We start from the raw sequence: 822,525 nt of genomic DNA on the forward strand, positions 1-822,525 counted from the left end.
CTTATTTAGTTCTAAATTACTAGTAAACTATAAAGTGATCTGTTTTTGTTCAGTGTTTTTAATATACAGTAGCTGCCATGCAACAGCAAGCTCGGATGATCAGCCCACACGTCACTGCTAACTATTGTTCCCTGAAATATTGGCACACTATGACTTAGTAATCTCTTAGTAGCACAAACAAAATATAACTTATGTTGGGTAGTAATCGTAGCTTCTCCACTTTACTTGGCAGCGACTTTAAGTAGTGATATTTTATAGAAAATGTTTGTTATTGTTTGGTTATTATTTTCCTGTGGTGGCTGAAGCTACAACAATTTGTTTCTAAGTGAAGTAAAAGATCAGTGCAGATATATTTCTAATATTTTTAAATAAGAATTTTTAATTTAACATTGTTATAATCTATAAGAGCAAGTTTATAGATTTTTTAAAAATGATTATTAACAGAATGAAAAGAATAGATGGCTACTCCTAAGTAAATCGATCAGCTATTACACTATAATCACCTCATACCCCTTGTATTACTGGAAAGTAATTTATTATAATGGCTAGGCAAATAACAGTCATTTTTTTTTTGTTTGGGGCGAAAAATGCCTGAGCATTATCATCACCCGGAATTTTTATTAATAAAAGGGTAAAAAACTCCAAAATAATAAAACTTATAAGGTGTAAAATTAATATTAATCAGATAATAAAAATCTATTAAAACAAAAGTAAAAAATGTGAAATTAATAGAATAATAAAAATAATAAGTTAAAAATAATAGAATCCAATAGGTTGTGCAAAAGGCTCCCTCTCGGATAATAAAATTAAAGAACCAAAAAAATCAAAATTGAAAGTAAAAAGGTTAAAAATTATCAAAAACTCTTCTAGCATAAAAATATATATGATAATATTAAATTCTTTACAGTAACCTGGTACTATGCAAAAACAGAAACATCTGATCTAAAATTTCGCTATTATTGTACAAGATCACGGATGTTTCTAGGTAGATAACATACGTCGCATAACATCCGCAGTCCACGAGAATGTGGTGCACAGTCATGCGGCAGTTGCATCGATAGGGGTGCAATTCCTCCGACATTAGGTACTCGTGTGTGATCCTCGTATGTCCTATCCGAAACCGGCAGAGGACCACTTCCTCACAACGAGTTTTTCTGCAAGAGGAGCCCCATGGCAACACTGATTCTTTAATCCGTCTGAGTTTATTATCGACGGTAGTCGCCCAGTCACTTTGCCACTTTGCTCTCAGTGATTGTTTTACACGATTAATAAAATCAAAGTTAGTAACTCGGGTAGTGAAAGAAGGTTGAATACACGCTTCTTTGGCAGCATAATCTGCTTGTTCATTAGGGACCCAGCAAAAATTTACTTCTGTGTTGTGATTACCTAACTCAGCGATTGTAAATTTCAATGATGACAGGATGTTTGGAATAAAAGTTTTCTAACGCCTGGAGAGTACTACTCGAGTCACAGCAAATAAGAATGTTTCTATATTTAGGGTTGAACGATATTTTGAGGTACTCCATTTTCCGAGACGACACTGTCTGAAAGTAAATCGTCTACACGAACACGAAACGTTCGATGATTTAAGAATCCCTGGATATAAGCAAGCATATTGCCCTAGATTCCGCATCTTTTGAGGGTGTTAAGAATACCGCGTCACCAGCCTGTGTTGTACGCCTTTTTTATATTGAAGAAGATAGCAATGAGGTGTTGGCGGTACAGGATGGCGTTTTGTATGGCTGTTTCCAATGACACTAAATGGTCAATGGAAGATCATCCTTGTCGGAAACCACACTGTTCCGAAGAAAGAAAGCCATGTTCCTCCAAGTACCACGTAAGCCTGCGGTTTACTATTCTCTCCATTATTTTACACAACACGCTTGTTAAAGAAATAGGACGGTAACTTGAGGGATCGGTTTTGTCTTTACCAGGCTTTAGTACTGGTATAATAAATGCTTCTGACCAGCCGGGCGGAAAGACTTGTTAAGAGAATAAACCATTGTAAATATTCAAAAGATGTTGTAGTGCTGAGTTAGGAAGGTGTGAAAGCATACAAAGGCGAACATTGTCTGGTCCAGGGGAATTGTCACGTGAGTTCTTAAGTGTGTGCAACAATTCTTTAAATACGAATGGAGGTTCAATTCACCAACCGAATCACCAATGTTTAACGCCAATATTTTTATCTGTACTTTGTACCTCTGAAAGTAGTTATTATATGATGAAGTGAGAGGAAAGATTTTGCTAAAGTATTTGCTACAGCCGAAGATGATGAAAGGAGTTCTCCTTCATCAATGAGACCGAGAATAAATTGCCTTGGTGATCTGAAAATTGGATGGATTTTTTTTCCACACAGTAGACGGAGTAGTACATGAGATGGTGTTCACATATTTCATCCATGAATTCCTCTTAGCGTTAGAGAAGACCCGACGGCATACCGCTCTAGCCCTGCGGTACAAATTTAGATGTTCAGTTGTAGGTCTATTTTTAAATTTGCGTAGTGCTCGTCGTTGATTCTTAATAGCACATTTGCAATCATCATTCCACCATGGAACGGAAGGACGTTTAGGATTACCCGATGTTTGTGGGATATATCTGCTGGCAGTTTCAAGTATCATGGACGTAAAAGAGGAACATTGCTAAAGGATGTTCGCACCATCGTCATACTGTGATTGGAAGACTTTATGATATCCATCCCTATCTGCCCTTTCAACAATCTACCTCCGTGGCCTTCTCTTAATCTCGTGGTCCACACCGAAACCAATAATAATTGTTTTGTGGTCACTGCCGTGAAAGTCATCACAAACAGACCAATCAAGATGAGGGAGTAAATTCGGTGAGCATATGGAGAGATCGATGTTAGACATAGTACCAGATGCTAAAGACATGAATGTGTGAGATCCATTATTCAGCAAACAAAGGTCTATGTCTTGTCTCACACTGTGTACTATATTTCCTCGAGTGGAGCAGAAGGTCGAGCCCCAAGAAACATGGTGGGTAAGTCTCCTACTATTAACGATGGAGATAGTATTTGTGTGAGGAGATTTGAGATATCTAGAGCACTGAACTCAGTGTTTGGTGAGAGATACAGATTGCAGATATGTAACCTGAAGGGGATAGAGATCTTTACTGCAACAGGAGTGGTCAGTTGAATCCTTGTAGCCGATACCTCATCTTTCATGAAAATAGCCACTCCACCACTCTCTCTACAGTCTATTATACAGTCATATCTCTCACAGAAGTATCCTGAGTGCTATTGGGTCACGTTGTAGAAGATGAGTTTCCTGGAAACACATGATTATCGGATCATGTACGTGTGCCAGTACTCCAATACCTTCAATGCGGGACTGAAGACCTCTAACATTCCACTGAATAATGTTAATAAGAAAAAAATAAATATAAAAAAAATAAATATACTTAGGAAACCATATACAATTTAGTTGTATGTGATTAGGTTTTTCTTTTTCGTGTTCTTTAATTTAGATAACTCCAACGCCTTTGGGTCGGGAGGTTCTTCAACCATATCCTCCAGTATATGGGGTGATGGTGGAGGAGACTTATTAGAATGGGATGTCGCTATTAACATCCCAGAGGGGGTGGTTATGTGGGTTCCCTTTGTGGGGAGCTTGTTAGTTGGCTTACTGCTAGCTGTGGTAGTCTGCCCATACCAGTAATACTTTGGGAGCAGGAACTTTCATATGGACCACACTGTTGGATTCACTTACTACGACATAGGACTTTTTATTCATCTTTGTCAGCTCTGAAATAGTGGCTGTAAGCGAAGTAACTTGATCAGAAAGCATCTGAACGAGTTTCTTAAGTTCATTGCAGGATCCGCACTGCGGATTATGAACATTTGAAGGAGTTTGCTTTGACGTAGCGGTGGCGAAAGACGCATCTGGTTTTTATGAGGTTCCATGAGTTAACTATCTTTCTATATTCCCTGCGTGCAGCCGGGAAAGATAGTTTCTGCTCAGTACAGATCTTGAGAATTGCCTTTTCTTCCTTAAAGATTGGGCATTCTCGAGAGCTGGCTGTATGTGAGCCACTGCAGTTAGCACACTTTTCACTTTCCTCGCAGTTAGTGTCATTGTGACCTTCATTAGCACATCGAGCACAGATCTCCGTTCTCGAGCATGATGCTGCAGTGTGACCGTACCTTTGACATCTGAAACATCGCCGTGGGTTGGGTATGAATGGGCGTACCTGATCGGAGAGGTAACCCACTTTAATCTTCTCTTGTGGAACAGGAAGACCGAACATCAGTATAAGAGACGGTGTCTGTTCTGTTCCGTTCTGCCGTTTCATTATACGTTTCACTTCTACAACACCTTGAGTACGAAGTTCATCAGCAATTTCATTTAAATTCATTTCCATAAGGTCACAACAAAAAATTACTCCTCGGCTGGTATTTAGGGTCTTGTAGCACGTCGTACTTATGTTTTGTGCCGCCCATATTGGTCAGACATAATAGGGAACGACTCTGCTCATCGTTAAATGTTTCCACCAGAATTTTTCCATCACATAATTTCTTAATGATCCTCAGAGAACCAATACATCCTGTAACGCATTTGTTAATCAGGAAAGGTGAGACCTTTTGAAGGGAGCCACCTTCCTGATTATTTCGAATAACAACAAAGCGAACATTTTTGCACCTGACACCATCCGTCTAAGAGCTAAATACAACTGGGTTTGCTCTGGTGCCCAGAGGACATCGTTCGAGACTCACTACGTAGAGCCATTCACCCATCGTCACCGTAGTTCCCACCTTAGGTTACGGTTGCGTTTCGTAAGACCACCGAGTGCAAATGAAAGAGAAAATTGTGTTGGATGTTGTTGTGTAGTTGAGTAAATGTATATGTTGTAATTCGTGTAGTGTTCTTGATGCATTATATGTGTATAGTGTAAAGTATTCTGCAGCTAAGTGTGTAGTGGGAAGAAAAGCCGCAGAGGCTAGACCCGTGGGGACGCCAGCCCCCAAAGTCTTAAGGAATAAGACTCCCCGTAGGGGAGTCAATGTTTAAGTCATGTTAGATACATGGGGAATGTATAGTGTGCACAAAAAAGTAATAATAATATTTTTGGCTAGATAAATTAATCCAATCCTATTGGCAAACACTTGCAACAAAACATTCTAGTGAGGGAAGAAATCTGTATTATTCTCTTACTCACCCCAAATCCAAAAGAATATTTTGCGGAACGTTTCTGGCCATAATAAAAAAATATTGAATTATCAAACAGGACAGTAGTAGTATTTGATATAATTATCTCACTCATGACTTGGATCAAATTTTTTTATTTATTTATTAATGAGTCAAATTCTAAATTATTCAAATGTATTTCTTTTATTTCATTAGTCTTATAATAAAATAAAAGATTTTACAATCTTTTGTTTAATTTATAGTGTTTTCTATCTGATAGCCATTAAATACATATTTTTTAAATAGAAAAACACTATATGAGGAGAAGTAGGTGAAATACAAGGTCTGTAAATCAAGTAATGAGATTAGTTTTTTTTTGGCAGCCAAAGTGGCAACAATGTAAATTTACTAGTAAACATATGGTTATATGAACAACTGATTTATATTAGGTATTAATATTTTTAATCTATTGTTGCCACATGAAATGTAAACAAACTTTTTGTAAAACACGTTTTTGTGGTTGCATTACAAAAATAACTGATACAAATTATGAGCAACTTTGTGCAATCAAGTTTAGTGTTAAACTGTGAGAATCTACTGCAACTTTTTCAAAATTGAAAAGGAGGTATGGAGATGATGCTCTGTCATGAGCCCAAGTTTTTATGTGGTTTAAAGCATTTTCAGAATGCCAGGAATCAGTTGCGGATGATCTGCGCTCTGGAAGACCATCAACGTCAAAAAGTGACAACAATTTGTGCGAATCAGAGATTCGATACGGTACAACTGGCAATTAACTGTCACAATGATTGCAGATCAGTTGAATTTGAATTATACCACAGCACATCAAATTTTGACAAACGAATGGGACATGAAAAAAGTTTGTGCAAAATTAATCCCAAAAAACCTCACTTCTAAGGTGAATTGAAACTGATACTGATTTTCTAAAAAACTGTTAATGAATATTGAATATTTTAGTACAACCGAGAAACAAAACGCCGAGCAAGGAGTGGCACACTTCAAACTCACCTTGTCCCGAAATAACAAAAATGAGAAATCAAAAATCCAATCATGCTAATTTGTAATTTGTTAATGTCAATGACAATAAGTAATGACATTATCCATAAGGAGTTTTTGCCTACAGGATAAAGCGTAAATCAATATGTTTACAAAGAAATTTTTGAAAGACTGCAGAAAAGTTTTTTTTTTTTTTTTTTTTAGGGCGAAAAACGAATGGTCGTTATCATTGCCCGGAAAATCGATAAATAAATAAAAGTAATTAAAACTTAAAACTACTATCACAGGAAATCAAATCCGGAATGGGTGTAAAAGGCCCATTCTCGGATAACAAAAATACTAACATGTAACTTAAAACTATGTTAAAAACTATCATATTAAAACTAAATAAAACTTAAAACTAAAAAAGGAGATAAAACTTACAACTAATATCACAAAAATCTTACAACTAATATCACAGTCAGTCTTTAAAATATAAAAAAAAATAACTTATAAAATTTAACAAATTCCGATAAGGAGTGTAAAAGGCTCCTAATCGGATAAAAAAAATTAAACATTCAGAGAAAAAAATAAAAATAAAAAATTAACTTATTTAAAAACTAAAAGTATTAAAAAATATAAGCAACAATATTAAATTTTTTGTATTAACCCTATACTACGCAAAAACAGAAACATCCGTTTTAAAACCTCTTTATCATTACCCAAGATACCACGGATGTTTCTGGGTAGTTTAAATTTACGACGCAATGGCAATGCCGCATAACATATGCAGTCCACGAGTATGTGGCGCACAGTCACGCGGCAGTTGCATCGTGCGCATAGAGGTGGTTGTCCTCTTGTAAACAGGTACTCGTGTGTCCAATCCGCAGTCGACAGAGAACTACTTCCTCACGCCGGGGTTTTCTGTATGAGGAGTCCCATGGTAACAGAATCTTTAATCTGACGGAGTTTATTATCAATGGTAGCCGTCTAATCACCTTGCCACCTTGCTCTTAATAATTGTTTTACATAATTAATGAAATCAGAAGTAGCAACTCGGGTGGTGAAAGGAGGCTGGTTACATGCTTCTTTGGCAGCGGAATCTGCATGTACATTACCTGGAATCCCTACGTGGCTAAGAACCCAGCAAAAACTTAATTCTGTGTTGCGATTATTCAACTCAGCGATTGCGTTGTAAATTTCAATGACGATAGGATGTTTAGAATAAACGTTTTTTAAGGCTTGGAGAGCACTACACGAGTCACTGCAAATAAGAATTTTTCTATATTTAGGGTTAATGATGTTTAGAGCCTTATTTATAGCGTATAGTTCAGCGGTAAACACACTCGTAATACCGGGTAGACCAAACATATAAGTTCTCTCATTGACAACAAATGCACACCCAACTGTATCGTTTTGTTTCGATCCATCAGTGTATACAACCGCGTCTGGTTTCATCTTGGAGAGAACACACTGAAACATTTGCTGAAAGACAGTAGATGGTGTTGATTGTTTATTGTATGTAGTCAGGTCAAAATTAAAATTTATGAGGTTATTCTCCATGGAGGATATGAGCAAGGATACATAGGAAAGAATGACGGTGTGTCAACATTTATATGCTGCAGCAGACGCCAGGTACGGACACCTACAGGTGCAGTACGACGTGGATGGTCCTCATACTTTCCTAGATTAGGATTTCTAAAGACAGAGTCAAGAACCGGGTGATTTGGCTGTCCTCTGAGACGAGCAAAATAAGATAATAAGAGCTGGTCTCGTCTATCCCAAAGTGATGGTTCACCACAGTCTACAAGTAAGCTTGCGACAGGACTTGATCTAAACGCGCCTGTGGCAAGCCGAAGGAAAGCATGATGTACACTATCCAGCATTTTAAGCTCGGTTTGACGAGCTGAAGAGTAGGCGACACAACCATAATCTAAACGGGAGCGAACTAAGGAATAGTAAAAACGTATCATACATGATCTATCGGCTCCCCAGTTGGTGTTAGTAAGGACTCGCATCATATCTAGAAGTTTGGAACATTTTGTTTTCAATTCTTTTAAATGTTTGACCCAAACCTAAAAACTTGACGTAAGTAGAGATAGTAAGTCTCTCCGTTCAGAAATATTTGCGGAATAGAAGGGTTTCGTAGCCGAGAAAAAACTACACATTTTGTTTTTTCAGATGAAAATGTGAAACCAGTAATCCTGGACCAAGCTTCAAGGTGAAATATAGTGTTCTGCAGTAGTCTCTCTGCTGTAGGTGCTGAACGGCTTGCAATGTAGATAGCAAAGTCGTCAGCAAATAGAGAGCATGAGACAGGAGCCTGCACACATTTGGTAATATCGTTTATGGCTACAGAAAATAAGGTGGCACTTAATACACTACCTTGGGGCACTCCATTCTCCAAGATGACACTATCTGAGAGCGAATCATCCACACGAACACGAGCCGTTCGGTGATTTAAGAATCCCCGGATAAAAGCAAGCATATTGCCCTTGATTCCCCATTCTTTGAGAGTGTTAAGAATACCACGTCGCCAGGCTGTGTCATACGCCTTTTTTATATCGAAGAAGATAGCGACGAGGTGCTGCCGATTTATGAAAGCGTTTTGTATGGTTGTTTCTAGTGACACTAAATGGTCAATGGAAGATCGTCCTTGTCGAAAACCACACTGTTCTGGAGATAGAAAGCCATGTTTCTCCAAGTACCATGTAAGTCTGCGGTTTACCATTCTCTCCATTATTTTACACAAAACGCTTGTTAATGAAATAGGGCGGTAGCTTGAGGGGTTCGTTTGGTCTTTACCAGGTTTTAGTACTGTTATAATAAATGCTTCTGACCAGCCGGGTGGGAAGACATGTTCGGAGAATAAACCGTTGAAAATATTCAAAAGTTGTCGTAGTGCCGAATTAGGAAGATGTGAAAGCATGGAAAGGCGAATGTTGTCCGGTCCAGGGGAAGTGTCCCGTGAATTTTTAAGTGCATGTAACAATTCTTTAAATACGAATGGAGTGTTTAATTCACCAACCGAATCACCAATGTTTAACGATAATACTTCTATTTGTATCTTGTACAGTTAAAAATCGTTATTATATGATGAGGTGAGAGACACCGAGCGGAAAGATTTTGCTAGACTATTTGCCACTCGCGATGACGATGAAAGGAGTTCTCCTTCATCAATAAGACCGAGAATAGATTGTTTCGGTGATCCGAAAATTGCACGAATTTTCTTCCATACAGTAGACGTGGGAGTAGTGCCTGAGATAGTGCTCACGTATTTCGTCCATGAATTCCTCTTAGCGTCCAAGAATACTCGACGGCACACCGCTCTAGCCCTGCGGTATAAATTTAGATGTTCTGTTGTAGGCCTACGATTAAATTTACGTAGTGCTTGTCGTAGATTCCTAATAGCATTTTTGCAATCATCGTTCCACCATGGAACGAAAGGACGTCTTGGATTACCCGATGTTTGTGGGATATATCTGTTGGCATTCTCAAGTATCATGGACGTAAAAGAAGAATATTGGTAGAGGATGTTCGCTCCATCGTCATACTGAGATTGGAATGCTTTATGGTATCCGTTCCAATCTGCCTTTTCAACAATCCATCTCCGTGGCCTTCTTTTAATCTCGCAGTCTACACCGAAACCAATAATAATTGGTCTATGATCACTGCCGTGAAAGTCATCACAAACAGACCAATTAAAATGAGGGAGCACATTCGGTGAGCATATGGAAAGATCAAGGTTAGATACAGTACCAGTTGATAAGGACATGAATGTGTGTGATCCATTATTCAGTAGGCAAAGGTCAGAATCTTGTCTCAATCTGTTTATCATATTTCCTCGAGTGGAGCAGAAGCTTGAGCCCCAGGAAATATGATGGGCATTGAAGTCTCCTACTATTAACGATGGAGATGTTATTTGCGTGAGGAGACATCTAAAGCACTGAACTCAGTGTTCGGTGAGAGATACAGATTGCAGATATGCAATTTGAAGGGAATAGAGACCTTTACTGCAATAGCAGGAATGACAGTGGTTAGTTGAATTCTTGTAGCTGGCACCCCATTCTTCATGAAAATCGCTACTCCGCCACTCTCCCTACTGTCTACTAGGCAGTCGTATCTCTCACAGAAGTATCCTCTGAGTGTAATTCGATCATGTTGTAGAAGGTGAGTTTCTTGGAAACACATGATTAGTGGATCATGTGTGCGCGCTAGTACTCTAATATCTTCAATGCGGGACCGAATACCTCTAACATTCCACTGAATAATGTTCATAAGTGTAAAAAATAAATAAATTTCGGAAATTATATAAAAATTAGTTGTACGTGATTCGGTTTTTCTTTTTTGTATTTTTTATTTTAAAGAACTCCGATGCCCTAGGGTCTGGTGGTTCTTCAACCATATCCTCCAGTATATGAGGTGATGGTGGAGGAGATTTATTTGAATGGGATGCTGTAGTTGACATCCCAGAGGAGATAGTTATGTGGGTTCCCTTTATGGGGAGCTTATTAGGTGGCTTACTGCCAGCTGTGATAGTCGCTATTCGTGCCGGTACGACTTTGGGAATAGGAACTTTCGTATGTATCATACTGTTTGATTCACTAACTGCGACGGAGGACTTTTTATTCATTTTTGTCAGCTCTGAGATAGTGGCTGTAAGTGAAGCTACTTGATCAGATAGCATCTGAACAAGTTTTTTAAGCTCATTGCAGGATCCGCACTGCTGATTATTAACATTTGTAGGAATTTGTTTAGATGTAGCGGTGGCAAAAGATACGTCTGGTTTAACCAGGTTCCGTGAATTGTTTATCTTTTTATATTCTCTAGGTACAGCCGGAAAAGATAGTTTTTGCTCCGTACAGATTTTGAGAATTGCCTTTTCTTCTTTAAAAGTTGGGCAATCTCGGGAGCGGGCTGTATGTGGACCACTGCAGTTTGCACATTTTTCACTTTCTTCGCAGTTAGTGTCGTTGTGACCTTCTTTACCACATCGAGCACAGATCTCAGTTTTCGTGCAAGATGTTGTAGTGTGACCAAAACCTTGGCATCTGAAACATCACCGTGGGTTGGGTATGAATGATCGTACCCGAACCGAGAGGTAACCCACTTTAATCTTTTCTGGTGGCACAGGGAGATTGAATGTTAATATAAGAGACGGTGTCGGTTCTTCTGTTCCGTTCTGCCGTTTCATTATACGTTTCACTTCAACAACGTCTTGGTGGCAAAGCTCATCAACTATTTCCGAGATATCTATATCTAGAAGGTCTCTACAAAAAATTACACCTCGGCTCGTATTTAACGTTTTGTGGCATTCTGCACTTATATTTATACCACCCATATTACGGAGACGTAAGATAGATCGACTCTGTTCATCGTAGAATGTTTCAACCAGAATCGATCCGTCGCGTAATTTCCTGATATTCTTCGGGGAGCCACTTGCACCTGTTATCGTTTTGTTAATTAAGAAAGGTGAAACCTTTTGAAGGGAGCCACCTTCCTGACCATTTCTGAGAACAACGAATCTAATATTTTTATATTTCGATTCTAACAAGTTGTGGTTCTCTTCAGTAGGACTTTTATCCTCGTCAGACAAAGCTGACCAAGGTCTCTTCACAAGACTGTATTTAGTGGTTTTTTCAGATGGACCACCAACCATCATTGTGTTTATTGTTGGAACTGAAATTTTGGTCCCACGAGTACCGGCGAAAAATGGACCACTCCAGCAGAGCGCACGCGTACTGGAGCTAGAGCTAAATACAACTGGGTTCGCCCTGGTGCCCAGAGGACATCGTTGGAGACTCACTACGTAGAGCCATTCACCCATCGGCACGATTTGTTCCCACCTTGGGTTACGGTTGCGTTTCGTAAGATGTCGCAACACCACCGAGTGTAAATGTAAGAAATATCAGTGTAGGTTGTTGTTGTGTAATTGTGTATGTTGTAATTTATGTAGTGTTCTTGGTGTAGTATATGTGTATAATGTAAAGTGTTCCGCAGCTCATTGTATAGTGGGAAGGAAAGCTGCGGAGGCTAGGCCTGTGGGGACGCCAACCCCCTAAGTCTTAAAGAATAAGACTCCCCGTCGGGGAGCAGAAAAGAGTTGCTCGCATGAGACCAGTCATCAAAGACAACTGGATACTGCATCATGACAATGCACCTTGTCACATTCCACTCTGAGTTAATGAGATTTTGGTAAACAAAAACATTCCTGTAGTTCCTCAACCACCTTATTCACCTGACCTGAGTGACTTTTTCCTGTTCCCAACTTTAAAAAACACCTCAAAGGACACCATGTTGGAACACTAGAAAACATTAAAAAAATGTAACCAGCCATCTGAAGGATATTCCGACACTGCTATGAAGAGTGGGAAAACCGTTTGAAGCATTGCATGGCTTCCCAAAAAAAGCTATTTTGAAGTCCATGAATAATTGGATTGTAAATAAAAAGTCTTTCTAAACCAGTCTCATTACTTTATTTACAGACCTTGTGTATATAAGTTCTTTAAAGATAGGGAGAAAAAAAAAAAAAAAAAAAAAAGGATTGAATAGAATAAGAAATGGCAAGGATGATTTGTATTCATACTGTGGCGTCTTGATAATGTCGAGCATGTGATTTTGTGTATGTGATAGATGGACAGATTTAAGGATGCAGTGTGTGGCGGTGATGGGACCTCTAGACACGAATAACACTATTAGTGTCATATATGACTGTTGAAAAGTGAAACGCTGTTTCTGTTTCTTTCAGGGGCATTATCATGGGTAGGTGGCTGAAGGGTAGAATAGGAGGTGATCCTACAGGAGTATGGGATGCCCATCTGCATATCAACATGGATGTGCATTTGCTGTTGATACCTGTAGGATCCACGAGTTCCTGCCATCCCTTTCTGACGGATGATCATGCTACTCACATCAACTTCTGGCAGTCAATCCTGCAAATTCCACCAGAGACTGTTATGCTTCTGAGCGGGTCTGGTACTTGTGTGTTGCCAAGGGGGAGGGGTTTTCATCAGGGAGAACCCAATACTATAAACTGTACAGGCGAATGGTGACTGAAAAAAAAAAAAAAAAAAAAGAAATGACCTGAAATAAAGAAATCTAATTTCATCCACAATATTAATTTTTTTGGTGGACAATGTATTAATGAACACAATATGGTTTTTACTAGAGAGAAAACAACAATGGCAATGGTGTTTGCCGTTGCCATTTAAATAGTAGTGGGAAGCATCAAATAAGTTCAGAAGTTGTTATAGCTGAATGTACCGCTGAACATTTAACAACAAAATACACCTGAACTTCTTTCTTGCAGCGTCCTCTCTAGAATGCAGCTCAATGAATGCAAGTCATTCTGTACTAACTTTTAGCAAGTGCAATGGTGTTTAAAAGTGTAACTTTTAGTAATAAATGAATAAATGACCAGAAAGAAAAATATCTGAAGTAAAGGTTAACTAAGGGAGTGGACATTTCTACATATCTTCTTTTTTTTTTTTTTGTCTTCAGTCATTTGAGTGGTTTGATGCAGCTCTCCAAGATTCCCTATCTAATAATGCCAGTCGTTCCATTTCAGTATATTCCCTTATCACTTACAGGGTTTAATTATTGTTAATTGTTGTAATTAAAATCTTTTACATGTGGACTTTTTATAAAAATCATTTTAAACAATTTAATTTAATTAATTATGTATGAGTAGTATTAATTGTAAACGTATTTTCACAAATTTTTCCCATCTACCTGACCCTCCAATATCAATGTCCTCTAAATATCATGTCATACAATATAGAAGATGACGTAGGAAAATGAAATGGGAAGGTCACCCACCCTTGAGCAATCATAACTTGAAAAGTGTGGCAAATTTGATCTTCAGCAGTGACAGACTGCAGACAGGTTAAAGAGTGATATGTCAGATATGCAATTAAGTACTTACATTTGTTACTTAAAAAAGACTACTAAAAAGAAGAGTACAGGGTGAACTAACTAAATAAACCTAACCACCAGCAACCTTTTCTCTGGATATGATTGAGATGGGCTTGTCAGGAGTAATTTCCAACAAAAATTAAAATATTTTACAAGTGGACTTTTTATAAAAATCATTTTAAACAATTAAAATGTATTTCTCTTGGTATCGTAAAATTTAATGTATTTAAATTTTTTTTGTGTTTTCTTTAATGTATTAACAATTTTATTATAAATAATCATGTGTGTGAAGTATTTTATAAATAATTAAAAACAATAAACCAATCATTGTATTAATATCACTAATTTTAACATGCATGTCATGCTGCATTTACACTAAATTTAAAAAGCAGACCTTAGTTTTTAGATGCTTTGTATATTTATTTGTTTATTGACTCATTTATTTATTTGTAAATATAAATAGAACATTATTTACAACATCCACACTAATACATCACGTTTACTGGTAGCGAAAACAATGTTAGAATTAGTGGAGTTTCTCATTGCTCATAGTTGATTATTTTCATTAGTATAGATACTTAGCAAACTCAATAAATTTTCAATTAATTATAATTAGAAAATAATTTTTTAAGGTACATTAACGCATTCTTCAATACATGGGTCATTAGGTGTAATAACTACAATGAGCTAGGGATCATTAATCCTGATTATATATTTATACACATGGTCATAATGACTTCCGGTCCTATTATCTCGGTAATTGTTATCTCAGTATTAAAAAAAATAATATGACATTAGTAAAAAATTAAGGTGCCAGTATTATCAGGGTTAATGATCTCAAGCTTATTGTAGTTATTATGCCTAATTTATTACATATTAAAAAAGATTATGTTCCAAACACAACTAATGGAAAATTTGAGTTCACTAAGTATCTACACTTACGGAAATAATCGACCATGAGCAACAAGAAACTACTATTACTAACATTGCTTTTTCCACCGATAAAACATGATGTACTAGTGTGCATGTTGTAAATGTTTTATTTATATTTACAAATAAATAAATGAGTCAATAAACAAATAAATATACAAAGCCCATAAAACCTAAAGTCTGCTATTTTTTAAGCTTAGTATGAATACAACATATCTTTGAATGTAACAATTAGTGTGATATTAATAAATTAATTAGTTTACTGATTTTATTTATTTATAAAATAATTCACACACATCATTACTTATAATAAAATTGTTTATACATTAAACAAAAACCAAACACAATATTGAGAGAGTACATTAAATTTTATAACGCCAAGAGAAATAAAAAAAAAATTAATTGTTTAATACAATTTTTATAAAAAGTCACATATAAAAGAATTTAATTTTTGTTGGAAATTCCTTCTGACAAGCCCCTAATCATATCCAGAAAAACAAATAGGTGGTGGTTGTTAAGATTTATTTTTATTTATTTAATAACTGGTGGTGGTTATGTAATGAAAGGAAATATTTTATTTCAGGCCACTCACAGAGCAGTGAAATGAAATTTCTGGAGTAGAATGGATAGAACAAAAAATAAAAAGGACAGGGAAAAGGAGAAGGAATCCTTAAAGGATAAAATAAGAATGGGATGGGAAATGAGGAAATAAATTTGAAATAAAATCAAAAATCAGATGAATGATAGGTGATGATGGGAGGATGTTTTGGGAGATTTAAATTTCAGACTTAGCCAGAAGATGAAAATTATGCTCACAGTACTATTTATTATTACATAGTTTGTCTTAACAAAAGGACAGAATCCTAAATCAAATTTTCACAAAATATTTTAAATATTAATGTCACAGATTCTGTTAATTTTAATTTCTGCTGTCATAAGACATAGATGTTGTAAAAAGTGATCCAGCAATTAGAGCAGAACAATTATATTGTGCTAATGGAAAATGGTTCACCTGAGTTTGAGTTGTTACAATAGAAACAATATCTTTAAAATTAATAGTTAGAAAAAACATAATAAAGATCAAATTAAAACCTGTTTTGTTATACACAGAAAAATATAGCTTTTTCAACCCTTTTTGTATACTTAATTTCTAATATCTATAACAGAATAAAACAATTCTATAAAATATTAGTTAACATATATAATATAGATATATACTTTATGTTTTTTTTTTCTGTTAGTTGAAAGTTGCAACAATTTTAATTCAGGTACCTTTTATCATTAACCAAACTCTCAATCTACAAAGAAATAAATACTTATGTAAAATAATAGTAATTTAAAAATTTATTTTAAAAAAACTGTAATTTTTAAAAAATATAAATATATTACCTCAAATTTCATATTAAATAATATTTTTAAAATTCAAATAAACTCAGCCAGAGGCTGGAAATTAGACTTATGTTATGTTTACTGTTACATAATTTTTCTTAACAAAAGGCAGTCTTAAATCAAATATTATTTCCAGCAATAATGCAATGGGATATGAAAATGGAAATGGTAGTGAGAGGCTAAAAGATAAATTGTATAAATAAAAACACAATTTTATGTTATTTACAATGTCACTGTTTACAAATAAAAATAATTACATTTACATTTTACATTTAACAATATTTAGACGTAGTTTCGATTCTTTTCTACAAAAGGCTGTAATTTATCTAGTATGTAAAGTTTCCAAAAACAAAATAATGAATAAAATACGCATTAATAAAACAGCACAATAATGGACATTAAACAACAAACCTAAAAAAGAAAATAATAAAATAAATTAATAATGAGAGCTTTAGTCCTTAAATTATCATTAATAATTATGTATTTAGTTTACATAAATTAATTTCTTAAATAAAAAATGATATACACATTATTATTCAATTAGTTTTTTGAGATAAGTCATGAATCAAAAGCTCACACAAGGTACCACCTGTGTGGTTGGTCATCTTCCTTTAACTTTCCTAAGCACTCTCATTTTTATCATATGTTTAACTGTATTTACATACAAACAGCGATGTTACTGGACGAAAAATTCTGGGGACGGTGCGTAGTCAAAGCGAGTGTGCGATACAGTCTAATTCACTTTCAACTAATTATTATTATTAATATTTTTAATTATTATACTACACATTGACAAAATTATTAAATGACTTATTGTTTATAAATTAATTTCTGATAATGTTTTCACTAGGTAATTTTAGTAGATTGTCATGTTAAGAAAAAAGAGCAAGTAATTTATAAGTTAATGACAATTAACTTATCACAATTCACACAGCAGACAAGTGTATTTATGATTAAAAAAAACTTCTGTGTAATAAATACATTATTTAAATTTAATTTTTATTTATTTAAATATGTCAGTCTAAGACATAACAGGAAGTACAAGATTAGTCTTTACTTAAATAAAAATGTCATCCTTATTATTATATAAATAGTTTAAAAGAGAAAAAATGTAATAATAAATAAGTTCCATTAGCTGTACAGCTAAAAGTAAGACAGATTTTATAACTAATTTCTACTTTCTTAGAGAAAGATATTAGTTCGTTTTTAATATAACTATACTTCTTAACTGTAGTAAGTGACAATATTATAACGTGGCAGCTACAGAAGCTAAAGAAAGCTTACTGCTGTATATTTCTGCCAAAACATTCATTGGTTTTGTTTATTCAGCAACTTTCAGTAATTTATTCATTACCTCTAATACTGTAGGTAATTGGGCAATCAAATAATGAAATTCACTCGTGAATTATTGCATATAAAGATATCTCTGATATCTATCAATCAATTACTGATTGAAGTGAAAGACTAGGTAATACCACTTTACCAGTGAGAGGCACAGACCATATGAGAAAGTAGATGTTTACAAAGAGGTAGACAGAATTTACACATATGGTACAGTTGGGTTTCATTTGTTCAACGTACTAATAGACGATTCAAGATTTTATTATTATTACTGATCTGTTGCTTGTCATAGATGAAAAAAAAAAAAATCAATAGATTTTTTTAGTTTAAGTTTTAATAAATATTTTAAATAGGTTTTATACAAGTGAACTAAATTATTTTCATTTCTGTATCAAAACAAACAAAACGCTTTTATAAAAATTGAAGATATCATGACCGTTCTTAAGTTTACCAAATAAAAACTATGAGTTAATCAGCAAAACCTACTTCTTTTTTTCAATAAATGTACAATAGCCATCAGCAAAGTGACATAACCTGGCCTACACTAAGGTTTGATCCCAGCAGCATATTATTAGCAATATTTCCACTTACAACATATACAGACAACTTCACACAACTTGAATCAATGCTCGCATTAAAAATAACATCAGAACACTTTATTTACAATAATGTTTTAGTAATTATCGCCAGAACTACAGATCTTTTGTTAGTTATTGTATATATATATAATAATATTACACTAAAAATATTTTTAAATTGCTAAATTATACATTATAATATATGTACTTTATTATTTTTATATGAATAATTGAAATAACCCTTAAATAATTATTTTTACAGAAAAGATTAATTATTTTCAGGGAAATAATTTTATTGGTACCAAACTCAAACAGTACAAATTAAACAATACAAATAATATCTAGCCAAATCCTAAAATAAGCATATAAAACAAGAAAAATATCCAAAAGAAACACATCCAATATCATCCACTACAATCACTGTTGTCGGTTATAACTATTAGACCTGTGTTCTATTTAATATTCAATACCCTTGGCTTAATAATGATAGTTAATAACAGTAAAGGTTTATCTATTTTGTTCCATATATTATTGTGTGAATAATGCATCAATTGTGTATTCATCTGGAGGAAGGAAAGTGTCATCAGTCACTTACCAGTGTATATATCATACAGGTTATTTTTAGGCAAACACATTATAGTTTTCATCTAATAGATATTAACAGCACAAGAGTAATTTTATGAATTCCAAGAAAACAGATTAACAGTATTTGTATATGTTCACATTTAATTAGATATATTACTCACAATGTTGTTAACAAGATGTGTACTGAATAAAAATTAAAAAAAACACTTTGCATAAATGTAACTTTGCAGTAATCCTATTTCATCATAAAAATATATGATATTTACATGATAGATGTTTTCTCTTCATGCAAAACCAATTTGGATTACTGTATATTTTGAATTAATAGAATTCAGATTGCAAGGATTATATATATGCACCCATATATATATATATATATATATATATATATATATATATATATATTTTTTTTTATATATATTTTTATATATATATATATATATATATATGGGTGTGTACAAATATATGTTTTTTGTTGTTTTTATAATCAAAAACCAACTTGAACAACCCAAATTCATAATTACAAAGTAAATCAAATGACACTTACCTTATTCTTTTTTATTTCTTCTTTATTCCAATATCACTTTCGGAGGATCCCGTATCATCAGTTGTATATAAATTATATAAAATTACATATCAAACAACAGCCTTTTTTAAAAATTAAAATTAAATTTGTATATTTTATATACAAAATATGAAGTCAATTAAATAAAATAAGCAAATATGTATAAATATGACTTCAATTAAGAATTAAAAATTGAATTTAAAAATAAAATAATTAGAAAATGTATAACATGTAACCTCAAAATTATATAAATAATTTCAAATCCACTCAGTAATGTAACATTGGCTGGCCAGGTTACATGGTATAAATTTTCTTATTATTTTATTTTTAATTCTTAACTGACGTATTATTTATACATATGTACTTATTTTATTTAATTAACTTTCTCATATTTTGTATGTATGATAGTAATTTTAATCTTTTAATTTTTAGTCTAAAAAAATTTGTTATGTTAGATGTGTATTTTTATATAATTTATATACAACTGATGATGCGGGATCCTGCGAAAATGCTATTGGAATAAAGAAAAGAAAAAAAAAGGTAAGTGTCTGTCATTTCATTTACTTTGTAATTCTGTACTTTGGTTGTTCAGTTGGCTTTTGATTATAAAAATATATATATATATATATATATATATATATATACGCATAAAATGTTCAATGGAATGCAAAAAATACAGCAGGATGATGACAAATGCACATTTATATAGAAAATAAATAAGATTAAGTCATAGTAACAAAAAACTATGTTTTTAATTAAAAATTAAAATAGGATAAAAAATGTTATTTTGAATGATTAAATATGAATCACATTATTATAATAACTATTATTTACAAAACTAAAAACATGCAAAATAAAAGTTACATAACTGTAGTTTATAAAATTGTTTATCGACATATATTTTCCTGATTAGTTTTTACTTCATATTGATATCCTCTGGCAAATCCATTGTATCTAATGCAAATGCATCTTGGCCCTTTATCCGGAGGTCCCAAGTTTGAATCCTGGTCAGCAATGCATTTTTCATACCCTACAAAATTCCATCTCCATATCCTACATGCAAGCTTAAAAAAGCTAATGCCATCCAAAAATCTGATCTTCACAACTAAATTTCCTTGAATGAATGTGAATTTTCTTAGTGTAAGATCATTAACATCATAGCCACAGATTTACTAAAACCATAATCTCTAGGTACATTAATTTCTATTTGTCATCAATAAATTATAAACACAATGCTGAAATAGATTTTTTTTTATTTTTGGATAAAAATGTCTTGCCACAATTCTAAATTTATTTTAGTCTAAATTAATTCTGCATCACAATCATTAGATATTTCTAAGACAGCCATATTAACTCCAAAAACAACATAAACCAGTTCAATAACAATCAGACACAGTTAAAAGTAACTATACCTTTAGTTAGATCCAATAGCAAGGTAGAACAGTTATTACAATTGTTAGACTGCTAATTTTTTACTAATGATCATTTCTTAGTGACAGTTTCACATTTCACAAGGGATAAAATGTTAAATAACTTCAGATGACAAAAATTGATAATTCTCAAAAAGATAATTCTTTTTTATTCTGCACATATTTTCATTTAGTATTAAGGATAAATAGTGCTGGTAGAAAGGCCCAATTTAGTGTCCAATCCATGGATACTACCAACAGTCAACAGTCAAAAACTTTGATGTTACTGGTCATCACAGGTATAAAAGGTTCTTATAATTAAACTTCATTTTAAAAGCTCACTTTCAAATGTAACATATAAGGGATAATGTTATTCTATTTTTACAAGTGAAAATTGCTTCACATTTACATAGATTTTGATTCAAAATTCACAAAGTAGTTTAAATGTTACATTTGACAAAAATAACGTGCAATACATATTTTTAATTACATACTTCAAACACTATTTTCAAAACTGTACTAAACAAAAGTTTGTTTAATTTTCATTTTTAAACTTGTTTAATTCTTACACAAACTATAAAAAAAATTATCAGTTCAAGTATAATGACAGTTCTTGTAGTAGATATATTACCAAAATAAACACTGCACAGTAATACAAATAAATTTCTTCTGAGGATTAAAAATCACACTCATAATTTAAATAGGCAAGTAGCTAGCCAAGGGTTATTATAAAAAACTAAAAAAAAGTTTTAACAAGCTCTATTCACCAGCTAAGTTTCCCTCCAACTCAAAATTGTACCAAATATTCTCTCACATTTAAAATGAACTACAGAAACCTCTTTTGTGTCTCCTGCTGTTTTATTTTTTTGCAAGATTTTGTCATCAATTGTTTCAAATCATTGTTCATTCAAATTCAATTTTTTCTTCAAAAATAGAAAAATGTAATTGGAATCAAAACCAGCAACATCATGTTTGTGCCCAAAAAAAATTCTTCATTAGAATATAATTGATATAAAATGTAATGACATATAAATTCAAATTCTGTCATTTCTTCTTACAACCTTGACATTGTTTGTATTTAATATCTAGGATCCTGTGGTTCTAAAAAATTACACCGTTCTACAGAGTAACAATTTTTTAAAAACTTTTCAAGCATTCATTAGGTTGAAGGATGATTCATATTTTCATACTTTCAATTAATGTACTAACATTGCTTTTTTCTCAATTAAATTCATGTTTCCTGTTCTTTCACATTTACAATTTTCTATGACAAATTTTCAATTTTCAAAAATAGTGAAAAGGTATGAACATGACATAATAACCACATGCATATCACAAACCCACTCATTTGAGTATTATTAATTAGAACAATGACTTATGCAAGCTGCTAACAGAGTACCAATGATTTTAGTGCTGCAATTCAATGGAAACTTTCAGGAACATCTCATACATGTAAATTACCAAACAATATACTTTTAGTAATTAAATTTACAACATAATTTCTGGAACAGATGTGTAGGTAAGAAGTGTTCAAATTATAAAACACATTTATACAATATACATCAGATATATCACACACATTATTTTTAGACATTCACTTCATTATAGTAACTATAAAAAAGAAAAAACTGCTACAACTGAAATGTTGTGGTTTTTGTTTTAAATACTTTACCCCAGCAACTCCTATAATAATCTTGTAGTATTCTATATAATAAAAAAATGTTATGAGTGAACAACTGTATTAGCTTAATGAATTAAAAAATTTATTTGCTGAAACATAAGCAAACAAGCACTACCCCAAATATAAGTTTACAGAGCATATATTTTATTCTCTACTGGAACTAGATTGTTCTTGTGTATTGTAAAATAAATTATTAGTAGTCAGTAAAATTTACCTTAATAGAATTTAGTAGTGTGCCAATTTAACATTAAGCAAGTTATTAATTAAGTGGATTATATTAATGTGAAATAATAGCCAAATTAATTTGTTATTTATTACTTTTTGGAATGTTAAGCTTGTTCAATAGCCAAGACAATGGTTATTAAGATTTTAAGTACACTGAATTGTATCTAAATTACAGATAATAATTTGTATCTCTTTTTTCAGCATTAGAAATATAAATATATATATATATATATATATATATTTATAATTTAAACTAAATTTATAATGGTCAAATATATATATGTGTATGCATGTGTTATAAATTTATTTTAATAATTTCCTATGCAGAAGAAAAAATGAACAGTTACTATATATGAGTAAAAAACTTAATGTTTTAACCAAATAATCATTTTAAATTAATTTAATTTTGTTTAGAAATCAGTAAGGAAATAAGTTACAATTTAGGTATCACACTAACAGGTAACAAGACTGTAAACAACCTTGTACATTATGAAAAGCTTGCTTCGATTACTATTTTCAAGTGAGTTATACAAATGTCATAATTTATAAAAATATGTGAATCATTTTATCAATTATAAGTTACTTATCATTGGACACATAAGCACACAATCATTAGCACACACTCAAAGAGCTATTCACTGAACGTTTTTTTTTTGCTGCCTCAACCTGTAAGTTTTTTGAATCAGAAAATTTCTTATTAATGATTTTACATTGTCTGATGTCATTATTTTTTACTTTAATCTCTTTGAAATTATGAGCATAGTATGTCATGTGCGGCATTCTCCTTGGATTGTATCAAGAGGCTGTTTGTTGAAATTTAGTCTCATTGGATTTAAGAGACCTATTTTGAATATCTTCCTACTTAATTAGTATTAATTTGAAAATTGTAAGTTACAACAATCAATTGATGTTTCTTAGCCTTTAATTTTTATTAAAGTTGAAAATGATTATCTTAATTTGAAACTGCATTAAGTTTAATGCAATTAAAAATCAAGCTCTAGTTAACCAACAGAAGATTTTCTCATCAGTATATATCTCATTCTGTTGGTTAAATGGTGTAAATTTAATTACATAATTATATCAGTTAAGATTTTTTTATTTATTAAATAATCAAAGTCGAAGGATATCTTTATCAAAAACCATAAACCAAGAGATGAAAATAAACATTACACTTAATTATTTTAAATTTTTATTTAAAAAAAGTTAAATTGTAATAATATTGTGGCATATAAAAGCCATTCATATTTAAAAGTTATTTTATCAGAATGGTACTTAACACTCCATTCCAATACTATCAGCAAACTTGAGTTTATTTTTTTCATCAATGTGTGTTTGAATTCATTCATTAGTTTCATGCATCTAAGGTAAAGTACTGTGTAATATATTTTGCATAGGTATTATATTACCAATAAAACTATGAAGATTATTATCATGTAGAAAATTGTAACTAAGCATATACTGAACACCCATAGCCTATGGTCTTTATTTTAAGTTGACTGAAAAGACAAAAATCTTTGTACACAAGCTTCCTGTGATCAAACAAATATCTCAGACTGAGATACTTAATTAATGGAATGTTTACAAAGCTACCAATGATATTTTTGAAATCAATTACATTATTCCATTAAAAGGATTTTTCAATGTGGCTTCATTATATAAAAATCATTTTGATAACTAGCCAACTTTAATGGTAGAAAAGACTGAGGAAATCCAGATCACAACAATGATGCATCACTCTTAAAATAGTATAAGAAATTTCTACTGTAGTAGTATTTTTATTACAGCTACATAAACATATATCAATAATTGTTTAATAAATGGAAAAGCAGTTTAAATTATTTAAATAATTTAACAGTTAAATATATTAAAAATATTATAAATGGTGAGGAAATGCACAAACAGAATTTTAAATTAATTGTAATGCCATTGTTTCTCCTCCCTTTGTGAAGAAGGTAAAGAAATCTTTTTTTAATAATAAGTTCGGTCTGTCTATATTTAAAAAAAGAAAATTCTGGTTCCTTCATAATTTACTTATTAAAAATAAGCATAATAGCTATATACCAAAAAGTAAATTTTATGATTTTTTTTTTTGACAAATTCCTTGCACAGATCTGCTATTAATCAAGAAAAAGATTAAAAGTTAAAAAATTTGCTATAACAGAATATTTAACACTATTATTTATTTTTTTAATTATTTTACAAAATTACAAAAATCACAGAGCTAATTTTTTCTATACTCTCAAATCCATAAAATAATTAATCAGATATATCTATTATATTAATAAATAAATTAAATAGGAATAAATAGCATATAAACAGTAATTAAAAAAAGATTAAATAAATATTTGGCACATGAAGAATGGAAAGACAAAAGCTTATACACAAAGATCAATCTGCAATCAGTACATAAATTGATCAATCAGTTTTTTACTTATTATCAAAAGAAGAAAATGTATTAAACAAACAACAAGCTAATAAAAAACTTACAAAATTTATAAATAACCAAATAATTACAAAACTAAAATAATTCATTTTTCTAAAAAAAAAAGAAATGTACAGTATGCAATAATACAACCAAAATGATAAGAAAAAAATAACAGTATAGTTTAACTCTAGTATTCAAATAAATGTATAAGATATTTATTAGTGTATAGAAAAATTCCACAGTTAATTTGAAAAATAATTTACAGTCTTCCACAACAATATTATAATAAGCCCTCTTAAAGATACCTACCATTTCTACAAAAAAAAAAAAAAAAAAAAAAAAATTTAGTAAAATGAATTTTACTTGATTACAATAACACCAAACATTAACTTTTTTATACAATTATTGAGCACCATGGAAGGAATGATACTGTTTAAATGTGGTAAGATAAAAACCATTCATAATCAGTGTTTTTTTCTGATATATAAAATTATAAATAATGTTTACTCCTGGAATATAACATTCACAGAAAAACTATCTAGCTATTTTTTCCATGTTTATAAAAGTAGAAACATTGATATATATTAAATGTTAAAGATTATAATGCATTCTAACTTAAAAACATCAATAAACATTCTAGCTTAATGCATTTCATCATTAAAAATAAATAACATATACCAACTCACCACAAGCTTATCCAAACTGAATTTAGAACAATCTCATATGAAACCAAAGTAATGATCCCTAACCTTTTACTGAGTAAACTTATTCTTGTTCTACATACTCTTAAATATTTATATTTTGTTGCTACGTATAAGTACTAATAATATTACTTAACCAATAGTCTATATGACAGCTGTTAGTTAATAATTCTTAAACACAATGAATTTTTCTAATAATGGACACAGAGATGGTGATTAATTAAATTTGTCTGCTGAAAGATATTTCTGAATTTGATATAATAGCTTGGTATATATTTTAATCAACCAAACATATTGTTCAAATGACCGTAATTGAAAAATATGTATTTTCATAGTATATTACCTGCAGATGAACCATTTCTTTTCATAAAAATTGAACACGAAGCATTGAAATTTCTTTCTACTAAAAAGTAGTAATTCACCACAGAAAAGTTTAATAACAATATGAAACCGTTATATTACAAACAAAAAACTTACAAAAATATATCTGTAGATCAGAAACTCATAAAATCAAAAATTGAGTGTGCACAAAAAAAATTCCAATCTTCCACAAATATAGACGTTCAGAAAACATTCCAGTTTCAAGAGCCAGAGCTAGAACTTCAAATAAGTAGATGGTTCTTGGACATTTTAATTAATGAGCAAGTATTACAAGATTACGTGATACAACTAACAAATTATTAGAAGCAACTAGCCCTGTGTCTAAAATAAAAAAAAAATTACACATACATACATGTAAAAAGGAGCTCTTTTTTGCTCTTTTATAAATTAAAAACTTCTACGATCAATCCCATAGCCATTAACAAGTGACATGACAAGCTCTCTGAACCATAAAAAAAAATGTTAGGTACACAAAGTAATATCCCCTCTCCCATTCCAGTCACAAATAGTGGAAACATTAGGCTTCTTTTAGAAAACTTAGCCAAACTCAGGAAACCAGGAATAATTGCCTGCTAGTGGCATAATCATTAGTTTCATAGCTTTACTGCAAATGAAGTGGAAATTTAACGAAATATTAACATGTTCCGTGGAAACGGAATGTTTAAACCACAAATTATAGTTTTATAGATTATACTGCAACATAATATACAATTTTATCTCATAATGGAATAAACCTTTTTATAACTTAAAGCTATTTTGTTAAACATATATAACATTTATTGCAATCAATCAGATTTATCTTTATATTCTGCAGTCAAAACTTGTACTGACAGAAAACATCATAATAAATATTCAAAATTTTTAATTGATTTTATGTTACAAATAACACAATTCTTAAATTTTTTTCCGAATAACTTTTAATAATGATTTTTAAATTGGAAAATTGAAAAATAATGGCAAGGATATGAAAGCAAAAACAATCATTCTTCTTAAAATAACAATAACAAAATGTAGACCTGTCAATACATATATATATAAAGGAGAAATTAGTGAAGTTCCATTAGTTCATCCAGAGGATTTCAACTACAGATAGAAGGTTGGAAGTGACAGTTGTCATATACTTAATGTAGCTGCTCACTAAATTGTAAACAATTAAATAGTTAAAACATCTGTTTTAACAATTTTTGTTTTACCTCTTTTATTCTAATCTAAATGTTTTTTATATCAATTTTTATTCTAAATAAAAATAAAATAAGTTTGATTAATATTTTTTTATAGATGAAGCCACTTAAAATTACACTAAATCTGTGATATGCATGCTTTTTTCCTAATATAATTAAGTTACATTAATACCAGTTACTTCTATAACACTATAATGTAAGGTCAAAGACATAGCAAAAAAAAACGTAATTGTGGTGAGTTAGAAAGAATTCTCAGATTATACAAAATCACCTTTTCAAAAAAATTATATATGATAAAATTATTTTATTTTAAACTTTGTTTAATATCAATGGAAAACACTTTTAGTTTAACTGTGAACTCTCTTACAACTGGAAGTTAATAATGAAATATAAATACAATGGAAATTGACCAACTGATACTTCAGGAGCCCATTATCGGAAATATGAAGATAGTTCCGATTCATATGATGATTAGCTTCATATAATATGTGGAATTAAAACCACTGATCATGTATACATTTTTGTATTAGAATGAAGGCCAGTGTAATATTAAACAAGTTTACTTATTTTTAATACCATAAATAAATGGAATTTTATTTTATAATTCCACGTAAAAACAATATTTTAGACACTATTTAAACAACATCTTTAAATTATATTATGACTATATTCAAAATTTGAGCATTTTACAAAAAACTTTCCATAAATAAAAGATAAATTTTCCAAATTACATAGGGCAGATTAAAATAATTTGTCTGCTGTAAATAAAACATTCACGCCTAACATCGATCTAATTAATTTATACACATTATTATTTTTTTGTACTTAGATGATAACAAAATGTCATGCTTTGCCATACCAATATCATCATTACAATTATCATTAATAATAACTGATCCTTCTTAAGCTATAATGAACTAGTTAAATCAATAGTAATAATAGTAACAAAAAATAATAAACAAGAAGAACTCAACAATATAATTATATAATTGTGGTCCGAGCCGTTTGAGCCATTTGCCATTTGATTAGCAATCAAAGAACCTTTGGTAATGACAGCATTTGCTGACGTTCATCTGATCTCAGGTTTTCAGACCTGGAGCTCGACCTTCTGGTAACAAGTATACACCTTCTACACTGAAGATAGACATTTCTGCACAAAGAAACATAAATATAATATCAACATTTTTACTAAAAAGAATCTTTAAAGTTATCATTCATGATATAAAATTTGTTAGGCAAAACTACAGCAACAAAATAACCCAAATTTTAACCCAAAACACCTCTGATGTTCTACAGGTCATGTTGAGTAAGAACCTGCTTCCAGTTTCCATAGACCATTCATTACTATAGACGAAAATAATGAACAAAAACAAAAAAAAAACCAAATAATGAACAAAAGTCATTCTAATAAACAGGTTTGTGTCTGCCATTGTTCTATTAAAATATAGAATTTATTTTTTATAAATTGATAGAAATACCAAATCATATAATGACCATATCATATTACATAAATAATACTGTCATTCTGAATAAATTCTGTGTATATAATTAAACTTTGTCTGTAATTGCTAAGGAATGTTTGATGTTATTTTTGTGTTTCATAAAAAATGAAGCAAAAGGACATTTGCTTTAATGATTTTATTTTAATTTGTGTCCATTACCTCCATTTGTGTCTGTTTTTTTTTTTTTTAACATACAGGAATGTGCATCAATAGCACCTACTTTAATGAAACATGCATAATGAATTATTTTGAGGTAATAACAAATATTTTATTTAAAAAAAGTAAAGAGCATGAGTAATATATAGAAATAATTTTTCTTAATATCAATATTAGTAATACCATTTAAAACTAATAAATGATCTGCCAGTGGTTCTCTAATTCTAGCCATCATAGTTTAACAGAATGTACAGCTTATTTTGAATATCATTTTTCTGTCAATACAAATTAAATTTTTCACCTGCACTATTCTTAAATATTTATTACAGAATTGTTTTGTTTGTTTGCTGCTAACTAAGTAAAGAATTAATTATAGGTATTGAACTATAGTGATTAATTTTGCAAAACTTGATAAAACGAACAGACACAAAACAACAAAAGCAAAATATGTTATCAAACAAATAATTACAATTAAATAAATGAACAAACATGAACAAGAAAGCAATCTTGTAAAAATCCTTATTTGGAACATCTACCAATATGAATACCTGGTTTATTTAAACTCATTAATACTTGTTCATTTAATGCTGACAATCCTTAACAATTATATTCACAGGTACTTTTATAATGTGTTAGTAGTAGTGATCAAGTTCACTGCTTCTTTTATAGTCCTGAAGTTAAGAAAATATTTTATAAATAAAACTAATCACTGAGTAAAAATTTTAATTCAGCTGAATGGTAGCGCTTCAATCCATTAAAACATCTTTTAAAATTAGTTATAAAAATAAAAATCAACCTTCCCAACTTATATTATACCCCTAGTGTTGTTTTCAAACATTCTACCATCCTCAGGAAAAAAACTTTTTTCGGAATTTAAAACATAAATTAAAGATATTATAAAATATTAAAAGCATAACAACTGGTGGTCATTGTACAAAAATAATTACGTCGGTTCAGTAAGAGTGTCTCAGTTGTTATGAAAAATAATAGTGGAAGAGAGATAAACAAGTTAGGCAACTTGTTAAATATTAATTATTTGTTTAAATAGAATATCATCTTCAAATTTCATTTGTTTGTTGATTAATTTATTATTATTATAAATATATTATATATATAAAATTTTCTGAGAATGCTGGTTTTATAGAAATCATTGGAGAAATTTAATATTTTAACAAAGTTATCAGGGTTGTAACTATGTTTATTTTGTAAAATGTGTTAGCATAATTGTATTTACCTAAATTGCCTTTCATTATGCTATTGATATATTCTTTAGTTCTAATAGAAAAAGAGCAGTTGGTTATACCTGTATATTTTAGATGGCAGTCTTTACATTTTACACTACATACTCTTTGTCTATCTATAGTTAGACAAGTTAGGCAATATAAGATATATATTTACAGTTTTATTTTAGTAGGATCGTTATTCTTTATAAAGATTATTTTATTGTTAGTAGAGTATGTCTTTAGGTTATAAAATTTATATATTTTATCAAAGTACTTATAAAATGAATTGAATTCTGTATATTTTATTTTTGATTTTAAAGTATAGTTTATTAATCAGTTTTTCATTATAACCATTTAATATTGCTATGTTCTTTATAATATTTAATTCAAAGTTTAGTTTTCAATTGTTGTTTAAGATATTTAATAGCTGTATAAGTTAAAGAATTAAAAGCTGCAAATTTTTTTATTCCAAGGATGAGGCCGATTAGCATGTATTTAGTGGTATGCTAAGTTGATTTTCTATATATGTTGATTTTTATAGTATTATCATTAAAATTTGTTTTAATGAATTTTTTTAAACGTGATTTTGATTAAAAAAATGATAAACTGCACAGACTGAGTCAAGCGGAATTGAGTGATCTCATTCAAGAGCTTGTCGAAGGAGAAGGCAGAACTTCTAGGGGGTCAAGACTACAGCAATGGAATCTTCTCCATGTCATATCAGGGTCTTACAATACAATTCTCTCAGGAATCTGCTTTTTTTTAGAAGAAAAGCAATCTTGTTGTTTGTTGCGACGTTAATGGCTTTATGAAATGTTTGAATTTGAATCATGATTCAACTGAATGGAGGCTATTCATAGACTCCTCCAAGTTTAGTTTGAAACCTCTATTACTTAAAAACAGCAACAGTCTGTCTTCCTTCTATTCCCGTTGGTCATACACTTCACATGAAGGAGACTTATGCAAACATAGCAACCCTCCTAGACTGACATCAAATATTCTGAACACAAGTGGAAAATCTGTGGCGATCTAAGTCATTGCTGTACTCTTAGGAATGCAACTGGGGTACACTAAAAATACTGCTGCTTTTTATGTATGTGGGACAGTAGGGATAGGAAACCACATTATATTCAAGCAGACTGGCCTGCAGACATCTTAACTGTAGCGAGAAAACTGTTGTTACCAACCCTCTTGTGTACCCAAAAGATGTTCTTCCACCTCTTCATATAGAGCTGGGTTTGATGAAAAATTTTGTCAAAAAGTATTAACTGAAGACAGGCACTGACTTTAAGCACTTAAGGGACAAATTTCCCACATTAAGTGATGCAAAAATTAAGGAAGATATTTTTGTTGGCCACAAATTCAATCACTTGTAAAGGATCCTGCATTTGACTGAATTCTGGACAACAGAGATGAAAACTACAGTCAGTTGGTGACAGAACTTCTGCAAAAATACCATCAATTCAGATGCAGCATGTCCCTTAAAATCCATTTTCTCCACTCACACCTGGACTTTTTCCCTCTTAGTTGTGGAGTTGTTAGTGATGAATACGGAGAAACATTCAGGATATTTCTGTAATGTAATAAAAATATCAGGGCCATTGCAATAAAGCAATGCTTGCGTAGTACTGATGGTCTGTGTGTAAGGCTGCTCCGAAACTCACTTACAAGAGGAAAGCCAAAAGACCACGATCTCAAGAAGCCACCACATGATTCTCTTCAGACCCAACCAACTGCTAGGTATTCTTCCATCAATTAAGAACTCTTAGAATGTAACTGACATTAAAAAAATGTCAAATAGACTTTCTATGTAGTTGGTATATGTAATTCTCTTAATCATTCATATGCATTCTTTTAATCCATTAAAATAAAATACTTCCATCTATTGTATATCACAGAAACTAGAGCTAATAAAAATTTTTCTTTGTCATATTTGTTTTTCTCAACCCAAAATTAATAAGATTTGACTCATGAAGTAAAGGAAACATTAAAAAAAAATTCTTTGTGGGGCAGTGTTATTTTTGACAATCATGAGTTTGACAGAAAGAATGATAAATGGATGACTGATAGTATTTCACATTTGGATATGTAGATTTGTGGTAAAGAAATTAAAACTTACCGTCAGGAAGTTCATAAAGTTTTTTTGGTAAAGAAGCAAAATATGAATGCCTCAGTGCTTCTTCTGCTCCAATCCTCTTACATGGATCCAGCTGAACAAGTAAAAAATTACAATTACAATCATTCACATGGTTCTTAATCATATCACAATATTTATTTGTTTATCTAATACTGATAAGCACAACTGATTTAAAACCATCACAATCATTGGCACAATTAGGCAAAAGATTCTTTTTTTACCTAGGTGCAAAACAAACTGTCGTTATTAGCGCCCGAACTTGATATAAAAAATTAAATGTAAAATTATTAACCTAAAAATTATAAAAAACAGAAACGCAGAATAGATGGAAAATTCCAATGTCATATGCTAAAAGCAAATTAAAATCACAGTGAATAAAACATTAATAAAGTAACTTAAAGGAACTAAATTAACATCTGGCATACACCAAATGGTATAGACTGTCTGAATAATCAAATTTTTGAATCAAGTAAACGGACTTTACAAATCACAAGATCTTCAATAACATCACTGCATTGTTCCTCAACATACTTCACATGTCACTAGTTTAAACTTTAGGCACAAACTTGTGACACAATGCTGCATAACAGATGTAATCCACAAGGATGTGGTGCACAGTTAGTTAGCAGTTGCAGTGAGCACAAATGAGTGCATTTTTGTGTCATCAGACATCTATGAGTGAGTCTAGTGTACCCTATTCACAAACGGCAAATAATAACTTCCTCTCAATGGTTATTCCTGCATGAGGAGCTCCATGGTGACACAGTGTTCTTAATTGGATGAAGTTTATTGTTGATGGCAGCATTCCACTCACTTTGCCACTCATCATGAACCAACCTCTTCAGAAAACAGACAAAATTGTTTGAAACAATGCAATTTGTGAAAGAAGGCTGGAGACTAACCTCTTTTGCTGCATTATCAGCACATTCATTGCCTTAAATTCCAATATGGCTGGGATTCAGCAGAAGTTCACACTTTTATTATGTTAAGCCATTTGAGAAATATCACACTGAATCTCACAGACAATAGGGTGTCTGGAGAACATATCACCACTCGCCTGTAAGGCACTCATGGAATCTGAGCAGAATCATAGGAAAAGTATGTGTCAGAATGCTGGGCTAAGTATATTCAAGGCTTGTTAATTGCATACAGCTCCACAATGAAAACACTGGGAATGTTGGGAAGGCCAAACATGTATGTTCTATTGGCAACCACAAAAGCACAACCATCAGAATTATTGTGTCTACAGCTGTCATATAAACTATAGCATCTGGATTCACATTACTTACAATATTAAAAAACTTTTTTCATAAGGTAACTGGATTTGTGTCCTTTTTTGATATTGACCAAGAATAAGACAATAATTCACATGGGAAGGCCGCCAAGGGGGTAATAACGTTGAGTAACAGAAATTAACTGTATATTTGGAGATAAGAAAAGCTGACGAGCACCAATGGCTAGAGGAGCAGTAGATCTTGGCTGTTCCTAAAATCAATTACATGCTGGTTAGAGAATACCACATCAAAGGGAGGATGATTATGTTGCACTTTAATGTGATTAAAATTGGACCATATCATTTGGTTTCATCTACTCCAAAGAGATGGCTCAACACTGTCTAGTAATAGACTTACCACAGGGCTTGAGTAAAACACACCTATAGCAAAACAGATAGTGAATGATAGACTGCATAGAGCATTTTTAGAGTGATAGCTGATGGGATGAATAAGTCACGCATCCATAGTCTAAGCAGAAACAGATCAGAGCGCGACAGAAGTGCAACATGCATACTCGATCAGCAGCCCAACTAGTATTGGACAGAACTCTCAGCATGTCTAGCATTTAAACATTTTACATTCAGCTCCTTTAAATGTGTTGTTATCCATGTTAGTCATTGGTCAAACCATATTCCTTAAACTAACCCGCATACAAGCTTTAACTGGTTCACCATGAAGAAATAGTTCAGGGTCAACATGTTCCCTAAAACTTGAAAAGCAAATGCATTTTGTTTTCTCTGGAAAAAACTTGAATCTAGTCATTTTACGCCAGGATTCTAAATGTGTTATTGCATTTTGGAGCAATCTTTCACCAGTAGCTAAATTTCTACATGCTATGTAGATTGATAAATCATCAACAAATAAAAAACAAATAATGGGTTTTCGCAAGTAGTTTGTTACTGTATTTAGGTATTTAGTGCTATGGCAAACAAGGTAATGCTCAGGACACTTCCCTGTGGTATGCAGTTTTCTAGTGTAAAATTTTCAGATAACATAGTTCCAACTCGAAAGGACCAACTACTGAGGAAACCTCTGATAAATGCAAAGAGATTTCCTTGTTTATCACCATTCATGCAGTTTATTTAGGATTCCTCTTCTCCAAGTTGTATCATATCCCTTTTGCAGATCAAAAAATACTGCAATGAGGCGTTGTGTGAACTAGGAAGGTGTTTTGGATGACAGACTTCAAAGCAATTACATTATCGATAGATGATCTACTTGACAAAAACCACATTGTTCAGGGGCAATTTGGGAATTTTTCTCAATGAACCACACTAGACAATGGTTTACTATTCGTTCCAACAATTTATACAAAGTACTGGTCAAAGAGATAGGACATAACTTAAGAGGCATGACTTATCTTTATCTGGTTTCAGCACTGGAATTACCAATGCTTCTGACGAAGAATTAGAAAAAACCTGGTCAGAGAATATTCTAATATACATACACAAAAGAAGTCATAATGCAATATCCAGGAGGTGTAATAAAATACTGAACCTGATATCATTTCTGAGGGTAGTGTTATAGGAAATTATTCAAGGCATACCATAGATCAGGGCTTCTTAAACTTTTTTATATAGCGACCCCCTTCAAGCTTACGAAATTTTAAACGACCCCCTCCTCCATATAATGAAATATATATTAACCGTAGATGTAGATGTAATATCGCACTATTTTACAATGTAAATAAAATAAGGATTAAAGAATACGTACCCATTCATTTCACATATATATAATTGGAAACGTTGACGGGATATCGGTCGTAATAAAACACAATAAATAGAATGACATAAAACTATATATATATTTATTCAATAGAAAAAATAAACTTTTGTAACAATTTTTTTATAAGAAAACATAAAACTATATCTATATATTCAATAGAAAAAATAAACTTTTGTAACAATTTTTTTAATAAAAACATATTATTAACATCAAACAATATTAATGTGACGGATGTGATTGTTTATTTTTACACAAATAATTAAATCTAGGCTCAATTTGAGTTAGTGCAGATCGTAATAAATTTTCAACGTTTATTAAAGTTGAACGGTATTTTGATTTTATGTAAGTTAATGTGGAAAAGGCTGATTCACATAAATATGTTGTACAAAATGGCAGTAATTTGTTCATTGCCATTTCCGATAGTAGGGGATATTCTGATTTGATTTCTATCCAAAATTCATGCACAGGCACTTGAGAAAATCTAAGTCGCAAGGTAGTATCACTTGTTAATTCGGCAAATTCTTCTTGTGCTTTTAAGTTTAAAAAATTAATTTCTTCCATTTCAATTGAAAATGGATTGCAAATCCATTGTTGTGTATCGATATCATTGGGAAAATACCTATGCATGTAAACTTCCATATCCTTCAAATGATTAACTATAATTTTTGTTATAGGAGTATCTTTTTTTGAAATATTGTTACTAATTATATACTCGTCAGTAAATGGAAACATTTCGAGCGATCCACTTTCCACTCTGTTCTTCCATATAAGAATTTTTTTAACAAAGGCCTCAAGTTTATTTTTTAACATAAACATATTAACGCAGACTCCCTGCATTGATAAATTCATATCATTGATTTTATCAAAAATATCTGCCAAATAGCATAGCTTGAGAAGCCATAAATTATCTTGAAAATAATCGGCCAAATTCGAATTTTGCTCTGTTAGAAATATAAGAACTTCATCTTTTAAAGTTAATAATCGTTTCAAACTTCGACCTTTTGATAGCCACCTAACTTCAGCATGTAACAATAAACTTGTATAATCCGAATCCATATCAATGCACAAATTTTTAAACAATCGACTATTAAGTGCTCGACTTTTAATAAAGTTAATGATTTTGACTGCATCAAAAAACACAGTGTTTAATTCTGGTGCAATTTTTTTAACAACAAGTGCCTCTCGGTGAATCATACAATGTGTAAATGTAATATGATCATTTCCAGCTTTAACAAATGCTGTAAAACCAAGATCTTGTCCGGTCATTGCTGCAGCACCGTCCGTGCACACACCAACACAATTTTTCCAATTTAATCCTTCTTTTTCAAAAAACTCATTTACTTTTTTATATATATCTTTTCCACGAGTATGACCTTCCAGAGGACGACAAAACAGTATATCTTCATGAATGCTTCCCTCATAAATATATCTTACAAAAAGTAACAACTGTGCCATTTTTGAAATGTCTGTCGACTCGTCCAGTTGTATTGCAAACTTTGAGCTGTCTTTAAGCCTCATAAGAAGCTGTTGAAATTGATCATTGCTAATGTCTGAAATTCTTTTGGACACAGTGTCATTTGATAATGGAATTTTACTAATTTCAGCAGCATACTGTTTTCCATGAACAATTTCAGACATTCTTATAGCTGCAGGTAGTAAAAGTTGCTCTCCAATAGTAAAAGGCTTTTTCGTTTTTGCTATCAAATACGAAACTTCATACGATGCCAATAGATATTTATCATTCAAAGTAACATACTTCTCCAAAGTGTTCTTTTCTTTATTTGATGTTTGCAAAAGACGCTCAAAATATTCTACTGGCTTTTTTGATAACGTTGCATGTTTAGTATTCAAATGTCGTTGCAGTTTTGACGGTTTCATGCTTTCTGCAGCCAAAACTTCTTTGCAAATTAAGCACACTGGTTGTTCTTCATTGTTGTGAGAAGAGCATGTGAAGCCATACTGCAAATATGATTCGTCATATTTTCTTTTTTTTGTTTTGCTAGAAGTCGGATTTGAAGCACTGCAACTTGGTTGTGACGGCGTGGCAGACTTATTAGTTGGAATTTTAATTAGCCATTTATCCATGATGGTTAAATAATAATAAATAATTAAACAAAATGTAGTTGAACTTTAACTAAATAATTAAAAACACCAACTGAAAATTACACAGTAAATACACACATGTCACTACGAAGACAAAGCTGAGTCCAAACTGAAGTACAAACAGAAAAATAACTACACTCGAATCTTTACCAGTGCAATGACAACAAATTACGATCAGATCAACCCCGACGCATGGCGTGTTCAAAGTGTGCAGCGCACAAAGGCACCGTATCACAAAGACGCCGAAAAAGAAGCTTTCATTTAATTTTTTTTATTATTCTTTTATAAAAATAATATGCCGATTCGCCTAGCCTAGCTTGATTATGCTTCCGTATTGTATGTGTAAGCTGTAAGGCGACACGGCGTCTGGGTACTTATAATCACCAAGTTATCTTGCAAACACTGACGCCGGCGGCCAGACATCAATGTCGAACGTTCAGTTGAAAATCGAGGAGCGCGTTGTATTTATTATTTTAAATGCTACTTCCATATTTTCATTTATAGGCCCTACATAACAGTTTTGCATTGCCACTTTTTTCAAAAAATAGTTATAATAAAACTACAATAGTATTTTGTATGATTTTTATTTGTATTTATATTTGTACGTAGTGTGTATACTAATTTTAAAATTTTATTTATAATGATTGAAAAGTATCAGATCTTTGCGACCCCCCTTTCAGTAGTCTCGCGACCCCCCTGGGGGTCGCGACCCACAGTTTAAGAAGCCCTGCCATAGATCATCAAATGTAAATGGAATGTTTAATCCATTTCACAAGCCTCCAATAAGAAATGAGACACTTTCTACCTCAACTACAACCAACTTATACCTCATAAACTCAGGACAGTAGGATAATGTAAGGGAGACTGACCTAAAAGACTTTCCATCACATCAATTGGCACAGTGACAAGGATGCAGTTGCTTTCAAGTCCAATCGACAGTGGTGATTGCCCTTATCTACACAAGGCCCGTACTTTTCTCCAAACAACTAATGATGGAGTTATACGAGAAATGGTATCGACATAATTCAGCAATGATTTCCGCTTAGTACACTGAAACACTCGATGGCATACAGCCCTCACATCGCTGAAGAGTTGAGCATTTCTGTCACAGGCCTATGATTGAAATTACGGTAAGCCCTGCCTGCAACAATCCTGTAATGCACTACTGCATTCTTCGTTCCACCAAGCAACAGCAGGCCACCTTGGTTTTCCAGATGTTAGAGGGATGTATTTACTTGCGCTATCGAGTATCAGGTGTGTAAAGTTGGAAAGTTAGTGGATCTTCCTACCACTCTCATCATATTGGCTAAATGAATCTTTGTACCCAATCCAGTCTGCTTCCCCAATCGCCCATCTGTGTAGCTGACTCTGAGGCAGATCACTATTACTGACCAAGATAACCAGTCTGTAATCGCTTCCAAAAAAGGTTTTGGAAACATGCTAGGGAAGACATGGAATTTAGGGATGGTGAACAAAACAAGAGATTGATGCAGAAAAATGTACTTGAAGAAAATTACATAAAAAAAAAAAATATGAACCATCTCAATAAGCAAGATCTAAGGTCTACCTCAGTCGATCCACTACAGTTCCTCAAAAAGAACATGATGATGAGCACCATGAATAGTGATAGGTGTTGAAATCACTGACTTTTAAGCAGAGCAAAGGAATCTGTGAAAACAGATTTGTCAGATCATCTTCACTGGCATCGGAATTTGAGGACCACTGAAAAATTATTTGGAACTGCCATATGGTTCCTACGAGTACCAGCAATTTAACAAACCACTCAGCAGAGTGTGTACATAATGGAACTAGGGTTGTGTGCAACTGGATTCACCCTGGTGCTCAGAGGACATTGTTTAAGATTCACTAAATAGTGCCATCCATCCACTTGCACAATAGTATCTACCTTGGGTTATGATTGCATTTCATAAGGTGTCACAACACCAATGAATATAAATGTAAGAAGAAATAGTTTTCTTCTTTTGTGAAAGTTTATTTCATTATTGTAGAATCATATTTTCATACCTTCTGTTCTGTCTTGAATATATAAAAATGGACATAACTCCAAGAAAGGGTTAGAAAATTTTTTTTTTCTTTCTGTACATAACAGTTTGACACAATGATTAATAGCTTCTGAGTGCTGTATTTTGGACTAGTTACAGAAAATGCTATTTTAAAATAATTTAAAAAACTGGTTCTTTTTCACCTCAAACAAAAGGCAAATTTGGTCGTAAAAGAAACACTACTCCAACACAGGATCAGATATTAGTGAGAAAAGGAAACTTGAACCTAAATTATCTGCTGTGGACTTAAATTGAGAATTAGAAACCAGTGGAACAGATTTACAAGTGACAACTGTTAGACATCAACTTCTCGCAGCTGTATGGAAGCTTATTAGCCAACTAAAAGGCAGCTTTTAACACAGCAAATGCAAAAAAGGGCTTTTTGGGCCAAAGCTAACTGGGCCATAGAAGACTGGAAAAATGTTATATTTTGGACAAGTCACATTTTCAAATTCAGGTGCAAAGGGTTCTATAAGTTAGAAAGCATCAAGTGAAAATACATTACCGGCTCATGTCCAAGAATCAGTTAAATTCTCCAGTAAAAATGTTTTGGGGTTGTTTCACATTTGAAGGCCTTTATTCATTACTTTCAGTAGACGGTGGGTTGAAAAGTGATGGATATATCAAGATTCTGAAGGAAAGGGTTGTGACAACTTCAAAACAAATTTCTACAAGGCAACAGCTTTCCAACAAGATTTTGATATCATGCCATACTGCCAAAAAAGTATTTGGAAAATATTTCAAAGAACAAAACATTAAGTGCTCCCATGTCCAGAAAATCCCCAGACTTAGCCCAATTGAAAACCTTTGGGTAATAGTTAAAAAACAACTTAAGAATGAAATGTACCACAAAAATTTACCTCATTAAAGCAATTATATAAATATAATAAGCAGTAATATAATTATAATGATAAAAGTATTATCGGTGTGGTTTTATGATAAGAAATTTAAAAAAAATGTATAGTACACTTGTTGAATCTATGCCAAAATATGAACGCAAAGTGAATAAGATTAAAAGACATATTAATTACTAGACATTCATAAATTACACACGTATGTTTTCCCTATATAAAGCTACTTTTTATTAAATAAAATCTATGCTCAGATTAATTTGTATGTTACTCTAAGTACCACCTATTTTTTGAAACAGACCAAGAGTGTTAATTGATAAATTTATATATAACTGATAGAAATGTACAGTTCAAACTGTTGCACTTTATGTCTCTACTGATATAATGCATTAACCTTGTTCTTTGTTTCTAACTTTTAAATTTTAGTATTCTGTACTTAACATCTGAAAAAAGATCTGTTTGATGTGCATTGAACAGTTGTCATATTTAAATAAAACTTGTGAAAATAAAAAACATATATTTATAATTTCCAATTTTTTTTTAAATTTCTTTTTCTTTAAAATTCAATAAGGCTTATCTTGAACTCTATTTATATCAACAAATATTGACCAGACATAAGAAATACTAGCTTACCTGTAACAATGCAGTAGCCATGCTCTCGCCCTCTGCAATGTCATAAAGACGAGGAAATGAAAGACCCAATTTCTGTCCTCGATAGAAACCTAACTTATGAGGTTTATAACCAGGTAAATGTGTTACACCTTCCCAGTCTTCTTCTAATGGTGTTCCCAGAATCTGGTGATAAAAATTAATTAATAACAACTGAAAAAGACAGTTTTAAAAAGTTTTTAAAATAGATTTTACAGTTTACAATTGTTTATTACTTTACATCAAATTTTATGTACAACTTATTATTGAAGTTATGCAGTTAAATAAAGGTAGTAATAAATATAGTAGAAATAAATATATTTTATAGTAATAAATCTATCAGTAGTTTTATGTAAATATTAATGAAAAAATAATTTTTAACTGATTAAAAGCATTTCTCTACTCATTGTAATCACACAATGTCATGTCAGTAGAGTATAAAGTTTTCAGTTTACAATTTCAAACAAAATAAGGTATGGTACTTTTTTTTTACTTGATAATTTAATTTACCACAGAAGCTTTGAAGCTTGTAAGTGGGAATATGGAAATGGAATATTTTTGCATATGAAAATGATGCCAATCACGATTTGAACCTAGGATTCCCGGATGAAAGTCTGAGATGCTACCATTCCATCACTGAGATCACCGAATTAATTGGAAAAATGGAAATACACATGTGAAAGTAACTTAACTGTTACACCTATTACATTCTTTCACATTTAAGTATATAGGTGCTACATTTTGTACATAGCATTTATTACACTTACTAGCTTCAAATTTACTTTAATTAATTAAAATGTTCATCATTAATAGTTATATACTTCTTTTTTGTTTGTTTTTGGCTTGCTTAACACACTATACCATAAAATCCTCTACTTTATTCATTCAATACTATAATAATTCTTATCTGATGCAAGTCAAATTTTTATCAGTTATTTTAAATGTCTAAATGTATGGTTGAATTAATCTGGGAACACCTACATAAAATTTAGAAATCAAGAAAAAATGGGAAATTTTTTATTAAAAGTAATTATATGAAATTTACAACATATGTATGCTGTCATACTAGACAACAGGGAGACCTGGACTACTTTTTAGATCTCTTTTAATACATCTGTTACTCTATGACTATGGTTATAAGTTTAAACAATTTTCAATTTTTGTACTTTGAAAATTCACATAGATAGGCAAGAGATGATTCATCTAATCCCCTCAATTTCTCAATCAATCACCAAAAGGGATAAATTCACAGTCATACTTGACATATTTTAGTCTGGCTTGGAAATAATTTTAGATAAATAATCATTTTAATAAATGCAATTATCTTTCATTTCAACAGATATTCTCGTTTAGGAATGAGTGAAAGATGTCTGTATACATAATAATACTGGTTAACCATAAACAGAAACAAATATTTATTGTCAACTGATTTAATCTGGCAACATCTGATTTTCTAACAGTGAAAAATTTTCAGATGGAATATAGGTAATGTAATAGAAAATCTGTAGATAAAAGATCCTCTCTGCTTTTATTTTCTACTGTTTTTTAACAGATATTTGGTTTTGTAAATGCCACATTTAATAGTTTTCATATGCACTAGTCCCAACTTCGCCAACAGAACTCCAATACACCAAATGTTCATCAATCTCATTTTCAAATTTATATATAGCTGGATTGTGAAATTTGGTGCAAAAGAAAACAATTCTCACTATGCCCTGGCACTCATATTATCCACAGTGGCACTGAAATTTAAGAAAAGGCAATAGTGAAAGGCCTTAACTACAATGTGCCCAATGGAACTCAGAGACTGTTAAATTTCATCAAAAAGAAAATTGATAGTGAACAAAACATTTGAAAAATACATATTATTCAATACTGTTCATAATTGAAGTTTTCCAAAATATGAAAGTAAAATTCATTTTGCTACTCCTCTGAAAATTCAAAAACCCAGAAAACAAACAATAAAAAACAAAACCATAAAAAATATAAAATTTAAAAAACCTAAGATTACGAACAGTTTAGGTACACCAAAGCCTTCAATGAGGTCAGAATTGTTTTATTTTAAATGAACATTTTTCCAAACCTTTTCTTCATAAAAAAAATTACCAACTTTCCTTTTGTTTATACAACATAGGTGTGGTATCTGGTAACTACTTTAAACATAATGTTATAGAAATATATAACTCATAAATTCTAATACTTTTGAAGTACTTTAATTTCATGAGTGGTCTTTGATGAGTTTTAAAATAAATAATAGAAATAACTTCATTTAGTCTCAGTTACTGAAAAGAATCATTTTACAAGTATTCCATTAAAATCAAACCAGTCATTTTGGAATTATGTACCATCCACACCTATTAGCTTCTGCACAGTCAGATAAAAAATACATTAACAATTACTTAATTAAATAGCAATCACTTAATCTGTGTAAAGTAAAAAAGCTACACATAATATTATATTGCTGTAAATTACATTATAAGAGGATTTATAGTTTCAATCTGATAAATTATAAGCTAATGGCCAACATTAGTCATTGCTCAACTATTTGAGGGGACTTTTAAAAAATAACTTCTTTTAAAAGTAAATTTCCCCTACTAAATGATTAATCCTGATTCAATTAGCAGCCAGTTCCCTTATTTTAATGGCTATCTTTCACATGCGTAGTAATTTAAAAGTATTAGAATCAGCATTTAAAAGTTTCTATTTATTCTTCTTCTTTATTCTCAATTTAATTTTCAGTTCATGAAAATTAAATTTAACATTACACCATACTACTAGATAAGTTTATTAATTTCTACTAACTTTTCTGTAGTTTTCAAGAAATGACTCAAGAGATGATCACTCAGTTCAAAATAAATGATTTGGTCATTGCAAGTTTCAAAACCATCAGTAATTGAAAGTTAAAAATAAAAAGAATGATGATTAAAAAATACCACCAGCACCAAATAAAAAATTACTGAAAAATTGCTTCTGAACAATAATATTACAATAATGGTATTGTAATATTATTGTTCAGAAGCAATTAAGAAGATTTAAAACTGCAGTATATGAATTTAATATTATGATAAATATACTGTAAATTTTTCTTTTAACTCATTTGATCAACTTTTAATTATTGCAAAACTGCAGAATTATAATCTTCTGTAGACCATAAAGAATTATTTTTTAAAAGAAACTATTACAATTTATTCAAAGAATATGATAAAATAAGAACTTTTTTCATTTAAAGATTGTCCCATTGTAACTTGCCATGTGGCAAATGTAAACATATACATAAAAACAAAAGTCATTTACTACTTTAAAATGAAGTAAATATTTTTATTTTCTGAAATTAATAACACTCTTACTTATCTTTACAAAATTATTAAAATATTATATACATTATTCAAAGAGAAAGAAAGAGTGAGAGTACCTACCTTAAATATCTTATCCAATTGATCGTATGTTTCTCGAACACCGGGAAAGGTGGGTACACCAGTAATCATTTCAACAAATATACATCCAACACCCCACATGTCGAGTGAGGTTGAATAATCAGTTGAACCTAAAAGGACATCAGGTGGCCGATACCATAGTGTGACCACCTCATGACTATATGTATGGGAAGGAACTGATTTTGCACGTGCTAATCCTAAAAGGGCAAAAGAAAATAAAATAATACATAACTGAAGTTTTTAAAGTTCTAAATATTCAGTTTTCTGAACATATACATCCAAAACTGAAAATTAACTTTTATTAAATAATCTATATATATAAAATACAATTTTCGTTTTGTATGTGCCCTAATAACTCAAAAACTACTGAATTGTTTTCACTGAAAATTTCACAATTCATTATTATTTGTCCTGGGAATGTTTACATGTAATAGTTTCATAATATTTAATAATATAATAATTTAATATTTAAATTAACCCTTTTAGTGCCAACCTTTTTTGTGATTACCTTGTGAAAATTGTCAGGGGTGTTTTTATATGAAATACATGTTTACACAAAAACAATCATATCTTGAGTTAATTTTAAGATATAGCTTTAACTTTATAATAATTTATTCAGAACAGACCAAACAATGTACATATTTTGTTGGACATGCAACTATTTTCAAATAAAAAATAAAAAATGAAAAATATACTTATGGAAAAATTTGTTTTTTTTTATAATTTTCAACCATTTCAGAGTGGTAGAAAAAATATTTACATATTATCAACTAGTCCACCAGATAGAAAAACATGTTTTTACTTATACTACTTCAGTTTTATATGTATTATAAGAAATTTTTTTTTGAAATCCTAAATGAAACACTCAAATAAACAGTCTGAAGTGTAGAGATTTCAGAAACGTTCTAAAATTCATATGAATCTAATTGAATTCTAAAATATTAAAATTAAAAGCACTAATAGTTGTTTATGGTAATAAAAAAAAACAAATAAACTGCACAATTAAAATAAACAGAACATAAATGACAGCGTGACTGTAAACAAACAAGCAAGGCCAAGACAACTTACAGTGCTGCCAATACAACACGACTTTTTTTTTTTTAACCTCTGGGACCGTTAAATATTACTTAAGAGGATGAGATGAATGACAATTTTTGTAGTTTGTGAAAATGCCATGCCTGACCGGGATTCGAACCCGGGACCTCCGGATGAAAGGCCGAGATGCTACCATTCGCGCCACAGAGGCCGGCAATACAACAGGACTATCTATGAGAATATTCACTTACACTAACCCTATTTCTACACTGCAATTTTTTTTTTTTACAATATGTTCTAACTTAAACTAGTAGATATTTGATACTTGATACTACTTGTACATATAAGGTCTATCCAAAAAGTGTCTAACCACAGGCTGAGCAGGAAAAATTGCTTACCTGTTAACATTCCAATTCTGTTCTCCTTCAAAGTACTTCCTATGTCACTCCACATCAAATCCAGGAATTCTTCCATCTTTGAAAATATTTCTGGAAGTCCCTCTTTCATCTCTTCTGTTACATTCTTATTGGCTCTTGCATCGAGATCCTTTCATCTTCAGCTTGGAGAAAAACCAGAAATTATAGAAGCCATATCTGGACTATAAATAGTTTGTAATCCTGGAGAATACTATGAGTAACAGAGATATCCTGGATCAGATACGAAGAAAGGGTAAGAATACTTTTATGATGTTCCTATTATATTAGTTGTGTTATTTCCATTTGTCTGGTTTCTCACTCTGAACTACTTAATGAAGAAAATACAGAAACTCTTGATAATACTTTCTGATAAAAGTATAAGTGGTCTTCCATGATTCCATACTTTGTTAATACCTAGAAGTTCAGCATGTTGAAAACCCACCAGTGAGTGGGCTGCTCACTATCTACTGAAGTTTAACCAATTTTAAACAATTATACCATTTATGTATACTCCATAACAACATTAATAAAATTCTGTTGAATTTCATACCGTGTTTAGCCACTTTAATCCAGACACTTAACCAGAATCCGGAATTTTTACCAGAATCCAAATACTTTACCACATAAAAAATAAGGTTAAACCAGATCTCTAATGCTGTTCCTTATTTCAGTCACATATTTTTTAGATATCATTTTGCTATCCTTTAAATTAACAAATTCATATGCATTTTACATATGTTAGCAACATTCTTTATTTTTTATTACAGTTTAAAATCATGATTTGCATGTTTTTGTGTTGTACCACTTTATAATCATATTAAACTATTTTATATTTCCTCCAAGATGCCTGACTGCCCAATCAGGTGTAATCCATTATAAATGACCATTCAATACTATAAATATTACAAGATGATAATTATAGCTATTGATAACATAAACAATAAAATAAAGAATTCGTTTTCATGAAAAAATTTTACTTGGAAAATAGGTAATCAATACAAAAAAATAGTATCCAGCAAAGAGGGGATTACAGATCATATAAATATAGCAGTTAAAAAATTTAGAAGAATGCAGGTGAAATCCTACAAAGTATCCTTGAATTATTAATGTTACCTAATTTTGAAATAACTTGCAGTTATCATATTCATTAGGCTCTTGATTATTAATTTAAAAATTTTCAAATACATTGAAAATTGAATGATAAATATTTTTAAAAATCAATATATCTTTGTCAGAAATGTTGTAGCATCAATGTTACGCGACATGAGATATCTTCCTTATAAATGTCCAGAATTTATTTATGAAACTATCTACTACAGTCAACTGAAATTAACTGTGTGAAGGAACAAAAAACCCAATGTAGAGAATATGTAACATCAGATGTTACACAGCAATTAGAAAAAAAAGCAACTAAGCACAGTACTAAATGAGTTTGATTAAAACAAGCATGCAGGTATAGTAAAAATATAATGATAAGTAGTTCTAAGTTGTTAAAACAATCCACAAAAAAAAAAAAAAAAATAACAAATTCAAACTAACTAAAACCTTAATACATGATATTGTTTCATAAAGTAACTCCTAGCTCAGGAAGATATCTAGCAAGTTCAATTATACGATAACTTATACACTCTTACAAAATTTTTGTTAATAATTGAATAAAATGATGAAAAATTAGAACACTAAAAGTAAAATCAAATGAAAAAAAAAAACAACAAAAAATCTTTAACCCTAGCTTATATGTTGCAACAGTTATTTCATTAATCACTATATACTCAAACTTGCACAGATATGCATAAAATTAATAATTATATGAATACATTAATTAAAAATTAAAAAGTAATGCAAGTACTATAAACAAGAATCATACCAAAATCGGCAAGTTTGAGCTCTCCAATCTCACTAATCAAAAGATTCTGTGGTTTGACATCACGATGCAGAACTCTGCGTTTATGGCAGTAAGCTAGACCACGAAGTAACTGGAAGAGGAATAACCGAACATTTGCGTAATTTAATCCCCCACCATGCCTTTCCATATACTGTGATAGATCTGTGTGCTGTAAAAAAAAATTAGATACAAAATCAAAGCACTGGTGCTTTATGCTTGTATTTTAGATATTAAATACAAAATGCAATTTCTTATTATATATAATTTTGCTCATCTAAAGAGTAACACCAATTAGGTTTTATGAAATAGCCACTTTATGAAGTCATTGTCGAGATCTCTTAAACAACCTCCTGCTTAATACTTTACAACACTAATACTTAATTATATTTTACATTGTTCTGTAAGACTACATAAATTATCGAACAAGTTCATCAAAAGTAAGCATGTGCTCACATAATGCATGCATATGTGATCTAACCCAACCATCTTCTGAATAGCATTGTTCCAGACAGAAGAACCTTATTGTAAAATTTTATAAAAATCAGAAAACACTTAGCTAAAACTGCATAATAAACACATGGTTATAATGAAAAAATGTGGCTTATAACAGGATCTCACTTGGCTTTGATAGTGTAAAAGCATTTTTAGAATAAAATAGTTTTAAACTTATTGTAAATTAAATCATCACAGTTACCAATAGGTACTTGAAGCCCTACCAAAGGCAGCGGATTCAAATAATGTTGTTTTACAGACCTTCAAAAATTTAATTGTTCCATTTCTTATTTTAAATTGTGAGTAAATAATTCTGTTCAAACTACAAGCAAATATTGTTTCACGTAAAGGAATTGAAATAATTTTACATTTAAAAGGTTCCCAAAAGTCTCGTATTTCCTTCTTCTTACAATAAATCTAGATATAGATTTATTTAAATAAATAAAAAAAAATAATATTCAATACATAACTCAGAATAATCTTATTATTATAATAAGAAAACTGGAGAACTCTTGGATGTATCCTAAAATTTAAAAATAGAAACCAGAAATTCAAAAAGTAAAACAAATTAAAAAAGAATTAAAAAGCACTTTTATTTAAATGATATAAAAAATAAAATTTGTTCATCTCTTCAAAGAATATTGATTTCATGTGATTAAAATAAAAGCAATGAGTACTCATCATTACAAATAGTAAAGTATTTTTTTGTAATGTTAAAATCTCATTGAAACATTAAATACTTTTGACTTTTAAATTATACAACTTGTAAAAATCTAACTAATATGGCATGTATAATCAAGCAAAGTTTCTTAGTAATTATGTGACTTCTATATGCTTGAAAAGTGACTAAAAAATACAACCAAACTCATCTCATCACACAGTATTACTAAACAAGTTATAATTTTATTATATCTTATTACAGATTGTCTTCAGTAATCAATGTTGTACATTTTGTGTTATTATGTAAGGAGCTAATACTCCTTTAACACGTTCGCTGCTGTTCCGGTCCCTGATGCTAGGAAAGGTTATTCAATCAAGTGCAATGTTAAAATTGCTTGCCTTGATGGTAACGTGTTTCCCATCTCCAGGGTGCAGAACATATCTTAGTAATAGTGGGGCTCTGTCGTAGGGTACAGGAACACAGCTGATACTTATAACACTATCTAGTGAATCAAGTTATACTTTTCTGCTATGTTTAGTTTACAAATTTGTTTTTTAGGTTATTTTTGGCTTATTTTAATATAGTTTGTGTCACCAGCGTCTGGAGTAGCAATGGCAATGAATTTAGTTTTCCTAACACTAGAGTCCAGAACCACACTAATAATTATGGGAATAACCAGAATCAATTTGTAAATAAATTCACTTTTTACCTTTTAAGAAATAAAATTAAAATAGTTTAAATGCAAAATAATACACAACAGTACAAAATAAGTAAATAAGATAAAAGTAGAAATATTTCTAGTATATTTAGTTTATAATACTTAATTCTATCGTTTGTTGTTAATTTTTTTTTTCTTTTCGAATAGCCGATTTAGAGGGCACACTTAATCAACTTTTTAGCCCATGCTTCTTTCATTTTTCTAGAGTGGTGTTCTTTGCCTTCTTGAGTCCATTTTCTCCCTCTTCTACAAGTGAGTTTTTTCCTCTCCTGAAACTCTAATTCCTGTATTGTTTTTCTGAATGTTGCTCTGTCCTTTAAAATGTCTGAGTCTATTGAATTGTTTACTAGGTCATTGTCTATTTCATTAAGCCAGGTTATCTTGTTCTTGTGAGTGTTTAGTAGGGTGAAGATCTGTTTTGTTAGTCTGGTGTTCTCCATTCTGTATATGTGTCCATAGATTTGCAGTCTAAATTGTTGTTAATTTAATTTTATTCTATTATTCTTACAATAATTTATTAATTACATTCTAAAAAATACTGTATAAATAATTCAAGAAGGGTGAAGATCTGTTTTGTTAGTCTGGTGTTCTCCATTCTGTACATGTGTCCATAGAATTGCAGTCTAAAGTGTTGTTAATTTAATTTGATTCTATTATTCTTTCAATAATTTATTAATTACATTCTAAAAAATACTGTATAAATAATTCAAGAAGGGTGAAGATCTGTTTTGTTAGTCTGGTGTTCTCCATTCTGTACATGTGTCCATAGAATTGCAGTCTAAAGTGTTGTTAATTTAATTTGATTCTATTATTCTTTCAATAATTTATTAATTACATTCTAAAAAATACTGAATAAATAATTCAAGAATTAAAAAACAAAAAATCAAGTAATATAAAAATTAATGCTAGACTGTAAAATTCATTCAACAGGAAGATAAATATTCACAAAAAAACCCTTAAAATCGCTTATCTGTTGCTATAAAATTTTATAGAATGATTGAAAGAATTACGTTAAAGAAAAAAACAGCTGCACTAAAGTGAATTTTCAGTTAACACTAAATGCAAGGTACGTTCCAGTCTTCCAGAGACCAGGACAGCACTCTGTAAAATGTGATTAAATAATTCCGCAGCAAACATGTTAATAGAAAGTGTCTAGTCATTATTTTTTTTATTTTTATTATTCAACTTGTTCATCTAACATTTGCTGAACTGTTAAAACCATTTGTAATAATGAGCACATCATACCTTTATTTTCAGTCATAAAGAATGAACAATATGTTGACAGCTAAAAAAAAAATTAATTTTTGTACATTAAATAAATGTTCTTAAAGACATTTTTAATGTATACATTTATTTTCTACGAGCAGATACAAATGCTGAATAAAATCTTTCGTATTCTAATCATAAAAGCCATAATGAATTTAAATTCAAAAATTTAAGTCAAACATTTAATGTAAGGGGATAAAAAATCGTCTAGAGAATTTAATTTAAGACAATGAGCTGGAGTTGTAACTATTCTCTACGCAGATTAAGGCCAATCTTTTTTTTATGTACAAGAAATTATCATGTGAAAAATGGATCTGGTTGGGATTTGAACCCAGAATCCACTAGATGATAAGTATAAATTTTAACACTCCACCAAGGTAGCAGCAGGGTTAAATAAAAGCATTTTAACAATAACAATGAATCTAGCGCTTGATTACTGTTACAGCATGCTATTTTCTTGGTCCCCATGTATTACACTTTGAAACTAGGAGAAAATATTTCTGAAATGACTGATCACTATAATTATTTCTTAGCTAATAAGACTGAGATTTCAATTCCAGTTATATTTTTATCGATGATTACAAAAACAATAATATATATATATATCTAACTACCTAAAAAGCAGTGGAATATTTGATTACATTAATAAAAGTAAACAAATCATCATTACTTACAACATATTCAAACACAAATGTAAGTGTCTCTCTAGTATGAACAATATCATGTAGAGTGACTATGTTGCAATGCTTCAATTCTTTTAACAATGATGCTTCTCTAATTGCAGTAAACGGCGCACCCTCTTCTTCTTGCAGTCTGATCTCCTTTAAGGCCACCACTTGGTTTGTCAAGCTACATAAAAAAAAAAGTCTTAATAAAACCAAACTTAGTTGTTTAATAAAATCCACATGTACTATTAGAAATAACAGCAAGCCTATACTGAATGCAAAGTCGTTCAAAGATGATAAACTTGACAAATAATCTATAACTACTAATACTTGTTACTACTAATTTATCAAAAACAGCCTTACAATTCTGATAAAAATCGTTTTGCTATTCTGTATGAAATATAAGAAAATATTTTTGCAACTTGCATTTAGAAGCCGAAACCAATTTTCCATTAAATTTTCCTAATTTTGAAAACCCATGATTTTCAAGAAAATTCTATGATCCTAAGATTACAGTATAGTTCTTGAACTTATACCTAAAAATTAAGCAGTCTTGAGTTTATTTATTTGAATATTCTGAGCTCATAAATATAAAGAAAATTACTTCATAAAAAAATAATTTTTTACCAAAAAATAAATTAACTCACTTGCTATAGCCCTTGAAGACGGTTGCATAAGACCCTTCTCCAAGCTGCTCCAGTTTTATGTAGGCTTCCGATTTCCCAAACGGAGAATCCCCCTAAAAAAAAAAGAATGTTAACAGTGTTCAAAAGAATATGAAATTTATCATTTGAAATAAAAAATTAACAGTATCTACAGAAGTTGGTACAAACCATTATAAGCTTTCAACTTTTGGACTTCCTACACTACCTTTGGCTATTAATTCTTTCTAATTATTTGTTGTTAGATGGAATACATGTAATAGTTGTAGGTGATCTAAGTTGAGTTAACAATTACTTATAAAAAAATAGCATAGTCATTCTTAACAATAATAAGCATTCCATGACAAGATTACTCGAAAAGTGAGAAGGGAAGTATTTCTTTTTTGTTTTCTTCAGCTAGTTGAATATTATATTACTACACAACACTCTACTCTGGTAGGCATTTTGTGAATTTTAGGTGATAATCATCCTCATTTTGTTCACCGCAGAACCAGTGGACATCATTACTATAACAGAAAGCAACTCAAACTGATGCTTCCTATATCTGTAGCTCTTGGAAAGAGTGGGACAGTAAAAATAAAATAAAAATATTAATACATTTCTTTCCATTGTGAAACAGTACTTTATGTGATTGCTTAAACATGTTAAGAGATTTGAAAGCCAGCACATTTTAAAAATCTTGCAGAAGTGAAAAATATAAGGTCTGAACAGGATTTAAATCTGGAACCTTCCTAGTGAAGGAGGATAGGCTACCATTCATATCAGAAGTCATGAAATGTGTAATTTTAGTCATAAAACTAATTTCAATTGTAGTAAAATTGTTTAAAAAATGTATGAAGAGCAATTAAAAAAAATTCCTGAATGGAAATGGTTTAAAATACCAGAAAGTTTTTTTTTAAATATTAAGAAACTAACCAGTTACCCCAAAATATTAGTTTTATAAGAAAAGATCTAAATTTTTCAACTGGTTCAGTCACTTCTCTAATAAATTATACAATAAAATCCTTCTCAAACAACACTTTTGATCTGATGTATGGAGAAAACTGTAATTAATACAATATTGATTTGACTAATCAATTTCAGTTTGTTTTTAAATCCTATGTAAGATTGTAAAACATATTACTTTGATAATCTGATGATTCTGCACTTCAGAAATGTCTGACGGTGATATAGCATTCTTGGAAATTAAAAGACAAGAAGTAAAAATAAAATACCAACTGAAGCTACATTTAATAACTTATTTCTAAAACCTTCAAGTTAAATAAAGCTGAGAACGGTTTCCCTGCAAACTGTTCATATTTTTAGTGGCTAATGATTATACCACACAATGGTAATTAAATAAATAAATATAACCTTAACAGGTGTACTAACCTTTAATAAGCAAAAGATGATATCTTACGATAAATTTAAGAAAAGTAAATACTGAAATTTGAACATAAGAAGAACACTATGTTAACAGATTACATATATTTATTTTATTTCATCACATAAATAAAAATATAAGTTTAAAAAATTAATAATAACCTAACACACCAAGAAGAAAAATAAAGTTTAATATGCACCATTAATATATTATATTTTCCTTACATGTAATTAATTACTTCTGAAAACCTAGTGATACTGGACAGCATGATCTACAATAATTGTGCTGGTCTATATGCAGTTATTGTCCCAGGTTTTAAATATAGCTGAATAAATTGAGATTAAATTATTATAAAAAAAATACATATATACCTTTCCTGCAGTTCATCAAACAAATTTAAAGGCCATTTATAAAGGTTGGATAATAATTTGTAAAAAAAATATCACAGTGAATGGTTGATTTTTTGCACCTGACACATTTTAAAATAAATATTTTATTAAACGTCACATTCTTCCTACACATCTTATAATTTTACCTTGCATTATTTAAATTCATCTACAAAGGAAACATTTCAGTGAATATTTCAATACTGATCAAAATAACAGCAGATTGTAAATTTTTACAGATTTTTAAAAACTGTTAATTTGGATTTAAATTCCCATATAGCCGTTTTGCAAGTTTTTATAACCACACCCTTAATTTTCACCCTTGATTTACTCCGCATATGGAAAGGATGTTTGCAAAAGTAATGGTTGAATATTGTATTGTCACCCGACCTTAGTAACTGTGCAAAATTTCATCAATAGGCAATGTCAGGAAGTTTGTTAAATTAAGATGCAATATTTGAGGACAAACATGAAAAAAATTGAAAAAACACTGTGAGTTAAAATAAAGCAAGTAATAACATCACAATGGATATTAGCTAAGTTAACAGAATCTGAAATTATATCAAATTTCTGCTTAGATAGCATTATAGCAAATGAAATATTTGGCCCGAAGTGGACTCTCAGGGCTCAGGTCAGCCCAGCCAAATCCCGGAGCCAGCTCAGGAGCTCCTCAGGGCTTTCCAGGGCCAAATACATCAAAATATTGTCACATAGTGAAAAATTAAAATGGAGAAATCTGTTGATTACAAAAGTTAATTTTTGAAAATATATATTTTATAATTTCATTTATTTATCAATTTCATTAATTAATGGTTAAAAAGCAGGAGATAAATTTAAAGTACCGATTTAAGTTATTGTTCTTTAAAAATGGAGAAAAATAGAATTTTTGTTATTTTTCGCTTAGAAAGTTCACTAAGAATTTTTAGCGATTCTAAGAATTCTTCAAGCTCTTTCTAACCTCTTTTTGGTTCTAATATAGTAAATGTGTTTTGATAAAATTATTTTGATGAAAATTAAAGTTTTGGTTGTTGTTTCTGAAAGCTATTTTATAACGGTTTTTTATTTTGCAATGGTAGCAGCTCAGATGTCAACAGGAGTACAGTTCATGTACGCACTTGCACAACAGTCACCCCCCCTGCCACACAGTTTTCCCACCATAGCAACACTGTGGCTCCAATAAAACAGCGTGCACAAGAATGAAATTTTAATTCATTGTCGACCACCTCCTGGAGAAGACCAACAAGAAGAAGAAGTAGAAGTAGAAGATGATAATGGAAGAAGTTCCCTGGCTGCCTCAACACACAGGACCTCCCAGCAGATGCCAACATCCCCGCCGGAGCAGCAAGCCTGGCCGGCCTGTCGAGGGAGCCACTGGAGCGGGTGCTACCTTCCCACTCCAGCTCCCTGAGCTTCAATCGCCCTGGCCGGCAAACTCAGCAGCAGGAGTGAGGGATCACTTGGGGAGAACTGCCTTGGCTGCACCGGCAAAAGATAACCGACACTGACCCAACACTGCAGGGCTCTGGGGGCCACCACTGCCACGCTGTAGTAGGAACCCAACTGTCGCTGAGAGGAAGCCCGGTCTGATTTCAATGGTCAAGCCGCAACTCCCCGACTACAGCCGAGTTGACTTCACTGGAGACCAGCTTCCAAACCCAACAACTTTCTAGGAACTAATGACAAAAACAGCCCTTTTCAAGGCTACCACAAGGTTATAAATTACAAGCTGTTGAAGCCAATCGACGACAACAACAGCTCTTTTCAGGGCTACTACAAGGTTGTAAAGTGCCACTTGCTGTTGAAGCCATTTGGCTACAATACATAATACTTCATCTTATGACGAACCAAAGACCTGATAGGCACACAAAGTGGCTGTAGAACTGACCCATAATAAAGAAGCAGCTACCCAATCAGCAATTATAATGTGCTGCAAGATATGTATAATTGTAATTAAGATGTCACAGATGAAACTAGGACTTATTACAGTTACTAGGACTAGTACTTATTACTAGGACTAGTAATGTTGTTACAGCCACTTACAGGGCAGTATTTTTTTATATTTATATAAAATTTGTAATTTAAGTGTGAGTTGTTTTTTAAAAATTCAAATCATGAAATAAAAAGTTTATTTACATGTACAGAGCTATAATGATAATAGTTATTTATTTATAATTTAACAGTAATCAATAAGTATTAGTTATCAGTATTTATTAGTTATCAGTATTTATTAGTTACCAATAATTTAATAAATAATCAACACATAGACATAGTAACTCAAAATAAATATATTTTAAAAGAGCATTCTATTGCTTATAAGTAAAACATACATTTAATAATGCAAACCTTAACTGTCAAATTAGACAATACATTTCAAACAATGATAACAATGCAACATATGAACAGAACAGCTTATAATAGTGTAAGCAAATTACTGACCAGTATGTCAGTCTTTTGTAAAGGGTTAATAAAGAAAGAAACCATACAAAAATTGTTTGTGTATTAATTTATGAAGTAAGGAATACTTCATATGCATGCAGTAGTAACAAGTTTTTCTTTCTTTTTTTTTTAGCAACTCTTGTATACATCAATCATTAATGTTAGCAATAAAAATAATGTTAATAACTAGTAAAAAAGTAATAATAATTAGTAATAAAGCAAAATGACAAATTTAACAACAGATTTTACTCCAAAATTAATCTTGGACCACTCTTCAATTAAGATGATGAATGAGAAAATAAAAACAAGAACATCCCATATGCTGCTTTATAATTAAATGTTGATGTATGACTTGTTAGTATTAAATGAATTAAAATTAAGTTCTTAAAAAACTTAGAGCCAAAGTTCCATTTACTTCAAGACCAGTAATTAAATTATTTGAACAGAAATAAAACCTTTCAAAATGTGTGCTTATTTATTAAAAATATCTTTAAAAAATGATAAGATAAAAACTTGATATATTACCTTAAGCAACCACACTGCTTCAATCTTAATAGACAGATCCTGTATCACATCCCTACTGCAAAGGATTAAGAAACATACTGACTCATGTTGAGTTTTTCAGACCAAAATTATAATTTAATGAGTAAAACGAATCAATCTTTAGGATTTATACTGAGAATGTGCTAATAGGTACTTGATCATAGTCTATTGAAAAATTCAGCTCCAAGTTGGAACCCACACTTTAAAAATTACATTAAGTTGGAGCAAATGCAGAATATATTTTTTCATTATGTATACTATAAAGGATTGTTCTGTTTTGTTCCGAGGACTTTTATTCTAAAGAATTGATAACCTTATCTGACATTTCAACCTTAAAAGCTAAAAATGAATTGACACCTCAACATACACATTATTTAATAATAAAACTGATTTCTCATGTCTCTCAAGTATATTTAACATCACAATTCTGATACTAACTAGAAGGAAGACTTATTTTTTTACTTCTAGATAAGTTACTCTCAATCAGTACTATACTTTATTCAGTTGGATACCACAAATTTATATTACTGTATTTATTGAAATTAGCTGGATCTATTTAATGATAATTGTTCTTATTTTAAATAAAATTGTTATCTTTAAATTAAACTCATTTCAGTGAATAAACCCAAAAGAACATTATTCATTAAAGTTATCCAATAGTTTGATTATCTTTTGAAGAGATTTTAAATACATTTTACTCTTTTTTCTCTATAATTTCTATTGTAAATTTATTTTTTTCTTTAAATTTGTGGTTTTAACTTCCATTTTTAATTTCAAGCTATTATCTTGTATAGTATTTAAATATTAGAATTACATTTGAATGATATTCTTGTATTAATGTTAACAAAAAAGAAAAATTACAGTTACTAATGAAATTAAGCATTCAGGACTATCTGTAGCTTTGCTTTCTAAGTTAGCTATGAAAAGTTCTTTATGCTTTCAAACTAATGTATAACAAATAACCTGATTAGTAAACTACAGAAAATAATTCACACTGTTATATAACGTAATGACTGGTAAACTGCCAATGATAAATCTCCATAATAATGTGATATTAATTTATGATTATTATGATTCTGGAAAGTAGAAAAATACATATATTACAGTAATTATTATTTAACACAAACATTAAAAATGCCTATAAACAATTCATCACAAAATGATAAAAACCTTACAAGCAGAAAAATTTAATTTGTCAATTTGGAAAGGTTTTACAATCATTAGGAGCATGTTGAATGCATGACAAGGAAACCATAATTTAATAAAAATTTTATTTACAAAGAAACTTATTGGTTACAAAACCTATTGCTGCTGAGAAATATTGTGACTGAAGGGTGATTCAATAAAATTATTTTTTTAAAGTTAATCATAAATATTAGTAAAAGGTTAGGTTACACTGTCAGTCAAGAAGTCAGTAAGAAGTAAGCAGGATGTTGACATACACACTTTTTTAAACACAATCATTAAATCTCACAAACACTTTTCATAGTTTTATTGTAGTAATGCACTGATAACCAATTACCAACAATTACTTTCTATAAATGTTAGTTATTAGACAAAAATGAACTAAGATCATTTCTCTTAAATGACGGAAAAGATAGATGACTTAAATATCTTCTTAAACACAATTGTCTCCCTCCTACTAATTTTCATTTTCATAATTAATTACAAGTTCATTATACACAATGTTAAAAACTATGTTTGTGTTTATACATATTTTCTACATATAACTTACTCATGAAATCAATATAATAAAATGCAATCACAAAGAAAGGATGAAAGTTTTGCATGTAAAACTTGCACCATGTACTAATACTATTATTACAACACAAAATGAAAACAACACATAAATAATTAATAACTAAGATCAGAAGTGGAATACTGCTTTGTACAACAAAATACAGTCAAAGAATTTTTAAAGTTATTTATTATGAAGACGTCATTTTACAAAATAAATTACTATTATAACAATCTAATAAGAAAGTGGGAGAGGATTTATTATGGTAAAACTTAAAAGGTTTAATTTTCCTTTAACATTAAAGCAATTTACTTAGAACAAAATCTTGGTTTCTGATTAAGAAAATAAATAAATTACAACTTATCATTTTTATAACAGATGGAACACCAAATTAGGACTCTCAAAAGAAGAATGCAAAATAAGGATGCAAATGGCTAAAACCTTGTTTGATTGTTCGTTCCCTAAATTACCATCATTTAACAGTTTGCTCCAGCTTCCCTTGAAAACGCAACTGCAAGTACTGAAATTAATTTACTGAGTAGTATATCAGGAATGAATAAAAGATATTACAATTACAATGTCTTATTATGCCAATCCAATCCCCATGACACAGTGACAGCGAATCAGCCTTTCATCCAGAAAGTTCAGGTTCGAATCCTGGTCAGGCATGACATCTTTTGGATGTTACAAACTTTCCACTCTATATTCTCACACAAAAGCTTCAAACTTATACAGTAAATTAATCATGAACTGGGAAAAAAAAAAAAATAAGAGGGAGAGGTGATTATTTTTAAGTATATAAAAACAAAAGTAACAAATAACACAATACAGATGATAAAAATAAAATAAATTGAATAATTTTTATTAGAAAATATGAAAACAATATAGCTATAAAAGTTCACAAAGTTTTGCAGAGGGCAACAAGAAGACAAATTACAAGAGGTCATATACAGGAACCCCACAAAGGAAGAAATTATAAATTTCACATGCAGTTCAAAAAATGAAATTTTATACAAGGCTTAATTTCTTGGATACTTGGCAATTTTATTTAATGAATAATAAATAAAGTAATGCTGCTGAAGATGAAATGATATTATAAAAGTGGTTCAATAATTAAATGTTACGTCTTGTTTATCTGTATCTGGTGGAAAATAATTAAAATTGATAATACAACTCTGATATAGTGGTTTAAAAATATAATTAAGGAAGAAGTCCAAATGTCTAAATAAATTAAATCAAATATAAATAAATTAAAAAAATTAAATTAATATAAATAAATTAAATCAAATATTATTAAATGAAATAATAAATCATACTCATACACTCTCGTCTAAGGAGATTAAAACTTGGGTTATTTAACTTAGTTGTTGCATATGTACATTTATTAAACTCAGTAAAATGAAGTAAAAACAGATATTATTCCTCAGAAAGAAAAAAAAAAGTGTGTGTGTATATATGTATGTATGTATGTATGTATGTATGTATGTATATGTGTGTGTGTGTGTGTGTGTGTGTGTGTGCGTGCGCTCGTGAATGCATACATTTAATTATTTTTAATGCATCGTCTAGTTTTATTTTATTACATAAATAATCTCTCTTTTTCTGTTCAGCCTCTGGAACCACTGTAAGGTATTACTTCAGAGGATGAATGAGGATAATATGTATAAATGTAAATCAAGCGTAGTCTTGTTCAGTCTCAGGTCGACCATTCCTGAGATATGTGGTTAATTGAAACCAAACCACCAAAGAACAACGGTATCCATCATCTACATCTAGTATTCAAATCCGTAAAAATGTAACTGCCTTTACTAGGATTAGGAAACCTTAACTCTCAACTTTGAAATCAGATGATTTGCGATGTCGAGTTCACCACTAGACCAACCCGGTGAGTCATTACATAAATAATAATTACAGCAAAAGTAATAATTCATTTATATCTATGTGAAATGGTTAATTAGAAGATGTTACTTTTTTAATTCTTTCTATCATTTTAATTATTTACATTTTAGCTCCCCCTCTATGAATCAAGAGACCTTGATGAAGGTACGATGGTGAGGAAGCTTGAGTGCTCAGTGATACAGAGTAGCTGGATCAAAGGCGCAACCATATCAAAGAGGTATATGTTGAGAGCCAGACTAAGAATGATTCTTGAAAGACCAGCGGCTCTTTCAGTAGTTAAGGACATAAGTCAGGAGGACGACTTAAATGGTCATATCAACATCACTCAATCTTCTGAGTAATACGCAGCTGAAAGCAATGGAAAACTACAGCTGTTTTTTTTCCAAGAAAATGTATACTCTTAAAAGAGTCAAGTATAAGGTTAAGTATAGAGATAGAAGAACAACTGCTAACATTCATAGAAACCAAACTGCAACAGTAATAATCGAAGAACATAAGAACATAAGAAAGAAGCTGTAATAAAAAAGGGAGTCTGACAAAAGGTTGTTTCCTATCCCCATTGCTTTTTAATCTTTACATAGAATTAGTAGTTAATAATGTTAAAGGATAGCTTAGATCTGGAGTAACAGTACAAGATGAAAAGATAAAGATGCTATGATTTGCTGATATAGTAATACTTGCTGAGAGTAAAAAGAGATTTAGAAGAAACAATAAATGGCATGGATGAAGTCCTACGCAAAAACTACTGCATGAAAATAACAAAGAACAAAACGAAAGTAATGAATGCAGTAGTAATAATGTAGATGGACCACTGAATATAAAAATAGAAAGAGAAAAGATTACGAAGGTAGAAGAATTTTGTTATTTGAGAAGTAGAATTACTAAAGTTGGATGAAGCTTCTGAAATGTAATGATATAGAAGAATGTTAAAAATCAGATGGGTGGATAGTGACAAATAAAGAGAAAAATTGTCAAAAATGTTATGTCTTGTTTAACTGTATATGGTGGAAAATAATGAAGAAAGAAAGTGGCAAACTGATGAAGAAAGAAGCATTTGGAAAAATGTAGTTAAAAGGAGAGACAGACTTATTTATAGGCCACATATTAAGGCATCCTGAAATAGTCGCTTTAATACTGGAGGGATATGTAGATGGAAAAAATTGTGCAGGCAGGTAACGTTTGGAATAGTAAAACAAATTTTTAGGGATGTAGATGTAGGGGGGGATCATTTTTTATGAATACTTCTTTTTACCAGATAATTTTTCTGTCTTAATTTTCTTAAATTTTTTTTTTAATCCAATTATTAAAAAGAATTACCATTATATCTAAATAAATATTATCATTATATATATTTCACCATTTAAAGTTAACCTATATTTTTGGTAACAGTGTAATGATAAATCTAGAACAGTTATGATCTACTACATAATTAAAAAAAAATGAATATTATTTTATGGGAAAAAAATTGAAAGGCATTCTATCAATTAAACATACCAAAATTATATAAAGACGAGATCAAATACCCATCTCCCTGGAGTCATTATCAATCAATCAGTCTGTACATCAAACATGTTTTTTTGAGTATGTGTATATATTCAGAGACAAACAGACAGAGACAGAGGAGAGAACATGTGAGACTCCTGCCTCCCTCTGCAGTTTGCTAATGGAATACGGATCTCTTGGGAAGAGAGGAGGATAACAGAGAGGAGCGGGAGGATTAAAGGCTGAAGTGTAAGTGATGGGAGAGAGAAAGAGAGAAGACAGAAAGAGAAGTAGGAACTGAGGCACAGCTCGGTAATTACACTGTCCCACAGGGTATTGGTGAGTTCTGACCTGCGAGCCTCTGGGATACATTCAATTGCCTATTCAAATTCACAACCAAAAGCCTAACTTATAACTATGTCTATTACAGTCTAGCAATAATTCCATTCATAAATGTTAAAAATACAGTACCAAATTAATTTTTTTTTTTAAACTATAAATATAGTTTAACCAAATTTACATTATTACAATTTGTACTCTATGTTACACTATAAAATTAATTCAGATAAAAGAAAATTGCTAAAGAAAATATATATAATTTTTCCAAGACATCTTAAGTACTATTTGAATTATTTTTTTAACTATTTGCATTTACGACCTTCAAATATTACAAAAACAGGACTAAAAATAAAGTCACTGGAAATGTAAAAAAGATAAAAACAAAAATTAAAGTAATTATACAAATAATAAGTTAGAAATTTAATAAAATTATTTTTTCATTCAAACAGCAACAGTCATAATTAATTAATTACTTCTGTTAATTAATAAACTTAGATTTTTTACTGCTGCCAAATGATGAAAATAAATGATAATCAGAAAAAAATATATATCCATATAATTTACCCCAAATGCTGAAAACCTTTTGGTCCGTCTCCGATGCTGTTGTTGATCTTTATTAAGAAAAACTTCAGATTTTGGTCTAGGTGGTTTCTTCGGTCTCAAAATAACTCTTGTCTCTTCACAGATATCCTCATCTAGTAATTTTGAATCGCTGGAGACAGATAACTGACGTTTAACACGATCATGACCATCCCATTCTGTAATCAAAAGTTATAAATAATATAATAACAGACGGTATCATAAATTATCACATATATTTAGTTATAAGTTTAAAATCCTTCACATTGTACTGTTCACTGCTAATCAAAATATTAATTTTGTTGCTTATATTTTTGTCCAGTAATGCTATAAACTGTTTAAATCTGGCTAGATATAATTCTGAAGAAGTAAAGAGCTAGCACCACTACTCTATCACTATTATCTTAGTATGATGCCATCATCAATGCTCCTAAAGCTTTAAACATTGATATCACTAACAATACTGAGGATGAAAGCAACCTATATATATAAATAAAAGTCAAAGTAATTTTCATTTAAATTTATATCAATAAATAATGGATTTATTTTATTATAATTATTCAACAACAGATTACCTTAAATGCAACAATAAATTTATATAAACACAGCAAAATTGTTTAACTGATCAATATTTCAATCTAATTCCAGCATATAAAGTTGTAATGAATGGTTTTAACTGAAAAAACCAATCATTCATTAAAACTATTTAGGGGTTGCCTTAAATCATATTACACATCTAGGTTCTAAACTTTATGACAATTGAGAAGTTTGGAGAATGCACTATGATGAATGAATAGTATTAATAAAGATAAATAAGTAGCTTTCAATGGCCAGGCTTTTGTATACTTAATATAACTAACTTGTACAACAGTAGCATATTCTATATATTTTTGTACAGCTTCATTAGTTCATAATAAATTTAAATTACAAACAGAAAACAAAAATAATAGCAGAAGAGATGGTATGGTTTCTTTCCTTCTTGTTTGCTCTTTTCCTAGCTACAAAATGATCAAACTCTCAGAAATATTCAACTATTGAGTGTAATTAAAAAAAATTAAACCTAATAATTGTAGGCTCTTGCTTCCTTACTGTAAGGAACTCTGATGTGTTATGGATTCTGTTGTTTCCAATGTGGGGTTTGCAAATAATAGCAAACAAGTGGCTAACATATCAATTAAATAAAGAAGGCCTAACGGCCTCACTTAAAAATTTAGAAGAATGCATGAGCATGTGTAAAATAAAATCTTTAAATCAATCATATACTAAATAGCAAAGCAGTAAGAGAATACCTACATTAAAAAATAAGGAGGTAGAAAGAATACGATGTAAAGAAAATTATCTGGAATACCTACATTAAAAAATAAGGAGGTAGAAAGAATAAGATGTAAGGAAAATTATCTGAAATTTAAATTCAATTATAAGAAAAAACTATAAGTAAATAATGTTTTTAAGATATAAGAACTTTCATTAACATAAAAATTATTTTAAAAACAAAAATTTTCGTAATGTATCAACACCTTTTTTATTGGTTGTTTCATTGTTTTCTAAATAATGTACAGCAGATCTAAACACACTCAGGGATCTGTTGTACTTTTAAATTGTTAACTTGATAAAGTAAATTATTATATTAAGAAAAAAATTAATAGCAAAGAATTTATTTTTAAACAAAAATAAAACTACCCATTATTACAAAATAAGTATTATATATTTATAAATTAAACAATCAAAGTTGAATACACGAAAGAACATCATAACATAATATTTGAATTTCAAATAGCACTATCTAAACACAACCAGCAATGTTACTGCTCTACTACCATGTAGTGCCTACTAAATCTTTCAGCTCTTCCAAGGAGGCTATAACACCTCTTTTGGTAATCACTGGTATAAATTAAAATTAAAAAGTAATAACAAATAACATAGAAATTTCTTAATAACCATATCTACCTCAAGCCCTACTGTAAACTTTAAAAACTTGCATATTACAAAGACATGTAGCAAACATAAACCTCAAAAAGGACATTAACTTCTAAATGGGTAATAATCTCTAAATTTTGGAGGCATATATCTCTAAAAAGGAAATATTACCTTTTGGAGATAAATAAATAATATTTATTAATAAATAATTCATTTTTAACGAAACATTAGATAACTTTTCACCTTTTATTTTTCACAGTTCAGACAAGCCAATTTACACATTAACTTAGACTCTATTTTTTTTTTTTGTTTTTTTCACAACATATGGAAACTTCTGAGTAGTAATATATTAGAGAATAATACAATGTAAAGTAAGATAATTATGAATCATAGAACCTGTATACTATAAGATCCTGAACAAGAAAATAAAATACTAAAATCTACCTGTATGGGAAGACCATCCTTTTATACAATTATTGTTTCTGTGGGTGTAGTACATTTGTCTCTATTAGGTTCACCAAGCTGAGGATGCTAGCACCTGAAGAGGTGTGCATCCTTGGTATCTAGAGGGGTGCTACCTCTGGATTGTTTCTTATTCAGTGGCTGCACAACAAGCCTAATGGTTCAAGTGTCTAACAGATAAAGCTTGTCTTCATAATCTTCCTTCCCAATGAACAATAATAAAATGATTTCCATAGCTCAGTGAAATTGATAATGAAGGTATTCAATATCATGAATATAAAAGTAATTTTTTTTTTTTTAAATTTATAATAATAAAACATTAACAGATGATAAAGTTTAATTAAAATAAATATTTTATAATTTAGTTTTAACATAGAAGTGTCATTAGAGGTTGATAGGAAGTTAAGGTAAACTAAATTGATTCATTTATAAATGAATGTAATGAACAGAATTCTACATCTTAGTAAAACAGATTTAATGTTAATGTGTGTTAACAGAAGGCAAGGTTGGTTAACAAATAAAGGTTCCGTAGTAGTAAACATAATATGCTGGAAAGAGGTTAAAGCATGCTTATAGTGAATGAACTCTGTGAGTGAAACAAGTGTGATGGCTTTATTTTCTACACCAGTAGTCTTTTCATGTAACCTATAATACACGTAGATAGAAAGACACGCTATTGAAACTTATACTTCATTCACTGCACTTCAATCCAGTAAATTAATATAAGATGAAAGTCTTTTTTTACAAACATTCAATATTTTTAATTTGTATACATTATTTTAAATATTAATTAAATATACTAACATTTAATGAAAAAGAAATAAGTAACTATTCTTCAATCTACATTTTTAGCACAATTAATATAATGTTGTAAAATTGTTTATAATAAAAATAAAATTGTTACTTTAACTGATTCTAATTAATTTAGCAATAATTAGATTCAGTACAACTGGTAAATAATAATTATTAAAATACTTGAAGTATTACATGGTGTAACAGATATTTTAAGTTACTAATAACAAAAAAACTATTTTCCTATTAAAGAATAAATATATTATAAGAATCAAACTAATCGTACATAGTTTCTAAAAAATATATTTTATATATAATCACACATTTAATATTAAAAAAGCACAGTATGCAAATAATTACTCGCTGTGGGAGAGGCAGAAGATCCAAATTATTTTAATAAATATGCTTTAAACAAACACCATTGCAAATTTCATGAGCTTTAATTTCTTTAAGTACTGGCAGATCCAGCAATGCTTCACTATTGCTAGATTTGAGCAATATATTATTTATATATATATATATATATATAGATTAAATGAACACAATTGAAAGTTTGATAAAACGTTAAGAAAATGAACATTAATGGAACTTCACAAAATTTAACCTTTTTTTTTCCCTTCCCCCCTTTCCTTTGGTTTTTACCATTTTCATTTTACCATATTCTCTTTCCCTGTTCCCACTTTCTCTTTTCCCCATTTCCTCTTCCTCTCCCTTTCTTTCCTGTATTTCTCACATTTCCTCCCCATCCTCTACCCCTTTCCCTTTCCTTTTCCCCTTTTCCATTTTTCCATTCGCCCCTTCTACCTTTTTCGATTTTTCCCTTTCTCCCTTTTCCCCATGTGTAAATCGTCCAGTAGTTTTTTAGTCTACAGCGAACAACAAACATATTGGAAACACTGAAATAGAATTGTAAAATATTTAGTATAGCATGTGTTGCTTTTACATCCAACAGATAGTGCTGTTTAAAAAAAACATGTTTTTACCTGTCACAGGTGTGACATCTTAGGTATATAAAAACATACGCATATTCGAATGCAACGTTATGTCAAAATTTCAAAGCAATTGGTGAAGTACTTTCAGAGATTTAAGATTTTGAACAAATGAACATTTACATTTTTATTTATATAGATTATTATATTATGAATACAAAAAAAAAATATATATATATATATATATATATATATATATGTGTAAAACATAACCCAAGAAGAAGGTGGGAGAAGTTCTACTCAAAATTTCACAAAAGATTTTTGAGAAGAATGACAAATAATCTTATTTGTAAATAAGAAATACAAATAAAATATGAAATACAAATTTCCTTATTCTGGGTGAACAACATTAACCTTGAGAGAGAAAGAGAGAACTGAAGAGAAAATATTAATAAAGGGTTATAATTTCCAATCATATAATGGTTGAGACATATGTGGTAAATTATACAAGTTAATTAGAACGGTTGAGCACACAATAAGGCATTGTTTCAAAAACTAATTCTTAAAATTATTTCCATTATTATAACCTTGGATATGTTTCTGTGTATGTAATCATAGTAAAATTACATGGATGAAATGGTAGGGAAATGAACCTAAAACCAGCCGATCCAAAAGCTAGCATTCTAATCATCAATATTAACTTGTAACAGTAAGCTAGTTATTTATTTATTAAGGCTTTCAAGAGCACAAATCATTTTTTATCAGAATTTATTTTGTCTTTTATTTCTTTTTTTATCATTTATTACAAGCTACTATTTATACAGTCAAGAAAAAATAACGATCTGGGATTTAATGGTGTTCATTTTAGGCATTTAATGATTTTTACTTTGTAACTTTTTAAATGCTTTACATTGCATAATTCGATGCTGGTTATAAATAAAGATGTGTAGGCACAATTACATTAATATACTTTCAAACTGGATGCCACATGAGATTTGTTACCTTTAATTGCTAGCGCAAGCAAGGCAATTTGAATAATTTTCTTAAAATTAAACAAAACAGCTTACCCAAAATTCTGTGTATAACAAAATCACGCGCGCGCACACACTTTTATAGTTATTTCACTAAATGATATATAAAATTCTGTATTATATTATTATAAGCAAAAGAGAGGTTTTTTTTTAATCACCAAATGAAACAAAGTGCAGCCACAATGGATGCAACTAGCTTTGCAAATTACAACTACTGTGTACTTGTGTATGCAATTTGATCAGGTAATATCTCTAATACCCAATTTCAATTTAAAGTTCTATATCAAAATTAAATAAATATACATACAGTAAATTTATCCATAAAAAAACAATAAAAGTTAATCAAATTATTTCCAAAAAGGGAAATAAACATAATTTCAACTGAATTAACAAAAAAATAATTGAAACATCTTATACTGCTTCCTATACAATTTATGACACTTTAACACTTGTTTATCAAATTTTTGTATCAGTTATGAGTTAAATATGTAAAACAGCAATTAGCTTAATGTTTGTGCATGGGAATCTGGAATGGAAGTTTTGTAGTAAATTAAAGATGTCATCCCTGATCAGGATACAAACCTGGGACCTTCCAGATGAAAGGCTGAGACACACTACCATTCGTCATGGAAGTTACTGGAGTTAAAGTAACAGTAACATAACAAATAAAATATTAACAAATAAAGTAACATAATAAATAATAAATAAAGTAACATATAACATATAAAGTAACATATAAGTAACATAATATATAATAAATAAAGTAACATAACAAATAAATATTATGTTTATAATTAATATTATAAACATATGCTAAAGCCTTTTTGGAAATGAATTTATGATCAAATTCACCTTGAAAATTTCAGCATTTATAAATCATTTCTGCAAGATTTTAATAAATATAATTACTTAATAAAATTCAGCAGTAGTAATATATCAAGTTAATTAATATAAAACTACTAACCTCCGTGAAAGAGTGACCTTTCCTTGGAAGGCTTTGTGTCCAAATCCCAATCGGGTTTGGTATTTTTACAAAAATTCTATTTTACATTCCACACACAAGTTGTAAGCTTAAAAAGTGAACCAATCAGCTCAAAGAAAAAAAATGTTATCACTCTTAATTATACATTAATCACAAACATACATAAAGGGGTAAAAGAAAACCAATTTGATAGATGTAACCTGAGTAAAACAGGCTGCGCCTTTGATTAATACAATTTTAATTACTTCATTATATTTAATGAAGTAAATAGGCAAAAAAGAATATATTCAATGATTTTTTTTCTTATTTTTTGCTTTATTTTGCAATTTGTTTATTGCAATAAATGCAACAGATTTTTTTTTAATGTATAAATTACTATGGTAAATAATAATGGAGGAAATCAAAATGTATTACATGTGTTTAGTAGATATAGTTAACTGAAAGATAGCAAAACCATTATTTTACCAGACACTGAACAAATTTGGAGTATAATAATAAATAATTTAACAATATCAGCACTCTGGTTCAGCGATTGAGATGTACAGTAAATACAGATATAACTAATTTAATTTAAAATGTTATAAATTGATTTAACTAATTTATTAATTAAATAAAAGCAAGATAGAGTACACTGTTTTAAATAAATAAAATGAGGCGTACCTTTTTTTTAATCTCATCAGAATTCTGTACGCAAACAAGGGACACTCAAAAAACATTACTAAATCGTCTTTAGTAGGAGGTAGTACAGCAATTTAAAAAGTGCATTACTGTACATGTACTGTAGCATCAATACATTCCCTTTTTTCTAGAAACTGATTGCAGAGTACCTTAATTGCAATCTATGATAAGAATTACAATCATTGTAATGTTCCTGTCTTCTTTACTCCATTTTACTTTTCCTTTAACTTTCCTTTATGTTTTACCCTTCTCTTTTTATTTTTGTTGAAACAGTTTTTTTTCTTCTTTAGAATGATTTACTGACTTTTTAAATGGATAATGCAGACTTTAAAAATACTACGTTGTATGTTAAAAAGAACAGCATTGTAAAAAGAAGGGTGTATAATAAATTATTTTTCTTAAAAATGAATTAAAAAATTACAATAAGGCAACATTGCTTACTTCACTACCATTCTTTTCTTTATCATTTTCATATTTTATTCTCTCCGAGTTGGAGACTCATAAACTGTCACAGCAATCTACATAAAAATATCTTTCAATGTTTTTTTACACATTATTTCACTTAAAACAATTGTTTTTAAAGATCAAAACATAGGAAAAAATAAAATATATTTTGTAAAAAAAAAAAACATACTTTACATGCTATTATAATATTTTATTTACACAATACATAAAAATTCTTAAGTAAAATACAAAACAGTCATCATATCTTTACCAATAAGACTGAAGTTTTTACCATTGTGCTCATTCAATTTGGCATTTTTTATGTCCAGTACTATTTCAGTTATTGACCAATTTTCAAGCAACATCTATTTCAGTCAGGAATGATTATTTTTAATAATTTAAAAAACTTCTATAATTTTACTTATATGTTGAATAAAAAAATAAGTACAACAGTGAAAAATTACCATTATTTTACTGATGAATTGATGTTTTGCATTCAATAACAATTATCTCTCATAAAAAAATAATTACCTCACCCTATTACCCCAAGAGCAATAGTCCAAAACACAAGCACTGGCTCTTATGATTGTTACAGAATTTTTTCCTGTCCACAAAACTAATATAGTAGCTACTTTAAAAAAAAAAAATTATTTAAATACCATGCCACTGATATCAAAATAAAGGTTACTAATCTTAAACATTACTAGTTAAAATTAAGGTTACTAAAAGGTTTAATCGCATTACATATTTTTCAGATTTTAAAATGAAAATAACTACTTTTTTTATTTATAAAAATACTCATTTTAACTAAAAGAGCTAATTTTAACTAAAAGAAAATTTTTAGATAAAAGAGCTATTGGTAATCCTATTTATTTTTTACTTGATCTACAACTGTAATATTATTAATCAAAAAATTCTGAAATTTGGGATTAAACAAATTCTATAAGGCATGATATAAAATAAATTTGAGATATTTGAGGGTTTTATACATGCACATCGACTTATAAGTTAAAACTTATAATTAAATTATAAAATGGTGAAACGAAGCGAGTAATTATGCTTCACATAAACCAATAAAAACATAATAACATGTTTACAGTTATTATACTTAAGCACAATAAAATAATAGATAAATGGGTTTCATATGAATGTTTAAATTTCATATGTTTGTAAAATTTATTTCAAATTTTTCTAACAAAAGTTACTAAAAAAAATTATTATTTTTTCAATTAATATAAATCACTAAATGCTAAGAATTACTTATTTTTATAAAAATAAGTTCTTATAGGAATTTTAATAAAATTATTTCAGTCATTCTTGCATGACGTATGAAACTGAAACCAACTGAGAAAATTGACTGTAGAGAGAATAGTGGAAAACAAAAACAAGCATAGGTAGATTAATCATTGTACAAAGCTATGGAAGCAGACTATGCTTTAATAACACAACTGATTATTCAATGGGTTGCGCAATTTTTCACCCACAAGTACTGTTCATTTATCCCCTAATGACTCTAATTTTATCAAATCCATATAAATTCCCAAATGATACGATTCTACTCTAATTACGTTACATGTTATTTCCATAAAACTACACTGCACACCACACTATGAAGATTGCGCATCACTTAATTGTGGTTAGGGGGTATATTGATGCAAATTATCAACCCTTTTAAACAAAATATTCCAAAACTTCATGAATTATACATTGATAAATGTCTGAATTTAATTTTTATTTTGTTGTACTTACTATTGTGAAACCACTCTGTGGACCTCCATAGCAGAGTGGGTAGTACGCACATTTCTGCTTTTCATCCAGAAGGATCTACATTTAAATCTCAATCAGGCCTGCCATTTTTCACATGTAATAAAATTCATTTCATTTATCATAATAAAAGCCAGTGTATATGACTGCCATTGGGTGTAATCTTGCTTTCTATCTGAAGAAGAGTAGACAGAATTTTCCTCTAACATTTTTCATATAAGCAATAAGTTAAAGAAAAGAAAACAAATAAAAGATTCTATATAATTTTAAGAAAAGATAAACTGCTGTACAAAAATGCAACAGTACATACAACTTCATACTTTTTTCTTTTTTAAAAGAAAAGAAAAATTTTTTACTTTTAAATTATTCTAGGAAAATGAGGAAATTATTCTAATTAAAATGAGTAATTAGCATTAGATAAACTGAAACAAAAAAATTGTGCAATATAAACCATTAGAATGAGATTAGAGGAGGACCAGTACACTCTGAATTAATTGAGACACCAAACATGTTTCTACCGCACTATAATTATTTCTATGCAGAACTTGTAATCTCACACATTAAATCTCTTAAACACAAGAATCATAAAATAAAATAACAACATGAATAAGGTATAAATTTTCAAAAATTAAAGAAAAATATACATCAACATGAATTAATAATATACCAAATAATGATAATGATATTGCAATGGCTATTTATAACAAAGTAATATATCAGAGAGATGTTAAGAAATGTACAATGCCTTTAGACAACAAAACTATGAGTTTCAAGCTATCATGCAAAGAGATGTTGGTCCTCGCCACTAAAATCTTTCATATTTTTCATGGAAAAAAGCTCCAAAACTGGCTGCTCAAGACAGGTATGCAATCATAATATAGTTACTAGTTGATTTTCTTTCAATTCATAACACAGAAACAAATTCAACTCTTAATATCAGCTAGTCAAGAAACTATAAAAAAATTAACAGGATTTTTTTTTGTTATGGACCAAATTTGTTAGTGTTACAGCGTTAAAATCACAGATGAGAGACTACACGCATTTGCTCTCTTATAATTTAAACATTTAAATTAACTTGAAAATGGAGGAAGAATATGGTACATTCAAAAAATGCGGTATCAGTTTGACTGAAATGTAAAGCAATTTTCAAATTACATCAACTTGGCTGGTAACATTTCACACGATACAACATCTAATGCAGCATATAGGTAAAAAAATTAATAGCAACCTGAGTATTAGAACAGAAAGTAAACAATATTAAAATTAACATTTTAAATTGAGAAGAAAATATTAGAAAGTATAAATTACAATACTATGTTTGAAACAATGTCATGAATATGAAACACCTCTAACAGATAAAAGATTATTTAAAATTTGAAGGGTTTAGACATAATAACAACAGGATTGAAGAAGAAGAAGTAAATATTAATTTTATAAAGATAAACAAAAAGAAGGCCTAGATTGAAGCAAAGGGAACATTTACTGAAAGTAGTACAATGAAAAAAGTGATCCTGGCGCAAACAAAAAACAATGATGACCGTTAAAAAAACTGTTTTCTCGCGGTCGCGGGTATGTGACTGATGCGAAAAATAGATAAAAACAATCTTTGATGTGGGTTATATATCGTGCTAAAATTTGAGCTCAATCAGTGCAGAATATTTTGAAATTTTGAAGCGTACACAAACGAACTTAACATTTTTATATATAAAGAAGTTTTGCAAATTTGCATAGGATATCAAAAACAGTTATCAGGTAATAAAATAAGATCACTAAATTTTTAAGTCTATTATGAAGCTAATTAGTATGCTTCAAATACACCAGAGGATATAACACAACTAATTGTTAATAATAAAACATAAGATACAATTTGTAAAATATGAATAAACATGTGTAATAATTAAGTGTAATAATACTCAAGTAACGAAATACAATACATCGGAACACAATCAAGAGATAATGTAAAACAAAGCACTACCACTAAAGGGAGAGAAAGAGAGAGAGAGAGAAAGAGAGAGAGAGAGAAGGAAGATAAAGACTTACTTGCCAATACGTAGTAAGTTACAATAGTAAAGGTATTGTTAAACTACAAACAATGGCAACGCAACTTAGTACGTATATAGACAAGACATGAGACAGTAACAGAATACTGGGGAACAATTACCTAACTTGTCACAAGAGGAGTGCAGTGCTTTGCACTGTGGATAGAATGGATAAATTTACACGTTAATTATTAAAGTTTCATGATGACGATAAAGTTACCACGATAACTTTTTAAACTTTTTTTTTTAATCAGAATTATACAACTTCTATCGTTTACATCAGTAAAGAATTACTCGATTAGATTAAAAATCTCAATTAAATGGTTTAATAATAAATTATACTCTTAAAAAAGTTTTAAGAGTTCAATTAAAAAAAAAACCTTTATATATTTAAATTGGTAAACGTGAAACAAAAAAAAAAAAATAATTTAATGAGTGGAAATCATTAATTTTACTTTCAATAAATAAAACAACTGGATAGTAAAAAAAGGGAATTTTACCTAAACTCTTGTCTGCTTAATGAATGAATGGGTGGAAAGAATCAGATACAAGTCTACTAATTAGAAGAAAAACTCATTAAGATTACGTTCAGGTTTGATTTCTTTTTTAATTGGAAGGCTTGCAGCAAGATAAACGCGCATGCACACATAACCCCACATACTTTCAATTACAACATCGTAATGCAATCAGGTATTAATTCCACTAATACTCCACTATAAATCGATCGATGGACCACCTTACTATTTTTTACAATATCAATGAGATTAATCTATAAGAAAAAAAACAGTAATCCTTGAAACACCAATTTATAGACTAATGATAAAAATACTGATTAAGGTTGAAACTCGCATGTTTTAAATTTACAATATTAATGAATTTGTCAAATTGAGCTGATAGTAACATTTTCTTAAATATGTAAACATTTTTGATATATAGTTTTAACATTTTTATCAAAAATAGTCAACTGAAGTGCTACATTCTTCTGGTTTACAGTTAATAATAATAGCTTGCATGGAAGATTGTTAACACATCTGTTTAATTTACTTTTTATTGAAGACTTCTTATTTTCACAAAAATCTATAAACATTGCAGAAATTCAACAAACAATTTCTCTTTAACAGTCTATAAACAGAAAATTATTTCTATCAACTTCTATAAATTACAGTTTTATAATTCCCTCATTTTAAATAAATTTTAAATACATCAAGTTTTATAACACAGATAATAAAATTTAACCTACAACTAAATTCTTCCGTAAACTTAGCAAATTACAGAGATTTGTGAACTTTTTCAAAATTCAAAATTATTTAACAAAAAGTTTTTCTGGCCAATAAAATATATTTCTTTACTAAATGAAATTAATTACACGAGTATAAACAATTATTTTTTTGTAAGGAACGTTAAAACTGTTATTTAAAAAAATGTTTATGTAAATATATATCTTGCATGTAAATAAAATAATATGATTTTACATAAATTTCAATTAGGCCTTCCAAAAATGTCATTCATTATATTTTTTAATATTGTAAATTTAATTTCTAGAAAAATTTGCAAAAAACTAAAGCTAAATCATGTACTATTTGTGCATCAACAAACTCATTTTTAAGGCATTCTTGAACATATATAAAATTAGTTTGTAACATCATCCTCATGTCATTCATATTGGCTATGTCAGTAGCAACAATTAATTGTAACTTCCTACAAATCGATATTGCTCTCTTTTCACATCCTGCCTGTAAATTAGCACTTTTTAAAATTCCTCCCCCTAAGTTTAAATACTCCTCTTAAACAATTATACGAATATTTAATTACATTGCAAGTAGCAAGCACTGTATTTTTTCTTAATGGTACAAAAAATAAAAAAAGCAAAAAATATTTGTTCACAGGTAACAAACACGAACAGGTCAAAATAGAAGTTCTGGACGACAGCAGACACCCATTATGAACTGACTTAATAAAACAATGACAATGACCATAAAAAGTAGTTTCTATGATCTGTAAAATAAGATGAAGCACAAAACTGTAGTATACATGTTGATGGCTGAACTAATAGCTATGTATGTATCTGAACATTGACAGTTATGTAATCGAAGAACATGCTAGAAGCCCAAAAAATACACTATTTGTGAAATTTAGCTGGTATATGAAAGCTACAAATTGTTAACAATGAGATGGTCCAGGACTTTATTACCAATGAATTAAGAGACATCAGCTGATACGTTGGTCAAGTGTTGAAATACTTTTCTGGAAGGAACCCAAAAAAAAAAAAAGATTGTTCAAGGAAAACATGGGGTGAAGGATGTTTTAGAGGCTGTGAGAAAGAAACAAATTTAGAATGATGACTTGATGAGGTAGACAACTTTGATGATGGAGTTGTAAGATGCAGAGAAAAAATTCAAAAGTAAAATAAGTAGTAATGCTACCACTAAATTGGCATAATAAAAATTAAAAAGCACAACTTCCATACTAACTGAATATGGAAAACAATAAAAAAACAATGGCTGTTGGTTTAACCAATATCAAATCAATGTTTCTGTATTAGTGACGTTCTAAGCACTGTTTACAGGGACAACAGACATCAATGATTGACAATTATTAAGATGGAAGTCTCCACTCTTCTTTATATTTAAAAAAAATTTCTTATAAGTTACCAAAGGGAGAGCCAAAAGGTTTTTCAAAAATCAACAAAAGATTAGCCTAAGTATAAACTATTAAATAATAGTGTACTGAAAAAAAAGTGTGCTGTACAGTAGTACATGAACATTATCAGACCATTTTAGATGAACTAAAACATCAGGAATGAACTACATAATGCACAGCTGACATTATGTATTACCCTACCTAGCACTCTCATTGAGTGTTTACGTAAGTTTTTTTCCAATAACAGGATTTTTTCTTTGTTATTTTCATTAAATTTATCTGCTTCATATTTAAAAATAATATTCAACTTGTAATTAAACTTATAAGGTATTTTAATGAAACAGCAAAGTTAAAACTTACTATTATTATTCATGTCCAAACCAGATATTGACAGGCAGAAAAGTCAGTGAATGCAAACGTCACGTAACTGGCTTAACAATGGAAACTTCCCCTACATCATCATATTTATTACACCATATTTAAGAAAAATAACAGTCACCATCTTAAAATGCAAAATTGTTACATTTATATCATTCCACCTAATACCAAAAAACCCAAATTAAAATGTTCATAAAAATCGAAAAACATATTAGACTAAATGAAAACGAGCACAAAAATAAAATGATGGTATGGCAAAATATCGAATTTGACCTCTCTTTGTTTGGTCAGTCAATAATTTATTTATTCAATTTTTCGGGTAGCAATAAACTGCAGATTGTGTTATACCTAGATTATATATATTATGTAATACTAAGTTTAGCACTCACAGCCTCACAAATTTACACTAAGATTTCTCAAAATGAAAATTCATTTTGACTACTGTAGACTTTTTTGTCATAATTAAAAACATTAAGGAAATAAAAGTCAAGCGTTTCTGTAATATCGGATAAAACTATTAATCTAACAGATATCTGCTTCCATTCATGTTTACTGAAAGGGAAAGTTTAGGCTCTCAGGCGAGCCGAGACCTACACTACCACCCTTTTGTACAGTTCATGAAACTATCTTACCGCGTTTAATTGGTAAAATTATCTCATTCATGTTTAACAAACCTCATTTCTGTAAACCGAATGAAACAAACAATTAGTAGAATATAAACCTAGAAAACTTTTATCAATTATTACCAAACAAAAACAATTATTTCCTCTCGGTATCATTAAGTGTAAAATAAAAATCTTATATGGACAGCACATGATTTTCTCGTACACCTATTAATTAACAATACACTTTTTTTTTTTAAATGAAAAGAACAAAATTTTATTTCATTAATAAATTCTGATATTTTTTTTATTGTTATTGTAGAATTATTTATTGTAATTATTTTTTACAATCAGAGGTTAATAATTATTAATAAATCAACAATTTTTAAATTAAAAAAAGGACCGATGATTCGAACTGATGTGGCTTCCCCTTTTAACATCAAAATATTTCATTAATTAAAATTTCATTTGGCTATAACTCTGGAACCAATGAAAATAAGTACCGCTTATCATATACCGTTGAAAATCTCTCAACGAGGACTTATTACTGCACTTAAGAAAAAGTCCAAAATCCAATTTTTTTTTTTGATTTTGGGCTGTTTTAGACACTTTTGGTTCGTCCAGTCGATAACAATCAAAAAGGACGGTGCACAACTAGATGTTACAACAGTCCTTGATGCAAAATCTCAACATCCTACGGCTAATCGTTTGTGAGTTATGCGAGATTCATACGTACGTAACAGACGTAACACCGAAACTAGTCAGAATGAAATCTGAAAACCGAAATTTTTCGCGATTACAATACTTCCTTGTACGACAAGGAAGTAAAAATGAAGGTAAATAGTTTACAATACAAAAAAATTCCATAAAAGGCTACTAATTTTAAATAAAAGCACAACCTACTTAAAAAGGGGTTAAAAAATTAATATACAGGAAAAACACCATGCTAATTTTAAAGGTTAACTGTAATACTCTTTCCCTAATTCCTAAATTCTATACGATTAAATAGTCGGATACTCTTCGAATACAAACAGCAATGCATGCGCGTATTGAGCGTATACGCCAGTAATTTACATTAATTACGTTTCCACTAACGCAACTGCAAGTGAATTAATTGACTAAATTAACAGAGGTGTTAAAACAAAGTTGTACCACTTTCACCGTAGGTAATGTAATTTAGAATAATTCAGAAGGCACAGCTGAAAACAGATAAACGTAAGCTCGCTGTTATCAAGAATGTCTAGAATAAGAACGATGACGCCATTCAACGAACCATTATACAAAATACAATGCAACACATAGGCCTAAAATAATAACGGTAGTGATGCAGAAGAAAGACTGCTGAGTGGGGATAATTATTAATAATCCCTCCTCATTGATATTAATAACAAAGGCATAATAGGTAGAGCGAAATCGTATCTATTAATCCAGTACATAATAAAGGTAGATGAAATTATAATAAATTTATACTGCCTAGAATAAAATTACCAAACAGTTTATTATAATATTAGGAAGATACTATCAATTAATAGCTTCCCGTAATGTAACTAGTAAATTTGTAATACCGAAACATTCATACGTTATGCAGCTTTATAACACACCTCGCGAATTAAGGACTAATAACAGTCAGCAAACTAAAATATTAGAAATTATGTTAATTATATTGACTGCATTATATTGTTGAATAACTGAAAAATAAACCAATCACTTTGTCTTAAAAAAAAAAATCTGCCAACAAAGTTATTATACTTTCCTGACTGGTAATTTTATGCAAAAAAAAAATAATGATAAATGAAAAAAGTTTTAAAAAATCCCCAAAAATCGAAATTTGTCTGCTCCCCACCCCCTAAATTACCCCAAATAAAAAAAAAGATTTTTTTTTGTTTGTGATGTATACTGTGTTAAATGAAGTAAACAAAAAAAATAAAAAAAAGTACAACCAATAAAAATTTTCTAAGATTTCTTTTTCGGGAAGGGGATGACTTATGATGAAATTTTAATTCAAACAATAAAAAAACTAAAAAAAGTTTTAAAAAATTCCAAAAATCGACATTTTTAAACTTTTATCGGTTCCCTTACGCCCCAATAATGCCTCGAAAAGTATTTTTTTGGAGACGCACTATTGCAATGCCTAGGAAGATATAACAAAAATTCGGTTAAAAAGGTAATAATAAAAAGATAGTTTTTTGATTTTTGGAAAGGAGAGAAGTTGGGGACAAAAGTTTTTTTTTAAATGGTAAGATAAGCGTGTAGAAATGGGGTTATGTTTGCAAGATTTTGAGAAAATTGCTCCAAAGAAACACTTTGCCCCACCCCCTGGAAACATTGTCCTCAAATTTTTACTAAGAGATTATCCTACATACGTGAATCTGTGCCAAATTTCATCAAAATCGGTTCATACAATCAAAAGTTATTGAGCTTCAAACAACCCAACTGACGAACATAAGTACGTGTGTTGTAGAACATTACTCCCCACTTTTTTTGCGTTTAAGGATCCCTTAAGTCATAAAATGTAGAAAAATGTAAAAAAAAAAATGCAATATTTTATTGAATTAATGATATAAATTTAAAAAAAAACTGGCTTAAAAAAATCTAAATAATAATTACTATAAAATACTATAAAAAATAATTATTATAAAATAACTAAATAATAATTTTTCTTTAAATTTTGACTTGCAAAGTCCGGGTCAAATTAAAAACAAATATCAATATCTTATTAAACTTTACTTTGGTGTAGTCTTTAAAAAATTAAATTATTTTTTTTTATTCCACATTTTTTTTTGGTTGTATTCTTATACGAAACAAAAAGTCTGCATATTGATAACAAACGGAGTAAAAAATAAAAAATTGCAGAAAAATGACACAGAGATTACTACAAAGCATGAGAAATTCTTTGAAATGAGGAAATACATAAAAGTTATTGAATTTTATAAATACGCTCTACAAACCTAAGATAAAAGAATGAAAAATATCTTCAATTATTTCTGCAGGCAATGTATCTTTTAATTTACAAAATCGTTCACTTGTATGAAACCTGAAACGGGACCAGCATTACCTCTACAAGATGAAAAAGAATCATAGAAATCGGGCCGGCAATAAAATAACACTTTTTTTTAAATGTATAAATCGAATTGATAATCTGTTTTTGAAATTAAAAAAAAAAAGTAAAAGTATAACGGTCAGGTTTATTTGCCTGTTCATTATTAAATCACTCCATTAACAGCAGAAAATAAGATAGAAGCAAAAGCTAAGCAATCAATATCATGTTCCCTATGAGCTAACTGCTCATTTGAGTATGAAAAGCTATGTAATATACAAAACTCGGTGAATGACCCGAGTATGATAGAATGTTTCTTATTAGGTAAGGTTACTTTTTTTTTGGGGTAGATGAACACAGCAATGTTATTTAGATAAATCAGAAAATATATCTTTGTGTAACTTATACATAATTGACTCAGGTTAGGAGGTTACAATGAGTTCTTAAAAAAAACAAACACATATTTCAACTTTATTTGAAGTGTTGGATTTGAGATAAAATAAAAAAGAAATCAATATTAATCAATTAAAAATTTGTATATAAAATACTATTTTTATTTTATTACGTCTTCTTGAGAGTGAACTTCTAACGAAAATGAATTAATAAATCGAATCGAATGCCACTGTTAATGCTTACGACATTCACAAAAACTGATCAATATCTTTTTTGAAGTATATTTTTTACGATATAAGAAAAAAATTCTCTACCTAATTATAACATATATAAAATAAAAATAAAATAGATAACGCCTGGTGATATTTTTAACTTTTATAATCTATTATTTTACTTCTTTTTTTTTTTTTTTAGTTAATCTTTGGCATTCTACTTCATTACCTTTATTTTGTAAAATGCGATGTACTTTTTAAATTAAAGTAGCATTGTAAAAAAAAAAAAACGTAAAAAAACGTTTTATGTTTGTTTCTAGACAATTATTTTCTTTTCATTTCGTTTTAAATGGGGAAAAAAATCATTCTGTCCCAGATTTAACTATGATTAAACATATTCTATGACTACAGAAATAACGTACGTACAATCAGGTAAATCACTAATATAGAGTTAATCTGACATTTTCCCTCTACATAACATTAGTGCAAAGGGTTACGTCAGTTCGAATAAATTTTTTCACATCAATTTGAAACTATAAAAAAATTATACATGTAATTGTGTGTGTTATAAATTATACATATAAAAATGTGTGTGTGTATGTGATGACGTTGATTGATTACAAAATAATTTTATACAAAATTAACTTGTAAACTTTCCTGGCTTTAAATAATTTTACAACAATAAATTTATCATACAGAATGTATCTACCTAGTTTTGATGAATGCTTAAAAGTTTTGAAAGCCTGAACTGATGGACACAATACATCATAAATGTACATTTAAAAAATTATGAATAAAATAAAATACATATTCAGGAATTTCATTTACGAAACAAATCACTTAAAAAAAAAGTATGCAGGTTTGAGGTACGGTCAACAGTACACTATTTCAAACAAATAGCTGAAAAATATAACCACTATTTTTCTTTTTTAAAAATCCGTAAAAAAAGCTTAAGAGGTTAAGCTTAAGAGCTTAAGAGAGAGATTCTCATTTCGTTTGCACTACATGCAAACGAAATGAGAATCTGAATGGGTAAAAAGACACAAAAAGCTCGGTAAAAGTAAGAATAACTCACAAATTTTACTTTCTTAGTATTATTTTCAAACTAATACACTAAATGAAAAAAATTCTTTAGTATAGCCAAATTCACGCGAAATTATCCACAGAAATTCTCGAAATAAATACCGATGAATTAACCAGAAGCCATCTCGAAAGAAAAAACCGGTGAGGCTCAATCGAAAAACTACAATCAGATTGCAGTTAACGGCTGATGATAGAACTACATGTGTCATACGATAAAACGAGGAGCAGACAAATGAAATGAGCACTGACGAAGAATAAAGAACCAGAGAAAGGCGATAAGGCCGTTTAAAATAAATTTAAAACATATCTACGACCTTCCATCGATGTAAAATTAATTACGTTTTTAACGTAAATATTTACAGAGAAACGTTTATAAAATGACAATAAAAAAATAGTTCACAATTTTTTAAAAATATTTTACCTTCAGAATAACTGAAACAAGTCGATCAATTAAATCTTTATGTTCAAAGATAAACTATGAATACATTTAAGGGAAATAAATATTTTTTTTTATTTTAAGGACTTAATCAAACTCTATTACATATTTTTCAAACGTAAATGACAGAAAACATTTTTGGCAAATGATTAGAAAGAAATTTTTTGAAATATTCTAATCAAATGCTAAAAATATATATGTAAAAATAATAAAATAAAATAAAAAATACACAAAACAGTTTAAAAAATGTATTATTTTATTTTTTAATTAAAAGTAATAATGTAACTGAAAAACATGCAGCTCATGTGATGAATCCATTCAAAAATTTCAACATGACTCAAAAGATATATAACATTTTTGATCCTTTGATATAAATGAGATGCGGGTTGAATTGTAAGCGGGTGATCTTGTTTGTATTTTGTTGTTGTAGTATGGGTACGTTGTTCGTTTGAAGGCATTAACCAAGGCTTTTAGGTATACGAAGGCTAATTACTGTATGTAACTTAACAACATGTAGATAGATATACACGTTAATTGATAGGAATATGTATTGAATGCACGGTCGCGCGCGCGCACACACATAATACACTTAAAATTACTTTACCTATTTCTATATACGCATAAGTAATTTTTTATATAAACTCTGCTTGACGTACCGATTATTTTCCTACGTGTAACAATACAACTAACAAAAGAAAGTTTGTAACTTACTAACGTAAGTTACAAGATTGATTATCCATTCTAGATCTTTGAATTATTGACGATTTGTAGTCCACAGAACAAAAATACAAAAACTACGATAAAAAAGTTCTGAAAGCGGAAAATAAGTTTATGTACTCATATTTTTGTGTGCGTATGTTGGTATGAATGCATTATATTATACGTATTAGTTTTATTACTTCACGATTTTTTATGCGCGAGAAATGAAAATACAGTACATAATCGATCTTAAAATATTAATATGTGAATACATTTACAAAGGAAAACAATGTATCATTTAAAACCACATTTTTATAGCATGTTCAGGTATATGGAAATAAAAATCAGAGATCATCTACAGCAGTAGCTAACCAACTTACAGAAACATCATAAATAATGTAAAGAACCTTTTTAAAATTAAATAATAATTAGTGAAAAATACAGATTAGAAAGATATTAAAATAAAAATTTAATAAGCACAAGAGAGAATTTACAGGTAGACTATGAAACGGATACTTATATAAATCAACAGAGAAGGTTTATCAGGCTGTCTATATTTATAACGAATATTGATAAATAATTCAGTTATATGGAATAATTATAAATTATGCCTTTTTTTTACTGATGAAGTAGTTCACCACAGAAGCTTATTAAAAAGGTTACACGTGGGAATATGGAAAAACAAATTTGTAGAATACGAAAAATGTCATGACTTACCGGGATTTGAATCCAGGATCTCTGAATTTTCATGAGATCATATAACTTTAAAAAAAATAATTTTGTTAATATCATGGAGGTGCCTTGCCTTTCTTTTTCTGTTTAAGACTCCGGAACCACCGTAAGGTATTACTTCAGAGGATGAAGTGTCTTGTACAACATCAGATATTAATATCACTCTAGTTATTTGTGGTTAATAGAAACCGAACCACCAAAGAACACGGATATCCACGATCTAGTATCATGGAGGTACCTCCGAAAACCAGTTCCTTTCTTCACAAGCCGAAGAACCCGAAGAGAGGTAATTACTACCAGAAACACGAGTAATGTAATAGCAAACAATACAGGCAACGAAAAACTTGAAAAATGTAGTACAAACAGAGTATTTTAAATTTAAAATAAAAAAAAGCAAACTCAATAGGGTTTTTTAGTGTAATGAACGAAATGGGCTCCAGATTAATAACGTAGGAGTTGTAAACGGACTCCCCCATTAACAAAAAAACTTTTGAAAGCAAAAGTAAGAAAATGCATCTCATAAAATCGCTCAGTTCATAATTTAAAAAATAAATGATTTATCACTATTGTATAAATCGCGAATATAATAACGATAGAATGTGTAGGGCACTTCGCAAAAATAAAAACGAATAAGAGAAGTTTTTAATTTCGTGTACATCGTTACACAAATCTAAATTAATTCATCTGAAAATACAGAAGTCAGTAAGTCGAGCATTCCTTGTGTTTAACTAATTACATAAATTTGAATAATTCTATTTATTATTTATGTATAATGAATATTTGCGTATTTTTTTAAGATATGACAAACCAATCTGATCGAAATTACAACGTTTAAAAATTTTAACGGCCTTCATGATCAATAAAAATGCAATAACCTGGAATTAAATTAAAATGTATGTACACAAAAATATATAAACAAAATTCTGGTTGGTACAACCAATAAGGATAAGAATTTTTTTTGTAGTAAACCACGAACGCAGTAATACAATCATTTTTCGATAAATTTAAGAACAATATTTTATAAGAATTACTTGAAATTTCCTCATAAGAATTAGAGGGTTAACAAAATCAATGAGGAGTTTTAATTAAGTATCGATCCCTAAGACAAAAATTACCGCATTCATAAAACGTTATTTTATTGCCTCCAAAATAAGAGTAAAGCGTCACGCCATTGAAATTTATGAATTTAATTTTATCAATTTAATATTAAAAAGGATAAAATAATGATAACATTTTAATTCTACTTGAGTAAACAGTAATAACTTTGAGTCATAACGAATATATGATATCAATAAATTGTTACCAGCAGGCTGGCTACATGGATATTTAATGGAAACCCGTTACCAAAACGTTCACAGCCACCTAGAGTCTTGTTTGTCTATTACTAAGTTTGCTTAGAATAACGATAATGGACAAACAATGTGGCAGTGGCTTTCCTTGCGTTATATTTATTGCAAACATATTCTTCCTACAAGTCTTCTATGGCCCAATATTTCAGAAACTGAAATAGAAATAAACTGCTTATAAATTTTACGTACTAGAGATGCGGATGAAGATCTCTTTATTTGTGTGTGCGTGTATTTTTATATTATATATATATATGTGTGTGTGTGTGTGTACACGCGCGCGTACATACACATCCACTTAATTCTCCTTACACACACAAACACATACACACGTGAACACACATGCGCGTGCGCCAAAATGTAACTGTAAACGAAAAAGAAAGATAATGAGACAGAGATACGAGTACCAGTCGTAAATCCTGTGCAAAAGAGGATTTTGTACCTTTAGTAGTAGAAGGAGATGGTCGTAAACTTCTATTTTAGAGTGGAATAATTTTTTCCTTTTCTTGATAATTTCCCAAGGCGCGGACCCGCAAAACTGTGCGTGATCCCGTCCCTAAACATTATATATAACCTTTTTCTGTTATGGTGTAACTAAAAACGAATCCTGAAAGGACTTAACGCATACTATGCAACAACAGTTCAAAATTTAATTATAATATACTGTAACTTTCACAAAGTCAGATTTTATTAGTCCACTCACTACAATGTACAATTCGAGTTGAAGATCTATAATCAATATAAAGTATATTAAGATAAAATAAAAAAAATAGCATGACACCTATACCTTTAGAATGAACTAAGTGACAATTCTGATTCAGGGTTTTTAGATTAAAATGAAAATTAATCGGTTTTCTTATGGTATCAGATCTTATATCTATTGCCCACATGGGAGCCCTAATTCTAAAAATGAAAAAAAATAATTTCATATTAAGATCGTTTAAATTTTATTTTAATTCCTGCCCACTCGGAAATCTTTCATCAAAATACGTAAATTGCAAGTAAATCACAAAAATTAAAGTTTCTACGGTTAAAATTCTATTTATTTTAATTTTAGATTTTGCGAAAATTTGTGAAAATTTAAAAATTTTAATTTAAGTTTTCAGTAAAATTGAATCTAATTTTGGTCCAATAACTTTTGTATAGAGCATCTGAGTAAATAAATAGCAAAAATGTATTTTCCTTCAACAGGAAATGCTCCACTGATAAATATTTCAAGTTGAGATGTCAAATACGTAAGTTTTGGTAGATTCATTCTGCAAGATTTGCTGAGCTAGATTTTGCAGTTCACGCACAACTCCGTAAAAACAGATATTAAACAAATCGAGAAAATGGAAAAATATTGATAAAACTGGCTTTTAGTTACAATTTTTGAACGAAACGGAATGATAAGCATGAAAATAAAACACATATAAAAAACAATTTGAAAACAGAACTTATAATTATGTATACAGTCGCTGTCAGGGATCGCTATAAAAATTACGTGACCCATCAACTAGAAAATCGTGATACATTTTCTATTAAATCAATGGTTAGTGGAGATATCAGTTCACCAAATTTTTTATTATTTTATTAAGTAAATACTAGAAATTAAATTTATTTCTTACATTTTATTATATTTTATATACAAATGCGAAAGTTTGTTTACATCACGCGAGAACCAACCGGCCGATTGTTTTCAAATTTTTAGGATACATTCGTGTTATCTAAGGAAAGGTTTCAAGCCAAGATCGAGGCCCTAAAAAGTTGTGAATTAAAGATATTCATTAAAGAAACAAAATTAATAGTTTTATTCCATTATATTTCGTCACATTGACACCAGAAATATGAGGTAAAATGACTTATTCATTTTTCTTTAATAAACATCTGTAAAATATTTAATATTTATGTCTTAGGTAATTTTTTCCAAGTATTTATGAAGTCTGTATACTTCCTTGTTCGTAGATTCCTTACCTCTTCTCTTTTTTTGGATATGATGTCCCCTTTCATTATTCATTTTTCTCCTTCTTCCTTTCTAGTAATTTTTTCAATCTCTTTCATTATGTCCTCTAAGAAGAGATCGAATTCAGGACGATCATCAAGTGCTACAAAGCTAGCCGGGTTTCACAAAACAAGAAGCCAAAGAGATCAGCGGCTGGAGACTGAACGAGCATAAAAATGCGAAAGTTTCTCACAAAAATAACGACCGCATCGCGGTTCCAGACGGTCGGACGAGCGAAGCAAGCCCTGACCGGCTAGTAAACCATAAATATTTTTTTACGCGAGTGATTTCGACAGCAATTAAAGGTATTACTACACGAAGAATAACTCTAAAATACAACACGCTCTCTGTTTAAGCCTAACTACTCATTCAATAAAAGAGTTATCTGTATAAAATTACCGATTAACTCCCATTCAAAAATTATTAAATACAATGGTAAACTTTAATTTAAATTTTCGGTCCAGGAATTTTTGAGTTTCAAGCAAATATCTATACAAACACACACACACACACACACACACACACACACACACACGGAATTCTAATTTTATATATATATATATATATATATATATATATATATATTATTAGAAACGAAGACCTTTGGTTATGTACTGAAAAATCCATATAATTCATTAAAATGATATTAAAATATTCAAACATCTAATCTACATACGTACATTTTTTTTTTTAATTTATGCTTTTTGATCTTTTTTTTTATAATTCATATTTCTTATAAAATTGATATATATATATTTTTTCATTTAAAACTTATTAAATTTTTATGTAATAAAGACTGTAAATATTTAAAGTTTGTTTCACAAGGGGAAAAACATTTTCCAATCTTAAGTGTAATAAACGCACATGTTAGATAACAAGGACCACCGCAGATCCGTGGCATGATGTGGGTTTCTCAGCCGATTAAACCCCGTTTTTCCCTCCCTGTCAAGTCCTTCTACTACCTCGCTCTCTATTCCTCCCTCGCTCACTCACTCTCATCTTTTAACACACACACAAATACGTGACTTTGTTACGCTATTCTGTACAATTTGCCCCTGGAGGTATGGAATAAGGGAACTTGCCCTTCTTCAACCTTGTATAAACGCTAAATAGGTCTACTTTCAATTTCAATCTCCGGCGTGTTCCGACCTCCTACCGTTTCGTTGCTTTATTTCTTGCCTATACGATTTCACCTTCCAGCAGATCGAACAGTAGGTATCTGAAAAGGTAGGAAGGTGGAATATTATTGCTTCGCCACATGTGAAGCATTCGGCGAATAAATATAAAATTCTACGAGTTTGCTCCTTTCGTGAGGTCAATTTAAGGCTTATATTATCTGATATTGAAAATAAAAGATATCTATCTATTAATTATGTAGAAGAACATATTTTTCAAACTTGAAAAACTATAGCCATCTGAAATCAGTTTTATTAAAAACTATCTACCCCCTAAATATCTCCTAAATAGGGTTTGTTTAAAACAAACCCTATTAACCTTGTGTGTCAAAATAGCTTAGAGGTTAAACGCTTCAGTTTCCATGTGGTGGATTAACAGATCGAATTCTAGCTGTAATAGTTAAATTTTAACATAACTGATTGGTTCCACGGTTCTATGAACCTAACACAATTTTGGTTGGTTATCATATTTCTCGGTGAACCGATATGTCACCAAATAATTTTTCTTTATGAGAAACGCACTAACCTATCGATCTCAATCAACTAAAGCTGCATCCCGCTGTATCTTAGATATCTCCGGATTACATAGACTCCCTGACTACTCTGATATATTATACAGCTAATTCGTCACACGTAATTTTTTTTTAAATCGTTAACAAAATATGAAATAATTATTTGGCTAGCACATAAAATTTTCCGCTTATATTTAAAGTGAAACATGAATTACAAAACATAAAATTTACTATAGCCTTCAAATAAAACTTTTTCAAATTTTGAAAAGAAGCTCTCCGTTCCCCTATCCATTCCTGGCAGGAGTGGACATTTTTTTATGATTTACTTTTAGAAAAAAACTGGAAAACATTTTAAAAGGGAAAAAAGTGAAAAAATTTGTAAAAAGAATGGTGAAATATATATATATATATATATATAGACCGGGTGAACATTTGAAAAGTTTCCACATTTATTATTCAACAACTATTAGTACCATTGTGTTTTTGTTTGCAGGCATGCATACCATTCTTGGGGGGAAAATTTTTTTAATTATTTTCAAAAGAGCGGAACCCACGCTCTCCGCTACACCTACCCCAACTCAAAAATCTTAAATGGCAACGGTAATTTACACGTCCGTGATGAATTTGAAAAAATTTCCTTTCGGTGGAAAACTTTTCAAAATCTTTAACCACCTATGGAATGTTTTAAAAATTTATTCGTTGAGGATACACTTTAATAAAACATATCAAGCCATGATAAATATGAGACAATTTTCATGGCCAATGTTTTTTTTTTAAATTTCTAAGTGGACTATACTCCTCCCTCTTGTAGAACGTATGAAAAATTTTAATTAAAAAAAAAATGTGTTTCATTTCATCGAAATTTTATCTTGTTTCAACCGACTGACCCAACATTTTGATTTTTTTTTAATAGGTAAAAAAAGGAAGTTCATTATCAAATATATTTAACAGAATCTTTACGGTTCCGTTTTAAGAATAATTTTTAATCATATCAGTGACTATTAAATTTTTAATCATAAAAATCATCTTAAAAATGAATAATAACTACAAGAATAACAATAATTCATAAAATATATAAAGTTAAATTATAAAAATAGAATTACGTTAATAATTAAAAAAAAGACTAATATCCCGGCCACCCAACTACAATCGTTCAGAATTGTTTTTATTAAAAACATCTTTCGGTCAATGTGTTTTTCCTCGAAAATCAATAATCTCTCTGACCGTTTGGTAGACACGTTCTCACGAACAGTTTAAGTATTTGAATCATTAAAAGTAAAAATACTGATACGATAACCCTCTTCGATAAACAATGTTTTCTGAAAAATATATTTTCTAGTAAATAAACAGCAATATCTAAAAGCAATAGCCAAACAAATCAAATAAACACATAAAACAAAACGCGTTTTCGTTTGTATAACATACCGTGAAAAAATAAATAACACAAAACAATAACTTCGATACAGAAAGCAAACAAACAAGCAGACTTGATTGAGCGTGATTCATCGGAATTCCAGGTTGATTCCATCTCGTATAACAGTTAGAAGTAAAATCGTATTAGAAGTTACAGGTTTTATTTTTTACTCACAACTACGGTAGATTTATTTCAAAATAATAATAACAATAACGGATTTGAATTAACTAACGTACATAATTAAAAATGGTACATTTTTCAATTTAAGTCTGCTTATCATTCACATAATTTTTGAAATATTACAAACTGAAACGTTTTCGAATAATATTTAAAAGATTCCTTATTGACAAGAATTTTCAATTGTCTGCGACGGTTTCAAAGATCACAATATTAGTCAGTTACAGGACATATAAAAAAATGGAACAGCAAAATTAGCAAAATTTTACAGTAATAAATGAATGTAAATATGCATTAACCCTCATAAAATTTCAGATAAAATCATTTTATTGTTCTATTTAGAATTCTGATCATTTAGCAACAGGGATTCAACCCCCGAAAAAAATAACAAGATGTCTTTTAAAATTTCTTCATTTAAAGTATTAATGTTATGCAAAAAGGAGTTAACAAATTATAAACCATCGTGTTTTTAAAAACCTTTTTCTTAGATCTTGTTTTGCAAAATGATTCATATGTTTAATGCATTCAACAGCAGAATATCAGCGTAGTTAGAAATTCATAAAGAAGTCACGCAACAAATCTGGTGAAAATATATTCACATTAATAAAATTCTAAAAAAAATAAAAATAAAAACTATTTCACCGTCAACTATTAGCAAAATCGATGTGATTCAGCGGTTTCAGGGTAAGGTACTACGGACAGCAGAGCAGTCGCCTTGGTTTGTAAAGAATAGTGAAATTTCCGTCTGTCCATCAGAAGATTGGGCGTCTGGGTTTTAAATCCATATACCGACTGAATTCGAATACTAATTACCTTGCATGTAATTTACTGGACGATGGAGGGGAATATCAGACGGCTGAAATTAAGTTCCACGTACTGGACCTAGGCGACAGTTATCGATGACTATAATGATTTTTGGGTAATTTTGACTTTTGTTGATAGTGCTGATTTTCTTCGACAGTTTTGGGTAACTGGCGAGTTTGGTTTGAGTACTGGCTTATTTTATCCCATCCTACTTATATTATTTTTTTTTTTTTTATCTGGAATTTTACGGGCATCGACTGCTAAGGTCATTAGCCCTCGTCACAATCTTTAAAAGAAATTACTATCACCATCTGGATCGTCATATGTAAGGGTGTAAAGGGCCCTTACATTTTATTTAAAAGCACAAACTACACAAAACATTTAAGACATAAAAGACAAGGAACATCACAAACACTTACGGGGTGTAAAGGGCCCCGATATTAAAATTTGAGATAAGGTTCTCAAAAGACCATGAAATTAAAATTAAACTTATCAATACCATTTCTTTCTTTCTTTATATATATATTTCTTTCTTTATATTTCTTTCTTTATATTTTATATATATATATATATATATATATATATATATATATATATCTATATATATATATATATATATAAACTACCGCTTAGAGTATCTTTTCCCACAGCTTTAAACTTTCATTTTATAGACTTTTAAAAAGTCCACTGGCGTGTAGAAATGCAACTATATTTTCTTCATTTCCATTATCCAGATCAGCACTAATATTATTTGTAAGACGGAACCGCTTTCTGAGGTCCTCATATATAGTACACTCTTCTATTAGATGCTTGATTACAAACACCGCACATTGGTCTCACTTCGCCGGTTAACAAATATAAATTTGTTAATCGCGTGTGACCGATTCTAAGTCTGGTCACCGCTACTTGTTCACGGCGAGTCAACTTAAAGTCGCTTTTCCATTTATAAGGAAAAGTTTTTACTGAGTTCAATTTTGTATTTAAACTCCTCCATTCAGCGTTCCACTTGTTTCTTACTATGTTTGCTAGACGGTTTTTAACATCTGCCACTCTTACAGGAAATGCATCCAAATCATCGCAGACTGTTGCCTTTCTGGCAGCTTCGTCTGCGATTTCATTACCTGTAATACCAGCATGCCCCGGAGTCCATACAAATACGCATCGCTGTCCTCGTTGTTTTAGAACGTATAAAATGGACAGGATGTTTGCAATTAGGACATCCTTAATGTTTTTGTTCCGAATTGCGACAAGTGCACTTAATGAATCGGAACATATTAGCACTCCCTCTTCGCAATAGTGTTCAGTGTAGCGGAGAGGTTGCTGAATTGCAGTGAGTTCTGCCGTGTAGACACTGGCCACATCTGGCAGTTTCCAAAAGTGGGCTTCTTCATTTACATATATTGAGCATCCAACACCATGTTCGGTTTTAGAACCGTCAGTATAAATTCTAATATGTTTTTCGTAGCTACTGACGGTTGCCAAAAATTCCTGCTGGATGATCACTGCTGTTTTCTTTTTTATTTCTCCTTGAAAGAGATCCAAACTTGTATTTACCGCTGGCAAGAGCCATGGCGGTATTTCTCTAGTAGAAATTGCCAATGTATCTGGAATGGCAATTTCATATTTATTTCTTAATTCGTGGTACCTAATTCCGGCTGGTCTGGAATAGGTAGCACGACGTTCGTATAATGCAGTCATGGGATGATTCGTAAACAATTTATTATTTATATGAGCAGGATATATTTGCTGCGCATTTGTCCCATATATTTGCTGCGTATCTTAACAAGAGGATCTCCCTTCTATAATGTAGTGGCATTATTCCGGCTTCAGACATCAGACTAGCCCCCGGACTTGTGCGGAAAGCGCCTGTTGCATATCTTATTCCGCTATTATGAACTACGTCTAACTTTTTTAAATGCGACTTTCTAGCGGATGAATATACGATACATCCGTAGTCTAGTTTAGATTGAACCAATGCTTTATACAATCTCATTAATGTCTCTTTGTCTGAGCCCCAATTTAAGTTCGATAAACATTTTATAATGTTTAGGGCTCTTTTGCATCTATCACTCAAGTCCTGTATATGTAATCCCCATGTAAGGGATTTATCCAATACTAGTCCTAAATATCTTACGCTGTCTTTATATTGTATTGGATTATCGTCAATTGTCAACGCAGGACTTTGATGAGGAATTCTCTTCCTACAAAAGTGTACACAGCACGTTTTTTCTGGTAAGAACTGGAATCCGTTACTCTTTGCAACTTCATTTAGAGCATTGATCGCTCGTTGCAATTTGTACCTCACCATAGCAGTCTTGTTGCTGGCATACACAATTGCCAGATCATCAACATAGACGCTTTTGCTGATTTCTGTTGGAATGGCTAATATCAATTTATTGATGGCAATGGTAAACAAGGTACCGCTCAACGGCGAACCTTGTGGTATGCCATTTTCCAAATTTCTTACAGATGAATATTCGCTACTGACTCGTACTTGGAAAGTACGGTCATTCATATAGTTGCTGAACAGTATAGGCAGATTGCCATGAATGCCCCATTCATGTATCTGGAGCATTATACCATGACGCCAGGTCATATCGAAAGCCTTCTGAAGATCAAAGAAGACTCCGACACAATGTTTCCTTTTAATGAAGCTGTTATATATAACGTCCTCTAAGCTGATCATTTGATCAATGGTAGAATGGTATTGCCGAAAACCTGCTTGATACGGTGATATCAGGTTTTCTTTTTCCAAAACCCAGACGAGTCGATTATTAATAATTTTTTCCAGTATTTTTCCCATATCACACGTCAAAGAAATAGGACGATAGCTATTGGGGTCTGTTAAATTTTTATTTTTCTTAGGTACTGGAACAACATGAGCTTTTTTCCACTGCTGCGGGTACGTTCCATCCCGCCATATTCTATTATAAAGTTCTAATAATCTACGCTTTGCAGTGGTATTCAGCTGCCTGATCATATTATAGTGGATTTCATCCGGACCAGCAGCTGTGTTACCTGATTTTTCTAACGCTTTCGCGAATTCTTCCATTTTAAAAGGTACATTATATGAGTAATTATACTCAGTTCTGAAGTTTAGTAGACCTTCAAGTTGTTCTTTTTTAGTACGAAAATCTTCTTCGTAGTTGACCGTTCTGCTGGCCTTTTCGAAGTGATTGGATAACAGCTCTGCAATTTCATATGGAGTGTCTTTTATTTCATCTTCATCTTGAAGGCTAGCTATGGGAGCAAAATCATTACGCCCACAAATCGCCTTCACTTTCCTCCAAACATCTGATGCAGTAGTAGTTTTGTCAATGGATGACACGTATTGCTGCCAGGATCGTTTTTTCGAGTCTATCATAAGACGTTTTGCATACGCCCTGTATTTCTTAAAGGCAACAAGATTTTCTATACTAGGACGCTTCTTAAAGGCGTTATACGCCCTTTTCTTTCTTTTTATAGGTTCACTTATTTCATCGTTCCACCATGGAACGGGTTTCTTCGTAAGTTTCCCAGATGTTTTGGGAATATATCTCGATGCAGACTCAATTATTGCATTTGTTATGGCGTCGACATCGTCTCCGATAACTCCAGTTGTTTCTGGAAGTATCGTTCTAGCTGTGAAGCTCGTCCAGTCTGCCTTTTCAAATAACCATCTTTTAGGGATGGGATATATTGTTCTTGTAACATCAGTTACAATTTGCACCGGAAAATGATCACTTCCATGCAGATCGTCTATGACATGGAAGCTGTACCTCGGTGCTATCGATCCGCTTATAAGTGCAAGATCTATACAGGACGTCGATCCATCTCTGGCATTGAAAAAGGTTCCTGATCCGTCGTTTAAAATAATAAGTTCTGAATTCATCAGGAACCCTTTCAGTTCTCTTCCACGGGGATCTACTCGATCCGATCCCCAAAGAGAATTATGAGCGTTAAAGTCACCCACCAGTAAAACAGGTGGGGGAAGCTCGGAAACTAGTCTTGCTATGTCATCCTTATTCCAATCAAAATACGGCAAGTATATGCTGCAGACAGTGACCTGGAGCGGACGCTTCATTCTAACGGCGACCGCTTGTAGGTTTGTGTTTAGAACAGCCGCTTCGGTGGTAGCTCTAGTCGATGTTAATATAGCCACTCCACCTCTAACTCTTACATTTGGCGGTTGATCTCGCCGAAATATATCGAATCCTTTTAATTAAAAATTTTCATTTCGGCGGAAATGCGTTTCTTGCAGACATATACAAATCGGGTCTACATCATGTACCAAGCGTTGGAGCTCATGGATGTTTGAAAAACATCCATTGATGTTCCATTGTACAATCGACTCGCTAATTTTTAATTAAATTATTGTCTGGGTTTGCCTTTCGGCCATCCTTTTTTTCTCTTCTTCTCCATTATGCGAACGGCATCAAGTTCGCGGAGAACGTCGTCGCCGGCGTAGCTTCCGGCCTCCGAATCGGAGACCACCGAAGCCGCTGACGACGACGGGCATTATTATTATTATTATTATTGTTATTTTTCTAACTTATGGTCTTCTGTTTATCAATGGTTCGTTTAATTTTATTTGACTGTTGTTTATTATTGGTCCTCACCGAATATGACCGATCGGCCATATCAATGTTTAAATTCTTTGATGAATGAGCAAAAGATGTTGCCTATAAGGCAACTGATTGTGGTGAGTTGTGGATGAGTTATGGGTGATTGTGGATGGATTGTGGTGAGTTGTGAGAAGTGAGAAACACTCCTAAGGTCCACGTTTATCTCGGATTGAGTTATCTAAATGTGTTTTGCAGTTTATCATTCTTCAGTATTTGTTACTTACTTCTTGTACTAATTGTGTTATTCACTGATTGGAATCTTAACAAAAGTATTTCAAACTTAATTTGTTATCAGTTAATTATGCATTATATATTTTCAATTTTACTTATTTAATCTTGAAGAATTATTTGGACGATCTTTCTTACCGTAGTACAGACATACTACTTTACTTAACGTTCCAATTGGAGAAACCGATTGTAAAAAAAAAAAAAAATATTAGCAAAATAATATTATAAATTAAAAGATCTTTTATAAAATAATTTGAATTTTTATAAGTATTGTGTTTTTCTATTTCATCATTTTAGAATAAAAATATGCCATTTTTTAATATCATTTTATTCAAACTAAAATAATTATTTTGCTAACTATTTATAATTACTTTAATTTTAATACTGTTTAATTTCAATTTCATTGGTTTAGCTACAAACATTTTATTTTTCTGCAAATTATCTGTACGTCTGAATTTTTAAACAATTATATCTTTACGTTTTTTAACATATTAAATTTTTAAGATTATTATTTCTCAAACGTAATAAAAAAAAATGAGGGTGTTTAGTTTGAAAATTTTATCTAGGCATTTAATATTAGCAAACAATAAACTATTTTAATAAAATTTCTTTATAAATAATTTTATTATTAGCTTTTTTTTTACTTATTTGTTTTAACAGATATTTGTATTAATTTTTATGAAAGAAATTTTGTAGAAATAAAATGTCATATAATAATTTGTTTTCACGAGGGTCATTTAATATGAACCGGAATTTTGCAGCGGGTACTGAGGAAGAATGGTCAGGGCTGCAAGTAGTTACTCGGATGTGTGTGGATGGGAGCAACCAGCCAGCCGTTCCCGTAAGTCACGTTCCTACGTTAATAGCAGAACGTCTGAACAGGAGGTGCCAACGTCCGTTGAGCAACGAATTATAGTCCGATTTCTCACCAACAAAGGTGTCAAATTCTCCGAATTTTGACTCGACTCCCGGCACAGTTCGGAGTTGCTGTCTGTTAAAAACTCGTGTTTGATCGGGCCAAAAACTTTTTTTGTGGCCGTGATGCAGTGCAGAATGAAAAGTCACGAACGTCGCCCGCGACCGCGTCACTGATAAAAACATTCAGGCGTTCATGACCTTGTGCAAAGTGACCGCCGCATAACCATCACCGAAACCGCATCAGAGTCCGGCATAAGCGATGCGAGTGCAGAAAGACATCTGTCAGCAACTTCTGAATCGCTCTGAGGTAGAAAGAGAGGAATTTTTGGACCGTATTGTGACCTGCGATGAAACGTGGGTGCACCACTAAACATCGGAAAGCAAGAGAACAAGTACGGTATGGAGAAAAAGTAAGGACGGGGTACCGATCAAGGCTAAGAAACACTTGTCAGCTGGAAAAGGTCTGACAACTGTGTTTTGGGACTCAAAAGGCATGCTGCTGATCGATTTCCTACACGAACGAAGTGCGGTAAATGCAGTATACTACTGCCAGATGTTGGATGACGTTAGGGCTGCTTATCGCAACAATCGACGCCGGCAACCGATTCGCAAGTCCTCCACGACAGTCTCTATGATAACGCACGGCCGCATACTCGCTAAAATTCATCAGACACCTCCTGAAGACCCACCGTACAGTTCAGACTTGTCATCCTGTGATTTCCATACGTGTGGTTTGCGCTGAAAGAAGGTTTAGGAGGGGAAAGATTCGAAGACGATACCCCAGTCGAGTACTATGTGCGCAATTGGTTGTTGGGGCAACCATCTTGTATTTTTGATGAAGGGGAACAAGAAGCTACCTATCCGATGGATAAAACTTATTTCTGTTGAAGGGAACTATGTAGAAAAATAAGGTAATTTATTTGTGATTCTATCTAATATCAATAAATATTATGTAAACAAATCCCGATTTATATTGGAACGATTCTCGTATCAAGTAAATTGTGGTTTGACTCATTTTACGCATATTAAACTGTACCTCCGTATCACGTTTCTACTCTTGTAGTGTGTTTTTAAAAACAGTTAAACAATATTTTTTTTTAAATAAATTTCAATGTTTTAAATTTTTTATGATAATACTGATACAAAACAAACTATTAAAATTTTTAATTTTTGAATTATTGTATATTTCCACTAATATAAGAGTACGAAAAGTACTCACCATTAAAGGCTACTTTCTCGAAAATTATAAAATGATGGCGACCTTACTCCATATCTAGGTTCAAATAAGAAATGAGTAAACAAAAAATTTTTAATCTTAAGTAACGGAAGAGAAACACATGACTCCGCCTTTTAACAAAATGTAAGAAAAATAAATAACAAAAACGGAACGAAATATCGTTAAATAAATGTATTGATTATTATATATATATATATACACACACACACACACACACACACACAAACAAACATGACGTAATTTCGTCGCCCACTCAACTTTTTTGTAACACCATTCCTTTGTAACTAACAACTCAGAAAGCGCAGAGGCAATTGAAATAATTAAAATGTGCCGACTATTATTAACAATCACCGACCAACACACCTACCCAAAATTAATTGATAAGTCCTTCCACCCAGTAAAAAGGTTTTCACTTCCACTCGCAAGCCCATACACAGTTCCTCCAATTCAGTTGAACTCTTTTTCTCTCCCCCAATTCATCTACTGTAATAATTATTCAAAACGACATAAGAGGAAAAGGGAACTAACGAATAAAAGAGAAAACTGAATTTGCTACATTATTTATTGTACAATGCGTTCGCTATATATCTGTTTGTATTCTATCCTCTTTGAACAATAACTCTGCCGGCACCGGAGACAATACAATACGTACGATTTTAACACCGTTTTCATCACCTCAATGTTTCGTACCTTTTGTATACAGGATTCAAATATTAAGTGTCAAAATTCTCGTTTCGTTTATAATTACATTCAACAAAATTAAACACCTCTTCCCTTCATTCAATATATATAGATTCAACAATAATAACAAGGTTTAATTATTTCACACAAATTGTAACAATCAATTTTCCAGAATAGGATAAAGCCTAGCGGGATACATTCTAAATTTTAGATTAGCATTTCAGGATATGAGTACTGTCAACAACAAAACTGAATATATTTGTCAATATACATACTAGTACTTTTGGGCTTGTTTTCATACACATAACATAAATTGCATAATAAATATCTCACAGAAAAAATTTCTTTATTAATCAATTCCAAGCTCATCAAAGAAATAAATTCGCTTTTATCGTCTTCTATCAAAGGATTAATTTGATAGAAAGTCCCCCCCCCCCCACTCTTAAAGTCCAGTATTTATTTAAAAAATAAATTGAACTATTTACAGATAAATAAAAAAAATCAAGCCTATAAAAAAAACCATGAAAACGAAATTCAAGCCAAATGAAAATTTGTGCTCGTTTTACATAATTCTTAGATCTCCAACTTTTTTGATCTTGAATCAAAAAAATATATATATAAAAAGAAAAAAAATCCTTTCGGCAGGTCGAAAGGCGAAAGTAGATTTCACCGGTGCTAAGGAGGGAATAAAAAAGATTTTCACAAGAAGCCCACATCTTCTTACAATTCCAGCAACATTTTGGTCATCCCTTGCTGTAAGGATTGGCCATATCAAAAATTATTTCACAATAAAGTTTTAGGTAATATTTAGAGGACTAACGACCACTTTAAACCGATTAGATACTGTGCCTATTAAGGGAGGTATGATTTTTTTTTTGTCTTCAAAACTCCATTTTTACCACCCCCTGGGGCAATGGTTGGTGATATAAAAAAAATTTATAGTGTCTACAAAAACGTGAAATTATATATATATAATTATATAAATATATATAATTATATATAATTATATATATTATATATAATTATATAATAATATAATTATCATTATATTATATTAACATTATTAGTTAATATAATTATTAACATTATAATATATAATTATATATAATTATAGTTTTATATAAGTTTATATAGTTTTATATAGTTTTATAGTTTTATATAAGTTTTTATATATATATATATAAATGTATATATAAAAACTTTTGAACTGACGATGGTTTTGGTTTCTGAGGAATGTGAAACGCGAAGATATGTCGAAATTTTCCGGAAGTCGAATCATGGTACCCATTACAATAGGTAACTTTTTTATGAAATCTACCTAAAAAAACTGATTACTGATTAAAAGGATGATTTGAAATTTTCGAAACTGTCAACTTAATAAATAGTGTGCCGTAAATGCCGAAATTAAAGATTAAAATAATCATACACTAATCAAGTTTTTGCCGATAATTTTAAAGCTTTAATAATTCGTTTCTTATCAATGACAGACACTAAGAGTAATCATAATTTAGAACCAATCACTTGTTTGTTACCTCACTACTGGACTTTTCACCAAAAAACAACTTGAAGAAAAATTAAAGGAAGCATCATTTTTTGAAGAATTTTTACTTACTCAAATTTTTATCTATGTGAGGAATCATCAAAAAAATTAAAACCCTTATAAGTAATCTTATTCATTGGTCCTCGCCCCTCCAAAACAACGACTTGGGTAATTTCTGGCCAATCTTTTCTAATTATTGGGCATTTTTTCAAACACCTATTACAGGAAAGAATGGCAATTTTTACAAAATTAATAGAGCCCGTATATTAATTCTGATAAGCCGAGGAAGAAAATTTATGAAGTAACAAACATAAAAGAATCTTTTCTCCAATAAACCTTCTTAACCAGTGTAACGCTGGAGAACTTATTTTTTCAAAAACCAACCGTTACTTTTGTTTAAGCTTTTTGCGGACAAATTTAAGTAAAGAAATTAAAATTGCACAGTTTAAGAGCAGAATATATGTGGAATCATGTAGACGAGCTCACAATTTTCCGTTAGTATAACGTAGCAAATTACTAAACTTAAAATTCATCAGAAAAGATATAGTACAAATAATACTTTAGTATAATATTAATTCATAATTAGTTCAGATATTTTAATGAAAAATCGTTAATACATAGAATTTAAAATCGTAAAATATTAATAAAAAAATATTTTTTTTAATGACGAGTTATGTAAAACACATTTATTTCTATTATTTTTAGGAAAATATTAAAAAAAAATAATAATAGAAAACCTATTTTCATATTTTTACTCATAATCTAAACAATTTTTCACCAAAGTAGGTTTTAAAATACTAAACGTTCAATTTAAAAAATCTCAGAAACCGATTCTAGCATACAGTCACAAAAGTATTAAGCAAAAGCCAAATAATTACATTAAAATTTTAAGGAATATTAATTATAAATATGACTTAAAGTAGTGTCTTTTTAATTTAATTTTTTTTAAAGAAAACAATTTTATTTCCTTTAGAAAATCGAATAAAGGGAGATTAGGACCAAAATTACAAAGATCTTACATCATTATAAAGACAGATCTTTAATAATAATTATTTTATGTCTAGCAGTTTAATTACTTTAAAACTGACTAAAAAAAAAATCCAATTAAAACGAAAAAGTAGCAGACAACGTATTTTCTAAGTGAAGCAAAGTAAAGAAAGTACAAAGCGGTAACATGAATTTTCCCCCAGTTATAACAATGTTAATGTTATGTTATTATGTCAGCAGTAGGTATACCAAATCTAAGCTTTTTGTAAAATCCACCACAATTCTCTCTAAACTACTCTATTTCTCTTTAACATTACATCAAAGTTCACCTTTGTTAAGGCTAAAGTACATCTTTGTTAAGGATTAACGTAAAGAAACACAGTGACCGCTGATCTGACCGAAGTAAGATCATTAAATATACAGTTAAAAAGTGAAATACTTAGAAGTTGAATATTCGTATACGAGTTCATATAATAAGCTGAAGTACGTAATCTCTTTGAAATAAATATGTTTTTACTTTTACAAAAAACAAAATGTACCTTGGTAGCGTAATTCTCTAGAAACATTTCTCAAATACTCGTAATCTTTAGAAATAAAATAACTTTAAGAAAGATTTACCTCAAAAAAGGGCAGATTTTAACTTTAAAAAAAATTCTTTGAAACTTTTTTTATAATCTAATATTACAACAAAAGAAGGAAAAAAGAATTACCATTAAAACTTCTGAAAATTTCGGCTTTCTATTAAACAAATCTTCATAGAGTTCCGAAGTGGTCTGTAGACTTTTTTTAATACCGGCGAAAGATTTCGTCCTGATTTTTATGCCTTTCATATAACAACTGCTGACCTAACAATACCTCTTAATTTGGATCCAAAGAATTACATTTCGCTTTTACAGCACAGAGAAAAGAGGGCGAAAGTTTTCGCCAGTCGACTCTCGCTAAAGAAACGTTTTCGAATCTATGTTTATATGAACTTTCTTATTTATTTTCACCAGTAGAAGAACATGTCCTGAATTTTGTAACATTTTTCTTGAATCAGCTTGTATAAGCAATATCTGCACTACATTTCATGTTTAAGTGACGCGTCTGTACTCTTTCCTAACTGCGGAAGTTTTTACATATAATACAAAATATTCTTCCTACATACAATGAGTCAAAATAACAATTTTTTTAAAATGGCCACTATTTTAAAACAGACTTTTGGAAAAAAATGAAACTCCATTTATTATTTAATAAAAAATGCGTGACTATCATAAACAGCAGTCAAAAATCTGTATTTAAATATACTTAAATACTAATTTTTGTATAATTTATCAGCAAAATTAAGGAACAATGAAATCACACAAAAGCAGACGAAAAAGGAATAGTTTAGAATGCAATTTGCCCTAATTATGACATATACATATTTTACTTTAATAAACTAATTAATTCTCTCCAGAATAACGCAGAAAATCACAAGTTTTAATATGACAAAAAACTTAATAATCTTACATAAAGTGATTCGTTAGATATAATTCTTCAAGCTAGCCTATGTTTTTCTTCCGTGAAGAAAAAAAAATATATATATGTTTTATTTAATAATTGTAATATTTAAAATTTTAATAATGGTTGGTTTACCTGAAAATTTATGAAAATACGTAGAATATTTTTGATCTAAGTATTTGTATTTATTTTTACCATGTACGTAGTGATTTGAGTATTTTGTGCTTCTGTTTTTATTACAATATCCAACCGAGAAATATTTATTCATGATTATATATATATATATAAACATTCATACACACACGCAAAAATCGTAACTGTAATAATTTCAAATATAAGATAAATGACAGGTTTAAATTTTCAAATCCAACAGAGAATGTATAATTTATCAATCAAATAAATGTTTTATTTTAAATATGGTTAAAAACTGAATAAAAAATGCTACTTATTAAATATAAACTGATAAATTTCCCGTAATTGTATAATTCAAAAACAAGATTAAATATAAAGAAATTCAGCATAAGAAAACTCTTAAAACTATGGATTGTAAAGGAAAATAGGGAATAATAATCAGAAAAAAAAGGTAGGATTATACGAAATGAAACAACGAGCTTAATGAGAGCTACAACAGAGGGACTGAAAGACGCGCAGAAAATGCTAAGATAAAATGAAAAATGATCATATTATATTCTAACAAGAAAGAAAACAGCGGCTGTTATTATTCATATCAAAAATATTCGTACGTACATAAGATAAATCTAATCGGCATAATTCCACGTACGGAATAATACAATTCAGTGTTTCCATTTATTAAAAGATTACGAATAGCATAATCAATGTATTACACTATTTTAAAATGCACTTCCATCAAAAAAATTGTTTTATTCATAATAACTAATTATTTGTTATTTTTAATTTATTATAGCTTTAAAAAAATATTTATCAGAAAGCAGAAACAAATCGTGTTCACTGTTTCGGGTTACGAAATAAACTCTTCCGAAATTCCTGTAACAAAACAGTGAGAAAATTTGGTTGAAGTAATTCCGTATCAATTAATAAAATAAGGGGGTTTTTTATTTCTTTCCTTTCATAGAACGGAGGGAAATATTGTAATAATGAAACACTACATTAAAATACGTGTAAAATTTGTCTCAAACATATCCGAAAAGCAAAAGCGTACAACAATAACAATTAACAAATTCAAAACGGGAAGAATCGTTAAGGTAAACAAATAAAAGAGCTGATAACATCACTGCTATTTAAGGGTCGAATGCGGCCAAGAAATTAAAGGAAGATGGAGTACGAATCCAGAAGCGGCACTAGTAAGGCAAGGGACAGTTCCCTAAAAACAGTAAAGGGGAAGGAGAAAAGAACGACATTCATTTTCACTCCAAGACCCAATCGAGAAAGAAGGACCCACTGAGTCCAACGCAATTTTCAATATTGAACGGAACGAAGAGATCCTTCCCAAGTAAAAGAAAGAGAATAAAAAAAAAGTTGGCTCCACAACTTCTTTTCCGTTTTCTTCTTTCCAATCTTACCCCTGCGTCACCCGACCGTTCTTACCAACAGACTTGACGGCTTCTACATTCGTTACAACTGACATGTCTTTCCTAGCACAGCTAAACCCTAATGTGATTGTCTAACCCCACTGTATATTTCCTATTTCTACCGACTTTATCCGCTCAACCTCCGTTAATGATAGCGAACTTCTTCCTATTTTCAAAACGCACGTAACATCACGTGCATAAACTGCACGTATATAACAACATCTAACATATAACTTAATTTTTTTCCAGAAGGAATTAGTTCGATCATTCACTTCACTAAACTACTACAAACTGTACGCTAAACCAAAAAAAAAGCAATGAATTTACTTTTTATCCAAAATTTCTGTTCTACAAACGGTAATAAAAATTACCGCTAGAACCATCTCGTTCAAAAATTATTGGAAAATTTTATAAAGAGGTAATAAAACACAGCGTAATAGGTTACTTTTCTAGCACTGGAGAAATTAAAGATATAAAAAAGGAATAACAAAAAAAGATATAAGTATATGGTATGAATGGCAATAAACGGGAAAATTAAACTCTACAAAATATTTTAATTTTACACAACCGTGAAAATTTACACTTAACGAATAATACAAAAATATTATTGACTAAAGGAATAAGTGAGGAATTACATTATATCATTTCACTCTATTTGATGTTTTACTGTTTGATAATTTTGCTTTACGTTTTATGAGTTATGGCCGTAGTTTTTTGAAAAAAATGAGAAAGGATTGTAGTTTGTCCCCAGTTTCATTTCAACTTGAACACAGGAGAGTCAATAAGTAAATTAAAATCAAACATTTTACAAAAAGGAGTAACTATTCAAGAAAAAAAAATTATTCGGTATTGACAGTTTTTGTTTAACAGAAACCAAATATGAGATAGAAGAAACGCTTGATAAAAATTATGAATTAATGTGCTAGCAGTGAAATTACTTTAAAAATAAGGTTAAAACAACAGATAATGAAACCTAGCAGAAAGGAGAATAATGAAAAATTAAATATAGGTAAGAGAACATAATTAAAAAAAATCTGATGTGAACACCACATTACTTCCTTGTACGCCAATTAAATTGCATAAACACACTTTTCCTGCACTTCATTTAAATTTATTTCATTTGAAAGTGAGATACGATCCTCCAATTCTTTAATAAAGTGGACACAATTGCTGAAATATTAGTTTTTATTAACATCAAATATTTATACAATTTATTAAATAAATATTTATACCAATCTTACATGAAGTATTAGTATGCACTAAAAGTCCCTTTATTTCTCGTATTATTAGATCAGAATTATTAATAACTTCGTGAGTTGCTGATTAACAAAAGTTTGAGATTTCTGATGTGTCGTATAAATAAAAGTTAATAATAATTAAACTATTCCGTTTAGTGAACTCCTGTATGCTAGTTACAAATGTTAATTTCTACCTCCGATGTAAAATATTCACTTTTTATTATTGGATGATTTGGTGAATAATCAAAAATGAAACAGAAAGAATAACACAGGAAAAAGAAAGATACATGAAGAAATATATTTAAAAAAAAGAAGATGAATATGAAGAGGAAGAAAATATTAAAAACCAGGGAAGAATAACAAAAAATAAGATAAATATAAAGCGGAAAAAATGCTAAAACCAAAGAAAGAATAAAAAAAATTAAGAGAAGATAAATATAAAGAGGAAGAAGAAGACGTTAAGACCAGGGAAAGAATAAAAAGATTAAGACGGGATGATAAATATAACGAGAGAAAATTTGAAAACTAGAGAACATGTATACAAATTAAGATCAGATGAATTGTATCAAATCAAAGAGCGATTAAATGATTGGCAACAAAAAACAAATGAACGAAACGGTGATCAACTCCGACTTAGGGAGAATATTGTCCGACAATATTAGAGGAGTAATGAACTAAAAGATAATGTTTTTCGCAATTTATTAAAAAAGATCGGGCATGTATGCCTCAGTGTATTTTTTTTTTCTTGTGAGGGTCGATTTTTCATTCACTCTGTAGTTAACTTTAATGTAGACAAAATTAAACAGAAATTCCAGAATAATTAAATAAAATTGAACAGAAATTAAACTAGAAAATCCAAAAATAATACGATTCTAAATTATAATTTTCAATTAACATTAAGTAATCAGATGTTTCAGCAAATCTATTACATATACATACATGTAATAATAATACTTATTAAATTATATATAAACATTTTTAAAAGTACATACAATTTTATTTCACTAACTTTTGGTTTTTTCAAATATTTTTTTTAATTGATACTATTGAATAATTACTTATTGTAAAACTTAAATTTAGATTACTTATTGTAATCTAAATTTAAAAAAAATTAAAAAAATAAATTTAAAAAAAGTTAAGAAAAAAGAGATGTCTGATTTGTACAGATGTGCCTTGTAAGAAACAAATATTTCATTAATTAAAATTTTATATGGTTATAAGTCTGGAACCAATGAAAATAAGCACCACTTATGATACATCGTTAAAAAACTCACAATGAGAGCTTATTACTACAGTTAAGAAAAAGTAAAAAATCCATTTTTTTTGGATTTTAGGCTTTTGTGGACACTTTTGGTTTATTCGATTGCAATCAATCAACTTTTTGATCAAAATCAAAAAGTTGTGCAATCAAAATTGCACAACTTTTGGATTTAGGACTGTTATAACAGTTCTAAATCCAAAATTTCAACATCCTACGGCTAATCGTTTTTGAGTTATGCGAGATACGTACAATACGTACGTAGAGACGTCACGGCGAAACTAGTCAAAATGGATTCAGGGATGGTAAAAATGGATATTTCCGTCGAAATCTGTTACCGAAATTTTTTACGATCACAATCAATTCTTCCTTTACTTCGTACAAGGAAGTAAAAATAGAAAGTGGGAATATATTGTTGTAAGGATAAATGCTGTAATGCAGACATAAAAAATATATTAGCACAAAGAAGAGCTTCGTTGCAAGAAAAAAGAAGTCGGTTTGCATCGAATATAATTCTAAGAATTCTTTAAAATATTAGTGTTAAGTATCAGACCTTCTGGTAGTGAAACATGGACAGTAGAAAAAAATCGGGTGGGGCTGTGTCAGGGCGCACGGCCGTTGGTTAACGTGAAACATTACAGATCTTGGATGAAATTCCTTCGAGCTACAGACCGGCAACTTATCTGCAAAGTTAAATGGGAGAGCCACCATCGTATTTGTTTTGAACAAAACTGAAAATTTCCGATGGAAAATTTTAATTCCTTCATTTGGCCAACTACAAATAAATTGGTCGGTCTGTATGTCAGCGAGTCACTTTTAGTGTATTGGATCGAAATAAAAACGAGACATTGATTGCGTACTAAATTTAATTTTAACATAACAGACACTAAATGGTACATGATATTTATTTCGACTAACATTCGACGACAATTTTGTTCAACATTGGTATGAGAGTAAGCGACATAAAGCGTCGTTCACTGAACGTGCCTTGCAAGCTTTGCGAGGCTCCCGAAACAGTCTCGCTCGCTCAGCACCGTACATTCGGATACCTGTGCGTGACCCACAACCTCCCCTTTCCAACGATATGCGTAATTTATATTTCCGGCTGGCTTTTGCGCGGGCTGAGGCTGCCATATTGAATTTTTATACTTTTTTTACACGTTTACTTCAATTTTTTACACACAAATATTGTCCAAAATACACTTACTATTATTTAAATCGATCTATCTCGACAAACTCTAAACAGAAACACACGAAGCCCCGCGCTATCTCGTATAAATCGTGAGCTACACTGAATGGAAATGAGCGAGAGCACCAGTTTTGTCCGATCTGCGCTGTGCCTGCTCCCCGCCAATCCGCTCGCCAGTGATGCAAACTAAAAGTCGTATCGGCGAGCTGACCATGTAAGTTATAAAACTGCCTCCGCATTTACGTATCTGAGACTAATAATTACGGAGTTATTAAGGTAAAACGATATAGATCTTTTCGTTACGCTACAAATTTCTGTTCTGGTACCCGTATGTTTTGGTGTGATTTTAAAGAAATTTCACGACAAAAAAAAAAATAATTGTGGCCTTTGAAATCTGGTGTTAAAAGAAGATGCTGAAAATTAGATGGACCGTTAAAATTCGAAATTATGTTTAGTGTATAATACGAGAGAGGAAGAAATTTATGGGAGAATCTAAATAATCTCTTCTAGAATTACGAATTAAAAAAACAATCTTTTTTTCTTGTATATCGCTATAACAGACGCTTGTATTGTATAAGAGACGAACAAGCCTAATGGAGTATATATTAAGACAAACAGGTTTAAATGATTTGTTAATAGGGGGACATACATAAAGTAAAACTACAAAGAAAGATTAGAAACGAATAGAGAACAGATTTAAAACAAAAACCGAGTAATAAGTCCAAAAAAGTAAATAGTTGTTATACTTGTATATTTAAACGAAAAAATGAAAAGCAAGACTGAATAACAGAAATTAATCTTTTTCGTTAAGGTTCAAATAAAATCTTAATAACATAATATTCAAGTTAACGTTACAACTAGCCAGTAAAACATAAATATAAAATAAAAACTAAGAGATATATTTAAAGTCTTCTTCTAAAGTAAAAAGTATTTCGTTCGACAAACAGTAAAGTATTATTAGATTAAAACTAAAAACATAATTTATTTTTGTACACAATGATTAATGATTATGGGCTACGATATTCCACAGGATGTCTGTCCTGTTCCTAAAACAGAATGCAACGATATTATTGAGAACCAGCAAAGCATAACCAGACGATAGGTAGTGATGTTAACGTCGGTGACACTGGCGATACATTTCAAAACATTCTACTTCCGTACGTACAATAATTTGACAAGTCTAAAGTGTAAGGGATTGAATGAAAACCGATAAAGCTCATTGTAATAGTACGTTTATTATCTACCAAATTAATTGTCGTCGACTAAATCTGATGAAAGCCGAAACTGATTAAAATTACTTCACGTTAAACTCGCGCTTGCGCAGAATTTAATTAACCGGTGTAAATCAACACTATTTCATATCTACAAATCGTACCATGTGTCATTAGTACCACAGTCAACTAATGAATTAGTTACTATGACTGGAATTAATGAATTGGTAATCTGGAAAGAAGCGCAGGAATGCTTAATAACAATAACCCGTACAATTAAGGTTCAAATAAAACGTTAATGATAACATAATATTCAAGTTAACGTTATAACTAGTAAAACATAAATGTAAAATAAAAACTAAGAGATATTATATTGTTCGTACAATTAAAAACATAAAAAATGGATAAAAATCAAATTTATAGCAAAAATGTCACCCGATTATTAATTAATATTTAAGTTAAATCTTAAACAATAAACTTAATTAAGTACCTCATAAACGTATAAATAAATATAATCAACAGAATAACAAACGAATTTTTTGGCAACCTGAAAAGAAAAAAAACAATAAAAATAGGGAATGGTTTTTGTAAATTGAAATGCTATAGAAGGACAGTCGATCCTCAAACTACATTCTACAACAAATTCAAATGAAAATAAACCCGTCGGCAGGCACTGGTATGTATTGTGTACGACCGGACGAACCAAAAACCTTAAGAAGTTTAACGGGCCATTCTTGAAAATGAGAACGCGTACAATCTGTAATTGAAAGATTAATCCGATCTTCTTTCTATTCAACGGCTTTTGAATTTCTATAAAAAATATATATCTCTGATGTTTGTATAATCCTATTAGACTAGAATCAAATTAATAAAACCCAAATATATTAAAAAGAAAGCGACCATTAAAATAAATTTTATATTAAATAAAATTTTACTGATATCTCCTCCTAAACTACAAAATTATTTAACAACTGAATTATTAAACAACCGAATAAGTGGGATTTTTTAATTTTACCAGTTTACAATTTAATGAAGTTATAAGCTCAAAAAAACGACTATTATAAAAGTTTTTAAAGAGTTCATGTAAAATATAACAAAAAACAAGCAATTTTATCTCATAAAAACCTAATCAAAATAAATTTTCCAGATAGTAAAATAAAATTAAACAACTTAAACAAACTAACCATTCTTTAAAAAAAAAAAAGTTGACAACAAACTTGTAACACTTTCCTGGCACTGGTTTTTCTGAAATAGCGAAAAAATAATGACACAAGAAAAAAGTTACCTAAGATTGTTTTTTGGGGGTGGAGAAAGTTATGACGAAATTTTATTCTGATATTATTATTATTAAAAGTTTAAATAAACCAAAGTTATAAAAATTTAAAAGATGAAATTTTAATTTTTAAACTTGATCGGCTTTCCCACCCCCATTATTGTCCCGAAAGTATTTTTTTTTTTTGGGTCACCTGCATTATTACTATGCCTAGGAAGACGTAAAAAAAAAATGATTAAAAAATATGCAATAAAAAGATAGCTTTTTTCGATTTTTGGGAAAGGGGCAATTTTTTTTACATGGTAAGATACGCATGCACGCATGTACTGGTACTGAGCTTAATATAAAATGGAATTTTGTTGGTAAAATTTTGAGAAAATTGACCCAAAAATTTTACCAATAAATTTCCCTATATATACGTGACTAAAAATTTCATCAAAATCGGTTCATCCAGTCAAAGGTTATTAAGCTTCAAACACACCAAAATATGTGCATACGTATGTACGAACGTAACCCCTACCACTATTATTTGTTTTTTAGAATGTCTAGGTCACGAAAAATAAACATTGTAAATGTAGAAAAATGCAACAAAAAAAATCATACTCCATTATTTGACTGACTGAATATCATTTTTTCCATCTTACAGCATAGTTCTAGAGCTATGATACCGGAAAAGTAAAATACAGTGTAAACATCTAGGAGACCTAAATGCTGGGGGGTTCCTCCTGACCCCCACCTAAAAGTGGGGGTCAGGAGGAAAGTTGAGTCAAGTTTTGGTCTTGGAGAGAGGAATGAATGATAAGATTTTACGTTTGATTTGCAAAAAAAAGAAATCTGTTATTATCAATGCAGTTTTTCATGTTGCCAAAGAAAAAGCAATATACTAAATCATCTCGAAAAATATGATTTCGGCTACTGAGCATTTATTAAAATAACAGAAACGCATTGTGCATGTTTTTCATTGTCACATGCTGATAAAAATACTCAAATCTGGTTTACGATATATATATATAAATCATACTCACAAGATACTATTATTAAAAAAGATTCGGGAAAAAAACAAAGTTCCTTTGTGAACTGCACATCTGTATGCGCGCTCTCTCTCTCTCTCTCTCTCTGTGTCTATGTATCTCTGTACACACACAAATACATACATACATATATACACACACACACACACACACACACACACACACACACACAGAGAGAGAGAGAGAGAGAGAGAGAAAAAACTTCGAGACGAGCAACGAGATAAGGATATTTTTTATTAGAATATTGAAACAAACCTAACTTCTACGAAATTGGAAAGGTTATTATTAAAAACAGACTAAAGTACCCTTCTTTTTTTGACAAATAGATTACCTCTCTGTTAAAGCACGAGATTACGACATATGTATAAGTAGCAAAGGGAAAAGGAACATCAAGGGTATGTATTCACTCTCTCCTCTCAAGAGAGCACATTCAATCCAGATGTGGGGGAAAATAGCGGGAAGGATATAATACGAAATGATAAAAGAAGATTGGAGGGGTTAGGACTGAAGAATCTTCGTCATTACTGACCATTATGCGGAAAACAGCTATAACAGAATATATAGAGAGGGAGTAGAAAGCCATTTCCATCCTTTGATTGCCTAAAGGCAACACTTTTCTCCACGGAACTTCTCGAGTTATCATTTAAAACAGCTTGGTCGCATTCACAGAAGGAAGAAGGCAAAGCGTGCATCCCTTACTCACGCACTACTTTTTACATCCCTAGGCGTACTCTACACACACCCTTTGAAATCTCCACACCCGTACCCGACATGAGTTATAGCAACTGACCCCCGCGACATTTGTTATTCTGAGTACTCCATCTTAACGCTTCAAGGAACCCTGCAACCGCCTGCCACAACACGACTCCCCCCTAGTCTCGACAACAATACCGTTCTACTTGTTTTACAACAAAAATAAACTAATACAACACAAAAAGAACAAGTACTGCTAACACTACATCACAACTGTTTTAAAAAAAGCTGTTCTAACCGTACTAATGGGAAAAAATGAAATATTACAAAAAACGAATAAAACAATAAAATAGAATTTAAGTCAGAAAAAGATATATACTTAGAAACTTCAATATGCAAATGCAAAAATAGTCTGTTAGTTTGTAACATATCACGCAAGAACCAACTGGCCGATCGTTTTCAAATTTTCAGGATGTATTCGTCTTATCCCAGGGAAGATTTTAAGCCATAGATCGAGGCCCTAGCCCAGTTGGGATGAAAATTTTTGAATTAAAGAAACAAAAATTAATCCTTTTGCTTAATTATATTTCTGACACCATGGCAACAGAAATATAATGAAGTAAGATGACTAACTCATTTTTCTTTAACGAATATTTGTAGAATATTCAATATTCAATCAACCATTAGTAAAACGAACGCGTCGGAGATCAAAAGGGCGGAACCCCCTGGCTAGACGGTCGAGAGAGCGAAATCAGTCTTGACCGGCTGGCTAGAATAAAATAGAATAAAATTTTTATTTCACTATAAAAAGAAAAAACATATTATTCATACGTGTATGTATTTGTATAAAATGGCAAAAGTACCAAATTACAAAATTTTCAAATTCATGCATATCTAATTGAAAATAAGTTAAGTTGTTCGTTCATAACAGTGAATAACTGTGTATAAACAGAATGAAATGAAATATGGCCCAATCAAGACAAATGATCTTAATTCTCACAAAACGACCCGATAAACATTAGCCAATGACAACAAAAATTCATCCCAGAGCATTATAGATCCCACTTAAGTTTCACAGCCTCCAGTATGAAACAAATCCGAATAATCCAGTACCGATTCATTCAGGAAAATCAGATTATACTTATTTCCAACAGACCTGGACACTGTTAACACCAAATACCAACCGGTTGCTAACCTTTTTATGATATTAGTCATACGGACTTATACGCGAAACACTCTCGGAAATGAAAGTTTTGACCAATCACAAGACCGAATTTTTCTGACTGTTACCGCATTAAAGTTTCCGATAAGTAAATAAAACTTTTGTATGCACTTAATTCACCAATTCAAAAGTCATTGTAACATTTTTATTTACTATGGCTTCAATTGAATACATGAAAGTACATAACTCTATCAATTTAGTATTTTTTAAAAGGTACAAGCAAGAAGTTAGTTCAATCAATGAAGTAACTTGGTGATAAGTTAACGTATTAGCAGTTTGATATTATATATATAGTTTTTTAGCTGTAAAAGTAAAAGCAATTTAGTTAACCTAAGTCGACGTGTTGTTTGGCATTTCTACTTTTTCTATTTAGACTCGAGAGTATCTGTAAATCAGTTTTTAGAAAATGCGGATTACATTGTACAAGTTTATCGCTTAGGAAATGAAATTTTGCAGTTTATTCGTTTCATGAATCTTAAAAATCTATCGGCATTTAGACTTAGGTGAAACTCTGTAGTTTACCCGTGTCGGGATGTTAAGGCATCAAAATTTCAAGGTTATAGAAAAATTTGAAATTTACAGATTTTACTCTCTTAATATCTGCGGATTTATGACAACTGGAGCCCATAAATTGACAGAAATCTGCGTGAAAGTTGCTGAACCATGAAATTTATATTAAATTTTGTAGAAAAAAAAAATCGTACTGTAATTTTCTTTTTCTGCTATAATTGAAAAACTACGAGTTTATTTTAACGTTAATGGTTGAACATGTGAAAAGTATCTAGTCACCAAAAATTAGACAATAAAAAAATTATCTTCTTCGCCAACGCGTTCCTGCATGCACACACATAAATGTTTACTAAGACTTTATCGCTGTCACTTAAAACTTCCATTAACTGTAATTTTTAACTCGTCTCTTTCAACAGTTTCCGTAAAATTTTCCATACGTTATTGCGGAATTTGTAATTATAAATTTGTTTGCCTAGTTTGATTTACCAGGACTACGTTGGTACATTGGGACTTCTTCTGATACGGGAGGTCTTCCAGAACTTTTCTTTTTACACAGACACCCTATTTTTTCTAATCGCTTTAAAAAAAAACGATTTGTTGTGACAGTTTATTGTACTTTTTTATGAATCGTTGCTGCACTATAGTAACGTAGTTTAGTTTGCTGATTCGAACACAAAAGAGTTTTCTCCACAGGAATAGCAGCCATCTTACTAAATTGGTTATACGAAACAATAATCAAATATTGATGTGAACAACAACGGCAAGTTTTCACATTTTCAGCAGCAAGGTTTCAAATTTCCTGACAAACGATATTTATTTGCTGTATTTACGTAAGAAATGTTAAATTTTTCATAAACCATAATCGTTTCTATTTCATTTATAATCAATAAACTGCAACTGCAATTTTATTGTAACTGAATTTCAGCAAGAAACGTATACATTAATAATATATGATAATAACATATGCACACACACACACACACACACACACACCTTATCAAAGAAATACACATACAGAATTATTAAGAATACGCAAAAAAAGCATTCCAATCGTCAATTCAGATGTGATAATTTTTTTATTTGTAAAAAAATGACAAGTTTAAAAATGTATGGAAGTTTCATTTAGAATATATATTTGGAGCTATTATTGACAGCTCTTTTGTGTACAAAATGATGATGTATTAATGACACAAGATTTATAGTAAGGCGTTATCATTTTATACATTTTTTGAATCATGTTTTGCATTTCTGATCTGTTTGTTTAAATTTTAACGTATTTATAAATGTAATGCTATTCATGCGTGCAGTTCGTGTCGTGTGCATGTTAATCGTAAAAAATAAAAATCGCCATGTAACATGTAAATATATGTTTTTATTCTGTTAGTATGAGGTAATTTACAATGGAGGAATTCTGTCGTATAGTGCTTGAATACTGTTTACATTCTGCACCTGTGGCTGAATATACATCCGAGTTTACAAATGGTAATACTCACTGCAGCGAGTGCAGTTTAATATTTGTCTACCGTAGGGTTTCAGCGAGAGAGTTTTGTTTTAACAAAACCAAAGTTTCATACGAACCTTTACATCTTGTTTGCAGTCTTAAAAAACAAAATTATACCTTCTTTCCTGGAAATGCTTGTTATAATTTCGACGAATTAGTTATAAATTACCTTGTAAGAAGTATTCTTGATCAACAATTTCACGTTTAAAATTTTTTTTTTTTTTTATTACTTAGTATATTTCGATTGCATGATAACTGTTATTCTCTATTAGAATCGAATGAAATTCTTTTCTAATAATGACATTATATGTATTTTAAAATAAAACATTCTTAGAAACTTCAAAATACTACCCAATAGGAATACATAGCACACATTACAGACTGGTAAATTAGGAAAAAGAGAACTCTGTTAGAACAATTATTATATTGGGCGTTAATGTAAGGATGCAAATTTGTTTGGGATGTGCTTATGAGTCCAACGTATTCCACCTAACTTAGCAGTTAATTCTATAATTTTTAAATGAAAAAGTAGTCTCCTAAAGGATAAAACTGGCTATGGTATTGGACTACTATAAAGGAAAATGACTCATGGAACACCTTTTAATTTTTTTCAATGTCTTCTTTCTAGTTTATAAAATTGGATAATACAATTGAACATCATTATGTTTAATATAATTAAAGCTTATATTAAATCAACTTCTTTAAAATAAAATAATTAAAAAAAAAAGATGAAATTTATTACGAAATACATATGATTAAGTCTACGGAACAATAAAAAGCAATAACTCCAATTTCAATAAATATTTATACCGTGAGTCAAATGTTAAATTTACTGTTTTACACACACACACACACACACACACACACACACAACGAATGCAAAAAATAATTTTAGAAAATTTATTTGACTAAGGGATCTTCATTATACATATATATCACCAAGTTTAAAGTATACATCTCTTAGAACGGTTTTTCAGAACTATAATAGAATTACATACATTATTAAAAAAAAATGTTAAAATGAAACAATTATAATACTAATTTATTTAACTTTAATTACAGGTAAATCCTGTCCTACATCCAGCAAAACTCAAGAGATATTCAGTTTACAATGGTTTTCGTATTTGTTTTTTATTGAGTTATTTTTAGATCAATTTTTTCAGAATTAAATTCTCTACAAGTTTTGATAATAAATTTTCCGCATTTATTGGTCATTTAAACAAAAATTGTATACAAACGTGAAAAAAAGTGTTTTTAGAGAATAAATCTTTCTGTTTTACTTCGATTATTACGAGACTATGAGTTATTGTTCTGGAATCTTGTTTTATTTAAATCGTCAGGTCAAAAACCATAAGAAACCATTAAGTTTACTTCTAAATTTGGGTATCTAGAATTTCAGTATAGTTTCATTTCAATCTTTGCCCAGGAAACAGGTCGAAATATTTTGCTAGCCGTAACTCGACAACGGGACGATTCCAGACTCATGTTTATACTAACTACGTTTTTCATTATTTTCGCTAGTAGAATGAGCTCAGAAAACCCGGTAACACTACGTGAATCATCCTGTATATTAAATCTTAACAGAGAATCTAAACACATTTTTATAATAAGAATCTTAACACAAAACACATTTTTATAATAATAAAAAAAAAAAAGATAAAACTGTACTAAAAAATAAAACAAAAAACATACCATATCTTAGATCCTTGTCAGGCGGTATATTTCCGTTAGGCTCTAGACGGTCCAAAAATTCATCGGAATAACCGTTAAAGGGAAGTTTCGTTGTAACTCTAGATCTATCTTCTCCTTCATCTTTCGAGATCGCTGTAATTAAGAAAAAATATTTATTATAATAATTTTAATTATTGAAAGAAAAGAGAAACAAGTAATAAATATAAAATTTACAAACATCAATTTGGTTAAAAGTAAAACATCCTAAATAAACAAAAGAATGCCGAAAATACAAGGAGTAAATATATCTAGCAGAATTTTTATACGATATATTTTGTAAATAAAAATATCACAATTAAAATTTTAAATTAAATAAATATTTTATTAACATAACATCTTTATAAATCAAAACTGTGCGACGTAAAATAAACCAAACATTCTGATATATATATTTATGCAAACAATACGACCAGTACACAAATTATTGGGAAAACACTTACATAGGAACAAATATAGGTCAGAAATAAATGCAGCTATAAAATTAAAAACCTATAATAAAAAAAAAACCAGCAGTATTAATATTCCTCTTTAAATATTTTCCCAATCAATATATTACAAAAATTATTCCACATGATATTATTTAAGAGAAAACAATCGACTCTCCTGTTCAATAATTCTAAGCCTAGTACATAATTCCTAACGAGTTTCTAGGCAGAGAGTAACAGCAACAATATTATTCATAAGGGTAAAATCAATTTTCAGGTAGTACGAGTATCAACAAAACATCACTGTATAAAGAATTTCATCACTATCGTTAAAAAAAAAAATATATATATATATGTAAAATATATACATATATACATAAAAGGAGGTAAATCCCTACAAGACGGTGGGCGATATTAACGGATTAGGGTTATTAAATGAAAAAACCACCGAATGAATTGATTAATAGTTTGAAAACACCATAAAAATTGATTTACTCGTAAAAATATTAAAAAAGAACCCCTTACGTAAAATTCCTCTTCCTGTTTTTAAAATAAATACTAATATATCAAAAATACATAATTCATTTTAGCTTACTCTGAAAATACTTTGTTCCATAATATAAACACATTAAAAAGGATCTTCCCTTATTAATTAACACTACTGCTAGTATTATATCTTTGCCGATAAGTTGGAACTTTAATATTTCTCATCATAGAAACAGTAAAACATAAAGGTCGATATTATTTTATTTTCCATTTACTTTTCCGTTTATTTCTTTCATGAATGGAATTTATCATCAAACACTGAATATTACCAAGAGTTTACGTCCGTATGAAACACGTAAAAAATCCTAAAAATATTTCCTATTAACTAAATTTTTATTAATTAAATTGTACGTACGTATCTCGCATAACTCAAAGAGATTAGCCGTAGGATGTTGACATTTTGGATTTAGGTCTGTTGTAACATCTAGTTGTGCATTTTCCCTAAAAATGTGTATATATAATTTAATAGGCATTATTATATGTGTGGATATGTAATACATTTGTTGAAACATCTGATTATTTAATATTAATTGAAAATTATAATTTAAAATCGTATTATTTTTGGATTTTCTAGTTTAATTTTATTTAATTATTCTGGAATTTCTGTTTAATTTTATCTACATAAAAATTAATTACAGAGTGACTGAAAAATAGATCCTCACAAGAACAACATATACATGTCCGATCTTTAATAAATTGCAAAAAAAATTCTTATTTTTTAGTCATTATTCCTCTGATATTGTCGGATAAGATTCTCCCTAAGTCGGAGTTGATCAACATTTTATTTGTTTTTGTTGCCAACCATTTAATTTCTCTTTAGTTTGATATAATTCTTCTTATATTAATTTGTGTACACGATCTCTAGTTTTCAAATTTTCTCTCTTTATATTCACCATGATCTCTTAATCGTTTTATTTTTCCTTGGTTTTAACGTTTTCTTCGTCTTTATATTTATTACCTTCTCTTATTTTTTTTATTCTTCCCTTGTTCTTAACATTCATCTTCTTGTCGTTTTTTTGATATATATTTCTTCATGTTATCTTTCTTTTTTCTTGTATGAATGTTTCCTTTTCATTTTTGATTATTCGCCAAATAATCCAATAATAAAAACTAAACACTTTACACCGTCGAAATTGACATTTATTTATACGACGCACGAGAAATCTCAAACTTTTGTTAATCAGCAACTCACGAAGAAACGAATAATACTGATCTACTAATACGAGTAATAAAGGGACTTTATGTTAATATTACACGTAATTGGTGGATTAATAATTGTATAAATATTTGATGTTAATAAAAACTAATATTTCAGCAATTTTGAAACCGTCTCACTTTCAAATGAAATAATTTTAAATGAAGTGTAGGAAAAACGTGTATATGGTAATAGGTGTACAAGAAAGTCATGTGGTGTCCAGATCAGATTTTTTCCATTTTAATGAAATTGAATCGCGTAGGTTAATTAGAGAAAAAAGCATTTGAACTTCTTAAAAACAAGCTTTTCTTAAAAAAAAAAACATGTTTAAAAAGAAAAGCGTAGGGCATGCTCTATTTACTAAATGAATGTATATGAGTTTTTTTTTAATCACGCATCAACATTTTTTTAAAGTAACTTTCTTGAAAATAAAATTATTTTTTACTTTTTACTATGAGTATTTTTTAAAATTAATTAATGTTTTTTTTTTTTTTTTGTAAGAAACGCATGTTTTTAATATTTTTTTTAATTTTATACTTTTTTAAATTAATTAAATTGTTTAGAATTTTGCGGTTTTCTTTGCTACATGTTTGCCGTGATTCGGTGTCTTACGAAATTTCATTTAAAGTGATTTTGAGAAATTATATTATTCCATATTTTATTTCCTCCATAAAACTAAGTTGTTTGAATTCATATTTGAACAAATTAAATTCTTTTTAGTTATAAAATTTCTTTGTAAAGTGTTAATTTTACCATTTTTTTTTTTTTTTGAAGCATTTAAACCGACAAGTAAGTTTTTTTTACTTTTACTTGTTTAAATTCTTCAGCAAATAAAATATATTTATATGCAATTTTATTCTATATTATAACCTGGAGAATTAGTTTCCATTATAATAAATTACAACAGTTATTTATAACTAAATCAGATCTTAGCGTACATAAAAATTTAGAATGTAAATTTACAATAATTAGAATGAAATCCGCTTCAACAGCCACCTAATCTATTCATTGAATAGATTCTTGATTCATATTGAATCAAGAGTAAAAATCAACAGGATCGATAGTTACATCTTATAGATTCAGCTCCTTTCCTCAAGATATTCCCCTTTATCTCCGACTATATGAATATATGAATTTAATAACTACTGTATTGTCACCCAACACGTCGTTGTGTAAAAGTTTACTATTATATGACGTCAGGAAATGAGTTAAGTTAAGGTTGCAAGATTTGGGGACAAGGTTGAACCATTGATAAGTAAAGAAAACCATGTAAAAAATACAATATTTTTAGTCACTTTTTTAAAATAGGTCGTTTTTGAAAAATAATACGAATAATTTCCAACTCAAAAAAAAATTGTTTTGAGATGAAATATTCTCGCAAATGTTCTGACCCACAGCACAATTTCATCCTTTTACAGAAAGCTTCAGGAAAGGCAGTTTAAAAAAAAAAAAAATTATTTTTGTTCACAATAATTTATCTCTAACGGCGACTATATTATTTTAAATGGCGGTTAAATATTTTCGAAGTCTAAATAGCGAAAAAGATATTAGATTATACAAAAATAAAGTTGCGCAGTAAAAAATAGATTTTTTTTCAACAAAATATTTCTCAATGGTTCTGGTTTATAACCAACGACAGACATATATTTACGATACCCCAAAAATAGAACGAGCAAGATCCTTTGTCATCTTATATTAATATCCTATATAAGAAAAACGAATATCGCCCACCTCTAAGCCATCTCCTCCAAAACTCCATCGCAGAGCACAAAAGTTCCCTACATTTATCACGCTGTTCTGCTAGTGGCTTTCTTTTCTACCCACACTCTCGCACACTTCTTCCACTACTTTTCTCATCTACCTATCATTTTTATTATCTTCCATTTGTTTTACTTCCACCTATTCTTTTTAACTTTTCGGTAACCCGACCACCACTATTATTCTTCTGTTCTATTTAGGTACCCGACCAAAATTATTATTATCATATACTGTATAATTTAGGCTATAACTCACGACTATTTATTTTATAATAAATTAAACCGATATATCATAACGGCACCTTATCTGACAACAGTAAACGTTTATCCTAGATATTTATATTGCTTTTAAATACTTATATACGTAACGAAATAATAAATTCAAAATAACAGAAGTTTATTTCAAATACAATTAATTCTACACCTGCATTAAAATTTCATTCGTTGAATAAATAATAACATTTTCATAGTTAGAACAGAAACGTAACAAAAGGTATACGTAACAAAAATAAATTAAACATTTAACAAAGAGCTTAATAAATCGATCCGTTCATGTAATGGAAATATATACAGACAAAAGAAATGGCTTTATCAGGACTAGTTTAAAAGAATTAACTACCATCACCAAAAGATTCATATATAAAATATTTCACTAAAAAAAATACATCTTTCTATTAAAAACGATCAATTATTATATTTCATTTCAATAATATTTACGTCATTATATCTTTACGTATAAATGTGCAACTTAATAAATCGCTTTATAAGAACGATAAAAATATTCGAGAGCAGCAATCATTTTTTTCCCTGTTAACCAGAGTAATTTCATTTCATTATCAAATTTACATTCAAAAATCTGAAGAAAGGTTTAGAAAAATAATCTTTAATGATTAGTTTTAGATGGATTATTAATTTGGATGGATGCCCGTAAAATACCCTCAAAAAATTCTAAAATTACATTGTATTAAACGTTTAATATCTATTCTTATTTTCCTTCATATTATTATTTTTATTCATCCAATTTGAGCAAATTTAAACTAATGATTGTTTCCAGAATCGGCTATTTTCCAAGAAACGACTTCACTAAGGAATGAAAAAAAAATTATAACTTAGCCTTTTTAACTGCTGCTCATAAGAAATGGCGCCGATTAATAAATTTTCTTACCGAGGTATTGTACATCCCAGTTGAAAACTGATTAACCGATTATAAACGAATTTTCTCAGCGAATAATTTGTTTTTTATTTTTTCGCCCGATCATGTTTATATATACATATGTATGTAAGCATGAGATTTTTTTGTCCGCTTTACCATACGAAAATCTTTACCGATTTTGACGAAACTTGGTGAAGTGAGTAACCTATCAGGTATAAAGCCCTTTTGATTTTCAAGCGAATAGGTTCATAGGAGCCGGAGTTAGAAGCAAAAAGCGGGAATTTTGAATACATTTTCAGCTTTTTTCGTTCTACTATTACGCACTATTAAATCTTGTTGTTAAAATAATGTCTTCATGAAAAATACAGTTCCATTTAAGTACAAATCAAACATTAAGCTAATTATTTTAAAATAATTTACAACAAACATTATTTTTAAAATTATAACAATAATTCACACAAAAAACAAAGTAATCAGCTTAAAATTTAAAATAAAAAAATCTGATGTGGACATCACATGAATTCCTTGTACGCCTATTAAATTTATATACACATTTTTAAAAGTAAACAAAATGTTGTTTCACTAATAACTTCCGATGTTTTTACATATATATTTTTTTATTGTTATTATTGAATTACTAGAGAACCTGTACATAAATTAAGATCAGAAGAATTACATCAAACCAATGAGTGATTAAATGATTGGCAACAAATAAACGAAATGATGATCAACTCAGATTTGGGGAGAATATTGACCGACAATATCAGAGAGGTAATGAACTAAAAGATAAGAATTTTTTGAAATTTATTAAACATAGGGCATGTATGTCTCAGTATATATGTTGTTCTTGTGAGGGGCTACTTTTCAGTCACGCTGTACTTTTTAATGTAGATAAACAGAAATCCCAGAGTAATTAAATAAAATTAAACAGAAATTAAACTAGAAAATCCAAAAATAATTCGATTCTAAATTATAATTTTCAATTAATATTAAATAATCTGATGTTTCACAAAATCTACGTAATACATATACAAATAGGTAATAATGCCTATTAAATTACATGCACACATTTTTAAAATTACATAAAATTTTATTTCACTAATAACGTATGAATTTTTTGCATATTTTTTTTTACTGTTATTATTGAATAATTATTTATTGGATAATTTATTGTTACAATTACCGGTTAATCATTATTAATAAATCAATATATTTAAAATTAACAAAAAAATTTAATTAAAAAATTATAAAACAAAAAGGAGATGACGTATGATTCGAACCGATGTGTCTTCCCTTGTAAGATCCAAATATTTCATTAATTAAAATTTTATTTGGTTATAACTCTGGAAACAATGAAAATAAGCACCACTTATATCGTTGAATAGCTCACAATGAGAGCTTATTGCTACAGTTAAGAAAAAGTCCAAAATCCAAATATTTTGGATTTTGGACTTTTTTGGACACTTTTAGTTCAGTCGATTGCAATCAAAAAGTGATGTTCAAAACTACATGTTACAACAGTCCTAAATGCAAAATTTCAACATCCTACGGATAACCGATTTTGAGTTACGCGAGATATGTACGTACATACGTATGTATAGACGTCATACTGAAATTAGTCAAAATGAATTCAGTGTTGGTCAAAATTGATATTTCCGTTGAAATCTGAAAGCCGAAATTTTCCGCGATCACAATACTTCCTTTACACCAAACAAGGAAGTAAAAAGGTAGTAAAAAATATTTTAGAAAAAGCTTTGATACTTTAATAAAACTGTATTTTCTGCAACCTACCGTATTTGATTTATACGTTTTATAATTCGATTCGTAAATTTAAGTGGATGATTTAATACAGTGGTGACAGTTAACGAAGAAGATTCGACGTTAAATTGAGCGTAACTGAAGAACGACTCTATCTTCATCAAATTGTCACATTCACAACTTCAGATGTGTATCTGAAGTTATACTACATATACTACAGTATATCTAAATTTCAGCGAAATTGATTAAGTAGTTTTGGAGATTTTCCAGCCAGAAAATGCTGTACGAAAGCCCCCCCCCTCACTCTCATTTTAATATATATATATATATATATATATATATATATATATATAAAAGGAAACCCCAGTCTGAGTGTATTTTTAGGTACGTCATATTTCAAAAGGTAAAGAAAATTAATTTTCACCTCCACTTTCACCAAGCAACCAAAGTAATTCCGTATTTTCTTCGAAGTCGGTAAAAAAAATGCATTTCATCGAAAAAAAAATTAAAATTTGGCTAGTTTCGCTGTAGTATTTTAGTTTCGCAATAATCTAAAATGTGATCTAGTGAAGGATTGGTGTCCAGTAAATCAATTTTCAAATTTTAATCGTTTTAAATGAATAATACTAACATAACATGAAATACAAAAAAAAATCGAAAACAACATTATTTTCAAAAATCATTAAAGCAGTGCAACATTCTTTCTTTTCAACCCTAATAGCTCTTCTTTTCCGTGACCTCGCCGACTTATACGTTATGAAAATATTATTACCAAATTGAAACTCGAATCTATACCAGTTATGTGTATGGCTTATTCTGACGGAACTTAGTTCAGGATATCAAAAATTCTTTGTTCACGTGAGGATGAGTTCTCTCGGGTCGCCGCCAAATTAGACAATTTTTCCTCCTTTCAAATTTTTGTTTACAATCGGTAACAATTTTGTAGAAACCTTAAGTAAACTATTTCATACATATTCATATTAAAAAAGAATCGCCATTGAAAGTCCTCAAAAATTACGTACTAGCAATATATAGAACTTCTGAGGGTAGAAAGTACACAAGGTAGTAGTGAAAAAGTAGTACAGTAGAAAACAACAAGAATCATAAAAATTGATTATGAAACGTCAACAGTTGGACGCCACATGTCATGGACGCCACCTGTGGGTAGGTTGTCATGAACAGCCAGAATAGTCGTGTCATCGACAAAAGAAGCGACAGTGACTCCATTCTCAACCGGAAGATCGGCAGTGAAAAGGCACAGTACAAGATAGGACCCAAAATTCTGCGGAACCCCCTACTTAAGTTTCGAAAAACGCAGATAATTCTTGATCACATTTTACCCGGGAGACACGCCCATCCGTGTAGCTACGAAGAACAAGGTAATAAAGTTCGAGGAAGGTTCATTTTCAACTTGTATACAAGAGCAGGCAGCTAGACCTTGTCAAATCCTTGCTGGAGAACAGTACCTCTTCTTCTCTAAGCTCCTGCTGATGACGTTAACAAGTCTGTGCGTTTGCTCAATCAAGTGTCCACTACGGAAACCGAACTGGTGATCTGAAATAACGTGACACTGCTCCAGAATAAGCCACATCCTCCGGAGAAATAACCTCTCAAATACCTTCGATAAAATAGGCGACAGGCTTACTGGCCTGTACGAGGATACATTATGAATAGGTTTACCCGGTTTCGAGACCATAACCATTTGCGAAACTTTCCTCTCGATAGGAAAGTAAAGAGGTGTGTCATATATTGGATGGCTTTGGTAGGAAGCATAAATAGCATCTTATTAGTGATAAAGTCGAAGCCCAACTGTGAAATGAATCCCAGTCAATTTTACTGTTATGGAGAACAGCCGATGTCTTTCTTCTTACCACCATCGTGCTGACTGTCAGCAGAAAATCTGATTGATCAGACATCGAGTCGTAGCTATTTTCAACCCTGGTATACAACGACGAAACACCAAAAGTGATGTTAAAATCCAATAAATCAGGCATCATAGTTGGATCCGACGGCCAGTAGGTCGGTTGCAGTCCAGAGATTACTTCAGATGCACGTTAACAATACATACCTTTAAAGCTCTAGTTGTTACAATGCTTAGCGTTCCAGTCGCCGCCTACCACAAATCGTGAACCTAGTGTAGCGAAAACTCAAGAGAAAGAATCAATCGAAATCGGTTGACGAAGAGGACAGCAGTAGACTGACTGCAGATGGCCTAAACGATCCAAGCCAATTTTGAATTTCAATCATTGTGGTTTGAATGTGATCTGTTTTGTACTCCAGTGGTTCATGATGCTTACCTCTCTGATGAGCACTGCAGTACTTCCACGCGTTCTGCCATCAGATGACTGGTACTGCAGACTGAATACTCTCGAAAATTAGATTAGAATGTCATTAAATTTAGAAAAAACACAATGGCTTTCTGTAGAAATCGATATCAAAATTAAATATTTCTCAAATCAATAAAACTTTGTTAAATATGTAAATAATTGTCAATCCCTTTAGTTCTATTATCAAACTAATTTATTTTAGTGTATTAGATTAATAATACAAATCGATCTTTATAGACAATGACATTAAATTTAGTGAATCCTATCTGAAGAAATCGATTTTGATATAAACAACGATCGATATACACAATGACAATCAATATAGACAACTACAATAAATTTAGTAAAGTTTAGCGCCAGGTTATTTATTATACTTTTTTTAATTATGATTTATACAATAGTGAGATTGGTGAAGATTGAATTGTGGTAAACAATCTGGAGGTCAAAGGAAGCTACAGTTAAAATTTTGTAGTTGTTAATGTAATAAACAGTTCAGTAGTTTTTGCGGTTATAGGGAACAAACGTAAAAGATATTCTCTCTTGATATATTAGTGAGATTAAACAGTTAATAAACATATAGTACTGTCTTATCTAAATTACTTATTTCTCAGATTTAGCCAAAAATATTAATATTTTAATTACACTATAATATTTAGATGATAAAGATAAAGATTGTTCTGTTAATCCGTAAAACAATCCTTGAATTTTACATCCCAACTAAAATACTCTTTTACCCAAGTACTAAATGGTTTTCGAACGAAATAAATACGAAACGAAAAAAGCTTTGTCAAACTATGTAACGGAAACTTTCGTTTGTTCCTGAAATAAAAACGTTTTGACGGATAGTTTTAACACAAAAACAATAATTTCTTTCTGATCGTTGTTTACAAACATACGAGTATACAACTCCTGTCTCAAGGGGATAAAAGTGGAACGTATTCGAGTGTTTATAAATAGTATTCATAAATGGAGATTCCATAACAATTCCAATCTTTTAGCGGGTTTTTTTAAACATAGTATTGTGCTACCCTAATATTTTTAGCAATAAATGATTTATCGTACGTTTAATACAAAAATAAGCATATAAACTTATTAAATTTAACAATGCAGTGTTTAACGAATTTTCCTCATCTTTTAGATATGTTTTAAAACATCTAAATATTTTTGAAATATTCTTTTTAAAATAATATTAAAATAAATACATCTATCTTTTTTTCAATAATACTATAAGGATTCCTCTACTCATGTTTAACAAACAATAAGAAAACAGCAGCAGGCAGTAATTTAGAAACGTTACAATCACGATGATTTAATATTAAGATAAAAAGTAGATTTAACAAAAGCCCGTATTATGAAAGACATTTAAAAAAATACATTTTCGTTAAATTGGGGTAAAAAGGTTTCCATTTTATTCATAAAATTGGTTGTTATTTTAGTCGTTTTTTTTATTTTTACAAAACAGCCTGAAACAGGTTTAATGTGATTATATTATGCAACTCGCTCTTCATCGAGTTCAGATTGATTGTTAGAAAAACATGGATTTACCACTAAACGGATTTACTTTGTTAGAAAAACGTGGTAAATGTTCACTAATTTGTATCTCAAAAACTGTTATTTATATAATGTTGAGTAATAATAAAACAAAGGTAGCAGATTTTGGTTTTAATTACTCTGGCGCCAATTGCAGGTTAAAAACACTGTTGATCACGTAGACCTTTAATTCAATATTGCTTACTTTTAATATAGATTTAACTGAATATGAAAGTTTCTTCTCGCATTTTATTTTAATAAATAAACTAAGATCAGGAAAATTTCATATCGAGACTGAAAACTTTCAAAAATTGGGAAATTTTTAAAGAGGAAATATATATATTTCCCTGGTGAGTGAGTGATGAGTGTGTGTAGTGAAGAATATTTCACTAAAGCAGGCTACTAATGTTGCTATACACTAATTATCCAATTTCCATTCTTTATTATAACTGTGATGCATACCTGAGGTACATACAAGAGGTATCAATGAGAAAACCCTACTTTGAATAAAATGATCCTATAATATTGATGTAATAATATTCTGTATTTTTGTATCTTGAAGAAAGAAATGAGAACCACTTTTCTTCTCATTTTTCCTAGTAAATCTGGTATGGGAACTTGTCATTCTTATAAAAGCTGTTATTTTTGAGCATGACTAATATAATTCGTATGAGGCACAACCGTTACGGTCATGGCAATTAATGTACATTAACAATACATTTATATAATGTTCCAAATGTGTGTTGGTTAAATTAATAATATCTGTGGCTGAAATTTTACCAGGAATATTATTACTTTTACATATGAATTTAGAATGACGCATGATTTATAGAAACAATAATGAAATATACCTAAAGAAAACGATGAAGACAAACATTAAATTTTCACTTTAAGATCGATGTTAAGCAAAGATATGTGTGATAATATTTAACAAGATTTCTTTTAGTATGAAAAAAAGTAGACCTAACTTGTTATGAAACAAAGAATATAGGCTAATCGAAATTATTAGCATAATATTAGAACAAAAAATCTAGTAATTAAAAAAAAAAAATATGCGAAATGTAAATTTTAATAAATAAAATTCAATAAAAGATTTCATGAATCGATTAAGAAAAACGGATTTTATTTTGTTTATAATTATAATATTCTCAGTCATAAAAAAATCTAATTAACGTAACAGGACAACAGACTTAAGTAATCATATTATCTACTTTTTTCATTATTCGTCACCATATTGGTTTAACAAATGGTAAACAAATAAGCGAGTTCTGAAGCTTTCTTTAAAAAACTCAACACAATCGACTTACCGGTCAAAAATAATAAATAACTACCAGGATGTAAAATACATTTATTAGCCGACTGAAATATTGGTCAAGTTGGTGAAACTAACAATAAAATGCAACAAAATATTTTATATCTCCAAATTAAAAATCCTTTTCGTTTGAATATAATATAACCGGTCTTCTAATGTACTGAAAATTCTACACTTGTAATTAATATAACAGTAAATTAAATAAAGACAGGTGGTATGTGGACCCTTGCTACGACGTTACAACAGAAGAGCTCTAGAGAAAACAGAATTTAGAAAGAGCCATCATTTAAAATAAGTATTAAAGGTAAAAAAAAGAAAAGTGCCACCATCAGTGTTTGAAGGGTTGTCGGTTGATGGAAAGAGAGAGAGGGAAAAACCGATAAGATAGCTGTCGATTAAAACCGCACATAATGTTGGCTCGGCTCCAAATCTCCCCTATTTTTGCCGAAACTTCATCTATCCTTTCCACTCCTACCCTCTAGAGAATATATAAAATATATACATTCTACAACTAAAATAAACCGGAACATTTTGTCGGATGTCATAAACATCAGTAAAGTTTTTTCAGAGTGCAAAAAAAAATATACGACACAGTTTTTCTTTGAAAATTATTTTCAAATATATTTTTAAACGCATATTTAAGCAACAATATTATACATAAGTATCTTTGTATGGATGCATGTAATAAAAGATACTACATCTCCCCCTTCAAAAGAAAAAAAAGTTTCCGCACGACTGATCGCGCCAGCTTCCCTTCAAGTTTAACATACTTCACTAAGTATAGTGCCACCAGCAGCACTTCTTTCGCATTAATCTTGCAACGTCAACCTTTAAACAACGCCGTTATTCCTTTAAAAATACTAAACTCTGCTTGACGTATTCAACAGTAATAAATAATATTAAAGAACCGTATTACTCCAGTAATCAAATTATTTATACCTAAACGTCAAACATACAGTACACAAGTTACAGAGAAAACTAAAGGGGGCTTTCAAAACTAGAGGGTACATCAAACTATATATATATATATATATATATATATTATTAAAGAAAAAAATTCCTTTGTTTTTAATATACAAACCAATAATATATTGTTGATACATTATTTGTATTTTAAACATTTCAGACGCAAAATAAATAATTTATTTTGAAAATAAATTAAAATCATTAAGAAATTTAATAAGCAATACCCAATAAGCAGAAACAAAAAACAATGAGATGAACGAATCAGTTTAGCCATTAATGAGATTATAAATATAGATATGTATTAAATTAATTAAATAGTAACAGTAATTGATTTTACCCGCAATGTTGTCATACGTCACCGAATGCCTTCAGGATATAAAATAATGGATTTACATGTCAATGTAGTTTTCAAAGCTCTTTCTACGTTAGCATTAAATGTACGTTATTCATGCGTAAAAAATAAATAACAGTTTCTCTTAATTAAATTTTACTAAAATTTTATTTTAGTAATTTGTATGTTTCAGCTCTCTTTGACAATATAATTACCGAAAAATTGTTACAAAGATTATTAAAATTGCCCACAATCGAAAATGAAAGATTTTCTATATTGTAGATTAAACATAAAATGTTTCCTATTTAAAAAAATAAATAAATAAATAAAAAATGGTTATTTCAACTATGCTGCTCAGCTATCTGATCAACGCGTAATGATTTCAGAGATAACAAATCGGACTAGTCACCTGATGGTTTACTTTTCTTGCATTATACACATTGTTTCCACTCAATAGAAGAAAATCGGAGTCAATCTCTGAAAAATTGAATACTTATCTAATTTCTAAAAAAAAAACTTTTTTCACAAATTCAGATGAAATTTTTAATTAATATAAAGTTAAATACAACAGTTTTTCCGTCTACTTAACTTAACTAACTTAACTTTACTTTTCTAAAGAAATTACTGGATGATAATATATTTTCTTCTTCGGAGTTAAAGCGAAGCAAACTATTGGTTATTATTTTTAAACATACTATAGTAGAGACTGCGTAAAATTTCATACAATTAATTACAACAAACAATTTTATAAAAGTTCAAAAACCTGGTGGAGAGTACTGTATTAAACCTAAATATTCACCAATTCTTAAAAAAATTATCATTCTTGAAGTAAATTTACCTTTTCTTTTATATTTGTATAAATGTATATAAACTTACAAAATTAAAAGGAAATATGTATATTTCAAATCATTTTTTATCCCGCATCCGTTGAAGTACCGATCGCCAGGTAGCTAAACATCTGTAAAGAAATTATTTTATCTAAAAAAATCCAAAAGATAACGTGAACAAAAAATTAATGATAATACGAAAAAAATCAAATCTAGAAAAAAAAACACATTGGAAATCGATAATCCTAACTTTTTTTTTGTAGGCCAACAAAAAAACACAATACTAAAAGTGGATTAATAGCATTGATATGCACACTTGGACAACTAACCGATTTCATAAAACATTTTATCGGATCACAAATAACACGTTTTAATATGATAGAATCGTTCAAAAATGGGAAACTACGTAACCACACAAAGCTTTGTAATTATGCATTCCTCATTTTTATTATTACTACTACCACTACCACTATTATTGGCTATATGAACAAACGAATGAAAAATCAATGGAAAAAATAAGTTGTATAAAATAGCGGTTATTACTTTTTTTAATAATATTTAAAAAAACACGCTATGGAATAGTCGCTTTGATATTGGAGGGGCAGGTAGATAGGAAAAATTGTAGGCAGGCAACGTTTGGAATATATAAAACAAATTTTTCGGGATGTAGGATGTAGGGGGTATTCCGAAATGAAACGACTGGCACTAGATAGGAGTCTTGGAGAGCTACATTAAACCAGTCAAATGACTGAAGACAAAATAAAACTCGAACCCATTAATACAGAAAATAAAGACGTAAAACTGTTTGCTTTACTCTAAAAAAAAAAGAAAAAAAAACTTAAAATATTAATTACTTATAAAATTTAAGTACCAATTTAGAAAATGTGTTTTGGTGAATTTTTTATATTCCATTTTCATAAAAAAATATCATAAAAAATAAAATTAACTATATTCAATAGGTCTTAGGTTTTTACAACCTGGAATTGTATTATCTACCAAATCTAATTTAAACATCATTAGGTTTAAGTTACATCAAAAGTTTTTCAGAACTCTGAATGTTTCCTTCTCCTAAAACAGCATGATAAATTAGTGAATAGAACAGATATTAATTAAACACCACCACAGCCGATCCCAAAATTCAAATTGAATAAGGAGAGTATAATTAACCTACTAAGTCCTGACGGGGAAGTACTGACCACAAATATCATACAATACGCCGAATGACAAATCACCTGTCACTACCATCAGCAACCTCTATCAAATATACAGTCTATGACTTACCAGCTTAAAACCACAATCTCTCAGATGTTACTGTACGCAACTCTACAATAGCAGCCAGATATTTCACGAATAATAGAGTATTCCTCAGAACAACCAGAATATTGCATCTCTGAATATCCAAAGACTTAGTTGGAAAAAGATCCTTTTTTACACACCTAAGAATCGGAGTTGATTAACGGACTTCGGTATCGTAGTAAAGAAAAAAGCAATTCTTAAATAAGGCTTCTAAGAAGGTATATTAGATATATTAATAAAGAATTGTTCGCAAAATAAAAAACAGAGTATGAAAAACGAAATACATAAATCAATTACTCTTATATTATGAATAGTAAACAAAAATCTTTTTCACGAAAGAATGAAAAATTGAAGTTTAATAGGTAAAAGAAACTCTTTTATTACTTACAAAATAGATTGGAGATATATTTTGAAAACAGAGTTCAATTAGAAACAACATATTGAAACCATCCTTAAAAGAAAGATACAAAAAATTATTGATATGCAATCCCCTAAAATAAGTTAAACAGAATTGCAACTCAATAAAAAAAGTTACTATCTAAAAAAAGTAGTTTAAAGGGCGGCAACGGACAAGATCACAGATTTCAACAATTTGAACGTTAAAAAAAAAATATGTCGCTAGAAAAAATTAAAGATGAGCAAAACATCCAAAAAAATATTATTACAGTTTGTTTTCTCAGAAGAAATAATTTTCACAAAATAAAAATCCGTAGAAAATAGGGCAAAAAGTGTTCTGTAGAAACTAATAGAGACTGTCAATACTGTATCGTGATATAAAAATGTATGTTATATAAAAATATAAAGAAATAACAATTTTGATAATTAAAATATTTTTTTTTTACGCAGATAATTTTACCAAATATTCGCAGTCCATACTTCTATCAAATGATACTTTTACCCGTCGAATCGCTGATTAGCTGAAGATGTACAGCATCAGCTTTACGGAAGTTGCATGACAAATTATTTTCAATTCAAATTCAAATGATTTTATAAACGATACAAAGAGGAACAAAATTTCGTAGGAATATGCACCGATGGTGATTGTTCAATATCTGAAAGATTCCCAATTATATAAGCAATTGTAAAACAAAAATCTCCACAATGTGTCTGGACACATTGTATGATCCACAGAGAAGATCTGGATTCCAAAGAAATGAGTCCTAGTCTGAATATTGCCCTAACGACGGTTGTAACCGTAGTAAATTATTTAAAAATGAAACCCCCTAAACTCAAGAATCTTTTCTGCACTTTGTAAAGACATGAGTACAGTATATTCAGCGTTACTATTTTACTGCGAGGCAAGATGGCCTCACGTGGGAAATTTTTGTAACGTGTTTATGAATTGAGATGAAATGGCCATTTTTCTGTAAGAGGAAATCCGATCGGAAGACGAGAAGTTTCGAGATGGTTTATTTGTGATGGAATTGAGCTACTTGGTCGACATATTCGAGAAATTAAATATCTTGAATCTTCAACTCCGAGGAGGAAATGCACGTATGTTGGATACGAGTGATAAAGTTAATGCTTTTTATAGAAAACTATAATAATTTATGGTTGTTTTAGGATTGTGGAGCAGAAATTTAAAGCAAAATAACCTGAAAATGTTTACAGATGTAGATGAATATATTAAAACTTACAAGACTGAAGAACATGTGAAAGTAGTTTTTGCAACCGTTGAAAATCATTCAGTCATGCTGGCAAAGAATTTTAAAAAGTATTTTCTTGTTGAGAACTTGATAGCAAGTTACGAGTGGATTAATGTCCATTTCAAAATATTCCCAAAGGGCACTCAACTACCGAGAGAAGAAATCTTCATAGACTTCACGGCAAGTGGCGAAATCAAAAGACAATTTAGTAATAAATCACTCTTTGAATTTTGGGCATGGAAGGATGATGAGTTTTCTGCACTGAAAATAAGAGAATTTTGTATGCTATAACAATTTTCAACATCCTACCTTTTGCGAAACCGGAATTTATGCGGTGCTTGCTTTGAAGATAAAATATATCTCTCAGATAAATATAGGAAAAGAACTCAAGTTTCTATTTCTATTATTAAGCCTTCTTTCGAAAACCTCAGCTCTGCAAGACAGACCCAAGGGAGTCACTAATAATTACTAAACTTGTTTATAATTTAGTACTGATAAATTAATTATTACTAAATATATTGTGATACAATCCTATTTATAAGTGTATTATAACAGTGTAAATATTTTATTATTTATTATGTCAGAATGTATGTTGTCTCGCAATCCTTTCAGTAAATTAATAAATTTTTTAAATAAAATTTTCTTTTCGATATGCTCGCGCCCCCTATTTAGTGTTATCACGCCCTCCTAAGGAGACACGCCCCACAAGTTGAGAAACAGTTAACTAGCGAATAAACCACTGATCCAGTGATGTAAACAACCCCCAGAAGGTTTTTTTTTTAATAAATCTAGAAAGAAATAATAAGTGGAAATGATTAATATACTGAAAATGGAAAGTTTCACTGACTGAATTGAGAAGATGTTAACGTCATGGCTGATGGAATATCCATTAGTCGAAAGACCTAATTTCTTTTCTTTTAATACCAAATGTAACTTAATACAGATTAAGTTACAATTACGGAAATAAATATTCAATTAACGAAAATTTATCACAAATTGATCCGCGTGAGATTCATAAGACAACTGTCGAACTGTAATGATTGGGATAAAATTAAATCGAGTATTTTCGCTAACGCAACGTTGAAATTCCTACGAGTAAAAATATGGAAGGCAGAAATGTTCACCAACAAAAAACTGGGAGCTATTAATAAAAAAGGTAAACATTCAATTATTATTGTTATTATTATTATTAATTGTAACAGTTTACAAGAAAATTTAAAACAACTGATATCATTTATTGAGGATTTAAATAAAGGAATTATGTTATTAGGAAGAGAAGCTGGACCGTTGAATGTGTGTAACAAATAATAAGAGTTTTCTCCTCGACGAGTGACAATATTAATATCGTCATTTCCGGTTGCTGTCTACTATTTCAAGGGAAAAGAGGGGATAAATGAACAGTGAAGGAACAGTGCGGAAGGGAAAGAATGTAATGGTCAACTTATTTTATAGCTGTTTACCACGCCAGGGTGTCTCCACACCAAACAATAAGCGTAATATGCCCGTAATATAAAACAATATCAAATAATCCTGGAGCACTTCCTGTAAGTATGTTTCACGTACGACGAAAGTAATATAAAATGAACAACTTGCTTTACAATAATTATTTTAATAGATTGCTTTTACTACTTGTTCCACATTTTTTAGAAAAAAAAAATTATTTACTTCGTTACTATACCAAATTAAAACAGAAAAAAATGGAACAAATAAATATCAAGTCATGAAATATGTACAGTATGTCTTAACATAATAAAGGAAACATGGATATACACGTAAAGTAATTTGTTTTCATGTTAACTTCAATTTACTATGGTAATTTCATATAATGTATTAAAACGCTATCGTATCACTTTAATTCATTCAACAATTCCAAAATCGAAAAAGTAGGTATTAATTCGACGACTAATACTCACAATCCATCTAAACGAATATTTTCAATGTGAAAAAATTCAAATATTTCTCATAGTTAAGATGATTCAAAAATTAAAAAAAATCATAAGCAATACAAGTACTCCGAAACTTTTTCGTTAAAAAAACTCCCCAACGTTAATAAAACAGAAATTATCCATTGTACAACGGCAATGATATCACTTCCAAAATTTGTGTATCACTTAAAATTTAGTCGATTATTTCACCACTATATCAAACACTATTAAAGATATTCCTTTTTTCTTGTTTAAAGAATTTTTTTTTTAAATTGTTAACATTAATATTTGTTAAGATAGTAAGCATTTGCCTAAATTCAATCCAGAATGAAGGGAATCAAATCTCTTAATATACTCTCCAAAGGTAAATGTTGCGTAACATGTTTTTAAAATATCTGTTTTAGAAATTCAAAAAATAGATATTTAACCATTTTCCCTGTAATTTTTCCCACCTACTGTACGTAAAGACCAAAGGAATAAATGATTTTAAAACACATTTAATCTTACAGAACAGTTCATGGTATATAACATGATTAATTGGAGATGTGTATAGATAATTTTTTGACTTGGAATGTTGTTCTTCCTGTTCCTTAACTTGAATCTATCAAGTGAAATATACCTATATTAGTATTATAAAAATAACAGCACTATACGTTTGTCTCGCGTTCAGAGACGATCAAACCAAATAAACACTTCCTTATTTTAACTGCAAGACCCCTTCAATAACCATAATACTGACTGAAAAGGAGCTACGGAAATGGAATTTTTTAAAACTTAACACTAATTTTTCGAGTTTTTAAAAATATTTTTGTTTAATCAAACAGATCTTTTTTGTTTTAATATAAATGTCCCTTTACTCTTGCATAAATGTTACTATTTCCACTCTTAAAAAAATTTAAATAATCACAATATATCCATTTTTTTAAAAATAAAAACATTTTTAACTCAATAGGCTTATATAAATTACCCCTTAGGATTCAAAACTGTTAACATCCTGATAACTCTTTATTTAAGAAAAAATTATTAATACAAATGGAAAACTTCTCTTTATGGACTTTTTCCATATACATACAACTTCTTTATTCGGACAGTTTTTTTATAAAAACTAAACAGTTTTATTTATTTACGATTTATGTTGACCTCCTATACAATTTTATTTCTTTTCATCAAAAGAGAATACTAAAATTCGAGCAATTTTATAAAAACAATCTCCCCTGGTTCCACTTCTGGACGGGGGAAATTATATCACATCGAAAAATGCTATCACAATAACCTTTTTTCTAGTAAATTATTTAAAATATAATCAAAAGCAAATAAAGATAGGTTTATTTCACTTTTAATAATTCGAGAGAAGTAATCGTATATTTTTTTACTACCTAAAGAAAAATATTAAATTTAAAAAAAAAAATAATAAAATTTAGGTAATATCGAAATGCATCGACAATAACAGAAAGTGTGTTATGATAGGGAGGTGATTTTGTAGAATTGTTCTTTCTAGAAGCAGTGTCTATCATCAGAGTTTTCTGTAATCGAAGCCTTAACACTCTCACTCTCTCACTCTCTCTCTCTCTCTCTCTCTCTCTCTCTCTCTCTCTGTGTGTGTGTGTGTTTGAGGCACACACACACACACACACACACACACACACCTAGAGAACATATACCACAAAATGGTATTTTAATAATATATATCCCCATTAACCGTATATAATAATAATACTCGTAATAAGATTAACCCGATCACAGCATTACTGCACTTATAGTGGACATTCAATATGAGATGCATATGGGAATTCCACGAAAGTTATTTCTGTAACGAAATAATATACTTTTAATCCTTTTTTCATTTTTTCCTTGAAATAAATTACTGTACAATTTAATTCTATTTGAACTGTTTTTTATATAAAATATAAGTTGATTTTCAACAATAATCACCTACAGAGTAATTCCAACTGAAATACTAAATAAATATCAACATCCAGCCGAGCGCTCCTCTATTATAGTACATACTCCTTGTATAACATTTTTCTCAGCAAGCTAAGAGAGGTTTCATAATACTCCAATTTCAATGTAATATTTTATTAAAACGTTTTCATGAAATTATTTTTTTTATAAACTAAAAAATATTTCCACAAAATAATCTATCCTCTCATCTATTAAAAAAATCGAATCTAATCAATCCCGTTAATAAACAAATTATAACAATCAAATTTATGGTTTTAGATTAATTATTCCTAAACATCCGAAATTAAAGAATTTTGTAATTTAATATTTTTCTAGTTAAAATGTCTCAATTCGTCGAGAAATGTAAAACGTTCGGTGGAGCACTTTATTTTCTGCCGATGTCAATTTATATACGACCATAAGAGACGGAGAAGAAACAATATTAAGTGTAAATTATTTTTCAATAATCGTAAAATAAAATATTACTTCTATTATTTGAAGGATTTCATTAAGTTTTCTATCTTTTTTTGTTCGTTTTACAGATATAATTAATTTAAACGTGCTTTTAAAACAATAAAAATAAACATTATAGTAGTAAAATACGAAATGAATCACGTAAACCTACGTAAATGCATAAATAAGCCTTTACACAATAGGTAACCACGGATTCGGAAGCAGCTACACGTGTAAGTTGGCCAATTGCTAAACACGTGCAGATTGTAGCAATTTGTATCTGCCTGCGTTCAGAGTGGTTGCAATTTTCATGCGTTGGCAACCACCACCATGCCTCCGCTACTAGACAGGTAAGCCGAGGAAATTGCCTCCACTTTTCACCAGGCTTCAACCTAACCCTTTCTACAGCGAACTCCAATCACAATCTTTTCACGCTATCTTACTACTGCCAAAGAAAATATATAACAACGCAATAAGAACTGTTTTCATATAGCTGGTATACAAAAGCAATGATTCTAATATCTTGAAATGTATAATGAATTCCATATACGCGTAATACCTGCACAAATTCAAATATCTATTGCAAAAATACAAAATAAATTTCAGAAGAAATAACGGCTATCGGAAATATAAATTAAATTTTATAATAATACTATAGAGTATTATATATAACAACAACAACCTATACCATGAAATACCGATCTCTGAGACGGAATGGTAGGATCTCAGCCTTTCATTTGGAGGTCCCGGGTTCGAAACCCGGTCAGGCATGGCATTTTTCATACGCTACAAAACTCCATCTCCATATCCCACGCAAGAGCTTTAAGCTTATGTGGCGGTATCATCAAGAAAAAAAATCAATTCAAATATTTATAAAACAAAAAATGTATGTTGAATTTTATTAAAATAAAATAATAAGTAGGAAAACTTTTTACATAAATTTCCCGTTAATCCACAGAGTTAAATGTACTGGATAAAATTTAAAATTTACTGTAATGCAAAATTTTAACGTGAAATAGACTGATTAATCGTTTGAAGTAATTTTAACGACTTCTATTTTTGAATAGTACTATTTTTGAATAGTAGTATTAAGCTCGTGTTAATAATTTGACTAATTTACGTTCACAAATTATCAAAAATAATTATATCTAAATAAAACTAAAATAAGCAAAAATTGTGAAATTTACAATTAAAAAAAAATTATAAAATAATTTATTTTATATTAAAATAGAACTCATTCTTGATCACAAATTTAAACAAAAGTAATTTTAATTAAGATTAAAGCTGGATTCTCAAGAAAATTCTCAAGAATTCTCAAGAAGATTTAAGATTAAAGCTGGATTCACATTTCTTGAGAATCAGTAAATATTACAAATAAATTGCACGTAGTACTTATATGACATTTCTATACATCTCATCTAAATTGAGTCGGTATATCCAATGTTCCGCAATAGAAAGGATACATTGATTCGCTGTTTTCAATTTTTTTTTTTTTAATAATTGTGTTATAAATCTGATGTATAAATCTTTTTCTAAGAGTAATGATGTCTGCTATATAATCAATTCTTAAAATGAAATAAGGGCAGAAGTGTCATTTGTAGAAATGAATAAATAATACTACTTGCATTTTTGTCGGTCTGACATATGAATTGTAACAGTATACTCAGCTCGGTGAAGAGGCAAAAGAAAACAGCTCCACTTCTCACTTTCCCTACAAATCCTTGCATAGGATACTTGTTATTCTTGAGTACGATTAAATCGTTAACGAGTGTGATTTGTGGTCATATTACGCTACCTACAAATATTTTGTTTGACATTTAAACAAACAAAAACATATAATTAAATCAAAATTTTATAACGGTCATAATAAAGAAAGACAACACAGGAATGTTCTCTCAGATCATGCGTATAAATTCAATTACTTCATGCGGATGTGGCTCATATCCATCCGACAAATATGTACTTATAATTTCTAAAAACAACTTTTTCGGGATATCCAGGTAATCGAACGTGTACTGAAATGTAAAAATTAAATTGTTTCTCGATCGCGTGACTTTCTGAACAATAAATAGGCTATTAGTTTGAATATGAACAGTAAAAAATAAAGCATCGAATATAAATTATATATTGTTTTGGATTCACGACTAAAGTAAACATGCATATAAATTATACTATTAACTTGATACAATGTGAGGAAGAATAACTTCAGAACATTTCCGTTTCCTTCACACGTGTGTTTTGGACATAGAAAAGGAAATGAACTACAATAAAAGGTGACTGACGTGTTCTTTAAATAAGAAATAGAAATCTGGGGGTAATTTTAAAATAATTTTTATTAACGAAATCTTAATAAATCAAAAGGAATATTAAACATTTCTTTTTTTTATGTTAAATTAAAAAGTTATTATACCAATGAATTTCCTATCAAGCATTAAATTAACGGAAAATTACCAAAGAATAATATATAATGAACTTTTACCCGCTGAAAAATGACAACACTTGAACCCCTTTTAAATGATCATAAATCATTTAAAAGAATCCAAATGCCTAATAAAAATTATATTTTAATCTATTCCTTTGAAACAATAACATGAAATTATAATCATTTATATACCAGAAGTAAGGGGTTTTTAAATAGTATCGGATGTTTAAGTAGAATCAAATAAAACTAACTTTCTTAGATATGAATTTTTTATAGTGACTGTAGACCTTAGAAAAAACCAAAGATGTTTCCAGATGTTTTTTATCTTGATCTACCAATGCGTGATGATAGCGGTGAAGAGGGGGATTATTTTTGTGTGTTTTATGCTGATCGTTCTTCCCACAAGTACACATCCTGACCCTAGGAGAAAAGATACCCGCTTTATGATGATCCCGGTCGCCACACCACTTCCTCCGTTCCTAGTCATCTGATTGACTTTGGCTTTGCGCATTGGCTTTTCCGGCGATTGTCTTTTAGACCCATTAAACTTGACAACACAAAAATCATCGGTTTGGCCTCTATCAGGATGCTAATTCCTCGGCAGACAGTTCCATCAGTGTATTTACACAACCTACTATCGCATTCGTATGGCCTCTTCGAACCACGAACATCTATCATAACTTATAACCCTTAATTATCAAATTAACAGATTCACACAAGTACACAAGCACGCACACATTATTAGACCGTATATTTCGTAAATACACCAGAGCCAACAAGGTAATTGGAAGTAAAATGGATATTGTGATAGTGTAAGAGAGTAACTTAATTTCGGTAACAGCGCCTACAATATAGTATTAGCGTGTAACGTAATGCTTTTTATTTACTTTTGCATATACTATAGAACCTGAAATTTCAGATTAATTTTAAAATCGATTTAAACTAATTTTTGAAAAAGTTGATACGAAAACGAATCTGTGAGTAAGACAATCAGACCATTAGTTGTAAATCACTTATCGACAAACTTTATTCAACAGGCATCTGATGATCGTGATGCAATATGTTTTAAGGGAAATAGTAAAACGCATGATATTGTTATAATCGAAAAACATTTTCTTAAAAAAAAAAATAAATAGATAAATAAAGTGAAGTTATTTCATATAGATATTCGTTGTATCATTAGTTACCAAAGAAAAAAAATAATACTTGAAGAGTAATATCACTGGAACCATTTGAGTGAAAAGTTTTACATCCTATTAAACCCTGTTCGTTTTTTTTTTGCGTTACACTTTTAAGATTTAATTTAGATAAAATATGAAAGAATTAAAGTAAATTATGAGTATCTCCGCACCTGCTAGAAAATACAGTCGTTTTACAATGCAACACAAGCAAACAGCTGTATAAAGAAATAATGCAATGACTACATTGTATTGAACGCTTACGTGAACGGAAACTTACTTTTTCCAAATAAGTAGTCGAGATTCCTTCCCGCTTCAATTCGTCTATCCTTCGTAACTATATTTTCCATAAATCCAGTTATTCATCGAAATTGTGAACAATATATATATATATATATATATATATATATATATATCCCATTACTCTCTATAAATCTTAAGAGAGAGATAGAGATAGAGATAGAGAGAGAGAGAGAGAGAGAGAGATAGAGAGAGAGAGAGAGAGATAGAGTTAGAGAGATAGAGTTAGAGATAGAGTTAGAGAGATAGAGTTAGAGATAGAGATAGAGATAGAGATAGAGATAGAGAGAGAGAGAGAGAGGGAGAGAGAGAGAGAGAGAGAGAGAGAGAGAGAGAGAGAGAGAGAGAGAGAGAGAGAGAGAGAGAGAGAGAGAGGGGTAGCATTGTTCATAGAAAATATAAAAAAAATATAAAGAAATGTAAAAAAAAATTCACTATCTTGACAGGACATCGGATCATTTAAAAAAAATACTAGACCGATCATCGGAAAAATGAAAATCATAATTTTAAACAAAAATAAAATTGTTCATAAATGAAAGTAATTTTTTAATCTTTTTATATAGTTAAGTAATAAACATATTAAACTTTATACACAATTTATGTATAATTATGTAGGGCTTGTCCCGGATGATTTTAAAATGTCACCACTATTCAGCTTTAAATCCGTTTGTTAGAAGGAGGGAACTCTCGAGTTTCACCGCGATTGCCGCTACGTAGCACCAAGCCTTCGTTCACTTCAGTTAGATAAAATGGCAAGTCCACAACAGAAATCATTCTGTATTCTACGCTTCGCGCAGTGCGAGTCCGTAATTACTGTTCACGTGATTCCCGTAGTGAATACGGTGCTGAAACTCCTACAGCTCAGAGCATTGGGCGAAGGTATATACAATTTAAAGACACGAGTTGTCTCTGTAAGGGGAAATCAAGTGGTCGAACCCACGTGTCAGATGGAGATGTAGAGCGCAATCGTGAGTTTCTCACGTGGCCCCCGCAAATCAACTCGCCGTGCCGGTAGAGAACTAAACATCCCCAGAATGTGTATCTGGCGTGTTTTGCATCGACGTTTGCTTATGAAACAGTACAGGATTCAGTTACTGAAACTCTTTTATGAAGTTCATAAACAACGACCTGTAGAGTTTTGTGAATTCGTCCTTAACAAGGTGGCAGAAAATGACAATTTTGTAACAAGCTTAGTGTTTAGTGAGGAGGCTACTTTTCATTTAAGTGAGAAGGTAAACCGCCACAATGTTAAAATATGGGGTTCAGAGAAGCCACATTAATATGTACAGGATGAAAGAGACTCTCCAAAAATTAATGGTTTTTGTGCAATTTCTAGGGAAAAGGTTACGGTCCCTTTTTTTCTTTAGAGAACACTATTACGGAAATAAATTATTTCGATACGATTGAAAACTGGCTTTTCCCTCAGTTAGAGGCCGATTCGGATAATTTCATTCTCCAGCAGAACGGAGAACCACCTCACTGGTACGTTCGAGAATTTTTAAACGACAGCATTCCTCAACTATGAATCGGCCGTATGGGATCTAACCATTCAGCTTTACATCACTGACCTCTCTGTGTACGATTTTTACTTGTGGGAGTTTGTATTCCGTCTATGCACCTACCTTTCCAGTTAGTGGTCGAACTGCGGAAACGCGTAACAGCAGCAATGAATTAAGGAACGCTTGCTAAGGTGTGGGACGAATTCGACTACCATATATGGACGTATGCCGTGCATCCCAAGGGGGCATGACATATTGAGCACCTATGACTTGATATATATAAAAAAACTTCACGAATAAACCTTTAATACAAAATTAATCTTAAGTTTTTATAATCAATATTTAAAAGAAATATAAACAATTCAAATCCGATGATTCTTTTTGGGACAAGCTTTTAAGTTTTGAGAACTAAAAATTGCACTACTGGGAATACAAGGCACGTTTTATCGTGATTTGCCGTAACTTCTACAGGTTTTCTTGAAATAAACTGTAACTCAACAATAACGTATAAAAAGACTGTGTTACTTAATATGATATAAAACCGGACAAAGGTCCGGTTTTCTTGAAAGGTGTTCATTTTTACCAATAATTCCTTTGATGCCATATACATCAAAATACGTTTTGGTTTGGTGAATTATCGGACGTTCTTCCTAACACCGGCAAGGGTATTTTCTAATTTTAGAATAATAAAAATTTCTTTCGATAGTCGCTTCAATTTCTATTTGTTTCATTTAGTCATCTAAAATATTAATTTCATCTGAAGCAAATAAATTTCACTTTTACTATTACAACGGGCGTTGGTTTTACTATTATTTAATAAAATCTTTTCGTAGTGGTTATTTAATTTTTGTTAATTCTTACCTTTTTGGTTAACATGCAACCTCAATAAGAAGATAACAACAATAATATTTTTCGTTAATTTTTTACTTTACTGTTCTCAAAAAGTAAAGAAAAAGTCCCATAGATGGTGGGCTTTAAAAAAGAATTCAACGACTTAATTTTCATTATAACGATTTTTTTTAAATGCAACGACTATGAATGACAAAAAATAATTTTTTTCTCAAGAGGTAGGAAGACTCCTCACTTAGAATACTTTAATTTTTAAGATAACGCTATAATTTTAAGGTTATGATTATGATAAGTTCCTCTTACAAGTTTCTGTAAAAACGATTTATCCGTTCTTAGGCGTGACACCCGTAAAACAGACAGAAAATCGAGACAAAGAATAACCTTACACGTACTTTCTTTAATTTTTATGTCAAGTAAAATATGAAAAATGGTTATTTTAGGTTGTTTTCAATTTACAAAATTTCAGTTTTAAACAAATATATTACCGTTTAATTTCCCCGACTTCTATGTAACTTTATTATATAGTAATTTACAATTACCTATCTGTCATTCAACAATTCGTGAGATATAACGGCAACTTACATTCATTTATAACAATTGAATGTAATTGTGAAATATAATACTTTTATAAAATTTAACGGTAAAATTATCGTGAGAAATTATCGTATAGTAATTTATGACAAATCGTGCAAAAAGAGTTACAAAATACATTAATACAAATTATTTTATCACAGTCATATTTATAATCATAGCAACGGATCACGACAACTATTATTTACAGCACCAAATAATACATTTTAAATTATTTAAATTTCCATATTTAATGTACAGTCTTTCTTCTTCTTTTTTTTAATACCTCTAAGTAAAATGATCTGAAATAAAAAATATTTGAATTGTAAAATACGTAGCCTATAAGAATACTCACGAAAAAAATAAACATATATAATAAAACCAATTTCAAAGTATATTAAAAAAAGTAATATTTCCAATAATTTTAAAATGTTTCCTTAAATCTTATTGAAAATAAAACACAATAGGTTTCAAACATTAATTCTTAATTTGATGCAGAGTACAAAAAATTGAAATGTAAAGAACTGAAGATAAATTGGTTATTTCTTTTGAGTGTGTTTATTGAAATCGAATCTATTTATATTTTAAGATTTCATTTTTATTCAAAATAGAGGCAAGGGTTCACAAAACGGCAGTGTAGAAATATCTTGATTAAAGTTCAAAAAAGATGCAGAGAATCGACGTTGAGACTATTACCGAATAACTCGCGTCCTGTACGGCACACAGAACTACGGTACAGTATAATAATAATTTGTTATCTTTATTTCTCTCTTTTTTTTTTAATTCGGGTTATTTATTTTAGTTTTGTTTAAAATTTGGATGCGTCTATAAAAGACATGCTGCTCAAGTAAAAGACGCTGCTGTCACAAGAGACCCAAAGGTAAGTACTCAGAGTCATAATTAAGATAAAAAAGAAATGTGGAAAAAACACATTCCACAAACGAGCGTGAGTTAATGATTTCCAGAATAAGGGAATATACAAACATATTACTTCCAAGTTTATAAACCAATTTTGGTAAACTTTCGCCATAAATTACTTAAGATTTAGCAGTAAAACATCAGATTATTACAAAATCTTTACAACAATCCAATCTTATGTAGTGCTAACGGAAACAAAACTAAAAATATACGTTTAAATCTTTTATAATGTTAAATTTAAAATTTAAGTAAATTTTATATAGGAAAAACTTAAAAAGAGGAAATTTCCCATTAAAAATAAAAATGGAGTCATCAAAATCGGTTTATATTTAATAAAAAGGAAGACTTAAACAAACAGATAGAAAGACAAACGTGCCGAATTGAGAATTATCAAATTGTTTTTTGTCTATTTTTTTCTTAAACCACAATGAAATTTAAAATAAAAGTCCATTTCATATACAAAAAATTTGCAATTGTCCAAAAAAGTCAGATCCTTACCAGGAATCAAATCTGAGAACAGCTGTTATCAAAATCAATATGCAATATGATCTTGAATATTATATTTTATTTCCAATTCTTGTTTAATTTAAATATCTGATTTGGACACCACATAACCTCCTTGTACGCCTATTAAATTACACATGTTGTATTGTATTCTTTTGCTGCACTTCATTTAAACTTATTTCATCTGAAGGGTGATACGATCGGTATCTTCTTCTTCTTAATTTCTTCTACTTCTTTAATAAAGAACTTTTATTTTTTTTTGTTAATTGTATTTTTTTTTTTTTTTTTACAATCTCAAGTTAATAATTATTAATAGATCAATACATTAAAGTTAAAGAAAAAAAGGAAATGAAGTCGGATTTGAACCTACGAGCCCTTTCCCTTGCAAGATCCAAATATTTCATTAATTAAACATTTATTCGGCTACAACTCTGGAACCAATGTGAACAAGTACCACTTAAGATATATCGTTGAAAAGCTCTCAATGAGGGCTTATTAAAACAGTTAAGAAAAAGTCCAAAATCCATTTTTTTTTTGATTTTGGGTTTTTTGGACGCTTTTGGTCCAGTCGATTGCAATAAAAAGGGAAGGTGCACAACTAGATGTTACAACAGTCTTAAATCAAAAATTTCAACATTCTACGAGCTAATCGTTTTTGAGTTTTGCAAGATACATAAGTACGTACGCACAGACCGTCATGCCGAAAGTAGTAAAAAAATGGATTCCGGTATGATTAATATGGATATTTCCGTTGAAATCTGAAAACCTAAATTTTTCGCGATCACAATACTTTCTTTACTTCGTACAAGGAAGCAAAAAAAGGCTTAACAAATTAAATAAAAACTTATATGTGTAAAGCAAGAATACTTAATTTTCAATTTTTGAAGTTTAAGCAGGTGCAGAATATCTTTTATATAATTTAATATTTTCAGCCAACTTCAAAAGTACAAACCCCATACGAATTACTGCTTAGATTTATATTTATTTTCAAAGCGGATTGCTAATGGTTATTAAATCTGATCCTATTTTGTAGAACAAGTAATATTTTCAGCTTTATATAAAAAAAATATTGAATGCGAGTGAAAAAATAGTTTTTACATTATTATTAATTTGCTACAGCAATTTTTACATGTAAAATTTCTTTATATTTCTATATTTTTAAATATAGAAATGCATAAAAGCTTTTTTTTTTATTCTTTTTATACTGTAGGTACAAATAAAACCTTTTTTTTATATTTATAGACTTTACATTTGATAGAGATCTATGTAATAAAATTACTAAAAATCGCGGAAATGTTAGTGTGTACGATTGCATATTACTTATATATGTGAAAATATGTAAGGAGACCGAGATGAACAATCTCGTTTCTCAGATGTCATTCAAAAAAGTTCGTACATATAAATAAATAAGCATGAAAAATACATCTGATCATTATCAACAGTGTGACAAATCTTACAGGAAGAACAAATAGACGTCAAAAATATTATTATTTGAAACAACATTTAGTTGACAAGGAAGTGACTATGGTATGTCAATTTATTTATAGATCACTAATCACGTAACATCTATTAAAATTAACTGTTAACAAACTGGTTTTTATACATTTAAATGATGATTATATAACTTTTTAAGAGTATAAATATTTTTTTACATCAAATTTGTAAGAAACGAAATAAAAATTATTTTAAACAATTGAGCTTTTATAAAAAAATGGAACCAGCAAAAATTCTAAACTTCATTGAAAAAATAATTTCCGCTTGTATACACCGTGATAAACGTACGCAATAAGCGATTTTTTTTATATTCATTTTGAAAACATTATAATTAAAAAATAATTTATAAAAATTTATAATTTATACAGGTGAAAGATTGACATCAAAGTAAATCTTAAAATAAATACTTCTTTCATTATGTTACTTCACAAAAGATGATTAAAACCAAAGAGAAAAATGAAAAGAATAAATTATTTATTATAGACAAATGAAGAAGCAAACTGTTTAATCATTTTTAATAATAAATCAGAACAGTAATTTTTAAGATTGTACCTATAATGAAAAAAAAAAAAATTTCTTTTTTTTTAATGAATTAATTAAAATGTAATTAGACATCGTCATCGCTTTATATAAAATTTAGTAAGAAACTGAGATAATTAGAGCGTAAAATTTAACTATCGATTATAGAATAATTATTATTAACGTTTTTACTACGTTATCAAACGTCGAGTAATAATAAAAACCTATATACCGTGTAAATTCATTCGCTTAAACACAGAATCGGTTCAAAATTAATGTCTATAATTGCAGAGTGGTTTCACGCTTGAAAAGCGGTTGAAACTTTTCACAGGTGATAGCACACGGGTGATTCCTCGACTCGAATCTAGAGTAAAAAAACTCTTTTACAGGAGCAATTCAACTTCCTGAAGTGTGCGTGTGTATACAGTATCGTTCTGTAAACACCAACACACAAACGATGGAATAATTGCCTTTTATATCAGATAGTGGGCGATTTTGTCTCCCAGTTAATACAATAGCCCAATTAACGCTAATGGAATTTAAAGAAAGTTTTTTCTTTAACTAAATAAAACATTTGAACTTTTCAAAGACAAAGAAACACAAATAAAAACCAACGAACATACAAAGAAAAAACTTAAATAACAATCAATTTATATATATATATATATATATATAATATATATATTTTTTTTTACAAAATAAAGAGTACAATAACCACACTCGATCACGTTCTGTTAAGCTGCGTTAGGGATATAACGATGCTTACCGAATAGTTAGAAATAACGCAAAAAATAATTTCAGTACAATACATTGTTATAATGAATGTTTTATAATGAATTATGTTCGTATTTAATCACAATCAACAGAGCTAAGAGAAACATTAAAAATGTAAAAAGTGCATTTTAAAAATAATTAAACACCGCTTAATACATCGATTAGTTTAAGAGTTATGTAACTCCTGATGTTACCAATAATTTTATGGGTTGATTGAAATCAAAGTACTTATAAGTTTCGTTAAAAATAATGAATCTACTTATCAAAAAATAGAAAATACGCTTTGTTGTGCGATAGATGGAAGCAGATAATCGTATATAAAGTAGCGTAATACTGTCAGTTTGTTACCGAATAAAATAAAAAAACAAATCATTCCATATTGTGTTAGCTTGAGCTTTTGCAGGTTACCTAAATAACTACAGTCGCGTTGCGGTAAATATTCCTCAGCTGGTTACATTACTCTAGTACTGCTTTAAAAAAAAAAAAATATATATATATATTTACAAAAAAAGCCAAAGCACAAATGGTGGAACAATAAGTGCGACGAAGAGCTAAATAAAAGGACGGAAGCGTGGGAAAGATGGAACTTCCATAAAACGGAAGAAAATTGGAAGTATTTTAAGACACTAAGAACGGAGACGGCGAGAACCATCGAATTACGAGGCAGCATGACATCGCTAAATTGGAAAATATGGAAAAATACTTCATCCGGTACAACACTAGAGACTTTTAGAAGACCTTCAAAGAAGAACTCCAAGGATACCAACCAGCGGGACTATGTATTAAAAAGGATAACGGTGTGATACTTTCAAAATCTATTTCAGTGCGAAACCCCTAAAGAATTATTTCGGAACTAATAATAACCCGAACCCAGAACAGGATAGAACAGATACTGAAAAATAATAAAGCACCCGGAGAAGATGGAATAATGGCGGAAATGTTAAAATGGAGAGAAAGGAAAATAGTAACGGCGATGCAAAAATCTGTGAAGAAATTTCGAAAACTGAAAAGATCCCGGAAGAATGGAAAAGCGCCCTCATACACCATTTGAGACAAAAGAAACAGCAATAATTATTGGCGAAACTCCCTCCGACTGGTAAGCATAAAAAATTTTATCTAAGGCTCTCCAATATAGAATCAACGAACAAACGGATCAACTAATCGATGAATATCAGGGAGGATTTAGGAAGGGCAAATCGTGGGCTGAACAAATGTTTAACCTTGACAGCATTATAAGGCTTAAAGTGACAATCGGTAAAAATACAGCAGTAACATTCGTAGACTTTAAAAAAGGGTATGACTGCATACACAGACCAACATTATTTAAAATTTTAGAAGAACTTGGCATACACAGAAAGACTTGTAAAATTACGAAACAAACTTTAACGTGTACAACCTCCAAAGTTAAATTATTGTGCGAAATTTTGGAAGCCTTCAACAACAAGACAGGAGTTAGGCAAGTGGATAGACTATCACCAACGCTTTTTAACACTGGAAAAAAATCATCAGGGAATGGTGGAAACAACTAGGAAAAGAGAATATCGAAGAAATACGACTGGTACCGAAAGTAAACAACCTAGCAGTAGACTGCCTGACATTTGCGGATAACATAGCACTTCTAACATCATACATAGAAGAGGCACGGATAATGATTGAAAAACTAAAGAAAACACGAAAACTGGATTACAAATCTCATTAGAAAAAACGGAATAAATGAAATGGAAACACAAGAATGAATGATATTTAGAAATAAGATACGGCAAGATCAATAGGGTCAACAGCTTCACATACCTTGAAGAATGGTTTCAACCGAACGGACTGGATAAAACGGCAACACAAACACAGATTAAAAAAATGGAAAACTCCAACGGAACAACGAAGAACCGGTACAACAAAAAAAGTACATCCATACAAGGGAAGTTAAGACACTGTCATAAAGTCAGAAGGATAATACGCCGTAGAATGTTTATCGATTAACAGAAAAGGGGATATCAAGGAGCTCGAAAAGCGGGAACGAAGAATACTACGGAAAATCTTAGGACCACGGAAAAACAAAGGAGAGTGGCACTATGGAGCATTGAGGAACTTTACAAGAAAACGGAAACTTTCACAACGACGGCAAGAAAACGAAGAGCTAAATTTTATGGATACCTAAAGAGGATGGACAAAAACAGGCTAACGACATTGATTTTTGATCTAGCGATACTCGGAAACACAACAAATTGGGTTAAGGAAATCAGAAGTGATCTGGTGGACATGAGCATCCTGGAAGAAGAGATAGCTGACAGGGATGATTTCAGGAAAAAGACAATTAAAAGTAATTTAAAGAACAAAAACAGGAAGTACGCGGGGCGGGTTTAAAGTGGACTGACGAACAGAAGGCTAGTAGTGAGAGAATGAATAAAATCTTGGAAGCAAGAATTAAAATCATCAAGTCAATGTTTATCGCTCTCCAAAAAAGACCTTAACGCTTCAAAAAAAAAAGAAAAGAAAAATATATATACACCTAACAACAACACAACCCCTCATGTAGTTGGATAAAATTATCGTAAGCCTTCCTTCCTTTCTTGAATTCGGAAGTAATGAAGAGTTAGCAGTCAATCACCGGCAAGAAAAAAAACAAAGAAACCTCTCCACTGTGACGCTATTTTCGGATGTTAAGGAACTTAAAAAGTCAATGCGCAAAAAAGAGTCATGTTTTAAAAAAAAAAGTCAACTTGTACTTAAGAATAAAAGAAAACACGAAAGAAAGCACTAAAAAGACAAAGAAACTTCATCCATGGTTCTCCTCTTCTTTGTTAATACAACCAATTAATTCCAACAGATATCACCTGTGAACCTATCGGCAATCGCTTCCTAAGCAGATTAGATGCGCTCCTTGAATGCACTGGTTATTTCACCAACAGAGCCTAGAAGCCCATACTCGACGCAGAAGTTAAGTCAAGGCACAAAAATGGCTATTAAGAGAAAGTAATCTAATCACGAGCAGCTACGAATGCGATTTAAAAAACACACTAACGCAATAAAAAATAAAATAAATCTATAATGTTCTAGGATCAGAACACGCTTTCTTTTTTCCATTTATTAAATCGGTATTTGATTATCTGTGATTTAAATATATTAACTATTCATTAGAATAATCTAGAAACGAAACACAAACTTCTAACATCTGCGAAAAATCAAGAGAGTGTGTAAGTAATGTAACGCCATAAAAAAAACCCTCGAGTCCTTACTGAAAATGAAAAGAAATTATAAATAAATACAGGACAAAAATTAACTACATAATGACCTAACATTCACTATTAGGAGCTTATTTGTGAATAACAACTTCCTTACACACAGAAATAAATTAAGATTAAAAACACGTTTTAAACATACAGCTTAGACCAGTGATTCCCAAACTGTGCGCCGCGGCCTCTTCACAGGGGCGCCGCGAAATATTGTAAAAGCTTCATAATTAATTGGACCAAGACATTTATAATTATTAGATTAATGTTAATAAAGTAAAACGTAATGAAGATACACGAGTTTTATTTGTTTTTATATCTTACTTACGAGCAGCCATACTTAGGGTAGGGTTAGGGCTCCATGAAAAAATGTTAATTGAAAAAGGGCGCCGCGACTTGGAATATAATTTATGGAATATAATCACGACCGATAAATATAATTTAATCGGCGATTAGATACACTTCTTACCCTCTCCTATTTATCTATCACGAATGAGATGGCACCTTTCTGTCAAGCAGTCAATAATTGGTACATAACTGATAAAATAGAAAATCGATTTCCATCAATCATAAAGTAGCATCTGATTTGTATAATCGTGCAGAATATATGAAGTTATCCCAATTGATTTAAATAAGTCAATCACAGTTTTTAATTTTGGAATAATTAAAGACCTTTTACTAAATTAAACTTAAAAAATAAAATGACATTCAGCAGAAAAAAGAAAATAAATTTTAGTAAAAAAAATACATTACAGTAAAATTTCAGTATAAAAAATGTAAATAAATTTTAAAAACTAATTCTATGGAACAATAATTCACCTAATTTTAAAAATTTGTAATTGTATTATATTCATCCGTATATTCACGTCAACCAGTTTTTTAGTTACGCTTAATCTCGTTAAAAAAAAGAAGTGAATAAGTCAAGATTCCTTTCGATAAACATTGGTAAACTAGCAAAAATGAAATTTATTTGGCAACATCCTTCTGATTTTCAATGCTTTGAAACTCCCAGATATCCGTAAAAATAACCATTAAGTTTAGAAATATTCAAATCTTCACTAAATTTAATTTAATAAAAAATATTTTCACAAAATTTAAAAAAAATTAATTTACATTATTTTCTGGTAGACTAAATTGATCTCCAGATTCAAATTTATCTTAAAAACCTTGCGAAAAATTAATTTTAACAATAATCAATGAAATCTCATTCAATATAAAAATAATAATAATAATAAAAGACGATATGAAATATAATTTGGATATAGATTAAAGAAAAACGAAAATATTGTAATGTTTGCGTTTGAGGTAATTGGGTGAACTACCCAATTATAATTACTGTTATAATTTTTACAAATAATGTTTTATGTTCACTGATTTAGATAATCCGTTTAAAAAAAAAATGTTACGGAGGGGGTATCGTTTTGGCGATTACTGAGTTTTATTTTGAGAAAACAAATTTCAGTTTTATCTTCGTTTATAATGAAGATACAGTCTAACCTTTATCTTCAATATAGAAAAAAAACCACGAGTATAAATATTATATATATTACAAATTAAATGAAAAAGAAACTTTTTCCCAAACCGTAACGAGAATGGATAAACAGAACTTCTCTGAACCATTAATATATTTCCTCAAACGGTAGATCGACGAGTTAACAAATTATAGCCCAGACTAGTGCATGAAGTAATACTTTATTCTTATATTAAAAAAAAACTAATTTTAACAGTATTATTTCCATTCGATTCAAACAAGTATAAAAGAAATGAAATTGCTTAAATCTATTTTCTGATATGAAACACGGATCGCGAAAGCCTGACTTTTAAAGTAACTTTATACATGCAGTACTACACTTAGGTCTACTTTTATTAAGTGTTTATAGGATTTAACATATAAATCATTAACTTTAATGGTAGTAAATATGCTGTTTTATTTGTTCTGCAATCCATAAGATGGTAAATGAATTCAAAATTATAAACGTTAAAATTTTATTAACTCTAATTGCATTTCAACTAACTGATAATATATTTTGAAAATACTTTCATATTTTTATCAGTTTTCGCTTGATTATTTTTTTGTACTTTAACTTACCCTCTTCGATTCACTACCAGATCATGAAAGATGTTAGTCGAGTTTATTTTTTTAATTTTGTTTCTTTATGGTGAGCCCACTCAGCGGGTATAATCCGTATACTAAAACTTCTTTAAGTAGATAAGAAATATTTTTGAAAATTTTATAATTTACATATTAGTCCGTAACTAAATATAAAAATATTTATTTAATAAAACTGTATGCAGACGATTATTTTTCTTTTATAATATCAGACAATAGAACAAAAACGATACGTTTATGTCAGCATAAAAAACTAAGTGAAATGAAATAAAGAAATAGTCCAAATAATGTAAATTTTGTTTAAATGAATAATTTTACGATACTTTCATTTAACAGAAACCGCAATGGAACAAATATAAATAAGACAAATATTTAAAAACAATATGAGCAAAAGGTTTTATTAATTAGCAGACCCCGAAGGAACAGAATGAAAACACTAACACTCTCTCACATGGTAAAAACTCATTAGCAAGTACGTAACTCCAAAATAACAAAAGCTAAATTTAAAAATTATGAAAAATATTAAATGAAAAGTGCGCCGGTCAAATATTTTTATCAGAATATTATTTCGTAAAAATACATACTGAAAATATAGGAAAGCAACGGAAAAAAGATGTAAAAAACTGTTAAAAGTTATTTATTCTGAAAAACGAAATGCAAAAGTTTTGGTGCAGTACTACTTAGAATTATTAGTTCTCATAAATTTATATACAAGTTATATCGGGCTTAAAGTTACTGCTTAAAGAAGTAAAACTATTACTAAATAAAGTACAATACCAATTTAGTTAATGCAGTCTTCGTTTACGTATTAATATTTATACGAGATAAATATTTATGCATTAAATAAACTAAAATTAAGCAAAAATTCAAAAGAATACCACTATAAATTCTAATGAAGAATACACAAAGAAAATTTATAATACAAGCAACAGAAATTCGTTGATCCATAGGGGAAACTGACAAGAGTAATGAGAAATGAACCCCCACCCTATTTTTATGTCATTTTACGTTGTCTTTGTCTACCTACCGTAATCGGTTGCATAATCATCTAAATGTGTGTTATTTTAAAGTAAGGAAATGTGAAAGATATGCATTTAAATCTATGCGGGCTAAGAAAAGAAAAAAAAAGAAGTCTGAAAAGGCTGATCACGAAAAATACAGGAGAAACCCCTGTGCACTTTTATTATATCTCTGGATTAGTCCTATCGAACCACTACCATAAGTACTCTCTCTTTGCTCTCCACCTCCGTGTGAGCTAAGCTTCTACCATACTTTAGAGCCAAATTTATCATTACGTGAAGTTTTAAGATGAGCTCATCAAGAATTTATAAAATAGCAAATTCCTTCTTTAAATCGAAAATACTCCGTCCCATACTACACTCCTTTATCAATATGATCGTTCCACGTAAAGATAGTGAATTCAATAAACCATACAACCCAGGAAAATATAACAGGACGTAATTTTTTTTAAATACAACTTTAAAATAATATTTAATAAAAGATCTTAGCAGTTATACAGACATATTTCAAAAAATTCCCGAAGACAACAGCCAAACAAAAAAAACTTAGTATTATTGCAGGGGTTTACAAAAAATAAGTCCCCGAAAGATGTAACATTTTTTTCTAAAAAAAATAATCTACCAATAACAACATCGACAAAGAAGACAGTAACAATGTTTCGGCTGCAATTACTGTCAGTCCTAAGCAAATCTTTCGAGTGTTGCCACGTCTCTCCCAAAAATATAATACATCTTTGGGTTCTGCTAACATATCAGTCAGCAAAGAATTGCTTTTATAATCCTAACGGTATCATATTATACAACCGTTGTAGCTAAATGACAAGTCGCGTTATATACAGAATTTTTAACGGTTTACGAAGGACGTGACTCAACTGGAAAAAGTTTGACGATTTGTAATTAGCGTACGAAGTGGATTTTCATTTAAATGATTATATCAGTACTAAAAGTACGCGCATATAGTCAGCCGAAAACTTTTAATATTAAAACTTTTAATATGTGGATTACATCCCTAAAGAACGTTACACAAAAACCAGTTGATGTTAAAGGCAAAGAAAAAAAGGTTGACGAGAAGTTACTTTCATTTAAATGAAAAATGAAAACATCGAAGACATTAAAAATCTTAATAAATATTTTATTGAATCCATTCAATGTTTATAAAAATGTTGATGCTTTACTAATGAAAATAAAGCAAAAAAAAAAAAAAAAAATCCCTTTCGGCGCGCCGGAGGCGGAGGTAGATTTCACCGGTGCTAAGTAGAGTAGAAAATAAAAAAGATTTCCACCTTAAAGTTAAGAAAAACTTCAACTTTACTCAATACGACAAGGGTTACAGGTGAAAATTTTCCTATGTTTAGCATACAAGCCCCATCTTCTTACAATTCCAGCAACATTTTGGTCATCCCTTGTCGGAAGAGTTGGTCACATCAAAAATTGTTTCAAACAAAAGTTTTAGGTACTGTTTAGAGGACTAACGACCTCTTTAAACCGATTCGATTCTGTGCCTATTAAGTGACGTATGATTCTTTTTTGTCTTCCAACCCCCATTTTTTCAACCCCCTGGACCAATGGTTGGTGATATAAAAAAAATTTACTTAAATAAGTTTTAGGCCCTTATCCAAAGAATAGTAGGGACTTTAAACGAATTCAATATTTTATTTAATAAGAAAATTATAGCGATAATTTTTTTTTGTTTTAGTCATCCGTTGCCGGAAAGGTTGATCATATCAAAAATTGTTTCAGACAAAAGTTTTAGGTTATGTTTAGAGAACTAACGAACACTTTAAACAGATTCGATACTGAGCTTATTAAGGGAGATATGACTATTTTTGTCTACTAAATCCATTTTTTCTACCCCCTGGGCCAATGGTTGGCGATATCAAAAACCTTTACTTAGATTTTTAGGCCGTTATGCAAAGAATAGTAGAACGAATTCAATGTTTTACTTAATAAGAAAGCTTGTTTTGTTTCGAAAAAGCCCCCCATTTCCACCCCCATGTCCGATTTTGGTTGTTAACAAACTGCACCGAGATTTTGGTACGAGTTATTTTTAAGGAACAATTTGAAAGTGATTGGCGCAAAATTACGGCAGTTATCGTGTCCACAAGAAAGTGGAAAAAAAATATGTATACATAAACTTTTGAGATGACTGTGGTTTTGGGGTCTGGGGGATGTGAAACTCGAAGATATGTCGAAATTTTCCGGAAGTCGAATCATGGCACTCAGTACAATCGGAAGCTTTCTTATTAAATCTGCCAAAAACACTGCTTTTTATTTCTTTTTCCTGTTTAGCCTCCGGTTATTACCTTTCAGATAGTACTTTAGAGGGTGAATGAAGATGATATGTATGAGTGTAAATGTAGTGTAGTTTTGTACAGTCTCAGTTCGACCATTCCTGAGATGTGTGGTTAATTGAAATCCAACCACCAAACACAGGTATCTACGATCTAGTATTCAAATCCGTGGAAAAATAACCGACTTTACTTGAACGCTGGAACTGTCGACGTCCAAATCAGCTGAATTGGGAAGACGTGTTCACCACTAGACCAAGCCGGTGGGTTACCTAAAAGACTGCTAGTTTTTTCCAACATTACTTAATTATGATGATTAAAAAAAAATAAATTACATTTTTTCTTTACTTATTTTAATGGAACTTACAGCAATCGTAGGTAAATAATTCTTAATAAAAACGAAACAAAATCAAATCTACTTTTAATTGTTCTTATTAATTCTTTTTTTAATTTGTCTTATTACTAAGTACAAGTATTACTATTATTAAATTAATTACTTGAATTACGTCTTTATTTATTTTAATGTGTAGAATAGGCTATTCAAATACAGTATTATATATTTTAATCTGATATAAGCGTTGGGTACAGAGAAAAAGTGGTAAAAAGATAAGATAAAATACGTATAAACAACCACCAGCTACCTAGGGATTAAGATAAAGGTATATCTACGAGTACATTCATATTAAATGAAAATGTCTTCTCTCTTTAATCCGCCGACAAAGTAATGAGATAACATTATCCTGGTAATTAACTTGAAAGAAAAACCTGGAATGAAAAAATCTCTCTAGTGAATATTATATTTAACTACTACTAATAAATTATTATTTGCTACTCTATTGAGGTTCACTAATTACGAAGAGTGGATGGTTTTAACTATCTTACGAAAGAACATTGGTACATACTTGTAAATTGAAAAAAAAAGGTTAAAAATCCTATTTACATAAAAGTAACGGCTTTTAAACAATTTCACAGCACATTTCTTATTTTAAAATAAAAAAAAAAATTTGGTATATACAGCTAAAACGTAAAATTAGCCACGTCTGAACGTCACAGCAGAGTGGTAGCTTGCCATGAAATAGAATCAAGTTTTGGGATAAGTTTATCATAAAAAAGCAACATATTCCTTTAAAAATACTGTTTTGATTCGATATGTATGTGCAAAAAAAATCTAACAACCAAGTTGTTATACTTTCTTGAGGGCATAGGTAAGAAATGTTTTTTCAGCGTTAACGCAAAGCAAGACCAAAAAAGTTTTAAAAAATTCAAAAACTCGATATTTTTAAACTATGATCGACTCCCGTACCCCCAATATTAAAGTATTATTTTGGGGCCACTTGCACTACTATTATGTTTAGGAAGATTAAAAAAAATCTTTCTACAAAATATGCAATAAATTTAAAAAAATTATTTTCCGATTTTGCCAAGTTGGGGAAGATTTGGGGGCAATTTTTTTTTAAATTGAAAGATAAGGATGTACGCATATAAACTTAATATAAAGTGGGGTTATGTTTAGAAAACGTTGAGAAAATTGACGACAAACTTTTACGAAAAAATTTCCCCATACACACGAGTCTATATGCCAAATTTAATCAAAATCAGTTAATCCAGTCAATGGAGCGTGTTTGTTGGCGTGTTTGAAGTTGTTAAACTTCAAACACGCCAACACACGTACATATGTACGTACGTACGGACATTAAACCCCAGTTTTTTTTTGTTTTTTGCGATCCCTAGGTCATGAAACCTCGAGAAATGAAGAAAAAAATGGCTAACGTGTTACAGATATATTTATACCTTGTGTGTAAAGCAAAGAACACAAACAAATTATTTATATTTAAATTTGTATATTAATAGAAATGAATATAAGCGAGATTAAAGAACACGGTTAACGAGTGTGAAGGAGCACATTTATTAAACCTACCTTTGATATTTAATGATTCTTCATTATCGTAGTTTGAAAATAAGCAATAGACTTGCAGTTCAAAGGTAATTACTTGTTTAAAAAAAAAAAACTATTTTTATATTGAAAAAACCGCAACTAATTATATTATAGAGGAATAACATTCATTCTTTACTACTCGAATTTTATTAAACAGGAAAAATATAAAAAGAAAACAAATTTTTTATTGTAATATTTATTTCCACAAATTGAAAAAGAAATTAATTGAAAAAAAATTCTTGAAGATGTACCTAATTAAAAATGAATATATCTAGGAATAGTTACGATAACCAATAATAAATCTTAATACAACAATAAAAATTGTTATTGGTATAAGAAAGAAATCTTTTTTCTTACTTGCATCTTAATTTTATTCTTCTAATTAAAAATCTGGCAAAGATGTTTAATCTATTCCCCAGAAAATCTTTCTGAGTTCGTGCTAAAAGATTTTAAATACGACGGTGAGGACATAGGGAAAGATGAACTGAGAATATAGGAAAGGCGAAAAATCTGATCCAATTTAACAAAGAAAAATAATTCTCCTCTTTGAATTGTCTTCAACAGAAATTTATAACTACTGTTTGTGTAATATTTGTAAAACATTTTAAACACGTTTGTGTGATCACAAACGTAACTTGTTAAGTTTGTGATCATACAATAGATAGTAAGAAAGTTGATTCGTGTTATTTAACTCGAAATCAGGGCCGTCGTCAGTAATGGATAGACTTCTTCAATTGTTTTAATTATGAATTTAAATACCATACGAGAAGTTTTTAAAATTCCATTTGCCAAAGCGATGATCTTTTCCAAAATAACAGTACAATGTAATTTGTATAATCGCTAGATACATATCGGATGAAACTTTAATAATTTATTAAAAATGATTTAGACGTCCATGACAATTCTAAATTAATCTGTATAAATATTTCAACAGATAACAAACAAGGTAGTTGTTTACCTTGCCAATACATACACTTTGGCAGCAAAAATAATTAAGTAAATTTAATCGAAGATGAATTTATTTATTCTTTTTCTTCAGATAAAATTCGTTATTAAAAGAACGACTGAATCTAAATAAGACAGCATTTAGCTGAATGACGCCATTATTAACGAAAGGAAAATCAAACCATTTTGAGAAGAGACAACAAGAATGAATACTACATCAGTCGAGAACTTTCCGATCAGGCTGTCCGATCATTTACCAGAGAAGACCTAATGAGATCAATTTACCACTGTTTTTTTAATGGAAATTCCAAGGAACTACCTAACGAGGAAACACTGATATAAATATTTTGTTTAAACATACCTATACACAAAACTAACGATAATACATTTCTAAATCTTTCGGTTCGGAAGTTAACAAAAAAATAAGAAATTAAAATAAATCATTTTTTTTTAAATAAAAATTTAGGAACAGTAAAAAGTTGTTGAATCCTCACAGCTGAACAAAATCTATGATTGTCAATTCGTAAACTAACCAGTTATTCATAACTCTGTTATCCATACAATGAGAAACTTTTCATTACACAATGTATTTTAATGATGAAGGGGGGGGGGGGGTGATACTGCATAAAACGTTATATAAATCTATTATACATTCACTTCCTAATGAGTTTAAGGACCCAGTTTAATTAACACACAGGTTGGTTCATCAGAAATTACAGTTAATAAAAAATTTAAAAAAACACGCTATACTCCACTCAGGGAACTCTAAGCTGCCTATTCGAATGAGGCAGTAATAGAGCAGTGAAATGATCTGTAAACAGTACAAAGATAAGAAAGGGAAAAAATAATAGGCGCTTTCAATCCTTTAAATTTCTAATTCTAATTTAAATTCCGATGCTTAAAACAAGCCGGTAACACGAAGTTTGTTCTCGGAGGCGAACTAACAAGGAGAAAAATGATTAATAAGCCTTATTTTTAATAGCTTCGCGGATTTGCTACGGCATACTTTCGATTAATTTTACTACCTTTTTCTTGCAATTTTGATTGCAATCTGATTTTCTCACAAAGAACATTAACTGATGTTGATGGCTCCACTTAAGCGATAGATTTTTTTTAATGGGACATTTTTCATTGTGATTTAGATTTCTGGTTTTCAATCTAAAATAATACATTTCTGATCAGACTCACAGCTATTTCACCGTTATGCTTTGGGTTTCGGCCAAGTTATAAAATGATATCAGTTTCCTTTAACGGCATATTATTAACCGTGTATAATAATTATGATTTTAAAACATGTAAATACAGATCTTGATGCGCAATCCCATCGATGAAGTGTTTTGGTTTATTCTTACAGTACAATTCTAATTCATGCCGTACTGCATAATAATTGACTGACTGACTGCTCCTTTTTTCCAACAAAAATTCTACCCTTTTCCATAGCTGATGACGCTTCATATGTTGAAATTAGGCGAGAAAGTGCATATTTAGCTTAAGTTTGTAATTAATTCTTTCGTATAGATCAATTTGAATGTTTTTATAATTTTTTTTCGGTTGCTTAAGATACATTATTATTCTTTTGACTAACGTCTTAATCGACATATCATTTTCTTATTAAATGGATTTTTGCCTTTCTTTTTTCCACTTCAAATGTAAATTTAAGACTAATAACTTTCAGTTGATACGCGAGGTTCTGTACATAGAATATTTATTCTATTGAAATTTCATGCTTTTATGAAAAAGGGTGAGTAAGAGTTTATTTATTGATGATATTGATTTTTAAAAATACCAAGCAAGTTAACAAAAATTAGACCTTTTATTTTAATGACTAACTTTCAACAATTTGAAATGAAAAACCACACACAACAAATGATAGATAAAAAGGCGAACGAAAAAGGTAGAAAAAATTAATTTCAAATAAAAATATAAGTTTTTCTTTAATAATACAAAATTCTTTAATAATTAACAAAATAATACATAGCAACGGTCATAGTATTTTAAAATTACTTCTATTACAATTTTCGGTAGAAGTTCATCTAAAAAAGCAAACTTACAGACTTTTCATCTAAACAATAAGCATTTTTACGAGATAAAGTAAAAAAAAAAGACTTTCAAGACATCGAAGAAGAAACAATAAAAGGATTTAGGTGAAAAAAAAGAAAAACCCTAAAATATCAGGTAATTGGTTTTTGAATAAAATCAAAAAAAAACTAAAAGAAAGTGAAGAACTAAAAATTGCAGAACACAGAAAACAGCTGGCAGAAATATAACAAAAAGAGGTAACTGTAATTAAACAGTTTAGCTCAAGTAAAACAATATAAAAACAGAAATGGTAGAACCATAACATGATGGCGGGGTGGGATTAAGCGAGGTGGGGTGGAGGGCCCCCATCTCAAAAATCATGTTTTCACTTTTGAATACTCATTATTTAAAAATGTGAAAATTGATATTAAAATATAACGAGATTAAGTATTATTTTTAATTGTTATGAAAATCTCCTAAATGATAGAATTGTTAGGCAAAACGAATTGTACAAAAATTTTCAATTTTTTAATAAAATTATCAGTTAAAAAAATTGTCTTTTTTAATTATTTATAAATAATAAAACTGTTTACATCATAATAATTTATACCATAATTCACTGAACAAACAAAATTATAAATACGTAAGTGAAAAGCGCCAATTTAAGTACATAAATTTATTGCTTACGTTATGTAATATTATTCTCTATGAATATGACAAATGTAAAGCAAATAAGGTAGAAGCAGAACTAGTCAGGAGTTGTTTTCTCTTGAGAAAACAATGGTGTTTCTTATATTGCCACTGTGGTGAATAGAGTGTATGGCGTCAGTTAGCAGGACTGAGCATCATCTGTGTTTCAGTGAGTTTGAGGTGGCAACCCGTTTTGCTGAAACCATAAGTTTAACAATTGTTCAGTAGTGTTGCAAATTATTAGTTACTGTGTATTATGATGATGTGTTAATTTATTATTGTAAAGGCTGTTATTATTAGTGAATGGGCCATTAATTCCAACATCAACTGGTTAAAGTTTGTAATTACATGTACTTCTAAAGGTAATACGAAATAAAAAAGTTAGTTCGGGACGTTTTATCTCGGTTTTATCACTACCGTGATTTTTCCGTTTTAGTAAATTTGATTGCTTATAACTCGAAAACAAAGTTATTTGCCGAGAAACGGTTTATGTCGTAGTTTTTCTAAACGTTTATACATGTTTAATTTTATTTAATATGGCTGACAAAAGTTTGTAACCTACCATAGAATAGTAATTAGTATACTAATTGATAAATTAAGCTCATAAACAGGAGTTTAATTGAACGATAACAATTTTAATTTTGAATGGGAAATATTTATTGAAACATTTTATAAAAAATAGAGTAAGTCTTACGAGAATAAAGTAAAAATAACTAACTGAAAACTTACGATACAACAGTACTAGGACGTAAGAGTCTCATCCAAAACTTACCTGTAAAAAAAAAGAAATTAAATTTAAAAAAAAATAATATAAATGTAACAAAAATATATCAAAACAAAATAAAATTCTGGTTAGAAAAATGTAAAAAATACTTTAAAAAAAAATCGAAACTAAAATATTAATTGAATCCTTTGTAGTTTCGTCAAAACCTTTCTAATGACAAATACATACATCGTCTTTCATCAGTAATTAGCGAGCGCTATTTTTATATACTTCATTCCACTTATGTTTGGAACTGGCGTAAAGAAATGCTTCTCTAGTTACTGGAGGACGACCCACCAGGTTGATCTAGTGGTGAAGGCGTCTTTGCAAATCAGCTGATTTTCAAGTCGAGAGTTCCAACGTTCAAATCCTTGTAAACGCAGTTACTTTTATACGAATTTGAATAGTAGATCGTGGATACCGGTGTTCATTTAGTGGTTGGATTTCAATAATTCACACATCTCACGAATGGTCGACCTGAGACTGTACAAGACTACACTTCACTCACACTGATACATATCATCCTCATTCATCCTCTGAAGTAATACCTGACAGTGATTACCGGAGGCTAACAGGAAAAAAGTTATTGGAGGACATCCTTAAGTTATGCCAATATTGTGTAATAAAATAAACAATGTGAACCTTTTTGTATAATAAATTTCAAAAGTATTACACTGATAGGTGTCATTGCTGAGGTACTGAAGATGACCTCCGGTAAAGCCCATAAGGGCTAGGTACGGAGGGGGTGGCGAACCGACCGCAACCGTCATATGGAGGGTGTCTTCCCCTATGGGGTCAGGATGTGCTCCAATTCATGAAAAATTCTAATGCAGTTCGTCAGGCTCAGGCCAAACAATGGATTTTTTTTAAGTTGAGATAAAGATTAAAAATGTCCACAACTGAACGAATATAGAAATATTTTCTTAAATTGAATTATTTTACAAAACGAATATAATGAACCGTCTTTTCTTCCTCCTTCCTTAAAACATGTTTTTATAAAAATTATTATATTTAAAATGCGTTAATATAATTAGTTAAACATTGTCGACGTTTACATGACGTCACTTTCCTTCCTTAACAACAAAGAAAGATTACAACATTAAAATAATGAAATAATAAAACAGAATGAGGAAAATTATAAAAATAATGGAAAAAATATTTTAGAATTATAACAATAAGTTTTCAGACGAGAAATTTCAAAATTATCCAGATATATGAACAGTTAAGTAACGCTGGGCGAATAATAGAGAACAGAGAAAAGCAATTCTGCGTTTCCCGCAAAACGATTAAATGAAACAAATCCCAATTGTAAGTACTTTTATTTTAAACTCAGACAACTGTAGTACAACGTGAATACATTACTGAAAAAGGCATGAATACCCGCTCTCAAACTCCCAACCCGTTCCGTTTCGGCCTATATTACAAATCCTATACAGTATTCTATTGCTGTACGGTCTATTACAAAAGTTACTAGCAGTAGGATACAACGACCAACTTCAGCAGTTTTAAGTCTAATTCACGCTCTCTGCACACTATATAATATATCATCCTATCACTAATACAAATAGTCTTAAAAGGAATAAATAAATTACATTTGATAAAAAAAGAGAACAAAACTAAATACTGTCAAAAATGTTCAAAACGGGAAGAATTTGTTATAAATAAAAAGTAACATTTCAAATTCCCTTAACGATTTAATGAAATGAACAGCAAACTACTAAGCGGAGGAATGTCACGTAACTACGATTGTAAGGAACTCAAATAACTAATAAAAAAATGAATATCATTACCAGTTATATAAAATAAAATGCATTGAATCAAATACTATGCATGTTTACAACAGAAAGAATGTAGAAATTTTTTTTTTTTAAATTGAATTATTTTACAAACCAATTGTAAAGAACCGTGTTGTTTTCTCCCCATAAAACATGCTTTTATACTGCTTATTAAATTATTCCATTTAGAATACATTCTTATTGATTTTAGTTTTTGTTTTTACAAATTCAGTTAAGAAATAAACAGGAATATGTAACCTTGAGAATTCTCCAAACAATGACAATACAGCAAACAAAAGACTAATAGTCCGCGTGCTCTGATACGTGGCGTCAGATTCCTCGACTGAAATATAACAATTAAAAACCAACCTTCAAGTGTTACCACTAGCGCTCTCCGGCAATACAAAATCTGCTTATTAAGCCAGTTGCCACCTTCGTAGGACAAGAAGAAGAATACTACCCAAATGAGCCAACGGGTAATGGAATAAGATTTAATCATGTGCTGACCCAGCAACATTTCTATTAATTCATCAAAATCCAGCATGGCCGTCCAAGGGAAGCGTGAAAGAAAGAGTCCGCCATAAGTATCTCTTCGCTCGAGTATAAGACGAGCTCGACGCAGAAGCGAACTTCGGGGCTCACCAAATGACTAGACATAGCCAAACCCTACCCAGATGCGATCACCCGAGACCGGTATATTCACTACACAGCGGTTCCGCTCTGTCGAAGAAACGGCCACAGGGCCAGACCCGTCCCTGACATAGCGTGACTAATTCAGCAGTGTGATCGATAAGTAATCTGGATGTAACTTTAAGAATACTATTAGTTTCATTTTTTATTTTAAATACTGTTCCTTACTCATTATAGATAACTTAACTTTTCCTTACTTTGCACTCGCTTAGTTATACAATTCAGTCAACTCCCGATTATCAGCGATAATAACTGGAAGAGGACCGCGAATATCGCATAATCATAGCATAATCGCCGTCGATCCAAAAATAATTGAATAATATGTATTAAAATGACCAATACTGAACTTCAGTACAGTATTTACATGCATTATTATATTAAGATACAACGGTAAATAACAAAATAAGATACAGTACGTTACACTACACTATTATGTACATGGTAAAAGTAATATCCAGAAGTTTATTACGTATTAATACATTTACTGTACGTAAATAAATTGTACATGCAGTAATGTATGTACCTCGTAAAACATTAACACTTATTGAAACTGCATTAGTTATATAGACATTAAAAAAATAAACAAATTGCGCACTTTACTTTTTCACATTTTTTTTTTTAAATAAGACGACTGATTGTTGTTTTAGTATCTGAAAATACAATCTTTTAATTGAACTTAGTCGCGTAGCGTAATATCGTACAATGAATTATCGTCCTATCATATCCACAATGAACTGTAAAACAATATCATAATCAAAACAAATATACATTCAAGTATCAAATGAATGAAGAAGGAAAACGTATCACAGAACGGGAAAAAACTTTAAATTTTTAACTTTTGTTTAAATTTATTTTTTCCGAGAGATATCGCGGTTAAACCGCTCGCAGATAATCGGGAGCTGAATATAATAAAAAAGACGTAAACAAGCATACAAAAATTCTTTAAAAAAAAATAATTGTGTAATTTTATTTTCTTTATGCCTAACCTCCTTTTAAAATAAATATTTCATTAACAGCTCCTTCCTTCCATAAATAGGTTGATAGAGAAACAATCTTTAATCAGGCATTTCCTTTAAACAAAGATTTAATCGTTCTGATACATCAACATGAACGAAATCATTAATTATGGAGTGGAGAAATTCTCTAAACACGAAAGTAAACTTTAATATTTTTTTTATATTCATTTTTTTTTTTTAAACAAACGTTGAATTGATTTAAAAATACTAAGTTTAGTTTTTACTAAAATTACGGCTATAAACTCTCAGTCACCAAGTATTTTTTTTTATCTTCAAGAGCGACAGCATTTATTTATCAATAAGCGACAGCACTCAGTAAAACCTAAGTACAATTAGACAAAAATTCAGCAACAGATACATTTTAGGAGGGAAAAGTAGACAAACTCTCAATAAACCCAAAACTTTGATCAGCGTAGCCCACCTTATCTGAGTGCTGCCTTCTCTGAACGTATGTGAAGTAATTCCTTAAAAGATCTTTCATGGATGACTTGTCAGGGGGTGGGAATAGGCCCCGTATTATGATTACAACTCTACATGTGATTTGGTGATGTGTGATTCGATGATAAATGAAGCTGAGAAGTTTGATTAGATACAGTTCTTCGGACAAATTTGTCTTATTTGTTCGCATATTTCCAGGTGCCTCGAAATATCGAGGCACGTGGAACGAGCCTCGTGGAGGCTCGATCTAACTTTATTAAAGTTATTATTTTAGAGAACAGTTAAAAAAACAGATCCTAAACATTTCGTCCATTGATTTATTTTATTAAATACTGTTATATTTCTGCTAATTTTAAGATTTTTATACGTAGTAATACTATTCAAGTGGAAAATATTGCCTCATATTTTAGGTCTAGTCAATTCAATAAATATGATTAGTGTCGTGTCTTTTCTGTATATACAAAATCAAATTAATTAATTCTGTAGAAGAAAAGTTGATAGTAACGTTGTGTGTGCCGAGTGAATGGGTGTTGGCTGTATGTTAGATTGGCTTTATTGGGCGGAGTGTTGCGGCTAGTGTATGTGCTAATCGTGTAATGGGCTCACCTGGATGGACGTTTCTATTACATTGTTGCGAGAAGTTTTATGTACAATTCGTGTTCTAAAAGAGGAAATATTCCGTAGCTATGTGGAAAATAAACCGACTCTTTGTTCATTTAACCTTACAAAAGTAAACATAATGTATATAAATTCCTTGACAGTAAATAACTTTCTCCATTTTTCAAATTAATTGACGTTATTATTTTGCCGTATTTTGTATTTAATAATTTTTTTTTGTATTTATTAGTAAGTGTCTGCTATTCCCGGTCTGATGATTAAATTGTAGAGTACATGTGTATGCATTATAAATGATTAGAAGGAAAGTCTTACATGACAAGTACATCAGTCTTTGGTTGGGCGTTTTATTCCACAACTTTATGAAAAAAGAGTGTCCCTGAATAAGTGCACAGGCGGAACCGCTCCCATCAAAATTAACAAACAACAAGGAAGTAATACTCCTGAAGGTCCCAGCAGTTTATTCGGAACCGTAACCAACAGAATACAATTGGTGAAGAAGGGACCAAAGGTATAGAAAAGGGTGATAATTAAGAAGAAACTGTGTATATAGAAGTGGCTACGAAACGTGATCCAGGCGATATTATGTTACTTGTACAGGATCAAAGTTTTGGGTTTAGTGAGAGTTTGTTTACTTTTCCCTCCTAAAATGTATCTGTTGCTGAATTTTTTTCTAATTGTACTTAGGTTTTGAGTGCTGTCGCTTGTGGAAGCTCTTGAAGATAAAAAAAAATACTTTGTGACTGAGAGTTTATAGCCGTAATTTTAGTAAAACCTAAACTTAATATTTTTAAATCAATTCAACGTTTGTTAAAAAAAAAAAAAAAATATTTTGAATATAAAAAAAAATTATTAAAGTTTACTTTGGTGTTTAGAGAGTTTCTCCACTACATAATTAATGATTTCGTTCATGTTGATATATCAGAACGATTAAATCTTTGTTTAAAGGAAATGCCTGATTAAAAATTGTTTCTCTGTCAGCCTATTTATAGAAGGAAGGAGCTGTTTATGAAATATTTATTTTAAAAGGGGGTTAGGAATAAAGAAAATAAAATTACACAATTATTTTTTTTAAAGAATATTTGTATGCTTTTTTTATTATATTCAGCTCCCGATTATCCGTGAACAGTTTAATCGCGATACCTCTCGGAAAAAATAAATAGAAATATATAAATAATAGAAATTGAACAATAGTTTGTTGAAAGACGATCTTATAATTCTGATCCATTACTTTTTTAGGAAAGTCTCTACCACAATTTAATTATGATGATGCAGGCTGCTATCTCAAAACTGGAAAGGTAATAAGATATGAAGATATTCTTATGTTATGAATGGCGTCGGCATTCCAAATTTCGTCGTTTGACGGCCCTAACATTAGAACCGAATTTTACGATTAAATTGACGTGAGGGTGAAAGACGCAGATTTGTATACGGCCTGGCAGACCGTATCGACTTTCTAATCTAAACTTAAAGATACTACACGTTTTAAACGTAGTTTTCATAATAAAAAATTGGTAACTAATAATAGATTAGTTTCCCGCGAACTGACTTCGGATTGATGCCATTTTGTGAATCAAAAGGGGAAGTGGCAAAATAAATTTTCAGAAAACCAATAACCAATGGCTTGGATGCATAAAGAGTATTTGAGGTATAGAAGACATTAGTGACAGTTGTCTTCATAGATAGTAATGATGTTTGATTTACTATACAGTCAGACCCTGTGATAAACTGAATCCGCAACCGCATATTCAGCGTAATTGGAAGACCGATACCAATTTCACTACTTTTTCCTTAGTAAGCATGGCAATGGATGCTTATTATTAACTTCAGAATAATAGTATTAAGTGTCTTGTTTTCGAGAGTAACTTGAAATCATAACAAATATGCTACAACCGTAACGGTTACGTCAGTTAACATACATTCATATATTGTCGCCGAATGGCTTCGACAGCTCGTTGTAATTGCTAACCTTATGGTAGCCCTGAGAAAGGCTGTTGTCGTAGAATGGCTTCGACGGTTTGTATTTCACAACCTTGTGGTGGCTCTGCAAAGGGCCGTTTTTTGCTTTAGATCTGAGAAGAGCTGTTGCGTTCGGTAGTGGTCTCCGGCGAAGTCGGGGAGTTGCGGCTCGTCCATTGAAGTCTGAGCGGGCTTTCCCTCCGTGGCAGTTGGGTCCCCACTACAGCATGGCAGCAGTGGTGGTCCCCAGAGCCCCGCAGTGTCGGGTCGGCGTCGGTCATTCTCCCCGAGCGAGATCCCACGCAGGGCCGGCTCCTGCTGCTGAGTCCGCCGGCCAGGGCGATTGAAGCTGGAGCGGGACAGTAGCGTCCGCGTCTAGCGACTCCCTCGGCGGGGTGGCCAGGTCTGCTGCTCCGGCGGGGATGTTGGTATCCGCCGGTAGGTCCCACGTTGAACCGGCCAGGGAAATTCTGTCTTCTTCCATCTTCTTCTTCTTGGTCTTTTCCAGGTGGTGGTTGACGATGAATTGCCAATTCACTCTCGTGCACGCTCTTTTATTGGATCCTGAGAGTGGTGGGGCCGCGGGGCCCTATGGTGGGAGAACTGCGCGGTGGGAATGATGCAGTATCTGCGCTTCAGTATATTGTGCGCCAGCTCACATCATTGCTACAGTGTTCGCCCGCCGATATTAAATTAGGAATATATGTGGTAACTATATATATATATATATATATATATATATATATATATATATATATATATATATATATATATATATATATGCAAGTTAAATAAATGATGTTTTCATTTGGCGTCGGCTAAATCGAGTTATTTACGAATTAATTACATGGCAACTAACATCAAGTGTAGTATATACAATACTATATATAGTATTGACAAAAACACGGTAGATAATAAAATATAATATAAATACTTATACATACATATATAAAAAAATGACAGGTTTAATTATATTCTGACTTACATCAGAGATATCACTGTAGATATCAATTTTACGGCTGTTGTTCGCTAGCTGTTAATGAATTTTTATTTGCAAGTACTATTAAATTACAATTCAAATGATTCAGAGTTAACAGGCTGTGTGATAAGCAATATAAAACGTAATATTGAATTGAACACCAGATGAATAAATAATTAACTTTATTTGCCAAAACGAGCAGAACTGTGATCAAAGGAAAATATTATAAAGACCTATTTTTTCAAATTTCAGGAAACTTACTTAAAAATACTTAAGTAAACAGAACACCAAAAATAATTACACGTGCATAACAATTATAACATTATAAATTCTATAAAAAATGTTTTGATTTACTGGTGAACACTAAGAAGGGATAATGCTTATTAAACTGAGATGTTTTTAATCTTGTAATTCCAGAACAGCTTCATCAATTTTCATTAAAATTAAACAAATTACAATCACACGAACGTCATCGGGTATATAATGATAACAAGAGATAAAATGTTGAGCTGTATATATAATTTTCTCCAGACTTTAACAACACAATTGTAATAATAATAGTAATAGTTTTATTCTCATTTTTCACAAGTATATATTTCTTACAAAATTACGTTGGTAAAACATAAAACGTTGGCAAAATTAAGTTATTAACGATGTTTGTAATTTTTAATAAAAAGTGATATCAAATAAAACTTTAACACGGTTTCCAGCTATATAGAGTGTCTCGGAAAATGTTGACCAAATCTAGGGGACTGATACAGAATAATAAAATAAACAAAATTAAAAGATTTATGTGAATAAGTTCCCTATACTGTGTTTGAAGTAGAGCTATCCCAGCTGTTGTTTGTAGTAGTAAGATTTTTCAGCAGCGTATGCGATTGTTAGTGCAGTAATGTACCGGGTATCCACCGGGTTGGTCTAGTGGTGAACGCATCTTCGCAAATCAGCTGATATCGAAGTCGAAAGTTCCAACGTTCAAATCCTAGTAAAGGCATTAATTTGTATACGGATGTGAATACTACATCGTGGATATCGGTGTTCTTTGGTAGTTGGGTTTCAATTAACCCCACATTTCAGGAACGGTCGACCTCAGACTGTACAAGACTACATTGTGTTACATTCATACATATCATCCTCATTCATCCTCTGAGATATACCAGACGGGGATTACCGGAGTCTAAACAGGAAAAAAGTAATATTTATATAATACTTTATCATCTATCTTTTTTTGTGTTATGTATAACTGTCCTTTAATTAATTCCGTAAATAACGCTTTCAGTTGACACCAAATGAAAACACCAAGCATAAATCAGATCATAAATCAAACATAAAACACATAAAATTTGTACGTGTAACGTTCGAGACGGTCGATTATAATGTTATCCGGTTTGTTTTCATACGGATAGCTCTAAAAATGAATCAGCATACCTCGGATCGTTTTCCCTCTCTTCGCCATACTGTGCTGTTTTTTTTTTTCAATATAAAATTATATCTTATGTACGGATATTTTATTTAAATTTCGTGAACTCGTGAAATCAACAATGTTCCACAAAATAAAAATAAATTTGAAAACTTTACGTTTGAAAATTCCAAAGTGGAAAATTCCGTTTCATTTTTTCAAATGAAGTTTTTCATAAAGTTCCGTAAATATAAAAATTTAATAGAGTTTTATTAGGGAAAACGATAATCTTTTTATTATGAACAAAATGACACGTCATAAGTTTAAGGTGATGGATAGACAACTGAGATATAGCTGAAATTGTTAGTGGATCACAAAAGTTATACAGTCTGACAATTTCGTATCTGTTTTCACTTCCCAATATTTGTATTACTAATAATTTATAAATTATTATGAGTTATTAATAACTCATCGGGTTGGGCTACTGGTAAACTCGTCGTCGCAAAATCACTTGCGTTTAACAGCTGATTTTCGAAATCGAAGATTCTGAAATTCAAATCCTAGTAAAAGTTAGCAGGTTTTATACAGAATTGAATATTAGACAGTGGATACTGATGTACGTTGGTGGTTGAGTTTAATTAACCACACATCTCAGGAATACTGGACCCGAGTCTATATAAGACTATAGCTCAATAAAAGTCATAAATATCATCCCCATCTCATCGAGCCACGGGGTTGCTTATTATTCACAAGTTGAACTGACTGCAACATACGCATTAGGAATCGAAAGTAAAAAATTAGTAATACTAAACAGCACTCTTTATATAGGTATGGAAAAAATATATGCAAATTATTGGATAAAAATCACGAAAGTAATTAAATATAAATACAAACTAATAAATGAATAGTTATAAATTCTTTAAAAAAGTAAATTAGTAATAAGAAAAAAGGAAAAGAAAAACCTAACGTTAAATTCAGCATTAAACAATTTTGTATTTATTATAAATAAATTATCATTCTGTTTGTTTATTTCTTACTCTAGATAAATATTAAAAAAATTCTACAAAAAAAATTTAGAAATTTTGAAGCTCCTAAGATGTGATTCACCCAGGAAATCCCGTATCAGAACCGGGAGATTTTCTTTTTTCATTCTTTTTATAATGAAAATTATTTACTAACTTTTAATGGAAATTTTATATAATAAATGATAAAAAAAGAATAAAATGTACGGTTTCAGCATTTTTTAAAAAAAAAAGATGGTACAAATTAATCAGATAACGCAGAAGTACCTAAGAAGTTTTAAGACGAAAACTAAACTACAGTCAAGTATGCGTTGAGTAGTGTAAAAAAAAAAAACATCCTATTTAACATTAGAAACTTCGAACCGTTCGCGCTTAATTGGTCCAAATCTGATTACAAACTTTTCTATTTTTATATAATATATATTATTTTATCATCATAATTGTTATCCACTACTGTATTCCATTTTTTAAACCTTTTTCTTATTTTCAACGTATTGGTTTCATTTAACATCTTGAATTGTTTGCTTTGTTTCCATTTCCAAATTTTTTCCTCCTATACATTTTACCAGGTATTCTTCCTTCTACTGCTTTTCTTTATTAGACTTCACTAAGGTTTCCTGCTTTATCAATATTCCACTCTATATCATCGATTAATTATAATTATTACTAAATTTCAACACTTTCTTATAATAAATAGCTAAATGCGTAATGTGAAAAAAGCCAACTTTGACTGGTATTCAAACCCAGAACCTACCGCATAAGAGACCGAAGGAACCGCTTGGATAATTTTATAAAGACTTTCACAAATAGAACAACTGAGGAAAAGTTTATGAGATTTTCCTTCAACCGGATTAAGTTTTGAGATACAGAAGAGAACGTATAATATATAGGAAGAAAAGGCGCCTATTGCTCTCAGTCAACTTTGATATTTCACATTATTATTTTATGAAGACACACAAATTAGAATTACATTATTAAGATCTAAAAAAAAAAGGAGAAACAGTTTTCCCGTGAGAAATGTACCATTAATATATACATATATATATATATATATATATATATATATATATATATATTCATTATAATTAATATAAAATTATAGCTAAGAATGAATAAAAAAAAAAAAAGAAATAATGGAGAAAACATTAATCACTATATTAAAGATGGGTTCAAAGACGTAACCCAAAATTGAATCTCATGCAGTTCGTACGTTAAGAATTCCATCCACTCAAGCTAAGTTAAAATCAATAAAGAAAGATTTTGTTTTTGTATACACTATTAAAGGTTTAAATATATCAGTTTTATTTTTGATAAACCGACAAAGAAAATTAAAAAGTTTTTTTAAATCAATGAAACCAGTTGTGATATACCGTTGAAAAGCTCTCAATTAGGGCTTATTACTGCAGTTAAGAAAAAGTCCATAATCCATTTTTTTGGATTTTGGACTCTTCTAGTTCAATCGGCTGCAATCAAAAGGGAAGGTGTACAACTACATATTACAACAGTCCTAAATCGAAATTTCAACATCTTACAACTAATCGTTTTTGGGTTATGCGAGATACATCCATACGTACAGATGTTATGCCGAAACTAGTCAAAATGGATTCAGGGATAGTCAAAATGGATATTTCCGTTAAAATCTGAAAACCGAAATATTTCGCTATCACATTACTTCCTTTACTTCAAACAAGTAAGTTAAATGAAAGACTGACAGTTAAAAAGACTGACTGAATAATACAAATAAGACTTATATAAAATTATAAAAACTCTTTTATAAAAAAGTGATATAAAAATTCTCTTTGGTTGTCTGAAGGTACAAGAATTAGATCACTTACTGTCAATATAGAAAAGAAAGAGCATCAGTATGATAATACCATCAAATACATCTTATCTTTGATAATCAAATAGTACAAATGTTTTTCCATTTTTCTGCGGAACTTTGAGTATTTATTTAGAGTTCCCCTTAATTTTTGTAGATTTGACAGTCGACTGAAAATCTTTAAGAATCAAGGCTGAGAACTGTAACTACAATAAAGCGATAGGTGCTCCCTATGTAAGGAATGTTTTTAACAACGTCTTTAGAAAGTATGGGTGCTTAGTTTTAACTCTTAAGATGTAATACTGTAAATTTATCTTGCAATTTATTTATTGATCTATCTTTTTTGCAAAGATGTTATTGTAAAAGTAACCGATAGATCAACAAAAATAAAAAATTCTCTTATTCTTGCACGTTTTACTTTTTTTAAAGTTTTTGATGTTAGCTATCGGTTGATTTCGGTTATGAGAGTGAGTTTTCATATTGCTTGTATCGGCTGATTGCCTGAACATCCTTAATAACGCCTGTAACCTCAGGTAGTTTGCCAATGACTTAGTATAGTTTTCTTTTTTACTTAAAAAAAAAACTACAGTAAACATTTAAATCTGCTCAGCCCCCTTTGCCTGCAGCCACCTAAGAACCAGGAAAATTGAATATTGGGTAAAATGAATCTCCGGAACCACTGTTGGGTATTGCTTCAGAGGATGAGATGAATGACAATATTTTGAAAATGCCATGCCTGATCGGGATTCGAACCCGGGACCTCCGGATGAAAGGCTGAGACGGTACCACTTGCGCCACGGAGGCCGGAAAAATGATTATTATGGCTATTATGGCTTAGCAAGTACTACAAAAATTTTCTTAATTCAATCATTGAAACCTTAAGGAACGATGATAAAAGAACTTTTTTGATAAAAAAGAATTTACATATACTATACATGAAGAAAAATAATTTTTTACATTAATTTTCGCAATATAAAAACAGTTATATACAAATTAAATACAAATTATATACATATTAACATAACATAAAAGATGAATGAAAAATCAACGTATAAAAAGATAATTTTATCGAGTAAAAATATAAAATACAAAAGGCAGATATACGCGTATATATACACTTAAAATATAGTGAAACTTTTTATTGTTAGTACTTTTTTCATCCAAAATGATGAAAATAAAAATCTACAGTAATCGGGTCCGCTTTGAATTTCTACAATGAAGTTTACAACCAAAAAGTAACAGTGCAACATATGGTTCAGAAGCGAGGGTAATATAAAAGAGAAAAGCAACATAATAACATACAGTAAAGGTCATCATGTAACGTATCATGTCACGAACAAGTTTTAATAACAACGATAATAAAAAGAAATTATACTTTCATTATACTAGCTTTAATACAGTTATAATGCAATGATATACGAATACCATAAAATGAATTGAAAAGACCGTTGCAACGTTAATTGCATTATTTCAATTATTATTTGTTACACTTTGAATGATATGACTGTAAGAATACAAGAGTGAGCCAGTCACAACAAAAAAAAATTCATACAGTTTATTAAATTAGAGCTTTAAAAATTCTACAGAAAGCTATTTTAATTACTAATGATTCACGAGATATAGAAAGTATACTTACTTCCTACACCACAGCGTTTTTTAAGTATCAAAATATGCAACTAATCTGACCATACTTAACAGATAATCAAAACTTTAAGAACTAATAAATTACTAGTAGTTATGATAACAGTATTAATTTTGTACTGAAATTAAGAAATTGAGCTCAACTACTATTTGAGTAAATTAATAAGGTGAGATTTAAATAAGGTATAACACGCAATTATCGAAAAAAGTAATTTTACTTTATCGGCAATATCCTAAACACTAGTATCCAATGAACCGACGACTATATGCTTGTGTTACCAAGAAATAACGCTATCTAAAAAAACGCTGTGCGAGCAATATGCAGTGTCCAGACTGCCCAAGCACGGTAAGGCTGGTCTATCAAAAACGTAATATTTCTGAGTAAAAATTCTCCATCATTAGAGATGTTAGAGGATAGATGGGCGATCATTGCGTAAATGGGCTTAGAAATTAAATTCTGATTGGGAGATTACAGTCTCGTGTAGTGATCAGATCTTTATTTTGATCCCCTTTTTCTAAACTGTAAGTAGTGTGGTTGTAGTAAGCTTCGCTACGTCTACGATCGGTAGCACTGGTATAAACAGTTGGGGTAGGCTGTGGACTTATCCCGAGATTCCGTTTCCAGAACAATTGAAATATATATATTTCAAACATTACATTAACCACTGTATCAAATAAAATAAGATTCATTATCTTACCGTGGAATATATAAGAGTTTTTAAACAGGCAGATGTTTTAAAGAGGTTTATTGATACAAATATACACATTCCGATGAAATTATTTAAAATTTTTAGTTATTGTTCCGTTCCCCGTCGAGCCGTCCGGTGCTGCGATCTAGTGGGTGCTAGCGTTCACCGGAGAGTTCCGCTCGTACTAGCATTCGGCGCTCGAATCTGATCCAAGACGGTCACGTCATACTCTTAGTCCGGATGGACTCCATTTTTTGTTCGGATGAAAGTTAGCTTTAATGTCGTATTTAATTTTATATTTTTTATTTGTCAAGTTATACGTTATGTTACAATTCACTTCATTAACTGTCAAAATGACAATTCATTAAATCATTATTCAACAACCAAAAAGGTGTTGTCTTCATTCATCACCTATGAACATACAGTCCATACTCGCTCTAAAATCTACCAGTTATATTTTTATTCTAATTAATGTTTAATTTATGTATTTGACTGCTGAAGATGGAGTGATACTTCGAAAGCGCTTTTTATTCTTTTTATTCTGACTATACCTGGTAGTTATAATAACTGTGTAAATATATATATATAAAACAGAAGTTTGTCAGCCACATAGTTTTTACTAATCTAACTAATGCAGAAACGGTTTGTTTACAATGGTTCCAACATGGAACGAATTACATAAATTACCATAGCCATCATTTGGAAACTGAAAACATAAAATCATTATCTTTATTAATTTACTAGCTGTGTACTCGGCTTCCTTCATCTCTCTCTAACATTGCAATAAATACGTAAACGTTCTCTCATGAGATTGGATTAAAGTCGATGCGTATCATAATAATCTAACATAGGACTATACATTTAATAAGATTTTATTTGAATATGCGCGTGATGCTGAAACAACTGGTTCAATAGTTTTTGGTATTGAATTTTGAAACAAACGTTTCTAATTTTGTGGCTAACAATGTTTGACAAGTTTGAAATATAGAATCAACAATTTAGATCGTACCTTTACTTATATAAAAAATAAAATCAATCTGTCCAGTAGTTTTTACATTTTGAATTTCCCTGGAATCGCTGGACACATTTTTCAAATTTTGAATAACATAAAACTCAACTTGAGTGAGGGTATAATATTATGAGTTTCATCAAATTCGACTGAGCTGAGTATGATTCTCTAAGAGACAGACAGGTAGGCAAAGTTGTATCTCTCTACTTCCATTCTCATTAATATAGATTTGATAATGGTGGGGTAAAAGTATACATCAAATATTATCAAAATATCTCAAATTTTTTTCCACGTATAAATTTCTATTTAAAAAAACCACAATAAAATGAAAAGGGTAAATGAAACTAATTCGCAGTGTTTTTTCATACGATCTTTTTCAATTTGTCGCTAATGAGTAAAATCAGATTGTGTACAAACAAGGGTTTAACTTTCAATATATTCAAATTTATTTTCAATAATGTAAAAGTTTACTTTTATTAAAATAGTTAGGGGATAATTAGATAAATGCATTTTATTCGTATACTTCATTATTTATAAAATTACTGAACTATTTACATTATTTCATACAAACCAATTATTTGGATTGCAGACTACGAGAACTAATTCTATTTAATCCGAATAATTGGTGTCCTAGTTTCCATTAACTAGGAACAATACATTACAACATTTTTAACCTTTGCGAACAGAAATGATTTATGATGATTTTCAATTAGAAGTATAAAAATAAAAGGGTGTATAACGAGAAGATAATTTAAAACACTCTTGATAAATCAACAATTTTTTCCCCATTTAAATTAATCATCAATAAACGTTAAAAGAGAAAATTTATCAAAGTTTATTTTGTAAGACAAATAAATGCGGTAAAGTAAATGCATTACAAGTAGAAGGCAGTAGCTTAAAAGATTTAAAAATTCATAAATGTTTAGGTCTACAAGCAGCACTTCAATAGCGGTAACGAAGGGCGCTGGAAGTTCGCCAAAAGGGTTACATTTTACTGCTACTTTACAGAGCCTTTAGAGGGCTGTAACCTCGTCTCCCCGAGCCCTACTGCCCTACGAGCCCGGTTCTTGCCCTGCGAATAATACATGGCCACAAAGTTGTCAATGTAAACAAGCTTACCGTCATTCGTTCGTTCCCCACCTATTTCTATTTCGTATTCCGTAACTCCTCTATCTATATACTTCCATCTAAATGCTCACTGCGTACCTGCTCATGAAGGATCTGCAGTAAAACCGTAATATACCTACTGAAACAAATGTCTTCGTCTGTAATCGTATAAAGAATTATTAATAATAAAACGGGGAGTTAACGCATAAAAAAACTCATTTTAAATTTAAAAAAAAAGTAATAATAAATAAATTATATAAAAAAAACGTCGTACGGTGACGAACAAAATAAAAGTATTATCTTTAGATCAAACTATTAACTTCTAGGATAATTTTGGTAAAAACAATTTTTTTCAACATATATATTCAGAAATCACTAAGGTGTCATGTTACTAAGAAATCACAGCTTAAATTTGTTTACAGTATTATTACAATGCTAGTCTACAATAGCTGTATAACATGATGAATTGTTGTGGAAAATATTTTATTCACGTATGATTTCATGGAGTTTTACAGGATATACACTTAATATTAAATAAAGAAAATATTCGTGTAGAAACAATTAAATATTTGCTTATTACATGCTTTAGTTAAAAATTCATTAAAACTATGTAACTTATCAATTTTAATTTAGTTCGCAGTTTTATATAACTTACTTCAGGTAGCTTGAATAATTAAAGAAATATGTTTGCAAAAATTCTTCGAATATTTCTTCTTTTAGTTTCTAGAGAATTCACCAGGAAAAATTAATATTGGCCGTTAACAAAAGAGATTATCGCTGGGCTTTATTTTGGTTCTCTCACGAGATAAAAATCTCATAAAAAAGATAAAAGCTGACAAATAAACATGAATTACGTGTTAGGTTAAAGGTTAGAACCGGCCCGAGAGAGAAGAAATAAACAAGGGCTTGTCATTTGCAGTACCAATGATTTATAAAATGAGAGCTAATAAACCAAAATAATGACTGCGACTAAATTGAGGGTTGAGAGTTATTTAAGAGTTCTAAGTAATGGCAGGTGGTCGTGGTTGGAAGAAGCCGTACGAAGGCGATAGTAGGTTGCGTAAAAACACCGATGGAAATGTCTTCCGAGTTATTGGCATGGGTGGCATCCTGACAGAGGCCTATCCGATGACTATTATTTTTTGTATAATTCATATTAAAAATTTTTAAATCTACCAATTCAATCATTATTAAAAATAAAATAATCAAAATAAAATCCAATAAAAAAATAAATAAATAAAAAAATCTTTAACCTGTTCTATTATCAAAATTAGAGGATCTAAAAATTGGCCCTCCGATAAAGTACATTAGGGCTAGGAACGGAAGAGGGGATGTGGAGACTGTATCGTCACAAGGCGGGTGGTCTTCCCCTATGGTGGTCAGGGTGCCAATAACTTTTAACAAAAGTATCTGATTTTTTTTTATATCCAAAAAGTAAAAGTGACAATGTTCATACAAAAAATCCCATAAGCTACCAAACTGAAGAAGACTTCGCCGCGAGGTAACTTGTCTATTTTTCTAATTTCTTGATAAGAAATTTGTCACTGATAAAGAATCTTCTGAGAATATGGCAGAGAAAAAGATGTATACCAAACCACTCAAATAGTTAACAGTATCCTATAATACAAATATAAATAAAACTGCCTATTTAGTTTGTGAATTGTCTATTTATAGAAACAGTTTAAAGAATATTAGATTCAAGTATGAAATTTATACACTGAAATTTGAAAGTACTTTTCAAAACATGATAGCTTTTAAAAAAATACCAAATACCATAAAAATGTATGGTACACCTGTAGTGATAAAAAGTTATGGCTAGGAATACATACACAAACTGATCGTATAGATATTGATAGTGAAACAACACACTAGAATATTAACTCTTGGTAGACGAGTACGACGCAGGGCAAATATAATATTTAATTCTATTTACTAAAAATATTTTAAATTTCCCGCAGTAACTTAAGTAAAGAGTAAATCTTTTTTACTGAAACAAAATATATGTGTTGTTTTTCATCTTTTATGCTGTAATTTTACAACAATTTAATGACTATAAACTATTTAACTAATGTTTTGTTGTATTAATCGTTTTTCTTTCTTTTTAATATCAACAGAGGCAAACATAGCTAAATTTTTTTTCGGAAAACCACAAGTGACGTAAATGTTTGCATAAATCTGTGAAATATTCCGATAAATATAACAATTTAATCGTGTCAGAAAATGTCAGAAATGTCCGTGTACTTACTGTTAAAGGTTATGGATGCGGACAAATGAAAACTCGCCATAAAAATATCCGCGGGAAAAGTATAACGATATTTGACGGGAAAATCTTTGTGTACGTAATTTATGGTCTATTTCTTCAAAATGACTAAAAAAAAAATCATTAAATCTTGTATCAATCGAATCACATAAGCGAAAAAACAATATTACCGAGTATAAGATGTGAAAAAAAGATAATTTCATTGCACAATAGCGTAATTATAAGAACACTCATCTAGATCCAACGAGGAGAGTATTCCATCTATCATAAATATGTTTTTTTTGAGAACCATCTCAACATAATTTATCATCATTAAATATAAAATTGGAACTAGTTGATAAAGTTTTATATCTTCTTCTTAGTTAAATATCCTAAATATATTTTTTTTTTTATTATATAAAAAATCAATTTATTATAATTTTTTTTTTACCATATAAGTTCACGGAATTAAAGTAGACGTTAAAAAACGTCAAGTAAAATATAACATCATTAAATGATCATAAAATAACACGCTAACTAATTTAGGTATTAATAATATTCATGTTCAACACAGTACTGATGACCTGAAAATTACTCGATGCAGTTAGATAATAGAGCAACCACAACCGCAAAACTATTAAATGAAAATTATTGTAATAAATTTTCCAAGAATCTAATCACACATCGATTAGTAAAGGTTAAAGTACACTTAACCGACTCATCTCGGTTTACGAGAAACATTTCATTACCATAATGTTCAATACTGATAAAAAACACCGCGATCATAAAACATCAATAAATATATGTTCTACCAAATCGTTTCTTGGAAATAAATTTGCTACAGTAGCTCTTCACCGTGTTGAGTGTTATTTGAATGGGCTTATGTTATTTGAATGGGCTGTTATGTAATCTGACAACTTTGGTCAAAATCGGTCCAGCAGTTCTGGATATATAAGGTATGAGACACCGAATCCGGTTTTTTGGGCTCTTTAGATGTCAAAATCCGGTGAAAACCCCATATACCCAAATTGGACCGCTAGACGGGAAAGTAAAATAATTTGTAGTTAAAAACTTTGGTTAGTAAAAATGTTAAACCACGCGCGATATTAGTTAGGTGTTTGGAGGATTAGAGTCAAGTGGGATTATTTATAATATGAATAGTAGAAGATTACCAATAATGAGACTGAAGTACACGAAAAGGGTGGGAGGAACCAATAGTATTTATTTAAAATGAGTTTGTTTTAGTGGTAGGTGGTAATTATCTATTACATTTTCCCAAGTACTGGTTGTGAGTAAACCAATCATCAACTTTAGGTGCCAATATATTTACAGATGAACAAAACGTTTTAGCATTCATGAACATGTACAAAAATAACTGAAAAATAGCAAGATAAATCTTAATGTTTGATATATTTTTTCTATGAACTCGTTTTTATTATGCAAAGCGCATTTCTCCCATCAACAAAACTACAGACGTCATCGATCGTGCTGCGGACTCGGTGATTCCAGAAAGAGTAATAATGAACATCTGTGTTCATGCTCTGTCCCTACATTTTTTCCTATTGTTTCTGGGCTGTGTTATTTTCAGGACAAAACTTTGCTAAGCAGTTTAAACTAAACATTAAGATCAACTTAATAAAAGCGAATTACACTACCGGATAATTACTTCGTTTTACTTAGATCTATGATGGTTTTATTTTGATAAATTAAACGTACTTTGAATTATTGTTTTGATTTCTAGCAATTTAATGGTAATTATGATGACTTTTTTGGATTTTAAATAAATCTAATTCCATTTAAGAGTATAGCTTTTTACTCAATAGTAACATAATACATGCACAAAAACTAAACATTCACAAAGACAGCAAATCGAACGATTGAATCAATCACCTATAAGAAAGCGGGCTTTCGCAACAGAAACGCCAGCCTAAAAACATTATATTACTGTCCACATAAAAGTTAACATATTTGTTTATTGTCATATTCTAATATAATTACGTTTAAATAATTGTATAATTAAAGTTCATCACATAAATAAACGATGCGTGAACGGATATTTAATTTTTGGGTGCTTTTGAGAATGCAGTTAAATGCAGCCTCGCAAACCACAATTCAATTCGGAAGGTCAGTGGATAAAATTGATTAATATTAAAATTATAAAAGATAACGCAATGGATCGAATAAAGTTAATAAATTAAAACAAAAGAAATTATATAGGCTACATGAAAAATTGGTCCACTTTGCCTTCGGTATTAAGAATAAATTTTGCATAATTAAAACGAAAACATACCAAATGTAGGAATGCTTTATATATATCGACAGTGAAGATCACCCTTATATATTTCTACAAGCTACCGCACAACAAAATCAATAATTTATTACTTTTTTTAAAATGTTAAACAATAAAAAAAATTAACAATTAACTTTCTTAATACAAAAAAATGACATTGTATATTTTCAAATTAAAACATAAATAAATCTACTAAACGTGAGTATCAGTAATAAATAATAATTTGTTTTATATTTTAACACAACAAAGAAATGTTAAATATAATAAACTTGATTACAATTTCAAAATTAAATTTTATTTGAAAGGCATCGGAATAGCAACGTTCATTAAAACTGAATAACAAAATAATTAAAATAAAAAGAACGTTGAAAAATTACAATAGCGCGCGATAAACATAATAAAATAAATTATTAAAACGGACAAATACAATAAGAAAGACTGAATTCCCGTCTATGAAAAAAAAAACAAAAAACAAGAAATACGAGTAAAGAAAACCTTCAGGAGAGAATAATTAATGAAAGGAATAGAAGGTAATTAAAAAAAATAAAACAAACGGAATAAACAAATAAATGAGGACATCTCATTCTCACTAACCTCCCTGTCACCAACGCGACCGAGAACAAACGAACTCGCGTAAAAAGTTTTAAGACCGAAAGAGGGTGGGATTGTAGAGACGGAAAAAAAAGAATACCAGAGGAAACAAACAGCCTTTAATAATTTCAAACTTTACCTCATGCGTTTTTTTCGACTTCACTTAACGTAATGAAATAATTCAACTATAATAAATAATAATCAGAAAATAATTCAAACGTGTAATAATTTAGAAGTTGATGAAATGTTTCGAAACAAAAAAGTATTAATTAAATTTTACGATAAAATTTGTTTACTTTCAGGAAATATTGAGTATTAATATAGTAAACGTCTTTCTTATATGACAGATAACTAAGTATAAATAAATAGACAGCCTACAAAAAGGTTGGTATGAAAAAAGAATGTGATTTATAAAACTTTGTAATAAATTAACACCTGAACCTAAATACAAAGACGACCTGTAAGCAATGGATGGGTGGTGATGTGGCAACGACAAGGAAAAAAGGTTTAGACGAAAATGTTCGGGAAGAGAGAGAAAAATACCATAGATATGAGAAATACCATGACTAAGCTACAAACAACTAAAAACAAAAAAAAAATATATTTTGCAATGGTAGCGGACAAGTACAAACACGTAGAAATGCAGAATCTTTAATTTACCCGAAGTTTTTCTACATTAATCATGTTCATCACCATCAATCAAAATTCGAATAACCCATATTTTATGTAAAAGCTAATTCTTACTTTGTAAAATAACCCCAAAATATAATATTATATCTTAGATGGAAGTACATATACGCATAATGATAATGACAAGCTTAGCGACTGATTAACACGCTTTGGTCTTGTTACAGACGAAATCAATTCGATCATTCCACGAAAATTTATTACCAAAGAACGTAAAATTTTATATTACGGGTAAATATATAAAAAGACTTTCTACGGATAAACAACAGAAATATATTCGCCAATAATGCTTCCATAAGCGCAATAACTGTTTCTAATGACTTTCTATGGTCAAAATACTATCTAAATTAAATCTGTTAAAAAACTTTATGGTGATAAACTAAGTAAGTATTTTTAGGTTTCAAGAAAACTTGTTAGAAAATCAGGTCTATTACGAGCATTTCTCTATTTAAGAGTTTTCTCGTGAACGAAAAAACTTAGAATATTTTCCAAAAATCTGGGTCTTAACAGTATATAGATAACTGATTTCAAAAAAAAAAAAAAACAAAATAAGTTCAATACTGCCGAACTTCAAAATTTATCATTTAATTGAATAAAAAAGAAGAAAAATATATATAATAAAATTTTGGCTAATCAGAGTAGTGGTCAGCATGAAAGATTGTAAAATAATAGAATATTGTGATTAGCTGACTCCTGTGTATTTCTCCAAACAATATTTCATCTAATAGTGCAAATATACCAATAAGCAGTTTTTTTTTATTCGTATTATATTCTGAAAGGCATCAGGTAATGTACTTTTCTTGAACCCTTAGGCAGCTCCGTCCTTAGGTTGTGTAGAGAGTATACCTACAGTCTGATACATCCTGAAATGCTAAGCCAGAGTAGTATTTTGTTAATCAAAAACCTAAAAACAAAACTTTTTGCCAGAAAAACACCGAAAAAACCGTTGAAATATATTGATTCGGCCAAACCTCGAACTGTGTACTTTCCAACCGGAAAGGACGCTAAACCCTCTGCACCACTAAGATATGTCATCAACATTATGGTCGTATGTACTAAAGTAGATATCAAATAAAAAGCGAAATAAAGTACAAATTAACCAATAAAAAAAGATTAATTAATTTTTTTTAACTATCTTAGATGAATATTTTATTTATTTTGGAGTGATTCCCTGTACGGTAATAACACACAATCCCCCATCATTCATAAAATACTTCTGATTCTATTAATCCAATATTAGGATATTCCCAAGAATGAAAGCTATCCTGATGAAAAATGACTACAGATAATCGTTACTAATTAAGTTCATTTTGGTTAACTACTTTACGAGTAGTTAGAAGTTTCAAATTATTCACATTTGTAATATCAAAAAAAGTCATAAACTATCTCACGAATGCGCGCCAGTGTTTTCATTCGAATTATGTAAGAAATATTGATTTTCTTTTTTTTAGGGTCAAATATGATATAAAGCATATTCCCTTGAGGTGAGAAAAAAGGAAATCCTCAACCGTTATATATGTAAACGAAGAAGCAGATGGATTTCATCTGTGGCGGTGGGATTTTCTGCTTCCTTTCTTGATTTATAATTGAAAAAAAAGTACAGCCGGCGTCTTTTGAGTCTGGATATTAAAACACAACATATTCTTTTATGCATGGATTTGAGGTGTAATCTTAATATTTCATTTGTTTAAAATATTTATATTCTTAACACGAATTTTAAAGACTGTTTATTTATCAATCATTTTTTTCAAATAAAAATTCTAATTGAAAAATTATAACCAATGTTCATAGCTGTATTACTCGTGTGTGTGTGTGTGTGTGTGTGTGTGTGTGTGTGTGTGTGTGTGTGTGTGTGTGTGTATATATATATTTCTTTTTATTGACAAAAAAAACATAAAACCTTTGTAGTATTACGAACAAGTAGCCGCTTGAATTCAATGATTATTTCTACCAATTAACTAATTTAAATAAGGAGAACCTTATTAAATTAGTTTATATACTTCAAAGGTAAAGTATAAAGACGTATTCAATGTAATTAAGCATAAATAGGTAAGCTTCTACCAGCCTTCTAGGATAATAAAGGTTATTTAAGGATAGATCTAAATAAGTTTTACAATATTATTTAATCTGAGAAAAAAAGAAAACCTTCAGCATATAATAACACACATTTCTCAATTATATTCAATAAATTACTTTCAAAAATAATTGTAGAACTAAACAAAAAATATATATATATAATTTAGAAAAATAACTTCTAGAAAAGGTAATGCAATTAATTAAATAAATAAGCAAAGCTTTCGTTAAATCATGTACCTTCGAAACAAACATTGTCAAATCTGCTGTGTTCACAAATGTAGATCTCACTGAAATTCACTAATTAATGGGAAAATATGTTTTACACTACTGTTTCTACGCATTTTCAAAAAGAAAGTATCAAGAAAGTAACGAGTATTCATAAAAATAGTAACAGAAAATAAAAATTACTAAGATCCAGCAAATATTTTTAAATACTATGATGAAAATGCTTCAAAATTTTTAAAGTGCTCTACGGTTATGAATTACAAAAGTTATAATTAGTTAAAGTAAGATCTTCATAATCAGGCTCGTTTTTGGGACTTTTACCTCCTAAAGTTTAAGTATCTCTTAAAAAAAGTTTCTGAGAAAATTTTTTAAGCGAAATAAAAACAAATTAACTTAAATTGACTTTTTTTATACATATTTTTTATTGAAAATATGACCGTAGCAGAGACATATTATACCTTCCTTTTGATTTCCGGATCCGAGAAGAACGATTCTGGGTTCGAATCTCTAACAGGGTTATTTCTGTCATAAATAATGTATTATATATCTCATTCATTATCATAAGAAATAAGTTATGGACGTTAACTTTTTTATCACAAAAAGGACTAATAAATAGATAAAACACCAACTGTATCTTTATGGTTAATTATAAAATAGTATTTAAAATACGTTCCGAGAAAAAACAAAATACGTAATTCACTGTTTCCAAAAATAAAAGTGGATCTCCTCCAAAAAAAGCCTCTATAATGCACACTTTTTAATAGAAGAAGCCCGCTCGCTGCATTTAAAGAACATAGACAAATGACAAACATTAAAAGAAAGGATAAATCTAATAAAAAAATATATTTGTGTACAGGCAAGTTATTTTATTACATTTACTTTCTACTTAGAGATTATTTAACGAATGTTCGTATTATAAACAATGACTATAGAAGTACAAGAGTGAATGTTGAGCGACTGTTGAAATTATCAATCTACACTGAAAAATTACATAACAGTTTACAGCAGTGATTCCCAAACTGTGCGTCGAGGCCTCTTCACAGCGGCGCCGCGAAATATTGTAAAAGCTTCATAATTAATTGAACCAAGACATTTCTAATTATTAATTTAATGCTAACAAAGTACAAAAAAATAATGAAAATATACGAGTTTTATTTACTTTTATCTCTTACTTACGAGTAGTCATACTTTTATCTAGGGTAGGGCGCCATGGAAAAATTTTAATTCAAACCCGGCGCCGGACTCGGAAAAGTTTGGAAACCAATGGCCTACAGTATAGCATTACTATAAATTTAAACATTAAATTATTCATAATAATTTAAATAAATTCTCGTAAAAGTACTGGTCTTGCTACCATTAACTTTGTAAAAAAAAAAAATCAGAATACGAACAATCGCTTGGACGAGAGGTTAGTATAACCAGCTTTTCTGCGATTCTACAAGTTCCTGCTTTAAATCCAATTAAAAAAGTAGTTGCTTTTAACCGGTTCCTAATTTCCATGTTACATCGTTAAGAACTCAATTAAAGACCTTAACAGTCAACCTGAGATTAGACAAGGTTGGTTTCTGAACTGTGATGGCATTTAGTGTAAAACAGTTTTAACTGCGTAACTGTCCCATACATGAAGTTATTAACGTCATCTTTACACTCCACCAGAAAATAAAATAAATAACCTCCGATTTCCTCGGCGTGATAACTTCTCTGTATTTCATGGAAAGTTTCTGGAGTTTGAATCCAGAGGGGATGCCATTTTTCGTTCGCTTCATTATTTATCAAGCTTTAAGGAACTGTATAAGGTATCAGCCAATTGTTTTTTTTTAAATTAACGCGCGCGCGCGCACACACAGAGATTTCTATTGAATGTTTGATGTAAACGAATGTCAAATAAGCAAGTCGCATATGTTTTATATACAAATATTAATAAAGTTTCTTCCCAAGTAAAATTTTTAACTACTGTAATTTAAAATATACTGTAAAAAAATTGATAAAAACCTTTTATCAATTACTTCAAACTAAATAACATTTAGATCTATACTTAACTTTTTACGTGTATGAGTTGACTGTTATGCACTCTACCAGTGAAAAAAATAAGTTTTTCGTTAATAAGTATCCTTTTTCTTAAAGCTGTCTCAAAAGCAGATTATAACAATAAAATAATAATCATTAATGTAGATTAAAAAATATTGAGAAACCCGGTTTAAATTGAAATTGTTTCTTTTCAGTAACATTAACATGAAACTTAACATAACTAAGAACCTGCTTTATATCATATTTAACCGTTTAAAGAAAAATTTGTTTTCCAATTATAGAGTTACAGATATTCAAAAAAAGAACCGGCTAAACCTAAAAACACGATTTTAACAGAGTTCAAAAACGAGGGGAGAAGTAGATATTTTCTAAAACATGCAAGATCAAAATTTAATTAATTTTAGAACTATCGTTTAATAAATTATTTTACTATATAGCAATTCATATCGCATTTGTTCTAATCGATTTCACACAATAACTTTAGATTTAATTGTACTTTAATACCAAGTTAACATTAAAGCGTTATACGGTAGACGAGAATTTCACCGAATAGAATAATCAACTGATACCAACATTTCTACCATTAACAAAAGAAGAGAGATAGAGATAATATTTCGTGCACGAGAGGAGAAAGCATAATAGAGGAGAAACAGAATCGATCGAAGAATGGAACAACACACAGACTGAAACTTTGGTACTTATGGAATGCCATTACTTATGACGGTGACGAAACATTAGACGATAGAATGTCGAGTGAAAGTGGAATTCAATAGAATAGAGGCATTCATTCAAATACTGCTTAAAGCAAGTATTACGATCGAATCTATTCTACAAGCACATAACGGAGTGACTAAAACATGAATTATATACGGAGCTCTTAAGTAGACAGGCGCACAAAAAAAACGCGAGAATGAATTGAAAACAGGTCTCACAATTATTTTTAAAACCATTAATCAAGTAAAACTTCCATAACAAATCTCACTAAAAAAAAAAAAAAAATCTTAAACTTCTCTAATTTAAAAGTATTCAAACGGAAAATGATGAGCAAAGAATCGACAGATTAAAGATAAAAACGATGTGGTAACGATGAAATAATCAAAGGTCTCATTAGTGTCTCCTGTCAAAACCCCTTCAATCGATACCAGTTTCGAATACATATAATAATAATAACACCATAACTGAAGTACAAAGTTAATGGCAAAAGGGATTCAAACTCAACAACTGTAGGATGTACAGTATTAGTTCAATGGAATCAACATCTCATCTCGTCATGAACTTTCCCCCAATCCTTCCAGTCCTGTCACTCCCTTTAACAAAATAATCCAATTAACACATTCCTGTTATTCCACTAATGGAAATATAATTACACTACCAACATAGTCCCTCTCCTTCACTACCCGTCCGTAACACCATAACTCGAGCGTCTCCTGCGTAGAATTTTTTTTATAGTAATCTATAACTCAACTACCCCCGTTTAAAATCACTCAAAAAATCTTAAAATTTATAACCGGGTTAATTATAAATAAATAAAATTAACAACCCGACTCCTCTACTTCAAACAAGTCGTACGTTTATTTTATATATATCTGGTAAACTGAAGGTCAGTTTCCCAATTTACAAATAGCAAAATGGATATTAAAAAATCCGATGTGGACACGACATGACTTCCTTGTACGCCTATTAAATTACATGTGATTATTATAACATTTTTTATTATTGAATTATTATTTATTGTATTTTTTTTTACAATCACAAGTTAATAAATAAACAATATATTAATATATTCTTAATTATATATATTTTTAATATATTGTTATTATATATCACAGGTTAATTAATAAATCAATATATTTCAATTAAAAAGACGTTGAAAAGAAAAAGAAAATTAAATCGGATTCGAATCGATGTGCCTTCCCCTTGTATGATCCAAATATTTCATTAATTAAAATTTTATTGGGCTATAACTCTGAAACTAATGAAAATAAATACCACTTATGATATATCGTTGAAAAGCTTTTGATGAGGGCTTATTACTGCAGTTAAGAAAACGTAAAAAATCCAACTTGTTTGGATTTTGGACTTTCAGTCCAGTTGATTACAATCAAAAGGGGAGGTTCACAACATGTTGCAACAATCCTAAATCAAAAATTTCAACATCCTACGGCTAATCGTTTTTTAGCTATGCGAGATACAGGCGTCACGCCGAAACTAATCAAAATGGAATTTCCGTTGGAATCTGAAAAGCGAAATTTTTCGCTATCACAACACTTCCCTTACTTCGTACAAGGAAGAAAAATGATTAAAATAGTAGACAACTAACTATATTCCGGGATACAAATAGAGATAACGTAAACAGAGATAAATACCATCCATAAATATAAATGTATACCGCTATGAGCGCACACAAACGGCAGATATAAATAAATATGAAAATGCTCTAGTAAAACACATATGTCGTCGCCACAAGTCAAAAATAAAATAAAAAGTAAGTTATCGTTAGAATCCAGTTACTTTTATTTGTTATAAACTTTATAACCGTCACTAGTAACTTCTAAAGTATACTGCTAAAGTATAAATTAACAAACCGTCTATCATAAAACGATTAATTTTCAAATCTACATTTTCAGCTTTGTCTTTCAAAAATTTAAATTTCGAAGTTGTAAAAACGCTTAGATTTTGAAAGCTAATTTTCTTAGTACTTTATGTAGCTTATGGAGGTAAAAATCACCGTTTTTGTGTAACCTTATCGCTCCTAACGTAATAAAGAAAACGTTCTCTCAAGCAGAAAATGGGAATGTGTAGTTAAAACATATACTAAATAGCTGAAAAGGATAGTTTTGAATTTCAAAATAAAAGGTCATAGAGTTTGAATCCCGGTTGTACAACTTAATCTGCAAACAGAAGAGTAAATTCCAGACCCAACCGGCTGTAATGAATTACGACAATGATTAAATTGTTAACTTAATCGCTTCTTTGTGTTATCATTGTACTTTAATATGAAGTAGGTTTAATTACGTCACGACATGTTCACTGCATTACAGATATTGTTTCAAGCGGTAAATTTGCTTTCAAAAAACTACAATTGTTAATTATAAAGTGAGCTTTAAAATACTCTGTTCCAATTAATTTCTATCCACGCGTTTGACACAAACGGATAATAAGGCTACGCAAGATTAAATTAAACACACACTCTTACTGTTACAATGTATAATAATTACTAATTCTGTTAAACGTTAATATAACAACGACGGTTAAGCGACTGGAATGTAAACGATCAGATAAGAAATTACCGAGTGTACTAAAGAGGGTAGTAATATAAGAGAAAAGAGAAAGAGAGGGATGAGAAAGACGGAGGTGATTCTCCTACCCAGGGGACAGGTTGTACCGGTCATTACAGCCTCCCCTTTAATTAGCAGTTCTGGATCGATATCTCCCATATATTGTTTCCAAGAGGAAACAGCAAGGCTAGCCGCAGCTATTAGGACACTAAGCTTGACCGCATACTGTTTCGGTCACCGTTCTCTCTGATCAAATCTCTCTCACTCTTTCTCACTCCGTTCTCCGACTACATCTCTCAGAACGCGTAACAGGAAAAAATAAATATTTCATAAACCTCATACATCGTAGTAGTTGAATTTTTCTTTGTTGTATTATTTTTTAAGGAGAATTAGATAATAGGGTAAACAAAAATAAAATTAGATATTAACCAATAAATAAAATTATTTAACATTGTGAACTAAAATTAAGTTTTAAAAATTATCATACCAACCAAAAGATGCACATTATTAATCATACTGGTTCAAATTTCATAATCATCCGCTTGAAAATACGATTTAAAAAAAATAATAATCCGTTTCATAATATTTTGAATATAAATAACAAATGCTGACGAAAAACCGCTATTATAACGTTTTTATTTAAGCCAACAATTAGTCAACCTCAGGGGAAATGAAATAGAGTATCATATTGATTAAATGAGATTAATTACGTTTAATCTTAATGATTATGAAGTTAATGGGATTAAATGATCATACTGATGATATTAATGGATCATTATGAGACGGTAGGATTAAATGGGAATTCATAACTCTCCTTAGAGTAAATTAAAAATAATATTTTTATTTCTAAGATCTAAAGAGGCGAAAAAATAAATTTTCGTACAACGACTAACGTAATTGTATAAATAAACTACTGTCAATTGAAAAGAAATTACCACGCAGCCTAACTGATTGAATATATATATTTATTTGAAATTTCCATAATCCGTAATGCAGAACAAAAGTTCGAGTGAAACCAGTTCTCTGAAAAGTATTGCACTATTGTTCTTTGTAAATTTTACAGCATTATAATTAATTGTCTTTATCTTTTTCTGTGTATTACTTACTAAAACAGCATATTACTTCATTCTCTGTAAGTTCAAATTAATAAACGCTGTAGAATAAAAGTAGAGAGTATAATTTAAGGTTCTATTAATTCAGGATGTACGATTGAATAAGTATGCGAAAATAGAAAGATTAACAAACTTAGAGAATTGTAATTAAAACAGAGCTAGAAGGAACAAAAAATATAAACGATCTAAACAGAAGTTGGAGCTATCAAGATACTAAAAGTTCAGCTGGGAATTAAGGAGAACGAAAACAAACACTGCACAAAGGACTTTTCTTTCTTTTACAATTTAGCCTTCAGAACCACCGTTAAGGTATTACTTCAAAGGATGAGTGAGGATGATATGTGTGAATGTAATAGAAGTGTAGTCTTGTACAGTCTCAGGACGACCATTCCTGAGATGTGTGGTTAACTGAATTGAAACTCAACTATAAAATAACACCGGTATCCACGATTTCAAATCCGTATAAAAATAACTGCCTTTACTAGGATTTGAACCTTAGAACTCTGGACTTCGACGAAATCAGCTGATTTTCGATGACGAGTTAATAACTAGACCAGCCCGGTAGGCTGTGTCAAGGGACCTTGACACAGCCTATTATCTTAACTACCGTTCAGATAATACTTCAGAGAATGAATGAGGATGATATGTATGAGTGTAAATGAAGTGTAGTCTTGTACATTCTCAGTTCGACCATTTCTGAGATGTGTGGTTAATTGAAACCCAACCACCAAAGAACACCGGCATCCACGATCTAGTATTCAAATCCGTGTAAAAATAGCTGGCTTTACTAGGACTTGAACGCTGGAACTCTCGACTTCCAAATCAGCTGATTTGGGAAGACGCGTTCACCACTAGACCAACCCGGTGGGTTAATGTGTCAAGGGACCTGCCTACGGGTTGGTAAACGTAAGATTATATGACTAATGGAAGGAAAATAGATCAAAACCTGGCAAAATAATTTATGAAAAAGAAATAAATTTTTATGTGTTATACACCGGTACAGGTTTATTCCCTTTTTAATTTTAAAATAACTCATCGTTAGTTCATCGTCAATCAACTCCCAAAAATTTAAACTATTCTTTGTTACTTTGTAGGAACCAAGATCGAATCCAGTTTACAGATATCTTAAATGAGATTTAATTCTAATTATTACGGGTGTACCTAAGTCTGCCACTAATTTAAGGACACAATTTTAGAAGTAGTTTGCCTTAAAGATCAGATAAGATAATTGTTGAATATATACGTTTTAATATTTATGGGTAAACAATAAGAATCAATATTATTGCACGAAAAACATGAACAGAAATTCAAATCGACATATTATCAAATGAAATATTCCAAGTAGGGTAAAAGAAAAAAAAATAATATGGGGATTGTACACGGAGCCCCTTACAAGTATGATACCACTATACTGAAAAGGACATAAGAATCCGTCACTCAAGAAAATAACACATGTATTTAAAAGTAAAGTAAAATATGTATCCAAAAAGAGTACCAAAAACAGACGGAAAACAGGTTAATTAAACCAGTCTATAAAACGTAATCTATAACACCATCTGTGATGAAGATATGTTTAAACGATCGTCATAATATGTCATCAAAAATAAAAAATGCCATGAAATATTAAGCACTATTTATATTTTCATTAAACTAAAGTGGCACCATTTACACATAAATATAATGCTACACGTATCACACAAATGTTACCTTAAAATACGCTTATGTATAAAGCAGGTCAATAATTAACGTACATAGTACAAAGCTGAAAACTGTTGAATATTCAGCAAGGCCGGTTAAGGCAGTTGAGCCTTTCGCAAAGTAAAGTACAAGCTTTCAGCAGTAAGAGTAAAGCAGTCGAATCAGGGAAATACTAACTCGTACAGCTGAACTACTAATACTACGGAACAAACACTCGACTTCGCGTACTATAACTGTAGTTGTCGCAACTTAAGAAAGAACGATTTATAACTTGTTCGTGCAACGCATTAGCCTTTAAACAGCTATTAAATTAGATTAAAATAACCGTGAGCAACATTTTATAACCGACAATAACTTCTAGCTAGGATTTCTTTAACATAAAAAAACACAAAATAAAATAAACAGCCAACTACATGTTTTAAATGTCGTGCAAGGAGCACGAGGAATCTGCGTATTAAGGTAATGAAATTCTTAAACCTTCTTCGTAATAAAATTAAATGTAATTCCATTATTCAGTAGCCTTTATAATAAAATTGTTTAACTTTCAGTACTCGAATATTTAAAACAAGGATTAAATTTTTTAATCAATTATTTTAGAAAAAATAATAATTTACGGTTTAATGATACTAACAATATTTAAGAATTGTAAATTAAGTTTTAGTTTTAAGGAAGTAAAAATTCAAAAGACGAAAGCGTGTACAAAAAAAAACTCGTTTTCTTATTAGAAATATTTGTACAACAGAGCCAAAACATCAAGTTAGTAGAACAGAAAAAAGTACATGCTTATTTATTTTTCTTACATCCCCCCAATACTTCACCCCAATGGTTCATCAGTAAGAGAATAAGACCATATGTCTGATAATTTATTGCAGATATCCTCGAGCGGGACATGCATAAACAAGGAGCCAAGAAAATCTGGCTTAATTACTATAATTTGAGGAAAGAGCTAAAATAAATAAATATATTATTTAATTTCGGTGGATAAATAATGATAACACACGATTATATGATGGTATATTAATTTTTGAAAAATTCGATTATATTAATATAAATTAAGTTTGTTTATTTCAATAACCGTTAAACTTTAAGAGCATTTTCACGTACACTTTTAAATAATATGGTCAATAATTTTAAGATTATTTACAGAAAAGAAAAGACATATTAAACGGGTATAAAATTACGTTAACAAAATTAATAAATTTAATTCAATCTTACTTCTTCACAAAGCAATTAATAAAAATCTTAGAATAACAAAGTTGATAAATGTTTTTAAAAAGTGAAATTTATTTTGAATTAAATCTCCTACTATAAAATTATTTTCCTAAAATAAATCGCTTTTAATAATAAATAATTTACAATTCACTAAATTATCTCACTGAATTCTAGTACATTTCTAATGTTTGATTAGTATAATCCATTAAATGATATACTATTTCTATAATTGAATCAATGAAAATGATTGATTCATTAATAACCGCTCAAAATACGATAGGCTAATACGAACAAGTTATGAGCTGATTCTGCTAATACTGCTACGTTATGAAGGAAAAAAACATTGTATAGTAATATTTAACAAGAATTTTGTTAAATCTTATATACAATATAAATTTCTTATCTTTTCTTTATATTTCATTTTATGCAGATCTAACATTTTTTGATTGTGATTAAATTTCTATATTAAATCCCTTCCAAAAAAAAATGATTTTGTACCATAATCTAAAAATAGTAAGACGTTATTCTTTATTTATAGTTTTTTTTGGGTAAATATGAAAAATATTTTCTTTTTTAAATATTCAATTTTAAAAATGACGACTTTGCTTCGCTTCAGGATAATTTTTTTTTGAAAAGGTGTAATTAATCCCAACAACAGTGATAACATAAGGAAAAATCCGGAAAAACAAAAACCACATATAATCAATAAATTGTTTAAATAAAAAAAATGTCATACGTAAATAAAGATAATAAACGGTAATAAAAGACCACTATAAACAAGCCCAAAACCAACTAAATTAAATTTAATGAAAAGCTTTATTAAATTCAGTAATACCGACCCACAGAATATCATACAAACTTATAATAATAAATAAGACGTGGATCTTTTATATCATCCGTACGGCCGTTTCAACAAACAACGTGAGCTCAAGACCCTATTTAGGAAGATCACTAGCCTACGCTTTTCGCGCTGAACCCAGTTAATCCGGGCCGAAATTCACCCTCGTAAAATAACAACACCCCCCCCCCCCCTCTTTCCTTAAAATACGACTACCCGACCGTCCTCTTAACTTCAGGCAATCTTCACTGAAGAAGCATAAATAATATTTTCACTTAAGGACTAACTCCAGCCTTCCGCTAAAACCACGCTAATAAATTTAGCGTCCATAAACATACTTTATTTTATTGACCAACTTTATATACATAATAAAAAAATAAATAGTAATCGGTTGGTTGTGCTTGTGTGGCATAAACAATTTATAAAAAAAGAAATCCCTACTATTAAAAATACACTACACCCTATCTATTTTTGGATAAATAAAAAGTATATTAACTTTAGAAAGGTAGTCGCTAAACAGATAATATAGAACGAAATTAGATGCAGATTACTTCATTTTATCTTCAACTATTAATTTATTGTTATAGTTCATACTTCAAATTGCGCTTAATAAATATAATCGATATTAAAAATATTACGCAAACGAAACGTTTAATCGGCTAATAAAAATTAGAATTTACTTCTTTTTTTTGGCTACGAAAAAAACGTTTAAGCAAATGGTTGTCATGTTATATTACACTGATGATCACATTAAAAAGTTCTATAATAATATTAACTATAGCCAATCTTATATAATTATAAATTTATCCTGCATTAATATTTCAAAAGAACATTTATATCAACAGAAAACCAGTTATCAACAAAACGTTTAGTTAAACTTTACCGAACGAACATTCTTATCATTATTATTATTATTATTATTATAATTACTGTTCTCTCAATTATTATTATTTATTATATTGGAGTATTATTGTATGATTTCAAATATTTTAATCATAATTTAGAGTCTTATATGATGCTGATTTCTTTTCAATATCTGTTGCAATAAAATAGTTACACATATACCGGCGAAGGTCCGAGTAAGTAAATATTTTGGTTTTTCACCGACGACATTCAGTGTCGACATTCACTTGAGAATATCAACATTTGCCAGATATCGGTCTTTCACGGTAACAAATATATTGATATATTGTATTTTAATAAATTATAAATGGCAAATTGATAATATCAAGATTTATGTTTGTTTACTAAAATGGATTATTTATTTTAAAAAAAGAAGAAAAAAATATATATATACATTTTAGCCAGTTTTCGAAGAAAAGTATTAAATTGGATTTATTTATGGTTTATTTTATTTGTTCTGGATTTGGAGTTTATCGGTATTAATTTCGGTCGCATGGTGGAATTGAAGATGAAAATAATTTTTTATACACGTTTTGAGGTGTGATGAGTACAAGAATGCTATTGACTTATAATGTAGTTTTCGTATGTATATATATATATATATATATATACACACACTACGTAATAAAATTATGTGGCTCGAAAATCTCCAAATCAATTACATTGAAATTTAGATATGCTGTAGTAGTGTATATGAAGTTATGCATGTGAAGATTTTATGAAGATTGGTTGAGTCGTTCCTGAGTTACGATCAATTTAAGGTCAACCACAGAAAACATAACCTTAATTTATGGTAACCTTTATTTTCGATCGCATAGTAGGATTGGGAGTGAAAATGAATTTTCTATACATCTTGAGATATTACGAGTACGAATATACCATTGATTAATAAAATTTTGTGGCTCTAAATCTCCAAAACATCATTCAAATATAAAATTTTGTGGTCCGAAAATGTCCAAAACTATTACATCAATTTCACTGAAATTTATATATATAACAGTGTATCTCTGTAGTTGTGCACTTGAAAATTTGATGAAGATTGGTTGAGTTGTTCTTGAGTTACGCTCAAATTAAGGTAAACAACAAACAACACCTTAATTTAAAATTAAGTTGACTGTGGATTGGTTTTTTTTTTATATGCACTTATGCAGTAAGTCACAGTAGTGCGATGAAACTTGAACGATATAAGAGTATGTAAGGTCTACTTGTTAATCGAACGTATGTTGTGCGTTTTACTCTAAAAATCAATGCGTTTATGATTACGAAATAGTGAGGGCGTCGGAAACGAAAGGTCGGTCTTCTTGTGTAGAACTGCGCAAGTTTTTTAATTTTTTTTAAGAGTAAGATATTGCGTTTATTAAAAATAAACAAAATAGATTAATCTCACACATTATGAACAAATATTAATTGAACATCTTCATTGTTACCGAGAAGAAAATATTAATGAAGATACGCAAAAAATTAAAAGAAAACAAATTACTTTGTTTAACTAAGTAAATATTTTTGCTTACTTACATATGAAAGAATCCAATAGAGTTCTGAATTTTACTTACCTAAATCAAAAGAAAAATAAAACCTAAAATATAAATTGACGAACGAGGAGAATAATATATTTAGAAAAATATGTAATTATAATACCACAAATTGAGGAAAAAAATTATTAAACAATAAAATTAGCTTAACCGTTGTTATTTTTAATTATTAAGTAGATGTAACAGTATGAAATAAAGTATAAATCCGTCGTAGTAAAATAAATTAACAGGAAGCCGGAAAAGGTTTTATAACCTGCTTGCAGTAAAGGGCTCACGCTTGTTATCTAGAATGAAAGAACAGCATTCGTGGTTTGTCCGCAAAAGGAAGAAACAACCAACCTAAACCTTGTTAAACATCGTAAAACCGAATTTACCACCGACTAACGTACAAACATGTGAACAAAGAGGATGAATTTATTATAATAATAAACGGGACACTGGTTCTCTGTTTTGAAGGAGTGATATATCGCTACCACATTAAAGGAGCCGGTACCGATTCCTATTGTTTTAAATTACGCTAAAAACGACAACAAGCATTAAATTTTATTTATAATTAAAACAAACGTACGACTCAATAAATCAGAATTATAATTCAAAAGAATGAATGCGTCCTTAACAAAATCTTCAAATAAAACGACGCTCAACTAATTCCCCTAACGGAAATTCGTAAATTTATTACATAGAAAAAGATGATATTTCAAAATAACAATATCGTAAAAAAATTATGAATGTAACAACAGTAACTAGACACCCGAAAACATAATTAAAAAAAAGTCTTCACAATTGCTCGACATCACATCATTAAAAAAAAAAACAGACAACTTTTAAACGCGAATAGTGTTTATAAAAATACTTCAGAGTTTATTTAGGAGAGTAAATTTTTTTAACAGGAAAAAGTAATTTGGATGAAAATTGTACTGCTAAAAGATTTTTCTCGATTCTAATAACAAAAACTCATTTTTCTCTTCTATACGGTATAAATTGCTTGTTAGAACTATGAAAATTGGAAATTTAACAAGGAAATACAACGTAAAAGAGAAATATTAAAAAATAATAAATGAAATAACTTTAAGTAAATGAGAAATATGAGAGCTTAAAGAAATTTTGATAGTAACTAAATTGTTATAAACATTATTAAAAGGTAATTAGTGAGTAATTAAGAAGTCTCACCCTCTTTTGTGGTATTCTGTGAGGTAGTTTTAAGGGAGAAACTTGCCTCTCTCTACATCAGCAACCGTAAGACTATAATGCGCAGAGCATTCAACAACATCCCCACCAGCAAAAGCAGTAAACATGCTTCATAAGACGGAACAAATTAACACAATTACAATATGAGATGAACGTTTTAGCTATGTTAATCATACACTGTATATTTTTTTACGTAATGGCTAGTAGCTTATAACGTTTTTCATGCATTATATATTTAACAATCTAAACGCTAAAATCATTCCGTGAACAACGAATTACATCAGCAAAATAATTTAATTCTTTCATTACTTTAGAATACACATACTAACTGGATGGTTTTTTTTTCTTTTTTATAGTATATACAAGGGGAAATATATGGAAATCGAGCCTAAAATCACCCTTTTGAAATCAGGAAACGTCGAGAAATGAAAAATGGAGAAACTCTGTTCGTTTGTATGTGTTAGCATCTGTTTGAGTTAATAACTCGGGTTTACTAGGATCAAAAATTTTCAGATTTGACACGAGAATTCTATCCTTTTTATAAATTTTTAGTCTGGGATCTTGAAGGGATGGAAAACTAGGAGTTCTGAAATCATATCTTGGCTCATTTTCCGGGAAAGTTTAGCGATGCAGATTTACTTTGTTTATTTTTTCCTTTGATTAATGTATATATTTATTTAAAATAAATTTAAAACACAATATACCCACGAAATAAACCTGTATCCTGAATTACAAAGAACAATTAACATTACAACTAAGTGTTAAGTTTAATATTACAAAATGTTTTTATAAACTCAAGTTTTACTCTTATTGTTTACATAAGAGTGGACCAATGGAAACACAAAAATATAAACGTGTAAAAGGAAATACGATTTACTTTTACCTATTGGCAACGTAATTTTCCTGACGTATTTCCTGGAAATCGTATTTCTATCCCAACCAATTAGAATTCCTCTCATCACTATTGATATCCTTTGAAAAAAATTAATAAAACTGAATTTTACTAGAAAAGGTAAACAGATTTAGCCAATCCAAGTTTAAAATTTGGCTAATTCACCTTCTGGTAATTAAATTATTATAAATTCATCGATAAACAACAATGAAAATAATTTCCGGAAAAAGGAAGGCTTACTTCATGTTCAAAAAGTGGTATCGCCACACACACACACACACACACACACACACACACACACACACACCCTTGAATAAATGTGTATGATTTTGCTTCAGAACAGAAAAGGATACATAATTTTTTTGCTTTTTACTACTTGTTCCGATCTTTATTTTGCTATAACGCAAGTATAGTACCCGAGAATCAAGTGGAAACAGCCAAATGTTTCTTTTACTAAAAGTATAATGAAATGACACCTTATGCAGATAATTTTAGTATGAATTAAATATAAATAACACAGAATTAACCGAAAAAAAGATAGAATAAAATAAAATAATATAAACATCCTGATTAGTTAAAAGTTAGAAAAAGAAAGGTTTATCCACTAAAAGAGGAAAATTAATCTTTAACGTTAAATTTAATAATTAAGTATCAATGAAAAGTCAATAAATAAAACTTCGGAGTGTTAGAACCCGCAAATAAACAAGTCGATACAAACTAGACGTACAAAGTTACACAAACAACTCTTAATTAGAATCCTTTTAAAGCCTAATATTGCTAATCAAAAGCTAAATGAACACGTTGAATATAAACTTAATGCTTATCAAAGAGCAACCGTCTTATAAAACGTTATTCAATCTGCAGCGTTCATCAATTCACCCAACGCACCATAAGGTACAAAATACGACGACCAGGTTTACTTTAGAAAGAGTAATAGAACAATAGTTTGAAACGGACAGTAAAGCGAAAGGCTGTCCAGTACCGTGCAGTTAAGGTGAATTACCATCTCATTTGTGACGCTACGAGATGAAATTATGACGGAGTTAGAAAGTCGCTTCGGATCTGGGACGCTGAGGGTGTGTGTATGTGTACGACTGCGAGAGGGACAGAGATGAGATATCAGGACAAAGGTAAGTGCACCCTTTGTTCGCCTTTACTATACAATTCAGTATCGATTGAGAGATGAAGGGGTGGTAAACCTTAGGAACTAGGTAATACAAGGAGCAGGCGGTGGCGGGGATGGAAAAGAGAAATACGAAGTTAGACCTAACTCTCTCAGAACGAACGAAACCTCAATCGAGGGGTTAAACTTAAAGGGTAGTGGCCCCTGGGCTAAAAGCATTAAACATTAACTGCCTTTTACACGACGAAAATTCATTCGCATATATTTCTATCAGAAATAAATCTAAAAAAGAGGTTATATACACAAAATATTTATACTTTCAGTGAATTTTCTGTGCTTATTAAATCAGCAAATGGAAACGCTAACTCGAAAAAATTTATTTTATTGTAATAATGACTTCTTTCTATCCGGTTAAATAATCACGACACAAAAAATACATATTTAGTTACTGTTGAAATTCACAGTTTTCAACTGTTCAGACGGTTAAACCTAGTTTATCATTGAAGATTAATCAAGTATAATCCGTATATAAGGAAATTTTATAATTCTAATTGATCTATCAGAACACTAATCGAAAACTATATATATTATATCTACCCTATTTCCGTTTTCAACCGCCGATACCGTGTTAAATCAAAAACTTTTTCATTATTCCGAAATCAAAAGCTGTAGAAATATCTAAAGTATTAAATATATATTCACTTATATGCGTCACTTTAAAAACAAAAGAATATTGATGAATATCGTAAAATAGTTTTTACGGTGTAACATACAGTTAGTTAAAAATTCACTTCAAGATAAACAAGCTAATTGAAAATAAAAATATTTATTATGAATTAGATTTTAATCCGAGTAAAATATTACCTCAGTCTTACTTAAATAGAAAATTAAACCCCGGAATAAAGAATGAACAAATAATAAACATCACCAATTCTATAAGCAAAGATACTAATCGGGGATGCGAATTCTTCGCTGAACAAGTCGTGAAAATAAATAGGAGTCCGTATTTCACCCTTATTTCGGACTGCGCAGTGAATAATAGTGCACGTAATAAAATCTTCGTTTGTCCATCCCCTACTTCTACACCCTTTCTATCTTAAACGAAAGCTTTCTCGTTCTTTGAGGCTATCGAGTACCGGATATTTCAGTAATATTGATCCTCACTGAAATATCCGGAACTCGTAACCAAGAGACATTTACCTTGTCTATTTTAATCAACTTAAAAAATATAATATATAATAATAAAAATATATAATCAAAATGCAGCTGTATAATGAATATAATCGAAACCTATTAGAAAAAAAACTACCCGATCTTTGCCAGAAATGTAATCGATAAAACAATAAAAACGTTCATGAAATATATAAGTACGATAAAAAATTATAAATCAGTTATAAAATTTATAATTAACAAAGAAAAATAAACCCGTAAATACAATAATAATAATAAATTATAATTATGCGGAGTCTATTCATTCAGTAAACGCAAGCTAGTGCTACTTAAACAAAACCAATGCGGGCTTTTTTTTCAGGTTTTAAATGCAAAGGAACAGAATGGCAAAATGCAGATTGAGGATACAAAGGGAAAATAAAAGTGAATAAAGTGGAGACGCAACTCGGGTGATTTAACTTTTTAATCGGATTACTCATCTTTCTTCCTTCTCTACGCTATTATTGTTATAACTTTTAACTAAGTTCTTTATTCTCTTTAAAATTCCTTCCAAAAAAAAAAACAAAAAAAAAGATTGCAGATTTATTTAATTCTTCCATTAATAATTTTATACTAAGGTTGTTTACGTAAATATATTGTTAATAGTATATAATGTTTTGTTAACATTTGTAGTTGTGCCAAATATGATATCGAAAAGTAGGGGTATAACACGTAAATATATACAAAATTCTAAAAAAAAATTATATTTCCAAATAAAATTTTATTTTAAAGGTAAATATCGTTTAATAAAGTACAGGAATTACTACACATTTAATTCAAAGAAGTAAACCACAATATATAAAATACTAATAAAAATAAACATTCTTATTTATATTAAATCTATAATAATTACCTGTAAACATAAAATCATTTTTTTTTCCTGTTTTGCAGTTTCTACCTTCCTCTTTTATTTGTCTTAGACTTTTTTGAAGGAAAGAAAGTAGAATTTTACTCTCTATTAAAGTAAAAAAAAAAAGAAGCTATATAGAATTGCAATAATTCGTGTGTTATTATGTTATATTCAATAAATATTTTATATAGGGATCCGTTTATCCCTTGTATGTGCAGCACAAAATTCTACAATTAACAAAAAACATACAACAGGAAAATTTTGATAAAACTGAATTCAATCAAATAAAAACCATTTCAAAATAAACGACAAATTTTTGAAACATAAATCGGTTTTAGATGAATAAAATAATAGAAAAGAAAGAAAGCACTATTTCGTGAAAAAAACCTAAACTATTTCGTGAAAAGTACAAATGAAAACTTAAGTACATTAGCATTATCATTACTGGCACAATTTTGATGATTTAATTTTAAAAAAATTATTTTGATTTTATTGATTAAAACTAATTATTGTGAACTAAAATTTGAACTAAAACACAATATATTAACATATTTTTAGCAATTCACAAAATTATTACAAAAAGAAATATTATTAATTAGAAGTAAACAATACATTAATTTATTTCACAAATTGATTCTCAAACAAAAAAAAAAATGGTTATACTATTTTGAGTAAAATTTTATGTTTATTATGTAATATTAAAATTCCGTATAAATTTTTATTATGGGATGAAAATAATTATAGTAAAATGTTTCTACGTTTTTGAGTTTAAACCGTTTGACATGATCGATCAAATTTTTGAAAAATCGGTTGAGAGAAAATTCATACTGAACCAACATTGTCACAACAAAAATAATTTAAAGTTGAATACAATGAATCAATCTAAAGTATTCCAATAATATGAGATAATACACTTGTTCATTCATATATACGCGCACGCGCGTGCAATAAAGAACGAGAAAATATGAAGCGCCCACCAAAAATTGTACTGAATCACCAGAAACTACTTTTCCATTTTTTTAACGGATCATTTTTAAAAAATTCTATTTTATTGATCCTAAGGTACTCTAAAATAAATGCATTAATACGAATAACTACAATTAACGAATGATATCAGCACTTTTAAAAGTTCCCATTTCCAATCTGTTCGCATGATTGGAAAACTAATCTAATAAATACCAAATTTTGTAATAAGTATTTAGAAGTATGTTTCTTCTTCAAATTTTGTGACAGAAAGGAAACCTAAGAAAACATTTTATGAAATAAAATTAAAATAACTGTTTACAGCAACATGCATACTAAATATATATATATATATATATAGTTCGTTGATTAATTTACTATATAAGAATGAAGGTGGTGCGAGAAAATATGTTAAGAGAAACTTTTTTACCAAATGAAAAATGTATCAATGCTACCAGGATTCGAATCTGGATTTTTACGAATAAAAGGTGGTAATAATCGCCAATTAGGTGGGCAAGAAAATGCTTGGAAATGACCAGATGGAAAAATCATACATAGTACAGTAGTTATCTCTTAAAACATTCAGTTTAAAAAGGTAATCAGGAAAAGAAAAAATTTAGTATAAGACTCAAAAACCTCGGAAAGGGTTCGATAGATCCAACAAGCCTTAACTAGCAAAAAATGTAATAAATGAGAAAAAATTAAACCATTTTATCTACAATTAGACTACTTCGTCAGATTCTACGATACACTATCAACTAGATTACCTAGTCTCATCTAATGAATTCAATTTAACACACACACACACACACACACACACACACACACACACACACACACACACACACAGAGAGAGAGAGAGAGAGAGAGAGAGAGAGAGAGAGAGAGAGAGAGAGAGAGAGAGAGAGAGAGAGAGAGAGAGAGAGAGAGAGAGAGAGAGAGAGAGAGAGAGAGAGAGAGAGAGAGAGAGAGAGAGAGAGAGTGAGGATGACAGGGGGAAGTTTTCGGACTAAAAAAGTTTTAAAATCTTCCACGCAATTCCAGAAATTATTAGTATAACAGGTCGCAATTACAGTAGCTTAATTCATTAGTCATATAATTTCAAAAATAATTACAATAAAACGCAAAATTAAATAAAGAAAGGGTAGAAAATACGAGTGTAATAACTACTATAATTACTGAGAATGTTAAGCTATTGATATGGTAAGTTTAGTATATGATATATATCTAGTAAGCTATAAATATTTATTCAGCTTTAATATGATTTAATTAGTTTTTAAATAAAACAACACATCTAAAAAAAAAATGTAATCCTAAACTATGTTAACCAGTAAATTAGAAAAGCAAATTCAACGGATGTTGGTTTTGCAACGAAGCAGCCCATCTTTATTAAGACAACAATTTATAATAAGAACGAATACTTATAGTTTTACGACGAGGATTGACTCTTTTCTTATAATACCAAACAAAATTCTAATATAAAATGTGTTTATTATTACCAAAAAAGAAGGCTCCACATTATAAACCCATAATTCTATTGGACGTAGCGTATTCACATTTTACCTAATTCTAATACATTCAATCGACATTAAAAAACGCATTTTCTAATTAAAACGCTATATCTTAAAATCGAAAAGACAATATTTATTTATATAATCTGCACACACATAGCACTAAACCTTTAAAATAAATAGGAAGTAATAAAAACGATAATGACAAAGTAAATGAGGGGAAATCATCATCTAAATAGAAGAAATAGGGTGTTTTCAAATGAACAGTTGAAAACTGATAAACTATGGGGGGTGAGAGTTAACTCGACCCATAATCCTACTATGTTCAATTCCCAACTTCTAACTCGCCAAATTCTGAGGGGAAGAGCGCAGTGGATCCGATGCAGAAGCGGCAATACTACTCGAAATCCTACACTGACATGTACAGCGAAAGGGATATAAACGAGAGAGAGAGAAACTTACAGAAAAGATGGAAGAGGCATGTCTTAGATAAGTCAGTAATAAATCAATCGCTCCCCTTTCAAAAGTGGGAGACAACGTTTCAAAGAACCTCAAGGCATCCAATATTATAGCCTACAGTGAGCTCCCATAAAATGTTATGAGGGCCCAACAAATAGAGCTTAAGTCGACAACTTAACTTCTTATATAAGAAGGACCCAACACTCTTCACTCAGTTATATATCATTTTAGATAAGAATTCTATATTACGTACCCGCTTATGTTCAACTATTTTTGTAGCTTTGCTGTAACGATAATATAATATAGCAAAAAACTACAAGACAATGATGTTGAATAAAAGATATTGTTTAATTATAAAAAAACCACCCCATTAATGTGGTACAGGAAAAACAAAATCAACAGATGAAAAAACATATCATTAAATATTTATGAATTGTCCCTTCAAAAAAAGTAACAATAAGGGATTACATACTTAAGTGTATTACACAAACTATATTTAAATATGAATTAATGTGCGAAGAGAAATACGCGACAAAGCAAACGAAGGGTACTTTGAACAATACACAAAACAGATGTAGCATTGTTAATGATCCATATAGTAATTGATGTCATTCTGAATTATAATAAGAACAGTGTTAATAATTGTTTTAGAATACCATGAGAAACGTTTTGTAAATTATTAAAAAAAGTTATTATATTAATAGTAATAATTATAATAACGAAAAACGTTTTAACTCATCCTCTCCAGAAGACAAACAACAATTTCGCTGTTGTCAGTCCCATACAAAATTTGTATGGGACATATATAAATAAATATATCATCTAATATATTTAATAATTGTTAAACAAAATACAGCCAACAGCAATTAAGTGTAACCATTAACAACAAATAAACAAAAAGGCCAGATAAGGCATGACGTCAAGTCAAATATACGGACGGGCGTTGACTAAACACTATATAAAGATTAACAGAAATATAAAGTATCAGCACGATAAGTCTTGACAAGGGAGTGGTTCTAGAACGCGTCAACATGAGATAAAAGAATGAACCTGAGAAAGGTAAGCAGTACTAAACGTAGAAAATAATATTATTTTAGGGGGAAAAAGGCTGTCAAATGCTAGTCTACATCTCATTTACATGTCATTCTTATCTCATTGGGCCTGGGTGGATTGCTTATTGTTTACTACTTGGAGATTGCAACGTACACATTAGGGAAAAAAAGGCCGGCTTACAAACGTGATCTGCAGATTCTATTCAAGCACAATTTTCAGTTCTGATCGGCTACCGAAGTAAAAAGTAGAAAACCGATGAAAAAGAGAATAAAATTCATATCATTAAAATTACCGAAAACAAAGAAATAAATAAGAGTCAAAAAAATGTTAATATCTGGAAAAAATCATTCCATCGAATGTAAATGAAAAAGTTGGAAACTAGAACACAAAAAATGGAAATCACCTATCATCTCACAAAGAACAAAAAAAAAATCGTAATTAAGTCAAAATTAAGACATTATGAAACTGTGGTTTAACCAGATATATATGGTGCAGAATTTTTGCAATGCATTTCAGAACAAGAAATAACATAAGTAGAAAAAAATTGCGGACAAAAATACTAAGATGAAATTTACAAGTTAAAAAGAAATTTAGAAAATACAGAAAAAATTGGGGATTCAATCCAAAAAAGAAGATTAAAATCTTATGGATTTACATACGAGTAGAATGAATAACAGACTGCTAAAACAAATATTTGATTTTTACGAAAACAGAACTACAAAGAGCATGTGGTTTAAAGAAAGAGAAAAATTTTTTAAATCCTAGAATAACTCTAAAGACTTGACCGAAGACAAAGATGAATTTAAAAAATACAAAAGTAGACAAAATGAAGACGTTTTGGAGGGTGAGAGGGAGGGGAAACTGGTAAAAAAAAGAGTCTAATAAGAGATTAAATAATTATTATTAATCAAAATTGATTACCTTGTAAGAAAAAAATTAAATAATTACTATTTTAGCAAGAAAAAAATTATCATATGCTGCCCTTCAACCGTGATCGTTTTATTACAACATGCATATTACTGATGCTAAAATAGAAAATAAAAATGTTCTACATTAACAGAAAAAAACAAATATTTTATACTTAGTTTAAGTTAAAGCGGTAAATTTTGACGTTTTCAGCTCATATGACGTTGAAAAAAAAACTAAGAAATTGCCACGAAAAAATTTTCATGTCCAACGAATAAACCATTCATGAATTGCCCTTACTCTATATGCTATTTTTATGTTTGTTTTTAATCTTCCCGAACTATTGATATACATACCTTATACATTTGTTACTGAAAGCCGATAGTAAATGTAAAGTACACCTTTGATTGTTCAGCCAAGCGTCGCAAACGCATATCAATCACTCGCTCATCTCTTGCCCCCTTCTGCATCTCGTTTTTACCAGTAATAATTTTGTTATAAGTGAATCGCTATTAAGCATTTTCTCAAGAGATTTTTTTTTCTCAATGAGCATAACAGAGGATCTTTTGTTTTAAGGAGAGATTTGGATAGGGGAGTGTGTTTAATCTGTCGAGTGAATGTGTGATGCACAGAAATAGAAAAGTAATTAACTACTAATGCATGTATAAAAGCTTAATATGAAAACTTAGGAAGATTGCATCACGATAAAGGAATTGACAATGCATGCTTCAATAATCCTAATACTGTTAACAACAGACTAACTACAACTATTAACCATCAAGAAAATGCATTATCGTACATTAATATGCTACAGAAAGGATTTTTTTTTTGTGGGAGGGAATTGGTTTTACTTCAACATTTTTCATGGTTCTTTACCGTGTTGTTATGTTTTTACAAAAAAACTAATATTACAAAGAGAATAAAGTGTAGAGGTCGTTGAAATGTTTTTTTTTTTTTTAAATACAATATATTAAAATGAATTATATAAAATACGTTATAAATATTGTGGCCAGAATAACTGAAACTGTTGAGCTAAGAAAAAAAAACATTTACCGATGAAAATAATTTCATAAATTCTAACTAAATTATTGAAAGATAAGCGCTATCAAGTGAAGTTATTAAAACTTAATAACAATTGAGCGAAGAAATAGTATTATAATCTCATTCCATAATTGTTCAAACACAGTAGTAAGTCGGACTAACTTTCATAACATTATTTTACAAACGGGTGAGTTTGTATATATATTTATCATTTATGATGATATACACCCATTCAATTTAATAAGATTATTTAAATAATATATTTTATTTCATATTGTTTGCAAAAATTCTTGATTTAAATGCAATTTAAGTGGATTAATTTAACAAAACTAAGATTTTTTCTTCCTTGAAAAAAAAATGTATTGATAGATTCACTAGAGTTTACTTTAGCTTAAATATTTAGCTCATTTAAATATATATATATATATGTTTACAAATATATAAAATAATTTTCATTCAGGTAATACCTTCAAAATATATTTATAGCTAAAATCATGGTAATTTACTAACACTTTCTATTTAACCATTTTTACTTCCTTGTACGAAGTAAAGGAAGTATTGTAATCGCGAAAAATATCGGTTTTCAAATTTCAACGGAAATATCCATTTTGACCATCCCTGAATCCATTGCGACTAGTTTCGGCGTGACGTCTGTACGCACGTACGTGTATCTCGCGTAACTCAAAAACGATTAGCCGTAGGATGTTAAAATTTTGGATTTAGGACTGTCGTAACATCTAGCTGCACACCTCTGCTTTTGTTTGCAATCGACTGGACCAAAAGTGTCCAAAAAAGCCCAAAATCCAACAAATTTGGATTTTGGACTTTTTCTTAACTGCATTAATAAGCCCTCATCGAGAGCTTTTCAACGATATATAAGTGGTACTTATTTTCATTGGTCCCAGAATTATAGCCAAGTAAAATTTTAATTAATGAAATATTTTAATGTTACAAGGGGAAGGCACATCGGTTCGAATTAGACTTTATTTCCTTTTTTTATAATTTAAATATATTGATTTATCAATAATTATTAACCTGATTGTAAAAAAAAATTACAATAAATAATAGTTCAATAATAACAGAAAAAATATATGAAAAAAAATACGATGTTATTAGTGAAATAAAATTGTATGTACTTTTAAAAATGTAATTTAATAGGCGAACAAGGAAGTCATGTGGTGTCAACATCACATTTTTTACTTTTGAGTTTGTCAGTAAATAAATAATCCGGGAAAGAACAAACATTAAATGTAAGAAACTTCTTTGCCCAATTCACGTTCTGTTTCTTTATGAGATAATTCCTAAAGGAAACGCGGAAAATCACTCAAGTTTAAATTGTTGTTTTTCCTTCCTGCATCATTGAATTATGATTTATAGCAATTTTATAGTTATTCAAAAAATAAAAAATAAAACCATATGGAAAAAAACAATTTATTATATGCAAATATAAAACTGTAACACTTTAAAACATAAAATGTTAAAATTAATTTAACGGAAACATGATTTAACAGAACAGACGCGCAACTTCACAATTTCTTTGTGGATATCTTGAATAAAGCAAAACATTAATTAAGAAAATGCTTTATTTAAATTCAGAGTTAAAATTGAGTAACAATGAAATTTACAATTTTTCTAAATTTCTCGACAACAAATGTAGGTATCAGCTTTATTTTTGGTGTATGCAATCTTCATGTGAGTAACTAAAAACTAATCTTTAGATTTTTTTAAATTCAAGTTTAAACGGTTGAAATGTATTTTTGATTTTTTTTGAAACCCGGCTATTTTTTTAATCTCTCAATAATAAATGAAGGTATCAAATTGATTTTTTATGTGTGTAATACTCACGTGAATATTAATTTTGTTTTTTTAATTTTCTGAAACTCGACCTTGAAAGGTAATAAAGAAAGTTAAAAAAAATAAAACAATGATTGCAAATTTTCCCCATTTCCGACTACACCAAACGATAATCAGTAGAATTGGCCGAGATAATCAGTAGCGGTGCGATGGGTGTAAAGCGCGGCGGCTCAACCAACAGAGCTAATGCCACTGTTGGTGCACGTGCTTCGCTACTGGCTCACCTGCCTCAGGTTACTAGAGTAAAAAAAATAGACCGCGACGGGAAACGCAAGTATATACCGCATATATAGCGGACGAAGCCGCTACGGGGATGCTAGTATAATTATAAATTCGGATTAAGAGAGGACATTGAAGTTAATAACATTAATATAGTAGGGTTATACTCAGTAGTCTGTAATTACCAGTGAAATGCCCTTTTAAAAAAGGGGAAAAGTGTTTTGAACAATTAAATACGATTTCTTTAAAGGATACTTCCACATTACCGAAAAAAGAAGATTTGAAAGAACTATAATATAATTTGTAAGACTAAACGATAAATGAATTAATTTAATATTTGCATCACTATATAAATGAAATCTTTCTTTATAATCATATTAACATTTTTAAGATTTGAAATAAATTATAAATGATTTCTCTGCAAATCATGAAAGTAGACGTAAAAAATTTATCAAAAGTCAACGATTGATTTAATAAAATAAATTAAATTATACAGAAATACGATTCAACAAAAAAAGAAGTAACGTTTCGAAGATTAACGCAATCTGATGCAGACGTCAAACTAGACATTTCATTACATTTCAAGTTGTTCTGATATAAACTACGTTTCAGCCATTTGACACAAATATAATACCTCAATTTTATTTTAAAAAAATCCTAATAACAAATTAACACCTTATAAAGATTTAATCAATTTTTCCAGTAGAAATTAGTTCGAGATAAGTAAAAATAATTAAATAAATCATTTAAATCCCTACCAGTGTAGATATAAACAAAAGAAATTAATTAAATGCAATCTAAAGAGTAATTATTCATACAGATGAAAAAATAATCAATTAATATATTTAGGTAAATTCATAAAAAAAAAATACTATACATAATAACTGAAAATGTTAAGGGGGTAGAAAAGGAAAGCGGTAACGGGATGACGTCATTCCAACGAGATCGATACAAGGTAATATAAGAGAGACTAACAGTTATATGCATTGCAACATACGGACGTAATTATACGTACATTTCATTAACAATGAGTAATTAGTGAAAACATAATTAATCACAACTGTCAACTTAATTATATTAATTTAATAGATATAATTCATTTTTTTTTTTAACGATAAACAACTCAATCGCAGAAGTAAAACCTTTAAATCGGATTTTTACATTGTTTTGCACATATTAAAAAAAAAAGGTTTAATTTTGTTCTTACCTCTCTTGAAATTCATAAGATGAAAATATTTATAGGGTCTTTTTATATTTTGACTTTATAAAAATAAAATGGTCTTGTACACTTGAAAAAAAAAACTATTCATAAAAAAAAAATAAACAACAAATAATCAAAATTAAATATCTAAGTTACTAATTAATCCTTATTAACGTTTTGCTACCGAATTTGCAGTTTGGTAAATAAATTGAAATGTTGAAAATCAGGAGTGAATTAAGCAAATTATTATGATGTAACATTATAGAACAACTGAAGTTAGCGAAGCGCAAGTATTATTAGATCACTACATCGTTTTTATATATAAATAATTACGTTGAAATTGCCAATTTCCGTAGTGAAGCGGTAACGTTTCCACATTAATCCGGAAGATCCCGGGTTCGTAATCCGATCGGCTTGACGTTTTTCACAAACTATAAAATTTCCAAATTATATTTTCACGCACGAGGGTCAACCTTAAGCGGTAATAATATTTATTATAATAAAAAAATTGTATTGCAATAATAATGCGCTTAGCAAACTTAAGTAATCAAGCTGTGAAAACAAAAGATCAGGAAAATCAAAGAAACGCCTCAGGTAATACAAAGTATATCTAGGTTACCGAACAGAATCGTTGTTCTCTTATCTAGACTGTATCTCTTTAGTCTTGCAGCGACGGGATTGGAGCATCACTTTTAAATAGAAACTACATGGTTTTTCCTATTTCATCAAAGGTTTTGTACCGATAAGGTTTTTGTAATGACAACCGAATTTAATCAAGGATCTAATGAATAAAAACAGAGATTAAATTACCTTAGATTTACTACGTTCATTTAAAAAATCTCTTGTTAATAAATTTTAGAGTTACGTTATTTCAAATACATGAATTAAACATATGACTCGTGTAATTTTAAAAGTTAAATTATTTAAAACATATACGAATATTATAATTAATTAATAATTTTCACTGCTTTATCATTAAAATGTAAATGAACCACGTATAATAATAAAACCCGCTGTTACAAGTATTAAATAAACTAGATTAACAAATAAAGAAGTAATTACAAATAAAAAAGCCGATTATTAAAGCTGTTTATTATTAAACAGCTGTATTATTATTAAAAAAGCTGTTATTTAAAGCCGAATCATTGAATTGAATGCTATTTGGCAATAGTGAATACATAACATGTAATACACAATAAATTTTTTAAAATATATTTTTTATTATAAAGGTCATTAAAAAAAATTATTGTTATCATAAGGGATAGAAACGTGTGATGCATAAATGCAGTGGTGACCTTTTGCGTTTACAGACTATTTTTTCATTTTTAATTGTGCACGGATTTTACAGAAATTTATGGGTAGAGAAGGATATGCGGGCGTCTATTAATAAGGATCCTTGCTCACGCCAGTGCTCTTAGCAATTCAACCGTTAAAATTATATTTAGGAATGGGTTAACACTAATTTGAACGCTAGACACACGTGATTATACAAGTGCTCCCTATTTTAAAAAATAAAGATATGTTTAATACAATTAAAAACATAGCTTACGGCTGAGCTGAAGTTCGGTAACCATATAATAGCAGCATATACAGCAGCTATAATGAATCACAGTATTTAGAAATAAAATACGTGCATTTTAAATATTTTAATCTTTACTCCGTAATCAAAACAAGTTTATCGTTTTATATTATATCGTAAACACTTCTGTGCAAGCCTGAGTCTGTTTATTAGGATACAAACCTTAGCTTCTGTACGATGTACGAATTTGAAATCAGATTCAGAGTTTTAACAAAATTGTTTCGTTTAATTTCACACAACTGTCAAAACCGTTATAAAATAATAATAATTATTGCAGTAACCTATGATAATAAACCGTAATAAAACAACAAAAATCCCACGAGGAAATGATTTATATAAAAAAATCGGGTGGGGACGCACTGCCGATGGTTTAACGTGAAACGTTACAGACCTTGGATGAAGTACCAACGAGCTACAGAATTAAATGGGAGGCCACCATTGTATTTTTTTTAACAAAACTGAAATGGAAAATTTTAGTTCCTTCATTTAAACAAATCTACAAATAAATTGGTCGGTCTGTATGTCAGCGAGTCTCTTTTAGCGTACTGGATTGAAATAAAAACGAGATATTGACTACGTACTAAATTTAATTTTAACATGAAACAGACATTAAATGGTACATGGTAAAGTCTTCAACTAATATTCGATAATTTTGTTCAACATTGGTCTGTGATATGAGGAGACACAATAAGCAGCGGTAGAGGTGCTCGCGCCGCCGGCTTCGTTCACTGAACGCGCCGTGCCAGCTTTGCGACGTTCCCTGAACAGTCTCGCTCGGTCGTTACCGAACATCGGGGTACGTGTGCGTGGCCCATAACCTCCCCTTTTCAACCATATGTGTAGTTTATATTTCCGGCTGGCTTCTGGCGGGGTGAGGATGACATATTGAATTTTTATATTTTTTTACACGGTTACTTTAATTTTTTATACGTAAATATTGTCTAAAATACACTTATTATTACTTAAATCGATCTATCTCGACAAACTCTAAACACAAAGACACGAATCACCATCCTATCACGTCTACATTGTGAGCTACACTGAATGAAAATGAGCGAGAGCGCCAACTTTGGCCGATATGCGCTGTGCGTCCTCCCTGACAACCCGTTCGCCAGTGACGCAAGCTTGAAGTCGTATCAGCAAACTGACCGTAAGTTATAAAATGACACCGCATTTTCGTCTCTGAGATAGTTAGGGGAGTTATTAAGGCAGGACGATATAGACAATTTTGTTCCGTTACAAATTTCTGTTCTGGTACCCGTATGTTTCGGTGTGATTTTAAAGGCGTTTCACGTCAAGAGTGTTTTATTGCGCTCGCATCGTCACCTTAGAAATAAATGCAAAATTAACAATGGAAACGATTAGAATTACAAAATCAAATCTGGTCAATTAATTTTAAAAATTGTCAAATTAATAATAGATCAGTTTAGCTAAAAATAAGTCAATATTGATCCTAATAAACTACCTTTTTTTAAGAAAATGTTGAATTCTCTAGTTTAATATATTTTACCCGTAAAAAAATTAAAATTTCACTAGAATTTTACTGCAAACTACTGGATTAATAATAATGCAAGAAATAAATAGATAAAAACGGCGCCATATAAGCGAATAAAAAACAATCCAACGTAGGTGCGTATAAAGTTAAGATACACACAAATAGTTCAGTAACGTTTGTAACGAAGTAACACTTCTCTTTGCCTTTTCTCTGATGTACTATACATTAGATTTTTCAGTATTTATTCAATAAATGCTACGTTTCAGTTAGTGAAAAAAAAACGAATCTACGGAAAATTTATTTGCAAAGGGTAATCTATCTATCACTACTGTAAAGGAAATAGAACAAGATAAATTACACTTTTTCATGGAAAATTTAATTTAGTTTTTCTAGAAATCAGTATTTGATTGACTAAAATAAAAATCTGACTGTTATTTTTATCTTGGTTATAAATTATTAAATCCAAATTTAATCGTTATTAATTACGAGTATATTTAATAAATTAATTTTTAAGAACACAAACACACATTTTTAACATAATTTGTTAAATAAGAGATTAAATAATAAAAACTCGCATAAACAACTAAACAAGAATATAAAAATAAACATTATAGTTATATTTAAAATTTTTACAATATGATAATTTAGTCATTAACCGAAGGAAAAAGGATAATGCAGTACGATCTCGCAAGATTAACAGCAAAGAAAATATGTAATTAATTTTCTTTTACTAATGCCTTACTTTCGATTTTCTACAGGCTCATTATAATAACCACAATTAACAATTGTAGATCCATTAACTCATTCCAGTAATTATCTTTATCAAAAAAGAAAATTTAATGAAAATCGGTTAAAGAACAGCGAAATAAATAAGAGAGGGTATAATAAAAAAAGGCGATTAAAGACACAATAGAGTAAATAAAAGAAATGAAGTAACAATAAATCAACGATAAAAAAGTCATTTATCCTTTAAAGTCATTTAAAGTTAAACATCAAAACAAATAGAAATTAAGAAATAAATATCAAGTTCCAGCTAATTCATACAAAACAAAATGAGGATCGATACTTGTTAAATGTACTATTGTAGCCAATCGACAAACTATGAAATTGTAAAAGGTAAAACGTATTAATTAACAAATACGGCGATTATTGTATTATAGTATGGTCTGCACCTTAGTTACACAAAGTACTGTTGATTTTTGTGTAAATGTGATGGATCGGAAAAACCATTTCATAAGAAAAGAATGGCCTAAACGCGAATCACTTCTGTTTTACAGAAAAAATGTGAAACAGAAGGATCACCCACTGTGTAATCCTAAAAATGTGTATCTACCTCCGTTACATATCAAACTAGGATTAATGAAGAATTTCGTCAAGGCGGTGGATAATACTTCTGGTTTCATGTATTTAAAAAAGAAGATTCCTAAAATTCACGATGCAAAAATTAAGAAAGGAATATTTGTGGGTCCACAAATACGATCACTAAAGCACGATGAAAAGTTTGAGGAAATATTGAATTCACTGGAGAAAGTAACTTAGCAAGCATTCAAAAATGTTACTCTTTGAGTTCTTTGGGAAATCGAAAGGCGGAAAATTAAAGTGATATTGTCAACGATCTTATAACATCTCATAAAAATTTAGGTTGTAATATGTCCTTAAAAGTACAGTTCCTGCAATCGCACCTAGATTTCTTCCCGGAAAATCTTGGCGCAGTGGGCGATAAGCACGAGGGACACTTTCATCAGGAGATTTCAGCTGTGGGAAAGAGGTATCAAGGCAAATGGAATATTAAAATGCTTAACGATTATTGTCGAACCATAAAAAGGAATGCTCCAGAGCTGAAATATAGCAAAAAATCGCCATTTCTTCCTTTCTAGGACAGTCAAATGTTTGGAATTATAAATGCTTGTCTCTCGTAAACCTTGCGAAATAGGGAAAAAGCGATATCATATTTGAATTCAGGAGAAAAAATTCTATTAAAATCACATATATTTCTTCCCGGAACAAAAACAAAATTCTTTTTTGTTCCCCCGTGTTATCAGCCGTAATATGGATTATTAATATTAAACAAAATACGAACTACGGAAGTAAGCTGGAAAATTCTTAATTATCGTTATCACTAAAGCGTATTCATCTTGCAAAGTGATCAATACAAGAAACAAACACTGGGAAAACATTAATAATAACGATGATAATAATTTATGACACCAAATTAGCAAAAGAGAAAACATAACACGGAATTTTTTTCCCAAAATAAAATTATAGCCAATCTGGGCTTGTTAATATGAAATGAGTTTAACAAAAAACTTCAAACTTATCAGTAAAGATACAAAGCGATTATACTTGGTACACAGTTTCATAAATAAACAATAATTTAAAATCTTAATAACAATTGCAATAAATTCAAGTATGGCCCATTTGACATCTCATTCGGTTATCTGTTAACCTGAGAAACATTATTTTACTACTGAAATTTATAATCTAGAAGAAATGTAGAAGAGTAGAAAACTTTTATACTTATTTTTTTAACCTAACACGATTATACCGCCCCGTCAATTAACCCCCCCTCAATTTAAACATAAAAAAATTAGAATAATATGTACTATTACCTGCGTAATTACTAATCTTCTCTCACTGTCCTAGCCTAATTCATTTTTGTCTTTTTATATAATTTTTAATCTTTAAATTTTTTTATTAAAAGCAATTTCAGATGGAAATTATTTTTGATTTGACTGGATTTATAAAAAAAATGTATAGAGAAATTAAAGGTATTTATTTCATTTAATTTTTCCAAATGAAAACATACCTTTAAAAATTTAATTTAAAATTTTTGCACTACTGTTAAAAAACAAAAAGGCACCGGAGGCGGCTAATAATTTTTTGCAAGAATATTTTCATCGACCACCATTGAAGCAAATAATTAATTATTTAAATTTGTATTTACTAATACTATTTCACGCAAAACAAAATTTTTTAAATATGAAATCATAAAACTAAAAATTTAATTTACAATTACTACTGTTAAAAAACAAAAAGGCACCGGAGGCGGCTAATAATATTTTGCAAGAATATTTTCATCGACCACCATTGAAGCAAATAATTATTTAAATCTGCATTTACTAATATTATTTCACGCAAAACAAAATTTTTTAAATATGAAATCATAAAACTAAAAATTTAATTTACAATTACTACTGTTAAAAAACAAAAAGGCACCGGAGGCGGCTAATCATTTTTTGCAAGAATATTTTCATCGACCACCATTGAAGCAAATAATTATTTAAATCTGCATTTACTAATATTATTTCACGCAAAACAAAATTGTTTAAATTTGAAATCACAAAACGCCTTCGAAAACAGTTCATAAAAAATTACTTGAAATGTATAACTACGTGGCCTTCTTACTAACCAATCAAAATGAGAGAAAATTGTATTAAAAAAAAAAAAAGATTTCGAAAAAGTTTTTCACTTACGTAAAAACAATTAAAATAATCATTTACCAAAAACACGTATAATTTTAAACAATCCAGTCAAGAGCTGAAAGATAGTTTAAAAATAGTACAACCCAAGAAAACGTCCTACTATTTATTATTTATTTTTATTTAATAAACACAACCACCAGAAATACTTTGTAGTTTTTTCACAAGTATTACTTAATAATTATTGCTATTCTTTTAATCATAATTTTAACAAAATGTTTAACAACTTTTGAGTGTAATTTTCTCAGACTGTACTGATGTTAATTAATAATTAAATGTGCACCTAATTTTAGATTTCAATTTTTAAAAATAGTTTTTGAGTGTTTTCTAATTTCTCATTTATTTCAATAAGCTTCAGTTTAGCTTTCTTTGTATTTAACAATAGTTGTTTTATCTTATCATATATTTTTTTTTTTTTGCTACGATCGAGACAGGTATTACTTTAAAAAATGTAAAATAACTGAAAAACTGTCGATTTAAAATCGCTTTAACTCCGCAAGAATAATGAGAGAGATTAGTTATACATACAGTTAAATACGACCGTGAAACAAGACCGGTATAACGGACCTGAGTAACGGATTCCTACCAATGACTAAAAGGAACCCTTTTAGAAAATTAACAAGTCCGTCTAACAATTGTCTTTTGTAATGCTGCCCACTGACACACCTAAACACACGTTTGTTCCGTGAGAAGACTTACCGGATCAAGGTTTTGAATCTCATGGGAAAATGTGAGGGCGGACTATCATTCTCACGTTTCGAGTCGGGTGCGGTCCGGCACATTAAGAGGGTAGGAGTATAAATACTCCCGGGAAGACCAGTTAAAAATCAGTTGAACGAATCAGTCTAAGCGAGACGTTACGTCATTCTGCGAGGAGGTCAGTGAACGAATTTCTAGTGAATTAAATTCGACGCAATTAAGGTGACTTCACAAGTAATTCCAGTACACGAAAACAAGGAATGATTCGGTGAGTTACTGTAAAACTGTGAGTAAAAGGGTAGTTTTATTTGTGAACAGCAAAGGTATTTTCAATGAAAGAACTTTATACTTGTCTATCTATTTTACTATTGCTAATACAAGACTAGTGGTTAATAGTGTTAAGACTAGCGGTCATGCTAACGCCTTTTGGCAATGGGACGGAATTCTGGTTTTCATTCCTGAGAATAAATCCTGACGATTACTTTAAATTCTGTTTTGAATGTAATCTCCGTTTATTATTATTATATTACTACTATTGTTATTGTGATTACTACGATTATTATTTATTTATTTATTATTGTTATTATTCTAATTATTATTAATATGAGTCGTTTATTATTGTCGCTTATTACTATTTTAGTATTATTACTATTGTCATTGTTATTGATTTGTCTTGTTTTACTTTCGTTCTTTAACTAATAAATTGTAATAAGATAAACATTTTCAACTGACAATCTCTCAATATCCTGATCGAGCCGGGAACACGCGACAGTATATTTTAAGAATTTTTATGTGCGTTTTACTTGTCCGTAAAATCGAATTAAGTTAAAACGCAATTTAAAAACGGTATACCTAAAAAGCAAGGTAGTCTTTATAAGAACACAATAATTTATCCTAATATCCCTAGACAATTTTAAGAGAAATAAATATATACATATTAAGAAGAAAAAAGTAATAACGTTCTACTAGGAACTAGGAGACCGTGAAATTCAGACAGATGTACAAGTAGTGTGCCATCAGATGGCCAGCTCTCACGCAACCCCCTTTTTCTTATCTTAATCACTGTTCCATCCAACTACACATTAGAGAATCCATTACATAACGTTTACGAAAAGCATTTCATACATCTACGGTTTTTTATAAAATAAAATCAATTTCAAAAAAAATTGTATCCTTTTAAATACATTATTCAATTCGAATAAATATTTGTACTCGATATAAAAGTACTTGATTGTAATCGTATATAAAATAAATTTATCCGCATTACATCGATTTACAATAAAAAAACTCCGTTTACAATAAAAAAAACCTCTACCGATTTTAATTTTATAGCTTTAAAAATTCAAATATAAATTGCCTACAATAAAATGTCGCAACTTCTGAATATAGAAATAAATTATAAGTTTTATAAAACTTTTTAACTCGATGAAAGTTTTACACAAAACGTTTAAATTCAAACAGAAAATTAGGTTTAAGGGTAAATAACTTGTAATAGTTATAAATTTAACATAAATCAGATTTTATCAAGATCTAGTATGCCACAAAAAAAGTTTAATTTATATAAATTTTAAGATTAATGTAAATTTTAATGAAAAGCAGTAAAAAGTTTGTTCCGCATCAATTCACACAGCACTTTTTTTCCTTCATCAATCATTACTTTCAACAAATTTTTATTGAACACAATATTACAGGAATTTAAACGTACATTTTCAAATTGTAAAGAATCAAAAAAAAAAGTTTAAATAAATAATAAATGCATACTTCACTGTATAAAAAAAAATAATCATATAAAATATATTTAGGAAATATAATTGTATATCTTTTTATTTTAATTAAATTAAATGTATATTTTAAGAAATTGCATTTAATAAATATCTTAATTAAAAGTAGTACTTAATTAAATACTAAAGAAACTTGAAATTTTATTAAATTCGTCTAATAATATAAAGAAATATTATTGCACAAAAAAACGATTTTCCAACTGTCAGTATGAACAAAATAACTTCAAAATAATGGAAACTCATTAAAAATCTGTAAAAATTACTCGTTTCCAAAAAAAAAATTAAGCAAAATCATAAAATTGTAATTGAAAAAAAAATATATTTGTACAATATATATTAAAAAATAATTTGTACAATTATAAAATACATCAATTTTGGAATTTGTTTTCATTCATTAACTAGTTTGATGCACTTCTCCATATATAGTACGCAATATACTGGTCGAAACGGACAAGTAAAATGATCACTTCGATCTTCCAATCTCACGCCAGTGGACGTTTTTCTTTGGGCTTGGATAAATTGGTTAGTCTACTCCGCTTGCGTTAGCACACAAGAAGAAGAAGTGAGTCATCGTATAATAGAAGATGGAGCTACTATTAAGAATAAAAATGATGCTGTTCCGGTGATGGATTCGCCGAGATTAACTATGCGTTCAACAAAAAGGCGAAAAATTGAGCAAATGCTTTGAAGATATACTTGCAGCTTCATCAAGTAACCATTTTGATATTTAATAACTTTTAGAAAAACACAAAAAGAAAAGTGATTTCTATTCTTTTAAATCTAACGTTTATTCATTTTTTCTGTTATTGATAAGTATTTTATTAGCTTTCATTTACATTATGTTGTTTAAACATTGTTGAAAATTGTTCTGTTTAAAATCGTATCACTTTTCGAATCTAGTTTGCGTTTCTAATGGAAAGTTGAACTTTTCAAATTTGTGTTTAATTTTAATAGACGTTATTTACTACATCAACTTTCTCAGAATTTAGTTCTCAACAAAGTTAATTAGACATTTTTATTTATTCATTGGTAAATTAACAAAGTTTATTTTATTCCAAAACTAAAAAAAGGGTATTTTTACGACAAAACCTTTTCTTGTTTTTATCCCGTTTTTCTTAAAACCTAAGTGAGATACAGGCCTAGGACTTTTTTATTCAATTTCTTAGATCAAAAAACAGACGGAAACAACAAATTTATTTACCCCTCGATCTGAAACCCACGAATTTTAGAACGATTTAATTTCACACATGGAGAAGAATGCAAGGCTGCTAATTTGTTAACGATCGGTTTTCTGACCTATGTTTATATGAACTTTTTTCTTATTTTTTGTTACACAATCATCTCCCGAGAGATTTCCGTGCAATTTGGAATCATTCTGCACATATGATCCACTAGCCTTCTTATTCCCTTAATATAAAATTCTCTCTTCGCAAATTTATCTCAAAATAACTTAGTTACTAACTTTTATTAATTCACTTAATTTTCAACCAACTCATAGTAAATGTATTCTCTGCTTTACTAGCTTCCGATTTGTCCACCTTCCTGCCATAAAGCGTAACTATCTAATCCAAATATTTTTTTAATAATTTCTAAATTTATTTTTTCATACCACCGAATTTCTAAACCATATAAAAGCTGGCTTTCTCATGTCAATTTCTACTTCGACCATCCGTAATTTTAATACCGATAAATTTCACTTCTTCTGATATTAATTTTCATCCAATTTTCTATAAGTTGACAAAATCACTTTGTTTTAGTTTCAAATTGAAAATTTCCTCATCAATGAATACGTAAATAACTGATGAACTTATTTGGATATTATTATTATTTTCATGCAATAATACACTAGCGAAAAAAATACACTAACACTTTTACAATTAAATTTAAATGAATGGTAATATGAGGCACATGCCTCATATTACCATTACATTATTAGTATTACAAAAATACTAATTAACATTAATTAGTATTTTTTTACCTAAAAAACATAAAAATTAATTTTAGAGCGACTTAGTAAAGATAATTTTTGATGTTTGATTGTAAAGATCACAAAAAAATTCTAAAGTATATGAAACAATCAATAAAAAATAATTAGTCTATTAAAGGTCCTCAGATTAAGTGGGAAAAGACAAAAAGGGAAGTAAGAAGACACACAGATCGAATGATCTAACGTTAAAGATTCCTCACCCAAGTTACTGCATTTGATACACACAACTATAAGCTACATTCATGGACGTGCTACACTCGAATATAAAAAAATACTCAATTTTTATTACTTTTTATCTTAAAACGAAAATCACCCAAAATTATGATAATCAAACACGAAAATGATTACATTTTTAGTTTTTTCTTATATTTATATTTACATATAAATTTCATAGTAAAAGTTATAAAATATGTCTTGTTTACTTTTAGAAAGTGTAAAATAAATATGAAAAAGACGATTCGTAAATGAAAACAGGAAGTCAATAGCGAGTCTCTAATAAAGCGTCTACTCTTGGTCCCTTTGTTTGATTTTACAAACCCTCTACTTGCTTGTATTGAACCTTCAAAGTCTACAACCAAGCGTGTATATATATATATATATATATATATATATATATATATATATACACACACACACACACACACACACGCACGCGCGCAAAGAAAGAGAGAGTACTGGCTTATCATTAGCGGGCTTGGCTGCTTCTCAAATTTGATCTAAAGAGCAGTATAGGCGATGAAGGTCCTTTTTTAAGTAATTGAAGGAACTGGCATACCTCCTTCCTTTTTTCTTGATTCTTTAGAGGGTTTTTTCTATTGATTGGGGGAACGGTGGTAACTGAAATCACCCTATACACTCTCTCTCTATATATATACTAACACAACGGCGTAGGGGTGGAAATGACAAGGGTGCATAAAAATCCTTTTTTCCTCGTTTTCTTACGAAAGCAAAATTGTTATTATGAAAAGTTGATTAAAGGAAATGGTCTGGAAAAGACATACGGCGTTATCCCCTTTCACCTACAAAATTCTCCCCGATATAATTAATAAACGTTTTCGATTACCGTAGATATAATTTAGAAATTACCTCGTATAAAATATAAATTTCCACTACCGAATAAACGAGAATTCCTTTGAAGCAGGATATTATTAAAATGTAAACAATTATTTTTAGTAATTTTTTAACAAATTTCATTACATCAAATATACTTAAAAACAGAAGAAAAAGTATTTAAATAACGTTCTTTTCTATTGTAAAGGAATGCTTATCATTCAATTTTACAAATTAATATAACAATTTAACTCTTCTGTAAAAATGGCATTACAGGCCCTTCTATAAGTGTTATCTAAAATATAAAAAAGACAACCCCCGTTTAATTACTTAATAACACTAATTTTAAAAACTGCTGAAAAAACCTAGCAATACGACCGAGCATAGGAAACGAATGACCAAAAATAAAGTCTAAATGTGCATTTAAAAAAAACATGTACGTTATGTTAATATTTGTACCACTCTACAAAATCAAAGGAAATTACATAATATGTTCAACTCTTTCTCTATGTTAGAAATTAAACATTTTAATAATTCATAAAGAAAAACATTTAAAAATTAAAACAAACAAAACTGTAAAAAGCGAATATAACTGCATTATATCGTAGCTTGGAATAAAATTATAATGCGTGATATTTAATAACACAGCATTATGAGATTGACTTAACAGAAAATAATAAACTAATAGGCAACTACATGAGGAAATTTTCAACAGATACAATGAACTAAGCAAAAATTGAGCTATTCTACGAAATAACATTATTAGTACATCGCTGAACCCTTTTTAATTCAATCAGTAAAACTTAATATTTACCAGAAACGGAGAAAGTAGGTTCGTTGTTATATAACAACAAATAACTTTACGTTTTTCACGATAAAATAATTCAGTTTTTATTTATTTCAATAGTCATAAATTTTACGTACTTCAATACTTAAGTTTTTATCGGGAGAAATATACCTTGTTTATTTTCTTGTACATTTATCTTGTCTGCTTATCTAGTTACTCGTACGAATGCCAAATGCCAAGACCTTAATAATTATAGACGATCTGACACATACGTTAAAAACAATTATTTAATATAATCATCACATGTTATTCTCAAGAATAATAAAAATTTCATATCAAGACTACTAAGGCGAGTGAGGAGTAAAGTAGTTTCCCTTCTTCATTGAACTGAACACACTATTGCATATTAGTATGATAATCTCAACGAAGTTCAAGTAATATTCGGCAGTATAAGTGACAACTTTACGCTTGTTCACCACAGTGATAGCTGTATAAACACAGTCTCCGAGAAAGTAACGTAGATTAGTGCCTCTTGGACCTAAGGTACATTAAATGTTACCAACCACAAGGAAAACTAGGACAAGTTGTGTGAAACAACAAAGTAAATCTTCATTATTTCTGTCATAAAACAATGCCTAATGTAAAATACTTCATAATTAAGATTATTAATGTATTAGATACAAATTATATATAACTCTCTAATATCATTTTACTTTCTGATTATTAAACAAGATAATATTTAAAAGCATTTTCTAGTAGAGAAACGTTTTTTTTTTAATTTTTTCGCCAGTAAGAATAACACCGTAATTTCCGTAAAAAAAGTATTCTTAACCTACAAAAAAAATATGCTATTAACTTCATATTAAAATAAAAATAAAGATTTATTTTCAAGCTTCACCAAATAAAAAATGATACAAAAAATAACAACCAAAAATACACAAACAGAAATGTAACATACCACAATCCAATATAATCTGTGAGAAGAAAAGCTAAGGAAAGGAGAACGTATAAATACTTTCTTCTGGGTGAAAGTGAAAATGAACTTAAGAAAATAATTAATATATGAGATTAAAGGACTGTCACGTTAGGTATGAAAGTAATTTAAGCAAGAAAAAGAAACTGATAATAATTAAAAAAAGATAACAAATATGAAAGCTAAAACTGTAAGTTTAAGTTGTTAAAACTATTAATATTTGATGAAAATAATTGGGTAGAAAGCTGGCAGAAATCATGAAGAACAGTGAAAAGTAAAGAGTATACGGAACAAGAAGTTTTCTCTTAGTATAATAAGGACATATGAAAAAAGAAGTGACAAATAAATGTAAGAAATCATACTAAACACAACAGAAATGTGATTTCTTAAAAACAAGATAGAGAAGACGAGGACGAGCATGTGAGGACTGTTTTAAAAGAGAAGAAGAAATGAATAGAAGAAAGAAATACATTAAAAGTATTACGTCGGGTGGTTAAGTGGAAAGCAACAAATCGATAAACCAAGGAAAATATGGTTGAGTAAATTTAAGGATAAAGTAAGGGTGTAGAAGTAGAAAAGGTAACAGAGGAGCGACGATTCGTTTCCACGCGAAGCACTCCCCCACCTGATTTCCTTAACTTTAAAAACCATGAAATAAAAAAATATAATAATTTAGGAACTAGAGTTAAAATTATTCCACTTTTAGTAAATTAATATATTTCAGGTAATAGGAAAAATTTGTTGTAGCTAATAATATTACAACGGCAGCTAAATCTAACAGAAATTAATAATAATAAAATTTTGTGAAACCTTTTTATATATTACAAAATCTTAATTGCCCTGTACCAATACTGTAACATAGGTTTAAAATATACATATACTAATTACTTAAACTAAACCTGCTGTACCTTGTCAAAAACAGAAGTGAAACAACGGATAGATATTGTACTCGTACAACAAAGGTTCAAATCAGTTTTAGCTCAATTATCATAATAAAATCGACGTATTTTTATAAGCTTTCATTTAACTTGCTTTAGTTATATTCAAATCATGCAACTGCTATATCTTTTGATCTATCGTCTGAAAATCAATGAAATTTGGTACACGTATGTAACTTTGATGACAATACAATACTACGGTGTTAGAATCTGGATATGACCTCCCGACCTAAATACCCCTACGCTAAATTCATGCATTTAGTTGAAAATTTTCATTTCTCATGAACTATCGTATGAAAATGATTGAAATTTGGTACATGTATGTAGTAACTTCGAAAACTCCGCCACGCTTTTATTTAACTAAATATTTTCATTACTTTTAATTTTAAAATTTAATAATTATTACATTTATTAGATAGATATTATTGGTTATTTATTAGATATTTATATAATTTATTTTTTACTTTTCAGTGCAGTTTTATATTTGTTAATATATTATATTTTTTTGTTTAAAATTCTCAATTTGATTTAATTCTTCCTTTTTACTTTTTAGAGGGGTTTTCTAATTTGTTTCCTTTTTTGTATTAATGTTAATATTGATATTAATTAAATAAAAGCTTTTTTTAAACAATATTTTTTATATGTAATCAGATATATTTTTGTAATGTTTTTTTTGTTTTTGTATTTTTTTTTTTAATAGATTTTCCTAACTATCTACAACAACTGAAATGAAACGACTAGCACTAGATAGGGAATCTTAGAGAGCTGCATCAAACCAGTCAAATGACTGAAGACAAAAAAAAATCTACAACAAAATTAAATAATATGTTAAAAATACAAATTAAATTTTGAAGATAGTTTCATAAGAACTTAATAAATAAATATTCCATTAAAAAATAAATAAATGGGCGTTCATGACTAATAAAAGGATTTAGAATTGGTAATGAGAAATAGATTTTTAGAGTAATAACCATTCTTTACGAATGTGTGCTGTTGGCATCGCCTTTGAAAAGATCTTTTATATACTATACAACTTACAAACGCGCAAGAACATGAACGAACATTCATCGAGATGTATTCATGTACAAGACTCCTAAAGCTTATACTGTGATTTGCACAGAACTTTTGTTGAAAATAAAAAATTTCTACTTTTTTCTTTCTTTTTTTGTAGCACCCACATGCTATACTTATAAGTATAAACCCAAACCTCTCCAATAAAAAATCGATATACTTTAAGAGCACTAAATTATGAAACTTAGTGAAAAAATATAAAATAGCCATTTTCTTTTATTATTATTAAACGAATCTCCTTACTAAGCTTATTAAAACGAAAATAAATAAGCTCATTAACCTTTAAAAATACTCACTTCTGATGAAATAGCAATTATTTGCAAAATAGTTGACTGAAAAAATCATTTGTCCTAAGACATCCAAAATGAGGATGACAAACCTCAATTTGAGGTTAGTTGTCGACCTTAAATAGAGCGTAACTCAAGAAAGACTCGATCAATCTTCATCAAATTTTCACATGCACAAGAACAGATAGTCTACTGCAGCATATTAACATTTTCAGTGAAATTGATATAATTTTTTAGATTTTCGGGCTAAAAAATTTCATAAGTGAATGGTATTTTCGTACTTCTCATACCTCAAAACGAATAAAAAATTTATTTTCAGTCCCAAACCTATATGCAATCGAAAGTAATACCTTAAATTAAGTTTATGTTGTCTATTGTCGCTAACTCATATCGTGCATAACTCAGGAACGACTCAACCAATCTTCATCAAATTTTCACATAGACAACTTCAGATACACAGTATAATATACCCAAATTTCAATGAAATTGATCGATTTGTTCTGGAGATTTTCTAGCCACAAATTTTATAAACATACCGGAAATAATCAAATAATCAAAAAAAAACCGGGAACTGTTAAATAAAACGCACATTTTTTATTTATTCATCAATATTTATTTTGTCGCCTTCAAAGTAGGCCCCACCCACTTATCCCACAAACATATGCCAGCGTTATTTCTAGTCTTCGAAACACTTTCTATAGGTGCTTACCGATGTGGCCTTCAGATTCTTCCACAAATGTTGCTTTATGGCTTTAATCGAGCGGCAATTTTAGCTTCGGCAACAAACAGAAGTCACACGGGGAAAAATCTGGTGAATACGGTAATCGATCGATGGTATTTATTGCGTTTTGGCCTTAAATTCGGTCACAAATGTCGATCTATGCGATGGCGCATAAATGTCGTGTAAAAGTCACGAATTTTTCTTCCACAAATCTGGCCGATTCTGACGGATTTTCTCACGCAAACGCTTCAATACTGTCAATTAGTATTCTTTATTGACCGTCTGTTCCTCTGGAATGAATTCGTGATGTACCAAATCACGAATATCGAAGAAAACAATGAGCATCACATTGACTTTTAAGCGACTTTGACCTGGTTTTTTCGGTTCGGCTAACTTTGTCCTCCGTTCTGATGACTGCTGACTTGCTCGCACGTCAAACTCGTAGCCCCATGTCTCGTCACCAGTTATGATGAGTTTCATGAATGTGGGATCAGAGTTGGCGCGATCTAGCATGCCTAGAAGCCTGCTCACGTACTGTTTTTGAAAAAAATGAGCTCTTTTCAAACAAGCCGTGCGGCGATGCGTCTCATGCCCAAAACAGCCACCAAAATCGAACAAACAGACTCGTGAGAGATGTTAAAGTCACGAGCTATCTCTCTTAAGCTGGAATGGCAATTATCGAGCACAATTTCCTTCACTTTTATGATGTTTTCATCGGTTGAGAAGTCTAGAAAGAGGCATGTCTTCGACGATCTCTCGGCCCTTCTTGAACGCTTTGTAACACTCATAAGCACGTGTTTTTGATATAACTAATTCACCATAAGCCTTTTCTAACACTTTTAGCAAGTCGGCACACGCAATTCGGTTCACAACACAGAATTTAAGGCAAACTCTTTGTTCAATAATTTTGTTCACTGTAAAAATCGTGATTCACTACTGAAGTCGACTGACTAAACCAACTGCTGTAAACAAAATGGTAGACAGATAGTTATTTTGTTTTGGGCATAGTTATTAAGTACAGCGCTACATCTTACAGACAAAATGAATTTTAAATAATCATTAGCACGAGTCTTTTTTAAAATACAGATTCCCGGTACTTTTTTGACAGAATGTCAAAAAAGTCAAATGTCAAATATATTAATAGGGAAATTACATTTTAAATGAATGGTATTTTCGTAATACTCATCTCAAAACGTAAAGAAAATTCACTTCAATCCCTAATCCCACCGTGCGACCAAACGTAATACCGTACTTTTCTTGGTAAAGTCTATAAGTAAAAAGTCAACTGGCAGTTAATAAAACTTTTAGAGGGTTTTCGTTCATTTGAAACAGTTGTTAATTTAATACGTAGTTAAAAGAATATTCTTTTTTAGTTTTCCTTCAATCTATTAAAATAAATTTCTAGAATGAAATCGTAAAAACTAATTTAGTTACAAAATAAAACCGTCCTTGACTTGTGCTAATATTATGGAAAAAACTTCAAACTTATTATCAAAGATTTATTACGACAACGATAATATTACAAGCACAATTAACAAGAATTAAATATATGACATAATTTCAACAGGTTTACGTTACATTACTGAAGTGTTATAACAATTTATAATAAGATATTGCACAATTTAAAACCCAATAAATCTTGCTTGTTCCCCATCATCTTGATAGATGTAACGATTGTATACAAGAGGGTGTGGTGTGTATATATATATATGGTGCGAATGTGGAGAACTGCAGACAGTTACAATTGATTTCAACCACTGTGAAAATCCATGTAACATCTTGCAACTTGGGGAGGATAAGAAAGAGGAAAGGGGATGGATAACAAGGGGAAACATTAGATTTATATATCCAACGGTAACACCGATGAAATATATTCTATGACAAAGTTAAAGTAAAAGCATTAACACCTTTTCTTAAATCAATTTAATTTTAGTACAATCGGTCTAAAGCTTTAGGTACTTGTGCTTCTGTAACTTTAACAATATTTCATTGTAAATGCAAATTAAACTGCATATATAAATGTGTGTATACATATATATATAAAACAACCGTTCGTTAAGAAACACAGCTTTCGTTTTGTATAATACGCTATCTATGTAATTTTTAGTCTGCGGTAATACCGGAACTAAAACTACTTTGAAAAATGAATAAAAACATTTTGTCCTTTTAAAACATTATAGTTAAAACGTAAGACATCTTGCATACATAAAGAAATAGTTTAATGTGAATTTGCCAAAAACCTATAAATTATTTTTAAAGGATACACTTTTAGCAAGCAATAATTTCTATCATCATTTTTCCGACTTCTTAGGTGTGGAACATAGAAACGACATCGGTAAAAATATCACATACCTCCCTCGGTGCAATTCCGAATTTCTGTACCAAAGACGTATGTGTGTGTTAGACACACGTACGTATAGTTTTTATAATTATAATTTTAGAAACAGCGATCTTGTTAAAAAAAAGCAGCCCTCCTACAAATTTGAATTTAACAAATATCTTTAAAGTTTTACTGCATCAATCTACGGAGTAGAACCTTGTTAAGGGGATCTGACTGAATCATTTATACAATTTCATTGGATATTTCCACAAGCCACATAATTCTGAGATGGACAAGGGTTTCTATAGGAAAGCCTGTAACAAGTTTTTAATAAATAAAGACTAAGTAATTAGTTGCATCACATAATTATGCAGGTATTTCCGATGTCATTGATCAATATGCGTTGCTCAGGTTCTGGATTTCCCGAAGATTGCGACTATGATGGCCTCCATATAGAGGTGGTACAGATATTTCTTTAACTGAAATTTTTATCTAGTTCATGAATAGTTATCTCTTACACTCTGAAGACTGTGCTACCATATTCCTTTATCCTAGAGCCGCAACTCTCCGCTATTTTTCTGTCATTTTTTCACTAGAAATCCAGTGGATCTTGTTAAGGACTTAAATACCTCTTTCGGTTGCATAAACTTAAAATCTGTGTGGTCTAATGAATATGACTTCGCTTATAAACCTATCTAGGAACTCTCATTCCCTACCCGGTAACAATACAAAAAAAGCCCAACCTCTGAAATGTTTAAAACTGGACCTCTTTAATACAACACAACGTAACGCAAAGTCGACTTATTTTTTTAATATCGTTCTCTTTGAGGCTTCAAGGTAGTAACAATTTTCAAACCTTTTCACGGAGATAATCAACAGTATCTAATACGTAAGAAATGTAAATTTAAAACACTTTATCGTTTTTAATTATCATCTGGTACTTTATTGTTTGTTCTATTTTAAAACGAAATATCAACTGTTAAAATAAAGCTTTAGGTTTCGAAGTAGGATTAAAAGGTTAAAAATAAATTCTCAGTTTAAAGTTTTCGCGATTAAGGAAGAGATTAAATTTTAATCTCTATGCAAATACCAGTTCAGTAATACCGTTGACAGAATTTTCAATGATACTAGAAAATAAACGAACTGTATTTATTATCTATATAAATGAATACAAATGAATGTTATTAAAAACATATCTTTAAATTAAAAGGAAAAGTACAATTAGATGTCCCAATGCTACCATTAAATTACTAATAACTTATTTAATAAGTTAATTAAGTTGTTCAATAGTTTAATTATGTAAAGGGTCTTTCATTTTCAGAGCAATAAGAAAACTGCAATAAAACAAAAAGCATATGTAAAAATCAACCAATTTATTTATTTTTATTATTTTGAAGCTTACGGGCATTACACGTTATGTTTCAGAATATCATTCATTTGGACTCCACGGCTTTGCTTGACACAGCCAAATCTATCAACAAAATTTTGCGTGACTTTCATACAAATTAGCTTGGATTCCAACCCACCGGGTTGGTCTAGTGGTGAACACGTCTTAGCAAATCAGCTGATTTCGAAATCGAGAATTCTAAGATTCAAATCCTAGTAAAAGCAGTTACTTTTATATGGATTTGAATACTAGATCGTGGATACGGGTATTCTTTGGTGGTTGGGTTTCAATTAATCACACATTTTGAAAGGGTTAATCCTGAAGTTGGTTCCGGAGGCTAAACAGAAAAAAAAATGCTTAGATTCCACTAATAATGCAACGAATATTTGCTTTCAAGTCATCATCAATCGTTAGTTGTTTATTGCTATAGACTTGTGACTTAACATAAACCCGAAAGAAAAAAATCACATCACACGATCTTGGTGGTGAAGTGAAATTATCGAATCGCCAACCTTTTAACGCAATAGCTGAATTGTTTCAGCAACTGTGACAACTGGCACCATCCTGTTGAAACCACATCTCATTTACATCAAAAGTTTAAAAAAAAAACACGAATAGTGATTTTAGGTCTGTTCAGCTCTGTAACATTTACTGTAACAGCAGCATCTTCTTGCTAATTTTCGAAAAAAATGAGCCTAATAATGCCACCAGCCCAGAACCCAAACCAAACACCCCAACCCCATAGGGGAAGACACCCACCTTGTGACGCTTCCGATCGCCATACCCCCCCACCCCCATTCATAGCCTTAACGGGCTTTAACGGGAGTCGTCTTTAGCCCTCTAACTTTTTACATCTCATAGTAATAAGCCACGTTGGGATGCCACCGATGTAAATGCCTCGGTAAACATTTATATCGGTGATTTTTAAACTCAGCTTTTGCTTCACTGTACTGTCTCGTCCGGACATTCTGAATGTCCTACATCGTTGCTCTCTGAACTAGCTAACCAAGTTCGCGGAAGCACGAACCCCGCGCCTAGTTCTACTTTTAGTGATCCAATTCTATTAAATGTCTTGTAAAGACGAGGCAAATTATTTTCGATTTTTTTAAACAAACGATAGATTGTGGTTTTTTGGCCGATTATGCACACCATAAATATCGCAGGTGCACGATACTCCTACCTAGATGTAACAGATTTTATATTTCAATAGTAAACTTTTATATTTTGTAAACCTTGTTGACGCGTGCACCGTTCAATGATGATGACATATAAACTACTGAAAACAAATGATGCTTGAAAAATTTAAAAACAAATCAATGTCGCTTCCACAATATGTCAATTTTTTGCGCTCAATTTAAAAGACTTCCTTATAATTACCATGATTTTTTAAATTATATTTATTTATGTTATTTTGATCCTTTTTCTGATTATACAATTAAGATACCTTAGGGATAACAGCGTTATAAATCTGTAGAGTTCTTATTATGTAATTCTCAATTTAACGACCTCCGCGGCGCCAGTGGTAGCGTCTCGGCCTTTCACCTGGAGGTCCCGGATTTGAATCCCGGTCAGGCATGGCATTTTTCAACCACGCTACAAATCATTCATCTCATCCTCTACAGTAATACTGTGGACCCGGAGGTTAAAAAAAATTTTTTTTCAGAAAGGGTAAACATTATAAATTTGAATAAGTGTTAAGTATCTTTCTATCAACATAAATAAATCTATGTCCCATAAATAATACAATGGCACGTTTAAAAACAACAACATTAAATAAAAACCTATCTAACATTTTTAGTAAGAAAATTAATCGGAACTGAATTAGACGTGTAACACTACTTTTTTAGATAATGCAATGAAAATCGCTAAATTTATACGATGGAAGATTGAAAACATATCTTTTAATTTATTTTGACAAATTAATAATTCTACTCATAATTCTTATCATTATCAGGCACAAAATTTCATCCAATCGTATTCTTTGTTTTTTAACCAATCATAAGGTGAGCGTAATTCTTATCATTATCAGGCCCGAAATTCTGACCAATAGTATTCTTTGTTTTTTAACCAATCATAAGGGTGAGAGTACGAGGGCTATTTTTTTCAAGTTCCGATCGGTCACGAAATTACAACTACAGTGAAAATAAAAAAAAAATTATTTTTAACAAGTACTTACATAGTTACGCTTGTTCTCTACATAGTCGCCACTCCAATGTAATATTTGTCGTAGCGTGGTACCAACTTTCCAATACCCTCGTCATAGAACGGAGCCGCCTGTGTTTTCAGCAATGTTTCTACGCTGGTCTGCAACTCGAAGTCTGTGCAAAAATGTTGTCCTCCTAGCGTTTCATGTGATCAAAGAGGTGAAAATCGGATGGAGCCAAGTCCGGGCTGTATAATGGGTGAATAAGAATAAGCGTAGATGAATGTTGCCATCAGGCATCGTCTTTCTCCATGACAATCGCCGGCCGCATACTGCAGCTGTAACAAAGAAGCTCCTGCACAGCCTTTTCGTTGGGAAGTATTCAACACGCTTTGGTTTATCACCTCCGCGAAGAGCCTATAAAAGTTGTAGGCGGTATGGCTTGAAAAGTAAACGACACCTCAAAACACGCCAGACAGTTGGTTGAGGTATTCAAGATCTCGGCTCGCTCTACGAGTTGACTTTCTTGAGCTTTGTACATAACTTTCATTCAATTCGTCTCACGCTCTTATCTCACACACGCGGTCGGCCCGTGGTATTGTCTTTACAGAGACACCCTGTTGGTTCAAACTGGTGAAAACAACGACGTATGCTATTTCTCGTTGGAGGGTCAATGTTAAATCGGAGAGGCTTCACTTCAGTTGTCGACTGAGATTCGCGGTATTCAAGAACACAGAAAACCTTGTGATGCACGTAGCCATCTTCGTCACAATTGACAAGTAATGGCGGTGCAAGTACTCTAGCGGTCGTTAACGCAACTACATGCGCTCTAGCAATGTTATCCGAATCTTTAGGACCTACTCTCTCAACTAATACGTAGATCATTCAGACACAACGTGTAGTTCAAGAAATACAGAGTTACTAAGTTGAGAGTCCATCATTTAGAATTTCTCTTAATTTCAGCTGCACGTTACAAGTACTGGAAAAAATTCAAGAAAATTCTGGAATGGAATATTTCTTCTAACTTCTCAACGTATAAATAATAAACTAATAAAATTACCAAAATCTTGAGACTGGCATGTCGACAATATTATTAAAAATTATAATATTATGAAATGAAAAAAATAACTTAGATTACTTCATTGATGTAAGTGATATTTTCAGGTTAGTAATATAACTCAATAATAAGCTTTCATATTCATAATCTTGTTGTGTGTGTGTATTCGCGCGCGCGCGGCATATATGCAAAATTATTATTTTGTTTAATTACAAACGAGAAATAGAAGGGTGTTATTACAAACAAAAAAAAAAATTAAAAACTTTTTAAAAAATGACATATTGTAGTACATCTTAATGTAAAAAAAAATGGGAGAAATTCAACCGAGTTATAATTTTAAAAGACTTTTTATTAAATTTCTTTAAATTCACAGCGATAAAAAACCACATTAAAACACTACAACGTAAAAAGCCAAGTAAATGACAACCGCGCGCACACAAACATACAAAAGAGGGGAATGAGTACAACGAGCACAATTTTAGTTATTTTTTCTAATCAACGAGAACAACGTAACGTAAAATTGCATTTAATAACTTTCACAAAATATAATCTTCACAATAATTTTCGTCGCAGTGGTATTTTTTATTTTATATATTTATATATACATTTTAGAATAATTCACACGACTTACAAAGGGAATTTTTTACGTATACTAAAAGTAACAACAAAAACGGTTAACCTCATTTTTAATTTTACTGCACCCGTAAAAAAATTCAGAGTTATTCATTTGTTACAGGAGAGAAAAGGATATAAAAACAGAAGGTAAAACAGCAACAAAAATTAAGTCAACATGGTCGAATGTATGAAAGTTTAACTGAACGCCACCAAATACATGTACATAAAGTCTGAGCGCATCACACACACAAACTGAAATCAGCCTAATTCACACACACACACACACACACACACACACACACACACACACACACACACACACACACACACACACACACACACACACACACACACACACACACACACACACACACACACACACACACACAAGATTAAAAAGAATACAGAAAAACTGATTAAATAACAACTAACTGCAAGAAGCATTCCGTCAGATGTACGAAGCGTATGCTTTTATTTTTTAACGAGTCTTTGTTATTCACTTTTTATATTAGTTATTTTCTCTTATTCATCTTCCTTACATTACTAATATACTTACACAAGTAGGCCAACACGCAGGAATACGTGAGAACGAACAGAATTTGACGAGCAAAAAATTGCGTTCATTTCAGCCTGTAGGTGGGCGGGAGGCTGGCCTATGAGATCCTTCACAAACATTCCTTCCCCATATATCCTCTTTGCGGACCAGATGAGATCTCACAAAGACCGGAAGTGCAAACATTCTCTTCGTCCCATGAGAACTAATCTTAATTCCTACCCCGACTATGTTTACACAAAAGCTATCCTCTATTCGGAGTCGCACAGATAACAGCGTGCATCTAACTACTACAAATACACAACCGATACTACGAGGCTGTAAGCCTGAACAAATTTACTTTAAAGATAAAATACCTAAATAGAGTGAAAAATATAAATTCTGATAAATATAAAAATTTATCGATAAGAATAGCATTACTATAATTATTATTACTACTGATTTTGGGTATTGCTGAATAACAATGATACTTGTGTTGGAAGTAGCACAGTGAAGGTTTGATAAAGACAGAAGTAGTATTCAATCTTATTTCCTTTACTGAAGAGATAGTGTTTTCCGTTGGACAGAGATAGTGGATACGTTGATTTCTTAAATTATACTGACTACCCCGATTGTTCGGATATAAATTATTCAAGATGTAAACCATATTAATCAGAGCTGATTTCTATGAGATTAAGGATGTTCCATACAAAGAGACAATTTGGTGAACAGAATTAAAGTGTAATTTTTAGAGCTTAACACATATTATACACGTTTCAGTTAGTTTGGGATGCTATTACAGTATATCGGCTCAGGGTAAAAAATAAACGGAAAACCAGTCGAATCTGAAATTGATATCTTATGCACGACTATCCACTTCTTTGGGACGATTTATCTCGTATACGGGTGTAACCTTTAGGTTTTAACTACAATAGCACATACAATATTTTTATCAAAAATTTGATATTTTATTTACATAATTTGATTATTAAAAGTAAGGCAATCTCGACAACCATTCTTACTATTTATTAGAGAACAATACTTAAGTAAATTCATATTTTGTGGCGCGAGTGGTGGGTATCAGCCATTTTTCTTACCCTCTCCCTCTTTTCCTGTTTAGCCTCCGGTAACTACCGTTTAGATAATTCTTCAGAGGATGAATGAGGATGATATGTATGAGTGTAAATGAAGTGTAGTCTTGTACATTCTCAGTTCGACCATTCCTGAGATGTGTGGTTAATTGAAACCCAACCACCAAAGAACACGCTTATGTGGCGATATCATCAAGGGGAAAAACAAAAAACCCTGATTTGAATTACGGTACTAGAATTTGGAAAAATTTTCTGTGTACCGAAAAAGATCTGTAAAATGGAGAACAAAATCATCAAAGGATCATTGGGAAAGTAAAATATTGAAAAAAAGCAAATGTCTAAGTTTTGATTTTTCTTCCCTCTTTAAACAGAAAAATGTTACTGAAGTAGGTCTCAATAAAGCGAGAAACTATGGAAATGCTATAAATTACAACATATACTTTAACTTCTCTTTAATAAAGCGGAGACCATTAAAATGTGAAAACTGAAGTGGATTTTTTATCTTTTCTAAGAGAAAACGAAAGAAAATAACAATAGAAGTTTATTTATTTGAATGAACAAATTCTATGTTACGTCGAAAGTAGATATTTTTTCCAGTCTTGCTGAATAAAATTTTATAAAAATGCGTAAAGTTTTCTTGTAAAAAAGTGAGTTCTACGTATTTCAATACAAAATTCCTTTAATCCTATCTTGAAAGAAAATATTGTGGTGGAATTCCTTCATTGTCGTCTAATGTTTTGTTGCTAGTGAACTTCGTAGCTGTTCTAAGTTATTTTGATGTAATTATAATGATTAATGTAACAGTATCATAATGTACTTTACCTGCACTATTTATTTATATACTTTATTTCACGCGATTTGTGTGAGAAAACTTTAGCGATTCATCAAACGCAAAGTTAAAAGTACTATTTAATTTTTTTTTTTAAGTCCTTTTGTTTGAATATTGTTAAATTTTGTTAGTAACACGTTTTCACTTATTTCCATAAGTTCCAGAAAAAAATATTAAACTTTATAAGTAAACACATAGCACTAGATTACAGTAAATACAATTTCCTAAACAGTACATTTTAAGATATAACTACAATTAAACGCAAACAAACGACGTAATTGAAAAGACAGATGCAATCGTGCAAATGTTCGAGTACATAATGGAAGACTAAATAAACAAACAACTACCGTTATGTTCCTGAATATGTTAACCATTTCGTTTGGAAGTCTTTTGTACGTCCACAAGCGAAAAAGATGCCTACTTCAGAACCACACTCAAGCTTAAAGCGTTTCCAGTGATGTGATTGTTGAGAAAAAATTAATTCAATAGAATCAAATGATCGGGTTAATATTTTGGAAACAAATTTGCGATCGGTCCTCTCTTTTTCCATTTAAAAAATAATAAGCATCGCAAGCATCAAAACCTATTTAGTAATAACTTCATCGCTAGTTTTAATATTCCTAACTTTACTCTTTTCATACCCATTTTTTATAGTAATATACACAGCAAATAATGAAAAAACTCTTTATGACACAAGTATCAAACTTTGTAGTCTGATTTATCGGATAAAGAATATTCTTTTCCCAGAGAATAGCCACGTTTAACAAGATAATTTTCAAATATTTGAATCGTTCTTTCTCAAAATGCATTCTACATTCAAAAAAATAAATAAATAAACTTAATGATCTCCAAAAGGCTGCACCAAAGCCTTCCAAGCCGATTTATCTCCCACAATTTATAAAAAAAATTTTAATATAGTTCTGCTCGTCTGGAAAAACTGTACCATGTCATACAGATCGATCGGTACTTCTCCTGTTACTTTAATACATTAGATCACCGATCCTTTAAATCAATAAAAAATATTTATGTTCGAACCATTCACTTTCAAAACGGATCTAGTTTTAGGGACAAACAAGAAGAACTTAATGGTATTCTTCATGTTGAATATTCATTTAGTGCCAGCTTCTCTAGTTATTTTCTTATCAAAACGTGAGAAAAAATGTAAAAATAAAAAAATTTGGAAAAATAATATAAAAAGGAATAATAGAACCAAAATTAATGGAAAAAATGAGCATACTCTATTAATTTAACCAATTATAAAAACATATTACAATATCTACTACGATAGACTGTGTATTTTTAACGGGAAAAAATCAAAAGTAAAAAACATAAAACAAATTGAAATAAATTACTTTACCGAGAGGGAAAAATACAATCAAGCTGAAAAAAATGTAAGACATGAAATACTGTAATAGCCGTATAAAGTTATTTACGTCTGGAAAAAACACAATTCTTTCATACGCAGTACTTTATACACAAAAAGATATGTTCAACCCATGAAGGATTAAATTTTAAACGCTTCATCTTACTATTTTATTTGAAATCCTGGTAGAAGAAAAAAATTGTTTTTTTAAAAACTATATCGCGAGTACTTAAAAGAAAAAATATACATTGTACTATAAAAAATTATCCCCATTATACGTTACAAGATTATTTATTCACGATAAAGCTATGTAACGCTGTAATAAAACCCATTAAATTTTATTTTAAAAGAGCAGAATAATATGATGTGCGAAAATGAAACACTGATAATCAGTAAAAAATAGAGATTTAAAAAAAAACGACGCCTTTAAGAACAGAACGATTATGAATTTACCTAAATGGATCAGTGAGATGAGATTTAATTTATAAGAAAAAAAGACGTAATGTAATATCTACTCCGCTAGAAACATTAATATTTTATCAATTATTACCGTATGAATTACTTTTTCTACAACTTGTTACACTCGTAACTCTGTACTCTCATACATATTTCGGCTTTGGAGCTTAATTTAGATAATATTTTACCTTGAAAATAATTAATTTGATTTTGATAAATCATTAATTAGTTCAGATGTTCTCTTATCTGCTAAGAGAAAAAAAATCATTTTAAAGTAAATAATACTAAATTTAAATGTAAATTCAGTCTTGCACATCTAAATGTACAAGACTGAAGGCACACACGTACATACGAACATTGGGAAAATTTCCATCCCGTTTTTTGGGTTTCTTAAGTGTCAAAACATCAAGATCCAGTGAAAACCGCATATGCCCAAATTGTACCGATTACAATACTTTCCCTTCTAAATCTATAGCTCTGCTGTAGCGCTAGACGGGAAAGTAAAATACAAAAGAAACGTATTGTCGATTATAAATTTTGAAATACATTCTTTACATATATTTGCATACACGGTATGGTTTTATGGCAGTAAAATGAGAAAATTTATTCAACTGATAACATTTAAATAAAAAGCTTAAAGGCAAAATTAAGATGAGAGACTTTGATTGCAGAATGTTACAAAAAGAAAATTTACTTACAGTAGTATTCAAGTTACAGTAATCTGTTCAATGATAAGTAGTTAAATTATAATGGTAAATTTTGTACGTTACCAAATTTAACTTGCATTTGTAATCTTATACAAAGTGATCGTAAAGTCACATAACCCAAATTTTTCTGCTTTGTAGGAATGACAGTTAAATGTGTAAAAGATATTTTAATTACGGTAATTTTTTGCGTGACAGAATAGTGTACGGTATCACTGCTAGATCACACCTTCGGGCAACAGTGGACTTGACACCAACCGGTTTGTTTAATCCGAACGGCAATGTCTTTTACGCAAGAACAATGCGTCTTTATTGTTGTGAGTTACTGCGAATCGAAATCGTACGCCAAGTGTCAAGAAGTTTTTTAAATGCTTTTCCAGATGCTAATGTGCCAAACAAATCCACTATATGTCGTTAATTTAATCGTTTTCGGGATACAGAAAGTTCGTAAGCGTATCGGCCGTCAAAGTAGTTTAACTAACGACAATCTGCAGACAATAAATGAAACAATTCTTCGTTCTCCAAAAATGTCCCTTAGAAAACTTTTTAACCAGATTGGGCTATGTTACATAAGTGTTCAAAAGGCTATTAAACTTCTAAAATTACATCCGTACCGGATTAACGGAAGTCATCAGCTCCAAGAACCAGACAAGGAGAAACGAATGCAGTATTGTCGGTGTTTTAGAAGTTTCATTCGAAATGACAAATATGTTCTAGACAAGGTTTTTTCAGCGATGAAGCTTTTCATCTTAGCGGATATACTAACGGACAAAATTAAAGAATATGGTCTTTAGGGAACCCACATGTGTTCCATGAACAGCCATTACATTCGCAAAAAATTGGGGTGTGGTGTGGCGTATATCGTGGGAGAATTGTCAAGCCTATTTTTTTCGGAGACCATCACAGCTGAACGGTATCACAAAATAATAATGCAGTTTATAGCTTTGCTACATGCTGATGAACGTGATTGCTGGTTACAATTAAGACGGAGCAACTGCAAACACGGCGAACAGTAGTATGCAATATCTTCGATGACCGGATAATTTCTCGCGGGCTATGATCTCCTCGTTCATCGGACCTGAGTCCTCCCGATTTTTATTTGTGGAGCTTTTTGAAAAATAACGTGTACTCAAACAATCGCATATATTTGATGAACTTAAAACAAAATATTGAGGACTGTACATCAAATATCACTACTGCTACACTGCAAAAAGTCGCAAACAATGTAAGAAAACGCGGTGATGCATGCATTGAAAATCACGGTGGACATTTCCAGTACTTATTATAAACTTGTAATACTTTGTAAATGCTAATATTATTTTGTGAATTAATAAAGGCTTTGTAAAAAAAATTTGTTGTCATTTGGGTTGCGCGACTTTACGGTCACCAGTTAGAACTGTTATTGTTAAATTTTATAAAACATTTTCATACATCTAGTCAAAAAAATATATTTATTTAAAATATACAATAATTATTACCATTATCTGTTAAATTTGAATTTGTAATCATAATGGTAGGAAATGAAATATCAATATTTGTATTGGATTTAATGATTTTTTTTTTAAATAGCAAAGTTCATTAATGTAACTGGATTTAAAACCATGATTGCTTAATATAATTTTTTTTTACTCATTTTCTCTTGGTTTATGCTTAAACTATACACAAAAAGGCTGTATTAATTTGATAATTTTGTTTAAATTTGATAATTTTTTTAAATTTGATAATTAAAAATAAATTATCAAATTTTACAGTAAATTTTAAATTAAACATTACTTGTAAAGAAACCTTATCAAAATATTTATCCATGGTACTTAACTCTACGATGCTAGGTAACATCGATCTTTTTTTTTTTTTGTTTAGACTAAGAACTGATCTTAATATGTGCATATTTTGTTATTTTTATAAAACCGTTCACAAAAGAATTTACGAAGATTTTTGGCGGAATATCGGATCGGTATAAGTGTAGTAACAATACCAGTGCGGATAGCATCCACCGTATCAAAATAAATACATTTTTATTCTGATTGGCTTTTGATATATTACTTACATCACAATTTTATAAGGCGAAATATGAATATAAAAACAGTAATATTCAATTTTCATTGCAATAATTCGTTGAATAATCATTCGCTAAAAATCTGAAAATTCTCATTGAACTTGGAATTTGTAATCTTATATATTTAAATGTTTCTTATATCTTAATATAATCTTATATTAATTATTATATTTTTCACATATTTTTCAATTTTTATACGTAATTAAAACAAAATTCAATAGAAAATATTTATAGTTTTAATATTAAGAGTTTATATTAGTTTTAGAGTTATATATTAGTTTTATATATTAATTATTATATAATATTTAATTTTTAAGTACTGTACATAATAATTTTACATCGTTTCTGTAAAATAAAATCAAATAAAATGGTGGGAAAAGTTTTCAAATAATACAGTAATTTATTTTTTAAAAAAAGAAGAAAAAACGGCAACAGAAGTATAAAAAGGCCTTTTGTCGTAAGTTGAAATATTGCTTTGATTTATGCTAAAGTAGCTCCGTTGAGCGATTGGTAGTGATGTAGTTATTTTTTAAGAATAATGTTTTTTTTAGAAAAGATTCTACATTTATTAATATAAACACAAGGATTAGTAAGACATACTTAATTTTCTACTAAATAAGGGATCTACACGATTCATACTTATGGGGGGGCCAGAAATGATAGGACACCCCATTTTTGTATTCGTCCTAACGTTTTGAAGTAGCCCGTAAAAGAAGACATTATATTTCAGATGGAAATATACTTAGGCAAAATAATATTTAAAAAATAATAATGATGTTAAGAACGGCATTAAATTTATGAGATTTGCCAAGTATGGTAACTATTTCCCGTTGAAGTTTGGTAAACAGTTGAAATTTTTTCCCGACATTATTGTAAATGTTATTATGATTTTGTATAAATTACTGGTATATTAAATCGAATAATTTTACGTTAATTTCTACTTTATTATTATTGTAATTAACATATACTGTGTTATTTATAATCAATGAAAAAATAATTATTTAATAAACGTTCTAAAATCACATGTATATTAATAGATAACATAATTAAATTTAGCTCCTTTTAATTTGATATTTACAGCATTATGTTTTTTATTTATACAATGAACAAAAAATATTCCCGGAATTCTTGTAATAACAGAAATATAGACAATAGATGGACTCTTGTAAGTTACTCAAATGAAGTGTTATTTGGAAAAGTAAATAATCTTAGTTGCAGTAGTTATTTACTGGTATTATAACTGTTTATATTGTTTTATTTATATTATGTATATATCCATTTCTTCAAAATAAAAATAAAAATTTATTTTTATTCCATAATTATTAATTACCGTACAGGATCGCCTAATTCTTAACACTCGAATTCAACAACACTCTTTATCATTATTCGATTCATAACCCGGCTTCAAATCACGATTCAACGAAAGCGGAATTACTTTCGTTGAAAAAAAAAACAATTATAATTTACTACATCCGCGCTGATAACGGAAGAAGTATACAATTTTAAAAATCAAACAATTGCATATCATAAAATATTTTAGCTTAAATATTCACGAAATTTTAAGATTTTAAGAGACCTACCGTTTTAAATTAAATTCACCTGAAGATATCTGGCCACTAGTGAAACGTAATATTGTTAAGCAGATTATAGAAAATACCTTAAAATATCGTAGAAAGAATCCTAGACGCCATCATTTTTTTCTAAACTGGAAATAATACCTGAATACGTAGACATTTTTGTAACAAGAATATGTAGTGGATAATATTTTTATAATGTTGATGACAATGAATCAAATTCCACGGATGATGTACCAATTGATGATAAATATGCAAATTATTCTTTTTTTTTATGTCTAGAATGGCTAACAATTAAACCAATAAGTAGAATAAGGTACTAACAACTGTGACGGCATCGAATCTATTCCCCGCACTGACACAGTCAATCATTTCTCTCAGCTGTTAATGAACAACACGATAAGTTAATACACAGTGTCACACAAAGATAAGTAATCCAAGCACATAAATTCAACCCTGTTTCAACCTGCAACTAGAAATTCGCTAAATCTTTAACAGAATTGGAATATAGTCCTATCCCATTCATACCCGATGAATATCCCCGTCATTCCTTATGCAAAACCAATCAGATCACTAGAATCACTCAGCATAAAGTGGATTGCAGATCATAGAGATGCATTTCATCCTCCGCTCCGCCCCGTGCCATATTGTATACAAGCAGGTGATTAGGTATGTTAAGAAACCGAGACATATCAATTCTGAAATGAAAGAAGGCACACAAGAAGATAGAGAAAGGAAAACTAAGGATTGGAATTATAAAGCAAAAAATTTAAGAGGTACAGGTTAGTTTTAAATATTCTGAAATTAAAACATTAGCGTAGAGTAGAAAATAATTAAAAAATCTAATTATAACATACTACTTCAAACAACACAAAGACTATTTATATAAAAATATTATCAACGGAGTGAGTTTAAAAAAACAAATGATGTTGGAAACGATTATATAAGTATAGCATAATAAAACAGTAATTAATCCGGTGATTACGCATAATTACCGATGAATTTGACTAATCGCCTCTAACGTTGGAGAATTTAATAAATATATAGCAATTTATTAAATATACCGATCATTTTACATATTCTCCGTATTAACTTATTTTACATATTGAAATAACAACACGCCTATACGCAGTAATTACTGAATTTATTATTTAACTTAAATAATTAAAACATTATTATAAATTAAGTCGACCGAAGCGGTTAGCGAGCGTAGGTTATGTCTGGTTAGATTATAAGTCCGTATACTGACGAATCTTACGTATATCAACATAACCACCTTCTTTCTTTCTTTTTCCTGTTTAGCCTCCGGTAATTACCTTTCAGATAATACTTCAGAGGATGATATGTATGAGTGTAAATGAAGTGTACAGACTCAGTTCGACCATTCCTGAGATGTGTGGTTAATTGAAACCCAACCACCAAAGAACACCAGTATCCACGATCTAGTATCAATTCCGTGTAAAAATAACCGACTTTACTAGGACTTGAGAGCTGGAACTTTAGACTTACAAATCAGCTGATTTAGGAAGACGCATTCAATACTAGACCAACCCAGTGGGTTATATTATTTTATTTTTTGCCCTACACCCCCGAGCCGGACATCCAATTAAGTATACTCGACTCGGGGACGTGTCCTTTCCGGATATTTTAATTGCCTGCCTCTAATCTCCAACGTAACAACCAGGCCCGGCTATGCCGATCCCAGCTCCCCCGCCGGAGACCGGGTCTCGGTCTTTCCTTTTGCCAGCCTCAAACCGACGGCGCAGGAGCCGAAGCCGCCAAAGCGTTCCGGAAACCCACATCGCCGGCCGGGTATCGGTCTTTTCATTCATTCACACCTAACGGACCCCAGGACTCCCAGCTCCATCACGGGAACCCACACACCAGGGCATGTGAGCCCTCAGGAACGGGGCTGTCCGCCCAGCCCTACTATAAACTACACCCCTCAGTATCCCACTCGTCTTGCCTCATCTTCTTTTATTCTGATAACTGTTCTTGCAAATATTGCAAAATTATTCCAGTTTCCGGACATAGCCAACAGCCACTCCGAGAGCTGCTCCGGTCGGGTATGCATCTGTCCTGCATTTGTACGTTGTTCCTCCCATCGTCTGCACTCAAAAATAGTGTGTTCGGCATCGTCAACCGCATCGCAGTAACAACAGATTGGTGACTCTCTCCTGCCAAACCTATGCAGGTATTGTTCAAACGCACCATGTCCCGACATGAGTTGCGTTGTGTGGTAATCTAATTCATCGTGAGAGGGATCTAGCCAAGCACCCAGGTCCGGGATAATTCTTCTTGTCCATGCGGCCACTGCTGAACGTGCCCATGCCACCTTCCATTGTTCTCGTATAATAGAACTGGCCTCATCTTTGGCTACACCGGACGCCCTTAGTTTTCGTCCTTTAATCTGCAATTCTATCAGGGGCACCGAAGAAAGCACGCACAGTGCATCATACGATAACGTTCGGTACCCCAAAACTACCCCCATAAGCGACTTACCATGACTGCTAGTTAGTTTTCTTCTGTCGCGCTGGACATTAACCGCATCGGCCCATACCGGGGCGGCGTACAACAGAAACGACGTTATCACCGAGGTGATAAGTCGCCTCTTCGACGCACGTGGAATTCCTAATCGCGCAAAGAAACCTCGCATGACACGGATTGTTCTTTCCACTCTGTCGCAGATCATGGCCACATGACTGAAGTATTTGAGGTGTTTATCCAGTAACACCCCTAGATATTTAGCCCTTTCCACCTCGACAACTGCCTCTCCTCTCAGGCGCAGATTTAATTTTCTGAGTATCCTCCTACCATTTATATTATCTTATAATGTTAATTAACATAAACTTTTTATAAACCCAAGATGTTATGTTTGGTCATAAACTAACCAAACATAACCTACGCTCGTTAACTCATCTAATTAACGTTAAATATACAAATTACATAATTATTCTCCAAAATTGGAAGCGATTAATTAAATTCGCCGGTTATTATGCATAATCACCGGATTAATAAAATTTACCGTAACATACAGATGAAAACAAAAATTAGACAACTGAACTAGAAATTACAAAACGTAGGCGGACAAATGCCGGTTCGATGTAGGATTATACTTGTACAATTCTTTATGTCAATATCATAATTATACGACAATATCAAATCATACATCAATTTATTTTAATATTCATTAAAAAAAGGAATAAACCTAACTGATTCGAGTCAGTCTCTTAATTTTTATTTTTAATCTTCCCTAACAAGCAAATGCTCTTAATCCAGGGAAAATCACTACACAGTACGTTAACTTTATAGCCCTTTAAAAAAAAAAGAGAAGAGAAATAGCCAAAAAGATTTCATTTTATTTCCAATATAACAATATAAAACTTATTTTTTGAATATTAAATCTAACCGTAATTAAAACATGAACCCAAGCAAAATTGAGAGGCCGATTATTTTTTTCGTTTATCTTTCTTTATAATAATTATAATTTTTTTCATTATAAAGAATCTATTTAAAATAAGCTATTTGCTATATAAATTAATTCAAGCAGTTTACGAATAGGAAGGTAATAAAGACATCATTATACAAATAAAACAATAATTATCAAAACCGTAATACAGAATTTACGTAAGATAACGAATGTTTAACAGAATAACAACCCGACAGTTTTAATTAGCAACTAAAATAACATTTTGAAATTAATTTTCAGCTCGCTTACACAAAATTCAACGATCAACCCCCTTTACGAATACTCCTTAATATTAGCTTTCTTTTAAATAACATTTCCTGAGAAAGTAAACGACTAACTTGATCACAGCGTGTAGAAAATTTTACATTTTAATAACCATCAACGCCCACTTCTCTCTTTATTTATCACCCTCATCTGTTACTCTCAACATTTTTCTACAAAATAAACATTCCTTTTCACTGAATTATTAACTCGCTCAATATTGGATAATTCCAACAAAAAAAAAAACGAGAAAAACTTTGTACAAAGAGAATATTTTAAAGCTTAATTTTTATTCCGAACAAAATAAAACCTTATGAAAAAGTTTTTCCGTGAAATTAAATATCTTTATAACAGATACATGGAAAAATAACAAAATACTATTCATAATATTTATGTCATGCGTGTGTAGGATGTTTTAAAACTTCATAAAATGATAAATGATGAAAGTATTTTTAACTGTTCACAGATGATTCTTTAAAAACTTTTTTTATGCTACCATCAAACCCCCACGTAACTTCATTTGATAATCTTTTGACATTTCTGTTAGCAAAATATTACGAGTAAAATTCCTCATTTCAGAAAAATAACATTTTACAAACAAAAATAACGAATTTACAAACAGTTGTTTCAGTATTACAACGAACGGTGTAATTTTTTTTAAATATCTCATAAGCAAAAGCATTTTTTTACGTTACATCGATGATCAGGAATTGATCCTATTTTTTAAGTTCAATGTATTAAAAGTATGGCGGAGTAACACCGATAGTTAGTGCTAGTTTTCTCGAGCGAAAGACTATAATTCTGTAGTTCGAAGCTCAGCTGAATTGATAATATCGGATTTAAAGCTGATGCGGCTCCTTGAAATTTTCACCGGCCATCATCTTGCAGATGTTAATAACACATCTTGATCTTGTGACCGTTGATGTAACAAACTACAGGTACGCCCACTATATAAAAAAAGAACGCTATTACCTATGGCCCCACCGAATCAAGAAAGCGCCCTAGACATCCAGAATATTAAACCAATCAAATCAATCCGAATTGGTTCAAGTTCTTTTTGGGTTTCAGTACCTACCAGATAATATAGAAAATAACAAAAAATGAAAATTTATTCCAGACTGAAGAACAACTTCCATCCATCCGATATCAAGAGATACAACTATTTTCTTTCATTCTTAGGATCTAATATGGATGGTATGAATTGGTTTTACTTGAGATATATATTTATTTAAATATGAATGAGATATTTTTACAAATGGCCTACTCAACATTCTTTTATATATTAAAAAATATAAATATATATTATCTATATATATATATATTATCGGATCATATATATCTCCTCAAAAAAGCACATCTTACTCGAGAGAACACATTCTAACTTCAGTTGCTTGTACCATCAGAAAGTTTTTTTTTTTTTTTTGTTGTTTGTGGGCGAAAAACGCTTGGGCGTTATCATCGCCCGGTAGTTATTATTAAAAGGGTAATATAACTCCAAAATAATAAGCTATACAAGTTGTAAACGTAATATTAATCATATAATAAAAATTTACTAAAACAAGCGAAGAAGACAAAATAAAACCTAAAACTAATATCACAGACTAAGTTGATAAAGTATTAAAGATAAAATAATAGAATAAAGAAAGTATAAAACTTACCTAACTCTGGTGGGTTGTGCAAAAATCCCTACCCCGGATAGTAAAATTAAACACATAGAACTAAAAAATCAAATCGAAAATAAAGGTTAAAATTATTAAAAAACTCTCCTTACAGAAAAACATATATAAGTATATTAAATCCTTTGCAGTAACCCAGTACTATGCAAAAAGAGAAACATTCGCTCCAAAACCCTGCCATCATTGCCCAAGACATCACGAATGCTGCTGAGTATATTTAACTGACGACGCAACGCCGCATAACATACGCAGTCCACGAGAATATGGTGCACAGTCATGCGGCAGTTGCATCAGAAAGTTTTGCCTATTACCTACCACAATAATAAAAAAAATAACTTTTTGGAATTCAATTTAGATTTATGACCTAGACGTAACAAATTAAAATTAACATGAAATTAGATATTTAATATTACAATCACAAACCGATTAACAAAGATAAGAATTGAGATTTATACTGAAGAAAGATAAAAGCTGTGATCTTAGTCTATCAAAATACAACCTTACTTCCCCATTATTACTGGATATAGAATATTTCGGAAACATCGTTAATATGTGGGTTAACACAGCGGTGACGTATTCTTTCCTGTAGAATTTATTACCCGCCTTCAAATACTGCAAAACAGATTTTCCATTCGTGCAAGAAATGTTCAAATACAAAGTTCTTTAAGGAGATATGAGTGTTTCCGACTAGTTCCGAAACGTTCTGGTTTTAATTTATATATAAATTAAAACCAGATTTTATATATAGATTTAAATTAAAATTTTATACATAGATTTCAATTTTATATATATACAGAGCTCGATAGGCTATGTTAGTTTTCTACTAGTGCATACCAAGCTTTCTGAAGTGCTTTGGAAGAACTCCCCCAAAAAAAATTTCCTTAAAATAAATAATACCGTAATGTAGATTAACGAATTTAAATAATTAATTTCAATACAATTTATTACGAATAGTTATACGAGTTGATTAAAATGGACAGGAAACAATAAAAGAAGACAAGAAAGAAAGGACAAATGCATGACGGGTGTAATTAATAATAATAAAAAAAGAATAACACAGAAGATTTTTTTTATATTAAACTACTGAAGAGGATAAAAAAATTTGTAGTTCGTACGGGAATAACGGAGAAAGCGGAAGAAGTAAAAGTTTTACATTTTTATAAATATATACATAAAATAACAGAGGAAAGAAAGCAAATTACAAAATGTTAATAAAACGAAGAACCGAAAAGAGAAAGGGGTACGAAAATAAAGAAATAATAAACGAGGAATAATTGCCGGTAGGACCGAAAGGGAAAATCGTTTAGCGAATCATACAAAACTGAGGGAAAAATAGGAAGGGAAGTTAAAAACGTGGAACGAGAATAAATAATTTTGAAAAAAAAACCGCTGAAGCGACCACAGTTGTAATCGGATCTGGAGGCAATTAACAAGTTTTTTTTTTTTTTGCTTTAGTGAACGAATAGGTTTTTAAAGTGCACGAACGAACACATATTTACATGTGAAATCCAGAGATTCGCCACCAAAAGGTAGTTCAAATAATCAAAACCGATTTAACTTGTTTATAGAAAATAAATCTCCCAACACATAAATAAGTGATACGACGATGAGAATAATGTCAACAGCCTGTCTGAACTGTCGCAAAATCAAACCGTTACGTTATATAAATAAAAACTCTTCAGTGCAATAAATTTTTTTTTTTTAATTTCTTAAACAAAATAATCATAAATAGTTTGTTTGATAAACACAGTTTAAATCGAACAATATACGTAATTTTTTTTTTTAAATGTTCAAATCTTTTTTTTCATTAAGTTGTCAGTAAACAAATCGCATAGAAAGAAGCAACTTTTTTTTAAAATTAAATTGAAATTTGTAATTTAAAATTTAAACAAGTTGTAAACAAATTAGATTGACAAAAAAAAGGAAATAAAATAATAAAAATTAAGTATTACAAAAAAAAATCATGATAAAAAATAATGTGTTACAATTTTACAAAAAAAAAAAGAATTATGGAATATTATTAGTCGATTTAATAATTCAGTAAGTACGGTAGAACAACCAATATATTTGCTGAAGGTACCAGAGATTTGATTCCTAGCTTGGAATCAATAAAAACCACAATATCCATCCAGTATACACGCTAATTATAAACCGCAAGGAACGAATTGAAATTTTAAAACTTTTCACCAACTGATACAAACTTAGAAAATATACAATAATACAATTCTGATACCAACGGCAGGACTAAACAATTAGACAATATTAAATGAACTGAAAATAACAATCGAAAAACCCAAAATCGAATTACATATTAAAAAAAAAGGTTACATGACGAAACAGCAATACCTTCTATGAGTTACAGGTACCATACTATTTGCCGGCCTCCGTGGCGCAAGGCCGTCTCGGCCTTTCACTCGGAAGTCCCGGGTTTCAATCCCGGTCAGGCATGGCATTTTCACACACGCTACAAATCATTCATATCGTCCTGTAAAGCAATATTTAACTGTAGACCCAGAGGTTTAAAAAAAAAGGTACCTTAGTATTTATAGTCTGACGAGGAGCTGTTTTGCCTATGAACCTGTCCGGGATCTTTCGTTTTTTATCTGATGACTGTATAAAACGTTCAACTTGGAGCTGAGATGGTTATCAGATAAAGCCAGCTCTTCTAATTGTATGTAAAAATACAAAATAGCCATAACCCATATGTCAGGAAAAAACAGCGATGAAAAATCAATCAAAAAACGAACTTACATACATCGATAGTATACATTCTTAATGCATCAAAATGAGAAATAGCCTAAAAAAATATTAACAAAGTAATGAAACTTAACGAAATTAACTTACAACAATAACAATTTTGACATACGTGCTGGAAAAAAACAACAGCCACAAGCCACAGCATACTTACCTATAAAAAAATAAAAAATAAATTAGCGATTATGAAATATTTATTAAAAAAAAAAAGGTTTAAAGAGAAAATTAAAAAATTCACTAATTACAAAAAATAGTTTTAGGCTCCATAAATGTAAAAGCAAGTAATAATAAGAAAAAAGGATTACAAAACTACCTGTTATATTCACAAACATGCCCGATTGCTTTTTAGTTTTCAACGAAAATAAGGTAACCATTACAAGCTTCAATAAACACCCTAACGGCACCGGACGATTACTCTCTTATAATATAAAATACAAAAGATATTAAGCTATGAAAATTTTCATTCAATACAGTAGATTTTCCGCAGTTTAACTTAATAATTCTTGCGGAAAAAAGACAAAAAAAAATTATCCACTAAACATTCTCTATTTAGCAGTTATAAATATTTATAACTGTTAAGCAAATTGCACAGGAAATCTGAAGGAAGACTAACACTAATGAACTGAATATATGTTTATTAATTTAAGCAAATTAATGCAGAACATATTTGAAACGATGCTGTCCGAATTGTAGTAACAGGAAGAATTCTGAAATAAAAAATTTTATTCATCAAAACAGACTTGTAAAATATTATCTATATACTAATCATTAGAGTAACTCAAATTAAATAAAAAGGGAATTAATATAATAAGATTATAATTGCCGGCTGTAAATCACATTAATAATAAACTTAAGTGATTTGGAAAAAAACTTTTTCAAGTAATTTTCATACTTGAAAATTACGGTGGAAAATTAAGTGGAAAAATTAAATTAAATTAAATTACGGTGGAAAATTACTTGAAAATTAAGTGGAAAATACGGTGATTATGTCAAAAATCGGAATTTTTTCAAAGTTTTACCTTTTAGGGTCCAATTAGTTTATTTAAACCAATAAAACATGCCGGCCTCCGTGTGGTAGTATCTCGGCCTTTCACCCGGAGGTCTGGGGTTCAAATCCCTGTCAGGCATGGCATTTTTCATACACGCTACAAAACATTCATCTCATCCGCTGCGGAATGAATTGTTTGACTGCGGACCCGGAGGTAAAACAAAAAAAGTACACGTACGAATGTGTCGCACTACTGTTAGCCTTTTATCTCAAATTTGACAAAACTGATTTTCTTCAAATTTGGCTTAAATATTTCTATATATGGGGGCACTGATCTTATTAAATGTTAAAAATCGTTACGGAAGTGAGCGGGATATCGCGAAAAAGTCAACTTCGACTTTCTTCACCGGCACTTTAGAGAAAACTTTATTAAAGCAAATTTATTATAAAAACAGCAGCAATGCATATATAAAAAAATCCAAACAAAAGATTTTAAAAAATCAACCCCCATCTGATAAAAATGAAATTTTTTTTCGTTCTTTTGCTCTATCTTCCTTTGGTTTAAATATTTTATATTTTTTTTTAACATTTAACATTGTCTTAAGAAAAAAAAAAATTGGTTATCAAGAAAGTTTTTTAATCGTGTTACTACATTTTTGTTATTGTTTTATAAAAAACTGAATTTTTTTAATATAATAATAAAAATCAGAAATTTAATGTTTGAATTGCAAATTTGAATTTTCGGCTTCGCCGGAAAGATTTTGCGATGAAAAAGTTGTGTAAGGTATTGTATGTTGTGACCGGTGTATCCCCAAGTTTTTTTTTTAAACTACATAATTCGGAAGGATTTTAAATACCTAGAGCCTAAAATGTTTTCCTACAATGACAATAACTTTGGATAAAATGTGAAAAACTAATCGCATTAAAGATAAATATTTTTAAAAAATGAACATATTTTTTTATCAGAGTAGCATTAAAACTAGATCCATATTGACTAGTCCTACAACATAAATATCTAGAAATATCAAAACATAGTATTAATTTAAAAAGAAAGAAAAAAGAGCAGAAAATTAAAAAGATATTTGATGATATTTTTTAAATCTAGATGAGAAACCAAAGACATTTTTTCAAAAAAGAAACCCACATGCTTGACGTTCCAAATGCATTAATTATTATACTGTAGTTTTATTTATGCTGTAAAGACTTCCGCGTTATGGAATACATTATTGATGTACAAAGAATCTGTATAAATATCTGAATTTATATATTTAAAAATGAAATACAATATTTATCAAATTTAAACACAATTTATTTTTTATAATTATGCAAAATAAGTGTATTAATTCAAATATCAAGTCGTAAAATTTTAAAATGACCTTTCTAAAAATTACAAATTAAAAAAATACAGGAAAGTATTGCGGTTATGCCGATCAAGTCATACAAAATATATGCATAGCTTTTTCATTTTCAATTCAAACATTTAGTGTTTGATTTTTATCTTTATAAGAAAATAATTTCATCTTTTTTGTAAAACAATAACGAAAAAAACACTGAAAGGAATTTTATTATTATTTATTTTTCTTAAATTTCGGAGCCCAAGTATAACGGTCTTTTTTGATTGATTTTGATGATAAACAAATAAGATTTAAACATTAAAATTCCAAAATCTTAAATAAATCTTTTTTTTTTATTTTTGGAAGCTTCTTTATTATATAGAGAAAATTTAGTAAAAATCTGTTTATAAAGAAGTGATCTTTACAAAAAAAATTAAAGATAAATTTAAAAAAAAAATAGAAAAAATAAGATACAACTTTTATGAAAGTAATAAAAAAACTGCTTCTCATTTTGAGTCTACAATATAATATAGGTAGCAAAGCTACTTTGATTTTAATAGGCTCTTAAAGTCATGAAAAAAAATACAAAAAAAATTGATGTGGGCGCACATGACTTCCTTGTACGCCTATTAAATTACATATACACATTTTTAAAAAAAATGAAATGTACGTAAAATTATCTTTCATTAATAACTTATGATATTTTTTTATTTGATTTTATTCATTTATTATTATTATTATTATTATTATTATTATTATTGGATTATAATTTAACGTAAAACTGTTACAATTAGAGAAGTTAATAATTATTAATATATTTAAATTAAAAAAAGGGGCATGAAGTCTGATTCGAACCGATGTGCCTTCCACTTCTAAGATCCAAATATTTCATTAATAAAAATTTTATTTGGCTTAACTCGGAACCAATGAAAATAAGAACCACTTACGATATATCGTTGAAAAGCTCTCAATGAGGACTTATTACTGCACTTAAGAAAAAATCCAAAATAAATTTTTTTTTAATTTTTGTGTTTTGCGAGACGTTTTTGAGTTATGCGAGGTACGTCACGCCGAAACTTGTGAAAATGGATATTTCCATTGAAATCTGAAAACCGAAATTTTTGGCGATCACAATACTTCCTTTACTTCGTACCAGGAAGTAAAAATATTTATAAAAACCAAAATCAAAATATACATTTTTTTTAGAGAAGAATAAATTTAAAAAAAGTTTGTCTAAAAATATTAATTTATAAATTAAGTTGAACAAATTTGCTTCAGTAAAGTTTTCTCTAAATCGAATAACCCCTTCAATGAAGAAAAATAAGAAAATTTTCATACATAGACTAAAAGGTCTATATAGACATTTCTTGATATCTCTATATATAAAGTATAAATTTTCAACAAATTTTTGAAAAAATCTTTAAACCGAAGAGAAATAGATCAAAAAACATATTTCAAATTTAACAGATGCGGGTTGATATTAATTTTTTATTTGGATTACTTATAATGCATTGATTATTTATATTACTTGAAATTTTCTCTAAAATGCCACTGAAGAAAATCGAAATTGACTTTTTCGCGATATCCCTCCACTCTGTAAACGAATTTTTAAAAAAATAAATAAATATAATCAGTGACCTACATATAGAAATTTGAGCCAAATTTGAAGAAAATCGGTTAAATCAATCCTGAGTTATAATATGTCCTGTATACCTTGAGATATAGTGTCGCACTCCAAAAACAGTACAATACACATACGTACACACATCCATACACCACAAACATATTTTTGGTTAGATGAACTAGTGCATAAAACGTGAAAATTAGCAAAAAACAAAACGGGAAAGAAAAAAATTACGGCTGGAAAGCGAAAAAAAATTAAAACTATCTACGAACATGATTCACACGTCATAAATAATCATTTTTATACAATCAAAACATTTTTAGTTTCGTGCTATGAGACAGTTTTGAAAATCAGTTAGGATCATAAGAATAGAAATAAAGAGATATTAAGGTGAAATGAGATGAGTATCGTAAAACAAGCTTGTTATAAAATTTAGTTAGGGCAGAGTTTACAGCATTTAAAAGTAGTTAATTTCGAAAACAAGAAGGAGGTAAAAACTGTCAATTTTTAAAATGAAAGGAAAAAATAGAATATTTAAAAATGTTAACAGAAGGAAAAAATGTTTTAAATAAAAAATAAAAATACAGAATGTAAAAGAAAATAGAATAGAAGTAATTTTTTATTTTTTATTTTTAAAACGATAAAATGTTTTAACTTTTCAATGAAATTAATAATACGTTAAAATGTTTTTTTCCAAGTAATCCAATTATAAAGACGAATTGCACTTTCATTATCAATGGAAAAGTAAATATCATTAAAAAAAACCAACTGTACATTTTTTGATTTTTAAAGGTGACAGATTTCAATTTATTTTTAGTAATGCATAAAAAATATATGGTTTACACTCAATCAAAAACTTCTCTTTGATAATATAATTATGCTAGAGGATAATAATCACGACAAAAAAAGACGCAGGGTTTACAGTGATTTATTAACACCACCAAAAAGCCTATAATAAGGTTTTACATCATGCAAAAATAAATGTTTTTTGTGCTGTGATATGTTTCAGAAAATAATTAATTATGATATTTACAATTAATATAGAAAAATAATGAAAGTTATATAATTTTTTCGAATACTCTAAAAAAAATCTGATGTGGACACCACATGAATACCTTTTCGTCTATTAAATTGCATATACACATTTTTTTTTAAATGAACAGTACATAAAATTTTATTTCATTAATAACTTCTGATATTTTTTCATATTTATTGTTATTATTGAATCATTATTTATCGTAAAAATTTCTTTACAATCAGAGGTTAATAATTATTAATAAATCAATATATTTAAATTAAAAGAAAAATTAAAAAAAAAGGAAATGAGGTCTGATTCGAACCGATGGGCTTTCCCTTTAACATCCAAATATTTCAATAATTAAACTTTCATTTGGCTATAACTCTGGAAGTAATAAAAATAAGTACCACTTATATCGTTGAAAAGCTCTCAATGAGGGCTGATTACTGCAGTTAAGAAAAAGTACAAAGCCCAAATTTTTGGGAATTTTTGGCTTTTTTGACACTTTTGGTTATTTGATTGCAATCAAAAGGGGAGGTGTACAACTAGATGTTACAACAGTCCTAAATCCAAAATTTCAACATCCTACGGCTAATCGTTTTAAGTTATGCGAGATACATACGTATGTACAGACACGCCGACACTAGTCAAAATGGATTCAGGGATGGTCAAAACAGATATTTCTGTTGAAATTTGATAACTGAAATTCTTCGCGATCACAATACTTCCTTTACCTCGTACAAGGAAGTAAAAAAAGAACTGTAATTCATAACTCAGAAAAAGAACCACTAATCTATTCGGTAAAACTGATATAAAAATGATAATTCATTAAATTGTTGGAGGAAAAAAAGTACCTTATTGGATTTATATTTTAAACTGAAATATATCAGATCTAAATAATTAAAAAAAAAACTAAAGACAAAAATAGATCTACTTCAAAATGTAATCAAAAAATAAATAAAGGAATATATACAAAAGAAAAAGATGAAGAAAACGATATGAATTAAATTAACTGTATAAAAGAAATAAAGACTGCAAAATGGATGAATAAGAACGAAAAAATTAAACGCAGAAAGAAAATTCAAGAAGATAAAAAGGTGACAAAGAAGGAAGAGGGTCGGGACCGGCTGTTATGATACCATCTTAATAGTATACAATTCTCAAAGCAACTGCAGGTATTAATATTCCAAAGCAATGCATTCAACACAGCGTTTATAATTACGAGTATATTAAATCTCTGTAATTACTAGTACCTAAAATATACATACATATAAAAATAAATAAAAATTCTATTAATTTAGAATTAGAACTTAGTTTTTCATATAAAAATTGTTTTATAATATTCTTATAAAAACTTAAGTATTTCTTGCAGTATCAGTGAATCATATTAAAACTAATAAATCAAGTACATAGATAACTAATAAAGGAGTTAAACGCACGAATGTTACAGAAGTTATAATAACATTATTTTTATTTTTATTAAGATTCATTAATGTAAAGTTAAAAAAAAAATACTTTCCTGACATTAGACTGGTTTCATACATTTCAGAAGCATTTAATATGTCAATGTACTCGTTACATCCTACATCACTAATTTTTTTTATGAATTTTGTTTTTTCTTCCTTACTGGGAGATGGGAATAGTTATGGACCTTCTACTCTATCATTCTATAAAAAAAAATTCAACGTTATCTACGAAAACAACATCTTTACTATTTATACACTATTTATACTATTTGTACAAAAAAAATATCTTTATTTATAAATCTTATTTTATAGTGATAACAAAAAAAACTTAATTTTCCTCATTGCTATATGTATCATAAGAAAGAAATGATTTCTTAAGAAATGTTGAAATTAAAATTTCGATTACGGTTCTATTTACTCAAAATATTGGCCCATTAATGTTTTTAAAGAGAATAATTTCCACAAATAAACTTCCGAAGATGTTTAGAAGAAAAGTAGAGTAGAAGACTTTCAGTAGAGGTATTGACATTACCAGGTGTCAAAAAAATTACTTTGTTAAAATAAATAAAAGCTCATATTTAATAGTGAAATTATTTAATACTAAACAAACATTTCCAAATCAATATTTTTTAAACTAAATATGAGTTTTTATTACTGTTAGATAAATAATAAAATCAAAACTAATTTATCTAAATGAGTAAAGCAGTTTACATTGATATGTCGTACGTAAATAATTTTTTTATACATATTTTAATAAAATGAATGTTCATACCATAAGTAACAAGTTTAATTTAAATATAAGTTTTAATATAAAATGGCTAAGTTTTAAATTCAGAAATAAGAAACTGAAAAACTATATTAAAATATACACCTAACTGACTGCTGGCGAGAGGAGAATACTGCAACGATTACCTGATTTAAATAGATGAAAAAACTGGTATAGTGCATTGCTTCTCCAGAGGTTCCCCCAATGTGTGGTCAGCGGAGCCTACAAGGCCCCGTGTACAACACCAAAGAACTCCCCCAGTCGCTCCATGGAAATAAGGTAAATAAAAATTGAATGAAATTCAAGAATTACAAACAAAAAGTAGAATCGAAATGCGGAAACTAAAAATTAAATTCTTAACCTACTGTCAAAAACTTTGTCAATATCATGTAGATTGGAAAATAAATTGAGGTAGGTAAATTTCAAAGTTTTTAAATTGACAATGCACAGTTGTTTAGATATCTCTATACATTCCTTTACTATCTTTATTTTTCTGTTTTAGCCTCCGAAACCACCACAAGGTGGTTTCGGAGGCTAAAAGGAGGTTAAAAGGAGGTTTCGTTCGGAGGCTCTTCAGAGGATGATATGGATGAATGTAAATGAAGTGTATTCTTGTACAATCTCAGGTCGACCGTTCCTGAGATGTGTGGTTTATTGAAATCCAACCACCAAAGAACACCGGTATCCACGATATAATATTCAAATCGGTATAAAATTAACTGTTTTTACTAGGATTTGAACCTTAGAACTCTCGTTTTCAAAATCAGCTCATTTGCGATAACGAGTTCACTAGACCAACTGGTGGATTGGTCCTTTACTTTATACCCCCCTCTTCTTCTTCCCGAACGAACTACTATTTCTAAACATGTTTATAATAATTTTTTTATGAAAATTATAATCTCTTTACGACTACGATTTTTTTTTTTTTTTTTTACATTATCAACTATTCCGTTCCGTAATAATATACTATTTTCACTTATATACATTTTCTTACTCAATGAATCAACCATTTCTTTAAAAATGATTTTTCCCTGACTGAAATAACAACTATTTGAATAAATTATCTATAAACTGAAAAACAGCCTAAAAATAAATCTATAACCTGAATGAATGTTGTCAAAACTGGTCACATACGGTATGTAAAAGATTGGTTCTTCATTGATGCTTACTCTGTAGATTAGTTTGATAGATGTCTAAAGGATCGCTTTTTAAACCTTCAGTTTTCACTTCTTAAGAAGGATTAAAATTTACAGTCTCCATTAAGGTGAAAGAAATCCTGGTATTAGTTTCTATTTTTGCTTCTACCCAAATGTAATCTTAAATTAAATTATTGTTTTAACAATTCCCATATGCTTTTCGTAATTAATACGTTCACCTCCAAGGTTTACAGTATTCGTTAACATTCTTCCTTCTTCTTCTACTCCATCAAAAATCAGTAAATAAGAAATATTTTATAAGATTTTTTGTTTCACACACAAAAAAAAGACGTACAGTCGCATTTTAATAAAAAAAAAAGTTTAGTTTTGTTTAATTTTTAGGTTTTTACCGTAATTATAAAGCAAGTTATTCAGCTTCAAACTCGTCGGTAAAGATATAAAGCAGCAGCAAAGCCTTTAAAATTGTTTTACTACACATATTTACAATTTTCATCCTTTCCGTTGAATGTATTGTTGTAATGCTCAATGAAACAAGCGTGCTTGAATAGACTTAAGACAAAAACAAGAAAATATATTTCGTGGTAGGATTCATATATTCCTAGTTCTTCTGACTTCCTTATTTGTACAATTTCATTGCCATAAAACACTACAAGGCAGTGTGTGGGTGTGTGTTTTTTTCTATTCCTAAATCTATGTTTAATACTGTCAGATTTCTTTTCTGCAAACACAATGTTTACGCTTTTTTCATGTTTTTCTCTCATTTAAACAGAATTTACGCATAAATGAATTTTCAATTAAATAAATCTTAGTTTGTATCAATAATATTTGTTAACACCTATTCAAGATCCGAAGTTAAAATATTCAAACGTAAACGTAAAAAATAATAATGAAAACGGGTACGACAAGTAAAGACAGTTTGTGTAATAAGTGTACACTACGGAAGAGGTTAAAATGAAAGATGTGAATAAGGTGCTGGAAGAGAAAAATAAAGAAAGAAAAGTACTGTTAGGAAGGATATAATAAAAAGCAAAAAAATAAGACAGGAGAAAGAGCGAGAAAAGAAGACAAGAAGGTGTAGAGGATGCCACCATACATATCGAGCATCGATCACTGTCGGCTACGGATTACAACACTGATTGATAAGCCGCATCTCTCATTGCTCCAAAACCTTCCTTCTCCACCAAACACAACACCGTACCATTCTCCTTCCACTTCTAACAAGAGACCCAATCATTCACCCTTTCAGTCCTACCGCACCATCTTTCATCTGTTAGTCCACACAATACTCGTTCTGAATTTAATCATTATACAGATTTTATATATTTTCCCGTTTTAGCTATCGCTCATTTATCATAAACCCACACAAAAAAACCTACAATAAATTGTAGATTAAAGAAGAAAATATAATAAAATACAAAATTAATGAATACGTTAGGAAAATACAACAGGGAGATGAACTAATTAATTTCAATATCTTTCAATATTTTGTAATGAACAAAATTACACCCGAAGAGTTTTAAAGAAAAAATAAATAAGTAAATAAATACACGGAATTTATACTTTCATTTTCTTTACTTAAAACTAAAGTAAAATGTTAAAAATTCGCTTTACATATTGCTGACGTTCCTTTCAACCATGTCGTACAAATTAATGTGATCTTTTATGTGTATGGTTTTACCACCTAACAGTAATCTATTAATTTGATTACACTTAAAATAACTACCGAAATGTACAATTCAAAAAATAGTTAGTGGTGAAACAAAACAATATAAGAAAAACTGTGTAGACGTTTCAACACGTCCATAGTTCAATGAGTTAAACATCATTTTAATTTATCGCCTTTAAAATCTTTAGATAAAAAAAAAAGAGAAGAAAAGGACTTCCTCTTAGTTTCAAATTTACTTCATGCTACTCTTTATATATATATATATTTATACATTTTTAATTTGAAAGCTGAGATGTTCTGAACAAAGAAAACTACGCTGGAAGAGCGAAATTCTGATAATCCATCTTGCTTCGATTATTAATATTCATTGCGTCCTTTCACTTAACAACAGAACCATAATGTTATTTATAACGGTTTTAAAGTAAAACAGGTAAATCCTATCGCTTAAAAAACAATTTGACCTAAGCACTTCATTCATTCAAATCTCCTCCACAAAAAAACCGCAACATTAAAAGATCTAATTATATTTTTAATCGGGAAAAAGAAAGTAATAAAGAAAATATTTTAGACGAGAAGATAAAATACTCAAGTTTAATATAGTAATTAAAGGGGAAGAAAGTAACAGAGATAAAGTGATGTAAAGTTTTTTTTTAGTAACAAATGGGATGTACGACTATCCCCTTTCGCCTTACGGGCCCTTCCGCTAGCATCTACAAGTGTATATTAATTAATAATGCTGCAGTGCGTAAAACTTGTTATGTTCGGCATTGTAAAACAAAATTACAAAGCTGTGTTATAGAATAAAATATTTTTTCATTTGAAAATAAAATAGAATAAATAATATACATTATTATACAATTAATTTTAAACGAAAATTATTGAATTTAATGAAGTTGCCGTTTCTATCGTTAAAGGTGGTTTTATAGGGTTTTTTGAAAAATAAAAGCATTTAATTGTCGTTGAAAGAAGACACTTCAAAACAGAATAATTAAAATAGAATGAAACAGCACGAAACCGATTTAACTACCAAACAAATAAAGACACACCCATCAACAAAAAATAATATATATATATACACACACACACACATATCCTTTTTTATACGGATCCATCCAAATTGGGAGATATACTATAATGTGATGACTAAACTGACAAGTTTAGAACCCCAAAATGAAGGACGTTAGAAACCCAGTATTATATATATATATCATTTATTCAAAATATGTGAAAGTAAATTCTGTGTATATAATTAAAAATTAATTTTTTTAAAATAATTCAATAAGTAAATAAATTCAGACATGTTATTAATTAACATTTTATATTAATTGAATCAATCAATTCTTTAAAAATAAAAATTTGAAATGCTGCTGCTGAGAAAACAGTAAAAAAAAATCGACACCTAACAAAATAATAAATAAAATCAATATATATAATTTTACTGAATTTAAAAATACATGTCGAATTTTAATTAATAACGAAGATCTTTATTCAATTCTTTAGTGTTAATCAGGATAAGAATCCTTGAAAAATTTTCTAAATAATATTAACAATTTGTAAATCCTTAACGAGTTAGTTCAGCATTTACTGAACTACACGATCCTTATCACAAATGTTTTCCCTAAAATCTATTATTATTATTATTTAAATAAATACTTTATTCTCCCTTTCGATAATTTTTTTTTTATATAATTATTTTATCTTGGGAATGCCAAACAGCAAACGGCTGTTTGGTAGACTTTACCTGAGAAAATTGCAATAGCTTCTCATGATAAATATACCTAGAAATATTTTATAAGTCTTCTCTCTCAATACCATTCCCGTCATTTGTAATCTAAAAAAGTATCGTAATTTTCATCAGATATAACTTGTTCATTGCTTTAATTATTTAAAATCATTCGAATATACAAAATGTGTTGTGTAATTATTATTACTATTATTATGAAAAAACAAGGAATTCGTTTTATTAATGGTAAAAAGAATTGTCAGTATAGCAAATAAATCAGACAAATTAAGATTTTTGTAACCTGCAATAACGGTATTCTTGATGAATGCATCATGTAATCGGATAAATGCAGTGAATAAAACCAAAAAAATAGAAAAACCGACTATAGCCCTTGTATCACCTTCTTTTATCATGCAGTATACAGATCGACAGCATTACCCTCTAAGATAAACAATACGGTTTACAACTTATGCGATGACAGTCAGTGGGTATATGCAACATCCTCTCCACAAAAATAATACTTATCACCGTAAAATGTCAAATATATCAAGAATTTTTAGATATATTAAATTTTTAATAAAAACGTTACAATTGTTTACTGAAATTACATCCAAGGAGAAAATGAAAAAAAAACTCCATTACAGACAAGAATGTCGTTTCCCGGCATAATTTTGAAAAATATAAAGCCTATCAATCTGAATTACGGCCATAAACAAATCAACTAACGAGTTTTAATGGATTTTATGAGTGGTGCCCAACTTCCTGAAGACATAGATTAAGTTTACTTACCATACTTGAAGGAATATCACTGCAAAGGAGGATAAATGGTAAAATTATATCAGTTAATATTACATTAACTGACCAGTAAGTATTTTTAACAAAATCAGACTAACAATAAAGTGTAATCGAGACATCTCTATCCATAAAATTCCAAATCTAAGATCAGCAATATCTAGGTTCTTTAGATCGGATACAGCTTTGTACACTGTGATTCACAAAGAATGTAACAAACTTTTACGACTTATTCTACCAGTGAAAACAAAAAGAAAATTTATATAAACGTAGGTTCAGAAAACCTCGCTAGCTAGTGTTGGCTAGCTTAAGACTTCGCCATGATTTTGATTTCTGCGCCTTCCGGAAAATAAGCGGTACATTTTGATTAATTTTTAAAAATATTTAATTCTTTTGTTTTTTATATTGTAAATTTTGTATCGTTTAATACCTAGTTATACGTTTTGTTTTTAATTAAATTCGAAATTCTTACGTTTGTATTTAGTTTCTGTGGACCATATTCATACCCAATTCACACAGCATTAAATTATTTACGAGGTTTTTGAAACTTTTATTTCTTTATTACCCATTTAACAAAATTATTTTACGTCATACATAAAATAATATTTTTCGACCTAATCTTTTGTCTTTTACTCCAGATATCTAAAAAACTATATAAAAAAATACAGTTCTGGGATCTATTTATTTTTTTTCAATTTTTCAGGAGAGATTTCATATAAAATAGCTTAATTTACCCCTAAATTTGAGTTTCAAGAATTACAAACTGACTTAATTTTACTAAAGACGCAGAAATCAGCGCAAAATCTTTCCCCAGCCGAAATTCTTAACGAAGCATTTCGGAACCTATGTTTACACGAAATTTCTTAGTTATTTTCACCAGTAGAACATATCCTAAAAGTTTCTTACACTGGAGCACAAAAAAAATGTCATTAATAAAATGAATATATGCTAAAACTAACCATAATTACAGAAAATATTTACACATTTGATACGTTACTTAATAAACAATATGCAATTTAATAATAAGCATTATATACAGAATAAAAATTAGCGTACTTCACTTCTGTCAGATTATTTTAATTTATAACAACAATGAATCTATTTTAATTTTTAAAAAAAATTCATTTATTATTTTACAAAAAAGTGAATAATTAATACAACATTCTCAGAGTTTTTTTTTAAAGGGATGTAATATTATACTTTCATATATATTACAATTGCATATAATTAATTACATAAGTATAATTACAACTACGTTATAATTAAATTTATGAAATTATTTATTAATTAGTAATAAATCTATTATATTAAGACACAATAGGACAAAAAAAAAAATCACGTTACTGATTTTAAAAAAGAGCCAATAATTTATAAAATATTACAATTTAAAAAAATTAAAAATACAGTGCGTATTTAGTATCGGATTCGACCCACAACATTCGTTCCAATTTTTATTGATTTGAAAGAAATTGAGTGAAAGGTCTTCGACTTTACCACTTACCTCTCTCACTCTCTCTGTGTTTTAGCTAACCTTCTTCAAAATAATGCTGATCTCGGGAATCAGAAAGAGACAGAAGCTGAAAAAACCACTGACGCAGGCGGTAAGCATTTAACGACGTAGAATGAAGTTATTTCATTTTACAAAAATAAAAGTTAAATAAAACTTTAGTCATTAAAACTACATCTTAGAAAAGGAAACTGATAAATTCCACCGATCTATTCGTACTAGTATTCAACACAAAAATGAACAGAGTAATGCAGTTTTTATTTTTTTACATAAAATCGTCTATCATGTGAGTTTAAGCGTGAAAAATGGATAGATTATATAATGAATTCATTCATTGTATAACGGATGAATTATTTATTTCCAATTTAACACAAATATTACACATAGACCTATATGAAACATAATAACTGCAAAGAAGTATTCTGTGCGTAAGTATGAGTTACAGTACATTTAATTAAATTAACGTCAAGAATATAATATATATATATATATATATATATATATATATATATATATATATATATATATAAGAATAAATCTATTGCAGTGTATGCAACGAAATAAAAATTAATCACAACGAAATTCTAATGACTAATTGACCTTGTCCTAAAGATCATAAACGCAATGCGCACTCTCACTGGCTGGAAATTACTTATCTTAATGTTTTTAATACCATCCAACCAACCAGAATAAACAATATTAAGGTTTCTTTAAAAGGCGGCTACCCGCATATTGTAAGCCACTATTGGACATTATTTAACACAGATTCTAAATTATTCTTTACGATGAGGAGTAGCGCTTAAAACCAACACGTTTCAGAGAGGAATGGGCCAAAATCTCTGCACAACAGAATTGAATAAGGGGATAAACAAAAAAACCGAATTGAATGGCGTTCAATTTCAAAATATCAGTAAACAGTCTATATACACACACAAACACACATTACATACTTTCTCGCTTTAAATAGAGACCTTTTCAAATAAAATTTGTTTAAAATATGACAAAATAAATGGAATTATTTTTTTAAAATTGTTAATTTTTAGAACACCAGCAGAAGATATTGAGGGAAATTTCATAGCACTTACACGAATAATTATACAAAACATAATACCTATTCGTGCTCAAATTGTTTCAAAATAAGTCATTAGAGTACTGAACGTTAACTAAATATCAGGTGTATCAGGGAAAATAAAATGTAGTTTATTTTATTAATATTTTACAGTATATTTAAAAGTTAGCGCAACGGAATTTTATTTTAAACTAGCATCTCCTTCCCGACTTCGACCGCGCTATATGGATGCTTGCGTTTCCCGTCGCAGTCAATTTTTTATTTTTTTATTTTATTTTTTAGTCAAAAAACGGAAGCAGAAGGGGCCAGTCACTTCACACATACAGTAACAGTGGCAGTGGTTGTACCGGTTGAGCCACCCCACCGAACACCGCCGTCGCATCCCTTAAAAAAATTCGAAATTCAAAAAACCCGAGAAGGAATTTTAAAGAGTCTCTGAAGAGTACTTGCAAGTTCAAATTTAGTGAATATCTCTGTTTAGTAAATTTAGTATAGTCGGAAATGTGGAAAATTTGCAATACATTTTTTTTTTACCTTTCTTCACCTCTTTCACGGTCGAATTTCGAAAAATTTGGAAATTAGTTTTTTAGATATTCACATGAAAATTACACACACCAAAAATCAAGTTGATATTTTAATCAGTTCAAAGAAATTAAAAAAAAAATTTGTCAGTTTATTGATATTCCATTTTGATCATTTAAACTCTGGATTACAAAAACTCCTTTTTAATGTGCCGTTACACCATTAGAAAAACGAGTATATATGTTCATTAATTTATCTTTAATTGTTTTCACTGGGTATCGATTGTGAATCAGTCACATGTTATTTTAGTATAAACAATTTAAATTATTATACGATTTACTTTTCCCTTTACTGAATCAATCGGCATGTGTTATTAGAGTTTACAATATTTAAATAAACTAACTAGGTATCAATACAATAATGGAAAAAGTTAATAACTAAAACAAAAAATTTAGTATTGTTTCTTGTTTTTTTCTAAATAAAAAAATGCAATGCCAATTTTACAGTACAAGAGTTATTATGCATATTAGAATACCTTTCGAATGTATTTTTTAATAAAAACTAGGTACATAGGCCTACGCATATATAATACAACTTCGATTTTTACATTCATTCTTTTTTTTCTTCATATGTATAACGTGAATTTATGTCAATATGGTGTTACAATTCAGTAGTACTATTATTACGAGTTATTTTACATATTTATAGAAGTTTCTTCTAATACATTACAATGCGTTTTAATGTTTTCTGAATAATTCAACGTTATGAAGTCACATATTTATGCCTGTTTTGCATATTTCGCTAGTAAAACACAACACAAAAAAAAATATATGTATGCGTATATATATTTTCATAAAAATAAAAACAGACCGCTTTTTATATTACACTTATTTCCGTTGAAAATGGTAATAAATGAAACAACAAGCGTTTTTTTTTTTTAATTGAAAGTACAATACTTATTAAATTTAGATTCCTTAACACTGTCTTTCAAACTGTTTTTTTTTTTTTTTACTCTAAAATCCATAAATAACTTTTCAAACAAATAAAAAAAATGACTCCCGGGTAATCCCACACTGGTTTCATAGTCAAGAATTTACTTCTAACCACCTATTTCGAATGTGTCAAAAAGAAAACTTCAGTATAATTACCAAAAAGTTCTTTCAGTACACCATCTCCAGCAACCCTTTATTAGAATAAATTTCCTCTTAGCGTTAAAGAGTACAACACAATTTTCTCACTCGTATGGGACCTGTTTCTGTCACAAACTATGCGGTTACCACTGACAGTATACTAAGTGTATTTACATGCGAGTGTGCGCTCGAGTCAGCGGCGAGGAGGAGGAGTTTGTCCAAAACGTACTATCTCATGATTTTACATTATTCTTCACAAATAGACAGATCAGGTAACACCAAAATAAACAAAAACAGAAAATTTTGGGTTTATCTAAAACTATAAAACCTACATGAACAAAAACAAAGCAGACTATAATAATTTATAAATATAGATACGTGGACATACCTACATCAGAGTATGGATTTCAAAAATAAAAAAATGATATATTTTAATGAACAATAAATGAATTCCCAATTAAAAACTTTTTAATAATTGGAAATATTCTGGTCTGAAAAAGCTATATCGTAACAAAATTAATGAAATTGAAGTAGGGTGGACTCGAATCGCTCACTATGGCAACATTTTAGCACACTATTACTCGGCCAATTAGAGAGAAAGAGGAGTTATAACTGCGAAGAAAGATATATATATATATGTATATATTTATTTTAAATGCATATATTTCGAACAAAAATATAAAAAAAAATCAGACGAATTTAGCTTCTCATAATGCGACTGAAATACTGATGAGATATCGATAGTTCACTACCACCGATCAATCAAAAACTTATACCAAATCTATCGTGTACTCGCCGATTTAGTAAAAAGAATGAAAAGTAACTTAACCGATAAAACTCCAACTTTTTCTATAAAACAAAACATTTCAAAAGTGAATTCACTAAAGCACCAATCTAATGAAATATAATTTGAAAGATAAAAAGGAAACTACATTTTATTAATTAAATTTTCAATTACGAAAAGGATAAACAAAATACAAGCTGCTTTCCATTGAAAAATACCTCCTTTAGTTTAAATCCAACAGAACAGATAGGTAAACCAGACTAAAAAGCGACAGCTAGGAGCCAAAGTAAAACCAAATCAATTAATTAAAACCATTAGCAAGCTTTTCATTCTTTTTAAGAAACAATTTTGAGTGAATAGTAATGATATTCTTAAAAGAAAGATAAAACCAAATTATTTTCTTTAGAAATAGTTAACGAATCTTTTTTTTTATTTTTATAAATCTCCCATTAACACGTGAAATATTAATTCATTTCAAAATAATTTGATTAACAAAATCCTTTTAATTCTTAAAGAGAGATTTAACTAAATATTTCAGAAAAATAAAATAAATAATAACACAGCATCGTAAGTTTGAAATTCGTATAACATAAAATAATTTTTAAAAGAAAACTCGGAATGATTCTGAAATAAATACGGACGGACATCTCCAGAAAACTTTATACAAACACAATTTAGCTTTTTTTTTCTTTTTTTTTACAAAATTTCATTTCCTTGAAACTTAATCAACAAATACTCCACTAATTGTTATGAGCAGTTAAACTAAACTAGAAAAAGGAAGGCGATATAAATTATCTCTCAACAACAAAAAAACTTCAAAATTAAATATGAAACTTTTTTACTCCTTAATAACTTAAGTTGATTTTCACCAAACTTAAGCTGAACACACAATGTAGAAGAAGTTAATCTAATCAAGTAAACTTTGGTGGATGTTGAACTTTAAGTAAAGTTCTTCCGGTGAACAATCTACGGTAAGTCATCTACCGGTTTAACATCATCAGATAGTTGCCGTTGGTGAAATAAATAAGAGAATGACATTGCTGATAGTATAGCCGACTGAAAATTAAAGTAATAAATAAAACGCTAGAAGAAAAACAACCGTAAAAGTTAAATATTAATGTTCAAAAAACTAATACTAAGTTTATGTTGATTAAAAGACTTGTACTGCACATTTCATTTCAACGTAAACTTTCCGACGTTTTCAAATATTAATAATGAAACTTAGTGGATATTAAAAACTAATTATATACTAACAAAAACAGAACTACGTTAAACACTGATGTTTAATACTTCAAAATAATGACTGTACTTTATAGCTGTAACTAAATTTGTCTTTATTTTTATCCCCTCCTAAGATAACTGAGCTGAATAAGATTTAATACCTAAACTTGCAAAAACCGAAAAATAATTCAGAACAACGACGAACCAAACTTATTTTGAATCTATATTTAAAACAAAATATATGATCACAATTCCAACAACCAAATAATAACAAATATTATTAAAGAGAACAAATCAACGGATTGTTTATTCGGGGAAAATATTACATATTATATTCTAAAACATTGATGAATATCACAAAATGCGAAATTTGATTCTGCAACGAACTAAACAAATTTTAATATATGAACACTTACTCATAACAATTACCAAACTGAGTTTTATTATGTATATGCACTTTTTTTTATACTACTATAGTCTGTTTCTGTTAAAATTCGATTTTGTAATTAATAAATGAAGTTAATCCGAATTATTATTTCAATGAACGTATATTAAAGGAATTATATATGAATAAATCTGGCCATAATCAAAAAGTTAATTTAAATTTTAAAAAAAAACCAATTTAAACAGTTATGAATATAATATTCTGTAAGTTGTACACGAAAACTTTTCAATTTATAGGCACTTAAAAAATGATAAGGGTTATCTTCGTGGACGACTTACAAGGCCAAATTTATATTGAAAAATGCGTAATAATACACATTTGCTAGATTAAAACATCTGGTTCATTGGAATAATCTTTTTTGAATTTAGAACCAACAGATTTAGAATCAATAAAATTATAAAGTAGATGAAAAAAAAGTACATGATTACATCGTTGTAAATGAACGAATAAAAAGTAAAATAATAATTAGCTTACGCCAACCACAGTAATTAAAGGATAAACATATATTACAACTTATTAATAATAATTTATCGAAATCGAAATATTGTAATACATAAAAGAAAAGTATATTTCGATTAAAGGTATTTTTCGAAAAATTCTAATAAAACACAAGTATGCATTGCAAATTCAATTTTTATGGTACGAAAAAACCATCAATAAAATGAGCAATAATTAAACCGCATTCTTAATGTCTATATTGTAAATTAAATTCGGTTACACTTAGATATCGATATAACCAATCTAAAACATCAACTATTGTTTCTCTTTCAATCGTTGTTACTTGTTTTGGACGGATCCGATCGGATTTAAAGTACTCCCTTAACTTTTCCATGAGACTGTAAAAACTTTTCTTTTAAGAAAGAAGAGTAGTGTAGGTTGAACAGTTTTTTCCAATTCAAACAAACCCCATATAACATTCGTACCGATTTAACACAATACTGAAAAGCTTCCAAAGAAAGAAGGAAGAGTTTTCCAATTTGAATGCCTATCGGGATTTAGCGTCCTTTAAAAAGAAATCTGCGAAATGTAACGGGTTCAATCATGGTTTTTTCGCTATGTTAACTCAGCAAAATATACATTTCCTATTCCAAAAAAAGAAAAAAAAAATTATATAACAAGGATAAAGGAAGGCTTCAATAAAACACTCGTATATCTATATACGTTTTTCTTTTTATCAGAACAACTCTTAAAACAGCAGTATTTCTAGTCAACTTTACAACCAACGAGAAAATTGCCAAATCCTCATACCGCGGTTTCCTTTTACTTTTATAAATCAAATTTACTTTTTGTAGTAGTATTTAATAAAAGCGCACGCGTTTTCACACTAATCCGTTTATGAAAAGGGATCCGTTTGTGTAGAGTTGGGTAGGACGAATTATTTATTTTATTTACTACCTATTGCTTAGTTGCTAATCTTTGAATGATTAAAAACAAAAAATTATAATTGTAAAATTACTTACGCGGATCGGGCCTAATGCAAATTTACAAATACTCGCACGAAACATATTATAATGGATTATATACATTATAATGATAAAATGTCAACTTTACAAAAAAAAAAAAATTCAGCTGAAACTAAATATAAATTAAGATAGCTTCGCGTAGGCTATTTTTAAAAAATTTTACGGATATCTAAATAAATAACTGAAAGAACATTTATTCGACTTATTTTTGGCTCTGACAGGCAACAAAATGCAAATAACCGCTTATTATTAGATATAATCCAAATACGTAAAATATAATAATTCATTTAATGAAACACTTATTTTCAAAATTTTCTAAAAAAATTTTCAAAGATTAACGTTAATATATTTTTTTTAAATAAGATAAATTTTGCAGATGCGTATCTTCGTTTTTTTTTTTTAAATAGATATTATGTTGGGATGAACCTTTTCAACAAAAAATATCAATGATAGACTGAACAGTTTGAGTATAATATCTTAGTAGATTAAAGACTTTAAATTTTGCCGTAAATTTTTTTAACAAAATCCTCATTATATGAGCCAACAAAAAAATTAGCCCAAAGGGATTTTTTTTGTTATTACTGAATAATTATTTATTGTAAAACTTTTTTTTTACAAACACGGGTTAATAATTGAAAAAGAAAAACTGAAAAACGGTAAGTCTGATTCGAACCGATTTCTCGTTATAAGATCCAAATATTTCATTAATTAAAATTTCATTTGGCTATAACTCTGGAACCAATGAAAATAAGTTACCACTTATCGTTGAAAAGTTCTCAATGACGGCTTATTACCGCAGTTAAGAAAAAGGCCAAAATCCAATTTTTTTGGATCTTGGCTTTTTTTGGACATTTTTGGTTCAATCGATTGTAATCAAACAGGAAGATTTTAGTAATTTTAGTTATTTAGTTATTCAAGATATATACGTATGTATATAGAGACGTCACGCTGAAGCTAGTCAAAATGGATTCAGGGATGATCAAAATGGATATTTCCGTTGTAATCTGATAACCGAAATTTTTCGCGATCACCATGCTTTTATTTTACTTCGTACAAGGAGATAAAAATGATCTTACAATTAAGTTTTTTTATAATTAGTCAAAATAATATAAAACTATACCTACTATTTTGCGATATTTTTTATAATTTATTTTTCAACACGAAAAGACCTTATAAGGTACTTATAAGACACGATATTTAATTTTCAGCCTGAATATTTTCATAATTTCTACTTAAAAATATAAAAGATAGGAAAAAATATATGCACGTAAATAAAAGCGTACGAGTGAGAATGAGTTAAATTAATATCACTGAAGAATAAAATTGCCGATAATACAAGTCATTAAATTCACATGAATCAAACCATGTTCGTACCAACGTTAGACTCTAGTTCATAAACCGCTTATTTTACGCTTACAAACCGTTTTGTAATTTCCTAACCTCTCATTTTTACCACCTAATGTATTACCAATTAGTAGATATTTAAAACCGTTAAATAATAATCTCTGAATATTATCTAAAAAACGGTGTAATATTTTTAAACGAATATGAATAAGTTTTATTGCCGATCACAACTAACGACACAAAATAATTATGAATTTTTAACAATTTTCGCTGTTTAATGGAAGGTATGGAAGGAATTTCGGATTTTCTGTAGCTTAATATAACGTTCAAACATTGACTATCAAAATAATAATGTACAATCAGGAGGTGGTTGTTACATTCTCTTGTAACAAGAATGGAAGCATATACATAAAACATTTCTATTTTCTGAAGAATCCTACGGTAAAATGTTCATCGTCATAATTTGTGAAATCTGTAACGAAATGTGAAATATAATATCGGTTTTACGAAGGGAGATATGAACAAGCGCATAATAAGAGTTAGCAGGGAAAGACAAGCTTAATCAATGAGTCGATTATAATTATCAAAGACGATCTATCTATAGTAACTTTTGTGTATTTTACGCTAAAAACGGTTGTGTTGTGTAAAAGAGTTATTTAATAATAAATACTTGTATTTTTAATAAAACCTTTACGTTTTATTTTATTATAATGTCGATTTAATTTGTACAAGGAGATGACAGGATTTGGAAATGTGCAAACAACAATCTGAACATATCAATAAATTAAAAAGCTGAATGTAAAAATAAAATATTAATGAGGACAAAATTTCTATTGCAATGTTTAATTAATTTTTATTACGCCTGTATGTTAGGTGTCAAGTAAAGTTTGTAAGTGACCGAACAAGATATAACTTAGACCCGAAGTTGACAGTCATTCTCATAACAAGTATCCCATGCCAGGTTTACTAAAGAAAATGAGTGATATAATTTACCGTTGTCTTCCTCACAGAGTTGAATCCACCGAAATTCTGGAGACATTCTGCCCATGTAACACCTGCATTCTGATCTGCAAAGGAACTGACTGTACAGTTAACACTATTACTCACAGAGAAATGAACTCTCCAACGTTGTTTCATTCAATACAGTTACTTCATATGTCAAGATATGACTAGCACGAGTAGTAAGAAATAAATTAATGTACTTTTTCATACATTTTTTTTATTTATTTTTAACCCTTAATACTCATTAAAACGAATAATAAATATTTTGAAGACTAGTTTTTTTTATTATTACATAAAACAATATATGGAAATCTTAAGGAAAAATTTTGACAATCTTTTTCTCAATTTTTGTTAAAACCTGTATACCAAATTGAATTATTTTTTTTATTTTACAATTCTAATTTAATATTTATTTTTATATAAATGACTGTGTCGTAAAAATGTAATGAAATTTGTCTTATATCTAATCCTCTTCTCTTGAGAAAAGTCCACCTTCGTGTTTTAACAACAACCAACATGCGTATTTTCTGTAGTTCTTAAATAATAAAAATCTAATATTTGTAAGCTACTAAGGTCGATTTTCCGTATAGTTAGTACACGTGAAAAAAATATGAAATTAGGGAAAAAATATCAATCATTCGACAAAAGCAAGAGGATAATTATAAAATATACAAAAAATGACGTATCTTTGCAAATAAATAGTAGTTGGAAAGTGAGTGAGTGAGTGTGTGTGTGTGTGTGTGTGAGAGAGAGAGAGGGAGAGAAAGAATAAATGAAATGAGGAATCAAATTTACATATTACTGGTAATTTACTTATTTTAATTAGATATCAAATAATGTAGTTAAAGGCAAAACATTCAATACGCGATTTAATGGATCATTGACGTACTGGGAGGATAATGTACCCACAAAGGTATTATTAAATCCTTTGTGAATAAACAGGGCACAATTGCAGGCGAACATCTGTTAACAATAATACGCTAACATATATATGCCGAAATCAAGCTAATGAGTCATTATCTTAATTCCATTAACTCATAATACATAATGGAAAATGCCTGGTATATTCCAGTAATAACGGATTTAGAGTACACAGCGGAGGTGGAGGAGATGAAAAAAGAGATGGGAACAAACTGATACAGGATCGATACAATCCGCATGAGCACGCACACGCACACACAAAATGAAAGAAGTAAATATGTATTAACTATAGAACATATTTATTTATACGTAACAAGAGATAAATATTGATAATTAAACACGACTGCTAGAAAAAAAAAACCATTACTGACAAATATTGCTGTTTAATATAGGATAATTGAGAGCGTGTAGGTGACAATTTTGTATGCATATATTTTATTCAAATTTTTTTAATCTATATATATACACACACACATACACTTCTTTATATAGCCTATGACACTCCTGGTAACGTAAGGATTCCAACGCGTGGTCATTCATCTAAATCGGTTCAGCCGTTGAGCTGTTACGGTGGAACAAATATGCATACACCCTAAATACTTACACTCCTTTCTGAGCAATCGTGTAAAAAATAACGAGATTCTGTTTTGTATTAGAATTTTTATATTCCCAATGCAATTTTTGCGGCCTAGGTGGGGACGTATAAATTTTTTTGTTGCCTTTCTGAGTTTCTGGTGGTTTAAATCAAAACCAAACACTTATTTCATTGCAGGGCCATTTATTACTAGTACAATAATTACAAGTAGTATAGATGTGATCCCAAATATGTATTATTTATATAGCAGCGCCACCAATCTTAGGTATAATTTAACCTCTAGGTTTCTTAATAAGCCAAAGAAATTCTTGGTGAAGCTTTGCTGTGGTGTGTTGCCAGATTTTTATCTATAAACTGAAGACAAGTTCGACAAAACGGGATTACATCCTTCCCACTAAAAACTTAATAAAAAGTACAAAGTGTACTTTTCCTTCTGAAACACATTCAAAAGGAATGTATTTCAGGAGTTCGTACCAAGAACTTGTGAATTTTCCGGTTGGGTTTCAGTGCTGAGGAATGATAAAGTTCCTTCACTACTTCAAACTGCCAGATTCTTATTGGCTCTAATTGCTTAATATAAAAAAAGATAAAAAAAAAAAAAAAAACATTAATTTAATGCGTTCTAAAATTTTGTATTACAAGGTCTAAATCTGAGTAAAATTGGAGAGACTATTCAGCTAGAATAACCAGGTTTAACATCATTGATTCGACTGTGACTTTTTTTGCGAAATTTTCAAAATAACTCCGAAAACGTTCCTATTACTTTCTCGCCAGTGAACCTCAATTAACTTACTCATAAAATTAAGGGATCGCTGCGCCTACTAAAGAGGGTCGTGTCTCAAATTAGTACACGTTCGTGAGAGTTTTACAATACTTTTAAAAAAAAACCTGTTTATAGCTTCTCAGATCACAAGTTTTATTTTTATTTAAGTATTGTGTTTATCAAGTTCACTTTCATTTAAAAAAATATTTTGACCTCGCTACGTGAACTGGATTGGATATTGATTCAAATTTTTACTTTTATTTCGATCCAAGTTATGCCCGAAAAATAGTTTATAATTTTTTTGATCAAAAAAGTAAAACCTTATGGAACGTTAAGTTCCAAATGGTCTGGCTTAGAGTGTATTATTTTACATTTACTTTTCACCTGCCGGTGTAAACGATGGTCTATTATAATTGTTTTTTCTTAGCCGATACAGTTTTGGTAGATAAACAGCTTAGCTAAGGGTACCTTCTCCCAATTTTAGTTGCAGGTTACTAGAATTTCTACAGTTAAACAAAAAAAACTGTCTTAATATTTTTTGGTTTTTTAACATTATTTTTCGTTAAGAGGAATTTCTTAAGTGTAAAAAGAGTTTTTTTTGAGGAAGAAGACTAAACCTAACGGGACGTTACACGATTAGGCAAATGGTAATGAAAATCTCGCCGACGTTTCTATAACTTTTGAACAGTTTTTGACAAAGTTTTTTCAGTTGTTGGCCATACATCAAATAGTAAAATTTCGATCAGGACGGATCATATGGATGGATAAATATGAATTTATTAATAAATAAAAAAATATAGTAAATAAAATTTTTCGTAAGCTACTTTTTTTCTGGAAGGAGATTACTAAACGTAGAAGGTAGTAGTACAAGAATGATTTTTGAATCGTACCAGACAGAATATGAATAAAAATGCTCATAAATGGAAGTAATATTAGAATATTATAGAGTACTCTAGTCTAAGAAAGCGATATTGGTTTTAAAAAAATAATTTTAAAATCATTCTGGTCAACTTTTCTTAAAAAACTTAAAGCAAAATTTTACAACTGATTTCACTATGAATAAACTATAGAATTCTGCAAAGCAATAAAAATAAACGAGTAGTCATTAGATATCAGAACTAAGCGTAAAAAGATACCTGAAATCTCCTGTTAATTCTATTATGAAATTCTTATTTTTATTAAGATCTCGGACAAGCTACATGCCTCTTAACGATGAAGATGAAATGGATGGAATATTGGTGAAAAAATCCAAAAACCTGCCAGGGATCAAATTCGAGACGCTGATCTAGAAGCCTAAAATGCTAACCACCATACCAATTGGGATAAAAAATCATTCAATTCACGATAAAATAACATAAAACCGATGTACCATGAAAATCCATCGTAAAAAAAAAAAAATAAAAGAATGAAATCAAGTTGCAATAATCTCACTACTGTAATATAATACTACTGCTATAACAATCACTAGATACTTCCTTCAGTCCAATTCTCTCTCTCTCTGTCTCTCTCTCTCTGTACTCTCTCATTCTTGCTGTTACAAACCGTCCCTCCGTAATAACAGAACTACAAATCCCCAATCGACAGTAAAATCAATTGAAGAAACACTTCTTTCATATCATACAGTTAACTAGAAACTGTAATACGAGTATCTAATCTAAAATACAGAACTTTGTTTCAGAAGATATATATATATATATATATATGTGTGTGTGTAGCAAACTATAACAAACAACAAAGTTGTTACAACATGGCATTGCGTCATTGTAGTAATGAATTAACGTAGTCTAGTACTTCTGCTGCTGCTACAACTCATAAATTTTTACAATAAACGACTAGTACAATTTCATCCAACTTCACAAACATTCCCACAAAAATATTAACGGAAACGTTATCAAAAATGCATGAAAAAATAATAATTTCCTTACAAGAATTGAAATTCAAAAAAATTTGATGTGAACAACACATGACTTCCTTGTACTCCTATTAAATTACATATACACATTTTTTTTAAATGAAAAGTACATAAAATGTTTTTCATTAGCAACTTCAAATATTGTTGTTTCTTTTTGTTTTTAGTAGTTATTATTGAAATAATATTTATCGTAAACATATTTTACAATCAGAGGTTAATAAATCAAAATATTTAAATTAAAAAAAAAAGTTAAAAAAGAGGAGATGAAGTCGGATATGAACAGATGTTAATTAATTAAACTTTTATTCGGCTATAGCTCTGGAACCAATGAAAATAAGTAACACTTATGATATATCGTAAAAAATCTCTCAATGAGAGCTTATTACTGCAGTGAACAAAAAGTTCAAAATACAAATGTCTTGGATTTTGGGCTTTTTTGGACACTTCTAGTCCAGTCAATTCCAACGAAAAGGAGTGAGAGTGAAGCACTAGGTGTTACAACAGTCCTAAATCAAAAATTTCAACATCCTACGGCTAATCGTTTTTTAATTATGCACGATACATACGTACGTATGTTCAGACGTCACGCTGAAACTAGTCAAAATGGATTCGGGAATGATAAAAAAAAATGGATATTTCCGTTAAAGTATGAAAATCGAAATTTTTCGCGATCACAATACTTCCTTTACTTCGTATAAGGAAGTAAAAATAATAATGTGATAATTAAAAAGAAAAAATTCATGAAATTATTAACAGGGGCGTAATTTATAACACAAAATAAAAATTTAACAATATATAATGAAGTGAAGCAAACATATTGACTTGACAAACTATGACAGAAATTGCGTGCGGTTTGATTCCAGTTTTCATAAATTTCATTGATTTCCAGCTTTATTTCATAAAACTAATATTAGCTATGAATTATATATGGTGTCAGGAGTTAATCAAACCGTTAAAAGGAGGTGACAAGCAAAAAAAAAACCTTTTTCCTTTTTTGACTTTCTAGACTCTTTTACTAATTAAATTAGTACAATCCCATTACATTAGAATGCTAAAATAGTGTTAAGTTTTTGGGCAATTTCATTCAGGGATGCGGGAGACGCCTAAATTTTCTTGATTTTTAGCGGTTTTTTCAATTAATGTCATCATACTGGATTAACCGATCTATATGAGATTTTGTACGATGGTTTCTGAATATGGGTTATTAACGCTATTAATTTTGGGTACAATCAATTAGGAGGATAGGAGATATCGTCACCACAGATCCAGTATATCGAAATTTTAACAAAGAATAGAATCATTTTTTTCACAATAATTTAGCAGCATACTTAAAGTAATTATAATTTTCCTGCTAAGTAATAGTCTGTCAAGGGCAAAGCCCTAGGGAGCCAGAGCTGCATAAACTTCCGAAACTTAGACCGTTTAACTTTCGGGGAAGAAAGTCTTCGCCGGCATTTTTTTCTGTAATGACTGAATTGTGTAGGCTTTCATAAAACACTATCAAAAGATATAGAAGGCCGAGAAGCTTAAAATTTAAGTCCCCATAGGCGAATTTAAGCATATTTATTACGTTTTGATTTATTTCATATATATAATAAATACATTTTTCCTTTATGAATAATTAAATCACCGCAGAAGTTTACAGGACCCCCTGATGAAAAGCCGAAAAGCTACCACAACGCCACAGAGATCAGAAAATTTAATTTATTTTTCATAAATAAATATTATTTTACGGAGAAATATTATTTCCATTGGGACCATACATTGGAAAAAATAGTAGTTTCATGTTTTTTTCAATTCTATTTCCGTTAATTTCTGAATCCTCAAATTACTGTACTGTTGGTTTCGTTTTTTAGTGTAGAAAAATTTAATAATAAACGTTTATATCAGAACTCTCATTATTTAGTAGGCTTATTTTCTTTCTTATATTCCTTAACTTTGTATTAGTTGAGCAGATGGACTGTAATTCTTCGACTATTTGACTAATCTAAACCTATTTTCATTGTTTTCTTTTATCTGTGTAATCTATTAACAAAATGATATTCACTAAATCGCCAAGAATTTGTTTTATAATACTCTAATATTTGCTTCATCTAAAATTTTTACTTTCTTCGCAACCATTTAATAACTTACGTCCACTAATAGATTAAGTAAAACCTGGTTGCGTTACAATATACAGTCCACTGACCTAGTTCCTTTAGAAATATTCTACTATCCCACCTATCAAACAAAACCTCATCAATTCGAAGTCAATCAAATTTTAATTTTCCTGTAACATTACATTTCAGTATTCTCTATTCCTTTACTTTTCTATTATTCACACGTTTCTACGCTCCACATATTTGAAAATCTCTTTGTAATTTCTAGATATACATATGGTATATATTTTAAATAAAAGCCCTACCCATTTTTTTTTAACATAACTGATTTGAATCTTTCTTCAAACAATCCTATATAACTTAGGACGTGTTTTTACTGCTCCAGACATACTAGTTTTTAGTTTGAAATTATTTAATTTCATCAATTAGATTTGTTTTATAAGGTTAGCTTTGTTTCCAGTTAGCAAAGGTTTGTAGGTTATTTTGTTAATAACTAAGGATTTATCTTGATTTAATTAATTATTTTTATTTATTTTAGCTTGGGTACCCCAAGCTTTTTCGGACGTAAATTAGGTGGTTATTCTTGATTGAATTCCACCTCTTTTGGTGGGTTTTTATCAATGTTGTGTTTTTTTAAGTATTTGGTGTTTAATTGTGTTGTTTATTGAAAATTATTGTAATTTCTAATAGTTATGTTAATTCAGAGCATAGTTTTTTTACCATAGTAACGGTCGCATCTTGTTGCAATGTGATCGGTCGCTATGTTTTTGCGCCGGCCTATTGCCTTGTCCTGATTGGCTCATTTTATTGTTTACGTTTGCTCGGATTGGGCGTTTGTTTATTCGCTATAAACAACTATTACGTTATTTTGCTGGTTATTTATCGTTTATAATTTCTTTTTAATGTAATTAGTGAGTGTTATATCAGGAAAAGAGAAGGGAGGTAGGCGGCCCAAGCGGAACAAACAGCTCATTCTTGTCGGTGACATATTAACTGAGAGGTACGAACGGATGATTCGTCTTCAGCAGAGGAGGAACCGAGGGCTGAAGTGTCCGGTATTTCGACTCGAGAGGTTGAACTTATTGGTGAATTTCGTAAGGTTTTTGGGTGTCAAAGGAGTTCTCTACTATTGTGTGAATTTAACGGACGGTATAATACACTCATGCAATTTTTGAACAGTTCTAAAACAAGGAACCGGGCTCACGAAAACTGGTTTCCTTTGAGTTGAATGATTTTAAATACTTTTTCGTGGCTCTAATTGAGAAGTATGAATGAGGCCTTAGCGCAAGGCCTGCTGAAATGAGAGTCAAAGTAAAGGAAAAAGTTTCAGTTTCCGTTGTTGTGCCTCAGCGAAAGCCATATGCTGAGGTATTGCGAGAAAACGGGAAGCCAGTTTGAACCGAAACCAACTTGAGGTAGTTTTCGTAAATTTAAAAAAGGGGGAATCAACATCTCTTAAGTCACGTTACATTATTTCTATTTTATTGTTTTTATTTCTAACCTGAAAATAAATCCACGCAATTAAATAAATAGTTTTCTCTAAGTTTTATTTAGTTTCCTCCAACTGAACAAAATATTATACTTGAATATAAAAAATAAAAATATTACTTTATTGAAATATTATCACCGAATTCTAAAACACAAAATTACATACAGATTTATGAATTATGCAGTATGAATACTGAGAAAATAGTTAATTAAAACTACTAAAATTACCCTTAAATCTTATAAATGTTTGGTTTAAAGGAGAAAACAGTAAGATATACATTATTATTTGAAAAGAACCTATTTTTAGAATAAGATTACAAAATACGTTGTTTTTTTTTTCATTTTACGAATGTTTAACATTTACATTTTTTACACGTAAATCACGCTGATCCTTATCTTCTACATAGTTTTACAAACTATTACCAGGTTAATAAATAATATGTAAAGGTTAAATTAAAACTTAGATTAATTTACTAAAGTAATTTGAGAATTTTTCAGTATTTATTCGTTAAAAGTGTACCTAACCTACTTAAACCTGTCATCCAACGGCAAAAATACCTTTAGTAATTAATTACTTATCCAGTAAAAAATAATGAATTCCCGCACAATTATTACTATTACCAAATTACATTAACTGTTTCAAATAACTCAGTAAAGAGCACGTTATACGTGTACCATACATATATTTACAACAATTTATGAGAACACGAATAGCTAATACATAAATAATATGTTACACTTTAATGCATAATGTACATACAATACACACAGAGTAATGTATACTACGACCAACGTACGTAACAATAAAAAACGCTTATAACAATTTTTTAGTAATCTCTGTAATGGATAGTATAACATAACTTGGGTACGTAGTAATAAATTGATTTTTGATCAGAAGAATAATTGATCAAACACATGCAATAAAATGTAAGATTTATCTCTTCGTAATTTGATAAACTTATATATTAACATCAAATTGTCTTCCAACATGCAAGAATAAGTGGATTAGATTTTAAAAATTGTTAAAATATTAGACAAAACTCGTGGTTTTGAAAAAGAAGAAAACGTAAAAAGTTTATAATTTTGCCATCATTTATTGAACAATATAATGAAACATTAAACGAATAAAACAAATGCGCAAACACCCAAATTCTTCTTTGTTTTGTGGTCGTCTATCTTTCTTTTCGTCTTTCAAATAAATAAATTTTGCTTTCACGGAAAATATAATTAGAATAGGAAATATTAAAGGGGAAAGAGTATGTGACCATGTAAAAAATGGGGTATCGGAAAAGTTTTCAAACTTTTACGTTTTAACGTCTAACTAGTTCATTTTACAAAAAAAAAAAACTTACGTTTGTATATATGTACGTGTGTCGTATTGGTTTTGGCCGTATATCTCAGGATTGACGAAAACTGATTTTCTTCAAATCTTCCTGAAATATTTCTGTGCACGGGGCAGTAATCATATTATTTTTTTCAAAATTGTAAGGAGGGTGGAGAGATATCGTGAAAACCCCAATATCGATTTTGTTTAGAGGCATTTTAGAGAAAACTTTATTAAAGTAAATTTGTTACCTATAATTCATATATAAATAAACCAAACATTTTTTTTTTTTTTAAATCAACCCCACATGTATATATTTTTTTGGTTTTTGCTCTACCTTCCTTGGATTTAAATATTTTTCAAAAATATTTTGAAAGTTTATAATTCAAAACCCTTCAAGAAATATCTAAAAATTTTTTTTAAACTACAGACCACGATCCTAAAATGCGGAAAAAGATTTTGCAATGAAAAAGGTATGCAAGATATTGTACGACCTCACCGGCGTAACCGGGAGTTATGCAACTTCTATCTCAACGTGTTCACTATAAACTTTATTCATTTATTTTATAAAAGTCATAAATGCCTACACTATATTCATGTCCCTATAGGAATATGATGTTTGAATAATCCGCGAAAATATGCTGATGGCCGTGAAATTATTTACCCTGAAATAGCATTATTTCACATTAAACATATCCTTGATTCTCTCAACCTACCCAGACCATTTTGGGAGAACTGCCAGATTCGAACGGTCTAATGAATATAAAATTTTACAAAAATTTCTAAATCCACCACAATGCAATAGTTGATTGGAAAACTTACATTCGTAAAACCTGTAATACAATATTTTGAAAATAACACATCGATTCGGAGAGGTAAGTTTTAACCGACGAAATCAATATTCCACGACATTCTCGTACATAATACTAATCTGATTTCTGCCCTAACGCAGTACGGATTATCCAATAAGAGTATTTTATCGGCTACTAAAAACAGGAGTACCGAAACACTGCAAACAATCAAGCAAAGAATTAATCCGCTCCCCCACAAATCCTAAAGGATTGCGGAAATACAAGGAATAAAAATTTCCAAGATTACATACAGTAGGTTCATTAAGCAGTGAAACGAACTGAAAATTCAGTAAAAATACAAATCTACCCGCACGCAGTCAATGAAAAGTAAGAATCCTGTAGTCAACCAAGACAATAAAGTGATATCTGTCACCAACAAAGCATTACCTGATTCGTATTTAAGTTCATAGGGCACATGATTTGTCCCAAAAATAATTCACGATGTTTATATTAAAAATTCATTTTTTAATATAAACAAATTTATACATAATTTTATAAATAAATGAATTTATACATCAATTTTACGTAATGATTGACTGAAACAGTTAAGAGAAAAATTATATCCTGACACTAATCGGATTAAATCGTTTCATACATTTATTTAATTTCTATAACTCCATAAAAAAATATTTAATTCCTTCAAAATCTCAGCATTTCCTTTTTTTATAAGTTATTTTAAGCCTGAAATATAAATCGAGAATTGAATTTAACAGATACATAGTTTTTATTTTATCTGGTGAGACACAAAATCTTAACCGTACAAAAATAATTGGATGATGAAATCTACAAATACTTTTGACAACGTCTCACTTCTTACCTTGTCAAATTTTTTTCAATTTTACTCTTAATATTTGTTTTCCCTACAACAGAATTATAACATCTTATACCGTATATCTCAGACCGTATACGACGGTCTGAAGAGATATTAATTAATTTATCATTGAATAAAGATACTGTTAATTTTATGCATAAATTTTCCTAACGTAATATAACAGGAGTATTTAATATTATACCCATCTGTAACCACGTAAACATCAAAGTGATATTTTGCTTCCCATCGACTGGGTTAAATTATTTTTAGCGTGACATTGCCGCTGCTTTAGAAATCCTTCGCTTAGGTGGTTACAATTTTTTTTTTTTTTTAAGAAAAAATAAGTTTGTTCACCAGATTAAAATAAAAATAAGATTGGTGTGAGGTCCGTAGTTCCTGGAAATTAAGTTGTACGCCATTACACTATTGGTCTTTAATTAATCGAGTAACTTGAAACGTTCGTATGCAAAACAGCGGCTTTTGTTTTGCACATAACACAATTACATGACCACCTACTTATTATCAAAAAATCAAAATTTAAAAACTGAACTAAAAATAAAAAAGACATTTAAAATATTTTAAAATTAACAAAAACAATTCGTAACATGTACAATTAACTCGGGTATTTTCAAATTACACGGACAAGGATTTCTCTAAATCAGAAAATTTCCTGTCACTCGCAGGATTGAAAAATGATAATACAAATCGGTATAGCAAATTCTGAGTTACAATTTGTGTGTGTCTGTGTATGTATGTGAATGGGCGCGCGCCTGCGTGTGTGTAAAACATAAGACACTCACAAGCGTATATAATAGTGAAATTAATATTAGATTCCACAACCAAAACTTCTGGAGGGGGCCTGACGTAAAATATAACTCAGTAAATCAGCCCTGAAAGTGGCATAACTATTCTCTGAATCATTCAATGAGCACCAAGATTATTAAGGAAATGAGAAGGGAAAGTAGATTCTCGCTGCCTTCTACATTCAAATAAATAAACTGTTGCCCTCTGCAATGCAGATGATATTCAGCATTACAACTGAATCCAACTCTGAACTTCACTTAGACTGGTTGTAGTAGTATGACAATAATTACTATTAGAAAAAGCAGCCCGTAGCTAAGGTGGTTTACCAGCATCAGAACCATAGAAAAGTGTAAAACAACAAATTACTGTTATCCTTTTTATCGAGAAAGGATAATTAAACACCCAGAGGCTCTACTTAGTAAGAAGGACCAACATGTTATCATTTTTTGAAGAATACATATATAATTTTTAAACTATTTTTTTGATAAAAGAAAAAAAATAATTTTTTTCTAACCATTGTGCAACCCCCTTATTTTATCAACACTACCACTAACGAAGGAGCTACATAGCAGCTCATAAAAGATCATTTGGAAGCAAATTCCTACATAAACACAGAATTAATGATAAAATAACTACATACGATGATATTTAGCCATTTAATTATACATGATTGTTTGTGAATCTGGTATCTTTTAGTAAAAGCAATACAATTTTGTTGTCATACGTACTGATATTACGTATAAACAAAATACAAAAATCTCGCTTCAGAAAATATAAATAATTAGATGTTTGTCTTTTTTTAATAATTTTCAAGGAACATTACTTATTCTTTAAAATCAGATAAAAACTCAATTCCGATTTCCCAAATAAATGAATCATTTTGAAACATTGTTTAACATATTAATTGTTTACGCAATAAACAACAGACCTTCAATAAAATACTATTACCTTAATAGTATTTTATAAATACTATAATTTTATTATCGAAATTAAATTAAAAAAAAAAAAAAAAACAAAACGATATAATCCAATTACTATCACGTAAAGTTGAGGAGTTAAAAGATAAAGTAATCTACTTTCGATAAACTAATGAAGCTGTAAAAACTTGAACGAAGATCATGATATAAAACGCTGGAAAAGAGTAAGTCAATCTTAATTTACGTTATCAGAATAAACAGTAAGTTAGGTAATAAAACTTTATCACAATATCGACCCTATACAGAAAAAAAAACGAACACGCTCTTCAACTAAAACAATCAATAATACGCTTAGTACGATTAAATTATTACAGCAATCTCTATAATCCAGCGGTTCATTGGTCCGCCACATCCAATAGTCCGGCCTTCCACTACAATACTGTCAAATCAGTTCGGCCTTATCGGAAAACGCGTTATTGATTTTTATTTTAGTTATCACATGGAGAATAGCAGTTTCAAGTACCATTATTAATAATACCGTGAAATTATTATAACAATGACAACCCTATTTTCCAAAAAAACAAAATGAAGGTTTTATTATTCTATTACGAAATGAAGAACCTTGACGTTAGTAACAATCGAGCTTCAACAAGCAACTAATATATGCCTTAATTGTAGAAGAAATCTGATCTGACTCACACAAGACGAAACAGATTTTTCATGTTGAGATTCTGGAACCTACACAACTAGTAACTGATTACTAAAAGCTATCTGATAGGAGAAAATCTAGATAATCTCAGTTTTTAATATTTATTTTATTAGATATCTGTGAAAAACCAAAAAAATCATTTAAAAAAAAATTTTTTTAAACCTGTTTTTTTTAATAATCTACACAAAAAATGACTTGTAAGCAAAAAATTGAAACCGCTTTGTATTTTTTATGATTTTAAAACCTTCCGATAATAAATAATGTTTCACTGCTATAATATATAATTATAAGAAATACTAATTCTCAAACTTAGTTATATTTAAGTTTGTAAACATGGTACAGTTGGTATATAGTATTATGTACACATAAATAGAGAAATTCAACCTTACCAACAATTCGTCTTTAATTACTTTGACGACCAGTTGTTGTGATTTTAACATTTTATAAATTTACAATCTACATAATTTAATTTTAATGATCTGAAATTGAAGAATAACTTTTCCTGAGGATGGTCGAATGACCGAAAGTGCTAGAAAAGTGAACGCGGACGAATTGTTGGTAAGGTTGAGTTTCATTTATATATAAATTAGTTATATTTATAAAACCACAGATTTATTCTTCCAGTACATCAATCAATCGATCCTTTATTTGACGAGTTAAAAAAATATATACCTTTATTTTTCCGGTTAAAGAAAAACTGTGTCTACCGTAAGTAGTTTATTTCTTTCAAACCTTAAAATACCCGGCAACGCTTTCTTGACTGACAAAAATCACTGACCTATTTAGTGAAAATATACCTGTTCAGAAGTTACAGGGAGATAAACAAATCAAACCTTCTCCTGGCATAATACAAAAACTAAACATCAATTTAATTAACTGAAAGGAGAATGTTCAAACAAAACTTTTTTTTAGCCTCCGATACGTATTGCTTCAGAGGATGAGATAAAATGATAATTTTGTAGCGTGAGAAAATGACATGCCTAAACGGGCTTCGAATTCAAATGAAATCTTAACATAATTTATTGTTCGTAGAAACCGATATATTACATTAGAGTTTTAATTATATACTGACAAATTAACATAGTTTTTTTATTCCAAACCTAAAAAAGCGCATTTTCCGACAGAACTTCTTTGTGTTGTACTCCTCCTTTTTCCTTTTTTTCCTGTTTAGCCTCCGTAAATTACCATCAGGTATTACTTCAGAGGATGAATGAGGATGATATGTATGAGTGTTAGTGTAATCTTGTACAGTCTCAATTCGACCATTTCTGAGATGTGTGGTTAATTGAAACCCAACCATCAAAGAACACCGGTATCCACGATCTAATATTCAAATCCGTAAAAAATAATTGCCTTTACAAAGACTTGAACGCTGGAACTCTTGACTTCCAGATCAGCTGATCTGGGAAGACGCATTCACTACTAGACCAACCCGGTGGGTTCGTGTTTTACTCCATTTTTCTTAAAACCTAAGATAGAAGTCTCACTTGAATAACCACTTTTATTCAATTTCTTGATCAAAAACCATAAGCACCAAATTTACCCCTCGATTTGTCCCCAACAATTTTAGTATGGTTTAATTTCTCAGAGGGAGCAGAAGACAGGGCTGAATGTTTCGCGAGCCGAAACTCGCTAACGAACCGTTTTCTGAGTTATATGAACTTTTGTTTTCTGTTTATATGATTTTTTTCTTATTGGCTATAGATCATCTCCCGAGAGAATGCCGTGCAATTTGGATCATCTTTACACACACAATAGTAAGATTTCACTCGAAAAAAATTTCCCTGACTCGTAATCTTATATAAAAATATTTTAATCCAATAGAAAGAAACTGATTGTTGAAGAAAAATCCCATTAAAGCCTTCGTGAATTCGGCAAATCTAACTCGTTCAAGGTAATGATATAATAATACAGCGTAGAAAAAACATGATGATCAAATACGATTGTGGAATAACTAGTAAACTGCCAGACAAAAAAAATAGTAAAGAATAATGCTTCAATGTCACTCTTTGTCAATATACAATGAAATTTTTGACGATGCCGTAACGGGATAAGAAATTTAAAAAAAGATTTTTACAAAACATCAAAGGAATAAATCATTAATTAAATTAATACGATTAAATATGTCAGTTCATCTAATTTTGAAGAGTTTACTAAGAATATCTTAGTATAATAAACAAGTATATCAGAAACAGAGTACACACTAATTATTATTAACAAAATATTTTTAATATTTTTATAAATTATTTATTATATATATAAAATGTATTTATATAAAAAGTATTTTTAAAAAATCAGTACAGATTTTCTTTCATGACCAACTTTTTTGTTGTACGAATATTTTAAAGTAAATAACAGACTAGAAACTAGCAGAAATAATAATTACAGTCAGACTTCTTCCTTGCCCTCCCACAATACTTTTATGAACACTCTACAACCAAATGCAAACACTGTATAGACAACTCCCACATTCAATCACGGAATACAAACTTTAATTAAAAAATAAAATAAATCATTTAAATGTCGAAATTATTGTACGACAAAATTTCATAAAAGAAAAAAAAAATTTAAATACAAAAATGTCGTCAAAGCAGTTTTTTTATTTTACATGTCAGAAAACATCAAAAAGCAATATGCAGCTTTATCTATGCTTTAATATAGGATTTTTTAAGTTTCAACTTTTCCTTAAAGTTAATAAAAACTGTCATAACTAAAAACACATCATAAAATAAAATAAAGTTTTAAATTAAATACTGCAACGGTTATTTGCCTCAAGCTTTCATCAAATAATATTAGACTCCCACTTTGTTCTACGAAGCAAAAAACAAATTTCTCCTAATCGATATGAAATATAATTTTTACAGGGGGCATATTAATTACACAAATCAAAAATCTAAAATATTACATTACACATTTCTTTTTTGTCTTCAGTCATTTGACTGGTTTGATGCAACTCTCCAAGATTCCCTATCTAGTAGTGCTAGTTGTTTCAGTTCGGTACACCCCCTACATCCCACATCTCTTGTAAAACAATTTGTTTTACATATTCCAAACGTTGCCTGCCTACACAATTTTTTCCTTCTACCTGACGCTCTAATATAAAAGCGACTATTCCAGGATGCCTTAATATGTGGACTATAAGTCTGTCTCTTCTTCTAACTATATTTTTCCAAATGCTTCTTTCTTCATCGATTTGCCGCAACACCTCTTCATTTGTCACTTTATCCACCCACCTGATATTTAACATTCTCCTATAGCAGCGCATTTCAAAAGCTTCTAATCTTTTCTTCTCAGGTACTCCGATCGTCCAAGTTTCACTTCCATATAAAGCGACGCTCCAAACATATACTTTCAAAAATCTTTTCCTGACAGTTAAATTAATTTTTATGTAAACAAATGATATTTCTGACTGATAGCTAGTTTCGCCTGTGGTATTCGGCGTTTTATATCTCTCCTGCTTTGTCCATCTTTAGTAATTCTACTTCCCAAATAACAAAATTCTTCTACCTCCACAATCTTTTCTCTTCCTATTTACACATTCGGTGGTCCGTCTTCATTATTTCTACATTTCATTACTTTCGTTTTGTTCTTGTTTATTTTCATGTGGTATTTCTTGCGTAGGCCTTCATCCATGCCTTCATTGTTTCTTCTAAATCCTTTTTACTCTCAGCTAGAATTATTATATCATCAGCAAATCGTAGCATCTTTATCTTTTCAACTTGTACTGTTATTCCGGATCTAAATTGTTCTTTAACATCATTAACTGCTAGTTCTATGTAAAGATTAAAAACTAATGGGGATAGGGAACATCTTTGTCGGACTCTCTTTCTTATTACGGCTTCTTTCTTATGTTCTTCAATTATTACTGTTGCTGTTTGGTTCCTGTAAATCTAAACAATTGTTCTTCTATCTCTGTATTTGAAACCAATTTTTTTTTAAATGCTGAACATTTTATTCTAGTCTACGTTATCGAATGCCTTTTCTAGGTCTATAAATGCCAAGTATGTTTGTTTGTTTTTCTTTAATCTTCCTTCTAATATTAATCTGAGGCCTAAAATTGCTTCCCTTGTCCCTATACTTTTTCTGAAACCAAATTGGTCTTCTCCTAACACTTCTTCCACTCTCCTCTCAATTCTTCTGTACAGAATTCTAGTTAAGATTTTTGATGCGTGTCTAGTTAAGCTAATTGTTCTGTATTATTCACATTTATCTGTTTCTGCTTTCTATTGTATCAATATTACACACATACTACGAATATTTCCGATGAATTTTTTTCTGCTTATTTTTTAATAAGTAACAGCGTACTCACTGAAAATAGGCAGTAAGAAAATGTTCAGACAACCCTGAATTTCATATTTTAAACGTAGATATTTCAAGATTTTACCACACAAGTACCGACATAAGGGTAATTAGATTATTAAAGAACTTGGCAAACAAGGAAAATCCGTCGTTTTTTTATGTAAAAGAGATTAAAAAAGTAATAAATTAATAAAAATTATTTTGAGCGTTGTGTTTCTATTTAATAAAGTCCAGCTACGTTTAAGTCAAACAAGTAACATGGCTTACACGGACGAGGGGACGCAATGGGTTTTTAAGACATAAGCCGGGGTTGACGAATGAAACGAGAAAAGGCACGGGTCTATACTTGTAATATTATATCTTCTTAGAACTTGTATTTTTCTACAAAATTATTATCCTATTAAAAGGGTACCAGAGGAGAAACGAAAGTACTTAATCATAAATAGAAATAAACATATGAAAATACAACGCTCCTGGAAACATAATATAAGAAAAAGAAGCAATTCAGAATAAGCCTTCTGCACAGTTATTAATAGTCATATACGTACAGTACAACCATGCAATATGCGTGTAATCATACAAGAGTCAGGGAGGACTTCTTTACGTACAAAAGGGACTGTCTCCTTCATTAACGTTTAAACTGAGCGGATGTAACGTAAAAAACACGAGACAGGCGTCGTAAGAGCACAAGGAAATAAGGAAATAAAACATGACGAATGAGTACTCCATCCCGCATACACCCACCATTTTGAGTACCAGCCAACCTGAGAATGAAACAATGCACTCTACAACGGTTGGAGTATATATATAAAAGTGACGGATAAACATAGAAATGAAAAATCACGTAGGTTCAAACAAAAAATATCACCTTCGACAAATGACTTTCAAATTGAGTTTGATCAATATTTACTCAAAATTTTTTTCTGAAGTTTATTATTGTAAAAATATCCTTCAGTTTTTTTTTATCAACACAAAAGTTAACGTGTATAAAGATTCGACTGAAATTTCTTATAACGACCGATTATTATTTTTAAGGAAAATACAATAAAATTTAAAAAATGAAAATCTGTACCGTTAATAAAGCCATCCTGATTCATTTACTAATGAATAATCATATAATGTTTCATCAAGTATCTTTAAACACAAATAAAAAAAATTATTAATGCATTATTTTCCTCGTTTAATATTAAGAATTACTAGTTTAATATTAAGCCTATGAAGATTTTTTATAAAGATATATACGTTAACAGTCAAGAACCATTTACAAATATTTCTGTCACACGAGACGCAATTAATTCATTAGCAAACAAGTCTTTCGGTAACTGAATAAATAGTTTTATGCAGCAGTGGTTGGCAGGAATTACTACGTTTATTCTCTTCTTATTAACACACTTTTAAATAATTCAACTATGATGGATGTATTACATGTATTTTCTGGATATTTCAAAATATTTTCTGTTTAAAAATTACAATATTTAAAGAAATTCTCATCCGTTCCTAATAATTTCTCAAAAATATCAACTTACAAAAAAAATGAGTTAAAAGCAAATATCGCGAAACTAACCTTACATATTTTCTATGTAATTTTTTCAATCTAAAAATTAATGCAATATAATGTGCACAATAGTTCAAACGTAAGAAACTTACGTTTCTATATATATATATATATATATATATATATATATATATATATATAAATGTTAAGTTAGTTTGTGTACGGCTTCAAAAACACAAAATGTTATGCACCGATTGAGCTCAAATTTTAGCACGATATATAACCCGCATCAAAGTTGTTTTCATCTATTTTTAATAAATCTATCTATCTACTTTTAATTTGTACATTTTTAATTTGGAAATGTAAACAAAGGAAAACCAATCAGATCAATGCAAGATAGCCGTTGTCAAACACGACGACCAAATTTCTTTGAATTATATTTAACAGCTAAAACATCTGTATTTTTTTTTTTTTAAACACGATAAAAAAAATTTTTAGCGCGATATATAACCCGCATCAAAGATTGTTTTCATCTATTTTTAATAAATCGATCTATCTATTTTTAATTTGTACAGTTTTTTAATAAATAAGAGGCTAATAAATCAGATGGAAATGTAAACAAAGGAAAACCAATCAGATCAAAGCAAGATGGCCGCTGTCAAACACAACGACCAATCACAAAGAGCCCGTATGGCCGCTGCCAATGTAAACAAAATCAAAACTGATTAAGTAATTTCTATGAATAATATTTAACAGCTAAAACATCTGTATTTTATTAAAAAAAAAAAAAACACCAAAACGAAAAGAAAAGCCACCAAGAAGGATGACTTACAGTAAATAAATTAAAACACCCAACATTCTTATATTCTTATAGCCCAGATAGACTTAGGGCTATGCAAACAAAGAAAGCCGAAATAACCAAATACACAGAAAATAATACCCCTACATAATGACCAAAAAATCCTTTGTTAGGTTATTTTTTTACATATATATGACCAAACAATCGTTTTTTGGTCATTTAGCAAAGAACAAAATTCACAAATAGTAACACTGAAACCACACAACTAGTATTCGTTTTTTTTGTTTAATACTTTTAATACGCGAAACCCTTTGCAATGATTGAACATTAACTTAAACCTCTTCAAAAATTATTTATTTTGAACTAAGCCACATTTTGATATCATTGTTTTTCTATAACAGGGCTGGAATTCTTTTCGTTTAATGATAAGAAGCGTTGTCGAAGACTATAACCGAATTCTCTTCCAAAGGACATAATACACCGCTAAACTATTTCTAAATAATTCAAATTCGGGTAATTTTTTTACGAATCGCGTTTTTATCAAAATCTCACCTTTTCCTCAATTGACCTGCGGGGTTTTGTTTTCTTTGGAGACCGTAATTCATTAGTAGATTCATACTCAAGAATCACTTTGTACACTGAAGCAGCACAACTTCTACTTACGTTAGCAGTTTATTAACATCTTAAATCAACGCCGTTTGATTATTCTGTAATTTTTAAGCATTATTCTGCTTTTGTAAGCATTTAAAATGATGTGTTTTTCCCACGACTTAAGGGCTTTTTTCGCAGCCCACAAATCTTCTTCTTTATATATAAAAATGTTAAGTTCGTTTGTGTACGCTTCAAAAACTCAAAATGTTCTGCACCGATTGAGCTCAAATTTTAGCACGATATATAACCCGCATCAAAGATTGTTTTTATCTATTTTTCGCATCAGTCACATACCCGCGACCGCGAGAAAACAGTTTTTTTAACGATCAGCTATGTACCAGTGATCGCGCCATCTGCCGGAAACGAGGGAAACACTCGCCATACCAGCTAACGACAACCGCAGTCACATGTGAAACAATACCTGTTCCCAATTACATTGTTTATTAACAAAAAAAAAAAACCGTATCCACTTGCATCTGATTCAGATTATTATACAATCTGAATTAAATATTCACTTTAATCGAGGTACTTTTGTGTGATCGTGTCGTGATTGAGCTGCGCCTTTCATCAAGCTCTGAATTTATTAGAAAACGACCAACAGTGGGATATATGTATTAATGATACATTAATACATAACCGTGCAACACTGCACATCCAAACCAAATTCGCGCATTATTCGCAATTATATTGACCGCTTGCTTCCCGTCATCTCCCACAGAGTTATGGGAAAGATATCGATCGCATATGGCTCGAGGATATTTTTCATAGAGTACGCCTAGAAAATACCAATATGACCACCATGGAATTTACAGAAGGCATTTACAACGAAGCATTGATAAATATTGAAGACAAGTGCTTAGCTATTGCAAATAAAGTTCTTAGTCAATTGGGAATGCCAGCACCCACCCGAGCTACGATTGCTTCATGTGATGTGGATTTACGCCGTGAACAGAGTTACAACATTGGTGATCTTCAGTCATATGTTCAATAAAACATTCCCAAATTAACGCGTGAACAGAAAGGCATTTATGATCGCATAATGCAAATGATAAATGTCGGAGTTGGGGGGACCTTCTTCTTGGATGCGCCAGGAGGAACTGGGAAAACATTCCTCATTAGATTGATTCTAGCAACGGTTCGATCAAAAAATGACAATTATCCTGTTGCGGAATATTAATCAGCCAAAACTCTGCAACGGCAAGCGACTTGCAGTTAAGAAATTGATGAATAATGTAGTGGAAGCAACGATTTAAACGAGGCCTTTCAAAGGTGAAGATGTCCTCATTCTTCGAATACCCATGATCCCGACCGATACACCATTTCAATTTACAAGATTGCAATTCCCAATTTGATTGGAATTTGCAATCACAATCAATAAAGTTCAAGGTCAATCTTTAGAATTGTGTGGTTTAGATTTAGATGCGAATTGCTTTTCACATGGGCAACTGTATGTTGCGTGTTCCCGAGTCGGCAAACCAGATAGCCTTTATATCTACGCAGACAGTGGAAAAACAAAAAATATTGTATATCCACAATTCTCATTTCTCATCCATGCAACCACAATGTGCCACAGCGAAGCGTGGCGGGTAGAGCTAGTATATATATATATATATATATATAGAAGTTAAAGAAGTGAACATATAAATATATATATGGTACACGAACACAGTGTCTGAAAAGTTCCCGAACTAAATTAAATAAAAATACAGATTTAAAGATAAATGAATTTATTCACATCAGCCCTTTTCATAGAACCCTTCTCTAGTTATACACTAGTGGCAGCGTCGGTAGAGCCCGACAAACGCTCTGGAGAATTCACTTTGTGGGTTCGCCTTCAACTGCTCGGTGCAAATCCTTTGGATGGCCGGAATGTCGTCGATAAAGCGGCCTTTCATCTTCAACTTCAGTTTCGGAAACAAAAATGTAGTCTGCTGGAGCAAAGTCAGGTGGGATAAGACTGTGATTTGATTTGCGGCGTAGTAACGTGTTAAAACTGTTGACATGTGTGCCGAGGCATAGTCGTGTACGAGAGTCCAACTGCCCGGATCCCTGTACTCGGGCCGAATGCGGCGTATCAGGCGTTTCATTACTTCCAAATAGAATTTAAAATTCAAGGTTTGACCAGTTTCGCAACATTTTCGTCGTGAAGAGCTGTTTACGACCTCCCGCTTTGATCGTCGTCATCCAACAATTCTCTGCCGAGTTCACGGCTTGCTGTATTATAGAATAAGTTTCAACGAAAACTTTTAGAAGTCGAACACAAAATTTTATCGCGCTTCTCTGTTCCATGTCGCGAGCTCAACGTCACATGAACACTACGTGCACAGCCGAATATAACTCGAGACTGGAGTGACGAAACGTGATAAAATTTTGTATACTCTCGTCAGACATCGTACTACATATTTCCTTGATTGTCCGAGAGATGGCGCTGTTTGAACCGACTACAAAATTTAGTTCGGAAACTTTTCAGACATCTGTGTGTATATGCGCGTACACACACAATCCTATATCTACCAAAGTCCACCAAAAATGGGAAGCATTTCGATAAATTTTTTATGAATCATACATCGGAAGTTTTAAGCAAAAATCATGAGCAAGTTTCGTATCAACATTATCAAACGTTACCACTCGTATAAGCAGTTCATTTGACAAATTTCATATTACTATCTACCAGAGACAGCCAAAATTAACGATAAATACAAACAACACGGCAGACTACACTTCAAACTCGTGACGTGGTTCAAAAAATAACAAAAATGTTATTTAATTGAAAAAATGGGAAAAACTATTTTTTCACAAAAGGTGATCCTTCATGTGATTTATTTTTAATTCTAAATTGTTCATGTTTCATTCAAAGGCTAAAACCAAGTAAATTTGCTGTTTTCATTAAAAGCGATTGAGTTACTCAAGAAAATTCTAAATCATTATTTTTTAACATTTACTATTACAATCGAAAATTTTCAGAATCAAAAATATAACTATTTAAGGAGCTGTACTGATTATTAGGCAGGAAATCACAACTATTACTATCTAACAAGCTATCTCTGGACAAAGTGATTCTAAAACCGATTTGGACATACAGAATTCAACTCTGAGAGACGGCAAGCACCACCAACATAGAAATTATTCAACGTTTAATATTCAGAATAAATGTGCAAAGTGAATTATACAGGCGCCATGGTTCGTACCCAAGAAACAACGAAATTCACGAGTACTTAGGGGTTACCGTGTTTGAGGTTACAATCTTTGGATTCAAGAGAAAGTCGATCGATTTGCAATTAAGTACAAAATAAGAGTTAACGACCAAGTAAAACTACAAAGCTGTTGACCTCTTAGACATGGGAAAGATGTAAGGCGATTGAAGCAAGTATATGTATTGGACCTAGGAACCTAATACTGCTACTCAGGATGAGAACTCTCTTCTTAAGTTGTGCGTCACCAGTGTTTACGTTTATGATCATTTGTGTTTCTAATGTTATCTGTTTATTATGTTAGATTCCTTTTATTTTGTGGTTTTATTTATAATACTGGACGCTATTATGACTTCTAGTTCATTACTGGCTGGACATTATCGATGCTTATGTTACCTTTGATTTACTATTGATGTCTAGAATGTATTTAATTAAGGTATTTCAAGGGAAATTACTTTATTACTTAATTATTGTCATGAAATTTACTATCTACCATACGGATAGTAAATATAATATGACAAAAAAATTTTTTAATTTGAAAAAAAAACTTACAGAGAAATCTTTTAATTTATGGTTTAAGTAGGAGGTAAAGATAATAATAATAATTGGCAAAATATTTTTAGATAGTTTTCCAGATATATTGTTTTACATTTAATAAAATTTAAATTTTCATCTCCTTTCACTAACGTTCTATTTTTTAATTTGTAATGCTTTCAGATAGTGTCGTATAATTTTCATGTACTGCTTGTTCATCTAACATTACACAAAGAACGGGATTTTGACTTGCGCCAATATGATTTAATAATCAGCTAATTAATTTTAGAACTACATGTTTATTAATTTCACAAACTATGTATTAATATCAATAGTGTGCTACTAAAAATACCACTTCATATTTTTCAAAACGTTTTCATAAATATGGAAGAATTTGTTATAAAGAAATTTTAATATACAGAGTAATATATACTCCTTTATAACGGAAAAGAGGTAGGTACCCAAGAATCAGTCCCTAATGAATATTTTGATAGAGATATAATTTGATTTATACTTGGAACCCTCAAAATTCGTCAAGCGAAAATTAATTTACATATGTCAAATAATTTCTCAAAGATACCTGGGGGCTAAAAGAAATTTCATATACAATATTTTATTGCTTTCCCTCATATTTCATATATGTACAAACATGAATACTTCCACAAGTGCATATAAAAATCGTACTTACAAGTTATTAAGACGTAAAAACTTTAATTGTGGCAGCAGAGAACAAGAATTTTCAGATCACATATTTAAAATAAAGTTACATCTTGACACGATTGTAATACTGAAACCGAGTTAACGTATGTTATGCTAGTATATCTGGAAACGAAAAGCAAAATCACACCTGACTTGTAAAATTTACCTCGCCTGTAGAACAAACGAGTATGTTTTATATATAAATAAATAAAACAAGTGCAGTGTTGCTTGTCTACTTACTCGTGTTTGTAAAACGATAAGGTACATTACAAGCAACTTAAAAAAAATGGGTTATGAAATTCGAAATGAGTAGGCGAAATTCAAATAAGGTTTAACGTCAAATAATAATAAAATATAAGTAGAAATATTTTATAGTAAATAAAAACGTTCTGAATGTCATACAGGTATTTACAAGAAATATATCAACAGAAGTAAACAAAAAGGTACCTCGTAACAGATATGATTCTCCAACATGGATCGAAAAAACAGTACCAATTATTTCAATTATCTTACATATATATATATGAATGTTTGTTTGTTTGTCCCGTACGCGTTCCTATACAATTCATCCGATTGAGATGAAGCTTTGGGAGTTGAGCGCGCACGCCCGTGAAGGCTTTTGAATTAGTTTTGAACCGATAGGTAGCGCTGAGGTTGAGATATGCCGAAACATTGTATTTATGTTCCGATTTGGCTCATATTCAGAATATGTGTTATACGGAAAGAAATACCTCTGCAAAAAATGGACCCGCTAGATGGCTCTCGGGTTGAGATGTTTGAAAAAAATTGCATTTACGGTCTGTGTTCTTAACTATTTTTTTATGTAAAATGATGTTAATAAGCGACTATTTGATTACACTATTTTAGTTATTGTCATGAAATAATTAAATCATCGGTCTTTTATTAGATAATTTTACCAATAACTCTAAAATCGGTATAAACTTTTGAAAGAAAATTAAAATAAAACTAGTGTTAGAAATATGCAAATATAACATAATTCTACATAACATTAAAAACTAATCTCTTTATACATGAAGAATAAATTATTTTTTTAATAGATTAAAAGAATTCATTTTTGTTATTACTTGGGTAACATCACTTAGCGGAATTTTTTTTTATAATCATTCTGTTGACTGATTTGATAAGAGTACTCTACGCCTTTCTATTCTGTGTCAATCTATTAACGTCAACGTATTTAAGAATCATATATACTCAATTATTATTAATCGTTTCAAATTTCAATCTCTGTCTCCTCTAAACATTTTACATTCTATCACCAAACTAACTAAATCTGGTTTACATGAGTATGTTTATACAGTATAGTGCTATTGTATTACGGATTTGAATTACAATTCTCGATCCCCCGGGAGCACCTTTCCAAGGAATAGCTTGAATATATTTATACAGATGTTCGCTTAAAACTAAGCTACCGCTGGACCGATCTGAATAATTCTTTTACCAATTTTGTTTTTTACTGAAATTTGAGGATAATTGTAGAAATAAATTATTCAGATAAATAAAGAGGGTTTCCTATTTGAAAGCGTCGAATTTCATCAAATAATATTTTAAATCCCCGATTAAATCACCTTCATTAATCATCTTCTTTATGTACTTTTTTTTAAATATTGTATTATGTTTTTCAGGACGATAATAACAAAAAAGCGTTTTTCGCCCTTCCAAAAAAAATCTTCTCTAACAAATACTTAAAGATTAATCCAAGTGAAATTTAGAAAATTTCAATTTTTTAATCGATACATTGTGCTCGAAATATCCACTATTAAATAGAACTTAGAAATTCGTTTTATTTTCACATTATGCTTTTATTTCATAAAAAAAGTGTGTGTTCCATTAAACTGCTCACATTAGTAGTTTTTATTTTAAACTAAGCTATCATCTAGTTTGTGTTTCTTCTTTTTTTTATGCGAGTACACTTGAACGAAATACTTACTCTAGTTGGGGCTCCTTCCTCTTTAGGAAAAAAAACCATCACCATCAAACCCGCATCGAACACTGGATAGCACGTGCAATGGCTCTGGCCGGTAACGTGATTTTGCGAGATGCTAGGGACTGCGCTGTAACTCGCGCATGGAATCTTGCCATAACTTGAGTGCCATAACTTCCTTGGCATGAACATACTCATTACGGGCGCGCCGGTAGATCCACAGACGCTCAGCGCGCACGTCATCAACCACAACCCTCGTTAGGGGGCGACGCTGGTATCTTCTCCTATCGAACCTAACTCTTGCGCACAGCACGCTAAGGTCGGAGGACCACGACTTTTTCCCGGGTTTCCACCTGCGTTTAACAGACGGCTCCGCGGAAGCAGCGGTCATGACGGCTCCAGGCACTCCCCGATCAACGGACTGGCCACTATCTAAGGGTCCGTCGATTGGCCGTGGCCGCCGTAGGTCGCTATCGCAGCCGGTCTTGATGGCCCGACTGAATTGTTCAACCAAATAACAAAATAAGTAAAATTTACAATTTTCGAAATAAATACTTTTTTTGAAATTTTGATTGCGGGTTTCCCTTCCGGTATTAACTAACATTTAGCATTCAGAGGAACACCTCTGAAGGTTCAGCTTGTATGAATACAAGATAATTTTTATTTATTTACCAACAGTTTCTTAAACTATTTGTTTCTTAATTATTAAAACTTAAATAGTAAATTTGTAATTATTTTTTAATATCTGCAATCGTAATTTTACACAGTACCTCGGATTTAAAAGTCACAATACCATGTAATCGTAATAGCCGTAATAATACTATTTATTAATTTAAAGTAATTATTTTAAGATTATGAAAGGCTTTGTGTATATCAAGCAGGATACGACTGTTTTAACAAAAGAAAGTCTGACTGTCCTAAACAAGACACACTCAACTAAAAACGAGATTTCTGGCAGCAGATAAGTCACGTTATAGAACGTGCATTCAAGCCTGTATTGTAATTAGTCTGCCGACCCTTTGACTAGAACGACTGTCGTACAGTGCACGATTGTTTGAGAATATAAAGTTACCAAGGCTCAAAAAAGTATGTAAAATCTTTACCCAATTTTTTTTCGTGACGATCGATTTGTGCACGTTCAATTACTTTTACGAAGGACAAGAATACAGTATTTAAGAGTAGTAACCAACGTGTTCCAAAACCGTACCGTCAATTACATGAAATACAACGTTACAACTCTGTATTCCGATGATTTTCTCTTTTCTTCCGGAATTTTTGAAAACCAGATTTAACTTGAAAAAAAATTAAATATAGTAGAATGAAGTTGCGAGTTAGCAAAATTTCAACCAATTTTGTTAGGTAATTCCTCATGAAATAGTTCAACTTAATGAAAATATAACAACAAAATTGTAAATCATCATCTGATAATTATAATTTTATTTCCGCAATGAAATTAACTACCCAATATAATTAGCTATCATAACAATTAAAATTCCAACTAACACTTAAAAAGTAACACGTATTTTAACACCTTCATTTTATACTGAATTAAAAAATATCTTTGCTTTTGTTTACTCAAATAAGGCATTAAAAAATGCAATAAATTTTATGCTGAAATTATGAATTTGTGTCAAGATTAGATCCGTAGAAAATATTCTAATAAATAAAACCTAATTTTTATCAACGAATAATTACAACTTCAAAATTCGTATTGTATTCAACAAGACAAAAACAAAAAGTTTCTACTAGTGTTTAATGTTAAAGAGTTTTTTGATTAATTTTTCTAAAATAACATATAGGTATTGTTAATATCTTTAATTTATTATAACAACAATTGGCCTGTAACTACCATGACCCAATAAAAAAGTATTGTAATCTGCTAAACAAGTGGGTTCAAAAAATAAGACCCCTTTCAAATCTGTAATACATCCGCTCTATTCTAAAACCATAATAATTAATACCTTACAAAAGCGAAAAATAATTTTATTGCTAAAAAGAAATTACGATACCTCTCTTTTGAAATCAGTTAAAAAATGTTGTGCGGGACCAAATTTAATAAGGGTTATGTTTGGTAGAAATTGAGTTTTAAACGAATCAGGAAAATTATCTAATCTAAATTGGACAAAATTTATTATTAAAAAAAAAAAATAAATAAAAAGTTATAAAAAAATAAAAAGTTATACAAAAATAATGAATAGCAATCAAATTTATCTCCATCAAGAAAAAATTTAACGATTATTCATAAAATCACGATTTATTTTTTTGTTTTTTTATTTTAAATTTAACATTCAAATAATTTATCGGCTATATAATTTTAGGCTGGAATTGTAAAATCAATACAATAAACAAAGATAATACGAGGGATTACGCTTACAAAATTTTAATGAATTCAATTTTAACTCCCAGAGGCGGTCCATCCAATCCCTGACAAAAACATATACACATGGAGTATTATTTACCCAACAAAAAAAAACCTTTTTATTGCAAATTTAAAATATACACAGCCGTATAAATTTGGAAATGTTAATGTTATTACGAATCACGAAAGTGAAGTGTTATACGATCATTATACTTTTCCATTATTTATAAGTAATTGCATATGATAAAGCAAAAACAAATTTGAATATAAAATTATTTAAATTATGTTTATTAAAAATTTACAATACATAAATGTATATAAAAAAAGATGTATTTACAGGGCTGAGCATAAATCAATAACAGAGAGCAAAATGCACCCGGACGAGCCAAAGCTGCAGCATTATATGAGGAGGCGTTCGTACGGTCGATGGTAGGGGGACCAGCACACGATAATAGGCATGACGCGAAGGAAAGAAAAGAGGTGGAATTCTGAGTAGACCGCTGTTTCAGAAGTAATTGATATAAACAATCTTTTCAATAAAATATGTACTTTTATTCCTTAATATTAAAAATTTTAAAAGAAGGTAAATTAATAGAAAAATAATTAAATTTATAACAAAAATAAATATAAAAGAAAAAAAGCTGTTTAATTTAGATTTGAAAAGAAAATCAGCAAGTAGAACAATATGCGTAGAATATCTTAAATGAAAAAGAAAAATAATAAGCAAAACCAAACCTATAATTAAAAATATATGTTCAAAGCGTAAAAAGCTCAAAAATATAAGCAGGGTAACTGAAAAAAAGAATGAAAACAGCGTGACAGAGAAAAAATTATTATAGTCCAGGCGGTAAGGGTTTAAAGTTGGACGTTTTCTTTATGATCGCTAATTTTTGCTTTAACGCCACCGGAATATTATCAGAAACGATTATTATATTATGCGCCAGTTGAAAACAATGTGCTTAAAATTTTATTTAAAAAAAAATATATAATTAAAAATATCCATTTTTTCTCCACTTATTTACCTAGACAACTCGATAACCGTTCATTTTAGAGAAAAGATCGAGAGAGAAAAATGTTTTGTTATTAAATTTTACACACATGTCATCGGTTGCAAATCGAAAAATAGGTTATTATTGATGCAAAAATAGTAATAACTCCAAAAAATGAAAAAACCAAGATTTTTTGGGAATTTTTTTCGAGTACTAGAACCATCAGATATGACTCAAATAACTTTTTGATATGATAAAGCAACACCAAAAATTTCAAAAAAATCGGTCTGACAGTTTTTGCACAATAATTTTGCAATTCAGATTTTTTAAAAAAATGCGATTTTTCCAAATTGTGTAGAGCCTGAAATAAAGTTTTTAGATACTTGAAAATTTAATCAGATATAAAAAAGAGCACTCAAACTTTCAAATTAATTTTGAAAAATTTAAATCTGTTAATTATTGCTGAATATCGAACTATTAATTTATCGATAATTATTAGCAAATCCAATTTTTTTTTATAAAAGCGTCTTTTCGAGTACTTTTAAGGTGTGCTTTATAAAATTAATTTATATAAAAATTCAAGAAAATTTTGAAGATTCCCTAGGCTCTTCTAAATTAACGATTTACGTTTTTCAAAATGCATTTGAAAGATTGAATGCGCTTTGTTATGTAATTAAATTTTTATCCAGAGACTTGATTTCAGGCTCTATACAATTTGGAAAAATATGATGTGTACAAAAATAACTTCCTTTCACGCCTATTAAATAACATATACACATTATTTGCTGCACTTCATTTAAACTTATTTATATTTATACAATTATTAACTTAATAATCTCATTTGAAATATTACGATAGAGTATCAGTACCTTCATTGCTCGTATTACTAAATCAATATTATTCGTATCATCGTGAGTTGCTGATTAACAGAAGTTTTAGATTTCTGGTGTGTCGTATAAATAAAAGTCAATAATTAAACTATTCCGTTCAGTGAACTCCTATATACCGGTTACAAATGTTAACTTTGACCTTACGGTGTAAAATATTCACTTTCTATTATTGGATTATTTGGTAAATAATCAAAAATGAAAAAGAAACAATCATACAGGAAAAAGAAAGATACCGTGAAGAAATATATCTCAAAAAAACGAGGAGATGAATATGAAGGGGAAGAAAATGTTAAGAACAAAGGAACAAGAAAAAATTAAGATGATAAATATAAAGAGGAAGAAAATGGTTAAAACCAAAGAAAGAAAAAAGATGGTAAATATAAATAGGAAGAAAACGTTAAAGAAAAGAATAAAAAGATTAAGAGAGGATGATGAATATAAAAAGAGAGAATTTTAAAATAGAGAACGTGTACACAAATTAAGATCAGAATTACATCAAACCAAAGAGCGATTAAATTATTGACAACAAAAAACAAATAAATGAAATGATGATCAACTCCGACTTAGAAGAATATAACTCCAACTTATGGAGAATATTGTCCAACAATATAAGACTAGCAATGAACTAAAAGATAAGAATTTTTTTCAATTTATTAAAGATTCGGCATGTATGCCTCAGTGAATATGTTCATGTAAGGGTCTATTTTTCAGTCACTCTGTAGTTAACTCTAATGTACATAAAATTAAACAAAAATTCCAGAATAATTAAATAAAATTAAACAGAAATTGAACTAGAAAATCCAAAAATAATACGATTCTAAATAATAATTTTCAATTAATATTAAATAATCAGATGTTTCAACAAATCTATTACATATACAAATATGTATGTAATAATGCCCATTAAATTACATGCACACATTTTTAAAAGTACATTAAATTTTATTTCACTAATAAATTCTGATTTTTTATTATTATAATTGTATTATTAAATTAAAGTCTGATTCGAACCAACGTGCCTCCCTTGTAAAATCCAAATATTTCATTAATTATAATTTTATTTGGATATAACTCTGGAACCAATGAAAATATCACTTATGATATATCACTTATGTGATACATCGTTGAAAAGCTCTCAATGAGGACTTATTACTGCAGTTAAGAAAAAGTCCAAAATCCAATTTTTTTGGAATTTTGGGCTTTTTTTGGTTCAGTCAATTGGAATCAAAAGGGGAGATGCACAACTAGATGTTACAACAGTCCTAAATCCAAAATTTCAACATCTTACGGCTAATTGATTTTGAATTATGCGATATACGTACGTGCGTGCAGACGTCACGCCGAAACTGGTCATAATGGATATTACCGTTGAAATTTGAACATCGAAATTTTTCGCGATCACAATTCTTCCTTTACTTCGTACAAGGAAGTAAAAATCGCATATTTTTTTTTTTTAATCTGGAGTGCAAAAACTGTCATACTGATTTTGTTGAAATTTTGCATGTTACTTTGTCATATTAAAAAGTTCTTTGAGGCAAAATAGGAAGGTCGAAAATATAAAAACTTGAAAAAAATTCCAAAAAAATCTTTCTTTTTTTTATTTAGACAGTTATTGCTATTTTTGCACCGATAGTAATACATTTTTGTTTTTGCAACCGATGATGATATTGTGTGTAAAATTTAATAACAAACAAAATCTTTTTCTACATCGATCTTGTCTAAAATGAACAGCTATCGAGTTATCTTGGGAAATAGGAAAAAAAAGAATACTTTTGTGATTTTTTTACATTTCTAAGTATACCTTTTTCAACTGGCGATTAACGAAATTATCATTTCTGATGATATTCTGGAGGTATTAAAGCAAAAATTAGCGATAATATAGGAAAAAGCCCAAATGTGCATATTTTAAAACAGATACCGCTATGAATATTACTCGTAGCCGACAATATTACAGTCGATCTTTCAGTATCCATGGAAAAAAATTTTTCATGGTTACATGGTTAACTAAGTTTATCCAGAAATTGCATCATATAAATTCTTTAACACAACAAAATTAAAATTGCATTAAATATGGTAAGTAAATACTAACCAAAAAATAATTATTGTTTACTCCTACTGCATACAGACTAGCCAGTAATCTTGTAGCGGGTTCAGTACGACAGTAAAAATTATCTAAACCGTATATCAATAGAAAATTCAAGTAATAAATCGAATTATAACTTGCAAACTAAACTTCTAAATACATGGAACACCAACTAGAACGTATATGGCCATCAGCCATAAACCAAGAAAGTTTCGATAAATGCCAACGCCACTTTCAGTTGCTTAGAGACAAAGCACTACAAAGATGTTTTGGTTAAGAGTTATGGAATATTAAGGTTACTTCAAAACGTCTATATTTAACCGTTTAAATAATATATCGTCAATTCAAAACAAAAAACTTCTCAATAATAGATACTTAAGAAAAAAAAAGGCCTAATAATCTTACAACGATTAAACAAATGTAAGCAAGAAAGACGACATCAAAGTTAAAAAAATGTGAATTTTCACAATACCGTACATACAACGTTTAAAAAAAAAACCTGATTATTACATAAATTCTGTAAAAAAACTTACTGATCAGGTGATTATTGATAAAATTTGAAGAAATTTCTCAGGAAAACTTACCTGTAACAGAAAAGAAAGTATTTTTTACAACATAATCAACAACAGGCTCTTACAAGTAAAAAAAAAAAAAAAAACAAAATTTCATTGTATTATAATTGTTTCGCTTAATACATAATCAATAATTTGAATTTTTCGGTATCATCTTTTTTTATCAGTCTCAGTATTTCAAGAGTTCTCGTAATGAGTTTAAACTGAAAGCATGTGAAGTAGTTAATAAGGCGGTTACAAAGAAAACGTTTATTTTCAGACTGAATCAGCCAGAACAATGAATAAATTTAAAAAAAAAGTGACAAGATGTTTCTCTCATTTGAACAGAGCTTAAAATGTAAATCCTCGCCCTTTCTTAGCTGAAATTTGTTAATCGTTACGACTATTTACTTTCTTATTTAATAAAAACAATAATACAAATTATTTGTTTGATTTATTTAATATGAAAAAAGAATAGTACAAATTTTGCCAGTGAAATGAGTTTCACATAGGAGAACAACATCTAAAGATTCTGTGAAAATAACCGTCCCTAATTCCTGTCTGCTGACATCTCGATGTGATATCCGGATTAGAGCCGACATACTCGCCGTCGTATCTCACTAAAGTTCCGGACCTAACGGATTTTTATGTAGCAATCGGTATATCGCATACGATCACTTCTATAAGGATTTAGAAGGACTGCGACTCAACGTCTGATCATTCGGCTGTCAACTATTCTTTGTGGAAGGCCAAGAGGAAATTTCAGCGGCCATCGCCTCAGTTGCTTCCTCTAAAGAAATCAGATGGGTCTTCAGCTAGAAGTGACAATGAGAGGCCGACCTTTTTCCTAGTTACATGCGATCAGTCTTCCAACCACTTAACATTTATAGTGCTGGTGAAGAGGAAATTCTGGACTTCTTCTTTTGCCCGATTCCAATGAGTCTTCCGATTAAGCCTTTCTCAAAAGCTGAAAGGGGTCGAAAAAAAGCGGAAGTAAAGAATCCCCCTGACTTTGACTTGGTTACCAACAAAATGCTCCCATAGAAGGTCATAATTTATATGACTAAACTGTTTAATGGTATCCTTTGAACGACGTCGGAGTGAAATGTTATCCGTCGGAGTGGAAATTGTCTCAAGTGGGGATGGTATCTGAGCCGGGCAAGTCAGTACATGACATGTCCTCTCCTCTAACAAGCCAAGTCTACTATCTATTACATCTAAAGTATTTAAAAAGCTATTCCTTTAGAAATTGTGGCCTGTATTTGAGGAGGGACAAGGCACAAAGATCATTCGTGTTGTCACCAACTACTTGGAGGAGAAACGTTCGACAACCTTTTTAGATATCCAACAAGCATACGATAAGGTCTGCTTGGTCTGCTATACAAACTAAACAGAAATCTACCTCAACCCTTTTACTAAATTTACTTTCACTAATAGTTACTTTTTTTTTTTTTTAACTCCGTAACTACCGTTAGGTATTGCTTCAGAGGATGAGGGGTTAGAGTGATTTGGACACGCTCTTCTTCCGACTAAATACAAGGAGTTATTTGAACTCTTTGATACATTCTCATGTTCCTCAGTGTTGGGGCCTATAATCTACTCCAATCTTTACTGTGGTCTTTCCAGTCATTACTTATCGTTGGCTGTCGAAAATAATCCAACCGAAGCCTTGACTAAGTTGCAATATGGCAGAGACCTTCTAGCCGAGCGGATGAAGAAACGGGAAATAAAGGTCAATGAAGCGAAATCGACTCCGGTACATTCGAAATGAGAATAGGTGACTGCCCAGGAATCCATTTAGATAGAGGTTACACGATATTTTGGTATTCACCTAGTTCGTTGTTTAAGACGGAAGGTTCACGTTGAAGGGGGTTGAATAAAAAGTTATTTACAAGAAAAATTAACTAATTTTAAGAATACAGTTATATTTAGAAAAATAATAAACGAAGCCAAACGAGGTTTACGATTTAGTTGCGTTACGATGAATGCAAATCCACAAATGCTACCGTTAAGTTGTAGTAGTTTTTAAAGAGCTAAGGACATCGACCATAATTTTGTAATGAGAAATGAAAATTAAAACGAACTGAAAGAAACGAAAAGGAACTATCCACCTACAGAAAAATCGCTCAACTATAATTTTGTACGACTTCGTTAGTAATAATAAAAAAAAAGGTTTAGACGTAAATAGTAATAACTGTTTGTGTCCGTAAACAACAGTTATTACCAGTTATTAATTATTAAAAAAAACACACACACATACAAGAAAAATAGTTCCGCTATTGCTTTAACAAAGCAACAGACGATTGATTGATACGTAAGTAAAAGAATGTCACAAACGTGAAATAAATATATTTACCTAACAAAATATAAGGAACAAACGGAAAGGAAAAAAATAAAAAAGATACAAGGAAATATGAAATAAACAAGGACGTTTGAGCAACAAACAGTATCACTGTAAACAAGAAAAAAATTGGAAGAGAAACGGTTTCAAAGTCCACTGCCTTCTAGCAATGATATAAATGATAAAAGTTACTATTACATATAGGTTATTTACAAAAAATAAAAAAATAATCCAAAATTCAGATATCTGTGTGCAAACGTAACGAACATATGAGCTATTCCTGTTTCCTTCCGCGTCCACAGCTACTGATATTGAAGGGTCGATGGAAAGCAGAAAGACAGTCGCCCTTTGGGAATGCGATGCCCCAAGGCAGTAGCACGGCTTCTTATGGAAACCAAATATCTACCCCCTCCTTTCTATTTCCGACCGACACCCCTCTCTTTATCATTCCGATTCCCTCTTTTCAAGGGGTGTTCGGGAGGGAAGTGCCCGACGACCCTTTCATTACAACACCCTTCAATGATACTTTGCAAATCTCCTATTCCGCCTCTCTTTTCCACAATTTTTCTTTCTCCACTCGGTTTCGACAAATGCAATAACTTGATAACGCACTTCTAAGATAATTCCTTTTCAAAAGGTATAAATAAAATGATCCTCTTGACAGAATCAAATTATAAGGATTGAATAGCGTAATGAAAAACATTTTAAGTAATTATTAAAGAGACATATAAAAAGGCAAAGTGAAAAAGTTCATCTCAATATTAAAACAATCAATATTTGACAATATCGAAATGAACACTAAAAGTAAAAAGGAATGAAAGAAATTTTACGATTTCTGAGAGAGGGTAATATACAAGAGTAAAATCACAGCAACCGGAAAACAGGCTAATAACAGGAAACGTTTTAAGCGTAATTTTCCGTAGCTCAAACAGGTTTCATTCAAATAAATTTCACTCACAAGAATAATCTGAATTTTTTTTTTATGAAGTATACCACTCAATTTGTTTTAATAAGTTGTTCATCAGAAATAATTTTTCAAAATATGCATTTTTCAAGGCGCAAACTAAAATACATTGTACCAACAGCTACCCGCGGCTTCGCACTCGTACTTGATCTTCAATTTCGCCAGCGCTGCTTGAAGTTCAGCTTGCGAACTTTTTATGCAGTCTTTCTTTCTTTTTCCTGTTTAGCCTCCGGTAATTACCTTTCACATAATACTTCAGAGGATGAATGAGGATGATATGTATGAGTATGAGGATGATATGTATGTAAATGAAGTGTAGTCTTGTACAGTCTCAGTTCGACCATTCCTGAGATGTGTGGTTAATTGATATCCAACCAACATAGAACACCGGTATCCACGATCTCGTATTCAAATCCGTATAAAGATACTTTACTAGGACTTGAAAGCTGGAACTCTCGACTGTAAAATCAGCTGATTTGGGAAGACGCGGGGTCACCACCAGATCAACTTTCAATTTTTTTTGCAGCCTAATACTGAGCGAGTGAGATCGACAGTGAGGTAGAAAACCATCTGGGGGCGAGGAAATGGATGAAATGGTGACTCTCACTCACAAGGGGGTAAAGAATAAAACAGTTGTGCCCAAATTTTCAACATCGATTGTTAATAACCTCGGAACTAAGAGCCGGGGAATTGCATTTTATAGAAAATCTTATTGGCTTTCAGCAAGTCAGCTTCCACTTTGGTAGATTTCCTCATCATTTTCGAGATATTCACAAAAAACAGCAATGCTACGCGCCAAAACTTTGCTAAAATGGTGAAAAAGGGGTGGTGGGTGGTGGTAGGATTTCCAAAATGAAATGTAGATAACAATTTTCCTCTTATTTGGAACGATCGGAATAAAACTGTAATCTGTAATTAATAAATTAAATTAGCAAATCCACGCTGAATAATTCAATAAGAAAAGATATATCTTTAAATAATACATACGTTTTTATATTTCCAGAAATATTTCATCAAGACAATACATTTTCATTCTCATTTTAATAACCATTTCCAGTGAATGTTGTTAACAGAACCCTATATACTTGGAAATACCTTTTAGGGTTTTTATTTAAATTTATACTTGCGAAGTTTTAAACAATTTTGATTTTCACTTAGGAGAAAAGGCATATATCGTATACTATTATTTTTGTTTCAAATCCCATACTGAATGATATTCGTGTAACTGAAACCTATTGTTAGATATCAACAATTTCGTAAATAAAATAATTATTAAAAAACTAAAACCCCGAACAAATTGTACACATTTAACTAGAATAATTATGATAAACGAACAAAAGATAGTTAAATAAGGTTTTTTCTTTTCTTACAGGAATTTTTTCGTAAGTTCAGTCAGCGATGATGAATTTAATATTACTTAATATTTTATGTTGTATTCAGGTGTCTGCTAGTCTTAGTAAAGTGAAGGCATTAAATTTAGTATAGTGCAATATACTAATCATCTAGAAATAATACTGGTATAAGATTTCTGCGTTTTTAGAAAAGTTGTGCTACTTACATAAAAATTTGAATGTAAATGAACGTAGATTTCGTGTAACACGTGCGAGTATGTGCTAGCCGCAATACATTTATTCCTACTTCCTTTTGTTAAGCACATTTTTCGCTTATATCTAGAGAACGATGAAAATTTCGAAAAAAATAACGAGGCAAAAATTGTTTCTTTGTTATCGTTTTATGGAATACCATCATATTTCATATGCTGTATGAAAAGCACAATCCATTATTTAAAAATAGTAATTGGTTGGATCTGTAAAGCTACAGAGCGGAACAAACATTTGTTTATTATGAAATACATAATAAAAAATTTACCACTCCTGTGCAAGTAGTCGGGTACAAAAAAATCAGTGCGGCTGTGTTGGAATTATTCACGAACATACATAAATAAACAAAAAAAAACATACACACACATACATATATACAAAACTGTAAATATTCACGATTATTAAAATAGATACGAAAATATTTTGTTGGAATCAAATGCAAAGCAGTATATAATGCTTCGAATAAATATTAGTACAGACAATGTCTACATCTAGAAATGTACAAACAACTGAGATTAAAATGGAATCATGACCTTACACATACACACACGCGCGAACACGAGCGCACGCGTAGATCTGAGCAAGAGGAGTAGGGTCTAGTTGGCGGGGAAGGAAGAAAGCGTAAGGGAGTTGGTTCAGCACATGAATTCCCTTTTCAGCACAACCCTACCGTATCGGTACGCGCGCACGTCTGTGTAAGCTATACGTGTAAATGCGTGCGTATGTGTACGACTGTATATATGGGAACAGAAGTACAATAGGGGCTAAAGGACAGTAATAGGGAGAGCACGGAAATCATGAGAGAATGTGCAGATGACTGAAATTAGAGAATACAAATCACAGTTATGCAGGACGCGTATAACTACTGAGACCTACTGAACACAGAACACACAGATCAGTATATTTTGCAGGGTTTGCTGCTCATAATTATTAAAAGGGACGAAAAATTAAATTACATACAGGATAATATGGATTTATATTTTATACACAGGAATACGTGTAGTACTTACAGGAAATAACAGAAATAAAAACAAAACATTAACGCGAAAAACAATTTATAAAATAAGCGCAAAATTTGCTCGTAAAAGTAAAGCAGTAATTTACTACTTTAAAAATACATTAGGTACACGAATAAACGACAAAAATATTACTAGCTCATGTTAAAATGAGAATTATAATCCTTTAATTTTATCCATTTTCAAACTACCCTTCCAGGATCACGTTTACTACTCTTCCCTAACTTTTTTCCCAAATACAACACATTACTTAAATATAAATAAAAAACGTAAAAGTACTCCCTTCAAAAAATTATTAATATATATATTTTACCGATGGTAAAACCAATTTTACAAACTTGCTAAATATTTTTCTCAATTGCGACTTGATTTGTTTACACCGACATCTATTTGGCAGGTCATGCCTTCATCAACTACAACCAAGTCACAATTTTCATTTTCCATTTTCAACTTGATATTGTCAGATAAATGACTAGTAAAAAGCATCAGTGCTGTTTTACCCAGAACTTCGCTACAACAAACATCGCAACCAATCTTGTATTAATTCTCTTGTCAACCGTGAACTTTTTAGGATGACAATAATACCACAACAGAGATTTCATTTTGGAAAAATAACATCAAAAATGTAATTATCATCAGTAAACAAATTTCTATTAAAATTTCTGATTTTCCGAATGTTTTAACTGTAATTTGTTTTGGATTCTTCTTTTTTTCCTTTACTTGGTAAAATAATTTGTTACGTTACAATAACAGCAACTTCATTAGCATGACCGATTTGGCTGAAGCGGAATCTTTCTGTCTGCAAAGTTAATTATGTAACGTTAATACTGAACTATCTATCTATCTATTTTTTTTAACGAAAGATTATTTTTGGTATATCATTATTCTTCGCCGTAACGGCAAGCAATTACGTTATTTTACATAAATTTATAAACATCCATCAACAAACTTGATCTTGAATAAAATACCACTTTTCTTGCTAAATCCCTTGCCTTCAACATTAATTATTACCGTGTCATTGGTAGTCGTCGTTTTTGTTATACTTTAAAGAAAGTTAAAACGACAGCATACATTTCTGGATGTATTCATTTTATTTTGGTGCAGAGAAAGTGCTTTTTTTATTTTTTTACTTTCAAGTAAACAGTTAATTTTGAATTCAGTACTACCATTTGCAAAATTTACTAAAAAATGCTGAAAAATATTTGTAAATGTTCCTAACTATCTATCTGCAAATATTAGATGTAATTAACGAGGCTGTTTGAGAATTCTCATCGAATTTAAAAAGCACCCACTTATTTTTAAGCAAGAAATCGTTAATGAAAACGTTTACCTTTCTTCTTTCTTTTTCCTGTTTAGCCTCCGGTAACTACCGTTTAGATAATTATTCAGAGGATGAATAAGGGTGATATGTATGAGTGTAAATGAAGTGTAGTCTTGTACATTCTCAGTTCGACCATTCCTGAGATGTGTGGTTAATTGAAACCCAACCACCAAAGATCACCGGTATCTACAAATCCGTGTAAAAATAACTGGCTTTACTAGGACTTGAACGCTGGAACTCTTGACTTCCAATCAGCTGATTTGGGAAGACGCGTTAACCACTAGACCAACCCGGTGGGTTAATACGGTATACTTTCTATACAGAAACATCACAAAAAAGAATATATATTCAGTATACAGCAACCTTGATTAATCTTACACTAGTACAGTAAAAAACAAATATCATTTATATGAAAACGGTCATTTTTTGAACGGTCATCAGAACACATGTCCAGTATAAAACATTCACAGATCTGACGTATTTGAAGACTAAGAATTCAAGAGTATACAATTTCTCTTGAAATAGTGTAAAACAATTCTAATTTTCCGTGTATTCGTTTTTGTCTGTATGTTTGCAGGTATGAACGTGAGTTTTGTTTCAGAAGTGATTTAACCGTAAAATCATAAAAATGTACAGTAGTGTACATGTTCCAATGTTTAGTAAGGAAAATTAACTCTATTTTATTGTTTTAAAAAATCAAACGAAACAGTGAAAACCTAAAAGATAGAAGAATATTAAAGAATTACAGCTGAAACAAAAAACGACTATAAAAATAAAAGATTGCTCAACCGAGTGGTTTGATCGTCAAAGCGGAGCAAGGAGAGGATCTTGCATATCCCCAACCTTGTTTGATATCTTTGTTGAAGATATGACCAGAAATGCTCTAGATGAAAAAAGGACATAACCGGATTAAGCTTCTACCGGGCCCTAGAAAGTTTTAATTTGGGGGCGATTACATTTATATAAGTTTCCGACAACTTCAAACAAAACGGCGGCAGCCTACACATATTTTTATTTTGTTTTTAAAAAGAAAAAGTTCTTTTTTGCATTTTACAATTTTAAAACTATTACTTATTTTTTAACTTTATAGAAAATGCACCATGTGATCCCCAGTGACACTAATCCAATTTTATTACTTTTTTAGTTATGATGACATTTATTTGTATTATTTAAAAATAGTACCATAATATTTTATATTATTAAAGATTAAATAAAAAAAAATTTTTTTATTTAAAAAAAAAAAATATCTACTAGTTAATCAATGACTAATAAAGAATTTAATAAATATAAACAGGTATTGTATAATTAAAAAGGGAATTAGAATTGAAGAAACATCTTGTGAAGTGTAATGTGTAGTTAAACATGTACATTAAGAAAACCGTTACAGTGCTAAAAGAATCGGTGAAAGTGTTAAAAGAGGCCGGTGAGTAAAAAAGATAAACAATCTAAAAGGAAATGGCAGCTATCAGGAAGTCAAACTTTTAACTGAGAACAGAGAAAAATAGAGACGGAAATGGTGCAAGAGACCTGTCTGAAAAATAATCATATGATGATGGGTGAGAAACTGTTGCGAGGGGGCTATATATTGAAAGCTTTTAACTGCATACAAATTTTATCCGTACGCGTTTTTCTTACATAACAATAAAACAAATAGAAAAAAGAAAACTCATGTCAAAAAATTACACTGTTAAAAAAAAATTTTTACAACATCCCACAACGAAATTTTGTTACTTTATCTAGATGAAGGACAAGTATACTTTTCAATCGTTTTCACGGATTCTATTTTTAAAAAAGGAATGATAGGGACGAATTTTTTTAAATATTGTTTTCTGAATAGCCTATTTTTAATAAACTTTTACTGATGTAACAAATTAAATGAAAGCTAAAAAGTCTTTCTTTACATATATGTATATTATATATATACAGTATGCCAAATAAGTAATGAGACAACTAGCACTACATCGAAACATATTTTAATTTTGCAATTATACGGATTCAAAATAATTTCCCTGCATCTCTACACAACGTTTACATCGATCATAAAGTTTGTTGAAAAAACGCTGGATATCCTGATAATGTGCCTCCTTCAGTCTGTCGGTCACAGCACGTTGGATGTCATTAATGTCACTGAAACATTCTAATTTTAAAGCACATTAATTTTCTGAAACAGAAAAAGGTCTGCAGGTGCCAAATCAAGCGTATAGTGTGAGTGTTCGAGCACACAGATCTGTTTTGATGCTAAATACTGTTTCACGGGTAGTGCGCAGTAAACTGATTCATTGTCATGCAGAAGAACCCAACTTCTGCTTTGAAACAGATGCGTCCAGACACGATGCATGCGAGCAGAAAGACGTTGCATAACTCCTAAGTAGTACTATCAGGTTGTGCCCTCAGGAAAAAATTCACAATGGATCACTCCAGAAGCATCGAAAAAAACAATTGCCATCGTTCTGACTCGGTGACGATGTTCCATGCCATTCCAGACTTCGACATTTTGTCTCAGAGTCGAACTTAAAACACCTTTGTAAACTTCTGATGCCGTTTTTCCTAATTTACAGTAAAATTTAATCACAGCTCTTTGATCCATGATGCTACATCTGACCGCCGCTACTTGCACAATGTTACGTTCACGGTTGTTGTACATGCACTGGCTGAGTCATCGACCCGATCGAAGCGTCTGCGTGTTCAGCACAATCTAGCGGGTAAAATGGTTACCACATTTGGCGCGTTTCTTTAAAGTGTTCCTGGAAAAAAAATCAGTCTCATTATTTGGCACATTGTGTACGGTAATACCTCAAGGAAGTAACTAACTTTCAATTACGCAACAACATTTTTTTGTTATCAATACCTTATCGTTCATAGGCGATAATTAAAATATAATTCCCCTTTATCCTTTTCTATAATGTTTTGTGAAATTAGTATATACTTTTTTAATACGTTACTTTTACAAGCTGAATTGTACAAATTACTAACATTTCATGCAAGAATAGAAAAAAGCCTAACAAAAAACCATTCAGTTATATTAAAATAAACAGTTCAAAGTCCATACTCGAGGGCAGACCTACGAGTACAATATACGCACCATATAGTTTAATGTTTATCCCTTGGGATATATCCATCTTCATTTGACACCCCTTTTCATTAACGTGACATAACGGATGGTTTGGACAAATTGAGCCACCGACATCGTTTATAGCTACTGTATAGACACGTCACGCTGACCGACCAACATTATACCGTCTACTGAAGCATCATATAACTCCTATGTATCAAACCACTTCTATCAAAGTATTATTAATTTAAGACAAAGATCGTCAAATAACCTTGTGGTCTTACCTACACGTCTACACAATAATTAGTAGCTTTAATATTACAATAATTAAATTATAATTGTACCTGCATACACCGTACACAAAATACGCTAGATAATTATAAAGATTGTATACATTTTTTTTATATACAATGAACCATTAATTACGGAAAATCGACGGACGAAAATAGTTCTTTAAATATACGTTCTGAATATTCATTAACACCTAATGTCTTGGAAAGTAATTTTAAATGTAATTACGAGTTAATTGTAGCATAAATAAATAAGCTACCGTGAATAAAAATAAAAGATATTTAAGTTAAGTTGGAACATAATTATAAAAAATTATTTTCGAATACACAGATTTGTAATCAAATATAGTTTGATATTTGTTCGTCTACTTACTAACAACTGATATGATAATATCGAATTTTTCCAAAATATTGTTTCAGTGTGAATAAAAAAAATAACAATTTCAATCAACAAATATTTATTTTAATGCAATTTACAAAAATAACGAATTGAGTAAAGATTTTCATCGTCTCAAGTATGGAAATATTATACTCGGTTAACAGAATAATCGATACACATTACTTTAATATTTTAGCATAACAATTAATTAAATACAAATATTCTATTTTCCCCGCTATTATAAAAAATAAGGGAAAATGTTGCTAAAATGTCAAAAATTACCCTCTAGATATATATATATTCTGGCTCGAAATACCATATATCAAACTCTGGCAGCAGTATTTTGGAGCTAAGTTTATAATAAGGAATAAAATAAACTAACCAAAGAAATTTTTGACAAAAAACAACAGAAAGACAACTTCTAAGTAGTTCAAACAGGTCAAAGAAGATCTAAAAGAAGCAAAGATAGAAACAAATGAAAACAGAGAAGAGATAAGCTCAGATAAAAACTCAAAACATGTAAAGGATTCCAGAAGAAAAGAACAAAAACTGAAAGGAACCAGCAAAAGCGATAACGTTCAAAGAAAATGAAAAAATAGTGGGAATAAAATAAAGAGATACAATAAGTGAAACTATTATCTGGATCCTACGAGATACTGGTGTCGAGTCAAAAGAAACCCTGTTTTTTCTGTGAAGTGGTTCATATAAAAGATAACTTCAAAAGATATTTTTTATGTAGCATAGATTGTCTTGAATCTTGAAAAACTGCAAAATATAAATCATAAAAATATAATATGAAATTTTGATATAATTCTTCAAGATAATGTAGTAAAATTTTAATTACCTACATTCACAAATAAATTTTTAAAATAAAGTTGAAATAATCAAACGTAACTGAGCGAGTGAACGGAATAAGGTTTGAATAAAAAAAAACGTTAAAGGTAGAGAGTGTAGTAATAGTTAAGATTTTATAAAACCTTTCGTCGACATCAGATAAAGGCGTTTATGTTAGATGGTTTTAACTAAGAAATATGACTTCGGGCTCCAAATCAATAAAGCTGAATAAGATAACTGGAGAATTCAGGAATATACCCGAATAATTCCACCATTGAATACTCTAAAAGGTGTACAAAAAATCTCCCCGTACACTTAGATATTTTTCTTAGATAGTAAATCGTGCGGAAGGGATAGTCTTTATTTACGGTAAACAAGCACATTTAGTCTTTTCCGATATTTTAAAAACTTTTTGTAACATGATTTCTTACACACAAGATCATTCTCCATTTATGATACAATAAACCAAAAGACCTCTAGTCTTTTTTCTACCTAATCTGCCAAAATGAAAACAATAAAAATTGCTAACGAATCAAAAAAGTGTATAATATTAGAAGGAGGTGCTTTTTAAACAAGAATAGGCGGCACTAACATATGTAAGCAGGAATTAAATACACTTAACGTAATAATTTTAACTATTAGAAGGTTAAGTACATTCAATACTATATTGCGATGAATGTACGAAACACATGTCGTATTTAATTGACGTAGGTAACAGATCCATGCAAAAACGATATAAATCATTTAATAATCAGTTACGTCAATGTAACCATAACCGGTCATCCGATATTTCACGTTGTAAAACAAATACAGTACATACACATATATGTATTAATTATAAAATTTTGCTTCTGCACAAATAGACATCACATAAAAACCCGTGCTCACATAATTATTAGATACGTAACATTTCAACCTGACTAGAAATACCGAAATAATAAATTTTACATTGAAATAAGCTTGTCAATAAAATATACTCATATAATTATAATACTGATCGGTTACATCCAGCTAGTAGCCCGTGAAATTTACTGAATAAATGAACAGAGAAAATTTTACCAATATAATGTATCAAAATGTACTCGTGTAATTGATATCCACACAATTGTTAAGTAAGACTGAGCTCAATTACTTCATAACGTCTACTCCCTGTCCAAATATAATTTAGTTTGCTAAAGTACGAGTTCATAATAGGCCAACTATATAATCCCTCCATTTCAGCATTTCGTGGTTTTTTTTTTAGTATGATAATAAGTCACGATTGCCTACAACAGATTCTAGAATCTGTTGATGAGGAAAGGAGCAAGTTGAACCGCAGTTTCACAACAAATATATATATATACAGTGTCCCATATAAAACGCAACCCAATCTTATATTGGTAGGTACTGAAATAATAAAAAGGCATATGTAAAAACAAATGTATTTTTTATTATTACCATCCATTACCTTACATTTAGAGTAAATGTTGGAAGTGGCCGCCATCTTCTTGAATACAAGCTTCAATTCTTTTTACAGCGTTTCTTACAACTTTTTGTGGCTGGATATTTAATACAGCTTGTTCAATATTGACTTTCAATCGTTCACATGAACGATTGAAAGTCAATGGAACAAGCAAATGTTTTAAACCACGAACACTTGTTCGTGGTTTGTTGCTGTAGGCTTTTTCTTTGAGGTAACCCCATAGAATAAAATCCGCCGCAGTCAAATCTGGAGATCTTGGTGGCCACAAGCCTCGACCGATAACACGATTACCAAAGAATTCCTCAACGAAATCAGAAGTTGAACCTGCGTAGTCGATGTCGCACCGTCATGTTGTAGGCAGCAATGTCTTCGTCTTCCAAGAGTACAATGAACTGAAATAAAATAGCCTGATATCGTTCTGCATTAATGGTGTACTCGAAAAAAATAGGACCGATTATTTTCTTTCTCAATATCGCGCACCACACAAAATTGTTTTTCGTAATAAACGTGGGGATTTTCAGCACTCCAAATTCTATTGTTTTGGCTGTTTACGTAGGCGTCCAAATGAAACCGTGCTTCATCTGTGAAAAATAACGAATCCATAACATTAATTCCCTCACGCAGAAATCGACGGAACCATTGACAATATTGTAGCGTTTTTCTTTGTCGGGCTCAAGAAGCTGATGAACCGTTTGAATGCGATAAGGTCGTAATTGTAATTGTTCGGTCGCCCGATGAACAGTTGATTTAGACAAATTAATTTCAGCAGACAAACATCTGATCGATTTATTTAGCGAGGCCAGTAATCGGTCTTTGATTTCAGTGACTGTATCTGTATTCAACACCGACGCAGATCTTTTGTGTTCCTTGTTATTAACAGAACCGGTCTCTCTAAATTTTGCAACTACACTTAATACTGATGTTTTGTTAGGAGCTGGTTTATCTGGGTACTTATGGCGAAACAAATCTTGCACTGCAACCACTGATTTCGTACTGAAGTACGACTCAACAATGAAAACACGTTCATCTAGCGAAAACACCATATTGTCTCTAGCAATACACTGATCGTTATGATTGCATTGTTTTTACTATCGGTAGTGTTCTACTGCGTCGCCGCGATGTTCAGGTGTTGGACGAGTCCATTTCAGTAACGAGTAGGGGAGTAAGCTTGATTTTTGAAATTTCATGGATGAGTGATTGATGGGTTGCGTTTTATATGGGACACCCTGTGTGTGTATATATATCGGTTAACGGCACCCCCACCCAATCGATTAAGATTAGAGAAAATCCGAAACTTATTCCGTATTCCTGATAATCCATTTTTTCAACACTTAACTTTCCGATGAAATATATAAAAATTATAAAAAGAAGAAACGAAAACTCTTTCTTCATAATTTGCAATGCATCAGAATCTATGATTTAGTATTAAATATACAGAATCAGAAACTAGGATTCAGCTCAAATGAGAACAAGGAAAACGTATTACTCTACAGTGCAATGATTAAATACGAAACGGGAACGTTTTTACTTCATCCATTAAAACACATTTTAAAAAAATACAAAAATAATAGTAATAAACACAAGCATCAACATAAATAAAAATTAATTCTAATAATAAAATTCTAATAATAAACTACATAAATTTAACAACAACAAAAAAACACATTGAGGGTCTAAAATAATAATTTGCAATTTTTACTTCCTTGCAACAAGGAAGTATTCTAATTGCGAAAAATTTCGGTTTTCAAATTTCAACGGAAGTAACCATTTTGATCATCCCTGAAACATTTTGAATAGTTTCGGCGTGACGTCTGTACGTAGGTACGTATCTCGCATAACTCAAAAATGATTAGCCGTAGAATGTTGAAATTTTGGGTTTAGGATTGTTGTAACATCTACTTGTGCACCTCCGCTTTTGATTGCAATCGACTAGACTAAAAGTTTTCAAAAAAGCCCAAAATCCAAAAAAATTGGATTTTGGACTTTTTCTTAACAGCAGTAATAAGCGCTCATTGAGAGCTTTTCAACGACATAGTGGTACTTATTTTCATTGGTTCCAGCGTTATAGCCACATGAAATGAAATATTTGGATCTTAGAATGGGAAGGTACATCGGTTCGAATTAGACTAAATTTCCTGTTTTTTAACATTTTTTTTTTTAAATTAAATATTTGATTTTTTAATAATAATTATTAACCTCAGATTGTAAAAAAATTACAATAAATAATTCAACAATAACAAAAAAAAAAATATGAAAAAATCAGACATTATTAGTGAAATCAAATTTTACGTACTTTTAAAAATGTGTATATGTAATTTAACAGGCGTACAAGGAAGTCATGTGGTTTCCACATCACATTTTTATTATAAATTATATTAATAAAAAGTAAGACATTTGAAAAATTACAAATTTAAAAACGTTTAATTCTAATAACTTCTTTTTAACATACTCAAGAAAAAAGTTATATGTGTGTGTTTACTTACACACACGCGAACACACACACCACACACATCCTGCAAATAAATTTTTGACAGTAAATTTACAGTAGACACAATGATTTTTTTTTTTTTTTTTTTTTTTTTTGAAAATGAAATCTTCGGTTTCATTATGGAATATAAATAAATGTATATAGAATTAATTTATACACCACTTCCCGAAATATGTTTTAATTAGAAAACATTTTCTATTTTAAATGGACTATTTATATTACTGAACTACAAAAGTATACCATATATTCGAGATTCACAATTATTATAAAAACACACACACACACACGAAACGCATAAAATAATAAACATAAAACTTTGAACTACAACTTTAACTAATAGAATACACAATGAAAACACCAAACCAAACATAATCACAGGAGCGGAAACGTGTTTACTCTCTAACACCTAACTCAGTAACAACACCACATACAAATTTACACACCGGTGATAACTTACAAACCCTTCATAAACAAAGTTCAAATACGAAACTCTATGAAATAATTTGATTATGTTTATGTTCTACGAGACAGACATAAAGAGAAAAAGGAAATATACAGCAAGACACATAAAATACCATATAACAAAACAAAACATTTATCTTCTCGACGCAGCCTTCTACCCTCTTTTGCCATACATTATTCGTAAAATCATACATGAAGAAGTAGTTTTACAATAAATATTCCATTAATTATGTAACAAATAACTTTTTTAAATATATTTAGCGTTTTTATATTTAATGTTTTTTAAAAGCATTATATGTAAATAATTTTTCACAACATTATACGAAGACATATATAAAATGCGATAAAAATAAAATTTCACAAAAGTCTATAAATGACAATGGTTAAGTGAGATATACAAAATAATATCGAGGAAAAATTTACTTCGTACAAGGAAATAAAAAAAGTTAAAAAAAAAAGAAAAGGAGATGAAGTATGATTCGAACCGATATGCGAATGAAGATCCAAATATTTCATTAATTAAAATTTTATTTGGCTATAACTCTGGAACCAATGAACATAAGTACCACTTATGTGATACATTGTTGAAAAGCTCTCAATAAGTGTTTAATACTGCAGTTACGAAAAAGTCCAAGATCCAATATATTTTTTTGGATTTTGGGCTTTTTGGAACACTTTTGGCTCAGTCGATTGCAATCGAAAGGGGAGGTGACCAACCATATGTTACAACATGCAAAATATAAACATCGTACGGGTAATCGTTTTTGAGTTATGCGTGATACATACGTACGTACAGACGTCATGCCGAAACTATCAACGGAAATGGATATTTCCGTTAAAATCTGAAAACCGAAAATTTTTGTGATCACAATACTTCCTTGTACGAAGAAAAAAAACTAAAATGAAAAGAGGCGTTATAGCTGATCAAAAAAATATGTTTTTTCAGACAGGAAGTAAGTAAGACCTAACCGTATCTGGAAACTAAAATACTAACTGCTTCATTCAAACTTTCGTATTCATTCCGCATACACGATATGCATTTGAAATCAAATAGGATTAGAGAAATGAAAATATCATTCTAATTTTACATTACAGATTCAATTAAGGTGGCTTTATTTAAAAACCGATGGACCTATTGTGGATTAATTGGAATCCCGAGGGTAAATGAAATTTAGCATACTACTCGAATAAAACTAAGTATATAATCTTACACACAAATCACACTATAAAATATATCATTATTTAAAAATTATTATATCTCCAGTTCAGAAAACTTAACATTTTTATCAACGGTTTTCTTTAATGAGTTTAAGGTCATTACTTTCGGTGGTATGTTGTGAGTGGGGCGTGAAAATATATTTTCTTTACATTTTAAGTTATGAGGAGTACGAAAATACTATTCGCTTAAATTGTGGTTCCTTATATACTCCTATTTATATATGTAAAGTAATAGGCGTATGTATAAAATTTTGTGGCTCGAAAATCTATTAGATCAATTTCATTAAAATTAAGACATGTTATCTGAAGTTGTGCGTGTGAAAATTTAAGCATGTTAGAAACGTGGTTTCGTTATGTTGTTGCAAGTTGGAATGTTGACGTTTCTTTATATGCCGTAATCTACTGTTAGCAATATTTTTCGGCGTATTCAGGTACCGTTTAGCAACTTTGAGGGTCATGATGAATGGGTATGTATTTTTTATTTAAGGGTTATGTTAACTGGGCAGTGGAGATTTTTCGTACGCGCTTATGCAGCAAGTCGCGGTAGTGAGCGAATTGAAACTTGATGCTTTTGTGTAGGGTTGGTTCAAAGTTTTTTTTTTTTAATCTTTAATTAGAATAAGTTAATACTTTTTCAAAGGGAAACAAAATAAACCAACGAAAAGTCAGTCTTCTTCCGCAGAACTGCGCAAGAATGTTTTTACGTTTAAATAGCAAATAACGTTATTTGCTTTCCTATAACACTTGTGGCTTCTCTTACTACTACACATAAACACATACTTATGTTATAAATATACTTTTGGATGTCCAGATTATAATTTTTAAAATCTATGCTAATAACACATGTTCAATAGTTCTCTACTTTTATTACTGTCAACTGGATGAATGTGGGATTTTATAAACAATTCCCGAATGTCCTGGAAAATTTGAAACGTAGATTGTTTTAGAAGAATCAAGCCGTACGCTGAATGGTTACGCAACATATGAGCGGGTACTGTTGTCTAATAATTATTAAGCGCGCGAGACACATGGTACAAGTGCAACCATACCACAGACCGTACAGCGTTCAACTTCCAATTAACCATAACACATTAAACAATGATACAAAACGTAATAAAAATTTGTTTAATATATATATATTAAATAAATTTACCATACCACAGACCATAGGAGCGTCCAAATTCCAATTAATTGTTTAATACCATTAAACAATGATGCAAAACGTAATAAAAATTTGTTTAATATATATATATATAAATCTAAGGACAAAAGTAGTCTACAAGGTGCAAAAAAAAATCACCAACTCTAAAACAATTGTAACTGCGCACACAGTTAGGAAATCAAAGAATAACAAAACTGAACTTAAAAATCACCTCAGCAAATTGTTTAATTTAATTAAGTGGATACAATTCATAAACATTTTCAACTAATATTTACATGATGTAATGGGAATAGCAGAATAGGGTATTATCTGCAACATACTGAAATTATTTTACAAAAGTAAAAGGAAATTAATTTTTAAGTGATTTTCCAGCTGAATCCTAATTCCAAAGTATAAAAAATTCAAGATGCCCAATTTTCTCTCTTTCCATAAAATACTATAAAAGATTGAAACGTAAGATAAACAATAAAGTATTTAAAAATATATATAAATTTATATAGGAAAATGGTAGACTCGAAAATTAGACGAGATTTATGGCGAAATCGAATTTCAAAGGAAACAAGGATATAAACCATTTTCAGAGAATTTTGTAAAATTATCACAGAGTTCTGACCTCCACAATAAAGAAATAATTTCTGAGTAAATAAGAAAACGATAGAATACTTTTAAGACAATGACCACACTTTTGATAAAAAATAAAAAAAAAAACGCTAAACAAGAATTTGTTTCAGTTACTAATTATTATTTAGTTAAGATAAATTCACAACTTATATAGTTCAGTAACTATTACTTTTTATATATTATAATCAAATCAAGTAAACTGTTTTTTAATTGGAGGGTAAATTAACATCAACATCAAAAAAAAAGAACAGACCAGAAATCAGAGAGAATATTAAAAAAAAAGAGTAAGATACAATGCAAATGAAATTTGATATCCAACAATTGCGAGGCAAGAAATCATGAACAGACGAATCAAGCACTTTCGATCTCAAGAGGTTTACGGCGTGCCAAGTAGCATGTTACTTTTCATCGTGGCAACTCGAGCAGTGAAAAGATTTTGGTATTCTCCTAGGACGAACAGCAAAATTCCCGTTGTGTTGAAAACGTGCTTTTAGCAGAAGTAAATAAGACGAGGAAGTAAGGAGGTAACCAGTCAAGAGTAAGGTGAAGGATAGAGAGCGGTAGCACGACGAGGGAGTTAGCCACAAACAGAACTCCTGCGGGATGAACTAGGGACAACAACCACCGCAGTACACATACACATATTAACTGTTCACTATATTCGTGCGACACACCGTTACAATATGTACTTTAGTGGTGAAAATGGAAACAATATTTTAAAGCATTTCACCTAATTCACTCGAAACTATTTACAATGTTAATATACATCTTAATAGACTACATCTTAATGGTTATTAAGTTCACGCTTACTACAGTATATATTTAAATGAATTACGCACCAGAGAATAACAAACAAGAAATTCAAGTACGAAACGTTTTCCTAGTACGCGTGTAGGTGAATGCGTGCCCGATTCTGCTAAAACATCAATACAATAAAATTGTATACGAGTATTCAAATAAAACTATTTGAATAATACAAGAGTATTTACTTACTTTTTTCTTTACTCAAAATAAAATTCCGTTACTATATTACCTCTCAAGAGACTAAACAGCGGGTGAAAACAGGGAAGATACAAGCCCGAATGAATATTTTATAACGACACGTGCAACTTGTCGCATGTTGTAGACGCCTGATTAGACAGAATTCGACTAAAAATTCATTGTTTTCTGAATACAAAAATTAAGGTATATAAAACTGTTTCAGCCAATTAAGTTCTTTTTTTTGGCGAAAAATACTATAATCGCCCGGACACCATACATTTGGCGTAAATAAATAAATTTTAAAAATTAATTAAAAAATAAAACCCAGTAAAAAACGTAAAAATATATCTTAAAAAGAAAATGCCTGCAACATAAGCTAAAAGAGAAATAAAAACAAAAGATATATAGCATTAATAATCTTAACTACGATAATAAAATTGACTCTTGCCATAGATGGAAAGATTCTATGACGTATTAAAAAAGGAACCTTCAAAGAACAAAATTAACATCCGGCATACGCCTAATGGTATACACAGGCGATAAGGACCGTATAAATAATTAAATTTTTGAATCAAGATGCACGGCCTTTATAAATCGCAAGACATTCGATAACATCATTTTAAACTAGCGACGCAATGCCGCGTTAACAGATACAATTCAAAAGGATGTCAGCACTGTTATTTGGCAGTCGCAGCGAGCACAAAGAGAGTGGGTCATTAGATACCCATGAGTGAGCCTAGTGTGCCCTATTCGCAAACGACAAATAATTATTGTTTCTGCATGAGGAGTTCCACAGTGATACAGTTTTCTTAATTCGATAAAGTTAATAGTTAATAGTAGCATCCCATTCACTTTGTTACTCATCATGAACCACCCACCCTCTTTATAAAACAGACAAGATCGTTCGAAGCGACGCGATTGGTCAAAGGAGGCTGAAAACAAGCCTCTTTTGCCGCACTATCTGCGCGCTCATTGCCTGAAATTCCAGTATGGCTCGGGATACAACAGCAGCTCACAGTTGTATTACGTCTAATCATTTGCGAAATAACATGAATTTCACAGACAACAGGGTATCTGGAGTACACATCACTAATCGCCGGTATTAACATGCTGGTTGGAGAATACCGAATCAAAAGAAGATAATTGGTTGCGCTGTAATAAGAGTACACAGGTACACGAATATTATTGCTTTCTTCTATTTCAAAGAGATTGCACACCACTGTCCATTAGTTGACTTACCACGGGGCTTATCGCTTCTCGGCCTCTGGCCCCGTACTGCAAAGCTTGTGTTTTATGCAACCGGTGCAATTCGATTTTGCAAGCGGCAGTGTCCTACGTTCACGTCGTCGGGGTTGACAACGAACAGCGGCGGTTAGCCAACCTGCGTTGCTGTAAAGTTACGACCGAGCGGCAGCGTAGTGTGTTGCAGTAGTGCTGCTGTCGGCTAAATAAGGACGTTTCCCTTGAAACAACGTGTCCCCGTTTTCGTAGTTGGTGAGGCCAGAAACTTTTCAGATCCTCTGGCAGGTTCGAGAAGCGGTTTTTTCCGCTCCGACCTAGCCGGTGGTAGGAGTGTTTTATTCTTCGACTCCTCGATTGGGCTGCCGAACAGACGGTCCGTCGGGGTACAAGTGGTTTAGACACTCACCTAGTTTTGTGGTAGGTGATAGTTTTGAACAAGCTGTGGTTTGTAGTGCCTAGCAACTCAGCTGGTGTAGTGTCAGGTAATCAAGCGATGGAGCAATCCGGAGGAGGTTGTCTGGAGGACTTGGTCGGTTTGGCCAAGGTCCTGGTAGCCGGTGACCCCTTCATGCCGAGGAAGTCAATCAGTAGGTCACCGCCGCGGCCCCGGTCTTCCGATAAGGAGATCTCGGAAGCCCCTCGGGTAGTGGAGCGCCCGAGCGTAGCGGTTTGCACAAAAACCCTACGGGATACCTCTGCTTCAAGCTGTGCGGAGAAAGCTACGGCTGGAACCGTACAGTGAGAGCACGGCGTAGAGGGGGGCACCAAATCTGAAGGACGCCGACTTGCGAAGCAAGGAAAGGCAGAAGGCATCAGGGCGGATTCTGTCCCTGAGCGGGAAGTCACTGCGGGAAAGCCTGTGTCAAAGCAGGTGACCTCCGGGGCGGAAGGCTTAGGGAGGATTGAGGAAATGAGGGCCGAATGGGCCAAGATTTCCTCCAAGAAGGAGTCAAGCGTTGCTCTCGAATTGAGGCAGCTCGTCGATTCGTTTTTAGGTGAATGTGGATTGTTGGTCTCGGGACTGGCGATTAAATGTGAAGGCCTCCAGGGTGCTAACCTTACCCTAGATTCAGTCGTTACTCGACTATCGGGCAAGGTAGATCAGGTTGTGGAGGGAGTCCGGAGCTTTAAACCGGTTAACGGTCAAGCTCTGGGTGAACTCCAGAAATCGATTAATAAGGTGGAGGAGAAGGTTAAGAAACCTATCTCCTTCGCCGCAGTGACGGCCGCGCCTGCGCCTAGGCGAGTAGGTCCGCCGCCGCCAGCCCACGCGCCGGCAAACAAAATTAAGCGGGCCACTATTAAGGTAGTCCCAATTAAACCTGATCAGGGGGCTTCGTCAGCAATGACGGAGCTAACCCTCAAGAAGATCCTGGACCCGAGGAAGGAAAGGTTCCAAATTTCCCGGGTCACCAAAACAAGGGATCACGGAGTTCTCCTGGAGGTGGTAAATGGGCAGCAGGCTAAACAACTGCTGGAGGCCACGGTTCTTGCCAAGAACGGGCTGAAGGCTCAGCTGCTGGCCGAGCGTAGACCGCAGATATTGGTCTATGATATGCCGAGGGCAACAAGGGTAGAGGAGCCCGAAATCCTTAAGGCAATTCACAGCCAAAATCCTGTTTTGGATATGGCTGTCGAGGACTTCCTTCGGGAAGCCAAGGTTGTCCGGCAGTTGGGGAGAAAGGCCTCCCAGAGAAGTCACTGGGTACTCGAGACCTCACCTAAGATCCGGCAGGTCTTAGTGGCCGGTGGAAGGCTGTTTTTTGGGTGGACTGCCTGTAGGGTGGTCGACCATATTGAGGTAGCCCGTTGCTTTAAGTGTCAGGGCTATGGACACACCGCTCTCCGTTGCAGAGCGCAAAAGGAGATGTGTGGCCACTGTGCCGCTTCGGGGCACAGGGCAGCCAGCTGCCCTCACAAATCGTCGCCGGCTAAGTGTGCCACCTGTGCCCAGGTGAAAGGCAGTGATGCTGGACACCGGGTCGGGAATAGGCAATGTAGGGCGTACGAGATGGGACGGGCTAAAGCTGTACAGAACACAGCCTATGGCGACGCCTGAACGGCAAGAGTCCCTTGGGGACGGCCTCCACCCACTCGAATGCCTGCGCCTGGGGCAGATTAATCTGCACCATTCCCGGGCGGCCACGAGCGAGGCCATGAGGCTCCTTGGAGTACGACCTCGAGGTCCTTTTGGTCCAGGAGCCATACACGGTCGCGGATAGGGTGGTCGGCTTCCACGGGGTGAAAGTTAGACGCTCTGGGTGTGTTCTGGATGCCCCAGTAGTCTGATGAGCGATTCACCGTGGTGCGAATCACGAGGGGTATGCTCGATGTCGTACTCGTGTCGGGATACTTCCAGCTTAGATGGAGTATCGATGACTTGGTGGCGAAGTTGGGCGGGATTCTGGACAGTCTCACGGGCACCAGAGTGTTGGTTGCCCTGGATGCTAACGCCAAGTCTACCGCCTGGGGTTCTCCACTCACAGACCCCAGAGGCGCTGGTCTCGAACAGTTCGCAGAAGCCAGGAACCTCTACCTCATTAACGATGCGGAGCAGCCACTAACTTTCTCCAGCGAACTGGGAGAAAGTTACATCGACGTCACTTTGGTGAGGGGTGACTTGCTTCAGAGGACAAGTAGTTGGACTGTCTGGCCCGAGGCTAGTGTAAGCGATCATAGGCTTATAACCTATGATATTGCTTACGGAGGCGGTCTAAGGGCAGGTCGCTACAACCTAAGGGGCCTGGATCAGCGCAGGCTGAGGCGGGTATGCGATGCTGCATTGCAGGGATTGCAGTGGAGCATGGAGTCTAGGGAGGAGGTGGAATTGATGGCGGAGCTAATCGGCCGGGCCATCAAGACTGGCTGCGACGAGGTCCTACGGCGGCCTAGGCCAATGGACGGACCCGTCACAAGCAGCCAGTCCGCTGATCTGAGCGTGCCTGGAGCCGTCATGACCCCATTTTCCGGGGGGTCGTCTGTGGAAGGCAGACGGAGGCCCGGCAAGAAATGGTGGTCCTCTGACCTTAGCGTGCTGCGCGCAAGAGTGAGGTCCGCGCGGATAAGGTACCAGCGTTGCCCCCCAACGGGGATTATCGTTAACCACGTGCACGCTGAGCGTATTCGGATCTACCGGCGTGCCCGTAACACCTATGTTCACGCCATCAAGGAAGCCAAACTCAAGTTTTGGAAAGACTCCATGCGCGAATTGCAGCGCGATCCCTGGCAGCTCGCAAAGACTTGTTACAAGCCAAATCCATTGCACGTGTTGTCCAGTGTTCGATGCGGGTTAGGTGGTCGTGACCACACAATAACATCTGTGGCGACTTACCGGGCGTTCCTGGATACTCTGTTTCCAGATGCTCCGGAGGGTGAAGCGGAAATAGGCGTTAGGGCGGGTGAAACACCATTCCCTGGCGTTCGGACCGTGGAACCCGAAGATATAGACCGAGTGGTTTCTCGAATGGCATTAAAGAAGGCACCGGGGATTGACCAACTTGACCCCGATATTTTCCATCATTTATTGCTTGTCATAAGGGAGCCTCTCGGCAGGCTGTTCACGGGATGCCTAAGCTGGGGCTGCTTTCCGGGTTGCTGGAAGGTGGCTTTGGTAAGGGTACTCCTGAAACCTGGAAAGGATCCTGGTGAGGTCGGCAGTTATCGACCTATCAGCCTCTTGCCGGTCCTCGGCAGGTTGCTTGAAAGGCTGGTTGTGGAACGGCTCGAAGAAAGCATCGATATGAGCCGTATTCTAAATCGAGGCCAGTATGGCTTCATGAAAGGGGTTGGCACCGAAGATTGCATCTTAAATGCTCTTACCGAGGTGGAAAGCGCCGACTGCAAATACGTTTTGGCTATTTTTATTGATATAGAGGCAGCATTTCCTTCCTTGTGTTGGAGTTCTATCCTCTATGCTTTGGAACGCCGCAACGCAATGTTCCCGAAGCCACACAGGCCGTGGTAAGAGACTATTTGTCTAACCGAACGGCTCTGTTTAAAGATGCACACCTAGTTGTGGAAAAGTCCGTCACCAGGGGAAGCCCGCAGGGTTCCGTTCTCGGTCCCCTGCTGTGGAACCTGGTGTTTGACGGATTTCTGGGATTGACTTTCCCAAAAGGAGTCACGGCCCAGGCTTTCGCCGATGACTGTCTCCTTTTAGTTCGTGGAGATTCACGACCACAGCTAGAAAGCAGAGCGCAGGCGGCCTTGTCAACCGCCGAAGGCTGGATGGACATGCAAAATTTAAAGATTTCTGTGCCCAAAACGAAGTTTATGCTTCTAAAGGGCGCAGACAAATTATCATGCAGTCGAAACCCCCACATTAAATATAAAGGCTGTGTAATCAGCCGAGTAAGGGTTCATAAGTACCTAGGTGTTTTGTTTGACGATAAGTTGCTTTTTAGTAACCATATTAAACAAGTTGCCGTGGACGCTGTCTCTGTGATGCACAAACTTAGAAGGATTGCTCGGAAAGACTACGGGCTGTCGGGCCGCCAAACGTACTTGGTGTACCGAGGCATCTTCGAAAGTATGATCGCATACGCGGCGCCAGTTTGGGCGCATAGGTTGGAAAGGAATAGAGCACTACTTCAAAATTTAAGGAGTGCCCAGCGCAGAGCCATGATAGTATGCACTGGTGTATTTAAAACAACCTCCTACGAGGCTACTACTGTATTGGGAAAGGCTCTCCCAATCGATTTAGTGGTGAAAATTCGGGCAGTCATGTGGAAGTTGCGAAGAGGTCGGGAGGCCGAGGCATTTGGGATGCGGTTTCGAGCCGGGCCAGAACCGGAGCGGAACGGTGATCACAATGCACCGGAACAAAATTTCGTCCAGTTGCCCATCTCCCGTCTGCTGAAAAGGCTACAAAGCCTCGCGATGGAGGCATGGCAGCTTGAATTGGCAAACCACGACTAAGGGAAGATCCTTGTATAGTTTTATACGGGATCTGGGGGGATGGTATGCCTCGAGTTCTTTTCTAAGGGCGTCGGGTGCCCAGGTGCTCACCAACCATGTTAACCTGAACCAATATCTGTTTCGGTTTCGCCTGGTGGCTGATGAGTTGTGTGTCTGCGGGGAGGTCCAGTCGAATGTACATATGATGTACGACTGCCCTGCTCTTGGGGGGGCCAGAGACCGAGCCACCCTGGAACTTAGTGGTCAGGGGGAAACCTGGCCGCTCACAAGCGGCGAGGCAGTGTGGCGCGAGCCGCACTGTCGGACCGTGTGGGAGTTCCTCGATGAGGTTGCTATGTTCAACCGTCATCGTTAATTTTAAGGGATTATTAAATGTAATGTAATTGGACTCCTACAGCTCTGCTGCTGGAAACCAACCTTGGTAATAGGGCTGGCCATCAGCCAAATCAGCTCCAAGCGCTGTTAAATGGTGGACAGGTATTAGCTGGCATACAGCGACCGAGGCGTGGCAGCCAAAATTGCTGTCTTTTTATTTTATAGAAGTATAGTTTAAGTTGTTACAAGGGGTGCGCCTCCCCGATCTAGTTTTATGTTTGACAAGTGAGCGATTGGGACACTTAAGCGGGTGCTGTATGGCACCTTGCTTGATTCGCTCACGCACGTTAGGTAGCTCACTAGGAGCTTTTACGATTTGGGTCGCTAAACCGTTCTGAGGCACAGTAGCCGTTCTTGGCACGGAACATTTGGTCTATGCTCTAGGGCGACCGAATGGGGTGGTGGTGGGAGAAATGCCAGTTAACCAAATTACCACGGGGCTTGAGCGAAACACCGCTGCGGCAAGACGGATGAATGAATGATGGACTGCATCGAGCATCTTTAGAGCGGTGGCCTGCGCTGAAGAATAAGCTACACAGCCGTAGTCCAATCGACGAGAGCTTGGTAGAAGCGATACATGCATACACGATCGGCATCCCAACGGGTATTAGAACTCTCAGCATCTCTAACATTTTTAGAAATTTTACCTTCAGCTCCTTCAAATGTGTTACCCACTTTAGTCGGTCTAACCACATTCCTAGAAATCTAATCCGGGTGCATGCCTCAACCACCATGCAAATAAAGTTGAGGGTCAACATGTTTCCTCAACCGGGAAATGCTCTTCTTTTTTTCCGCGGAAAACGGGACTCCAACAGATTTACACCACTAATCTAAGCGGGTTAAGCAGAATCTCTCACTTGTGTGTAATCCATCGGTTTCATCTAGTAGTGAACTCCTCATCGCAAATCATCTGATTTTGAAGTCGAGATTTCTACGATTAAAATCCTAGTAAAGGCAGTGACTTTTATACGGATTTCAATAATAGAACGTGGTACCGATGTTCTTTGGTGGTTCGGTTTCAATTAACCACATAATTCAGGAATGGTCAACCTGAGACTGTACAAGATTACACTTCATTTACATATCATCCTCTAAGTAGTACCTTACGGTGGTTGCGGAGGCTGTTTAGCTTCCGGAACTACCTACATCTCTGTTTCTTTATTCTGTTTAGAAAAAAGAAACAGAATGAGTTATGCCTCTAAGTGCACCGTTATTATTAACAAATAAAAGTTTATAAATCGTTTAAGTTGTCTTAATTAATGTATTATTCTTAATTTTCAGAAATAAACAACAAGAGGAAAAAATCAGGAAGATGAGATGGGTTTACAAAATACTTTCCAGGTAAATTACATCATCAGTCAAGGATCGCATTTGGATTATGCCAATCTTGTTAAGGCATTTATTCGTAACAAGAAAAACCTATACCACTATTTATAAATGGTGGTATTTTAAGAATATTACATCACTATTATTAAAATTAAATGATTATAAATTATATTATTTGATAAAAAAAAACCAATGTAAGGAAAAACCTTCATAATTCAACTTAGGCTTACAGAATTATAGGTAGAATAATTTTTATAGATTTTAATATCAGATACATTACTTTTTTTAAATATAATTTATAATTAATTCTTTATCGATTTTAATATCAGATGTATCGATTTTTTCTATATAATTCACAAATAATTCTTTACTGAGTATTAGCGATTCAAAAGTTTAACTTAAATATAATACTACACTTACCTTACTTTTAATAGGAGTGAGAAAGGAAAAAAAAATCATCAAATTATTCCTTTCTTAAAAAAAGGAAACCCGCCATTTTACCGAGAATAGAAGCTTTTATAAAGGCATCATAAACTACTACAGGATTAACATTTAGTTTTTAATGCCATTTTTATTAAGAATACAAATAGAAATTAACAATCAAAACTATATTTTAACTGTTTTTATATATATATATTTATAAAATAGCTTAAAGCCATAATTTAACATAACACAATAATACAACTTTGTTAATTAAAATACAGAATTCAAACGATAAATATTAGCAAAACAAATAATTAATCTAGTTGTTCGTATAAACTCTAGTAGTTTTAAATTAATTTAAGGTCAACTAAATAATTTGCATATTATATATTAACGGGAACAAAAGAAACTTAGAATTTAAGTGCTTTAAGGGATAAGATAGTAAAGGTTAAGAAGAAGAGATGTTCATTCAAGTGAAGGAAAGAGAAGAGTACGTTCTCTAATGCAAAACATAAGTCCGCCACCCGCAGTTTGTAATACTATGCAAATAAGCAAGAGGGAACTAAACAATAATAATTCTAATCATTGTACTACGAGGCTATACCTCCTGCTTAACTTAATATATATGTAAGTTCATAAGATCCTGAGATCATGCACTTTCACATTTATGTTTGGACGCAGTGGTAGTTTTAACCCCTTTCCACTATAGTTATTTTTATTTACCAACAACCCTATTAAAAAAGTAACTCTATTTTACAGAAGATAATAAATTACTATATAATAATAACGTAAAAAAGAAAAGTAGGAAGAAGACCTGAAATGGTTTACTATTAATGATAGAAACAATACGCACAGAAAGTTATTCTTTTTTTTTTTTTTAGTAACAAACCATCACTATCTACAACATAACAATGATAATTAATTTTTATATTTTGCAATAAATGAAGGGCAGAATAATGAAGAGGTAACCCTCCTTACAATTATTTATTTCATATAACAGTAATAAAAGTTTTCCATAAAACCAAAATCTATTAAGATGTACAACCAACTGTAACATAATGCGTAAACGTTATAAAATTTCATTAGGTTAGGAAATTTAAAAAAATTAATCAATTCGAATTTAAATATCACTTAACACTTAAGTTAAGCAAAAGCTAACCTGATAAGTACGTCCACAAATTACAGAATAAGTTGTAACTACTTTTAAGTCCGAATGTAAAGTTCTGAAAACTGCTGAGGTACAAAGAGGATGAAGAGGTAAACAAGTGTGACGTAATAACAGCACAAACACTACTAACATTATAAAAAACAATCAACCTTTGATTAATAGTATATCTGTATATTTCAGTCAGTTAATCAGTTAATAGAAGTTACCGTGAAGGAGACAGCTATAGGAAAAAAATTATTAATACGGACGTTCTGGAGTACTACTCTAATGGACTTCCTTAAAACTTCTCAGCGTTTAAAATAATAATAATAATAATAATTTATAGATCATTTAATGTAGAATGAATGAGTAATAATGTAATTACTCAATAATGATTATAGAAAAAAAACCAATATTAACAAAGAATTCATCAAAATGAAATTCATCAAGCCAAAAAGTTTCTACAGAAAAGAAATCTGCTGATGTAAAACAAATACTTAGTAATTCTTAAGAAAACCTTAAAAAAATTCAATATGTGGGAATGTCTCGCTATTCAGCGAGACATGATTAGACATATAAGGAAAAAAATTGGCAAAGTATTGCATAACTTTAGTGGTTATCTTATAAACAAAAATTTGTATATCTGTGGATTTGTTTGTAACAGCATCAAGCGAGAACCAATCTAACGATTGCTTTCAAATTTTCAGATTATATTCGTGTTATCCCGGGGAAGATTATAAGCCATAGACTGAGACTCTAGCCCCGTTGGAGTGCAGTTATAAATAAAAGATATTCATTAAAGAAAAAAAATTAATCCTTTTCCTTCATCATTATATTTCTTGTCACCATAGCAACAGGAATAAGTTATAAATCTTTCGTCGGCAAAGGTGTGTGTACTTTAGTTACGATAAATATTACTATCTTTTGTAAGATGGTTCCTTCTTCAGGTTTCTTTGAAGAAACCTGAAGTTGTTATTTATCAGTATTATTCTCACAGCCATCAGGGTAACGAACACTGCAGGGGTTCAGGGGGTTCTGCCTCTTGGCCAGACGGAAACGGCAAGCAAAGCGAGCTCTGCGGCCCAGCCCCACCTAGGTCGGCTCCAAGGTTCGCTTGGGACGACCTGAGCCTCGGGGATCCAGACTAGACCGGCTAGTTAATAAAAACTAAAAGGGCGAGAGCCATTCGTACATACGTACGCATATATATATAGATAGATAGATAGACTAGATAAACCTAGTTGAATGGTAAAATTTTCAAAAAGCCCGCTACTCCATTTTTGACATTATCACCGTTCTTTCCCCTTTAATATAGCTATTCTGGGTACATTATCCAAGAAAGTAAAATCCATCAAGAAGAAATGCTATAATAGTACTACAATATACTACCGCAGGAGAATTTGTAAATTAAATAGGTCGATTTAATCAAGATATAACAATTTTAAAATCAAATGAAAAAGACAGAAGTTTGCGGGCAAAATCTTGTGAAAAGGAAAGAAACGGCGAGCCGTATTAAGACATTCAAGGCTAATGAATATGGTTCTAGGCAAGTAAAGAGAAAAAACAATTAAAATAAAAAAGGATTGTAATCGGTTTTAGGGTTTCGGTGAAGAAGGTGGGTGATATTTTGAGGTTGAGAGACTGGTACAAAATAGAATGAAATGGAAAAACCGTTGACCAATCAAATCCTAGATGAAAAAAGAGAATATTAAGAAAATATCAATATTAAAATTATATAATTTTTTTTTCCAGTCCAGAGTAGGCATTTCTGCAATTTTATTCCTCACAGCCCAATAAACATGGCTCTTGTCAGTTACCACAGGTAAAGTTCCCTGCCGGACATACAAATATATGATCGGCTGTTACCTCTTCAACGTTGCACAGGACGCACTCTGAAGTCTCAGCTACGCCTGTTTAGATGGTGCCGCAAATAATCTTGTCCAGTGGCTAGCCTAAAACACGCCACTGCTACCGCTCTAGGTAAAGTGAGTGGAGGTCGTTTTTATAGGGTCGAGCATTGACGCCCAGCGTTTGTCACCACAATCTCTAAAATTTTCTGCTCTTGCTCTCTCCATGTTAGCACTGCAGACCATTCGTTTCGCACTACGCAATGAAACAGGTAGGATGGGCTGTGGTTGGCATGCACCCACCCGCAAAGGCGATCCGCTTGTTCATTTCCATAGATACTGCAATGGGCCGGAATCCACTGCATCACAAGCCCGTTTACGGTTTTACTAAGGGTGATCTTTTTTTTTCGGCAAGCAAGGATTCCATGAGTAAACGGGAGTTGATTAAAGACAATCGTAAGCAGTACTGCCTTCCAAACCGACAGCAGCACGATTTTTTTTCGACAGCATCCGTCATTTTTTCCACGGCCAGTGTAACAGCAGCAACCTCTCCGTCAAAATTTTTGGCATTTTTCTCAACAGTTGCTGAAAGTTGAAACAGGTATACACACGTACACGTGCATCTGTAGTTCCTCTAGTAACTGATCCATCTTTATTATAATATATTTAATTATAAATTAATATATTTTAATATATTAATAATATTAAAATAACTCAATAAAAAAATTAACGGTAAATCAAGCAAAACAAAATGAAATTACATACTGTAAAGAAAAACACAGGAAATATTCATTTTTAAAAGAAATTATTTTTAACGGATCCATGACATTTACCGGCAAGAAAGCTATGCGATAAGAAAACATTAACAATCAAAATAAAAATTCTAGTAAAAATGGTACTAAGCAATCATGGTGGCAATATAAAAATGTTCAATAGATCTATTTTTACGTATTCTATTTAATACTGAAAGCACGAACAATAGTAAAAGTATAAACTCCGATAGCTGGTTTCCATAGCAACTACGCAGAAGATGGAGCACATCCGATTCATATGCACTTAATACTGAACGTATTGTAAACAAAGTACTTATCCACTCAAACTGAGACTTAATACAATCTTTAAATATGCGCCCCGTTTTCTAAAATATAATACAAGGCTAATATTTACAGAAATATACTGTAAATTTAATGACTTCTTTTATAAATAAAAAAAAAAAAATCACTTTAGCTTTTTAATATTCTTTTCCTGAATATTTTACGAGTCAAATTTGAATACAGTATAAGTTGAATAACTCTGATAAACAGAATTAAAAATTTACCGTTTCTTTAGATTTTCAACCGACTTCAAGGAGAAGGACGGCTTTCTAAATCTGACAATATGTTTTTTAACCGCTTATACAAAACTTAGAAAGCGCTCAAATATTTATGATAATACTTTTACAAAGCTGAAGTGTTCTTCAAAAATGTTTGTTTTTTTTTAGCTACACTATATCATTATCATACATGTAAATAATATTACCAAAAAATAAAAAGCAATAATAATCAGTAATTTTTCAGTTGTATGATCAGAATAATAAATAAAATTATTGATTCCAAATTTTAAATACATGTTTTTCAGATACATTTAGAAAATACGTAGTTCGTTTAATTTATTTATTTGGCTATAAAGGCTGGTACTACAATTACTCAAACCAAAATGAAGCATTTTATGAAACAATTTCTATTAAAAAAAATCGCACAAATTATTAATAAATAAATTCAATACAGTTGTATTAATCGCACCTCTATAAACCAAGGAATAACCTATAAACCGAACTAAATCCGAAGTCACGTAGTAACCGAATAGAAACGAAATCCAGTAAGCATGCATACATGATTGTAATTTATTTAATAAAAATAATCATCAAGCAGCTCTTGGAATATCTGAAGCAACGTAGCCAAATTTCTTCTGACGATTTATTAATACTAAAAAGCTGGCGTGATCGTGTAGCAACGGACTGAACTGTTGAAGTACGCTTTCGCAGAAGGTGATAAAAGTTGTTTTAGATCCGATGAACGTTATTATAAATTTAATAACAAAAAAATGTATACACTGTATTGCTTTAAGCTTTTTAACAATACTACAGTAACGATATCGAGTTAAAAATATCTTTTCTATCCAAAAACATATATTTCAGACTTATACTTTATATTTTTAAAAGGTTGCTTTGATATTTTCCTCAATCATTCTTACGGCTATAACGTATGTATATCATCTGAGATATAAAAGACAATCGAGTTGTCTTCTTTGAGAGTACTGCTGTACATCGTATCTCTGTGGCGAGGAGAGTAAACGTGTCTCATATAGGCCTGACATTAATTACATTTCGGTAGCCTTGTCATTCTGTTATGCAATAAACTGATCAGATAATTGAAGAAAACTTTACATCTCATTTTCAATAGAAAACCTGAGAAACTTGATTTTTAAGAATAAACTGGAATTAGGGTTCACTATTTTTAAACCTCTGTTTTCGTTAGGCAATCTGACTGACAATACACGTTTATAGACATAAGCAAGATTAGCATTTTGATACTCTATTTATATACCGTTATTTTACATGTATACAAAGGAAATTTAACATTCATTTAAGCTAAAAAAAATAGTAAATATTACGGGAAAACAAACAATGAAAAATCGTTTTCTTTGATAATTACCCCCAAAAAGCAAATCCTATTTCTATAAGAAGTGATTATATCTTATTTCAATATTGGATTTAGAGGCAGAGAGTTCTTTCTTACAAAATCAACAACCAAAACAAAAATTCAGTCAATGTTTGGATTAAACACCTGCAGGAGTACGACAGATACTGTTCCAGGCTTAATTTGCGACTGAATGTTTCATGTTTTTACATCAATAATTTCAGATACATTTCATTAGCTTTGTAATTTAATTAAAAGTGATATTGACAAAAGAGGAATATGGCAGACGACTTTCTTAAAACAACCATGATTCCAACCCCAAAAAAATATGATAATGTAAATGTGAAGATTATAAGACAGTTAAGTTTAATTTCGCATTCACTAAGATATTTAAATAAAAATAGTTCGCAAATTCTAAACAAAACAGTCGGAAAAAAACAGTAAGGAAATGTATCCCTTACTGTATTGAGCTATTTGTAAGAAGTTTGTAGAAAGTAAATGAATCACTGGTGTTGTACAAATATATATATATATATATATATATATATAGAAAAACCATTTAATCTCTTCAAATGAGATAATTAATGGTATTATAAAATCAAAAGAATAGACTGGAAAGATAGAAATTAATTAAAAAAACTGTTTTTAAAACAGAAAATAGCTATAGGGTGGAAAATATAGGGTGCTCAACCAACTAATTTGATCAAGGAAGTGAAAGGTGCAGCCTATCTCCAATTTTGACGATACAATCAAAAAAAAAAGATTAATAATCCATTGAATGTTTTACAAATCAAAGAAGACTTGGACAAAAAAAAAATAGTACAGATATTTCGACTCGATATTAACAGAAGCCTGCAAATAGGAAGATGAAATAAAAACAACAATAACAATGGCCAGAAAACATTTAACAAACAATTATTTTGTTGTTATACGTAAAAGAACGATCTTGTAAAGTGTTACGTTTGAAGTGTACTACTGAATGGATATAAAACATAGAAACTGCGAGATATGAAGAAAGAAGAACCGATAGGAATGTTGGATATTGAAGATTAGACGGATAAAATGAAAAAACATGAAGTAACACGGAGAGTGAACAAGAATAGAATGAAATCATATTTACTTACGAAGTTTTTAATTATATGAAATTATAAAAAGAATGAGACATTTAAATCAATAACGTAAATTAATAAATTAATAACAGATGCCAAAAAAAAGCGATAACCGCATTAATACGTATTACTACATTTATTTTTAGTAGACCTACATGGCACGATACCAATAATCAAACAATTTATCTTTTTAAACTTAAGAAAATAAATTTTTCCTTTCTAATTCTTAAGTTGCGTTCATTTTTACTTTAAAAAGTTCCAACTGCTACCCGAATAAAAAAAACTTTTCTTATATAGCAAAAGTTAAATTTTAACCCGTGAGAAAAATGTTTTTTTTGGTAAAATAAAAGTTAGGCAAGGAAAGGATTCTCAGATATCATAATATTTATTAGAAAGTTATTGTTTTCAACAAATACAATTATTATTACTTTTGTTTAAGTTTGAAATAAGATATCTTTAATTTTATAAAAGCGATGACAGAATAAAAAATAATTTCGCCGTATTTAATAACTGAAATTTCTTTTAAATTTTTCTTTATTATAGAAAGAATTACGGGAGTTTTTATATTTAAAAAAAAAAAAAATCAAAAAATTATCTTTCATAGAAATCGAGTTTAGACGCTACTAGTGCTAATCTGTTAACATTATGTAAAATGCTTATCTCATTGCATAGAGGGTCAAAGCTCTGAGGAGGCTTCTCTGACCCGTGGCAGGACTGACATGGGTCACTAACTAATTATTAAATATCAACGTTCAAAATATAAAATTTTATTAATAGAAACTTTTTGTATGTTTGACTTTCACTCTACTCGTTAATTATTATTTTATTTAATCGTTATTGCAATCATACACGCTAGCTCCGATTTACATAATCTATTTTTTTTTTATTTTGTTAATAATAGCGTGTTAAAAATACCAAGCATAATTGGGATATGAAACTACAACTACCAGATTGAAAGACAGAAAGCTACATTATTCAATTTTTTTTTTGTTGTCTAATTACTAATTTTAAAACTAAACTCACTTATTTCATCAGTTTACTCAGTTATTTACATAAGTTTATTTACAAAATAATAAGTAAATATAAGTGGAATGAAATTAATATGAATATGTGAAGTAGCCAGCAATAATGCTCCCGACAAACAAAATTACGTATTTCAGATATTTAAGGAAACGAAAAATTAACAGTAATTGTAGGAAGTAAATACTTTAACAAAAATAATGTTAATTATCAACACACAAATTAATTAGGAAATATAATTACGTAAGATAAAATTATATGTAAAACAATGAAGTGTGAAGAATAAGTGAAACACTGAACAGAAAGAAATGAAACAAATGAGTTGAGTTTTTCATCGAATTTTAATGGAAGTTCAAATAAACAAATTCTCTTTAACTTGAATTACTATCAGAAAAGAGAGCGCTAAGCAAATGGATAACTTTCCAGTTTGTTTTGATATTTAATGCTGGAGAATTTAATGTTTTTCTTTTACCGATTTTACATTTGACTCTATGGAGAACCATCGTGTTGTAAAACACAAGGGATTTGTAATCAAGGTTTTTGACTGGAAACGCTAAATAATTTCATTATTGAGCAACTCACAGATTCCCAAAATTGTATTCCATTACCCCATACAGATGTTTTAGTACATTGTGGTACGTACAAGCCGTACAAAAGAACCGGTAGCTTATTTTATAATGACATATGATCATTTGTACACCTAACACACAGTTTTAATCTTATTAGTTTTCGAAGATTCCCCTAGTCAGACGGTAGTAAATGGTTTTCTAAGCTCTTCACTTCATCATAAAATTTAGAGAAAAAAAATCGTTTAGTATTTAATAATCCAAATTAGGACAGATAGGTGTGTCAAGAAGTTCTCCGGGGACTTTCATAACCTATTTTACTCGTGAAAATAATGGGAAAAGTTCATATAAACATTCATACGAAAATGCTTCGTTTGCGATTTACGGTTAGTGAAAGATTTCGCTCGGATTTCAGCTACCCCGATAAAATGAGGTCGTACTGAAATTTTTAGAACGTTAATTATGGGGATAAATTGGCGATTTCTTATGGTTTTTAACTTGAAAAATCGAATAAAATAGATCCCAAAACGTTATTGCAATAATTTTTGAAAAATCTGAGATGAAAACCTTAGGGTGTTTTTTATGTTTAACTTACAATTAATTTTGTTACATGATTAATAAACAAATAAAAATTTCAAACAGAACTCATAGCGAATTTAATTCTGAACAAAATAAGGCAAGATAAGTTGAATAAAACAAAGAAAAGTTAGAAAAATTAGAATTTTATTTAGAAATAGCACACTAGACCAAAGTGCTTTATACGTATCAGTTTATAATAAGTGTTCAAAAATGAGCCCGCCATTTTCAATACATTTTTTAACACGCTTCTGAACAGCTTTTGTTGCTCTTTTTAGTTCTTTAGGACTGACCTAAGTTGCTCAGCTGCATCCGTAATACGGTCAATTAATCCCTATTTTATTCAATTTTTGGGGCCAAAAACGATAATAAATCACTCACTAATTCTGCCCCTTAATTAACGTACTAAAAATTTCGGTACTTCATTTCACCGGAACAATGGAAATCCAAGCGAAATGTTTCAATAGCCGTAACTCGCAAACGAAGCATTTTAGGAAATTTTTTATATTAATTTTTCTATTATTTTCACTAGAAACATGGCTGAAAACTGAGGCGGCTCCGTTCCTTGACGAGGGTATTGGAAAGTTGGTACCACGCTACGACAAATGTCTAAATTGGAGTGGCGACTATGTAAATAAATACCGTAAATATGTTAAGTACTTGTTACAAATAAAAAAATTTTTATTTTCACTGTGGTTTCAATTTCGTAACCGAGCGGACCTTGAAAAAAAATAACCCTCGTACAAATAACAGCGGAAATATAATAGTATAGAAAAAAGAAGACTATTTTATACAATAAAAACCGTAATCGTACTGTGTAGGGATAAATGACGAAAATGGAATCCCACAAACTAACTAAACAGGATAAAATATATGACGTTTTCATACATAACAAAACTTATTAGTTAGAATTAGAAAAACAATATACTGTTTATACTTTAACCTAAAATGTTCTTCAGAAGACAGGAACAAAATAATATTAAAGATTTCGACGTTTATACTCGTAACTGGTGCTATAGTTTTCCGAAGCCGAGTTTTGCTTAGTGGGGGGGTCAAGCGCTCATCGTGGTAAAACTCATGAACCATGGCAATCTATGCAACCAAGTAGCCTACTTTGTTCTTTTCTTTTTTCTCTTTAGCCTCCGGGAATTACCGTTCAGGTATTACTTCAGACGAAGAATGAGGATGATATGTATAAGTGTAAATGAAGTGTAGTGTTGTCGTCTCAGTTCGACCATTCCTGAGATGTGTGGTTAATTGAAACCCAACCACCAAAGAACACCGGTATCCACGATCTAGTATTACAAATCCGTGTAAAAACAACTGACTTTACTAGGACTTGAACGCTGGAACTCTCGACTTCCAAATCAGCTTATTTGGGAAGGAAGATGCGTTCGCCAATAAAATTTAGGCAGTAACAACTCAACGGTTTCGCGCACCGCCTGACACATGGCCCGATCCTGCTGAAAGAATATCTTATTAATACCAAAGCCAAAGCCCATAGCTTCCAACTGAGGCCGCAAAATTGCTGTTATCAATTCTCAATAACGTACAAAATTGACAGTCTCAGCACAGTATTATAAGTAATATGTTTTTATTATAGTTACATCGTGAAATCCTTCATAAAAAAAAAAAAAAATCAAGATTGAGGTATTAAATCCTCCTAATCTCGCTTAGACTAGTATCTGTTTGGTACACTCAAGAACTAAAACTTATCAAGAACTAAAGGAAGTGGTGTATACTGACTTCTTTGTTACTCAACCAATCAATTATATCTGAAGAAATCAATTATATGGTGGAAGAAATGGAAAAGCAAATGTTGAAAGATATTATAAGTTTTTCTTTTATTGAAATAAATTTTATAGCTGCGTTGCGGATAATTATTGACTCTTGTGTACAGTATATATATATGTATATGCACCCAGCTAGAAAAAAATTTCGTTTAGCTGTAAAATGCAATAAAATGCACTCAATTAAGTACATTATTAGGCGTAGGATGTAGATAAGCAATTTCTAAAATTAGAAACAATGATGAATAAAACATATTATACAGAAATTAAATGCAAATTAACAATATTAAAATACAATTGAATATACAACATTTACATTTTTAGTAAATATATTAATATTTCTAAACAAAAAATAATAACAAAAATTGTTTATTACAACGTAAATATTAATATATAATGAAAAAAGGAAGTAAATATGATAAAAGATGAGAATAAGACGACACAAGATGAAAAGAAAGCGAGCACTTAAAAAGTGAAAATGACTTTTTTATTAGAGAAAAGATGCCAGAAAAATTTTGGCGTTCTCTCCTGACAACTTCGCATTGTCATGTCAAGAAAATGATCGTTTCATATTTTGCTAAAGGAATAAAAAGCATTATTAATATGCGCGCCGACATTCCTTTTAAACTTTCTCATCATACATAGGGTAAATATTCAGTTTCATTATCTACTAGCAATTTAATATTTGTTAAATCAAGAAGCAGTAAAACGTATTTTAATCCATTTTCTGAAATTATTTTCTGTTCTTAATAAAAAATTTATTAAACGACTAACACATTTTATTAAAAATCTTCTGTTTTCCATAATACTCACTTTTATTGCTTCGTTTAAAAAATTACGATAAGTTACCCCTTCAAAATCTTGAAAATGTCAAGTATTATTACATACAAAAATATCTTGCAAAAGATATTGTTTAAATTATAATTAAAAAACAATATGGATTATTTCTAACTATACTTTAGACGCATTTTATTGATTGATGAGTTTGAAGTGAAATAAATGTTAACTAAATTATCAATGTTTTTATAAATTATTAATTTTTTAATAATTTTAGGTTATTGCGCATTTCCACATATAAATTTTCTAATTTTTCTTTAGTAAAATTAGAATGAAAATTTGCCTACTAGTTATTTCCTATTTTTTTTTAATCGTGTGTTTGTATATATACACGAATCAATTTGTTTTTCATGCAGTTATTGAATAATACCTCATTAAAAAACCGATTTTAACGAAATGATTAATTTTTGTTTACTTTTGCAAGTCAACTGCATTGTTACTTGAAAAACTAAAATAAAATAAAATATAATTATTAACTAATAATTATGTAATTACGAACTAAGTTAACAGAATTTTTATATCAACATAAATATTTAAAAACATATTTTAACTATAAAAATATTACATATTAATAAATATTTTAAAATATAAAATAATATTAAATATTAAAATTTGGCTGTACAGCATACTCGCGGCTATCCGGCCGACGTAATTACATACATGTAAAAAAAACCCTTTTTTTTTGAAAGAAAACAACTTGTTGAAATGATCGTAAATGAATGAACGTAATATAAAAAAGAAAAAGAAATGTGGCTTCTCTTATTATGAAAGACAAGGAAATAACTTATTTTTCCAGTACACTTCCTATGCGAGCGTACATTTATGGGTGATAAGAATTCTAATGAATTAATTACAGTATAGTATACACTTACGTATAGTCATAATTTCCCGGAAATTATGACTCATTCCTTATCAAGCAGTCTCGCTCAATAATCTATGTTCATTGACTTATTATTTTGCTATGACGACAAATACTGTACTAACACAGTCAAAACACATGACATCATCCACTCATTAAAAATAGAATAATTTATCTAACCCACCGGGTTGGTCTAGTGGTTAACGCGTCTTCCCAAATCAGCTGATTTGGAAGTCGAGAGTTCCAGCGTTCAAGTCCTAGTAAAGCAGTTATTTTTACATGGATTTGAATACTAGATTGTGGATACCGGTGTTCTTTGGTGGTGGTTGGGTTTCAATTAACCACATATCTCAGGAATGGTCGAACTGAGAATGTACAAGACTACACTTCATTTACACTCATACATATGATCCTCATTCATCCTCTGAAGAATTATCTAAACGGGTAGTTACCGGAGGCCAAACAGGAAAAAGAAAAAAGAATAATTTATCTGCATTATTAGTAATCTTTTTTTTCTTTTTGCCTCCGGGAATCACCGTTAGGAATTATTTCAGAGGATAAATGAGGATGATATGTAAGAGTGTAAATGAAGCGCAGTCTTGTACAGTCTCAATTCGACCATTCCTGAGATGTGTGGTTAATTGAAAACCAACCACCAAACAACACCGGTATCCACGATCTAGTATTCAAATCCGTATAAAATTTACTAGGATTTGAACTTGGAACTCTCCACTTCGAAAACAGCTGATTTGCGAAAACGCATTCACCACTAAACCAACCCGGCGCAGTATTAGTAACCTTTTTCTTTCTTTTTCCTGTTTAGCCTCCATAATTACCTTCCAGATAATACTTCAGAGGAAGAATAAGGATGATATGTAAGAGTGGAAATGAAGTGCAGTCATGTACAGTCTCAATTCGACCATTCCTGTGATGTGTGGTTAATTGAAACCCAAGTACCAAAGAACACCGGTATCCACGATCTAGTATTCAAATCCGTGTAAAATTAACTGACTTTATAAGTACTTGAACACTGGAACACTCGACTTCCAAATCAGATGATTTGGGAAGACGGGTTTCACCACTAGATCAACCCGGTGGGTTAGTATTAGTAACCTAGCCATACCAAAAGTACAGTACATTACGTATCTCATTTTTCCTGTCCTGATAAATTCGAAAACGGATATACTCGAATTAAGTTTGTGCTCCGTTTAAACTATAAAAAGGTTTATTAGTCTGTGTGGACATGTGAGTTTGTGTGCGTGTTTAAAATGGGATATAAACGAAAGAAAGTTGTAATGACCTTAGAAAAAAACTTCAGCGCCCAGCCTAAAAAGAATCGGCAAAAAGATTGCTTCCAAGTACGGCGTAGGAAAATGCACTTCTGGCGACTGCAGAAAAACCCGTAAGTTAACCCGTAATAGAGCAATGGTGCGCTAACTAAGCAAGCAGAAATAGCATCAAAGTTAGAAAAACCATGCAAAAGGGCAAGCATTCTCAGGTTGGGGAGGCTTTGTATTTGTGGCATGAGTTTTTGAGAGGAAAAGGTTTGCCTATTTCTGGTCATTTACTTCAAGAAAAGGCAATTCAGTTTAAAAATAAATCGAAGGAGATGAAGGGGAATTTACAGTCAGTGACGGTCGGTTGGATAACTGGAAGAAACGTTTTGGTATAAGACAGATGACGATAAGTGGAGAAGCGTTGTCTGGAGATAAGAATGCTATTCCCGAATTCAAAGCTGGTTTTTTTAACCTGCTAGATAAGTCAGCAACTTCTGGAGAACAAATATACAACTGCGAAGAAACAGGACTTAATTACAAGATGTTACCGTAAAGACCCTAGCGTACAGACGGGAAAATGTTACACCCGGATACAAAAAAGCGAACAACGCGTAACAATTTTAACGTGCAGAAACGCAACTGGAAATCACACTTTGAGACTAACTGTAACTGGAAAATCTAAAAACCCGAGAGCGTTCAATATAGAATCATTGCTGTATAGTGTACTCATCAGAAAAATGTGTGGATGAATGGAGAAATTTTTACAAATTGGTTTCACCATAAATTTGTACCTGCCGTTGAATAATATTTGGCTGATAATTTTCCGAGGAAATCAGTCCTTATCTTAGATATGCACCATCCCATCCGGCCACTGATGGATTAATAAGTGCAGGTGAATTAAGTTTTTTTCTGTCTGCAAATATTACGTCAGTCTATCAGCCAACGGACCAAGGGGTCCTACAAATTTTAAAGAAAAGGTTTCGACGCCGGCTAATCACAAGACTCATAACGACAATTTAAGATAACCAAGATATTCAAACTGCGTTGAAGGCAATTGATATGTTAGACGTTATACGACGAGTGTCTTGAGAGATGGGAAGAGATACCGGCCATATAGTTTGTGAGGTTTTGGAAAATATTACTAGATCATAAGGCCAGTAAAAAGTGGGAAGATGTAGATAACCAGTGCGACAAAAAAGGACAAAAGAAAAAATGAACTTGTTTCACTTCTGGAAAAAATCCCTGGCTGTCAGGCGGCTGGTTTGAAGGACGTCACGGAATGGATGAAGCAGCATGAAATTGAAGAAATAACTGGTGATGATATAGTACCAATGGTATTAAATAATTAGCCAAGGGAAGAAGATACTGTTGAAGCTCTTAAGGCGATCGAGACCACGCTCGAATACATTAATCAATAGAAAGGAGCAACACTACCGGATACCATGACCTTAAGTAAATGGCAGGACTTATCAGCGAGGAAGAGAATGCAGCGAAAAACGAAAAAATCAAAGACTTTTTTAAGAGTTAAATCAAGTAAGTCAATATGCAGTGTACATTTTTATTAACATTAATGCAGTACATTAAACATTCAGATTGTAAATGTACATTGTTCATTAACATAAATTAAATTTAGAAAACGTGTCCGTTTTTGTCTTTGCTTCACGACAGTAAAATTTTAAAAATGCAGTGTAACACAGTAATTAGTTTTTTAAAAATACTGTATGTGAAACAAGGCTATATTTTTCAGTACAGTATGTATAAAGGTCGTCAAACTCACAGTAAATGATTAAACTTTGAACTCCGCCGTATCCGGGTCTCTTCCTATCCGGCCCGGCCGACCGCTCTATTAGGCCGGATAGTCAGGGATCCAGTATATATATTGTAACAAGACCGGTATAACGAACATGAGTAACATATGTTCCAGTACTCGCATCCATGCTGTATTCAATATGCACAAAACTAAAATCAAACTAATTCACCTTAAAATATTAATGACACATATATCCAACAATACTTACAACTTCAAACTTGGTAAAGCACAAAAGAATACGGATAACAAAGGAGTAACTTACCTGCAACAAGAAATGCAATGCTAAAATTAATATATGAAAAAATAATTATTATAAATAAATTCTTACAAAAATTATGCGTAATAATAATCAATTAATTCAATTACAAAAAAAAATTCAAATACACCTACAAAAGAAACAGTTACTCATTTAAAAAAAAATATGATAAAATAATTTAAAAAATTAAGAGAAGCAGCATGTGAAGACCTGCATAGTATACAGCTACTTCTTTATTCAACGTCAACTTTCTAGTCTTCAACAGGTAGTTTTGAAGTAGCACGTCTGCAACCGTTGAACGTTACACGGATTTGTATCACAAAAAAAACTAAATGATAATAAAACCTTTTAAATAATACAAAAAATGAACAGAACATAAGTCTAAATTTTAACTTTTTAATCAATACGGAAGTAAACGCACTTCACAACCTCGACATTGAAAATCATTAAGAAAAAATTTTGAGAAAATGAAGGTTGTAAAACAATTTATTTATTAACTCCACCATAAAAAAAAACAACGTTGAACCTAAATTACAGCTAAATCCTTACTTTCTTTTTGTACGATGAAAAATGAACTAGCGCTCATAACAAAACATTGACATTTTCACAATAGGAAGTTAAAATGTTAAGATTGACCAGGGTTCGTAAAAAAGTAAATTACAACACTAAAGTAAAAAAGTATAACTGCAAACCGATAGTATGATGCTGAAAATGTATGATTTATTAAGGAATGAATAATATGTGGGAAGGAGTTTAATTGGAAGACAGTTTTTACTAACAATACAACATATAAAGAACAAAGATTACATTTTGTCCTTCGTTGTTTAACAGAAAAAAAAAAGATTATTTCATTAAAAAACATAAGAACAAAGTAAAAAAAGACACAAAGGTAAACAGGAAGCATTAAAACTAAATCCATCCAAAACATAATACTAATAAAAAAATAAAAATAAAAAAACGACTAAAAGAAGGGATTACATTAAAAATATTTGATGACAGGTAGTATGTACAAAAAGTAAACGAATGTAAAAAATAAGAGTAAAATCACCCTCAATACTAAAGGGAGTTATAAAAGCTTATAAAAGACAAAAAAGATATTATGTAGCGTGATGCTTTTACAAAGAGGGTACAAACAGGGTTGCACGAGGACTAAAGTTTCGAGTTGATCACTTTAGTAACAGAATGATTAAGCATACATCAATATTTTTTTTTTTTAGGCGAAGCCATTTTTTTTGTCATTATTATTAGCTCAATTGATATTGATGACGGAAGTCATTTCTTTCATTAAACGAAAGGGTAATTTTGAACATTCCCCTCGATGAAATAACTGTCCTTTCAATAACGATATTAATTAAATCGAGCATATTTAAATTAAAATGTAAAAAAACTCGCTCGCGTAATGGTTCATACAGTGTGTTATTTTTGAAAACAAAATTAATGTAAACCCTTCCATCTCTGTATATACTCTTATTTCTAAAACGTAAATATAACTTACCAATTAGTAATGAATATTTTTCAATTATTTAATAAAAAAACATTGTAGTAAAATAAATACATCATATTCTTTTTATTTACAAATTTTTTCATTTTTTACTAGTCTTAAAAATAATGCTGCTTAGTGTAATATTTATTTTATATATTCTAAAAAATTTTCTTGTTGATTTTTCTTCAGTTAATTCGGTTATTATTTCCTTTGTTAACTTTCACAGACCGACTACCAACAATTAATAGATGATAATTTAATAAGAACTATGGGTGTTACTCTCCAAAGAAATGAAATGTTTTGACCAATCTTATATAGAGAAGTTAGGTTAATTTATACAAAATATAATGGATTTTTTTTTTAGACAGAAAAACGCTTTCGCGTTATCATCGCCCGGCACAAACAAATAACAAAAGAAAAAACTACAACTAAAATATTAAAAGTAAAGAGAATTGAAATTACTACACACATATATATATATATATATAAATGCACACGCACACACACACACATAGAGAGAGAGAGAGAGAGAGAGAGAGAGAGAGAGAGAGAGAGAGAAAGAGAGAGAGAGTGAGAGAAAGTAACATGAGGAAAAGCTTTTTTTGTTAACCTATTTGTTTGGTAATGACAAAAAATACTCTGAATACTTTATTAATTTCTCTTAGCGCTTCATTGGGTATATCAAAATAAATATAGTAGTATTTAAATACCAAGTATTAAGAAGTAAGTAAATACTTTATAAAGTGTTAAATTGAAAATGAATAACATTTATGAAGCTAATAAAATAGAATTTTATTATATTTTATTTAATTACTTTTTATTAAAAAAAAAAATACAAACCACTCCGGAGAACATCGAACGAGTAAGGGAAGCCATTGTCAGAAGCCCACGCCGCTCTATTCATAGGCATTCAGCAGCGCTTCAAATGAGCACAAGTACGGTAAGACGAATTCTGCATACATACCTGCATTTCCATCCTTACAAGATAGCCGTCGTGCTGCAGTTAAACGAGCAAGATTTCATCCAGCGATTACAATTTTGTCGACAAATGCTTACCATTTTTGAAGAAAATGAAAATTTGTTATTGTTAATGAGTGACGAAGCCCATTTTCATCTGAACAGCTCGGCTTCGTCAACAAACAGAATGCCGGTATTGGGCAGAAAGAAACCCACATCAGCTTCACGAGATACCACTTCATAGCCCAAAGGTGACTGTCTGGTGTGCAATAGGAAAGGTCGGTGTTATTGGACAGTATTTTTTCGAAGAAAATGACGCTGCCGTAACTGTAACAGCTGATCGTTACATTGCGATGTTGAATACGTTTTTCATCCCTGAGTTACGAAACCGGGGAATCGATTTTCAAAATGTGTTATTCCAGCAGGATGGAGCTACAGCGCACACAGCGAGGGCAACGATGGCTGTTCTCCGTAACTTGTTTCTGGGACGGATCGTTTCCAGATTCGGCGACATTCCTTGGCCCCCTCGGTCCCCCGACTTGAGTAGTTGAAATTTTTTTTCTGTGGGGGTTTCTGAAATCGCGTGTGTACGGTAATAAACCGCGTACATTGGAGGACCTAAAGATTGCAATTCGTCCTCACGTCACCCAGATTGATGTAGACATGCTGCAAAGAATTGAGGCCAGTTACCGTGAAAGGCTACAACAATGTATTGCCCAAAATGGACATCACTTGCCGGACATAATCTTTCGTTCATGAGTAAGTAACAAATGCTTTGATTTAACAAGTGTTTCAGTACCAATAAAACTTTTTTAAGTAAATATTTAATTTTTTATGATTATTTTAAAAACATCGGTTCCCGTGAATGACCCTGTATATGTTCTTTCCTCTTCAATTCATCTTTAAACGGATCTTTAAACGTATTAAAACCACTAAATTGAATCTTATGAACGTAAACAATTAATTCCGTAAAATAAAATTAACAACAATGTACCCAAAAAGAACAGACGCACAAAAAAATGAAATGTTGTATTCAAGAAATTTTAAAAGAACAATAAAATATAATTTTAAAATCTTGATTATTTTTATAAATGGTTTGCAGGCTGAGTCGGAAAATTATCTCCGCCAACGAATATCCATGAACCAATCAAATCAGCCAACTCATAGCGTTCGGAATCATCTAAACAGACGGAACCAGTAAATTTCTTTAAAATGCCTGTTTAATATCATAATTCCTGTTCAGAAGAGGATTGTTTCTAAATAAATAATTGTACTATTTTTATTTTAACTATTTTAAATTATTGTAACTTTTTTCATTCTATATTATAATATTTAACAATTTCAGTCTCCACACAGGTCGCGCTTGCTCATACTCATTACGAGAAGAAATCTGTCGTGTTCATAAGCATTGGAGAAAAATTAAAAATCTATTTTATATATATATATATATATATATATATATACGTGCGTGCATGCGGTGCGTGCGTGTCATGAGCTTGCGCTTTCGTTTCAGATACTGAAGTTAAGTGATGATAGCTATTACATAACAATATTTCATGTACGTACATTACGAAAAATGTCCATTACACACAGATTTACAACAAAACATAAAGAAAAATTCATATTTTTTAAATTGAGATATTAAGCATTTAATAAAGATTATATTTCATGAACTCTACGTGCAAACTCTACTAATAATAAAAGACGTAATAAATAAGTAAAAGTTAAGATGAAGCTAAGAAAATAATTAACTAAGTTGAATTGAAAACTTAATGCCGCCTACTTAAGTCTTTTCCTACATCAAAAAGCTGACAAAAACCTTAGAACCGCTAATGGATTGCATTGACTGCCTGACACCGATATAAGTAAGAGCGAATAAAATGTCAACCTAAAAGGAAAATGTTCTTTATTTTTCAGATAAGAAATTGATTAATGAATTAAAAGTTTATTTCGTGTCATTGTGTAATTTAATGTCATTGTGTATAAAACATCAATTATTCGTGTTATTATCGTAATATACTTAAAAACAAATTAATCTGATAATAAAATTAAAGGGATTCACGACGGACGATTTACAGATGCGATTTTATAGTCGCATCACAATTATAGTATTAGCGACCACAGTAACACTATCGTTTAATATTATATAAAACAACAAAAATCATTAAAACGAAAATAAACAATAAAGAAATAGGAACAATAAATAACAAACATAGACAAGTGACAACAATAAAATACATAAATCAGACAAAAATCACTAAATCGTATTCTTCATTCCACTGCAGGAGAGGAACCGAAACAGATGTTTTATACCTTCGTTCTGGTTTATTGAATTTTTATATCAATATCGACTTTCAGAAAATTATTGTTACTAGATTTAATGTTATTGTCTAATCTGGCAGCGAACCGCCAGAACTCATCCTCAAGCGAACAAAGTAGCTTTCTATAGATTATGTATTAAACTAAGAGGTACTTTGGGGTACGCCATACATATAATCGGAAAAGATTCGACTTTTAATTCGATATTAATATTTTCATAATGCATAGATCAGCAATGGCACAGATAGGAAAAACTTCTTGGGCTACTAGAATTTATGAATATAGACAACGTGAATCTAAGTCAAAGCGTTCTCGAAGAATTGAAAAGCTACGTATAGGTTCGGCTATAAATTGATTTCTACTGCGGGAAATATTTTATTTTCTTTATATATGTAATCAGCTTTTGATTATCACCTAAATTCAATCATTTATCATTTTGAATTTGATAGCTATTCAAATAGGTAATACGATTAAAATATCTAACCACTGTAACGCCAAAAAATGGGATGATTATACTCCTGGACTTTCCTGAGCTGGGAGCAAAGTAGTTCTTGAACGACTTCAATATCTTCCTGTGATTTCATTGAAAGTTTGAGTTTGGAACACATCTTTTATTTATAAATTTTATCCGGTAAGTTGTGAATAGCGATAATTTTGAGAACTTGCCTAGATATAATTACTAAAATACTATTTTCAATTTTTGAAGTACAATACATATGTAGTGCGTTCAAAGCCGCAACGGGGGATACTAGTACTTCCATAAGGTCGGTGTTCTCTCCGCGATAACAATAAATACGTTCCGTAGAGAGGGACAGCATCTTGCATTACCTCCTTACATTAATATTTCGAAATGTTTTACCGTCAAAAATTTACGTCAACTGCTAAATATGAGTCTATGACCACACATACGATTGGAAGTAAACTCATGTATAAGTAATATGATTAAAATTACAATATTAATGACAGTCCTAATGAAATAGGAACAGCATTGCAATACGATCTGCAGTATGAGATATCAAAAACAAATCACTTTAATTGCAAAACATGATAGGCGACCTATTAGTAAAATATAATTAACTTACTACAACAATTTCCGAAATATTTACAAGGAAAAACAGGTACGCATTTTTTACTACTCCACAATTTTTTTTAGATTAGTAATTACAACGTTCTTAAAAAATGATTTAAAGAATTTCAAGGAAAATTACAAGACGTATTCGAAAAGATAGCAATATTGATTAATAAAAATTATGTGATATTGTAAACCCGATTTTTTTTTAATTTTATGGTTCATGTACCATACATTTTTTTTTGTAATAGGATAATCAACTTAACAATATCGTGATTTACTATGGACATATAATAGATTTAAAAGTAATTGGTTTCTATTAAGACTGGCGATTACATTGTCCTCCTCTCAATAACATTTCAATTTTAATACATGCCCTTATTCGAGCTTGTAAATTTAAACCAATCGAAGAAAAATTATAAAGGGTTGATTCCAAAAATGAACCTTCCAATATACTCTTATACTGCCTCCGATGAATTCAAACTAAACTTCATTCGGTAAAAAAAGGCGTTACCAATAAATAAACCTTCGTTAGTTATCAAGATCTTTAATAACAGTTCAAAAGTACTGCACAACATAAACAATAACAGTTACTAACTAGAAAAACTGGAAAAACGGCCTTGCAAAATAACTACATTACGCCGGTAAGGACTGGAACTAGCCGCTTTTTTATTACTAAGAAAGATATAAAGATATTTACTTATTAAATAACATAACCTAAGAGGTACATATTAATATAACGTATATTTGTTTAATAAACAGGACGTTTATTAGAGTTCGTGACTTCAAAAAGGATAGAACTTACCTTTAGTGTACATGCAATATATGTGTACGTATACAAACTGTAAAAATAAATTCAACCGGCAAAAACTGGACATACCGCTCAATAATACAAGGTCATTGTAATATATTTACCACTACAACAAAAACAAAACGGTATGTTCACACATAAACAGAATAGAATATTTTACAAATTTATCGGAGCACACACACACACACACAGATCACGCCTGCACGAATCTATTCAACAGCATGAAAACAAGAGTCTTTCAAGAACGCAAAATTAATATTCAAACACGCGAGATAAAATGTGGAAGAAAAAATATATGTATATAGACAGTTAATCCTATTAACATAGTAAAATAAATACTTAACTGTGATAATAAATGTATTATCAAAATTTAGGAATGTATAATTCAAAATGGTGTAAGTGTTATATTATAGAAAAATATTATTCCGAAAAGAAAAAGTATTATTCAAAAATAATGTTAAATTTGTGCATATAGAGGGGGTAATTTTAATAGCTCAATGTCTTAAAACTTTTCCGTAACAATGTGAAAAAAAAGTAAGTTCTCACCTTGAAACACCTAAAAAAATACCTATATATGTCAATTAGGCTCTTCGGGCGGTTGCCCTGGCGGGCGGCAATAGGATTATTAAGTGTACAAAATTGATTAAATCTTGTGTAAAAATAATTTTTTTTCAATGATGAAAATTGATATAACGAAGGTTAAATTAAAAATTTAACTCTAGAAATTGATACTAACGAATCGTGATTTTCCGCTAGTGATCGGTACAGACCGGTGCCTACTTTTTCATTATAGATCATTATTTTATGAAGAAAAACGATCACATAAATAAATAAAAAAGAAGTAAAAAAAAATTTAACCTTTGTTGTGGAACAACAAAAGAGATTTCCACCGATTCTTAACACAGCCGGGTTTCAACAAGACGGAGCAACGTAACATACTGCACGAATATCGATGGCAGCTGTACGCCGATTGTTTGGACAACGTGTCATTTCACGAAACGGTGACATTAGATGGCCTCCCAGATCGCCTGATCTCTCAGCTTGCGATTACTTTTTGTGGGGTCACCTTAAAAGCAAAGTGTTCCACAGTAGACCTGCTACAACGGAAGAACTGAAGGCAAAGATCCGAGAAGCAATTGCAGAAATTCCAGTCGAGATTTTACGTCAAACCATGAACAATTTAACGAAGAGAATTCGTGAGTGTTTACGTAGAAGAGGAGGTCACCTGCAAGATGTCATCTTTATTTTTAAACATGACATCTTGCAGGTGTAAACTAAAATGTATGTATCCTAAACTGGCAACATTTGTACAATTACATGAAATGAAATTAATTTTCTAAAAAAAATTTTTCATTAACGTTATTTAATTTTTTTAATTTCCCGTTTCTTTGAATCACCTGTATATGTATATATATATTCCATTATTATATATATATATTCCATTTCTGTGTACTTTAAAATAGGTAAGAAAAGAAGCATTCTTTTTAGTGTAAAAAAAAATTAACGTTAAAAATGTGCAGTATTAGTAAAAATATAATAATATTAAAACCACCTAACCTCTTATATTAAAGGATTACGCTTTAACAATAAATAAAGATTAAAATATAATAATGTTGTAATATTAATTTGATGGAAAGGATATAAATTTAAAAGGAAAAAGTAGTCGTTCTATCATGGCCTTTTAAATTTTCATCAATGTTAATGTGAAATAAGTTTAAAAAGAGGGGATTCGAATAAGAAAGACGATGGCGATGGTCTGACGTTAGATGAATACAATTACTGCTTAAAGAGTCTCTTTAATAAGTTATCGTTGTAATAGTAAATTAAAAAGTTCTGCTTCTTTGTGGTATTAAAACCAACTTAAGTGCTATAATTTTTTTTTTCTTTAATGTAAGGGAGATAAAAAATAAAAAGCTTTAGCGTACCGGTTCCTTTATATTTAATTTTTTTTAAAATAGAAAATACACGGCAAGGAAGAATAACGCTAACAATAACCTTTATTTTTAAAATAAATTCTTTTTAGTGTAATAAATATCCATTAATCAAATTCCAAATTTTAAAAAAAATGTAAGAAAATACAGCGACCATTCATAAACTTTCATGAAATACTAAGAAATTTAATCTCAATTTTAAAAAATTATATGTAATACAAGTATTTACAGAAAACGATACAGTACTAAAGAACAGTTCAAACTAATAATTTTTCTTTCTTTTTCCTATTTAGCCTCCAATAATTACTTTTCAGATAATACTTCAGAGGATAAATGAGGATGACACGTATGAATGTATGAATGAAGTGGAGTCTCACAGTTCGACCAATGCTGAGATGTGTGGTTAATTGAAACCCAACCCACCAAAAGAACACCGGTATCCACGATTTATTATTGAAATCCGTGTAAAAATAACTGACTTTACTAGGACTTGAACATTGGAACTATCGATTTCCAAATCAGCTGATTTGGGAAGACGCGTTCACCACTAGACCAACCCTGTGGGTTTCAAACTAATAATCTAACATCAAATATATTTCCCTAATTAGTAATATCTAAATAAAGCCCATTAAAAAACAAATAACTACATTCCTATGAATATGTGTGTGCCTATATTTAAATAATTAGTAAAATAGTTTACAAACTACTTTTCAGAATAGTTATTAATAATTTATTAACTATTCTGAAAAGTAGTTTTTTTACTGTGAGTTAACCCTCGAGTTCACGTAATCTACACGTGAATTCGATAAATGAACAAAATTGGAAAATGAGTTTTTGATATGAATAATTATTTAAATCCCAAAAATTACATTTTAATACATATACAGAGTGATTCAAAGAAACGGGAAATTTAAAAAAATTAATAACATTAATGAAACTTTTTTTTTAGAAAATAAAATTTATTTCATGTAATTGTAATAATGTTGCCATTTTAAGATACATACATTTTAGTTTATTTTTTAAAGATGACATCTTCCAGGTGACCTCCTCTTCAACGTAAACACTCACGAAGTCTCCTCGTTAAATTGTTCTTGGTTTGACGTAAAATCTCAACTGGAATTTCCGCAATTGCTTCTCGGGTCTTTGCCGTCAGTTCTTCCGTTGTAGCAGGTCTACTGTGGAATACTATGCTTTTAAGGTGAACCCACAAAATGTGATCACAAGCTGAGAGATCTGGCGATCTGGGAGGCCATCTAATGTCACCGTTTCGTGAAATGACACGTTGTTCAAACAATCGACGTACAGCTGCCATCGATATTCGTGCAGTATGTGACGTTGCTCCGTCTTGTTGAAACTAGGCTGTGTAAAGAATCGGTGGAAATCTCTTTTGTTGTTCCACAACAAAGGTTAAATTTTTTTTTACTTATTTTTTATTTATTTATGTGATCGTTTTTCTTCATAAAATAATGATCTATAATGAAAAAGTAGGCACCGGTCTGTACCGATCACTAGCGGAAAATCACGATTCGTTAGTATCAGTTTCTAGAGTTAAATTTTTAATTTAACCTTCGTTATATCAATTTTCATCATTGAAAAAAAATTATTTTTACACAAGATTTAATCAATTTTGTACACTTAATAATCCTATTGCGGCCCGCCAGGGCAACCGCCCGAAGAGCCTAATTGATATATATAGGTATTTTTTTTAGGTGTTTATTAGGTGTATTTAGACGACGGATTGACCGATGTGGACAGCATCTTGTAAAGCTTGAACATTCGGTGGTGTACGGACGGTTCGCTCACGGCCTGGAGGTTTCTTTTTCATTGCCGAACCAGCTTCCTCAAAATTAGATATCCATGTTTTAATTGCATGTGCTGATGGAACACGGTCGTGCCGTCCCAGATTAAAATGACGGCGAAATTCTCTACGTGCTCCATCCACACTGTCATTGTTTTTGTAAAACGCTTTGATAGCAAATGCATGTTGCGCACCACTCCAAGGATCCATGACAACTAAATGGCAGGTTAGGTTAGAGAGGATGGCGCCACTTATCAAGTGGTACCAATCGCCCACGGCTACCAACACAACTTTCAAAATTTCCCGTTTCTTTGAAACACCTGTATATATATATATATATATATATATATGTGTGTGGTGTGTGTGTGTGTGTGTGTGTGTGTAAAGCACATCTTCTTACCACTAGTAACCTACATAATAAACACATTATTCACATTGAGAATTCCATTTTAAAAAAATTTTTATTAATTAACTAAGATTTTATTGAAGAATAGATGAAAACCTTTCTTTTTTTTTGAATATCAGAAAAATTAACTTAACTTACGTTATTGTGTTAGTCAAAAGATGCGAGACTGTTAAAAAATTGGTTCACACTTGCATATTTAATTTAACTATTGTAAAGAAGAGTATTAAGTTTTCTCTACAAAGACTAAATGGATTTGACCTCCTCCTTGATGAACTGAACAATATAATAATGTTTGTATGAAAAGAGAACTCCGCAAGAATAATACATCAAGAAAGTGCCTACAGCTTATTTCACAACTTGTTTAAACGAAATCACAAAAGAAAAATTTTTTAATTTTATTCTTTAAAAATCTAGACCAAGTGGATATTCCAGCTTATTTCCCAGCTTCGTTTTCATCGTTATACAAAGCCTCGGTTGAGTGATTTTATTTTATTAACTTTTTATATTATTTTCTTTTTTTATTGCCGATGTAAATCAATAAATTATAAATTATTAATTATTTGAAATATTAAAATGTAAATGTTTATTTAAAACAAAATAATCGGACTTTATTAGAATAAATCAATTTGAACCAGACCGAAGTCAAGATTCATCTACAAGTAAATTTCTAAATTACAATTTGAAAACCTGTTTTAAAAAGGGAATGTGATTTTTGGGTTAAATTAACACCAAAAATTGTTAAAATACGGTTTGCTTAAGCGTTAACAAAATCAACTCCTAATAAATAATGGGGGGTTAACACTACCACCTACGACAGCATTATGTCAATAAGCTCGTAATCCATTGTGTTATATAAGATTTAATCAATCTGTATGAAGTGATCCAATAAGGACTTAACCATTTTTAACTTTTGTTATTTTTTTATACGTTATTTTCATGTACACTGAGCGATTATACGTTATTTTCATGTCCAAAACAGGTCATTTTTTTTATTTTTACCCCAGCCCACTTGTGAGTGACGGCCATTTCTATTTAGCATCGCTTGCTAATTTTTTGACTTTACACACATTAGCATAAAATTTAATATCATCGCAACATACACACACCTTTTATTTCAACAAATTGTTCTCTTTAATTTGGGTCCTTTACATTAAAAGGTTTAGTTAGCCTAATAAATTAAAACGATCTCCAAAGTTTTAGAGCATAAATTTGCAATGAAGAGGTAAATATTAAAGTTGGTATTTTGATTATTAGATATGTTACCGTACTATCACAGATAGAATAATAACATCGATAAGCGTTTCCTTCCTTTTTTTATAAATTTTTGAAAATTAAAAAATTTTAATTTTTTCATATAATGCACATAAGATGTGCATATAAGAGCAAAAATTTCCAATTTTGATATTTGACTGAACCAAGTTATGAATTTGCAAAATATGAACAAAAAATGTTTTAATGTTAAGGATTTAAAAGGAAAATATGATGAAAAAAAATCTTATAAGTTACAATGTTTTAGCGTAATCCATTCCAAATGTATTAAACATCAAGCTAATGTCTACAAAGTCAAAGTCTAATGTGTGCTCGCGCTGCAAAACAAAAACGGGAGCCATTCACAAACGGTCTCTGATAAAAAATAAAAATCACGTTATGGACTGCCTTGAATATGGGAATAACAGAAAAAAAATAACAAAAATTAAAAACAGTGAAGCACCAAAAATATTTTGGGTGGATCACTTCATAAGGGTTGACTTTTTAGATAATGTAGTGGCGTAATAGCTACAGCAAAATAGTGATCACCTATAACAAGTGAAATTTTTATGATTATGCATTACAGTTATCGATAGCTATAACTGAAATAAAAAGAAATACCTGAAATTTCGATTTTTTTTGATTTTTTTTTTAATATAAGTGAATATGTACAATCGTGTTATATTTATTTAATTTTTAAAACAATATATTTAAAAATTATAACAAAACTACAGAGGTGTTTAATTGAGGAAAAAAACACAAAATCTGCATTTTTCCAATTTAGTAACAACAGATATATGTATAAGATACATACAAATTTTTATAACGACACTTCCGGTAACGTACGGATTCCAACGCGGGGTCATAACATCTAAATCGGTTCAGCCGTTGAGTTGTGAAAAAAATAAAAACATAAAATACAAATACTAATGTTTGAAATAACTTTTATATCAAAATACAAAATATACAATAACGAAATTAAAATTTAATTGAATAAAAACTAACGTAAAGGAGTTATTTCAGAGAATATATCTAAAATTTTAATCAATGATTTCACAACAATTACAGTTTAACTAGGTATTCAGTTGCACTGAATTTAAGTAGTTCAACCTAGATTTTGTTTGACAAGTATAATGCCCAATCCGTTCATCAAACCTACAACAGCACATTGTACCCGTTGTAACGACAATATAGCTGGGAAAACCCAGGAAAACTATAAAATTATCATTGCAAGACGGCGTGAATAAATGACATTATAGTCTGATTGGTAGGGAAATTCAAGATGTCAATGATCAGAGGTATCTTGTTAAGTAAACACTAGGTCAGTCTCATCCTACGACCTAGAGTAGAATTATAATTATTATGTTAATATTGGTGATTTGTAGCGTTAATAAAGCATTTTAAATAAGAAATCAAGAAAAAATTACAAATAACAAAAAAAAAACATTTTCCTTTAATAATGTGAATTATCGTTTTTAATACATTGTCCATCAGTTAAGCTCCACAGTAGACAATTTAAACATATTCATTCACAGGCAGCATTATATAAAGAATTTGATTTCTACAACAAATAATGATTTATCAGAATATGCTAAGATATTTCTTAAGTTGTCCACTTCAAACTGACAAGATGTTCAGAAGCATTTAGAATAATATAATTAATAGAATTGACTAACGTACAGGCCGCATATTAAGGCTTCCTGGATTAGTCGCTTAGGTATTGGAAGGACAGGTAGATTGGAAAAATTGTGCAGACAGACAACGTTTGCAATATGTAAAACAAATTGTTCGGGATGTAGGATTTAAAGAGTATACCGAAATGAAACGACTGGCACTAGACAGGGAATCTTGGAGAGCTGCATCAAACCAGTCAAATGACTGAAGACAAAAAAAAAAAACACTTCAAAAAGCGAGAAAATGCAGTATCATATCGAACGTCGAATTTTTGGTATATCTGATCACAGGACCATGAAACACAATAAAAAGAAATATACAATAGAAATATAGAAAATAAAACATAAATTTACTAAATAGAAATACAACAAAAAGAGAACTTTTTCTTTGGTAGACATGCATGTTTATGGATTAATAATTCGAAATTGGCGAGTTATAAATTTTTATATTTCAAAATGTTCAAATTCGATATGGAGGTTTTTCTAAATACGTAACATTGATTCTATTAAAATTTGGAATCGAAATTTCAAAAGCAAAGAGGTCATGACATGGTAAGTGACACCCGTCATTTACTAGGGAAGTTTCAAAACTTTCCTAATAAAGGTTTTTTACTATTCTGTTTTTTTTTACTACATTTTTTTTAAATCTACTAAAAACGTGAATCAAATAACACAGATAAATATGGGTACTCTTAATCAATAATGTACACATGTTTTGTTTATATATTCTTCCTAAGAACAGGATATATATATAGGATATATAGAAATAAGTTTAACCTAATCATAGGTTATCACCAGTCTAGTAATTATATCTAACATAATTCCGTAATGAAAAGGAAACCACAAAACCATAATATAGATAACGTGGTGTGTGTATGTGTATAGTGTAACATATATATATATATATAAAATGTTATAATACACATACATATGAAGTGTAATACAAATTACTTATCAGAAGTAAATTTGTACATTGCGCGATGAGATAAGAGACGTAATATGGTGAAGAGATTGCATTATTGCATGTAATGACACATTTGTATTAATTAATGATTAAAACCAATGACAACGTTTAGAAACCAAAATTAACGAATTACACGAATGATATGAATGTAGAAATAAACTCACCCCGATAATATTCACTATACAAACTACAAGAACAAATTGTTTTTTAGAAAATATGTCAAGTGATAAATCTGCAGATTAGTTACATTTCCATTAATCCAACTCTCAAATGGCAAAATAAACATTTATTGAGAGATAACGAACATAAAATAAACAAATCACACTAAAAAATAAGCCTAACAATTATTAATTCTTTAAATTTTGACTTATAAACATAGAAATTTAAAGAACTGGAAAAAAGTTATAATTTTGTCTTTTAATGCAGTTTTTAAAAATCTGCTTTATTATTTTGTTTCATTAAAATAAATAATACGCTCACAAAAAAATAACGACGTGAAACAAAAAGCTATTTCAAGAAATACAGCAACCAAGAAACTTTCATATTAATAGAATTTTTTAATTTGTACGTTGCAATCTGTTCAACTAATGAACAATAAGCAACACTCCCACGGCCCAATGGGATCACGATGATATGCAGCATGACATGTAAATGAGGTGTAGTTTTGTACAGACTCAACATTCCGGATATGTGTAGTTAATTGAAACCCAACCATCGATGAACTGTGAAGTTAAATTCACAGTTGTATCTGTATCATATTTGCATCTTTACGCTCATTGATCTGTATCGTAAATGTTTTTTTAGGTGTACACGATACATAGGTAGTATCATTAAATCGAATTACTGCTTGCTACAGGAAAATTATAAGTATTGTGAGACGGTTATGTTCCAGACACAAGTTTTGATGCACCATAGGTTAAAATGATTCTATTAACGCGTATTTACTAAACCATGTTATCTTACTTTTCTGAGGAAATTTGATTTAAAAGATTGCTATAACTTGAATCGCAAATAAAATGAAAGAGTAACTCTTAACAGTTTTTCTACGAAGCATTCAATGTCAGTATCTTTCACCTAGCAATATACATCCAACCGATAGACGTCTTACAATTTAAATGAAAGCCGTAACAGCTTCAACCCTGGTTTCAAATCGGGTACATCAGTAGATAGCAGAGGCACCTGCACTAGATCCTTTACAACCCAAAAGGTTACATCACATGGGGCGAGATCGGCTGACCTTGGAGGCCACCGTAAACAAGTTCTGTCATCGGATACATGTCGATTAACCAAGCAAGGGGAAAACATTATTCATCCCGTGTAGAGTAAGGCACAGTGAGGAGGGGCAAAATCATGTTGCCAAATAAAATTCTCTGGTCTAGGGAAAGAGCATATCCAAATGGCGTCGGGATATTACATGGAAAAATTTAATTTTGGGAGTCCCTTTCGGATTTTTTGCCCCCCAGATATGGACATGGACATCATGCGGATGAAGTTTTCCACTAAAAAAAAAAAAAAAAAAACTACTGACTGTTGAATTAAAGAATTCAACAAAAAAATTCATAGCAAATCTTCGGTAAATAAAATTAACAAAAACGAGAAAAATCAAATATTTTACGCAATACAGAAAAAAAATACAAATCAATTCTGTATTAAAAAGCGCCCCCAACAATCAAAATGAATTAAACTATGAAATCGCCGAAAAAATATATATTGACGGGAAAAAAAAGAACTGATAATAAAGCACGTGAATATACTCGTATATACTATTAAACATTCATACACAAATATACACCAACATAAGTATATTTATGAGGTAGTTTCCAAATTACAATCGATCATTGACAGGTATAACATTAAATTTCAGCCAAGTCTGTAGATTTCAGGAATTCTGTATACTTGTTAATTTCCAATTCTGTGCGCAAGTTTAAATCTGTAGCGTAAAGCCGCATAATGCGTACAATCAACGAGAACGTGATGAATCGTTATACGACAGTTATCCAAGGGTATATCGGAGAATTACCGGATAATATTACCGATTTGGAGCCTACATACTCCACGGTCTAAATCAACTCATCTTAAATTATACAGTTCACAAATTATTCATAACATAATAACTGTCAAATAATGATACTACTTGTAAAGTTTAGTTTGATAAACTAACAACCAGTGCTTTACAAGCAATTTACAAGAATTACAAGAAATTTTTTTTTTAACAAGCACTTTTTCCAATATATCCCTCATTGATTTTAGTTATTAATTTCTTGACTATTATATTTAGATATAATAAAACCACATAATAACAGCAAAAAGTTATATTTAGTTATTTCAAGTAAATAAGGAAGTACAGCACAGGAAGCTAAAATAAATTTACTTTTACCTCTGAAGGAAAGAACAGCCTATTTGAGAAACGAAATTTAATTTAATTTGGTACGTACGCAAGATAACTTGATATCGTGTTACTTTATAATTTATCTTACTGAGTCAGCTAAAAGTGTGACTCAGACAAAGTTAAGGAAATTAAAGGAATTGACGCGGCACGCAATGCGGCAACCTTCATTTTCTTACACATACATTTAACTGCACGCCTAAGTGATAATATAACTTGAACGAAAGAGAGAAAAAATATTAGGAAAAATAAGCAATTAATAAAATATATCTTTTGAAGATAACACCGATACGTAAGTAAACAGAATTTTTAAAGTTAGGGAGAAATTAATTTATGTAATGCCATACGCAAAGCGTTAAAAAAGGGTTGAGAGAGCAGGCGTACAATCATTTTCATAAATATTATTTTATCTGAAGTTGAAATATTATGCTGAAATATTAATTGATTTTTAGTGTTTTACAAGTGATTATTAAATCCGTGCGGAACAATGGAATAAAAGGATCAGAGTTCGTAGTGCCGTAGGTGAAGCTGCTTGAACTGAGCCAAGTGGTTGAGAGGAAGCAGGAGATGTGCATCGGATCGGAAGAGGAAATTAGCATACTATATATTTCTTATACTAGAGCAGGCACGCTCTGAGGTTAATCCAACAAAACTTAAAATAATAGTTGTTACGTAACTCCTTTTTACGAACTCTTTAGGTCGTGGACATAATTTTTTTTTTCTGGCTATTAATGCTATTCTATTATTATAATATTTAGAGGTTTACCGAACATGTTTTAAATTTTAGTTTTAAATATGTTTTCTAAAATACGGAATTATAGAGTATATAATATTGGTATCTACCTCGATTTTTTCGTATTTTCAACATATGTTACTTCCATCCTGAACAATACATTTTAGCCAGTTTTACGCATATCTTACTTTTTTTTACAAAAATACTCGCAACTACAACTAAAATTCACATCGCTCTATCCAGTGAAATACAAATTCATATATATATATATATATATATATATATTTTACTACCATATTTACTGAGAATTACTTTAATAACCGAAAAACAAGTCCCACAACGATTTACAAGCCCTAAAAACGAATAAACTATAAAAAGTAGGCAGAATGATTACCAACAAACCGTTAATGATCTTACTAAATCACCTTTTGGTTAATGAATACGCTTCTTTGTCGATTATCAGGGTGAAAATTATTCTGGATTTTATGTAAGAGAATGAAAAGCTGTAATTGCAGTAGTCGGCAGAAGTGTAATGAAAGCCGAGATCTATGATAAATTATTTAAAACCGAATGGAAAAGACTCAACAAAATCAACATTTTTTCAATTCTAATTGAAGAAATTTGTGTGTGTACTACAGACTTGAAAAATTAAATATATAAGAATTAAACAAAGAAAACATAATTACTGAATAAGTAAAATTCTAAAACTATAATAGACTTAGAGAAATATATTTATTTAAAATCATTTCAAAATGTTTAATTTATAATTTCTAAATATAACATTTTCATCTAGAAATGGAAGATAATATAGACGAAATTGTGCAAAGGACCTGATTAATGACAGAAACCGTAATAATAATGAATTCGTATTTTAAAATCCACTCAAATATGATATTAAAACATTACTTACATTACCTATCAATAGATTTGATGGTATCGGCGTAGTTTATTATACTTTAATGTCTGGAATAATAAAAATAAATCACTAGTGTTTTCAAATTATTTTTACATAAAAATATCCGTTCTAATACAAAAATAAATATTTTCTGTACAAAAATATCAAGTAGCAGAGATCTCTGCGAAAGCGCTAACGAAAATACCGGGAAAATAACAAGTTAATAACTAACTTCAATAGAAGTTAATTACAAATTAAGAATCGCTCTTGTGGTATACAAAATGAAATTTTAAAGGTAAATTTTGCAAACTGCCACCCTGTTTATGTTATGTACACTCTTTCTGTTTATAATCACGTAAGATTAATTATACATTAATTGTATGTAACCTACTCAAACCAAACGTACAAATTAAATCTCCAGTTAGTTACATGAAAACGTGATACAGTAATGTTTTTCATTAAATTACAAATTTAATAATCTTTTACTACGCTGAACAATATAAAGTAATAATTTTCGATTGTCTAAGTAAATTAGAAACTTAATAAACACAACCTCAAAATATTGGACGATCCCACCTTAAAAACTAAAAAATCATAAGTATTTTAAATAAAATAATGGATTTTTTTCTAGTTAATAACCTTCCTACGATTTTGAAAATAGTAAAAACTTCTGTAAATAATAATATACAGTAGTGGAGAATTAATTAATAGCGGAAAACACACGTGTAATAGAGAGAATAAACTGAATAACAGCTTAATTAATCAAAATTTTCCAAGTGTTTTAATTGAAATATTTTGTAAATCAAATCCGGCGCTCAAATCTGGTTGAAATGTGTGTTATTCAGGATGGAGATAACGTACAGAATGTAACTAGCTCAAAGAGAATGCAAAAGCTATTTCTCTTGCAAAAAAAAAACGACTCTTTCAGAGTAGGGCTTCAAATTATTAGTTCCAACATTTTAAATATTCAGGAAAAAAAATACGATATTTTCAAGTTTTTTCCTTCAAAAATTATTTTTAATTTTTCTTTTATTCATACAGAACCGTTTTGAAAATGGATTGATTGATTCATATTTACGGACTACACAAAAAAATAAACTTTCTTTAAAATTTTGTAAACTGTTAAAAACATTTAATTTTATACGAATCCAATATTGTAAGGAATAATTTTACACTACATATACTGATGATTTTACTAAGGTATAATTTCAAATTATTAAAATTCACGACAGGTGTTACGTAAATAAAAAAAAAACTGTCGCTTATAAATAAATATCGAACAAAATAACAGATAATATACTTTTTTTCAATAACTAACGCTACAAATACAAATCAAATCTGTTTGATGAAGAGTTAAATATATTATTATAGAAAAAAAAAATTAAATATCATAAAATAATATCCAAGATACACAGCGTCTGCATACTCAATCACACAGTAGTGTGCAGCAGCAAACTAGATAAAAAACCTATTCATACGATGACGAAACAAATTAAATTTTTATCTGCTTATCTAAATGTTTACCTCAACCAGTACAATTAATAAAACGGAAATGGTATTTGGTAAAACTGAAACCATTCATTTTATTTTAATTAAGAAACAACAAATAAATATACACACGTTTATTTACATAATAAACTAAAAAATCCAAGAGTTTCATTAAATACAATTCGAACATTACATTTAGAAGCCTCCATAAAAAAACAAACATATTATATTCTCTTTTAAAAGAATTTTGAAAATTACTAAAAATGTATCGATTCCACCGCTTCCTCAAACCGCCGGTTAAGTATCTACTATCAGACGAAGTACAGAGCAACCTCGTTTCAGACGGTAACTAAGTGAATAAATTTAATTTGTCTGATCCAGTGCGTAAATTGCAATTAATTGCTGTTAACCGCGAGGAAAAGGATTACACCATAATATTGTAACCAGCAATCTAGTGTTTCCTTCTCTATCATTTCATCCCACTCGTTCTGCTCGTTAAAATAAGTATGAAGCATGTTCGACATTATACATGGAAACATAAAAATATTGCCGATTACAGTTCCATATTTTTCCTTCTTTTAACTTTAGACAATGATTTAAAACTTCAGCGCAAAGGTGTAACAATAATAAAATAGAAAAGAAATATTGAAATCTATAGTTACGTAACAAGAAACAAAAATAAAGTAAGAATGAAAAAACTTTAAGATAAGAAATGTAAAGAAACAGCTATGCTGAACGGTTTGATATTAATTCGTATTTGGAAAAGCTCAAAAACCGTTTACAAAAAAGAAACCCAAACCAGATGCGCATTTCAATTGTCAATCGTTATCAATATATATAAGTGATTAACAAAAGGAATATATATAAAAGAAAACCTGACACCAATAAAATAAAATTATAATAATAAATTAATTAAGAATAAATATAAAACTCTACAAAAGTGTTTATTGTATTTAAAGAATAAAAGTGAAAGCCGCAGTTGAAAACAACTATACACCAGTTTTAGTTCGTTCACGTCAAAAGTGGTGTGTTGTTAGCTTTTGACATCACTCAAAATTCCCAACTCGGACTGGTCTGACGCCCGTACTGACACGTCCAATATGGTTCATGCTATCTCTATCATTATTGAGATATAACTCTTGAAGGCGTGTATCAGAATTCGACGGCCAATCAAGAGTGGGAAATCAGTTATTTAAAATGTGTTTAAAGTTAACCTTCCGCCTCGATTCAGATGGCTTAAACTATTTTTATTTTTTTTTGCAATGGAAAGATCCGTTTTTTGTAGTGTTTTCTAAATTATTAACTATTATTTATTTATTTATTATCGTAAATGTTTTTACTGATGAATTTTTGTTTAATATCTCTTCACTAAGTTTCTTTTTATGTATTTACTGTAACTAATTCTCCTGAAATCTAGTGATGTTTTTCAACAGTCTAATCAACGTCTAATTTTAGATTTTTATTTCTCTTTTTATACTGTTGATCTCCGATTAAGAAAAATCATAAAAAATTTCAGAATAAAAAAAAAAATTCAAAGAGAAAACAATTTTCCTATTCCAATAATTAAATTTTTTTACATCCTATTTAGGAAGTGAATTTACAAAAGATAGACAAAACCAAATGTAAGCAATTACAAATAGAATTTTTTATTTTATTTTTTCTTCACTAAAGAGAATTTTGCTGTCAAATATAAAATTTAAGGAATAGATCAATTTTCCTGAAACCATACGGTGATTAGCGATGTATGGAAACGAAATAAAAGACAAAATAAATACTGGAATACAAAATATAAAACATTTACTGTGAAAATAAATGTTTAAAAATCAGATGGAACGACGAAGTTCCAAACAAAAGAAATTTCGAAAAGGATGATAGAGGGCGAGGCGAATTAATTAAAAGATGTAAATAAAAATAAAAAATAGGAAGACAAATATATAATAAATAGAAACAGTGATATAAAATGGTTAGCGCACAATAAAAACATTGAAGAAAATCAAACCACTGAATATTATTATTCGCAAAATCGTGCACTACAGATGGAGCTTGCAACAGTCAGTATATAATTGCATTAAAATATACTATAAATTATTATATACGTATGATTATACAAATAATTCAAAAAATATATCATAAATTAATTACACAATTACAGTTAAAATGAATTAAATACAATTGCGCATCGATGAAACTGAGAAATCAAATGCTGTAACACTGCGGAAAAGAATGGAAAGAACTACTGATTAACTGCTTCCGTTCCTTATTTTTTTATTATTTTATTTCCTTTCCGTTTTATTTATTAAAAGTCAAATTCATCAACTATTTCGCGCCTCATTTTAAAGATTACTTCACTTTCCAACTATTTAATTAATCTACGAAAGGCTGCAAACGTTTTCAGCATTCTATTGTTAAGGTGAATTGTTGTCCCTCAAAAATATATTAATGAAGGATAACAGACTGTAAAAATTACCTTAGTAAAAGCTTCTAGGAAAAGGTTATCAAGCTAAGAGATAATTTTTTCATTTAATTTATATAAAAAATTAATAAAAAAACAGAGGACCTATTATTTTTCTTGTGGTACGTTTGACTATACCAGAAGTAGAACGAAAAGATATATAAAATGGTTTATTATAAGACAGCTTTTATAAACTTTTTTTAAGATTCCAAAAAGCAGTAACATACACATTTCTTGTTTATATCTATTATTAATATATACATATATACATTATTATTACACATTTGGAAACATCACCAAGCATGGAGCGGAACGTAAGAATGTTGCAGGATACCTTATTCCCCTATTTATTACAGAGCCTAGACATCAGTCCCTTGCTGCTGGGTCTTTCTATTTATCTGGCTTGTATTTAATTTTTTAATGAAGGTATAAATTTATTTTTAAGGTGGACGGAAGTTAGTATTAGTCCCAATCCTCTGTAGATCGTGTTTCTGAAAAATGTTTTTTCTCGGGTTATTCCTTGGGAGATTAGATAATTGTCTGGGATTCCCCTGAAGTCCTTTCGGTCTAGTAGAAATGCACCTGATTTTTGTGCCTGATTTTTCATTCACGGACGGAGTTGCATATGGCTGTAGGCGTTTACCCAGCACTTCAAACGTTACTGTTGATCAGCTTTGAGCAATTCCAACGATTGAGTAGAGCAGCCACTGATAAGCAGCATTAGGAAGTCACATACGCTGGTAGTAAATCATTTTCTCCAAATTATCTCCTATTTGAAATCACCGTATGTAACTGCCTACCACGAACTGTAGGCAGTTGTAACGCAAAACAGTACCATTACGTACCTAATACAGGATCTTGCTAAAATCCTTAAAGGACAAGTTTAAATAATTTGTATAAAACACACGTAGCTGTTTAAACCTTTAATAAAAATATTAAAAAAATTAATGCTGTTGAGTGGCATCTCGGCCTTTCATACAGAAGAATCTTAGTTCGAATCTAAATTAAGCTTAAACATTTTTACGTTAAACTTTTTACGCTTCGTATATATTATTCTCACACATAAGCCTTCAAAAGCTTTCTGTTGATCAGTGTTTCGCAAACTGTGGGGCGTGCCCCACAGGAGGGGGGCCGTGATAACACTAATGGGGAGGCACGAGCATATCCAATAGGAAATATTATCAAAAAAAAAGTTTATTAATTTACAGAGAAGAAAGCAAAACAAAATACATTCTGACATAAATAAATAATAAAATACACATTTCACTGATATAAAACACTTATAAATAAGATTGTATCAATACTGTACACAATGTATTTAATAATTAACTTATCAATCCTAAATTAAAAAAAAGTTTAATAATTATTAGCGACTCTCTTGGGCCTGTCTTGCAGAGAAAAGTTTTACGATCGAAGATTTAATATTAGAAATAGACACTCTCAGTTCATTTTCTATAATTAGCCGATACATTTTGTCTTCAAAGCAGCCACCGCAGAAAATTCGGTTTCGCAAAGGTAGGATGTTGAAAATAGCAATAGTAAACAAAATGCTCTTGCGTTCAGTGCAGAAAACTCATCACCCACCCCTATCCAAAATTCAACAATGTATAACTAAATTATCCTTTGATTTCGCCACTTTTCGAGAAGTCTATGAAGATTTCTTCATGGACAGCTGAGAGCCTTTCGGGAGTATTTTGAAATGGATCCCTAGCCCACTCCTAACTTGTTGCCGAGTTGTCAGCAAGAAAATACTTTTTTAAATTCTTTGCCTGCATTGCTGAATGATTTTCAAGTGGTTACACACATGTTGTTCTTCAGCCTTGCAATTTTAAACAAATTTATCCACATTTGCAAACATTTCTAGATTTTTTTCTTTAAATTTCTGCTGTACAATTTCAATTTTCTACAAAAAGCATTAACTTTATCATTCTAATCCAACATATGTCTATTTTCTCCTTGGGGTTGAAGATTCAAGGTATTTAATTTTTCGAATATGTCGACAAAGAGGTTCAATTTCATTACAAATATACCATCTCGAAACTTCTCGGTTTCCGGTCGGTTTTCTTCTAAAAAAGTAGATTTCAAGTCTTAATTCATAAACACGTTGCAAAAATTTCCCAAGTAATAGCCATCTTGCCTCGCAATACAATAACACTGAATACTGCCGAAGGGATTTAGGGGTCCGCCAGAGCTTTTCCTGTTTAGTTTTTTTTTTGTCTTTTTTATGGTTTGTAGGTTTTGTTATGGTCTTTGTTTTGTTTGTTGTTAGTTATTATTATTTTTGTGTTATTATCTTACTGTTATGATTTATTTTATTGGTATTTATTTATTTATGCTCTTGTTCCATAAGTGTTATGTTATTTATTGTTGTCTTTTATCTGTTGTGTGTCGAACTCAATTAAACCGTTCCGGGTGTGGTAGTTTCAATTCCGTCACTTATTAGTTTTCCAGTCTTGCTTAAGACTTGAGATGTTTAATAAGTACACCAATGTGAATGTTGCTTGTGGCATTTACATCGGTGGCATCCTAGCTGAGGTTAAGACTGGAAGATTTCATAATCAACGTATTGAAGATGACCTCCGATAAAGTCCATAAGGGCTAAGTATGGAAGGGGTGGGGGATGAAGACTGTAACTGTAACATGGAGGGTGTTTTTTCTTACGGAGTCAGGATGTACTGCACCCACGCCGTTACAAAGTGCAAAAAGATTTTTGATTTTAGGGAGTCTCATTTTTATATAATTTACAACGGTTACAACCGTTGTTAGCACAATATTCAGACCAGGACTCATTTATTTGGAAGCTAGAGCTTCTCTGTGGATTATACAATGTGTCCGTGCAGACACACCGTGTTTCACAACTGCTTGTATACTTACGAATCTTCCAGACATTAAACGAAAAATATCGGTCCATATTCCGACGCAATTTTCCACTCTATGTTTCCCTGGTTTATAAAATCATTTACAAAAAAGGAAATAATAGAAAACAAATACAGCGAGTACTGTTGCTTTGAGTTCTACTGGTTTGCAGAAAAGTAGCTCTTCTATTGCTGACATACCATCACAAAATCGAACATAGCCAATGAAATCAGCATCTTTATTGCTATCTGCTGCCTCATCAAGCTGAAAATAATTTGTCACGCAACTTCCCGAAAAGTTGATGCTGTATATCTTCAGCTATATCACCAATTCGACGGGCAGTAATATCATGTGCTACAGATATAGACTGCAATTGTTTGGCAAAATTATATACAAACATAGTTTCTACAATCTCATTTGCAGATGGCATAATATGCTCATCACCAATGGTGTGAAGCTTTTTACATCTGGGTATTTTATATGTAACTTTGTAAGAGGCAATAAAGCATTTAAATTTTTTTTTTTTTTAAATGATGTTTGCTTTTCATATGATTTTAATTTTAATTCGAAGAATTCTAAGGATTTGTTAACATACTCATTATGAAGCGTTTCCAAATACCGTTTAATTTTATTAAGTTTCATGATGTCTGCTGCCAAAACTTATTTAAGTATTCTTGTGAATATATTATATTTTCGGAACCACGCCCGTCATACCACGCAAATTACGACATACACATTCAGCGATCCTTCTATCACTAGCGATAGAAGGATCGTCTCGACTGAGACTGGCTGGAATTGAAGGAGGTGCAGCATTTATACACGTTTGCATAGACGTTCCAGAATGTTCGAGACAAATGGGAATATCTCGCGAAGCCGCGAGAATCTCCAATATAGTGGATGTAAGACAAATAGACAGACAGAGAGAAAGAGAAAGTTTTAAAGGAAGAGGGAGAGAGAGAGAGAGAGAGAGAGAGAGAGCAATAGAGAGGCATCGATTCAGATTTAATCAATACAGCGGATCGGTATGCCCAACATCAATAAATTTACTTATTCTTGGTAATTTGTTAGGTGTGTAATTAAGGTGGTAGTGTAGTTTTAGCGTCGAAATAAATTATTATTGTATACACTGTTATTGTATGAGAAGGGACGCGATGAAAATTATGATTGAAAATTGGGTCGCAAATACTGGAAGGTTGAGAAATGCTGCTGTAGGAAATTAATGCGTGAAAAAAATTAATTTAAATAACATTTAAAGATATAACAAGTAAATTTAATAAATGGAAATGACGGCAATAAATAACAAATAATTTATGACATTAAAAACAGACATTATTTTAATAAAGAACATTTATCACGGCACAAACCAGAAACAAAATAATATGTATGGCAGAATACGAGTTAGACAATCGGAAATTTAGTACTGTTTTAATATGACTATACTCATAAATACCCTAAAACGCGCGCACATCGCTTATGTCTACACACGCGCGCGCGCGCGCATTTGTATGTAATAACGGATACATAATCCACGTATGTGTGTATCTGTATAAACGTTATGTTAGAGACTGCATTTATGTATACGAACTCATGACGTGTTAGCATTGCTTTACACATCCAGCTGATAATGAAACAAGCAATAAATCGTGTTCAGTATTCAACACTCACCGACCGCTACAGAACATTACCGACAACGGGTGCGTCCATGATCATACTCACCCTACACCAGTAAACCCAACAAACAACCCTACCGTTTCCCTCTTTGCAATCATTGTTGTTGTTGTTATTATTACTATTCCACCCCACACCAAAAACTTTAAACCGCTGCTACCATTAAAATCCATAACTCGGACTTCACCGATAGAAATTATCAATTTTAACAAACGAACAAGTTATATCCAATGAATAGACTACAATTGATAAAGTTACCGTTATTGTAAACCATAACAATAAGTTATCAAGTTACGTATATAAACTTAGTCGTTAAATTGGTTTCAAAATCAATAAAGGTAAACAAACTTAGGTGTAAGCGACATTAATGAAAACACTTTACTTAAAATTATATTTTTAGTGACAGAAATGTCGAAATTAGACTGGTTTCGATGAAATAAGAAACACTAAAAAATTTATCCCCTACAGAACCACAGTTCTAAACAGTTAAGTCGGTAAGAATTAAAAATAAATTAATATTAACGTTTTAAAACTGTACAACACTGCAAAGGGAAAAACAGTAAAAAGGATTGTGATTTTTAAAAGTTGTAAAGAATTAAGCTGCAGTAGTTTAAATATTTTTCACTAATGAGAATTTTATTACTATTATTATTATCATCTTCGTTTATTCATTTGGTTTCATCATATAATAATACATCCTTTAAGTGAAACCGAAAGATGATGATGTTGATGACGTACGGGTATTGTGACAGATTAAAGTTTTATTTAATCATAGATTTCAAAATGAGAAAACCCATAAGTAAATCAACTGAGATCAAGACAGAACAGCGATTTGAAGAAACTTTGTACTGTAAGAAATCCGTTTTTCGCGATCTACAAAACTAAAAACAGTAAAAAAAAAATTGTATTAAAAAGTATTAATAATAGGTAAAACGACCAATAGTAAACAATGACGATATGAAAAGGGATATAATTGACAAATCTGTGCGTACACGACGAAACATGATATAAGTTATAAACGGATATTGTTTAAGTATAACGCATAGCCAAGCAAGGAAGGGGAAGCCTTTTGAATATACGGTATGTTATCAAGATTTATTACTGTATTAAGTGGTTTAGGACCGAAAACAAACTAAATTTTTAAATTAAATATTGCGGTAATTAAAGTAAATAATATGAGTTGACCTAGACATTTAATTTGTAGCAAATTATTAGTTATTGTGTATTATTTGTATCATTATTATTGTGAAGGCTGTTAATTAATTATTGTTTGGGCCATTAATTCCAAAATTAACTGTTAATTCTGAATACGAAAAAAATATTACGGGGCGTTTTACGTTCATTTTATTACAACAGAATTTTTTTTCTGTTTTGTAAATTTGATTGTGTATAACTCGAAAACGAAGACATTTATCGAGAAACTGTGTTCACCAACGGTTTTTTCGTAAAATCATACATTAGAATCATGGTAACGCACGTTCCACCTTCTTATTTAAAAATATTTTGATCCAAGATGGCGAACAAAAATAATAAACAAACCATAAAGTAACAACTTTTTAACTACGTAGATCAACGCTGGTTTCTACCTCCTAGCAACTCACAATTTTGAAATATGAAGCAGATTTCATAGTTTAATTTTCTCCCTGTACATATAATAAAAATAATTATACGATTATAGGTAATAAGAAAGAATGTTGTTCACAGTTTTTTAGTTATTTGTTTACAGCTTAACAGCAGTTCTTTTTAATTCCCGTGTACGCCTTCAAATTAAAATACTATACCGCAACGTTTACTTGAGGTATTGTACGTGAATGCAACACGCATAACGAACAAGTATCATAATCGTACTGCTTTTAGTTCATAACTACTATACAACATTACATTACACTGCAATACATAAGCTGCTGTGTTCACTTAAAATTTAAAAACATTAAATACTTATCAATACATTAAATTTTGTTTGTTTTAAACTTTTCTCAAGATATAATTACCTTTTTTTCTTTATATAAATTTTATTTTTTATCTGTTAATATTAGCGGTTCTTGCACACCTGATCTGATTTTAAAGAAACTTGTATTATAACTTACAGTCTTAAATCTTAAATTTCAAATGAAAATATATCGAACGGTAGGAAGAGAAACATTATAAGCAAAAGTATTTGTAATGTAACAACTTCCAAGAAAAAAAGAAAATATTCTAATCTAAACCTTCTCAGAAAACTTTACTTAATAGAAGGCTCCAAACTTTAATTGGAAATTAATTCTAACAGATACAACTAGCTGCTATCCTTATATTACAATGAAAAAATGATGTTTTTCTCATATATGAACGTTGTCCGATCAAAATTGTTTGATTTTAATTAACAAATAAAAATTCTAAAAATATAAACATTAATATTTTTATTTTAATACAATACTTTTTTTAATAAATTCTACTAGAATCGTAAAAAAATCAAAAAGTATGTAATAAAATAAAACATCTTAGACGATAACATATTATATTTATTCCAAACAGGCCAACAACTAAAAATTTCAACTAATATTATCTTATGCCATAAATTGAAGGCAAAAAGAACACAATATTTTCTCATAAAATACAAAATAGGATATATAACAGTACAATAGTTGTTTCTAGAGTTTAAGCCATTTCTCAATTAGTTTTCTATTATATGAAAGAAAAGAGATGTATTAAGTCTCAGAGTAATGCTTCGCTACTGATGGGGGAAACAGAGACCAACGAGAAGTGAGGTGTGCTCAACAAATTGGAATTTGTTGGGCTATTCCTTTTACCAATGCTTTGGGGAAAAGCAAATTGGAAACTAGGCAAAGAGAGACACTGTGTTCTCATCACTCAGTCTCACACACACGCACGTACGCGGACACGAAAACAAAAACCGCACTTTTCATTTTTAACTTTTTTTTATTCGTCTGGCTTTTGTCCTTTTCAAAGTATTACTTAGCAAACGGCCGTAAAACTTACCATTTATAACTAAAACGGCCGAAAACTTACCACGTATTCGTTTTATACATTTACATATGATCCTATTAATTAATTACGTGCGTATAAAATATAAGCAACTTTTCGTGGGAGAACGTTCATTGGCGTATACGTTAACTATAAAGTTTGAATATTTACTTGTAAAAATTCAAAATTAAAAAGCTAATAATTCAAATTTATTTTATAAAAAGCTTTCTAATATCATATTTTTGCCAGTTAATAAAAAAGAAACTGTTAAATAGGACTTATTGTTGCAACTAATCTCTCAATTTTAATAACCATATTTCACAACGATTAAACAAATATGTTACCAAGCGTTTTCAGCGTTGTAAAAGAGATATAAATTACGAATAAATAACAAAAACTTCAATAAAAATTCTAGAAAACCATTATCAAAACAAATACAACTAAAATTCATAAGAGATCACTGTGATAAATTTCTAAAATTAAGTTCTGATAAAAAATAAACGTTTTACAAAAGAAGGAGAGAAAGTAGTTTTTAAAACAAATTCTTCAAATAAGCAAAATTCCGAACCAGTAAATTAAAACCATCTGTTTTCTGGAGACTTTAAACTGGACAAAAAGGACGTATAAATGAGACCATTTAATAATGAAAAACATTCAGCCAATCACTTCATAGGAATGGATAACAAATACAATAAGATAAAATTTCTGTTGATCCAAAAATAAGAATATCTAAATAAATTTTTAACCGTATGAAATACAAAATACATTAAAATGTTAAACACAGTTTAAAGTCAATTTACTTTAGTTGATACTCCAAATATACGTTTGGTACATATAAATTCGTATAAAATCTCTTCACGAAATCGGACAATCGACCAATCTCTTACAAAAAATAAGAAAAGGCGCAAATAATACAAAAATAAAAGGCACAAACAAAGAAAATATTTAAAACTAGAAATATCTAGTTATGGACATAGAAGCAATCATTATTTAAATGACCTTTCTATTTTTCTATAAAAATACTCAAAGCATCAACATAAACCGCGAAACTTAAACACCATTTCCGTAAATTCAAACACTAAAAACACATGATATTTCCTATACATTCTGCTATATTCCAATATGGATATTCTAAATACCAACCAAAACAATGAAAATACCAAATAGATTAAAAACCACTCAATATAATGAAATTTTCAAACAAAATTTGCTGCCGATAATAAAATATTATTTTCGTATTACTTTACTCAATATAACAATATATGGTGCTACAACAATAACCGGAAACTATAGTACAGTCCAAACAAAATCTATAAAAATGGGTCTTTATTTTAGTTTATGCTTTAAGGAAACATTCTTTTTTTAAATTTTAACAACAGAAAAATAGATTTAAATAAACAGTGAATCATTTTCAAAAAAAAATCATTAACTACAATACTCCCAAGTCTAAAAAATCTATTTTTGTCAGACGGACGTTAAGGCGTATTTACGAACGTATTTGGACTTATAACTCTGAACTCGGTCAGCCGATTTTTTTCAAAGTTAATAGGCAGATACTACTTTCGGAAAGGAAAGAATGTATTACATTTTTTGCAACAATTGGAAAAGGAATGGGAATGTTTTGGCGGATATAAAATTTCAAATCTTTCTTGGAGCATTTTAGCAAAACATTTTTCTTGCAGAAGTTTTTTTTATCAAGATCACAAATTAATTTTATCAAGGTTTTATTTAATATTCACCCCTTCCCCAAAAATGACATAATACTTCTTTTTTTAACTATATCTTCCTTCAGAAAACGAAATAATGAAACTTTTCTGAATTTATATTTTCTACAACAAAAGCCATCAAAAATCAGTATGAAATCTTTTTGCCCATTCCACTTGGGGGGATGTGGGGGTCCCAAATGCTGCGGGGTTAATTTTAAAAAATTTTTTATAAATACTTTTTTAATTTGAATCCATCTAGCAAGTTAACCATTGAACTTAAAATGTAAAAATTTAATTCTTTGATAGCCCATACTCGTATTACTTGAGGGGAAAAAAAATTAGCCAAAAATTTTAATTTCCTTCCAACTTTAACGGCGAAGCCGGAGTTAAAAAAAAAGAGCGAAATATTTTTTTATTACGTAACATTTTAATGAAGATAAAACTGAAAGAAATACATGTTTTGAATAAACCACAGACAAAAAGCGAAGCCAAAATAAAAAAAAAACTCATGTATTTTTATCTTATTTTTCTTTTAATTTTATTTATAAAAAAAGAGAAAAAGAAAAGAGGAATAAAATTACACCAATAACAGTAACTTTATTAATATAGTAGCAGTAAAATTATTAACAACTAAAAAGATTCATTAAAATATTAGAGATGAGAATGATGGAAAATAAAGAAGAATCCCTATAGAGATGAGATTTCGTCAGCTACAACATAAATAAAGAAGAAAAAAAAAGAGATGGATGTAAGATGAATAGAGCAGCCGGAGAAAAGATATGCCACTGAAAGGCGATATGACGGTAATGCCTAAGAAATGATCTCCACTCCCGTCCTAACTGCATTGTCCCGTTTTACCCAGCTCAGTTTCTTTCACCTCTCCCTTCCACAATAGTAAACGAACGTCAAAGCAATACGATCTTTAAATAAAAGGGAATCAAAAGATGGGGATTGTAGGGAAACGGGGATGAGTATTTTTGGTTACACAATGGTCTTCTAATAGAAGAAGGCTAAAGGAAGACCAGATAACTTCGTCCGGTTCAGTTAAGGGTATATATGCCACTATAAAATCCCAACCTTTTATACCAAGTGTTTCTCCCTTTTGTGATTCTATCCATTCGCAAATTGCATTTAGGTAAAAAAAAACCTAAGATTTTTTTTCATTTTACCGTAAAAATATTAAACTAAAATACTATCTGATATAAAAATGTTCAATACTTTACTACAGATAACGCATTACAGTATAGTATCCTTCTAAAATAGAAACAAAATTATACATAGAACTAATACAAAGGGAGGAATGTCACATGTTTGAATGCCAAAAAAAATTTCCCTAGAGTTAAAAAAAAGGTCATCCCAAATTAAAATTTTAACTTATTTAGAAAAAAATAGATTTGTAGACATTATCTCACACCCAACGTTTAAGAAAAAAATACGTTATTTTTGTGCCATTTAAGTAAAAAAAATTATATATACTCAGGTATAAACAAATATGTATATATATATATATATATATATATATATACGTAAATTTGTAAAAAAAATTTTACTAAACGATCTCTTCTGTGGAAATACCATGAAAATGATCTACAAACTTTGCGCCCTTATATCATTTGTGGAAGTTTTAGAAGTAATAAATTGGAATTTGGAATAGCTGATAACTGGTACCATCGATAATTTAATTGGTATTTAGAATGAATGTGAACTGTGAATCTTGGTATTTGAAACACGATTCCAACGGAAAAAGTGGCACTTAGAACAGTTAACACATTTAAACTGTTCACACATCAGAATTATAAAATTATATACCTTTTTAACCTGCAGTTTTATCGACGTAATCTACATAAGGCAATTTCTACTTATTCTTATTTTAATTCATTTAATTCTCTCACGCGTAAAGGATAAACGTCTTTTTTTTTCTTTTCTGTAATTGCAAGGGTGATCCTTTAATCGCAAATTTTATAATTTTTTTACACTGATTACACGTAATAATGAATATTTCACGAAAAACGTGTCGTTTGAATTCTTAGTATAATATAACTGGGTTATAGTAGTTAAAAAATAAATTAAACTTCGGTAAACCGGTAATGGAGATAGGAAGGGAGAAAAATTACGTTTATAAAAGCGAACAATTCTCTCCTATACAGAGTTTACTGTAAAGCTAAATCCTGAAGTAAACAAACTTCTGATGCGTTAGTACCCTTTAAATATACATACCATAATATTATAGCAGCCGCATCAAACTAAACAGCTACTCTTTTAGTCTTATTCTACAATGCTGATTTCAGTTTTTCGTTGCCGCCATTAAAATTTCGTGGCCCTGACTCAAGAGTGAAGTGTTTTGGATGTTAACTAAGGGGCAGAATTAAAGATTTCTTATGGTTTTTTTAGAAAATTTAATTTTGAACAAAATGGTGCAAAAATTAAGTTGAATAAAACAAAGAGAAGTTAGAAAAATTCGAATTTTATTTAGAAACAGTACTACACCGAAGTACATTATATGTACCAGCTTATAATAAATGTTAAAAAATTTCAACATATTTCTTGGAACGCTTCTGTACTGCTTTTGATGGATGCTCTTTTTAGTTCTTCAGGGCTGCCCTTAAGTTGCTCAGCCGAAAATTTTTAACGGAGAATTAATTCCTCACGAGAATGTATTTTTGTTTTGTAATCAATATTTTTTATCCACCCCAGACGTAAAAATCTAAATGTGTTAGATCAGGCGATGTTGGTGGCGAAATCTTTCACTCGCCGTAACTCGCAAACGAAGCATTTTAGGAAATATGTTTATAAGAATTTTTTCAGTTATTTTCACGAGTGTAGTAGAAAACAAAAGGTTCATACTAAAAATGTTGGATTTTAGCGCAGTAATTAAGATTGTTGAGAAAAAAGCTGGAGTACGTTTTGCAAATGGTGCGAGACTGCCAGATAAATATCGAGTATGTCTTCAAAGGAAATATTTCAAGGTAGTACAGAAATTCAAGGGAAAGTTATGAGAAACAATAGTCCAAGTCGAAGGAGAATTTCACGGTTGAAGAATTTAAGCAGCAGTTTTCCGGATCAACCAGCTCCTTATTCTGTTCAGTTATACACGAAGTTGTAATTGTAAAAATGACTACTAATTGTATAACAGATAGTATATGCAAAGTAAGAGAGAGATAAGTAAGGTAAATGATGTTATTAACAACAGTTTTCATACCGCTTTTTTGATACTTATTCTGTTCACAAGCAATTATAAACAGTTTACATAATTTCTGTCTCTGACTCAACCGAATGCATTTCACACATAAATTACAGAATTCTTAAAAAAAATTCCTATGTCGCTTGTACACCAAAATGATATCATAATTTGCAGTTCCGGTAAATATTCACAGATCCTAAATATTCATCTCCTTTTGATCGATCAACAGATACAATCTTTATTCTATAGCGATTGCCTAATTCCCAAGAATAATACTACATATATAAAAAAGCAGGTTTATTGTTGAATAATAATTTATACGAGATATCAACAGCCAATAAGATATTATGGAGGAATGAATTCTATTCGAAGTTAACACAAATAAACGTTAACCTCATGAAGTTTAGTGTACAACAAGGTATCAAATTTTTTTCATAGCAAACTCAGTTTTTTATATAACTTGCAGCCCCATACAAATAATAAATTAAATAAAAAATTGGATAACGAATTCATTATATATATATATATATATATATACACGCGCGCGCGCGAAAAAAGACGACTAAACCCGACTACTTATTAAAAACTAACAGAATTTTGTTTCATATAAAAGTTCATGTTAATATAAAAAATAAATAGATAGAATGAGCAAAAAAAAAGGATAGAAAACAATCCAAAAGTAACACAATTACAACAAAGGAATGAGTCAGCGTGGAAACCGGTCTTTTCTAGCGACGGCTGGCATTAGAGGACCGGTTATTATATTTAGTGCTTAGTTATTTATTCATCTTATATTTAGTGCATTAAAGTCACTAACCAGTGAAAGTTTAAAAATCTTGTTGCATATCTACTGTAATGATTGCAGACACACAGAACACCTGTATTTGGAACAACGTCCAAACGTATTCAGTTTTAAATGTATGTAATCTGTAATATATAAACGTAGTGTTACTTCATCAGCCTGCCTTAAAATCTAAGAGATAGAAGTTAAATACAATATACATAGTAATAAGCGCTTTGGACTAAACAACATCTGTTTTAATAAAAGGATATCGATGCAATTGTTAAATTAATTAAAGAATGTACGACAAAAAGTAAATAATAATTAATTTTAATAAACCTGCAGATATAAATTGATGTAACATACAACTTCACAGGAGGTTTTACAAAATGGACTACTTGAAATAAAGTTTCACTGTTTTGCCTGACGACGGTAGATTTCTATTACAAAAGCGTAAACCTAATTAGAAAATAAAATTTATCTTATTTTTATATCTTAGTTCAATTACTGTTAACGGTAAAGCTGTAACTCATACGATTTCCAATGATATTTTAAATAATTTGATAAAAAATAATCATAATCAACATGGGACGTGAAAGCCATCTTCTAATTGCTCCGAATGGAACTGTAAAAATTCGTTAAAAAAAGAATCTCATAGAATGCAAGATTTTAAAAATAAAAAGCCTTTTAACTTTGAAATAAATTGGATTTTTACCGAAAGTTCAATTACTGCTCCAATTACTTCAAAACAGGAAATTAATTTCATCAATGCATCAACTGAAATACACTAAAGAATTAAAAATAAAATGGAGAGTAAGCTTTACGACAAAGTTTACAGTAAAATTAACGATCCTTTTTCAGAATCTGCCGACATTACTGAATTGCAGTAATTTTAATACGTCTTATGTTTTTACACACGTTTTGAAGAAAAGTAAGTACGACTTTCTGTCGTTTGATGAAAATTAAAGTTTCATTTAATAGACATTTTCAAGGCATGAGAAGTACGAAATTAACCATTAACATAAATTGGCGTTTCCTTATATATTTATAAGCCCAAGTATAAAGTTGTGAGTTGTGCTCAATTTACAGCTCAAATTTTGAGGCTGGAAAATTTCCAAAACTCTACATCGATTTGATTGAAATTTAGATATATCTGAAACTAGATATACTAATTATATCTAGTAGTATATTTGATTTTGTGCATGTGAAAATTCGATGAAGATTGGTTCAGTGGTTTTTTTTTTTTGAGTTACACTCAATTTAACGTCGAAGATTTGAGTGGAGCAAGTTATAAACATGGTTCGTTATGATGCTGCAAATTGGATCGTTAAGGTTTCTTTATCTGCGGTATTTATTATTAGCAATATTAAAACAAAATTAAGAAATATTAATATATTATTAAGTTTTTTTAAATTTTTTATTAATATAATTATATCACTGGTCTTCCTTCCGGCGTGCCCGTAACAAATATGTTCACGCCATCAAGGAAGCCAAACTCAAGTTTTGGAAGGTCTCCATGCGGGAATTGCAACGCAATCCCTGGCAGCTCGCAAAGTCTTGTTACAAGCCAAAGCCATTGCACGTGTTGTCCAGTGTTCGATGCGGGTTAGGTGGTCGTGACCACACTTTAACATCCGTGGCGACCTACCGGGCGTTCCTGGATACTCTGTTTCCAGATGCTCCGGAGGGTGAAGCGGAAATCGGCGTTAGGGCGGGTGAAACACCATTCCCTGGCGTTCGGACCGTGGAACCCGATGATATAGACCGAGTGGTTTCTCGAATGGCATTAAAGAAGACACCGGGGATTGACCAACTTGACCCGGATATTTTCCATCACTTATTGCCTCTCATAAGGGAGCCTCTCGGCAGGCTGTTCACGGGATGCCTAAGCTGGGGCTGCTTTCCGGGTTGCTGGAAGGTGGCTTTGGTGAGGGTGATCCTGAAACCTGGAAAGGATCCTGGTGAGGTCGGCAGTTATCGACCCATCAGCCTCTTGCCGGTTTTCGGCAAGTTGCTGGAAAGGCTGGTTGTGGAACGGCTAGAGGAAAGCATCGATATGAGCCGTATTCTAAATCGAGGCCCATACGGCTTCATGAAAGGGGTTGGCACCGAGGATTGCATTTTAAATGCTCTTGCCGAGGTGGAAAGCGCCGACTGCAAATATGTTTTGGCTATTTTTATTGATATAGAGGCAGCATTTCCTTCCTTGTGTTGGAGTTCTGTCCTCTATGCTTTGGAACGCCGCAATGTTCCCGAAGCCACACAGGCCGTGGTAAGATATTATTTGTCTAACCGAACGGCTCTGTTTAAAGATGCGCACCTAGTTGTGGAAAAATCCGTCACCAGGGGAAGCCCGCAGGGTTCCGTGCTCGGTCCCCTGCTGTGGAACCTGGTGTTTGACGGATTTCTGGGATTGACTTTCCCAGAAGGAGTCACGGCCCAGGCTTTCGCCGATGACTGTCTCCTTTTAGTTCGTGGAGATTCACGACCACAGCTAGAAAGCAGAGCGCAGGCGGCCTTGTCAACCGCCGAAGGCTGGATGGACATTCAAAATTTAAAAATTTCTGTGCCCAAAACGAAGTTTATGCTTCTAAAGGGCGCAGACAAATTATCATGCAGTCAAAACCCCCACATTAAATATAAAGGCTGTGTAATCAGCCGAGTAAGGGTTCATAAGTACCTAGGTGTTTTGTTTGATGATAAGTTGCTGTTTAGTAACCATATTAAGCAAGTTGCGGCGGACGCTGTCTCTGTGATGCACAAGCTTAGAAGGATTGCTCGGAAAGACTACGGGCTGTCGGGCCGCCAAATGTACTTGGTGTACCGAGGCGTCTTTGAGAGTATGATCGCATACACGGCGCCGGTTTGGGCGCATAGGTTGGAAAGGAATAGAGCACTACTTCAAAATTTAAGGAGTGCCCAGCGCAGAGCCATGATTGTATGCACTGGTGTATTTAAAACAACCTCCTACGAGGCTACTACTGTATTGGGAAAGGCTCTCCCAATCGATTTAGTGGTGAAAATTCGGGCAGTCATGTGGAAGTTGCGTAGAGGTCGGGAGGCCGAGGCATTTGGGATGCGGTTTCGAGCCGGGCCAGAACCGGATCGGAACGGTGATCACAATGCACCGGAGCTAAATTTCGTCCAGTTGCCCATCTCCCGTCTGCGGAAAAGGCTACAAAGCCTCGCGATGGAGGCATGGCAGCTTGAATGGCACACCACGACTAAGGGTAGATCCTTGTATAATTTTATACAGGATTTGGGGGGATGGTATGCCTCGAGTTCTTTATTAAGGGCGTCGGGTGCCCAGGTGCTCACCAACCATGTGAATCTAAACCAATATCTGTTTCGGTTTCGCCTGGTGGCTGATGAGTTGTGTGTCTGCGGGGAGGTCCAGTCTAATGTACACATGATGTACGACTGCCCGGCCCTTGGGGGGGGGGGGCAGAGACCGTGCCACCCTGGAACTTAGAGGTCAGGGGGAAACCTGGCCGCTCACAAGCGGCGAGGCAGTGTGGCGAGAGCCGCACTGTCGGACCGTGTGGGAGTTCCTCGATGAGGTTGCTATGTTCAACCGTCATCGGTAAATTTAAGGGATTCTTAATGTAATTGCATTTGGACTCCTAATAGCTTTGTTGCTTGAAACCAACCTTGACAATAGGGCTGGCCATCAGCCAAATCAGCTCCAAGCGCTGTTAAATGGTGGACAGGTACTAGCTGGCATACAGCGACCGAGGCGTGGCAGCCAAAATTGCTGTATTTAAATTAATGACGATATAGTTTTAATTTGTACAAGGGGTGCGCCTCCCCGATTTAGTTTTATGTTTGACAAGTGAGCGATTGGGACACTTCAGCGGGTGCTGTATGGCGCCCTGCTTGATTCGCTCACGCACGTTAGGTAGCTCACTAGGAGCTTTTAGGATTTGGGTCGCTAAACCGTTCTGAGGCTCAGTAGCCGTTCTTGGCACGGAACATTTGGTCTATGCTCTAGGGCGACCGAATGAGGTGGTGGTGGGAGAAATGCCAGTTAACCAAATATCACTGGTCTTGCATACTAATCTTTAATTTCCTTTTTTTTTCATTTCACTTTTCACTTACGTTACATTTTTATTTTTAATTTAATTCTGAATGTGTTTTTTATTTTTAAATAACAGTTTGTTACGGTTACTGGATTAGTCTCCGATTTTATTATATTTTATCTAACCATTACAAATTATTTATATATGAAATGAAAACTAAACGCTACGTTAGCGCGACATTGTTTTTCAGTAGTTTTGAATTATCTTTACCGAAACCGGTTTTAATGAACTAACAATTATTGTGGTTTTTTACTTTTCCGTTGAACGTTGATTTCTCTTGTTATAATTTATATCAATTACAAATACCGTTTCGCGTCCTTAATACACATGTCATTGTAATTTCAAACAAATTTTTAATAAAATAAATGAATGATATTTATATGTGTGTGCATATATATATATATATATATATATATATATATATATATATATATATATATATATATACAAAAAAAGGACTCAACATTTACATATATATTCTAATCGAAAGGAATCAAATACTAAAGTATCAATTGTTTTTTTTATGTATTACGTTTATCATTATCTAATTTAAAATGCATGTGAAAAAATATAGTAATAATAATACTATATTGTAACCTGTTTGGATACAAAACTGAATAAGATGATTTATTTATTTTTACCTCCCATACTGAATTAAACTAAACTGATATTTAAATTTCTACATCCATTTCATTGTGTAATCTTCCAATTAATTACTGTTAAATATATATATATATATATATATATATATATATATATAAATAAATTTATAATTTTTCCTATGTAATACGGTTTACAAGGTGAATTTACAAACTTATAAAAAAACCTTTAATAACCTACAAAATGATTGGAGAGAACAAAGAAACATCTAAACGTATTAAAGCCTTACACGAAACGTGAATGTACAACACGCAAAAATGAACCTCCATTTTTAAAGGCAGCAGTATTTCTTTATATACATAAGGCCTGTCATTAAAACAATTAAAAATTGTCATTAAAAACACACAACCAGAATAACACCCGAATCAACAAAAATCATAATGGTATTCACAATCAAGACCAAAAAATGTTAGATAGGGTAAAACAAAGGTTTATTATTATTAAATCTTTGTTGTACATGCATATTCTTACCACTACCACCTGACTTGAATTTCATTTTCACAATTTTTTTTTTTTAAACCTTCTCTATAAGAAGAATAACTAATCTTATAAATCAGACAAATTTACATTCAAAGCATATTCGGAACGTGGAAAATCTTGTTCTTAATAACCAAAAAATAATTTTACATAGATCTTATCGTGCATTATTAGAATTATTTCAGGAAATGTTATAAACATGCGAAAATACATAAAATTGAGAACCACAAAAATGTCGTACTTTAACCATATTCTGAAAGTTTAAAGCAACTTTTTTCAAATCAAAGTTTAATTATTGGGTTTAAAATATCGCTATGAAACTTTTATTGCAAAACCGATGATTCTGCAAGCAACGTTACTAAGTAAATATTAGATTGTGTCGTTCAAAATTAATGTTTTAATGGAAGAACTAAAAACTTTCATTTTCATTATTTATATATATATATATATATATATATATATATATATATATATAATTTTTACGACTTTGTATTCTTTTAAGATATAAATTTGTTTGGCCCGGGCGAAATAGTTACAAGCGTTCCGCTTCTTAATACTGTTTTTGATCACCATTCTATTGTTCAGTTCTAATTAACAACCTGTCCTGACCTAATGGTCCATGGACCAAGTTATAGACTAATTATTGTAAGTATAGTCTAATTAGATGAATAAAGGTCACACATTTGGAGAGTTCCAAATATCTACCAATCTTATTCAAATAGAAATTTAGTGTAGTATTCTTGATTAGGGACAGTAAGTAGCTGTGACCCTTATATTTGTAAATGAGTGTTCCTGTACTTTATTACTGCTACGGATCGCCAGGTCAGGATGTGTGGTTTTGTATCAAACTTTTATACATAAATTTTATACAAAATCACACATACTAACTTGGCGATCCATGGCTGTACTATATATATATATATATATATATATATATATAGTACGATTAAGATAGTGCACACTATCTGTGCACTATATATATATATATATAGTGTGTGTGTGTGGCACAAAGAAAGGAAAATGATTTAGTATATGTTCGTTCTACTATTATAAAAAGGGGGGAAAGTTGATAATATAACATTGTTTTCAAATTATACTTAAAAAGAAATTTCTGATTGTCGGCCTTGATTTTTGGTCCAGCGGTAAGATTAAGTAATACGGAAATTCTTGGGAAAAAATTGGTGGTTTTATGTCTTTTATGACATGAAAAATTAAAAAGCAAACTTAGATCCCAATATTGCAACTTCAGTATTTTAGCAAAGCCGAAAAAAAGCAGTCGTAAAACCCTTTTTTATATCCTCTGGAGTAAATTTACTTTGTTAATTAGCAAATAAATAGATAAAATTTGGAAAAAAATTGTAGACAATTTTTTAAATTGATATAAAAAAACTGAAAACTAATAAAATTTACGAAAGCCGGTTTTTTTTTAAGGTGATTAGGATAAATGCTATATACTAAAACCAAATTCAAATTTTCTTTTGGTATTGCAAAAACTGCAGTAACTGAAAAAAAAACTGATTACGCAAAAAAAAAATCTTAAAAGATTAACATATTCAAAACTGAATTTAAAAATTAAAACTATTTGGAAAACACTCTTGTCATAAATTGACATATTAATAAATGGTTAACCAAAGTTTTGAGAAGATATTTAAAAATTTCTTTCGTATTTTCTAACGAAGAATACGAGCACGCAATTTTTTTACAGGAATTTTGTAATGAAAGTGCACTTACTATCCGTACATCGTGATTAGCAAGGAATATTTCCTACAGACAGCATTTTAAACCTCAACATTTGAATTCGGTACAACAGTGTCTACTTACCAGCGATTGATTTCTATGATCGTTCATTTTGTTGAACGCCAAGAACAACGCACTGGCGGTGAAGAAAAAAAAATTTTAATTTACTACCTGGAGACCTTTCGTTAGGAGCTAAATAAGTTCAATTTTACTTATTAAAGTGGCAATTCTCTCAAGAAATGCAGCTGATAATTCACGAAATAATCATCAATGGCGAGTTGAAAATCCGCATTTTGTTAACAGAATTAATCCGGAAATTATTTCCGTTCCTTCGTGAAAGACCATACAAAATACAGAGTCGAATTGAGAACCACCTCTTTCAATGAAGTTAAAACTAAATTATATCATTAATAAGCGACAAGGAAATTTCTAAGTATTTATAATTAACGTTAAGATTTTTTTTAAAAGCTTTTTTTTCGAAATAATTCAAATATAATTAAAACTAAGTTGTAGCGTCATAATAAGCTGGGAACTTAAAACATCCCCTTCTCCAAAATAAACCTTTAATCTGTAAGCATTTCTAATTAATATTTGAATTAAGAATCTATAGAATGAGTACATTTTTTTACGCGATCCCTTTGCTTTGTACATCTGCATACAGTAGTGTACTAAGAATAACGCACATTCCCCTAACACTTTATTTCTACTTTCATGCGTAACTTTCCAAAAAATGGTAAAGAAAAAAAAGAAAAAGAAAGAGAGAAAGGAAAAAAGGGCGCAAAAAAACTTGAATAGTTTAAAAAGCAGAATGGTATGAATGCTTATAAGTTACGGTGAAAGACAGACTCTATGCATTCACTTCAAAGAAAAACAAGCATCATAATCGAGTAAGTCATTTCCACAGTGAATACCTCCCTTCGACTGTAACACCCCAAAAACTCATTCTTTAAACTTTTTTTATTTGTATCTTTAGACTTCATTTCTTTACCCCGCTAAATGAAAAAGAACTTAAAAAAGACAAACAACGAAAAAAGATTTCCGGCTTGAAATTTTTAATGAAAAGCGTTCCTTATTTCTTATTCATTTCATATTATAATAATCGTAACAAAAATATTTCACTGAAGGCAGAAGTTTTAAATAAAATATTTTCAATGAATAAAAAAAAAAATATATATATATAATTAAAATATCCAGTTATTCTTCAAAACGCGGAGACTGCCAAATTAAGTGTGAATTTTTTTTTAAAGGAATCAACAAACTTAACCAGCAATATTTTTATTCACGTACTTAAGGAAAATCTAATTTATATATAATGGATTAAAATCGATCACGGTTACCATTTAATTCTGATAGTAGTGGTACGTAATCATACTAAGCGATGTAAATTTCCGTTTATTCATACATTTTAAAGTAAAGCTCCTACACACCACCCATTTCCGTGGCGCAAAGGTACGTATCATCCGGAAGGTTCTCGGATCGAATTTCGGACAAGTTTCGCGTTTTTTCAGACGCTACAAAATTTATTATCACCGAAAATAAAAAAAGGAGTAAGAGTAGTAGCTACTGAAAGAAGAATAAACAAGCAATTGATAGAAGTTTAAATAAAGTTTTTAGTAAAATGAAATATATTACTTTAAATTTGTCATATTAAATAAAGTTCTTGGAAAGGATAGCAAAAAAAAATTTCGTTATATAATTGGATGACTAAACAAAACTATCTACAAAAAAAAAATATTCATTTTTCATAATTATTATTATCATCTACTTAAAATAATCAGGAAAAAATAGAAATTTAATGATCAATTTAATTAATTCCAAGGAATAACTGAAATTCTTTAAAATATTTCGAATATTTGTAAAAAAACGTTTCTTAACACAAAATAATAAAATAAAAATAGTGATAATACTATTGTTTTTTTTTTTTTTTAAGTATAAATTCCCTATTTATACTAATCCAATATGAAGCTCAGGTTCTAAAACCTTTCACATTATTTAGTGTTTAAAAAGGCCGAGATCCTATATAGCTGTTAACCGATGATCCTGCTGCCGTAAGAAAACACATTGTTTCCTATAGACTTATTTTATAATAAACATATTATTTACACTTTCCTTAGATGATCACATAATAATGATAGCAGCCAATGCGTAAGCTGCTTGTGTTGAAAACTACTTAAAGAAAATTATTCCTTTTTCAACTTTAACACAGCTGGGATTTTATTTTATATTTTGTTCTTCGTTTTGGCTGTTTAATACTTTGTTTTTCTTCATTAAAAAAATAACAAAGTATACAAAAAAATCAAGAAATTCGACAAAAAAATTAATTATATCCTCTGTGCTGTAAACAGAACACTAACGAGTATAAAAATCAAATTTATCGAAACGATTAAAAATAAATTATTTTAAAATTTTATGAAGATCAGTTTAAATACATTTTAATCTGTTTATTAAAATAACATTCAAGCATGAAAACGACAAAAAACAGTTTCCGATCAAAAGTTTTTGGTAAGAGGCATCACCGGCCTGTATTTTTTAAATCAGATGGCAAGATGAATCAAAAATAATGTAAACGTGCGTGAGCGCGTGTGTTTCAGACGGCTGTGACAAGTAGATGAAATACTAATTTTAAAAAAAAGTAAGGGATAATGACGTATAATTAATATTTCCCACAACAACATAATGGTAATTGATTAAAAGATGAATTACAGATAATCCTAACAAAAGGTGAGGGGAGGGAAGAGAGAGAGAGTGAGAGAGAGAAACAGATAGTACTGTTTTATTTTACAAAGTTGTTCATTAACTATACCTAATGACAAGGTAGAACGCAAAGACAATCAAGTTATACGACACCAGGCCTAACTGTCAGGTTAACAAAAGACCTTGTTTTCAACGAGGTACGTTGTAAACAGTAGTAAACTTGATCGTACCTCTTCATTCATACAAGACCGTAGTCGTTGTCCTGAGTCGACAAATTGCTCGATTAATTTTGAGTCCCGAAGTTGCCTAACGAAGCAAATCCTAATTGACACCACTGAACAATACCCTAACGCCGTATCTACCACCCGACACACACAACCCTACTCAAATAATCTTACCACGTCCCCCAGGACGGATACTATACCTTATTGTGCTTCTACTACAGCTTTTTATATATATATATATATATATATATATATATATATATATATATATATATCCTTAACAAAAACAGTAGTTAATAATTAACTTCAACATCAAGGGAAAACGATATATCATATAATCAAATTAACGGATGAAATTTAGGGAACATAACACAAAACTGTAGTGTACCATATTCTACAAAACCTTTCCTTACTAATATTTCCAAATCCTCCTCCTAACTTTAACATTTATAAATAAATATCATTACATGGAAATATAAAATAGTTAGCATTCAAAAGGATATCAGCAGGTACATCATTTTCAATTTTAAAAGTAATTCTTTCTACTTTTCATAATTTATACTTTGAAAATAATAATTTCACCGCATTGATAACATTACTATCATTCTTAAAATATTTAATTACTTAATTAAATTTAATATTTAATGTAATCGGTAAGGGATTTACGTAAAAGAATGTTGGTAATGTAAACAAAAAATTTTAAAACTGAAATTTCGAAATTAACTTTTTAATCTAATTTTATTTAGCAAGAATAAGATAGCATGCAATTAGGTTCTTTTTCTTTGAGATGAAGAAGTAACTTTATTAAAATACAAAAAAAAGTACCAAGCATAAACGAGATTTGAACCCAGGATGTTTTATATCTATTCTTCTCGTACCATGTTTCCACCGGCCATATTTCGTATCGACCCATACCATTAGCAATTCGACGGTAAAAGCAAAGGTCAATCGATTTTTTCTACTGTAACATATTAGTATTCGTTTAGTTGTGAAGGGTTAATAGATTTTATAAGAAAACAATATAAAAAACTCAATATTGTTATATTTTACCTACTGTTTTCATTATTTTATTTATTAATGACAAAAAAATTGCTATTTATACGAAAATATTTGAAGTATAATATTCAAGTAAAAAAAAAAAATCGGCTAACAAGGTTGCTGAACTTTATCCGTAAACACCGGATATATGACCCGATTCTTACCTTTAATAACATCAATACTCCATCATATATACAATTCACAATGAAAAATTTTACGGTTTCTGAACAACCCTATATCGAGTTAGGTAGACCAAACAGATGCGAACGCACCCTTACGGACATATTAACTCCGCTTTTCAAACTCTTGGAATGTCATAACTCCCTGAATCAAGAAAAAAAATGATTTTTGACTTGACTACCCTATATCCCTATCCTATATATTATCTAATATAACCAACTACAATTCCAGAGTAGTAAAATAATTTCTGTAAAATTTTCCCAAGAACAGTTGACACGCATACGTGTTACGATAAACATAAAACTAAAAATACCTTCGGCAGTAAAACTATACGATAAAAAATTAATATTTGAAAAAATAAAAAGCTATTCCGCAATATTTTATGTTTTCTACAAAATACAATAATTAAATTTATTAAATACATTTATTAAAACTGTTGTAACACGTTAAATAAAACAAATCTATAATAAACAACCGAATTAAACATCTAAGTAAAGTTACGGAAATTTATGCTTAATACTGCAGTTCTAAACTCTACAGTTTATTGTTAATTGCCCCGACTAATTAAGAACGGTAAGCTTAACAAAGTTAATTTATAAGAAAGAAGCTCCAAGCAACGTAAGAAACATCACAGCTGCTCAAGAATGATATAACGTAACTCGAAAAAATTGAAGAAAATATATTTTTGGCAATTGCTATTTTAAAATACGCAAGATTATTGCTTACAAAGATACAAATAATTACCATGTAATTATTCTTTTATTTTCAACCAAGTTATGTTATTGTTCATACCATGCAGTCTACTTATTTCAAACCAAGATTTTAGATATAAAACTAAAGAAATCCACTAATCAATGTATTAATAACAAATATAAAGATTAAAGTAAATTATTTCGTGTATATATATATATATATATACACATACACATTTTTTTTTATATATATTTTAGGAAGAATTTTACCGCCACCTAGATTTTAAAATAAATTTAAAACATGCAAGTAGTAAGGAGGATTTCGATCGTTACATTTTTATTTTTATTATTTTTACAATCTAAACTGAAACAACACCTGCATGAATTAAAAATTCAGCGGTGGGTACTCTTCGTAAAATATTTAAACAATTAACATTTAAATCCTATTTTCATAAAAATAAACAATTTATAAATTTATGAACAAACCGAAAATCATAATTATGGGTGCAGTGACCACAAACACGTCAATCATCTGTAAAACAAAACGAGGTCAAAATGGAATCCTGGTTAAAAAGAAAAGGTGATTTTTACGTAAAGAAAACAGTATTTTTGAACTTCTAAATAACCTAGAAAAGAAACTTGACCCCGAGGGGATGACACCTACCAAGAGACGGGTCCGACCGCGCCCCACCAACCCTTCCGTACCTAGCCATTAAGGGCTATACCGGAGGTCATCTTCATAGGCCTTAAGACATATCTCATCTGGCCGCTGTCAAGATGCCATCGATGCAAAGGTCACAAGCGACATTCATATCGGTGTACCGCGCCTAGCTCCGAACCTACAATCGTAAATAATTTTATCAGGCCCTAAACAAGACCACCCGTTGATGCAACCGTTATCCTACCCGGTGTTAGGGATGAGTTCGCACACAACTCAGGCATCCAACTTACCCGTAAAATAATAAACAAAAGACAACAACAATATGAATAAAGACTAAACTATTCATAATACAAAACACTAACTGAATAAACAACAATAGATTCTAATAAATCGCAAACGAGAAACAAGAAGTGTGGACAGTCATAAACATAAACTTTTTTACCGGTTTTTAAACTTTCTTTCCAGGAATCACCGTCAGGTATTACCTTCTCAGGAAAATATGTATGAATGTAAGTGAAGTGTATGTAGTCTTGTTCAGTCTCAGGTCGACCATTTCTGAGTTGTGTGGTTAATTGAAACCCAACCACATCCACGATCCAGTATTCAAATTCGTATAAAAGTAACTGCCTTTACTAGGATTTGAACGTTGGGATTCTCGACTTCGAAGTCAGCTGATTTGCGAAGACGCGTTCACCACTAGACCAACCCGGTGGGTTCATAAACATAAACTAAAATACACTTTTTTTTGTTAACTGCTATAATACCAAACACTAAACATCAAAGCATGAATTATGACAAAGAAAAACAAAAACACAACCATCAATAACTTTAGTTATTAAAAACGATATAACGTAATAAATCAAAAGAAAAGTCAATATTAAAAACACTTAACGTAATCCCTACTTTATTTCCCAAACTTTAACAAAAGTCTCATGAGCAGACGATTTAACAATTAGTACCAATCACGTAAATCTTTCTCCCAACATCCCTGATCACAACTATCTGCTCGTACAAGAAAAACAACAAAAAAACATCTAAAATCTTAAATAAATAAAAAAATCGTTATAAAATCTTTCCCGCTAAAACTTTTAATATAATATTCAAAATTTACTTAGTATTTTTTTATAAAAAGTTTTGTTATCTGAATTTTAAATCCGTCATGCTTATGTCTGACATGTTCTCATAAGGTATAAAATAAATCTAAAAACATATCCCGCTTTCATTGCTATTAAAGAGAAAAAAAAATGTTTAAATCGTACTCATCCTATGTAAAATAAAAAGTATTTATGTCTGCTAGTAACAAAATTTCAAGTGTCAACAATAATATTACTATAAATATACCCTTAAAGGTGTCCCTGAACTGATGAATTACAAGTAGTAACTATTTAATAAAGATTTTTAAATTTATACTTACCTAATGAACTGTAATAATTACAAAAATATTAAGATAGAGTACTTAAAACTAAAAAGAGAAAACTGTGGAAAAAATTGCAAAAGTTATTTTCGCGAAGTTCAGTTTCGAAATACAGCTTTCTTAAAAAAAAGGAAAACTACGGTATCCATTTTGCAAAAAAAAATTGTAAAAATTGATCATATTCTAAAAAGATAACCAAAAATATAGTATTTTAAATTTTAATAAAAATATTTAATCTTATCAAAAATAATATGAATCCCTTTTGAGAGATTCATATATGAAATTTTGTAAAAAAGAAGATAAACAAGTAAACGTGACTGACAAACAGTGGTTTATAAATACGGCTTGGACTGGATTTATAAACGGCAACGATTTTGACATAAATAAATAATGTTAATTAATTATACAACAAACACTGTTTATAGCTACTCAATGGAAAGGCTTCACAATTTTTATTCACCAAATTAAATAATAATTCGAAATGGAAGAAAAAACTTTAAATGATAACGGCTAACTCATTTCATAGCCAACAACAGAAAGAAATCTACCAGCACTACAACATAGCATTTTCAACTCTACCGCCTTGATAACTGTCGCTAAACTATTGATTTCAATCGAGTAGGCTGGGGAGACTCATTATTTTTTATCAAAATTTAAATGAACTAAATCGAATTAAACCAGGGTCTGTAAATTAAATATCAAGTATTCTATCAATCAGCGATCCCCCGACTTCCATTTAATAAAAATCGCCAAAAAATAAAGAAAATCGACAACAGAACTGAAATCAAGCCTGTTTCCACAGGAATCTTATCTAGCTGACACTGAATTAAATTTACCTTAAAAAACCTACTTCTAGCTATAATTATAAATTAATATCGACAAAATAAAAGTAAAAACCACAATAATAATAATAAACAATTTAAAAAACGTAAATATAATATAACTTACAGTTTTCCACTCAGAATTAAAAGGTAGTATTTGTAGAGAATAATGAAAATATTAAAAGCTACCTTGCTTGTTAACTTACCTGCAACAAAAAATAAACAATATTAACTAGAATTCTACTGGGATAGTAAAAACAAAACATTAGTATTAATGAAAAAACAAAGATTATAGTAAATAAAAAAGGCTCCCGATTATGAATCACTGCTTGAAAATGTTACGCCCTTGAAAGAAGTATTAACTACTGCATTTTATTATATTTCGATACTGCATACGTTTCTTGAATTTGAGCGATTTAAAATCGCCCACAATCAAGATAGAGTTCATAAATAATAGAATATTCTACTTGGTTGATTGAAGCCAATAAAAAAAAACGATAAAAATAAAACTTTTGGATTTAATAAAATAAAAAAAAACCTGAAGAACATTTGTTTTTAAATAAATAACCGATTTTTGTTTAGTCTTTAGTTCTAATCGACGATTGATGCGTTATCAGATTCTTTATCATATGGAAGGTTTAATTCTGTTAATTAGAGTATGTTTATAATTTTGATAATCAATTTTTACTTCTTAAGGATTGTTTGCTTTATAGAAACTCGCTTCGGCGAATTTTCCATCACCTAGAAATTTTATACATATATTTTTATAAATATATATTTTATTCATTTATTTACGGATGGTAAAAAGTGGACCGATCTCATTCGACCAACGACACTTCATCGAGGCGTCACTTGACCGAATGGGGACACTTTATCGACGATTTAGTAAAACCGACAAGTAATAAGGTTAGGTAGTTTAAGTTAGTTTAATTCAGTTAACTAGTTGGCGTTAAGTTTAATGAGTAAAAAAGGACAATTTTTTTTTTTAAATCAGCTAGTTATAAATATTAAAAAAGTGTTATAAATTTTAGTTTAGTCTAAATTATAAGGTTACTCAATTATTGGATTATTTAGGTAAAAATAACCTAAAAAATTATTTTTTTTCTTTCGTCGGTCAAATTTTTTATGGTCAATGTCCCATAAACGACTAAAGAAGTTATTTTGACTAAGTATGTTATTTTGTTGCATAGCATTTTAAGAAAAAAATCGTAATTTTTTTTACCAAGAGGAGTCTCAGTTACGAGGTTAAGATGAATAATGAATGAGCATTCACAGTTTTTGTTTTACAAAATAAATGATTCACTGTAGCTATTTAAAATAATTTAAACATTATTTCTTAAGTTGTGCACGGGAATTTCTGTAAATTTCATTTATGTTATCTCAGAATACACAAATCAACAAACAAAATAGCATTAGTTCACGCCAAATTCCAAAATGAAACCAGATAAATTGGTGAAACGTATAAATTGCACATTCATAAATCTAGTTGTCTATGTAATTCTATGAAATAACAATTTCACAATTTAAACTATGTACGAATAAAAACGACAAATAAATCAAACGCATAAGCTAATTTACATCGAACTGTCTATCTTTTAAGAAAAACGATCGTATGATAATTGAAAATCATGAACAAATTTTATTTTTGTAATAAAATATTAGCGAGTTATAAAAGTGAAATAAATTGGCAACCTAACTGGTAAAAACTTAGAATCATGTTACGTAAAATCCAATATATCATTACTTTTAAGTGACCAATCAATAATTAAACTAATATACTACGAAAAACAAGTTTTCTTGTAACTGAAAGAATAATAATACTAAAAAGATTTTACTTCTAAGCGAGTACTTAAACAAATTAATTTGATAATTTTAAAACAGAGAGAGTTAATTCGTCAAACAATTGTATTGAGGCAATAAGAATCGTAAAATTGTATAAAAAAATTCGTCAAAAAAATTTAATTATAATAGCTGAATAAATGTTATCATAAAATAATCCATGAATAAAGCAGAAAAGAAAACAAATAATAAAATAAAATATCAAGTAATTGCAAATAGAGATAACTGCTAAACTAACAAAATATAAATAAACTTTCTTAAGTAAATTATCTACTTAATTAAACAATAAAACACTATCTTCTCATAACAGCAGAGTATAAACTGGAATAAATTAAAAGAAATAATAAAAAAAAAAAAAAAAAAAAAAAAAACAGATTTAAGTCATTAGCAAGGGCATTATCAGACGGTTACACGTCTGAGACTTTTGAAATTTTACCAAGAACTATAAGCAAAAATACTACACACTGAACAAAAATTGAACGCCCGCATTCCTTAAGATTCTATATTAAGAACCATTTCTTAGCTTTTTATAACATCTAAAAATAATAAAAACACTAGCATATAATATACTATAAAAATATTATGACATTAATTGTAAAATTAAAACCGAAGAAAAATATGTTTTTTTTTTCAGATATGCAACAAAAATTACGATTACAAGCGACCTGATATGAGTCACAAGTTACACCAGAAAACAAAAATAATCAAAAATAATAAGCATTCCACGCTAAGCTTACGAAGCAAAGTAAGAAATTAAATGGTTACAGTTTTATCAGTAAAGCAAGGTCCACTGAAATTCAATTAATATTCAGCTCGACAAATGATGATTTCACACTGTTCACCCCAAATAACATGCTTTATTTTATGAACATAATTATAATTAGAAAAGGACAAACATATTTTTTTTCCATCTCCCCCTGGCCGGATCAACGTGAAGCATAAACACAGCCAGAGGGAGTGTCCATTACTCTAACGAGCCCACCGGCTGTAAATCCGGCATGACAACAGGCAGGCCCGCCGGTAGGATCTTAATTTCTTTGTCCTGCCTCTAACCCCCAGTGCAAAGCCACCAGATCCGACAAATTCGTGCCCAGCGACCCCACGCTAGGAACTGGTACTCGGTCTTGCATTGTCTGCCTCAAACGGAGACAACCTGAAGGTCACCTCCGCTGGGATTCGGTCTTTCAAGCGACTGCTTCTAAAAAGCGCGATTCACGGGACGCACCTACCGTTTATCTTGTCCGGGGCACCAGAGTCTCCGTGTTTCATCATTGACGGCCTCCCACCCAAGCGAGGACAGACGCCGACTCCACAAGGGGCTGTCCACCACCCCATTGCTAACCCATTTACTGTACTAAAATAAACCGGAACCCCCGCATAGGAAAAACTGAAGAACCAGACACTGGGCAGCAGTCACCTTTCACAAAGCCTGTAAACACCAGGATAGCAATTCACTCGCGAGCAACACACTCATCTGTCTGGTGATCAGTCTTCCCAAGAATAACGCATACCCGCGCGTTCCCACAAGTGGCCCGCTGATGACCCGGTTGCCCGATAATATAACACAACGCCGAGCGATCAGTTCCGTGACAGGTCGAGGATATGTGGCCCCGGCCCCAACAGTGATAACATTTGTCTTCAGCATCTGTTATGAAACCTCGACAATTCACTCAGCTGACCCTAATCCGGTGATCACTAAGTTTCCTCCCAACACCGTACGTAGTCACAACGGTGGCGTTCTGCGTTGCCCCAAAAGCTGGACTAACAGAAGACACTCGAAACTCAGTCGACTCGCCCAACCACTCGGCTTATGGCCTCAGTGTTCTCCACGTCAGCAGTTGTACATTCTATACCCCGTAGGAGAAACCACCGACCGACCTGCGACCGCCCCTCGTCGTCATGTCGACATGCAGGTCCTTAGCTTTATCCTTAAGAACTGCTTTCAGCGCAACCGCCGTATCAGCGCCTTCAACCGGCAAACGCAAATCTCCTGCAGGCCCCTGTTTCACAGACAGCACATTACCCACTTCCTCCGTCGCAACTGTCTTTTTGACTGTCTCTTTCAGTAACACAGCGTAAGAGCGCCCAGTCGCCTTAACCACAACAGTACCGCTGTCAACAACCTACGGGGTGGAATGCCGTGAATGAAACACTTTCCCATGCTTATCAGCAAAGACCTGGGGCAAAACCACCCGAACCGTGGATTCCATTCGTCCAAAAACAAACACCATTCGTTCCAGACATAAGCCAATACGGCCTCCTGACAGAAAAAACAGCGGATGTGGGTTTCGTCTTATATCCGTCGCAGACGCTAGAAACACTCCCAACGTGGCATGGGCATCCGAGGAATTATAAAAACAAACAAAACCGTTCATCATCAGAGGGACAGACAACCCTCCCTAGAATGCGGGAGGTATCGTCCAACACATCCCCCGGCTGGAGCTCAGATCGTCACAACACGTAATCCTGAGGATTAGGCTCCGGTAGGTCTATAAAACGGCAAGTAGAAAGGGCCTCCACGCTCGAAGGATCGCCATACCAAGTTTTTTCATGACCACTCCAGAACATGACGCAGGTCACCTTTTCCCACCGGCGTCTGCACAGACATCGCCCGAGTTATCACCACTTAATACGTGGCTACATCATCCGTATCAGGCGCAGCATCATCCCAAACATCCTTAAATTTCTCGACATAATCAAATCACACAATTCGGCTGAACACCACTTAATCCGTATCCTACTACTGTAGGACAGAGATTAAGTACTGTATCCAGGATACGGACAGTAATCCTAATAACCCACCGGGTTGGTCTAGTGGTGAACGCGTCTTCCCAAACCAACTGATTTGGAAGTCGAGAGTTCCAGCGTTCAAGTCCTGGTAAAGCCAGTTATTTTTACACGGATTTGAATACTAGATCGTGGATACCGGTGTTCTTTGGTGGTTGGGTTTCAATTAACCACACATCTCAGTAATGGTCGAACTGAGAATGTACAAGACTACACTTCAATTACACTCATACATTTCATCCTCTGAAGTATTATCTGAACGGTAGTTACCGGAGGCTAAACAGGAAAAGAAAAAAAGGACAGTAATTCTACTGCATTAGGATTAAAAAAATTAGGACACAAACATTGTATTAGAATACAAATATAATTAGTTTCATAGAAACTTACTCTGCGTGGTATCACAATAACTCAGATGCTTTACATACGTCACTGTCAAGATTGGTACGTATAGTGTAAAACAGCAAATTAGAAAATCCTTTTAAGACGGTACATTACAATATACACTACCACGTCTCAAGGGAAAATATATATAAATGAGATTAATAAAACTACACAAAAAAATACCCTTTTCATTAATCAAAATCTAATAAAACTTATAAACGAAAGTAAATTAATACTTTATATCTAAAGTACAATTTTAAAAATTAAAGTACAAACGAAAAACATATATACCCCACCACCCGATAAAAAAGAACAAATTAGGAACACAATGAAATTTTTACTTGTAAACTTTATTTTTTATTTTTATTTTAACTTTTAACAGAACAAGTTTAACTTAACAAATAATTGCATATGCGTGCCAGATATACTTCGAAAATTCCCAAATTATAAATACAGTATTACCGTATTATGTAGTGCAAATACTAGATAATTAGAAAATGTCACCCATAGATCATTGTATGAATAATGAAAAAGTATTCAAATGCTCAAAGCGTAACTCATGAAAAAGGTAAAATTCATAGAAGTCTACATATGCAACTCCAATATCTCCAATAAATCCAGGGGGGGGGGGAAGTAGCCGAAAACCTGGTTGAGGACTAAGAAATTATAATCTGATAATTTTTTTCGAACGTCAAGGAAAAAAAAGCATTAAAAACTCTCAACAAACTGACCCAAAATGTAAACATTAATGAATATTTTTAAAATCAGGTTAGCATGCCAACAAATGTAGCTTTTGGAACGAGTTACTTTGTTCTAATAAAATGCTATATACAACACATTAACCCGTAACACATTTTACGCTATTCAAACAAGCACAAACGCGGGCGCGGGCGCATTTTGTCACACTCTCTCTTTCTCTTGCTTTCCCTCTCTATTTAACGTAAGTAATAATAAAGATAAAACAAAACCTAACATCACTTCCAGTTCTCATAGCTGTACGGCTTTAATGTGTAGAAATGTAAATATTCCGTTTGAAAATGCAGATGATGTCTTTAGCCTCAATAACACTAAAAAAGTTTTTTATTTATTCCCTTACTTCATCCTTCTCGCTACTCAATACTGTTAAAGTTTAAAGTTCACGAGCGCGCACAAATACACACTTTCTTTTTCCCCCCGTTTTTTTTCTCTATCTCCTACAAGAGAGAGAGAGAGAGAGAGAGAGAATTTACGGTATAAACTCTCAAGTAAACAGTGTTACTTGACATGTACAACTCAAAAAAAAAGTTAAAATATAATAGTAAGTATATTTTGTATAGTACATAGCACGCTGCTTATATTCATTCGTGAAAATATTTAATAGCAAGAACTAAGAGTAAAAGAGACAACATTTTGAAAGAAATACCGTGTCGCTTTCAAATTTAATAACCATAAATAATTTATAAACCCGTCAGGATTGGTATTTTCATGCGCTACAAAATTCATCTAAAATCAAGAAACTGTAACTGGACTACAGCCTGTTGTTTACTGAAGTAAATACATAAAATATAAGATTAATAAATAAAAAATTAGATTTAAAATTATTTTTATTAAGCCTTAACAAAAATACAAACTACACTTATCAATAGTTCCAAAATAAATCTAATTAAAAATTTCATTTTTTTAATATTGTACTCCATTGAATCATCGCCATAAACAATTAGCAGGAATTATTTTTAGAAGTGCTTTTAAAAATCAACTTGATACAAGGAAAAACAAAAGCAACAAGGAACTTTCTCTACTTATAAGAACCATTTTTTTAGATCTAAAGTATATAAATCATCAGTTTTCAGATTAATCGAATTTCGGCTTTCGTATATCAATAAAATCAATAAGAGCATCGTGTGTGTGTGTGTGCGCGCGTGTGTATAATATCAAGACATATTTTACTTAAAAATAATATCTTCATTAATCTTTTGGGCTAACCAATCAACAATACAAACGTATAAATTAAATTCACTACGTTTCACTTATTCTCTAAGCTTCCTCAGGTGACAATACAAATTCAAACACACATACAGAATTCTCTTCCATACAAAGAAATTAACTGATCTACCCATCCTAGATAACAATATTTTGCCCCCATCCTTATTGTAATAGATCCCCTACTCACACATGACTCATCTCATTTTTAGATAATTATGTATCTCTTTACATAACCTAATGGCTACTTCACCGTCAGGTAATATTTCAGAAGAGGATATGTACGAGTGTAAGTGAAGTTATAGTATAAGTGTAATGGTCGATCATTTCTGAGATGTGTGGTTAATTGAAACCCAACCACCTAACACCGGAATCCGCGATCTAGTATTCAAATCCGTATAAAAGTAATTGCCTTTACTAGAATTTGAACGTTGTAACTCTCGAAATCAGCTGATTTGCGAAGACGCATTCACCTCTAGACCACCCCGGTGGGTGATAGCTGCTTCCTGAGTTTTGAAATCTTTAAAATGCATCTATTTTTCTCAAAAATTAGAAACATTAAACATTATTTTCCTTAAAACGAAATTTACAATAAAACGATTTAAAAAAAAAATTAAATTAACGTATATGTTGCTTATTCCGCTATGTCCGTTCTATTGTTGACAGCGTTTGTATTTTTCTTGATGTATATCATTTCTAGAGTAGTCCTTTTATGTGTATTTTGTTCTTTGTCTAATATTTTGGTGCTGTTGAAATCAAACGAGTGTTTATGTTCTATTGTTGGTTTTGTGAGCGCTGTCACTTCCTTTTTCTATATTTTTAGGCTTCTATTCATTTTTTAAGGTATTGAGATGTTTGTCCACTATACACAGCGTTACAATTTTTACACGGAATGCTGTATACTACGTTGGCTTGTTGATTTTTTCTATCCGCGATTTTAATTTAGAAAACATACTATTCAGATAGTTGTAATTTTGCTGGGCTATTGAGAAATCTTTTTTTTAGAAATTTTTTAATTAATTCACACAGATCTGCAACATATGGTGATGCAACATAATACTCACTCTTATTATTTTTATGTTTATAAAGTGTATTTTTAAATATTTTATTTATGATATTTTCTAGATAATTATTATTTATCAATAGATCTTTTCCTTTCTTTTATATATATATTCTGGTCTATCTTCGAAGTTTTGTAAATTTTATTACTCTGTTTGCAAGATTCTTCATTACTGATTTTTTATGTGATATGGTTGTGTTGTAAGGAAATTTAGGTATCAGCATTTAGATGTTGGTTTTATATACCATTTTGTTGATGTTTTCTTTTCGAAATGAATTACTGTTAAATTTAAAAGGTTTTTATACTATTATTAATCTCAACTTCCTTTGTAAATTGTATATGTTCATTAAATAAATTAAATTCTTCTAATATTAAATCAATATCCTGTTCATGTGCACATACTAGAAAATCATCTACGTATCTTTCATAGAATGAGACCTTAGTATTTAATTTTTTTTCTAATACTTTATTTTCTAAATATTCCACAGTTAGGTTTGCTAAGCAGACTGAAATTGGTGACCGCATCACTAAACCATGAGCATTGTTAATAAAATTTATTTTTAAATCTAAAATACATATTATCTATGCAAATTTTTATTTATACATTCTAAAAATAAATATTTATTTATATACTATCTTACCTTAGTCTATCCTCAGTAATTTTACTACTAAAAAAAAAAAGATCTCTAACTATTGATACAATGTAACTGGCTCTTATTCAGTATTTTTTTCTTATTTATTTTTAAAATTTCTTTTAGTTCAGAGTTCTTCCAAAAGAACACTGTTACCTTCCCGAATCCTGTTTGGATAGTTACTTAAATCAGTTTTTCAGTGCTCCAGAAGTGGAGCACTTCTGGATTATATAAATAAAGGAATATTTAAAAAAAACTGTAAAAGAGAAAATAAAAAAAAACATTACCAAAACAAATATTTTGAATTTTTCGTCTAAATCGCTTCCATGTTTAATAAATTTACATCGTATTTAGAGTGGTCTGAAAGCAACGCTTAATATACTATATTTACACATAAGAATCCCTCCCTAACTGTGTTCACCGTTCGTGTGCTGATACACTTCAAAGAGAACACAGCTTTTACCTTATGAAATTAAAAATCAACAATCTTCAACCAAACCAAAACCGCATGAGTCTTTTTCCTTTCAGAATTCCGATTCCATAAGCTACTACACACATCATAGTACGTGTAACCTCAAATTTATTTATGTAAATTATAATACAACCTATACAATGTTACCATAACCAAGTAAAAAATGTAAATATTTTCCAAAGAGCTATTTATAATATGTTTACACACAAAAAAATATAAATATGGTAAACCTCTTTTTTCCTTTTGGAAATAGGCAAGAATCTCTTTTTAAGGAAATTTATGATGTAATAATTTATTTACAAAAATAAAATGACGCATACCTTTCATACTAAGCGTAAGCACTTTTGAAAAATCTATGTAACAAAATAATCATTTAATATCAATTAAACAATTTATTTGTGTTAATACTAAAATTATTCTGGTACTGCCAGTTGGATGGCGATTGATCGCACAAATCCCGAACCATGTTGAAAACCCATAAGTTTTTTTGTGAACAATGCCTATAAAAATATTAGTTGCCAAGTTGATTAAGCTGTTACGAGTAATTGTGGGAAGTGTACTTTAAACGTTATTTACCGTATGCAACACCAATTATTTTTACAATTTCATTCAATTATATTTTTCAAGTATTCTTAATACTTTTTATTTTTTTTTTGTGATTGTTCATTTAGTTCAAATGTAGTTATTTATTTATTTTAACCATCTAAGTCTTTAAAAAGCATTGTTGGAGCTAGAAAAATACTTAATAGCTGGTTTTTTTAATTCTTCAGAAAAATTTAATTTAATTTCTTTTAAGAATTTCATAATCCAGAAAAGCTAAGATAATACAAACCAAAAAATATGTGATGAATTGTCTTTAATCATAAAAAAGTATGGTCAATTGGTTTCCTGAAATACAATAGGACTACGTACTATAAACGAATTGAGACCCGCTTTTTTTACAATTGGGTTAAAAATCAATAAAAAAGAAATAATTTATCTTGTGACAGACACTCTCCAGCGACACCATACCGCGTTGACGGCTACAAACCGAGCGATTCGTGTCAATAATACAGCTCAATTTCATCTATTTAATTGCTTCTTAGGGTTTTAATCATTAATTGTACTTATCCACCATATTGAAACGTTTTTGTTTTTTTAATTATTATGCCCAATTTTAATTACAAATTTATATAAGTATTGAGTTCACATCTTACGAATGTGACCACTGTACAGATTAGTCTGAAAAATATTTTCGTAAATTAAAATTAAATTGTAATTAAAAAATATAAATTATAAAAAACAGAAGAAAAAAGAATACAGAATTATATATTATTTTTTTACTCATAATCTACTTCTCTTATGTGATTTTTGTTTTACAATAATTTCATGTTAATTTTAAAGCATAAAGATATTTTTTTAAATAAATTATAAAAAAAGAATGTTACACTCAAATCATTTTTAATTAACAACCTATAATTATTTATATCGGTTGTATTTTACCATTTTAACAGTATGTATCACATGAAAGACAAAACGCAGAAAAAATTTAAATCGTAAATAAAAAAAAATCTGATGCGGACACCACATGACTTCCTTGTGCGCCTACTAAATTATATAATTACATTTAAAAAATACATAAAATTTAATTTTACTAATAACTTGAGATTTTTTGCATATTTTTTTTATTGTTAATATTGAATTATTATTAACATTTTTTTTTACAAGAGGCTAATAATTATTAAAAAAATAAATATTTAAATTAAGAAAAAAGGAAATGAAGTCGGATTTGAACCGATATGCCTTCTTGTAAGATCCAAATATTTTATTAATTAAAATTTTATTTGGCTATAACTCTGGAACCAATGAAAATAAGTACCACTTTTATCGTCGAAAAGCTCTCAGTGAGAGCTTATTACCGCAGTCAAGAAAAAGTCCTAAATCATTTTTTTTTTTATTTTGGACGATTTTGGAAACCTTTAGTCCAGTCGATTACAATCAAAAGGAGAGGTGCACAAATAGATGTTACAAAAGTCCAAAATCCAAAATTTTAACATTGTACGGCTTTTTTTACTTCCTTGTACTTCGTACAAGGAAACAAAAATTATATTTGAGAGGTTTTTTTTAATGATGAATAAAGGTACACAATTCTGAGAGAGATTTTTACAATATTAAGAGAAAGAAATTTACTATTCCATAATTTTTTTATTACTTTTATTAATTAAAAGTGCTATGTATATTATAAATACATGAAATAAAAAGAGACAGCAGTGTAATCTACAAATAATCATATTTACACTCCTACCGTATGCTGAATCAGTGCTAAACGTAATTAAACTATTATTAATTTGTAGAAAACTAAATTCCAATACCGAGATAAAATCGAAACGAAATGTGTTGAAAGGTATTTTTTTAGAATTTTATAAACAACCAAAAATTCAGACAAAAATATTTTTAAAAATATAATTTTAAACGCTATGTCTAGGAAAATATTTAAAAAAAAACTCTGACTATAGCCTAAGGGTAATTAATACAAACACAACTTTAAAAAACACAAAAACCTGTATAAGCCGACTGTAATTTTAATTAGTACATAGCTTACTTTTTCATAGATGTATATGTTCAAGTAATTAAAACAAAAACATTGTGTTCACTAAAAACACGGTATTTTTTTATTAATAATACAGAGGAATGAACAAAACATCGCATTTGAATAAAAATAGTGAATACGTTTATATATGCGCATCAGCTATTTATTTAGTAAAATCAAATTTAAGATTAGAAAAAAAACATAAAACTTTATACATACAGCACACATTTCAAAACAAAAAATAACAATACTAATTACTTATAAAATAATTTGTTTTTGTTTGAAAAATGGAATATTATTAATTTAATTAATTATTAATTAAAAGCATCGTATAGATATAAAATATTTTTACAGTAAAAAAATCTGCTGTGGACACCACACGACTTCCTTAGAGAAGAATATTTTACAATTTATTAAAGATAGTAGGGTCCATATGCCTCGTGTACATATTTTCTTGTGAGGGTCTATTTTCCAGTCACTTCCAGAGATGAAACTTTGGGGAATGGTTGGACGCATGCCAGGGAAGGTTTCTCAATTAGTTTGGACCAGCTAGGTGGCGCTGGCGTCGAGATATTTCGAAAATTTGTATTTATGGTTCGATTTGCCTCATATTCAGAATACATGTTACTTACAAGGAAAGAATTATCTCTGCAAAAAATGAACCCGCTAGATGGCGCTGGGGTTGAGATATTTAGAAAAATTATATTTATGGACCGATTTGGTTCATATTCAAAATATGAATATTAATTACGTGAAAAGAAATACTTTTGCAAAAACTATACCCGCTAGGTGGGGCCTGTGTCGAGATATTTACGAAACAAACAAACAAACAGACTTTTTTATTCTATATATATATATATATATATATATATAAATGGCATGTTCGTATGTGTGTCCGCTAAAAATCAAAAACTAATGGACCGATTTATGCGCGGGTAAAAGGGAAAAAGGGGGAAAGGTGGAAAGATAAAAGGGGAAAACGGGAAAGGCTAAAGAGAAAACAGGGAGAGAGATTGAGGGAGAAGGATGAAAGGGAGAAGTTGGAAAGGGAAAAGGGGAAGGAGAATAAGTGAAAGGTAAAATTTGTGAAGTTCATTTTTTAATTTTTTTTATCAAATTTTCAATTGTGTTCATTTAAAACTCTCTCACTCTCTCTCTCTCTCTCTATATATATTATATATATTATTATATATTATATATATATATATATATATATAGCAATAGCGAAGCATTGTAGGGTCTGCTAGTATAAAATAATATCCAGATTATGAATTATTATTATGCAGAACAATTTTTTTTAAATATTAGACACAGACCCATACCTTTTAAAAACCGAATTTATTTATGTATAATAGATAATTCTAATATGATTACATTATTGCATTTGTAAAATAAACACTTTCCCAAACATAAAGATGTGAAATAATAAAAAATAACTATTGAAATTGTCAAGAATTAATCTGTATAAAAATTTGTTTAAATTTCAAAACTGCAAAAACATAAACTTACAAAGAGCTGTAACTTAAATAAAATTATAATAATATATTTAGATGGGCAAACATTACTTGAAATTAAAACGACATTGAAGTTAATTTTTTTAATTAACGAAAAATAAACGAGCAAAAATCTTTAATTTTTTATTAATTTCCTTTATAAAATATTACTTCCATGATACAGCTACGATGATGAAGGTTAGCCAAAGAAAGCGCTAACTCTTTAGAAAACCTAGCTATACAGTAATATTTAATAATTTCATATTATATATATATATATATATATACATATATATATATATATATACATACATATGTAGATAAACAGTAATATTTAATAATTTCATATTAAATACATATATAAATACAGTGTAGAAAGAGATAATTATGTAGTAACATGGAGTTAGAAACAAAGAATCTCCTTGTGAATTGCTATGTTTAGTGTTACTTCTGTATGGATGTGAAACACAAGCCACTATGAAAAAGGGAGAAAGAAATACTTCAGGCATATGAAATGTAAGCAAGAAGATTTCAAAAGGTTAAACGGGTAGACAATGCGAAAAATGAAAACAGACACCTAATCAGAAAAATTCAAAGTAGTAATCCTAACTGGCTGAGACAAGGCATGAAAGAAGGAATGATTAAAACGTGCTAGAAGAATCAGTAAAAGGCGCATAAAGAGAACATGGAAGTAAAAATTATAGAAACTCTATGTACAGATAATATATAACAAATAAGTATCTCATAGTACACAACATTTTGTGTCAGCAAGCAATGATTAGTAGAGCAAAAATCACATGTATTGAGGAAGTGTAAAAAACTGCTAGTTTTGAGTGGACTTTAGTAAAACGCAAAATTTATCCAGAAGATATATTTTACATAGTCCGTGCGAGAACAGAAGTTATCAAATTTCTACATAAACGATTAATACAAGTAAATTTAAAATGTTTTCGTTTTTATTTTTATTAACCAATTAATTCTCTACGAAGAAAAAAATCTTTTTTTAATAAAGAAATTTTAAATAGAATTATCAACAAGAATTTATATCGCACCCGTACTCTCTTACTTGTCCATAAAAAAATATTACATATTAATATCCATAAAAACATCAAACAAAAAAATTACAATCACAAAACGCTAACCTATTATTTCATTCGAAACATCTTTTTGATTTTTTAAAATTTAAATAGAAGATATTAATTGCGTTATAATTAAATGAAAAACATTCATATTTAAATTTTAAAAAAGAAAGACGTTTTTAGAGTAGAAAACCTCTCTGCAATCCCATTTCGATCGATTTCCAAACAGCTACTTAAAAAAAATCGCTTTCGGCACGCCGGAAGACGGAGGTAAATTTCACCAGTGCTAAGTACTGGATAAAAAAGATTTTCACTTTAAAGTTAAGATAAACTTCAAATTTACTCAATACGACAATGGTTGCATGTGAAAACTGTTTCACATGTTTAGCATACGATAAGCCCCATCTTCTTATAATTCCACCAACATTTTGGTCATCCCTTGCCGTAAGGGTTGGTCATATCAAAAATTGTTACAGACAAAAGTTTTAGGTAATGTTTAGAAGACTAACGACCACTTTAAATTGATTCGATACGGTGCTTATTAAGGGAGGTATAATTTTTTGTCTTCAAAACTAATTTTTTCCACCCCCTGGGCCAATGGTTGGTGACATCGAAAACCTTTACTTAAATAAGTTTAAGGCCCTTATCCAAAGAATAGTAGGAACTTATCTATGTACAACAGGGCTAAATCCAAAATTTCAACATCCTACGGGTAATAGTTTTTTAGTTATGCTACATACGTACGAACGTTCAGGCGTCACGCCGAAACTACTCAAAATGGATTCAGGGATGGTCAAATGGATATTTCCGTTGAAATATGAAAACCGAAATGTTTCGCGATCACAATATACCTTAAAGAAAAAAACAAAACTTAATATTACTTAATATTTAAAACTACATGGCCATTCGGACTGTTTAACAACCACCATCAGGAAATTCTGAAAAAAAAATAGTATAAATAAGAAATATGTAGATGAAAAAAAAAACCAAAACAAATATTAATGAAAAAACAAACGCCATAAAACGAGTATTTCTGAGTAAAATATATAAACAACTATAGTTTATGGAATCCCAATTAAATTCGACATTTTACTTATTAAGAATTTTAAAGCGATATTTTGTTTTTTTTCGAAGAAGCCACCCCCCATTTCCACCCCCATGGTCCGATTTTGGCCGTTAACGAACTTGACCGAGATTTTGGGACGAGTTATTTTTAAGGAACAATTTGAAAGTGATGGCGCAAAATTACGGTAGTTATTGTGGCCACAAGTGAAATAAATAAATATATAAACTTTTGAGCTGACGGTGGTTTTGTGGTCTGGGGGATGTAAAACGCGAAGATATGTCGATATTTTCCGGAAGTCGAATCATGGTATTACCTTTCACAACAGGTAGCTTTCTTATGAAATCGACCTAAAAGTCATCCTGTAAATGTTCAAGCTTACAATAAACGTGACAGTCGGTGGTAGATATCGATGTTACTTACTAAGGTGTAATTCGGATTCACTAGCGTCTAACTCAACGGTAGAGTCTGCGTCGTCTGATGAATCGCGTAAAAATACAATACATAAAAAATAGTTTAATTACGGATAGATTTAATATATTTGTCTGTACAGAAATCATGCGAAGGTCACGGAAAATTCAAGCAAAATTTTAACCACTACCACTACAAAAGTTTAATTTTATCCGACGTAGGTCTTTGTTACATTGATTACTACAGCCTACAGTACGTGGTACAAGGGTAATTCGGTTACAATTTTATAAACTTATAATAAATAAAGATAGATTTTCTTTAACGGTGAAACATTTTTTGAAATTTTAACTAGAATCATCATCTCATAATAAAATATGATATTTGTTATATAATATCAAAATTAACATACTATAAATATTTAAATAATAATTAAGTAAGTATACTTTAATAAAGGTATTATCCTTCAAGAACGAAAACACAATTAATGAATTAAAAGTGTATATATATATATATATATATATATACATATACATATACATACACGCAAAGTGTGTGGGAAGAACATTAGATGTGTGGGAAGACAGGATGAACGGACGGCTAAAACTGAGAGAGGACTTTTATAATTGAGAATTGAATGAAAATAATAAATCCCCTTCTATTATAGGAACTTTCAATACTGTACTGAAAGAAGAGAAAATCCGATTTCCAATGTTAAAGTTCGTTAAAGGACTTAATTGTATTTTGATGTCGATGATTTTTTATATTAAAACGTATTATAATCAAATGGTATTATCAATCTTCTCAAAACAATTGCCTATCTATTTTAAATAAAACTGTAATTTCAAATTAATAGCTCATAAATCTAATTTATAAGATTTAATTTGCTAAAACGCAGCATATTTTATATATATTTATGTTTTCAAATACATATAATATATATATATACACACACACACACACACACACACCAATTTCTATAGAAATTGATTTCAATTTTTACTTAAATGAAATGTGTTTTAAAGAATAGGCTAAATATTATTCAAAAAGCTATAGAATTACATTTTCATTTTTACCACTTATCAAAGAAGTTAATCTGATAAAGAACAATCAAAATTAGTTTTAAATAGCTTTGAGAAGACCACTGCTCAGCGAAAGTTATGCGACAGAGATTAATAGTAAATCATTAGTAAACGAATGGATATTTTAACTACATAAGCCTTGTGATATTTTTACTCTTAGTTTTTTCTTCAGCATTATATAAGTCGTCGATATTAATGCTGAAGAATTAGCATTAATACTTCAGCATCACAATGAATCACAATTAATCGATTAATTGTGATTCAATTTATCCTTAATACGAAAATAAGATGTTAATAAGATATAAACATATATATAATTGGGTATTTTTTATATTAGTAAGCTGATACTCTGGTCAATTCAGTACCGTATCAATTAATTTACAAACTAAAGTAAAAAAAATCGAAAGATAAAACATACTGTTGTCGATGGGAAAAACAAATTAAAATATTTCCAATTAGAAAACGTATGTTGTAGTGTAGTGATATCATTATATATGTAATTTTCAATTCTTTATATTAAAAGGTAGATTATTTATTTTCCGTAATCGCCTACATTAAGAAGCATAACTGTCATGAAACAAGGAGTATTTATGTTTACTAAGTACATAATGGAAACGAGAATTAGGTTTTTGGCTTAGAAAAAATAAACCAAGCCATCCTTAATGTTTTAAAAACGTAGTCTCTTAGAAAACGTAAAAAAAAATTGTACAAAAAATGTTAATTAATATTTAAAACTACATGGCCATTCTGATTGTTTGACAAACATCATCAGGAAATTCTTGAAAAAAAATAGTATAAATAAGAAATATGTTGGTGAAAAAAAAAAACGCCATAAAACGCGTATTTCTGAGAAAAATATATAAACAACTGTCGTTTATGGAATCCCAATCGAAAGCGTAAACTGAGCTTAAAAATCATTGAATCACAGAAACCTCCAATTCAGATAGCCGATTCTGATTTAAAGCACGCACGTGGAACCTACCTCTTTTGTAGGAATCTAAATTGAAAGTTTCAATAGTCAGATGTTTTTTAAGCTTAATTACGCTTTTGACTGGGACTGCCTAAACGAGAACAGTTATTCCCTTTTTTTAAGACTTATTACAAACTGTGTTAAAAATATTCTTTTTTTTAATTAGTTTTTATTAGTTTTATTTCTTTTTTAATTTTTAAAAACTATTAACAATGAATGGTTGTTTGGCTATCAAAATAGCCAAACAACATAGTTATAAATTTTAAGTAAAAATCTTGTAAAGGGTTTTTAAACGTTTTCTTGTTAATTTATAAAAAAAAAAAAAAATACTCGGAACTTCCGACTAACCGACTCCACGCGAAGTGGAGTAACCTTAAACTAGCAATGCTGGTTTAAGGTTACGATTAATCCAGCATGAGTACATATACAAATTCTTTATATTTTTAATACGATGGAGAACAGTGATAATTACTTGCGTGAATAAATTACTTTAAAACTGAAGAGAAATTTTAGTTTCGTTATACTAAACCATTTTTAGATGCAGATTCAGATTTATTACTGATCTAATCAAATAATTTTCAATTGATTTTGATCAATTTTTTCAACAAATTTTTAATAATAAAAAGCACAAAGTACTGAAAATGCTGGTCATATCTGTTTTGCAAAATTAAACATGAAAAATTATAAATGTAAATTGTAACGAACAAGAGCTATTAATGTAAAACTCGTTCTTGCTATAAATATATCTAATATATGTATATATATATATATATGAAATTAGCATATTAGTGTGCACATTGTCCAAATCCTAGTGCATAAAGCAGCTACATAAGGCCGTTTCTAACACCGTATAAAGATTAATCATTATGCAAAATAAACTAGTTAAGAAATATATATTTATAAAAAAAATTCGATTTTCAATATAGGAAGGCTAATGACTCGAATAAATTGGAACGAAGCCAAACAATTCTACCTGTCTATAGGTTCACCCTAATACGACAGATAGCGCAGTCATCTATCTTCACAATTTGAGCAAACAGTTCGATACAAATACAAAACAATAGAAATACGAATTACTTAATGAACGTAACACGTTCTTGTAAATAATTCTTTTGACAAGACATTGTTTATTGTCTTTACCATTCCTTTCATTGAGTTCAAATCACGTTAAATTCCATTAAAGTTAAAACAATTTCGGAATTTAAAAATGTATCAAATAGATTTTTACTATTTTATTCTACACTGACATTATCATTAATAAAAAACGAACTTATAAAGAAAAATATTATATAATAATGGCTCCTGAACGATTCGTTTTCAAGTAATAACATGCGAAAAATTTCGCCCCGATTTCTACTCAAAGGATTAAATGAAATCTACTGAAATAATTGAACTTAAAAATTAAGCGGGTATATTTGACGGTTTTATATGATTTTTTTTTATGTGAAAAACTGACCCAAACTTGTGAAATAAGTCCCATTTCATGAAATAAGTCACTTTTTATGTGAAGTAAGTCCCATAACCTGGTAAAATCTGTAGTAATTGTTGAGAAAATTATTTTTCCTGCAAAATTTTATTTTTTTACTGGTAATTAATTAATTGTACATCTATGAAAACTACGTTGGTTAACTAACCGGCATTTACTAAGAACAATTTTTGCTTTCCTGGATCATAGCTCTAGAGCTATGCTGTAAGAAGGAAGTATGGTAATCAAAAATGGGGTATAGTTTTTATGCAATTCTAAAAATTTCATTATCCCCGAATCCAAAAAAATAAAAAATAAAAAAAGGAGGGGTAATGTTCGTACGTACGTGTGTTTGAAGATTTACAACTTTTGACTGGATAAACCGATTTTTATGAAATTTATCACAAACTCAGATATGTAGGGAAATGTGTTAATTATAATTAACTTTTTGGATCTATATCTCCAGATGGTGGGGTTGTTAGTTTTTTGGGATCAATTTTCTCAACATTTTTCGAACATAACCTCACTTTATATTAAGCTCAGTACATGCTTGCGTGCATGCTTATCTTACCATTTTTAAAAAAGATTTTCTCCAAAATCCCCCACCCCAAAAAAAATCAAAAACGCTAATTTTTATTTATTGTATATTTTTTAACAAATATTTTTGTCTTCCTTAATGTAGTGTAAGTGGCCCAAAAAACCATAAATATTTAGAAGGCAATATTGGTGGTGGGGGAAACGTTAAAAGTTTAAAAAATAGAGATTTTTTATAATATTTTTAAAACTTTCTTGGTTTAATTAAACATTTAATATCATAACAAAATATCGTTATAATTCACCCCCATCCACCAAAAAGAAATCTTATAACTTTCTATTAAATTGTAAATTTTTCAGTGGAATTTTTTTTTTAGTTTCTTCCATTTTACGTAGTAAACGTAGAAAAATCAAAAACGTTTTTAAGAAGGAGATTCTGGAGGTGGGGTGAGCATAAAAAAATACTGATTTCTTAATTATTTAAACTTTTTTTGGTTTATTTAAATACTACGGTAATGCCTCGCTATTGCTAGATTTGACTATATATATATATTAAATGAAGACAATTGAAAGAATGATGAAACATTAAAAAATGAACATTACGAAACTTCACAAAATTTAACCTTTCACTTATCCCTTTTTTTCCCTTTCCATTTTCCCATTTTTCATTTTTTCCCTTTATCCCGCGCGTAAATCGATCCAGTAGTTACTTTTTTAGTCTATGGCGGACACACAAACGACCACTGCCTTTTGTATATATATATAAAGAAGAAGAAAGTTCGTTTATATATTTCTTTGTTTTGTAAATCCTGACACCAGCACCACCTATCAAGTATAGATTTTCTTTTATATTCCGAATATGAGCCAAATCGATCCATAGAAACAATTTTCTAAATATCTCAACCTCAGCGCCACCTAGCGGTTCAATTTTTCGCAGAAATGTTTCTTTTCACGTAACTAATATATATTCTGAATATGAACCAAATCGGATCATAAGTTCAATTTTTCGAAATATCTTGACCCCAGCGCCAACGAGCGCATCCAAAGTAATTCAGAAACCTTCGAGGGAGTGCGCACAACTCACCAGTTTCACCGCAATCGTATGAATGGTATAGGAACGCATAGGGCACAAACATTCATTTTCATTTTATAAAGATAATTCTACAATAAAACTTCTTCATAAATTATCCCCTACAAAAAAATAAAAATAAATATTAGTCAATTTTTTCACTATAATTATTTTTCCATTGTACAAGATTAAATTACCAGGAAAGTATTACAACTTAGTCAACCTCTTTTTTTAATTTATAATTTAGTTTAATTTTTTTAAAGAATATAATTTTTAAAAGAATATATAAAAAATTATTTTCTATTTATCATAAAAGAATAAAATGGTTTACAATGCTCTCCATTAAATTTTATGAACTCCTGCTATGTTATAGATGTTACTTCAATTACAATTTATTTTATTAGTGATTTTATTTATTTTTTTATTATCACGTTTATAGGAATTTTATGATTTCTTTTTTTTTATGAGTTTTTATTGCAAATTTATTAGTACGTAATTATCATTATTTTTTTTCTTTTAATATTGTAAACTTTGTTATTCTATTTTAATTTTATGTTGCATGTCTCTACGTATATCTAGGCAATTATGTGTGTAGGTAATTATAATAACTGAACAAAACTGAAGGAAATATTAATATAATCAATGTGAGTTTTATGTAAAATCATCTTGCAGCAAAGGAAATGATGAGCTAGTATTCCTTAATTTAAACAGAAATTTTCTAAGTGAATTTTACGCAATGTAAGAGGTAAAACAAAATTAGTGATATTATAGTGGTATTTAGCACACCAAAATTGTTGGATAGTTAGAAAACGAAACCGAGGAATGGGAAATGGAAAAGCAGGATGAAATAGATTACAGGTTTGTTAGTTTTCAATTTCACTTACGCTTAAAATGTAAAAATTTCATTAAGCCTAACTAGGTTTATGACGACATATAGTGTGGTAAAACAAACATCAGATAAAATTTTAATTAAAAATTCGTTCACTGTAATTTACAAATAAGGCAACATTTAAGTATGTTCAAAATATATAGGATATTTGTCAGTGATGGACGAAACTGCACTAATTAAAAGAGATATAATAAAATAATTTTATTCTAATATAAAAAAGTATTCTGTATACGTAGGAGTACGATTTTAAATTTAAATATACCTGCATGCATAATTACATTTTTATAATTAAGCAAAACCATGTTTCTGTTCCCATGACTGTTAGAAGTGAATCAACTTGGTGGCAAAGTTTAATTAAAATTTCAAATAAAACATAAATAAACACTATTAACACACATCATACAAATTAAACGTGCATAAAATACGAGATGAAATTTAAAAAATGCAAAGTATATTCATAATAAAAACATTTTTAATATTAATGTCTGAAAATGAGATTAATTTTGTTCAAACAAACAAAAGATAAAAAACAAATCTCAAACAAAAGATAATAATTATCTCTTTAAACATTGATTAATTGGGAATGGGAAGAAAATTCCTAATATTACACCTAATTTGACACAGATTTCTTAAAAGTTGGAATTTAAAAAATAGAAAAGTGTAATGTTTAGTATGTTTTTTATGAAACTGGTTTTGTTTTCAACTTTATTACACAACTTATTAATTTGATTTATATTTAAGATATAACCAGACGCAGGTGTAAGATAAATAAATAGAACAAACAGCAAGGAAACTACAACCATACCATCAAGCCTCAATAAGGAGGAGAATAAGTTTTTCATAACAAACTTTCTTTACTTTTTAAGTTTCTGTTAATTTTTTATTAATTTTCTCTGAAAAAAAAAATGTAATAAGGGACAATCATAAAGTCCATAAAATAAAAAGGTATTATTGAAACATGCGCATCTGGCAAAAAGTAAGACTTAAAAAAAATACATAAAGGAAATTAATAAATCATTTTTGAGGTAGATTAAAACCTCTTCAATTACACGTTAATAGTTTCATTTTCAAACAAACTAATATTATATATTCCAATTAACTAAATCGGTCCCGAAAACGACAGTGTTGATGTTTTAAACAAAATTAATCATGTCACACCAGACTTGCAAATGAAAATGAGGAGTTACATAGTTTCCGTTGATTTCTTCACCGAGCATAATACGCTATTGTACGAGGGATATCTCTAAAGTAAAGACCGCTGGGAAATTTCTCTCCTTAAGGTTGGCGAACCTGTGTCGTTCATGGCCACGCTAGTAATGTACATACTGCATTGTTGTCTGTAAGATGTCGCGTTGTAGTATCTCTGATTGTGAAGGAAAGTCAACGTTGTCGCCGACTGTGAAATACATGGAGTCATACGTTTTTTAAAGCGTCAAAACGTTGAAATTCATAGGCAGTTGGTTGCTGTGTACAGTAATAACGTAATAAATGAAAGAAACGTCCGAAAATGGAGTGAAAGGTTTAGAAATAGCAGATATAATGTGCAAGATGAACGTTCTGGGAGGCACTCGATAATCACCAATGTTGAAACGCGTCGATGATGAAATCAGAAAAGATCGACGCTTAACGATTTCCGACCTGGTCCTTCTTTTTCCTGATGTTTCAACAGCTGTTATCGGTCGCATTGTCAAGACCATTTAGGCTTCAGAAAAGTTTTTTCACGTCGGGAACGTCACAAAAAAATCCGAATGGGATCTTCTTTAGAATTTTTGATACGTTAGACAAAAAAAGGCGATGAGTTCCTTAATTCAATCGTTACCGGCGATGAAACATGGATTTCGTATTATACACCACAGAGAAAACTGTAGTCAAGCGAATGACGTATCCTCAATCACCAACCAGATCGACTAAAGGTCAAGCCATAGCCATTTGGACGCAAACTGATGGTCACAGTCTTTTGGGATCGGTTTGGCATACTGATGATTGATTTCACGTCACGTGGAACGATTATAAATGCAGAAACCTACTGCGAAACTCTACGTAAGTTACGACGCGCCATTCAAATTCGGCGATGTAGGCGGCTGACCGACGGCGTCGTCCTGCTGCACGATAATGCACGCACGTCCACATGTTGCGGATCCGACACGTGATTTACTGAGAACATTTGGATGGGAAATTTACGATCACTCACCATATAGTCCGAACTTAGGTCCTTCTAATTACCATTTGTTTGGGAAATTGAAAGAATTTTTGAGCGGTAAGCGATTCGCGAGTGACCATGAACTTAAAAATGCTGTTGATCAGTGGCTAAATGTACTGGCAGCAGAAGTATACGACGAGGATATATTAAAGATGTATCGCTACGATAAATGTCTTAATTCATGTGGCGATTACATAGAGAAGGAGTCTAAGGTATGTAGTTAAAGAGAAATAAAAAATATATATAGTTTTCAGAATAAATTTTTTACAATAAAACGGTCTTTACTTAGAGATAACCTCTCGTATATAGACATGCCAAACAAACAAAAATGTACGTGACGTTAACTAGTCGTGTAACGTTAACTCTGTATTTTATAAATACTGAGTGAACAGTAAACATTATTAATCTCAGATGAAGCATACCTAACACTCTTTCACCTCAGTTGATTTAATACATCATACCCGTAAGAAAAATTTGAAAACAAAGAGTAGAGTGGAATAACAAATCAAAGCACTGTATTTCTATCAATGCATTCAACGCATTATTTGTATAGTATTTATCTACTAGAGAATAATTCCTCTTTTACCATAATACATAATGTTTTAACAAAGATTTGTGTATCGTAATGGGTAATATATATTTTACAAGTTCTCGTGAAAACATCGATCTCTAACATCTTTATTGTTACTGCAGCACTCCCTGATGACATAGAATAGTAATGCGCAAGTGCGTGTGTTTTTCAAAAGGTTTGCTTTACATATTTAAAAATAAATTACCAAACAAAAGAGATGTAACCTTTGTTTTATAATGAAATGTATATTAAATAGTACATTATAATGTATATTGTATATACTCTATATGTTATACTGTAACCAAGATTGAGACATAATTTTTTTACTAGTAATTTTCAAGTAAAATATTTAAATTCTTTTTAGTCTCCTTAAGTGATTTAAGCGGGACTAATTAGACAAAAGAAAGGTCTGCTGTAAAGATCGTTTAAATCACATTAATGAAACTTTCATTGTAATCGTGAACCACATATTACAAAAAACGCATAGATTTTAACCCGTATTTTAGAAAAACCGATCGAATTGTACGGTTTTGTACAATTCGATCGGTTTTTTTTTTGTGGAAAAACAATAAAGCAGTAAATCAAATAGATTTAGAGCTTCAAAATCCCGTATTGTATTAAAGTAAGGAAAAAATCACAAAATTTAAAAAGAAATATATCATAAACGTTTATCTTAAATAACAATCAGAAACAACAGCACGGATTTAAAATAAAACCCCCTCTTACCCACAAACACCACATAAAACTTACATTGACCAAAATAAAAATCAAAACATTGAAAAAATAAATATTATATTAAGTTGTGGAAAATTTTAAATATCTAGGCGAAGTAATCCAGTAAAATGGGCTGCACAAGATGGATTTAGAAAATCGGGCAAATAAAATGGAAATGGCTTTCCGACTAATCAAAAATCAAAATCAATTTCTTAACACTGCGAAATTTAGATATTTCAGAATGTTATAAAACCTGAAAGTCTTTACGAGGCAAAAATTTTAATATTAATCACTGAAGACTGGAGAACGAAAAATTCCAGGAAGAATATTATGTCCAAAGACTGAAAATAATAAAAATATTTTTAGCATCAAACGAGGAAACTCTACAAATTTTTAAAACAATAGATACAACGAAAAAATGGAAAATAATGTTTTACAGTCATTAAAAGAGAAAGAATAAAAATATATTTATAAGAAAGATTTTTAACTTCTTTGCTAATGTCAAAAGTAAAAATAACTGGTTTCTAGAGACAGGAAAAGATAGGGAAATTTTCAAGAAAAAATTATTAAAATATTTAAAGCGGTTCAAGACGAAAAAGGAAACAATAACAGGGAGAATTACAGACAAACGCAGAGAACGATTGAGAAAAATTATGACCAAAAGATGGCAGAAGATTAACCTTCAATGGAAACATAAAGTCTGTTCACGCGATCCAGAGACGACCATTCGAAAACAAATAAAGATAAATAAGAAGCTTCTATATATACAGAGTGATTCAGGCGGAAAGGGAAATGATTTGGGGACTGATTCTAGACCTTGAACTAAAGAAAAAAGTCCATGCAAACATATAAACATATGTGCGAAAACGCTTTGTTTTCGAGTTACGGCCGGCGAAAAGATTCGCCCGGATTTGAGTTCCCCAAATGAAATGAGGTCATACTGAAATTTTTAAGGCGTTACAAAAGGGGTAAAACTTGATGGTTTATGTTTTTAGATCTTAAATAAAATAGGTCCCAGAACTGTATCTCCTGTAGTTTTTATGATATACAAATGTTCGGTGATAAAATACACTTTTTTTTTAGGCTTGGAGTACAATAACTTTGTTAAATAACTAATAAATGCGTCAAGTTTACTATCAAAACTGGTAGAAAATTTAATTCTGAGAAAATTGTAATAAAGTCCATAAAATTTTTTTTTTTAAATCACTTTTACTACAGGGTGTCCCATATAAAACGCAACCCATCAATCACTCATCCATGTAATTTAAAAAGTCAAGCTTACTCCTCTATTCGTTACTGAAATGGATTCGTCCAACATCTGAACATTGCGGCGACGCAGTAGAACACTACCGATAGTAACAACAATGCAATCATAACGTTCAGCGTACTGCTAGAGACAAGATGGTGTTTTCGCTAGATGAACGTGTTTTCATTGTTGAGTCGTACTTCAGTAGGAAATCAGTGGTTGCAGTGCAAGATTTGTTTCGCCATAAGTGCCCAGATAAACCAGCTCCTAACAAAACATCAGTGTTAAGGATAGTTGCAAAATTTAGAGAGACCGGTTCTATTAATAACAAGGAACACAAAAGATGTGCGTCAGTGTTGAATACAGATACAGTCACTGAAATCAAAGACCGTTTACTCGCCTCGCCAAATAAATCGATCAGACGTTTGTCTGCTGAAATTAATTTGTCTAAATCAACTGTTCATCGGGCGACCGAACAATTACAATTACGACCTTATCGCATTCGATAAGGTCATCAGCTTCTTGAGCCCGACAAAGAAAAACGGCTACAATATTGTCAATGGTTCCGTCGATTTCTGCGTGAGGGAATTAATGTTATGGATTCGTTATTTTTCACAGATGAAGCACGGTTTCATTTGGACGCCTACGTAAACAGCCAAAACAATAGAATTTGGAGTGTTGAAAATCCCCACGTTTATTACGAAAAACAATTACACCCGCAGAAGTTGGGCGTGTGGTGCGCGATATTGCGAAAGAAAATAATCGGTCCTATATTTTTCGAGTACACCATTAATGCAGAACGATATCAGGATATTTTATTACAGTTCATTGTACTCTTGGAAGAGGAAGACATTGCTGGCTACAACATGACGGTGTGACATCGACTACGCAGGTTCAACTTCTGATTTCGTTGAGGAATTCTTTGGTAATCGTGTTATCGGTCGAGACTTGTGGCCACCAAGATCTCCAGATTTGACTGCGGCGGATTTTATTCTATGGGGTTACCTCAAAGAAAAAGCCTACAACAACAAACCACGAAAACTTGAACAATTGAAAACTCAATATTGAACAAGCTGTATTAAATATCCAGCCACAAACATTGAAAAAAGTTGCAAGAAACGCTGTAAAAAGAATTGAAGAGCTTGTATTCAAGAAGATGGCGGCCACTATCAACATTTACTCTAAATGTAAGGTAATGGATGGTAATAATAAAAATTACATTTATATTTACACATGCCTTTTTATTTCAATACCTAACAATATAAGGTTGGGTTGCGTTTTATATGGGACACTCTGTATTATTAATAACTAAAATTTAACAGAAAATGTTATGAATTTAAGTTTTGTTTTTAGTAATAAAAATTGTTTTGTTTTTTTTTGTTTTTCAACGCTGTTTGTTGAATACAATCAAGAGTGTAGCGAAGGGTTGTGCGAAAATTATCTGAGACGCAAATTGGAATACCATCTAACGATTAAGGAATCAGTATGTCAACTTAAAATAAATGTAGGCAACACAGGACGACCTTTTTATGACAGCCATTTCACAAAATAACTGATAAAAACAAAAAATAAAAAATAAACGACTCACAATAACCTTTACAAACTAGAAAGCAAAGATAATACTGTAATAAAAAATTACAATAACTCTACAGTACAGTAATTAATAGTATGAATTTAGTAATCTAAATATAAAAAAATATCTATATCAATTATTAATAAAAGCTCGTATAACCTACAATTACAAAATATTTTAACCCTACATGGTGATATGGGTTATAAGTATCGACCTAATATAAGCGAATCAACGTACAGTCGACTATACGACCTTCAAATGGTATTGGCCACTTCCGTCTCCCATAACTTATGACGTCATACCGAGTCGGTGGTATAGCGAGGTCATCGTTTCATAAAGATGTAAGATGTTACAAGAGGGGCTAAAATTATAGTAATCTATCTCCAGACCAATTTTTCTTTATCCTACGGCTTATCATCAACTACCACCAAGGGCAAAAATATATACCATACAACCAATTGACGACGGCATTCTTAGATCAATCGTTTATAAACTAACAATTTGACACTCAATTAGGTTTTTATTACATGGTTGCTTCGCTATTACTGTATTTATTTAATATTTCCCTATCCTTGAATTGATGATATTAAAAGTAAGTATACACCTCAATTCATGAATCTAATATTGTACTTCCTAATTCAAAAAAATAAAAAAAATCTGATGAGGACACCACGTGACTTCCTTGTACGCCTATTAAATTACAAATAAACATTTTTTTACAATCAGAGGTTAATGATTATTAATAAATCAATATATTTAAATTTAAAAAAAAGGAAATGATGTCGTATTCGAACCGATGTGCCTTCCCTTGTACGATCCAAATATTTCATTAATTAAAATTTTGTTTGACTATAACACTGGAACCAATGTAAATAAGTACCATTTACGATATATCGTTGAAAAGCTCTCAATTAAGGCTGATAGATTACTACAGTTAAGAAAAAGTAAAAAATCCAAGTGTTTTTGGATTTTGAGCTTTTTTTAGATTAGCTTTTTTTAGCTTTTAGTCCAGTTGATTGTAATAAAGAGGGGAGGTGCACAACTAGATGTTACAACAGTCCTAAATCCAAAATTTCAACATTCTACTGCTAATCGTTTTCGAGTTATTCAGGCAAGATACTGTACGTACGTACAGACGTACCGCTGAAACTAGTCAAAATGGATTCAGGGATAGTCAAAATGGATATTTCCGTTGAAATCTGAAAACTGAAATTTTTCTCATACAATACTTCCTTTAATTCATACAAGGAAGTAAAAAGACTATATAAAGAAAACTTTGCGATCAATATACTCATCATTATAGATATATATATAATCATTATAGAGAAGAAATATAATTGGTACTGAAAAATAATTTGGATTAACATAAATTCAATTTGATCGATCACCATTACACTTCACCCACTCAAAAGGGTCATAATTAAAAAAAAAAAGATAATACAGAGTGACACAGGGGAGTGTACGCATTTTTGAATGAACATTACACAGTTAATTTAACACCAAACTTCATTATTTTTGTTGTAAAATGAGTAATGCCATTTATTTTACGTTTATTTCAGTCCATTCATTCACCCCATGTGACAGTGTGGTGGTGTTATACAAGCGTAACGTTAACGGTCCATATTTTTTTGAAGATGAGGGTGTAACGATAACATTGATTTCCAATCGTTACACGCACATAATAAACACCTTTCTTTTGCAAGGACTACAGATATTGAATTTGGAACAAAATGGAACTACAGCCCACACCTCACCGCCAGACATTCCATAAACAACCTAAGGGAACTATTTCCTGGTCATCTGATTTCCAGGTTCGAAGATGTGCCTTGGTCTCCTCGATCTCCCGATTTCAAAATGTGCGATTTTTTCTGTGGGATATTTAAAAGAAGAGTTTACGTCGACAAACCTGTTTGTTGGGACAAACTGAAGATAAACAATTCGTAGAGAGGTGCAGCAGATCACTCGGGATACACTGGAACCCGTGGGAGAGCTTAACCTATCAACTTAACTGCATTATTGAAAATGGGCATCACCTTCCGGATGCGATTTTTTTCAGACGTAACACAAATGGCATTCCTTCCCGCGCATCTCCAAACCAAAGTAATAAGGTTTGGTGTATAATGTGAAATGTTCATGTTTACACTCCTATGCATCAGTATAATAATCACTGACAACGAAAAACAAAAGTGCTTATTTTGTTTAATGGAATTCTTATTTTCTCCCTTCCTCGATAAGATATCGATTGTAGTCTCTGCAAAACAATCGTATTTAGCCGATTAAGATATTTCCGAGTGTGGATTTAATTTTAAACAAATGCACTTTCTCACGTGATTTTTATTTATTTCAGTAGATGAAAAGCAGATAAACTGACGAAATAAATTAATAAAAAAAATTAATGGATAATATAAATCGATCTCCTCATATATTTTCATTGCCAATTTAAATTTGAATATATAACAACAATAGATACTGTAATACATGTACTATCATGCGACATTTTGTAATAATGTAAAACTACATTGAAATAACTATTCCCAGAAAGCATATACGGACGATTCTCTTATTTAAATGCTATTTGCTGTTCAAATGCAATACAAAATATAAAATCGTTGCTATCAGTTGATAGCATTGCATACTTATGAAATAAATTATTTCAAACAAATTTACCATAAAATTATTTTTTAAATAGCTTTAAAGATGTCAAATAAATTAATATAATCCACCTTACCAGCACGTTATGATAATGTGGATTATATTAATTTATTAAGTGATAGCGGTACCGTGTGTAAGAAATTAAGTCTAATAAATTGTTTTATTTTATTTTCTTTAATTTTGATACTTCATTTTTCTAAAATGTTTAATTCTTTTGTTTTCTAACATTGAAAATATTGTATCGTTTAATAACTGTAGTGTATGTAAAATCTAAAGGCGGGTCCTCCCTCCAAGCTGCTTCTGTCCCGCTCCTATAACCCGGCATGCGTAACATGTGGTACTGGTTGCAACAAAAGCAATGCGTACGTGCTATTAAAAAACAATTCGTAAATCGTAAATAACTATGCCGCGTCAAATAAAATCATAACATTATACCATAAAATAAACAAACAATAAATTCCGTATACTTTCCCATATTTTCTGTTTATTTTTAGCAAAACCTTAGTTTGACATACTTGAAAAACGTATACTTTCAATAAATAAATGAATAAATTGTTTCGTATACATCTTCAACAAAATATTAGGCATAAATAATTTTATTTGTAATAACAAATTATGTCATGATTGCGGGGATCAGGAAACCGCGGAACATGTGGTATTCTCCTGCCCAAGACAGCGAGATTTGAGAGTCGGACTGGTGGAGCAAGGAACAGTGGACGCGAGCAATTTAAAAAGTAATGCTTAGCACCGAGTACAAGTGAGATAAAGTAATGACGGTGGTCTCCACCATGATACGTGGAAAGGCGCACGAGGAGAGAATTCTACAGAATATTAATCAACGGATGAACTGAGCACAGAGTCCGAAGACGAATGATCGTGGGGCCAGCCTCTGAAGGTTGCTCCCGCCCAACCTTCAGATTGCCTCCTCCCAATTGACGGGGGCGGAGTTGCCGTTTGTCAATCGTCCCCAGGAGCACCACAGGGTCATTTTGAATTGGATAGAACAGAGCCCGGGTGATCAAACGGGGGCTGGGTACATGCCATATGGATTAGTCCGGCCCCTGCGTGACTAGAGGGGGAGGTTTTGTTAGCGGGTGAGAGCCCCGCACTGCCATCAGAGCGGCCCTGGGGGCGGCTGACAGAGTTTTCTCTTCCCTCTACGGAAAAGAAAAATCAAATTGTCATAAGATATTTCGTTCCACAATAGTACTGACATCATAATTAGGTACGGTGCATCTCACTGCAAATTAATTGATGTGACTTTTCGGATACACTACTGTATGCTGTTGGTTTGAGGAGAAGTCGCCGAGTGATGTAAAGAGGGATGCCATAGCTCAGTATGGACCAGTTTTCATATATTACATATAACTATAATCTACAAATCTACATTTTGTTATTTTCTGTTTGCATGCAGATCGCAATGTTCGCGACAATCGTTTCTCCGCCAGTTGTGAAGTGCGCGCTGTGATTCCATTTTTGTGTCTAAAAGGATCTTCAGCTACTGAAATTCATCGAGAGTTTTGCCTAGTGTAAGAACTACAGTAACGAGTGAAGGAAAGATTAGACAATGGTTTCGAAACTTTAAAAATGGCCGCACAAATGTACGTGACGAAAAGCGGAGTGGGAGGCCCAGTATTCAGACCGACGAAATCGTAGAACACGTGAACCGAAAACTCCGAAGTGTGATCGGAGATTGACGATTAGCTGTGATCGGAGATTGATCAGCTGTGGCTGATGAATTTCCGCATATTGGAAGCACCTCTATCTACACGATTGTCACAGAAAAGCTCGGATATCACAAAGTGTGTGCATTGAACGAGCAGTTTTTGACCGCTATCGACAAGATGGAGATGATTTGTTTTCCCACATTGTTACGAGCGACGAGACGTGGATATCCTACACCAACGCGCAGCATCGAAACAACAGTCAATTCAGTGGCGCCATTCAAGCGAAAAAGTTTAAGCAATCACCGTACTAGAGACGAAAAATGTTGGCAGCCGTTTTTTGGGACGAAGAGTGCGTCATTTTCGTTGATTTCATGGACAGTTGACGTGTACTGCGTAACGCTCACCAAACTGAGACGTGCGATCTAAAATCGACGATGCGGGAATCTGTTGTCCGACGTAATCCTCCTTCACAACAACGCGCGTCCTCACCCTGCTGCCTTAACCAAGAAGAACATTCAAGATTTTCGTTGGGAACTTTTTGACCACTCTCCGTAGAGCCCCGAACTTGCACCTAATGACTACTTCCTCTTCTTGAATTTGAAAAAGTGGCCTGGTGGATAACGGTTTGAAAACGACGAGGAACTCAAGACTGCCGTTGTTTTATCCGGTTCAATTCCCAGGCGGCGAACTTCTATGCAGAGGGGTTAAAGAAACTGGTGCAGCGTTACAAAAATGCTTATAACTGAATGGCGATTATGTGGAAAAGTAAAGTAGATATGTAGTAAACTAAAACTGTAGGTAAAAACCTTTTCTCGCCAGTTAATTTTTTTTAATGACCAAACGGCTCTTACTTTATGAATATGCCTCGTAAAAAGATAGCTTTTTATGAATTTTTTGGAGAAGAGGGGAATTTGGGAGAAAATTTGTTTAAAAATGTTAAGATAAGCATGTAACGTTCTGATCTTAAAGAGGGGTTATGTTCGAAAGATTTTGAAATTTTGAGAAAAGTACTCCAAAAACTATCTACGCCACCCCTGGAGATATTAACCCCCTAAAACGTTACAACAAATTGCCCCACATGCACTAGTCCGATAACAAAATTTCATCAAAATTGGTTCATCCAGTCAAGAGTTATTAAGCTTCAAACACACCAACCTTTTTTTTTTTGTTTTTTTTCGGGTCCCTGGGTCATGAAACGTTGATAAATGAAAAAACAATCCGTACCTCCATTTTTTAAGCGATTATCATACTTCTTGCAGCATAACTCTACAGTTATGTTACCAGGAAAGTAAATTATTGATAAATTAACCTCACATATGATCGATGTAAATATAATAATAATAAAAATTTTAACTAAATATTACGGGCATAACTAAATTATATTTAGTACTAGTTGTACTCTCTTAAGTGTAAGTAACGTCATACGTATGGAATGTTCTATTGTACGGATGCGGATGTTAAGGAAAAGGGTAAAAGGCGAGATATTTGAAATATGTGCATGGGAAAAAATTAAATGAACATACTAAAAAATGAAGATGTGATTAAGAGAACGAGCGAGAATAGAAGCTTAATTAGTAGAATAATTCATAACAGGAAACCTAGTAACTGGAATATACACGAAAAATGAATGTATTTATTAAAAGTACACGTAGAAAACGCAAAAAGTGATCGGAAAGAATAAAAATTATAAACGCTCTAAAAGGAAATAACCATAAGATAATTTGATTGAGCCGAATGACATTTCAGAAGTCTACAGATACGTAGGGAAATTTTGTACATATACAACAACCCATAAGGTTAATAGATAACTACATTTGTTATTCGTGCAGCGAGTATATCTTTCGGATTGCTACATCTATGGAACGCAACGAGTTATTAATTAAAACCCAACAACATAATAGTAGCCGACCACAATATTTAAGAGCAATAAACATTAAATATATAACCGGTTTGGTCGGGTCTCGAACTACCAACCTTTAGCACGGAAGGATGGTCTGACCACTTCCATCACGGCGGTACAGTATGATCAAAGTTCAAACAATATTTTTAATGTTATCACAAACCCAGTAATTTTATTAGGAAAAAAGTTGAATAATTCTAATTTTAAATTGTAATAGTATCTCTGGACAAACTCTTGACCGCATTATCGTGCTGTATATCTTTTAATAATAATAATGTTTACTACCACACTGATGGTACGTAGTTGGTTTGGGCGTTGAATTTAATTGTATGGTAATTTAAAGATACCAACCCAATAAATTACTATCATTCGTTTCAATATTAATTTTTAATAGTGTTATACGATTTTTTTATTATTTATCGTTAAGAATAAAACTATTGTTAAATAAAAATCATGAATATTAGTTAAAATTCTGAAAAAAGTTCTTTTTTTTTTACATGTGCACATAATATTGGTTTAATTACGTTTTACGACGTACAACTGTAATTGTCGAATAAAAATCAGTTTTTATTATATACGTAATTTTATTTTTTCTGCATGTAACGCAATAAAGCTGAAAAATAAAAGTTTAATTACACAGGAAAGATAGAAACAAAATCATATGACTATTTTTACGTTTACTTTTAAAAATCTTTTAGCTTTTACCGAAAAAAGTAACGTTAAACAAAACGGCCAATTTTTTATAGGTATAAAATAAAATATTAAAAACTTACAGATTAAATCGATACAATAATTATTCAAACCGGTCGATAGATTAAAATAATAAACAAATCATAATAATAATCGGTTTGCTTCACTCGTTTAAAAAAGAACTCGGCATATTTAACGTAGTTAAAAATAATAGAATTCGTTTTGTCTGAGTAACACATACCAGGACTTCCTTTCACGGTAGTCAACGACCAGACGTGAACTGAATAATATTATTATCCGCGCTGAGGAATCTCACAGTAGCAATAGTAGCTGGTAGTCGCCAGTAATACCTGACATCAAAGAAAGACTGACAGACAGAGACAGGAAGTACTGTAATAAATAGATAGTAAAAGGTATACACGTGCTTGAATTCGTTTGGTTTAATAACTCTTGAACATTCACACCTCATACATACCTAACCGTTGAATATTACGTTAACACATGAAGAAAATACATACGCAATTATGAAATAATTAATTAATTAATTGAATATGTCTTTATCGGAAAATGTATTTACCAGTGTCATCTTAATATTTCCTCACCATTATCTATGTTACTGTCTTCTAGTATGTTATTTACAATACAAAATAAAAATATGTACACACTGTAACAATGAGGTAAATAGAAAAAAACTGATAGCGAGTGTAAGAATGAAATACAATAACATACTTTCCTTACCAAACAAATCATGAATTTCAATACAAATATAAAAGACCATAATACTTTTTTCCGATGAGTCTGAGGAACCCCATATAAGGGCGAAGTATCGGGCTCGCTAACAGGTTCTGCTAGGTGTTATTAAGAGAGCGAGGGTATGTGTGTCTGCGTCCTACCGACTAAACCTCATATCTCACCTCCTGCGTAATTAAGCATTACGCATCTCCGTGACGTGCCTTCGAGCTAGGGAGGACAGGAGTCCCCGTGCTTCATCACTTACGCCCATCTTCTCAAGCGGCTGTTCGTCATCCCTTCACTTTCCATCTATTGAAGTCTTCTTAGCAGTACATCTCTCACATAATCTAGTCCTCGCATAGTTCAGGCTCCTTGGTTCTTAAAATTTTCACGATGAGTTGTTCCATTGCTTCCCATGTCTTGCATCCGGAAAGCATGTAACTTACCATGTTGGTAGCGATAAGGCAGCGGAGTCCAGAGCTCTCCCTGATTTGAGTCATCTAGGGCATGCAAGGAATGTATGCGCCGTGGTAACATCCCCTCCACAGTATACGCAAGATGCAGAGTCCCTTCTACCAAACTGATGAAGGTAGGAACAGAACGCCCCCATGTCCGAACAGGAACTGGGCGAGATGGAACTACACCTCCCCATGCTTCCGATTAGACCCATGGCTCTATCCTAGGTATCAGTTTACTTGTCCATCTTCTTCGGCTCGAGTATTCCAATTTAGTTTGTCATTTTTCAATTAGCAAAGCTTTAAGAGTCCCTTGGTGGCATACCGTCATAAACTCTCTACGAATGGGCAACACGCGACTGGACCGGTGGGATTCCAGCGATCATCTGTACTACATCCATCTTTACGGCTGAAATAGTTCTATACGCCGCTCTGATTATAACTGCCATTTTTTGAAATAGCGCGGGGATCTTCCTGACGTGTATTTTTACTCTGAACGGATCTGCCCAAGCCGGAGTAGCGTACAGCAGGACAGATACGGCTGGCGATAATATCACCTTCCGTTTACTGGCACGGTGACCTGATTTGGTCCCCATGATTCTACTTAAGCTCTATAACTTTCTCAGTTTTTTCAGTAACCTCTCTTATGTGGGAGTTAAAGAGACGTGATTTACTCAGTGTTACATCTAGGAATTTAAAATACTACCGCAAGTATTGATCCTATGACCCTCTATGGTGATGCTTATTTGCCGCAGTTGTCTGCGTCCAACCACGGGAGTCATAGTAGTGTTTTGCCGGGGGAGATTCATCTTTCTTTCTTGTACCCGTTTGATAATCTTATGTACGGCGTGCGCTGCCGTGACTTCCAGGTCATACCTGTTTTCTCCGCGACACAGGCTACGGAACTCTGTTGAACGCGTTTTAACAACTAATAAAATAATCAGCGAAATTTTCCATAGTCCGCCGAGTTCCTTCCGCTTTGCCCTTGGCCCAAGTAATGACACGAGTGATCGCGTCCACAGTAGATCTATGGCGGGTGAAGCCATACTGTCTGTACAGAAAAGCCACCGTGTGACTCCACCTCATCCCGAATTCTGTTAGCTAGTATTGTCTCGTACAGTTTCCCAATAGTACTGATCGACTATAATACTTTACTTAGGCATTCCTTTACTTAAGTATTAGGATTAATACTTTAATCCTCAAAAAGGACAATGTACCCTAAAAAAGATATAATCAAATCCCTTTTGTTTAATAGTATACTTCGAAGAATTTCGAAGAAAAGCACCATAGTCATATCGCAGCCATATCTAATTAATAGTTGTGTCAAGAAAGCGGAAGCCCTGTTTAAAGAATAAAAACAAAAGTTGCTCGAAATTTCATTTTTATTACAAGAGAGATACCAAAAAATGATATGATTTTTTTAATATTTATGTAACTTGCAGTCAGCACAAGTTGGAAATTTCAAAGACATTTTCCCAAGCAACACTGAAAAATGTTGCATGGTTACATTTTTGTGATTATAACTGTTTTTCTTCGAGAAAGAGGAATCTCCAATCAACAGTACAACATACATTAACTAAAATATTAATGTAAATTAAAAAAAAATAGTTCATTTTCAAATTTTACTGTAATCGGTAATGTATACACGTAAACAACAATAAAAAATAGTTCTAATTTTCTTCCAAGGAAATAGTAATTAAAATGTTAAAAAACATAGTAAATCAAAAATCAAAATATTCTGACAAAGTCGTAACACTTTCCTGGCATTGGTTATTTTATACTTATAGAGTAGAAAAATAATGATACGTGGAAAAAAGTTTAAAAAATTCAAAAGACTGATATTTTTTTTACTTTTTTCTGCCCCGCTAACCCCAAAATCACTTCCTAAGAAAATTTCTTGATCTGAATACATTTACTATGTTTGTTTGTCTACCGAATCACCGTTAGGTATTACTTCAGAGGATGAAATTAAACGAAAATTTTGTAGCTTGTGAAAATGCCATGCCCAACCCGGGACCTCTGGATGAAAGGCTGAGACGCTACCATTCGCGCCACGGAGCCCGGCATATTTACTATGTTAAATGGAAGAAACTAAAAAAATTCCAAGAAAAATGTGCACCCAATAAAAAATTACCTAGGATCTCTCTTTTTGGGAGAGGCGATGAAGTATGATGTAATTTTAATATAATATTATTATTATTAAAAGCTTAAAAAACCAAAAAATATTTTAAAGATAACAAAAATCGACAATTTTAAACTTTGATCGGCTACCCTATCACCCCCCAATACTGCCCCCAAAGTATTTATTTTTTTTTATCGTTTGCACTACTACTATGTCAAGGAAGACAAAAAAATTCGGTTGAAAAATATGCAATACATAAAAATACAGCTTTTTTCGATTTTGTGAAAAAGAGGAGAATTTGGGTGGCAAATTTTTTCTAAATGTAAGCATGTGCCGAACTTAATATAAAGTGTGATTACGTCTGCAAAGTTTAAAAAAATATTGATCCCAAAGAAACTATCTATCTATCCCACTCCTTAGAGGAATCGACCCCCAAACTGCCCCATACACACGATTCTATACAAAATTTCACCAAATCAATTTATCCAGTCCAAAGTTATTAAGCTTCAAACACGTAAATATATGTACTTACGTACATAGGGTACGTACATTACTCCATACTTTTTTTTTGTTTTTGTGATCCCTGGGTCATCAAACATCGAGAGTGAAAAAAAGCCATAACCCAAATTTTGATTGATTACCATACTATCCTTCTTGCAGCATAACTCTAGAGTCTAGAGATATAATGTACTGTACGAACAGATGAGTGCTAAACGGATACTGGAGGATAAAAAGCTCCCCAGTGGTTTCTCAGACAACCAGTATGGCTTCATCCAGGGACGCTCTACTGTTGATGCTAATAACTACGTGATGCGATTGGCCGCTGAAACAAGGAAGAAGAGACAGATTCCCCTGTTAATTTTACTGGACATACGGAACGCATATAATAGCGTTCCGTAATGTGTGGTGTTGGATGCGCTGCGAGTAAAAGGGGTGAGCAGATGTTGGCGAACTCTACTAGCGGATACAGAGTATGGCCGGGAAGAGTTTAATATGTTCGGTGGCGTCCCACAGGGATTGGTCCTCGAGCCAATACTTTGAAACGAGGCGTACGACGGCCTTCTACGCATGGAGTTACCAGAGGACTCCGAGATGGTCGCGTACGCCGACAATTTAACCCTGTTGGTGGTTGAAAATACAGAGGACCGTGTTGAAGAGTTGGCCAACCAAGCTATAAGGAGAGTCAGAGGCTGGCTCAGAGAATGGGGGATGGAGCTGGCTCCCATTAAGACGGTGGTGTTGCCGATGGTTGGCCGACTGAAATTGAGGAATGGCTGTTGTAGTAGACGGACAAATAATAAAGGAGGATAGGGTAGTTAAGTACATAGGGGTATACGCGGAGATATCCAGGAAATTTACTACCTATGGCAGGGAGGCTGTTTCAAACGCTGAGAGGAGCATGACAGCTCTTAGGAAACTAATACCGACAATCTGGACCCAGAGCTGGTGTAAGGAAGCTTATTTTATTAGTAGCAACATCTTTACTGTTATACGCGGCCCCGGCCTGGAGGTCAGTTCGAGAAATAAAAAAGGAGCTGTGGACTTTTACAGTCATTCTAGCGTAGACTGGCGATCGCGTCTGCTATGGGATACCGAACAGTATCCGGGGAAGGGGTCGGATTAATAGCCGATATGCCACCGATCAGCCTCAAAATTAATTTGATTTCCAGAATTCACGATGAGGTTCCCAAGAAACAGGCAAACCAAATATTGCTGGAAGAATGGCAGGCGTCCTGGGGAGCCTCAACTAAAGGAACGTGGACCAGGTGTCCGATTCCCAAACTTGAACCCTGGGTCCGGAGGATGTGTGGAGGATGTCATACTTCCTTATACAGTTCCTATCGGTCCACGAGGGATTTGGGGCATACCTAAACAGGTTCAAAAAAAGATCCTCACCTGACTCTATATACTGTGGAGCGGAAGATATTCCAGAACATATGTTCTTTGTTTGTGACAGATTGAATGCTTTTAGGGTCTCGCCTAACTAGCCAGCTTGACACCGGAAAATGCGATAGAATTTATGTTGAAAGAAACTACACAATGGGAACTGGTATCAAGTACGGAAGTAAATATTCTCAGTACGAAAGAAATAGAAGAGAGAATTAGAATGCTAACTGACTGAGCTGGGTACTCGGTAGGACTTCCAAAGTGCCGCCAGCGGAATGATAGTTTCTAAGAAAAGTCCTCTGAAAGAGACAGAAGAGCCCGACCGAATGACGAAGGGGTGAAGGACAGCTCCCTGCTGAGCTGTTGCTGGTCCGCGCTTGCGTGGATCAGCGACGGTGATGACGCACGAGACTCTGAATCCGAAGGTATCCGCCGGGGCTGTGGTAATGCTTCAGTGCCGGTCTAGTCCCGGACGAAGGAATTGGTAAGAGGGTTTAGGTTTAGATTTAGTCAATAGGGCGCAGGAACACAAACGCACTTCAATTAAACCTTGCGGAGCCTGTGGCTCATAAAAAAATCAAGAAAAAGTTGAACATACTGCAACGTACACATTAGGAAAATAAATATATAAATATTTAGCATACGAAGTTCGTAAGGTAAATCATAATTTTTACATAATATAAATAAAACTTTTGTAAATAAATTTTTAAGTATACAAAACAAAAATACTTACAAACTCGTATATTAAAAACAAACGAATTTGTTCGAAATATTACTTACATGAAATGCCAAGTTTACCTACTCCCACATATGTTTCTTAAAATCTGTCATGAAATATTTCATTCATCTAATGGCGTTAAAGGGAGTGGAATTTCAGCTCACATCAGCATTATATTAAATTCAGATTATATAATTTATTATTTTTTACTTCTATATTAATCACAATATATATATATATATATATATATATATATATATATATAGAGAGAGAGAGAGAGAGACAGTTCAAGAAAATATGAAAATACAAATTTAAAACATCTATAAAAAAAAGTTATTTTAAAAAAAGTTAAATTCTTCATTTTTAAAAGTCAATTCTCCAAATATGATATTCGAAATTTACAAAGAAATAATTCCGTAAATTTTTTTTTTTTTTTAATCGGGAAGGTCTGCCTAACGATTTTTCATTGAAAATAATTAAGAAATAAACAACAACAATAATGATATAACAACAATGCAACATAACACTAATGAAAAAAAATCATAAATAATTTTTTTTAAATATGCACGGAATCGAACAGAAGGACGTCACCATACCTCGGTAATTACATTCAACTCTAATATCCAGTCCAATCCAAGCCAAAAAAACAAACTAACTCGGAGTTGATCGAAATTCTATGTCGCTAACTGTGAATTTTCTCTAGATATGCTTTATTGTATGTTAACTAATAGTTAAATTTTACCTTGTAATAAGATAAAATTGAAAAACAATTTACGAATGTAGAGAAGGAGAACAGAACTATGCAGAAAGAAAACTCCCACTGTAAATACAAAACATGTAATAAACACAATAATAATTATCAAATTCATTAATTAGTAGACTAACCACCATATACCAAACTATTTCGAAATTAATTCGAAAAAAGATATTATTCACATATGTGGATTGAAAACAAAACATTTTAAAAATATCAACCGTATTATAAAAGCAATCTGTTAACAGAAACATTGTTAAAATTGTAAATACAAAACTATTACACCATTATATTCATTAAAATTTTTATATTTTTTTTCTTTTATATACTGTTAATAGCCATACGAGTATATGCAGACACGTATAAAGATACACAAGTCTCCCAAAAATTGTTTCAAAAATATTAAACGAAATAATAAAATCGTATTAAATAAATACGACGAATTCTAACAATTTCTTTTAAGTAGAAAACAATGAACTTTGTTGTTGTTAGATCTAGTGAACAAAGATTTAATGTACACACAATATAATCTTAACACGTTCCACAGTCACGAAGTATAGGGAAAAAATCCGGTTTATTTTTCCAGAAGCAAAAGCTTCTAGAATAGAAAAAACAAAACCATGTTTACAAATAAAGGCATAAGCAATTTTATAGAAAAATATTTGAGAATTTAAAAACATTACCATTTTTCTAGCATTAAATATACGCATATATACGTAGATATTTAGAAATGTATATCAACTACACAAATTTTGTTTTCACCTAATGGTGTTAAATTTTCATAAAAGTACTTTATTCTTTACCTTTGCGAACTTCTATTTAAAATAAATCAAAAAATAAAGATAAATTAATAAATAATCAAGACGTAAGCAAACATAATACACAGAATTCCGTATAAAACCTGGAAACAACCTGGTTCAGTATTTTTGGGGGTTAATCAGATAGAATAGAATAAACCAGAAAAAATTTATTCCTTATACATATTTGGATCTCCCCAAGGCTCTAAGCATTATCGGCAAGTGCCCATTCAATACAGTACAAATACATTAAAAATGAAACAAAAAATACAAATACAAAAGAACATTAATAATTACATCAAAAAAAAAGTTAAAAATGTTTAAAAAACAAAATAAAACTGATCATTACTACAAAAAAAAAGAAAAAGATAATCAAAAACATTTACTGGCGTCGTAAAGTGGTTGCGATAAACATATATATTTCAATCGTGACAAAATATAAAAGGATTTACCTGTTTGTTGCTTCAATATTAACAGATATTATAGAAATTTAGTTTCAGAGGCTAGCCATCGACATACTTGTTAAACAGATTATCATTTCTCTATCTTTTATTTCTTTTGGTAACGTTGGTCAAATTTTATCTGGATATACAAAAAGCTTTTGATTCTATTGATCACTCATTTCGCTTAAATAAATAATTGATTGGTGTTAAAGGGAAATTTTGAATTAAGTCATATTTAAATAACAGAACACAATGTGTAAAACTGAACGGTTTATTTAGAGATGTCCTTCCTTTGATTTCTGAGCTTCCACAGGGATATTGTTTTGGAGCTGATTTTATTCCTGGTATATATATATATATATGAATGATATTTTCAATTTTAATATTCATTCAAGGTAAATCTGTTCGTATTGTTGACGACACGGCCATTGACTTGGTGATGGTTCTTTTGATAATGTTTTAATGAAGGCTAATCCGACTGAATGTGAAATTGATTAATAATTGGATGTATAAAAACTTTTTGTGCATTAATGGAATTCAAACTAAAATAATTTATTTTACTAACACAAGAAAAATTATTAAGAATAAAATAATTTTACGTAAATTTGATTGCTGTCACCTTAATATGAATACTTGTACTGTGCTAATTTGCTAATTCTGTTAAGAATCTTGGGATAGATTTTGATTGTAATCTAAAGTTTAATATTCATAAAAATAAATTTGTTAAGATTGGCAGGCTCTTTTACAAGTTTAGGATTCTTAGACATATTCTACTCAGCTTGGAATGGTTTAATGTGCCTTTGTTCAGACATTACTCTCATATGGCATTTTGGTTTGGGAAAATACGTTTGACTCCAACCACTATTATTTACTAAGTCATTATAAATTTGTCTGGTTAAACTGTATATTTTTCCAATGAATTTGCTTTATTCTTTATTCAAAGTAAATTATCTTAATAATTTATGTGTTAAAAATATATTATTACTTCTTTATAAAAATTCAACATTTATTTGGATTCTATTATAACAATTCCTATAAAACTATAACTAGATATTTTTTGACGAGTAATATTTGTATACTTCTTGCTAACAGAGTTCTTTTTAGGAGAGGTTTTGTGTATAATGCAGCTAGTCTATTATTGTTAATGTTTGATATTCAATAAAGTAATTTTGTTTCTATTCACTTCTTAAAAAGATATTTGAAGGATTTTTTCTGTAAGTGATAACTATGATTTTAACAGCGTATATTAATTATTTCAATTTGGTTATTTTTGTTTGTATTCCTCTAAATGATGTTTTTATAAAAGATATTTTATTGCATTGTTTATTTATGCGATATATGCGTAGGGTATGATAATTATATTGTGTTTGATTTACAGCAAATTTTGGTTTCCTACAAATTATTTTCTTTCTACTTAGAGTAGCATTTAATTAAATATTGTTTTACATGTAAATTATGATACTGATATTTTGTATCTATTTTTGTATATTTTCTATCTTTAACATTAATCTTGCTCTTGGCTCAAGTATTTACTTTTAGGAGCAGTCTTGATGTGTATTATTAGAAATGATTTATTGTATCTATGTTTTTAGCTTTTTATTATATATCTATTATCATATTGTATAATACTGTATCTATTCAAGTGTATTTAAATAAATAAACTCATAGTCGGCGACCATTTGCAGTATTTAAGATTAAATTTTCTACAAAAAAGGTATTTTCGTTTTATTCGGTATCACTTTCTGTTATCAAGAAAAGTAGTTTAAACCTGCGACGGTATACAGCGCGGTGGCTCAACCGACACAGCCATTGCCACTGTTACTAAGTGCGACCCGACTGCATTTTCCTCCGGTTATTTGATTACAATCGTTAAAAAAAAATATATAAATAAGTAAATGATAAAAAATGCAAAAGAAATACAATCAACTCCTTGTGGTGTCTGTCAGTAACGCTAAGAACCGTGGAAAATAAATTTTTACCCGTAAGAAAGACGGGTAACCAGGTACTACTATTTTTAAGATGGGAATCGACTATTCAGAAACCTGCATACAATAAATCACTGTGCTGATCAAACTGTTGCTCTGAAGGAAATACAATACACTGTAGTTTTTATAAACTGAACAGTTTTTGACTGTTATTTATCGATAATATTCTCACAAGCATGAGGGTAATTAACATAGTGGGGGTTGTAGTCAGATAATTAATACATTAGATTGTCCAAAACGTATTAAGCCTTTGGAGGCCAAAACTGAGAATACATTTATTGTTATTGGAAAATAATAATATTATGAGGCCATAAAATACACTATTTTTTTTATTTTTTTTTTATGAACTTCAGCCATTTTTCCAGCAACGCCATAATCCCGTCGCTATAAAACCTCTTGTTTCTGGTCAAAAAAAATTGCGGCACGTGAATTTCAGAGGCTTCTATTGTAACTAGCATAACACCATTCAGGGAGTTCTACAGAGACCGCAACAAATGATAGTCTGACCGGTGTCACGTCTGGGCTATACGGTGGATGCATTAAAACCTCCCAATCAAACTCTTTCATCAATTCCTGTCGGTTCGTCGTTAAAGATATAAGCGATCTGGCGTTGTCAGCGTGGTATATGAGACTCTTTCTATTGACCAGTTCGGGCAATTTCTTTGAATTGCTAGATGCAATCGCGCTAATTATCGACAGTACAGGTCTGAGCACAGCATAACATTCTGGACGTCAGTGTGAGCTTTGCCACAGACTATGAAGCTTCTTCTCGCTTCAACCACGATCTTTTCGCACATTGTTGTCGTAGGTTACCCACTTTTCATCACTCGTAATCAATCGCTTCAGAAATGGCTCGATTTCGTTATGTTTCAGTAGAGATTCGCAGATAGAAATTTGATCGACTAAATTTTTCCGAGTCAGATTATGTTGTACCCGAACTCGAGGTTCTTTTCATAGCCAGCTTTTTCCAAATAGTTTAACACTATATGGATGTTTAGATCATTGGCGATTTCATTAACCGCAAACGTGTCGGTTTTCCTCTATTTTAATCAGAATATAATTCACTTTTTTGTGATCGGTCGCTCACTGCGAGGAGCATCTTGGACATCGAAATTTTCAGAACAAAGGCGACTGAACCACCTTTTGGCTGTTGCTTTTGGTAACATATCTTGCCCGTCGACACACAAATTTCTTCACGGGCCTGAACAGCATTTTTGCCTCTATCGAATTATAATTTTAAAAGTAACGCAGTTTTGAGAAACGTTTACTCAGCTTCACGACGCAATACCATATCATACGTCTGAGTATAAGAATTCCAATACTTTTTTGCACATCTACTACCTTCAATTGCCAACTGTCAAATGACATTCGGCTTGACACAAGCGATTCATATACCCAGAGATTTGGGATGCTAACGGTATCTCGTGCCTGAAAGGCTCACTACTTTTAGACTACCTCTTATTATTATCTAAAAGGTACAAAAATGATTTTTTTTTAAATCCACTAAAAAAATCTTAATTATATAATTTTTTTATATCCACTGCGATAATACAAATTTATAATTTTTATTCATATTTTAATAAAAATATTTAAATAAAGTTTAACAATTATGTTATAAAAAAAAAATAATAATAAAAATACAACCAACGAATATAAACTAATTTATTTAACAGGTGTGTAACGAGAAGTTATCCATTTTAAATATTTTCCTTTTTTGTAATAAATTAATTTAACCTGGCCATGAGTCGAAACACGAATATATATATTTATATATCTCATAAAAATTATTAAAATTAGAGAGCGCGGGCTCGCACACACAAACGTACTGTATTTCAAATGTTTATTTAAAAATAATACAGTTACAGTCTACTTAACATTCTTAATGGCATTAAAATTTTTAAAAATAATACAATAACTGAGATTCTTCGGCAGTAATAGTACATTAAATAGTACTATTTAACATATTGAACGTATGTACTACCAGAAAAAAGAAAGCTGTTAAAGCAAAAGTTCTAGCCTAACTGAAAAAAGACAAAAAAAAAAGGGTATAAAATAAAAGCTAAACCATGTAACAGTGAGCTATATTGTAGTTGTACGAAGCAAGAACTACTTTTACAAGGCAAGGGTGAGTATATACAAAGAAGGGGCTGTTTCATATGAAGATGAGGATGAAGCAGAGGACAGGGTTAGAGTTGAGGAAGTATTAAACAAGAAGAAGGAGAGTCAGAGTGGAATAGAAGGGTGTACTGCTTGTGGCGGGGAAAGTGGCGGAGGACGGTACAGGATTACTGGCCGATACTGTCATCAAAGAAAGCTCCCGAGTCCTATTAGCATAATGATTTGCAAGCCCAAACCCAAGCCCACAACACTGAGATAGTGCGACCAAGACGACGATGTAGAAATATACGAAGTACTAGTCACTACCACATGAAAGGAAGGCGACAAAGAGTAAGCGTGGGGAGAGGAGTAGTTTCCAGTGTTAGTTGTTGATACTAGGGAAGAGTTCACTGGTGGAAGGATGGAAAAGGACGCTTGAAACTTCTAACTTGCTTAAAATACACAACAGTATACAAGGCACGAGTAATCAGAACAACTTGTCTAACCCTTATTTATACAAATACATACACTTTTACGGTAATTTACTTTTTCCCCCTTTCATTTCATAAAATTAGTTGTATATTAAAAATAAATTTTTCCATTGAAAGATACAAACATATTCAATCATTAATAATAAATTAATTCCATAAATAACAATTTATATTATTATTCTTATAAAGGAAGTCCGTTTGTCTTAACAACTTCAATAGGCAATTAAATTAGTACAAGCCTTAGAAAATTTACTATTTCAAATTTTATAAAAGTATCGTTAAATTTTTATTTTATTTTAAATATTTAGTCATATGATGTAAATATAAAATTAAATTGACAAGACCTTGTTTTTCGTACCGTTAAATGACAGGTAAAATAATTAAATATGTAGTGACGCTCGTTGAAATAAAACAACAAAAATGAAGTCCTTGAGACACACCCTTCCATTACGTAAAAAGTGATTTTTTTTTTAATCATCAACCACCCAACAACAACAAAATTCACTACAAGAGTGTGCGTGTATATATATATATATATATAAATATGTTTGTTTGTTTGTGTGTGCATAAAATTTATTGTATTAAAAAAATACTCCTCACAAAGTCAAGCTAATTTTTTTTTTTATTAAATAAAATTAAAAGTGATGCATACTAAAAAAAACCTAAGTAAAAAAAAGAAATTCTTTTTCCCGTTTTATAAATGAAAAGAAGACTTTCTTATCCATCTAAAAGCATCCACTAGTGTATAAAAAAGAAACAAAGAAATATGCAATATATATTTAAAATCAAATAATAAATAACAAAAACGTCGATAAGAAATGTCGCTATAAAAACAGAAAATAGACGAACACACGGAAAATTCACATGACTCTTAATACCGAATCAAAAGTAATAGGGCTAATTGAATATCAAATGACAACGTAAATAAGTTTCAATCCTTAAATGGATTATTTTACTTATTTTATCTAAATGTTATTTTCCATAAAATATAACAGATGTCGTAAACGTAAATAGTACTATCTCTTACAAACTACTGCTGTTATTTGAACAAGAAAAACCAATTTCCATTACAAAACGTTAAGCCACTTAACACTTTTGGTTAATGTAAATAAATTTAATTCAGTAAAACCAATTTTTAAATTTAAAAAAAAAAATGTATAGTTCTAAAGAGAAAGTTTCTTGTTGGATGGTCCTTGAACAAAGGAAGTAGATTAATTTATTTAAATACAAATCGACAATTACAAGATTTGTATTTTATTTTAAAAATAAAATAACAATTTGTATATTTATATTTATAGTTATATTTAGTATCAATAAAAATGTTTAAGTCAATTACAGTTTGGTAGTTGCCCAGCCGAATTCCAGCCGGACCAAATCGAAATTATATTGCTTAATGAACTCAAACGACCGAAGTAATCCGCAACAAATCCGTACAAATTCAATTAAAAGTATGTTAACATTAATGTAACTGAACCCGAAACCTTCAGCGTCACGAAGCAATTATTATAGAAGTTGATAGACAAGGGCGGTAAATTAATCATACTAATTACCGTCCTACGTATACATAACTATGTACACGTAATTGTTTTTTACGTAAAACAGGAAAAATGAGTAATCTAAAACCGTTTATATGACGTAAAATTTGTGCATATCGATTAACGTTCACATAAATCGTTACTGCGAAATTAATTTTAGAAAGTGATAAATAATATGCTAAAAAAATTTCTTACGACGTTTATGAGTAATTTTGTTAAACCATCATAAAAAAGTAATAAAAAATTTAGCAATAATAGCACAACAGATTTATTAAAATGATGAAAATGATTGAACGCTTTAAAAGAATATGATTCATTTATCCTTCTCAACCCAAATTAATTATTAATATAATAAAAAATTAATGCAATTTATACAAAAGTGTATCACGTGAAAGGTGTCAAACTTTCAGAACATGTTCTACTGGTGAAAATAAAGTAAAAAATCATATAAACATAGGTTAGGAAACGCTTCGTTAGTGAGTGTAGGCTGGCGAAAAATTACGCCCTGATTTTTCGTGTCTTCGGTAAAATTAAACCAAACTGTAATTTTCAGGACTACAGTTTTATATGAAATCTAACCTGAAAAATCGAAAAATGTAAGGTAAAATTGTGTTTTTAGTAATTTTAGAGAAATATAGGGTAAAAAACAAAAAAACTGGGGTCGAAAAACACATTCTTTTATGTCTTGCGTAAATAACTTCGTATAATGGGTAATAAAAGTGTTTAACAAACTAATAGATAATTTAATTATGATAAAACTAGTATGATAAAGGCTAGACAAACTAAGTACAAACGTAAGAATTCGAAGTTTATCAGAAACAAACTAAATGAAAATTTTGTTTCGCATTCAATATTTTGACGCTCACTAACGAAGCGTCTCCGAACCTATGTTTATGTGAACTTTCCTCTCTATTTTCACCACTAGAACATGTCCTGAAGATTTGTTACATTCTTCGTAAATCATTCTGTGTAATGTTTTAAATATGTATTATTATGATGTGTACATCTAACCACTGCATTGATAAAAAAGTTGACATCACAGTTGTACGTTTTTAGGACATTTTCCCGCTACGCAGCTTTTTTTCTGATGAACAGCTTACACGTACAACCTTTCTTCTATTCTTTCCTTCACCTGTTTAGCTTCCGGGAATTACCGTTCAGGTAATGAACTCAGAGGATGAACGAGGATGATATGTATAAGTGTAAATTAAGTGTAGTCTTATACAGTTTCAGTTCGACCATTCCTGAGATGTGTGGTTAATTGAAACCCAACCACCAAAGAACACCGGTATCCACGATCTAGAATTCAAATCCTTATAAAAGTAACTACCTTTACTAGGACTTGAATGCTGGAACTCTCGACTTCCAAATCAGCTAATTTGGGAAGACGTGTTCACCACTAGACAAACCCGGTGGGTTTACACACACAACCTAATTTAAAATATTTATCATTATATTTAAATATAATATTTTTTTGTTTATTTAATTAAATTGAGTCTAACAAAAGCGCGCATGCATACCGTACTTCATTCGCGCGGATGTGGCGGTACTAGTGGCCACTTTAAATACTATTTTACGATTAAAATATTTTTATTTATTTAATCAACCGCTCACCTCTGACGTCACAACATAGAAGAGACTGCAGCAGCTATTATGTAGGTGCTACACAAGCGCTCCTTGTGGTGAGAGGGGAATATTGACGCAGTATGGGTATACTGCGTGGGTACTTAACCACTAATTTACTTAGAGCCTTCTGGGGTGGTGCGATTGTGCAAAACATTTTTTCGCAAATATTATTTTTTAACAAGTGTGTATTATTTTAACAATGTGCCTAAGAAAAATAAGACCTTAATTAGACGACAACTCGAGATTCTGCGGGTGACCTTGCTCTACAGGCTTATTTTTAAGTTGAAAATTTAATGGCATCAATGTCCCTTATGTAGAAGTAATCTGACCAAAATCGGTAGAATAGTTCTGGAAATATAAGGTGATTTAGAGGGCAACACCGAACATACACAAGTAAATACGAACATCCGGAAAAGTTTCATCCGGTTTTTGCGTTTTTTGGGTTCCTCAGGTGTCAAAACGTCAAAACGTCAAAATCAGGTGAAAACTGCTTATGCCCAAATTGGACCAATTATAATACTTTCCCTTCTAAAGCTATAACTCTGCTATAGTGCAATATAGTGCAATTACGGAAAAATACTAGCTGGACATTTATTCAACTAGACAGGAAATTGGGCACCATATTAATAACCATTTTTCGATTCAATTTCAAGAAATGGTCAAGAATTTATGCATCAATCATGTAATTGTTCCTTATAGTTGACATAATGTCAATGACATTTTGGCGATAGCGAAAGGGTAGAAACAAGAAAATTATTTTTTTTTAACTTGAAGAACGAAATCAACGATGAATGTGTGTAACGAATCAATGATCTATGTTAGAATAAATCATTATTAATTCACTTCAGATAATTAAAATATTAGAAATTTACAAAGAATAATGGAGAGATTTCACCCACTAAATAAAAACACATAATTATTATCCCATATATTTAAATATGCAAATTTAAAAAAAATTGTAATAGACGTATATTCTAAACATTTTCTCTTATTTGCATAATTCATTCACTTCAACCTTTCATTAAACAAATAGGAAAACAATAAAATAAATCTTCCTCAAATTTGTATGTAACTACAAACTATTTAAATCTTATTCGATAGATGATTTCAAGTTTATGATTTTCGATTTACACTGATATTGAGGTATTTAAATTTTATGTATCCAGAAAGCGTAGAGTACCTTAAAAAAAAGTCCTACGTGTTGAGATTTATAATTTTTCTTTTGTCTTTACTCTTTATATAAAAATAAAATTAAAAAAATATATTAATGTAATTTCTCTAGGAAACTGAGGATACTTCTTCTCAATTTAGAAAGGTGAAGGCAAAAACTTGTCATTTTGATATTTTCCTTATCTGAAGATAACTATATGTACGCGATTTTGAAAATTTCAACTCTCCACTTAGTCATTTCAATAAGTGTGTATATAAATGCCGGACTCCGTGGCGCGAGTGGTAGCGTCTAGGCCTTTCATGCGGAAGTCCTGTATTGGAATCCGGATGAGGCACTGCATTTTTTATACGCTACATTTCCATATTCCACGCACAAGCTTCAAGCTTATGTGGCGTTCATCAAGAAAAAAAAATTAAGATTACAAAACTGAATTCCGATTAGTTGTTGAAAACAAATCGGTTACAGCAAAATGATGTACTCACAATAGCCGCCAGTTATGTGTACCAGCTGCCGTTAATTTTGTTCAAAAACTGGTAAACTGATCATTGTTAGTCCTAACTATAAGGTGCATCATTCGGTTTTAAATGGAAAAATACTGGTTTTTTACTAGCAGAAAGTCATCGTATTGTCAGCATTCACTGACGAATGAATCGTGTTAATACAGAATATTACGGCTGCAAAGGTTGTGAAAGATTGATGCCAGAAATTAACAGATGTAGAAATGGAGATGCTTCCGACTTTAATTACCTGAAAAATTTATTTTGAATTTTTATAAAGATCGATTCAAGGTTTGTAAACTTTTCACAAATTTCAAGAACTACTCTTATAAGGGATATAAAATTGTACCAAGAGAAGAGAAGAGAAGAGACCTTTGTGCAAGGTAACTACCAAAATAGACTAGCGTGAATAAAACTCACAAGTATGGCCACGGCCATGACAAACTGGAAAGCTTGAAAGATTATTATTAAAAAGAATATTAATATCTCGTAAAAATTCTAACCAGAGGAGAAGCATGGGTTAAGTTTATGGAACTATCCAAACTGTACATTCACTCAATTCAGTATCTACTCACCTAAAAAAAAAATCATAACATCGGCTTCATGGAACCTGGGATCAGAATAACTCGAAGCTAGATTTTCAAGGTTAATTCAAAACAACTAGCATGAGATATTTCTTCTTTGATCCCTGGAGAGAACGGCTGGCCGCGCAACCAATACGCTGCTGTGGGTGCCGTAGGATTCCGAACTTTGGTCACAACGCTTTTCCATGCTTTACCGATCCTATAGCGATGATCCTGACCGGGTCGAGGTCAATTAGCTAATTCCTCAGGTCATCTGCAACTTGTTTTAACCAGGTTATCTTTGGCGCCGATCTTTGAATCTTTCACTGAGTAGGGTGTTGCCTACAGAAGCGTCTATGCGACAAGCGATCTGGGTCCATCCGGCACACATGACCAAGCCATCTAAGCCATACTTATGAGTTTGAAACTTATAGGTCTTATGCTACATATAGACCTTATCCCTAGGAAGGACATGCACTCGATCAAGCAGTACTATTTTTTCGCCAACATTAAGACTGGTTTACCCAGCGCTTTGATGCCAATGAGAAGTTAATGTGTTTTAATATGTTAATAAGTGACTGCTAATAATTCTTCGACTTGGATATGAAAAAAAAAATGGTATCGTATAACGACATGTGCCTGAAAATGTGAAAATCGAACACACCGAGGATTCAGACATTTGAATTATTTGCAAGCATATACATAATAAGGGCTTTTAAATAACCGGCCGATTGAGATTTAATTTTGAATTAGTCCTTGCATTTGTCATCCGTTTTAAATAAATTAAGAATTTGGCAGAAAATGAGGGAGCTGGTAGAAATAAATGGCGGTTATTGTTCACCATCATGTTGCTATAACAGTTTTGTTTTCAACAGTCGGACCTCTATTTTTGAATGACTCTTAATTTATAATTCCATATATAACAAGTAATAATAATTACATACGATTGAAGTTTTTTTTTTTTAATTACGTGAATGTTTGGATAATTCTAAGAGCTTTGCTTTCGAATAATAAAGTCCTTCGAAAATTTAATTAGGTACTGAAGTAATCTAATTAGAGAAATTGATTAAAGTTGAAAAGAAAAAAAATGAAAAATTTGAAAAGAAATATTCACTATCGTACATTTATTTATCTTTATAAATTCTTATTCACAGAATTTCTTTCGGATCACAAAATAATACTAATTAAAATTAAATACTGTAGACGTAAAATACGGCCATTCTCCATACGACCTACTTGAAATACAAAATGAAATTATGTAAAAAAAATTCAATTACAAATAGTACTTAATGCAGTAATGATACGTAAAATACAATAAATTCCAATACTATATAAATACATGCATAAAGATACGATAATAATTTAAACCTACTTCAATTTTTTAGAAGTCCAAAAAGAGAATGAAAATTTATTATTATTTATAAAGAAAAAAATTGAATTAATACAATCATTTTTTACCATTTAATCTGGTAGAAAAAGCTGGTACCTTAAGGGCTAAAATTTCATAATCTAAGACCTCTTATTTCATAGAAGGCAGAAAGAAATATCCAGACTCCTTCCACTGCTAGATCGAGAATTGCTCTCCTGAGGTTTATTCCTTCATTCATTCGCTCATTTGTACATTAATTTATCATTTCATTCATTATTCATTGTTCTTGTAAAGCAAAATGAAAAATTTTAAATGAACCTTCCCTTTGACTGAATTGATTGAATTAGTACTGCGGGCAGAAGGGATGGAGAACGACAATAAGGAGATCCGTTCGTTGTACCACTCTTTCCCCCAACAGACGAATCAAGAGTATGAAGGTTCTGCCGATGAGGAATTTACCGTAGATTAACATCCTCTCCCATTCTAATACCCCTTTACATTTTTCACCCTAATTCCTCTCCCTAATATTTACATATCATATTTGCATTTTCAATTGTTGGTTATTATTACGTAACATACTTTTTGCGTTATTTACGTACGCTTAAGGTAATAAATAATATCAGATGTTTCATGTTTGAAAATAAAAGAAAAAATCAAAACAAAGTAAAATAGTTTATCATGTACATAATTTTTTGATTCGTAAAAAAGAAGATTCGCTTTTTTAAAAACTAGACATACAGTAACCGGATTTGCAGATGTTTTGAGGACGTACCAATTCAAATTATATGTTTCGCTATTCTAAATAAAGCTGAAAATTCGGCGAATTTAATTTCCATACATTAATAAAATAAAAATTAATAAATCAGATTTTTTGGTTTCAACAATTTTACATAAAACCATAAGCTTTATGGATATATATTTTTTAATTAGAAATATTAAGAGGCTCGGGTTTACGTTACTGATGCCTCAGTCCGAAAATAGGCTTTTAATACAATCAACAGCAGGTAGAAAAACTAAAGCTGCATAACTAAAGGTTCATAAGCAAAACTGCAGTACAAGAAACCACATATTCTTCTTAAAGATCAAACGGGCGTCTAACTAAAATACATAAAACAGCTAGGAAGGGGAGAGACAAAAAAATTCCTTTGGGTAGGTATTACCTATCCAAAACGTAATAGCGGAACGGGAAAGAAATAAAATGGAGAATTAAAAGGCTTCTTCAAGCACTAAATTCTACATTTTTGTCTGTTACTTTTCAGATCAGATACCTTTATACAGGAGATCATTAAATTACTAACAAAAAAATCTATGTTGGCCAGCTCTAATAACTACTACCATAAACTGCTTTTCTTCCAACTACTAGAAATAACAACTTTAGACCTTTTTTTAAGAAAACCCTCAATCATCATTAGAATAATGTGCCAAAAATAGGAATATCCAACTGAGCTAAAATTGTTTATCCAGATAACCATTAAAGGTTTATTATTTTTTTTTTTTAATATACATTACCTACACGTCAGTAGATGCATTTAAGCGGTTTAATATTTACAAATTTGCTACCCATATTTCTCGAAGGGAAAACATCAAAAACTTTGAAAAGGTCATTCTTTCAATTCTAGACAACACTGCGGGCTTTATTATTCTCCATAGAAGCAAGAACTTTTGAGATACTGTTCACACGATATGAAACAAAATAAATTTTGTTAGCGACTACACCAAATCGCAAAAACTCTATGATATTTACTATAAACTGTTGTAAATGTTTATGCCTCTATTTGTCCCTTGAAATGTTTTACTATAAAAAGAGTAAACAAACATAAAAACAAGTATCATTAAAAAGTACAGACCCGTACTTAAATCTATTGAGGTATTCCATAGCCTAAAAATCAATTTGGATAAATATTTCGTTCAAATTTAATCAAAATCGTTAAGTCATTCTAGAATTATACAGTTTGCAAAACTACGAACAAAAATTCGGATGTTAATCCGTAACGTCAAAACAAAAATGTACAAAACCTTGAAAGTATATTTGTATGAGAAATAACCTCAGGTTTTCTAATAGCATTGTGCCATATTCAATTTTACACATTTACTACATGCTTTCAATTTGCTATTTACTGCATGCTTTTGAAATTTTTTGAAATTTTAGTACTGTTATAAATTAATATTTTATTTTAAGGAATGTAGTCTTTTAAACAAGATTCTTATTGTGAAATTAATTATAATTTCTGGATATAAGTGATCTCCAAGTTATCTCTTAATACATTAAAGGATCAAGAAACTAGAATTCCAGGTAGAACTAATTCCTTAGAACCGTTACAAACGAAGAACTGAATTTATGTAGAAAACTAAAGATTCATAAATTTTCATTAAAACACACAATAAAATAAAATACCAAAATTTATGAATGGTAAATATACAATTAAAACCATTAGATGAAAATCAATAAATTAGTATATATATATATATATATATATATATACATACAGATGATTTCTCCAATTTTTTTTTTTTTTTAATTTTATAGTAAATTTCAAAAGTTAATAACTTATTGAATAAATTTAAATTCGACTTTTGAAAACATATTTCAATAGCCTAAACATTTTTCCGTTGTAAAATTTGAATAAAAAAAAAAATGAACAAATTCTCTTACTCTCAGAACTCTACATATATATACTTTTATACAATCACTACGTTTTATATAAATTTTCATCTTAGTTTTGAAATGTCCAAAGAAATATTGTATCCACTTTACGTCAAAAGCTGTTTTCGTGATTATTTAATAGATACACAGGTAGAAATCTTGTAAACAACGATTATTAAAGATTATTTTTTACTTATCTATATATTAAAATTATTTCTATTAAGTGTTAATTTTTCTTTAAAATTCGTTTGTTAATTTAAAGGGTGTTTTTGAATGTATATTTAATTTTAGCCACCTAATATTTCTTTATAGGCCTATAGATTAATGATAAATTAAATTCAAATTAAATAAATAATTAATATATAAAACCCACTTACCAACAAATCTTTTTATGCGATAAGATTTTTATGCGATATGCGTACAGTGTATAAAATATACAACAGTGGTCGTCAATATTTTATACACTTTACATAACGATTTCACTTATGACGACAATGAAATTTTAGTTAAATGTTTAAGTTCCTGAAGATGGAATTCGTTTCCGAAAGCGCTTAAATGCATAAAAACATTTATTGATAAGTGGGTTTTATATTTTAATTATTTATTGTATAATCATACTAACGGGCCAGGTTTGATAAAATTATTATAAATTCAAATTAACAAAGTTTATCGAAGTGTCTGTATTAAAAAAAGTTAAAACTTGCTTCGATTTCTGGGGCTACACGTTAAGACAGAAAGAGAATTGAATAACCTTCCTTATAAAAAAATAAACCTTCAAACTAAATTGCTATTTATACAACCTATATGTATTAATTTTTCAATATTGTGAGCCGTATAAGGTGGAGCATATTCATAATAAGAAGAAACAAGTAAAGAGAAACTACAGTTGATCACAATTTAATTTTTTTTTTAAAAAGTGATTTTGTTTAATATTCCTAACCAATTCGTAGATTAAATTCTACTTTATTTTAAAAATTATTCATATTTTGATTACTGCGTGTGAACATTCTAAAAAGAGACTTGTATATATATATATATATATATATATATATATATATATATATATATATTTCAGTGTAAGGATACGAAAATTACATCAGTAGCATTGTTTTACAGGCGCTAATGCTCACAAAGTATTTAAATTACGCATGCTTTCACTCCTCGTATTGAAAATATTAATTTATTTCATGATTATGTTAAGAGAAATGTAAGGAACTACGAGAAAATAATTTTCTAAAATATTTTACAATTATTATTAAAAATAAATAAATTTCTTCAATTTATTACTATTATACTTTCAAATAAATAAATACAGTAATCTATAAACAAAAATAGAATTATAAAAAAATAGTTTATAAGATAGGCTAATTTAAAAGAAAGTAAAAAAAAATCAAATAACTGTATGCATTATAAAATAAATTTAACTCGAAAATACATCTTATCAACTCTATACAGTTAAAAAATAAACTACGATTGAAAAATGATTTAATAAAAAAAAGTCTTTCGATGAAAAGGAAATTCAATTTTAGCAAGTAATTTATTATATTCTTGATTTCAGATTTATATGTAAATGAATGAAAATAGTACAAAACGTAGACTTTTAACAAAAACATTTTCTTTAAAACACAAAATTATAAAATAAAAATAAGCAGTACAAAAAAGAATAAAATTCTAGAAAAATTCTATAACGAACTGAAATTGCAAAGGTTTCTTGCTTATTAGACCGATATTCAACAGCTCTAGAGCTTTTTTTTTTTAAATAAAGACTTTTTTTGTACTATTTCGTAAGCAATGATTTTCTTGTTTTATTTGTTTTCAAGTTTACTCGTTTCTCTATACATCAACCTATGACAATCATTCTAAAAATCGAAACGTCCTTTATAACAACAAAACATTTTTGAACGTTTTCTCTTTCTCATTTTAACTTCAACTTAATAATTATTATCTTTTACTCCTCAACTGTATTTTTACTATAACTGTTGAACAGTAAAAAAAAAAGATATAATTATTTTTTCTACAGATGAAATGGTGTTAACAAAAAATCAATAGAGTTCTTGTTCCGTATGAATTTAGTTGCAACATATTCAAAGTATTACTTTTAATATTTTTCACAATGGATATTATAAATTAAGAAAAAAAATCTAATACACAGGACCTAAATCAAGTTAAAACAAAACTTATTTTTACGTCGGATCATAACGTAATCTCACGATTTTACGAGGTACATAAAAATATATCATTCACAACATAAGGTACGCAATAAAATAGATAAATAAAAATTAAAAATTACTATAAAGATAATACATTAGTTTTTAAACCTGGCATAAATTTAAAAAAATAATTTCAATTATTTGCAATAAGTAACGTAAATACAGGTAGATATACAAGAAAGATGAGAGTGAAACCCAAACATCAATAACAATATTAGTTAAATTAATTAACGTCAGTCGGTAGCACAAGTTTCATTTCACTTAACATTAACGTTACCGGCAGCCACCTCTACCTCTACGTTTTAGACAAACTTATTGGCAAAACAGCGAGAGAGGTTAACGGTTGAATTGTTTATTTTACTCTACTGGAGTTGCCGCTACCGAAATCGTCGGATGAAGAGGGCTGCTCTGCACATTTAGCAGACTAATGAGAAATTGGAATGAGGATTACATACACACCTCCCTCACAAACAACCGCTCGTGCGGAAGGGAAATTTTTGCCTGAAATTATGTATCCATCGGAAATGGGGCAATTACAAACAGGGTTCAAATATTGGATAAGTATAGTATGAAGTACATCTGCTTTCGGATTGCTCTGCAGCAGAATAAATTGCCGTAACCCCTTCATACATAACCTCTCTCGCTCGCCCTAACGCGCTCTTTTACTAACTCCCCCTATTAAATTATTTCACTCTCTCACTCTTTACTACCTTATGTACTATCTATTTTCCGATCTCGATCTTATACAACGCTCACTCTTTACTTCCGACCCTATAAACATCATCAGGAACGACACGAACCCTACATTACTCTTCGTAAAACGGATTCCATCTCTCTCCTTAAGCTTCCTAATACCATAAACTACCCTCTCTAAGAACACCATTTTCCATAATTTAATCAATTACTGAACAGCCTGATGATTCGAACGATTAATGGGATATCTTGACTTAAAACTTTCTTGCCAATTAATTACACCATCCTGAAATATACGTACGCAAAATGGAACGGTAAGAAAGATTTTAAAATCTTACTAATAATTACACCCAAGTGCGTCCTTCCGATAAAAAATCTGATTCGTTAAATTAAAATTATGATAAAATAAATCTTAAAAATAATATTCAACAAATATTTATTTATTGCAGGTTTTCAGTGTAAAAAATAGGTGTAGTATAGGTAAAGAAAAAACGAACAAAAAGGTTCATCATGAAAGCCCATAAACAGCTGAAAAATATTAAGCTTTTCAAAAAAAGATTTAAAATAGGCCACCGTGGTTCAATCAACAACTTTTTTCGTAATCTCCATGTACTTTATAACTGATCATCCTGTTTAGGTCATTACATTTGTGATTGCAGATAATGAAATTATGAATTATATCTGAAATTTCTTTATAAAGACGGAAAGGTAGAGAAATCGGAAAGTATCTCCAACCTATCCCGTTTATTCAGTAAGTTTCTTCGTCTGATTCATTGAGGTGCAAAAATACTACTTGTAATCTTAATAGAGACAAAAAAAAGCCAAAATCATTCCCTAAAATCAGTCGTAACCAAAAATTACAATTAATTGTGTCTACGAGAGAAAGCTTAATTATTTAAAAATAAATAGGGATGGCCGGGAAGTCCCTTTGCAATCTATTATATTCAGCTTAATCGGGTTCTACTGCTGCCAATTCTCACCGCTGATATCGCTCACTGGTGCTGCAAAAGGGTGGGAAAGGATATGTTGTAGTGGGATATCCTTGTACTAGAGTGTGGAACGATGGTGGATACGAAAGCGTTCACTATCGAAAAGCGTTTGTTACCTTGAATGTGGGTACACAAACGTCCACACACTGGTAAAACATTGGAGAACATTATGAATGACTTCTTTGTGCATTTTCGGAAATCGTCAGTATCACGGCAAACGTTACTGACATGGGAGAAAAAAACTTTTGCAACGGGAAGTGTTCTTGATGCGTCACTCAGCGGGAGGCTGAGCACTCGAGCTGAGGAGGTGCTGCTGTGGAGTCATCGATTCAACAATCACCGATGAAATCAACGCAAAAACGTTCTGCACAGTTACGCATTCCAAGATCAACAATGCGGAAGGACATGAAAGTTAAATGTTTTCGTCCAGCCCCAGTTAACGAGTTGAGTGACAATTATCTTGATCGACGTGTTTATGCATGTCAGTTATTGCTTGAACGATTTCCGAGAGCAAACGGTAAAAAAGTCATGTTTCCTGACGTGTGTGCGATTTATCGAAGCTCTCGTAATCGAAATGTTTTTTCTGGGGAAAGACAATCCTCTTTTTTTTAAGAAATCGAACACCATCCGCCTCATGTTATGATTCGGGCTGGGACAGCTGAACATCTCCTTGGTCGTTATTTTTTCGAAGACACAGTTAACTGAGAATGATCTATTTCCAAAATAAACGGTAAAACTGACATCATTATGTTTCAGCAACTCGGTGCTTCAGCGCACTTTGAATGCCTGCATACGCCTCCACGAAAGCTTTAAGAAACCTCATATGTCTACACGATTTTTTCAGAAACCGTAACTCTTCCGGCTCCATTATCATGGCCAGCAAGAAGCCATGACCTCACCATACCTGGTCCATTATGTGGTTTTGTAAAAGAAGATCCGAAAACACAAATACGTCATCAAAGAGCAGCTCCAAGACGCTGTTCGGTCAGAATTTAAAATGATCACCCCTCATGCATGTCAGGGGTGAACATCCGCAACAGCTGTGGTTTCAATATGGTGGAACCCACACAGACGGTTTATATCTATAGAAGCTAAACTGGACCTATCCTAATAATTTCATAACAAGTATAAAGGGACTTCCTGCCCATCCCCTAGTTAAAGTTTATCAAAAAATATAGGTTTATAAAATTATTTATACCAACTAGGTAGTACAATTAAAAAGATTAATAAGGTAGAATAAAATGTAAAAAAAAGTATTAAGCGATATAAAAAGAAACTTCATACAGTAAGTTAAGGTACCCTAAAATATTAATTTACATTCATCACTTCAGGATAACTACAGTACAATAATCTAAGAATAAACTTTTCCTTTAAAAAAGTACAGTAAGTAGTAATCAATCCAGGGGTAACATAATGATTATAAATTATTTTAAATTAAAAGTAACGATACATAAAAATTAGTTGTATAATTTTTTTTATGTTATTTCAAAATTTTTCGTAGTCTTAGAGATTATCCTCAGTAAGTGGTACTGTTTATTTTACACAGGTAATAATGTTACAGCTGACAGTTTTTATAAATTAACCTCATACGTTTTTAAGAATTTGGTCGAAAAATGTGTGCGATTTGAATTGTCTTCTTGATTTATTATATCGCTGTATATTTACACGTTTCGTTATGTTCATGTCAGTTAACAGATGGTCCTTTTTTGTATATGTAGAATGAAAAGGTGTCAATTTTCGGGGTATTTGTGTCAATTACATATAACAACGATACACTAAATGAACTGATACAATTTAAATAGTACGCACGTTTCGATTATATTCTACTACATAAGTATCTGTTAAGAATAATTGACATTTTTTAATATGCGTCATAGTCTCAACCGAATTAATTAAAAATAATTAATAAAAACAACCTAGCAGTACAACAAACAACTCGCATAAATTGATGAATTGATGCGAGTGTGTAAACAGTAGACACCACTCGCTAATGATAGTCGAAAAACCGACAGCAATACTTCGAAGTAAGTTTTTTAAAACCGTTTTGCAATTTTGTTTCGATGTGACGTTATGAAGATTAAAATTTTAAATTAATATAATCGCCTGCCGTCATTGACAAGATTATAAATAAGAATAGCAATCAGTAACACTTTCAACTAATTTAAATTAAAACAATATCGTAATCAGATACGTAGAGAATGTAAACACATGTTCTGTGGTGCGGTAATTTAACTCTTTTAACATTCCCTTATATTTACATTATTTTAGTTTTACATTAATATTTATGCTGCTAACAGAGTGGAATAATATGGATATATATTTAAAGATAAAAATATAAACTAAAAGGATAAAAATGAAATACTTACAAAATAAAGCTAAACTCTAATAATAATTGGGAATGGATACATACCTGCAAAAAAAAAAATTAATTAATAAATAAATTATACAAAATAAATTACGTACAAACATAATAAAATTCTGGAACAACTGTAACGTAAACCCAAATATCAGTATTTATTATTAATTCTACGTAATAATTTTTTTTTTTAAATTAAAAATATACCATGACTAACAAATTTTAAATGTAAGGACACTACCCTTTTTCTAAAGATAAATATTATATACAGACACAATTTACAAAGGAATTTTATTTACATCTGATCTTAATAAGAATATAATTCGTAATTTTTAAATACACTGCCAATTACGATTTTAACTTTTCTTATACTAATCCTTCACTATTACTGGTAAATTTAAGACATCTAAACTTAATAAAAAAAATCAAAATATAAGAAACTCGTGTTTAATCTCTCGATATTTTAATTTAGCAATCCATTTACGACCTCTACACCCAGAGAAAATTGATGTGTGATGTGCAATTTCCAGGTGAAGAATAATTAGCCCCGTGTTCTTTCAAAACTCTTAATACAGACCCACTACCACGAAATTGTAACTCAATTTATTGCAAATCTAGAATGAGAGAAATTCGTAGTTTCAACAAGATGGGGGGGCCAGGCCACATGTCACACGGTAAGAGCAACAATGGGCCTTTTGAGAAATTTATTTGGTGAAAGAGTAATATCGACTGGCTTATGACCAGCTAGGTCATCTGCAGATGTTTTTCTTAGGGGATACCTAAAAGGATGTATGTTCAAAAATAATCTACACACCACTGAAGAACTGAAAGTCAACATGACTCGAGAATGACGAGAAACTGGAAGAGGTACTCTTCGAAAGGTTGTGCGGAATATGAAAAAGAAGGTAATGAATTGCATTGGTGACACTTTCAACATTTGTTATAAAATAATTTGATCTCAGTATTGTTTTTCACAAATAATTGTAATATAACGAATCGCAATAAATACATCACATTATTTTTTTTTTTTGGTTGCGTTTTAAAACAGACACTAGGTATGTATATTTACATACATTATTGCTTTACATTTCACAAACAAGCAATTTATTTATTATATAGTCTCCCTCTAAGTAAATAAGTATAATTTAACTTACGATTAACATATTCACTTAATTACAGACAATTGTGTGATATTTATAACAAACACTATAAGGAAATCCCAAGTGAAATTAATGAATATTTTTAATCGCACTGTACAAATCCGGAATTAACTCTAAGATGCAGTAATATGCTATGAGTAATTATAAACAGAGTTATTATTCAATAATATATAGTAAAACTACACAGAACTCTAATACTCACCAAGCATACAGCAATAGGTAAACGAAACAAGAAACAAACTGTGGGCAATCTCAATTATTTAATATTTCATTACTTCCAAACTAGAAATTTGAATAAAACTGTATTATTATCTCACACACTTCTCTTTCCAATGATCGTACTTTAATAATCGTTAAAAGATACTAAAAGAAAATAACTGGTAAAAATTATTGAAAAAGTCCTATCACTTAACATTTCTAAATTAGAATCAGACAATAAAATTTACTCATTAATTTTAAAAGCAATAGTTATAAAATTGCGAACAAAGAAATAATACTACGTTTTAATTCATTTCCAAAATAGTTTCAGAAAATTAAATTTTACAAGTATTGAATATCATCAATTAACCGAAAAAAATTAATTACAATTGTTTTTATTACACGTCTGTTCAAAAAGGAGTGTACTGTATTTATGGTGTACGTTTGAACCACCGTAGGAGCTCAATCGGCTGAACCGATTTAGATGTATGACCCGCGTTGAAATCCTTACGGTATCAGGAGTGTCATAGGCTATATAAATATCTATACGTATATATAGTAGTGGAGAGTGGCCGGTTGAAGCACAAACTTTAATGAATTGATGAATTAATGAACCTCTATCACTGTGTAAACGGAGTGTAAACTGAATGATTTGAGTCAACCCCAATGAATAATATTAAATAAATTTTAAAAAAATTCTGTTTAATAATAATGAGATTCCCGTGGGGACGCCTGTGAGGCTAGAATGGTGAGGTGAGCTAGCACCTCTTGCGAGGGTAGACAATCATCATCATCAACTGGTAACAAACGGGGCACTGTTTTGGGAGGTGCATTCGGGTGTTCTTATATCTCTGCAAACAATCGTCCGATGTTCAAAATTCAAACGGAGTATTTGTTAGTAGGTTGAAGGCTAACTTTAGTATGCGTCAGGTACGCTCTCCATCTAACAGATCACGGTTATTCGGAAATGTTATATCTTTGCAACCAACATCCTCTGAAGAAATAACTGACGGTCCCGGAGGCTAAACAGGAAAAAATCTTTCTTACGACTGTGAAACTAGATACAAACTACACTAATTAGAGTAGTTTTCTTTAAGAGTAATGATGTCCACTTTGTAGTGTAAGCGTGTGATAAGTAAAGGAGTACTGATTTTTATTTAATCACTTCCGTTTGTACGGTTTGGCATGTTTAATTTTTTTCAGAATCGCTTCAATGACAGTAATCTCTATCAATTGTCAGTTCGGTTACATCCTGACCTCCGTAGAGGAAGACAACCGCCATGAGACGATCCCGGTCAACACACCACTCCCTCTGTAAAACCCTGAGGTCGTCTTTTAGACCCTCTAAACTTGATAACACAACACACTCAGGCCTCTGTCAGTATGCCACCGATACAAATCCTAGGCAGACATTCCATCACTGTATTTACACAACCTATCGTCTTCGTACGGCCTCTTCCAACCACGACCACCTACCAATAACTTACAACTCTCAACGATCAAAAATTAACCGATTCGCGGAAGCACGATCCCTGCGCCTTCTTCTAACACCAAAGGTTTCACACGAGAACTCTTCGTATATCTAACTTCAGTTAGATTATACACACATATCATTACTTTATTGAGTCTTTTAAACACCAAAACACCTCCTCATACAAAAAAAAAAAAACACGTGTTGATTGCAACAACGACAATTTTGTCTACAATTCAATTTACTCAAAGTCCTCTTGATTTACTAAAAATCGAGAAAAAAATTCACAAATTTAATAAACCTCTAATGAAAATATACCCTACCTCTCTCTGCTCTGATCCGTTTTCGGGAGCGACGTCAATGCCTACACCGCAGCTTCATACTTAATTAACAATTGGGATATAAATGACAGAATTATTAACAGAATAAAAAAGAGCACGCACTCAATTTAACCAGATGTTTTTTCCAAATCCTAATTTTTTTCACCAAACACAACGATTTTATTTTTTTTTAGCTTCTTAAATTTATTTTAAATTTAAAAGTGGCAGATTTAGAAAATCATACATCTACGTACATGAATAGAAGAAGCATTGCTTAGTAATAGGTTGTTAGAGCCTCTTTATAAATGAAGTGTATTATCATTATAGAAACCTCCTACTGAGTGGAAACAATGTAAATAAAATATTGTTTTTTCATTGAAAGGGGCACGTTAATTTATTGCTTTATACATCTGTTCTAGTCTTTATAAAGGCTGTAACGCAAATAAACCATCTGATGAGCAAGTGGCAACAGTCATTACACAGCCAGTCCCTGTGGGGTAAAGATAAGTGTTACTTGCAGTTCAGTAATATGAACTGCATTTCTGTGAACCCATGATATGCTGAGATAAAAACAACACTTCGGCTCACCGCAGAACGCAACGTAGAAAAACCGCTTCACTCACTAGTATTCCTGGCATGAAGACTATTATTATTCGGAAAAATAAGTATGGTATCGTACAGCAAAATTTCTGTCTTAAGTTAGGTTGTCATATTCATTTGTATAACATGAAATAAATGTCAATTTTTAAAATCTTTCAGAATAAATAACTCTACAGTTAGCCAGTTAATAATTTATTTTCCACAAATTTAATTATAATTTTTTTTTTTTCAATTTCGACTGATTCATAAATATTTTTTTTACCAGGACCTACTGGGGATGTTTGTTTTCGCCCATCAGTTTTCCAGCTACTGCCGGGCCTGAGAATGTATGTATTAACAACTGTTAACATCGCTACCGGCTTGCCAGGCCTGACGTAGCTGCCTATATAGTGCAACTTGAAATGTAAATCTAAAGATAAACATGTAGTTTCAGGTCGACACTCCTGAGACGTGTAATTCATTGAAATCCAATCACAAAATAACACCAGTATCCACAGTCTAGCACTCAAAGCCTTATAAAAGCAACTGCATTTACAAGGACTCGAACCTTAAACTCTAACTTCAAAAATCAGCTGATTATATGATGACGATTTTAACCATTAGACAAACTCGGCGAGTTAAGGACCTACTGGAGATGAAACCTACATATTTAAATATTAAGTGTTTTCCAGACATCGAACAGAAATTTGTTTTAATATATTTTTAATATCTAGTCTTTCTTTATAAATGTTCTGAACCCTTACATTCCCCTAATTTTTATTTCAGTTTATTTATTTTCCCTTATTTATTTGGGTGAGATGTCAATTTCTATAAAACACATTTGTTTTGGATCAATGTTATCCTTTATAGATAAATAACTGCATTTTTCAATACTTTTAAAGTACTATGTTTGGCAGTTGGTACGACTGTTATGACTGTGATCAGTTATAAAATAGGATACAGTTGTCTGGGACTGATTGCGTGTTGGATTGCCGTTACTAAAGTGCTTGTCCTGTAATGAATGAATCATTGCAGGGTTCGGTTGTTATGTAAAACGTGGTTCATCGCTGACACAATAGTATTGTTTAATGTCACTTGCTGCATGCCTTTCATTGTACTCGTACATACTGATATTTGTACTGCACTCAATTTCTGAGAACAGTTCGTTGTATATCCGCTTTTATAGGTGGCGTTACATTTTTTATAAACTTCAAAATTTAAATTAGTCGTTCAATACTTGAGATTTTTTGACGCATATTTATTTTGTTAGGTTGATTTATTTCCTCTCAAAATTTCACGATGATCGAAGTATTCATTTACAGTTGATCGGATTACGATATCTGAGTTACGATTTAGTTTCTTGTTTTCATTTTGGTTTAACCACCAGATTATTTTTTTTATTTACGATAAGATTTGATATATATTTTCTATTTTAATAACATACAGATAAAGCAGAATCAATACACCATGGATTATGGGTAATATACCGAAAAATTATACCTTTTTTATGTGTGGATGGTCGACAAAATGAAGGCAAAGTTATATCTTCTGACCACCAGTTAAGTTCTGATTAACGACGAATAGTTAAATACACATACACTTTACATAAAGGGAAAACAGATACTGTTTTGACTACAACAACCAGAGATCCCAAGTAATAGAGCTCAACCAGATATCCCACAGACTTCCGGATTAAAGTGTGGCTAGCTCACAATGAAATGCTATTCGTTACAATTAATTCATTATTACCATTCTATATATCTATAATGGCAAGCTGCCGTAAAAATTACAAGCAATTCAACCAAATTTATTGAAATTCAACCTGGGAAATGGAATAAAATAACCTCCCCACCAAAAAAAAATCCGTGTTATTGTTTCATTTTATATCTTAAATATTATTTAATTTTTTAAAATAAATTATTTAGAAAATTTGCTTCTTTTTTTCATTTTTATAGTAATTTAAAGGGTTATGTGCTAAGAAAAAAAAAATTCATAAAACATTCATGAAAAATTGTATTATTCTATATTTGAATGTTTCTATTTATCAGATGAAACAAGGCGGTGAAAAATTATTAACAGATTAGTTAAAAACGATTAGTTTTAAAAAATAGTCATGCAATGAATAAATTTTACTCCCTTAAACAAGTCAATTTACTTTGTTTTATGCTTTATATAAATTAATTTTTTTTCTATCCGTTACGCGTACTTCATGAATTGTTCAATGAAAAAAGTAAAGACAGCCTAAATAAAATATAATCTTAACAAATCTTCCGGTTCTTGAAAAATGAACCTATCAGATGACTGGGATGCGTATCTACAATTTTCGTACGCTACAAAATTCATCTATCATTACGGAATTATAATTGGGTATCATCCTGCGATTATTAGAGGAAACAAATAATTTATTATAAGCGACTATCGATCATCGGTAATCTCTATGAAGGTTACAATCCATCAGTGAATGTAAATCTTTTGTGATGAGAGGAAACAATTTCCTTCACTCAACATATAAATATTAGAATCTGATATAAACCCACGCTCTTCTCGGTCGGTGAGCTGTCCTTGACGTCACTGAAAACTGCTTATCGCGACACATTCCAATATTATTAAACAATTCACATGTTACCAGAATTTATTCTCTTACACTATTTATTTGTAAGTTAAATCCGTTTATCTTATCGCTTCTGACACCTGGTTGAAACAATTTACATAAGTCTGTCGGACAAGGTAAAAATTATTTTACTCATAACCTTACTATTAAATAGTTTGTTTAGAATATCGATTCGAAACATAAGTGAAACGGATTATAGCACGAAATCGTACTATACGATTGTTAAACAATTAATGTACCGCTTTCTAATATAAAACAGTTCATTATTTAATCTAAACTATCTCTACTCATTAGATGAAATTACCAATACTTCAATTCATTACCAATACTTGAGCAAAGAAAAATCCTCCAATGGAGGAAAAAATCATCCTCCACTATATCATGTTTAATTACTATCTAAATAAGATAACGTATTTTTCACTTACTACTAAGCAGGGACGTACTTTCGTTTATTTTTACATCACTATTCTTACTGCCTCATGAAATTATTATTTAAATAATGAATATAAATCATAAATTATTTTTTTAATTGACTATAAAGTAAACAATAACCTCGCACATAATCAAACAATAAACATTTTGTTAAAAAAATCTAAATTTGTAAAAGTAAAACAAGTTACTTAGATCTTCTCTATCCAAAAATACTGTTAAATAATTGGTAAACTTTAACGCACGATTTTAAAGAAAAGCAATACACACATACATACACTTAACCCAAATAACTCTCCTTTCTTTAGCCGAGAATATATTTCACAACAGAACCGTTGAAAGTTGCGGGAAGGGAATAAAAGATGTTACAGAATCCATTTAATAGTATTGATTTGTTTACATAAAGAATAAGGAAGTTTACTAATGGATAACAGAACAGTAGTTTCTATCTAATGGACCCAAAATATTATAACAAAAGGAAATACTACAACAATGAATATAAATAAAATGAATGGTATAGTTCTGATTTTTCAAATTGGAAAATTATAGTATAAAGTTGCAAACAAATGTAATAACTACAATAGATAAATTGTTAAAAAATATGTAATTAAAAGTATGATTTATAAAAATCGAAATATTATATTACAATATACACCACCACTTATTCAATGACACATATTTAAAATAAAAGATTTGCATGTTAATTAAATTTCCAGGTTAAGAAATGTTGATGGGCATATATATATACGTTTTCGAATAGTTTTAATATTACATAACCTTTCCGGATAAACTTAATAAGAAATCCAAGGATAATAGACTTTTAAAACCAAATAGAAAGAGATGAAATGATTAATGTAAAAAGAATAAAAACAACTGAATAACTACTTCAAACAATTCAAAGAAGTGATAACAAAGAAAAACTTAACTAATCTTTCTTCCTATCACTTTTACTCGGTCTCTTGATATAAATGTTGGATATTCGGTCTTAAATATTATATTTGTATTATTTTAGAAAACAAAGATGCCTAGTAACATATAAACCTAAACATTTAAAAAATCATAAATTAGTTGTATATCCCACAATTTTTGCGTGGTGTAAAAATGACAGCCGAGAACAACGCAGTTGAACTTTTCCAGCATTTTTATACAGCTTAAAATGCAACCTCCTTACTCATTTTTTTAAAACAAAAATTTAAAAACTTTTTAATGCAAAATAAAAGTTAAAATTTATAGCAAAAAAATATTATAGTAACACTTTAAGAAAGCGAAATAAGAACGGTAAGAAAAGCAGAAAAGAAATGAACAGAGCCCTTTAAAAATGCTATTACAGAAGGATGTTAAAGTTATATCTGATAAAATGCAAAATGAATATATCTATAGACGAATAGCAAGGACAGAAGTTTGGGAAAGAATGATTTGACGAGACGAACTGAGTTTGAGTTATTAAGCCATCATGTATTAAAACAACTAAGTTTAGTTAAGTTGATAATAGAAGCTTGTGTACGAAGACAAAGATTTGAATTACTAACATTTAAGTGAGAATGTAGGATGTAGTAATTATGTAGTTGAGGTTGAAAGGTTGCACAAAACAGAAAAGAACTAGAGAACAGCATCAAACCAGTCAAATGATTGACGAATTAAAAAAAAGAAGAATGTTACTGTGTTTCTAAACTTTTCTACAAAATATTATTTTTTATTTTGTCAGAAGATATTTTAATTTCTAATCCAAACATTTTGATTATCCGTTTAAATCAAGATTTTAAGTTCAAGAATTGCTTAATTAATAATCTTAACTCAAAACCTGTATGTTATCCGCTATTTTTATTAAATGAGTGATTTTTAAACACTTTGCGAAAAATTTTTCAGTAAAACCGAGTACCGATTTTTAAGGGTAATAATAAACCTGTTTTTAAGATTTTTAAACCAGTGTTTTTTTAAATAAATTTCTGGAGATGTTTTGAAAAAACGACCAGCGGATTGATCGGTTTATATTTTTCAAGTTTACAAGGATTCCTTAATTTAAATACTGATTTTGTGTTATAACTCCGTCCAAGCCAAGATTTTTTTTTTTTTTGGTGGGGGGATCGAAAAACGCCTAAGCTTTATCATCGCCCGTAATTTTTTTTTAATAAAAAGGTAAACAGCACTAAAATAATAAAACTAAATAAGGCTTAAAACTAATATAAATTATATAATAAAAATTTAAAACGAAGTTAAAACAAAAGTTAAAGAAGTGAAATAAAACTCAAAACTAATATCACAGATAAAGTCTTTAAAATATAAAAGCTAAAATAATAGAAAAGGAAACTATAAAATTTAACTATTCCAATAGGGAGTGCAAATGTTCGCTACACGGATAATAAAATTAAAGACATAGATCCAAAAAAATCAAAATTGAAAGTAAGGGAAAAAATTATCAAAAACTCTTCTAGCATAAAAAAGATATATGACAAAATTACATTTTTTTGCAGTAACCTGGTACTACGCAAAAACAGAAACATCCGGTTCAAAATTTCATTATCATTGTACAAGATACCACGATACGATACCAAGATACGATTCCTGGCTTGCTCGTCTTCCTACCCCGTTGTAAAACCCTAACTTCATCCCAACCCCGTAGGGGACGACACCCGCATAGTGCCGTTCCGCGGTCGCCCCCCCCCCCCCCGTTACTTGTCCTGTTGGACTTTAACGGGAGTCTATCGCCCTCTGACTTTTTACATCTCATAGTAACAAGCCTGGCCTCGTTGGGATGCCACCGATGTAAATACCTCGGTAGACGTTTGCATCGGTGATTTAATGACTCGGCTTACTGCCTTCGCTGTAGGCCTCGTCCGGACATCTTGAATGTCCTACATTGTATCTCTCTGAACTACCTAACCGAGCACGCGGATGCGCGAACCCCGCGCCTAGTTCTACGTATTATGAGCCAGTTACGTGAATGTCTCGTAATTCGAGGTAAAATAAACACAACACACCACCAAACACGTTGATCGCAACAGCGAAGGCGGATAGAACTCCATCGTAGAGTCCCGCGTGACATTCACCACAATAAACCATCGTCGAGATTTCGCTACACCTCACGGCTGCATGGTGTTCCATGCCCTTCGGCAGTGCAGCCGCATCCCGCCGACAGTGTCGTTTGCTCATTCAAATCTGCCCTCGTCAGACCCAACTCCAGCATAAATGCTCCATTCATAGAAGAAGCACCATGCCAAATTTGAAGAATTTGGTCCGGCCAATCCCGAGTTAATACAAATATAAGCCAACAACGGATAAGGAATTAACTTTTTTTTCATTTCTCGACGTTAAAAGAGCGGGAAGGGAATTTTTTGCACGATTGCCACACTTTCACGTTGTTATTATATGTACTACACTGTAACTGAGGAAAAAACGAAAATTAACTAAATTCAATTATTATCCTATATTTTTCGTTATTTAAAGAAAAAATAAATAAATTACCTTTATGATAACGATCAAAAACGATTTTCAACCCTGAAACCTCTTCTTTAATTTAAAAAATAACAGTAGTAATGGCTTCAAGTCAATTTAATTTGAAACAGTAAAAAATCAATAGAACTACAATTTTCCCCTCACCCGATGAAAGGTGTTGAAAAATGTTCCCATTTTTCCTGATAAGGTCTCAGTCAGAAGTAAATAATAAAATTACATTTTAACAGACTGAAACAAGAACGTTAGAGAAATATAAAAATCAAGTCGTACGAGTGAGAATAATTTTGTAAATAAAAAATATAACGGTAAAAAAAAGATTCAAACAAAATAAATTAAATACATTACGAAATATTTGGTTTTGGTCTATTTTTTTTAAACGATAATTGATGTTATTTTTCTTCTTACAGCATAAACTGATAAAACAAGTAATTTTTCGTAAGTCCCCTTTTAAAAATAACAGGCTTTAAATATTACTCTTAACTTAATCACCTACTTTCACAGAAAATGAATACAATCAATCAACCTATACATACATCAAATTACTTGATGGTAAACAATCCGAAATAAAAAAAAACAATACACACACATTTACGTGTCACACAAATAATATATTCTACATACACAATTTTGTAACTAAGTTTACATTATTTATACCTGGGGGAGCTCATTTTTTCTATTACGAAATATAGTAGTTTTTTGATCGAACGTATTACATTTTCACTACTATACATTATAAAAACAAGAAAAAGAAAAAAATAATCATCAAACTACTTCACAATCTGTTTAAAATAGATATTATCTAAAACCCCTTAGCAATGTTGTAAATTATATTAATAATAAAAATTATTAAAATATTTTTTTTTAATAAAAATATTAAATCATTTTTTTTCTTTTTTTCCCTCACGAATACTTCATATTTTTATATTATAGTAAAGTTAAATTTCATCATACTTATTATCGACTTAGACTAATGAAACTTTTCCTTTTAGCAGTTAAAAGGCTGAGAGAACTCATTACTTTATATTCTGATACAAAATTATGTAAAATATTCACATTACAAAGGAATATTAATTGAAGTAACATCATTTTCTCATTATATCATTGTTGTTTCTAATAGAACAGATATGCTTGTCTTTTTAGTACTACCACAAAAAGAGAATAATATTACAATTATATTACGGATAAATAATTTTTAATCAAAGGAATTAAGGTTCACTTATTTTAATTTATATCATTAAAATCCTAAGGACGTGCAATAAGGATCAATAACGATGTACAATGAGCTTATCAATAAAGTTTAAAGGGAAAATGAAGAATAGTAAAAAAAAAAAATATGGGAGAACTAGATTAAAAAAACGTTTAACATTAGAACTTTTTCTCAAATACTCTTGAAGGCACTCTTATATTGCTAGTGAATGAATAATATATCGTACATGAAAAAAAAAAAAAAAAAACTAACGCGGAACCTTTTAAAAGAAAAGACAGTTGTAGATGTAGCTAAAAGGAAAACGTTAAAACAGATCTTACAGCTTTTGTGGGAAAAGGTTAAGATCAAAAGGCATCTCCATTTGAAAAGGATTTTTGTTCGAATGGAAAATAGAACAGTTTTCAAATAAGTCTGGAGTATTACGACACAACTATTTACATTAAAAATACAGCAACTAAAAATATTAAGTCTTTTTAAGAAGATATATGAAAAAAAAGAACAAAAATGTCGACATCTCTAACCTATTTAAAAGTTGTTTTATAACCACCTTAGAACCATTTCGCAATTCACAAACACTATTCACAGTAGTGGATCGAAAAAAGCATTTTTAAAAAGCAACAAACCATATTATTAAAGCAATCTGTATATTAAAATATCTTTAAAAATTGCAAATACAAATACATACATATATATTATATATATAATAGATGACCACTATATTTATAATTAGATCCTTTATTTATTATAGGTTTTCACAACAGTTGACTTTCCATATAATGACTAACAGTAATAATATTAGTTATTAATAAATTAATTGAAGTAACATTCAATCAAACAATAAACAAGCCCACTAAGAAATAAAATAAAATATCAAAATAAAAAATAAATAAAATATAATAATTTTAATTAATTTAAAAAAAAATTAATTAATTTTAAATTTTATTATATTTTTTTATAATAAAATAAATTTTATTTCATATAATTAAAATAAAATATCAATATAAGAATCGAGATACTTAAGTTCAAGTTGGTTATCCCGACATTGTAAAATAGCTGACAGACAATTTATTTTATTATAACAAAACTAAAATTAATCATTATAATAAAATACTCTTGGAAAATGAACTTTTATTTTCAGTAATAAGATTTCTTACGTCAGAAGGTAAAAACTACCTGAAATTTACTTATTTACTAACGTATAGTTAAGCAATACTATATCATTAATACGGATCGTTAAAGTAATCGAATAAAATCCTACTAACACAGTTTGTGAATCACCAACTAAAATTTGAACTCAAACGTTAGAATCTCGCATTGATAAAATTCAAGCATACAGAAAATAGAAGTTTATGCATCGATATAGTTTATCTTTAATATTCGTAACAAACTGAATTACTTTAAAACTGTAATGTTAGTATGTAGGCAACTCAAAAAGGTGGTGGGTTTTTTGTAAACAAGTAACTTTTGAATACAACTGAATATTTAATTATGAGCGGGAATTCAAACATGTCGAATAGAAACAATCGACTTTCTACCAACAAAAACGCCATGTACCATTAAAACGAAACTAATCATCTTTTGATCACTAAAGATCTTTCATTTTTGTTGAAAAAACAATGTACTACCAATAAACAATATTATAGAGATATGCATCCCAACATTGAAGCAAAACAAAAAAAAACAAAATTATAGAGAAAAAGAGTGCGTCTAGTCATCCAAATAATTAACACTTGAAATCATTAAAAAATATTATGGGATATACACATATCCAAACCTCAGCCTAACTGCTTCTTTACATTTGAAAAGCTGGAGTTATTACATAAAGTGAAATTTCACAGCTATGCATAAGTAAAAACATTAAAAAAAATATCGGCTCAGTTTTTTATTGCTTTAAAAAATAGATGAAAGATGTATATTTTAGTTGGAAAGTGTGTTGAAAAATATTTACATTGTTAAATGTATTGAATAAATCGAGACAAAACTAAGATGTGTCTCTATATATCACCCAAATAGTATTATTAGATGAATATTTTATAAAAATAATAATAATAAATAAACAAAATGCGTTTCATTTTTCACACAAACGTTAGAGAAAAAATGTAATATGGACACCAGATGACTTCCTTCTACGCCTATTAAATTACATATATTTTTTATTAATTTTTTTTTTTCATATTTTTTTATTGAATTATTATTTATTGTAATTTTTTTTACAATCAGAGATTTTAATAGTTATTAATAAATCAATATATTTAAATTTAAAAAAAAAGTTAAAAGAAAAAGGAAATGAAGTCGGATTCGAACCGATGTGCCTTCCCCTTGTAAGATCAAAATATTTTATTAATTAAAATTTTATTGGGCTATAACTCTGGAAAGAATGAAAATAAGTACCACTTACGATACATCGTTGAAAAGCTCTCAACGAGGACTTATTACTGCAGTTTAAAAAAAAACAAATTCCATTTTTTTGGATTTTGGGATTTTTTGGAGACTTTTAGTCCAGTCGATTGCAATTAAAAGAAAAGGTGCACAACTAGATGTTACAACAGCCCTAAATCCAAAATTTCAACATTCTACAGCTAATCGTTTTTGAGTTATGTGAGATACATGTGCACATGTTACAAGCAAGTAAAAAAATATTGTGCTGATGTATTTTAACATTCTTATCTTATTTTTTTAAGATTTCACAAATAAATACATAAAAAAAGGCCAAAATCCAACATTTTACGACTTAGTATCTATCATACCCCTTTAATCAACCTAAAATAAAAATTATTGAGATCACGATATCGTAAATAATTAATTAATTTAGTGAACAAATTAATTCTTTTTATCAAAATAACAAAGAAAAATAATGGAACATTAATTTTAAGTGTAATAGATAACAACTTCGATAAACTGCATATAAAAATATCAAGTGTTACAACAGTTATTGACCTACATAACATGTATTGATTGATCCGCAATACGTAAGACCAGAGACCGACAGTTATAAGAGATGCAGTTATATATAATAATGCAAATCATTATAGACTGTCACACGGATATCAAATAAACCGAGTAGTTAAATGGGCTAAAGGGGATCTAAAGCGATATAAGGAAACTGGACGTAGAATAGAGAGCGAAAATACATTAAGATGATGTCGATGCGAATAAAGTAAACCGTTAAAGACAGATACGCACATACCTGAATGTGTTGAGTTCAAAGCCCGCTAGTTCGTTTTTTATTATAAGCTAAAACATTTTCTACACATAGAATGCAAATGTATACATATTGTTTTCTATAACAATACCCGGAATAACTTACAAACAAGAGAATATATTAGGACAATTCGAAAATTCACATAACTAAACCGACTAGGTTTTTAAACGGATAAAAGAATGTTCACTTCTCTTTGAACTGTATTTTCATACTTTTTTTTTCCCTAATATACAAACTAAAATCCGGAAATAAAGCTAGCAACTGATACACTAATGAAGACACTGTGCGTATTATTTTTGCCGATCTCTGTGACGGGCTGACAACGTCTTATCTATCTAATCTTTCATCCAAAGATCATTAGTTCGAATCCCAGTCAGGCATACAATTTTTCCTAATTACAAAACAAAAAAAAAGTATTAAGCTACCAATACAACCATGACCGGGAAACTAATAACGCTAAGCTGCTCAAAGCTCTGTGTCAATAAATAATATGGTTTGGAACTGAATACGAAATATTTATTAGCGGCTTATTTGCCGAAGCGAAGGACGGCCTGCCCGAAGTCGCAGTCAATTGTAAATTCATAATTTTTTTATAAATTAAATACAGAAACCTTTTTTGTAAGTAGCAAAAAGTAATTTTTTTTTGTTAATAGTAAATAATTCAAATTTAAATCGTAAAACAGAAAACACAAAAAAGAAATATATCTCTATATGCAATTAAACTAAAATTTGATTAACATTCTAAAACGTAATTATACAACTTTCTTTTACCGTAAAATAACTAATAAAAGTTATTTTATAACTAGTATAATATTTAATAGATAATACTATACAAGTATATTACACAAATATAATATTTGATAGATAAGTAAAAGAACATCAAAGAATATGAATTTCAGGAAGGAAAATGACAAACAATTATGCAATAATAATTCAATTCAAATAAATTAATTCGTTCTTTGATCATGATTCATTAAAATAAGTACGAATTCAACTTCAACAAAAAAAAAATCAATTTTCAAAATTCACTTTTGATGATTTGTTTTAAAGAACAAGATATTAAAGTATATTATAAATAATTTAAAACTAGTTTTACATCGCTAACTTTTTACAACCCGTTAAAAAAGTCTACTTTCGTAAATGAGAGTTGCTAATCTTAACTTTAAAATGAATGTATAATCAAACTTTCTGAAATGTTAAAAGGGAATTGACGTAAAGCGTATAATTACTTCTATATGAACCGCCGTAACATCACACAAGCATATATTAGCCGAGTTATAAAAGATAAGATTACGTAATAACTCGCTTCATAACAACAAGAAAAAAATTAACTAACTTGACTTTATGCCCGCATTAAAAATCCCCAATTTGGAAAATTTGTCCTGTGTTATTTAATTGCTAACCTTTTTTTTACACAGCCCTTGGCCTATTATACGGCCTTCAGACTAACGAATTCCCAGGTATAAGAATGTTTTACAATTGATAACTATTTCAGTCAGGCTTCGCTTGATACGATAAACAAAAGAAAAAATGTGAGTAATATGTAAGTCATTACAATTAATGAAAGAACAACACAATAATTCAAGGAAAATTATGGTTAATAATACCTATTGTTGATTTACATAGTTATTACTTTTAAAAACAATTCCGATAACTTAAGAACCAAAAAAAAAAAAAATGCGTAACAGGACTGGATTAATGAGTAATTATTAGGCGGATGATATATATACATTTTATTTTTTATTAGAACCCGCGTTCCACAAGGTGCTCAGCAGAAAAAAGTTTAAAATTAATTAAAAAAATATATTTTTGTGTTTTACTTCATTTTTTTAAATCAAGATAAATTTAATAAAAAAATTATATGGAATTAAATAAAACAAAAACGATTTGGAAATTACATTAAGGCCACCCCCGATAATTTACCTTCATTATGAAGCGAGTTATTAAAAGTTTCACCAATTATCAGAAACTGTAGAAAATGACTAGCATAAAAATAACAATGAACGAAGCTGACGTAATTTTTAATAGTAAGAATCAAATAAAAGCGCGTGCTGTTAAGTAAAGATTAACTGATTAGAGATTGATCATTAATGTTATTATAGTGCGATAATCGGTTTATTTATTTTATTTTACAATCACATAATTATATATCAAATCTTTTTATATTTTTAATGTTTTTTTCTTTTTTAATACATCAAAATGGTTTCGTTTAGTTGTTGAAAAACTGTGATGATCAATTATAGAACAGGCACAATATGTTTCTTGAACATATTTTTGCTTGTTAATAGATTATGTAATAATAGAATTTAAGTAATGATTTGAATATAATTTAATATAACCCCAATAAATATGACCTAGTTAATGGCGCGGGTGGTATGGTAGCCAATTTGGGTATTTTAAAATAATAAATTTCATTAATGTATAACTATGACGCGATAAAGCTTGCTATTTATTTAGAAGGCAGCAAACACTGGTACTGTTTGCATTGTACTATGGAGTGATAACAGTCTTTTTACTATATTTTACAAAGCCTTAACGTTATTGCACACTACAAACTACAAAAATTATTACAATAAATCGAATTTTTATTTGTCATCTAACATTACTTTATATGCTATACTGACTATTTTTGCTGAATCTGTAATTAAAAGATTTGAATTTGCTACTATTTCATCATAACAAAATTACAACTATATGTATTAGAAAAAATTAAAACAATACAGTAACAAAGTATCTTCAATCAAAAATACAATAAATCAAATTACATGTACTGTATGTATGTATGTATTAATATGTAATGTTTCAGAAAATAACAACAAATATTTCTTAATAAATAAATTTACTACAAGTGACCGAAAACATTGAAAGAAATAACATATATAAATTTCTATTCTATTCGTATGTATCACAAGAATGAAACATTACTATAGAGTATGCATCAAGAAGAAAAACGTTTGTCTTTGAAGTTATATCTTTAATAGATAAAATAGATAAACCCCGTTATTTTTTTACTGAATTAAAACTTGTTCTGCGTTATTTTTATAAATTTCAATTTATATGAAAAAGCTACAATACTTAAGGAAAATTACTTACAAAAAGTATCCCGTTTTCAGAACGTTAAGTCCGTAATGGAACGTTAAGTCCCGTTAAGAAAGTTGAAAACTTTGACGTTCCGTAACTTCTTAAATAAATTATAGGAAAATAATTACAGTTAAGTATATATGTACAATTTTTTCTCTCCTAAAAGAATTTTTGAATATTTTTCGATAATCTGTTTCAATATTGAACCGTTAAAAGAGAAATTTATATTTCGGCTCTCGGTAAGAAAGGATATTTTAAAATAAATAATGATTTTTATCGACATTATATCGGTAGTCATAAAATACAATAAATTCAATTAAAGGGTTAAAAAAAATGGACAAGTACAATGTCCGCTCTGTATATCACGGTTACGTAAAGCAATACTATTTTTTTCCTAAAAGGCTATCAACTAAAATTATGTAAGTGGCCTAAATGTTTATAAAATATTGAGTTCAACCCAAAAACAATTCTTATATACATCGGCAGCCCGAAATAGCGATACTTGTCCTAAATAGCTACACCATATGAAATCTTCAATCCGAAAATTTTCAAAAAAGATCCGCAAATGTGAAATATATCTCAGAGAAAAATATATAAATACAAATCATTTTACATGAACCATTATTGAAGTATTGGAACGCCTAAACTGTACTATCATAGCCAACGGGAAACTGTTTTTGCGTAATTATTTTTACAGGTGTAATTCTTTTGTGTTAGAGGAAGGTATCGGCGCATCCACAGGTTTGTTAATTTGAAAGTTTTAAGTCGATAGTAGATTGTGTAAATACACTAATCGAAATGTCTGCCGATGCATTTGCATCTGTGGTATCCTGAAAGAGGCTAAACTGATGACCGTGTTGGGTTATCAAGTTAAGGGTTTAAAAGACGACCTCCGGTAAAACCCATAAGGGCTTTGATCGGAGGGGGGAGGTATGGAAACCGGGATGGTCACAAGGCGGCTCTTCCCCTACGGGAGTCAGGATGTCCAATCATTGGTACAGCAATTGCTGGGAAACTAAAATCGAATAAATTTTTATTCTGAATTAATCCTTTTAAATTGATTTTAGGTTTCATGTAACTTTTCGCGATTAACGATTTACTTAAGGATCTAAGAAAAAATAATTTAAACAAAAATTTTGTAAGTATTATTTTCCTATAATTTGTGTTTTCATTTTATTCCCTTGTACGAAGTAAAGGAAGTATTGTGATAACGAAAATCTCCGGTTTCCAGATTTCAACGGAAATATCCACTTTGACCATCTTTGAATCCATTTTGACTAGATTAGGCGTGACGTCTGTACGTACTTATGTATCTCACATAAATCAAAAACGATTAGCCGTAGGATGTTGAAGTTTTGGAATTCGGACTGTTATAACATCTAGTTGTGCACCTCCCCTCCTTTTGATTGCAATCGACTAAACCAAAAGTGTCCAAAAAAGCCCAAAATCTCAAAACATTGGTTTTTGGACTTTTTCTTAACCGCAGTAATAAGCCCTCATTGAGAGCTTTTCAACGATAGGCCATAACCAGTGGTATAATGTCTCCACATACGACATCAATTCGACCTTTGACCCCATCATCAGAAAACTGAAACATTCAAGAGAAACCACCCCTCCACAATTACTTCCTATTTTTAGTTAAATTTTCACACTGAAGGATTCACTGCAAAATATATAGTAAAACACGGGTTTGAGATGATCCTAAAAAATTACACAAAGAACCATTAAATATCGTCAAGGGGTCAAAGGGCAAAGTGATTCAGTATGTGAACGTATTTTTTCACGGGTTTATTCGAATACATTAAAAAACTGCTACTTTTAATGATGAATGTGTGTTCACGTTAAATTTACATGTTGAAACAGTTGATTTACTGAAAAATTCATAGTAAAACATGTTTTAACTGCAAACACCACGATTAATTTTAAATTTATTATGATGATGTAGGTTATCATTACTTTCAACGATATGGGTGTTATATCTTTGATCATTATTTACGGTTCAAACTTAAAATCATTGTTGGTTTTTATAATCTAACAGCTACTCAGTTAACGCTGTAAATTTATAACAAACAATGTTCTGCATCAATCGGTCATCATCACTTTCAGAGAAAGCGGAGTGTTGTGGATTTATTTTTTATAGTTGATAGGTAATTATTGGCAGCTGATGTTATTTTATTTACATTTTACATAAGAAACGGGATTTCTCAGACACATCTTTCGTTAAATAAAAAAAAGGGCGTATTCCCGGAACGATATGTCCTACTCCAATGCATTTAGGTCCAACCGTTCTCGAGATACTAGCGCGAGCGAAATTCGCATATGTCAATTCACCTCAAACCCACTTTTCACTACGAATTTTTCAATAAATCTACTCCATCTTGTAAATTTAAGAAAAACTACGATGAGGTTCTGCATCAATCGGTCATCATTACTTTCAGCGAAAACGGGTGCAAACATCTGATTCTTTATTGTATATGTTCCTTCAGATTTGAGAGACTAAAATAATTTCATATAATGCCGCAAAATACAGTAATTTTGTCGATCAAACAACTTCTTCATCACAATTCATAGTTTGTTATAAATGTATTTTATAGTATTAACATACTATAGATTGTCTATGACGTCAGGGGATTCCCTGTAGCAACAGTCAATCATTCACAATTAGTTGTTTTTTTTGTTTTTTTTTTACATATATTGGTTTAGATACATATTACAATAGCACGCATTGATCTTTAATCTCTGCTTAATGTAAATTAGTTTTTCTACGCATGCGCAGTAGCATATTAATCTATGTATATTTCGAACAAATAAAATATAACTATTCATATGATATTTTCACCGATTTTAAAGTAATTTCAATGCAAATATGGGTTTTTAACACTAAAAAACTATGTTAAAATAGTGGGAAACAATTTAAAGCACGGTATCATAATAAAGAAAAGAATCAAAAGAATTAATTGAATTTTACAATAATAAAGCTGACCCTCAGATTCGAGGATTGACGTTTTATGAGGTTAAAGACGAAAAAACTAAAATTATTACCGGCATGTATGTTTGCAAGAAACTATTACTTACCTGAATTTCGCATACATTAAAGAATGAGAAAAAAAGACAACTGGCTGGAACCAGTTGAATATGGGATGCGGCTGTTTGTCGCTTTATCCCTTCGGCTACACCAGCAATACGATATGTACAGTGAAAATTGTATTACATAAGTTGCATGTTATCTTTCACGTGTAATGAATGTTAAAAATATGATCATTACAATCGTTCACCTTATTTATATTAGATGTGTTTTCATGTCGGTTCTAAGTACTCGGATCAAGTAAGCGAAAAAAGTGCATGTTTAAACTTTGTAAAAAAGTCATTTGGGAAAAAATAAAACTTTTTCTTATTTCATTTCAACTAGATATTTTTTTTCAATCATTTATTTATTATCTAAATATGAAACATCAATAACCTTATATACGAATATAAAGATCTTTAGATCGATTAATTTCATTCAAATCTGTGTAAAGATCATTAAATATATAAATAAAATTTAGATTTATTCAAATACATTATTGGTTACAGTGGATCGACTTTTCAATGTTAATGATTCTTTAATGTATCATTCATTTCATCAGTTGTAATTCCAAATTAAATGTAATGCTTATATTAAACGCACTAAAAAGTAAAAAATAATTTTAGGACGGTATCTTAAAATGGATTTGACAAGCTTTGATGGTGTTAGTAAGAGATTATGTGAAAATCATAACTTCAAATTAAAAATTTGATGTTTTTGTCAATTTTTTCATATGCGTGAAGAATGGCTTACATTATAAAGTAAAAATCACTGCATCCCACTCTTTAGGCCAATCATGACGCATATGAAAAAACTGGCAAAAACATCAAATTTTTAATTTGAAGTTATGACTTTCACATAATCTTACATATCACCGTCAAACTTTGTTGTCAAATCCATTCTGAGATACCGTCCTTTTAGTACGTTTAATTTAAAAATGGTATTTTAAATATTTTTTTTTACATATTGTTTTTATCACTTGACACGTTTCGGAATCACTCCATTGTCAAAATTTATTGTACCGTACTTTTAAAATTCTGTTAATTTTTATGCAGCGTTTATCCCTCCCTATATTTGACGGCATGCCTAATCTGGTCTACTTGTTTATTCATTATTTAATACTTATCTATAAATTTTATTTATCTATTTCCTGTTTTCAATAAATCGAGATTCTTGAAAAGGTTTCGATAGGAACTGGTTACACAATAAATATTAATAGCTCTAAGATATAACAGATCACATTTTTGCCTCTTTTACCTAATACGCCACTTTATTTGCTTTACATTTACAAGAACGAATCTGACAAGTAATTTAAAGTAGTGCGCTCTTTTTGTCAAGAAACGATGGAATATAATAAAAATATTTCTATTCGGTAAAGGATTTAAAATTATTTAAAGAATGGTTTAAAAATTTAAAAAAACCGGTGATAGACCGGTTATAGATGTCATTTAAAATTTAAAAGGACGGTTCTTAATATATTCTACGGCTTAAAAATTAAAAGGGGAAATAGATTTTCCTCGTTCTTTATATTATCTGTGATTTATTACGATTAGAATAAACCATAAAATTTTTAATGGCCTAAAAAAATGAAAATGAACTTTAAATTTTTTTCACTTATGTATTTAATTCAATTACAATTTTTTTTCACGATAATTTATTTACAGAATGATTCCAAAATTGCACGGCAATCTCTCGGAAGATGATTCTATATCCAAAAATAAGAAAGTTCATATGAACATAAGTCAGAAAACTGTTCGTTAAAGAGTTTCGTTCGGCTCGCTTAAAACTTGGTCCTGATTTCTATTCCCTTGTTTTTGCGTAATTTTTTTTACAGGTGTAATTCAAAAAAATTTATGTTCTCTAAAATAAGGTAAAAAACCAACAAGTAAAAAACGTAACATGTGAAAAAATTTTTAATCCCTCATATATAAATTTTTCCTTTCGTGACGTCAGATTCATATAAACAAATTTTATTACCAAATATCCGGTTTGTTAATTGGCTTTTTACAACCTGGTAAATAGGGGGCACAATAAATTTTGTCAAGACTAATAATTACAATTGTGTATAACCATTGTTAATATACCAAAAGTAAAAGAATTTAAATTCCTTTTAAGTTACAGCAAAAATAAGTAAGCTTTACTATCATAATTCTACATAGGGTACTGAAAGGTAATTAGAAGAGTAGTGGGTATGTATGTGTGGTGTGCGTGCACGCGTGAAAAGAGAGGAAAGCCTTTAAGTGGCATTATTACAAAAGAGACAATCATTTAAAAAGTACATAACATGAACAAATCACTAAAAAGGCTGCTCAGAACAAAAACACGAATTTTGCGACACAAGGACGGAGAATGATACCTTAAATCGATTAAAAAATAACATAATCTATAAACAGAACTCCGAATAAATTTAGAACAACGATTTAAAACATAACTCACCAGTTTGATTATAGAAAATAGCTTTATACAAAATCGTTCTCTTGAGTATAAAAATAAAGAGATACAACTTGTGGTAGTTTTATTCAGCAATTAAAAACTTTTTTAATATACTTTTAACGGATGACTAACTTCATTCCCTTAATAAAAAAACAATTAACTTCTACGTTTTTGTTGTAATATTTGAGATTAAAATAACAACAGAAGATGATTCTTCCCAAAGAAAGTTAAATAATACATATTTAGCATAAATTCTCAACAGCCAACTGAAAATTAATTAAATTTAGAAATCCTACTGTTTTCTCGAGAAAAGAAATATTAATAATAATTAAAACTTAATTCATTTCGTTTATAAAGATATGTCTGACATTCAGTATTTAAAGAGAATACCCTTTCTTCCTTTAAGTAACGTTTAGGTTTCAGGAAATTTATTAGATTCCATCTTGTACAGACCATCTAAGTGTGGAAATCTTGCAACAGTCGGAAACTTTCCATCATGTGTCTTCTTCAATCGTTATGAATGTGGCACACGTACAACACCTGAAATTCAGGAGGTCGTAGTCAGTGTTGCTTTCACTGAAAGTAATACAATTCGTTTCACCGTCAGTAATTACGATTAACCGAGTTAAGGTAACTTATAGGAGTGAAATCATGCATTTCAGTAGGCTCGGGATTTAGTTAACGGCTGTATATTCCGCTCAGTGAAGACAAAGGGAAATCAATTCGTTCCTATTTCTTCCATTTATAAGTCTGTCATAAACTTATTAATCTTGGGTATGGAAAGGCCATTATTTGAAGTGATTTTATTCTCGTGTCAAGTCGCCAGCAATGATTACAATACATAAAATTCCCTAAAAAGAAAATTAGCAATTTGAACTATCATAAAAATGAATGCGCAAATCATGTATATTAAAATACTATAGAAATAATAAAAGTCATTCTACGAGAACAAAACAGAGCAGAGAGATAATTTCCCTAATATTAGGTGTCCTAATACGACAGCTGATTTACAACTTAATTACACGGTAATCCTTCGATTTTTTCTTTTTTTTTATTTATTATGAAAGACCAAACATTAGCCATAATTCAGAATAAAATTTCCTATAAAACGTCGTTTCATATGTTACTCTTATCTTCTATTCTTGATTTATTTTTGTTAAATCGTAGCGTGAGGGGAAAAACCTAGTTTCTACTACCCTTCACCGAAATGCAGAGAAATTACGAAGTTTTTTAAGAGTCTCATACGACGGTTTAAAAAATTTTTATTTACTATTTCTCTAACAAGAATTATACTTAAAGTAGATAATGAGCTAGGAAATCGCAAAGAATAACGTTTCGTCACGATGGATCTTTAAAAAACGTTTCCAAAAAATTATTTTTAAATTTTATTGAACTTAATTTTTTCCACTATTAAATCTTTTTCCGGTATGCATCTACAACCAGTAAATAACAATTGCGTGGGTGTGTATGTGTATATATATATATATTAGGGCGTTTCATTTTAATCGCCCCAGGCGATTTTTCGTAAGCAACGCACAAAAAAAAAATGACCAATACAAAGTTACTCAGATTGGAGGGGATATCTATTGGAGGGGTGACCTTTAATTTGACCTTAACCTTATTTAAAGGTTAATACGATTTTTTCAAATGGAATACCTATTTTTGACCCCACAAATAAAATAGAAAATTTTAAATTGGAATATGTAGTCACACATGACTTTGGAACATTTTTGAAGGTCATATGGCTAACCATAGGAGATAGTGTTACACGAGTTTCACGTTTTTGAAGGTCATACAATATTCCTGTAATATTTATGTATATTCCAGGCCATTTATCTCGCAAACTATGGGAAAGAGTATAAAATGATTACAATATCGCATAACACTATCTCTGATGGTTAGCCTTATGACCTTCAAAAAAGTTGCAAAATCATATGTGTGACCACATACCTAAAATAAAATGTTTTGTTCTTCTCATTGGTGGGGTCAAAAATAGGTCATTCCATTTCGAAAATATAGTGATAACCTTGAAATAATGTCATGGCCAAGTTCAAATTAGAGATCACCATGAGGTGTCCCCCTCCAATCTGAGTAACTTTGTTTGGGTATCTTTTTTTATTGTGCGTATTTTACGAGAAAATTGGGACGATTCAAATGAAACATCTTGTGTATAGAACACTTCTATACAGATGATTCACGAAGAATATAACTAACTTTCAGGACATGTTCTACAGATGAAATAAAAACATAGGTTCGGAAACGCTTCGTTAGCGTGTGACAGCTGAGGAAAGATTTCGTTCAGCTTTCTGGGCCTTCAGTAAGGTTCTTACTGTAGGTTCAGTAAGGTTCAAACTGTAGTTCTTGGGACAAAAATTACGGAATAAATTTAGTAGTTTTATATGAAATGACTTGAAAAATGAGTCCTAAAATTGTATTTATAGTAGTTTTTGAGAAATCTGGGGTAAAAGAAAAACTTGTACAGAATTTAAATCTGAGCAAAGTTAAATAAAGTCCACACAAAAAATAAATAAATACGTAAGAATTTCAAAGTTTATTAAAAACAAAACATATCAAAATGTGACAGATTTTAATTAGGTATTAAAATAAACAAAAGTTCAATTACAAAAGAAAAGTTAACTACTTAAAAAAAAAAAATGAAAATTAAAAAAAAAAATCAAAACATTTTATTTCATAAGCTGGAAATACTAACAGCTGATTCCAACAAAGTTTTTTCTAATGCATTTGAAGAGCAATAAACGAATATGTGAATAAATTAAATGTAAATCATAACAAAAACATTACTGAAGTATATTACAATCAAACCCTATTTCGAAGAGGAAGCGTCAAGATCATTCATACGAATAATTCTGTGCTCAAAAATACCGAACAAGCTGAAATTTTTCACAGTATATATTTTTTACCATCCGTAAAGTGTGATTGAATCTAGTACATGTGTAGTCGGTTGATGAATGTGACAATGAAAAACCTTATCATTTATCTTCATAAGTAATCCCTTATAACTATTTACATTTTTAAGCAAAACTCAACTAAGTGTGTCGTTTCATACCTGAAATAGATTCAATGTCAATCATGCAAGTAATATAACGACTGGAAAAACAATGTCCATTTAACTGATGGCATTTTAGGCTAGCAGGAAATACAAAATATTATTAACAAGCGTAGACTGACATTCAGACGAACAAGTGGAGACTACAATCGCAGTCATCAGACAATATAACGACGCACATAATCTTGGCATCGGTGTGGAGAAAAAAATAAACTTTGTTTTGACGAGAAAATGAGGGGCCTAATATTACATTCAACTAAATTCTAAAATGTTAGAAGCCTAACAGTTTGAAAAGTATAAAAGTTGGCCATCTCACCAATATATATTTTTTTTTTTTTTTTGTAATTAGTAATACATATTATACATTTTAAAAAATACAAGAAAATCAAGATGAGAATTTCAACATTTGTCGAACAATACCATTCCAATTCTTACGATATGAAATGTCCCGAATTTAACAGTATGAATTTTCCTGAATCTTATCAGATTATGAACATTAAAGGGTATACAAAAACAAGTGCATCCTAGTTTGTTTTTATACGTCGGTGAAATAAATTATAATGATGACCTATATCCATTTCCTTTTAAAATCAGTTTCTGGAATCTTTCTTTCTTTTTCCTGTTTAGCCTCCGGTAACTACCGTTTAGATAATACTTCAGAGGATGAATGAGGATGATATGTATGAGTGTAAATGAAGTGTAGTCAGCTGGTTTTACTAGGACTTGAACGCTGAAACTCTCGACTTCCAAATCACCTGATTTGGGAAGACGCGTTTACCACTAGACCAACCCGGTGGGTTAAGTTTCTGGAATCTAAGCACATTAAAAATAAACATCAGGATATCAAAGATCAATGTGTTGAATTAGCATTACATTTCTTCCTCTTCATTTTTTAATATATTACCTTGTCGGGTTATCCAACCAATTTCTAAAACCACTCCGTACTTTTTTCAGAATCCTAATTCCTATTCTCATTTTTATCACTTCCTCGCTATTTTTCCGAAATCCACATTTAGTCGTCTTTCTCTTGCCTTCGATTCTGGTTTTTTTCCTGATATCTACCGTGGCTATTTCGCAGACAATCATTCTTATTAAAAAACCATACCACTTAAGTTTTCTTTCTGACTGTTCAACGAAAAGGATGTATTCCAACTCATTTCAAAACAATTGCCTTTGGAATTCAGTTGCGTCTCGTTTTCCTCACAACTCTTCTTCAATACTTTATGTCTGAAGCTTGCACCCTATTCAAGTACTTCTGCACGAACCAGATCTCTGAACCGTAACCCAGTATCGGAAGATATTCTTAATTTAGCCTACTTTTTAACTTCTCTTTTCCCAATAATAATGTCGTACAACACTAAGAGATTTAAATAGCAGGATATATGGAACAAACACAAACAAATATAAAAATTACAAGAACAGAATTGCATGAATTAACTTTTTACAAGTTGTATAATAAAAAATACATATTAATAAATAAACTACCATGGAAGAATACAATAAATTATAATTATTTCTATTTTTTTTAAATTATTCATAATCATGTATTCTGAGTGGAATGAAAACAGAAAAGAAAGCATTCCATAGAAATCAGTTAAATGAATATTCATGTCGCTTTAAATGAGCATTCAGAATTATGAATAAATAATTTGAAAATGCAATTCAGATCTTTTGTACTGTAAAATATTGTACAGGGTAAAGTAAGTAAACAAATCAAATATTTATGTAGTTTAGGATTACGTAGTATTTTTGTCATAAGAAAAAATACACACTGTTTATTTACATTTTTAACTAATAAATTACCTTAGAATAGAAAAAATTATTTACGAGTAAGAAAAAGATTTACTTAATTTATATAAAATAAAAATCTGTCAACAAAGTTTTAATACTTTCCTGGAATTGGTTGTTTATTTTTATATAATTGAATAATAATTATACATGAAAAAGTTACCTAAGATTTTTTTTTTTAAATTATTAATAATTAATTATTAAGTTTTATGGTAAAACTATCATTATATAAACGAAATAAACGAAAAAAAATGTTTAATTGAAAATTCAGTACTTTTTATTTTTCGTGCTCCCCCACCACCAAAATACCTTCCAAGAATTTTTTGTTGATTTTTCTACGTTTACTGTGTTATAGTTGGAAGATACTAAAAAAAATTCCACTAAAAAATGTAAACCCGATAATACGTTACCTAAAATATTTCTTCGTAGGTGGGGTTAACTTATGATGAATTTTTATTATAATACTATTACTAAAAGTTTATTATTTAAACTATTAAACTTTAAATATAAAGTTATAAATTTTTTTTAAAAAAATCGATATTTTTAAACTTTGATAAACTCCCTCACCCTCGCCCCAAAGTATTATTTTTTACTTTTTGGTCGCTTGCAAGAGTACTATGCCTAGGAAGACATTAAAAAAATCGCTTAAAAATATATATAATAAATAAAAAGACACTTCTTTTGAATTTTTTGAGAAGGAGGATTTATTTTAACACTATTTTTTTTTTTTTAAATGGCGAGGTAAGTATGTACGAATTATATCAATGTACGAATGTACATGCTTAATAATAAGTGGGGTTATGTTTGCAACATTTTTAGAAAATTGACCGCGCCTGGAAATCTTGACCCCAAATTTTACCTACAAACTAGCTCATAACACAAGTCTGAACAAAATGTCATCAAAATCCGTAAGCTTCAAATACGCCAACGCATGTACGTACGAACATTACCCCTCTTTACTTTAATCATAAACGTCGAGAAATGCAAAAAAAACCTACACCCAGATTTTAGATTGATTATCATCCTTTCGTTCTTGCAGAAGGAACTTACCTTCTTCTAGAGCTAAGTTGACAGGAAAGTAATAACAGAAACATATGAATTCAGAAATATTAAAAAATAAATAAAAAAAATACGGGAATATTATATAAATGTCGTTAAAAATCGAAGCATGGATATTCAGAAAAAACTATCGATTTTGGGAACATTTCTAAGAGAAAGGCTATGAGAGTATAAAACAGCTATTCTATTAATCATATGCTAAATATTCATGAATCTCAAAGATCCAAGTATCATCAAATCTTTTGAAGTTTTATGTGTATCACTTCTAAAAACTTTTAAAACCAGGAAGAGTAACATAACTGCCGCACGTATACGCAAAACAGAAGAGCAGTTTATAGATTACAAATTATAATTGCTTGATTTATCAGTACATAATATATTTAACAAAAGAATGAAATATGTGATCTTCCTACAAAAATTCCAGGACCGAGTTTATGAATTATGTTAAGTGGAAAATTTGATATTTTTAAATTTATCCCCTTCAGCAAGATCTTTTATGATGTTGAACGAGATAACATCGTTACAGACACCATTCTTTATTTTTCTTAACGGAAAATTTTTTTTGGATAAAATATTTTTGAAGAATCGTTATTTTCTTCTTTTACGTCTTCCTCGGATCAAAGATTGGTTCTGTTCATAACATTTTTAATTTCTGGAAATGTGAATTCGTTTGAAGATGTTCATCTCCAAACGAATGGATATTCCAAAATTGTGATTAGCCTTCTTACCAAAAATTGTTAGCCAGATAATGCAAAGCATACAGGTACGATGTTTTAATCAAAAAGAAAATCAAGTTCACATTTTTTAAAGAAATTTCGTCTTTCCGGCTAAGCCATTTGCAAAGCTTTGCTAGGAAATCAAATTCTGCCATTTTTAATGTTCAAGCGACGGTCACTTAGAACGATTTAATCGATTTTATAAATATTTTCACACGGCGATGAGATCGAACATTCAACGCGCGTTAAGTCGTTTTCGACCTTAAGTCCTTACAAAATATTTTTTACCTTTCAAAAAACTGATCGCGGTGCACAATCATCCTCATAAAGTAATCTTAACAAATGTAAACATTCCATTTGAGATTTCGTAAGTTTATCGAGAAACTTAGAGTTCGATTTTTATATTAAATATGATTTGGATCGTAGTGTTAGAAATAAACTGATCGAAAATCATTGCTGCGAGTAAACTATTTAAAGTGTAGTTACAGGCGAATCTACTGAGATATACAGAGAATATCCCACCATCTTTTGATAACTACCACTTTCCGTAAATTAATAACCAGGATGCGCTGGGCAACACTCACATATTTATAATCATCAACGCGGAATATTTTTTAAAAAAAACAAAAATGAAATTAATATAAAATCACAGCAAATCATTTTCTGAAATAATAAGAAATTGAAAAAGTAAAAAGGTTCCGGATAAAATATTAAAACAAACAAAAAAATTCATTAATCTGATTATTAGCAAATTCTAACAGTTGCATCATATGATTTAGTACAACGTCTATTTTATTTTAAATTATTTTGTTTAATCTCTTCAAACACGACAGTTTCAATTTGGAAATGTAATTTACAATAACCGATGAAATCAATACCACACCACTTGTAAAGGATTAGCTTAGAGAGATAACAACAACAAAGGAGCGTTCCAATAAACGGTACAGATTAATACAAAATTTTATTTATTTAAGACCAAAATAAATATTTTATATTAAAGCTGTTTTTAATTTCAATTTTTCAATTTAATTTTTCATTTAACGTAATTTAATTAATTTTTAATTATTTTTAACTTCCAAGGATTTTTATGTTTTGAAGTCACCGATACAAAGTTTTATACAGTTTTAGTCAGTGTAGTAATATTTACTTAAGCTGAATTTATTTTCATTATAAATTCGAACAGATCTAACAATCAATATTTCTATATATAAACATTACCTAATTATTAATGAAATATTGATTATTCTGTTAAATTTAGAAAAACAATAAAATGAAGACATTAATATTTATCGTAATGTATAACAATAAAATAATTTTTATTTGGATATTTAATTAAATCGTAAATTTCAAATAATCTTAGTCCACAAATGGAACGTGAACGTACGTTACAGGTTACATCGTAGAGTACACATCTCTGTGTATGTAAGTATATATATTATATATATATATATATATATATATATATATATATATATATCAATTGACGAGTATACTGTCAAGATAATGTAATCAATAATGTTGTAACTGGTAGATTAACAACAAATGAATAAATGCTGACAGAAGCGAACTTCAGTACTATTCATTAAATTCATTCAAATAATTATATAACTGCATATCCGGTCTCAACTGAATGAACTGACGCCCTTCCTTCTATTTCTGAAGTATTCAGCTCCGAATTGGGCTTTGCAAAATCATTTAACTTTTCTATATCGTTCTATACAACTTTTACCAGTAACCACTTTAAACTGGTCAGTATCTTTATTCATAAATGCCTACGCATTGTATCCCGTTTATCAGAATGTTTTTAAATTATTTTAATAATATTTTATTGAAGTAGAATTTTATACTCTCATATACGTGCATATATATCAAATACTCAAGTTATAATAACAGAAAAATATCATCAAAAAATCCATAAATTATTAAATCAACTAATAATTAATAATACATACAATTAAAACCGTTTGGGAAACTTTATTTCGCTTTAGACAAAATAAATTTGATAAGTTGAACAACTAAATGCTGGTAGGCATAATACGACATACAAATCACAGTGCCGAAAACTGGTATGTCAAGTCTACTGAAATTCATTTTTAACCATTTTAAGTTTAAAATGGTTAAAAATACCTATATTTTAATTAATAAATGTCCCCATTGTATCCCCTTTAGTCTACTGAAATGCCGATACACACGCCTATTATTGATCCCTCTTGTGCTCACAAAAGAGGGATTGTTTACGTAGTTAGCATCATTAATTTCAGAAAGAAAAATTTCTTCAAAATGTGATCTCTTTTATCTCCAGATTTTACATGTATTGTAGGCAAAAAAAAGTAATATAAAAATGGTACATTACTGTACTTTTTCCGTCATAAACAAGCCGTACTCATACACAAAACAACTCAGAAATAAAAACTATAAATACAACACTAAAAGTTAAGCCAAAAAAAATCATTTCTAACAAAAACGTCAATGATATAAAAAATAATCAACATTAGATTACTTATTTATTACAATTCCAAAAATGCAAAGTTTCATGATGTTAGATATCCATACAAAAAATACGAAGATATTCAATGGGTATTTTTTTCAGTGTAAGGTATAAAGTAATCAAATTCTAATAAATGAAATAATATTAAAAAGTATTTATTCTCGTTCAATTGCATCGCATTTAATCTACTTATTATCAACTTAATGAAAAAAATAAATATAAATAAATAAAAATTTGCTTATAACAAGTTCGCAACATTGTGAAATAATTCATAATGATTCTTGATATACTCGTATATTTTATTGAATAACATGATACTTTTGATACATTAAATTGTTATTAATATATTAAATGTTAATTGGATTAATTAGTTGTGCAGGTTTTCTGAAATAAAAATTTTAACACCCAACAACCTAATAACTATCTACTTAATGAACGTTATAGTGAAGAATTTTTTTTTTAATTTACGTAGTAAATAATGGATGAAATTACCCATAACTAGCTACCCAAAATTAATCTCTATTGTTTCTGTTCATCATAAATTAAATAAGTATACGACACAATAGATCTAACATAAAAGTTAACTGCATAGTTTCTAAAATTTAAAGAAACAGGTAAATCTTCGGGAAAGCCAAGAACTATCGATGATATCGGAAAAGAAGAAGAAATCATTCGACAATCTTACATAAAAAATCCTACGACACCAATTAACCGCCGTAGTTTAAATGCAGTTTACTTTCTTTCTTTTTCCTGTTTAGCCTCTGGAAATTACCGTTAGGTATTGCTTCAGAGGACAATATTTTTTAGTGTAAATGAAGTGTAGTCTTGTGTAGTTTCAGTTCGACTATTCCTGGTGGTTAATTGAAACCCAACCACCAATGAACACCGGTATCTAGTATTCAAATCCGTATAAAAGTAATTGTCTTTACTAGGACTTGAACGCTGGAACTCTCGACTTCCAAATCAGCTGATTTGGGAAGAAAATGCAGTTTACTGGAACCTATTTAATACGACGTTTACGGGAATATTACGATTACACTCCCACAAACTTCAACTGAAATGCAAAATCAAACCGGATGAATCCCAAACATGTCGAGTCGTCAAATTTTACATTAGGCAAGACAAGAAGTTAATGAAAATTCTTAAACGTATTTTTATAAAGATGAGGTAACCATTCCGATGGTTTCGGGTGAATCGTTATTAATGCGAATTTGGGGATCAAAATAACAAATGTAAATTCATCCAAATTCACTGATATCGCAAGAACGTAGGGATGAAACTTAATTTTCAGAAATTTAGTAGTTGCTTCCACCGTTTGCTTCCTGCAAATTTATGAAAAACAGTTAAGTTAAACAGGATATAGGACAAACACATGTTAGCTAAAAAAAAATGTGTTCAAGGAAAGGATAATAGGAAGCCTACTAAAATTGTTGTTATTTAGATGATAATTATAATTATATTATCTGATCATTATGATTTCTATGTTGAGTAATGTTTATCTTTCTTACCTTCATTCTTTTATTATATGTTGACGCGTTTCGTTTATTATGAAAAAATAAATTTCTGTTTATTTTTTATTTGATGTCATGCCTTATCTGGCCTTCTTGTTAATTTGTTATTGACGGTTACTGTTATCTTTTAATTTTGTTTATCTATTTCCTGTTTTCACTAAATTGAGGATCTTGAAAAGGACATCCGCTTGATTGTTGATCTGTTCATTTATAATTGTTTTATTGTTACTTTTTAATTTTCTTTTTAACTGAATTACTTACAAAGTCATTGACGTACCTAATATATTCTAAGCAACTGTACATTTTCACGATATCTGGTTCTTCCATATTCTGTAGGAATATTAATAGTATTCCTGATAGAGTATTTAGAGTATTAAGAGTAAGCTGACAGTGGACAACTCACTATCAGTGATACTATGCGAATTATTTCTACAGAATATGAAAGAAGAAACATAAAAGATATCATGAAAAAATACAGTTGCTTAGAATATATTAGGTACGTGGATGACAGTCCGTTAGTAATTAAAAAATAAATAAATAATAATGAGGAACAGATTCTGGAAGAAATGAACAATTTCACCCTAACATTAAATATACGATGAAAAAAGAGAGACCAAACTATTAATTTTTTAGACCAACCAATAAAAAGAAATAATAATAATTTAGATTTTGAAATATACGTAAAAGAAACTTACACAAATAACATCACAGCTTACGATTCGAATCACCCAATGAGGGTGAAAAATTATCGGTTTTTAGTTACATGATAGATAAACTACATATATTACCATTAAAGAAACCAGCATACAAAAAAGAATTACACATTATTGTTCACACAGCAGAAAATAAAGAGTATAAAAAAGAAAACATCAGAAAAATTAATAAAAATAGAAATAAAAGAAATGCAATTAAAACAACAAACTATAAAGAAACCTTTAAATGGAGTAAAATAACATTTACGGGAAAACAAACTTACCCAATTAAACAATTAATTAGTAAATATAATATAAAATTGACTATAAATACAAATAATACACTAAAAATAAGTTTTAATAACAATATAGAAGAAAAAGATATTTACAACAGTAATGGTATATACAAAATAAAATGTAACTACAATGCAGCATACCTTGGACAAACGGGTAGAAAATTAAAATTAATATATAAGGAACACACGAGATCTTTTAAAAATCAAAAACATAATTCTAATTATGCTACGCATTTTACTCCAATGAAAATGGAAGAATCAATAAAATTAATTCACAATTGTATTAAAGGAAGATTTTAGAAATCTTCAAATTAAAAAGTAACCATAAAACAATCATAAATGAACACATTAATAATCAAGCGGATGTCCTTTTCAAGAACCTAAACTTTAGGAAATACATAAACAATATAAGAATAAACGTTAGTAACAAATAAACAAGAACTACGCATAACTTCAAATAAAGGGAGGAGCGTTTAATAAACATTATAGAAAGGTTAACAGAAATTTAAAAGTACCATTATAATAACATTTAACAATGGAGTTATGCCGAAACGCGTCAACATGTAATAAACGAATGAAGCTAAGAAAAATAAACAGTACTCAACATAGAAAGCCTAATATCTAGACATCCGGAAGTTCAATCTTATTATACATATGCATGCTATTAAATATTTTTCCACGGACCAGAGAAATCATGTAATTTTTTATATTCCATGAGCGAGGAGTTCATGATTTAGATCACTTGCATGAATGAATAATCTTGCCAGGATCCCGGAGGAAATGTTCAACAAATTTGGATACAAATCGAATATCGTTTTGATGACGGGTAATACAAATAATTTCTATATAAAAAATTATAACCATGAGTAACAAAACTAATACATTTTCTGAATATTCTATAATAAAAAATAATAATTACTTTTTGGTTTCCATGAAAAAAGTTATCTTAATAACAAAAAACTGTGAACTTCAGTAAAAGGAAAATAATTTATCATCTGCTTCGATTAACCCGAGTTAAAATCAAGACTTCTGGTAAATTATTAATATTACATAGAATGAATACACACGCTTGGCTGAAAATATTTAATTGAAGAAATTCCGTCTAAAATACTTCTTAGAATTTTATTTTAATATCTCTATTGTGATCCCTCGTTTACCAAAGTTCTAGAAATACCAAAATGAAATATGAATCTGATTGAACTTTAACTACTCTAAATAAAATGAAGAAACAGGTTATTTAGTTCGGTACTATTGAACAACAGAATCCAACAGTACAAGATACGATATACTAATTAGTCTCTCAACACCGGATAGCTTACATCAACAGGATTTTCAACTTTTAGTCTTTTGTCCTTTATCGTTGTTTCTAGAGTTACATATAATTCGGTTTGCTCTCGCTCTCTTATAATGAATGCATACGGAGAATACGTCATACATGATCGTTAAAATCATATTTTACATCATGAAAGGCGACTTTAAATTATAAACACCATGGTGACATTCCAATTAAATTAAAATAATTTTCATTACTCTAATATCGTTAATAAATAAGTCACTATCAAAATAGTAAAGAGATAATTAAATTTAAAATATACAACTTAGCGCTTGCAACATAAAAAAAAATTATCAGATAAACGAGAAAAAGCATTATGATTTAATGAAAAAGGATTAATAGTAATGGATTAGTTCTAACTGGAGCGAAAAACGCACATAATAATAATATAAACAACGATAACAATACATTAAGCAATGAAATACGTATTGTTACAAACGAACGGACAAAAAGTCTTCGTAATTCAAATCCCATTTGTAAATTAATTTCTACAATTTCCTAAAATAAATATGTGAATGTTTGTATAAAGTCTCACAAACACGACTAATTCAAAATCGTTAAGTTCAATCAATTATAATATTAACCAATATTATGCACAAAAAAAATATATGTATAAATAGACAGAGATAGATATAGAGATAGAGAGAGATATGTAAACATGGATTTTTTCCTTGCAGCTATTTAAAATTCAGTATCAAATACAGATTCATGCAATATCCGGATGTGAAAAAAAAATCGTAGTAATCTGTTATATTATCTCTTGGATTAGTATACAGCGTTTAATTACTAAGAGCAAAAAGGGTAGTTTTAATTGCGCGCATGACCGTAGATTGATTCCCTATCTTTCCGCTTGACAGCGCCACAAGCAAAGATGGCGACTCTCAAATCTTCCGTGTTTTCAAGTTTGCTAAATGCATACGTATCTACAGTTCAACGTGCATTCCGTATGTAGAAAGTTCAATTCCAATCTTCTGAGTGACAATAATATTCGGTTTGGAACAACGTCTGTATAAAGAGAAGACTAAGGAGACGACTGAAGAATGTCACAAAGTCCTCCTGCATAGTCCTAAAAATTCTGTTATGAAAGCCGGTCGCGAACTAGCAATACCGGTAATGACAAGGTAACATGTTTTAAGAAAACATACACCGTCCACAGTTGATACTGACTTTGAAGTCCTGTCGACTTTTTAAACATTGACGACTTTCTAAATTCTTAATTTATTGTATTTCGTGATAAACCAATATTTCATTTTAGTGGAAATGTTTTATACACATAATGTCCGTATCTGGGAATCAGAAAATTCACATAAACTCTTACGGTGCGAAAGAGACTCCCAGTATTAAATATTTTCTGTGCAATATCCAGCAGCAGAGGAGTTGCTGATTTTGATAAGCTGCGTTCATGGCTCTTTCCTCTACTGGAACCAGAAAATTTTGTTTGGCAACAAGATGGTGCTCTTTGCTGGCATAATTCTGTGCGGGATCGGTCGAATGACGTTTTTCCCCGACCGTTGGATCGATCGGCATGGATCCGATGAGAGAGCTTGTTTGCGGTAGCCTCCAGGATCATCCTATTTGATTTTTTTCTTTGGGGTTTATAAAGGATCTTGTGTATTTGCCTCCGCTAACAACTGATCTACCACAACTAACTGATCTAGGAACAGGATTGAAACGGGTATCGCTTCCATTACTCCAGACATGTTGGTTAAGATATGGGACGAACTCTCCTCTCAGTTGGATGTGTGTCGCGAGACGAAAGGTCACAAAGAACACTTGCAGGGCAAAGCTTTAAGATTTACTTTCATTTTATCTTTGATTCATTACCGTAAGTCAAAGTTAGGATATATTAAATAGCTTTAAAACCCCGTTATTTTTTTTTTTTTTATACCTTCTGTATATACTTCTGTTACTCTTTGTATATAGAGCAATCAATTTTTTAAATAAAAAAAGATAAAATTGTCTAATAAAAAAAGTCAACGGATCCATTTTTAACTTCTTAAGGTGCGTCTACACTTATGTCTGTAACATAACTGTCACACAATAATTTATAATTTTCCTGTAGCAAAGCCGTAGTTCGACTTAATGATACCGCGCACAAATATTATTTACACCAAAACCAACATTAGTGATACAGGTTGATGAGCATAGTATAAGTTTGCAATAGGATAATCATAAACAAGAAGTTGCGATACGGAACAGATAGAATTGTGAACGTACCTTCATATCTTTAATGAAGAGCAAAAGTGATGAAACTCCTTCGTACGTAGATTAACATAACAGCAGAAATTGTATATCTTCAGATTCACAAATTGTAATCAGAACATTACAAATTCAAATGATCCAAAAAGTATGTGTATATGATCAGCGTTTATGGAATCCCAATATTTCAAACTTGGCATATAACATTAATTCTTTGGCTCCAAAAAGGTAAAAATTAAAAAAGACACATCTTCATCATCAATGTTTTCCAGGAATACACTTTTTAAATTTCGATCCCACCTCTTGGTGTCCTAATTTACCTTCAAGTAACCACACATATTCATCGTTCATCATAATCCTCTGCAAAAATCCTGCACAAAGGCAATTTTTAATCTTGTAGGTCGATGGACGTGAAGAATAGAATATCTACCTCATATCACTATTCATCACAGTATCACCGATTACACGACTATGATAGTCACTAATTAAATTTTAACAGCAGCTTTTAGCATATGTATCTCATTGAGTTACAGGAGAAGAGATATCTTCAAAGAGACGATATGTAGCTTTCATCTTTCTGAAATATTCTCTTCACGATTATTCTTTGCTTTATAATATGATCTCATGATACAACAAAAGCTAAATTTTATATAGTTTTCCGTAGGAAATTGATAACAAAATTATAATCAATGGTATGTACGTAAGGAGAAAAATAGAAATAAACTACAGAGATGACAGAACATGAGTGTAATAATATTACTGCAGTATAATAATAGAAAAGTATATATATGTGAAAAAGGAAGAAAAAAAACAATAGAGAAGGAAGCAATAAAAAGTTGTCAGCAGCGATCCTGGGGACATAAAATAGTACTATAGTTGTATAGCATCAGCATGTGGCATAGCAATTCCTTTAACACAAACACACACGTGTGTGTGTTTTTACAATACAATTTCAGTAGTATAAAACCGGCATGTGGCATTCAGTATTCTCCGGCTCTCACGACCCACAGAGAGCGGCGATGGCAGTGGTAATATGTATAGTAGTAAGCAGTGACGCGACATAATAATTAACTCTTTCACATATGCAGCTCACAGGGAGCATAAAACATTATATAACTTACATGTTTGGTGTACTAATGTAAGTGTACTTTGTAACGCTGAAAAGTAGCAATGGATGACGTACAATAAACTCGTAATTCATATCATTCATTAAATTCCCATTGAGCGCAGCTGTTCCCAGTAGGGAGTAAACTAAACCTCGGGTATACTTAATAACATCTGTTGTAGAATCATTGTTTACAACCAAAGTTATTAAAAAAAAAAAATAGACAACCCACACAAAATAAAAATTAATACTCGTTGATAATATTTTACTGTAATAAATTCCATTTAAAACCTAATGTATTTTTATTGTACCTCAAATAATCTTCTTTTTTTTTGGTAAAAAAAAAGTAACCTTAAAATCGACCAACGCAATAACATTACTCAAATATCAGCAACGATGGGAACAATACAACTTTTTCCAAACCAAAGGAATTAATATTGAAAAATACAACTAACGTGATTTTTTTTGTAAACACTATAACGAAAAGTAAAATTTAGTTCAGGATCAAGTCTCTTCCGTTTTAGCGTTAAAAGTAGGCGTAAAATAATAATGATGTAAATATACTTCGTTAGACGCAATTTTTGTTGTTGTTTTAAAATGTTGATCGTTATTTCATTGGTAATTTTTTTCGGGGGCGAAGGACGTTTTCACGTTATCATTGCCCGAAAAACAAAAATTTTAAATATAAAAAAAACAAAGTAAAAACTTAAACTAAAATACTGAAAACAAAAAACATACAATTACTATCACAGCTAACTAAAAAATTACTTGCAACTACTATAACAGACAAAATTTTTCAGATAACTAATATTACAAAGAAATAAAAAATAAATTTAATGAAGTACGAGAGCAGTGTAAATGTCTCCTTCTCGGATTATAGAAAAAATAAAGATTTAATGTGAAATTCATAACAATTATAAGAAAAATACATTAAGTGCAATCAGCAAATCAATCGCTAATATAAAATTTAATAAAAAGTGTTATTATAAAATAATGCCTAAATACATCAAAATTAAAAATAAAACTAAATCCGCTATTATTACTAAAAGAAATGTGAAATGGAATGGTTAAAAATGAAAATTAAAAGATTATATAACAAAAAAGAAAACTTAAATACACAACTATCCATTGTTAACGCGGATTTGATCTTTGAGTTGGGTTATGTGATTTTTTTTGTGAATTAAATATCATATTCTACTGTAATATTAATAAATTAATGAATACTAAATATTCTATTATAAGAAATTTAATAGATTGATTTGCGGAAATATAAAATAATCAATGCAATTCACGATAATGCAGTTAATCAGTAACAAAATTTTGAATCAGACGTAATCACACCACTAATATTGAATATAATTTTAAGGAAACCAACATTGTTAAACATGCATATAAGTATAATCTACCAATTTTAAATAAAAATAAAATTATTAAAAACAACATCGTAGACATAGAAAAAATATACTGTATTCAAAATTGATAATCAAAATAAATTAATAAACCAGTTCATTAATGTCAATGACAATACTAAATATAACTATAATTTTAATCACTAATATATAGTTTTTATTTGTATGTATCATAGTATCATATATATATATATGAATAATATAATTTTTGTAATATAATAATTAATAAAATAACTATATATAACATATATATATATATATATATATATATGAATATAAAAAAAATTAAAGAAAATAATTCGTTTATTGTCAAGTCCTATAAAACTAATACCACTGTAATAGTAATAATTAACAAAACTAATACATTTATACAAGACAATAAATTCAAGGAAATTAAGGATCCTACTAAAAAAATTAAAAAAGATATCACTACCAACATTAAAAAATGTAAACATATTTTCAGGGATGAATACGTTAAATGAGAATTTAAATTAACTTATACAAAAAGCTCCTATATTAAAAGCAATACCTAAAATATATAAACCTGCTATGCCTATGAGACCTTTAATTGTATTAATTCACCTACATACACATTAAGCAAATTTATATCTAATACTTTAAAGACATACATAAACACTGACAATAAATATAATCTAAAAAAACTGATACGAATTGTTAGACATAATTAATAATATAAGTATAAATAACACAACCAAACAAGACATGTATACTAATATTAACGCTAACGAAACAATTAATATAAATTATAATACTTTCATTAAATTAATTACATTATACACGAATTAATAAATCTATTAAAATTATTAATTCTCATTTAACGTATTCATCCCTGAAAATATGTTTACATTTTTTAATGTTGGTAGTGATATCTTTTTTTAATTTTTTTAGTAGGATCCTTAATTTCCTTGAATTTATTGTCTTGTATAAATGTATTAGTTTTGTTAATTATTACTATTACAGTGGTATTAGTTTTATAGGACTTGACAATAAACGAATTATTTTCTTTAATTTGTTTTTTATATTGTTATATATAGATATATTTATTAACAAAACTAATACATTTATACAAGACAATAAATTCAAGGAAATTAATTACATTATACACGAATTAATAAATCTATTAAAATTATGTATTACGTACAATTATTTAGAATTTAATAACAAGTATTACCAGCAAAAGAAAGGTCTAATATGGAATCACACTTTCAGGTATTTTAATTAACATTTTCATGAATGAATTAGAGAACAATAATTTACATCATATATTTCATTAATATAAAATTTTAATATATAAAAGATATGTGGATGACATATTGATCATACATGATCAACAATTTATAATGATGAAGATAAAATAATCGAAGAAATTAACTCCTTAAATAATGACATTAAATTCACTTTAGGTCGACAAAATAATAAAGGTATAAATTTTTTAGATATACAAATTAATAAAAATTATAATAATAAACTTGATATCTATATATATAGGAAACCCACTAAACAGGACACCATAATCCATTATAATTCGTTTCATCCTTGGATCAAAAAATGTCGATTACAAAATATTTAAAACTTAACAACATAAAATTAAACATAGAGTTAAATAATACCAAATATACAACTGTAACTAATGGATGCAATGAAAACCTAACAAATAAATTATATACTAAAATAAAAAAATAAAATTTACATAAAAGATAAATATAAAACTAACAAATAATAATAACAGATACAAATATGCTAAAACTGAATACAATATAAATTACAAAAAATTCAATAAAATATTTAAATTTGCTGAACTAAAAACCGCATACGCAACGAATAACAAAATAATTGACTATTTAAATAAGAGAAAACTAGAATAATAAAACATAACAATAAATTTAATTTAGATAAACAGGGAGGAGTATATAGTTTAAAATGCGCAAATTATATGAACACAAATTGTATAAATAAGGAAAATAAAGAAAGATCCAATTTTGCTAGACATATAGTACAAAATAATAATACTTATAACTCAGATAATTTTATTAATATTCCAATAATTTTCATAAAACAAACATTATAGAAAAATATTATATATAATACTTAAATAATAAAAGTTTGATAAATGAACAAACGAAATTTGAAAAAAATTTGTATTATTCAAACAAATAAAAAACAATAACTTTGATTCGTAGATTGGTAATACTGCTTCATGCTAATAAAAATAACAATTGGACCTACATACTGACATGTCGGATAGCGTTAACTTTATTTTACCTTTTGACGATCAATTGTTATATTTATATTTTTTATAAAATTGAATTTAATATAATTAATGACATGTGAAGTAAATAATGTATAATACATCATTGTTCCTGAGGATGGATTAATAATCTGAAAGCGCTCGAACATTACTATTAAAAATTGTTCGTAAGTGGAAACTATTATATAAATAATATAATACAATGAATGCTATGTATACGAATACGTGGAACAAATAAAAATACCCGTCTAAAACTTCTTTCTCATCGTCCAGGATTTGACTAATACTCCTCGGCAATTTAAATTTACGACGTAAAACCGTATAACATACGCAATCCACTAGGATATGGCGCGCAATCAAGCGGCAGTTGCATTGTACGCATATTGGTGAGTTTACTGCTGACATCAGATACCCGTGAGTAGCTCTCGTATGTCCTACCCGCAATCGGCAGAGGACCACTTCATCTCAGCGAATTTACCTGTGGAAGGTGTGTTAGATATATTGAAGTTTGTTATCTACTGTAACAATCCGGTCATCTTGCCGCTTTGCACGAACAGTGAGTTTTACACAGTTAATAAAGTCGGATGTAGTAACACGAGTAGTGAAAAATGGTTGACTACATGCGTTTTTAGAAGCTGAATCTGCACGTTTATGATCCGTAATTCCCACGTGGCTCGGGATCCACCAGACACTCACTTGTGTGTTGCGATGGTTCAACTGAGCGATTGCGTGTAGATTTCGAAGACGACTGGATGTCTGGAACAAAAGTTTTCTAAGGCTTGGAGAGTACTACAAGAGTCGCTACAAATAAGGATATGACGGTACTTAAGATTAATGATAATCAGAGCCTTATTTATTGTGTATAGTTCAGCAGTAAAGATACTTGTTATAACAGGTAGACAAAACAAATAGGTTACGTTATTAACAACAAATACACATCCAACGGTATCATTCTGTTTCGATACAATTGTGTATACTACTGTACCAGGGTGGAGAGGATATGGTGAAACATCTGCTGAAAAGACAGAATTTGTTTAATTAATTCAGGTTTGTGTCCGGAGTGTAAGTCCAAACATTATTTGCGCCATGTCTTAAATTTCTGCTTCAGGTACGAAGCAGCTAGACAGTTTGGAGATCAATTGCCGTTTTGATCTGCAAGTTAACTGGAAAATCGAAAGGGAATGGAACATAATTCCTGGCTTTTTTTTAGATTTTTAGCCCTGCAGAGGATGGCTGAGAGGATCAGATGCTGTTATAGATGTGTAGATAGAATAGCAATCCGGGTGGCTAGGAGCCCGACTGGATGCTTATTTCACCAAGATACGCATTTTGGCATAGAGCCCCGGTTAGCTTAGATATTCGCTGTTAGGATGAGATGGATGATGGATGGAGAATTCTGTGATGGGGCTGCGGTGTGGCTGGGTGTAGGCACTGACCTCGCACCCGAAACCGGACCACAGCAGAGAGAAATAGAAACAGGATATGTTTTCAAATTTTAAGAATCTTTTTCTTGATTTTAAGTGAATCAAAAACACTTGAGTAAATTGAATTGTAGGATCGCGTTGCAGCGATCAACACTTGTTTTGCTCGTATAAGAAGAGTATTTTTAAAGTTTACAGTCTCAATCAAGTAACGATCTGAGTGCTTAGTCTAATTATGTTAGTTATAGGAAGAGTTTTCATGTGAAACCTTCGGTGTTAGAGAAAGAAGCGGAGATAGCGCTTCCGAGAATCGGTTAATTTGATAGTTGAAGATGGTGTAAATACACTGATGAAAATGTCTGCCGAGGTATTTCAACCAGTGGCATCCTGAAAGAGGTCAACTAATGACTGTGTTATGTTATAAAATTTAGAGGGTCTAAAAGACAACCTCCGGTAATGCACATCAGGGCTAAGAACGAAGAAGGTGGTGTGGCGACCGGGATCGTCACAAGGCGGGTATCTTTCTCTACGGGGATCAGGATGTAATCGAACTGACAATTGCTTGAAGCGATTGCAATTGCACGCATTGAAGCGATTGTTATTAATTTGTCATAAAAAAGGTTAAAATATTGAAAAATCTATACAAAAACTGATCTTACGTTATATTACACCAAGCCGGAAATATTACAGCGAGTAATTTGTAAAATAATCTTTACTTTTGGTAACCCCAAAGGGTTAAAAAAATCCTGTTAATAAAGTAGAAATTTGACGTAGTTTGAAAAAAATATATACATATAAAAATAAACGAAAAATATTTTAATAATTAATAAATTTACACATATTTCATTATATGTTTATAAAGTAGAAAACTTAATAAGAAATTTAATTAATTTTGCATTAAAGACTTTATACACATAAATATAAAATAATCTGTAAAACTTTCATCGACCAAATCCACCGATTCAAAAACGCACACGGAGTGGTTAGCACGTTCTGCTAACCTTTAGAAGGGTTCATGAGATTTAGTTTCCGAAACCTAATCTCTCAAGGGATTAAAAAAAAAACTTGAAACTCCACAAAATAGAGAAGAATGAGATTCTTCCCGTGATTTCCTCTTTCCATTCAACACCGATACCTAATTCCCGAAGGATTACAGTCCGCTTGATCAACTAATACAAAGTTATAAAGTGTAAGAAACAATATAACCCCGCTAAATAATGAGAAGTATAATTCTGATGTAATCTTCCGTTATTAAATATTTCTAAACCAAATAACAAAACTAAACAGCACAGTGATTGTCGGATTCAGAAATCAACAGAATTAAAATTTAAAAATTACGCACAACCTCAACTACTATCTTTCCTAATGTACGACGATCCAATGGAAATAATAGTCATCCATAAAATAGTATTAATAAAAAATATATATACAATAACCAAAGCACATAAAATACGTTTCAATTCGACTAATTACCATTTTAAAGTTCTCGCCCTCATAATATCTCTGTATAGTTTTGTGTGGTTTTGTATGACAAATCAGTGAAACGTATACGAGTTCATAGCGGCTTAAAAATGCTGATAAACGAATATACGAAAGCCCACAGATTTCAGAAAAAAAATCCGGTAAACAGCTGCATAATTTTCCGAAAGTTACAGAATCTATGGTGTCCGTATGTGTTCCCCTGACAGTTTGCAACCAAAATTAAAAAACATTCATGACCCATATTTAGAAGTCATCGTAAAAAACTTCATAAAAATCGGTTAATATATTCCGAAGACAAAAAGCAACAAAACGATAACCAACAAGAAAAACCGCTTGTTATCTCCCATCTCTGAATGAAATCGTCCAAATACGTAACCAAAGTGAAATACTAATGTAATAATTTAATTAGTTCAATATTGTGGCTTTGTATCCATAAATAAGAAAAAAGAAAAAAGGATATTTTATGAGGGTCCACCTTTTATGAGGGTTTGAATAAAACTAAACAATATCTAAAAGTATCTTAACTACATAAGGGCGATTAAATTATGAAAAAAATTTACCAGTCTCAGATACTTTTATCAAAAGTATCTCCCCCTGCCGCCTTGACTGATAGTGACCAAAATAAATGACATCAAAGTCACATGTACAGAAGACACCGTTCTAAAATTTATCCAAACCGGTCCATTCAACCTGGAGATATCAAGCAACAAACTGGACAATATACAAACATTCTCCCGGGATTTTTTTCAATGATAAAATTACAATTTTTGGCTGGAAGAGGTCACAAAAGTGCAAGATCTACAAAAACTCTCGCGTGTAACATTTAACCCAAATAATATACTTTCCATATTATATAGTATACTGTATATTTTTACAAAATAAAATATATAATCGGGAAGGTAAAATTCAAAATAATTAGAAAATACGTCAAATCTCAAGAAATACATGGGGTTAGAATTTTATGATTTCTAACGTATTAAAATGTTGACTACGGAAATGTTAGAGATCCATAATTTTGGTTTAGATCGCTATTTTAATCTCATTAATTATTCAATAATTGTGAGTAAATCAAATAAATAAGCACACGATATAATAATTAAAAAGCTTATTTGTTGGTTACCGTTGCCGATTTCTATTGAATCACTGTTAAATATCGATAATTTTGCTAAAGCCAAGTCAAAATAATTGCTCTGTATTATTATTATTACTATTACTGTCTCCCCTTGCAATGTTTATCCTGTACTCTAAACTTCCTTCCAGTACCAAAATAGTTTAGCCTAGATGCCTTAAGGTTCAGAACATCAACGAATATACCACAAATTGCTATCTACTTCAATGCGTTTTCAAACTTTATCATCATTTTGAACGTCATCAAACCGCGTAATATTCAAAATCTCCAATAATATAATATACATACCACAAAATGTTACACTATATAAAAGTAGAAACTTTAAAAAGTTTCAATTCGGTACTTTTATAGTCATGGAAGAATTTTGCTGTGTTATTTGCTACTGATAACATACTTTCTTTACTACATACATCCTTTATAATTTTATGTTTTAACAAATTCTCTATAAATATTATTAAATTTACAATGCAATAGTATAAAATAAATGCTTAGCACCAACTGAAACATCATCATAAATACGATTAAACTTATATAATTTCTTTTTAAATAAATAAAATACTAAATTAAGTACATATTACGTTAAATAATGAAGTAATGTTTCCTAACAGATGACTTAAGTTGTTACGAATAAGAAAATTAATTACTTGTTACAAGAGAACAATTTACTAACGTTGGCACTCGTATGAATGTTTTTATAATTACGAAAATCATACAGCAAGCTGTCGAATTTAATCGAAAATATTTCACGCAAAAAAGAAAAGAGATACGTTCAACAAAAAAAATGGCTCGATTAGTAATTCGATAAAGTATTAATGATAGAAAATTATTAATAGTAAAAATTACGAAAGATAAGTTTACGCACAAACTGGGGATCGATTGCTGGACCGGCGACTGGCTTCTTGCTACTAACGATATCCTGTCGCGGTACACTATCTGTGTCCTCTCTACTGTACTATTAGTAGTGCCAGCACTACTCCATATACCCCAAGGAAAACTACTGCGCATCTTTATGTTCTCATCTTCTAAACTTTGACAGTAATATAAATTTAATTTTATTCATTAATTGATTTCTACCACAAAACTGTTCTTACTTTCATTCCGGCAGGAATTTACTTTTAATATTATAATCAAATTATAAATCAAAAGTTTTAAACAAATCCTTTTTAAATTTCTTAAACTATAATGGATATTGACAAACTTCTTTTAGTACGGAATATTAATTATGTATAACGATATATACGTATTCGAGTGTGCGAAAAGGAACCGATCCAAATAGAATCATTCATTTATTTATATAAAACAATGTCGGACTGTTTCAAGATAAAAAGGTTAAATTGTTTTTTTATATCTAAAATGAAATTATAAGAAGACGCTACAATAAAAAAATAAAATATTCTTTAGGAAAAACCTACCGCCAAGTAAAATTACGTAACCAGTTACGTAATTTACAGACCAGTTACGTTTTTTTAAAGACAGAATAATAGAATATAACTATTCGGTTACTATAAGTTTTATATGTCGACAAATGAAAACCAACCAGAAAAGTGGTGAGAATAAAATACTATACCAGATCTACGTCAGAAAGGTGATAATTATTCCACGTCAGCGACAGAATGAGAATAAATCTTCTACAGTATCGTTCGTTGCAGGTATGTAATTCGGACTAATCCAATGTATAATTTTCTTAAATAATTCATGGAACAGATTAGTAGATATTAACGGTTACATAACCTATCAATTGATTCACCGGCACTATTCATTATTGCCGTTCAAGTAAACGTATTCAATATCACTACAAAGATCCGATTTGAAAGGATAAATAATTTTTTTAAAACTATTTTAAAAAAATTACTAAAAAAGTAACATATAGTTTTTTTAACCAATACGGGTTATAGCATTTTGGAAAGTGTTGATTATAGGAGTTAATTATATTAATTTAGTATTAAACTTTTGTTATATTTTGTTTTGCGTTAATCAAGACAAAAATACTATTTGTGAAAACAATATTGGAAAAAACGTTTTACTAACCCAAAAAATAACATTTTTGGAAAAATTAATTTTTTCATCACACAATACTAAAAAAAAGAACTTTCTGATATTATTCTAGTCTGAGAGAGGATTTACCGCATCTGTTGAAAAAACATTAGTAGTCCCTTTGGAGGTGAATTATATCTCAAAGTTTGGTGTATCCAGACAACCATTGTTACGTAAACAGTGCCTCATAACAATGGAACCAACAGATAAATATATTTACTTACAGTAAAATAGTATAAAAAAACATAATCCTGATAATTCGTTCTTTTATAACATTATACTATGCAACCACTGAACCGATATTTATTATTTAAACCTGAAATAATCCTTAAAAAATATAGGTTAGCATCGGATTAATTTTTTTTAATTTAATTAAATTTTTTATTTAAACAAATTCTAAAAAATAAATTATAAACCAAAAACGATACGCCCACCTTACTACAACACGTTAGTTATTGAGAAGGTCAGATCAGCTTTCTTCCGACTTAAGAACTTTCTCGTGTCACCAGACCTTTCACCGGGCCTAGCATACAATAATGCTCAGATGCTACGTGACCTCGGTCCTGGTTTACGGGGTGGAATCTGGACACTCACTGAAGCATCTTTTAAAAAGCTTTAAGTCTTCAAGATGTGATCTTATAAGCGTCTTCCACACGTGCGTTGGACGGATAGAGTAACAAATGAAACGATTCTAAGCCGGATGAAAAAGTAAACAGAGATAGTGCGAACAGTCAAAATCCGGATATTAATCCTGTTTTTGCCGTATTACGAGATATCCAGATAAATACTCCACGTTACATCTAGTTATCAAGGAATAGATGATGCCAAGACATCGTGGTCCAGACAGGCAGAGGACATCACGGTTAAAAAGTTTGAGACAATGTTTTGGAAAATCGAGTACATGTCTTTTCAGGACAGCGGTGAATAAAATTACGATCGCCAACGTTCGCAAGTGGATAAAACACTAAAAGAAGAAGAAGCTATAATAGTTAATACAATATAATTTAAATATGTCCAGAATTTACGAGTAAAATCCCAAAATCATTGAAAAATTCATCTTTTCTATCGATGAATTTCTATGAAATAAATAATAGTAATGTATTATGTTTTACAGCTGGATGACTGTGCTTTATCCATACATAAATGCATTTTTTTTCTCCTCAATTACGACGATAAAACAACAAAGTTGATTCCAAAATAAGGAGATCAGAAATACGTCTATCTAGACAAATGGGATTAATAGTACATATATAAAAAAAAAACAATTTGGTTCAATCACAGAACTAAACGTGCATCAGATTTTATTTATTTCTATACCAACTAAATGTTTTCTTAAATATATAATTTCTGTCAAATTGTAACATAATTACATACTACTCATTTGGATGAGATAACAATAAACTACACGGAACCCTTAGATAGAAGAAACTAGATGAAAAAAACCTATTCATGCATAATCTATTTGAGCACGTGACATCATATCTTTACTGATAGACGGTTTGTATGAAGTTCATTCAATAATACGGAATAAAATGAAATATTTTATATAGTCTTTCTTATTCACCGTGTAAGAAGAAACGACGACGTTTGATTGCTCCTAAGAATACTTTCATAACAAATTTTCGCTCTGCCTTTTCACGTGTTGTTTCATTATGTTCAGGAAAGAATAAATAACTATTATTTAACTGATATGTTATTAGCGATGAGAATATATAGCTGTTGATGTAAAATTAGATCTATCTGTTACGAAATAGAAAGTTGCGTAATGCTGAAATTAGTACATAATTTTCGAATAATAACTGTGATGATTAAATGTACAACTAAATCGACCTACGTGTTTCAAATGAATGCTATTCAATAGAACACGTTTGACTGACTCACTTGTGCTACCCGTAGAGGTATACAATAACAGTAGTTTTATAAGAAACTACATATTTCATCAGGCATTTGGGTATAACAGACGTTAGTCTTCAAGTTTTAAACTCCATGTACTCGTCAATAAAAAAAATATATATATATATAAATGTAATTTCCGGGATGTAAGTATTGAATAAAAAAGAAAATAAAACACGATACGATAAAAATTAAAAAGTTACATAATGTCAATAGACTTTGTTCATACAACGTAATGAAACAAAAAGGATGACTAATTAAATTATACGTACAAGACAAAAGCATGCTAATACGAATCCACCTTCCGCTAAACACCAATCGTTATCCCCTACAATATTATACAGACGTACATACATAAATGTCATACCGAGAAAAAGTTATAGGAAGGAATGAGTCACCAATAAAAAGCCGCACCTCTCGTGTTGACGCCTTCACGTTTCAAGCAAGGTCACGAACGGCTAGCTGTTAACTGCCTAAGTTAAAATACATATAAACATACACACGCATCACAAACAAGACCAGTCATCAGACGGCCAGATTATTTATCTCCTAAAAGGTTATATACAAGATACGAGTTCTCCTACGTAAAACTTTACTTGTAATCCACGGAGCGAAATCATTATATTTATATATCAATACTGTTGTCAAAAATATATCTTAATACGTCTCAAATAAATGACTATGACAGGAGAAAGGTGCATAAAATAGTTTAATGAAAATAAATAATATGATTAGATACAAATCCTGTGCTCAATAATAAATGTAATATAACAAAAACGAGCTCTGCTAACGTTATTGAAAAAAAATTTTTAAATGGCTTTTTATAGTTCACTTAAGTTCCGTCGCGAACAAAAATGTTATGTGCGCATGCACCGGCTGGGAAAAAAATATATTCTTCCTCAAGGTTACTAAAGAAACCTTCAGCGCAATTGGGCAGAGATATACAGGCAGAATATATTTTTTTTTTAAATGTTACGTAAAAGCTAGAGAGTCATTTCGATTATTTAACAAACCTCAATAAATAACAGAGGTAAAAAAAAAATAATAAATATATTTTTTTAAAAGTTTAACTAAGTAAATAAATGAAAAAGTAATGAAGGAATAATAATATTAACTGATAAATAAACATAGGCTACAAAAAGAGTATTTTTAATAATGACTTTAGAGAACATTAAAAAATACGTTTATCATTTTGGACAATAGCAATAATACCTGAACGGTAATTCCCGGAGGCTAAACAGGAAGAAGAACGGCAATAACAGTCGAAAGGGTAAATTTAGCTCATAAACATCTGTATAAAATAAAAACATATTTAAGCTAAAAAATCTGAGTTACGGGGTTTAAGAAACTTCGAAACTCAGACTGTCTTTGCTCCAAGTTTTGAGGCCTTGAATTCTTTTTGGGCTTCTTATTCTATAAGCACTTGATAGAAATATCGCTTTAATAGGATTTTGTAAGTAGCGCTTATCTGTCAATTAATATTTATTATATTTTTCTCTATTTATATATATATATTTCGTTATATACTGATTGTTTAACAATGGAATATGACATCTAATTATAGAATAAAACCAATTTTTTTTAACCGTTTTCAGAGCATTTTCTTAATTTCGTTTTTAACCTGAGATATACAGTGCCATAAATAAACAGACTTTCTAATAATCTATCTACTTAAAATTTAAAAGAGTCGAACCAATACTTTAAAATGAAAATATCTCTCTAATTATTTCGTCGCCTAACGTTTTTCTAAGGATAAAGAAAACCTAAAACTTTATTTTCCAAAAAAATTAACTGGTCAGATTAGCAGAATTCTTTACTTCACATCAGTAAACCTTAGTTCGACCAGATGTTTTGATTAATTAAAGAAAAGATGGACGACTAAATTTGTTGAACTGATAAAAATAACAGGGGTAAGATTGATAGGCGTAACTATCTACCACGCCAACGTATAATTGCGACTTGTAGGAGAGAGATGACGGACGGAGAGAGATCGATTAAAAAATTTCAATCGCAGAAAACTAGGGGTTTATACGTTTGTACATTAAATAAACGTTACATCGTAAAAATTAAATAGGCCATAAAAAGATGCAATTAATGAAATTGACTAATCTCTCCGCATAATAAATTAAAATTTAATTTCAGCAATAATATGATTACTTTTTAACGATTAATACATTAGGACAATAAATTCATCTTAAATGGTCATTTTTATTACCGTTTACCATTATTACCAAAGTAATAAAGTTATATTTTATATGATCAATCATTAATATTTATCAGTGAGGAAAGCTCCTTATATATATACATATTAATATTAAAAATATATAAAATCACATTTAACAGGGTTAACAGAATGACATGTTGTCAATCACATTTAACAAGGTTAACAGAATGACATGTTGTCAATACATTACTGGAATAGTACTTGTTTCGCTTAAATTGCGTGACAGATTTACACTACTGTTATCGGGAAAACAGGTAACCCTTATAATGAAAATCTGAAATTAGACTACTGTGTCTACACTAGTAAAATAATCATGAACATGATTAGAAATAAATTTGTATGAACCTCACTCAGATCTATATTCTGACATCCACCATTAAAAAAATAGAAGTACTGTCACGCTAATCGGATAACTAGATACCTGAGGTTAATAGCCAACTAAAGTTCTACCGCGGACAAAAAAGTTATGTACGCATACCCGGTTGGAAAAGAAAATGCTTACTTCCTCAGGGTTACTAAAGAAACCTTCAGAGCAACTGGGCAAAGGCAATTTATGACAAGAATTACGAACTGGTGTTCATAAAAAAAAATTACTTGTGAAATTATTTTTTAATTACTTTCTTAAATAAAATATTCAATATTAATTCCCCTTATTTCAAAATGACTAGTCGAAATCTGATATTTTTAAATCGCACAGTTCTAGAGTAGTAAACATATGGGAAAAACATATCGCTTTTACTATTTTTATAAAATATTAAACTTTTAAAAAAATCTGAGTAAGGAAAAATATATTTTTTTAAATTTATTTTACCAGTATTTTTTATTTAATTATATTTATTAATCTTCTATTTGTTGCACGTATGTTTTGTATAACTATAGAAAGTTTTATTTACAAAATAAATCTTATTATTCCTTATAATGATAGAAATAATACTTCAATGTTATATTGTTACAAACGACTACGGTAGTAGATAACACTTAAGTAGTAGATAAAGTAAGAGGGCTATAACAATAACCTTACGTGTAAGTGTTAAGTCATAAACCCAATTTCGTCAATTATAAAATAAAATGAATATACTCGTAAAAGTCCTTCCGTATTGCCAAATAATAATGATAATAAGCAATGTTCTCAATATCATTACTATATTCAACAGATAAGACATAAATAAGTAATCTTATCGATTTTCATGACATTTAATAAAATAAATTAAATTCTGTAACATATATGATACATAATTATTGATAAAAACGAATTATTAAAGTATGATTAATATATATATATATATATATATATATATATATATACACTTTTTTTTTTGGCAGCTAAATATTAAATCTTATGACGCTAAAAACAGTATAATATAGAGTGAATATTCAAATATGACAAATTTATCGAAAAATGTGTACGTATTAAAAATGATCCCACAATGCAATACGTGTTAAAAATGTACTCCATGTAAATTGTTTTAACAGAATTCGTCATAAGAGGGATTTTTCTTCTTTAATTTAGTTTTTTATAATCGATTATTTCTTTATAAATATTATTTGTTGGTGCTTTATGTATTTGATATGAGTTACTGTTCAAATTTATAAATATTGTAGAAACGGACACTGTACAGAGTGTGCATAAAGTCTTTCCATGATACAAAAATGTATTACAAAAAACTATAACAGATACAGCTGTGAGGTTTGTGGCAAAAGAAAGAAAAAAAACTTTTTTTGTTTTTTTTTGTATTGGTTTGTTGCACACAGATGCCGAGTAGAAGGCACTGTGATCGTTTTTTGTTTATAATATGGCGTCAATCCAGGAGAAAGCGCAATGTGTATTGTGGAATTACGAATCGAAATCACAGATTGCTGTGCAGCAAAATTTTAGAAGGGAATACGGACGACCAGCACCTGATAGCAAGAGTACCGATGCGTGGAATGTAGTCTACCTTTCGTGAACAGGGCGGCCATTCGTTAGTGAAGAGAAGGTTGAGGTTGTGCAGCAAGCATTTCTACATAGCCCTTCCAAATCTACCCGTCGTGAATCTCATCAACTAGGGATTCACCGGTCAGCAGTACATAAAATTTTACACAAGAAACTAAAGCTGCACGCGTATATCGTTCAGATATTGCAACATCTACACCGAGTTGACGGCCTTCATCGCGATGCCTTTGCGACCGAGATTATGCAACGGATTGATAACGATTATGGGTACCTGCAGCGTGTGTGTTTTCAAACGAGGCTGCTTTCCACATCTCACGGAAAGTAAACAGCATAATGTGAAAATATGAGGCTCAGAAAATCCGAACTTTACCAGGAAAAAAATGAGAGATTCCCCTGAAGTGAATGTGTGGTGCGGTTTGATGCACGACAAAATCATCGGTCCCTTCTTTTTCATTGAGCAATCAATAACAGCTAACATTTCGCTGGATAAGCTGCAACACTTCACTATACTAAATGACTAAATGACTTCCAACCTAGGGTGATATTCCAGCAGGATGGCGCACCACCACATTGGGGATTACTATTTCGAGATTTTCTGAATGAAACAATTAAAGACAGATGAATTGGGCGCGACGGTCCAACTCCCTGGCCACCATGATCACCGGACATAACTCCCTTAGACTACTATTTCCTATGGGGTTATGTGAAGATTAACTGAAGCTGTTGCTAGTGTTACGGAAGAAATGTTGACCAACATGTCGTGAAAGTAATTTATCGGTTGTGCATTCTACGAACGACAAAAGGCGCACATGTTGAAGTTTATTGACATGATAAAATAACTTTATAATTTTTTATTTCTTTTGTCACAAACCGCACAGTTGTAAGAGTTTTTTTGTAATCATGGAAAGACTTTATGGACAATCTGTACTATGTATGACTACTGCGAAACATTTCGAAACAAATTCTAAAGATACCGCGCAGACTATAAGCAGTGGCATCTAAAATGCAGTGGCATTTTGGATTCTAAAATCTAAAATCCACACACTGATTCTATTCACCGCACGGTTTGGTTCTGCGATTAACATAATTATTCCTAGGAAAAGCAAATTTGATTGACCCTTCCTTACCTAAGGTGCAAGGTAGAGCTAATTAAGACTGTGTAAAAGAATAAATTATTGTAGCCCTTTTCCACAGCGAAAAGATGCATTATATACAATGCTTCATATCGAGAGGGGATATAAAAATTTTATTGCTCAACAGGAAGAAAGAAATAGTGAAACCGGTTATACAAACGCGCATATGAACGATAACTTTGAAAGGATTGATAGAAGAAAAAAAAATCAAATTAATGATAATTAAAGTTTGCTTTCAACCTGGATTAAGTGCAAGAAATTACTAAATATTTTTTGGTCACTAAAAATAGTTAGGAAAGTTAATTTATTAGATTTCCAAGAACAGTATCGTCTATATCTTTACGAATATTTTTCGAAGGTAAATCACAAACGTGACGTCTTGCTTCAAGGGTCTGCATACGAAATAAATTTGCCAACAAATAAGCGATCTTGTATAAATTTTTTTTTTTAAGTGTAAATACTTGAAGACTTTCTTTCTATTCGATCTATCACCTGAGTACATTTTTCATTATCACGATTCAATATGACTCATCCTGGATTTCATCGGTGAGAAATAAATTACTTTAAAAGACTTTTTTTTACTTTCAACGATTACATTCGTACAAATTACGCAATGTTTCAACAATTTAAATATTCTGATTAAATACGTAAGGAAAATGTAATAATAAATGTTATTTTTAGTGAACTAAAACAATTTATTATTGCATGATGTGAAAATATTTTTTATGTAAAATGAAGTGAACTGTGTTATTTAACATTATAAATATTGGGTTTAATTCCCTTACTACCCTGATTGATTAAACGTTATCCTTTATTGATTTTATACCGTTCATTTAACACCAAATCAAATACACAACACAGAGATACAAAACTGAAATGATTTCAGATTCGTTACAAAACAAAAGATGAAACTAATTTTATGAAATCGAAACATAAAATTTTTCAAGTTAAAAAGAAAGCGATGAAGGAAAGTATAACAAGGGTGTGGTGTTTGTCAGATAGTTGTTTTGTATCGGGTGTTAAAGAAAAGTCTTCAGGTGATATGTAGGAGACTTGAATCCCTATTATGGAAAGTTCTTTCGTTTCCTAACGAAGTCCATTGTAATGTGAACCGACCGAGCTGTTCATCCTACATCATTATGAGAACACGTGCACCTTTGACTCATTGTAATACTGATCAACTGTTTCCTTTTATTTCATGGATTTTTTTTATTTTTATTTTACACAATATACTGTAATTTAATGCCACAGAATACAAAGAATTTAACAAATAAAATAAAACTGTTCCTTCATGAATTTAAATGGGCATATTAAATAAATTATCCTAAGTTTTCCAAAACGACAAATAGATTTATTTTTCTTAATATAGTTAATTTATTTTTAAATTATCATTAAAATTAATGTAAACAAAATAATGTATTAAATTTGTTTAATTAACAGATTTGCAATTTTCAATAAGGAAACCGACATTGATCGTATTTTCGGAGGTGTTATACATCATCGTGTGCACCATTTCATATTGTGTTTATAATTTTCATCTCTTCTAGTTAAATATTGTAACCTTCAAAAAGATCAGTAGGTTATCAAATAGATCAGTAGATCAGTAGTCCTTTGACCAAATACAAATTTAACAATAAGAAAATATTACACACCGATTTTAAAATTACAAAATAATCCTTTAAAATATGTCGAATCAGCGAGAACATTTTTTTTGTCATATTATTTTACTTTGTTTTTATTTATATATTCTGTTTGCGAGGTTAAAATTATATAGACTTTCTTAAGAAAAACTACTCTGTAAATTAAAAACTTAATATTCTTTCAAGACAACAGATTGGCTGGAACTCAGTACTTTTTTATTGTTTGGCATCACGGACCTCCTACTGCCCATAATAATTTTATGGAATTACTTGAAATAATCTAATCAGAGGTAATATGTATTTATTAAAAATAGGCCAAGTAAAATTGAAATTGCTTTGCATCACTAATTTTATCGTTTAAAAAACAATCAATGAAACTATGATTTATTTAATACAGAGACGCATAAAAGAAATAAAAAATCATCAGCATCATACAAAAATTCCTCTAAAATCAAAAAAATTATTTTAAAGAACAAAATACAAACTTATCCCCCGAATTCAAAAACGAAAAGAAATAGATTTAAGCCTAATAAAATTAAGTTACACTACTAACATAATTTTAAATATGAATTTAAAAAAAAGTACAGCGTGAATTCCAGAAGTTTGTGAAAAGAAAAAGCCGAAATTTATTATTTTCTTTGAGAACATGAAAGTAATGGTCGACCAAATTAATATCATAATTTGGGTAAATTGATCGACGTTGTAATCGTTACCAATTTACCCAACAATTAGTATACAGAATGATTAAAAAAGAACTTCACAACTCTAAAAGCATATAAATATTTATTTAGATAACACACAGATTCGGTTGAGATCATTTTATAGTAAAACACATCAAGTTTTGACTGGCGTAGTGCATCAATGCCGAATTCGGCCACCAGCGCTGTTACCAGTGTTGTTAAAAATGGATACATTTATTGGTGCGGAACGTGCTCTCTCTCTGTGTTTTGAATTCACGATTTGCAGTCAGCAACTGCAGTTCAATGTAATTTTCGTAGGGAGTACAGTAGGGAGCCTCCAAGTAGGCCTACAATTTACTCTTGGCACAAAACCTTCACGGAGACAGGTAGTTCAGTGAAACACACAAAATCACCAGAACGTCCAGGCTGCTGTGCAACAACTCAGAGAAAGCTTTGGACGTAGTCCCAAGAAATCAACTCGACGTGCGTTATGTGAGACTGGCATTCCAAGAAATGGTTGCTCTTGAAGCCGTACAAATTAACCGTGGTTCAAGACATTACAGATGACGAAAAAGTTGCTTGGCTGTAGTATTGTGGTAATGGTGGATAGAATAGCAGACAACGATACAGACAATGTAATTTTTAGTGATTAGTCAACGATTCACATCAGTGGCAAGGTGAACACCCATAACCTCCGAATATTGAGATAGCGAAAACCTTCATGAGACTTTGCAGCACTTTTATGATAGCCCAAATGTTAATGTTTTTTGTGCCCTAAGCAAACAAAGTTCTTCTTCCAGAAGGAAACCGTAAAAGGTATCGTTTATCGCGACTTTCAAAATTTTGTAATTTCGCAGTTAGACGATGGTGACCAAGATTGACGTCATTATTATCAGCAAGACGGGGGCTTCTAGGCATTAGTGAGGTGATGACCTCGCTACTCATTTTCTTGATACTCGATTCCTAGGTCGATGGATCTGTCTAATTCTACGGCCACCTCGCTCTCCAGATTTGACCCCACTAGATTTTTTTCTCGCGGGGTTTCATTAAAGATCGAGTTTATGTACCGCCTTTGCCTGCTGATCTTGTTAAGACTTCGAATTAACGGCGCAGCTGCAAGGTCGATTTCTGGAATGAAATCGACCTCAAGTGGAATGTATGTCGCATTACAAATGGGAGCCATATCGAAACAAAGAGAATGTAAGGTGACAAACTTGATATGTTCTTCTATGAAATGAGGTCTCAACCGAACTGTTAAGTTATTTAATAGATTTTTATAAAGTCCTTTCTGAAACACCAGAGTATTAACAGTACAGTACGGTAACTGCAGCAAGTTTCCTTTCAACCATGTCGAAATAACCACGTTTATCTTTACCACTTACACATTTTCTTAATCGGATCCTTCAAATTGGGTTAAGATAATGGAAAAATGGATAGCTAGCGTGAGACATACCGTTAATCTGATTGTTATTAAGCAGTAAGTTCTTTGTTAATGAGTTATTAAGTACTAAAAAAAAATTCTTTAGTTTATCTTCAGTTCATATGATTTTTATGAAATTGTAAAAAAAAAAATCAAATTATACTTTATAACAGACAGTAATCGCGATTTTTTTTTCAATATTATAAAGCAATTTATTTGTATTATTGCGGGTCGGGTATAAGTGCAGTTGATCTTTACGAATATTCATGTAAAACAATAGAAATGAAAATAATTTATATTTTTTGTCATAAACAAAGTACTAACCTTTTATTTATACCATTTTTCTTGTCTTAAATAGACCTTTAACATGATTTATCACACAAAAGGTGTTACCATTTAGAATATTTAAGTTGCAACTCCTGGGCCACCTCCAAAGAAGGGGTTGTTGAAATTCTATTCCTCGTCGAAAGGTAAAGTGGTTGACCCATACCTTATCTTGAAATTTACATTGTTCTACCTGGATTTTAAAGTTGTTGAGGTGTTTCCATACTTTTAATTCGCTGTGTAAATACATTATTTACTTTATATATTACTGTTTTATTTTTTATCAATAATAAATAAATAGTATTACAACATCAAATCCAAGGAACAATACGATTTTCTAAGCTTATAATATTAAGATTATAACGATTGTAGTAGAATGTAATGTATGGTAGTAGATGGTAGTAAAATAAAGCGTAATTTTACGGATCATTTAACAAATCATACAAAATCAAAAAACGAAAGAATCACGGTAAAAAAGAAAAAAATTAGATTAATTTTAAAAGAAGAAAAATATAAGGAAATAAATAACTCTATATGAAATATATATTAAAAAAAAAAAAAAAAAAAAAACAAGAATCGAGTTTGTTATCATCGAACAGAAATTAATTTTTGAAATATAAAAAAATATAAAGCAATATATTTAACTTTGACATTAAATTAAGAGGAAATAGAACATTAAATCTTTTTTGAAAGATTTATTTTACTTCAGTTTACTTAAAAGAGAGTTTTATTTTGACAAAGGAAACAAGATTTCTAATAAACGAGAAATTGTTTCTTTAGTTCTTTAGAAAGAAAAGAAACACAAGCAACGTAAAAATACTGTCTTCTTAAGTATATAAAAAATAAAAATAAAACAATTAAACCATTATCAGCCACAAAAATTGCACACATACTCGTATACTGTGCATAAAAAAATATAGAATCGTAACTATAAAAAAAAATTGGAAATATGAGTCCAAAAAGTAAAAGCAACAATTTCGCAATCTTTATCCGACTTGTAAAGTCCATGCCAAAATGAAAACTAACTATCAACACGTTATTGATATTTTTGAGCTAATTTCAAAGTCGAATTCTAAAATTGAAGAAAAATATTTTACTTCGTAGTTTTGGCTCTTTATTTCTTTAATTTTTTTTTTATGTTACAACTTTTAATCTTATTTACTTACTTACTTACTTAAATAAATTTAATTTAAAATAAATAATATACTAAATTCAATTTTTTTTTAATTTAAATTTATTTAAATAAATTATTTATTTTCAACAAAGATCCGTAATTATATAATTATAATATTAAAAGAAAGAGAGATGATATAAACGGGCAATACTGTTCATAAAGTAAGAAATATGAAAAAACTTATTTCAGTATTTACATTACACGCCAATAACTCAAGAGCTTATATGAATTTTAATAAAACATAAAAATCCTTGAGCGCAGTTATGTTATCAAGCATTTCCGCGCTTCTCCCTTCAACTTCCAATATCTTCATTGACTTCCTTTAGGAACAGAAGTGCTGCTGCTGCATACAACGCGTACATTCAGAAAATTCATTGCAGAATTCTATAAATATTTCGCCGTTAAAGCTAGCATATTATCACTATCACATCCCGCTTCTGAAATCAACGTTCTATTTATTCAGTTAACAAAATATAAATATATATATATTATAATCCCATCCTATCAAGTACGCCAACACAGTTTATATCAACAAAACTTCACAATTGCTATTTCATCTATTTTTGTTATAATTATCACTATTCATAGCAATATTTAAGCAATTTTTAGTAACAAAAAAAGGAGCGCCTTTAAAAAATCGTTAAGTGTGTATGCCACCTCGTTCTTCTTCGCCTAGTCACACAAGAAGAGCATGCTATCAAGAGAAAAAATAATAAACATTATTTAAAAAACAAAGGTTTTTGAGTTTTATTTTTACTGAAAAAAATAAATAATCAGCAAATGAAATTTTTTTTTCGTTAAACAATCATCGATTGCTTTATGCCAAATAAACATCACATTATGTAACCAATTGTTGGGCGGTGTTGCAGCTTATAATTCCACAAATAACTTACATTTTGGAACATTTTAAAAAAATATGCAGGTAGGGCCTTTTTATGGTCTCTATTAAAAAAAAAATACATAAATCGTCTAAATGGAACTACGTAAAACGACCAATCGCAGCGTTACTAGTCAACGATAGGTTAAAATTTATAAATATTACGCAGTCTAATCTGACCACGCCTTCATATCTCAACGTATGGGATACAAATGAAGATAGTTAACTATCCGGTAATATTCTCAAATATACACCTGCTTACGTTTGAACATTGCCTTTAATAAAATTCACCAACAAGAATTAAAATTAATTAATTTTTTAACTTACATAATCGTCCAAAACTGTGACTCAGTCTCTTCTTTATTTTCTGAACTCTGGTTAAAGCTCCACTTTTCTTTTCTCTCATCGTAACTCCTGAAAATGAGATAATACAAATAATAAGCATATATTATTATTTTTTACAGAAATATTAAATTATAAAATATCCCTCAAAAATTATACTAATCGGTCATCAACTTTTTATACCCAGCAACAAAACAAAAAACTTTTTGTGTAGATCTGCGCAAGAGGATCGACTTTTCATTATTTTATTTTGTTTCCTTTTTTCCCGCTGAAATAACACATACCCAGTCGTAGATACCGCAAATAATTAAACGTAAACATTCTAACTTTCAGCATAACGAACAACGCTTTTAATTTGTCCAGTTCAACTTTTTCGACCTTAAATTGGGCGTAACTAAAGAACTACTCAACTAATCTCCAAAATATTTTCACTTCCACAACTTCAGATATACTAATACAGGTGAGATTTTGGGGCCATACAGATGTTATACATGCTTTTATATGTATACACAACATTTTATACGTACTTTTCTTCGAAAAGTAGATAAAAAAAACTTTTTGCAAGGATTAATTTTCGTATTACTTAACTGCCAAGTGAGCGATTACTTTTAATTAATAATTTATGATTTCATTTTAGTCTAGATAGCGCTATAGCAAACTATAGCTGTAGAAAGGAAAAATATTGTAATCGGTCAAATTTGGGCATATGCGGTTTTCACCGGATATTGACATTCTGACACCTAAGGAACTTCAAAAAAAAAACGGATGAAATTTTCCTGATGTTAATGTTTGTAAGTACGGGAGTTCGGTATTGACCTCTAAATCACATTATATATCCGAAACTACTGAACCGATTTTGATCAAACTTGGCCAGATTATTTTTATATACGGGGCATTGATGCCATTAAATTTTCAACTTAAAAGGTCAACGTGCTGAGGCTGTACAGCAAGATCACCTTCATTATCACGAGATTTCGCCTAATTAAGGTCATATTTTTCTGAGGTACATTTGTTTACAATTGAAAAAATATTTCAATATATGCAAAAAAAACTTTTTTCAAAATCGCACCCCAACCCCACAAAATTCTGTTGTGGTCGTCTGCTACGATGACTGTCGAATGCTGTTGTGTGAAGTCACAGGTGAGTAGTAGAATTAAGTAAATGAATAACATTTCAATTGTAAAAAAGTAACCCCGTCTGGCTAGATCTCGAACTAGATCGCTCGGGTAACTCGGTACCTGATGCGTTAAGTCTCACGGCTACACCAGTCTCCCGACTGTACAAGCGAAATCTGTCCTATGTGAGTTGTGAAATTACATTAGTTAGTGCCGCTCGTCGCCGCTAGTACCGCTTCCCCCCCCCCCAGCGCGAATTATATACGGTATGCGCGCGCACTTTAGTTAGAATCATGAATTAAATAAACGAAAAAAATATATTTAAATAAAATGAAAAATACTTTAAATTAAATTGTGTGTGTAAGCACAGAAACAACCCAAAGTTAGTTTTTTTATTAAGAATAATATCTTATCTGAATTTTTGTTCGTTTTTTTTAAGCTTTTTTGGAGCAATGCCTCTAAATTTATTGATCAATCAAAACATATTATCAATCACAATTCGCACCAATATTTGGATATTTATATTTTTTTATGCTATTTATTTAATTTAAGATATATTTATTATAACCGTTTACCGTACTTTGAATTTTCCTTTTACGATTTTCTTACAGTTAGACAATAAATTTAAATAATCCATACACAACATGACAATACGTAGAATTAAAAAAAAATCCTTTTAAGGTGTCACAAAGATTTTAAAAAATGTATCGATAAAAAAAACTTGACACATCACCTAAATCATGATTTACTTCAACGATAAAAAACAATTTTATGATCTAAGTATATTTCAATAAAGAACGCAAGAAAATATAACTTTTTAGTCAACCAATTTCGAAATTGATTCAGGAGTGACTGTGATCAAAGGTAGTTTTAACTTTACAGGAGTTGAAGAACTTGTAGAAAGGTGGTGTGGAAGTGATGTGATGGCGGTGGTGGAACGAATGGAAAACTCAAGACTATAAAGGCATTTTAGGTAAAATATTTCGGATACACCTTTCACAGTCAAGAAACTGAGTGATAAGTTGTGACACTTACTTCGATATACTTATCTGGAAAAAAAGACTTTAACAGTATTTTACTAGGGGGTAACAAACTACAAAGCTGACAAAGTTCATTAATGTGAAAACGGTGTATTGAAATTGAAATAGACGTTAACCCCAATATATCACATGCCAGATAGAAAAACATTAAGGCAAACACAGATTGGCATTATTAATAATTGATTTTGTGTTTCTTCTTTTTTTTTAATTCAAATCTTCTAATAAACAAAAAAAAATCAGATAAAAAATGTAAAATTTAATAACATTTTTTCCAATAACGTATAAATTTTCTTTAGTAATAAAAAAAACTTGTGAAACATATGAGATAAATTCTACTATTTTTTTTTTATGCATTGTTGACATCACTACTTCGATTTACCGACATTCTACACATACCAATAAATTTGTAATAAATACTTACAACACCGTTAAAAATGGCATTTCCTATAGACGAAAATTTAATTCGATATTATGCACAACTAATCTAATAATACTGGCAGAACAATAAACGACTTAATATACAACGAATAGAATAAAAACTACTGTGTTAAATACCATAACCGTAATTGTGATCTGGTATGAGTCATGGCTGTCAAAAATGACAGCCATTTTTCTTGATATATCGTTACACATCAGCATGACATGCCCACCGAAATTCAAGGAATATGTCATCCTACAGGTGACAACATTAATTACTGTGTTGAACAGAAGAAACAATTATTAAATTTCAATTTAAGTCACAATGTTTTAAGTACTGAAATACTTGAATATATAAACCGCATTAAAAGTAATAATTATTACAACGGAAGAAAAATAAACTGTATTAGTCGATAAGGAGAAGTGCATATTCGCAAAATATGAACCTGAATATATTTTACGTACTGCTGTGTACAGTCACGTTTCAGTGATACTAGTAAAGTAAGTTTTGCTACTTCTGCCGTGAGTTACGATTGCTTTTTTAAACATTATTGTCCGAGTGTATGGACAGAGGAGGCATCATATCATGATAGTATTACGTAACATTATATTATTTATTAACCATTAACGTCATATTAATGGATTAATTGATGTCATTTTAATTTCAATGTTTAATAATAAAACATCAGATTTCTCCTACTTTGCTTACTTACGGCTTTTTTTATATAAATAATGAATTTTATCGTTTTCCCTGTTATTTTGTAATTAGAGCAACTGTTTTTCTTAGTCAAGGTAGTTTAAAACACAAGCATGATGAAAATATATCGTACTAAAAAACGTGTATGTGATTTACATGTGTTCCGACACGTATATAAAACAAGCATTGATGGTTAACCGCTCGTCAAATGGTGCGAAGAGGAAGACAGTTCGATGTTTGGCCTGGAACAGTTATATTTTAACGGTAACGGTTCCTCGATTCGTTCCCGACCACCATTCTGTTACTGGGTTATAATTAATAACACATGCTGGCCTGGCAATCCCTGGATATAACAAATTCAAGATACACTCCCTACATGAACAAGGAACGCAGCTGCTTATAAGCCCCGAAACAAAAATGTTGCACTGAATATCTGAGAATCCAAAAAATATTATTCGAACGAATCAATCAATAATCCGTAATAAAGCAACGGTTGTCTGTCTCTTTATATATTGAACGACCTCTCCTGATATTGGGGTAATGTTTTATCCAAAACCGACTATAGACAAAAAATATTAAGGAGCGGTAACTCAAAAAGTTACGACACATACAGGTATGAAATAAGATTAAACATAAATTTTATGAATGGACTATTACTATAAAAATTGCAAAACTAATTAAAAACAAAAATATTACCTCTTGAAGAAAATTAATAGATAAATTAACAAGTTATTTAATTTCACAACCTCGAGAGTATTACAACATATACGCTATATGAAACCTTTACATAACATTTTGTAATAGACTATAAAACAGAGCACGTTAACACAGAACAACAAATAATTATGCAAATCCGTAGCAACAGCAATCAGTAAAAATAAATAAATATAACTGTTAATAATAACCGGCAAATAAATGAAATAAACAGTACAAATAAAAATGAGTAGAAAATATAACAGATTATTAAGTTAAGTAATTCTATATTTGAAAATTATATAGAAAAAAAAAGTATATATATATATATATATATATAGACTACAGGTAAGAGGGAATAAGAAAGGTTAAGAGATTAGAAAAAGACAGACTAATTCGAACTCGCTGTCAGTAATGAAATAAGCGGAAAGACAACCGAGGAATGTGGCTTTTAGTATGACTCATGCATTAAGACGGAATGAGAATGAAAGAAATAAGGAGAGATATATACTGCATAATACACAAAGAGTAAGAAACATAATAGAAGAGACCTTGGATGAAGGTTGCTTCGTATAAACACAGATTAAATGATTATATTACTGGTGCCGATGTTATGCACTCAGCAATAAGTTGTATTATTTATTACCATATGCACGTTTCATGAACTGGAAAAAAACGCTACGTGAATGTTAGAGCAGTCACGCAATTTTCGTTTCCAATATTTGGACGAAGAGATTACATTACATACACAACAGATGGGCTCTAAACGTGGCATTTTAAGGTAATATGATTTGAAACACGTACATCAACAAACCTACAGGAGAAAACTGGAAGCTAACATGAACGTGGAGGTTAAACGATATTTCTGTTGCGTTGATACTTGTGGCAACTCCCCTACATTTGGTGTAAGACCCACAGATATGATAAAACTAAAATCTACAAACCTTGTAAATAATATAAAATTTAAAAAAATATACGAGTATAAAATACTCGATAAACCTTAATTAACGCTAGTTGGGCTACTAACCTATTAAACTGTACGGAATTGTCAAAATCCCGATCGCTGATGAATGTTCTGTCCTTTCTCACCACAAATCCCTTTTCCTTATAATTTATCCTTCTTACCGATTATCGGTTCAACAGTTACATTTGTGTGAACCCGCTGAGTTTTCCGTGTGATACTAACGGGATCTGAAAAGCCCGGTAATAGGACGGTATAGAAGCATCCACATATATTTAAGTAGGTATACCCATTTTGTGTCAAGTGGTTGTACAATAAATCTAATGGGTGAAATATCAAGGGTAGTTTAAATTCAGGTCCCTTAAACAACCACAAGTTTTGTTATTTTGTAATATAGCTTCGTAACAATTCAAGAATCGTCAGCTATGTAATGGGACCAAAATACCGATACAGAGAACTTTTATGAAGAGCGACAGGATTATTAAAGGTAAAAAAAAAAGTTACAAGTGAAGATTGATTGCGCTGGGATTTCTCAATAAAATAATTTGGTAAACACAAAAGTAAACACTAAAAGTTCCATATACATGTATGGCACTATGTACGTGCGCGCTCTCTCGCCCGCACGCACACGCACACACATTATATTATTAATAATTTACGAGACTCCCTGCGTTATTAACACATATGTGGTTTTTCCCTTCCAGTGTACTTAGAATACAACCATAAATAAATTTTTACAGATTACTCCATTTATACTTCAGCATATCCCTACAATGAGGGGCTGGCTAAACGATTTATTGTTCAATCGCAATTTCCACACACGATACGTTCCAGAGATGGGTGACGGTGTTCCTTTGAGAACCCTTAGCCTATTTTCAAGTGGATTTTAATTTTTTTTTTAAATAAAACTACAGTTTTCATACAATGATTAGGTTAACAATGAATACTAGTTAAAGATCCAAACTAAGAAAATTAAAATCTATGCATTCGGTTCCTCGTTGATGTGATCTTATGGGAGACAGCTTTACACAGAACTGTCCCGTCCAAAAACTAATCTATAGCCCTGGCGCCGATTGGTCGAAGACGTTAGACTTTCTAACCTCTTAAAAAATATTAATCCGTCCCGTTTTATACAAAAAAAAAAGACTTTTATCACTCATTACCAAAAAATGGCCGAATTCATTTTTAACCTAATCCTGATTAAAATTTTTTGATTAAGATTTTTTTAATATTATTTATTTCTAACAAGCTAAATTAACGCAAAGAAATTAAAGCTCATAATATCAGTGAAATTTATCAAATTTCGAATGCCTCAAGCATGGATTTTAGCGGTAATTTTTTTAGGGAAAAATCAATAACTAGTTAAATTAGAAAAATCTTATTAAATTTCGAACGAAGACTATTCCTTCCTTTTGGAAATTGATATTTAACGATTTACTCGCTTGATCTAGAAACAATTCTCCTTTGTAGAGGATTTTTTAATAGGTTAAATTCTTAGGCATATTTTTGATTCCAGAACGTTGAAAAAGGTAATAAACTTTATAAAAATTTTGAAAAAATATAGAATAATTATTTTCCTTATTTGATATAATAAAAGCCTAAGTGCGATTAGATAATTCATCAACTCGGCTGATCCAAAAAGGAGTTCACACCTTTAAAGGCATTTAAAAATTTATTGACACAACTTACAAATTCAGTTGAGATCTTATTCCTTAGCAAAACACATTAAGTTTTGACTCAGGTAGATACTACCAGAGTCAAAATTTGATGCGACCGAATTCGGTCACCTGTGTTGTTAAAAAAGGATACATTTAGTGGTGCGGAACTTGCTTGCTGCAATTCAATATAATTTTCGCAGAAAGTACGGTAGGCAGCCTCCTAGTAGCCATACAATTTGCTCTTGGAACCAAACCTTCGTTGATATAGATTTTTCTTTTTCTAGACATAACGGTACGTTCTTCTTTCAGAGAAAACCCGTAAATGGTATCGTTTATCTGGACATACTTCAAAATTTTCTAATTCTAGAAGAAAATCTTTTCTAAGATGGACACCATAGTATCAACAAGACGGGACGACACCACCTCACTATCGCCTAGAACGATATTTTCTTACACTCGATTCCCAGGTCAGTTGGATAAGTCGTAAAGCCCAATTGCATGGCCACCTCGCTCCGCAGATTTGACCCCTCTAGATTTTTTTCTTGTGAGGTTTCATTAAAGATCGGATTTAAGTACGGCTTTGCCTGCTGATCTCGTCGAGCTATGACTTCGAATTAACGCCGCAGCTGCAAAGGTAACCCCCGACTTGCTGGCTAGTCTGTAATAAAATCGATTTCAGATGGGATGTATTTCGCAATACAAATAGAAGCCATATCGAACCAAAGTGAATGTTGGGTAACAAACTTGATGTGTTTTTCTATGAAATGGGACCTGAACTGAATCTGTAAGTTATCTCAATAAATATTTATATGCTTTTTAAGTTATGAAGTCCTTTTTGAATCATCTGTTATTTTAGTCTGATACACTGTCATTCTAGTCCATTTCATATAATTTCTATATCAAGCAGTCTATCTCTACTTTGACTAACTGTATCTAGCAGCAAAACTCATAGATCCAGACCCTTTTTTCTCCATCTAAATAATTTATAAATCAATATATTAGCCTTAATATATGATCGATTCAATTTTTTCTACAGCATACAGACTTTTTATTTCATTATAAGTGTGCGACAATAATTATTAAATAAATGGAATACAACGAATCTTCAATACAGAATTATTGCAATCATAATATAAAAATAACGTCATCACTTTAATAGAGGTAACTGAAAGTAATGACACAGCTAAATATAGTATTACGAATAATAATTTTTCTTCTCATAATGACTTCAGAGAATTATGAAAGATCAATCATTCATGCCGACGTAATTTCTCTTTTTTGAAAAGAATATAACAATCGTTACAAAACGAGATTCGAAGTTTAAATCTATGTTAAACCACTGGAACCCATTCACTAAATAACCGAAAGGCCATCACTTTACGGAACTACTAAACTCTAAGTTTCAATTCATTAATGCATTCCGCCACAGAGAGACCGCAACTCCTTTAAAAGACCAAAGGTCACTTTATAACTTTTGTGATGATGCATAGACTATCAAACTACTAAGTTCAATTGATTCTGACGTTAGTAAGTATAGTTATTTAAGCTTACAATAAAATAAACCTACTCAATTTTGAATTACCGGTAGTTAATAAAGATATCATAAATATATTCTTTAAATAATGGTACATTAGTGAACAGCATTTGTTACTGATTAAGGATTACACGACTGAAAATTCAAAACCAAAGATTTAAATAACCTTAAATTAAATTTCGTCATTTTTAGTAAAATAATTAATAAAATATAATATAAAACTAAGAGTATTTTCCAAAAAAAATGGCTCATCAAAAAAATTCCTAAAAGAAATCACAAAAATAAAAATTATTTTTAATATTTAAAACTAATTAAAACAATTAGGGACTAATAAAAATGTTAAATACATAAATTTATTTCATTTACATCGATAAAAAATAATGAACAATACGTAAATCATACCAGGAACTGATAGATGTGCTAATAGTCGGATTAAAAAAAAAAATCATGATCGAATCAAGGGAAAAAGAGGTAAAGTCTTGATCAGTGCATCACAAAAATAAAAAGTAATAAAAATAAATTGAAAAGAATGAAATCCATATTAATATGTATAATAAATACACGAAAAAATATGTGATTAAAATAAATTTAAAAAAAACGTTTAAGTGCAGGATTTTTTTAAATATTTTATACTCTTTATGGTTCTTTTCCCTTTTTATTTAGAATTTTTTATTTAAATAGTTTTTATGGTTATTTTAATTATTTATTTTTTGATTTTTTATTAAACAATTATTTGATGTTTATTATTTTATTTTATTTTTTGATCAGGTTTCCTTTATTAAGTAATTGTGACTCAATTTTCTTAAACATGGTTTCCGTTGATATATTTTAATAATAAAATATTTTTTTAATTTTTTTTTTTAACTACCTTACCAGCAATAAATATATATTTTCTCAAGATCTTACTACGGTTTTTTCAAAACATCAGGAGATTAAAAAAATTACAATAAATCAAAAAATTGGAAAAGTCAAAATCTATAACTTTTAATAAAAATCAAAACATACATCTGTAAACGTAATAGAAAGATGCATAAAATTCAGGTTTTTTTTTATCAATGCACTATTTAAGAAATTTCGAAAAAAACATGAACTAAGAAATTAATATCAGAAAAAACTTTATACTTAATGGAAAGAAAATTGAGAATGAAAAATAATAATTTAAACAACTTACTCCTAGTATTTCTCACCTAAACTGTTTGACCCTTGTACCGTTTAATGAATAAAAATAAATTTTTAACTGGGTAAGTATACTAGTCGCACTGCATCTTCCCAATGAGTTAACAATATACAGATAAAATCTGTTTTTTCTGACAAGGCCAAATTCTCTTTTTACCCAAGGAAAAAAAAATATTATATATATATATACATTCTAAATTATTTGTAAAACAAATAAAAAATTATAAATTCGTACTAATTCAATCCTGTGTTTCAGTACGCTTAAGCACGGCGTATTACACAGACCTCAAATGATAATTCAATCGATCGTTAAAAAATAAAATTACACTCTCTTCTACACTTCGAAGTAGGTTTAAAATATTTTCATTCTGATACGGCTCAATTTATAGATTTACGGATCAAGTTTATAGATTAAAAACAGAAGAAAAAAACGATTTGATGAATAAACAGAAATTATATATTTTGAGGCTTAATAATATCCCTAATTTGCTGAGAAAAGGGTTGAAAACATTTAAAATTTTCAAATCCATTATAATCAAAAGTTCGATTTGTATAAAAAAAGTAAATTTTCAGAAAGGAATTAACAAATTTAAAAAAAAATATTTTTCGAACTACCTTTCACAGTGGTGAATTTCTTTATTAGAAACTATAAATCACTAACGAGTTGAATTTTTTATTAAGTCTAACACTTGTTGAGATATATAGAATCCCACCTCTCATTATATTCCCAGTCAACTAAACGACCCTAAAAATATAAAGGAAAAGAGACGGTAATAAAAACACCCAAACATATAGAGAAACTTTTGTAAACATAATTTACCGCATAATTTTTCATTTTTATCTATCTATATATATATATATATATATATATATATATATATATAAAACAAAAATTGATTTTTAAATATATTATTGGCTAGAGGATTTCAGAATGGTGATACCAATATCTTTCTTTAAATAAAAATATTTATTTAACAAGAATTATGGTTACTGTATACTGTATTATTTTTAATTAATAATTTTTATGATCTAAAGAATTCAAGTATCTACTGCATTCTTTCATTTTTACGACTCATTAAGCAATTCAATTGAAGAACTAAATGAGCGGACTTCACAGTTTTAAATTATCCGTTCCGACCAAATAACAAAAGTCACTTTATTGCACATTACGGAAGTGAATTTATCGTAAATTGATTAGCGATTGTTCCGTCACACCACGTACTGTGATAAAGCTATCGAAACAACAGACAACCGTTCGTTAAAATAAACCACTCTTCAGCCTAAGCATAGATGGATTTAGGAAACTGAGGTGAAAAGTAAACCCACAGGAAATAGAAGAACAGATAAAAATAACTAAATTTAGTAAAATAAATCGTTTGACCACTTGAATTTATATCTCTAGTAGGGGGAGGGGGGGTCTGGTTGAAAGGTTTATAGTTTATTTGGATGCTCCGGCATTCCACAAAAAATTAGGAATGAGCAAGGTTGTTCCTTTAGAAATCCTGTTAACAGTTCTCATATGGCTGTTATATTTCTACAGAAATGGAGGAAAAAAATTAATTTGTATTGAAGCATTTTATTTCATAAAAGGCTAACATTTTTATTAAAAGACGTTTTTTAGAATTCTACCGAGACGATCTTTGTCTTTCGAAACTTATACTCAACTATATTTTTCAGAAATTAACTTCAGTTTTTCTTGGAAAACTTAATTGAGAACGGTAAAAATTAGCTAATTCCTTAACCGTTGAAGATACCGAATTGAGTAATAAATTTCCCGACCTAAAAACTAGCGACTCTGAATCAAAACGTCAAATCCGTAAATTTTGAAGTAGAATTTCTTAACAAATGTGTAGTTCCTATTTATAAAACTAAATGTCTTTCGCAAATCACTTACTTGTATTACTTCAACCGATCAGGATAGCCAATGCTAGCTTAGGTTAAATTGTTCAGGTAAAAAAGTAATATTTTTTCGTGTTGAACAACTTTTTAATTTTAATACGTTTTTTATTCATTGGTGTCCTATAAATAATTAATACATTCCAATTTGTATTTATAGACAAGCGTTATTGAGTTATAGACAAGCGTTATTGAGTTATAGACAAGCGTTCTACAACACGCGTTATCGTCTCCCTGAAATTAGACATTTTTGCTACTGATGCTTCTATAGCATTCAAAATGGTGTTAAACTTCTGGCTGCATCCGATAATAATCAAAGAACTTCTCACGGTCTTTCTCCAACTCGTTGTGCAGATGACGGAATTCGTCCGATGAGTTCCTTTTAGCTAGGAATGGGTTAACCAACAATGATGTCTCCTTTTATAAGATTGCCTTTGACGCCTTCTCAAGTAGGGAATTTCTAAAAAGTAAAAATCAGCAGCAAAACATTCCATAGAGTCTTTTAAGTACGCCTTAAAAAATACCAGCAATCCAAAAAAAAACAACTACAGAACAGATACTATAAATACTGAATAAGCATTGTACAAACCCCGACGCACAACTGTACAATCTATAAAGGACGATCGCAGTTTTCCATAGACGAATCAAAGTCGGCTATAGCCCGTGATCTTGTTATCGCTCTTAGTCTCTTCCAGCAGATGAGCAGCCTTAGATCCCTTCTTTTACGTTTTCAATTGTATGAGAATTAAGTCTGACTACGGTACTTATAAACTGAGGAAGCCGAGACCAGAAGAACTCGTGCTCTTTTAGTGTAATCTGGATTGTTTCCAATATCTAACGGGTGAAGAAAGATTTTCTAAATCCTCTTAAAATATAAAATATTTGACAACTACTTAAACATTATTTAATCCTAATACGTCCGGTAAGACCAATTCTATTTGAAATAAAATTGATCAGCTGAAAGAGGTATACGCTGCATTTAAATTGGAATGAGAAACAAAGTTTCTCATTATCATAATACCACGGAGTACAAAAAAACTAAGGAAAATAAAAATATTAACTAAAACACGTTGTAATGTTCAGGAATAAACATCAACGAAGTTATATAAAATTAAAATATAATTTTTTTTAAATTTTATATAAAATACAAGTAGTATTTATTCATTCATAAAAGTATTACGATCAAGTTAGCTTATGTTAGATTATATCAAATTGCCGGCCTCCGTAGCGCGAGTGGTAGCGTCTCGGCCTTTCATCGGGAGGTCTCGGGTTCGAATCCCAGTCAAGTATGGCATTTTACACGCTACAAAGATTGTCATTCATCTCATCCTCTGAAGTAATACCTAATGGTGGTCCCGGAGGTTAAAAAAATAATAAAAAGGTAACATTTTAATTTATCAAATAATTATTAAAATAAAAACAAGACAAAATAACATTTTTAATTAATGTTTCTAAAAATATCATGATTATTTTAACACCCATTGTAAAAATAAATAATACGACTGTCACATATTAGAAACAAAAAAGTTACTTGAATATATAAATATATACGATTACACATACATATTTCATGATTTAAATTAAATGTAAATTGTATTACGGTATAACATCCTGTTTTAAAAAATATATATATAAATAAATAAAAAATTATGAATGATAGTGACAGTAATAGATTGATAAAAATAAATAACTGCATACATGTTAAAAATACAAATATATGATATAATTAAAATAGAAAGTAGGAAGTATAAAATGTTACACAGCAGTAACAACAAACAGTAACTACAAATTATTTTTTCTCCATTTGTCGATATAACAAGATATTTTATTTTTTTTAAATAAACACAAAAATTGTACGAAATTAATGATCGTATTTCAGGGAGCGGTATAATATTTATGTTAATTGTACAAACTTAAAGAACTAAACAAGGGAACAAGCTGCTTGTTCAGAACACAAGGTGGGATGTTTATAAAGTACACTAGGCGACTTTAAACAGTGATGATGGATGTAAAGAGGTACGTACATACATAAATATATTATAACCAATGAAAGGCCAGCCACCGTTAAAATATCTATCACAAAAAAATTATAATTTTTTAATTATCCCACGTAAAATATTCCAGATCGAACATAGGTGATTTAAAATAAAATAAAAAACCAATCTATATATGGTTACGAAAAAGATTACTTTGTAGAGAATCTTTATTACAATGTCATAAATTGAGAAATCCGGTTTTACTTAAAACTTAAAACTACCAGACCACATGTGACGTCACGTGTCCCTCATAAACCTGCACGGCCGGTTGTTGTGACTTGCAAGATGCACTCGAGTCTTGTTTGACCGATACTCCATTAAACATTTACACACATATACGCTAACTAACACAACCAAACAAACAATGCACATCTAAACGGTTCAACGACATTCTATTCCATCGTAATAAAAACTATATATATATAAATTATATATATTTATATATATTATTGTAAAGTGATTTTGTAAATTATTGTAAAGTGTTGTGATATACTTAAAAATGTTGAAAATTATCGGAAAGCTCAGACACATTTTACTTCAATTTTTTTATCAGTAAAGATTGTTTAATAAATTAGGTACGTTTAACTTCCTAGTACACTATTCTACTCCCTACATATTTACAGAAAAATGGAGCTCTCAAATGTGGAGCCGAGCATTGCAAACGACTACTTTAAAAAAACTACGTTGTGCATTTCAGCAATTAATTTTAATTTAAGTTTCACGAAATTTTGAAACTAAATGGAATATAATTTAATTCCATTTAAAAATAAATAACGATAAAATGGATTAGGATATCAAAGGGATTAAAATATTAGGATATTCTGTTTTTTCGGCATTAGGTTGGTTGCCCTGTGGGTTCGTTGGGCGTTGTTCAGTAACAAACCAAGCCTAGAGTTATTCGAGTTGTGATTGAACGTGCTTCGTCTTTGTGTGTTGTTTTGTTTATCGGAATCAATAATGGCGAAAAACGTAATGGTTCATTCGGTAAAGGAACGCATTTTTCTCGTTGAATAGGTCTTTCGTTAAGACGATAAGTATTCTGATTCAGATTTAGTGAAACACTAGTTTTTTGAAAAGTTTCCAAACACTCCTATTCCTGAACGTAATGCAGTTCGAATTCTTATCGAAAAATTTCGGGCAACAGGCTCCGTTGAAGACGCTTATCAAAGTGGAAGATCACCTCAACTAAACGAACACAGAAACTGCTTGATATTCGGATACTATGGCCGAAAGTCGAACAAAGTCTATACGAAAGTTAGCGCAGCAAGATATCGGACTTACTACCGCACATACAGCAGTAAGAAAAGAATTGAAAGCTACACATCAAACCAAAAGACTAAATTATTGTCAATGGTTTAAAGGTTTTATTGACAAAAATTGCACAGGTTATTCTCCACATGTTTTTTACAGAAGAACCGTGGTTTCATCTGGGAGGGTACATTAATTTACACAATACACGACTATGGTCGACAAACTAACCATCATGAATTAAATGAATCGAAAATTGGAGTCCGGGTCGGTGCGAGTAGAACGCGCAATGTGGGTCGAATCTTTTTTGAACATACGATTAATAGTGATCATTATTGTTATGTTTTAATAAACTTCATTAATTGAACGGAAGTGGAAATCAATGACGGTTGGTTATAACATCATCGCGCCACTGAACACAGGTAAATTACTTTTTTACGAAATGTCTGGTGAACGAATAATTTCGAAGGGGGTTTGTGGCCTACTCGATCGCCCGATCTGACTCCAGCAGATTACTTTCTATGGCGGGAAACGAAACAAAGCAGTCTATCGCAACAGACCACGTACGAATGACGAACTAAAACCGCAATAACGGCTTAAGTTCGAGACATTCCAGTATCAGCTGGATAAAGTGTTTGAAAACAAAATTAAACGTGTGTAGTGTTGTATTGATTTTTGAGGAGGTCATTTTCAACACCATTTATAAACTATACCATTTATTATAATATTCGTTTCTATAAAATAAAGAAATAAAAATACAAAATAACAACTAAGAAAGTTTTGTCATTACACTCCATAATTCCACGGCTCAGCAACTTTCCGAACGGCTGTTTATATAAATATATGTGGTATGTTGTATTTGCGCGCTCGTCATAACAACGAAAATGTTTGTAGGCGACCCGATAAGACTCACAAATTATACTCGAAAGTAAAGAGTAAAGTCGTTTCCCAATGCCTTCTATACAGAGACAAATAATTGAATATTGGAAAGCCATCGAATCATAGGTGATAATCAAAAGCGACACGTTTATTCTATTGATACAAGTACTAGCGGTATAATAAATACCATTAATCTCAGAGAAAGCAATTCTGACTCTTGCCATTCGATCCACTACACCAATACTGAAGGACTGTAGTGTAAGGCAATAAATTAATAAACTCCTTTCTATGCTGAAAAAATGGACGGCTTCAATTTAGCACGGTAAATTGCGTTTAAGCGTGTAGCCTACATTATTGCATTTGTAGCTTATATTATATTTTTATTTAGCTGCCATGTAGTATTAAGGGCGCAACGAACCTTTAATCAATCCTTAATTAATAAAATTATTATTTTTCTTTTTAACATTCCTTGCGACTCAATGCTGTGGGTAGGGCAACAATTTAATGATCATTCATATCGGAGTGAGTGAGCGAGCGAGTGAGAGTGTTTGTGTGAGAGAGAGTGAGACAGAGAGAGGGGCGCTCTCTCTCACGCGCGCGCACACACATTTGTTAATTATAAAAACAAATGGTCTAAATAAACTAGTGGCTAAATTGGTAGTGTGTCATTAGTACCCCCTGTCATACAAGGAGCGCTAGTGTAGCACCGAAGTACAGCTGCTGTAATCGTCTTATATGTAATAACGTTACAGAGGAGCGGAGGGTAGGTTTTTAAACAGCGGCGTTGGATAGCCCCAACTGCGACGGCTGGCATACCTTCGGTTCCGAAGTACAACTGGGGGACTCCAAGTAAGATGCTCTAATAACATCAGGACCCGATCTTCAGGGGAGAGTTAAGACCGTAGTCTCGGTGGGGCGTAATCGTTCTGAGTACTCCTCATTTGAGGCAAAGGCATTTCAAAGATCATAATCCCGGTGCGGAACTTCCTTCTGGGGGTTCCCCACTTGAGGCAGGGCAGAATTAAGATCGAGACACGGCTTCTGGGGTAGGGACTAGGTTTAGCATAGCTGGACCTGGCACCGTGCATCAGAGGTTGGAGGCAGCCATAAATATAAGATCCGATCGGCGGGCTGACCTGTCATGCCGTATGTACAATAGACAGGAAAGCCCGTTAGAGTATTGGACACTCCTTTGGGCTGATTTATACTTAATTGCGGGTACGGCCCAAGGGAAAGGGAAAACGTGAGCAGTAGAATTAAATCAAAAATATTTCAAGAGCAGTACAGTGTTTAAGGTGGCCGCTAGTACCGCCACACCCGCGCGAATCAAACACGGTATGCGCGCACGCTTTATTTAGAATTATTGAATTAAATTAACGGAAAAGTATTATATTTAAATGAAATTGTTGTCAGCGTTTTTCTACGATTAAAAATAACGGAACAAAAAGATGATAAACTATCCATTTTCTTTCCTATAAAAATTAATATTATCAGAACAACTCAGAATAGGTTGAGACATAAAATGAGAGGAGAAAGACTGATTAAAACAGTACCACAAGAAATACTATATGGGGCATAAAAGTTACGTAAGAAATAGAAGGAAAGCTCTTGGGAACTCTTCGAACATAAAATAATGAAGAAGGACTCGGCGCAGGGAGATAATAAAAGACAGATATGATAACACGAAAGCAAACTAACAAACAATACATTGTACCTAATTAAGATAGACAAATGGTCTTTTTAAATTCGCTACGGAGAATGACTTAACAATCAATACTGCTTAATAAGAATAATAGAGAAAAAATATTTTTATGTAGAAAATTTAAACAAGAATTGAATCACTGAAAAAAAAAACAGCAAACAAAAGAATAAAAAACTGACCATCAAGTTTATTAATAGACCTAATTCATTCATTAAATGATAGGCGAGTGATAACTTTACATTTTTAATAGATATTTTATTAATAAAACATAGATTATTATTTAATCTCTTCACGAAACTGAATCATGCATACAAAAAAAAAACAGTTTGTCCCCCCCCCCCTTCTTTTTATAACTGTATGTAATAATGTATAAAATTAAAAATTATTTATTGTAAACACTGATCAACAATAAATTCTATCGCTATTAACTGATAAGCCAAACATTAAAAAAACACAAGGATAACCTTTAACAATTTAGTTTAAAAAATTATGAGCACTTATAATATACATGTTTTATCAATAAAAACAAAAAGACTATTGGAAAAATACATTTTTTGGGGAAATAATACATGTACTTAGGACATGTTAGGATAACATTAATATCACATGACAAATGAAATTTTATATATATTATTTTTTTTGTCTTAAGTCATTTGACTGGTTTGATGCAGCTCTCCAAGATTCCCTATCTAGTGCTAGTCGTTTCATTTCAGTATACCCTCTACATCCTACATCCCTAACAATTTGTCTTACATATTCCAAACGTGGCCTGCCTACACAATTTTTTCCTTCTACCTGTCCTTCCAATATTAAAGCGACTATTCCAGGATGCCTTAGTATGTGGCCTATAAGTCTGTCTCTTCTTTTAACTATATTTTTCCAAATGCTTCTTTCTTCATCTATTTGCCGCAATACCTCTTCATTTGTCACTTTATCCACCCATCTGATTTTTAACATTCTCCTATAGCACCACATTTCAAAAGCTTCTAATCTTTTCTTTTCAGATACTCCGATTGTCCAAGTTTCACTTCCATATAAAGCGACACTCCAAACATACACTTTCAAAAATCTTTTCCTGACATTTAAATTAATTTATGATGTAAACAAATTATATCTCTTACTGAAGGCTCGTTTAGCTTGTGTTATTCGGCATTTTATATCGCTCCTGCTTCGTCCATCTTTAGTAATTCTACTTCGCAAATAACAAAATTCTTCTACCTCTATAATCTTTTCTCCTCCTATTTTCACATTCAGTGGTCCATCTTTGTTATTTCTACTACATTTCATTACTTTTGTTTTCTTCTTGTTTATTTTCATGCGATAGTTCTTCCGTAGGACTTCATCTATGCCGTTCATTGTTTCTTCTAAATCCTTTTTACTCTCGGCTAGAATTACTATATCATCAGCAAATCGTAGCATCTTTATCTTTTCACCTTGTACTGTTACTCCGAATCTAAATTGTTCTTTAACATCATTAACTGCTATTTCCATGTAAAGATTAAAAAGTAACGGAGATAGGGAACATTCTTGTCTGACTCCCTTTCTTATTACGGCTTATTTCTTAAGTTCTTCAATTGTTACTGTTGCTGTTTGGTTCCTGTACATGTTAGCAATTGTTCTTCTATCTCTGTATTTGAACCCTAATTTTTTAAAATACTGAACATTTTATTCCAGTCTACGTTATCGAATGCCTTTTCTAGGTCTATGAACGCCAAGTATGTTGGTTTGTTTTTCTTTAATCTTCTTCTACTATTAATCTGAGGCCTAAAATTGCTTCCCTTGTCCCTATACTTTTCCTGAAACCAAATTGGTCTTCTCCTAACACTTCTTCCACTCTCCTCTCAATTCTTCTGTATAGAATTCTAGTTAAGATTTTTGATGCATGACTAGTTAAACTAATTGTTCTGTATTCTTCACATTTATCTGCCCCTGCTTTCTTTGGTATCATGACTATAACACTTTTTTTGAAGTCTGACGGAAATTCCCCTTTTTCATAAATATTACACACCAGTTTGTATAATTGTTATAATATATATATATATATATATATATATATATATATACATCAATTAAAATTTTATTTGGCTATAACTCTGGAACCAAAGAAAATAACTTATCACTTAAGATATATCGTTGAAAAGCTGTCAATGAAGACTTATAACTGCAGTTACGAAAAAGTCCAAGATCCAATTTTTTTTATTTTGGGCTTTTTTGGAGTCCTAAAGGTCAGACAGTTCTAAATCAAAAATTTCAAATTCTACTGTTAATCGTTTTTGAGTAATGAGAAATACATACGTCACGCTGAAACTAGTCAAAATGGATATTTCCGTTGAAAACCGAATTTTTTCGCAATCACAATACTTTCTTGTGATTGAACAAGAAAGTAAAAATTAAATCAATATTAGTGTAATAAATTTAGTAAATGCATGCCACAAAATTACAACATTCTATTTCTAATATTACCAAATTGTAAATTAATCTATTATTTGTGAAATGAAATGGCGCTAATTCAAACTTGGGATAAATTACTGCTGAAGTTCTGTAATCTTATAGGTCAATTCTTAAGCCTTTAAGTTCAATACCTGGCCTCTTTAATCGTTAAAGAGCAATCATAAATTTATTATAATGCAATGGATCAAAAAAAAAAGCACAGTTTTTTTAAAAATGAAAAAAAAAATTGTTCTATCAAAAAAGAAAACTTATGATTTAGTTTTTAGTTATTTAGAAGTATTTATTAATTCATTAATCTTTTAATGCAACTGTCAATAACTTTAAATTGTTGCAATATAATATCGTTCATCTTCTCACAGACCGAAAACAGTCAAAACGACTGTAATAGAATTTGTCTGAGGAATAACCCCTAAGTTTCCAAAGGGGTGTTTGGAGGTGATTTAAAGGAATACAGCTCCATGAATCGATTTCACCGAATGAGAAAAAAAATCCCATACCCAGAATTTTGTCCGACCGCTGTACTTTCAAATTACAGCTACTTCAGCAATAATAGAGTTATAGACAGGAAAGTAGGTACACAATTAATTAAATACATTACAGAGTCCATTTTCCTGTTAATGTAGATTTTCAAAAGATTAGAAACATTTCATTATTTCAGATGACCTAAAAAAGTATTTAAATGTATAACTTAGGTATAAAACTTCTAAAGTATATCATTTAGTTGTACTTCGATAACACTGGTATTTCAGAAACATCTCGCCTGCAATCAGTTTTTTGACATATACGATACGTTCATGGGTCAGGAAATCTACAACTTTACAGCTGGGCTAAATACAGTTGACTTTTAAACAATCACTTAAAGCAAAACCCACAACATTAGTATCCAGATGACGTGAATGTAAACAAACCAGATGCATCAGTATAAATAAAGTCATCTTCAATCAAGAAAAGGAAGGAATATCTTATTGAAACGGTTGCAGAACGAATACGCTGAAAATGAAACTGCTCGGGGAAACTTAAGTTTTAAAAAACCTTTATTTTACAACAACTGTTAGAATAAGAATTACAGAGTGTTCAAAAAATGATGAAACCTTATGGGAAAATGTTACAATAAATGGGAAATGGGAGTATGTTACAATAGTTGATCAAAGTGGCCTCCATTATACGATTCACATAATTGAATACTACGTTGCATGCTCTGAAACACATGCTGTAACGTTTGTTGAGGAATTTCAGCGACTCATCGTTCAATTTCGCTTTGTAATTCGTGAATGATGCGAGGATGAGTTTTCTAAGCAGCATCCTTAAGATATCACCACAAGAAGAAGTCAGGAGGGGATAAATCAGGAGACCGAGGAGGCCACAACCCCTTCGAAATCACTTGTCCACGAAAACACTGACCCAAGAAAGTCATAGTGTTGTTGGCTATATAAGCCGTACCATTGTCCTACTGAAATCACGTGTACCCTACCCGATCTGCAGGTATAGTGTTTGCAAATGTTGCACCAACTGTGTGTACTGCTCACTGATCACTCTGCCATGAAGATTCGCCTACATGAAATTGCACACTTTTTTCCTTAGGTGATGTGGAGACATCCCATTTACGGCTAACAGGTTCCGCAAGATATTGTTAATGTCCAAATTGCACACCTAACATCCAGTTTTTGTCCGTGTAAAGGAGACTCGTACAGCCGATGTGGACTTCCGTACACAAATGCCTGAATTCTTTGCATTCACGTATCCATCAAGGTCAATGTCTCGTCAGTCCAAAACCAATCAAGTTGTTTCCCATCTGGTTTTACAGGAAACATAGACAGAAAGCTACACGTTTTCCAGTGTCTGCAGGTAATAACTCGTGAAAAACACAAATTCTGTTCGGATACATCTTTAAACACAATCGTGTGGGCACTAACAACGGAGACTAGATCCCGGCTAGATAGGCGTCGCCCAGACGTCTTGGGACTAACAGAATATGCAGCTTGCAGGTTAACTTTTCTGGTGTTAATACTTTCGGTCGACCACTTTCGGTTGCATCTGCCACATCCTGTCTCTTGGAACTTGTTTGGTGTAACCACACCGTACTTTTATGTAAATGCATTCTAGGTCTGGGCATAATTGGCACATCTAATTCAGTGGGAGACAGTGAATATTCTCTGCTGCATTATGTAACCCATTTTTCCTCAATTAAATCAGCAACAAATGAAGGAAATCTTCCATAAGGTTGCGTCACGTTTTGAACATTCTGTAATCAGGGACGAGTTCAACCTTGTAGTTCAATGATTATCCATCTTGAATTCGGAGCAGCACCTTAAAGAGAGATATACATTTTTTAACTATGTATTTTTAGAGCAATCAATTTCATTGAAATTTTTAATTTATTAAAACGATTGCAAATCATGAAACGTAGTATGGTGCTAAGACTATAGATGACATTAATTAATGCTGCAAATGAAACCCTTTGTTTTAGTCTCGATAAACGACAAAACCATTTTTTTGTTTTAAATTCAATTGTAAGAAAACTGACAACGACCTAACACCATAAAGGAAAATCGTTACATCAAAACAGATTAATTTAGATAAATCGCGTAACCATTACGCGAAATCGTCGTTTCATTAATCACTACTCCACCCATGTTCGTTCAAAGGGACGCAATCTAATTTTAGAAATTTTACAAACAATGACAAATCAAAAAATAATATAAATTCTCTGAATAAATTTATAAACGTAATATTATAAAATTTTAGAACTAATTTGAAGTACATCGTTTAACAATATCAAATATAAATTCTGTCTCATCGCAGCTTCATATTATATAAGGATAAAAAAAAAGTTAAAAAACAAGATTCTGCCAATTTTTATAATATTATGTCATGCAATATAACAGAACGCCTAACAAAGTCATTAAAGAGTAATTTAGGTGATACCGTGTCAGATGTTACGTAAAACTTTTCCTACGGCGCAACTCAACAATTCAAGTCTCAGCGTGATGATGGACAGACTTACACACAACACTTAACATTTTAACACTAAATTCATGAAAAATCAGTTCACAGGTTTAGGCTATAAAATAAAACAGACAGACATTCTTACATACACGTGTGTGTGTGTGTGTGTGTGTGTGTGTGTGTGTGTGTGTGTGTGTGTGTGTGTGTGTGTGTGTGAGAGAGTGTGAGAGAACACATACACCCACATAAACTTGCGCTAACTTATTACCCAACTAGGAGATGCCGAAGGAGATGAAAATATGTGAATCCAACTTTCAATAAAAAAGAAGGAATAATTCGTTTTCTTTCCGATTTCATATCCAGCAGGTATGTCAGCTTCAAACAAGAAATAAGAGAATTTAAAGATATTGAAAAAATAAAGATGAATGAAATAGGTTAAATAGTTCGATTTTTTTTCAATTTTGAAGTACGAATGATAGCTAAGCAAAATAGTAATAATAAAAATAATAATAAACAAAATAATGCAATTCAATTTACCAAAACAAATCAGTAAGATATGATAGTAAGTTTTCATTATTAAAAAAAAAAAACTAATGTAATTTCAATTTATACCGGACTACTGCAAAAATTTATTTTTAAAAGTAGATGCAATTTTTTTCCAAAAATTGAGAATCGTCTTACCCAAAATCAACAGTTTTCTAAATATATAACCAAAATTAGAAAATATGTTGAATAAGAATTGTACTAAAAATTGCGTTAAACAAGAAATTATGTTAGAAACTTTTATTTATTATTATTTTTTGTTATTACTACTTCAATCGGATCAATTAAAGAAAATAGATACATACAATAAAAAATAAAAATTTATTCTCAATATTAATTCGTCGAAAGCAATGAATTCAGTGAAACATGATTTCAAGACAGGACAAAATCATTTTTTTTATTTTTTACTTTATAATTCCTGTCTTTCTAATGCTGTAAAGCAGGCTAACCAGATAAGGAACACAAGGCGTCAATCAGGGCTGGTTCATTCAGTTAAATGATTACCACTATCAGAGCTCCTGAACTGACTCTACACTGATAATCATTAAATGCGATGAAGGTTATCAGTTATACAGAAAAATAATTTTCATACAAACTGAAATACGGGTTGAGTCTGGAAAACGTTACTGCCAAAGGGATGATTGCCATTTGTCTTTGAGAAGGATTTGTTTGCTTAAATTAATATGCTCTAAACATTCATTTGCCGGTCAACTTTGTGAATCATAGTACATTGCACTATTAGATTAGATTATAAGAAAAAGATGAGTGGAAGCATTCTTAGGGCAGATTCATATTGCCGCCGTCTCCTCAATGCCACAAACTTGCAACAGAGCTACATACCTTTTAAATATAGTTCTTAAATAATCGCATAATTTTGCTCGGATGTTGTGATAATATGAACAACGTATCCCGAAATTCACTTAAAGGATTCCCGTACTTCTCACTTTAAGGATTGTGGTTGATTTGGAAAGAATATTATTAATATTATTATTCTTGAGAATGTATATAATATTTTCGGGAGCAATTTTATCTCACATTAGACCGCGTTTCTGTTACGGTGCTTAACAAACAGTAGGAAAGTGGATATTTTAAGTGTAATTTTCAAGCGATGTGAAATAATAAAATTTATAATAATTTATTTAACCTTTGGTAACTACACCTTATGTCCAATTAAATCTATTCTATTTTTATTTTTATGATAAGAAATTAGTTTTTCGGTGAATGAAAAATGCCCAGCTTGACCTGGATTTTAACCTAGAACCTTCCGATTGATAAGGAGAGACGCTAACACTTCGCCACGAAGGTCAGTAATCACAATTTAATTTTTTATCTAGATACATGTTCTATTATTATAAATGTTATAGTTTCCCAATCTAAACAAATTAAAAGTTATAAATTAAAAGGAAGATTGAATAAGTTTATGGAAATACCTTTATTATTATTATTATTATTTCAATAATTACATTCTTAGGAAAAATAAAATATAATTAGTAAAGTCTTTAAATATAATTAATAACAAATAAGTAACAAAAAGAGTAAATACAAATAGCCTTTAAGATAACAAAACAGGAAAACAGATAATAGACATAACAAATAAAATTAATTCTGTAAAAAAAAAGAGAAAAAACTGAAGAACAAAAATAATATTCATACTTTTTCCTTACAGTAGGTATACAGAAAAAATAAAAACGACAAGACTTCAGCATAAATCTGTTATAATATAAAACAGTTATCGTATTATATATATGAATTACCTTCCAAGATTAGTTATGGCATATAAATGCCACCATTATTCTTATAAAATTAATAGACTGTAACGTTACTGTTAATATGTAAAATTATGACTTTTGTAACAGGAAATAGTAAAGTTGATATCTAGGTTACATACATACCATCAACAGAAAATTTAAATTCATTTATGATACTAAATAATTAACAAAAAGTTTATATTTTTTCAACAAACGATAATGAATTTAAAACAGAAAATCAAACCATATATTCACAAACAGACATGCAATTTTAAATCCTGTTATTTCTATATATTAAAAACAAAATTTTTAAATAAATAATATCCGACGTATTATTTTATATATATATATATATATATATATATATATATAAATTACATTATTATTATATGAATGTATGAGAATGTATGAGTAAAAAACATTACATCTAGTTAAATAATTGAACATCTGATTTATTTATTTTATTAAATTTTAATTAATAATGTTATTATTAATTATTATCGTTCCAATTATAAATACAGTGAATATTTTAAATATAAATCATTTGTTTTTATTCATTTAATTTTATTTTTGTAACATACAACTCAGAGTATTAAACTTCACGATTTATATATCGTAACAAGTGAGAATAAATTATGTTTTACAATATGTATTTAATATTCTGCTGTGTATAAAAGACAATAATCAGCCTTAAATTAAATTATTTTCTAACGAAATAAAAGACATTTAACATAAAAAATCGAGTACTACAATTTCTCCAACTGAATGAATTTCTCAAATCTCTTAGAAATTTTAATAATTTGAAAATCGATTAATCCGATATTTGTTCCGAACTATTTTCAATCAGGGAATCGCAATTACGTCTCCTTTACATCCATTTTTCTCTCGACATAACGGCAATTTTAAAATGTCACACAATGAACACTCTATTTAAAATGTTTCAATTAATCTTGAGTCTTCCTCTTAAAAAAACCCAATTTCGAACTCTAAAAGTCAAAAGGTTAGTTATTTACCAATAGAAATAAATAGAATAAAAAAAATAATTAAAAAAATTTATATCCACCTCACCAGCAAAAAAGATGCGTTTTCTCGAGATCTTTCGGTTTATTTCAAACCATCACCAGGAGATAAAAATAATATAAGTCAAAAATTAAAATAATTACAGTTATGACGACCGTTTGAATGTGAAAGGTATACTGAAGACAATATAGTGAATTCTAATGCAATAAAATGGAATTGAAGGAAACCATGTTATCAAAAATTATATCTTAGTTATTTATGATTGTTATCTCTTTTTATTTGTATTTAAGACGTATTTGAATAATTTATTTTCTTTAAAAAATTTTTGTTCGTTAATTAAATTAATATGGTTACTATAATATGTGATATATATCTATATTATGTGTATTAAAATAATTATAGGAAATATCTAACAATTTATAAAATTATTTTAATTGTATGTATGACTTTATTTAAGATGTGCAAAATTACAATTTTCGGGTTTATTGTTTTTAATACTATCGATGTGTTCTTTTGCGCGTACGGAAAATTTACAGTTGATCATACCGATATATATCATAACACAATCTTTACAATTTAGACAATGTACATCTTGTTTATTAAATCTGGAATTGTTATTATTTAATGTTTTATTACAATTATTATTAATATATTTCATTTATTTATTATATCTAGTATACGCCGGTGTTATGTTATACTTTTTTTTTTGTAATATTTTTCAATTTTTTCACTATACGGCGTGTATTCATTTTTTATATATATTTTTTAAGTTTTTTCCGGTAATATTTTTATTTTGTTTATCGTACCAATTTTATTATATTATTTATTTATTGTATTAGTATTAAATTCACTCGTATAGGCAATATTTTAATTACTTCAATTTCTTTATTTAGAAAAACTTATTTAAATAATGTATTGCTTTATGTAAGAGTGCATAAAAAACAGCCATCTTTTGGGACCATGGATGAAATGAATTGTAGTTAATTATTATATTGTTTGAATAAGATTTATGCAATATTTGTAATTTTATCTTGTTATTTATTCTACTATTGTATATTTCTTATATCTAAAAGATTTAAACAATTATTATTTTCTGTTTCCAAGGTTAACTTTGTTTTTATCAATTTTATTAAATTTATTTAATATAGTATCGGATTCATATTGATAGTTTTCATTGTATATAATAATGGTATCGTCAACATAACGTTTGAATAAAATAATGTCATATTGAGTTAATCAAAATAATTTTATAAAGTTTTCGATATTTCTTTAATCATTTTAATACCCATAACTTAAAAAAATTTCACATATGTAGTAACCATATAATTGAATTAATGAATAAAAATTGTTTAAAGTAAATTACTCAATTCTTAAATACAAATAAAGTAAAATATCATTTTTGATAACATGGGTGTGTGTGTGTGTGTGTGTGTATATATATATGGTTTCCAATGTGTATATATATATATATATATATATATATATATATATGGTTTCCATATGTATTCTATTTTATTCCACCAGAATTCACTACTGTCTTCAGTATACTGTTCAAACAATCATAACAAGTAATTAATTTAATTTTTGGCTCATTATTTTTATCTCCTGAAGATGGTTTGAAATAAACCGAAAGATCTCGAACCAACATGATTTTTTGCTAGTATAGTGGATATAAAATTTTTAATTAATTTTTTTTCATTCCATTAAAAAAATTATCAGCTGAAACCATGTTTAAGAAATTTATAAACAGAAATAAACCCTGAAGATTTTTATCTGAATTACTCGGAGTATTTAACAAGGATTGAAATCACTCCTCTAAAGCAATGTATTAACACATTTTGCTTAGTAAAAGAAGTTAATCTTCATATTTAAAGAATAGATCTTCATGTGAATATGTTGATCGATTAGCATACGACCTCAGCCACCATTTAATGGTGGAATCTGTTTCATAAGGTTTGGTGGCTACTAAAGACTTCTGTGGAAGCACCGATAAAAATCACTTTAAAGAACCAAAACTTTGGAAAATGCTATTATGAATAAGTAATAGTTCGCGAATTTGTGTACATACAGATTTATAGCGTATAGACATTTGTAAAAAAAATTTCCGCAACTAAGTTGTAAAAATATAATGTTAAAATAATGTTTCAGAAATAATCTTATCAAGCCAACTGAATTAAAATAACTAAATAAAAAGAAATCATAATCCACAGAAAATAATCAAAATTTCCTTACATAAGCATTTATTCATACTCCCTTTCCATTAAGCAAAAAATCGAATGATTATCGTATAATTGACACAATCAATAAATATTTATAATTACGCAATCACGCCCAATAAAAAAAAAAACAATCTCCCAAATAATTTATTTTTTTATAATGTAACAAACTAGAGCAAATAGGCATTACGATATATTTATTCAACACGATTTGAATATAACGGAATCGATCATATTTTTCAGTTCGATTCCCATAGACGTACCCCTAACGGAAATTAATTATCAATTACTACTACTACTATTATTGCACTTTCATTCATCAAAGTTCATTCATGCATGATGTTCCACCATTGCAGAATTACATGCCGGTAAATTGTCCAAGTGTGAGAAAGAATCGGTGCGGTAATTTACTGAACACGATATTAAGCACAAAAATTCATAACTTTATTTGCAAAAAAAATATTCCAACACGACTATATTATGTAGAATAAGATGATATAAAAAAAAACTAAATCATTCGCGTCACTTCAACGGATATACGAATTAAGATCATAAATTCTCTCCAAGAGATTGTTCTAAGCATTTAGAATAATATCCAGAGGACAGTTACCAAAATCGAGCAATGCAAATTACAAAGTCCAATTTTGAAGAATTAACTTCTGGTTAAAAAATGAGGCAATTTTTCGTTGACCAATCTAAATGTTTAGATACAAGCTAACACTACTGTTTTAAATACATTTCATTTAAATAAATTTATCATTAAAATATACGTACACGCTGTAAGCATACTTTTGCTGTTGGGAAGCAATATTCAACACAACTATCGACCAAGTGTATGAACTCGCAATTAAAACAACAGCTAAGTGGTCGACTACTGCTCAAAAACCACGCAAAATAAACATTTCATGTGACGTACAGTGATGCATACGATGAAAATAAAAGCTTGTTTGCACGAGGCAGATAGTCGCTGTGCAATTTTTTCGTAAAATTAGGTTTATTTCAGAAACCGGAATATTCTGCAATGAAGTGTGTTTATATTCTCATAAACAGCAAAGATTCTTTCTACAATTAAAATTTAATATCATTTTGTTTAGCTGCCCACCTGGTTGGTCTAATGGTTAATTCGTCGTCGCAAATCAGTTGTTTAACAGCTAATTTTCGAAGTCGAAGATTCCAAGATGAAGTCCTAGTGTAGTAGTTGCTTTTATACAGATTTGAATAGTATACAGCGGTGTAATTTGGTGGTTGGAGTTTAAGTAACCACAGGAATGGCGGTTTGAGTCTGTGCAAGACTACACCTCATTTACATATCATAGGTATCATCTCACTGGACCGTTAACTAATTGTTCGCTAGTTGAAAAGATTGCAACCCACCGGATTGGTCTAGTGGTGAACGCGGCTTCCCAAATCAGCTGATTTGGAAGTCGAGAGTTCCAGCGTTTAAGTCCTAGTAAAGCCAGCTATTTTTACACGGACTTGAATACTAGATCGTGGGTATCTGTTCTTTGGTGGTTGAGTTTCAATTAACCACACATCTATGAACGGTCGACTTGACACTGCACATGACTTTAACACTTCGTTTACATTCATACATATCATCCTCTGAAGTAATATCTGAACGGTAATTCCCGGAGGCTAAACAGGTAAAAGAAAAAAGTTGAAAAGATTGCAACGTACACTTAAGGAAAATAAAATAAAATTTTGTTTAATTTCAGACAATAATTTCTTTAAAAATATTTAGTGTACTTGTAATTTTTACTGTATACCCTACAAAAACGAATAGTTAATACGTGTATTAACAGATAGATTATTGTTGCACACCCTCCAAGTGAGTCATAAAATAAAAAATGAATCACACTTTAAACGAATAAAGATGACAAATTTCTTTTGAGATATATTTTTATGCACTTGTAATATGTATCAGTATTGTTGAGATAATGTTTAATAAACATCATCATTAAATAATAGGCGAATACCCTTTAATTTTCCTGTTTAGCCTCCGGTAATTACCGTTCAGATAATACTTCAGAGGATGATATGTATGAGTGTAAATGAAGTGTAGTCTTGTACATTCTCAGTTCGACAATTCCTGAGATGTGTGGTTAATTGAAACCCAACCACCTAAGAACACCGATATCCACGATCTAGTATTCAAATCCTTGTAAAAATAACTGACTACTAGGACTTGAATGCTGGAACTGTCGACTTCCATCCAAATCAGCTGATTTGGGAAAACGCGTTCACCACTACACCAACCCGGTGGGTTAATAGGCGTATACCCTACAAATAATAATCTTTTCAATAGCTTAGTCATTTTATACGCGTATTCATACAGTAGCGCCTATATAAGTAATTTTTGTATCGAATTGTTGACTAATATTTAATACTAATGTTCACTTTTCATTTTCAATTAATTAACTGACTTAGTTCAATTCTTAGCGTGTCCCGGTACGAATGGTATAGTTGTTTCCTTCTGTAATATGTGTCGTGTTAGTTTTGTATTATAATATGTTTTGTATTATAATGAATTCGTATGTTTTATGTTAGTGATTTTTTTTTACTACGGTAGAATTTAAATCCGTAGTTAGATAAGGTAATGTATAAGATTTTGCAAGAATAAAATAGCTATAAAGTTAAGAAAATTAGATGACAAACATTTAATAAGCATTTTTAAAAATGTGCAGAAAGAACCGTTGCAGCTTGTGGGATTTCAAGATCACAAATTCAGAAACTCCGATAAGAAAAGCACGATCTTAAATCTAAATCGCAGTCGTGCTCATTCGGTACACTAAAAATAAAGTGTAAACAACATTCAAAACCACTTAGTGGATTAGACAATTTTGATGAAGGCGTTGTAAGAACCATTACGAGTTTCACGCAAAACATAATTAAATGCATACATAAATAAATTACGTGAAGAACTTCAAAAGAGTATTCAATTTAAAGTCTAGAAAGAACTGCACTAGCAGCTATTCTGAAATAATTGGGATTTATGTGATCTATGACTGATTATAATAGGAATCTTTCTTTTTATTGAGAAAGAAGACGTCCGGTGGACGCGGATAATATATTTAAGAAATATTAACGATTTCAGAAAACAAACTTCTGCGATTGTTTATTTGAGAGAATCGTATATTTTAACGTCCTATTCAACGATATAATTGTGGTCGAATGACCATAATGCAAGAAGGAGTAAAAGTGCCGATTAATAAAAGTGATCGGTTAACCATAATCCACGCTGGAAAAGAAATGGGGTTCATTGCGAACGCGAAGTTAACTTGGAAAACAAGTTCAAAAAGCGGTGACTATCACGACAGCGTCAACAACAACAATTTCATGAAGTGGGCATGTGAAAAATTAATTCCTGATTCCTGAGTCAGTGGTTGTTATCGATAATACACCGTACCAAAATCCAATTCTAGAGAAACCTCCGAATTTAAATAATAGGAAAAGTGGCATGATTAATTAAGTGTTATGTTAAAACCACAATTATATGAATACAATTAAATCACATAAAAAAAAAATTCAAGTACCATTTTGATGAACTATTAAAAAAACAGGCATAAGGTTCTATGACTTCCACCTTACCATCCCGATTTAAATTCGATCGACATGGTGTGGTCGGCTCTGAAAAGATATGTTGTTAGTAATAACATGACATTTTTAATGTAAGATATTAAAAAAGGAATGAAATGAAAAAGGATGATTGGAAACCATATTGCGAACATGTTAAAATAAAAAAATGTTAAAACTGAGTATAAGAAGATGGAACCGCTAATCGAAGAAATGACGGATAAATTTATCATATAGATATCATACATCTACACAATGGTAGTAAAAGTGACTTGTTCCAATAAAAACAGCGAAGAACTTCACAGGAACTGTACATATAATGTAAATTTCAAATAAGTGTTAATAACAATAGTACAATCAACAATGAAAACAATCGTACAAAAAAAAGAATTTGAAAATACTAAACATTGTGCAAAAATAATTGTACAATAACAATTGTACGTCTAATTTATTATAATTAAGGATACAATATACATTCAAGCATTAGTTAAGATTTTTTTCTTTAAAAATACACCTAAATTAAAATTCTCTTTTTTGTAATCTTTATTTATTGAATTATAAATATTAATTACGTAATAATGAAATATAACTAAAAAAACATAAGAACGATAATAAATTAAACGTGAATGTAATAAAAGTACGACTATTATTATTATTATTGTTGCCCTATTAGACGGGTGTAAATGTTTTCAGGTTCGGTAGTAATGCATTCTCGACCTTCAACACAAGCTTTTATTTTTATTGTACGGACTGCACAATAAGTCTAGCTATAAAACAATCAATCAGCACATTGTTTGTGAACAGTTGTCGACAATACCAGGTATTAACGTCTAATTAAATGACAAGATTAAATCTAAAAATTTATTTTAAAAAAATTTTATCAAATATCACTTCGTCACCGTCGTAATAGTTCCTAGAATGCATACATTTTTATAATCGTATTATTGCGAAAGTAGATTCCAAATTTTGATTGTTTTTTTTTTTAAAATAACCTTTCTTAAATGAAATAAATAATTTAAAAAATCTATAACTGGAATACGGCTGGTCAAAAAACCAAAATTATTCGAAAACAGTAATATGTTATTTTGTTATAAAGGCAAAATTATCTTTTTTATTTTTTACGCGTTACCAATGAGCATAATATCATATTAATATAAAGGTATTCGAAAAGGACAGTTTTCTTTAATCTACTTTCACATTTTTGAACGTAAATTTCAGTAATGAACCAAAATTACGTAAGTAAAAGAAAAGTGATCGGGGAATAACAATAGTTTAAAACGTATTACTCTTCCAACTCATTGGCAAAGATACGACGTGATATCGACTACTGTTAGAATTATCGGTAATAAAGAAGTTTTCATTATTTTAATGCAAAAGTGAAAGACACTTTTTTTAAAAATAACATCAGGTACTTTTTATGTTTATAAAAAAAAATACCAGATAAATCAGAAACTACATTGTACATACTAAATATTCTGGCTACCTTGAGTACGTGATAAGCATGATAAATACAGTACAGTGTAATGAATCAATACCTGTTCACGAGTGAAACAATATTAGAATAATCAGGAGAAACAACGTATCATACCATCAAATAACACGTAGTTAAATGATTACATACTAAACCACACACTATATTATAGATACTACATGAACTACATTTTATGATAAGGTAAAGTTTATCTTTGTTTGCCGAAATAAATAATAAACAAATCGAGGATAAAGTAAATAACTGAACTACGTTTAATCAAGTGCATTAACGCTGCATTATGTTACGTGATACTATCCAGACATGTAAATCTACGACTTATAAACAAGCCAAAAAAACAACAAAAAAAACGCACAAATCGTTGTAATCTAAATTCCTACAAACAAATAAATATTATTAAATTCTGCATACTTTCTGGAAGAAATATTTACATAAACAAACAAAATTAATGGAAAATTTAATGCGCATATACATACAATAGAGAAATTAAATCAAGACAAATATCAAAACTTACAGTACTTAATAAACAGGCTTGTTATTTCTTAAAGCCATCTTAGACAGATGTTATATTACATAAGCTATAAAAGAAATTCTGTATGTACATATATATATATATATATATTACACAAACAAACAAACACACACACACACACACACACACACACACATCGATATCAATATGCAGCACATAAGAAACGTAATACTGTACAACCGGTGTTGTTTACACCGTGATATAGTATAGTATATCTTCCATACGCAGAGAATTCTACGCAAGTTGAATTTAAAGAAATCAACTCAAGAGAACGAAATGTATTAAACTTCTGAATTCACGTTTCGTTAAAATATTTTAAAACATTTTCTAAATTTTGTTAAAGAAAAAAAATCTGATATTGACTCCTCATTGACTTCCTTGTACGCCTATTATATTACATATACACATTTTTTAAAAACTTCTGATATTTTTTCATATATATATATATATTTTTTATTGTTATCATTGAATTATTATTTATCATAAGATTTTTTTTACAATCACAGGTTAATAATTATTAATAGATCAATATATTAAAATTAAAAAAAGAGATCAGAAGTCTGATTCGAACCGATGTGCCTTCCCAAATATCCAAATATTTCATTAATTAAAATTTTATTTGGTTATAACTCTGGAACCAATGAAAATAATTACTTATGGATATATCGTTGAAAATCCGTCAATGAGGACTTATTACTGAAGTTAAAAAGTCCAAAATGAATTTTTTTTTGGATTTTGGGCTTTTTGGACACTTTTGGTTCAGTCGATTGCATTCGAAAAGGGGAAGTGCACAACTAGATGTTACAACAGTCCTAAATCAAAAAATTTCAACATCCTACGGCTAATCATTTCTGAGTTATGGGCGATACATATGTACTTACGTATGTACAGACATCACGCCGAAACTAGTCAAAATGATTTCAGGGATAATAAAAATGGATATTTCCGTTGAAAACTGAAAACCGAAATTTTTTGCTACCACAATACGTCCTTTAATTCGTACAAGTAAGTAAAAACAGACGCCGTTTGTTAATTGCATATAAATAAAAGTAAAAAAAAAAAAAAACTGAAATATGGAATAATACAACAAATTCAAGCAAAATTTTAGGAAATTGTAATTTGACAAAGATTTTCATCACTTTTTTTTACATTTCCTAACGATCAAATAAATAAGTTGTACATGTACTGTTCTGAAGATGGACGAAGCAGGAGCGATAAAAAATGCCGAATAGCACAAGCTAAACAAGCCTTCAGTAAGAAATATAATTTGTTTACATCATAAATTAATTTAAATGTCAGGAAAAGATTTTTGAAAGTGTATGTTTGGAGTGTCGCTTTATATGGAAGTGAAACTTGGACGATCGGAGTACCTGAGAAGAAAAGATTAGAAGCTTTTGAAATGTGGTGCTATAGGAGAATGTTAAAAATCAGATGGGTGGATAAAGTGAAAAAAAAATGAAGAGGTATTGCGGCAAATAGATGAAGAAAGAAGCATTAAGAAAAATATAGTTAAAAGAAGAGACAGACTTATAGGCCACATGCTAAGGCATCCTGGAATAGTCTTTAATATTGGAAGGACAGGTAGAAGGGAAAAATTGTGTAGGCAGGCCACGTTTGGAATATGTAAAACAAATTGTTAGGGATGTAGGATGTAGAGGGTATACTGAAATGAAACGACTAGCACTAGATAGGGAATCTTGGAGAGCTGCATCAAACCACTCATTTGACTGAAGACAAAAAAAAAAGTACTGTTCTAAAAACTCTATAAATAAGTTACTCTTCCCAATTTCTTTTTTAAACAGAATTAAATATCTTTAATCTATCCCCTCGAAACGACGATAGTTGAATATCTATAATTTACTCTTAGGAAAGAAAACCTAAGACCAATTTACACTTCTAAATTTCGTTAATTACAGTTTGCATCCAGTAAAATTTGGGGATGAATGATAATGAATTGATTTTTTTTTGTATCGTGTGAAAAAATTCCACTTCTAACTGGGACTTAAACCCATAACTTACAGATGAAAAGCCAGAGGCGCAACCAATCCGCCACAGAGATCGGCGTCCTCAAAATAAATCACTATCATAAACTTATCATGAATTTAAAAGAAATTCGTTAAATCATAAATTAAAAAAAGTAGTTCACCATCGATCTAATTTTTGATTCAAGAAAAAGCTTGATTTTACAAAGAATTTCAGGTTTCCGTAAAAGAAAAATTTGTTATCAGTTTAATACAAATAATAATAAAACACAAAAAAGTATAGCCAAATTTAACACTAACGTTATATTTTGAATATATGAACCTTCACTTTAGTTTTTTAATGCAATACAATATACATACAGTAATCTGTAAGTACATTCTTACAGCCTCAGCCTCATCTAATGATGAGGCTGAATTTAAGGGAAAAAATTAATCATTAGGTTACCGTTGGGTTAAGTTACAATCTAAAAAATCATTCTGTTGAATTGTTATTGCAGGGAATTAACATTTCCCGACAAAAATTGAATAATTCCTATTAGTCTACTGAAAACTGTCTTACTAGGGAATGAAAAATAACCCATCGGGTTGGTCTAGTGGTGAACTCGTCATCGAAAATCAGGTGATTTCGAAGTCGAGAATTCTAAGGTTCAAATCCTAATACAAGCAATTACTTTTATAAGGATTTGAATACTAGATTGTGGACACCGGTGCTGTTTGGTGGTTGGGTTTCAATTAACCACACATCTCAGGAACTGTCGATCTGAGATTGTACAAGACTACACTACATTTACGCTCACACATATCATTCTTATTTATCCTCTGAGGTAATACCTTACGATGGTTTCGGAGGCTAAACAGAAAAAGAAAGTTAATGGAAAATAAATAAACTAGACTCATAATTTTTTTTCTTTTTAATCTTAACAGTTACAAGTTCAACAATTATAAACAAAAAAATTCCAATAAGGGACCGAATTTTATTTGTAGATATAAAGATAATATTAATACATTTTTTATTAATATTAAAAAAAGTACGTTCGCATTCTTAGTAGTACAATATGAACTGTTCCAGAAAAGTAAGTTTCCTTGATCTCTTACTGAAATTAATTTGATTAATGATCTTTCTCAAAATATCAGACAACTTATTACATTATAAAACAATTTGTTTTAAATTTAACTAACTTTGAAATTAAAATTTATTTCTACGAAAGGCAACCCTCGTTAATTTTCCGAATAATATTATTACCATCAATTACAGTAACATTTCTGTCCATATTGACACTTTTATTTTCAACATTCAATACGTTAATGTTTCAAAGATTTATTTAAAAAGAAACAACAAGCACTGAATGGGTTGTTGAACTTTTAAGTATAAATTAAATCTTTGAAATAGCAATTTAGTTTTAAGGAAGACGTATCCTCTTTAATTTGCCGAATAATATTCCCAACAGTGAAAAAAATATATATTTTCACTGTTCATATAGAAATTAATTAAAATTAAATTACAATTAATTAAATTTATTTACAACATTTAACACTGTAATGTTTTAAAGCGTAATAAAATAAATTTAGACGATAACAATCAAAAACCTAACTTTTTTCGTTTTTAAGCGTCTAAATCAAACGCTAAGGGCTTGTGAATTATTAATAAATAGTATTTAGGTTTCTCCCATCACAATAAAAATAATTGTTTAGAATCAGGTCAACAAGAATCGATGAAGATCGGAATTTAATTTTAAAAATTCCAAAATTCTCATTCTTTAATAATAAAATAAATTCCCAGTTAAAGCGAACGGTACTTAAAAGCACACAGATATTTTTTAAAGATACTTTCAATTATTTTTTGATCATTTTATTTATTTTACTATTTTTATATACTTTTATCACCGTAAACAAACCTTCTGGTTAATTTTTAAAATAACTATTTGTTATCACTATTTTTTAAAAATAATAAAGGATACAACCAAAGCCTCTTTCTTTATTAATTGTATACTGTATTTGCGATATTACTCTGATCGAAGTTTTCCTTGATCCTTCCAGGGAGCTACGTTTTTATCAGAACTGGTATACCTGTTTACCGATAAGTTGTGATCAATACGTAATAATTGTGTATCGAACTAAATAAAATATTTAAGAATACAAACATCCTGTACAGATAGTAATCGCAGGAATAATAGGCTCACTGATTAAATTTGATAAATAAGCAAAATGACATTGCTCTGTCAGTGGTTTAAGCCTTAATTTGAAGAAGTGATGTTCTCTATTCGGTAGGTGCAACACCAGCATCTGTTCGATTAATAAAATAAGGGAAGGAGAGTGGTGATTATTTTTAGCCGATAATACTTTTGTAATTCAAAAATACTTTACATTATCAGTTAGGTCCGTGTAATGATGACGTGCGAAAACAAGTGTATAAAACGGCTGTCTACATACAATAATCAATGAGATCGGCACAACGTATACAATAAAATCCAACATGAATGAAATATAAAGAATCCAATATAAATAAAATCTAACTTTAAGATTAATCAAAGTATTCTTTAAAATGTATTATAATACATAAAAGTACATTAGATTAAATATTTATTAAGCGGCTAGATTTATCAAAACCTTAAACTAATAAAATTTCTGCAATAACGATAACATTATAAAAAAAACAAAAGTGCAAAAACCAGTCATTATATGTCATTACTATGAGTATATGTAGGTTAACTGAAGAGGAGTTCTGGCGTCTTACATATATATATAAATAGCCTAATACATAAGTATGACCGCCTCGGTGTCATAAGTACTGGCTTTAGAAAAAAAACAAAAAAAAAAAAACACTTGAAATAAAAAGAGCCGGGTTAAAATAAAATCAAAAATATTATTTTCAACAGCAAATTGAATTAAAAAACAAATTAATAACAAAATACCTCGGTGACTAAAAATAGAAGATTTAATCGTACAAAAGGATAACAAGAACCCAAACATACAAGCCCGGTAATTAATACACCTCTCATTTGTGTTAATTTAAAAAAAAAACTGCTGAGTTTCATTTTGTTTCAATCCAGATTAAACATCATTACGTAAAGCTATGGAAGGACTAACTGTAAAAAGTTAAAATGTAAATTTAAAAAAAATATCTCAAGAAAAAAAAGTGATTAAATTTAGAAAACATTACAATAACTTACAACACAGAAGAAAAAATCCACGATAACTTATGTGCAGCAATTCGTTAAATAATTCCCAGTTTATAAAGTTATATTATTTTAACACGAAACAAACGCTTCGATGTTATAATTTATATCTTTAATTGAACTGTAAAACAATAAAAATAATCAATGAAGCGACTACTAAACGCACATCAATACTAAATAGACCCACAACACCAAACGGCGGTCGGATCAGAACTAACTAGTAATACAACAGACAAGCTCATCGTATCACGTGACACAGCCCCCACCACAACAATCCTTCCACAGCTCACGCAGTTTACAATCCCCACTACCGATCAGTAGAACTAAACACACTTATATAAAATACATATATAAACACGAATACACAAAAACACACGAGACATAAACATTGAATACTGCCTGTGGTATAAAAACCGCTTACTATGTCTTCTATGTGTATGAGATGAAAGACAACCAACGGTTTCCTAAGCTAAAAAGATATTTACTCTATTGAACTTTATACGTATTAAAAGAGAACTTCTATTTCCCGTTTAACTCTAACATCTGAATCAAAAAGAACAAAATAAGCGCTACGTTTACTGCAAAACAACAATTCAAAATAGAATATTTGCAAATTTACGTATAATAATTTACATATTAAGATAATAATTCAGATATAATAATAAATTACTGCCTTTTAGCGATGAGAAAACATTTCCTGACCACATAAAATTCTGTAATTTATAAAAAGTCCTAGTTACATCAGAAATCGAACTTATAACCAAAAGATGTTTTATAAATAAACAGATAATAAACGAACAAATTTCAAAAAGACTTAAATGAAGTATACTTCGTTAATCAATCTCGCTAAACTGATTTTGTCACTTGATCGCTTTTAACACTTTTTACTAGTTAGACAAATAATAATTGAAAGAATTAATACAAGAAATATTAGTTAAACTAAAGTAATCCTGCTAAAAGACAATAAGGCAATAAATGTTTACATAAAAAGAAGAAATTTTTTACATAAAAGAAACGAGTAAAGCTATACCGAGTATCAATATTTGATACAAAGTGATAATTGCTTACTAAGAAATGATACAAATATTAGAAGTATCGTTCAAATTTGGCAATTTATTTATATTAGTACAAAATTTAATTAATTAAATTAGCCTTTTACCAAGTAAATTTTTTACATATAAACCCAACAAAGAATTAACGAAATGTATTAAAAATACGGGTACTTACGTATTAACCCCACCGCAGCTACAGCTTTATTTAAAAACAAAGTAGTCAATCGGATTTCGGTGGAAAATGGGCCGATATAGAGTAACATAGATTCAAAAAGTCTCTTTATTAATTTTAATAAATGGTTATTTATATTTATTTATTTTATAAATATAATTTAACCAAACTTAACCTACGCTCGCTAACCTTGACTAATTAACAGGAGTGTTTTGATTATTTAAATAATAAATAATTGCAATAATTACCGAATTTATTAAATAAATACTCAAAAAATTACGGTGTTAATTAGTCAAGGTTAGCGAGCGTAGGTTAAGTTTGGTTAAATTATATTTAAAAAATAAATAATTATAAATAACCATTTATTAAAATTAATAAAGACCGTTCATTTTCCACCGAAATCAGATTGACTACTTGGTTTTTAAATAAAGCTGTAGCTGCGGTGGGGTTAAACATGTAAGTACCAAAATACGTTTTTTTTTATTACAGAAGTTTATTTTTGTTAAATATTATTCTTAACTGATTTATCTCTCAGTTATTAAATTTTTTCAAAACATCTAATTTTTAATTATCATTAAAATGCAATTCACTGCTATAATTTTGTTACGCTCAAATACTAAAGATAACTTTTTTCAAGTTTCTCTTTTTATTTTTTTCGCTGGACGCACAATGAAGTGTCATCAGCGCCCGGACTCGATATTTATGTAGTAAATAAATAAATATTAAAGTTAAAAATTAAATTAAAAACTAAACCCCTACTAATGTAAAAACACAGGATAAATGGAAAATGGTTATGACGTATGCTAAAAGCGAAATAAAACCGCAATAAAATATTACATTAACAATATAAATTAAATCAATATTATCATCTGCCATACGCCTAATACCTGCTGAAACATACGACTACGGGAAACTCAAATATTTGAATATAAATGGACGGACCTACAAAATCGTTAAACATTCATAACATCGTCTCATTGTTTCCTATGATATTTCGGAAGTTAGCTCTACTTTAAATTCCGACGCAATGCCGCATAAGAGACACAATCCACAAGGATGTGGTGAACCGTTAGTTGGCAGTCACAGCGAACACAAACGGGTGCATCGATCCGAGTCATGAGATATCCATGAATGAGCCTAGTGTGGCCTATTCGCAAACGGCAAATAATAACCTCCTCACGATGGTTAATTTCCATCGATAAGGCGATGGTTATTCCTGCACGAGGAGCTCCACGGTGACACAGTGTTCTTAATATAAAGAAGTTCAATTCCGCTCACTTTGCCACTCATCACAGTTGAGAACAGAAACAACACGATTAGTGAAAGGATGTTGGAAACAAGCCTCTTTTGCCGCACTATCAGCGCGCCCATTACCTGAAATTCCAATATGCTTGGGGATACAGCAGATGCTCATAATTGCGTTACGGTTGAGTCATTTCAGGGATCACAAACGACAGGGTGTGTAATCTATTACTATAGATAAACGAATCCTCTCACTGGCGGACAAGGTGTTGCATCTTTTGTTAGTGAACCAAAATAATCTATTTTTTTGTTAAAAACTGTAAAATAAATTTACTTTGTTAACTACACCAATTTAAAAAAAAAAAGTATTTTATTTTAATGTATTCTGGGATCTTTTCCATTATAGGACTGCACGGCTTAACCTTTTTTCTACAGAAGTCAGATATTAAAATAACTCTACTATAAGTAGTAATTACTGAACTTATTGCGCTGTTTTTAAGTGCGGTGTTTAAGTTACGCTGTAAACAAGTACAATGTTAACAGAAAACTGCATAACTGAAAAAAAAAATTAGTACAAGAATACTTAAGAAAATGTTTAATAGAAAGAACCAATTGTTATATTGAAAAATGAGGTACGATTTGAAATGTTACGTTTTTTAGTGTACTTCTTGAAAGAATATATAATTAAAATAAATATTAGTTTAACTAAAGTAATCCTGCTAAAAGACAATAAGGCAATAAATGTTTACATAAAAAGAAGAAATTTTTTACATAAAAGAAACGAGTAAAGCTATACCAAATATCAATACTTGATACTAAGTGATTGCTTACTAAGAAATTATACAACTATTAGGAGTATTGTTCAAATTTGACCATTTTACGAAGAAAGTTTTTTTTATATTAATAAACACTAGCACTTTTACAGCACTTTTTACTGGTTAGACAAATAATAATTGAAAGAATATATAATTAAAATAAATATTAGTTAAACTAAAGTAACGCAAAGGTAAAAGATTGCTGAAGACATATGAAATGTAAGTATGGAGTAAATCGGAGAATATAATGAACGGACAAAGAAAAAAAAATGAAGGCGTAGTAAGGGGTGTGTCCAAGATAAGAAACTTAATAATTCCGATTCGTAAAAGGAAAGCTAATTTGCTGAGACATATGAGAAAAAATAGAGACTAAAAGGATCATTGCTAAAAGGATCAGTAGAAGGTGTAAATAGCGAGAACTGGAAAATATTAAAACTAATAAAAAGATCTAAAAGGATATGTGTGCTATTAATATTTAATCATTTAAACCAGTTATGATAACTTTCCATCAAAAGTTACCCTTTTCTTCTGAAATAACACGATTAGATCAGTGAAATCAAATGATTAATGTTTTGTAAAATGACTATTCTTGAAACGATTTACGTTTCTATTATACTCGGGAAATATGCGGAATCTGTTTTCACATTATTAATTTGCTATACTTCAGAAATAAGAAAAAGTGAAATACTTTCAAATAAATAAAAAATTACTGAAATTTTAAATTATGTTATTACATATAGTTCGGTCATTCTGCACACAGCATCCAAATTACCTAATTATTTTTTAACGTTAACCGTAATTAGTCCAACTACACAGGATGTTGTAAATAAAGCTTCTAAATTAAACATTTTTTTAGTACACTAAAACATGTAAATTATTATAAAGGGTAATTTTTAGTTTTGTAAACATCATTCGCTCATTTTATAATGAATTGAATTATACAGCGAAATTAAACTTATAAAGCAATAATAAAATTAATTCTATTCTAATATCTTCATTATAGGTTCACCAGATATCACTATTACAAAGAGGGATTTCCACTACACCTCATGTTTTATTTCTTCCTTTTTTTGTATTAACAAGTTTTTCTAACTACAATACACACAAAAATTAATATTTATTTATAAGGTGTTACATAAAAAAACCACCTGCTGGGCGGTGACTCATTCCTTGTACGTGGGCTAACGTCAACGCTATTCCTAACAGTCCCATTTTACAAGTTAACACTACTCTCCTTCCAATTATGAAACGGAAAATTTTATGAAAAATCGTTACACGTTCACATTTCCGTCTAATAAGAAAGAAAAGGAAAATTTTACGAAAATCGAAATAATTGTTCAGCAATATATGCATCACAAACACAAAAACGAATTGGCAACAGGACCTCTGGTTTTGCTCGGTCAATTAGGTAATTGACCGAACAAAGTAATGGGGAAGGTACCCCATTAAATTTTTCGTTTAAAGAAAAATTCTTCAATTTCAGTATATCATATACAACTTACTTCAAAGGTTAAATTTAAGTTTCTAATTACTGTTTTTTAGCAATTGAAAAAAATAATAATTTTATGATAATTTATTATACAAACAATAAATAAGCTATATAATATTTTTATATTATGGAGTATAATTCTCTGCTTTATTTTTTTCATAACCTGATAACTTTTTACGAGTGCCGTCTTAACTTTTTACAAAAACAATGAAAGAAACAAAATTTTAGTACAAATCGTTTTATTGTTTCTCAAAATATTTGCCTTTAAAATTTATACACTTTCGCATGCGTTAGAACCAATTCTCGAAACATTTTATCCACTAGGTACCTCAAAAATATGATTTTGGAAGTATTCAACAGCTTCTTCAGGTGATAAAAATCGCTGTCCACGCATTTGTGACATTCGGGAACAAAAAGAAGTCGTTATGGAATAAATCAGGTGAATACGAAATACTAGACATTAATTCACTGTTTTTCTCCGTCAAATAATCGATTGTTTGACATTGTGTGTGTGTGAACTGGCATTATCATGATGCGATGTTTTCGATTGTTTTTCCTGATTTCATTGTTGACTTCTGGCAAATAAATTGTACACTATTTATCATTAACTGTTCTTCAATCCTCTAAAGCAACGTCTGCTACGTATCCAGTGTAACCGAAAAAACAAGCGTTAATTATCTTGGAAATGCTTTGTGAACGAACCACTTTTGTTGGATTCGGTTCATCTTGGAATACCCAAACTGTTGACTATTGCTTATTTTCCGGCTTATACGAATATATCCAAGGATCGTCTTCTATTACGATATTGTATACAGATTTTGCATTTTCTCGGTCGAAGTTTTTGAGCATTTCTAACGATTGACACGAAGCTGTTTTTGAGCTTCGATCAAATTATGTGGAATACTTCGGGAATAGATCTTTTACACAGCTAAATGTTCATACAAATTCGAGTGTAATCGTCGATATGCTTAAGGATGCCTCTACCTCACGGTAAATCACATCCCTATCCCCTTCAATCATGTAGGGCACACACCATCGATGTCTTTTGGAACAACAACCGATTTTGGTCGATCATCACGAAATTCATCGCTGACAGAAGCACGATCACGGAGACATTCTGCAAACCAATTGTGAATAGTCTTTTCTGATGGTTATTCATTACCAAAAGTTGAACGAAGCGATTCGAGGCATTGTTGTTGAGTTGGATCCTTGCTAAAATCGTTAAAAATCATCCAACGAAAATCTTCACGTGAAATTTCCATTTTTTCACAAAACTGTTTAAACGCTCACTGTAAACACTACTTGGCCGATTTCTGAACAGCTACTATTGCAGCAATATAAAAAGTCAAATTTTACAATAATAGTAACATCTCATCTCAGTAGCACCACCTAGAGATCGTCTGGTGAATTTAAAGGCGACCTCCGTACACGGACACTCAGAAGGACTTAAATCATTAAAAAAAATCGTACAAATATTTTTATAGTAAAAATTCAATATTTTATTTTTTAAACGACTTCCTTTCATAAACAACAAACTGAAGTATTACCTTATAACAAAAATCAATCATTGAAAGAAGTAAAAATGGAATCACACTATATTTGTATAAATTTCTTTTATCGGTTTTGTTAAAATATTCAAATAAGCGCCGTACAAAAAAAATTTACTTATAGTTGTATAATATGGCCGACTGTTTTTCTTGTTTAATACTTTCGCAATATATAAAGATTTTTTTGTAAGCATAATCAATTTTTTTGCAAGAATTTCTTTTGCTTATTTTGTGAGGTGTCTGCCTAAGTATATATAGTAGTAAACATACATATATAGAGCGAGAGCGAGAGCGAGAGAGCGAGAGAGCGAGAGAGAGCGAGAGAGAGAGCGAGAGAGAGAGCGAGAGAGAGAGCGAGAGAGAGAGAGAGACAGCGAGAGAGAGAGCGAGAGAGAGACAGAGAGAGAGAGAGAGCGCGCGAGAGAGAGAGAGAGAGAGAGAGAGCGAGAGAGAGAGCGAGAGAGAGCGAGAGAGAGAGCGAGAGAGAGACAGAGAGAGAGAGAGAGAGAGAGAGAGAGAGAGAGAGAGAGACAGCGAGAGAGAGAGCGAGAGAGAGACAGAGAGAGAGAGAGAGAGAGACAGCGAGAGAGAGAGCGCGAGAGAGAGAGAGAGAGGAGAGAGAGAGAGAGAGAGAGTGTTTCAATAACCAATGATGAGTTTCAACGAAAAGAAAACATTACAATGCCTGAACTGGGATTCGGATTTCCTTTGTTTCAGTCACCTGAAAATTCATTCAATTTAAGCACAATTGTATAGTACGACAATATAAAGAGAAACACAAGAGATGATTAAAAGGAGAAAAAAGGAATGATAGAGAATAAGAGACGAGTGGAGATAGTTTTAGGAAGGAAATAAAAATATATAGGAAATGAACAAAGGAAATAAAGAATAAAAGAAAGGAAGAGAAATAAAAGTAAATCGTTACGTTTAAATGAAAAAAAAAACACACACAAACACACAGTATAAAGGCACAAGTAGTGTGATTAAACCTCAAGAAATTACATTTTCCTTTCTTTCTTATAATCGCTTATAGAAAGAATTCACTTAGCGATTTAAGTACATGGATTTTCTAACAAATGGAAAAGGGTAAAATCGAATAATAATTGTAACCGATAGATACTGTAACTAATACAAATTTTACTTCCCACATATTAATTAACAAGCTGATTTAACAAATATTCTTCTAAGTTGCATTTACTTTTAATACCAGGAAGGAAACGTTTGGTAAAAAAAAAAAAAATATATAAAATAACATTAGTACGAAAGTTTTTCACGTTTTATTAGTTTTAATTCTTTTTTCCTAAAAACATTTTTCCCACAAAAATGTCCAGCAAGTAAATAACAAAAAAACAATTTCCGCAAAGTAAGGAAAGGACTGCTGTTTTATATTTCAAAGATGTTTCTATGAAAGTAATCTAATTTTAAATGAGCTTTAATTTTCATAGTTAGAAGTTTTTTTACGAAATGCACCTGTGATAGAAAATCATAAAAAACAGTTTTGTCATAAGAAGAAAGGAATATCCGTTCGCCCTTCCAAATTTAAACAGAAAACTTGAACAGTAAACGTCCGTAACGGATTTAATATATTTGTTTTTTTTTACTTACTTACAAAGTCGTAATTATGCTACTGTTTTTATTAAGGGAACTTTATTTGAAAAATTAAAAATTATTTTTACTTTTTTTGTACCAACGTAAAATAAAAGTTGTTTATATATATATATATACCGGTGTCCGAAAAAGAACTCGGCGGTTTTAAATTAGGTGACAAATTTGTGTTTTATTACATGAAATTAATAAGTTCAAAGTTTGTTTTACCTCTTAATCTAACTCAATATGAGCTTAGTTTATAGCCCTGCAGAGGTCAAACCTATAATCCACCTCATTCCACACTCTGGCGGGAATGTGTGCAAGAATTTCACGGTTGCTTTTATTCTTTGACGCAGGCGGTCCAGTGACTGAATCGTTCGTTTCATGGCATACAATATCTAAGCCCCCAATAGAAATCCATGGCTGTCATATCGGAACTTCGCGGTGGCCGAGCAAGGAAGCGTCTCTACCAATCCAGCCTTCTGGGAATCTGTTGTTGAGCGCAATCCACACAATTTCTGAGTGATATAAAATAGCTCCATCCTGTTGGAAAATTAGACTTTCCATATTTTTAAACTCAAAAGTTCTCATATATGTTAGAAACACCAAATTCTTTCATATGTCCCAGTATATAATTCCCATAATAATATCTTCATCGAAAAAATACGTTCCAAAAATTTGATTACGCATGATACCACATCAAAAATTCACTTTCGGACAGTTGGGGACGAATTCCACCGACTTTGGTGGATTTTCTGATGCTCGTACTCGACAATTATGGCGATTCAAGACTCCATGAACTTGAAATGTTGAGTTGGAGTTTTTATCAGCAAAAATGAAATCTAACATCACGGTCGTTACAAAGTGAAATCTTTGATAGTGGTCGTTAGTTTTAATTTCATGGAGTATAAGCAAGAAATTTAAATCACTTGCGAACATGGACTGTGCTTTTAGGAATGTTTAATAGTCGATTTAACACTACGAACTGATGATTTTGGACTTTTTTTTTTAAAACAGTCGAATTCTTTCTGTTATCGGGATTTGTTTTAGGCCTATCCGACGAATGTCCTTTCAAAACGCTTCCAGTTTCTAAAAACTGTACAAACTATTACGCATAATCACTCGGAAAATTTCTACAATAGACTCGCGAATAATTTCTTTGTACGACAGTCACTGGTTTTGTTTCTGAGAACCAGTACACGCAATGTGCTTTCTCTTGTGGTGACGCCATGGGTCCGAACTCGGTGCAACAGTCTAACTCGGCTGCTATCTGACGGAGAATGTGTAAACCAAAACTTAATTGCCACTAGAAGATTACGCATAGAACAGTGCTACAAAATAAAGCTATATTCGTTCTTGAAACCATCAAGTTCTTTTTTGTACGCCCAAGACTCAATGTTAAAAATAAAAATATATATTATTGATAAGAGTTATGCAACTCTCCTTTCAGGTCTTATACGATGTATGAATAAGAGAGAATAAATTTAAAGATTTTGTAATGATAAATTAAAAAATAGTATACTTCTGCAGACAAAGATAAAAAATCAGTAGTTGATCAGTAGTTTTCCAATATAGAAAAAACGGTCCTTCAACAATAGAAATCGGAATTAGGCCTGCTAATCGTTTGAAGCTTTTGTGTTAGTATGTTAAAGGCGATATTAAACAGAAGCGTTAGTTTTACTCTACAAAAAGCGTACGCCATTTTTAAAATTTAGAAATAATTTTCTCGCTCAATTTAAGAAATATATATATATATATATATATATTTTTTTTTTGTGGACAATTACTATTAGGATTACGTTGAAATGCTCACCATTCTGAAATACTGGCAGAAAAACGTAAGTATTGAATTAAAACTATTTACTTCAACCACTTTGAAGTATTTAATACTATTTTGAGTACATTCAAGAACTCTTTATACAAAGTAAAATAGAAAGATAAATGCGCATTTCGATTCTTAATGTCTTTAAATACTTAATTGTAAGTTCAAACTAACGATAATTACTTAAACAAAACATAAAAAATACTGCTATTAATAAATGCATTTTTTTGCGGTATGACCTTAATTATTTCTAGTGTAATTACTGATGTTAACTATTTAACAATCCAAATGGGATTTTATGTCATTATTTTAATTCGTATAATTTTAATTATTTTATTACAGTAATCGTTAAGCTCATAATTACAATTTTTTCTCGATATCATAATTTTTATAATTCCCTCCCGCCCGCAATTATTAACAAGATTAATGTGTTTGGTTTAAAAATATAACAATCTGTAGCGTTTTGAATTGTTTTATTCTAAATAAAAAGTGGAACTTAAAACATTTTTAGTGTTTTCAGTAGAATTTACATGAAAAATAACAATTTTTTTCGGAATTCTCTAATAACTTTGCTACAAACATTATTCTATTATTTTTATTTGCTCGTCAAAAGTAGATTTACGCCAAAATGGTGTATTTTCATATTCAAAGATTTTGATTTCAATTTCTTTTCTTTTCTTTTTTTAAATTAATGTAGATAAGAAAACTGAGAATAGGAACGTTGGAGAATATAATGAGGGGAGAAGGATTGATTAAAACAGTTCTAGGCAGAACTGTACAAGCTACAAAAAATATATACAGAAAAAGATTAAACATAATAGATTTAAAAGGAAAGGAGAACTACCAAGAACTCAAAAGTTTTGTCGGAAATAGACGAGAATGGAGCGGACTTCGTGTTCCTGGCGCAAGGAAGATATATAATGGTAGATATTCAGTTCTGGAATCTTTTTTTAACATATAAACCTCCAGTTGTAACCCCATAATTTGCATCTCAAAATTTTCAGTATAGTTTCATTGTATATTTAAAAAGAAATCAAGGCGGAAATTAGAAATTCTTCTCTAACCGTAATTCGAAAACAAAGCGTTTCGGACCTAAGTTTATTATTTTTCTTTACATTCACGGTAGAAAAAAATATTCTGAAATTATTTTCGTATCATTACGAGATACTCTCTCACTCTTTCTCCCTGCGCGCACCCGCACATACGCATGCAAACGTGGTAAACAATACGTATGTATGTATTGTTATATATGTATGTATATGTCATAGGCGAATTGAAAAATCTGGCTTATTGTAAAAAGCGCCGTCATTTTGCAATGCGCTCGGCAAATTGGAAAATTATCTAGCTATTTCTAATCGGCTTGATATTTCTGGGCTTGTTGTAACGAGCCCATAGAACTTTAGGCTAATAAGAAAATGTGCAATTGTTTGCTCATTAAAGAGCAGTAGAGGCAAACAGAGGTCCAATATAAACATTATTGCTTATAATTATCAATATAAATTACGCTCGCTAACCTTGACTAAAGAGCGAAGCAAGCGTAGGTTAAGTTTGATTCGATAATATTTATAATTTCTCTGCAAATACTCACTGATTTGGAAGAAAAAATGTGCAAACAATTGCACATTTTCTAATTAGCCTAAAGTTGTATGGGCTCATTACAATAAGCCTGAAAAATATCAGGCTGAATAAAAATTAATTGATAATTTTCCATTTAGCCGGGAGCATTGGAAAGTGTCGGAGGCTCTTTACAATAGGCTTGATTTTTCAATTCGTCTACGACATATACATATAATTTATGCACGTTGAATTAATTTTAATTGAGTGAAAACACAATAGACACATCATTATTGTGTTGTATTTTTATTTTAGCAAAGACAGCACATATGTGCGAATGTGCATTATGTGGTAAATAAATCCCGCTACAAGAGAGATCGAGGTATTATTAATCTGTTGCCATTTTTAATAAATTATGATCTAAAAGAGCTTCCCAGTAATTTATTTAAAAGACTTCCTTTAAAAAAAATTACCTTAATGTGTCTTTAATACAAATGAGGTAAATATGAAATTTGTTTGCATCTTGCCAGATATTTTTCAATTAACTCAAACTGCTATTTTATTCTGTGATAATTTTTTTTTCATTTCAATTTTAAAATTTAAATGATTTTAATCATTAATTAAAATCTTTTTAATTTATGATTTTAATTAAAATTAAAATCATTTTAATTTTCTTTTTTTTTGGATGTTTTCAATCCTAGATTGCTTTGATTCTTCCAGAAAAATGCTAGAATAGTTTCTTTTGTGATCCATCGAGAAGCAAACTTAAAATTTTATAACATGATGTACGGAAATAACTATACGAGATGTGGCTATTAAATAACGAGACTAATGCTGATACAGAAGAACTGCGCATGCTCCAAATTCGTACGACCGACAGCTGTGTAGCGTGAAGCCTTCTCTTTCAATTGTTGCCACTCCAGTTTCTGTAGACATATTAGTCTGGCCGTAGCCTTCGTTTGGATAACATCTGTTTTGTTTTTTCTTCCGAAAAAATGATAAGTGTTTTATTAGAGCAAGGATTGCCGTAAAATTTCATATGAAACTTTGAAAAACCGCTACTGAAACTGAAAAAAGTATACGGCAATGAATTTTTATCACGTGCGCGGGTTTTTAAGTGGTTTAAGCGTTTCCAAGATGGCCGAGAAGACGTTGAAGATGATCAAAATTCAAAGCGATGATGATTGTTTTTTTCGATATTCACGGGATTGTATACCTTCACTGGGTTCCTGAAGGTCAAACTATTATTCCACATTACTACCTCAGGGTCCTTGCTCAACTTCGTTAAAAAATAAGAAAAAACGACCCGAATTGTGAAAGAACAAGTATGGGTTCAGGCCAACGCACCGATTCACACAGCATTGTTTGTCAAGACGGTTCTAGCCAAGTATAACATTTCAATGTTAGACCACCCGCCTTGTTCACCTGACCTGGCACCATGTGACTTTTATCTGTTACCCAAGATCAAACCTGCATTAAAAGGAACAAGATTTCAGACCGGTAAAGCTATGAAAGAAAATACGGCAAGCGTCGTGAAAGAGCTCACAGAAGACTTCCAGCACTGTTTCGAACAATGTAAAATTCGCATGGAGCAAGTAGGGATGGAGGAGGAGTGTATATTTAAGGGGATAATATCTAAATATGTATAAATTTAAAACGTATAAAATTTAACGAGACTAATGCTGTAAGATAAGATATTTTACAGCATTAGTCTCGTTATTTAATAGCTACACCTCATATGTACGTGAATAAAATGTTATTTATTACCGGAAAGTATTAATACTTATTAATGTGTCAGTATTTTAACAATAGAGTATTATGTAGGTAACATCTTAATACAGTTAACAAATCGCTTGAAATATAATTCAAATTTAAATATTACGTCATATTTAATTTTAATAATATGAAAAATGGCTTTTGAAGTTTAATAAATTGTTAGTATGTACACATTTTTTTTTAACTTCTGAATAATATTTTTAACGGATTATATTGTGTTATATAAGAATATATAATCCCGTAATCTACCAGAAAACATAATTATCCAATACTATATATCAAGTCTATCGGATTAAATAAATACGTAACAATATGAACTAAAGATTCAACCTAACGCGACCCAGAATACGAATTACCGTGGTCGTACCATTAAGTACTCTCGACTCGTTGTCGTGGTTACAACCGGGCCACCCACCCACGTAAAAACTCACATCCAACTAATGATCGCTAATATTAATTTGTTTTTTATTACAATATGTACCATAAAAAATTACAGTACTTAATAATTGAAACAGAAAAAAAATATTTAATCGAACACATTAAAAATTTATTAATTATGCTTACACAGTTAACTTCGGTCAGCAAATTTCTTCAACTAAAAAACAATTATGCATTTCAAAGTCTATAAATGTCATTGACCGAAAATAACAAGAAACTAATAATCCTTTCTCGTTTTTTAAATGTATACAGACGACTAATTCAAAGATTAAAATAAATAATTTCATTGATCTAAAGTACAAACATTGCATAATAAATCGAAAATAATTACTACAGAAGAAAAACTTGGAAAACATTTAACAATTAGGTTTTTATGAAGATGGAACTGTTATCACATCAAATTATACAGGGTCTGTAATACATGGACAAATTCTAATTTAGTTTTAATAACTATTCAGAATTCTTCATTAAGGAGTTTAGATCTGATAGATTTTGAAAGGACTCTCCTAAATAAGTGACTTGTCCCATGCACGGTTGAAGCAATGTAAATAACTATCCTTTCACTACAAAAAAGATTACACTGTTTCTTTTCACTACTTGTCCAATTTCCATTTTTTATTAAGATGCAATGCGTATAAAAAACTCAGGTACAAGAAGCACTAGTCGGAAAAGCTTTCTATGAATGAAATGATACTCACTGTACAGCGATGGTGTCACTTGTAAAGTTGAATATCACCTGCATTTCAAAGGGCTTGTCATGCTGATATTCAATCGCATTTTTGGCTCAAAAAAGAGGTTAAATGAAACTATTTTATTCTTATCTTACCCTAAAAAACCTTGGCATGGTATACGTACTTACTACTCTTAAATATGACGCCATTTTTACTTCCTTGTACGAAGTAAAGGAAGTATTGTGATGACCATCCCTAAATCCATTTTGACGTCGGTACGTACGTATGTATCTCGTATAAATCTAAAACGATTAGTCGTAAGATGTTGAAATTTTGGATTTAGGACTGTTGTAACATTTAGTTGTGTATCTCCCCTTTTGATTGCAATCGACTGGACCGAAAGTGTCCGAAAAAGCCCAAAATCCAAGAAAATTTGGATTTTGGGATTTTTCTTAACTGCAGTAATAAGCCCTCATTGAGAGCTTTTCAAGCATGTATCATAAGTGGTGCTTATTTTCATTGGTTTCAGAGTTATAGCCAAATGAAATTTTAATTAATTAAATATTCGGATCTATATGGGGGAAGGGCCCATCGGTTCAAATTAGACTTCATCTCCTTTTTTTTAACTTTTTTTTTAATTTAAATATATTGATTTATTAATAATTATTAATCTGTGATTGTAAAATGTTTTACGATAAATAACAATTTAATAATAATAATAATAAAGAAATTATGAAAAAATATCAGAACTTATTAATGAAATAAAATTTTATGTACTTTTCACTTAAAAAAAAATGTGTATATGTAATTTAATAACGTACAAGGAAGTTACATGGTGCCCACATCAGATTTTTTCGAGTCAAATCGTCGCCAACCCTTGTCGGTCATCGCATTTAACCTTTACACTTACGGATTAATAACATATAAATTGTCAATCAGTAAATAAGAGAATTTTTTTAAAAAAAAGTTACATGAATTTAAAAAAAAACTGACGATAAAAATACGGAAATACGAGTTATTAAAATATAAATAAACGAGAAAGGTAGGAAAGATAAGTGGATAAAAGATAATGCAGACATGAAGATTGTACTACCGTAAAGAATAAATATGTTTACACAATGATAGTGTCACAAACATACCACACAGACTACAATAAGAACGTTTTATACATTATTATTTTTATTATTTACTTAAAATTATCACAAGAAATTCTATTTACCATTCATCTGTACATTGATAAAAATCGTTCCTAGAGAAAGAATACTTCCCTGTTGAAGTCACATACACTTATATTAATGGCAACAGCCGACAACTGAACATACAATACCAAAATCTATTTGGTTTTTCCTAATTATCTCGAAAAAAATATTAGACAAGATAAATCATAACATATAACTCTGATTAACTTTTATAATGTGCAGGAATCATTAGATCAAAATTAAAAAAATAAATACTATAAAAATTGTTTCATATTTTTATGCCATTAATATCGTTTCATTTGATTTTTTGTTAACAAAACCAGTAATTCTAAGCGAATAAATCATGGAAAATTGTTTCGATAACGGGGGTGATTGACAGACCTCACTGAAATTTCATAAATTTATTTTCAAAATGGTAGTTGTTTTAAAAGAGGGAATACGTCCCCCCTTGACAAATATTTTACGAGAGAAAAGGAAGCATATTTTAAACCATGTTTAAGATTAGCTCCGCGAACAGGTTTCATTAAAATCAGTTCTGTTATCAGAAAAAATTTAACCAATACAAATGGTACAAAATAGAATACAATCGAGAATAAATAATTTTTATAACATTTATTACGCAATTTTTTTTTTAACAAGACATCAAAAAACCGTTTTGTAAATAATATCTTTATTTTTTCTAATATCTAATTGTAAGTATAAATTTAAATAAAAATTAGTTTTGTCACATATAATGCAGTGGATGCTGTTTAATAGGACTACCGGTTTTTCGGGGCAGCCGTTTAAATGGGGCATTTTTGTTAAAACAAACATATTTGTATATTTCATGTAAAATTACGCCGGTTTAACAGTCCAAATTGCCGTTCGTTTCTTTCTTTTACTTCTAAAATATCACAGTTTTATTAGCAAGTTAAATCGCTTGACTGTTGGTGAATGTTGTATTGAGGGAGTCAACTTCTTTCTATCACTGGTCTGCACAGAACGTAGTGCGTGATGATATATCAAACACTTACGGCATCATGCAGTTACGATAAAACAAATGTTTTCATTTTCTTCATTACGAATCCATTGTGTATGGTGCCGTTGTTTTTCCGTAATTATCTTTTATCACTTTTGCTTATCTTTTTACTTTCGTTTATCATTTTTTTAATCACTTTTATCTTTTTACTTTGAAGTGTTAGTTTAGTTAAAAGTCGGTGTTCAGAATTTATCCAATTCGTCGCCATGCCGCGTAAAGAGACATGATATTGGCTGAAACAATTGCTTTGCTAGACAAAATAAAATCCCATCCACCTAACACTGGTCAGCGTAAACTTGCAGAACTTCTGGGAGCATCAAAAACTACAATAGCTCGGAATTTACAGCAAGAAGAAACTCTTCGCAGTGAATGGTCTAACAAACGTGAAGGAAAAGGAACTTCTCAAAAATGAAAACGTGAAAAAAAGGATCCACTCATTGAGAAAGGTTTAAATGAATGATTTTCTACCGTTACTAATCGAGAAGTAAGTGTCAGTGGTCCTATGCTGAAACAAAAAACAGAAGAGCTCGCAAAATAATTGGGACATTGTAAATCAAAACAAAAGACGGTTGGTTGTCGCGTTGGAAATGGAAACGTGAAATAAAATATAAAAGCTCACGGAGAAAAGGCAAGCGCCAATACTGACAGTGCCGAATCATGGAAGAGTTGTAAACTTCCTGAAATAATGATTAATTACTTTTATTTAGAGCTAGATTTTCATCGTAATCAATAAAATTAAAAAATGTACTTTCTCCTAGAAAAAACCTAATAGCTCGATAACCAAAAAAAAGTTCGTATAACGATAATTTACAATCGGTATCTCCTGACGAAACCATGCGTAAATAATATGTTAAAATATCACATGAGAGAGGGCCATCCAATGATAACCCCCCACGAAAATAAAACAGTAAAAGATTATAACAGAAATGTCCTTGTTAAGCATATTTATTAAAGTAACAATTAAGATCCTATAAACACTCGTTATGTCAATTATCAACGGGTTCTATATCTTGTCCTCTCAAAGGAACACATGTCCAGCACATTTAGGTCGCACGCGAGATTTTTTATCAAATAGAAGGGAAACAGAGGTAGATAAACGAATGAAAACAACGTTAAACAGTAGTAGCGTTAAAAAAATAATTAAAAAAATTGTATTGAAAAAAAACAAGAAAATAGATCATCAACGACCATTACTAAGGTACACATAAGCCCTTTTCAATCGTCTGTCATCACCGTTGTTTACCAAAGGCGTGGCCAACAGTTTTTGCCTCCGAGCCGAATTGAAAAGAAACATTTTTCACGGGACGAACAAAATATTACAATTAAAAAATATTAAATACAAAAACGATTCATTTAAGTAAACAAAATTTTATTATGGAATTTGTTGTACTTTTATTTAGATTCATTAAAGAAAATGATTGTTCACAAATATAAGTTTAGTTGAAGATTACTAAATATTTCTTGACAAGTTTTTTTAAATTTCCGTATTTTCTATTATTCAATTGCTTATAAAAAAAGCGAATATTGAAAAATTTTTCGCGGGCCGCATAAATTCATTACGCGGGCCGGAACCGGCCCGCTGGCCATATGTTGGCCATGCCTGGTCTAGCAGGTTCAAAGCAAGGGAATTTACATGTCTATTTGGCGTAACCATGTATTTAGAACTGAAACGGTCAAATTCATCCCGAACATTTCTGACGAATCAAGGCAGATGGGCCACTTTCGTAAATATCTTGTTCTGTGACTTTTGTATCACTATAATACTGCTGTCACTAATCGTCACCGAGAGTGAATCCCATACGCCTACATCGGTTTCAAGAAGGTCTATAGAAGGACCTTGTTAAAGAACGACAACTGAGAACCCCTAGCCGTTAGCCAATGTGTATGCTGGTAAAGTAATATAAAAAAAAATCATATGAAGTAACACTGAGATTTTAAAATAAAATTTTATCTTGGGGGAGGTAGAAATCATAAAGATTTAAATCATGAATTTTTACATTAATTTATGAGGAATTTCAACGTTATCCAAGTAGACTGGAGGCAGTCACCCCACCGTAAAGTAATTTAAAAATAAATTAATGAAAAAAGTAAAAATAAATAAATAAAATAATAATAAACAAAACATCCTTGCGGAAGATGAACGGACTGCGATAAAACAAATAGAAACACTCAAGGAATGTGCAGAAAAACTGGGACTACAAATTTCGTTTGAAAAAACGGTGTTCATCGCTCCAGAATACAAATCCCAAATTTTAACGCAAAATATGGAGTAATAAATAAAGTCCCTCGCTGTAAGTACCTTGGAGAATTTATTACGCCGAACAGCTCTGAGAAACCAAGTCGACTGGACCATCTGCAGAAGGTCAGGAAAGCTCTAGGTTTAGTGAAAAATCTCTACAGCAAGAAATCCCTCTTGCGCCAGACGAAAATCCGGCATTTCAACACAGTTATTAAACCTACAGCATTATATGCCGGTAAAATATTGAAATATGGTAAATAGGAAAACCGGAATAGAAGAGATAAAGAAACAGGAAAGGAAGATTATAAGGAAAATATTGGGACAGAGACAAACTGAAGAAGGATACAGATTACAACCGAACGAAATTGTTGAAACATACTGTAATATCGAAACTGACATAAGGAAAAGACGAATGAAATTCTTCGGGCACCATTGCAGGCTGCCGGAAAACGGACTGACCAAAAGAATAATCGGTTACTTAACATCATTAAAAGTTGTAATCCCCTGGCTCGCAGAAACACGAAAAGATTTAGAGCACGCCGGAATTACGCTGGAAGGGATCATAGACAGAAACGCATACAGAAATAAAATAGTTAAAAGTTAAACCGGAAGCGCCGAAGCTTAAACCAATCGTCCGAAACGGTCTGACGAACGGAAGAAGGCCTTTTCTGAAAGATTGAAAGAATTATTAAAAAAAATAATTTTATTTTTTAAATAACTTTTGCGAAAATCCAGTAACATATTTTGTTTATTTTCTTTTGTTATGATGGATTTTCATCATGTAACAACTGCACCCATAGATTATTTAAAAGTAAATTTATATTTGAACATCTTAACATCCTTTTAAAGTAAAGACCAAAATGATAATCACAAATTATGTATAATCACAATCATAAAATATTTTTAATATTTTAGTCCTCAGTCCTCCGAGCAATGCGCTCACCCGCCTTATCGCTTGATTGGCTATTCTCTCGACATCTTTTTCCGAGATCAACTTTACGTTAAGCTTTTCGTAAGAATCGTTCAGGTATCTCTCACAACCTTGTCTTGGAAATCATAGGCGACTAGAAAAAAATCAAATAACCACCGGGTTGAAGGATAAGAAAAACAAATGAATGATGTTAAAGGAATGACCCACAAAAGGTAACAAAAAAAACCTTACGTAAAGGAATACTACAAGCCCCTCCAAGTATAGCATGAATCTAACCTAGTATTTCTCAACAAATCGAGGTATCTGTCTTTACTCTAGATAACATGATCGTACATTTTAAGTAGATCTACTTAAATATAAATAAAAATGAGATGAAGTAGAATAAAAATAAATTCTATTCAATTTTTACCAAAATCATATGAGGTAACACTGGGATTTTGAAAGTAATATTTTATCTTAAAGGAGGTAGAAAGTATAAAAAATGTTTAATAAGAATACCCGTACTATTTTTATTTATTTTTGTAAACATCTGAACGATATCTATCTACGGATTTATTTAAATAATTGTGAAAAACAGAAACGTCTTTCTGTATTTACTCACAATTTTCAAACTAATCCATTTGAAGATTTTAAAACCTTTTTTTAAAAGAAGGCGTAATCAGAATTCGAATAAATTAAAAAAAAAAAAAAAAAATAGTAGTAGTAATATTAATAATAAATAAAATTAATACCCAAATTCTATAAATAATCATTTACAATACGTTATGTTTAGCGAAAGAAAAAGAAATTCAAACTGTAATAAGATAATATGGCTTGTTATTAAAAACCAGAGAAATCTGCATATCCCAACAATTCCTGGAAACCAGTCACAACTAGAAAGCAAATTAAAAAAAAAAATCTTTTATAAACAAGATTCAGATAATTGAATATTTATTTACTGTATTAGGAATAACTTATAAACTAATCGTTGAAAAATGATAGGGAGCATTACAAATATGCTTTTAGGATTTTAAATTTTTAATAATTGTTTATAGAAGTTTTTCAACTAAATAAAATACAACGGTTATATTTTCACAGGTTGAAAGTTCCTGCTGTCTCAATCTTACTTAATACGATAAGTTTTTACTTCATGTTCCAAAATATAATAAAGAGAGTGAGTGCATTACGTCATGGTTAGTAATCTGAGGTGGATTGTTTTTAAGATTATCTACTTTGATAAGCTACTATCGACTGGGATTGTTTAAAACGATAATTCATAACTTCTAGTGGATAATTTTTATTTTACAAATAAAAGTAGAAATACTCGCACATTAAGTATTTCTTTTATAAATATTAGATTCATATACTAATTCCTCAGTATCATAGTATAATAGAAATCGCCAAATAATTTTACATTCCAATTTGATTTTTTTTTAATGGGTTTGCACTTGCACAGTTTTGAATTTTAGAATTTAATCATTTATTTAACCAGAAATAACTGTGATTGTTTTTAACGAAATTTTATTATAAATAAGACCGAGTGGCTTACCGTACTATTTAAATATATTTCTTATAACTTTATTTTCATTTTGATAAGAAGTGAAGTTGTTAAGGGAAATAATACGACTGAAAAAAGATTAGATTTAAACAACTGCTTCAGCGACATCACTGCCAGCTTTTTAAAATAGTAAACACACATGCTCGGGCGCACACTACAAGATAAACATCGAATACCTAGCTCGGTTGTTAATTCATTAATATCTGTAACTTTCAAACAGAATACAGTATATATGTATATTTTACATACGCGTCTGGTGCTGCCCCAGTCAGCTAGCAGTGCAATGACGTCATTCCTAGAATAACTACTCCCACTTAAAACAGACTGGTGAAACTGGGAAGTGCAGACAGAACTAATGCATGTAAACCGAGTACACTTGATCTAGCGAGAGAGCAATCATCAACTAACTTAAACGATAGCAATGTACATAATACGGAAATATAATAATATAGTATAAATCTATGATGTATAAATAAACAGAACCACATATATATGTATATATAAAAACACACACACTAGTATGTATTGAAATCAACAGAATTTTCTGTCGTAAAGTAAATACACCCTATTCGTTTTATTCTATAATAAAAGTGTTACGATGAACGTTTACTGAATTTCAGTTTTCGTATAATATAAGCACTCTTGAATTTAAAACATCTCTCGCCCGATAAATATTGGTTTGTTTTCAAATATATTAATTCAGGATGCATTTAAAAAAATAGTAAACGATTAAAATTTAAAATGTTTTATTCTCAATTAGTTATTGTGAAATGACTATCCGTGCAGTCTGGACTTATAAAAAGACTATTTGTGTTAACAAAACTTTATGACTTCTTGAATTAAGTAAAACTAAACCGTGTTTAGTGAAAATGTTTATTTATTAATAATAATAAAATATTTATGAGGTAACAAAATCTTACTTCATTTTAAGTAGGAGAGAGATCAAAAATATTATTAACATGATCACTGAAAGAAATTTATAGATTATCCATCTCATATACGTAAAAATCACATCAAAACGATTTAAAAATATTTTATAGTAAATATACAAAGTGTTCAAGACGCAACCTTACGGAAGAATGATTCCTTCTTCTGTTGAAGGTTTAATTGAGGAAAAATGGGTTAAAAAATGCAGCAGAGAATATTCATTGTCTCCCAATACATTAGATATGCCAGTTATGGCCACAATGCCCAGAATGCCTTCACAGAAAATTACGTACGGTTTGGGTGGACCAAGCAAGTCCTCCATCAAGCAACTGTACAAGTTCCAAGAGACAGGGAATGTGACAAATGGAGCCAAAAGTGGTCGACCGAAAGTGCTAACAACAGAAAAGTTGATCGATGCAGCATATTCTGTTAGTCCCAAAAAGTCTGTGCGACGCCTATCTAACCGGTCTGATTCTCTCCGTTGGCAGGGCCCACACGGTATTGAGCAAGTGTTTAAAGATGCATCCGTACAGAATTCGTATTGTTCACGATTCATTACCTACAAATTCTGGAAAACGTGAAGCTTTGTCGGAGGTTCATGTCATTTGTAACCCCAGATGGGGAAGAACTCGATGACCGGTTTCGGTCTGACGAGGCATGGTTTCTCCACCTTGACGGATACGTGAATGCACAGAATTCAGGAATTTGATGTACGAAAATCCACATCAGTTGCAAAGACAATAAGTGGGTTTTTGATGTGCAATGTCACGTAGGCGAATTTTCATGACTTTCTTTCATGGCACAACGAACAGTGAGCGCTACATACAGATGGTTCAACAATTTGTAAACATTATACAGACCGGCAAGAGTACAAGTGGTTTCAGCAGGACAATACTACGGCTCATACAGCCAATAACACTATGATTTTCTTGGATCAATGTTTTCATGGACAAGTGATTTTGAAAGGGTAATACCCCCTTGGTCTCCTGGTTTATAACTTCTTGTTGTGGAGATACCTTAAGGATACTGCTTACAAAACTCATCCTCACACCATTTCCGAATTACAAACCGAAATTGAATAATGTGTCGTTGCAATTTCTCAACAAACGTTACAACATGTGTTTAAGAGGTTGCAACCTAGTATTCAAACTCATGTAAATCGCATAATGAAGGTCACTTTCAACTGCTATTGTAACTTATTTCCATAAGGTTGCGTAACTTCTTGAACATGCTGTATAATTAAAAAAAAAAAAGTTAAATTAGATATAAATTCTTTAAATGGTTTCCTTTGATTCCATTTTTACCTAAAAACAAAAAAATAATATATATATATAAGATATACTCTAAGACGATCTATATCTTTAAGTATTATGTTGAATGCTGAAAATATAAAAACCAAATTTGTTTCAGTTAAAATGTTATACTAAAATCTGAATGAAAGATCAAGAATTATATTTGTTAAAACAAATAGGGTTGGATTCGAACTTTTACGATCTGAAAATCCGTAACAAGCTAATATTGTGGGTCAGAAGTATTATTTACAAATATAACCTTTTACATAAAAAAAACAACCGCTGTTAACACACTTGATAGTCATTTATTTACTTGTGTTTTATTAAATAGTAAATAAAATTAAAAGTATTAATAACTTCGAGAAATAACAGGAAAAAAGTTTGTGAAAATTTTTATAATTTAACTAATTCAAAAATTAGAATATTCATATAATATTCAATTAAAAAAAACTCGAAATTCTTTTTTTGGAAAAATGTTCCATCTCTTCTTACTTTTAATCCTGAACTGAATATTATGTACGAGCTGGTGAATAGAGGTCTCTTAAAATCTAACAGGCCCTAGCTGCAGAGGAAGGAACTCACTCAAACCGTAAAACAATTTATTTTACGCTTACCTAATTTACAGACGTAACCTTAAAATTTATTAAGGTTACTGCCGTCAAAAATTGGTTGAGATCATATCTCGTTTCTATATTAGATTAAGGTCTCAAAAAAAATATAACTAATAACATACAGCACATCGGATGATATATAAATTCCTATATACAAAAAATATGACAATGAGCGCGCGCGCACACATTCACATGGCGCGTGCTTCCTCGCAATTATTCGTAATGTATAACGTTATTGTTATATACATACCATAAATCCTTCACTCCCTTATAATCATACTTAAGCTGCAAAGTAACATACAGACATGAATTTTGTAGCACAACTCTCTACAAACAGCAATTAATAACGAGTTGATGGATTGCCAAAGGAGCATACAAAACTAACACTTTCTGCTTCAGCTCCTTACAAGATTAAGCAACTATACCGATCGTTTGATAATTAAGAAGAGCGAGGTAAATTAGTTTCACTGATTTATTACAGATTACATTTTAAATAGAATTATAGCTATTACTTATATAATATTGTCGCGTGTTCGCGGTTCGATCAGGATATTAAGAGACTGACAATTGAAAAAATTTTTTTTTAAATAGTAAGATAAGCATGTTCGCAAGTACTGAGCTTAATATACAGTGGGGTTATATTAACCCCACTTTATATTTTTTAAGTTAGCAAATTTTTTAGAAAACTGACCAACAGAAACTATTATTCCACTCCATGGTGGTATTGACTCCAAATCTTTACCAACAAATTGTCCTACATACAACAAATTTTGTGCTAAATTTCTTAAAAATCGGTTCAGCCGGTCAAAATTCATTAAGCTTCAGATTTATTAAGCACACATATAAACTTACGTACTTACGAACATTAACCCCCCCCCCCACAACCACGTTTTACTTCCTTGTACGAAGCAAAGGAAGTATTGTGATCGCGAAAAATTTCGGTTTTCAGATTTCAACGGAAATATCAGTTTTGACCACCCTTGAATCCATTTTGAAAAGTTTCGGCGTGACGTTTTTGTACGTACGTACGTACGTACGTACGTACGTATGTATGTATCTCGCAAAACTCAAAAACTATTAGCCGTAGAAAGTTGAAATTTTGGAATTAGGATTGTTGTAACATCTAGTTGTGCATCTTCCCTTTTGATTGCAATCGACTGGTCTAAAAGTGTCCAAAAAAAGCCCAAAATCCAAAAAAAAATTGGATTTTGATGTTTTTCTTAACTACAGTAATAAACCCTAATTGAGAGCTTTTCAAAGATACTGGTACAGCATCTTCTGCGACAAATAGACTACTAAACGTATTAATATTTAACAGGTTTTTTTTCTTTTTTTATTAACTGGTACTTATTTTCATTCGTTCCAGAGTTATAGCCAAATAAAATTTTAATTAATGAAAAATTTGGATCTTACAAGGGGAAGGCACATCGGTTAAAATCTGACTCTCTTTTTTTATTTATTTTTTTTAAATTTAAATATATTGATTTATTAACTCTGTAAAAAAAAATTACAATAAATAATAATTCAATAATAACAATTTTAAAAAATCGGAAGTTATTGCTGAAATAAAATTTTATGTACTTTTCATTTTAAAAAAATGTGTGTATGTAATTTAATAGGCGTACAAGGAAGTCATGAGGTGTCCACAATAGATTTTTTTTTCTTTTAGTCTCCCCGGGTCATGAAACGTCGAGAAATGCAAAAAACCCATACCCTATTTTTTAACTGTTTACCATAATTTCCTTCATGCTATGAAGGATATTATATAAATCTAAAGCTATGATACAAGAATAGTAAAAATGTATAAAATTGTTACGTTTTTATTTTTTAGGTGTCATCGCATGTAAAAATGATTTTTTAATGGACAACTGGTTTACGTGTTCATCACCGTGAGGTAAGATAAGGGAGTTAAAACATAGGCTATAAGCTTTAATAAGTACAATCAGTAGTTTTTACATCGTAAAATTTATAACAGATTTTTTACTTGTTGAGATGAAAATAATTAAAAAGTTTGAGTTTTAAGAGAAGGCATTGTAGCATGAATGACTGATAAAAAACTTTACTGCCTCGAGGAAATTTTTAATTCATTACCTATATATAAAAAAAATGTATTCATAATGTTAATGTAATTTATATTTCATGCAACTACATATGATGTAACACTTTAGCAAAGTGTCTTGTTTATGTGTATGTATGTGTGCGTAGTAATAAATTCTTATTACTATGTAATTGCACACACGTAAATAACTAAATTAAAATTAAAAATCATGAAAGTAAAAATCAACATAATAATTCTGAGGTCACGTAACTGGAATATAAATTTAATTCGTAAGAAATTCGTGATGCAATTCATGAAGTAAACTGGTTGATTCGCATTCCTGGATACGTGTTCAAGATTTCTTGAACACGTATTTAAAAGAGATCGGGTTTATTAATATGATATCGGTGGCAGACAGTTACATGAGAACCTACAATAAGACCACCGCGTAATCTATCACAAGAACTGGACAGAATGAAAATTACACAATGAAGAACTTTCAGTTCACACAATGTAGACGTTTATTAAGATACAAGATTCAAACACGTTGTAATAATATCAAAATGAACGTTAACTATATAAATCTAAAATTATCAACCTAGGTGAATTAATATATATATATTTTAATGATATTTCGAAACAGAATTAAAAAGGGGAAAAATTGGTATAATTAAAAACATCTTATAAAATCATACCTCATTCAAACATCAATAAAAGAAAAAATGTACATTGTTTTTAGCAACGCCAAAAATTCTTAGCAGAAAAAATGTACATTGTTTTTAGCAACGCCAAAAATTCTTAGCAAACCGGCAATTTCATGAAACAAACATTACTATATAATTCTGACGTTACTGGTAACAGCATCTTCCGTGACAAATAAAAACTACTAAAAAGGTTTTTTTTTTGAGTGTAACCTTTCTTTACTATTCAGTCATTTCTAATTATTTTTTATTTAGAACTGTAGTATATAAATTTGATTATTCTTTTTTATACGTAGATAATTTATTACCGTACTGTTTAAAAATCACAGTAAAACATATTTAATAATACGATAAGTACAGCTTATTAATCATCAATTAGATTAAATTACCAAATTACCGTACGATTTATATCGTACGGTAATAAAGAATAAAAATAAAAAATAAAAATTTTATTCACTGTAATAATTTTAATAGTTCTGTTTGTTAATAATTAACACATAAACTAATTGTATATATGCAGTTAAGTAAATGAACCTCTGTTTAATTAACCTCTCTCCCTCAAAGCATGTTATAAACACACACAACACTCTGGGCTAGAAAAACACTATAGTTTGTCACATTTTGTTTTGTTTTTAAGTTTAAAAAATCGAATTAGATATGATCGAGGATTTAAATCCATTATCTGAATTACAGGTACAGAGCTGAATTAAAATATTTATAATCTATTATTATTTTTTTTTAACTTTTTCAATACAATCATAAACATACACGTAAAGAAATATCAGGAATATAATTAATTATAGCGTATATTTTAATAACTATACCTATTAATAAATTTCTGTATATTTATAACCGCAATGATATTAAGTGATTTACCAGGAAATAGGTCACGTCCAAAAAAATTCTTCCCAAATGACAAAACAACAATCTTCCCATTCCAGACCATATTATGTGAATTCAGGAATGACACACGTTATGCGACGTTTTTTTCATTTCAAAGACTTTGTAGTATTACCATTGTTTAGTATGTAGACGATTCCAGAAAAAAATAACGGAAACTCTTGACCACTCACAATATAACCGTAACTGGAAAACTCATTTAACTATATTAGGAGAAATACTTCAAAACTGTTTCATTTAATATACGAGGGATATTTTTTTTCAAGGTCCGATCGGTCACGAAATTAAAACCACAGTGAAAATAAAAAAAAATTTATTTGTAACAAATACTTAGATAGTTACGCTATTTCTCTACATAGTCGCCACTCCGATTTAGACATTTGCCGTAGCGTGGTACCAACTTTCCAACATCCTCGTCATAGAACGGAGCCGCCTGTGTTTTCAGCCATGTTTCTACGCTGGTCTGCAGCTCGATATCTGTGCCAAAATGTTGTCTTTCTAGCCAGCGTTTCATGTGAGCAAAGAGGTGAAAATTGGATGGAGCAAATTCCGGGCTGTATAGTGGGTGAATAAGAATAAGCGGAGAGGAATGTTGTCATCAGGCACTGTCTTTCTCCATGACAATCGTCGGCCGTACACTGCAGCCGTAACAAAGAAGCTCCTGCAGCGTTTTCGTTGGGTAGTGTTTAGTTTGATCACCCACCATACAGCCCGGACTTGGCTCCATCCGATTTCACCTCTTTGATCTTATGAAACGCTGGCTAGGAGGACAACATTTTGGCACAAACAACGAGTTGCAGACCAGCGTAGAAACACGGCTGAAAACAGAGGCGGCTCCGTTCTATGACGAGAGTATTGGAGAATTGGTACCACGCTACGACAAATGTCTAAATCGGAGTGGTGACTATGTAGAGAAATAGCGTAACTATGTAAGTACTTGTTACAAATAAAAACTTTTTATTTTCACTGTGGTTTTAATTTCGTGACCGATCGGACCTAGAAAAATAAATAACCCTCGTAGGTCAGATTCTAAGTTTGGAGACAAAATTTGGCGTTTATTACGTATATTTTTATTTGGTTAGATAGCTTGCTACAGGATTGGTTGGAGGTGAATGTTAATAAAATAGAGAGAAAAAAGAAAATACCAAGGAATAATCTAACAGACTATTATAACATCTAAAGACAAGATAAGTTCTATGAAACTGTTCTCATGTTAGTAAAATTTGATGTGGACATCACATGACTTCCTTGTACGCCTATTAAATTACATATAAATACTTTTTCTGCACTTCATTTAAACTTATTTCATTTGAAAGTGAGGTTAGATCCTCCAATACTTTAATAAAGTAGACAGTTACATAATTGCTGAAATATTAATTTTTATTAACATAAAATATTGTACAATTATTAATTCAACAATCTTACATGAAATATTAGGATAGAGTAAAAATCCCTTTATTATTCGTAATACTAGATCAGTATTATTCGTATATTCGTGAGTTGCTGATTAACAAAAGTTTCAGATTTTTGGGTGTTTTATAAATAAAAGTTAACAATAATTAAATAATTTCGTTTAGTGAACACCTGTATACTAGTTACTAATGTTAATTTCGACCTTACGGTGTAAAATATTCAGTTTTTATTATTGGATTATTTAGTGAATAATGAAAAAGAAAAAATCATACAAGAAAAAGGAAGATAACATGCAGAAATATATCTCAAAAAAACTAAAAGAAGATGAATATAAAGAGAAGAAAATGTTAAGAATAAGGGAAGAATAAAAAAATTAAGAGATTATAAATATAAATAGGAAGAAAACGTTAAGACCAAGGAAAGAATAAAACGATTGAAAGAGGATGATGAATATAAAGAATAAATTTAAAAACTAGAGAACGTGCACACAAATTAAGATCAGAAGAATTATATCAAATCAAAGAGCGATAAAATGATTGGCATCAAAAAACAAACGAAATGATGATCAACTCCGACTTAAGGAGGGAGAAATATTGTGCGACAATATCTCAGAGGAGTAATGAACTAAAAGATAAGAACTTTTTGCAATTTATTACAGATCGGGCATGTATGAACGTAAAGTGGAGGACTTGAAAACACACAAAATTACATCAATTTCCTGCCGTAACTCGGATTTTAAAAAATCGTTTAATTTTTAAACGATTTTAAAAAATAAAATGTCAATTTGTTCAAAATAAAAGGCTTAATATTTTAGCTAACAACAAATTTTGATAAAACTAATATTTACGGAGATATAACGGATTGAAAAATAAACATGGCCGCCATTTTGTAATTTGTGAAAGTATTTAATTCCTGATTTTTTTTTCTAATTTTAAAACTTTATTACCAAGACCAAATATTAATGGTACAAATTTTTATATAAAACCGAACTTGAGATTTAGATTTAAATTTTTATATAAAAATAACAAAATGGCGGACAGAAGGAGAAATCGCCATTTTTCGTAAGGATATTTTTTGTTTAGTTTTAAAAGTAGAATTCGAAAAAGTATAGCCAGCCCAACATTTAGAAACACTGTGTGTGTGTGTGTATGTGTATATATATGGTACGTGCGAATAAAGTTGCACATAAATGTTATATTACATATGATTGTATTTATATAAAATAATATATAAAAAAAAAAAAAACACATATATATGGGGTTTAAAATGCAATATGTCTGTATGGTTTGATTTTATGAATTTTAATTATTTGTAGTGTCTTTTCTGTTATTTGTTATTTTTAGAATTTAAAAAAAATTTTCTTTTACATTTTTAAAAAATAAAAATCAATCTGAATCAATTGGGGGAGATTTGACATATCTATTGTTTGTAATGAAGTTATAATAGGAATATTTACGTGCATTTTAGAAGGTTTAATATCACTGAAAACTGTACCGAATACTATACATCCAGTTATTATATTTTCTTATATCAGTAATACGATTAACCATATTCAACAGCGAATATGTTAAAACAAAGATGAATAACATAATTTTATTTTACTTTACATACAATCAAAAGTCTTTTTAATAAAAATCACGAATTTTTCTTTAAGTTCAGAAACCCGTTTTCTGAAGCTGCCAAATCCACCAGATTCCGCACGTCAGAACTGAAATTACTTACGTGCGTCATCACCGCCCCAAGGTAATAATTAAACTTACTCTATGTGGCAATATAGAGCTTTCGGATGAATATTTTTGAATAATGATGCTCTACTGTATTTTCAATGATATATATTTTATTAATTATTTTTTTTAAATGTGAAGATATAGTATATGTAAATTTAAATTTTACAAGTTTTAATAATTTGTGTAAATAAATTAAACTTTGTATTTAACTGCGTAAAAATGTCAATGTACGTTATGAAAAAGTCGTAGTACGTGCAGCATTTTAGTAATTGCCTATTTCTCTACAAATTTATATGCAACTCCGAAGCAATATACGGAAAGCGCGTATAAAAATACGAGTATTATTTTTAATTTTTATTTGATCATTATATTTCGAAAACGATGAATGAAATTACAAATATATATATATGCAAGTTATTAAAACAATACATATGCTTTATTATTCTAATTAACGCTATTTATAGTATTATATCGTGCGCGTGTGTGTGTTCGCGTGTGTGTGTGTATGCTGCCAAAAATGTTCCCGTACGTCTTCCCAAGTCAGAATGGTAAAAAGATTTTTATGGTTGCGTTTTAATAGATTTGCCACTTAATAAACCGAAGGTGTAAACGTTTAGAAAAATAAATATAAAAAATAAAATAACATAAAGTAAATTAGAATTCTACTATCCCAAATATACATACATATATACAAAACCTTAAATAATGAAGTCAGAGAAGGAACAGATGAGAAGGAATTTTGCGGCAGAATCTTGCAAAAGGGCGACCTAGATTCGTTGACTAGGTACGTATTCAGACATCCAGATTTAATTAATTAATTTTAAGGTAGAGGAATTATCATGTGGTATTCTGCCTTTTTGCAGGTCCCTGGCATAACCGGGTTGGTCTAGTGGTGAACTTATCATCGCAAATCAGTTGATCTTCAAAGCCGAGAGTTCTAAGGTTCAAATCCTAGCAAAGGTGATCACTTTTATACGGACTTGATTACTACATCGTGGATACCGGTGTTCTTTGGTGGTTGGGTTTCAAATAACCACACATCTTAGGAATGGTCGACCTGAGACTGTACAAGACACTTCAATTACACTAATACATATAATCCTCTGAAGTACCTTACGGTGGATCCGGAGGTTAAATAGAAAAAGAGAAGAGAGGTCTCAGGCACCACTGTTGTCTCCGTCTGTTTCTGTTCCATGCTTTTGTCATCATAACCTTCACTACCCTTTATGTCATTTATTAACTTCAGCCTCTTTCTTTCTATTCTTTTTTCAACTTCAACGGAGCCTTCAAGAACTGTATTTATTATTCCTTTTCCTCTAATTATACGTCCGATCCAGTCTCCGTTCCTCCTTTTGGTAGACGCCAATATTTTTTACCTTCTTAATGCGTTAATACTGTTAATTAATTAATTATTAAAACGTTACATACTCTATCCACCCATTCTATCTCCTCCATCCTCCTCCAGACCCACATCTCAAAATCCTCGAGCTTATCCTTTTCCTTTTTTCCAGTGTCCATGTTTCACTACAGCACAAAATACAAAAAAAAAGGGAAAAAAAGGCTTCTTTTGCCAAAGGCTTCTTTACTCCTTCCAATCTTCAAATAGTACTGTACCGAGATATCTGTATCTTTTTACTTGTTCAATTTTTTTTTTCTTGTTACAATAAATATGCTCTTCACTCTCATTCAACTGCAGAACTTATGTTTTCCCCATATTTCTTCATCCTTATTTCCAATGCCTTTAGCACTCCTCGTAATGTCCGAGTGTCTTTAGCTACAATCGTCAGCAAATCTGACAGGATTTATATTTCTACCACCTATGTTTATTACTTTTTGACCATCCAATCAATATTTCTTCCAACATTGTTGGAAGAATATTTATCAACAGTGTTGATAAACAGCAGCCTTGCCTGACTCCTCTGTCTAATTCTAACCGATATGTGAAATTCTCATTTATTTTCACAGCTGTTTTTTGCTGCATACACAATTCTCTTTCAGAATCTCAAATAACTTTTCCTGTTGTACACTGTCGAATGCCTTTTTATATCGATAAAATATAAGCTCAATCCTTTTCCTCTTTCTCCAATCATTCTGATTAGTCCTATAGCCTCTCGTGTTCCTTTTCCTTTTCAGAATCCAAATTGTTCTTCCCCAGCACAGGCACTCATGGAAGGTAAAAAATGTACGGGAAAACACACACACACACACACACACACTCATATATATATATATATATATATACAGGAGATACTTGTATACAGCAATATTGTTAATATACATCACTTCTAATTAAAATGCCAAAATATCCAAAATCGGAAATACAATGTTGTACTTCGTTTTATCTGAGTCTGAACAAAATTTTATGGATAGCTACATTCCACGAGATATAATCACACGACATAGACTGACAATTAAGATATACAGCTCAGAAAATAACCGGATGAATTTGCAGCCTTTCGGTATCTTACACATCAATGAATGAAATACATTTGAAAATACATAAGCGACATTCAGCCTTGCAAACGATACCTTCACTATTATGTACAAAAGGAAATCGGGTTTACAACGAACAATTTTCACTCTGATAGAAAGCAAATATCATTCATTCGTGCCTCTTGTAAGTGTATGTGTCTTACATTGATTACAATCATGAAAAAAGTGACAAATGTAATTTAACAAGTTAATGTATGTTTTGGATGTAGTAAGTTATCATTAATTAAAACTGTACGAAACGAAATACAAATACTAGTATTATCGATTTAACGGACAAATAATTTCATTACTAGTAAAATAAAATACTTACAATTCACAAATTTCTAGCGTAAAACCACGAACAGTTAACTTACCTGCAAACAAAACAATAAGAGATTTATTTATTTATTTTCAAATAAAGTTACATTTATAAATACCAAACCTAAATTATGTTTCTCAACCTCCACCCCCCCCCCCAAAAAGAATAGTAACAGATAACTTGATTGATGTTGCTATCTACAATCTGAAGGGTAAATTAACCATAACAAACAAAATAGTGGAACTACTTTAAAACATTCTATTAAAACATGACATTTAACATTTTAAACATTCAAAATTTTTATTACAAAATGACCGGAAAAAAATGGCAAAAAAACGAACCCGACCTGGAATTCTTACTACCATACTTTTTAAAACGCTACATAAACTCAGTTCAACCAATGAATATACCAAGATCAAATCAACCCATTAATTTCATTAGAAATGGGTAACCCGTTTAAGAGTGATAGTTAACTAACTCTAGAACGGATATTGATAAGTGGAGCGGGTGAAATTCAATTCAATATGAGATATATCAATATAGAGATGTTTAGATGAATAACTAGATGAATAACTAATAAAAAACGTTCAGCGGAAAATCACAAAAAACTAGGTCAGTAGGGGTGGTAATGGATCGCATATTAAAGTCTTTTAAATAATATTAAAGCGTGTTTTTTTATCGTTGTTGTATCCCTTATGGTCAGCGTTTTCTTCTTTAATCTATCTTCACCATTTCTTTCTACTGTAGGAATATTAAAATCTTGAGTTTCTTTATTTTCAATATACTTTAAGTGGTTAACGTTTCAATTTGTACTTCTTCTTTACTCTGTATTTCCTCGCTTCACTCAGTTGTTTATTATTATTTTAGTCCGTTTATTATTTTATTTTTCCATCTTAAATCGAATCTTCCACACGTTTTCCCTCACTACTTCCATGTTCCCAGGTGGGAAAGATTTAAAACTATTGTTTTTTTTACTCTAAATGAAGTGTAAAAGTTGTAAGGGGTCCAAGACATAAAATACATCAGCCAAATATACAAAGTTGTAATTTGTTGGTGGAATATGCCGAAATTAGTGCAGTATAAAAACGAACTTTAATAAATTAGAAAAGAAAAGATATTTATTCATTTTTAAACTTATAGCATGGGCAACAATTTTTAAATTAACAAGGATTACATTGCTTTTATTTATTTGGAAATTATTTAATGCTGTGGTTGTATAATAAAAGAGACCCCTTCATTCTTATAATGAACTACGAGTTTTACTAGATTTTGCCTGGATAAAGCACGTTGAACAGCTCACAATGCTGACAGCTTCTTTTTACAAAAAATAGGCACCCACAAACACAATTTTCTTAACACAATACAATATCGTCATATTGATTTTCTAACTACAGAATTAAATGATTTTTATTATTTAAAATATCATTAAAATAACCCATCATGGAATGACGTCTCCCTCTCAAAAAAAATAATAATTTCAAAAATATGAAAGCGAGAAAATACAAACAAAATATAAACCTACCTTACTAAAGACAGCATTTGTATGTGTGTTTGACTGTGTGTGCGTCCCCCTTAGCTTAGCACCGGAATGTACCGATTACAAGCGGAAAATCCCGATTCGATAGTACATGTGTCGTGGTGGTCAGGTGTATAATTCTTGTCTTATTATAATATATCGGTATAATTGCAAAATATACATTAATAATATTTTTTTGTTTATGCGATTGTTTTTCTTCATAAAATAATGACCTATAACGAAAAAACACGTGGGTCAAATCAAATGGTAAACAGTAATAAAAATTAGAAGAATTTTGATTCCTATATATCCTCCTTAGCGATTTATTGATTTTGAATCAAACTTCTTTTTTGTTATTGTGTCAAGGAAGGTTAGTTTCGTATTACGATAATTTTTTCATAAATTGAATATATAAATAATTAATTAATTAATTTAATTTATATTTAACTTTCCAGCTCTCGTATCGAATGAATTTGCAATCTTGCAAAACATGCCTAAATCGATCTAAACAAAACTTAATTGGGAAGATTTTCTGATATTTTTTCGCTTTTCCTTGATTGAGTTTCATCATTAAAAAAAAAAACATTTTTAGACAAGAGGTAATCAATTTTGGACACCTAATAATAACATTCCGAAACGCCGCCCGCCAACCGGAGCAACCCGCCCGGGGACCTAGCTGCGAAGGCGTGCCATAGGCACGCCCTGCAGCTAGTTTCATAATAAATTAATCTCTGAAATATAAATAATTTAATATTTAAGAATTAATTAATAACAAACTAGTACGCATTCTGGAACTCAAATTAATTTTACAAGGCAGGTTTAAAAAGAACAAAGAATCTACAAGACATTTGTAAACCTGGAGAAAGCGTTTGATGATGTAAAATAAATTAAAAGTTTAAAATTTTAAAAAAAATTAAATATAAGAAAAGAAAAATTAAAATACAAAAAAATATTATTTGTAAAAAAGCATTTATAAGAGTAAAAAATGAAAAAAAGGACAAGCTTAGATTAAGAAAGAAGTGAAACTAGGATGTAAACTAATTCTATTGATTTTTAAATTATACATAAAAAAAACAACAATAAAGAAATTGAAGGAAAATTTTGAGAATGGAGTAACAATCCAAAGTAGAATAATGTTAAGATTCGTGATGACAATCATCTTTTGTCAGAAAATACAATTGAGTTGAAACAAATACTGAATTGATAGGAGGGAAATTTATTCTAAAAGTAAATAAGAATACAACAAATGTAATGAAATATTATATGATAGGACAATGGAGGATTAAATTTTAAGAAAATTGACTTATTTAGGTATAATTAAAGAGTATATTTTCAACCTGTATAATTTTATGCAGGTTGTACGAAGTAAAGCAAACATCAAAATCAAATTCGGACTAACGGGCAGAGCTCTCACATAGAAAAGAAATCTGCTATAATCAAATACAGATCTAAAAATTACAATTAAAAAAAAATCTTAAAATTATTTCCATTGAGATTGCTTTATGATTGTATACCGTGAACAACCAGGAAAAAACTGAAAGATAAAAAGTAGAGGCCTTTTGAATTAATATGTTGAGGATATTAAAAACTAGGTAGTAGATACAAATCATAATCAAGAAAACATGAATTCGATATGAATATGAATACGAGGGGAGAGAGATCTATGGCAGAATCTAATAAAAAGACCAAGATAAATTGGTGAGCCACTTATTAAGACAACCACGTTTTGTTAATTTGTAGAGAGAAGGGCATGTGTTGAAGGTAAAAACTGTACAAGAAAGCAAATATTAAATATATGAAACGGAGAGTAGTTGAGGCTGCAGTGTAGATCTAGGTTACATGATTACCACAGAACAGATAGGAATGAATAAATGGATAGTATAGTAAAAAACCCTTTAATTGTTATTTTTTTAATTTCTTTTATATTTCAGTACTGCGGAAGCTTATCGCAGACCAAACATAAAATAACTGAATATATATAAAAACAAACTAAACAAAATTAAAAGATCATGATAAAAAATGTAATTTTAAAAATAGATTTTCCAAACGGGATGCAAACCCAGCAGAAAAACTGAAATTTTCTGTTATAAAAATAAATTTAAAAAATACATTCACCAAAAAACAATTTTTTCAACTTTAGTTAAAATATAAAATACGTTCTTGATCAGAATAAAAACCGTAGCAATGATTACGGAATTTTATTTTCTCTTAAGTAATAAAACCTGACAATAAACTTGTAAGACTTTACCGTCACGCGGCTAAAGCCAAGTTCCGGGAAAGTCCTACAACTGAGAGCTGTTTCTGACGCACGGCTACACACACACAACATACAACTTAATCTAAAATATTTATCATTTTATTTAAATATAATATTTTTTCGTTTATTTAATACAATGATTCTAACTAAAGCGCGCGCGCATACCGTATTTAATTCGCACGAGTGTGGCGGTACTAGCGGCGACGGTCGGCACTATCTAAACTAATGTAATTTTTACAACCTACATACAACAAATTTCGCTTGTACGGTCGGCAGACTGGTGTAGCCGCGAGGCGTAACTCACCAGGTACCAAGTCAACCGGGCGATCGAGTTTGAAACCCAGCCATACCTAGTTACTTTTCTACTCTTTAAGTTTCATTAATTTATTTAATTTTACCGCTCACCTGTGACGTCACAACATAGAAGTAGTTAAGAGCATTTTTAGGGGTGAGGATGCAATTTTTTAAAAGATTTGTTTTGCAAATATTGTTTTTTTAAATTAATAAATGTGCCTAAAAAATGACCTTAATTAGGTGAAATCTCCAGATACTGAGGGTGACCTTGCTCTACAGCCTCACCCCCGTGACCTTTTAAGTTGAAAATTTAATGGCATCAATGCCGGACATATAGAAGTAATCGACCAAGTTTGGTCAAAATCGGCCCAGTAGTTCTGGAGATATAAAATAATTTAGAGGTTAACACCGAACACGTATATACAAATATTAACATTGGAAAATTTCTATTCGGTTTTTTTTAGTTTTTTTTATTGGGAATCTTTAGTATCAAATCGTCCAGATCCGGTGAAACCCGCATATGCACAAGCTGTACAGATAATGCTTTCCCTTCTAGAGCTACAGCGCTATCTAGAAGGGAAAGTAAAGCGATTTTCTAAGATCAAATGTTTTTTATAAGTCAGGCAACGACTGTTTAAGTTGATTAGCTTAAAAAAACCCAAAAATTCAAATGGAAACTGCACTCAAAATATTAAAAATTACATTTTTAATATTGTAAATATTAAAGTCCCAAGGGTTAAGCCTAATTATTATTACAACTGGGTGAGATAAAAAGTTCTAAAATTTACATTAAAATTGACTTAGCAGTCGTTAAACAAACCAAATTAAACGTTAAAAATTGTATATATATATATATATTACCATTTAATACAATATATATATATATATATATATATATATAGTATCAAATTAAATACTAGCAGCAAAATGAAATAATTTTAAAAATAAATTCTCATTCAATTATTGCATATAATCTTTTTCTTTATGTTGAGCTCTTTCGAAGAAATATCTGCTTCTTCAGAATATGAAAATATATCAATTTTAATTAAACATGTAGAAAAAAAAATTTGATATTTTAATTTATTTTTAATTCAAAATTTATAAATATATATCGCGTTCATATGATATAAATTACACGCTTACAAGACAGATCTTAATAATTGTAGAACTAAGGAAATGTTAGATTTCCGTTTTTTCTAAAAAAAATAATCCGTTACATGAAAAAATTGTATTATTATTGTAGTATAAAATTTAACGGTTATAAAATCGATAAACAAATTTTCAATAAATGGATGAGAAAATAAATATAACTGTGAAGGGAGTTAGATAACCGTATAAGAAAATGATGACAATTCTACGTAACAAACTTTCAAATGCTGACCAGTGTATAAGGATCAATCAGTAAACTTCATAAAAATCTGTTCCGATTTTACATAATATATACTTTTTAAACTGAAGCATACACATTTCTATCCAGGAAACAGTATAATACGTCTTTTGAACATCCCAACCTCGTAGGGGAAGACACCCGCCTTCTGACGCTTCCTGTCCCCCCCCCCGTTCATAGCCCTCAACACATTCAAGAAAAGAAAAAAATATATATATATAAACCGCAAAACTTAAAAACTATAATTAAAATGTCCATTCAATTACAAAGCCTATTCATTTAATAATAAAAAAGCAAACTTCACGTAAAAGTGATAATTTACATTAAGATCGGAACAAACCAAATTAAACGTTAAAAATTCTATATATAGTGTATTAAATGGTCTATCAAATTAAATACTAGCAGCAAAATGAGATAATTTAAAAAAAAAAATTGTCATGCAATTATTGCATATAATCTTTTTCTTTATGTTGAGCTCTTTCGAAGAAATATTGCTTATGTAAGATAATTTACGAATAATGTAACCAACTTGCAGAATATGTAGTGATGAAAAATGAAGTTCATATAAGCATACGTTCGGAAACGTTTCGTTAGTTGACTGGATCATAACCCACTGGGTTGGTCTAATGGTGAACGCGTCTTCCCAAATCAGCTGATTTGGAAGTCGAGAGTTCCAGCGTTCAAGTCCTAGTAAAGCCAGCTATTTTTACACGGACTTGAATACTAGATCGTGAATACCGGTGTTCTTTGGTGGTTGGGTTTCAATTAACCACACATCTCAGGTATGGTCGAACTGAGAATGTACAAGACTACACTTCATTCACTCTCTTACATATCATCCTCAATAATCCTCTGAAGTATTATCTAAACGGTAGTTACCGGAGGCTAAAGAAAAAGAAAGAAAGAAAGAAAGAAAGAAGTTGACTGGATCATGGATACCGGTGTTCTTTGGTGGTTGGGTTTCAATTAATCGCAGAAATGGTCTACCCGGGACTGTACAAGACCACATTTCATTTACATTCATACATATCATCCTCATTCATCCTCTGAAGTAATAATACCTTACGGTGGTTCTGGAGGCTAAACAGAAAAAGAGTGTCGGCTAGTGAAAGATTTCGCCCTGGTTTCTGCTCCTTCAGTAAGATTAAGTCGAACTATAATTTTGGGACTCAAATTAAGGTGTAATTTAATGATATTGTATGAAGTCTGACCTGAAAAATTGAAAAAAAAAAAATAGGTCCGAGAACTGCATATTTAGTCGTTTTCGAAATATGTATGGTATAAGAAAGAAGGAAGGGGTTGAAAAAAATATATTTTATGTTTGGCGTAAAACAATCTTAAATTGGTAATAAACACCACATAAAAATTTTAAACTAAAACTTGTAGAGAATTTGATTCTGAGTAAAATGTATGAAATAAAGTCCACAAAAACTAAACATAAACGTAAAATTACTAAGTTGATTGGAAACAAAGCATATAAAATGTGGCAAATTTTAATTAGGTATTAAACGAAATAAAATTTTCAATATTACGAAACAGAAAAATTTAATATTTAAAAAATATAGCAAATACAAACACAAACAATAAAACCTACATACAAAGAATTAAATAAATTGCTACAATCTCCTCCGCCACAGTGGATACATCATTCTGCCCGAAGAATAATATTTTAGGAGACTTTCCGTATTTCAACAGAATTGTTTTCCATTATTTGTACCGTAATAAGAATTCTAACAAAAAATTCTTCTCTTATATGAAACTTTTGTTCATATACTCCTACTAATGATTTCAAGTGGCTCCACACGTCAGAACCTAATATTAGTTAGTAATCCTTCGCCAACCGACACTCGCTGACGAAACGTTTCCGAACCTATGTTTATATGAATTACTTATAACCAGTAGACGTCTTGAAAGTTTATTACATTCTTTTTTGAATCACCTGTATATTACAAACACGCACGCACGCGTAATTCCATAGAATGCACCAGCCCGAAACAATTTTTTATTTCAGTTTAGAAAAAACTTCTTCAAATTATCGGTTGAGAAAATAATATGATTGGTTTTAACAAAATTTCAACTAATATACAATTACTAATCTTTACCTTTACCATTTTCCTAATACTATACTGTAATAAATGAACATAAATGTGTGGTTTCTTCGTATACGTATGCGCGCGCGCGTGTGTATGTACGAGGGTAAAAAATGTCTCTGTTAAGAATAAAATCACATTTATAGCTTCTATCAGCAGTGACTACAATATAGGTCCCTCAAGAACAATATTTTTCTATTCTATCAGATTTCTCTTAGTTTATCTCCGAAATATGTCACGGTTAAAAAAAAACACGAATTTATCGATCTGAATGATAAAACTGATACACTCGCGTTCACACGCACAATTATTCGCAAAAAATATTCGTATCACCCAAAATAACAGCTTATTGAGAAAAATTTTTATTACAGTGTAAGAATTTTCAAAAAAATTGTCAAATAATTAAAAAATAATCCTTACCATATTCATAAAACATTACGAAATGATATATAACAATTAACCTGAAACCAACTTAAAATAACTGTATTATTACAAAAAACTAACAATGCTTTAAATCAGTATAAAGAACATTAAAATATGATAAAGAAATTAATATTACTCGTATTTTTGTATTAAGTTTTAGAAAAATTAAGATCAAAATTTTTTTTTATTTTTGGAAAAACGTATACCTCAAAATTGTTGAAATATATTTTAGTCTAATGATAATTCAAAATAGACATAGGAATATAAATCCTTTTGATGTAACAAAAATGACAATGATTGTCCTGTAACTTGATTGCACAATATGTACTAACAGATAAATGGTTCAGTAAAAAAAGTTACAAAATTCAGCGAGTAAGAAGATAAAAAAAAAAAATCAATTTTATACACCTATATACCATGAGAAGATATTTCACAATAATTAATAAAAAATATGGGCGTTAAAAAAAAAATCAATAAATTTCACTAAATTTACTGTCTCTACTCTACTGAAACGAGACTTTTATAATAAACGTCTCAACATTTCATGTTTGTCAGATGATATAGTGTTAATTTTCCAATAGTTGAATGGATTTGCGTCAAAATTACACCTGACAATAACTTAAGTTTGTGGTTCTACAGCGAACTGCTCACAATACTAACTTGGAACACTTTGGTTACAATCACATTTCAGACTAGCTCAATCATAAACTCTATTACTATATAATTTTACTGCACATCATAACGAAGCTATTAATAATATTATTGAATTAACAAATATTAAATATTTAATTTAAAATTCAAAATATATAAATTAATACAAAATCTACGGAATCTGTAGTAAAAAAATTTTATTTTTATTTAAATATAACAACATAATGATTAAATAATTAAATCCTTTTAATAAATATAATTCATTTAACTTAACAGAATTAAAAATAACACAAACACATCAGATTAAAATGAATTCAATATAACAAAAATGAAATCAATTAATTTTTCTGCTTTTATGCCTTCAGGGATTACACAGTATTGCTAATACTGGCACATCTCTTGTTTGGCTTCCAATATCACTCTTTCCTCTGGGTTTGTATTTCTAGCTAGGCATGGTAAACACTTCTGCTATCCAATTAAAATTTTTACTCCATTTAAGTCCATTTTCCTTAATTCTCTCATCGAAAGGAAATATCTGCAGCTTTACCCGAATATCTTCGTTTCTTAATAGATCAAATCGTGTACATCACTAAAAGAAAAATTTCTTTCATAATAAATAAGACTAAAACAAAGGTAAAGAAATGTGACAGAAAGAAGGATGAAGAGAAATTAAATATTAAAATAAATGAACATAATACAACACAACAAATATAAAATAAATCTGTTAGTATAAAAAAATGGATCAAAGAATTAGAGAGAAATTTTTGAAAATATTTACGTGAATAGCGTTTAATGGTAGTGAAACATGGGCAGTAGGATAAACAGTAACGAAAAGAATAGTGTCTCTTTTAAATGTGGTGTTACAGAAAAATGTTATCAATCAAATGGATAGATAAAATTCAGTTTGAAGAGAGATTTGTGAAGAATATTGAAAACAAATTACGAGGATCAAAAATATTAAAGACATAAATTCCTTTGGAGCTAAAACAGTTTATTTAATCAATGTGATATTGTTTTTCATTTTTCAACCTTCTGCAAGATTAATAACATATATATGCCCCATTTCTGAACCAGCTTATTTACGCCAGATACAAAGAAATTTTTGCCATTATATGGGAGCCAATTTAATATATTTTATTTGACGTCATCATTGCCATTAAATCTCTTACTACTAAGGCCTCCTAGAATGGATCAAACAAACGGAAATCCGTTGAGGCCAAGTCGGGACTTTATAAGAAATGACGTAATAATGCCCCACGCAATTTTTCGATTATGCAAAATAATCTCAGCCTTTGGGCTGAGGTCTACGGCATTTATTTGAAAACTGTTGGCTTCACTTTGTTTATAAGCATCTAACAGTAGTATGCGCTGTTCAGCTGATCTCCTAAAAAAATAAAATCCAAAAACCGGACCTTACATCACAAAAGATTGTCAACATGATTTTTTTGCGCTGATGGTCGAGTTAGGAATTTTTTTTGATAGATGAGTACTTGTACATCACTTCCGTGTTCTATCTTTTTGATTTTACTTCATACAAATGAGTCCATGTTTCATTACAGATTAGAATACGGTGCAAGAAAGCATCAGCTTTCTGTTGATACCGTTAATTCACTTATGTGCACATGTAGTCTTCTCTCCCCATGGTGATCTGTCAACTCTCTTGGAACCCAACTTCCGCTTGTTTGAAAAGTTTCCATAAAGAGAGGAAAGGTTAGATAGATAATTCAGGATAAGTGTGGACAACGGATAATGTACCGCTATAGGTCTTGAACAATTCTACTTTAGTTTTCTCTAGAATTGTAAATTTCAATTCTGAATATTCTTTTCATATTTCATCCATATTATTCTTATTCTCCATAAATTCTGAATGTTTTTTTAGAAATCTGTATTATATTTTGATTTCCTGAATCAAAATTTTTTACTGAATTTGTAATAATTTCATTATCAAATGCTTGCCATTGCCATATTAACGCTTCTTCTACAAATCTGCTCTCTAAGTAAACATACACCTTAAATAAACCGCGTTATAGCTGATGTATCAATATCATTTTGACGTTCCGATAATATTTCTCTTACAGCGTCACTCCAAAAAAATTCGCGTCCAAAATATTGAGTTTTTAGTTTGTTAATTGTAATTTTTACTTACCGATAAGCATCAATAATTATTACATCTCTTTCTTGTAGATATTTGCAAGAGGATATTTGCTCATGTAATACGTCTTTCAATGCAAATATTGCTACCCGATATTGTGAATTAGTCAAAATTTTTCCACAATATTTACAAATGGGATTATTGCATTCTGCTATCTGACTTTTACAGTACTCAATGTATAGTAATTTTTAACTAAAGCACCAACTGCGAAATACCTGAATAACCATCTAACTTCATTAAATGGTTTAAATGACATCATGTTCTAACATTTGAGCTAATTTTTCAAAATTTTTGATGCTAGATAGGTGAAACATTGTGTACACAGTTCTAATAAAATTTTTACATCCTGCATAATAGATAAATTTTTCCATGCATCGTCTAATCCCAAATCTTTTCAACGTGCACACAGTCTTGTTCAGTTAAATGTGATATTTCTCTTTTGAGAATTGCTGCTACACCATTTTCTTCCCGAGCAAAACACTGGCCCCCATCACTCGTAAACGTTACAGTTTTTTTGTGAAATGAACTGCCGATAACTTAATAGAATGTTTTTATTGCGAATAGCAGTTATAAACACCCGTAAGAAAGTCACGGCGTATGCTACGCCGTAGTCTCAACTAAACGAATATACCTTACATATTTACAATAGCTGATTGTAAATGCGCTGGAAATAAATTTCTCAATTGCAATTTGTTGCAATACCTTGGAAAACCATTGCGCGATAGTGCACCCGCACAGCGTAGAGGGAACTATGGTGAAGAGTGTCCAGAACGGTGTTCGTCAGTCACTGAAGTTCAACTGTCTTTAAATTTATCTACCGCTTGTAAAAATGTTTGCGGTTCACACAAATTGTTCCGTATTGTTTGATCATACGAGGGTATGACCAAAAACAAAAAAAGGGATCAAACAAAAAAGCAGTGACTGAGTCACTTAATATGAAGAATGTAGTAAGACCGCTCGTAATATATTACTGTTATTATGAAACAACTTAATAAACTTTTAAATCATCGGTAAAGATAAAAAATACGTCATGTGTAATTAATGTAGGCCTACAATAAAATAAATAAGAAATTAAAATACAGTAATAAACAATAATCATTTGCTTGGAGAGACAATATTTTGTGATAATGATGACAATGTTAATATAATTAATAAAATTAAGAGTACCCTTTCAATTTAATATTAAAAAGTAAATACAGTCTTTTACGAATTTTAACTTATGTTAATAATATTAAAAAAAATTAATAATATAAAAAACAATAGTAAAATAAATTTAAAAAGTTCCTAATAACCTGAATTTCAGATTCTGAATTAAAATTTAATAATCTGTACTAAGTAGAAAATTAATTTCTAACTAGTTATGGGATGACCTTTCATTCTCAATAACCTTATTATATTTAAAGCAAATAGATATCAATAAATAGACCGATTTTGATGCGGTTTGTTTTAAAGTAATGTAACCTACATAGAAGGAAATGCAGGTAATTTGTATATAAACTCTTCTTGGATACGCTTATCCAAGTCATCTGTAACAGGTCATCCAGTTATTTCGATGAGTTTGCTTTAAATAGATGAATAGCGAACAGATAAAAAAAGACCCAACAATTTAGTTCTACCACTTCTTTCTTTTTTTATCGTATGAATGCTTTATTGCACTTAACCCATTCCTTTTTGCTCTCCATTAATAATCTAATTTCGACATATTATTCTACATCCTTTAATTTAATCTCAACTGACTGTTCTAGATCCTATAACAGAATTAAAACTATCGGATAATAAATCCTATTTTTATTCAGTTGAATACTGGAAAAAACTGAGGTGGAATAAAAGGGAAAGAACCTGTTTTTAAAACTTTTTCATAATTTGAAACTTTAAGTTATTATTTTAAAGACTGATTAACATACAACCGATATTACTCCGTTTAAAATTTTCTCGATATCACAATGTAGTAGGCATAACTTAAGTATAAATAAATTGGAATAAGTAAGAATCGTAAGACAAAAATTATAAACTTAAAACTTTTGCTCATATGAACGACATTCCTGTGTAATCGTAATTAATTACACCAAACAGACAATTCGGTTAAATCTAATTGATAATAAATTTTAATGATCAGTAAGAATGAAAAGAAAGCTAAAAGAATAGTAAATTTAAAATTAAACAACATATTCCTAATTTTATTTTTATCCTTTTTTAAACACCCTCGGGGCAACCGGACCCGCCGTTAGGCTCAACATGCCCCAAGGTGCCTTGGCAGTTTATCGCCTCCCTCAGTTTTGCCAACACTGGCAAAACATATTCCTACTTTATTTACTCAAGAAAAACTTTTCGATAATAATATATTAGAAATAAAAAAAAATCATGAGGTCCGTAAATTTAATAAAATAAAAAAAAACATTAAAGAAAGATTTCGGGACAACAGACCTTACTTTAAAAATGTCAGATGATACAAAAATGAATTGACAAAATTGAGTATATGTATATACAGACCGAGTCAAAAGTATAGAAACCCCTCAAACAATTTAAAACCGTTCCAGATAGAATATTGTAACTTTCAGGATAAGGTATCGGTCAACTACTTAACCTTTTGACGAGAAATAGAAATTCAACCCCTTTGTGGCCCAGGGACTGTAACTTTTAAATGGTAACACCCTTTGTGATAAGTAATTTTAAATATCTCTTTAAGACAATAAAAATGGTAAAAATAAAAAGTTGGTACGATATCTGTTCCCAAAATGACGGCGGGATAAATTTTGGATTTTGAAAATTATTAAATTTAGTAAATTCATATAATAAAATTAAATTAAATTGAATTAAATTAAAATTTAATTTAAATTTTAAAAAATTAAAAAAAATTTGTTTTAAAACAAAAAATTGTTTTTTTTTCCATTTTAATGAGTAGATAAATAAAAATACTGTCACCTAATCGTGGTGATCAACCTATCATTGATGGTCTCTTACCACTGTTGCAAAAATGAAGGTACTTCACTTATTGAGTAATATTCCATTTAGTGTTTCATTACTACACTGTAAGCACTTGTAAGCCACGCTTGTTATCTACGTCTTTTTTACATTTTTTGTAATTGTTTTTGTAATTTTTTTCTGTACTACCTACTAACATTGCTATTAACATGTCACTCAGTGAACAGGAGAGTGTTACACTTTTAAGGGGCTTCATATAATGAAGTTTGTGAATTGTTCAATGCAATGTTTAATAATCGTAAGCTTATTTCAAAAAGTACAGTTGTCAAAAACCATCAAACGATTTGAAGAAACAGAAAGAATTGATAATAGGGAAAAACCAGGGAGGCCTAAATCTAAAAAAATAACAAATAGTTAGAGATTATGCAAGATTTATTGAGAATCCTCGTTCCTCGACTCAAACAGCAGCACGAGAATATAACAGTAGCCAAAATTCAGTGATTCAAACATTAAAATGTTAAAATTTCAAACATTTAAAAGATGAAAATTTCAAACCTTTTACTTTAGACTCAGACTCTGTGTATATTCCTTATGGCCTCTATATCGTTTCTAAATATTTGATAGATCTTACAATAACTCTTGTCTCTTATTACTCATCGACGCTTTTTCTTTGTATACTCCATTCTCCTTCATTTTTAAAGACCATAGTAAAATCTTCTTAAAAAATCCACTCTTGAAAAAATATCTTGTGGTATTTATTAACCAAACTATATGAAATGTCCATGACAAACAGATTATATATATGTTTGTTATATATATATATATATATATATATATATATATATATATACGGTTGGAAACCTTGGGAAATATTTCAGGATATTAAAATAAATTTGTTTTAAGGAAAATCTGTGGTCTTTTAAAGGTGAAGGAGAAAAAGGATACCCAAAAATAAGTCTGTAAATGGGAAGATCAGTCAAACCTCCAAGAGTAAGCTGAATGGGTCATGCAGAAAAACAGAAGTTAGAAAAATGCCTTATGTTATAATTAACGAGAAAATATATCTTGAGAAGGAAGAAATATTCTCCTACAAATACATGAATGGTTTGAAAATGTTTTAAGGGCTATAGGGAAGATTGTTGTGAAAGGATAGAGAGGAATGAATGACGGTAGACAGGGTAGAGTGGAGAAATATTGTCGTACAGGATAAGGCTATTGTACTTCTTACGAGATTTGACAGATAGATTAAATAAAGGAACAACATTCTATCTTAATAATAGATATCATTTTTATAAAAACAGAACTAATATATATTTCAAGTAAAAAATAAAAACTAATTAAATTAACAATTATCTAGACGCACTTTTTTTTACACAATAAGTTTTTACAAAGGGAATACACAATCTTTACAACTAGCCGTCAACAGTATCAGATTTTTATGACCGACTTTAACATTTCAATATAATCAATTATATTCAATAATTTAACGAAATTTAATAAAATAAACAGAGCAGAACGGTAATATAGGAAATGATTCAATTTAGACACAACCCAAAAAGTTAACTTTCTCAACATTCTATTACTGCTAACTTTCTAGCATTCAAAAATATTTTACAAATAAAAATTACAATACAAAGCTTTATGGTAAAGTAGACCAGATCTTTTCCTAACCTACCAGGTTGGTTTAGTGGTGAACGCGTCTTACAAAATCAGCTGGTTTGGAAGTCGAGAGTTCCACCGTTCTAGTAAAGTAAGTTATTTTTACACGGATTTGAATACTAGATCGTGGATACCGGTGTTCTTTGGTGGTTGGGTTTCAATTAACCACACATCAAAGGAATGATCGAATTGAGACCGTACAAGATTGCATTTCTTTTACACTCATACACATCATCCTCTAAAGTAATACCTGAACGATAATTCCCGTACGCTAAATACAAAAAAGATAAAAAAAGTTCCACAGAACTTCTTCGAAGCGTATATGGAGTATAATTCTACAGATTAAACAAAACAGATCGCGCTAACTGTAAGGATTTACGATGTTCCATAAAAGCTAATAATTGTATTTTACAAACTTTGGATTAGCAAGTTTCCTTCCAACAACAATCTGTTAACAGCAAACCTACGCAGTATAAGATGTTTTAAGACTTTCATGATTAATTAGTGCAAAGTATGATAATCTTGTATAATAGAAATATCAACAAAAGTTGATTTCACTCTGAGAATAACTAAAACAGTAAACTTTAACGACATCCTAAAACAAAAGGTATATTATTTTTAAGTATAATCCATACTTTAATAATAAAATATTTAAATTATTTAACATTCAACCTTTACCGGCGGGTGGGAATTTAAGCTTCAAAACAAAAAGATCATAAAACTTATTACGGTGCGTTATGCTAATTTAGATTTACATGCCACGATTAATTATTCGTTTAGTAAAGTTGCACTAAGATTGGCATTCCTGTTTAAAACTTAAAGGAAAACTAAGTTTTAATTACGGAACGAAAACAATGCGGTTTGTTCTTTAAACTGAACAGCGTCTATAATTCTAAAGTAAGAAAATATTTTTGTAACTAATTTACTTTTATTTAACGATTATTACAATAAATTTGTAGTGAGGTTAGTAACTTCATTAACCGGTGTATAACCACTGAACGATATAATAAAAATAACAAACACGCGATTACAAAATCACTTTTTTATTTCCAGCGTTTCATCATCAAAACATATTATCAAAACTAAATTTGTGATTAAGAAGTAAAGAAAAGAAAACTATTTTGTTTTCTTATTAACATACAGATCCAAATTGAAGGCAAGTTCATTTGTATAAAAATATCCAGATAAAATATTACAAATAATATTATGTTGAAATTAATGCCACTAGAAATAAAACTATTAAATTCCTTTAATTCAAAAAATACAAAATAATAACCAATTTGTTTTCCTCCGAAATTTCATATTTCCAACCTCGTTTCTCTCTATTACTAACTGATAAAAGTTTTAAATAAATTTCCGCAGAAAATATTGAAATAAATAAACATCACTAATTTAATTCTCTGACAAGAGCGAAACCAGTAAGCCTATCTGTTAAAGAGGCAATTTTTTTAATACGATTTTCTACATTAATAAAGATCTAATAGCAGATTTTTAATTCCGTTGAATTTATACTCGGCGTTAACTGATCGGGAAGAGGGTGATATTAAAATTCCTTAAATTTCAACTGAAAATTAATGCATTTATTACATGAATGAGTGGATAAAGCATGTTTTGTGGAGCGGGCATGTTTTTCTCTAAACCCTCTAGAATCATCCTTCCTTAAGGCATTACGAAACCCTCCATCAAATAACTCCATGCCGTTTAATAATGGTTTAAATATATATAATACCATACCGTATAAGCATGATAACAAAAATTTGATAAAAAAAATAGTTATGAACATAAAATAAATATATTTTCATAAAATAATAATCATAAAGCTTACGCTAAATCTTATTTAAGAAGTAGATTCTGAAAATAGTATAAAAAGATAACATACAATTAGATGAGCATTTTGAACATTAAATAAGCATCATCAATACATAGAAACAAATTAATTAAAAATAAATATATTTACTCAAAAAACCAATGTATAATGATGAAAACAAAAAAATAAATCAGTAAAAACAAAAAAAAAAACAAACAGTAGAATAAAAATAATGGCCATAAATTCCCTGGTATTGAACCACGTAATCATAAACGGACAAGTCCAGATAGTTGAACGGTTTTAATATTTAGGACAAAATATCACACATGACCCCAAAGAAAAAAAACCTGGAAATAAAGAACACGAAAGCTCAGTTAAAAAAAAAATATCACCAAAGCAACATATAACAAAAGGTGCATCTCAATAGATGCCAAACTCAAACATTAAAAAACTGTAATCAGACCTATCATATGGAAGCGAAACACTCTTCAAACTAAGATCCAACATTTTTTACTTAACAGAGATGCAAAGAATAGAAAGAAGAATTCTAAGAACATCAACAAACAAAAGGCGACTTACTAATGGGGGAGAATGGAGACTCATACCAAACCAAGAGGTACATAAGACGTAGAACCAGCTCTAGACTACTTTAAAAAGAAAAGAATCTCCTTCTTTAGACACATATAAGAACAGAACTGAACAGGCTCGTCAAGAAACTGGTCGAGAAATACTGGAAAATGTCCAAAACACCGACCTGGATCACCGAAATTAAAAAAGATATGCAAGAACTAGAAATCACAACAGAAGATTTACGTAACAAAACTGACAATATAAAAATATTAAAAGAAGCAAACTCTAGATTTAAAATTAAAGAAAACAAAACAACAACAAGGGTTTGTTCAAAAGAACTCAAAAAACCAAGATCTGGCCGAATGAAGAAGTATTGAGAAGCAATTAAGAAAAAAAGAAAAAGAAAAAACGAACCAGAGTTGACTAAAGTGAAAGTGTACCAAGTTTGCAGTGAGTATAAAGTAAAAGGTTAGTGAAAATACGTACATCACTTAAAATTTCAGATTAAAAGTTTAAATGGCATAGAATTTTTATTTCTTTCAATTTGGAGTTTTCAATAATCAGTTGTTTTTTTATACAAAGTAATTCACGATGAATGTAAAAAACTTTTCATGATATGTTCTACGGATGAAAATGAAGAAGGTTCATATAAAAACATAGGTTCGGAAACGCTTCGTTAAAAAATGTCCCTAACGAAAGATTTCGCCCTGATTTCTGCACATTCGGTAAAAGTAATTCTTGAAACCCAAATTAAGGGATAAATTTAGTGGTTTTATATGAAATCCGATTTGAAAAATTGAATTTTGAAGCGTTTCGGAACCTATGTTAATATGAACATTCTTTTTACGTGTATTATCGCCAGTAGAACATGCCATGAAAGTTTGTTACATTCTGCGTGAATCATTTTGTACAAAGCGAAGCAAGCGTATGTTAAGTTTGCAAATTATAATTTCCAAATACCCGGTAATTTACAAATTAGTCGGGTGCTAATAAGCCTGATATTTCAATTCGCCTACACACATTGAATTACTTTAAAGCAAAATATTTCTTTAAAGAATATATGCTGTTATTATTAAGTAATAAATTTTTAATTAATCATATAAAATAAAATTTCATTAAATATTGCACTACATTTAAATCTAATTTAAATAGAAATGTAATACGTTATTTAAATCTTAATTATAATGCATGAAAGCAAAAAATTTGCATTTGCTACGCATAATAATTTGAAGAAAAACATTTTTTCTTGACAATAGTAAAGATAAATACTAAAATAATTTGTCTGTAGTATAATTATATCACCATAATACGCTTACATATTTTAATCATTATTAAAAAAAAAAAAAAAAAAACCATTAAAAGCCGTTTTACAGCATGGGAAAAAAATTCTTTAGTAATACTGCTATAAACATGTACAGAAAAAGAATTACACGTTTGAATAAATCGCAATATTTTTATGAATGTTACATTTTTTTCTTTTTTTTAATGGTTGTGCAATTTTTATTTACAAATAAGATTTATCAAGTAAATAAAAATTTTTTAATAGTTCTGACATTATTAATATATTATATTTAACGTTTAAAAATTCAACCTAAATCTTATTAGAGAATTCTACACAGTTCTCACGAAAAAAGAAAAATAATTTCAGGACATATTCAATTTAATTGAAAATAAAGAAAAACGTTCATGTAAACATGGGCCCAGAAACGCTTCAATTTCGAGTTATACTTGCGAAAAATTCTGGCTTGATTTGCTCCAAGAATAAAACGAAGCTTTCTGAAATTCTTGGAATTTAGACTGAGTAAACTTGATGATTTTTGCCCTGAAAGATTGAATAAAATAGATCCCAAAACTGTATCCGTAGTCATTTTAAAGATCAATATAAAAAAAAAAAACTACTAAATTTATCCCTTAATTTGGGTTTCAAGAATTACTTTTACCGAATGTGCAGAAATCAGGGCGAAATCTTTCGTTAGGGACATTTTTTAACGAAGCGTTTTAGTGATGCAAAATATAACTTCCTCGATTTGACGTACAAAAACGTCCACGTTAAATTGTCAATAAATAAAATTTAACATTTTGTATAAAATTTAATTCTGAGAACATATATGGAAGTAACGGCAACTGAAAATAAAAAAAATTATTCATTTTGCGTGATCCAGCAAATGAAATTTTAAAGAAATTTCATTACTTAGGGAGCTTTGTTAACAGATGACCTGACTTGCATAGTAGAAATTAAAACAAGAATATCAAGAAGCAAGCAGGAATTTAATACGAAGGGAAGACTGCTGTGTGAAAAGTTAAACTTAGCGTTAAGGAAGAGAGATTAATGAATTGTTTTATTTAAAATATGATACTCTAAGGAGCTAAAACTTGGACGATGAGAAAACAGTAAGAAAACAAAGGCTTTTGAGATGCGGATATGGCGCAATATGATAAATGTCAGATGGCAAGACCATCTGACATTTGAAGTATCAAGGAGAATCGGAGAGAACAGGAAACGCTGAATGTTATTGAATATAGGAAAAGGAAAAGGAACCGGCTTGGACACTGTATGAGGTGTTTATTAGTGGATGCGATAGAAGACGGTGAATGGAAGAAAAAGAAAAGATTCCAAATGATAGATGGAAAAGGGAAAATATGCGGGAAAAAAGAGTTTAGCAAAGGCTAGAACAAGGTGGACAGGAATAACCGCGGCAGGACCTGGCCTAATAGCAAAATGCTATGAATGAATGAATCCAGTAAGATTCTTCATATGTTAAAAAAACGATTGATGTACTTCACATAAGTTTAAAGAAACTTCTTTTCAGTAAAGATGGTTTTCATGTAAAGCGAAACGCGTTTGAAGTATCATTATTAAAACATGAAACAACATAAAAAAATTATTATAAATAATTTTTAAAAATCATATTTTTTTCGTAGAATATAAAACTTTTTGGAGATTTATATTGTTGTTAGGTTTTTACTCGTAATTTTTAAAATTATACAATATATAATATAGTTTCACTTCTGTAACCTAAATACTTGTCATTTATTATTCAGATAAAAATAATTATATTCCTTAATAATAATAATAATACTGGTTTAATAAAAATAGAAATCTCATTAATTTTTTAAAATACAACCAACAATTCCTGTTTATCAATACTGCAAACAGGTTAGATTATATGACTACAAAAATGATGTTTAAAACAAATTATTCTGCAATAATGTTAATAAAAAATTAAATGTAGGACTAATTAATTTTAACTAGAATATTCAAGAAAATCAATAACTAGGAAGACGTATCGTATATTACTTATTTCAATAAGTTATTACTAAAATAGTTAAGTTCACGTTAAAACCTTTTAGAGAAATAAATTAAGTTTGATAGCAAGCAGGGTTTTTTTAAAATAAAACTTATATTTGTACAGATATAAAGGGTTTTAACTAAGAAACACAGAAGTTCGAGATAAAATCTTAATTGTGCTTTTATTTTTTTTCCTAATCTTACATTAAAAAAAAAGTATTAATACGAAAAAAAAGAGATTGATCCTTTAGAATTTGTTGTACTCGTTTTTCGAATTTCATATTTACGGATATTTTTACATGTTGCGAGTTGGCGTGTATTTGGTTTTACAACAAAAAGATCGAATCTAAAATCGTACATTAAATATTAATATGCTAATGTTTTCTAGATGTTTATAAAAATTGGACGAAATTGAATAATTAAGATTATAATTCAAATAAAGCTGGCCTTAACAAAAGAATTATTTAAGTTTTTTCTCCATCAGTCATTTAACTGGTTTCATATTTCCTTCATTCCTTTCTGTTCTGTGCTAATCGTTAAACCTTAACAAATTTACTATACGCTATATCCGCATTTATCTTTTACATAGATATACCAATTCTTGTCTTTCTACAGTTTTTACCTTTTACAAAGAAGCGTCTCGTTTTAGCTGGCTTTTTTCTATATTAATTTTTTTTTTTTACTTATACTGAGTCCAACAAAAATAAGTACCCGATTTCCCACCGCTGCTGATGGAGCGCTAATAGTACAGAGTGGAGCGTCGGCACGCTATTTTGTAGCGGATGTCTTGCCATCTCAGTTACAACCGTGGAATGGAGTAATAAGCGTCGCGCTTTCGTTATTGAAGAGTATTTTAAAAATAGTGGCTCTGTTATCAACATGCAGCTATTATTTCGTTCACACTTTCGGCTAGGTCGACACGTTGCGGTACCCGATAAGAAGATAATTCAGCTACGGGTGTCCAATTTTAGAGCTACCGGTTCAGTTTTGAAAAAAAAAACCACCAGGTAGGCCACAAAGCTTTCGAAAACACGAAAATATTGAAGCAGTGAGATAAGAAGTTACACAATCTCCAGTGGCATAGCACGCTACTGCGTTAGAAATTTCTGATCGGACTGTAACGAAAACTTTACACGCCGACTTAGTTCATCCTTACAAAATGATGGTCGTGCAGCAGGTAAACGAACGTGACTGGATTAGCCGTATTGCTCCTTACCAGGCTATTCTGGAAATTTTCCGGTGAATTCGATTGTGCTGGTAAGTGATACAGCCCATTTTCTTTTTATCGGATTGTGTTAACAAACAAAACTTTCTATATCGGGCAGAAAATGATCCCTTACAACTTCATGAGCGCCCTCCGCACTCTGAGCGTGTTGCAGTTTCATGGGCGGTCACTGAATTTAGAATAATAGAGACATACTTTTTTGACGAAGAAAGGCAATACGTTACAGTAATTTCTGAACGTTTATGTAAAACGGGATTTCTTGCTACCAAGATTTAATGAACTCTGAAATCACGCCGGAAATTTATGGTTTCAACTAGATGTGGCCATTGATCGATCGCACAGCAAGACGATCAATGATTTTTCTCAGAGAAATGTTTCCTTGACATCTTTCTTCACAACGAAGAGAAAAACTCTGTGTCCTGCAAGGTCATCCGATTTTACAGCATGTGATTTTTTTTTAACTGGGGACATCTAAAGGCTAAAATTTTTAAACAGAACCCAAGAATCCTGGATCGTTTAAAAGCTGATATCCATCAAAAAATCGCTGCAATACCATTGGAAATGACAAGAAAAGTAATGCGAAATTTCAGGGAGTGGTTAAGAATTTGTATAGATAATGAAGCCGGCATATGAACGATATAGTTTTGAAAAAATTAATAAAAGAATATAAATAAATAAATATAAATATATTTAACTTTTTACTTCCTTGTACGAAGTAAAGGAAGTATTTGTGACCGCAGAAAATTTCAGTTTTCAGATTTTAACGGAAATATCCATTTTGACCATCCCTGAATCCATTTTGACTAGTTTCGGCGTAACATCTATCTCGTATGTATCTCGCGTAACTCAAAAACGATTAGCCGTAGTAGGTTGAAATTTTGGATTTAGGACTGTTATAACATCTAGTTGTGCACTTCCCCTTTTGATTGCAGTCGACTTAACCAAAAAAGTCCAAAAAAAGCCCAAAATCCAAAAAAAATTGATTTTGAACTTTTTCTTAACTGCAGTATTAAGTTCTCAAAGAGAGCTTTTCAACTATATATCGTAAGTGGTACTTATTTTCATCGGGTCCAGAGTTATTGCCAAATGAAATTTTAATTAATTAAATATTCGGATCTATATGGGGGAAGGGCCCATCGGTTCAAATCAGACTTCATTTCCTTTTTTATTCAAAACATTTTTTAAAATTAAATATATTGATTTATTCATGATTAACTCGTGATTGTAAAAATGTTTTACAATACATAATTATTCAATAATATCAATAAAACAATATATATGAAAAAAAAATCAGATGTTATTAGTGAAATAAAATTTCATGTAGTTTTAAAAATAGTTATATGTAATTTAATAAGCATTATTACACATGTATATATGTAATAGATTTGGTGAAACATCTGATTATCATTTAATATTAATTGAAAATTATAATTTAGAATCGTAGTATATTTTTTTGGATTTTATACTTTATTTTTTGTTTAATTTTATTTAATTACTGTGGAATTTCTGTTTTATTTTATCTACATTAAAGTTAACTACAGAGTGACTGAAAAATAGACCCTCTCAAGAATAACATACACTGAGGCAAACATGCCCGATGTGTAATAAATTGCAAAAAGTTCTTATCTTTTAGTTCATTACTCCTCTGATGTTGTCGGGCAATATTCTCCCTAAGTTGGAGTTGATCATTTCGTTTATTTGTTTTTTGGTGCCAATCATTTAATCGTTCTATGGTTTGATATAATTCTTCTGAACTTAATTTTTGTACACGTATTTTAGTTTTCTCTCTCTATTTATATTCATCTCTCTTCATATTCATCATCCTCTCGTAATCATTTTATTCTTTCCTTGGCCTTAACGTTTTCTTCCTCTTTATATTTATCATATTCTGTTAATATTTTTATTCTTTCACTAGTTTTAACATTTTCTTCCTCTTCATATTCATCTTCTTGTCTTTTTTAAAAATATATTTCTTCATGTCATCTTTCTTTTTCCTGTATGATTGTTTCTTTATCGTTATTGATTATTCACCAAATAATCCAATAATAAAAACTGAATATTTTACACCGTAAAGTCTAAATTAACATTTGATACCAGTATACAGGAGTTCAATAAACGGAATACTTTAATTATTATTAACTGTTATTTATACGACACCCAAAAATTTGAAACTTTTGTTAATCAACAACTCACGAATATACGAATAATACTGATCTAATAATTCGAGTAATAAAGGAACTTTTTCTCTATCCTAACATGTTGAATTAATAATTGTATAAATATTTGATGGTAATAAAAAATAATATTTCAGTAATTGTGTTATTAACTGTCCACTTTATTAAAAAAATAGAGGATAGTATCTCACCTTCAAATGAAATGCAGCAAAAAATGTATATGTAATGTAATAGGCGTACAAGGAAGTCATGTGGTGTCCAAATCAGATTGTTTATTTTATTTAAATTTCAAATCGGGGAATTAATTCTGCCGGATCCTGTACAATTTTATTTCTATCACTATTTTATTTATACAACACTTCCATCTACAACCTTATAATGTAAAGAGGTCTTTTTCTTAAAATAAAATTGTCAAATTTTTGTTTCTATATTTTCTTTAATTGTCTTTCTCTTATAAGATTATATTTTATTAACTTACCTATTATCGTTTTCTGAAATTTTTTCTTAAAATTGTCTAATTTTTGTACAAGAAAGAAAAATGTAATAGTTTATTTAGCTGCCATCTTCCCAAGTTATTTAAAGTATTATTGCAATCAAAATGCTATTTATTCCAAAAAAAAAAAATTTATTTAATTTACTTCAACTTTTTCAGAATCTCGATAATTAAGCCACCGATTCTCATCATTAAAATTTCATAGTACTTAGAATTTTCTGAAAATTAATTTGATCTTTTTTTTGTAAGTTCAATTTTAACCCTTTTACAATTGATAATATTGTAAAGAATGATAAAAATATAATGTTATTGACAAATTTTAATTTTCATGTCGATGTTTAGATCATTAACAGGAGCGACAGTAACTTGCAGAATAAGTCTGCCTTTCTTAACATTACATTTTCTGTTTTAATTATTATGATTTCTCTACATAACAACATTCAGCATATTAAATCATGCAAAAGAGGAAATTTTACTAAAAGCTCAGTAGATTTATTTTTTCCCTTTTTTATACACAATGTAATTTTATATTTCGAATACGATAGTTTCAAATCTAAAACGGTTTTCACTTAATTTCGTCGGCCTTATTGAAATAACAGCCATTCCAGTCAAGGGTGAAAATTAATAGAACTCCGGCCAGTATAAGTCCATTTAGGAGCTAAGAAATACACCCATTATGATGTAATTCAAGTACATCTTCCAACGGGATTTCTTTGGTTCGGTCATCTGAAGTATTAGGACGGTTAAATAAATTATTATATTATATATTTTTTTACTTTCAACTATTATTATTATTATTCGTATACATAAAACGAAATTTTATGGTAGTAAGTTTTTTTAAATTTAATATATAAAACGAGACTACCAATATTAATTAATTTTTTTGGTATAAGTAAATAAGCTTATACATAAAGCCGTAATTTGTTGTTTGTGGGTTTGTCTGTTAACAGCATCACGTGAGATCCAACCGACCGATTGCTTTCAAATTTGTTCGACACATTCATGTTATAGGTTTCAGGTCCTTCTAGCCTCCTTAAGGGTGAAGTTGAAAATTAAAGACATTCATTAAAGAAACAAAAAGATTAGTAGTTCTTTCACTTCATTATTATATTTCTGTCACCATGGCAACAGAAATAAATTATAAATTTTTCGTCGTCAAAGGTGTGTGTACTGTACATTAGTTACTATGGTTACTACTTCTGTCTCTTGTAATTTAGTTTATTTTCTGTGGTTTCTATAAAGCCTGAATATTTTTATTTAACAGTATTACTATCACAATAATGAAGGTACAAACACTGCGGGGGTCCAGGGGCAGAATCCTCTGGCTAGACGGTCGGGCAAACGAAGCGAGCCCCGACGTGATATTATTATTTTTTTTTGTCATCAGTCATTTGACTGGTTTGATGCAGCTCTCCAATATTATCCTTTCCTATCTAATCGTTTCATTTCGGTGTATGCCTTACATCCTACATCCCTAACAATTTGTTTTACATATTCCAAACGTTGCCTCTACCTTCACAATTTTTTCCTTCTACCTGTCCATTCAATTATTTTATATAATTATATAGTAATAACCTAAAATTTACAATTTTTTAAATTATTAAATTGCTTAATCAGGTTACAAAATTTATTTTAAAAACCTACCTACCCTTCCCACTAACAGAAATTTCTAAGAATGAATCTCTCGTTTTTTTCAAAAAAATGAGACGTGTATAATATACAAATAATAAAAGTTTTGAAAAAACTATATTATTTTATTTTAGAGGAACACATTCCTCTATCCATACATTCTTACATCTAATACCTCTCTTTAGAGCTCTACTACAGGGTCATTCACGGGAACCAGATGTTGTTGAAGTGGGTTGTACTCGGCGTTCGTGGTGGGAGGGGTACGTGGCTGGTGTCTGACGTTTCCTTTGTTCATAATATTTACATTTTAGTCGTTGAGATGGAGCCGTGGATGCTAGACCAAAGCCTGTACGCGTATGATAGTTTTGTGCGAAATGACGAACTGTAACTGCTGTTCAGCGAGATTTCCGCCGTCAGTTTAATATCCATCGTAATGCAAGTGTCCCTTCTCGTAACACAATATTGCGATGGGTAAACAACCTTCGAAAAAGTGGTTCAATATTGAAGAAATACCACCGGGTCCACGACGAACTGCTAGCACTCCGGAGAACATCGAACGAGTAAGGGAAGGCATTGTCAGAAGCCCACGCCACTCTATTCAGAGGCATTCAGCAGCGCTTCAAATGAGCACAAGTACGGTAAGACGAATTCTGCATACAGACCTGCATTTCCATCCTGCTGCACGACGGCTATCTTGTAAACAAGCAAGATTTCACGCAGCGATTACAATTTTGTCGACAAATGCTTCCCTTTTTTGAAGAAAATGAAAATTTGTTATTGTTAATGAGTGACGAAGCCAATTTTCATCTGAATGGCTTCGTCAACAAACAGAATTGCCGATATTGGGCAGAAAGAAACCCACATCAGCTTCACGAGAGACCACTTCATAGCCCAAACGTGACTGTCTGGTGTGCAATAGGAAAGGTCGGTGTTATTGGACCATATTTTTTTGAAGAAAATGACGCTGCCGTAACTGTAACAGCTGATCGTTACATTGCGATGTTGAATACGTTTTTCATCCCTGAGTTACGAAACCGGGGAATCGATTTTCAAAATGTGCTATTCCAGCAGGATGGAGCTACAGCGCACACAGCGAGAGCAACGATGGCTGTTCTCCGTAACTTGTTTCCGGGACGGATCGTTTCCAGATTCGGCGATATTCCTTGGCCCCCTCGGTCCCCCGACTTGAGTAGTTGTGATTTTTTTCTGTGGGGTTTTTTGTTAAATCGCGTGTGTACGGCAATAAACCGCGTACATTGGAGGACCTAAAGATTGCAATTTGTCATCGCGTCACCCAGATTGATGTAGACATGCTGCAAAGAATTGAGGCCAGTTACCGTGAAAGGCTACAACAATGTATTGCCCAAAATGGACATCACTTGCCGGACATAATTTTTCGTTCATGAGTAAGTAACAAATGCTTTGATTTAACAAGTGTTTCAGTACCAATAAAACTTTTTTAAAGTAAATATTCAATTTTTTATGATTATTTTAAAAACATCCGGTTCCCGTGAATGATCCTATATAAGTTCTTTCCTCTTCAATTCATCTTTAAACGGAGATCTAAAATTGAAAAAAAAAACAATCATTTAGAAATTTATCAACATCCTTACGAAATTTTATGTGCTTCTTTTCTGTTTTCTGCTACAAAATTGAACATAAACTGTTTTTAGTGTAAGTGAAACATGAGATTCAAACCCAAAATCTTGCCGATGAAAATAAATTTTAACATTTCACTAATAGATCGGCAATTTAGTTCGTCTTAATCCTCTTTTATGTTGCACTTCATTACCTTTTTTATTTTTTGTTTTATTATTACTTATTTTTAAACTGAATTTCTTTTAACTCATTTTTGTTTTTCCGCAAAAAGAGCCATATCGTCAACAAATCTTTATTATGTATCTATTTGGATAGATACTCAGCTTTCAAATTTATCCTACAATTTAGTTCGTCTTAATCCTCTTTTATGTTGCACTTCATTACCTTTTTTATTTTTTGTTTTATTATTACTTATTTTTAAACTGAATTTCTTTTAACTCATTTATGTTTTTCCGCAAAAAGAGCCATATGGTCAACAAATCTTTATTATGTATCTATTTGGATAGATACTCAGCTTTCAAATTTATCCTATTCATGTACTATATTTTTTTGTTTATAAAAACTTGAAAAGATATGAAAACGACTACAACCCTAGTCTCAATTCATTACAAACAAAAGAAGTTGCCTTTTTCTAACTTCTACTTTATTCCCAGCTACTTGATTCCATGAGAGAATGTAAATACCTCTTCTTTTCTATAAAATTTTAAATAATTTGTTCCGTCCTATTTTACATTTATAAAGCCTTCTCCGTATCTACAAACAACAATACATATATGTTTCATTTATACTTTCAATAAAATCCATCAGGAATATTTGACTAACTGATCCACATTTTTTCTATTACGCAGCAAAAGATAAGTCTAGAAAATCCAAATTTAGGCAAATATTTAATAAATAAATTAACTTACAACAAATAATTGAATGGATATATTAATATTTAAAATAATAACAAAATTATTCATAAGGTAAATATTTTACATCAGACTTCTGATATATACTAATTCCTAATAAAATTCGTATAAACTTCGATCTTAATTAATTTTATCAGCACGTTTATCGAGGTTTAATAGTAACTTATTTGAATTGATAATAATAATAGTGATAGATTATGATTCCGAGATAAACTACATTAATCTGATATATCAATTAAATCAGGCTGATGCTAAATAAACTTACTTGATGACAAGAAATTACCTGTTCACCTTCTCCAAAAAAAAGAACATCATTCCCCTTACAAACGATTTAAAAGTTTCTGAATAAAAATTAAAATAGAAACTGAACACTCTTAGATAAAAAATACTGAGAATATTATTTCGCTGAATTTATAAAAGGAATGAATAATTTTTATTTTTTTAGATAAAAGCAGTACCGAACTAAAATTTCCTCTGGAATAAATTTCACGACCAAGTGTGTGTGTGTGTGTATGTATATATATATCCGTAGAAGTGTTTTGTAGAGAAGGGTTTTACGTAATATGGATGTTATAGATATTATTTACGAGCAGGTATATCTCGCTGGTTGTTCAGTACGTATGGGATAGGTAGGATCTACACCGTTCGACCTAGTTTAAAAGTTACAGAAAGGAAACGATATACCTCAACCGTACTATCCGTATATAAGTGTGCGCGCGTGTTTGTGTACGATTAAATATAAAATAAAACAAACATAATGACAGAATATCTAGGCTTTTTTTTTGTTATCACCAAACTCATAGATAACACGGGCACTGCCCTTTTGTTATCTCTAACTTTAGTACAAACGGCTCCATTCTAAAAGTATATCGACCTAGCTATTAAAAATAAAACAAAAAATCTGATGTGGATACTACATGACTTCCTTATACGCCTATTAAATTACATATACACATTTTTTAAATGATAAGTAGATAAAATTTTATTTCATTAATAAGTTCTGTTACTTTTTCATAATTTTTTTTTATTATTGAATTATTATTTATCGTACAAATTTGTACAATCACAGGTTAATAATTATTAATAAATCAATATATTTAAATAAAAAATAAAAAAGGAGATGTCTGATTCGAACCGATGTGTCTTCCCCTGTATAAGATCCAATTATTTCATTAATAAAAATTTTATTCGGCTGTAACTTTGGAACCAATGAAAATAAGTACCACTTATGATATATCGATTAAAAGGTCTCAATGAGAGGGTTTTACTACAGTTAAGAAAGCGTCCAAAATCCAAATATTTTGGGATTTTAGGCTTTTTGAATACTTTTGGTTCAGTCGATTACAATCAAAAGGGGAGGTACACAACTAGATATTACAACAACCCTAAATCCAAAATTTCAATTTCGTACATACAGATGTCACACCGAAACTAGTCAAAATGGATTCAGGTATGGTCAAAATGGATATTTCTGTTGAAATATGAAAAACCGAAATTCTTTGCGATCATAATACTTCCTTTACTTCGTACTAGGAAGTAAGAACGATGTATGTCCAAAAATATATCACAGATAAATTTATATATTTTAGTTTAATTATTATTAAAATGTAAAAAGAATATTAATTGTAAAAAAACAACACAAAAGGAGAAAGAAACTCCCACAAAAAAAAACTTACTCTAAACTCTTCAAACAATTAATTCTAAGAAAGAACCAAATACTATAGAAAATATAGACCTGTTTGATACAAAGTTCCTATTTAAATAAAAATGGATCCTTAATTTAATCTAAAGAATCTTTAAGAGGACTTAATCCATTAATCCAATTTTTTTAGACCTACTACTTAATTCTGTAATCCTAATTAAAATCAATTCCATTTACAATAATTCTATTTCATTTAAAATAATATTTTTTTTTTTTTTTTTTTTTAATAAACTTATAGTATTACCAAATAAAAATATCATTTATAATCAAAAAATTTCGAAACAGAATGTAAAAATAAAATTAAAAAAATTACAAACTAAGTTCAAAAGAAAAGAACAACGGCTGAGATACAATTAATATTAATTATTAATATTTATGACGAGTAATCACATAAATTGAAGTCATTGAAATTGCATTCAGTATTATCCAGTTGATAATGAAAGAAAAACAGACAGGAAAAACAGTCAATTAGAGAGGAAATGGAAAGATTAAACGGAAAAAGTAATTTTGTATGATGATAACACATTACATCTGATAAAACAGCAAGCAATATAAACTACATATAATAAACTGAATTGATGTTCAGTCAATTTTTAAAACGGTTTTTTTTATGATCAAATTTAACGAGTTTCAATATTTACTTCGCAAACTGTATGAATTGGTACTTTCATAAGCGTGCACTCAAAAAAAAAATTCGAAGGAAGAATGGTGGAGTAAAACAAATTATAAAAATGAGTGAGAGAAAGATAGTAAAAGATACACAGACGGAGTACCGATTGTAAATATCTGGACGTTAAAAGAGAATATCAAGCAGTTAATAAAATTAAAATAATAATTGAATATTAAAAAAAATATATCAAAAGGAAAAATAAACAAGTGTTCGAAAAACAGACTTATTACGTACATGAAATGGGGTTTTACAAAAAAATAAATAAATAAAAATGAAATACCAAAACCGTCTATCCTATATTGCCCTTAATAAACTCGTTAAATAATTTTATAAAATCTACGTTAAGATATTGTTTAATATTATAAGAGAACAAGCAGTGTTTGCATGCGAACCGGTCCGTTCTGTTTTATGTACTTTGGTGTAACAACGCTACCCACACTTGTATTCATATAACGTAGAAGTAGTAGCACAGTAGTAACCTGACAAGCCATTAAATAAAGGTCTTTTATACCGTAACATATACAACCCACCATAATTTAAAAGATCACAATCAATTAACTGAAGGTTAACTGTTGTACAGAAAGATGCAGTTACGGTACTTCATAGTGTTAATATTATAATCCAGGGATACCTGCTTAAATGAAAATAAAAAAAATATTTTCATTTAAGCAGGTATGCCTGTAAAAAATATTTTAAAATAAATAATAATTAAATAATAACAATACAAAAAAATATGACAAAATATGAGAACTTATTAATGAAATAATTTTTTTTTATGTATTTTCATTTAAAAAAAATGTAAATATGTAATTTAATAGGCGTACAAGGAAGTTATTTGGTGTCAACATCAGATTTTTTATTACTAAAAATATTATAAAAAAATTTTTTTACCAAACGAGCAAGTAAGTAGACTAGTAAATAGAAATGTCTGGAGCGATACTCTATGGTGCAATAAACATTGAACAATAGCAATTTCTTCAAACCGTTAATTATTTTACAAGATTAAACCCAAAGGTAGCAGAATGAGAAATTAAACACACACAGGTATCCTGTTACGAATGCAATGTTACATTCGTTGAAATCTAATAAAGCTTGCCTCCCAGATCCCTAACGAGTGCTGATGTTTACAAATTAGATATATCTTACATTACACCAGATCGGCAAACAGCAAGTTAACGTTTAAAACCAAACAGAGAACCTAGCTTTATTAAAATTAAATTTCTGAAGATTTAACGTGTTTCAAACGGTGTAAATTTAATTACAAACAACTTAAATGAAAAAAAATAAATAAAAAAAGCATTCTGTTTTAATCGAGTAAAAATCATTTCACACACTAAATTAGAATTTTCTGATTATATTAGATGAAAGGTTCTCACCCAAAACAAGCACAAGAGTAAAATCAATTAGATTATCTGCGTTTTAAAGTTCAATGTATGCAAGGTTAATGCGGCTAGAATCACATGTAATCACATTTAATTCTCTAACAGTGAAGATGTAAGTAACCAGTTGGTGCAAATAAAACCCACCGGGTTAGTCTAGTGGTTAACGCGCCTTCCCAAATCAGCTGATTTGGAAGTCGAGAGTTCTAACGTTCAAGTCCTAGTAAAGCCAGTTATTTTTACACGGATTTTGAATACTAGTTCGTGGATACAGGTGTTCTTTGGTGGTTGGGTTTCAATTAACCACACATCTCAGGAATGGTCGAACTGAGAATGTACAAGACTACACTTCATTTACACTCATACACATATCATCCTCTGAAGAATTATCTAAACGGTAGTTACCGGAGGCTAAACAGGAAAAAGAAAAAAAGTTGGTGCAAATAAGATCTCGCACAATAAATATAGAAAATCTAACTTACTTTTAAGATGAAATGTTAAACTGTCCGACCTTTTGTTCTTTTTTTTCAAAATATTCAAGCTATGTTTCTTGAAGTTTAACTTTTCCAACAGGAAATTAATAGATACGGTAGACTTTATTCTATAACATGGAATAAAATGACAAGTACACCACTTTACATTTTACTTTTTTCCTTTGGATTTCGTTAAGAAAGGAAAAAATGAGAGGGAAATATTGATTGTATTCGTTCCCACGTATATATTGGCGTCTATTTCGGGTAGTAACAATTACATATGGGGCAATGATGCTATTAAAAGTTAGACTTTTTCCCAGTTAGTATATTAAAAATAAACATTTTAATACAATTTTGTTAAAGACATAAGAGAAATAAGTAATAACTTAGCAGTTTACTTTCATATAATGTCTACGGCTGTCTATGAAGCCGTAGAAAAAAAAACATTAGCCATAAAACCTTTGAATGTGTTAAAATTTTCTCCTGATTTTCTTTATTTCTTTTTTAATAAAATGAAAAATTTCAATCTTTTCGATAAATGGTTGAGAAATAATTTTATTTTTAAAGTCTTCTGAAATCTCTTGCAAAACAGAATTAAAACTGGTTTTCTTTTGGGCGAAAAACACTTTTGCGTTACCATCACACCCGGGACAAAATTATAACGCAAAATCTCTTTCTCGGACATCAGAACTATTAATAAAGATTAAAATTAAAATAAAAAGGAAACGTAACCACCAGCATAAAATATACAACATGAATAACAAAATAAAATCAAAATTTATGGTCTGTTAAAATTAGATTTTATGAAATATATTGATAGTTCTTAGAAGTAACAATACACGGTCTAGTACATTCTTATCATTGCAAAGGATGCAGCGAATGTCCCTCGGTAATTTAAATTTATGACTAAGGCCGAATAATACATGCAATCCACAAGGATGTGGCGCATAGACAAGCGGTAGTCGCATCGTATGCATAACGGTGCGTTTTCTGCTAACATCAGGTACCAGTGAGTAGCTATGCTGTCCTAATCGCAATCGACAGAGGACCACTTCCTCTCGGCGGATTTTTCTGTATGAAGAGTCCCATGGCAACATCGCATCTTTGATGTGTCGCCGTTTATAATCAACATTAGCAGTCCAGTCAAATAAAGATGTAACGATGTTTTGACTTAATGATATTCAAGATTATTTTGATGGTGTACAGTTCAGCATTGTAGACACTTGTAATACCACGTAGACCAAATAAATAGGATCTATCAAACTGGTAATATAATTTAAAAAAAGATATACGAGAACAACCTTTCTGAAGGAAAATTTCTTTCTTGTTAAATGCATGAGTTACGTGGTCTCAAAGTCGACCGACACGGAAAATTTAGTACAAATCGAGTTTCGTTATCAGTTGGCCTCATCATGTTATTTACGGTTATCGTATATTATTTAATTAAGAAAAGAAAAACTTTACAAACTAACCACGAATCAAATCTTTGTTATTTCTTTTTTATAAGATACACTCCTTGAAACGCAAGATTCATCTTTTTTCATTATACTTCAATACAGTACTACATTATTATTTACATATTAAAAAGAAAGTATTTTTCATTAACGTTTTTTATTATGAAATACCAAGCTTGAAGAAAAATCTTTTCCCACATTGGTGTGTGATATATAGTAAAACCGGATTACTCGTTTCTTTTTTTTGTCATTTGTGTTATTGAGAAAGAAGTCAAAGTTTACCCCACCTTCCAACAATAATTACAACGTCACAACCGACGGATGCTCATTGCCGAATGCAAGACGGACACTACACGAATTTTTAAAGGTTTTTGTTATAGAAATAGTTTTTACGTCACTACGTTACTAGACGCCACCGTTCTTTAAACAAACATATTCTGTAAAGAACTATATTAATACGACGCGTTAAGTATGCTGTCTCAATAAAGTGAATATATGTGAACACATCGATATAACATCGCATTAAGGCTACCAAAGTATTAAGTACGATATATGTTACTATAATAAAACAGCCTTTCAGTAGGTTTTCATACAACCATTAGTTTTTTTTTTAATTCAGGTCAACATGCTTTGCCAGATCGCGTAGCGTATTTAAAAAAAATGTTTTTACTTTTATACCGATGCCCAACGAATTTTTCCACTAATATACATGTTCGTTCAAAATAAATAAATCTACTATTTTTCGACGCTCAATATTAAAAATATTAGAAATACAAACTATATATATATATATATATGAATATTAACCTGAATGTAAATTATTTAAATTTATTTTCCTCCTGAGTGGATAGTATTAAATATAATAAGACATTTTACTTAAAAATATTATATTTATTAATCTCTTGAGTTAACCAATCAATTATATAAACTTATAAATTAAATTCATAACGTTTCACTTAGAATTCTCTAAGCTTCCTCAGGTGATAATACATATTCATACACACATCATAAAAAAATTATTTTACATACTCTTACGGTTCTCTATACTCCATACTCTTATAAAAAGTATAAAAATTTAATAACAGTGCTATCAATTTACGTTAACAAATGCTAACAATGTCTGCATTTTCATGAATGTGTGTTTATGTTATTAGTTATGATTAAGCATTAGTACAAACATCGCACAATAAATTAAACTCGACTTCCAAAAAAGGCTATCAAAACGAAGTTTGTCTTTTTTTTAAATTTGACCATGTACTATAATTAGAAATTAGATAAGCTTTTGTAAATAAACTGTTTATGAACAATTTGATACATGTATGGTATAACTGATTATGAGCAAACAAGAATATTTAACACATAAATATTTTAGATGTAAATTTCGAGAACTAATTAAACTAGCACCCACTGGATCGAAAAATCTGAAAAGCGTTACTATTAATCGATTAAACATTATTTGCGGTCGAGTTTCAGGATAAAAATTCTAGTAATATACTTCAGTTTTTATAAAATATACATAAAATTTCAGCCTTTAAGTTTTTCTATCGTTTCATTTAAGAGATGTGGTTAGATGAAAAGACGTTTGATTTTAGATCTTTTCGATGTTTAACATATCACGAATAGCAGCTTCGCTGCTAGACAATATCATGATTAGGGCTCTACGAACGTATCGTATTTCAAATTATTATTTTACATTTGGACAATATTTGTGAAGTTATACACAATTAAACTTTTTGACAGTTGAGTTATGTTTTGCTAGATTCTTCATAATTCAATATTAATGTTAAATTAAAGTTATGATGAGATTTTTTAATTTACAATAACAAGACAATGAAGGGTCGCTGGAGATCTACACCCCTTTCGGACAATAAATTGTTAAACCTTCGGAAATCTATAGTTTTATATAAATAAAGAATGCGGCAACGTTGTTTTCTTTCACATAAAATCCACCATGCAATAATAAAAAGAAAAAGAAATAAAATTTGCTCATCCTAACTTTTTAATTGATTATTTAATACCGAATTCGTAACGAAACCAACATAATATATCCCATTTTACTACGAGTGGTATTTGAAAATCATCACGTCTTCATATGAAAAAATATATATAGGAACTTAATGTGATGATACGTTTCAGAAATTCTATATTCGATAAAGAATAATATTTAAATAGATATATGTTAAGAAGAAATGTGCAACAAACGTTAACGAGCTGTTTGACCATATAATAATGAATTCATACATTTATTAATCCGTACTCAAGAAGAAATTACTGGAAAAGAAACCGAAGGAAGACCACAGAACGAATTCTTTGAAAATTATATTAAAACTTTTACTGCCAACCGAAAAAAAATTAATTAAATGAATTTTGCGCACAAGTTATTAATTTAAAGCCCGTAAAAACGAATAGATTAGAGGCAAATTATTTCTACCTGTCGTGTGTCTGAAGTAGTATTACCACTGGTAATAATACTGTGGAGGAGTTACTGCATCTAGGTAGCAAGATGTCAATCATCGGTCCAACAATCCATCCCCACCCTGCGCATCACGTGAGCTTTTTAAAGTTTGACGAGTAAGCTAGCTCATCGTTAACAATATAATCATCAACCGTTATTGAAATCCTTATCAGCAACGGTGAGGTGCAAAAAAATCCAGGATCACGGAGTAAAAGCCAATTCCTTTTTCCTAGAACGCATTCCACAACCAGATGCGAAGCCGGATTAAAATGATTAACCGTAAATTAAAAACGTCAGGTCGGAAAACAAGTTTTGAATCTAACCAGTTCCTTCATCGTGTAAATTAAAGCATAGACAGCACTGGAACGTATTCTAGCCTAAAATTATGTCGCAAAGGCTAATTAATTCCTTTCGAAATTAAAAAGATATAATTGCAAGTAATGCATGATACAATAAAAAGAAGAAAAACACACCTTTTTCGTTATGATTAACTAACTAGGTAACTGGGATGATCCGAAAAGCTTGGAAAAATTAAAAATATATATTTTATGAAAAATTACACTAAACATTTAATTTTCCTCATTAACTTACTTTACAATGTACTTTACGTAAAACTAACAATTTTAAATAAAATAACAAAAACAAGAAATTTTAATAAAATATAAAGAAAACAAATTAAATAAGGTTATTAACTTCTAAATCGTTTTAATATAAGAAAAAGGGGAAAAGATAGATTAATCTATTTAGTAGCCTACTTCAAATTAGTAATTAATTTTACTCTTGCAAAATGACTTCATAATTATAAGTTATGGCTTGTTTTAACAAGAGTTAACCTTGTCATCACACATGATTTAACGTTTAATTTGAAAAAAAAATATGGACAAGTAGTCAGTCAGCTAAATGTTCCTAATAAACGATAGCACAGTTAACAACCTACGTTTATATATACATATATGCAGGTGGGTTTATTATTACATTGAGGTTAAGACCTTGGGAAAAATAAGAAAGAAAAAAAGCTGTGTCATTATAAAATAACGGGGTCGCCCACAAATCTGTATACTTATTTGCTTATATGACTGGATTTTGTTATATTTTATACATAACCGAAGTATGTTAAAAAATAAACATAAATAAATTGCATGTAGAATACCGCTTACATAAAATGAATGCAATTAATTTAACGATACAGTAATATTAAGAACCATAAAATGTAATGAATAATTACAAAACAGAAAAACTAACGCAATTTATTCTGATATAACCCTAATAAAAGATGAATGTTACTTTTACTGCAAATGAAAAAATAAGTGACGAAGTTATAACAATAAAATATAACTGTTGGAAAGGTCATGGATTCTTCGTTTCCGGTCACGACATACTGAAATTGATTTTCAAACTGTTCTCTTAAGTAATTGCACAGAAGAGAGAACGTGGATGTAAATAATTATAATTTAAAGTACATTTCTGATAATTACTTTTCTAAAAGCCATTCTATTATGCGTTATAATTTCACACTGTTCATCTTAAAAATTTTTTCAATAATTTTATTCATCACCGAGGCAACTGGTAGCATACCAGCTAACTGGTAGCATACTAAATATCATCTTACACATGTAAGATGTCCATCAGAACACCAGAAAATGTGTAGCTAGTAAGAGCAGCCATCTAGCGATCGCCAAGCGTTCTACTCAGAAGAATGTTGTTGCCTAGGAAGATGTCCAGACTGCAGTTTGAGGAGGATTCTGCATTTCGATTTGAATTTTCAACCCTTCAAAATAATGCCTCAAAATGCTTCCGTTTCTATTTATCCCATCTTTCTTTACATTCGTTACCAAGACGGTGGATTATTATACCAAACAGACGTTTCAGTTTTGCATGCCCTACCGGATTTTTTTATAAGTACCAAAAAGATAATCTTTTAAATGGTTACAAAATTATTAAACAAAACTTCACACAAAAATTTACCAAAAAAACTGAATATTTTATGACATTTTAAATCGAATTAAATAGAAAACCATGAGGAAAGGGTAACTCAGAGTATACTCAATAATCATTATTCAAACAAGTTATCACAAAAAATCTGCAGCACTACAGGTGACACTTACGTTTAAATTAATGTATCTTTCTCAAAAAAAATCTTGCGCAGCTCTGCGACTTTACGTTATTTCATTTTGATTCCACGTTCCGACGTGCAGCATCATAACGAACCACCCACGCTTCTAACTTGCCCCGCTCAAATTTTTCGACCTCAAACTAAGCATAACTACTCGACCAATATTCATCAAATTTTCAGCATAACTAAATTTTTAGAAAATTGATCCGAAGATTTGAAGATTTTCGAGCCACAAAAGTTTATACATAAGCCTATACTATAGGTGCGGCAGAATCGACTAAGCGGTTTGGAGGGGTCAATGCTCGGGCGGTGGTGGGGAAAAGGCAGTTGTACGTGGTCTCCCTCTGTTCAGTCACTGACACTTCAGTAGCCAACATGTTCCGGACCGGAGGTACATCGTGGCTTTGCCGTGCCGCGTATTTTGAAAACAACCGATCTGTGATCGCGGCACAAAGAGCTTTTCAGAGACAGTTCAACATTCCGCGCAACATAATGCGAATACAATTCGGTCATATGTTAGGTAGTTGGAGGAAACTGCATACTAAGAATACCGCTAACTGGTAGCATACTAAATATCATCTTACAAATGTAAGATGTCCATCAGAACACCAGAAAATGTGTAGCTAGTAAGAGCAGCCATCTAGCGATCGCCAAGCGTTCTACTCAGAAGAATGTTGTTGCCTTGGAGATGTCCAGACCGCAGTTTGAGGAGGATTCTGCATTTCGATTTGAATTTTCAACCCTTCAAAATAATGCCTTAAAAACTGAGCCCATCAGCCAATCCCCAAAATCTGTGTGAGCAAATGCTTGCACAGATCACTCACGAGGCAGCTTTGTTCAGTAGAGACGAGGCACATTTTCACCTCAGGAGGCTGTGAATAAGCAAAATTTCCGCTACTGGCCTGCAAATAATCCCCGAATTATTCACGAAAGACCGCTAAATTCCTCTAAACTAACGGTAAGGTAAACCGTATCAAAATTTGGGATGATAGGTCCGTACTTCTTTGAGGACAATGTAACTGTGATTGTCAATTCCGAACGTTATCTCCAAGGTTGCGAAATTTTCTGTAGCCCAAAATGGAAGATATTGAAAAAGACGGATTGGGGGGACTGTTGATTCCAACAGGATGGGTCTACAGCTCACATAGACCGAAATTCACTAATGTTTTTAGAGATATTTTTCTCGGACGTTTGGTCTATCTGCGGGGTGATGTGGGATGGCCGCGCGGTCACTCGGTTTGAGCATTTTTGCTGTCTTTCTTTGAGGATATCTGAAGTAAAAGGTGTTTAAACGTCGCACTCACACCCTAACAGTGGTAAGGAAGGGGATTATTGAAGAAGTTAACGCCATACCCCGCGATATGTGTGAACGAGCCGTACAAAGCTTCACAGATCGTCTTCAACAGTGTACTGCTGCAAACGGCTGCCATCTTGAGGATATTATTTTTAAAACTTAACAATTATTAAATGGTATGTACTGCTAATTTAGAAAATATTAACATTTTTTTTTATATACTCCTATTCTGTTTTGACAGCTCAACAAAACTCCTTAATCAATTCTGCAGTTTTGTATACAGTAATGTGGAAAGAAAAAAAAATCAGGAGGGCTTATTAGAAGTATTTTTCAGAATTTCAAATTTAAACAACTCCTAATAAACATTGGTAGATATATTTACAATTAAGAGCTATGTATAACGCTCAAAAACAGTTTAAAAGTTAAAAAAAAGACCTAAAATTAGGTATGTATTTAATTCTTTTTAAATCCGTAATCAGTAAATAGAGGTAGAATTAGAAAAGATAAATATAAAAACAAAACTTTAAATAAACAAACGTATCAACAGGAAGTATCAACAAAAACAAAATAGAAAAATAAGCAAAAAAGTATTTTTGAAATAGTATAAATAATATTACTATATTTTAATATTGAATATTTTTAACAGATGTATAGAAAGTAAATAAATAAAAACAACTGAAGACTAAAGAATTATAAAATACAGTTTCAGACAGTAAAACTGAAAGTTAAATGTTATAAATACATATCTCTGACAAGTTATCACATCCTAATTCACCCCAGTCATATTTGATAAAGTATGATAAAAATTATCTCAAGAAAGATAGAATTATCTTAAGCAAGAAATTACATAGTTGGGAAATTTATTTTATTAACAATGATGACGGAGAGAGAATTAATTATTGATAAAGATAAACGAAAGGTCATACAAGAACAGTCTTTTACAATTTTAAATTTACTAAAAATACTTTTGCTTTCTATTATAAGATTAATCATAAACATTATATAAATTTTATTTATTACAACGGGTATTTTCGATAAAAAAATCTGATGTGGACACCATATAACTTCCTTATACACCTACTTAATTACATATACACATTTTTAAAATGAAAAATTCATAAAATTTTATTTCATTAATCACTTCTGATAGTTTTACTGAATAATATAGTATATATAGATTTACTGTTTTAAGTAAAAATTTTAGTAAAACTACTATATAGTTTTACTAATATAGTATATATAGATAGTTTTACTGAATAAGCCCATTACTGAATAATTATTATTTATTGTAAAACTTTTTTTTTTTACAATTAGGAGGTTAATAATTATTAATCAATCAAAATATTTAAATTAAAAAAAAACCTAAAAGAAAGGAGATTAAGTCGGATCTGAACCGCTAATTGGTTAGCGGTTCAGATCCGACTTAATCGGGAAGGCAAAGTTGTGCCTTCCCTTGTAAGATCCAAATATTTCATTAATTAAAATTTTATTTGGCTATAACTCTGGAACCAATGTAAATAAGTACCACTTATGATACATCGTTGAAAAGCTTCCAATGAGAGCTTATTACTGCAGTTGAGAAAAAGCCCAAAATCCAAATTTTCTTGAATTTTGGGCTTTTTCGGACACTTTTGGTTCAGTCGATTGCAATCAAAAGAAGAAGTACGAAACTAGATGTTACAACAGTCCTAAATCTAAAATTTCAACATTCTACGACTAATAGTTTTCAAGTTATGCGAGATACGTAAAGACGTCACGCCGAGACTAGTCAAAATTAATATTTCCGTTGAAATCTGAAAACTGAAATATTTCGCGATCACAATACTACCTTTACTTCGTACAAGGAAGTAAACAGCAATAACAAAAAAAAGTCTTCATAAATTTTCAATTATAATAATTAACAAAGAATAAAATAAAAGAAACGAGATGATCGTACAAATTCCAGCTACGAGCCAGGCTCATTAATGACTTTAAAGTATGGTTAAGGTGAATTAAATTTTCTATTATATTCTTCCGTTGAACAATATTTTTAAATTATTAATACTACATTCAAAATTATGTATAGATTTTTCCATCCTAATTAATGCACCGATTCTTCCAAAACACTTTCAAAGCATGAATAAATGAATTATCAACACATCTTAAATGAAATTTCCGTCTTAAAAAAAATAAGGATTCTCGTAAGAATGTAATTGAAAAACACATAATTTTAAAACGTTTTTACTAATAAGCTGATTTGATAAAATTTACTGTACTTGAAAATTTTATATGGTTTAGGTATGTTGAGAACAAAATTGTTACGTGCTATGTGTATAATCTTGAATTTAATATTTCTGTACGAATTAATATTTCCCCTTGATGTGAAAGCAAGAGTTTAATCTGTTCAATGTACAGCTTGCACCAGTTTCTAATGTATATATGTGTATGTAGTCTGTGCAATGTAATATTTATTACAATCAATTAATTATAATTATTTTAATAACATTGTATTTTTGTTAAATGCAACAAACATTAGTGGGAACTGAACCCATTTAGAAAAAGACGGAAAAGAACTGTCAGGATTACAACGTAAAGCATAGCACAGTACATTTCATTCTAGTATTGCAGATTCTTCAATTAGCAACCAACGATTTCGGAAATTAAATTAAACCAAATTTTAAATTGATTTTAAATTACACATGTGCATTTATGTTACGGTAAATTCGATTAATCTGTTGATTATGCATAATTACCGGTGAATTTGATTATACGCCTCCAATGTTGGAGAATTTAATAAATATATAGCAATTTATTAAATATACCTATCATTTTACATATTCTCCGTATTAACATACTTTACATATTAAAATAACAACTCGCCTATAAGCAGTAATAACTGAATTTATTATTTAAATCAAAACATTACTGTTAATTATTCGAGGTTAGCGAGCGAAGCGAGCGTAGGTTGTGTTTGGTTAGATTATGTTGATTCCGTGTACTGACGAATCGTATGTACATCAACATAACCTACGCTCGCTAATCTCGTCTAATTAACGTTAAATATACAAATTATATATGTTTATTGCTACATATTTATTAAATTCTCCAAAATTGGAGGCGATTATAAATATTATCGGTTATTTATGGACAATCACCAGATTAATCAAATTTAACGTAAGACGAACATAAATAATAACGCCTTTTAAGAATTTTTTAAAATAAAGTAAAAATCCATTTACCATCAATATATTAATACGCTAAAAGAAATTTTCAAAAACTAAAAACACAATTTGCTTAAGTATTATTTCTCCGTTATATTGTCGTCTATAAAATGTAATGTGGATACAAAAATTCAATCTAGTAAACTAACCAGTTTATTCGTTTTTTTTTTTTCAATAAAAACAACCAGTATTTTAAATCGGCAATAATAATAGATATAAAGAAACTAAGAAATACTAAAGAAAAATATAGTAAAATGACATTAATATTTTATTCAAAAGTAAAGCAGTAGATATGGCAATAACCGAAAGCAGTTTCGTGCATCTGCATCAAGTCTATTACCCGTTCTGAACATTCATATCATAATATGAGATAGGTAAAAGGTACGTAGGTACTAAACGTAACTGAGAAGAATATATAAAGTTCATGTTTATTATATACAGCTGCGCTAAAACATAACATAAAATCCAATCTCAGTATTAACAGAATCTAATTAATAATAATTTAAAATAACGAACTTACTAAAGGTTTTACGTAATAAGTACTTTTAATGGATAAACTAGTAAGTTATTTTACCTGCAGAAAAATACGGGCTAATGATATATAACTACATGCTGATTTTAATGAAGGAAAACACAATACACGGCACACTAGAAAATCATTATAGTGATTAAATAAATAATACCACCGACTAGTAAACTGAAGAAGTCAGGGTTCGATTCACGGCGTAGATCCCGGAAGTTTTCCTCGGAGAATGCATTTTAAGGCTTTATAGTCAACCAAAGCTAAACTATACAATAAATACGCTAAATACAAAAAAATAATTCGGGTAGAGAACATTAAAAACGCATAAATCAAAATAAATCATGGTACTGGATTTTTACACGATTAGTTTTATTAGAATGTAAAAATTTCCATTTTAATAAATTAAATTGTTTTGTATTTCATAATTTTCATATTGTAAGTGTAAAAATAACATAAAGAAATGATTTAATTATATTTTTCTCACTTTAAGACTTCAATATTCTTTATTTATTTTATACAATAAATATATTATTCCTTGAAAAAGATTTCGTTCGTAAAGTACGATTCGCGAATCTAAATTGCGATTGATATGTAATGTACGCAAATTGAATAAAAACAATTTTATATTTAAGTTATTAATAAATAACCGAAGATATTTAATGAGTATTAATATAATTAAAATAGACAAATTCAGTTAAAAGTTTAAAACGAATGACTTATTAACCTTCTAATTATTTTATAAAATTAAAAGATTTTCTTTTATAGAACCAGTATTACCATATTGAAGAATTTTTAAATAGCATTACTGAATTTACTAAATCTTCATTTAAAGCGTACAAGTGTTTTTACTTATAATAACAACTAAATATAGGAAACTAAAAGTTACTCGTATTTAAAATCTGTACAATAATCATGTAGGTGTGATTAGAGGCTTGATTCAGAAAGGATTGAATTAAGAATTAATTAATTAATCGAACAACAAATCTGAGTGTGAAGTAATTATCCAAAGAGAATAATTAAAATGTTTAGGATCGTTGATGATGCAAACCAAAAATTAATAGAAGCTGTAACTTGAGCAAGCGGAAATACTGAAAGGCAAGGGTTTATTTACTGCTAAAAGAGAATTTCAATTTGAAAATAAATAACAGTAAAAGAAAGATAATAAAATGTAAAAGGAAGTTTGATAATACAGAATTAAATAATAAATTAAAGGAAAAGAATACGTCACAATTTACACGTTATTTAAATAGTAAAATTATTAAGGGTTGAAGATTAAGGTGGATAACAAAATCAGACTGGCAAATGAAGAAGAGATCATACACCGACGAGTTCTCCTTATGAAGTGTTTGTTCAAATAATATGGACGAAACAGGCTGCCAGAAACTTTTATGGATTGGCAAATAGAGGCTAAGAAAAAACTTGAAACCATTAAAATAATTATCCTACGTAAACAGCAGTTTGGAAAGATATGGATTACAGCCAAAGGACTGATGACGGATAAAAAATGTAGAATTTGATTGCGCAAATTGTATACGTGATATATATGCAATTTTCGTTTTTCCAAATACATGTATTTAAAAAACCTCAGCATTAAGGAAATTCCTATAAAATAATTCAAATAACTAAATGCACGTTATAAAGGTGACATACAACAATCGTGTAATGTATATTACTAACTACACGTTAAACTCGAATTACAATTAGTATAACAGAAATAAGATAATTCAATAAGCAGTTCAGCTATGGTAATTTGAAATACACTAACGGTAAAGATAAGATGAAACAGACGTAAACAGTGAAAAGGATCTTTGAAAGGGAGAAAATAAAAAATAAGAGAAGGGGTGAAATGGAATGAGGTTAAAGTAACTTTCTTGGCGCCACCCGGGGCGGTACCAGAAGAAAAGAAAATAATACTGGAGAGAAGAGTATCTCAACGGAATTAAAACGCAAAAATATCTTTACGGTAGAGAGAAAGAAGAACAGTGGCGGTTCATCCATAATTTACATCACTCCTATATTATATTTATGACTTTTTTATCATACTTTACCTTTTGTTTTTCATTCAATTTTCGAACAACGGAGTAATTTTAAAAAGCCTATATATATCGCATGAAAGTATATAAAACTTCATAAAAAATCTTTTAAGACTTCACTTTCATATGAACAATAAATAAAAACCAATATAAATTATAATAAAATAAATCTCGAAAAATTTCGTCAAATTACTACAAAAAAAAATCTAGTTCAACTTTCAATATATCCAACTTTACATAGATTAATAAAAAGATAAACCCAATTGAAACCATTCTAATATTAAATATTACTATATAAAACAACATTAAAAAATATTTATTTCGTAATAAAAAAAATAAAATAAATACTATTTTATACCATTCGAAAAATCTGATGTGGAACACATGACTTCCTTGTACGCCTATTAAATTATATATACACATTTTTGCTGCACTTCATTTAAACTTATTTCATTTGAAAGTGAGATACGATCCTCCAATTCTTCAATAAGTAGAACAATTACACAATTGTATTGTGGTGGACACCACATTACAACACTTTTTTTGTGGTGTCCGTATCATTATTTTATATCAGGTTATACATTAATTTTTTTTCACGTCGTTAAATCAGTTATGTGGTGTAAGTGAAACTTACACTTAGTATTTTCTTTACTTCGTACAAGGACGTTAATGGGACTCATTATACGAACTAAAATAATTGGTACAGAGAAAGAATTACACGATAAACGATTACTGAAATAAATTGAAAAACGAGAAAGACGCTTAAAAACCATTTACAAAAATAATATAAAACTTCATAGCAATTTCAATTTTTAAACTGATATTATCAGTAAATAGAAAGGAAGTAGTAAAAGAGTATATAAAAGAAATAATAATAAATATTAATTACAAAAAAATAAGCGTTATTTATGAAATACTAAAAAAAAACATTTCTAAAAGTTTTAACAGAATTAAAGTAACAAACTGAAAAGAATATAGTTTTGCTAACCCCAATAAAGTTAGGAAAGTGTAAAGTTAACTTTAAAACAGAATAAACTACTAAAAACCTCCAACTCAGACAGCCCATCACGACCCTAAACATAACTTTGGAAAAGAAGAAAAAAATAATCTCAATAAAGATAAGAGATAGCATGAATCAACCAAGTAGATACATCCGTTCCATGAAAATAGAATTATGGGAAAGGACAACAGAGTAATGTTTATTAGGATCTAAAAAAAAAAAAAAAAAAAAAAAAATTGAAATATGTTATTTTAAGTCAATCGTTATTCAACAATGAAGTTTCAGCATCCTAATTCATAAAGTATATCTAAGCATCTCATTACTGTTTATTGGAAAAATTATTAAAATATATCTTTTTCATTAGCAAATGAATATTTTACTGATATATGAATACGAAAAAGAAGATTTGTACAGGTAATAAATAATTTAAAAATTGTAACGAAATAATCAATACTCATTATACTAACAGAAATATATGCTGAACCCAACTTTTTCGAAATACAATCCACAGCATCAATTATTGCTTTATCATACTCAAAAGGTAATGATGAATTAAAATAAGTTTTAATTAGCCTACCTAAGTTCTGAAAGAAAATAAAAAATTTAAAAAAGAATATCGTATATAAAAAATTACAAATATTTAAACGGTTGTTCATTTCGGTTGTTCAAAAAAATCATCATCGTTAAATAAAAAGGAGATGACCAGTTAGGCCAGAGAAGATTGTACGAGAATTACTTTTTTTTGAAGGTCCGATCGGTCACGAAATTAAAACCACAGTGAAAATAAAATTTTTTTTATTTGTAACAAGTACTTACATAGTTACGCTATTTCTCTACATAGTCGCCACTCCGATTTAGACATCTGTCGTAGCGTGGTACCAACTTTCCAATACCCTTGTCATAGAACGGAGCCGCCTGTGTTTTCAACCATGTTTCTCCTCTGGTCTGCAGCTCGATGTCTGTGCCAAAATGTTGTTCTCCTAGCAAGCGGTTCATGTGAGCAAAGAGGTGAAAATCGGATGGAGCCAAGTCCGGGCTGTATGATGGGTGATCAAACACTTCCCAACGAAAAAGATGCAGGAGCTTCTTTGTTAAAGCTGCAGTGTGCGGCCGAGCATTGTCATGGAGAAAGACAATACCTGATGATAACATTCCTCTGCGCTTATTCTGAATTGCCTTTCGTAGACGTTGAAGAGTCACGCAGTATGAGGCTGCAGTGATGGTCGTGCCACGTTCCATGAATTCCACCAAGAGAACTCCATTCCGGTCCCTGAACACAGTAGCCATACACTTTCTGTTGGAGAAGGTTCGCTTGAACTTCTTTGTTTTACTGGGAGAATGAGAATACATCCACTGTTACGATTGATCTTTTGTTTCTTCAGTTTCGAAATGGACCCGTGTCTCGTCCCCTGTGACAATTTTATTCAAAAAATCTTCTCCTTCATTGTGGTAGCGCTGCAGAAACGTTAGGGAGGCGTCCATTCTCATTGTTATGTAATGGTCGGACAGCATTTTGGGAACCCAATCTCGCACACAGTTTGCGGTACTGAAGTCTCTCACTCACAATGGTGTAGAGAGCTGACCTTGAAATTTCAGGAAACGAATCACTCGATACAGAAATTGTGAACCGACGATTTTCTCGAATTGCCTCATATCCACTCCCTCAACGAGATCATCGGTTCACACTCGCTTCCTTCTCTGACCGCATGCATCATGAACATCTGTACGTCCTGATTTAAAGTCCCTGCGTACCACTGTCGCACTTTGCTGTCACTCATTGAAGTTTCACCGTACACATTACTTATTCGTCGATGAATTTCAGCTGCATTATACCCCTCAGCCTGAAGAAATCGAATTACCGCACGCACTTCACACTTGGCGGGTGATGCTATTGTTGTAAACATGTTTACGTACTAGCTGCGTGTTCAGAACTAAACGAAGTGACGCGGCGTGATTGAAGGCCATACTAGAGACGCTGCGCAACATATATGCGCAAAGGTTCATCCGATTTTTGCGCGGATTTTTATTTCGCGACCGATCGAACCAAAAAAAAATATAACCCTCGTAAATGGTTGTAGTATATATCATACTAACACTTTACTTTTACTTCGACTGTTGATAGCAAGATTATTTAATTTTTATTTTACATAACCTGGAAGAAATTTTGCGTCGTTTCGTAAATATTGCTGAATAGAATTAATTTTAATGCCTGTAGTTGTTTTAATTCTAAAATCGGTAGTGGGATGTGTATGTGCACGCGCGCAGGTATTTATAGTCATCACCTAAATATATTTTACAATTTATATTTAAATTTTACATAACATTTTGCTATAAATTAATAACCTTCTTGCTTCTATCGTAACGAATCCAGATTGAAATTTTTGCAGATTTTCTGTTAATTTACATTAATTACAATAAATTTCCAATTTGGAAGAAATGACAGTCAAATAATAAACGAAAAATCACAAAAAATTCATTTTGTATAAATATTAATAGCAAAGCATACTATCAACAAATGGTAACATGAAAAAATTATGATTAAGTAAAGATTTTTTTAAACATTTTTAGTTTCATAAGTAAAAATAATTAAAAAATAAAAAATAATGTGTTAGATGAGTTATAGAGGACTGTTTGGAAAGTACTCAGCCGACAAAAAACAGAACAAATTTTGTCCAACTCTGCAATATTAGCGGTTACCTTAGTCTTGATCTCGTCATTCGAATTGGATATTCATCCTACAAGCCATTTCATTAGGTTTGAGCAGAGGAAATAATCGACGGGAGCAAAATCAGGCGCATGTGAAAACATTTTGAATCGTAGGTCACGGAATTTTGCAGCAACAATAGGACACATATGCGCAGCAGTATTATAATGTGAAAAAGCACTTTTTTTTGGTCAGAGCCTGAATGGTACTCTTCAATCGGTCCAGTAGTAAAACCTAATACTCCTGGGTGGTGATCCTACCTTTTTTCATATAATTTATACACTCAACCCCACACCAATAAATAAAAAAAAACAGCAGCCGTAACTTTCCCTGCAGATGGAACCGATTTCGCTTTTTTTGGTGAATTTTCATCTGCTCCCATCCGCTGTTTGGTCTTTACCTTGTAACGATGATCCATGTTTTATCAACTGCTATAAAATGCCGAAGATACGAGCATTTAACAAAGTCTAAACACCTCGAAAAAAACGTTCAGTTGAACTCGTTATTGGTCCGACTGTTAATAAACCGCGGCACCCATCGAACGGAAAGCTTTTTATCATCCAAAATATTGTGTAAAATTTTATGGATACGGTATTTCTAGATGTCTGCAATGCCAGCAAGCTCGCGTACCTTCAGTCGACTACCATGTAATATGCCACTGTGGGAGTCTCCCGATATCCGACCACGTTTAAATTCACTAGCCCACTCTTTATACCGTCGAAAACGAACGGAAAAAAACTCTTGTAAAGTGGAATCTAACTTATTTTGTATGTCCATTGGGGTTAAACTTTTTAAAACGAAGTACTTTATAACAATTCAAACTTCAATTTTACCCATTTTTTCAGAAAAAATCAATACTTGTTTCCTTTACTCGATCGCCACAAAAAAGCAATTACACGCACGCGTCTGAAACTTCTCAGCATGCCTTTTGAAGGATCATACTTGACAAATATCATAGTAATTTAATCATAATTGCGCCATGTGGCTGAGAATTTTCTAAACGACCCTGGTATTCTGAGTTTCTGGGTATATTTTAGGTTTTGTATTATTTTACTAGTTCCTTTTCTCTTAAATTACGAGTATTAACCATTAAATTAACTAGTAATAACCATTAAAAAACGTTAAAGTGTTATTTCTCATGGGAAAGTTTATCTAAATATAAAAAAATCAAAACAATAGTTTAATTTTTAATTAAAAAAACATATTCAAATCAAACACTATAAAAATATTTTATAAACTATAAATCTTAAAACATTGTATTCGAAAAATGGAAATAAAAATAAATTTTGTACCAGAAGGTGGTATAATTTTTTATTAAATTAAGTCTCGTTTTTTAGAATGTGAACACTCACACTCACACTCGCACATGCACAGAGAGAGAGAGAGAGAGAGAGAGCGCGAGAGAAATATATATATATTAATTTCCATACACTGATAAATATTAACCGCAGAATAATAATAATAAAATAAGATAATTGAATAATAATCACGGTAAATCTGACTAATACTTCGGCGAGTCATAACCAATGTTATCAATGGAGCAAACAACATACAAAGCTAAACACACTTACAATACACATTCTTTCACCAAAAGAAAGTGAGAAATATTCGCGAAGTTCCAAAAAAAACTGATTCAGTGGAAACACTGATTTTTTTTTAGATTGTACACAACTAAAATATCATAAATTAATTATTTGTAAAACGGTTTTTTTTTAATATAAAATCCCTGAGTAAATATTTAAACGAAAATATGGTTTATTTTACTCAAGTTTTTTAACAATGGCAATGTTCAAAAATCATAACTGCCGCGGATATACAGATAATGAAGGACTCGCTATTATTTTATCCTAGTCAAACAGAAATAAGTTACTTAACAAACTTCATAGGTTGGAACAGATTAAAATTCTTAATTTAGATAATGTAGTAAATCAAACAGCCTCTAATTTAAGGATAATTAAATTTGTAGGGGTTCCGCCACTTTGAACTCAAAATTAATTACGAATACGCTACGTATAACTACGTAAACAATTAGCATTAGCGGCATAAATGGTACAAAAGAGTTTTTTAATTTAATTTTATAATTACTCTGACAGAGTTAACTAAACTTCAGAAGTTGAGACTAATTAACAGTCTACAGAGTAAAGAAATATATACGCTAATGCAATATTCATTTAAAATTAAGATTAATAAATAATTAATATTAATCTAAATTTAATTTTAGTAAATTTATACTAATTCTGACAAATAAATAAACAATAAGTAATATAATAATTTTTAATTTTATTAATAAGAGATAACTGAATGTACCACCATGTCATCCTCCTCCAATATATATTTATGGTTATTTATAATATTTAACAGTAATAAGGATGGCTCTAAACAACCTAAGTGTTGTCACTCTCGTATGTGTGTAATCGTACAAACAGATGATGAAAAGGTTATAAAATAAAAGAAACAAAAAAGCAGAAGCCCTAGCATCTAAATTGCAACCCCTTTTTTTTATATATTCCTGGGCCGGACATCCAATTAAGCCTAGGCAGGATTCTGCCCGGGGGCGTGTCCTTTAACTCAAAGGAGGCCTCCTCACCCACCGGCTAAAAATCCGCCACGGCAGGTCGCCCCCCCCCCGCCCCGGTTGGATCTTCTGTTGCCTGCCTCAAATCCCCAGCGGACGGTAACCAGGCCCGACTATGTCGTTCCCAGCCCGCCCGCCAGAGACCGAGTCTCGGTCAGTAGCACTGCCTGCCTTTAACCACGGGAAGGGGAAGAACCAGGCCCGGCTATGCCGTTCCCAGCACCCTAACAGCCGGGTCTCGGTCTTAACTTTTTCCCCACCGACTGGCCCCTGGAGTCCCCACCCGATCATTGTAGGCCGCACACCTAAGCATGCGACCACTCACGGATGGGGCTGTCCACCCTTCCCTACTCTGACATCATCTAGAACCTTCTTCTAATCCCCTCTACCATCATGGTGGTGAGGACTTCGGTCGCGAAGGTCTCAAACTTCCTCCAGTTGGCCTCCGACCCTAAAATAAATGTCAAAAGATTCTCTACCTGAAGCCCATTATCCCCGGTCGTTCTTCTCTGATTCTGACATTCATTACACACAAATATGGTGCGTTCTGCGTCATCCTCCCCGTCGTAATACATGCAACGGGGAGAGGACCTTCTGTGGAATTTGCACAGGTAACTTTCTAAAGCTTTGCTCCGTAAACATTGAGTCGCGTAATAACCGAGCTCACCGAGCCGCCTGTCAAGCCAAAGATCAAGATCCGTGACAATTCGTTTGGTTCAGCCTACTCGGTCTCCTGACCGCCACCTCTCCTTCCAATTTCTACCCTAGTCAACTTTTTGGCACTATATTAAAAAAATGTCTTCCCATTGAAGTTTAAACAAATGGTTTTAATATTAAAATATTAGATAATACCCAATACAGTTAGAGGTTCCTATTCTTATGAATTTCGATACTGAAATTTCGTTGACGTCCTTTACTTGATTCATTACAGTTTCCCCACCTAGCGAGAAAAATGCTTTGGGGTTTATTTGGTTACAAGCCGAGAGCTCTTTATTAACACAAGGCTTAAAACCATAAAAAAACCAAGCGTTCTCAAACAAAGTCGACTTGAGATATCTTTCTGGCCAACAGGAGTGATTGAGGAATGATGGAGCTTCCCTAAGGTAGGTGTCCTCCCCTCAGGGTTATAGATATAGTAGGGTAAAGTACGAATATACACCCACCGGGTTGGTCTAGTGGTTAACCACATAATCATCACTGCACAGCGACTTTCCGAACGTACTGTATAAATAGGAAGATTATATCTTCGGTTTGGGAATTTAATGCAAGAAAAAGAAGATAATGTTTAAAGCTGACATTTGAGCGTATTGAAATTTACAATGTGAATTCAAAGTATAAATTAAGAACTAGAAAACACTAAAAAAAAATTAACTGTAAATTTTTCTCATGTTTAGTACTTTAAAGATGTCAAGGAACCCTAATTAAAAAAAGAGCCACGTAGCAGTATTTGAAAATTAAAACACAGAGATACAATGTATTAATATATATCTTAATGCTTTTTAAATAGGAAAGTGAGAAAAGAGCTTAATGCCAAAAAAACCAATTAAAATACTTCGTACACTACAATACTTCGTTTTCTAGTTCTTAATTTATATTTTAAATTCAAATCGTATATTTTAATTCTCTCAAATGTCTCTGTCAGCTATAAACATTGTTATCTTCTTCTTTTATATATTAATATAAACGATCTGTAATAATGTAAAATGATATTGATAACACAATAATTATGTAACTGCCGGCGCCTTGTTGAAGACCAATAACATTATTTACATCCGTAGTATCATAACAACGCACATCGCTGCCAATATGATAATTCAGTTACGAAAAATTGAGATATGCAGCACAGTTGCCGCAATGTTAATTAATCGCCTTTACGATACAACGTAGTTCCATTTGTTACTGCTGTGTTTACAATTAATTTTGTGATCGCAGTTAATGCTTTGTTCGTAAAGCTAAGTTAGTTCTATTATAGTTAATAATGTTTTATTTGATTAATTTGCGCCAATTATTTTTCCTAACGATAAAAACACTAGTGAAGTAAGAACACAGCTGCTTCATCGCTGATTCAATTAAAAGAATTTAATTAAATAAGTAGGTGATACTATATTTATAGATAACAATAATTTTTTATATTTTAAAATTAAATTGATGAGATGCTATTACTCCGTCACGGTGAATGACGAGACGCTACTACTCCGCCGTGGCGGAGTGGTAGCGTCTCGCCCTTTTATCAGGAGGTAATATGTTCGAATCTTGGTCAGGCATGGCATTTTTTACACGCTACAAAATACCATTTCCACATCACACGGACAAAATTTGAAGCTTATGTGGTGATATAATCAAGCTAAAAAAAAAATTATGTAATATCCAAATTACGAATATAATTTGTAATCTGAATGCTGCCAAGTACACTCGCGTACCAACCAAATTTTTACAATTAATTAACAATTGTTTTGAGAGAAATTATCCTGAATACTGAAGTCATAACAATAATTAACTTAAAAGGATTAATCATTTTACACTTAACAAAAAGATGTAATTAGTTGTTTATTTTTATTTCATAATGAATTCTATTAAGTTTTCTTTTCAAAACTTTTCAAAAAGTACATAAATTTATAACTTTCATACGCTTTAAAGAACTTAAAGTTCATAAAACAGTATTTATCAACAAACTCCTTACACCATTCTTTATTCATATGAGTAATCCCTCACACGCTTTTGCCAGAGAGTCATTTCCTAAAACTTAAATCCCTTAAATTTAGGCTAAATATCAATCTTTACCTTACCATCTTAATTAAAATGTAATACTATTTAACACGTGTTATATAATTTAAAAGACTACGATAATTTAATGACAGAACTAGTCAACTAATTAATTATAAAATTTAAGCAATAATTTATTTTAAAAAAAATAATAATTTAATTAAATTTTAATTTAGCTAAAAACGTATTCAACGTAGAGAAAGCTACACTCGCAACAGCGTTTTCCTCCAATTAACCAAATGGCATCACTGTATTATGTAATTGATAACATCCATTATTAAGGAGTATATTTTTTAATAATATATAGTTGAGGAAGTCACGGACACTACCCGCATCAAATATCACTGCTACTAAACAACCGTACATTCGTGTGAACACACCGCAGTGTAAATAAATGTAGTAGGAAAATGAGGCAGCAACGGGCGTTATGAATGTAATGTCTGTTTACAGTGACAAGAATACGAGAAAGAAGAGAGGGGGCTGTGTTGAGCCTGTGGGAATGATTTATTGTTAGAACATTAAAAAAATATAAACTATAGACATTATCTTCATTTCATGTGGCTTTCTTTTTCCTGTTTTGCCACTGAGAATTACCGTTCAGGTATTACTTCAGAGGATGATATCTATGACTGCAAATAAAGTGTAAGTTTTGTACAGTCTCAGTTCGACCATTCCTGAGATGTGTGATTAATTGAAACCCAACCACCAAAGAACACCGGTATTCACGACCTAGTATTCCAATCCGTATAAAATTAACTGTTTTTTTTTTTTTTTTTTTTTATAAGTATACTTTAAATATTCTTAGGATATATATATATATATATATATTTACTAGGACTTGAACGCTGGAACTCTCGACTTCCAAATAAGCTGATTTGGGAAGACACGTTCACCACTAGACCAAACCAACCCGGTGGGTTTCACGTGGCTACCAAATTAGATTTAACTAAAACACACACACACACTTTTTTGTGGCAAATTGCACACATACATGCAATTTATACATGATATAAATTGTATCTAATACAAAATAATTTAATAACCAAAAATATATTATTGTGAATAATTAAATTATAAAAAATGGCTTAATCAATATCCATAATGGAAAAAGAAAACTTGAATTTTCATTAGCATATAAAGAAAATACTATATACTGATCGAACCCACGATTCCTTCATCATAATCCAAGATTTAAGCGAACACATACCTGAAAAAGAAAAACAAAACTTACTTGAAATACATTACGCTATTGTAGTACATTGTATTAATATGAAAAAAATCAATTATTAAATCAAAATAAACAGCAAAACATTATTAAACGGGATTATTCCTCGGGCATAAAATTAATACTTGTACACCAACTTACAATCATTAGACTTTTGCAGCAATCAATAGATGAATTAAATATATGTAAATTTAAAAATAACTAACAAGAAACTTGAAACAAAAGAAAAAAGTTACAATTATATTTTTTTCGGACCATTTTACTTCTAATTAAAAATTTACAATTCGCATAACAAACACGAATAAACGATAAATAAAACAGTGTCTTAATATAAAATATCACAAACGATTGTTATAAACTTAGGGTTACCAAAGAAACAAAAATCTTTGTAGAAGGTGAACTACCTAGAATCTTGTCTAAGGAAATACAAGCCATTACACGTATTTATTATATTACGAGTCGTAGCAGATATCGTCATGAAAATAACAATGGCAAGCAATTCTCAACCGGTTGTTTCTTAGAAGTTAAACTTCATCATCACTATTTACTTTACAAATGTATACAAGAAATCATTTTATAAAAAAAAAACTCTTTGTCAAGTTTACAATCGGAATGAGTTAAATTGAAATATTGCAGGCTCCAGTTAAAGAGCTACTTGTAGGAATAATCATCAATGAGCTATATAAACGTGTAGTAGGGCAAAACGTGAAGTAAGGTAAAATGTCACAAAAAAGGGATCGAATAAGATTCATTAACATATAATCAATCCACTTTACTGTCAGGAATCTATATTAAAAAAATGGTTCCAGCGCAATGTCATTTAATTAAAACAGTTCTACCGAAACAGATTTAAGTATATACCATCTGTCTATAGACCAAGCAGGCGTCAGCATCGAAAAAGAAATATAAATAATCAACTTACAAATAAATCATTTCAAATTACATATTATATTACTAACAATTTAATATTTATGTATAATTGAATATTACTGGCATAACAAAATAATCTTTTACAGCTCAGGATCCAGTCCAGTAATAACAAAATTGAGCGTGGTTAACGCCAGATATAAACGTAAGTGGAATGAACTTTTAATCGAGTCAACAAGAGACCCAAAAAGACCTTAACTTCGAAAAATTTCACTACAGCAAATGAATTGTTGGAACGGGTTTGCAAAAGTATGTAGAATAAAAGTGTGTCCTAACGGACATGAGCGAGTAACTAATTTGTTTATTAATAAATTAAGGAATAATGTTAGTTTTGTCAGATTTATTTTTAATCTATGTAATAAAAATAAAAATCACCAGTAGATATCTGAGGAAATTTTGCATAAAACATCTCCCGGATACTTTTTTCTACGAGCAAAACTAAGGGCTCTAGCGAATTTTGCAATAAGCACAAAAATCACCCTAAGGTAGAATAGTTTGGAAACTGAATACCTTTTCGTATGCATTAACACTGAATGAATAAGTTAATAGTTTATCTATAATTTCTTAATTGTTTTAGTTTTCTATTGGTTTTTCATACGATTAAAAAAAACACAAGATATTGATGTAAAACAAGATATTAAAAAAAAGAAGGTTTTTCCACAAACAGCAAAAAATTAGCAAAATCAATCAAATCTAAGGTTAAATATTGATAAATTACTATTTTTACATAAATCTAAGAATTTGCATAAAAAATCTGTTTTCATTAATTTTTTATAACAATTTGTTTATAGCATCATTTTCATGGGTTTACGAATTATACTAACATTTACTCTCGGCTATATCATCAGCAAATCGTAGCATCTTTATTTTTTCACCTTGTACTGTTACTCCGGATCTAAATTTTTTTATAACATCATTAACTGCTAGTTCTACGTAAAAAATAAAACGTAACTTGATAGGGAACATCCTTGTCGGACTCGCTTTCTTATTACGGCTTCTTTCTTATGTTCTTCAATTATTACTGTTGCTATTTGGTTCCTGTAAATGTCAGTAATTGTTCTTCTATCTCTGAATTTGAACCCTAACTTTTTTTTAAATTCTGAACATTTTATTCCAGTCTACGTTCTCGCCTTTTCTAGGTCTATGTATGCCAAGTATGTTGATTTTTTTTTTCTTTAATTTTACTTCTACTATTAATATGAGCTCTAAAATTGCTTCCCTTGTCACTATGCATTTTCTGAAATCAAATTGGTTTTCTTCTAACAGTTCCGTACAGAAAAAAAACTGGATTTTTCTGTACAGAAAAATCTTAACTAGAGTTAAGATTTTTGATGCGCGACTAGTTAAGCTGGTCATAACAATAACTCATTGAAAAATTAGTCTTTGAAAAACCATCTCTACCATCTTAAAGTACCTTACAAATAACAAAATATTTTTATATTTGAAAATACAGAATTAATAATGATTGGTTTTGAAGGAACCAAAATAGCTTTTTCTAAAAAAATATAATTCTCAAATGTTGATAAATAAACAATTAAATAAGATATAGGAGTTATCCCTTACGAAGGAGCAGGTAGTAAGCTCAAGAACAGAATATTGACTTTTTCATTTTTTGCAATTTGTTTATTGTTATAGGGGTTTTATCAACAACTTGCAAATTTTCACAGTACATCCGGATCAACGGACAATCACAAATTAAAAATGCTTAAACGATTTGACTAATTTATAGCCTTGGGTCTTCTGAATCCGTACCTTCTGAATTTTATAATTATGTCAAATAAGATCAGTTATGGAAGTTAATTTATTGCGCGTCCTCGAGTTACGTTATCTATGTACGAGGTTGCGAGAAAAGTAATGAGATTGGTAACACTGCGAGCGATCTGGTAACGCTGTGTCTACTGGTCTGTGCTAGACCGGTTTGTTCATCCCTTCCAGATGCTCAATACGAGTTTCAACTCGTTCAGCCAACACATTAATTTTGACAGCGCCATCAGTAAATTAGTGTTTTTTGTTGTGTTACGAAAATGGAGCATCGGAATTTAGAGCGACGTTGTGCAATCAAGTTTTGTGTTAAACTTGGAGAATCCGCGAGTGTGACTTTGAAAAGTTGAAACAGGCCTATCGGGAACATTGCTTATCAAGAGAACAATTTTTCCGCTGGCACAAATCATTTCTGTAAGGCCGAGAACACGTTGAATATCAACCTCGCTCAGCGAGACCTTCAACTTAAAAATTGGACGAAAACGTTGAGCGTGTGAGGGTTCTTGTTAGATCAGACCGTCGTTTAACAATAAGGATGATGAGTGAACAGTTAAATTTAAACACTTTCACCGTACATCAAATTTTGATGTACGGTGTGGACACCGTACGATGATTGGACATGCGAAATTGGTGCCGAAAAACCTCACAACGGAACAGAAGGACAATCGAAGAAACGTGTGCGTTGATCTTCTTGAGAGGATTGACAATGACCAAGAATTTTTCAATCGTGTTATCACAGATGATAAATCCTGGATATTTCAGTACGATCCTGAAACAAAGCGGCAAAGCGAAGAGTGGCACATTCCGTCATCTCTTCGACCGAAAAAATGTCGAATGAGCAAATCAAAAATCAAAACCATGCTGATTTGCTTTTTTGACAGGAGGGATATCCTGCATAAAGAATTTGTTCCTCCAGGACAAACTGTCAACCAAGTGTTTTACAAAGGTGTCCTTGAGAGGCTCAGGAAGTGAATGATTCGCGTGAGACCGGACATTGCAGACAAGTGGATGCTTCATTCATCATGACAATGCCCCGTGTCACACGGCCATTTCCATCAGGGAATTTTTGACCTCAAAAGGCATTCCTACGGTTCCTCAAACCCCCTATTCAACTGATTTGAGTCCTTGTGACTTTTTCCTTTTCCCGAAATTGAAACATGTCTTAAAAGGACATCCATTTTGGAACTCTGGAGAACATTCAAAAGACTGTGACCGACCAGTTAAAAGCCCTACCAATTGAAGCCTTCCAGCGCTGCTACAAGGAGTGGACACAACGACTCCGCCGGTGTATACCGGCCCAAGGGAACTACTTTGAAGGGGATAATATTGTTTGAAAAAAATAAAAACTTTGCTAAGAAAAAAATCAGTCTCATTACACGTTTCTCACACACCTCGTATGATAGCTATAGTACAATTTTGATGTTTATTGAAAAATTCGCTAGCGCCCTTACTTTAGCTCGTAAAACAAAGTACCCGAGAGGTTTTTTATGCGAAATTTCCTCAGCTATCTATTGGTGCTGTTTATTTTTACAGCGATTAAAAATAAAGCCGCTACTGGCGAAAAACTAAAACTTTTTCGTTAATTTATTAATTACCAGATTAAATAGTTAATCGCTCATATCCGCTACGGTACACTTTTATTCTACATGCGAGTATTTTCAAACACATTCCAATAATTTATTTGCTGTAATAAGTTTTTTTCGATTGACTCAGGTATTTACTTAAATACCTGATCAAGCTAGCTAACAGAAATTGTACTTAATAAATCCAAGATGATAATTAAAATCAATGTGAAAAAAAACACGAAAACATGTAGTTATGAAAATCAATTATCGCTTTCATTAACCACCGAATAATTTTAAATATAGTTTATTGTGGTAACTTATTATCACGAATTAGAGATTAACATTTATATATTTTTAATACTTTGCTAGTAAACACATTTAAAACAATAACACTTTAAAAGAGCGTAAAAACTTACAGGAAGAAGTATTGATGGATGAGGCGTAATTAATATGAAATCTTAGGTACAAGGAAAAGAAACAGGTACATATGTTTGTTGAAAGATTATAATTTATTTTTACGTAGATTAGACTGTGGAAATCTTCTGCTAAGAAAAAACATCCTAAATATTACAAATGCAATGACAGAAAAAAATACTTAAATTCTACGAAATTTACGAGATAAACGAACATTTTTTTTTTAAACAGTAAAACGAGGAAATTTATCTAAATTATGAAGGAAATAAAAATCCTATACCCGCCAGTAAAACAGACAAAAAGACTTTAAGAAAAAGGATATCATTTTTATTTTTAAAATAGAATAAAATGCGGCAGAGTAGCTAACTTATTCGAATCCATTAAGATAATTTAAACAATAACGTGCGCTATTTAAAGAGTAAATCGCAAAATAATACAACTACGATTCAAATGTAGAAATGTAATAAATTTTAATGTATTAGCTAACAAGTAGACTCTATCCTAAATCCTTGTGCACTCAGTAATAAATTTCATCCTTTACAGTACAATATAACGAAAAGAAAAAACCAAACCTTCGCTAATGTTAAAAAATGTAATACATATTAATTCTGAACCATTTTTTGGCCTTGCTTAAGTATAAAATTATTAATATGTTTTATTACAATGGATCGTTATACAATGCATCAATAAACGAGTGTCAATTCTCAACCGAATACGGGCTGAAAATTATTAAAAAAATAAATAAAAAATAGGCTTAGTTATTCTTTTTTATATATTACTTTCCCGGCGAATGTAGCTAGAATATCTATATTATAGGGAAATGTCTGGTGATCGTGTCAAAAATGGGGGTATCGGATTTTTTTGCAAATTTTAGGTTTTAGAATACAACAAATTCACATCGACAAAAACACATATGTACTGTATGTATGTGGGTACGTATGTTCGAACCGATTTTTTTCAAATCTGGTTCAAATATATAAACTTTATTTTCAAAAATCGTTGAAAGGGTCGAGGATATCATCAAAAACGCTATTTTTATTTTCTTCCGAGGCATTTTTAAGAAAACTTCATTAAAGAAAATTTATTACCTACAACGCGTATATAAATAACCTAAAATTTTATTTTCAAACAATCAACCCTCACTTCTTAAAATTGAGATGTAAGTTTTTTGTTCTTTTGTTGTATCTCCTTTCGGATAAAATATTTTTCAAAGTGTTTGAAAGTATATACTTCATATGTAGGGCTTCAAGAAAAGTCTACAATTTTTTAAAATTATAGACCCCGGATGTAAAGTGCGGAAACGTTTTTTTTGAAAATTTTCTTTTTCTTATTTTAAACTTTATTAAAGGGGTTGTTAAATTTAGAGATAAATTTAAGCAAATTTGTTAAGCCCCTAACCTATATATGAATATTTTTAGAATAAGTTTTCTTAAAATTTATTCCTAACCTATCAATAATGTATATTTTGTTAATTTTTGGCTCTCAACTCATTCTGTACAATTAAAGAAATTTGACCGGGAAAGTAATGCAATAATTTGCTACCTTTTTTATTAACTTTTTATTATAGATTTGTTTGGCGAGTTGTTAAAAACGTATAAACCTCAAATTAATATCAGTGCCTACCTTCATAGACAAGTGCAAGTGTATATACGTACAGACGTTTTTCATTAAATTTTAACTTTTGATTATGAAAAAACTACAATGAGAAAAATACTTCGGGAAGATTTAAATTATATGTTAAAACAATATATGTAGTATGATTATTCCAGAAAAATTACCAACTTAATAAGTAATATGTATGAAAAACCGGCAGTAGTTCATTCATTCAAACAGACGTGCATTTACGACAGTGCAGAAAAATACCTTTCAGTTACAAGAGATCAACCACCTATGAAGCAGCAGGCAAGCAAAACAGAAAGGCGTTACATTCAACAACGAACGGTCCACGACCGCTTTACGTTACTAACCTGAGCCTGCTGTCTGCATTGTAAACTAATATCCAGTTCAGTGCATTCTCTCGAGCGTCAGATTGCGAGGCTGTGCCACACTTGCTGGTAACAGCATTTTGCTTTCTCTCGACTGCCTCACCTCACCTAACCTAACCTAACCCACATACCGACAACAATAACATAATTTTACCTCGCTCCCCGCACGTTGCATTTCAACTTCTAAATTACCACACTGTTATTCTGTTACAATACTTCGCTTTAACCACACCACTATTTTGATTGCAAATACCACGAGTTAATATCTATATTAAAACAACAGTCACAATTTAAACCTGATAATCATCAACCCGTAAAAAAAATTATGTAATTAAACAATGCCTCTAAAATTGTGTTAATGTTAAGAAGATTGTTCGTTCTTTATAATACTCTCACTTTTCTTCTATTTATGCTAATAAAACCATACAAAATCTTATTAATTCGATTATAAAAAAATATTTTTCAATATTTTTGATGGCACGCATAGATATTTATTTGAAGTTTATTCTTCTTTATCCACTCGCCGAAACAAATATAATAAAAAAACTTACTAAAAAACATTTAAATTCTTTACAACCATCCACAATAACTAGTGTGTGGCTGATGATGTCAGTTGATATTACTGTTTTTGATGTTGACATTTTTTATTAATTTCATAGACGCTCAAAAAAAAAAACAATACGCTCAAAAAGTATGCGTGATTTAAATTGTTCATTCAGTACATCGCTGTCGTGGGATTATATGTAAATATATTTCATAATAGTCGAATGAGTCAGTGTTATCGTGTAATCATTTTTTAGGTGTATATAAAGAATATCAAAGTTGGTCGTTGAATTTATCAACGAGGTGGTTAGATTGTTGTGGAGGGCTTTTCATCGATGCGCAACTTATTTATTCACAAAATTGTAAATAAAGATTTGTTTAAAACAAAGATCTTTTTAAATAAAGATACAACGAACATATAAAAGCCTTCCATCCACAGGAGTATATACGCAATATTTGCTTGCCACTGACAGACAAATTTACCAACTTTGAAATCAGCCTTGTTAACCTCATCTAAAATACATGATTATGAAATATATATATATATATATATATATATATATATATATATACACACAAAATGCACAACGATATACTTAATAAACAGACAATCCAAATCACACACTTTTTTTATCACATTCTTTCAAATAAAGAAAAACACCAACAGTAATATGAACTGACACCAACGTAAAAATAGCGGCACCAGTGACTACTATTGATTGCACAGACGAAGTTTTGAAGTTAGTTTTTAAAAACATTTTATTATAAAACTTGCCGGTGTGTCCTTCCAAAAAGTTTAATTTCAAACTGAAAAACATTAAGTAAATAAGTAGTTATTTTATAATAACTTAATGTAAGTCAAGATAACTCAAAATAACATGATAATTTTGAGATTTAAAAAAATTCCTATCAAATGATTCGTATTCGTAAATTTTCGAAATCACATCGACAGTTTTAGATGATACAGAAAACATTGTTGATGTATATATGAATTAAACAGGAATTAAAATCTGGCTGTGCCGATGAATACTTTAATCCTAATTACGCATTTTGTATAATAATTGGATGGGAAAACAAGCTCCTAGATTGACTGGAGATGCTATATTACATAAAATCAATTACGCCTAACGACAAGGTAGGCTAATCGTATTCCCCAGGGCCTCAGCACTTAGCCGATGTAAACTAGCCAAAACCTATAGAATATTATTGGGGGAAGAGGAATAAAGCATAAGGATAAAAATAGATATTGATAAAGGGACATTAATTCAGAGGGATCATCAACCGAGACAATTCCACCAAAGGATACACCAACGTAATAGTGGGAAGCCGGTTTTCGCCCACCAATTCCTTTGAAAATGTAAATTTTCCCAGGACGGGAACAGTATATTACTGGTGTTTCTCTAAATATTAAAGAAACTATCTAAGAAAAGGCTAAAAGGAAAACCCTTCGTCATCTCAAATAATTATTAAATATGTGAAAGAACCTAACAAAGCTATGAACCGTTCAGAAAATACCCTTCCTAATACGGATGATATATGTTTACTAACTATAGTCAATAAATTTTTCCGACTATATTACATACAATACAAAAGCTATTTGCATTTGGAATTTGAGTGTATGCAAAAGGAAAAACGAGTAGTTAGGAGGTAACGGACCTCAGAGCATATATATATATATATATTTATATGAACTATTTACATTACATTTTAGAAATTCAACTATAAATCAACTCATTCTAAACTTTTCTCTCTAGCTTTTTTCTGTACATCTTAGGAGAAATCTCGTTCTTATCAGATTGTAAATTACATCTAACGGAATAATTCTTTCAAGTTTTTTACATCATTTCAAGTCTTTTACTCGGCATTTTTATCTGAACACTAATATAAATAAACTATACATCACTGGTTAAGCTTATATAAAATATTTATCTCTAACATCCGAGTAGAAATTTTAAGTAGTTATTTAAATTTAAAGAAATACAACAAATAAACCTTCTTTTATTAATATGATAATTTTTCATAAAATATCACTACATTATATTAAAAGTTTATGGTGTAAATGTATAATCATATTACTTAAATATATTAATTTTGGAGACAAAAATTTAGTTTCAAAATATAAACAACTCGCTTAAATGAAATCTTTTTGGTAACCGGTATCACGAATAAAGTTTCAGATTTGTTTATATGTATATACAAAAGCTGAATTAAATAACGTACTATATTAACCTAATTTTGGGAAATGAGATAGGCGATATAAAAAATTGAACCAATCTTTGCACGTAAATTGAGAAAGAAAAAATAAATGTTTGAGCAGCGTAGGGTATAAGAGTAAAAGATTCATACCGCTCTTTCCTATGTCCACAAAACGTGTTCTAAAAGACATAACCTTAGATAACTTTACCCAAGACATTAGTTGACCTCAATCTGTCATAATATTAAAAGGACACAGCATAATGGATTTCAAAAAATAAACGAACGCAAGATTTACAGAACAACCCTACACAAGCTTTACAGATAAAACGATAATCTCAGTTTGAACACATTCAACGACAAAATAAATAATGCAAATAGAATAACACTAACATTTTCACAATTTTTAAAATTTTTGAAAAGCGTTAGAAATTCAAAGTAATAAATAAATAATAAAGCCCAATTTTTATAAACAGCCGTTTTTTTATACTCGTGTTTTAATTTACTGTTACGTAAATGACACGGCGGAAAAGAGGAGCAGCACATTTCTAATAGGTCACACATCTCTAACGATTAAAACAGTAAATAAACTATTTGCAATCATAATAATAATTGGCTACCCGAAAAGAGTCTGGCAAAGTTGAGCCAATTTACATTACGCCAACCATATAATAATAAGTGTAAAAAATCTCATCATTTTTTATTTATTATTTATAAAAACAATTCGAACGATACAAACACAATGTCTCATATCTTATTAGTTACTAGAAAAAAGACGGGCCCGCGAAAATGTTACATTTCATTACACATGATTTTGTTAAATGTTTTTGCCAATTGTAACTAAATAACGTTTATGAATTTAGCGTACTAACAACAACAAAACGTCTATAACGAAAAGTCTCAATATTAAAAAAAAATTGCAACAGCAATGAAAAAAAAAAAAAAAAAATTTTTCAAAAAATTACAGCAAGCAAATAGTTTGCTACTTTGTTGAATTTTGGCAAGAAATGCAACAAATGCATTAAAAATAAAAATGTGAGTACATACAGCAAACAAACCAACGCATCAAGCTTCTTCATCTGGTTGAAATCGAAAAAACCTCACAACACAGTTGCAGGACTTCTCCGTCAAGCGGATTTTTTCTGATGCATGGCTCACACACACACACACACACACACACACACACACACACACACTCCCTCTCTCTCTCTCTCTCTCTCTCTAAATAAAATATTATATTAAAATAAAATGATAAATATTTTAAAGAAATATAATATTTTTTTATCTAATTCAATAATTTTAACTAAAGCGCGTGCGCATACCGTACTTCAACCGCGTGGTTGTGACAGTACTATCGGCCACTTTAAATACCTTTTTACACTTTAAATATTAATCACTTATACAACTCTACCGGTCACCTGTGACGTCACAACATAACGACTACAGCTGCATAAGTCAGTGCTACACAAGCGCTCCTTGGTCGGGGTACTAATTACATTGTATATCCGTATACCCGCTTAGCCAATTAGCCAATTAATTTAGAGCATTTTTTTGGGAGGGGGTACAATTTTCAAAATTTTTTTTGCAAATATTATTTTTTAATTGTTAACAAATGGGTCTAAAAAAAAGGCTTTAATTAAGCAAAATCTCAAGATACTGAGGGTGACGTTGCTCTACGTCTCAATTCTTTGACCTTTTATGTTGAAAATTTAACGGCGTAAATGTCCAATATGTAGAAGTAATCTGACCAAGTTTGGTCAAAATCGGTCGAGAGTTCTGGAGATATAAGGTGATTTAGAGTGCAACACCGAACATATACACATACATGCGAAGATTCAGAAAATTTCCATTCGGTTTTTTGGGTTCTTAGGTGTCAAAACGTAAAGATCCGGTGAAAACCGCATACGCTCAAATTTGACCGATTACAATACTTTCCCGTCTAAAACTATAGCTCTGCTACAGCGCTATACGGGAAAGTAAAATTTGATCAGATGAAAAGTTGTTTTTTAATAACTCTCATCTCAACGCTTCATTTTGAACGATTCGGAAACCTCGCTTCATTAAAAATAAAAATGTATTTGATTATGGATTTCACGAGATACAATCGGCAAATGAGAGATTTTCATACTGAAGTTATAAAATGCTTTTTTCTTTCTTATGTTTTTCAAATAAACTTGGAATAACAATTCCAACACGGAAGGGATATCTGGGTTTTTGAATTATTTTCATAGATCTTTTACACTTTTTACTTTATCTCTTTCTTCTTATTTAAACATTTATTTATTTTTCTGTTAAAAAAAAGTGGTACTTTTATTCATTTTATAAGGGTTAGCCAATTCATTTCAATAACTAACTCGTTAAATCAAACACAATATTAAATAAATTTTAAGGAATATATTGATTGAATTTCTCACATTCGCTGGTAAACGTAGCATTGGATGATTATTATTCTACAGGATGACTAAGCCAATATAAAAGAATTATTTGTAAAGCTGCTCACAAACATTTATTTATTTACGCTTAAATAAAGAGTATATTCAAATGAAAAAAAAATTAAATATTTATAATTTTATATAAAACTTTAATATCAACCAAATAAAATTACTATGTATAATAAATAAAAATAAAATAAATAACGTCTAAGAACCATTTTTTTAATTAACACAAAAATTTCAATCTAGAAACATTAATTATATGAATAATTAATTGGTTTCTTGACAGAAACCAAAGAACTTAATAATCTCCTCTCTAAAAAAATTATCAACGCTAACAAAATTTAATGTCTACATTAAATAAATTAATGAGAAAAGTTGAAAAATAATTAACCAATAATAAATATCATAAAATTTTAGTTAATTTATACATAATGCCGTTTAAAGATTAAAAAAAGTTTATTACGCCTTCAAGACAAGAAAAACTTTTGCATGCGTAAATTAACACTTCTTAAAACGTTTTTAACAGTTCATTAAAATATATATAAGTTTTATATATATATACATATATACTTACTATACGGTAATCTAAATTTCAAAACTTTTTCAACTTTTCTTACATTGAAGCTCTAAAAGTATTGAAAACTGTCTTTTATTTCTCTTACTGTTCTTTTTTTTTTGTAAGAAAGGAAATAAATGTCATTCATTATTTTTTCTTTTTTAAAGTTTTAATTAATAATCTTATAATTCCATTTCAATGATAGCTCGCTTTTTAAATTATCTTCACAGTTCGTACTCCCGTTTTTCTTTATCTCTTTCTTCTTGTTTACAACTTTTTAAATTAATTATAAAAAATAGTGGGAGCTTTATATTTTTATTTATTTATTTATTTTATAATGGTTACTTAATTAATGTGAATAATTATTAAATCGTTAACATATATCACAATATTAGAAAACCTTGAAAGAATATGTTACAATTGTGGATAGAGTATATAAGAATAAAATTAAATAATTTAATATAAAACTTTGCTCATGTTTTTTACAATTACACATCTTAAATGACGAGTTTGAAGTCAATAAACTAGCTTCATAACAACGATAAACAGTCGAGAATTGTCTTATTTTGATCCCAGAACTATTTTTGCATTTCTCGATGTTTCAGGACCCAGGACCCCCCCCCAAAAAAAAAGAATAAAGTGGGGTACCCCTACTAAGATATGTACGTACGTACGTATGGGCGTGTTTAAAGCTTAATAACCTTTGACTGGATAAACCGATTTTGATAAAATTTTGTATACAGATTCATGTACACCAATTACAATTATTTGGTAAAATGTTTGGGTTAATACGTCCAGGAGGTGGATGAAAGGGGTATGGGGGTCAATTTTCTCAAAATTTTGCAAACATAATCTCACATTATATTAAGCTCAGTACATACGTGCATGCTTATCTTACAATATAAAAAAATTATCCCTTCCCCAAAAATCGATAAAGCTATCTTTTTATTTATTACAAACAAGATGTGTAAATAAGAAACCGGAATTTGTCCGTAGATAGCCCTAGCTATCAATGTAATTACCGTCAATTTCATCATTGGCGCCATTTTCTTTCTTTACAGCTGACAAAGATTTTCAACTCACAACAATACAAGAATCATACAACAGCATCGTTTTAATTAGCGTTGAACATGTCGAGTTTTCTAACTATAAACTACGATTAGAGGACAGCATTGATTTTCTGTAACCGTTTAAAGAAATGGTAACAGAAAATGCTGCAGAATCGCATAGAATGCTTGTCGAAGCTTACGGTGAGCATGCTCTTGGTATAACACAGTGCTTTGAGTGATTTAAAAAATTCAAAAGTGGCGATTTTGACGTGAGAAATAAAGAACGTGGAAGACTACCGAAAAAGTTTGAAGATAGAGAGAAAATTGCAAGCGTTGTTGGATGACGATGACGCTCAAACGTAACAACTCGCGGATCAATTAAATGTAACACGAGAAGCCATCTTCATACGTTTGAAAGCCATGGGAAAGATCCAGAAGATGGAAAAATGGGTTCCATATAAACTGAATGAAAGACAGCAAGAAAACTAAAAACCACTTGCGAAATGCTTCTCGCCAGGTACAAAAAAAAGTCATTTCTCCATCGAGTTGTGACAGGTTATGAAAAGTGGATATATTTAGAGAATGTTACGCGTAAAAGATCATGAGTAACTCCAGGCGAACCATCAACATTGATTTCAAGGCCAAATCGCTACGGAAAAAAGACAATGCTCTCTGTTTGGTGGAATCAGAAGGGTGTGATCTACTATTAGCTGCTAAAACCCGGCGAAACCGTTAATACTGAACGCTACCGACAAAAAATGATCGATTTGAATCAAACATTGCGTGAAAAACAATCAAAATATCAAAAAAGGCAACACAAAGTGATTTTGGTTCATAATAATGCATCATCACACACAGTAAAACCGGTCAAGGAAAAGATTGAAGCGTTCAGTTGGGAAATACTTTCGCATGCGGTTTACTCACCAGGTTTGGCTCTGTCTGGCTATTATTTATTTGCATCGATGGGACACGCATTTGCTGAGCAATGCTTCACTTTTTATGAACATGTACGAAAATAGCTCGATGACTTGTTTTCCTCAAAAGAGCAACAGTTTTTTGGCGTGGCATTCATAAATTGTCAGAGAGATGGGGAAAATGTATAGCTAGCGATGAACAATATTTAGATTAAAATATTTTTATCATTTTAATATAATAAACGTGTATTTTCTACACAAAAATTCCGGTTTCATAATTACACACCTGGTATTTTTAATCGATTTATTTTTTATGTCTTCCTAGGCGTAATAGTAGTGCAAGCGACCCAATCAAAATACTTTGGGAGTAATATAGAGGAATGGAGGAGTCGATCAAAGTTTAAAAATATAAATTTTATTATAATTTTGCTATACTTTTTTTTTGGGTTTACTTAAACTTTTCGTAATAATATTACAATAAAATTTCATCATAATTCATCCTCCATACAAAAAAAAAACTTTTATTAGGCGATAATGTTTTATTTGTTAAATATTTTTTGGTGGAATTATTTTTATTTTCTTCCATTTAACATAACACACGTAGAGAAATTAAAAACATTTTCTTGGAAGGCCATTTTGGAAACGAGGGAGCAGAAAAAATAAAATAATTCCCATCTTTTGAATTTTAAAATCCTTTTTTGGTTTATTTAAACATATAATGATAATTTTTACAATAAAACCTCACCGTAAATTACTTCCATGTATTACTTTTAATACATAAATAAATTACTTTTCATCAATCGTTATTTTTCTCATATACAAGAATAAAATATACCCAATGCAGGAAAGTATTACAACTTTGTTGTTAGTTTTTTATTCTGAGTAATCTTTAACCTCACTTGACTTTATGTTTGTTTGATTGCGGAATACATGAAAAATTCTACGTACGTAAACTGATATTGCAATATGCGTATAATACGCACATTGCGCATTATATGCATATATTGAACTATAGTTAATGTGTTTTTATAATCCTTACTCAGCTTGGGGATTTTAGATCAACAATTTCTCAATTATCGACTAATTTTCAAGCAAGAACTATTTCAGTGACGGAAGATTACTTTTAAAAACTGAAAATATTGGTAAAATTGTTTATATACACTATAATAAGATCCAAAAAAATTACAATGAAATTATAAACCGTACGGTAAGACTCGCAGTTGTGATTTCTTCCGCTCAAAAAACAAAAATTTCTGTAATATAAATAAAACTGTTTAACAAAATGATACCGATATCAAAAAAGGTAAGACACCACTTTCTATTATCAAAATCTGTTTAGAATTTTGTTTAAAAAGAAATATATGTTAATATATGTAACAGACAATATTCATATACATAATAGATAATAAACAATGTTTAAGCGTTCCATATAATAAGCAATAAATATAAAAAATCTGTTACAAAACTCTTACCGCCCGATTTCATTTATTAAACAATGAATAATCAATCATAAGAACTGTATTATTTCTGTAAATATGATTATGTATTACACATAAATGAAATCGGACCGATAAGAGCTTTGTAACAAATTTTTCTAATTTTTTTCTTATTATATGGAACGCTTAACATCGTTTATTACCTATTATTGTATCTATTGTCTATTACATATATTTTTTTTAACAGATTTTGATAACAGAAATGTAGTGTCTTACCTTTTTTGCCAGTTTCATTTATATTACAGAAATCTTTATTTTTTGAGCGGAAGAAATTATATCTGCGAGACTCTTACCGTATACGGTTTACAATTTCATTGTAATTTTTTATGATATCATTGGGTTTTGTTAGATTATTCTTTTATTTTCTTTAATGAATTACTGATTGTTATCTTATTGATTTATTATTAAACTTTACTGACTTTCTAGAACAACCAAATATACATTTTTGAATTTCTCGGCTAATTTTTTGGTAGATAATCATAATATTCACTTTATACCATATTTTTCCTTTTTCAATAAAACTAGTAAAATGACCTTCACGGCCCCCTTTTTATACTATTACTAAATGAACTTTATTTATTTATCCATCAGATAGTTCTAATTGTAGAATACAAATTTGACCAATCGAATCTATTTCTCTTTTATGTAACAAATCTTTGTTGCCACATTTGCAACACTTTTCTGTTTGTGTTTTATTAGCAGCTCTAATCTCTGGTAAAGTGATGCTTTATTTTAATGAAGTGATGGGAATTAAAAAAATTGTTTCACCTTCAGTACTTTAATTTATATAAGAGCATTTACTATGAAAACAAGCTGTAGTATATTTTCTTTTAAATTTTATTACAAGTACATTATCAAATTTTTTACGCTATCTAGCGGCGCGATTCATAAACCCACCTTTTTGAGGAAAAAATGACATATTTGAGTCTAACAAAATTCGAAGTATTTTTTGAAACTTTGTTACAAATCTAATTGTACTGAAATATAATGTTTTCATGCTTTCCCCATTTTCATTTCACTTTTAGGTTAGGTCATGTTTAGAACTGTAAACATACTTCGCTAACTTCGCCGTGCCGTTCAGTTCTGCGGACTCTTTTACCGGCGAACTTCTAACAAACTTCTTGATTTTACAGATTAGTTAAAAGCAATCGCTCTAAAAGCCAAGATTTGCATTTTTAGTTTTTAAATATCCACTTCATCCATTTTTTTAAGATTGGTTATTTTTCAATCAGTATTCACAATTTCATACGAATAAACGTATTATTTTTGTTTATACAAATAAAAATTCCTAAATTAAATATTTATATAATTGAATAATAGCAGATTACTTTAAAACTTAAAACCATTGGTCCAAAACACGCAAATTAGGCGAGAAAATTGGTTAAAGATTATTTATTACGAAATAAATATGACAAATTTTTATATTTTTTATGAATTTCACAACAACTGTAGATCGTGTTAATAATTTAAAAACTAATCAAAACTGTTATGTAAAAAATCATTTTTATTCGGTTGTTACTTTGAAGAAACATTTCAATAATAAATGAAATTACATAAGTTTTCAATAAAAAAAGGGATAAGGAAATAAGAGAACCCTTGATATTTTATATTTATTACGAAGCGATTTATTAAGTTTCAAGTTCATAGCACAACAACTGTAGTCAGGATATTCTTTGCCGGTGTGTGTGAAACTTAATAACTCGTTTCATAACTAAGGTAAAAATCCAGGATGATCGTGTGTAATTCCTCACCATTTCCCAACAACTTTACTCTAAAAAAAAAGAATAGTATAATTTCATATTATTAGATAACCTAAACCTTAAAAACTGAAGGAATATTAAAGAAAATATCACATTTTGATTAATTCGTTACTTAACTAGACTTTATCCCATTATGGAACTGGAATAATTATAGATAAAATTCCTCGCGAATAGGTTTGATGTAACTTACACGAGAAAATTATAAGAACTGTAACAACTGTCACTGTCACTGTCACTGTCTGTGATTGGGTTGAGCTCTCATTTCATAGAAAATCACATTTGTCACCCAACATTCTCTTTTGTTCGATATGACTTCAATTTTTAATGCAACTTACATCCCATCCTAACTCGATTTCATTCCAGACTGTATCCAGCAAGTCGGGCGTTACCTCTGCATCTGCGGCGTTATTTCGAATTCTCAGCTCAACAAGATCAGCAGGGAAAGGCGTACATAAACTGATCTTTAATAAAACCTAATAACAAAAAATCCAGCGTGGTCAAAAAACCGACCTGGAATCGAATATCCAGAAAATCTCGGACTTCTAATCCATAGGGGGGTGGTGCCGTCTTGCTGATACTAATCTTAGTCATCATCGTCTAACTGATGAATTACAACATTTTGAAGCACATCCAGGTAAATAATACCATTTACGATTGCCTCCAGGAAGAAGAACAGGCCGTTCAGGCTTTGTTTGCTTAGGACACAAAAAACATTGACCTTAGGGCTATCACGAATATGCTGAAAAGTTTGATGCGGGTTTTCGCTATCCTCATATTCGACAGTTATGGGTGAAACCTTGCCACTGATGTGAAACGTTGACTCATCACTAAAAATTACATTGTCTAAAAATGCATCGTTTTCTGCAATTCTATCTATCATTTCCACACAAAACTGCAGCCGAGCAACTTTGTTGTCATCTGTAGTGTATTGACCACGGTTATTTTGCATCATTTCAAGTACAATCGTTTACGTAATACGCACCAAACAGTCGTTTGTGGAATGCCAGTCTCACGAGACGCACGTCCCGTTGTTTTCTTCAGACTACTTGCAAAGATTACTCTGAGGAGTTTCACAGCAGCGACGAGGGGGCGTCCTGGTGATTTTTTATATTTAACAGAACAAACTGTTTCAACGAAGTAAATTATGCGAGTACAATAAGCTTTGACAATGAAGTCATTCCGAAACGCGTCCATATATAATAAAAGAATGAAGTTAAGAAAGGTAAAGAGTACTCGACATAAAAATCATAGTGTTGTTAGTAGAAAATATAATAATTATTATATTATCTTAATATAAATTTTAAACTGCATGGCAACTAGGAGGCTCCCTAACGTACTCTGAAAAAATTAATTAAACTGAAGTTTCTGAATGCAAATCGTGAAATTTAAACACACAGAGAGCACGTTTTGTACCAGTAAATGTATCAATTTCTAACAACACTGCTGACAGCGCTGGTGGTCGAATACCGTACTAATGAACTACATGAGTCAAAACTTGACTGTTTTGCTGTGAAACAAGACCTCAACCGAATCTATAAGTTATCTAAAAAAAATTTTAAATGCTTTTAAATTGTGAAGTACTTTTTGAATCACCCGGTATTTATATAATATTATGTATCTCTCAAACGGGCATAAATTTAAGTTAGCTTAAAAAGTAATAAAAACTGTACTTCTGTTTAATATTTTGAATAAAAATCTAAGATATGAAATAGAATTTAATAAATTAATTACAAATCAAAGGGAATAAAATTAGAATACACTCGATATTGAAGTTTTATTATGAAGCGAATAAAGTAATTAAGTTTCAAACTTACAGGCAACGATATAAACAAGGATGTAGTTAAGATACTGCTTGGAATAAAAATTAAAACATAAGATTGAAGTACAAAGCTAAAACATTGCTAGTACAACAGACCAAGATCTATCATATATAGAAACCAAAAAGTTTTAATTACTGTTATCTTCACATATTTTGTAATAAGTATAAAAATAAATAATCATATTGAAATACATATTTACAAAAGAAAACAATCATCAGTTTATTTCTAAACTGTCATTATTATTATTAATCACAAATCATAAAACACGGAATGAAATATATCAGTATATATATATATATATATATATATATATATATATATATATATATACATATATAATGTTTTATTATTAAAAAAATATTAGAAAAAAATGATCAGGTATCTGGAAAAAAATAATAAAGGCAACTTATTCAGAAATAATTAATTGAGACAACTTTTTCCAGAATATGTAAAAGCACTGGCCATGTCCCAATGAACAACTTTAAACAATCGCCCACAAAAAAATTTGTCATCGAGTTAAAAAAAAAAAGAAAAAAACTTGATAGCCTTTTAACATTCAAATACCTACATTTAAAATAATGTGTTTTCATTATAAATTTAAAAAAGTCGAGAATATATTACACCAATGCTTCCTTATCAGAATGAATATTAATAACTGTACAACATAAATTACTAATGATATATATATGCTCATGTGTAATCACTAATTAGCTCATTTAATTTCAAAATTAATGAACATCTCCTTACGTCACAACAAATTTTAACGAATTATAAAACAAAAAAAATCAAAATCTAGCACTTCACACTACTTATTACAACATACGGAAAAATTAAACTTTTATGAGTACTTTGGTAAAATGAATCGCTTAAATATGTGGGAAATTCTTCAACATCATTTCCGATGTTAAGTTAAAGATGTGGTGACATGTGGCAGTGTGGTGACATATGATGTCACCACACTGCCAAGTTTTGTACTACTTTTTAAAAAATGTGAAGCAGCTTTTTTCTGGTGGGGAGAATTCTAGCTAATTTATCAGCATTTAATTAATTCACCGATAGAATTTTAGAAATTATATACATACTAGCTGGCCCGTCTAGCCAGAGCCTGGACCCTTGGGGCTCAAGTCAGCCCAGGCAAATTTTGGAGCAAACTCTGGGGCTCCTCGGAGACTCACAGGGCCACGGGGCCTGATCCATGGCTGTAGAGCTCGCTTCGCTCGCCTTTCCCAATTTGTCAGGGGGACCGGCGTCCTGGACACCCGCAGAGCTTACTTAGGTTGCCATTCCTATCTACCCAGAGGAATACGCCCCCTGGACCCTCGCAATGTACGTTATCCTCATGGTTGTGAGAATAATAAAGATAAATTATAATTATAGTATTCAGCCTGGCATTATAGAAACCTGAAAAAGAAACTAAATTACAAAAGGTATAACAATAACAACTCTCTGTAACAAAGATAGAAATTCAGAGTTCACCGTTCATTAATTCAATTCATTAAAGTTTGTGTTTCAACCGGCAAATCGTCATTACTACGTACATATATACACATTTTTTTAGAGATTTCTCCACATGGAATATTTCTTAAAACCTTCTCAGTTATACCAAGTTACATGGGTAAAAATTTGGTTGCGATTGATCGAGTAGTTTTTTTGTTTATACTGAATAAATAAAAGCCTTCTTCCTTTTTATATAATAGTATAGATATATCTTTAAATTATTAATGTAGCTGAACAGTCGATACAAAAATTCATGAGTATTTCAGAAAAATATAATTTCTTTTCAAATAGCTCATGCTATTTTAAAAGAAATAGTACTTTTAATGAACCACAGTTTTCGAACGATATGACTAATAACTTAAAAATATGTCTTGCTGTTTTTTTGAGCTTAAAACGAGGCGTTTCAGCAGAAAAGTACAGTATGATAGTTCAAAAGCCATTTGAATGAAAAAATATATATATATATAATTTATGTAATTAAAAATGTTTTTGAATAGATTTTTATAATGAAAATATACATTAACTTTCTCTCTTTTTACTAAACTTTGTGGATGCATTTCGTAAGTACTTCCTGTAATTTTTCAATTTCATTCTTTTCTTGTGGGTATTCAGTTTATTAATGGTGTAAGAAATATCATAAATATTTTTCTAGACTCTTCAGGAAGATTTGAGGGGGATGGTCATTGAGAAAAACATTTTCAAAAAAATCACGGTGTGCGCTGCTATTTGTAGTGTGATACCGTTTTTTTTTTATAAGTAACAATGTTTACACACTTTAAAGGATCGATAAATTATTTTAATTACAATAATTTGGTAGTGATAATGGCAAAAAAAAAATGGTCTACTAATCTTCTTCTGTGAAATTGTACTTTAAACATCTAATTCGATTACTCTAACGTAACGGTTAGTACCATGCTTCGTTAGTGTAATATTATCTAATACTGTACGGGAAATCTTAATAAATCATTCAGTAACTGATTTGTTCGGTTTTTTTTTCTTAATGAATTAATTCACCACAGAAGCTAAGATAACTTCGTACTTGGAAATATGGAAATAGAATTTTGTAACACATGAAAAATTTCATGTCTGATCGGGATTCGTAGCTGGGATTCCAGGATGAAAGACCGATACGCTACCACTTCACCACGGAGTGGCAATTTTGTCTTTTTTATTTGGTTTCTTAAATAACAATATTTATATAAGATTTATTTTTAAGCACAGTATTTTTCTTTAATAGAGTGTTTCAGGAATTTTGGCAAAAACAGTAAACGCAATGATTTTCCAGCAGATGACAGCAGTCTATTTTTAATAACAATTACTTAAACCGTTGGCACAAAAGATTACCAAAATATGCATTATCTTCTGCCCTAAAATTTTTAGGAAAGCAATCGAGCAAACGCTTTATATTAGGCTTTTTAAGCATATATATTGCAAAATAATTATTGGATGTAAACGTAAAAATTTGATATTCTATTCAAAAACTAATTTTACATCTTTACTCAATATATATTTCACAATATAAGTAATACTCATTATTTATCTAAAGGAACGCATCCCGTGTTTGAAAAACAAATTTACTGTTACCAACTGTATAACAGTAATTTTCCTAAATATCCTTATTGCCAGAGCTAAAAGCCAAATTTATTGTCGTGTGACTTTTGGGCAACCAGTAATAAGAAAAATAATAACATATTATTTATTAGTCTACATCAAACAAATGATAAAGATAAATAATCTTTAGAAATAAAAATATAATAATAAAGATAAATAATAATTATCAAACAAAATAAAGAAAGCTGGCATAAAGTTGCTTAACTTTCGAGACATTTGCATACGAAAATTTAACCCCTTACTCTGTTAAAAACATGAAAATTATTTTACCTTTAGAAACTATTACTTTTTAGTAAAATATTTACGACAATATAAATTTAGTCTGTATTTTAAAAATACAGTTAAAAATAAAAAATTACGATAATTTATAAAATGCCTTAACGGTAACAGTTGACCTATATAACTTGATGACCTATACATTATGGCATGAATGTTTATAAAATAAACGTACATCGCATATCAGCTTATTCGGAAAAAAATGAGAAATGAAGAGGTTTCTCGTTGACGTTTTGATTTAGCCAAATAAATTGTTGCATGTTGCATAACAAGACAAACGAAATTAAGTTTTTGTTTTTTAATCGACACTGGCAAAACACCTTTATTATATTTTATACAAAGAATGGTTGTATAGTGAACATTATTATTTTCAGAGAAAGGAATTTTATACCTCTAGTACCTCTACCTCTACCTCTAGTACGTAAGAACGTACTTACAGTGATTGCAGTTACAATAAAGACGTGGACAGATAGTGTAAAGCAACAAATTGGTTTATCTCTCTTCTATTGTGAAAAATACATTATAATAATATCCCATGGGGAAAATTACACACACTTTAGGAAAACAATCTTTAAATAAATTAAGAAAAAAAATTCCATATTAACCCAAAAGATTTTATTTTACAGTCATAACTACCGTAGGTTTTTCCCCAAATTTTTTTACACGTAAGTCAATATATTTTTCTTTTCCCTGTTTAGCCTCCGGGAATTATCGTTCACGTATTACTTCAAAGGATGAATGAGGATCATATCTATGAGTGTAAATGAAGTGTAGTCTTGTACAGTCTCAGTTCGACCATTCCTGAGATGTGTGGTTAATTGAAACCCAACCATCAAAGAACACCGGTATCCAAGATTTAGTACTCAAATCCGTATAAAAGTAACTGCCTTGTTAGGACTTGAACTCTGAAACTCTCAACTTCCAAATCAGCTGATTTGGGAAGACACCGCTAGACCAACCCGGTAGGTTAATACCGTACTGCAATTTTATGGATTCCATTAAGTCGGAAAACAAATTTCATTTTAAGTGTAATTTGAAATAAAATGTTAAATACCAATTAAAAAATATTATTTTATGTTCCGAGTTAATTAATAAACTGGTGTAAATAAACTTTAGTACAGACAATCAATGTTTAATCTATGACGAACTGGCATAGGGTAATTTAGAATAAATAATATATAATAAACAAAACGAAATTTATGAAACTAATCGTTTTATTTTCTGATAAACTAAGAACATCAGCAATAAATTTACATTAACTCAAGCCCTCATCGAGATATAAGTCGTTTCTTTAGTTTTTATTTTTATAAAAAAATTTAAAAAATACATCCCCTAATACTTAATTTCACGATTAAAGTCATGAAAAGTGAAATAGATATCAATGTGCATGCACCCAAAACGTTAGTATTTATACAGGAATTAATATAAAAAAACTCATAAAACATTATGAAATAAAATAATCCGACCGGGCCATTTTTTTTTTAAGAAAAGTTACAGAAAAAAATTCGAAAAGTAAAAATCAATGGGTCGCCGTTATTTAATTATACAATCCTAGAATTAATTAATAGAAAACGAAGTAATTCTTAAACAATTAAAATTGCGTAATTCACACGGTAATTTAATTTTAATCGTAGAATAGATGGACGTAATGTATTTTATTAATCTAATGTCAAACAAAGAATGAGATTCCAATCCGCTGAATTACTATGTTGAATTACTATTTTTAATTTCACAAATTATAACTGCTGCTATTAAAAGAAGTACTTCATGCTGGATTGCCAAATATGCTACATGCTTTACCACCTTCCATAACTTAAAAATTTTAATTAAGTTTCTATTCTACAGGTAATAAAATTTTAGTACAATTGTATATAAATAAGAACCGCAAGATATAAAACAAACAATCTGGCAGTGAATTTAACAGATTGCAAGACACACACAAACTCAACAGAAAGCTAACAAGAAAGACAACTAAACAGCCAAAAAAAAAAAAAGACGAATTAGTTACTCAACCTTACTCCTAAATCTTCTTAAACTTTCTCTTACAGTAAATATGCAGTACGTAAAAATCATTAACATTATGTTATAAATAAAAAGATTTAAATGGTTGAAAACTTGGTAAAAAGGGAGGAAAGAGTATGCCAACAAATAACATTAACATGAAGTCCTAATACTAATGTATTTAAAACTTTCTAACTTTATTTGAAAGAAAAATCATTTAACCATGCACAATCTGAAAAAAAAAAAAATTTTACATTGAAGGGCATCTATATTTAATAAAGTTACTTCTTTTGAAACCAAAAATATACAAATAATAGCTAATAAAAGAACGGAAATATTGATTCAAACTGTGCTTGAAAAATTCATTATAAAATAAGAAGCCGAAGGGTTTTTATAAATAATGAAAAAGTTTCTAAAAAAAAAGTTTTCATGACAAGAGGAAAAAAACATTTAACAAAAATTTAAAAACGAAATTCTAAAATACAAAATAAAACTGGATTAGCAGACAAAAACTACGTTATTTTAAAATACAAATTTAATATTTTATTCAGAACGCAAAGGAAATAAAAAGGCATTATTAAAAGAAAGAATATACCCAGAAGTTAGAAAAATAATTAAATAAAATTTAAATGAATGAAACTCAATTCATGAAAAAACTCAATTTGACTTAAATTAAAAAGAAAAGAAAAACAAGATTGAATAAATGTACTATCGAAAAATATTATAAAAAAGCAACAAGTAAGATTTTAAAGAAGGATAGACTGGGATTTCGTAAATAAAGCTCATAATAAATCACCAAATTTTTCACTGTAAAAAAGACACTGATCAAACATAAATTCAATAATTGATTTAAAAAGAAAGTAGCTAATCATGATCTCTCATTGGTAGTAAATATATAAAAAAAGAAATGTTATAAGTAGTTTTATCCACATTAATTATTTTATGGATCAAAAAATTAAAAACAAAATGACCATCTTGTTTGGAATAAAAATGTTTCCATTTTATTATAATTTTACAACAGACATTATTATATTATACATTACATACATTATTATATCATATTTTATATATAATTAGTTCGATTATCCGGCGTCGCCTAGGGTTTGCGCAGAGTACAGTAATGAGATAAGGAGGCTTTAAACATTTTTAATTCTATTGTGCATATAAGGGTGGAGGGGGGGGGGGTGTTAGTAGATTGCATACCAACTACAGTTTTATTTATCTCAAAGCTTTTATTGGAAAGTTTGACGTTACACTAGCGAGCCGGCTCTAGAGCTAGCTACATACAGACCGTGCGAAAAACATTAACTTTCCAAGTTAATGTCTGCCACACGAAATGATTGCCTTTTACCTTGTTGATATTCATAGCGAATGCAAGCCGGATGGAGAAGTGCAATCGTTTAAACTCAAAGTACTTTGATGCGGGTTATATATCGTGCTAAAATTTTTTTTATCGTGTTTTTTTAAAAATAAAATACAGATGTTTTAGCTGTTAAATATAATTCAAAGAAATTTGGTCGTTGTGTTTGACAGCGGCCATCTTGCATTGGTCTGATTGGTTTTCCTTTGTTTACATTTAAAAATTAAAAATGTACAAATTAAAAATAGATAGATAGATTTATTAAAAATAGATGAAAACAATCTTTGATGCGGGTTATACATCGAGCTAAAATTTGAGCTCAATCGGTGAAGAACATTTTGAGTTTTTGAAGCGTACACAAACGAACTTAACATTTTTATAAATATAGATATATATTTATAACATTTGGATAGAAAAATATAAGAAAATTTATATACAAAATTTATTTTTTGAAGATTACATCTTGCAGGTGAGTTCCGTTTCTGCGTAGAAGATCCTGGAGTCTCGTAATGAAACTTGCCATGGTTCAACGTAACATTTCAACCGGAATGTCAGCAACTCTTGTTTGGATCTTGGCTTTTAGGTTTTCTCTCGTATCGGGTCAACTTACTATGGACTTTGCTTTTAATTTAAGGTGATCTCAAAAGAATAAATCGCACACCGACAATTCATGAGACCTGGGGAGACTACGGAATGTCACCGTTTCTCGAAATTATACGGTAGAAAACAATTGGCACAGTAAAATTGACTATCGATCTGATAGTCGTAATCCCATCCCCTTTGCCAAAAAGTAAGGCCTATTATGACATACGATGACAAAGCACACCACACGGTAGTGCTATGTCCGGCTTCGTCCGACATCCACAGCTTTTTTAAGTCCTCGTTTATCTTTACAACCAACCATTTGTTCACAGAATTGATGGGGTATTATGTGATAGTTTGGTTTCAGTTCCTGGACAATCTGCAACTTGTACAGATGGTAAAGTAGGTCCTGGCATTATTATTATTGAACTATGCGACGGTAAAGATACAACATGAGGATGAATTGAACAACGTGGACTTCTTATGATAGCAGCTCGAACGTCTCCATATTTTCTGACGTAAGAACGATCCGTAAACCGCCAGGTTTCTTTTTCATTGTTAAACCTGTTCCCTTAAAATTTCGTTTTGTTTGCGTAGGCGGAAAATGAAATGTCATCATTAGCGCCCAAACACGATATTTATATAATAAAGAATTAAATCTACAAGATTAACCTAAAAGTTACGCAAAAGTAATACATAAACACAGAATAGACGAAAAATCCCCATGTCGTATGCTAAAGACGGATTTAACTACACTTAAAATAATAGTAAAAATTTAACTTAGAACAAAAAACCATATGGCATAAGCCAAGTTGCATAGATAGTCGAAATAAATTGTAGTAATAATCAAATTTTTGAATCCAGATGTACAGCTTTAAGAAATAGTCATATTGTTACCTAAAATATTTCTAATGTTAGCTCCAAATTTAAATTTCCGACGCAGTGAACTAGAATGTGGTGTACCGTCAGTTGGCAGTCACAGCGAACACAAACGGGTGCATCAGTCTGAGTCATCAGATATCCATGAAGTGAGCCTGGTGTGCCCTATTTGCAAATGGTAAATAATAAAATCCTCACGACGGTCATTCTTACACGAAGAGTTCCAAGGTAACATAGTGGCCTTAACCGGACGAAGTTTTAGTGACGATAGCATTCTATTCACTTTGCCAATCATCACGGAATACACTCTTCAGAAAACACACAAGATCATTCGAAACAACGCGATCAGGGAAAGGAGACTGCAAAAAAGTATTTTTTGCCGCATGATCAGCGGGTCTGATCATTTCAATATGGCTGGGGATCCAGCAGAAGCTTACAGTTGTATTACACAGAGTCATTTCAGAGATGACAGAAGAATGTATATCATGGACAACAGAGTTCCTGGAGTACATACCATTAATTGCTCGCAAGGCACTCAAGGTATCTGAAGACAAGTAGGTGTCGGAATGTTGGACTAAATATATTTAAGGCACCACCGGGTTGGTCTAGTGTTGAACGCGTTTTCCCAAATCAGCTGATTTGGAAGTCAAGAGTTCCAGCGTTCAAGTCCTAGTAAAGGCAATTAATTTTATACGATATTTATTTGAATACTAGATCGTGGATACCGACGTTCTTTAGTGGTTGGAATTCAATTAACCACACATCTCAGGAATGGTCGAACTGAGACTGTAAAAGACCACACTTCATTTACACTCATACATATCATCCTCATTCATCCACTGAAGTAATACTTGAACGGTAATTCCCGGAGACTAAACAGGGAAAAAAAAGTATATTTAAGGCATTCTTAATCGTTAACAGCTCCGCGACGAGCACTGGCGATACTGGAAGGTCGAATATGTGGGTCCTATTACCAACCACAAAAGTATAGCCAAAGAATTATCATGTTTAGAGCCGTCTGTATAAACTACAGCATCTCGATTCGCGCTATTTACAATATTAAAATTTGTTTCGTAAGATAACCGGATTAGGGTCCCTTTTTTATATAAACCAAGACTAAAGTAATAATTCAAGAGAGGAGACCACAAAGGGGTAATAACGTTGAGTGACAGTAGGTGGGCTTTAGGTAAGCCCACCGGCTTGGTCTTGTGGTGAACGCGTCTTCCCAAATCAGCTAATCTGGAAGACGAAAGTTCCAGCGTTCAAGACCTAGTAGTCAGTTATTGCTACACGGATTTGATTACTAGATCGTGGATACCGGTGTTCTTTGGTGGTTGGGTTTCAATTAACCACACATCTCAGGAATGGTCGAACTGAGACTGTACAAGACTACACTTCATTCACACTCTTAAATATCATCCTTTGTAGTATTACCTGAAAGGTAATTACCGGAGGCTAAACAGGAAAAAGGAAAAAAGGTACTTGAGGTAACTGTGTATTTAAAAATTACAAATGCATGTGGTAAACTGCATGTGCTGACGGTAAATGAGTGTGACGTACTAAATTAAACTGGCGGTGCAACTCTCCAAGCACTGCATCTCCTTTGTCATTATTTTTATAAAAACGTTGGTTTCAAAAGCAAGTTGTGCCTCACTTCATGTATCCATGACGGCAAGGTGCCGTGAGGTAAAAGTTGTTTAGTGCTGACACTCGTTTATGGCCACCAACACACCAACTTAAAAATTTCCTTTATCCCTGAACCACCTTATATATCCAGATACACAACACGCCTTACCTTATACAGATGAATAAGATAAAAATTTATTTCAAGAAATACAGAAATAGTATAACACTTAAACCAGTTCAAGAAATATCCTATTCCTTAAAAAAAATTTGATTAACCCCCTACTGGTTATAAGTAAAGTCCTTTTCGAGATATATCTCATCAATCCCACTAAAGATTCGTGTATTAGGTCATATTAGCAATCAAGTATGATATTACAGAGGTTTAGATTGTTTTTAATCAGAATTTACACTTCGACAGGATTTCACAATTTTTACTTTACTTTTTACTTCATAATTTTTAGGTAATAAAATATGCGTTTTTTAAATGTTTTAATACGTAGAAATACTGGTTTCTTAATATTTTGTAAATACTGTTTCTTTATTATAATTATTATAAGTACTTAGTTTATATAAATAAATATATACATATATACATACATGTTGATTATTTAACGATTGAACTTGTTACCATTTACTTTTTTAATTACTTTCTAATCACCGTTTAGCATAAATAACGCTACCTTTGATCTATCAAAAATATATTATTGTTTTACATCATGTCACGTCCATCGGAATGTATGTGACAGTCAGTCCTATAAAATGACACCTTCACAGGGACTGGTATAGCACAGTTCATTAAAATGAACATTATGTTTCACAGAGAATTATTAACAGTGCCTTTGTACTTCAGTTGCTTTAGATACGCCACAAACATAAGAGAGACTAGTACAAACAGTTAAATCAATAAATTAATGTACCTCGTGATTCAAAACAAATCCGTTAAAATAAGTAAACTTCCTCATAGTAGACAAATGAAACTTATTTTATCATAAAATGCACTTTTCAGAAAGAATAAAATTAAAAAATTAATTGTAATGAAATATATAAAACTGAAATTTATATTATACATTTCAAGAAAGTCTAATAATTTAATTGTGTTATATATATGTAATGGTTAAGTTTCATTATTCCAGTGATTATGCATAATTACCGATTAATATGCATAGTCGCCTGCAATGTTGGCGAATTTAATAAATATAGAGCAATTTATTAAATAAACTGGTTTATTAAATATAGAAATTTATATTCGAGGTTAGCGAGCGTAAGTTATGTTTGGTTAGATAGTGTTGATTCCATGCACTGAAAATCGTACGTATATCAACATAACATAACCCCATAACATAACCAAACATAACCTACGCTTCTCGTTAACCTCGTCTAATTAACGTTAAATATACAAATTATACAAGGTCTGTTCAGAAAATAACCGAACATTTTTAATTAAGCACTAACGGAGATATTTATGATGTGTGGTTGGCAGCAATGTGACCTCCTCCACATGTTCTTGGATTGCTGATATCTCGTTTAGTTTTCGTGTTATTGTTATTTGAGCGCAACGTGTTTAAATATTAGTAGAGATTTTTGAAATGTGTGATTTCCGGGAGCAACGATTATTTTGCGTGAAACTGGGGAAAACGTTAACATAAACATTTGAAAAAAACTTTATTAACAGTCAATATCGCCGATTGACTGTTACAGAACTTGCAGAAGAAGTTAGCATCTCTATTGGATTATGACGTGACATTTAAACGGAAAAATTGAAGCAAAGTTTGTTCCTCATTTGATGATCGAACAGTAGAAAGAACATCAAATACACGTTTATCGGCAACTTATTGAACAAGCCGATGACGATGAAATATTCATGCAAAGAATCATAACGGGAGACGAAAGCTGGACTTACGGTTATGACATCGAGACAAAAGTTCAATCATCACAATTGATTGGCAAAAGATCTCCACGACCCAAGAAAACACGTCAGTCTCAATCCAATGTCAAAGGGATGTTCTCTGGTTTTTTCCCGGATTTTAATGGAATTGTGAATTTTGAATTCTTGCCTCAATGTGAAACAATGAAACGTGCGTATTATCAAGGCGTTTTACATCGGTTACGTGAAAAAACCCCGCAAAAAGAGACCACACTAATGGCGAGACAACCTTGGTTCCTTCACCACGACAATGCGCCCAGACACTCAGCTTTGTCAATTCGAATTGACAAAGCAAAGTAAGGAGAGTGAGGGAGGACAGTCCTCCCTCACTCTCCTTACTCACCAGACCTGGCTCCTTGCGATTTTTTTCCGAAATTAAAATCAGTGATGAAAAGATGTCGTTTTGCGACTATTGATGACATTAAAGCAAATTCGTTACGGACCTTAAAGGCCATTTCAGATAAAGTTATCCAGGACTGCTTCGCGAAGTGGAAACACCTGTAGGAAAAATGGGTGAATAGAGGAGGGGATTTGCTGATGATATAGTAATTCTAGCCGAGAGTAAAAAGGATTTAGAAGAAACAATGAACGGCATAGATGAAGTCCTACGCAATAACTATCGCATGAAAATAAACATGAACAAAACAAAAGTAATGAAATGTAGTAGAAATAACAAAGATGGACCACTGAATGTGAAAATAGGAGGAGAAAAGATTATGGAGGTAGAAGAATTTTGTTATTTGGGAAGTAGAATTACTAAAGATGGACGAAGCAGGAGCGATATAAAATGCCGAATAGCACAAGCGAAACGAGCCTTCAGTAAGAAATATAATTTGTTTACATCAAAAATTAATTTAAATGTCAGGAAAAGATTTTTGAAAGTGTATGTTTGAGTGTCGCTTTAGATGGAAGTGAAACTTGGACAATCGGAGTATCTGAGAAGAAAAGATTAGAAGCTTTTGAAATGTGGTGCTATAGGAGAATGTTAAAAATCAGATGGGTGGATAAAGTGACAAATGAAGAGGTATTGCGGCAAATAGATGAAGAAAGAAGCATTTGGAAAAATATAGTTAAAAGAAGAGACAGATTTATAGGCCACATACTAAGGCATCCTGGAATAGTCGCTTTAATATTGGAAGGACAGGTAGAAGGAAAAAATTGTGTAGGCAGGCCACGTTTGGAATATGTAAAACAAATTGTTAGGGATGCAGGATGTAGAGGGTATACTGAAATGAAACGACTAGCACTAGATAGGGAATCTTGGAGACCTGCATCAAACCAGTCAAATGACTGAAGACAAAAAAAAAAAAATAATAAAGATTAAAAAAATAAAGTTGGATTATTTTCTGAACAGACCTCGTATATGTTATTCTCCAACATTATAGGCGACCATATATACTAACTTATAATTATGCATAATCATCAGCTTAATCAAATTTACCGTAACATATATATATTTTTTTTATTATTAAGATCAACCCATTAGTTAACTAAAAATTGTATAATGAAAATGTTGCCATAAGTAAGGCAAAAATATCGTCCAGCTTTTTTTAGGATCCAGATGAATTAAGACAAACTGAACATAAAAAGTTATGAATAAACAATTAGGATGTAGAAAAACTTTGTAAGTTAATAAATAACCGTTACTAAATTATATAAAAATATTTTATTTATTTATTTATCAAAATAAAATAAATAAATTTTGTTTATTTAAAAACAAATGAAATAAATTTTTTAATATCTCTGACATTTGCTAACAGAATACGTATAAAAATAAATTTATTAACCGGTACAAGTTCAAAGAAGCTTATCTCTCAAACCACAGATACATAAATACGTATTACATGAAAATATATGGTCTGTACGCTTAAGAGGATAATTTATTTAATTTTCCTTTAGTGCTGTAAACTAGACTGCCGTATATTATTATTATATTAGCAGCATACGCTGAATACTTTACAAACTGCAGTAACGCCACATAATAATTTAATAATGTGGCTTTAGACTAATTCATAATCGAATAATACAGTAATGAATGCAAAGCTATGAATAATATACAGAGACCAAGTCAAGTCCAAAATAACTATGCCGAAAAAAATTAGATGATACAAAATTATCGATGTATTTAAAAAAATAAATAAATACGGTTAAGAAAAATAAAATAAATTAAAAACAAGCGTTTCTATTAGAAAAGTAACTTCAGTTTACTATTCCCATGATATTACTTAAGTATTTTAATACAAAACAAATTACGGATAGACTACGAAAGGTTTAAAAAATTGTCTAATTAGGGATTGAAATTGAGACGGTTAGAATGGCGTAAACAGATTAAAAAAATTAAACAATAAATAAATTTTCAACAGGGAAAAGGAGACATATTAATCAAAAGAAAAACAGTAAATGAAAAAGAACTTTAAAAGACATTTGTTCAGAGTACAGCAGTTAATGATAGTAAGACGTGTACAGGAGAAATACTAGGAAGTAATGTAACAGAACTGTTCAGAGAATTAAGTGAAAAGAACAAAGTAAAAAAAATATAAAAATTCTTGAGCAGTTCCACGCAAGAAGACTTTTCGGTATTTTATTTTGTTTCAATTTGAAAAGGTATAAACTTAATCTAAAATTTTACAGAAAAAAAACCTTTGAACCATAAAATATAGTTATACATAAAAACGCACTGCAATAAAAAATTTCGGTACTTGGAAAAATATGTGAAATTTAATTCAGCAACAGATTTTTTTTTTGGGGGGGAACGAAAAACCTTTCGCTTTATTTTCGCCCGGAACAAACATAATACAATATCACAAAAAACATCTCTATAATAATAATTGAATACAGATGCAAGACCTTAAGAAACAAGATATTCAGTAGCATCATCATATTGTTTCCTAGTATATCCTGGATGTTACTCCTAATAGTGGCGGCTCGTAGCTAAAATTAGCGGGAATGCTGCTCCAGAAATTTTTTTTCTCGACCTTTTCAAGGCCATGGTTAAAGTTTTTTGTAACATAAAAGAACCGAAAAAAACGAATCAAAAAGAATAGCTAGCAGCAGAATAATAATCTAATTCTACGCTTTATCACATTCAAGAATACGGTACATGGGTTTTTAAAGTACAACACACGAGGAGTAAAAAAAAAAACTACCTTCCACCAGCACGCCAGAGTCGGCACTGCAGGAGCGACAGTGCTCTCTCTCCCTCGCATCCTCGCGTGCAGCTTCCAATGTGCGCATCTGCACAACAGCCAAACACTACGCCGCTGAAACTGTGAAACGAACAGTCCCACATACAGATTTTTGTATCTTTTTCATAAACCGGGGGATGGCTACTGACATTAAACTTAAGGATTAAATACTGTACAGGTATAGAGAAAGAATTAAAGAAAAAGGGACTTATATTAAATGTTACCGATAATACCACGTGGAATTAGAGGGTGCTGCAGTTCAACAGTGCCTATTCACGACCCGCTACTGGTTCCTAATTTAAATTTACGAAACAATTCCGTATAATACATACACACACAGTTCACAAGAATGTGGTGTATCGTTAGTTGACAGTCGCAGCGAACACAAAAGGGTGCACCGGTCTGAGTCATGCGATATATCCATATGTAAAGTTTGTGTGCCCAATTCGCAAACGGTAATTAACAACCTCTTCTCACGGTTATTCCTGCACGAAGAGTTCCATAGAAACACAGTATCCTTAATATTTGGGAATTTATTATTTACTGTAGCAGTCCAATTACCTTGCCAGTTTCCTCGAAGAGTGTGTTTAACAGAATTAATAAAATTTGTAGTAGTAACACTAGTGGTGGAAGACAGTTGGCTACATGCATCTTTGGCAGCCGAATCCGAACGTTCATTACCCGGGATTCCCACATGGCTAGGGATACAGCAGAAATTCACTTGTGTTGTGACGGTTCAACTAAGCGATTGCATTATGAATTTCACTGACGACAGGATGTCTAGAATACAAATATTTTAAACTTGGGAGTGTACTACACTCCGAACAAGATAATGAAATCTCAACGTTCCAACTCGCAGCATCATACGAGCCTTCTAACTTGCCCCGCACAATTTTTTCCGACCTCAAATTGAGCGTAACTCAAGAACAACTCGACCAGTTTCAATCAAATTTTCACATGCACAACTTCAGATACACTACTATAGGACATTTAAGTTTCAATAAAATTTATCAAGTAGTTTTGGAGATTTTCGAGCCACAAACTTTTGTACATAGGCTTATAAAGTAAACATATAAGGTAACCACAATTTAAATGAATAGTATTTTCCTGCTCCTCATACCACAGAACATAAAGAAAATTCATTTTCATCCCCACTTCCACCACGCGATCGAACTTAATACCGTACTTTCTTGGAAAAATGGGGGGGAAAATTTACAATCATCTGATTTATATTAAAATCAACCTTTCAACGATAAACCGTGAGGCTTTTATTCTAATGTGTAAGGAAAAAATAAACGTATTACATTAAAATTATCTTGAAAATTTTTAATTTTCCTAAGAATAAACATAACCACAAAATTTCTACGAATATTTGTTAATTTTATGAAAAATATTTACAGATAACAGTGATTCAAATAAAAACGTTTTTAATAGATAATGAAGAACAATATACCCTACTTTCCGCAATAAAACGGCATTACTGATTGTGATAATTAAAGTGTATTTATTATTACCAAATAAATTAAAAGTATTTTTTTAAATGTCGTTTAAATAATTCAATAGTGATCAATTACATTAAAGGTTCGTACGCTGTAAGTACAAATTAAAACGGGACGTAAATGGGTTAATAAAAACTTTTGTTTATCCGGATCAAAAGTAGTCTCGTTACTGATATTATTATTTTGGGGCATTTGGTGAACGAGCATCACTATCATCAGTTTTTCTCTGAAAGTAGTGATATTCATTGCTGCAGTAAAAATATAAAGTTGTATATTAGTTGCATAGTGGTGAACTCGGCGTGCTAATATACAACAGTATTAACTTAATTATTAAGTTTGACGAGCGATCTTATTATTTTCTAAGAATGATTTTACCGTTTGACATTCAATGTCAATTATCTACAACTGTTTAGTTGTGGTATTTAACATACATATATAACATGTTTCAATCACGAAACATTCGTGATTAAAAGATCCCTGTAATATATCGATGAAATGTAAAATATAAGTTTATGAGAAATCTTTTGGGCATTCTCATTTAAAGACAAAATAATAAATGCTCAACATATAGTCTTCTGTTTTCTACATTTTTCAGTCATCTGATAATAACACTGGTCAATAAAATTTAATTTTTTGTTTGTTAAATGAGAGTGAATGGCTGATTCTTATAGTATTTCTTATGTTGATTTCATATATGCTAATAGACGTTTTTTACCGGGCTCAGCTTTGTGTAACTGAAATTTCTTTTGAAACAAAAAATTTATGGTGAACGTAGATAATACATTACATGCATTTTGTACTCACCTAAAATCAATTTCTTTTGGATTTTCTGCTGTAATTTGCTGTAGGTAGATCTCTCTTTAGATTCTGACAGTAGTGAGGTAACATTTTGGGTTCCATTTTCCCTGGTATCGTATTTCCATTGTAGTTATCTCCTGGTGAAAGGATTCTTCATGTTCGCATCACTAGTAGCGCCGAAATTGTTAGGGAAAAAATCCAAATATGATTTTAAGAAATGGATTTTGAGCGACGTGTTACACCCAAGTTCTTCGTAGTTTTGAAGGAGTTCACGTAAGAGTTCTGAGTAGTTATTGGCCTCATGGTTTCCAAGGAAGTTGTTTACCACCACATTTTGAAATGATTTCACGCAGCAACCTCCAAGTCATTCAAACATTCTTCAAACTCCGGATTACTTATTAATTTTCTTATTTGCGGTCCAAGACATTATACCTTCCTTTATTTTAGCATCGCTTATATTAGGAAATTTCTTTTTTAGAAACTGAAACCCTGCACCATTATGATCCGTTGCTTTAACAAATGTTTTGAATAAACTTTTGTTAAATGTTTACTCCCTACCTTAATGTGAGATGGCGGAAGATAAACTTTTTCTGGTTTTAGTAATGTCTGACTGACAACATTCTTCTCTCCTACAGTCAGTACTTCTCTGTTTGGCCACTGTTCTTTTATGTAATGGTTTTATCTATCCCTGCTGTCCAAAAGCAACAGAACTTAGTGTATCTGCTATTACTTTCAGATCACAAATATTTCTCATACTGAATCCTGCTCAATTCAAGATTCATAAGAATCCTTCATGTGAACAGCGTATAATATTTATTGATGGGTATCTATTTCTAATGTGAAGTAAAACCGCTTTCAAAAACTAAGCTTTGACGAGTCAATAAAAAGTCGCCATTCCTCAGGATGGTGCATATGTCCCACAGCTTCCAGTAAAGAGTCCACATCATTACAATATACTAAGTTTTTTGTACTGAGAGAAGAAACGTTCAAATCTTGACTGTTTGTCATGGAAAGTACTTATTTTAGTGTTTGGTTGTAAAAGATGCCATCCTTTCAGTCTTGATGCCAGTATTTCAACATGATTAACTGAATAGGGTTCAGCATATTGTTTTTCTAAAACGTTTGGATCTCTTTCTCCATCGCCTGATAAGTCACCACAAGATTCGAAATTTTCAACTTCATCTAAGTTCCATGTTTCTGGAGGTACTGGAATTGGAAGCTCTTGGCTATGTAGCACTGGTCGCATGGCAGAGGGAATATAAGGGTATTTAACAGTATGTCTAGTTTCAGCTATTATCCCAGATATCTCTTTTTACACAAAAATAACAGTCTGTGGTGTGATCCTTCGGTTCTCTCAGTTCTTCGGTTAGAATTGCACTCACTTTACTAAGCAACATACACCCGCAAATACGAAAGTCAGCTACAAAACTGAATATTACACACATGAAAACTCACACTTGAATGAAAATTTAAAATATTTCTCTAGTCTGCACGACAGTTTATAGTTAATATAATAATGACAGAAATAACTAATGAGAGCATATGTTTATAATAACATGAACACAGGAAGCAGGATTCACATTCTTGTTCATTTTAATTAGTGTGTAAATGATAAACATCATGACTAATGTCTAATAAATCAACGTGACAACAATTAAGGTACGGTGATAAATAACAAAAGCTATTTAGTCGATAAATAATATAGTTCACAAAATGCTATACTTATGGAGTTCATGCACGATACTACCTGAAAAAAAGAATGGTAGTTACAAAAAAACTAAGCCTGATAGAAGAATTCTGATTTCATATTTAAAATCAGCATGAAAAATATTTTAAGAATCAGTTATTCACACTCGTTTATCAAAATCATGTTGATCAGTGTAATTTTATTATTTAATGTTCTAAAATATTTAACAATTTTAATGGCAATATAATTGTAAGATAACATTTTTTATTAAGCTTTCAACTCAATAGTAATGTTAAATATATTTGTTCTAATTTGACATACTACCACTATTATATCAATCATTCTATCATTAGGAGGCAATTTGTAACAGAATTACAAATACAGTATATGCATTACTGGTGTAAGTCACGTATTTTGTTTATTAGTGTTGCAAGTGGTTTTAAAAGTCTAAACACAAACGATCCTTAATCAAGACCTTCATTTTTAATACGTTGCATATAGAAAACCTGATAAAAATTTTAAATACTTTGCAAATCAGGATAACTTTGTCCCCAATTAAGGTTTTTTTTTTTTCTACGGATACGTAATAAATTTATAATTATTAATATTTTACAGATGTTCAATTAAACGTAACATATATGTATAAATCAATCGTAAATACTTATATTCAATTTTGACGTAAATCTATAACAGTAAATATACAACTGTAATCGTACAAATGAATCATATTAATGAGACAGTTTACAATATTAAAAAATTAAACTTATTTTCACATTTATTATAAAAATACACAAGTCAACATAATAAAAAATTCAAATCTCTTAAAAATTTATAAGAAATATCTCTACAGAAGATTGATAAAGCGAAGTGAAAGATGTATTATTCTAATTTAATAAGAATGAATAAGTGATTTCTTCTGACTTACGGAAAGACATTGATTGTTCTTCTCATTTCTTATACATGTTGTATATAATAAAACATATTTTTACAGCTCCTGTTTAGGAATAAATGAACGTACGTAAATTACGTACGTTGTTTAGGAATAAACGAATGAATGTATGTTAATTCATTTTTTAAATAATAATACAATTTTCAAAAACTCTCTTTTTTCTGTTTAGCCTCCAGGAATTACCAATCAGGTATTACTTCAGAGGATTACATGTATGAGTGTAAATGAAATGCAGTCTTGTCCGGTCTCAATTCGACAATTCCTGAGATGTGTGGTTAAAAATACGAATTCGAATACGAGTACGAATTTGTATAATGTTGGAGATAAAACAGCTGCATAAAGGGGATCTCAATACATTGCATGTAGTTTATAGAAAAAAATGAAATGAATGGGAAAAAGCAAATCTTATTACATTTAACTTTATTGGTCAAAAAAATAAAAAATAAACTAAGATTATTCTGGAAAAAGATTATTGCAGATGCTAGATTCTTAAAAAGAAAATTATTCGCAATTTAACAATACTCAATCCGGTGCTAAAAGAAAAATTAATTTCATTTTATCAGACTGATAATAAAACATAAGAGATATGAAAAGAAAAAAAAATCGCACCTATATAATGAAAAATAATAATTTAAAATCTACAGTAAAACTTGAAAAATCTGTGAAAAGAATAAAGAATAAAACACACTTAACAGTGAATTGGCTTAAAATTTAGTATACGAGATTCACAAAGAATAGTCCGCATACATGTACAGTATTTTATAAGGAAAACCTGAATGAAAACATTGCAGTCGTTAAAATAATTTTGCCTCTAGCTAAACAAGTTCGAAATCCTTTTGCAGCCACCGAACAAAGGAAATGATTCAGTGATTTAGATCAGTTAAACTCAGAACAAAAAGGATATGTATATTCGTTATTCTATTCAAACCTCCTATACATCAAAATTCTTCACATCAGAGAAAACTAAAACAAAACTTGAAATTATTGACCACTTGAAGCGTAGAAAAATGAGAACAGAAAAGTGTTGAAACTTCAAGCTCACGTATAAAATGAGAATTTATTTAGTAGTTATTATTTTTTATAATAGTTTTAAATCAATGGATATTTAAACATATATATTTTTTAATTTATCTTTTTATATTTTCATAGTTTGTAATAATATTTTTCTTCCAAATATATATATATTTTTTTTTCTCTACAATTTACAGTCAGATTAAAAATTAATATTAAAGTTACAGTATAAAACATGCAAAACTATTATAAGTCACAAAATTCTAAGCAAGTATTATAAATAAATGTTAATATTAAAAATGGAGTAAATATATGAAAAGTTTAAAAAAAGTAGTATAAAGAAGATCAAAGTGGTTACTTTGATTTTCACTAGTCACTAAATACGAATACTTTTTATTAATTATAATAAAGAACATTCCTGCTGTATTACAACGATGAATATTTTTCCAGTTTTTCTTTTGTAACTCTTTATATTCGAAAATTAGAGCGTAAAAGCCGTATTATTATTGCCGTTCTTTTTTAAGTTCACATTAAGTCAATTTTCTATTATTTTATTAAATGATCCACAGTTTTTCAATGAAACTTTATTGGATCATTCCTTTATCACTGACAGAGGAAGTTCCTACAAAAAAACACCGGGAACACGGTCAGTCGCGACGGTGGAAAAAATATTTTACTATTATTTTATAAACAAACATGCACCATTTCGCCATACTCTCAATGATATTAATTAATGTTCCATGTATCATAAAATACAAATATTCGTACTAGGAAACTAATTTTTGAGATGCAACTGATGGGCGAATAAAGTAGATTCTAATTTAACTACTTGAAAAACGCGGAAGTACAATGATATCTAAAAAAATATGAATAGCATCACACTTCATGGCACGCGAAACGTAAAACGCATAGGTAAGTATTAGTTTTACTTCGCTTAATTTAGTAACACAATTGAAATTGTATTGACAGGCCAATAATACGTTGGCGGGGTTAGAATTGTACCGCTACAGAAAGTTAAGGATGCTAGAAACAAATCCCGATTCAGCAGTCAACTGAGTTTTCTTAACTTTGATGACAAATAATTAAGCGTAACGTTTGACTACATTTATTTATCCGCGTCTTAACGAAAATCCGTTACTTTAAAAATAATACGTTATACACGAGTGTATCATGAAGTTCTCCTGGAACTATCATAACCTATTCTATTCGCGAAAATAATGGAAAAAGTTCATATAAACAAATGTCCTAAAATGCTTCGTTTGCGATTTACGGCTAGTGAAAGATTTCGCTCGGATTTCAGCTGCCCCGTCCTAAAAGTTTCAGGTACTGAATTTTTAGGACGTTAATTAAGGAGCAAAATTAGTGATTTCTTATGATTTTTGACTTAAAAAATTGAATAAAATAGGTCCTACAACCGTCTCTGCGGTAGGATTTGAGAAATCTGTGGGAAATACCAATAAATTGGGATAAAAAACTCCACTTTTTATGTTTGACGTACAGTAACTTTGTTAAATGAGTAATGTAAACACATAAAACATTTAAACAGATCTTGTAAACAATTTAATTCTGAACAAAATGGTGTAAAATACACAATTTACACAATAAGCATACATGGGCAGAAGTAAATCCTCATGAAACGGTGGAAAGCAATTTTCAACACCGATTTAGCGTCAATGTTCCATGTAATGCGGGACCTTCTTTACAATCAGGTTTGGATCGTTCACATTACCTGGCCGCTTAAATGGTGAGGTCTACTTGTACTTTCTTCAAGAAAAATCGTTACAGCTGCTTGAAAATATTCGCCTTCCTACTTCTCTTGTGCTGTTTCTATTCACTTTAATGATCATTTCCCTGAGAAATGAAGCGATCGTGGAGGTACACATTTCTGGCCACCAAAATCGCCTGATCTAAGACCTCTAGATTTTTGCGTCTGGAGATGGAAGAAAAATATCACATACAAAACAAAAATACATTCTCGTGAGTAATTAACTAACCGCATTATGGATGCGGCTGAACAACTTAAGGATAGCCCTGAACAACTAAAAAGAGCAACAAAAGCAGTACACAAGCGTGCCAAAATATACGTTGAAAATGGCGGGTTCATTTTTGAACATTTACACAAAACTGGTACGTATAATGCACTTTGGTCTACCGTACAATTCTAAATAAAATTCTAATTTTTCTTTTCTTTGTTTTATTCAACTTATCTTACACAGTTTTATTCGTAATTAAATTCCTTACATACTTTGTTAAAAAGTTTAATTTGTTTATTACCTTTTTTTTACAAAGTTATTGCACATCAAAAATAAAATACAGGAAATTTTTGCCCTAAAAGTTTAAAAAATTCATCTTCCAAGGAATTTTTGTTAATTGTCGAGGTTTACTATGTTAAATGGGAAACTAAAAAAAATCATCTGAAAAATGAATAACCACTAAAAGAATATTTAAGATTTCTTCTTTTGGTGGTGGGGGTGAATTATGCTGAGAATTTATTGTATTATTATTAAAAGTTTAAATAAACTTTTTACGATTTTTGTGAAGAGGAGAATTTGGGGGCAAATTTACTTTTAAAATGGTAAGAAGGACGCAAGCATGCATGTATCAAGCTGAATATTAAGTGGAGTTATGTAGACAAAATTTTTAGAAAAATGAACCCAAACTTTTACAGACAATTACCACGTACGTACAAGTTTATGTGCCAAATTTCATAAAAATCGGTTTATTCAGTCAACTTTTAGTTCAAAAACACGCCAACATATGTACACAGTACGTACAAACATTACCCTCTGTTTTAAAATTTTTTGGGGTCCCTGGGTCATGAAACGTCAAGAAATAAAAAAACCCATGCTCCATTTTTTACTGATTACAATCTTTCCTTCTTGCAGGATAATTTTAGAGCTATGATGTCAGGAAAGTAAAATGAACCATTAGAGAAACATTACATTCATAAAAAAAATATATAAATATTACGAAAATGCTAAAAAATAATAAATTATATTTCTTCAACGCAAAGTTACAAAAATAAACTGGTATATTTTACCTCAATAATAGATGTGATATATCAGATAAACAATATTACATAATTTCAATGAACACATACAGGTGAAAACTATGAACGAACGTTAGGTATACAGGTGTGTTTTACAAGGTTATATTATAAATTGATTATAATTTATAATAAAGAATAATAAAATAAAAGTAGCTTATAAATATGTATATAACGACAAGGACAATAATTTTAAGTAAACGTAACAGAAAAAAACATTTTTTCAATATTAAAAATAAAACGTTAACATAATTCAAGAGCATGTAATATAATCAGACAGTATAAATTACTTTATTTAAGATTTAAATAAAAAATACTGTGATGTTAGCCTCAAAGAAGATTGACCCGATTTCATCTTAAAAAAAAAAAAACAAGATAAAAGATAAAATCATTGACAGAAGTCAAGGATAAGGACAAATAAGAAGGTTAATCGATAAGAAATTTGTACATATAAAACGGAACGGTAGAAATTATTAATATAATAGCACTGAACAGTACTCAAATTTAATCAAAGTAAGATAAAACAAGAATTTTCCAGGTCATGATCGATAGTTAAACGACAAAAGATTTTACTGGATATTGAAAAATAATGCTAGAAAATCAGCCAAAATATGTTAAGCTAGTAGCCTTACAACAGAAAAACTGGAAAGAAAAAATGGTGCTTCTCACAAAAAAACATAATGTTTGAAATTCTAATTGAAAACATAGAAACACAAGAAAAAATAATTAATTATTTTGAATTAAAAACAAAAATAAAAATCTGATGTGAACACTACTACATGACTTCCTTGTACGCCTATTAAATTAAATACACACATTTTTTTTTTAAATTAAAAGTACATAAAATTTTATTAACTTCTGATAAGTTTTCATTTTTTTTTTGTTATTGAATTTATTTATTAATAATTATTGAGAAATCAATATATTAAAAAAAAAAAAAAAATAGAAAGAAAAAAGGAAAAAGGAAATGAAGTCTGATTAGAAACATGTGCTTTCCCCTTGTAAGATCCAAATATTTAATTAATTAAAATTTCATTTGGCTATAATTTTGGAACCAATGAAAATAAGTACCACACTTATGATATATCGTTGAAAAGCTCTCAATAAAGGCTTATTACTGCAGTTGAGAAAAATCCCAAAATCCAAATTTTCTTTAATTTTGGGCTTTTTCGGACACTTTTGGTTAAGTCGATTACAATCAAAAGGAGAGGTACAAAACTAGATGTTACAACAGTCCTAAATCCAAAATTTCAACATCCTACGACTAATCGTTTTCAAGTTATGCGAGATAAATACGTACGTACAGACGTCACTCCGTAACTAGTCAATATGGATACTTTCGTTGAAACCTGACATCTTTCGCGACTACAATGCACAAGGAAGTAAAATTAGATGAGACGTAATTTTATCGTTATTTCTTCTCAATTTTAATTTGATTTGAATGAAACCTTTTCAATTAAAAGCTAAATTTCAAAAATTATCTCATTTTAAAAAATTGTGACTCCGCTATTTTCTTTTTCAAGTTTCTACAAACATTCCCAACATTATTTCTAAATTAATCGCATTACATCTTCGCCAACGAGTTATGAAGCTTTTGCAATAAGAAAAAAAAAATCAATTTTTTCCAAAATCTTTTTAAAGGGCAAGTCAGTGAATTGGACAAATTTAAAAGCTCGGTTATTCATTTGACGTTCGAATGAGGGCGCTGAATTTTATGATACATTACCAATCATTTAACGCCAACTAGTTAACGTGGAACAGTGGTGAGGTACACATCGTGCGTTCTGTGTTGTTTTATAAAAATCCCGACAACTGTAGGAAATTTATTTCGCGAACTAAAAAATTCCGTTACATGTCTGTTCATGGAATTAATTTATGGGCTAAAACGTTTGAGCACATGATGGATTAGATTTAATACATAAAGGAGCAGCAAAAAGTGTCAGAGCGCCGGAAATCATTGATAGAGTTCGAACTGCCATAACACACAGTCCAAAATATTATACGATTAAACATACAGTAGGATTGAATATCACTGAACCATCGTTTCGTCAAGTCATATATACGGACTTAAATTTTCACCCCAATAAAATTAAAATCGTTCAAGAATTAAAAGTTATTCATTTGGTTGCACGAATGAATTTTTGCTAAGGAATGCTGCAGTGTTTGGATTGTGATGACAACTTAGTCCGCCATAAAAACGGTCGAGGACCAGCGGACAGGGAATAGTTCGAAAAGGCTGTGCTCAGCGTAGTCGTGATAACAAGCGATAACAGCCAGTAATATTACGAGGCCGTGTTCAGCGCAGTTGCGATAACAAGTGGTAATCAGTAAGCGTGTGGTAACTACGAGAGAAGAGTACGTCCACAAGATTACCAGGGTGGACAATGGGTGAAAACAAGAAGTTGTTTGGTGAGTTACTGGGAAACAGTAGTGAAAGTGACAGTATTCTATTCATTCATTAAGTGTAGGGTACTTCTTTCATACACAGTGAAATTAGTATACTTGCAAAAATTGCATTGTATGAACATTGTAGTGTTATCTTGTTGTTAGTGCAATATTAATTTCTATCAGTCATTTACTAACGTTTTTAGTAAATTTGACTATTTTGTTCTTGCTCTTTTTATCTGTATTACTAATCTGTACATTATAATATATATTTATGTGTGTGTGTGTGTGAACACAACGCTGTTCTCTTTTTAAAAAAGGAACTTTTATTTATTACACAATTAATAATTTACAATTTGATATACATTCATTCAAACTATTTGTAACAATTAATCGTATAGTTTAAAGTTGAATAATATTATGCGTACCTGATAATATTATATTTTAATACTTTAGGACGTTAATTACACATGTTAAAGAACGAGCATCAAGATGAGTCTAACTAAAATTATATTATTTTAAACAAAGGCTGCAGCTCCACTGCAGTAGTTTTCCTGGAATACACTGATATCTTATGCTCGTGGCTTATGGAATGCAATGTATCATATAATTAGTGTATTATAACTTATATGTTCTGTGTGTGTGGGCGCTCGCGCGCGCTCGGCAGGCTCTCGTTTGATTTCTAAACAATGATTAGGTTTTTTCGTTTCTTCAGCAATAACAAAATCGTCGTAATTTGTTATATGCATGTAGAATGAATAAATGGAATGCTATGTATTTTCAATTAAAATCAAATTCAGAATTTTAAAATTATTCTGCGATACGAAACTTTTTTATTTTACTTAAAATTTAGTAATTATTAAACTAAGTAATTACCACTTTAAGGGGAAATAATTTCTAAATTCCTGTGTAGTAATATCCTCTCAGAACGATACGTCTTTGTGGTACTGTAATTTTCCGATATCTGTCGTTTAAAATTAATCGACAACCTTTCACATCAGCGTACGATGATTATAAAACTTTTGAAAATCAATATTGAGCAGAATTTTACTAGTCTATGAAATTACCTTTTGACATCAAAAAATGTACAGATAAATGCTACGTAAATTCATTAAGTACTGTGATTTCAAAGATTCAGCAAACTTAATTCAATTTAAAACATTAATTATAAATTTTTAATATGATTTACTGCCTTAATAATTATACATTGTAACAATGAAAAGGTAAATTTTTGATCAGAAAATCTATATAAACCAAAAAGACGCGAAGAATAGGTCAAGAAGGTTTCAGACTGGACTCATAAGAACAATAAGCATCGGATGATTATTATTTTGCTGATAAACGATTATTTCCAGGTTCCAACGAATTAATATAAAAAAATAAAAAATAAAAAAAATAAATCGTACCTTTATTTACAAACGTTTTAAATGATTGAAGTTTAAGCATTATTAAAGAGAACATTTTTTGTTATTAAGATATCGTAAAACTACAATTTCTTTCTTCTGCAGTTGACCAGACTCAAAAAGGTTGTGACAAAACATTGTAAAGTAATTTCTTACTTTAAAATTAATTATCATTAGTTTTTTCATTATTTCAAGTTTTTATTAATTTTATTTTATTTCGAAATTTTCTTCTGCAATAATAATTAAGACAACATACGTAAATTATAGTTATTGTCATGTAACTTAAGTGTGAGGTTATGCCAATAAGGACAAGCTAATAACTAATAACTTCTTGCAATCATGAACAAAATTAGGTAAAACATTTTTTAATATTTATTTATTTTCAAACTCCCCTCATTATTTGTTTCCGTTAATACATTTTATACTCCTAAATTCATCTTGGGTCCCGCAAAATTATTCAAGATTTACTTATAAAATATTTTAAATTAGGTTTAATGATATAAGTCACCAGCTATAATTATGTCGCTAGGATTCCTTTAATGTCACTGAGCTCAAGATCGAACGATCTTATTCTAGATGAGAATATATACACACCCGATATAAATTTCTCACACTGAAGAGAGATTAAATTATTTAAAAAATAACAAATAATAAATATCAAGGAGATGACATCTATCTAATGAAAGATAGTTGTCAACGAATCAGTTGACATAACATAGTAAGGAAGACTTAAAACGGCTCATAATAGAATCACACTACATACAAACATTTTTAAAAATAAACTCGTTACGAAATAAAATTTAAAGTTAAATTTAATCTGTTATAATCAAAATATCAAAAAAAGTATGTATGTAATTTAATAAAAAGAAAAAAAAGAAAAAATCAACTCCAAGGTAAAACAGACATAAATACAGACTCTGAAAATATACAAAGTTTATTGTACTTCGCAAATTTGATAGAAATGCAGAATGATAAATAATGAAAAATGTGAGATAAAATAAGACAGATAAAAAATTGACATCTGGGTTTATTTCAACTATTTATTTACTCAAAACCACCATTTATTTAAAAAAAATAAAGTGAAAATGTTACAATGTTTTGTAGCACCAATGTTAAAAAATTTGATGTGGACACTACATAACTTCCTTGTACGACTATTAAATTACATAAACACATTTTTTTTAAATGAAAAGTATGTAACATTTTATTTCATTAATAACTTCTGATATTTTTTTCATACTATTATTGAATTATTATTAAGACTTTTCTTACAATCAGAAATTAATAATTATTAATAAATCAATCTATTTAAATTAAAAAAAAAGTTAAAAAAAGATGATGCTGAATCGAAACGATGAGCCTTCCCCTTGAAACATCCAAATATTTCATTAATTAAAATTTTATTTGGCTGTAACTCTGGAGCCAACGAAAATAAGTACCTGTTATGATATATCGTTGAAAAGCTCTCATGTCGGATTATTATTGCAATTAAGAAAAGTGCAAAATCCAAATGTTTTTAGATTTTGTGCTTTTTTGGACATTTTTGGTTAAGTCGATTGCAATCAAAAGGGGAGGTGTGCACAACTAGATGTTATAACAGTCCTAGATCCACAATTTCAACATCCTACGGTTAATCGTTTTCGGGTTATGCGAAATACATAAGTACGTAAAGACGTCACGCCGAAACTAGTCAAAATGGTTATTTCCGTTGAAATCTGAAAACCGAAATTTTTCGCCATCACAATACTTCCTTTACTTCGTATAAGTAAGTAAAAACAGACATCGTTTGTCAATTTGTTATTTCTGACATAATTTTGATTAATTTTTTTTTTAGAATCAAGTTATGTAATGTTTTTTGTGTTTGTTGTACTCTAAACTGTACCTACATTTTTCCAGTTGAATCTGAATTTAAAAAAGCAAAATTCTGTTTTGAATTCTTTGTTTTTAAAAATCGTCTCTTCACTGGTGCAGAATATGTTTACTTTTTTGAGATGAAAGAAAACAGATGTAGATATACTTTTCTTTTTCCTGTTTAGCCTCCGGTAACTACCGTTCAGATAATACTTCAGAGTATGAATGAGGATGATATGTATGAGTGTAAATGAAGTGTAGTCTTGTACAGTCTCGGTTCGACAACATTCTGAGCTGTGTGGTTAATTGAAACCCAACCACCAAAGAACACCACCCGTATCCACGATCCTGTATTGAAATCGTGTAAAAATAACTGACTTTACTAGACTTGAACGCTGGAACTCTCGACTTCCAAATCAGCTGATTTGGGAAGATGCGTTCACCACTAGACTAACCCGGTGGGTTAGATATATATATACTGGACGAGTATTTCATAACCGTAAAGTACTTTGTAGAATTTTTAATAATCTTCGTGAAAATGGTACTCTTCCCAGTGTTCATGTTTCGTCTGAACGTCGACTGGTAATAAAAGGGAAACCATCTTCTGATGGTACAGATTGCTCCTACAACGAGCACGCAAAGGGTTTAAAATTGATAAAGTGATAATAATGGAAAATTTTTCTCTAATCAAAACAACTGTTTTTAAATAAACTTAAGCGTATAATTTTAACGGTATTCGGTATAGTAATATTTTAACCGATGAAACAAAAAAAAATCCAAAGAATAATATCGTTAAGTAATTTCATAAGATCTCTATTTTCAAATGTACGTATTTTTAAAAAGTCAATCGATCACAGAATGTCCAAGTGAACACATAGAAGGACATAACTATGTGTACCCAAAAAAATTAAAACCAAAATATTTGATAAGTTAAGTTTTATTTTTAAACTTATTCAAAGTTTTGGTCGCTAAGGAAGCTAATATATTAATAATAAAAAAAACTTTCAGAAAAGTGTTTCGTTCGTTTTAATCAAATGTGATACCGTAGAATAGAACGACAGCCGAAGAGTGATTGCGGGGAAATGCTAGAATCGACATCCATTGATTCTCTCCTCCACATCTAACTGGGTGGTGTTTAGTCGTAGAGATGAGCCAAAGTATTAAATATTTGTTACAATTTGATCTTTCCGTGATTTTCCGGCGAATTTTTTCACCGCTACAATACGATACTGAATGACTCACTAGCTCGTACATTAGGTTCTCCTTTCATCTTGCGCACTAGTAGGCGGACAACCGATGCTTCTCTTTTCCTCAGTCGGCAAGAACTTTTTAGGCGGTATCTATTACCCGGTAGAGTATTCATTAATTATGAAAAAATTTCCAATCGCACAGAGAATCGATCCCAGTAAAGTAACAAGCAAAGAAACATGTACCTTAATAATTGGAAATATTAAAATTAATCTTGTCTTTTTTGTTAATTTTCCCGAGATCTGAGAAACGATAACAAAAGTATACGTTTCAAACCTTACAAACATGTAAAAATGTCATGTCAATATATTGGTAGGTGAAAACGTTGTTTTAAAATAAACTCCCTACGCAAACACGTGACAGCCAAATTAAAATAATAAAGGTAATAAATTCTGAATTTGATGTTATCTTTTTTCAGTTATTAATGCAATAAATATATCACCTTTTTTCTTGGAAATATTGCAGTTAAAAATTATTAATGATAAAATTAATTTTTAAACTATGTCTAAATTTAACAAACACCAGAAAATAAATTATGAAATGATGTAAAAAAAAAGTACAAGAAAATAAAAAGTTATAAAGAAAAGATAAGACAGTTATTTCACTGTTTACGGCGAGTCAAAACACATTCATCCCTACTTGTTTTCTCAATCTTATAACTCCAGCTCATACGAAGTGAAAGAACGAAGAAAACTACTTGTGCCTGTCAACCTAGTCGAGAGGTAACCTCAATAAAAGAGAAGGTCACGTGCTTTTCAACTAACAAATAAATCTTCTAAGCTGAAGTTCAAGTATCACGTGAAGCTATTCTTCAACAATCGCTCCTGTAATCACTTGACAATTGACCGTTTCAATATAAACCAAACCAACACATGTGTTAAAAATATATATATATATATGCACACACACACGCACACACACACACACACACACACACACGCGCGCGCGCGCGAGAGAGAGAGAGAGAGAGAGAGAGAGAGAGAGAGAGAGAGAGAGAGAGAGAGGGGGGGGGGGAGAGCGCAAAAGTTTTATCTGCAATTTTGAACTTTTTATATTTCATAACATATTTTATTTGTACTTTCCCGGTGAATACACCTAGAATAGCTGTATTAAAGAAGAAAATATGGAGATCGTGTCCAAAATTGTGGATCGTGTTTTTTGCAAATGTTTACATTTTAGGTTCAACTACTAGACAAAAATACGAGTGTGTCGCACTGCGTTAAGCCTATCTCAGGAACGGCCGAACCAAATTTCTTCGAATTCAACTCAATACTTATATAAGTACGGCGTTGATCGTATTATTTTGTTTTTTTAAATTCGTTAAGGGGATGGGAAATATCGCGAAATAACAAATTTTGATTTACTAAAGAGGTATTTTAGAGAAAACCTTATTAAAGCAAATCTATTGCCTAAAATGCATATTAAAATAAGCGAAAACATTTTTTTTTAGAAAATCAACCCTCAACTCTTAAAAGTGATATATTTGTTCTTTATCCTTTTTCTCCCTTCGGTTTAAATATTTTCCAAATAATTTTTGACAGTTTACACTTCATATATACGAGGGTAGATCCAGAAATAAGGTTCCCATCAATTTTACAAATAGACAACATTGTTTATTCTCATAGAAATTTACATCGTTAGAAAGAAGAAACTTTGCTCTATTTTTCTGCATAATCGACATCTTTTTCCACGCATTTTTGTAGACGGTGCTCCAATTTCTGTATCCCAATGTCGTAGAACTCAGCCGCCAACCCGTTGAGGAAGCGTTTCACCTGTTCTTTGACTTCATCATCGCTCCGGAAGCGTTGACCACTCAAGTGTTCCTTTAACTTGGGGAACAAGTTATAATCACTAGGCGCGAGGTCCGGACTGTTAGGTGGGTGGGGCATCACAGTCCACTCAAAGTGTGTCAAAAGTTCCTGGGTTTGACGGGAGACGTAAGATCGGGGGTTGTCGTGAAGCAGCGTTACACCGTGATACCCCAATTTTTCAGTCAAAGCTCTTTCCACTGGTACAGTGGAAGAGTGGTAAGAACTCCCAGGAATCCGAGCAACAAGTTCACAGACGGTGATCCTCCTGTTTTGAAGCACCTCGCGTTGGACCATCTCGATAACCGCCTCCGAAACTGACGGTCTTCCACTACTTTCTTCGTCGTGGACTTTCTTCCGACTGCCACTAAACTCCCTGCACCACTTTCGGACGTGTTGAACGGACATACAACTCTGTCAACTGACGATGAATATGTGGATATTCATCGTCAGTTGAGACTTTTTGCACGCCAAAGCGAATTACGAAACGAATCTCACACATAACGGGATCAACAAGTGGAACCTCCATCTCGGACGGCTGCTGAGCCAAGCCGGAGCAGCACAGCGAAGCGCGGCCGGGCGGAATCGAGAGTGGAGGAACAGCCGTGCACAGCAGTGTTGCCGGATTTCGCCACGCATCTTCCCGTGCTGGAGCTCCTTGGATAACCTTATTTCTGGGTCGATCCTCGTAGCTACCAAGAAATGTCTACACGTTTTTTAAATTATAAATCCTGGACCTAAAATGTAGAAAATTTTTGGAAAATTTTATTTTTCTTAGTTTAGAGTTTACTGAAGGGAATGATAGATTTGGAAAAATGTCAACTTGCAAATTTTTAAAGCTTAACCAATATATGAATATATTTAGATAATACTAACGAATATTTTTTTTTTATTTCCCACCTCTAAAAAAATTTTTTTTTTCTCTAACTCTTCTTATTTTTTATTATTTCTTTTATTTTTTGGATTTTTCTTTATCATTTTAAAGGCTATTAAAATTATAGTAGCTTTAAGACCTACATTATATTCCGGACCCAAAAACGAGAAGCAACGTTTTCCATTACTTTCGTAAAAGTTTCTTACACTTTATTTTTTCAATATTTTTTTAACGATTCTCTTTTAAATAATTTTTTTTCTTTTGTTAGGAATCACTGCATTTATACATAAATTTTTCCTAATTTTCTCTACAGAGTAAAGAAACCCCTAAAATTAAAAAAAAAAAATATTTTGGTAATCATGACGTGATCAGCGTAACCGGGAAATTTATGCAATACTATCCCAGCTCTGATATAATTAAATTATTATATACATTTTTAAAGAAATTATTGCTCTTAAATTTTTATTTTATATATTAAAATAAATTTACACAACAAAACCGACAGGAAGTTTAACAATAATTTTTAATATATAAACCTTCGTATTTATGAAATGGATTCGTTTAGAATCATTAGCTACATAACTTTCAGAGTTATTGCTGTGCCTTTAAGTGAGCTAAGTTAAATGTATCTATGAAATATTAAAAGCGCTTTCGGGACAAAATTCAACAAATCATAGTTAAAAATGAAATAAGATCTCCAATGTCTTATCACACATCTTACCATAAATATTTTACACCTTCCTAAAGTCCATACCTTCCGTCAAATATATGACGATTAGAAAATTGTAAATTATAAATTGAGGTACGCCACATACAACTGAAAAATATTTATTTTTTCAATTAAAAAAAAAAAAAAATGTCTGCTTAGAATCCTACAGATTAATGTACTATAACCATTGTGATCGCGCCAGTAAAATGCTCCCAAGAATTCCTCGTTATTCAACAAATAACAAGATAAAAAAGAACAACGACGAAGAATTCGTTGTTATTCTTCGATACAAAGAATAAGCAATTTTAGGCCTCAGATTAATAGTAGAAGGAAGATTAAAGAAAAACAAACCAACATACTTGGCGTTTATAGACCTAGAAAAGGCATTCGATAACGTAGACTGGAATAAAATGTTCAGCATTTTAAAAAAATTAGGGTTCAAATACAGAGATAGAAGAACAATTGCTAACATGTACAGGAACCAAACAGCAACAGTAGCAATTGAAGAACATAAGAAAGAAGCCATAATAAGAAAGGGAGTCCGACAAGGATGTTCTCTATCTCCGTTACTTTTTAATCTTTACATGGAACTAGCAGTTATTGATGTTAAAGAACAATTTAGATTCGGAGTAACAGTACAAGGTGAAAAGATAAAGATGCTACGATTTGCTGATGATATAGTAATTCTAGCCGAGAATAAAAAGGATTTAGAAGAAACAATGAACGGCATAGATGAAGTCCTACGCAAGAACTATCGCATGAAAATAAACAAGAACAAAACAAAAGTAATGAAATGTAGTAGAAATAACAAAGATGGACCACTGAATGTGAAAATAGGAGGAGAAAAGATTATGGAGGTAGAAGAATTTTGTTATTTGGGAAGTAGAATTACTAAAGATGGACGAAGCAGGAGCGATATAAAATGCCGAATAGCACAAGCTAAACGAGCCTTCAGTAAGAAATATAAGTTGTTTACATCAAAAATTAATTTAAATGTCAGGAAAAGATTTTTGAAAGTGTATGTTTGGAGTGTCGCTTTATATGGAAGTGAAACTTGGACAATCGGAGTATCTGAGAAGAAAAGGTTAGAAGCTTTTGAAATGTGGTGCTATAGGAGAATGTTAAAAATCAGATGGGTGGATAAAGTGACAAATGAGGAGGTATTGCGGCAAATAGATGAAGAAAGAAGCATTTGGAAAAATATAGTTAAAAGAAGAGACAGACTTATAGGCCACATACTAAGGCATCCTGGAATAGTCGCTTTAATTTTGGAAGGACAGGTAGAAGGGAAAAATTGTGTAGGCAGGCCACGTTTGGAATATGTAAAACAAATTGTTAGGGATGTAGGATGTAGAGGGTATACTGAAATGAAACGACTAGCACTAGATAGGGAATCTTGGAGAGCTGCATCAAACCAGTCAAATGACTGAAGACAAAAAAAAAAAAAACAAAGAATAACAAGGCGCGCTAGCATTCATGCATACACACACCCACACAAACTAAACACGCACGTTCAGATTAATTCATACTCGTCCAACAGTTAACTAATCTGCCTAATATCAATCGGTAATCATTGAAAGAAAAAAACTTTGCTTGAAAACGAGACACGTAGCCTTACAATACATTTATTTTTAAATAGGTGGAGTTTGTCAAGAGGGGTACTTCCAGAGTTTTACTTCCATGTAACTTTTCCTGATGAAACCACAGTAAGGCAACCTATTTGAAAGCGTTTTCTGTAATATATTAATAAACCGTATCAAAATCTATTAATCCCTTTGTAATAAAACCCCTCGCACTGCATATATATGCAGTGATTCCAAATTGCTCGGCAATCTCTCGGGAGATGATTCTATAGCCGAAAATAAGAAAAAAGGTTCATATAAACATAGGAAGAAAACGGTCCGTTAGCGAGTTCCAGCTTGCGAAACATTTAGCCCTGCTTTCAACTATCTCTGCAAAACTAATGAAATTATTGGGATACAAATCGTGGGTAATGATTTTTTGGGAGAACCTTTTCCTTTACAAATCCCCAAAGAAGATAATCACACGGATACAAATCAGAAATGTCCGGGGGCCATTTCTGTCCACACGTAAAACGACTAGGAAGTCGGTTTGAAATGACATTTGCGTTGAAAGTTTCATGCGCAAAGTCTAAAAAACCATTAGCTGCGTGCGGTCTGGCTCCATCCTGCATGAACCACTCGTTTTCTAATCGAAACCCTTTTGCAAGAAGCTGAGGAACAAAATTATTACGTAGCATGTCTAGATAACGTTCACTATTCACTGTCCAAAAAAAAATTGCCCTATTGCCCCGTGAATTGAGAGCGGTCCGTACCGAACTCTTAGAGCGAAATGGACCTTCTCATGAAGCACGTGTGGATTTTTGAAAGACCAAAAACGAACATTTTGTATATTAACAACCCCGTCTAGGTGAAAATGTCCTCATTTGAAAACCAAATATTGTTAAACAATACGTCTTTGTACACAGCCCGTTCAGCGAATGCCATTCTTAAATGTTTGTTAACCGTTAATTTAGGCAAAACTGTTATTTTTTAAGGATAAATATGCAAATCAGTTTTTAAAATTCGCTGTCAAAGAAATTCCAAGTCGTGTTGTTGATTTGCCAATGCTCCTCAGCAACGCTACTCTGACAGCTTCGACATTCTGTGGAGAACGAACATCGACAGGCCGTTCGCGCTTACTCTCAAATACTGAACCATCACTATTAAATTGTTCGTTAAGGCTACGTATTGTTTTAAATGAGGGCGACCACCAAGTTGGAAAAGGAGAACAAAACCGTCTTTGTGTAAGAACCACACCTTTCGTTTCATTTAAAAACAAAACAGTCTTTACGCTCTGTTCAACAGTCAGTCTTCCTTTGTCACCCATTTTAAAACGATATACAAACAGCGGACTCGGAAAGAGAAGAAACTAATATTCATGAACTGCTGTCACTTCTGCCAACATAAAACAAATTAATAATTATTAACCTAAACAATTATTGCCAAAACAAATTTTGGATCACTTCGTGCGTCAACCTATATATATTACATTTATCATATATAATATAACGACTTATATTACGTATATATTACATCAGTCTTCTATAATATTTGAATTTACTGCCCACGTTCCCTACGTTTTACTGCATAGATTCATCCAAGTGAACATCGCGCCGACGCAGTAGACTGCTACTGATAGCCATAACAAAGCGATCATAACGCTCAGTACATTGTTAGAAAGGCGATGGTGTTTTCACAAGACGAACGTATGTTTATTCTTGAGTCGTACTGTAGCATACGATCAGTGGTTGCGGAGCATGAATCTTTTTGCTGTAAATACCGTGATAAACCAGCACCTAACATGACATCAGTTTTGAGGATAACGGTTAAATTTAGAATGGGTCCTGTTAATAACAAGGAAAGAGAAAATCAATTATATGCTTGTCAGCTGAAATTAGTTTACCAAAATCAACCGTTCATCGGGCAAAAAAAAATTAAACTTACGACCACATCGAATTCAACAGCTCATCAACTTCCTGATCCAGACAAAAAGAAACGGCAACAATATTGTCATTGGTTTCGTCGATTCGTGCGCGAGGGTATTCACGTTATGGACTCGATTTTTTCACAAACAAGTCGTGGTTTCATCTGGACGGCTACGTAAACAGCCATAATAGTAGGATTTTGAGAACGGAAAATCCCCTCGCGTATCATGAAAAACAATTGCACCAGCAGAAGATAATGGCGTGTGATATCCCGAAAAAAAAATTGATGGTCCTCTTTTCTTCGTTGAGTACACCGTTAGTGCAGAACAGAATATTTTACTGCAATTCATTACATTTTTGAAAAAGAAAGATCAATACTGCTGGTTCCAACTTGACGTTGCAACACCACACTATGCACATTCAAAGTCTGCTTTCGTTAACGAATTCTTTGGTGATCGCAGTAATGGTCGTGGCTTATTTCCATAACAATCTCTAGATTTGACTGAGTCAGATTTTTTTCTTTGGGGTTAATTCAAAGCAAAAGCCTAAAGCAACAAACTACGAACACTTGAACAACTGAAGGTCAATATCGAACAAGCTATCTTCAATATCAACCACAAATTGTGAAAACAGTTTCAAGAAACACATTGAAAAGTTTAGAAGCGTATGTTCATAAATACGGCGGCCACTTCCTGCAATTACTTGAGAATTTAAAGTATTGGAAAGTTTGCAAATAAAATATTTAATTTAATAAGTTACAAGTAATGTATTTTTTATTTAAATAAACTTACTTACTGATATAGATAGGTTGCGTTTTATATGGGACATTCTGTATATGATAGATACATATAAGAGAAATGGGAATAACAACGCTAATGGGCAATTCGCTTCTAAAACAAGTACTTCGGGGCTAAACTAGTAAGAACCAATTTAAATGTATAACAAGTGTTTAAATATTTAATACTCAAGATGAGAGTTACGAGTAATCCAAATTGTAATTAATTATTAACTGGTAACTTCCCAGATAATTAACTGCTGTTAACAGGTCCGAAACAATGTAAACCGCAAACTAATTGAACTTTATTAATAAACCAGTGATTCTCCGTTAACTGCATTATAAAGTCAACCCAAAAAAATTTCAACATTTACTCCATACAGTATACAAATAGTATGATAAATATTAAATCGGTTATTTCTGTTTAATAAAAATAATATCATTAAAAAAAATGTTAAAAAATCGTGTCAATTTTTAATAAAAAAATTAATGAACGCACAATTGATCCGATGAAAAACTTACAGTTATGATATTTATTCTTTGGTTGGATATTTTAATACAGCCAATTTTCTTAACCGATTATAATTTTCAATGGATTTTCACGAAACACACCATCCTGAGCAAGTTTTTTAAACCCTAGAAGTACAGAAAAGAGAAAAATTATCTAAACGATATTAGTAAGAGTAACACAGTTATTAAACGCTTGTCTTTATGTGAGAAAGCTTGAGACTGTTATTTCAGCAACCAAGTAGGCGTTCTTCGTGACGTTGTCCGTAGGGCAGTGTTAAAACCATTGCTTTGGGTTGTCGAATTCGACTCTTTAATGCGTTGTGATTACTCAGTGGTGTCGCATCGTTGGACGTGCGGATGATGGACTCCTGGTAGTTAAGGACTATTCGAGGAATGAGTTCCGAGTTCAGGACAGCCCAGGCTTGTAAGATACTCCAGTTATGGAGTCAAAAAACATAAGATGATGTTCAGTCCAGAAAAAAAACACAATGATGTTGCTTAAAGATCGATTAGTTGATAAACGACATGCTCGTGTATCGATGGTAGGTCGGCCATCCAATAGGGTATGTTCCGCTTCAAACGTATCTAAAGTGTTATCCTTGATAAGAATCTTCGATTCAAGAAGCAGTTTCAATACACTGACAATAAGGCAAGTGAAGCTTTCTTTGGTGTCCGTAGATTGGTCCAACCCGATTGGGATCTACATTTCGGAACCATGCGTGTTCTTCATAAAAGTGTTTTTGAGGCTATAAAGCTGTATAGGAATATTTTGTTGAGAGGCCAAGCGTCTTTTTCTTTTTCAGTAATCGGTGGCTGTAGAACCGATTCTCGCGAAGTAGTCTTTGTTATTGCAGGCGTTAAGCCAATTGATATTCTTGCCATTGAACGCCAATTACTATATAATGCCAAAAAGATAGGCCAGCTAGCCTCCGGGCGCATGCCAGATTGAGAAGCAAGGTTTCCACTCATGGCAGGTGATATGGAATGAATCTCCTAATGGGTCGTTATATGCAGGTTATTTTCCCGGACGAGAAAGATTTAAAAGTTGCTAGATGGTTTTGTTGACATCAATCTGTCTTTCCCGCGTAGTTTTAAAACTTCTATTAAGAAAGTCGAACGCTAACCAGCAATGCCGGTGATGACAGTTTGTAATATTTTAATAAAACGCTTATATATGTGTCCATACCGTTTACAGCTGTAAGCTTAAAATCCTTCGATCGATCTACGCTGTGCATGAACACAATTCGCAATCGAAATGTTGCAGGCATGAAGATGGCAACTTTCTTGGTCGTGCTATGTTAATGAGCTAACATTTCACCTTGGAAAGGTTAACACGCATAATCTCCGTATCCGGAAATCTGAAATTACCATGAACATTTCACCAATGCGAAAGGGACCCCCCTAAATCACATGCTTTCTGTGCGATTTTCCGACAAGTTTGGGGGCCGTGATTTTTTCGCTGAAACAAGCATAACCGGAGTTGCTTATTTGAGTATGCTGGATACGTGACTCTTTCCTCAATTGCAAGACTGACCAGAGAATTTTATTTGGCAAGATTAGTGCGCCTCTTTACCGACATAACTCTGTTTGGGATCGGTTGAATGATGTTTTCCCCGACTGCAAGATTGGTCAGCATCGACTCGAAGACAGATATTGGCGGAGACCTCCAAGGTCACCCGATCTGACCCCGCTAACTACTGATCTACCCGATTTGAGGTACAGGATTGAAGCAGCTGTCGCTTCTATTGCATCTGATAGATTCAATCGATATCCACTCCGAAGAATGTGTGCCGCGTGAAGAAAAGTCCTCACATCGAACACTTGGGGAAAAATTTCAAGACTTACTCATTTATTTTATTTTATTTTATTCATTACTGCAAGTCGAAGTTAAGAGATATTAAATAGATTTAAAACTCTGATATTCTTTTTCGTACACTCTTTACATTTAAAAAGGGGTATGAATTGTTATGTGGACTATATCTCCGAAAAGTGATTTGCACGCTGTTACACATTAGCACATATGCAACTTTTCTATGATTAGACGGTTAAGAGCGATTTATGGTCATAAGGAAATACTTTGCACAATTTACACTGACATTCAAAAAATAACGCTGATCAAGTAATGTTGAACATTGTACACCGGTTCAGTTTCATTCATTACAACTAAAGTAGTAGAAATAGAGTATTCATCCAGATTGGCTTTGGTAACTTACGTTTAGCAGTGTATGGAACATACACTGCTAAACCTTAGGACCCTTAGGAAAAGCAACTTATCAGCACACAACGTAAGTTTTTTTACAGCTCTCAACATTTATAAATTTCAACAAAGCACAAAGATTCCACTATATTTTTATAAACTTTTAAAAGATTAAATTTTTATTAATACAAAAAGAGATACCAGAGTTATATCACAATTGGATGGTACTATATTCGTAAATTTCTTTTCCATTACCACACATAGTTGTTTATCTTTCCATAATTTTTCTCGTTTTGCATTGTTCCGCAATATATTTTTAAAATTACATCTAACTTAATTTTAAAAAAAACATATTAACACAGGGTTTATTTTCTATATAAATTATATTTTTTTATAAAGTGCAAAACAATATTTCCATTTTAATAAATTCATTTTTTTTTAAATCTAAATCATCACTTTGTATTTGCTTGTTTTACAGAAATGAAAAAAACTTCTTTTTTTATTGTTACTGTAATGAACAAAAGTTAACGTAACATGTACGAAAAAATAATAAGATATAGAAAGTTCTGTAATTAATCTCCAGTCTCTTTAGTACTTTCAGTACTTAAATTTAGCTTATTTTGATGTAAATTAACCAAAATTAATAAGATACATTTTATCAACAACACTGTAAAGCAAAGTAAAAGAAATAATTATAAGGTTTCATTTATTAAAATGAAATCCGTAAAAAAATTCACAAACATTACTAGGAAATCGATGAAACCATTAACATATCAAAATCTCGCGTAAAGGAACTAAACATTTTCCTTAAAAATGTGTAAAAAGAAACAAAAATCAACAGATTCATCACTAAAATAAAGCTATGATTAATATTGATAATGTTAAGCCCTTTTTGAAAATGCATAAAAGTTTTAAAAATGTTAAAATAAAAAACCAAAATGTAGTTGATGAATAAGATTCGTTTTTGCAATGCTGCTTTATAAAAAATATTCCTTAAATGAAATACTTTTCTTTTTCTTAACTTTAGTCGGTAGATTTATAAAAATATTCTTTAATGTATATTGAATTTCTTTTTTAAGTATTGGATTCTCTGAATGTTGTTATACATACATACATAAATAAATTATTATTATTATTATTCTTGAACTGGTTTTTATTTTTCATTATATCCTTGTAACGGTTTAAATTAATATTACATTATTTAAAATACGAAAATACCAAGATATTTGAGTAATTTATTTCATTAAAATAAAGAAAAGACGGATTGGGGAGACAGTGATTGACGGTATTATATCGTAAAGATAAGGTAGATGAACTGTTTCGCAATAAAAAATAATAATTTAATTAGTTGTTTTATAAAGTCGTCCCAGTTTTACTTAAGGTATGAGAAATGGAAAGCACTTGAGCACGATAATTTTCTCCTTTTTTTAAATATCACTATAAAATCCCTGTTGTGAACAATATACGAATGTGTCTTTTGTAGGACAAAGTGTCGTCTACATTTCATGATTCGTTAAGATGGCTTAACGAACTGATAAATAACATTATATTCTACAGTAAAGAAAACAACCGGGAAACCGTTAATTTTCTTTAATAAACCTGATATGGGATATTAATTATTCTTGATGGTAACACCATTTTCAGGATTGGTTACGGGACTTAATTAAAAATTAATCTAACCTCACTTATTTCAATTTTTTTTTTTTTTTATTCCAATAGAATTTCTTATTAGAATGAGAATTAATTTCAAACTTTTTACCTTTTTTTTTTTTTTATTTAAGTAATACAATTAAGAAGGCTGGATGAAGAAAGGAAAAGATTTATAAAAAAATATTCTTGCACAACAAGAAATTTTATCTTAAAAAAGACCTAGATTTACCGAATCTGGCAGTAATAGAACGTGTGAGGGTAAAAATAGTAAAAATTTAAAATATGAAAAATAGACAATTGAGGATAAACTAGATACAAGAATTTGTTCAGAATCAATGGCGGCTCGTAGCTAAAATTAGTGAGGGTGCTGTTCCAGAAAAGTTTTTTTGGGCCTTTTCAAGTTTTCTGTAAGATAAAACAACCGAAAAAAATGAATCAAATAGAATAGCTGGAAGCAGGATAATAATCTAATTCTACAGATCACATTCAAGAATACGGTACACAGTTTTTAAGCACGTTGTGCTTAAAAACCGTATTCGGTTTAATCGAATAAATAATATAATGTGTCAATACAGATAATATTTTTTAATATTATTAGATAATAACTTAATAAAATGTCCACTTAAAAAAACATTATAGTCCAACGGTGCTTAATTTAAATTTCTATGTACACTGAAACAAATACATAATTAGTTTTTACTAATTACTTCTCTTTCGCCCTTCCAGCGTTTTTTTGGACAAATTTGGCAAGAGCCTTGCTTTCCCCAACTTCTGATCACTACTGAAAAAATAACTAAACCACTTTCATATTCTTTCCACCGACTAAATTGCAAAAGGGAACGAACAAGGAACGTTCCATACACACGCGGAGTAAAAAAAAACCAACCTTCCACCAGCTCGCCAGGGTTGGAACTGCGAGAACGACAGTGCTCTCTCTCTCGTAGCTTCACGTGCAGCTTCCTATGTGCGCATGCGCACAACAACCAAACACTACGCAGCGCACAGTTCCATACAAAGACTTTTGTATCTTTTTCATAAACTGGGTGATGGCTACTGACATTAAGCTTAAGGATTATATATCGTACAAGTATAAAGAAAGAATTAAAGAAAAACGGACTCATTATATTAAATGTTATCGATAATATCAAGTGGAAACAGGGGACGCTGCACAGAAATTCAACTAAGAATTCCACAGTGCCTATACGCGAGCCGCCACTGTTCAGAATAGAGAGGAACTATGCATCAAACCAAATGCAAACTATGCATCAAAATGACTTGAGACAAGAAACGCTTACATCATAACTTACTTGAAGTTTAAAAATTAATAAAGTACACTATTTTATTTTAAATAGAATATATTTTAATATTAAAAAAATATAAATAAAGTCGTAATAATAGTATTAATTTTCAACATTAGAGGAGAATTACGAATTAAATTCGGTACTGAAATACCGAAAAAGTCCAACACCGCTGCCATCTAATTTCTGTAACTACAAGCATATTATTATTTTTTTTTTAATTTGAATAATATACATTTTTAAATTTCTTTCATTATCACGTAAAAATAACAATAATAATCTAGAATTTAAAGCATGAAGTTTAACGGACCGTTTAACAGATAATTATCTTACGTTAATTACTAAATTCAGATTTTTAAAGAGTAACTCTACTCGTACATATTATGAATTATTAATTTAACAGATAATATACATACTCGTATATATCAAATTACTAATTAAATAAAAAGAAAGTCCTCAAAAACTATGCGTATAATTTCTGAAATGTGGAAAAAGAAAGCAGAAAAAAGAACGTATATTTAAAGGCCAAATAGCAATAACAAATCAGCTATAAGTACAATAGGTGAATAAGTCAAGAGGTAAGGCTAAAAAAAAGTATTAGGCAACAATGTAGAAAAACTTCTAAAAAGCATAATTTTTTCTTTTCATAATTAAAAAATAAAAAAAAACTAACATCATATAAATTAAAAAAATCTAATTATTCAACAAGATTGTTAGTGGAAAATCAAATTTTCCCTTTAAAAAGCTTTCGATCAAAAAAAAAAATAAACTACTATTATACCTGTTTTTTTTTTTTAAAGAAATACCACCTTACATTTTAAATATTGCGAACCCTATGCAGGGGTAATTTACAAAAAAAAAAGCCAGTAATAACTTATCATTTCAAAAGATGTTGAATAATTACGGCTAACATCTATATGAGCTTTTCTAATCCTTGTCTTTTCTACAAATAAAAAGGAATTATGAAAGTTACGGCTTAAAATTAAATAACGAAAAAGACGAGCCTGAAAAGTCCTACATTCATCAGTGATATAATTACGTAACATTTGTTGACGAGTTACGCATTGTTTTTAAATTTCTTCCGGAGTGGGGGATCGAATTGATCATTGCCTTTTCAGCTTATTAAACAAGATATCGACTAGAAATTAATACCGATCGACCAACGACATCCCGACAAATATAAAAATTACGTACCGTTAGATGTTAAGAGCAGGGATAATTTTCATACAAAAATGTATAGTCCGCGTTTAAGCCAATCCTAATTCATCTAGCCTATACTTCAAACATATTTAAAAATTAAAAATAAAAACGGGCCTGAATTAAAATCGGAAAACAGAGTTGCCAGCTCGTATACTCTAGTAACACGATACGGATTTCGACACATGTATGAGGGAATGAGCAGCTGAACCTACAGGCCTACCTACTACAGCGAGAGAAAATTTCTTATACTCTTTTAGATATATGTTGCACGCTTCAAGGACAAAGAAAAGTTGTTCTACCCATGCGTTCTCTCAATTCTGGACTGGCAACCTTAGATTATCACCATAGTGACAAAGGCCTTCAAACATACCAGTCTGGCAACGTTCCATGCCACTACGTCAATCATCTTTTTTTGAACAAAGAGTATATAGTTCAATAAATTTAAAAGGCGTAAAATCACGATTATCAGAATGTGCACCTGTGATTAGAGACAACCAAAAGACTAAACTGTTTTATTTTGAAGCCTCCCACATTCTGTGTTTACCGATCACTTGTTGGGATAATTCATATTTTGGATCTTATGCAATAAATCTTGCTCCTATTGAATAGAAAAATAGAGAAAATATATATAACGTACTGTTTCTCACAGAAATTAGAACATTTATCTCTTTATGCTAATTTTTTTTATGGCTGTGATTCGTGTATAGCATTTGAAACATAAGTAACACTGATTAGAATTGAATTTTCTTCGTAAGTAAATTGTAGTGACAGTCCAGGTGAACAGAGTGAAACCACTCGGTAGGAATCAATACACCTGTGTTACAACAACGACATAGGACCTACAAAAGACGTCTTAGTATCTTTCTTACAAGAAAATCGGCCACAATCACCATCTACTTCTAAGAACACTATCGAAATTAGACATACAGGCTGCGAGTCCTACCCACTGCAATTTTCTAACAGTTTGTTCACGACGATTACAAGAAAATAACTGAGGGGGATTAATAAATTTTTATAACATATTTGTACATCAAAAGTCATTTTAATAGTAAATTACCCAAAATAAATGCGATAAAAATAACTGAATAAAAGATAATTTAAATAAACCTGAAAATCGAATCTTCTTAATAAAATTTCCAACAACTCCAACACCAAAAATACACATCAAAATGGAATGGATGACTCAGAAACTACATACCTGTAACAGAAAGGAAAATAATTACCGAATGAAATATTGAAAATGTATTTTTTTTACCTGCAATATACGCTTATTTAATTTAACTATTTATGCAATACGTTTTAAGCTATAGAAACCTTTAACATTTCACTAAACACATATTCTGGAACAGGAAACCTTTCATGAACAAGACTGCATGCCATGAAAATTCTTTTTTTAATTTAATTTAATAAAAAACAAAGCCTTTATATAATAATAAATAAACGGGATACCAATAAAATAATATTGAGTATCAAAATTAATAGCTTTGATAAAGAAAATTAAATGATAAAAATACATTTAATGAAAGAGAAATTACATCGAATAAAAAATTCACACGCCGATAAAAATTATACGTAAGAAAAAACTAAATAACACATATTTTCATTAAAAGGCACGATAAATTACAATTGTAGCGTAATTTAGTGCGCCTTAATTATCTTATTCAAATATTCTGAACGGAAATTCTTATGCGAACGATATGAAAATAAATAAAGATAAAAAATTTTTACAGAAGTAACAAACATATTGACCACAAAACTATCATGTTATTTAAAAAAAAAAATTCTATAGATAACTGAAAACAGTTATGCAGCAGTTCTAATTAAATTCGATTTTATGTATTTTACTTTTTATCTAACGCCCATTTAATACTTATTTTATTTTTTACAGGAGATATCTATAATGGTTTTGTAGTATGTTTCTTCCATGATTTTTGAAACGGAAAAATTACATTACCTATATATAGATCTGAAGATATATGTATAGAACAACATATATTTTTGGGTACCCAGAAAAAACTAGTTCTTACGGTGTTAAGTGCACGCTAAGAAAGGAATTTTTGAAATTTCGAGTTTAAAGGTTTAAAATGGAGTAACAATGAATGAACTTTACAATTATTTTTTTAATTTTTCGGTAACAAATGAAGATATTAAATTTATGTTTTGTGTCTATAATCTACATGTAAATATCTAAAAACCGATTTTTAGATTATTTCAAATTTCGAGTTTAAAGGGTTAAAATTAATTATTGAATTTTGTTTGAAACCCGGCTAATCTTTTGAATTTCTCTGTAACAAATGAAAATATCAACTTGATTTTTGTTATGTGTAATCTTCATGAGAATATTTAAAAATAAATTTGTATTATTTTTATAATTTAATTGGAGATATTGTTATAAAGATACAAACAACCTTCATATATTCAGTGCTTACGAATTGACTGAATTAAGTAATAATAAAGTGGTATTGTTTAATGTTATTTATTTTAAAGGTAACTATTTTTAAATTATAAACGATTCTGTTATATAACAAAAATATTTATCAGTGTTTTTGTTTTTTTTTTTGCTACATCTTAAGCATAAAAATATATTTAAAAAACGAGTTTTCTACCTAGCGTCATAAATGGTTATATAATTTAAAGAAAAAAAATCAACAAAAATATTTTAAGATAGATTTTTATAATTAAACGTGCAACCTGTCAGGTCGTAAAACATTTTGAAAATAATTTAAATAAATAATATATATATGTTACAAACATATAATCTACATATATAGTAAATAACAGCCTCGAAAACACATTTTTCAAGTTTTTTAATTAAAAATCAATAAATATTAATATAATATATATTAATAAAATATAATAAATTGTAACAATAATTTTAACCAATATATATGAAGAAAGCGGAATTTTATTATTTTACTGCACAGATGGGAAAATTGTTTTCAGTAACTTCATATATAATTACTACAAAGGCAATGAATGACAGACAAGAGAAAGATATCTTTCAAGTTCAGTTGTCGAGAATGATTTAATTCAAGGTCATATCTTTAGACATCTTAATAACACGTCATTATTTTCATTATTATTTATGTTACGGCTACAATATCATTATTACTGACAATTTTAATAATTTATTACTTCACATTATAAATTATCGTATAATTAAAAATACTATTATCCAACAACTAATTAATTCATTATCGTTTTTATCATCCTCTAGTGTTATTAATTTTTCTCTCTGTGATAAATCTACTTAAGTATAATGTAGTACAAAATAAAAATATTATCGTTTATAAATATGTAAAAAACCAACAAACAAAATTTTTATTCTTTTTTCTTATTTTAAAGATACATCGATAAAGTTTTAACAAACGTTAATACAGAAAAATAAAACATTAGACTTTATTTTTTAATATTATTATACTTTTATAAAATTGATTGCGAGTTAAGAGTTTATCAGCGCAATGAGTCATCCTATTTATTTGTTTGGTGAGTAATATTTCGGAGGCATTTACACAAAAATTATTGATCATAAAGAAAAAGTCCAACCCAAAACAGATACCACCTGGACTAATAGCAGTAAAGTCAGTAACACCTTTGGCCGTTACCTTGTATGGTATGATCATAATTTATTGTTTCGGTTGTAAATAATTAATTGTCATTATGCTTGAAGTTATTGTTTGCCCAATCGCAACTAAACGCTATACAAATATGTGAATTACGTAAGTATTTTTAATAATTAAAAAGTGTGAATAAATAGATTGTACCCAGGTTGTTTATAGAAGAATCCAGTTAATTATCAGAACTGCGGCCTATGTATTTATTTAAAATAAATAATTACACGTGTATACTTCATCAAATATCAGCTTAAAAATACGGTTATTCCGTCATGCCTGGTACGCATACTTTACTGATAACTTATTTATTGCTTCAGTTTTCTTATTTACATAACACGTAATTAAATCTAATTTAAATATTTTTTTTTTTTTAATTTAATTTTCTATACATTATTTCCTTATATCTTTAAATTTAATTAAAATTAAGCCTTTTATAAGTACCTTTCTTTTAAATTTTAACAAGTAAAATGAGTTTCTAGATGAAGTAGATTATATATACGGTAGTTATCTCGAGTCACCATCTGCGGTTGTTCGAGGTTTATTCATGATCGATTTATATCTTGTTTTGATTTTTCCGACTAAACTTTATTAAATTTTGTATTGTAGTAATAAATAAATTACAACTACAAAAAAGATTCAATGGTCCTTCCGATTTTAAATTAACTATTAACAATCACATAAAAATTCTACTAGTTACGAGTAAATTATTACTACACGCCAATGAAAAATCTTAATATAAAACACTTTCAAAAAAAAAATTAAAACGAGGCAAAAAAAGAACGAATAACACGTCAGATAATTTATAACGATCGGCAATAAATTGTAATACAGTCGTTTTATTTAATATCACCTTTGGCATGTTAACAAAGCGTATTTGTAAACTGAAACTACTTTACAGCAAGTTAGTAGATTTGTGAGGGTGAATTCTGCGCGTCGAGTGGCAAACACACAGCCGTAAAGCAATAAATTGAAAAGAGATAGCAAGTGCCATATAGAAGATTTATAGAGAGCGAGGCGACAACATCAGACGGTTCAATTTTAAATGGTGAGAGCACACCGTAAAACGCGATCAACATCATTCGTACACGTGTGACTATAAACACACATCTTTCAAAAACACATTCGAGAACACCTACATTAGAAAAAAGAAAATGAAGACTCCGAGAAGGAAGTAATAAACCAACAAAAATTTTAACTGCTTTAGAATGACAGAAACGGGTGTTTACGATACATATGTAAACTACAGTTTTAATCGATGCGCAGAACTCTATAAAAAAAAAATTGTGCCCTTGAACATCAATGGCAACAAATTCATAAACAGATTACCAAGTGATACAAAAAAAAGAACATTACAGTAAAACCTTTTACTGTCTAATCAATAATAATTAGATTAAAAAAGGGTCAATGCAGTATACTATTTCCAATGTTTTAAATACAAGAAAATTTCTAAAACTGTACAAAAATCAACGGATTTATAACCGTGAAAGAATCAAGGATGAAGGGGGAATGAAAAAATATTATTTTATTTAATTACTATAATAAAATTTTATGATGTTTCCTAACTTCCACAAAGCTGAATACACTACCAGTTTGGCATAGAACTAAGTAGGACAAGTAAAAATTATTTTATGCAGAGAATTAACTGAAATCTATACTTTAGTAAAAACTTAGTAACAAGAATATCGTAAGTTATAATAATTTGTTACAAATTCAATCCAATAATAGCAAATAAAAGAGAGAATTTTAACAAAATTAACAGGTTTTCATTTCTAAAACAGTGAAAAAGTTTATATATATATATATATATATATATATATATATATATATATATAAACTTTGAATTCACTACTTTTTTGTTACTTTTTTTTTTTTTTATATATAGACGAGGGTTACTTTTTTTCAAGGTCCGATCGGTCGCAAAATAAATACCCGCGCAAAAATCGGATGAACCTTTAGTATGGCCTTCAATCACGCCGCGTCACTTCGTTTAGTTCTCTGAACAGCAGCTAGCACGTAAACATGTCTACAACAATAGCATCTCCCGCCAAGTGTGAAGTGCGTGCGGTAATTCGATTTCTTCAGACTGAGGGGTGTAATGCATCTGAAATTCATCGACGAATAAGTAATGTGTACGGTGAAACTTCAATGAGTGACAGCAAAGTGCGACAATGGTGCGCAGGGACTTTAAATCAGGACGTATAGATGTTCATGATGCATGCGGTCAGAGAAGGAAGCGAGTGTGAACCGATGATCTCGTTGAGGAAGTGGATGAGGCAATTCGAGAAAATCGTTGGTTCACAATTACTGTATCGAGTGATTCGTTTCCTGAAATTTCAAGGTCAGCTCTCTACACCATTGTGAGTGAGAGACTTCAGTACCGCAAACTGTGTTTGAGATTGGGTTCCCAAGATGCTGTCCGACCATCACCAAAACAATGAAAATGGACAATGGATCACCCACCATACAGCCCGGACTTGGCTCCATCCGATTTTTACTTCTTTGCTCACATGAAACGTACCTAGGACAGCATTTTGGCACAGACATCGAGCTGCAGACAAGCGTAGAAACATGGCTGAAAACACCGGGGCTCCGTTCTATGACGAGGGTATTGGAAAGTTGGTACCACGCTACGACAAATGTCTAAATCGGAATGGCGACTATGTAGAGAAATAGCGTAACTATAAAAGTACTTGTTACAAATAAAAAGTTTTTTATTTCCACTGTGGTTTTAATTTCGTGACCGATCGGACCTTGAAAAAAAAATAACCATCGTGTGTATGTATGTATATATATATACAAATACACTTTGCTCCACTTAAAATATCCTATATACATAGATACAAAGATAAATACATAGATAGGCACGTAAAGAAAAAAAAGAAAGATTTTTGTAATACAATTACATCACGTACAGAGTAAATTAACATTCCAACAACACAGTTCAACGAACGCTATAATACGATAGAATCATCATTAACCTCATAAATAATAGAATATATTTACCATTTTCAGTAGTCACCCTCTTACACAAAAACAAAAAACACATACACACACTTAAATCTGTAACGGAAATGTTTAGTGAACTAAAAGATTCTTTAAAAAAATAAGTAAATAAATTCGTTATGGCTATTCTTCGTAGATTTTAATAGAAGTTTTAGAAACTGGACAAAAACTGTCAACCGAAATACTTCAAACATCGTCTGAAGTTTTACGTATTCATCGCCAGTTCGGTAGACCTAAAATAAAACCAACGGCCATGTAGTTAATCTTTTTAACACAATAGAAGTACAAAGTAGTTCTAGTGATTGAACATAATTTTCTAAGACTCAAGTTTGGAGTCTAAGAAATCACAACTAAAAACTGTTATAACATTAGGATAGAGACATTCGACGGTAGATCTGTAACTGAGAATCCGTTGAAATTTCCTTAGCAACTAAAGATCATCGATCCACAAAAATAACAGAGAAGCACAAAAACTTTACAGATGAAGTTGGAATACATCTAATCGCAACGTTAAGTGGTGAATGATTAAGTCATCCTAAATGATATAACGTCATACTGGCCGGTTTAAACTTTCATGGCAGTTACCCCTTTTTCTTTTCCTGTTTAGCTTCCAGTAATTACAGTTCAGATAATACTTCAGAGAATGAATGAGTATGATATGTATGGAGTTTAAATGAAGTGTAGTCTTGTACAGTCTCAGTTCGACTACTCCTGAGATGTGTGGTTAGTTGAAATCCAACCACCAAAGAACACCGGTATCCACGATCTAGTATTCAAATCCGTACAAAAATAACTGAATTTACTAGGTATTGAACGCTGGAACTCTCGCCTTCCAAAATCAGCTGATTTGGGAAGACGCGTTCACCACCAACCTGGCCGCCTGTGTTATGGCAGTCACCCCAGTTCATTTTTATATTTTAATTGGGCGAGAACCCTTTACAAATTCGCCAAGTTTATTCGTAAATTAAACTGCATACATTATTGCTCTTTTATTTTTGTGTATTATTAAAAATAATATTTTATTGTAAATCAATTTTCACTATTGTATTTAAACACAAAGTAGTTTAATTTATTTTCCCTGTTTCCTCGTAGAACACTTTTTGATTTATTGCCTTTTTTTAGTTTTTCGTAATTTGTAACAAAATTATCTAATAGCTACAGATACACTGTAGACAGCACTGTGTTATTTTATCTTGGAGGGCGGAGACGTAACTTCACTGTTTAAAACAGTGAATACCACTGTATTAAACACAGTAGTATTAAGGTACGTATGTAAGATATATATAAATCACTTCTTAAGAGTGTCTGTTTGTTTTGTTCTCACATTACACGAGGATCAATCAACCGATTGCTTTCAAATTTGCAGGATATATTCGTGTTACCACAGGGAAGATTTTAAGGTATAAATCGAGTCCCTAGCCCTCTTGGAAGTGAAGTTATCAATTAAAGAAGAGAAAAAAGATCTTTTTATTTCACTGTTATATTTTTGTCACCATGGCAACAGAAATAAGTTGTGAAATTTTCTTCGTCAAAGGTATGACTTACCCGTAATCCCTGGAAGCCCCCTTGGTCCAAGGCGCTCCACCCCCTGGCTAGACGGTCGGGCAAGCGAAACGAGCCCCGATTAGTTAATATATAAATATATATATATATTCAGATTTCCAATGTTGAGATAAATCTGACGTAGGTCATTCGTTTATTTTAATACTTTGTATATGTTCACACAGTTTCTGTACTATCTTCCTTTCCGGAACATCCTGTTGTCTGTTACTGTCACTAAAGTTATCTTACCGAAAACTACTGACTTTACCATTTATATCAATACTAAGTATTGAAAAGCCAGCAATCAGTCTTTTTATTAACCATATCAACAAAATTTCTTTAGAATGAAATTTCACCTAAGCGATTTTTTATTATTACAAAACTTCTAATAAAACTGGTTTTTTACTTTTTGTACGTAAATCAATAAAAGACCTGTCAGTTCAACTTTCAATTCAGTGGAAGACTGAACGCAATCTAACATCAAAGCGTATTACAAAATTTTGTTGCTAGCTCTATGATTAAACAAATTGTTCGCGCATACTTTACTGTTATACTCTTCATTTTGCGTAGGTAAAATTTATGAATGAAAGGCCTAATTGAATCGTTTATTTCAAAAACTCGTTATGTACAATGATATTCATACGGAACGTAATGGGGTTTCTTAAATAAACGATTCATTAATGACGACTTTTATTTGAAATTTTATACAAATTGAATTTTAAAATTCAATAAATTCAAATTGAATTTTATTTATTATTTTATGTAATTGAATTTTATACCACTATACTAATAGTTCTTTCGATTACAAGATTACATTTTACGGTATGGAAAGATTTACGGTAATTTATTTAAGCTTCAAAAGCATAAAGTTTGTAGCTTATTTAATGACAATATAGTAGCGTGTGAAAATATATAAACTAACACAACATAGAGGTCAAACACTTATCCTGTTACATATTAATGCGTTTCATAATATAACAATGTCTTCTTTTAAATCACAGTATTTAATTTCCGGTTATGTTCAACATCTTAATTTACAACTGGTATTAAAAAAAAGGAAGTTGCATGCATTCATTTAACCTATAACTCAACCTGTCAATGAGAATCCCTTAATATACTATACCTTCCTTAAACGTGATCTTTTTCTACAGCATATACCACATTCCACTGATACAACTACTTAAATGTAATCTGGCAAACGCGCAACGATTCTGCAGATGTTCCACTTGAAAAATAGCCCGTTCAGAAATATTGCTTTCTTTGCTATTTGAACTTTTAACTACTAGACAGATTCTATGTTGTTTACACTGTTATTATATTATAAACCTCTTCAGCCACACTACCCGGGGGGACAGAAAAGCGATCCGGTTGAATGAAGGTCCGGATAAATCAGATGTATCATACAGACAACACAATAAATGTTAAGTGTAAACCGTTTGAAATCGTTTTTAAATCTTACGATTAGAAATTATTATTATATTAAGAATAAATTCAGATTTTATTTACGTTTAAGATTAATTTGAAGAGATTGACAACAAAATAGGGATAGGTCTAGCAAATACGCTAATAACACATTTCTTCGATTAAGAAATGGATCACTTCAATGTTCTATAATAGAGGTTACACTAGCTTACACTTATGTGTATGCATAAATTCTAACAGACATATCTACAATCTACAGTGTTAATTTACTGATGAGTAAAAGTGAAAAATCAAAATTTTCGATGTGAAAAATAATTAGATTGCACTATTAGATTGATCATAATACCAATTTCAAATACTAATTACTAATTTAGTAATACTAAAATATTAATTAATTTATTAATACTAATTTAAAGTACTAGTTTAAAAAAAAAATCTTATAATAATCGAAAGACTGTGTTTCTGAAAGTTCTTAAAATAAAAAATTCAGAGGCAATTTCGGTCTTTTTTAATTTACAATTTCATTTATTTTTTTTATCTAATCAAACTAACTATTCTTCATAACGGCATGTACTGACATTTTGAATCCCTTTTTATTCAAACTATTTTTTACTTACATTTCATAAAGAACTACTTTGAAATACCTAACAAAAGTTTCTAGTTTTTAACTATTAAAAAAAAAAATTAATCAATCAACGAGATAAATATATAATATAATTAATATATATATATAATATATAATTATATATATAGATTAATTTACAGCCCCATTCACTCCTAAAAGAATGAAAAATTTTCATAGCAGTAGCTTATTACTTAACGGTAACGTACGCGATAGGTTTACTGTTTCTAACTCTTCTGATATCGGAACCTCAATTTGGATATTTTTTGTTAATAGCATAACTAAAGTTACATAAAAAACTAAATACGCTTGTTCAAACAAGCAATAAGTAATTAGCTAGTGCTGAGCGCCTCCCACAATTCTGCTCTATACAAATTAATTTTAATTCCACTACTCGGTTAACACTTTTTAAATAAAAAATTCTATGTATTGCTGAGGCATATGCCGACGAATTACGGATTCCTGAGTGTTGTAGATTAATGGCTCATTAATTGATTATTTTATTATTATTGTTTTATAAAATTATTTAAATTTCTTGATCTTTTATGGCTATGGGAAATACTTATTTCACTACCGCTTTCTTGCAACTTTTTCATAATTATACGCGTCTCTTTTGTAAAAGCTTGGTAAAATGTTTTTCCAACTTGAAATTTATCAAGAAAAAGTTATTTTGTTTTAATTTATTTAGATTAAAAAAAGTTATAGATATTTAATATTAGTTAAATTACTCGGTATTCATCAGATATCAATTATTATTTAGTGCCTAAAAAGCAACCGTCGGTCAAAACTCCACCTCCCACAAAAGGTTGTTTAAATTCTTTTCTTTGAAAAGATTTTTACTAAAATACATATCCAGGGAGTAAACAAAAAAAGAGTATTTTCACATGATAGGGGTCGCAAGATAAATTACAAAATGTGTTTCTATGAATGTTGTTCAAAAATTATATTCTCTTAAAATGTTTCGTTACAAGAAAGGAACATCCCAACCCTCGTAAAGAAAGACATCCGCCTTGTGACGATTCCGGTCACACACCCCCCGGTCCTAACCCTGATGGCTTTAACGGAAGAAAAAAAAGGACAGCGAAATTTGGAGCACCGGTGTGCCATCAAATTTTGTGTTAAACTTTGTAAATCCGCGAGTTTCACCTACGAAATATTGCAACGAACCTTTGGCGAACATTCCTTATCAGAGCATAAGTTTTTCGGTGGTACAAAACATTTTTGGTGGGCCGGGAAGCAGTTGAAGACAAAACTCGCTCAGTGAGGCTTTTAAGAATGAAAAACAAGATAAAAAAGGATGAACGTTCTTTCGAGAGTACAAGGAAAAAATTATGCCCTCGTCTACGTAAGAAAATGCGATTTTTAATAAGTTCTATAAAATAGAATATCCCGAGAATAATTAGCCTAAATTTTATTAATGAAATATCAAAATAAAATTCAGTTATCCTAATTTCATTCGCGGTAAACATGTAACTGTCACTTACAGGATTTTCATTTAATCAGCGACTCAGAATATTACTATGAAATAAATGATGTAGTAAATTTCCACCCGTTTAAGCCTTATGGCTTATCAGATTATGCAGCACCCGGAAACGTCTACATCTGACCTCTTCAAATTCAATAAATACAACAGAAAATCAGACCAGGACTTAATTTTAAGAGAACAACGACGTAAATAAACACACGGAAATTCTGACAACTTATATTTTTAAATAATAATTTACCTCCTACAGTATAAAGAGAAGAAATAAGACAACATATTACTATATAATTATATTCATAAATTACATATTTAAAGATTAAAAATAGCTCTTTAATTTTTTAATAGCGTTATTTATTCCACAGTATTTTTAAAATATAAGCAAATGAATGTGTAATGAAATGAACTCATTATTATTTGATTTATTTCATTTGTTATGATTGTGATAATTTTTTATTTATAATCAAAACTATATATATACACACACGTATTTTTTTTCATTATAAATCTTTTCATGAATAATGTATATAATTATACATTATTTCTAAAAGGAATCTTTCCATCTATTTTTGTAGGAAGTGTATGCAAATTAAAACTTTTCCCAGTAAAAGGAAGCAATTTGTATGTAAATAAGGGAATGGATATGATCCCTATTGATTATAACTTCTTCATTATTTTATTATAATAATTAGAGTTAGTTGGGTTTTATTTATATCGGATTACTTTCTATTCTTTCTTTTCTAAGAAAAATGCTACCTTAGAATTTGCTGTTTATGGTTTCTGTAGTTTATTTTTAGATTACCGATTTGCATTTAATTGGATAGAACTATATTTTATTTGTTCCTGTACGTAATATAATAATATTCTTTTAAACAATCTTTAATTAGAGAGAAAGAGAGACAGAGAAAGAGTGAGTGAGTGTTCCATTAAAAACAGAAACTAATTCGGACAATGATTCTACAGCGAAAAATAAGAAAAAAATTTCTTATAAACAACGGTCCAAAAATGATTTGTTTTCGAGTTACGACTGCCGAAAGATTTCGCTCTTGATTTTGGCTAGGTAGGTAGTATGTACTAAAATTGTGAAGTAATAATACTGTTTGGACACTAATTAAAGTAAAAAATTAATGTATTTATATATTAACAAATAAAACTTCATAAAAATAATTTGGTAGAGAATTTAATTCAGAAAAAACTGATGTAAATAAAGCCAATAAAAACACAAATTATACGAGTATTATCTATGAAGTAAAAATCATGACGAAATCTTTCGGCAAACGTAACTCGAAAACATTTCCGAACCTACGGTTAATAGCGTGTACCGGGAGGTACTGAACAGACGTACAGGACTAATTTAAGACATAAAAATAAACAAAAACGTTCAGAAGCTCTTGCTGGAGCCGTGAAAGGAAGGCAAGGCTGTGGCGGGCGAGAAGTTCTGAAGGTCGCCACCTTGTGACGTCGGGCTTGACTGAGAACAACAACGTGGTGGTCGACCCTAAACCTGAGGTGTCCGGGGCGAGGGACATCTCTTTCCGAGATTTTTTCGTATGAACTTTTTGTTTGCTTTGATAGCATGATCAATCCCGTAAGTTAGACCAACATCTCACAAGGCGACTCTGTAAAACGTTTTTCTCATTTTAAACTCTGCAATTACCTTCCGAAATATTACCACCGTTTTTGTGGTACACCCTGTGCGTACGTATATATTATTTTATCATATTAACCGAGAACGGTTATTACGACGGGACAGTTTTGATGATGATTATAAAATATTTCTTGATAATTGAGAAATAAAATTCTGTGTACAAAAATGTAGGAAATTCTTCATTGAAACAATTCTAATTAATTCAACAATTTTCCCAGCGGATAGAAAAATGGAATTTGGCATAGTCGAACGCAAAATTTAATTTGCCCTTGGTATAAGGGATTCATTCTTCTAAACAAAAAAAGTTAAAATTGTTTCGATACGATCACCACTTCTAGTAACTAATTAATTATTTTTAACATTTATTCTAACTTATTATACAGTGTCCCACAAAGAAACTTTCAGGACATGTTCTACTGGTGACAATAGTGGAAAACGTTCATATAAACATAGGTCTGGAAACGCTTTGATTTTGAAATCTTTCGCTAGCCGTAACTCGAAAACAAAGCGTTTCCAGGCCTATATTTATACGACCTTTTTTCATTATTTTCACCAGTAGAACATGTCCTGAAAGTTTCTCCTTTCTTCGTGGGTCACTCTGTGTATATTTTACTTTAATATTTAAATTATCTAATTTCATGTAAAGATGTTCACATAGAACTCAGGAAACAATATACTTATCGGACCTGATCCATTTACTACTATGTTTATTGAACTTTGAGAAATATTAGATCTAAACTTATCCGGGTGTGGCATTATTGTTTAAGTGGAACCATTATATCTAATACAGATCGCCAATATATTTGCATAAACAAACAAATAACGTTTTGAATTATTTCCGAATGATCTCCTTTTGATTATTAAATAAACATTTTTATTACATAACACATGGTTCAAGCATTTTGATAATGTTTCGTAATTCGTATTTAGATTTGCATAAACTTATTCATAAAACTAAACAATGAATGAAGATCAAACATGAATGAATGAATGAATGAACCAGTAGATACTGTTTTCATAAATCACAGTAAATGCTATACAGGTAGCATAGTCAGTACTATTACAGTGATACCTCCGACAACAAAATAAAAGTTTGAACAAAGCATAATACAATTAAAAGTACAACGAATAAAAATAATTCTAAATGCACACAAAGTACGTAATAAAATACACGTAGATCAAGCAATCAATACAATAAAAAAAAATAAAGAACAACACCACAGTTAAATTTATCAATAAAACAAATAAGAAGACAATATTTACCGCACACAGTCTCAAGATTCAATACATACAAACTTTCCAGTGATTTCACATCCTCACTGTTATCCAATAGGTTAACAACCAGATGGTTTTCATGTGTGGTAAGCTTAAGTATATACTTAGAGCTTACCGGTGAATTTCTTCACGAATAGACGGTATCACTAGATAATCGTTGATTTCCTTATTCTTCACAAAACCATGTCACTTCCGATATGTTACTCAGCAGTTTGTCCTGGAACCTTTGGATGATGTAGATAACGTTATTGCTAGCTGTACCCCAAAGGCGTATCCCATAGGCTCATATTGATTTTAAAAACGTCTTACACAACAACAGTTTGTTACTTAACGGCAACACGGACCTCCTTCCTACCAGTTCAACCGCCTAAGCTTAATATTTAATTGTTTTCTCTTCTCTCTCACGTGATTTTTCCATGTTAAGCGGCGGTCCAAATGAAGGCCTAGATATCGTACGTTGTCCGAATAAGGGATAATGGCTAATTTCCGCTATCCTCATTGCAAACATCACATTAATCGACTTTGCAGTATTAACATGTACCTTCCAATTAGCAAGCAATTCACTGAAAAGGCCTAACTCTGTTTGCAGTTTCTTCTACTGTTGGGTGAACATCAACCACCATAACCGCCGTGTCATCATCAAAGGACGGAATAGTGATATAGTCCGTGCTAGGAAAATCAGCAATGTAGATTGAATACAAAACCGGACCCAAGACTAGATCCCGAGGAACCCCCGATTTGGTATCAAAAGACCTGATAACGCTTGGCCATATTTAACCTGTGAAAACCGTCTATCAAGGGAGTTACGTAATATCAAATAACATGGTTGGGGGAGGCTCAACTTAATCTTGTACAGCAGACCAGGCGATCATACCTCGTCGTAAGCCTGTTGGATATCCAAAAAACTGCCCATCAATATTCCTCCTTTTCTAAACAACCGCTGATGACATCAACAATTCTATGAGTTTGTTCGGTGCTGGAGTGCCAATTTCGGAAACCAAATTGAAAATTTAATAAGAATCGTAGTTTTTAGTTGAATCAGCTTGATTCATAACAACTCCCAAAGAGAGAAAGTATTGCTTAGTTAGGTTAATCTAACTAGCCTACTAGAGATGGTCGAGTTTTATTTAGAAAATAGAACCTTAACACTACAAAAAAAAATAATTATGATATTGTACCTTTCCGGTTTCCTAATTACGGAATTTCATACACAACACACATAATTCAACAGAAAATAAAATAATTCATAAGAGTACTAAAACAATAAACAACAATCGAATTTAATTAAAACAGCTGATAGTTTTCGAAATAATATCTAACTGAACCAAATTGACTGACAAATTTTTAACTTTTTTTTTACGCGTTTTACATGAGCGTAATAAGTTAGCATCTTTAAAAAAGATGATAGAGCTTTTCTTTATTTTTGTGCAGTTAAGTAGAGAATAAATTAAAACCATAATTTCCCCCTTTACAATTATTATTAGCGTATAAATTGTGTAATAATCTCATACAAGTCCAACTTTATTTTAATTTACGAAATAAAATTATTTGCAAACCAACTATTGAAATAACCCTCTTAGAAATTATTAGACTAACGATCGTAAGAAAAATACAAGCATTGTTGTTTGAATGGAAAAACATCATGAATGCTACGAGTGGGTTTGCAAATACCAATAAACAAGTTGAAAAAAGTTTGACTCACCGAAGCCATATATAGTACCCCTCAAAAAAAAAAGAAGTAAAAACAGCATTTTGTAAAATACGCATAATGTTTATACAATAAACGTGTAGTACTGTAATACTATAATTATAAAATGAAAAAAAACAAGCAAAAATCATTTTCATGTTTCACAGAAATTAATTAATATTAATCCAAGGCGAAACCCGTACAACAATAAATCCAATCCTACGTAATTTGCAATTTTATGAGCCGACATTTTAAATTTATGAACTATGAAACGTATTCCAGCGCCTACATAATGAAATATATTAAAAGCTTAATAGAATAATTTCATTTTGATATGAATTATTCAATAATGCAGTAAATAAAATCTTTTAAATTTTTTCCCGATAAAAACATAATAATATATTTTAACATATTGTAAAAATAAATCAAGGTTTGTTTAAATTATTCTTACTTTACGGTTCTTTTTTTAACTACTGAATAATTAACTAAACGGAACTGTTAAGGTGCGTCCACACTTTTATATTACAAACGTACCACCAGATATATAAAATATTTATTAACGAGTGTAACAAGCGATGCTACATTTCTTTTTTACTGTACGACTAAAAGAACAGAAATGATACGAGTTTCTTTTTGAATCGGCCTGTACGTCACTCAGAATAAAATCATAAATAACGTATTGCTGTAAGATGTAAAAACAAATAAGGAAGTATCTTTTAATCGAATTAAATCCTGATCGGGTTTTCCAAAATTATTTTTAAAATAATATATATGTCTACTTTCAACTTTCAGCTCTAAGCATCGCAGATTTTGTTAACTTGGAGTAAACCGACCAATTTGAGAAAATTTTGAATTTTGTATCGAACGAGATATAATATAAAATACGTTCTGCCTTGAGTCAATACACACTAAGCTGAGGTCAGATTAATTTAAAGTAAGAATAAACAAGCGTGATGAATATAATGAATGAAACGGCTTGAGTAATGCGACTATATCCTTATTTATTAACAACAGTCTTACTGTAGCCTTCTCATGTTTCATAACTGTGATCTACAACACATGCATGAAATAAAGTAGAGAAATTGATATGAAATAGAAATCTTGTCTTAATAATGAAATATGAATAAGATAATTTTATACGCCTTTTTAAAACTTTAACGCGCTGCATTAGAATTTTTTTTATTTATATATATAAAATAAACGTAGCTTCCAAGAAATTTATGGATTTTTTTAACACATGTATTTTTTAATGTAAAAAACTATTTTTGTTGGTTGCTTAGTTGGTTATAACAATTTCATAAAACTTTTAACTGTGAGTGAATGTTAGGAAATACAAAAGAAACACCTTAAAATATTGCTACAAAAATTAATTAGAAATATTTATAAATAGTTTAAAAAACCAAGCCCTTATATACCACAAGTAAACCACACGCCCGTAGTAAACCACAAGATATCGTAAACTACAATATATAGTATATAGATATAGTAAATTGCAAGAACCACAGGCGGCGTCAACAAACACGTATATGCCATATAATTAATAAATTTAAACCAAAAGGGAAAATAAAACTTATAAAAAACCCAAGATTTTATAAATTTAAATATCTGTTTAGAACATATCCTATCCGATTAGACTGGAATCAAGGAATACCAGAATTTGTCAATAAGTGCATAAGTATTTCTAGATTAACTGAGAAATATGTACGCAACTTTTAATATAAAAAATTAAGCAACTAAAAATTTGTTACAACAATAAAAAAAGCATGTTAAATAAAACTCAAACATTGAAGTAACAACCATTATGTATTGAACATATTTATTTATTTTTTATAATTTTAAAAAAAGGTACATAAATGATCTCACAAATCTGAAAAAAATCAAGTCTATCCATCTGCAAAGATCTTCGTTATTTTTCCCCGTTTGTTTACAATTATAGCAACGTGGCCTGAAATCGAGCTTAAATTCAAAAGTATAGGCGTGTCGGTAAATAATTTAAGCTAAAATAGGTTTCTCATATCTATAGATTTGAATATGAACAATAGAGTGTTTGTCCACGGTTATCTATATTAACGTAATAAAACTTAGTTCATAAATATTTAAAAGAATAATTATCAACGACAGTTGGCAGAATGACGTGAACTCACAATTCAATAAATAGTAACTGAATGAATCTAAGAGAAAAAAAAAATTACACAAAGTTTAACAAAATTAAGACATCACACAAAACCTTTCAACCAATAAATTTTTAATTAACTCAATTCTAAACATGCTTTAAAAGTCTTCGGAGTCGAGACCTTCTAATCTATCGTCTATAAAAATAGTGAAATGATAACTAGGATCGTCCCTGTGCGCGCATCACGCCAAAACTACTGGACAGATTTTAATAAACCTTCAGATTTATAATCCAGAGGGCTGGGTCATTATCTACGATTAGAATTACCACAATATTTGTATGGGGATTAAAATTTTAAAGATATTCATTAAAGGAAAAAAAACGAATCCTTTTTAATTCATTACAATTCTGTCACCCAGTAAAATATCTTCGATCTGGCAATGCTTCGCTATTGATAAATTTGAGTGAACGAATTAAATAAATTTTGTATTATAGTTGACATATATAATCTATTTCGTTCATTTCGTTGTGGTGTTTCTTCATCTGTTTCATTTCTTCTGTATTCTCTCGTTCACTTTCATCGAATTATGTCGACCAATATTTTGTGGGTTTGGACACACATTGTTATTTTTAATTTATAAACGTTTTATCTTTTATGTAAATATTGATATTATTAATTACATCTTTTTTATTACATTTTTGTAACTTACGAAAACAATAAATTACAAAATATTAATTCACTACTAACTTTTTTCTTTCTTGACTTCGGAATGTTTACCACAGTTCAAACCTCACCAATCTCACTTCTATATACATCATTAAAAAATCTGATCTGATGTGGACACCACATAACTTCCTTGTACGCCTATTAAATTACATTTACACCTTTTTTTTTTAAATGATTAAGTACATAAAATGTTTTTTCAATAATCACTTCTGATATTTTTTCTTTTCTTTATTGTTATTACTGAATAATTATTTATTGTAAAAAAATTTTTACAATCAGATGTTAATTATTAACAAATCAATACATATAAATTAAAAAAAAGAAAAGGAGATGAAGTCTGATTCGAACCGATATGCCTTACCCTTGTAAGATACTTATTAATTAAAATTTTACTTGGCTATAATTCTGGAACCAATGAAAATAAGTAAAACTTATAACATATCGTTGAAAAGCTCTCAACGAGGGCTTATTACTACAATTAAGAAGAAGTCCAAAATCCAAAACATTTGGTTTTTTTGGATACTTTTGATCCAGTCGATTGCAATCAAAAGGGAGGGTGTACAACTAGATGTTACAACAACAGTCCTAAATCCAAAATCTGCACATCCTACGGCTAATCGTTTTTGAGTTATGCGAGTACATATGCACATACAAACGTACGTACGTGCACACGTCACGCCGAAACTAGTTAAAATGGATTCATGGATGGTCAAAATGGATATTTCCGTTGAAATCTGAAAACCGAAATTTTTCGCGATCACAATACTTCCTTTACTTCTTACAAAGAAGTAAAAAACGTTAAGATAAATAACCTAAAACTTTTTTTACTAAATTTAATGTTGCATATTTCGAGAAATGTCTATATCGATCGTTGGCTACGTCAATATCGACTTCCTCAGACAGTTATTATGTGATCAATATTGTTTCATTTTGGACGCATTATTTAAACTCTATAACCCTAATAACATGTAAACATCCCGGGACAAATAATTATGAATTGTGAAATTTTCCGCGAAATCGATCAAGTAATTCTTGATTTATTAAGGCATACAAAAAAAATGATTTTCTTTTATTTATATAGATTTTATTTTTTATTTTTTCTGAATTTTTATGGGCATCGACTGCTAAGGTCATTAGCCCTCGTCACAATCTTTAAAAGAAACTACTATCACCATCTGGATCGTCATATGTAAGGGTGTAAAGGGCCCTTACATTTTATTTAAAAGCACAAACTACACAAAACATTTAAGACATAAAGACAAGGACAATCACAAAACACTTATGGGGTGTAAAGGGCCCCAATATTAAAATTTGAGATAGGTTCCCAAAAGACCATTAAATTAAAATTAAAATTAAAACTTATCCTACAATATCTTTCTTTCTTTCTTCTACGAGTCTCATTTATAGTTTGTTTAAGCACCCTCGGGGCGACCAGAACCGCCGTTGAGCAGTATATAAGTCGCGCCAGGGTGCCGTGGCAGTTGAATCCTTCTTATAAACAGGCTATAGGCATGCACAGTGTACACCCACAGCCTCGCGCCCTCAATCCACCCTTGAGGGTCCCCCATGCCATCATCGGATACACCCCGACTCACTGCTCTTGAATGCAGGTGAGCCAAAATGACCTAGGCAAGAGGGCTACCTCCCGTCACTATACGTGCCACGTTTCGAGACTCCCTTATGTATATATGCATACATTTAAAATTAAAATTAAACTTATCAATACCATTTTTTCTTTATATATATATATATATATATATATAAGCTACCCCTTAGAGTTTCTTTTGTCACAGCTTTAAACTTTCATTTTTATAGACTTTTAAGAAGTCTACTGGCGTGTAAAAATGCACCTATATTTTCTTCATTTCCATTATCCAGATCAGCAGTAATATTATTTCTAAAACGGAACCTCTTTCTGAGGTCCTCATATATGGTACACTGTTCTATAAGATGCTTGATTGTCAGTATTTTATTACAAACACCGCACATTGGACTCACTTCGCCGGTTAACAAATATAAATTTGTTAATCGCGTATGACCGATTCTAAGTCTGGTCACCGCTACTTGTTCACGGCTAGTCAACTTATAGTCGCTTTTCCATTTATAAGGAGAAGATTTTACTGTTTTTAATTTTGTATTTAATCTCCTCCATTCAGCATTCCACTTGTTTTTTACTATGTTTGTTAGACGGTTTTTAACATCTGCCACTCTTACAGGAAATGCATCCAAAACATCGCAGACTGTTGCCTTTCTGGCAGCTTCGTCTGCGATTTCATTACCTGTAATACCAGCATGCCCCGGAGTCCATACAAATACGCATCGCTGTCCTCGTTGTTTTAGTACGTATAAAATGGACAGGATGTTTGCAATTAGGACATCCTTAATGTTCTTGTTCCGAATTGCGACGAGTGCACTTAATGAATCGGAACATATTAGCACTCTCTCTTCGCAATAGTGTTCAGTGTAGCGAAGAGCTTGCTGAATTGCAGTGAGTTCTGCCGTGTAGACACTGGCCACATCTGGCAGTCTCCAAAAGTGGGCTTCTTCATTTACATATATCGAGCATCCAACACCATGTTCGGTTTTAGAACCGTCAGTATAAATTCTAATATGTTCTTCGTAACTACTGACGGTTGCCAAAAATTCCAGCTGGATGATCACTGCTGGTTTCTTTTTTATTTCTCCTTGAGAGAGATCCAAACTTGTATTAACCGCTGGCAAGAGCCATGGCGGTATTTCTCTAGTAGAAATTGCCAGTGTATCTGGAATGGCAATTTCATATTTATTTCTTAATTCGTGGTACCTAATTCCGGCTGGTCTGGAATAGGTAGCACGACGTTCGTATAATGCAGCCATGGGATGGGATTCGTAAACAATTTATTATTTATATGAGCAGGGAAAGCTATATATTTGCTGCATATCTTAACAAGAGGATCTCTCTTCTATAATGTAGTGGCATTATTCCGGCTTCAGACATCAGACTAGCCGCCGACTTGTGCGGAAAGCACCTGTTGCGTATCTTATTCCGCTATTATGAACTACGTCTAACTTTCTTAAGTGCGACTTTCTAGCGGATGAATATACGATACATCCGTAGTCAAGTTTAGATTGAACCAATGCTTTATACAATCTCAATAATGTCTCTTTTTCTGAGCCCCAATTTAAGTTCGATAAACATTTTATAATGTTTAGGGCTCTTTTGCATCTATCACTCAAGTCCTGTATATGTAATTCCCATGTAAGGGATTTATCCAGTACTAGTCCTAAATACCTTACGCTGTCTTTATATTGTATTGGATTATCATCAATTGTCAACGCAGGACTTTGATGAGGAATTCTCTTCCTACAAGTGTACACAGCACGTTTTTTCTGGTGAGAATTGGAATCCATTATTCCCTGCAACTTCATTTAGAGCATTGATCGCTCGTTGCAATTTGTACCTCACCATAGCAGTCTTGTTGCTGGCATATACGATTGCCAGATCATCAACATAGACGCTTTTGCTGATTTCTACTGGAATGGCTAATATCAATTTATTAATGGCAATGGTAAACAAGGTACCGCTCAACGGCGAACCTTGCGGTATGCCATTTTCCAAGATTCTTTCACATGAATATTCATTGTTGACGCGTACTTGGAAGGTACGGTCATTCATGTAGTTGCTGAGCAGTATAGGCAGATTGCCACGAATGCCCCATTCATGTATCTGGAGCATTATACCATGACGCCAGGTCATATCAAAAGCCTTCTGAAGATCAAAGAAGACTCCGACACAATGTTTCCTTTTAATAAAGCTGTTATATATAATGTCCTCTAAGCTGATCATTTGATCAGTGGTAGAATGGTATTACCGAAAACCTGCTTGATACGGTGATATCAGGTTTTCTTTTTCCAAAACCCAGACGAGTCGATTATTAATCATTTTTTCCAATATTTTTCCCATAGAACACGTCAGAGAAATAGGACGGTAACTATTGGGGTCTGTTAAATTTTTATTTTTCTTTGGTACTGGAACAACATGAGCTTTGTTTCCACTAATGCGGGTACGTTCCATCCCGCCATATTTTATTATAAAGTTCTAATAATCTACGCTTTGCAGTGGTATTCAGCTGCCTGATCATATTATAGTGGATTTCATCCGGACCAGCAGCTGTGTTACCTGATTTTTCCAACGCTTTCGCGAATTCTTCCATTTTAAATGGTACATTATATGAGTAATTATACTCAGTTCTAAAATTTAGTAGACCTTCGAGTTCTTCTTTTTTGGTTCGAAAACCTTCCTCGTAGTTGGCCGTTTTTCTGGCCTTTTCGAAGTGATTGGATAACAGCTCTGCAATTTCATATGGAGTATCTTTTATTTCATCTTCATCTTGAAGGCTAGTTATGGGAGCAAAATCATTACGCCCACAAATCGCCTTCACTTTCCTCCAAACATCTGATGCAGTAGTAGTTTTGTCGATGGATGACACGTATTGCTGCCAGGATCGTTTTTTCGAATCTATCATAAGACGTTTTGCATACGCCCTGTATTTCTTAAAGGCAACAAGATTTTCTATACTAGGACGCTTCTTAAAGGCGTTATACGCCCTTTTCTTTCTTTTTATAGCTTCACTTATTTCATCGTTCCACCATGGAACGGGTTTCTTTGTAAGTTTCCCAGATGTTTTGGGAATATATCTCGATGCCGACTGAATTATTGCATTTGTTATGGCGTCGACATCGTCTCCGATAACTCCAGTAGTTTCTGGGACGAGCTGTGAAGCTCGTCCAGTCTGCCTTATCAAATAACCATCTTTTAGAGATGGGATATGTTTTTCTTGTAACATCAGTTACAATTTGCACCGGGAAATGATCGCTTCCATGCAGATCGTCTATGACATGGAAGCTGTACCTCGGTGCTATCGATCCGCTTATAAGTGCAAGATCTATACAGGACGTCGATCCATCTCTGGCATTGAAAAAGGTTCCTGATCCGTCGTTTAAAATAATAAGTTCTGAATTCATCAGGAACCCTTCCAGTTCTCTTCCACGGGGATCTACTTGATCCGATCCCCAGAGAGAATTATGAGCGTTAAAGTCACCCACCAGTAAAACAGGTGGGGGAAGCTCGGAAATTAGTCTTTCTATGTCATCCTTATTCCAATCGTAATTCGGTAAGTATATGCTGCACACAGGGATCTTAAGCGGTCGCTTCATTCTAACGGCGACCGCTTGTACGTTAGTGTTTAGAACAACCGGTTCGGTGGTAGCTCTAGTCGATGTTAATATAGCTACTCCACCTCTGACTCTTACATTTGGCGGTTGATCTCGCCGAAGTATATCGAAACCTTTTAATTTAAAATTTTCATTTCGGCGGAAATGCGTTTCTTGCAGACATATACAAATCGGGTCTACATCATGCACCTAGCGTTGGAGCTCATGGATGTTTGAAAAACATCCATTGATGTTCCATTGTGCAATCGACTCGCTAATTTTTAATTAAATTATGACCTTGGTTTTCCTTTCGGCCATCCTTTTTTTCTCTTCTTCTCCATATTGCGAACGGCATCATGTTCGCGGAGAACATAGTCGCCGGTTAGCTTCCGGTCTCCGAATCGGAGACCACCGAAGCCGCCGACGACGACGGGCATGGATCGGCGCCGGTTTCAGGCGCCGATTGAGAGGCGGCAACCTGGCCGCTCCCCGACACGGGGGGCGCACCGGTCACCGCCCGTGGAAGGGGGGAGACTCGTCCCCCCTGTGAAATTTTTTGTGGCCTCTGAGGCTTAGAGGCCACTTCAGTTACAGGAGGCTTGGGAGCCTCCATAACAGACTCTGTAGCTGTCACTTTCTTATCTTCAACTAAAATCTCGCTAAGACGGACTTGGATATCAGGTTTAGTGTCCGTTTTCTTCTGTGCTGGAGCGACTTTTTGTTTTGCAGATGTGTCTTCAGGAGGCTGTACAATTATTCTTGGCTTAACAGGTTCTTTAGTGCTGAGAGGCTTCATTTTGTTTTCGATTATCCTCTCAATTAAGCCAGCCAAGGTAGGTGCGAGTTTGTTGATGATTACACTCTCATCAACAGCAACTGGAGCAGGAGCAGGAACAGCAGCCGCAGCCTGAGCATATGTCGTTGTTGCTCTAGGTCTGCGGGTGTTTACGATCTTTTTTGCTTCAAAGTAGCTGACTTTTTGCAGGGTTTTTACTTCCTGCACAGCCACTTCGTCTTTGTAAACAGGACAGTTCCTGGATCTACAGGAATGCTGTCCTCTGCAGTTTATACAGGTAGGAGGCTCCTTACACGGCTCTCCTTCATGAACTGCATCACCGCACACGCATATTTGCGGCCTCTCACACCTAACACCGGTGTGTCCAAAGCGTTGGCATTTAAAACACCGCATTGGCTGTGGGACAAATGCCCGCACATCCAACCGATGTATGCCCGCTCTTATCTTCTCCGGTAAAGTAGGCCAGTTAAATGTAAGAACATGGGATGCAGAAGGAAGGACTTCGCCATTCCTTCTCATGTTCAACCTCCGACATTCTAATACTCCTTGCGGCGCTAATTCTTCTACAATTTCCTGCTCCGTACAGTTAAGAAGATCCCGACAGACCACAACACCCCTTGAGGTGTTGAGCGTGCCGTGGGGATCAACACGTACAGCTAGCTCTCCAATTTTCTTTAGTCCTAGAATCTTCTGAGACTGTATATCATTAACAGTCTCGACATGAAGTCCCGTGAAAGTTTTTCTTATTTCTTTAACAGGGCCTCCAGCACATTTGTTTATTTCCCGAGCGATGAGAAAAGGACTCACCTTCGAGAAATTACCTTCTTCCTTCGTGATAACCAAATACTTAGGTTTTGGGATGCTGTTCTTAAAAAAAGCTTTCTGCAAGCTTTTTCTAGCCTCAATCTCAATCCTCTTAATCTCCGTACTCTTTCGGCGTTTCGCCTCAGGCGAAACAGCCGGTTCTAAACGAGGGTGTCTGCGTGAACCCTCTGCCACGTTTAATTGTTCAGTTTCCATGAACAAATAATCCCTTCTGTAGTAAGGCTAGCCGCCGGGGTATACCCCCACTCCAGGGCTACCACCCCTGGAGGTCCGTTCCGGTACTCCGGTGGAACCGGCATATGTCCTGGCAGAGAGCGGATGCGCAGTCTCTGCACTGACTCCAGGCCCCTACACACCGAAGCTTTCAGGGCTCCCATGCTCCGAACATGGGCACCTTAAATAAACCCCGCGATGCTTGCCATCGCGGGGGGCATGTGGACGACGAAAGGTCACCGTTACACCTGCAAATAACTTTGACCGTGGCCGCCACATCGCCAGCTCTAAAGGCGGTATTAATCCATTTCCGTAATCGTTAATAATATCGTATCTGCAGGTGGCCGTAAAGTCCAGTCCTGTAATTCGGCCTATAGATGTAAATCGACCGAAAAAAGCATATCCGAGAAACAACACTCGGAACCCCGTTAGCCAGCTATATGTAATGTACTTGATTACAGCTGTTGCCGCCCTGGACGTGGAACGTATATGTTGTGTTCCGGACGTGGGGAATATCTACCTCAGGGCTACCTCATAGGAATACCTCAGGAATATCTACCTCATAGATTTTATTATTAATTATTATTGTTATTTTAATTACCTTAAATTATCACATTTACGAAATTTTAAGGGTTTTGATTGTTTATTTTTTCTGTAGATATTGGATCATTCAAATTTAAAAAAATATGCCTTCAAGAAAGAGAGTTACCTTTCTTATTATTTAAAGTCTGCTAAAAGAATGAGAATATCTCGGACCTCTGAAACAGCTGGTGATCCTCGGTTAACTCCCTTTTTCCTGTTTAACCTCCGGGAATTACCGTTCAGGTATTACTTCAGAGGATGAATGAGGATGATATGTATGAATGTAAATGAATTGTAGTCTTCTACAGTCTCAGTTCGACCATTCCTGAGATGTGTGGTTAATTGAAACCAAACCACCAAAGAACACCGGTATCCACCATCTAGTATTCAAATTCGTATAACAGTAACAGTTTTTACTAGGAGTTGAACGCTAGAACTCTCGACTTCCAAATCGGCTGATTTCGGAAGACGCTTGCACCATTAGACCAACCCGGTGTCTGCTGACTGAGAACGCTACGCCCAGACTCGAGCAGTGAGCTTCGCCTGCAGTAGCAGCATATCACAGCTTCTACGTTAAGAAAGAGGAAAACGTTGGAGGAAAAAAGGCTTTTCAGGCTTTAATTGTTATTTATCAGTATTATTCTCATACCGATGAAGATAACGAACACGGAGGGGGCTACATGGCCAACCGGCTAGTATTTCTATATAAATAAAAGTTACCATTTCAATTAAGAAGTAAACATTTTCAATTAATAGAAAATTAAAAAATTCATCTTAATTTTCTAGTTACATATATTTTTTAGTTAAAATTTTTAATTAGTTGCATTCCATGTTTCTGCATTATCTTTTTCATAAGAAAATTTTATATTATGATAGTTATGTAACATTAACTCGTTAAGTATCGTTACGTTACGTTAAGAAATAAATACTTCATTAATTACGTGGAATAAATATATAACTGCTAACAGCTGCTAATATAAAGAATGTAATTAAATATTGAAGTTAGAAACGTATTCACAATAATGAATTATATATGTGAAGAATATAAATAACAAATGACGTATTTACTCAACGTACATGAAGAAATGAATGAATGAATGAAAAAAAATTATATTTCAATTAGAATCGTACATAAATATGGTTTCCTGTACGAATATTTAACAAAAGAACAATGATGAAAAAAACGAGATATTTCTACTGAAAATGATTATCTTTTAAAATGCATTCAATTAATATAAAAATTAGTTTAATTAATTATCAATAGAGACCGGATTATATACATTTGCATATTAAGCCCATTCTCACCGGTTATTGCATATTTTCCTTAAAATCTAGTGATTATGCATATTTTCGATATATTTACAATATTTTTCGGTAAGATAACTTGTTAATAAATGAAATCTTACGTTGTAGCTGCACGGCTCTTAGCAATCGCGGAACAGCACCACTGATTGTTTACGTTTACAAAAGTAACAAAATGTTAAATAATTGTTAATTATCGAATTTATCGATATGTTATTCAACTACTTACTAATTGTATGCTAATTTTGAAACAAAAAAAAAACAAAAATTACTATTTTTTTATTATTTAAAGCTGAATATATTGACACTTTTCATTCATATTTCAAACTTTTTATGTTGCATATAATCCGGCTTCTAATTATCAATAATACAATTCTAATTAATAATAGGCTAAATAATATATTTCCTAAAAAAATATTTTTGTCAGATGAAAGCAGAGAGAAAAGAGTTTCTGGGGTAACCTGGATAAGTAGGTACGTTTATTTCAAACCAAGACAGAGAAGAGTTGAGTAACTAATTTTGATAAAACAAACTAAACGTAAATATTTATTCAATGCGAACTATATTTAGATCAGTGAGACAACCAAGGCATCTTATTGTTTTTGATTTAGTTCAACAAATTCAGGGCAACGGAGTGGATTTTTTAGGAGTATTCTTTGAACCTTTTAAATTGTTAGGAAATAAAACTGACAGTGTTGGGCAATTTTATTTGTCCTAAGCACCCACATTTGTTCTTTTACTTTCAATTCTAACTGTATGAAACACTCTTGCAATTGTATCTCTACAAATTTTAAAAATATTACCTCTGTCTACTGGACACAATTGTGTTCTTGTTCCATATTAAAAACCTTTGTGCTTTCATGATTTCTGTTTAACAGTTCATTCTCTACTTATGCTTCTGCCTCATATCAATTATTTTCACTTGTACTTCAGATTTCTCCTATTTTACAGCTCATTTAAAACATAATATTTATAATAAAACTCTTTTGTTTCTTTTAATTTTGTTATAACATTATATTTCCATCTTAATTCTCCTTTGACAATTCATTTTGCCAATCAAGCAATCACTTATTTTTCTCATTTTGCAATAGCTTCATTAATGACGCTAATTCTATTTTATAACAAGGACAACTGATGCCGTAGTTACAAGGAGCCGAGTTTTAGATTTACTCGTATGTACGTTATTACAGAACTGTTACTAATAATTTTAAAGACTTACAAAACCACTAGGAACAGTCACTATGGAAATAATTGCTATCGACATCTGTACTCCTATTTTTAGTTGAAGTATTCTTTGATTTGCAGGCATAAATGTCCTATACGCTTATACTTAAGATAAAGTATAAATTTAATCAACCATATGCGATCCTGCAGATGTGCGTCTTATCCACAAAAGAGACGATAATTTTTTTTTAGTGAACTCTTAAGTCTACCTAAAAAAAAAAAATTATTAAATCTAATTAAATTACCGTCTAATCTTATCAATAAATCTGACAGATACAGAGTCTGGATCAACATATAGTTCTAATGGCATAAGTTTGTTGTCCATTAGGGGATTACAGCTAATCCCGGTGGATAAAATACTTCCTGATGTTTTTTTCTTTTTCCAGGTCATATTTAATCGATTAAATTTTGACGGCATTCATTGTTAAATCACGCTTTAATCTATAAAAATTAAACATAAACAGTAAAATGAAATTAATAAATAAACAAAGTAACAACGTAAACATTCTCTCCATAATAATGGACATATAGTGTTGAAAGATCTCATCCCTGAGCGGGAATCGAACCCGGAACCTTCTGGATGAAAGGCTGCATACTAAACTGTAAGTCGATCAGATTGATATAATAATTTTCAATAAAATTTTCTACAGATAATCGTTCTAGTTTTTTCTATACAAAATAGTTAGCTGATTTAACAGTTATAACGAATGAAACTGAAGAAAAGTCTAAAAGTACTGAATAGCCCAGAGAGTTAACGCTTACCTTCCGTGAGAGGAATTTGACAGTTTCGGTTGAGCCGAAAAAGCAATAATACTTTTAAGTAAAAATCTCGATGTCTTACGGTTATTATTCTATTCAGTTAATAAAAACACATCCTAGTCTAACGGTCAAAGATATAACAAGCTACTTAATACATGAACAAGTACGCAGCTGTGTATACAAGGCTTCAACGAAGCTGCATTAAATATCTGCAGACTTTGAAATTAAGAATCTATCAAAACATTTTTTAAATTGATGACTGCACAGTATTAGAATTCATCAGAAGATGACAATAGCATTCAATGTAAAAAAAAAAAAAAATTAACATGAAATAAAAGCTAAAATGTAATATTTATTTCTTCCGATGAACTCAAATGAACTACAGGGTGTCCCATATAAAACGCAATCCAACCTTATATTGGTAGGTATTGAAATAATAAAAAGACATGTGTGAATGTAAATGTAATTTTTATTATTACCATCCATTACCTTACATTTAGAGTAAATGTTGGAAGTGGCCGCCATCTTCTTGAATACAAGCTTCAATTCTTTTTACAGCGTTTCTTACAACTTTTTTCAAAGTTTGTGGCTGGATATTTAATACAGCTTGTTCAATATTGACTTTCAATCGTTAAAGTGTTCGTGGTTTGTTGCTGTAGGCTTTTTCTTTGAGTTAACCCCATAGAAAAAAATCCGCCGCAGTCAAATCTAGAGATCTTGGTGGCCACAAGCCTCGACCGATAACACAATTACCAAAGAATTCCTCAACGAAATCAGAAGTTGAACCTGCGTAGTGCGATGTCGCACCGTCATGTTGTAGCAAGCAGTGTCTGTCTTCCTCTTCCAAGAGTGCGATGAACTGAAATAAAATATCCTGATATCGTTCTTCATTAATGGTGTACTCGAAAAAAATAGGTCCGATATTTTCTTCCGCGATATCGCGCACCACACGCCCAACTTCTGCGGGTGTAATTGTTTTTCGTGATAAACGTGGGGATTTTCAGCGCTCCAAATTCTACTGTTTTGGCTGTTTACGTAGCCATCCAAACCCGTCCTTCATCTGTGAAAAATAACGAATCCATAACATTAATTCCCTCACGCAGAAATCGACGGAACCATTGGCAATATTGTAGCCGTTTTTCTTTGTCGGGCTCAAAAAGTCGATGAACCGTTTGAATGCGATAAGGTCGTAATTGTAATTGTTCGGTCACCCGATGAACAGTTGATTTAGACAAATTAATTTCAGCAGACAAACGTCTGATCGATTTATTTGGCGAGGCGAGTAATCGGTCTTTGATTTCAGTGACTGTATCTGTATTCAACACTGACGCAGATCTTTTGTGTTCCTTGTTATTAACAGAACCGGTCTCTCAAAAGTTTGCAACTAACCTTAATACTGATGTTTTGTTAGGAGGTGGTTTATCTGGGTACTTATGGCGAAACAAATCTTGTACTGCAACCACTGATTTCGTACAGAAGTACGACTCAACAATGAAAACACGTTCATCTAGCGAAAACACCATCTTGTCTCTAGTAATACACTGAACGTTGTGATTGCATTGTTACTATCGGTAGCGTTCTAGTGCGGCGCCGCGATGTACAGATGTTGGACGAGTCCATTTCAGTAACGAGTAGGGGAGTAAGCTTAACTTTTGAAATTTCATGGATGAGATTGATGGATTGTATTTTATATGGGACACCCTGTATTTACTTTTTAGGAATCCGTAATTGGTGTACTCTTTATGTAATATCAGTAGTTTGCATGGCTTCGTCATCCTTTTTTTATCATTAATGACAAAAATGATAAAATATCATTTTTGATATTTTAATGTGATTAAGTGACTCGTATTGTTTTATCATTAAAAAAAAATCATTCAAAAACCCTCAGGCGTTTTCTTAACGTTCTCGAAATTTGGGTGGTGTACTAAGATCTAAAATAAGGAACCAAAATGTAAATTCTAATCTTGACACGCGTAGTTTAAAAAAAAAACAGGTACATTTAACTGAAAATACAATAAAAAGGTTTATAAATGCCAGGTATAAAATAAACTAATTTGTCTACTTCGTTTAAAAATAAAATAACAACATAAAACATCAAGGAATAATCTCTTTAAGATTATAATGACCCATCTTGAAACTTATTAATTATAAGATTTAATATTAACTCTCATTACTAATTGTGTGTACAAAGTAGAGAAATAATCTGACTTTAAGTTAATTATACTTAAAAAGAAAACGTATACCATTAATACTGAAGGAATTTAATTAAAACGCTGATTAAAAACCAATTACAACAATCCAAAGTTATAATAACAATAATAAGGAAAATGAAAGCTTATAACTTAATTTTAAAACAGAAATGAAAACGAGACTTAAGCGCAATCTGTCTTATAAAATAAAACGAAGCTCTACAATCAGGGGGAGAAGTTATGCATAGGTTCGATGATATTAATTAAGCTGATATTAGTTAAGAAATACGAACTAACGGAGTATAACGATACGAAGCGAATTAAGAAGGGATAAATAAAGAGGAGACGGTACAAGATGAAACAGAAAGAAAGAGAGAGAAGAAAATTTGATGAACAGATAAAAACAAACAAACCTTTGTCGTAACTTCGGTACTCGTCGACATCATCTAGGTCGCTAACCGACTTACCGAAGACGTAATCTTACGACGCTATTTTATTATTTATACGCGAAGTATCTTATAACAGGAACTTAATTACGGAACATAAATTACATAGAAAAAAAAAAAGAGCGACCGAGACAGAACGAGGAACGCGTGGAAAAACAAACTTCAGTATAAAAAGAAAAAGAGAGGAAGCCGGTTAATCAGATTTAAAGTAGGACTACTAATATCAATTGTGGAAGAGTACAGCCTATAGTATAATACCCTAATAACCCCTCTAACGGACGTGATGTAATGTTGCTATGATTATTTTATAAAGCGGTTAATATCATTTCCCCAACAGGCAGTTATCTAGTAACGAACAACCTTAATGTTTCTCATAAAATCCACCCGTTACAAAGGAAAGGAAAAAAGAGCATATATATATCTTTCTGGAGAAAAAAATGGTTCCAGATTAAATACGAAAAAGAGTTCCACGTTTCGAATGTTAAATAATATCTAAAAATAAGCTACGCGACTACGTCAAAAGGATACAAAGATTAATACAAATTATTATCTATAAAAACGAAATTAGATTATCTCACGATCTGAATCACACCATTCAATTATGAACTTTTAAAAGCTGAACAATTTCAGTGATTTTTTTAGTTCTGTTAAAAAAGGGAAATCTAGGTGGAATAAAAAAATGTATTTGTTACTTACAAAAGAGATTTAATAAAAAACTATTACTGACCTATTACTAATTGTTAAAGAATATGTCAGATGTGAAGTCTGGGGCCCTTGGAGGCCATAAGCCCTTGCTTATTATTCGATTATCAAAGAACTCTTGTAGAAAATCCATGGTTTCTCGAGACGTGTGGCATGTAGCGCCGTCTTGCTGAAACCAGCAATACCGTTCTTGAGGTTCCAGGAGGGACACAAATTGGCGCACAATAATCCTGTATACTTCACCATTTACTGTCTGTTCGAAGAATATGGGTCCGACTATACGATGACGAGATATCGCACGCCACACACCAATTTTTTCAGGAAGCAAAGACTTGTCTTGTAAAGCGTTAGGATTTTCAACCGCCCAAATTCGACAGTTTTGACTGTTTACATAACCATCGAGATGGATCCAAGCTTCATCACTAAAGAACACTGTGTTTAAAAATTCGATTCCGTTATCGTTTACGAGAGACCTAAACCGACGGCAATATTGCAATCGCTTGTTTAAATCTGGAGGCTGAAGCTCTTGGAATAATCGTACGCGATACGGATACAATTTAAATTTTTTAGCAGCTTTCTGAACACTCGAATATGACAAACCGACTTGCGTGGAAAGTTTTCGTAAACTTTTCCGTGGAGAATTGAGCAATCTTGTTTTCACATTCTCTCAAACGTCATCTGTCCCCAAGCGAGTTGGTCGACTACTACGTTTTCTATCGCAAACACTACCTGTCTCTCGAAATCGGTTTGCTAGCCTAGAAATTGACATTTTTTTCTGGCGGAGGAACACCAGCAAATCTAATTTGAAATGATTCTTTTACAGTCGCGTACGATTTCGCAGCAAAATAATGTTCAAGAATGAAAACTCGTTGTTCTATGGTAAAAGACAATCTATTCGTAATACAACCGGAAACGGCACAAACGTTTACACAGCTCAAGGAGAATCAACTTATACTGCCATATCTATACCGGTTGAGTTCGGCTACCAACTTCGTGTCACAAAACAAAATTTCTTAGAAAAAAATTACCAAACATTCACAATTTGGTAACAGGACAAAAAATCACCCTGTAGTAGCTAAACACAATGACAAGCATTCTTAAAAAAAACAAAAAAAAAAAAACAATTTATTACATTATTTTTATTACATATGCTATGAAAATTAAAACATAAAAAGAGTGTAATAGTTTGTAAATAAAAAATACGTAAATAAAAAATTGTAAATAAAAAGTATGTAAATGAATAATTCAATAAGCGAAAAATTAAATACTTCTGAAAAAACCTACATGAGATACGAGCTCAAAGAATTGTTACAGTTAATTTTCATAACTTCTACATGGATCTTGTTCACTGTCTGTTAATTATCAAATAATAATTAAATATTGTTCTTTATGCAACAAGGAATATTAATGTTGTCCTACTGTTTTGACAAAATTTTGGGTTACATTTTCAAAATATCTGATGTGGACATTACATAACCTGCTTGCACGCACACCAAACTACATATAAAAATTATTTAAAAAAATAAAGCACGCAAAATTTCACCTCATTAATAATTTCTGATATTCTTTCATATTTCTTTATTTTTATTGTTATTACTGAATACTATTATTTATTGTAAAATCCCTTCCACAATCAGAAGCTAATAACCAGCAATAAATCAACATATTTAAATAAATAAAAATTGCCGGCCTCCGTGGCGCGAGTAGTAGCGTCTTGGATTTTCATCCGGAGGTCCCGGGTTCGAATCCCAGTCGGACATGGCATTTTCACACGCTACAAAAATTGTCATTCATCTCACCTCTGAAGTAATACCTAACGGTGGTTTCGAAGGTTAAAAAAAAATACTAAATTTAAAATCCAGGTAAATCAATTTGCTAACAGAGGAATCCGTAACTGTAAAAAGACTATAGTGGAAATTTACGTTTCAAATACGTTCAAGAAACCCGAGGATATAGACTGTAGTACATATGTTGAGATTAAAAGAGTGGCACATAATAGATAGAAAGGAATGGAGAACGGGGTGAAAATCGTTCACGAGATTGATGACTAAAACGAAAAACTAATACTACAGAAGTGTAATTTTATTTATTAAAACGTTTGTTAACAGATGATTCCGCTGTCAATATGGAATCAACAAAATACAGAAATTAATATTAAAAAATGTTAACTGCTTAACCTGATGAAAGAACTGCTCTAATTGTAATTACGCCGCGCTAAAGAGAAAGTCTCGTAAGAGTGAAACAGTTGCAATTACTTCAAGTAAATGAGGATTACAGATTACCTTCACCGCTACCGTACAGCAAGCCTTATCCGTACTAAGATGCTCTTACTATATTTTATTTAATAAAATTTATGACTGATAAATTATAATTTATGCGAAATTATTCAGAAAAAAATATTGATTTACTTACAACAGCAATAAAAATTTATGTGATTTTTTTAAACCAATACGGTAATAAATACTAGGCAGTCAGGGCTCTGCCCCTTGGACCCTCGACGCGTTCGTATCCACATGTTTGTGATAATATTACGTATTTTACTGAAATATTTTAAGAAAAGATATATTAGTGTGTAGAGAATATTTTCCTGAACATTTTGGTGTTTTCATTTTTAAAATAGGCTTAAGGGGGGAGTAGATATAGAATTTAATCATTTTTAATAGAAATATGAAGTTTAACGCTAGCCATATTGAAAACAGGGAACTGGCTTGGGGACAACGCCGCACCGGCGCCTTTATCTTCGTTTACTCTTGTGTGTGTTCGTGTGAGGTTGTGTTAGTTGCTTCTGCTATTGGCGCAGAGCGGACCACGTGATACGCGTCAACGACTCTCTATTTCTGGCTAAAGAAAGTAATTTCTTTTTCTAAATATTAACTAATAATCCCTTTCTTTAATTAATAAAAATAAACAATGAAAATTAATAATATGTAAATAAAAATAAATATAAAATATAAATAACCTACGTTTAGAAATTAAATTAAATAATCTGTAAATCAATTGATAAGGGCACGCTTCGAGCGGGAGATAGTCGCCGTGCGCAGACGTCCAGCGCACAACCAATGTTCCGTCCTGCGCCAATAACAACTAAAATAAAAATCTGATGTGGACAACATATGACTTCCTTGTACGCCTATTAAATTACATTTTTTTAAAATGAAAGTACATAAAATTTTATTTCATTAAAAACTTTTGATATTTCAATTTTTTTTTTTGTTATTAAATTATTATTCATCGTAAAAATATGTTTACAACGAGAAGTTAACAATTATTGATAAATCAACATATTTAAATTAAAAAAAAGGAGATGAAGTCTGATTCGAACCTATATGCCTTCCCCTAAGATCCAAATATTTCATTAATTAAAATTTTATTCGGCTATAACTTTGGAACCAGTGAAAATACCACTTAAAGTTATATCGTTAAAAAGCTCTCAATTAGGCTTATTACTGCAGTTAAGAAAAATTCCAAAATCCAAATTCTTTTGGATTTTGGGCTTTTTTTGAAATTTTTTTTCAGTTGATTGCAATCAAAAAGGGAGGTGCACAACTAGATGTTACAATAGTCCTAAATCCAAAATTTCAACATCCTACGGTTAATCGTTTTTGAGTTATATACATACGTACAGACGTCACACCGAAAGTAGTCAAAATGGATTCAGGGATGATCAAAATGGATATTTCCGTTGAAATATGGAAATCGAAATTTTACGTGATCACAACACTTTCTTTACTTCGTATAAATGTGAGCACATACGACAAACAAACCCACGCACCATCCTTTTTATGAGAAAGACGATTCCACATTTAAAAATAAATCAAATTATCATTAACATAATTAAAACATAGATTTTCCGAAAATAATTATAAACATCAAATAGTTGATTAAAGTAGACGTTATAGTTATAGTTGATTAACATCAAATAGCGATTAAATAGTTTAACTACAACAATAATGGTAGAACAGTGTTGAAAGATATCAAACGTACAAAAATTCTACAGTTATACAATAGCAGTACGATAGAAGTTTGTACTAATTACGTTAGAATCATAAACATTTTTAGCTTCCGCGAGCCGGTGAAATAGACAGCTTAATCACAATATAAACTACGTTGACATCAATAAATTTAGTAGTATATTTTTACTTCAGTGCGAATAAATTTAAATTGTAGGTTAAAATAATATTATTACGTAAAACAGAATAATAGTATCCAAAAAAATAATTATCTTTTGGATTTTCTTTTTTCAAAAGAAAATCAAATAAATACAAAATAAAACCATAAAAAATTTAATTACATAAGCATTCTGATAAATAATTATATTTTACTTTATACTGATAGAAGACAATATTTATTAAAATTTCCCAAAATTAACATAACCAAAAAAACTTTTTCTGAGTTGTCGATTGATAAAAAATTCATAAAGAAAAGTACAAAATCAACAAAAAAATAAACCTAATAAAAAAATGTGAGGATTTTGAAACTGTGAAAAGATGAAGGGTGATTTTAAGAAGCTGAGCAAGGGATGTAGGTCAGGGCTGACGTAACTCTCATCCCTTATTCCACCAACTTCCCCACCGCCTCTACCCCACCTAAACCATACAAAATGTTGCATTAGAGGTCGTGCAGAGGGTGAGAAGAATGATGCGGGCGGACGGGACGGGGGATGTGAAATAGCCAACTGCAGACGCTTCTATTACTATTATTATTGATGCTACTTCTACTATTATTACTAATACAGCATAAAACATCGTACGTACACAATGCAATGGAACGGGTGGATGGGCAACAATTGCTTCACAAAGCGGATGCATCGAGAATATACCTCGAGGGACGTAAATACGTATTGTTATACCCCTACCCGTATTCATTAATTTAATTTTTTTTTAACCAAAAGAAACTACAAACCTGCAAACAATATTTAACGCCCTTAGTAAATCAAAATACAGAAAAAATAATAATAAGTAGATAAACAAACAATAGCATTAAAATTTGGAGCTGCGGAACTGACTTTAATATCTCAAAAAAGAAGCCTGCGTAACCTTTTCAGGGCTACTTTTTTAAAATAAATGACCATGTTCCATTTGCACTATGATCAGGTAGTTTCATAACCTGGATAGTAATGTCATATGCCACAAAATTCTGGTAACGGATCAGGGTTTTCCTTAAGGAGACTTGAGCCTAAGGTAGTTTTAATATCCGGAGAAAATAAATTTTTTTTTAGTACCTTTGAATCAGGCGATTTAAATTATTATTAGTAATATGTTACTGCCATTCTGGGTAAAATCACTCCGATTTCCTAAGAATTATGGCTGGGTTTGGTAACCGCTACTTGAAGGCCTGAAGCAGTCCTTTGGATGGGTTTATATATTTCCACACTTCCTCCGAGGATAGATCGTTACTTACATTTTTCCAATTAACCCTCTTTCCCAGAATGTTCTGTAGGTTTTAGGTTGATGCTCACTGGATCTTGTGAATGTGTGAAGAATGTAGGGAACGTGTACTGCATCCCTAGTGATTTGATGGAGATGATTCAGACTTTCAACCAAACCAGAAACTATTTTCTGTCACCAGGCAATTTATATAAAATCTAAATAAAATTTTATAAATTTAAGAAGTTAAAAATATCCATCTAAATACATCGGTTAAAAATAAAATATATCACCAAGAAAAATAAATAAAGGAGACCTGACGACGTCTAACGTTAATTTGATTACATCTTTGTATTTTCAATGTAGCTTTTGAAACTAACTAACGGTTTCGGAAAGTTTTTCGCATGGAGATCTTAGATTAAGGCAGGGGTCTACAATGTTTTTGTGGCGCGGGATCATCTGAGATTGCAAAAAGAATAGTGGCGGGCGCAATCGGATTAAAAAATAAATAAAAAAGTATTATGTAATATTGGAAGGACAGGTAGAAGGAAAAAATTGTGTAGGCAGGCCACGTTTGGAATATGTAAAACAAATTGTTAGGAATTAGGTTGTAGGGGGTATACCGAAATGAAACGACTAGATAGGGAATATTGGAGAGCTGCATCAAACCAGTCAAATGAGTGAAGACAAAAGAGGATTATGTCCTTTATTATAACATACATTTTGTAACATATATTTACTATAACATAGTACATATTTATTACAAAAATCGAATTAGTGTGATCTTTGATGCTGCATTTCATTTGCTAATATCTCATAGTTGGAAGTGTAAGATGATAATCCTAGTCGTAAAAAATCACAAAGGTTGGCATTAGTAAGTCGAGATCTGATTTTTGATTTTATAATATTCATGGTGGAAAATAAAGATTTGCACAAATATGTGGAACCCAAACAGGAAATGATTTTGTAGGCTCCTTTTTTCAAAAGATCATACTTTTTATGGTCAACTAAATTCCAAAAATTTTCATCCGTATCGTGAGATTTTAATATTACGTAATTTTGAAAATCTAAAATCTCTTCTTCAATTTTCACGTTTCTTCTTGAAGAAGTTCTGCTATACAATTAGCAGTTTCAATAATGTGTACTTGCGCAGTAAAAAGATTTACAAAAAATGTAGCCACAGGTTCGATAACGGTAAATTGCTGAAATCTACTTTCAATCTGTTTTTTACGACGACTGATAAATAATGTTAGGTGAAAACTACTTTCACTGATAATTTTTTGCATCCTTGAAAAGGGTACAGGAGAATTTTTCGACAAATTATTTATCAAAACTGTATTTCGGCTTTGAATGCTTTTATAAAGCTAATCATTCCAACTAAATGTTTATTTTTTCCCTAGATATCCTGGTTTTAAACTGTTCAACTTTTTTCACATGTCAGTTAAAAAAGCCTAGTCCATCAACCGTTGTAGCTTAATCTAATTGTGGAAACGTTTGATTTTTTTTAAATACGGAATTTCTTTATTTTTTCCAAAACATCAAAAAATCGGGTAAGTACTTTGCCTTTACTTAACTATCTTATATCTATATAATGTAAGATTATTATATATATATATATATATATATTATATAGATATAGTGTTTGAAGTTATCCTTCTTTGGAGTGACTAAAAAGTTTCAGTATTAGGTTTAACCCTCTCGAAGACTGAAATAAAAATAAAATAATTAAAAAAAAAAAATTTTTTTAGTTTTTTTAAGTTACGCGCGTATGTTAAAATTTCACTCATCTTTTTCCCCCAAACGCGTAAAAGAAGTATAACTTCAAAAACCAAAACACATCGATAGAATGTCACGACAACAGTACGAGATTACAACAACACGTGGTGATAACTAACACCATACTACTAATAAACAAAGACGTCGATTACAAAAGGCGGTCAGGCTAGCCAATTCGGCGAATTTCTCACTATCAAGATTTTAAAACTAAAGTAGCTTTTTATTTATTTTCTCTAATTTTATAATTTAATTTTTTTCATTATTTCAACACTTTGTCGCGGGCGCATGCCAATAGCTCCGAGGGTGCATGTGCGCCCGCAGGCGGAAGGTTAAGAACTCCTTGATTAAGGCAATAGACACTAAAGCGACGTCAAAGGTAGGTTTTTCTGTTTTGGTAAGGACTTAGAGCCAAGAAATCGGACTCTGAATAAATTTATTTACTATCTTCTAAATTTAATAATAATATTTTTTTAAGGAAAAAATTATCTGAATATATTTTTCCTTAAATGTAACACAAATGAACTACTCGAAGTTGTAAGCTAGTTTTTAATATTTCAAAATATATTTAAACATTTAAATTTAATCAAAGTTAAAGAAATATTTTTAGCGGTAAGAACTTTAATTAGAAAAAAATATTACTAAGCTATACTGTGAACATTTTAATTTACAACACACAACTTTTTTTTTTGTTTTTAATCAGGACAACTTTTAAATACAGAGTGAAATGAAAACGCCGAATCCGAACAACGATTAGTAAAAAACACAAGTCACTCGGTTAACTTTATCAGTTAATTAAAGAAAATTATGTTTTTTTACCCTCAACATACGATTGGTTAAACAAACAACTAATTCGTAAGTGAACTTTGTGTGTTGTGGACGCGCATAACCTTGAGTTACGTGTATATGTAACTCAATCAGTGAATTTAATACGATACAGAACGATGGTGGATGTTGGCAACAAGACAATAATAATCATAAACTTTATGAAAAGGTCACAAAGGTTAGATAAAATTACCGTTTTAAGAATACTAATTAAAAAATAAAAGTAATGAATTTTAATAATAGCAGTTTATATCTGTATGAAATTAATACAAAATTGAAACAATTTGAGAGGCCTTTCTAAGTAAATATTCAATTAGTTATATTATAACGAAATATTATAAAAAACGCATAAAATTTTATTACTTACTACCGTGCTGGAACAGTATCAAGTAAGTTAGAAAAGAGTTATTGATCGATAACTCCCATTATCGACCGATTGTAACCACGTTTAAACATAACAAATTAAAAGATCAAAAATGAACTTACTTATCCGCAAGGACACCAATATCATTTTTAATCCCAACTCTTTTTACCACTTTTCGAAAAGCACAGTATTACTTTCGGTACATGATTGGGGGGGAGGGGTGAAAATGAATTTTCTTTACGTTCTGAGGTACGAGGAGAACAAAAATATGATTAACTTAAATTAGGATTTCCTTACATATTTATTTATATAATAGGCCTATATATAACATTTTGTGGCTCGAAAATCGCCACATAAATTTAATCGAAATTTAAGTATGCTATATTAGTGTATGTGAAAATTTGATGAAGATTAATTGAATCGTTCTCGAGTTACGCTCAATTTAAGATCGAACAAATTTAAGCGGGGTAAGTTAGAATGGTGGTTCATTATGACGCTGCAATTTGGAACTTGACACGTTTCTTTATCTGGATATCTGTTGTCAGCAGAAATTAAAAAAAAATCTTATATGGACACCACGTGACTTCCTTGTACAGCTATTAAATTACATATACACATTTTTTTTTTTTTTTTTTTAATGAGAAGTACATAAAATTTTATTTCATTAAAAACGTCTGATATTTTTTTTTATTGTTATTAGCGAATTATTATTTATTGTAATTTTTTTGCAATCAGAGGTTAATAATTATTAATAAAATCAATATATTTAAATTAAAAAAAGTTAAAAAAAACGGAGATGTCGGATTGAACCGATGTGCCTTCCCCTTGCAAGATCCCAATATTTCATTAATTTAAATTTTATTGGGCTAAAACTGTGGAACCAAAGAAAATAGGTACCACTTTTGATATATCGTTGCAAAGCTTTCAATGAGGGCTTGTTACTGCAGTTATGAAAAAGTCTAAAATGCAAATTTTTTTTGGATTTTGGGCTTTTTTGGTTCAGTCGATTGCAATAAAAAGGGGGAGTTGCGCAATTAGATGTTACAACAGTCATGTGCACAACTCCAAAATTTCAACATCTTACTGCTAATCGTTTTTGAGTTATGCGAAATGCGTACACACGTCACGCCGAAGCTAGTCAAAATGGATTCAGGGATGGTCAAAATGGATATTTCCGTTGAAGAACCGAAATTTTTCGCGATCACAATACTTCTTTATTTCGTACAATGAAGTAAACATATTAAAACCAAACTAAATTAATGAAAAGTCAGAACTGTGCAAGAGTTTTTATAATTCTTTTTGTGAACCGTTCAATAAAAACAAACAATTTTTTTTAAATGTATATATAATTTACATTTAAATAAAATATATTTAGGCGATTTAAATAAAAATAAAAAATAAAAATCTGCTTTACCCTAAATTTTACTAATAATCACATACACGGTTCCATGGTTATTTTTATTATGTAGTGAGGGAATACTTTTAGTTGTTCATTTTAAGTTATTTCGAATAAAATCAGGGGAGCATTTTTAAAAAAATATTTTAAGCGTATTTGAGCAAATTTTAAATCACACAGTCACATTAAAACTATGAAACGTTTTTCGCCCTCATCATTATTTGTTATTATTATTATTATTTATAATAATTATTATGGTATAATCAATTGTAGAAAGGAGTCATTCCGATATTCAAAGTATTTTCATGTAAAACTTCAAGAAAATTAGTGGGAACATATAAAGTTTAGCTAACATAAACGAATATTCCCGTATTGTAAATACTAGTTCACACTCGATAGTAGTTTCTTTGAATGTCTTATCTTATTTTCATCAAGATGAAACGATTAAATTTCTTTAACCGAGTGGTATTTAAATCGAGTGGTTTTTTTGTCATAAGGGTGTCGTTTTTAAAGACCAAATATATAAAAAATAAATAAACTTTAACAAAAAAAATATTTTTTTTTTACTTTTCCTGGCATGATAGCTCCATAACTACGATGCAAGAAGGAAAGTATGATAGTAATCAGCCAAACACTGGGTATAGGTTTTTCATTTCTCGACGTTTCATAACCCTGGGATCCCAAAAAAAAGTGGGAGTAATATTCGTACGTACGTACGTAATGTGTTGGCTATTTGAATTTTAATAACCTTTGACTAGACAAACCGATTTTGATGAAATCTGACAGAGAATCGTGTATATGGGGCGATTTGTATGTAAAATTGATAAAATTTTGGGGTCAATATCTCCAGGGAATGGAGTAGATTGCTTCTTTAGGGTAAATTTTCTTAAAGTTTTGCAAATACTTTTTTCAAAAGGGTTTCCCAATCTTTTCTTAAAATTTTTCCCAAAAATACCTTGAGGCAATATGGAGAAGCCGATCAAATTTTTAAAAATCGATATTTGAATTTTTTAAACATTTTTTTAGTTTATTTAAACTTTTAATAATAATATTACAACAAAATTTCATCATAATTTAAGTAACAAAAAACTTATCAGAAGCATAAAAACTTAGTTGTCAGCTTTTTTAAGTTGTGAGGTATTGAAGTAGGCAAATTAAAAATCGGTCAGTTAAAAGTAATTTATCATTTTAGGATAATTGTAGTACTCTTCAATTTGCAGTTAGAAAGGAGAGTAAGTAAATGTTCGCGCTTTTAGCGTTTAATATACGGCGTTTACATATACATTTCAATTCTATTATACATTGAAATAAAAATTGAAATCAAATAAAAAAAAGCAAGAACAATAATTTCCAATTTCTAAAACAAACCAAGCAACAAAAATTTAATATTCATAGAATAGATTGCGAACGTTTTTTTTAAGTTTATGAATGGTCGGTCGTACGTATCTCTACTGAAATGGGTAAGCCAACATGTATTGAAAAATTGATTGTACCAAAATATAATACAGATATGTGTTACTACGCAGTCGTGGGAAATTTATGACCTCCAGGAACGAAATATATTATGTATAGAAATCTCTAGACAATACCGGAATATATATATATATATATATATATATATATAAAGTATATAAACCATGGAGATAGTAAAGGAATTCCCTTTCTTCTGAAAAGTAACGTTTCTGAAGAACTGATGTGGCACGCATAGTTGAACTTAACTGTATTTGAATCAACAACATAAGTAATAACTTTTAACTTATTCTTTTCACTTTTTCATGTATAGAAGCAAAATTATTTTAAATACAATACGGAAATAATGGACTCTATTACAGAAAAAGTTTATAATATTATATAACACATCTATATAGTTATATATCTCAACGTTATTAATTATTAATTATATTATACCGGATGATTCAAAAAGGACTTTAAAAGTTTAAAAGCGTATAAAAACTGATTTAGATAACTTGCAGGTTTTGGTTTCATTTCATAGCATCCACATCAAGTTTGGACTCGCGTAGTTCATTAGTATCGAATTCGGCACCCAGCGCTAACATCAGTGTTTTTAAGAATGGATGCATTTACTGGTGCGGAACGTGCTCGCTGTGTTTTGGTTTCACGAATTTTCAGCCAGCGATTGCAGTTCAACATCGTTTTCGTAAAGAGTACGGTAAGGAGCCTCCTAATAGGCATAAAATTTATTCTTGGCACCAAACCTTCGTTGAGAGAAGGTTCTTCTGTTAAACATACAAAATCACCAGAACGCCCACGCGTCCCTGAAGTTGCTGTGGAACAACTCAGAGAAAGCTTTACACGTACTCCGAAGAAATCAACTCGACGTGCGTCACGTGAGACTGACATTCCACAAACGACTGTTTGGCGCGAATTACGTAATGATTGCACTTGAAGCCACGTAAACTAACCGCGGTTCAATACATTACAGATGATGACGAAGTTGCTCGACTGCAGTTTTGTTTGGAAACGATGGATAGAATTCCAGGCAACAATACATTATTAATGAGTCAACGTTTCACATCAGTGGCAAAGTGAGCAACCATAACTGCCGAATATGGAGTAGCAAAAACTCTCGCAAAATATTCTTGATAGCCCTACGGTCAATATTTTGTTGTGGCCAAACCAATAAAGATTGTAGAGGGTGGGGCCGTTCTTCTTCCAGGAGACAAAACGTAAATGGTATCGTTTCTCTAGACATGCTTCAAAATTTTCTAATTCATCAGTTAGACGATGATGACCAAGATGGGTGCCATTACTATCAGCAAGACGGGACACTATATCACTGCCGCCTAGAAATCCCAGCTTTTGTTGATAAAAGATTCCCAGGTTGACGTGTGATTGGTCGTAAAGGTCCAGTTACATGGCCACCTCGCCCGCAGATATGACCCCGCAAAATTATTCTTGTGAGATTTCATTAAAGGTCGACTTTATATACCGCCTTTGCGTGCTGATAGTGTTGAGTTAAGACTCTGAATTAATTGTGGCTACAATCTGGAATGAAATCGACTTCAGGTGGGATGTACGTCCAATTACAAAGTGAAGCCAATTCGAACCAAAGTGAATGTTGGGTGAAAAAAGTGAGTGTTTTTCTATGAAATGAGACCTAAACCGAACCTGTAAGTTATTTCAATAAATTTTTATATGCTTTTAGATTTGTGAAGTCCTTTTTGAATCACCCGGTACAGAGAAGATTTAATTCCATATTATTCGATTAAAAATTTATATTATAATTGACCGATATATTTAAATGAGATTTTAATTTTAAATTGAAACTATGATTAAAATATAATCTTATTAATGGAAAATAGTGTTTTTGTGTATACGAGAGTATACAGAGTGATATTAAAGTATGGGAACCGCTTTATGTTTCAAAACAGAGGGATACTTGGAGGTTCAAACAAGCGCGAATCTATGTACTTCCAACCAATTTACTTTACGGTGTTTTTTTGACCGCCATCTTCGATCAGCCATATTGAATCAAACTTCTTTTTTTTAAATAGCAAAGCCCAAACACTAATAATAACAGCCTTTACAACTTAAATTTTCAATATGGCAGATCCAAGATAGCGAACAAAGATTTTAAACAAACCAGAAAGTAGTAATTTTGGAACTATGTTTCTACCTACTACTTTTGTTACACTGTTTCTACTGCCTCAAATTTCTCAGTTTTGAAATATGAAGTTACCATATCATCCTGTATAAACATAATATACTAAATAATCTAATTTAATGTAATAAATATTTAGCTAGATTCAATTTAGAATTTATATTAAAATATTTTCTTAAAATAATATTTTAAATGAAAACGTTATATAAATGCTATTAACTTAAAAAAATGCTTAAATCATTATATATATATATCATTAAGCATTTTTTTAATCATGACGTTAAAAAAAAAAACAGTTATAATTCTCAATTTTATTTCAGTTTAAACGGATAAGTAAGATCATAAATTTAGTACTACAGTTTAAAAACTCTTAATTCAGATTCCTTACTTTTACGTTCAATAGCTTTTACCTTCTGATATAGCAGAGCTATATCTATATCTAGATGGAAAAGGATGGTAATTGGACCAATCTGGAAATATGCGGTTTTCACCGAATCTTGAAATTTGACACCCAAGCAACCCAAAAAAAACCCGATGGAAATTTTCCGGATGTTAATATTCGTATGTACGTGTAGGGGTTCGGTGTTAGCCACTAAATCACCTTATATCTCCAGAACTATTGGACCGATTTTGACCAAACTTGGTCAGATTATTTCTATATATGGTCATTGATGCCCTTAAATGGTCAACCTTTAGGCTGTAGACCAAGGTCATCTTCACTATCTCGAGATTTCGAGTAATTAAGGTGCATTAAGGTTTTTAAGACACATTTGTTAACAATAAAAAATAACAATATCTGCAAAAAAAATCCTTTTTTACAAAATCGCACCCCACCACCTCTGACCTACTGCTATGATGTGACGTCACAGTGAGCGGTAGAATTAAATAAATGAATAATATTTAACGTGTAAAAAAAGTAACACGGTCTGGCAGTCTCGAACTCGATCGTCCGGTTGACTTGGTCAACCAAGCCCTACACCAGTCCACCCATCGCGACTACACCAGTCTGCCCACCGTACAAGCGATATTTGTTCTATTAAGTTATAAAATTACATTGATTAGTTAGTGCCAACCGTCGCCGCTAGTACCGCCCCACACCCACGCGAATTAAATACAGCATGCGCGCGAGCTTTAGTTACAATCATTGAATTAAATAAATAAAAAAATATTACATTTAAATAAAATGATAAATATTTTAAATTAAGTTGTGTGTGTAAGCCGTGCATCACAAATAACTGTGTAATCGGCTTTTTTTACATTTAATCATCGATTTGACAGTTAGGATTTAAGGCTAATTTCAGTATTTTGGGAGGCTTTGGGGCATTTTTTTTATATTGTCAATTAAAAAAAGTAAGTAAATAATTATAAGACGACAGATTAAACGAATTGTCGCAATTACATGATTTTAAATAAAATAATTTAAACGGGATACAATAATATAGGAGCATATATTTCTTAGTATATAAGAACTATTTAACCAGTTGAAATAAAGAGCTTAAAATGCTTCAGCCGGAAGCATTTATCCTTACTTCATACTGTTCAATTTCTAGGATTTATTTTTCGAGGTATTCCTGGAGCTGGGGCAATTTCAGTTTGTAAGGATGCTTTTTATTGTCAAACTCCAGCCGTCCGAATACGAAGCGAATGTTCACCAGAACGTCATGTCCGCCATATGCAAATAAAACACGGTTGGTCTTTCCACTGGAAGAATTTTTTTTAATCTATCGTGTCAACATACTCAGTACTATATAGTTCTAATTAGTTTGATATCGGGTGTACAATGGATTCATATATATTAAGCAGTATTACTGCTTTACTCCTACAATATCAATTTCTCTAGTTTTTCCCCCATAATGTATTATTATTGATAAAACACTGCTTACATTAAATTCATTATTTTTAAATTTAAAAAAAAATGTATAAAAAATATAATAAAAAAATATATATCACGAATCTGTTATGCATTATTATACTGGCGCTTGCGTTAAAAGTGGCGAATCTGTCCTCAACGGTTTTATTCTCAGCGACTACCGGCTCACAAACAAACAGGTGAAAACATGTCTCGCCGCGAACCAGGATCGCCGTTCAGAGCTGCAGTCTTTGTGGTGGGAATCCAGCGCTGCGACTGGCGCCGGCTGGAAATTCGCCGGGCCGGCTCATGGACAAATACATGTATAAATAAAATTATGTATTAAGGTCATGCAGATTCCGTCACGACAGAAGGCCTTTGCGAAAATTTTTCTACGAAAAAGTTAACTAGCTGTAATTACAACTTCTTTGGATAAAGAAAACAATAAAATCGAAGGAGAAACAAAAGATGGAATGTTTACCATACATGGAAAAAACGCATAACAGAACAATATTTTATTTTTAAAGATTTGATGGAGATGAAAGAAAATTCTACGAATATTTTGTAAGGTATAACATTCGTTCAACGTATTGTTGGGAGTACTTAACAGAGTGTAATGACTAACAATTTATAATAAATTGTTAAAGAAAATATTTATAATAAATGACGAGAAATAAATTATTTTCGTCATTCATTTTGTCTTTATAATCAATAAATACAAGTTAAAATTTATCAATTAATAATTACTTTATAAATAATATCATATACCTATCAAAATTGTACACTCAACGACAATTAATCATTACGTAACACTAGCCACAACTGCCGAATGACTGACGATGCTCGAGACTTGACTTACAAACGTATGAACAGATTTCGTTAAATGTCGACGGATCCGTGAATTCAAAAAAATATCGGCAGTTCCCGATAAGTCAGTTGACTGTTAAGTCAGGTTAACTGCCGTTTCGGCAGTTAAATGTCAGCAGTTCCCAGACATCCTACCGAATCTTGACCAGGAATTATCTAGCTCTGTTATCACAACAGTAATATAGATTGTCTCGTACAAAAATACACTCGTATATTGATTTCGTGATGGGAGCTGACACTGCTCAGAACATGTGTAAATCAAGCCTTACTCGGCTAATTTTCCGGTCCGGCAGCCGCCGAAAATTCGTATAATGGACAAATAGCAAACTCAGAATTAAAGAAATAAATTTTGAAATCCTTAGTTTTCTTTATAACACCTGATGAATGTAGTACAACTTTTCAGACCTGCAAATGCTCAATAAGTGATTTAAGTATCGATAATACTCAAATATAGGGGCTAATAATTTATAACATCGACACATGAAAATGCAAAAGAGCGTATCACCGACTGTGACAAACAAACGATTTTACAGCTCAATCCACGTATCTAGAAAAAGAAAATGGTCCGAGAAGGAAGTATAAAGCGAATACATTTTGTCTTCTACATTTAATTTATATTATTATAAGAGAAAAACCATATCGAAATGTTTAAGATACGTAAAAAAATATATATGAACGGAAGAAAAAAAAGTAAAGTATAATAGAACAGTAGTTTGTTATTTCGAAATGTTTAAGGGTACAAGCTTGATAAAAACAAGATACAGACACGAATCAAATTAAGGAATCATGAAGTCTAAAAATTCTGATGATTATATTTAAAAAAATACTGTCCAATAATATCTTATCAAAATTTCGGTGAGATCGTTATATGTATAATTGAAATGCAAGCCTTTTCTAAGTCTAATCCGAAGAGTTTTGCAAGGTAAATCTCTTATAATTATCAACGGCAAATAAGGAAATAAAAGATAAATTATTTATTTCTCTATTTAAAAAAATAAATACATAAAATAATAATAAAAGGACATTATTATATGATTAAGATAACAATACTGATGAAAAAAAAAACAACCGAATAATTAAAATTACATCGATGCATTTCGAACCACACATGCACGCGCGTACGAAAAAAATCATCCTATCACGGGTATAAATCTACTTTGTCCAAATTAAATGGAGTGGAAGAATGGAATAAACAAATAACTTTTAATGAAGTTGTGAAATGTCATATTTCTATTATAAATAACAGAGAGAGAACAAAATAATAAAAAGTGTGAAATGAAAAAGCTAACGACTGTGAAGAATCTATAAAACAGTTTAGGCACTAGAAATTTTTATGTTTCAAACATTCATTACCAGTCTAAGCAATATAATTTATTATGCTGCAAGCAAAAATTATATTAAAAAAAAAAGTAATATAACAAAGATCATTATAAGTTTACAATTATACTTAGAAGATTAAACGTAAAATCAACAATATAATTAATTTTAATTATTTGGTTACCGTTCATTTGTGAAGGATACATTCAATAAAACATAATTTTCAAACTTTCGCAAAAATCACGGGAAAAGCATGAAATAAAAATTATAGAATAATTTCTAAATTTATGCTTTCAAAAATCATGACATGCTGCTATCAGGACTTTATGCAATTCTTTTTCTATAAATTGAAATATACAATTTTTTGATACAATAAGACACTACTTACTGCGAAGTCAACAATAAAAATAAAAAAAAATCACGAAAAATCAACTAAGCTTTATAAAACTTTTGAACAATTGTACAAATGGCGTAATTTCGAAATTCAAAACCTTACATTTTATTAAAAAGAAAAATACGTTACCAACGTAATCGGTAATTTTATGAACTGTTAACAAATTGGACTTCTAAATCCAGTAAACCGTTTAAATTAAAAAGGAGTACGGACAAAAAATTATAAACGCAAATTTAAAACATTTATCAACAATTAAAAAAAAAAAACAACCGCAAAACTTAACCGCATTAAGAGCATCATTATGCGATCTAAAAAGAGAAACAAAGGTAGATAACAGTAATAAGGCGCTTAATATATTGGCCACTTTACATTACCACTGCAAAGTTTTTATTTTTAAATTTTAACTAGTAAATCTACCTTAATTACAACTTAGAACTAAATATAAACGACCAACTTCACTTCATCTAACTACCCGAACCTTACCCACAAAGAAATAACCATTTCATTTTATATATGTATAAAAAGTTTATCTACATCATAATAAAATACATTCACTCGGTTCATTATACTTTATACTTTACTAAATATCCCATAAATGTTTCGACTTATCAAGCTTTTGAATTTTAAAATGGGTGGGAAAACATTATACGGGTTTTATACTGTACCATTCAAAATTAACAATCGATATTTTTTTTTTCTTTAAGAATTCATTGCGTTTTAATTTTACTTCTCCCATTTAATAAAATTATTACAAATACGGGAGAACATCCTTTCTGAAGAAACTTATACGTTCCAATTTCTTATTAATGTCTGATATATTTATTATTACAAATATTAACGATTTATTAACCGAATTAAACATCCAAAAAATGATACTGGAACAAAACTATTATCAACAACAAGAAACCCCGACTGGACAACTAGCTTTTAATCTGGAGAAAAACGATTAGTTTTCAAAGCACAAATTTTCCCGTGTATTTAAGAGCGCATTAATATGGCCATGGAAAGTGTATGAATGAGTTCATACCGGATTTAAGGGGGGGGGGGGGAGTTGGTATATCAGTAAACTTGATGATCTATGGTTTCTTCACATTTGATCTATGTTATGATTTCAACCAATATTTTAAGGGCTCATTGATGTACACGTCTTGAATTTGTTACAGGGGGATGATCGGTCGAAGTAACATCATATGATATTGAACGGGGAGACTGGTTAAGAGACCGCTTGACCCACAACAAAAAAATTCAGGAGATAAACTGGCCTCTCACTGAATATGAAACGTTGCGACATCTTCAGACTGCTTGGTATTTTTTCAATGAGGATGCATTGTCCAACCGTCATAGGCGGTAATTATCAGAAATTTCGGTCTTGTACAAATGATCCAAATAAATACAAATTCGCATATTAATAAAAAATCTATCAATTCCGTAAATTTATAAAACGATGGGATATCCCTGATATTTTAGTTCATAATAATCAGGCTATTTTTAATTTAACAAATGAAACGACAGAATTTCAAGGATGGTCGATGCAGTATTTCACTAGGGTCAAATTGGGCAGTTCCATTTTCTAAATAATTTTACGCTAATTTAATTATTCAAATAGACTTCGGTGATATCCAAACGATACAATAATTAGTCGTAACTTTTAAACAATCCATTATGCAATAAAACTATTTTTTATTATTAGAATGTTTTTACAATAAAACTAAAAGGAAACAAGAAATTGGGATCTTTCCAATTTTGTTTTTATTTTTACTTTATTTATTATTTTTTGATTATATCAACTTAATTTGTCATATTTATGCCAAACTAGCGGTTGAAAATTACAATACTATCAACTTAGTAGTAGAGTAGAATGCTTTGGATGGAAATATTTAATTTCAGTAAGGAAACACTTAATTTATCAACTGATAATTCTTCATACATAAATAAGCAATATTAACTGAAACTTTTTAAGTAATCTGATGGTTTTCTTCCGTAATATAAAACTTTTATTCAGATGACTATTATGGCAAAACAATACTGAGTCTTTTATAAGAAAGAATCCACGATATATTGTTCTCATCAGTTCATTTTTTCTTTTCTTTTTTTGTTTAACCTCCCGGTCCACTGTTAGCCATGCTTCAGAGGATGAGATGAATGATTTGTAGCGTGTGTGAAAAGTGAAAATGCCATGCCTGACCGGAATTCGAACCCGGGATCTCCCGATTGAAGGGCCGAGACGCTACAACTCGCGCCACGGATGCCGGCGTTCGTTACCAATTACCCATGACTAATATCACGCAGAAGAAACATATCTGAGTTAAGGTTTTTTTTTTCAAATGTAATCTACCGAGTCATTCGAAGAGAACTTAAGATTAATCATTTCATTCAATAACTTCGCTAGTAATGACTATCTAAAATATTATTACATACTATGATTTTACTTCATTTGTTAAATAAATTATTTACTTTTTAAGCTTATAAGGTCGGATTTATTTTCATTTATTAATAAACTAGCATCCCTGTCGCTGTCAATTTTTTTTCTATTTTTTTAGTTTTTTAGTCAAATAACCGGAGGCAGTTACAGCCAGTCGCGTTGCAAATACAGTAACAATGGCAGTGGCTGTGTTAGTTGAGCCGCCGCGTTGTATGCAGTCGCACCCCTTAAAAACAAAACTAAATTTAAAAAAAGTGAATAGCCTGATTTTAAGAAAAATGAACGAATAAAGACATTAAAAATACATAGATACACAAAATTAATATACAAAAGAAATCTGTTGATATAATATTTAGATTATGGAATTGTAATAAATTCTGAAAAAAAAAATCTGCACGGAATAATAGGAGCATTATGGCTTCAAACGTAAACAATAACAGAACAAACAAAGCTTTTGAAATGCGGTTTACGAGAGATTGTTGAAAAAAGCGGGTTTGTAGAGAACGAATTTTAGAAAAAAAATTATGACTACCTTCTGAAAAAAAAACTCGTGTGTTACACGTTAAAGTAACAAATTTATTTAATTTTTGAAGGTGTGTAACAATTTAAACAAAAAAAATTGGAATACATGAAATAGAAAACGCACGAACGAGTTAAAAGTTAATTGCGGAAAAATGGTGAACTATACACACTTCTAAACCGCCAGTTGACTTCGTAATATGGTTAATATACACAGCGTCTATTAGAGCTGTTCAGGTATTATAATAATTATATTAAACATTGTTATTTTCTTTTATTATAAATAATAAATGTAACAAATTATCATTATTGTTACGTGAAGTACAAAAAAGAATATCCAAAATGGAAAGAAACGACATAGAACACCAAAACAGGGAAATGAATAAAAAATAAATAAACATTTTCGAGAAACAGGTATGAATTTATTTTGCGAGCAGACCAACAAGAATTGACTACTAGACCACCGGGTTGGTCTAATGGTGAACTCGTCATCGCAAATCAGCTGACTTCGAAGTCGAGAGTTCTAAGGTTCAAATCCTAGTAAAGGTAGTTACTTTTATACCGATTTGAATACTAGATCGTGGATACCGGTGTTCTTTGGTGGTTGGGTTTCAATTAACCACACATCTCAGGAATGGTCGACCTGAGACTTCTTTTACGTTCAAACATATCATCCTCCTCATTCATCCTCTGAAGTAATGTCTTACGGTGGGAGGCTAAACAGAAAAAGAAAGAAGATGACCAACAAGGATATTTTTGTTGAGTCATATTCTTGATAATTTAAGACGAGTGTATGTCGAAAAGTGGTGCTGATTCTTTTAATAAATTAAGTCTTTGAGTTCTTGTGATTGTTATTATTTTATTATAACTGTAAATATCAATTGTATGTATAACATTAATAACTTATAAATCTTTATGTAAGTTTATTGTATTAATAAATGTAACGAGTGAAATAAGACTTGATGAGTCCTTAGAGACTTGTAGTCTCGTCGAAGAATGGAATAGGACTGCCTGAATGAAGTGAAGAGCCTTGCTATATAAGCAAGCTCCTCATTTCACTCATTGTACGGAGCTGCTGAATCGTCGTCAGACGCCGAGTGCATCCGAAAGGAGCTGTGTGAACTGTACGGAGCAGCCGCTGTATCGCCAGGAGCCGAGTATGAATCCGACCGAAGCCGAAGATCTTTAAATTTTAAAAGTCCTAATTTAAATGAAAATTAAAGTTTCTCATTTATAGTGAATTTTAAATAACGTGAATGAAACCTAAGTCTATACATACTGCCCGCCAAAAATCATATGATATATGAATTAAATTATTATAAATGATATCATGGATCATATGATTTTTTACAATTATAAATAAGTTACATGAAAGGTACAATTTATAATGAATTATTTGAACGAATAACAAGTTTAGTTGTATATATGGACAATAATATGATTAAGATATAATAATACAACTGCGTAATTTGGTTTTTACATAATCACAATTAAACTAATACAAATATGTAATAAAAATAATATTTATAAGTGTGTTCCCAACGTTTTATAAAAATACAGTCAAGTGAAATTAAAGAAAACAAGTGCAAGAAATATTTTAATTGATCAAAAATATTACAAAAAAAAAACATATATATATATATATTTGAATTAATCATCTACTTTTGGTAATAGGAATAATTTATCAATAAGTCTTGTTAATGGACCGATAGCTGTTTGCAAATCAACAATTCTTACAAAATTGTCAGAGCTCCGATAAACCTGCTTCCATTGAATGCATGGAAGCATTCAATGCATGGGTAGAGAATTTTCATTAGTAACTAATATTAAGTCTCCAATACAAAAATTACGTAACAGAAAAAGCCATTTATTGCGTTGCTGTAAAGATTGTAAATAGCCCTTTGACCATCCTCCGATTGTACAAATTTTTGTAGTAGTTACCAGCGGCCTAATCGATTAATTTTAAGTTCTTGGGATTCGGGATCAGGTAAGGAAGTGAATGGACATCCAGTAAGAAAGTGCCCCGGCGATAGTGGTTCTATAGGTCTCTGTGATCATTTGAAATAGGGAAGATAGGACGGGAATTGAGACAGGCTTCAATTTGTCAAAATTGTATGTAATTCTTCAAAATGAAGAACGGTTTGTCCTATTACACGACGCATATGATATTTAACGCTTTTTATTGCGCTTTCCCATAAACCACCAGAATGGGGTGAAGAGGCCAAGTGCTCCGATGTCAGAATTTAAGTTTTCTGAATTTAAAAATTGAAATAAATTATAAAGTATATTTTTGTCGGAACGCAAATTGGAACCATTATCAGGAAAGATTCGAGTGGGAATGCCCCTACGTGATATGAATTTTTTAAGTGCTGCTGTAAAAGACTGTGATGTGAGATCAGAGACTAACTCTAAATGAACAGCTTTGGTAGTGAAACATATGAAAGGTGCTATATATGATTTGCTTAATGTTTTAGATTTCTGCTCACAAAGACGAATCATAATTGGACCGCCGTAGTCAACTGCGCAAGCAGAAAATGGTCGGAAAGGAATAACTCTGGAATATGGTAGCTGATAAAGCTGTTGTACTTGGGTTTTTGCATTACATCGAAAGCACATCATGCATTTACGAATGATGGAGGAAATAACTTTTTGCCATTTATTATCCAAAACTTTTGTCGTAACGAATTATGAATAACTTGGAACACCAGCACGGAAGAGTCCAGCGTAAGTGTTCAGCATTAATGATTAGTTTCGTGATGTTAGTATTAGGATGTAAAACAATAGGATGTTTCGCTAGTAACAGTGTTGCAGTCTGCCATCTACGCGTAATAAGCCAAAATTATTCAGAAATGAATCAAGTGAAATAAGTTTGCTCTGTTTAGAAATAGTTTGATCGTTTTTAAGGTTATTATTTAATTCATCACTAAAATGTATGTGTTGTGATTGTTGAATAAAAAAAGTAAGAGTGTGGTTAAGTTCCCCATTAAGTAAAGGACCAGAAATTCGTTCTGACTGTCTTGACTTGGCATTATGAATAAATGCGAAACAAAAATTAAAAGTGCGAATTAAAGTATGTAGTGTGAAAATCGTTCTGTGTAATCAAATACAATAGTAGATACAAATGATATTACAATACGTTTTTCTATTAGACATTCAGCACTCATAACACAGTTACTAAAGATATATATAATATTGTGTATATAATATTGATATGTTTCGGCCAACGGGCAGCAGTTTGTGAAAGCCAATGAGTACTATGCCACTAAAGTGACGTCAACCGACTTACTTGGTGAACAACCTCTGGACAATACGTCTGCTGGACTATTAGAGGATTTGACGTAATGCCAATTAGCCTTTATGGTATTTTGTAGAATCTCAGAAATTCTATTGGTGACAAATACTTTCCGATTAGATGGTTGTCCAGGAATCCAATGTAATATTACCGTAGAATGTGTATAATGTATTTCGCCAAACCGTATATGTTTGAGCCTTAATTACCTTTTACAATAAACGACTAAGTAGTAAACTACCACAAAGTTCAAATCTTGGAAGTGCCATGTGTTTTAAGGGTGCCAATTTTTACTTGGAACAAAGTTAATTAGAGGAAGTTATATTATTAATGTACACCTTATGTAAATACAACAGCTATTGCCCTTTAAGGAGGCATCGAAGAACCCATGTACTTGAAAAGTTTACCTTGATTGTTTCTAGTAGTACTGGTTTGAGAATGTTTTTCACATGTCGAGGTTTCATTACCAGAAGCATCAGTATTTATTTCTTCAAGTTGTCAGAAATTTTCGAGTAAAGTAAATAGATGTTTATGAGTGTAACGCAAAAGAAAACCCCCGTGTGTGTGTGTGTGTGTTATTAATAACAGAGTTGTCCTCGATGTTATTAAGAAGGCGACCACTAATTATATATCCTAATTTAGTTTCCTGTATAATAGGATATCTGAAATAACGAATGAATTTCCCTGACAGAATAAAGACTCAAGTAATACTGAGCTTCTATCAGGATGTCACTGTTATTTGGTATATTGAAACTGGAATCAGCCACGAAAATATTATGAGGTAATTTGTAATGAGAAATATCAAATGCGGATGAAGGTAACCTGTCTGTAATATCTGGAAAAACAACTTATTTTACCTTGAACGAAAAGTTTTTACTTAACATGAGTGCAATGTAAGTGTAACATTGTATTTGCATTGAACTAATGAATTATTTACGCCTGAAATGGGTAGATTATTTTATTAAGTAAAAGGCTTAATTTGCGATCAAAACAAAATGTACATTTGCTTGTGAACCAGAATCTAACAGTAATCTACATGAATACGTATTACCATGTATATCAGTAGTATTGCATACAGCTGTTGACAGAATTATATTTTCATTTGACTGATTTTTAAACGAACAATAGGTTATACTTTCAGGCTTATTGCCATCTACCTTAGAATGATTAATTGTGTCCATATGAATGAGGGTACTGTGTTTCTTACCAAAAATTTTACAGACTGAATATAGTTAACAGAATGGCTCTTATATAAACAATAAACAAAAACAATAATTATTAGCCATAAATGTTTTACGATTATATATGGACAAATTAAAAAATTCCTTACATTGATAAAAGTAATGATTTGATTTACAAAATGAATATTGATAAAAATTAGATTTTGCATAATAACGTGCATTATGTATTTTGTATTGTTTATTAGAATTTAAATTAAAACGACTGTTTAAAAATCTGGTTGTATTTTTATGACGTTGTTCCTTGGTTTCGTTATTTGTATTCATTTTCATGTTTGAGGTGGATGTGTTAATATTTTCTCAAATTTGTCGTCTAGAATTAAAAAAATTAAATAAAATCTGTAAAGGTGGAAATTTCCCATTTGAGAATCTTTCTTTCCATAATCTTGAGATGTTATAATCCAATTTAGATGTTAGAAATCGGACTAGGATAAATTCATATTAACAGGAAGTTGCATCGCTTTAAGCGAGTTCACATTTGAGGAAATCTCATTCATAAATTTGGACAAAGTATCTACAGATTCCTTTTTTACAGAATCTGATTTTAAAATGCGTTCAGGATTGTGAAAAGCAATTATATATTTATTATCAAACCGCAGCTTTAATAATTCTAGAGCAACAAGACAATTTTCATTTGTTATTGGGAGATCTATAATAATAGATAGACATTAATTCTTTAAAGAAGAATGTAGATAGTGCAATCTTTTAATGATAGTTAAATCATCTCTATTAAGTATTAAATCAATAAATATATTAAAATAATGCTGCCATTCTAAGACATTACCTTTAAATAAGGGCATATTTATAGGTTGTAATTGAGTTTGTTTAAATGATGTATTTGTACTAACTTCTTGATTAGTTTATTAAATGTTGCAATTTGTATTCTATAGTACACAAGTTTTCCTCCACTTGTTCACGAGTCAATGATAAAACATCAACGTCAAAATCTAATTCAAGTTTTGATTGACTGATGTCATATTTGCCTTGTAAATCAAGCTTCCTTAACTTAATTTGCAAGGCGTGACTATCGCTTTGTGAAGGATCAAATCTGTCAGTAAATATGGCAATTCTAGTTATAAAGGCCCTTTATTGACACTCTAATTAATTGTTCCTTTTCCATGATAGTAATTTAAATTAATGTAAATTATTGATAATGCAAATTAAATGTGAAATAAATTGAATGTTATTACAATAAAGATGAAACAATGTGAATTAAATGCTAAGTAAGAAAAATATTACGTAAATGATGTAGTAGAATTAGACGCTGTGAGTCCCTTTATGCAGCAGATTATTGAATGATGTTTCTTCAAATTGTAAATTTATATACATCCGCCGTCGGAGGACCAATAAAAATTGGTCCTCCAATGTCGAAAAATAGTGCTGATTCTTTTAATAAATTATGTCATGAATTCTTGTGACTGTAACTATTTATTGTAATTGTAAATATAATTTATATGTATAACATTAATAACTTGTAAATCTTTATAAAGTTTATTGTATTAATAAATGTAATGAGTGAACTAAGACTTGTAGTAGTCTCGTCGAAGAATGGAATATGACTGCTTGAACGAAGTGAGGAGCTTGCTTATATACTGTGTACGGAGTCGCTGAATCGTCAGGAGCCGAGTGCACCGAAAGGAGCAAGTTGAACTGTACGGAGCCGAGTGCATCCGAACGGAACTGTGTGAACTGCACGGAGCCGTTGAATCACCAGGAGCCGAGCGTGAATCCAACCGAAGCCGAAGATCTTTAAATTTTAAAAGTCCTAATTTAAATGAAAATTAATGTTTTCCATTAATAGTGAATTTTAAATAACATGAATGAAACCTACGTCTATACAACAAGCACAATAAAACATTACGGTAAACTTATGAAACTAGCCCTATTAAGAAAAAACTACTGAATTCATACACACACAAGACGTGGTAAGGGAGGATTGTACATTTTTTACAGCAAATTTTCAAAACTAATATTGTAATTCAAAATTTTGAAAAAATTGAATTCTTAACTTACTAATATAATAGTTGCAGATGAGTTTTAAGAATAAATTGCTTCATAATGAAAATTAAAGAATGGAACATCTTTTTTTATTTCCCAATCACTTGTACTTTTAAATAAGTTTACTTATTTAAAAGTAAAACTTATTTTAAAAAACTATCATTTTTAAGTCGAGTTTAAAATGGTGTTTTAATATGAAAAAATAATTAAATATTTTGCAATAACATAGGTCGATTATAATGATGCAAGAAAAATAACAATTTTTGTCTTATCAATAAAAAAGTATTATGTTATGTTACTACGTACTTTATTCGATACAGAAATTAACGCGCAGTCTTTTTTCTTTTTTTATAATTTTGACCTCTTCAAATAAAATTAATACTAATAGTTTTCTTTTTAATTTGGATTTTAATATACGGAGCGAAAAGTTACCTGTAGTAATGTGTACAGTTTGTTTGGATGATGAGCTACGCGAACTCTTATTCTCGATCCAGTAACAGAGAGCGTTTCGGTCTGCAGACAGGAATACAGAGCCAACCTTCATCTACAATCTTAGCTAAGAACACCCGGCTTCATAATTTCGCCTTCGCCAAAGCTCCTTATGTGCCCTAATATATTACACACTTCATTAGCTAATCATAAATCTACTTCAGTATAATAAGCTTGTCTTTGATCTTGTCTTAACTATGCATTGCTTTAGTTCTTTCTATATTTAACTACAAGATTGTGGATAGTGACAATTCATGAATATTTTTATTTCTAAGAATCATTAAGACACTATACGCAAATCAAACATATTAAACAAATCATACGCTATAAATAAGGTGGTTATCTGACAACAGTACGTCCTTTTTCAGCAAACAGAGAATCTATTTTGTACGTTTAAATCGCGATTTATGTAGTTTTATCAGCGTATACAATTCAGGTTTGAACATTTGTGAAAATGGTATCTTGTTTTTAATGAGCCAGTCGTTATCATGTTTTTTGAATTCGAATTAAGGGCTGTATTTATTTGAACATCGTGGTACGGTACGTTGTTCATGTCTATTATAAATCTCGGCGATAAATTCGGAAGCAATTGTGACAAAACCTATTTTTGAAAATTATTAAAATTCATATCGTCACGATAATCACCTGTTTTTTAACCCGAATTTAGTGTTAGGAGAGCACTTTCAATAAAACCGTTACTAACTATTGCTGCCCGATTCCGTTTAGAAACGGGAACTTTCAGCCCTTCTGAAGAACCATCGGTCTATGCTTGACCCTTCGTGTGGGAAGAATATGTATAGGTTTCGTTTACGTACATAATTGGACGATTTTATTCTCTGTAGCGCATTAAGGAGCGCTGATAATGCACCTTTTATCACGTATATCAAAAATCTCAATCAAAATATTTTATTTTGTTTTCAGCTTTTTTCCACCGGACGGCTAAATTTTTCATAACTACACGAAGAGCCTTAATGCCTCCTTCAAACGTTATTTGCTCTTTTACTAACGGCAAAAGTTTCCTCAGAGAGGGGCGTTCTTCGTGTCGTTGAACTCATTCACCGTTTTCCGAATAACACCTTTGTTGAAATCCTCCAGATCAGTTTTTCAACTTCTTCCTTGGCCATTTTTTTACGAGTACTGAATTCACCTCCACTAGTTTCATGTTCTGTTGTCTGCGCTGTAGAGATCTAACGGATATATCAGTTGCTTTTAAGCACGAGTCTGAATTTGTTCTAAATCTTTTACTTGTCCTTTTCGGTTTTATTCTTTATAAAATTATAAATATTGAGAATAACTGCTCGAGTGTGACTTTTGATAATACTCTTTCTCCCAATTTTACCGGTTTTTGCCCGATATTACGGGTTTATATTTACGCTACAATAAATTAAATTTACGAACAATTCAAATAAAGTTAACTAAAAAAAATAACTTTTCTTTAACGACACTAATACTATTAATAAAATTATTAACAAATAATTGCTGTGAAATAAGGTTGAATTATTTAAGTATTAAATCCAGTTATTGGATATAAAACACGTATACAATGTTTTCGGAAAAATACGTAAACACGATGTTTTACGCTCAGAACTCTAATCTCAACTGTTAATTTGTTTACAATCACCACAAACTATTGCTGTGAGGCTACGGCGGATTCAATTTCTATCACCACTGAACAAACAAGCTGTAGTTATCTACAAGAATCGGGTAGTAATATTAAAATAAACGATGAAGAAAGGCAAGCTCAGATTCAGAAAGGAATGAGATAACGATAATCTGCCACCGTTTGGATAGAAAGGAAAACTCGGAGAGGGGTAACCAAAACGCAGAAAGATTAAAGTTGTTAAAGATAAGCTGATGAAATTATTCTTTTATTAGAAACCAAAAGATAATTTAAAAGAAACATTGCATTTATTGCTAGGGAGAGAGAGTTTATTTTCGAAATAAATAAAACTAAAAGTTAATGAAATACAATGGGAAGGATTATTTTTCTATAATTAAAAATTATAGATAAACAGGATATACTGGAATTGGGAATTTTATTAGTAAACGTACAAAGGAGGGACGAAGTAATAAAGAGATAAAAAGCAGATTGGCACAAAAAATAATAATATTCCTGCAGCAAAGAAATCTACTTATATCATATACTGATTTAAGAATTAAAAAAATTAATAAATAAAAATTGTTGAAAATATTTGTGTGAAGTACAGCGCTTAATGACAGTGAAACATGGATAACAGAAAAATACCAACGGTGCTGCAGGATGATGTTGAAAATGACAAAGTTGATCAAATTTGGAATGAAGAGATCTTAAACTAATTAGGAAGGGAAGAAATCTGTGACAAAATCATGGTGAACTAAGTTCATTCGTTAGGTCATGAATTAGGCGATTCATTAAGAAATCCCGGTTTAGTTAAATTAGTGTATGGCACATGTAGAAGGTAAAACTGCAGACAAAGACAAAATTGGGATACGTCTTAACAGTTAAAGACTGTACTAAATATGGCGGGGTTAAAAGATTAGAATATAACAGAAAAAATGGGGAATGGTTCAAACCATCTAACTAGGAAAAATTATAGTTGCAATTAATTAATGTATGTTTTCTTGTTCAGCTTAAAAAAAATTAATTTAAAAAATAACCACGCTGATTAAATAGCTTAAGTTAAAAATGGCCAATAACAGGAAAACTGTTCAAAAGATACGGGGCGACGGCTGTGATAAAATTTAATTATAAGCAGTTAATACAGCATACTTTTCAATTTTTTTTTCTGCACGTTTCACTTGGAGAGGAGAGTTAAGTAAAGAAAAGTATCTTGAAAGGTTACTTTTATTTAGTTTTTCTTTAATTATTTTGAAGACAAATTTCAGTAAAGAAATTCCATAGAAAACCCGAAAAAATAGTTTTTATAAAAATTAGTTATCGTTATTTTTGAAAAAATTAATTACCCTTCAAACTCACTGGCAAAGAAATAACACAACTCCAATGGCGTGGAATGAATATCTTTTTAACAAAAATTTTAAATATAAATGTTCATCGATTTAAAAAGATAAGTAATCCATTATCTACTGAATAAAAAATGTTTGCCACTTCACCAAACTAACCTTACAAACACACACGTACACATTAAAAGACAATATTTAAACCAACAGTTTTATATTATATGTAATACGACGAATAAATAACATAATGCATTCTTTGGGTCAACATTGAACAATCATTTATAAAATCATAAATTACAACAACAAAATGTAACATTACGCTGTAACTTTCTATCAAATACATCCATTTAAAATTTAGGAACAAATAGAACACTTTAACGGGTAATATTGTAAAATTTAAATTCATTAAAAACAGTTTCCAATAACTGATAATTAAACTGAAATACGCCTACGGTTATAAAGAAAAAACACCAACTTTTATAACTTATTTATTCTTTTAGTTTAGCACTGTTAAAAAAAAAATAAAAAAATAGATAGTTTTTATAATTGATTTTTCCAGTTTGTACACTGCTAATATGACTTTTTTTTACTTTTTACATAAAAGATTTTATTGATTAAAAAAAAACATCCTTTTTATAAATATTCAATTAAATTAAAATCTTAAATAGTTTAAAAATTGATTTCTAATTACAAATATTTGACTACGCAGTTGTATATCAGTCACATAATATAATACCACTATGTAATTAATGAAATAAACAAAATATTTTAGTAAGAAATAAAACACTAGCGTTTGCATAACGACAAAACATAAGTGAAAAAAACGAACTTTCATAAATAAAAATTAAATAACCTTTGCAACATAAATATGTATCATTTTATATTAGGATGATTAATACAATTATTTAATCATATAACAGGCTATAAATAGCTAAAAGTCAAACAGATCATTACACGTACTGTATACGATCTACACTACTCAATCATAAGATTTTGACATTATGCGTATATAATACATATACCGCAGAATCAAATCGGTAAATGAAATGTCAACACTATATTTTCACAATTCTCTCCACTGAACATCTTTATAAAATAAATCTGTTGTGTAAAGGAAATTGCAAACGTTCAGAAACTGTTTACCAAATAAAAGTTATTATTAGAAATTTAGCGTTTTTATTATAATGACCGCTCATAATAAAAATATTTTTAGGACCGCTCATTCTTAGTATTCTTGTGTACAAGAATAAAAATATACACGATTCATAAATGCATGATGGTATTGGCGGATCATCTACATTTTTATTAGATACATAAAATTCTTTCGTAGAATTCTCTCAATTTACCTGATATGATAATATAGAAAAAAAATACAGAGCTGTCAAATTTATAAAGAATGGATTAAATATTTTTGCATTCCTGTGCCTCACAATTAAGTTTCCTGTTAAAAAAACTAAACATAGAAATATTTTAATTAACAAGTCAACAGCTAAAGTGTAAAAGCGTGTAAGCTTCACTAGAAAAATTATGTACGTACAAATAAATGAACATAAATAAATAACAATGTTAGAACATCGTGAAAGTGTCTCTGATTAACGTTCCACTAATTTCTTTTGTATTCATCAAAAGACCTCAATTTTTAGAAAATTATGTTTATATTGTTGTGGGAGGTTAAAGTTAGTAAGGTTATTTCTGATATAAACATTACAGCTTGAATTACATTTCACAAAATAAATATACAGCTACTTAAAATAACAATTTATCATAACTACTAAAGATATTAAACAACAACTATCTAAAATTACGTTTTTTTGAAATACTTTTAATTCTGTCTGTTTTCAAAAAAATATCATGTATAAAAAAAATTATACAGCAGCAAGAAGAATGCCAACTTACCATCTTTGATTTTTGAAGAATTGCTAGTGGTTTTGTCCACCTGACAATACATCGTTCGGAACAATCACACACTCGCAATATATTTTAGTAATTCTCACCGAATAATCGCGATCATAACTGTTAAATAAATACAATAATTAACACACATTACCGACACATAACACACACTTCACGAAGCAAAGACGCCATTTCACTGACTACAGAGATTGTAGAGCGCAGCATTGAATGAAATACAAAGTTCAAATTGCTACCGCTAGAGGTAGCTTACACTACAAATGCCGATTCTGGTGCTCTCTATTGCTCTCTACTACTAACTCATTTACAAACAAAATAGTATTTTATTTCAATTAAAGAATAATTCAGAATGGTTTCAGCTGTTAATTCTTACCGATTAAGTAATATGATTGTTGTTAAAAAACAAACAATCTAGAATTAATTATACCTAAGATAGTTTAATATAATTTATTTGTATTACAATTGCATTTTATTAAACATTATAATTATTTTTAGTAGTTAAAAAATAAACATCTGAAAATATTTTTATAATAATAATAACTGTACTATAATTGACTCGTGGTGATTTTTACTTCTTTGTTAGTACTGTAACCGCGAAAAATTTAGGTTTTCAGATTTCAACGGAAATATCCGTTTTTACCATTGCGGAAAACATTTTGACTAGTTTCGGCGTGACGTCTGTGACGTTTCTCGCATAACTAAAAAACGATTAGCCGTACGATGTTGAAATTTTAGATTTAGGACTGTTGTAACATGTAGTTGTGCAGCTCTACTTTTGATTCAATTGACAACCAAAAGTGTCCAAAAAAGCCCAAAATCTAAAAATTTGAATTTTCGACTTTTTCTTAACTACAGTAATAAGCCCTTATTGAGAGCTTTTGAACGACGTATCATAAGTGGTACTATTTTCATTGCTTTCAGCAATGAAAAGTTATAGCCAAATAAAATTTTAATTAATGAAATATTTGGATCTTACAAGGGAGGCACATCGGTTCGAATCAGACTTTATCTCATTTTTTTTTTATTATATATTGCTTTATTAATAATTATTAACCTCCGATTGAAAAAAAATATATATTTACGATGAATAATAATTCAATAACAAAAAAAAAGAACCAAATAATGAAATAAAATTTTATGTAATTTTCATTAAAAAAAATGTATATATGTAATTTAATAGGTATATAAGGAAGTCATGTGGTGTCCACATCAGATTTTTGTATTTGAGTATGGTTTTCTTTTCTGTTTAAAGAGACTTTTATAGAATTCTTTTCGTAAATAATTATTTTAATTTGTTGGTTAAATGAGTAAAATTTAATGGAATGAGATTTTATTTTGTTTGTTTCATAAAATCATATTTATAGAAATTTTGAATGAAGCTATCCATTATAAATCTACATACAAATAAAAAAATGTGAAAATTACTTTTTTGCTTCCCTTTTTTTAATCTGATAACTGTAGTCAATTCAGTTGGGACGTGGAACATTTTAATACTTTATATAGATCTTTTTGTCAATCTTTAGTATAGACTTCCAAGTCAGCATCTACTTGTGTAATGTTTATGTATATTACTAAAAATTTCATTTTGATGTACAGGAGATATTAAAAAATTTAAATATTAAAAATGATCATAATTTCTACATTAATACACAGCTACATGGATAAGTTTTTATCTTTTTATAATATAATTTATCTTCATTTTAAAAATCATTGATACCATTCTGTTGATAATGACTGTTGGTAATTAACACTACACCGACACCAGAAACTTATCTTCTGCATGGTGTTAGCTAATACAAACCTGCGTCAACCTCTATGTTTGCAACATTTCATTAGGAGGTACTCTTTTCAGATAACTGGGTCAAGTATAACTCAGGTAATTAATAAAGTTGATGTTTTGATCTAGACAATTGGACTTTATTTTTGTGTATTATTTTAGCTTAGGAACATTTTTTCACATCTACACTTTTAAATTAGCTGTACATTATCTAATATCTGTATTTTCTAACATATTATATCAGAGAACTATCATCTTTACCCCTACTGCACTTTTCCATAAAAGCCACATACTCTGTATATAAATAATTCCTCATATAACTGTTGGCTGGTAAATTACATTAGAATGTTGAAATTAAATAACATCATTTCATATTGAAATTTTCCCTGGAAATAATTATACTATTTGTAAGTTGTAAAATATGATATCTTTTTATAGATACTAAAGCTTTATGTGTACTAAAGATAGGATTTAACGTAGACTTTCTCCACTTTTTCTAGAATTAAATGGAGTAATTTTCTTTTTAACTTGCATATTATCCTCTAAACAGTAAAACTTAGATGTTGCAGGTGTATGTAAATGATTATGTAAGTGTACATGTATGCAGCAAATGATTACATATTTAAGGGTTAACTGGGACTGTGAAGGTAAAATAATTTATGTAATTATGTATTTGTTTACGCCAATGCGTAAAGCAGTCATAAGTTAATTCAACTGGTTTGGTATTTGACTTATTTTCATCTAAAATTTAACAGTATTTCGATGTAATGAATATTCCAATTATAAATAAGAAATTTTTCATACACTGAAATTTATGCGTTCCATTCAACATACATTTAAAAATATGCTCAGCTGATTTTTATTTATGCTTTTTAAAATTTATTTATAATGTTTAAAAAAAAAAAATAATAATAATAAATAAAAATACGTAAACATTTTGCATGAACTCGGCTCCTGATGATTCACACAGCTCCATCTACACTATAAGCCGGCTCCCCACTAGATTCAGTCAGTCTGTCTCTGACCATCAGTCTCTCTCAGCCTCTCTCTGATCACAGACACTCTTGTCTTGTCTAGTCTATTCTCAATCTATCATTTGAAGACTTATATTGTTCAGTCAAGATTTACACATCATACAGTATACAAGTACATACATTAAATTATGTATATTTTTCAACAATTTGTTAAGCTATCTTTGTGAACATTTCATTTGTAAGGTACATTTCAAGATTTTATAATTTTTCTTGTTAAAAAGTGTATGTTTCAATTAACTCTGTAAGTATCTTTTGTTATGTTACAATACCTATGAATCTTTGTTATGTGAACTCGGCGAACATTCTTTATGTTTAATACTTATGAATCTATGTTGTATGTCAAAAATCCTTTCAACATTATGTTTGTGATTCTTCTTCTCTATAATTGTATGGTAAAATATTAAACTCAAAGGAATTTACATAGACATATAAAATCCACAATTGTAAGATTATATTTTGTGCAAGTGAATATCAAAATGTCAATGTTTTTCATTTTACAGTAATCGTCTGTTAAACTCTCTGTTATGATAATCCAGATTACATCCTGCGTAAGTGAATATCAAGATACTAATGTTTTTTATCCTACAGTAATCGTCTGTTAAACTTTCTATTATGATAGTCCAGATTATATTCTGTGCCAGTGAGTATCAAGATATTGTTTTTCATTAACCAAAAAACGGTAATCGTCTACTAAATAATAAGGTAATCCTCTGTTAACTAATAAGATATTATTATTATACTCTGTATTGTTATTATATTCTGTCTGTAAGTAAAAGAAATATTCAAGATAACATGTTTACCTATACTTTACTTAACGATTGTTGTATATAAATATCGCATAAGGAGATTTTGTGCAAAACATTTGTTTTTAACAAAACAATTATGTAATAATAATGTATTTATGAATTTTTTTGTTTTTACGAATATGTTTATATAATTCTGTTTTTCATTCTGTTAAAAATAAGGTCCAATTTTCTTTTGGCAAAAACGAGCTATGTGTAATTTTATTTTTGTAACTTTCCCCAACAGTATTAATAAATTTTTCTTGCAAGTGAATTATTTAAATATTCATTTTCATGCAAACATAATTATTAAATATATTTCATCTTAGTTTTAGGTTACAAATATTATTTCTCATTGTAATATATAATAACTTTTTCATAAAGCATTATGAAAACACATGATTTTTTCCTGAATAATGAAATCTTAATAAAAGAACTTTATCAATTTCTTATCTTTTTGATAGTATCTTCCTCATTAAATTAATTTATTTTAGAATATCATTCCTTTGTTAATTGTGTGATGTTTGAAAATACAATATTGTTATTTAAATCATAATACTTATTCAATTTTTTTCTATTTATTTGATGTAGTAGTGTGTTAAGACCATGTTTTGCTTTTCCTTATTTTACAGTAGTTATTTACCCAAAATAGGCAAAGTTTGAGTTGTTATAACTTTTATGAAATTTTTGAAATATTGCTTCAGAAATTTATTTATCATATACTGTAATCACCACCTTATTCACCATTGTCATGTTTGTGCCTTAAAAATGGTAAACTTCAATGGTTTGATTGATGTTCAAGTCTTATACTTCCATCTACAGTTTTTGTATTCTATAGCAATATTGTGTTATAAATATATACGGTACTGTAAAATTAAACCTTCACGTAATGAAAAACTGAAAAAACCATAAGACTCAAATGTGATAAATATTTAATGCAACTGTACTTGTTTGTTAGGAAGACACACATTCCTTTACAATATTAAGAATAATTCAATATAAAATCATTCTTTCATTTCACTTAATGTTATATATCACATGATCATTTGAAAAGTTACTACATTTATTATTCAACAGCTATCAGCCCCATTGTATTTCTGTCTGCATACATGTATACCATTCTTGGGGGGAACCTTTTTAAAATTATTTTTAAAGGGGTAGAACCCACCCTCTCTGCTACAGCTATCACAACTTAAAAATCTTAAATGGCAATGGTAACATTTAATTACATTAATTGACAACCCAAAAAAATAATGAATTTTGGTGAAAAGAAAATTAAAATCTTCCCACCCTCTTTGCTAGGTAGATGCAAAAAACCATTTGGGTAGTACTTTTTTAAATTTCAGTCCAACAAAAATAACTATAAAATTATGTGATATTACTTCTTAAACCATTTGAAATAATCATAATTTGTGGATTAAAACTGAAAATTATTTTTTAAATTACCAACATATAATTTCCGTAAATATTTTCAAAATTTTCAGAGGTTAAAACTTATTCTTTTTAAGTGAGATGATGCAGCATTGATACCTCATTGGAAAGCTCTTTGAATGACAAGTAATTTGGTGCAAATAAAATAAAAATTGGTTCACTGGCATTGACATTATGATTAAAAATATGTTTTTTTTTTAGTTTATGTTGGAATACAGTGTTACTGACTCAAAGCATCAGATCTGAAATTGTCTGTTCTTGTTAAAAATATGGGTTTTAGGTTTCTCCAGCACTGAAAAAATGTACCAGTAAACACAACATTATAACATCAGTTAAACATACAAAAAACCAACAATAAGGTACAGATTTCTTTGCTGGTAACATGTTGAAAAATCTATTACCAGATACACTTAATGATTAAATAAAATCTAATTCATAAATGAATAATTTTTAATAAAAAAATAAAGCTTAAATTATTCATTAGTTAATTTTGTTATGAAGGTTTTTAGCAATAAACAACCTTAAGAAATAATGGATGAAACACGTTTTTTTTTACCTCAATAAAATAAAAGTATCAATTTTATGATTCATTGTTATCTTGTAAAGGAAAAACTTCTGGTAATCCCATTGTAAGTTTTTCTACATAATTTAGATGGAAGATATTTTTAGTAAATAATACTGTAGACTATTTATTCTTCATGTTTTTCTCTTTTTTCATCATTATTTCTTAGTTTTAGATTATAATAATGTTATGACAAACAGAGCAATACCATTCTGACATTCAATTATTTTCATGTGAAAATGTAAGAAAATTAGTAGGAAAAGTTAAAACGACAAATAATGTAAATTGCTGCATCCCAGAGAGTCTAACAAATACATTCTGTAGTAATCTTGTTATACTATTTCTCTGCATTCCTTTTCCTAATTTTATAAAGATATTGATTTCTTGATTTGGTCTTACAGGCTGCCTTTTTTAAACAAGCAGTATTTTTTTTTGTAGTCAATCTAATTTTTAAATAAAATAAAAAAAGCAAAACAAAAAATGTGTAAACTGAATAATATTTCTTCATTTTTTTATTTATTGGAGTTTGTGCTAAATTAGTTTGTTTTTGGCACAGATTTTTTTAAAAGTCAAAATTCAAGTAAAAAATTCAGAATTTTTTTTTAGTTTTTAGTGAATTTAAAAAAAATAGAATTATGTTTGTTATCCAACATGTTATATTCCATTATGTTTATTCCATTATATTATTGTGGAATAAACATAAAGTATATAATGAGATGTATTACGTAAATCTTAAAATAAATATATTTATCTCACACTTTCTTCTTATTTATTAAGAAAAAATCACAAGAAAAATCTGATGTCTTAAAGAATTTAAAAGCAAACATTTTTGAGCATCCAAAAGATAGTATTCTCTAAAACAGTTGCCGAATTACACAATTTTATTTATGCAGGATCAATAATGTTACTTTTGATTAATAATAAATAACAATTTCCTAAGTAAGAACTGCACATTTAATATAATACAAACTATATGTCTTGTTTACAATACTAGCTCATTTTCTAGCCAGTATTGGTTGTAGGAAACACTACGCTACAGTTGTTGAAACATTGGGTAGTTTTCTACTGGTTTTATAATTCCTATTTTCCTCAGTTTCTTTAAGCATATTTAGTGCATCTACAAGTAGCCTTGTGGTGTGTGAATCCTAAGATTTACTTTTTTTTAACCAAATATATCAAACATAAAAATAAATGGCGAATGTGTAATATGAGAGATAGTGTCTTAGTCAAGAAGATAAATAATCTTTATCAACATGGGTAGGTGAACATCCTTTTTCATAATCTATTCTTTTCCATTATCTTAATCCCTTTTTCTCCATTACCAGTTCATGGATGCACCTTTGATCTCACTAGGTTCTCCATTATGAAGATATCAGGACCTGAAATTATGCTGGGGAGCAGTCTGAGTACTCCGGTATCATTACTGTGGACCAATTCAGTTACTCTGTCTCCCGTTTAGTGACTGCACAGCAAGCCTAATAACTGAAGTACCTATTGGGTAAAACCTGCCTCTTTCCAAAATTACCCATAAACATGGCGTAGATTTAAGGAATGTGACAAGGATTTAGGATATTGCTAAATGCTCAGATGTGTCAGCTCATGATCATTAACTATTGTAGTGTTTTATTGAGGATAATGAAGTGGTTAACGATTGATGAGAGTTTATTTGGAAATATATTTGCAGTTTTCAAGACAATTATAAGATTTTACATGTAACAACAATAACACATTACTTGATATTACAGTCTTATGACTGATAATGAATCCATGTTTTTAAAAAAATTATTATTTAAATCGCTAAGTTTATCAATTTAGCTTGCTATTTTAGAATGTTCATATGTGGTTTTCATCTGTTATTAAATTATATATGTGTAAAGTATTTGCACGGGATAAGCAAGCAATTATAAATTAATGAAACAAAATAAATATGTGTGAATAAATATGATATGTGTTTCTGAATTTATATTTATACCATACTTTTACATCTTTTCTTTAAAAAATTTGGGGTGTGTGATAGACAAATAATTTAAATTTACATATGCATTAATAAATGTATATATTTGTAAAAATATGTATGGACAAGAAATGAGTTACACTTGATCACACTCCAACATCATTAGTTTGAGTTTCATGCCATAGTCTTACTACTCTGTTAGCATTCTATTTAATTACCATATTATTAGAGTAGTTCATTATTTCATTTGCAGCAAAAAAAGAAAAACACTAACTTTACATTGATAGTTAGTGGAAGAACAAAAAATTAATGTAACCATGGAGTATATAGGCAGTATTTTCTTTATAAAACAGCTAAGTTTCTGAAGGTAGAGAACCAATTAGCAGAACTTATAAAAAAAATAGAAGAATGAGTCTTTCTCCTTTACTACAAAAACAATGCACATTTTGGCTATTTAGCTTTCCTGAAATAAATTAAACACAATTTTGAGCTACCATTAATTGGTGTATATGGTTTTCTGTGGATTTGTTCTTCTTTTTACTTCAAAGAAATACTCTAATAAATGTTTAATTCATGAATTGGAAAACAAAATAATCAAGTTATTTTGATTCTTTTTTTTAAAAAAATCTGATGTTGACACTGAATGACTTCCTTGTACGCCTATTAAATTACATATACACATTTTTAAAAGTAAATAACATTTTATTTCACTTCTAACTTCTGATTTTTATTATTGAATTATTATTTATTGTAAACATTTTTTTACAATCGAAGGTTAATTATTAATAAATCAATATATTTAAATTAAAAAAAAAAGGGGGATGAAGTCTGATTCGAACTGATGTAAGATCTGCCTTTCCTTTAAGATCCAAATAATTCATCAATTAAAATTTTATTTGGCTATAACTCTGGAACCAATGAAAATAAGTACCAGATATATCATTAAAAAGCTCTCAGTGAGGGCTTAGTACTGAGTTAAGAAAAAGTCAAAAATATAAATTTTTAAATTTTTGGCTTTTTTGGACACTTTTTATCCAGTCGATTGCAATCAAAAGGGGAGGTGCATAACTAGATGTTACAAAGTCCTAAATCTAAAATTTCAACATTCTATGGCTTTTTGAGTTATGCGAGATACATAAATACAGATGTCACGCTGAAACTAGTCAAAATGGATTCAGGGTTGGTCAAAGTTGATATTTCTGTTGAAATCTGAAATTTTTTACAATTATAATATTCATACAATGAAGTAAAAATGAAATGTAAGAATAATTTCTGTATCAAATTAGAAGTGGAGACTATTGCATTGCCTTAGGTCTTTCGATATGCCCATGAACACAAGTATTAAAGAAAAATATACCAAATTAGGCCATTTATCACACTATCATGACATTAAAAAGGTACACAGTCATTCTTTCTAGTACTGCTAATGAACATATATGAACCTTCTTATATGGTTCTTCATAAAAAATTTACTCAAAGAGAAATTTCCACATAGTGTAATTGTTTGCATCTAACAGAAAGAAGGATAGAAGAATAATTTGTTAGGTTTGTTTGAAATAGTCTGGAACTGAAGATCAGCTGCTGTTTTGTAAAAAAAAACCTTTTTTGTTTTAAAAACTTTTAAAGTACTATTTACAGATTGAATAAAAGAAAGTTTTCAAGAAAAAAGTTTTAGGATAGTTCCTAACAGATTAATCTATATCTATGTTTGCATGAATAAATGAACTAAGGAAATTTTAGAAAATTGGGTACAGAATGGTTTGTATTATGATGATTGTAGATATTTTTTGTATCTAGTGTTGAGTCAATAAAACAAACAATATAAAGTTTAATACTGGTAAAGGGGCTTTACTCTGTTGGAAAATTAGGCTGTCAATATTTTCAATTTGTGGAAACACAAAGTTTTCTAATATATCCAAATACACTATGAATTGCTATAGTCTGCTCATGGGAAAAAGAAATGGCCGAAAAATTTGATTATGTATTTTACCTTACCAGATATTCACTTTCAGACAGTTGTGGATGATGAATTTCACTGATTCGTGTGATTTTCTGAGCCCTGTACTAAACAATTATGGCAATTCATGACTTCTTGAATATGAAATGGGCTTCATAAGAAAATAAAATACACTACAAGAGTAGCTGCAGTTTATAGGTATGAAGTTTCAATTGCTTGCAAATGACATCACATGATGAACAGTAGTGTTTTTAGGAATGTTTAGTAAACAACTAAAATTACAAACTGAACATTTTGGACTTCATTAGAAAAATATTAGAATTTTTTCCATGTTTTCAACACTTGTTTCAGACCTACCTGGTAAGTGCCCTTTCAAAACACTTTTGGTTTTGAAAAACTGTTCCCACCACTTACATATGGTTTTGTCATTCAGAGAATTTCTGCGATAGACTTGTATATAATTTCTTTATACAACAATCACTATTTTGTTTCTGGGAAACAGTTCATGCACTGTGTTTTGTCTTGTGGTGACACCATGATACTGAAGTTTGGACTCATAACAGCCTGTCCTGTGCAACAGTCTAATATAACTGATATCTGAAAAAAATGTTTAACTGAAACTTAATTGTTATTGCTTAAAGTTTATGCATAAAACACTATTGAGAGCTGCAAAATAAAATCTATATTCATTCTTGAAACCCTGGAGTTCTTTTTTGGACACCTAGTATTATTAAGTCAGTGTTGAGATGTTACTGAATAACATGTCCTCTTCAAATTATGTAATTTCTAGTCATCTGTTTGACTTTATTATTTATTTGAATATCTTATAGTTTTAGCTTGTAACAGTAAGAATGATTATTATTTATTTTCAAAATATACATTCTATTTTCTACACCAGAAATAATATCTTTATTATTAATAAAATGCTCAGTAATATTTTAATGTTTTTAGTGACATTCTACTGTTAGTAATTTTATTTATTTTTGTTTAGATCTTGAATATTTTTCTTGTTATTTTATATATATTTTTTATTATCTCTGACAATTGTAGTAAAACAAACAATGACAGTGCGCATCAACTGGTGGTTTTTTATGTTTTATTTTTAATAATAATTGGTAACTAAAATTGATCATTAGAAGAGTCCAATTCAGTTAATGTTTTAATGATTAACAGTAAGTTAATTATTGAAAAACTGAAATTTCTTAAAATTTAATTCTAATTTAAAACGATTAAAATGAAATAAATTATTTTTATTAAATTTAATTTGATAAACATTTTATTAAAATTTAAATTAAACCAATAAAAACTGTAACATTACATTTAGATTTCTCATAATAAAAATAATTATCTGTTTTACAGATTTTTATCTATTTTTCCTGACCTTATAAATCCATTTCTTCAACGTCAACTCCTGGTGTCTTACTAAATAAAATCCCATCTTCAGTACTGCTCATCATTTCATCATTCAGATGCATAACTTCAATCCTCATGGAACATTCCTTATTCCAGAAGTAATTTTCAATTTAAATTTAAAAAATGATGACATTTATTGATTACGGGGAATTTATTTTCTGGTTAAGAAAAAATTATTATTTAGAATTTTGGCTACAAGAAACCATAATCACAATGCTTAGTGATACCAGGTCCTAAAAATAGATCATCTTGGTATTCCATTTGAGGAGAATGAACTCATCAAAGAAGCAAACTTACATTAAACTTACCAGCTTATATGATAAGCTATTGAAATCTATGGACTCATCATCCGTAATACATTACTACTGTTACATTTAACATCTGTTGTCATGATCAGTATTTTATAACAGATCATGAGTTATTGGATTCAAAAAGCTTATTAAATAAAATTGGTAAGTTTATATTAATTTTGCTACTTTGATATGTTTAAAGATGGTTTTTATTAATTAATATATATATATATAATTAGTAATATATATATATATATATAGTATATATTAATAGTAACAGTTTTTTCTTGTTTTCAGTCATTTGACTGATCTGATGCAGCTTTCCTAGATTCTCTATCTAGTGCCAGTCAGTATATTTCGGTATACCCCTACATCCTACATCCCTAATAATTTTTTTTACATATTCCAAACGTTGCACATAGCCACAATTTTTCCTATCTATCTGACCCTCCAATATCAAAGTGGCTATTCCAGAATGCCTTAAGATGTGACCTATAAGTCTACATCTTCTTTTAACTATATTTTTGCAAATGCTTCTTTCTTCATCAATTTGTCACAACATTTGTCACTTTATCTACCCATCTGATTTTTAACATCCTCCTACAGCATTGCACTTCAAAAGTTTCTAATCTTTTCTTCTCAGGTACTCCGATTATCCAAGTTTCACTTCCATATAAAACTATGGTCCAAACATGTACTTTCAAAAATGTTTTCCTGACATTTAAATTAATTTTTGATGTAAGCAAATTATATTTCTGACTGAAAACTCATTTTGCCTGTGCTGTTCGGCATTTTATATCGATCCTACTTTGTCCATCTTTAGTAATTCTACTTCCCAAATAACAAAATTCTTCTACCTTCATAGTCTTCTCTTGTCCTATTTGTATATTCAGTGGTCCATCTGCTTTATTCCTAGTACACTTCATTACTTTTGTTTTGTTCTTGTTTATTTGCATGTGGCAGTTCATCCATGCCATTCATTTTTTATCCTAAATCTTTTTTACTCTCAGGTAGAATTACTATATCATCAGTAAATCACAGCATCTTTATCTTTTCACCTTGCAGTGTTACTCCGGATCTAAACTGTTCTTTAACGTCATTAACTGTTAGATCTATGTAAAGATAAAAAAGTAATGGGGATAGGGAAAATCCTTGCCCGACTCCCCTTTTTATTACTACTTCTTTCTTATGCTCTTCAATTATTACTGTTGCAGTTTGGTTCCAGTAAATGATAGCTACAAGAACCTTACTTAGAAGTTCTATCTCTATACTTGAACTCTAAATTTTTTAAAATGTTGAAGATTTTATTCCAGTATATGTTATCAAATACCTTTTCTAATTCTATAAATGTCATGTATGTTGGTTTGTTTTTCTTTAATCCTCCTTCTACTATTAATCTGAGTGCTAAAATGGCTTCCTTACCTTGTCACTATACTTTTCTTGAAACCAAATTGGTCTTCTAACACTTCTTCCACTCTCCTCTCAATTTTTCTGTTACAGCTACATTTTCTTGGGAAAAAAACAGTTGTAGTTTTCCACTGCTTTCTACTGTGCAGTACTCAGAAGAGTGATGTTGATATCACCATTTAAGTCTTCCTGACCTATGTCAGGAAGACTTAGACTACTACTGAAAGAGCTGTTGCCCTCTTTCAGGAATCATTCCTTAGTCTGGCTCTCAATAGAAACCCCTTTGATATGGTTGCACGTTAGGTCTAGCTGCTCTGCATCACGAGCACTCAAGCCTCCTTACCATCGGCAAGGTCTCATGAGTCATAGAGGGGGAAAATATATATATTTATAAATTAACCTCTGGCCAAGTGATAAAAATAAACAAAATATATTAAAACAAATTATTCTATATATAACAGTTACATACCCTTTGTGGGATCTAATAATCCTAATGGAGGATTATTAGATCCTCCATTGGATGCCTTCCCAGGTGGCGAATAGGGGAAAGCCTCCAAGATATGGGTGGTGCTGGGGAAATGAAATATCCAGGGTGGACCAAATACTAACTAAATCCTCCATTGTCTGTTCTGGTATCCAGTGGCTGGTGGTCAGCATCTGTTCACCTAGTTGGTTGGTAGACATACATCTTGAGCTCAACAATCAAGTTGTTAAGCCACGTGACTCCACCAGAGGTCACCACAAACAAAGTTCAACTTGAACAACCATAGCAGAACAAGAGGAAAGAAATCCGCTACCCCAGGCCTCAGTTGCCTACCCCAGACTGGATTCCCATTCTGGTCATAGGATTCTGGAAGACCAAACATGCCATTTGGAGAATGATCAGAGCTTCTCAAAAACTCTTCAAACTAAATGAAAGTTCTTCATAGGTCTTCGTTAGTTGTTTCAATTTTCCTGGTTTCAACAAACGAATGTGCTTGCCAGATTCAGCATTAAAATTCTGGCAGTACAGGAGATGTGGTTTATACAGATGAATGCCATTTTGACTCAGAAAACTACATTTATAAGGGAAAACCCGCAGTGCAGATAAACACAGGACCCAGACAATTTGGTAAAGGTATTGTGATTTTCAAGTCAGTCATGGATTCTGTCACTGACTATAACAGAAAAATCCCGCAAGTGATAGAAGACTTCTGGTAGAAACACGAACAAAATTCCCAAACATCACATCAAGTTTCTGATATATGACTTTAATGGGCAATTAGGGAAAGAAAAGAAATACAGGAAAATCACAGGACCATACATTGCCAATAAAAATGGTAAACACCTTATAAACTTCTGTTATAACTTCTCAAGTTATGTCAACACAATTCCTGAAGCCCACATATAAACTAAAGATGTGGAAATCCCCCAATAAAACACTTGGAGAATTCCAGATTGACCACATTGCTATCTCCAGGAAAAACATCAAAGAAGTACTCAATGTAAAAACAAGGAAAGCATTCTTCGAGTCTGACCATCACCTTCTCCAAATCAAGGTAAAATTTCAGTCCAATAGTAAATGGACAAGAATAATCCAGACTTTCCGTACTGACCTCAAGTATCCAAAACTCAACAAGGAGATCACTGATTAACTCCATAGGGTGGATACAATGAATTGATCTGAACTCACAGAGAAACTGTAAGATACCATAAAATGAGGCCAACCTTTGGGGTAACCGTGCCGCTGGGGTATGTTAACCTGTGCGACCGGGGCTGTGGCTTCCCTCTGCCGGTGGCGTTCCTGATCGTGACTTGGTAATGCTACATGGGACACCATGATGGGAGTGGGTGGGGGTGCAGGGTTTGTCCCTGGCTCCTGTGTGGACTGGAATGAGGTTGTGTTTCCCTGTTAGGTAACCTAAACTCGTCAACTTATTTGGGTGTAGGTTTGAATTTCTATGTTGCGTAAAACACAATTTTGATTGGTATGAGTTAGCACTGATTTAACTTTAAACTCGTTCGTTGTATGAAGCACTCACAGTCATGAATGATGTCAAATCTGTACTAGGTGCGGGGTTTGCGCTTCCGATGTTTCGGTTAGTTAGTTTGAGGGGATCATGTTAGGTTGGATGTGAAGATGTGTTTGAGGCCTACGTGAAGGTGAAATTTGATGTGTATTTACGAATGCAAATGTCTACCGAGGCATTTACATTGGTGATATCCCGACCGAAACCTGGCTGATGACTGTGAGATGTAATCAGTTAGAGGGTAATGGAATATTGGTAATGTAATAATATATAGAAATTCAATACCATTTGAATAGAAAGGTACGTATAATAGCTATAAAAATACTAATCTATTTTATGATAAGTTAGAAAGGTTTCCATTATCTTGAGTACAACTGTAATTTTTTAAATAGAGCAATGTCATAAGATACATTACTTTCACCTAAAAAATTGGAGAAAAACAATGATGAAACCCATTTTTTATATTAATAATTTAAGGTACACAATTACAAAAATAATGCAGGAAATGAAACCACTCTAAACATACTATAGAAGATAAATGATCAAATTCTACTTTGATAATTATCTCAATCATATTCAATACATTTTTTTTCAATTATATTTTTTTTAATATAATTAAACAACATAAACATTATGAAACTATTAGATTTTGTTTCATGATCTGGAAAAAGAAATTTGTTATTTTGCAACAGTGTACAAAATTAAATAATCAAATAAAAATCCAGGTGATTCTTTTTAAACATTATTGAAGAATTAAGTAATAATAAATCGGTTACTGTTTCCAACAATATTTAAATTGTTTAATTTATTCATGTGATGTATTATGTAGAGTGATACATTCTTTAAATAACAATTAACTGAAAAAAGTTGAAGTAGTCAAACTTTATTTTCTAATGATTTCTTTAAATTAACTGAAAAAGTAATCAAGTAGTAATTATGACAAGCCTTTTCAAAAGATTTGGTATTTATGTAATTATAAGTTTCCCAACAGAGCTCAAATAATGAAATCAACTGTTTTTAAGATGGTGCAACAATTTGAACAAAAAGCTAGTGCTGCTGTTACTACTATTAACCATGCCCATTCCACAAGACCAAAGTTGGTAAAAAATTATAAAAAAATACAATTATTAAATCTGTACGATTACAAATTAGAAAAAAACCATAACAGGTATTGCAGAAACCAATTTAAGATCCTCTCTATTCATTAGTTTGGAAAGCTGATCTTGAAAATGGCAACAGTATATTTTTAATTTTTTAAATCCTTAAAAACAGTTGTACTTTCATTCTTCAAGGCTACAACTTACCCACATTCTTTCAGAGGATTATTTTAAAAGCTAAACTGAGTATTACGGCAATTGATGATGGATGAAGATATTCCGATGTTACATGGCTTTGTTAATAAACACAACTATTGAAAATGGAGTGATAAATTCCAGTGAATTATAATCATATTCAGAGTTCTCAAAAATTAAATATTTGAGCAGGAATCATCAATTGCCACACTATAGAACCGTTTATTTTATGTGAAAATTTAACAAATACTGCATAATGTGAGATGTTAATCAGTGGATACATTTACCCGTTTTCATGGAAATTGTTAAATAACTTATAATTTCACAAAGATGAAGCATCTCTTCAGTATGCTGAAAACACTGGTAAGTCATAATTTAAATATTTTCACATCGGTGAATATGCTGTATGGAAACAATAGAGTGGCCGTCAAATCTATTTCCCCAAGTTTCGTTTTGGAGGTATTGAAAGATATATAAACAAAATTAAATCTGAGACCTGAATTAATGACCAGGCTTAATGTATAACTGAAGTAACTATTATTTTTGTACTGTTTAATATGATTAAACAGATTGTTTTATAATTCAGATGGGTTACTGAATATACAAGGCTCGGCTGATAAATTTTGCACATATATGCGTAAAATGGGAAGGAAAAAGAGATATTGGAATGAAATAAAATATGAATAAAAGTACAATACCTTAGCTACAAAATGGAGTATTTATTTTTCAATATAATCCTCGTTTACACTTATACACTTTTCCCAACAAGTTTTCGCATTCAGTTACTGAAAATTTCTGGGGGTCTTTCTCGGATCCAAGTGACCACAGCTTCCTTTACTTCATCATTGGTGGTGTAATGATTACCTTTGAGATTCCTGTTGAGATGAGGGAAGAAGTGAAAGTTGCACGGAGCCAAATTCGGTGAGTATGGTGGATGCGGAATAGGCTCAAACTTCAGTTTGCGGAGAGCCATCAGAGAGTTTGCACAGATTTTACGGTAACACAATTGCTTGATAATATGGCCTATTCAATCTTTAGATATGCCTAACTGAATAGCGATGCATTACTGGGTGATTCGTCAGTCATTATGAAGCAAATCGTCCACCTCCTTTCAATGTTTCTTGTCAGTCACAGAAACTGGTCGTTCGCTGCAATTGTGTCCTCAATTGTCTTTGTACCAGCTTCCAGATTCGCAAAATTTCAATGTCCACCTATTTACAATACTCTTGTCAACAGTTTCAGTACTGTAAACAACTTTTAAACTATGAAAAATATTCGCAAGATTTACATTTTCTGCTGTCAAAAATTCAATCACTGCGCACTGTTTTAACAATGTTGACATATCAACCATACTCTACTCCATTTTTAACTGCTACTGAAAACAAACAGGTACACGGATTTCAATGCATTATTGCAGGTTTGTAGAGGGGAATTTTAGCTATAATGTGCTGCCACGCCTAAGTCGATAGTACCTTTTGTATCCGTGTAGCACGCTAGTGTGAAAAATTTATCAGCCGAGCCTCAGACTTTATGAAAATCTAAATTGCAATTTAAAAATAATCTATTACAATAAATATTGAAATTATTTAGTTTGCAATTATGTTTCTTATAATTTGGTTTATTTAGAATTAATTAATTTAATTTTGTAGTACTATTGCCTTGGTTGGTTTTATAATAAGTTGCATTATCCATCATGAACCATATCCACACGCATGTGTCTGAATGGTTCATGATGGGATTTTGGTATCAGAGGTCCAAAAATATCATAAATTTTCCATTGAATAAAAGAAGGTAGTTGAGGACCCAGTTTAAAAATAAATATGTTTCTGTAAACAAATTATTAAAAGTGATTAACATTCTGTGAATTTTCAGTGTTTTGAATTATAAACAGGGCTTATAAAAAAGAAAACATACACATTTTTCAAGTCTTCCTTAATCTGAAATGACTCAAGAACATTACTGTATTGTGAAATTTAATAATCAGTTTTTCTTACATAATCAAATACTTTTTCTAAGATATGTGCAACTGATTTAATTTGTATTGATTTTAAATAATTATGTATTAATGCATAAATAAATACATCTCTAATATAGGTACATTTTGGAGTGTAATGTAAAAATATTCAATATACAGGAAAGAAATTACATAATTTTAGTGTTGTGTTCAAGAAGATGAGGTGGATAGATATGACTGAGTTAAAGGTGACATCTTTAAAGCTGACCCTGTCTGTTGTGAAGTGTTATGTTTCAAAATATCACACTATTTTTATAAAATGTTTCTAATTTATAAAAAAAAAAATTATAACAATCTTGTAATGACTATGATGTTTAATTACAAATATATAAATAACTATAAAAATTGTTTATTAATTGAAATTTTATAATAAAGTGTAATGAAATGAAAAATTTCTGCAGTATGTTTAAAAATATTTAGCTTATTTTTCCTCATTTCATTTTCAGCATAAATTTTGTATTTGTTAATTTAAATTGCTAATATTATCAATATGAGACTATTAATAAATAGTTTTCATCATAATTTTTATTGCCATATTTTACATAAAAATATCACTTTCTAACTTATTTTATGACAATATAACATAATAACTTAGCTGTAATTCCAAGTTAAACTTAAGATTATTATGAAGTTTACTAAGTAATTCATATGAGTAATACATATGATTTCGAGATATAAAGCTTTTCAGTAAAATAAGGTAAAACAATTTGATATTAAAAAAAAAATATGGAGAAATCTAGAAACGTTTTCTTGGCTACATAAATATTTAAAAAATAATTAACTGTTTTAATGATTTATTAGTTGGCATCAGATTGTAAAGTTGGATTCAAGATAGTGAATAGATATTTCATAACTATACACATTTGTGTTTGTTTCTACATTATAATGATTCAGTTTTGTAATAGAGTTACAGAATAAAACTAGATAATTGAAGGTAAGAGATTATGAGGAGACGACAGATTCCTTGAGAATATTTCAAATTAAATTTAGCAGATATAAGCTGATGTGATGAGCTGCCTTATACGCATTTTTCTTAACCATTTTATTTTTTTTGTTGATGTTGAATTCATGTTATAACTTGAGCTCCATGGTGGACACACATGTAAAAAGAAAATAGGGGTAGTTTTTCAGTGTTAAATACACCTAAGAGCTGATAATCATAAATACCAGACAATAATATTTTATTTCATTTCATTTTATTTTATGTTTTAACTGGAATTAAATAATATAAATAAATAAACAAAAATTGTGTTTTGTATTATACAAAAAAGCAACTGATGCCTGTTCAAAAGTTGAAATATTTACGTTTTACATATTGTTGTGCTTAAAATTTAAAATTAGAAATGATGTTTAATTTCCTTTTTTTATTGTTTTACAGTAGTGTTAAGAATAATTACATGATATAAAAGTTTTACAAAAATGGGTTAGATCATGAAAACCGTTGAAACGTAATTATGTATAAATCTAATCATGTATAATGAAACACAATTATATAAAGTAATAATTAACTTAGTTTATGTGTATTTTTTTCATAATAAACTTAATATAGGCCCCTATAATTAATAAAACTTATGCATGTAAAAAAGAAACATTAACAAATATATGTAACAATATTTTAAAATATATTTTTGTATTATTATTTTTTTAAAAATAATAATTATACATATTAACATTTCATATACAATAATATTATGTTTTAAACTATTCTTTAGGTAAGTAAAATGTACAGTAAATAAATTTACAAATAAATAAATATATCCTCTTTTAGAGAAATTTATTATACTGCCAATCCTGCACGGTGTAATTAGTATATAATTATAGTGTAATTTTCATATTTTTTATACATATCTCTATACATTTATTTATTTTATGCTTAAAAGCAAATAGCAAATTTTTTACATGATTTCAATTTTTAGCATAGCATTTTTTGCACTATAATAATAATAGTTATTATTATTCATAACGAGAAAACATGAATTGTTTACTATTAGGCTGACCTTAGGCTAAAATATTAGCAATATTTTGTGTATTATAATTTCATCAATAAAAGGCTATAATTATAATAAATTCTAATTACTGAGCTTAAGAAAAACTTGAATTTAGTTATTTTATCCCTTTCATTAAAAAAAGATAAAAATATATATAATGCATCTTGAGAAAATATATAAAACAAAAAACTTATTACTTAATAAGCAATCAACTTCCAGTTTTATACAATATTTGTGAAAAAAAAATTAAGTAGTCAAGACTAATACAATATAATTCTATTAATCTAAAATAATTGTGTAAGTTGTACAAAAATAATTGAGAATGAAACTAAGAAGCTAAATTTTGTAGATTAGTTTCTTATGATAATCTGATAAAGACTTTTTTAATGTAAATATTTTGGTGGTTTGAACTTTCAATGGTAAAATTATTTTAGAGAATTAAAAAAAAATTATATATATATATATAATTAATGTTACTAAATATTGACTGAATAATATTTAATTAGTAATGTTATTAATGTTACTAAAACGTTATAGTCACTGAAACTATTGGACCAATTTCTGTGTGATTTTCTTACCTTAAAGCCTCACCTTTAAATCTGTAAATGTGCTAAAAAACACATCTTTTGAGAGTCTGTGAGTGCCAATTATATGAAGTAAACAGGATTCAAACACACACATGCACACATTCACAAAATCTTTTTCTAAATTACTGCCTCATGTGCAGAGTTTTCCTGATCTGGTTAAGCTGATATATCACTAATACAATAATTTTTATGTTAAATTTTAAAAAAATAAACTTATATACTTAGTATCACCATAGTGAAACTGGGAGTTGATTGAATTATGATGCATACCAAACTTTATTTTTAAATAATTTTTGACAACACAGCGACACTAAACTACTCCTTTTTAAAATTATTTCAACTATTTATAATTTTGATTGCATTATGTTTTGTTATTTATTAATTTTATAATAAAAGCAAATAAACTATCTTTAATGTAGTAAAATGATTTACTCTTCCTTTTCTCAAATCACAGTAATGAAGTAATTTTCTTTTTTTTAATAAAGTAGAATAAAATAGTAAAATAGGAATAAAATAAAAATTATTTATATTATTGATTACTGGTATTATTCCATAAAAAGCCACAAATTATAGTTGTAATTGAAAAAAAAACTTGTATTAAAAACATTACAATAGTTTAATGAAATAAAAAAAAAAAACAAAGTGAAATTAAAGTTAGCTTTGAATAACATTAGAAAAATTTTTAATAATAATAACAATAATAATGTAGTATTGTAATACAATATTTTTAATACAAATCTGCATTTAACTTGCTATAAAATATTTTCATTTATATCAAAAGTTCATTAGGTGCAATAAAATTGTTGGAAGTCATTGCTATAAAGTGCTATATTTAAAATATTATTTCATAATAGTTACATAATTTTAAATTTATTTAAAAATTTATTCCATTCTATTAACATATTTACATTAAAATTAATTTATTTTAATAAAAATCTACACAATTTGTGTAAAAACAATTATTAAAAAATTAAAATTAGTCAAAATGTTGCAGTAATTTATACTGAAAGAATTACTAACAGTATGACTCAACGTAGGCCATAGTTTAGGCAGTTTATTCTAAGTATAAAAAAAGAAGATAAACACAAGGTGGGATTAATTTCACAGTATTACTTATGATTAAACAGTCATATGTTTACAAAATTGTTGAGGTTAAGTAAAAAAATAAAATAAATAATAAAAATTATTTTATTTAATCAGGTTAGAATGTCTTAGATATTTTCATATCTCACTGATCTTCTAATTTTTGTACCTTGATAAATATTAAAGAATATGATAAATTATATTTTATATATTGGAAGTAAAGATGTTTGTATCAAGATGCAGGTTTGAATAGATTGAAGAAAAAATAATTTTTAAATTTACTTTTAAGTTACTCTACAACTGGTACCTGTTGTAATGGGTTCATCAAACCTCTTCTGGATTTATAACTGCCTACATTTACCTTAACTTTTTATCATACTTAAAAATCTTTTTTAAAGTGCCTAAATTTTATGAATCATCTTTAACAGCTACATAATGAAGTGAATATAGAAACTTGAATAAATTAGATTAACACAAAAGTTTGGATGAGTTCTATAAATTAAATAAGGAGGAATTCTGTAAATTAGTAGATAAAGATTAGTAGAATAAAAGTTATACCATTTAGTAGAAATAAATGAATTAATTTTTATACCTTTAAAATTAAATAATTTCATTTTCTTTTATTAAATGGTATTGCTACTTTGTCTAGAATTCTGATACTTATAAACATGTTATACATTTATATCTATTTCCTATAAATCTTGTGAGTATTTTCCACATTCATGCTACAAATGTTTAATATGTAAACATTTTTGCATCATAATGTTCAAACTTTTTATTTATCATTATATATAACTTAATTTAAAAATTACTTGTATGTCATTAAAACAGTTTTAGTTCCATTGCAGAATAATTTTTCACTGCAATCAGTGTAAATGAATCATAGGCTTTCTTCTTTTTAGGATTAAATTTGTAAATTATGAATTTATTTTAAAACTACTTTTGTCTGATACATAAATTCTAATTAATTGCAAATTATATGGTCCCACCTTATGTTTGAATAGTGAATTAAGAAATAACTTTTACTTCTAAAAAAGATAAGTTAAACTAAATATACCTGTATAAAATAATAATAAAAAAATTACTAATTAAAAAGTGAATTAAACATTTGGGGTATTATAAATGTAACTGGTCTTCAATTTACATATTTTACAAATAAATTATTTAATTAAAAAGTTATTACAATTTAAAATCTGATATGATTTCATGAATTGCTTTTAAAGTCGTATGAAGTTTTGTTATAATGCATAATAATATCTTACTGTATTCATGTGTAATTTAAAAATAATGATCAAAGTTAAAGGAAAAAATTCACCCCTCAATTCAGTATAGCCAATTAGCATACAAAAATTATTTATCAAAATATACAGTAGATTTTTGTAAATAAACTTATAAGTTATTTTATATGAAAATATAAAAATAATCATTGTAGTACCTGGGTAGTAATAATAATAATATTAATAATAATAATAATAGAGTACCTGGAATTTTGTTTGCTAAAATTAAAATAAAATGCAAATCTTTTTTTATTTTTAAACTCTAGTCTGTATTAAAATGTGCTTAAGAATGATTTTAGAATATAAATAAAAATCTGATATCTTGTGTACTGAAAATAATTTTTAATAATTATAAAATTAAACAATTATTTTACATTATACATTCATCTGTCATTTTTACTTTTTATAAAATTAACAATTAAAAATTTTCTTCCTATTAAACAGTATGCTTAAATATTGCAGTAGACCCTTTTTAAAAATGAGATCCTTATTAAAAGTGTATACATTTAAAAAAAAGATTGTGTAACACTTAAATATTCAAAAAGCCAACCCATAAAAATATTGATTTAAGTGTGTGCCATACAGTTAGTACTAGACTTTCTGCTGGGAAGACAGTAGTTTGAGGCCCAGCTAACCAGCTATATTTTAATGCTGATGGATCCTCAATACTGTCTTGCAGTCATATCCTCTTGTGGGATCCTTATTAACATATCTTGATCTGACAATACATGAGTGAAATATACTCAATACATGAACAAGAGATGCAGCTGGCTGCAGGTCCTGATTTGATAAAAATGCTATGGATACTTGTAGTTTTATCACATGAGTGAATGAATCAACCAATCAAGTGATTTAAACCATCAGTTTATTACAATAAGTTTTATTAATTTTATCACATGCTGTCAACAAAATATTATCTAAGCAAACTACAGTAATATGGGTAATATTTACTATAAAGAGGCCACATAATCTGTAGCAAAATATGTTTCACAGAAAAATATAAAATTTTGTGAAAAAATAAAATTAACTATAAAAACAAAATTAACACAATTTTTTCAAAAATAAAACTCATGAAAATAAAAATAAATTGTTAATTTATTTTCTATTTGTTATTAATTTGTATACTGTATATTGAATTAAAAGCTCTTTCATATTGTTTAAGGAAATGGAATTTTATATCAGTTTCTGACATGCTCACTTAGCGGTCAGAGTTTTTTTTTTATTTTTTGTGAATCTTTCTGGTTGATTATAGAACTTCATTGTACATGAAGCTTACAGTGTTACTGTTGTATAATGTTAATGGTTAATTAATTTGTGCAACATCTGAAAAAAAACTGTTCATTCTATGAAATGCATGAACAAGCAGCAGTGAATGGACACATTATTCATTGTTGATATCATCTACAAAAAATGTATTTTCATCTTAATAATCATAGTAAAAGTATCAGTAAAAAATGACAAAAATTTGTGAGAATAATGGTGAGTTATTCAATTAGTTGGTTGTTCAATTTAATCAGGTTGAATAATTGACTGATAGATTTGAACTTATTAAGTAACGAACAGCAATTGATCTTACTCTTTAATTATCTAATTTCAATTTATTGATTACTGTTTTTATCATTATTGAAAATATGTGTTCTTGATAGTAAGATAATAATCATAATATATATCAAATAAGAACAAAATAACCACCAAACACAGTAACAAAAAACTTAAAAAACTAATACCAAAAGTCACATTTGCAGAATCTCACATCATCAGTCAGTTTTCTTTAGGTTTTCCACCTTTTTTTTAGGTTTTCTATTACTGTGTTTGGTGGTTATTTTGTTATTTTATGTTAGTTGACACAGTGGTCAGTATGTTGAATTATATGAATTCTCAAAAAGTTTTATATATATATACACAATTATTTTTTTCCTTTGTTGAAACATTAATTCATTACTTAAAATTGATCTGATATCTTAATATTAGTGAAATAATATTTTACTTAGGTTAGTGTATTCTGTATACCAGTAGATACAAAAAAATTAATTGAATGAGGCAATTAATTGTAGAATTATATCAACAATACAAAAATCAGACCCAGACTGAATTTTACATGTAAAAAAAATGTATGGATACCTCAATTTAATATAATGTATATTTTGTACTTTGATTTTTTTTATGTGTAAAGATGTGTTTATCTATTAGTAAGCGATTTATAAATTTAATTTAAGATATTATATCACACAACAACATTCATACCAGAATTAGCTTAATTTTAAGTAATTAAGTAAATGTAAGAAATAAGTAATGTAATGTAGAAGTAAGAAGTTTATTTTTAGTAAACTGTAAATTAATGTAATTTAGCAGAATATATTCTGTACTTATTATTTGAATGAAACATCAGATGTTAAATTAGTAATTATTTTATTAAAATGTTAAACAAAGTTTGTAATTGGATCTGTATCATTTTTGTTAGCCATTGATATATTAGTAAGGTAATATTTTATCATAAAATTGAAATGTCAGTTATTTCTGCAATACTGGTATATGTTGTTCCAAGATAATTCAACAATGAAAACAATATTGTTAAACACTACCAGAATAATATGGATATCATTACACAATGACCGACTGCTAATTAAGTCTTGGAATGAATAAAGCCTTTAATTCAGAGTACAAAATCTCTGCACAGACAATGGAATGTGGCAACTTGGCTTTGTATGGAATGTATGCACATAGTTATTTACATATGTTTTCATTTTATTTTAGCATTAAAAAACCATTCTGGAGTGATGGGTGAAAATGACTGGTTTTTCAACAATATTCATTTGGAAGTAAAGAAAAGTTAAACAAATACTGTTTTATTAAAATTAAAAAAAAAGTATAGGTAGACCATATCTATAATGAAAAAGTATAATTCTAAGAAAGGATTTCTGGGGGAACAGATTTTTAACAGTTAATCTTGGGAATAAAGTGAGATTCTAATTGTTTCAAATTTATTTTACTTGATTTTGAGTTCTTACTCAAAGTTATTTGATAATTCTTGTGTATTCATCACAGCAATAAATTTTATATTTGTGGAATGCACTTTCTTTAATCTTAAATATATAATATTTTATGATGTTTATGCTAATATTGAGATACTAATGATAGTTTTCATATGAGTAATAGTACAACATAAAATTATCATACTTGCTCAAAATATTCATTGTTAGCCTGCTCATGGATGATACCATTGTTTCTGTATTAGAGAGTAATTACTTAAGAAACTCGACAATTTAGAGTAAACAGTTAAAAAAAAATCATTCACTTTGTGAACTATAACTATCTTAAACACTGATGAAAACAATGAAATGTGATTCTTAGGTATGTGTATAAAATTTATTCGATGATAATACTTCTTAGATGATCAGTTTGATTCTGTTTGTGAGATCAAACCATATTGTTTCACTTCAAAATGTCTTAAACAAATGGAAAGCTTATTATCATTACTAAATATCAATTATGTCTACATTTACACCCATCTAAAATATAATATTATATCTTCTGGTTACTTCAAAAATAAAGACTTCAGGAAATCTTTCTACATTTAAAATAGGTAACAAATGAGTGAAAATATTGTATTACAGTTAGTAAAAAACAAAATGATGTCAAATAAAAAGAGTTTAAAATATGTTTACATTAATTAACAAAACATACTTTCTATTATAAATTATTATGTAAATATTAACAAAAAGTATTAAGAAAAAATTTAAGTCCATGCAGATTAATAATTGCAATAGTCAATATGAATTGGTTATTAAATTAACTTTAAATCTAATCATCAAACCTTTCATAGAGTAGTTAAAAACTGGTAGTGAAAATAATTAGACTAATAAAAAATCCAATCAAGAATTAATTCTACAACATTTTAGAAATTGTTGATTTTCATTAATATCAAACTCTTTGTGCTGTATATTTAATAGTAAAAAAAAAGTTGTAATAAATCTTAAAATGGAAAATGCTCAAAAATCATTTCCAAAAAATATATTTAATCAAATCTGAAATTAGATGGCCGTTTTGATTGCTAAACAATTATTTGCAGGTTCTGATTCTAAGGAACATGTATTTAAAGTTCAATGAACATTGGAGTTTGATTGTGTGCCAGGTTGACTGTTATTTTTTAACACTTACTGCTTTTAATTGATTTTTAAGAGATTTGCAGTATGATTCTTTGTTATTAGGAATAATAATCTATATGTAATGATTTTCATAAAATTTTCGGTTTCAAAATTAAGGCTGCTACCTTTCTTAGACAGGGGGTAAAGAACTGTACAATGGAGGGAAAGGTTCTGTCACCTACCACATAGCTTTCAATGACTGAAATATGCCTCCTTTCTACTCCTGTCATCGTAACCAAATCCTGACATTATATATTCCATAGAGTGTCTGTCTCTCTCTCGCACTCTCTCTCTCTCTCTCAGAAGTTATATGTTTTAGATATTTTTACATTATTCCTTTTTTAAGCTAGCCATTTTTGTCTGAGACTGTTTTACTACTGTGCTGTACAGTATGACGCATGATGCTGTATCATGCGTTTTTTAATACATTATTAAAGAGTCTTACATTGGTTTTTGATAAACATTTTTTAATGTTTCTCCTTGGATAACTAATTTATAAAAAAAAAATCAATAAAAAAGAGTGTGATACAGTGGAAGTACTTCTTTAATAGTTTTATTAGAAATGATTTTGAGTGTGTCTGAAAATTGTACCTGTGATACTGTGATACTTTTAATTAAATAGTAACATTACTTTTATTTGGAATTAATTGAACCTATCAGAATTTGTTTTGATTGATTATTTTATGTATTTTATCCTAATCTTCAATTCATTAAGTTTCATTGTAAAACTGTTTTCTTTAGCAACGTCTACTGTTCAAGACCTATAAGCTATTCTTAAAAAAAGTAAAAATATATATTTTTTTTGTAAATCCTGTTTATTTAGTTTATTTTTATTAATAATAACAATGATAAAGTATCAGAATCTTTGGAAATGTAGCGCTAAAGACAGATGCTGAAAGTTAGATGGACATATAGCATATTCAATGAGAAGA

General features: G+C 30.6%; 1 protein-coding gene across 3 annotated transcripts; it reads right to left on the minus strand.

Annotated features, from left to right (window-relative positions):
• Window positions 1-16,578: 16,578 nt before the first annotated feature.
• Eip63E (cyclin dependent kinase Eip63E) lies at window positions 16,579-794,759 on the minus strand. 3 transcript variants are annotated; one of them, XR_012756703.1, is made up of 12 exons: window positions 794,577-794,759; window positions 535,065-535,151; window positions 117,825-117,956; window positions 63,106-63,299; window positions 52,341-52,432; window positions 51,703-51,877; window positions 47,874-48,060; window positions 44,538-44,752; window positions 41,107-41,268; window positions 32,440-32,530; window positions 28,414-28,589; window positions 16,579-16,778 (listed from the first exon to the last, which is right to left on the minus strand). XR_012756703.1 is itself a non-coding variant. In XM_075368329.1 (11 exons), the coding sequence occupies exons 1-11, from the start codon at window positions 794,626-794,628 to the stop codon at window positions 28,519-28,521; spliced, it is 1,458 nt and encodes a 485-aa protein (XP_075224444.1). In that variant the 5' UTR covers window positions 794,629-794,759; the 3' UTR covers window positions 24,912-28,518. The 3 variants fall into 3 exon arrangements, 2 of the variants coding, with proteins under 2 accessions (XP_075224444.1, XP_075224445.1); XM_075368329.1 differs by lacking the exon at window positions 16,579-16,778 and having other exon boundaries at window positions 24,912-28,589; XM_075368330.1 differs by lacking the exons at window positions 16,579-16,778; window positions 794,577-794,759 and adding an exon at window positions 573,802-574,002 and having other exon boundaries at window positions 24,912-28,589.
• Window positions 794,760-822,525: the final 27,766 nt, after the last annotated feature.

The sequence above is a fragment of the Lycorma delicatula genome, chromosome 6 (assembly GCF_047948215.1).
Source record: "Lycorma delicatula isolate Av1 chromosome 6, ASM4794821v1, whole genome shotgun sequence".
In the NCBI taxonomy this organism is placed as follows: Eukaryota; Metazoa; Arthropoda; class Insecta; order Hemiptera; family Fulgoridae; genus Lycorma; species Lycorma delicatula.

Coding starts and splice junctions, on each gene's coding strand:
- Eip63E (XM_075368329.1), bottom strand. CDS start 794,628: ATGTATTGTCAGGTGGACAAAACCACTAGCAATTCTTCAAAAATCAAA. Junction 51,878..52,340: donor GTCTTCAAGGGCTATAGCAA/GTGAGTTAATTT, acceptor TTTTTTATGTAG/CTTGACAAACCAAGTGGTGG. Junction 41,269..44,537: donor AATTGGATAAGATATTTAAG/GTAGGTACTCTC, acceptor TTTTATCACCAG/ATTCTGGGAACACCATTAGA.